Source organism: Triturus cristatus, chromosome 4_1, assembly GCF_964204655.1.
Source record: "Triturus cristatus chromosome 4_1, aTriCri1.1, whole genome shotgun sequence".
Lineage (NCBI taxonomy): Eukaryota > Metazoa > Chordata > Amphibia > Caudata > Salamandridae > Triturus > Triturus cristatus.
Genome location: NC_140585.1, coordinates 1,107,564,638 through 1,108,718,070, shown reverse-complemented (window position 1 = coordinate 1,108,718,070; position 1,153,433 = coordinate 1,107,564,638). Strand labels below are relative to the sequence as shown.

Below are 1,153,433 nucleotides of genomic sequence, written 5' to 3'. Positions count from 1 at the left end.
GTGCATGTTTTACAGCTTCCTCTCTTGTGTTCTGCTCCCGCTAAACAGCCATCCCCCAATGCGATTCATTTTGCTCCCACATCCATCCACCCCAAGCTTATCCATTGCATTCCATTCACTGTCCGAGGCTTTTTTAGGGCTCGCCTGACCCAGCGTATGCGCTGATCTAGCGAGACTTTTAGAGAGGGCTCCAAAAAAAGTGCTACCAGGCCAGCCTAGAGCTACAGCGCATGTGCGCGGGCACGCGCGCGCGCTTGACCGCGATTACTTTCCCTTTAAGGCGACCGCACGGCCGCTTTGATGTTTGATCGCGATCACTTTTACTTTCGCGGCCACACGGCCGCTTGACATAGCCAATAGCTCTCGCTTTTGGGACCTTATAAGTATTTAGTTTTGCAACTGTTGCATGGCTAAACACTTATAAGGTCCCAAAGGCGAGACCTATTGGCTATGCCAATGCTTGTTTCCTTATTTGTTTAGGTCGAGCCTAGGCAGCGCGCATATGCTGTCTGCAAGACCTGTTGTATTCAATAAAATGACTTTGGTCCAGACTGCTGCTTTCTATAGGTTCACTCCAGTGTCGCTCTTCTTTGCTGCCTCCTAACTCATTTGCGCAGCCGATACCTCAATTCCGTTCAAGGCTTATTTTACGGAGTTTTACCGGGACACCTCGCCAGAGGTAGCTGTGCGCTTTGCAAATGTTGGTTAAAAAAGTACAGTTTTCTTGCGTTTTCAGTCTTTATCCTTTGTTTGGAGAACTCTTTTTTTCTAATTGTTGCTTTTGTCACTCTTTTCCCACTTGGCCAAGAGCAGGTCATGCACAGCACCGCTTCCAAGCAGCCAGCCCGGCTGCGTACATGACCGAAGGTGCATTTTCATTCTTCCCCGTTGTATGTATGTGTGTGTACCCGATCGCGGGCCCTAGTGAGCCAGGTGCAGAGGCCCCCGCTTCCCACTACGAGATCCGGGCACTTAAGTGACGGGCCTCACATGCAGGGCTAGTGACTCTTTCTGTCTCGCTCTTCCTTACTAGCTGAAACCATGACTTTAACAAACAGCTCTAGCCCTTCCTTTCCTCTCATTTCCTTTATTTTTTCCCCTGTGAAAAGGATCTAAAAAAACGAAAGAAGCGCTTTTGCTGCAAATGTAATCTTTTTCTGACATTTAAGTGCAGCCTCGGGACAGAGAGAAAAAAAGGTTAAAAATATGAAAAATAAACGAAATAAAGCAAAACGTAGTGCTCGCAAAGTGGTCAGATTGGTTTTCATCACACCCACAAACATTAACGCCGCTTTGCAGAGTGTGCCAGTGAAGCGCTATTTTCATTTTCTGGACTTTCTGTGAACAACATTGTTTTCCCCAGGTGGGGAAGTGCCATTCCTAGAGGTACAGCAATACTTGCTTGATGCACAGAGTGGAAAAAATTTCATGTGATTGTGATGAGCTGTTTTTCTTATTTTAGTTTATAAAATGTGTACCACGGCTAAATTCAGGGATGTGGTCTATTTAAGCCATACTGCTTATGTTTTGTAAGGATATAAGCAATGGACATTGAAACAGTTCCCTTCCGGGCCCTGTAGTCATGAACTTAACTTTTCAGGCAAAATACTCATTGATTTCTGAATAAGTGTAAAAGCTTTCAGGTAAACATGTTGTTCTTCCTCTTATTCTCCATCCTCCCGTAATTAGGAAAATATGATCACACTCACTAGAATCAATGAAATAGTTGTTATAATCAGTTTTTAATCTAAGCAAACAAAGCTTCCCTTTATGATGCCAATCCAGGGCCATGGCAGCGTATGTCTCACCCTTTTTAGGTCTTGCCTAGGCAGGGCGCATGTGCAGCTCTAGGAGGGCCTTTAGCCATCGGTCTTCACTTTTCAAGCATTGCACTCATGCTTGTGGCGGCATCCATCTTGCGGGACCGAGCAGCGGCGCGCCACAAGCACGAGTGCAGTGCTTGAAAAGTGAAGACTACTCTCCCAATCCCACGCACGTGCACCACTCGTTTTCTCCCTCTTTCGGACCCTGTTGTTCCTCTCGCTCCAGCGCTTCCCTCGGGCTGTCTCAGGGCGCTTTGAAACTCACAGAAAGATCTAATCACCAATAAATGGCGGTTGTGATAACACAAGATGGAACCAGCTCTCTTTGAAGCTTTCCGTCCGTCTTGCCCCTGTGTATGCTGTTCTTCCCTCTGTTCTTGACTCTGTTTTAAGCAGACGCCTTTCGTGTTCTTGAAACTGTTTTAAATGTCATTTGCTTCTTCTAAGGACGTTTTCCGAGAGCGCCTTGAAGGATGCTCGTCAGTTCGCCAGTTCTTCGGAGAGACGGGTTGCATTCTGTTGTGACCTGAGGAGAAGACGTACTTTATTCCATCCATAGCCCCTTCCGGTTAAAATGTAGCCAGAGAACCAAGGCGCTTGTGGGAAGCAATCACTCAGACTCTTGATCAGACAGATCTCTTGCGTCCCGACTTCCTAATAGCTACAAATTGAAGTTCCAGGGCCCAGTTATTTTTGATGTGTGCAGTACAGTCAGACCCAACTTCAAGAAAGCTGCCTCGATGCCCGTGTTTTATGAAGTTACAGTCTTTAGTTCTGCTCATCTACACAGGGCTTTTTTTGCACTATTTCCCCTGCGAGACAGTTCAGTGTACACGGTCCGGACTCCTCCAGCTCAGGCGGTGGTGGGTGTCAGAGATGCGTTGCCCTTGTAGTCACTGTGGCTACTCCTGCATCGACCGGGCCCCGTCTGAGGAGGGCGTATGACACTTAGCGTCAGGCGTGTCTTGTACTCATTCAGACATGTATCAACCCCACTGGCGCAGAGGCTGCAGGCATCTACACTTGTAATATGTCTTGCATGGCCACTCGAGTGTACAGAAACCCGCCAAAGCCGCCGTCAACACTGGGACCAACGAGGTTTTGAACGTGTCGATGTGTCTGCATGGAGGCTTTGTGGATGGCGTTCCTGCGCGGCACGGATGAGAACCTAGCGTATAGAAGTACACTGAACTGTAACTTTCCACCCTAGTGTGTCATCACCCCATCTGAACACAATTATTTCTTTTGTAGGGAAAGCCCAGGCCTGTAACCTAGTGTCCATGATGACATGGACACTTCCCGCCATGTTCACCATGCTCCCGCCCCCCTCCCGTTGTCTGCATTTCCTTTCCTCTATCAGCCGTCCCACACCTTGACTTTGATCGCTATTTCTGCAGAGCGGCAGAGCACCCAGGATAATATGCAGCATGACTAACCACTTATACGGTCCCAAAGGCGAGACCTATTGGCTATGCCAATGCTTGTTTTATAATTGCCTTCTCTATAAGCCCATGGAGGTACATGAGACTTTCGCTCAGCAGCTTTTCTCTTAAAATGTTGCCTTCTATCCTTTGCCATGTTAATGAACTCTATTTCTTCAAACCGTAAACTACAGGTATGGCTATTGCGATGTGCACATACTGTATCTATTGTTTTTGTTGAATGAAAAAATTCCCCCATAAACTGTGCATTTTTGGCACTACTTACTCTATTCATGTTCTTTCTAATGGTAACTTCTGAAAATACTAAATCCATGTTAGAATAATACTATTGTAATCTACCGTTCTCATAAAATAGACTCGTTAGGACACTACAAGACACTTCATATGTTAAAGGGAGGTGATGATAGGTCACCCCCTCTGAGACAGACGATGGTAGTTGCATGCACACATAACAATCTCTCGCATCCATCGTATCAACATACTCGTATATCAACTTGGTAACGAAAAGTCATTAATCGACTTATCCTGATGATAGATACTGTCATCTACCATTCTCTTTATGTTAGTATGTGAGACTTCTTTAAGATTATTAGAATCTACCTTCTCACTCTTCACACTGTTAGTATTATTTCCATTTAGTCAACAAAAAGACAGGCATGACAATAATTAGTGTTAACCACACCAACATTAGAAATAAAATACTAAAGAAGCAAGCATTAATACATCTACATTTACAACTGTGATTTTGATATCCAGTATCTATCGTATCTGCCATTTCTAGAAAAATTTGTATCAATTAAAAAAAAAAGAAAAAACTATAAAAATCCAAACACTTCAAGCCTTCTTTCTTCACCCCCCGTTTTTTTTATATTAGCTTCACAGCTTTTTGCTTTCTTTCCCTGAATAACCTTTCAATTTTCTGCACCCTATTTTACACATTTCTTTCAGGGTGGCTCGTAATTGTTTGCATCGTTTAGTTCTACAACAGCAATTTCTTTGCTCTGATCTGTGTGCTCAATTTCTTCCAACATCACATATGTCCATTCAGGTGCTGTATATTTCTTGTTCGGAACTCTTGCTCTTTTTGTTTTCCGAGCTGTATCTTCTTACGACTCACTCTGTTCAGTCTGGTTTGATACTTCTACTATTGTGTCTGGTATTTTCTTGTTCAGAGTGTATTCCAATCTTTTCACTCCTTTTGGCCACACATCAACTGTTCTTGCTTTCTTAACTTTTACAGGTTCCTCTGTTTCAGAGTCAATTTCACAACTCCTCTTATTCGATTTTTCTCTCTGTTGTACTTGCTCTTGATCTTCACTCAAGACTTCTCCATCATTGACTTCAACAGCAGTCTTACGAGACCCAGTAGCTGGTGCCCATTTTATTCAACTCTGTCCAGGTTCAATCACAGGTTCAACAGATTTAGGATCTCCAGTTTCAGGCTCTGCGGCTTCAGGCTCTGCTTGTCTCTCTGCCTGTTGCTGTTCTTCCTCTTCTAGTCTTTCAAGTGGATCTGGGACTCTTCTTGTATGGCTCGCGTGCATCCAATTTGGCAAGCCACCACACTTCACTGCTGTCGTTGTCACCAGTATTATCTGGTATGGCCCATGCCAACGAGGCTCCAAACACGACTTTCTTACATGCTTCTTCACTGGGATCCACTCTCCTGGACTTAAATCATGTGCTTGCTCTTGCTGTGTTGTGGTTGCAACTTCTTCTACCTGATGAGACACAGAACGCACCACATCAGCCAATCCTTTGCAATAATCGTACCAGTTACCTACCTTTGGTAATGGTGTATCTGGTAGAGACGATTCTAGCCGCAGATTCCTTAACGTAGAATTATCCCCAGGCGTGAGACTGGATCCGGAAAACCTTTTTTCTTGCCACAGCAACCCTGCGTGGCGGGGGCGGCACGACGGAACTCCGCCCTGATGTCGTCCGCGGGCGTGATGTCAGCGAGGTCACATAAGCCCCACCCCGGTGCGCTGACATCAGTTTGCTTCGGAGAATTTTTACGCACTACCACGCGGAGCCAGTGCAAGCAAAAACTGTGAGAGTATGAGAACTGTGCAATAAAGTAGTAAAAAAGAAAAACAAAACAAAGCAAGCAATCCACGATGACCAAACAGCACCACAAAGGCAGTGCCCGCACTGCAGAGCAGAGCAGAGCACCATGACCGAAAAGACCAAATCTGCATTCCAAAAAGGACAGCCCTACAAGCAGAGGGAGACACCCACCCAGGGGACAGATAAACCCAAAGACCTACAAGAAGGGCAGCAGACGAAGGAATACCGCAGCCATATCCGGGAACAATAAAGGGGAAGAAGCCCAAAATGGACAAGGGACCACAAGACTCTAGGCAATCCCTTCAAGGCACACCGAAACCCCGCAAGGGCCAGGGACCGAGCCACAGCCCCGAAAACTCCAATCCAGAAGACTGCGAGGGAGGAGAAAGCCCCAGAAGCAGGGGACACAGAAGGACACAAGAATCCACCCCAAAGACCAACCAGAGCGCACCTCCACCAGGAAGAAAGCGAAGAGGGCACCTGAGAGGGCAAGGGCACCCGAGAGGGCAAAGGCACCCAGAGAGGCGAAAGCAAGCCCAACCCAAGAGGGAGGGGCACCAGTAGCGACCAAGCCACCCAAAAGGGGGCAAGTCCCGAAGGCCCAGCAGAAAGGGACCTCGCAGAACGGGGAGGAAGGACGGGTCGTGAAGGAATCTGCGGCTAGAATCGTCTCCACCAGATGCACCATTACCGAAGGTAAGTAACTGGTACATCTGATAGAGACTACTAGCCGCAGATTCCTTAACGTAGAATAGATACCCACCAGCCCAACCGAACACAGAGTCCCAACAGGGGATGCATCATGAGGCAATTGGAACGGACCAGCCCCACCAGGCAAAAGGGTCGCGGGCACAGGGAGGAGTGAAGAACCCCCCTGCCGAAAGCCAAGAGGCAGAGGGAAAAGAGGGGCAGAGTCCCCCAAAGGAGAGCACCACCCCCACCCCCACCCCCATCGAAAGGACGGCGGAGCAGAGAGGCGCTGCACAGCAGAAAACAAGACAGAAACGGCATTGAGCCAAGAGGCGCGGACGTGCGAAGGAGGCACAGGTGCGCCAGACCCCAGCAGAAAAGAAGAAAACTCATCAGAGACACACCACGGCCCCCTGAGAAGGAACACAACCCTCAGTGACGCACAACCGGCCCTAGCCGCAAAGGCGCTCAGAACAACGGAGCACAAGGCGAAGTCGAAGGAAGAGAGCTCGAGGAGAGGCCCCAGAAAGAGCCGACCCAGCGGCAGAACCCCGGAGGAACCGGGGCATCAGCCCAAGGGGAACGACCCGTAATCGAGCCCCAGAAGGGGGGGCCAGCCACGCCAACGCATGCCAAGACCAAGCCGACACAGCAAGAACAGAGACAGAACCACAGGCACGACTCCACCAAAGGAAGGCCGAAGGCCTCCCAAGAGCCTGAAACCAAGAAAGAAAAAGAAGAAAGGCCGCACCAGGCGGCACACAGGGTCACCAGGGAACGCAAGGAACCCAAGAAGGCAGCCACAGCCGCCGGACTAAAAAGAGGACTACACAATAGTCAACCAGTACCCCACCTGGGGTATGACACATCCCCAATAAAACCAGGGGAGACACCTCTTAGGGGCAAAACCCCGCAGCAGAGGATGAATGAAAAAGGGTGGGCCCATAAACATAACCACAGGCGGTTTACCAAGCAGCCAAAAGAAGATGTACCAAGAAGGTGAAGGGCTGAACCAGCAGCTAAAGGCACAACGAGGGCAATAGCAAGACCTCGAAGGCGCACTCCGACCTAAAACTATGAAGATTGAAGAAAGGCACTCACTTATTTAAAAAGATTTAATCTGTTATTTCAGGGGGGCTTCCGAGAGAGGCTTGCTGTCTGGGCATGGCCGTAGTTTGATAAAGAATTATGCAAGTGGATCAGGACTTGCTCTCAGAGCAACCTACCCTATTAGCTGATGCTGGCGATTCTAAACAATAATAGTGGCAATAATTTTTCTATTCATCATATTGTGATTTACAATGAAAACAATTTTTCGTGAATTGCTCAAATATATAATGACATTTTAATATTGTTAACATCACAATTTATGCCATATTTATTTACAGAAATACAATAAGCTTGTTGGTGATCATATTCACGCTTGCCCAATGCATTTCGGGCCTTTCTGCGGCCCTTCTTCAGGGGAAGTGATCTAGAAACAATATAAATGATGTAAACATTTTAGTATGCTCATGCGGGAAACTACTATTATCAACAACACAATTTTGGTTGAAGTAACATTACTCTCATGAATCCTCAGTATCATATCTGGATCAAATGGTTAATAGAAACCAAAAAATAGCAATGAACAGTAAAAAGATAAAAAACAAAATATGACATTTCAGGATAGAAAACCCTTTGAAAACCAATCACCCTTTGTGCTGTTATTATTTCGCGTGTATTGTTTTTTTCAAAAAAAGAATTCATGACCAAAAATACGTGAAAAATACCTGGTAGCTCTGTATTAAGATCTTCCTGAAAAAATAATAAATAAAACATGTCTGTGAACGCTGAACGATTATAAAATCAAATGATTTTGTGGTCCCAACTCGAGTTAAACCAAGACTGACCTTCAAACTTGAGCCGGTATACGCGTACGGATACCGCCTGGTAAATTCGCAACGTGAAACAGTGTAACTAAAAAAAGAAAAAAAATTATTAAGAAACAAGTTACCGTCCTCGTTTGTACTAATGCTGATCAAGCAGATATGCTGCTATAGGATCTCTAGCTCACCTTCAACAGGACCCTCCGGTATTCAAAAACTGGAAACTATAATTCACTCAACTGGTTCTCCCGTAGCGATGTTCCCAAAAGCTTCAGCGTCTACCATATAAGGCAAATGTACCGACAAACTAAAAAATGACTATGTCCCGCAATACTACCACTAAATTCGCGCCATATTGTAATAGGAAACTGACGAAGAATCTCCATGAATGCTAGATTCAACTACTATATGAGAACTGCACCGCAAAGAAGGTCCGCGATAAAAAAATGAAAAAATGAAAAAAGCGCTCCGAACTAAATAGGCTGTGTAAGAAGAATATAATTGTGGAAAAAATAGAAAGAGTGTGAAAAGAAAATATGGCTATTAACAAATACTGAAGGAAATACATGAAAAACTGTAAGTGTTACACTCGTGTCACATTCCTAATGCAATATACTTATTTCATACATTGAGTCGACATGACTCCATCACAGTGCTGCATATCGGTCTATAGGTAGCATCCTAAATCTACTTTATCATTGATCCCATTGGGATCCTGAGTATTTAACTTTCTAATCCAGAAGATTTCCCTCTGTAGAAGCATTTTAGTTAAATTTCTACCAGGGGTTGGGACCATTTGTTCAATAACTTGAAATTTGAGTTGAGATATGGAATGTTTGAATGTAATCCAATGAGCCGCCAAGCTACTTTTCATGTTGGCATTTCGAATAGTGCTCTTATGTTCTGAAATTCGAGTTTTTCCAACCTAAACCCATACACACCAGCGACCCCGAGGAGCCACAAGAACCTCAGGAGGCAGAAAACCACAAGGCTGAAGAGCTGTACCAGCATCCAAAGTGCAGAAGGGCCAATAACAGGCCACCAAGGCAGACTTCAACCAAAACCAGACGCAACGAAAGACAGAGCTCCAACGGAGCAATGGGATAAACGCCCCCCAAAGAACACACAAGGCTCATGGAGGAGGTGGAGGAGGAGGAGGTGGAGGAGGAGGAGGAGGAGGAGGAGGAGGAGGAGGATGATGATGGAGTCCTGCAAGGAGCCGCTGAATCGCAGAATCCGCGTGAGTGTTAAACCGAAGGAGTCTGTCAAAGGGGAAATCAACCAAGCGCTCCCAGATATTTTCCGGGAAGACACCATACCGCAACCAGACATGGCGGCAGAGGGCAACTGAACACGCCATAGCACGGGCGACGGAGTCTGCGACATCAACAGAATAAACAACGCCTACTCGCGACCATCGACCACATGGCGCCGCAAGTCCACCACAACGCCATCCCCGGAGGTGCGGGACAGAAGGGACTCCATGGAATCCCAGAGGGCAGAGGTAGCCCTAGCCAAAACACAGAACGTGTTGAGCGCACCGAACCGGCGCCAGCTCGGCCCCCAGGAAGGCAACGTCCTGTCCAGAGGACCGAGTCCCGGCGACCCCCTGTGATGCCACAGGGAACACTTCGGGGCTTTGCGGCGAGGCAAGAGCGCTGTGGGTCAAAGAGGGGAACCGTGAAGGGCCGCACCCTGGCAACACCACATCACCCGCTCCGGAAGCTGCACCGGGCGGCAACGGGGAGGAATCCGCCGGCGACTCCGCAGCCGGCCCCACATAAGGCGATGGGAACGCGGAAGTCTCAGGGGGAGGGGTGGGGTGCAAGGAGGCCTGCAGAGCCACAGCGTAGGACTCCATCTGAGCCCTGGACGCCCCCGCGCCGGGGATCGGCGAATAGGGCACCGACGTCCGAGGACACACGTCCTGAGAGGAACCTGCACCCTCTGTCAACCTAGGACCAGGCCCCGGAGGCAGACTAACAGACTTACCCACCGGCGAGCGACTTCCAGGGAGCCGCGGGGGAGGCCGGCGGCGCAGCTGGAAGCAGCGAGTCTTGGACCCTTCTGGGGACAGACGCGGTGACAAGGCCGACCTGGACAGGTGGGCCGAGAGCAGCTTCATCCGGCGCTCCCGCAGGGACTTGGGCTTGAGCTGCTGGCAGGCGTCACAGTCCACGGAGTCATGGTGTTCGCCCAAACACCACATGCAAATGGGGTGAGGGTCCATCGCCGACACTCAGCACAGGTTTTGAAGCCCGAAGGCATCGCACACAGTTCCCACCAAAATGTGGGAAGGCCTGAAAACAGGTGAGCAGAGGTAATCCAGATCTGCGTGGCACGCAGAAAAGAAGAAAACTGATGTCAGCGCGCCGGGGTGGGGTTTATGTGACCTCGCTGACGTCACGCCCGCGGACGACGTCAGGGCGGAGTTCCATGGTGCCGCCCCGGCGCGCAGGGTTGCTGTGGCAAGAAAAAAGGTTTTCCAGGTCCGGTCTCACGCCTGGGGATAATTCTATGTTAAGGAATCTGCGGTTAGTAGTCTCTATCAGATAAGTACTAGATCATCAGTAATATTCGTTAGTTGATTTGTTGGTACAATCGGCTGTCTCATTGCTCTTCCCATTATGACTTCATGGGGGGATAATCCAGTCTTTTTTTATCAGGAATGCTTCTCAGACTCATCAAAACCAAGGGTAAAGCATCAGGACATTTTAGTGCTGTGGATGCACACACTTTTGATAGTCAGGATTTAATAGTGCCATTAATTTGTTCAACCACTCCTGGGGCTTCTGGTCGATAGGCACAATGTAGCTTTTTTTCAATCTGTTATGCTGCGCAAACCATCCTAATTATTTCCTTATTCAAATGTGTACCTTTATCCGTTTCTGAAAATACTGGAAATCCAAATCTAGGAATGATCTCTCTCAAAAGCAATTTAGCAACTGTTAAACTATCATTTCTTCTTGTTGGATATGCTTCCACCCAACGAGAGAACAGACAGACCACAACCAACACATATTTCAGTCCATTACAAGGAGGGAGCTCTATGAAGTCAGCCTGTAATCGTGTAAATGGTCCTGCTGGTTTTCCAATTCGCTCCCAACTAACAACAGTTTTTCTCCCTGGATTTTGCTGCTGGCAAACTGTGCATCTCTGGCAAAGACTTTCTGCAATGACCCTGAAATTAGGATTATACCAGGTCTGCTTGAAGAGTCTGATCATGGCAATATCTCCCCACATGGGTCAAACCATGGTACTTCCTGGCCATCTGAGACAATAGGCAGTCTGGCATACTGGCCTGCCATCTGTACACACATACACTTCATCCTCAGCTCTTCGTGTACAACCTGATTTAATCCAAATCTCTTGTTCTTCCTCACTGGCCTCTTCCTGCAACTGTCTAATTTCCTCCCATGTCTCTACAGAAGAGAACATCAAGTGACAATTTGTATTCTTTTTCTCTGTCCCTTTGTCGATTGAAATTGAATTTTGTGCACAGAAATGAGCCACTTGGTCTTCGTATCTGTTCCCACTGGTGACATAATCATTTCCTGATTTATGTGCCAGACATTTGACCACTACAATCTCTTTGGGCAACCGTAATGCATCCAGCAAATCTTTTACATCTTTGCTGTTTCTAATCGGGGATCCTGAAGAAGTCAGAAACACACGTTGCATCCACAACTGTCCAAAATCATGCACCACCCCAAACCCATATTGACTATCTGTAAATATGGTTACTGACATTTTTGCCAGTTATGCAGGCCCTAGTCAAAGCGACCGGTTCCGAAATATCTGCTGAATTTACCCCTTTTAGACAAGATGCTTCAATAACCATGGCCACTGTACACACAGCATAAGAAACATGCAAAACACCTCTTTCATTCCTCAAACAACAACCATCTACAAACATTACACAATCGGATTCTGGTAATGGTGTATCTTTTATATCAGGCCTTGGTTTGGTGCACATCTCTGTCACATCCAAACAATCATGATCTGCTTCATCTATCACTTCTTCGCAACTTGTACTCGGTGTGAGAAAGTGGCTCTTAATATACTGTTCCCAAATAGGGTGTACAGAATCCACAGTCTCCAGAGGTTTGGCAGAGGCTAAAGTTAGATATAACCTTACTCTCTAAAGTGGTAGCTTGGTCGAGCAGTAAGGCAGTATCAGAGGACAGTGTAAAGCATTTGTTGCACACACTCAGCCAGAAAATGGTCTCACACACTCAATAACTGAACCAATGGTTTATATATAAAAAATATATGCTTGTTTTATTTTAGAACCAACAATAGGTATTAAAATATACTTTCTCAGAATGAGATGCTTTATATAAATACTTTTGCAATATGCAATTGACTTTTGTAGAAAGTTACAAGTGGTTGCAATAGGCAACACAATTTTAAACACAATAATGCATTGAGTTCAATGGAAGTTTCATGTTATTTGCCACAGATTACTTTTAGGATTACTTTTGGAATTCCAGGACTGGATCCTAGATTCAGTCCTGGGTCAGTACTTGGAATCAAGTGATAAAAGTCGACTTAATTACTGTGATGATTTTTAGACAACATTTTGCTATTTTAAAAGTTGACACTTGAAAAATATTTCAGAGAAAACAGTCGATGATTCCCTATGGAAGAAAATTCAAGTTGCAGGTATAGTATATTCTCGTTACTTTTGTAATCCAGTACTGGGTGCCTAGACTCAGTACTGGGACCTTTATCCAAAACAGGTAAGTAATTACGTTTTCAGATATTACACCATTTTTAAAGAATATTTAAAGATTGCAGAAATTGACACAGAAGAAATTTCACAGAAAAACAGTCAATGATTTCCTATGGGAGAAAATTGGGTTACTGGTAAGTACAGTTGTAAGTATTTTTCAGAGTCAGTGCTGGGCACCAAGATCCAGCACTGGGAGCTCACCTAAGAGCAGGTGAGTATTTTCGTTTTCGTTACTCGGCTGATTTTTGGTGAATATTTTAGATTTTGAAAAGTCCACACAGAAGAAATTTCAGAAAAAGCCAGTCAATGTTACCCTATGGAGAAAATTGATTTATCGGTTTAAAGGTAAGTACTCGACTGGCAGAGTTAAGGTTCTGGGTATAGACTCAGGGGTCTCCCAGGGTCAGCTAGGTACAGTTGGTTCACCCTCAGCAGCACAAGGGCGGCCGGATGCAGAGAGAGGTAGGCCCAATGTTATCCTATGAGAGGTAGGGGTGCCTTGGTTGGTGGCTGCTGACTAGCAGGCCATGCGGCTGTGGGAGCTGGGATCCTGGTCACTTACTCAGGGCAAGTGGGGAAGTAGATAGGTGTAGAGGTTGCACTGCCAGGGCCACTCGGGCGGCTGGGTGCAGGGTGCTTTTGAGCCTTCGGGCGCTTAATTGATTTCAAAGTGAAATCTCCGGTTTAGAAAAAGACTGCAAGCTCGGGAAGGAAGATTCTTCAAGTGCCACCACCACTTCGAGAGGTAAGTTGGGTAGTTGGAGGATAGGTAGGTACCCCGTGATTGGGCACAGGGGGCCGCGGGGCGCCGGGTGCTGGGGTGCCTTTTGGTGTTGGGAAATCTTACCCTCTGTTGATCGCGGTTGGGGGGGCACCTGGTTCTGAGGCTGCAGGCTTCTTCAGGAGTGTCGAGGGAGGTCCTTGAGTGCCGGACTCGCGGTCACAGTCGCCGTGGGGTCGTCCTCGTGGTCTTTGTTCACTCCGGCACAGGCTAGGCTTGGCTGGTGCAGAGTGTTTTGGGTTCGCGGTTCCGGGCTGCTGCCAGGGATTAGAAGTAGGTTTTGAGTAGAGCCTCTGCTCATGGGAGTCCCAGGGGTTTAGAGTCAAAAGGTAGCCAGGTCCTCCGGGGTTTGTGAGGTTGCTGGCCACATGAGATGCCGGGTTGGAGCAGAAGCACGTTCGAGGGTCAACAGGCCGGTAGGGCTGGGGCCAAAGCAGTTGGTGTCTTCCTCTTCTTAGCAGCTGTAGGGCAGGTCTTCTTTCTTCTAGCTCTTCTTCGGATTTTGGAATCTGGAATCTGGAGAAGGAAGGTCAGTGTGCCCCTAAATACTAGATTTAAGGGCGTTACAGGTAGGTGAAGGGCAGGAACCAATGGGTCCCTGTCCTGGGGTGGCTACACCCCCTATCCTGCCTCTCACCTGTGGGAGCGGGGTAGTAGCCTAGTCCTGATTGGGCAGGGCTTCCCATCTTCAAGATGGCGAGAGCCCGGAGATGTGCTTCACCTCGCCTCCCCCACCGGAGGGGTGGGGTTGGCAGGCTGGCACATCCCCTGTCCTTATTTGGGGTTTCCGGCCAAGCTTCCCGCCAGAGTGGGGGGTTGCAGTGGCCTGGGGAAGCTCACAGAGGCGGCATGCCTTTGAAGCTTCCGCCTGCCCATACGGGGGGGAGGAGATTTAGCACCTCGCCCAGGATGTGCATGTTGCAGACCCAGGAGAGCAGGGGCTCTCCTACCCACGGGTCCAGCAACATATCTGCTGTGTGGCAGCCTAGGCAGCCTCAGAACAGACGTGGATTGTAGGTTAGGTTTCAGTGGGCATCCTTAAGATGCCCTCTGGGGTGCTTGGTACATTAAATCCCACACTGGCATCAGTGTGGGTTTAATGTGCTGAGAAGTTTGATACCAAACTTCTCAGTCTTTAGTGTTGCCATTATGGTGCTGTGGAGTTCGTGTTTGACGAGCTCCCAGCACCATATACTCTTAAATGGCAGCACTGCACTTACAGTGCCCAGGACTGGACCTGGGCACTGTAGGGGCACAGGGCTCCTGCTCCTGTGCCCACACCATTGGCATAGGGCACCCAGCTAGAGGGGTGGCTGATGTATGCCATGGCAGTGTAGGTGGTGGGCATGGCACACAGGGATGTGTGCCATGTGGATTCTCTGTTTGTCTTGTAGCCAGACACCCAGCCTGCAAGGGCAGTGTGTGTGTGTAAGGGTACAGTGCCTCTAAGGGTGGCACAATGAGTGCTGCAGTCCTTAGAGGCCTTCCCTGGTCACAAGGCCCTGGGTACCTAGGGTACCATTTACCAGGGGCTGACATGTGGCCAGGGTTTGCCAATTTGGGTTTTGTGTTTTAGGGAAGGAACATAGGCCCATCGCACCTGATTGGCAGGAGTCCAGGGCACACTCAGTCAAAGTACATTCAGCATTTCAGCAAAAAGTGGGGGCATACCATGCAAGAAAGATGGCACTTTCTCACAGTCTGCAACAAAGTTGCTGGATTCAGGTTCGTACATCTCGTTATTGTCACATTCTGAGCACCCAAGATCACTCTCTCATATCTAGTCAAACGATTACTCGTTAAATGCTGCGTTCTTGTCAGCAAAATTTCAACAGAATGTGGCACATACACTCTCACTGGATGTCCCATCACAATTGATTTACTCTGCTCCAGACTCACACATGTAGCAGCCACTGCTTTCAAACAACCTGGCAATGTTGTAGCCACTGAGTCCAAGGTAGCAGAAAAATATGCCACTGGACAATGCGCCATTCCATGTGCCTGCGTCAAAACTGAAAGTGCACATCCGTCTCTCTCGCACCAGAAAAACGCAAAATCCTTACAATAATCTGGCATTCCCAACACAGGTGCTCGACAATGACTATCTCGCAATTCAGTAAAAGCTTTCATGCTTTCTTCATCCAATTGGATTGGATCGACTACATCTTTATGAGTCAATCTCTGTAATGGCTTGGCTATCAATGAGAAACCACTGATCCACTGTCTGCAGTATCCAAACATGCCCAGAAACATTCAAACGTCTTTCTGTGTTCTGGGAGGACCCATTTACAAGTAAGGGTATTGAGAAAAATTCTTGGCACAAATCAATCACTGTGAACCATTCTGCATCACAGGGAATTTGATAAAGTATTACTGCTGGGTTTGGCACTATGGGACAACATGGTACCACAATCTTATTGACTCTTCTCGAATCTTGCACAATCCTATCCATACCACTCGGTTTCATATTCCCATAATAGGTGCATTTCCCTAGTATCTCTCTCGGAATACCTTGTTCAATCATTTGTTCAATTAAAGGAGTAACTCCTGCAATAGTCTCAGGACTCATTTTATACTGTGGTGTTTTTGGAAATTCTGCACCTTGTTTGACTGAAATTTGAATAGGATCAACACCCTTCCTCAATCCGGTTTCTTTCCCTGTAAAATCCCACACATCAATGATCACGGTATCTTTCAATTCAACTGGCAAATCCTTCACTGTAAATAAAGGATATAAATCATTCACTTCTGTCCCTTGTCTTGCTAACATCACTTTGAAAGCAACATCCTCATCAGGTGTCTGGAAAGCAATGCCATCCGGTGTACAGTAGATGGTCTAGTTCATTTTGCACAACTAGTCTCTACCTAAAAGGTTTACTGGACTTGAATCACACACCACGAACCAATGTAAATCTCTGAATACTCCAATGTGAACCGCCATTGGCTTGGTCACCGGAGTTTTGATAAGCTTATTGGAGACTCCCACAACTTGGATAGTTTCTCCCGAGAGGGGTAGGTTTGGAATTTCTGCTCCTCTCACAGTAGAACGGGTAGCACCAGTGTCCACAAGGAATGTAATATTATTACCTTCCACTTTCCCATCCACAAAAGGACCACACTGATCTACCTCTAGAGATGTGCTAAGCAGGCACTCTTCCTCCCCCTTGGGCACCGTCATTGAGACAAATCAGAATCACTCTCAGGACACTGTAACCAGTATTGTGAAACCATTTGTACATTTTGATTCTTACCAACTTGTTCACCCGCATGAAATGCAGTATTCGCACTGTATCTTTGTACCTGAGCATTAACATTATTAGGTATACAAGCTTGAGGTAATTTTACCTGTTGTACCTGTTGTGTAACTATCTGTTGCTGCTGCTACTGTTGATTCATAACCACTTCATTCTGCATCTGTGAATTGAAATTTTGAACCATTCCATTATTTCCTAAAAAGAACTTACACTCGTTCTTCCAATGTCCCATATTTCCGCACGCATGACAAGGATATTTCTTTTTAAACTCTTCTTTATTACCTTTACCTCTACCCTTTCTTTGTATCTGTACTTGAACACCATTATTTGGTACAATATTTAAATTGGGCACCTGACCATTCTGAGTATTCTGATTCTGACTTTTCATTTGAAAACCTGTCTGAGAATTCTGCTGTGCTGCTTTCACCTGTACACACATAATGTTTTCTTTCAATTTCATATGTCTTGATTCAATATCATCACTACAATACTTCGCGTACCTCAATATTTCATCAACCGTTTTGTTCTGCCAGCAAATCAGGTGTTGCTGAATCATATTACGAATCTCTGGTTTTAATCCGAACACAAACTTATATACAAAATGTCCCACATACTTATGTGTTATACTCTCAAAACCACTATACTGTTTAAACACTTGTAAAATGATCTCATAATAAGCATGCACTGATTCTTTTGACTCTTGTGTCGTCCTGTCAATCTTAACCCAATCTGTTTCTTTTGGAGAAATGTTACTCTTCAAGTAAGTAATTACTTGATTATATTTCTTCATCACCTCTTCCGATAGTGCTCCAGTTTGAACATCTCTAGGATGTTCTTCTTTGGGACAATCAACGGAAATCTTACGCTCTGTCCATAAGTCAGCTGGAACCACAATGTTAAACAAACCATCCAAATCTTTCAACAGTACTTTTGAAACTTTCACAAACCTCTCTACTTGCTTGTACCATTCAACAGGCTTTTCTCTCAATCTGGGAGATTCATTTGTAAAGGATATAATATCCTGGCTCGTCAAGGAATGTGAACATATCCACCACCTTGTATTTCTCTCATTGGATATATCATTTCAGCAGACTCGGTCTTTCTCAACGGAAGCAATAGAGATGCAGTCACACCTTTATTTGCAAGCATTTCTTCTTTCTTTTTCACTCATCTGCCTTTCCATCATTCAAAACCACCCCATGTTTTCAAAGTAATAATCAACTCTTTGATCAATCTGTCTGGACTAGTTGTACCAATATTCATTTCTTCTAGATCTACTCTCAGTCTACCTACATCCCTACTCGGTTTAGACTTACTAGCCGCCATTCCTTGAATCGAGTCATCCAACTCCACTGGTGAAGGTTCTACTGAACTCCCTGATACTGAAGTCGTACCTCTCACATTCTGCACTATTCTTCTAGTATCTATTTGCACACTCCTCTTTGGTGTCTCTATCACATTCTGATTTTCTGAAATGTAATCAATGGTATTCCCATCTCATCCGATCTTGATCCATTCCTAACATTATTCCCTGGAATTGTCAATGCATACACTCTTGTGAAATATTCTGACCCTTACTATACAATGGGACTATGACGCTGTTTGTTGGACCTGGCTGGCGCTGCTTGTGTGTAAGGGCTGCTTAAACCCACGACTTGCGGAACCCGCTTCGCGGGTCCCGCTGCGGAATTTCCTCACCTTCACCGCCTGCTTGTGGTCTCCTGCCTGGCTGCTCTGTGGGGGCGTGTGAGGCTTCAGGGCTGCGAGCGCGAACCGGGACTCACTTTCCCAGGAGTCCCGGTCCCGGAGGCTGAGTCACCTGGCCCCGCTCTCCCTGAACGCCCCGCCCCCACCTTCTTACAACTTAAAAGGCACCTGGACCCTTTCCTCGTGGGACGCTGTTTGTTGGACCTGGCTGGCGCTGCTTGTGTGTAAGGGCTGCTTAAACCCACGACTTGCGGAACCCGCTTCGCGGGTCCCGCTGCGGAATCTCCTCACCTTCACCGCCTGCTTGTGGTCTCCTGCCTGGCTGCTCTGTGGGGGCGTGTGAGGCTTCAGGGCTGCGAGCGCGAACCGGGACTCACCTTCCCAGGAGTCCCGGTCCCGGAGGCTGAGTCACCTGGCCCCGCTCTCCCTGAACGCCCCGCCCCCAACTTCTTACAACACACCCCATTGGTCTTTGGCCCATAAATATCGGAGAGTGACGCTGCGCGGGAGCGCGCGGGAGCGTCCGGGGCTAAGACCGGGCAAAGAGCGGGCCGTTTGAGGCCGTTCGAGGACTGAGAGGACTGGACTGGCCCACCCCTTTTGGCTTGATATTTTTGGAAGCTAAATCAATAACTGAGGGGAAATAGACCTACCTTTGTCACAGTGCTTTAGCGCTATGGATCCAAGGGTAACCCGTAGCAAGTCTTCTAAACGTGGGTCACAAATCAGTGGCCCCATGGATGACTTTATAACCCGCACCAACATAGCCATAGACGAAGAGATATCCAAGCTCCAATCCCGGGTCTCGCTAGAACTAGATGCCGCCAGAAGAGTGTCCCAAGTAATTGCACTTTCTAAGAAATCCTCCCTAGGCCACATAGCCACTTCTGTCACCCCTGAGCGCCCAGCCCGCCCACATTGTATAGTCACTCAGGTAGATGTTCACCATTCACCGACCCCGGCTATTCCCCAACTTGCCTCAGGAGGTAAGGATGAGGAAACCCCATCGACACCTCTTAGTGTGCACATCCCTGTCCCCATTGTATCTCTCCTGAACCTGTCTAATAATATCCCCAGTGGCAAACAACCGAAGAGGAAACGCAATTCTCGCTCAGCTTATTTCCGCAAGAAAGCGAAAATTGCTGTTCCAAAAGATCTGCCAATGACCAACATCACAGCATCAAACGCTGGAGTAGAGAATACCCTTAATACTCAGTCATGTAGTGAGGGGCAGGGAAAAAATCCATCTATTCCCCTCCTTAATACCCCAGCAGGTGTGGACCCCGAAGTAGACGGGTTAACCAATAATAATAAAGAATTTATAGAGGTGGTTTGGGACACACTTAAAAAACTTTTGTCACCTCTAGACCTAAGACTATCAAGGATAGAAAATAACTTGTTAGAAATGGAGAAGAGCATTATTGCTCTGGCCACTCTTGGGTTGAAAAGTCTGGAAAACCAGGGCATTATTGCAGCTGACTCAACGCCACAACCTACCGCACCCCAAACCAATCTAGCTTCCTCTTCAGTACCACCCACAATAAAATCTGTCCCCAAACCAAGGACAGTTACGGTGGAGCAAGCTCGCGTTAAACCAAAGGCTCCCCCACGAGGCCCCACACGTAACCTGCAATATCCCAAACACGAAACACTAAATAGACCGATTCCCAGTGAAACCCAGGTTCCCCCAGTCAAAGATAATTTTAGAGGTGGCTATATTGACCTTCCCCCAGAGGCAAACGACTATGTGGTTGTTTTGACGGGTGTTCCCATGATAGGTAATGGCCAATTTGAAAATCACTGGTCGCTGAAAAATAAAATAATGCACTGGTTAAATGTCAACAGACCAATCCCCAATGGTAGAAGAAGTCGCGTACTGATGGTTCGCAGAACCCCCTGGGTAGGGCCAACGCTGAAATCCAGTCCGGGGGACTGCATAGTAGTGACCTTCGAAGACCCACACACGGCGCACCACGTCTGTAGTTGGCCCAGTAATGATGACTCCTTAGTCAAACCCAAACCACTATCCTTTTTTTATCCTCCCGACCTAACTGTAACCAGGGGGATAATTGGTCATTGGTCCAACACCACCAACGGCCGAATAGGTCCCGGTGCCACCGGGAGACCCTCCTACATTGGAATGGTCTCTCTACTTATAATAGATTTGGTGGCTTAGAGGAGGTGGATTGACTCCCTGTGCAATCACCCAAACAACCCCGAAGGGAATTCTTAACTTCGCAAAGGCATCATTCCATTGATTGTCCTGCCCCTGAGCCTGTAATAAGCCGAGTAGGACGATCCAACAATGCAAGGGTTGATGGGGTGACATTGTCATTGGACATAACAGTAAATTGTAGCAGGGAAGATTGGTCAAACTTGCTCTGCATGACCCCCCTGCACCTACTTCTCTTGAACATTTGGATTCTACCTGCCTTGCCCCCTATGCGACCTCCAATCTCCAGCAAATCGAGCCACTTGTGAGGTCTCCAAAACTTGTGGGTGCGACTGTTTCTCCTATGCCTATGTCTATTGACCCCATCAAGGTCTCTCCAAAAGCTGACTCTGTCCTAAAAATTCTATCTTGGAATGTGGCTGGTCTTGGTCGTAACTTTGACATCCCCGAATGGAACGACTTTCTGGAACCCTTTCACATCTGCCTCTTTCAGGAAACCTGGTGTTTGGAGCCAAGACACCGAGTGGGATTCTCCACCTTTTTTATCCCCGCAGTCCAGGAACAAGGATCCAAAGGACGCCCGTCAGGCGGCCTTATTATATGGATTAGTATTGCTCTGGGCTTCAGGGTAAAAGAAAGAAACACCCAATCATCGGATCTCCAGTGGCTAACGATAACACACAAAGGGGGAAGAAGTATGGAAGTCTTCAACATCTACCTGAGGGGTGCCAAAGGCGGTGTATCCCATCTACCTCCCACAGGCCTAAACCGCAACCTGGCTGCCTGCAATGCGGACTCCCATATAATGCTTGCAGGCGATTTCAACTGCTGTTTTGAGCCCTTGGCCAGCGAAGATATCTTGGACACTTTTGAGGAGGACACCAGGAGAGGTATTCCTATTTTGAATCTTGACCCGATTCCCAAATGGTCGCAAAACGCAATAGAGATCAATGCCCTCTGTATGGAGCATAATTTGCGACCGACAAATGGCCGATCCAAATCTGACCATATGGGTGCTCACACTTATAACAGACAAGACCATACGTCTAGGATTGATTATATCATGCTTAATTACAACCTCTGGCAACATCACCTAGATATGGAGGTTATAGTGTCGGGTGATAGCGACCACAATCCCTTATCGCTATCTATTTCATCTCCTTGGCAGGCTGGAAGTCAAGGCCCACCCGGTCATAAGTGGAAATCCTCCCACGAATTAGTCCCCGCAAATTGTAGCAGGCGCTTAAAGTGGGCAAAAGTCTTAGCCGATGACACAAGGATGGCCCAAGCCGGGATTATTTTGGAAGAGGTGGAGCCCCGGATGAACACTTTAAGTTTAACCGATAACAAGATCTTACCTCTATTCACTGAGACTGTATTGGCACTGAGTGACTTATTTATTGTTCCCCAAACCACTCGTAGGGGTCCCTCGAAAACCTTGCCTAAACAGTCAGACAAGTGGTATACTGCAAAATGTCGTGAAGCTAAGAAGGAACTTGTTGTGACATTAAAGTCCAAAGACGCAGTTGCTATTAGGGCTGCTAGAAAATTTTACAAAAAAACCATATTTGAAGCTAAACAGGTTTATGATTTCAACTTTTGGGGGGATTTAGTAGAGGCTAGCACTAGGAAGGACGCCAAGAGGTTCTGGGACCTATTAAGATCTAGGGAAAAGCCCATTGACCAGCAGCTAACTTGTAACATTACAGGGGGCGTATGGTTCGACCACTTTTCACAACTGTACTCCGCTCCTCCAGGCCCCCCCCAGCTAGCTTGCCCACCCACAGGTTTATTGCCTAATTCTACAATCAACCTCCCGTGCTATGATGGCCTATTCACTAGCTTAGAAGTAGAGAGAGCAATCCAATGTATTGTCTCGAACAAAGCAGCGGGTCCTGACGGAATCCCAGGAGACCTAATCAAGAATTACCCATCCTTTTGGAGTAGATTAATTGCCTCGCTTTTGAATGAAGTTATGTTGGGTGGAGTCTTTCCTGACTCATGGAGGGGTGCTGAGGTCGTACCTATTTTTAAAAAAGGGTCTAGGGACGACCCAGCGAACTACCGTCCAATTAGTTTATTGGACTCTTCTCAAAAGGTAGCAGGGAAGGTGGTATTGGGCAGGATCATCGAGTGGGCAGATGGAAATCACATCCTGTCAGATCTTCAAGCGGGCTTCAGAACAGGAACAGGCACAATCGAGCAGACGTTCCGCCTTCTAATGATCTATTGGAAAGTGGTGGTGCTGGGAGGGGGCAGTCTGTATTTAGTCTTCATTGACTTGCGGACTGCCTTCGACCTGGTACCACGCGCGCTTCTATGGAACGTCCTCGATGGGTTAGGCCTCCCTCCCTATTTGCTGTCGCTGCTCGTAAAATTTCACGATAGGAATTTCGCCCAAATTAGATGGGGTGCACAGGGAGAGAAAACATCTCGTATCCCCGTGGACAGAGGCGTTCGCCAGGGGTGTGTGCTTGCCCCCACTCTGTTTTCTTTTTATATTAACGGAGTGGTGGAGCATCTTCTACAACAACCATCAGATGCACCCACCCTGGCTGGAAGGAAAATCCCAACGCTCTTGTTCGCGGACGATACCCTCCTAATTTCAAAATCACCAATGGGCATCCAATCGTTGCTTTCCAGCTTTCAAACCTTCGGTGAAGGAAGGGGTTTGGCCATAAACATAGGCAAAACTAAGTTTTTAGTCCTTAACCCGCCCAAAAAACCTGTCTATCCCCCGGTCCTAGATTCTGTCCCACTTGATCGCGTCAAAGAATTTGACTACCTGGGTATACGCATCAGTGACACCATGAGCTGGAAGGCACACCACCAAAAAATCTTCCTTACTCACAAAAGGGTGGCAGGTGCGTTGCTCAAGGAACAGCGAGCCTCATCATCAAAACCTATTGGGGCTCCCCTAGATATCTATAGGGCTAGGGTTGTAAGCGCGGCACTTTACGGTGCTGAGCTGTGGGGCACTCATAGAGTTGACACTCTGGCCCACCTTGAGAACAACTTCCATAAAGACCTAATGGGTTTGCCCCACAGCACGCCAACAATCCCATTGCTGCTAGATGCAGGTACCCGGGCAATCTGCGACCAAGCGAAACTACGCCCACTTTTGTTATGGTCCAGAATCTGGAATGTGCAGGAATTAAGAAGCTACGCAGAAGCTTTGAATGACATTTTGTCATTACCGGGTTCACATAAGATCATCTGGCTTAGGGAGGTAAAAAAGCTGCTCTACAAATTAGGCCTAGGAGAGGCTTGGGCCAATAAATCTGCACCCCCGAAACAACAGCTAAAGAAGGCTTATTGGGCATGGGTAGACAATGAGAGGGCCCGAAGTACAAATCATTGTAAATCTGTAGTTCTGTTTCTGTCGGTCAAAGAGTCACCGTTAAGGGAACCTTATCTAGACACCATTCAGAGCTCATGGGACAGAGTACTGTACATTAAGTTTAGGGTGGGGGTGCTTCCATTATGTGAGTTCATGTCCACTTGGAAACCGCCCGCTCAAACTGTACCCTATTGCCCCTTTTGTGATCTAAGGGTAGAGTCTGTGTCCCACATGTTGTTCGAATGTAGTGTCTATGTAGCCCCGAGACGTAGGTGGTTGAAGCCCCTTTGCAGGTGTCTGGGAACTCGTTCTCACTTGGAAGCCCTGCGTATTTTACGTACAGATGCTAGACCCTTCTTTTCCACTTGTATGGCAAAATTTTTGGGTTGGGCTTGGCGTCTAAGAACTGCAAGAAAACTGTTAATCCAGTGAACGACCCCCCCTACCCAACATGCTGTTCCGGATATGAAATGTTTTTATGTTGATGATTGTTGTTAAAAATTTTTTTTTTTTGTGAAAAATGCTTTTATGATATGTTTTTATCGAATAAAGCTATTTACTACTACTACAATGGGACTATAGGACCAATTGTCACTGGAACTGACAACGCTTCTGCATTCACGCTCATCTGGTTAATTTTCTGCATCAATTCTTCGTTCGCTTTATTAAGTATATCGATCTCTCTTTCATGGGAAGCTTGTGTAGTCTGTAAAGACTATGCAGCTAACGGAACTTGTAAAACCTGTGGAGCCTGTGAAGCTTCTACCTCAATTAATGGTGCACTTGGAGTAATCGCTTCCAGGCTCTCCTGATATGGCGGCGGTCTTTTCAATAACATCTCATCTAGTACCTCGTTACCAATCTCATTCGGGTCTATATCTTCAGTACTTTCTACATTATTATTTTTCTCCTTGCACTTTCCTCCAGCCTGATCCTCAGCCACCATCACTGGATATAAGCTCTCTGTTATTACATCTCTCCTCCATCTTTTCATCTGTGTATCCCATTTAGCCTCTGAATACCATCTCAATGTATTCCTGTATTTTATTCCTATCCCTTTCTCTCCTGTACGCCTCATTTTCCCTTTCTTCAAGTGCCTCATACTGCACAGGTCTAGGATTTGCTCTCAACAAATTCATCTGTCTCCTTAAATTTTCTAAAATCCTAACATTAAAAGTACGATGCTCTGGGAAAGCTAAAACTCCATCACCTTTCGTATACCTCACCCAATTCTCTAATGATGTACACAAATGATATCCACGCTCCAACAACATATTACCAGCAGGTGACCTAGGAGGTGGTGTAGGAACTCCCACTATAGTAACTATTAACTTATCTCTTTTGAAGAAAGCTTGTACCATTTTTACCCACTTCATTTCCAACTCTTCGTCTTTACTAGCTATTTTTCAGAAATCAAGGAAATCCTTTTGTACTTTTGCTCAGGGTATACGCTCACACTCGTCCAATACTAGCGCGACTCACATCAACCAACCAATCCTAGCACATTTACTTGCTGCTTATGCACCTGCTATCTGACCAATGTCAGCGTGACCTTTTGTGACGTCAGTATAACTCCTTCAACTGACCGTCCTTTTTACAAAATAATATGGCAGAACAAATTCTTACTAGAAACGACACAAAACACTGCTACTTTGTCTGCTCCACTAAATAAAGAGATAGTTTGTTCACTCAAAAAGATCCTTTTACAACCAGTAGAATAACGACCAGCGTCACTCTGCTCTCAATCAAGTGAAAAGAGGTCTTGGTACTACTTTAGGTGTACTTTCTAAAGTTTCGGAAGAGGACCTTCACTATTACAGCCAGCTTACTTACTGACTTCATAGAGTTGTATCTCAATGGGGTAACCCTATAGACCACTGGACTCGGGTAAATAGTGGTACAAAAAGGAAGTAGTCACAGTGGAGAAAATTAGCAATTTATCAAAACACACAAATGTAGTGATTAAATATGAGTTAAGACAACACCAAACAATTGAATGCGATGAATCACCGTTATTTAATCCATTAAGCTACGATTGTCACAAGGATCAAAGTTCAAAAAGACAGACTGAATTGTACATTCAAAATTCTTGATCAGGTGCATACAAGGTGATAAGTGAAGAGTTGAGGGTCAGTGCAGGTGAGGTAAAGGGAAAGGTAGTGCATCTATATACATCCACATAAAATTCATGAAACCTATCCAGCCAGATTTCTGGAAAATACATTCAATGTAACAACATAAACAACAGATGCAGTTATAGTATCACTGTCATCCACGGAAACGGAATATCGACGTTTCGACCCCTATGGGGGACCAGCAAACTGTGAGTCTTGGAAGTGGGGTCTTCTTCAGGACCAGAGGGTAAAGGAGTAGCACCAGCGTCAGCAGTAGACCTTCATGCTGGGAGATGAGAGAATGGGCCTGTAGTGCTCCATATGTAGACAGTAACTAGGGTAGGCTGATTAGTAGCGCGGCACAGAAGGTTCAGAAGTAACCTGTGGCTTCAGGGAAGCGTTGAGACATCTGACAGGTCTACTGCTGACGCCGGTGCTACTCCTGTCACAATACACATTTCCTCCATCCCGTTCATGTAACAACTTTCGTGTTTGATAGTCCACTTGTGCCATTTCAGTAAGGAAGTCTTCTTTCTCTCGAAGTTTAATTTGTTTCTTCATGCAAACTCTTGGCAGGCACATAGGATTTGTGAAGGACAAATGTCTTCCACCCTCCCCTTCTTGCTCTGAATTAAACTGCATTTTATTTCTTTTCATTAACCCAAATGTTTCCTGCAGTGCAGAAAACCATTCTTCTACGGAAAACAAACACAAGCATCATTAATCACTTATAATTCTTTCCATTACGCACCCACCCTGTGTTGCATCTATTCATGCACAACCGGGGTTAATATTAATTTCCTAGCAAACATTAATATAATGCATCAAAGCAGCATTAGTCTTTTATTTTACATTAATCAAAAAGCATTTGTGGCCTTGTTCAGTGCTTTACTTGTGCACTAGCATTTTCCCTCATGTTAGGCCCTTTTCCGCATACGTTTTTTCACTGCACACTGTTAATAAGTGTTACTGAGGGTTCTATTCGAGCAGGTTTCATTTCGCGAAAACCCTGCTCCATCACAGGTTAATACTGAGCTGAAAAGCTGAATGTTGTTTGGAGTGTTTGTGCAGTCATAGAAGATAGTGTGCTGTCCAGAGGGTTGTAGTGGGGTCCTAACAGTAGCAGTGTAGTTATGGATGCCAAATAGCAGCTCCATGTTATCAAAATACCATGCTCCCAGTCTCAGGCTGTTCTTTCACGCATCATTGACAGGTGTTTTGGTTCAATAGGTCATTAAAAAATAATATATTACTACCACTCCCAGACCAGCTTACGTTTTCAAAAGAAAGCTCAATACTGGCAACATGGTTTCCTGATGATATGGAGCTAGGAGGAAGGGGTAAATGAGATAAAAGCATGAGTGCTGACAGAGTAGTTTGTGGGATTGGTACTGGAGTGTTGTGTTGGTAGGGGAAGTGTCAGTCCAGGTGTCCCGCAAGTTGGATTACTTACCTGTTTTAGATAGTTGTCCCAGTACTGAGCCTAGGAGCCCAACACTGGTTTACAAAAGTAACGAGAACATACTTTACCCGTAACTTGAATTTTCTTCCATAGGAAACCATTGACTGTCTTTCTGTAAAATTTCTTCTGTGTCGATTTTGCAAATTTATAAATATTTGTTAAAAATCGCCTGTATAACTTAAACGCAGTTTCTCAACTGCTTACAGGTGGTACACTCGTGCTGGATCCAGGATCCAACACTGACCTAGAAAAAGTAACCATAACCCTACTTACCTGCTAAGTGAATTTTCTCCCATAGGATAACATTGGTAATTTGATTAGAAAAAGTTTTTGCGTCAACTTTTAAAATAGCAAAATATTGCTTAAAAATCACTACAGTAACTAAAACGTATTTACTCACTTGTTCCCAAGAACTGTCCCAGGACTGAATCTAGGATCCAGTCCTGGAGTTAGAAAAGTAATCCTGAAAGTAATCAATTGCATATAACTTAAAATTCCCATTGAGCTCAATGTATTATTGTGTTTGAAATTGTGTTGCCTATTGCAACAAACTGTAACTATTGCATTCCAAGTCAATTGCCTCTTGCAAAGTATTTAACTAAAGCATCTCATTCTGAGAAAGTATATTTTGATACCTATTGTTGGTTCTAAAATAAAACAACCATATATTTTTATATACAAACCATTGGCCTAGAGTTCAGTTCTTGAGTGTGTGAGACCATTTGCTGACTGAGTGTGTACAACAAATGCTTTACCCTGTCCTCTGATACTGCCTTACTGCTCGACCAAGGTACCACTTTAGAGAGTAAGGTTATATCTAACTTTAGCCTCTGCCAAACCTCTGGGGGCTGTGGACTCTGTACACACTGTACCTATTTGGGAACAGTATATTCAGAGCCACTTTCCTACATGGAGCATTCAATATCTCATTCTTAATTGCAATAAAACATTTTGCTTGTTCCTTCCTAGGACCAACAAAAGTTTAAATTTTTCTTCAACAATAACTGTAAATGTTTCACTTAGGTAGCATAGTTGTCTATTAAGCGTGAATATAATTCTGTCAACCCTAGAAAGGACATTAATTGTTCCTTACATGTAGGTTCAGGGGGCATTTATAATTGCTTTGACATAGCTAATTTTGCAGCAAATACCTTCTTTCGATATCACATGACCTACGTATTCTACCTGCTGCTTTTCAAAGTTACACCTCTCCTTTTTCACTGCTAAAATATTGTTCATGAGGACAGCTAGCACTTGTCCTACATTTCCACCATGCTCAATTTTATTTTTCCCAAATATTAAAATGCCGTCCTGGATTATTCTTGCATCCTTCATGCTCTACACATTTTTGGCCATTTTGTCTTTGGAAAACAGAAGAGACACTTGCAAGACCAAAAGGCATACTCTTTCACTGGAACATTCCTTCTGGTGTTTTAAAGTCACTGCAGTGCCTTGACGTATCATGCAATTCAATTTGATGCTATGCGCTTGTAAGATCAAGTGTTGAGAAAATAGTGGCATCAGCAATTGATGACATTAGTTCCTGCAAATTAGGTCATAGAAATGCATCCCCCCAAATAGCTTCATACAAACATCTCAAGTCTACCCTAAGTCGCAAATCTCCATTAGACTTGAGTGAACTTATAACTGGAGACAACTGGTCTGAACTCTCAACAGGTTCCATTATGTCCTTTAATTTAATCTTTTAATTCAAAAGCACATTCCTCAACTTGTAACTTAAAGGCAATGCATTAGCACGCAGAATACATTTATGTGTGAAGCCCTTCAGTTTACCCAAACAATCACCAAACACACAAGGAAATTCTTCCTTTAATTCCACATAATCCATGTCTCCTACACTTGTTGCTTTTACCTCGTTATGCAGTGAATACACCAGTGGATTAGAGAGAGGATCTAGTTTAATCCTCAGCTCAATAATGTGGGGCCAACCCAGGATCATGGCACTTTTGTCAGTCACATAAACCATGGCAATGGCACCTTCCAGATCCAAAGTCCAGAATTTGCCCATATCAACACCACCATTGGAAATCTATGGCCTGAATAATTACCAGGGCTAACATCAGATTCACACAACTCCCTTCCAAGCCACAACCTCTCAAACGTGTCTTTTCGCATAATAGTGTATGCATATCAAACATAGCTTACAACTGCATTCCATCTATAGTCAATTTAGAACTGGGCAGTCTCACTGCTCTTTTCTCGCTACCCACCACATCTTCCTATATACTCAAAACCACTACCTGCATATTAGATTCCTCCTCCCCGACATTCTCAAGTAACTTTTCTCTCTGCCCTCTTGCATACCCTGCTGAAATGCCCTTTCTTCTTGCAAGTACTGCACATTTTGCTCACAGCAGGACATGTTTTAACATTGGCTAGGGGACCACCTGACCCACACCTGTCACATGACAAATCTTAACTTCCAGTTCACATTGCTTTGTAACTTTTCCCTTTATACTGCCTAGATCTAGAACGGGTAGGTTGTACCAAGTATTGTACTTTATTTCAGAATAAATACATCAAGAAAGGAGTGGTGTCAGCTTTCTCATCAACTGTCCACAGCCAACTGCCTCAAACAGAATCCTCACAACATTCTAATTCCCCCCCAATACTCTCTCATCCCTTCCAAACATTCCCTCCTACCATTCTAGCCTAGTCCCACAGATTGCTCAAACAGAAAGAAAAAAGAAGTACTTAGAAAGCAAGTAGTGGAAAGGCACAAGTAATGCATCCAACCTCTTGGGGAGGGACATACACATGAAGTGGACGGAACGTCCACATTAGCTGATGAATGAGAAACAAGCAAATGCGAGTGGAAATAAATCCAACCAATGGTATGCAAAAGGCAGGCTTTAAGTCCAGTATAAGCTAACATTTCATCTTGCATCAGACAGCTTATGCGCTGTCTAGTAGGCGAGACCTTACAGTGTGTGTCATATGGTACAAGACAGGCTGCAACAGTTTCCAAAATGTATTGCCCAATGTTTCAGTTACATGCACATGATATGAGATAGGCTGACACAAGATGTGTTTTTAGTAATATGCAACTGGACTGTACCTAGTGGAAACCTTTGTTATAGGTTTCCACTTGAAGGACACTTTTCAGAACTGTTGGCATTCTTACAGTAGCTCTCAAAAGAATAACTTTGTCAACATGAGACTTCAAGTGTTCCATCAATTAAAGTCTACATTGAATCCAAGCAGCCTTTAGATTTGCTGATTAACCAATTGCAGATATTTACGTTTCTTTCAGTGCCTGTGCTTTATCTCCATTCCAAGCACAATGGACCCCCTCCTTCCTTTTCAGCCTGGGTAAATTCATGAGCAGCATTCATGAGCAGCATTAACGGTTGTGAAATTATGGGAACTCTTTTGATAAGATAAAAAAAACTTGGGGAAGCGTTTCCCAAAGTTCTGCCCACATTGAGTAGTATGCGTAGCATCTCACCAGGATTTTTGTATCCCCACAGCTGACAGCACAGTTTTTCTAGAGTCTAAAGATTAGTAAAAAAAATCAATTAATATAGTATGCTAAATGTGCCGGAAAGAGTTTAAAAGTTGATGTTAAACTGACACGCATTGAAAATGTTCTAGCTCGCAGTAGGTACTCATTGCTATTCAGAAGAATCCTGACACAAGTTGTCTAGCTAAGAAGAAACTCAATGCTGTTCAAATGTGCACAACATGATGTAGAAGCTAGACCTTAGTTTGATGCTTAGAGAGACTGTCCTAATATTATTTTTCTATGCAACATTTAATTTTGAATGTCATGAACTTCCTATCTCTTAATATTTCATATAAGAATTTAATAGACTAGCTTGTGCATTTAAACAATGATGACTGCCGTTTCATATGAAAAAAGTATTACTTAATATAGGTCAATGGATGTGAGAAACCTATGGAATCTGCACCTGATGATTCCAGAACCTAACTTCGCAAGACTGTCTGTAGCTTATAACATGATAGAAAGTTTGATTCACATTTCTGTGGGAATGAAGGAGTTGAACTTGATTACCAAAGAACCCTGTCTCACAATTGGCTCAAGGAGGAGAAAGCCAGCAACAATGTTTTTGATATGTATTCTTCACTTTTAGTGTGTGTTCCTAGGTAGAGGGAGTGGACACTCACGCATTTGCTTGGAGGATTACCCTAGACCCAGACCCTTGTTGGTCCTAGCTACTGCTGTTTCTGTTTTCCTCCTTTACCTGATTTTACTTGGATTCAACACTTTGTTATTGCCACTGTCTGCTGATCTGAAACTTGAATGAGCCTTATAAAAGAATACTCTTTGTGGGCAATTCTGCTATTAACTTGATTTCAAATCCTTAAGGTCCTTGATTTCACTCTTTTCCATTTGATTTTGAACTTTTTTTGGGTTCTTAATAATCTAAAACACTGATCTTGATCTGTAAAGTAGAGAATGTATTCATTTATGGAACATGCTTTAATCCAATGATATTGATTTTGTTTTAACCATTTTTCTTTATGTTGAGAATGCTGTAAACTTATTTGATTGATGGGCTAACTGAATAAAGATAAAAAGCAAATAAAGATATTTACTAATCTTTAATGAGAAAATACAAATTTTAAAAACAGCAAACCACTCTCATCATTGACTGAACATAACTGTTATTTTTGAGATGTCAAAATTGCTCCTTGACTACTAATACACAATTAAAATGTCCATTGCAGAAGAAGAAAGACATAGCGTGTGAAGGTGGGCTCACCGCTGACTTAAATTACCATTAGAAATTAATTTGGAGCCCAGGTTATCAGTTTTCTGGCAGCAGAGTAATGGTTTTAATTGTTCGAGGCAAGGAGAAAATAAATAATTCCCAAGTTCAGAATAAAATATCTGAATCCTAGAATCCAATGCCCTGAGTTTGAGGAGCTGACAAGGTGTGGTTTTCGAAGGTGGTTGCTGTTTTGAGGTGTGAGTATTAGATGGATGATGCGACATCTATTGTGATTGTAATTGTGTTTTTGTTGTTTTATTGGATTGAGAATAGATGATTGGTGAAAACAGCTGATTATTAATTTATGTTTTATGCGAAAAGATTGAAGAATTCTGACTCAGTGTAATCTAAAATCCTCGTTAATAAAAGATTAAGACAAGTGTAGAAGACACTTGAATACATTTGTGTTTGCAGTGATTCTGTAGTGTAGAGTGTAAGGTATAATCCCCTACAGAATTCAGATAGAAATATTTATAATTTATGGTGGTTGAGTAATATTGATTGATGTTGGCAGAACCTAATTGCGCAAACAGCTGCATTGATTAGGGTGATTTTACACTGGTCGAGATTTCACTTGCGAATGTGAAAATTCTTTGTATGAGAAAAGCTGAAAGGTGTAATATCCTTAATATTCCAGTTGTTGAATTACTATTGTTTCCAATAGAAAAGCAAACAAGAACTGATATATGTTTTGTCTTGTTGAAAGTTTGTGATTTGTAAAGATATGAGTGAAATTGTTAAGGAGGGTGTACTGCTGCAGGGAGCGAGATCATTCATCCTTGTGGTCTGCACTGAGATTTGTCTATTCGTGACATTCACGCCGAGATTGGTTGGTTGCAACAAAGTGCCAAGCTGTGATAGGTCAGTGATTTGTGAATACTGTATTAAGATTTGGGGACAGGATTTTTATAAAATAACAACTGTAACAAGATTGGAAGAAGAAAATTGACGTTTGCCGAACAGAATCATAACATTGAATTGTGAATTGGTTGTTTACGAATTTTGTGAAAACATGATATTTTTCAAAGGATTTATGAATTTTGTTAGAGGAGGTGAAGAGACATCTCCTGAGTGGACACCTACACACTTTATGTTAACCGAGGTGGCACTGGATATCTGTTTCAGGCTAGATCAATGGTATAAGATTACTAAGAAAGAGGGTCAATTGAGGTTTCCAAAATAGGGGAATTTTGAAATAAGAATTATTGACAAATGAAAAGAAAAATTATGTGCAATTAAACAACCACCTAGACCTTTGCATTTTGAAGCCTTAAGCATTTGGGAAAAGGTAGCAAGGGATTAAGAGAGGGAGTGGTACTAGAAAAGAACAAAGAGAGCAATGCGTAATTATGCAGATGCTAGATAGGATGAGGAACAGCGTAGATGGAGGACGGCTTTAGTTGAAGGATCTAGATGATATTCCTGCAATTTCTACTGAAGGACTGGAAAAGGGAAAGAAGAAGAATACAAAGTAAAAAGATAAAAAGAGGAAAGAAGAAAAAAATGAAAGCGATAGTGATTCAGGGGATGAGATATTAGAAGAAACGTTGGTTGCTCGACCCCCACCATATGCAGCTACAACTGAAAGTTCTGGAAGTAGTACCACAGTAAGCAGTATAGTAGCGACTGCTCTGGTAGAGACGGTGAGGTGTTTGTAAAATAGGTTTCTTATAGTGCAGATTTCAGAGCAGCAATAGGGTGCAAAGTCACTAACTATGAGGTAATATTGCATCCTATGCTGAAGAAGCCCGTAACTGCAGTCAAAGCCTTAGAGTGTAAAGTAGTTAAAGGGAGCATTTAAATTTGGCAAGGTCAAGAATGGTGTTTTACTGGCAGCCTAATTACATGAGCCCCACTATCCTTTAGATGTTCTGCCACCAGGCCTTGTTTCCTCTTGTACCTGATCCCATTCACATTACAAGTTATTATTTTGATCCAGAAGTTCTTAGTGTTAGATCTTGCCCTAGCCCCCATACGCCTCCCTAACTAAGCTCTTATCTAGTTGTATTCAAAATTACAGCATCTCCCATTATTCCTAATGTGTGATCTGATGAAGTTTTTTGTATTTTTTTCCCCAATGCTCCCCACTTGATCTGCTCCTCTCACCCCCATTCTGAGGAAGCCCTCCCGCTCCCATTGTTGTTGCACTGCCCTATATCTGACCTCACTTGATAAATATAATCTTCATGAGTTAAATCCTTCTCCTTTAATGCACGAGTTCAATCAAACAACTTTATTCGGCTTCTGAAATTAAAACTATAAAAGTACACCAAATTGATACATGTTCAACATATAAAAACCCTCCTCAGAATATATACAGTAAGATTAATTTTGGGTTAGCTAAAACAGTTACAAAACTAGTTAAAAATACACAATAACAGTTAAAAAGTAAAAAGGGGTTCTTACAGAAACAGCAGTCAACCTAACTACCCCAGGCTTTTAGTCACAACTGGATCTAAACCTGACAGCTGAGTCAAAATCAACTCCTTGACAGCATAGGTATGAAAGTCCGCAAGACTTTTTCAGGGGGGTCTTCCAGATTAAGAGTGGATAGAAGGATCTCTATGTATTCCCTGGATTGCTTTATCTAGGTCAATATTCGGCCTATCCTGCAAGATCCCTCCCTTCAGGAGACTGATCACATAAGTCTTTAGATATCCTGCCTCTGATCCCTCAGGGATTCCGAGTAGCCTCAAATTCGTCTGCCTAGAGTGGTTCTCCAGCCTTTCAAGGTTGTCCATTAGTACCGTCTGCAGTTTAAGCTTGTTTATCTCCTGGGTATTGGAGAACATAGCCAATCTCATTCTCTCCATACTCTCTTTTAAGAGTGGAGGTTCCCTCTGCTAGATCATCAAACTTTTTCTCTCATCTTCTGCATTTACCCTGGATCTCCTTTTGATTTATCTCAGAAATTTCAAATTGTTTCATTGTATCCGATCTGAGACTCAGAGGAATGCATTGCAAGGAAACATGCAGTCCATCTTTACTATCGATGCCCCTACAGGAGTGTTCAATCCCTCTCATGTGTCTGTGCTACTCAAAAGTGGACTCAGGCTGCTGGCTAGGGGGACCCTCTCCTCCCCTGCAGTAAGAAGCGGCGCAAACCGATTGACTCAGAGCATGAAATTTAAAGCGGTGAGACTGTAAGGTCTGTTTCCGTAAACTCAGTTGGGTGCAGGATGTTGTGTGGTCTGAGAAGTGTGGGAGTACAAAAGGGGTGGCTATAGTTGTCAGGAAGCATTCCAGGATCAAGTTCACAAAGTATGCTACAGACAATACTGGAAGATGGCTAGTGTCAACATTGCTGATGGGGGTTACATTTTTAACCTGTGCAGTATATTATGGTCCCAATTGTGATGACCCCACATCGCTGGAGATCCTGCAACAGCATCTGTTGGAGATTCCCACACCTATATTAGTTAGAAAGGGTTTTAACATTGTTCTGAATCCAGACCTGGATAGAACCTCAAGAGTTAAACATATGAATTCCCCCAAAATGTATCGAAAATGAAGAAATACAATGAGGAATATGAATCTAGTCGACATCTTGCACAAGCAGACAAGGATCTCTAAAGGGTTTACTTTTTTATAGTAAAAAATATGCCACCATTCTAGAATTGACTCTTTCCTTTTAAACCATACCCTAAATGATTATGTTGAGTCTGTTTTCCATCTTCCAGCTTCACTATCGGACCACTCCTTCGTATTCCTAAAGTTTCGCCCTCCCAGAAGGCTGCGTCTGAGGAGGTTAACATTAAATAGAGTATTGCTTGTAGAAGAGACTTTAGGATCATAAATGTCAGAAGAGACGGCTGGTTCCTTCACGCTAAATAGGGGAATAGCTAGCTACGCCAACATTTGGGATAAATATAAGGCCTATCCTGATGGGGGTGGGGGGGGTCATAAATAAATTATCAGCAAGGCAGAATCAGGAAATGCGGAAGCGAGAGGAGGCACTTCAACCTAAAATTAGGAGGACGAAGATAGAGCTACAAGGTGCTTCAACAAACAACCCCTCCAAGCAGGCTAAGCTCCCTCTAGAATTAGAGGAAGCACAAGTAGAATATGAAGGTAGGCTGGCAAGGAAGATTCAGGATAGTTGGAGCACTAGTAAGATGCCGCGTTGTGCTCATGGAGAGCACTGTAGTTCCCTTTTAGCATGGAAAAAACTAAGACAGATAGAACTAGGAATTTTATAAGATTGTCTGTAGACTCAGACACAGGGAAGGTACTTGATACCAACAAAGAAGTTGAAAGGGTGGTCTTGAAATATATTAGCCTGTTATATAGAGAAGATGTACACCCAGAATTAAAGAGAGTATACTCAGAATTGGCTGGCTGATAGGGATCTCCCCACACTAACTAAGGTGCAGGTTAAAGCTCTCAGCTTGGAGATCATGGAAGAAGAGGTGCAAAGACAGGTCATGAAATTAAAGGGAGCTAAGGCATACGGGCCCTACAGGTTCCTGGTTGAACTATATAAGGTGATGGTAGACATTTTGGTTCAGCCGCTAAAGACACTGTTTAACACAAATTTTTTTCAGGATGAGAAGGCCCCATCCTCTTGATCAGAGGCCACCATTGTGTTGATCTTGAAGCAAGCAAAATATGCTACTGGAGTAGAATCCTAAAATCCAATATCCATATTAAATATGGATTATAAGATCTTCACAGCAATATTGGCCAGCAGAGTAGCAGGAGTAATTAAAAGTATTGTACATCCAAACTAGAGGGGCTTCATCCCCAGGGCAACAGCGAAATGAGCTGACTCACCTCCTGATTGGCACCATAGATATACCTGCCACCCAGAATACTCCATTCACAGTTGCTGCCCTAAATGCTACAAAGGCTTTTGACAGGGTCACCTGGGACTACCTCTGGGAAGCTCTCAAAAGATTTAAACATAAAATTATTTAAACAGTACAGAGTGTATATGACTCATCAGTCGCAAGGGTTTTGATGTATGAGGGATTGGCAGATAACTTCTTTATAGGGGCGTTAGAGGGCGCCAGGCAAGTCGGCCGCACTTACGTGAGGCTCTTGCTGTTCGGGCAAAAATCCTTCCATTATCCTGCCCATTCTGCCTTCTAAACTCTCTGCAATCGCTGCCTGAAGCCGCTGATGCAGCTGTGAAGCGAACCCTGCCATTGCTGTCGCCGATCGTACCTGGGTGCTGGAGCGGTGAACCGTTGGCCTGCGGAACCGCGCTTCGCAGTCCCGAGGCGGAAGAGGCCGGCTGTCGCTGAGAGGTGGGCCCCACTGGGACCTACTGCAGTGCCGCCGCTGTTGTGGGACTCGCGGGGGGCTGCCCTGGTCCCTGCCTCCCCGCCCGTGGCCTCGGAGACATCTCGATCTCTCCGCCGCTCGGAGCCTGCTGTCCCGCGGCTGTCGAGTAGGCGGTTGCTGTGGAGGCTGCCTGAGGTCCGGACCGGGCTGGAGGCGGGATGCTGTGCTGCCGGCAGGAAAAGAATGCCGAGGACGCCTACGCTGTGCTCCCCGTGGTAGGCGCCCCTTGCTGAAGGCCCCCAGAGGAGAGTGCCGGCTGTAGTGGGGATTGGTGCCTGACTCCCGCGAGTGGCTGCGGAGCTGGGTGTGCAGCGATCGGCGCGATCCGGCCCACTGGGGCTGCGAGGCCCGGAGGAGGCAAGCCGGACCTGGGGTGAGTGCCCCACTGCCAATGCGCGAATCGACATGGCGGAATGAGGATTGGTGAAGGGGGCAGGCTGGCCCTGAAGTAAGTGACCCGTCAGTGGGATGCTGCATGCCTGGGGAGGTCTCTGAGGTGGTGGGACATATCGAGCGCCACCGGGGCTCAGACTATCGAGACGCCCCCCTCCTTCGCGCCAGCTAACGGGGCCCGAGACCTGCAATACACTACCTGCTTTGTCCTGCACCGGTTCTCGGACTCGGCTGGGGGTGGGAGACCCGGCTGCACGCCCCAGCCATCGCGGGTGCGGCGGGGCTTCGTCCACCTCCGCTGAGTACGGTTGGGGGATCGGGCCTGGACTGCGTATCCTGGGGCGCTGGGACTGTGGCCCCCCATTAGGGGTAGACTGGTGGCCTTGCTTGACTCCCCAGACCGCCTGTTACAACATCTGTGAGCCTATTGGAGGGTCTCACATTACGCTAATGCCCCCCCTGTGCATAACTGCTCCTGCTTGGGTCTAAGGGACCCCCCCACCCGCCTCACCATGGGGAAGCCTGACGGTAAGCAATCTAAGCTTACGTTCGACACCCGGAAAACTCCCCGAACGCAATTAGACCCGGAAGGAGACCCTGCTGAAGCCTCGGCCCCATCCACCGCTGATTTAAAGGAGCTGCTGCTGGTGATGCAGTCGAGCTTGACCTCTATTGAATCCAAAATGGACTTCATGAATGCCCGAATGGATGGCCTCACACATAGGGCGGACAAGCATGAAGATCGGCTAAATGAAGCGGAAAGAAGAATTTCGGATCTGGAGGACTCTTGCACTGCCACCGCTAGCCGTACATCAGACTTCGATAAAGTATTGAAAGTAATCACGGCTAAGAACGAGGAGCTGGAATCGCGCTCGCGGAGGAATAACCTTCGAATTCTTGGGGTTCCGGAGACGACTGCCACAGGAAAGCTGGAAGAGTATGTGGAGCGCCTGCTGGTGGCGCTCTTTGGAAGAGAGGCTTTCTCGTCGGTCCTCGTGGTGGAAAGGGCGCATCGGTCGCTAGCGGGACGCCCTCCTCCCGGGGTCCCGCCGCGCCCCATCATCGCCAGAATGCTGAACTACTGCGATAGAGATACTGCTCTCCGCCTGTCCAGGGAGAAAGGCTGCTTATAACATGAAGGGATGGACATCTCCCTGTACCCTGACTTCCCTAAGGCGGTGCAGGACCAGAGGCGCAAATTTCTTCCTGTCAAGAAAAATCTCCAGCAACTAAACATCCCGTATGCCATGTTATTCCCCGCTCGCTTGAAAGTCACTGCTCAAGAACGTCAACATTTCTTCACAAACCCACAGCATGCACAGGATTTTCTTAAAATGCTGCCTCGGGAGCAGGAGAAGGGCCCGCCATCAGAACGGCTTGGCAGGGAAAATGGAGGGGCGTCCGATGTTGAATAGCATTCCTCATTGCCTACTATAGTCGACCACGATACGGACACTGAAGCAGCCCCTACAACAGCTGGGTTCCTTGTTGGAATGCGTACTCTAGCCGGTGATAACCCCCTGTCACACCACTGAACCTATGGCCACCACAGGTAGATCACAGTGTATCTCTATAGTATGGGCCCACGGCTGAGTATCCTATACAATACTTCATTTCAGGACACACATTTTACACTCCTGGATAGTCGACAGCTGCGCCGGGCCTGGGGTCTATTGGTGGCACTGAATGCAGGCGCAGACTGGGGACGGAGAAAGCAATGGAACTCATTAGCTGGAGTGGTGTCAAGCCGTTCTGAGGCTACTGCTCTGGCTGGGCGCTGCCTTGTAGGACTTGCCACCTCCTTGTACCTACATCACGGATTGGACGTTATGACACGCAACATGATGTGACAGGATGGACTCATGCTGTCATACTCGAACACCCTCGCTGCCGCGAGGAGCACCTGGTCGCCCTCTGGCTGCCGCCCACCAGGTGAACCCTATTACTGTACTATTTGTGAAATGGTTAGAGGGATGATTATTTGTCCCCAGTTGGAATTAAGAGATGTGGGATGGGGTGGGACAAGGGAGGGACCGGGCACAGCAGGTTGGGGTGGCTGTTGTGGGAGGGGGGAGGGTTCAACGGGTGTTTGGTTTGTTATTCTTTGCCGCTACACCATGCCAGAAGTACACTGGGTAAGGGTCGCACACCGCCCTGCACATCTGCTGTCATTCCAGTTCACGATAATATATTAGCAATGGAGTCTAGCTCCGGACCACTCAAGAATAATTTTTTAACCTGGAATGTACGAGGGTTAAACAATCCCCGGAAGTGTCGTCACATTCTTGCGTATTTGGATCGTCATAACGTGCACTGTGCTATGCTGCAAGAAACACATCTGTCCCCTAGCCCAACTCCCTCGTTTGCTACGCACTGGGCGCGCCATCGTGGATTTTCATGTTACTCGTCATATGCTAGGGGCACCACTATCCTGGTTAGGAGTACTCTGCCATATACCCCCATTGGGTCCCATGCCGACTCGCAAGGTCGATACAATATGTTATGGGGACGAATATTCGGACAGTCTGTCACTATGGTCTCGTGCTATGACCCAAACGTTGACAGCCCAGAGTTTTTTCGGGTGTTATGGGGGAAAATCCAGGACGTAGGCACTACACATTTGATCTGGGGGGGGCGGACTTTAATGTAACCATTGATCCGTACTTAGATAGATCGCACCCGCAACCACACCACTACACCGCCGCACAGCTACCCTTTAAACACATAGTTGAGGAGCATGCCCTTATAGATCCATGGAGAACCCGAAATCCATTATCTTGTCAGGGCTCCTGTTACTCCTCGTCCCATGCCTCTTGGTCGCGCATTGACTATTGGCTGGTAGATCGAGGACTGGACACTTGGGCCTCATGCGTTTCGTACTTGCCCTGCACGCACTCAGACCATGCTCCTGCGCTGCTAACTCTGATCCCACCGCCGGGGGATTCTCCGCTTCTTTCGTGGCGCCTAAATCCGAAGTCGCTTCTGGACCCCGTGTTCAAGACTGAGCTCGAACAGGAAATATCGGATTATTTCACCCGTAACACCGGCTCGGTCTCCCAATACTCTACATTTTGGGAGGCCTTCAAGGTGACTGTTCGCGGTGTATGTATTGCAAAGAGTGGGGGAGTCTTAAAAGATATTAGGAATAGACTTCAAAAGTTAGAAGCGGATATTCGAAACGTAGAATTGGGTCTTCCGAATGGGCATTCGTCGTCGCTCTAAGTGCAATTGCGTACACTGCTCACAGCTGAGCTGGAATGCAAATTCAGAGGTAAACACCACAAAGCGCAATGTTACGGAGAGGGGGAACGCCCAGGCCGGGCACTGGCATCCTCCATTCGTCCCCCCCACTTCGCTAATTCCGTCTCAGAAATTATCGATGAGGACGGCCTCACACATAGAAATTCCTCAGACATACTGGGAGTATTTAAGAGGTTTTACAAAACATTGTACTCCACGCAGCGTCAGACCCCGACTAATTTTGACACCTTCTTCGAGGACACTGCGATTGCATAGCTGAGTGATGGCCAGAGGGAATACCTATTAGCGCATCATGAGGATGAGGAGATCGTTTCGGCCATTATGCAATTACAGTCAAGTAAAGTCCCAGGGCCGGACGGCCTACCGGCCGAGTTTTACAAGACATACCGGCACCTCCTTATCCCAGTCTTGAGACATGTATTTGAGGAAGCCCGCGAAACGGGTATTCTGCCCCGATCAATGCGCGAGGCCGTTATTATTTCTATACCTAAACCGAGAAAGCCGTCTGCACAGGTGGATTCACACAGGCCCCTATCCCTTATTAATGTCGATTCTAAAATCCTGGCCAAACTAGTTGCTAACCGTATAGGCCCTCTTATGCCGAGGCTGGTCCTCCTGGATCAGTCTGGGTTTGTTCCGACTAGGAGTACAGCCAATAATCTGCGCACTTTGTTCGCCCTGCCTCATGACATAGATCCCGAGGAAAATGCGGCTGCCATATTTCTAGATGCCACAAAGGCATTTGACTCGCTGGAGTGGGACTACCTGTCATACGTGCTGGTGGGCATGGGATTCCCATCCCCATTTCTCGCCTGGATTAATCTGCTATATACAGGGCTTTGTGCTACAGTGATGATTAATGGGATGCGCTCGTCCCCTTTCTCGCTGGCCAGAGGCACCAGACAGGGTTGCCCGCTTTCCCCCCTGTTATTCGCCTTGGCTGTTAAGCCCCTTGCTGCTAAGATACGGCAGCATCATCGCGAGTATTCGATCATCTACCCAGAGAGACAGATTCTCGTCTCGTTATACGCTGACGACATCGCTATATCTGCAGCAGCCGGCTCAAAGCCTGAACCCCATAATGCAACTTTTCATCCTGTTTGGGCAGCTATCAGGAGAAAACATTAATTGGAATAAATCCCAAATCTATCTCCTTACGGCATCCACGGCTAAATTCCAACCTGACTTCCCCCTTCGGTGGTGTGACACCACCCTCACGTACTTGGGGATACTAATCTCTCGCTCTCGGGAGGAGATTCTGCGGGATAATTACGGGCGCGTCTTAGATTCTCTCACTGATAAAATAGATACTTGGATAGCCCTGCCACTGTCAATGGCAGGTAGAGCGGCGCTGATAAAAATGGTCATATTACCTAAGCTCCTGTATCTCTTTATTAATATTCCATATGCCCCTAGCCGTCATTTCGGCACTGAGAACGCATCTAATCCGTCTTATCTGGGGAGGGAAGCAGGCTCGTTTACGATGGGAGGTCCTCACACGCCCCTTCTGCACGGGTGGTTTTTTGGTCCCAGATATGGAGCTGTACTTCAGCTGTGCACAGGCGCATCATGCCGTTTACTGGTTGAGGCCTCCCCCTTTTATGCCTCATTTTGCCATAGAGAATGGTTACATGGCCCCTATTCCGAGCACGGCCTATCATAGTACTACTAGGACACCGCGTAGCACTGCAAACACCACAGTCCAGTCCACTGTTAACGCCTGGCACGATCTCGCTAAAACGACTCGCTGCACGCTACTATACTCCCCGCATCTGCCCCTTCCGGGACGGCGGGATATCCCGGTCACGCAGGAGGGAGGATGCCGCCGACTCCTTCGCAAACTCTCTGTGGATACCTGGGGTCATCTCTACACGGGGGGAAGTTTAGGACCAGCGCGGAGTTTTTCAAAGACACCCATCCCACCCCCCTAGATAGATTCTACTATATCAGGTTGCGACGAGATGTGAGCGCCGCTACCCCTTCATTCCCCGCCGAACCTCAGACTATGCTCCCCTTGCATGCGGTCTTACAACAGGACGTCCCTGCCCATGTTCTTTCGCTACTTTACCGTACAGTGCTGGCGAGTAGGCACTTTGATCCCCCTCTGGCTCGGGAAAGATGGGAGGAGGAGATAAGGTACCCCCTTACGGAGGAACAATGGACGTATTGTTGCAAGCAGACTGGGGAGATCTCTTCCAGAAGCAGGTTTAGAATGATCCATTACAAATTTGTGCACCGGTTATATTATACGCCGGCGAAACTATTTAGGCTGAAGCTTCGAGACAATGACCGATGTGAACGGTGTGGAGAGGGAGGAGCGAACTTTAAACATCTGGCATGGGATTGCCCGTCTGTGCAGAGGTACTGGGCAGAAGTGTTCGGCGCGCTGGACCTCATGACTGGCATACACGTTTCCAAAGACCCGATAACTGCGTTGTTGGGCTATACCGCCCCTATTGCTGCCAAAATGCGTAAATACACTTCTATTGCACTACTCCTTGCTAAACGGAGAATTGCTTGCAAATGGGGCAGGGGCAGAGCCCCGAAATTTAAGGATTGGATTCAGGACCGGATTTATTGCCAAGAGCAACTTAACGCCTATGCTGACCTCCCACCTCCCTCTTCACGTCCTAGTAACGTCTGGGGCCCTTTGCAAAACTATTTACTGGAGCACACCACTGAGGCTGACTCGGAAACCCAACATTGAGTAACTGAGGTCCTCTTGTGCAGTGCAGTGTGGTGGCCGATGAATCCCGCGCGCTGATAGATGGGTGGGAGGTATGGCGACACTTCGGACGGCTCAGGATGGATGGCCTTATTACCCTACACTATGCTCCTCTTAGTATACAGAGCTATTAGCGGCTTTTTGGTTGAGTTGTTTGTTGGGATGAGTTGTCGTTCAACTGATCCAATGTACGTATTGATTGACATACTCATGCACATGCTATCATTTGCCCCGCCTGATAATCCCACCAACGCGGCCAGCCCGATTGGGTTGTAGGCGGCTTGCTGTGTAACTCCGCTTCCCCACCAATGATGCAGTAAGATACGTATAGTTGAAATATTGCATTGCCGGCCCGATGGAGGTTGTAGGCGATATGCGGAATTGTATGTCTCTCTTCCTTAAAAAATGCAAAATAAAGGTTGTTCAAAACTTTAAAAAAAACAACAACAAAAAAAATCTTTATAACAAGTGGTACTGTGCAAGGCTGTCCTCTTTCACCACTCTTGTTTAATTTATACATAGCGCCTTTCGCTCAGCAGATTAGGACAGACCCCACTATCATCCCATTTGGAGTCCTTGGTTTCGAGGATAAACTGGCTCTATACGCTGACGACATCCTGCTATATACCAGCAATCTGGAGAGTTTGGCAAGATTTGGGGATACCGAGTAAATGAGGATAAAACTGAGATTATGGCTCGGGGATAAAGAGCAGAGTGTAGAATGTCAAGTACCAGATGAGGTATATAGGGTTCTAAATTGTTTATAAGTTTCAAGATATCCCCTTGGTGAATCGAAAGAAAGTGAGTTGTGAAATAGAGAAGCTCCTGGGGAAATGGAATATTCTACCGTTAACAAACTATGGGAAAGTAAACCCGGTCAAGTTGATGAGTCTTTCTAAAATCTCCTTTTTGATTGACACCATCCCCCTCACATTTACAAAAGAGTACATTAGCAAGAATCATGGTAGAGTGAGTAGCTTTGTATGGGCATGTACGGGCATAAGACTTACATGTTGCCTGACTTCAAGATTTATTGCCATGCTTTTCAGTTTAAAAACATTCAGCTGTTAGCTAATGAACCAGACGACTTATTTATGGGCGGACTATATGCAGTAATGGTGGAGGGTATAGGGCATAGTCACTTTTTGAATGAATAAATGTGGGGATCGGTTAGAGATGAGTGGAACCTTGAAAAAAATTGCACTCTGGTATTGGGTCCTCCTTGAGGCTGAAGATATATATCGCCCTGAACCAACATTGGGCTGATAGGAATACCTAATTGAGACCGATATAAGACGATTGTGGCAAGTATCTTTTAAAACTTTATATTCTGTGGTAAATTCTGCTCCACTCAAGAGAAACCATCTTTTTACCATTCACAGGGCTTATTGGACTCCAAGTAATTTGGCCAAAGTGGTCGGCAAGACTCCCTATTGTCTGAAATATGGAGCACTGCAAGCAGAGGACATACGTTTGTTCATGGTCTGTCCTGAATTGTCACCGTATTGGAGCAGTGCCAGTATGATTCTCAGTGAAAAATCTGGCCATCAAATTAAGGTAAGCTCTCAGCTATAGTTAAATCGTAGTGATTGGATAGGGTGGCCCTATAACGATTCCTAAACCAAAAACTAAGCCAAAAAGGGCCCCGTGCTTTAATGCACAGCTAGCTTTCTTAAGAAAAAACTGTAAAAAAGCTGAAAGGGAATGGAGTAAGAATTACAATGTGCAACTCAAGGTTAGGTATAAGGCAGCCATTAGACTCTACCATAACAATATCAAAGATGCCCAGACAAAAGTTTTCAAGCTAAAGATTAAGCAGGCCCAGAACTCATCCAAAGAACTCTTTAAAGTGGTCAAATCTTTAACCACCCTAAGGTTTGACAATACTACCACTCAGGCTTAGTAGGAAAAATGTAATGATCTAGCCACATATTTCCATAAAAAAGTAATGGATATTTATAGCTCCTTTCAGGACAGGAGTGAGACAACAATATGCCAGGAAAGGGATCATGTGTGGCTCTCTCCTACCCCTGCCCATACCATTTCCCATATATTAATAAAAAAGATGTGAGATCTTTTATGGATAAAGTCACATCAGACTCACCACTCGATCCATTCCTACCCCAAGTACTTGGTAAGGTTATTGACTATTTACTCCAATCAATAGTGGAAATCATTAATCTCTCACTGGAGACAGGCAAAGTTCCAATGGCTTAAAAACACGCAATATTCAGACCTTTGTTAAACCAAATCCAACCTAGATCCAGCCCCATTAGGAAACATTGTGACTAATGATGGGAGAGTCGTGGTGACTAGTGTGTTGATGGGAGTTACTTGTATAGGTGCAAGGGTAAGAAGGGCATCCAATATATGCGTAAGTGTTGGATTGGCCCTTTCTGCAGGGTCATCTCCAAACATTTTGACTCATGTTTTGCTGAACTCATTTTTGTTGACTTTTAGGACTCTGCGCAGTTTACCACTGCGAACCAGTTCTAAAGTATTTGTGCTCTCTCCTCAAGCAATGGTGAAATAGGCTTCCACCCAATTGACCTATTTAATTTACTTGCAAGTCGAGTTAAAGTGATACCACATGTGCCCAGTGCCTGTAAAATAAATTCTACTAGTCGGTCTGCAGCAGTAATTGTACCACCCATTTAAGTAGCCCTCTAAACGTGTGTCAGGTCTGCCATTGCAGCTTGCATGTACATTTTGTAACTGCTATTACGACCTGGTAAAATATGTCTTTAGCCAGACCCAAACCTTCCTTTTTTAATACATATAAGTCACCCCCAAGGTAAGCCCTTGACAGCCCAGAGGGCAGGGTGCATTGCAATTAAGATGGTGGGCATGTACTTTTAAGTTTCACATATACAGGTAGTGAAAAACTCCTAAATTGTTTTTTCACTACTGCAAGGCCTGCCTCTCCTATTGGATAACATTGGAGTTACCTTATTACATTTAATAAGCTGCAACATCCAATGGGAACAGGTACCCAGTTCATGTTTAGTGCCTTTCGAATTGTAGAGAAAAATCCTCTCTTATGATAAAATTGGATTTTAAATTACAGTTTTGGAAATGCTACTTTTAGAAAGTTGTAATTTTTCTACCTTACGGAATAATCGTAGAGAGGCCCTCTGTCACATGAAGGGTCTTTTTTTCATTTTTTTCACTGAGATGTTGTCTTGGAAACAATGTGTTTTCCTTAAATAACCCTCACACACTAGGGTTGACCCTTGGTGTAATTCTTCATCATTGCGTTCTTCCCGTCCCTCTGCGGAAAGGGGTGTGCTACAACCTACGGAGACGTGGGGAGTACTTATAGTTGGTACTATGTGTAGATGAAGTATTGTGGTCTGAGTGGGGGACAAAATGGAAAATTAAAAATACCTGGCTAGTAGGAAAATGAATCTTTGCTGATACCTCTAACCGGTATGGGAAAAATTTGGGGTAAAAATGGGGAACTGAAAGGAGATAATGTGCCTAGGTTCCACCGGTCAACATGTTTCTAGCCCTACCGCTAGGCTATTCTTCAGGACCAAAAATCAGAGAATTCCCTGGTGCCACTCTTATTTTGAGTAAATATAATAACTGTATGCAGCACCCATTGGTGTTGCAATCTTGATAGATTGGATTCAACTCTAAAGGAAAGAAAAGGAGAAATCCTGGTTATGGAAAAACACATCACGAGCACTTGACTCCGTGCTCTAACAGAAAATGACACTACACCTGTGCGGAAAAACGTAATCTATTTTTCACGATGTGGTGATCACTTCTAGTGCCACCAGCCCAGACCACTTTTAAAAGGGGACTGCGTAGAGAGGCAAAGAAGGAGTTTGGCAGAAGAATGGGTATATTTAAAAAGAGATCCAAAAAATGGGGGAAGACAGACATTTTTATAATAGCTATACGGCCTGCCATGGAGAGAGAGAGAGGCAGTTGTATACAACAGCTCAACCTGGACTGTGAGTCTGTCGATGGCAGGGCCGTAGTTAAAGCCAATAACTTGTTCATTGTCTCCGTGTAAAATAACAGCCAAATCTTTAGTAGCATCTGTACACCATTTAAGGGGATAGTCGTAGGAGGGGGACTGGTAAAATCTGTAAGGGGGAAGAGTTCAGACTTTGTCCAATTAATTTACAGTTCGGGCTGTCAAATCAAATAATTTCCCGTACAAAGGGGCCAGATTAACAGAGGGATGCCAAACAAATAATAAAATGTCATCAGCGTACATAGATATGAGGAGTGGTCCCGGCTTAAAGTGGAGGCCTCGTGCATGTGGTGTTCTTGGAATCGGCAAACCAAGGGATCCTTAGCCAATCTAAACAACAGGGGTAAAAGAGGACACCCCTGTCTGGTACCCCTAGATATGGCAAAGGGCTCAGAAAGGGAGCCATCGACCCGTATGCAGGGAGTAAAATTCAAATCACCTCCTTCCACTAAAGACTTTTGATGAAATTACCTTTCTGTCTTGGGGTCATCTATTCCCTGGATCTCTCAACACACTCACTCATTCTGTGTATGGCATGAAATCAGCATAACTCACATGGGCCTCCAATAATAGATACAGTCTCACACAGTGACTACAAAGGGGTCTGGACACAATTTCATGTCTCTGGCCTTGATTAATCTCATGAAGGAATGGGTACATGGAGGTTTTCCAACTGACAACGTAGATTTAAATTCCGACCGCCATATTACAATGATGGCAGTCGGAGTTTAAACTGGCTGGGGAATCTGCCTGGGTTACAATGGGTTCAAGGAGCCCGTCAGCCAGTTGGAAAGGCCTCATAATCCTGCGTTTCCACCGTCGGGATTATGATGGCACTTTCTGACAGCAGTTCCATGTCGGCCTTTCCGACATGGAACTGCTTTTTGAAAGTGTCTTTGGAGGCCATTAGCAGGGCTCCCTTCCTCCCTGGCCCTCCGTTTGTAGCCCTGGGGGCATCTATTGTGCCCGCCCAGGGATGTGTAAAAACTTCAATTTCTCAATGGGAGCTTATGCTGTTGGCAGATTCGGCCTGCCGCACAGGCTCCCATTGAGAAATTGAAATTTGCCACTGCACCGTGTGCTGTCGCATTCTAATTGCGGTGTCGGAACCACAGACCGGAGGTCGATCGATTCCCCATCCACAGCGATGTCGGTCTGAGGTTCCGACAGACATCGTAATCAGGCCCAAAATGTTTTTGTGTGTTTCTTTACTTTTGAAGCAATCACGGAACCCCCGCTTTAGCTTAAGATGTTTAAAGCTGAAGCGCTAGTGCCACGATTGCTTGGTAATGCAATAGCTCTCGCATTACTGAAAGATTGCGCTAGTGCCATTGCCTTATTCTTTGCAACGCCAATAGCTCAGACTTTTCTAATGCGAGACCTTTTGCATTGCAAACGCTTGTTTATTTTTGCTGAAGCCCTCCATGAGAGTGCCTGTGTTTACAGGCTGCCTCTTTCATGTGCTTCTTCATGTGCTTCTTTCCCTCTACAAGCTCAGTGTCGACTCCCATACTCCCACCCAAACTCTCGCTCATGAGGTCCCCTGCGTCGCTGTCTCTCTTCCGTGTGCTTCTGGCCCCAACCCAGGCTCGTGCTGCCCTCCCATGTGCTTCTGTGCCCCTGCTCCTTATGCTACACTTGTTAGTTTGCATGCTTCTGTGCCCCCCAGCTCTCCTCCATGTTACTCCCTCGCCACGTCGCTGCGGTCCCCGACTCGCTGACTGTGATTGGTGCTGCATCCTGGTAATGTCTGCATGTTACTGCACTTGAACTGTGGTCAGTATTATATTTTGGTACTCGGATCACTATACTCCTGCACTTTCCAACTAATGGGTATTTCATCTTAAATACTGGGATGAAAGTAGTTACAGTTAACACATTTATATGTCGTTTGAGCAGACCTGTTCTGGTATAAATAAAAAAAAACTTGATGACGTAGCAACTGGACTGCATTATTTTGTAGGCAAGCATGTGTGTTTAATGCATGCATCCTCCTGCAAAATGACATGGACTAGGGGCGGTGGCATTGTGCTTATTTTATTTCATTTTTAAAAAATCTTTCCTTCATGCTGTACAACATCTGCTTTCATGCTCTACAGCATGAAAAAAAGATATTGGAAGAGCAAGACCTGTTGGCTTTGTCAATGACTGGTTTTCTTTAACAGTCTGAAAAAAATGTGCCTGTATGGAGGAAACCCTCACTAGATGTGTTGTTCAAGGTCACATGAGGTTAAATCCTGTGAAGGCCCCATGATAAAGTGTCACATGACATCATGTATTGTGATGTAATTCTAGTCAAAGGTCACATGGGATCACTTCCCAGGCGCACACGCTAAGTGACGTTACTTCCGTTATCCTTGCCATTGTGTTGAATTGATGTCTGTGTTGGACTCTCATGAATGCCAATTTACTGGAGGAAGAAACAGGGTTATCAAGAAGAAACTGAAAGTGCATGATGGCACAGCTATTTTGAAGCAGTGCAGAGGACAGGCATCCCTGTCTAAAGCCTACAAAGTGTGTTTTGAATCCCTGTTCCAGACATGACAAAATGCCTTACTTTTTAGTCCTTTCTAGCGATAATGAGTGCAAATCCCTCTCTCCTTGTTTTGATCACATGCACATTTTGTTGTATGAAGGGAGGTGTAAGCAAGTTGCTTTGGTTTATATTTCAGTATGTTGCCATAAAAAAATTATAAATGATTCAGAATTATCATTTTAGATTTTTATTGGATTTTGTATTAATATTGCTCAAAAATGATTTTTATAACATATTAAACGAGAGAACATTGTTTTTGACTCATGTACTACATTATCCTAGCTATCCATAGTCTTACATATATTTGGAGGCTACTAATGTAGCGGATTTTAGGATGTGCCGTTTACCTCTCTCTGTGATCCTAGGTTAAAGAGAGCATTCAGAGATAAGTGAAGATAGCTTCTTTTAAGGCAGACATGGCTCTGAGCTGTGCCCCTCAGGCAAAAACTCCCACTTCCCGGTGGTTCTGTAATTACAGCTCAAACTCCTTCCAATTGTCTGAAATCAATCATGTTCACAAAACACAGTACCCCCTCCATCCAGGTGTTGAAAACCACAACACCTACTGCCTGATGTAACTTGTAGGCCGTTCCAATTTCTGATTGATCTTTTCAAGCAAGCCTGACATTAGACGGGCTCTGATTGTGACCATCACTGGAGGGGATAGTGTTTACATTGGGGTGAATTTGTGCCAAAGGTGGACAAGCATTTAGGATTGCTCTCTCTCTCTCTCTCTCTCTCTCTCTCTCTCTCTCTCTCTCTCTCTCTCTCTCTCTCTCTCTCTCTCTCTCTCTCTCTCTCCCCCTCCCCATCCCCCCATGGGGTTTTGCTCTGTTCTCCAAAGTATTTTTCAGATGAAACCGGCACAGTATTTTTACCTGCACCCTCGGCCATGCTCCTAGCTCACTCATAACTCACCAACTCAGCCTTATCCAAGCTTATTCAAAGAGCACCTGAAGAGAGCAGGCAAACCAGCATCCTGGGGTCAGGCCAAGAGAACTCCCAGGTAAGGCCAGACATCCTGGGGAATGTTGAATGCTTGGCCAGTGACATTTTAAGGATTTGTAAGACCCAGGACAAGATACATTTTGGGGAATGTTTGAGTTTGCTACGCTGCATTGTGCAAGGGAGAGAAAGCATTACAGAGCCATATTTAGTAAGAATGGCCTGCCGCTGCTCACTACCCCTGTGCTGGCACACGAACAGGCTGCCTAGAGCCACATACAACCTGTGCACCATGGTGAAGAAATGCGTGCACGCTATCTAGCATAGTATGTGAAGTGAAAGCATACTCTTCCAGTCAAAATTCTATGCTTCGACAAATTCTTAAATATTCCACAGATTGTGTGTATGCTGTACAGCATGCAATGTGTGGAATGTCTGGAGAAATGAAAACATTTCTCAATGGTAACGCCTGCTTCAAGGAGGCGTAATGTTTCTGACGCAAAGCCAGGTTTCTGCTAAGCCTGCTCGGCTCTCAGATAAAAAAATGGAACTGCCTATATTAAGCAATTTTAATATTGCAAGAATTTCGATTATCCCACTCACCTTAGCATGGAGCCCCTTGGAAGGTGGTGGCCCTGGGAATGTGTCCACTGTGCCCTAAAACGCCTCCATGGTTGGGTACGCCCTTCAGCACGCTGACAAAGACTTCTCATTTGAGTTCTGAGGTCACCTTCCTCCCACAAAACTCAGAGCTCCTAAAGAAATGTGTGCGTGAGTATGTATCTGGCTGGAGAGCTGCTCTCTGTACAGATAGCACTCTGGGTGAAAGCACATTTTCCACCCAGGCTGCAGCCAGTAACTAAAGCACTTAAGGTATACAAACAATTATGGGTGGAATGCTGAATTAATCTCAGCTACTGATAATTATTCAGGGCCCCATCCCAGTCCATTGATATTTTGCACACTGGAATAAACTTGATTGGTACATTTAATTGACTTATAAGTCCCTTGTACATGGTACTAAATGTACCCAGCGCTTGTAAATTAAATGCTACTAGTGCAGCACTCTTTGTGCTACCCACCAAAGTAGCTCACTAAGCATGTCTTTGGCCTGCCACCGCAGCTTGTAGCTCAGTTTTAAACTGCCATTTCGACTTGGCAAAATAACCCCTTTGCCAAGCCTAAACATTCCTTTTTAACAGTTATAAGTCACCCCCTGTCTCAAGCAGGAGCGGCTGCTCTTAGGAAGCAGCAGTGTGGCGGGGAGGGGGCAGACGGAGGGGGGGGGGGGGGTTTAAACAAAAAAAACACTTACCTCTCCTCCGTCCTCTTCCTGGCTTCTTCTCTGCAAAGGAAGCAGGAAGCACTGGGCTCCCAGGCTCCCTTGACCAATCACAATGCTGCAATGCAGCGTTCTGATTGGTCTGAGCGCCGATCTACAGCACTCAGCCAGGGAATGAGAGGCCGGGCATGTTCTCCATGCAGGCTGTAATGGGGCCCGTCAAACATTCATGCGCACTTACTTAGTGCCCACGACTTCTCCAGATCTCGCCTGCCCACTGACACGCAGCAGCAGGAACAATAAAGTGATAATACCGTAGAGTTATTATTTAATTTTTCCTTTTTTTTCACTGCATAAAGCAGTAGGACGACGTGAGGAGCCGCCACTGGTCTAAAGGGAAGCTCTAAAGTCTCATTGGACAGAGTGCAGGGTATTAAAAATTTTTACCATGTATATTTAATCTTTTACATGTCCTAGCAATGAGAAACCTCGAAAGCCTCTTTTCACTGTGGGAAAGCTGGACTCCCATAGACTAATACTGGTTTACCTTATTATATTTAATAAGAGATACATTCTATTTGGGAACAGCTAGATCAATACTCCTTCCACTCAATTTAATTATAATTGAAAAGTCTCTTCAATGGTAAAGTTGGGTTTTACATTATTATTTTGGAAATACCACTTTTAGAAAGATAGCATTTCCCTGCCTAAAGTTTCTAAGGTCTTTCTGTGAGTGGCCTGTTGTTATTGTGCTGGTGATGGATTCCCCACTAGTAAATGTGATTTGGGGTCAGACAGTGGACAAAGGGGCCTGGGTGTAGATGGGAGTAGGTCTTCCTGACAGGATGGCTGGGAACGAGCTGTTCCATCCCCTATTTACACCTCAGAGGAATCTGCCCCAGCATACACAAAGGAAGCTGACACCCAGCCTGCCCCTGCCTTTTATTCCGATAGGCAGGCTGGAGCAATACCCAGAGAAGATGGAAGAACTGGCCAGAACTAGTTTGGGAGTAGACATGGGGTTGTCCCCTCACCCACAGGCTGGCACTGGGCATACAGGTGGCAGCCCCATACTCTAAAATCAGAACACTCCTGGACCTGAGAACATTTGGAAAAGGATTGCCCTGCTGTCTGAAGAAGGAAGCTTAGACCCGCTTGCCATGAGCCCAGGACTCCAGATGTGACTGCAAGGGTCAGTTCCCCAACCTCCTGTTTGAGTTACAGGGACACAGCAAGCTTCCAGAGACATTTCCTGTTTTCCAGCTGACCCGACCCAACTGGTTCCCTCTGCTGGCCTCCGTGGAAGTAAGTCCTGAGCCCTCAGTGCCATACTTAAGGTCCTGGAGCCAGAGTATACTTCTCCCTATTTAACTGAAGTTGTCACCCGATCCGACACAGAGCAGTGCATAGCGATGCAGGGCATCACATCATAGGATCAAGCAGCTCCTGATTGGCTGCTTCACCCGATCTGACACAGAGCAATGCAGAGTCTTGAACCACTGTACGAAGTTCTTGATCCACAGCTTCACCGAATCTGACACAGAACCTCACAGCACCATGTAACCGGGGCATAAAGGACAAAAGGTACAACTCTCAGTGGGCTAAATCTGGTCCTGTACCCGGGCAGCACTCCATTGTGTTTAGCCTAAACTTTTGACAGATACCCGCAGCTGACACTTCATGTCTTTTGGCGCTATATTTTAAACTTAATTTTTTTTAATTCAGACCTCTGGTTCTACTGATTGGACTTTTGTCATTTTATTTATTAAAATGTATTTATTTATTTAAAGTTATTCTATTTTTCTAAATAGGTTTAGGATTTTTCCTGTGTTATGTTTTCACTTTATTACTGTTTGAGTGCTTCATACTTACTTTACACATTGCCTCTAAGTTAAGCCTGACTGCTTTGTGCCAAGCTGCCAAAGGATTAATCAGCGGTTTATTAGCATTTGTGGTTCACCCTAACAAGGACTGTGATTATTACTTGAGTTGGGTTCTCACCCCTTTCAACTAGTAACCCAGTCTCTTACAGTCACTAAAACCATTTCTCTGCAGAAGCATAATCAGTTAGAGGTGCTTGACCAATCATATCATAGATTACATCTGAGACCATCCAAAGCCATATAGTAAGTTTTTATTAACCACTGAAATGTCAAATCTAGAATTAAGAAAACATACATTTTGCACAGACTTAGAATTCAACATCAAAAAGAGATAGATAGTCAGGGCAACATGTACAGTTAAACTATCTTACTTGTTTCCCAGTTGCCCTTACATTCTACCTGGCCACCACCCTCATTGCTATTCTTAGTTACTCAGAGAGGGATGCATTTTTATAAATGTTTCAATTATTTGGAGAATACAAGTTTGGAAACCAGTAACAAACAAAAAGAAATGTATGCTACTCTTCGGAGAGATGGTAAATATAACATCTGATGTGATTACCTCAAAAAATGCATCACATCAAGAGTTAGGGCCTGATTTAGAGTTTGCTAAACAGTTGACTCCATCATAAACATGATGGATATCCCATCTGCCTTATTACAAGTGCCATTGGATATAATGCACTTGTAATACGGTGGATTGGATATTGGTCATGGTTGTGATGGAGTCAGCAATCCGTTGAACTCTAAATCAGTCCCTTATTCACTTAGATGAACATAGATAACATAGAAAACAAGCTAGAGTAGCAGCATTGAGTATAATACACATTGAGCAAACCATTTGTCCCATTCTTAGAGATTTTCTAAATCCTATATATAATTCTATATATTCCATGAGAAGCGCCGTCATGACGCTGATTCGGGATTGCAGGGTTACCATTTTATTCAGTTGTCTTATGGAAATTAGTCAGCATCCATGTTACTGACGTATAGTACTTGTGAGAAAGTGCCTCTTTCTTTGTGGCCACTCCCATTTCTATGGACCGATGCTACTGTTTTTTTTACTCTGTGCGCAGGAACACTGCTAACCAGGTCCAGTCATGTGCTCTGACCCCTAAAACATGTTGAAATTAGCTATCACCGAATTAGCAAAGTTAACTTTCCCATAAGGCCATAGTACATGGTGCCCGAATTACACCCTTGACATGGAAAGTTAATTGTCACCTATGGAACACAGCACTACTCTGTCATCCACTAGTGTGACCAGGAACACATGACTCCAGGCCTACCACTGTAGAGTGACAGATGCAGTTTAAAACCTGAAGTCCCACCTGTCAAAATAAAAGATTTTGAGAGGAGAAAACCTTCCTTTTATTAATTAATAGGGACCCCCAATGTGGGTCTTGTAGACTACAAGGCAGGGTGCATGGAATTTAAAAATGTAGAGTTAAATGTTTTTACAGTGACTTGCACCCAAAAGCTATTGTTCTTGTAGCAAGGCTGGCTGGCCCATAGAGAAACACTGAGAAGCAACATTAATACATATGAATTATGCGATTTCTGGAGTAGGGCCAGCAAGAAATCTGATTAAAATCACTATTTTATATATTTATTGTAAGCCGAAGTCAATGGTGAAGTCAGTTTTTCATAAAGTTTAAGGAAATGTAACTTTTAGAAAGTTACATTTTAACCATTTGAAACTCCTGGATGCTAATTTAGCTCTCGAGCAGTGGTCAAGTGAGTGCTTAGCCCTGAAGGGGTGTGAAAACTCCTCCAAGAACAGGGAAAATGACTTTGGTGTGGACAGATTTTTTCACTTCCGCTGGTGGGAAAACCAGTTGAGGTGTGCCCTGGAACTTAATTTACTTCTAAAGGGCTTTCCCTATCAAAAGCAAATGTTAGGTGACACCTGGAAAGGCCCCATCATTTGTCCTCCCAGGCAGGCAGGCAGGCAGGCAGGCACCAAACCCAGCGGGGGTAGAACTGTCCCCAAAACTGTTTTGAAGTGACAAAGGAGGTGGGCTGTGCTCATTAGCCTGGAAATTCTCCAGGGTGGACACATAGGCTCTGTACAAGTGGAGACGGGATTCCCCATCTTACATTTTAGGAGTGAGGTGTACTGTGGAATTGTTTGCAGTAAGATAACTTTTACTCCATTGGTAAGGAAGGGCCCAGGACTCACCCCCCAACTTCTACTAGCTAGTGCCTAGCATACATAAGGCTGTCTATTGCCTAAGAGGAGCTCCGAAGGACTGGACGTGCTCCCCATTGTACCCACAACAAATAAGTGAATTCAAGGGTCAGCTGGCTGGCCTCCTGTGTGGCTACTAAAGCTGCACAAGGCCTTATCCTGAATTTCCTAGCTGACCACTACCAACTGGACCTTGCTGGTGGCCTCTGCTAGAATGAGTCTTGATCCCAAAGTGCTGTTCCTGAGACTCTTGGCTGTTTCTAACTGGACTTCTTCTATCACTCCTGAAAAACTGGGACTTACAAAATCTTTGGACTTCCAGACCTCTGGACAACAGTAACAACACACCCCATCCTATTTGATCAAGGCATGACTTCGCTGGGCTAAGAAATCAGGGTTCTCCCACTCGGAGCTACCCAGCAGCAGCAAATCTTATTCAGTGAATCCTCAGTAAAAAGTTATCTGGCCTTATAGAACTTAATATCAGATATAGCTGTGGACTTCTTTTGCTGAAGATTTCCAAGCTCCAAATAGAGAGACTAAGTCAGAAGGTAAAAATCTTGACCCCGCAAAGGCACCAAAAGTATCTGACCAGTGAAAAGACTTCCCTGGGCGTGAAATTTGAATCTCTTCTGCTTCAGTCAATAGCTTCCGTGGTACCTCCCCAATACCTATCTGACTTTGCGCGGACGTTCTTGGATACAGCTTGCTTGCTTGCTCCTGCTAAAGGATTTTGACTTCCAAAATAAAAGCAAAGTTCCAAGTTAAAACCTCCAAGCGGGCCAACCCAGGTTGGTCCATCTGATCCGGGCTCCATTAAGGTCAGCCTCAAATCACACCTAGGTCCTGGTGTACCATGACCACTTCCTACCATTGGCACTTTGCGCTTTTTGGAGCTATTTTTTCTTAAGAGTTACAAAAAAAATCGTGTTTCTGGTTCCTCTTGTTTGATTTTTGCCATTTTGTTTTTATAAATTGGAGTGGGATTTAAATTTTGTTTTTTTACTATTTACTTCTAAAACCTTTGCATATTTTCTCTAAGTGAAGCCTGTCTATTCTGTGTCTTGGCTCAAGTTTCAATTACTGAAACCTTTAACTGAACCTAACAAGATAGTTCATTATTTGTGATGGACATCAATCTACCCCAAATAATAAACCACTTTCTCAGATTACAGAACACCATTTGTATGGCAATGTATTGTATTCTCAAACTGATGCCCTTTCCGATCTGGTAGTGACGTCACTTGATATTGTCTGTTGGTGCTTGATTGTGTGAGTATAGTAAAGCGTTGGTTTAATGTTTACAACTTCTTCATGCAAAATGGTGTGAAGCTAAGTGTCATTTGATCTCTGTAGAGTGCCATCCTTATGAATGGGCGTCCCGAATGACTTTTCCCTTATTTTTCCTCTGGCTTAAAGGGTTAGTTGTCTTATGCTCAGAGGCAATAAAGTGTTATCTATCAATGCCTCACTATTCTGGTAGTGATTTATGAAGCAATGTGTGCATGAAGGTGTAGTATGTTTCATTTAATTTTATCTAAGTGGTTCTAAGTAGTATATTGGTGTGGTGCAGGGGCAGTGCTAATGGGTTACAAATGGTCCACCAACTATATGGTTTTGGTGTTGTGTTCATGTTGTCATCACTTGTGCTGTCTACTGTGTTTTGTTTAAGAAAGGAAAAATTGTGTAGCTGGGAAGGTGCTGTGTAGTGAGTGTTTTTGGGTGAGGTAGCGAGTGCTGATGGATACCGTAAAAACAAATCTACATGGCATATCTAGGATATGTTGGAAGCATGTTCCCTAGCTAGCTGCCGCAGCCTACTTATTTTAAAATGCAAAGAAGCACTGTGAAAACCTGATAGCCAACAACAAGCCTTCTGGTTCTCTTAAATATTAGTTATGTTTTGGAAAAAAATCAAAGAACAGGCAGCACCATATTTAACAAAGATAACAAACATCTCTCTCTCCCCCAGGCACTCTACCTAAGAGCTCCAAATGAGCTACTGTACACCCTCTATAAAAAAAAAACCTCTGGATCCTATTGGCCCTGCTAACCACAGACTTATTTCTGTATCACCTGATATCTCTAAATAGTGGAAAAAAATGTTTTATACCAAAGACAAACATTTATGGAAAATATCTAACTAATTCACCCCTTGGAAGCAGGTTTTGGACCTGATATGGATACAGAGTTGTTTTTCACTTTTCTGACAGACAATTGTAAGATGATGCACAGAAGAGAAGCAAGAGCCCTAATTCTTTTGGATCTTCCCAACCCCTTCAACATCATCTGCCCTAACATCTTACTATGTGTCTTAGGCTCATATTCTTTAGTGAAACATGTTTTGGCATAGATCTCTTCATTTCTTGCTGGTAATCTCCAAACCATTCAACTATGCTCCCTCTACTCCCAGCCTAAATCTTTACAATCACTCAGTTACTCGACCTGTGTCATTCAGTATTTACTTCCTTGCTCCACAAGTTTGATATCAAATCATATTTTCATAGTGGTGACACTCAACCCATCATAAACCTTCAAGACACCACCAGTGAGTTTCTCTCAGACTTCCAAGCACCTCTCAAAAATAATCACTCAATGGGAATTTTATGAAATTGAATCCCTCCAAATCTGAAACTCTGTACATAAAAATCATAAATCAAAAGTACCGCCTGGACAGCCAAGTCTTACCACCTTCACAGGGTGAGCATCCTAAACCTCTTCAAGCAGTTTGCAACCGTTCTAGACTCATAACTGACCCTAGAGCCACAATTTGCTCATATCCACTCTCCGTTGGATTATGGCAATTTTACCCCATTAGGTTTTGCTAAAAAAAACACATTGTCTACAGAGATCTAAAATGCTTTTGAACATTTTTTGGTTTGAAAAGTCATTGACCACTTTTCAAAATGCTTCCAACACCTAGACTGGCTAAAATTGATCCGATTCAAATCTGTTTGCATTCTCCATGGCGGATTCTACAATAAAGGTCCGGAATTTATTGTAAATAAATGTCATAAGTATGCCCCTCACAATCTCAGGTTGTCAATTTGTTGTTAAAAGACGGAATCTTGATAAATGGGGTGGCAGCTCCTACCAGTGCCCTCAGGAAGTAGAGGGCAAAACAGGAGAAAATGTATTGATTACTTTAGTTCTCAATAGTGATTCCATCACAGTGGCAACTGTTCTTTCTGGTGCCGTCATTTTGCCAACAAGGTTGCTATCCACATATGTACGAATCTGAAGTTTGTAATAATCTTCTACACTCAATTGGTGACATTAATCATCCCCTTAATATTTCACATAATAGCTCCTAAATGAGTACCAAGGAGCATTCTGCAGCCATGCCCATTAGTGCAATATAGTCTCAGCCTGTCACGAATTCTCTGGCCTCCTTCCACCTGTATACCTGATGTGTGTGATGCTTACTGCCATGAAGTACCACTTCTATGTGTAAAACTCAGCTTTAACTGCCACTGCACCTGTCCAATGGGAGCATGCCTGTAGTGGTGTTGCACATATTTTTATTAGGTAGGTGAAAGAGAGAGAGTATATATCTGCAGTGAGCACAGAGAGGTTTGCATTGCTACTGCCTATACTGATGGGACCAGTTGACCATGAATCAGCAACACGAGCCTGGAAAGATTGTGAGCAGCCTTGAAGGGATAGGGGGTAGTTTGATTTTTCCTGTCCGGTATCAGCAGACGTTCATCCTCTAATGCTGATAAAAGCAGATAGTGGTCATATCTTTGCGATGGGAAGGGTCAGTAGGATGTTACAAAGTGCCCAGAAATCAGCACAGCTAGCCCAAGTTACTGTGACCAGACTTAAAGTAGTAAGAGGTTTTTTTATTTTTCCTCAAAATGTGGCTACAGAGCCCAAGCCAGATGACTTCTTTGATAAACAAACCAAGATAAGGCTCTATGGGATGAAGTTGTTAAGTTCAGCCCTATATGGAGCTGAACTATGGGGCTTTGAAAACGTATCCCGCTTGATTAAGGTGGAAAATGAGTTTTTTCGCAAATTGACTGGTGTACCACAAAGTACCCCTTTAATCCCTCTACAATGGGATCTAGGGAGAAAAGGGATTAAAGATTTAGTAATTTTGTGCTCATTGTTATATTGGTGTAGAATATGGAGTACAGAGGACTTAACGCATTACGCTCGAGGCCTTATGGATATTATTAATAATGATCCTTTTCATAAAATAAAATGGCTGAGTGAGATTAGATCCCTATTAGGGAAGATGGGAATGGTAGATCTGTGGGATAATCCTCAAAATGCAACCTTCCCATGTAAAAAACTTTTAAAAGCAAGATATTGGGAAATGGTCCACCATTCAATAATGTTGGAGAAGTTGCCAACAAATCTCACGGGTCGTTTTCTCTAATTTAAGACCAGGCCTATGCTTGAAGAATATTGGGATGTTATTGAAAGGCCATATGATCGTAAACTGTATTTTCAATTTAGGGCTGGTACCCTCCCAACTAGGCAGTTTATGATGAAATGGGTGGGGTCTTCAAGTGACAGATGCCCCTGGTGTCCGGACCAGCAAGAATCTGTCAGTCACATTTGTTTGGCTGTCCTCAATATCTTGCACCTCGCCGAATGTGGATAAAACCCATTTGTCGGCTTATGGGTACTCGGAGGTATGTGGACGCCCTGAGAATTTTAAGTACAGATTCTAACCCTACAATTGCGATAGCAGTTGGGAAATTCCTCAAATGGACATGGTCAATTCGCTCTAAAAGCTGTTTTTAAATTTCTTTTTAATTTGAGGATATGGATATTTACCATTGATTTAAATGTGTTAGAAATGTTGAATATGTTATAGACTTTAGTAAATTGGGAATATTTTAAAGATATTGTAGTTTTATATTATCTTTGAGAGTTGTGTCATGGAATTTAATGTTAATTTTAACTATTTTATATTTTTGGGGAAATTTGTCGTATTTTGAATTTTGAATAACTGATGTATTTTTATATGTTGTACTTTGATGACTCAACCGTCGAATAAAGTTATGATGATAAGGCTCTGCTCTCCCTGGGCAGACTTGAGCTGCAGTGTCCAGCAGCTCAATCAACAGACTGCTGGCTGGACCCGCATTCAGACAGGTTGAATTAAGAGTTTCCAAGGACAGGAAATTACATCTGTTGGCTACTATTGTTTCAGATCACAGGTCTTTTGCTAGAGTTGAGAACATAGTTAATGGGGGAGGTGGGAGACAATGGGACCAGACAGAGAGAAGTTAACTTGTTGAGGTATATATAAAAGGTGTTTTTGTAAGGCTCCAGGGTCAGATTGAAGAAAACGGGAACTACCTAATCTGTGCCATGCTACCATACCAGCAAAGAAAATAGAATCAGAGCAAGTCTTACCAACTTGTCTCTTTTTTACCCTGAAACATCATTCACTGCTAATTATGAAAGTTTATGTTGTCTGGGAGAAACATTTACAAGACTAAGAGGAAGTCTCCTTATATAAACTAGAAAGAACAAGGGTCTCTGGGAGTAGTAGGCTCACATGGAAGGGTGACAACAGGAGAGTGTCATGAGGCAAGCTGATCCACTCCTGCATGGCGAGGGGAGCACCCGAACAAGAACTTTGTCTTCCACCCTTGCAAGTGCGGTGTGCCAGTCTGGATAGTGTCTAAGTCACAACCAGAATATGGCTTACTACACTGGTAGTCTCTGTCTTTGGGAACCTTCGGAAGTATTCTGGAGCTTGAGAGAGGCCTCAGGCCTGAACCCCGGCTCAAATGTTCTTTTGGCCTACAAGGAGTAGGTGGTACCTGGACCTTTTAAAGATTGTGTAGTTTCTGGCTATCTGATTTTGATTGCTTACACTTTCTGCCTCATTCATGGGGTGTATGTGTTCAGCAGTAGGCAGTATTCTTGCCTTTAAAAAACAAAAAAGTGAATAGATACTGCTCATGCTGCCAGCTCCAATTGTTGCCTTTTTGGCATTTTATTATGCCCTCAACACTATCTCTGCTTGGTATATGTTGCCATATGTTTTTCTTGGACTTCTTTCACTACCCCCTCTTTTTTGACATATACACACTAAGCCTCCTGCTGCCAGAGGTGTGTGTGTGTATGGTTTAATACTTATTACAAATATAATTATAATTATTATCTTTGTTACATGTCACATACCCTCACCCATCACATCTCCAGGCACTGCATCACATAATACGATAACTGCATCTCGGTGGTCATCACACACAAAAGGACAATTAGCACATAGGGCCAAAACAAAAACAACACCCGTCCAACTCCTCGCCCAACATCTTGTAGCTTGCTATCCGAATGGGCAAGCGCTTCATTGAGTACATATGGTTTGTAAGCTTTATATAAATGCTGAATAAAACACAATACAAATACACTAACAATGAATGTGAGTATAGATAGAAGCTATTTTTTCAAGGGTCTTTGTTGGAATCTCGAGTCAAATAGCAAGGGGCATCAACCTTGAATGCACAATATTGACTGAAATTGTTTGGAGTATTTCCTTTATCATTGTGCAGTCTTTTATGTCAATTAAATAATAACAAGTAAATTATTTTGGTAAATAACAAGTTTATTTGAATGTTTCGGTACCTTTCATTGGGAGGGTCTCCATCATAAAACTCTTGTTCATACCAAGATTGTGCTGCCTTATTCTGGGGTTGGCCCCAAACAACATATGCTGCTCCCTCAAGTTTATTTTGCTTTGTGTCTGAACCTCTTCTCTCTTCTTGCCCAACACCCCCCTGCCAAATTCCTTTCCTTTTCACAAAACCCTTGCACAAAACCTTAGGTTGATTCCTTCAAGCAGTCCCTAATCTGTTCTGTTAATTCTCCCTTTATTGTCAGTGGCTCTTACTTAAACATCACCCTCAGCAACCGAGATAATAGACAGACTCTCAGCTTCAGTGGCTCATGGCCAACTTCCAATTGTTATCTGGGTCCTCTGGTGTAAATATTCAGCAGTAGACACTATTTCTTCTGCACACCTCCTGGTCGCTCATTTCACCAAAGAAGTGGAGTAGCCTCATTGCATGTTACCATCACAATTATTGGGCCTTCTGTGGGTAAACACACACAGCCCTTTGATGCTCTCTGGCTGATTTGGTGCTGTGAAGAAGCTTTTAAGCATGCAAGAAACCAAAAGGGCTCCCACTAACCAGTAAATGCAACAGCAAAGGTGCCAATAACCACAGACACTTCCATCACAAGAAATTAGGCAGGTCAAGTTCAGTGAAATTTACATATAGTGCACAAGCAACATGTGTCTCTAGGTGCTAGTATGAGCAAGACAGAGAAATACCCCTACAGAAGTTACCGGTGTGCCTGTTTCAACAACCGTGGTTGAGGCTCCATCTAAAACTCATCATGGAGGATTCAGTGCGTAGATGACAGGTAGATAGGTCCACGGATTCGGTGGACTCATAGAAAAGCAATGTCCTCTTGCTCTAACTGAAATCTTTGAACCTTTAACAAACAGACTCCAGTACAACTCAATGGTCTCACAGAAGGATATTGAGTCATTCTTTCCTTAATAAATCTAGGGGTATCACAATGTAAAGATTTGTGGCCAAGACATAGGTCTTAAACTGGATCCTCTGTTCAATCGGCAGTCAGTGTAACTGAGACAGAATAAGACTGATATGATCTGTGCTTCATTTGGAAAAGTGCAGAGGTCCAAACTTTTCCTCATAGGACAGAAGCTAGTGCTATCCAATGTCAGGAGTTCTAGATACCAAGGCTGCACAATATTGATTCCACCTAATGCATTTCATCCTCTACCAGATAAGCAAAAAGAAACGTTCAAAATCCTGAAGGAGCTTAGTCAAAAGCAGACGCAAGAAGCGCCCACCAGCCGGGAACACTGCAATAAGTTCTTGCCTTTTTTCTTAGACAATGTACAAGACATCCTGGCAGACCTAGACAACACCCCCCCCCCCTTTAACCAGCATGTCTTGGAAAGGGCAGAGCCACATAAAGACAGGGTAGAATTGATTACCTCCTTCCAAAAACTCGACCAGGAGTCTCCGCTCCACATCACAACCAGAATAAAATCAGGCTCACCCGCAGATCCATGTCCACCAAGGATTTTCAAATAAGCCCTCCCGGCGATCGAGGGAGAAATCCTCTCCCTGATTAACCTCTCGCTAGAAACAGGGAAGGTTCCTAGGAAATTCAAGGAAGCTAGAGTGATCCCCGTTCTCAAAAAAATAGGAGCAGACACCACCAACATGAAAAACTACAGGTCCATCTCCCAACTTCCTTTTCTGGCCAAAATCATAGAAGGACACGTCCTCCGAACTTTATTGATGTTTATGGAAGAACACCAACTACTCTGGGACAGACAGGCAGGCTTTAGAGCCCACCACAGTACCGAGTTGGTGATGCTGTCAGTATTGGATGAAATTAGGATCACAGCTGTCGGCGGTGTTCGACACGGTCAACCACTGCCAACTCCTGGGATGAATCCAGGACATTGGCATTGGGGGGACAATTCTCCAGTGGATCACCTCCTTCCTGACGGATTGTACCCTAAAAAATTCAGATGGGTGATTGTGTGTCTGATAGGGGGTCTATAACCTGTGGAGTCCCTCAAGGGTCTGCATTGTCCCCTCTCCTGTTCAACATATATCTCAGACCACTAGTGAGGGACCTGGCCCAGATGGACTGCCAGGTATTCAACTACGCTGATGACACACAAATTATCCTACAAATAGAAAACGCCCCACAAGCCCACACACAGGTGCAAGACATACTGAGATTGTGGTAAACTGGATGACAGCCAATTGACTCAAGATCAACCCCTACAAAACGGAGGTATTGGCCACCACTACAGACAGTAACCCATGGACCACCCAATTGTGGCCACAGGAGCTGGGAGACACTCCGTCTCCAGCTCCAATGGAAAAAAGCCTGGGTATTAAAATAGATGCCAAACTCTCACTGTTCAACCAAGTATCGTGTTCGGGACCTGCGTGGGCCTGCTGAGACAGCTGAGGAAACAATCACCCATCCTCTCTTTTTCCACCATGCGGACGGTGGTGGCCGCCTTGATCCTGTCACAACTTGATTATGGTAACTTACTTTACATTGGAATGCCGGACAAGTTGCTTGGCAAACTCCAGGTGGAGATGATCGATGCAGCTAGGCTGATCATTAAGCTTCCCAGTCGCGCTCGGGCCTTCCCCCTACTGCAAAAGTTGCACTGGCTTCCCATTAAACAGAGGGCTAGATTCAAGGGCCTTTGCATCGCCCACAAGGCTCTGCATGGTCAGTCACCAAGATACATCAAAGAATCCTGGTGAAATACGTCCCTGGCTGCACCCTAAGGTCTTCCACGGATGGCCTACTAACATGTCCACAGTTTAATTACACAACTAAAGGTGGGCGAGCCTTTTCTGTCCTCAGCCCGCAACTCTGGAATAGGCTGCCAGGCCATCTCTGCTCCGAAAAAGCCCTTCTTCCATTCTGGAAGAAACTGAAAACGCTACTCTTCACAGAAGCCTGGGCATAATATTTACCACTTAGAGGCTAACACTCACTTCTTGGACTATAGCTAATCTTCTCGTAGCGCCTAGTGACCTGCCAGTATTAAGTGCTCTACAAATCACAATTAACAATAACAATCCCTGGCCATGTATCTCACTGTTTTAGGTTCTTATCCACCCTTGCTTTCTTTCTTTGTCACTGTCTTTTTCTCTTTCTCTTCCTTTTTTCCCCACCTTTTGTGTTTTTCTTTCTCTAGCTCTGCATCAAAGTCTGACGGGGAAAAGTAAGTGCTGGTACCCAAAATTAAAGGCTGCGGGCCTCACTAGCATTCAACAGCTCAAATTGAGCACCAATATGGTTAAATCTTCTGCCACCGGCCACACAATCAGTGGGTGAGTTCTATACTGTCTGCAGTCTTTTGCTTAGGGTCAACTGCATTTCCAGATAAGTTGCATTGGCATACTCAAGCTATTGATGAATACAAAACATATCAACGGGGCAACTTCTGTAATCAAGGCTATTTTTAGCAGCCACCAACCCCAGATCCCAAATAGGGACTCTATGTCATCCTAAAATGTTCTTTCAGTTACCTCATGCACTTGATGCTCAATATTATGCGGGTTTACCACTGCTTTGTACACACTGGGAGCAGTATCTGGGATGGAAATATCAAACTCAGTTTTGATCATACATACATCTCTCGGCTAGCATCATGCCTAAAACCATCCTGTTCTGCAAAACCACGTTCCTCAAAGCAACCATTTCTACTGCTAAGTTTTATAATGCTGCTGAGTTTTTCTCATAGTTGCCTCCAATAATTTACCCAGTTGTCTTACCTGTCTAGAATTAAGGGCTACTCCCAGCATAAGTATTATCCCCTTTCTGATGCCACTGGATTCTTGGTCTGATGTAACTGTCTGGTTTACCATTCCTTTTCCCCTAACCACGCAAATGTATTTTGTCCATTTAAGCTTTTGTAAATGGTCATTTGATCAGTGTAGCATAGTAGGAAATAACTATCCTATATAGCAAGAACCTCCAAAAACCTTTGGTACGCAGGTGCCTGCCCTTTCCTCACATATTAAATATACTTCCAAGATACATTGGATTGTCTAATGAGGAGGTGTTGCTTACATTGAAATACTGCTCACCTTTACTTTCTCCTACTGGTACCCTTCCTTCATCCATAAGACAGATGCTTCTCTTTAATCTCCTTCTCAACTTCAAAGGCAACTTAATAGGAGGGGCTGTATCGTTCCAGATTAAATATAGAAATTCGTTACGATATGTTTGATTTATTATTAAGAAAGCTTGGCATCTAAATTAGCTCTAATCTTTTCAATTAACAATTGAATATGGGCTCGTCAAGTTCTTGTGAGGGGACAATGTCAGTTTTTCCCAAAGATGAGATAGTACATGATTGGAAAGTGATGATTATTTCCTTGGGGATATTTTCTGATGTGAGAATCCTGTTGGAATTGTATGTACTTGCTAGGAATTTATGCACCTGTTTTATAAAAACCTTTCTGTCAGAATTGTTGTAGGATTTTCTCCATAATGTTTTAAGTCTTTTCTAGAGGATTATTTCGATTTAAAGGGTAGAGATATACCTTTTATTTGAGGTGTGTTTTATATATTGTTTTCTTTCTGGAATAGAGCTTATTTCATGTACAATAACAGCTACTTATTCACAAAAATTCTAAATGCTCTTGGACTTAATATTCTAAGTTTTTCTTATTAGAGGGACTCTTCCAGAGTTAGCAAAACATTTTCATAGAATGGTTCTTAACCAGCCTTATGTACTCTCTGCCCCTACACATGTATGCATACATGGAAGCTAGCAACAAATTCACATATTACAGAAAAACTGTCCAAACCCATACATCCTTCAAGTATACCTAGAACTACTTAGATGCCAAAGGCTTTGTCACTAAACAGACCAGAGGAACAGCCAATATAGATCTAGAGTGAAGTAACTACTAAATGGAGAAGGAAGCCATGACATACCTGTGGAATTCACCTTTGTAACCGAAAAAGAGTGACTTGCATGCTGAGCAAAAAAGAAGCTTGTGTCTTGCAGCCTCAGAGTGCCAGTACTAGCTGTAACCATAGCCCTGTTCTCAGGCAACAGAACAGCCCAATACAATAATTTAGATCATTAAAGGCAGCCTGTGAGCCTGTCAGGTTGATAGAGGCCTCCACTGCCCAGCCAAGGACTGCCAGCCATATCTAGAGATCTCACCCTGCGTGGCGAGGATCTATTGTTTTAGGAGCACCTAGAAGATGCTTTTAAAGTAGAGCAGAATCCATGCAGACATCATGTTTTCTTCATGCATGTTTTATCCACATTCATTTTCTACCTTTCACAAACAAGCTCTCAAAGACGGTGTTTGTGAAATAAAAAAAAAAACTTTAGCCCTCACATGGAGGGAATTTTTTCCCTGCAAATCAGACCACTGCTTGTTTTCCCTGCCTGGTGGTCCTCCACATGCTAATCTAGTGTCAGTCACTGCAATGTGGCATATAGGCCACTGGGTAAAGCATTTCCACCAGAGGAGGCAGCTGAGGTTCCACCAGTCAGGAGTTCCCTCTCATTTAAATGGTGCAAGGGAAGGAAACCTCTAAAAGACTCTGAGTGATCGACTAATCCTCTGTTGTCGACTGAGCTTTGAAAAGCACAGAGAGCAATGATGGCTTGCTAGTCAAACACTACTCAACAAGAAGAAGACCTCTTCACGGATTCCCTAATACATGTAGAGAGATATTACAAAGGATCTTATTGAAAGGAAGGCTGATGTCTTCTAATGTGAACTCAACTAGAGTGAAACATTCTGCATGGAGATAGCATTGACCAGCTAGCTCGCGTCTTTATGTGGCTGCATGACAATGTCACAGACCACAACTGCATCTAGTGACTACATATGGCAAGTCAGAGAAGATGAAAGCCCTGATTTACTGCCCTTCATGCAACCGAGAGCTACATGAAAAATTGCAGCACTGCCTTGCGTGACGGACAAAAAGTACTATAGCTCCATATTTTGCAAGAGCCCGCCACTGATGAAGTCATCGATGGTGCTCATGTGAAAAATGAATTCCCTATGTAAAGCTCAGGTTTGCACTATGATACAAAAGCGAGCCAGCAGTTGCTAGCATAGGATTTGTATTTAGGGTACATCTGCTAGTACAAATTCTAACAAGCATTTGCAATGCAATAGGTCTCGCATTTACGCGAGTTTAAGCTATGGGCATTGTAAATGACAATGCCTTTTATTTATGTATTAAAAACGAAAACTAAAATAAAAGGCATTGTTATTTTCAATGTTAATAGCTCAAAGTCGCGTAAATGCGAGACCTATTGCATTGCAAATGCTTGTTGTTTACTTGCAAACGTTGTTGTTTAAACCTATTCAGTGTATGCCTGTAGGTAAAGTGGTCTGGCGTCGATAAACAATGAGGTGATCTGCACTATGTAAAGCTTCAAAAATAAAATACAAATAAATGTAAGGAGGGCCAATCTGCGTACTGTCTTCCTACAGCCCTGGGTGGGACTGACCTGCTCCCGTCAACGGCTCTCATGAATGCCCGCTTCACCCTGGTATTTAAAAGTTCTCCCATGATACAGAGACGCTGTAAGCCCGCTGCAGGACACTTGCCGTCTTTGGTAGGGGCAGCGCTGTGTTGCCCCTTGGGGCCAGACTCGCCGTCAATAAGCGCATCAATAAAATAAAAAAATAGTGGCCACGCTTAGCCAAGCTTGGCTTGTAGTCCCAAGTACTGTACTCTGAGTTTAGGGAATTGCGGTTTTGGGTTTCCCTTTGGAAGTGTTTTCAAGTCCCAGAGAGCACTTAGAGGAAACACTGCTTTGTGCCGTGTCCAGTCTCTATTCTAAACGCAAGACCACAAGTACCAAAATGCAAAGGGGATACGTTTCGCACCGGACACACAACAACGTGCAGTTTCTGTAACTAAGGAATCCTTTCATTATTCTTTTTCACTTTTATCAAAGTCGAATGCCTCCTCCTCATGCAGCTGGAGCTTCATCGGTTAGTGTTCCCAACACACCATACAGCACCTTCCCCACTCATACCTCCCCTCCCCCTTCCAGTAATCACCACAGCCAACACACCCCAAACACCTCCTTTGTAGTACAAATTCAATTTTTGGAGCTCCGCCCGGCAGCACTCCTTCAGAGATGCATTACCTTTCGGCATAAGTGGGCGGAAGCTGAAACGGACTGTAAATCCCTTTGTTTCCTTGTTGCCATGATTGGTTGCCAAGCAAACATATGTGATGGATAGGCCTGTTTTCCTGCATTATTCCAAACATCTTAACTGTGTGCTACAGTCACCGGGAGATGCCAGTTTCAGTGTATATACTGCTTACGGTGCCTGCCAATCACAGCATTAGTCGCACCCGCCATGTGCGCTTGCGCAAAAAAATTCTATATTTTCATGTTGAAAATACTGACTCTTTACCATAACCTGACTGTAAAAGAAGAAGCACGTTCAAAGTGTAAACGTACTGCATGTACCAAATAGATATTTATTTTTCCATGCGTTCCTCTATTAAGTTGTGATTAGAATGAGACGTGATGTTCTTCGTGAAAACTTGTGTAAGGCCGACGTGACCGCCTCCCCGTCCCGTCCGCGGGAAGGAGAGTTTGAGTCGTAACATTTGCGCCTGACTGTTATAAACAAGAGCATCGGTGGCTGACCCGCTGCACTGCCGAAGGACTTGGCTGCACACGCGGGACACAGCGGTGAGTGTGCGACGGCCTGGGCAGGCTGAGGGCGTGACAGCGGACCGTGTTATGAGACTGCCTGCAGGTCCTGTGTTGCGCTGATGCCGTGCGCGTGCAGAATCTCCAGTCCGGGTGGGCAGGGCCCAAGGGCGACAGGGCGGAGACAAACCCCGCTTCCGAAGAACACAGGCAGAAAAGCAATGACTATAGGTCTCGCCAAGGCGAGCAGCGCATGCGCTGCAATGCAGGTGAGACCTAAAAAGGAGACAACACCACAGGGTCAGGCATGTAAGATGTGGGCTTTAGGGTAAAGCACAAGTTACACATAGGTATGTCAGCTAATATAACACTTTACCGTCTGCCAGAACTAGTTTCACTTGACTTTGGGATTTGTTGCACAACTAGATCACAAAACCTTAGGGGATCTAGCTTTGTGCCTAAAGATATGTTCTATTAAGGTATCTTGCGTAAGATATGTTCCCTTTCCAAAAGTTAAAAAGGAAGAGGCGCAAAACTGTTTTTGTTGTTGCGTGAGGGGCAATTTTCGGGTCTAAATAACATTTTTTGCTCGCGAAAGTTGATTGTGCTGTGTCGCGTGACAGTGCTTTTGTTCATGCACGCACCAGAACAAACTTGTGGTAAATCTAGGCCCAAGTCATGCACCCACCTAGGGCTGTTTCCAGGGCACCCATTTTATTAATGCAACACCCAAGGCTCTGTATGTGCCATACAAGAAAATTCACATCTATAATTCCACAGGAATTGTGGACTCTGAAGGAGAAACAGAGAGAAAGTGGAGATGGTGCATCCGTTTTTCATTGCACTCTTTTTTGAAGTCACCTAATTTGCTTTCGTCCATTTCACAAAGCACTTTATACACTTCACTTTACCTCACATAATCGCATTTGTTGGAGGCAAAATCCCATTGCTGAGATTTATCCTTTTCAATTTGTAATTGCTCATGCAGAACAGTGGTCAGTATGGTGAAATTCTTATAGGAGTAAATTTATTTGCAGGGGCTATTTTGTCCTCAGTGGGTCCATCAGCAAAATTAGTTGAACATCCACAAAAACTAAAGTTTGTGGATATTCACCAAACACTTGCAAGGAGTACCCACTTATTAATGGGAAATATTTATGATGTCCTCTTGTATTACCATATCAGACTGGGATAGTGAATGTATTAATTATTCCTTAGTTGAAACGGGCATCAGAGGGGCGGAGCTGGCAAGCCAAGATTGCAGACACACAATACCGCATCTCCCACCCGACATCCAAACCATCCATATCAATCCTGGTAATTAATGCAGCGGTGGCTCCTCCTTATATTTCTGCTTCTCGCACTGCGAGAAAGCCGAAGGGTTTGGTTGGGGGTGGGCGGTCCTGCTCCAGGGCAGGGGAGGAGTGGCTTGCCCACTCTGAGGGCGTTGACTGTTTGGTCTGCTCTTGGGCCGACCAAACCAGCATACGCACTCTGCCTTTTCTCCATGTAGGCTGCATGCAGCCTACATGGAGAAAATCGCCTCCCCATTGACGCCTGTGTGGTCGGCGTCCCAACCACTCACAAAGCTGCCATTGCAGCGTTGCGATTGGCTTAGGGGTGTGGAGGGAGGCTGTCTACTTCCAGTGAGAAGCAGATAAGCAGAGTCGACGAGGGACCGGACCTGACCCCTGATTGAGACCTGAGGCAGTGGTAAGAGGGTGCACCCCATTTTGGTGGACAATTCGACCTGGAAAGTCCCCCCATGAGATCAGTGCCATAAGACCAGAATGGCACATCTGCTATTCAGCTTGAGATCGCGGTATGGTGGAAAGGCCACCAATGAGAAGACCAGATACGTGGTCTGTTGCAAAACGCCTTCAGTGACGCAGAAGACCTTGAGAGCTCAGAGACAATGGTTGAACTTTGGCTTCAGCCTTATGACTCTCGGACCCTCGCTGCCATGCCATGCATTGCTGCTGGGCCCTGATATATGCAGGCGCTCTGTAAAGGTGCACACTTTAACGGTCTTTAAAAGTCACTCTCATTTGAGCAGAGACACAGATTTTTGGTGATTCTTGGGGTTTGTGGAAGCAAATATGAGGGTTGGATGATTTGATTGGCCTTCAGATATCCAACTGTTTCTTGGGACTGGGGAACATGCGGTACACCGGTCCCTATAGAGGAAAGATGAAAAGTACTGCAATATATGAGAAATGCTTGCGCTGATTGACAGTGAAAAAGTGACATGGAAAGTGACCCATGGAAGGCTCACATGGTCATAGGAAGCAGTTAGATGTGCAACTTACTTCGAGACTCCTGAATACCCACCATTCATGAGCGGGAAGGATGAGGTATGCCTGCCCCAGGACAACATGCTGCTCTTACTCTGCTACCCACGGTCACCGGGCAAGAATGATCCCTAATCCATCCCAGAGAGGGTGGAATGATAATACTGGGAAAGTGCTGGCTTTAGTTGCAGGAACGTTCCATCAAGTATCTCCACCGACCCCTAAAAGTTGCTGGAAATTCAACATAACTCCCATTTTGACAGGCTTTAGGATGGACCTCAGGAACTGGGATATCCCTTTCAATTTTTACTCTGGGTCGAATGCCCCTGTTCAAGATGATTTTACTCACCAGGCTTCTAGATGTCTTTTAAAACTGCCCAACAAAAATTCCAGATAATTTCTTCCTTGCTGTTAGAGCTGGTGCTTGTTCCTTCCTATGGTGTGGGAAAGCCCCAAGAATTTTCAGAAATATTTGCATCCACTCACTATTTTATGGTGATTTGTGCATGGCCGACACACAGACTGCTCAGTTGGAGTCATAAATGATAAGCTTTTTGGACCAGGGGATGACCCTGATATCCAGTTAGAGCTTGATTTATTCACGGGCCCAGCACTAATAGATTTCTTCTGCTGTTCGCACATTCCTGATTCACTTCCTGCCCACACTAGAATGGCATTGCCTTCCTGGAGAGAGGTGCAATTAGGGATTCATCAAAGAGACAAACTGTCACTCAAAACACCATTATGGCAGGAAATGCAGCTTCCACAAGTGGTTGGACTGCAGGTAATCCGAAAGTGGGATCCAACCAGGAGCGCTAGATTCGGAAACATTTGGGGTAATTTGGGATCCTTTGAGACACTGTCAGAGAAATTTGGTCTTTATCTTTCCCAAGTCTCTTGATATCTTCAGTTGAGATATGATTATTACAGTGCCAAGATAAATTCATTACATTACCAGTATTTAATCTGCAGGAAATAAAAATCTTGATAGAGCTGATTGGCAGGCACAGGATATCTCAAACGTACCGCTCACTAATAGTGAATGCACCTGATCAATTTCAGACAATACGGGCCTAGTGGGAGGGGAGATGGGAGCCAGGGAGGACTAGGAGTGGTTGGATGGCCTCCTGCGAATTAGCAATGCTGTTGTACTTCCATCTAATTCAGTTTTTGTTCCCCCCATAAGTATTACTTCCTACCAAAAGTGGCTATTAAATTCTAATTGTGAAATTGTCCCAGATGTAGTGTGGATAACTGCGATTTTTTCCCCATGTTTTATGGAACTGCCCTGAGATTTCTCAATTGTGGCGATCAAATAATTAGATGCTCTGATGAGCTCTTTCTGAAAGTGGCCATATTGGGATTTGATAAAGTATTTTACAGATTTATATTTAAAATGCCTTTTCACATGTGATTTTACATCTACAGACTCATATAGAGTAATTGCCTTTCAAACAAATTTCTGATGTATAGAAATGAAGTTATCAATGTGTTTTAGTTAGACCACATACTTATGAGAACGTCCATTTTGAACAAGATGGATGACATCTCTGTTAATTCCTCTAGCTGCCCCTGCATATTCTCCCCCTACAGGCTCTGCAGCACACACTCAAGCTGAGGTCTTATTAGTTTGTTTTCATTGCTTTATTGTTTTGCTCACGATGAACTTTACATGATGCGGATGTAAAGTTGGTACTTGTAACCTTATCTTTCATTTCTCCACTGGACCTGTTCACTTGAAGAAAGCCTTATTGTCATTGTTTCATATTTTGTTTGAATATATTCAGATGACATTATAATAGAGGCTAATGAATAATTATTTGAAAAATTGGATAGTGCTTATGTGTTAAGGCAATGACATTTATTTTCTAGTGTTCTGATTTGCTAAAGAAATTATGCTTTTGCTCACACCAGGGTTAGTCAGTAGTATTAATCATTTTCTATGCAAGAATTGTGTACTTTCCTATTCTACTGGGTATGCTGCCCAATCCTTCTGATATTTCTACCCATTGGGACTTAAGATATTTCCTGATTTTTGCCTAATCTGAATAACTTTGTATCTGAGAATCTTCATGGCATTCACTCTGTACCACGTATTTAAATGTTTTGTAGCGTAACCCTTTAGCTTTTCATTGCTCTAGAACTAGTTATTGAGTGGACCCCATTACTTAAGAGGTGTGGCGCAGCGGCCAGGGCAGTTGACTCTGGAGCACGAAGCTCACGGTTCGATCCCCGGCGGCAGGTCAGCCCAGCACCAAGTGACTCTGGGCAATAGCTTGCTTAATCTTCCCGACGGCACCCAGCGCCTTGACACCCTTAGGGGTGATTTGTTCACGCTTTACAAATACCGGGCTACAGATAATGAGCTATTTTATTCTGCTGACGCGATATTTGGGATGGTGCCTTAATGGGAAGGAGGGGGATCATTGCCTCATGAAATTGAGGTTAACAGGATCTCTGATTCAGTAAACTGTGGAAGAACCGAATGAGATACATTTTGAGGTCTCCAAATTTTGAGGTATGGTTTTTTCTCCCACAGAATAATGGGGATGGGGGCGCACATCACGCAGAAGTAAATAATCAGAATGGGATGCCTACTTGTAAAAAGAGACAATGTCCACCACTGGATTTGCAACACCCTACAACTTACAGACTGGCTGCGAGGAATGGATAGGTGTGGCTAAACGAAAAGGGGATAACCAGACAAGAGTAGGGGAGAGGATCTGGTCTCAGGGACTGCCGACTTTGGAGCTGGGAAACCAAGGTTCGAGCCTCAGGGTCGACTCCGCATCCTGTGACCTCGGGGTCGACTCCACATCCTGTGATTCTGGGCAAATCACTTAATCTCCCCGTGACTAGCAAAACAATGAGTGTGTCCTTGTGTAAGGTAACTGCTCATGTAAAACGCTCCTATACATTTGGGTCAAGTTCGCGCTATATAAATCTGCAAAAAAAAACAGCCAAAAAACCGATGCCCCACAAAGCACAGGAGCATTTAGACCTAGAAAGCTTTAAACCCATTAGAAGCAGGGATATTACCTACGGAAGGACTCGATGCTTTCATTTACTAACCCCTTATTGTAACCTCACCGATTGTCTCAACACAGTTATTAAATATACTGTGGGAAGTTGTGAACTGCCGTATGTGGTAACCAAGAAAAAACAATAAAAACACCTTATCAAAAAAGACGGCTAGACATACAAACCGCAGGAGCCTGAAAAATATGAAATGGTTGATAAGTAGGAAAGGGTTTGGGGGAAGCAGATACCAAATGAAAATATAAAAGCCACAGCCAAAGTCTCGGGGATTCCAAGCTTATCTGCTGATAAAGCACACATTCCACGAGGAACTAAGTGCGTGGCGCTGTTCTGCCTGTCACCTCTTGCAATCTGCGGCAACAGGTGTTAAAACATAAACCGTGGAATCAGTGAGGGTTATTTTGCTAAAAGTTTTGAAAAGAGGGATTTCACCTAATCCCTGCTTTACTGAAGCCTGTCGGGTAATCTTGGGTAAACAGGGCCTCATTTTTCTAAAAATCACTCTCTTGAGGAAACATAAACATGCATGTACCCTCAAGGTGACTAGCGTGTAGGAGTAAATTGAATTTGTGTCTAGCTGTAGTTGAACTTTTTTTGAAACCCTTTTTTTATTTTTTAACAATTTATAGGTTTCCTTTAAAACAGAAGCCCTTAATGTATAGGTTAACTGCAGGGCCGGCTGAAGCGCTGCTAGCGCCCTATGCGACAACCATTTTTGGCGCCCCATCCCCATGACCTCCTCCTCGGACTCCCTCACTACCTCTGAACAAAAGTACCTCACATCTCTCCATAGCCCCTCTCTCACATACATTTCATTTGTTTTAAAGCACTGGTAAATGATGGCTTTACTAACAAAAAATGTATATCTACCCTAACAAACCCTTTTTAGCAATATTAGGAATAAATAATAAAAGACTAAGGGAAAAAAACATAACGCCCTAACCTATTTTATGCAGTTTGCATGCAGCTCTTTGATGAAAGTTCGTAGCAGTCACTGTTCTATATTGTTGTTATATTTAATGAGCTGAGGTAACAAAAGGAGGCCTGTGACAAAAGCAGTAATCCATTCAGTTGTTCACATAAAATACTGATCTGTGATCTCCACAGTACGCGTTCTTTGCAGCAGGATTATTAACCCTCTGCACTACATTATGGTGCATAAAAACTGCCACTAAACAAAACTCTTATCTCTCTCTCTCTCTCTAGCAGGAACATTAATCGCAAGATTTATATTGACATTTTTATTGCTACCTGAAAGCAGGAGCACAAGGTACACGCAGGTGTTTTTTAAATCTTAATTTATTGCTAAACACACCCTCCCTATAGGTCAGCGCCTGACTTGGTCCTTCCATCGGAATGCATGTCCTTACATTCCAATGCCGTGTAGGCATTGGACCAGGATGGGGTGGGAGACCATGACAAAAGACGTGGAAAGGTCCAGGAGGATAATGGCCCCTCTATCTCTTCTGTCTAGAGTCATCCTTGCCCGCAATGAGGGCAGTTTTCTTCCTGTTAGTGGTCGTTGAGGTATTCGATGAACCGTCTGTTGATGATTTTCACGAAGATCTTGGCCAGGTTTAAAGGAGCTTGGTCGGTAGTTGGAGAGCTTCGAAGGGTCAGAGTAGGGTTACTTCAATGGGAGGACATTCATGTTTTTCTGAGTGTCTGGGAAGGTTGTGGAAGAGGTGAAGGCATTCAGAATGGGCTTGAGCATGGCGCTGATGTCTTGCAGTTCTCTGGAGTAGGCGTCATGGGGGCAGGAGTGCGATGGGCCCCCTGAGTGACTGGACTTCATCATGGTGGCGGTTTCTTTCGGGGTGATGATAGGCCATGTGATTAGCATTGGTTCTTTAGATAAGATTGTGAGGTGTTTGGCGGTCTGTTGGGTCCAGTTGCAGGTTGTAGATGCTGAACAATTGAGAGAGATTGTTGCAGAGGTCCTACGAGGGGGTCATTGAGTTGGTGCAGGTCACTGGAGAGGTGAAATCTTTGCTTCCGTTGGTTCTGTCAGGAGATAATTCAATTGTTGACACTTTTGATGGCTTTGGGGAGGATGTTGCTGTGTTTGGCAGAGAGTGGTGTTCCGGTCCTTATCAATGATGCTGTTCCAGTTACGGTGGGCTGGTCTAGTAGTGGTGCAAGTGTGAGGATGCTGAATTTGATGAGGTTGTGTCCTGTCCAAGAGACTGGTGTGTTCTCATCAACTCTAATGCTGTCGAAGGAGGTGAAAATAGGGTTTAGGAGGAATCTGGTCCCATAGGTAAGTCCCTTTACTCATTGGATAAGGACCAGGCTTCCAAGGTCTTCGATGAGTGCTTTTGAGTTGGGGTCAGCGTGGTCTTCGAGATGGAAATTCAGGTCTCTGAGTAGATTGTAATTGCTAGCATTAAGAGCGAGTGGTGCGACAATCCGCTAGGGTGAAGTTGGTGTGCGGTCTAGGTGTTCTGTAGATGAGAGTGCCACTTATTGTGAATTTGGCTGTGACGTGGAGCTTGAAAGAGAGAATGAAATGTCCATGGATGTAGTGCAGCTGATGGTGTTCTTGAGGATGATGGCGATTCCTACTCTGGGCCTGTGAAGTCTATTTTGCTTGGCGATCTTTGAGCCGGGGGAGATGGCTGTGGTGATGTCAGGTACCTATGCAGGGTTGAACCAGGTTTCCATGTGGAAATGTAGGTTCAGAGCATTGTTGTGCAGGAGGTCCCATATCTCTGTGGGGTGTTTGTTCAGTGAGTGAGTGTACAGGAGCATGCATGTGAGTGAGGAGTGTTGTGTTTAGGGGTTCAAGACTGTGTCAATGTGAGAGATTGGGCTGTTGGGTGCTGTCGGTTGGGATGCAGTGAGTGTTGGGTGTGGGTAAGTGCATAAAAACATGCATAAAGAGCTGGATAAGGCTCCCTCTGTGTTGTCTGGTATGGTGAGGCAGCAGTATGTGGAATGGCGGCTGGGTTTTAGGGCTTGGAGAGTCACAGCGTCGAAGCGGCAGGAGCAGGGAGGACCAGAGTTCCTGCCATTGGGCAAGTGCAAGGCACAGATGGGTGAAGATGGGCTTGCCTTTGTCACACCAGCCACACGCCCGCTGCACGCACCCGTTGCGCGTCCACACTGCACCTGCCTTTAAGCAGGTCCTGGAAGGAAGATGATGGGAAATCCAGTGATACCACTTCCTCTGCAGCTTGAACTTACATTTATGCTTTTTACAAATGGTTTCATTTGCTGATGCATGCAGTCATCAATTGTTCATGCCGACATTTGTTCACTTTAGGACATTTAATAAAGACCTATGGGCTTGCTATCAGATTGGTACTACTGAGGCAAATAAATGTCTCTAGAAATGTGCAGAAACTTTATTTAGACAGGCCAGATCACTTGGGCAGTCTTTCAAAGGATTTCTCAGGTTTGTTCATATTTAATTGGTTAATTATGGATACCTTTTACTGACTCCACAAAAGAGAAAATGAATGCTTGCATGCCATTATTTCATTATTTGTTAGTTTTAGGGATTATACATGTCCCTTTTTTAGATGCAGTACTTTATGCTACAATGTCTAACGAAGGAACATTCAAGGCATTCACAGTAATGTATCATGGCCGCTCTGCCCTGGTCCCCTTTCCTTACACATGCTTTTTTTGTAAAAACAGAAATAAATGAAATATTCCAATTTGCCACGAAACAAGTTGAGATATCTCAGAAGTGTCTATGGCTGCAGATAACTGGCATGAACCAATAGACAGTTATACTGTTGCGATCCAAAAAGAGCACGGAGTATGGCCTCTTGTAGGTAGGTGCCTGTGTGAAATCTTATCCCATCAGGGATCACTCTATAGTTGGTTCATTTTCCATTGAAGTTGATAGTGATGGTCTTTGCTAGACACAGTGAGTGATTGTACAAAGTCACCCTTTCCAGTTGCTGGGAGTTGATGGTGAAGAGTGGCCATGCCATGTTGGAGTCTGAAGACGGCTCCATTATCATGACACAAACTGGATAGAGGCCATTTACAACAGTGAATTTACAATAATAATATCATTAATAATAATAATGGTATTATTATTGTAGGAAATGTGCCTTTGCTGTGTGGTCACTACATATTTTTAGCCTTTTGCTGGCCCTTATATTTATGCTGGTGCGCACTTTAACTCAGCTAACCAGTGGTAAAGTGCCTGTTCTCCCTCTTTAAACTTTGTTTTATTGGCATATTCTTAATTGGTATATTTAACTTACCTATACATTCTTAGTATATGGTACAAAATGTGCCAAGGGTCTGTAAGTTAAATGTCACTAGTGGTTGTACAACCTATCTACTACAGTGACAATGTAAAACAAGGCTTCAGGCCTACCAGTGTAGCCTGACTGTACCAGTATAAAAACGTAACCATAGTCTGTTTACTATATCGTTTAATACATTTACAGTGTGTCACTACAGAGGATACCCCCTCCTTCCAGACCATAAAACTCTAGTTCCCCAGAGTTAGGGTAAGCAGATTATCAATGAGGCTCAAGCATTTATTCACCCAATTCAAGTGTTTCTCTTGTTTGCATTCAATGCCACACAAAAATATATGTTGCACACATGGTAAGAATATATTATCACGTTGCATGAGATGGATCACTCATATGCCAAGTCTATACTATTTCATGAATTCCAATGTAATATTCCTTATACATTATCTTTATTTCAGAGATCGAGATTACATGGGTTGTCAAGATAGGATGCATGCTGGACAACTTTGTCCTTTATCCTTACTGATTTAGTGCAAGGACTAGAGATAGGGATCCCCTTGGACCTGACGAATGCCCCTAACCTGTACTGGCATGTATATGGGCAGAAACCTTTTGGATTAATATTGATTGACAGGTCATTCTACCAGTTTAACGTCCCCTTTGTTGATTTTAGCTGTAGCTTAGGTGCCCATTATTAAAGTGATCAACCTGGGTTTATTTTAAGGTATTTCTAGATTATCTGGGTCCCACCAAGTCTTGCCAAGACAGCTTCTCCATTCACCAGATTGTCCCTGACAGATACTACAAACCATGCATCTCATGAATTGCAATGGAAGCACCCTCTAAGAGATGGAATAATACATCTAGTTGCCTGTAGCGTGCTGAATCAAGGTTCAATGACTGTGTCTGAAAGCAGTGGCTGAAGGGGGTTGATCCAAAGTAACCAATGATCAAAGAAGGCTGATGTGATACACAACTCTGTGTACAAAAGCTTTTGTCTATGCTAGATCTAATAAGAGAAACACAAACCCAACTGCAGCTAACTGAAGAATTTGAAATGGTGAAATGCCTAATTTTTGTAAAAATATGTTTATTGATTATCATCATACATCAATCAAAAGCAATTCAAACATGAGCTTCCGCTCGCATATACGTTCCCTTAAGCACATGTCTCCCTATACGGTCCACTAACAAGGCCCACTGTCGCATTTCTATAGCAAGGCACAACGTGATAAAGGGCAATAACAGGTATTATATTCGGAAGCTCTGGAGCATAGAAAAGAAAATGAGCACAAAATCATAAACCCTATAACACGCAACAATCCCTCCTCCCTCCCACCAACCCCCTCCCACAACTGCATAATACTGTCCTACATGCACTATGGCTAACCTAGGCATGATTCTTTGCAATAGTTGTTAAATGGGAGGATAAACTACCGTAATTGACCCAGGAGGATATCGTTAATAAGTGGTAACTATTACCGAATGAGATTCTAAAGCACCTATTGACCTTTTGCTTACAACAGAAAGAAACAAATTATTGATAGTGTTCAAACGAGATGCTAGAAGGAACCATTTCTTAATTTGTTTTTTAACTTCTAACTGAGCCCACTTCAATGTCCTGTTTTTTTAACCTGCAATTTAATAGATGATTTTCAAAACAGGACGTATATTACGACATTGTAACATACTCATCTTGGAATTCTCTGTTATAACCCACTCTTATTTTTTCGTTTTCTGGACTCATTATTGAGATTTCCACAACATTTCGAAATTCACCCCTGCTGGAAATTATAGCATACTTTCCCTTTCCAATATCTAGAATATCTATCTGAGCATGGGCTTTAATGGCCCATATCTCTCTTTAACATATAAGGCCTCACTTTAAGGCCTCACTCAAAAAGGTGAATATTGCAAAATAGGAGCAAATAATATATGTGCCCTTTTTAGCACTAGTGCTTGTTTAGGGCTTTGTCTAACTGTAGCATATTGTTGTTATGCACTCTAGGACCCTCATGGTTTTGGGCAGACTTTGAAGAGGAATTACATAATATGTGGGGACATGTTAGGATGTGGTTAATTGGGAAGTGTGATGCAATGTGCAGAGCATGAGCGTATGCTGAAGAATAATGTAATGGTTAACCGCAGCTCCTGTGTACTGTAATTTATCTGCATGCTCCTGGGCTGAGAAAGACATTCCCACTGGCGATGAGGATGGGATACATGCCTGAGAAGACACAACTGCTCTCCCTGAGAGTTTGCAACGATGCAGAAAACTGCTTGTGCATGCCACATGTGCCCAGAATTGATGCAGAGCGATCTGTGACCAGCACATGTGGAGTCAAAGTCCTGCTCTAGTCCGTACATGGCCACAGAAGAGATTGAAGGCCCTGCACAGGAGCATATCCAAAGTGCCCATCAAACCTACCTAGGAGGTGGTCAACAGAGATGCTGTGCCGCTCCCCAAATACAGAACAATTAATCAGACAAAGCAAAAGACAGCGACAATAAGGTACGAGCAACAGAGGATTTACTGTCAAGATCTATTGAAGCATTCTGACACCCCAGTGCAAGCACAAGACTCGTGCTTGCAGACGTTGTTGGTGTCGCCCTGCCGACGAAAGCTATTTGAACAGCACATGTTCTCAATGGCGGCAGAAGAGAGCATGAAATACAATGCAGCCATGTTCTTAAAGCCGCCACTGCCTTTCGACACTTCTAAGAAACAGAACAGGTGGGCTGCGTAGATCGAAACATTCAATGACTTCATAGATGTGCTAAAGAAAGAAGATGACAAGAAGATCATCAAGTATTTTAATAATCTTTCAGGCAATGGAGTGAAATAAGTGCTAATTAAAATCTCACAGACCGATGGGAAATTGTACCAAAAGGTAAAAGAAGCGTTGGAAGCCACGTTCAATCCAATGCCGAAGGGAGACTATGAAGGTATGTCGTCAATCAAGCATGAAAACGAGTTGTTGAAACAATGGATGAGTTTGTTGAAAGACTTGATGCACTCCTTAAACATTGCAAGTTTTGTGACTTCACTGATGAAGACATGTGCCTGAGAGTCATTGATGGCTACCTTTCAGATTCGTTTGAAAGGTGCATGCTGAGAGAAACGCACAGTTTAGAGAAAACGCTGATGGCTGCCGGAGCAGAACAAGCAGACCGACAAGCTGTTGACATGGAAGCAAGAACAGCACACAATGAATTGGCATTGACCATGAAGTCGACGTCTTCAAAGAAAACAAAGCTATGAAGGTAAATGTCCAGCCATCAGACAAGTCTGCAAAGGCTGTGGGAAAGAGAATCATTTCATAACTGTCTGCCAAGCTAAAGAAGAATCAAGTGCATCATGAAGGCAGGAAAAATGGACGCGAGAAAATTCCAGAAGCATTCTTGCCACGCCCCTAAAGCCAAAAACAACATCAGCTACCACTAGTAGAGAAACCAGGCAAGATCAGTTGTCTACAAGCACATTGTACAAAGGTTCTTCAACGTCACTATCGAGTACCAGTGAAGAAGATGGGTGTGCACTGATGATAACTACCAAAGGAAGATATGCGTCTGTGAGATTGGCTGCTTGTAAAGAAAATCACAGTTCAAAGAAAGCTCACCAAACAAAGCGGCAAACTTCATTTGGACACTGTCCCAAAATCACACTGAAAAGGAATGATCACCCAATAAATTTCATCATAGACAGTGGTGCGTCAATTAATATCGTGCCAGGGAAAATGTTTAACAGCCTATCCCCTGTGCCTCGCTCCACTACGTCTGGCACAAAGGTATATACCTGGGCCACTTCTGAGCCATTACCAAGCCAAGGGTCGCTCACCGTGACAATGCGACAAAAAGACATTGTTGCAAGCCATCAACATTCATGTTCTACAAGGGACTTTGTCAAGCACCTTTTTGCTCAGTTGTGCCACCATTGCTGCCACGGGATTGAAATCCCTAGACTACATTGTGATCTCAGACTGTGTTCGGTCTGAGATCACGAGTCGATTCCCAACGTTGCTCCATGACCTGGGAAAACTCAAGAAAATGAAAGTACAGCTTCATATAAATGAAGACATTCGCCCTATTGCTCAGCAGCACTGTAGGGTTGTTTTTCATCTGCAAGAAGCTGTAGAGAAAGAGTTGGAAGCACTCTTAAAACATGACATCATTGAAAGCACCACAGGCTCCACGCCATGGGTATTGCCCTTAGTAGTAGTACCAAAAAAGGTCAGTAGCAGAGTTGTGTGCATTTGCGTTGTTATGCGTCAGGCAAACAAAGCCATTGAGAGGGAAAGACACCTTGGTCCATACATAGCGGACATGATCATGCAATTGAACAGAGCCAAAATATTTTCCTGTCTTGACCTGAATAAAGGTTACCATCATCTCAAACTGGAGGAGGACTGCAGGTACATTACCACTTTTTCAACTCAAGTTGGTATGTTTTGATACAAGAGACTGAGTTTTAGAGTATCTTTGGCTGCTGAGATATTTTAGGATGTCATTCGCCAAGTAATCCAGCCTGTTACACAGGCTTTTAAATACAGTGTTGACATGCTAGTTTTTGGGAGAACACAGAAAAAACATGACAAAGCCCTTACCCAAGTGTGTCAGTTACTTGCTGATGCAGGTCTCACTCTTAGTACCACAAAATGTGAGTTTTACAAAACCAAACTCAAGTTTTATGGGCACATATTCTCTGATGGAGGAAAGACTCAAGACCCAGACAAAGTGGACGCACTGTCAACCCAGAATTTTACCATGCTACCATGTTAAAATATGGACACGGGCAGCTCTCCAGTTGAAGGCACTTACTTGAATTTGTTGGACTTGCCGTTAGCGGAAGGTCCAAATCTGATCGTAAGGGGTCATACACATTTGATCATTCCCGATCAAAACGTCGCATAGATTACATAATGATTGATTTAAATTTGTGGCACCTTGTTAATTATATGACTGTAATAGCAATGGAAGAGAGTGACCGCAACCCATTAAGTCTTATGATGGAGGACTTATTTATTAATTTCCAAGTTGACCGCTCAACCCTTACCAGAACTAAGAACATCGAACAGACAGCTGATAAGCTCAAACTCAAGTGGCGGGCGATAAGTGAGAAACCAGAGCTCTTAGTCACTATAAAGAATGCTGCCTTACATTTCTTGCTCAAACTACAGCACCGTAGAGATGTAACTAAGGATAAATGTGAGATGATGCATACAGAGTTTTTTAAGGAGATTGCCGCTCAGTTGTAGTTCCATGTGCAAATATAAAGTTGGTCAACAGTAGAGAGGATAGTTGGTATAATAGGGAGTGCAGAAAGATAAAGCAGCGATTAGGTGGGGCCATAAAAGGAAAAGATCCCCCACAGATAGCTACTATTAGGAAGATGTATAAGAAGGCCTTGACAAGGGCCAGAAAATAGTGGAACAACAAGGTTTGGCAAGATCTAGTGGAGACGTGCGGCCAAGGATGATTCACGGTTCCGGAAGATAGTAGCCAGAGGAATTCATACATCAGGGTCCGAGCCCCAGAACCATGTCCCTTACACTGATTGGGTCAGCCACTTTTCAGCTTTATACCATGATGATGTTACAACACTGGGTGAAATATCCTTCAATGCCTTGTTGACCACTTTTAATTTGACACCCTTTATTAGGGAGGATGTTCTATACGCACTGGCCACCTTTTCTAGAGTGAGAGCTGCTGGTCCAGACAGTATTCCAGTAGATGGCTACCTTCAAGATATAGATCTATGAACATATCACATATTGGCCATTGCCAATGAGATAGCTATGGGAGCCCCCATTCCATAATCCTGGCAGGGAGCGGAAGTGGTGCCTGTGTATAAAAAGGGGGACAAGATCCTGTCAGCTAACTATAGGCCCATTAGTTTAATTGACTGTCTTCAGAAAGTTTTTTGCCGAATGGTACTAGTAAAGATCCAATACTGGATAGAAAATAATGAGATTATAAGCGCGCTTCAAGGAGGTTTCAGACCTAAGACATCAATAATAGATCAGGTCTTCAGATTAGCTATAATATATTGGAAGACGGTCTTGATCGGCAAGGGCGACTTATATGTCGCCTTTGTCCTCCTTAAATCTGTATTTGATCTAGTACCACACGCAAGGCTATGGGCAGTCTTGGAAGAAATGGGGATTCCTCCTGACATTTTATCTCTGCTTGTTAGACTGCATGAAAATAACTTTGCCCAGATTTGGTGGGGCTCGCAGGGACAATTGACTGATAAGATTCTGTGTCAAAGGGTGTCCAACAGGGTTGTGTACTGTCTCCCACCTTATTTTCCTTATATGTAAATGGCCTGGCAGACTACCTTTCAACAATGGAGGCTGAAGCACCCTCTTTGGTAAAGGGTGAGATACAGCCATTGTTATTTTCAGATGATACGCTTTTAATTTACAGAACACCGAGCGGTTTGCAAAGACTCTTAGTTAGCTTTAGAGATTTTTGCATGCAGTGCGGGTTAGAGATAAATGTTGAGAAAACTCAATTCATGGCATTCAACCTTTCTTGAAAGTTTAAAGGCAAGAGTATCTCTGAGTAGTGACTTATTAGAATAGGTGGACTCATTCACATAATTGGGCATCAAACATACACCAAATCTATCCTGGGGCCAGCATATAGATGTTGCCACCATAAAACACAGGCAGAGAACTGGAGCAATCCTAAAAGAACATCATGCTTCTCACACTAGGCCTGTTGCACCTGCTTTGAAAATTTACAAAGCAAAAGCTTTGGGAGCTGCCATGTATGGGGGGAGCTCAGGGGGTTTGGCGATATTACATGGCTTATAAAATCTGAGAACAAATGTATTAGAGAACTGGTTTTACTTCCAATTGGCACCCCTTTGCATCCTCTATTTATAGATTTGGGCATGAAAAAGGTAATCCTCAAAGCCCACTTGTAACCCCTCCTATATTGGTGTAGGATGTGGGTCACCCCGGAATTGGGGCATTATGCAGCCGCCTTAGATAAGATAATCAAGTTGGATTAAAGCTAAAGCTAATAAAGTAACTTGGCTGTCCTAAGTGAGGCAACTTTTGAAGGCAACGGCCTTGGTGACCTAGGCCTCCTTTCTGAGGTTGAGAAGATTCCATCGAAAGATATAATGAAAAAATATTACTGGACCCACGCCTTACAACAGGAAGAGCGTGTGGTGGGGAAGCAATGCTGACACGCGATTTAAAAAATTTCAAGTCTACATTTGTATTAGAGCAGTATAAGGATTTGGTTACCGCGCCTCTTGATAGAAAGATCTACCATCAGTTTAAAGTGGGTACTCTCCCTGTTAAAGTGTTTATAAAGAAAGGGAAAATTTTATCTAGTGAGGAGTGCCCATTTTGTGTAGGCCATAAAGAAACCATCCCACATGTGCTATTTGTGTGTCAATCATACACTATGGTTTGTTCTTTTTTGATTGCACCAGTGTGTAGGTTGCTGGGCACCTCTAGCCACATGATTGCTTTAAGAATATTATGTGCTGATGCATCTCCTTTGTATGTATGTGCAGTTGCAAAATTCTTGGTGTTGATTTGGGCAGAAAGGAGGGCCATAATTGCTGCTAAGATTTGGATTAGTGTAATATTTTTATAATTTTTTTAAATGTTTTTTAATTTTGATCTAATGTGAATTTTGTATTAGGAACTTTACTGTAGCAATGTATCAATTCTAATATTAAGGACACAAATAGCTGGGTATTGATTATCCTGATAGCTTTATTGTGCTTAAGTATGATTTGTATTTATTTATTTATTTTGCTCACTTTTATGGCTTAAGCGAAATAAAGTTATTTGAATGTTACCATGCTGCAACCCGTTCTAGGCATGGTCAGTTATTGCCCAAGATACTTTCACAACTTTGCTACAGTGAGTGCACCATTGAGAGACTTGACAAAGCGAAATGTATCATTCCAGTGGTCTCTGAAAAGTGACCAGAGTTTCAAAAACATTAAAGATGCAATTGAAAATGCAACTGAGATGGCCTACTTTAACCAAAGATACATACTGAAATAACAGTTGATGCTAACCTGGTAGGTCTACGGGCAATCCTTGCTCAACACAATGGCCATGCACATGCTCAGAGACACATTGTGGCCTATTCCAGTCAAAGCCTGTCTGAAACAGAACGCGCCTATTCTCAGCCAGAGAAGAATATATCTTCATGTAAACCTCAACGGAAAACGATTTACTGTCATCACGGACCACCAGGCGTTGCTTACAATTTTTGGAAACCTGAAGGCCAAGATGCCCCCTCGCATCGAGAGGTGGGGGTTAAGATTGCAAGGGTATGACTATGAGATTGTGCACAAACTGGGGAAAGATTAAAACCAGGCAGATTACTTTTCACGAGTGCCCCTATCTCATCATAGTTTGACTTCAAAAACATCTGAAGCATATCTCAACTTCATTGTGAGATCCAGCACCCCAGCATCTCTGTCTGTGGAACAAATCATTGCTGCCAGATTTGCTGCCACTTATGCAGTTAAAGTTAAAGATAATCAAAGAACTTATTGTTTCGCAATCATGAAGCCCCTTGCCAATGATGTTGAATTCCAAAAGTTCAAAATGAGCAGGATGAGCTAGCAGCCACCCAAGAATGCGTAATACTGTGAGGCTCGATAATCTTCATACCTGGAAGCCTACGACAGCGGTTCATCGAGTTGGCCCATGAAGGACACCATGGTATCGTAGCCACTAAGCGAGCCTTGAGAGACCATGTGTGGTTGCCTAGGTTTGATGAGCGAGTTGAGAAAGAACAGAAGGCATGCCACATCAGCAATTGTTTGTCTCCCAGTGGCAATGTCTGACCTTCCTGCCCATGCATGGAAGAGAGTTGCAGTTGACTTTTTGGGGCACTTAGGAAATGGACACCATCTCATTGTAGTCATAGATGAACAGCAAAGAGTTAAAGGAATTTCTTGTCCGACTCAATGTCAAACACCAAAAGAGTATACTCCTTTTGCCCCAAGCCAATGATGTAGTTGAATGATTCGTGGGCACCTTCAAGAGGGTCATTCAATGAACGTCCATCCAGAGAATAGATCTGAACCAAGCCTAGTGCCAGGCTATTGATTGACTCCTCACTCCACAAATGGTGAGAGTACAGCCACCTTGCTATTTGGGAGAGCCATAAAAAAACTAATACAATGGACTCTGGATTGATCAGTGAACTCTGACAAGTTTTGAGGCACGGATGCAACTCGGAAAAGGAATATGAACGCGTATGCAGCTCAGTGTCGCTATGCTCAGGAGACCGTTTTTCACAAAGGAGACTATGTACTGGTGAAACAGAAATGATGATGGAAAACAGACACTCCTTTTGCTGCTGATCCTCTCCAGATTGTGGTATGCAAAATATCAATGGTAACAGCACATTATCCCGGACAATCCATCACCTTCGGACACATCACAATTTAAACACCTACCGCGACACTTGTCGAGTTCTGAAATCACACGTGAAGCGACCCCGCCTGCAGATCCGACCCAAGCCCCTAAGCCTGTTTAACTGTGGTCCAATCAGGGTGGACCTCAATCACCTTGAATCACCCAAGCTGGCAGCCAAGTGTGAGTGCCTCACTGACTAATTGATGAAATGTGACTTCAGTGATGTCTGCCACTTTTTATTTAACAAAGGGAGAGATGTAGCATATTGATGTTATGCGCACCGGGACCCTCATGGTTCTGGGCGGACTTTGAAGAGGAATCACGTAATATGTGGTGAGGTGTTATGTTGTGGTTAATGATGTAATGCGCAGTGCATGAGTGTAAGCTGAAGAATAAAGTCATGCTTAACCGCAGTGCCTATGTGGCATAATTCATCTTCATACTCCTGGGTTGGAAAATGCTACGCTAAGCATGCGGGATAGCTCAAATCTTGAAAAATGGGGAAACAAGACAAGTAAAGTGAGTGCAAACTTATGTCCTGTCATCGGAGAGTGTCCTTTTTGACATGGTCACCACCACTTTTTATGCCTAGTATTTGATGTGATTTCAACTAGAAGTGCACTGGGTTCCTGCTAACCAGGTCCCTGGTGCCAGATCTCTTTCCCAAAGCAGAGCAATTGTTTCCCCCAGTGTGCAATACTTTTAGTGCCCTCTGTAAGTCCCTGGTAAATGGTACCCCTGGTACCCAGGGCCAGAGGTACTAAAGATGGACCCAAGGGCTGCAGCACGAATGAATCGTGCCACCCTAATGGACCCCTTACCAAGCTCATGCAAACTGCCACTGCAGGCTGCGTTTCTTCGTGCAGACAAAAGTGAAAACACAACATGACACACGGTCTGTGTGCCAAGCCTGCCAACACTGCATGCAGTATAAGTAAGCCACCCCTACAGCAGGCCTTACCACCCTAAGGCAGGGTGCACTATATTACATGCAAGGGCATAAGTGCATGAGAAGAAATGCCCCGTACTTGTCAGTTTCAGTACTGCCAGTACAAGTGATCAGGGAAGCCATTTTAAAAGCATGTGCTGGACACTGGTGAAAACGAGTTCCACAGCTACATGATGGCTTCACTGAAAATAGGGATGTTTGGTATCAAATATCTCATATTAATAAACCCATACTGATGCCAGTGTCGGATTTAGTAATACATGCATCCAGAGGGCGCCTTAGAGCTGCCCCCTGAAAACCTACCAACTACTGGTGTGCTGAATGACTGGTTCTTACCAGCCTGCCACCTGAGAAGAGTTTATGACCCCCCAAAGGAGAGGGCCTTTGCTCTCAGGAGGCTAGAAAACAAACCTACTCAGGCAGGGAGTGTTTTCACCCCCTCCCACAGGATGACCTGCAGATTAGCATTCCAAGGCAGGGGAGTTTCAAATAGCCCACCATCTTTTGGTATGCAAATCTGGTTTCTCTTACAGGAGAGTAAGTCTACCTCTTTGTCCAGAACCTTTTGGCACCTGGACAGGTAGGCAAATTAACTAGTCCAATAGGCGTGTCCTCTCTCAGGCTAATTCCACCCCTAAGGTGGGCTACCTGCAGCTGAGGAAACCGTTTAAAGTTAGCCATCTTGGTGATGGCAAACATAGGAATTCTGGGACAGGGTATGCCCACTTCCCCCAGGAAGTGGTCATATAAGGGCCGTAGTGACCCCAGAGTTAAGTAGCTCATTGACTACTGCCCTACATTCCCCTAACACTCCTAAATTCAGTATTTAGGGGAGACTGTTACTAGGAAATCAGATTCCTACTGACCTACGAAGAAGAACACACTGAACAGCCGCAAAAGCGCAGACTGTGGAGGAAGCAACTGACCCAGCACCAACCCCCGCCGGCCTGTCGGCTGCTCCCAACATAGTGCGCCAAAAGTCCTCTTCTCCTGCAGCTGCTGTGCCTCCAAAGCCTGGGAGGCCTACCTGTCTTCAACAAAGAACCAGGGACTCCTGTGAAGCAGCGTAGCTTCTTCCCTCCATACTGCCCAAAGAAGACTATGAGACTCCGGAACCGTAAAAACCTGATGCCGCAAAGCACCACTGCACCCTCGCTTTCTAGCCTGAGCTGAAGTGGGCCAACCATGCCAGACTGGTCACCCGGCCCTCCAGAGACATAGCTCACCTTGGAATTGCCCACTGTGGACTTTCCAATGCTGTTTACAGGCTCCCTGTTTACAGGCTCCCTGCAAGAGCTCCTGGTGATGAAAACCCGATGCCTACATACACCTCCGCACCCGTCGCCCCTGGCCCGTGGACAAGGTGACTGAAGGTGTCTCCATTTCCCCATGCATCATGAGGCCTGAGCCCCCTTGTTGGTTCAGCCCACTGGTCCCACAGTCAAAGCCTGCAGCTTCTTTTTCAATGGACCGTTCTCCATAGACTTGAGTGGGGCACCTGACGCTTTAAGGCACCTCTGCAACCGGACGTCCCAGTGCTGCCCCAAGTGAACTGTTGGTGCTGGCTTGGATCTTGGCCTATACTCACCTTAAGTCCAGAAGATTGGGCCCATAAGTTGCTGCTGAGTGCCCAAACGCAATACCTGTTTTTCCTTCCTGAGTTAACATTGCTGCAAAGTGCTTCAATTACGATTTAAAGTAAAAACCTGTTTTCTTCAAACTTGCTATTTTAAAAAGTACTTATCTGATTTTGATGATCTTGATGCCTAAAGTTATATAAAGATAAGTGTTGTTTGTATAAATTGGCATGGATCTCCTTATTGAGTCATGTGTATCATTTATTGGCTGTGTGTGTGCAGCATATATCTAACACCCATCTCTGATAAACCCAAGGCTGCTCGACTACACTACCCCTAGAAGAGAACCTTGGGTTTGCTAGAGAAAACCTCTGTTCACTGGTAAGGGAATCCCTGGACTCTTTGCATGGTATACCTCTTTTTAGTATACCATATAAGGAGCTGGCTTCCTACACCTGTTTTGTGCACTGATTTATAAATCAGCTTCAAAACACAAAAAACACCCAGCACAGATGCTACATGCGCTGGAGGTTTTTTTCTTGCACCAAACTCTAAAAGATTACCATTTACTGGACATTGTGAGCAAGATACAATGGTTGATGCCAGTTTATTGAACCTCAGATGTGTCAAAGCTTTGCACACAGATGATGAAAAAGGGTCAGGAGGAGTCTATTAACTTCGGGACAATTGAGCAGAATTCTATACAGAAAATAGTCACGTTTCAGGAGGGCATGTGAAAAGTAGATGTTTTAAATCAGCATGCTGTGATGAGCATGTCCAACAAGTATCAGGGAGATAAGGGTTGATTTTGGGCAAAGATACAAGAGTGTATTATATATATTATATATATATATATATATATATATATATATATATATATATATATATATATATATATATACATTTGTGATATCTTGTTGATCGGGAAGAGATTCTAATTGTAATATAAATGGTTGTTTACTATTCCATAGTAAAGAGGTAAGTATAGAATAGACTTTCGTGTAAAATTTAAGAGGGATATTTAAAGGAATGTAGGAAAAAGTGTAGAGAATGATGGATGGTAGCATCATCTAAATAGCATGTAGATGGCCCCACCAAGATAGATGTAGAGAGTGCCACTGACTAGTTAATGAGGTTATTTTATGTATGCAATTTCCATATTTGTGGAGATGGAGGTTTTAAGGGATTGGATAAATTGCAGTCCAAGACATTTGATTTGTTTCGATCACACCGTGAAATTAGAGGATATCATGTTTAAAATTATATTTATTTAGAGGTAATATTTCACACTTCCTGTTGTTTAATTTGTAGCTCTATACCTGAGAATAAGAAATTACTTCTGATGAAAAAGAAGGGATCAAAGATTGAAGTTGTGAGAAGATTTTTTAAATGTCATTGGTGTATGCAGCTAATTTGATCTGTTGAGTTTTGTGGGTAAATCCGTGAATTTCTGGGTTTTGTCTAAGTTTTGATAGGAACGTTTCTAAGACCAAATTAAAGAGAAAATGGGATAGGAGACATCCATGGCGAACTCCTCGAGCCCAGTGTAAAATGAGAGGAGGCTAGCCTGTTAGTGAAAATCACCGATCGGGGAGAGGTGTATAGAAGCGCAAATAAAGCAGTGATTTTGGGGTCGAATCTGAACTAAGTGGGGGTATGAGATAAGAACCACCAGTGGACAGAGTCAAAAGCCTATTTGGCGTCTACAGTGATTCAACCATATCTGGGGATTTTGATAAAATATCAAAGAATAGGCGAGTGTTGTCCGATATGTATCATCCTTTAAAAAAACCTGATTGTTCCTTCCCCAAAAGGTCCGGAAAAAAGGATTCTAGATGTAAAGCTAGTGCCTTAGAGAAAAGTTTATAGTCTATGTTTACAAGAGGGATAGACCTATAATTTCTACAATATTTTGGATCCTTTCCCTCTTTTGTTATAAGACAAATGAGTGCACCAAGGAAGGAGCGGGAGGATTTACAAGGGTGGGTGAAAAAGTGAATGAGAGCATGGCGTTTAGGGAGAAGTTATTTAGAAAAAATGCATTAAAAATGTAACTGTAAAACCGCCTGGGCCCGGAGCTTTGTCTTTATGTAGTGAAAGTACTGCAGTGTGAAGTTCTGTGTGCATGATATCTGATTCTAAAGAGGAAAAAACAATCTGTGTGTCAAAAGTCTTTTGAATAGTAGAGAGTGATTGTAGGATTTCAGGATCAGATGCAGAATCTTCTAGCGTATATAGATTTTGGTAGAAATTAACAAATTAATAAAAAACTTCAGAATCTTTGTGATGAGAAACAGTGTTATTCGGGATTTACTTGATTTGTAATATATTCTGTTTGATTATAAGGTAGTTGGCAAGTAATTTCCCAGATTTAGTTTGGCCACCATAGAATTTGGCGCTGGATTTGAGTAGCTATGTGGAGGCGTTGTCAGTGGATAGTTTGTTAAATTGGAGGATGACATTAATAAATTGTTGTAAACATTGCTGTGTTCTAGAGGTAAGGTGAGAATGTTCTAACTGTTTGACATCTTCAAAAAGTTGTTTGGACTGAGGTTGGGCTGATTTTCTTTTTTTTTTATACAAAGTTAATAATAAAGTCTTGAGCTGAGGCTATGAAATCATTCCATATGGTATAAAAGGTAATGTTGTCCGTGAAGTTAAAATAAAAGTATTCGTGAAAGAATAAGATGAAGGAAGAAGTAAATGAGGTGTCTAACAATAATGTGTTTTTCAATCTCCATCGTTTAGACGAGGTAGATTTAAGTAGAATGTTTGGAATTGTATGGAAACAGGGGCATGATCAAAGATCAGTATAGAGCCTATATCTGTGGAGTGCAAGTTTTGGATTAAATTGTGAGAGATAAAAACGTAGTCAATCCTTGATTGTGTGTGGTGCACTCGGCAAAAATATGAATATTCTCGTGTGGCAGAGTTGCATAATCTCCATGCATCAGTTAAGTTACACTGTTTAAGGGTGGGAACAAAAGATTTTTGCGGTTTGTCTGGAATGTAATGTGCTGTGGAGTTCCTATCAATGAACAGATTGACAAATTGATTACAGCCACAGGTTAAAATACAGTTTTCATCTGGATTATGCAGGAGTTTTAGAGCAATATTAGAGCAAAATTGACAGCCTGGGTCCATATACATTAAAAGGAACAATTGGAACTTTGACTATTAACAATCTGAGTAATAATCACCTGCATCAATTTTTCTGGGATATCTCACGGATACGAAGGGATTTTGTGACATAAAAGTGACAAGTAGAAAATAATAATTCACCCACCCATCCCCTCTTCAATTTAAAATATTTACTTTCTGTAAGAAATGATTCTTGCAGAAAACCAATATATGCATCAAGTTTTGATAAGTGAGTCAGAACTCTTTGTCATTTGATTGGAGAATTTAAACCTCTAACATTACATGAAATCATTTTCAAAACCATAAGAAAAATGTCAAAGAAAGAAAACAATCAGACAAAATATTGATGCGATGGAGAAGAAATTATGTGAATAGAGACAGAAGTTGTAGTATGAGAATAAAACATTGCGCTAGGGTATCAAGGAAATTCAAGGGAGTCGAGAAAAAGAGACACAAAGGAGAAAAGATAATAGAACACAAAGAAAAAAGATGAAGTTTCTGAGCATGGATAGCGAAGGAGATTACAGTAAAAAAAAAATGAAGTAAGGTAAACATACCTAAAGATACTTCAAAAGGGGTGAGGGAGACCACATGGAAACAATGAAACGTCCGTTCCTCTGGTGAAGACAAGCCACAGTGATGGTTGAAGGATATGGAGTGGAGAACTAGCACAGGTATACACAGGAAGACAGCACCTGTAACTGGAAAGGTATTCAGATGAGTAGAAACACATGGAAACAGTTAATCCAACAATATTATTAGATTATAATATGAGGAGAACAGCAACTAAATAACGTTATAACATAGTAACTGTCAAAACCTCTGTTGAGACAAGCAACAGTGATATGGTAATAGTTTTAGAATTTGGTGGGTCAAGAAACCTCCATAGTCTCAACTGTACATGTCTCAAGAAAAACCTTCCGCCTACTGGCATCTTCGTACATGGTTGTTTTGTTCCTGTAGGTGACTTTGAAGAGGCGCGGGTGGAATAGTCAGCAGCAAGTACCAATGGAGCGAAATGCTGGACTCATGCTTAAAAAACTGCATCTGTCTGGGGTACCCTTGGTGTAATCCTAGGAGAAGTAAAGTTGATAACCTGACCACAAGATTTATTTTATCTGTTTGGTTGCAGAAACTACTTTTACTAGTTTAGTGTACTCTAGAAAATAAAGAATTACACCTCTAGGATTTTGAGATGTAGTGGTCTGGTAGACCAAGAAGTTTAGGAAGTAAGGATTTGAACAATTTGATAGGGTCCATACCTTTTGTACCTTAAGGAAGTCTGTAGATTTGTATGTTATTTCTTCTATTACGATTTTCAAGGTTGAAAAACTTATTTTTGAAGGGCGAGGACTTGAGTTTGAAGGGCATTTACCTTGAGCCAGGTTTCATTAAAGTTTACAATTTGCTGTTCCGCTGTGGAAAGTCTTCCATATGAAACCTTAATTCACTGAGGAATTGTTAATTGGAGTTAGTTTCCTCCATGTAGAGGCGCAGAGCCCTAATTTGTTCAAGCAGGAGATCCATTGACGCAGCCAACAAAGACTTTGTAGGGGAGGGTGGATCTTAGTCTCTTAGTTGATGCCTTCCTTGCATTTAATGTCAGAAGATCTATATTAAGGGAAGCGGAGAAGGAAGAAGCAGTGCCTTTATATAAAGGAGAACATGAGTCTACCATGGTGATAGTCTGAGAGATTGCAGAGGAGTGTTTAATATATTTGTTTACCAAATGTTTGAAGAGTGGCTTAGGTTTGGTAACTCCACCCATATACTAGTGGATACTGAAGGCATAGGAACCGTTAGACGTAAGTATTGTCTTATCCTAGACTTCCACAGAGACATTAGTTTGAGGGAAAATAATAATATAAGGTGCTGCCTCTGAGGAAAATGATGCACAATAATGAAAAGTATTGAGCAGGTCAATGTGTGAATGTGAAAAGCAAAGTTTCACACCATTGTCTCAAAGAAATTGTTTTTGGGCAGGAAAATGTCTATAGGAGGCAGCAGGCATTATTATCATTTAAAATGTCATTAAATACGAAGTTCATGTAGTAAAGGCATAGGGGCAAACCTTGAAGCTTTTTGAGGCCAAAAGTACTGTGAGCACACAGCTATTCAGCCCCCATATGCATTCTCCTACTACGCTCTGATACAAAATGGCCGGGGCTTCTAAGGACATGAAGTACACCACTGTGTTGCAGAGCTGTGGGTCTCTCCTGGGCGCAGAAAAAGGCACCGCAAAGTGCTACACTATGTAGCAAGCAAAGAGGCTTGTCATGGTGAGTGTGCCACCGGAAGAGACTTCCAGTGCCTCACCCAGCTTTTCCAGCCTTGCGCGCAAACCATGCCCCAGGATGGTGATTTTGCACCATGAAATTACCACTTGAAGTTGCCTCATTTGTTTTGCAGGCTATAAGTAGATGCAGACTAGTTGGAAATGACCCACTTGTACTGCAATTCGCGTCCACATTTGACAAACAAAAAAATGTCAAGCAAAAATGGGATGAAAATAATGATTATTGAATACGTTTTCTAAACTGATTCAATAGAGGCATATGTTGTTAAAACCACATTGATGGAATGGATACCAAATGCTTTTTAGTTTAAACAATGATTCCCAGTTGGAGGAAGGTGGGCCACAAGACATCATATAAATCATCATATAAACTAGTGCTTCTTAAACTTTTTAGAATCACAACCCAATTTTTAGAAAGGACTTTCGTTACCCACCTAACTGTAATGGACGTAACACAGGCGATTTTTTTAATGTAACTGAAGTATCATGCTAAAGTCCACGTTTTGTATTGAAATTGCCCACTAAATTTGCACAGACAAACAGTTTTACTGAAAAAACATATATTGCACACAAATGATAATGTGTTGAAATCGGATTTCAGTGAATATACTTCATTTGTGCGTCACCAAGTAAAGTGTCTTGATTTGTTTTGATCTTATTTAGAACTCTGTTTCCATCACACTTCAGAATATTAAAAAAAGTGCTTCATTTTTGCTTTCCTAACTGTTGAATGTGTACAGTTAATTTACAGGTGTTTACATTTTGTTTTGTGTTCAAAACAAATTGACATCCTACAGCCTTTCCTTTATACTCCCTGTACCCAGCTAGATTATCACATAATTTCCTTTTCCTTTTCTTTCTCTGACTAAAAAAGTGGGAGGAGTTTGTAAACACCAATCCCTTTGTTTAAAAACATAAGCAGCAATGTGCCACAAGAAACAGCCTGACATTTGACCTTTGCCTTTGAATCATAGCAAATGTACAAATAAATACAGAATTTAAAGGTAACTTAATTTATTGCTTGGACATTCGCGACTCTCCAAAAATGATCGTGATCCACCGGTGCGTCGCGAGCCAGAGTTTGGAAAATACTTAGATAAATGATAGTGGTTACCTTTTAAGATTCTGGAATAACTGATGGTAAAGTTCAAAGATATGGTCATCAAATTCTGTTGAGTGGTGACTTTCGTTTTTCCTTGTTTGATTTTTATGGGCTGCCCAGTGTTGTGAAAATGCACTGATAGTGAATTATGTGGACATCTTAAAGGTGGTTCAACTAATGGATTGTGGGGTGCGAGATCTTTTTGTTCAAAATGATTCATGTGTCACTGGGGTAGCTTGCCCAATTAGAGTGACCCAATGACTAAATGTTATTTAACCGCCTTACCACGCAGGGGCGGAGCATGCTTGTCCATTACGATTAACAAGCATTTGCAATGCAATAGGTCTCGCATTTATGCAAGTTTAAGCTATTGGCATTGTAAATGAAAATGCCTTTTTTTTTAAACAAATAAAAGGCATTTTCATTTACAACGCCAATAGCTTAAACTCGCGTAAATGCGAGACCTATTACATTGCAAATGCTTGTTTCTGATTGTCCCCTGTAGCGATTTCTTCGTAGTAAATGCTCTGCTTGGCCAATCTGAATTGTGTAAAGTAAAAATAAATCATTGTTAATGGACGCGTAGATTTTGTATTGTGTATGTTTGCAAGGTACGTACGGTGTAAAATAATTGCATTTCGATGTTTAATTAAGTACCTGTACATACTGGCTAAGCAAATAGTTGCATTGTCCCTGCGACTAACTACTGTGTACTACAAGTATTTCTAAGCGCCCTAAAAAGTAGGGTGCCTATTCTGAAGATACCGCGTCAAAAGTATCCATGCTTGTGTGGCTGCAAACTGCTTGTGAAACGTTAAAAAATGTGTTTGAAGATGGGCCCTAAAGTAGAAACTGACTGTGTGGCACTATATTTTAGCAAGGTGTGCAATTCCTCCCCCCCAACGTAACCAGACAATTCCTATAGTAATTGCCGTACTTAAATAAAGTTTTTTTTTTTTTAGCAGCTAAATGTATAAAACAGTAAATTAGAAATGTAACTTTTTTTTTCTTTCCGATATTGTGTTCCGAAAATGCCCTTTAAAAAACTGATCCAGCTGTGCAGTAGAAGAGAAAGGTTAATTTGCCGACTAAAATTAAGAACATGCTGGTTGTTTAATTTTGAATGGCCGAGAAGCGCACTTACGTCCAATGTAGTTGTCCGCGCTATCTCCGGCGAATGTTGTCTCTGCAGCAGTGAAGTAACGTTTGTAAGTATATGGGTGCCGAGTTTAAATAGAACCAAAAGGTAATAAAATGGACTGAAGGTGCTTGGCAGTGAACAAAGAATCAAAGTAAAAGTGGGTTTGGATGTACAGATAAGATGGAGCCATGTATAGTGTGAAGTTTCTTGGAGTGTGAAACCTTGCGTTGAAATGTAAATGTCCTTCCCCTTTCACATGTAAGTGCAGGCATTTGTCTTTGTTCAATTTCGTATGGTGCTTTCTGTCTCTTAAAATCTATACAGTTTCCACCCCCATTTTTTGGGATAATATTATTCTTTCGGGGATCTGTGATTTTTTAATTTTATTTGTCATTGAGAGTTATACAGACAATGTAGCACGCTAACTTTTCTGCAATTTAATGGAGTTTCGAAAGCGTAATGATTACAGGGCATATGTGAGAATGTTTAGCTGGCGGTGTGTTGTTGTAAGACAGGAACATAACCCTATTTTTCCCTTAGGAAATTACGTAGTAGCGTTAGTAGTGTGTGTAAAAACTTTTTGGGAAGTATGCTTCTTTTGGGAGATTAGTGCAGCCGAAGTCGAGAGCAGAGTCAAATGTTCTTTAATTCCTGGATCTGACTCCTTCAGACTTGTGCAAGTGTGTAGCTTCCATTGGTTCAGCAGGTGCAGTGGCACCGGTCTCCGGAGGCATGAAGGGCCCACCGAACCCTTTTTTTAACCTTTAAAAAGTCAAACAGCAGGCAAGGTGTACGTCCTTATTGTAAACATCTACTTTGGCCACAATTTATTGGAAAAAAAAGCAGGCTCACATGAAAGCGCCTTCACGGCGAGCGTGCGCCCCACGCTGTTCAAAGCTGGTGCCCCCCTTCTCTTTTGTGGGTGTGAGTGAGTAGAGGACAGCAGTGCTGGAGGGGTGCACGGGGGATGTTGGGCACAGCCTTAGTCCGCGGGCACTCCATGTGCCACAACAGGGGGCTGTTTGCCAAACGGATTATGGAAAGGACACAGAGGAACGGGTCATAGCGAAGGAAGCGTTACCAGGACCTCCGTACGATGTAATTTTGCCTCGGCCTACATTTAAAAAACATTTCACAAAGCAGCGAAGCCCACATTATAGACTTGACGGTCTCAGCCCTGGTGTGAATGGCGTCACTGAAGGTGGCCCCGGCATGCCTTCTCTGGTATCAGACTGGAATTGTAATTGTGTGTATAATGGTGCCAGCATGATTTTTAAGGATCACAGCATAGGATAAATTGCACTGATGACCCCACAAACCTTGGATTTTATTGTTTCCCGTGCTTTCTACAGACACATGACTGCACGCGAGTTAAATGTCTTTGAGTCTTAGCGTGGGCACACGAGCCTGTGCTGTTTAGCAACTCTCAGATTCTTAATGTCACTCACAAAATGAACAGGCGTGTGTAAAGTAAGGGATGGCCATCTAAAGCCTTGTAATAATCGTGCAATGTAGTGTTCCTTTTGTTATAAAACTGCCTACAATCCAAAGTGCTTGAGTATGGAGCTTGTAAACGGCAAACAGTGAGCACTGTATGGAGTGCTCCACGAACAATCTACAATGCTTTTCTTTTAATTTTTTGTCGTCCTAGCAGTGATATAGTTTTGTAAATCCTTCAATCTGGCCACTGTATCATGTGTTATAAGCTGAACACGAAACGGCTTAGCGCCTACAAATCGGAAGGGTGCCTGGCATTGTTTTCTCCTGGCGCCCGCGTTGTCTGTAATTGTAACATTTGCGAATGGCCCATTAACCAAGCCAGAAGGCTTGGTCTGGTTTCGATCTCAGGGGTGCCTGTTGTCTTTTGTGTGATAGAACTTTTCCGTGCAGTAAGTGAGGGGTAGGAGCGTGTGAGAGAGGGGGGGGGGGAAATACTGCCATGCGAGGGCAGCTTTAAAACCCTAAAACAAACCATCCTATTCTGCGCTTTCCTTGCCTACTGACGTTAAATGTATATGTACTGACTGCAAAAAATGTAACGTTAAATGTCTAGCTACTGATTGCAAAAAATGTGTGTGTGGCATTTCGTCCTCATTGTAGGCATATACTTTGAGCTCAATTTAGAAAAAAAAATCAAAGATGGCTCATATGAAAGTGCCTTGAGGGCGAGCACAGGTGACCATCTTGTCTTTTGTGTGTGTGCTTGAGTCGAGGACTGCAGGGCGGGAGAGGTGCACGGGGGATCTTTGGCGCAGCCTGTCGAAGGGTTTTAAAATAAAAGAGGAGAAAGTGCATGACAAGCAATGAACGAGTGCTTATAAATCGTGCAAAGAGGCTTTTGTACTAAATGCCAAAAATGTGTGTGTGGCAGTTTGTCCTCCTTGTTAGCATATACTTTCACCTTAATTTTGTGAAATAAAAACAGATGGCTCACATAAAAGTGCCTCGACGGCGAGCGCCGGTGCCCCCCTTTTCTTTCGTGGGTGTGAGGGAGTCGAGGACAGCAGGGCAGGAGGGGTGCAGGGGGGATCTTTGGCGCAGCAGCAGATGGCTCACATGGAAGTGCCTTGACGGCGAGCGCCGGTGCCCCCCTTTTCTTTCGTGGGTGTGAGTCAGTCGAGGACTGCAGTGCAGGAGGGGTGCACGGTTGATCGTTTGCGCAGCCTGGCTAAGGGTTCCAAAACTATAAGGGAAGAATGTGCATAACAAGCAATGAAAGAGGGCTTTTAAATGCCGCAAAGAAGAATTTCTAGTGAATGCCCAAAAAGTGTGTGTGGCATTTCGTCCTCATTGTTATAATATACTTTGACCGTAATTTTGCGAAATCAAGTCAGATGGCTCATATGAAAAGTACCTTGACGGCGACCGCCGGTGCCCCCCTTCTCTTTCGTGGGTGTGAGTGAGTCGAGGCCTGCAGGGCGGGAGGGTTGCACGGGTGTTCTTTTGCGCAGGCTGTCTAAGGGTTTCAAAAGAATAATGGAAGAAAGTGCATAACAATTAATGATAGAGTGCTTATTAATTGCGCAAAGAGGGATTTCTAGTGAATGCACCCCAAAATGTGTGTGGCACTTCGTCCTCATTGTAAGCATAGACTTTGACCTTAATTGTGCAAAATAAAAACCGAAGGCTCACATGGAAGTGCCTTGACGGCGAGCGCCAGTGCCCCCCTTTTCTTCCGTGGGTGTGAGTGAGTCGAGGACAGCAGGGCGGGAGGGGTGCACGGGGGATTTTTAGCACAGCCAATGCAAAAACTGTGTGTGTGTCACTTGGCCCTCATTGTAAGCATATACATTGATCTTAATTTCGCACAATTATAAAACAGATGGCTCACATGAAAGTGCCTTGACGGCGAGCGCCGGTGCCCCCCTTTTCTTTCATGTGTGTAAGTGAGTCGAGGATAGCAGGGCGGGAGGGGTGCACGGGGGATCTTTGGCGCAGCACGGCTAAGGATGTCAAAACAATAAGGGGAGAAAGTGCATCACAAGCAATGAAAGAGTGCTTATAAATGGGGCAAAGAGGAATTTCTACTGATTGTCCAAAATGGGTGTTTGGCACTCCGTCCTTATTCTGCGCATATACTTTGACCTTAATTTTTCAAAATAAAAACAGTGTGCACCGGGAGTCTCGGCAAATCAATGAATCTGGCTTTGCCTATAAAGAATGCATGTGACGTGTGCAATGTAAATAGCCCTCAGGTAACGCTTTTCAATACCCTGAAGTCAAGTTTGCGCTATATAAAACTACAGAAAATGCGCTAAGAGGTAAGACCACACATCAACACAAGCTAAGCCAGATATATACCCGCTTACTGGCTGATTTGTATTAAGTCAAACCTTGATACATCGTGGCTTCCCGTCTTAAATTGTGTGATATCAGGCAATTTTTTAGTTCACCAAAACGCAATTTTTTCATTATCTGGTATGAAAGCCATTTCAAATATACAAATTAAGATTACCAGCTGTTCAAAAACCTATTTTGTGTCATGTATTAGACTATAACGTGGGTCTATTATAATAAGGTCCACGTACAGAGTTAACATGAACTTTTAATAAGTACTTCTTAGAGCATTACCATAATGTGCTGTTTTAATGTCAAAGCATACACATGCTAAAAAATACGTTCTTATGAACTTTGAAGAAACGGTATGATATTTTACGTGGTCTTTGTTGTGTGATTTAGACAGTAGCTCTATGGAGTGCTCCAAGAAAAAGCTACACTATTTTTTTTAAACTTTTTGTCATAGCAGTGATATAGTTTTGTAAATCCTTCAATCTGGTGTTATAAGCCGAACAGGAAACGGTTTAGCAGCTACAATTCGGAAGGATGCCTGGCATTGTTTTCTCCTGGCGCCCGCGTTGTCTGTAATTGTAACACTTGCGAATGGCCTATTAACCAAGCCAGAAGGCTCGGTCTGGTTTCCATCTCAGTGGCGCCATTTGTCTGTTGTGTGATAAAACTTTTCCGTGCAGTAAGGGAGGGGTAGGAGCGTGTGAGAGAGGGGGGGGGAGGAAACACTGCCATGCGAGGCCAAGCGGAATTTCTAATGAATGCCAACAAAAGTGTGTGATGTAAAAAATGTGTGAGACCCATGACGTGTCCTGGACAAGGATTTCATCAGAACATGGCCTCTGCTCGCACCCCTCTCTTCTCATGGATGACTGTGGGTAATGTGTTGTGGTGTTTCACTCCAAGTGCTCTTTGCTTGTGAGCAAGCGTCGACTCCTGGCTTGTCGGGGGACAGTCACAGTACGTGTGTATGTGTTTCTGTGTGCGTAGATGCGTGCGTACCTGTGTAATTCAAATGCGCTGTATATGTCTGCTTCCTGAAAGAGCAATCTGATGCTGCAGCTCCACGAATGCGGTGTGTGTGTAGATGGTTGGATGTGCGTGTGATTTTACTTCCACGAAATGCTCAATTTCCCCCTGACCTCTCCAGTTCTCAGGTAATTGTGGGTTGGTGGGTGCCACCAAATCTCATTGACAATTGAAATCCACATGTCTGTCATTGGATGATTGCGTATGCGTGCGTGTAAATGGGTGTGTGTGTCTGTGTGTCCGTTTGTGTATGTTTGTTTTATGATTACTTCTGCGCACACACACCTATATATATATATATATATATGCGTTTAGTGAGTATATGCACACGTGTGTGATGCAAAAAATGTATGAGACCCATGACGTGTCCTGGACAAGGATTTCATCAAGAAACGGGGAGAAAGAGTGCATAACAATGAAAGAGTACTTTTAAATCGCGCAAAGAGGAATTTCAAGGAGTGGGACAGCGCTCAAAGCAAACTTGTGTGATGACAAAAATTTGTAAGATCCATGAAGTGTCCTGGACAAGGATTTCATCAAGAAACGGGGAGAAAGAGTGCATAACAATGAAAGAGTACTTTTAAATCGCGCAAAGAGGAATTTCAAGGAGGGGGACAGCGCGCAAAGCAAACGTGTGTGATGACAAAAATGTGTAAGACCCATGACGTGTCCTGGGCAAGGATTTCAATGAAAGAGTACTTTTAAATCGCACAAAGAGGAATTTCAAGGAGGGGGACAGCGGGTGGGAGAGGGGGAAGAAATGCTGCCATGCGAGAGAGAGGGAGGAGCGAGTGGGAGAGGAAAGGCTGCCATGCGAGAGCTTCAGGCTTGCAGCTGTGCGCGTGCACAAACATCGGGAACGCAAGCTGGAGGCCTGGAAAGCCACTGTTTGCACTTCCAAAACTCGCTTACTAAAAGTCTCGCCAGAGCAGCGCTAAAGCGCTGGCTCAGGTGAGACCTAAAAACCGAGGTCTGTTAGTCAGCTCTGCAGCAAGACCTAGATGACAGCAACACCTAGATGACAGCAACTTTGTGAGATATTCATGTTGGATTCATGAAGCACCAGAGACGGTGAAGGCTGGCTGATTGAATTACATGATCATGAAGGTGGGCCATTGAATGACAGAATCATGAAGGCGGGCCATTGGAAGTCTTTAAGGTTTCAGGTGACAATTTCTTCTGCTTTCAAAATCGTAATAAGTTTTAGACCAAGCACTTGAGGAACCTATCATTTGCTTTGGAACAACTGGTCAACAATAAGGATCCTAGTGGTATTTACTCCTGTCTTTTCACCAAAAGGGTGTTGGTTAAACGGGCTTATCATCCTCCCCCGTCGCTCCGCATGGACGCAGAATTGGAGCAGTAATATAATGTTATTACTGCCAAGGATTTAACATTGTACAACCTGTGCATAAAAAAGGACATAAAACGACGTTTTTGTTTAATCCCACAAATGCATTTTATGTTCTGTAAGGTTTTGTCACAGTATAAGGAAGGGGCCAAGAAGCACTGTCATCGTGGCACGTTTCTGAAGACAAGTGTACTTGGCATGTATAGCTCCTAAGGAGCATTAAATACTGGTGGGGCGGTTGCGCACTCACCAATACGTTTTGTGGTGCGGGTTGTGTCATCCAGCTGGTTGTTATTCAGGGCCCAGAGGGACTGTGGTGTGTGGGATGGAACAGATGGACCTTGCAGGGCTCTTTATTAACATTAACCAGAGTGATCGTTTCTTCTTTGTTTCTGTGCCACTCTATTTATTTTCTACAGTCTCCGTATTTGTGATGATCCTGCCTCAGATCCCTTCACAATCACTTCAACATGTTCTCCTTGGCTCAGGAATTTCTCTCCCTCTTCCTTCCCCCAAGATGAACATTCTCATAATAACAACGGTGCCGCCTTCCTTCCTTACACTTTGATTTGTAAGTTCTCAGATAGTTTGAATAGTTCTCATGCTAATGGGTGACAGGGTGGGGATTATGTTCATTGCAAATCTACTCCAAAATCTTTACTCAGCTTTTCCTTTCTCAAGATTTAAAGAACCCTTTTCATTTTACAAAGAAAGGCACGAAAGTAGTTGGTGAAATAGCAGTTTTGTCTTGAAAGAAGCAATGTCTTGTATTGTGAGTGGGTATTTGTGAGAAAAGTGGGTCAGAGGCCAGTCTGGAGGTACTTGTCCCATTTGTAACAATTGGGATCTTTGTCTCTGGTGTTCTGAGAACTCAGAATGTGGACCTTCAAATTGAGAAATAAGCACTTGACGCTCAGTGTAGCGAGGCAGAGCAGTGCCCCTATGATGGGGGTATGTGTACCAGCAAGCCTTAACCCCTAAAAACACAATACCCCTTCATTATGGGCCTGAAACAGCAAGAGAGGTGCATTAATAACAAGTTAGGCCTTCTTGCTTTGTCATGATGTTATCATATATTTCAAGAGGAAAATATTTGCTTATAAACCTCAGAGAACCTAACCACAATGGTCCATGCACACCAGAACCTCTGGGTAAAACCCCAACTCCAAAACTATGTGATCTTCACAAAAACATCACCAGAGGTCACTTTTCCATGCTCTGGAGACTATGGACAGTGTTCCCAAAAACTTATCCGAGCTCATTTCTTCTGTGGGAGGCACCACTGCATCTGGTGGCCTGCTAGTACAGCTGTAAGGCTGTTGTGGTGCCTCTGCCCTCCTGGGACACCATGAGCCAACCAAATATGCAAAATGGAGCAAACTTCATGTATCTTTGATGCAGCTCTGTTGATGTCAAAACATCCTCCTTCTCGTAAACAACGCACACCTTCTGACGAGTAACTTTTTTATGAGTGATTGCCCCCACACCATATGTAGAGCACCTGTGGGTCTCCATTTAGCTGCCTAACTCCATGGCATGCATCCAAAAACAAAGCCATCCAAATTTTAAAACTCTGGGAGATTAATCAGGTCTGGACCCACGTCAGCACAGTATTAAAAGTACGACATTACCAGTTTTCAAAATAAAGGCTATGCTTTAATTGTCGCATTATTTAGGATATTTTTATGCCAGAATTTAAAACATAAACCTGCCTTAGAGAGGATATCGAAATGCAGAAGTAATTAAGGCAGTAAAGTCTCATGTGGACATACTTGTCTGCTGAGGAATTATGATAGGAGAAGCTCTCCTCTCTCTATGAAGGGCCAAATTCAGACCATCTAAAAAATATTTAATGTGTTCAACTTTTCTCAAAGTGTGATCTGTGACCTTCACTATGCATGATAGGTCTCCTAACTATTTAACAGTCCTTTGCAGAAAACTACAAATGCTCTCTACAGGGCCGGCTTTAGAGCTGGTGGTGCCGGGTGCAAAAATCAGCTTTGGTGCCCCCCATGACCTCCTCCTCGGATTCCCTGACTACCACCAGGCAAAAGTGTCCCTTATCTCTCCGTAGCCCCTCTCTCGCATACATTTCATTTATTTTGAAACACTGGTAAAGGCTGGCTTTACTAAAAAGAATGTATATCTACCCAAATGAACCCTTTTTTTTAGCAACATTAAGGACAGATAATGAAAGACTGGGGAAAACAACATTACACCCTAACTATTTTTTGCAGTTTGCATGCAGCTCTTTGATGACAGTTCTTACTGCCACTGTTCTATATTAGGGATGTATCTTATGCACTGTGGTATTGTAACAAAAGGATCTCTGAGACAAAGCAGTAATCCACCCAGCTATTTATACAAAATACAGATTTGCGATCTGCACGGTACTTGTTGTTTGCAGAATTCATATTAACCCTCTGCGCTACTTTATGCCACTAGACAAAACTCAGATCTCTCCCTCTCACTCTAACAGAAACATTAATCACAAGTGTTATATAGACATGTTTATTGCTACCTGAAAGCTGGAAGCACAAGGAACTCTATAGACGATTTTTTTAAATTGAAAGTTATTGCTAAGCACAGTGCCCCCGCCCCATGCGGCCGCACCAGTTGCAACCCCCTAAGGCCGGCCCTGTCTATGCGTCAGAGGTGGGAGATATGAAAAACACGATCTGAATGGACAAAGACAGCATAAAAGGGGAGCAGGAACTTGCAATGTCTGTAGTCTGAGAACCTGACGCAGTGGCGATTCCACCTTCACAGTGCAGCAAGTTCAGCCTTCCAAAAGAGACATCATGTCAGGAGCAAGTCGAGCGCTCATCTCCATTCTTGTAATCTTGTCTGTGCAAAGCACTGTTACACCCTTTGGGTGGACAAAACTGTATAACAAGCATTTGCAATGCAATAGGTCTCGCATTCGCGAGAGTTTGAGCTATTGGCATTGTAAATGACAATGCCTTTTATTTATGTTTTGTTTTTAAATAGATCAATAAATGACATTGTCATTTACAATGCCAATAGCTTAAACTCTTGCAATTGCGAGATCTATTGCATTGTAAATGCATTCCGCGCCTGTGCTATAAAAATTTAAAAAAGAGCAATAAGAGTGTGTGTTGTGGCGGGGAGTGGGTGGAGCTTCAAGTACCTACCTGAATACAGCATGCCTCGCAGAGCAGCGCATGCGCTGCCAGGCTCGACCTAAAAAATCAGGGTCTAAACTTTTATTGGGAACAAGTGGTTCTATTATATGTTCTCTCCATTATATCACAGCATTATAGAAGAACATTTAATTAATGGCTGTCTCCTAACCCTACATGAAGCCAACTGCTGTGACGCAGTTTTATTTAGGCCTCACTCTCACTTTAGATGTGGTCACACCTTACACAGTTACTCGACCCCCATCGTGAGGTACACATTTCTGAACCCTAGTCTCATACAGCACCAGTAACCCTTAAAATGTACTTACTTCCTCTTGGCTTTCTTTAGCAGTAATATCAACTTGAGAAAGAAACTTTCACTGCGGTCTTTTTTTGGGTTCCCTTTTACCAGCACAAACTTGTGATATTTTCTTTACTGGGCAGGTTCAGGTTGTGCTGCTCCTCAAATCCTTGCAGCGCCAGCTCGTTTAAAAAGCTACGTTGTGGATGTAAAGATGCTTTTTAAGTCCTTCTGGTGGTAGCTGACATGCCTGGCATGCCAGGTTCATGCTTGGCAGGAATGAGGCCCTCCAAGACACTGATCGTACCCAAAGTGGCACCAATTGGCATGTGCAACTCTTCACGTATTACCAGCCAACGACACCCCAATACTTAAACTAAAATGTGTAAGAAACGGAAAGCAGAGGTGTGGTAGGTACCCTAAAGTGTGTTGGGTACCCTAAAGCAGGCAAGGAAATCGTGCCCCCTACACAGCGGGAGGGTGCTAGAAGACAGCCAAACTCGACTGAAGTGGTCCCCTCATACACCTGCGCACGGCACCACTGCACAGCCCGTACAATAGACCTCTGGTATGAAGACAAGTTACGTACTGCGCTTTTCGTCACCTAACTTACACGTTACAATTCATCGCTGCACCACCGATGCCTCGTTGGGTGCGCTCAAATAGTTACTGCCGTAATGCAATGCGTGTTTACCGGCTGTAACGCCAATGTCAAAAATACTACCATGCTTAAAAATAAAGCACCAGGTGAACCAGAGTTAAACGCCGGGTGCATTATGCGCCAAGCCACAATGCCATCCTATTTCGTCTTTCCGGACAGAGCCTGCCCCGGTGTCCCTTCCGGAGTTGCCCCACGCCACGCCCCCTCACGCTTTGCCACACAGGAAATCGGTCAGCAAATGTTTTGATTTGACGGCATGTGTTTTTTATTTTTACATGTTTCCGTACTGGTAAATTTCCCAGTGAGTTAGCAAGAGCGACCCCGCCGTTCATAATAAGGAAGCCAACCAGAGACCAGGGTGCGAGCCCAGCTCCGGAAACAATGTGCATAGGCGCCAAGAATTTATTGTGAGACTATCGACGAGGACAGAAATGTCATCTTATAAAAACATCACGGCCAAAATATCGTGAATGAAAATATTGTGAGGGCAAGTTAGCATATATAGGTAAATGTAGCTCAAGTGTGCAAGGGGCTCTCACCCTGCGAGCAGCATTAAGCTTCATGGGAGCAGCTCTTACCCGGCAGGGATGGCTTTGAGAAGAGCTGGCAAACCGAGCCACCCATTGCAGCCTCATTGTGCCTCTGCGACCTTGAAGTCCTCGCGTTCTTGGTTACACAGGCAGCACTCTGTGTCACGAGTGCAGCGGCGGCATTGTTTGAGCGAAATTGAAAGTGCGGTGGGAGCACGCGAGACGCTGTGAGCGTGCACATCGCCTGTCCGGGCGCGCACATGTTTTGTCCCCCTTCGACCAAGAAACCGACAACAATAAATCTTGCCAAGGCGAGCAGAGCGCATGCGCTGCGTCGCTAGGCTAGACCTAAAAAAAAGCATTGACAATGCCAATAGGACTAGCTTATGAACGCACTGTCAGGCCAGACTTAAAATACATGTAGGTTAATGACTACCTTAACTCCCATCTGTGCTGCTGCCAGAGAAAAAATACATCATCAATTATCTATTTACCGAAGATACTTTAATAGCAGTACAAAGTCATGTGTGTGCCCCTGATAGTTCAACCTCATGCAGATGAATAAATAAACAATGTGATCACAGCTGTATGGGGGCAAGCATTTTTTTGTGGAAGCACACAACTTTTGTCCAATCAAAACATGTACTCCAACATGTGCGCCAAATCACCTCTCCAGTGATGCTCACATAAATATCTGCCGATCGCTGCGCTGTCAAGCCAACCATAATAATTACAGAGTCGCCAATGGTTTATTGGAAACATTTTTTGTATACTTTTTGGCCTCTGTTAACCAATCCACATTCCAACCACCAACTTTGATCCTATAAAATTGATCAGTCAGAAGGATTGGGAGAGCTAATGTGCTAACATTTACATCCCCCATTCAAACATCTTTGGCCATGTCCTAAGGTCCACTGTAGGGTCACAAAGAATATAGGCCTTGGCTGGTCAGGGCAAGGCTGCACATAGCAAGGACTTCATATATAGTATAGTCAATAGCTGCATAGGACACAAAGCATATGGCTTGAGCTGTCAATGGACTTTTCTGCGATCCTCTGTTTGATGCCAGTGATACTATCAATGATGATGTGTGAGTTCATGCCCTGTCCATTAAGTGTGATGGGGGGTATGGTTGTGTATCGGTTGAGTAGCTGTTATTGTTTGTTTAGTTTGGTCATAACTATAGTTTTAGACCTGGCACCTTGGCGTGAGTCTCCCTTCCACTTTTTGTCGCTGTGCCTCATGTGTTTTTATGGTGTTGGCCGCTCAGAGTACTGTGGCACTGGTTGGCAGTGGCACAGTGCTCCCTATGTAAAATGTATATGTTGGTTGGATTCCATGATTGGCTTACTTGGTTTACTATCAGACCCCAGTAAAGTGCACCAGGAGTGCCAGGGCGTGTAAATACAAATACCGCTGGTGGGCTCGCAGCACTGGTTGTGCCACCCACAGAAGCGGCCTGGTAAAATGTATCTAAGGTCTGCCAGTGCAGAACCTGCGTGCAGTCTGGTACTGACATGCTGACTGGGCAAGTGCACACACTTGCCAGTCCCTAAAACCTTCCCTTAACTTCATATTAGTCACCCCTATGGTAGGCCCCAGGGCAGGGTGCATTGTAAGCATAAGGTAGGACAAGCCCAGATGTGTGTGGCATGTCCTAATAGTGAATTACAGTTGTTTTTCACTATTGTAAGGCTACCCTGTTCTCATAGGCCAGAATGGGCTGTTGAGATTGTTACATCCTATGATCCTAACAGGCCCAGGGAACATGGTAGAAGATCGATTTTAGTATGCCTGAACTCAGAATAATAAGGTACACCTTTTAGTAAGGTTTATTTTAATATTCCGCATTTGCAAATGCCGCTTTTAGAAAGCTGGCCTTTGCTTGCCTAACCATTTCAGCCCGCCTCTGCGTGATGTGTATCTGCTGTCTGGCTTGCGTGAGTGACAGGGCTGGGGAAACCCAGATGGGCAGGGCTAGGTAGCCTGGTAGAGAATAGGACGATTGGCAGGTAGATGGGTGGGAGGAGCGCACCTGGGCTCTGAATAGGACTGTGCGCTGCCACCACAATGCCGGCTCCGCCCCCTGTGGAGCGTCTGATGACTCTGTCCTGCACCTTGAATGAAGCAGCCTGCATCGCGTAAACAAAGTGCTCCAGAACTGGACTGAACTAGGCAAGGGCCCCCCTGGCCTGGGAGAACAAAAGAAATGTAGTATAAATGTAGGAGCCCTGCTCCTAAGAAATTAGATCCTGCTACAAGACGAACCTCTGCCTGAGGAGAAGGAACTGGGAAAGCTGTGGGAGGAATACTGTCCCTGACCTGGGGGATTGGCCTGCAGTGGTTGCCCTGCTACTGAAGGAGAGGAGAAAGATTGCTGATAAACTTTGCTTCAACTTGTGCTGTTTAAGATCTCCAAGGGCTTGTGCTGAGCTTGCCCCCAGAATGAAGTCCCAGGACCAGTGGACTTCACCGCCGTGTGAGAGAGCAGGAAAACGGACCGTTTTACCTGGAATCTGGAAGAGAACTGCTGCATGCGCTTCCCGAACGAAGCATACTTTCCCTGAAGCTTGCACCCGCTGTCCGGCCCGAACAACGTGATTGTGGCCCCTCTACGAGCCATAGCTCGCACCGCAAAGGAGGGTCTCACCCCGCCTGAGCATCGTGACTATTGGCCCCTACGAGTCGCAACTCGCACCGTAACGGAAGGACTGTGACCGTACTGCTTCACCCCCCTACGAACCACATTGCCGGTGTACGCGCCTTCCCTCTGCTTTGGGGAAAGCCGCGGCGCGTGTGGTCATCCCGTGCGTCTCCCCTGTGAGGAGCGTACGAGTGTTTATGCCCCGCAGCGTGATCTTCAAGTTACCCATCACCGGCACGACACGAACGCCGCAACCCGCTGGAAAGTGCCCCCGGATCTCCGTCCCCTGAGCCTGCAATGCCCAAGGTCGCCGAGTACCATAGTACGCATCGCCAGGACGACCCCGCATCAGAGATCGCACTGACTGCTGCGCAGCCTTCGCGCCAACTCCCCCAAGATAAAGGTACTGTGCCCGATCGTACCTTGAGGTGCACGCTCCCCCTTGGAGCGCCTGCAGAGCGAGTGAGACGCGCTCCCCCACCCGAACCGGGAACGAAGTGCACGGACCTTGAAACCATACGCTGAACTGAGAACTCTTTTTGCCAAGTAATATTGTGGACCCGCTTACACGTTATTGGGTCTTGTGATAATTCTGAATTCTATAAACAAAGTATATTTTTGATACGCCCAGTGTGGAGTCCATTTGTGGGGGTAGCATTGGATTGTTGTATGTGATCACAAATGCTTAACTATTACGCCTAAAATAACGCCTTCTCTGCTCGCGCCAAGCTACCTAGAGGGTGAGCAGGGGTTATTTTTAGAGTGTACCCCCTTACCCTGACTGGAAGAAGGACCCCCTGTTTGCCCCAGGTACTCACCTGTGTCACCCAGGGAATCAATGTAGATTAGCATTTGGCCGTAACAGAGAACAGTAACTTCAACAACGCAGCTTTTTTTTCAAGGAAATTAGTAAATTATGAAGTCTTCTATAGCCACAATTTGAGTGGAAAAGGGCACTGTTAACATAAAACTCTGCTTATGCATGACTATTCCAAACACCATTTTCATCTCTGTTAGTAAACCCAAAATCAAAATGACGAGCCACACATAAATTGGAAGTACATTTTCTGTATCTCGGTAAGTTAATTCAGTACAATTTGGCACTTTTCCCTTAAACTCTGCCTGCTTTAGGGGGCAGGAATTCACGTTGAATTATCGCAAGATCACCTCAGTAATTCTAAAATTGATTTGAACATTTCGATTAAACACCATGCAAACCATGTAAATATTGCTGCTTCAATGCACCTATGGGAATTTCTATATAGGGGTTTAATCAAGTTTATTTTTACCATGTATTGTGCGTATATATGTGTATATATATATATAACAATACAGATGAGATGTACCATTTTCTTTAAATTACATTATATATATCTGTTTGACAGATTTAGTTGCTTTCCTACCCTGTGTAAGTTTCGTATTTAGTATTTTTTAGAGGTGACTGCGGCTCTTTTAGAAACGTCTGATGGTTTTGTTAGGTTTTAAGCCCTGGTTTTACCTTCGTTTGATTAGGGTTTTTAACCTTCCTTTACTTAGATGTCTTTAACCGCCAACTCATTTATACATTTTATTGCACTAGCACTTTATGGGGATCCATTTAAGGATCTGTTACTTGGCACTTATACTCAGGTATGTTATACTGTGAAAATTGTCCATTGCTACTCTGGATTCCTTTTGGGGAATTAGACAGCATTTAAGCTGTTATGAAATATTATTCTAGCTCAATGCGCAGGATAAGAGGCATGTTTGCACAATATTGAAAATGCATTTGTCTAAATGAATTTTGCAACTATTTATCATGAATTCTTGCTTGACTAATTTGCACATTATTTATTCTATTTATTAGTATATTTATATGCTTTTAGAATGTATTCGATTATTGGCTTTGATTAGTTACTGCAACAAGTCAAGATGACAATTTAGTTGCATTCAAGCAGCCATCATTGTGAGTTCGAATGTTGGTACTATATCTCAAAAAGCATTGTCAGTAGTTGGTGGAAAAACAGTCTTTACCTACCCGAGCATTTGTCATTTGAAGTATTTCTTCTCTGTTCATACATCACGTGGTGTCGACACTTCATTCACTGAAATGCATTTAAAAATGGTGACGTATGTGTTCCAATTTGACTTGTGAGCAAGGGCTCTAGAGGCCCGAAACGCGTCAGGTTCGAGGTTCGGCAATAAATATCACTCTGACCTCATTTCGCTGGGTTTGCGTCTCTGTTCGCCATTTGGTTGGAGGTGCAGAGAATCATTGTCTTTTCATATATATATATATATATATATATATATATATTCACTGAAAAAACCATAGGTTTCACACACGTTATAGTTAGGAATTAGCATTTAAAAAACCTTGCAAATTCACTTAAAAAACCATAGGTTTCACACATGTTATAGTTAGTAGGACATTTCACTCGTGAAAAACCAATGAAATTCCCCCGTTATAGTTAGTGCAGGCAACTATAACTCACGCGACCGCAATCCTCTGCTGATGACGTCAGATATTACATCACTGTATTTAGACACTTATTTACCCATGTCTTCTTCCATTAATTTTTAGCTATACATATATTACAAATATTTTTTTTTCAGAAAAACACATATGTCCTCAGTGATGTAATATCTGATGTCATCAGTAGAGGATTGCGGTCGCGTGAGTTATAGTTGCCTGCACTAACTATAACGGGGGAATTTCATTGGTTTTTCACGAGTGAAATGTCCTACTAACTATAACATGTGTGAAACCTATGGTTTTTTAAGTGAATTTGCAAGGTTTTTTAAATGCTAATTCCTAACTATAACGTGTGTGAAACCTATGGTTTTTTCAGTGAATTTGTACGGTTTTTTAAATGCTAAGTTATGTATTTTTTTAAATTTATTTTTAAAAAGAATTTTGCCGTTCGCGAAATTTTTCCGTTTACGCCGTGCGCGTACGCTACGCGCATTCCGCGATTTTCCGAAAAAAAATTACAATTAATTTTTGCCCTTGGGGGTCCTTCTGGGACCCCCTGACAAAGGCTAGGGGGTCAGGAACTGTCCACCCTGCCCCCTTTTCACGTTCTCCACCTTTGTTTTTCACCCCCTCAGACTGCGAGAGACAAAATGGCGGCCGACACTTCCTGGTTTCGACCGATTCAAATGTTTACTAAGATCTAACAACCAATCAGAATCGCGCTCGTGCACGGCGGCGTGCGTGTACGGTAAGCTTACGGTACGCGCTCGGAGCGCGCCTATAGATATATATATTGATTTAAATGCTATTTTCTCAGGAAATACTGAACAGATTTACACAAGACCTTCAAAAGGCACATCCCTGACCTGAGGGCTACCTCTCTGCCAAATTTCAAGTAATTCTGTTCAGCCGTTCGGGCTGTAGCTCGGACTAAAGGTCCTATGGAAAAATGCATGGGGAAAACGCGTTTTGGGACCCCCCTTTTTCTCAGCCCCCGCTTGACGAATCCCCCCGAGACTTTCAGGGAAGGAGCGGAGCGGAGCGCCCCACCTATTTTGAGAATTTCGCGAGGATTCGTCAATCGGCGCCAAAGTTATTCCAAATAGAATGTTGCGGATATCTATCTATCTATGCTATTTCCTAACTATAACTTCCCTGTAACCTTTTAGTTTTTCTGTGAATTTCTAGGCGTTTTTTAACGTAAAGTAGCATTTAGTTCCCATACGATAATTCAACTGCCAAAGGCCATGAGCAGTCGGTGGTTGCCCGCAGGGCCTGGCTCCCTCTGCCAACCCACTGCATGCAGCCAACCCCTTGCTGTGCACAGCCTTTGGCCGTGCACGGTGGGGAGTTGGTCGCAAAGCCTGGCCCGTGTGCATCCAGGCCCTGTGTCCATCCCTCCGCTTGCAGCCAACTCCACACTGTGCACGCCATTTGACCGTGTGCAGCGGTGGGTTGGTCGCCAGGCCAGGCCTACAGCCTGGCCCTGTGGCCAACCCCTTAAAGGCAGCCAACCTGCGTGCCGATTTTGGCTCCGGGGACCCCATCCTCTGGGGCCCAGCGCATTCTTTTTATAGGTGGGGGTAGGTGCTCCCCAGGTCTTTTTTGCCCTGGGATCCAATCCTCCGGGGTCCAGTGCATATTTGGTTGGGAGAGGGTACAGGGCCCCCCTCCCCAGGCCATTTTTGGCCCCAGGGACTCCATCCTTGGGGGCTCACTGCTATATGTATGAGGGGGACATGCAGTTCCCGTCTGCAGGCTGATTCCAGCCTTGGGGATCTTATCTCTTAAGGCTCGGCCATATTCCAAAGGGGGAGTGGGCACGCAGCCCCCTTACCCGGGCTGATTTCACCATCTCCCGGCCATATTGTAAATGGGGAGGTGGGCACACAGCCCCCCTCCCTTGCCCAATTTCAGGTCCGGGGACCCAACACCCTGACAGTTACTAAAGGGGAAGGCTGGCACGTAGCGCCCATCCCATGGCCGATATTGGCTCTGGGGACCCCATCCCCGTGGCCCGGCCAACTAAGAGTGCCTACCCAGGACACTCACCATCTCCATGGGGGAGCCCCAAGGCCCCGCAGCCCAAGCCAGCTCCCCGCATCCTGCGGGTGCTGGCATTGCTCTTGCCTGCAGGGAGCAGCTAAAGATTCTGCTCCCTGTGGGCAGGAGGATTATCCAGATCTGTTTCCCTGCCCACATAACTGCAGGCAGGGAAACAGATCTGGGGCCGTATTATATAAGGTGCCCCAGGGCACAATGGCCATTTGCGCCCACTTTCCGCGCCCCGGGGCACTTTGATATTATAGAAGAGGGCGCAGACTCTTGTGCGTCCCCTTCTATAATACCGATAGTGCTGGCACACTTAAAGCACCAGCGCTATCAACAGAGGGTGCTCTCTCTTTTGCATAGGTGTGTGCCCTATGCAAATGAGGGAATTCCTTTGACACAGAGTCAAAGAAGCCATCAGGAGTTGCACTGACAGTGCAGCCTTTAAAAGGTGGCACACTGTCAATGCGCACTGACAGCAGCCCTCTGCAGGGGGTAAAAGGGGTCCTATGGACCCCCCAGACATCCCCTTGCAGGCGGGTGTGACCTGATTCCTTTGTGCGATGGAGGGTAAAGCAGTCTAAAATGACATTCACGTTAGATGACTTTGGAGACACTAGAGAGCTGACTTGCCCAAGGAGTCTTCAAGTACTCAAACTCGAACACCTCTCAAAGCAAGAGCACTATTACACTACCATTCGCAGACATAACGATCACCCAAGGCACCAGAATAGGGCTGCCAGGAAAACTCAAGAATACTAGAATTGGGACATTTTTGAAGCACTGAGAGGGCAGAGGTAAAAGAACGTGTATGTGGAAGGGAGAAGAGGGTATCGGGAGAGTTTGTAAGTTGTTCATCACAAAGCTTGTCTCATCTTCATATGATATACACAGAATAATTGTTTGCGGTGAAGAAATACTAGTACCCTTGTCCCATCTTTGCATGACCTTGCTATCATACAGAAGACACCTGAAAGTGGAAATAACATCTAAAGATGGTTGCTTCAGGCATCATGATAGACTAGGGTTGGATTAAAATGGTGTAATGGATGCTCTATGAATTTTATTAGCCAATTTACTTAATTTGTATCACAGTATTGCCCATATTAGCAGGAATGACATGATTCATGCTGCTGTTACTCCTTGGTTTGCTCCTTATTTTACCTCTCTGGCTCAACGATACTGCCATTCCTGCACTTTTTGTCAAGCATTAAATATAGGCAAGAGTATCAAACGTACCCATGCAGCCCATCCTTCCCGGTTGTGTCCCTTCGCTGACATCCATCAACTATATTTATATGCTCCATTGCTGTTCTTATTAACACATGTTGGTTATAGTCACTATGTTCTCAGGATGGGTGGAAGCATTTCTGTGTTAATGGGCTGATGCAATTACTGTTACTAATAGACTGATCTGGGACATTATCTTAACTTCCACATTACCTCTTATGATTTGAAAATGACAAAGGGACTCGTTTTGTGTCATCGATAATCTAGGAACTGCGCAAAGCCTTAGCCATCCATCAATATTTTCACAGTGATTACCATTCCAAATCTATGGGGAAAGTTGAATATTTCAACAGAACTTTGAAAGCACAAATATTGAAAACATTTGTGGAGACAGACCTCAAATGTCTTAATAAAACACCCTTGGCCATTATGTCAATGAAACCCGTTCCTAGCAAAAGAGGTGGGTTAAGCTTGCAGGATTTATTGGATTTATTGGAAGGCAGGACAATGATTCTTCCGCCCACCCCTCTAGTGTCCCCAGCTTTATTGTATTTGTACCTATCTAATGATGTGACTTTAATATGCTACAAGCAACAGATTCAATGCCTTGATAGTTTCCATTCTCAGGTACAGGAAGCACTGCCTCCAAACCATCTGAACCCTGCCACGACCTCCAACCCAGTGACTGCGTACGCATGACGGTTCAACAGAGAACAGCATTGCTTCAACCCAGGTGGTGAGGACCGAGCCCTTCTCATCTCCATCACCACTGTAAAGTATTGAGGACTGTCAACCCGGATCCAGACATTGCATTGCAAGCCGAATACAGTCCTGGAAGAAGCAGAACCCACTGACCAGAGAGCACATGCCTCCACAAACATGCCATATAGGAGCAGACACCGTGAAGTCCTTCCTGATGCCCACAGCCCGTCACCCCAGTAGTGGGACGCATCTCAGCTTCCTCATACCTCGATAAGTCTGGATGACCTTCTTGGCAGTAAGACTGTTTGGTTAGTTCACTGTGTGGCTGTGTCACATTAGGGGGTGGGCAGTGGGTAAAGGAAGAGTCAATGGAATGGAGCCTGCTGCCCTTTCCAGAGGTAGACGATCAGTGTAAACGGATAAGACAAGACTTACTCACAAATATTGGATCAGGTGAAACAGGATTTGAATCTTTCCGCTTGTTGCCTGTGTTCTGTTATATCTACTGACTCGAATGGGATGTTCACATGACACTTGCTCAGATTGAGTAGGAAGATCAATACACTGAATCAATCCTGAATTGGTACTTTATTCTGGAGTATGACAGCTTAACTACCAGTTACAAGTTTATGAAATGACTGACAGAGCAGTTACTACGGCTGTTTAACTCCATGTCTGCTTGTGTAATTTCAAGGAGACTTTTTAATTCAACAGTGTTGAATTTGGACCACGCCCGATAAGAAGCTTTATTTGCGAATTGATTAAAAGTCTTAGCCTTTCCCAAGAGCAGTTGAAAATAGATCCCCCTGTGATCTGTTCAGGGAAGTTCTGTAATGGAATCAATCATTGCATGATCAGGCTTTGCCTAAACGTGCTCCAGTTGCGTGGGTGATTGCACGTGCTGGCTTGAATACTGAAAGAGTATTCTCATTGGCCCAGCGCATCAGCTGACAGTGTCTTCTACATGTGGGCTGCAGAGGCCTGAGCCCTACTGCACTGTGCGCCGCCTGCAGGTAAGGAGTAGTACTGCGTCCCATGGGAGAGTGTGGGATGAATGTTCTCAGACCGCAGACCCCACACTGCCCCACAAAGATTGTATTATTTCTATAGCACTTTCAAACCTCTTGTTGAAGTTCCAAAGCGCTTTGCAAATAAGTGGACAGTGGTTCTGATTCTGTGGTGCATGGATGACAGAAGGCTGCTCCAAACTTGAGGCAGAGTTATATGATTAATTATTTCACTTGTGGCTGGAGGTAAGAAAATGTGAGGAAATGTTTGCAAGCTTCAGATGTTCTTAACATTTGTTCCCAGAGCCTCGCATGCCCTTTATACAGAACATCTGGTGGTAAAATCTGTCACCAGGCACTTAGCGGTTGCACGGTTCTTTCTGAAGAGGTTTTCCTGTCTTTCCTTTTTGTGCATTGCTGGCAGAGGGGAATGCACTGTACAAGATTACACAACGACTGGCAAACGTGAGGTGAATTTTTGTGACACTGCGTACAACAATTGTCTGGAGAATGCAATCAGCGGTAGTATCTTGCGTTTTCTAAAACAAGAAAGATTATAACTGCCTCTGTGGAATCATTTAACTAAGTCTGAAAATGTGTTCTGAAACATTCTTTAAAGCTGGGAGAGTGATTTGGTGTGTTTGTGGTTTTTGGTGACTTCATCTCTTTAATCCAGCTGCTGGGAAGTTCCAGCTTGCAGTTGTCTCTGCAGATTGCTTGCATTTCAGCAGCACACTAAACTTTATTCAAATGTCTCCAGTGCTGTAAAAAGCTGTCTAGACGGCTTCCTCCTCTGAAGTTCGACAATAATTAAAAGTGTTCCTCAAATGCTGGCTATTGTTCTAAATGGTCTGCGTGGGCCTTTCATCTTCGGTCTGCAGAATTTAGTGAAGTATACATTTTTCTGCCATTCCAGTGAGCTTACTCACGTTTGTTTTACTTTGTTTTTGCTGCTGCAGGACAAACCCTGGAAAATACATTTAACACAAAAAACAATTCGCACTCCTAGAACTTAAAATCTCTTATTGTAGTGACTTCCACTGAAATTGGCAGATTTTGTTCTTAAATATCTATATTTTTGGTTTGAGTAAAAACATTTTTTTCTTAAATATCTGCATTCCTGGATTGAGCTTTGTATCTGATGAACAAATCTATGAGTTTATGATTTAGGAATTGGAAAAATTAACGAAATGCAATTATTGAATGACAACATAATATGTACAAATCGTCTTTATTACCAAATTTAGATTTTTGCTATTTAGTATACATAATAATTTGTGGATTTTAAGTTGTAAATTGCGAATTGCAGCCGCAAATAGGAAGTCAGCCAGGAGCAGTGTCAGGGAGACAGGGAGAGAAGCAGGAATCCAATCCTACAACAGCCTAAAGACAAAAGAGAAACCAGTGACAAGCCAGGAGCAGTGAGGAAAGAAAAAAAGTAATTTCAGCGACCACGAACTGAAGATCCTTCTTCAGCAGTGTGGGGCCGAAAATGACAAACTTTTGGGAAGGCCTGAATGACAATACAAAAGGCCACTAAATACAGATATGGAAGCAGTTGCAACACCATACAAATGCAGTGAGGGTGACAAACAAGAAGTAATAGTGTAACCTCCGCCCCAGGACCAAAGGTAGAGAAGCAAGCAGGAGGCAGGATACAAGAACCTCAGGAGGAGGCAGAGCCACCACCATCACTTAGCAAAGTCCTAATAGAGTCAACCCTACTGCCAGAGGCGGTGATTGGAGGTTAAAACCTCAACACATCAGCTCCTAGATCAACACTACCAGGTGAGTTCATTCCGAACATAATAATTATCATTAGGCGTATAGGTCGGTGCTTAGTGCCATAAGTGAATTATACAGCAAACAAATGATGGACGGAATACTGACAATGCAAACATTCTCCCCCAGTCAAAAGATCTGGGTTAAATCCATCGTTCTGTTGCTCACTACGCCACCCCAGTTTGGACCCAGCCATATGCAAATCAGTCTTGACCCTGTGCCCCATGGGAACAGTCAAGACCGAACTCCCAGGCCAGGAGCTCCCTGGACCGGGAGTATGTCACCCTAAGTGGGAAGGGTATGCCCAGACGTGGGTCCTGTGCTCACTACACCACTGGATTCAAGCTAGCCTGGCTGATGAAGGGTGATGCCCTGAAACTGGTCCCAGGATGCTTGTTTACGGTCCAGGGAGGACCTGGCTTAACAGTTCGTGCTGGACTGTTCCCACAAGGAGCAGGGTCAAGACTGATTTGCATATGGCTGGGTCCAAACTGGGGTGGTGTGGTGAGCAAGAGAATGATGGATTAAACCCAGATCCTTGTGACTGGGGGTGAATGTTTGCATTGTCCAGCATTCCCTCCATCAATTGTTTGCTTTGCATATGTCGCCCTAAGTGGGAAGGGTATGGCCAGACGTGGGTCCTGTGCTCACTACACCACTGGATTCAAGCTAGACTGACTGATGAAGGGTGATGCCCTGAAACCGGTCCCAGGTTGCTTGTTTCCGGTCCAGGGAGGATCTGGCTTAGCAGTTCGGGCTGGACTGTTCCCACAAGGAGCAGGGTCAAGACTGATTTGCATATGGCTCGGTCCAAACTGGGGTGGTGAGCAAAAGAATGATGGATTAAACCCAGATCCTTGTGACTGGGGGTGAATGTTTGCATTGTTCAGCATTCTGTCCATCCTTTGTTTCTTTTGCATATGTCGCCCTAAGTGGGAAGGGTATGGCCAGACGTGGGTCCTGTGCTCACCACACCACTGGATTCAAGCTAGCCTGACTGATGAAGGGTGATGCCCTGAAACCGGTCCCAGGTTGCTTGTTTCTGGTCCAGGTAGGATCTGGCTTAGCAGTTCGGGCTGAACTGTTCCCACAAGGAGCAGGGTCAAGACTGATTTGCATATGGCTGGGTCCAAACTGGGGTGGTGTGGTGAGCAAAAGAATGATGGATTAAACCCAGATCCTTGTGACTGGGGGTTAATGTTTGCATTGTCCAGCATTCTGTCCATCCTTTGTTTCTTTTGCATATGTCGCCCTAAGTGGGAAGGGTATGGCCAGACGTGGGTCCTGTGCTCACTACACCACTGGATTCAAGCTAGCCTGACTGATGAAGGGTGATGCCCTGAAACCGGTCCCAGGTTGCTTGTTTCCGGTCCAGGGAGGATCTGGCTTAGCAGTTCGGCTGGACTGTTCCCACAAGGAAGAGGGTCAAGACTGATTTGCATATGGCTGGGTCCAAACTGGGGTGGTGTGGTGAGCAAGAGAATGATGGATTAAACCCAGATCCTTGTGACTGGGGGTAAATGTTTGCATTGTCCAGCATTCCGTCCATCAATTATTTATTTTGCATATGTCACCCTAAGTGGGAAGGGTATGCCCAGACGTGGGTCCCGTGCTCACTACACCACTGGATTCAAGCTAGTCTGGCTGATGAAGGGTGATGCCCTGAAACCCGTCCCAGGATGCTTGTTTTCAGTCCATGGAGGACCTGGCTTAGCAGTTCGGGCTGGACTGTTCCCACAAGGAACAGGGTCAAGACTGTTTTGCATATGGCTGGGTCCAACTCGGGGTGGTGTGGTGAGGTAAAGAATGAGGGATTAAACCCAGATCGTTGTGACTGGGGGTGAATGTTTGCATTGTCCAGCATTCCTTCCATCAATGGTTTCTTTTGCATATGTCGCCCTAAGTTGGAAGGGTATGCCCAGACGCGGGTCTCGTACTCACTACACCACTGGATTCAAGCTACACTGGCTGATGAAGGGTGATGCCCTGAAACCGGTCCCAGGATGCTTGTTTCCGATCCAGGGAGGACCTGGATTAGCAGGTCGGGTTGGACTGTTCACACAAGGAACAGGGTCAAGACTGATTTGCATATGGCTGGGTCCAAACTGGGGTGGTATGGTGAGGAAAAAGAATGATGGATTAAACCCAGATCCTTTTGACTGGGGGTGAATGTTTGCATTGTCCAGCATTCCGTCCATCAATTGTTTCTTTTGCATATGTCACCCTAAGTGAGAAGGGTATACCCAGACGTGGGTCCTGTGCTCACTACACCACTGGATTCAAGCTAGCCTGACTGATGAAGGGTGATGCCCTGAAACCGCTCCCAGGATGCTTGTTTCCGGTCCAGGGAGGACCTGGCTTAGCAGTTTGGGCTGGACTGTTCCCACAAGGAACAGGGCCAAGACTGATTTGCATATGGCTGGGTCCAAACTGGGGTGGTGTGGTGAGCAAAAGAATGATGGATTAAACCCAGATCCTTGTGACTGGGGGTGAATGTTTGCATTGTCCAGCATTCCGTCCATCAATGGTTTCTTTTGCATATGTCGCACTAAGTTGTAAGGGTATGCCCAGACGTAGGTCCCGTGCTCACTACACCATTGGATTGAAGCTACACTGGCTGATGAAGGGTGATGCCCTGAAACCGATCCCAGGATGCTTGTTTCTGGTCCTGGGAGGACCTGGCTTAGCAGGTCGGGCTGGACTGTTCCCACAAAGAACAATGTCAAGACTGATTTGCATATGGCTTGGTCCAAACTGGGGTGGTGTGGTGAGCAAAAGAATGATGGATTAAATCCAGATCCTTGTGACTGGGGATGAATGTTTGCATTGTCCAGCATTCCGTCCATCAATTGTTTTTTTTGCACATGTCGCTCTAAGTGGGAAGGGTATGCCCAGACGTGAGTCCCGTGCTCACTACACCACTGGATTCAAGCTAGCCTGGCTGATGAAGGGTGATGCCCTGATCCGGTCCCAAGATGCTTGTTTCCGGTCCAGGGAGGACCTGGCTTAGCAGTTCGGGCCGGACTGTTCCCACAAGGAACAGGGTTAAGACTGATTTGCATATGGCTGGGTCCAAACTGGGGTGGTGTGGTGAGCAAAAGAATGATGGATTAAACCCAGATCCTTGTGACTGGGGGTGAATGTTTGCATTGTCCAGCATTTCTTCTGTCAATTGTTTCTTTTGCATTTGTCGCCCTAAGTGGGAAGGGTATGCCCAGACGTGGGTCCCGTGCTCACTACACCACTGGATTCAAGCTAGCCTGGCTGATGAAGGGTGATGCCCTGAAACCGGTCCCAGGATGCTTGATTCCCGTCCAGGGTGGACCTGGCTTAGCAGTTCGGGCTGGACTGTTCCCACAAGGAACAGGGTCAAGACTGATTTGCATATGGCTGTGTCCAAACCGGGGTGGTGTAGTGAGCAAAAGAATGATGGATGAAACCCAGATCCTTGTGACTGGGGATGAATGTTTGCATTGTCCAGCATTCCGCCCATCAATTGTTTCTTTTGCATATGTCGCCCTAAGTGGGAGTGTATGCCCAGACGTGGGTCCCGTGCTCACTACACCACTGGATTCAAGATAGCTTGGCTGATGAAGGGTGATTCCCTGAAACCGGTCCCAGGATGCTTGTTTGTGATCCAGAGAGGACCTGGCTTAGCAGTTCGGGCTGGACTGTTCCCACAAGGAACAGAGTCAAGACTGATTTGCAAATGGCTGGGTCCAAACTGGGGTGGTGTGGTGAGCAAAAGAATGATGGATTAAACCCAGATCCTTGTGACTGGGGGTGAATGTTTGCATTGTCCAGCATTCCGTCCATCAATTGTTTCTTTTGCATAAGTGAATTATAAGCATGTTTTTTAACAATCTTACTATCACACAATATATCAAATATTATTGCAGAAACATCATCATCACATAAAAAGATCCAATGGGCATAATAATCCATGTCAGATGTAGGCATGCCAAAAATGATGCATTGTGGGTATACCATTCATTTGGCCTGCATTGGCACCCATTATTAGTAGTACCTACGTTTTATTGACAACCCCCCCCCCCCATTGTTTTGCTTTTAAATGTAAACTTTACTACATTCAGCAGAGTTTCTAACTTTTATTCTTCTTTCAGTGTTACAACAGTACAGTCCTGTGGGAGGAAAGAATACTCCCTGAAGACCAATGTAAAAGCTCATTTGCATTTAAAAATATATTCTGTCTTCTCACACAAAACCACCTTCCCTGAAAGCCAGGCCCAGACAGCAGCATACTTGTGCGGTCCAGGAGAAATAACACAATCGCCACTGACAAGTCCATCAGACAAACGTTTACATGCTGAACCATTTCCAAAACTTCTAACTGCCAAATTAGCCGGTGAAGAGACTTGAAGTTGTGCCCGTGACATACAACAATATCTATACTGCAAACAATCACTCCAATTACGGATCAGCCATCCAAAGACATAGCAAGACAGCCATCAGTAGCTCAACAGGTCAGATTCTATAGGCAACTTGTCTATCACCTGAAATCAAGCAGCTTAAAGAAGACGCCCAGTGTCTTGCAAACTGGGTTGAGCATGCAAATGATCACACCCAAATGCATAACACTCACCTGGTGGTGGTATCTGCTGAATCGGCAGAGGGACCATGGTAGAGTTGTTTGTTGAATCACTCATGCTGGACCACCTGCAGATGAAAGGTCTCTCAAAACTCTTCTCAATGGAGTGGGGTTAATGAGTCCCAATCCCCCACAGAGACCTAGGGAACAATCCTGGGTGACAGTAAGACACATCCTTGACTTTAGAGACATTGATTGGATTCTATAGGTTGAAAGAGTTTGTGGACTCTTGAGACTTGACACAATTAACTTGTAACAAAATTGTTGTATTTTTTCTGAACTTTACGCCGGCAGTGCAAAGTCAACTTAGATCCTTTGAAGATGAAATGAGAATTGATAAAGAAGAGCTTGAAGTATGATGCTGTTCCCTGCTCTACTCAGAATATTGGTTGAGCAGAGGTGATGGCATTTTTCCTCGTGTGAGATTGTTTGGGATGGGCTGGAAGGGTGGCAACAGCTGGTGATGTGGAAACTGCTGCTTCTTTGAGGTAGAAATTGCGAATGAACTGGCCTTGTCCGGGTTCTCTGGAACTGGAGCCTCAACGTTTGATGCAGGGAAAACACCACTGCTGCATACAGAAGGTACACTTTCTCAACTGTCACAAATGGGTTGATACTCATACAGAAAACTAATTATTGATGAGTGACATAAATGTAGCAATATTGCTATATTTCAATGCCTTCAATCTTGATTTGAGGGGTGAGTCTTGATGACATTCTACAATAATATGTTTTTCTCATCCCTTCCTAACTGGCTTGGGGAGGGGCTGCTGTTACTGAAATCTGGAGTGCTCTCACTTAGTCATGCCTACCTTTGTGTGGCATGTGCGTGCTTGCTATCAAAGACTTCGAAGATTGGGCTGGCTTGGTTGCATCACCCTTCAGGGCACTGCCTTGACGTTTTCAGGTGTTCCCCATAATTTAGATGTTCCCATTTTGGCAGCTGACACTCTATGTTTTAGGGTAGTTTGTAGGCCATGGTGTGAAAATGCAGGGTAGGGGGACAAGGGGAGTTTATAGTTCCATAGTGATGACACATAAGCAGAACCCAAGATATATGATTTGCTGTGGGAATCATTGTATTTTTAGTCTGGCTGCTGAGTGAGGTCTGCAATAGGGGATATGAAAATGGAGTCACTTAAACTCCTCTTATAAAACGTAAATGGCATGGAGGGAAAGCAATACTAATGTTGAACTTCCTCCGTGGTATTGAGCTGACATAGGGGCTTATTCATAAAGTGCACTTTGTAGTATGTTTTGTATACACATGCAACAAAAGGCTGTTCACAAACCTATGTTGCGTAAGTCTTCATGCTGACTCTCCTATCTTTTCTTGGCAGAGCTCTCTGCAATGTGTGTTGAGATCTCTGCACACATATGCATACTATTTTGTAGTACTTACCTGACACACAGATAGTAGAGAGATTAATAGCAGCTGCCAGAATGTGCCCTAATGTCATCCCTTTTGATGTTCGCAAGGTGGACAACCTGGGATGTTGCATGAAAAAGCCTGACAGGAGAGAGAGACATCTATATGGGGAGTTAGCCATAAACTGATGAGGCTAGAGCAGTCGACCTCGAAGCTGGGGAACTGGGTTTGAGTATCGGCAGGGATGCTCAACATCCTGTGATTCTGGGCAAATCACCTAATCTCCCCGTGCCTAACAATATTAATGTGTCCATCTGTAACGCAACTGGTGCTCTTGTAAAGCGTTCTGATATCTTCGGGTTGAGTTTGAGCTAAATAAAAAAAACACAAAAAAAATATGATTTACTATTACATGTTTAATATCATAAATGTGCCTGTTGATGCTCTGACTAATAACTCAAAGGGTTGTTAACCTGCAACAGCACTGTCTGGATCACTCATAGATTTAGTCCAAGGATGTCCATAAAACTACAAACCACAAAATTCTAAAGTTCTCAACCTTGTGGGGTTTTTCAAAATATAGTTTCATTGCAGAAAGGAAAACTGGTTAGTAAATCAAGTAAATTAAGAACAGACTGACATAAGGTATGTCTTCAAAAGAAAAGCTCAAAGATCTCTCAAGGCAGAGCAATACATCTCAAAGCAAAGGTCTTGAAGCAGAAAATCTGCTAGCTGGAGTTCTGCTCATCTCCAAATAAATTATGAATCATGTTTATAAAATACAGGAACACAGTAGTTTGTTTAACTACTGACAGAGCTGCCTCGGCTAAGCAGCCTTGACATTGTTACTGAAATAAATCCTTCCCCTTCACTCCAGAACAGAGCAGATTAGATCTAGACACAGAGACAATGGCGAGGCTGTATTTTCATTGAAATTCTGAAAATAGGGAAAGAAACATGCATGTGGAAAGTTCGAACGCCTAAAATAAACATGCACTTTACTGCAGCATCTGATGAATGATTGTGAATGCAGCCTGGTGCGGCCTAGCTATACTAAATGAAGCATGCCTAAATTAATCATTATTTTCTGACAAATTAAAACTAACACTCCTATATTGATTCTTTGCTGAATATTATTTTGCATTATAGGCTCATTTAATGATTTTAATTTAACATGGGGTAATCTGTTCAAGATCAAATATTTTAGTCTGTTGTTTGCTACTTTCATTGCGGTATTTGGACATAATAGATCAGGAAAATAATATCATGTTACAAAATTATTGTGTCAAGAATATCTGACATCAAAAATATTGTGGACAGGAATATCAAAGGTAAGGATATTATTTTTAGTGTTGTTTTTAATATCATTGAATAAAATATCGATGTTGAAAGTTTTGCTGTATGTAAAATTTTTGTAAGTGTTAATTAGTATGTAATGTATTGTAGTGTGTTTGTATATTTTTATTTGTTTTTTAGTAAGATATTAATTTATTTATGAAATTGTTGAAATGTGTATTTTATGTTGTAATAATGTATATAATTAATTGTTGAATTTTTTTGGTATTGGGTTATTGGGTTTTCGGGGGATAAAGGTGAAAATATTTTCAAAAATGTATGTTTAAAATGTCAATTGTAAGGGAATTATTTAAAAGTTATGCAAATTAATGATTTACAATGTTGTAATCTATTTTATGATATTAATATTTTAATTTGATGTTAATGTAGATGTATGGTATTGATATTAAATATTTATTTTACATAATATCAAATATTAAAAACATATTTTTAAATTAAGTACATAAATGTTTATAGTTTAGATTAGTGCTTTTTTAGATAACATTTTAGTAAAGGTTATATTACAAAAAATATGTGAGATTATGGAGTATTGTCTTTGTAATAGTTTTAATTTTTAATATGTTCTGTAAAATGTTTTATTTTGAAGTGCATATTGTAAATTTAAACTCTTTAGTGCTCAGCACTTTCTCCCCATATGGTTAGAATGGAGTAGGAATGGTAAATGTCACCCTTTTAGTGTCCTACCATTTTCTCCGAATATGGTTAGATAGGAGTGTGAATAGCAAATTTCACTCTTTAGTGACAACACCTTTCCCCGATATGGTTAGATTGGAGTGTGAATAGTAAATGTGCCCCCTTTGGTGTCCAACAACTTCCACCCAATATGGTTAGAATGGAGTGGGAATAGTAAATGCCACCCCTTTAGTGTCTAACACCTTTCCCAAATTGGTTTAGATTGCAATGGGAATAGTAAATGTCACCCCTTTAGTGTCCAACACCTTCCCCAAATTAGTGTAAATTTGAGTGGGAAAAGTAAATGTCACCAGTTTAGTGTCCAAAATGTCCCCTCTAGTATGGCTAGATGAGATTAGGAATAGTAAATTTTACCCCTTTAGTGTCCAACACCTTCCCCCAATATGGTTAGAATGGAGTGGGAATAGTAAATGCCACCCCTTAAGTGTCTAAAATCTTCCCCAAATTGGTTTAGATTGCAGTGGGAATAATGAATGTCACCCCTTTGGTGTCCAACACTGAATCAGTTTAAATTGGAGTGGGGACAGTAAATGTCACCACTTTAGTGTCCAAAATGCCCCCCCATATGGCTAGATTGGAGTGGAAATATTAAATAGCACCCCTTTATTGTCCAACAATGTCCCCCAGTATGGTCAGATTTGGGGTGGGATTAGCAAATGCCACCCCTTTAGTGTCCAACACCTTCCCCCAAAATGGTTAGATTGGGATGAGAATTGTAACTGTCACCCCCTTAGTGTCCAACACCTTTTATGAAGCGGTTGAGATTGGATTGTGAATAGTACTTGTCACCCTTTAGTGCCCCACACCTTACCCCAATATGGTTAGATTGGGATGAGAATTGTAACTGTCACCCCCTTAGTGTCCAACACCTTCCATGAAGCGGTTGAGATTGGATTGTGAATAGTAAATGTCACCCTTTCAGTGTCCAAAACCTTCCCCCAATGTGGTTAGATTTGAGTGGTAATAGTAAATGCCCCCCTTTAGTGTCCACAACTTTCCCCAAAATGTGTATAATAAATACAAGTCACACATTTTTCTGTTTCTATTTGTCTCCAATTTGCTATTATTCCACAGTTGTACATCTTAAATCATATATACTTCAAGTAAAAATAAAAATTTAAAACAAGTAAATTAAAATAAAATTTAGTTTTTTTAATAATAAAAAAGCAGGTAAATCATATATATACATTTGTATGTTTTACATTATTAACTCTTATTTCTTTGTTAACAATTTGTTAACATTTAATAACTTTTTTATATATATCTTTTCAACATTATTTTAACATATCTTCTATTAGTGTCATGTCAAAGGAAAGGTTCCTCAATATGTGTAATTTTTAAATGTTCAGGTAAATCTATTGTGAGAAAGTGGCTCTGTATATACTGTTCCCAAATAGGTACAGTGTGTACAGAGTCCAGAGTCCCCAGAGGTTTGGCAGAGGCGAAAGTTAGATATAACCTTACTCTCTAAAGTGGTAGCAGTAAGGCAGTATCAGAGGACAGGAGAAATAACACAATCGCCACTGACAAGTCCATCAGACAAACGTTTACATGCTGAACCATTTCCAAAACTTCTAACTGCCAAATTAGCCGGTGAAGAGACTTGAAGTTGTGCCCGTGACATACAACAATATCTATACTGCAAACAATCACTCCAATTACGGATCAGCCATCCAAAGACATAGCAAGACAGCCATCAGTAGCTCAACAGGTCAGATTCTATAGGCAACTTGTCTATCACCTGAAATCAAGCAGCTTAAAGAAGACGCCCAGTGTCTTGCAAACTGGGTTGAGCATGCAAAGGATCACACCCAAATGCATAACACTCACCTGGTGGTGGTATCTGCTGAATCGGCAGAGGGACCATGGTAGAGTTGTTTGTTGAATCACTCATGCTGGACCACCTGCAGATGAAAGGTCTCTCAAAACTCTTCTCAATGGATTGGGGTTAATGAGTCCCAATCCCCCACAGAGACCTAGGGAACAATCCTGGGTGACAGTAAGACACATCCTTGACTTTAGAGACATTGATTGGATTCTATAGGTTGAAAGAGTTTGTGGACTCTTGAGACTTGACACAATTAACTTGTAACAAAATTGTTGTATTTTTTCTGAACTTTACGCCGGCAGTGCAAAGTCAACTTAGATCCTTTGAAGATGAAATGAGAATTGATAAAGAAGAGCTTGAAGTATGATGCTGTTCCCTGCTCTACTCAGAATATTGGTTGAGCAGAGGTGATGGCATTTTTCCTCGTGTGAGAATGTTTGGGATGGGCTGGAAGGGTGGCAACAGCTGGTGATGTGGAAACTGCTGCTTCTTTGAGGTAGAAATTGCGAATGAACTGGCCTTGTCCGGGTTCTCTGGAACTGGAGCCTCAACGTTTGATGCAGGGAAAACACCACTGCTGCATACAGAAGGTACACTTTCTCAACTGTCACAAATGGGTTGATACTCATACAGAAAACTAATTATTGATGAGTGACATAAATGTAGCAATATTGCTATATTTCAATGCCTTCAATCTTGATTTGAGGGGTGAGTCTTGATGACATTCTACAATAATATGTTTTTCTCATCCCTTCCTAACTGGCTTGGGGAGGGGCTGCTGTTACTGAAATCTGGAGTGCTCTCACTTAGTCATGCCTACCTTTGTGTGGCATGTGCGTGCTTGCTATCAAAGACTTCGAAGATTGGGCTGGCTTGGTTGCATCACCCTTCAGGGCACTGCCTTGACGTTTTCAGGTGTTCCCCATAATTTAGATGTTCCCATTTTGGCAGCTGACACTCTATGTTTTAGGGTAGTTTGTAGGCCATGGTGTGAAAATGCAGGGTAGGGGGACAAGGGGAGTTTATAGTTCCATAGTGATGACACATAAGCAGAACCCAAGATATATGATTTGCTGTGGGAATCATTGTATTTTTAGTCTGGCTGCTGAGTGAGGTCTGCAATAGGGGATATGAAAATGGAGTCACTTAAACTCCTCTTATAAAACGTAAATGGCATGGAGGGAAAGCAATACTAATGTTGAACTTCCTCCGTGGTTTTGAGCTGACATAGGGGCTTATTCATAAAGTGCACTTTGTAGTATGTTTTGTATACACATGCAACAAAAGGCTGTTCACAAACCTATGTTGCGTAAGTCTTCATGCTGACTCTCCTATCTTTTCTTGGCAGAGCTCTCTGCAATGTGTGTTGAGATCTCTGCACACATATGCATACTATTTTGTAGTACTTACCTGACACACAGATAGTAGAGAGATTAATAGCAGCTGCCAGAATGTGCCCTAATGTCATCCCTTTTGATGTTCGCAAGGTGGACAACCTGGGATGTTGCATGAAAAAGCCTGACAGGAGAGAGAGACATCTATATGGGGAGTTAGCCATACACTGATGAGGCTAGAGCAGTGGCTAGATTGGAGTGGAAATATTAAATATCACCCCTTTATTGTCCAACAATGTCCCCCAGTATGGTCAGATTTGGGGTGGGATTAGCAAATGCCACCCCTTTAGTGTCCAACACCTTCCCCCAAAATGGTTAGATTGGGATGAGAATTGTAACTGTCACCCCCTTAGTGTCCAACACCTTCTATGAAGCGGTTGAGATTGGATTGTTAATAGTAAATGTCACCCTTTAGTGCCCCACACCTTACCCCAATATGGTTAGATTGGGATGAGAATTGTAACTGTCACCCCCTTAGTGTCCAACACCTTCCATGAAGCGGTTGAGATTGGATTGTGAATAGTAAATGTCACCCTTTCAGTGTCTAAAACCTTCCCCCAATGTGGTTAGATTTGAGTGGTAATAGTAAATGCCCCCCTTTAGTGTCCACAACTTTCCCCAAAATGTGTATAATAAATACAAGTCACACATTTTTCTGTTTCTATTTGTCTCCAATTTGCTATTATTCTACAGTTGTACATCTTAAATCATATATACTTCAAGTAAAAATACAAAATTTAAAAAAGTTAATTAAAATAAAATTTAGTTTTTTTAAAAATAAAAAAGCAGGTAAATCATATATATACATTTGTATGTTTTACATTATTAACTCTTATTTCTTTGTTAACAATTTGTTAACATTTAATAACTTTTTTATATATATCTTTTCAACATTATTTTAACATATCTTCTATTAGTGTCATGTCAAAGGAAAGGTTCCTCAATATGTGTAATTTTTAAATGTTCAGGTAAATCTATTGTGAGAAAGTGGCTCTGTATATACTGTTCCCAAATAGGTACAGTGTGTACAGAGTCCACAGTCCCCAGAGGTTTGGCAGAGGCTAAAGTTAGATATAACCTTACTCTCTAAAGTGGTAGCAGTAAGGCAGTATCAGAGGACAGTGTAAAGCATTTGTTGTACACACTCAGTCAGCAAATGGTCTCACACACTCAATAACTGAACTCTAGGCCAATGGTTTATATAAAAAATATATGTTTGTTTTATTTTAGAACCAACAATAGGTATTAAAATATACTTTCTCAGAATGAGATGCTTTAGTTAAATACTTTTGCAATATGCAATTGACTTTTGTAGCTAGTAGTTACAGGGTGTTGCAATAGGCAACACAATTTCAAACACAATAGTACATTGAACTCAATGGAAGTTTTAAGTTATTTACAATAGATTACTTTCAGGATTACTTTTCTAACTCCAGGACTGGATCCTAGATTCAGTCCTGGGACAGTTCTTGGAAACAAGTGAGTAAAGTCGACTTAATTACTGTTGTGATTTTTAGGTAATATTTTGCTATTTTAAAATTTGACAGAAGAAATTTCATAGAAAAACAGTCAATGATTCCCTATGGGAGAAAATTCAGGTTACAGATATGGTATGTTCTCGTTACTTTTGTAATCCAGTATTGGGCTCCTAGGCTCAGTACTGGGACCTCAATCTATAACAGGTAAGTAATTACGTTTTCAGAGTTGGTACGATTTTTAAAGAATATTTGTAGTTTGCAAAAATCGGCAGAAGAAATTTCACAGAAAAACAGTCAATGATTTCCTATGGAAGAAATTTGGGTTAATGGTAAGTATGGTTGTGAGTACTTTTCAGGGTCAGTGCTGGGCACCAAGATCCAGCACTTGGATCTCTCCTAATAGCAGGTGAGTATTTTCAATTTCATTACTTGGTTGATTTTAGGTGAATATTTTAAGTTTTAGAAACTCCACACTTCGAAGAAATTTCAGAAGAACCCAGTCAATGTTACCCTATGGAGGAAAATTGGGTTATAGGCTTTTCGGGTAAGTACTCGACTGGGAGAGTTAAGGTTCTGGGCAAAGGCTCAGGGGTCTCCCAGGGTCAGGTAAGTACAGTTGGTACACCCTCAGCGGCACAGGGGCAGCCGGGTGCAGAGTGCGTTAGGCCCAATGTTATCCTATGGGAGGCAGGGGGGCCTTGGTTGGTGGCTGCTGACTAGCAGGCCATGCGGCTGTGGGAGCTGGGCTCCTGGTCAATTGCTCAGGACAAATGGGGAAGTAGATAGGAGTAGAGGTTACACTGCCAGGGCCACTCGGGCGGCTGGGTGCAGGGTGCTTTTGAGCCTTCGGGCGCTCAATGGATTTTAATGGGAACGATTCTGGATGAACAAGGCTGCAAGCTCGGGGACGAAGATTCTTCAGGTGCCACCACCACTTCGAGAGGTAAGTTGGGTAGTTGGAGGATAGGTAGGTACCCAGGAGTTGGGCACAGGGGGCCGCAGGGCGCCGGGTGCAGGGGTGCATATGGTGTCGGGAAATCTTACCCTCTGTTGATCGCTGTTGGGGGGTACCTGGTTCTGAAGCTGCAGGCGTCATCAGGAGCGTCGAGATGAGTCCTTGGGTGCCGGATTCGAGGTCACAGTCGCTGGGGGGACGTCCTCGGGGTCTTTGTTCACTCCGGCACAGGCCAGGCTTGGCGGGTGCAGAGTGTGCAGGGTTCGCGGTTCCGGGCTGATGCCAGGGGTTAGAAGCTGGTTTTGAGCAGAGCCACTGCTCATGGGAGTCCCAGGTGTTCAGCGTCAAAAGGTAGCCAGGTCCTCCGGGGTTTGTGAAGTTGCTGGCCACAAGAGGTGCCGTGATGTAGCAGGTTTGAGGGTCGATAGGCCGGTAGGGCTGGGGCCAAAGCAGTTGGTGTCTTCCTCTTCTTAGCAGCTGCACGGCAGGTCTTCTTTCTTCTTGCTCATCCCTGTTTTTCAGAATCTGGAATCTAAGGAAAGGAAAGTTCAGGGTGCCCCTAAATACTAGATTTAGGGGCGTTACAGGTAGGTAAAGGGCAGGGACCAATGGGTCTCTGCCCTGGGGTGGGTACACCCCCTATCCTGCCACTCTCCTGTGGGAGGGGGGCAGTAGCCTAGTCCTGATTGGGCAAGGCCTCCCATCTTCAAGATGGCGAGTGCCCGGAGATGTGCTTCACCTCGCCTCCCCCACTTGAGGGGTGGGGTTGGCAGGCTGGCACATCTCCTGTCCTTATTTGGGGTTTCCGGACAGTCTTCCCACTATAGTGGGGGTTAGAACAGTTGGGGGCCAGTTTGCTGGGTACAGCAAGTGGCCTGGGGAAGCTCACAGAGGCGGCATGCCTTTGAAGCTTCCCCCTGTCCATCCTGGGGGAGAAGACCTAGCACCTCACCCAGGATGTGCATTGCTGCAGGCCCAGGAGAGCGGGGGCTCTCCTACCCAGGGGTCCAGCAACATGTGTGCTGTGTGACAGCCTAGGCAGCCTCCCAGACCCGACGTGGATTGTAGGTTAGGTTTCAGGGGGCGTCTCTAAGATGCCCTCTGTGGTGCTTTGTACATTATTCCCACACTGGCATCGGTGCGGGTTTAATGTGCTGAGAAGTTTGATACCAAACTTCTCAGTCTTCAGTGTTGCCATTATGGTGCTGTGGAGTTCGTGTTTGACGAGCTTGCAGCGCCATGTACTCTTAAATGGCAGCACTGCACTTACAGTTTCCAGGAATGGACCTGGGTACTGTAGGGGCACAGGGCTCGGGCTCCTGTGCCCACACCACTGGCATAGGGCACCCAGCTAGAGGGGTGGCTGATGTATGCGAGGGCAGTGTAGGTGGTGGGCATGGCACACAGGGATGTGTGCCATGTCGACTCTTTGTTTTGTTTTGTACCCAGACACTCACCCTGCAATGGCAGTGTGTGTGTGTGTGTTAGGGTACAGGGCCTCTAAGGGTGGCACAATGAGTGCTGCAGCCCTTCGATGCCTTCCCTGGTCACAAGGCCCTGGGTACCTAGGGTACCATTTACCAGGGGCTGACATGTGGTCAGGGTTTGCCAATTTTGGGTTTGAGGTTTTTAGGGAAGGAACATAGGCCCTGGGCACCTGATTGGCAGGAGTACAGGGCACACTCAGTCAAAGTACATTCAGCTATTCAGCAAAAAGTGGGGGCATACCATGCAAGAAAGATGGCACTTTCTCACATCTATGTCTTGGTATCTTCTAGGGGCAGGTGGATTATTACTGGTGACTTTTTTAATTCATACAATTAAATCTTTCAAAGTGGGGATAAGTGGTAGTTGCCCTGTTAAATGTTTGGAACTCTAGGTAGTATATCTTTCAGGATTTTACTTGTGGGTTGCTGGCAGCTAGTCACCGCCAAATTGCACCATGCTCCTCCATGCTCTCAGCAGCCATCTGAGTTAGCACAAGTGGAGCATCCTTAATGGGGAACTGATACGAGCCAAAAGGAATTGTAATGATATAACTTTCCCAGGGGGACAAGCAAACATGATTGAGAAGTTCACACAACGGGGGTATCCTAGATGGGTACTCAGCAAAGTTGTCCAAATAGTGGAAACACGCAGTAGGAATGAGATCTTGTTTGGATCTAAGAGGGGCATGGATAGGAACAGTACAGATAAGGGTGAAAAGGAAACCAGACTTATCACAACATTCAACAGAAGAGCTGGTAAAATAAGGGAGATTGTAGCAAAGAACGGGGTTATCTTAAGATGTGACCTAGTGTTAGGGAAAACTGTAAGTGAGAAACCCCAAAAAACCTACCGGAGAACGAGATCATTTAGAGACATGCTAGTAAAAACTGACATCAATAGAGGGGAAAAGACACATGACATACTGGGTAATCGCCTGAATGGTTTTTATATATGTGGTGAGTGTAAAGCCTGTGAGCACTACACCAATTATAAGGAAAGTTTTGGTTTCAGACACCAACAAAAGGAAACCGATAATACAACTTATCACATGCAACATGACCTTTGTTGTCTACATCTTGGAATACCCTTGTGGCTTAAAGTATGTGTGGAGTACAGTACATCTAGTGCGTAAAAGATCCTAGAACATGCTAGAGTGATTACAAATCGAGACAAGCATTACCCATTAGCAAGGTACTTTGAGGCACACCACTACAGTGGTAGAAAACTGATGAACTTCATTCGGATTGAACACATCAGGGTGGATCCCCGTGGTGGGTACCGGATTGCTACACTGAGAAAACATGAATCTAGACACATCCTTGAGCTCAAAACTAAGGCCCCCCCCCACAGGCTCAACTCAGACGAGGAGCTGTTTTTGCACTTGGGAGAACGTGGTAGGTATAATATGCAGATTAGGGTTTTACTGTAACTGATATGATAATCGTAACCTGCGTATTTTGGTTTTAACTCATCTTGTGTTTGTCTAGAGCATATTCCTGATGCTCCCTCGATAATGTGTAATACCTGGTTTTATTTTATTTTACAGGGAGGAGAGGAAGGTACTCTCACCTAGCGTGCTGGGTTCGCGAGGAGGCCCCTGCTGGGGCAACCTACCATTTTCTTCCAGAGCATTTGGAGCACATTGGGTGATATCTTCACTTTTGACTTTATTTATATCAATGTGAACTAGTTTGAGAAGTCATTTTGTGAGCATACTACAAGTCAGGTCTTCCTACCATGAACCCATTCAGCCCACTGGGGCATGATCCCTAAGTAAACCTCTGTGCTCACGAGGAAAGTCCCACTTGGGTGATATCTTTCTTTACAATGGTGGACCACACAGAGCATTACTGTTTCATGTTTGGTGGTGCAACACGACTGCCCACTTGGGCAGCACTAACACCTGAGAGGGTCTCATGAGGGCTCTTCCACATACTCATTTCATAGCTTACTCTTCTTTCCTAGTTGGAGACTCACAAAACCGTTCCCTCATGAGGCGCCCCATGTAAATGTGAAATAATTGGTAGGATTAGGCTCCACTGTAAATCCAACCCTTGAGAACCACCCACTAGTGGAGCATCACAATGAAACCTAGTAGGAGTCACCTTTACACTAAGCCACAGTAAGACTGGCTGTTATGCATATTATTGCATCTGTATGAATTTAACACATTGATTGATAATATTCTTTATATGGCAAGCTCTTCTGGGGTTCTGCATTCAATGACCCAGGATACTTCCTGACAGTTTTTTAAATGTTCTTATAGGGACAGCTACGCTCCCTGCAGCCCCCATAACATTTAACAATGTAAGGTGGTTACCCTAGCCTTCTAGGGGCACCACAGGGATCTAAAAACATCTAATAAAAAGCTCTTACAGGGCATTATGGGGCACTCCTTGGTGGGAGTAGTGATTAAGTGCAATAAGAGCAGCTACTCATTCATTTTGCTAATTTAATATTCACATTATGTGTTTTTTAAATTCTTTTTTTGGTTCGGCTCCACAGCCCCACCTGGGGCACCCAACAACTTTAGAAATGCTGGGGGCCGTGGAGAGTAGCCAATTGCCCCAGCGGACCTGCTGATTTCTCTGCCAGCACACATCCAGGGTGTGGCAAAGTAGGCAATTGATTTATAAGTGGGTGGCCACAACATTGCCATGCCTGGGGCCATGGTGCAAGGCCCCTTTTGATGGGCACCAGGTGATGGGGCCTTCAAAATCCCTGGGGGGGAGGGCGCATGCACCCTCCCCAGAACACAATATTGGCTGTACGGCCTTCAAAAGGCTTTGGGAGGGGTGCTACCCCCCCTGTAAAACAAAATTGGATCTAGTGGATGGGGTCCACGGCGCCTTCAAAAGGCTCCGGAAGGAGACAAGGGGTCCCATAACCCCTCCCAATAAACTTGATATCGGCTCAAGGGGATGGACTCCCTGGGGCCTTCAATTGGCTCTGGGTGAGGGGCTATATGCCCCCTCCTCATAAAAATAATAGCGGCCTCAGGGGATGGGATACCTGGGGACTTCAAAAGGCGCTGGAAGGGGGAACCGCATGCCCCATCCCCATAAACAACAAATTGGCCCAGGAATGGAGTAAAAATGCTCGGGGGAGCAAGCCCCATTACCCATAAAAATAATATTGGCCTATTGGGAGGGGGCCTACAGGGCCTTGAAAAGGGTCAGGGAGGGGGCTGCACACCCGGCTCCCCATAAAAATAATATTGTCCCAAAGGGGTTAGGGTCCTGGGGCATTCAAATGGCTTTGGAAGGGGTGCTGCATGCCCGTCCCCCCACCACCAAAAAGAACATTGGGCCGTCCTTCCCAGGCCCTGGCCCACCCCAGGGAGCTTTAATTGGAAAAGGGCAGCCTTTAAAAAAAATTCTTATCATAGAACTGCTGCTGATCCATTGAACAGTTAAAAGAATTACGATTTTAGCCCATGGGGGGGGGGGGGGGAGTGGGAGGGGGAGCGGGGAGTGTGGTCCACATGTTCCCTGTCCCCCTATGTATTCTTTTATACTTCTTTCAGGACACTGGGACTGAGTCTTTGTTGATGTTGTGGCATCCAAACAGAGCTAATATTTTTGCATACATTTTGGACCATAATTTGTCAAAAACTACTGAATGGATTTACACCAAATCACAAAAAGTATTGGCAAAGCCAAAAGGTTTGGCATTGGCCACCAGCCTTTTGCCAATTCTTGTTTTGCCATGGTTTTTGCAAACCTTTATTGTTTAGGAAGCTGGGCCCTTATTAAATCTAAAAATGATTTATGGTCTCAAAAAAGTACAGATTACCATGGTCCACAAGGCACTGAAGGGAACTACTGAGTATGTGACAATGTGCTCCTTTTTAAAGAGCAGCATGCCGCAACCCATTGTCAAGTCAGTCATCAGTGGTTGGAGTGGGCTAACATTGCCCCTTGGGGCATGCTGTAGTGGGTGGAAGAAAAATGTGGATGGCACAATGAATGAGGTCTGGCTGAAAACCTCAATAAGTAAGTACATTATATATACTCTTAGTAAAATCAAAAGCTCTTGGCGTGACAAACCTAAAAAAGCCATTGATTTAGGGAGGGAAGGAGGGAGGGAGGCAGGGAGGGAAGGAAGGAGGGAGGGAAGGAAGGAAGGAAGGAAGGAAGGAAGGAAGGAAGGAAGGAAGGAAGGAAGGAAGGAAGGAAGGAAGGAAGGAAGGAAGGAAGGAAGGAAGGAAGGAAGGAAGGAAGGAAGGAAGGAAGGGAGGGAGGGAAGGGAGGAAGGAAGGAAGGAAGGGAGGGAGGAAGGAAGGAAGGAAGGAAGGAAGGAAGGAAGGAAGGAAGGAAGGAAGGAAGGAAGGAAGGAAGGAAGGAAGGAAGGAAGGAAGGAAGGAAGGAAGGAAGAGAGGGTGGACAGAAGGGAGGCACACAGTGAAGGAAAGAAGGCAAAAAGGAAGAAAGAAGGCAAAGAGAAGGAAGGAGGAAAGAAAAAGAAATAAGGCTAGAAAGAAAAAAAAAGAAATAATCCAAAAAAGAAAAGGAAAGATGACAAAAAAGAAAGAAAAATGGAAAGAAGGGAGAAGATAGAAGGAAAAAGAAAGAAAGACATTAAGAAAGAAAGAAGCAAAGCAGGAAAAATAAAGAAGGAAAGATAGAGAAGGAAAGAATTAAAGAAAAATGGTGAAACAGAGAGAAAGAATGAACGAAATTAGAAACAAAAGAAAAAAGGAAAGAAGACAAAAAGAGAGAACGAAGGAAAGAAGGCAAAATGAAAAAGAAAGAAGGAAAGAAAGCAAAAAAGAAAGAAGGAAATGAGATACGAAAGACAGAAAGAATTCAAGAAAGCAAAAAAGAAAGAGAATGAATGAAGAAAATCAGCAAAAAAGAAACAAGGAAGAAAGAAGGTAAAAAGAAAGATGGAAAGAAAGAAGGCAAAAAGAAAGAAAGTAATATTGAAAGAGGGCAAAAAAGAAATAACAATGAAAAGGGAAAAAGTAAAGAAGGCAAGATATAAAGGTGCAAAAAAGAAAAGGAAAGACAGAGAAAAATGAATGAAGGCAAAAAAGGATGGCACAAATTAAGGAAAGAAGGAAAGAAAAAAGGAAACATGAAAGAAAGAAATAATAAAAAAGGAAATGAGGAAGGAAAGAAGGAAAGAATAAAGGTAAGAAGGCACAAAAGATGAGAGGAGGCAAAAAAGACAGAAAAAGAAAAAGATAAAGAATGAAAGAAGTTAAAAAAGAAGGAAAGATGGAAAGAAAAGCGAAGTTTGCAAAAGTGAAAAAGAAGGCAAGACGGGATAAAAGATGGAAAGAAGGAACAAAAAAAGGAAAGCAAGCACAAAAGAAAGAAAAAAGGTAGAAAAAGGGAAGAAAGAAAGAAAGAAAGAAAAAGTGAAGAAACAAAGAAGGAAAGAATGAAGGAAAGAGAGTTTACAGTATAAAATATTGGATACTAAAATACAAATTACACCCCATGTATGTTTAAATAAAATTATTACAAGTGTGCTGCAAATTAAACACCATCAAGTTTGGTTTTCTTCCTCGACAAAGTTAATCGAAGAACCATTAGTGAAACCGAGCCCAGGAACACAATATGGTATTCTGTGAAATAGCAGCAGTTCACTTCAAAATGAATATACGACAGCTTTGAAAGGAGACAGGAACTGATAAAGCTGGAATGTGCTCTGTGCTCACTTCATATGTGAAATGCTATCATATCAGGCAACACTGGAACTAAAGAGAACTCCTTGTGTGCGGATGTGAACCTTGTGAAAGGGAAATGTCTCTATGTCTGATGTTCCTAAAGAAAATGGCATGGAGCACCCCCTAGTTTTTCGGTCACGCTTGACGGATCACCCCCAGACTTTGCAGGAAGGAGCTGCTGTTGATGAGACTTTTTTTTAAAAAGGTTTGTGAATATTTGTCAAATGGCGCCTAAGTTGTTAGGAAACCAAAAAATCCATTTCATATGGAAACATGGTCCTAACTATAATAACCCAGTGTGGACTGCGAGTGGGTAATAAAGACTTATTACTGTCCCCAGCATGAAGACTTTTACATTTAATATTGGAGTTCCTTTAAAATATCATATTAGCACACTATTAAACAATGTTTTATTTCCAGGATAACCAAGTGTAGATGCAGGCATCTGGGGGAGACATTATCTCAGTGTAACAAATCTTAACCAGAAAATACATCTGTATTTAAAAAGAAAAATGAATTTAGTTTGCTGCACTCCTAAATAAATATTTATTATGAGAATAGTTAAAATGAATTAACATGTGACTAAAAGGTTTAAAGACGCTACAACTAGGTAGGTTAGAAGTTATTATAAGGAATAATATTAGGGTTACACGTTAGGGTCACAATTATTGTTAGGGTATTCGTTGTACGGCTGGGATTGTGAAATGCATTTTAGATTTAAAGGAATTTATTATAGCAGTTGTTTTGATAGTCATTCTAATGTCAGTTTAACACGTTGCTGCTACAGTTTCTTTTTAGCTGCATTTTTTATAGTGTTTTTATCGTGTACTTTGTGTGTAATAGTATTGCTTATTTTGACATTGAACTCTGGGTACAAGGGTGATCAGATGTTTTACAGCTGTTGCCTGCTTGCTGCTGTGAAAGGGTGCATTATGCATTCATTCTGTGCCTTTTTTGTAACATTCCAGCTGGACCTGGAAGCAGAGTTCCATTTCATTCATCAAGTATGACCTTCAATGTAAGGAATCCATAACATTTCTTGAAAGGGGCTAGTAAGAAAGCGTGTAATGTAATTTATGTTGGCACGCAATGAACGGATACCAGGGGAAACCTTCCCATATATGTGAACACCGGTTTAAGTAGTAAATTATGTGAAAGTTAAAGAGGCGTGGCATTTATTTTAAGAGGTTCAAATTCTTGTGTGCATGTGCAAGTACAAATCACTGGTTAACACTAGTAAAAAAAATGATTGGGTGGGGGGAGTTGCAGGCTCTTGATGATTTTCAAAAGTTAAACATTAAACTCTTTTCTTCTTTGAGCACATTTGCTAAAGTAAGCCTTCCTTGCAGCGATTTCCAGGCCGCCACTTGTGCTCTAAGATGGAGATCTGCGGGGAGAATGACCATCTGTGTACAATGTGCCTTTGTTTCTTTTCCCAGGTGCTTGGGAATGCTAGTGAACGTTTAGCTTTTAACAAGTTTATGAACTTTAGAACAATTCATAGGTCAAGCGAGTGATAGTCAGTTATATTGAGCCACTCCAAATGTTAGCCGGGATCCACCTAAGCATGAACCAAATAGCCCGACACTGAAAGGATGTGTATGCTGCCTAGGGTCCCAGCCATTGTCAACAATGTATCCGTCTTTAAGGGGAGAACTTCAAAAAGGATATTATTTGTATTGACCCCCCATTTATAACCATTTGAACCATTAGAGGTGACTTCCAGTTATTCACCCAACCCACTGGCGTAGCTAGGGGTGGGCTGTGGTGCGGTCCGCCCCAGGCGGCACTATTTTGAGGGCGGAAGCTTCACTGCAATAGAAATAACGAACAATGCAGGATAGCGGCCTTACTTCCAGATCATAAAGGCAGCTGTTTCTGTGTATTGAATGAGGGAAGGGTTTTCTGAGGCCTGCCCTTACCCTGTTCAGTGGAAGGAGAGGGATTCCGCCACAAGAAACGGAAGTGTTCTTGTACATACACATGCAAGTATAAATGTGAAATAAAATGGTGTTTAAGACTTTAAACTTAAACCTACCTAGTTTGCCCTTAGGCTTTTTTTTTTTACAACGTCGCCGCATTATGACACAATAGAATAGACTGCTTTCTGTATTTAAACACCATATGTAAATAAAATGGGCTGATTGTCATTCGGAGATCTATGTACATAAATGAGTGCTCGGAGAGACGCGAAATCCTTATTTTGATAGTTCCCAAATCTCTTAATGATGCAAAATGGCAACTCCCCAGTAAACAACCGGTAGCAATTCTACATGATTTGGTGTTCTCTTACTAAAACGCAGAGGGATCAAACTATTCATAAGTTTAAAGACAATTCGTAAAAGTTTTTATGTCAAAATAGGACGTTTCACTAGCAGTGGTTGAGCCAAAGATAGAGAAACACACACTACAACAATTTTGGTGGGTTATTTGTGAAACCCCCTCACTACATGATAGAAGTTGTTTCACTTACGCTGTATACGTGGTGGTACTTCCTTTACCGTCTTACAGTGGATGATACCCCCTGGTTTGCGTCATCAAGCAGTAATAGTGGGGCTGACTGGGAAGCCTTAAGGAGCAGATAGATGCATACAGGTGTCTGAGATGTGCTGCTTTGTTTTAATGTTAGCAAAGCTAATGGACGCAAACTGAAATTATGCAATAAATAATCCTTTCCATTCCATTCATGGCTTGGTTTTGTTCACGAGAAAGTGTCACTCACAGTCATTGAATGTCACTCATAAGTACACTGACATTATGAAAATGTCACACATAAGCAATCTGAAACCTTGCCAGCTATGCTGCCTGTGCCCTGTAACAGAAGTTTACGCTGGTCAGCAGCGTCACTCAGCAGAGCAGCATTGGATGGCTCTCTGTGACAGGCCTGCTGTGGAAACCACGTGGCTAGAACATCACTAGTGACTACATTGTGAGTTGAGCCAGGCACTCTTTAATTTAGTTCAACTACTGCCTCCTAAGATACGAGCGGGGTCGGGGCAGCATTCCTAATGTTTTTATAGTCTGCACTGGTGTAAGTGCTGAAGGGGAATGGTAACCCGCTCTCGCCAAGCCACAGTATCCTGCGACGTCACGGACTCGACCCACGTGGCCTTTTGCTTACCTGCAGTGGCACACACTTCTGCCCCGGCAATATGTCAGAGAGCTGCTGGCATGCGGTATCCATAACCGGACCTGACCCCCCACCGACCGCACCTGAGACTGTGTTTGCTCAGGGTTGAGCGAGAAAGAATCATGCAGCCGCAGCGTTAGGAGTCGTAGCAGCCACGGTGACGGGGGCTGGCAGTCAATTCAACTACACAGTTCACTTTATTTCAAAGAGGACGGCAGGTACTTTTGTGGACGGAGTGAAGCTGTCTCTGTGCCCTGAGTGAACCGCGATACCCTGCACCTGCGCCCGTTTGTCTGTGCGGGTCTGCAATCACATGACCTTCATTTGAGGGCCTGGCTGGCTCCACTAAAACAATTTCAAGGTCCTAAAAGTTCATTGCGCTGGCTGAAACATTTTAATCTTAATTTTGAGTTGGCCTGAGATTTCATTGACAGGGGACTCACAATTTAGACAGGTTAAGAGCAATGGCCCCGGAAATTCTGGTGGCACTATAGTGTGTTTATGGTTCAAAAGAATAACACCGCTAGTGCGCAACTGTAAAAACTGCACTGAACAAAAGTCAACATCACAGCCTTTGTACTGTTTGGAACTGTCGAAAAAAAACCTGAGCGCCTAGACCCCTGCTCCACATTTTACTAAACTTTGGTTATCAGAGATCACATCACACCCCACACTTTCTATGTGTCGGTGCATTCACGTAATCTTTCGATAGGGGTAGGCCCCTTTTAAAGGGTTATAATTACAAGCCGTAGAGACTGGCAGAATGGCTTCAGCTCAGCTGATGAGTTCACATCTGTAGACAGATGCACATTTTATTAGAATTTACTTTATTGTACATTACTAGTGCACAGTACTTTTCAGGAACCCTGAGCCGTGCAATATAGTCGAAGTCGCACTTAACTCGCCGGTGGGGTGACTCTGGTCAGTGGTGACGGAGATAGTGTCGCTCATAGTTGAAATGTCACTCATAATTACACTGAAATTCTGAAAATTTCACACTTAGCAATCTGAAACCTTGGCAGCTATGGGAGTGCTGGGCGATTTGCAGCAGAACAACCCCTACGGTAGGGGCCCTGCCACCACTGTGGACTCGACACACGACCGACAAGAGCCTGAGGTAAGAGCTAAAAACGGTTGTCATAAGGGGAGGAAAGGATCTTTGGTGAGCGGTGAGCCTCCTCATTTTGGGTTTTAGAACTGCCCCTGAACAGTACCCCAAAAGAGTTCTTTTCAGAGGACTCCATTCCCAACTACCTCAGACCAAGTGCCTCTAGTTTCAGCAGCAGCGAAATCGGGAATAGGTTTGGTTGGTATCTTAAGCTGCAGCAGTTTGCTCCTGTCATTGCTTGACTCTGTATGGTTTGAAGAGGACAGTGTTCTGCTTCCCCATTCCCAAGATATTAATGGGCGTTTAGTCATATAACAAAGTATTAAACCTTCCTCAAGTCCTAATTCACTTCTTCTGTCCTATCGATGGTCCCGTTCATTAGTTGAACGTGGGAACAAATCATTTACACCTACAAGTCGAAGATTATTAAAGCTGATTTAAGAATAAAGCAATCATTTTTTGGGAAACCCATAGAAAGAGTAACACCATCATAGTGAGAGTATAAAGGAGCGTGGGCTATTCCCTGAAAGAGGACATGTAGAATAAAAGCAAAAAATTGGTCATAGGATATCTGAATCCATTTTGTTTTATATTAAAGGAAAGTAATAGAAATAAACCAAAGATTCTGTGTTAGAAATGCGGTTGGCCCATTACCATCTTAGATAAGGCCAGAAGTCAAGTTTGATTGAGTAAAGTATACATCCTGTAGGTTGGCAAACAAATTCCAGAGCAAATACGTACCCCCCCTACCTGGCATGGGCGCCAGTCTGAGGGATAGCCCCGGACGCCAGAAGCTCTAGCTACGCCACTGACCCAACCTCATGTTGAGCCAAAGTTGTTTCAGATGTTACAAAAACCACAGCCTCTGAGAACACATTGGCATCTTAGGGCCTAATTTATATGTTGGTGGTATGTATACTCCATCGCAGTGGTGACGGAGTATACATACTGCCAACAGAATAATCCGACCGCTCGATTTAAATGTGATTGGACAATTGGTTTGGTTGCAGCAGGGACTACTCTGCCACAGCCAACAGTCAAACCTCTCCAATGGCCCGCCAAAGTAAGGGACGCCAGAGAAACTGCTATATGTCCACCCATCCAAAAAGGATGGGTGAACATGCAGCTACTCTTTTACTGTTCGTCGGACAGTAAAATGCAAAAAAGCGCCCCCTTCCCATGGGAGATGTCTCCCATGGTGATGGGTAGGATTACTTATTTTATTTTCAAAAAGAAAATCCCAAAATTGTTTGGTGCAGGGCTGCGTCATGCTGCCGCAATCCTGCACCAAACAGCGAATACATTGCCAGGTCCCGCCATCACTGATGGTTGTTCCTGTCAATGCATTGCAAATGACTGCATGCTTGGTGGTCATTTTTAAATTTGGTGTACGGTCCCTCCACTATGGGGACAAAGTAATTTACTACGTCCCCCTGGCAGAACGATGGGTCGTCTGCTAAATTATAAATCAGGGCTTTTGTCTTTACACTTGAACAGAAGAGACTACATGGTTATGGAGAGGCTACTTCTCCCAATATTTTTTTTACCTACCCTTTATTGGCAAGATCTTTGGAAAAATATACAGTGCATGCCTCTAAGATCACATCAAATGTGACAAACTAAAAACTATACCCTCCTCACCACAGATAAAGATAACCTTCACCTCCTAATACTTCTGTACCAATCAGATGCCTTTACATCTTTGACCATCCTACTCTCACCCATAACTTGAAGAATTGAATGTCATTAGCTGACAATGTCCTTTACTAGTTCTACTCTTACCTATATATTAGATAGTTGTTTGTTCACATGTCCATCTCAGTGTGTCAGAATATTTCTATCATTGAAGTCTCTCCCCCATCCCATTCAACCTCTTGCATCTGGATTGGTGGTAAAGACCTTTTCCATGGCCTCCCAAATTCCACCATGACTTATTTTAAGGATATCCTACATGCCACGTGATGTCTCATCAAGAGCCCAAAGAATAGGACCTTGTCATCCCCACCTTGATTGAACTTCATTGACTCTACTTGCAAGCCCACAACACCCTCAAAACCAGCTGCTTGATCTACAAAGCCACCAAGACCAGTTCTGGCTGACAAAGACGCTCCTCTATTTGCAGTTGGCAGACCTACAACCAGGATACTATCAGGCTGAAGACGAAGAAGTGGAAAGAAGGAAAAACAAGGCAACATCCCCACTCCATGTATGCATTCAAGATTGGGAAGAAAATCCCCAGACCTGCTCCAATTTAGGGTAAGAGTTGAAGTTACACCACTGTAAAAAATACTACATTATGGTGTGGTAACAGCCCACTTCTTCCCTAAGAACCCAGCTACCCCTCCAATAACTAGCTGACTGTATCTCTACCTTGGCCGTGTACAGCACTCTGCTACATTTCAGCCATGTTCACGATTTGCAAATACCGCATACATATATAGATACAAATTACAATGCAGACATACCTTTGAGAGGGAAATACAAAACCACTTAATATTGCAAATGTATTCCCGCTTCATAGCTTTCTCACATGACTACATAGCAGCCCTGGACTTTAAAGAGCCATCTGTCGAACCAAAGGACACTACGTTATCTACTGACTGAGGATATACTGGTCCCACAGACCACAAACTTTTCATTTTTGTTTTTGAAATGTATCTTGTCTTCCTTTTAGGGAAACAGGCCGCATATCCCCCCCAAAAATGTTGCTTTATTTAAAAGCAAACACATACGTGATGGTCTGTGGTTTAGCGATTCCCAATGGGCTGCAAATTACGACTTACCTCAAGAATATTAATGAGGTAGGTCAATTTCAGACACACTGAGAATTGCAAACAGTGTAAAAGACACTGTTGTGCATAGCTGTTTGCGATTTCCTCATAGCGAATCGCAAAAATTCGTTATTAGGTAATCGCAACCCTTAGTCTATGTAGATCTGGCCCTTAGTTCTATTACTACTCTTCCATGGAAAAGTGATTTGATATCATGACGTTTTCTAGACTGTTCCCATGAGGCACAGGGTCAAGACTGATTTGCATATGACCAGGTCTAAACTGGGGTGGCATGGTGAGCAAAAGAATGATGGATTTAAACCCGCTCTCTTGACTGGGGGTGAATGTATCAATTTGTTTTGCATTCCGTCCATCAATTGTGTGTCTTTTGCTTTCTCGCCCCAAGTGCGCCAGGTATGCCCAGACGTGGGTCCTGGGCTCACTGTGCCACTCGAATCAAGCTATCCTGGATGAAGAGGGGTGAAACCCCGAAACCAGTCCTATGATGCTTGTTTCCGGTCCAGGGAGGACCTGGCTTGGCAGTTCGTCTGGACTGTTCCCATGAGGCACAGGGTCAAGACTGATTTTCAGATAGCCAGATCTAAACTGGGGTGGCAGGGTGAGCAAAAGAATGATGGATTTAACCCAGATCTCTTGACTGGGGGTGAATGTATCGATTTGTTTTGCATTCCGTCCATCAATTGTGTGTCTTTTGTTTTCTTTGATGGGCCACAGATAGGGTTTCCACCTCACTCCAAGCCGGTCTGCGCTTTGTCTCAATCCTGAAATTTCCACTTGCAAGTCATTGAGTTCGGTGTATTAGTTCAATAATATCAGAGGAAACAAAACAAGATGCCAGAATGCATTAGTCTATCACAGAAACGTTCAGAACTGAAGACATTAAGATGGCCTTGGCCGCAGCCCACCCTTCCTGGCTCCTGTCTGTGCATATTTTTATGTGGAACTCTGCCCTACCAGGTTCAAACTCCGCACCATCCCTCTTGCTCTTGACTTTCATGGCGTGTTTAACAATTCTTTTGGTAAACAAGTGCTCTCCTGGCCTCGAACACCCAATCTCGTTGTCAAGGATTCTTTCTTAATTTTATAACATTGATTGGCCAGGAAATAAGGTGGGTTTCTTTAAACATAATTGCTAAAAAATTAGATTTTTAGTGGAGTGTCAAAAAGACTTTATTTTAAGGTAATAGATTTGAAATTCAAACTCATGAAAATAAAGCAAATAGACAATGCACAGTGGTCTCCTTTAAGGGGCAGATAATGGCGGTCTGTTATGTGACATTTGAGATCATTAATGGCGCTTTTGTTCCTCAGCCGGAGCACTGGGGTCTGAGCAACGATATGAATGGACGTGGACACTGTGACCCTGACCGCGGAGGCGCATTAACAATACGTAAGCTGACCTTACGCCCTCTTCTAGTAATGATCAACTTTCATAAATCCCGCGTGACAAATTCATAGTACCAATGATGTCAATTAAAATGATTTTTTCCGGCACAGATTGAAAACTTGAAACGCACACGCAGCCCCAAAATAGGTAGCTGAATACAAAATATTCTCAAAGACATTTTACTGCCATTTCAAATTTATTTAGACTCGTGCCAAGAACAAGTACTGTTACTTGTCCAAAAGCTATCCACTAGTTGCTGATACCCGAAAATGGTGAAGTCCCACAGACTAACCCCACTGTAGACCAAAACTCGTCAAGTGAAAAACATAATGTTCCATGCATGCTGTTTTTATAAGAAAATGTCATTACAGGCGTGCTTGCGTCTTTGTTGAGCTGACATCACTCTCATGGATGTACCTGTTACTTGCACACAGTGTTAGTCCTGTACACAAACATTCATAAAGTGCTTAATCCCTCTACATACCAATGATCCATTCGGAGAATGCACATTTTGTAAACCTTTACACCCTTCAGCAGCAAAGAGTTTGTACAAAACTCGGTAGAGAGCTAGGCTAATACTTACCTGTCACTATGCAAAGTATAAAACAAACTAACACACTCTTTGGATGATATTGTCAGTGATATCATCAGTGATATAATCAATGATATCATCAGTGATGTCATAAATTATTTCATAGAACGTGTTGTAATATGTAAGGTCATAAGTGGTGCATGGAGGAGGCTCAAGTTATATTTAGCTCCACCAGCTATAACTGGTGAATTTCTGTGTTTTTTTTTAGTTCAAAACGTTACAATGGCACTGAAATTTTCACCTATCTATAACGTCACTTTAACCTTTGTTTTTTCTGTGGATTTCTAAGGTTAAAAAAAAAATGAATCATATCCTATTATCACACCTAGCTATAACATCACTTTAACCTTTTTGGTTTTATTAGTGAATTTCTAAGGTTGTTTTCATGTAAATTAAAATATACTTATAGTTCTTCACTATAATGTCACTTTAACCCCAGTTTTTTCAGTGAGTTTCAAGGGCTTTTTTAATGTAAAGTAATATTATATTACCATAGGTAAAGTTAACCCCTCGAAGGCAAGCAAGCCCACGTTGCGCACTGCCTTCAGTCATGCGCAACGTGTCATTGCAGCAGGGCTCGGACTGTCCAAACCTCCACAGGCAGCCGAGTCCCTGCTGGGGGAGGAGGTTGCATGGTGCCCCTCCCCAAGCCACTATTAGCCCTGGGGTCAACATCCCCAAGGGCCTTCTTTTTAAATAAAGGGGAGGGAGCGCTACCACACTCCCCAAGCCCCTATTGACCCTGGAGTTCACAACCCGGGGCCTTTTTTAAAATTTAAATAAAATGGAGGGAGTGCTGCCCTACTCCCCAAGCCACTATTGGCCCTGGGGACCCTATCGCTACATTTGGGGCCTTGACTGTTGTGGATACTTGGGCCTCCAACACAAGTGAGGCACCATTTTTACCGGGAGACCTGGGGGAACTCTGGGTGGTGGGAAATTTGTGTCAGCCCGGTGATGCCACAACTTTCCCACACAAAAATGTGTGAAAAAAGTGATTTTTTTCAGCTAAAATTGAGGTTTGCAGGGGATTCTGGGTAAGAAAACGTTGGGGGATCCACACAAGCCATACCTTCCTGGAAGCCCCCGGGTATCTAGTTTTCAGAAATGTGTGGGTTTGGTAGGTTTCCCTAGATGGCCTCTGAACACGGGGCCAAAAACCCAGGTGACCCCCTTGCTAAACCAGGTGGTTTTAAGCTAGGCAATTTTGATGTCGCCTCACTACGTTTTGGGCCCTTGCCTGTCGCGGGTACTTGGGCCTCCCACACAAGTGAGGTGCCATTTTTACCGGGAGACCTAGGGGAATGCTGGGTGGTAGGAAATTTGTGTGAGCCCGGTGATGCCCCAACTTTCCCACGCAAAAATGTGTGAAAAAAGTGCTTTTTTCAGCTAAAATTGAGGTTTGCAGGGGATTCTGGGTAAGGAAATGTTTGGGGATCCACGCAAGCCATACCTCCCTGGAAGCCCCCGGGTGTCTAGTTTTCAGAAATGTGTGGGTTTGGTAGGTGTCCCTAGGTGCCGGCAGAGCTAGGGTTCAAAAACTACAGCTAGGCACTTTGCCAAAAAAGGGTCATTTTTCACTGCGAAATTGAGGTGTGAAAATGTTGCGTTTTGCACCGTTTCCTGTCGCGGACACTAGGCGACCCAAACAAGTGAGGTACCATTTTTCTCGTAAGACTTTGGGGAACGCGGGGTGGGTAGAAATTTGTGGATCCACGCAGATTCCAGAACTGTCCACCACAGAAATGTGGGGAAAATGTGTTTTTTGGACAATTTTGTAGGTTTGCAAGGGATTCTGGGTAACATAACCTGGTGGGAGGCAGTCAAGTCACCTGATCCTGGATTCCCCTGGGTGTCTAGTTTTCAAAAATATATAGGTTTGCTACGTTTCCCTAGGTGCCGGTAGAGCTAGGGTTTAAAAACGACAGCTAGGCACTTTGCCAAAAAAGGGTCATTTTTCACTGCGAAATTGAGGTGTGACCATGTTGCGTTTTGCACCATTTCCTGTCGTGAGCACTAGGCCGACCCGCACAAGTGAGGTGCCATTTTTCTCGTAAGACTTTGGGGAACGCAGGGTGGGTGGAAATTTGTGGATCCATGTAGATTCCAGAACTTTCCACCACAGAAATGTGGGGAAAATGTGTGTTTTTGGACAATTTTTTAGGTTTGCAAGGGATTCTGGTTAACAGACCCTGGTGGGAGGCAGTCAAGTCACCCCATCCTGGATTCCCCTGGGTGTCTAGTTTTCAAAAATGTATAGGTTTGCTAGGTTTCCCAAGGTGCCCGCAGAGCTAGGGTTCAAAAACTACAGCTAGGCACTTTGCCAAAAAAGGGTCATTTTTCACTGCGAAATCGAGGTGTGACCACGTTGCGTTTTGCGCCGTTTCCTGTCGCGGGCACTAGGCCGACCCGCACAAGTGAGGTACCATTTTTCTCGTTATACCTTTGGGAACGCGGGGTTTGTAGAAATTGGTGGATCCACGCAGATTCCAGAACTTTCCACCACAGAAATGTGGGGAAAATTTGTTATTTTTTACAATGTTTTAGGTTTGCAAGGGATTCCGGGTAACAGACTCTGGTGGGAGGCAGTCAAGTCACCCCATCTTGGATTCCCTTGGGTATCTAGTTTTAAAAAATGTATAGGTTTGCTAGGTTTGCCTAATTGCCGGCAGACCTATGGTTCAAAAACTACAGCTAGGCACTTTGCCAAAAAGGGTCATTTTTCACTGCGAAATTGAGGTGTGACCACGTAGCGTTTTGCACCGTTTCCTGTTGGGGGGTCTAGGCCGACCCACACAAGTGAGGTACCATTTTTCTCGTAAGACTTTGGGGAACGCGGAGTGGGTGGAAAGTTGGGGATCCATGCAGATTCCAGAACTTTCCACCACATAAATGAGGTGAAAATGTGTTTTTTTGACAATTTTTTAGGTTTGCAAGGGATTCTGGGTAACAGAACCTGGTGGGAGGCAGCCAAGTCACCCCATCCTGGATTCCCCTGGGTGTCTAGTTTAAAAAAATGTATAGGTTTGCTACGTTTCCATAGGTGCCGGCAGAGCTAGTGTTCAAAAACTACAGCTAGACACTTCGCAAAAAAAGGGTACATTTTCATTGTGAAAATGTGGTGTGTTCACGTTGGGTTTTGAGCCATTTCCTGTCGTGGGCACTATGCCTACCCTCACAAGTGAGGTACGATTTTTATCGGGAGACTTAGGGTAATTCAGGTTTGTAAAGCAACTGAAAAATGACTGATAATTCTCATGCTAGTATGAGTATTCCCAATTTCGAACATGTGCAAATATGTACTGTTTCTAAACTCTATCATTTGTTCCCATTTCAGAAATACATAGGTGTCTTTCATACCGATATTTCCATGTATACATTTTCCCACAATAATTGCTATATACCCGGAACATAATAAAAAACCATTGCAAATTGCTGGCCAGTTTTTGGCTCTGGGTTCGGCGGGTTCTTGGTGAACCTACAAGTCCTATATATCCCCACAACCAGGAAGGTCCAGTGGATGTAACGGTATATTGCTTTCAAAGAGCTGTCATAATTAGAAGAAGTTATAGGTGAAAACGTTGACACAAAAGGCTGTTTTTTTCAACTTATTTTCAATTTTTCCTATATTTAACTGTTAGTTTCTATAAGGAAACCTTGATGGATCTACACAAATGACCCCTTGCTGAATTCAGAATTTTATCTACTTTTTTGAAATGTATAGTTGTCCAGGATCCATTATTGCTTTCACACCCATTTCTACCATTAACTGGAAGGAGGTTGAAAGCACATAAAATAGCAAAAATAGGCTATGTCCCAGAAAAATGCCAAAACTGTGTAAAAAATGTTGGTTTTCTGACAAAAGTCTGTCATTCCCTAAAAGCTGGGACAATTGTAATTTCAGCCCCACAACCCCATTTTTGATACCATTTACAGAGAAAAACCCAGACGCTTTCATTTGCAGCCCGTTTTTCCAATTTTTCCCCCAAAAAACAAAATTTTGCTGTACTTTGGCTAATTTCTGGGACCCCTCCAGGGGAATCCGCAAACCCTGGGTACCTTTACAATCCCCATGATGTTGGAAGAAAAGGACGCAAATTTGGCGTGGATACCTTATGTGGTCAAAAAGTTACAGGGGCCTAAGCGCGCACTACCACAAATAGCCCAAAAAAGGCTTAGAACAGGGGGGGGGGAAGGCCTAGCAGCGAAGGGGTTAAGAAAGTAAAATTAAAGTTTTTGGACTCGGCAATTAGACTGTGGGTCCAGTTAAGGTGTCTGTGGAAGATTCCCTATTATAGTCAACATGCTCCAATCTGGGACTCGCCAGGAACGCCGGAATGTCTAAATGACGTACTATCTGCTCCTTTAAGAGACGAAGGAATAGTGGAATTGGGACAGATCTTAACAGGGTCCACAATTGTCGACTGGGACCTTTTATCTCTATTGACCAAAGGAGCTTTGTCCAAGTTTAAATTTTATCAATTGACTAGCTGGGCAAAATCTTTGAGTGAGAAAGGCGAAGGAAACCCAGAGTTGGAGTTTAAGATCCAGGGGAAATCTTTTAAGAAAGAGGTAGCACATTGGTATTGGACCCTTAATTCTGAAGGACGGGAGGATTTCACCCTACCCATCGAGATCTGGGGGAAGGCGCTGTCATCGCTGGATGTATCATTATTATGGCAAGTATCTGTGGCTACTTGTTGTTATGTCTTTAAATCTGCACCACTCAGAAAACACTATCTATTCACCCTGCATAGAGCATATTGGATGCCAAAGAAGATTTCTAAATTGAGAAGCGGAGGTGTGAGACGGTGTCCGAAATGTGACGAGGAACGAGCGGATGACATTCATATGTTTTGGCAGTGCACCCGATTACAGAGCTTCTGGGAAGCGGTGGGTAAGATTCTTTCAGAAGTACTACACCAAGAAATACAGGTAAGCGTCCAATTAGTTATGTTTGGAGTGGATGTAGCTACGGAAGACAGGGTAGGATTTAATTTAATTAAAAAACTAGGAAATTTGCTTTTTTTTATTAGTATTATTGGCCAGACGGGAGATTTGTATTAAATGGGTCAGTCTGGTAGTGCCTACCAAGGAAGAATGGTTGAATTCAGTGGTAAGATAAATACTTTAGATAGGGCTGGTACACATAACAAGAGAATACATTTTTGGGATATGTGGGAACAGTATTGGACAGATACTGGGCGATAATTTAAGATCGATGGAAGTCCAATGATTAAGCGCTGATGCAATAAAGAGATGGGAGAGGGCGGTACAGTTCTAGACTCCCTGTAAGAAAGAAGTAGGCAAGGTGCGTAGGGGATGCCTGGTGACCAATAGAACACTCTCATACGTGAAGCTAAATTAAGCCGGGTGTGATCAGAAAGTTCCGAAGTCGGTACAGTTTGGTACAAAGTCTCCCCTAACGTGGTAAACTCGCTATTGAATATACTCCATCCAGTTATTGCGTAATGATGACCAAAAAAAAAAAGATGTGATTTTACATTGTGACTCCAGAGACACCAAATTTGGTTTTCCTATATTTTCCCAATTGGAAGCTACACTTAAAAAATGCAACAAGGCAGCTCCAATGTCATCCTATGGGAGAGATGGGCCTTGCAGTAGTGAAATACAAATGTAAGAATATTGCACTATCAGGACATGCAAAACTTAAAAGTAAATATCCTATCTTTTAAGTACATTGCACCTTGCCCATAAGCTGTCAAGGGCCTACTCTAGGGGTGACCTATGTGTAATAAAAAGGGAGGTTTGGGCCTGACAAGTAGGTTAACTTGCTAGGTTGACATGACAGTTTAAAACTTCACATACGGTTCTGTAGTTGCAGGCCTGAGACATGTTTATATGGCTACGTATGTGGGTGGCACAATCAGTGCTGCAGGCTCACCAGTTGCATTTAATTTGTAGGCCTTGGGCACGTGTAGTGCACTGTACTAGGGACTTGGAAGTAAATCAAATATGTCATTCAGGGATAAACAAGTTGTTATCACATTTTAGATACAGAGCACATGCACTTTCGCAATGGTCAGCAGTAAAAAAGTGCACAAAGTTCTACAACCAGCAAAAACAAAGTTCAACAAAACAGTCAAAAACAGGAGGTCAGAAGGCAAAATGTTAGGGGAAACCACGCCAAGGATCCCAGGTCTAACACTCATGGTCATGGTAGATTGCCAACTGACACAGTCATGCTTGCTCTTGAAAATTTCACGGGGGACTCCCTCACAGCACAGGTTGTTTCAGTGGTAGTCAACTCTCTTTGGGTGCGCCCTTTGTCAAGAACATACTGGGCTTCTCCTCCTGGACAATCTCTCATCCTGCAAGGCCAATTGCACTCCTTCCCTCTCTCTGCCGGCAGGTAGGCTTCTGGGCACTTTAGGCAGACCCTTAGCTTCTTCAAGAGAAATTGCAGATATCTGTTAATGTCCCCTTTCCTCTGGAGGACCAGCTGTTAGGCTTCGGAAAACCAGCTGTTAGGCAGACACCAGCCATGGCCATATAGCAGCTTTTCACTTCCTTGACCAAGAAAAACTTGGACCTGGAACATAGTGGAGTGGCTTGAATCACACCTTTAAACGCAGTTTCCACACAAGGGATATAGATGCTCTGTCTACGGCTTCAGAACCAGCTTCAGTTGGTTTTCTTTCAAATTTAATTTTCTTGAGGTTCCTTTGTACAAAGTTATTGTTCTCACATCAGGTATAATGGGGACTGACTCCAGGTTGGGGTATCAATGGCATGACCATAATAAAGTATGAGTTCTCTGCACACAACTGTTATCTACATGACACTTCAGTTTGATCTAATCTTAAGTGTAAGGGCCTTATTAAGAGTTGAGTCGATGCAGAACATTTGCAAAAAGGTGGAAGAAGTTCCTTCCACCCTATTAATAGTGCATTGATGTCAATGGTGCACTAACTACAGCAGACACAACATTTGCCTCTTTTTGGCAAATGGTTGCTTCATCAAACCTTAATAGAGGCCCTTAATCTAGGATCATGCCTTTTATGTGAGCGGGAAAATTGGACTCTTGATACAAGTTGTGTTGGCATGAGAACTTCCTGTTGGCGTCCACAGAGTGGGCACTGCCCAAATTGATATTATGGCACTTCATCGCCCTAATAAGATGCCTGGGTGTGTTGGCAGATGTGTAGCATGCTACACATTGAACGAGTACTTAATTGGAAGAGTGTGGAATTGGAGTGTGGCCTGTATTGGAAGCGATTGGGTGCCATACTTGAATGGCCAGAGAGGTGCTTATTTCTTGGGTCACTGCACCTAGGCAAATGATGGCCGGAGTTGGTGCAATTAACTGTGGTGCTTGATTGAGAGAATCCTGTGGAATCCACCTCAGAGAAACCAGAGAAGCAGACCAGAGCTAGAACTGGATAAAGGCTCTTCTTGTGGCGCCTTTATATGCTCACCTTCTTCCTCCATGCTACAAGATAGAGACACACAGACAGACATGCACTTTATACAGCTTGAGTTGCCACCTTGCTTACAAAACGACAATTGGTCATTTAAGTGTGTGTTGGTGTTCTGAAAGTGCCAGGAGCTAGTACGGTAATACATTTGTGTAAAATCCCCAGTGTTTTTCTTTAACATAATAGTTCTGCCTCTAATATTCTAAAAGTGTTTACAAATAGTTTAGACATAATTAACATTGAAACAGAAGGGGGATGGGAGCACACTGCTACCTCCCAGCACAGTTCGCCCCTTTGCATCCTGGTACATGCAGTTCAATTTAAATGCTTACTTGAAATTTTGCAGAGTGTCTCACCAAAGTTGGTGCAGGTTAGTGCTGTTAATCTCTAGACACATGTGTTTCTGGATTTCATCCTTCTTCAGTAGAGATAAAACGAAATTCTTCTGGGGTTTGCTGAGAAAGCTGCCACAATCCTCTCAGGTCTCTGTACCTCTCCCTGGCGCACAGGTGCCTCCCATGAGCTCGTCAGCCCAGTGGCTCAAGGGAGCCTTTATGAAACAGAAGGGGGATGGGAGCACACTGCTACCTCCCAGCACAGTTCGCCCCTTTGCATCCTGGTACATGCAGTTCAATTTAAATGCTTACTTGAAATTTTGCAGAGTGTCTCACCAAAGTTGGTGCAGGTTAGTGCTGTTAATCTCTAGACACATGTGTTTCTGGATTTCATCCTTCTTCAGTAGAGATAAAACGAAATTCTTCTGGGGTTTGCTGAGAAAGCTGCCACAATCCTCTCAGGTCTCTGTACCTCTCCCTGGCGCACAGGTGCCTCCCATGAGCTCGTCAGCCCAGTGGCTCAAGGGAGCCTTTTTGAAACAGAAGGGGGATGGGAGCACACTGCTACCTCCCAGCACAGTTCGCCCCTTTGCATCCTGGTACATGCAGTTCAATTTAAATGCTTACTTGAAATTTTGCAGAGTGTCTCACCAAAGTTGGTGCAGGTTAGTACTGTTAATCTCTAGACACATGTGTTTCTGGATTTCATCCTTCTTCAGTAGAGATAAAACGAAATTCTTCTGGGGTTTGCTGAGAAAGCTGCCACAATCCTCTCAGGTCTCTGTACCTCTCCCTGGCGCACAGGTGCCTCCCATGAGCTCGTCAGCCCAGTGGCTCAAGGGAGCCTTTTTGAAACAGAAGGGGGATGGGAGCACACTGCTACCTCCCAGCACAGTTCGCCCCTTTGCACCTGTGCGCCAGGGAGAGGTACAGAGACCTGAGAGGATTGTGGCAGCTTTCTCAGCAAACCCCAGAAGAATTTCGTTTTATCTCTACTGAAGAAGGATGAAATCCAGAAACACATGTGTCTAGAGATTAACAGCACTAACCTGCACCAACTTTGGTGAGACACTCTGCAAAATTTCAAGTAAGCATTTAAAATTGAACTGCATGTACCAGGATGCAAAGGGGCGGACTGTGCTGGGAGGTAGCAGTGTGCTACCATCCCCCTTCTGTTTCATAAAGGCTCCCTTGAGCCACTGGGCTGACGAGCTCATGGGAGGCACCTGTGCGCCAGGGAGAGGTACAGAGACCTGAGAGGATTGTGGCAGCTTTCTCAGCAAACCCCAGAAGAATTTTGTTTTATCTCTACTGAAGAAGGATGAAATCCAGAAACACATGTGTCTAGAGATTAACAGCACTAACCTGCACCAACTTTGGTGAGACACTCTGCAAAATTTCAAGTAAGCATTTAAAATTAAACTGCATGTACCAGGATGCAAAGGGGCGAACTGTGCTGGGAGGTAGCAGTGTGCTCCCATCCCCCTTCTGTTTCAAAAAGGCTCCCTTGAGCCACTGGGCTGACGAGCTCATGGGAGGCACCTGTGCGCCAGGGAGAGGTACAGAGACCTGAGAGGATTGTGGCAGCTTTCTCAGCAAACCCCAGAAGAATTTCGTTTTATCTATACTGAAGAAGGATGAAATCCAGAAACACATGTGTCTAGAGATTAACAGCACTAACCTGCACCAACTTTGGTGAGACACTCTGCAAAATTTCAAGTAAGCATTTAAAATTGAACTGCATGTACCAGGATGCAAAGGGGCGAACTGTGCTGGGAGGTAGCAGTGTGCTCCCATCCCCCTTCTGTTTCAAAAAGGCTCCCTTGAGCCACTGGGCTGACGAGCTCATGGGAGGCACCTGTGCGCCAGGGAGAGGTACAGAGACCTGAGAGGATTGTGGCAGCTTTCTCAGCAAACCCCAGAAGAATTTCGTTTTATCTATACTGAAGAAGGATGAAATCCAGAAACACATGTGTCTAGAGATTAACAGCACTAACCTGCACCAACTTTGGTGAGACACTCTGCAAAATTTCAAGTAAGCATTTAAAATTGAACTGCATGTACCAGGATGCAAAGGGGCGAACTGTGCTGGGAGGTAGCAGTGTGCTCCCATCCCCCTTCCATAATTAACATTGCTTTGGCATGTTTTCATTCTCTATATGTTGCTTTCAGTTTATATTTTAAAGGGGGAAATACTTGAAATGTAAAGACTTTCTTGGTATTTTTACCTGTGGGTCCCCAGAGGACTCGTCGCTAACAATGCTGCGGCCCCATATGCACTTTTGACTAATAACTAAGGAGTCAAAGGGGAACTCTTGAGTATGGCCCACTAGTGTGTGCTGGCAGTGTGTGTGTCTTGGCAAATAGTACACCCTGGTACAGTATAAGAAAGCTTCAATGCTGAACAGTGTGCACAGACTGAATGTGTGTATCAAATGTATGTGTACTTGTAATGGCACAATTGATGGAGGTATTTGTGCTGGACATTAAGTGTGCTGTGAATGTACACCAAGGAAGTGTGCCTGAATTAACACATTATATGGGGGAACCTGGGTTCCACTTTGGGAGACCCAGGCTCATAAAAACATAAGGAGTAGAGGAATTCCCCCCAGACGGATTTGTGGATTGCTACATTCCTATGAACTGGTGAGACACACTGGAGGACGGGGGGGGGGGGAAGGGGGGGAAAGGGACCCTCCCTTTACACTTCAAAAGGTTGCTCTTTGATTCAGTGATAGATCACAATGAAGTTGTCTGGACACGTCTCAGGAACAGAGACAGGGCTGATATGGGGAAAATAAAGAGTAGGGCTGGGAATCTGGGATTAACCTTTTGAGGAACATATCACTGTGGCTGACATCTAGGTGTGAACTCTGGTCACTCCCATGAATTGAATTGTGGCTCAATTAACTACAGAGTCCTGCCTGCTGTGGCAGACACACTTTCAGGAGGAAAGAAGAAAAGTAGCTGTGCACATCTCAAAAGAAGCAGACCTCAACATGAAACTTTAAAGACTCAGACCCTAAATCACATTTGGTGTCTGGAAAATGACTATAAGAAAGGAAGGCTGAGTCGCCAAAAAGTGTCATCCGCCAAGCAGACAGATGGGCTGTGTGAGCAGGGGAAGCTCTGCCAAGACTTCTGTCTATGACCAGGACTGGAGGCCAAAGCCTGCTAGTCTTGGGTGATGGGACCTCACCCAGGGAAAACCATGTTCACCTGTCCTGGAGCCCAGAGCATCAGCGCCTGCCTGTGTGCCAAAGACCTGTGAGCCCTGTGAATAAGAGGAAAGCATTGTAGGTTGTGAGGTTCAGTGGGCAGCTCTACCGAGAGGACTCCCTGAGCAAGGTGTGAGGAAAATGACTGCACACCAATCAGGTCGCAGGAAAGGTCAGGTGATCACCATATGCCAGGAAAGGGCAGCCATGATCTCAGCCATGTGAACAGCGCCAAACAGAAAGTGGCAGGCTCGCAGCACCACTGTGACCCCGTATGCCAGAAGGGGCCACTGCTTAAACTTTTTTGGCCAGGAGCTTCATAGTTGTTTATGCCAAAATTGGGGATCCAGTATGCCAGGAGGGGCCACCATAGTGATGGTGAGCACACCAGAAACGTCTGCACCCGATTGCGAGTAATGCGGCAACCCCGTATGCCAGGAGGGGAGGGGCTGCCGGTACCACTGTCGCCAAGTGTTCGGGTTGTGGCTGGACAAAAAAGATTACTGTTGTGATTGTCAGAGAATCCACCCCATCCATCGCGATTAGGGGGAGAGAGACGAACCGTGTGTTGGCTGAGCGGGAGCAGCTCTGATCGCTGGACGAGCTGGCAGTGCTGCTTTGAGGAGGGAGCCTGTGGCTGTTGGGTGTTGCCACATGATCAGCGTGTGGCCCTTCTTTGCCGAACAGGATCTGGACTCAGGAGTACCCATGAAGAGGGCACTTGCCACACTGCTGAACATTTCCATACCGCCTGAGCATGTATGACCGGAACTGGTCCTGTGGGTCCCCAGAGGACTTGTCGCTTACAATGCTGCGGCCCCATATGCACTTTTGACTAATAACTAAGGAGTCAAAGGGGAACTCTTGAGTATGGCCTACTAGTATGTATGCATTCCCTAGAAGAGGCCACCAGTAAATGGGGAATAACTCTGAACATGTTACAAGGTAGAGGGTGGGACAAGGTACTGCCTGACAACTACTAGAGCCCAGACCTCAAGGGAAGTGTGTGATTGTGTAACTGTATCGTTATTCCTTTGCATTTGTTGAGTTAGAAATACAAATGTTATTTTTCTTATAGATGTAAGTACTGGATATTGATTTATTGTTCGTAATGTGTGCACTTTGGGTTATGAGTCGTGTTCACTTACCTGTATCTACACTACCTCCCGCCTCTGTTGGAGCCTTTGATTAATCGTCCACAGTTACCACTGAGAGTCAAGTGCAGAAGGGGTACTTGGCTCGGTTGCTCAGGATCCATAGTAGATTGGGCCCCAGAATATTAGAAGTAAAAGCAATGCCTAATTTCTAAAAGAAAGAGTGCCGGAGCCTGAAGCTTTGCGCAGAGGCCCGCGTCTGGTGCAATTAAAAGTCAGCATGCTGAATACCAATGCTGGCATCCTTATATCCAATTTATGCCTCTTTAATCCACTACCAGACAATCCCTGTCTCTTTATCTCACTCTTGGGGGTTCCTGCTTTCTCCCTTTGTGCCAGTGTTTTCGTCTTTTTTTTCCTCCATCTTTCCAATTTCTATGTTTTTACCTCTCTTGCTCTTGGGAAATGTCCAATGCAGAAAAGTAAGTGCCGGTCTCCAAATATAAGTTCTTACGGCCCCCACCTTTGGCTCAAATTAAGCACTCAGTAAAAGGCCCCAATCACCACGGATGGGCCCAGTAGACTCTGCGTGCCCTGTGGCCCACGTTAAGAGGTTCTGACAATTGTATATAACTATGGGATAAATAACAAGTTCTGTACATTAACCCTTTTCTACTTTGACACGAAATACGCTAATAAATAGGTTTGGTTTGACATTACCTTTTCAAGTGTGACATGATGATGATGATGATTTAACATATCTGACAACTCGTTTGAAATGTTTCCTATGTGTTCTGACGTTGCCCAGTTTTTCTTCAGTTTTTCCTGAGAAATTGATTTCCTTTTCTGACGGCTTCAGAAGGTGCCTTCCTCTCCTTTCCCTGACAAAATGCTTCATAATTTGCTTCTTCACTGCCACCATCAGGGAAGAGTCCCGTCTCTTTTGTTTTTAGGTCTCGCGCCTAGCGTTGCACTGCGTAGCAGTGCTCGCGCAGCGAGAGTCCTGTTGTCCGGGGTTCATAAATGGACCCTGGAATCGTACACGCTTGTGCGTGTGTTTTTTGTTTTGTCTTCTATTATTGGTCTTTTAGTAGCTGTATTTTTTAGACAGAACACGCAATAGGCCAAAGGTGGGCGCATCGCTCCGCCCACAGCCTATTGGTGTCTGTTACGCGCACCAAAGCCTATCTGGTTTCAATTATCGTGCCCAGACACGGGCGCGGTAATTGAAAGCATATGGCTGTCGGTGGCGCGCGCGCGCGCACCATTGGGGGCTGTCTCTGCTTCCAAAAGCGATTGCTTTCGGTTTCGCTATCACTTTACTTGTGGCTTTGCTTTCAGTTTTGCGATCACTTTACTTGTGGCTTTGCGGCTGCAATTCAGTTTGTTGCTTAATTGGGAGGAATGCGTGGCTAATCTTTACGCAGTTACAAGGTAAAATAAATGAAGGTGGTTACAAGGCAAAGTAAATGAAAGTGCACGGCAAATATTTACTTTGTTACAAGGTAAAATAAATGAAGGCGGTTACAAGGTAAAAAAAATTAAAATGCGCGGCAAATATTTACGTGCTTACAAGGTAAACAATGCTCTATACTTCTCTTTTTCTAATGTCACGTCAGGCTTACTGAAATAATTGACTGTATCTGCTTAGCTACAAAACAAGGACGCGTTGGGGCTAAGTCATACTTTCTGACTGGACTGAAAACGTGTAATTTTGAATAGAGTTCTTTCTCTTTTGGTTACCCAATTCCCTTAAGTTGTGTGTGGTTGTGTGTGTGTGTGTGTGTGTGTGTGGTTGTGTGGGTGGCTGTGTGTGTGTGGTTTTGTGTGTGGTTGTGTGTGGGGTTGTGGTTGTGTGTGTGGTTGTGTGTGTGTGTGCTTGTGGTTGTGTGTGTAGTTGTGTGTGTGGTTGCGTGTGAGTGTGGTTGGGTGGTTATGTGTGGTTGTGTGTGTGGTTGTGTGTGTGTTGTGTTTGTGGTTGTGTGTGTGGTTGTGTGTGTGCATGTGGTTGTGTGTGTGGGTGTGTGGTTGTGTGTGGTTGTGTGTGTGTGTGTGTGGTTGTGTGTGTGTGTTTGTGTGTGTGGTTGTGTGTGTTTGTGTGGTTGTGTGTGTGTGGTTGTGTGTGTGGTTGTGTGTGTGTGTGGTTGTGTGTGTGGTTGTGGTTGTGTGTGTGTGGTGTGTGTGCGGTTGTGTGTTTGGTTGTGTGTTTGGTTGTGTGTGTGGTTGTGTGGGGTTGTGTGTGTGTGGTTTGTGTGTGTGTTGTGTGTGTGGTTGTGTGTGTGTGTGTGGTTGTGTGTGTGGTTGTGTGTGTGGTTGTGTGTGTGGTTGTGTGTGTGTGTGGTTGTATGTGTGGTTGTGTGTGTGGTTGTGGTCGTGTGTGTGGTTGTGGTTGTGTGTGTGGTTGTGGTGGTTGTGTGTGTGGTTGTGTGTGTGGTTGTGGTTGTGTGTGTGGTTTTGGGTGTGTGTGTTGTGTGTGGTTGTGTGTGTGTGGTTGTGTGGTTGTGTGTGTGTGGTTGTGGGTGTGGTTGTGTGTGTGTGGTTGTGTGTGGTTGTGTGATTACACATCACATAATTACACTGTATTCAATACAACATAAATACACTCCACATACCACTCAGTTCTACATAATTGCACGTCACATAATTACTCTCTACTTAATGCAAGATAAATACACTCCACACAATACCACTCTGTGCCATATAATAACACAACACATAATTTCACTGTACTCAATGCAACATAAATACACACCTTTCACTCAAGTTCGTGCTATATAAAAAAACAACAAAAAAACAATTGCAATGCAATAGGTCTCACATTACTGAATCTTTGAGCTGCTATTGGTGCTGCATTATTATTAGCAATGCCAACAGCTCAAACTTTAATAATGCGAGATCTATTGCATTGAAAATGCTTGTTCATTTATACTTGTGCCCACCTGTCTAGCTACAATACCCGTTTTGTTACACTAAAAACGCATCTGCAGTCAATGGTGCACCACAGAATGATGGGGCAGGCAGGCCCACCTGCAGAACGTGGTGAGGAGCCATGGAGACTCTTCTATACTGCAGACATTCATCAGCCTTAGGCTTACTGGGAGGCTCCTGAAGGGTGGGACCGCCGGACCCATGTTTGGCCCTGGTCTGCAGTTCTTTTCTTTTGTGTTGTGATATGCTTTTCTGTAACCAGGCACATAGCTGTCAATAGTGCAACAGGTGCAGTGACACTAGGGGCAGGAGTGGAATGGGACCAGTAGACACTAAATATAGATGTCTTATGCTTCGAAGACAGGATCGGGGGCTGGGCCGGACTGACCGTAGAAGGCACCGGGAATTTCCCCAGTGGGCCGGAGGGGTGGGGGCTGGTTTTGTCACTGGGGGCTGGTATTGCAGGGCAGGGGTCATGGGCACATCCAAACTTCCTTCATAGATTGCCAGTATATACTCCTACCCTAAATTGTCAGTAGTGGAGGAGGTTCTGAAGGTGGGTAAATAATCACAGACATGTTACGCTCTGTCATATCGAAATGCTACAAACTGATTTTGCTTTGTCTTTGACTTGAAAAGTCGGAGTTTAGAGAGGATGCCTTCATGATGCTTTACCACTGACCACAGATTAACTCAGCCTGTCGTGTGAATGGCATGCAGCTTCTTTTTTCTTGGTGTCTTTTCGGTGCCATGGTATGAAAGCTATAGATAAGGTATTGCCGGGTGTGCGGCTGACCCTGCGCATTTGAGAGGTATCGCTCACCCTAAGTAGGATGCACGTTTAACTACTAATTGCAGTAGCCAGGGTTTAAGCCGCCTACTGTGATGCTGATTTGGGACTAAAATGAAACAGGGAACATGTGGTGGAGACTTAGTACATACCCTTTTACAGCGCCACGGAAGTATTTGGACCTTCCCATGTCTTTTGAACGGATGCATAGACTAGTGAGAATTGGATTCGGTTGCTTTTATACCTACTCTGTGCTCTTGCTATAGCCGAATACAGGGTGAGGAAAACACACGAGGTTCTACTTGCTTCTCTGGTGAGGAGGCACATTTTGTGCATTTGTGTCAGACTTTGCCTTGACCAACAAGGACATTGAGATGGTCTATTTTACGTTTGAAAATGAGGAAACGCATAGACGCCGTGGTAGCTAGCACGTTTGTTGGCACTGACCCACAATCAACTGGGTGCATTTTAAAATGTATGGACTTGGTCTTAAGAAAGATTTTAAATTGCTCTCATGAAGTTTGAGCTTCGTGCTCCAGTCGTGAACATTTTTTATTGACATTTGTGTTTAGTTCTCTCCTTTTAATTCTTGTAAGTTAATGAAGATTTGTCTATTTTATACCAGTTTACATTTACTTTTTTGGTTTTAATTTATTGTGCAGCTGAGGCTGACTTGCTGCTGTACCTGCCGCACTACAGAATTGAAGCGACCCTGAACCTCGGATAGCACTCGGCAGAGGCAGAGTGCACTCTTGGGAAGTCCTCTTTTAAGGCATTGTTCAGAGGCCTATGCAACCTATGCATCATATATGCCACTTTTCAGAAGCTGATCTTTAAATGAGCTTGATGTATGTAAGACTGTTTATTCGTATAGAAGCATTTTCATGGCTTTCCAGGTATTATTGAAGGCCTCAAGAATTTACCTTAGGCTATTGCAGAGACAAAACGTTGTCAGACTTGTCACGTGTAATACTCTAGTGTTGAGGCGCCATGCACCGGAAGCTCTGGAGGACTTGCCCACCCCCTCCCCTGCACCCCGTCCGAACTCCCCAGGGATGGGACACAGTGGTGAGGGGGGTCTTACTACCCCAGAAAACCATACCTGTGGTCCTTGTAGTTTTCACCCATTTTGTCTCCGTTTCAGTCTTTGTGTAAAAGAGCACTTGTGTGTGCGACACTCGTGAACGGCGCTTCAGGGTCCATCTGATTTATACATGTTATAACAAGGGTGCAGGGCCACAAAAAGTAGGGCTGCAAGGGCAGCGTATTTAACTTACAAACATGGAGAAAACCACAGTGAAGGCTTAGGGTCATCAGTGTGCCTTTCAAAGTGACTGAGTACTTCATGCCAATGGTTTCAACAAAGACCCATCCTTTTTTTTGCATTTCTGTATTTCTATCGTCCTAGGTTTTTTTATACTTGAAATCTCTTTATTGATGTCATAACTACAATTTCACAATTGTGTTATTAACCTACTTCCTTTCTCAAATTTGCTTGAAAATGCCCCATTTGCCCTCTCTTTTTTCAAAAAATTCCTGGGGTAAGAAACTCTCCTCCTCCGCCCCGCCCCTCTTCTTTTTATGGCAGTTGGGTCTGCTCACTCACCACAGGGCACTCATGCCAAACTTTTACGCCTCACCACTTTCAAGTGTCACTGGCCGCCACTGCTGATTGTACATAACCGCACTACAACACATTGCTATGGAATCACGTGCTACATAATCCCATATGTGTACTGAGGGATGCCTCAAAGAATACTTTTGTGTATGCCCGCAGACCCCATCCCTCGGCTTGAAAAGGTTGGTTGACCCCGGTTAAAGGGAGCATTCTGAGATGTGTGAAGAGAGCTTCTTTTAAGGCAGACACGCTCTGAGCTGGGCCCCTCAGGCAAAAACTCCCACTTCCGGTGGTTCCGTAATTTACAGTTCACCCTGCTTCCAGTTGTCTGTTTCTTGGAAGTTTGACATCGATCATGTTCACAAAACACGTCGTCCCCTCGGAACAGGTGTTGAAAACCACAACATACCTTGTAGGCTGTTTCGATATATTTCTAATGTTTTCAAGCACGGCGCACTTTTTAAGGTTTTTGCTTGTCATTCTTCGTCGTTTGTAGGTGAAATGAGTAGGTAAGAGTCACGCCTGTAGTCGTGGCCGCGGGGGAGGCACTATGGACTCGAGCTAACGTAAGTAATGGACACTAGATTTCTTCCTGAAGAGTGGGGGCCCTGGAAGGCAGAGATGGACCGGCCCTTCAGCACTCTAGCATTTTCCGATAGGCTGCTGGGCAGGGATCTGCTTCCAGAGGGGGGCAGGATGTCATGATCTAACCAAACCCCATTTGGCCACATTCTAGTCTTGGTCTTCTGCGATGTAGCGATAATCTGAATATTTTTATGAGGATTCATTTTGTTTTCCATTCCGGCTGTGCTGGAGGACGTTTCCCAATTCCTCTTACCCAGGGCAGGCTAAGGAGGCAGGAGCTTGCTGTCCACTATCCCATGCATGCTGCAGGCAACAAATGATGTGGTGACACCCCTCATCAGCAACTAGGCGTAGTTGGGAGATAAATAGCCTTTGTTGTACTTCCTAGGTCGTGGCAGGTTTACAAGTGGAAGGTCAGCCTATATCAGGCCAGGAAGCCCTTTAGTGCATCAATGTGAATATGGCCAGCCACTTTGGATGGGGGAGCCCCGTAGAGGTGGTTGTTCTTAGTCAGCCAATTATTATGTTGTTCTGCATTGTATGTTTCTTTAGACAGTGCTTTCTATACCGCTTGTGAGGTCCAAAGCGCTTTTCTGATTTATTTGCTTGCAATATTTATATAGCGCTTCAGACCCCTTACAAGGTTGTGAGGCCCTCCGATTTTCATCGGCCTCCTGGATGCCGTTTGGAGTGCAGGATTTTATCAATCCTTTGAAATTTCTAGTCAGTAGCAGAATCAAGAGACATTCTTCAGATAGGTTATACAGCATAATTATATGCTCCACTATGTGGCAAGGGTGGAGACGGGAAATTCTAGAATAACGAACAGTGTCTTAAAACCAACATGTCTCAGTATACAGAGCGTGCTGTTGCAGCATACACCACATGCTTCTTGGGTCTTTGTTCTGGGTTACATTGTGTGAGATTTGACGTCAAGGTGGCCTTGTCGATCTAAAGCCCCCAAGGATCATCCCTCAGCCCGACACACTTCAACATCTACATGGCACCGCTCGCCCACATAGCCCGATCGCATGACCTCAACTTCATCTCATACGCCGATGACACCCAGCTGATCCTCTCCCTCACCAAGGACCCCACCACCGCCAAAACCAACCTCCACGAAGGAATGAAGGCCGTCGCCAAATGGATGAAGAACAGCCACCTGAAACTGAACTCGGACAAGACGGAGTTGCTCATCCTCGACTCCACCCCCTCCGCCTGGGACGACTCCTGGTGGCCGGCCACACTAGGAGCTGCACCGACGCCCACCGACCACGCACGCAACCTGGGGTTCATCCTCGACTCATGGCTATCCATGACCCAGCAAGTCAACGCCGTCTCATCCTCCTGCTTCAACACCCTCCGCATGCTCTGCAAAATCTACTGATTGAGCCCCACCGAGTCGAGAAGTACGGTCACCCAGGCCCTCGTCAGCAGCAGGTTGGACTACGGCAACGCCCTCTATGCAGGAACAAAGACCAAACTCCTGAATCGACTACAACGCATACAGTACGCCTCTGTATGCCTCATCCTCGACATCCCATGCCACAGCCACATCACACCCCACCTGAGAGACCTGCACTGGCTCCCCGTCAACAAAAGGATCACCTTCAAGCTTCTCACCCACGCTCACAAAGCACTCCACAACGCCGGACCAGCATACCTCAACAGACGACTCATCTTCTACACCCCGAACCACCAGCTCTGCTCCGCTGACCTCGCCCTCGCCACCATCCCCCGCATCCGAAGAGTGACCACCGGTGGCAGATCGTTCTCTCACCTGGCCGCCAAGACATGGAACACCCTCCCCATCCACCTGCGGCAGACCCAGGACCTGCTGACCTTCAGGAGACTCCTCAAGACCTGGCTGTTCGAGCAGTAGCAGCACCACTCTCCCCCCCCCCCCCCCCCCCCCCCAGCGCCTGGAGACCCTCAAGGTGAATAGTGCACTTTACAAATGTTGTTGATTGATTGATTGATAGATTGATTGCCTTGAACGTGCAGAAGCATTGACGCTCAGAGGCGGCTCCTCCGCTAAGGTGGAGGAGGGTCGCCCCACTGCCTTCCAGCCCAGCAAAAAGGGAAACATAAAATGATAATAACACAGTGTTTTTATCATTTTATTTTTCTGGGCTGTGGCAGTTTTGTGGGGTGGGGCTAGGTTGTACAGGGGGGAGGAGTGCTGGCACCCTCCTAAGTGCCCCTCTGGGGCTGGCCAAACATTCATGCACACTTTGCATGTTCTCCACCCATGCTGCATTACAGCCTGGGTGGAGAACATGCCCAGGCTCCCATTTCACATCCGAGCGCCAAACCACGGTGCTCAGACCGATCACAACACTGCTTTGCAGCGTTGTGATTGGTTTAGGGGAGCCTATATTCCGCTTCCAACAGAAGCCAGGAAGAGGAGGGGGAGGATGGAAAAGAGGCGGAGGCCAGTCAGCCGGCCGAGAGGTAAGTGAACTTTTTAAATTTCTTTTTTCTCTCACCCTTCCCTCCCTTGTCCTCCTCCCGCTGTCCCACTACTACTTAAGTATAACCAGGATCAGTAGTTCAGCAGCTCATTGGAGGCACTGTTAAACCACCATGGTTTTAAATGGGATTTACCAAAGAGTGACAAATGAGCAACCCCTCAGAGGCACTGTTACACTACCAAAGAGTAATTGAACATGTCTGCTCTGGAGCAACATATGAGCATCCCATTGGAGGAAGCATTGAAGCATCGTGCTCACTGTGCCACTGGAACCAAGCTATGTCCGGCTGATGAGCCCTTATCAGGGAGAAACAGGTCCTAGGTTGCTTGTATTCCGGTTCAGGGAGGACCTGTATTGGCAGTTCGAGCTGGACTGTTCCCGCTAGAACAGGGACAAGACTGATTTGCATATGGCTGGGTCCAAACTGAGGTGGCATGGTGGGTGAAAAACAGACCGATTGGGATGCGGCCCGAGCAGATTACCTGTCCAGGGGTTGAGATTAATTCAAGCATTCCATCCATCACCTTGCTGTTGCAGTTGACACCCATCTGAGGAATGCATGTCAGAAGTGTTTTAGGGCCAAGTCATTTACGGCAGGTGTCACGAGCACCTGACTATAAGTATAAATCATAATGTTAAAATGTACTCTAGAAAGCGAGAAAATGCAGCATCTAGAGATCTAGAGCCATCTAGTGGTATATTTATGTTACCGGCATCATCATTAATGAAATAGAAAATGAAAGCTGGCTTCCTTCATAAATCTATAACTACATGTCCACACTAATGTGCAGGGCTTGGGCCCTAAAGCTCCCGCTGCCCTTCCCTTGTGATGGGCCTGATTGGTGGCAGTGTTAAACCACCAAGGTTACAGCTAGGGTCTACACTGGAGCAAGACATGTGTAGTCCTAGGAAGTGACACAGGACCAAACTATTGAAGTTTGAGAGGCAGGCAAATGCCGGTATTTGTGACCCTGGGCAATAGCTCTCTGCTGTATATATCCCAGACTCTTAGAGGTGTTGTAGTCACTTGTTATTGGAATATAGTGAAAGACGAGAAGCGATCAAAGCATATCCCAGGACACATCACTAAAACCAACAGTGAATGCCAGATGGAGTCCATTCAGGTGGCAAAGGCTGATGCTGCAGGCCCTGATAAACAACTGGCCTTAACCACATGAAGATCTCAGAGGGGGGCAGGCCCAAGCGCCGAGGACACTGTTAAAGTGGCTGTAAATAATGTGTGGTATCCATGAAGAGGAACTGAGAGCCCAACCACTGGGGGCACTGTAGAGCCGCTAAGTTATAGCATAGATCTGTTTTTGGAAGTGGTAGTAGGAAAGCATGGGTGGGAGGCAGTACTTAATCTGTCAAATGTTAAGTGTTTTGGCCCAACGTATTTCTCCGGACTCCACTGCAGCTGGCACTGCCCACAGCTCCTTCCATTGCTGCCTAATGCCAGCAACAGAAGTACCCACGTGCTAGTTCTATCAGACACATGGGAAAGCAGGAAGAAATGTGCAGCCAACATGAAGCAACCCCCAGTTCCATGTAGGAAGTAAACAAATAACAAAGATTGATGCTTCCCTTTACAGTCACCCTCAAGATGCAGACACACAATTTAGGGATATATACATTCTCTTTGCTCTATGCACAACTAACAGAGGGGCAGCTGATCCCACACAGTTGTACAAGTAACAAGCATCGGCAAAACCAATATGTTTCGCCTATAAGAGATCTACCGGTGTTGTTAATGTTTTTTAGCCATTTTGCACAGCAGATTGCCACTGTGCAACATGGTTGTAAATAACGAAAACAATGCTAATGCTCTGAGGTGGTCAGCACTGACCGCATCATAGTGCTTTTATTTTCTTTACTGTCAGCCATGTTGCAGAGCAACATGGCTGACAGTAAAGAAGATAACATTGCTATGATGTGGCCATAGCACTATTTTTTCTGGCAGTAGGGGCGGCTGAGAAGGGGCAAGCAATAACAAGGGACAAGCAAGCAAGTATAGGGGAGGGGTTGTGCTATGGTTCAAGCTACTTCAGGGGAGAGGAAGGCAAGCAACCAGGATGAGAGCAGTGGTGGGGGTCTGGGAGGAGGGTTGTGGATGAAGCAATCAATAGGTATCGAGACATGAAACAGTGAAGGGAAGGAGGTGGTGAGAGGGGCTGTGACAAGCAACAATGCAATATAGGCACGGTGGGTGGTGTGGATAGAGATGGCCTGCAAAACGATGCACTTTTACGAAGTACCACACTAGGAACTATGAAAAAGTGCCTCTGCAAGCACGTGGCCAGTGTAAGGACACTGGCTGCAGACAGGAAACTGTACTTGGTCCATGCTTGACAGAGTGGACAATCACAGGACGAGAAAGTGAAAGCAGGAGGCTCTGACCAATGAGAAGCAAGGAAATGAGAGTGATGTATTATTCAACCAATGGTAACTTATGAGCGGGCTCTAAGCCCTTTTGAAGTTTTTTTTATTTACAAGAGATCACTGTCAGCTCTCTCATAGACTGGGAAGAGAGGTAGAAGTGACCCTCTCAAAGAGCAGTGCACTTTGGTTGCCCCTTCGACATCAGAGTGAAAATAGAAGTAGCTGCAGTGCACTTGCATCAGTGTTCGGTTCACTAGTGAAAATCACAAAGCGCTATTCAGAAAAAAGTACAAGGTTTTGGCATCACCGTATCATGATGAGGACTTTTGCCACAAAATACACAGATCATGTACTGTCCTGCTTCTTTGTACTGTTGATAAGAGAGGATGGGGTTTTCCTCTTTCTTCTGTGACCTGAGTGACGGGGAACCTTGCTGGCACTGTAGCACAGACTGCTCTATGACTGGCTCCTCTGTGTGGACAGGCATGATGCCTCGAGCATGGCTTGCTTCAGACCCCACAATATGACCAGGCCATGAAGAAGCCGTGGGCTGGATCAACTCCGTTGGCAAACACATGCTCTTGCACATCGAACACATAAGAGACACAAAAACAGGAGTCTGGAAGGCCTGCCTCACACATACCTTTCCCGCCCATCACTCCCCCCTCCAGGCTTCATTTCCCCCAGAATGCCTCAGGTAGGCCAGGTTTGTTTGAAAATTGCAAGCGACTTGGAGGAGCTTTCATTGTTTTCCAATTGCTGAGGCAGGCCATGCAGGGCAAGGTTTTGCTATGCTATTTCCCAAGGAGGCCAGAGGTCGGTGCCAGGCCACTATGCTTGGTGGGAGAGACAATGGGCCTTTAGGCTTCCTCCTGGGCCCTGAGAAGGGGCAGGGCTGGCTATTGTTTTATGAGTGCTTGTCCAGCCCACATCATGCTAGGGAGGCTTTTTAATGTATCACTGTGAATTCTGGTCACCATCTTTGAATGGAGTAACCCTCTCTAGATGATTGGATGGGAAGGCAATCTTAAAAGGCTTTTGAGGACACCACCAGTAGAAGATCAGATTACACTTGAACGTCGCCAAAACAGCAAATTAACCCTTTATGTTTAGTACCCTAATGCCATTGGGCAATGTTTGTGCTCTATGAAATTGCATAAGTAAATAGCTGAATACATTGATTAAATAAATAAGTAAATCATTAATTGTGGAATCATAGGTGTAACAAAATGTCTCTTTTTTAAGAGTGGCAAAGACTGACACACTGGCCCTGCTTCTGTCTCTGGTCAAGGTCGTTCCTGGCACAAAGGGGCAGATCATGGTAGCCGCTTTTGTTAACATGGAGCGAGCACGCACACTGGCCACTCTCTTGGCCCCACCCCATGAGTGCCTATGAACAGGCAGAGATGCCCACACGAATCTCAATTTACACAGCTGCTTTGTGAACTTAGTCAGATACAAAACAGCTTTTTGGAAATTGCACAAGCATTTTTACATCTTGCACACAGAAGTTAAACAAGTATTTTCCTAGAGTTCTCAATCTGCTTTTTCAAGCGCCGCATTAACTAAATGAAAACCTGTTAACAGTACATAGTGAGCCGATTGTATATTTAATTACACGAAGTGCCATGTGATCATAGGAAAAAGAAAAGTATCGGACAAGCCTAAAAACCAAGGCAGCAAGAAGAATGGTCATCTGTGCAAATAAATAAGTATAAAAAGTGATGCAATGAAAAAGTCCAGCTTGGAGGAAACACAAGGAGAACCAGTGAACGAAAACCACTGGGCGATGGAATGTTTGGATGACGTCCAGGCGTGACCAGGTGCAGAGGATGTGATTGTGCTGCGTAAAGTCGAGAGTTTGCTGCAGCGGGGGCGGGGGAGGGGCGGGGAGGGGAGGGGGAGGGTCGATGGAGCCAACTCGAAGGTTAATTCTCACCACACAGAACATGTGTGCTCGCACCTGGTCACTGTCAGCTGACATGCCTGTCTCAGGGGGTTCATAGACGAAGTGCAAGCTTTGGCCTTGCTCAGACAACTTGAGATCCAAGCGACACATATTCAGATGCCACGGAATTCTACACTGCGAGTGCCTTCATTTTATATAGGTTTGTGTAAAGTTTTGGAATTACGTTTTAACAAACCACTGGCTCGAATCAGTGAATGTCTTGCATTTATATATTTGTTTTGACCGCAATGGCCGGATGTCACTGCGTTGGCGGGAAAGAGCTCTTCAAGGAATTTTAAAGACATTTGGGAGTTGAACAGTTTGTTCTTAATCAAAATGAAGAGAACTATTTTTGTATTAAAGAGGCTGCCTTCCAGTAATTCATCAGGTCTTTCTGTGCCTCATAAAGAAGACAGAGGCTAAAGGCAAACTTATAAAATAGAACTCCAATGACTTGAGCAGCTACAGGAAATATGCTTAGAATATAACAGGCTCCATTGAAAGCCGCCCTCAGCTCTGCCGCCCAACTAGTCTCCGGCTGCAGAAGATGAGAGAGCATCGCCCGGATACTGACTTCATCTAAGTGGTCATCTCAAGGTGGCCTGCATTGTTCACAAGTAAATGAATGTAGGGTCCGCTGACTACCAGACGGAATTAGTCATTACAGAAGGCTCCCTATTTTCAAAGCATAGACTCTCTTAGACCAGAAACCACCTCATTCAAAAAAGCCAAAGCTCTGAAACAAGCCGTCTCTGTAAATGTTTCCAGAATCTGAAACTCCAATCCTCCTGCCATTAGGACGAACAGCTTACGAGAGAACTTCAAAGGAGAGCATGAAGTGTGAATGGGACAATCTCCCTAACAAGGCCTCTCGATCCAGCTAGTGAGAAAGAAACTCCTAACCTAGAAGCAGTATTGTTTAAGTCAAACACACACTTCGATAGGTGACCCTATATCTGTCCTGCTACTGTTATACTGCAATTACATTTCACCTCTTATTCCTGTGTAAGGGGCTCACAGGTCAATGTTGGTTTGGCTAACGCTATATAAAACTGCAAACAATAGTATGTGCAGGCCAGCATTTTGATTCAAACATAGGGGCCGATTACGATGGCGGCAAGACTGCCACCAACAGCCCATCAGTGGTGATCTCACACATCGGAGACAGGTTTCCCGCCCACCATATTACAATGGCTGGCGGTGTGATGGCGGTTGGAAACACGACCACCACGCATCTGATGTGCTCCTTAAGCAATGGTAGTGGTGCCTACCAGGCACCGCCGTAAGGGATTACGATGTCCCTCCCCGCCAGCCGTTCCATGGCATTTCCACCGCCATGGAAAGGCTGGTGGAAAGGGAAATTGGGGGCCAGTAGCGGGCCCCCCTTCCCCCCTGGCACTTGATTGTGGGTGATAGTGGGGCACCTATGGTGCCCCCCTACATATCCCTACACCATGTGGCAGGCACTGCATGTTGCCTGCCACGTAGTGTAGGGATATGTCTCTGTCTATTTCTTGTACTGCGGCGTGTGCTGCAGCACCAACACCCGCTGCAATTCAGGAGATATGCAGTGTGACCGCCTTGAAGACGGTCGCATTGTAATAAGGTTGACAGGACCGCTGACAGAATGACGGGCGCTCCCACGTCCGCCCTCCATCCTAATCAGGCCCTTAGACTTTACTGAGGCAAAAAATGTGCTCCAGCAACAGGGCTTAGAGGCTGCATCACAGGCAATATAGAATTTATACATTTACATATGTATTCCCTGAATTCACTTTTGTTATATACCTTATTGTACACTATTAAGATCACAAAATGACCCACCTTAATATAAATCCTTAAATATTGATTGAAAACAGATTAGATTGAAGAATCTTTAAAGTTACAGCAAAACAAAACACTAAAGAGCACTAACGGAAAACTATGCAGTTATGCCATTGATGGGAGATACCATATGCCTTTGGATTAAGTAGGGCGGCCATGAACCATGTGCATTCCACAAAAAGCGATTGACCAACCTCCATGCCCTGAATGCCATGTGCCCCTGTAATGGGCACAGAGCATGGGCACCTAAATATCAATGGAACATGTGACTTTTGCTACCATTGCTGCTTATGACTAATCAATTGTCTACAATGAAACTTGGGGTGGAGGCATAGGATTTGGGAAGATTTTGTGGCAATTGATCAAAAGTGGCCAATGATATATGTGATGCAAAAATATGTTTCCTTCACACTGTTTCTCGGTATAAATAGTTTTCTAGAGCTATACCCGCAAGAGGTATGGCTGACTTTTACACTAGCAGAATCACATGACTGGCATCGAGAGCCTTATTGACATGGAGCCTCTTTTGGAAGATTGAGGTGGATGCGTATTGAGGGCAGAATAGGCACTGCTTTGTATACCCAGTGTACAGGAACCAGGAATCCCCACATTGCTTCTCACCCGTCTTCGTCCAACACTTACATAATATACCTGCAGGCCTGTGCACACGTCAATAGTTGGTAGCAGAGTCAGTACTCTGTATCACAAAGTTAGCAGCAGTTAACATTCATAAAAACCATGTCCCAGACGCTACGACTGCCGCACTCCTCTCAGCTCACCCACTGCCTCAGCTTAGCCGTCATTTCCTGGCTCCATCCACCGGCGCACACAGTGGACCATACCGATGCCCGCATACTTCGCCTCTCCCTTGGAACCGGGACGGAAGTATAACCGGTTTGGAGTGAAGCCTCTTCTTCCTTATTCCTCCGTGATCCTTATTGTGATACGCACTATCTGTTAGAAACACTGACCCTTTAACCAGCCGGGACAGAAGTGCAACCGGCAGAGAGATCCTCCTTCTCCTTCTCATTGCCAGAAGCCCTGAAGAAGTCTAGGGGTACTTCCCCAGACGAAACACGTGTTGGCTGGGCAATCGCTCAAGATTAAAAGAAGAACACACTACTTCAGAGTGTTTGTTTTTATGAATGTTAACTGCTACTAACTTTGTGTTACAGAGTACTGACTCTACTACCAACTATTGACGTGTGCACAGGCCTGCTGTAATTTTGTCAGACTTCTGTTCTGTAACCCAAGGGGTTCAGGGTCAACCCCTTCCTGCTTGAACAGTCCCACAAAATCATCAGCCAGATAGACGTACGCTCGCGGCAGGCGCCAATTCCTACCACACATGCTAAAACCCTGTCCCTCTTTCTACTTACATAATATAGCTTGTGTCTCCATCTTTAACTTCCAGGACCCATATGTAGTTTTCCTAAAAGGGCACTGGCAGCTCAGGCCTATAACTTATAACAGACCTATAACCACACTTTCAGAAAAGTTGCACATAAGAAATATTTTGTGAGGCGGCCTTTTCTAGAGACTGAGGAGCCTCTCCAACCTAATGAACAAATGATTGTGTCTACAACACATCTGTAATATGGATATCCTTCATTGTGGAAGGTGGTACTTTCCCCACTTTCACCTCATACTACATGACATAACTCCTTTCGAGAGGGAGCTATCACTTCACCAACACATTTCAAAGAATTTTTTTGTGCAAAATACTAATGATACTCAAAATCTAAAGTGTGACAGAAATGCAGACTAAATGCCACAAGATGTAGCCAGCCTTCAGAGCAGTGTTTAAATTGAACCTAGCCCCCACCACTCCAACCAGATCATCAGAATTCTCCCAACCACAAGCATAGGCAATGCTATTGGCATTTGCACTGGCACTATTTCTAATTTGTATTTGTTCCTATGACTTTAAGAAGAGTAAAATGGATGAACAGCGCTCCCTGGTTCACGGAAACATGGAAAGCATTAAAATTGGAATCTAGCTAAGCAGAACGTAAATGACCTCTCTCTGGGATCCTGTCTTGAAGGTCAATAATCAGCCAAGCTGGATACATATAAAAAGCGCATTATAGAAGGCTGCTTAGAATTTTATGCATGGGAAATTCTGAACGCCCATAATAAGCCTAATTAAACTTTCAAGATTGTTAAAGTGATTTTTGCGGTCCACAGCACCCTTCTGCATGGACTCAGCTCTGAAACATTTTGTGACCAACTGGTTATCTTTTTCACTGAGAAGGTTCGGTTAATCAGTAACAATATTCTGAACCTTGCTGATGGCAATCTCAAGTACCCTCTACCCAATCAAGGTAAAGTAATGATTACACATGTCAGTCAAACAGATAACTTGGCAACCGCGTCCAAGATTACCAGAAATCAGACTCTTTCATGCAGCTTCATTGTACATCATATGAGCAGTTCGGCTCGGTCAGACTAAAATGTAGATCAGACTCCCCATTGGATCCTTTACGAATCGGTTGTCTCCATAAATAGTCTCCATTTCATTCTGAATATAGTTAAACTTTCCTTAGCCTTAAAAAAAAACAATCTGCCAGAAGGTGATCCTTCCACCTATAGCCCCATCAATTTGCTTCCTGCAGTGCCTACATTTTGGAAAGCATAGCTGCATCTCAATTCACATCATCTCTGCAATCAAATACTTTATTTCATGACTCTCAAGTTAGGTCTTGTGCCTCCAGAAGTAGAGAGCCGGCTCTGGTGGAGTACAAGACGAGCTGCTTAGGGGTGCAGATTATATGAACACCTGCACATTAATTCTACCTGATGTTTTTCATCTGCATTTGATACCGTGGATTTAAAAATTCTTCTTTCCAGCCTTGAAAACTGCAGGATAACTAACGTTGCACTTGACTGGTTATGATCTTTGTCAAATAGGACCCAAGCACTAATGTTAGATCAGTTCACAACTCCATCTAAGGCTATTTCTACAGGTGCTCAAGTATCAGTTTTATCACCCCTTTTATTTTACATTTACATCTGCCCTTTGCTTGAACTCCTGGATGTACTTTTCATTTCCATGCAGACGAGACGCAATCGTGTTTTTCAAGTAAAAAACAAGGATGTCACGCTGTCATCCCCCCCTTGCAGACGATCAAATTGTGGATGGTTTGTAACTGATTGAAAATCAAACTTTATAAGACAGAGGGGCTTCTGGTGAGTAATCATCCCTGGGCCTGGCTTTCTATCTCTCGGCCAAATTTTGTTGGCTAGTGTCTGAAACCCATAGGAGTCGTGAAGACCCTTGGGCCCCAACACACCTTCCAAGGAACACAGCAGGTCTTTCTAGTGCTTAATCATAAATATCCTTCCAGTAATTTTGTGAGTAGTGAACCTTATACCCCCAAACAATTGCCCTTATTAGACCCTCCTTCTTTATCACTCAACATGCCAGCCTCCACTCCTTCTGGTGCTTTACCATGAAGGTACTTTTAATGTGTCATAAAGAGCCAATGATCCCGGCCCAGCTGCTGAATTGATAAACAGACCTTGTTACCTCATGTGCGGTCAGGCCCCTATGCTAGTTTGGGCTGGCTTTCACATAACATTTGATCCCTAGGAAAGGACAGAGTGTCCCCAGTCACCTTTAGCACTCTGCTCCGTTTTTCATAAAGGGTTCTTGAACACCACAGTGCTTCATGCACCACCCGTGGGTATCCCCATTTTTGCTGCCATGGCCAATTCAATGGCACTGGGCACCCCGTGTGCTAAACAGTCAATCGCTATTGACCAGGGTTACTTCTTAAGGCTTAGCACAAGCAGGGCCGGACTGAGAACCAAAACCGGCCCTGGCAAGGTGCTCGGCCACCCCCACCCTCCCGTTGGGGTGCAGCCAAGCTCTTTGCCAGGCTCGGTTTTCGTCCGATTTTGTTACAGGGCCGATTTTGCAGCTCTGCTGCAAAAACGTCCCTGTAACAAAAGCGGCCCCCAGGAGCCCAAAACCAGCACCCACCCTTGCGGCGCACCGGGGGATTGCCCGGTGCCCGCTACGGCCAGTCCAGCCCTGAGCACAAGTTAAGAACCTCCCCCTGCATGTGGCCTTCCTGTGCTTTAAATGCGGCCTTCTGGTCTCCAGCATAACTGAGCTGTTGTTCACGCGACTCTGCACTAACATCGAAAAGATGTTCAATAAACAGGCCAGGCTTTATTTAAAGGTTAATTGAAATTAAAGAAAGGAAGTAACTAGGGTGTCCTGCACCATTTGACATTAGCCATCTTGCAGCAAAAGCTTAAAGATATGACAAAGTCTCTTCAAAATGCAAAAATGTATTTAACATGCAGAACCACATTTTCACCTTAGTACATCAGATTATATCAGCGCACTGTGAAGTGTTAATTTGACTGTGATAGTTTTCAAACATTAATTTAGAAACATTTATTCTCCACCCCTACCCTGAAAACTATTCCGATGGTGAACTAAAGAGGCAAGTCAGTTGTTATGCGTACGCTTTGGGTGACCAGGGTTCCTAATATACATGAACAACATTATAAGTTATTAAATCAAACAGAGGAGAAGGTTTTGTACAGCGCACATCCTGAAGTCATGTATTTCAAGATCCATTTATATGTGATAATGAAGAAAAAGGAGCAAAATTAAAAAAACAATTGCCTATGATCACACAATGTGGTAAAGAGGAGAAGCTGGGATTAATCCCATGTTTTTTGGATTCGCATTGTTCAATTCAGCCACTAGATGCATATGCTTCGCTTGCCTTACACCCTCCTTACCGCAAATCCTCCACGAATCCCCTTCGCCCTCTGTGACATCACAGACTGAACGTTTTGGCCCCTGAGAAAATGTTTATGAGTACCCATGATATAGATAATGCAGAACCTTTAATTTTAAAGTATGATATGTGAAACCTAAATTGTCGTATAAGTCATGATTTCAAATAAAAAACTTGATTTTGATTTTGGTGGACAGTTTACTCTGTCATAAACGTGACAGATTACACTTCCGCTTTATAACAAGTGTCATTGGATATAATGCACTTGTAAAATGTCAGATTGGAAATCCATCACGTTTGTGATGAGCAACCCATATGCTAAACTCTAATTCAGGCCCTTACTAACCTTTGTAAAATTTCCATTGAGCTCTTTGTAGAAGGAAAATTACTTGGCAAAGTTTTACACTGCTATTAGAATCACTGAAGTTGTAATACTGAGCATGTTACCTTGGTTCTGAGAGACCCCTCCTCATGGGTTTTGATAGAAGGAATATGGATGTTTCTGTTTTATCCATCCACCCTGGACCTCATCATCGAATTTGAGAGTCTAGGCAAAGATGATTTTGGTGGGAGTTTACCTAAGAAATGTTATATTAGATAGACCTTTCAGAAATGGTCACCTTGTTTGGGAATTATTGGAGGAGTCCTTGGATTACAAGCAAATGATGTCTTTCTGTCATTCTGGTAATGAGGGAATGTTTGTCATATTTCTACTGTCAACAGTCAACAGTTTCGCTGGATCGTGGGGAGGTGTGGAGAGGTGTGGTGCAGTGGCCAGGGCAGCTGACTTTGGAGCACAGGGCTCACAGTTCGATCCCCTGCTCTGGCGGCAGCTCAGCCCAGCACCATGTGACTCTGGGCAATAACTCACTTAATTTCCACGACGGCCCCCAGTGCCTTGTGACCCGTAGGGGTGAGTAGTTCGCGCTTTACAAATACAGGCTTTTTTTTTTTTTTACGATCGCCCTTAGGAATGATTACTGAAGAATAAGGTTATACTTCATGGGACTGGATGATTTGAGAACCTCATTCAATTTTGTCACCTTTTTCAAGGACGTTATCATTCTCAATATTCCCATAATCCATGCAGGCCTTGTTATTATTTATGTAATTATTTAAAGCTCAAAATTTACAGAAAGTGCAGGGTTTTGTATTTTGATTTCCTTTTAGAAAAAGTTGCACCTAAAGGGCATGAATTTATTTCCGATTGTCCCAGGAGGTATGATCATATATTTTTAAAACAAATTTTTTTTGTAAAATATCATACTTGGTTTGGGGATTGCTTCAGTCATATTTTAAAGAAGAAGTTTCCAACGTGGGTCTGTTGGGGTCAAATGAGATTGTCAGGATAGCCACAAGTGCTCAATGTACATACAATGATTAGGCCTGGGCAGTAAATTCCGTTTCGCTCGCGGAATTTGCAGAATTTGGGTAATTTCCGTTCCGCGGAGAACGCGGAATTGCCCAAAATTCTGCGTTCCGCAGCTTCGCAGAATTTTTTGCTTGTTCACGTTCTCAAAATGCATGTTCGCGAGATATTTCACCCCGAGCACGCAAACAGCATTCGCGAACAGGAAAAAAGCATTACGAACAAGCAATTCCGCTTGTTCGCAGAACTTCTGCGTGCTCGCGGAGATTTTTTACCGTTTTGCGGAGCTTTACGGAGCTTTGCGTAGCACGACTACGCAAATTCCGCCCACCCCTAACATTGATTCTAAAAGGGAATCATTTCGATGGTAAATGGTCCCTCTAAAAATCTGGTGCACATGCAGCCTTTTTGTACCAGCCTTGGACACCCCTGTATCCAAAGCTTTATTGCACGAGGCTCTAAATAGTCCCCCCTGGCTGTCTTAGTGGCTGTTTCTTGCTCACCTCTGCAAGATTAGTGTGCCCATTTCCAATTCTGGGGTGACCGCACAGGTTTGTCCAATACCTGTTGTTACAATTCATTCTAATATACATAGAGTGGGCTTTAGCACTGCCCAGATGAGTAGTTGTATCTCACCCCATGCTATTGGATTTTAGGTGTTATTCTGCCTCCTGTGACGTGCTTGCATTACAATGTATACGGGACTATTCTACAGCTCAAATGTACACTGGCTCACCTCACATTATATTCTGGATCTAAGACGTGAATTGTATGCAGAAAAAAATCCTCTTTTTTATTTTTTCCCTGTTGAACACACCCCCATACCCCCACCCACCCACTCCCAATGCACACACACACACATCTACAGAGCAGTGGAAGCCTCCATCACATGATTACAATACTGTTAAGGTGACCAGGAAAAATCAGCTGGTGAGAGGCATGTGTGCCACCGTCTCTCCAGCCAGACCAGCCCCTCTAAAGGGCAGGCTGTGAGGGGGTTACATGGGACCACGGATTGAGTGTGGGCTTCAAAGAAAGCTTCTGTGGCAGCACACCTGCGAGCTATGATCCACCCGGGTCTCTTTTATGGGGGGCTGCGCCTACAGTGCCCTTTATCTGTACAGAGGTAGGTAGGGCTCTGGTGCTATATTCAGGTCACTGGAAGCATGTGCCTACTTGTGCCACTACAAATGACTCCAAGATAGGGATAAATTGCAACAAATGGCAATTTAAATCTTAAATTTTAAATCTCCCTAAGTAGCAGTTAATTTTGTTATTTGTATTTGAAATCTCGGTTTTGTGAAAGGAAAATCCAGTACTGCCCTCTTATAATAATACACAGAAGTATTTTATTTTAAAATTGGTATAAATCAATAACCAAGTATTTTTTATGAATAAAGCAAAAATGTTACGTTATATTTGGCAACCAGACACCTCACTGGTTAGGTGAAAATAAATGACTGACACTTGGACATCTGAAGAAGTGACGAGCAAGAGGTCACTAAAGGTCGTGCCCTCAAACACCTTCACCAAGATTACCGAACAGCTGAAGGTCTGTCTTCCAAATCTCTTTCTTATGCTGCCCTAAATTCGTCGGCCTGACAAGAGCAACGTCACGTGCTGTGGAAATGTTCCTCTTCATCTCTTTCTTTAAATGTGGACCTTAATGTACTTTCAGGATCGGTTTGATGGAAGTGCGTGTCATTCTCGAACGTTCCAATGCATGCGTCACGTGTGTAGATCTCCCCGTCTAGGCTCAATCAAGGCACACTGGGTTTACAATAAACAAAACACAGAAAAGTGACAAACTTTGACCCTTTAAAACACACACTTCGTGGGGACAAGCTGAAACAAGCGAGTGAGTTTACAGCTCCTCAGTGAGTAGAATATGTTATGTCCGTCTAGAAACTTTGCAAACCAGAGATCATTTAAAGCACAACATTTTTATTCCATACAAACATTTCAAATCATGGACCAAGGCATCCTGGAATTCAGGAGCCGCTTATGAAATAAACACTGTTACCAAGTGATTGAGTCATAAGTCAGTAGCCACAGCCCGAAGCCATTGGTATTTCTTTTTTTTTAAATTCGGAGGCGAACAATGCATCCCATTGGACATTCATTCATGGTCACCACTAGCAACGAGTACATCCCTCATCAGAGGCCGCACGTGGATTCACATCTATGGTGTCACATATTTTGTTTTAAAAACAGTAAATGAGGCTCTGAGTATGCTGTGGTTTGGAAAAGGCAAAAGGCCAGCCCTGTAGAGTACAGGCATGTTCAGTGGTTGTGCGCTCTGGCATCAGTTTGTTTGCTTTGTTCGCCAGTTCTCAGAATTCACAGAGGGTAGTTTGTGTCATAACAGGAAAAAATAATCATTGGCAAAGCATTAGGTCTTAATTACGAGAGCTATTGGATTTGTCAATGCCTTTTAGCCATGTTATACAGCAGTGTAGCTGCTGTGCAGCACGCCTTAAAGTTAGAAACAGACGGTGCTGCGTTGTTTTTTTCCCAGGACAGAAAGGTGGGAAGGGTGAAGCAAAAATGCGGGAAGGCAAGAGGGGGCAATAACAACACAAGGGTGAGTCATGGGGGGCAAGCAACAATGTGAGATGGGGTGAGATGGGGCAAGCAAGAACACAGAGATGGACAGGAGGGAGGGAGGGATGAGGCATGAAACAACACAGAGGAGGACGGGGGTGAGAGGGACCGAGCAAAGAAATGGAGAGGGATGAGGGTAGAAGCACATGCGTGAGATTACCTGAAAACTCATGCACTCTTATGGAGTGCTTCTAGGGAAAAAAAAATAACCCTGAAAACATTACCAGTGAAAGGACACAAGTACTTGGGCCATGCTCCAAGGGAGGGACAAATACCTAAAGAGCAAGTGAAGCTAGCACGCGCTGATGATGAAGCCAACCAATGACAAGCAATGGACAGGCTCTAAGTTCACTGTCAGCTAACAGAATGTCTCATAAGTGACAGCATAGGCACAATCTCAGGCTAGACTTCATAATGAGGTTCTATTTAGGCAACATTATCCCAACATACCCCAGCATGGCATGGCTTTAATTAAATCAGTTTTCAAAGCTTTTGGCAGTAATTTTTGGAAATCTCATGGTTTATATCTGCAAATCTGCTACCACAGGTAGCAAGGGGTGACAGGTAGAAGCCTGTCACATCAGTGGCGTAATATAAGTCCCCGCAGCCCCCGCGGTGTGGGTGGGCCCCGCATTCAAGGGGGGCCCACTCAGCAAAAGTGTTCAGTGATGGGCCGGGGGTGGGTCTCCGTTTACTTTGCAGGGGGGCACTCAAGTTAAGTTATGCCAATCCGTCACATACTTGCATTTTCATAGAATGTATGCTCTATCAAGGTTTAGAATTGAAGATCTTTCATTTGACATATGCTTTAATCAATCTCTTGCCAGTATTTTTACCATTTTTTCGTTCCCGTGCATTTGGGGTTTGCTTTCCTAACACTGAATGCTCCGTTTAATCGAGGATTAATGATTGCATATATAGATTCTTTGTTCTGTGCCTATGTACGGGTTGGTGGGACACATTATAGGTTTAAAATGTATTAAAATCACAAACGGGCCTGATTCCCCAATTTTTTTTATTCTAAAACCTAGGCATTTGCGCATATGGTTAGAACAAATATCAGACTACTTTGGAATTCGCTCGAGGCTATCTATAAAAACACTTATTTTTTATTATTCATTTTTTTTATATTTCATGTTTACGAACAGTCACGTTAACACATCAGCAGATCATTATCCAAACGGTATAGTTCGGGTATATTTTGCCCCCCCCCCCCTTCATGACAAAGCCACACATGTATACCCAATTGTAGAGTCCTACCATGTGCTAATCCCGTTGTGTGCCTTCCCATTGCCCGCAATCCTTCCTTCCTTGTGCTACCCCTAGCATTTATCCAATATTCACCCTCCTACTCTTTAGTGGCTCTGGCATCCCAGGTCCTCCAAATCTTCTCGTATTTTTTCTCGCAGCCCCTGCCTTTATCAAACATTCATTTTTGAGTGCTGAAATGTGCAACTATTCCTACATACAGCAATGTAATAAGTAAACATTTCCACAAGCAGAACTGGAAAGTAAAACATGCATTGGGCCTTGACATTGTTGTCCATTAGGAAAAAAATAGTTTCACTGCTTTGAAACTCCTCCCTCTATGACCACAATTAGTTTTAGAGGCATTCCTTTCCCATTCCAACCACAAACACTTTTTTCTTTCTACTCTGGTCAGGCCTAGGGGCCTGATTGAGATGATTTAGAGATGTGCATGGGACCAGCAGACATCTCTGGCATTTACAGGAAACACCGTTAAGGTGGTTCTTGTAAGTGGATGAAAGTGTGCCGTAAGGCTCCATCGACATCACGGCGCCACGCTGCTCACTTTCATTTTATTTTTTATTTTCAAAAACAAAATCCCAAAGAGGGATTTTGTTATTGAAAATAGAAAAAGCAATGACCCCCTCGCCGTGGGAATATTTTGCCATGTCATAGGGGTCATTGAAAAGGTTTTACTTTTACATATTGTCATGTTTTTGGTTGGCGGTTTGTAAAATTCAAAACTGCTCATGTGTCCACCGATGCTAAATCAGGCGGGCAGACACATGGCCAAACCTCCAATGGTCATTACTCTTCTGGGCTATCTGAGGGGTATGTAGGCAACAGAGATAGAGAGAGGTCTCCACCTTATACTGAAGGGCTGCCCGTCTGTAAGTCAGGCATGCAGTTTGGCGCAGAGGGTACCTCATCGCCTTTGCAACGAGTACCCTCTCTGCCAAACTCTAAAGCGAGCCCTTAATTTGTAAGCATTTTCAGGGGAGCGGAAATTACCAGCCAACACATGGTGAATACTCTTAAACATGTCAGCTTGTGGTTGTTGACCAACGTTTGCTGGTGATTTCATTAAGGAATGCCCACAAGATCTCCCTTGCAAGTAGATCTGTCCAAATGAAATAAAGACACCATGCTGGCAGAATGAGCAAATGCATTCCTAATTCTCAATCCCACTATTCCTTATGCTGTTTGTTATGAATGCGATTTTGTCCTCACAAATAAATGTATCTGTGCACCTAACATGAACTTGAATGTATAAATAACTTTGAGAATCAGACCAAGTAGATTCGGTGTCTTTATTATTGACTGTGCAAAGCACTACTCCTGCCTGTTCACCCTGAAAATAAATCCAGATGGATTCTGGGAGGATTATGCCAGCACTGAAATTAAGATGAGGTAACATCTAGGACAAGGCTAAGTGGTGGTGGTTTTTGGTGCTGGAGCAGACACAGCCATTGAGGAAGCCAATCACACTTTGAACATCAAGATTTGATCGGAGAGAGCTATCACACGAGCAAGGGGAGCTCTTTTTGACATTTTGGGCCTTGGCAGATACGCTCAAGAAAAATCTGATTGCTGTTTTGTTTGCCTCTGTCAGCGGGACCAATGAGACTGCAGCTTTATGATTAACAGCCCATTAATATCTCCCCTGGATGAATCCTTCTCATCTACCAAGAAACCCCATCCAGAGTGGATTTAAGAGTTCCGTAGAGTGGTTAGTTTGTGAAAGAAAAATAAGTGCCGGGAATCACGCCAGAGGCAGCTTCCACCAGCCCATTTCTCCTGTTAGCGCCGCCTAAAACAGAACCAACTACTAACCATGAAAGTGGGGAGAGTTTGTGGCATATAGGCCGGAGCTGCTGACTTCGGAGCTGGGGTACAAGGTTCAGGTCTCGGTGTTGGCTGTGATTCTGGGCAAATCTCTTAGTCTCGTTGTGCCGACCGTAAATTAATGTGTCCTTAACTCAGTTGTCTTCAAACTTTTTTGCTATGAGCCCTCCTAAGCAAAATGTTTTAATGTCAAGGCCCCCCCCCCCCAAAAAAAACCTTAACGGCAAGGATTGGGTGAGTGGGAGAGAAAGGGCTGAGCGTAGGGGGCATGGATTATGAGATCATTTCAGGAGTATTTTTTCCATAGCTCATAAACCACACTAAATATGAGACTTCTAAAACAGCAAATGAATCAAACAAAAACAGTTACTGACCTCAAACTAATGCCCCCTATAGTTGAGGTGTTGTGAGTCGCTTGCACTAATGGTCCTCAACGCATCTACACTTGCTGCACAAATGATAACTTCAGTCCTGAGTAGCAGACTATCACCTCTGCCTCTTATGCCCCTTCGCCACCATGCCGGACCATCACGCTAATCTTAAAACAGGCCCTTTCAGAACAAAGAGCTCTCACATGTTGTCTTCCTTAATCTGCAATGGTGCCCTTGGTCCTAATGTTAGAAAATAAGCTCCCATGCACCTTTTTGTAAAGTGAGACAGTCAACATTGTGATTCAGGGCGCCCCTCTGACCCCTAGGCCCCAGTGCTGCTGAGCCTGCTTTACTAATGTTAGCTACTGCCTTGCAAAGAGGGCAGTCTCCTCTGCCCTTTATTAAAAACATGGACTCCCATCTAGCCACACACCCTTCTCAGCCATCTCTCTGATGCTAAACACTGAAGTAATTGTTTCCCTCCCTTTGGCAATTGCTCTGAGGCCCAAATCAACACTGGCAAGTGTGCAGTGGGCTCTAATGCTAAGAAGGAAGGATAGTAAACAGCCATAATTAAGGTTTAGCTGGCTCCTCATACCTCTGGCTCCTGGTGCCACTGTACCTGTAGTGCCAGTTATTCTTTCTGCCCCTTTATGTTAAAAAGCCGCAAGTGTTACTTGTGCTCTGAAACTAGACTAGCAAGGAAAATGGGCACCCACTCCACTTCATGGTAAGATGGCCATAACTGAGCAGCAGTGGCCACTTATACACCTGACAGCATTACCTGCTGCACTAATGGATGGCCCTTTTTTATATATGAAAAGAGGCTCCCTTATATCGTCCTCTTCCTTGTGGTATATCTCTGAGGAAGCGGTCTCTGGCCATTTGTAACCATTAAAATGAAACCCCCACACACTGGGCCATCTCGTTGACTATATTTATGAATCTCACTCTTTTCCTCTTTTTCCTGGACCATTACTCTGAGGTCCTAGGGGTCTAGGGGACCACAGCTCTGCATCTGAATGGAACCCTGCTGACTTGCTCCCTGCTACCCCCTGGACTCACCTTTTACAAAAGCAACTGCCCCTGAATGGTTAGTGCTGACCTTGAGGTGCCTCTGCTTGAAAGCAAGTGTGGGGTGGTAGTGCAAACAGTTAAAGAAGAAACAAGGCTTTTCTTTTTTTTGCATTTTTATATAGTGCGTACTCGACCCGAAGGTATCAGAGCACTTTACATGAGCACCGGTTGCATTACAGACACATATTCTTTTTTCCAGGTGCAGGGTCATTAAGTGATGTGCCCAGAATCACAGGATGCTTGAGCCTCCCGTCAAGATTGAACCTTGTTCCCCAGCTTCAAGGCCGGCCACTATGGTCGTTACACTACATCCTCATACCAGCCTAGTCACTTAAAGCCAGGGCCTCTGGAATTATGTGTTTCTGCGGCAGAAGCGTTTTTTTGCTTTGATATTGATTTACCACATTTGCTACATAATCCATCATCTGTTGCATAATCTGCAGATTTTAACCAAAAAATGTGATTCTACTTCAAACGGATCCAAAATTACTTAGAACATGGCTGGTCACGTGTTCTAGAGCAGTTGAAGGCTCTTCATAAAGGTTGATTGGTCATCTTGAAGTTGCTTATTGATGTATTTGCGTGTTAAATTGGTACTGATTAGGTATAATATTTCACCTGACAGTGTTACCATGACTAAAAATGAAACAAAATTAAATAAAGTTTACCACAAAATGTGCCAGATTATGCTGCATAATTTACTTTTTCTTCTTGCAGAATTTAATCAACCCAGTTGCATAATTTGGTCCTCTCTTGCCACATAATTCCAGTGGCTCTGCTTAACCCCTTCCCCGCTCATGATGGAACCACTCCGTCATGAGCCACGGTTGCGCTGTGCTCATGACGGAGTGGTTCCGTCATGCTGCGGCCGTTGGCCGCCGCTCCACCCACGCAGCGCTAATTCCCCGCCTTTGCGGGCGATTAGCGCAGTGGGCAGAGACGTGACGGAACCACTCCGTCATGAGCACAGCTCAACCGTGGCTCGTGACGGAGCGGTTCCGTCACGAGCACAGCGCCACCGCGCTGCCCCCAAACCCCCCCCAGCGCCGCGGCGGAATTCCTGCCGCGGCGAAGGGGTTAATACATCAAAGAGACTAAGATTTTTTGTAGAGGTAATGTAGGGATGTTATCTTATACTTATAAAAATACTTACATTAGATACAGTCTGATCACTTATTACTAAAGGCTATATTATGAGGAACACGTTTTAATATCAAACACTGCATCATTTTGCAGCAGCTTATGTGTAATGCAACTTGATTTTAATTTTCAGTGAATCTGTTTGCTCATTATTTTATATGCCGTTAGCTGTCAGTGAAACAACAAACTACTCAGACTAGTTAGTTCTTTTCTTTTAGCCAACTTCTTGACACTCAGTGACCTCCCTTAACAACACTCCGGGCTGCTGCGTGTAAATGAAGACAGCCAGGAAACACAGCAGATAAATAAGGCAGCAGTTCCAGGCCATCTTCATTTACATGTAATTACAGAGGCATTTGTGCCCCACTTGGAAACCATCCACGGACCCCCAGGGGGGCGCGCCCCACAGTTTGAAGACCTCTGCCTTAACTGGTGCTGGTGTTGACGATTAAGTGCCGGTGCTGAGCACTGAAAACCATCAGCTCAATTTAAGCACTGGCCCCATTACTACTCTTCAAAGGCCAATGGCTGAGAGATTTGCTTCAGCCTATTACAACACATGGTGTCGGATCAGAAACTGCTCAAGTAAGAGACATAAACAAAGTGCCACTACAATTTAAAGACACATTATGATTAAAATGTTGGCTGAGCTATGCCTTTAGTGGTTAGTTTGAAGAGATTTGGCCATAGTTTCTTCTGCTCCTCTGCTGTCTGATCCAGCTAGTGTCTACTGGTTTGAACTGTGTACGTTTGCTGTAAAGGCTAGACCGTCTTGCATATATTAATTAAATGGATCTTGATAAAAATGGGTGCTACGTCTGCGTTTTCAGTCTGATGTTATCCCATCTCTTGCATAAGCCTCTTTCTTCTTGGTCCCATCAAATCATGCAACTCTTTTCCTAGCTTGAGCTAAAGAATCATGTGAGGAGCCATATGAATGCAATAAGTAGCAGCAGTTTTACTAATTGTAACTAATAAAATTCGTGTTTAGTTTCATATTTACAATTTTTGGAGGGCCACTTTTTAATTTAAGTAGTTTTAAACTGCTCCATTCTAAAGTAGTTCTGGAAACAATTCCATAAGAAGCCTTTTACTGAGCCACATTTTCCAAAACAAAACCTCTTGTTCTTTTGCTAGTCAAGCCTCTTAAACCAGCTGAAAGAATATTAATATTTTGCCGACAGCAGGGCTTGGTTTCCCATGACTATAAATCCCTTCTGGGTCTTGTCATCTCAGAGGTGGCAGAAAAACCTCACAGTGTTTGGGTAACATGACTCACTTGGGGATTTGCAGCTTGCATGTCTGTGAGCGAAAAGTTGTTCTTTTCAGCAGTGGAATGTGTCCGCATTCTAGATGCAAAAAAAAAGTCCCATCTTCATATCTGGCAATATTTAATAATAATAAATATTGCCAGATATGAAGATGAGACTTTTTAATTTTTTTATTTAAAGAAATTAATATTGCCTTACTTTTCACGGCTTGTACCATAAATGTGAAAGCCCATACAGTTTTAAACATGTCATCATACAGTGCAACAGGTCAGACGCAGTTTTTCATTATTTTACATGGCCAAGTTTACATCTTGGTCTCAGGAATTTTTCTCTTCATCTTCAAACCATGACCAGCTTGGGCTAGTGTTTGTCTACGGATATGTGGAGTCCCAGCTTCAGTAAACATTTTTTGGCGAGGAAGTCATACAAATCCAAGTGTACAATTTTGGAAATCATTTCACTCATTTTCAATACATTTTAGGTCTTGCCAACAGACAGCTGAAACTGTCTTTCAGAGGCCTCATGTTTCAAATACTGTACAACATGCATACAGTACAGAGAGAGGGCTTTTATTTAGCACCATTCAGGTATTAGCAGTTGACTTTTTCTGTGAATTGGTATTGACTCGATGGGCTATCTTTAAAGTTACGGCGTTTACTCGTAGGTTACATTGGGCGTTAAGTAGTCCATATGGTAAGCTCGCCAGTGTTCTGCCCTCCATCATCACTGTCTCTGTGCCCCTGTAAACCTTCCCACGACTGTGGTGCAAAATATGGCCCGACCTTCCGATACCTTTCAGGGCCGGGTGTACCAGGGGCCAGCACTGCTTATGGTTTTTTCAGTGCTTGATGAATTGCATCATAAGCATTGGCAAAGCCTAACCATTCCAAAATAATTACCATGTATGCGTGGACTCTCACTGTGCTCATCTTGCATGGGTTTTTTAATTAATTTTGAAAAACCATTGCAAGATGGCTGCTGCTACCTATTACAAGGCAGCCACCACACATGTGTACACATGCTCAGTGGCCACCTGAAGGAAGCATAACAGAAAGAAATTGGCAAAGCCAACAGGTCAGTGATCAGTAGCCAAAGGTGAAACTTTTTGGCTGTGCAAATGCTTATTTTTGAGGTGGTAATGATACTGTTAGTGGGGTGGGACTGATTGCCAATTGTGAGAATAAAAGAGATGGCAGAGCAATCAATGGGATTTCTGGGAGTCCATGTCTGGACACAGGAAGTTGAGGGAGACATTCAGAAAGATGTGGTAGGAAAAGATGTTTGCTACTTTAAGAATATGTATAACGCTCCACAGTGCAATCTATGGAAGTCTGTGACCCCTGTTCTCATATTTGTCTATATCTAATTATCAAACAAATTGTAACAGAAACAGCGCTTCAAGTGTTTCTAGTAAAAGTGACTTAACAGGTTGTTTTCTGTTGCACATTGTCTGCTGACAGATAAACATACAACTGATGGACAGACAACAGATATAATCATTAAAATTTTATTTGCAAGAACATTTTTGCAGCTTCATATATATACTTTGAATATATAAACCAAGGAAGCCTAGGGTTTTTAGCAGCACACATATATACAAATTTCATCCAAATCACAAATGACTTGATTGAAGCACTCTGTACATCGGATCTGTACACCTGAGCTGTATTTGCTCTAAAGTCTTCTTTCGCAGTCGCTACACACCACATGTGGTTAATTCACGTTCTCTTTTCGCAATAAAATCGCGATGCTCCGTTACTTCTCGTTCTAGCCTCATTAGAGTGTCCTCCATGTCTTGCTTTGTGTCATTAAGATCGTCAATTTTTTTCTCCAGATCTGAAAGAAAAATAGGGTAAAAAATGATCTTATGTTGTCGCATTCTCAGATTAAAGCAAAGCTATCATTTTACCGTCCTTTATGATGCTTGACTCGCTTGGAGGCCAATGCACTAAGTGAAATGTTTGCTCACAGGAATTTATATGCTTCTTTCTAGTATGCTGCACTAATGGAGCCTTCCATGGCAAGTCTCTTCTCTCATTTGACTAGTGCCTCCAGTTTTCTGCCTCATTTTCTGTTTCGGTTATTTCCAGTATATGTCTGGGCCTGCTTCAGATCACTGACTGAATATCGTGTCAAAAATATCGAGGATCAAAATATCGAGAAGGTAGGTGGAAATAGGTAAGTATAGATTTACTATTCTTAACTCCACATCTACGTAATTTGAAGATATATATGTCGGAAAGGTACATATATGTTGAGTTATATATAATAAAACTTTGCTCAGCTACAGAAACTTACCTTCACAATATTTTTGTACTCCATATTCTTCACACAATATTTTGTCCACATTATATTTTTCCCCCATATTTTGTCTAAACACCCCTGATTCAGGTTCCTAACATACAATACTGCCCCCCTTTTTTTTCTTTGGATAATGTTATGTTATCGACTGTTAACGCAGGACTTAGAGAATGTGCCTCTTTCTAAAGGCTGCTTTAAGGGTGGTCTCAAACAGTATGGGCTCTCACAAGGTGGGCCTTGGGCTGTGACTCAAGTTTTAACGGGCCTCAGATGTCAACATTTGTTAATCTTTTTATTTTAAAAAGGAAGAATAATGACTAGAGATCTCAAAACTGTAATTAGCTCCAGCCTCACTGAACCTAGAGAGAGGACTTGCTAAGCAGTAAAATACTGTGATGGACATTGCAATTTGTCATTCAGTAGGGGATAACAATGAGTCTGTGAGATCAGTTTTCTGAAATTATCAAAACCTGGCTCACTGATGAAATTATAATAAGATTTATCTCTCATTGGTTCACGAGGGAGTGGTTATTTTCTTTGCTAATTCGATCATCACACAGTTGTCTTACACTGCCTACTACACACCCAACTTCAGTCTTCGTCTCCTTCATTGACTCCCATTTTCAATGCAAATGCTATTCAATGACAAAGGAGGATGATGACATTCCACTTCCATCCACTTCTCTCGGTCGTCAACCGGAACACCCAGCAGAGAGTGAAAGGAACAACCCATCTGCCAACAGCCTCAGAAGGTGGCATAGATGCATGTAGTAGTAGCAGCATTTGAGTCACAAATCAGAACATTAAATTAATCCTGTAAAACTGGTCACAAACTCTGTCTTTGTGAGGTTGAGAAAGCTGTCATCCCCGGAAATCAGGCCGCAAACTCCGATTTTAATGACTTGAACTAGCTGACTATGACTGGTAACTGTAATCACCTCTGGCTGCAGCAGGTTCAGTGCTTAATTTGAGCCGGTGGTTTCCGGTGCTTGGCACCGGCAGTTTATTGTCAACCTGCATTTATGACAGTCTGCCACATGGTAGCACTGTTTGTCTAATTTAGAAATCAGCACAACAACAGTAATTATTAATTCTACCTACTTTAACACTGACTAACACCTCCGGCCCAAGCCATTCTTATAGCTTTGGTAGGCGTGGAATATTCTGAACTGTTACAGTAGTAGTGTGATGGTTAGTAGTTGTATTGGAGCTGGCAGGGGCATTATGTGGTGCAAGCTGCAATGGCCTCCTGACGATGGCCCTGCCGTGTATATTTTTATGAAAATTAAGCCCTAAGCAGGTTGAGACAGCAGACTAGTACTGTGGACTAGATCACAGCCTCTTGCTTCACTGTGATAAGACAGCAACCTGGAGACCAGATCACAATCTCTATTATAATTGGCTTGAGATAGTCAGCTAAGCCTGTGGACCAGGTCACAACCTCTGGCTTGAGAAAACTGGTTAAGCAAGGTCACGGATTCTGGGTTTATTGGCTTGAAACATCTGGCTAAGGATGAAAACCAGATCACTTCCTCTGGCCCCATCAGATGGAGACAGCAGGTTGTGACTGAAAACCAGGTCAAACCTTCTGGTTTCATGTTGAGAAAGCAGACTGAGCCTGTAAACCAGTTCAAAGCTTCAGGTTTTACGAGCTTGAGATAACTAGCGAAGCCTGGGTTCCAGGCCACAGCCTCTGGCAGTTTTTTCCATCTACAGACAACAATCTAAGCTTGGGTACCACATATAACGGCCCCTGGCTCTGTCGGGTCACAACAGCATCATACGCCTGGAGACCAGCTCGCAGTCCCTGGCTTTGTCAGGTTTGAGTTTATGTCAGTTTGTATTTCTGCTTTTTCATATCTGTCATTTCAATTACATTTTCAGCATGGTGACTTTAAATGTCCTCTAACAAAACTAAAATGAAGCGAACATCTCAAACTAGCGTGTGATGTTTTATCGATCATACAAGGTTAATCAATATCAATAATCAATAAGCTTCCATAGTTTATATTTTATTATTGCGCGCAACTGCTACTACTGGAGTTAATCAGAGAAAGGGAAGAAGCCATTGTTGTGCGTGATAAATAGGCCTCGTTTTCATTGTTCTTGGGTTTTATATTGAGAAGAAACGAACCACTAGATGGTGAAATTCATCAATCTAGTCTAAAGGGGTGAAGTGTTAATGCTGGTTCTAGTCATGCCCACTTGTGAAATATATGTTCTTTGTTACTCTTACTGAAGATTCATCCAAGTCCAGACTGCTCACCCTACCTTCATCTCATTCCAGATCTTCCTCCCCACAGCACCCTACCTAAGCCCAAATTCCCTTCTCTTCATTTGGTCACTCTGAGTGAGCATTTGTTGTTATCAAAAGCAGAGTTGGTGCTGCCAAAAGCAGGAATTTGGAAGTGGACTTTTAGGAACACGCCAGCCAGAACTTAAAATAGGGGGAAATCGCTACAGTCAAGATGCCCCAGAGCATTTTCATTTCCTCTAAAAACCCTGGTTGGAAATAATTATTCAGGAAGGCAGTAAAAAGGCTGTTTTTCCGCTACAGTGCATGATAATGATTGGGCTGGGAAATAAATAACAAGAGCAGTTCAAGCGGTTCACTGTTGTAAAACAGTGCAATGTAAAAGTAAAAAAAAGGCACCTGCGTATTGAGCAGAGAAGAAATGCGAGGAGTACAAGGCCAATCAGAAGCCCCGCCCCTTGCTGAAGTCCACTGGATCATCTATTAGTTTCCCAGACTGAAGAATGGGCATTAATCTTCTGGGAAGAGAAGGGAAGTCTGGGAGCCACACAAGGATCTGGCAGGGAGAGGCAGAAAACAGTGTACGGATGAGTTTGGGAGCTCAGGAAGTGAGTGCGGGGAGACGCAGATGAGTGCGCATCAATGCTCTCAGTCATCTGCTGCCACACACTGAGGCTGTTCCCTGGCTTGAGAAGCTGAAGACAGGGAGCTCAGTGGTAGGGGCTTCTACAAGAATATGTCCTTAATTTGAATGTGGCATGGGAGTGCTTGAGACATAAAGTTGGTGAAGATTTAGTGATTCGAGTGGGTGGTTAGAAGTATAATGGGAGACAACCTTAGAAGGGAAGAGTGAGTCAGCACCATGGATGTACTTCATGAAAGTGATGAGCGATTTATGAAACTATTCCTGGTATACAGTGAGACATCCTGTACGGTGCCTCAAGTGGGAAGTGGCCTGGAAAATTGAATAAGATATTGGTATTGAGGGTTGGGATGTACTGGAGGCTCTGAATAAAGCAGAGGGTGAGGCAGAGCCAGAGACTGGTGCAATATTCAAGTTTGCATGTACCAGCGCATTGAAGAAGATTTTGTTGCTCCTGGCACTAGCCCTGCTACCTCTGAACTCAAGGCAATGAAAGCAGTAATAGAAACAAAATGTAAATATGGCTATTCGGCTCCTGTTCATTTTTTATATTTTTCACACCTTGTAATTTTCCTAGCCCCTCAGGAGCAAATGCGAGATGGTTCAGTGGCTGGGAGTGGGACATGGGATCAGTTATTTAATGTCATGATTTCTAAGTGTGTGTGATGTTGCTTCTGCTGCCACTGGAATAGTGGTGAATTGATGCCCATGGTTGCGCAGAAATGGTAGTGAATTGATGCCCATGGTTGTGAAAGCCTGAGGGGGCAGATGTAGCATCCGATGTGGATGAAGAAGTGCCAAATTTTGTTAGCCTAAGGTTGTGGTTGATGAGGACTCAGAAACTTTGGACACTGGCACAAAGTTGAGAGAAGGATATATACACCTTCAAGGGTCTGCTGCATTCAAAGGAGGCAAACGGAAAAGCTTCTTCCAATTACTGTTTGCTATGCTCTGGAAAAAGTGTTCTCAATACATTGATAACCTCCATTATTACCACAAACAGTTGATATTAAGCCAGTCGTCTGAGTTATGCCACTGAGAAAGCACTGGCAATTCCGATATTGGTTTAGAGTAGCGTAGAGTAGAGTGGCGTAGGCTGGCCTACAATGGCATAGAGTAGAGTGGCATAGAGTGAAGTGGCATAGAGGGGAGTAGAGTGTCATAGTGTGAAGTGGCTACAATGGAATAGAGTAGAATAGTGTGTCATGGAGTGCAGTAGCTTAGAGTGGAGATGCGTGGAGTGGCATAGATTGGAGTGGCAAAGAGTGGTGTAGAGTGGAGGGGTGCAGAGTGCCACAGAGTAAAGTAGAGTGTCACAAACTGGAGTGGCATAGAGTGGCATATGCATGGTGTGGTAGTGCACTGCCATCGCAGACAACCCATTTTAATTGAAATGACCATTACATTTGCACAGACATACAGTGTTACTGATAAAACTATATAGTGCACAAAACAATGTGTGGAAATGGTGTTACGTAGTATATTGATTTGTTTTGATTGTATTAAAATAGCTGTTTCTGGCACACTTCAGAATTACAAAACAATTTGCTACATTTGTGCTTTTCTGATTCTGATGGATACTAAAATATTTGCACAGTTCATTTACAGACATTAACATTTTGTTGTGTGCTAGAAAAAAGGCGTACTTTCACACCAACAGATTGTCTGATAAATCCTCTCACTTTGAAGTCAGAGAAGGAAAAGTAAACACTATGCTCCCTTGGAAGACAGAGCTTGATCTTTGACCTCTGTCTTTAAATGCACAGTAAATGTGAAAAGATAAGAACTAAATTGATAGGCCTATTTACAGAAAGTGAGCATGTGTGGAAGAATACAGTAAACTGGCTATGCTCCACGGGAGGGACTAACTCAAGCTGGACAGCCTAAAACAAAATAAGGAAGCAAACAAAAAGCCAGCAACTGTGAGTTACAAAACACAAAACCAATGGTAAGCAGTGGGTGAAATGCATTCCCAGGGAAGCTTTCAGAATGTCCCTAAGAAGTCTTAAGGAAACCAGATAGCACAGAAAGTAACCTCCGGCAGCATGTGTCCTAGAAACTGGGTTTAAATGGTAATTTGACCTTTTGGGCATGAGCCAATATGAAGTTTGGTCACTGTTTCCTTTACGTTTTGAACATAGTGTATTATTATTATTATTATTAATAATATTGATAATACCAATAATAATATCAATATTGTTATTATTCTCCTTCTTCTTCTTATTGTTGTTGTTTATAATAATACTAATACTGATAATAATAATAATACTGATACTGGTAATAATAATAATAACAATAGTATCAATAATGATAGATGTTTATTGTCCATATAAACATTTACCATATATATAAAAATACACTCACTAAAATTAATTGTAATAAAAATCTTTAACATTATTACTACTTAAAAAATACAATTCATAAGTAACTTCGCTACCGCATGAAAAAATAGAGCCACGGTTTAGTGAATGTTGTTAGTTCTCTGAGGTGGGTACATGACCAGACTCAAAGTGATATTCTTATGGAGGATTTTTGCTATTTCCTAATAGTCTCAATCAATTTAAGGTACTCAGGCCCAGATTTACAAACATGACGCAATGCAGTGCAGTAAACAAAGTTCTTGCATCAACAGGCAAGAGAAATATATGGCACATTTTTTCTCTCCCTCCCTAGCACTTTTGACTGCCATATGCCAACGCACACACCCTTGCACCTTAGTGCAAGGGTGTGTGCGTTCTTTAAAGCATAGGTTTTGCTTGTGAGAGGAAGCCTTCTAGTACAAAATTGTCCTTTGAGACGTTTCCCACTTTGTGTGTTGTACAAAGTTGGAAAAATAAGAAATAAAAAATAAATTCTCATATGTCTAAGGCTTTGGCCCATGTACTACCCATTGAACGACCCCTTGATATATAGTAGCTCAAAATAGCTCATAGCGCAAATGTGCGTTACTTTAAAGTACTTTCCAATGCAAATCCTGGTTTGGGATGGAAAGTAAATCCCAAAATCATTACTTTGCACAGTGTCTGCATCATTTTTGTGAAGCAAACCCGGCACAAAGTATTAGTAAATCTAAGTCAAAATATAATACAGTTGCATACCTTCAATTCTTTGCAATTTTCCGTCAACTTCTTTAGCCACATTCTCTGCTTCTTCTTTTATCCTTTTCACTCGCTGAAGAATTTCATCTGGAATTTCCCGATTTTTCAGCTTTTCTAGCAGAAGTTCATATTTTTCCTTCACAGGATCCATAGCCTAAAACACAACAATGCAAAGAGATGAGCACCATATTTACGGGACTCTCTTATAAGAAAAATCAAAGTGTACCCCCGATTTCAAGACTTTACACTGTTTCTAAAAGGAGTTACTGGCATACATACAAGCCATGAGCAATGGTTCTTTTGTCTCCGAGTTCATCAAGGATCTTAATAAAAGGCAAAAAACACAAATGTCAGAGACCCCCTTCCCAGAGGTACTGACCAGAGGGGTGTCATAGATAGCAACAGACGTCAGAGGGACACACCACTGGCTATGGATGCAAGGCCCGACTTTTGATCATGTGCATGCCCAAAAGATCACAACCTAAGCAGCCTCTCCTCCACACCAGCAGCCCTGGGGATAGGGTGTATTTTAGAAGAAACCCATATTGACATATTAGAGCTCGCCTACCCAATCCGTCCCACCCTTGTCTTACTGAATTCACCAGACAGCTTATCTCTTGCTTGATTGGTCAAAAGCAGGCAGATGGCCCTGCTCGGAAAAACTTAAGTGCCATTTGACTTACTTTGAATTTTACTACTCTTCTCAGTGCTCTGGAAAGAGTTGTGCAAGTATCACTACTTCAAACTTCCGAATTGACTTCTCCTCCCAATTTTAGAGCCACTTCCTAATAAATGCATTATCTATTCATGGTATGTGGCGTTGCTTTCTGTTCGTAAGAATGAGTCATAAAACCTCTCTGAGATTTTCCAAAATACCTGAGTAGACATGTCACTGGAAGTGTGTCCACTATGAGCTGTACGTTTCAGCACTTTAATTCCTCTATTGTATTTTTAGGTCAGGCGTTAGTAAAGACCTTTTGAATAATACATATAATATGCTTACTTAAAGGGGGACTAACACCAGCCTCCTCCACCCACTGGTCTGTTGTTGTGTCATTTACATTTGTCTTTCACCTATTGCAGCATACAGCATGTGGCAGAGGGTCAGCCTGCTTCTGCCATTGGCTAACTTCACTGTGAGTGATGGCCTTATGATCATTCCAGTGCATAATTTGAGTCGGCGGTACTAGCACTTATTTTTGGGGACGGGCACTTATTTTTCCACATCACTTATTTTACCAAGCGTATGAGAGGGAAATTATACAGATTGGAAAGACGGAGGAAGAGAAAGACAGCAACACCGTCACAAAAGGAAAAAGTGGGAGCCTTCATGAGAAAGATAAAAGGATCGGGAGTGTCTTGTAGTAAATTAAAGAGGTATGAGATGGTTTCAAAACTACCAGCCTTCATATTCTGCATGCCAAATTTTTTATTGCACAGGCCACAGGCTTCTGAGCAGAGTTTCGGGCACCGACGATGTTTCTTTGAAAAAATAAGCACTGGCTCTTTCAAAAGGAGCACATCTTTATGCAAAGTATTTCTCTTCAGTGTCAAGGACTGCTAAGGCAATGTGTGTTCTCATGACAAAAATTATTTTTGGTTTTAGCCTTGTCTTAATTTTTTTAGCGATATTTAGGTCTCACCTGCAGATAATGCATGTGCCTAGTTACTTGCGACTATTTGTTTAAAAACAAAAATGAAAACAACTCTACAAAAAGCGTTTAGCCCACCCATTACTAACCATTGGTTGGCTTCATCCTCACTCTCATTTCCTTGTTTTTCATTGGTAAGTGTGTGCAGGCATCACTTCCTCTTCATTTGTTCGTCCCTTCGATGGAGCATGGACAAAATACTTATTAATGTCTTTTTTGGCGTTGTTCCACAGCTTGTGTTCAGATGGATGCGCTAGTTTGTAGCTTCTCGGTCAACTTACTTCCTCATTTGTTGCTTGTTGCCTCATCACTTCCACTCCTCCAGCGTTGTTGCTGCCATCATTTGTGCTCCTCACGCTCTATCGCTTGTTGCCCCCATCCCTGTGGCAAGTGATTTAATCTGGGTGCTGATTTCTTCAGGTCTTTTCGATGGATTTCGCTATTTGTGGCTGTTAATGGTCATTGTTGGAACACAAGTGGCTTTACATTCCAGTGATGTACGTCCTTCTCCAGAGTATTACAATGTTGAGGCCCTTAATTGTGAGTTACAGATCATGCTGCGTGACCTTACATGACTGCCATCCGGTCTTTTTACAGTTCACTCACATCGTAATCACTTTACCTCGATGACATTACAGGATTCAGTTTCCTTTGAAGTTGAATTCAGATCGAGTATGGCATCTTGCACATTATGAGACTAATATGATCTAAATATTTAATCGCTTCATCAGGTAGCATGTGTATTATCATTTTTATTTATTAACTTGAATTCCATGGTTACTCTTATATTTTTGTTTGCTGGATACTTATATTGTGCTTCACTACTGGTTTTCTCTGGTCTTGCTGTGAATATTTGTTTTACTGTTACTTCATTCACACTTTATTTCCTTTGGATATCATCTAAGTGGTGAGGAAAGGACAGCAAAATATCCTGATGGTTTCATTGGTGAAGTTGGGACTTGGAATCTACTGTAGTCATGACTTTGCAAAGATTCCCTATTTCCCCACCTCCACTTTTTGTTGCCCAGCAGGCAGTGAACCATGTATGAGATGGCCAGAATGGAAACAGTATTTTCTGAATTATTTGGAGACTGTGGAGGATGGTACAGATGTTGTCAGATGAACAGAAGAACATATTTTTTTATGCACTCAGTGGGACCGACAGGATTGAAAACTTATATTAATATGACCAAGGATTGGGGTGATGGTAGAGTTTTGGAAAAGGTTCTTAATGATTTTGATAATTATTTTTCATCTAAAGTGTGTTTCGGAATAACCAGTTATAAGATTTTTCAGTGTAAAACAGGAGAAGGGGTAGACAGTTGGTGAGTATATTGCTGCATTGAGGAAATTGTCGATAGATAGACATTTTGGTAATCTCCTAGATTAATTAATCAGGGATCAGGTGGTTTGGCTATACAGGAAAGGTTATGGATCAATGGTGATTCAGAACTAAAGAACACATCGGATATTGTGAGAAAGGTGGAATTATTGGGCTGGTCTGCTAGGGTGGTATTGCAAGAATCTAAGAAACCTGAATCTGAGTTTACGGTTGTGGCAATAATTAAAGGCAAAGAAGAGAGTATGGCAGTAAAGAACACTAAGATGAATAAAAATAAAAGAGAAAACATCATAGTGCAATTAATGTGGTACTGATGTGATAACAAAATACATTTGGAATGTTGTAAGAGTTGTCCTGGTATTAAACAGAAATGCTCAAATTGTAGTACTGTTGGAGAATTTACTAAAGTGTGTAAACAGGAAAGGTCGGATAAGGTAAACTTTGTTGAAAGTTAAGAGGAGTCGGAGGATGAATGTAAAGACATGAGCAGAAAGACTATGTTGGACAAATTTGTGGTTTTTGTGTGAGGAGAAAGTAAGGTAGAAATCAAGGCTGTTACAAATGGTAATGATGAAGTACTGAATGTGTCTAGCAATGGGAAAATTTGTAGAAAACCAATTTTAATAAGAGTTTTGAAGGTGTTCGATTGGATCTGTATACTGATTCGGGATCACCTTACACCATAATTAATGAAGCAGTTTGGAGGGCAAAAGTTTGTGGGAAAATTTGGTACAACCTTCCAAAACCTGATGTTTCACCTGAAGGTTATGGGGGAGATAAATGGATTTGTTGGGATTCAGAACATTAATCTTCAGATTTAAGAACAGGAAACATTTAGCACCCTGCTGAATCTACCCTCTCAGAGACCCCGAGGGCGGAGGAGAGTGTTCCCAGTGGCTGGGGCTGGTAAAGAGGAGCATGAAGCGCCCCATAATGCCTCACCAGGCATTTGGAAATCTGCTGTTTTGGTGCTTTGTGGCCCCCAGAGGAGGGGGGTCACCCTCACTTGTGAAAAGGTGCTGGGGGGAGCTGCTGGAGAAGCACAGTCTTTCCCCCCCCAGCACGAAGAAATCTGCCATTTTGGTGCTTTGTGGCCCCTAGAGGAGGGGGGTCCCCCTCACTTGTGAAAAGGTGCTGGGGGAGCTGCTGGAGAAGCGCAGTCTTCCCCCCTCCAGCACGAAGAAAAGTCCCACCCTCAGTGTCATGGGGACCTAAAGGAAACTACCCCTCAAGGGCTCAGCTAGCATTTAAACACATTCTAGGCTGGAACTTTTGTTCTACAGCTGAGGGTGTGTGGAGAAGTGCATCATGAAGTGAAGGGCTGAGTTGGGGATGTGTGAAGAAGTGCATCCCCTGGAGGTGAAGTGGTGTAATTGCACCGAAATGCATTTACTAGTGGTTATTTCTTTTTAGGTGGACTGAAAGTCACATGTGTAAGGTGAAGTACCTGTGCAAGGTGACGTTAAGCTAAATGGAGATATGTTGCTGGACCTTCCTGCTAGGAGTCTGGCTGTACTTACGTAATCCCATGCTTTTACCTGTGATTCCTTTTAAAGTGAAGAGGTGCACTGCAGGAGAAGTGTAGTTGCCAGGAATACTTCTTTTGAAAGGACTGTAAGGCACATGTGTAAGGAGATGTCATAAGCCAAGTGGGGTTATGTTGCCAGACAGTCCTGCTAGGGTGTCTCGCTGTATATGCGTAACCCTGTGATTTCATCTGTGATGCTTTTAGGGGCTGTAATTCCAATGCATTCAAATGATCAACCAAGGTGATGAGTAATGTCATTCTAAAGTGTGCGTAAACATGGATTCTTGCTGCTGCGCTTAGGTGAAGACCCCAGACTGCTAGCCCTTAAGACACAGAGGTGCATACTTCATGGTCAGTAGGAGATGCTCAGTCAGGGTCATGTGTCACCAAGGCAGGTTTACCCCTTTTTAATGCTTGTTGAGGTAATGGGGTGAGTCGCCACTGGGATGGTGCCATTGCGCAGGGCCCTCGCTCCAGGTTATGTTCAACTAACTGCATTGGGGGCAAGTTGATGTGCATACATGGGAGTGGTGGTACTAGACCCCACCCCCCCTGTGGGAGGGGTGGAGATGTTATGCAATGTCACAAAGTAATTCCAACAGCTTATGTATATTGAGTAGTGTGTGTTTAATAAATGTACTCTTACTTTTATAAAGCAAAGTACAGACTGGACAATCAATTATTGAGTGTTATTTTTGGCGCACCTGCAAATGGCGATTACTAGCCCACACCACCTCCCTTGAGTAAGCCTCAGACTGCTCTGCAACGCTACCCTCTGAGAGTCAGGCTTTTGGATAAAGTGGAGAAAATTAGCAAAAAAGTATTGAATGGAATTTCCTGCAGTGTTTTCTAGTGAAGTGGGAAAATTGGCAGGATTTGAAAACCAAATAGTTTTGCAAGATGATGCTATTCCCAAAATTCACAAGATATGTAATGTTTCATTGTCTGCGAGAGAAGATGTTTCTAAAGAGTTATTGAAGTTGGTCAAATCAGATATTATTGAGCCGGTGGAAGCTTCTGATTGGGTTTCTCCAGTAGTTGTAGCACTCAAGGCAAGTGGCAAAGTTAATCTATGCATTGATTTGTATCATTTATATAATAATATTTTTATTGACCAGTGTACATTACCAATAATTTGGAAATGCTGAGTTCAGTTAAAAGGGCTAGATAAATTGATTTGTCTTCTGTATATCACCAATTGCCTTTAAAAGAAGAAAGTAAAAAAACTTAAGACATTTGTCAGTCTTAATGGGTGTTCAAAATGATGCCATTTGGATTGGCATCAATGGCTGCAGTGTTTCAGAAGTTGATGTTTAAACTATTGAGACATAAAAAGGGAATTCTGTGTTTCCAGGATGACATCTTCGTTTTTGGTGATAATTTTAACTTGAGACTTCAGAAATGTAGTGGTCATGTTTTATTTGAGGAGGGTATTAAACCAAAACCTTCTGGTAGAGGCCATTAGGGAAGCTCCTGCACCATCATGTAAATATGATGTGAGATTATTTTTGTGTCTGGCAGAATTTTATTCCAGATATGTACACAACTTTGTAGAAAAACCTTCCACATCAGACAACTGTTAAAGAAAAAAGTTAAATTTGAGTGGGAGGAAAGATTTTTAGTGTATTAAGAATGTGATTGCTGATGTGTCTGCCCTAGCTGGATTTGCTTGTATGGCCAATAGTTTTCTTACTACCGATGCAAGTGTAAAAGGTTTAGATGCTGTTTTGAGACACAGAGGGCAGGGTGGTAAGGAAGTAACCATTGAATTTGTTTCATGCTCATTCTCTCCTTAAGTATTAAATAATGCTATTCGTGTAAGCAACGGAAGGGTGTGAAATTCGAAAAGAACTGCTTTATGTTCAAGAAGTGTAGTAGAAAGGGGTATTAATGAAATCTGGAAGAAGAGTTTGAATGTAATAAATGTTGAGGAAGATGTGGTTGCTGATGTAGGGTGCTAAGACTTGCATGTTAATAGAGGTAATGAGGAATTTGGATGTGAGCTAAGGGAGATGTCAAGTCCTGTGACTGATGTTGATGGTTGTGTGCATGTGGCGAGTGAAGAGGACAAGTGTGAGGGTAGATGTGATGAAAATAATGTGAAGGAAACTGGTGATGGGGGAGTTTGAGTGAGAGTATATTAAATTATAACATTCTGAGTAAGGAAACCACCTAATAGGTTAGAGGATTTTGTGTGCAAACAGGATGAATAGTATAATATCATTTTGTGGTTTTTTTAATTTTTATGGTTTTAAGGGGGAAGTATTGTATATGTACATTACTTTATGTACATATGTTAGATATATATAAGTAGGTTGTGCAAATGTATTAGATTATGTTTTAGAGTTAATGTGCCAGTATTGTGTGCTGCATTCAGCACAAGGAATCTTCTTGTTGAATACTCTATTGTGGGTTGTTATAGGCGTCAGTTGCTAGTGTTGGAAGGAGAAGGAGCTGGTTGAGGTCTGTGTCGCAATAAAGAGATAGACAACAGTCTCCCCTATTTGATAGGTATTGGCCTTGAAAATGATTTGTTTAGCCATGTTGTACAGCAGCGTGACTGAAAGTACATTTTAAAAAGTGATATGATGCAGACAGTGCTGACTGCATCACAGCGCCTTTTTGCTTTACTTTCAGCCTTTCTGCACAGCAGCACAGCTGCGGTACAACATGGCTAAAACACATTGAAAAGATAATATCTATCTCATAGGCGAGGCCTCTTGGTTTTGCCAATGCTTGTTTTATATTGGTGCAGGCCCAACAACTTCCCCGACAATAACTTTTTTTAAAATTCAAAACAAAAAAGTACTGGCAAAGGCAAAATTCTGGCAACCAATGCCAAACCTATTGGCTTTGCCAATTCTTGTCAAAAAGGAGGTTGCAGTTGCAGAACTTCACAAGTGCTACAAGCGTAACATTTAGCCAAATCTTAAGGGGCAGCAGCACACCTTCTGTTTTATTCTGAGAGTGATGGAGGGTTTTACAGACTCCACCTATCATCAAAAATAAAATACTTACTGTGCTAGCCTCGTTTGCACGGTCCAATGCAGACTTTGCTTTCTCATTTACTTTTCCTGCTTGATTTCTGTTCATCGTTGTCTTAATTTGCAATGCTGATATTTCCTCCTGAAGCTTTGAGTGTCTCTTTGAAAAATCATCAAGGTTATCTTCAATACCGTCCGCCTTTTTTTGTGCCTGCAAAAGAAATGTGTACACATATTTTTCTATAGCAGAGCAGGGAAAAGAGCGCATACATTTCCAGACGGCAGTGTAAGTTTTCAATATTTCCAAGCAATTTTGCAGTAACATTTACAACTAGGATTAATGTAGAATTCTAATTAGTATTGACTAAGCCGTTGGATATGGCATTGTGTACTACTGAATAATTAAAATGAGTGGAATAACATTGTCCCTTACCAGTGCTAATTTGCTCAGAACAATTGCAAAATAGCTTCAAAATATAGCCACAAGGCATTCATTTTTCAAAATATTAGCAGCTCTGCCTAGCAGGTCGGACCATTTTAGAAAATCAGAAGAATACAACCAATTGCTCCATCTGCCACAAAGAATTAAGATTTGTCTTTTAGAGCAGAGCTTTTCCTGAAGTTGCTCACACCTTTGATGACAAGTCATTGGTATTCCTATATTCCTATCACCAATTACCACCTGAGGATTTGGGAAAACTTCATAATTTTGCAGTTTCTTGGATGAACAATTTTAATTTTTTTAATTGGGCCAAATACACGTTTTGGCAAAACTTCACTAATTTTGTCACATTGCAGACTATAATTTACCAACGTAAGTGACAATAAATCTCCGAAGATAGTTTCATTTAATTTGCAGATCTTTTCTCCATCAAAATCAATGGTAACAGTTTATTTTTTCCTGTTTATGTATTTATTTGCCTGAGGTTTTATACAGCCTGGACCACCCTATTGTCAACATCAAACCACACTACATAAAAAGTCAATATGTACAAGTATAGACATGCCACTTATAAACCTGGTCTTTTTCATAATGTTGTATATCATCAAGTATACTGTAAGAAGAAAGAGAGCTATCATACTTGTTTTTTTACTATTAACCTTTACTTGGACTTTACTTTACTATTAACTTCTGATTGTGCTACTTTAGGTTCAGCTAAGACTAATCATTTGGTCCTGACTGAGTCAAATAAAGCTAAGCCCTGGGATTTCTGACTAACCCAGTCAAGTTAACCTATGGTTAGTGACTTATTCATGGCCATGTTGTGCTGGCTGATAATATTTCTTTAGGAGTTGTTTCATCTCTCCCTTGAACTAAGTGTGTGAAGGCCTTGTTCTGGGTACTAGAGTGTTTTTACTTTCTAACTCTTTGTTTCTCTAGCGTCATCAATTGTTTGTTCTTTGAATTTCTGCCATTGCCTAGATTTATTTTAAATTTCTGTGCTAGTTATATCAAACAGTAATGGTGTAAGACTTTTTACATAATGCATGCATTTCTTAGTATGTATCGTCGATCCATCTGGAGCAAGCTTATTGATTTTAGTACAGGTAGGATATGGTCTGTCATTTTATTATTTCAAATTAGTCACGCCTCTGAGTTCATTGCTGCATTAGAGGGTGTGAAGTAGACTTGGAGAAGGCCAGTGAGCAGAGCAGTCCAGACTAGACAGCACAGAGGATTGGACTAGGGTCAGATTAGGGATCAGGTACTTTAGGCTGCGTAAGGTACGTAGTTGACACTGAGGCCCATATTTATCATTTTTCCACGCTGTGCAATGCAGTAAGCCACTTTGCTGTGCTGCATGAAAGTGCCATATTTAACATTATACTGCACATTCCTGTCCTTTCCTAGCGCTGGTGCACTTTTGGCTGCCTAGAGCCAATGCAGGAACACTTGCATCATGATGCAACGGTGCCTGCATTGTAGGCAGGATTGTTTTTGTGCAGGAAAGGGACAACTTCCTGCACACAAAAATCCTCAGAGGCATTTTCCTCTGTCCTTGCACCCCCTTGCATGGCGCAAGGGCAACACAAAACCTTGATATATCTGGCCCTGAGAGTTTTAGGTTATGTTGTTTAGGTTACCCTGAAGTTTGACATCTAGTACAAAGCCCGATGATTTTGCCTTATTTGCAATCGTAGGTTATTTCTGAGTTGAATTTGGTCTATGATCAGCATTTGAGTCGAGCTGCTGTTGGTGTTTTGGGTAGATAGTGGCACTCTCTTACATGGGATTAATTTTATGAAGTATTTGGAAAGTCACATCTGAGACCTCTCAGGCCTTCTTTAAATATTTCTGTGTCTTGTTCGGAGCTTATTGTCAAATACAGCTGTATCATAAGCGCTTTGTTGAATATTGAAACCAAATCCTCTCAATTCCTTAAACAAATTTGAAGAAACAAAATGCACAATATCCACAAAACCCACAATATCTCAGATTTAAAGGCATATGGAGTAACCTTACTGGGTGACAACACACATCCAAATGTCAATTCCTACTTTAAAAAAGTATTTTCTTTAGTGAAGAAGTATAAACTTCTAAAAGGCATAATTCACCACGATGGGGCTATTCACCTATTTCCCATTTAACAATATCACAAAAAATGGCTGTATTTGTACACAGAGCAAAATATCACATCATATGAGCTTGTTTGTTAAACATTTGCTTCCTGGCAATATGTTCTGTTAAGTAACGCCTGTAGTGCATGTGTGCACCATTGAGGGTCCTTTGTCGCTGGAAGACCCTATACTTGGCTGTTGAAATGACTGCTTCAACAGTCTCAACTTTACTCTTGTACAGAACTACACATGATCAGGGACTACTGTGTGAAGTCATTCCAACCCACTACGGCCTTTGCGCTGTGTTTCGAAGTGTCTCAGGCGCCCAGCTAGCATTGAACCTGGAGCCCATTTTGGTAGGACCTTCAGCAAACAAGCAAAGAATTGAGATGAAGGAAACAGATTTGTGGTAAATTTATGAGTTCCAGAAGGCCACAGCAACTAAAAACATATTTGATGTACCCACCAGACACAAAATATAGCCCAGTGTGGCATAAGGCTCTATGCCTTTGGATATATTTCTCTGCCAATGGGCCTGGTGGGAACACACTGAAGTTGTGGCACCCAGGAGGTGGTGAACACCATGTGGAAAGTGGCTCTCGGGACTCCTTTGAAGACCCCACGATGGTGGGCTTAAGGAAGGAGAGAGAGTTATGGTTGGGAAGGCAAACAACAGAAAGGAGAGGATGAATTGCTGGCACCTGTCTGTGTGCTTTGCATTCCTCTGCACATGAGCTGTTACAGTTAAAAAAAACATATCACATTATGATATTTTTTGCTTTTGGGATTCAGACTGTTGAATCTGGCACCCCAGGTTCAGGTGTAAGCAGGCACAAAGTGGGCCACCCTTAAAATACAATACTGAGAATGGTACTCAACGCTCCATTGTAATACAATAACAGAAGAGAGTTTAGAGTTGTGCTCTTGACTACATATACAGCAAAGCAATTGCATATTCCCTGCTGAAACATTTTGTAAAACAGGATGCAAAACCACACAATAATGAACAGTGATATGTCAAAGATGAAACCCACAAAGTCTGTTTAAAAAATGTAAGGAAACAAACCTTTGATATTGATTTTGTAATTTCTTTTATTTCGTTGTTTACACCTTCGAGTGCCTCTGTGGTTTTGGTTTGTACATCTTCTGTTTTTTTCAAGTTTTTTTTTATTTCGTCCACATTTGGCAAAGCTGCTGCTGCTTCTCTGAAAAAAAGAACATATACCTCTGATCGAACTTCTCTTTCACTGCTATAGATCAGCAAAATACAATTTCTCCAGCATTGGTGTTGGACATGGTGTTTTCGGTGTGGATTATATTTCTCGACTAAAAGCCTAATTTGCAGGTGTTTGACGGTGGCTGAAATCGAATTGTGAGCGAATATCACACCCACATTGTTTTACATTTTGGTGCAGGTTACCGCCATTAAAATGCCAGCGAGAATGGAAGGGACTACAAAAATTGTGTTGAAAACTTGCTGCATGAACACAAGGGTGTAACTTGATCAGTAAGAGTGAGAGGGGGTGAGCCTCAGACTTCCCAACAATTACACTGGTCAAAATACATGATACGAGAATCAAGGAGGGGGGACTTAAGGAGCAGCAGGAAGGGAAAGGTGTTCGGATTGGGAGGGGTACTTATAACTCAATATTTTGTAAAATAACAATTTTTTGAGACCTTTAAAAGAGAGACAGTGTGTGTGTGTCAGTGTGTGTGTGTGTGTTTGTCTGCATGTGTATGTAAAAATGCCAAGTGAAATCCGACAAACACCTCACTATACCCCACTTAAAGCACACCTACCCAACTATTTACTACAGAATACATTTATTACAGGGGCGTAACACCCCAAACACCCCTCTAAAGCTATGCCCCTGTATGCAATGTAGTAGTACATGCTCTGAAGAGCCTCATTGGATCGGATCACTTGTGGCATCAGGAATGTGGTTGGTGAAACATAGAATTGTCACTCACGAAAATGATAAAGTTTTTAAATAACTTTCTGAGGTATGGATCTCTGGGATTTAAATCTAGCTAACTGGAGGACTCCAGGTTAGTGAAAATCTAGGACAGAGGACGGACGTATCAAACCTCAGGTGATACATTTGGTGCACTCAGACTAGTACTTGGCCGTGAACTCATGAACACTGCAAAAATAAGGGAGCTGAGACCAAAAGCATTTCAGAGGATCTCCTTTGCATTGCATATAATTGACCACAGGTCTCCAGGCTATCCACATTATGTCACTTTAATGCATACATTCTATAAACCTGTTGTATCATATCTCATTCCCAGGAGGTGCCAGCCTGTGAATGGTACAATAGAGCGATGATGCAGTGCTGTGCAGTGCATGTCTATACCACACATGTACTGTGTGTATACGTGCCTATGAATGGTACAATACATGGGCGATGTAGTGCTCTGCAGTATGTGTGTATTATATCCCTGTGCTGAATACATGTATGCCTGTGAATGGTGAAATACAGGGACAATTCTGGGTTCCATTTTCATTTTGGGAGATCCAGGGCTAACTGAAGAAACATGAGGAGGTAGAGGAATCCCCCCCAGACAGATTTGTGGACTGCTGCATTCCTGTGAGCTGGGTGTAAAGCACACGAGGAAGGCAGAGCCAGGCCCCTCAGTATAATTCAAAGGATGCTCTTTGAATCAGATAAAGGTAGCTGGGACAGACCCTAGGCACATCTCAGGAAGGAGATGGGGCTAATAAGAGAACCAAAGAGTAGGCCTGAGGCTCTGGGCTAACCTTTGATCACATATCACCGTGGCTGGCATCCAGGGGTGAACCTCTAGTCACTCCCATGGCCTGTGTTGTGGGGCTATCAGATTTGGAGTCACTCCTACTGTTACAGACTGCCTTCTGGAGGAAGGGCAGGGCAGAGGAGAGGAGAGGTCACTTCAAAAGGAAGCAGACACACAAGATAAACTTTAAAGACTAAGGGTACAATTCACAAAGGGACATACGACTCATAAAGTTATGAGTGCGGATTCTCCGCACTCGTGGCGGAATCTCTGCACTGCGCAGTGCAGAGGTTCTGCCATGAGTGCGGAGACTCCGCCATTAGTGTGGAGACTCCACACTCATAACTTTGCGAGTCATTGGTCACTTTGTGAATCGGGCCCTCACATTCTAATCACAATTGGTGTCCTCATCCAAGATTCCAAAATCACCTGCCCCTGGAGCCTGGAACACCAGTGTCTCCCTGCTTACCAAGACCAGTGTGCCCTGTGAGGAAGAGGAGATCATTGGAGGGAGCGAGTTACAGTGGGAGATCCTGGCAACTGGATCCCGTAGAGAGGTTTGAGGAGATGGTAGCTGCACCAATTGAGTTGTTGCTTGTGTGCAGGTTAAAGTCTGCAACCTCTGTATGCTGCAGGACGGCCGTTGCGAAATGAGCAATGAACGTTGCTACACAGATCCGGCCATTGCTCATGTGCAGGTTTGAAGTCGGCTACCCCGTATGACAGGTGAGGCAGCTGTGAAGATTATTGCTGAGTCGATTGGGCAATAGCCTCTGTGCGGAGTGAAGTCGGCAACTCTGTATGCTAGGTGGGGTTGCCATGAAGATGTCCCAATCAGGCTGTAGCTCATGTGTGAAGTGAAGTTGGTGGCTCTATATTCCAGGTCAGGCCACTGAGAAGATTGCTGTTGTCCATTGCAAAGCGAGGATGGTGACCCTGCATGCCAGAGGGTCAACCGGGGAATAAGCAAGGAAACAAATACAAGTACAATAAGAAGAACAAGGTGGGTGGTGGGGAGATTATTGAGTGAACATGATTAAAAAGCCTAAGACTAGAGCACCTTTTAAGTGCTACTCTCGACTAGTGACCTCTGCACTGTGTTTCGAAGGGCTCCAGGCGCCCAGCTAGCATTGAACCTGAAGCCCATTTTGGTATGACCTACGGGAAACAAGCAAAAGAATTGAGATGAAGGAAACAGGTTTGGGGACAGTTTTGGACACAAAAGGACGTCCAAAACTGTATCTCACTGGCAGAATAGTCTGATGCCTAACAGCTGTTACGTTTGATGAGTACTGAATATTGAGAGTCAAAATGTGGACTGTAGGGTCCACAAAATGTTCTCTCAATCATTTGTGTTTATTTTCCGAAGGGTAGGGAAGTATTTTTAGGGCAATTTGTGTTGGGAAGGTTCACTGAAGACATGAGGACTAGGAAGAAAGTATGACCCACTTCTTTATAAATTCGAGGCCCTGTTTAAACATGACATGAATTATTTTTAGGTTTGGCATTAGGTAATACCTTTTGATTTTACTACAGTTATATATGTAATATACTTAAGTATAGATTCTTTTTAAGCAGTCCTTTTCATCAGCTGGTCTGTTGTTCACATTTTTCGTCCACTACAGCATACAGCATGGGGCGATAGGTCATCCCACTTCAACTACAGGCCAATTTAACTGTGAGTGATGGCATTCTGCTCTCCAACATGAAGCACATCCGCCTCAAAGTAGTTCCCTTAAGTGTCAAGGACTGGTATGGCAATGTATGCTTTTATAACCCCATAACTTCCTTTTTATTTTAGCCAATTTTGTAAGAAAAAACATATACTGGGGAGAGTCTGACAGTTTCCCCTATAATACAGTTTTACAAAAACCATGAGAAAACAAAATAAACCTTGACAAAACAAGCCAGCGCCGGACGTATTAGCTTTGCCAATTCTTGTGCTGATGGTTGGTGTAAAAGAAACAGTTGTTGTGACCCACTCCTTTTGTCCAGTAGAACAGAGGTCTGATGGTTCTTAAGTCCGATGTTATATGGCACATGACTTACCAGCCACCTTTGTGGGTAAAGTGGAAACAGTAGTGTCAGAAAGTGAATTTTCTGTAGGAACGTGGTGAGGAGTTTCGGCGCCACAGGAAAAATCAAATTATGACAGTCTCTCGCCTCTCTTTGAAAGAGGAGCCGTATTTGGAATTCCCAGCTGCAGTTTGATATATGCTAACATTTTGTATTTTTACCCCTTGTGTGCGTCGGACGCGCAGGAGCCGTCCGACGCATAAGTGATCATGTGCGTCGGACGGCTCCTGCACGTCCGACGCCATGACACAGGGAGTCCCTTAACCCCCCAACGGCCTCGAGAGCTGGGGAAGAGCTTTCCCAGCTCCTGGGGCTCCCCCGGTTTCCCTGAAATGACTAACAGCGCCCCAAAAGGCTCATTTCAGTTTCTCCCCATTCCAATGGTACCCCTACACCAGTGGATCCCTGCTTGGGGATCGCCCCAGGAGGGTGATCCCCAAGCAAGGATCCACCCACTAGGCACCAGGCAGTGGGGAGCAGCCCCTTGGGCACGGGCTTTGGCCAAATGTTGTCTTTCTGCCCCCCTAGGGGGCGGATGGGGGCAGTAGCCCCCAATCTGCCCCCGCAGGGAGGCAAAAAGCACACTAGAGGCCAGGGATTTTTTGGGGGGCAATTTTAGTTAGGGTGGGGGCTGCCCAAAACTGGCATGCTAATGCCCCCTCCCTCCTGCCAAAATTACAGCCTTTCTGCCCCCCCTAGGGGGTGTATGGGGGCAGTAGCCCCCAATCTGCCCCCGGGGGAAGAAAGCCCACTAGAAGCCAGGGATTTGTTTTGGGACAATTTCAATTAGGGTGGGGGCTGTCCAAAACGGGCATGCCAATGCCCCCACTCCACAACAATTACAGTCTTTCTGCCCCCCAAGGAGGGCAGAAAGCCCACTAGAAACCAGGGATTTTTTTGGTAAGTGAAATTGGGGGGGGGGGGGGGGGCTGCCCAAAACGGGCATGCCAATGCCCCCACCCCGCAAAAATAACAGTCTTTCTGCCCCTCCTGGGGGTAGATGGGGACTGTAGCCCCCAATCTGCCCCCCCGGGAGGGCAGAAAGGCCACTGGAAACCAGGGATGTTTGGGGGGAATACAGTTAGGGGTGAGGGCTGCCCAAAACAGGCATGCCAATGCCCCCACCCGCAAAAATTACAGCCTTTCTGTCTCCCCTGGCAGGCAGATGGGGGCAGTAGCACCCAATCTGCCCGGGGGGGGGGCAAAAAGCCCACTAGATGCCAGGATTTTTTTTGCCAATTTGAATCAGGGGTGGGGGCTGCTGCGCCCGCAAAAAATTCAGTCTTTCTGCTCCCAATCTGCTGAACCCCCGGGGGACAGAAAGCCAATAGAAACCAGGGGTTTTGTTTTTTTGCATTCATGTAGTAGCAAACCTATACATTTTTTCAAACTAGACACCCAGGGGAATCCAGGATGGGGTGACTTGTCTGGCTCTCACCAGGTTCTGTTACCCAGAAACCCTTGGAAACCTCAACATTTATTTTTTTTAAAAACACATTTTCCTCACATTTTTTGTGGTGGAAAGTTCTCGAATCTGTGTGGATCCACAAAATTCCACCCACCCCGCATTCCCCAAAGTCTTCTGAGAAAAATGGTACCTCACTTGTGTGGGTGGGTCAAGTAACCGCGACAGGCAAGGGCCCAAAACCTAGTGAGGCGACATCAAAATTACCTGTTACAAAACAACCTGGTTTTGCAAGGGGGGGTCAGTAGCCCCCAATCTGCCCCCCCCAGGGAGGCAGAAAGCACACTAGAGGCCAGGGATTTTTTGGGGGGCAATTTTAGTTAGGGTGGGGGCTGCCCAAAACTGGCATGCTAATACCCCCTCCCTCCTGCCAAAATTACAGCCTTTCTGCCCCCCCTAGGGGGTGTATGGGGGCAGTAGCCCCCAATCTGCCCCCCGGGGGCAGAAAGCCCACTAGAAGCCAGGGATTTGTTTTGGGACAATTTCAATTAGGGTGGGGGCTGCCCAAAACGGGCATGCCAATGCCCCCCCCCCACAACAATTACAGTCTTTCTGCCCCCCCAGGAGGGCAGAAAGCCCACTAGAAACCAGGGATTTTTTTGGTAAGTGAAATTGGGGGGGGGGGGGGGCTGCCCAGAATGGGCATGCCAATGCCCCCACCCCGCAAAAATTACAGTCTTCCTGCCCCCCCTGGGGGTAGATGGGGACTGTAGCCCCCAATCTGCCCCCCCCCGGGAGGGCAGAAAGGCCACTAGAAACCAGGGATGTTTGGGGGGAATACAGTTAGGGGTGAGGGCTGCCCAAAACAGGCATGCCAATGCCCCCACCCCCCACCCGCAAAAATTACAGCCTTTCTGTCTCCCCTGGCAGGCAGATGGGGGCAGTAGCACCCAATCTGCCCGGGGGGAGGGGGGGGGCAAAAAGCCCACTAGATGCCAGGATTTTTTTTGCCAATTTGAATCAGGGGTGAGGGCTGCTGCGCCCGCAAAAAAATCAGTCTTTCTGCTCCCAATCTGCTGTACCCCCGGGGGACAGAAAGCCAATAGAAACCAGGGGTTTTGTTTTTTTGCATTCATGTAGTAGCAAACCTATACATTTTTTCAAACAAGACACCCAGGGGAATCCAGGATGGGGTGACTTGTCTGGCTCTCACCAGGTTCTGTTACCCAGAATCCCTTGGAAACCTCAACATTTATTTTTTTTTAAAACACATTTTCCTCACATTTTTTGTGGTGGAAAGTTCTCGAATCTGTGTGGATCCACAAAATTCCACCCACCCGCATTCCTCAAAGTCTTCTGAGAAAAATGGTACCTCACTTGTGTGGGTGGGTCAAGTACCCGCGACAGGCAAGGGCCCAAAACCTAGTGAGGCGACATCAAAATTACCTGTTACAAAACAACCTGGTTTTGCAAGGGGGGGTCCCATGAGTTTTTGGCCTCGGGGTCAGTGGCCATCTAGGGAAACCAACCAAACCCACACGTTTGTGAAAACTAGACACCCGGGGTAGTCCATGAAGGTATGGCTTGCGTGGGTCCCCCAAAATTTCCCTACCCAGAATCCCCTACAAACCTCAAATTTGGCTGAAAAAATCACTTTTTTCTCAAATTTCTTTCTGGGAAAGTTCTGGCATCTACGTGGATCCACAAATGACCTACCACCCAGCGTTCCCTCAGGTCTCCTGATAAAAATGATACCTCACTTGCGTGGTGGGGTCAAGTACCCGCGACAGGCAAGGGCCCAAAACGTATTGAGGAGACATCAAAATGACCTATCACAAAACAACCTAGTTTTGCAAGGGGAGTCACCTGGGTTTTTGGCCCCGGGCTCGGCGGCCATTTTGGGAAACTTCCAAACCAACACATTTCTGAAAACTAGACACCCAGGGGAGTCCAGCGAGGTATGGCTTGCGTGGGTCTCCCAACGTTTTCCTACCCAGAATCCCCTGCAAACTTGAAATTTAGCTGAAAAAAAACACTTTTTTCTCAAATTTCTGTCTGGGAAAGTTCTGGAATCTACGTGGATCCACAAATTTCCTATCACCCAGCGTTCCCCCATGTCTGCTGATAAAAATGATACCTCACTCGCGTGGGTGGGTCAAGTACCCGCGACAGGCAAGAGCCCAAAACTGATTGAGGAGACATCAAAATGACCTATCACAAAACAACCAGGTTTTGCAAGGGGGGTCACCTGGGTTTTAGGCCCCGGGCTCGGCGGCCATCTTGGGAAACTACCAAACCCATAAATGGGCTGTCCCTAGTATGGGTTCCTACTGTTTACCCAGGCGGTGTGTGAGGCCAGTCCGTCACTTTTTATGAGATGCCCCCACTGGTGATGCATCTCAAGATAACTCTGTAGGAAACTGTAGGAACCCATACTAGGAGCAGCTCATTTTTGTGTATACATATCGTATTGGATGCTGGCGAGTCCCTAGGCCTGTGCCTCTAGTTCCCTTACCCAGCAAGGTCTGGGGCTAGTGTGTGTGGATAAACCACCAAACCCACACATTTCTGAAAACTAGACACCTGGGGGAGTCCAGTGAGGTATAGCTTGCGTGGATCCCCCAATGTTTCCCTACCCAGAATGCCCTGCAAACCTCAGCTTTAGCTGAAAACCCCCCACATTTTCTACATATTTTTGGGTGGAATCACTGTGTCTGCACAAATGTCCTACCCCACAGCCTTCCTCTCAGTCTCCTGAGTAAAATGATACCTCACTTGTGTGGGTGGGGCAAGGACCTGCGACTGGGAAGAGCCCAAAACATAGAGCCAACAATTCTAAGAGCTACATTTTTTTTAAAATACGTTTTTAACCAATTCTGCATTTGACACCCACTCAAGTGAGGTATCCAAGCAGATGCCAGAACTTTCCACCACAGAAATGTGAGGAAAATGCGTTTTTTTTTACACATTTTTAGGTTTGCAAGGGATTCTGGGTAGCAGAACCTTGTCGTCTAGTTTTCATAAATGTATAGGTTTGCTAGGTTTCCCTAGGTGCCGGCAGAGCTAGGGTTCAAAATCTACAGCTAGGCACTTTGCAAAAAAAGGGTCAGTTTTCAGTGTAAAATTAAAGTGTGTTCACGTTGTGTTTTGAGCCGTTTCCTGTTGTTGGCACAAGGCCTACCCACTCAAGTGAGGTACCATTTTTATCGGGAGACTTAGGGTAACACAGAATTGTAGAGCACCTATTATTACCTGTTGACTTTCAATGCATTTCTGCCTTCCAAATGAAAGACAATTTGTAAAAAAGAACTCATTTTGAAAAATGACCTATAATTCTTATGCTAAGATGGGTACTCACAATTTCAGAAATGTGCAAATATCTACTGTTTCTAAACTCTATATTTTGTTCCGATTTCAGAAATACATAGGTGTCTTTCATACCGATTTTTCCATGTATATATTTTCGCAAATTAATTGCTATATACCCGGTACATAACAAAAAACCATTGCAAGACACTGCTCAGTTATTGGCTCTGGGTTTGTCGGGTTCTTGGTGAACCTACAAGTCCTGTATATCCGCACAACAAGAAAGTCCAGCGGATGTAACGGTATATTGCTTTCAAACAGCTGTCATAATTAGAAGAAGTTACAGGTGAAAACGTTGACACAAATGGTTGTTTTTTTCAACTAATTTTCAATTTTTCCTATATTCAACTGTTAGTTTCTATAAAGAAACCTTGAAGGATCTACACAAATGACCCCTTGCTGAATTCAGAATGTTGTCTAATTTCCTAAAATGTATAGCTTTCCAGGGTCCATTTTTGCTTTCATACCTTTTTCTACCATTAACTGGAAGGAGGTTGAAAGCACAAAAAATAGCAAAAATAGGCTATGTCCCAGAAAAATGCCAAAACTGTGTACAAAATGTTGGTTTTCTGTCAAAAAGTCTGCTTGTCCCTGAAAGCTGGGAAAACTGTGATTTCAGCACCACAACCCCTTTGTTGATACCATTTGCAGGGAAAAAAACAGACGCTTTCATCTATAGCCCCTTTTCCCCATTTTAAAAAAAAAAAAATGTTTGTTATATTTTGGCTAATTTCTCTGTCCCCTCCAGGGAAATCCACAAACCCTGGGTACCTTTAGAATGCCCATGATGTTGGAAGAAAAGGACACAAAGTTGGCGTGGATACCTTAAGTGGTCATAAAGTTACAGGGGCCTAGGCGCGAACTACCCCAAATAGCCAAACAAAGGCTTAGCACGGGGGGGGGGGGGGGGGGGGGGAGGCCTTGCAGCGAAGGGGTAAAGTGTAGAGCTGTCATTTTACCATTGACATATTTTACTCACAAATAAGATGTTATACATGGGCAAACTAAACAATGTTTTGAGCCAAAGATGAGACTCACTTCCTTTTACCATTCTGAGGGCCAAATATCTTAAGCAATTGTTGAGAGATAATAGCCCTCGGGGAGTGAGGTCGGTGAGGAATTTGGCAAAGACTGATACAAAACATAAACTGATACTTCAAGACCTTGCTGAATATACATGTAATAATCTTTTAGAGTATATTTTTTAGTGTTCTTAAAGTTGTATGGATTAAAACCCAAAATAAGCGTATCGATTAAGTGATTGGATTGCATTTTGGTGCCCCCTGATGGTACCTGATGGTGCCATCCAAAAGCAGATGGCATAAGTTGCATTATGGTGGCACTAGCCAAGTGGAGGAGAGTGATGTGGCTCAACGATGGAAAGCACATATAAGCGTTATGTGGCAAAAAATATAGCCGCCTGTAGGAGGGTAATTGTGCAAAGACAGTAGACAGGAGGAGGGTGACACAGAGTGCACAAGAGGAACAGGAATGAGAGATATGAGCCCAATTGAAGACAGGAGGGGCCACAGACGATTAGACAAGCCCTCCTTTCTGCCTGTGCGTATGCAAATGTAGTGCTTGCACAACAATGGAAAGTGTGTGCTCTCTCATTTGCATGAGACATGAAGGAAGGCCTTTGTCAGCAGTTGTTTCATAATACTAGTACAGTCACACGAACAAACAAGCATTTGCAAAGCCAACAGGTCTGGGTATAATGTGCTAATGCAAGCATGGTAAGCACATGAAAGCCAATAGGAGGAGATAAAGAGGGACATGGCTGAAAAATAGTCCACTGTGCGGTTCAGTGCAAGCACTGGAGAAGAGGCCAGAGGATACACGCAAACAGACATTAGCATGAGATGTTAGAGGAATACGCCACTTGAATGGGCCAAGGCGTGACTGAAAAAGTCTTAGGCCAATGATTAAAGAGGCTGGTTAAAGAAAGCCAGTGGCTAAAAGGAGCCAATCCAAAGCCCACCTAATGTATATTTTCAGCAAAATGTGTGTTTGACAGTTGAATTGTCAAAACGCAGAACTAAACAGCCCCTCTTGGGAAGTACCCTGTGCTCCCTGGGAGGTTGAGCAAGGGACCAACGGAACCCAGGAGTTTCTTAAAGGGCAGTGCAGTCACAGACTGTAACTCCCTGTGGATGGGTCTCAAGCCCCCTCCATGTTTAGGCCCTGATTTACCAACGCTTTCCACTGGGTTTGCTTTACCCTGAAATACAAACCCTATGCACAATGCTATGGTGGTATTTACTTTACAATGCCAACCAGGATTTGTGTTGGAAAGCTGGCCAAAGGAACGCAACATAGTGTGTTACATTGCGTGTTGTGGGCGTTCCACGGGTAGTACGAGGGGTCCCATGCAACCACTCCTTGATTTTGTCGCAATTCCCTATGTACTAACATTGGTAGTCAGAGATTTGCACCAAAGCTTTACGTCTCCTTCAGGCAGACGTAAATGTCTTAATTCTGTCATACTTATCAAACTTTGCACATATGCTGCATTTTATAGCACACATATAAACTGGGAAAAGTATTAAAGCACATTTTTTTTTTTTACTGAAAGGTTCTCCTTACAGTACAAATCTATGCTTGGCAGAACACCCTCACCCTTGCACTACAGTGCAAGGGCCTTTACATTGGTGCATGTATTAATAGCTAGCAGTTCTGCTCTCCATAGGATAGGATACTAATTATAAAGCGCACTTATACCAAATGCGCTTTTACTCGTGCAGCAACTATGGTTACTGTGCTGTGTAGTCTGAAAAATGAATACATCTGACCAGTAGCGGTCCGTGGAGGGAGTTCGGTGGGGCAGAGAGGCGGGGCGGGGGAGGGGCAGGGTGGGGAAATGTAAACACCGGAATATGGATGAACGGAGGTAAGTACACATTTAAATAAATAAAACGAATTTCGTTGCGCGCGCTGCATCGCAAAATGCGATGCAGCGCGCAAAACGAAATTAGTTTGCAATTCATGACCTTCATGACCCCGCTCAAGGGTTGTGGGTACTCCTGCACAGAAACAAATGGCAGCAGTGTGCAGCCCTCTGTGTCCCTGCCTGTGCTCTCTCAGCTCTTACACCATCTCAGATCTCATGTGCTGGAGAGTCTGTAGTTTTTTCAAGTCAGGCGCTCAGTGACGACATGCGCGGGTCACTGGTGTAATGAAACTTGAGTGGACCCCCCTGCAAGGTACAGGGAAGTGCCCCCCCCCAGACTCATTAAGGAGCTCTCCGGGCAGAGTACTGTGCTGAAGGGGGCCCCCTGGAACTTGGGGCCCTCCCCGCAGCACAGGGGCTGCGGGGACCTGTGTTACGCCACTGGCGCTGGTCACACCCTATAAGGCTGCTCTTCCGTGGAAAGTGGGGCATAAGATCAGTTTTCTCATCTGGTCCTTGGCAGCCATAAATTGAAAACTAAAATGTTCAGTTAGAATATTGTTTCTCCTTCGAAAGATTTTTACAGCTGCGGTTTCATGTGACCGCCTCCCATTACTGTTTCACAATGTGCCAGTTGCACTGGGCTTGCCTTATCTACTGCAGTAGTTCTGGCTGTCAGCACATTAATTAATAATCCATCCTTGGTTAGAAAGACATGAATGCTCCCTTTTATCTCATCCATCAGGTATGACTAGGATAGAAATTGTGAAGCCACCCTGCAGTAATACTTTGGTTGCCTAGCACCAAGATTTCACCCCTTGACTACTATCTTAATACAAAGGACCAGCAACTGCACTCTGCCTGCCCCCGTGTCTCCTTGCTTGCTTCTGGTTCCTGCAGGCCTGCCCAGACAACAGGGTCTGGCACAACTGCTCAGAACACAACTCTCAAATGTACACCTTTAAATAAATAAAAAGAAAAAAGAAATTGAAAATGTCTGCTAGTAGTGCAATTAAGTGGAAATGTAAATATTATGTAGAGAGATAAGTAGTTACCAAAAACAAAGGCAAAATTGTTAGAGACTGCAGCTATAGGGCAATGGATGTTGGAAGGGCAGCCAATACCCAAATTCATTACTGCAGAGAACTGCACCAGCACCAACACTGACTTGATGGGATCAGATTGGGAGAATCGCAAGAGGGGATTGGCTTGAATGCGATGCATAAAAACATCATATCGGCACATCATGCCAGCCATTCGTTGGAAAAGGACAATGGGGGAAGTCAACATTGGACCTCTGTTTGCACAAATGAACTCACGACCATACACAACATTCACCAGGAAATCTCCACTTGAGGGGATGGTCCTATTCTGCATATCTAACTCTCAGATAAGACCATTCTCTAAGCACACAATTGCCATCAGGATCTGGCAGAGACAAAGGCTGGCCTCTGGGAATGGGTGAGATTCTCAGGGATGGATGCCTTAGTGAAAATAAGATGCACTGGACTGCAACATGTGGAGAGGTACCAGGCCCCTAAAATTGCTCCCCCACTTCCAAACTGAGCCATGAAGTACAGCACAACAGACATTACGGCATGGTAGAGACAAAAAGATGCTTGTGGGCACTGGTGTGGCTCCCAGGCCTGTACAGCTTGGTGGAACAAGAATGAAAGGACTCTCATGTGCCGAGTTCCAGGGTCCGCAAAGTGGCCACCGCCTTTGAAACACAGCAAAGGAGTAAAGCGCTATAGGACAAAGTCAGCATGAAATCCTGCTCATCTCCTGGTGTGATGCACCTCCCAGGGGTCCGCGATGACACTGTTTGTATACAGTGGGGGAAATGCTGGTCACCACCACTGCTGCCACCATCATTCCCAAACTCAAAAATCGTGGCAACCTATGGCCTGCCGACTAAACATACGAATGACAGCCGACTCACTCCAACGGGCAGAAATAAAGTGAATTTTTTATAAACTTGGCAAAGGTGAATAACTCCTTAGTGGCTGTAAGTTAATGAACAAACAACAACATTCATGTTCACACTAAAGGAGGTACTTCACAAACCACAGAACTGCACAGAACAGCTGAAATAGGTGTCTACCAGTTCCTGACAGAGTACAATAATATGCCCCAGGCCAACACCGAGTGGCACCTGCTGCCATCATGACCGGGACGACACTGAAGAGCATGATATCCATGGATCTGTCGTGGATTGCCCAAACCTTGTGCGACAAATCAGTCCATGAGCACATGCACTGGAAAAAGGCACCAAGTGGTTAAATCTGCAAGCAGATTGCCAAGTGGTGATGACGAACTTCAGCCAACAACAAATTTCAGATGGCTTTCGACACTCGCCCACTCGTTATCCTTCGAGATGAGATGCGTGCTGGCCACGGTGAGCAGGGCAGGCTGGCTGGTCACTCACAGCATCTCCAGGTTCAAAAGTATAAGAAGGTTCTTGCCTACAGGCAATTGACCGCCCAGATGGGGCCCAGTGGAAGTGGGCACTACAGACACACTGAGGACAGCGAGCCACCCAATGACACCCAGCTAGGAAGAGGACCCAGGACGAGAGCTGCAGGCCTCTCCAAGCCAGGCAAGAAGTGAAGAGGAGTCTAATATGTCCAAGGTGTTCCTTCAAAGGGGGTGGCCTCGAGGAAGCTTGCGCCTGTATCCGCTGAGGGAAACTCGTGCTGCAGGATTCTGCAAACTAAATCTGGTCCGATACTTTATTTCTGTTCCCAGAGTAGTGTTGTGTAGGAGAGATTCCAACGATGTTAGGCAGGATGACCCGGAACAATAATGGGTCATCCTCACGAGTGAGCGGAACTCGCACCTCATACAGAGAAGTATTTGATCACCCATATCTGCTAAGCACCTTATCTCCGCCTGCTGTCCAGAGCAGAACCCATAGCTGTATTCAGACAGGCAAAACCAGGGGTTGTCAACCTTTTATGTAATAAGAACTACCTACTTAGTGAAAAAGAAGCTACTAATATATTAAGTGTTGTGATACTGACCACATATCAGCTGTAAATATATTTTGAAAATTCACCCATTTTTCTCCCCAAATCAGCTTAAGATTTCTGCAAACATACCTATTTTCATGTCATATACACACTTTTCTATGTTTGGTTTATTTATATTAATTCAACCAAACAAAAGCTTCTAAACTAGTAGGCTAGGCTGTACACAGGAGAGCTACTTACAGGATGCTGGTGAGCTACCGGCAGCTCACGAGCTACTCCTTGGAGAAGCCTGGGCTAAACCAACTCAGCAGTTTATGGTTTGCACTGGCTTTGAAATGAGGATCCGAGACGTTTTGCTTGCCATTTTACTAGTGATCTATGCCCTGCCGACTGTCTTTTAAAACACAACAAGCATTGGCAAAGCCAATAGGTCTGGCTTTTTGTTAGAGGAAGTTTTTGATAACAGTTAGGCGACAAGCTATTTTAGAAAGAATATCCCGTAATGACGTATGTCTTGGGCTACAATAATATGAAAGCAGGGAACAGGGCCCCTTTCCTTAACAGATTCCGTTAGCAGAGCTAAGGCGTGTTCTTGGAGTTCTGTATCTGCACACCACAAACACACAGGGCATGCCGTTTAGTACTTTATGTAGCAAAAAGCTTCTTGTGGCCAAGCGTCCTGTTTATAAACACGGGAGGTGCGCGAGAGCATGAAAGGCCAAACCATTGGTCATTTAAAAAAATCCTGCCCACTGTTGACAAGACAATGCGCCTCATTCTGACTGGGCCTAAAAAATGGCATGTTAGTTTCGCAAATGTAATTACTGATACTGTGGACTGTATTCTTTCTAGTCGCAGTAAAACCATATCAGTTCATGTGCTGCAGGTTTAAACTGGGAATAACACAAAACCAGTGTATGTTTCCCACTCCTGAAAAGTGCAAAAAGTCAGAAAATGAAGTTTTATCGCTCCACAAATTAGCGAAGACTAAGATAATTCTGGCAAACTGTAATACTGAATTGACTTCACCAGTATGATCAGAATGAGGCAGTTGTGTGAAATCCAAAGGGGTGTTTTTGTTTTATGGATCATTACTTTCAAATCTTGTTTAATTTTGTATCTTTTGCTGGACAACAAGCAACGTTCTCTTTGATACTAAACCTTTATAAGTCCAGAGGGGGCCTTTCTGCTGCCTCCCAAGGTTGCTGCGGTCTGGACGATAACACAGCCCTGATGGGGTCCGCCTGCAGGCATTCCTGTGGTCTGGGTGAAAACTATTGAAGTTTCCATAGATTTGTTTTGTCTTCTTGTGTTTCTGAGGCACAGAGCCCTCTAGAACAATCAGCACTTCAGCTAATAACAGGAGAACAGATTACAAGACATGCCTGGTGCAGTGAATGCTGCCCACACCAAACCTCGCCACCGTGGCGCCACTCAACCTAAGCTGTTCTTTGTTTCACTTTTTCACGATGGCCCGAACATCGCAGCGTTCCTCATATCTATACTACGGCGTGGACTCATTTTGCATTTCTCTGCTCAGCCAAGGCTTGACAATTAACAACAGAAATTAAAGCTTCACCTCTTATTTATTACCTCTTCATAATTGGGCTCTTCAATCAAAGTTCAAAGGAAAATCTATTTGCGTTTCTTTATCCTACTTCAAAATGTCAATTGTAATAGTGTATTGGACAAGAAACACATTTTCTAGGTTTCTTCATTTAATCTCTCAAAGGGAGTGGCTGGAGGGAAATTATACGACGATCCGTGCTTTTGGTCTTTACTTTGCTTTGACCACTGCGAACGGCTGTAACACTTACACGATGCTTCTCTCACAATAATCTGGGCCTATTCAGTACGTAGCAATGATGCCACGGGCCCTGGTGCAAGCAAGGGAAATGGCCTATTTCTTTATTGTTTTATTTTTATTTTAATGCGTTTTTCAAAAATACAGAAAAAGAAAACAACATACTCAAAAATAAAAAAACAAGAGGAAAAGAAAACAAATTATGTAACAACGATATGGGTCACAGAAAGCAAATGCAAATATAGGGTTGACAAAATCAATACAATACGTGATAACATTTAAAGGAATGTCAGGGGGGGACTATCAGAAGGACCAGTAAGGACATGATAAACCAACAATGGAATAATCAGTCGGGTACAAGGCCACGATGAAGGTTGCTGATGAGCCGGAGGATGTGACAAGAAAATACAATCATCCAGAAGATAAACTTTAAGACATTGGTGGAACAATGACTTCACACAATCGTATTCTGATCTTCTGAGGTGTCAACCTCAGTTTGATGAGCGGCATGATATTGAGCAAACATACCCCAAAAACTCTTCGGACGATTACAAAGAGGGAGCATTTCATTATATACATCAGATTGGGTGTTACAGTAAACCACTCTGCCACCGTGGGCGCAGGACCCCACATCCAGCGCATTGCCAGCCGACGCTTGGCGAGAAGGAGACCAATTGCCACCAATCTACGTACATCTTTCTTAAGGGTTTTAGTGTATCCCAAGAGCGCTAGTAGGGGATCCGGAGTAAGGGACAACCCAAGGATATCATTCAGCTTCTGGAAAATGGAATCCCGTACTTGTGGACAGTGCCACGCTTAATGAAAGAAACCGGCTTGTGGTGTATGACATCTCTCACAATTATCAGTGTCCCGCAAGCCATACCTAAAGAGACGTAAAGGGGAATAGTAAACTCTATTCAAAAATTTAAAATGGGCGAGGCAGTGACGGCCATTAATGGATATCTTACGGGTGACCTCGCAACAATAGAACCATATGTCATCAGTAATGGGGATGCCTACGTCTGATTGCCAGGCTTGCCTAACCGTGCTGAGGGAGGAAGTCCTCGTATCCAGGGCTAAGGCGTACAACTTGGAAATAATCTTACACAGGGACTGAGCACTCAGCAGAGCTGTTAAAGGGGGAATAACCAAAGGCTCCTGTAAGTCCTCTGCCAGTGTTGCCCGTAGCGCGTGTCTAGTTCTAAAGAAGTGGAATCTGGTGAGGGCTGAATGTGCACTATCTGCATCCGCAATCTCCTCCCACGTGCCCAACCGCCCCTGCCGGAAAAGGTCGCCCATGGTTTGTATGCCTAACTTGTTGAGGGAATCCGAGGTTCCTTTCTCTGAGCTAAGTGCGAACCACTGGCACCACCCAACATGCATTCCTGGTAAATATAATTGCGCCCCATCATACATTCTCAATAATGCATTCCACGCATGTACTACAGAATTAATCAAGTCCAATATACCACTACGTCGTGTAGGGGTCTGTGTTAGAAAACGAGGCAAAGAGTACGGGGCAGCAGCAACCCTTCCAATATGGAGATGAGGCAGATTGTGAGGCCCATGCACCCAGCTACAGGCATGGGAGGCCTGAGCGGCCCTGTAGTACAATCCAAAATTCGGGGGCATTAAATCCGCCGGCGGTATATGGGAGCATGAGCGTGTCCAAGGCAACACTGGGGGACTTTCCAGCCCATGCTAATTTAATCATTAGAGAGCGGAGTTCACGGAACAGCTGCTGAGGGACCACTTTAGGAATATTGAGAAATAAAAAAAGCAGGCGGGGCAGAACAACCATTTTCATCAAAGAAAGGGAGTCGTGTCCACCTATCTATATCATCCCCAATCTTATCTAGCAATTTATCATAATTAGCTTTAATTACCGCATCAGCGTCAGGGTGGACCTGAATACCTAGATAGCGCACTGGTTCAGTAATCCATTGCAGTGGGAAATCCAGCGGAAACTGCACTGTGGAAGGCGTTAGGGGAAACAATATGGATTTGTCCCAATTAATCTTGAGGCCAGAAAGGCCTCCAAAATCAAGCACCTCACGTATCACAGGTGATAGATGGGTCTCAGGGTCTCTAACATATAACAGTGTATCATCTGCGTAAGCGGAGGCGATGAGATTATAATGAGGAAAGCGAAGTCCACTATGACTATGATATTCCCGTAGGGCCCTCAACAGAGGATCAGCAGCAACCGCATACAGCAACAGGGATAGTGGGCACCCCTGCCGCGTGCCTCGCTGGATTGAGAAAGTGACAGATACCACATCCCCCGTGCGAACCCTAGCCATTGGAGAGTTATATAACACCGAAATCATTTGTAGAAACTCCTCACCCACCCCTATGCGGCGCAGCACAGCATACATAAATTTCCATTCGATCGAATCGAATGCCTTCTCAGCATCTAAAAACACCGCGACTGCTTTAACCTCCGGGCGGACATGCTGCAGAGCACCAAAGACCGTGCAGAGATTCTGCGAGAGCGTGCTGCTCAGAATGAACCCAGCTTGTTCAGGACCAATTAGCTGAGGAAGAAGCGGTGATAAACGATTGGCTAAGATCTTCGCGTACAGCTTAGTGTCCACGTTGCTCAATGAGAGTGGTCGATAGGAGGAGCACATGCGGGGATCTTTATTGGGCTTCAAAAGAGTAATGATCAACGTCTCTCGCATAGATAGGGGGATTATACTATCCGCAGCCATCTCATGGAATAGAGATATTAGATGTGGAATGAGGAGATCACTAAAGGTTTTATAAAATGTGACTGTGAGGCCATCAATCCCAGGGGCGCTACCCTCCAGCATCGAACCCAACGCAAGATGAACCTCCGCCATTTCAACTGGACGCATCAAAAACTCACGTTGCCAGTTCTGCAACCAGGGAAGCTGTATGTATTCTAGGTAGTCAGTGATGTCGTCATCGCTAGGGGAAAGTTTTTAGCTATACAACTCTTGATAATAAGCACAAAACTGATCATTAATGTCAGTGGGCTGCGTCAGGGGCGACCCGTCGTCCCCCTCCAATTCAACGATACCTCCAGCAGCAAGTCGATGGCAGGCAAATGCCACCAGTACAGAGCTTGGCCGATCTGCCTCACCATAAGCTCTGGCGGAAGCGCATTTTCCCATATTCTTGACCTCGCTATTAGCCTCAGCATGGAATTCAGCCAATGTGGCCTTAAGTTGGTCGTGGAGCTCAGTGTCGGCGGTGTGCTGTAGGCGTGACTCCAGGTCTGACAGACGAGTCTCCAGCAGGGCGAGGCGACCACGAATAGCGTGGAGAACGCCCGCATGTTTACTAACGGCTATTCCTCTAATGAAGACCTTAAATGCATCCCATACAGTAGTAAAGGAAGTAACTGATCCAACATTGGTCTTAAAATACTCGGAAATCGATTCACGCAGCTCTGAACGAAAGACAGAATCTAACAATGAAAAGGGCGGGAAGCGCCACAAAAACGGAGGCGGAGAACAAGGGGGCACCGCAACAGCCACCATGACAGGGGAGTGGTCTGAAAAAGAGCACGCCAGGACCGAGCATTCCAACACCTTGGGCAACAAGGATTGTGAGAGAAACCAGTAGTCGATACGCGTGTGGATATCGTGCTGTGCAGAATAACGTGTATATCGCCCACGGGCACTGGAACGGGACCGCCAAGCATCCGCCAACTGAAGTTGTAAGGCAATGTCTTGTATTGCCCTCGCCGAAGCAGAAAGGTGACGGTCAGGTCCCCTGGAACGATCGAGAGCAGTGTCCATTACACAATTGAAATCTCCACCCCAGAATATCGGTAGAGTACAGTGATCTTTTAATAAAACAAATAGGGAGCGATAAAACCCAGGATCATCGTAGTTCGGGCCGTAGGAGATGACAACCAGAAATTCCCACTGAGGGCTGTAACATCGGGAAATTACATATCTACCCGCCGAGTCCATCAGTAAACGGTCTAATTTGAAACCTGCCTTAGGGTTTAGCCAAGTCAAAACACCCCTAGAGTGGGAAGTGAAACAAGCCGCATGCGAGATCCCTGCAAATCTGTTGCCCATGAGGAGCGCAGAGCCTGGGGGCAGATGCGTCTCCTGAAGCAGGGCCACATCAACCTCCTTGCGTTTCAGATAAGCGATAATGTTCCGCACCTTACGGTGATCATTTAAACCCCGGACATTCCACGTCATAAGAGTAACCTTGTGGGGCAAGCGGCCCCCAGTTCGAGGTTCAATCATGTCAACAACGAGTGCACATAATGTGCTCCACCCCCACAACCGCACCAGCCAAGGCTCCGATCGTGCAACCATCATTTGTACATGTGACCTAAAAAAAAACAAATAAAAGCAAAACAAAAAAAAACTGCCTGAACAACCCTCCCCCACCCACGCCCTGCAAACCCCAACTTCGCAAAGGCAAACCACCCACACATTGACCTGAAAAAGAACAAAAAATCCGCACCAAAAATGTGACAAAAACAATCCCAACACAAAGAACGAAATAGCGGTTAACGCAGTAGGGCAGATGTTACCCAGCAACACAAACTGAACCAACCCTCCGCTATAACACCGCGTGTAGAATATAGAAAAACTCCCCAGCTACCGTGCAGTGGACACCAAGTCAATACCACATAGCAAAAAAGAAAAAAGAAGTGTGATGTCAGCGTCAGTTTCCCAACCCAGTAAACACCTCGACAAAATAAAATAACAATCTATGACCCCTCAATCTGGGGGATGGACCACAGGCAGGAATTGAGATTATTAAGAATAAATCGATCTAGAGTGAGCTCACAACCCCATTGACAATGAAATATAGTAGCCAGCACAGAGAACAAAAGGGGGATGCATGTACAACGTTATGACTGTGCAGAACTTTGTCGAAGGATCAAATAAAGCATTCTTACATACTTAAAATGTCAACAGTATTTCAGTCATTTTCATCAAGAGTGCCAGGCTCCTCATGCGATACTGGAGAGACAGACTGTTCCCTCGGTCGTTTGCCAGCTTTTTCCCAGTCTCTGAAGGCTTTCTGCAGGGACTGCGGATCATCATGCACCCTAGGTTTACCGTCAAACAGGACCTTGAGTCACGCTGGATATAACATGGCATACTCAATATGATGGTCACGTAATTTCCGTTTCGAAGGGATGAATTGTCGCCTGGCCTCCTGCACCCTGAGGCAATGCAGCATCTCTGTCCAGGTAATTTAGAAGTTTTGCTATTATCGGCCGAGGCGGGGCACCAGGCCGGGGGCGAGGACCAAACGAGCGATGTGCTCTCTCAATGACAAAAAGGTGGGAAAAAGTGTCTGCACCCAGAAGAGTGGTCAATAGTTTTTCAACTAATGTTTCCATATTTCCGGTCGCTGTAGATTCCGCCAGGCCTGTTATGCGGAGGTTACTGCGACGCGAGCAGGCCTCTAAGTCCTCAGCCCAATCCTGCAGTGCAGCCAAAGTTCGCTCGACCCGCTTCTGTGTGCCGTCAGCGTCCGTCTGAGCCTCCTCCACTTCCCCAATGCGACGCTCCACCATGTTTATACGTTCTGAGTGTTTATCTACCCTTCGGACAACCTGTCCATTCTGTAGGCCAGCGTATCGATCTTAGAGTCAATGGCCGTGAGCCCCTGCTGCATGGTCACAATAATCTGCTTAATGTCACTCACTGGATCGTCGGCAGGAGCATCCGAGTCAGGGAGCATATGGTTTGCTGCCTCCTCAGTGCGCCGGGATTTGCGGTGCTCAAAGGTGAGCTTAGGTTGGGATTTGTCGGGCTTCCCCATCGCTAGACCTGAACTCCAGAAGAGTCCCCTGGGTCTGGTCGCAAGACACCTACCGGGGGTGGGGGAAGGTCAGAGAACCAGGTCAGGCAGGGCGACGTGAGGACCACAACTAGCAAATGAGGAGCGGCAGCCAGCTATCCATTGATCCAGCCAGAATGGAAGGGCTGTATAGGGCCGTTATCGATGCAGGGGCAAAGGGAGGTGTTAAAAACTCGGACAGTGGTACCAGGGATCAGCAGGTGCCAAATCTGAAAAATACAGCACTCACCACCAGTCCCAAAGCGAAGGAGGAAGGGCGCCCGTGAGGGAGAATGGTAGACACCCAAGGCACAGGGGTGAGCTCGGGTAAAGGACCGGACCACGCCGCCAAATTGAAGAGAGTCCGTGCCTCAGGCAGCCACCGTCCTCAAGTCCGGGGCGCAGTACAGGAGAGGGGGTGAGCCAAAGGAGGAATCACACCGCAGCCTAGGGAGCAGTCACCAGGCCCGTCTCCCCCGCAGTATGGCGTAGGAGGTCCCACCTCCGCAGTGGCATCAGGATCTATGGCTGCAGGGGAGCACAGATCAGCCAGCCCCACAGGCGCTCCCCAGAGCCCAGCCCAGCGGCAGTGCCGCCCCCCAGACGCCGACGCGTCCAGCAACCAGGCCACAACCGCCCACCTCCAAACACCAGCACCGCAGATCCAGAGTCGGCGGAGGGTCCAATGCAGATCAGTAGCAGGAGCGATGGGACCGCCAGCAATTGTGGGCGAGTCCGGAGCTATCGCCGGCTCCCACACCGCAGACTCAAGCAGCCGGAGATCCCGAAGGCATCTACCGCGAGCACACAGGTTGGAGGCCGCGCTGCGTCTCATGCTGATCTCAGCGGAGCAGCCAAAGCCAAACTCTCCGGTCACAGCCCCGGACAGAGCGAGTGCTCAGAAGGGCAAATCCGTAGGTGCGGTGACGATTCAAGTATCAGGATTTATGAACAGATTGTGCGGTGTGTGGCAGAGCTCAAGATCGGAGCGGCCATTTTCGAGCCGGGCAAACTCCGCCCCCCTATTTCTTTATTGTTGAGGTCATAAAATACAGCAATTATCAGGGCTCTATGGACTCCGGTGCACTGCACCTGCTGCACCAACGGCAGATACGCCCCTATTCACAATGGCCCAAGTTAAAAGCTGGAATTGTAAGAAGTCAATGTTGCTCCTTTTGTTTAGAGTGCATTTATATCTTTTATTTTATATAAAGAACTATATTGCTTTTGTTAACAAAGATATCCATGTCACATCTAGGCATTTCTGTTCATCATCAGAGGGAATCACATTAGCAATTCGCACATTCAATAACAGTAAATTCACAGAAATAACAATGTGGGACATCCCCCATGCATTTACAGTAGCAACTAAACTGGTCCCACCATCTACTCAAAATATTTGCATGTTTTTTTGGGCAGCCCCTGGCTTCATATACCGGTTTTTAGGTCGAGCATTTGAGACCTCTTGTATATACTTTAGTATATACTTATATGTGTATGTACTTTGTGGGCTCTGGAGATCAGCCCTAGGACTTGTCTGCTTCCGCTAAGGGACTTTTTTTTCTGTTCAACTGCCTCTATTTAGCTGTCTTGATAGAAAACGACCAGTAGAGGTCAGTAAAATACCAGAATTGCTTTGTGCTTAGGGACTTTTTTTTATTTTTCTGGAAACTGCTTCTATTTAACTTTCTTGATAGAAAACAACCAGCAGAGGTAAGTAAAATACTAGAATCACTTTAGCATTCTCTAGATTCCAGTCCATAGAAATTGTCTCCCATGAGCACCCATAGACAATAATATTTTTTTCAAATCTTGCATTTTCAGTGATATGACCACCAAAGGCCCTGATTTTATATTAAAAACAGAGCTTTGGACTATACGATTTCCCGCTGAAAGGCAATATTCCTCTCCATGTGTTTCCATACCTGGCGTGTCACGCAGTTTGGTGCTTACTTTCCCTCCATGTTTAAGAACGGTAGATGTTTCAGCACCCATGCTAATGTGCTGCATAGCTAAATACATATAAGGTCCCAAAGGCGAGACCGATTGTATTGCAAATGCTTGTTCCTGTTGGACACACCAGTCCACTCCACGATGCCACTGAGACAACAAGGGGTGGGTGGGGGATTTCACTCTCTCAAAACAAGAGAGTAACCCTCTTTAGCCAAAAAGGACAGGGTGGACCAAGAAATAAAACAAATGTCCCTTTGTGCTATTTATCCCAATCGGTGTGGACTGAAAAGACGTACAATCTTACATAAACATACTCACTATTATCAGTCACAAAATGGCTCCTATATTATATCAAACATGGTTTATTCACATAAATATTACAATACCTTTTACAATATTAATGTATAGTCATACAATCAGACATAAACAAGGGACTTGCATGGAAAAGTGAAATATGTCCCGACTTTTTTTGATGTAAGAAACAGAAAGAGTTCTATAAGTATTACATAAAAAATATAACACTCGTTTGCAGATCACCCGTTTTTGATTCTATTACACATTATATATCACATATCAATTGCCAAAACATGGGGTGGGGGATTTCCATCGACAAGCTATGTCTCGCTTGGCCACCATGGTGGCCACCCCAAGTAGTGCCCGATTGGCTCTTGTGCCCTCTGTCTCTTTCAAGATTCCCAGGTGGAGAGATTTCGGTAAGAGTACTACTTCCCACCCCAGTAACTCTGATAATGTTTTAGGCACTGAACACCAGTAGTTCACAATAATAGGGCATGTCCAGACCATATGGTAAAAATCCACAGGAGAATATGGACATCTAAAGCATGTAGGACTAGGAAGGAGACAGCTGGGGGTGAGATAAGTACAGTGGAGGTAGTACATCTATATCAGCTGTAGTTTAAAATAGTGATACAGGGGGCCATCTTAGCGTCTCACCAATCGTCATCTTCCAGCTGTCCCACCCATTTCTCCCATTAGATCCTCAGGTGTGTCAGCGTGTCTGGTGCGTGTCAGTAAGCGGTAGATCTGAGAAATACCTCCTTCTGATAGTGGAGGAGTTTAGCCTCCAGGGGACTGAATTTGGGAAGTGTGGTGCCAGGGAGATGAGTGCCCTCCGTGCATGCCACAGTTAATGATATTTATGGAATTGTGAATGTAAGAGAGCATAGGTCGATTGAAGCTCTTGAAAAGAGTGGATACGGGTGCCAGACAAAACATCCCCCAGGAGGGAAATGCCTATTGTGTCCCAGTGAGTAAATCCAGGCCAACCGTTTTGTGTAGCCACTTTCCCCTCCACAAAGGGGTCTGTAGAGTAAGTTTGGTTTCCCAATCCGTGTAACGAAGCGCAGCACCTTAGCTGCCCAGCAGGTAGATTCTTAGGGATTTGGGTACCATAAAGCATTCCCAGCATGACCTCAAATCTCAGCGAGGTCAGCTCCACCCTCTATGCTCCGGATCCGACCCCCCCTTCACTGAACCCGTCATTTATAACCAGGACCTAAAATGCAAAATAGTATACGTATAGATTAGCCATACCCAAAACCCCATCCTTTGGCACCTATTGACATTTTGCAAGAGCTAGTCTCGGTCTGGATTTATGCCAGAGAAAAGACGTTGCCAAGTAGTCCATCCCATCTCTCTGAACCATTGTCGGGGCACCGTCTATGGGAAATTTTGAAATAGATATAGAAAGCTTGCAGTATCATAATTTTGGAAAGGGCAATCCTCCTCATCACATTCGGCGGGAGGGTTTGCCACCTTCCTGGATCAGCAGGGTGAAGTTAAGATTCTACGCTAGCTCAGGAAGGAGTGCGACATGGATTCCCAGGTAGCTGAAGCTCAAGTATTGCACTGGAATGATGGTTTGCCACTCAGTACATTCTCGGGAGGGATGGAGTGGAACCAACACCGATTTGGCGTGGCTGATCTATAGACCAGAGGCCTCCGCATAAAGCTGAAGGAGATGTAGGCAAGGCTCCGTGGGACTGGACAGGAATAGGAGGACATCAATGGCATATAGTGCAATGCGATCATCATGTCCCATGTCCCACATCCAGTCCTGAACCTGCACATCACACCGAATGGGCTATGCAAAGGCCTCAATGACAAGCAAGGGTGAAAAGGAGGGGGAACAGGGGGCAACCCTGCCTAGTGTCCCAACGAATAGGGAACAGGTTGGAGACCATGCCATTTATTTGCACTGATGCAGTCAGATTGGAGTAAAGCAGTTTGACATAGCCACAGAAACGAGGCCCAAATCCTGCCTTCTGCAAGACCTGAGACAAGTAAGTCCAGTCCACTGTGTCAAGTGCTTTTTCAAAGTCTATTAACAGCAGGGATATGTACGGTGTAAGGAGATATCCGTGGGCTAATGCAACATGGAGCTATCTGAGGTAATATCTTGTGCCCCTAGTTGACATGAAGCCACATTGGTCTGGGTGTATAAGGGTGCTGGGAGTTGTTTTCAGGTGTGTGACTAGTATTGTGGCAAAGAGCTTAATCTCCCCATTAAACTTTGAGATGTGTCAGTAGGCTACACAGACATTGGGCGGGAGGAAAGATTTTGGAATGACCACAATAGTGGCCATATCAAGTTCTTGTAGAAAATGACCAACAGTTACAGCTTCATAATAAAGAGCAAGAAGTTACAGAGAGAGGATGTCTGTGTATTTACTATAGAATATAGTAGGGCAACCATCATGCCAAGTGTTTTCCTGGCTGCTAAATCAGAGATAGCGATGTCAATCTCCTCAGCCACGATTGGCTGCTCTAAGACATGCATTTGAGCCCATAAAACTCTAGGCAGTGGAATGTCATCTAAGAGAGGGGGTCCAGTTCTGCCTCTGGTCTTGGAACTGATGCGTATAGGTGGCAGTAGTAATCTGAAAATGTTTGGACTATGGCCAGGGTAGAGAGAAGGGGGGTGCCAGCAGCGTCAAGCACCTCAGGGATTACTCAGGCAGCCAGGGGCATAGTACCCAGCCAGTACAGCAACTTGCCATTTATGTCACCCCACTTGTATACTCTGGCCGCGGAGGCGCGCAATACATGGTGCGCTGCCTTGAGCAAAAAAAGTAGAATTTTGGCATGGGTAAGTGTGAGCTGTTGGGAGACTTCACCCTTGGAGTCATCCGACAGCTGCGCCTCGAGCCGAAGGGCTTGAGCTTCTAGTCAAGTTACGTGCTGGAGCCTGTCCTTTTCTTTCAATCTGAAAATACTTTTAGCGTATCCTTTAATGGTGCCTTAAAGGCTGCCCAGAAACTGGCAGCGGATACCACTGTTCCCTGATTGGAAATACATTTTGAGCACATCAAGTAGAGCCAGAGAGTATGCCTCATCCTTGAGATTCTGCGCATTGGGTCGAAGTAAAGGATGCTGGATATTTACCTTAGAGCCAAGACGGACAAGTACAGGGCATGATCTAACATTCTTCTGAGAAGAATCTGTATCTCTGAGATATGTAACCAGTCAGTGCTGGCATAACCTTAAGGTCTATACACTCATGTGAGTGGTGAGCTGCTGAGGTATGCATGTATTGTTGTTGCCTGGGGTGCCACAGTGGACATGCATCGCACAAACTAAGGGCGTCCACCCAGTTGTAGAGTTGATGGGCCCTTGCACTCCTATGTCGGGATGGGGCACCAGTGGAGTCGACATTGGGATCCAGGACCCCATTGAAGTCCCCTCCCACAACGGTGCTACCACTCAGTGAGTGTCATGATCAGGTTTGTGAGAGTGGGAAGAAAGAACTCGGTCACTGATGGGTGGACGTAGACACTAGCAAATTTAGATTGTGTCCCCCCACTCCACCCTTGAGAATGAGATATCAGCCTTGGGCAGCAGGATCTCAGATTAGCCAATGTAAAAAAAAAAAAAATAACAATATCTGCTTAATTGGTCTCCCTTCTCATGGTGGGTGGTTTCTGGTCAGGATATGGGACTTGAAGGTACCCCCAGATTGATACCAGTTTGGTGGAAGAGGGAGGTCTCTTCTGGGGGCACTGTGCCTGGGGCAGGTCTGGGAGAAGTAAAGTCAGTCTGCGGTACCTCCCCTAATATCTTGAATTGCAGTTCAGATGTGTCCAGGGAGGGAGACCCTGTCAGTGAAGGTATGAGTTTGTTGAGGTTGTTGTCTGACCTCGCCAAAAGCACCAATCACGCCGTCTGCTGCACCCCCACAGCCAGTGAAAAAGCAGGGCCAGTAGGCATCAGGCCCCTCTCAGCAGCCAGGAACTGTCCCCACACCAGCAGCGTGCACCATCTGCATCAAGGAGACTGCATGCCGGTGGTCTCACAACAGCCTCATCATCCTGCAGGGCTGCCATTTTGAATGCAGCTAGCTGCCACCTGGATCGCACCTTGCCGCTCTGTAGTCCCTGGTCCGCAAATGACTGCAACTGCGACACCTTGGCCCGATCATCAGCATTGGGGAGGGAGCCGGGAGATGTCTGTTAAAAGGGGCTGATGGCTATGGAAGACGGAGGGGTCCGGAGCACTCTCAGAGTGCGACCACCATCTTGACGCCTGAAGCCATGCCCTACATTTATGTCTTTTTAGCAATCCAAAAGATTTCCAGGAGTACTACAGGACATCTATGGCAATCATTGATTTTCTGAGACACTTCAGTAATTAAAATGTAGAATTTCCATAACATGGAAAATACGTAATGTTTTTATGAAAAGCAAATGTGAATCAGTGCATGCAAATAAAATGTCATCAGTCTGCAGTGAGTCCTTCCACTTCACTCTGATTAACTACCAGGTGTTTACTCTCTTTTCACAAACTGGAGAGGTACTTACTGCTTTAACATCTCCACACATGCTCTAGTGCAAGCCCTCTTGAAATTAAGCTATCGGATAATTGACGTAAACATGAAGCGCTCAAGGTATATATTTGATTTGCTCCGTTGTAAGTCCTTGCAATAAAGGTATCAAACGGCTTGTGTAAAAGACTGAAGCTAGCACCATCTTCAGATTTATTCCAGCTTAAGTACTTGTGGTAAAAGAATGAGATGGCTGGTTTAAATATGAGAAGTGTACAGTGCAGGCCGTGGTAAAGTTATAAAATGATTAGTGTAAATATAGGAAGCTTGTAGAATATCCGGATGTACTCCAGTGCAATTCCTTATGATAAAGGTATACAGTGGGTAGTGTAAATCTGAGACACACACAACATTGCCATATTTACTCAAGTGCACTTTTTTGTGGATAGGGTATCACAAGGCTGGTGTAAATATGACAAGCATAAAGCATTCACAAATTTACTCCAGTTCAAGTCCTTATGTATAAGCCAGCTAGTGTAAATGCGGGAACCTGACTGTATCTCCAGATCCAGTGCAGTCATTGTAATAAAGGTATCAGGCAACTGATGTAAATATGAGGCGCTTGTATCTGCAGATTTTCTCCAGTCCAATTTTTAGGTCTCACAGACTAGACAGTGAATACGCTGCTTTTTTGCACGGCATATTGTAGGCTTACGAAGAACATACGGGAGCTTGGGGCCTGCCAAATACTTACTATTAGTTGACTTTCCTGTCACTCTGATTTGACTGCTTCTTATTCATGTACAAACTTGCCAATTTTGTGTTTATCCCTCCCGTGGAGCATTGCCTGTTTAACATCACTTATAATTGGCTGTGCTCCGTGCTTCCACTGCTTGCTTTTCAAGTACTATATTTTTTTCTTTTTGCCCAAGCACTCCATGAGAGTGCATGTTTTTTCCAACTGTCTACCTCGTGTGCTTCTCTCCCACTGCACTCCATGTTACTCTATGTCACTCATGGTTCTCCTCACCTAATCCACTTTGCTATTTTGTCTGTTGCTTCTCCTCCATGCGTCCACCCTCCATGTTGCTTCCCCCCACCCGTGCCCTCCTCTCAATCTTGTTGCTTCTACTCCCCACCCCCTTAGCCCCTTATTGACTGCTCACCTGTGTGTTTCTCCCCGGCATGCTCCATGGTGCTCTCTCACCCACTGCCTTTCCTCTCCCCACCCTTGTTCTCCATGCTGCTTTGCCCCCACCCCTCCGCACCCCATGGTGTTTCAGCTTCCCTGATGCTTCCCCTTCAACCTAAAAAATGCTTTTGCACATTTTCTTTATTAACACATCCAACTCGGATTGGTAGCTATATAGGGGGAAAAAAAGGCATTTTATAGGTGTGGGGATGTGAGGATGTGTGATGCATACGCCAACTAAATGGTATGGACAGCTGCATCAAATACTTTTTTTGTTGTCTTTTAGCCATGCTGCACTGTATCAGAGATGCAAACAGGGATGTATTTTCCAAGTTAAGACAACATGCCCTGAGATCGGATAAAAGTTTAGAAATGTGAGCGGGGGAACAGGTCCAACAATTTAAGGGAGCAATTTGGGTTTAGAGTATAACACATTAATATTTTGCAATGAAGTATTTCACATCCTAGTAATACGAGCAACTTATTTGATTTTCTGTGCTGCATCTGAAATTGTGAATCAAGCTTATTTGTGAAAAAAATATTGAACCATGCTAGTACATAAGGTTATAATTAGACTTTTTAAAACTTCCTTCACTCAGAATATTAGGAACAAAATTAGTTTTATTCGGTCATGGGAAGAAGGTGTACAGATTGCCCTCTGAAATGGGATGAGAGGGCCAAGTGCATTTCCCGCACCTGTAAAGAGCACAATGTAGCAACAATATCCTGAGGACTAATGTACGATTTGTTTCTAAGATAAATATAATAAAATAATGGTGCTTCATAAGAGAATCTCATTATAGTCTTACTCCATTATTGCCAGATCAGCAGGAACAGATCAGGTATTGGTCCATGAGTTTTATGTGTGGCATATTTCATTTTATCAAGACCCATGTTGCACTCTCCCTTAACCCGCTACAAGGCATATAATTGTAAGGTCTCTCCTGTCGTATGGTTTGGGTGCTCAATCTAGAGAACGAAAAGTGCTCCTGTTCTGACCACCTGGAAAGAAAGTCTTCTCTTGTCCTGCTCTGTTCTTATGGTGCTGGAACGCTGATCCTTGCAAATACAAGCAGGAATATTACCTTCACCGCCTATTAACAAATTTTTTAGAGCCCTGTTAAGTCTACAAACTACAAAAAGTGAGAATGTTTGGTAGTCAGAGGTCTTGGAGTAAGAAGCAAAAAATAAATTGTTGGGCTACATAATAATATTAATGCTAACTGTCCCTGTTTTTGTCGTCCTGCTACAAACCGCTCCAGACATTTCTCACAGACAGCATTGTGTACAATACTCCACAGAGTCAATCCTTTCTCATGATTAGGCTTTCTTGTCAATCTCAGTTCCCTCCTTTTGTCGAGGGGACTGTCTTCCCTATTCTGAGTTTGCCCCTCTCATGGAGAAAAGCTTGTTTATGCCTATTTTTGGTGTAGTCTCACACATGCTTGAGCTCTTTACTTTTCTTGATCCTTATTCCCACATTTTTCTCCACCTGTCCTCACTCCTGATGCTCATCAGCAGCACGCCAGGCACCAGAAGACGAGGCTAGTGATACTCTGGATTTCCCCTATCCTCACCTTTTCTGATGGCAGCCTTGGTGGTGCCAAGGTGACCCCTTGTGTGGTGATAACTGCTATTGACTTTTCCAATGCACAGTGGCAATCTTGAAAGCATAGAATACAATGTTGTCATTACTTTCCCTATTTTTAATGATCAGTTGGATGCCGCAACACATGTGACGTGACCCAAGCCAGCAGCGATCCTGAAAATATAGTAAGCAACGTTTTCATACTTTTAACATGGCCAGCCTGACATTGGCAAAGCTGATCATGTCTCCTGCTCAACATTAGCAAGCAACACCAATTGGCTATACCAATGCTTGTTTACTTATTTATTGGCTCTGTCTGATTCCTAGTGCTGTTGTAAGCTACTAGAAGCTAGACTGCGCCTGCCTCCTGTGCGAGGCTTGCAGGGCCCATGGAGCAATGTTCAGACTGAGGAACCATATAGTACATGCACTATGTAACATATAGAACCACCAGTCAATATACTTCTGATATGTCCAACATACATGACAATAAAAATAAAATGAAATTACTGTGTGTGAGAAAGTGTCCTCTTTCTGCATGGTTGCCCCCACTTTTTGCTGAACTGCTGATGTGCTTTGACTGAGTGTTCCCTGGGCTCCTGCTAAGCAGGTACCCAGGGCCTATGCTCCTTTCCCTAAAAATGCATTGAAACCTAAACCCAATTGGCATCTCTGGCCACAGGTCAGCCCCTGGTAAATGGTACCACAGGTACACAGGACACAGTGACCAGAGAAGGCCTCTAAGGGCTGCAGCACTTATTGTGCCACCCTTAGAGGCCCTGTATCCTTACACACACACACTGCCTTTGCAGGCTGCGTGTTTTGGTGCAGAACAAAGTGAAGAGTCGACATGGCACACATCTCTGTGAGCCATGCCTACAACAACTGCCCTGGCATAGATCAGTCACCCCTCTAGCTGGGTGAACTATACCAGTGGTGAGGGTACAGGTGCATGAGCCTTGTACCCCTACAGTGTCTAAGTCCATTCTTAAACATTGTAAGTGCAGTGCTGCCATTAAGTGTATAGGGTGCTGGGAGTTTGTCATTACAAACTCCACAGCACCATAATGGCTACGCTGAAAACTGAGAAGTTTGGTATCAAACTTCTCAGCACATTGAACCTACACTGAGGCCAGTGTGGGCTTTAATGAAAAATACACACAGAGGGCATCTTAGAGATGTCCCCTGAAAACTAAGCAACCACTAGAGTCCAGGCTGAGTGACTGCTTTCAGCTGCCACCACCAGATGTGTTTCTGGACCCCTGGGTCGGGAGCCTGCTGTTCTCTGGGGCCTGAAACAATGCAGATCCTGGGACAAGGTGCCAAGCCTCCTCCCCCAGGATGGGCAGGGTTCACGATGGGGAAGCTTCAAAGGCTTGCCGCCTTTGTGAGCTTTCCCAGGCCACTTGCTGCTCTCATCAACTGGCCCCCACTGGTTCTGAACTTGTAGTAAAAGAGGTGCTCTTGTGATTTGGCACCCTATGATGACCCCCAACTACCACCATTTTAACTGACTTTAGTGTGTTATTTTACCTTAGCCTGGATATATGAGATGTCCTGTATATGCCTGCTTCTCTACTGTCTTGTAATCTTGCTGTCTTTTAGTGAGAGCTGTCACGGAGACATTTATATTATAAGTGCTTACTATTGGCTTTGACCTGACTTTGCCTTGCTTGAGAATTATAAGTGCTTACTATTGGGTTTAACATGGCCTCATCATCTTGTTCTCTGACTTTGACTATTGGCTTTGACATTGTCTCATGCCATCTTTCTTTCTGACTTTGCCTTGCTTCTGTGTGCACAGAATTATCAGTTCTTACTATTGGTTTTGACATAGCATCATGTCTGACTTTGCCTTGCTCCTGCCTACACAGCAGTGCTTGCGATTCATATTGAAGGTCTTTCTGCTTCTCACTTGTTTGTGCACCTCACTGACCAGAGTGAACATCTGTGGAATGTACAAACTCTGCCTCAGAGCCAAAATACAGAGGCTTGGCCAGCCACTGTCTTGGCCTTAACGCAGACTGCTACAGCCTGCTCGGTTTTTCCACTGAGAAAGGGGCAGCTTTTTCTAGAAACTTCGCCTCGCGTTGAATAATGATATTTAAGCTGGAGGCTTTCTCGGGCCTAGTGGAAGTTCACCACAGAATAGACGTATTGCCGTGGATTGGTTCTGGAACTTGAGTCCTGACTGACACTCATACCTCGGCTGTTGAAAGGGCTTCCCCAGCTAAAGAGGGGGAAAGGATGCTGCAGAATCAGTCGGTGAGGTGTTCCTAACCACTCTCTCTCTCTCTCTCTCTCTCTTTCTCTCTCTTGTATATATTTTCTATTCTTTGCTATCTGTATATATTGCATTCTATTTCAATTGTTCATTTAAATATTCATTTGACATCTGAGAATCTGCATTTACTGATATATTTGGCTTACTTTTTTGAACATTGCATTCATCAACAGTTTTCTTTGAGTCTGCCATAATTGATATATTCGGCCTGTGTTTTTAAAATGTTGCATTAATAAACTTGTGTGTCTTAAATGCACCAGAATTAGTTTTTCTTGCCTCGCCTAAAGGGAGTGCTGTGTCCTTTCCTCGTCTTTAGGAAGTGCTGTTCAAAGTGTATTTTTAAAGGTGCAGTGGTAAAAAGTACCCCGCCTTGGGTGAGTGCTGGGTCTTGCCTCAGCCTACGGGGGTGTTGCAGCTAGGATATGTCCTTTTTGCGAAGAGCAGATTCATTACAGACCCCCACTTTGGGCAAGAGAACCGGCGGGAAAAACAAGTGAGGAAGAGAGGTGTGCTCACCTCTACCAACTCCACCCCTCAGGTGGGGGAGGCGAGTTGAAGCACAACTCTCAGTCCATGCCATCTTGAAGATGGGAAGACTCAGCCAACCAGGGACAGGCACATGCCCCCCTCCCACTGGAGGGTGGCATAATAGGGGGTGTACACATCCCAGGGATGGGACCCATTGGTCCCAGCCTTTGACCTACCTGTACCACCCCTAAATCTAGTATTTAGGGGCACCCCTGAATCTTGCTTCTTCAGACAAGAACCTACAAGAAGAAGAAAAAAGACGAACAGCAGTGCAGCAGCTAACAAGAGGAAGACGCCCACTGACTTGGCCCCAGCCCTACCGGCCTGTCTCCCCCTCGAACCTGCTCCTGCGATATCCCGGTGTCTCCAGCAGCCACCAACCCTGAAACCCCGGAGGACTTACCTGCCTTCAACTACAAAGACTCTGTCTCCCGTGAATACCTCATTTGTTCATCTGCAACCTCTGGCTCCGGCCGGACACCGTGGATCTGCCCCACTCTGCACCCGCCGTCCACGGCCCTAGCTTGAGTGGGCATACACCATGAGGAGGTCACCCCGGCGATCCTGACCCGAAATCCAGTGACCCCTGACCTGCCTCCAGGCGGCGCCTGCAGCCGAAAACCAGAAGCTCCCCCAAACCGCGACCAGGAGCTGGTAAGGAGATCCGACTCCAAAAGGCACTTCTGCACCCGACGCCCCAAGGCCTTGTGTGCCCAAACCGATGGTGCCTAGCCAACCCCTAACTTCCCAACTTACCTCTCGAAGTGGTGGTCGCACCCAGAAGACCTTCGCCCCCAGAGCCTGCAGTGCCTTTGCAAACCGGAGGTTTCCCATTGAAACCAACAGGGCACCCGACGTCGAAACAGCACCGTGCACCCGGCCGCCCTAGTGCTGCTGAGGGTGCACCTTTGGTGCTACTTTGGTTCCCCATTTGCCCTGAGTATAAAGTGCAGGAGCTTTGCTCCCACAACCCAGTGGCCTGCTTGCCAGCAGCCGCCAAACGGAGGCCCCCCTATCCCCCATAGGATAACATTGGGCCTCAGCACTCTGCACCCGGCCGCCCTACTGCTGCTGAGGGTGTAACAAGACTGCATCCTTGACCCTGGGGGAACCCTTGTTCTTACGCCAGAAGCTCAACTCCAAATTCCGATTACTTACCTGGTACCCGTTAACTTCATTTCACTCCGTAGGAATCCATTGACTGTTTTTGTCTGAAAAATGTTCTAAGTGTGGAGTTGATTTGTATGGAAACCTGAAAAATAAAAATTGTGCAAAACTGACTTTACTTACCTTTTCTCTAGGAAATGTCCCAATGTGTGATATCCAGGCATATCGAACTGAGTAGAACAAGTAATCTTAAAAGTAATCTCAAAAGTAACGTAAAAGTAACTTACCTGTAGCTCTTATTGCAAAATCGATACACTTTATATGTACAGCATTCCACAGTATTGAATTACCAGTAATTCAAACTGTAACCATTTCAAAGTACATTTATACTTGCATTTCAAACTGTATATTTACTGCAAAGTATTTATCAACGTACCTGTGCCAGGCTTGCTTGGTTCTAGGAAATAAAATAACTAAAAGAATATTTTTATACAAAAAGAATTGGTCTGAAGTTCAGTCTTTGAGTGTGTGAATTCATTTGCTGACTGAGTGTGTACAACAAATGCTTAACACTGTCCTCTGACACTCCCTTACTACTCAACCACACTACCACAAATAGAGAGTGAGGTGCTATCTAACTTTACCTCTGCCTACCTTTGGGGTTCCACTGGACTCTGTGCACACTATACCTCACTTTGGTATAGTATATACAAAGCCAGCTTCCTTCACTGCACCCTTTGTTTACTAAGAACCAGTTGTACACTGTATAAACTGCAACTGAATACATATGGAGTCTGCTGAAGAACACATAGCTATGGCCCACTCTCTGGGGCTAAAGTACCACCAAAAGGAAGACAAGTGCAGTGTGTGACTACTAAACTGAAGTATGAATATAGAAACAGCAATTCAAAAAGTAAGGATGAAACATGGTGGTTAATTGAATTTAGCGTATGTGTAACAGTGTTACTGAATTCTTTACAGAGGGCTTGCTCTCTCAAAATAAGTTGAATTTACGGCCTACACTTTAAATTGATGAAGTAGTAGTAGTAGTAATAGTAGTTGTAGTAATAGCAGTAAAAATAGTAGTAGTATTAATACAAGAAGTAACAGCAACAGTCATAGCAAAAGCAGTAGTCTTAGTAAAAGAAGTAATAATTATTGTAGCAGAATCAGAAGTATCAGTAGTAGTAGAAAGAGTAGAAGTCACAGTGGTAGTAGTAGTTATAGTAAAAGCAGTATAAGTATAAGTAGCAGGAGTGAATAATAGTAGTAGAAGCAGAAGTAGTATTAATAGCAGTAGTCATAGTAAAAGTACTAGTAGTAGTAATAGTAGTAGTTACGGTATTAATATTAGTAATTGTTAAAGTTGTAGTAGTCACAGTAAAAGCACTAGTAGTAGGAGATGTAGTATTAAAAGTAGTCATTGTTAAAGATGTAGTAGTCATAGTAAAAGTACTTGTAGTAGTAATAGTATTAGCAATAGTTATCATTCTTAAAGTTGTAGTAGTCACAGAAAAAGTACTAGAAGTAGTGAATGTAATTGTCGTCCAATGATCATCATTGTATATCTGAGTAAGAATTGACTGGGCCTCCCTGTTGGGTGACTTGCTTCACGCGATCCTCACTTCCACAGCAGTGTTCTTCAATTGTTTCAACTGGTGAATACTCACTCCGCATTTTTGGCGGCCTCTGAGAGGTTCTTGGCTTCTTCCAGCCGTTCCTCCAACCACTCCTTGTTCTGCTGGTAGTCGTCACAGAACGCCTTGATTTTGCTGATCAGCTTCAGCAGATCCTGCGGAGTTGCGGGCAGTTTGATGGCTAGAACCTGATTTGCGACTTTCTCAATGTCTTCAGGTGGCACAAATTCATCTGTTAAAAAAAGTAACATTTCTCATTAATATATTGGCTGCTGATGAAAGTGACAACTTGACAAAAGAAAACAACAAACACTTTTATGTGTCCTGAGAAAAGCTTGTCTCTTTCCTGCATAGCAAGTCTGCGCTCCCCTTTTTCAAGCTTTTCATATGATTTTGCACATCCACCAATGGGTGGGATTTCTCATTCGTTCACCCTTCCTGCCACAGGAAAATGTAGATTCCACACATCTGCAGAAATTCGACTGTATTCATGTGTTCTTGCTTTTAATTTCTTATTTAACTATAAGCAAAGAATTTTACTGTATGTGGACATGGACAGAATACAACAGGTTTCTTTCAGCCCCCATTGAAGCACTGCACCTACACTACCTAGTATTAGGCAGACAGATAGTAGTTCAGGAAACTCAGTGCGCGGAAAAGTGAGCAAATAAGGGTGTACTGAAATGCAGAATATTCTAGTCTGTGCCTATTTCAGCAATTCTTTGGGGAGAGGAGGCAACTGCACCCAGTGACAGGGTATGCCCCTAGAGGAGCTGTACCGCAGAGGAGTACATTGCCCAAATTGGTGGAACAGGGCTCTTTTCTGTCAGTTTGCAGGAGAGAAATGCCCTATTTTGACACATCTTTAAATAAAACTCTGTCAGGAGACAATCACAGGAGAATTAATCATAGGTTTTAGGCTCAAAATATTGCAAAGATGTTAATTTATGGAAAATTCACTTAGTAGTGTCAGGGAGCCCATTTATCCTCATGTTTCTGCATATCTCTGTGATGGTGGCATCATGAACTCATATAAAAAAATCAACAGTGAAATTTTCTTATTGAGAGATTAAGGGTCGACATCAACAACAAAGGTAAGGTTAGGGTCTATCAAAGAGCCAGACATTGATTTGACCACCAAAGTTAGACATGAACTCGGGATGACGTGAACATATAGACTTGAAGATAAGAACACATGGTGACCATGCACTGGTATTTGTGGACAATGGGCTCCGTGAAGAATGGGAGACACAGACGTGTTATCAAAAACACTTTCTTTCAACCATATATTGTGCTACCCTTTCAAAGTTCCAAAACCCTGTGGCATTTTAGCCTCACCAGAAGGCTCCTGATCATCAAATATATTTTAGGACACCCAAATGAACAGCTCAGGAGTCATCCCAGCCAGAGCTGTCATCAACCACTCCCTGGAAGTGGGTCTATTCATGAATAAAGTCAAAATCTCCTACATGAAATCTATTCTAAAAATAGGCATTGATCCAGTGATCCTTTCTAACTTTTGCCCAGGTTTTAGTGGTCACTCCTTTAAAAACTGACAGAAGGAGATTCCTACACTCAATTATCAGTCTTCACAGAAGAAAACAGGCAACTGACATTGAAACTGAATTCCTACCCAGGAAAAATGCTCACTCATAGACACTGATTTAGACATAGATAGATGTATAAATTTAATTGACATCAATGACAACGATGTTTTCCAATTATACATACCTAGCAGAAACCTCTTCACTTGTTGGATGAGATCTTTGGTTTTTTCTCTTTCCTGTTCCATATTTTTCATAGCTTTCACTAGTGTCTCATTTAGCTTTAGAGCTTTGGCCTTCGACTCAGTAGCCATTTTCTTTATGACTGTAATCTAGAAAACAATGTTTAATAATGAAGGAAAAGCAATCATATTTGTCATTCAGATCATTCCATTTCTAAGTTCATTTTCCTTGTATAGGTAGTAGATGTAGGAAACTGGCATTTTGTTGCAGTTGTCCGCACACTTTTTGCCACATTTTTGAGTACTAGATGCTGGTTTTCAATTCTAACAGCGCACCGAGGCCTGCTAACCAGACCTCAGTGCCAGTGCTCTTTCCCCTAAAACAAGTTAAAGTCTAATTGTAACCCAATTGGGAAGGACTTTAGCACCGCTATAAGTCACTAGTATATAGCACCCCTGGCACCTAGGGCATGGGTACTAAAGAGGGTTACTAAGGGCTGCAGCATGTTTTATGCCACCCTAAGAGACCGACACACAAATTCATGGTGCAAACCATGAGTGAAAACACGACATGGCACACTCACTGTGTGCCACACCAAAGTAACTGCATATAATTTAAGTAAGTCACCCCTACAGCAGGCCTTGGAGCCCTAAGGCAGGGTGCATTATATTACATGTGAGGGTATATCTGCATGGGCAGATATGTCCCGGTGCTGTCTTGTTCAATCACTAGATGGCAAAAGTGAACAGAAAGCCATCTTAAGTATATGTACTGGGCACTGGTCATTATGAGTTCCCTAGCTACATGATGGCGTCACTGAAAATACTGGTGTTTGGTATCAAACACCTTGGGCCCGATTACGATGCGGGCTGAAACGGCTCCAACCTGGCAGGTCCACTCATAATTTCATCAGTCTGAGATAAATATAATGACCTAAATAAAATAACATTATACACTTAAATATCTAAAATCTATAAATTGTGTTGGGTATTATTGTGCTTATGCTATATTAGAGCAAATGGTGATTTAAAATGTTTAGATTGTGTTGATTCACATTATTAAGTATTGCTATGTATGGTTTTCCCATGAAATATAAGTTAATCATTTAACATCTCTGTTAAAAAAACATTTAACTTATTGAGATTTGATAGCGATGTTAGCTTACCTGGTTAAACACAGAATAATATTAATGTATTGAGTATCATCTTTTTTTTCTAGATGATGTCTAAGTGAATTCGGTTGATTATCCTGCTTTGGAAAGTAGTGCGACCCAAGCCAAAAGGCAGCGGAGCGCTGTTCATGGTCAAAGGCAAGCATAAAGTTGGTGATTAATAGGAGTAGAAGCTGGTGAAACTTCGCCTCTTTCCTAACCTGGAGCGTCCTGATGGACACGGGGATATTGTTCCAGAAACTGGGTGCATAGATGGAAAAGGCCCTAATGTCTTGTTTTTTTTAAATTCTCAATTCTTAGTCTGCAGTCTAATGGTATCCTGGCTGCAGGTGTGCTGAGAACCACCAGGGATGGTGAGCTTCTCTGCAAGATAAGTAGGGGTGCTGGTTGAGATGACATTGTAAATAATGCAGTTAGTTTTGAAGATGATGCGTACTGGCAAGGGTAGACACTGGAGTTCCATCAGGTTGGGTGATGTGATCATATTTCTTCAAGCCCTCAATGAGACGTGTTACAGCATGCAGGATGCCCCTTTGATGTGCCAGTGTGGAGTCTGGGAGGCCATAGAATAGGGCAGTACCACCATCCAGATTCAAGAGTACAAGGGCTTGACCAGCAGTCCTGAAATCACTTTTTGGTAGAAACAGTTTCACTTTCTTTAGAACAGAGCAGGCCATCTTTGTTTTTTTGCAATGCGTTACTTGAGGGAGAGGTTGTTGTCCAGGGGGAATCTAAGTGATTTGACATTTGGTGAGCGATGGAGTTCAAAAGTGTCAAAAGTAAACTACAACACACTAGACAATTGATTTTGAGAATTTTTAGCACTAATAATGATTAGTATGGCCTCGGCTGGAGCTTTAGGCTGGGGTAACAATTGCCAGTTTACATAACAGCCTTAATCTGAATTTGACTACATTCTAAAATCATTTTATTGTTTTTTCTGATATTAATGCGGATATGAGCCTTGATGTCTTATCTAGAATTATAAAATAGTATTTAACTCAAAAACAAATATTTAAATATTTTTATGATAAAAAATAATATAAATCCATTTGATATATTAACTTTAAGTATAGAACACAACGAGAAATTCCACAGCACTTTAAAGTTAATTTTGAATTAAAACTTTAATTAACAGGAATATATTTGATTAAACAGACATTACTTTTCTGAAGTTCAAATTAAAACATTAATTTGCCCCTAAAGAAAAAAAAACTTTTAATGTGCAAAAATAATTTTCAAAAATCATTTATAGTCTTAAATCAAATTGATGTAATGATTTTTATTAACATATACTGTTACATTATTTTTTACATTCAGAATGGATCAAAACAGTTTTTATTATATAATAATTAATATGTACTATTTGTGTATATTTACTAAAACATTAATTTATGTTTATTTATAATCTAAACCATTTTAAATATTTTAATTTAATTTAACAATATTTCTAATGTGCGTTTCTTTAAATCCTACCTTCATATGGGAGAGTGTTGCAGTACGAGTAGTTGGCTATCTATGTGTACTGCTAGGCTTACTTTTAGTAGTAACTTACACTCAGAGTTTGTGAATATCGAAAAAGCAGTCAACTTACTCAAAAGTGTAAACGTACTCAAAAGTGTAAGTTACCTGTGTGAATCAGGTGCTGAGAGTTTTATATTTCCCAGATTTGCACATGACGCATCTAGAGGAAACTGTCTGTTCACATTCGCAGCTTATTAGTTGTGAAAATTTCACAGCTGTGCAGTCCCTTAGGGGTCTAGCACAGACGTGAAATGAGGGTGGGTTTTTTCACCACTGAAGTGTCAGATTAACCATTAAACGATGGGTAGTCGATGATATGATAATCATATATTATTTAAATGGATGTATTGCTGTTGCTTGGGAGACCCTGACTTATTCTAACCTTGGTTTTGCTTGATTTTACTGTTTACATGTTCGCCTGCTGAAAGGACACTAATCTCAAAACGTGTCTTGATTTGAAACCTTAATCATGAAAATAAGTATTTACTTATCTTGATTGAAATATTCTATGCAAACATAAAGAATCTTTGTGTTAATAACGAATAAAAAATGCAAGGACATTTTTCCTAGTGTATGTGTGCCCTTAAATGACTGTGAAAGTATCACCGGCAGTTATGTTGAAATCATGAGTACCATTGGGTTGGATAACAATGAACACCTGCTATTCAGGCAGGGGCAAGATGTCCCAATGGTCGAACTTGCAGTTTATGTTATGTTATGTTATGATGACCACACTAGACATGCATTGAAGTCTCTTTGCTGGCTACCAAAGTCCTGTCACAATTTTAAGATCCTGTGCATATTCCACAAGTCCCTACACAGCTAGTCACCGGAATATTTTTTTCACAATGGTGCGAACTACATGATCTCTGTGCAGTCACCAAGGTACAAGAGGTTCTGTGGAATTGAGTATGTGTACAATGTTCCACTCTCTGGAACTGCCTCCTGCTTAAATTTGAGACTCTTATAGAACTCCTTTCACATTAGATGAGGATTAAGGACACACCTTTTCTGAAAGGAATGACCAAGGAGTAATTCTTACATTGCCATCTACAATCAGTCATCTTTGCTCCACGCGGGAACCATGGCGTAGAAAATAAGTGGTTTATTCCAGATCCAATCGTCCACGGCGCTCTGCGACTGGCCAGATGGGATCCCAACAGAGAATTAAGTTACTGCTGTTGGAATCCATGGTCTGCTCGCAGGTACGTGAGGCCGCTTGAACATATACAAGTTTGAACCATATTACATGCATGTGAACCCTCCATAGCTGCATGCACGTGAACTATGAATAACAGTGTGACGCGTACACATCTACTACAGCAAGTCAAAGCCTACACTTGTCCAGCTGCCTCGACGAGAGGCGGCTATGCTAGCCAAGTGAGCCTCCTTCTCCCTCAACCTAAGCCTTTTCCCTCATAATTCATGAAGATCACACTGCGACTCGTGATAGACAAGAGCAACAGCCCTCAAACCATTCAGTCATTCAGCCTAGGGTTTGTGTTTGTCCAAGGCAAGATTATTCTGGGCAACTGCAGCACTAGAAGTGGCTGTTGTGACATAGGGTGCTTTATATAATCTTTAAATAAATAAATACTTCCAAATCCAGTGCAATGATTTTCGAAGTATATGCAAACTGGTACTTCGTTGTTTGGGCGCTCTATTTTCCCTCAGCACCAAGGCCTTTTTTATTGTTTGTTGCAATCTGGTCCTCTTGTGACTCTTTGCGACGGTGACATAAGTAGGCCTGGGCAAAATGTCCTTTATAGCAACATAAGGTTGCATAATATCTGGCATTTTGAGTTATGATTTTATGTGAAATGCCTGAGATTACGCCTTATGCCACGCCATTCGGTTAGAAAACCTATTACAGGAGCACAGGGAGAACGTGGCCAAACTAAACATAGATTCCTGCACCACTGTAATTTGGAACCTGTACTTAAATGAAGACAGAATGACCAACATCTAAGGCTACTAGAGTTGATTTAAACCACAAACATACATTGAACGTTCAAAACGACATGTATTAACAAATTCATAGACGAGGAGTATTTTTAATTTGGTTGAACAACAACACCTTACCGAAGTCTCACTATATATAAACAGTGGCGTAACAGTGGGGCAGGACTGTTTTTGAGGACGGTGGAGGTGAGCAAGTCGTGTCAACTACCAACAACCCCCTGCCCCGAGAACAAGTTTCTGTCGGCCGCCAGACACACCCCCCCCACCCGCCCCTCCTCCAGAACAAGTTGCCCGTCGGCCGCCAGACACCTCCCCACCCCTTCTCCAGAACAAGTCGTCCATCAGCCACCACCCCCCCCCCCCAGCTCTTACTTGCACCGGATGGCAAACTCAGGGTCTGGTCTGGGTGGCAGTAGGTCTAGCTATGCCAGTGTGTATAAATTAAATCAATATTTGAAAGAACGTCTACTCCAGTACCTTCAGCGGGAATGCATTTTTCTTAGTATGCTAAAGCTACACGTTCCCTTGCAGTGATCCTTAGGGTGAACCTCTGGTTTTGGGATTGCTTGGGCATGACTTCACATCATAGCAATGGGAGCACTTGGTGGAGGTGGGAAAATAAGTGAAATATGATTCAAATGCTCCATTTTGTTTATATGTTTACTTCTTTCAATTTGATTCCAAAGTGTGTGAGTGAGCTATACCTTATTTTGTGAAAAATATTAAATGAACTGAAAGATTAAGAGTTATCTAAGACAAGTACTGTGTGTTAGTCAAGTGTTGTATTCACTGGCCCCACCTCCAGTGACATGTTAAGGGCCACACCCTTTACTTTTGCTGTAGGTTAATCAGAATTGCTTGAGGTAGAAGGAAAGTTCGATTTGGGGGCTGTGAAAGGCAAATTACAGGCCTTTAAATAGCACTGTCTTCTGTCAGTGGTATACCCCCACTGCTAAACATGAAGATTGCATGCATATTTTGAGCTTCGTGCATGTTCCAAATAATCAATTAAAGCTGTCTTCCTGTTCTATGCTTTCTGGCAAAAACATTTCTGGTAACAAATTTGTGATGCCAATCCACTTGTTAGATCCATTGAGAATATATAACTTAGTAAAACATGCATAGTGGTCAGATGTTTTAAGAGACAAAAGTACAATTCAAAGAAAGGATCTGTGGCAGACTGACCACTACTTGTGTATAACTTGATCAATGGTTCTACCTGCTGTTCAGACTCCTGCAGTTGGCGTGTGAAGTTGTTCAGCGACAGATCTGCTTCATCAGCCATCTTCAGTGCACTTGAGGAGAGAGTCAGCACTCCACCACAGTTTGGCCCACCACACTTTTTATCACCGAAGTAATTCCTGCATAAAGCGCCGCCACACCGTGAATTATCGCAGGATGCATTATCTTCAGTTCCACACACCTACAAAGCAAAAAAAAAGAAAATTGCTAAATGACTTTGATGCATCACAGTCCTGAAAGAAACCTGGACTTGAGCTACATGTCTTGTAAATTTCTTCAAGCAAAAACACCATATTAGGTATTGCTTTGTAAATATTCACAAACTTTGTTACAAAGTAATCAGTCTTTCTGTGTGGTTCTACTGTGCTGCTTAGTACAGGGCTTTGCTTCTTATTGCCTTTCAACTGGGTCTGGTATAACTGAGGCGAGGAGACCAACACACATATCTTTTTGGAGTTGGGACAAATTAAGGTGAAAGGTTGCAGGTTTGATCGTGATTACTTTATTTATAATTTATGTATTTACAATGCCAGAAAGAGATTTTCCATTCTAGCAGGTTTCACAGGAGCCAGGGCAGCCCCATCCCAGTTTCTGCAAGCTTCCGTGGAAATCCCGCAGGAGCAAAAAAAGCAGAAAAAATAAAATGTGGGTTAGACTCCCACCCACATTCTTTCACAAAGACAGATGCCCCCAGTGACTTGTAAAATCCGAGAACTCTGCTAAGAACTCATCGCAGGGAGAGGGTGGCTCCTCCCAATATTTGGTACACCAGACTAAGCTCTAGGTAGGCCAGACGAGGATTGATGTGGGCAGTTGTGTTCTTTTTGAATTTCCATGGTTGGACATATGGGCCTGGTGAGGATAGTAGACATTCTGTGCGGCGGTCGAAGCGGGATTGATGGGAAGACTTAGAGAATACCCCGGGACATTATCCCTCTTATTGTATTTGCCTACAGTACCATGTCTAATACGCATCAACTTAGTATTGTGGGGAGCTGCTGCTCTCCAAAGTGTGTATCACCAAATTTCTGCTGATTCATGAGGCTGGTTCACTCACGGTGCTCCTTTTTCTCTCTTTTCTTTACTACGCATGCGAGAAATATTGGTGTTCTTTAGCACTGCATGTTGGGGTTCTCAGTGTAGGTGGGGGGTAACAGTCTGGGAATGGAGAGGTTTCAGTGATTTTACATTGTTACATACACTGACACGCAACAAAATAACTTTGGGTAGGGATGCCATTGGCAACACAGTATACTATACTCCAGAGTGCACCGGATGACTCATTGTAAAAAGCGACTTACATGGCTCACGTAGAATATTAGAGGACTTAACAGTGCCTGGAAGGCTAGACAAGTTCTAGCCTACCTTGACAGACACTTCATGATATTGGATTCCTTCAGGAGACCCACTGGGCCCTAAGGCACCCGTTTACCTCTGCACGCAAGGGGGGTTTGCTCATAGGGACTACTTGTCCTACAGTTCTTACTCTAGGGGTGTATAGATACTCATAAAGGGCCAGATGTATCGACATTGCATTTTGCAAGTCCTTAATAGCAAAATGTACTGATTCACTATTATGGACTAGCAAAATGCAATGTATGTAGGTTTCGCTAAATAAATTGCGATTCCTACCCATTCCTTATTTGCGAATCGCAAATTGCGAGTCACAAATAAGGGAAAGGCTTCTCATTCATTCCTATGGGCCTAAAGGCCCATAGGAATGAATGGGAATTGCATGTGCAATTTGCGAGTACCCAATAGGTACCCCTGAAGTATGCATGTGTGCACATGTGGCGCACATACATGCCCTAAGGGCATGTATGTATGCCACATGGCACCTAGGAAAATGCAAAGAAGTGCATTTTTCTTTGAATTTGCATATTACCACCAACTTGAAGCTGGTGGTAATTTGCGATTCCTTAAAGCCAGGTCGCAAACATTTTTTGCTTCCTGTATTTCATTTAAGGAATCGCAAATTGCGATTCCTTAAATGCATTCGCAAAATAAGGAATCACAATTTTTGCGATTCCCTATTTTGTGAATGCCTTTTGAGATGATACATCCCAAAAGGCTTTATACATCTGGCCCAACATCACATATTAACTTTAAACTACATCACTGCTATAAAAATGTGGAAGGGTGCCTCATAGTTTTGGTGGGGACAATCAAGAACAAGTGTATCGCATTGATGACCATATATACACCTAATGTTTGATTTGATTTTTAATTTGTAAAGCACAGCAATTACCCGAAGGCATCAAGACGCTGTAGTCACGACCATCCAACATAGAGCAGAGTTTCTCAGACCCAACTTTATTCAGGGGAAACTGCCTAAATAGTGTAGAGCCACATTTTAAGAGCCTTGCTAAAAGGCAGATGTTTGATAATTGAGTTCAGAGACTGAGCGAGTGAATTCCAAAGTCTGGCGGCAGCAACTGTCTCCCCCTCTCTTCCTCCGGATCCTGAGTACAATAACCATGGTGCGGTTGAAAGAGCAAATGTTTCTACCCGAAATATAACAATGGAATATGTTTTTAATCCCAACAGGGTTTACAAGGTGAATAGCCTTATGAACAATACAGATGAATTTAAACAGAATGTGCTTCCTGATGGGGAGCCAATGCAGCTGACCCAACCCTGCAACCGCTCACTGGCACATAGGAATGTAAAGAATGGCTCTGGCAAGCGCATTCTGTACCACCTGAAGTTTTGCCTCGGTGCTGATGTTTGAGTCCCGGTATAAGGAATTGCAATAATCTAGTCTTGACATGACAAAGACTAGTGCCACCTGCTTCCACGAAGAAAGGAGGATAAAAGTAAAGATCCTCTTTTACACCCTTATAAGCCAGAAGCAGGTGGCAACTGTTTGATTGGCCTGTCCATTCAAAGACAGCTCAGTGTCTAGGATTACCCCAAGATCTTTCCCCTTCCCAGCTGGAATTGGGCGGGTGCCTAGGGGTTTCGGCCACCAATTACCATTCCAGATTGAGGTTTGCGTCCCAAAAAGCAGCTCCCCGTTTTCTCCCTGTTCAGTTTAAGGAAGTTCTCTGCCACCCAGTGTCCAACCTCCGACATACATTGGGATAAGTTATCCGCGGTACCTGTGGAGTTGCCGGGAATTGACACAATAATCTGGATGTCATCAGCATATGATATTGCATACATCCCATAGGCATGGATAATGGTAGCATGTGGGGACACACATACAAGTTAAAGAGTGTTGGGCTCAAAGATGAGCCCCACAGCACCCCTACAAGGCAGAGAGAAAATATCTGAACTAAGTTGGTAGAGCAATACTCTCTGAGAGCGACCATTGAGGGAGGTAGACAGCTAGGCCTAATCCTGCTCTGTAATGCCCAAATCTTGGAGGCCCTCAATCAGCAGCGAAGGAGAGATGGTATCAAAGGCTGCAAAAAGGACCAGAGCCACACCTTGCCCCTCATCCACTAGTCGCCTATGTTGACAACTCACAGTTCTTTCTAGATATACTTATGGAATAGATCAACTGAGAATATACTTTGGGGAGAAGATTTTAATCCTATAATGGTCCCCACTCGGGGCTAAAAGAGCTCAGAATATAGAAGCCACGGGGAAATTGGGGCAGAGGTTCTAAATGAACTGTGGGCTGGAGGACTTCTAGCAGATTTGTCTCCAAACAAGGCAAGAATTTACTTTCTTTTCAGCCCTTCATGGCACACTGCCCCATATTGATTACTGGCTGGCCAGTCGGGAGCTGCTCCCCTTCACAACCGAGCTGCTGCATATCCCATGCATGCTGTCAGAGCATTCCCAGTGAAGATACTGCTTACATTTCTGAGCTCTAAACCTTTTCGCTCAGCCAAAGATTCCCTGTGAGTTCTTTGATGGATCCGGTGTCCTGGTGTTCCTTGGAGTCCTTTACTTTAAACCAATGCACAGTCTCATCCCAAATTAATCTGTGGGAGGCCTCAAGGCCTGTATTTAAGGTGTGGTAGTTGCAAAACATGCATGAATCCTAAAAGATATTCATTGGCAGCTTGCACTCCTGGAGTCTGAGCATGCTGTGGTGGAGACCCGGGTGTACGTGCATCCTCCAAACATCTCTAGGAGGAGCAGAATCGACTCTTACAACAGAATTGAGACATTGCAGAAAGGGAGGTACATTCCTCAGTAAGTAAGTATGTGTTGGCCAGACAGTATGGGGAGCGATCCGGAAGAACACTCTCCTATTTTCTTTGTAGGGACTGTGGCAAATCCAACATAACCCAAATTGACACTGTTAGAGGAGAGTCCCTCACACGTAGTGGGAGTATACTTAGTGAGATCAACCGATAATGTGAGTATTTGTACATTACAGGTGCGATGGAATCCAATAATTCATTAGAGATTATCTGGATGAAGTCACATTGGTATGATTGGTAGATTATCACTGGCTATTCCTAAGTAACCCAATCTCCATGGATGAGATAGTTGCCACCAGAGACACCCTGACAGGGGACACGGCACCGCATGGAGATGGCCTGATAGTCAAATTTTATAAAGCATATAAGCACATCTTGGTGCCACATTTGCTCGAGGTGTATGCACAGGCGCCGGAGGGAGGTGCACACTCACCTTCGATGCGGGAGGCAAATATTTCAATACTACCCAAATCACAGAAAGACCCTAAAAAATGCATATCCTCCCATCTCTCTGCATAACTGTGATAATAAAATATTCGCTGAGGTCATTGCATGTCTGCTCTCCCTGCTACTTGAGAGCATAGCCTCACTAGTACAGTCAGGTTTCATTCCACATAGGTCCACGACTATTAATTCCTGCATGGCCTTTGCCATGCTCCATTTACTAGACCCAGGTATCAAAGTTGCGTTCAACCTACTCGATGCAGAGAAGGTGTTAGCTCCTTGGAGTGGCCTTTTCTACTTTAGGTACTTCGTGCGTTGGTCTGTCCCTGAGTCTTGTTGCATTCATTAAACGGTTATGTGCCAAACCTGCTGCCCGGATAAAGGTCAACTTTCTGATGTCTGGGACTATCTCCATTGGTAGGGTAGCATGACAGGGATGCACCCTATCGCCATTATTGTTTATATTTATTTATTGTTTATATTAGTAATGGACCCCCTAGAGCGACAAGACCAAGAAAAAAGCATGCACAGAGGCCTTGCCCATGTGAGGGGACACCCCCTACTACCCATCCACTGACGATAAATTGCTGTATGTCCATGACCCAAAGAGGTGATCTGATATGGTCGATTTTCACGGCTAGTGATAAAATGGCAGAAAACTGATCTTTTTACACTTACAGACTCCACACAGAAGAGTGAGATGGAGTTCCTATGAGTGAGATGGAGTTCCTATACACTCTGTAGCAGACTAGGTTGGATACCTTGGCACGTTGCTTCAGAGGGAGGTGCAGTCAATGAATCTACGGGTCGGACAATGAGAAACTTACACACCAGATAAATGTCTTGATACAATTCCTCCTTTCGCTAGCCAGGAGAGTAGCTCTGATCAAAATGATCATCCTGCCAAGGTTTATTACCTGTTTATGAGTATTCCCATCCCACTCACTAAAACTTGTTCTTCACTCTCACGACTTTATTAATTAAATTGATATGGGCAAATAAACTAGCTCAGATAAGGTGGGAAACGATGAAGCTCTCTTATGAGTGTAGAGAATTTGGGATCCCAGACCGAGAAATATATTACTTAGTGGCCCTGTGTTACTTTGCGAGGCATTGGCTCCACCCGAACACATGCCTTCCCTATCTTATTCCGAAGAGTAAGTGGGCTGGAAAAGTTTCTCACTATATGGTGTTCCCTGTGGCCTTCAAGAGACCACAGAGAGAGGAGAACACGGTTACCACGACTGGCTGGGTCTGGTGAGTCCTGAGCTGGAAACTGGGGAAACCCTTTTTGAACTCACCAGCAATGCATATTTCCAAGAACCTGTTACTGCAACTTACGGCTGAATGTGTAGTACAACGACCCTGGCATTAGTATGTGGAGGGACAGTTTCTTACCCTGGACCAGTTCCATCATAGGGGTAATCTTACAGACTTAGATTAATTTATAAATATGCACACCTTCAATGAACAGGGGTTCCCTGTGGAGCCTTTAATTGCAAAGAACAGGATGGGCGACTAGACTGTACGGGCAGTGCCCGAGAGATGGACTTTGTAGTGACCCAACTGACACACAATGTGCCTACTGCTGCATGCAGACCAAACTTATTTCTATGAACTATCATCATAAGATACTCCATTTTCGATCCCTACTTAGGTCATACTTTACTCCAGGCATGCAACTTAGTTAGACCAGATCAGACCTCATACATGCCCATGGTGTTTGAGGCACTATGCAGGGTTCTTCCACCTGGCGTGGAAATGCTTGCCTATCTAGAAATGTTGGCAAACAATAATAGATATGACAGCTGATATGACTGAACAGCGACCAGAACCACAACCACTAACGGGGCTTTTGGGTTATGTGGGGGGATTGCCCCCAGGCACCAGGCGATTAACTGCACTGATTTATGCTGGCTAAATGCAGGGTGGCTATGAACTGGGGAAGACACTTGATCGCAACTGCGAAGGACTGGCAGGGGATCTTATAATTTGTAATGATTGTACCAAGACCTATGTTACCCTCATGCCACCTGCGTCACAGTCAGAAGAGATTTGGGGGTCCTCTTAGAGGAAATTTGTTGAGAGGAATTGAGACTCAGGATACTGGGGATACGTGATGATGTGTCTAGAAATCTGAACCATGAAGTGTTGCCTGTATGATAATGAAGTGGAAACCATCTGGAGTGTTAAATATGGGGCGAGTGGGAGGGACTGGTAATACGGTAATGCATACAACGAACGATGTGCCACAGTTATCAAATTGTATATTTTCCTTTTGCAGTGCAATGCTCAACCTTGGATATTGAAACAGAACTGTAATTGTTCACATTCAACTGGATGTTACCAATTTCTAAATTGCATGCTGCTGTCTTTCCATATGAAAACCGAAAAATAAAAAATAAAAAATATATATATACATTATAGCAATGATATTGGCCAGGTCAATATTTTTGGCTATGATATATGACTCCCCCAGACAAACCCTGGAAAAGATAAACCATATCCACCTATCTTAATACCAATATGTTGGTTCATATACGTTACATTTATTAAATTCAAGGCCTTGTTTAAGGTACAAGGCTTTTTAGAACCCCCCATCAAATCAGCAAGATATAACCATCTTTAAGTACCTAGGAGAAATATCCGATTGCCCAATGCATACACAATGCACCAGCTAAAGTTGAATTGAAAGTACAAACATGGGAGCGTGAAGTGCGAGGTATCGGACCAGAAGTGCTCTGGACAAAGAGAGAAGAACACAACACCTGAAAGCACTCAGCAATTACGAATTCTAGAAAGGATCAAACAAGCACAGAAGCACAGACTGAAGAGTACTGCTTAGGCTAAGGACCCACTTCAGATCTTGGCCAGGCTCTAAATGCCCTTGATCCACAAAGTACGGTCTTCCCTGTCCTATCTAACAACTGTGACTCTATCCTCACACCTGCTCCTCTTATTTCTCAGGAGCCATGCAAGGACTCAATTCACTGCAAACTCACCAACAGACTCACAGGGTATGGATATCCATCTTTATTGCCATTTTACCTTTTGCACCGGCCATGGGATATTTGGCATCTGCAATGGCTGGGGTCTGCTGATCAGGTGTAGCTGCATTTGCTCTTTTTTAGATATGTGTTTCTCTGGTAAGGAATGTGTGGAGCACCCTGAATCAGCCATACAGAGAACAAATATGGTAAGCAGCAGTGAAGGATATTTTTCCTCTGCCTGCTTCTGAAACATCACCTATTACTAGGTTGAATGTTTCTAGGCAAAGTCTACTGCAAGACATATCTCCTGTAATATATATATTTTAATGTGACATTTCATTTGAAACTTTACATTGGAAAATACTATTGGAACCATAATTGCAGCATAGAGGTGACCTGGGTTCATAAGACAAACTATCAGTTTTATTTCTCTTTGTAAGTATTTGTATAACACTTAGGAAGCATGGATTCTATTTTCCCAGAGCTCAGCCTCAGTGCATTCGATTCACATACACATTTTCAAATTGGAATCAAACTTACTTCAGAGTTTGGGATGACCTAGCTCTCCAAGTGCCACTGCAAGGGGCTGTACCTCAATAGCATTTTGAACACTGTATTGCACCCAGAAAGGAGAGTGCAAAGGCTCAGTGTAGATTTGCCTTGGTGGGTCAAGTACTGGCTGTGGGGAAGACAATTTTATTGGAGCTCATGGAGCTGAACTAGGAGGACTGGAGCTGGAAGAGAAGAGAGGGCTGTGCAAAGCTTAGAAAATGGATCTCTTTGTGCTGCACTGAATGATTCCTGCCCGCGAGAGTCAACTGGAGAGAGCTATCACGTGTTAGTCCTTAACGTCTGCCACAAGACTTTGGCTCTATAGCCAGTGGCGGCTCCTCCACTAAGGCAGAAGAGCGTGGCCCCACTGCTCACAGAGCAGTGTCAACAAAATAATAAAACGATAATAACTAAAAGATATTATCATTTTATTTTTCATATGTTCAGGCTAGGATGGGGAGGAACTTCGCTCCCCTGACGTCAGGGAGGAGGAGTGGTTGTGCACTCTGTAAAGTGCACATGAATGTTTGATCGGCCCACTCGGGCTGGCCAAACAGTCATGCACACTTTGCATGTTCTCCCGGCAGGCTGCATTACAGCCTGAATGGAGAACATGCCCATGCCCCCATTCCCTGGCTGAGCGCCGAACCACAGCACTCAAACCAATCACAATGCTTCATTGCAGGGTTGTGATTGGCTCAGAGGAGGCTGGGTGCTTCCCGGAAGAGACTCCCTTGACATGGGACTCAGAGACACAGGAGAGATGCGGCGAGATCGGTAAGTGATTTTTTAAAGTATTAAACCCCCAACCACACCACCCCCATATCTTACCGGCCACCACTGTCTATAGTTGGTTAAGCAAGATGCCTACTTACCCACAGGCATAAAGAGGGTTAAGGTCTTGCCAGTGAAACCTACTTGCTCATTCTGAGATTGGATGTTTTGGGAGGTCCTTATACAGAACAGACTGGTACATGCCCGGAAAACTTCCAGTTAATCAGTCAGTATTGTGCATTAACTATGGACCTGATAGCAGAGTTATAGGGACACATTCAATTGAAGGAAAAGTACTCGACTATGATGAAACTGTACTGAAGTTTTGTAGACTTTAGCAATGGGAGAACATCAGCCTGAACTTATGGATGAAACATTGGAATTCATGAAACCCTTCCACTGCTGAACCTGAGGCAGTCTGCAAACTCTCTCCTACAATTATGGGCCTAGGCAGGTTAAACACATTTTTTTATCCCAGTGTTTTGGCAAGAAGGTTGAAGCTACAGTGGGGCCATTTGATTAATGCACCTGACCGTATGGATCTGTTAATGGATACGGTGTTTAGGGTTTTTTTTCACCCAAAAGTGTATTTTTACTAAGTCAGAAGCTTTCAGCATGACCAACTACCATCTTGTATCTAACCTCATTCTTGCATGTTGGCCACACAAGGGGCTCTCCATTATGTATCATTGACCTGCAGCATACCATTACTATGTAATTAGGTTCATGTTATGCAACTTGCGGTAAATGCGTGCATAGATAAGGGTATGGTTCTGGTTAACACCATGGAGATCACGTTGAGACTTATTTAGAGTGTGATGGATGTGGGACATATGCCATGAATTAATGGAAGTCATAATCTGACCCACTCGCAGTCCCATTTTCTCACCTAGGGATAGTCTGCTGCACTCACAGTTTCCCAGCCTCATTTTGCCTCTTTTAGAGATGAGGGGGCCTCTGGCTTTCCGACGGCTGAGACTCAGCTGGCTCTGCTGTCAGCGACCATAAACTGGCAACCCACCCCTCTAGAGAGCTGCCAGTTTCCAAGCGATGGAAGGCTTGCCCTAAGCAGGGCACATTTTCTGACACTGATTCTCTGAACCATAGCCAGTAAAGAAGGAGACGAAAGTCTAATTCAGGAAAATGTTTAAAAATGTCACCCATGTGTAGGTTCAGAACTCCTTGCTTACAGAGATAGCTCATTTTTTATTTTAAGTAACAGTCCTCCACAATGGGTATTAGTTGCTCAAAAATAAAAAGTACAGCAAGTGGGCCACTGTGACATGGCAGATCGCCCAGCATTGAAGAGGTTCAACCATGCCAATGGGCAGACCTTTGGTGAAAATGTCGCATCAAAGTGGTAGGAAATTCTAACTTTTGGTGCTGTGCTGGCGTAGGCTGTACCTCTGCCTCCCGAGTCGTTTGGCAGAATGACCACCAAAGATTAAAAGGCCTCTTTGTCATTTTTCTCACTTTTTAATATTTTCCATAGGATAGATAATATTGAATGCATTTTCCCAATAATTTGCTATTGGGTGATTTTTCTTTCCTTTGAAACTTTTCACCCATAAGTTTGGATTTCTTTACTGTTGTGATATTTGTTTCCTTCTACACATTTTTCTTTTAAACGGACTTGGTTTTAGACTTTTACTTCTTGACTGTATTGCTGTTTGCCTAGCTATTGCACACACATGCATTTTCTCTGAGAAAGGCCCTGCTAGTTCAAGGGTAAGTGAAAAATTCCTGGTATAGGCCTGTTTCTTTTCTGGGTCAGATTTTTTAGGCATTGTTGTCGCCCAGCCAAGATCATATCAAGAAACAACCCTCTAGGAAACCGGACCTCCTGTACATAAGACACATCACGTGATCACTCATTGTTAACACAGAGCCCCTCAGTGAAAGAAAGTAGCTTTGTAGGGATCCCTTAACTTCTTCAGGTTTCAATAGTTTTGTTGCCCTCTCATGGCAAGCTAGAGATTTTACTACATTTAACATGTTGCTTTCAGCATTCCATCAAGTCCACCTTCTTTTACTATCTTATGCATTATCAAGCACAAATCTACCCCAGCTGAAACTAGGCAAAAACAGACTGAACTGCAGCTAGTCCTCTTATTTTGCTCGCTTTCTTTTCCTTCATAAACATGGTTCCATAAGAGAGAATTTAAACCCTGTTGAAGGGCTGACCTTCAGAATGATAAGCATGAATGTGCTTCCCTGGAGAAGAAATTCACGAAATCGTGTAATATGTGTACGAAGAACACACATCCCTGTAACTCTCACCTGCAGTTTACTTCATGTGAAGGCTACTAACTTTTTCTAAGGGATTGGCGTGGACTCTGATTCACTTTCATAAGGTACTTCAGCGGAATCTCTTGGCCCCTCCACCCCATCGGGGGCAAGCATGTGAGTACCTGAAGTGTGTGAGTTTGATGGGCCTTCTCCTGACCTCAGAAATTGATCATTTTCTTGAGACTTTTGCAACTCTCATGAGAAATATATGGTTTACTAAAAGTAACTGCATTGCATCATATGCCTAAAGAATCACATCAATAAACTGATTTGAGCTCCTCTGCAGGACTGCACCATAATATAAGTGTATTATAGAGATGTGTGGGGATGCCTTTGGAATGCAATATAAAATCTTTCTAATGAAGGGACACACGTGTGAAGTCATACTGTACTTATCCTACCTTATCCTATATGGGGCGCCCTATATGGGGCGCTGAGGCACTCAACTTCATTGGTAGTATAATTCACCCTGTCGGGTGTGAGGTTGGAAATGTAAATTGTACACTGTAAATTGTATAATGCATTTATATAGTTCTTGCTACCCATGATAAGGCATTGACGTGCTTTTTTTCTTTAAATATATTTTAGTGGGGTTTCTGCAAAAACATGCAATAAACATCACATTTTCATACACTTCCAATATCACCCTCATATTATGTCCAGTCTTCAATGTTTTGAGTACATTCAACAGATGGAGGGTCAGTGATGGTATTGAAGTGCTTTGCGGCGAGTAGCGCACTATTCTGGAACCCAAGATTACAGTTAAATAGTTAGTAGATTAGTAATATGTGCTTTCTTTGTTCCTTGTGGATTAGTTGAGAGAAGTTTGTGCTCTTGGCTTCTTGTGCATGTGTTTAGTAGTGTTTAGAGTAGGGATACAATGATGGGAATGGATTAGAAAAGGGAAGTTGTAATTTTCTATTTGGGGTAGCAGACGTGCGGAAATGTGGAAATGTGTTGCGTTGCATACTATGGTTTCATTCCAATATATATTTTTTACAACGCGTACGTTCGGTCTCCTGCCAGGACAAGAATCCTGATCTGTGTGTCTACCTGTAAAGTCAAGGGGTACGGACCGAATGAATGACTCTTTCCTGTGCTGCTGTTTACGCGCAGGCATCCACTTTGTGACAGACAATCTAACACTGAACTCCTCCTTTGGGACTGGTTTGCTTCTGTCAGCTAACAAGGAGGATGTGTTCTATTTCGTGTATTTGGAGACTTTCTTCTGAGTCGAAGGGGTTCAGAGAGAGGTTTCTGAGGACTTCGGAAGCAGAAGAGATTCGTAGAGACAGGGACGTAACACAGGTCCCTGAGGACCTTGCACACAAGAGGCCCCACCCCTCTGTGGCCCTCTATTCAGCCTAAGGCCACTGAATATTCGTGAGATAGGGCAGTCTCAGGCAGGGTCGGATTGGTAAGGCGGGCACTCGGGAAATGGCCGAAGGGCTGGTAGCCGAGTTCCAGCTGTGGGCTGCTTTTTTGGGCAGCCTTTGGACTGTCTGTGCTGTTAGGATGCTGGCAGCGGCCCAGTGGGTGCCTGAGTGGCCTTTCTAGAGGCTGATGGGCAGAGGTATCACTCCCTTACTCTCGCTGGGCCGGCCCATTATTGTATGCTGATTGAGCGGGGGCCGGGAGCCTGAGCTGAAGTGGTCTCACTTGCTTTCATGTGTGGCTCAGCAGTGTGAACTAATGTGTGCATTTTTAAAAATCTAAATGAAGTTAATAAAACATGCTCCCTACCCCCTTTCTTTTCATAAAACTGCACTAAAGCAGTGTTTTGTGGAAAGGCAAAACGCAAAGGTGGGCCACTTTTTTTTGGTATGCCCGGACGATTTTTGATCCCAATCCAACCCTGGTCTCAGGGGCCCACAGTATATTCTACAGGTGGTTGGTGGGTACCGCGGAGAGAGGTTTCAGAGGAAGGAGATGGAAGCTAGAGAGTGAGCGGATGTGACAGAAAGATCAGAGTGTGTGAGCCCTGCTTTTGCCATGGAGGTCTTCAGAGTAAACCCTGCTTGCTTAAGTTTATGTCATTTACTACAGAAAACACTCTTACTGTTAGTAGGATGTGTGTAGACAAGCCGTGTGCCAGACAGGCTATTTACCTTATGGTAATTATCTCTCTGCAGTGCATTAGCCTCCTGCCGGGAACACGTGTTTTGTCAAGCTGTCAGCACGTCAACCGGGAGAACGCCACTTTACCTCATTTGGTCACATGTACTAGGCAAGTGGCAGAAGATGGAGGTTAGGGGGGGTGGGAGAGGGAACATGGGAGCTAGGGGATCTACTTCAGATGCCAAAGGCTGCTGTACTGAAAATCATGAGTCGGTGAGAGTGGAAAAAGTAAACATGCACTTTGCACATTTTCTTTTAAAACATCAAGGGCCTGATGTATCAAAGGGGTTTGCCGGTTCTATGTCTGTGTGGAAATGCATAGATACATATGGACCCAGACTAATAAAACCACAATCTTAGCAAGTGTAGTGAGAGGACATAGGTATTAGTCTTTAAATACACTCATTGCTGACTATACATCAGTTATAACGCTGGTGCTTTTATGAAGTATAAAACTGCAGAAGCATAACAGTCAGCTGAAACAAGAAGCTTTAGCTTACATGTGACAATGAATGGTGGTAGAATTATTGGTTGTACTAGTGGTGATGTGTGCAGGAAAGCGCCACTTTTTTACATGGTCACCCCCACTTTTTGCCTGGTATCTGATGCAATTCTGACAGAAAGTGCACTGGGTTCCTGCTAACCAGTTCCCCAGTGCCAGATCTTTTTCCTTAAACTGTACAATTATTCATTGAAGGGAGCTAGGTTCTTGCTACAGTACCCTCCCACTTTTTGCCTGGTATTCGATGTAACTTTGATGGAAGTGTACTGGGTGCCTGCTAACCAGGTCCCCAGTACCAATGTTCGTTTCCTAAAAATGTTCCATTGTTTCCCAATTGACAAAACCTTTAGCACCCTCTGTGTATCCCTAGTAAATGGTATCCCTGGTACCCAGGGCCTGAGATACTAAAGAGGGTCCTTAAGGGCAGCAGCACAAATTGCGCCACCCTAAAGGACCTCTAACCGAGCACATGCAAGGATGCCATTGCAGGCTGCACGTCTTGGTGCAGACAAAAGTGAAAACACTACATGTCAGACATCCTTGTGTGCCATGTCCCCTAACACTGCATGTAATATTTGTGAGTCACCCCTACAGCAGGCCTAACAGCCCTAAGACAGGGTGCTGAATATTATATGTGAGGGCATACCTGCAGGAACAGATATGCCCTTGTGCTGGTCAGTGCCATTACAAGTGACCAGGAAAGCCATTAAAAAACATGTGCTGGACACTGGTGAAAACAAATTCCGCAGCTACATGATGGCATCACTGAAAATAGGGATGTTTGGTATCAAACATCTCAAATTGATAAACCCACACTGATTCAATTGATGGATTTACCAATACATGCACCCAGAGGGCACCTGAAAAGCTACCAGCCACTGGTGTGCTCCCTGACTGGCTTCTGCCAGCCTGTCACCCAAGACACTGTTCTGACCTCCTAGTGTGAGAGTCTCTGTTTTCAGGAGATCCAGAACAAAAGCCTGTTCGGGAAGACGGTGTAACACAGCCTCCCACAGTATGACCTGCTGATTAGCCTCCCTAGGCCGGCAAGCTTCAACGAGCTGCCAGCTGTGGAATGTGAGTCTGGCCCTCCTCAAGGGAGAGAAAGCCATCCCGTTTTGTATAGGACCCCCTTGGCACCTGGAAAGGCTGGAAAATTAGCTACTCAGGTAGGCCTGCCACCTCCAGGCTAGTACCACCCCTAAGGTGAGCTACATTGAGGTGGGCACGATTTTTCAGAAGTAGCCATCTTCCTAATGGCATAGGAATTCTGGGATAGGGTTATGCCCACTCCCCACAAGAAGTGGTCATAAAGGGGGCGTAGTGACTCCAAGGGTCAGTAGCCCATTGGGTACTACCCTAAACTCCCCTAATGCCCCTAAATTCAGTATGCAGAGGAGTCCCTGGCACCAGAGAAGCAGATTCTGGTGACCTAATAAGAGAGAGGACACCGAAGTGCCGTAAAATCAGAGGAGAGATAAAACAACTGACCTGGTAGCAGCCCCGGCAGCCTGTCTGCATCCCTTGCCGAAAACAAATTTGACTCGTCCTGGAGCTGTTGACTCCAGGAACTTGGGAGGACTGCCTGCCTTCGATAAAGAACCAAGACGTACCATGGGACAGCAGAACTGTTCCCTGAATCTCGCACCAACTCCAAAAGAAAGGACTCAGAGGCCCCTGGAACCGCCAAAACCCGACACCTGAAGCCACCTCTTCACCTATCGCTACAAGCCCAAGTTGAAGTGGGCAAACTGTGTTATCAAAGTTTCCCAGCCCTCCATAGCCCGAGTCCATCATTGTTTCACCCATCATGGACCATCCGACGTTGCCTGCATTCTCTGCTCACAGGCCCCCTCTGCCACAACTGTTCCAGTAAGGCTGTGGAGAAGAGGACCAATGGTGTCCTCCTGTGCCTGAGCATCGTGAGGCCTAAGCCCCCCTGTTGGTTCAGTCTGACTGGCCTCCTAGCCAGAACCTACAGCCTCTTTTTGCAGAGACCGATCGCCAGAGAATAACTTTGAGCTCCCAATGCTGTTTTGCACCCGGCACCCGGCCGCCCTCGTGTCGCTGGTGGTGTACTGTTGGTGCTGCTTTGAACCATGCCCACCACTCACCTTAACTCCTGGAGATTGGTCCCGCAAGTCTCTGTACTATACCTGTTTGCAGAACTTGTTTTCCTTCCATAGGATAGGATTACAGAACTCAAACATTGCAGTGTGTCCACTTTTGAACTGAAAAGAATTCATATTTTAAAACGTACTTACCTGACTGATTTTTCTCTGATGACTAAACACATATAAAGATACTTGCTGTTTTTATAAATTGGTGTGGATCTCCTTCTTGAGTCGCATGTCATTTTTTGATCATTGTGTGTATTCGCAGATGTCTTACATTCCTTTCCGTTAAGCCTAGGGCTGCTCCACCGCACTACCCCTAAAAGAGCACCTTGGGGTTGCTAGAGCAAGCTCCTGTTCCACTTATAGGGGAACCACTTGACTCTTTACACGGTTTATAAGATTATTGATATATCACGTAAAGAGCCAACTTCCTACATTACCCAATTGGCAAAGCCTTTAATACCCCCTGTAAGCCCTTAGTAAATGATACTCCTGGTACTTAGGGCATAGGGCACAAAGAGGGTCTCTCTGGGCTGCTGTATGTAATGTACCACCCTAAGAGAACCCTCAGCACCAACATGCAAACTGCCACTGCAGGCCGCATGCCATGGGGCAGAGAAAAGTGAAGACATGACATGGCACACCTGCTGTGTTCCATGCCTGCAGACACTGCATGCAGTATAGGTAAGACACCCCTACAGCAGGCCTTACAGCCCTAAGGCAGGGTGCAGTATACTACATGTGTGGACATATCTGCAGGAGCAGATGGACCCCTGTGATGTCTAAGTTGATTCTTAGATATTACAAGTAAACATGAAAGCCATTTTGAGTACATCTGCTGGACATTGGTGTTTAGAAGTTCCCCAGCTACATGATGGCTTCATTGAAACTAGAGCTGTTTGGTATCAAACACCTCATATCAATAAGTCAACACTGATTCCAGTGATGGAATTATTAATACATGCATCCAGAGGGCACCTTAGAGGTGCCTCCTGAAAACCTGCCGACTACTGGTGTGCTGGCTGACTGGTGTAGACCAGCCTGCAACCTCAGACAGGTTTCTGACCCCCTGCAGGTGAGAGCCCATGCTCTCCGAGGGAAGAAACAATGCCTGCTCTGGCTGGAGGTGTTGTCACCTCACCAAGCTGGATGGCTAAAGCAATCAGCATATCAAGGCAGGAGGCTTCAAAGGCCATGGTCACCTTTGATATGCGACCCAAGCATTCCCCAGAAAGAGGGAATGCCACCCCCTGCCCTGGGACCATTTGGCAACAGGACAGGAGAGAAAATAAGCTAGTTAGGAGGTGTGTCCCCCTCTGAGGTTTGTACCACACTTAGGGTGGAATAACTGATGTGGACACAACGTTAAGAATTCTGCCATCTTGATTTTGATGGAATCAGGCTTTCTGGGTCAGGGCTATGCCCACTTCCCGCAGGAAGTGGTCATATACAGGGTATAGACACCTTAAAGATAAGTAGACCATTGGTTACTACCTGGCACTCCCTGTAATGCCTCTAATTTGAGTATTTAGGTGGTACCCCTGACCCAAGGAACTGAGATTCGATGGATCAAGAAGAGGAAACCGAGAGCTGCAAGAAAAAGTGAGAACTGAAGACTGCTGTGGACTTTTGGCACCAAACCCTGCCTGCGGCAATAAGTCTCGACAATCGTGACCCAGCGACTCGTCCTGCAGCTGACCTGCTTCCACGGACCCCGGGAGATTGCCAACCCTAAACAAATCACCAAGCGATCTCCCTTGGAGTAGAGAAGCTATTCCCCTGCAGTCCGCAGCCACTGAAACACAAAGTTCTGTTTACTCTGGCCAACCCGATGCAGTAGCCACCCAGGAAGAGGACACTGTGCTCATACATGTCAGATCTGTCTCCCCCCCCACGTGAGAGGACACCAGGACCAACCGGAGCCTCACAGGACCAGTATTCGGGGTGCCCGACCTCTTACAGCAAACAGAGATGGTGAGAGTCCAGTCGGGACTCCAACACATCAAAGACAAAGCAGCCATTGAGGGACGTCAGCACCACAAAGACGCACTTCCAGAGTGGCCTAGCTTTCCTGATTTCGCACACTCAACCAGCGAGACCGAAGACCACAAGGTTCCAAGGTGCACAGAGTCCAGCTGACTTATTCACTCTGCACCAGAGTGCCCCAGCCCAGATACTGATGAACCGACTGTGCTCCCTTTTCCCAAGACCCTTGCGGACCGAGCCCCCTGTTGGGAGCTCCTGGACTTCTCCTCAAGCCCCTCTCTGCAGCCTGTTTCTAGGTGACACCTTCACCGTAATAGCACGCAAAGCTACCAGCGCGACCAGCACCCCTGCACCTGGACGCCCAGGGCAGGTAACGAGAATCTGCTAGTAGTACTTTGGACCTTGGCCCATTCCGACCTTAAGTCTTGAAGGAGACCCCTAGAAATAAGTAATTAGTTGTATCCTACATATGCCTTTTTTTACCCTAGGAAACCATTGTGTGTAAAGATGCATTTAAGTGAACATTTTATTTACCTGCTAAAATTAATATCTTGAAAAGTACTTACTTGCTATTGAAGATCTTGGTATCAAAATGTATATAAAAATACCGCTTATTTTTCTAAATTGGTCTCGGATTTCTGCTTGAGTGTGTGACTTATTTATTGCCTATGTGTGTGTCAACAAATGCCTTGCACTCCCCTCTGATAACCTAAACTGCTCGCCCACGCTACCACAAAAGAGAGCATTTGGGATATCATTTGTGCCTCTGTAAGCTAACTGGGGTTTGCCCGGACTCTTTACACAGTGTACCACTTTTCGGTCCACTACATAAAGAGCTAGCTTCCTACAATGTAATATTGGTGGTGTTGGTAATGATGTTGGTATTGGTATTATTTTTGTTGGTTAGTGGTATTGTTGGGACTGGTGGTGGCACTGGAGGTGGTGTACTATTGGGGGCATTGGTAGTGGCAGTGCTATGATACTGGTGGCAGTGTGGTCTTGGTGATGTGTGGAATTGGTGGTGGTGGTTGTATTGGCAATTGTGATGTTGGTAGTGGCATTGGCATTGGTAGTATTAGTGGTTCTGGTGGTGGTATTGGTGGTGGTGGTATTGTTGATGGTGGTGGGATTGGTTTCATCAGTAGTGTCATTGCTAGTATTATTGGTATTGGAATTGGTGGCACTGGTGTTATGTAGTAATGATGGTGTGTGGTATTGGTAGTGGCAATATTGATGGTGGTGAAACTAGCAGTGGTGCTATTGGTGGTGATCCCCGTGATGGTGGTTGTTTTGGTGCCATTTGTATTTGATGATGTTGATGGTGGTATTGGCTGTCATGTTGTTGGTGGTGTTATTGCACATAAGATAAAAAATTGAATATGTCAAGAAGTGTGATGTAGAAGTAGATGTAAACAGTCCCTGGTGCAATGCAAAACAAGAACCCCGTAGATGGCAGACTGATACATTAAACAGCTCATAACGTGAGTGAAGCCAAAGTCCACTCTATGTATATTTTACAGAATTTGTAACAAAAGGTAACACAGTCAATTATCTGTAGGTATGCCTAAAAAGAAGGCAATGAGTATGCGTTTTGTGAACTAATTTCCTGAATTAAAAATAACTCAAAAATCTACAACAGGGTGCTAAACAGTTCAAACCAGTTCCCTAAAAATTCTACATGGATAGATGCCAGGATATAATGACTGCATACACTTTCTTGTTATTAACCCCTTCAGTGCCCGCCCCTTTCCCCGCCCAGTGCCGGCCGTTGCATTAGCGGGCGGGGTCTATGACGAGCTGGACTCGTCATGGGCACAGCGGCCCATGACGAGTCCAGCTCGTCATGGGCACTGAAGGGGCTAAGAAATAGGCCTTATTCGTTTTTTAGGTTCTAACCATAGAGATATGGTTAACACATCTTTATATTGTTCTAAACACACTTTTAGGATTCCTTCACCCAAATCACACATGGTACTTGTTTAATACTATTGTCTTTGTTGTCTGACACACGTGGATTTGGGGAATTATATTTTCTGAGGCTTTCTGATATTCACTGAAGATTTAACTTAAAAATGATTGAGGGCACCACAAAGTCGAAGTTCAGTGATAGACACATCCTCATCCCCAACTGACCTAACCTTAATTTATGCAGGAAATAACATGTCTTTCCTGTTCTTAGTTCAAAAACCCACAATTCCACTGATGAAACTTTGCAAAAACTAACAGACTTGGCAACTTTGTGAAGTGTTTGTACACAGAATTCCCAACGGGCTCATTTCCTGTTAAAAAAAGTAATTGGCATGTAGCATTTTTGTCTAAAAAAAGTGTTATCTTCCACTGGCGAAATCTTCCGTAAACAGTAAGGACATTTATTTCTTTAACTTTTTTTCTAGTGAAAACCTACTTTCCCCTGCATCTTCCATCAGTTTTTCCCCCACCATCACATTGTTACATTTTCAGGTAGTTGAACTTGTATCGATCCTCGTCCCAAGACTTGCCTTTTTGTTGAGCCTGTCCACATCCAGAAATGTCATCTTGTTTAGCTTTTTCATGTTTTCTTTCTCCATTTTTGTGAGATCGCCAAGAGCTTGCCTGATGTTGGTCCTGGTGTTGCTGGAGCTCCAGAGGACGGGAAGAGTTTCGTAGGTTTTAAATTCCGCGGCTAATGACGCATCGTAGTGGACAGTGATCTTGTTGAAGCCATCTACACAAACTGAAGACAACGCATTGTTGTTAATTTTCCTTCATTATTGTCAGCATAATGTTTGCCCAACTGTAATGTGCTCACCACCATGCTAAGCAGAATACTTTATTGTTGATCAATGAAAAACATTACAAACAGGAAGTATAAAGGACATTAAATTGTGCATGGACCCCACAAAACATTGTAAAGTGTAAAATAATATCGACGATACATTACATTTCAATTCAGTAATCACACCATGTTTAAGCAACATTTTGAAGATTGATTAAGTCTTTTGTATAACCATCAATACTATAATGTATTCTCAGCAGTTTTAATCAAAAATATTATTTTCATGACAGTTGGTTCACCACACCCCTGCTTGAGTCACGGACGTGTGAAGAGCGTTTGCTGGGCGCGTAGCTAGATGGGGGCGGTGGGGGCGGACCGCCCCAGGCGGCACTATTTTTAGGGCGGCCGCTCGGCACTGGTGGCCCGTTGCGGCGGCCTTTATAATTCATTGAGGGACACAGTGTCACTAAATAAATTATAAAGTCCGCCGTAGCCGCAACGGCGCGCGCGGCCGGGCAGCCCAGTTTAAAAGTGCAAGCAGCGCGCTGCGGACTGCGCGCACCTGACCTACTAGTTTGTAGTGCTCAGTGCGCCAGTGCGTCAGCGCCTGCTGCAGTGCTGCAAAATTGCCACCATGACGTTCTGCAACTTCTGCCCGCGTATACGTTGTTGCTGTGAAGCCTTGACTGTTGTTGGTCCCAGCCTCCAGGGCCGTCAATCTTGTAGAGTGTGCGCCAGCGCTACCAATGATGACCCTGGGCTACGCCTACATTTTTGCCCGGCCCTCGCGATGAGAACGTAGCGGTGACGCGTCACGCGCTTCACCACTACGCGCTCTCGTGAGGACCCAATTGTGGCCTGGGGCAGTCAGTGGCAGTGCTGCTCTGGGCTATTTGCTATGCTAATTGCTGGCTCTGGCTGTGGAGTTTGGGTGCTGCAAACGAGGTTTTGTATATTTTTTCACCCCTTCATCTCCACATGGCAAAAGGCGAAAGGCGACAAATCCTTTCTTTGACAAGGGTAACCTTTGCCTACTGTTCTGCTGCGTGGATAATTCTTTTTCTATGCAGCACAGGAGAAAATAAGTTTGTTTATTCCTATTCACCTTTCCTGACCCCTGCAGCTGCTTATCACATCAGGCTGTGACACAAAGTTTGACTAATGGAGTAGTAGGTAAGAGAATGTGTGACTATTTATTTTTCTTTTAAAAACCTGCACAGGCCCAGCAGGACACGTACTTCGTGTGCGCTTCATTTAAACAGTTTTTATCATTATCATGGCTGATGCAGAACAACAATAAGACAATAACAAATGTCCCAATAACGCTGGTGATAAATGATCCTGCTGGAGAGCAATCATTTGTCTGGTAGTAGTTTTTAAATGCAGATGAACTGTATTTTGTGTGGAAGCTCAGTGGGTTACTGCCTTTGTCACAGAGATCCCCCTGTTACTTGCAGTTCAGAAGTTACAATCCTAACATAGGACAGTGACCAATGAACTGTCACCAAAGAGCTGCATACAATACAAACATGAATGGTATAGTTTTTTTGTTTTGTGATATAGTTAGAACTTCCTCAGTCTTTCATCATTCTAATGTTGCTAAAATGAGTATGTTTGGGCAGAGATACATTTTTATCAGTAAAGCTGACCCTCATGGAATACTCTTTTAAATCCTAAGGTTGTGTTTCCCCAGACCAAACCCTCTCAAAATATACTGCCCACCAGTATGGATGACATGTGATTCCTACACCTTGTAATCCTCATTGGCTTATGTGACATTCCCTGTAGACTGATTTACATACTTGTATGATTCATTGTCTCTGTATAATGTGTTCGTGGTGTAAAGTACTGACACACTACACTGATATGAGTAGCGCTAAACAACAAATGCATATGAGAGAGGGGCTACGGAGCGATGAGGGGCACTGGTGGAGGGTGGCAGTGAGGGAATCTGAGGAGGAGGTAGTTGGAGGGGCTGTGGAGCGATGAGGGGCACTGGTGGAGGGTGACTGCAGGGCTCGAGTCGGGGTACCACGCGGGTGGACGGCGTCCCCTCACTTATTTTAACGGGAGCTCGATTACTGGAGCAAATGGAGCCACACATTTACTCTTTGGCCTCTCTAGGGCGAGATCGGAGCTCATTCAGAACGCTGCTCATGCGCTGGCTTCTCTGATGCAATGGCATCTAAGGGGTGAGCGAGGGGAGGCAATGAGTCTGATGGTGCAAGCCACCTTTCGTGACATCACTTCCTGTCGTGACGTCAGCGTCCCCCCACTTCTTTTTTTAGGACTTGTGCCCTGGGTGACAGTGAGGGAATCCGAGGAAGAGGTCATGGTGTGGAGGGGGAGCTAGGGTGAGATGTGGAGCCCTGGTGGAGGGTGGTAGTGAGGGAGTCTGAGGAGGAGGTCATGAGGGGGAGAGGCTACAGAGAAATGAGGGGCACTGGTGGATGGTGGCAGTGAGGGAGTCAAAGAAGGAGATCATGAGGGGGAGGGGCTATGGGGAGATGAGGGGCACTTGTGGCGTGAGGCAGTGAGGGAATCTGAGGAGGAGGTCACTAGGGGGGCCATGGAGGGATGAGGGGCACTGTTGGAAGGTGGTAGTAAAGGTATTTACGGAGAAAGAGGTTATTAGTGTGGCGCCAAAAAGGACTTTCGCATCAGCGCTAAAGCCGGCCCTGTCATGGCCTTTCTGTTTTTGTTTATTTAATTAGCAGTCGGGTCATAAGGGCTACCGTGGAACATACTTTAAAGTGCATGCTAATTATATTTACTGCTATATTCAATGTTTTAAGTTTGAAGGTGATTTTACTAATGTTTTTACCGGGGAAAAAGCAAAGTGGAGCCCGATGGTGCCTGATATGGGGCTGGGGCCCAAGGTCAGCTGTCAGATAAGGTGCACTGGAGAGAGGAGTAGTGGATAATCAAGCCTGTAAGGGAGAGCGTTGCAGAGTCCGGGGTCAGGTGGAGGTAGTAATGAAGAGGGATCCTCCATGAAGGCTCGAACAGATGGAGCCTGAGTAGTATCACTTGCCTGATACTCCCACCTCAGAAACCTCCTCTTCCCATCAAAGGAACATTACATGGAAAAAACACTTTTTAAGAGTGATAATATTTAGAAAGAGATTTGGAAAAGAGTGAGTTTTACTGGGCCTTATAAGACTAAGAAGAGATAAAGGAGGGCCCTGAAGCAGGCCTGCCCAGACATAAATGTGACAAATCAAGCCCGCAGTGGCCCACCCAAATGCACCCTTGGCCCACCCAAATAAAAATTCCTGGAGCCGGGCCTGATGTGTGGCAAGAATATTTGTGCATGTTTGTTGTGTGGCATTGTTCTGTGGTGGTGACTGTTTTTAAGCTGCCTGATCTGGAGGCATCAGACTGGGCCTCAGTGGGTTTATCCTGCTGGCTACGATGCATGCTAGTATTTTACAATGAACATTTATGTGCGATGGGGATAGTGATATGTATGGTAAGGGTTGAATGGTCACACAGTGTTAAAGATCCTCAACCCTTTACGTTCAAAGAATGGGTGAGCACAGCTCTAAACGGTTTGAAGCTGAAAGCATGGCTCTCCACAGAGAAGAGGCATGGGGCTTCAGAAAGCATTCCATAAGCGATCAATGACTGGGTGTATAATAATGTTAACAGACAAATCTTGTAGTTCCAGCATCTGAGCAGTACTTCTAAAATAAAGACCCATTACACACATTAAAATCCCACTCCACATTGAGGAAGAATGTAACAGCTTGGACCCAGGGGCTTAGTCGATCCTCGACCATTTACATTCAAACAATGGATGTCTGAAGCTGATAGCATGGCACTCCACAGAGCAGCCCTGCCCTGGCACTGCCTCCCAGCTCGTGTCTCTCTCGGCAGTGGCTCCCTTCCCGTGCCCTGGGTAGACTTGGGGGTAGGTTACAGGCTCAGCCCACAGGACAGGCGGCTCAAAGCTTCCCACCATTGGCTGCACTTCCAGCCCATTAGGAAAATGAAGCCCTCTCTCCGGTTGCCCGAGCGGCTAATGCCGTTTTCTGGAAACCCTCCTCATTCTCTTTATCACTCCCTGGCCTCTCTCCCTCACACACTCCCCATTCTCTTTATCACTCCCTGGCCTCTCTCCCTCACACCCTCCTCATTCTCTTCATCACTCCCTGGCCTCTCTCCCTCACACTGGCCCTCCTCATTCTCTTCATGTCTGTCTCCCTCCCCCCTCACCCTTCTTGTGCAGGGGGCCCTCCCACCATGTTTGGGGTACAGATTCTGAGGTGGGCATGCGGGACCCCAGGCCTCTCATCTGGGAAGAGGCCAGAGCGGTCTTTGGCACCGAACGACAGGTTATTGATAAAGATCTGATTGACTGTCCTAATCATCCGCAGTTAACCGGTCGATGGCCCCTCCACTCCCCTCCCTTCACACACCAGGGGCTGAAGGTAAACCCCACCCGGCAGTGTGCAAGCCTTGCCATTCAGTACTTGACACATGAATATGATTTTACTGTTCTTGTAGACTTTTAACACTGTTGGTTACCATGAAAGTAATGTGAAAACAAAATTGCAGAAAAATGTAATGTTTCTTGTTTCTTCTGAATATTCAAGGAGTGCCGCAGCGCCGGAACAGTTTGTCATGGGTCTTGGATAGAGTTGAACAAGTTCCCATGGCCCCCACAACTGTGTTTAAGGATTGTGATCATAATATGTCGCCCCTCCCTATATTTCAGCTTTGGGCCCCCAGGCAGGCTGTGCACCATGTGTGTGCTGAGGCTGCTGTGAAGGAGAGATGCACTATTACAAGCTGGTTTTGGGTACCAAGAGCACACGTCTTTTCATTCCCAGGGAGTTGGTTGCTGCTGCTTGGATGTAATGACAGGGAGCGACCCCTGGTTGTTGCCTTTGGGCCACCAGAGTGGGCTTTGTATCCGGTCTGTGTTGGCAAGGTGGAGCTGACTGAACCCTTTGTGCTGCGTTTAGTTTTAAGGGCACACAGTGAGTCATTACCTGTGAATAATTAATTTGCTGTTATGAAAGATAAGGAATCACAGGCTTCGACACTGTTAAGTTGGTTTTGGGTCCCCAGAGCACATCACGTTCGTGCAGGTCCCCACTGCTTTAATGGGGGGGACCATGATGTATGGTCATTTAATGTCAGCTGTAGATGAAGGTTACCTGAACAGTGTCATGTATGTGCATGTTTGCATTGTGTTGAGGGGATTACCAGGTAATTGTTCACGCAGCTCTCTGATGGATGTCACATGCGGTTTTTCTGAGTCCCCAGATAGATCATGCAGTCTGTGTGTTCTCTTTTGTACTGCCAGTCACCGGTGTATTCAACTGTGTAGCCTTGGACCGTGTCATGTATCTGCATGTAACTTGCATGATCAAGGTAACTATTAGCGGCGATACTACGTGTCTCTCGGACCTCTTTGAAGTGCATGCCCCCCCCCCGGGAGGGGCGGCAATCTGAGGGATAGCCCCGGGCGCCACAAGCTCTAGCTATGCCGACAGCATCACACACACAGTGCTTAACTTGTAAAATTATAAGTGCCAGGGCCCTTGTCAAGAGGCCACTGCAGCTTGCACCACCCATTGCCCCTGCCAGCGCTTCCAACGACAGCACCTACACAACTACTAACCATCACTCTTCTCCAAGTGTGACAATTCAGACTATTTCAGGCCCCAAAACCTATAAGAATGGCATGGGTGGCAGGTATCAGTAGTTTTAATGTATATTTAATCAATAAATAACTGTGTTCTGCTAATCTTTAAATTACATAAAAATCACCACCATATGCCAGACTGTCATAAGTGCTGGTGTTGACAAATAGTGCAGGTGCAGAGTACCAGAAACCACCAGTTCAAATTAAGCACTGGCACCACAACTGACAAGGCAGTCACACTCCAAAGGAGTGGTTGAATGGGCACCATGAACAAGGCATTTTGGAACAATGGGCAGGCAGTGGCGAAGAAGGGTGGTACTAGCCTTCTTCAAAGCAAATAACCTCCTTCATGTAAAAGACAGCAATATTTGGGGTACACCGGCCACAAGCCACGCAGCTGGGCCATGGTGACACAGCACCTGCTGCACTGTTGGTTATGCCCCTGGGGCCAAGATTCCCGAAGAAAATGGTGAATGCCATCGTCCAGCAAAAAGTATCATAGCAGCCAAGGCTAAAGCTTTGATTACAAGTTGAGCGCAATAGGCGGGAGGATTTAACATAACCTATGAATGACATTATCTTGGGGTGGTCATTTACAAGTTTTCAACTTGGAAATGAGGCATAATATGCAGAATTGACGTTTAACACACCGACAGGTTTTTTTTGCCTTTGTATAGGCCTTTTGCACCAATATGTTTTAGTTTGAGTTGCTGGAATCAGTGGAAAACTGAAAGGCTGTGAATATTATCACACAACTCATAATGCAGATCTCAAAATATCGATGCCTATGCAAAATCCTCTTTGCCTAGAGATAGGAATTGAGCAATGAACTTGTAAATAGGGCCTAAATGTGTGCTTTATCCCTGGGTGCGCAGGTTGCAATTTTCCTGAAATGACAGTGCAATCAAATTATCGCCTTTAAAAACAAGCGTTGGCAAAATCAATAAGTCGTCTGGTGCTAGCTGTCAGCCTTTTGGCTTTGTCACTGCTTGTCTTGTTTTAATTTTATAAAACTTTATTTGTTGGGGGAGCTGCTGGGCCCTTGTCAATCTAAAAAAGAATTGACGAAAAGCAAGAATATTTTTGGGGGTCTGAAAAAGCACACTTTGCCATTGACGTCCCTGGCATTGAAGGGAACTCCTTTTTGTGTGGGTTTCCTTCTTGTAAAAGGGCAATCCTTCTTGTAAAAGAGCAAAATGCCGTCCCTCACAAAGAATTTGAATGTAAGGATGGATGAGTGAAAGAATGTATGGGTGAGTGAAATGGAGGGTGGCTAGATGGTTGAATGAAAGGGTGGATGGCTGATGAGTGAAGGGTGAATGGATGTATAGATGAGTGAAAGGGTGGATGGATGAAAGGATGGATTGGTTACTGAAAAGATGGATGGGTGGGTGGAAGGTTGGATGGGTGAGTGAAAGGATGGATGGCTGTGTAAAAGGATGGACGGATGAGTGAAAAGGAGGATGAATGGAGTGAAAGGGTGGATGGGTGGAGTGAAAGGGTGGATAGGTGGGTGAGCAAAAGGATGGATGGATGACTGAAAGGGGATGGAGGGATGGATGAATGGGTGAAAGGATGGACGCATGGATGGGTTTGATCGATAGGTTTGGAGATGATAGATAGGGAGCCTGCTGTGTCTTTGTGTCCTTGTTGATGCCCGCTATTATGCTGTCCTTGCCCTGGTGGGACAGGAGTCCCAGGGCCCCCAGAATGCCGCACTGACACCGCCAACACCCTGGTTGGAGACTACATCTCCCAGGGTGCAACGAGCCATCCACAGGTGCGCGAGTGAGGGGGGAGGCGCTTGAGCTTCCATGCGCACAAAGCGCTGCCTTTCCCCCATGGCGCGGGAGCCTGCTGTGTCTTTGTGTCCTTGTTGGTGCCCGCTATTCTGCTGTTCTTGCCCTGGTGGGACAGGAGTCCCAGGGCCCCCAGAGAGCCGCGCTGACACCGCCAACACCCTGGTTGGAGACTACATCTCCCAGGGTGCAACGAGCCATGCACAGGTGCTGCGAGTTAGGGGGGAGATGCTTGAGCTTCCATCGCGCACAAAGCGCTGCCTCTCCCCCCGCGGCGTGGGCCACGCCCGGGCCAAGGGCGGGCCCGTCTTTGCCCGTCATCGTCAGGAAGAGGCAGGACAGGGCCATTCCCTTTCGTCTGTTATTCAACTAAAAAGAGGAGCCGCTTATTGCTGAACAAGGTACTGTGTTGAGTTGTGATACCCCTCTGATATCCCTCTTTTCACCACGAGAAACCTTTACAAACTAAAGACGCCTAATACTTGCAATTTGGGGGAAAAGCTTGTGTTTTTACCATTGCCCTTGGCTCTTGTTTTGGTCGACTCAGAGGAAAGATTGTGTCTATGTAAATGTCGATGGTGTAACAATGGGCAAAAGGAAAGCCATGGAATGAATGGGAGGGGCAAATGGCGCTCCGGGCGGGGAGAATAAGGGGAAAAAGGCGAGGAAAGCCCTTAAGATCGCTGCCAACAATTGTGTGATTGATAGAAGTGAGTCTCTAATCACAGAATGCGAAGGGATATTAGAAGCTGAGTTACCTGCGTCTGTTACCTTGCTTGAGAAGAACAGCAGCCCTTTTTGCTCAGCAACAATACCTTTAATGTTCCAGAAACCCCCCCGTAAACACGCCCCAAGCAGTAGCGAGGCTACTCACCCCAAGGCAAGGCAGCATGTGGATATTCCCCCTCAGCGCTCTAGTGCAGCAGGCCACGATGCTGCAGGCCATCTCGAGCCCACTATTATTATCTGCTCTAATCGTTTTGCAGCATTGGCTGAGGGGCCTGATTGCTTTGGGGAAGTAGCATCCCAATGTCTAACACTAAACCTTGCTGAGAATTCCATCGAGATAGCCGAAACGTGTGTTTCTCTACCTCAGGATCCTATGCAGGTTGTTAATTCACTTAGGATGGAAATAGGTGCGTTGAAGCTGGTGATAGAAGAGTTAGTGGCCACTGTTAAACTACTGACCCCAAACAATATATTGCATATATCAGCAGTTAGCTTGTCGTCTAACACCTGCTCACAATGGACACTCACAAATACATATAAAGAGGGAGTCACAACACACAAAGGTCCCCTCTTTCATTCCACAGCACCCATCCGTCATAGACAAGCGGGTCCTTCTCAAGATACTGCATCTAATATACCAGCCAAAACAACCTCCTCTTCAAGTCAGTACAAAACACATTAGATCCAATAACACATCAGTAAATTTACGCCCGTGTCGAAAAGAATCTCACCAATTAAGTAATCCATCTACTTTTCCCCTTATACAAATGCGAACGGTCTTCATGGTCAATATCCCCAAGCTTTACATTGGATTCGCCATGTCAGGGGTTGTTGATCACTGATACGGGAAGATATAGTCAGGGCACAGAGATGCACGTCCTATAACCAAACTCTGGACTGCATCGAACTTACCCTGGCTACGCCCGATCTGGCTGAAAATCTTTTGGCATTAGAATACCGGACCTGCCCTCCGGGTTCCTCGACTATTCAGTTTAGACGCTTCCCAACAACTGCTGCTGCTAGGGCACAAGATAGCATATTAGATTTGCACACAGAAGGGGGGACTTCACTGGAAGCCATTGACTGACTGAGAACTGATCCCATTTTACATCATGAATCTCAACCTATTTCTCTTACTAGTAACTCAAATACCCCTCCGTGCACACAGCGAACAAATCTTCTTGATCAATCACTTATTAGCTTGAGTTCCACTGATCATATTAGCTACCTTGCCAACAAGTCGAGGGGTCAGAGGGCAGCCACATATATGGATACTTCTGGTTCCTCCCCTGCTTTATTGTACCAGACCCATGAAACTCATTTATGCGAGCCAGTCTTCATCTCGGACCCACACTCTGAGCTTAAGATCATTTTCTGGAATGTAGCCGGGCTTTTTAATAAATTGTTACTGCCCAACTGGAACAAACTAATAGAAGGTCAAGACATTTGTCTTTTTCAGGAAACCTGGAGTTTAGCCCCTCGCCATAAGTCAAGTTATACTTGTTTTTTCACACCAGCTGTAACTATGGGGAGAGGGCACCCCTTGGGAGGCCTTATTATTTGGGTCAGTATTGCTCTGGGCTGCAGAATCACACAATGCCGTTCTGCGAGCCCTGATATAATCAGGCTCACTATTGGAAACAGGGGTGGTGTAATTCTTTTGCTGTTTAATGTATATGTTAGGGGGACAAGAGGGGGAGTGTCCTCATCTATTGTTTCCCTGGAGCAGGAGCTATCTAGTTGCCCGCCCGACTCACATCTTGTTATTGCGGGAGACTTTAACTGTACGTTTGAGCCTCTTAGCTCGGAGGACATGCTAGGGCTAGAGGAAGATGATGCAAGGTGGGGTGTCCCACCTTAAAGTGTATCCCCTACTAAAAGATGGTCTCGGGTTGCAATTCAGCTGAACGCACTTACTCTGGAATTTGGGCTGAGGGCCGCCAATGGCAGAACAAGGTCTGATGCTGTAGGGGCCTGCACATTTAACAGAGTCAATTGTCCTTCCCGCATTGACTACATCCTAATAGATGTAAGACTCTGGAGTAGCATTATCAACATGGAACTAGTCCCCACTATTGACAGCGACCACAATCCACTTTGTTTGACCATGAAGGTCCCCTGGTCCTCCTCTTGTCCTGTCTCTGGTGTAAGCATTGCCATGTCGACTAAGGAACTGGCTCCATCTAACTGTAAAAGATATCTCAAATGGCCTAAAGTTGTTGTTAATGAATCAAAAATGATTGGCATCAAACAAGTACTGACAGAGAATATTGTTGATTTACAGGAGGCATCTAGCGCATTTGACACCCCGGAGAAGGTCTTAGAAATGTATGTGAGAACTGTAGAGCAGATGGCATCCTTTTTCCAAATAGCAACTAGCCGCAACTCCCATAATGTGCGAACAAAAAGTGGGCAGACATGGTTCTCCAAGGACTGTAGACAAAAAAGAAAAGCTTTAGCCCTTGCTATTAAAAGTAAAAATTGTCTACGGGTTCAAATTGCTAGGAAGGAGTACAAAGCAGCTCTGCTTTGTGTCAAGCTGAAGTGGGAAGAATCCCACTGGCAGGATCTGAAGGCCGCTAGCACAGCAAGGGACGCCAATGTATATTGGAACCTTGCTAGGGGGGCGGACAGAAAAGACCCTGATTTAATTCCTAATCACATTTCGAGTGAGGATTGTTTTGATCACTTTAGCAAACTTTATTCGGGGGTAGATGTAACCCGCCAAGAAGAGCCGTATGACCAGTTAACCATCCGCCTTACCCCAAATACTTGCGAACTTTTTACTCTTAATGAAGTAGAAGTGGCTATCAAATGAATAGTGCCAGCAAAAGCTCCTGGTCCAAATGGTTTCCCTGGGGACCTATTCCTCGCAGAGCTTCGTAATTGGGCAAGATATATTATGCTCTTAATTAACTCTATCTCCAATGGATGCCCCATACCCGAATCGTGGAAGGATGAGGGGTGGTTCCAATTTACAAAAAGGGAGCTAGGGAGCACCCTGACAACTAGCGACCTATCAGCTTGATTGATGCTATCCAAAAAGTAGTTGGCAGGGTGTTGCTGCAGAGAATCCAACTGACCAAGCATTCAGGCTACTTCTCCTTTATTGGAAGGTAGTCGTGATAGACAGAGGCAGTCTTTACCTTGCTTTTATTGACCTGAAGACTGCTTTCGACCTGGTCCCTCGGGATTGGTTATGGCAAGTCCTGGGTGAGATGGGCATCCCTCCTTTAATACTTAACTTGCTGATCCATTTGCACTAGGGCAATTATGCACAAGTGAGATGGGGGTCTCAAGAGCAATAAACTGACAGGATTCCTGTGAATAGGGGAGTACACCAGGGCTGCGTTATGGCACCCACCCTGTTCTCTTTATATGTGAATGGGGTGGTTAGCTTCCTACAGGAAATCCCAGCTGATGCCCCGGCCCTGGCAGGAGATAGGGTACCTACTCTCCTGTTTGCAGACAATACACTGTTGATCTCTAAGACCCTGGGAGGGTTACAAATCCTCCTAGATAGGTTTCAGCTCTTTTGTAACTCCAGGGGGCTGATTATTAATACCATCAGGACCAAACTGATGACACTTAACCCCTACAAACCTTTCAGGCATATTTTTACCCTGGGAGGAACATGCCTGGTGAGAGTCAGCATGTTCGATTACCTCGGTATTCGACTCTCCAAAGGAGCATTGGAGATCCCACATCAACAAGATGCTTCTGAACCATAAGCGTGTGGCTGGAGCAATAGGTAGAGAACATCGCTCCTCTCAGAGCAGACCTGTTGCCCCGGCGCTCACGATTTATGCTGCAAAGGCAGTTAGCTCGGCCCTATACGGTGCCAAACTGTGGGGTTTCGATAATGTAGAAGAGATCTGTAGATCTGACAAGTTTTTAAGAGAATTAGTGACGCTTCCTCGAAATGTACCACTCAAACCCCTGATGAGTGATATGGGTAGACGCTCTTTTAGAGATATTTCCTGATTACGTCCCTTGCTTTTTTGGGAACGTCTTCTGCTGCATTCACAGAGGTAATTAATCTAGATGGTAACCATAGGGTCAGCTGGATAAACAACGTTAAGAAATTATTATTCACCCTAGGCCTCAAGGTTCCTGGGATGACCAAAACCCACCCAGTAAGGTTGACCTCAAAAGATTATACTGGGCCTGGTTTGATAGACAGGAATTTAGTAATCCCAAAGCAGGGAGGCTGACAGAAGATTTTTGTCAGCACAAGCAGCACATATTTCTGGAACCATACTTAGATTTTATCCAGAGACCGAGAGATAGGGCGCTTTACATACAGTTTAGGGTTGGCTCCCTTCTGGTTCGCGAATTAACTGCTAAGTGGAGCCCCCCTTATCAGACAAATGCGAGTTGTCCCTGCTGTGATGCACTGAAAGAGAGTGTGGCTCATCTCATGTTTGCATGCCCAGCATATAACCCAGCTAGATCAAGATGGCTAAAACCCATCTGTAGCCAGCTGGGCATTTCTGATCATCGTGCTGCTTTGCGAATTTTAAAATCGGATCCAAGAACCCTTTTTGCTTGTGGTGTGGCAAAATATCTCAGTTGTGCTTGGCTTGTTAGGTCCAGCTTTTTACGCAAGGAAGTCTGATATTACTTTGTGAACTTTTTAATTACATTTTACAATTGTCTTCAAATAGCCCAAATTAGTTGAAAAGCACTGTCACTTTAGCTAATCAACTTTTTAACACATATCGATTGAATTTCACTACTCATTGGAAGTATGAATTAATTTTCCATTCTAAACTTGGGGTTAGCTCGTTATTGTCTATTATAAATAACGAAGCGAATAATTGCTAATATATTATGCCCTGATGGTTTTTATATACCTTGTTTATAACAATGTTTTTATGATAACCTGCAATTTTATTGTTGAATTGTATGAATGATGATGCTTTTATGATACTTGTTATGGAAATAAAGCTATTTGACTTGACTTGATAGATAGGTTTGGATATGGATGTGTAGACAGATGGACGGAATGAGAAAAGACTGAAATAGGGATGAAAGAATGAGTGGATGACAGAATGTAAATGTGAAACGGTGAATATCAGCGGATGGATGGAAGGATGAAAGAGTGAATGGATAGATGCTTGGAGGAAAGAAACAAGAGAGCTCTTATGGAGAGGGTTGCAATGACTTGATTTGCTTGCTAGGTTCGATAAGAGCTTTGGTTCAAAGTGGGGGATCTTTTTTTATTTTCTGGCTGCTGTTCATAAGTAGTTATATTATACAAATAACTGCAGTAAAATGAAAAGACTTGGGCTAACACCAGAACTAACAAGCATTGCCAAAGTTAATAGATCTCCCTTTGGGACCTTTTGGCTTTGCCAATGCCATTTATAATTGCTGTAGAGCATTGGAAAAATCATGTGCACCATGGCTGAAAAAAGGCTTAATGACGTGCACATGCATCATTACGTATGAACGCGTATATGATATAATTCAGGTGGAGGGGGGGCGTGGCTAACAGCCAAGCATGGCGGTCGTCTCTTAGACGAGCTCTGGACCTGCTTTTCCCCTGGAAATCACAGGTGACCGGGAAGAAATCTGCCTTGGGGCCCAGCTGCGGGGAGCACGGTGGAGCTGCACAACAGGCTTTGGCTGAGACGAATCGCAGGCTTGAGATACGCAACACCCTGTACGCCGCCCTTCATCCTGGACACAACGTCAGGGAGTGCTGAAGCAGGCTCACTGTGGGTGAGTGCAGCGGAGCTGTTGGGACTGTGAGTGGTGGCCCGTCTGGGGCCGAGTGAGCATCTGGGAGCGGCTGCAGATGGCAGGCTGGAGGGATACTGCTACTGGAGGCCCGGGGATGCGACACGGCCTACGGTGACTGCTCGCATTAACGGCACGGCAGCAAGAACAGCAGCGGTCGCGGAGGAACGCCTGAGAGCAACACGCACACTGGCAGTAGGTGTCAAAGGAGTAAGGCGAGCAGCACTGCCTGTACGAGACGATAGAGGACTGTTGCTGTCACAGTAAAACGGCAAGGCCTCCTAGCACGCGGCCTAGACGGGGTGGATTAACATGTGTGCTCAATTAATGTCAGGTTAGTTTTCCTGCGAAGCACCTACATGCAAGCTGATGAAAGCAGCGAGTGAAACAGTTCAAGGTCGGTGTCCTGGGAGAGAGTGAGTTGAGCAGTGGGTCTGTGCTGACCGGGTCTCGCTGTGGCAGGGGAGGTCCAGCCCCGGAGACGCCGAGGATAGACGAAGAGTAGTGATAACGCGACCAGCTTATGAGTGGCACGAGGTAGCCCTGAAGGACATAGGGTGCTGAGTAGGAGGAAGGTGGGAGGCTACGGTCGCTAGACTATTGTGCTGTGCAGGTGTTGGTGCAGGGCTGAGACGGCTGTCAGCGTTGTAAGGCAGAACCTGGCGATGGGACGCCCCACGGGGAAGCAGCAGGAGGCGAGCGGTGACCCTAAACATGGCCCAGATACTGTGGAGCACACGGGAACTACACTGACGCCCAGCTGTATACCGCCCACGGCCATGACCGAACCTACAGACAAATTAGATCTGATCCTGCAGGAGGTGCGAGACTCCCGGAAGGCTATCGAGCACCAAATTGGGGCCCTCACGACCAGACTTACATTGCTCCGGGCAGACCACGCAAAACTTACAGACAAGGTAAAAGACAACACCGTGGCGCTGAAAGAGCTGACTCCGCAACAGACTCAAAACACCGCTCATATAAAACAACTGCAGGAACAGGTTGCCACTCTGCTGGATCGGGTGGAAGACGCAGAGGGGAGAGCTAGAAGGAATAATATCCGCGTTATTGGCCTGCCAGAGAGGTGCGAAGGAAGTGACGCAACTCGCTACCTGGAACAATGGTTCAGAGACCATGTAACATCTGAAGGACTATCTGATCAATATTTTATTGAACGGGCACACAGGATACACACAGGGTGGCCTAAACTGGGAGTCCCTCCGTGCCCTCTCATAGTCAAGTTATTGAACTTTAGAGACAGAGACACACTTTTGCAAAAAGCCTGTGAACTGCCCCAGATCAACTTCAAGAAAACCAGGATATCGCTGTTTCCTGACTATACGGTCATGGTGCAAAGGCAACGATCATCATTCATGGCGGTAAAGAAGAAGTTGAGAGACCTGAACTTAAAGTACGCACTTCTCTTCCCGGCTCGGTTAAAAATCTTCCACGACTAAAAAACACACTTTTTTGAGAGCCCGGGTAATGTGGAGGAATGGCTGGAGGTGATGTAACCGAATACAACTGCGGCGTCTATCTCTCACAGCACTGCCAAAAGTCTCCACAGTACTGGAGGGCCTGGCCCCAAAGCAACAGACGATCGCGCAGGAAAACCATAAAGAAGTACATGACGTCGCAACAAATGCAGCGGAATAAGTCGCAGGTGATCTTCGCAGCAACCACCTTTACACACTCGGCGCTGAAAAAATAGTAAGACCTCTTCAGAAGAAGATACGTGAGACACGGACTCGGAAGGAAGTGTGGCCCTGTTCCCCACTGTGTGGCACTCTTTAAGTGTACATATGATAGTGCTGCGTAGTAGTGCGTGATTATGGCCCAAGGAACCGTAAGAGCTTACAAGTCACTGGGAATAGGTTATTATACCGCATGCGAAGTGCTGGCAGTATCCCCCATATGGCGAATGCGCTTAATGTATTTATTATGGTTTTCTATGTTAGGTTTGGTTGTCTGGCCTGGTATACTTCTTTGCATGGACCGAGTATTGGGATGTTTTGGGGAGAAGACAGTCCTATTGTAGATACTGGTATGGTTAGGCTCGACCGCAAGAAAGAGATATCTGTTGTTAGGAGGGTACTTGGTGCACTGCAATGCCTACACTTAACAAATACACTATAATAACGTGGAATATTCGGGGAATGGGTTCTGTGCAGAAGCGACATAGGATACACGTGCAGCTACAGTGCTGTAAAGCACAGATAGTGTTCTTACAGGAGTCTCACATGGTGGATAGTGAAGTAGCAAAGCTCCGTAAGAAATGGTGAGGGCAGGTTTTTTCCACTACATACTCTGGCTTTGCACGAGGGGTCACAATATGTGTTAGGCATGGAGTGTCGTTTATAGCATTAGAGCAACGGGTGGATAAGCAGGGGCGATACATTCTTGTGCGAGGGACCCTGGATGGCCAGCATATAATTTTGGGCAATATCTATGCACCCAATTCTGACCAGGATAACTACTGGGGTGTATTGAACCTTGCGCTGACGGGATGGGAACTGTATCTGTGGGTTACAGGGGGAGATTGCAACACAGTAATGGATGTTACATTGGACAGGTCCCACCCACCTTTACGTGGAGCAGGTGTAATTAGGCAAGCGGAGGCATTAAATATATGGGGCGCAGGCTGGGAATTATGTGATGCTTGGAGGATGCGATACCTTACCCATAGAGAATATTCTTTCTACTCCCCTGTCCATGTGCTTCACACGAGAATAGATAGATTATATTGTTCCAACAGGATCGCAATGCAGGTGGCCCAGGCTACATATTTGGCAAAGACCTTCTCCGATCACAACCCACTGGAAATAGTACTTGAATGGGGGAGAATCCCCACCCCGGTCCCAACCTGGCATCTGTGGCCGCAATTACTGAAGGACTCAGTGTTCCAAACTACTATGTCGGACACAATTGAGCATTATTTTGCTGAGAATAGTAACACAGCATCAACTAGGTTGATTGAGTGGGATACCTTTAAGTCGGTTGTCAGGGGAAGGGCCATCAGTGAGACAGTGGGTGCCCAGCAAGAAGTCCATAAGTCCCTAGTGGAAGTCGAACAAAATATGGGCAGGTTGGAACAGGAAGCAATTACTGATGCTGACAAGCGTGCCTTATTACAGGAGGCAAGAATCAGACATGCAGAACTACTCGAAACCCTCTGGGTCATAGACTATCAGAAATACACACAGCTGCGACATACTGAAGCAGATAAATCCGGGACACTGCTTGCCAGGCTAATTCGAGATGCCCCCCTGTGATTATAATAAATAGAGTAACAACCATAGGGGGAGACATAGACGCTGCCCAGGAGGATATTAATCCCACCTTCAAACAATACTATGCCACATTGTATAGTAAACCCCACCGTAGCACAGAGGCACACTCTCATATAGATGCTTTCCTCTCCACCCTCCCATTTCCACAGACTACGACAGAAGCCCAGAAGGAATTATCAGGACCCATTACACAGTCTGAAATTAAGATCGCAATGAGGGGACTCCCGCGTAATAAAACCCCTGGGCTGGATGGCTTACCAGTCGAATTTTATGTTACCTACGCAGATTATCTAGTACCCCAGCTAAAGATATTATTTAACACAGCATTAGCTAAGGGTTCCTTACCTCTCACTACAGCTCAAGCGTTAGTGGTATCGCTCCCGAAAGAAGGACGTGACCCCACAGATATGGCCAATTATTGCACGTTGTCATTAATGCCCACAGAGTACAAAATACTCTGTAAGGTATTAGCAAACTGATTATTGCCCTCCTTGAATAAATTAATCCATGTAGACCAGACTGGTATTCTGCCTGCCCACAGCACGTCATGGAATACCAGGAAGCTCCACCATCTACTACCAGAAGCCCCGAGACAATATGACCATGCAAGGTGTATCTCGGACCTACGCCAGGCGTTTGACTCTATAAATTGGGTCTATATGTTCCGGGCGCTGGAGAAATTTGGGATACCGGTAGGTTATATGGACTGGTTACGTCTCCTATATGATGTCCCTACGGCGAGGGCACGTACTGGAGGTAATATCTCAGCGAATACCCAATATACGGTGGGATGAGGCAGGGCTGTCCCTTATCGCCTCTCCTATTTATACTAGCCCTCGACCCACTGGCACTCAAGGTACGTAGGGACCTCTTGGCTATGGGCATAAAGATAGGGAACACAACACACCTCTTTTCGGCTTACACGGATGATATAATTTTTTATCTCCGAGACCTCCGGTTGCCCCTAGGCCTGCTTTATGAGGTGTTTCGTCACTTTGAATCGATCTCAGGTCTTGCCATCAATGCAGCAAAGTCACATGTATTTTTCTTCACCGAACGTGCAGGTCCCACTGACAATGAATTTGGCGCTACACAGCTCCAGGTTGCACAACATACATTCAAATACCTTGGGATTCAGATATACCGAACAGTAGCAGATATGTTAGATGGTAACTTACACAGAGTGCTTAGAGGATTGAGATCTAGTATTGCCTTCTGGGCTACACTACCGCTCTCAGTTATGGGTAGAGCGGCTTTAGCGAAAATGGTGGTTCTTCCGCGATTGATTTATTACTTTACTAATATACCTATTATAATACCGCATACCACATTCAAACTGATGAACACATTGCTGACTGATCTCATATGGGGATCTGGGAGATGGCGCATTAGCCTTAAAAAACTTCAACTAGGCACATGCAGGGGTGGCCTGGGTGGCCCTGATCTCAGGGCGTATTATTACGCATGTCAATTGCAGTGGCTGTCATTCTGGACTGCTGGGCGTAACTTACAAGAGATAGGGTTTACAGACAGAGATATTGACAGAGGAACCTTGCATGCCCTGTTGCTACCTACTAGCAAGGTGTGACTTTGCTTGGTTTAAGAAAAAGGTTTCTCCCACTTGGATACTTCTCTGCAGAAGCAAATCTATTTCACCTGCCCCTCTGGAGAAGGTTTATGCTCTGTGGAACTCATCATTGGATATAGCCTACAGCCTTGTCCCAAATACACAAATCTTGGCTGGGTGAAGGAAAAAGGTTCCCAGCCGAAGAGAGGACTCCCCTGGACACGAAATGTTACATTTTCCAGCTAAAACCAACAGCTTTTGCAGAACCCTGTGCAATAACTATCTGGCTTTGAGAGGATACAGATGCAACCTTGTCCCACTAGAAGAATTCAACTTCAATTTCAGAGACTAAAGGGCTGGTTTAGAGTCTGGTGTTCAAGAGTACTCTGTCGCAATGGAGTGCCAGCTCCACCAAACTTTCAGTCCACCTGTCTGATTTAGAGGTGGGCGGATTGCCAGATTTACACTAACAGAGCAAAATGTACTCCATCGACGTAAACCTTCCTCCGATGGCTTAAAGTAACTTCTGCTAGTGGAATCTTTATTTTTTTTAAAGCAGAACGATTGTTACAGTCAAAATATGTGCCTGGTCTCTGCGCTGTGTTATGGATTACATACTACGTGTACCCAGCATCAGTTTGCACTTTAATGTAAAAGTGTATGACACTTCTGTGAAGTCAGTCTTTATACGGATGGCCGCAACGGGTCAGGTGCGGTGAGGTAATTTAGTTTTTTAATTTGTTTTTGTTATTTGAGGCCCCCGCTCTTTAGTAATGGCAGTTAAACAGCTGATGTATGGTTTAACAGTTTAAAGACTGTGGGACGAGTAGCGGGAAACGCGCGCACTCCTACCTGCTTTGTTTTGTCGCGCAGAGACATTTCCTCGACGTTTTCGTTGCTAGGCAGTAAGGAACTCTGCTGGTGGATGCTTTGCTGAATTAACGCGCTGGGAACCACCCTGCGTGCGTCACCACTACGTGCAGCCATCTTGTGCTTGGCCATTGTTCTCATCCAGCTTTAGAGTTCATTTGTGTACAGCATGTCCGGATTCTATGTCAGGACCGGAGGCTTCGGATTATGCTGTCTCAATTTCTTTACTGAACTCACAGCAGCCAATGAAAAATGAACTACACAAGTAAAAAACATCACATCCCATGAGGCTTTGAACCACGCCTCCTCACAACAGCCAATGGCAACATGTCAAAGTATACAAAGCAGAGAGACACTTCCATGTCTTCCTCTTTCTTTGCTGCTCCGCAGTCAAGATAAGTGTCTCTCTCTTTGTATACCTTGATTTTGGGTTAAAACACTATTGATTTATTGGTGACTGTCGTTGATTGTATCTTAACCTGCTTGTACATTATCGCCGCTTGATTTGGCCCCCCCCCCGGCAGCGAGACGCACGCCGAGGCCAGATCGGCTTCCGGCATGCGCCTCGGGAGCTCGCACGCACGCGACCCCGTAATTGAATGCCGGTCCGACGCCCTGCCCCGGGCTGAATAGGGGAGAAACGCAGCAGACAAACTGAGCTGAGTACGGGGCCAGTTAGGAAGATTTAAAGCAGCGCTTGAGTTTTTCTTTCAATACAGGGGCAGTAACCCTTGCATTTCAGATCCTGAAGGCCTTGATTACATTTTTGGGAACTTCTGCCCTCCAGGCAGGTGGGAGTATTCCTCCCCCATTAGTCCCGAGTGGTACAGGTTCTATTAATATCCCTGGGTGGATTTTAGGTACTCTCTGGCTCTTTTTGTCCCGGCATTGCTCCCATCCGACACCCTAACTTGCTGAGGTTGGGGTTTGATAATTGTGCTTCCCTCTGGGGATTTCTGAACTGACTAACATTTATTCACCTGAAGCATGGCAGACTGAGAGTTCTACCAGGAGGAGGTGGCTGCGTGTGAGGACCAGGGGGATGATCATTATTACTATGACGATTCCATGGAGGACATAATTGATAGGAGATTAGATGCTAAGCTAGATAAGGCGCTCTCCTCCGCCTTATTACCTATTGCTCAGAAATTGGACCGTCTTGTTACCCCGAGCCCTGCTCCCTCTGGCGCTGGTCCTGCTCCGACACCCCCTCCCGAGCCTCTGGGTACCTCTTGGCCGCATGCACACTCTTACTCTAGGCTCTATAAATCCAATGAACAGGCCCATGAGGGCACCCCAGTTCCCCCGCCTAAGCCTCCCTCTCCTACTCCAGTAGTGGACACCACCTCAGGTCCCGACACTGACACAGACTCTTCTCTGGAGTCCAGGCCTCGAAAACGCGCGAAGAAGCGCAAACACTCTTCGTCCCCCGTCCAACCCTCCCCTTTTCTGTTTGACCCTTCTGATATCGTCCATCCTCGCTCTGCAGACTGGGTCCCACCCTCAGCGGTGGCCGAGTACATGCAGACTCACTTCCGGAAAAGTTTTGACAAGGATGTTAGGGCCCGCCTAAAATCTGAATTCCCGCATCCTGATTTACCCCATAAAGTCGCAATTACCCCTGACATAGATTCCTCCATGACCACTTTCCTTAAAAAATACAAAAAGGATCCAAAGAAAGGGATCGATCGCGCCCTTCGGGCGTGTCAAGATAAGGTTCTTGACCTTGCGGGCCCTTTAGCAAAAATTCTCGAGTTAGCCCTTCAGGCGCAAGAAACCGGGGCGGCCATTCACCCTGAGGTTTTGGCGGGATGGGCTCAACGAGCAATCTGTATGCTGGATAATGCCAACTGCGCCTTGGCCTCTGAGCGTCGCAAGTCTGCCCTTCTGAGGATTGATCCGCAATTGGTGGAACTGGCCTCGGCAGAACCGGGCCGTCTAGCAGTAGGCCAGCTCTTTGGTGACAAGTTCATAAAGGACATTGCCAAATTTGCCTCACTCGACAAGTCACAATCCTCCTTGAAGAGGGTGTTTCATCAGGTGTCTGGTAGGGCCGGGCGTGGCAGAGGACGCTCGACCGGCCGCTACATCAACCCCAGTCCTCAAAGAGGTTTCGCGCCCAGACGCAGGGGTTATACCCAAGAACCTGAGCAGGCTGGCTTCTACCCCTCCAGATCGCGTGGATACAGGGGCCGTTTCAACCGAGGTGTCAACCGAGGCTACAAAAACTTTGAGTCCCAGTCCTCTGGTAAGTCCTGTGTGCCCTACGATTCCCCTGGGGGGCAGATTGTTGCATTTTGTTGTAAATTGGGCTTGCCTCACCACAGATGTTTGGATCTTGCAGACAGTTCAGGGCTATCAGATAGAACTTCAGGACCCCCCATGTCAACTGATTCCTCCTTGACCTCTCCTTTTTTCCCGTCTAGAACAGAATTTTATAGACTCCGAACTTCAAGAGCTTTTGGCCAAACAGGCTATTGCCGTGGGACCCTTCATTCCCGGAGGGTTTTGCAGCAACATCTTCTTGGTGCAAAAGAAAGGAGGAGGTCAGAGACTAGTGTTGAACCTCAGAGATTTCAACCCCTTTGTCGTCTACAGGCACTTCAAGATGGAGGGCATCCATCTTCTAAGGGATCTACTGCTGAAAAAGGATTGGATGGTCCGGTTGAACTTGAAGGATGTCTACCTCATGGTCCCAATTTGTCCCTCTCATCAGAAGTTCCTTCAATTTCAATGGAAAGGACAATGGTACCGGTATCGTACCATTCCCTTTGGCCTATTGTCAGCCCCATGGGTTTTCACAAAACTCTTGAAACCGGTGGTTTCCCGACTTCGGGAAATGAGGGTTGCATGATTGTCTACCTCGACGATATGTTGCTCCTGGCCCAAGATCGGAATCTTCTGCTCACTCACTTGGAGTGGACGATGTCCCTGTTACACGATCTGGGGTTCGTCATCAACATCAAGAAGTCAATGATGATTCCGAACCAACAGATAGAATTTTTGGGTTTCCAAATAAATTCAGTCTCTGCCCAACTTCTCCTCCCTCTGCCCAAGATCAGGTCTATCAAACGGGAAATCAAATTCACCTTGTCCAAACAGATGATTTCCTTGAGAGTATTGGCGAGGATCGTGGGCCTACTGGCCTCCTCTATTCAGGCCATCTTCCCGGGTCGCCTACATTATCGAGCCCTTCAGTGGCTCAAAATACACTACATTCAGAAGAAGTTTCATTTACGACCGGTCATTCCTTTATCTCCAGATGCTCGAGAGGAGCTTCTCTGGTGGCTGGAACACATGTCGGCCTGGAACGGAAGGGCGATTTTTGGCGCCTCCCCGGATGTAATTATCGAATCCGACGCCAGTCGCTGGGGCTGGGGCGCTAGATGTGGAGACTTTGCCACAGGCGGACGATGGTCTGCCGACGAGTTAAGGTTGCACATCAACTGCCTCGAGTTGTTAGCAGGCTCATTTGCGATACGATCAATATCTCCCCTGAAGAGCAATTGTTGCATACTCCTCCGGATGGACAATGTGTCGGCGGTGAGATATATCAAGGAGGTACGAGGTCCCAAATGTTAGTCACTATTGTGAAGGAGTTCTGGCATTTCTGTCTAAATCACAAAATCACAGTCATAGCGGAATACCTCCCGGGCAAACTCAACCAAGTAGCAGATTGGAACTCCAGATTCCTGAGAGATTACAGCGATTGGAAGCTTCACCCCACACTGTTTGCGGAGATCATGAGTATGCGAGGCTCCTGCAGGATAGACCTTTTTGCCTCTCGCCTCAACTCTCAGATCCCTTTGTTCTTCAGTTGGAGACCGGACCCGATGGCGATGGGAACGGACGCGTTCCTTCAGCATTGGGGCCCACAGAGGAATTATGCCTTCCCTCCCTTTGCCTTGATCCCGAGAGTGGCGGCCTTTGTCCGTCGTCAGACGGCTTCAATAGTGTTAGTGACACCGTTGTGGAAGACTCAGTCGTGGTTTCCCACACTATTGGAGTTGTCTGTGGATCTTCCCTTTCAACTCCCGAACTTCCCGACGATTCTCCAGGACCCAGTGGGGGCTTGCCACCCGCTGGTCCTGCAGAACCAACTACCTCTCATGGTGTGGACGCTCTCAGGAGACATAAGAGCATTGAAGGCCTTTCACAGGCAGCTGCCGGTTTTATACGACAAGCTTGGGCTCCGTCCACCCGAAAACGATATTCAGCTTCCTGGAAGCGATGGGTGGGCTGGTGCCTTCAGCGGCAGGTGGATCCCGTGGGATCAGATGTGACAGAGATTTTGAATTTCCTGTCGGAGTGTACTGAATCGGGGCTTGCTTACAGGTCAGTTTATAATTTTAGATCAGCTATCTCGGCAGGCCACGACTCTATTGATGGTAAACCGGTAGGGATGCATCCCCTGGTGTGCAAGTTGCTTAAGGAGGTTAGAGTGGCTAATCCCCCTCGCCCCAGGTATTCAACCTTATGGGACGTTTCTAAGGTACTCTCTTTATTGGAGTCTTGGCCGGATAATCCGGAGCTTTCCTTAAAACAATTGTCGGCCAAATTCACTATGCTGTTATGTCTGATCTCCTGTCGTAGAGTCTCGGATGTTCAAGCTCTGGATCTGGCGGGTAGAATGTTTTCTCCACAGGGTGTCTCTTTTATCAACACGAGGCGGACAAAAACAATGTCACGTTCGGTAGAGTATCCTGCTTTCCCTCACAATAATACATTATGTGTTTTGCATTGCCTGAACAGTTATGAGGAACGCCCACTTGCCCATAGGTATGATCCTTTGGGGCAATTGTTAATTGCAATTCAAAAACCTTACAGACCAGTATCAGCTGCCACCTTGGCCAGGTGGATTAGGTGGGTGATGTCAGAAGCTGGCATTGATGTCTCTCAATATGGTGCTCATTCCACTAGAGGAGCTATGGCCTCTAAAGCGTATATGTTGGGATCTCGTTTAGAGGATATACTGAGAGCGGCTGACTGGTCTACGGATTCTATGTTCAAAATATTTTATTACAAGCCTATATCGCATGTTTCTTCTGTTGTTATTGATGAGCTTTGAACCAGCATAATCAGAAGCCTCCGGTTCTGACATAGAATACAAAATTTTCCAACTATCGCGACAAGAATTTTAGATTCTATGAAGGACACAGAGGCAAGGATTATCCCAACCATTGGGACAGTTGTATCAACTGTTAAGTTGTATTATTGTTACATTCATAACAGATTATTGCCCACCCTTAAGGAATCATGTTTGTGGGTTCCCTTTTTTTTCCAACCTTGTTTCTATTTTCAGGAAATGACTCTAACAAGAACTGAAGTAATGCTCCGGCTGGAGATGGCTCTCCCCGTGTGAGAAGATGTTGATCTCAGGACTGAGGAATGACTCTAACAAGAACTGAAGTAATACTCCGGATGGAGGTGGATCTCCCCTTGTGAGAAGATGTTGATCTTAGGACTGGGTAACTATATTCTCCGTTGAGAATTCTAAAGAACTGTTTATCCTCCGTTTAGAGTCGAATTTGTTGTGATGTTTCATTCGGACTTATGGACTGGTTTTCGCAAAGAAAGAGGAAGACAAGGAAGTGTCTCTCTGCTATGTATACTTTGACATGTTGCCATTGGCTGTTGTGAGGAGGCATGGTTCAAAGCCTCATGGGATGTGATGTTTTTTACTTGTGTAGTTCATTTTTCATTGGCTGCTGTGAGTTCAGTAAAGAAATTGAGACAGCATAATCCTCGCCTCCTTGTCCTTAATAGAATCTAAAATTCTTGTTGCGATAGCTGGAAAATGTTGTATTCTTGGCAAGCTGCATGTGTTCAGGAGGACTGGTTGCGAAGCCTGCTCTCACTTCTCTACTAAATTGGAGGAACTGCCGGTTAACGCTGGAAATGTCAGGCATCATGAGGATCTGGTGTTCACTCTGGAAAAGTCAGGTATCGCGAGGGGTGTTCTTCGTTGTCTGAACGTCACCTAGTTTTCGTTTTTGCATTTGCTGTTAATGGAATTTGGTATAATGAAACTTCTGCCTCTTTTAAATGTATTTCAATTGGCGCAGGCAAATAACTGAATCTTATTTCTCTACGACGACATTTTCTTATGCCTCAAAGTTAACCTGACACTGCTAGCATACATTTTGATGTTTTTTTTTTTTCTTTTGGGTTAGTGATCTTCTGACATTGTCTCCAAGTTGTTTTGTATAATGCTAATAGAAATCCTATGTTTGTGATGCTTGTTTAATTTATATGCCTAGTATGCTGTATTTAAAAGAGGTGACTAATTTGGGTTGAGTGACAGGTTATAGTTGTATGCCACCATTTTTGCTTCTTTCTTTTCTCTCTCAAGTTTACCTGTCAATTGGATTTTAAGGGATGTATCGTCCTTTACAGGACGGTGGTCATATTATTTTCCTTGGTGTTGTTGGCTTGTTGTGTTGCAAAGCCTGTATCCCTTTCTTAAGGGATGGAAAGTGGTTTTTGGCCCACTTCCAGGTTGTAGCTACTATTCCCTTACCAGAGGGGTGGTTTAAGGGTTGTTTCTCCCTTTTTCGCAGTTTGTAGTGGGTGTTAGTCCCATCTACTCAGTTTGTACTGGGTGTTAGTTCCATATACGTAATCCGTAATGGGTGTCAGTCCCATCTACAGTTTGCATTATGGGTTGTAGTCCCATTTTAGCATGTTTGGTTGCAAACATTAGGCGTGGCAAGTTGGGTCATAGTCCCTTCTCCACATTTTTTTTAATTGTGACTGTGTTCCTTAGGTAGGAGTACGTACTTGGGTGCGGCCCACCCAAAATAAGGAGTATGTACATGGGTGCGGTCCACCCATAGTGTTTGTGTCAATAGTAAGGAGTACGTACATGGGTGCCATCCACCCATAGTGTTTGTGTAAATTTTAAGTTGCACGTACAATGGGTGTGGTCAACCCATAGTGTTTGAGTTCTGGGGGTGCTTTACTCCCATGTGTCTCGTCACAGTGTTAGAGTTCTCGGTGTCTGTTTCTACCGTGTTTCTCTGCACCTTGTTTGACGTGTATTGTCATGTCGTATTATGTCACTTTTTGGCTGTGAGCTTAATTCTTTTAATTTTTCTCTCTCTTTGTTTAAAAAAAATGTTAAGGAGGAGGAGGGTGATAGCTCGTTTGTAATTCTTCATTCTTCTTCCCTCCTTTGTTTAGTCTGTGTTCCCTCTTGTGGTGTGGTTTTTACCATTCATCCCTGGGTTATAGGCTATTGCCTTCATTTGTATATTGTGTGTATAGTTGTATTTAATTTTAGTATGGTTTAATTCATTTTCAATTTTAAGGGGAAAAGATAATGTAGTATCTTCTTGTTATGTTTATATTGTCCCCTGTAATCTGGTTCCTAGCTGCTCAGCCAGTGTGAGTGTTCTGTATGGAATGTTGGTGTGATGGACATGTGTGGAATGCTTGGGTGCCTGGTGTGAATGTAGACAGTTGGATGATGAGCTGAGCAGCAGGCAGGCTGCTCCTGGTGGGGCTGCTACCATTGATGTTATGGACTCAAATAAATAACTTAAAGACACTACTCGGCTATGTCTGCTATGTCACCTCTATGCATGGAACGTACTTGTTACACACATGTGGGAAGCAACAGCAGGAGAGGTGCATAAATACAAAAATATGAAGGACATGTGGGAAGTAACAGTGGGAGGAGGCATAAATACAAAAAGGCACACAGAGGTGTAGGGGAGGAGGGAGGGAGAAGTAAGAATGGACAGTGGGAGGAGGGTGGGAAACAAACACGAGGGACGCATTGGAAGCAACAGGAGGAGGGGAGCATAAATACAAAACACGAGGGATGTGTGAGAAGCAATAGCGGTAGGGGCATAAATACAAAAAGACACATGGAGGAGGTGTTGGGAGAAGGGAGGGAGTCAGTGAGAATGGATGTAGAGTGGGCGGTAGGAAATAAACATGAGGGATGTTTGGGAAGCAAAAGTGGGAGAAGGCTTGAATACAAAAAGACACACAGAATTGTGGGGGAGGGAGCAGTGACAATGGACAGTGGGAGGGGTGGTAAACAAACACGAGGGACATGTGGGAAGCAACAGCAGTAGGGGTAGGTGGTAGGGAGCACCAACAAAGGTCAGTTGGAGGTGGTGAAGTGATGAAAGCAAGACAATGGTGCAAGACACAATTGCAAATACATGAACTCTCGAAAAGGGCATATCCAAAACTTTTAAAAAGTAACTTAAAGAAGCCTGCGGCCAGTGGAAGGACACTGGCCACAGACAAGAAACTGTACTTGGTCCAAGCTCCATGGCAGACACACGCTGAAGACTTAACACTGAAGCCGCAGGAGAAAGTAAGTAGGAGCAAAGCAATGGTAAGTGCTGGCAAGTAATGGGTGGGTTCTAAGCCACTTTTAATGTTATTTTTGTTTACAAGAAATTTTGCAAGCACAAGCGCAGTGCATGCAATACCTAAATATTACCCCCCCTCCCCCCATGGTGTGGGTGTCATTATTTTTTATTTTTCCAAAATAAACTTCTGCATTGGGAGTTTGTTTTGAAAAATAAAAAAACTTTCGAAAAGTTTGACAGCCAGCCGTCATTTTTAATGGAGCTGTCCATAAACCTTTTCCTGATTTGACAGGAGCAGCCATGACTGCAGTTCCTGCCAATGCATAGAAATGTCCGTAGAGCTGGTGGGCATCTCTAAATTTAGCAGACAGAGTAAAGGCAGGGTGGCAGACGTAAAGTTGTCCCCCACTTTTTCTGCCTTTACTCCATCTGTCAAACTCTAAATCAGGCTCTAATCCTAAATTAAATCTTTGATTGGTACAAACCAGCTTGGTGTATACTATTCACGGTCCAATTATGGTTGGCCTGAAATCATGTCTAGGTCCCAGTCACCCACAATAGTGACGTCTGATTGGGACTTTACTCTTTCTTGGTCTTTTTGCCTTAAATCTTTGTATCGCCAGTTGCCTTTCTTTGATATTTGAGGGCTTGGTGTTATTTTGTTTAGCAAATTTTACAAATTCTTTAGGATCCAGCCTGTGAGTGCATGCGCTAGCACATGCATCTCGCTTGCGAGACACTCTTGCATCCAAAAAGGGCTTGGGGCCGCCAGTTTCTACCATTTGTCTTCTGCAGTGTCACTCATATGTGCAGGCATATTTATTGCCCAGTGCAGCTGAAACGTCACTACCGATGCTTGCTGTGGAGCAGGGACCAAGCACACATTGATTCAACTTAATCTGTTCCCATCCGCTGCTCCCAATGTGATTCAGGTACTAGTTATTCCCCCTCCCACCCCCGCTGCCTGCTGCTTCCTCCATAGCCCTTTTTAGGTCTCGCCTAGGCAGCATGCATGCGTTGCTCTAGGAGGGCCTTTAGCCATCGGTCTTCACTTTTCAAGCACTGCACTCGTGCTTGTGGCGGAATCCACCTTGCGGGAGCGAGCAGCGGCGCGCCACAAGCACGAGTGCAGTGCTTGAAAAGTGAATACTGATTGTTTTTTAATGTGGTCGATTTCCATTTGCCTCACTGCCATCTAGAGATCACTGCCATGAATAGACAGTGAAGACCGCTTGTTTTCATCTTGTTGTCACATTCGAGGCTCTGAATGGCACTTAAACCATCCGAGATGGCATGCGGTCTTTGAGGGTGATTTGAGACGCCATTGGTATCTTCTAAATAAGGATCATTGGGTTCCCTTCACACGATCCGTGAAACAGAGCGCCAGTCAAGTGATATCATGACTGAGTTCCGTGCCTTAGCCATTGCACTGTCACTGAGGCACTCTCTGCATTCCAATCGGCCCATATGAATGGGAGAAGCCTGACTGAGCTGCCGCACCTTGGCATGCACGCAGTCTGTCACATCTGATGGCTACCTCAGGAATCTGTCAGAAGCCTCTGAACTCTCCCGTGGAAATACCAGAAAGGAATTTTCACTCGCAAGTCAGGCCCGAGATAGGATATCTTAGTGTACTCGCGTATGCCTCACATTTGCTTTTGTGTAACAGGCAACTTTTCTATCCCTTAGTACCCGACCCAGTGCGGTAGGAACAAACTATTTACCCCTTCCAACCGGCTTGTGGAAGCGTTTAAGCTCTAACTCAGGTATGTCCTGAACTTTTCTCACATGGTTGTGTACCTTTGGCATTTTAATTCATTATGGTTTAATATTCATACACATGTAGTTCCTCTCTGTTTAGACTCTTACCGGCTGGTGGAGGTCTCATATAATTAAGCATCAGATTTAAATAAGGTAGGATCCCCCCACATCTGTTTTATTTTTGCGTGTACTGTCATAATATTTCACTACCCTAGAATGACTGGTCCTTATATCTAATTATAGACTCCTACCGGATGGTGGAGTCTAGAATTTTGTTAATTTTTGAAATCTTGAATTACTTGCACCTTGGAGCACTGTGGCAAGTTTACATTGGTAAGAACCCATACCACTTGCTTTTGATACAAAATCGAGTAAGTGATCACCATGATGTTAATGGCTGTTCCCCTCTGTTTGTTTTTAGATCACTAACCCTGCAATCATTCGTGGAATCTTTGCAAATGTATTGTTTTGTTACGAATCTATTAATTCGATTCTACTTCCCTGTGTTAAGCTATGTTTTCACTTACCCCCATATAAATTCATTTCGCATGACAGTAAGAACACCCCTGACTCTTTGAATTTAATTCCATAGGCTGTCTACTCCGTCTGTTTATGTCCTGATGAAGTACCGCATTGAAGCTATACACTCTGCGCTTTTATGAAAGGGTCGTAACGTCAACGTTAATGTTACCCATGTCCGCACAGTCTCCTTGTCCCCTACTTTCGAAATAATATTCGGATTAGGATTCATGTAAATAATTGTACACATGCAACACGATGCTTGTTCTGCTTCAGCAAGCCGAATCCTGCCTGTGCATAGAGCGCTAGTGTTAAAACACAGCACCTTCGTATGGCTCTTCCAGCATTTTATTTGGAAAATTGTGCTGTGAAGTGAATCATTTGTTCATGTTTTAAAATTTCTGGCGAACGGTTCTGCCTCAGCAAGCCGAATCCTGCCCGTGCATATAGCACTAGTGTTAAAACACAGCAGAGGCTGTTTGTAGCGCCTAGCGCTGGCCTGCTCTCGCAGGAGGGAGACTGCCAGTGAGTTAGGGGGAGCTGGGCTGTCTAGCATGGCCGTAGGAAGTGTGTGAGACGGGAGCATATATCCCACTCCCAGTCGATAATTCAACTAGTAGTTGTCTCTTTTAGGTGCATTTCACAATCTGTCCCTTGCACAAGCACAGTGAAAAACTTAGTGTCTAACCCACCATTTGCTTGTCTTTTGTTTTTCCCTTTTTATCTACATCTAAAGTAATTTCATAAAGGTGCTTAATTTAAAAAAATTAAAAAAAGAATAAATAAAAGTGTGCTGCATGGCAAAATACTTATAAGGTCTCAAAGGCGAGACCTGTTGGCTATGCCAATGCTTGTTTCATTTAAGTTTGGTGTTTTCAGTCTACCTGCTACCCTTTGTTCCGTCCTACTCCCGCCCCCATTAATTACTCCCTTCCCCTCCTGCTCATCCTCGTTGTTTACACCCCATTCTCCCTCCTGTTGTTGTTGCTTGTTTACACACCACATCATTTTTCACTGGCACTTTCGCAGGAAATGCGACTGTCCGTGGCCCCCGCAGGGGGCCATTCCAATGGGCGGCCCTTTAGTGCCATTTGGGCACAAACGCCACTCTACTGGCCAAGGATTGGGCTCAGGAGGAGTCCTTCGCCTTGGCGCGCCAGGAGCGTCACTTCCGGCGGACAGAGGTCGGGGGAGGGAACTTATACCTCCCCCGGCCTCTCTGGCGTCCTCTTTGCGCCAGACGTGCCGTTGCGCTGTTGTTTGCTGCGGGATTCGGTGCCCTGAGGTTATGCTTCGGTGGGTTTGAAGCGAGGTGAGTGCTACCTCAAATGTCCCCCCCCTCTATTGGGTCTCACCACGCTGGCCATGGCCCCTGTGGGACCCCGTCCCATTAGTGATTTCCCAGGCCCGGCTGGGTTGTAGTAAAGGATTGGGACGGGGCAGTTTAGGGGAGGTGGGGCTCATGCTACACGGCACCTCGCCATGCAGCCTTGTCCCGCAAACCAAGGAGTTTTGTCTAGCTCCTCTCGCTACCATCATTCACGGTCCATCCCGGCATCGGCACCCGCAGGCTATAGAGGCGATGCTGCAAGGGGCAGCGGGCCCGACTGGGAGGTTGCTCATGGAGCGACCATGGCCTAGCGGTCAGAGCGGCGGACAGTGGCGCTCGAGAAGCAGGTTCAAGTCTAGGTGGGCTCAGTATCCTGTAAACCCAGAGATAAATTTCCTTTCATCGCGCATTGAATCTGACGGCTGATCTCCGTGAGTAAATGCCGCCCTTGCCCCCGCGAACCGGGTTATTTTCACCAGTATCCACCCGCGGGGCAGCGCATCATTTGGGAGCCCTTGACCTGGGGACGCCGACAAATAAATGGCTGCTGCGGTGAGTCTGGGCCATTCGGGTCAGTTCCTCTCACCCCTTGAGACTGTGAGTGGGGCTGGTAGCCCCTACCATGCGTTGGTAACGGGCGTTACCCGCTGCCCCCCCCCCTTGCCTTTCTTAATGTAGGACCCCGGGGGTGAAGGGGGGAGCACATTGTTCGCGGCATGATCTTTGGGGTTGGGACTGCACCGGGTCCCAACGTGGGTTGCAGATGGGCATGTTGATGTGATGTGTTTTGTCTTGGCCACGCGGCAGCCTCCTAGAATAGGTGGTGTTCGAGGAAACCGTATGCCCCCATGAGCTGTTGGTTGTCTCAGTTGGCGGGACTGGCTCAATTGCTCAGTTTCTTTGATGCGCCGTTTTTCCCCGTGTGTGCTGGGTCGGCAGACTCTCCATTCCTACTGGCGACTCTCCAACGCAGGGCCGAGAATGGATCGGCGCAGACCATACACGTTAGTCAGGACACATTCGGCGGCCTCATCATGGGGTTTTGAGTCACCCAATTCATCAAGGGTAGATTGGCACGCGTAATGTTTCGGTTGTAGGCAGTACAAGTACAAGCCGTGACTTAACAGCTATGGAACTGTCTGCAGAGGTGTCGACTCATTCTGTTAGTTTGGTGTGGGGGGGTTTTCAATCATGCGCTGCTTGTCTGCATAGAAGGGCGTTTCTTTGGGGGGTGGCTTGCCACGTTCTCTCCCTGTCTTGGGTTAGACTCCGGGGGGGCGGCGACCGCTTGCTTGCCTCCGGGTGCGCCGACTGGACTGTCTTGCGCGTGAGGAGATTCAGGCGGCGGTTTTTTGGGCCTCCCGGTGTGACAACGCGGGGTCGCGGCAGTGGGGAGGTCTGGGGGGGGTGCGTGGTTGGCAATGGTGGCCCGCTCCAGCTGGTCCACGCCGCACGAGCTGGGGACCGAGACCCTTGTCTTCCGGCCGAGCGTGGCCCCGCTTGACCCTCTCCCCTGGCAATTTTGTTGTCATGGGGGCAGGGAGTCCAACCCCCTTTGTGGATGTAGTCTTGGGCATGTGGCCAGGCAGCGGTGGTTTGGGATGCCGCCGGCGCTGGCGGTGCGTGACTGCACTGGTTTTGGAGATAGGGTGGGGGCACTGGTGCCCAAGCAGGCGACTGGGGAACTGCAAAGCCAGTTTTGGGTCCCAGCGTCGGCTCTGCACTGAGTGACCCGGGGCAGGTCACTTGGTTCAAATACAATTTACAGTACTTCACTATTTGTTTTTATCATGATGCTAGAGACAATTGTTGGAAGATTTCAATGTGAAGCTCTCATTGATGGAAATAAAGTAGGAAAACTCTTTGTTTTTATTTATTTTCCCTCACACACCCTAATGGTGTCATGCTTCATCATCGGGACACCGCGACCCCTACAAGTCGCGGTGGGCTCAACCAATGTTCCAGGGAGCTCTTAGGTCATATCATAGGCCAGGGGATAAAGATTAAAAATTCACTGTTGGACCCCAGTTTCCCTTTATTCTTGGGTTCAACAGGAATATTAAAAATAAAGACAGTAGGGTCGTATGGAGTGTTATGGTCCTAAGACCCTAGGGCCAACATGTTTCAGTCCACGTGTGCCCACTATTGTAGTGCTTGGACTTTCTTCAGGGCTATGTCGTCCCCTGGTGTATCTAGGAAATGGGAATTACCCTATCCTAATTATAATAAAGGGCAGGGAGCTGCTCCTTTTTAACATTTATATTTTAAATGACGTTATTCCATCTGTAAATGAAAAATAAATGAAAAGGTAAAAGAAAAGGGGAGAAAACAGCAAAAAGGCATATATTAGTGTACCAAACTCCTAGGACACCAACTGAAGCCATAATGTAAGAAATGTCCCCATATTGTCTCCGGCATGCTGTTAGCAATATTACGTTTATTAAAGCTGTACCAAACATATTAGTTTGGATGCCATGTGTGGTTGTTCCATGTGGCAATCGCCCCAATTTTGTGTTCAAAAACACCAGTCGTTCACATCGTGCATTTCACACTCACTCATCTGTTAAAATATCGTTATGGTGGGTAATAAAGTTATTTGAAAAAAGGTGATTTGTATATGGAAAAAATGTTTTATTATTAACATGAGAGTATCTTACCCCATGCTAGAGATGGTGATCGTACGTGTGGACTTCCATCTAAACGTGCATATCCCTGATGTCGATAAGTGCGGCAGTGTGTTGGACCAACCATATGTGTATACACGTCATTGTTCCAGGTGGATATGCAGCGAGAGATATACAAGACACTCCCAGAGCTGCCCTTCTTGAGACAAATAAAAAAGATACCAAGGATTCCATTATCTGTGTCACCACGTATAATGAATCTTCCAACGCCATCAAAAAGATAATCAACAAAAAGTGGCAGATTCTCACTTCCAACAAATTACAATTTGAAAAACCAATGTTTTCTTTTAAGCGGAATAAAAGTCTCAGAGACAGCCTGATACATTCGGATATGAGGAAAAACACTCCTAAACAACTTACGTTGTGGCAACAACCACCAGTTATGGGCCATTATCCATGCGGCAGCTGTGTGGTATGTCAATTCACGAAACACACAAAAGAGGTTGAACTGGGCATGCATCATGCATGGGAACAAAGATCCCACACAAATTGTAACAGCGAAAAAGTCATCTATATGATCAAATGCCCGTGCCACCTTATGCACATCGGGATGACAGGAAGAAAAGTGAAGGTTCGCATTAGCGAACATAGAAGTACCATCAGGAGAGCTATAAACGCCACCAGACTCACAGCGCATTTTGTTGAAATGCAGCACACAGACATGGACATACAATGGACTGTCATTGAAAAAATCAGAGGTGAAGGAGACCTAACCAAAAAATTGCTTGAACGTGAACAACGGTGGGTGTATCGTTTAAAAACCCACATCCATGGGCTCAATGATTCCATTCCTTGGAATCACTTAAACAAAAAGAGCTGAATCATCGATGTTTGTCTTTACATAGATTCATACAGGCGAATATTTATGTTTAGACTCTCCTCCTACAAAGAGGGCCTACAATAGATATATTGCTTAGCATATACATCTTTCAATCATGAGGTTTCATGTAAAGAAACAATGTTTTCCTACTGCCTATAAGAGATATTAGTTGGTTCTTTTACTCGTAAATTCCATCGGCCTAATCCCATATACAGTAACCACACAGTACACTTTCAAATGCGCAAGACTTATTAGACTCTTGCTCTATATACTATGCTGCACAGCAAGACTCTTGCTTTATATACTATGCTGCACAGCAGACTAAATCACAAATGAGTGCACATAACCATATATATGTTTCACGTATATCCCAAAACCCAAGATACTGGGTTTAATATTTGCTACTCGCAGATGTATCTAGAGGACTAAACTACAGGTCCCACAATCCATTGCAAACGGCTCCGTGAACATCCCGCCTCCATTCGTTTGAGTGGAGGGCGGATGCCGTCCCAGTAATGCCACAGATTCCCTCTGTCCAACAATTGAACCTCCTTTTGAGGACTACATATGGTTTTTGAACTTTTAGAAAGTTTCGAGAATTTAGGAGTATAATCGCACGGAAATGCACAGTACGGGAAGGCCCTTTTTTCCTTTTTAAAGAGGTGATGCGAACGAGTCGTTGTCGCCCAAGCCGATGGACTCCACGCCAATTAGGTTTTTCTGAGGGGCGAGACCGGTAAAAACCGTGAGTACTACTCTACGAACCAGACGCCAACATCAATACTATCGTATATTTTAGATAGTGTGATAGCAGATATAACATTGAAGTAATAACGGTGGTGTCTTCTGTGTCTTGTATATATCTCTCGCTGCATATCCACCTGGAACAATGACCTGTAGACACATATGGTTGGTCCAACACACTGCCGCAATTATCGACATCAGGGATATGCCCGTTTAGGTGGAAGTCCACACGGACGATCACCATCTCTAGCGTGGGGTAAGATACTTTCATGTTAATAATAATTAAAAAAAAAATCCAGATACAAATTACCTTTTTTCAAATAACTTTATTACCCACCATAGCGATATTTTAACAGAGGAGTGAGTGTGAAATGCACGATGTGAACGACTGGTGTTTTTGAACACAAAATTGGGGCGATTGCCACATGGAACAACCACACGTGGCATCCAAACTAATATGTTTGGTACAGCTTTACTAAACGTAATATTGCTAACAGCATGCCGGAGACAATATGGGGACATTTCTTACATTATGGCTTCAGTTTGTGTCCTAGGAGTTTGGTACACTAATATATGCCTTTTTGCTGTTTTCTCCCCTTTTCTTTTACCTTTTCATTTATTTTTCATTTACAGATGGAATCACGTCATTTAAAATATAAATGTTAAAAAGGAGCAGCTCCCTGCCCTTTATTATAATTAGGATAGGGTAATTCCCATTTCCTAGATACACCAGGGGACGACATAGCCCTGAAGAAAGTCCAAGCACTACAATAGTGGGCACACGAGGACTGAAACATGTTGGCCCTAGGGTCTTAGGACCATAACACTCCATACGACCCTACTGTCTTTATTTTTAATATTCCTGTTGAACCCAAAAATAAAGGGAAACTGGGGTCCAACAGTGAATTTTTAATCTTTATCCCCTGGCCTATGATATGACCTAAGAGCTCCCTGGAACATTGGTTGAGCCCACCGCGACTTGTAGGGGTCGCGGTGTCCCGATGATGAAGCATGACACCATTAGGGTGTGTGAGGGAAAATAAATAAAAACAAAGAGTTTTCCTACTTTATTTCCATCAATGAGAGCTTCACATTGAAATCTTCCAACAATTGTCTCTAGCGTCATGATAAAAACAAATAGTGAAGTACTGTAAATTGTATTTGATTTGTAATCAGGAGGGTGTACTTCTCTTTATACCTCTTGACCCTTCAAATATACATGACCACATGGGTCTGTATAGGTAGTGTTTAACGAGGTCACTTGGTTCCCCTGGCTAGTTCATCTGCTCAGTGCAGCCAGGACTGTTCAAGGCGCTCCATTCCGTATCACTGCGTCGGTGCTTTGGAACATGGGTGATCAGATCGTTATAGATTGTTTTCAGGGGAGTGAGGTTGCGTGACTGGGGTGGGGCTCTTTCTCTGCTGTGGCACACAAGTCAGACACCCGCACGGTATTGTGCATGAGTTATCCTGTGTGGGTGCGGAGGTCACCTTAACCATCCAGTACCCTAGCCCAATTCCATCGATGCCTAGACACGAAAGTTAGGTAAAGTGGAAGGGACTCCAAGTGGCTTTTGTTGCCGGTGGTTCCTAAGATAGAGCACATTGCGTGGCATCGGTGGAGCAGTGGCAGTTGTGTGGGTGTCTTTCTGGCGGGCTTCAGTGCGACCGTGCCACTATGTGACGTGGCGTTGGGGGCAGCTGCACCCACCAGGGGGTGTTCCTGCTGGGTTGTGAACGGTGGAGCAGTGGCAGTTGTGTGGGTGTCTTTCTGGCAGGCTCCAGTGCGACCGTGCCACTATGCGACGTGGCGTTGGGGGCAGCTGAACCCACCAGGGGGTGTTCCTGCTGGGTTGTGCACAGTACGCGTTGCGACCCTGAGGAGATCCTCTGTTGGGGCAGGGGTTATGTTCGTGTGCTCACCCCCAGGTTTATCGGAGATGTATCTGCAGCTTCCTTTGTTCCTCCTGGTCCGTCTGTGACTCGAGGGGCCTCGAGGAAGGGCGGGTGTTCACAGGTTCGGCGCAGCCCGGTAATCCCCCCGACGGGCAGGGGCCGGGCGGCTGCCAGCAGTAGAACGGGCTTGTCTTGGTGGTCCCCCGAGGGGGCCACGTGCTCACCTCTACCCTTCCAAGGGCGCTTGTCCAATGTAGTGCGGGCTGCCTGTGTTCTCCTGCAGCACGGTGATCCGAGGCCCTCTGGCATTGGGGGGGTGGGGGGGGGGGGGGGGCTCACTTGCCGGGGTTACCAGAGAGGCCACCTCAATTTTGTTGTGCCCCCAGCCACCATGTCGCTCCGGTGAGCCGGTACTCGCAGCGCAGGTTACCCGTAATGGGCGCTGCGGCTCCTCCCCCGCTGGTAACGGAGCGGTGCAGCACACACTTTAGGCAGTGTCATGTTACGTCGTAGTTCGCGGTTAATATGCCCCCCACCTTTGGTCGGCCATGTCCCATGCACCCCGGGACCTAGCGGTATCATGCTTACTGGTGCATGTATGGATATATAACTACGATGTCAGTTTGCACGAACCCTACACGAAGGTGTCGGGGCGCGTTTCAGAAGGGCCGGTTTCATGACATAAGACTTCGGGGTCGCGGGTTCAGCAGCACCTGGCCTTGTTTTCATTGTGTGCGGGTGGCCCCGCCATGAAGCAGCTGAGGTTTGGTTTTCTCACTCCAGAGGGTGTGGGCTGGCAGCAGGAGAGAGACAAGAAGGTGGGGCCAGCTTTTGCATCCAAGTCTAGCGAGCCGGTCGTGGCAGACATGACACCATCAGTACCGGTGTAATCCACGCGGTAATGTGTGTCTGGCCAAAGCAGATTGCAATCGGACCAAAGTGGGTCAAATGGGTGCTTTGCAAACGGTCCAACAAACTGACGTTTGGAAGCAAGCATGCTATTAAGCAGGCAGACACCACTCACCCACGCATTATTCGGGATTGGCACAAGGTCAGATTTCCCTGGTGTGGTATCCCCTGCCGCTGCTGGTCTCCAATGCAAGCTAGGGAGCTGGCCCTTTGGGGGCGTGAAAGTGGGAGTGTTGGAACTGTTATCTAATGTCAAAGTGACTCATCATAGATCAGGCACAGCCCTATCATCCCAGGAATTGAAGCGTTTTCAGTATTGAACAACAAAGCCATAGTAGTGGCTTATTGAAGGCCAGCAGTTAGGCGGGGGGACTGGTTGATGCTGGACTCCTGGAGGTGAGAGCTCAAAACATGAGTTGGACACCATCTTGGCTAGTGGACACATGCGCTCAGTGAGAGAGAGCTTAGGTAACGCACACGCACTCGCAGCTTGGGTGCTGGTGACACAGGGGCGGTACTGCATGGAGAATAGCGGGACAAGGATCCCTCCGTGTCATGCATTGCTTGGGCGTCAGGTGTCTCAGTGCGGGAGGCCACACTGAATGCCTGTGTGCATTCATTGAACGATTGGGTGTTGAGAGGTATATCAGTCGGAGCCCTTACCCAAGCACCGTAAAACATAGTGCCCTCCTCCAGTCAGATGCAATTGTAATTTTCTATATAATGCTCCTAGCAGTCAAGCTATTCCCTGACGATCTGGTGACTCGCATTTAAGGGGATGTCCATGGTTCTTTGCGTGGTTAATGAATGTTTCCAGTACACAGACACCCGTTGCTTAAGGCCTCATGCTCCCATTGCTTCACCCTTGGTTTGGTCGTACCATAAGGGGGGCAGTCACTTACGTATAAACCGTCGACTGGCTACGTTAGAAAGACTTTTCTCACTCCTGAGCTGTAGGACGGTGGCCCGATTGACCTAGTGAGTTATGTAATCCCTGTCATGTCATGATGAGGTTTGGTAGCACAGGGTAATAGGGGCAGATGGGACTAAGTCTCTCTTGTATGGACGATACGAAGGGTAATTAAAATAAACTGGTATGGAGTCTCTTTTGTAGTGTGCCACTGTGGGAGTGCGGTTGACACATTAAATTTACACTGCCTCTGGGATAAGCCACAGTATCTGCCTAGCCACCTCGGGGGTGGGCAGGTGTCAGCCTAAGTGTGTGCTCCCTTCTCCCGACTAGAGAGGTGGGTTCGGCCAGGCTTAGGTGCACACCCTAGCCAACCTGAAACTCCATTTACAACATTGGTAGAGAATGCCTAGGAGTGGTGTGCAGTCCATTCGCAACCGCCCCACAGGGTGAATGTTTTGGGCCACAAGGTTTGTGGAGGGCTCTTGTGTGGGAGCCTGGTGAAGAGCTAATGTCAAGCTAGGATGTCTCGTGCTTTCACCGCACTGTTGAGCCCCAGTCCGAGTGGATTCTATCAGGGTGAGCTGGCTGTGGGTCAGGAAGCGCCAAGGCATCAGTAGCACTGAGCGGCTTACAGTCAGAGGCAGTATCCGATGCAAGGGGCAGCTGTTAGATCAGAGCCCTACACTGCGGGACCGCCTTAAGTGCTTGGAGGTCTGTTGGCACTGCCTTTCAATGGAAGCCATTGTCTAGCAGGCTGCTCTGAGCAGAGCATTTGCAGGCGTAAGTAATAGTATCATTTGCCAGTTCTAATGTGCATCTTTCACTAATTTACTCAGATAACTGGGACAGGAAGTAAGGTGTGCTGGATAGCTCTTTCTTCTACCTGCATTGGCACATCTTGTCAGGAGTGATTGTCAAAGGGATTGCACTTAAGCCAGGTAATGTTAGCACCCATCCACACCAAGCCGATTGTTTAAGGTCACCCTGGGCCGCACTTACACAGCCCAGCAGTAGGCCCTTGTGGTTGTCAGTGCCATGAATTACTAAATTGAACTGAATGCGAGGCGTGTCCGTGGGTTACACAATCAGAAGTTTGGGGAGAGCTAGACTCCACCCATGGTCAAGGTGTAGGTTTAAGCAGTTGGAGTGGCACTCTTAGTTGACCAGGGGTTCGATGGTACATGAGGGCATCGCCGCATTGCGGCCAGAGCACAGGCATTGGATGTTTCCCATGTTGGATGTGGAGGAAAGGCTCTTTCCAAATCTGGCACCAGAACACAAGGTAGTCAGGGCCAACTTGTCTGTTGGGGGATTTGTGTAGGCACCTGTGCAGTTGTCACTCCTCGAAGGGGTGAGTTGTCTCCAATGGTGGGCACAATACATATATGTGCGGCTCAGACCTTACAGCTGTGTGGAGCCTGTCTTATTTAGAGGTACGCCCAGGTGAAAATTGTGTACTTAAGGTTTGCATGACCAATGCGGTTTGTGGTATCTCCTAGCGGACCCACTGAAGGTGTGCTGCAGCTAAACGGGGAACTGGAAATCTTGGTTTCCGTCATTTTGGCAGTTTTAAAGCATCCAGGGTCGGAGATGGACAGTAGTTACTGTGCAGATGTGATCTGACGCCAGTTAGGCAAGTGGGGTGCGCTGCATGAGTGTAATTGCACGATAGGGTGAGGTGTCTCCAGTAGTGAGCACAAGACATATATTGCTTCAAACCAGCTTTGATACCATCAAGGTGTTCACCAGGGTTTAGCAATCAAAGGGGTTTGTGCAACCGTCTGGTCAACGGGGCAAGTAAGTGCACCTCAGAACCAAGGGTAGGTGCATGTTCCTGCAGTTAAGCTCAAATGCCCGCCCGGTTAGCTAGGGTAGCCTCGCTGGGTGGTGACGCTGTCAGACAACATAGTGTGCTGCCGTCCCAAGAAATGGGGAAGCAAGCTGTCAAGCACAAAGGCTACCATGTAAAAGAACATTTGGCACGTCCAGTGATCAACAATGATTACAATTTAACGGAGCAGGTAATTTTCCATCTATGTGGTTGCCCAAGGGTGGGCAGAGTGAATGCCCCTGCCCCCCTTTTCAGGAATATTCTAGGAGGGGGGTTAGGTAGGACTTAGTCAATCCTTAATGTTAGGCACCATATCGCTCAGGGCGCACTGTATTAAATCAGACAGATTCTTTTAGCTGGTATGCCTAGGGGGTTTCACCACAGAGGGAGCTGAGCTGGCGGAATTCCCATAAGGAATAAGGGATGCATGGCAATGGCAGGAGGGCACCCTTGCTCACTGTCACACATTTCTAGTTATGAACATTCCTGTGCGTCATGATTTAGAAAGCAAAGAGACTGCAAAGGTTAAGGATAATCCTCCTCGCCCGATTAGCCAAGTTGGCAGGCGGGGGTGGGAGCGGTTACCTAACAAGTGGGCTGCTGTCCCATAGATGGGGGACACAGGGGTTCAGGCACACACGGTGCTAGAAGGACGGCAGCTAGGTGGGATCAGCATATAGATGGGGCAATGTGAGCCTTGGTGTCTGAAATGTCCCGCCCAGAGTTGGCACGGGGCTAGGTCATGTGAGGCAGTGGAACTTTCCCGAAGGAGGGTGGATAGTTCTTGGCACAGGTTCACAGGCCAGAAGGGTCTTTTGTTTCATCAGACATTAGCTAATCCAGGTTAACGTCAAGGGCTATTGTGATAGATGGGGTCCATCCATCACTAGTAGGGAGGGATCTCTTCCCTTAGATTTGCAGGAGGCCTGGAAATGAGCGGTTGCAGGTGAGAAATGCGCTGTATTAGTGAGATCAGCAACTACATGGGTCAAGGTGGGCTCTGGTGGTCAGAAATGATCCCCTGCAGAGGTCGGAGCTAAGTCAGAGGAGGCCGTTGAACTTCCTTGTAAGAAGGAACTGTTCGTGGTCTAAGTTCGCAGACCAGAGGGGCCGGGGTTTCATCAGACACAAGCTGATTCAGGCTAATGTTAAAGGCTACGTTGCTGAAGATGGGGTCCATTGTCACCATCGCCTTCCAGGCGTACGCCTAGGTCAGGTTGACATACATGGGGTGGTTTTGTCACAGGTGAGCATGGACACTTTCCACTGGACATGCACGAGGCCCTAGAAAGCAGGTTGCAGGTCAGAATCGAGCTGTTTTGTTGGGGGGGCTCTGGTGGCGACGGGGGACGCCTCCAGAGCTGTGGCGGAGTTACAGGGCGATCTGGAAGCAGACGGGTACAGTAAGGATACCTCTGCGGCAGACGGGTACTGTAAGGGTACCTCTGCGCGGCACAGGAAGGGTGCCAGAGCCAAAGACCAGGAGCCTCAGGGCAGGTTACTTGAAAACCGCGACGGCGCCCCGTTAGTCCTTTGGGCGGTTGGGGGCCTGACCAACCAGGGGTTTACCCTGCTACGCTCCGCCCCGAAAAGGGCGTGAGTAATAAGAGACCAACGTGTTACGTGATCCGGAAGAGGATCACCAAAGGTGTAGCACTGTCTGGGTGTCCCACAGTGCTGGCTCATCAGGCGGGCGGGGCAGCATAGGTTGGTACAGCTGCCCGTCCTTGGATTGCCCGTAAGATAACCCACCATATTGCATACTTTGTATGGAATAAACCTGCAGCAATATTTTCCCAGAACAAAAGTTGTCTTGTGTATTTGTTTATTCATGCATGCTCAGACTGTGGGTGGGGGTACGTTGCCAATAATGGCACTGAAAAGACGGGTTTATCTGTGACTTCCTCGTGGTCCGGAGTTGCCAGCTGAGACGGCACGCATGTGCACTCTCGCAAAGCTCTGCGCTATTGGTGTAGCGCTTCAAAGTACCTGTGAGTTTACCCGCCAACGGGATGTATTGGGAGTGAATTCCAATCTTAAGCATTGCAATTCCATATCTGTAAACTAAAAATGTAGCAACATTCTTAAACCCGTGCTTTTATTTTAATGATGAGTTTTGGACGATTAACTTCCTGAGACCCGAATAGTGACACTATGTATCAGTTAACCTGACTTTTACTAATGCAGTTCTATAAATCACTTTTATTACAGTTTATTAGCGAACAAACATAAATGTTGCGTGCTGCCTCCCTGTCCCTCTTTGCTGTTTAGTGCACGATCCTAGTCTTTCCGTGCTGTTTAATGCAACGTCTGTCTGTGTTACTGTGTGCTCCCTTTCAGCCTTCCCGTCCCTCCATGTTATTGCCGTTCTTGTTCATTAAGCACTCCAGAAAGTGTATACGTTTCCTTGACCTCTCTCATATGTTGCTTCCCCCCAAGCACCGTCCCCCAATGCTTCTGCTTCTCTTTCTCGCCTTTATTTCTCCCTCCCCCTCCCCTGTTGCTTCATTCATACCCTCCAATGTTTCCTGATCCTGACAGTCCTTTTAACTTTGCTATTGTGCTTATCTACATTGCAAAAAGTGCTTTTGCAACAATAAAATTATTTATTTTGTGTATCGTCTGCCACCTTGGATCGGTAAATGGAAAAAAAAAATGGTGCCTCTATCCTTTCTTAGGTGCACGCATCCATCGTAATCCATGTACACACATTCTACCGGCGGTGGTTGTGTCATTGTGGCTTTTTTTTATCAGCAAAAAGCATTAACAAAGCCAGTAGGTCAACAAGGCCAGGCTTATTGGCTTTGCCGATGCTTGTTATAAATTGGAGTGGGATTTTAATTGCATTGTGTTTTTGACTTTTTAACTGTTTTGATACTTTGAAATGTTTTACACATTTCTGGTAAGTTAGGCCTGTCTGCTCTGGGCCACAACTACCAGTGAATGAGCTAAGGTTTAAATTACTGAAACCTTTGTGTGGGTTTAACAGATCTCTTACTTTATAACTTGCAGTGGACTACTATCCACCCCAGCTAATGAGCCACTTTCCCACATTGCCATCCAGCGGTGGGATCCAGAACTTGTGTTTAGCAGTACCACTTAGTTTTGGAATTAAAAATTAAAAGAGCTTTGTACACCCTGGGAATTTACAGTGGATAGTGCAGAAGAACTAGGAGTAGAGGAGAAGGGGGGGGGGGGGGGGACATATAGCATTAATGGCGGAGTTTTAATGATGAGGGGACATTTTATTGGGTGAGGCTTAGAGTTAGTCTAGAGCAGTGAGGGAAGTGGCAGAGTTGTAGATCGGAGATTGTGTGGGAGAAAAATGTGGCTAGTTTGTAACAAGGAGTTGCTCGAACGAATAAGGAATTTTACCTACAAATATCTAATGTCCTGCCTTGTAATTTTTCTATTTACTCATTTGTATTCTAGCAATTGTTTGTGCTTCATGCATGATCCATTTGAAGTGCTGCGAGGTGCCAATTTGACAACCCTATACATAATGCAACAGGTCTTAAATGTTAAGTGTGCCAGTGGTCGGTGGCAGTGGAATTTTTTGGGGGGATTTTAATATCCTGTACTACTTGCAAAAACCATTTTGATGATGCTTGAAACGGCAGGAGTGAGGCCCATCATTGGGTTCATCTGGATATCAGTGACGCCAGCCAGGAGATCATTTAACCTATCAAGATGGGAATATGATCAGAGCCATGTCAGTGGCTCTGAAGCTTGCTTTTAGTAGTAAGTGCTTCCCTCTGTGGACAACTGTTAAGGACCGAAGACTTAAAGAGTAGCATCATATAGTCAACCTTGTACCAGTTGTTGTTTGCAATCACTGGCAAGGTAGGACTTGGACGTAAAGGCTTTGTTTGCAGTGAGTGTGTACTTCCGGTGATCAATGTCGTAAAAGACAAGACTTTGAGATAGAGTTGCTTACGATAAACATGATAATTTTGACATCCTTGTTAGCCAGCAGTACTCCCACGACCACCACATACAGATGAGTGTCTTGGAGGACACAACAGGTGATGGGAACTCACCTGAGCTCTGTTCTCAAGGAATGACGCGAACCATTGTACAATGGTGCCTATGAATCCTATAAGGGATGTGAAGGAGACAGATAGGGCTTCATGGCCCATGGTGCTGAACACCTTGCAAAAGTAAAGCAGGACGAGGAGACAGAGATCACTGGGATCATAAATCTACACTGCATCGACATCCTTCTTTATTTATTTAATTTGGCAGCACGGTCCACTTTAATTTTAGCGGCCGCGCAACGAAACTTTTTTTTTTGCAGTGAAAGACCCCATACCATGCTTTCACTTACATAGTGGCCGCGCCCCTTTCTTTAGACGCTGCTGCCGTATTCAGGTTGCAGCAAGCTGCGTCTAAAGAAAGGGGTGTGGCTACCACTTAAGTGAAAGCACAAAAAAAAAAAAATTTGTGAACAAATGTTTTCTTGTTGGTAAAGCACCCCATGCTGTGCTTTCACTTTAATGGTGGCCACGCCCCTTTCTTTAGACGTGGCTCGCTGTAACCTGAATACGGCGAGCAGCGTCTAAAGAAAGGGGCATGGCCACTATGAAAGTGGTCTTGCATTCGTGAGAATTTGAGCTATTAGCATTAGAATTGTAAATGTCTTTTATATATGTGTTGGTTTTGAAGACACGTAAATATAAAGGCATTGTCATTTACAATGCCAATAGCTTAAACTCTCGCAAATGGAAGACCTATTGCATTGCAAATGCTTGTTGACTTTTATAGAAGTGGAGAGGAAACTATGCAACTAGGCCTCATATGCTTTCAAGGATTCGCTTCAGCTGTTCACCTTTCTCACAACTGGGTTATTTCACTTGCTAGCGCATCCACCCACCCCCCAAGGTACACCTTTAAGTGCCCTGCAAGGGCGTGTCGCCACAATGCCTTCTTGAGTAGTTTTAAGAGGGTCAGCGACTCTGAAAGAAGTCGCCAGTAAAGTTCAGCCACTTTACTGCACAAATGGAGAGAGTGGGCTTTGTAAAGCCATTAGTAAACACTGCGAGCATCCGTGGCAGTGACTAACCCCCTGGGAATGCAGAGCTTCAAGATTTCTATCGTGGATCTTGCTGCTGGGTGAAGAAGGCCTTTGTGTTAATAAGGTGGTGGGTGCTGGGGGGGGGGAGGAGGGAAACTAAGAAAAGCCGACCAAATTCCTCTCAAGATAAAATACCACTTTTGTTGCATGTAGAAGAAAATTCCATAGATAAGATGAAATATTTAACTTGTTCAGAATTGTTGGTGCAATGGGTCAAAACACAAGGTCCTTGAATAACTGCTAGTCCTGTTTAACTCAGGTTCACCCTGGCCACTTAAGTCTCCATCTTTAAGATTTTCCATGAATAATCATATGTAGAAATAACATCTCTAAAAAATATTACAGGGCAACCTTTTTTGTAAGTTGAATTATTATATTTAAAATCACAAAATCAACAAAAATATTGGAGCTCCATATAAATATCTTATAAAAGGCAATTTGATGCACAGAAGAACTTCCCAGTATTCCAATGGGAGGCCATCTTGAATGGACAGGTATAAGTGTATACTCAACAGTTAGTCGGACCCAGTTCACGCTGAAGAAGACCTCAATCAAGGCAAAAGCCACTAGGCGAGACAAGCAAGCATCATGAGATCTCGCATAAGCGTGACGACCAATGTGCTCATGTATTTCTGCCCCAATGCTAAGTGCTTTTGGATAGTTAGGACATGCGGCACCACATTCATTGTTGTGGAAGTGTGTTTTGTACAGATTTGTGGCAGACATGCCATGCCCCGTTGGCACGCACTACAAATGGGGAAACTGGTGTGGTGGGATACTGGTGCAGACTCTGAGCAATGGGAGAGTGACCTGCTACAGAACTGTGCACCGGAGTCCATATTACAGGCACTTGCGCTCATTTTTTCCACCCCGGGGTACTTTGGTATTACAGAAGCGGCTACAGATGCTTGTGCCTCCCCTTCTACAATACGGATTGCACTGGTGCAAAATGTGCCCTGCCATGACCCAAGGGGCGATAGCTCATTTAGATTAGGGTGTGGCCCAAATCCAATGACAGAAAGCATGTGGATCTGCAGTCACCCCATACGACTGATACAAACTGAATGTTAAAGAAGCCTTTGGTGGCTCACTGAGTGTGTAATTGCGCCCTTGAGGGCAGCCATTGAGAGGTGTGCTTGGGGATCTAGGGATCCCTCAGGTGCGTCTGTTTACAGATGGATCTGTACCCCCTCCTAAAATTGAGCCTGGGTTCACTTTCAGTGGTTTCAAACTGATACACTGGTCTGACGTGGAGGTGAAACTGGTAAAGATTGCACCTGTGCTAAGGAAAGTCATTTTTTCTGTAGGCGTACTGTCTTGGTGAGCACCGGGCACACTCGGTTATGGGTGTACCATAATGCTAAATTGAGCAGTGTACCTCGCGTGCAATTCGGATGGAGGTGGCATATCATGGATCTAGTGCACTCTCGATGTCTGTACTAGGGCACACCTTCAATTGTTTGTGCCCAGTGCTGGCATGGAAAGGGTATAATCACAGAGGAAAATACACTCTCTCCAGCAGACACACTTACTGTGACCGATTGTGCATGTGCAGGGGAGAATACATTAGTGAACGTTGGAGACTCAGTTTGAAACCGTGGTTTCATCTTTCACTGAAGAGGGACCCGGAAACATTTTCAAGGGTGGATATAGATTCGTCACAGGCATGTGCAGTGTGTAATTGCATCTGCCTGCCGGTGGATCCCTGGGAGGAGCTTGTGACCCCTGTGCTTGTCTCCAAATGGCAGCTCCCAGTGGTTGCACCTCTTATGTGGCACACAATTTGTGTGCCTGCCAACTGACTCTTTGCTGTTGTGGTCAAGCATGTAATATGGTGTGGCTGCATGTGCAAAGGCTTCCCTCAGTTGTTTTGGGCCATACATTGATGCAAATAAGGGCAATCGCCCTAGAGAATATGCCGGTGCACATTTTATGCCAGCATGATTCATATTATAGAGGGGGTCTTGAAAGCATCTGCTGGGGTTGTAAAAAGCAAACTCAAATGTAAATTGTACCACTGGGTCATTTTGTTTCATGCAGCCCCAAAACTCACCCACTGAGTAACATTGTTTGCCCCAGTGCACCCAGAAAGGCCTATTGGCTAAGGCACCGTTTGTATGCCACTCCCAAATCTATACTGTGATGATTACCCTCATGTCAGGGCTCACTAGCACATTTGACATGATTAGACATACTGAGGACGGGTAAGGAGTTCATCTTGTCTTCCTTAGAAATGGGCACTTACTTACCCGGGGGGAAAATATACTAGTACACAGTGTTCAGCGGCACACTAGTAATCATAGGATGGTCATTGCGGCTCTGTTAATACTTTGAGCCTGGTGTGAAATCCAGTCTGTGAAAGGCATGAACTTATGCAGTAAGGTGCCTGGGTGTGTGGTGTTTCTAGGTAATGATTTGAGCATGGAGATAAAAAAGCGTGGCATGTCTTTGCTGTGCAGGATGTCTACATGTCCTGTTGATTGTTCTTTGTGTGTGATATATTAGAGATGAGTGACGCTGTCAGCAACACTATGGCCTCAATTGCGAGGCTCCTCTTAATTCCAATGGGGCAGTAACAGCAGCTACCGAACTTAGTGACATTTCGAGAACCATGGCAACAAAATGGCTCCATCTTGTTTCACCTCTAGATAGCATCTGCTAGTCTGGTCTAGTGTTTTTGTATAGCGGTTGGCCACCCGGGAGGACTCCCAGCGCTGCAACAGCTAAAATCAGCTGAAATCTATTAGTGAAACTATGGGGAGTGGGGGGAGGGGGAGGGGGGTGCCGGTGAGCAGCTATTTCCTGGGTTATACAGCCCGGAAATACCGATTCCCATGGTAATTCCTCATTTTGAAGGGGTCCCTCAGGTCCCAGTTTTTATCCCCAGGTAACTAACTCCACCTTCCGGAGTTAACTGAACACCCAGTATCAGCACATCCAGGTGAGTGGAATTACCAGTGGGATACTAGGCCACGTAGAGCGACGCCTTAGGTGGGATTCCCGGGATGTGACGCTCATACAGATTTTGCTCTCTTACAATGTACACCTTCTGTGTCTTTTTATCTGAATGTATGTATGGAACACAGAGCCAACAATATGAAATGCCTGAACCAGTAAAGTTGTTTTATCTGAATGTATGGAAGATAGACCCAACAATGTGGAATGCCTGACCCTCTAAAAAAATGTATCTAAATTAAGATAGAGCGACAATATGGAAAGCCTGACCCTCTAAAGATTGAGAGCGATGGACATCCACATTGTATGAACAAGATGAACTAACAGAGTCCTGCCCGAGTAACTCAAAAAGCAGACTGCGCACGCCATGAATTGATCTGCAAACGCCTGTGCAAGAAAACATGCTACGACTAGGCCTCAGCTCCGCTGACATTCCACAGGCCGCATTCCTTGCTGCGGCCTTCCCACCACAGGGCCCCACAGGGTCAGGCTCTGGCCTGGTATCTCATCATATTATCTCATCTCCCTCCGTCTTTCCCATACTTAAAATCAATCAACCAACTCTTTTTAGGCCTCCCCCTTGGCCTGCGTTTCTACCCTTCCTCTCTGATTCCCACACAGTACCACGCCTATTGCTTATCCTCAGAGCAGTGTCTAACTCTCTGTATTGTACTACTTGCGGCAAAGTATTCATAGGGTATCGCAAACGCTGTATTCCTTTAACACAGACTGTATTGTTTACAAACAATATGTACGTGAATCTGAAAATTCACGTACTTGAAGGACGTATTTATTCAATGTGGCTTCAATTACTTCACAAAGGATGTCACTTTTTAAGCTAAGCACTCCACATTCAATATGTGCAAATTTGTCAAGTAAAAGTCCTAATTTTGAGGTATTTTTCTTCTTATTTTGAAAGCGCTTTGCTGACAATCTGCTGAAAAAGCTGAGGTCGGACGATAAACAGATGGTAAATGCAGAGGGGCCACCCTGGAAGAAAATGGAAACAAGCAACTAACTGATCCACCCTTTCAAAGTAGGCGGGGAAACCTTGATCCATCTGAGTCATGTCCCAGGGACTTTGATGAAGGTCAACACGTTTAAAGCAGCATTAACAATGTGTTGGTTGAACCATCTTCTGTAGCCCACTGCATTAACCCGTCAGATGACAAGTTGCACTATATTGTTCATTGCTGGAATACAAAGTGTGAAACTTAAAATCCCTCGCCGAGTTTCAAGTTCGTCATTTATGCTGCACATGTGTAGTCAGATATGTAATGTTATGCTACGCTATTGTTTTGTGTTTTGTGTTAGGTTGTGTTCAAGAGATTTTTACAGCATACATTTTACCAGTGCTATCCCAGATTCGGATGGCTTCCCAACATGTATGTAACACAACAGTTGCGTAACACAGGCACCAGAAGCCCTGCGGTGCAAGGGAGACCCCACCCCAGAGCTTTAAATGGAATGAAAAAAGTGGGAGGGTGCAAGAATAAGTAAAGCATGTGAAATATAAGCAGGAACGACATGGACTAGCGTAACATGTTTTACACTCATTGTTCAGAAATCGATCAGTATTTCAACATACAAAGTTAAGGACTTGAATACAGGGCCCAAAAAGATCCCATTTCACTGTCTGATTTAAATTACTACGAGGTCTGAAACCCGTAGGGACCGGGCCCACTTAAAGACCTGCCCCACCCTTCAGGGAGCCCCTAATCAGCCCAAGAATATGAACATCTATGGCATATGAGAGCCTCAGGTGCCCCTCACCACATTTTGTAGGGTGGGCCCATATTTTTGTACGACCGTTCGCAGTCATAATTAGTTCATGATGATGATTTAAAGTGTTGTATTTCATGTGTTCCCCAGATGCTCCAAGATCAAATACGCAAGTCCTAAGAAGCTATATCTACATCTTATTGTCTTACTTTTCTGGCTCAGCTCAGGATCAGAGCCCAGGACTTTTGTCACCCTGCTGGACCTAGTTAATTGCATTGCTCTCCAGCAGAAGGAAGAAAGGCAGGCAGGCAGCAGGCAGGCAGGCAGCAGGCAGGCAGGCAGGCAGGAAGGCACGCACGCACACACACACACACACGGAGCAATTTACAGTGCATTTACAGTGCTTCACCTAGCTCCTAGGAGGAAGGGATGGGGAAGATCTGCATTTGTTAATTAAATATCACAATGTACAAGGATTGGGACTGACAAGGCCCACAGAATAAAGGATGAAGCCCAGATCCTGGAGCCAATAGAGGAAGGGACTTCAGGGAAAGGTTTGATGGGAAATGCCCTAGCAGTGATGTCAGCAAGGGGCAGGGCTCAGGCCCACAGTGGAGATGTGACCAGTGACTCATGGATGGTGCCATCTTGAATTGCCCCAGCATGCCCTGCAGGAGGGTTGGGACAGTGGCGCAGAGGTGATGTGGCACCCAAGGATTGGCCAGGGGTGCCTGGCTTCTAGAATTTAACATCCCTTATTAAAAAGTCTTGCACAAGGGAGAGAGAAGGCTTTTTGTTGGAGCTGGGCACTGGGACTGGAATGTGGCAGCCATGGACAACTGGAATGAGGAACCACCTGATGCCCTCTTGGACTAAGTACTCTGCGTACAGTTGACCCCAGGACCAGTGGGTCTCTTTCCAGGACCAGACAAGTTGGTCCTCACACCTCCCCATTGGCCAGTTGGGGGAAGAACTTGATTTCTGTGCCCACACTAGAGGAGAGATACAACAGGAGACAGAAAAAGTAGAAATATTAGCGCAGGGAGAAAGTGGAACCAGCTCCTTGCAAAGTGTGCCACCTTGGAGGCAAGGTGGTCTGAGGAAAAGGCTCCCTGTGGTTAGGCTTGTCATCAGAAGTAACATGAGCCCAAGATCGTGCATAACAGCCCAATGCGGTCCGAGATATTGAAAGGAGAAGGATTTGACCTTAGACATCCCCCCAGCAAGATATAGAGGGCAGGGAGCTCACTACCCGATGTCAAGAAACCCCTGAGGTGGGGTAGAGTCAGGGGGTCTATGCAAGGATCATTTAAAAGTCATGAGTCTGTGAGGGGGCGTGTGTGGGGCCCACCCTCCAGAGCTCTGGAGCCCTGGGATCCCAAATCCCTGGGCCATTTCCTGTTCTGGGGGCCCAGGACACCATCTCCGGGCCCCCACCAGCAAGAGCAATGGGGGAGCTCCATCGCACATACCCAAGGAAGAAGTACAGGTACCCGAGACCTCATTTCTGGGCCCCCAAAGCTACGAGGACTGAGAGAGTGCCATCACCCCCCACCCTCAAAAGAACAAGAAATGAACCCCCATCTCTCGGCTCCTGATGCCATTCAGGGAGGGAAAGCACCATTGTGCTTCCCTGAGAGGAGGAGGAAGGGCCTGGTACCCCATCTCCAGGCCCGACACGGGATGGAGTAGAGGGAGATTTGCTGTGCCCTCCCCTACTCTTGCTCCCTGTGATCATGTCTGAGGGGAACGTGGCGGCCACCACAAAGGAGGAATCTTTGCCTGCAGGAGCAGGCAGGGGAGTAGAGCATTGCCAGCCCCTGCACCAGTAGAAGGAGAATAGCAGCTAGGTTGGGAGCCGGAAGGGGCAGCCAGGGGTGGGATCCCAGAGCCGCATCCAATGAGGAAGCCTTGCAGGTTGCCCAGGTGGGTCTGGGAACCCCCAATAAAAAAAGGAAAGAAAAAGAAAAGAAGGATGTGTGGCACAAAGCTGTGTGGCAACACAAAGGAATGCAACCAGAGCCGCTCAGTAAAAATTCAAGCTCTGTGAGACAGCACCCCATAATGCTTTGCAGGGCTTCTTCAGGCCAAAATTTGTCAGCGATCTTGTGGCCCTAGGATGGTAGAGATCTGAGTTCTGCGTGCCGGGGGGCCCGTTTTTTGAACAGAAAATGCCCTTAGGGGAGGTCTCGGTCACTATCCAATGGGCTACAATTGTCCCTCTCTCCTGATGACTACTTCCGGTGAAGTGTAGCATCTAGCTATCCCAGAAATTTCTGTTTTGCCCACTCCCAGCATGGAAGAGCTCATCTCTTGATGTGCAGAGGTCCCGAGCCCAACCCATAAGTCTGGCTACCAGGGGGGCTACATGCCCTGTAAAACCGGTTTGACAACTGGTTTCCTCTCTCTGTCCCCAGTGCCAGCCTGCCTGCCTAACCAGTAGAGCAGCCCCTCTCCCAAATGTCTCCCATTAGCCCTTCAAAGGTGGCTTCTCCTTTGAAGCTCACCTTTTAGGCCCCTGTCTATGTGGCTTCCACCCAGGTAGAGGCAACACCTCTCCCTCACACAGGTGTCTACTGTGTACTTTCCTTGGAGTCGTTGGTACTTCTCCCCAGGAAGGCAGAATGCTGTCTCAGGGACAAACCGCATGTACAATCAGGAATGGGACAGGAGACTTTAGGCAACAAAGTGGCAACTTTGTAAAAGATCATACTGCAACAAGTTACATTAATTTTGACTTGGGCAACAAGTCAGCCTTAGTGTAACAAGTTGTTTGAGATCTTACAGTACCAACTTTAGCAGCCTCAGTCAGAAGTTAGCAGGGCTGCTGTGATAACTCTGCAGTCGCCAATGGGGCTACTAGCCTTTTCAACAGTAAACATTTTAAATTTGGGTTTTTACTGCTGAACAATGTAAAGAGCACATTTTCCATTTTCCAATATACTGCACCCTGCCTTAGGGCTCGATTGGACTGCCTTTGGGGTGACATATATATAGAAAAGGGAAGATTTGACTTTCCCATTGCATTTAAATTGTAAAGTCCAGTTAGCAATATAAAAACTACCCTTCCAGTCTGCAGTGGCAGACTGAGAGCCATGTTTTTATCTTTGTCCTACACAGGGTGGTACAACCTGTGCTGAAGTCCCTGGACTGACTCTCTAACCTACAGGCCCTGAGTACCCTTGGCTGCAAATACTAGGGACTTACAAGTAAGTTAGCTTACGCCAATTGGGTATAAGCCAATCAAGCATACAGATTTTAAGGCCAGGGCGCTGGCACTGAGGTCTAATTAGAAGGCCTCAGTACACTCTCAGAGTCGAAAAAAGCAGCAGCATCAGTCCAAATTTTTGAGGTGACCATACAAAAAGAGACATTTCCTTTTTTGGCTGCCCTCCGACAAAAGGTGATAAGCAACTCATTCTTAGCCTGGTTGTTCTTATCATCTAAGTGCAAGAACCTGGAAAGACCACCTGCATTGGCATGGTCAGCCCCAGGTCTGTGTTCCACTGTAAAGTACATAACCTGTAGGGAAATGGACTATCTCAACAATGTGGGGTTCTATCCTCTCATCTGCATAAGCCACCTGAGAGGTCTGTGGTCAGTTTGACCTCTGAAGTGAGTCCCAAACAGGTAGGATCCAAACAACAGCAAAGGCTTCCTTCTCAATGGCACTCCAACGCTGCTCTTGGAGAAGGAGTCACCTACTGATGAAAGCAACTGAGTGATCTGGGAAACAACCATAACAACGCGGTCATTACATCGCATTACCTTTACAACGCGGTTGTTACAACGACCGCATTGTCACATCGCAGTACCATTACAACGATTTGCTCTAGATGTTGCTCTAAACTAAGGAACAGTATCATTTACTATTCCAACACCTTCCCTAGTGTTACACACACTGGAGTTGGAATAGTAAATTATACTATTCCTAAGTCCAGCGCGCCATCTAGAGCAAGTCGTTGTAACGACTTGCGTTATAATGGTACTGCGATGTAACAACGGGGTCGTTGTAATGACCGCGTTGTAATCGCATGCGTTGTAAACGCATGGGATGTAATGGTATATATTCGGGTGATCCTGGCCCATATAATTAACATGTGGCAACACTGTCCCAATCCCATGTTCAGGAGTATCAGTCTGGACAATGAATTCCTATGTTGAGGTGGACCAGGTGATCCTCCCAGGTGGACCTGAATACAGCTATAGCAACAAGATATGCTGCACTAAACCTTTTCAGACCTGACAGTACTCAGTTCACCAACCTCTGGAAAGTGGCAGGTGCATTTTTCAATCCAAAAGGCATTACCTTGAATTGAAAGTGGCCTCTAAATGTTGAAAAAGCAAATCTCTCCTTGGCTCCTGGATTGAAGGCTATCTGTCAATAACCTGAAGTCAGGTCAAAGGTACTCAGATATTTTGCTGCCCTCAGTGTATCAATGAGCTAATCAGCTCTTGGCATGGGGTGGGTGGGCATCAGTTTTTGTGACTACATTCATGCCCTTGTAGTCCACACAGAACCTCCTCTCCGGCTTCCCTCTTTTGGGATTGAGCTTGGGCACTAGTACCACTATCCTGGCTCATGGACTACTAGAGGACTCTATCACCCCCAGCTCTAGCATCTTCGTAACCTGAGTCTTAATGCTAGCTTTGACCTGGTCTGACAAACTGTATATCTTACTTTTGACAGGCAAGCATGGGTACACCATGTTGTCAAACCTGAACTCAGAGAACAAAATCTATCAAACTGCTTCAGCAACTAATAGAAGTCCCTTTGTTGCTGATCTGTGAGTTTGGAGGAGATAACTACTCCTTCACAGTTCCATCTTGGGCATTAGAGGACAAGCGATCAGGGAGTGACTCACTTGCCTCTACCTCTCGGCCATCTGTCACCCTTAGCATGATGATGTCTGCCCTGCCATGGTGTAACAAGGGCCTGTTGCCCTGGATGACCCTATGAGGGTTCTTGGGGTACCTAAGTCCACAGTAGGTGACTTCCCACTTCTTCTTCAGAATTGGATATGACCCAGTCCATTTGCCTGTCAGTGCTCTGGGAGCCACGGACTCTAAGCCCCACATCTACTGTCCTGGCTGGTATTCCAGCATTGAGGACTTTAGGTCATACCAGTGCTTTACAAGCTCCTGACTGGCTACCAAATTTATCTTTGCCATCTTTATGTACTCAGCCACTCTTGAGTGAAGGCCTAGCATATAATCCACTATGTCTTACTTGGGCTCTTTCAGGGGACTCTACCAACCCTCTCTCACCAAGCTTAGGGGACCCCTCATAGGGTGTACAAAGAGTAGCTCACAGGGACTAAAGCCAACTAATTTTCGTGGACCCCTCCTGTTGGCGAACAACAGGCATGGAAGGAGAACATCCTATCTCCTCCTGAGTTTTTCATGCAAACCCATAATCATGCCTTTTATAGTCTTGATTAATCTTTCAACTATACCATTTCCTAGTAAGTTACACCACACTCATCCCACATTGCTTTCAGACAGCCTGAGATCACCTCCTTAGAGAAACCCAACCCTGGTGAAGATTCCAAGGAGGGCTCTAGCTACTGCAGGAGCAGTGGCTGTCCTAAAGGGAATAGCCTCTGTTTTTCTGGTGGTATGCTCCACCAACACAAAGATACATCTACTCCCTGAGGCTATCAGAGGGTCTAGGGGACAAAAATATCAATCCCCACCCTGTCAAAGGGAGACAAATAGCGAAAGAAAGAGAAGAAAAGAGAAAGAGTTACAAATAGACAGATAACGAAAAGGATGAGAGAATGAGAATAAAGTTGAGATAAGAAGAAAGAAAGAAGGAAAATAGACAGAAAGAGAGAATGAAAGAAGGAAGAGAAAGAAAGGAGAAAAGGAAAAAAATAAGCAAATAAAAGTGACAGAAAGGAGTAAAAGGGAAAAAGTAGAAGCAAACAGTGAACTGAGTGAATAATGGAAGAAGAAAGAAAAAGAATGAAGGAAGAGCAAGATAGAATGAAAAATGTTGGAGCACCTCCCTGAGTGTGGCCATTGGGAGGACGGGCTGTGGGTCTCATTGAGTCTCCCAGGCCTCCACCCACATATTGGTGCAAGTACACACTGCACCTACCTGGAGTGATCCGGGCCCCATCTTAAAAACAAGCATTGGCAAAGGTAATAAGTCTCACTTTTGACAACTACTGACTTTTCCAATGTCATTTGAATACGCTGCACAGCATTGTTAAGGAAGTGTGCAGGATGACAAAACTTTGGCATGATGACATGGCTAAAGTGGACGTGTCATTTTGAAGGTGTGTGTATGCATGATGACGTGTGTGAGCATGAGTCATTAAGCATGCACATCTACAAAATGACATGGGTGCCATTTTTTAAGGTTACCAATCCAAAAACAATCTCTAAAATAAACAGACTTGAAAAAGAAGCAGCAGAAGAGCATTACAAAAATTAAGGTGGAGAGACTGGCAGCAATTTATTGCATGGTGCCGCCCCCCACAGAAAACGAAAAATAAGATATTAAAAAAAGACTGGTTGTTGTGAGGAGGGGGCAATGGTGGAAGGGTGAGGGAGGGGAGCAACTCACGAGGGAAAGCAACATGGGGCAGAGAGAATCATTTGAGCGAGAAAGCAACACAGATCACAGGAGAGGAAGGCAGTATGGCAGGTAGGAAGCACACGAGTGAGTGCTTGTCACATGAAGCCCTTGGCAGTATTTGGTGTAAGGGTAGGTATCTGGTGGGATGGGAGAAACACGAGGAAGTGAGCTAGAAAACATAGAGTGCTTAAGCAACACGAAAAAAGAGGTTCCCTAAAAGTGAGCAGTCGAAGGATAAAACCCAGCCAATCAGAGAGGTGGCAAAGTTGCTATGCTCCAGGGGAAGAGTAAAACACAAGGTGGACAGACTAGGACAAGAAATTACACTGAATAAGAAACAAGCAAATGAAAGTGACAATAAAGCCAATGAGTGGGAAGCAATGGGCGGGCAGGAAGTCTATGTAAGTTCTTTGTAAACCCACAATAGGTCTTTTGCAACCAGATAGCGTGTGCTGCCTGGTAGGCTCAAACTTAACAGGTGGTCACTCTTATTGCTGGGAGAACTCGTGTGTCCGACCTGTGGGGAGTAAGACGAACCTACACTGTGATAGAATGTTCAGGAATGTATAGTGGCTAGAAACCAAAGAAGTGTTGTTATTGTTAATATTGCTGAGGGCTACCATGTGTCGATGTCTGGGCAGAGTGGAGGCTACACTGTCAGCTGGTGGTGTCCACTTGTGCTGTTCTGTGGTCCAGACTCCGTTGCCTTGTACTCACTGCCTTTTCTACTGAGCTCTACCCTCACGTGCTCCTGCAGCTCTGAGCGCAGAGTGAGGGATGACTACTTGCGAGGGAAGCAAAACAAGCTTCTCCCTGGAACCAGAGGAAATATGAAAGGGCAGCTGGGAACGTGAGGTGGGGATTGTGTGAATCAACCAGAGAAAGTGAGTGACAACGTGAGACGAAGTTCACTAAAGGCCGGACTCAGATGGCAGCGGAGGTTCTGAGGGTGGCAGTCTGCAATGAGTAGGGTTGGTAACCATTTAACTCCTCGTCTTGACCTATGAAGTGATCCAATGTTAAGCAATTGCTTTGCTTGTGGACATAATTTCAAAACTGGTGGTTTTACTTTGTAAGTTCTAAAAAGAGGCTGGATATGCTGTAGATGCTTAAATTAATTATTATGGTAACTCCACAGATTATTAGAGCAGTGAAACTCGTTGGAGGCACTGGAAAAACTTTGCAAAAGTCATAGTCAAACACCAGACACAATGCCAGGGTAAAACTTGTTACAGAGCAGACCATCAATATATTATTTATCAAAAAACCAGCCACCCCATGCACTGAATGGGTTAAATAAAAAAGGGTAAAGCTACATGGGGGAAAGTGGAGGTGGCGGAGAGAAATACACGAGAGCTTTCTGCACACGGAGAAAGCAACGAGGAGTGCAGGTGTAAGAAAGTGGCTCTGTATATACTGAACCAAAGTAAGGTTCAGTGTGCACAGAGTCCACAGTCCCCAGAGGTCTGGCAGAGGCTAACGTTAGATATAACCTTACTCTCTAAAGTGGTACCTTGGTCGAGCAGTAAGGCAGTATCAGAGGACAGTGTAAAGCATTTGTTGTACACACTCAGTAAGCAAATGGTCTCACACACTCAAGAACTGAACTCTAGGCCAATTGTTTTGTGTATAAAAATATATAGTTGTTTTATTTTAGAACCAACAATAGGTATCAAAATACTTTCTCAGAATAAAATGCTGTAGTTGTATACTTTCAATAAGCAATAGACTTTTAAATGCAATAATTACATTTGTTGCAATAGGCAACACAATTCAAACACAATTATAACATTGAGCTCAATGGAGTTTTTAAGTAAATGCAATTTCAATGATTTTACGTATAATTTTCTTACTCAGGGTTGGATCCTAGATTCAACCCTGGTGCATTTCCTGTAAACAGTTGAAAGAAATCGTTTTTGTTACACGGGCGATTTTTAAGGAATATTTGTATGTTTAAAAAATCGTCACTTTAGAAGAATTTCTTGCAAAAACCAGGCAATGTTATCCTACGGAGGAAAATCAGGTTATCGGTAAGTACAGTTGTAATTACTTTTCAGGGTCAGTGCTGGGCACCAAGATCCAGCACTGGGATCTCTCCTGATAACAGGTGAGTAATTTCGTTTTCGTTGTTCGGCTGATTTTGAGTGAATATTTTAAACTTTCAAAACTCGACACTTAGAAGAATTTCCAAGTGAAACCGGTCAATGTTACCCTATGGAGAAAAGTGAGTTATCGGCTTTCAAGTAAGTACTCGACTGGCAGAGTTACGGTTCTGGGCATAGACTCAGGGGTCTCCCAGGGTCAGGTAGGTACAGTTGTTACACCCTCAGCGGCACAGGGGCAGCCGGGTGCAGAGAGAGTTAGGCCCAATGTTAGCCTATGACGGGCAGGGGGCCTTTGGTTGGTGGCTGCTAGCAGGCAGGCCACGCGGCTGCGGGAGCTGGGCTCCTGGTCACTTACACAGCGCAAGTGGGGAAGTAGACTAGGATAGGTGTTGCACTCCCCGAGGCACTCGGGCGGCTGGGTGCAGGGTGCTTTTGAGCCGTCGGGTGCTCAATGGATTTCAATGGAGAAGCTACCAGATAAACAAAGGCTGCAAGCTCGGGGACGGAGATTCTTCAGATGCGACCACCACTTCGAGAGGTAAGTTGGGAAGCTGTAGGTCAGGTAGGCACCCAGGAGTTGGGCACAGGGGGCAGAAGGGCACCGGGTGCTGGGGTACCTTTTGGCGTCGGAAAATCATACCCTCTGCTGGTCGCGTTTGGAGGGGTCCCTGGTTCTGAGGCTGCAGGCGTCATCAGGAGCGTCAAGGAGGGTCCTTGGGTGCTGGATTCTTGGTCACAGTCGCCGGGGGGAATCCTCGTGGTCTTTGTCCACTCAGGCACAGGCCGGGCTCGGCGGGTGCAGAGTGTGCTGGAGTCGCGGTTGCTGGCTGGCACCAGGGGTTTGTTACTTGCTTTGAGCAGAACCACTGCTCGTGGGAGTCCCAGTCTTTTAGAGTCACAAGGCAGTCAGGTCCTCCGGGGTTTTCAAGGTTGCTGACCACTGGAGATGCCGGGGTTTAGCATATGCAGGTTCGAGGCTCGACAGGCCTGTAGGGCTGGGGCCAAGTCAGTTGGTGTCTTCCTCTTGTTAGCAGCTGCACGGCAGGTCTTCTTTCTTCTTGTTCTTCTTGCTTGTTTCGGGATCTGAAGACTGAAGGTTCAGGGTGCCCCTAAATACTAAATTTAGGGGCGTTACAGGTAGGTAAAGGGCAGGGACCAATGGGTCCCTTCCCTGGGATGGGTACACCCCCTATCCTGCCACTCTCCTGTGGGAGGGGGGCAGTAACCTAGTCCTGATTGGGTAGTGCTTCCCATCTTCAAGATGGCGAGAGCCCGGAGATGTGCTTCACCTCGCCTCCCCCACCTGAGGGGTGGGGTTGGCAGAGGCTGGCACACCCCTTTCCTCACTTGGGGTTTTCTGCCAGTCTTCCCACCAGAGTGGGGGCTAGAACCGGTGGGGACCAGTTGCTGAGTACAGCAAGTGGTCTGGGGAGGCTCACAAAGGCGGCATGCCTTTGAAGCTTCCCCCTGCCCATTCTGGGGGAATAGACCTAGCACCTCGCCCACAACGTGCATTGTTGCAGGCCCAGGAGAGCGGATGGCTCTCTACCCAGGGGTCCAGCAACATGTCTGCTGGGTGGCAGCCTAGGCAGCCTCTCAGGCAGGATGTGGATTGTGGGTTAGGTTCAGGGGGCAACTCTAAATTGCCCTCTGTCGTGCATCTTACATTAAATCCCACACTGGCATCAGTGTGGGTTTAATGTGCTGAGAAGATTGATACCAAACTTCTCAGTCTTCAGTGTAGCCATCATGGTGCTGTGGAGTTCGTGATGACGACCTCCCAGCACCATATACTCTTAATGGCAGCACTGCACTTGCAGTGCCCAGGAATGGACCTGGGTACTGTAAGGGTAGAGGGCTCATGCACCTGTACCCTCACCACTGGCATAGTGCACCCAGCTAGAGGGGTGACTGAGGTATGCCAGGGCAGTGTGTTTGTGGGCATGGCACACAGGGATGTGTGCCATGTCGACTCTCTGTATTGTTCTGCACCAAGACAATCAGCCCGCAAAGGCAGTGTGTGTGTGTCAAGGTACAGGGCCTTCTCTGGTCACAGTGCCTTGGGTACCTATGGTACCATTTACCAGGGGCTGACGTGTGGCCAGAGATGCCAATTGGGTGTAGGCTTCAATGCAGTTTTAGGGAAGGAACACAGGCCCTGGGCACCTGATTGGCAGGAGCCCAGGGCACACTCAGTCAAAGTACATCAGTAATTCAGCAAAAAGTGGGGGCATACCATGCAAGAAAGATGGCACTTTCTCACATGGAGGATGCACAAGAGGGCGAAAGTTGGAAAACGTAAGCACTTCTCTAGTGCTTAAGCAAAAAGGGAAATAAAGCAACATGGTTCATAGTAAAAAACATGAAAAAAGTGCTGTGACGCACCTAGCGTTGACCACATCATATCGCTTTACATTTGTTAAGCCATGTTGCACAGTAGCCCACAATGCTGTGCAATAGGTTTAAAAAATGCAGGAGGCGCAGGTATGGGTAAACAGAAAGAGGGATGTGCAGGGGAGGAGGGAGGGAGTACCAGGTAGGGGATGTGGGAGGAGTTAAAGAAAAGCCAGGGGGGTTGAGGGATTGAAGAAATAGTACCTCAATCACGTCAGGGCACTGATTGAGTTTGAGCAATCTGTGCTTGGTCCATGCTCCGAGAGACGACTGGAAGGGATGTTTGGCCTGCGCTGGCCAATTAGGAGGCAGTAAAGAAGAGTTAAATAGAAGCCAACAAATAGTAAGCAATGGGAGGGCTGCAAGCCGTTTTTTGAAGAAAATAGTGTCTCCCAAGCGAGTGCATGCACTAGCGCATGCTCTTGCTGCCTCGACCCTAATAAGGACGGACCATTTCCAGTGAAAGTGGGAGCTGTGGTCTCAAACCTTGCTCTATTCTTTCATTAAAGTGGTGTACCCGCTACAAGCACAAACTGTCAGATTTTGTGTGTGCAATGAACGTAGCATATACTTTCCATGGGCACTCCGTTAAGAGTTTGCCTGGGTGCAACCCAAGACAGTGTGCTTGCAATGTGCTGCTTGTTGCGCTAATTGCTTTTGTTAAATCTGCCTTGGTCTCATTTGAGGACACTTTTCATATGAAAACTTTGGTGTACATAAGCGTAACACATTCCTGAATAAACATATCTCTCTGTACCTTTCATTTTGGCCTCCTCCGCACTCTTTTGCCTCTGTCTTATTCTTTCCAGGTCCTTGAACAATCTGTCCGCCTCTTTCATGAGTTCATCGATGGTGAAATTCAAGTTCCGAAGCTCCTGCAGCTCTTTCAGATTCTCAAGGATGTCATCAACCTCTTGCCTTGGGAGGACGACAGAACAGAAGTAGACACAGTGTTACTGCTGTACATTATGACTTTTGGGAACCGGACCCTTAGCCAGGGCGGTGACTCCCATGGGACGATCCTGTCTCCTGAAATATAAAACAGCAGGTGGTTCCCACCAGGGAACCTCTACCGCTAATTTGTAACAGTTTATTATATTTCTTTGGCGATTGGCCACGCATGTGGGGCTATTCTGCGTCTATAGAGGGTGGCGTCAGCAAAGCCCACCCAGGGGATTTTAAAGAATACCTCTTGCTGGTGTACGAAATGCAGTGTTTCCCTCAGCGTAGACATAACTCTGCCATACAGAAGTAGAGACATTTTACGAAAATCTTGGAAATTGCCATATACCATTGTGGAATGTCAAACTGTACATTTACGGTGTTCATAACATGCATGCCCAACGAAGAATGTTACACAATTGGTCATGCATTTCACAGATGGTTAACCCTCCTCATGACATATGGAGTAGGGGAAGAGACAGACGGAAATAAAACAGCCATATACAACATGGAGGAACGAAAACTGAGAAAAGGGGTGGGGATTCACAAAGAAATGCCTCCCATGCAAGCCTGGCACAGCTGCTGCGCGCGGGACCCATCCTTGTATGAGCAGGAGAAAGACATGTACAGTACTCAAGATCACTTCAGGAGTAGACTATCCTTCTGCCATGTTTGCGCGATTCATAAGCCACTATAGAAGGTGTTTCTCTAGAATATGCTGATGGTTTGATGGTGGACTGATACTTGTGAGAAAAGTGTCATTCAGAAAATCCTAATGGCTAAGTGCATGAAGTTAAACAAAGACAAAGTAGGTAAGGCCCACCGAGTACACACAGCCAGCCACAGTTATGCCATAGTTTTGACTCAAGACCTTGTAAAGTGTCTTGCATTACCCGTGTTTCTTCAGTAGAGTGGTTCCATCAGTCAACTCGAGGACTATTTAATGCGGAGTTCCCTAGAAAAACACAACTCTCTTGCCTCCATACTCCCCATTGCACACTTTTTTCATTTATGTGTGGTCTAGAGATGACTAAATTATTTTACAAGCTGATGACAGACTGCTGTTCCCAAATACACTTTCCTTACTTCTAAGTCTCGGCAGTCTTCTTCAGTGCTTAATTTGAGCCAGTGGCTTCCGGTGCCCGGAACCGGCACGTAATTGTCGACGCCGACCCTAATGACGGTCTGCCACACGTTGGCGCTGTTTGTCTAATTTAGAGATTAGCACACCAAGAGTTGTTCATTAATTCAATATGCATTAAAAATTACTAATACCTGCCGCCCAAGCAATTTTTGTAGCTTTTGGGCCTGGAATAGTCTTAAGTGTCACATTTGTAAGTGCGTGATGGCAGTAGTTTTGTTAGTACTGTTGGCAGCGCTGGAAGGGGCAAAGGGTGGTGCAAGGTGCAGTGGTCTATTGACGAGGGCCCTGGCACTTTTCTTTTTTTGTTTTACAAATTTAGTACTGCCAAAGATGCATCCTCGGTTTCCCCTTTTGTCTCCCCGAGCGGTCAAGGGCTGCGAGGCCTTTGTCTGGAGAGCACTTGCTGTCCAGTTACAGATCCTCGAATTAGAACATCTTTCTCCTTATGCTGACAAAGCCCGAAGATCTTGAGTTCACTGGCAGCACGAGGAAGGTGTTATGGGATCTGAAAAGATGCCCCACTAGTAAGGATCTCAGTAACACTGAGGGACAGAGCTGGAGGTTGGAGGCAGTGGTTCTTCCTCATCATGGTAAAAACGTCCTCACCAGGGTGTTAGAGGCTGGTAAACTGCTCTTTAAGAGATATTATGACCAGCCTCTACCCTCCAATTATAAAAGGAGGCCTCTGTTTTTAGAAGCACTCTTTGCCTCTAAATTGCTTGCCTTCTGAATACCGGTTTCTCCCTTATAGAACGCGACTATCTATATGAACCTGTCACTGTAGGTTTTGTGGTTTTCATCATGCACACTTTGGCAAGTCTCAGTCTAGAGTGCATAGAGTCTTTTATTAGCATTGTGGCAATGCAGCATCCATAACTCTGCACAATAATCCCTTTGAGACTTGACCAATGATGCTTGAAGAAAATGTTCCATAATAGTACCCACACCACCAATGTATTTTTGAGCGAGTTAAGCCATATAAGACATGGATCTATTCAATCTGGCCTAAAAGGATTTTCCTTACAATGTGGCATAAAATTCCGAACAGCCCTAAGAGTATTGTTTCTGCTATCTGGGTCCATTTTATACAAACCTATGTGCCACCTAAGCACTTGTACCATCACATACCATGGAGGCCTGCATAAAAGCCACTAGAGGGTGCTATACTAAAAATGAAGAATAGAGACACACTTTTGAAACTGACTGCAGGATGCCAGTAGGCAAGAGTATCTTGGGCTCTGCCTACACACAATCTTTGCAACGCGGTAGCGGTGGGGGACTCTTAGGTGCTCAAAAGGAAGTGGGTATGGAAATCAAAGCTCGCATCCTTAGTATGGCCAACACATCTGCTTGCCACTATTCTACTTGATCATCTCATGGACCAGTTTAGATGTCATACTGGCACTTCTGTTACTACAAGTCTTCCGTGCTGAAATTTAAACATCACTTGACAAGAACTTATAAGGTGGGATATTTCAATTTTCACCTCCCATCATGTGACTCGACATAACGGTGAGTTGTTATGATGCGCACACTTCAAACCCCCATCCCTACTAGATGTCAAATATGGACAAATAGGGGAAGTGTAGAAGAGGAAGGGGAGACCAGATGGTGGGGTCTTCTAATCGCATCACTCGGATATTAATTGACAGTGACTTTTTGATTAAGATCTTATGTTCAACGTTTACTTCCTACTTTCACCTCAGCGTGATAATGTATTTTAACAGATAGTGTTTGGCCTCAAATATAACCCCTCTACAACAATCATTTTGGTGAACTGTTTGGGCCATAATGTTTGCTGCCACAAATGCCAGAAACTGGTCCATCCCTCCTAACTGGCTGAAGGACAGAGAAGCCGAGTTCAAGCCCCTGACCATGATTAGAGATTCCTGGTTTCCAGACACACTCTTCCTTCCGGATGCCATAGGAAGAAATTCCATGTTTGTTCCTGAAGCAAATTATAGGTGAAGTCAGCCCTGCTTAGAACATATGTGTCATGTCCAGGGAAACATGTTTTCAAAAGCTGTCAATCTCCCCTTTAACCCTCCCCCTTACTCCCTTCAGTATCACTGCAATATGTACCTGTATGTAACATAAATATGAAACACTATTACTGATGTAAAAACAAGCCCTAAACTGTACCTTTTCTGTGACATTTTTACCCTAAATAATCCCTATAACTGAACACATTGTGTAACCCTCTAGAAGAGCCAGATGTAGCAGTTGCCAATAGCATGAAATATGAACCACATCCGAAACTTTCCGAAGCTCCTTCAGAAATATTTATTTTATTTATAGTTAAATTACAAATCAATACCATATATACATGCTCTCTTGCTCACTGTAGAAACTGAAAATATCAACAGATGTAAAAAAAATACTCATATTTATATATTTTGTAATTGTGCTTACATTTATATAGCGCTTACTACCTCTGACGAGGCGTCAAACCGCTTTTCGGGAAGTAGCTCGCTACTACGGAACCTGTAAACAATTAGTGGTGAATTAGCATAGGGAAATATGAAATTAATTTGAGCGGTGGACATGTGAGTTTGTTATTTGGATCGAAAAAGGATAGTGGAGGGAAAGAGGAAAGGGTTTACATTTATATAGCACCTGCTACCCCTGATGAGGTGTTGAAGCACTTTACAACGAGTAGTAAGCTACACCGGACCCCAAAAAGGACTAGTGGTGAATTAGAATAGGGAATATGAAATTAATTTAGGTGGTGGACATGTGAGTCCGTTATTTGGATAGAAGAAGGAAGGTTTTGCATTTATATAGCGCTTGTTAACCCTGATGAGGTGTTGAAGCGGTTTTTGACGACCACCCTGCTAATTAAACACTTGACTTTAGACTTTCTGCAAGATCTTTGGCACCCAAAACTGTAACTCTTTTGTGGTTAGGAATAACGAGTTCACTTTTGGGTGGTATGACAGACTCTCAATAGCATGGGCTCAAACACATCAAACTGACTACCCTTTCACCAACGTCAAATGAAAAGCAGAATAAAAACAGACATAGGAAAAGGCTGTGTCATTTTAAACGAAATTGAGTTATTCTGAAGACAACCAGGATCTCAAATTAAATATCCTAGCCTATGGGCGCCAAGGGCATTTGAACTACAGTGCCGAAGAGTATAAGCTCTATCACCGAGAGGAGGTCATACCTTTGCTGGAATCTCCTTTTCTGATTTGTAAATAATGATCTTCTGTTTTAAAAACTATTTAACTGTGACTGGACCTTTAGTTTACTTTGTGGTATTATGGTGACGTCTGTGCCTGAGTTCCAAACCTACTACTCCCTTCTGAATTCTTTACTAGGGTCAGACTGGCCTATAGGGCAATCAGCCGCTCTGACAGGGAAGGATGTCAACAGTTTTCAGCTGTTTGCTGGCCAGGTTTTGTGGTCTGCTGGGCCTGTTTTTAGGTTGAGCATTCGAGACCTCTTGTATATACTTTAGTATATACTTATTATATACTTATATGTGTATGTACTTTGTGGGCTCTGGAGATCTGCCCTAGGACTTGTCTGCTTCCGCTTAGGGACTTTGTTATCTGTTCAACTGCCTCTATTTAACTGTCTTGATAGAAAACGACCAGCAGAGGTCAGTATAGTACCAGAATCACTTAAGCATTCTCTAGATTCCAGTCCATAGAAATTGTCTTCCACAAGCACTGGTAGACAATAATATTTTTTTCAAATCTTGTATTTTCAGTGATATGACCACCGAAGGCCCTGATTTTATATTAAAAACAGAGCTTTGGACTATACCATTTCCCGCTGAAAGGCAATATTTCTCTCCATGTGTTCCCATACCTGGTGTGTCACGCAGTTTGGTGCTTAATTTCTCTCCATGTTAAAGAACAGTAGATGTTTCAGCACCCAGGCTAATGTGCTGCATAGCTAAATACATATAAGGTCCCAAAGGCGAGACCGATTGCATTGTAAATGCTTGTTTACTGTTAGTTTCCTTACTGGCAAAGCAAACATCTCTTTGGGGCTCTCCTTAACTACCCTTGGAGAGTCAATTGTAGAAATGGAGTAACTTGGGCTTTGTATTGGAATCTTTGGTATATGTGTGGTAAATGGCATTAACTACCACATCACAGCACAGTAAGCACTGCCCATCCCGGGACCTAGAGAAAAGGTCTCAACATCACATTACAAAACCCCTTATCTGAAAGGGATTTGCATGTTCAGCACAATGTTTCACAAAAAAACTGTGTTTTTCTGCATTTGGCAAATGCAAAAAGAACTATTGATGGACTGAATGCAGAACAATGTCATACATTCAACCCAGTACAGAGATCTGGGCCTAAATCCATCGTTTTTTTGCTCACCATGTCATTCCAGTTTGGACCCAGCCATATGTAAAGCAGTCTTGACTCTGTGCCCAATGGGAACAGTCCAGCCCGAACTGCCAGGCCCGGTCCTCCCTAGACTGGAAACAAGCATCCTAGGACCGGTTTCGGGGTTTCACCCCTCTTCAGCCAGAATAGCTTGACTCCAGTAGCATGGAGGGCACGGGACTCACGTCTGAGCATACCCGTCCCACTCGGGGTGACAAATGCAAAAAGAACTATAGATGGACTGAATGCAGAACAATGTCATACATTCACCCCAGTACAGAGATCTGGGCCTAAATCCATAATTTTTTTGCTCACCATGCCATTCCAGTTTGGACCATGTTTACGGTCCAGGGAAGACATGGCTTGGCAGTTCGGGCTGGACTGCTCCCATTAGGCACAGGGTCAGACTGATTTGCATATGGCCATGTCTGAACTGGGGTGGTGGAGTGAGCTAAAGAATGATGATGGATTAAACCCAGATCAGTTGACTGGGGGTGAGTATTTGGTTTGTTCAAGCGCTCCGTCCATCATCTCCTTTGATATCGCTTTGTTCGCCCTAAGTTGGCAGGGTATGCCCAGACGTGGGTCCCTTGCTCACTTTGCCACTGGATTCGAGATAGCCTGGCTGATGAGGGTTATGAACCCGAAACCGGTCCCAGGATGCTTGTTTCCGGTCCAGGGAAGACATGGCTTGGCAGTTCGGGCTGGACTGTTCCCATGAGGCACAGGGTCAGACTGATTTGCAAATGGCCATGTCTGAACTGGGGTGGTGGAGTGAGCTAAAGAGTGATGATGGATTAAACCCAGATCAGTTGACTGGGGTGAGTGTTTGATTTGTTCAAGCGCTCCGTCCATCATCCCCTTTGGTATCGCTTTCTGCATTTGGCGCCATGACTTGCAAGCCCGTTTTCCTAGCTCTCCTTGATCAACCTTTCTGGCCCATCCCTTCTTGGCCACCCCAGCCACAAACACCAGAACTGTGTACATCTACCAGTTGAATGATAGACACATTGCTGGCGCACTCCTCAGTGTCTCCTCATAGGGGGTTACAGCGTATGTTTTTACTCGACTTGCTGCCATTAGAGGAATCACCAAAACATTGTTGATTATGCATGGCCCCCTTCTTCTGTATAGTGAATAAATACTTGCTAAAATTCTGTGGCCAAAAGGGCAAGGATTTATCAGGTTTCAAAATGCTCATTAGTGTAAAGAGGGTTTTACAGGAAATTACATATGCCCTGTGGTGCAGGACGGAGACATCTTAACATGTATCCTGGAACGGCAAAAGGTGGCCAATATGTCCCTTGAACAAATGGCAAGCGGACCCAGTGTCCACCTACTCCTCTTGCAATCTTTTCTGAGGGTCAGTCCTCCTTTCTGTACCTTGGTTGGCTTATTAGGGATTGAGGTTCATATGGAGGGCCCCCAGAGCATGCAAAATGAATGGAAGGGAAGTCAAAACTTCCACCTCTCTGCACTTGGTACACCAGGCCCATTCCCAGGCTTAGCTGCCGGAGTTTGCCTCGAAGGAACCCTGTATTAGCTCCAACTACATAGCCTGGAAGTGCTAGCCTCCAACATGAATTTATTTTCAGAATGGAAAGTGCAGGTGTCCATTTTGCAGAGCGGCTGCTTTCCGAGGTCAGGCCTCCCAGATTTAAAGTTTCAGGGCCCAGGAGCTCCACAAATGCCAGACCACTGGGGCACTTTTATTCAGGGAAACAGGAAAGACGGTTTAACGCTAAAATATAAGTATAATGTTGAACTGTAGTGCAGCAATCTCTCACAGGCATTACTTTTGGTTTTAGACAGAGCCAGGCACCCTCGGCTGGTGAGAGTACACGTACAGTACTTTTATTTTTGATTTCACTGGTGGTTATATAGAGAGAGCGTGCCGGTGTAAGTTCCTGGTGGGGTGATGTGCTGCTGGTAAAGCCAACCTGCAATCCCATCCTATGCTTTCTTTGTTTATTTTCAGGTATACAACTGATAAAATTCCAAAAGTCATAGTTCTAATAATAAACTGTAAAATGGACGCCAGATTGAGTAGCGGTTGGGCCTGTCCTGGGAAGCTGAAAATTGGAAGGGTGGGAGGGCCAAGGTGATAATCTGGAAACATTACCATACTGTAGTTCAGATATTATGCCAGATTCCAATATTTGATTGCAGACTTGCAATACTACAAAATAGCCTCTATTCTAAATTGCCATATACTACAAATGAAATGCAGATTTAAAGACGTACCTGTTTGTTGCTTCTTGTGGCATTTTTTGCAATCTTGTATTGATAGTCAAAATTCCCATCACGCAGCACCAGCATAGGTCATGGTCTTTCTACAGGTTAATATCAACCAATGGAAGGATCAAATGTTTGCCACCATTTTACCTTAGCACTTCACACTGATTCGCCTTGTCCAATGGCAGACCAATGGGGAAACCCATGACCACACTTGTACTACAACTCTAACAAGCCTTCTGCATCAGCCTCAAGTGTCACAGGAAGTAGTGTGGCTCGTGCTCATCCTTTGAGAATATGACATTTTGTTCCAATAGATGCTGGCTCTTATATTACTAAACTCTACGTTTGCATGTATGCTTCACACAAGCAACCATTTTTTTGTGGCATGCGTATGAAGCATAATTTATCAGGTATGAGCTCTGGTGTCAATTTCATAATATTGATGGCTATGATTCTCCATTATCACAGCAAATCATGGGACTCAGAGAGATTCTGTGTCAGTGAGTTATGATCCTGCTCTTTGAAGCATCTCATGAACATTATTAAAATAACTGAAAAGTGTATGTGGAAGTATGTGTTGAGTCAATCTTTATTCGATTAGACACGTATATGCCGAAATAACCGGACGAAGTTTATTGTAGTTAAAGAGTTTCTGAGACTAGGCAACAGTGTAAAACAACTGTAGCTTTCTTGTGTAAGCCACCCACCCAACCCTCCTCACAAAACCATTCGGCATAGAAGGCTGTATCTGGGGACAGGACTGTGGTGGTCATGTACAGGAGCACAATAAACCGCATGCCCTTTATTTATGGCTATGCAATGATGATCCAGTAGACCTGACTTTAAGGCCAATTTCAAGCACATTATGAAAATTGCAGAAACGTCATGATGCTTGTGGGTCTGCTTTTGAGAACAACAATGTCAGGTTCTACCATTAAGATACACGTCTGTGAAAAGTAACGTTATATAAGATGTTTTGGTCAAACAGTTCCAGAGAGAATTCAGAAGTGTAGATCATAAAAAACTGCAGTTTCTGAATTCCTGACTCTCCTATCACTTCCTTGCAACAAACCCTCAGTCCATACATGACTTTCCTGTGGGAAAACACTGTTGCACATTCCATTCTAACACCACTGCTGGCGTAGGTTCGGGCCAGAGTTCATAGGGTAGGTGGAGATCTCAGGAAGGAAGTTCTGACTGAGATATTTAATACAGAAAGTAAAAGAAGGAAGCCTTCGGTCTTAGAAATTAAAGGAGGTGGTATGAAGTGTGGACTCAAATCAAACACTTGCGTGTAGAGAACAGACAAACCACCCATGCCATTCTTTGGTGTACATGTAAGAATTGCACAGGTCAGCCAAAGGCCGATATAAAGACCTAAAATCTGACCTCAAAAAAGTTTAAAACTTGACTGATGAACATAAAAGAGGTGCCAGCCCCTTGCCCAATTCAAACTCATTTTGCATACTGTAGAGCATTGAGCTCAAGTCATGCTAGAGGACCACAAGAGAATCCTACATTTCTATGCAGCTCGTGTTCATTCCAAAAGATATGTATTTTGAATATTTAGGCAAACAATGTTTTAAAAAGACAACTTAGTCCTCTGAAAAAACACCAAAGGATGTATTTTTAATACCAGAAGATAACGAACAAAACAAGATGTATACCTTCCTTCTACCAACATACATTTTGGATGTTTGCTAAAAACAACAAAAAAGACCTTGACCAGAGTACACGGTGAAAAAACAGGAGAACAGGAGACATGTTGGCAGCCTCTTACTGCAGGTCTCTGAACTCCAAATGTGGGTTCCATAGCTTGACAGAAAGTGGCACAAGCAACAGCAACCATCACATTGGCTGTACTTTTTAATACCTCTAATAAGTCTACTGTCAACTCACAATCTTGCATATCTTAAAATCCTTTGTAAAATAATTCAATTTCTCAAACAGCATTGTCACACATGTTATAGTATATAACACTTGTATAGCACACAACTGCCACTAGATTATCACTGTCACCTTCAAAATGTCTGGTGATTGACAATTGAATGTGTATGATTGATTGTGGAGTGTGGACCTATTATGAACTAAATGGGAAGAGTTTTGGGCGGTGTGAAGTGTTGACACATGGTCTGGGCTTGTTGCAGCAATTATATCTCTGTTGGGATGCAAGCCAAAGTTTATAGAGGGTGTGGAAGGGATGTATGTATTCAACGTACATGATCAATACATCATCGAATGGTGGGTATGTTACTGCATTATTACTACAGTCCGAGGTACAGTTATGGATCATCAGGTTACCATGGTAGCCTTTGCTGAAAATGGTAGCTGAAAATTGAGTTCTTGTTTGTTTTAAGTTGCAGTTGTTCTAGGACTGTTTATTAGGAAGAGGGTTGCTATGTCTCAGGCATAGTTTGCTATTGCCTTGCAGAGTTAATTATCAGGCTGAAAAACCATGCCTCAGTGATCTTTCGGAAGGCAATCCAATTATATAAAGTGCTTTACTATTTCTATTGAAGATGGTGAATGCCCTTAATATGCAAGTCAGGATGGGATCTATTGTGGACACAAGCCGTTTCCAGATCTGAGGGTTTGAGTTTTGGGTAGGTTTAATGGCTATAAGTCAAGGTGAAAGACTTGAAGGTATGGTGGCATTGAGGTCTGGAACCTGAAGATGATCTGCATGTGAACATCATAACTGAAAGAAGTAACACGGGGGAATTGAACCAGTCCAATCTGAGGTCTAAGACAGATGATGAAAAGGAGGGGTAGGTGGTTAAAATCTGAGGAGCATCAGTAACTAGGTGGTAAATGGAGGTGTATGATAGTAGGGAGATTGTGTGTTTACAATTTTTTTTTAAGAATAATCAGCAAGCCATGACTTTACCATAAACGCCCACATGCTGGAGTTTGTTATGTAGTGTTGGGTGATGGACAGTGTTGAATGCAGCAGAGAGACTAAGAAGAATCACAGTAGCTGCTCCTTTTGAGTCCGCTTGCAATGGAAGTTCATGCTTAATTGAAACTGGTATATTATGTACCTCTGCAGAGCGGAGGCCAGAGTGTTATTTTTTTCACTAAATTCCAGCATCTGAGTGTTGGTCTTTTCTTCACTCAGTTCAACCATTTGCCGTAGGCTGTAATTTGAAGGGTTTTAAACATCAAGACCTGGTTTCTTTAGAAGCGGTGAAATTAATGCACATTTAAGTTTATTTGGCATGCGACTGGTATTGAAGGACGCATTTGTAATGTATAGCTTATGCAATGGGATTAATTAATAGGATATCCTTGAACATTGCCAGGGGCATGGTTCAGCTGGGAATCCAGTTTTCATGTTGTGCTCATTTAAAGGATTCTTTTGAGATGTAAGAGAATGCTTCTCCGGTGATTGTGGAAAGTGTGAAGTTCTTTTGCCTTTCACCGGATTCGTGAGACCATGGTATTACAGAATATTTCCAAGGAACACCTTTCATATGAGCTAGCTATTGTGTTTTTGAATTCTGATGTAATCCTGAAATCCTCTTTTACACAAAAAGATAGAATTGAGGGTAAAGAGAACAGATATTTCGTTTTTGATTTCCTGGTGATTGTTCTCTAAAGGTATAGTTGGAGGGAGAGTGGATTTCTGCTTCCTGGGTCTAGGTACATTCTTTTTATGTGCTCAGGAGCTCTGTAAATGGCTGTGATGGATAAGAGCTCCTTGGTGAATCATGTGGCTGATGGAGTGAAAGTCGATTTAGGTGTTTTTTTATTTCGGACAATTGTGTCAAATGCTTTTGGCAACCATTGATTATGTATAGTAATGGCTATTGACAGTCAGCATAATGTCTCCAGTGCTGGTCTTTGGCTGGTCAAAGATTTTGTAGTTGTGAGGTATGGAGGGCTTCCTTATGCACACTTGCATTCCCTTCAGTCCTTTTATTTGGGCGGTTTCTCATGTTTAGTTCCTCATGCAGAATTGGGTCTGCACCACTGGCTGGCCAATTTTAATTTATTAGTAGTTGCAGGTAATTTATGTAGTATTTATTATAATGAGGATGTCTGTTGTCATTCAATTCTCTGGGAAGGTCAGTCAGGTTAGTCCAAGAGGTGATTAAATGTTGGGTATGCAGTGATTGGGTGGATGTAACTTTGCTGTAATTGACTGTGCCAGGATGAGTTCTATTTTATGGGTGTTTTGCTGAGCTGACATGAGATGTTATGTGGTATGCTCTGTTGGTGTACTGTAATGGATGTGATAAACAGTAGACTTTTAAATGCTGGGACAGGTATTCGGCTGGCAAGAGAATTGTATTTTAAAGGGATGGGATTTCAGCTGACATGGTTCTGTTGGTGTCCTAGAAAGACGGTATCAGGCTTAATGCTTGTTGACGCGGAGACAGGCTGGCATGGTAATTTTATTTCTAAAATAACTTGATGGTTTGTTATGCAGGAACAAGATGCCTGCTGCCAGGCTTTTGTTGTTGAAACACAGGAGGAAAGTAAATACGGAATGGTGAAAGTTAGGTTAGTGATGAGTCTAGTGGAGGGAGTTGTTTGATGGAGAGAATACACAGTATTATGGAACTTGGCGGCTGCAAGTATGGGCTGTAGGTTTTAGGACTGGGATTTGGAGCAGGCGAGTCAGTGTTTTGCTTATGTTTCATATAGGCATGCGTGAGAGGGGAGGAGACTGGAATGCTGGATGGATCTTAGCTTAGATAAAGTCTTGAACATCATCGAGAGAGATCGAGCTATGGGTGGGAGGAGCTGGTGACATTGTGATGAGATTGGGTTGGTAGAGAGAATGAGTACTTAGCATGGGCAGTGAGAGGAGGGCTAAGATAATGTAGAAAAGGAGTAATGGGAGGAAAGTTAGGTGGGCATAGAGGGGCTAGGTTTCTCATTCAGACCCCTATAAAGAAGAGATTCATTCCCAGTAAAAGGTTCCCCCAGGGCTATATGTATACCTCCAGAATTAGCTCATCTGGATACCATCCCACCATTTTGTTTTTGCCATGTTCCCCAGCATATGTTAGGGCTATGCAATAGATTCATGGTTTAATTACAGGCTCTCCTGTCCTAAAACGTGGGCTATAGGGGGCCATCCTCGACCAATTCGGAGCCTAGTATATTGCTTTTAGTAACCCTAGAAGTCCAAAATATGTCACCTCCCAGAAACCATTGATTGGGAAGAATAAATTCTCTTTTATTCCAATTAATGTTATTGGTCTAGGTATGCCTTTAATTATTTCTAAGTTGATAACTGAAATTTGCCTACACCACATGTGGTATATGGTTATATCTCGCGTACATAGTTCTAATACCCACTTGCACCTGGTCTTTTTTATATAAAACTCTAAACATAAAAGAAGTAAGTACAATTATTTGAATCTCACAAACTGCAACTAGTTGGAGAAACTTAGTAAAGGAAATAGCAATGTTACACAAATAGACAGGAAGTGAGGTAGTGGCACGTAATAAAGCTACGACAATTTAGACTATGTAATGACATTTTCACAATTTGGAGAATAAATTGCACGTGACAAACATATGTGAAATTCATACGTAAACCATAAATAGCCAAAGTCCCAGACCAGTTCAAGACAACAAATGCAAAACGTTCTCCTTTAAGAGAAACATTGACAAATGGTAAGTAACTCCACATTATAGGCTTAACGGGGAAACGACCAACACTCATACACTCCTAGACAAGGACAAAGCCCGAGACGAGGGACACGCTTTGTGGTGAGTGATGGGGCCTCACCTCTCACTCGGCTCACCAGCTCTTGGCGATGTTGGCCAGACTAAGTTGGACAGCTCCTTTGCTGTTTTGCACGGGCTCCAAGACTGGCGCACTCCAAAATAATCCACTGTGTCATTGTAGAATGCCCGCTCACTCAGGGCATCGGCAAGAAGGCTGTGTCAGGAAAGGCATTGGCATCACAGTCAAGGTCAGCAATTGAAATGGCCTTGTATGAAGATTAAATACTATATACATGATGCCCGATGGCAAATTCTACCATTGCCATTATTGCCTAAGTGTGACAGTAATGCCCGAAACAGGCATCTTTCAAATTCCAAGAGGACTTCTAATATCAAAGGTGTCATGACAAAGCCACACTGTCAGTCCCTCAGGATGAACCTCAACTAGTACTTCAAGCATCTATGGTACTAGACCCACACTTACATCTAAAATACTCACAAGGTATATCCACTGCGAGGAGTAAGGCACATAAATAAGGAAGCTCAAAATGCTTGCAGTCTAAAAACAGTAAGATGTTTATTTAGCAAGCGTTGGGTGGTGGCGGCATCTTAAAAGTAGACAGCTATTAATTAGCCTGGCACCACAAGCAAGCTTTAGAAGATCAGCAAGAGAATACTAAAAGGAAAAAATAAATAGGTGATTACGGAGAACAGTTCTTCTACAAAAATGTTTCAACCTAAAAAAAAAACAGGTTATGTCAGCTTTCGGTGCACAGTCCTATTGTCTGTCTCAGTCCCACCCTGGTGGCAATATTTGGACTCTGCATCATGTTTCAATATTAAATACTTGACAAACTGTCATGCTTCACAGATTTCAGCTAATATACACAAATCTTGATATAACAACAGAAAACCTGATGGAAATTCCAGTTCACCAGTTACAAATGGTGTCTAGTTGATCCAGTTTCTGGGGTATGGTTTCTTGGATGCCTATTTAGCTACTACAAGTCGCCAACGTTCCAGCTGCATCTGGGAATGAATTGGTTATTTGTGTGTTTTATGTTGCTCCAAAATATCACTGTTAGTCATTTCAGAGTGGTAAGCCTACTTTAAGGTACCTGGGTATCACATGCTATGCATGAGGTTAGTATGCTCATGGGATTGTTCTTGGGATAAACCCCACCAACTGTAGTGTCTTGCAGGACATGTCATGTAGTAGCTCCTCCCTAGGTAGTCCTGTCAAGTGTCACCCATCAGGGGTCAGACTAACGCATTTTAGTATGGTGTCTGCATCACCGCACTAAAATGCATTACTCACGCTTTGATAGCACCACTTACAAGGTGCGCTCAACAGGAGCTGTGTTAATGACGCAAGTGCGCTGCCAGTGAGTGTGCTCTGTGCTCCCTGGGAACCTGCTGTAAACAAATTCAGTCAGGAGAACTCAGCAGTGCCCTCACGTTGAGCCACAGTCACGCTTTGCCTGTTGTTTTTCAGCAAGAAAGCGATCTACTGTGGCGAAGCAGAGACACTGAGGCAGTGGGCAGCGGTTTCTTTTTCCTTTCCTCACCCGCCGCCAGTGCAGTTACTGACGGGTACAAAGGTCATGGTGTGGGTTACATTTTTTTAGCTTGATGGTGCTCTTTTGCAGTGGCGTAATGATACTTGAGGCCCCCCCCTGCAAATTACTTGGAGGGGTCCCCGCTCCGGATTTAATCAGGAGCTCTCGGGCCAGAGTACTGTGCTGACGGGGCCCTCTACCGCTTGGCCCCCCTCACCGCGGTGGCTGTGGGGGCCTGTGTTATGTCACTGATCTTTTGGTTCTTGTGCGCCCAGTTTTACTGTTGATTTTCATGATTTTGCATACGAACTTGATTGTTGCAAGGTTAATTGCACACACTCTTGCATGCCTTTCTGAGACATTGAGGTGGCAGGCGGTAGTCACTGTGTAGTACCCGCAACACACCTCCACCTACTTCAAGTTTCTAACTCTCCAGTTCTTCCCTCTCTAGTTCCCTTCTCTCTTCCTCCCTCTCCTGCATGGAAACATTTATTAAAGTGACCCAAATAAATAATGAAAGGAATAAAATAAAGATGTTTTTCTTTATTTTCTTATTCTTTTTTTTTTCACTTTTTTCAATGGTCAAACTTATTTCAATGCTCCATATGTAGTCACTCCAGATAGGTAAGTTGTAACAAAGCCAACACATGTTTCACCCCTTAAGTGGCTCGCAAGCCTGGGGCTGTCTCAAGGCTGACAACTTTCAAAAGCTTATTGCAATATTCACTGGTGCATTACCCCTAATAACAATGAATTCCAAAAATTCTTGGACTTTACAGTTTATTCATTAATATTTGTGGCTCTAGTGACTATATTGAAGGACTTAAATATGGGGCATTGATATAAGTGTGACCTTTGGGGAAAAAAAGTGAAAAGAAAAAGAAAAACAAAATAAAGAAAATAAATCTTTACTTTATTCCTCACATGATTTGTTTGGATTACTTTATTTTGGATCAAAAAGGAATTTATTAATAATAAACTGGGAACAAGTCACTTTATAAATTCTGTTTACCAAAATGTGTGTGGAGTTGGGCCTTACTCAAAATGAGTGAGGATATTCTGCCCCAAAAACAACATCAATGGACATTAAGGGCACTAACTAGCGGGTTTTTTAATTTCTGCAATATTTACAAAAGTGACACAGGCAGGCAAAATAGAGCACATCCAGGAGAAACCCAGTGGTATAAAGAAACTTGAGGGGCCCCCTGCACATACATGGAGGCAGTGCTTAATTTGTGCAAGTGCTTTCCGGTGCTCAGCACCTGCACTTAATTGCCAGCACCGGGGCTTATGACTGCCTGCTACATGGTAGTGGTGTCTGCCAATTCAGGTACGTGCACAACAACTTCTGTTTATTATTTCAATTGAATTTGCTATTATTAGTATTTGCCTCCAAAGCCATTCTCATAGCTCTGGGGGCCTGTAATAGTATGAATTGTTACACTTTTAAGAGTGTGATGATTAGTAGTGTGTTGGTGCTGTCATTGGCAATGCTGCCAGGGGCAACGGATGGTGCACGCTCTAGACTGTCCTCCTGTCGAGAGCCCCGGCATTACGATTTTTACAAATTAAGCACTGCATGGAGGGGCCCCCCTCCAGATTCACTCAGGAGCTCTCAGGCCAGGTTCCTGTGCTGAGCCGGCACCCTGGTGCTGGGGCCCCTCCGCACTGCGAGAGCCGCAGGGGGCCTTTGTTACGCCACTGATGCAACCTGCACACTCGTAATGAGATGATTAACATGAAAGAGAGAAAAGTAATTTATGGCAGATGAGGGGTAACATTATAAGTGTTTTGCTTTGCAGCCTTATTTTCGCCTGCACTTTAAAAAATAGGACCCTCGGAAAATTGAACTAAATCTATTTGTTTCATGTTAGGGACCTAGAATGGCAAGATGCGGCTTGCAACTATACTATTTATGGGACAGAATGAGATACAAAAAATAAGTACCTCTCTGATTTGTATTTGTCTAACCTCACATTAACATTGTCAGTAATTGTCGGGGATCTTCACATTTCTTGTCTGACACTTTCTCAGTCTGGTAGAGTGCTCGTGCTGTCTGACCTGCTCATTAAAAGGCAACATTCACTGCCGGACTGGCCGTATCGGGCATCGGACCGTTTCCCGGGAGGCTGGAAGGGCAGGGGCCAGTTTTACAGCACCATCTTTCATCGTAATTAAGACACACCATGAGGAAGTTCGAAGGGCCTGTTGGGCCATATGCTTAGCTTTACACATAATTTTTTTATGGTAATAATGTTTTTGTCACTGGGGGCCGGTTTTGCAGTGGCACTGCAGTATCGTCACCCAGTAACAAAAGCAGCAGTGCACACTTGCACATGGCCCCTCCCCCCCACTCCCAGTCTAGCAATGGTAACATCAGAGCATTGAATAACGCTCAAAGAAGTAATTGAATAAGAGAATTTTGCAACAAAGCTTTCCTGCTGCAAGGTTCAATGCACGCACTCTCCGATACCTGACTGAGATATTGAGGCGGCAGGTTTCTTTCCCTTTCGCACCTGCAGTTAGCACAGTCCCAAAGGGTAGGTGTGACAGTATGTGGGCTGACTTTTGTGCTGTTTGTGCACCTGCTGGGTTTGGTGCACTGGGTTTACTGTTGATTTTCCTGATATTACCACAATCCTTTCCTGCAACAAGCTTAAATGCCCGCTGTCTCCCATAGTTGCCAAACCTTGCCTACAGCAAGTATATATCCATGCAGTCTCCAATCTACACAACTTTGTCTTGGCAATTTCAAAATGCCCCAATTTGCATACGTGGAACAGTCTGATTTGCTGGGGGAGGCTACCTTTATTTTAGTTCCTTGACTTATTGTCTGTGCCTGTTCAACCTGGGGAGAGGGGTGGTATATAAATATTCTTCTTTGGCATGACTGGCAGACTAGGTGAGCTCTCTGACAGCTCAAGGCAGGACTGTCCGCAGCTCTTCAGCATTGCCTACTGCATACTAATTCCCCAGCCCAGCCGAAGAACTTGAAAGGCGCTCATCCTGGGAGACACACTATGTAGGCACTTCTGGTGGTAGAGTCAGTTGTGTCACTCACTCTTTCTGCAGGAAAGTCGGCTCATCTCGGCAGCATGTGCATTAACGTACTAAGCCACCCTTCCAGTTTGAGTCATATTGTACTGACGACTAACGGTATGTTTTTCTGAATATCACTATATTTCAAGACGCACTGGCCTCTAAAACTTACTCTGTACCTATTGCATAATTTTGATCCACAATTAATTATGTGTAAAGCTAAGCATATGGCCCAACAGGCCCTTCGAACTTCCTCATGGTGTGTCTTAATTACGATGAAAGATGGTGCCGCAATTGTGTTTTTTGCAGTATGGTCATCTTAGAAAGAGGTTGTAGGTTAGTGACCTTTCATTTCAGGCACTTTGAATTAGCTTCAAACTATTTTTAGAGCTTCTCCTTGCTCAAAAGGTTGTAATTTCTGTTATTTAATTCAGTGGTTTTCTGGTTACAGACACAGACCTCTGCAGTGTTCGATAGTGCATTTTCAACTAATAAACTTAACTTCTATTTATTTTACATTTAAGCTGTGTGTTATTTTATATGTACATACCTGAAGGTGAAAGACTGAAAAAGTTACAGAATATTTTGTTTTTTTAACCACGCTTTTGACCCCACCCCCATTGTGCACAGTATCACAGTTCCCTTACTTTTTTTTATGCACTTCGACCGCTGGGTTGGGTAGATTGGAGTGGGGTACATTGGGGTAGATTGGGTGGGGTGGAGTGTGATGCAATGAAGAAGGGAAGCAGTAGCACGTGGAGGAAAGCGGAGAAGCAGGGCCATGAAGATGGATTGGCAGTAGTGTAAAGAAGAGTGGGGCAGCGGTGCCATAGGAGCATTATTAGGATGAAGTGCACGTTCCTCTCTATTATTAATAGCTGTGCAGGCACTTTTTTTTATATAAAATGAAAAAAGAGTTTTCCAGTCAGGGCACATTTATCCCATTTCAGGTACACATAGAAAAACCCAACTTGGTCCATGCTCTAGGGGAGGAACAAACACAAGAAGAGGCATGACGCATACATGCCATGGCACAGCAAGGAAGAATATGAGAGTGACGTTGTAGCTAACAAATGGTAAGCCTGTGGGTGGGCTGTAGCCCCGTAACTGTAAACTACATGTCTCGAAGAGACAGTGCATGCACTATCTAACAGAGACCTAAAAACAGCATGTCTTGAAAAGACAGCGTATGCAGTATCTAGCCAAGACCTAGAAAAGGGCCTGGGCGCAAGTGCTCGAGGCCAGTTATGCACCACCAAACTAGTGTCAGTGTTGTCCTTTATCTGAGCATGCACGCCTAGGGCCCAACGACATAAACAAATAAATTCATTGGCAGTGCTTGTGTCCTAGAATGCTTGTTTCCAGTCCAGGGAGGACCTGGCTTGGCAGTTCGGGCTAGACTGTACCCATGAGGCACAGGGTCAAGACTGATTTGCATATGGCTGGGTTCAAACTGGAACGGCATGGTGAGCAAAAAAACGATGGATTTAGGCCCAGATCTCTGTACTGGGGTGAATGTATGACATTGTTCTGCATTCGGTCCATCAATTGTTGTTTTTGCATTTGTCACCCCGAGTGGGACAGGTATGCCCAGACGTGGGTCCCGTGCTCTCCATGCAACTGGAATCAAGCTATCCTGGCTGAAGAGGGGTGAAACCCCGAAACCGGTCCTAGGATGCTTGATTCTGGTCCAGGGAGGACCTGGCTAGGCAGTTCGGGCTGGACTGTTCCCATGAGGCACAGGGTAAAGACTGATTTGCATATGGATGGGTTCAAACTGGAATGGCATGGTGAGCAAAAAAATGATGGATTTAGGCCCAGATCTCTGTACTGGGGGGAATGTATGACATTGTTCTGCATTCTGTCCATCAACTGTTGTTTTTGCAGTTATTGTGTCAATATTCACAGTTGAAAATCATTGTATAGAGGGAATTTAAATCTTGTTGTGTCAGGCTGCGTTTTTATCTAAAAAGTACAATCTCCCTTGAGTTTTTTTCTGTCACCTATAAATAGTCCTATCTAGCGCAACTTTAGATAAAACCGTTTGTAACTGGACAACTGGAATTTCCACCATGGCAATAAAACGAAAAGCATAGTTTTTCCTCGGCGCTCGTCATGACTTTATCACGGTGTACTAAAGGCACTTTTAAATCCCACACCGAGGAGGCAGCCCAGAGGCCGGAAGCGCTACAGTCCTTTGACTCTTGCTAAGAGGTTGATCAAAGCTGACCTCAGGCACTTCCCGACAGGACTGCCCCCTCCCCTCCTCCCTTATCTGAAGCCGGCATTCCATCAACGTCTCAAATACCCATACCCACATTTAAAGCGGCAGAAAAGACAATATTACCGGATGTTGTCACGAAACTCCTTCACTTTCAAGAACTGGTCGGTTGAAAGCAGCGGGCTCCTCAGAATTCCTTCTATGACAGCCAGTTTGTCTTCAAGGCTTTTGAAGTAAATATCGCAGCTCGGGAAGGGTTTTTTCCTCTCAAAATTCGCGGTGAACCTAATTAGGCCTTGGAGAGTCTGAGAGTGGGAAGTAATCTCGCCGTCCCAGCGATCAAAGCACAAGTGGCAGAGGGCGCAATTTGGGAATTCCTGTTGGTAGCCTCGGGCGCACTTGTCACAGCGCCTCCCGATGGCGCCCACCCGGCAGTTGCAGGCACCGCTCTCGCTGTCACACACTGGCCTTCGGGTCCCTTCTAGGTTGCACCTGCAGGCTGCAAACAACAAACAAGCAAATGAGCAAACAGATACACACATAGATAAATACTACTATATTAACCAGCACACTGCTGCTACTAATACTAATAACCAGAAATAAATCCTACTTTTCCAAATCCACGAGAAAAGTGTAACACCTGAAAACAATCAGCCTCCTTTTACTTCCCCATTAAAGGATATATTTATTCCTAGATTGCTGGCTTGCATTTGTCACTGTTGTGGGTTTGTTATGTTCTTGTTTCTTGTGTCTTCTTGAAACAAAATGTATCACTTTCTTATTAATTCAATTAGAAAAGGTTTTATTTCAAAAGTAGTCATGTTCACTTTTTTATGTGGTTGCAGAAAGTAATTTTCTAGCGATAGTGGGGAGTGTTTTTTCCATGCTAATTTTATTTCTGCGATCTACTGAATTTAAAATGCAATTTAAAAAAATCATTTAATTAGCCTAATACCTGGGTGACATTTTTTGAGCTGATCATTGTTGACAAGTGTGACCCCTGGAGCTGGGTGAAACAAGGTCTAACTGCCCAAAGTAAGAGCGGCCCATTGATGACCCATTCCTGTTGAGTCAATCGGGCCTACAAGAGGGATGATGGAGGAGCCCACGTGTCTTGGGCCCTGAAGCAAGGAAGAAAATGGGCCCCATGCCGCTATTTGAACTGAAAAATACATCAATAAGGACCCCTAGGGCCTGTGGGCCCCTAGGCCTCTGGGTCCTTATGGCCTTAGGGCTGCGGTTGTCCGTCATCTGCTACACAAATGGAAGCTATGCCCCTGAAGAGGGAGGAAAAGAAATTAGGAGGAAGGTTGTGAGCCTGTTTTGAATGTTTTGCAGCTCAAACATATCAATGAAATTTATTTTTTGGGAATGAAGGTGCGAAGTTGCAAAGTTCTTCTATCTCAAACCTCACGGAATTCTTGCAAATACCAGGCTCACTACCCATAAGTGGTAAATGTATCTGCATTGTCTACCTGCAAGCTATCCGAGCTGCATAATGTTAGTCACGCTCAGTGTATGCACAGTGCCTTATACTGTAGGCTATGGGATGGATGCATTAAGTTTATGATACTGAAACATAATGTCAACAGACAACTTTTTAGCTGAACAAGCATTGGCAATAGCAACCGGTCTTGTTTGCATTTTGAGTTGTGACTAAATCATTACAAAAGTCTACTTCAGAGGAAAAAAAGTAATCGATTTGTATAAAATGCATCTAGGAGATTAAGAGTTAAAATGTGTGGTGACTCAGAGAACTTTTGCAATGTCATGTAGTCCCTCATGCATTGCAGTGCCAGCACTCCATGGGAGCTGGAATGATATACTAACCAGCCAAGAGCACCAAGTGACAGTGATATATTTGGACAGCTGCTCTGTCAAGCCAAACCTAAAAAAAAGTATTTTTCACAACCAACAGTCATTTGTTGATATTGGAAAGACAACTTAGTGGTTTGAGTGACTGCTGTAGACATGTGCATGTTTTCAGGAGTAGACTCGCCTTTGGAGGACACTGTGCAAGGCTAGCAATTGGTACAAAGAATTGTGTCTAGCAGTCACATAACTCACTGAGAGCACTGTGGTAAAGTTGGTAACTGGCAAAAAGTTCTGTGTGCAACCACAAAGGGCACTCAACCCATTAATAGCACTGTGGAAAACCTCACAGCTGGTAAGGAGCCCTGTGTGCAGAGTGGATCAGATACTAAACCCACTGGGAGCAGTGAGGCAAGACTGGTTGCAGGCAAAGAGCCTTGTGCAAACAGCAAAAGGCATTCCATAATAGGTCATAGGTAGTCCTGTGTGTAACTTGTAGCAGGCACCTATCACAGCACAGAACACTAGATCAAGGTTACTAGGTAGAGCGAACCCTCAATCTACTGAGAACAATGTAGATGGCATTGCAGAGGCTAAAATCCCCCGCGTAACCTGCAGCAGGAGGTCAATCTGCTGAGAACGCTGTGTCAGGACTCGAAGCTTGTACGCAGCCCTGTGTGCATAGTGGAGCTCACGGGTAACCCAGTGAGAACACTGTGGCAAACAAACAATATCACTCCATCTTACTGGCACAAAATCATTACACTATCACTTGGTCAGTGCCCGAACCAGTGTTAGGACACTCTTCCTCGCCCACCAAATGGAGGCCCAAAACTCTTCAGCAAAAACACCCAACACTTCTCTCGTGTTCTGTACTCATTTGGCTGACCACGCTGCATCGCCACAAAAATGGAAAAAAAATGCATTGCCATTCTAGAGCCCTGGCTGTGTAAAGTACAAGGCCATCTACAAAGACAGAAACCTCTCTTGCTTCAGAAAAATCTCGAACATGCTCATTTCCAAACCCTCCTCACATTCACCATCAAGTACCTTGCGGTGATTGATTTTGGAGGGCTGCACCGTATAAGTTGCTAAAATTATGTGGTAGTGGGTGAGCGAATTATAGAGCATGGTTGACTAAAAAATGCAGCAAGGAAAAGGCGACTCATGCAGAATATGCAGCACATTCAGTGCTTTTTTCATTTTGTAATGCAATAATGCTCCCCTGTGAAAAGTTTCCACCAAGCCAACATCAGTTTATCACCTAAAAACAGCATTCACCAACTGAAAAGTGAATCGATCACCTTTGCAGAGAAACTGCCACTGCACTGAACCGCGTGTGGCATCGTTTTAGTAATTTTGATTTGTTTGAGTGAGAAACCCTTTTTGCTCGTTCTTGAGATCTGCGAATTTTGCAGCAGACAGTAGATTATATGGCAAGTGTGGTAAATCCTTAACTATGCAGAAAATGACACTGCCTTGGAAAAACATAATTCCACTCTTCCCACTTATAAATTTATCAATTTACAAACTGGAATCCTGACAGAGGAGACTCAGTATTTGTCCGTTCTATGATGACAGAATGCGTGTTTTTGAGTAACAATAGCACTTACAATTTATGTAAGAGCCAAAAAAACTTCAGTAAGTGGAGTGTGCAACATGAACAGCTAACATTGATGTGGCCCTTGGCAGGCAGGGTACAGGGTAGTTTGCAGTCCATCCGCTCCAGTGTGTGCCTCTGTGGCAGCATCCGAAAAACAAGGAAAAAAAATCGAAGATCCTGGATGCGGGTTATCTCTGGCTTTGATGCAGAAGTTTTGTCTGTGAGAAACGCATGCCCTGTATCTTCTTCGTTTCATCTTTTTTTTCAAACGTTTTTAGTTGGCAGTCATATCAGCAAAACTACCACTTGAATGCCTCCAGCAAGACTGCCCTGTTTCAAAGCAGAGACTTTATCGTGTGCAGACGCCTCTCCTGTTGTGACAAGGGCCTGATACCTGGGCAGTGAATGGTTCCTGTCCTAACTTGCTCGCTCATTCTGTCTGCATTTTGTGTGATTGCCCTACCACCGCCATTTTCTCTCCTGCATCCTTCTCACCCGCTTGTAATGGCCGCCAAGCCCTGTGCAAGCAAGTCCCTTGAGCTCCATCGACCACTCTCAAGTCTTCTAATAACTAACTGCAGGAGGTGCGCAATTCTCGTCACTCACTTTCTTAAAGCATTTGAAATATAAAGTTCAACTGGACAGAGTGGATGCAACAGTGCAATTGACAATGTAGGAGGTTCTAGAATCAGCACTTCATTAGTACGGGGAAGTCCTCTTGTTAGCATTTCATTTCACGGTTTTTAGCTCATCTGTGCCATTATAGAAGGGCATTAATCATATGATATTCAGTATCTTCTCTGTGCAGAACTGTAAAATCCCTAAACCTCGTCAGCTCACCATGGGCACACACATCAGCCTTTTTGATAATCTCTACTAAAATATTAATAGGACTGCTACTCACGGGTGTGGCCACGGTGAATTTTCTGCTTTGATGTGGGCGAGCTAAAAATGATGGAATGGAATGCCACTTGGAAGAATTTCCAGTGTTTATGAAGCTTTGGCGTCTGTTGCCATAACCAGCAAGAAGCTAGTGATGATGTGAGTACATGTACCAAGCAGGTGGCATTAATTGGGGGTAGAAGAAAGGTCTCCTGAACAGAGGCAGGCGTGGCATTTGGGAATTCATTAGAAAAAGAGATGATACACCTAGGGCTCGATTCACGAAAAAAAGTCGGAAAAATATAGATGGAAATCTACAGATCTTTACTGTTCACTTTTTCTTCGTCTTTCTATTCACAAAACATTCCCACAAGTATGCCACAAAAGATGTGCCAGCAACATGTTTTCAGGTGTACTGCTGGGACGGCCATGTAACTTTTTACATGCACAGAGCAGGAATAGGATCCCGGTGAATATGACATTTTTTCTTTTTTTTTCTTAAAGTTTAAATCATTTTCTCTGTGGAGTAAGCCTTTTTACTTCTTCTCTGGCAAATAAGTTGGTGGTACATTCCTCTTCCCACCCTGGAAGGGGAGTAATTCCAGCCTTGGGTTGGAGCAGCTTTATGACCATTGCCATGGAGGCAAGAGAAGGCAGAGGAGTTTGAGAATAGCCATTTACATGTTTGTGGGCATTCCCAAACTTCTAAGGCAAACCATGCTCCTAAACTCCCACTTTAACCCCTTCCTTTTAAAATTGTTTTTATTGTCATTTGCAATATAAACAGTAGCACGACACCTGGGGAGGGGGGTTGGAGGTGGGAGAGGAAATGGTCAGGAAGGACTAAGGGGAGAACAATCAGGAACCATGCCAGGGTTACACAATCTTGAGCAAAACAGCTTGTACAGTAGGCCGCCCATAATGTCCAATGAAAGCGCTTCTCGTGGCACGGGCCTAGTTTGTCGGTGCAAGGATGATAGAGGCACAATATAGGGCTTTCATCAGTGGCGGCCGGCGCAGGTGAGCGCGGTGAGGTGGTGAGGCGGGGCCCCACCGCACTTACCTGCACCAGCCGTGACTGGTTTATATAGATTATAACCCACTTTAACTACTTGAATAGGATTTAGGGCTGCAGAGCTCCGTATTCGTAGAGAACACCGCCCTTTCTGAATTCCTGTCAAGCGTAAAAAAAAAATGATTATAAATGTACATTTATGGCAAAAATGAGGTTTTAAGAGAGAAGGAAGTGAAGTTAAGGCAGGAGTATTGCACTTACGGATGCACTTCACTGAGGGATTCCCATAGTAGCTTTCAGCACACTGATCACAGTTCCTTCCACCGTACTCTGATTTGCACGGGCACGCACCTGTGAACTGTAATTGACAATCATGCATTAACATAGAGCCTCTGCATGGGCACACATATTTTTCTCTTGAAGTTCGCATCATGTTTTAGGAAGAGAGTAATTTTCAAGTAGGCACATACACAATCATACACATGATTTTTCTTTAAGTTAGCATGATGATATATGAGGCGGTGGATAATATGTAAACAGACACACACACATGGATTTTCTTTGTATACATCATAATTGAGGAGGGCAGATAATGTTTAAACAAGCACACGCACGTATTTTATCTTTCTAAGTTAACATCTTAATGTGTATGATGGGCAGATAATGCATAAGAAGACACACACGCAAAGACACACATGCATTTTCTATCTAAGCGGGATAATGAAGGAAGAGGGTGGATGATGTTTAAATGGACACAGGTGGACACATGCATTTGTTTCTAAGTTAGCGTCATAGGCGGCGGGTACATCATGTGTAAGCAAGCACACAGACAAACTCATGCAGTTGTCTCAGAAAGAGTGGGAGTTGAGAGGATAATGTGTGAACAGGCACGGGCACCACCTACCCACACGCATCCCACTAGTTAGCATCAGAATACAGGAGGAGGGCAGATAATGTGTAAGAAGGTCGCCCCCCCCACACTCACACACTCTCTCACCAAGTATCATAAAATAGGAGGGCAGATAATGTGTAAGAAGGTCGCCCCCCACACTCACACACTCTCTCACCAAGTATCATAAAATAGGAGGGCAGATAATGTGTAAGAAGGTCGCCCCCCCCACACTCACACACACTCACACACTCTCTCACCAAGTATCATAAAATAGGAGGGCAGATAATGTGTAAGAAGGTCGCCCCCCCACACTCACACACACTCACACACTCTCTCACCAAGTATCATAAAATAGGAGGGCAGATAATGTGTAAGAAGGTCGCCCCCCCACACTCACACACACTCACACACTATCTCACCAAGTATCATAAAATAGGAGGAGGGCAGATAATGTTAAGAGAGCCGGCACCAACAAAAGACAGGAGTCTGCTTGTTGTATGGGCCTTGATGCGGCTCGATTTTCTACGGTGGTCACCGAAAAACACACTTAGCTTGTTAAGGAGGCACTGGGGATAAAAACCAAACATGCTGGGACGTTAATAAACGCAGCGTCCTAGCTTTATTGCAAGGCTGCTCTGTCACAAAGGACCAGCAGGGTTCTCCAGCCAAGGGCCGGCCCTTTGAGGGCTTCACAGGCAGCAACCAGCCCTTCTCCACGGGGCTTTCCTTCCCACACCGCGCGTGTGAAGGTCGCACAATGCAGCTGCACCTATGTGACCGTGCACTTACAGAACTTAAGATAATGTAAGGTAAATACCCGAAAAGGTCAGTCATGGGTCACAGGAGTGTTTTAAATCAGGGCCAGCTCTAGGGCGGTGCGACCGGTGCCACCGCACCGGGTGATGACTGGGCATGGGGGCGCCTGTTTGCTAGTTTATTTGTGCTTAACTTGCTTAAGAGCACCTGTTTCCGCGTTCCCGGCCTCCAGCAATTTTGAGGCAACAATTACAATGTCAAGAAAACTCCGGTGATTAATGTTCTTCCAAGCAAGATCGCAGTTTTGTCTAGTAGAAGTGTTGTCTTGTGGAAGTTTTAATTAATGGCAAGGTAGTGCCGAGGGTTAATATGCCTGCTGCAAAGAACATGTACTATGCAGATCACAAAGTGAATGTAATGTAAACAGGTCAGTGGGTTGCTGCTTTTGTCAGAGACTTCCTTTTGTTAGTTGCAGTTTGCAGTGAGCTATTAACTGTCAAAGAACTGCCTGCAGACTTCAAGGTATAGATTAGATTTTATGGATTTTTTCCCTAGACTTTCATTATTCTAATGTTGCAAAAGGGTTCATTTGGGTACAAATTAGTTCTTATTATTAAAGAAAGCCCCAATCCACTGTGTTACATTTTAAATTCAGAGTTTGTGCTTCTCCACACCAAGTACTCTTCAACTATACTGCCTACCTGTATGGATGATATGTGAATCCACCCCTTATCCTTTGTCTTATGTAACATGTCCTATACACTGATTTACACACTTATGATTGATAGTCTCTGTGTAATGTGTGTGTTATGGAAAGTGCTCTGGCACCCTTCACTTTTATGAGTGAAGCTATAAAATTAATTAAATGCATTTGAGAGAGAGTGCTTATGGAAACTGTTAACCCCTTGCCTGCTCATGACGGAACCACTCCGTCATGAGCCACGGGCGCCGTGTGCTCATGACGGAGTGGTTCCTTCATGCTGCGGCCGTTGGCGGCCGCTCCGCCCATGCAGCACTGATTCCCCGCCTGTGCGGGCGAACAATGCAAGTGGGCGGAGTCGTGGTGGAACCACTCCGTCATGAGCACAGCGCGCCCGTGGCTCATGACGGAGTGGTTCCGTCACGAGCATGGCGGCGCCGCGCTGACCCCGAACCCCCCAGCGCCGCGGCGGAATTCGTGCCGCGGCAAAGGGGTTAAAGGGTGGTGGGGGGGAATCTGTGGAGAAGGTGGTCATTGGGGGGCACCAACAAATATTGTCGCACTGAGCGCCACCAGTGCTAAAGCCGGCAGATATGTTTATTGCTCTCTGCGACTTGTTCTGAACTTGGATGCCCGTGGAAGGGGCTACAAAATAACGCTGAGACCATCCAGATCATCCATATATCTTTAGCGCTAATATTCATTCACAGATACCGACGCAGTGCCGCGATTCACAGTCAGAGGACAGACAGAGACCACTGCTGAACGATAATCGGAGTGAGTCCACCGGACACAGCTCTCCAATGCCTCTTCTCCGGAAGCTAGAAAATAAATGGAAATTAACGAGGCTGTTAAAACATGTTTTTGTAAAGGTAAATCACCCGTTGGATGAAGACCAACTGTCTAAAGCTGAACACCACCAGGATCGCAATCGTGATCTTCGGAAAAGCACTTCACCGTGCAACTCCACCTGGTGGGCAACAGAGCAAAGACCAACACCCACCCCTACAACCATGCCAAGAACTTCTGGATTGTCATTGACTGCAAACTCTAGTCAACGCCACCACCGCCTCATGCTTCCATACCCTGAAGATGCTGAGAAAAGTTTTCAAATGGTTCTCAATCAGCACCAGGAAAACCGTCATGCAAGCCCTGGTCACAAGCAAACTGGCTACGGGAATACCCTCTATGCTGAGATCAGCAAATAATTCACCAGAAGGCTACAGACCATTCAGATCTCAGCAGCCAGAATCACTCTCAATCTCCCACGCTGCATTCACATCACACCACACATGAAAGAGCTCCATGGGCTTCCAATACACAAAAGAGGACAAATTCAAACTCCTCACTTACATTTTCAAGGCACTACAGAACACCTACAGTTCACAGTAGGCACAATACAAGAGTCCTAATGTTGTATGAAAAAAACAGCAGAACATTTGAAAAGCAAATACTCTTTTGGAATGCAACATTAAGTAAAACATGAAATGTAAACATAGACTACCACTGACGCTGAATACCCAAAAGAGTTTTAGTCAATGCAATGCTCCCGTTGTCTGTGTTGCCTGTTCCCATCCCCCCTCCCGTTGTCCGTGTTGCCTACCAGCCATAAGGGGGAAAAATGCTATGACAAGGCCAGTGCTGGCCCATCATAGAGCTTTTTTTCTAACTTTATTTTTATCCATGCCGTAGTGCCACACTGCTGTACAACATGGCCAAATGACATTGGCAAAGCCAGTGGCTTTCCATAGGCGAGACATATTGGCTTTGCCAATGCTTGTTCAGATACTGCAGCTGCTGGTGTGACTATCTCATGCATTCCTTGTGGAGCAGGTTTTTTTACACTCTTCTTCCCTTTCCAGTGTTCCTGGCTGCAGCATGGCTATCAAAAGTCTCTAACGCAAAACTACTTAGCTGAAATCAACATGTCACCCTGATTGGTTCTGACTACACTGACCCCTGGCTACCTGCTTTCCGGAAGTCTGCAAAAAGCAGGATAAAGAAGATGATTCACCTACTCTGAACTGGAAGAAGAATCTGGAATTTAAAGAAATCTTGCTCTTTTGATTGCTTTGCCTGCCCTCCAAAGTGGGATAAATACTCAACCTCAGCGGCCAAGGGTTTTCCACTTCTACTAACTTTAAGTAAACGCCGCACACCCACCTAAGGGGGACATTGCTCAGATACAGGACTCTTGCCAGTCATCTTCTTCGTTATAACCAGGGGTAATCTCTGGACTCTGGTGCATCTTGCTGCTGTGGCCTGATAGTGACATAGCTAGACTTATTTGCCGCCCGGGGGTCAGGGCTGGACTGGCTGCAGCAGGCAACAGTTGTTTTCCCAGTGTGCCAGAAGGGTGGGGGCTGGTTTTGGACCGTTGGGGGCCATTTTTGATACAGGGGGACGGTTTTGCAGCAGTGCTGCAATATCGGCCCCCTGTACCAAAAGCAGCAACAGTGTTTGCCACGAGCAAACACATACAAACACGGCTAGTCTGACTCAATTGCCAGGGTCGGTTTGTGTTCCCAGTCCAGCCCTGCCGGGGTTTGCTGCTCGGTGGAGGTAAGAGCGGGGGTGGGGCGGGCATTCGACAGGCAACTTGTTCTGGGTGGGGGTCGACATACGACTTGTTCTCTGGTGGGGGTGTGGGGGGTGGTAGTCTACAGACAACTTGCTCACCTCTGCGCGGCCCCCCCAAAAAGTGCCACCAGGGGTGGACAGCCCATTCCCCACCCCCCTTCCCCCCAGTACGCCACTGTGATCGGACCAGAAGCAGCGGAGTTGAATACCCCCTCTAGGTCGGGAGCTGACCCCAAGAAATTTGCACGAAGCTCAAAGCTGACTGGTCGAAGCTGCCTGGGATCAAACAGAATCCGAAGATACCAGACAATAGTACACTTGGGAGAGTGCCACTACTCCTCCCCAGTGCGCTGCCCAGTCCCGCCCCACAAAACTGCCTCAGCACTGAAAAATAAAATAATATCATTGTGTTATTATCATTTTATTTTTTATTTTTTACTGTGCTGAAAGGCAGTGGGGTGACGCTGCTCCACCTTAGCGGAGGAGCCACCCCTGCATTACAAGCTGATCTACCAGGGTCTAAGAATTGTTTGATGTATTTATTCAGCCCATCAGTGATCCATACGACTAATGCAGACAGAACAATGAGCTAATGAGACAATCAACATCCACTCCATCAGCGCAGTAATGAAAAAACAGGAACATTGAAAATACAGAGCTACAAGAAAACCAAAGACCTACATCTTGCCATGGACAGTGTCTGCAGAGTGCTTGTGAATGATTTTAATGATTTCCTGCACTCACAGGGCCCAATTCACAAAGGGCCACCAGAGGCCCCGCAGTCGTGGCAGGACCCCAGCATTACAGTTTCTAATTGCGAAGGTCTCGCCACGAGTGCGGGCTGCAACTACGACTGCGGGCCTTCGCACGAGTACAGAGGCCCTTTGTGAACCTGGGCCTTGGAATGGTAGGCTCATGTTGTGGTAGCCAGCTGCCTCTTTTAAAGAAACACATTCTAATTTCCAAACACTAGATGGTAAAGGGCAGGGCTTAACCATGAAGAGCATGGCATTGCCCCTGGCATATTGATTCTAGTGCTAAGATGGTGATCTTGTGCCCATGAACAGCCAATTTGGGCCTTAAGATCACTGGCATGGAGGTGGCTGTATTTAGGCCAGTGTTTCACAAATACAGAGAAGAAGAGAAAGCTGCTTGTGTCCTAGCAAGGAAATATCATTTCTGGTGAAGGGCCTCATTATAATCAGGAATACACAACAAATATATTCAACTTTCAACATTCAAGTGATGCATTGAAAAGGATCAAGTTAGATTCTTTGGCTTATAAAACAAAACATTGGTACTTCCTGGTCCCGTGTGAGCCTGTATGGTGACATTGGTTGTGCTTTAGGATATCTTGCCTGATTGCATTCGTTGCTTTCGGAAGTGTTGGGGTCACAGTCGCAGAACTGGCAGCCCTCTCCTCTGACCATGTTCCATGTTCCAGGGGCACACTGGTCACAGTTTATGCCGATCACATTGGGTAAACATGGACATTGGCCAGTTTCTTGGTCACAGACACACTGCTCGTAGCCTTCATCTGGAGGACACTCGATTGGGTTGATACCCTGAGAGTTGCAAGTGCATCCTTAAAAGAAGTAAAAACACAGACAGGCATGATTTTCGAGTTTTATTCAAGGAGAAATACATCTTTGAATCACTTCTTGTGTTGGCATGCTCACCTTGTCTATTACTCACCGGCTTCTGTTGAAAAGCTCGTTCAGAGGCCCCTGTCCGTTACTTGCTCTTGTATGTATGAATGCATGTATGTATTGGTAACTGTAGAAATCAAGCCTAGCTGGGCATCAACAATGCACTAAACACAGCCAGCCACTTAGAAGCCCTTGTGAAAACATACTTCACATCCCTTCCTTTGTAGAGACCTTCAGAGTTTCAAATTGGAATTTTCAGGCATACTTTATTTTTGCATTTACTATGAGATATCTTTCCAGAACTACAAACATCTAACTAATTCACCTTGATGCTTGCATTAGTAACACCCAGCCTGGATTACTGCAACACCACCAACCCTGGGTTCCCAGTGAAAACACTCCAAAAGCAGTGAGTTGTACAACTTGAGTCTTGTTGGGCCTTTGTCTGCCCAGTGAGATTAGGGCGGTAATACCCCCATGTGCTGATGGTAAAAGGAAGACGAAGGTTCAAGACTCGGTATGAAACACAATGGTGTTAACACAGTGGCTTAGTACTACTCCTGGAACGCCCTTCAGCCATATCAAACAGACCTATGCCTACCAATTGTCATCTGCTTAGCTGGATAACAGGCTCTAAGCCCCATTTAGGTTAATTAGATAAATACATGGATGTATAAATAAATAAATATTTGACCACCAACACTACCCACAAGTTTATTAAATACCAGCGCCTGAGCTTTCTCGTCTTCACTTAATAAAGACGTTTGCACGGAATACTTCAGATCAAAACTTTACCAACATGCAATACTAGTAGCCAAAAGGGACACCTAGGAGACTGGACAGTCACCCCTCTAACTCCACCATGATCATCATGGAGTGCCCCCTCTGGAATGGGTTTGACTGCCCCATTCTAAATGCCTCACTCACTACAACCTCCAAAGATGCGACATTCAATACATTTGCATACAACGAGACAAGTGTGCAAGCATCAGCAAGAAGGCAGCATTGGGTGATTTTTTTTCCGGACATTGTTCTGTTGCCCAGGGCCTATGGCAGGCGACTGCTCTGCACTTACTCTTACAGTTCCGCTCGAGCGCAGATCCGAAGTAGCCAGGCCTGCAGAACTGGCAGTTGGGCCCATGCGTGTTGTGAAGGCAGTTCAAGCACTCCCCGGTGACCCTGTCACAGGAGGCCGGGTCTGTGACGTCAATGTTGTTGTTACAAGAACATGGGGCACACTTTTCTCCCTTCTGTCTGATGTTTCCAAAAAACCCAGGAGGGCATTCATTGCACTGGTTGCCTAAGGAAAACAAAAAACAAAAATGAATTCAAAATTATATAATAGCAAGTGGTGGGCCTAAAGGTGTGGGCCCCAAAGAACATTTCATGTTTGTGGCCCAGGATTGAGAGAGGAGTCAGGCAGGTAAAGAAGAAACAACGAAATGCTATCGTTCGAGCTTTGTGAATGATTACCAACTACGAGTCCCCTGAATAGGGCTAAATAGGGCTGTAAGCAGACCTAAAGGTTGCTAGCAAGAGGGGTAAGTGTGATTGAAAATAAAAGTGATATTTTATTTTCATCAGCTCATTAGTATCAAAACATTTGATTTCATTTAGAACAGATCTGTTTAAACCTTGCTGTAGAAAATTGAGTTGCTGATTGGGGGGTAAGGGTGATGGAGCAAGGTTTTGAGGAAAAGAAACTTGCTCGGATCAACCTCTCATTAACAGGTACTAATAATAAGAAATAGTAGATAAAAGAAAACTAACTGTTGGAAAACGAGGCAGCATCTGTGAGGCCTGCACAAATAACATGACTACATTTGTCCTTCACTGGGAACCAAACACCCAATTGTAGCGCCTGACTCTCAGAGGGTAGCGTTGCAGAGCAGTCTGAGGCTTACTCAAGGGAGGTGGTGTGGGCTAGTAATCGCCATTTGCAGGTGCACAAAAATAACACTCAATAATTGATTGTCCAGTCTGTACTTTGCTTTATAAAAGTAAGAGTACATTTATTAAACACACACACCACTCAATACTATGCACCAATTTACAAATATACATAAGCTGTTGGAATTACTTTGTGACATTGCATAACATCTCCACCCCTCCCGCAGGGGGGGTGGGGTCTAGTACCACCACTCCCATATATGCACATCAACTTGCCCCCATGCCGTTAGTTGAACATAACCTTGACCGAGGGCCCTGCGCACTGGCACCATCCCAGTGGCGACCCACCCCATTACCTCAACAAGCATTAAAAAGGGGTAAACCTGCCTTGGTGACACATGGCCCTGACTGAGCATCTCCTACTGACCATAAAGTATGCACCTCTATATCTTAAGGGCTAGCAGTCGGGGGACTTCACCTAAGCGCAGCAGCAAGAATCCATGTTTACACACACTTTAGAATGACAGTACTCATCACCTTAGTTAATCATTTGAATGCATTGCAATTACAGCCCCTAAAGGCATCACAGATGAAATCACAGGATTACGCATATACAGCCAGACACCCTAGCAGGACTGTCTGGCAACATAACCCCACTTGGCTTATGACATCACCTTACACCAGCACATCCCATTAAACAGATGAATTTCAGTCCCTCTGAAAGAAATAACCATCAGTAAATGCATTTCGGTGCAGTTACACCACTTCACCTCCAAGGGATGCCCTTCTCCAGACATCCCCAACTCAGTCCTTCCCTCCGTGATGCACTTCGCAGTACACCCTCGGCTGTAAAACATACGTTCCAGCCCAGAATGTGATAGATGCTGGCTGAGCCCTTGAGGGGTTATTCTTTCAGATGCCCCATGAAACTTATGGGGGGACGGTTCTCCGTTAGGCTGGGGGAGACTGCGGTGCTCCTGCAGCCCCCATGCACTGTCTTTCACTCATGAGGGTGACCCCCTCCTCTGGGGGCCACCAGGCGCCAAAAACTATGTTCTCCCCATGCCTTGCAAGGCATTATGGGGCGCTTAGAGCTCCCTCCTGTGAATAATAGATGAGCGGCTCTCCCGCTGTGCCGGGGAGAGCCGCGCTGGCGATGCTGGCGGCTTCGCCGCTTCTCCTCCCTTTGGTGGGGGGCCCGGTCCCAACCGGACCCCCAGGTGCCGCTAGGCGACTCGGGGAGCCCACCCCCGGCCGCTCTTTCTGATTTCTGGGGCCCGGTCCCACCCGGGCCCCTCGCGCCTCCGCTCTTCCTGCTCGGGGTCCCGGTCCCACCCGGGACCCCAGCATGCCTCCTTGAGGGAGGGCAGCCCGGGGAGCCCACCCCCGGCTGCCCCCGCCGGCTCCCCGCACGGCCAGCACCCTTGCGTGCTGCCGCGGGAGCCGGCACGACTCTTCTCGTCTGCCCGCTCCAGCGGGCAGACACGCAGCCTTCACAATGGAGCGGTTTTTCGGGGGGAGTGCAGCGGCACTTCCCCCCACCTCCTCCACACTCGGGGCCCGGGGATGGGGTAACGGGCCCCCGAACATCTTCGGGTGGGCGTGACGGCGCTCCCCCTCGCTCCGTATCGGTGGGGGCCAGGGTGGGCTCCTGGCCCCCTGCCTAGGGCCATCTTCATAGGGAGCACGACGGCGCTCCCCATCCACCTTTTTCGGCGGGGGCCAGGGTAGGCTCCTGGCACCCCGCGGGGGTACCTTCACGGGGTGTGCGACGGCGCACCCTGACTTTTCTTCCTTGGGGGGCAGCCCCCGGGACCTGACCCACCCCGGGGGCAGTTGCCAGACCGGCAGAGGAGCCCCACGTGCTTCGGCATCGGTCCCATCAAAGGTCAAAGGTCGTGTACCTTCTGGGGGGCATATCTCAGCCCCCAGGGGTCCGATCTTCTCCATTTTTGCGTCCTCTTGCTCCTGGTGGCGCCCCCCAGCCACTGGGTGCACTCTCCTTCCTCCCCCGAGTCTCCAAGGGGGTGCCCTATGCAGGGAACGGTCTTCACTGGCTCCCTGCGCCTGCCTTTCGCCTGGCTCTGGTTCCGGGCCCCTCCTTTCCCTGCGCAGAGGCCACTGCTCCTGCGCACCGGTCCTGGGCTCTTCTTCTGGTGCTGTTAGGGTCCTGGGGGCAGTCAGGGGGTCTCCCCTTCCAACTGCCCATTGCGCCAGGCTCCAGCACCTTCAACATCCGCCGACCACACCCCAGAGAGAGCTTCTCTTCCTGTGCAAGCACTTTTTAAAAGTTGAGTAGGGGGCTGGCAGGAAGTCCCTGTTGGTCCTATCAAACAGCGACACATCACTTTCCTGCCCCTGCTCCCTCCTTCTTGTCCAGCCTCTGGGTTTGTTCAAAATGGCGTCGTCCAGTGTCTCTGGCCACATAGCCTCTGAAACCCAACTCCTTCCACGCTGCCTTCCCTCCTTGGTGCAGCCTGGTGCCTGGCACCCAGCGACAGCAGTTGATGGATTGGCCTGCAGCCCCTCCCATCTTCCTTTCGTGGAGAGGAGGCCCTAGCTTGTGGAAGAAAGGTTATCAATCCATCCAGCTGAGGTCAGCTCTCAGCCTGGGTCTGGTCCTGGCTGGCTCAGAGGAATATGACAGTTCTGGATGACCCAAAAGCAGTACAAATATGACTTTGGACTCTGCAGAATACTTCTTTTCACATTTGCTACAGTGGACTTAAGTGCGTGTCTGGAATCTGTAGGCCTAATTAAAGTGAAACTAGCCCCTGGCTCCACATTCCCATAGTGGAATAAGGAAGTGAAAACACAGTAAAACACACTGACATTCCCTGGCATGTCTCTTCCATCCTGAGTTCACTGTGGGTGAGTCCCAACTTATGAGGCTCCCCCACAGTAAAAGCTCCACAATAAGGTGCTCAAAAAGCGAAAAATCCGGGCGGCCCATAGTGTCAGAACCACCTTCTAACACTAACATACACACGACATTTACATATGGGGATAAGAGCTTTTGTGCATGCTTAAATAACAAAGAATAATTGCTACGTAACTGAAATCCCGCTTGAAACCGAAAATTGTTGTGTGCATGTGCGAACCAGAACCGTGAAAATAACCATGTGATTAACCCATGTGAGAGGGATATTCTCACGCATGCGCAAAGAGTTACTAACTGTAGGTCTCGAGGCACCGCTTGCCTGGCATATGCTTGCATGAATTTAATTTATTAATAGTGTGCTTTTGGGCCTGATGTGCTAAGTCAAGGGAAAAGATGGCGGTTGAAACGTAACACAAGTTGAGTATGCGCACTGAAGTTTTGAAGAGACCTGTTGACCGGACCATTGACAGGCTGCCAAGAGCCAAGGACAGAAGCCTGGGAACGCTCTTCAACTGTGGAATTATAAATAAATTTGTATCTAATCTGTTTCTGTGAATGTGTGTGAAAGGAAATGTCACCGGAAAATGAATAAATTAAATGGGAAGGGTTTGTTAGACAAAAAGTTCAGAATGACAGCATGAGGTGATGACAACTCCACTGCTCCTGCCCAATCAAAATCCGTGATCCACTGAGACTTGCAACTTTTGAGGGTGGGACATGCAGAAATAAAGACTATAACTAGAGTGAATTAAGTTAAGAAAGGGATTGACAATGCTGAGTGAGGTGTAGTCGAGAGCTGCTGCTGGAAGAGAACAGACTGGGAAGATTCAATCCTGAAAGACAGCCTAATTAGATTGATGATTTGTGGGTGAATATTGAGGAGGGAGAGAGTGTAAGAGAGGGATGCGCTCTGGTGTGTCGGGGTTCTAGAGAAGTGTAGTAAGTATCATCCTATCCTGCACCTGTCCTATAGTCTTTGTCTCCTGACTCTTAATCAGGTGACCTCCACCAGTCCTTTTGGCCGGGGGTTGGGTTTTCCCGTTTCACCATTTGGTAAATATTATTCTGTCTTAAAATTTGCATATCTTTTGCAGAGTATGAGTTATTATGTCTTTTGACTCTTCATCTATCACTCCTAATGCATTAAAATTGTTGAATGTGTCTGTAATTTGAATGTAATTTGATAAATGAATTTTCTCTCCCATGAAAGTTGATGGAGTTTGCACTGTGAATCTGTACAAATGAGGGTTCATTTTGAATGAGTTATTAGGTAAAATTCATTGAATCTTACCCGGAGTATGTGATTATTTTATTGAAAGCTATAAAATAGACTAATGAATTTGTTAATATCACCATCGACTACTTGACTAATGGTCCATTGACCAAAGGAAGAGTGTTGATCTGTGAAGGTTAGTTAGACATTGACTAATTCAGATCAAGGTGAAAATAAAACTTGACCCCCAGCAAAACAGTCAGGAAACTTGAATGTGTATTGGCCCATTTTTTAATAATTTGCTGATTGTGAAATGTTCATCCTGGCCTTTTGCTGGATCAAGGGGAGGTGGGGGAGAATCCCTACTCAAGCATCAACCACAGTTCTTGTCAGGCTGAAAAACAAGCAAACCCCAAATTAACCTGTGCTCAACTCTATGGTAGCTTGGCACAAAGCAGTCAGGCCTCACTTAGAGGCCATTTGTAAAGTATATATTTAGCACTTTGAACTTTAGTAAAGTGAAAACACAATAAAATAAAAACCCACACCAATTTAGAAAGGTAGAGAACATTTTAATAAATGATTTAGCACCAAAACAAGCAGAACCAGAGGTATGAAAGTTTTAAAAATTTAGGTAAAAATAGCGTTTAAAAGCACAGAGAGCCAACTGTGGTTACCTGGTCAGTCCAGGCCGACTGCAATGAAGCGCAGGCCAAATACAGGGACCAAGTTAGGCCCGTTGAACAAACTACCTTATGTCCTTGGTGTGTGGTGTATGCGTTGTTGCTTTGCAAGTCTTCATGTCTTCTGGCATTGGTTCCGATGAAGCTGCGCCGCGAGGCTTTGTGTTGCTATGAGTCAGTTCTGGTGTGCTGCGTATCGAAGCTTGGTGGGGCTTTGCGTCACTTTGCATTGGTTCTGATGAAGCAGGCAGCTTTGAGGCAGGGCTTCACGTCACTCTGCATCGGTTTTGATGAAGCCGGCAGTTGTGTGGCAAAGCTTTGTGGGGTTTTGCGTCACTTGGCATCGATTCCAATGAGGCTGGCACCTGTCCTGTGAGGCTTTGCGCTGCTTTGCATCAGTTCTGATGGGGACCACAGCTGGACTGGCAGAGCTCCTTTATACCCACTTCCAGGCATCCAGGGCGAGACACCACTTGGGGGGTTAGGACTCACAGCAGGCAGAGTCCAGGGTTCAAGATGGTTGGAGCCTTCTCTGTCCCTGAGCAGTGCTCGAAATGGAAAAATAGAAGTGCAGGTACTCTGTACCAGAGTACTTTCTTGTTTCTGAGAAATACCAGTACTCTCCAATTAAAAGTATTATGTCTCTCTGAAGAAGTGCAGGTACTCTCCCTCTCAAAAAAAAAAGTGCTGGTACTTAGTACCGGATAGTACCGGCCCATTTAAAGCACTGTCCCTGAGGCTCTAATCAGGAGGCCAGCCAACTAGCCCTCGAAGTCATTCTGGTGGTACTGATACAGGGCCAGCACTTCCCACTCAAGCAGCAGGACAGCAGAGAAGAAAGGGCAGCAGAGTAGCAGTCCTTCTTGGAGTAGAGCAGCACAGCCATCCTTTTGAGTCTTCCACTGGTCCAGAGGTGTACTGAAGAATTCGGTCTAATGGTTCACTATTTATCCTTTGTGCCAGCTTTGATGTAGGAGAAGCTTCTAGAGGGTTCCACCCCCACAGAGGTGCTTGGAAGGCCCTGCCTCCCTGCCCTGGCCCCAGCTTGTCTGGGGGCACAAAAGACTAGTGTGATACCCTTGGTAAGTGCTCTGAGGCAGAGTCTTTGTAATGTGCAAGTGTGATAGGTGACAGTTCCGCCCTCAATCAAGTCAGAGACGGCCCATCCTGCCAGCACCTATTTCCCCTTTGTATCACTATCTCTGGGAGTAATACACAAAGACCAACTGCCAGCTACACCTAGTCATGTGAACCAAGATAGAGGCTGCAGGCACCAAATGGCTGGGGCAAGAAAATGCAACCTTTCTAAAAGTGACATTTACGGAATACTGACTTAAAATTCGAATTTACCATTCAATCAATCAATCAATCAATCAATCAGTCAAAGACATTTGTACAGCACGCAGCTACATCAGCTGAGGCATCCTGGCGCTCAAACCAAGACTGAAGAATAGACTGGCCAGCACAATCTAAGCTTCACTGAAGAGCCATGTTTTTAGATCTTTCCTCAATCCCTGTTCCGTCTCGGCCATGCGTATGTGGGTAGGCCGGTAATTCAGCACTTAGCCGTCCGTACTGAGAATGGCCTACCACCTCATCGTGCTTTGGCAAACCTTGGAGTGCGAAGGAGTCGCAGGTGGTTAGATCTCAAGACTCGCTCCTGCTGGTACATGCTAAGCCTATTCCTGAGATAGTTAGGCCCTATGCCCCTTAAGGCTCTGAAGCCAAATGTCAGTGCTTTACACTCAATCTTCTTGGTAACCGGAAGCCAATGAAGTTGCCTCAAATGGGGGGAGATCTGATGGCAAAAAGATACCCGAAGAATGAGCCTAGCTGCCATATTCTGTATTATTTGTAAATTATGAATCCGAAAAGCTGGAAGCCCCAGATGCACTCTATTGTCGTAATCCAAATGCGAGGTCACCAACGCATGGACAATGATCTTTCGGGTCTCCTCTGGGAGAAAACGCAATAGGTTTCCAACAGATCTCAACTTAACAAAACAGGAGGAAGAAATATGCCGGATTGAGGCCTCAAAAGAGAAACCTAATCCCTAGATTTTTAGCAGATGCAACCGGTATTGGTGGGAGATTCAATTCAGAAGGCCACCAAAGGCTAGATAGAGGGAATGCCGACTGACTAAAACAGAGCACCATTAAAGATAGTTTTAAATTACAATTCTTTAGACACCAAACTTGATATCCCTATCTGTTCACAATTGAAAGCTGTCACTTATTAAATGTAATAAGGTAACTCAATGTTATCCTATGGAAGAGGCAGGACATGCAGTAGTGAAAAACAAATGTAAGGCTTTTTTACCACCAGAACATGTAAAAGTTAAAAGTACATGTCCAACTTTTTAAATACTCTGAGGAAATGCCTCTTTTGCCAAGCCGTGAATAAAGCAGCAAAAATGAATTCGCTAGTTGATGATAAAAGTATATTTTTGTGGCGAGCCCATGCATGGATAACAATTCAAACGTATGTCACATTGCAACCGGCAACTTACCTACATCTAACTTATCTGGTGTATTTTAAGAAAAAACTATTGACTATGCGCCTAGGTGATCCACCATCTCTGTCAGACAAACCAGTATGGCGATATAAAGGCTAAAGAATGTGCAGACTATGTGATAAAGACTTTGTGCATTCGGTCTGTATATGTCCCAAATTGAACAACGTGCGTCGAGCACTTTTAAAACGCTTATTTAATGAGCAAGGGATTCGAACGTGTAGAACAGCCATCATGAGAAGTCTGGACTCCACAGATCCTCAGTTAAATTGTAAACTTCTGAAGTTTTTACAATCTCATGACAAAGCAGTAAAATAGAACTATAAGTAGTATACAACAGCACAAGGATCTTTTCCAGACGTAAGACTATAAGATATTGATATGATGATAAAACCAATAGCAGGATGTCGATATCTAGAACTGTGGAATTTTCGTTTTTTACAGACGCACACGCCACATTAACAAAATGGTGAAGTGTACCTACAATTATGAACTGAATTAATTTTATAACGTTCTATTTTAACAAATCCAAGATATTCTTCTGTGTTGCACCAATCAATGTGTTTAAGAAAATTGATTATTTTTAAAAAAAAGCGTTTTTTTAATATGTATTCAACTGTATTGTGCTGGTTTTTATTAACTAATAACAATAAAGAATAAACTGAAACGCCTCTCATTGTATGGTCACCCCTAAGTTTTTGGACTGATGCTCTCTCCTGTAGAGTCGAAGACAGAAGTAGCTAGGGGAAGAAGGAAACAAGTCAGTTTGGGCAGTGACTGTGATGAGAGAGAACTTCTCTGCACTACTGTGGGCTACAATAAAGACAGTGCATGCCAATACCTGTGTCGGACAGACACAACATCTGGTGACGAAGGTGTATCTAGTTAATTTGTTGTTTTTATGTGGCACTCACGTAGTTAGGAGGTCGCTGCAGAGTACGAACAAAACAGACAAACCTTTGACATCATTAAATGGAAAATTGCACTGGAGTCCTCTAGTACGCTTACTGTAATATAACACAAATACATGCATTTTACATCATTGGCACTTCAGTGATCATAACTTGGAAATTCCAAATGAACGGGATAGATACATACAAGTTTATCGCTTCTTAAAGCTGCCCTTGAATTTCTCTATCAATATTACTTCATAAATGGATTGTGTTCGGGTCTTTTTGATAGTGGGTGTGTATTGCATGGGATGTGCATGCGATCGGATCTCACTTGGGGTGACCAGGTGTCCCGGATTTGCTGGGACACTCCAGGGTTTTCTCCAGCTGCCCCTGCAGATTTTTGCAAATTTGTCTCATGTGCCGGTTTTCAGAGAGGGTCCACAATGCAGAAATGCAAATTTATAAATTTATTTCAGTGTGAGGAGGGGATGGGTCCTTGGAGAGGGCGGGCCTCGGGAGCCTCTTTGACCCTCACCAAGCCCCCATCCCTTAAAAAACAAAAAAAACACAAAGGGTCGCCAAGGTGTTTTAACAACATTTAGAGGACATTGGCTCCTCAGAGCTTCCAAAGACGAACTGGAAAGCCACTTGGTGCAGTAGATTCCAGGTCATTTTCTCTTCCTCCATGTGATTTCGGAGCGAGTGCATGGGACACACGATGGAACCGCATGAGTTGGCAGGTCTGACAATGGGATGCATGCTTGTTTGTGTTCTACAGTAGGCAGCAGCTGCTCCTCCGCTATGGCGGGGAGTGTCACCCCCACCCCCCAGCACTTTAAAAAATGCAAAAATAAACAATCATAAAAGGGGTTTAACCCTTTTTATTATCGTTTTATTTAGCTTGGGGCGGGGCCAGGGTTATGATCAGCTGGAGAGGAGTGGTGGGCTCTACATACACTGCGCATGTGGTTTTTGGCCGGCAGTTTTAGTCTGGCCAAAAACCACATGCACAGTGACTCCTCTCCAACCCCAGCTGCATTGCTGGGGTTGGAGAGAGCAGGCAGGCACAGATTCCCAGTCTGTCCTGGAGCGCACATCATGGCACTCAGGCCAATAGCAGCTTTAGGATTGGCCACAGGGTAGGCTGGGAGCCTGTGCCTGCCTGCAGCTGCGTGGAAGAGCACGACGCCATGTTGGAGGGCTGCAGGTAACTTTTCTTGCATTTGTTGTCCCTCCCCTACATTTTGATTTTAATCTCCGTTGTCCCCCGTTAGACCCACCCTCCCCGGCTCCCTTTTCCCAATACCATCCGCTCCTGACAATAGGACTAGCTATCAGCCGTTAATCGAAAGCAAGTTAATTATTATTCTTTTTATGCAGATTTATATAGCGCGAACTCGACCCGAAGGTATTGCAGCGCTTTACAAGAGCACCGGTTACGTTACACAAGGACACATTCAGGCACGGGGAGATGAAGTGATTTGCCTAGAATCACAGGATGTGGAGGCGACCCCGAGGCTCGAACCCTGGTTTCCAAAAACCAAAGTTGAAAATCTAGCCGTCAGACCACAACCTCTCCCCAGTTAACAGATATGATACTGGCTTTAAAAATCCATTTTTTTTATTTCCTTAGTACCTCGTTGTGTGTGTTTCTGTGTTGATGAGCTCTGTCGTGCCCCTCGGTGGATGTAAAGCTAAAGTCCTTGTTCCATTTGTGGCGAAATGTCCCGAGTTTTGGTTTTTAAAATCCTAGTCACCCTAATCTCAGGTTCGCTCTATAATGGATGCCACGAAAAATGACGGCTAGATTAATGCACACTCATCAAAGAAGGATCAGGATCCCTTTTAAAAAATTTTTTTTTAGTATTTACAAGAGTTTTTGAAAGAGTCTGCAACGCATATCATTATTTATTCATGTCTGGCAGGAAGCCTTCCCATCCTTAACTTCTGGCTTTTTCCAGGTAATGACTTTTCGTAGTGTCAGAGTTCCCTCTAGTGGCTTTATGCGGAAATACTTTACACTACATTACTGTGTCTATTTAATTTTTCATTGTGCTCCTTAAAAGTTCTGAAAGATTAAGAAAATGATTCAGTGCAAGAGTTTAGAAGAATTCTGCATGACATTTTTTAAAATGGCGAGCAAAAGCGTGTTTTTCTACTGAAAACTCGAACGTGTACCCAAAAGAAGAACACGAAAGGGTTTTTGTCTACTGAGGCGTTCTTTTGCACATGATGTCCCACACTGTGTGAAAAAGAGACGCTCAGCCAGAGACATTTAAAGGCATGGCCAAAGTGGGCTCTGGCCCAGGAACCCAGCTTTTCAGCACCCCACCCCCCCGAAATAGGTCCAGATCTGTTTTGCAGAGAGTCTTGCCCTGAATACCTTTAACAATTTTTAAATAGATTGAAATACCGTTTTCCTTTAATTTATTTTTAATGTTGGTGATGCGTGCGAGTCAATTACAGACATTTTGCAGAGAAAGTGTATTTATGTTTCATTCATCATCCATACAGTTTCTTTTAGATCCAGACAGGACCTCACAAATGAGAAATGGGAGGGGATCACAGAGATTATTTGCAGTAAAATTAGTGGGATGCTGCTGTGCTACTATACTGAAAACGCACATCACTATCCCTGAATATTAGATGGGAACACGTTTAGAATTTGGACAAGTGCGCCTGTGCACTGTGAGTGACCTGGCCAAAGAGAGTATGAAAGAGCTGAAACTGGATCATAAATGTAAAGCTGTTCTGAACACGGGCCCCCAAAATACATTTGGCCCAGGGGCCCTAAATCCTTAAAAATGACCCTGCGCTCAGCGGTGGATTATGCAGCTCCCAAATGGCTTACAGGTGTCCCAAAGAGATAAAGATGCTCAGTGGTATTAACTTGAATGACATGGATACTAGCTGTCGAATATTTGGACTGCGCTTCACTAAGCGCAACAGCAAAGTGCAGAGAGCACTGAAAAACAGCAAGACTTTTTCCTTAGATATTAACAAAGTCTTTTTGTTCAGCACATGTTTTCCATCCACAGAGACTGGGCAGTGGCATAACGAGGCTTGAGGGGCGCCTCCCTACGGACTCACTCACTCACTCAGCCCTAGAAATGTTCATTTTCTTTCTCTTGCCCTGACCAGTGTCCAGATTCCCCCTCCTCTTGTCATCCTTTAGGGAAACTGCTAAACTCTTAGGATACTATCCATTTGGGAGTTCCTCGACCCCCCTCCCTTTCATTCCCATTTACCATACTAACATGAACTAAGGACCCACCCTTTTGAACAAATGCTTTTATTGTGCTAGTAGTGTCACTTTAGAGTTTGCACTCATGGTGCTCTCCTCCCCTGATTTCTGTTCCTTACTTTTGTGAATATGACACTGTAGGAAGCTGACTCTGTATATACTATACCAAAGTGAGGTATAGTGTGCACAGAGTCCAGTGGAACCCCAAAGGTAAGCAGAGGTAAAGTTTAGATAGAACCTTACTATCTATTTGTGGTAGTGTGGTCGAGCAGCAAGGCAGTATCAGAGGACCGTGTTAAGCATTTTTTGTACCCACTCAATCAGCAAATGAATTCACACATTTAAAGACTGAACTTCAGACCAATTGGTTTTGTATAAAAATACGCTGTGAATTTGCTGCCACCACTGCTGATACTCTGCTAGGGAGCGGGACAGGACCACAAGTTCCAGGCTCCTTTGCAGCACGCCGCCGCCACCGACGCCTGTACCACGCACCTGGAGTCGCTTTAAAAAGCTCCTGAGGGCTCCCGCAGTGCAGGAACGCCCATGAATTTACTGCCACCACTGCTGATACTCTGCTGGGGAGCAGGACAGGACCACCAGTCCCAGGCTTCTTTGCGGCATGCTGCCACCACCGACGCCTGTACCACGCACCTGTTGGAGCTTTAAAAAGCTCCTGATTGCTCCCGCAGCGTGGCACGCCCGTGAATTTGCTGTCACCACTGCTGATACTCTGCTGGGGAGCGGAACAGGACCACAAGTCCTAAGCTCCTTTGCGTCACGCCATCGCCACCAACGCCAGTACCACACGCCTGGAGGCGCTTTAAAAAGCTCCTGAGGGCTCCAGCAGCGCGGGATGCCCGTGAATTTGCTGCCACCACTGCTGATACTCTGCTGGGGAGCGGGACAGGACCACATGTCACAGGCTCCTTTGCAGCACGCCGCTACCACCGATGCCTGTACCACTCGCCTGGAGGCGCTTTAAAATGCTCCTGAGGGCTCCTGCAGCGCGGAACACCCATGAAGTTGCTGCCACCACTGCTGATACTCTGCTGGGGAGCGGGCCTGGACCACAAGTCCCAGGCTCCTTTGCGGCATGCCGCCACCACCAACGCCTGTACCATGCACCTGGAGGCGCTTTAAAAAGCTCCTGAGGGCTCCCGCAACGCGGGATGCGCGCGGGCGTGCCCGGGCAAAGCCCAGGCCAAGGGCAGGTCCGTCTGCGCCCGTCAGAGCCCGAAGAAGGCTGGGCTGGGCCATCCCTTTTGGTTCTGATAGCGGATTCACCAGGGCTGTTAACCTTATCGGACAGTTCACACAAGGTTAGTGCTATTACCAATCGATGTGTGTTTGCCACCCCCAGAAGCTCTAGGAAGCATCCTCCTTCCCGTGGCTACTATCCCTCCAGCCTGTCATAGTCTAAAAAAATATTCTGACTCCTTAGCAAACCCTTTCAACACAAACTACTGGTAAGCATCATTTTGGCCAAAATCTTCTTGAATAATTCTGTGCCACTGCTACTGCCACCACCAGCCATGGGTAAACGCACATGCACAGGGAGAAATTCTGTCGCCTTGCAATCTGCACCTCCCTCACAACCAACTTCAATTGATAAAATGCTACAAAGGGCAATTGGAGCAGTTGCTACGGAAATTGAGTTGACTGAAAGGTGTCTCTCACTAACTCTGGGTATAGCCCCATGTTCCATCACTCATGATTCTGACAGTTCCTCCTCACCCCCATTCCTAACTCTGGATGCACCATTAGATCTCCCAAGGACACGCAGAAAGGCCTGTGTAGCAAACATTGCTGAGATGTTTTCGGAGAGCACCGGCAAAAAACAAAGGGAAACACAAATTTGTTACAAACTTGGGTCCCAAGCGGAAAAAAGAACCGGAGAACAGTGACATGGGGGTAACTGAATCAGGGGCTTTACCACAGCTGAACCTTGAGCAATCACTTTGGATGACTAACCTAGTGATGGACCTCCAAGTACAATTCAGGTCCATTGTAAGTGACAAACTCAATATTCTATTGGACCAGGTTGACAAAGTAACAGCATTGGTTGACCATTGGGTGGGCAAGGCAGAGTCGATCCTTAAGGGGGCCAAGCCAACAAAAACTCCAGTCTTACAACCAGCCCCTCTTTTTACCAGGCCAGTATCCCCAGTACTTAATACCTTGACTATCTCCAATAGGCCTAACCTAATCTATCAGGAGGGTGCAGACCCATGCTCGAGAATCCCACCGCCTCAAAGATCAGACACAAGTACCAATCAACAGGGGACTTCCCAAGGGCCAGTAATAGAAATTACCTCTAGGCCACCACTAGTAAGACCGCAAGCACCAGACATCCAGCAACAAGGTTTAATCTATGGGGATAGAGCAAGGACAGTACCCCGCGAAGATTCCCCTGAAACAGGGACTGCCCTGCCATGTATTAATCCCCCCCGTCTCAACTCCCTATTTTATTGTGTTAACAGGAGTACCTAAGTTGAATAGGGGGTGTAGAGAATCCCATTCTGAGCTCAAAAACAAATGTATATTTTGGCTGGCCAATCACAGGCAATTTTCCTACAAAGATGCAAATGAAATCATATTGACAGTCAGGGTAGGCTAGCTGGGATGGAGATCAGAAGATGTCCCCGGAGATTGTATAGTGATACATATTAGAGATACACGAGTTGTGCAAACCCTTTTAGATCATAGCTACCAGAGGAGAATAGGGGTATAGTTTCCTTACCCTTAGGATATTTTTTCCCCCCAAGGATTATGCCTCATAACACGGGAAGAGCAGGTTACGATTGGGGGATGAGGAATCAGAATAGGCCATCTCCTAGAATGAATCAGGACCTCCCTAGACCACTTTTCTATAACCTCCCCGTCTCAAATAGATACAGCCCGCTAGACTCAATTGACAGACTAACGCGTACCGGGCCCCTATATGTGAGCCCCAGCCGCCAATTTGAAACCAGAGTGGGATCTCTGCACCAGGAGGAGTTCGTACAGCAGGGAGGCTGTAGGAAGCAGAAAGGAGAACAGGAGACGGTTTTTGTGGGAAGAGCAAGAGTTGTAAATAGAAAAATTCAGGAGAATTGATTACCTACTGCCTCATCTATCCCGACAGGATTCACAGGCAACTAAGACCATCCTACCATCGATGGCAAAATCCCCTCCTGCTTCAGTTAGTGATTGCAATTTGGGTAACAATCAAAGCCTGACTGGGAGGGTGGAGACCACCGACCTACAACAGGTCTATCCAAGGGCTTGTTCCTCTCTTTTAACCACCACAGCCAATGAAGTTGGCCCAACAGGCCTGCAGCTATTATCCTGGAACATAGCAGGACTCACCTCCAAACTGGATATTCCAGATTGGGGGCTTTTTATAGAGCAACACGAGATATGCATGTTCCAGGAAACCTGGGCAAGGGTGGACACATGCAGATTGGGCTTTGTGTCATACAGCATTTTAGCTACCCAGGGAGGTAGGGGAAAACTATCTGGGGGACTATGCATCTGGGTTGGCGTGCACCTTGGCTGTGAGGTTAAACAGATAGAGACTTCATCACGAGACATTCTTTGTATTTTCTTGACCTTTACTACAAAAATGAGAATTGCTTTGATCAACATCTTCTCATGGCGGGTCTGTTATGGCCAAGTTTCCCCCATCCTTGACCGACTGACCACCTTTCTTTTAACAATCCCGGATAACTATTGGGTAATTATAGGTGGGGATTTTAATTGCCAGTTTGAACCTCTGAACGGCCTGGCCACAATTATCACAAGTGAGGAGGATTCACTTTAGGCTATTCCAGAGCCCAACATTTTGCCCATTCCGGCTTGGACTCCGCTGGCCCTACATATGCATACACTTACATTGCGTTCCTCATTAAGGGCGTGCAATGGCCCTCTAGCATCTGATAGTCCTGGTAAGCCCACCTTTAATAGACCAGGGCAGGCCTCGATTATAGATTACTTCTTGGTTGACATTAAATCATGGCATAGGGTTCTTGATTTTAAGATCACCCCTCGCCACGACAGTGACCATAATGCTCTTGTGTTAGATGTAACTCCACCGCACGTTGATACTTTCAAAACACCATCACAACTTGACTCTAGTCTAATATTGGCCAATGGAGGGAGGAGAGTCCTCTGGGGGGGAATTGTCCCAATTATTCCTTTCTTGCTGTTGCGTACCATTTTTTTGCGACCAATGGTACTCCAACTCCCCAAATTAAATTGTCTAATAACCATCCACATTTGCTTTCCATCTTGACATCTTTTTTTTACACCAGCAAAAGGCCTAGGCAGACCAGAATACCATGACATCCTTGGTACAATGAACCCTGTAGTGCAGCCAAGTCAGCCCTTTTAGTCACCATTAAAACAAATGATAGGCCACAAATTAAGGAAGCTAGGGCGACCTTAAAATTGCCATAACAAAAGGCAAAAAGTAGCTGAGAATGCGAAAAATGGGATACACTCAGAATTACTTTGGACAACCACGATATGAGGGCATCCTGGAACCTGATTAACACAGGATCCCCTAAAGGCAAATCAGCCACATCATCAAATATAGGGGAGGAAGTCTGGAAAGCCCACTTTAAATCTTTATACTCAATGGCAGAGGAGGAAGTCGGGCTGGTGGCAATGACTCCCCCTCCCCAGAGCCAAACCATCGAGACAAGCCTCTGTTTTCCCTAAAGGAGATTACAGAAGCACTGGGCAAGATAATACCAGCCAAGGTGCCAGGGTTGGACAAGATCCCTGGTGACCTTTTTTTCTCCGAGCCTTCCACCTGGGCCCCTTATTTGTGGTCCCTGTTTAATGCCATACTTCAGGGTATGGCGATTCCCCCCCACTTGGGCTAGGGCTGAAATTATTCCAATATTTAAAAAGGGTTCACCGCTTAATCCTGTTAATTACCGCAACATTAGCCTCCTAGACGTGAGACAGAAAATATTTGCACGTGCACTTTTGGGGCGACTTCAGTCATGTATAGAAGAGTGTAACGTACTCACTCCCCTCCAAGCTGGGTTCAGGGCCAAAATCTCCACTACTGATCAAATATTTAGATTGCGGCTCCTATATTGGAAAACTGTGACCATAGAGGGTGGCAGCCTCCATCTTATATTTGTGGACCTTAAATCCACATTTGATCTAGTCCCGAGGGATAAATTATGGGGAATATTATTGGATATGGGAGCTCCAGAGTACCTTTGCCATCAGATGAAACGTCTGCATCAAGGTAATTTTGCACAAATAAGGTATGGCAAAAATGGAGAACTCTCAGCCCCCTTCCCAGTAGAGAAAGGTGTACGCAAAGGCTGCGTCTTGGCTCTGACTCTTTTTTCCCTTTTTATCAATGGCTTAATAGAGTCATTGTTGGCTGGAAAAGATATTGATGCCCCTAGGCTAGCGAACCGCAAAATACCTGCCTTGATGTTCGTAGACGACACCCTCTTGCTCTCGAAATCCCCTATGGGGACGCAAAGGGTTCTTGATGCATTTAGGGTCTTCTGTAGAAACAGGGATCTGGAGAGCAACCTTCAAAAAACAAAGTATATGGTCTTTAATGCAAATAACAGCACTCGCCCAAACCCCTGCTTAGATGGAAGGGCCTTAACAATAGAGAATTTGATTAGGTGATCATTAGCCTCTCACCCAAACCAGATAAAGGTGTGGTATGCTGCACTATTTATTGACTGATCTCACTAATAAATACTGATATGAAGAAACTGCCTAAAGTTTTGTTAAAACGTCTTAGGAAGGGGATCTTGAGTTTTATTCTCAACTGGAAACAATCTGCAACTACCCACCAATTTGCTTTGTCATGTTAAGTATGACTTGGAAGGCATGATAGTGGTCTATCTTGATGCTGAAACGGCCTTTGACCACATCAGGTGGGGATATATTTTTAGGGCGCCAGAGCTGGAATACACCTGAAGTACAGTAAAATGGCTAGTCAGAGGCACGCCTCAGGCAAATCAGTACTGACCCTGCTCTATATGGCAACAGTCCATTCTGAACTGCCAGGTAAGGAAACGCAAGGAACCCCAGATCATTTTCAGCCTTTTTGGGCCTCATCAGTGAGGTATAGCTTGGATCCTGCGGCAGAGTGAGCAAGAGACCCACTTCTGGCATACCATTGCCCACCTAAGGCCTATACATATGTGCGCGTATTGATTTGGAGGTCTGTAATGGAGAAGCCTCTTTTTATTCCTTTCAAGCTCTTTGTTAGGGCTGTTTTCTTCCAATATGGATTGCCTTTCAGAGGCCTGTCAGTTTTCCCTTTATCCACAGGGTTGTGATGCCTTTAAAAGCAAACTCACATGTGCTATATTCAGTAAAAGGTACACAGACTTGTCATATCTCGTCAAGTTTTCCCTTCCACTATCAAAATGTGAATCCTTGTGTTTTAGAAAAGAAAGCATCATTGTAGAAAACATTTATGCAAGACAGAGAACCTTTTTCTTCCATTTTGTTGCAACAGCTTCCAGCTGTCACCCACCAGTTACAACTGGAGTACTTCAATGAAAAACCTGCAAACATAAGTAGAGTGGGCCTAAATTAGACGTCACTCAACTCACACATACACATACACATGAGGCAAGAGTTATCATTAAAATAGATGAGGGCTGAGACAGATACAAAGTCCTGAAAACTTAGTTAAGTAACATTATAGTTGTAAGAAAGTGCTTTTCCTTTTGCATGGTTGCCCCACCTTTTCCCAAACTGTTCATGTGCTTTGACTGCGTGTGCCCCGGGGTCCTGCCAACCAGGTACCCAGGGCCTATGTTCGTTCCCTAAACTGCATTGATACAAAATCCAGTTGGCACTCTTAGGCCACATGTAAGTCCCCCGGAAATGGTACCATAGGTACCAAGGTCACTGTGGCCAGGGAAAGCCTCTAAGGGCTGCAGCACTTATTGTGCTGCCCTTAGAGGCCCTGTACCTTTACACACACACACACTGCCCTTGCAGGATGCGTGTTTTGGTGCAGAACAAAGTGAAGAGTCGACATGGCACACATTTCTGTGTGACATGCCTACAAGCCACTGCCCTGGCATAGGTAAGCCACCCCTCTAGCTGGGTGCACTATACCGGTGGTGAGGGTACAGGTGCATGAGCCTTGTACCCCTACAGTGTCTAAGCCAATTCTTAGACATTGTAAGTGCAGTAATGCCATTAAGTGTATATTGTGCTGTGAGTTTGTCATACAAACTCCACAACACCATAATGGCTTTATTGAAAATTGGGAAGTTTGATATCAAAATTTTCAGCACATTAAACTCATTCTGATGCCAGTGTGGGATTTAATGAAAAATGCATTTAGAGGGCATCTTAGGGATGCCCCCTGAAAAACGACCTATCTCTAGTGTCCTGCTGAGTGGCTGCTCACCAGCTGCCACCACCAGACATGTTTCTGGACCCCTGGGTCAAGAGCCTGCTGCTCTCGGGGGCCTGAAACAATGCATATCTTGAGAAGAGGATGGGCAGGGTCCACGAAGGGGAAGCTTCAAAGGCTTTCCGCCTTTGTGAGGTACCCCAGCCATTTGCTGCTTCTAGGAACGGACCCCCATCGGTTTTGACCCCCACATTGGGCGGGAGATTCGACAGGAAAACCAAGTGAGGAAGGGAGGTGTGCCCACCTTTGCCAACTGCACCCCTCAGGTGGGGAAGGTGAGGTGAAGCACAACTCTCAGTCCCCGCCATCTTGGAGCTGGGGGGACCCAGCCAACCAGAGAGAGGCATATGCCCCCCTCCCACTGGAGGGTGGCATAATAGGGGTGTACCCACCCCAAGGAAGGGACTCATTGGTCCCGACCTGTACCTACCTGTAACACCCCTAAATTTAGTATTTAGGTGCAACCCGGAACCTTGCCGCCTCTGACAAGAACCGACAAGAAAAGAGAAGAAGAAGGACCGAAGAAGCCGTGCTGAACTAAGAAGAGGAGGACGTCCTCTGACTTGGCCCCAGCCCTACAGCCTGTCCCAACCTCAAACCTGCTCCAGCGAAATCCCGGCATATCCTGCAGCCAGCAGCCTCCAGAACCCGTAGGACCTGCCCTGCATTCCCAAATCCAGACTTTGTCTACCGTGGCCATGGGATTTGCTCACCCACCGACTCTGGCTCCGGGCAAATCCGCGAGTCTGCACCACACTGCACCCGACGCCCACGGCCCGAGTTCGAGTGGCCCAACACCATGAGGAGGTCTTCCCAGAGATCCTGACATGAGACCTGGTGATCTCTGACATGCCCCGAATCTCCAATCGACGCCTGCTGCCCCTTTCTGGAGGATACCCACGACTGCAGCAGGTAAAAAAACTGACCCCTGTCCCTACGTCCCACAGCCTTGGGTGGCCCAACCGACGGTGTCCCAGCATCCCCAGGCATCCCAACTTACCTCTCCAACTGGTGGTCACCTCCAGAAGATCTTCGTCCCGAGCCTGCAGTGTTTGTTGCAACTGGAGAATCCCCATTGAAATCAACAAGGCACACAACACCAAACCAGCACCCTGCACCCGGCTGCCCCTGTGCCGCTGAGGGTGCACTTTGGGTGCTAAATTGGATCCCCTTTTGCCCTGAGCCTAACACCTGGAGCTTTGCTCCCATAGCCTTGTGGCCTGATCATGAGCCGCCACCAACCGGAGGCCCCCTGTCCCCCTCTGGATAACACTGGGCCTCTGCACTCTGCACCCGGCCGCCCCAGTGCCGCTGTGGGTGTTTTGAAAGTGCATCCTTGACCCTGGGGGAACCCTGGCGCTAACCCCAGAATGCCTACTCCCACAACAAAGTACTTACCTGTAAAGCAATAACTTAATTTCCTCCCATAGGATTGCAGTGACTGCTTTTCTTTGAAAAATCTTCTAAGTGTGGAGTTGGCTTGTATGAAAACTTGAAAAACTGCAAATATACAAAAACTGTATTACTTACCTTTTGTCTAGGAGATGTCCCAGTGCGATATCTAGGCATATCACACTGGTTAGCAAAAGCAACTTAAAAATTAATCCACGAAGTAATGTGCACAGTAATGTGTAAAGTAACTTAAAAGTAATTTCGAACTGTTGACTTACCTGTAAATCAACCAACTGCATTAGAACCTGCATTCAACTGTAATTCACTGCACAAAAACTTGTAAAGTATTATTTCACTTACCTGCACCAGGCTTGGCTCTAGAAATAAAATAATTTAAATATTATTTTTATACAAACAAAATTGGTCTGAGTTCAGTCTTTGAGTATGTGACATCATTTCTTGCCTGAGTGTGTACAATGAATGCTTAACACTACACTATAATAAAGCCTTACTCCTCGCCCATACTACCACAAATAGAGAGTAAAGTATTATCTACTTTTACCTCTGCCTACGTTTGAGGTTCCACTGGACTCTGTGCACACTATACCTTGCTTTGGTATAGTATATACAGAGCCACCTTCCTACAATAGTGCAGAAGAGTTGCAATGACAAGGGAGACTTTAGATGATGTTCCATACAAGGATATGTGCCACAGAAGGTTTATGTCTTCTAGGCACAAATGTGCAGCCAGAATCATAGCATGCTGGTCAGCTACTGGTTAACAAAATGCCAAATCTCTGTGCTGTAACCTCAGGTGTACAGAGATTTGTCTGATGGCACCCGGTAGAGTATTGTCACGAAGGGTCTTAACAGAACATTGTTGTCTGCCTCTGTAAATTTCATGTACGGGAGTTGCAAAAAGGTATGTGTCTAAATCCTCTGCCTCCACCACTGGCTCCTCAGGATGCTCACTGGCATTCCTAGAATCCAACCAAGTCCTCAGCGGCTTTTGGTATTCCTCTTTCCTCGTGAGGCCTTTCACAGAGATTTTAAATTTCTGGCACAAAGCTTTGAGATTAAACACAGTGTAAGCATCAATTCTCTCTTCTTCCAATTCAATGTCTGCAGATGCTATGGATGTTGGCTTACTCATGGTAGAAAAGACTGGCAGTTCTCAAGAATCAAAAATAGAAAAGAAGTTCCAAGGAAAAAACTCTACCAAAATGTATGTGGGTGCGTTATGGTCTGCATTCACTAGTAGTGTACACCAATCACTTTATATGAGTCACAAATGCAAGTCCAAATCCTCACAGCTGACCACCAATGTTAGATTTGGGGGTCTCTAGTTGTCAGAGGTAGGTACCTTTAACCAAATAGGGACCCTTTTGTCTTGTCAGGGTAAGGAGCTACACTCCTAAAATAACCCCTGCTCACCCCCTTGGTAGCTTGGCGTGTGCAGGCAGGCTTATCGCAGAGGCATTGTGTAAAGCATTTGTGAACACATACAGTAATACTGTGACAACACTACAGATGGACACCACACAGGTTGTATTATAAAAATAAGTATTTTTATATAGACTTATCACAAGACCAAACAACAAAACTCCGCAATACTGTACTCAAAAATAGATTTTTAAAATGGTAGGAAATAGCTCAGTTCTCTTAAGATTGTAAATGTGACACTTTACTCTCAAAGTACCTTAGATGCGTAACGCAAAGTAAAGAAAAGGGTCGCAGGGAAGGTGATGTGTCGGTTCCTTACACTCAGGGGAGTGGATGCGTCGGTTCCTTATTGCTGTGCAGGGGAGTTGATGCTCGCTTCCTTACTGTGTGGGGAGGTGATGCGTCGGTTTCTTACTGCTCTTCGGTACGATGCAACAGGATGGCGCCTCGATGCGATACTTCTCTCGGTGCAATGCGACAAAATGGCATCTTGGTTATGATGCGACAATGTTGATGAGATACGTACATGCCCGACGGCTGTGCTGCCACTCGATCATCTTCTGAGCCGCGACAGGCCCTGCGACATGCTTCTCCGGTGATGCGACGGCGGCCTCTGCGGTGGCGGCACGCTTCTCCGGTGATGAGACGCGCTTCGGTGATGTGATGGTGACAGCGGCGGCACGCTTCCTTGGCGATGCGACGGCGACTGCTGCGGCGGCGACACGCTTCTCGTCATTGAGTCGCGTTTCCAGCTCCCATCGACACGCAGTCTCTCAGAAGGCCCAGCACAACAGCAGGCACTTCAGTTCCCAGCAAGGGAGTTCAGGGGGGAGCTGGTTGGTGAAGTCTTGTATCCCTGAGACTTCAGGCAGGAGGCAAGTTCAAAGTTCAAGCCCTTGGAGATTCTTCTTCAAGTTGATGAAAAGCACACTCAGTCCTCTTCTCCTTTCTTTGGCAATGAAGCAACCACTGCAGGGCCAACCCCCAAACACACAGCACAGGGGTAGTCTCCTCCTTCAGCTTCCTGGTTCTTCTCCTCAGCAAAAGTTTGTCTTGATTCCCAGAAGTGATCTAAAGTTCTGGGGTCTGGGTCCCCCTTTTTATACACCAAAATCCTTTGTATCTGAAGGCAGAGAGTGTATGTACCTAGTCCAAACCAGTTCTGGGTGCATTCTGCCAGTGTACACCTTCTTCCTTTGTCAGTGTGGGCCAGGGTCCTCAGACACTCCACAGGAGGTGGAGCCAGCATTGTGGAAGGCAGGCACAGCCCTATTCCGGCCCAGGTGCTACTTCTCCCACCACTCCTCATGCAGATAGGTCTATTCAGCCTTGTGCTGACTCACCCTGTCTCCTGGAGCCCCCCAGACCCTGTCCCTCAGAAACCAGACATGGAATACACAACCTAGCAGAGGCAGGTTTGGATAGTTAGGCAAGAAAATACCTACTTTCTAAAAGTGGTATTTTCAAACACAGAATGTTAAAACCAACTTCACTAAAAGATGTATTTTATCATTCTGCGTTCAGGCATACTAAACCCGAATTTCTACCATGTTCCCTGGGTCAGTTAGGATTATAAGATGTTATAATCAAACTGCCCATTCTGGCCTATGGGAGCAGGTAGCCTTGCAATAGTGAAAAACGTAAATGGCTGTAATTCACTATTAGGACATGCTACACACATCAGGGCATGTCCTACCTTTTACCTACAATGCACCCTGCCCTTGGGCCTACCTTAGGGGTGTCTGATATGTGGAAAAGGGAAGGTTTGGGGACTGCAAGTGGGTGCACTTGACAGGTCAACATGGCAGTACCAGACTGCACGCAGGCTCTGCAGTGGCAGTCCTGGGACACACTTTACAAGCTGCTCTGGTGGGGGGCATAATCAGTGCTGCAAGCCCCCCAGCAGCATTTGATTTACAAGCCCTGGGCACACGCAGTGCACTGTACTAGAGGCTGACAAGTAAACCAAATAAGCCAACCATGGAGTCACTAATCCACTTGGCACTGAATAGCAGTGGCACAGTGCCCAAAGCATTTACAACCAGCAAAAACATAAGAGGCAACAGCAAAACAATGGAAGGGAGACCCACGCCAATGGTGCCAGGGCTAACAGTATGCTGAGCTGATGAAAGCGGCCACTTGGTGACATGCTTATCTAATATGTCATCAGGGGAGTCCCGGTCAGCAATGTACTATATAATATCTACGAAGCACAGAATTATGAAATGCATATTTTTTTTCCTTTTGCAACTGGTGAAGGCTAATGTAAGTTCTAATCAAAATATATGTTCAGTTAATTTCACACACTTGCAGCTGCTTTTTAGGGTCTTCCTGAGCTTCACAAATGTTAGTTATTGACTTATTCAATGTGAGAGAGGACAAAATCAATCACAAGAAGCACGTGGGACAAGACAAGGAAGAGAATATCCACACAAAGGTCTTAAGACTGAACTTCCTGCGAGATCTGGAGACACAGTGACCCTTCAAAACTGATATATACTACAAAAGTCCTATTCACCGAGGTAAGTTTGGGGCTTTATCCAAGCACTGATGTCCAAATAGGCTATAAGTCCATGGATGTGTCCTGGCAAACCTATAAAAATCATTACCTGTATTAAGTTTCAATGCTATGTTGACATTATGAAGACAGATGATTGATACTCAGTAACCTGTTTTAACCCCTTCAGTGCCCCGCCCTTTCCCCGCCCTGTGCCGGGCGTTACATTAGCGGGCGGGGTTCATGACGAGATAGTCTCGTCATGGGCACAGCGCAACCGCGCTCCATGACGAGACTATCTCGTCATGGGCACTGAAGAGGTTAAGTAAGACTTTGGTACTCAAGGTACTGGTGTTGACTAAAAGTGCATATGGGCAGCCATGAACACTGGTGATACTGTAAAATTATAGCACTTGAAGTAAAATAATGACAAATATGTTTGCTGGGAGCACTAATGACAGATACTGAGGAATTATTTGTCAAAGGTTGCAATGTGGCTCTTTTGCTTCTTTGTTGCTACTGCTGTGCATGTTTCCCGTCCAAATCTCACAGATTTTGTGGTTTGCTGGTGTTTTCCAGTGAATGGAAATGACTATTCTGTAGGTAACTGTTGTACTTATTCTTAGTTGTCCGTCTGTACAGTTCTTAATTAGAGACGGTGACCGCAGGTGGGTCCACTGGTACTCTTTGTTAGTGACGATAACTTATTTTTAATCACTTGACTTTGACCCAGAACATGAGAGAGAGAACAACAGCAAAGGGAGAAAGAAGGAGGAATAGAAAGATGGGGAAAAAGTGACAAACAGAAAGACGAAAAGCCTGCAAGAGTGAGAGAACAGGGTAGGGAGAGTATGTTGGTGGAAGAAAGAGGCATGAGGTGAAATTAAGACTATCCAGCCTTGACTATACACTGACCATAACATTTGGCAGCAGCAGCAGGGAGCAAACATATGGGCCCTGGCACTTGTTTGTTTACAAATGAAGTACTTCCTCCGTAGAAGCAACAAAAAACTAAATTTCCAAAGAGAATTCAAATCCCAGTTTAATGAACGGGATGAGCAGGAGATTGAACAATATGATAAGTATCACAAGCACAAATGTCACTGTCACAAGACTATTAGAGGCCTATGATGCCACAGTAGTCCCAGTTTGAAACTATGAGTTTTCTAAGAAAGTGTTTTCTTCCGTGGCAAATACATAGGCCCTTATGTATCAAGGCAATTCCCCATTAATACTAAATGGGTAATATCCATTGATCCACCAGGCCCATTATAACATTTTGTGTTGTGCAGGGCATTGTATTGATGAAAAGAGATGCTTTTCAGAGTACTTATAGTGGAAACATACAGTAAATCCACAACGTCAATGTGCCAACAAAATGAGGAACACCCAGTAGCGTAGCCACATGGCCATGGCCCCTAGTGCATGAAAATTAACTGGGCCCCTTCACTAGGGTAACATCACTGACTGTCAGCTGCCTCCAACACTCATCAACCTCCTTCCACAAAGTCTGCATCTGCCATATCAAAACTCACGACCATTCTCACTCCCTGCACTACATTTCTGCAAGTCAAAACTATAACCCTGAAAAGCATTACCAAAGCCAATAGGTTTGGCCCTTGTACAGTGTATGCACACAAAGGCATAACATGCAGGGACCTCACACTGATGCCCTCACATAAGCACATCCTTCATGCTCCACTCACACATGCATATGCCTCACTCTGCCCTCACACAGGTACAACTTTCACCCTGTAGGTTACGTACTCTGCACTCACAAAAGACAATGTCAATCCTGCATTCACACTGGTGCATTCCTCTTAATGCACTCACAAAACATGGTGGCTATTGTACACTCAAGCACGCTGCTCACACACACAGGTACCCCACTCACTAGGAATGAGAAGAGTTTGGACAGATGTTAGGACAGGAGTCACAGGTTGAGTTTCTGGTGCATCGGTCCACTAGTGTGAATCTAAGCTCTTGAAGGTAAGCTACACTGAAGCTTAAATGTCCACTGAGGGGATCTAATCTGCCATAAGCCACCTTTGGACCAGCACTGCAGAGTAAGTGAGTCTGATCTTTGTGTAATGTTTCAGGGAAGAGCTTTGGCATTAAAAAAGCCCCACTTGACTTCTAAACAACCTGGTGGTGGTTTTCTTTGTAGTGCCAGAATATGTTAAAATAGGTAAAGAAAGAAATAAAGAAAAACAAAAGAAAAAAATATGGCAACTATGGGCCTGATTAACAAAGGGCCTCCACACTCGTGTTGGAGGGTCCGCAGTCATGAGGAAGGCTCCGCACTTGGGGCAGAAGACTCCCCCATGACTGCGTGGCCTCCGCCATAATTTCAGAGGCCCTTTCTGAGTCAGGCCCTAAATGTGGAGGGCACGAGCTTAAATAAAAAAATTAAAAAGTAAAGTTTCATACTGGTCTGCAATCTTGCATCCTGGCACTGTGCATCAGAAGGTTGCGGTCCTGTAGCAATGGTAGCAGAGCTGCTGTATTCTCATTACTCAATTAGAATTAGTCTGCATTTGCAGGTGAGCTGCTGGGGGATGAAATAAAAAAAATACCTCCTGAGGTCAGACTTCTCTGGATACAGAGTAACATAGAGTAAGTAGGCAAAACATTGTTACTCAGAGTACCTGAAATCCTAAAGACAAGCAGTTGTCTACTAGGCAGAGACAAACATTGTCAGCTCAATGTCTGTTCAACTGTCCAATTGTAAGTATGCTGTTCTGAAGGGCTGAACTAAGATGTGAATGACACTGATGAATACGTGAAGTGGGCTTACCAAAATCCAATTTTCTCTAACTAAAAAATACATTGCGCTGTGTCTAACAATTACTCAAGTTTCTCCTCAGTAACTCGATCTCGGGCGCAACAACTAATTTTCTGAGATTCTAACTAGTTACCATGGGTCTCAGCAGGTTAACAATTCCTACTGTAGTTTTTAATAAGGAAGAATTGTGCATTAGCGACTCCAAGATGATGTTTAAAGTTCCATGTGCACTGTTTGTATAAATATGAAAAAAACTCTCAAATAATTCATTTTCCCAGTTCCAGCACTTTGTCCTATGTATGTCTATGGTCTTTTACTAGCCCCTATTGTCTGCCCTCCACCCAACAGGCTGAACGCTGTGATTACTGTGACTGTCTTGTCTCCAGAAGCCAAGCGACAGCCATGCAAAAGCATGGGCATAATGTCTTCTTTGACCCTGCCAGTGGTAGGGAGCCAGGACTAAATGGCACACTCTGCTGCATATACATAGGTGAGCATGTGCACTTCTCATCCATTCAGTGCGAACATAATGATGCCTTTGCAGTGACCCCACAGGTGCTTCAGTAGATTCTGTTGTTTATAGTCTGACACCTGCAGCTGAGGGAACCGGACGGATCTAACTGCAAGCTCCTGTGGCCCTAGTAGGCAGGGATGATGGAAATATTTTCAGACAGGTGGTACTGCCATCAATGTTACATACATGAACTCATAGGGAGTTTGAAAAATCAAAGCATCACACAAATAACAAGTGTTGCAAATGAGCCACGCCCACTCAGCTGGAGGGTTGTAATGGTGTAGTATGTAACTGGTGTTGCATTTAGGAGCACTACGTCACAAATATATTACTAAAGCACTGTGTGGTAGCCGCAATCCTTTACAGACAGCAAAATTGCCATTGAAATGACCTCTGAATTTGATCAGACATACACTTTTACTGATAAAACTATATAGAGCGCAAGCAATAATGTATGGAAATTAGGTTTCAGTGAATAGTTGTCATGTGTGCATTCCCAAGTAAAGACTTTGTTTCTATCACACTTTAGAAATAGAAAAAGGTTCTATGTTTGTGCTTTCCTGTTTATTTAGTTTGAAGTATTTGTACAGTTCATTTGTAAGTATTTAAATTTAGTTTTGTGTTAGAAGGAAATGACATAATTTACTTCTAACACTAGCAACATTTTCACTTAGTTCACTTTACAGAATCTACACACTTCTCAGTAAGCAAAATAAAAATAAACATCAGTCTCCATGTTAAAAGAATTGCAGCAATTTGTCTGTAGACTAGACTGACATTTGACCTCTGCCTTTGAGCGTACAGCTAATGTTACAAGATAAAAACAATATTGAAAGTAACCTTTAATGCTCATTCAGCTTCAGATCTCCCAAATATCCATTTAGGTGCCCTCTCAGGTCTCAAGGGTCTGTTGTATTTGGGCCCCTTCCCACCTCTATATTCCTTATTCATTCAACTTCTCCTTCAGGCATGACCATCCAAGAAAAGTCTAATAATGTTGAGGAATTACATATTAAATAGGATCGATGAATATGTGCAGTTTTAAAGGTCTCGCCTAGGTAGAGCTTGCACGGTCTTTTTTTGAGACATGTTTTATTCAGGAAAAGGGCATAAAGCTCTGTCCACTTTCCACCTATCTTTTTAATTGGCTCATATCCCTGTCTTATGTAACTGGTGACTTTTCGTTGGTCAATTGACTTAGTAGTTCCTCCTTAGTGCCTCCTTTTCTCCTCTTGTAACCTCCCATTAGGACACCCCCGTTACATGTCTTGTTACTAGGTATATTTTAATTGCAGCCTCCGAGCACCATTTTCTTAACGTTCTCCCGCAACGTTTTTTTTTATTTAACTAGCGCGGATCGCCTATGCACTAATAACGGCAGCCATGCTTTCCTTTTGTTCCTTGTGATCACCGAACATGGCTGCATGCCTTTTTTTAAATGTATTTACTTTTTTTCACATTGGCAGAACCCACGCTTTAGCTTTAAGCATATTAAGCTAAAATGCGTATACTGCGATTGCTTTAAAAGTAAAGAACTAGAAAAAAATCTGCATTGTTTTTCAATTTCTTTACTTTTGAAGCAATTGCGGCACTTGCGCGTTAGCTTAAGATGTTCAAAGCCTAAGCTCGGGTGCCGACATTGTAACAAAAGTAAACAAAGAGAAAAAAAGCACGTGGCCGCCATTTTTTTCTATTTGCTACATCTGTTACAATTGCAGCATTAGGGCTTTAGCTTTAAACATCTTAAGCTAAAGCGCGGGTGCAACGATTGCTTCAAAAGTAAAGTAATAGCATTTTTTTTTCTATTTATTTACTTTTGAAGCAATTGCAGCACCCACGATTTTGCTTACAATGTTTACAGCTAAAGCACAAGTGCAATAAAGGTCTTGCATTTTCAAGAGTTTGAGCTATTGGCATTGTAAATGAGAGTGCCTTTTATTTATGTGTTTAGAAAACCTGCTAGGGGTGTTTACACACCACTTGCAGGTTTTCAAAACACATAAATAAAAGGCATTATCATTTACAATTTCAATAGCTCAAACTCTCGCAAATGCGAGACCTATTGCATTGCAAATGCTTGTTGCCTGAGAAACCAAAATACATTTTTCAGCATTGGGGACCCCTTATGGATCAATGTCTGTTTAAATTCCACAATGGTTAGTTAATATTGTCTCAGAATGTGTTGAATAATATGACTTTAGTTTCAATATATACAGTATGATTTGCCTTTCCCTGCCACAAAGTCATACTTTCCACATAATTTGTTCAATTCTGCCATGTAATTTGGTCTACCGCTATCATGTTCTTCAGTGGCCAATTCTTCAAATTCAGTTTGTGTACTTTATAGTGTACACGTAAGCTGTTAAGAAAAGTAACACAGTTGAAAGGATCCACAATGTGTTTCGGCTCTTACCGGAGTATCCCTGAAGACAGTTGCAGATCACCTCAGAGCTCCTCGGATCCTGGTAACAAGAATGTGCAAAATACCGATCGCTTGTAGGAAAATCTGGACACAAACAAGGGCGGCAAGGCTGCCCCACCAGCGGGTTTCCATAATAACCATCCAAGCACCTGTAGAATGAAATATTATAGAAATTCAGTGATATCCACTCTTGGGAAAATGTCCAAATTTAGAAAAAGGTTTTCTTTTTGATTGAACCAACGCGTGGGAGCATATGAAAACAGTACAGAAATGACCAATAATCATAAAACATCTCTATCTGCCTCACTTAAATAGAAGAATACGCTGAGGGTTGCATCTTTAACTTTGATGATATCCTCTTGGTTATCCGGGCATATAACCTTTGCCCCACCCCCCCCAAGGGCCTGGGTGTAGGTTGCACATGCACATCGACTTTTAGCATAGCCTGCTCACATTGACAGATGTGTGCTCTTGATATCCATTTGGAAGGGGGAAGGCATAACCACCGGTGGGATGCAGTAGAGTTCCTGGAACTCTAATGTTTCCTCCCTCTAGTGGTTTACGAAATGTCCTCCATTTCTGAGGTGACAGATACTCAACACATCCCACTATGGCCTGTTTGACCGTAGATAGGATACTGTAATTCTCATGGAATAGATTCAGTAGAGAGAGAGATGTCCTGAGAAACATTTGTTCCCGCAGACTGCAAGGACTTAAGTATGAGGACATTCTACTGTACCCATTGTGCTGGCATATTTAATTAATTTCAGTTGTATAGACCCAAATAGAAATGCACCTGCTAGGTCCGGTCTAGAGAGTGAGCTTTATCTGTCTCACCATCCTCATGTAATCAAAAACTTCATAATAAAAAAAACATAAATATATAGATAGATAGAAGTTATTTGGGTCATCCCTCCTCATCCATTGGTCTGTTCAACAGTCATTACTGTTTTGCTTACGCCTACTACAGCATTAAGAATTGCGCTGTGGGACAACCCATTTCAGCCATTAGTTTTCTTGCACTGTGAGTCGTGGCATTGGACCCTTTTCACATTGTTCACATGTGCACATTGACCAAAAAAGAAGTGCACTTAAGGCTTGTGGGCCAATACTTTATTTTGTGAATCCTTGTTTCCATTCCATTCTCTACCTTTTTATTTATTTTGTCATTAGTGTGAGCATAAACTGTATGTAGATCACAGTAATTGCAAGTCAATAGTTCTTTTTCTTTGTGCTATTAGGAATAATATTTTCCTGTGATGTGAATTAAAAACAAAAGAGGTTTATATACCTTTACACGTGTTTTAAGTACAGCTCGCTGCTAAGAGGCCTTCAAATTTTTCTATTATAATTCTATGTGATGGTTAGTTTTGTAGCATGATCTGTTTACTGCAAGCATATGGCAACTATGCTTAGGAGGTGGCATGCTTTAATTCTTTTTTCTTTCTGTGCCATATTTTTGCAAAAATAAATAAAGCAAATACCCCTTCACTTGCCAAGGCCTGGCCTATTCACTCTTCCAGTGACGGTTCTACTTGCAAACCCAGTTTTAGGGTAAAACGTGCACCTTGGATCTTGTCTTGCCTTGCTCTTTGCCTTCAGACAATGCTTTCCCCTTGGCCTCATAGAAACCTATTCCTGGTCCCTGTCATCCTTCCACCGCACAATGTGCTTAGCAGAGTCTGGCTGCCTTGGCCCTCATCTCAGATGCCATATGTGTAGGCCACTCCCATGCCTGGCTTCTCACTCACCTGGGACTTCTCTTGACCTTAAGCAACATCTTTCACTTTTAGAGACCGACTAGGATGGAGATGTTCTGTGACACTTTCCTTTTCCCTTAGCTGCCAGGATTCGAACACAAGAACATTCTACAGCACTAGAGTCAACCCACTCCTCTGTAGGGCCATTGAGCCTGTGAGTAGCTATTTTCAGCATTGTTCTGTTTAACTTGCAAGATTTGCTGCACTGTTTTGCCTAACCTTTTCCTTAATTTCACAGGAAATTGTCCTCACTCCTCCTGTTCCTCTAGCCTCCCAACCTGATCTGTAGAGGCTCACTGCCCAGCCCTCCCTCATGGGTCACATGTTTAGGCCTCTTTTGAAATCATCCTAGCCCCCCTTCACCCAACCTCCCTGGACTGCCATCTAAGGGATGGATTGTTGAGAGATGTGATCGTGGGATTGCACGCAATGGCCGAATGCCAGTGCTGGCGTTGATTCACACATCTTGGAGTTCTGAATTTATACATCCCGGTATTCTTATTTTGGATCCTGGTCCCAGTCTTATTTGACGTGCTACAGTGATGTTTTGTCTACACACTAGAACTCGTCTACATTCCCAATTTTTGCCTTGAAAAAGTCTGTGTAACAGACGAAACACGTGTTGGCTAATCGTGTGCTGGAAGTTTTAATTTTTGGACTTTAATAAAGGATACAAGAAAACTCAGCATGATGATTTGATTGGATTATTTTGAACTGATTGGTGTTTCTTCATCGTCCTCGTTGTGCAGAGATCCAATACTACATTATGGGATTACTCTAATCTATGACCAATACAGTTCTTGGTTTCATAAACTAATGAGGTTATATGGTTGTGCCGTAATAGCTTCTTTTCTTGGGTTACATTCATTTTCCCCCGACTGACAGGACTTAAATAGGCCAGGGAGTAATCGAAGTAATTTACGTAATTCTGCATTACGCTTGGATGTGGAACTACTGATAATAATGGTATATTGCCTGCTCGGGTAATTTCGAGTAATTTCAGGTAAAAGTCCTATGCAAGAGCAAATTTAACAAGTGCGAGCAGCTACTCGCCCTCCAGTTTCGATTCTGTTGCATTTCGTGCTTTATTTAGCGCAAAATGCATCCTCACATACATTTTGGACGCAAGGGTGCATTTTGCGCTATGAAAATAGAGCTAAATGCCAGGAGTACTTTGGGAAAAATCCTACCCCATGTGCAGAAATTGTGAGTACAAGTGGCTTCTCGCACTGCTCTTCATGATGTGTTGCATTTAGCGCTATTTCTTTGTGCAAAATGCATCCTTTGTGTCCATTTTGGACGCAAGTAGGCATTTTTGCCCTAAGAAAATAGGGCTAAATTCAGAACTACTCTTCTGGCGCAAATCTACGTAATCTTGTGGAATTTGTATGTAATTCTGTGTGAGTACCCTACATGGAATGATGCAAGTTACGCCCACCCCTCGACTTAAGCACAGGGACATTCTGCCATGCTCAAGGTAATCCGCTTCTTAGTAAGGCCGTTGTGTTGGTGTGTTTAGTTATTTCCAACAGTATATACGCAAATATAATTTTACCGTTTTAACTTACAAACCTGATTTTGTGAGAAATAATTTATTTTGTGTTTTGTACTGCACTGTTTTGTCTTGCTGTTTGCTTTTAGGTGCTCCCTCTCTTTCCCTCAATGTTGTTTGTAGAGTCTGGGTTCCCCTTCCTACATCTGGGACCACGTGTTTAGGCTCCTACTCAGAGCCTCTCTCCTTCACTACTTTTGATTGGCAGCCTCCTTTCCCTATGTACCCTTCATCTTCCAAGGAGCCCCGCTACAAGGTGGAGGGATTAAGGCCATCTTCCTGTTAGATCCTGCTAGGGAAAGTTAGAAAATAGGGTCAGAAACCTTGAGTTTTTCTCCCCTTATCCTTCCTCTCGTCCCCTCCGCATGCCACTCCCTTTTCATGTTCCTAATTTAATGACATCTTTCCACCATGTTAGCTAGTATCGCCTGGGCTGTATTATTACCCATTCCTATGGGTCGCCCTTCTGTCCCTCCTGGTGGAGTCCCCGAAGCATATACATGATGGGCTGTCTGTCTACACTCAAGTCAATCGATTGCCCTCTGCCCCACATAGGTGGCATCCTCATGCTTGTGCTAATGCTGGAAATATAAGGATTGCTCCTCAGTCGCTCCATGTGGAGCTATCAGAGAATATACCACATATTACTGCATAATGCCCATTCCTTTGGGTTGCTCCCTGCCCCTCGTTGGTGTAGTCCTGAGACGTATTTCATGGGTGGTTACATAATGCCACTTTCTATGAATTAGTACTTTATCATTCCTGTGTGGGCTCCAGAGCATTTAGTTTAGTTGATGGAACATTGCACTACCCAAGGGTAGCACCCATTATCTTTGGTTACTTCCTATGCATATTAGATGGGGTTTTAAACTGCATGTTACAGGTGACTCCAATGTTTTAATTTTAATTTTTTCAGTTTTGCCAAATCCCATCTTCAAGCACCCTCCTTTGTGATAATGGGCCTAATTCAGGGGCGACTCCTCCACTAGGGCAGAGGAGCATCGCCCCAGTGCTTTCTCGCAGTACGAGAAGCAGAAACATAAAATGGTTATAACTTTCAGTTATTGCCATTTTATGTTTGGTTGTGACGCTAGGTCGGCAGGGGAGAAGTAGTGTGCCTGCCCACTCCAGAGTGGCCACCTAAACCAGTCATGTGCGCTTTGCCCTTCTCCATGTAGGCTGCATTGCAGCCTGCATGGAGAAGATGGCCTCCCCATAAGCCGCTAGCTGAGCGGTGTCCCAACCAATCACAACTCTGCTTGCAGCGTTGTGATTGGCTTAGGGGAGGGAGCCTGGCTGCCTGCTTCTGCTTCTGCATCCTGTTCCTGCGAGCAGAGAAGACGTGGGACCGGCCGGCGGAAAAGTATGTTTAATTATTTTTTTTAAATCCACCCTACCCCGCATGCCCCCCCCACCCACGAGCCATGCCGGCCGTGACTGGCCCAATTCACAAGTCTTTTAAGCAGTAGTCAGAAATCTACTTTCTTTTTTGGTTTGGAAAAACTGTGCGTTTTCTCCGACTTATCCTCTGGAGATTGTCCTGGTTAAACAAGCAGCTCCTGTGTGGTCAGTCCCGTGGTTGTCCCTACTATTAAAAACTTGACTGCTACTGGTAGATACTGTGATACAGGTGTCTAAAGACACAATGGAAGTCAGGGTAAGTTAATAAAAAAGGTGAGTCCCGCCTACACGTTAGTTTGTGCGCAGAGTGGCATGATGTGTGTTATCATTACTCAAGGCTCGCGCCGCCCATCCTGCGCGGCCTGCTGCCACTGCGCGCTACCGGGGCGATGAGGATGGAGCAACCCCCCCACTTCGTCTCCCTTGTCCTGGGCTGCCTGCCACTGTGCCTGTACCCTCGACTGACTCCGACACCTGATGCCAGCTCCATCATATACTGAGCATGCACGATGCTCCTGCACCAAGCCAGGTCCCTGCCAGTCCCACTTATGTCTGCCCACTTGGGCCTACTGACGTACGAGCACCGGCTCCAGTCATATCCTCTTCATGCGCCTCTGAAATCATTTCCCAACTCAGTTAGGCGTCCTCAGACAGCCTAGTTCTGCCCTGAGCTCCGTGCCAAAAAACGTCAGTGTAAAAACCTGAAGAGACGATGGCGCAGATCTCATGATGAGAGGGACAAAGATAGATTTAAGACAGCCCTCTTCAACTACCATAAAACTATATAGGCTGCGCGGAAAGCCTTTATTGCTTTACAGCTAGCCCGGCCAGAGAATGCTCCTAAAACCCTATTCCAGATTCTCAATTCTTTCACCAGTCCTAAGGCCTGTGACAATTTAGAGGCCCCCTCCCAAGCTTGCTGCGATGATATTGCTTAGTATTTCATTCAGAAAATTGAGCTAATTTATGACAAGATCACTCCCTCAGGGAGCCAGCAACCGGATGATACGCCTTTTGACCCACTTGCATCTGCAAAAACACAGCTGCTGGAGAGCTTTCCCCCTAGCACCTCCGAGGATGTGGAAGCCTTTCTAGAAATCAACCGAGAGAGGCTCTTTTAGAGGATATACAAAAACCAACCAATGAGATTCCTCTTGCCTGCGTTACGACGTACAGTGTAGCATCCAATGCCATCTCTAATTCCATCAAGAAACACTGGCGTATCCTTGAGAGCAATAACATCAAATGGGAGAAACCCCTATTCTCTTTTAGGAAAGCGAGAAGTATTAGGGATGCTTTGGTACACACAAGACCAAGGAAGGCTACCACTTTGGATGACCCTTCGGTTCTTAGCTCTTGGGGTCTGCCCCGAGTCACAGGGCATTATCCTTGTGGATCATGTAGCGTTTGCCATTTAACCACGTCTACCAAAACTTTGGATCTAGAGACTGGCAAAATATGGACTCAACATTCACATACGAATTGCAACACAATGAACGTTGTTTACTTAATTACATGCCCTTGTGATTTAAGATATGTGGGCATGACCTCCCGCAAAATTAAGCAACGTGTCTGTGAACACCGGAGTACTGTCCGGTGTAAGAAAAACACGACTGATCTGATCACTTTTTAAAGCTTAACCATACACCTAATGACATGCAGTGGACTATCATCGAGCATATTAAACCAGGGAATCAATCTTTGCACCTGTTGTTTGAGAAAGAACAACGGTGGATTTATCGATTGTCCACACATATTCATGGCCTCAATGATAATATTCCATGGGGTACAGTGATGAGGCGTTAACAACCTTTGATGACCCTTGGGCATCTACTAGTTCTGATTTGGGGTTACTGGTGGAAATTCTAATACATTATGTGAGCTGGGACACATATTCAGTGTTAGTCATGCTTGATTCCCACACATTTTTTTCTCCTTTTTTCCCTTTTTTCCTTGCCTAGTAGTTTTTTGACCCAAGGGCAGCATCTTGATGACCCAATATTAACTTCTACAGTGCCATAAGTGAGGATTCTTTTTCTGTTTGGTTGTTTTTTTGCTGCATATTGATCTCTTAATACTGATTTCGCAATACTTTCAACATGTACATGACGACATCATGACCATGTTTTCATTTCAAACATTTCCTTACCGATTTGCACATTCTTTTTGAACTAACCATTGATCTACCCCCCTTCTTGCTGTGCTATCGTCTGGTCTGAGCTTTTGTTATTTTAAATAAAGTTGTTCTCAACATGAACGCTATCTGAGGTTAGCGTTCTAGCCTCTATAGCGGAATTCAGACTCCTTGTAATAGCGTCTACGTGACCGACGGCATTGCGCAGTAGCCACATGACGCATTAACCCGGAAGTACTCGGAGGATTGTCTTGTTCGGCGAAATCCTGACGGTATTTATTCGCTGTTAAGAAGCATCATTTATCTCCAGGCCTGCTGGGACCTACTAGGTTTTCGGTCTGCGGTTGATCCTCTGCTAAGTGAGTACCTTTTTCCTGTTGGATTGTGCCCCCATTACCGACAGGTTCTGAGCGATGATTTTTGCATATAGAGGTTCGGTAATGCCAATACCTTTTTATTGTTATTCAATTTTAGATTTTGATCGAGGTTCCCGCTGCCCAACAGTATCTAAGGAGCAGAGTTTTACTAATTTTAATGTAAGCCCTGTGTTCTCTTTGAATTTATCGTATTTCCATGCATTATGGTTTTTTGTCTGCCAACATTTCAACCAGCATCAAGGATGCTGGCTGATTGAGTCATGTTCTGTGATCACTAATTTTACCAGCATTATAGTCGCTGGTTCTTCAGGATAATATTCCTGTTATGACATTGAACTTAACGCATGCTGGCATTAAATTATACATGCTTTATTTGAAGTTCAGTGCTGTTTTTGAAAGAATTTGGTTAAACGAATATAAACCATTTGCCTTTTATCATGGCCAGTGGCCATTAAAGAGTTTTGGAACTGGGACCAGCCACTTTAAGATTTCTGAATGCAATTACGTCCAAGTCTAACTCATGTCTAAGCCACAAGTGCTCTCTTGTTTTTGTTATTTCTGACTCCCTTGGCTTTCGAGAAATACTTGAAGGTCTTCACATAACCGTGAGTTGTTGTATATGATTGCACCACAGGTCAGGGTAAGCTTTAGCGTGCTTATACCGCCGTGGTGTTTTTGGCCCTGACGAAAGCTTCAACAAATTACGCATAGAAGCTGAAACATGTTGACCGTTTGTTCACTTTTTAGGATGTATCTGGTCAATTAAATACCAGTTAGGGACATCCACTTCACTTCATTTTAACTGGTGCCTTGTTTTCCGCCATTAACATTTTTTTTTTTTTAAGATAAAACAAAGGCCCCTTTTTAAACTCACTATTTCTGCACTTATCACACTTCATTGAAGGTTTTTTTCAAATAATACGCTCCGCTATACTTAAGCGTCGCAGCACACCAGAGATGCATTCGGCATCTCTGGTGGGGACCCTATGAGGAAGCATGTCACCAACCAGGTTGGTGAGTGAGGGTTCTTTTACCTCTTTAGAGTGACTCTCCCCTCCTTTTTTCATAAATCCTTCTTTTCATAAACTCTTCCTTATTGTGCGGATACACTCTTTTGTTGTTTGATTATGAAGCCTTACTATGCACAGTAAAATCTGGCTCCCCTCTTGACGTTATTCCAGCCAAAATCATTGCCTCCCTTTCTAATCAATTGCCCTCGCCCATAGGTACACTTCTCAACCTCTCTATAAGAGAGGGTTATCTTTCTCTGAAATAGAAGGCGGCACAGGTCATCCCTATCAATAAAAACACCAAGGTCCCTATGGAAGATCTTTTCAATCGCCGCCCCCTTTTCTTTACTACCTCTCCTGAGCAAAGTATTGAAAAAATACATTAATAAACATCTGTCCGACCATGTCGAATCTACTGGTAGTTTGGATTCCTCCCAATCTGATTTCAGGACCAAATATAGACCTGAGTCTGCCCTGGTGGCGGTCACGGATAATATCAGGATGACCTTAGACCATTCAACGATTCTCGTGCTGTTGGACCTCTCTGCTGCGTTTGACACGGTCTGTCACTAGATCTTGCTCAGGAGATTGGACTCAGAGGCCCTGCTCTTCAGTGGATGATGAGGTTCCTTTCCTCCCATTCTCAGACCATCAATTTAGGCCCTTTTCGGTCAAAGGAGTACCACAGGGCTCATGTTTGAGCCCTACCTTGTTCAACATAAATGTTGCTCCCCTGGCTAACCTCCTCAGGACCTGTAGCTTTACTCCCATTTCATATGCTGACGACACTCAGCTTCTCTTCTCATTTAATAAATCTACCCCCTTTGTTCAGTCTACCTTCTCTTCGGGAATGATAGCCATATGTAATTGGATGAGAAGCAATTTTCTCCAACTCAACGCAGGGAAGACGGAGATTATGCTTTTCGGAGAGGCACCTTTGCTGTGGACACCAGAGTGGTGGCCGGCAGCCCTTGGCACCCCCTTGCCCCTTGTTAAAAACCTGGGTATCCGCCTTGACCTGGCTTTGACCATGAAGGAGCATGCTGCTTATACTGCTGGCTCCTGCTTCTACGTGTTGGGTTTATTACGGCGAGTGTTTCCTTTTCTCCCAGATTCCACATGCAAAACCCTCATTCAGACAATGGTATTAAGCCGCTAAGACTACTGCAACGCTTTCCTGGTCTCAGCTAATGATTCCTCGTTCAGCAGTTTGCAGGTGGTTCAGGACACCGCAGCGCGCCTTGTCTTGAATGCCCCCCGAAAACTGCCTCCCTCCCTCTCCTTCAACAGCTTCATTGGCTTTCAGGGCACAAGCGGGTTAAATTCAAAATCTGCTGCACCGTCCACAAGGCCCTGTATCACAATGGCCCCTTTTATCTCGCTGAGAAATGCAATCATTATGTCCCTTCTAGGACCCTTCGGTCAGGAACCAAATCGTTTATTTTAGTACCACGGGTCAGGGAATCAAGGTTTGGTGGGAAAGCCTCTTCCTACCTCGCTCCCCTCTATTGGAACCAGCTCCCCATTCATCTGAGTCAATGTTCTGACTATCTTCAATTCAGAAAGATTCTTAAGACCGCTCTATTCTAATATTGCCCGTCAGCCTTTCCGGCAGCACAGTCCAAAGAACAGAGCTACCCCTTCGGGGGTGATTCAGGCGCTATATGAAACCTATAAATAAATAAATACAGCTGCCGCCCATAGTCACTGCAAGTCTGCCACTATCCATCAGCAAGTACTGGGCACCAGTAGCCCCTGCAGAATTCAGCAACCCGGACTCACCGACAACTCCCAGCTTCCATTACAGTCTCTCTTGCATCTACACCAGGACCATGCCCTTCTGCCTGGCTCATCCTGCCTGGTTCATTTCTACTTGCCTTCCTGAGCACCGACCTGAACCATGTGTGAAGATCGCCAAGGTAACGCACAGGCTTCACCACCTCAGCGCCTCACGTCAGCCCATGCTGTTGAGGGTATGTCCAAACCACTGCACCCTGCTACTGGTGCACCTCGCTGGAGCACATGGGTAGCACGCCTCAACAATTACTTCAAGGCCACCAAAGAGACAGATAGTGAGACAAAATGCTCCCTCCTCTTGCACTATGTAGGAGAAGAAATCCTCAAGCTATTTCACAATCTCTCTAACACAGGTGCTGATGATGACTATAACAGAGGCATCACTGTAATTAATGAATCCTGATTTCGAACAATTCAAATTGAGGCAGGATCACCAGCAGAATGGCGAAGGCGAATCCATCGACCTGTTTTACGCCTCCCTGCATATGCTGGTCAGCACATAGACTGGAGATCACCCCTAGAAAGAGGTGCATGCCTATATACAAGACAGTCGGTCTTCCCTGCTCAGACTTCACATCCCACCCCGGCCCAACATGCCCCTTGACGAAATCCTCATGCTTGCTCGCTCCCATGAACTTTCAAATGACCAAGCAGGGCAGATTGAACTTGGCTTCCAGAAACTTACAGCATTCTAGAACCTGTCTCTCAACCTATCAAGGTGGAAACAGAAGCAACTGTCACATGAGGCCCCCCTCGCCGGTGCACCACTGGGCTCGCCCCAGGCATGGAAGCCCCGAAAGACACTACTGTGGACTGTCCCCTCACCCACTCCATGAGTGTCCAGCCAGGGTCAAGACCTGCTTGCCGGGCTTTCGGCCCAACCATTTTGTCAAAGTCTGTCAAGGCGGAAATTTTGACTGCCAATCGAAGTTCGAGTTGTCTCCAGGAAAGGCACAATAGTGACAGGAAAGAACAGTTTGGACCGAAGAATGAAAAATGTGTCTGCCTTCACCAAGTGGCATTTGTCAACTGCTTTCACCCGAGCCTATGGATCCCAAACCTGACCCTGACAAACAATGAAGAGGACTCTGACTCTGAAGTTGGTCCTTACAATGGCGGCCTCGCATCGCAGGCTATAGTCCCAACTAGTCAAAGAGAAGCCGCACCAGCGGGAACACCCGAGCTAACCACTGCACCCCTACCATCTAAGAATCACCATTACAACCTGAGGTGCAATATCACAAGACCAAGGAGGTTCGGAAACTATGTGTGTGATTAGATGCCTGCCCCTGCCGTCACCTTCACGGAACTGAGTTGCAAAGCCCCTGAGGGCCTGGTTGTAGCAACTGAACTACGCTGCCATTTTTGTTGTTGAAAGTTTTGGAGGAATGAAACACGTTGCATGGTAACGCCTTGCTCTGCTATGTTTACATACACACATGTCCTGACTCCACGTTGGCGGTCAGGGTGAGTTAATATTTAAAGGCAAGTCCCGCCTACACACTTGTTCACTTGGAGAACAGCACAAGTGTGTGTGTGTCATTAACAGTCCACACTCGCGCTTCCCTCCCAGCACGGCCTATTGCCACTGCGCACTACAGGTGTTCGGTGCATTTTGAGGTTATTACATTTTTGGGTTCACACCTTTATTCTAATCCTCACCTTATTTCGAGGGGGTTAGACCTTCGAATCCATACTTTGGTGCCAGAGTTGGCCCTACATACAAGAGATGGGTCCAGAGGCCCTCAATTTGTATCATTTGCACCTCTATCAGACCATTGTGTGAGAGTTCAGCACCTGCTAGAAAGTACAGACCTGAGTGCTTCTGAAGTTCGCAGAGGCAGCTTGAATTATGCTGCACAGGACTGGACTGAATGCGGGGACAATGTTAACTGAATTCTAGCGGCCAGCATTAAGGAACATTAGTAACACTTGAGGTTGTATCTAGGCCAGAGAAGGTAATAGGACCTTCTGTTTTGTGTGGTAACCTATTTTAATTTAAGCTATTTACTTACCTGTTAAATAAAATTATTTTCCAAAGAAAGCACCAACTAAACATTGAGGAAACTGATCACTATTTACTGCCTCATACTGATCTAACCCTGTCCATATCCAGCGGGAAGCCTGAAGTGCTATCCTCACTACCCTGAGAAAGTCAAGTGCAGAAGGGAGAGGAACTGCAGTATTATGAGCCTGTGACCCATGTTGCAAAAACAAGAATACACACAAGATACTGCTCAGCAACCACTAAGAAAAGACATTGCACCTTACCTTAAATCCTGAATTTGTAGTAGATTTCTTACTTTTATGAGATTCGCTCAGAATTCCAGTACTACCCATGGTTACATACAGCAGTCATAGCTTTCTAGAAGAACTCCAATTAAATTAATTTACTAATTGGTAAATCTAATGGAATGCTGCATTTGCACTATTTACTTTTTTATCTTTTCTCAATAGGAATCTATTTACACATGTAGTTAATCCCCCTCCTTCGCCCGCAGGAAATATAGAGTCTTCCCTTTCCTTTTCCACTTTAGACCCCCACTTGTGTCTGACTTTCAAAGCAGGGAAATGGTATGACTTTACAGTGTAGAAAGCACCTGTGCAGGTATGTGGACACCTAAGAATGCATACATTTGTTAGTGTTTTCTTACTCCTGCACTGTGGCAGATGGTTGCCAGTGCAATTTACTATCATAAAATGTTTTGAATCTTGACTCTTGCTTCTTAATATCTATAAGCTGCACAAAAAGTGTCTGTGCCTGACCCTAAATGATTAACACTACCTCATAGTCATTTGTGCTGAATACTGATGTACTGTCTATCAACAGCTGTCAGGTCACCTCACCCAATCTTTGCTGGAAATCATGACAAAGTGTTACTGAATGACGTTCTGTATGTGCATGTCTCAATGAGGGTCACCTAAAGCCAAAATGTGTCCATCCAAGAACATTAAAAACATCCTTAGTCACAATACATTGATTAAACAATGTTAAAATTGGGCAAGCTGCATAAACTACGTCTGAATTACAATGGAAAGACATGGGTACAGTTTTGCGTGTCACCTCTTGAAAGGTGCGATTTGCTGAGCCATTGGGGGGGGGGAGGGAGTGACCCATTGTCGCACAAGGAATACATCTTATCATGTCATGAAGACTGAAGAACTGGTGAGTGAGAGCTTGGAGAGTGACGTCTTGGCCAGTAGGGCTTAGATAGTGATAGCTTGGCTAGTGGGAGAGATAACCAGGGGCTGTAAGACTGGAGCTTCATCAATGGGGCCTGAGTGACTGAGGGTTTGGTGAGTGAGCCTTTGGAAGTGGTAGCTTGATGAAGGATGACTTGTTGAGAGAGGGGAGTCATCTATAAGGCCTCTGCGAGTGTGGCGTTAACAAATAGGGGATTGGTGAGTGCTGTCTTGATGAGCGGGATCTTGGTGCTTGTCGGCTTGGTGGGTGGCAGTGTGGAGCAAGAGGGTTTGAAGAGTACAGTTTGGAGACTGGGGTTAGATCTCTGCCCGTCTCTGCATCCCAACACTCCATGTGTCATACTGCACCTTTCACAGTTGTCTCCTGTTGTATATCCCTTGCAGTTGAAGCAGGCACCAGTATCTGCATCGCACAGTTCGGCATTACCATTACACAGACATGGGCGGCAGCTGGGGAAGCCAAAGTATCCAGACAGGCATTGATCACAACGGCGACCTTGAGTCTCACTGCTGCATGAGCACTGTCCAGTCACCCGATCACAGACAGTGCTGGTAGAGCCAAGAACGTTGCAGTCACATGCTAAGGGAGGAAAAACATTGCAATAGAAGGTTAGTCAAATACTCCAAGATGCCAAGATGCTTTTAATAAATCTTATTAGCAGCTGTATTTTTTGACTGAGTGGCAAGAGGGACAAAGGGCATATTTTGCATTGGATGGGTGGCCCACTGACCCGCTGGGACAGCAAGACAGGGGCGTAACAGATGGCCCTTCAGCCCCTGAGGCGCAGGGGGGCCCACTCCCTCAGGGGGCCTCCAACAGTTCAGGGAGGCCCATTCTGGCCAGGTTAAATGAATATGTGTGAGATAAAGTAGACTTGGGCCCTTCAGTAGATTCTGTAGGGGAGCCCCATAATTTTGCATTATGCCACTGCAGCGAGGTACCACATCTGTCAACCTGGTGGAGAGCAACATTTACATGTTTACCTACAGCTGCTAGTTTGGTGGGGATACTTTCAGTAAAAATGCTCCTGCTAGCCTGTAATCTTGTTCCAATACAAATGAGAAAAACCCCTTCATATAGTATTGGTGAAAGACGTGTGCCAGTGCAATGTGTACTACAGAAGGAGCCCCATGCGTCTCTGCATCACTAATGCAATATGGAACTGCCCAATGGGGTGGACAGAAAAATCGACCGCACTCCGAGATCACTTTTGAGATTCATGTGGCCTGCAATTACAACCACACATCTGTCCAAAGGTCTGCACAGGCAGAGCATTTGAGATCTAGTCTGGAGCTTGTATGTGGTTGGGATTGTGAACCATTAGTTCATTGGAGTACCTTCATTAGAGACACAATCATCACATTCATAGAAGCAAATTAAAATAATCAGAAAGCAAGACAGCCTCTGACAACCTACCTTCTAAATAGGTGTACCTCCCGAAAAAGTATCTGCCATCTGTGTTATCTGGCTGGTTTTTGAATAAACAATGGTGATGCTGCATGCTTCCCTCACCAGTCCTCCAAAGAATGTGTGTATTTTGCTGCATCTAGTGTGTTTATATGTTTTTCTTAATCAAATAAAAGAGTTATTGTTTACATTTTCTGCAGTGCAACTCTACCTGTAAATCATCAGTGCACTTTACTGTCCAAGAAACTGTGGATACGGAGGTCTGAAACTTACTTTGAAACCACATGTGGAGAAGATGATCTCAAAATTATGATAGTCAAGAGTTATGCTAAACAGTGTACTAGCACTGTGCCTGAAACTTAAAGCAAAGGTAAATGATCTCATGGTGACTATAAAGGGATTAAAGTTTGCACCTGGGCTAAAATGTCAATGGAAAAAATAGGCGGGGTGGTAACTTCGGGTATCTGCATGACTTCTTAGGGAACACACTGCCCTGTTTACACTTCATCGGGTCATCTAAAAAGACACGTTGTTACTTCCTGATTAGAAAGTTCAGCCTAGATCCCACCACCTTATGCAACCTTTGGGACATTACCAAACTACACATTTTAGCCAATATTTTAGAGAAAATAATTGTTAAGCAACTATAAGAACACATAATACTATCTAAATTTCTCCTCTTCAATTTACGTTCGCCCCAGACAGGCCACTGGAAGTGCCCCACTGCATTGTGGTTTTGTGACTGCTTTTTAGTAATGCTGGACCTGTCCGCGACCATGGATTACGCTGATCATCGGATTATACCAGACATGCTTATTTCTTACTTCACGCCAATAGAAATGTAATTGATTCAACTTCTTTCTCTTCCACTGTTCTCTGAATATGAAGCAGATCCCTCCTCTTAAGTTATTTTATAAGGTAAAGTTCCCCATGGGTGGATGTCTTTCCTCTAGCCGGAGCTAATAAAAAATGGACCGAGAAAGACATTTTCCCATCCAAATGTACCTTTAATGTTTCATCTAGGGGGCCCCACAGCTACTTTCTGTTTGTTTCTTTGCCCATTATACAATACAGCTTTTGTCTACAGACGAGACTATCCCCACAACGAATAGAGTGGGAACGTTAGGGGTACACACACCTCAAATCATCAGGGCTGTGTCATGTCCTTTCAGAAAGGGCTCCATGAAGGTGGAGAAGAACACAGCTCTAATGGGCGTTGTGGTTAAGAAAACAATTTTTAAAAGACATGATTAATCCTTATCGAATTAAACAACTATATGAATTCATTTTAGTTTGTACTCTGCACTAAGACATGTTATGTTTTATGATAATATAAAGAAAATAAACAAGCATTAGCAAAACCAAAAGGTCTCGACATTTTGAACTATTGGCATTGCCAATGGTTTTTGACGATGTTGTCCAGCATCAGCAAAAATCACATTGTTTTTACTGATCCTATGTAGAATCTGGGGGAAAAAGGAAAAAAGGCTCAATGATGCAGCCGCTGCTGGAGGGCGTTGGCTACAGACATTGCCCATGTGTGATGACATATGCACCTGCATGCATGTCCACAGTTGTGCATGCCTGGTGAATGATGCAGGCATCATATTTTCAATTGCTCATTTACTGATCCGAGATGGCACCTGTAAATATGCACATTTTTAGTGAGATATAAGATGGGAAAATGATCTTCATAGAAATAATTCTTAGTATAATTGTATCATCCATGTCCCACAACTCTCTGCAGTTTCAATCTCTCTAGTATTTTGAGAAATGTGCCAATCGTGCTTTGTCAATTTATTTTACAAATTTTTCAAAACCGCACCAACTTCATGAAGATGTCAATGTTAAAAGACAATAGTGTGAAACATCTTACAAAAATAAATATTTGGAAGAAAAATCTCTACAAAACTTACTTTTTGTGTAAAAATTCTCCCACAAAATGAATTTTGAAATCTAAACTCCAGTAAAATATGTGTTTATTTTCTAGGAAATTTCAACCGCAGGTGAAACATTGCATAGGAAAGAAACTGCATTTTCAGGAAGTTGAAAAGTTGTTGCTTCACGATACTTCACCGGCAAAATTATGATTAAATGTCACATGCGAAATATATGTACCTAACCACACTTTGCACAAAAAGACACACAGGAAGGAAACACTTGATGGTTTATAGCCTTCATCTAAAGTAGCCTCTAAGGCACAGACACCACAATATTAATAACCTTTGTATAGAAATACAAGCAGTGCAAAATTCATGCATTTAAACTGTCTGTTCTTTACATTTTAAGAGAATATTTATTACAGAATATTGTGCCTACCAGTGCAGCCGTCAGGCCCGAAATTGTAGCCTTCCTCAGCACACCTGTCACAACAGGAGCCAACAACATTGGGCTTGCATAGGCACTGGCCTCCAAATCTACCGCAGCTTCCTGCCAGGGAGCCTTGTCTGTTACATCTGCATTCTGCATAAGAAAGAACAATCAGAGACGGTTAACAGCAGCAGTATTCCTCTATACGTTCTGAGTTGTATTTGAAATAATCTCTTTGATTCCGGATTTTACAAGCACTGTAAATGTTCCAACTCATTTTGGATACCCTCCATTAAGAAGCTTTCAGCATTATTCGATGCAAAACAGATCTGTTTTACAAAATCCATGTACTTGAACATTTAAACTGCACCTCTGGTGGGAAAATAAGCACTAGATCTAGGCAGATGTTGTGAGAAAACTAAAATATGTTGGGTGGAATGCTTAAATACATTTCTGTGAGAGGCAAGTACTTTGGGCCACACTCCAATCATCTTTTTAGACACTGGGATGCTACAGACTGAAGCCAACCTTATTCATATTAGCCTTGGTCCACTACCAGTAGGAAAGCCCAGTTTGTAGTGCCCAGTCACATGCCCTGTGGTCTACACCAGAAGGAACCTCGTGCGTTTAACCTTGCTTCTCCTCATCAGGGAGGTGCACCTTGCGTCGTGTGCCATAGCGAATATTGGACCCACGCAAAATGTCACAACTTTTTTTAACTGGCTTTAGAACCAACCAACTTACTTTTTACAGGAATATATAAATTCTTACAATGTGTTATGTTAATTCAAAATTCTGTACACTACAGAGAACCATACTTCACATTGTTCTATGGCTTTTATACATTAATCACATTTAGCTAGCTTAAATATGCCCAATAAAGTATTTTTGTTTTCCCCTTACCTGTGTGGAAATCTACTTGAGCTGCTACATCTGTTTCTGCTGGTTCTTGCTACAGGTCATGGGTTTTTGGATTATAGACTTTATGTGAAAAAGGAAATGGAAATTCTACTGTAGAAATAAAAACACTAAACTCCAGTTGGGAGCAATAACTATTTCCAAAACGCAATGGATTGTTTTTCAATCGCAGTTCACTAGCTGTACAAAAAAGCCATATGTTAGCAGCCAGATGCAATCAAAACAATTTGTAATTAGAAGCTGGAACTCTGACCAGTGTATGGTAAGCTGTTTACCTTAAGGCATCCAATTCTCTAGTTCAATCATATATTGTCGTTAATCAGATCTTTATTATCTTCATGGCGTGAGGGATTTCCTAAGTCTTTTGGAGCATGAGAGCGATTTAACAGGTGCCATGAGCCAAGACCGAAATAGATCATATCCTTTCGGATTTATTTATACTTATGCCACTATTACAAAATATTGGTTATTTTTTTGGCTCTGTCCAAACAGGAGGATCCAAAATTCTGAGTTGTGTGTAATTGTCACATCTCACTGTTTTCCATGACAGATTTCGACAGGTCAAAAGTGTCAATATTTGTCAGGGGGAAAAAGACTTGGAAAAAAATTAAAAATAATCAGAATTTGGTTCTGTAAATACTGATTGTTCATGTTATGCTTCATTTTCAAGAAAAAAACTTTAAACAGGATGTATTTACCACACCCGTCAAATATCTCACTCTGTGGTGATGCTATTTACTAGGTGCGGTAAATACCTCAACCCCATCTGTCCTGCTTGTAATTGGGACATAATGTCATGCTATATGCAAATAAATGAGATGTAGTGTCAGATAGTTCATCACTGTAGACCTTTCTTTGTGGCATAATATCTAACAAACTTTAGATCATATGTTGCTTTCAGGCAAACTTGTGAAGGCAAAATTATCAGTCGAACCATCTTTAATCACGAAGCACAGAAAGGTTGGTTAGAGAGTTGACAAAGTTGGACTCACTCCAAAATGTAGGTGAGGACATCATTCAGATTTACTTCACTCAGGGCAGATTCACAGATCTTTAGGAGCGGGGCTGACCTTGTTTCCTATTTGCACAGCTGAGCTTGATGTGAAACGTGAAAGAGACAGGGGCAGATTTATCAACTCTGCACCACCGCAGAGGGATGCAAAGTGTTGATAAAGTATTTACTTTTCAGACCAAATCTTTCTAAATAATGCAAATAGTGCTGTGTGCTGCTTTGCACTCTTTGAACTCAAGGGGGTGCTCCTTGGGTGGCACTCGGGTGTTCCCACGCTACCACCCATGGTCTTTGATCCAAAGCTAGTTCTACAGAGACTGTCAGACGGACCTTGCTTAAAAAAGATAACACCTCCTTGAAACAGGTGTAAATTAGGAGAAATATTTACATTTTTCCAAACACTTCACTCATTGGATGTGTACAGCGCACACCTAGTGTGGTATAAGGTAGGGTTTTTATACTGGAAGCATAGCCTTACAGAACAAAACCTATGATAGACAACAGGTACACCCTTTTGTACTATGGTGCAAAGGTGTACGCATGGTGTTAGGCAGCCTGTTGGAGCAGCAGCACATGGGAAGTGATGGAGCGGGTAGAACAAAAATGTTGTATACCCCCCCCTATTTTGCATGAATATACTAATTAAATAATCTATTAATTGTAATATTACTAAATAAGTTGTTTGGTTTTAATCAACATTACTAATATATGAAATATACGTGGGATTTGCATTTCGCATGGCTAATTAACTTCTATAACTAAAATATGTACGCATACTAACAGTAGTATATGTAGTAAATAGAATACTGCATGATATATGTTGCTTTTGTGACGTTTTCGTTGTGTTGCACCAGTGGGTGAATATAAACGCTTTGACTGTCGCTATATGCTAGATAATTACATGCACATAGAAGGATTAGTAAGGGGTTAACATTTTATTCATTGTTTCTATGTATTAATTACTTTTATGTGTTTGTTTCGCTTAAGTTGTCCTTTCGGCCTAAAACCAAGATGGCCGCCAACGTGACACGACGTGATGGCCACCATTCCACGAGGTTTTGGGCGAAGTGCGACTGCGCATCAGTTTGTTCCTGTGGCCTCATCATGACCCTTGCCAAACTGTGCACGAACAAGGCCACGGTGGGAAGTCATCCAAGTATTAAAACAAAGGACATTTACAAGAAACCGGAAAAATCCAAAACTATTACGTAACCTCTTGAACTGTGTGAAACCTCACTGGACTATCCAAACCGACCAATCAGAAAAGCCCAAACCCTGTAAAATGTTACATCTTGACTTTAGTTTTATGATAAAAATGATGGTAGAATAGAGAGAGATTGTGCATACTTTCCCTTTCCTTTTTGCTGACGGAGACGACGGTGACGCTACGTGACTTCTGCGTTCCTGAATTTTTTTGGACAGACTGAATGCTGCCCATTTCCTTGATGAACTGCGAACGTATAAAATCTATGGGCACTGATAGATGCTTGCACGTCTCTGGACCTTGTCCATTCTTGGGACTGTGGCGTGCTGCATGAAGAACTTTTGAATTCCGACAGATTGACTGCTAATTTGATGACTTAGATGACGCCCGATAGCCAGTTTAGGTAAATATGGTGTTCTGTGATTTACGTAAAATGTAATAAATTCACTAGAGGTAAACTAAATTCTTTGCGATAAATAGATAAACAAATATTGATTAACAAACAAATGTATTTGTGGTTTATTGAAGGAGGGAAGATCAAAATCATAAATGTGTTTTAACTGGTTCTAAATCACCAATTACCAATCCAACTAAATGATCCATTGATCACGTTGGAGGAGTATCTTGATGTTTAGGATTAAGATCTGTAGGTGTAAGGATATTAGTGTATAGATATGTAATATAACTTTCTTCCTATAGGTTATAAGGTATTCCTTTCATGTCAGCGCATATAACACTCATCTCTCCTGTAAGTGCAGACCAGTGTGAAGTGATGTGTGAATGTTGGTGTTATGGGCCCCACCAATGACTGCATGAGTGAAAGTGTTAGAGTGATATTTGGGCTGTAACGAAGGGAGGATATTTGGTACGGGTTTTGTCCTGTTCCCCGTTGCCTAAGTTTCCGCGCTGCAACAGAAGAAAGCAGCAACAGATCGTATTTAATGAATATGGCTCTGTGCCGCACTCCCCCGTAGCGCAACGCAGCTACTGTGGTTGCACTGTGTTGTGCTATTTTTTTTAGTAAATTCACCAAACAGACTAAACGCATCAGCTAACACCAACATACCGATTTACTAAAGGTTTGTGCTGGCACTAATGCGAGGAAAAAGATGCTAAGCTGCGTAAACAGGAGAGACAATCAACCTTCACATGCAAAGGCTAGTTTGCACTAAAGGTTTACACTTTCGCAGTTCAAAAAAGCTTCTGTAAAGTCATGGAAAGGAAAACTGTCTGGGGTGGGAACACATAAGAACATGGAATTTGGTGCAAATCCAGAGCTACTAAAGTAGCGCAATCTTGTTTTGCACCAAATCCTAACGCCAAGTGAAAGCAGGCACGAGAAAGGAATCAAGCGGTATATCTTCAGGTATACCAACATGTAAAATGTGTGCTCTACCCCAAAACACATATTTTACATGCTCTTGTCTGTACTTAGGAAATGAATTGGAGTGTGTTCTTTGAGTGCAGAGCCTACTTTAGACACCACTGTCTGGCCTTTGCGACATAGCATGAGGCCATGATTTATAAGAAGCGCCCATTTCTTTGGCTCGAGCACTGCTGATGCCGTTGCTAGCAGGCAACCCTGCAAATATGGGCTGTGCTGTTTATATTATATAAAAACCTTTCTTCAGCTGTCGAGCCATAAACGTTTTACAATCATATTAGAATCACATAAAACAAATATTTATATCCTCGATTTACCAAACATTAGAAATATTATAATAATTGACAATAAAACATAAATCTGATATCATCTCAAGTCAGTGCTGAAAAACTCAATCATTTCATCCAATCTTGGTTGATTAATTGAAGAAATAGTTAGATATACAGTTCCAATATAATATAATATACTTAAAACCATTCAGCTATTAATATATTAATAACTTAGCTAGCTTATTCAATAGTCACAGCTTTGGGTTAATTAGAGCCTTGTTTCTTTGATTCCATGCACAATAAAGAAATCTTGAGACCGCAAAAACTATTTGTTCCCTAGGGTCACTTTTTAAAATCCTTAAAGCATCCCAATAACGCCTCACCCCCATACGTCTACACATAGCAATTATATCCATTTCTTATGTACTGCCATGTAGAGGGGGCTGAAAAACAGAAAATGTACTTCCGTTTCTACAATCTGTGGGTAGCTTGGGCAATATCTAAAATCAGGAGGTGTATTATTCCACTTTGAAGTGTGACCTCTCAACAGAAGAAGACCACATCTGAATTGTACATATAAGCATTTAGCTTGGAAGTCCAAATATGGCTCTAACCTCGAAAAATATTTGTGATTCAAAAACAGAACAGATATACTCCCTTCCAGCTGGTCTCTCCAGGTCTGTTGCATCACTTCCTCCCAATACATTTGTTTCACTTTCTGAGCATCTGCTTTAGTCTTCTCTATATGGGAACTCCATATTTCCCCCATTCCTATGCTGACTGAAAAGTTTCCTATTTAACTTCAGCCAAGGGGTACATACTTCTTTATCAAGGCCGATCGACTCCTTGAGTGATTCCCTAGAAGGAGCCAGCTCTCCAGTGGATCAGAGTCTGAGCCAGTAGAGCAAAGGTTTCAGCAAGGTGGTCAAATGTATAGGATTTAATGCCACATCTAATCTCAAAGGTAGAATAGGCGTACTTACAGGCAAGTTGAAAAAAGGCCCTGATAAACTTAGTGAGGGTTTCTGCTTTCACGTAGCCCCATACCTTGGCACCGTAAATTGATGCTGTTAGTGCCCAAGGCTCTATAAAAAGTGATAGCTGGCGACACCAAGCCCCCAGAGGTGGCATTATATTTCCTCCCAATTGCAGTGGCTTCCTGGTGCAAGATGGTTTTGCTTTTTTCAGGCTGGGCCCCCCATGTCAGGTTTTCTGATAATCTAACACCTAGATAAACAAAGTGTGAAACCCGCTCAAGGGGAAACCCCATATATATGGTCACCTTCCCTGTGTAAGATCGATGGGGATTTAGTATAATACATTTTGATTTTGTTGGATTTAATTCTAACCCCTTTTTTAACAAAAAGCTACAAAAGCATTCAATTCTGATTGCAACCCCATAGAAGTTCTTGATGTGAATAGTGTCATCCACAAACATAAGGGTTGGAAGGGGGACTCCTGCAGATTTGGGGGCATCATGACTACTTTCAGCCAACCATTTGACAGCTCTATTCATATATAAACGGAAAAGCATATCCTTGTCTCACTCCTCGCTTAGTATCAATTCTATCCAATAGGTCCCCTGCTATATTCCATCTCACCCTGGTGTATATTTCTGCTTGTAGGGGCCTTAAAATCCAGAGTAAATCTCTTGGGATTCCATATTCATCCAGGACTTCCCAGAGATTGTCCCTCAGAACCAGGTCAAATGCTGCTCTAAAATCAATACAAGTCACATATAGATGGTCCCACCTCAAGGTGATATATTTCCAACATAACACCTTGAAGTATAAGACCTAAGTTGAGGGTACTGATCTGGGTCCTAAAGCCTTCTTGTGCGTCTTCAAGGATATTATTCTCTTCTATACAATCATGGAGTCTTGACAACACCTGCCTACAGAAAACCTTCTGTGAATTGTCCAACATGCTTATAGGCCTATAGTTTGAGGGGACATCCCTATTCCCCTTTGTATATATGTTATGGTGCTATATGGTTTTCTATCATTCAAGCAATGCAGCACAGATGTTTTTAATGCGGTGCTACGTTAAATAAAAGATAGTCATTTTGGATCTAATAATTTGAGCTCAGGCTTCAGGCTTCACGCCCCACTTTCTGCTTTCATAGGTAGTGAAAAATCATTAAAAGCGCATCAGAACAGATACTTACGAAGAGCTCCATTGTACAGTCGAGCAGAGATGCTCACTATGAGGTCCTCACAGTCTGCGGGATGTAATGGATATTCTGGATCAATTTCAAAGCATCTGTACTGCTCGTACTGTTCGAATTGCTGCTTACTGCACACATCCTCAACAGACTCAGTCTTGGCAACGAGTCCAAGCTATGGATGTAATAACAAAATACTTGGTTTAGCAAAACAACAATAACCGCACAAAATCTATATAATTTAATCACTATATTTTTCTGAAAAAAGATTTTCTAAATTTATTTGGCCACCGGAGTTTGTCTGGGCAGTAAAGGTGAGAATTTCAGAGAAGGGTCTTCCAGTATTACCTTGAATGTACTTAAATGGTTCCTGGCCAGTGCCACAGGTTCCATGAATGCTCCTACTGAAACTGACTCACTGGAATGAAACTGGCTCTCTTTATTAAGGGACGCCGTGATTTACCGAAGAGGGGCCTGATTTAGATTTTGGTGGATGGGTTACTCAGTCACAACGGTGAGGGATATACCGTCTGCCGAAATATAAATCCCATATTATCCAATGGGATTTTTTTTAAATTTATATTTGGGCCAATGGGATATCCATCACCGTTGTGATGGAGTAACTTGTCTGCCAGAAATTAAATTTAGATCCTAGGTGTTAAAGGGCTTCCTAGCTACAATATAATATTCAATGACAGAGGTAGAAGTAGCCAAGGATAAGTCAACAGCTACAAAGGTACATGTAACCCCAGTGTGCTCCCATCTGAAGATAAGCAAATTAGAACATTCTGCTCAGGCGTATGCAAATCCATGGCACTACGGCTACAAATACTACATTGACAACAGTTAGATTCTCACCTACAGATCCTCATTCCACTACATCGTCAGTACATGCTATATATCTATTTTCACAACCACATTCACACATGAAATTGTGAATGCATTGTCAACTCCCCTAAAGGTAACACAAAGCCTAAACATATCTCTAACTTGGACTCTAACTTTCCCAATCCCAACCACAACACCCAAAATTCAAGCCCTCCAGTTCTAACCCTTAAAATCTTCTCCTCAACCTCACCCCTAAGCAGGGACATTTTAAGGATTTTGGGGACCCGGGGCCAATCGTATTTTGGGGGGCCCTGTTCGGAACAGCTTTAAATTTATGATCCAACTTCAGCTCTTTCATGCCCTCTTTGCCCAGGCCACTGACAGTGCAAAAGCTCACTTGTCCAAATTCTAACGTTGTTGCATCTATTATTCAGGGATAGTAACATGTGTTTTCAATACTGCAACACAGCCGCAGCTCACTGATATCACTGCAAATAATCTCTGTGACACCCTCATAGGTGAGGTCCTGTTTTGATCTAAGACAAAAAATTTATGGATGTTGCACAAATCATAAACATAACATTTCTCTGCAAAAGGTCTGCAATAGACTCACACATCAGTCATAAAAAAAATGAAAATATTTAAAACCATCTGTTTAAGAATTATTCACGATCATCAGCACAGAGCTGTCACTATCAGGGGGGGGGGCTGAAAGGCTGGTGCCCTGGGCCAGAGCCCACTTTGCCCATGCCTTTAAACGTCTCTGTCCCTAAGGTAATCCCCATTACTAACTTTAACTGCAATCCCTAACCCTAATTCCAACATCTGACACTAGCCCTAACTCCTAACAGAAACCACCATTTCTTAGTCTAATACCAAGCCACTTAAGAAATTAGCCACATTCATGGAAATTCCACCTGCTGCTCTGGGATACCAGGTTCTATTACTAAATTTAAATTAATATTTTGCAGTCTACAACTAAAGCCAATCATGACTGACACAGATTTGATCATTTTAACATAAGACACCATGAACAGCCAGACATTGGTAACAGCAATGAATTCATGGTAAACCTTTATAGGAATGAGTTTGGGTTGCTCAGTCTATTGGTCAGTGTGCATGCCTGTGCATTAATCGTAACTAATGCAGAAGTTAGTGTGATCTGTTTCGGATGGGACTGGAGTGGCCAATGACCCTATGTAAAGATAAAGAAGTTAGCTAAAATGCGTACACCTTGTGTAAGCTCTTACTCGCTTCATTTCTGGGGATCCGGGTTCTGTTACTGGATGGAGATTTGTAGGCTCAGAAACCCCTATGGGACATTCGGCAGATGCACGGTAACATGGCCAACAGTATGTGAAAATGTTGCAGGAACTTCTGAAGGAGCCATTCATTTTATAGGGAGAGGGTCTTCCCCACTACAGAGACCAATGAGGGAAGAGAGGTGAGAAGTACATGAGTTAGAATATAGATGCAACCAAGTAGGTTTGACGAGGGTCCTGAGCTTTGATGAAAGTGTGACTATAAGCCAGACCCATTTGCCAGATACTCATGAGGTTTTATCTGTTAATCACAAGAGTAACAAACCATAGAGGGAACGCCCCTCTTACCCATAGTGCACCTTAGCGAGTGCCGCACATATCCAGTTGCTTATACTTTAAATTGACCTCACCTTTTACACAAAAAAGATCCTGAAGAAAGCCAGATCATAGTCAAGGCCTGGCAGAAACATGTTGACCACACTGGATGTGGGAGACCATAGATAACTCCGTATACATCCACCGCCTTGCTTTTAATAGTGCCAAAGGCCCATTTATTAAAGCAACCCTTGTGGGTAGTGGGACCAAAGGACATTTTTTAATTTACACTCACACACTATCACTGCACACTCAAGCACCGAAATACCAGCTCCACTGTAAACAGGCGTTGCAGCACACCCGGGCACGCTCAGTGCCACCGGGATGGGGCCCGATGATGAAGCATGCTACCAACTAGGTTGGTGGGTGAGGGCTTTCATAAGAAATAGTTTTTCTTTCCTCTACGAAAACACACTTCTTGATGCTTCATGTACATTAGCTAGTTCTTCTTGATTGTATACATGTCCTTAGGGGAGGAGAACTAACTGTCTTGTTCCTCTCTCTCTCCTTGATACCTAATACTAATAATGAAGAAGGCGATGACAGCTGAGGACCCAAAGGGGTGTCCCTGTCCTTACCGGGGGGTGGGGGCGGGCTGGAGAGGCCACCAACCTGTTTTTTCCCGTTTTTCTTTTGCCCAGGAACCGGATGGTGACAGGGGAGAGGAGAAGGTGGATGAATACAGGTGGAATACATGTAGTTATTTTCTTATGTATTTGGCTAAAGTGACCTTTTCTCTTCACAGGCAAACGGTCAGTGGGATAGCTTGTGCACTTCTTGTCAAGTTTGTTACCAACGACCTTTCAAATAAATAGGGCTTTGTGGAAGGTGATGACTGCACTATCTGAACCAGAAGAGAGGCCCTAAAAAGGGTTAGAAAAAAATAATTCAAAATGTGTTTTACTTCAAATTCTGTATGATTTGTATACTAAAATGTCTGTGTTTTTTCCACAAATGTTCGTATATATTGTTATAACTGTGTAGCTAGGGGTGTACTACTTTATTAGTGATATTGGGATCTTGTGAACAGAACTCACTAAATGGAAGTCATTCTTTTAGCCTATTGACTGCCATTTTAGGGACATTGTGATTTGCAGTTTAGTTTTTATCACATGCTGCACCGCCTATTTAAATCAGTTCACAGCACGGAATTGTGCAGTGGGCATACCACTAGTGTGCTGAAGGCTAGCCAAAGGCAACCCCGTCTGAGTCCATCCACGCCTGAACACACCCAGCACCTGGCTCCAAGCCATGGTGCTCTTCCTCCGGCTACCCTCGATAATTTTGGTAAGCTCAACTTAGTTTAATCATCTGACCAACTATTAGCTGGCACCTATACCCATGATCTCCTTGCTCCAGCTATTCTTGAATTATTATTAGAGTTATGTCTACTTTCGTCCTTCTTCCCATCGCCAGCTGTATCTAGGACTTCCCTGGTAACTAATTAATGATTATGGAAGGTATTCCAGCTTCTCAAAGCATTATTAATGTTTTAATGATTAATGCATGATCAACAGTAACACACAGACACACAATTAATGCCATTATAATTGATCGCAAACCCTATATCTTATTACTCATTGAAACAGAGTTAACTTCTCATACTGACTCCTCAATAAACGAGTTAGTAACCGCTGGCTTCACAATTTTGAGAAGTGTTTGTACTAAGCTAGGTAGCTGAGTGGTGGTTATTTTCCATCAAACCTTGGATCTAAACATGGACTGTTTTGAAACAGATATTCCTATTGATCACTTTGCTTTCGCTTCAAAAACTCAAAACTCAAAAATCCACATATCCTTTTATTTTACATTATTGTCCCTCAAACACATCAGGAAATATATTTGATGTACCAGCTAAGCAAATTGCCTGATTAGAAACAATATGCCAGTCCCAGTAGATTTAAATTTATGATTAAAGGCCCCCGGGGTAAGGCTTCTCAATACGAGTAATACTAGGTATTCTTCAAATTGAACTTAGTTTCCAACGAGCCTACCCTATCAAAGGCTAATTACTTGATGCTGTTTTCTCCTGCTGCAACAATGTTATGTTTGACTTCGTGTTACCTCTCCCATGTTCATCAGTTTCTTTTAGTCTGTTCTCTTCTAACAAATATAACTTTCATCTGCTAGAACTCAGATAATTGAAAGGAATCGGGGAAAAACAATACACAGGTATCAAGTGCAGCCAGGATTAAGGACTTGCTTAAGTGATGTTTTAATCAGAGATGCAACTCACATATCAATTAGTCACATTCTTCTTTTACTCAATTTTTGAAGGATAGTCTGAATGTTACTGCTCCTCTCCGACCTACAAAGACTTCCTGCAAACTAAGAAATAACCTGTGAATTACTGTGGAGCTATCTAAATTGAAACTTGAAACATGCCAAGCTGAAATGAATTAGAGGAAACAGTATGACACCAACCTCAGAATGATCTGTCTAGCAAAAGCAAAGGACTTAGTATAAATTACAAATAAGACAAGGCAAAACTTCCTAATATAATGGCTGCATTACTAACAGCCCCTGCTTATCAAAAGAACTGTTCTGAATTATCAAGGAACTGCAAACTCCTTCAGCAACATCCAATAAAATCTGTCCCTCTGAAACCCAGTGTCTGTGGGTGCACTTTTAAACTGCCCTTTCATCCTGGCAAGTGCACCCACTTGCCTGGCCCAAACCTTCTCTTTTTTTCAATGTAAGGCACCCCTAAGGTAGGCCCAAAGTAGTCCCATGGGCAAGGTGCAGTATGTTTAAAAGGTAGGGCATGTACTTCTGTGTTTTATATGTCCTGATAGTGAAATACTGCTGTTAGAAATAGGATTTCTGGTTGGCTAAGGCTTGCGCCAAAGCCAGGCAGAAACCACCACTCTAGTCAGGGCAAGGAAGTTACACGACAAAGATAACCCCTGCTCACCCCCTTGGTAGCTTGGCATGAGCAGTCAGGCTTATCCCGGAGGCAATGTGTAAAGCGTTTGCACATGCACACAGCAACAACACCCCAAGCACACCACAAAAGGAACTCCACACAAGGTTATATATAAAAATAGCCTTTGTATTATAATAAACACATTAGATCATAATCACATAATATACACTGTGCCAACTGGCACTGGGCAGTATCTACAGGGGATTATGTTCACATGACAGGGCCACATGGACCACTGTCAGAACCATCACAAAGCGCACTTAGTCAAAGTACAGCAGATCATAAACATACAACCTGCAACCACTGGGAATCATTGTTCTTAGCATCAGCCTGTAACATAAACTACATTATGCACAGTATCTCATTAGGCGCCAAACGCATTGTACGTCAACCTCATCAACATAACTACATTATGCAATTCTCTGACAAGTCTAAACACATTAGACCCTAACCTCCTAAGTATAACTACATCAGGGAATAACTCTCACTAGCATAAACCATTATATGTGAAGCAACCTCATAATCATAACGCACATTTAGAGATATCAACACAGGTGCGTAAATCATTCTACATACATTACATTTCCCAGCACCACACTCATGTTAGAAGTCTAACGCATTAGACACTAACGTCCTAATCATAACTCACAGTAGGCATAATCACCTGAACATCAATCACATTAGGGCCTGACGCCCTACACAACTCACAGTCCCCCCCTGTCCAACTGGCCATCTCAAAAAGGGCTCAAACGCCCTATGTCCCCAGAGTCAGGGCGGTAGCCTAGGCAGCAAAGGTCAGGGGTGCGCCCCTGCGCAAAACCTAAACGTTGCCGCTGCCCACTACTTGCTGGGCAGGTGAGAACAATAGTCTGGGGGCCTAAACGGTGCAGCTGCCCACTACTTGCTGGGCAGCTGTGAGAGTTAACAATGAGGCAGGGGCCCTCAATGGCCCATAGAAGCAAAGGGCAAAACGTTGGAGCCACACACAGCTCTAGAAATAATCAGGTCCCATGGAGCCCACTATCTCCCGAAGTACTCAGGCCGTCGTAAAGAAAAAGATTGGGCCTTCTGGCACTGTGGAGCCACACGGGGCTCTGAAGACCAATATGCAAAGTGTTAGAGCCTCACGGGCTCTGTAAACAACTAGGCCCCCTTAGTTGGAGCCACACGGGGCTCTGAAAACCAATATGCAAAGTGTTGGAGCCTCACGGGGCTCTGTGAACAACCATGCCACCTTCGTTGGAGCCACATAGGCTCATGGAACTATTATGCCCCGTCGTTGGAGCCATGTAGGCTCTGAGGATCAACTATGCCCCCAAGTCGCTGCCCCCTTTGTAAAAGAGAGGCGGGACTCGTTGGAGCGGCCCGCTGCCAAGTGGGGCCGCTCGGGAGTTAATACGGACAGGAACCACCCCGAGCCCTCTCCTTACCAGGCTCCTGGCGTGTGGTCTCGTCCATGTGGCGGGTCTTTCTCTTCACCCGGGCCCCCTCCTGGGACCCGGGACTTGGATGCGGAGCCTGCCGAGCTCCAGACCTTCAAGGCAGCACGTCCCAGTGCGGGGTGGGCTCCCGCCTGGATCTTTGGGCGCGGCGCTTCCTGAAACACAGGCACGGCTCCGCCTGTGTTCCGACCGGCGCTTCTCTTCCAGGCTCCTCTCAAGTCCCGCCCGCAACCAAGGCTGCCGAGTTCCACTTCCGGGTCGCCGCGGGCAGCGCGGCGGCCCTCCGGGTTTCGGTGGCTCCCTCCGGCAGCAGTACGGGGTAGGCTCCCGTTTTGAGTGAAGTCACTTGCGGGGTGGGCACCCGCTAAGGGGATATGTTCAATTAAAGTCGCCTGCGGGTGGGCACCCGCTAGGAGTATTTGAAAATAACAGCGAATACGCGGGGTGGGCTCCCGCCTACAAAACAAAGGAAAACGGCGGCAGAAATGCGGGGCAGGCACCTGTCTGCTCAAATATGCTAAAAAGCGGCTGTGATGCGGGGTGGGCACCCGCTTCCTGGAATACAGGGGATTGTGGGGGAATCTCCACGCCGGGGATTCCCTTTTCAAAAGGATCGCAGCTCCGTGCTGCAACTGAGATGGGAAGCACTGCTCCTCAGCTTTAGAGAGCAAAGCGCTCTTCAAAAATAAATGCCAAATGCTCCCAAGGCGCTAGAGTTAAAGTCCAGGGTCAGGAAAGGCGCTCTCTTCCCAGCAATAAAGAGCAAAGCGCCCCTTCAAAGTAGAGGCCAAGTTCAGGGGGCACAAGGCCGGGCTCAGGCTGCCCAGCACACAGGGCCCTCCAGCAGGGAGGCAGTCCCTTGTGGCGGTTCCTCCTGGAGCCCAGCAGCAGCAGCCCCCAGCGTCAGGATCAGAGCAGCAGAGAGCACCATACATGGGGTCACAGCCCCTTCTTATACACACATTTCCTTTGTTACCAACTGTAGGGCATGGGGAGAACCAGTTACAACTGATTCTGGAGCACTTTGTTTTGCTCAACCCCTCTCCCTATTCACAGGACAGGCTAGGGACATCAGACGCACCACAGGAGGTGGAGCCAGCATTGTGTAGGGAAGACACAGTCCTATTCAGGTCCCAGGTGCAACTCCTCCCTCCCATCGGCATGCAGATCTCTCCATTCACCACCAGGCAGACCCATCCTGGCTACTGGAATTCCCCACCCCATCCAGCCCCTGTCACTCACAAGCCAGACAGGCAATTCACATCACACTGTACACAGAAATGCCAACTTCTAAAAGTGGCACTTCTCCACCAGTCACACTAAATCTGCGCACACCATTGCGCAGCATTTATTCTCACGAGTTCGCACATACCAAACTCGACCCTGCACTCCTCTCACATCAGGAACTACCATGGACATATCCCCTATGCATTCCTATGGGAGGGCAGGCCAGTCTCACTAAAGGTAACACAGAGCGCACGCACTTTACACTGGGACACAGTGCTAAAGTGCTTAGATGCCTAAAACAACTAACATCAGGTCACATTAAAAGGCAAATAGTTTAGGGGTGAACCTGCCAAAAGGGCCAAGTCCAACAACTGCTAATTTTGTTTTTCACTACAGAAAGGCCTATCTCTCCCATAGTTTACAATTTGAGCTGCCTTGTAACATTTTACAGGTGTATCTTCCAATTGGGAGCTGATAGAAAATTGGAGTTTGTTGGTCTTTGGACTCTTTAAGAATACATCTTTTAGTATAGTTGATTTTTAAACTGCTGGCTAGAAAATGCCACTTTTAAAAAGTAGTAATATGCTTACTTTAACCATTCTGTGCCTCTGCCTGTCTGCTGAATACATGCCTCGGCCAGGATGACAGTTGCGCTGTTTGTGCATTCGCTGTAGATAGTCACACAAAGGGAGCAGAGGTGTGCCCTACATATCTTGATGGCTCATCACCAGGCTGAGTGGTGGGAGGAGTTGACACTAAATAGGGCTGTGCTTGTCCTCGCACAAAGCTGTCTCCCCTCTCCTGTAGTGTGTCTGGAGCCAGGGCAGGGAAAGGTAGGGTATTGTGCACTACAAAGATGTTACTTTGAAGTGTGCCTACATCAAATACTGGAATTGGTATAAGTACTGGACCTGTGACCGTATATTTTTAGAACACTACTGAGTTGAGGATATTCTTCCAAGAATAAGAGCTGGATTGCTGTCAAGAGATACTGCTGGTTGCTGGGTGTTTTGCTGTGCGGGCCTGTTGCAGCAGCTTGCGTCCTGGGAGTGAAAGGACTGTACTTTGCTTTCTACATCCTGCTTCCAAGGTTCTCCAAGGGCTTGGTGTGTGCTTGTCTCCTGTTAAGAAGTTTCAGGGCCATGAAAGACTTCATCTGCATCTTGCTAACAGCTCCTGGACGTCGCTGTGGGAGTCCTGATTGCAAAGTGGTGCCAAATCCAGTTCCTGGGCCCTTGGAATCGTGTGGTTGGTGCTACAACCCAAGAAAAACAACCCAAATGCCATCAGCGATGCTGCTGCCTGCTCCAGAGCCAAGGGCACCACTCGCAAAGAGCATGATGCACCACCCGACCTACACCACAGGCCTGGGGTTGCAGATGACAGCAACTTATCGACTCTGACTCCGTCATCAAGACCGTTGCCTGCACCGGAGCCGAGCGTACTGCTCCAGAAGAGCACAACCCACTGCACGACTCACACCGCAGCCGACCTCCCCGACTACATCGCTCAGCACCGACGCCACATTGTTGCCTGAACCGGAGCCACAGGTAACGTTCATGAAGAGCACAACGCACTGCCCTGACTTACACCGCAGCTCTAATGCCTGTCGACGCCAGCGATCCAACCATGACACCGTGGAGTAAAAAATTGACATGTGTGGCCTCCCGAACTCATTGACACTGCACTGTTGTAAGGAACCGATGCATCGCCGCCGACGCTGCGTCACCTCCCCTGCAGCAAATGGAACTGACGTATGACCCCCCCAGCCTAGCACTAAGAAACCGACACCGCACCTCCCCTGTGGCAGAAAGGAATAGACCCGCACTGGCCCAACAACGCCTCACCTCCCCGATGCCGTACAACATCTTTGTTTTCCTTGTTTTTCAAGGTGCTGAATCGGGGTCCATGTGATTCCATAGCCAGCCCGCACTTTCTCATGGTCGGTGCTGAACTGCTGGATTAGTACCTATCATGACATCACGATAGCTCCAGTTGGAGCTATTGATTTCTAAGAGCTATACTTTAAGTGATCTTTGCAAAAGTGATATCTTGATTTGTGTATGTTAGATTCTTGTTGTTTTGGTCTTGTTATATTCAGATAAATATTGGCTATATTTGTAAACTGGCCTGGAGTCCTGTTGTAGTATTTTCACTATGTTACTGTATGTGTGTGTATATACAAATACTTTAGGCATTTCCTCTGGGATAAGCCTGACTGCTCTGTGCCAAGCTAGCATATGAGTGAGCAGGGGTTATCTTAGGTGTGTAACCTACTTACCCTGACTAGAGTGGGCTTCTAGTCAATGTATGTTTCAGAGGACTGCACTGACTGCTTCATCAACAGCATTTTAGATTACACTTCAACACAACTTTTCCGAAAAACATTTTAGAAGGTCCCTATAAACTGTGAACTCAGGTGCCAATGGCATCTCTAGAATGGGCCAGATGTGGCTTGTGCCCCATCTTTATTTGTCCTGGCCCCCTTTGGACCCCACTACAACAGTTGAAGATGCCAGGAGCTGACAATAAAAGAAAACAGACTCTGGGAACTGATGAGTAATGCCTTAATATCTCTCCTGGACTTTGCAACAGAGGTATATACAGAGCTGGGGTACAGCAGACAAACATTGGAGATGTGGTGGAATCCACAAATACATGAAGCCAAAAATTGCATTTGAAGACATTCCTAAAATTAATATTAGCTCTTAAGAAGTATCTTGAAGTCCTGCTTACCCCAGGACCTACTTAATGCAGGCCGCAGCTCGACCCCACCTCTGGTGTAACCTAAGACATGGCAAAAGCAAGCCTGTGCACACCCATCTGCGCCTGGACCACACACAGCGCCATGAACCCTGGCCCTTCGCCCCCCAGAAGCTACTCCATCGAAGAGCTCTACACCACAACAAACACTGCCACCGCACTGACCCACTCTCCACAGTCAGACTTTTGCATGCACCCACTGCCACTTCACCTGCCACAGTACACACACCAGCCCTCTGACCAGCCCCACCCCGAATACACAACCTGAGCAAAAACACCAACTCACATGCACCCTTCTCAACACACGCTTGCTGTGCTTACACACTACTGAGATCTGGGACCTCATCCCCACCATCAGGCCCACTGTCCTCTTCCTCTATGAGACCTGCTTACCCCCACTTCTGTGTTATGAACATACCCACCGCAAAACCCAAAGGATACAAGATCGTCCACTGCGACCACTTCAACAACCTGGCGGAGGGATCATCATCATTTATAAGGAATACATCCAATGCACCACCACAAATGACGACATCAAACCAGACATCAAACACCTAAACTTCTCACTCCAAAAATACAGCAAAACCACCATCAGGGGTGCCCTCAACTATCTTCATCCAGGCCCATGCCTAGCCGTCTGAAACTTCATCCCATTCTTCATCGCCCCCTCGCCATAGACTCCAAAAACTACATTTTCATGGGCAACCTCAACTTCCATCTTGACAACAACAATAACATCAACACTTCCAACCTCCTTGACAGCATGAACAACACCGGACTCACCCAACTCGTCCATAACCCCACACACCACTAGCCACATGCTAGACCCCTTCTTCACCTCCAGCAACTGCATCAGGTAGGGCCACACCATGGAACTCACTTAAACCAACCACTCCATTGTTCTCTTCAACATCACCAGCATACCCTCAGTCTGCCAAACGGCCTCCACCACAGCTGGAGCAAAATCTCACAGGACACACGGATCAATGCCGTCAACACCACCCACCCCATCCTCTCCAACAAACTAGACCAGAATGTCAGGAACTTCAACAATTAGATCACCAACTGCGTGGACAGCGTCACCTCCATCAGAAACAACACCCACAGAAAGGTCCAACAAGCAGGCTAGCTGGTGCACTGAAGACCTCAGAACCGCTAAACGACACTGTAAACAACTGTAAAGGAGATGGCGCACCAGCAAGAACACGACCGACAAGACCGCCTTCAAGACTGCCCTCAACCTCTGCCACAGACAGTTGATGGAATCAAAGAAAAATGCCTTAGCCTCACATATCGAATCAAGCTCCAATAACAACAAAGATCTCTTCAACATCGCCAAATAATTTTCCAGACAATCGGCTGCAACAAACAACATTACCCCACCACAGGAACTTTGCGACAACCTTGCAAACGTCTACCACCACAAGATTGCCAACATCTACAGAAACTTCAAACACCAGCCCAAGGCCAACGACTTCTTACAGCAACACAACAACTCTGCTGCCACCACAGACATCTGGCTAACCGAATGCGGCCAGCTCACCCCACAGGACACCGCTTCCATCATGAACTTGGTTCACTCAGTGGCCCCAACCGACCCATGCCCGCAACACATCTTCAACCTAGACAAAACCAGAATCAGCCATGTACTTACCACCTTGTTCAGGACCTCAATTGCCACAGTCATTTTCCCAGGGGACTGGAAACATGCACTATGTCAACACCCTACGAAGGAAACCATTAACAGACCCCAGTGAGCTCAACAATTACCGACCGATTTCTCTGTTTCCGTTCCAGGCCAAAGTGTTAGGAAAAGGCATCAACCAACAACTCTCCTCACACATGGAATGGAACTTCCTACCAGACGCCTCCCTATCTGGATTCCACAGCAAGCACAGCATTGAGACAGTCCTCATCTCGGCTACCGACGTCATCAGAGCCCTACTTGACCTAGGAGAGGCTTTGGCTCTGATATTCCTATACCTCTTTGTAGCCTTCGATATGGTCTCCCACCACACAGTCCTCACAAGGCTTCACAACATAGGCATCCAAGGAGCTGTTCTCAGATGGATCACCTATTTCCTCACTGGAAGACTGCAAAATGTCCACCTTTCATCCTTCACCTCAGAACCCAAGGAAATCATCTGTGGAGTACCCCAACAATCCTTGCTGAGTCCCCCCCTCTTCAAAACATATGTGACACCTCTGACCAGCACTGCCAAAACCTGCAGACCCAACATCATATCCCATGCCGACAACACACAACTCATCCTATCCCTCTCTGAAGACACCACTGACACCAATACCAAATTCCAGAACTACATGACAGAGGCACCAACTAGATGAAGGACAACTGCCTAAAGCTCAACATGTACAAGACGGAGGTACTGATTTTCAGAAACAATAGTGCCCCATGGGATGCATCATGGTGGCTGTCAGAACTTCGACCTACTCCAACCCCCTCTGACTACACTAGGAACCTATGTATCATTCTAGACAACAAGCTAACCATGACGACTCCGGTCAACTCCGTCTCCTCCTCCATAAGGGCCTAAACAAATTCCTGGACCTTGCTCTAGGCCTGGCCAAACGTAAGATTGCTATGGCCTGGAAAGCACAAATAGGCCCCAATGTCAATGCATGGATGCATGATTTCATAGGGCATTGGTCTCGGAGCACACAAATCATCTAGAGACTATGGCACGTGCGTCAGCACCCCTGCAACAGATCCCTACACAAAGACAGGAGTATTTGACTGTGATTGAGACTAAATTATCTGTACATCCCCCTCCCTCCTAGATTCGCTCCAACTGCCCATCCATCCTCCTATCGCTTTCCTTTTTTCCCGGCCCCTGCACCAGCACCCCCCCTTAACCTTGTCATATACATTAGTGCACGACCTAACTCGTCTCTGCAACCACATATATGTTACTCATTGCTATACCTATTTGCCAGACGCACCCACGACTGCAATTCCACAAAGAGATCAGTTTTAATTTCCTTTTCTTATGCTTCATTTTCTTCCTCCCATTTTTTTTTGTCACCCCCCTTCTCCCTTTTTCCTGTGTTCCTCTTGGTCAAGTTTGAACTTATTTTGCAGTTGTATGTAATTCACAGGAGAAAACGTTTTGGGGAACAATGGCTGATTCATTATTTGATAATACTGATCGAATTGACTGTTTTTAGATGTGCGGCGCTGCAGAGTGAAGCGGCATGCCAGCCAGTAACGTGGACTTTTATGTCTCCTAAATGAGTGTTTCCCTATAACCTCACCTATGCCATTTCAATGTATTGCTATTTTATAATGACGATGCCAGATTGAATCTTCATGCAAAAGTTATTGGTGTTACTTTATTGACATGTATAAAAATCATTTATTTAAAAAAAAAAAACTCTGTCTCCTCCTCCTGCTTCTTCATCCTCCGCATGCTTTGTAAGATAATCAAATGGCTAACCCAAAGTTGAAGACACACCATCACCCAGGCGCTCATCTCCACGCACTGGACTACGGCAAAGCTCCTTACGCAGGGATCGCAGTTTCCCTCCAACGACTACAGACCATACAGCCAGAGTAGCTTCCTGCACAGAAAAGATGCTACTTCAAGCTCCTGACCCATGCATACAAGGCCCTACAAATCTATTGACCCCCTTACTTGAATCACTGCCTGAACTTCCATCAGCCTACTAGACACCTCTCCTCGTCCCTTTCTTTGAACCTCACCCCCCACATCCGACATAGCAGATGTGGAGGTCGCTCCTACTCCCACCTAGCAGCAAAGACATTGAACTGGCTACCCTTTCATCTACGGACCTCTTCATCATTTCCATAGTTGTGAAAGTCCCTGAAAACTTGACTATTCAGCTAATCACTGGACACTGCCAGCGCCTGGATACCCTCATGGGTGACAAGTAGCGCTCTACAAATATACTGATTGATTGATTGTTCCTCCCTGTTTGATAGGCATTCAGTCACATAGGAGTAGATTGTTTTCAATTTTTTTGATTTGAGAGAGACAAGAACTTACAACTTCCTTTATATGGGACATAATATGGGGCCTGATTTAGAGTTCATAGGGCTGCTGCTCACCAATGTACGAGATCACAGTTAGCCCTGTGGTGATCTGTGTGACCTTACAGGAGTCATCACCACGGCAGCCCCTGTAAAGGCCCTGAAAGTATTGTGCGCAGATGATATCTTTTAGGTGGCCGAAGACCAGACTTTTATGTTTTCCAAAACAAACTTCCAAAGCAGGACTTTGTTTCTGAAAAAAAAAGCAGTAATGGTCCCCGCACCCTGTGAGTTTTCTTGCAGGATGTGGGTGTCATCATTTCTTTCTTCTGTTTGTGACAGACTGCCAAAAAGGATATTAGACTGTTCTTTCTAAATAGTGTGGGTGGTCTGATGCCCTCACTTTGAGGGGCGCTATTTTTTATGTGGTAAGGTTTTGGATAGCGAAGCTAGTGGGGGGCACTGCTGTTGAAAATTTGAAGTACTCGTGACTCACAATATAGTGCGCGGTTTAGCGGACCGTCACATTTGCAACGGAGCACCTTACTGGCCAGACTCTAAACCAAAAGTAGTAATTTATTACATAGTTAGGTACTTTGTAGTTTAGAGGTAAGCTAAGGTAGTTCTTAGGAATCCGGATAAAAGGAATCATTACCATACACCATCAGTGAAAAATATGTAATGGAACTGTGTCCTTCTTCTGGCCTCGATAATCAACACATGCTTCAGCTCTTTTATATGACTTTTTCACAACATGGGGTGTTCTCGCTCACAGCTCCATCAATATCAATTGCAAAATGAAGTGTAACAACCCAAACCACAAAAATGAACAATAAATAAGAAAAAGCCAGATAGTATGAAGAAAAATACATTGTTACTTTTTACTTACTGAATCAATCAAGATGTGAGGCTTGGATTGTGGCTCACTTGCCAAGAGGTAGGTGAAATAAACATCTATCAGATAACGTTTTCTTGGTTCCAAACAAACCTGAGAGTCCAGAAGAGCCATTCTGTTGCAAGACAAGTATAAATGGGTTACAATATAACCATATATGGCATATACTGCTTCATTCTAGTGCGTTTATTTAGGAGCAACCGTGATCATTATGTTGCTACTTGCAACCCATATGGTCTGTTTCCAATCTTTAACTAATTATCTCTTAAAAGTATGGCTGATGCTTTTTTTTATTCTAGGGTCATGTCTCTTATCAAACAGTATTTTTATTCGGAATGCAGCCTCGCTTCTACAAGTAGACTGTTAAAAAGAAGTTTAAAAAGAATTGTCATTGGAGTCAAAGGTCCTCTAATACCATTTCATATATCATAAAGGTCAAAGAGCACGTGATGTCACTTCCTTTTTCCGTATGATTTTGGGACAATGGCATCACTTCTTATTGTGGCTAGGTACATGAACTTGAACATCGCCATTTCTGGTTCTTGCACCTTGACGCCACTATCTACTACATAGGTATGTGCAATACAAAATGCCCACTCATACATACATGAACCCATGCTACACACAAACATATACAAGTCAAAAATGATTCCTTCTGAGGAACGTACCTGGAGGCAGCTGGCAGAATTAAATAATTAGCTTCATTGAGGGATTCCTTGTTTCTGCAGCGTTCACTACTTGATGGATCCGTTGAATTAACTATAATTTTTGCCCTCCAGTCCCCTGATGTCTGCAATATGGGAAATAAAACAACACCAGTGAGCATTGTTACCGATTCAACCCACTATCTATGGAATAATGTTTAACTTTAAACTAATAGAAGCAACAGGCTCTGTTTTTAGGTTGTGCCTGCACAGCGCTTGCACTGTGCTTGAGAAATCTATTGTTTTTAATATAAACTTCAAAGGGACTTACATCTCTCCTCTGTTTCCTGATTTCTCATTGATTACCGTGTGTGCCACTTAACTTACCCCCATTTCTATTGGCATATTTTCCTGCATTTACCAATGCTTGTTCCTCCTCTGCTTCTCTTATCTGTTTCCTTCAGCGGATATACTGTTAACATCCGCTTTGGTGAAACTATATTTTCATAAAGTTTTGCCTTTTACTATTGCAGCATATTTATATAACAATTTATCACCTGGAGAGATTAACTGATTTGCATAGAATCACAGGATGTTGTGTGGCCCCCACCAAGACTCAAACCAGGATCCCCAGCTCTCAAGTCAGCAGCTCTGACCACTGTGCCACATCCTCTCCACTCCCATGTTATCTGTCAGGGAGCTCTTTCCTTCTCCCGGACGATGAATGATGAAAACAGCTCTTTATTCATTACATAGGCGAAACTGATGCATTACCAATGCTTGTTTGCAACTATGTCATTCCCGAAACTATAGCTAGTGTTACTTACAGGAGACAGTGTAAAGTGGTAGTCTTTTTGATTGTCTTCCTTCCTCCCATCTCCCCATAAACTGATTTGATTGACATTATGGACAATATTCCATATTCCGAGTATGCTAGACTGTTGTAGCAGGGCCTGCAGGCATTTTATATGAAATGCTAATATGCGCAGAGGCCTGTATTAAGATGTGTTTTTCAATTCATTACAATGAATTACAACACTGCAGGCGAGCCTAATCTTTTAGGTGGAAATAGAGGGATCGTTTTTCAAAATCTATGTGCTCTGTTGTTTTTTCCCATACAATATATCAACCACATGAGACTAAAAACACATTTTAAACCAGGGCGCCGCAAAGCGTAAGGGATTTTGGATCGTCAAAGTAAAGTGGGGATCAATTGCTGTTCTATCTTAGCTTCAGTTGCACCCATTAACAGTTCAGCATTTCAGACACAGCAAATATGTTTAGTTTTACCTTTTAAAAATGCATATGTATTTTATTTCTTTTGAGGTTTCTGTAAAGTGCTACATGCTACAACTAGCCGTAGATGTTAGTCAAATACAGTGGTAGGTAGTCTGTCAACAGACATAATAATTAACACATGAGCTACTATCGAAGTACTATAAAAACTGTTGTAAAATAAGTCGACTCCAAAGCAGCTTTATCACTGATCTCTTGAAACCTTGGGGGATATGTACAATGAAGTGGTGGGTGGCGCGTCGTTAGCCTCCTGGGCTTAACGACATGCTCCGCCACTTCGGAAATGCAAGGCTGCACCATTTTTACACGAATGTGGTGCAGACTTGAGTTTCCCCCTGCAATGGCACTTAGTGTAACAACTTAGCGCCAACGCAGGCACCCTTGCACCCGAGTGCAAGGGTGTCTGGGTGCAGGGGAGGATTGGTCATGTGTTGGAAGGTGTCACTTTCTGCACATAAATAATCTTAAAATGCCATTTTGTGACTTTCACGTGTGCTGCTTCATGCAGCACACATGAAAGTTACAAAATGGCATTATTTAAAAAGGTTTGTTTATGTCCAGGAAGGGATACCTTCCTGTAAATAAACAAACCATGGCATTTTTCTTTTTCCATGTGTGCTGCACAAGGCAGCAATGGAAAAAGCAAAAATGAGGAGAAATAATGCATTTCTCCTCGTTTCACCAACTTAAGTTTGCAGCGTTAAGCCAAGTTAAGGGGCTTAACGCTGCCTTGTACATGAGGCAAGGCCCCTATAGCCACAAGAACGTCACAAAAAATGACATTCCCGTGGTGATAGGGGTTTGTACATATGCCCCTTTGAATTGAGTAAAGTTTATACCTTGATGGATTCATCATCAGCTCTCTTAGGGCAGCAGCAAGACCTGTTCAGGACACAATCTCAGTCGAAAGAGGTGATCTCATTGACAGAATCAATAACTTCAGAAGCCAGGCAAGAGTGGCAATGCTGATGTGAAACATATGATTAAGTTAAGGCTTAAAGTACCTCAGGCTCATATCGAAGAGCAATCACAAACTCCATGGGTAATGGGATGTTGTTGACCGTGAACCTCAATCCAGCCCCATTGAGAACTCGTGCGTATCCTGGTCCTGTCCAAGTAATCGGCATTCCGGGTGTTGGCTCGCGGAAGACAATCTGCACAGGAGTACCTTGCGGAAGGATGTCCTGCATGGAGTAATTTGTATAAGAGTATTGCAATAACGATGTAGCATAAAATAAGCTTCTTTAGAAATAATAAGGCAAAAAAATCATTTTCATATAGTAAAACACAATTTCTTAGTAAAATAACATCTTAGAAATTACACTCTTTTTCTAACACGAAAAACGGTCTCCCCAACAAGACCAATCCAATTTTATTTGATTTCATTTTTTTCATGAAGTAATATATAGAAATATATTTCGAAATGTAAACTTGTATTCTCTATTAAGAAAATAATAATTTCGAATAAGTTATAAGGGCAACAAAATTTCTTAGTTACTGAAGGTTATTTTCTAAGATGGCAAAATACCAACCCCAGCTCTTTTTTTTTTTTTACATTTTTTGTGGGACTCGGTTCAACCGTGGGACTTGGTTCAACCGAGTCACAAGGTGGCTGCAAAACTTCCTGGTTGAAGTCTTGGCAACCAATCAAATTTCGGTAGGGTCTCAGTATGCTGTTGTGCTGCCAGATATCTATGTATTTTAAAACTTAAATATCTCTGAAACTACTGCACGGATTTACGCCAAATTACAAAAAGAGGCTTTCTGGACCCATATCTAGCATTCTGAATTTGGTGTAATTGAGTTCAGCGGTTCGGTCTGCAGTTGTGTTAAAAAAATTACAAATCCCCATAGACATAACATGAGGAAAACGCATTTTGGTAGCTCCCTTTTTTCTCAGCCCCTGCTAGACGGATCACCCCGACACTTTCAACACAGCAGCTGAACCAAAAGGGGAAGATTTTTGATAATTTTGTGAGGATTCGTCAAGCAGCGCCAAAGTTATTGGCAAAACCAAAATGCTTTTACTATGGAAACTTTGGTCCTAACTATAACTACCTACTGGCAATTGCCAGTAGGTAATATATATATATTTATTTTCCCGCAATCAGGTTCAATTATATATAATGTTTTTGTAGAGGATATTTACATCATAATATATTTAAAGGACAATATTAACTCCTCAATATTCTAGTACTAAACGTTTCAGGTATCCTGGAAGGTGCTACTTGGTCTATCCCAGTTTTAAAGACCCTTTCCAGTCTTGATCGTAGATTTGAAGGTTACAGAGATCTTGTGTTTTTTCAGTATATCAAGAGCCATCAATATAGTTTGAAGATCTCATCCAGTTCTTGGTGGTCAGATGCCCACTGTGAAAACAAAAATATATTTACGATTTTTCCTCTGGTGACTCATAGGTGACTTCATCTGAGTGATCAAGAATCTGATGAAGCAAATTTACGAAGCTCAGAATGCAGATCTCCAATGTATAATGTATGCTCTGTTTGCACGCTCCTCACTCATGAAGGTGAGGTACCGAGCTTTCATGAGGGGCAGGCATAGAAAAGCATTGGCTGATCACCTACTCCTATTTTAGTATCTGGCTTGCATCTTAGTCTAAAATGCATGGGTCGCTTTAGGTAGATGGATTCAGGAAGCACAGTGCAGTGGATGGACATTTAAAGGATGACCAGGATGTGAGGAAAGCATGCTTTGTGGGCATGCAGTTCGTGAATTAGGCATGTGCTTCCACTCGAGATGTTGTCTGCCACTACCACTAACTATAAGCAACAAGCATTTGTAAAGTCAATAGGTCTGGCTTTGGCAAACTTGACATTTATGTTAATTTTTGGGGTAACATATGCAATATGCAAATCATTGTAAAACATTTTTAAATAAAAGAAATACAGAAGGGGCACAGTACCCCAGGCAACCCGGTACTAATGAGCACTCCTTTACATGGGACTGTGTAGGTCATCAAGCAAAATACTGCTACTCACAGTGCAAGAGAACAAGTGGAAGAAGTGGGCGGACCTACTACCCCATGTTTTATGCTGTGATAGGATGACCAAAATGTGAATGACATTTCAACAAAACAATATGCGTAGAGATCTGCCCACTTTGAAAAAGAGAACTAAGCCAGAGCACAAACATCAAACAAATCTCCTCTCAGGAAGTGGCAAGGCACCCTCACTGTTATTGTTAGGAAGAATACCCTGAGGTTCAGCTGCTCCTGCTTATTTTGAAATACACACAAAACCAATTTTTCTTCCGACGATTGAAAATAATGATTGTGGCGACTTTTGGCAAATATTGATGATCAAACCTTGGATTACATTTGTGAGGTCATCATACCAAACGTGATTGTAATAAGAGAATGTACCCACAAACCAGGCATTCAAGAAATGTTTGATAGACAGAACACAATTTTTCCCATTCCAGGTGAAATCGAAGAGGGAAGTGACATGGGGGATGTAAAAGAATACTCATACAGAGAGGTTTGAGATAACTACAGCCGGGTTGGAGTATATGGAGGTGGTTTCTGAGACTAGAATATCAGTGGCAGCTGTGGAACTCTGAAGGATCCTGCAATTAAACTCATATGTTTGCAAGTACAATCAGCATCTCAATTTAACATCATCCTTCAAATGCCTGGATTTATAAAGGTATTTAGAGCCTCCTTTATTTGCTCTTGCACATTGCACTTGTATGTATTGACTATTGGTGGCTTATATTCTCTAATGCATACATTCTTCTATGTTACACAGTCAGTTATAGCATCTCTGTAGTTCCATTTAGGTCTCAGTTTCCATTGAAAAGGCTTTTTTGGGTCATTTTGTAACTTTGGTGTCATTCGATTAATCTACACAAAATATGACACTTGCTTGGCTCGTGTGCATAAAGTTTGACTTATCTATTTTTATATAGATTCGTGTAGATCCACCCAAAGGAGGAAAAGTGTTAGGAGTGGTAAAAAGTAGCATTTCTGATTTAACCTACCATAAGAATTGTAGGAAATCTGCCTTTTCTGTGTGGTCACCCCATATTTGTTGCCTCTTGCTGGACTGTATTTTTTGGTTGGCTTTAGACTCCTTATAACCAGTAGTAAAGTACCTGTGTTCCCCCTGTAAACACAGCAGAATCTGAATATTCCTAAATGATATATCTATCTTATCTATAAATTCCTAGTTTATGTGCATTAAATGTCACTAGTGGACTGCAGCATCTGTTGCAAAACATGACTCCAGGCCTACTACTGTAGTTTCACACCATGGCTTCAGGCGTACTATTGTAGCCTTACTGTGTCAGTTTAAACATTGCAATTTAGCCTGTCAAAATAAACCTCTTTGGCAGGTCAAAAGCTTCCTTTTAAATGTTAATGCCACCCTATGTAATCCACATGGAAAGACGCATGGCATTTAAATGTTGGATATGTAGAAATGTAATGTTGACATGTCCTTGTTGGGACTAGCTCCCAAAGGCTATTTTTCACTGTGGCAGGCCTAGCTATCCAATGTAAATAACAAAGTACAGATTAAAATCCTAATACTGGGCTAGCTAGGAAGATAATTATACAACAACTTTTGCTAATTATTAAAACTAAATTCAATGGTAGAGTCACATTTGTAATACATTTTAAGAAAAAGTAACTTTTATAAAGTTACCTTTTCCTTGTCTGAGGTTTCTGGAGACTAAGTTGGTATTTTGCTCTCCCACTTCTGCCAGCCAGTAATTAGCATTTGAATAGGAGTGGAAAAATGTGTGCAATGCTTCACAGGTTCAAACAATATGCTGACTTGAATGGGCAGATATGACTCTACTGAATCTTACCAAATATGCAGGGTGGGGGCTAGTAAAATAATCTTTGACATTAGTGTCAAATGCTGCTTGACAAGTCTGCTCGGATTACACATAACACTTTGGGGTGCACTTCAAAGGCAGTGAACAGGATAGAAAGATAATTCTTGTGTATCCACTGTCTAGCTGCTGGAAAATTCTACTTTTGATCTACCAGACTCCTGCCTCTGAGTTTATTGTGTGTAAAGTGGCTGCCCCAAAATGGATTTCAGTGTTCAATGTGGGAGGACACTAGGATCACTATAGTACATTCTTCACTTATAGAGCCCTAGTTTAGTGTGGCAAAAGACTTTCGCCATCTTGAAATGCCCAAAGTGTGTAGGGTTGTCACTGGGAACTTCTAACCCATTGATTGAGGCATGTCAAGGAGTCATTTCCACCAAATAACCCATGACAGACATAAATTAGGTATTTTTAGCCACCTATCACAGATCACTTTTGGTATTGAGGAAGAACAGAAGAGAACTTGACGTGCCATCTGTGACCTGAGTGAAGCCCTGAAGGACTGGGCCTGCACCATCCCTACATTGGGCACAGAAGTGGTCTCCAAAGGTCATAAGGATGACCTCCTGTTAAAACTGCAGGGATACAACAAGCTACAACAGGCCTTTCCTACAACTGCTCAGATGACCAATAGCAACTGGACATGGACAAGACCTGCTGTTGCCTCTTCATAACATCCGATGAGTCTATAAGTGCAACTCCTGAGGTCCTGGTAAGCTTTAGATATGCACTCCTGCGGTGGATTGGGACTGGAGTTAGAAGGTAAAATCTTTTACTAGAATGAACCTGGTTGGTGTATCCGATACACACTCCATCATAGCCAGCCTCAAATTGCACCTAGGTCTACCCCGTCCATTGACTATCATTGGCACTTTGTGCTCCATTGCACTATTACAACTTAAAACTTTAAAGAATCATAAAACCAGTTGCCTCTATTGGATTTCTGTCATTTTAGTATAATTTTGTTCAATACCCTTTCATCTTTTTTTCTAATTAATTTGGAATTTAGATTTTTTGCATTTCGCCTTGATTACTATTTTGATACTGCATACATACCTTACAGACTGCCCTAACTTAACTCTGTCTTCTTTGTGCCACCAAGGTTTGAGCTCAGGTTAATTTAATGACTTTGAGGTATGAAAGTTAAACGTCATTAATTGACTCCAGCCCTACTGTGCCATCCACTAGTGTGACAAGAAAAACCTGACTCCAGATCTTCCTCTGTAACCTGGCTGCTTCACTTTGAAAAATACAACTAACTTGTCACAGTCAACACTTTTGACAGGAGAAAACCTCCCTTTTGAATATAAATAAATCCTCCCATCCCACAAGGCAGGGTGCATGATATTTAAAAGTAGAACATGTAGAAATTTAAAGTTCACATGTCTTTACTGTGACAGCACACAAAAGCTATTTTCACTTTAGAAAGGCTGGCTGGCCCATAGAGAAACCCTGGTAAGCAATATTAGAAGCACTGTGGGGTTGTTTGTGATAGGGAATACTGGAGCTGCTGCAAAAGTGGGTAGGGTTACCCCTGGGAACTTATGACCTATTGCGTAGGTAGGGGCCTGGAGTAACACCCACCCACAGGCTAGTACCAGAATTAAATGTGGCACCCAAAGACACCTTCTCTAGAACGCTCTTTACCTGTGGAAGCGCGTAATTAGGACTGCACCTGCTGTTTGAGACCTCTGAAGAGACCTGAAGGGGTATACCTGCTCCCACTTGTGCCCAGGACATAGATATGGACTCCAAGGGTCAGTTGGCTGGCCTTCTCTGTAAGCAACAGGGCCACAACAAGCTGCAAGAGGCCTTTTCATGAAGTGCCCAGCTGACCAGTATTAACAGGTTCCAAGCTTCTCTGCAGAAGCCAATCCACAAGGACTTTACCGAGAAGTTTCCAGCATTCTGCAGCCCTCTTCGGACACAGCCCAAAAACTTTCCCCACTGGAGAATTCCAATCTCCAAAAGAGAGACTAGATCCAAGTAAAACTTTTTAACATGGCCAAAAGCGCAAAAAGTATCCGACCAGTGAGTGGACTTTCCTGGGTCCAAAATTTTCCTGTTCTGAGTTTTTTCCTCTGAAAACCCCATCTTAACCCGGACCTCATGCAACGTCTTTCCTATTTCTTGGCTATTGGCTGGTGCCTTGTCTGGTGAAAGGATTTTGACTTTCAGAAAAAAGACCAAGTTCCAAGGTGAAACAACCTCTCACCGCGTTATACCTGGTTAGTGTAGCCAACCTGTGCTCCAACGCGGTGGGCCTAAAATCGCACCTAGATTACAGTCTATCACAACCGTTGTCTACCAATGGTGCTTTTTTTTTCCTGGAGTTTTATATAGCGCAAACTTGACCAGAAGGTATCACGTATCAGAGCGCTTTTCATGAGCACCGGTTTTGTTACACAAGCACACATTCATTTTTGTTAGGCACGGGAGATTAAGTGATTTGCCCAGAATCACAGGATGTTGAGCGTCATTGCTGGGACTCGAACCAGGTTCCCCAGATTTGAGGTCGACCGCCCTAACCCTTAGGCCACATCCTCACCTTTGCACTTTTTGGTGTTATTTTTACTTAAAATATTGTTCATTAAATTATTCTCAATTTTTATGGTCTGGCTTGACAGAGCAGCTGTCACCAGACAATTAGGTGAGCATCGCTAGAGAGAGTCTTTGGCTCCACCCACATGATGGGAGTCAAGAGTACATGTTTTGATTGGGCAGAAATTCTGTGTTTCCGCAAAAAAGTGCTTGCCTCCACGCTGCTATGAAAGTTTTGTATATTTATCCAGCTGCCTGTGCTAAAAGTTTCAGGGGCACACACATGACATTGTAATGATATAAAAGTGTCTTAGATAACTAAATAATTTACGGTGTTTGTTCTTCTCTAGCAGCTGCACAGATGGGAGGAAGACAGCCATGAGGAATGTATTGCAGTGCCAACAACCTCCACTTCCATTATTGACTTTAAACTTCAGAGGGCAGATTTGTCTACTGCACAGGCAAACAGTGGACGAGGGTCCCATTTTAGGATTCTTAGAGCTTCAATGTATCTCAGGGTGCCCATCTGAAAGCAGACTGGTTTAATCCAGGACAATCTTGGTCGAGAATACACAAGGCCAACAAACAAGACTTGTGCTACAGTTTCGTTGAAAGCCCTGCAGACTGGACATGTTAAGAGAAGTGCGGAGGAGCTTGACCATTTGGCCGTAAATGTATTAAGGGGCTAAGTTCCAAACCTAAACTGAATGTTAAGCTTCCTCTCAATAGGGTCAATGATGAAATCTAAATAAGGTTCAAGGGCACTCTTGGTCTTGAACATAGTAAATTCATTAGACAATGAGCCCCTGTTGGTGGTGTTAGCATCGCTCTGAGCGATCCAAGACCGGTATAAAATTCCTAGGAAGAGCGTGCTTACTAAGACGGAAAGCTATGGCAAGACACACTCAAGACTTATTAAGTATTTGCTAATAGCCCCTAAGGAAGGAACAGTCATTGTCTATTGTGCTCTTATGTATCAATTTGCATCTGGTTGGATATAATTCGTGGTATACATAGTGAACCCTCCACAAGGTTTTTGTAGAATGAGTGTGTATCCCGAACCCAGCCAGCTCCTTACCCATCCATCCCATTTGGCTTTTGGCGTAAGATCAATTTGCTAACTGAGCACTTCAAAATCGCTGCCCTGCACTAGTCCACTTGTCTTGCCTATCTTGACCCCGTTCCAGATATTAAAAGAATGTTGTTGGCAGACAGGTGCTCTAACTTGTTGTCCCGTATCCTCACACACCTAGCCGACTAACTCTTGACACAAGACTAATACGCCAACTGTGCACTTTAAACCTATTGCTTTGCACTATCCCCTAAGGCCTGCCCTTCGCGTGCCCGCTCCACTCAATTCATGAACGTTGTCGGTAGACAGGCGCCCCATTTTTCTGCTCACTGAATTTTCACAAGAAAATACACAGTGCACTTTAGACCGAGATATATTCCAAAACAGTTTTGTGGCTAACCGCTTCTTTTAATGACCTGATTTTTTGATAATTATTGCTTATACGACTGCAAATATTCTTCCATCTTTTTGTGATGTCTAATGACAAATGTATGTAAATGTCTGATTTGCTATGAATGTTGGTATTCATAAATTTGGTTGTGTACATCTTAAGCTATTTTTAATATACATTTTAATGCTACTGGGTCAGTAACTTTTATGGTATTGATGTTGATTAAAGACTGAACTTGAATTGAAAACCTACAGATAGGTACTTTGTTAAATGAAAGGCAACAATTACCTTTGTAGGCTAGGATTTGGGTGTTTGTTACTGCATCTGACAGACTAGTGGAGAAGGTGTACACTGTAATAATTCCTTCTGAATCTCAGGATTGTGTAACACAGAAAATCATTGGGTCAGCTCTGTTCTGCCTACGGTCTGTCCGAGCGTTATTTATATGCCCCTTCCATCCATGACAGTGTGCTTCATGGGATAATGGTTCAGTTCGCATCAGTCATTGGCTCTCATGCACTGTGAATGGTGGCATTTTCTGTTCACGTGCACGTTCATCTGAAAATAAGTGTGTGCTTCAGTGTCTGGACGACCAGTCCTTCAGTTTTCGATGTTCTCTTTTTATAGTTCCCCTTCCATTTGATTGCTTCTCCTCTTTTTATTTTAATGTTTCTTAAGTCGATACTACAGGTCTTCAGGCAGTGCTACAGGGTCATTTGCATGCCATGCATTTTATCTGCAGTGTGCCACATCCCATGTGGCCGCTTCCTCTAAACCAGGAAACCACAATAAAATGTGAAATTGAAAAAACACCTTACCTGCACTTGTCTCCTTTCTCTTGCACTGTCCGCCGGCTTGCTTTTCAAAATGATCCTCCCATTAATGTATTTATACTCAATTCCCTGCTGGCGGAAATAGTCATCACACACCGGTAGCTCTGGGGATGTGGTTGGTGCTGCTGTGGTTTTAATCTGTGATAAAAGAAAATACGTTTCGAGGAAATTATTGATTGCAAACTTGTTTTAGCCTCACAAAGTCTCTGAGTTACTGACCGGCATTTGAATTACAGTTCGATGTAAATAAACTCTGTGCTTCCTGTTGTGTTATATTAACCATTTGTACAGAGTTACTATCATCAGTGAGGCTCTGATGTGATGAATTGCAGTTGTTTATTTGGTCTCCCTGGCCATGTCCATGGAGTGAGTGCATTTACTTCTTCATGTTGATCCTGTAAATAGTACAAAAAGTGGTCCAAAAATGGTCCAGATTTACAAAGAGTTTGTGTCTGGTTTTGTTATGCAAAGTCTTCTGCTGGGATTTACAATTCACAATTCACAAACCAATACAAATCACAGTTTGTGTTGGTTTGTAACCCAAAGTAAATTAAAGCCATGCAATGCGCTGCATTGCCTTACTTTGCGACAAAGGGGCTTTCCATGAGTGGTGTATATGCGTTCTGGTGTTTTAACTCACATTCCTATCTACAAAGAGTTGTGGACAAGGATTTGCACCAAAATCTTATGCACCCCTGAGACAGGCGTAACGGGGAGAATTGTTTTCATTTTTCTTGTTCTTTCCTCTGTCCTTTATGCTACATTCTGCAGCAGACAAACAAAGAGGGAGATGCCTTCAAGCATTGATTTTGTGTAGGATGTGAGCCCTTCCTGCACAAAAACTATGCTGACTACAAAGTAGACACCCTTGCACCATGACACAAGGGTGGCTACATTGTCGCATGGCAGTCACAAGTGCGTCAGCACAGAGAGAGAAATAGCATGACTGTGCCACTTTTAAGTAGATATGGTGCACTTCTACGTTCTCCTGTTCACGCAACGCAGCATAGCAACTTTACTTACTGCACTTCATTGCGTGAACTGATTTAAAATATGTTTTCACCCATATTAGCATCACAGCCAATTTGGAGCCAATGCAAATTGAGTTCTCCTGGATTGTGAACTCCCATTTTCAGCACCTACAGGGAGAAAGGTAACATCTTTAAAATTAATGGACACAAAATGCATTTTAGCTCATTCTTTTTGCAGAATTAGGAATAAGAAAAAGCAATTTCACATGTTTTCAGGTCACACCTCACAATTCACAAATGGTGAGGAGAATCTTTAAAACATTTTCTCTTTTACTGGCAAGATGGCCGTCAGGACGTAGTGCTCACCGCTCCCGGCTAACTCGTCCTTGATCCTCCTTAATCCTGTGCCCTGAGCCACAAATGGAAGAAGGTGGCATGATACTTAATCCAGAGCAGAGGGCTGCCTAAATTGAGTTGTGCTGTGGGCTCCTGCATTGCCGAGGAGTCTTATTGTGGGAGGCGAAGCAAGCCGTAGTACTGTGGCCTAGGTGGGCCTGTTGGACGTGGCTGAGCCCCATCCCTGTGGTGCGGAGCTCCTCAGCGTCTCTGGCTTGCACTTGGCAGGGGTAGGAGCCATGGGGCGAGACAACTGCTGTTGGTGCCCTGGAACTCTGGTGGGCCTCCCTGCACGTGTCGATCGGTGGTAGTGGGGGTGATTAGCGGCGGTTGTGGAGCAGCGTTGCAATCCCCGGGGCATGACGGGAGGAGAGACTTCTGAGAGGAATTCAAGGAGGCTGGGAGGGCAGTGGGGAGCCCCTGACAAATACATTGGGAGAGCGTAGAAGCAGCACTGTGTTGGTGTCTGTGAGGCCTTTGCGGGAGAGTGCTGCCTACCAGGATTAGTCTTGTGAATGAGGGGTTCCTCTGCATGAGGTGGCTGTGCTCCCCTGCTCCCTGTGTCACCTGTGCTACACTGCAAGGCCGGGGGCTGCTGCTGGCCGGCAGGGGCGTCTCCGCCCTGGTCACGCCATTCTGCTGCTGGGGTTGCTGGGAGAGGCAGTTTAGTGCCAAGTGTTGGGACTGGCAGTGGACCAGGTGTGAGATGGAGACCTGATGGACGCAGGAATGAGGCTGCCTCTATCCAACAAGCATTGTGGCCCCATTGGATAGATTGACAAATGCTGGTGGTGCGCAGGCCTGAGCACACTGCGGGGGCTGCATCTGCGGACAGACTGTGACTTGGCTATTGTGGAGGCTTGAAGGCATGCAGGCAGTGGCAAAGGAGGTACACAATGAGCCGAGACCACCTTGAGTGGCAGGAGAGGAGGGGCCTAGGGGGACAGTTTCCTTGGGGAGCTTCTCTTGAATGGCCCTTGCTCATTGATGTGGTGACTTGGTGCACCCTGGAGGAGTGCAGTTAACTGCGGCTGGCGCTGTAGGCTGGGGTGTTGTGCTGGGCGCTGCTGTGCCAGACACTCACAGCTTGGTTGATTCCCCTTTGTATTGGTCAGACGAATCTAGTCCATCATATATTGGAGGGCTGTGGGCGAAATAGTACTATGTGTGCAGCCTTGTGTTGGCACAAGTATGGATAAGGACAAGCATTCTAATACACCGGCATCTTACACTATCACCCAGTATGCCCCTCTCCAGCAGCCATATCAGTGGCTGATCAGGCGGGGAAAGCTCAAGAGGCTCCTCCTCGGAGCGGAAGGGCGAGAGCTCACACGCCAAGCGTATACGTGGTTGTCACATGGTGCTGGAACATAAGATTGGGACAGTTGCCATAGATTATGGCTGATTTGAGGAGAGTGACTGAGAAAGTAAGGACTGCTGAGAACAACATAGAGTCCATTCAGAGTGATGTCTCCATGCTAAAGCAGCAGATGGCGAGGATGACAACGGTCACAGGGCAGTTGGAGGCTCATGTGAAGGATGCTGAGGGATGATCCCACCAATGTATCCTCTAATTCCTGGGGTTTTCGGAACCTGAGAAGGGCTTCTCAGTGGAAAACGTCTTGGAACAATGGATACGGCTGCAGTTGAGGCTGTGGGGGCTGGTGGAAATATTTGTGGTCGAGAGGGTGCACAGTGCTCTGGTGCCATCTCCGATGCCCGTGGGGATCCCTCGGGCCATTATAGCCAAAAAACTGAATTGCAGGGATAGAGACTGTATCCTCAGAGCTGCTAGGGACCAGGTCATCTCAAAATTTGACAATCATGCTTTTGCCATTTTCACGGATTACACGTTCAGGAGCAACTCAAATGGTTCCTATGAGTCAAACAGAAGTTGCAAGCTATGAACCTAAAGTACATGTTACTTTACCTCTTCAAATTGAAGGTTCTCTCTAATGGCAAGGCACCCTTCTTTGAGCAATCACAGGAAGTATGGGATAGGCTGAAGGTATGGGATGGTGCATTGACCCATAGACTGGGAGTCTGGAGTTGCTTTGGGGTACCGCAGGGCTGTGGTGCCTGGATGGGCCGCTTCAGGGTGTGCTTGCCAGTGGGTGAATACCAAGACTCACATAGAGTCACGATAAATGATGATGGCACCATGCGAGTAGCAGAGATGGACACTCAGCGGACATTGTGCCAAAGACCAAATCTACCTACAGAGGAATGATTTGCTTAGTAATGTTTTACTTTCAGGTTGCAGGGTGCAGTGATCGCTTGCGGGGGCAGGAAGCAAGGAGGTGTTCTTCCTGAGCATGATTTTGGGCACCAGTCTCTCTCTCCTTCATTGGCATGACTCTCTCGATGACTGGGTGCGTCACTCCATCATGGTGGGGAAATTTTTCAGGTGATGCGGATTCAGCCATGGATATGTACTGTACTGTTTATCACCCATCTTTTTGTTACAGGGCTCTAGATTTACACCCTCGAGCTCAGCAATGTGTGCTGCTGCACACGCGGTGCTGGGAGCCTTGGGGCTATCGAACAGGTGGGAGTCGGCAGAGGGTTTGGAGTTGGGGTCCTTATCCCAGGTGGATATGTCCTGGATATTGTACTGTCCAGGCACATAGTACAGGGTGGGCTTATGTAGCATGATAGTTCTACAATGTTTGTCCTGCGGAGGGTAGGTTTGTTTAGCTTTTCAAGTTTTTATGCTGGTGGATTTCTTTTTTGTGCAGTGTTCTCTGCAGGTTGCTGAGGTAGTGGAGATGGTGAGTAGCCGCACACTGGCATATCATACAAATGGAAGGACAGTATATTATACTTACCTGGAATGTCTGGGGACTGGGTACTTATGTCTAGAGGTATTGGGTCCTCTCCTTTTTGAGGCGTCAAAGGGTAAATATTGCCTGTCTCCAGGAGATACACCTCAAAGATACAGAGATTGATAGGGTGGTCAAGAAGTGGAAGGGGTAATTGTATTATGCCTTTTATTCCTCTTATGCAAACGGGGTACTGGGTTGCGTGGCTCCGGGGACCTCGTTCATGCCTAGTTATGTGGCCGCAGATGTGGAAAGAGGGCATGTTTTTCTACAGGATAGGCTTGATGGGAGGGCTGTCTCATTGCTTAATATAATTCACCTAATGTTGAATGCTTTAACTTCAGGCTCCAGGACCTGATGGATGCAGATGTTGATGGCCCACTTCTTTGGTTGGGAGATTTTAAAGGTGTGTTGGATGGGGAATGGGATAGGCGGCCTCCCAGGTCTGACACAAAGCCAAAATTCACTGCCTCATTGCATGAGATGATGTTTAATTTGTGGCTTTTAGACGTTTGGAGGGCTCATAGACCATCGGATAGCATCTGAACGTACCATTCGCTCACCCACTGCTCATTCAGTAGGCTGGATAGTGTGATGGCTGCTGGCTTTTCAGTTGAGTGCCTGCCTACGGTGCTGCACTTGGCCTGTTTTCTGTCGGATCGTACATAGGTGCGCTGTGAAATGGACATGGGGTATCAGTACACAAACTCAGAATTGGCTTAGCCCTGTAGATGTCTTGGCGGATGTCGTAGGCAGAGATACACTGTTCCAGTCTTTGACTGAATATTTACAGGCTAATTGGGGCTTGATTGGTGGCTTTGCAGTCGAATCAGACGCCTTGACGTCTGTGGTGAGAGGGCAGTGCATAGGTTTGAGCTATAGGGTGCTTAGGTAGCTGGTGCAGGAGTTGCACATTGAGGTAGAAGAATTGGCTGGGTTGCAGAGGCTAGACTTGACCAACCCAGAGCATCAACTTGAGGACATGGCGGAGTATAGTGGGAAAGTGGGTAGGCTAGAAGCATATACACTTAAATAGCACAGGTAGCACTTGAATCGGGAGAGCGATACGCCAAGCCGGTTGCTGGTGTGGCTGCTTTGAAGGGAGAATGCACCACCCCCTGTGATTCATCCGATAGAACCAGATGGAGCACCCTCAGGGGTGGAGGTAGTTGCTACCTTTCAGAAACACTTGGATGGGGTGTACTGGGGGGGCACTCGTAGCTCATTGGATCAGATTCAGGCTTTTCTGACCCCCCTGGATATGCCCTAGACAGGCACAGTGGCTACAGGGGAACTGGAAGCGGAATGTTACACTGGAGTAGACCTGGCTTGTTACCTAAAAGCATTGCCCGGGGTGGGGGGGGGGGGACAGATTCCAAGCAGCATTATATCAGGAATTTTACAGTGACACTTATTAGAGGTGTTTTTGGAAGACAAGGAGAAAGGGGTACTCCGGCCTAGTGTGTGTGAAGACCTTATATACAGGTTGCCTAAGATGGGGGGAATGATTCAAATCCTGCATCGTACAGGCAGCTCATGGTGATAAACACCAATATCAAAATATTATGTAAGCTCCTGGCCTCTGGTTTGGGTCTGGTGGTGTCTGGGCTGGTTCATGTAGACCAGTTTAGCTTATTCCTGGCCGCACCACGACATTTAATCTGAGATGCCTTACGCATGTGCTTCACGAGGTAGAAGACAGTCAGCAGGAAATTGTGTTGGCCTCAATTGATACTAAAAAGACGTTTTATACAATGGATTGGGTGTATCTTTTGGAGGTGATGAAAGTTATGGGGTTCAGGCCTCAGTTTAGAGCATGGATTCAACTGTTATACACTGACTCTGGTAAAAGGTTGAGGGTGGGTCTTACCCCTGGCCTGTCCTTTAATGGCTGCCCTAGCTTCGTGCTCTGAGATTTCAGCCCCCAAATGGTCCGCATCGTTTTCAGTTAGGGTGGGGAAGGGGTCCAGGCCAGAAATTCCCTCGTCCCTTCTCCCTCTTGTGTCCCCAAGCTCTTGTATGAGCATTTATAGAATTCAAGGAATCCACCATTTATCTCAGTCTGTTTATATAAAGGATGCCCCATTTGATCCGCTATTTCCATTATGGTGTAGCCTCTGCGGACCGGATTGGCCAGCCAGGTCAGAAGCCTTACCTCTCTCTGCATGAGTGTAGTCCGTGTATGTTTAATAGTCAAAACATCTTAGTCCTTCTTCTAGGACTGCCACATCCTCCTTAGCGCCCAGGAGCTCTTATCGGAGCTCTGGGCGTTCAGGTCGTTGTGTCTCTATGTCTCACAACACCCAGTCTGCCCTTTCCACGTCCTTAATTAGTGTCCGTCGGACCCCAATGGATGTCGCTTGAACCTTCCCCTGATTACGGCCTTAAAGGCTTCCCATTCCTTCAGCCTAGAGTCTGCGGAGTTGGCATCGTCAGTGAAATAGGAAGTTATGTGTTCCCTAGTCTCCTGGAGGAAGCCTGGTCCTCCAGTACTTCAGGTTTAAGGTGCCAGGTAGGGATGGGTTAGTGTCTCGCTCCCCATTTTAGCCTCATCAAGACTGGGTTATGGTCCGATATCGTGCGGGTCAGGTATTCCACCCCCTGTGTTAAGGCAAGCATGTCAGGTGAACATAGGAAAGTATCCAGGCGTACATGGAGTTTGTGTGCATGTGAGAGGTGAGAGTATTTTCTATGTGCACATCTCGAGGGGTCCACCAATCCCCATCGGGCCTGCCACCCTCTGAAGGTCTTTGCCACCCTATGAACCGGGGAGTCCCTGAGCAGTCTGGGAGCGGTCTAGGACTGGGTCTGCTGCACAGTTAAAATCTCCCCCCATGATGATGGAGCCAATCATGTAGGGTGCCAGTATGCCAGATATCTTATCCAGGAAAGCAGCATGGTCTGAGTTCGACCCATATATGTTCATTAATGTTACGTCGTGTCCATCCAGTTTACCCATGACTATTAGGTACCTGCCCTCCAGGTCAGCCCTGTGTCCTGTGTGTAGAAAAGGAACCCCCGCCCTTATCCAGATCAGTAACCCTCTAGCAAACGCTGAGTATGAGGTGTAGTATGCCTGTCCTCTCTATGTGCTGTGCAGCGCGATTCTCCCTGAAGCCAGGGTTTGGGTTTCCTGCAAAAGGGCGATGTGAACCCCTTGTCTGTTCTTGTGGGAGAATATTTTATGTCGCTTCTGTATGGTATGCATACCGCTAACATACCAGGCCAAGAGGTTATGTGCCATTCACTACCCATTGCTCCCTTTCTCCTCCCCCACCATTCTTTCCTTGTTCCCAGGCTCTCCTTGAGACACGGGTCATGCGGCCTTTATTAGTATTTTGCCTCATACAGTCTAACCAAAGATCCCTGCAATGTCCCCAACTAAGAAAGTTATAACCCCCTTAACTCCCCCACCCCATGACAAGTGAGAAACTCTCCCCCATCCAAGCTTTGCACATGTGTGCAACAACTATTAATATTTGAAACTCAAGATGGGTCAGTCCAAGCACTAAGTTCGGAGAGGAGCAGTGCCCTTTCGCCCCCACAGAACTCCCCCCAGTCCAGTGTGCTCATAGTTCAGGCAGCATGCCTGGGGCCCAGGCCTAAACATTCCCAGTTTGTCATTGCCCCTCTGATGCCCCCCTTCTTAGCCCTCTCTGCAATACTTGCATGGCCACCAGTGTTCATATGATGTCATCTGTCAATCTGGGGGTCATCATCTGTATTTCTTGGCTGGCTCTCGCCACTGTGCTGGAGCTTTGGTCCGAGTCACTAGATTCTTCCCTAGACAGCAAGGCAGTTTCTCCCCACCCAGATCCACTGAGAGATGCTATTACTGCCATGCTCTGTCTCTTTCCCGTGGTTCTGCTTCAGATGGGGCACCTGCTGTCTTTCCTCCTCTCTCTCTTTGGTGGTCCGTACCCCCTTCCCACCTGCCCTGTCTGAAGTTGCCCTGCTCTTGTGGTGCATGTTGGCCAATCCAGTCTCACACCGCCTGTGGTGTATTAAAGAATTGTGTCCCATCGGTTGTTGGCACTCTCAGTATAGCTGGGAACATGATGGAATATTGTATGCCCAGCTGCTGCAGTTTCCTTTTGGTAGCCACGTAGGATGCTCTCTGTTTAGGGACCTTGCGAGAGAAATCAAGGAATTTTCTAACCATGCTATTGTCCACTACAAGTTGGCCATGGCCTAGCACGTGGTCTCTGTCTTTATAAAATAGCAGGCGTTGAACCACTGGACATGGCGGTCCCCCAAGCTTGGGGGCTCTCACTAGTACTCTATGTGTTTGCTCTAAGGCAAAGTAGGGAGAGAGTCCTTCTTCTGTCACTTTGGTATGGATCTAGTCCTCTAGGTGCGCGACCATGTTCGCCCCCTTGACTTTTTTCCAGCAGGCCAACGATTCACAGGTTGTTGCACCTTGCCCTATTTTTGGCATCCTCCGCTCTGAGGTGCAGCGTGTTCACTCGCTTTGCCATGTCTGAGAGTCTACTTGAAGCTGTGACCAGCTTAGGTTTCATGTCGTGGATATCACTCTCGATTGTTGTGATCCGTTCCGCCAGCCGCCTATGGTCTGTCCTCAGCAGTCCCAGATTTTCATTGAGGGTGTCTATTTTTGTTTCCACCGCTACCCTTGAGGTCTTAATGGCTTGAAGTATGTCTTGGAGGGTAGGCCCATCTGAAAGTTCTCTCCCAGCGCTGCTACTGTCTGCCCTCAGTCCAGGCCCCCCGGGTCATAGGCCGCCTGCTACTGCTGCTCCGGATCTTTTCTCCTGGATACCTTCCCCATAGTGGCTCCTCTCCATAAGTGCAGTCCTCTTCTTCTAAGACTCCTGCCTCTTCTCATTCTCCACTCTCGGCACGCAGGCCCAAGCCGGTTTGGGGTTGAGGGGCCAGGCAGTTCTATGGCTACAATGCCCACCTCCACTCTGGCGGTGATGTGGAGTGCTCCAGCGAGCTCCTTTATATCCAGGGAGTGCAGGAGTGCATTGACTTCTCTCTTCTTTACTTTCAATTAGTTCCTCCTCAATTCTTGTTGGGCTGCGTCCCCTTAGGGTCTCAAAAGTGGGGGTCGGGGCATTAATTTTGTAGCTCCCCCCTCTTCCTCTCGTTCGTCGCAGGTGTGCTTCCCTTCGCAGCTCTCTCCTTCGGGGTAGCGGTTCAAATCCTGGGCCGTGGTCAAGTCCACCTTGTATGTGCCACTCCTCCGCTATGTCTGTTCCATCTTTGTGGGGAGTTGCTTTTGTTCCTCGCGGCTCTGTGGGGTCTGGCAGTTGCCTCCTTCCTCTCGCCTGCTATGCGGCTAAGTGTCGGCTGCCCTCGCGGTGCAGGGTTCACCACCCCGATCGAAGGCCGCTGTCAATATTGCTTTCCCCTTTCTCCGATCGCTCCCCCTCCGTATTTCTGTACCTTGGTACTCCTCAAAGGGTGCCTTTCATGGGTCCTCGGACCTCAGGGGTGGTCTCCTACGTCTCGGTATGGTGCAGCTGGGTATCAGCTTCCCTCGCGGCTCAATTCCAGGACTCGGGCGCCATTTTCGTGCATCTGTCCTTGCCCATGGGGGAATGCCTTATGCTTGATCTTCCTGGGTCTGGGCCACCCGTCGGCCTCGTGTGGATCTGCAGGTCCCGGTAGTAGTCTCCTTCTGCTCTGTGCAGTGCAGTTGGGTGTTGGCCACCCTCGCGGCTCAATTTCAGGCCCCGGCCACCAGTTTCGTGCGGCCTCCTTTACTTAGGAGGGAGAAGCCTGGGCGTCAGGGCTCACCCCGCTTGACTTTCCGGGGTCCGAATGGTCGTCAGCCACGCGCCAGTCCGTCAGCCCCAGCATCAATTTCCTTCCACTTGGTGTGTTGCCGTCAGGTGCCGGCCGCACTCACGGCTCAAGTGCAGGCTGCAGCCACTATTTTCGTGCGGCCGCCTTGCTCAGGAGGGGAAAGCCCAGGCATCGTGGCTCACCCTTTGCTCGATCTTCCGGGGGCTCCGGATCGTTTGGTGCCCCACTCCTTTAGATTCCGATCGGTGGTACGCCGCATCCAAGGATCTCCCAGTTGGTGTTATTCAGCTGACACCATCTTGCCTCTTCATGCGACTTTGCATTTCAGTTCCGGTGAATGGCTCTGTCTGCTCTAACAGCCCCCGCAGCCAGTCTATTGGTGTTTGCTCCTTAGTGGGGGTCGGGCCCCTCGTTTTGAACGCCTTGCACCCCTCGATTGTGTCACGATGGCACTGGATGGGGGATCATCGCGGGCTAGCTCGCCCTACTCCATTGGCATCAGGCCACGCCTCCCACTACACGTGCTCCGCTGATTTGCGTTAATATTGTAATATCTAACTTTTTAAGAGCTGGGAGTGCCTCTGATGCTCTTGTACTGTACCTTCTTGGAGTGCTGATTTGTTGTATGTTGTATGTTGTCATGCGTTTTTTTTTTTTTTTTTTTAAAAACCTTTATTTTCAAAAGTCAGGACACAGCTATTCAGCCGACAACCCGGAGGTTCGGCAGCATCGATATATAGGAACAGAGAGGCGTCCCCAGTACCGTGAAAGGAGAAGTGCAAAGGTTCAGTTTTAAGTAAACACAAAAACACACAACAAACCCCAGCAAGGCAAGAACACTGAAAGCCCATGGTGAAGCCCCCCAGGGGAGGCCGGACCCCACTCATCTAGCAGTTACAGTACAGTGTAAAGAGGAAGAAGGGGGACAGCAGAGGCCAAAAAAGTCCATAAACCATACTGAGCTGGAAAGAAGGTTAGGAGGAAAGCTGTTCCTCGGGAGGATCCAGATCCGGGGCAAGACATATTCCCCCCCTGTATTGATTCCACCGCCCCCAGATGGCGTGCCACTTCCGGGGGCGGCCTCTAGCGCAATAGACCGTCTTCTCCCTTAACATACTCCAGTCCATATTTTCTTTCCACGCGGTCAATGTGGGGGGACCCGCGGAGCCCCACAATCGCGCGATATCTCTCTTAGCGACCATGTTACCCAGAGTCACCCATTGGGTCTGTGCCTCATCGTGGTCAGTGGGCCCCCAGACATTCAGGAGGCAACACCGCGCTTCCGGCTGCATAGCAGTGCCCGTCACCTCCCCCATCACTGCATGGACTCTCCTCCAGAATTCCGTAATGACACCACATTCCCAAATGATATGCAGGAAAGTACCCACCATACCACATCCCCTCCTGCATAGGCCGTCCTCCGAGAATCCCATGTGAACCAGCCTTGGCCCCGTCACATACACTCGATGCAGTATTTTAAGCTGCACCAGCCTCAGACGCGACGGGATCGCGACCTCCTTAGGAGAGGAAACAGCCGACTGCCAATCCTCATCATCCAACTCGAGGCCATCCCTAGTCCACTGGTCCCTCAGCCCCAGAAGCATGTCCGCCCGGACGTTGATCAGTTTCTTATAGATGAGCGAGATCGTGCTCTCGGGCATATGGCCATCAAGGACCCGGTCCTCCAAAGGAGAGGACTCAGGCACCTTCTCACCCTCTACGAGGACTGATCGGAGGGCGTGACGCACCTGAATATATCGGAAATACTCGGAGGGCCCCAGCTCATACTCCGTCTGCAACTCTTCAAAGGACTTCACCTTCCCCTTATTCAGCACATCTCCCACCCTGGAGATGCCTATCAGGTCCCATTTATCAAACCCTTTTGTGTGCCAAAGCCTTCCCAGTCTCTCCGATTCAAACAGCGGGGTAGCGAGGGTGAGCCTATCCTTCCAGCCCAGCGAGTCAGTTGCCATCTTCCACACACGCACTGCCACACCAGTGGGCCCCGTGAGGGACGAGTCTAGGGACCGCGAGTACAACGCCCTGTAGTAGTTACCACCACGCAGCAACCACCTGTCCATGGCATACCCAGGGCTGAGGGCAGGGCCATAAAACCCATGATTAATCGCGCTCAGTTGAGTGGCCCAATAGTACCGTCGGATGTCTGGGAGCGCAATGCCCCCGTCGTACCATGGAAGCGTCAACTTTGCAATAGCTATTCGCGGCCGCCCATCCCAAAGCAACGTTCGTTGGAGGCCTTTGACCTCCCGAAAGTATTTGGCCGGAACCCAGTCCAAAGTATTCTGCAGTGCGTAGAGGAAGCGGGGAAGAGACATCATTTTGAACAGGGCCGCACGCCCAACGAGGGAGAGCGGCAGCCTCCGCCAGCCTTCAACATCCCGCCTCAGGCGTGCCAGGGGGGGGAGCAGGTTCTTCTCATATCGCACAGCAGAGTCCATGGAGATAAAAATCCCCAAATACACGAAGCCCTGCTGAGCGACCTGTATCGAACATGTTCTGGGGATCGGTGGAACCTCGCCACTAAGAACATACAAATACGATTTACTCCAGTTGATAACAAGACCCGAGTTCCTACCAAAAGAAGTGAGTACGTCACAGACCACTATAAGTGATTTCTTGGGTGAGGCAAGATACAGCAGGATATCATCGGCATAGAGCGAAATACGGTCCTCGTGTTCAGGCGACCATCTAAGGCCCCGTATATCCGGGTGCCAACGTATCCACGCAGCCAGCGGCTCAAGGGCGAGGGCGAACAACAAAGGCGACAGGGGACAACCCTGCCGAGTACCCCTCCCAAGCTGAAACGGAGTCGACGCCCGACCATTCACCACCACACTCGCAAGTGGCCCCTCATACAGCAACCTCACCCAGCTCACAAAACCATGGCCGAAGCCGAACTTGGTCAGCACGGCCCACAAATATGCCCATTCCACCGTGTCAAAGGCCATCGTGGCGTCAAGAGACGCCACAATAGCTGGTTCACGCAGCGTGCCCGCCCTGGCGATTACACCATGAAGGCGCCGAAGATTTAACGCTGTGTTTCGGTGCGGGATGAAGCCGGATTGATCCGGGTGGACCAAGTCACCGAGTACCCTAATCAATCGGGTCGCCAGGATTTTAGCCAGAATTTTCGGCTCTGCGTTAAGAAGTGAGATAGGCCTATATGAGGCGCACTTATCTCGGGGTTTGCCCTCTTTGTGTATAACCACGATCGTCGCCAGTCGCTGGTCCAACGGGAGGGTCCCACTCCCCCGCGCCTCCACAAACATGGCGCGCAGGTGAGGGGCGACCCTATCCGGAAATAGCTTGTACAGGTCGACCGGCAAGCCGTTCGGTCCCGAGGCCTTGCCCGAGTTTAACGCGCGGATAGCCCCCGCCACCTCGTCAACCGTTATGTCACCATCTAGATCGTCCCTATCTATATCGGAGAGACAGGGCAACTCGATATCACGGAGGAGGTCACAAGAGTCCTCGGGCGGCCTATCCGACACTGAGGCATAAACCCTACAGAAATAGTCCGAGAAACACTTTACAATCCTCTCAGGTTCTACAATCGCCTCTCCCCTCTCTCCCGTCAACTCTGGCACAACTCTATTGACCCGTTCTTTTTTGTCCAGCCAAGCCAGGAGTTTCCCTGCCTTGTCACCAACATCATACAAACGGCCCTGCTGTTCCCTACTGAGGCTCTTAGCGGCGTTCGTCACCAGGTCCTTATACTCAGCTTGCTTCAAGCAAAGCTCATGCAGTGAGGACTCTGTAACCTCCTCCTCCAGCGCTCCCTCCAGAGCCGCGATCTCCTCCTCAACCTGCAGAACCTCGCCATCTCTCCGCCGCTTGGCAGCTACTACTAGGGAGAGGGCTTCCCCTCGGAGCACGGTCTTAAATGCTTCCCACAGCGACACTGCCGAGTCCACGGATCCCTGATTGTCCTTGAAAAAATTATCTACTTTCTTTACCAGCGCGCTGCGCATCTTGGGGTCTCAGAAATACCACGGGTTGATAGGGGCCACCCTTCCTTCTCCCTCCCGACCTAGATCCAGCCGGATCCACACTGGCGAATGGTCAGATATACCACGCGCCATGTGCCTCGCCTCGGAGACCAATGAGGCATGCGCAGCCAGAGTGAGTAGGTAATCAATCCTGGAAAGACTACCATGTGCCCCGGAGTGGAACGTGTATTGGCTCTGTGTGGGGTGCCGGAGCCTCCAGCAGTCTATCAGGCCAAGCGTGTCTAGGAAGTCTGGAAGCCACTTCTGAGCCCCCCCTGTGTCTCTGGGCGGGTATCTATCCAGCAGGCCGGAGCCAACAGCGTTGAAATCACCTCCCACCACAAGCATACCCCCCGGGAGATCCAGCAGGGCCCTACCCAGATCTGTGAACGTGGAGGCCTGCAGGGCCGGCGGGACATAAACCGAAACTAAAACCAAAGTTCTTCCTTCCCACCGCCCCGCCACCGCCACAAACCTCCCCCTATCATCAACAATGGTGGAGTCCACCTCAAATGGTAGCGAGGCTCTGACTAGGATGCCCACACCCCTGGACCCAGAGGAGAATCCCGAATGTGCTATGAATTTATAACCCTTCCTATTCAGAGCATAGCATGTATTACCTATAAGATGCGTCTCCTGCAGCAGGGCAACATCCGGCATTGACCGTTTCAAGAATTGCAAAACAATCCCACGCTTAATGCGATCCCCCAAACCATTAACATTCCAGCTTATAACACTTAAACCCCTACCCCCCATCCTCAAACGTAAAGAGGCCCACCCCACACCCGAAGAGCCACCATGGAACAGTCCTGAAAAGAATCACCATGCCTTGCAGAAATAAACCCCCCAACAACAAACCCAAAATCCCAGAAACCCCCCCCACCCTGCACCCCTGCTGCAGCTTACAAAGCCCCCCCCAACTTGCAGTGTGCCTGTCGCTCTACAAAACCCAAAATCTACAAAAAGTACCCTAAGGGAGGAAAAGAGCACCCCTCGTCCTCCCGCAGCCCTCCGCATTGACTGCACTCTATTCAAGTCTTCAAATATAGCCAAATCGAGTCAGACCGGCTCCGAAAAATCAGCCCTGCCCATCCCGGCCACTGTCCCCATCCTCGGCAATGTCTTCCCCCGTCCGTCGCCGGGGCAAAGCGTCCAGCCATTCATCGGCCATAACAGGAGAGTCAAAGAAGAATGTCCGATCTTCGTGCACCACACGTAATCTGGCAGGGAAGAGCATGGCATACTTCAGATCCCTCTCCCGGAGCCGCCTATTCACCCCCAGAAAGCCCTGTCTCTGCCTCTGCACCTGCTGGGTGAAGTCCGGATAGAAATTCACCGACGCGTTCTGGAAGGGGACCGGGCCCGTCACCCTCGATGCTTGCAGGATAGCGTCCCGATCTCGAAAATGAAAGAGCAGAGCGACGATCGGCCTCGGTGGGGCACCCACCTTGGGCCTCCCACCCGGCACTCTATGGGCCCTTTCAACCGCAAAGAACTTTCCAAGACCCTTAGGCTGCAGATGATTAAGCACCAAGTCCTCGACAAGCAGGTCAACCGAAGCCTCATCCGAGGACTCCGGGACCCCGATGACGCGCACGTTGTTGCGCCTGGCCCGGCTCTCAAAGTCCTCCAGCCGGCGGGCGGCGAGATCACTCTCGGTCCTCAGCTTACGAACCTCGATCTGCAGTTCCGTGACATCATCGGTGAGGCCCGTGGTCTTGAGGTCCAGGGTCCTAACCCGTTCATTCGTTTTGCCCAAGTCCGCACGGATCAGGTTAACATCCACCAAGATGGCATCCACCTTATGCGCCAGGGCATCAAACTGTCTCCCAATCGAAGTCTGCATCCCTTCGAGCGCGCCCATGACATCCTGTAGTGAGAGCTCCGGGGCCAAAGGCGAGGCCGCCTTCTGGGTATCCGGCGACTGGCTCGACCCACTCGGTGATCCCTTCTGCAGAGCATAGCGGTCCATACTATTGACTTGGGTATAGGCTCCCCGCCTGGTAGACTTAGCCTTCAGCCGATCCACCTCTGCTTTGCCCGACATGGTTGATACCAAGCAGGTCGGTTCAGATAAGACGGGTCCCTCTCAATGAAAGGAATCAGGAGTGATCAGTTCTGCAGTGGGCCACCAGAGTAGCCTGCAGAGCGTCCATAGGGTAATAAAGCCACCAAGAGCTCTCCAGGGGCAGGGCTGACAAAGGGAGAGAAAGCGAAAGTGAAAGGACGGGGACCTCTGTCCGACAGTTCACACCTCGCCTGGCCATTGTTGTTCAACTAGAAGTCGGGCATCCTGCCAACTCTAGCCCCTGGCATCCCTCGGAGATAGGCCGCAATCTTCCGCCAGGCATAAGTCCGGTTCCCGGTGGGCGATCCGACCGCGGGTAGCATCAATCGCCTCCCTGACAGGTCATCCACACGATGCCATGCATACCGACAGGATTAGAGACAGGATAATCGACGGAGGGCGCGAGGGTCTCGGGAGCTCAGAGCTCACGCGGCCATCTTGGTCAAGCGCTAGGCTCCTCCTGTCATGCGTTTTTAAAATGACACAGAAGGTTTAAAAAAAAAAGCTTGCTCTTTTAAATGGGATATTCCATACAGCGGGAAGAGCTTCAGTATTGTCTCCATTCTAGAGCTTTTTTGGTTTCAATCTCTTTATTGGTTTATAATCAACGAGAGAAAGAAAAGAGAGACACCAAGCTGTGTTACATTAACAGGTAGGACCCTACTGTCAGTGCCGCGAATGCTATAAGGTGTCAGCAATCAACCTACCCAACCCCCACCTCCGGACCTGATGACTGCTTTATATAAAAAGGAAAAGAGGAAAACAAGTGAAGGAAGGGAAGAGGGAAAGTGAGAGGTCCCAACCCAGCTGGTGCCCTATGTTATCCCATTTAGTGATCTAGATATAAAGGCTAAGAGGGTCCCAGGTCTCAGTCAATCTCAAGAGCCGCAAATACTTGGGGCAGGTAAGTTCCCTGAATTCCGATGTCAGCAAGGTTAGGAATGGCCCCCATATTTCAGAGAAGGAAGGACTTTGGTTAGATAAGGAGATGGTGATTCGTTCCATCCCAAGAATATGCCATCACCTGTGCAGCCAACCTAAGTGTGTGGGTACCAGGTCTGAGCCCCAGTGGGATAAGATGTTCTGTTCTGCCGCCCCTAGGGCCAAGCCAATCTGCCTGCCTTGCTTCAATTTGAAAGGGAATGTGAGAGGATTCGTGAGTCCTAGAACAATATATGTAGGAAATCCGCAGTACTGTGTCAAAATGTGTATCTATGTCTGCGAGTACTTGCTCCCAATAGTTCTGTATTTTTGGGCAATTCCATTGAATGTGTAGCAACGTAGCAGTTTGTCCGCATGGGTGCCAGCACTCTGGAGTTTTGGATGAATTATACATGTGTAGTCGGTGGGGGGGTCTAGTACCAATAGGTAAATGTTAGAACTGGGGGTCTCTAGTTGGCAGAGGTAAGTACCTTTGACCAAATAGGGACCCTTGTTTCTAGTCAGGGTAAGGGGGTACACTTCTAAAATAACGCCTGCTCATCCCCTTGGTAGCTTGGCATGAGCAGACAGGCTTATCTCAGAGGCAGTGTGTGAAGCATTTGTGAACACATACAGTAATACAGTGAAAACACTACAAATGGACACCACACCAGTTTAGAAAAATAAGTAATCTTTACTAGACTTAACACAAGACCAAACAACAAAAATCCACAGTACTGTAATCCGAAATAGATTCTAAAATGGTAGGAAATAGCTTGGTTCAATGTAGATGGTAAATGCGACACTTTACTCTCAAAGTATCTTGGATCACGCAATACAAACAAAAGGGTCGCAGGGAAGGTGATGCGTCGGTTCCTTGCTTTGGGGGAGGTGATGCGTCGGTTCCTTACTGCAGCGCAGGGGAGGTGATGTGTCGGTTCCTTACCGGAGAGGAGGTGATGCATCGGTTTCTTACTGTGATCCGGTGCGATGCGACAAGATGGCGCCTCGATGCGATGCAACGATCCGGTGAGATGCAAGAAAATGGTGTCTCGATGCGATGCGACAGCGTTGGATGCGATGTATGCACACCCGACAGCCATGCGGCAAACTCGGTAACTTCTGAGCTGTGACAGGCCCTTCGACACACTTCTCCGGTGATGCACTGGCAACCTCTGTGGCGGCAACACGCTTCTCCGGTGATGCACTGGTGACCTCTGTGGCCATCAACACGCTTCTCCGGTGATGCAACGCGCTTCGTCGATGATGCGAAGATGAACAACTGCAGCGGCGGCACGCTTCTTCAGCGATGTGACGGCAACTGCTGGGGTGGCGACACGCTTCTCCTCATTGCATCGCGCTTCCAGCTCCCAGCGACTCGCAGTCTTCTCAGAGGGCCCAAACAACAGTAGGCACCTCTCTGCAGGCAGAATTCCACAGCAAGGGAATTCAGGGGAGCTGGTGGTGAAGTCTTATATCCCTGAGACTTCAGGCAGGAGTCAAGCTCAGTTCAAGCCCTCGGAGATTCTTCTTCAAGATTGCAAAAGTACACTTAAAGTTCCTTTTCTCCTTTCTTTGGCAAATAAAGTAACCACTGCAGGCTAACCCCAACAGCACAGCACAGGGACAGTCTCCTCCTCCAGCTTCCTTGGTTCTTCTCCTTGGCAAAGGGTCGTCTTGGTTCCCAGAAGTGATCGAAAGTCTTGGGGTCTGGGCCCCAGTATTTATACACCAAAATCCTTTGTCTCTGAAGGCAGAGAGTGTCTGTACCTAGTCCAAACCAGTTCTGTGCAGTCCTGGAGTACTTTGCTTACAGGACTCCGTCTTTCCTTTGACATTGTGGGCCAGGGACATCAAACGCACCACAGGAGGTGAAGCTAGCATTATGGAAGACAGGCACAGCCCTATTCAGACCCAGGTGCAACTCCTCTCACCACTCTACATGCAGATAGGTCTGCTCAGCCCTGTGCTGACTCACCCTGTCTCCTTTAATCCCCCAGCCCCTTTCACTCACAAACCAGTTATGGATTACACAATCTACCAGAGGCAGGCTTGGACAGTTAGGCAAGAAAATACCTACTTTCTAAAAGTGGTAATTTCAAACACGGAATGTTAAAACCAACTTCACTAAAATATGTATTTTATCATTCTGAGTTCAGGCATACTAAACTCGAATTCTACCATGTTCCCTGGGTCAGTTAGGATTATAAAATGTTATAATCAAACTGCCCATTCTGGCCTATGGGGACTGGTAGCCTTGCAATAGTGAAAAACAAAAATGGCTGTAATTCACTATTAGGACATGCCACATACACCAGGGAATGTCCTACCTTATACTTACAATGCACCCTGCCCTTGGGTTTACCTTAGGGGTGTCTGATATTAAGAAAAGGGAAGGTTAAGGGACTGGCAAGTGGGTGCACTTGCCAAGTCGACATGGCAGTCAGCAGACAGCATACAGGCTCTGCAATGGCAGGGCTGAGACACACTTTACAAGCTGCTTCTGTGGGTGGCACAACCAGTGCGGCAAGCCCACCAGTAGCATTTGATTTACATGCCCTGGTCCCACATGGTGCACTGTACTAGGGTCTGACAAGTAAATCAAATAAACCAATCATGGAGTCACTAATTCAATACAACACTTTACAACAGGCAGCACTTGCACTATGGCACTGAATAGCAGTGGCACAGTGCCCAAAGCATCTAAACCAGAAAAACACATAGCAAAAACAAAGGAGGCAACAGCAAAAAATGGAAGGGAGACCCACTCCAATGGTGCCAGGTCTAACGCGTGTCCCCTCCAGCTGAATTGTGGGGAGAACTACCCACCCCTTGGGAGTTCTCTTCACTAAGGCGGAAAAATCTGGACAGACCATCAGCATTGGCGTGTTCTGTACCAGGGCAGTGTTCCACCATGAAGTCCATCCCCTGTAGGGAAATGGACCACCTCAACAGCTTTGGATTCTCACCCCTCATCTGCATCAATGATCTGAGGGGCCTGTGGTCTGTCTGAACCCGGAAGTGTGTCCCAAACAAGTATGGTCTCAACTTCTTCAGTGCCCAGACCACAGCAAATGCCTCACGCTCGATTGCACTCCACCTCTGTTTCCGTGGAAGTAACCTTCTACTAATAAAGGCTACGAGTTGGTCTAGGCCCTCCTCATTCATCTGTGGAAGAACAGCCCCCACACCATGCTCAGAAGCATCTGTCTGTACGATAAACTCTTTTGAGAAGTTGGGTGCCAGGAGCACGGGCGCCATGCACATGGCAGTCTTCAGGGCATCAAAAGCTTTCTGACAGGTGTCAGTCTAGTTCACTTTCTTGGGCTGCTTCTTGGAAGTCGGCTCTGTCAAGCGTGCAACAATGCTGCCATACCCCTTGACAAACCTCCTGTAATACCCAGTGAGTCCTAAAAAGGCTCTCACCTCTGTCTGGGTTTTGGGGGTTCCCAAGCCAGGATGGTCTCAATCTTGGGCTGTAGGGGCACCACCTGGCCGCTCCCAACCTGGTGTATCAAGTACACCACAGAACCCTGCCCGATCTGGCACTTACTCGCCTTGATCGTGAGGCCTGCTCTCCGCAGCGCCATCAACACTTCCCAGAGCCAACACCTGGTTGACCAACCTCTGAAAGGTGGCAGGGGCATTCTTCATCCCAAAGGGCATAACCCGGAATTGGTAGTGCCCATCTGGTGTGGATAATGCTGACCTCTCTCTTGCCCCATCAGTTAAGGTGATCTGCCAGTACCCAGATGTTAGATCAAACGTGCTGAGGTACCGGGCAGCCTCTAACCGATCAATGAGCTCCTCAGCTCTGGGGATGGGGTGCGCGTCAGTCCTGGTGACTGAATTGTGCCCTCGGTAGTCCACACAGAACCGGAGTTCTGGCGTGGCACCCGGTGCGGCAGCCTTTGGGACCAAGACCACTGGGCTGGTCCAAGGACTGTTAGAGGACTCAATCACCCCCAATGCAAGCATCTTGGAGATCTCCTCCTTGATGCAAGCTCTCACCCTGTCAGTCACTTTGTAAGTTTTATGCTTAACAGGAGGACTGTCTTCAGTGTCTACATCATGAACACACCAATCACTGACTTTGGCAATCAGGGAGAACGAATCAGAAAACTGTCCCAACAACTGGCAACAGTCATTCTGCTGCTCAGGGATCCGGGTGAAAGAGAGGTTCGCACCAGCCATTGACCCATCTTGCTCTGTTGCAGACAAGAGGTCAGGAAGAAGCTCAGTCTCCTCCTCCATTCCAGCATCTGTTGCTAGGAGCATGCCCACTTCGGAACTCACTAAGTGGGGCTTCAGGCGGTTGACATGTCGGACCCGCAAAGAGTTCCTTGGAGACCGCAAGTCCACCAAATAGGTGACAGGACTTTTGCACTCCACCACCTCAAATGGTCCAGTCCACTTATCCTGGAGCGCACAGGGCTCCACTGGGGCCATGACCCACACTTTCTGACCAGGCTGAAGCTCAACCAGAGTGGCATTCTGGTCGTACCACTGCTTCATCTCTTCCTGGATGGCTTCCAGATTCGCCTCAGCAAGTTGTCTGAATCACCTAGTCTAGTTTCTGAAGGCCGGCATGTAGCTATATGCATCCTGGGGAGGTTACCTGGAAGATTGCTCCCAGCCTTCCTTGACCAAACTCAGAGGTCCTCTTACAGGGTGACCATAGAGCAGTTCAAAGGGGCTGAACCCTAAGGACTTCTGTGGCACCTCTCTGTAAGCAAAGAGAAGGCATGGCAAGAGGACGTCCCACTTATGCCTCATGGGTTTCTCAAGACCCATAATCATGCCTTTGAGGGTCCGGTTGAATCTCTCAACCAGCCCATTACCTTGGGGGTGGTAAGGAGTGGCGAACTTATAAGTTCCCCACACTCCTGCCACAGGGACTTCATATACTTGGAAATGAAGTTTGTATCACGGTCAGACACCACCTCTATGGGAAACCCCACATGGGAGAAAATCCCCATCAGTGCACATGCCACCACGGGGGCCGTCACTGTCCTGAGAGGGATGGCTGCCGTGTACCGGGTGCATGGTCCACCATGACCAGGATGAACCTGTTGCCCATGGCTGTCTTGGGATCCAGAGGCCCCACAATGTCAATGCCCACCCTTTCAAAGGGGGTGCTGACTACAGGGAATGGCTGGAGAGGAGCCTTTTGCTTCCTCCCACTCTTTCCACTTGCCTTGCAAGTCTGACAGGTCCTGCAATGAGTATCTGAACTTGTGCGCATTTGGGGCCAACAATAAGCCTGGGCAAAGCACTACGCTATGCTCGTGTAGTTTTCGAAGTTTGCGCTACTTCGCACTACGCGAATTGCACGTAGCACAGTACAAACACGCGTAGCGCAGTGCAGCAGTAATTTTTTGCTTATTCGCGGTCCTCAACGTCAAGCGATCAGCAACATCAAGTTGCCGATCGCGAGCGTGGAAAATAAACCTCCCGGCGAGATTCTCAATGCGGGGAGGTCAGGTTTCTCATTGCGAGTGGTCGCGTATGCTCGCGATGAGAAACTACCAGTCCGCGTCGAGAAAGCTGCCGCTCGAGTAAAAATCTACTCGAGCGGCAGAAAACGACAGCTCACACTGTGCGAGATGCCGTTTTCAATGATTGCACAGTGCGGACAAGCATCTGGCACTGTGCAATCATCCCCGAACAGGCTACTACGCAGTTCGCGTAGTGCTACGCGTAGCTCGCGTAGTGCGAAGTGCACTTCGCGTTACTACGTGTAGTGCTACTTCACAAACTAGGCCCAGGGTTAGCCAATAATAGTGGGTGACAAGCCTTTCAAAAGTCTTGTCCTGCCCCAAATGTTCTGCTAAAGGCACATCATGAGCCAGCCTCAGTAGGAAGGCTCTGAAACGCTGGGGTACCACCAGCACAAGGGGCTGACCCAGGCTCAGCAACCTTAGGCTCACTATACAGGAGACCATTCTCCCAGTAGATCCAATGGGATCCAGACTGATCACCTGCTGCCTGGTTTGCAGCCTGTTGCCGCAAATCCCCAAGAGAAGGGCACTTCTTCTGCTCCTCGCAGAACTCCTCCCAGGAGGGTCCTCCTTCCTGCTGCCAATGGGTCAGCTCAGGGAGGTCCCCCAGTTCAGCTACCTGCTCCCCTGTAGGTTCCATGGCATCCCCCTCAAGGTTTGCCTCCTCCTAGACCGTGGTAACTGTGGGGGTGGGATTCCCGCGCCCTAACCTCTTCTCTTTAAGACATGCACCTGGGCCACTCTTTCAGGCTCCAGGTCCTCTTGAACACCCTTACCGGCTGCCATGGACCGTGTGGTCACACACGCCCACTCGGGCAGACCCAACATCTCCAAATGAGCACGTCACTCCACCTTAGCCCAAGGGGAGCTCTCCAAATCGTTACCCAGCAGACAGTCAACAGGCATGGCTGACCTCACAGCTACTTGAAGAGTACCAGAGACCCCCCCACTCGAAGGGAACCTGAGCCACCTTGCAGTGGCTCTCTGTGTTGTCAGCGGCAACAACTGGGTAAAATGCATTGGGGACCACCTGCTCTTCAGACATCAAGTGACACCTGACAGCTGTCACACTGGCTCCGGTGTCTCTAAGAGCCTCCACTCTATGGCCATTGATGGTCACCCACTGCCTGTATTTCTTAGTGTTATCAGGCAGCTGGGTCCTGGGGACCACCTCACAGTGTCCCAAAGAGACAAGTGACATCTCTGTGGGACCCCACCCACCTTAGGCATCCATCTACTCCCCCAGGGCTACACTTGCCATCTGCCGGGGTGGTACACCAGTGGGTGTTGTCTTATCCCTCTTTGGGCACTGGAGATCCTAAAACCTATGGCCCACTTCACCACACTTGAAGCACTTCAGGTGTGCCCTATGAACAGGTTTACCTATCGGGCCCTGGGCTTCTTCTCAGGGGGATGCTGGGAGGCTTTCCCTTGGGGATTACTTTGGGGCCCTTTCTGGAATTCCTCTGTTTACCCTTGTCCCCCCCACTCTTCTGCTGGGCACCCTGCCCACCTTTGGTGGCGTCTCCCACATGACCCTTTTGGACCCCGGTGCGCACCCAGCGGTCCGCCTCCTCAGCAAGCTTCCTAGGGTTAGTCAGCTTGCTATCAATAAGATGCTGGTGTAGCTCTGGAAAACAAGTGCTCCCATTAAATCAAATTATGGAGCGCTTCAAAATCATTCACTTTGCTCCCCTTCACCTAACCATCCAATGCTCTGCCAAAGAAAGAAACATATTCTATCCAAGTGCTAGACTCCAGTTTCTTACAATTCCTAAACCTTTGTCTAAAATGAACGAATGAATGAAATAAAATGTATAAAGCGCGATGGCTACCCAGAGGTCTCCCAGCACTACAGACAGGTACAAGAGACAGAACAGGAGGGGTGACTACAGATCTAAAACAGCCAAATTTTTAAGAGTTTTTGGAATAAGAGCAAATTAGGCTCTCTCCGCAGTAAAAGTGGGAGGACATTCCAACCGATGGCACCATTTTATGAGAAGGAGCGTCCGCCACACCTGGCTCTCCTTATTCTGGGTTGGAGGGCAAGGAAAGCGGTAGTTGACCAAAGGTCTCTCCTCGGTTGATATGGAATGATCAGAGATTGGAGAATGGACGGGCCATTCTTCCAAAAGGCTTTATGGGCCAGGCACATAGCCTTAAACTGAATCCTTTCCCTGATCGGCAGCCAGTGCAAGCTCCTTAGAGCTTGTTTAACGGGCTGCCGATGAGGAATATGCAGGAGCCTGCGGGCGGCGCACTTCTGAATAATTTGGAGCTTGTTTATGGTATACTGCGGGGCTCCCAGGTATAAGGCATTCCCATAGTCCAAACGGGAGAGGATCAGTGCTTGAACCATGATTTTTCTGGCATGGAAAGGGAGAAGGGGGAGAACCATTCGGAGCATCCTTAGTAGACCAAAGTACGTTGCTGAAAGCTTAGTTGCCTGTTGATTGAAGGTAAGAGAGCAATCCAGCCATACACCAAGGCTCTTAATCTGGTCTTTAGGGGCCAGGGCAGGGCCTAGGCAGTCTGGCCAGAGAGATGCCGGATTAAAGGAAGGGGAGTTGCCCAGGAGCATAAGCTCCGTCTTGTCCCTGTTGAGTTTGAGGCATGAGAGTTCCATCTATTTTGCCACCTCCTCTAGGCAACAGCCTAGGGTGCTAGATGACCCCTCGGGGTGGTTAAGTGCCACCACTGCGTATCATCTGCATAGGTGATGATTTTTATGCCAAATGGATGGACAATCTCTGCCAGGGGTCTCATATAAACATTAAACAGTGTGGGGCTCAGGGCAGAGCCCTGGGGAACCCGACAACTGAGAGACAACTGGTTGGAGACAACATTTCCCTCAAAAACCCCTAAAGGAGCGATTGTTGAGAAAAGACTGCAACCATGCTACTGCTGATCCGGATACTCCTAGATTCCTGAGTCTAAGGATCAGAGTATTATGGTTAACAGTATCAAAAGCGGCACTGAGATCAAGAAGAATAATTGCCGCTGTGCCCCCTTGATCTAGAATCCTTCCTGCTTCCTCTGTCATTGTAAGAAGTGCAGTCTCAGTACCAAGCTGGGGACGAAACCCAGTTTGGGAAGGGTGAAGGAGATTATTAGACTCCAGAAAGGCTACAAGTGTGGTATTTATGTGTCTCTCCAGAATCTTACTCACCCAGGGCAGATGGGAATTGGGACGGTAGTTAGCCAAGTTGGCCTGATCCAGATTAGGTTTTTTAAGAAGGTCCTTAACCATCGCACATTTCCAGGCCAATGGCACTTCACCTGTAGAAACAGAGAAATTTACCAGGTCAAGAATTGCAGAACGAATAGTCTCTGCGACCAAAGAGAGAGCCTGGGGGGGCTCGGTCTATGGGAGAGCCCGATTTGATATTCGTCATAATTAGCTCCAATGAAGCAAGATCCAGCAGGGGAAACTGTGGTAGTAGGATTTGAGGTCCTACAATCGGCTTGGAAAGGGAAGTCGAGAGATTAATGGACTGAGGAGGTGAAAAAGTGAAATATATATCCTGAATTTTCTGTTGAAAAAACTCTGCCAGATTATTACAGTGTGTAAGGACATCATCTAGCATAGGAGGTTTCTGCGGAAGTTTGATTAAAGATTTCGCGATTTAAAAAATTTCTTTGGGAGAGTTCACAGCTGACTTAATGTTTTGTTCATAAAAGGCAGCTTGAGTGACTTTGATTTTAGATCTGTGGGATCTAATAGAATCCCTATATTCAATTTTGCTAAGAGCTGAATAATTCAATCTCCATCTCCTTTCAAGCCTTCTGCAGCATTGTTTAAGTACCCAAGTGGTATTTTTCAGTCTGTAAGCTATATGGAAGGATTTCTTAGGGAGTAATATATCCAAGGAACCTTGGATCCAAGAGTTAAATGTTTCAGTAGCATTGGCTAAATTAATGTTAAGGTCATGGGTAGGTCTAGTGGTTTCTAGAGCCAAGTTACACTGACTGATAAAGCTCAGGGGTCAACTCATATCTGGACATTAAGACCTCTTTCATGTGTACATAAGAATTCTGCTCTTCAGAAGGCAAATCTAATAAAGTGTCCCGTCCATCACTGAGGGACCACCCCCACAACCCCGCTCCCCAATCCTTCTCAGGGACGCGGTGGGAGGACATAGCTACCTCATAGGCCTTGAACCATTGCCCAATATCTTCATTCTTATGAAACTTCTTAATAACATCCTTGGGAATGAACACTCTTGTTTCTACAGGCACGGATGGTGTGCTGCCACCAGAGGGAGTAATCTCTAAACTCTTGGCTTTCAATTCCAACTCCCTCAACATCCTTTCATGCTCTAAATGCATTCTCTTTTCCTCCAAGGCTAACTTCTTATTCTCCAACTCCATCTGCCCCCCCCCCCCCCTCATCTTGAGCTTGGCTAGCTCCATCATATGCATCCTATCTCTCTCCCTGTCCTTCAGCTCCTCTGGGGACAGGCCTTTTGAAGAAACACTGCTGCCTGGCCTTGAAGGCACTTTCTTCCCGGTCAGGCCCAATGGCCCATCCAGCTGCCCACCTGTATTCTCTGCCTCATCCCTATGCTCTTCAAGAGGCTCAATGTCATTTCTAGGTTTCAAACAGGCCCTCAGCGCCTTTTGGAACTCTTCCTTCTTGGCAATACCTTTCACAGGGATTTTAATTTTTTTACAGAAGGCTTTAAGCGGTGGCACAGTGTAGGTATCAACCCTATCTTTTTCAAACTGTAGATCTATAGATGCGTTGGATGCTGCTTTGCTCATGGTGAAAAACAGTTGGCAGTTCTCAAAAAGAAGTTCCAAGGAAAATTCTACCAAAAAGTATGTGGTCGCGTTATGGTCTGCACTCACTATTAGTGTACACCAATCACTACATATGAGTCACAAATGCAAGTCCAAATCCTCACCGCTGACCACCAATGTTAGAACTGGGCTCTCTAATTGGCAGAGGTAGGTACCTTTGACCAAATAGGGACCCTTGTTTCTAGTCAGAGTAAGGGGGTACACTTCTAAAATAACCCCTGCTTACCCCCTTGGTAGCTTGGCATGAGCAGACAGGCTTATCTCAGAGGCAGTGTGTGAAGCATTTGTGAACACATACAGTAATACAGTGAAAACACTACAAATGGACACCACACCAGTTTAGAAAAACAAGTAATGTTTACTAGACTTAACGCAAGACCAAACGACAGAAATCCACAATACTGTAATCAGAAATAGTCTCTAAAATGGTAGGAATTATCTTAGTTCAATGTAGATGGTAAATGCAACACTTTACTCTCAAAGTATCTTGGATGCGTCACGCAATACAAACAAAAGGGTCGCAGGGAAGGTGATGCGTCGGTTCCTTGCTTTTGGGGAGGTGATGCGTCGGTTCCTTACTGGAGAGGAGGTGATGCGTCGGTTTGTTACTGTGATCCGGTGTGGTGCGACAAGATGGCGCCTCGATGCGATGCGTGCACACCCGACGGCCGTGCGGCGAACTCGGTAACTTCTGAGCTGTGACAGGCCCTGCGACACACTTCTCCAGTGATGCACTGGCGACCTCTGTGGCGGTGACACGCTTCTCCGTTGATGCGACGAGTTTCGTCAATGATGCGACGCCGAACAGCTGCAGCGGCGGCACGCTTCTTCGCCAATGCGATGGCAACTGCTGCAGCGGTGACACGCTTCTCCTCGTTGCGTCACGCTTCCAGCGACTCGCAGTCTTCTCAGAGGGCCCAAACAACAGTAGGCACCTCTCTGCAGGCAGAATTCCACAGCAAGGGAATACAGGGGAGCTGGTGGTGAAGTCTTGTATCCCTGAGACTTCAGGCAGGAGGCAAGCTCAGTTCAAGCCCTTGGAGATTCTTCTTCAAGATTACAAAAGTACACTTAAAGTTCCTTTTCTCCTTTCTTTGGCAAATAAAGTAACCACTGCAGGCTAACCCCAACAGCACAGCACAGGGCAGTCTCCTCCTCCAGCTTCCTCGGTTCTTCTCCTTGGCAAAGGGTCGTCTTGGTTCCCAGAAATGATCTAATGTCTTGGGATCTGGGCCCAAGTATTTATACAACAAAATCCTTTGTCTCTGAAGGCAGAGAGTGTCTGTACCTAGTTCAAACCAGTTCTGTGCAATCCTGGAGCACTTTGTTTACAGAACTCCTTCTTTCTTTTGACAGTGTGGGCCAGGGACATCAGGCGCACCACAGGAGGTGGAGCCAGCATTGTGGAAGGCAGGCACAGCCCTATTCAGACCCAGGTGCAACTCCTCCCACCACTGTACATGCAGATATGTCTATTCAGCCCTGTGCTGACTCACCCCGTCTCCTGGAATCCCCCAGCCCCTGTCACTCACAAACAAGACATGGAATACACAACTTAGCAGAGGCAGGCTTGGGCAATTAGGCAAGAAAATACCTACTTTCTAAAAGTGGTATTTTCAAACACAAAATGCTAAAACCAACTCCACTAAAATATGTATTTTATCATTCTGAGTTCAGGCATACTAAACTCGAATTTCTACCATGTTCCCTGGGTCAGTTAGGATAAGATGTTATAATCAAACTGCCCATTCTGGCCTATGGGGACTGGTAGCCTTGCAATAGTGAAAAACTAAAATGGCTGTAATTCCTACCTTATACTTACAATGCACCCCGCCCTTGGGCCTACCTTAAGGGTGTCTGATATGAAGAAAAGGGAAGGTTTAGAGTGGGTGCACTTGCCAAGTCTGCAATGGCAGGCCTGAGACACACTTTACAAGCTGGTTCTGTGGGTGGCACAACCAGTGCTGCAAGCCCACCAGCAGCATTTGATGTACATGCCCTGTGCACACATGGTGCACTGTACTGGGGTCTGACAAGTACATCAAATAAACCAATCATGGAGTCACTAATTCAATACAACACTTTACAGCAGAGAGCACTTGCACTGTGGCACTGAATAGCAGTGGCACAGTGCCCAAAGCATCTAAACCAGCAAAACACATAGCAAAAACACAGGAGGCAACAACACATGGTGGAGAAAACCCCTTTATACGTGCATAGAAGGAGAAATTATGACATTGTCTTACTCGTGTATCTTGTGGTGTAATATACATATTCCCCCTTATATGAATGTATCTGCTTATTACAGGAACAATAGCTCAATGTACAACATGTATATCAACAAAATCATCTTTGTGACGTGAGAAGCATAGTTCGCCATGTTTGTAAATACTGTGTGATAAATCATTATGCATAAATAAAGCAAAAACTGTTGAGGTGATTGTGAAAATGGGATTAAACTGCGGTAACTTGCATGCCCAGCAACCGACACAGAACACATACCGCCATGTTATAAATGGCATTCAGCGAAGGAAGATTATTTTTTTCTGCTTAACATGTGCCAAATGGCATGCCGCGATGGAACGCCCAACGCACGTGTCCCTATCTTATTCTGAGTGCAGCTTCAGAGGCCTCTTATGTCAGACTTAAAAGGTTGTGCCAGGTCAGATACAAGTACACGTAAATTTTAAGCTATTCCGCATGCCCAGAGAGTTCATTCATGCGGCTAAGCTCAAGAAATGAAAGTCTTCTGCACTATTATATCCATTACAGATAGACAGAGAGCCAGCCCTAAATTGATTGAAAGTTCTTTTTATGCTAATTGAATACTTCTGAAATGCAAATTAGTATTTTGGCTATTCAACTACAATAGCCACGACACCTGCTGAACTATTCATATTTTGTTCAAAATCCTGTCCTTTTCCTACATAGAAAAAACAGAACAAAGGCAAGAGGTGATACACGCGTTTGACCTATTTGTGCATAGCAAACACCTCTACTTGTCTCGCAACCGTGATGTGAATTGACAATGTCGGTCAGCTTCAGAGAGCAGATCTTGTCGCTTGAGACACTACATGGTGGAACATCCTCCCGCCACCCCCATGGGTCTGTTTACATTTGTGAGTAAACGTCCCGCAGTTTTGGCATACAGCTGCGTCACAAGATGCTCCGGCGTGGAATGGAAGTTTTTGATCCATGCTGTGTGAGAAGTGGAAGGCAATCATGGCGGCAGTGGTAGGGTTGTGATTTTAAGGCAGAATCAGCATGAGCCCGAGACGTCGCAATAAGCAACATGTAAAAGCTAAACTGCAAGCGGCTGAAATGACACTACACACCGGCGGTTTTCCCAGTGCAACCACTAAAGCTGTTCCTCGGCACTGCAAGGACTCTGTATGTGAAGCCTCGGGCCCCGGCAGAGTACGTATCACGCTTGGTCACACGTCTATACACCACTAGGCAGACCACAGCCTCACTGATTGTGCTTAGGACAAGGAAGGAGTGGCGTTGTTAGCTTGGTGAGGATATTACAGAACACCAGTGATGATACTGCTGTTGGACATATGCGTGCTGCGGGTGGAACAGGTCGGAGTTTTACAACTAGCGCGGCATTGCTCCTGCATAGCACAGTACTGGGATCCAGTGCACGGTGTCACTGCAAACATTACAGCACATGTGCTACCACGACTGCCAAAAGAGTCCGTTCGCAGCAATGTAAGGAAACCACCCAGGTCACCTCCCAACACCCAACCTTTCCCAATCTGTTGTTCGTCACTTGCCTGAGGCTACGACTGTCTTCGAAAGCCAGGGTAGCGTTGTACCAAGTGCCTCTCCCTGATGAAGCCTCCGCGTCTCCTGCTCTGGTGCTGGTGCCCTGGAAGTCACCTGCTGAAGCATCCACTCGGTTCTCCTGACGTCCTCCTGTCGAACTCTGGCTGCTTCTATGGAAAACGTCCGGTGACCTCGCGACCTCCATTGTCCAATGAGACTCCCTGCTCATTATCTTCTCCCAGCATTTTCCCGGCCGCTGCTTGTGCTGTCTCCGCCTCCCACAGTCAAGCCAAATGTAGCCACAATCAAACAGCGCTCGCACCGGAGCTTGTCTTTATGGGGCCACTATGTTTGAAGCACATGGTCCCATAAAGATAAGAAACCTTTTGCGATGCACAGAAAGCAGGCGAGCCCGTCCAAGTGGGCCGTCTGAAAAAGCCAAAAGTACACGTCATAAAAAGCTTGTTTCCAATGGCTGGCCACCGTTTAGCATAAACGGTGACGCCAGCCAATGGAAAAGAGGGGTGGGGCTTAAAGCCCTTTACTGAAACTACTCAAAATAATTAAATCTCACGAGCGAGCTGCGCATGTGCACAGCAACGCTAGCTGAGACCTAAAAATGGAAGGGAGACCCACGCCAATGGTGTCAGGTTTAACAGTAAAGCTCTTGGTGGCGGTTTTGATGCTAGCCATGTTGTGGGCCGCGTGGCGTGCCCGGTAGTAATTGTTGCCCCACTCTCTTACTGTTAGTTCCCTATCTATCTCAGTCATCCATTGGAGCTGACTCCTAGACTTGGGAGTCTCCATTGAGGGACCTATTAGTCGATAGAGTTCTGAGATCATGTGCTTATCAGATGTCTTGGCAAGGAGCCATCATTCAAAGGGGGTGAGGTGCCGCTCTTCTCCAGTGCATACAGAGGGGTGCATTACCCAGTGACGGATCTGCATATAATGCCATCGCTCCGACTCTGGGAGTCCATGTTTGGGGCCTTAAAGGAAAGGGGGCCATCCATATTTAATAGGTGTCCCACTGACCTGCAGCCCATGGGATTACATATCAGAAATGCTGGATCCCTGAATCCCGGGTCAAAGTACAGGTTTTTGACTATGGGCATGAGAGGTGAAGGGCAAGACGTCAGGTCCCTCTGCGTCACTAGCCCGTCCTCTAGAGCTTTTTTGGAGGAAGACTACGGTACATAGTAATGTAATCACTGACAGATTCAGCTGTTCTCTTATATGTGATATTTCTGGAACAACTATGCCAGGCTGCACACACACCCTTCCATTGTCCTCTTCTCATATATCAATGAGCAAGTAGAATATTTGGATTACTGTATCACTGCATCCGGACAATAGCTTGAAGCAGGAGCCATTTTGACACTTGTGCTACTAACATTGAATTCCAGGTGGATATTGTTACCCCTGTGTCTATCCTGCTGCTTCTTAACAGATTCACCTAACATTAGTGATGGCTTGATACAGAGGACGCTTGAGGTGCTTGTGTTCACAAGCTTTGCTACTTGAAGCCTACAGAATTCACATTCACTCTCATATTGACAATAGGTATCCTCAGGCCCAGTAGTCAACAACTACTCCCCACCTGCAGAGTGTCAAAGCCAGTGAGTCCTTAAGATAGGGATTAGAGCCTTGAGCCTTGAAAGATCAGCCAGAGTTTAGCCAAAATAATATGGGGCATATTTATCATTTTATCCCGAAGCGCAGCAAGTTACCATGCTGCGCAGCGCTGGGTGATAGGGAAAGGGCAGGAATGCGCTGTACTTAACATTGTACAGCGCATTCCTGCCTACTCCCACCGCTGGCACACAATGTGCTGCCTAGCGTCAACGCAAGCACTCTTGCACCATGGTGCAAGGGTACCTGCATTGTTAGCAGGAGTGCTTCTGGGCAGGAAGGGGCACCTTCCTTCACAAAAACAATCCCCTGAGTCATTTCCCTCTTTCTATGTGTGCTGGAGAATGTAGCACACATAGAAAGAGGAAAAAACGAGGAGAAATAAAGATGTTCCTCCTCGTTACGCCTCACCTGGGGAGGCATAGCAGTTTTGGCACATTCTCGGGTCTTTCTCTTATGGTAAATCTGGGAATGGATCATAATCCATAGGTTTTGCATGGGAACATTCACGCACTACCCATGGAATGCCTCCCTGGTGAAGATTATCTCAACCAAGTGATTTGAGCTGCGTTGCATTATTCTGGATTTATCAACCCACTCAGAGCCTCGCAAGGTGGCCTTGCGTGACTTGATGCATTGTATCTCAAGGGTTGCGTCGCTTTTGCACCCTGCAAAAGCGACGTAAGCCTTGATAAATATGGCACTCTTTTCCCTAACATTTTGATTCTTAAAATACTCCTGACATTTCCAAGTTCTGTAAATAAAAGGTGCTACTTTAACCTAAATTAATAGTACTCAAATAAATGACTTTGGAGGAAAGGAAGGATTTGAACTTTCGTCCTGCAGAGCACCACATTATTTAGCGTTACAATTTTAACCCATGCTGCCTTCCAGAGCTAAACACGTAGACCCCACAACCAAACATAAAATGGTGAATTGTTTGCATACTAACGATTGACTCCGATGCATAGAGCGGCTGTGCGTCCTCGGCTTCATAAATGTAGTAATCGAGTGGTACAATGAAGTATCCGGAGGCTGGTGTCTTACACTGGCGGCCCGTCATGTGCGGCAGGCACTCACACTGGCCATCGTACGGTGAACATCTGCAAGAGAATACCAACACTGTAACACAACAATTTCTGGATTATGTATCTCCTGAACACATATAGAAAGAGTCTGAGGGCATTCTGTAATTGAACAAAGGAAGCATTAGCCTGGATTCTTCATGTTTTTATTAAAGATTTCTTCTGCAGAAAGTCTTTACTCTGTTATTCATAGAATCTTTGTATGTGTAGTACATAAAAGTCTCTATAGCTATCTTCAAGAGACCAGGGCAACATTGACTGTAAAGGCAATTGACCATCCCAGTGCAAGAGAGTAACATGACTGGTACGCATGCAATGGAGAACATGTGAGCATTACACCATTCCCGAAGCTGCTACCCAACTCTGTCTTTGTTGTTGAGGTTCCTTTAGTTGCTGAAAGAGATAGATCACAAATTATCTCATAGAAGAAGGCATCACATGCACTTGACTTGTTCCTGTTAGATGCGGATTGATGCAGTACTTTCACTTTAATTGTATTGTCCTGCTAAATGTATTACTGCGACACTGTTCACATTGTTACAACATTGACACAGATGTTTGTCCTTTAAGCAGTGCTTGATTTGTAAAAGAATGACTGCTGGTGCCCAAAATTCTGCTCCTAAGCCCGCGGCCGTACTTTGTCAGCATACTGAGTTCCAAGGCTGGTGATCTTGAATCAACCTCAGGCCTCTTTAACCCACTACCAGACACCCCCTTCCTCTTTGTCTCACTCCTGTTTTCTGCTTTGTGACGGGTTTTCCGTCTTTCTCTCCCTCTGTCTTTCTGTTTTATGTGTTTTTCCCTCTCTTGCTCTCGGGAAATGTCTGAAAAGGAAGAATAACCACCAGTCCCTGAAAATGAGTGCCAGTACGGTGGTCTCCACCAGCAACCACCGGCTCAAATTAAGCAGTGCCTTTATGTACTTGACGATGAGCAGGATGCTTCTCTAGATTACTTGCATTAATTATTTATCAGAATGCTGTTCTACAAGAGATGTGAAACTGTCTGCCATCCACAGTACAAAAGCAACTTTCAGGGAGGTCTGGGCAGTAACTGTCCCCTCCCTCTGACGTCACAGCTGCAACTTAAACCGCAGAAGCTGTTCTTCATAGGCAGCTTCCACTTTCTGAATTACTACTGACTCCCTCAGCGGTCAGTAACCTTCACAGGAGCAGTCGCAAACCACTGATGCATATCCTTGCAAGCTGCAACAATCCAAGGGCACCACTTACCTCTCTCTTTGTTTTGTGACACACAGAGGTTCACAGTGTTGGCACAATGTTTTCTATACACACCATAAAGTAATTTGGAACTTGCAATGCCCTTTTAGTACATTCAGATCTGGGTTTTTGCAATCATAAACTTGCCTATAAGCATAGCACCGGAATTGCGTTTGCAAAAATCTTCACGGGGATCTGGCACGTAATTCTTCATTAGACTTGACAATCTCAATTGATAACAGCATTTCAACAAACCTACTGATCGTTAAAGTCTGCTGCTTTCTGAAAGCCACCATCCCAGGGCACTGCGGAATAACTTACCATATAGCCAGTTCTTTTTTTATTTATTTTTATTTTTTATTGAGCAGAGCAGAATAAACATATTATAAACAGTAATCAACAGGAAGTTTGATTACTGCATTTCGATCATAAAACCTCATTCATTATTCATATGGAACCAACATGGATTAAATGCCCGAACATAGACAAAGAGCATATTGCAGCAGCAATCTGGCTGCAGCTTACATTTTTTATATAAGTGAGCAAATCTTACTTATTGAAATACTAAAGTGCTAGAGTGCTACAGTACCCATAGATAATCACACTAAAATTGTTTGAGGATCCATACATTTGCATAAAATCAGCATAAAAACAAGGATAGAAAGAAGAATGGTGCAGCTATAGTTCGACTACATCCTTGATCTTAGGGCGCTGCTTGAAACAGTATCTCAACTAGGCCTGGGTGGTAAATTCCGTTCTGCTTGCGGAATTTGGGTAATTTTGCGTTCCGCGGAGAACGCGAAATTGCACAAAATTCTGCGTTCCGCGTCTTCGGGGAATTTTTTGCTTGTTCGCGTTCTCAAAATGCGTGTGCGCGAGATATTACCCATTGAGCACGCAAACAGCGTTCGCGAACAGGAAAAAAGCATCGCAAATAAGTAATTCCGCGTGTTTGTGGAATTTCTGCGTGCTCGCGGAGATTTTTTAACGTTTCGCGGAGCTTTGCGTAGCGCGACTATGCAAATTCCGCCCACCCCTAATCTCAACCATTCAGAAATATGCAGAAGTTTACCTACAAAAGTGCAAAAATATTAAAGTGCTATTGTGCCTTTTTTAATGTGCATATCCAGTGCGCCAAAAGTGCAATATGCTATAAACTCCAAAGTGCTGGAGTACAAAATCTATAAAATTCCTATTCCCACCCTAATTTCAAAGTCCACAAAGTACTTCCAAACAGCAGTGAATTTTCTTGTAGCGCCTGCCCTCCTGGTATATGCTTCTTCAAACATCATAGTTCGTTTCATTTTGATTAACCATTTTGAGTAAGAGGGTATGTCTTCAGATCTCCACTTCTGGAGGATTAAAGAACAAGTAACAAGGGAACAGATCGCAATAAAGGTCTCCTCTGTTTTCGTCAGATCTTCCCTTACTCTAGAAATGCCAAAGAGGGCTACCTCTGCCTCTGGGTCAAGCCTCTTCTGAATTGCCTGGTTTATAGCTGAGAAAATCTTAATCCAGAATGACTCTAATTTTGTACACGTGAAGAATGTGTGCAGCCAATCCCTTTCACCTTCTGCCTGGCATCGGAAACATCTATTCTCCACCTCTGGATATCTTTTGCTGAGAGTTTTAGGAGTATAGTATGCCAACCACCGGGACAGGAAGGCCATTCTTTTAAAATTGGCAGCTTCTAATGCCTTACTCCCTAGCTGGGCTACAGACTGCCACTCCTGGTTTGAGAGAATACAATTAGTTTGACGTGTTACTCTTACTAAGAATTTCTTGACCAAAGGGGATTCGTTACGTTTTCTAAGCTGAGAATACCAGTTACCTACGACCCCACTTAATTTGGCTCCATATAAAGTGCTTACCTGCTTTGTTGGGGTGCCACTCAATGATAGGCATATCTATTTATGACATTTACAATCTGTAGATACTCAAAAAAGCCAAGCTTATTACGTTCACCGTGTCTATTTTAGACCTCTTGCCAGGAATTTTTTTTATTATTCATAAAAAAGTGCCCCAGCTCTTCTAGACCACGGTCCTTCCAACTTTTAAGATGACTAGAGGGGATTTGAAGACCCAGTTTTTTACATTCCACTAACTTTAAATAGTGGAATCCGGAAGAGCGGGCTTGTTTAAAAAAGGATTGCAATCTAAAGGCATAGTCCTGTACCGTCTTAATCTGGTCTTTTTCGGCAGTTTAGTTGTTTTTAGAAATATCGGCATGTGCAAGCCAGATTCCTGAACCATTTTGTCAAGGAGAAAATTGTCTAATAATCCATTTGATTCCAGCAAACGAGCTGTAAGATCTAAAATCGCTTCCTCATAATAAGTTCGAATTTTCGGCAATGCTAAACCACCCTGATTAATTTCTAGCTGTAGTATTGGTAGCTTGACCCTGGACGTCTTTTCACTCCAAACAAACTCCCTAAACATTGATTCTAGCTCTTTAAAATAATTGGTATTGACTTTCAAAGGTACATTTATAAAAAGGAATACTAGTAGGGGAAGTATAGACATTTTTATTAGAGCTACACGACCTATTAAGGTTAAGGGTAAAAATGACCAGTTATCGAGTAATACTTTGATTTTATTCCGCATCGCTTGATAATTGAAGTTTAATAGCTGCTCATAGTGATTAGAGACAAATATTCCCAGATAACGTATTGGTTCCGCTTTCAAAGCCTGAGATTTGAGATTGGGGGGGTGGGGATCGCAGTCAGTATTTAATGTTAAAATCTCGGTTTTGTTTTGATTTATTTTGTGCCCCCCATATGGCCAGTTCTTACAGGGGAATTGAAGTGAATTAAGGAATTATGAAAACCAAGCAGCCACATTTGAAGAAAAATTACAACAGAGGAATTATCCACCACACATTATTTGCACTGCATGGAAAAGAGGGAAAAATAAGAATGGAGAGGCATTATTCAAGCCCAAGGACACAAAAGAATCCACTAAATTCACCTGTGTCACTACATCTTACTTCCTGTTCAAACAAACCCAAGCAGTGGCGTAGCTGGGTGGGGGGGGCGGTCTGGCTGGACCCCCTCAGGTGGCACGAGCTTTGAGGGCGACAGCCGGCCCCTCCTTCCCCGCTCTTACCTGTGGCCGTTGTGGCCGCAAGAATTGCCAGCACCTCCCCTTACCTGCGGCAGTCGTGGACACATGAATCGCCAGCACCCCCCGCTCTTCAATCAGGCCGCCACGGGCGGCAAATGCATGGTGGCAGCCACGGGCGTCCTAAGGCCTAGCTACGCCGCTGAACCCAAGAAGATCATCAGCAGATGATGGAACATCATAAACAGTGGGGAATTGGACTTAGAGTGACCACTGTTCTGGAAAAGGTGATCCCAAAAATTTGAAGACATGCCGGTCCATTCTGGACCTAGGAAAGCACGCCAAGTCATCAGTCATTTTCTGTGTGGGCAATGTAATGCCTGCCAAATCATGAAGCCAGTGAAGGAGATTGAAATGGTGAAAAAACAAAATGGCATCTGAAATAAACATATGATTTGTAACTCTAGGAATTGCGTTTACTTAATCACCTGCCCCGTCAGTTACAATATGTTGGGATGACAATCAGAGTTGTGAAAATACGCATAAATGAACACCTGATGTTACTTCTATGTAACATCAGGTGTAGGAGGATTACCACTAAAATGATTAATCATTATTTGGAGAAAAAGCACACCCCGGCTGACATACACTGGATTAATCTGGAAACACTAACTAATGTAGAGAACCGACAGTCGATCCTGCTGGAGAAGGAACAAAGATAGGTTGTCCGATTACGCACCCATGTACAAGGCCTTAAAGATGCTATCTCCAGGACAGAACTTGCAAGGAATAAACAATAATTTTTAAATCGCCACAGTTTTATCAACATATATAACTGATGGCAGTATTGATACCATGGTTTGGACTGGAGTAATAAGTGATGCCCCAAAGGATGTTAAGCAATAGCTGTCCTTGGATGACAAAGGGGATACCTTTCCAATATACCTAAGTACAGTATGACTTATGACCAACTAATTAATACCATTAGATGAATGGGATATCCTTTATTTTTAACACTTATTAAGAATACTGACTCTTGGTATTCATTCTTGAAGTAATAATGTTAGACCAGAGAACCAATGGTGTATCCATCTGTGGATACCAATAGAATATGTTACATTATATTCCAAGTGAAATGTATATGCATTTTTGAGGAGATGGAATTTGGGCCGGCTGACCATATCAAGATACATTAAAAAATATTACTCCTTGAAATATAGACAGGGTAGTCATCACTATCTTTCTCATTATGAACAGGAAATCAATGATAATCCTTATGTAGCAATAATGTTTACTTGGTCATTATTGCCTTGAACCGGGTACAAGAATAAAGAATTCCTTCTTCCAGCATGGCAGTGAGTAGAGGACTTTGTTACTGCAAGGCCGTTGCAGCACTATACACATACGGACTGAAGTCAATCATGTGACTACAGGACTCACACGATTACACAAGGGGCCTCTCAGCTCCTTAACTCTGCTAAAATCTCTACCAGGGCATCTGGGCATAACAGCCCCGACCTGGGTCCATGAACAGAGAAATCCCTCTTGCAAAATGACAGTGTGTTGAGGGCTTTATCACCGCTAGACTGCCGTAATACCATACACTCTAGGCCTAAACAACTACATACGTAGTGACATCAATCACTTGATCGCAATGCCACACGATCATGTGATGGCCTACTCCACTCTTTAACTCGGCTTATATCTGGTATGGCTGATCTCCTGCTTATCCCCAGGACCGTAGAGATGGGAAGGATCACAGCAGTGACCACATAAGAAGCATGTGAGTACCTTTGGTATTGCTATTGAGGAAGAGATATAATTGTGATCATGCGACAACTAGCTCGTTCTCCTCTTCCCCAACAAAGTACCTTTGAATAGCCATTGATCCCATGAGTCCTAAAGGACCTGATTCTTATATGGATTATGAGAGCTTTATGTTGCTTGTGATATTGGGGCTATGATTTAAGAATGAACAGCAATTTTCTTTGCTAAAAAGCAACTATATCATACTTGGTGGATATACACTACCGCTTGAGAGTCAGTTGTGTCGCCACAAACCCTAATGATGATAAAATAAATAACATAATTTGTATGATACTGGGCTTTATTCTGGCAAATGCACACAATTTTGGAATCCTCACTTGGTTGGCATATCAGTGTTGACACAATATTCAACATCATGAATAGGCTCTGACCAATTGGAGGTTTAGGAAAGTAATGATAGATTGCATCACAATGATACACCACTGCATGAAATGATGCTTGAACTATTTATGTGAGTTTAAAAACAAATGTCTCATCTCAATAACTATTATGTGCAGATCCCTTTTTGTGTTTTTTGGAAATGCAGCTTCTGAAGCTATGATGTAAGTCTGAATTTTTAGGTTTCTACACAGTACACACTGAAGTATTTTAGAGTAAAGGCACACTATGTTCTATTGACACACCCGTTCCTCGTAAGTTAGGTTTAACAATGGCCCTGATGAATTGCCATTGATCCTACTGGATGACGACAGGCAAGAAACATGTTGACCTATTATTGGAATATTATTGGGGACATTTTTTTCCTAGATGTCTCCTTATGATTTTAAGCTTTAACATAGGCCCCTTGAATAAATCTTCAGGAATGGGGACCGCTCGTCAATTTTAATTTATCAATATACCAATCTACCCATCTCAATCTAAAATCGTCCTTATCCACATATATACAGATACTCAATTATTTGAGGTTTGTGCAGGGCAGAATTAAAAAGATCTCTAGCAAAGAGCTCCCTTGGGGGCTCGTTGAGCATTGCAGCGCCAGCCCAATAAGGAACTAAGCCCAATTATCAAGCTGCCACCCTTGGGTGGGTGAGGGATTTTGCTCTTAAAAGGGAACACTCCTTCTGACCTTGTCTGTCTTTGGCATTGAGTTAGGGTACTCTGACCTTAACATGGAACAGCACACTTTGCTATACTATTGTAATAGTGTGTGCTGGACCTGAATCGCTCTCCATCCCTCCTTCAACTGCAACTTATTTTTTCTCTTCAGACTTTTACCTGAAGCAAGAGAGAGAAGAACAAAAAAAGGGAAAGAGAGAGGAACCGAGAAATAGAAAAACTGGGGCAATTACAGAAAGCGGGAATGAAAAAGAATCTGTTAGAGTTGGATAAAGAAGCAGGGGCTTTTGGGGTAGATGGAAGAAGCATGAGGTGGAATAAAAATTTCACTGCCTTGATATTTGGCAGCCCCAATATTTGTAGCATGGTAATGAGCTTCTGACCAACCTTTGGCACAGTGCTTACTTTTTACAAATTAAGCACTGGGCAGAGGACATTACTTCTTCCATTCTAAAGACTAGCAGCCCTGCTGTCATCTTTGTATCTTGAAGGGGATCATCATAATGGTGGTTCACTTCAATGCGCAACAGGTTTAGTGGGCAGCTGCCATCGGTGTTGATGCTCATCCACCAAACTTTCATTATTTTTAGATTTTTCGAAAACAAACGCCCTAACAACGTTTTGTTTTTGAAAAACAGAAAAACTAACAACCCCCACACCCTTGGAGTATTATGCCCTGGTGTGGGGGCCTTATTGTTTTTTTCTATCCCTCCATATTTTTCCTGGCTGTGATGGGCAGAAAAAGAGGACATTAAACCATCCACCCTAAGCAGAACCGGAAGTGTAATGTGCGTCATTCGGAAGCCTCTACTCCATCAGGTCACTGGAGGAACCTTCCCATCGATGGAGCCAATAGTAGCTCTAACCACAGAAAATCTTAGGATCTGTCCATCTCTGAATGAGGCGAGCGAACAAAGAGTTTGGCCAAACTCTAAATCATCCCTAAGGTTCCTGTTAACATTACAAAACCCACATTTTGACTTTTAACAAGAAGAAGGTGGACATTTGTTGGCATTCGCTTTTTGCTGACACATCAATTTGTTACAACAGAGGCTGCTATCAGCCACTTGAAATATGTTATTTGTTTGTTATCTGGTGTCTGTATTTCGATCCTTTTAGAACTGGAGCACTGTTGAGTTGTAAAAGATGTCCCAAAGAAGGTACAATAGTGAATACATAAACCCTATGTTTAGGAGTTTTTCCTTTCGGACTTAAGTTTTTTGATTGGATTTTCGCTATTATTGCTCGAAGAGCTGCACCAGGTAGGTATTTCATGTATTTGTGGCTATTTGTGTTCGTCATTTTATATATTTATCATTAGCCGCATATTAATGATCGGTGGGCGTTATTGACTGAGAATTCTCTAGAGAAGAGCTTATATGAAAAAGAAGCAACAAACAGATATGGCAATGTTTTGCATACTATTGGAAACACATGAAATCTATTGGTGCTGCTGTACATGTATACATTTTTGTACCGCCAGTTTATCTGCAAAGAAAACTACATCCCTATCATGCTAATTATTTATATGCAGATCTACACAACATGAACCAGGCATGGAGGGCGTCGGAGTCTGCATGTAACTTTGGAGAGAATAAGCAGGTTGCAGAGAGGCACACAATCAAAAAACACACATCAGAAATATAAATTAGCAAGGCAGGAACCTTTCACATGTACAAAATTCATTGCAAGCGTTATAGAAGCTAATGGGCATTGCTTGCAATATTAAGATATATTAAGCCAATGAAAAAAAAACTGCAGCAGTGAAAAACAAAAATAAATTGCATTCTATATGCATCTATGACATGGAAATTTTAATGTGTGATGAGTCTTTTAAAATGTAAAATAGTTCCTCATTGATGGCAATACGAGCCTTGTATAGGAGGTGGAATGACACACCAAAACAGCCATTAGCATATTGTGACAAAGCCCGCACCTATGCATATTTTAAAGAACTGGCAACTATAGGAGTTCTGACAGCTACGGCATCAAACCAGATTTAAAAAGGATTCATGTTTCACAGTTAGGTCAAGGTGGGTGTATAGGGAGCGTCTAAGGGCAGAATTACTAATTGGGGGTCATGGCAAAAGCAGATTAATGGCTTCTCTATAAAATACCTGTTCAATAGAAGACCTTTAGGCAAGGCTACGGGAATTATGCCATTATGGGATTCTGCGTCCACTGCGTTTTTTGGTATAATTATGGATTTTCCACATTTGCCACCTAAATCATCTGCAGGATAATCTGCATACTTTAACAAAAAAATAGTTTGTAGCTCAAATAGATCAAAGTTACTAAAACGTTGCAAAATGTGTTCGCGCACAGTGGGAGGCCCTTCGCAAAGTTACCTGCTCATCTTTTAGTTGCTTATTTCTGTGTATGGTTGTCTACTGGTTCTAATGACACGAAATCTTTGTGACAGTATTTCCATGTATAGAAATTACAAAAGAATGAAGTAATGCTAGAAAAAAATGTGCTGCATTATACCGCATAATTTGCCTTGTCTTGCCGCATAATTTAGTCAACCCTGCTACATAATTTGGTGCTTCCCTGCCTCATAATTCTAGTGGCCCTGCCTTTAGGTGAGGAAACACATGACCTGCTGTAACTGAAAGGGGAGCGAGTCATAGATCGTAGGTGCACAGTACAAGAACGAATACAAAATTAATCCAAACGTTGTTCTGCAGAAACGGTTTGCATAATTGTAGTATGAATGCAGACTATAGGCTGCAAAATACATGGTTGATCTTCAACTAATCATAGGGGTTAGAAGCTTCTCTTAGGTGTAGGTAAAGATGTCATACAATTTTGATCAAAATAACACCACCACTAAACTGTTCATCAGACATAAAATATAATAACTAGTGTGTACTTACAAGTTACTGTTGGCTGCACCAATGTCACAATCACAGGAAGTGCAGGCTTGTAACATGTTGCCCAAACCCCAGTATCCTGGCTGCAGAAAAGGAAAACAAAATTATTTTTCTGCTTTAGTGGTGAGAAACAATGTTCATTGGAGTATGAAAGCGAACCATTGAAAAATCTGAAAAAACTCAAAATCAATGATGCTAAAGTAGACGATCATAGAAATTAAGTGGATCAGGAGTAGATTTAGGGCTAATTCCCAAAGCTGATTTTAAAAAGTAACCCTGTCATTAAGATGGAATTATTGAGCGAGTTCAAGTCCAAGCTTGGGGAAAGTAACAACTTTCGCTCAAACATTTGTACATTGGACCACAGTGATTAACAAATGTGGTGCCAACCTGGAGCACAGATCAGAAAACCTCTATTTATTATCCTAATTCTTGTACTATATACATTTCTCTGACCACAGTTAAGTTAAATTAGATTCTGCTTTCTTCGCCAGCACCGTGCTTTTCTTTTATTCTTTGTGCTGCCCCTCAGTGCGACCAGTGCTTAATTTGTAAAACAAATAAGTGCCAGGGCTCTAGCCAGAAGGCCACTTCCCCTTGCACAGCCCATTGCCTCGGTCAATTACAGTAACAGCATAACTAATAAGTCACACTCCTACAGTTGTGGCAATTCTATTATTTTCAGGACCCCTTCAGTTAAAAGAATGGCTTCGGCAGTAGGTATTAGTCATTCTCAATGTATATTGAATTGATAAACAACAGTTGTTCTCTGAATTTAAAAAGCAGTGCCACCTTGTGGCAGACTGTCATAAGTACAGGTGCTGACAATTAAGTGACGGTGCCAAGCACCAGAAACCATCAGCTCAAATTAAGCACTGAGTGCGACAGGTCGTTATCCACTCTTTACCAAACAGCATTAAATTACCTGCTTCTTCTGTACTGCCAAGCACCTGCCACTAAATTCCAGCCTGGTGGAGTATGCACAGTGGTGTAATGTTTACCAGTGTCACTAACCACCGAAGGTCCATTTGTAGTCTCTGGCCATAGCAAGATCAGTGCTTAATATGTAAATCAATGAGTGCCGGTGCCCAAAGATAGGCTAAGAAGACTGTGGCCGGTGCAATTAAACGTTGGCGTGCCAATTACAAAGGCTGTATAGTACTTATTCTACCTCTTGAATCCATTAACAGACTCTCTCTGCTCCTTTACCTCACTCTTGTATGTTCCTGCTACCACCATTTATGACAGCTTTTCTGTCTTTTAATTCCTCCATCTTTTCGCTTTGTTTATGTCTCTCTTGCTCTCGTTAAATATAAGATGCACAAAACTGAGTGCCGGTTCCCAACAAATAAGTGCCGGCGGCACCCACTGGCAACTACCGGCTTAATTTAAGCACTGATTGCAAGACACTGGCCTCTACAGACCGCACTAGCACTTTGCTCAGGTATTCAAAATCAGGGAAAACCGTAACATCAACTTTCTGTTACCATGCATATGTAAATTTATAAAATGCTAATAATCTTTCAAGTGATAAACCAGATATGTAATGATGACCCATATGCTACTCAGTATCTAGGAGCTAGTATTAGTGTCTCACATTCTTCAGTTAAGGCCTAGCCTCCCAGCAGCACCAGCCCTGGAGCTGTTCATGGAATCTTTTTATTTAGATTGCAACTTACGCAAGCCAGGTACCAATAGGGGACCTATCTTTAACATGTCTTAATAAAATGTTATGATGAAACAAACTAAGAAAGCACCACTATATTATGAAGTCAAGAGAATTAGGGCATCATCATTATCACATGCCCTGGCCTGTCATTCTCCCCACCTCCTCCCTGTGTTTGGGCATCATGAGCTTTTTGGCCTGGAATTAGGAAAACATGCCAGGATATGGAGTTCCAACCCTACATGTCTACATGTTTCACCCTAATTTGGGCCTGTTTCAGCGCACATTATCCTCCTGCTTTGAACAGGATGAAAAGATGTGCAGACACATATTTGGTTTTACCATGATGGCAATAGGGTAGTGTGGTACTGCTCCACCCAACTTATAATTTTTAAATTACTTGCAGCTAATTCCAGTACTCTGAACCATTCGGTCTCATTTGATTAATTACAAATTTAGGCACGACATCTCTGGTAGAAGGATCTTCTGCTTAACAGCTCAAATCTAAAAAATATATGCAAATTCACCCACTTACCCCAGGTTTAAGCACATCACTCAGCCCCAGTATATCCCAATCATACCAAACTTTACCCTAATTACTTTTCCTTTCCCCTTCATTCTAGACCGGCTGCCTATCATACGAGGAAGGGTATCGTGTCATGATTGAAGCAAGGAAGAATGAATCAGCATGATAGAATAGTAAACATTACTTCCTCATCACTTTTTCATTTCAGGCACATTCGATTGAGGAAAGACCAAAGCAATTAGCCGGGTCAGAAAAATAAAGATGAATATGGCGCAAGGGAGGTGCAGAGAATCGCGAAACTTTTAATAATACATTACTTTAGAGAGAACTCTTGCACCAAAAATATCCTTACAATCTATTTATAAGAGTCTGTAATGCTTCACACAATTTGACGGAGATACCCAAGTAGCCACTATAAAATAACTCCAGCAAAGAAGGACCCTGAGATTCGATCCATGATGCCACCATATCCCTTGTGAATCTACCCTGTGCTCCTAGGTGACAAGGAAACTTCTGCATTTGACAGGCCAATGGAATCACCAACTTTACCCATTGCCTCAGAGTCTGAACAGTCAGCTTCCTTTCTTTTTCAGCTGAGCTAAAATTTAAAAAAAGAATTGGACTGACTAAAGGCGGCTATTCTATATATAGAGTATATCTTCATTGAATGAGCCAAATTCCCTTCAGCTTTCTTTTTTTGTTTAATAATTCTTTATTAGTATTTGTATTTCATGCTATATATGTAACAAGTCTTAGGAAGGGCTACAAAATATTTGTTAGAGAACTATATCAGGTATACACATCCTTGTTACTGCATAAATCACAAATAAGACATTACTGCAGAAGCTTCCCCATCCCTCCCAAAGGTAAAGCAAGTGGTATAACTGTACTGAGTACTAAACCATAGTTATAAAGCTCAGTAGTATATGAAGGTTTCAAATATAAACTTGTACATCTGCACCAAAGGTGACGAGAAGCCGAAAATGGAGAAACAAATTCCCAAAACATTAAGGGGCCGATTAGGATGGCGGGCGGACTTTAGTCCGCCCGCCACCCTAGTGGTGCCGGGACCGGCTGCCAGTGGTTCGGCGGTCCCGCACCTGCAATTAGGATGTCACCGCCACCGTGGCGGTGGCATCCTTCATTCCCAGCATTGTGGTGGGCGGTGCTCACAGCACCGCCCGCCACAATGCTGGGAATGCACTGTGTGCATTGTCATGCACAAGTTGACAGCCACCATGAGGTGCCTGCCACTATGTCCATGACAATGCCGCCATGTGCACCCCCCACTCCCCCAATACCCTGGGGGCCCGCAACGGGCCCCTGAAAGCAGACTCTGGATGGCTTTCCATGGCGGGGTCTCCGCCATGGCAAGCCATGCACCGCTGCCCATGCTAATATGGATGGTGGTGTCTAGCAGACACCGCTGTGATATATAGCCCCTTTTCTGCCCGGTCGACTGGTCGACTGGCGGAAAACCGGTGGACGGTCTTTCCGTCTGCCGGGGTCCCCCCGCCATACTAATATGGCGGGGGGGAAATGGGTGGCGGGCAGAGAAGGATGTAGGGTGGATCGCCACCGCCATGCGGTCAGTGGCAATCCCCCCTACATCCTAATCGACCCCTAAGAGTCAAAGGGAAACCCACCCATAAAGAAACCACTCACCAACATTGTAACCCAGGGGGACTCGTCATCCTCTAACCCCACATATTGTAACCCAGGGGGACTCGTCATCCTCTAACCCCACATAAGAAATTAACCTTTCCATATCATAAAGCACAGGGAAAGTTAAGGAGAGAGTAGTATGTCCACACTCCAGCACAAGTATCCATCCGGATCACCTCAACCAATAACATATTCAAAGAATGTACCCCAAGTCATGGCAAATTTGTCAATTCGATCATTCAAATGATAAATCACAAGCTCTGGTGTGTATTACTAGGGTCCATGCCTGGATATTAGGGCATAGGTTGGTTCTCTGCTGACCCAATATACATAGCTTTGCCACAGCTAGTGCAGCAGTGAACCACCAAGGTTTGTGATGTGTAAGGTACGGATATTTAGCAGTGTCATGCAAGAGTGTTACGGGGCTCATCAGAGTGCTAGATATGTCTAATACAGTCCTCATTGTGTCCCATGCTGCAGCCCAGTACTGCACAGGGGAGGGACGTGCCCAAAGAATGTGCTCTATATCTCTGTTGGGGATGTGGCATCTTCACAGTATCCCTGTCATTGACAAGTCTCTTTGGGGAAGAGTGGAGCTCCTTGAGGTGTAGTGTGATGTGAGTTCTGTGTGGGAGATTGGGGATGTTACTGGCTGCCGAGTTATGGATGGTTTTGTTGTAGGTAATATAAAAACTTAAAACACTGTAAAAACATATGAAACATGAAAATATTGTGAACATCAAACCCAAGCAGAAACCACACAAAGTTTTATGGTTGAAAACCATTTTAGGGCCAACTCCCTCAATGACACGAGAAAGGTGAAAAGTTCCCTTAAGAATGTAGTGGAATAGAACATGTGAAAGGGTTTTCAGTTAAAGGCCAACTCATGTCTAACAGACTTGAACGTATTTACAACATCAGCACACAAGTCCTCTGGCTCACACCATGCATGCCTTCAAACAGATTGAGTCCTGATTAGACGATGGGTTCATAATCAAATTAATCCAGAGCACACAGGTGCCTGATTAAACAATGGGTACAGGGAAGAAACTAAGTTCTGAGGACAGGAAGGTCCCAGGCACACAATGCTGCCAGCACACACTTCAAGTAAATTGCATCTACCATGAAACATGCACCCATCCATAGGCCAAAGAATGCTCTGTCATTAAGCACTGTCCGAAGTATAATGAAGAATGTGTAATGGTTTAGTTCAGGAATTTAGGATTATGAGATCCCATGTCCTGTTTTTCCCAACTTAAATCTGTAACTTGCACGTCAACTATCATTTACTATGTATAATAAATAAAGTATTGTATTTATTTGTATAAAAAGGCCTGTCCGAGAACAGTCATTGGAGACAACCCCCAGAGATAGCCTGAGCAGGGCTGATGTGCAGTCTGCATTGTTTGTCTCCCTGTTGCTACAGTTAGTAAAATGCTGACTTTGCATTGCCAAGAAGAGTCTGTGTGTTTATTCCTGTATTGGGAGTTGTGTTACCCTGCAACAGTTGGTGAGCCAGAAAGGAGATTCCTTTTGCCCCCCTTGACAGCTGGCACCACAACACCACCTACTCCATGCTGCAGACAACTGTTGCAGTATTTGACAAGGTATGCAGACGCTGTGTTTAGATAAAATTCTGCGTGTGCACAGGGATTGGGAAGGATCCGTGGACTGCCATCTTTTTAAGGTGAGGACAAAGCAGATAATAATCCTTCTTTATGTATTAGCATGTTCTCCTCGACAATACTAAAAATAGATGTAATTTAAATATGATGTAAATATAAGATTTAAGGTTATGAGAGACAGAAGGTTACCGCAGTTTTTGTGTTGGTGGATTGTGTTGCGCAATCAGCAAGGCGCCTCCATATCTAGCTAACCTGCGATTCCCAACAACGAGTTGGATGTGGCCTACATGGGTTATTTGAAATTGGAAGGTGCCAATATGTGTTCGATTTGACACTGGGGGACTGCTGAGAGACTGGTGTTGCTAAACTTTACCTCCAGTTAAAATCTGAACACTCAAATTCCCAATCCTGGACCTAATGTCTGGATGTCTCTCCACGGTTTCTAATACGCATGGTTTGAAATGTATCTTCCTGGGTTGTGGTGGAAGCTGGTCAGGGGTTGCTAGTTGCATTTACCCATATGCAGATTGGAGATATGATTTTTGCACTAGAATAAAATGTATTTTTGTTTTTTGTGTGCAGTCATCTTTGTCAGGTGCGGCTCCTCTGTAATAGCAGAGGAGCGTCGCCCCACTGCCAGCAGATGAAAAATATAATATAATAAAACTATTTTAACCTCATTTTATTTATCGCTGCCTGGGCAGCCTGACTGAGCTATGCAGTCTTGGGTGGGCCCGGGCCGGATCATGGCAGAGAGGAGAAGTGGTGGGCAACCAGACATGCACAGTTATATTTTGTCCAACCCAGATGGGTTGCACAGCCAGGTTGGAGAAAAGTCACAGGCTCCCAGTGCCTGAACGAGCTTCAGACCAGCACGCTCTGGCCAATAGCCATAAAATAGCATGAGAGCTGCGTCTGGATTGGGTGGGGAGCCTGTGCTGTGGACCATTGACTGCCAGAAGGAGAGCTGGAGAGGAGCACTGAGGTGGCCGGCAGCAGCAGGTATGTCTTTAAAAAGACAAAAATTATATCTATCTATCTATCTATCTATCTATCTATCTATCTATCTATCTATCTATCTATCTATCTATCTATCTATCTATCTATCTATCTATCTATCTATCTATCTATATATATATATATATAGATATATATATATTATTTTTCTACCCACACCACCCGACCCCCGCGCTGCCCCTTAACCTTAGATTGTTGGCAGCCTCCACTGATCTCGCTAGATTCTAGGGAACTGTCATCACAGCTGTTCCTTTCAATGTATTAAAAGTTTGGTGAACATCCGGCATCCGTTTTGGCAGCCATTCACTACATGTTGAAATCTTTTTGCCTATCAAAAAATCAAACTGCAGGAGTTTGTTTTTGCAAAACAGGAAATTAATGACCCCCGGGGCCCTGAGACTTTTGCAGTGGTCTTTCTTTATTTTTTCCTGTCCCTCACTACCGGGTTTTTCCTGGTGGAGAAGGACAGGAAAAAAATACATGACACTGTTCACCCTAAATAGGGCGAGTGAGGTAATGCCCTTACTTCTATGACCCTCACTCCATTGTGCCATTGGGGGGAGTATTCCATTGACGTAGCCAATGTGGGCTCTATCCAAAGAATACCTAAGGTCCGCCACTCTGTTAATGAGGTGCGGACTGAGGGTTTCGCTGGCAGGATAATTTGTACATTTGTGAGGGAGTACCCAGTCCGGCAAACTCCAAATCAGGCTGTTATATATAATATAAGAATAGCCATGAAATATCAAGCTCTACCAAGCTAATCACCATTCTGTGATAACAGTCAGAGAACTCCTTGTAGCTTGATACAAACTTGACATCATACACTTGCAGGCACATTATTTCTGATATAATGTGTATTTATTAGCACTACAAACACGGATACTTTGAGCTGCAAAATATAATTATCAGATTGTTGAATTCTTATCTCAAGTCTGTTTACTGTCACGTTTTCTCTTTAGACTGAGGCAAGCAAAAGCAGAGCATAAGACAGCATGAGACACTGATAAGTCAATTAAGAAGGACAACGCAAGCTGAAGGGTGAGAAGTGGGAATCTGAAGACTGGAAGAGAGAACTTTGGCAGTAAAAGACATAATAAAATAACCACAACATGTATGACATAACTTCTGAGAACCGTGGAATCCAGTGTTCGAATGTCCATTATACAACACCTTCTGCACCGAAACCTGGGCAATAATTGTAGTTCCTTATATTCTTGATGCACTCTTCAAAATTTGTCTTGAATTAAATAGCTCAATAGTGACTGAGTCTGAATTGTGAATTGCTAATAAAGTTGCCCAACTATGTATCTGTCATTCAATTCGAAATCGTCCTTTGTGCCCTTGTGCCATTACAGAATGTTGTATTTGTAAAGGAGAATGCTAGTAAATATGTGTAGAGTCACAATATGGATACAACTCACACATCTGTATCTTGAATCTCTCTTCTGGATAGGTTTGTGCCACGTAAACTTATTTATTAAGTGTGATGCGTGCAATACTTACAAGACATTCGTCACAATAACGTCCTGTTGCAAGCCGCTGGCACAGACACTCCCCAGTGACAGAATCACACGTTGAAAGGGGAACACTGCCCCAGGGATTACAGCTGCAATCTGAAGAAAAAACAAAAGTCTGAAACATCTTTCCATTGGAGATGAACTAAAACGTAAACATTATGCAGATGGTGAAATACAACGGGCAAATTGTAAAAGGATCATTGTTAGAATTGCTCGCAGAAATATGTATTTAAAGATTCACGTGTGACATTGCACGTGGCTCCTACAATGCTCCTGTGTTGCTGATTGTATGAATCTCACAGCAGAGGTTCTCATCCAAATGCATAATAACATCTCAAGATTGCTATACACATTACATAACATATATTTCATACCTCCCCGATACCTCCCCGATATCTTCCTAGCATATAAATGTGGCACTCAGGACCCGATTCACAAAGGGCCTCTGCCAGTGGTGGCTCGAGCGTCGCCCCACTGCTTGTTTGAAAAGTGCAAAAGAAAAGTAAAATGATAATAACAAGCAGATATTATCATTTTAATTTTCTTAAGACTCCAGCAAGGTCGGGCGGGGCTGGGCTCAGAGAGCTCAGAAGGCTCAGAAGGAGCTGGAGCGATTTACCCACTCCTAAGTGCGCAATGACCCTTTGACCGGCCCTCTAGGGCCAGCCAAACCGTAATGTGCACTTGGCATGTTCTCCATGGGGCTGTGTTCCACAGCCCCATGGAGAACATGCCCAGCCTCACCAGGCACTGCCTGAGTGTCCAAACAGGATGCTCAGAACAATCATGATGCGGCTCCTGCCTCGGTGCTTCCAGGGCTGCAGAAGAGCGAGGATGAGGAGCAGCGTGCTGCGGCGTTGGAGAAGGTATGTTTTTTTTCTTCCTTTAATCCCCACCTTCCCCACCACCCCGGTTCAGAGGCAGCCGCCACTGGCCTCTGCACTCGTGGAAGAGGCCCCGCAGTGCTGACTGGGAGTCCGCACTCGTAGTGCGGGCCCCACATTTATGGTGGGACCTCTGTGCTGCATTTACTCATTGTGGAGGTCCAGTTACGAGTGCGTCCCCTGCTATGGGTGCAGGCTCCTGCCATGACTGGGGGCCACAGCCACTAGTGTGATGGCCGTTTATGAATTGGCCCCTTCTTTTTCTACAAAACTGCAACGATATTTCGCTGTACTCACTGGGTTTAGCTACACAAATCCCACATTAGAATTTTATGTTTTTCTTCATGGAGCATTAGTTATAAAATCCCTCACATTCTACCCTGACACATATGCTCACTCCTGGCACAATTTTCCATTGCATGCTACATTCTTTTATAATTTTCTTCAGCGCTTTTTCAAAATGTCAGACACTTTGAGATTCTTTGGGCTCTAGCTGTGCGTCAATTATGAAGAACAGAGGCAGAGCTCAGCAAGCTCATCCTGGCTCAGGAACAGAGAAAAATGGAATGGCATACAGGCACTATGTCACTCATCTTTGCACTCATGCACCCGTATATCAATCCTCTGACTCATTCTTTCATTCACACTCTGACACAACTACAATAAACACACAGAAGCTAAACAACACATGCAAGAGGAATTCAAAGAATACAAATAGAAAAAACAAAATGTGCTGCCTTTGGAACACAGTGGGCATATGTTTGCATTATCAAATACTTTATTTTCGGTCGCGAAGATCTTAAAAAGTGCAAGGTGCTTTAAAAGTAGTACAAGCAATAAAAATAGCATCCAACATACAATATACAACAATGGTTACAAAATATACAAAATTTAATATACTACATTATTTAAAAAATATTCAGTTAAAAGTTGATTTAAAAAAGCCCCAGTTTTAACATACAATGATTTAGAAGACTTTGTAATACATTTAGAGCGTTTGATTCATAGTGCATACCTGAATCTGGCCAGACCAAATACCACTACCCCAAGCGTATTTCTGGCTAATATTCTCATAGCCTCTAAATAGTGTCCTGGACCGACCAGTCTGCATAATGGCACAATCCACTTGGTCCTCAAATTTTTGTAGTGAGGGCAAAAAAACAACAGGTGGACTATTGATTCTGACCAAGCATTACATGCCTGACACTGGTCGTCTACGGACACATTGCTACACCACTTTTTGCAGAATAATTTAGTTGGCAAGGTTCTAAAACGGTATTCTATCAATAATTTCCTTGCCAGAGGTGGGACAATTTCATCGATGGTTTTCTCATAAAATGGCGCAAATTTAAAATTAGTAAATTCTTGGTTCAAAGTGCCCACCCATTTGGCTGCCTACGTCTCAATAATGCCGCCCAGTAGATCTTTTTTACCCTGCACTTTGGAATAAGGCCAAGTTTTTCTGGGGAAGTCCAGTATTCCTCCATCCCAAGACTCTTCAGTAGATTCTTCAAAAAGCTAATCCAGGGGATGGATTTAACCTGGGATTGCTTTAGGAGATCTATTGTCTCTGCTCTATACGGTGTAAGCTCATTTACCGACCACAGGCGGTGCCAGAACATTAGCTGCTTATAGCCCATCTTATTCGGAAGATTTAGCATTGATCGAATAAACCTGTTTTCTACTGAGACAAGGGAGTTTACATTTCCTATGTCCCACAATTCAGCCCCATAGCGGGTTCCCCCCAGTATTTTAGTATTATAGATCTCTAGGGCCGGACCCACTTTCCTGGACACTGTTTTTTTATGTATCTTACCTAGGTGTGCGGTTTGTTGGATTAAGGATGCTTGTGCCTTTTCGATTTGTGGTGCCCAACTTAAATTTGTGGTTAAGTGAATACCTAAATAATCAAATGCAAAAACTTGCTCAAGGGGACATTCTCCTACGTACATTTGTCTCTTGGATGTTTTGGAGTTCCCCTTCGAGAATATCATATATTTTGTTTTTGCCTCATTTAATACCAGGCCATGTTCCTTGCAAAATGAAATAAAATTATTCAATAATTGTTGCAGGCCAAGGGGGGATTTGGAAATTAAAAGAGTGTCCTTTGCGAACAGTAGAGCTAGAACTCTTCGCTCCCCCACCTTTGGGGCATCACATCCATTCATGTTCAAGTTACCAATCATACCATTGATAAAGAGGGAGAAAAGCATAGGCGCTAAAACACATCCTTGTATCACTCCACAGGTGACAGGGAATTGCTCAGTGAGCTGGTTATTATCCCCCCACCTAACTTGTGCAGTGTTTGAGGAGTGCAGTTGTATTAGGATTTATAATAGATTACGTGGCAACCCCATTTCGTCCAACACTCTCCACAGCTTTGCGCGCAGGACCAAATCAAATGCGGTGGGTAAGTCCACAAAGGCTACATATAGTTTGACACCTCTAATACTAACCTCCCGCCAATAAATACATAAAGAACTGAACTCCTCGCAACACCTGTTTGCAGAAGGTTTTTCCACCATTAAATGCCTGTGGATTTTAACATATGTTTTAGACAATCAATATGTCAAATCTAATGTGTTTATTTTTGTTTAGCATGATAAACAAATCAGACCTACGGCAACAGATATGTTTTTTCCAGTTAACCAATCAAGTCTGTAGCTGTTATCAATGTATTACCATCACAACAAACTGAGGCCTCCTGCACTGAGCATAAGCTTTCCCTTGAAGCTCTGAGGTTCAGGATACTGAGGATACTGTGGATATATAATGACACATCAGGAACACTGTACAGTGACATATTGCCTGTATGCTAATAGAGGCAAGTGAGCAGTAACTGGCAATACAGTATTGTATGCTATGATTGGCATGCAACCATTTTCAATTGTATGTTTTCTTTTTTGTAGTGCAATGCTCACCTCTGAATATTGAAAAAGGAATGTAACTATGCAAATTCAACTGAATGTAATGTATTTCTAAATATATGCGGTTGTCTTTCCATAAGAAAACAATAACATTAAAAATAAGCTATCCTGCAAGGCAACTGTCAGGCACACAGTCATACAATTACATTGTATACAAAATTACAATTGGCAAATCAAATGCTATCTTTTCTAAGAGGGCCTAACAAGGATTCTGACAGCACAAATCTTCTATACCCACGGTTTATCAGAGGGGGTAGTCAGCACCAAAATGCTCTCCTACTACGGAAATCTATGAGATTCATGGAACAAAATACCTATCTGTAGGTTTTAATACATAGTAACAACAATCTACCCTTAAATGCGTATTGACTTTAACATATACTCTTCACAGTCAATATGTTAGGCCGGCTGCCTTTATTGTGAACTTTTTATTATAAACAATCTAGTCTATAACCTTTATCACTGGCTCGTCACCATAAGCAACTCACACCTGCTGTATTGGTTCATAAGACATCCTGCAAGGCAACCATCAAATATACTATTAACGCATGCTTATCACAACAAGTAGGTCAGGCCTACTGGTCTTGTCATAACGTTTCATATTAAACAGATTAAACCTATGAAATCTGGAATGCTTTTCCCAATGATCTGATGAAGCCTTTACCCTTTAACTTTGGCTTTATACTTTTCCCAACCCCAATTTATTCCAGTACACATAAACTCTCAACCATCATGCATACAGTTATAAAGTTACAAATATTTTGAAAAAATCAGCTTGCAAAACAAAATACAACCCTGCTCAACAGGCCCTAACGAAAACCATCACAGTGAGAGCACTTAGGGTTGTCAGAGTGGGTGGCCAATGTCCAACCCCTTGCCCACTAAGGTAAGCTGTCAGATTCCATGTCACAAAATACCTATCTGCAGACTTTAATATAGAGGAATAACAATCCACACTTAAATGCCTATGGGCTTTAACATATGGTTTTCACAATAAACTCATCAGACCTAGTGCCTTGATCATAACATTTTATAATAAACAAATCAGGCCTATAGCCATAATTATTGACCTGCCACCATAACCAACTCTGTCCTGCTGATCCGAGTACAAACTTTGCCACAAGTTGAAAAGTGCAATATATGCAGTTTTTTTTGTTAAAGGACACAAATGCAATGCAACCAAATCCTGTCCTTGGGGGACCAACATGTGGGTAGAGCCTAAGCACTTGTCTCAGAAGGACTGTAAAATCTATTTTTTGTTGATCACATAATGTTAAGTGACATCTGCACTGTCAAGCCAGAACTAAAATGCCATATAGATTAATGACTACCTTCCTCCCATTTGTTCTGCTGCCAGAGAAAAACACCATACATTATCTGGTTATCTAAGACACATTTATACATTACAATGTAATGTGTGTGCCCCTGAAAGTTGAAGCTCAGACCGTTGGATAAATACATAAAATGCTAACAGCTGCAAGAGGAGCAAGCACATTTTTGGTGGAAGCGCACAACTTCTTCCCAATGAAAACATGTACTCCTTGCGAAAGTCCCTTTCTTGGTGATTCTCACATAATTGTCTGCTGAGAGCTGTGCTGTCAAGCCCCATCATGAAAAGAAGTGATATGCTGAACAACAACATATTTCACCATCCACACTCTGGGCCCGATTCACAGAACTAACTTAAGACAAAATCCTAAACTTACTACCATTTTCGTATTCACAGAAGGCACTTACTCATTTTGGTATTCAGAGAAGACACTTACTCACTTCGGTATTCACAGAAGATAGGAGTCATAACTTTAGGACTCCTAAATGCCTTCTGTGAATACCGAAAGTCTTAAAGTTAGGATTTTTCTCAGTTTAGGAGTAGTAAAGTTAGGAGTCCTAACTTTAGGACTCCTAAATGCCTTCTGTGAATACCGAAAGTCTTAAAGTTAAGATTTTTCTCAGTTTAGGAGTCCTAAAGTTAGGACTCCTAAGTTTACTACTACCAAATTGAGAAAAATCCTAATTTTAAGACTTTCGGGATTCACAGAAGGCATTTAGGAGTCCTAAAGTTAGGAGTCCTAACTTTACTACTACTAAATTGAGAAAAATGCTAATTTTGAGACTTTCAGGATTCACAGAAGGCATTTAGGAGTCTTAAAGTTAGGAGTCCTAACTTTACTACTACTAAACTGAGAAAAATCCTAATTTTAAGACTTTCGGTATTCACAGAAGGCATTTAGGAGTCCTAAAGTTAGGACTCCTAACTTCTGTGAATACCGAAATGAGTAAGTGCCTTCTGTGAATACCAAAATGGTAGTAAGTTTAGGATTTTGTCTTAAGTTAGTTCTGTGAATCGGGCCCCTAGGGTGTGCAGAAGGCTCCTTTGGAACATAGAAATAAATCAATTTTTCTACAAATGATTATTGCAGAGCACATTTCTAATTTGTGCTTATGCTCTTTTCATTAAATCATCACGTGGGCGTTCTCCTTTGGGATTTTTTCTGCTTGTATTAAGAAAATGGTTTTGCGAGCTGATGAAAGCAGCCGACACCATGGCTACATACATTATACCCGGCTCATAACCATAAGACTTGTTTTCCCCTTTACCAGCATGGCTACCGTTAGTGGTGCTAATTTTACTGTCACTTTATCACCAGCACTTCATTAACGATTTTCTATGTACATGATTTTTAGCTGCACCATGATATTATTTCTGTTCTATTTCCTTCCTCTCTCTAAATGTGTTCAAACAAGAATCTCCACAAATATTACTGTTTATCCCATTATGGACACTATTATTTACTAAAGAAGTCTTCGTTAAAGATATATTATGTATGAAGCTCAGAAAAGTGCTGGTTCCAATACGCAAGCCACTCAATGGTGTCTTATGAGGACAGGACTATTATTTACTCTTTATTCCTTAACACTCGGTTTCACCGTACCAACTGACCTGACTGTTGACTACTACCTACTATACATGTGGGCATCACCAAGATTCTTGTGAGTAATCTGATATTCACTACTTTCATCTGGACTTTGGATGTACGCTACATGTGTGCTCTCTTTTGACATTAATATGCATTATCAGACGTCTGGACCATACCACACTGCTCTCTTTACCTTCAACCTACCAGCCATCTTGAGAGGGTTCATGTACTGAGCTGAACTTTGCATTTAGATCTTACTAAGTCATGGTGAGTACCTTTTTCACCCCTTAGTAGTCTATTACCATTACCCACCTCTAACTTTTCCTACTTACCAACATCATTATTGTCCAAAGGCCTATTTACATACACAACATAGGCTGCTGTGTTAATTCTTACCTATTTTTCATTTATTTATTTTTGGTGCTCTTTTTAAGGTGTTATCATAGGTTGTTTTAGATTTTTGGCACCACCCACCTATTCCAATCATTGGTCTACCTTATTTTGATCTTTGGTGCCTGTTGGGCTGTACCTTCACCTGCAGACGTCTTATAAACCAGTCTTACTACGGCCCATGTGTGTCAATGGTTTGTGTCACCCTTGCGCCATGCAAGGCGACGCAGGGCGAAGCAAAACCTAGAATGAGATGAACCAAGCCATGCCTTCTGTGAATACCGAAAGCCTTAAAATTAGGATTTTTCTCAGTTTAGTAGTAGTAAAGTTAGGACTACTAACTTTAGGACTCCTAAATGCCTTCTGTGAATACCGAAAGCCGTAAAATTAGGATTTTTCTCAGTTTAGTAGTAGTAAAGTTAGGAGTCCTAACTTTAGGACTCCTAAACTGAGAAAAAGCCTAATTTTAAGACTTTCGGTATTCACAGAAGGCATTTAGGAGTCTTAAAGTTAGGAGTCCTAACTTCTGTGAATACCGAAGTGAGTAAGTGTCTTCTGTGAATACCAAAATGAATAAGTGCCTTCTGTGAATACCAAAATGGTAGTAAGTTTAGGATTCTGTCTTAAGTTAGTTCTGTGAATCGGGCCCATTGTGTATTGGGACAGCAATTAATAGAGCATGGTAGGATAGAGTTGAATTGTTAGAGCTGTTTGTCGCTTTCTCAGAACCTTACTGCTGAGAAAGCATTGCCCACTGGATGTCATATTGAGGGGAGCTAAACAAGACTCTTGAGTTTCATCCCCTGGATTGCATCTAGAGGCTTAATTAAAATAGCTCATTATTGGAGTGCCTTCAGGTTAGCAAAGAGCCCCACACATTGTCCCAAGAGTCCATCCACCTTCTCCCCAGTGTTTAGAGTGAAATTACTCCTCTATACACACCCAAACGTAGGTATAGATGAGGGCTCGCCTACTTTTGCAGCAGCATAAATTTAGACTTTAACTCACATCATTTTCCTGATCTCATCTCATTGAAAGTCCACCAAGGAGGATTTCAATTAGATTTTACAAAGATTCTATTATTAAATATATGTTTTGTCACTTTTTTATACGCAGAGAGCACCTTGGTATAATATTCTAATTTTATGGTAGGCAAAAGGGCTAACATTATGGATTTCATCTTTTACTGCTTCTTTCACAGCATTACCGTTAAAAGATAGAATGCCTTAACATTCCAAATCACTAAAACTCACATAACACAGCCATCTTCCTTCTTTTATTGCTGTTTCTCACAGATACTTGATCATGCAAATGTTAAGAATTTGATTGATCTCTCTGCAGAATGAGTTCACACAATATTTCATAATGCATTTTGAGGTTTCAACATTTAAGATCTGAAAGAGATTATTTGAAGATTTGGAGTATGTTTGTTTTGTTGGTTCATTTAATGTTTGATTTAAAAATGTACCGAGAAAATGAGAGAGAATCCTTTACGTTTTTTTAGGTATATATGGTCCTTCAAATTTCAATTCACCTGGGTTTCATACCTGGGTACCTTTTATAAATGTGCTTGTTATTTCCTTTATTTCTTATTGTAAAGGTGGGTGTGTCTGTGTATCTGACAGAGAAACCTGATTTCACACTGTGATCCTTCTGCTCTGGAGGAAGAGCATTTGCCTGCTCTTCAGTTGGAGATAACACGATGCACATCTACAATAGGACTTTCCGGCTTGCTGTGCTGATGCACTGACCGTGTACACACAGAGGCCATCTTTATGACTGGGTGCCTGCAGTGTGCTAAAATTGGGACATTACCGCCACCATCCTTTTGGACTGCCATCCTCCAAATGTAGAGATGATCACAAGCCCAGCAGTATTCTCTGAATATTGAAAGGAACTGCCTTTGCAGTAGTTTTTTTCAATATCGAAAATGTTTAGAGGACAGCTATTATTGGTTTTGATGGATGTTCACCACACTTCTAATTTTGTTTTTGTTTTTCAGAAACAAACTCCCAAAGCAGGAGCTTGTTTTTAAAAAAGCAAAAAAGACCCCACAATCAGCAAATTTATCTCTTCTGTACCTCATCGTCTTTCCTGGTGGGGACGGAAGGAAAAAAATAGACAATACATTATTCATCATAAAAGGGTGAGCGGTGTAACGCGTTCCTCCGATGGCCCCTACTTCATAGGGCCGCTGGACCTCAGAGGGCGCTTTCCATCGACAGAGTGAACGGGAGCTGCGCCTATGGAAAAGTTAAGGTCCATCCATCTCTAAATGAAGCGGGCGAACCAAGGGTTTGGGAGCAGGGTACTCCATCATCTCTGCAACGGAATACAGTGTCTGCCAAACTCTAAATCAGGGCAGGAGAACTGCTGAGACATAACATGATTTCTGTGGCAGCGTACGTAGTCAACAATGGTGCTGGAGGCACGCAAGATAGACAGAAAAGGGCCCTGAGAAATCTATGAAATCAGAGAGTAAGTGCAGAAAACACAGCTGTGAGATGTGATGCGGCCTCAGTTACTACTGATGTTGAGCTCAGTTGCTCTATGGACTTTGACTCGATGATCAGCCTATGAAAAGTCATGGATAAGGGAGAATGGATTGGAAAATGTATGGAAACATTTGGGCTGGTCAGATAGACTCATTGGGAAACAGCATGTTGATCTTCCATTATAGAAACATCCATTAATTCGTGAATGCACTCTAGCAAGTCATGAAGCCAAATATGTTCAACACTGGCTGTGCACGAAGATCTCTAAATAAATACGAGTAATGTTAAAATCAGTGTGCTCTAGATCAACTCTAGCAACATCGGAGTTGAATGCCAAGATATTGGCTTTTATAGGGAAAGTTTGACGTGATGCATGTAAAGAATTAGTCAAAGGACTGTGTACCTGTGTTGATGGGGTACTAGGTGTGATGGGGCCAGTAACCACAATATTTGATATGGCAGAGGAGGCCTGTGTAAATAACACAATCGTGGATATGGAAGAGTTGAGACAATGGACTCAGTATGCCGTATGGCTTTTGGAGAATGCTAAAACGGCATTGGAATGTAGAGAGAGCATGTTGCTAAAGATTGACCCCAAATATGTTGATTTGGCAAATAACAAAGGAGGCCCAGCAGTTGGTGGTACGCATAAGAAGGAAGATGGGATGTTTTATTAGTTTTTTTGTTTGGTGGAGCAAAAAAAGAAAAGAGCAAGGTAAAGCATTCTGTGATAAACTTGCCATAGTTTCTGGGTGTGTACTGTTCTCTATAGAAATAAAAACGTTTTATTCTTTTTTTCTTAATTAACTTGTTTATTATAATGGCTGGGGTAACAGAGGTTGGTTCCCCAGTCGAGGTCAGAGCTTTTTGCCCATGCATCCAGACCCTGCTTTTAGAGAATGCAGTACCGGAGTGCAAGACAGGAACAAGGTTTTTTTTTCCTGCAGATGCAAATGTGAGTAGTGGAAGAGGGTCCAAGTCAAGACCCTATTTCTATCCACTAAGAGTTGGATGGGAGACATGCACAATTTTATTAGAAATAGGATCAGGTAAAGCAGGACTCTTGCATATTAGAAACAGTACAATGGTTCAGAAAATAGTTCTTTGCCAGTACAGGATAAGGTACCAAGGAAGACAGATCCCAGAAAACAGGAAAAGGTCTTGGTATACAAAGATGTTCAGGAGTTGAGAATGCTGCAATGTGTGATTGTAAGATCGTGCGGCAATATTTGTTTGTTAGAGAAAAATGACAAAGGAATAAACTTGTGAGGTTTGAACTATTGGCTGGTGTATCTACCACTTCAAAAAGGATGGCATGCATATGTTGAGATATACCCTGCTGAAAAAGGATTTTCTGACATTGCTTGGATGTGATGAATGTGTAAATGATGATTCAAATTTGGGGGCTCATCATAGGTTTTTGCAATTTTTCTGGGGAGGAGATATGTGGAAGTTTTGACGTCTGCCAATTGGCCTCTCTTTAGTACCATTGTCCTTGTGCTTTGGAATATTTAGGTGTTTTATAGTGTTTTAGGGTGGCTGCTGAAGCACTGAAGGAGTAAACGCATGCTATCAGTCTCTTTGTCGTTCATAAAAATCCAGCAGTGCTGGGATCATACAGAAAAAACTTTCTAAGCTGGCTCACTAGTTTAGGCTGCCAAGGGGTGCTCTTGGGGGCAAGAAACATCAGCTTTGTTGCATCTTCCACACATCCTTATTCCTCTACAATTAACTGCGTACTTCACATTCTAAATCAGCCTTCAATGCGTTCCACTCTAACACTCACATTGTAGCTCTACAGAGTTCATCAGGAGCCAAAAGGATTCCGTCATTGCTAACTTGCAAGACACTACATTGCAGTTTCTTTTATATGAAAATTAAAATGTTTAATATATATATATATAGATATAGATATAGATATACATAATTAAATGTCTTCAATCTTTTTGGTGATTTAATTGTTCGACCCGATCTAGTCATTTGAAACTGAGAACTGTCATCACCAATGTCTAGGTTCTGCGTTGACAATGGAGACGCAACAGCTATCACTGGTACTTCAGAAACAGTCTCGCTTTCAACATATAGATCTGAGGAACACGAAGTTAAACGCCGAAAGTGAGAAAAGCCTCTGGTAATAGACTTCCCAGGGCGCTGGGAAGTCACCATGTGTCCCTTGGTAGACACCAATTGAACAGGTTCTGCATCAAATGGAGCATCAGATTTTCTTTCTTTAAAAATATATGTTATTGGCATTTCAGACAGTTATTACACTCATATCTTGAAATCTCTGTTTGTAAAGTATAATTTCAAAGAACATGGCTTATATGGGTGTATCATCAGGTATACAATCAAAGGTCATAAACACACAACTATCCGACAATTCTCAGTGGTAAAGGTGGAGTACTATATAAAGGCCCAGTACATAAAACAATATCAAGAGACAATGCCTTCCATTCTCCACTCGTCTTGTCTCATCGTAGGTGGAACCTAAAACCTAAAATAAATAACATGTCCAAAGTAATTGCTTAGTTCTTTCAGGTCCCATATTCGCATAGACTAACTCTAAGAAGTAAGAGAATGGGAAATCACAGATGCCGACATATGAAAAACTTAAAACTGAAACAAAAGGAATCTAGCTGTCTTGTGAGGTTATGTCGTTTTGTGAGCGGGACAGTGACATAACAGGTAAGGAGAGAGAGGATAACTGCATAAAGACCAATGGAAGACTCTGGGTTGCTGGAGAGGGAGATAGGAATTTTAGTGGTAAGGGAGGAAGAGGTACATGGTAGAAAGGGCAATCATCTAACGAGGAGTTAGGGACAGCCTCAGGACACACCAAATTGTCATCTTTAGGCTCCATTCTCTTCTCCTTCCGAGTCTCCGGAGGAGTCTCCTTCCTCTCCCTAATCCAACACTTCTTTCCTGCCTGGGCTATCTTCCACTACACTCTCTGTTTGCTCCCAAGCCTCCAGTACTTCTGACCACATCTCCGCTATCGGGCGCCACTGCACTCCCCTAACGTCTTCACAAATCAGAGCTATCACCTCAGCCCTAGCCCACATGGTGACATCATTCATCCAAGTACTCACCCCTGGCCCCATCGCTGACTTTCAAGCCATTGCAATCCATCTCCTAGCTAGTACTAAAGCCAGGCCCAAGAACTGAGAGCTAACTATACATTTACAGGATCAAGGAAACAAGGACTGCCAGGGAGACCCTATGGCAGCCTCCATCCCATTTCAGTTCCCGCAGCAAAGAATCTGCCAGAACCAAGGGGGAGATTAATAAAAAAAATACAACAATCTAGGGAGCATAACCATTTTAGATACAGAGATCATGGCCATAATGGGCAACCTAAGAGATTGCCAGAAGGGGACAAAGGTCTTAATGCTCTAAGGGCTTTCCCCAGATTGCCCTCCTGGAGGTCCTCCAGAGAGTGGAATATCTGAATCCCCGGGTATTTCAAGGATGAAAGGGACCAAGCCAAATCCTGTGGAATATAGCGTGGCTGTTGGACTCCTGGTGACATGGGCAACAAGCAGGTCTTGGCTTTGTTGACCCAAAGACCTGAAAGTATCGCAAATTCTCCCAGACGGCACAAGGCATCTCCGTACCCATTGGGCCATCTGCCAAGTAGAGAAGGAGATTGTCTGCATACAGAAAGGTGATATATTTCTGACCTTCCACCACCATGCCAGTGCCCACTCCCTCAAAAGAGCACTGCCAGCAGCTCAATGACTAAGATGAAAAGAAGGGGGTATATGGGGCAACCCTGCCAAGTAGCTCTGTAGACGTTGTATTGTGGTGAGATGGTAGTTCCCATTCTAACGCACACAGTTGGTGTAGAATAAAGCAGTTTGACCCAATTGATCCAGCTCTCTAACAGTGCCATCTGGTGCATTACCCCAAGTAGGAAATCCCACCACACTGAATCAAAGGCCTTCCTAAGGTCTACTGACATGAGTGTGGTCCCCGATTGAGACTGTGCCTCTGGGTGGTAAAGGATATAGTGTAGTCTCCTAAGATTAAGGGAGGTACTGCGGGATGGGATGAAGCTATTTTGGTCTTGATGTATCAATGCAGGCATGTGGGGGAGTAACCCGAGGGCCAGAAATTCACTAAGACTTTTGAAATCCATGTACAGTATGGGATGGAACGCGGTGGTGCGGGCACTTGGGAAGAGGGATTACAACCGAATCACTTGTGGATGCAGGTAGCGCTCGATCATTTAAAGAGTCAGTCTATATAGCGACTCCAGTTTTGGGGCCATGGTTTCTGCGAATGCGGAATAAAACTTGGCAAGCAGAGCAACAGGACCTGGGGTCTTCCCTGTAGCCATTTCCTTAATGGTAAACCAAATCTCCTGCACTGAGCCTCCCAGATTTTCTCAGGATTTGTGGGGAAGCTCTATCAGTGGAAGCTGCCAAAGGAAGACAACCTGTATCTCCGGTGATTGAGCCTCAGGACATTCATATAACATTTTGTAATATTCTCGGAACGTGGTTTTAATGGCCTTGGGGAAATAAAGTGTTACGCAGCTCTCTGTTAAAATCTGTGTTATAGAGGCTCCACAGGACTTTGGGCGAATGAGCCAGGCCAGCAGCCTACCTGGTCGTTCCTCTTCATTATGTGCCTTAGTAATGTAGTTCTTGTAGTCATGACAGCACAGACATTCTAACACAGCATTATATTGACCCGAGCCTCCCGGAGGGGAAACGCCGCATCCCCAACTGAACCCAGTAGGCTGCCTAGCTCATGCAACCGCTCATCCAGTATCCACAGTTCCCTATCTAAAGCCTTCTTGACACTGACCGATTGACTCAGACAGGGACCCTAAACCACCACATTAAAGGCCTCCCATTTGACCAGGTCAGTGGAAGAAGAACCTTCATTCAGTTCAAAGTACTGGGCAATCATGTCTCCCAGGGAATCTTGAAAGCAAACATCTGCTTGGGACAGTGTGTTCAATCACCACGTGGGATCTCCGGATGCTCCTCTACCAGCCATAAACCCACCAACAAGTGACTATGCTCTAAGAGGGTGTGCCCCAGGTACTCGGTGTGTGTCAAATATTGTCTAAGTCTGTTGGAACAAACAAATTAGTCCAATCAGCTGTAGAGGTGGTAAATATGAGGGCAGAAGGAGTAATCTTGAGTCGTTCCATTCTGTGTTCTCCAGGAGTCAGACATTTCCCACCAATCTAACCAGTCTCTGAAGTTTCCGCTGTCTTGTGTGCCAACGCACCGGGCAATGGAGGGGTGGAGCGGCCTAGAAGGACATCTGCTACACAATTAAAATACCCACATACCAAAAGGTCATCCGTTATCAGAGTGAGCCAAGGAAGGCCCCCTGGTCTTGATTCGGGGAATAGGTACTCCCTAGAGTGATGTCCCTACCTAATAGCCTGCCCTTGAGGAAAATATAATGACCCACTTGGTCAAGGGTGGAATGGATGAGTTCGAAGGGTGTTCCTGCTCTAATCCAAATCAGTGCCCCTCAGGCGTAAGTGAAGTAGGAGGTGGCATACAACTGACCTCGCCATCTGCGCCTCAAGCGTTCCACCTCACCCCCGGCAAGGTGAGTTTCCTGTAACATAACCATCTGCACTCCCGCTGTTGCAAATATCTATGAATAGTGTGGTGTTTAGAGGCTGAACCCATACCGCAGATATTCCAGGTCAAAAAGGACATTTATCCTGCATTTGAACAGGTCACATCTGTGTCCCCCACCACTCTCCCCGGAACTCCCCATAATCAAACCTCCCCCATCAACGCGCAGTACATACCCCGAAACAACCCATGGAAACCCCAACTGTGAACTCCCCAACCCAAGAGCAGTCGAGCAATGGTCCACCACCCAAACAGTGACAGTCAAGTGACCCAGACCAAGTCATTCACCGAATGTGGACTCACTACAGGTAAAGCAGTACCATCCACCATAGAAGTCCCAGATTTTGAGATCACTGATCTCCTGTCTGATGAAGTGCCAGAGTCTGAGCCCGGCCCCTGTAGTGCTGCAAATTCTGCCACAGCCTGGCATGCAGCCACACATTTCTGCTCCGTTTGTGAAGGGGATCATTCCTCAATGACTGGCCCCTGGGAGCCCACCATGAGCACTTTCGAGGTCTACAGCTGGGGCATCTGTTTTGCATTGGACTGTTGAAAAGGAGGTTTCTAATTTATAAGCTTCTAGCCACTCCCACACGTTGCCTGGGGCGTCACAAAGGTGTGTAGTTCCATCTAAATTTGGCAGGGAACATCAAGGAATACTGTAAGCCTTCCACATTGAGAGTCTTTTTTCCTCCAAGAAGGAGGCCTACTCAGCTTGTACTGCAGCTGTAAAGTCAGGGACCACTAATACATTACTGTTGTCCACTGTGAAGGGGCCCTCCATCCGTGTCTCTTGGAGTATGACGTCACTGTCTTTAAAGTAAAGTAACCTGTCCACCACGGGGCAGGGTGGGTGACCAGATGCAGGTGAGCGGGCTGGCACCCTGTGAGCTTGTTCCAGAGGAAAAAAGGGAAGTAAGGTGATTTCGGGCAAACTCTGACTGGAGCCATCGTTCGAGGTAAGTCGCCATGTTGTCTCCCTCTGCTCCTTCACTGGAACACTCGGATATTGTTACAGCGGTTACGTCCTTCGTCATCTTCTGCTCTGTGTTTTAAAATGTGCACCCTATCAGTCAGATCTGTCAAGGGGCTGTACCGTGTCTTATGTTTGGGATGCAGTTCTCCCATAGAGATCCCCATTAGCTTAACTCAGTTGGCCAACTTGTGGTGTTCTGCCTGTAGGAGGCCCAAGCCCACTGACACTGCACTGATGTCTTGCTGAAGGGCATCTTTGGTGTCAGCTATACCAGCAAGTATTTTATCGAAGTGAAGGTGTATTGATGTCAATGGAGGGTCTGTCTCCTCAGTCACCACAGCTAAGGGTTGCGAGGGCTACCCCTCATCTTGCCGGGCACCCGCAGTCTTAGCCCTTGGTTTCCCCATGAGTGCAATGTGATCTAGGTCTTAAGGTGGGGGGCTGGTCTTCAGTGTATGCAGGCTGCGGTGTCAAATTGCTAGTGAGTAACTCTGGAGCAGTATGTAGTGACTTCCCGTGCTTTTAGTGGAGGTTCAATTTTGGGCCACCTGGGCTAGTGAGTTAGGAATGTCAGCCAAACCCATTCACCTCGCACTCGTGCATGATGCGGTGAGTGCAACCCTGAAGTGTGCTGTACAGGACCAGCCACTTAATAAATGAGTTATTGCAGGCCAGAGACTAGCATGATTACATGATGGGCATGAAAAAATCGAGCATCGGGGAAGACCATTCAGGCCAGTGCAGCAAGCAGGTGTGGGAGTGGTGGATATTTTTGGCGGGAGGCACGATCCATGCTGTGGTAGTCAACTGTGGGTGCCCATCATGAATAACCAGGGCAGAGAGATCACTGCTTCAGGAGTGCCAAGTTAGGTGTAGCATCAGTGCAAAGGCAGTAGGGTAGACACACAGGAGAGGGACACCTGCCTCTGATGTCTCTCCGGGGACTGGCATGGGACCCACAATAATGTCGGGCTCACCATTGTTCTGGCGGTGTCACGGAAGAGCACGTCACCCCTGGAGGTGCTAAGTGCAGCCAACGTTTGTTCAGCAGTGGAGCGCACTTTGCATTAGGTTGTGCAAGCCGCAATTGGGCTGTTCCTGCAAGGTCTGGAACAGGAGGAATCACTGTGCATCCTTGGTATTTCAAGATGGCCGCATTGCAGGAGCCTATGGAGCGTCCGTCAGTTGCGGGCAGATAGGCCAGGGGCATGTGGTGAGCCCCATCAGGCTTCTTGAACTTGCAGGGCTACTTGAGGTGAGATCCCTCAGGCATGTCATGGCAGGTACCCCCCAGAGCGTACGCAGACCACCAGGGAGACAGGAAGAGCCTTGCACTCCCCTTCACAATATGTGCTAGGGCACCTCTCACCTCCAGTTTAGTGCTGGCAGGTTGGAGCACCACAGGACCAGTGGTGAAGGACCACAGTCGTGGAAGGGGCCTCTAACTCGCTCCAGTCGCTCCAACATAGCGGCCCTCTCAGTGTAGGTCTGGCAGGCTTGGGGTGGCCGAGCAAGACAGCTGAGCGCACCTGCAAAAGCGCTCTCAGGGTAAGCCAGTGCATACCACTCCAGTCACTGCAGGTCCTGCAGCAGATGCACACAGTCTCAGGAGGGGCCTCTGGCAAGCCCCTGCCATTTTGATGGAGCTGCTCCCTCAGTCCTAGGTCAGCAGGCAAGGGGCTGCCAAGCGTCTCAGCAAGCCCCCATGCAATAGGGTCTCCCTCGTGATCAGACGGGGTCGGGGCTAACATGTGCAAGGTGTCGACACCAGGCCTGGGCATAGTTCGCAGAGTTTCGCTACGGGGAACTCTGTGGAGTTCCGCAAGTGGCGGAGTGCAGTGCGAACTGCCGTTCGTGCTGATCTACCTGCCGCTCGGGTAGAAATTCTACCCGAATGGCAGTTCACGATCGCCAACTTACTGTTCGCGAGCGCAAGCGGAGAAAAAACTCAGTTGCACTACGCAGAGCGGAGTTTTCTGTACTCCGCGAGCTCCTGGGAGAACGGAGTGCAGAAAACTCTACAAACTCCTGGAACTGAGCGGAGTCTACTGCCCAGGCCTAGTTGACACCTCCCGTGTAGGTGACACCGCAGCTGGGCTTGCTTATTTCAGACTCTGATACAGCACCTCACAAGCCCAGCGTGGTTTCAGGGCCGCCGTTGCACCATTGGAGTTCCGCCCCTTCGATCACTCTCCCCCTGCCACAGTAGTGTAGAGGCTGTAGGAAGACCCTCACATTGGTGAGAGTAGCATCACCCATATATGTCAGGTGCTTGGGTGATCTTCAGATATAAATCCGGGCTTGATGAGGAATATTGCGGAAGGATTTTGTGTGGGCTGATTATGGAGCTCTCTAGGCTGCTTCTGATGCAATCGCCATCTTGGTCACGACCCAAGCATCAGATTTTCTTTTTCACATCTGGCGTAGAAGCACTTGATCTCCTCCCCTAAAGACGATGTGCTTTGCATGTTGTCTTTTGTCAGCATACACTTTAATCTTTTTTTTCTGATCCAAGTCCTGCTCACGAGTTGCGTTCTCATTTTTCTCTCTCCAATTGAACCACTGAGGTATCTTGGTTGTCATTGCTCTCCCAAAGATCGATGTCGCTGGACCTGTGGTGGAGTGATGTGTTGAATGATAAGCTCTTAAGGTAGAATTTAACATAGTTTCTAAATCAAGCTTTTCAAGACTAGCAAGCTGCACTGCTTTCTTTAACATACTCATAAATCACCCAACTAGTCCATTGGCCTGCGGCCACAGACATGTTCTCTCTTGATACATTATACTCAGATGCTCTAAGAAATCTCTAAACTCACAACTGTTAAATGATGGGCCACTGTCAGATTTTAACATGGTCAGACACACACCCCATGTCTCAAATATGCCATCTAATCTCTCAGTGACTCGGTCTTGAGTAGTAGATGAGAGAGCCTCAATTAATGGAAATCGTGAGTATTCATCCACAATCACCATCAGGTGATAGAAGTCAATGGCTACTCTCTCCCAGGCATGCTTCTGCAGTTCTGATATGTTTTAGGTGTGTTGAGGAATTTTAATACAAGGCAGTTGCACAGATGACAGGCCTTAAATTCCTTCTCAACCCGCTCATCAAGATACAAAAACCAGACTCAGACTCGGAGAGCTCGTTTTATGTCAACAATTCCATTTTGTCCTCAATGTGCCACTTTAATCATCTTCTGCCTCAGACTCTCTGGGATCAGAATGTTTGACCCTCACAACATAACTCTTTCCTGAGTTATGAACAGTTCATCTTTGACATTTTTGATTTTCACCATCACTGGTGAGAGGTCAAGGGTGTTAGTTCAATGACTGATGTGTGAATATATCTTTCAACTTTATCATGTCATAATCATGGCTTGTGGCAGTGATAATCTGGGCTAACGAAACAGCAGCTGATGTATTTGATTTCACAATGAAATTAATATAGGCTTCAGCCGCTTTGGATGGGGTACTGTGACCTTGTATACGCACTCTGGAAAAGTAGTCGTCAGGGTTCTGATTCTGCCCTGGATGATGCACAATGTTATAGTGGTACTCTTGTAGTTGTAGTACTGATCCTTCAATGAAGAGGCATATAAACGTTTGGATTGCTAAATATAGTTAGTAAAGGCTGATGATCAGTTACCAGTGTAAAAGGCTTTCCACCCATAAAACGGCTTAACTTTCTTTTTCAGGTTCTGAATAAGCACATTCTATTTTGGACAAACTCCAACTTGCATATGCCATAATATGCCTTCCAGTATTCGAATGTCCGCTGTGCTGTGCAAGTATGGCGCCTATCCTGACTGGGCTGGCGTCAACAACAACCTCTGTATATAGCTTCAGATGGAAATAGGACATTTCAGTGCATTCTTGATGGCATGTGTGGTTCTCTTAAAACTTATTTCACATTCATGGGACCAATGAAAGAAAACATTCTTTTTGTCAATTCTCTCAATTGAGCACTTACAGTGACAAAGTCTTATATGTATCTGGAACAGTAGCTGGCCATGCCAAGAAATGAGCGCACCGTAGAAACATCTTGTGGGGGATCAGCATTGCACAGCCCTTGTACTTTAGCAGGATTGAGTGTCATACGCCTATTAGAAAAGATATGGCTAAAGAATTTCAACTTTGTCTTTTGTAACTCATTCATGCATTCATGGTCAAACCTGAATCTGCAAGTAAACAACATACTTTATGAGAGCTTTATTATGATCTTTTTGTGTAGCTCCACAAACCAATATGTCATCGCTATAATTGAATGTATCCATGGCAGGCTGTATGATATGTATGATATTTTGGACGACGACTTGAAAAAGTTCAGCAGTGATGATGTACCAAAACGTACGACCTGATTTGAATCTTGGCGAATGGGATACTCCGTCACAAACATGATTGATATCCCTTCTGCCGTATTACAATTGCCATAGGATATAATGCACTTGTAATATGGTGGACGGGGTATCCGTCACATTTGTTATGGAGTATCCCATCCACCAAGAACTAAATCAGGCCCTATGTCTTTTGTATCTAAACAGACCAATATGTGTAGAAAAGGTTGTAATGTTCTTGCAATTTTCTTTGAGTTCCAACTGATGATAGCTTTTATTCAAAGCAAGGCGAGAGAAGACATTTGCACCATTTAATTGAGTTATAATGTCAGCAATGTGTGGACATGGATCTCGTTCTTGTTCAGTTGCCTTGTTTGCCTGACGCATGTCAACGCATAGGCGTACAGCTCCTTCACTGTCCTTGTTGGGCACTAACACTATGAGAGAAACCCATGGCATGGGATCAGTAGACCACTCAATGATATCATGCTTAAGTAATGATTCAAGTTCTTTTACAAAAACATCTTGACAACGAAAAGCAATTCATCGATATCTTTGAGCAACAGGATGGACACCTCATTAATATGCAGATTTCCTTTCTTAGTTTTAATCTTTCCTAAACCATGAAATAATGAAGGGAATTGACTTACTATTTTGTTGTGAGCATTCATGTTGTAGTTTATGGAAATCAGTCCCATATCAGCAGCTGTCCTGAAACTGAGTAGACAGGCACTTTATGCTGAACCTTGAATCACATGGATAGGTGCTTACACCTTAGTTTTCTTATGTTTCATCGTCGCTACAAATAAACCTTGACTTTTTAAGGGTGTCAATGCAGCCCATGCATACACTTTGGTTTTCAATGGCATAAGTTGTGTTAATGGAAACAACTCATTTTGTTTGTCATCAGACATAATGTTTATCGAAGCACCACTTTCAATGAGGAAAGGTATCTAACCCCACATATTTTCAGTGTAATCTTCAGACAATGTTTGAATGACTTTGGTGCTTTAGCATGTTGAGTTTTCTTTAAAGAGAAATAGCATGGCATGCACGACCAGTTTGCTTGGACCACGGCAATCTCTCTGGGAGAGAACTGTCGATCTTCATGTTACTTATCCACTATCTCTCACCATTTGTAGTATCTTCCTCAGCCTGGGTACAAGCCAATGACTATGCCAAGCACGGAGCTTAGTATTACACGTCTTTATTCTTCTGCATATAACTGCGAACTCCACATTCTAAATCAGCTCTCATTGCATGCTGCTTTAACACTTATTTCATACCTCTACAGAGTTCATCAGGAGCCGAAAGGGTTCCATCATTGCTAAATCGTAATACACTACAAGCCTTACTGCAAGTCCGTCCTCTGCATTTCAGTGCTGCTCATTGTCTGTGTATCATGTCTAAAGCAAAGGCAGAATATGGTGCAGCAATAGGAGTACATAATGTAGCCTGGTAAGAGAACAAGGGCGCAATATGGGGAAGCCTTCTAGATAAATCTCTCCTCACTGCAGCACATAATGTGCACCTGGAACACCAGTGGCACAGCAATCCATATACTAGTGCTTACCGGCTGAGTGCCCTTCCCATGTCGGAGAGCTTCATGACTCAGCGCTCCCTCGTGCATCCAGATGCTGCCATACTGCTATGGGGAAGTGTTTACAGGCTGATTTGAGGGTGAGTCGGACAAGGGGGAGGGGCAGGTTTGAAAAGCACAAACATCAAAGCATGTGGGAAGCATGGGTGCCTGATTGTGGAAAAGCTTCTTTCTTATGATCTGTGAAAAGTCTCATATATCCTGTGCAGCTGGCCCTTTATGGTGTGCAGCTACAGATGTTTCTTGACATTCTGTGCTTCTGACTTGCTGCTGTGCTCAAACTGTGCATGGACACAGCCAGTGCTGAGTTGCCTCTAAGTAGTGGTTAAAGCTGTAGTGGGCACTTCTCACAATCTGTGTGCTTGTTTGGGAGCCATTCTTGACCAATAGCAGACATACCAAATTGGGTTTGTGCTGGAGATGCGCACTGTTTGGGCAGCAGACCTCTGAATCATCTGGCCAACAAGCACAACATAGAAAAATAACGAAATACCTGGCAGGCAAACTTTATTGGATTTTGAAATGAAATCCCACATGTAAGTAAGATAGACGTTGCACCATCACGTTCACTGGGAGACCATTTTGGGTGAAGGGATTCCTCTCACAATGTAATGGATTTCAGTTTTCAGGAAGTTTCAATGCCCAGCGCTGTAGTTTCTTGGAGTTTTTCTCAGCTGCGGCCTGTGCAGGTAAGAGTGGTGAGGCCAGGTTCGGGGGATTCGACAGACGACCACGAGGGAAAATTAAATAAATTATTCATTTTCCCTCCTCGTCGCCTGTTGAAATTCCCTGCCCCTCACCCAGTGGCGTCACTAGGGTTGGTGTCACCCGGTGCGGGTAACTCATGGTGTCACCCCCTCACGACTTACCGCATGGACCTCCTCCGCCCCGAGTCCGCCAGTGGACACAGTTGGCAAATAACGGGACCATACAGAATCCTTAGTAACGTTTGTAAATGTAGGTCCTATATTTACAAAATGTGCCTGTTAACAACAGTGTGATAATGATTCATTAATCAGGTTGTACAGTGGGCTACCTGCTAGTCAACAGTTTATTGGAATTTATAATATCATAGGTGTGGTACTTTTTACTGGTGTGGTGTTCCCACTATCCATCAACACGATATATCAGTGGTCGAAGTGGGGGAAAAAAAGTAGGGGAACTGTGGGCGGAGAATCAAAGGGCGGGAATAACCCAAGGATTGGATCAGTGGGCAGAGCCAGAGGCGTGGCCAGAATGCGCAAACATCCCAATTTTTTGTATTTGTTTGGTTTCACTGCCCAGTTTTATCAACCAATGCATACACATGATTATTTAAGGTTATAATGAGTTATTGACAGTAAAATGTGTTCACAAAGTGGGATATGCTTCTAATCACAGAATGTCCCCAAATACGATAAAATGTGGAAGCACAAGCCATTTGTCTCCGAGCCATGGAGTTTCTGTCATCAGCACTTCTCCCTTTACCAAAACAGCAGTTCAAACATGAATTGCTAAAAATCCTAGTTTGCAAATGTTTTCTAAATAATAATGGCTCTGCCATATTTGCCTCATAATGCAATATCTGCAGCATGATCTCACCATTTAAACTAATAAATTGTTTGTTGCTCAAACGTATCAAAAGTTAATAAAAAATTTGAATTGTGTTCCTGCGGAGTAGATGACAGTTAATAGCTCACTGTTCTATGTTAGGATTTTAATTTATAAACTGCAAGTAACAAAAGGATCTCTCTGACAAAAGCAGTAGCCCAATGGCCTATTTACATTATGTGCACTTTGTGATCTGCATGGTACATGTTCTTTGCAGCAGGTACATTAACCCTCTGAGCTACCTTTCCATGAGTCAAATCTTCCATTAGACAAAAGTCCATTCTCTCTCTAGGAAGAACATTAATCACCAGAGTCATCATGACATTTTTATTGTTACCGAAAATTACTGGAGGCCAGGAAGGAGGCAGCAAGCGCTTTTAAAACCATAATATACTTGCAAAAATGATGCCTCCACCGAAAGTGAGCACCTGGTGCGGTTGCACCGCCCTAGAGCTGGCCCTTCTCAAGGGTCCTGTGATCTCAGTGACAGGGTCACTGTTCTAGGGTGTACTGCTTCATAGGCCTGCTGCAAAACTGGAGGTGAACTTCAGTATGAATAGTGGTGGACAAGCCTTGAAGGTTAACCTACACTTGTCATGCTAGGGTCCACCTGCTGGTGCTACGACACCGGGGCTTCTAATGTCTTGCGAAGCCTTCTAAGGTCTAGCATGAGATAGTGCTCTCTCAGGAGAGTGGTCTGGCGGACTGGTTATTAAGGCTGAACCTGGTTCCCCAGTTCCAAATTCAGCAGCTCTGGCCATAGTGCCACATCCTCTCCCCCACTGAACACCATACTGCCCCACTGAGAAAAACTCAGACTGCCTTCAACTACAACCCAATTGTTGCCAGCTATAAACACCTGGATGCGGCTCAATTTAAATTACGCACTGGGCAAGAGCAAAAAGCAAACAATCATAGGGAATGCAACATTTTGCAAACCATGTGAAATGTAAGCAGGGACAACATGGTTACCTTAACGCTTTTACACTCACTGTTCAGAAATCAGTGAGTGCTTTTGCCTGAAAAGTTAAGGACATGACAACAGGGCCCTGAATGGACCCATTTCAATGGCCATTGCTTATATCCTTACAAAACGTAAGCAGTATGGTAAAAAAAAGACAACATCCCTAGATACAGAGCAGCAGTACAAATTTTGTTTTTCAATCCTCACATTGCAGTACCTCCAGGATTGGTGCACTAGCTCCAAGCCCAGGGAAAACAAAGCCAAGACAACAAAAATAGCGCTTCACTGGCAAACTCTGTAAAAGTGGCGCTAATGTGTTTGGGTGTGAATAAAAATCAATCTGGACAGTTTGCTACCACTCTGTCTTACTTTATTTAGTTATTTATTTTTCATATTTTTAAACTTTTATTCCTGATGCTGCATTTTGGAATTAAATGTCAGAAAAATACGACATTGATTTCCAGCAAAAGTGATTTTCTTTTTAAGATCCATTTCACAGGGAAGCAAATAAAAGAAAGGAGAGGAGACAGGGTGCACTGCGCACCGGCACGTCCTCTTCCTAAAAGGTTAGGTTGCTCTGCGCACACGGGCCCCAGGGCCGGCTTTAGCGCTGGTGGTGCCCTGTGCGACAATGTTTGTTGGCGCCCCCCCAATGACCACCTCCACCACGGATTCTCTCACTAGCACCCTTTAACAGTGACCAAGTCACCATAACCACACTCTCTCAGATGCATTGAATTAGTTATATAGCGCCACTCATACCAGTGTAGGGTGTCCGAGCACTTTGCATCACACACACATTACACAGAGACAATCAATCATAGGTGTGTAAATCCGTGTATAGGAAATGATACATAAACCAAAGGACTGAAAGTGTAGGAGTCACATGTCATCCATACTGGTAGGCAGTATAGTGCTTGGTGTGGAGAAGCACAAACGCAGAGTCGAAAAAGAAACAGCATAGTTGGGAGTTTTCTTTAATAATAAGAATCTATTTCTAGCCAAATTAACCCTTTTTGCAACATTAATCAATGTTCTAATAATGTATATTTTGAGGTGTGTATGCAGTTCTAGGATGAAAGTTAATAGCTCACTGTTGAATATTAGGACTTTAAGTTATAAATTGCAACAAAAGGATGTCTCTTTTGAAAGCAGTAACCTGCTGATCTGCACTCTGTAATCTACTTGGCACACGTTCTTTGCAGCAGGCATATTAACCCTCTGCACTAACTTCACCTAAGTCAAAACCTCAACTTTACAAAACACTGATCTCTCTCCAGGAAGATAATTAATCACACCAGTTATCTTGACATTTATGTGAGGCCTGTTAATTGCTGGCGGAAAGAAACGCTGCAGCAGGTGCTTCAAAAGCGTAATAAACTTTCTAACACGGCGCCCCCAGGAAGCCATCACCCGGTCGCACCGCCGTAAAGCCGGCCCCTGACGGCCCTGTTGGTGTCACCCCACTTGAGGGTGTCACCCGGTGCGGTCCGCACCCCCCGCACCCCCATAGTGACGCCGCTGCCCTCACCCGGGCCCCACCGCTCTTACCTGCACGGGCCACGGCTGTTTTTTCTTAATTGCTCCATGTTGATCTTTTGTCTCTGCATCAATGCTTTATTTCTTTGTGTGCTGTTGCTTGGTTTGATCCGAAAAGTGAGTAATGGTTAAAGGAGGCAATGAAAATTTAAATGGAGTTCACCAGGAGACCCTTTGCAGGTGAAATTTTACAACTCCTGGATAATCTCAGCTGTCTGAACAGAAATAACTACATACACCATTAAATGACAATTTCACCATCAAATAACTTCCCGGTGCAGATGTGACAAAAGTTCCTGACACTTCCAACCATGCAATGGTGAAGACGGCTAACCCCAAAAACATTTTTGTACATATGTATTTTATTGTTATTTGTTATGTTTACAAAAGCTAAAACCATCTTTATACAGTCCTAAAAACGATAGGTCAACAAGCAGTTTGGCAGAGTTGGCTCTTCTTGCATTTTTGAGGGATTACTCCATAATTTTAATCAATTTCATATTACATCTGTCATTTCTGTGAACATACTCTATCTTATAACTAAAATAATTCTTTCATCGTGGAAATAAAAAATTGCATACTTACACTGGCAACCAACTGGATCACTTCCACTTAAACCAAAGTAGCCCGCTTTGCATCGATCACACCGGCTCCCTTCTACGTTTTCCTTACATTGGCACTTGCCAGCCACCGTTCCCAAAGCTGGGTCCGTTTTGCTTTGGCACACTCCATTGTCAAGACTTCCTTCCGGGTCACAGTCACATGCTATGATAAATAAACCATACAGAGAGGTCACATTGGTGAGTGACTCTGATGCCTCTGCAGAGGTCCATGAGACGGATTCACATTTAAATTAACGCATTGCATGTAATGCTTAGAAACCTGCCATGTTTTGACAGATGCCTCTAGAGTGTTTCGCTTTGTTCTCCTTATGTGCGACTATCTATTCCCTGTTTCTGCTCTATGGTCATCCTCTCATGCCACTTCAAACCCAGATGACCATCTAGTTCTGGGGAGCTGACTTTCAGGTTAGGGTCAGATCACATAAAATGAATAACTACTGAACAAGATTGCACCTGTCTTGAAGTGACATTTGCACCGAGTGACTGGCACAAACTTGTACATTTGCAATGGGCTCAACTCTAATTTTTTGGGTGATCTTCGGAGAAAACGTCGTCACAAAATTGCGCGGCATCGGAGAAATTAACTTAAATTGGTTCCCGATTTTAGGGGCATATTATCAAGCCAGGCGATAAAATTCTATGTCAGGACTGGAGGCGAGGATTATGCCTTCTTTCTCCACTTTATTCTCATCAGCAGCACAGAAAGAACAACAAAGACTACGTTTCCCATGAGACATCGGGAAAAAACAGTAGTCAACAACAACGTGGTAACAACCAATCAAAACGATTAAGAGTGTCCAATCAGAGCTTCTCCTGTAGATATAGTCCCTTGTTAGTGTCCAGATCTCCTCTTTCTTCGCTGCTGCGCAGCCAGTTAAGTCCCTCAGGGTTATGCTGTTTGGGGGGCTTGTGAAAAAACTTCTTACTTGTTATTCATACTGGTTATTTCATACATGTATTTTCATACCTGTTGTTTCGCTCCAGTTGAGAGTGTATGGTTACGTTTATGATATTTTGCAGTAGACGCGTTTCTTCTTCATTGTGTTTTTCGCCGTTATGGTGTAAATGATTTTATTTTCCCCGTCGTTATGGTAGGGGGTGTGTTTTTGTGACGAATTTCGTCTCGTCTTGGGCCGCGGGAGTGAGAGTCGTCTCCCACTCCTACGCGGCTCCGCTGGCGCGCTCTGGTCCTCCCGCCGCCTGAGGGCGCGAGAGGCGGTGACTGAACGCGACGCGTCGCTGGTTTTCATGGTTTCCAGAGACGCGCGCGCGTTTAGGTGCCTCCGGAGCTCTGGGCTGAGAAGGAACGCCGACTGTGGTCTGTACCGGCCTCGCGAGCTTCAGTTTTCAGCTCGCGGGCCAATTACTTGCATTTGTGACGCTCGGTTCCCGCGTTTGCGTTAATAACGGGGAACACGAGTCTGGTATTTCGCACATTAGTGCTGACGCCTCCCAGGAGGTCTTGTACTCGCCGTTAGGCGTACCTTGGGGACGTTTCCAGCCCAGTCTTCTGCACTACTCGATTTGATTTGCTTCTGCCAGCTTATGTCCCCTCAGGGCTAGTCACCCTGCATTAAAAAATATAGTGTGGTTCTACCACGTTTAAATCTGTCAACTGACACCCAGTTGTAATAATACTTCTTGCGAGTGCAGCGCAAAAGTCTTTCGCCCTTTTCCCCCATAATGGAGTTTTACGGGGATTACCAAGAGGAAGAGGAGGATCCTCTAGCAGATATGCCGTGGGGCGATGCCTTTTATGAGGCGGTTGACACCTCTATTTACAGGGCGGTGGACCAGGCCATATCTCCTTTGGAGGACAGGCTGACGCAAAAAATAGAACAGGCATTTTTGCGACTTGAGCGTCGATCGTCCCTGCCTTCTACTACCCAGGAACTCCAGGGGCCTCCCCCTCCCAAACGCCCCCGGGCCCCCGGGGTAGACGTGGACGCTTTTGAGCGCCACAAGCGGGCCTTCATTGATAGCCAACCTTTGGGGGGTGCGGGCGATTCGCTAGCTCCTAACCTCGATCCCCCCTCTTCGCCTCCAGGTCCTTCTGGGGATCCCGATGCCAGCCCGTCCAGGTCGTGGCTCCCGACCCGGCCCTCACAGACCCCTTTGGGGCCCTCTAACTTACAACCTCCTCCTACTCCTTCTGACATGTTGGACCCTAATGATATTGTTCACCCTCGCTCTTCAGACTGGGTTCCAGCTGACAAGGTAGCGACTTACGTCGCGGAGCATATCAGGCGCCCACTTGAAAAGGAGGCCCGCAGTTGTCTTCGAGCGGAGTGTCCTCGCCCCTCGCTGAAGGGGAAGGTAGCCCTGACCCCGGACATTGATCCAAGGATGTTGACATTCCTCCAAAAATTTATTCGAGACCCTAAGAAGGGCATCGACAGGTCTTGGAGAGCATGCCAAGATAAGCTCTTGGACGTGTTGGGTCCCGCCACAAAAATCCTCGACATGGCGGAGGAAGCGAAAGCTTCGGGATCGATGATTTCCCCCGAAACCCTCTCGGGTTGGGCTCAGCGGGTGGTGGTCTTCTTAGGCAACGCCAACTGTGCCCTCTCTACCGAGCGGAGGAGGTCCCTTTTAATTAAGATTGACCCGAAACTTGGCGACTTAGCGGATTCGGAAGCAGGGGCAGTCGCCCAAGGAGGTCTCTTTGGTGAACCTTTCATTAAGGAATTAGGCAAGTTCGTGAATACCTTCACGTCACTGGACAGGGCGCAGTCCACTATTAAAAAAGTGTTCCCACGTGTTTTTCGCGGGGCCGGTCGAGGGAGGGGCCGCTCGACCGGTCGCCAAGGTCACTAAAACAACCAAAGAGGCTCCGGTCAGTATCAGGATCAGTCGAAGTTTGGAAACTTCTACCCCACGACAGGACGCCGCGGCAAAGGCAGAGGTCACAGAGGAGGAACCTCCAATTCAAACTCCGGTGAGTGTTATCCCTTTTTCCCCTCAAAGAATAGGGGGGCGTCTGGCAAGTTGTTACGGGGCATGGTCACAGCTCACCCGCGATGCCTGGGTTCTTCAGACGATAAGGGGGTTTCACATAGAGTACTTTGGACAGCCTATGCAACGGGTTCCCCCTCGCCCTATTCAGTTTTCAGGTCACGATGCTCAGCTAGTAGACGAGGATGTGGCTTCCTTGCTTCGCAAGGGGGCCATCTCGCCAGCGACGCGTCACCCGCGCGGTTTCATCAGCAACCTCTTTTTAGTGGACAAGTCGGATGGAGGCAAACGTCCAGTCATAAACCTCAGCGAGTTCAACGGGTGGTTAGTTTACCGCCATTTCAAGATGGAGGGTATTCATCTCCTGCGGGACGTTCTCCGTCCTCACGACTGGATGGTTCGTTTGGATTTGAAGGACGCCTACCTGGTGATTCCTATTTTTCGGCCTCACCGCCGTTTCCTTCAGTTCGAATGGCGTCACCGGATTTACGAGTTTTCGTCACTCCCTTTCGGGCTGTCTTCCGCTCCCTGGTGCTTCACAAAAGTGCTCAAACCAGTGGTGGAGTTCCTGAGAGCTCGCGGAGTCAGATTGATCGTCTATTTAGACGACCTACTCTTGATGGCTCCCTGTCCCATCCTTTTAGCCAATCAGTTACAAATGACAGTGTCCTTGCTGCAGGACCTCGGGTTCGTGATCAATGTGAAGAAATCCCTTCTCCATCCCGCTCAGTCGGTCACCTTTTTGGGGTTCGTCGTCGACTCCGTGTCATCCACTCTCAGTCTGCCGTCCAGGAAACTTGCGAAGATCCGCCACGAGCTGCGTCGCGTTCTGGCTCGACAGCGCGTGTCCCTCCGCCAGCTGGCCCGGGTCGTGGGCCTGCTGTCGGCTTCTATTCAGGCGATATTTCCGGGCCCGCTCCACTACAGGGCCCTTCAACGCCTCAAGGCGTACTTTCTTCGGAGGGGGTTTCCATACTCCCACAAGGTTCGCCTGTCCGACGAGGCTCGGAACGAAATCCAGTGGTGGCTATCACACATGGAGGCATGGAATGGCAGGGCCATTTACGGTTCAGTGCCGGATTTGGTCATCGAGTCCGACGCCAGCAAGCTGGGTTGGGGCGCACGTTGCGGGGAGCTTTCCACAGGAGGCTTGTGGTCTCCCGCCGAACGCAAATTACATATAAACTGTCTCGAGCTTCTGGCCGGCTCGTTTGCAGTGAAATGTTGGACCAAGGACTCAGTGCAGTCTTGCGTACTTTTGAAAATGGACAATGTGTCAGCGGTCCGTTATATCAATCATCTCGGGGGCACCAAGTCGAAAGCCCTCTCAGACTTGGCGGCGAGCTTCTGGCAGTATTGCCTAGACAGTCAAGTATCTGTCACAGCGGAGTATCTACCGGGCCGGGACAATGTGGAGGCCGATTATCAATCTCGTCACTTCCGAGACTCCAGCCTCTGGAAGTTGGATCCCTCGGTATTTGCCTCCCTCAGCGATCTTTGGGGTCCGTTTACAGTGGATCTTTTTGCATCCCGCCTAGATCACCAGCTTCCGAAGTTTTTCAGCTGGAGGCCCGACCCCCGGGCAGCGGCCACGGATGCGTTTCTCCAGGATTGGAGTATGGATCACGGTTACGCGTTCCCTCCCTTTGCGATGATTACCCGGGTGACGGCTCAGGTTCGCAGACAGCAGGCGGACTTGGTTCTCATCACACCTCTGTGGAGGTCTCAAGTATGGTTTCCAGTTCTGCTGGAACTTTCCTGGGATTTTCCAATCCTACTCCCCCGGACCCCGGGTCTCCTCAAGGATCCGTACGGTGCTCCTCATCCTCTGATATTAACGAGCTCGTTGTGGCTCATGGCGTGGAGGATTTCAGGGGTAGATGGCAAGCCCCGGGACTTTCGCGGTCGGCTGAAGAGCTCATCGCCAAAGCCTGGGCCGATAGCACCGTTAAACGATACAAGTCTGCGTGGGGCAGATGGTCCCGTTGGTGTTTGCGACGGGATTACGATCCCGTGGGCGCAGATGTGGTCCACGTTGTAAACTTCCTGGCTCATTTGGCCTCCAATGGTCTGGCGTACCGGTCTATCAACTCTTTCAGATCAGCCATTTCCTCGGGTCACGTCCCAGTGGGCGGTTCGGCGGTGGGCGAACACCCCTTGGTTTGCAGACTCCTGCGGGGCATTCGGCTTTCCCTGCCCCCGGAGCCGCGATACTCGGCTCTGTGGGATGTTAATCAGGTCTTGAATCTCTTCTTGTCTTGGCAACCCAATCGGTTTTTATCCCGCAAGGAGTTGTCTGCGAAGCTGGCGATGCTTCTTTGCTTAATCTCTTGCCGCAGAGAGTCGGATGTGCGCGCTCTGGATATCTCAGGTCGGATGTTCACTCCGGAGGGAGTGACTTTTACCCTCTCTCGCCGAACGAAGTGCCATACAAGAGTCGTCTCTTACCCGGCATTTCCGGATTCACCGAAACTTTGTGTGGTCCGCTGTCTCAAGGCCTATGAGGAAATGACGGAGGAGTATCGCCCTCCGGGGGAGCGACAGCTGCTTATTGCGCTCAGGAAACCCTTTAAGGCGGTTTCTTCGCCCACCATCGCGAGATGGGTGCGTTGGGTGATGCAGGAGGCGGGCATTAGTCTCCGACATTTTGGGGCACACTCCGCAAGGGGAGCGATGGCCTCGAAGGCGTTTGGCCTAGGGGCCCGCCTGGAGGACATTCTGAACGCAGCGGACTGGTCCTCGGATTCCACCTTTAAGAGGTTCTACTTCAAGCCAATAATCAATATGGCTCAGTTGGTTGTGGGCAAGCTTTAAACAAGCATAATCCTCGCCTCCAGTCCTGACATAGAATGAAAATTTTCCTAGCTATCGTAACGGAAAGTTTCAATTCTATTAAGGACTCGGAGGCGAGGATTATCCCGCCCGATTCTCAGAGGAGATCCCTCCCCGTACAGATGTAAGTAAAATTTTTTCCATTCATGTTATATTGATGAGACTTGCTCGTTATGCCCTAAAGATTCCGTTCCATTTTCTGATCTGCCACCTAGGGTTGTGTTTTCCCCTTGGTAATACTGCCTTGTTTGTTGCAGGTTCTGATACCCACAAACAGGATGCCTGAAGTTGAGTGCTGGGCTGTCTTCGCGCTCCGAAAGAGGAGATCTGGACACTAACAAGGGACTATATCTACAGGAGAAGCTCTGATTGGACACTCTTAATCGTTTTGATTGGTTGTTACCACGTTGTTGTTGACTACTGTTTTTTCCCGATGTCTCATGGGAAACGTAGTCTTTGTTGTTCTTTCTGTGCTGCTGATGAGAATAAAGTGGAGAAAGAAGGCATAATCCTCGCCTCCGAGTCCTTAATAGAATTGAAACTTTCCGTTACGATAGCTAGGAAAATTTTCATTATCGCCGCTTTAGTGGCAGAAAACTGCCGCTAAAACGGCGATAATGGGCTTGATAATATGCTCTATGGAATTCCAATTGAAGCCCATGTTAGATGTGAAGGACATCTAACCTGAGCTTCAATTGGAATTCCATAGAGCATATTATCAAGCCCATATCGCCGTTTTAGCGGTAGTTTTCTGCCGCTAAAGCGGCGATAATTTTATCGCCTGGCTTGATAATATGCCCCAAAATTCTTTCTACGTTTTTTGAGCCCGTTGGGCTTTTGACCTATGTGAATGCACCTACGATGAATATGCTATTGATGCACCACAGTGTGTTATAAATGTTAGTTTACAAGAAAGAAATGCGGCCCAATAACACATCATTTAGAATAAGTGTTGTACTATTCATAGATTCACACATTTATTCATAAAGTGTGGAAAAAATGACGCAGGAAAACAAATTGCATTGCTTCCCAGGTGGCATGCTGCAGTCAATTTGCAGAGGAAAACAATTCTGCTAACAATCAGGCTTTTTCAATCCGATTTTAGGGCCCGATTCACAGAACTAACTTAAGACAAAATCCTAAACTTACGACCATTTACTCATTTTGGTATTCACAGAAGGCACTTACTCATTTTGGTATTCACAGAAGGCACTTTTAAGTGCCTTCTGTGAATACGAAAATGAGTAAGTGCCTTCTGTGAATACCAAAATGGTAGTAAGTTTAGAATTTTGTCTTACGTTAGTTCTGTGAATCGGGCCCCTCGTTCTCAGTACAAATGTAACCCCTTGTATCTTGAATTTGGTTAATTACGTTTTTAAGTAATACTCAAGGCTAAGCAATCCATGGAGATTTGTATCAAATATTATGCTATTTATTACCATTCAAGAGGGAAAGCAAGGACAATCATGAGCACGGTTGGATTGGGAGTGGGGGCTGGGAGGGGTGTGCTAATGAGAAGCACTGCCCCCACTTTTTTTCCAGGGGGCCGATATTGCAACACTGCTGCAAAACCGGCCCCCAGTAACAAAACCGGCGGGCTCCCACGTGTACAAAATCGGCACCCACCCTCTGGCCTACTGGGGAAACGCCCGGTGCACGCTACAGCCAGTCCAGCCCTGTTCATGACCCACTCAAAGCTTCGGCTCTCATGAGTCATGGCCCACCCCACACTCCACAATGGTAATAAATAGCATATTACAATCTGCACATCTATACATGTTGTGGTATTTGCACATCTATGTTCATTCCAGAATACACATATACATAAACCTTCAGAGAGTAGCCGAAATCACTTGCAACCCCATTATACGTTAACAAATCTTCCTGCAGTAGTCTATGTGGCGTGCTTAAGCTTAACATCACTCTGCATTCCCAGCACACAGTCGTACCACACCTATTAGGACTGACAAGCATCGTCTAAAATAAAACAGTGTATGCTTTATGTGAACATTACAATGATGAATACTTACGAACACATGCATACGGGTCGGAAATGTCACGCAGTGGATCATGGTAAAAGAAAGGTTTGCACTTTTCACAGTGTCGCCCAAATGTATTGTGCTGGCAGTCATCACACACTCCACCGCTGAGGCCATAGTTAGCCTGGTACACATCCATATCAAAATGGCACTTTTCAGAATGTTCATTGCAGTTGCACTCTGCCAGGGAATAAAAAAACACAGGTGAAGAAAACAAACTTCACTGGCATGTTGGCGTCATTAGTTAAAGAGTAGGTTGTGGTTTAGTGTTAGGTTTATGGTTATGTCTACGATTATAATTAGAGCTAGTTTAAGGGTTAGGTTAAGATTGAGGATTATGTTTAGGACTGTTGATGTGTGTTTATAGCTAGGGTTAGGGTTAGGTTTAGGGTGAGGATTTTGGTAGGATTAGATTCAGGATTATCTTTACGGTTGAGTTGAGGTGTATGTTTAGGTTTAGAGTTAAGGTTTAGGTAAAGTGTTCAGTTACGCTTAAGGTGTTGCGTAAATTTGTGATTAGGCTAACTTCTTCGATTACTTTTATTTATAGTTAGGTTAATGCTAAAGTTTAGGGTTATGGTTCAGGGTAGATTTAAGGTTAGGCTTGTTGTCGGTTTAGCGTTAGGGTTAGGGTAAAGCCCTGGGCTAGGCATAGGGTTAGCCTTAGGCATAGGTTTATGTTTGTGGTTATGTTGAGGCAGACGATTAAGGTAAACTTAAATGGTAGAACACGCTTTAAGATTAAGGAAAGGTTAGAATCAGAGATAGTACCAGGATCAGGCAAAGGGCTGATGAAGTTCTGCTCTCAGCATAGTTAGCTTATTTACTGGCTCATTACATCATATATGTAACTGGTTGATACTGTAGCTTCAAAGTAGTAGTTGCATAATGTAGTGATAGTCTATATCATGACATACAACTGAAGCTGAGGATGTTCCCATTTAGTTAAATATATCCCGGAACTAATTATTTGACATCCTCATGGCATGAAATTATATGGCATCTCTACTTTAGCCCTTATCCTTTAAGGGTCATTGTTGCTGTTTCATCGAAATACATACATTTTTAGACCAATATCAGTGGTAGCACCATCAAATTGACCCTTTGCGTCGTTAGACATCAGGGATTGTAGTATCCTGGGTCCTGGTAAGATTATGGAGTGAAACTTTGTAGTACTCATGTAGTATAGCATATGTCCACCTTTACTCATAGGTATGCTCTTCCACCTTAAATGTGTCACCTTAATCCCGATCACATCTATTATGATATGCGATGATATTACATTCCAGGTTAAGCAGATGCTGTTGGGCTAACTGACCGAGGGATGGAGGGTTGGATCTATTAAACCTATTTCCTTCATTCATCTTCTTTGTTTAGCTTTACTGCAATTTTGGCAACAAATGTCTGGAGGCACACCAGTGAGTCACTCAATCCTTCCAGGAGTATCAACTTGAAGCCAAACGGAATTGCTATGTCTGTTAGCCTCAGATTAAATAAATTAAAGGACTTCGGATTGTATTGGAGGAGATACCAAGTATGAACTGCTGGATCTAGAGCAGAGTGTCTCACGTTCAGCGTCAAGTAAGAATTAGTCCAGGAACCATTGCCTACTAATGCGAGGGTAGCACAAGGTACCTTAGCTGAAATTATTACAGGGAAGGAAGATGCATGGTACGTTTTCTGGCAACAAGCATGAGGAAGGAATGCAAGAGCATGAAGGAGAATGCCGCACTTGCAACATATCGAGAGATGACCGGAATTCTTTGCTTCTGGATTGTGAGGTGACAGGAACGCTCAATGCCAAGTGTTGACTGCTCATGCCACCATTTTGGCAGCGGCAGAAAACACTCTATCGAGAGCCATTAGTAATCAGCGGCTTAAGAGTGGGTCAGATTGCTGTTAGGCAGCAATTCATGTAACAAAGCAACACGTGTCTAATTATTTTGGTGAGATAATTATATTTTGGTGCACAAACTAAAAATGAATTGAAATAAAGTGGTATGTGTAAGATTTGCGCAATTTGCGTCACATAATTATATAAAGTTTTAGGAAAATTGCACAACATTATGCATATTTACACCTAATGCAATTCTGCTATTCAATACTATATTTTAGTGAAAAATGTATCCTTATGTACATTTTTGACACAAGGGCGCAATTCACTATTGAAAATAGACCAAAAAGTAACCCTGGGCATAGTTCACGTAGTCGTGCTACGCTACACGAAGTGCACTTTACACTACGTTGCGCTACGCGTAGCTACGCGAACTGCGTAGTGCGGTAGGGAAATGCTGTTTGCATTGATTGCACAGCGCCGGATGCTTGTCCGCACTGTGCAATCATTGCGAACGGCATCATGCAAAGTGCAAGCGGTCGTTTTCTTCCGCTCGAGTAGATTTGTACTCGAGCGGCAGCTTTCTCAACACGGACTGGTAGTTTCTCATCGCGAGCGGTCGCGAGCATACGTGACCACTCGCAATGAGAAACCTGACCTTCCCGCTTTGAGAATCTTGCCGGGAGGTTTATTTTCCACACTCGAGACCGGCAACTTGATGTTGCCGATTGCGAACGAGGAAAAAGTCTCACCGGGATGTTGATTTTGCTCTCTCACGGTCACCAACTTGACGTTGAGGACGGCAAACGAGCAAAAAATGCCTGCTACGCTACGCATTTTGGCACTGTGCTACGTGCGATTCGCGTAGCGCCTAATTGCGCTCCCTACGCAACTCTGCGAGCGTAGCATAGTTTTCCACCAAGGGTTACCAAAAAGCACAACTGCTGCAAAGAAAACCCACTCACTCTCCTATTCATTATGTTGCACCTGTGCCATATATATTTTTACCCCGAACGTGGCATAATCACCCAACTGCGAACTGGCAGAATATTGGGATATTTCTATAAGTGTAACATGAAATTCTCAAATTTATTTAAATTACGCCAGCATAATTAAAATTTGCAAGGGCCTAATATAAACAATCTTCATGAGCAGTGTGAATCACAGAAATGTAACTGTGTTCACATGTAATTGGACGAGGTGCTCTAGGCCGATCATGAACTGCAGGGGATTTCCAGGAGGTATTCATCTGTATTTGACAAGAATGGTGCACATTACCTATTTACATCATCGTTCTGAAGGGGATAATACTGTCTTGGTGATAGGAGTACTGTGCATCCTGATAACAGCATTCAGTGTAATTTCTCCATTCAAAAGCATCAAGGATGATGTAAAATATAACATTAACTCCTCTTCAAGCTTCTCTGTTCCTGGGGATCCAAGTATGTCAGGAGAGGAAAATAAAAAAATATTTTATGAATTACATTTTGAGTTTTGAAGAAGAAGGATTAACACTGCTAAAGAAAAGAAGACTATTCTATTTTAACTTAGATGAGAAGGACAAAAAACGTTATTAACAGATGCCTAAAGAAGAAAGGGGAGCTGGAAAAGGGGTCATAGCTGACATAGTTGCGTATTTAGCTCATAAAGTCTGCATAGTGACTTAACAGTTATATGCCCTTCAATAGGAAGCAAGGGAAGGAGGAAGCAACTGATGATTATGTGTCTAGTGTCAGGAATTTATGGCTGTATTTTAGGTTTGAGAATTTAAATGATGAATTAATTGGAGATCAAATAATTATGCACACTAATAACCCCAACATAGGGGAGAGACTTTGGATCAAAGGAAATGTCCCATTGAAGGACATGATTACATTGGTTAGGAAAGCAGAAGTGTCGATTCACTGTGCAAAAGCAATCAAGAAAGAAGGCAAAGAGTCTATCTGCGACTCAATGGGTAAAGTAAGTAGGGGTGCCTGGAAGGTTTGGAACAAAGATAAATCTAGTGAGAATAGAGATTTTGATTTAGATAAGTCATGACTGGCTATCAAACAAAGGTGTGACATATGTAAATGCATGGGTTACTATGCAAAAGGAAGCAGGAAAACAAGATAATAAAACATAATGTAAAATTAATAGAGGCTGACGATGGTTTATGCACAGCCAGTGGGGGTTCGGAATATGAACAAATTGTTGCTGCAAAAGTGTAGCAGAAAGAGACAGAAACAAATTGGCAAGTCTGTTGCTTTTAGTGGTGTAAATGATGTGGTATAAAATGGTAAACCTATTAAGAAGATTGATTGTCACACATTCACGTTCAAATTTAAGAATAGTTTTACACAAGAAAAACTGTATAGGGCTAAGAGTGGACCTTCGATGTGAAACTGGAGAAATCGGAGGAATCTCCACATCCTTTTAGACAGAATAGTAAGGAACAGTTGCTGGTGGTAGGTGAGGAAGAAGAAATGGGATAAGAAATATTGAGGTAATGTCCAAGGGAGTTCAGTGGCAAAAATGAGAGACTACATGGGTTTGCACAGATTAGATTGAGGGTAATGCAAAACCTAAGGTCCACAAAGCAAGATACATCCCGATTAAGAGTAGCGATGAAGTGGAGTAGGAGTTAGAGAAATTAACAGCTTCCGGTACAATAGAACAGATCGAGTCTGCTTGGCTCCATTGGTTAGCCTCAGAAGGTCAAATGGAGAGATCAGGATCAGTGCTTACCGTCATGATTTAAACAATGCTGTTATAGGTATGTTTCCCTGCTCCACATCAGTAAGATGTGTTGCTGATCAAACGAGCAGGATTTAGCACACTTGACCTTCCAGTAGTATTTTACTAGATTCTATTACATCCCAATAGTATGCTTTTGATAGGCTTTTTTGAGTTGTCTTGTTGGTAATTCACATGCATGCCCTTTGGTTTGGCCATGGTGGTCTTCCAGAGGTGAATGCATGAACTCACTAATGATGTCAAAGGTGTACTCTTCTTACAGGGTGCTATCCTGGTGATTCTGGTGGAGGTAAAAAGGAAGGGCATAAAATCCCTGATGGAATGATACTGCGTACTTTGGAAGACAGACGTTTAAATCTGGAGTTCTCAAAACATAATTTTTGCCTTGTCAAGTGTGACATCCTATGACTCAAAATGTGTAAAGAAGGTATCAAACTGTAGGAAAAAGTGGAAGCAAATACATATGCTCCAGCTCTGGAAAGCACAGATGATCTTTTTCCATTTTTGGGGTTAGTGGAGTTTTACCCCATATTGGTGAAAACTGTTTGTCAGAACATATCCTTTGAGAATGTTGATTAACAAGCATGCAGAGTTTATGTGGTCAGAATATGTGCTAGTGTTTTTCAAACATTCAAAAATGTGATTTACTCAGCATTTTCGTTTTGATGTAAAGCAGAAAGTGTGAACAAAGGTGTTGGTGCAGTCTTGTCTCAGAAATGTAAATTTTGTTTGCAGATCCTTTACATCAACTGAGGAGACGTATGCTGTCATACAGAGAGAAACACTTGCTTTGTGTGGGGATTATTGAGCATTTCAGGCAATTTTTTTATGAAGGTGAACTTAAGTAGAACACTGGTTGGGGCGTGGTCAAGATGGCAGATATGGTGGACCCGTGAGCCCGGAGCTCCGTGGCAGCCTATACACATCCTACCACAATCTGGTCAGATCCCGGGTCCTTTCATCCTCTGCAAAGTGACTATGGCTAGGTGTGCTTTGGGGTTACTCTGCCTGAAGTTTCTCTACCCCATCTGTGGTGGCTTGCCTGATTGAAATCTGTGGCGCCGACTGGAAAAGTCTGTGTGCTACGCTGGCTGTAATGGAACAGGGGGATCAGCCTGGGGGAGTGTCAGTCTTCCTTGCCTGCTAAGCCCCAACTACCTGTCTGCTCAGCGGGGGCTGTCAGCCTGAGGAGGTGTTCATGAGTAGCCACCTCCAGGTGAGGCGGCTGTCCTGCACCTCTTACCCACCTGCTGAACCCCAATGGGGTGACTCTTTTTTCACCATGGGATGTTAACAGGACGTTTTGGGACTACTCTGTATCCCTGTATCGACCTCTCGAGGCTGACCTACCAGCAAGGGTTGGCCCATTTGTGGACAGCCTGGTCCTTCGGAGCCTGCCCACGCATGTGGGTGGGGCTCTGAGTGAACTGGTTACAGTCTAGGACATTTGAAGCGCTGTTAAAGGTATGACATTGGGCAAATCTCCAGGCCCAAACGGGCTCCCTTCAGAGTTTTATGCAACTTTGCAGAATTATTGGTGCAGAGATTGCTACAGGTATATGTGGAGGCTTATGAGGCTGGATTGCTACAGGCCCTGACTAGATAGACCCTGGTAGTGCCCTTGCCCAAGTCTGATTGTCCAGAGGTGGAGGTCATGAATTTCCGGCCCTTTTCCATGCTAAATACTTATTTTACACTTCTTAGTAAAGTACTCACCACTCAACTGTTGCCCCATATGCAAGATCTGATCCTCCAGGATAAAAATAGGTTTATATCAACTTGCAATACTTATCTTAACCTCCATCAGCTCAATCCCGTCCTTTATAACCGAGACCTGGCTGCCAACCCTCATGGTATGATTATGTCAATGTACCTGGAAAAGACCTTTGGTACAGTGTGGTTGGACTTCCTCAAGGTCACCATGCTCTGCATGGGGCTGGGTGCTGGATGGATACGGTGGGTGCGCCTAGTGTACACCCTTCCTATGGTGAGGGTCCAGACAGGACGGGTGATCTCTGACCCTTACAAAGTGTTCCATGAAATGACCCTGTTGTGTGCTTTCCCCATTGAGCCACTAGCGGAATGGTTCTGTGCGAAGGGCGCAAGCTGGGTCATAGTGCTGGGCAGTACAAGCCATATTATTTCTCTTTACGCAGGTGATCTGCTGATCTATCTGCACAACGGTTAGCATGATATTCCTCGGGCGCTGCAACTCCTTGAGGAGTTTGGCTTGTACTCAGGCCTATGGGTGAATAGGGGGTAAAACCTGTGTGTTTCAGGTGGTTGATGGCCCACTCCGCCCCTGCTCCTGTTCACCTGATATATTGTGGGCTATATCGTACCCATAAGTATTTGGACATTTCAGATTTTCCATCATCTCCAGGACCTACAAGAGGGTAACTTGGGGAAGATGCTTCGGTCACTCCGGTCATGAGTCTCCTTTTGGCGGTCCCTCAAGTTGCCAGTAATGGCAAGCATAGCGCTCTCTAAAATTATCTAGATCCCACTGCTCCTCTATTTCTTTGTGAATCACCATGGGGCGGCAGTGTCACCCAACCGCTTTCTCGCAGTGCGAGAAGAAGAAACATAAGATGGCAAAAGTACCATTTTATGTTTCTGTTTCTCGCACTGCGAGAAAGCAGAAGTGTTTGGTTGGGGGTGGGAGGGTCTACTCTAGGGCATGGAAGGAGTGGCTTGCCCACTGCTAAGGGCACTGACTGTTTGGCCGACCAAACCAGTCATGCGCACTCTGCCCTTTCTTCATGTAGGCTGCAATGCAGTCTACATGGAGAAAATGGGCTCCCCATAGGCGTGTGGCTGGTCGACGTCCCAACCAATCACAACACTGCCATTGCAGCATTGTGATTGGCTTAGAGGAGGGGTGGGAGGCAGCCTGTTTCCTGTTTGCTTCCATCACACTTCAGAATTACATAAAAAGTGCTTAATTTGTGCTTTCTTAACTGCTGGGGATTATTTAGAAATTCTGGTATTTGAAAAAATTGCCATCATACAGTTTTTACTTTTACGCTTCCTATAGTCCAGCAAGATGGTCACATAGTTCACTTAATAAAAACCCTCTCTCTTAGTAGACTGAAAATGAAAAGTGAACACAAAATCTCCATGTTAAAAAACATAACAGCAATTTGTCAGAAGACGTTTGACCCTGAACACACAGCAAATGTGACAAGAAAAATACAATTGTCTTTCCGAACCCCGGCATTGTAATTCCTGGGGTTGCTGCAGCACACCCTCACACCTACTTCCATTGCCTATGAATACATATAAGGTGAAGAGTAGCCATCAGCCTTTAAAAGCTTTTTACATTTGTGTAGAAAAACCTCATCTGGCACAAGATTGATCTGTGGGCATCCTCCAGTCTGCTGAACACTGAAAAGAGTTGACTGAGACACTTCTCCTTCAGGCCCTGGTACCAGGGGCGGCTCCTCCATGAAGGTGAAAGAGCATTGGCCCCTTGCCCAGAGCCAGCAGATGATAAATAAAATGATAATAACACAAGGTTATTATTGTTTTGTTTATTGCTGTCTATGCCAAGCAATAAGTATAGGGCGGGGCCAGGCATGGCAGGGAGAAGGAGAAGTGTGCACTTATAGGTGCGCATGTCTATTTGACTCTGCAGTCTTAGGCGGTCAAAGAGACAAGCACACATATGTTTCTCCAACCCAGCTGTTGGAGAAATGTCACAGGCTCCAAGACACCGTCTGAGTGCCAAACGAGGCCGCTCAGACCAATCCTGGCACTGCTCTCATGCCTCAAGAGCAGCAACTGGATTGGGTGGGGAACCTGTGCCTTGAGGCTTTTCTACATCCAGGCTGGACGAGAGAACTAACGATGCGGCCAGTAGCGTCAGCGGGATAGGAGCGACAGGTATGTCTTTTTTTTATTTTATTTTATTACTCAACTCCAACCCCAGCACTCCTCCCCAGCTCCACCTGCCCTACCCGTGCACCCGTGCCCCTACTTTCCTCAATGTGGACTGTAAGCTTCACAAACATCATGAACAACACCCCTACGGCCATCATTACAGCATCACGACTATAGTTTTAAAACAACACAAACTACAGCACTACAATGCTAAAACAGCTCTAACTACTACAGCAAGAGACTGCAACGCTACAGTAAAAAGATTTTAACATAATAATTACAACCTTCCAACATTACTTCTACAACTACAGCAAACTAAATCCACACTGTCCACCTACACTGCTACCTATACAATACAAATGCACTACAATATCACAACTTCACAACTGTTGACCTACAACATAGCAACCACACAGTGTAAACTACATGTTAACTACAACACTGCAACTAATAACAACAAATACATTACTACACATAAACCCCATGACCCTTATTTCGAAATAGGCAATTGGAATATGCTATAACAACAGTAAATATTGAAAGGAGGGTCAAAGGGAAAATTATTTACCGACCCTGTGGTTACCAATCCCTTTATCTTAATGCAATATCAACAAACGGAAACCAGGGTCAAAATTCAGGAGCCAATACTTTCTATATAAGCATCGCCTAAGTTAGGAATGAAGCACAGATGTGAGCAGTATCATTGATATTGAATCCCATCAGCCACTACAAGTAGCGCATATCATCATTTAGGATTCAGCCATACACTCAACTTCAGTTGCGGAGAACCAAGTGGTGTATGAAACCAGAGGAAGCAATGAAATTCACGACCCCGGGTCTACTATGATGTCGCTAAAGTACAATTAGATGTGATAGATGGTGTTGAAGCAGTGCAGAAAAACAAAGTTAGTGAGTGCAAATGTTAAAAACAACTACTGGGTCAGTACAACCATTTTATTCATAACTGACCGAGTGATGCAACTAAAAACAGTGCAAAAGCAGTTTGAAAGAATAACTGCTATTGTCCTAGAGTTGGTCTACATGTTTCAGCCTATCGATTGAATGCCAATCAGGCTTTCGTCAGGACCAGATTAAACATGCTACTGCTATATGGTGCAAGTATCCAAAAAAGAAAGAAAAATACAGAACCTACTTGCGTGCAGGTTCTGAAGCACTCCCGAGTATTCGTGGAGTAGTACTCAAATCCCCTCAATGTAGGGGGTCTCGCCTCACCCCACCTGGCATCCGCTCAGATGAATGAGGCCTCGCTCTATCCGTCGGTACCTCCGGCTGTGTAGAGCTGGAATATACTATCACAGATGTGGTGGATGTCTCTTCCCTTGTATTACAAGTGCATTACAGCCTATAGCACACATATTGGATGGGTTATTGGCCTCGCTTTAACAGAGTATCCCATCAGCCAACCTAAATAAGGCCCTATATCAGCAGTTGTAGTTGTAGCTCTACATCTACATCAAAATTTCAAACACCCTACAAATATACCACTACAGTCCTACAACACTGTAACTATAGCAATACAGAATTAAACCCAAAAACGCTCAAACCACACAATTCTACAATAACAACACTACAAAACAAAAACTCTCCATAGAACACTGAATCTACGAAAAGGGAACACTACAACTATAGATTATATAGAAATCAATGTTTGAGCACTGTTTGCATAACAATAAAAAACAATTCCAACACCACAACCACAACTCTAACGCATTACAACTAAAAAACAACATCACAACAACTAAAGCACTATTACAACATATTTAGATTGTCCCTTACTGGTCCATATGCATGTGTACAAAATATAAAGCTTTTCTGGCCATGCTCATTACACAGATATCTGTACTCTACTTCACGCCTTGGTAGGAATAAATTAATTAAATCGGTTCACTTCACAACCTTTTCAATTTAGAATGCTCGTGCGGATTTTTATTTGATATTAGTGTATTTATTAACAGTGCTCGTTCGATTCATCTGACACAGAATCGTTAAACACCAAAATTCACATTATGTCCTGTTATTGTTTAACATGCCTTTGCTTCCATAAAGCTCACGCGTATCTTAATTTGTGCTTTGAGTGTGCAATGTGCTTGGAGCGTGCCATAACACCTCTTAGTGAACAATCTCACTTCCTCCCTGTGGAGTTAAACTTACTTTTGCAGACACTGTTCTGTAATCCTTCAGCTGGTTTCCATGGAATGTCATTATACAAGTCTTTACATCTCTCACAGTTTAAGCCATCTGTGTTATGTTGACAGACACATCTGCCGTGAACCTGCATTGAATCAAAAACACAAAGTTTCAACAAGTCTGTGAAGAGAGAGTCTTTTTGTGTTTGAAAAAGAGCTTCCCATTTTAAAACATAGATTTAACGCTTATGTGTCATACCCTCGCCATCCCCACAGGCTACCTACCCTTGTGGGATGTTTAAACGCCAGAGGGCATAGAATGATGTGATTGTGTGCGTGGCACCAGCGCAAAAAGGAGCTGTGCAATTGTTTGTGTCTTGAGAGCATACAATAACTCGATATGCCTCTGAGTTAATGTATGTTCCAGATCCACTCTGTTGTGCTGCTCCAGTCCAGGATTTGTTTATATCCATTTTGGGTGTCAGAACTCCGTTGAGCGGGCAACGGAGCAAGCAGGAGCTACTGGGCTCAACCGTGGGTGTTGAGGCCTTTTCCGCCTAATGTCCTAGTGCCCGACCTAGGTTTTATCCTGAGCAACTGGGTCTGTTACCCCTTTCGCACTTGATTCTTAGGCCCTGATTATAAATATAGGTGGTTTGTAGTGCACCTGATAAATTACAATACCACAGGGTATGTTATACATTAGGTGCAATAAATAGCACCTATTAAGAGTTTATAGGGAATAAAATGCAGATTTTGATGTTTAACACAAACAAATATGCATGATACGGTTAATACCATGTGCTTTTCCGTTGCCGAAATTTAACTAGACTTGAGGTATTTACTGCATTCAAAAACTATCAGGTACGCTAAATACCTTTCAACTTGTAATTCCCACCCATGCTTAAACAGGGGCTTAGGCACAGGTTGGAATACATGGACCACATCAGCCCTTAGTGGTAGCACGGGGCAAGCAGTTGAAGGGTTTTCAGCGGGTGGGTAGACACAGAGGAGGTGAACACAGACGCACAACTCAAAATACACTCAGCAACAATAAATGATTGTCCAAAAACTTGCTTTTATGAAAAAAGGAGTATTTTTAGTTGAACACAAAGTAAAATACAACATTCACAAACAATACACACAGTCACTTGAGATTAAGGCTCTAGTGCTTCATAGTCGGTTCCCTGTGTCCCATTCCCCTCTCTCTAGCACTTGCAGTTATTCCCCATTCACCATAGGCAACATTCAGGTTAGGCCCCACAAGTAGCCTGAGTGTCAGAAGTCCCACTCCATCTCTATATTAAAGTCAAAAGTGTTCCAACGCAGAAGCGCTATCTTACAGGCAAGTTACCGTGAGGCAGTCTGGCACGACAATCAATCTTACCATCACCAGCAGGATTAGAGTGAAGTCGTTTCTGAGCGGGCCTCCTTTGACGGTGCTGAAGCTGCAGCGTTTACCTCCGGTAAGACTTTCACACGCATGTCCTAGAAGGGCTGTGGTTGAGTGTCCTCGGGCTCCTCACATGAGTTCCTGAGTGGCAGTAGCCAGGGGGTTCTCGATGCACTTCGGATGCCAGTAGGTTTCTGAGTTTCTCCCCACCGGTGGGGGAGTGTACTGCTTCTGGTCACCATGGCGGCCTGCTTCCTCCGATGATGGTCTCTACTAGTCTACGCTCTTTGTCTGGCCCTGGTGTCCCCCCAGTTGGCACAGCGGCTCCAACTGCAACATGGAGTCACCTACCTGGTACCTGCACATGGGCAGCAACTGTGACAGCTCAATTCACAGCGGATCTCCTCTAGCATATGGCGGTCGTTGACTTTTCCCTGCACACGGACAATAACCTGATCGATGCAGTAGCTGTCTCCTTGCTATGGGGATCCAATGCCCAGGATCTCCCACTGGACCTGTCTCCTTACTATACTCTCCTCTCCCTTACGGGGCACACTGGTCTTGGCAACCATGCAGGATCCGGTGCTATAGGGTCCAATGGGAAGTAGAATGAGATTATTTGGATGATGGCCCCTCACCCAGCTGTTAGACTAGGAGGCCTTGGCACTCAGTGCTGGTGACAGGCAGAAGTCTTGCAGAGTTTCTCTTCATGCAGCCCGACTGGCTACATGACAGTTGACAATTTGGGGGCTCGAGCTCTGCATCTTATAGTCCATTTGCAGACACTAAATATAATTTAGAGTCCTAGTCTTTGAAGTATATGCTGGGGGTCTGCTTCCTTTTCAAGGGCCCTTTCCTCTTATCTGTTCTCCTGAAAGCATTCTGTCACAGCAGGAGTGACTCCAAATCTGATAGCCCCACAACACAGGCCATGGGAGTGGCTAGAGGTTCACCCCTGGATGCCAGCCACGGTGATATGTGTTTCAAAAGGTTACCCCCAGGGTCTCAGCCCTACTCTTTGTGATTCTCTTATCAGCCCCATCTCCTGAGATGTGCCCAGGCCCCTTCCCAATGACCTCTCTTTCAACCACAGAGCCCCATTTGAAGTGTGTCAAAGAGCCGGCTCTCCCTTCCTCCAGCATGTCCCACCCAGCTAACAGGAAAGCAGCAATACACAAATCTGTCTCAGGGGATTCCTCTATCTTCCCTCCTCATGTTCCTTCAGTCAGTGCCGGGTCTCCCAAAATGGAACCCAAAGTCTTCCATGATAGGCACACACACCTATCACCTGTGAAAAGCATATCCAAACTGTACACAGCAATACATCCTTCATGCATTGTACCACTCACAAGCACACATGTACTCAGCACATGCATATAAAATACACATACTGCACTGCATTATCCCTGTATTGTAGCACCCACATTCACATACACCCAGCACATGTGTGACACACATGCAGCGCTCCACACCTAACTTGATGTAGACCAAAGGTGAGTTAAGCATTCAGCAATGCAACTTTAAATGAGTGAGCCTGTTGGCCTCATTTCAGTGACACAGGTAAAAAGGGGCTGTTGACTGCTATTGATCACTACACAGCATGCTGCTACCACCACACTTGTGCTACTTGACTCCTGGTAAAGGCAGTAGCCTTTCACCACTATAAGGGTTGTGCTTTAGGCACCTCTCCACAGCCAAAAAGACGGCAAGACATGAAACAGGTCTTTGTCATGGTACACCCACATGATCCATGTTTGCCCATGACAATAAATATCAGCATTACAGTCGGGCATTCAGGCAGGAGTTCAGATACACCACCATGCAAGGGACTTTCCCGTCCAAACACTGAGACTTGTTGTCCTGTTTTCTAATTAAAGAAACAGGACTTCAAGTCCCAGAACAAACCTGGCCTGGGGCAGCACATCACACATGGGCCTGGGAAACCCTGTAGGTCTGATGTTTTGCTGACAGTAAAGCTCCGAAACAATGAACAGTAGTTGCCTCTATGTGTTTTGGAACTCTGCTGACAGAAAAACATGCATTAAATTGGAGATATTTCGAGTTGATGTATGTGCAGAAGACGCCAGAAGGAGAGTACAGACCCCTTCTACTATGGTGCGGTGCAGAAAATGGCATCATGTGATACGCTCCTCAGTTTTGTGCAAAGGCACCCATGAAACTTGTGGCACGTATCATAACTGAATGAGTAGAACCATTCTGTGTGCATGTGGGCCTCCATCAGTTTTAGGCGTCAGGAAACAATAGTTTACCATGAATTCCACAAAGAAATATATAATGGAATGGAAGTCCCAAAGCTTCCATTTTCACTTCCATAATTAAAGAAAAAAGTTACTATGTGGTCAGTCCATGCGATGAGCGCACTTATAGATTTCAGTTTGGATGAAAATGTTTAATTGTAATTGTCTCATTAATGTTATACCGAGAACTGAGCATGGAAATGTAGAAATTGTATTGCTCCTATAAGCTCTTTACAAAAGTCATTAGCCCTGAGACAAAGACAATCCTTTAACACACCTCCATCTCTCTGTTTTGAAATATATTTTCCTGTTCTCTAGAGAAAGTCACTGACCATGGGGAAAGAACATGGGTGACAGGACAACACATTACTGTGATAACAGTGATCACACACAGATTTCCATAACTCCTACAGTAAAAACCCTGCTAAGGCACAGTGGACACGGCGAGAGACAGACTTTTAGGAACAGGGTTGTTGGGGGGAATGATGCCAATAGTTTAAACTCCTGTTCAGTTTGACCCAAGGTATTTTAAGCAATAGGACGTAGCAGACCAAGGTTCCAACTAGTGCCGTCATTGTGCCAGGCGCCTGAACATGGGGCAGTAGATACCGAATAGCCAAGTCCTGCTGGTATCTTACCTGGTCTGTGCATTGGCACTACGATGTGAAACCTCAAAGAATTTAGAGCAACAAAGGAGGAAGTAAGTATATGTACACCTACTTTGTTTACATACGGGGGCCCTTGATGTGTTGAGTCGGGGCTTTCGAGCTAAGCGTTCCTTACCAGCACATCGGACATCACTGCCTGTTCAGTGCCCTGTGGCAAGATGTGGTGTCTAGATTCCTTGGCCTGGACGCGGGAGGATTCTGTGCTGCAGGGTCTTAGTGTCCTTCTCGCAACGTGTTATGGCCTCTCTTGATAGAGAAAGATGTCTCATCTCTGACAGGGCAGGGACTAAGCCCAAAGCGACGGTTATCTTTCCTTGAGAGACCAACCTACAAGTAAGCTGATCCTTGAAAATGGAATTAAATCTGTGAATCTCTGCAAAAACGTCCTTTCCTTGCTTAAATTCGTTCAGTCTAAGATCATTGAGAGAAGAAATCACAATCAGAAGGCACTGGATACTTCTCTCTGGTCTTTCCCGCACACTGAAATAGCAAAAGCGTTCTCCAAAGCATTTTCCTGTCTGATGATGTCCAACCAGAAGCTTCCATTACAGACAAATGTCCATATTGTTTACCCTGATTTGGTTAGTGTGGTGAAGACACCTTTGAAATCAGATTGCTCCATAAGAGCAGAAGGAGGCACTGGTTCACCTTTATTTTAATAGACTAATGTAACCCTATGATTTTCTCCAATAGCTGACCAAGCTCTTGGAGCCCTTAAGCGGACATAAGCATGGAAGCAGACGCTACCTGCTAATTTCTGACCTTCTTGAAGGCAGAGACTAGACTGGCTCATTTCCAATCTGGTTTCAGACTTTAGACGGGTATCAAAACTTTATTGAATGTACATAAAAAGCTGTCTGAGCTAGGGCCTCGAAGGAAGCCAGCTAACCTGGCACACCCACATTTGTTGGACGCTTTTGGCCCCAATAGTCCTGGATCATCAAGGGTCACAGATCAGCATCAAGTAGACTGCTCTAATGCTAAGTGCCTTTTTCGGAGGAGCAAAAGCAACAGATCAAATGTGACTCTGACTGTTTCCAAACAGGTGTTAATTGTGGTCTCCTGCCTCTCTGAGGCGTTCCCCATTCCCTCTTCAGAGAGGGCATGTTCCTGCTTGCCTAGGTTTTCCTGGAGCGTAGACTGACCTAGTCACCAGCCTCCCCGTAGATCTGCCTTGGGACACAAGAGATCAGAAGACAGCAGTGACCTTCTTGTACAACGCTCAGCATTCGATGCAGGACAAGTACCTTTGATTACATGAAGACATAATGGAAGATTTGTCCCTGGGATGAGGGGCTATCGAAAAGCAAGTGGTCCAGCTCTTCTACTGGGCAAGCCTGATGGGTCCCTGCAATAGCCAGTGAAAAAGAGGGTAATCCATTCATAGGTTATCATGCACTGTGGCCTATCATTTAAGCTGCATGTGATCATGGTGACAAAACAAGTGCACCATATGTACAACATCTCCAAAACTGCTTAGTTATAAATCACCTAGAAAATTATTTACTATGTTGTTCAATGGTGCCTGTTACATCCAATTACAGTGTATGCGCTTTTGTGATCCGTGAGGTCAAGTTCCAATCTGTCTGTGGGATTCTGAATAGTATGACGTCACATGTCCTCAGTGTCCCGGAGCCAGGAGTAGACCTGGGCGAAGTACCCAAAACATTTAGCCTTATTATACAATATTGTGTAAAATTCCCACTTAGGCATTTTGCCCTGTTCTATTGTGTCAAATTTTTAGTACAAGGATGCGTTTCGTGCTAAAAAACTAGCGCTAAATTGCACATAACATGAACAGCTACTCACTTCCGGTTCGTTTGCATTCCTCCTGTGCTCCCGCGATAGGATTTTACCCCAAAGTCTCAGTTGCACGACATGGAGTCATGCTATGTTCTCAGGTATTTCGTGTTAACAATTTTAGCATAAAATGCCAGAAATTATGTGAGATTACGTCGGCGTAAATGACATTTTTTCCAGGCCCAGTCAAGAGTTATATTTGATTATTTGTAGGAAATAGGGGGTAGTACTTTCCGAATACCAAATCTGTGTCAGGACAAGCATGGTTGCCTGTGCAATGTTTAGGGTCAGTAGTGGATTTATGTGTTTTACTTGCAACACTGTTCCCTTGAATGGTTACTTGCCCACAATTCTTCTATTTTGTATAATATCTGCATCACTCTATTCTTCTGAATGGTTTGGCGATCCAGGTACCAGTCAAAAGGAAAGGGTGGGAGTACAAACATTTCAAATTCTAAGTTTCTGTAAGGATTTCCATCTGGCCAATGTACTCTAACACAATTTTTACTTTCTTGACCGCTGGGTGTTTTCCCTGTGCGGTGATGTACGGCTGCTGACCAGGAAGCAGGCGGGTGGGCTCCTTCTAAGAAGGTGTTTCCCTTATCTCCCAGGGAAACCTCAGTGAACCTGAGAATGGACTGGGGTTGTATCTGAATAGATACTGTGGGGTGCCAGGAATTAGTAATCAGAATGGTATGTGGGCGTGGGTTCATGACAACTCCAGCCCAAGTGCCGAGTTGTTTTGCTGCAAATACGTCTCATGTCGTATCTGTGTGTCCTACAGACAGATAGGGATATACCACTCCCAAAAAGTACTTAAAACAAATTTAGCTGACATCTTGGCAGCTATTGAGTTGATTTTTTAAGATTTATGTAAGTTGTATAATAATGTAAAAAAACAAGGAAAAGCAGATATCGTGGTCTGCAAAGCTATTGTGGAAAGATGATTGATCCTGCTTAAACTCACATGATAGAAGCTATGGATGTAAGATGCCTGACTCACCTTAAACTCACATGATAGAAGCTATGGATGTAAGATGCCTGACTCACCTTAAACTCACAGGATAGAAGCAGTGGGTGTAAGATGCCTGACTCACCTTAAACTCACAGGATAGAAGCAGTGGATGTAAGATGCCTGACTCACCTTAAACTCACAGGATAGAAGCAGTGGATGTAAGATGCCTGACTCACCTTAAACTCACAGGATAGATGATAGATGGCGGGCGCTGCATAAACCAATGAAACATGCTATCCGCGTATGCTTCACAATACTCTAAATTGATTTGTACATTAATTGAGGGGTTTCATATGGTGAAGCTGATGTCTTTTGTAATCCCTGAATATTGGTCAAGCAACTTCTCAGTCTGGGTTCCACATTTGCCTATAATTCTTTTCAGCATGTATAGGGCCAGTGGGCACAGATTCTTATTGATCTCTTTATACCATATTCTTTCAAAGGTCACACATCTCTAGTTGCGCCCAATTTTTTCAGACAATGGTCATGCCTAGATTTTAGCCCTACAACATCTTACCTGTGACCACGGAAAACACAAAAAGTGAAAAGTATAGTCTTAAGTTAAATTCTTTCCATGGTACTTTAACAGGCCCGGCTCCAGGAATTTTTATTTGGGTGGGCCAAGGGTGCATTTAGGTAGTCCACTGTGAGCCTAATTTGTCGCTTCTTGAGGTAGCCTACACGACCTAGATTACTTCATATCTACTTGCAAACAGTCACCATGAGACAACAGATCAGTTCTGTGTGTATACAGAGCATGTGGAGAGTTATTTGAAAGTAAGAGCAATGTCTGGACCTAAGTGCAAACCCTCAAATTCGAGCAGGCCAGGCTTGAATATAAGATCTTCCAGGCCCGATTATCCACTTTTCTACCATCCCTCTCCTGTGCACCTTATCTCACAGCTGACCTTGGGCTCCAGCCCCATATCAGCCACCATCCAGCTCCACTTTCATTATTCCCATAAAAACATGACTAAAATCACCTTCAAACTTAAAACATTAAATATAGCAGTAAATATAATTAGCACGCACTTTAAAGGATGTTCCACAGTTACCTTAATGACCTGACTGCTAATTAAATAAACAAAAACAGAAAGGCAATGACAGGGCCGGCTATAGCGCTAGCGCGAAAGTCTTTTTTGGCACCCCACCAGTGACTTCTTTCTTCTCATATACCATTACTACCACCCTCCAACAGTGCCCTTCATCTCTCCGTAGCACTTCTCTCATGCATTTCATTTGTTGTATAGCGCTACTTATATCAGTGTAGGGTGGCACAGTAATTTACATCACGCACACATTAAACAGAGACAATGAATCATACAAGTATGTATTTCAGCCTATAGGTAATATCACATAAACCAATGAGGTTTACAAGGTGTAGGAATCAGTTGTCATCCATACTGGTGGGCAGTATATTTTAAGAGGGTTTGGGCTGGGGAAGCACAAACTCAGGATTTAAAGCATACTCCAGTGATTGGGGGTTGGCTTTACTAATAAAAATGTATATCGGCCCAAACTCTTTTTAACAAAATTAAAATAATGAAAGACTGTGGAAGTTATAACTATACAGCAACACAAAAAAGTGAAGTTCTAAGTATACCATTCATGTTTGTATGCAGCTCTTTGATGACAGTTCATAGGTCACTGTCCTATTTTAGGATTGTAACTTCTGAACTGCAAGTAAAATAATCTCTGTGACAAAGGCAGTAACCCACTGAGCTATCCACATAAAATACATCTTATCTGCATTTCAAATCTACCAACAGACACAGGATTGCTCTCCAGCAGGATCATTAATCACCAGTTACCTGGATATTTTTATTGTTGTCTTGCATCCATGGCCATGATAATGAAAAAACTATGTAAATGAAGCAAACACAAAGTATGTGCCTTGTGGGCCTGTGCAGATTTTAAAAATAAGAACAAATAGTAACACATTCTCTTACCTGCTCGGTTAGTCAAACTTTGTGTCCCCGCCTGATCTGATAGCTGCTGCAGGGGTCAGGAAAGGTGAATAGGATAAACAAACGTCTTTTTACACAGCAGGATGGAAGTTAATTGGTGGCAAATAAATAATGTTTCCCCTTCGCCATGCCCCACTGTAGCTGCACACATAGCCCACCTCTAAAAGGAGATGCGTGATTTGGGGTGCCTGTGAGAAAGAGCCCAGGCCCAATCACGCAACTCCCAGAAAGGAAGAAAAACAACCTTCGGAGGAACGTTTTAAATTAAAGATGCCATTTTCTATTGGCCTTCATGTCCTCACTGCAAGGGCCAAGGCTCTTGTTTGGGTGGGCCAGGCACATGTTTGGGTGGGCCTGGCCCACCCGGCCTACCCGCTAGAGCCGGGCCTGGGAACTTAATACGCAACTTGAGTCTGTGAAGCATGTGCTACTCAAGGTTATTCAAAGGAAAACAAGGTGAATTTACTGACGTTGTTTGGAAAAGTAAAATCGATACTTGAAATCAATACCTTAATGTCCATAAACGAAGCCTCTGAATGGTTGTAAAATATTATCTGGTGCAATTGGGAGGGAAATCTTTGAATGCAGATGTTTTAAGAGACAACGAAACCAATTTAGAGGTTAAGCTCTTTTTCGAATCTCTAAGAGAATTTGAGTTGTTCCTCGTTCATTTTCTTTTCTTTTTTTAAACAAAAAAAAATTCTATTGAGTTTAACCAGTAAGAAAAGAGCAAGCAGAACATTGAGGTCAGCATCAGTCCTCAGAGACATAAGAAATGTAAATATATAAGGTGAATGGAGAACTATGAATCTAAACGAATACGTCCACTCACAGTAGTACAGGTTGCTTGTGTGGCAAGTGCAGGGCATTTCTGCTACTAAGAAAGTCCCTTGATGTCTGACATCTGAGTGACATTTCATTCTTGGAATCTGGCAGTGATTAAGTGGTGCCAGGGTGTAGACTTTCGTCCAAGCCGCCCCAGATTTTGGAGTGATCATGAGGACATCTTTGAGCCTTGTGATCCTCCCTTTCTAAGGCAGATGAGTAGCCCAGCCCTCTCTCAAGTGGTTGAAGCAGGGGGTATCTGTCCCTTCCACTGCTGTGCGATTATGTTATTTCCTTGACTCTGTATATTTGTATTTGTGTAAAGGTCTGGTGTTTGTGGGTTTTCTGTGCTTCAGTGGATAGATTTTGAGCACCTTTAGGCTTCCGTAGGGCAGCATTTAAAACCTCAGGATCACAAGTAAACAAGCACGCTCACATCATACGCCCACTAATCGCACTGTACTATGCATGCATCACTTCCTGAATCCCAGCCTAAATATTTCAGGGCAGGGTACAAGCCCTCTCTCAAGTGGTTGAAGCAGGGGGTATCTGTCCCTTCCACTGCTGTGCGATTATGTTATTTCCTTGACTCTGTATATTTGTATTTGTGTAAAGGTCTGGTGTTTGTGGGTCTTCTGTGCTTCAGTGGATAGATTTTGAGCACCTTTAGGCTTCTGTAGGGCAGCATTTAAAACCTCAGGATCACAAGTAAACAAGCACGCTGACATCATACGCACACTAATAACTAATCGCACTGTACTATGCATGCATCACTTCCTGAATCCCAGCCTAAATAATTCAGGACAGGGTACAAGTTGTTAAAAAAAAGGTCAATTCAGAACTCATGGCTTGTGTATAGGTGTTTTGTCGGAATCCACAATTATCATATAATATATAACACAATATTTTAACACTGAAGCGTGGTATATTTGCTTCTCACCATTCTAGGCGGATTAAACACGTCCCCTCGCACATTGTGCGCGGGCACGCACCGGCTCGCGTGCCCGTTGCAGAAGCAGTTCCCTCGCACCACCATCTCGTAGACTGCATAGTAATACTTGTCAAGGGGGCTGCTTTGCCGCCTTTTGCGCAACGTGTCACCCAGGGTATGCAGCTTTGTGAAGTTTACTCTGAGATTAGTCAAAGTGATTAGATCTGTGAAAATAAGGCAAAGAGAAATGTATCATCTGTTCCTGTCTCACTGACTTTTCCTCAGGTAAGCGCTTGTTGCATTGTATTTTTCATGGAATTCTTTAATTTATTATTACAATTTCTCAGTGTAACTTATGTGACAGAATGTGAACCCATGATCATCATAAAAATGGCGTCGGTTGCTGATGATGGCAGTATTTAGAAGCGCATAATCAGGGACATTTGAAGGATTTTGGGGGCCCCTGTTCAGAACACCTTTGAATTTAAGATTCACTTTAAGATTTTTCATGTCCTCTTGGCTAGGTGACTAACAGCGCTCAGGCACACTCGTCTAAATTTCAAACGTGTTTACATCTCATTTTTAGGCATAGTGACATGTTTTCAATATTTAACACAGCAGCAGCTCACTCATATTACTGCAAATAATCTTTGTGACACCCTCCCATTTCTCATATGTGAGGTCCTGTTTTGATCTAAAATAAACTTTTTTTATGGATATTGCATGAAACATAAACACAGCATTTCTTTTAAAATTTTTCCTAATAAACTCTAACACATCACCCACATTAAAAATAAATTAAAGGAAAACGGTATTTAAAACAATTTGTTAAAGAATTATCCAAGGTCATTAGGGTAAGACCCACTGCAGAACGTAGCTGTCTCTATAAGGGTTCCCTGAAAGTCTGGGGCCCTGGGCCAGAGCCCACTTTGCCCATACCTTAAAACGTCTCTGTGCCTAATCTGTTGGATTACGCGTTATTTCTGACATATGCTATCAATGGTCACTACGTAAAATAATGATTGGATGAGAACATGTATTGTTTATCAATAAAAAACCCTTAGAGTGCTAACAATATAATCAACACGACCACTAGATAAACCAAAAAAAATGTGGTTGTCATGAAACATGTAATGGAAACTGCACATTTTTACAGTAAAATAAAAAAAAAAAACCTGGAAAAAAATGAATTCAAAAAGTTATATTAAAACTTTGAAATGACACTTGATCTTTTTTGCACAAAATCCAAATAGTTCACAATACTGCTCAAGTCATGTAGAGCCATGCTAGACAGAGAAAGCCACATATTTTTCCAGATGCATAGCCTGCCTGGTTAAAAGGGGGGTGCCACCAAAATATCCTTTCACCCTCCAGGGCTTTACAAGAACATACGATGTGCAGCAACAATTCACTTTGTTTTTTAACAAGTTCATCCCCACTTTGATGTTTAGGGAAGTTATACTATGGGGCTGTTTTAAAACATATTGGTGCATAGAACATTTTTTAAAGTATTTGCCTTTGATTTCCCTTTCCTCAGAGGGTTATGAATAATTTGCAGATAATTACATATCACCACCATACTCTGAGTGTTATGGTGTTCTCAGAGGGCATTATCTCTTAATTGCTCCAACTGCACTTATGGGTCTGAGTTTAAGGGAAGAGCCATTAACACATGTCAATGTCTGACAGCATGTGGCAACAGGACTATTAATCCCCTGTCCTAAACAAACCCACTGTCTCTGTTTGCTTCAAGCTCCTGACACTGTACCTAGAATGCAGATCAATACACAGCAGTAGTCTGTGCCAGCATTCTAGGTGCTCCAATAGGAATTAATCTTGCATATCCTATATGACACTAACTAATAGTAATGAATCTTTCACTGCACTAATGTATTGACCTAGGAAACATTTTGCAATTTCTCAAATAAATGATTGATGTTAAACTGGTTATCTTATCATATGATACAATACAAATTGAGTTGTAATAATAGCATGTTATTATAGAGCCTGTCAACAGTTCATTTCGTGGTGCGTGCGTCCCTCTGTCCCAAATGAATGGGCAAGTCCATGTCAGTGCTGATGGACAAAGGATGTAAGAGTGTAAGGCGGGGGCAGTCTACTCAACTGGTGCATTTCCCTCTCTCTGATTGGACAGCAAGCCTGCCTGCTCAAGCAACAAAGTTATCTAGGCACCCCACCTTTCCTTGAACTCTGGCAAAAGCACTGACGCACAGCTGACCGAGTCGGTGTAGTGCAGCTCTGGCCAAGTGTCTAGTTTGCCAAGAACTTAAGAAGGCACTGCAAACAGCATCAATTTTAGCACTTACTCTCCATATCATGTTATTATTAACCAGCGAGTGCCTGAGGAGAATTTTAATTCATTTTTGTACGCTACAGAGTATTGCCCAAACTTACAAGCGCTATATGCATTCACAAATTATGCATGAAACAGCACATAATGGTCTAAGTTTAATTGTTAAAAGAGCCATAGTTCAATAAAAAAAACACAGATAAATCACAAATACATACCCTGAATAAATGGACTGTAGGGATTTTCAATTTCAAAGCTAGGATCTAAAGCCTTTAAAACAACCTGAAAAAGAGGAAAACCGTGGTGTCAGGCTAAATGAGCAAATAATTCATGTCCAACAATAAATAGATTCTGGGGCAGTGACTACTCCTCCGCTTAGGCGGAGGAGATTCGTCCCACTGCTATTTCAGCAGTGCAAAAAATAAAAATAAAATGAAAACAGGACGTCATTAGCATTTTATTTTTCTATGCGGGACTCGGAGTGAGGTTGGGCGGGGCTGTGCTGTGCAATGCCAGAGCAGAGTGAGGAGTGGTTTGCACTCCTCTAAGTGCGTATGACGTTTTGGCCGACCAAACCGTCATACGCACTCAGCGTGTTCTACACAGGGCTGTGTTGCATAGCCCCGTGGAGTACATGCCCAGGTTCCCTGATACTGCCTGTGCGGCCAAACAAGCAAAAAGCACTAAGAATGTGAGCCACTGGAAATTTCGTAGGGCTACCTTCCAGTCCACCGTTCTTTAGCCAAGAATCTGAGCCACTGGAAATTTCTTAGGGCTACCTTCCAGTCCACCGTTCTTTAGCCAGGTATGCCACCTTAGACAAGAACCAGCCCTTTTAATTTTTCTTGTACCTTTCTATATTGTTTTACACTAGAGCAGGTCTAATACAACAGTCCAATCCGATAAGTCTGAGTAATCATCAGGCTGATACTAAGATGCAAAGTATATAAAATAAAATAATATAAAGTATACGGGCGCTGATACATTGATACACATATCAACAACCTTCACTGTCCTTCCTCCATCCCAGCATCCCATGCCGATTAACTCTCTCCCCCAATAGCCATGCTTCTCCTACTTCCCTCTTCTCAAACAATTTAACATCATAATCTCTTTAGACATTTCCGATGTTGACATGCGAACCAAATACCCCCCCACACTGCATGTCTCTCCCAGCCGGTGCACTTTAGCAGTCGTCCCTCCAGTGACAGTTCCCTGATATGTTTCAGATTTAGGACTATATGCGCACCCCCCAATATCACATTTTCTTTGTAAAGTGAATCACAGATAACAATGTTGCCATAGAATATATGAGCATGCTATCTCTAGTGTAAGGATAGTCAGAGATCCATGTGTTGCATGAATGAATGGGCCCCACACATCATCAAACTGAGGGAGTCTGTACTGGTCTTTGTATATGTGCCTTGTGCATGGAGCCAGTCGAAAACGTTCAGTTGACCATACTTGGTGTGTGGGTGTGGTGGGCAAATACCAATCTCTAAGAATACAAAATGTTGCTACCATCAAGTCTGTCGATATCCATCTACCCCAATGTGAGGTCCTTTTGTCTGGTATAGAGTCAGAATATCGAGTTGGAAATGTCAACTTGCACTAATATCGACTTTGAAATATCGAGACACAGAAATATTGGCAGCAAGAATATCGTGGTCAGGATTATCGAGTTTAAGGTAATAATATCGTCTTTTTAAATATCGAAGTCATTAATATCATTTGCAGAAATATTGTTGTTAAAAATATCGTTTTTTAGTTACTGTTATGCATTTAGTATGTATTTTAAATGTATGTGCTCTATTTTTTGTCTAAGTATTGATTTAGTATTTTAATATATGTGTTAATTTGTTATTAATTTTATTTGATTAGATTTTGCGTTTTAGTTCCGTAGCGGGTTGTGGGTTTATAGGGGAATAGGGTGGGAAATAATTTAATTATAATAAATTAAAGATTAATTTTTATTTATTAGTATTTATTTGACTTAGATTTTCTAGTGTTAATTGTGGGAATTAATTTATTATTAATTCATTAATAATTGGCTGTAAATTTTCAATAATTAATTAATTAATTCATGGATATGTTAATTGTGTAATTGTTTTAGGAGCAGGTTGTGGGTAAATAGCCCCTGTCGACTGCATATCGCTGGTCGACCAGTCAATACAGTTCTATTTGAACTTTTTCACAGACACAAATAGTGCTAAGTATCGTAATGAAAGACACCTATAAATGTATAGGTCCTCTTAGCCCTTAAGGAGCACCGCACCCTACTGTGGGAGTTTTTTATAACCACATAACGTTATTTAACACAGACTCCCGCGTCACAGCATGGGCCTACCATTTGTGTTCACCTGAATCACATAAAGTATAAGCAATTCAAGTGACACAAAGTGTCTGTCTTTATATATCTTTATGTGTGTTATGTCTGTTTTTGTCTGTTTTTTCTTTACAGGCGTTACTAGCCCCTGAATTATAGGATGGCTTTTTGCGGTATAAGAGTAAGTTGTACCGTATAATAACACCACTGGTTAGGGTGCACCTTAGCGTGTGCATACCGCCGTGGTGCTCCCCATGGTCCTGACGAATGCTTAGCCAACTAGGCATGTTAAGCAGAAACATGTTGACCTATCCATAATTAGGACGAGCCTTGTTCCACCTAATAGGCCGGCTCTTGTCCGACTCACTTGCTTTTATCCGGTTTTTGGTTTGCCAGAATTAAATTGGTTATTGGTTAAAACCATTTACCTTTTAAACTTTCACCTTCCGTTCTATCACAACCAGCTCCGCTGTAATTCAGGCGTTGCAGCACACCAGAGAGGCATTCGGCCTCTCTGGTGGGAACCCGATGATGAAGCATGTCACCAACTAGGTTGGTGAGTGAGGGTTCTTTTAAAACACTATTTTGGTTTTTGCCCACGCCTTTTCTCTTGGTTTGCTCCTTACCTAACTCACTCTTTTGTTGTTGATTTATTATTAACCAGGGGGATCAAGAGTGATTTTCCCTCACCCTCTTGTTGTTATTGTGATATCCATCTACCCCAATGTGAGGTCCTTTTGTCTGGTATAGAGTCAGAATATCGAGTTGGAAATGTCAACTTGCACTAATATCGACTTTGAAATATCGAGACACAGAAATATTGGCAGCAAGAATATCGTGGTCAGGATTATCGAGTTTAAGGTAAATAATATCGTCTTTTTAAATATCGAAGTCATTAATATCATTTGCAGAAATATTGTTGTTAAAAATATCGTTTTTTAGTTACTGTTATGCATTTAGTATGTATTTTAAATGTATGTGCTCTATTTTTTGTCTAAGTATTGATTTAGTATTTTAATATATGTGTTAATTTGTTATTAATTTTATTTTGATTAGATTTTGCGTTTTAGTTCCGTAGCGGGTTGTGGGTTTATAGGGGAATAGGGTGGGAAATAATTTAATTATAATAAATTAAAGATTAATTTTTATTTATTAGTATTTATTTGACTTAGATTTTCTAGTGTTAATTGTGGGAATTAATTTATTATTAATTCATTAATAATTGGCTGTAAATTTTCAATAATTAATTAATTAATTCATGGATATGTTAATTGTGTAATTGTTTTAGGAGCAGGTTGTGGGTTTATAGGGGAATAGGGTGGGAAGTAAGTTAATTATAATTAAATTATTATTATTTTGTATTATTATGTATTTAATATTTTATACTGCGAATTGTGGGAATTAATGTATTATTAATTATTTATTAATTGGTTGTTAATTATTATTAATTAATTGGTAATTATGTTAATTGTGTCGGTTATTTTAGGAGCGGGTTGTGTGTTGATATGGGAGTAGAGTGGGAAGTAATTTAATTCTAATATATTTATTGATATTTTTTATATATTTATTTTATTTTATTTTATAGTGTTAATTGTGGAAATTAATTTAGTAATAATTATTTATAATTTGTTTGCTAATTGTTATTAATTAATTAATTAATTAATTGGTAATTAATCATGTTAATTATGCCACATTTTTAGAATTGGATGGTGGGGTTTATAGGGTAATAAGGTGGGAGGTAATTTATTTATAATTAATTAATAATTTATGAATTAATGTTCATTAATTAATTAAAATTTAAATATGGCAATTGTGTAATTAGTTTGATATGTGAGTTGTGGAGTTTATAGTGGTGAATGGTGGGAAGTAATTTTTTCTAAATTAATTAATGATTTGTGGTTAATGATCTTAATGTATTAATGTATAATTAGTTATGGAAATTGCGTAATTATTTTTAGGTGTCTGTTGTGGTGTTTATTGGGGCAGAGGATGGAAACTATTTTAGTTTAAATTAATTAATCATTATTTGATCATTAATATTCATTTATTACTTGATAAATATTTTTGGTAGTTGTTTATTTTTATTTTGTTTGTGGAGTTTGGTTCTATAGGGGTAATGTTTGGTTAGCACAATAATGTTAATCTGTTTCAATGTGTTTTTTAATTAATAATATTTGTTCAATTGATAATTAGATTATTTGTGTTAATTATGGAGGTACACTTTAAAAAAAAAATTAGATGTGTCTTTTACATTGAGTGGGGTTATAGGGTAGGTAAAACATATTATAGTTAATGATTTAGAATATTAATAATTTCTACTACAAAATATTTGTTTGTACATTATTACTTTAAAAAAAATTAATCTTTGTATGCAATTATTAGATTTTTTTAACATTACTATATGTTTCTATGTTTTGTAATTTTCTTATTTTTTTACGTTTTGTTTTTTGTTTGCGTCATTATGTTTTGTATTTTAATTGATATTTTGTTTGTTTTTAAATTTGAATTCTCTTCAGTGGGAATAGTAATTTGTACCCGTCCACTATCCAACACTTTCCCTACTGCTGCATTCGCAGGAGTGGGAATAGTAATTTATACCCCTAGGCTATCCAGCACTTTCCCTACTGTTGCACTCACTGGAGTGGGAATAGTAATTTTTTCCCCTCCGCCATCCAACACTTTCCCTACTATTGCACTTGCTGGAGTGGGAATAGTAACTTTATCAACTGCGCTATTCAACACTTTCCCTGTTGTTGCACTCACTGGAGTGGGAATAGTAATGTTTCCCCTCCGCTATCCAACACTTTCCCTACTGTTGCATTCGCTGGAGTGGGAATAGTAATTTTATCCACTACGCTATGCAACCTTTTCCCTACTGCTACATTCGCAGGAATGGGAATAGTATTTTTTACCTATCCACTATCCAACCAACACTTTCCCTACTGTTGCACTTGCTGGAGTGGGAATAGTAATTTTTCTACTGTCGCCCTCAATGTAGTGCAAAATGTAGGTTTAAAAATATTAAATATTTTAATTTATAATATATATTTTTTAAATTAATATTATGTTACAGGTGTATGTATATATATTTATTTATCATTTTTAATATATTTATAACATTATAAAATTAATTACAATTATTATTTATTGTTTTTAAGTAAATATATATTACATTTTATATATGTATGTTTAATTTTTTTACATTGGGGTGCCGATTCCGATCCGGTAAAAAGGCCCTACGAATCGTCGTACGGAGCGTTTTCTCTGTACGACTCGTACCCGGTAAACTGTCCGTACAACCTAGGAAGTACGATTCGTACAGAAAGCCTATTTCCGTACGAATCGTACAAAAGACCGTATGGGTAAAAAAAAAACTACGAATCAGATCCGGAACAGCCTGTACGCGCTGTCCGTACGTATGTAAGCAGCCTTTTACGGCCCAGCAAGTACGATCCGTCCCTACGGCACTCCGTACGGCTCTTTTTTTACAGGAGCCAAAAACAGCCGTAAAAGCTGAGTCCCCAGGGGTACGAGTCGTACAGGCCCCCCCACCACCCCCGTATGTACGCACCGTACCCCCACGCCCCATATGTACGCACCGTACCCCCACCCCCGTATGGACCCACCGTACCCCCACCCCCGTATGTACGCAACTTACCCCTACCCCCCGTATGTACGCTCCATACCCCCACCCCCGTATGTACGCACCGCACGTACGGGCTGGGTTCTGGTTTCGTACATACGGGGTGGTGGGGGTACGGTGCATACATACCGGGGGGCCTGTACGACTCGTACCCCGGAAAATACTTTTCCCAGGCTAAGAGTCGTACAAACTTCGCTTCGTAGCGGGTGGAGTCATTCCCCGTGTACGGGCTGTTTTACGTATGATTCGTAATTTGGATTGCCGGTCCGGATCGTACTTGTATGCTCGGACTGTCTTTTTACGAATCGTACGGAAAAGTGTCCGGGTACGTCTCGTACAACTCTTCCCGCTACGATTCGTACGGAGCGGGCCGATCCGTATGTACTTTTTCCCATATGAATCATACTTCACGGGTCGGACGTGACTTGTACGATTCGCACGGAAAAAAATACGGATACGAGTCGTACGGAAATATTTTTTAACGGATCAGAATCGGCACCTAAATGTATTACATATTATTGTGAACATGTACAAATAAATCTAAATAATTTTTTTTAAGTTGCATTTGTTATTTGATTTATTTGACATTATTTTTTATACATATAAAAAAACTATATTTTATACATCGATATTTTTTACAACTATGGGGCCGATTCCGATCCGGGTCGGAAAGCACTCCGACCGAGTCGGATCCGGAGTGTTTTCCGACCGAGCCGGACCCCTACAGTCCGACCGAGCGAGTACGATGCGCACGTATGCTGTCGGACTCGGTTCGGTCGGACTCCCATAGAAGTAAATGGGAGCGAGTTGTACAACGCGTACTTGTGCTCCCATTGACTGAATGGGTACGTCTCGAACAAGTGCGCACCCTACAGTCGGTACGCATCGGTGCCATCCGCACCGTACATGCCTGTGTTGGGGAGACCCATAGGTCCCCCCTGTGTGCGAGTTGTATGGCTGCGTGTGTCGGGGGGTCCGATGTGGACCCCCGAAGTCCAACTCCGGGAGCTTTTGCGAGCCGGGCACTCCGGCTCGCACAGGCTGTCTAACGCGTGCATCGTACTGGCTCGGTAGTGAATCGCATCCATTGCACGCCACGGTTAGCTTACGACCGAGATGTACGGAGCGGTTCGGACCCGAAAACTACTCGGTCGGTGAATTTCATGTCACTTGCATCATACTGGCTCGCTCGTACAGCTGTACGAGTCGGCCGGAAAACATGCGTACGGCTCGTAGTTTTTCTGGCCGGATCGTGTTCGGTGCCCTTCCGACCCGGATCGGAATCGGCCCCTATATATTTTTTGCCGATATTTTTGTACTTACCATTATGAAGATGGGTGGTCGATATTTTTGACAACGATATTTATGCCCTGATATTTCTGTAGGTCTGTGTCCAAGACATCAAGTACAATGGCTAGCTTAGCCTACTCGGTACAGTGATTAAGGCTAGTGTTGTGCAAAGTGAGTCAGTTTTGTGTAGGACCATACACTATGAAGGAGGTCAGATTCTGGGTTCATGCATCTCCAACAATTGTCATGTAACAGTAGAAAGGCCTTCTTCAATTTGTACGGTGACCAATGACCAATACCAATCACTTTAAAGTATGAGTACTTTATCCAGGCCTCCCACAGAGATCTGTCATAATGATCCAGAAGGTCTGACAAATCCTAGCTTAATGCTATTTGAATTTTAATGAAGCAATAATCTGGTATATGTTGGAGTTTGCACCTCTAGAAGTTTCCCATGTCATTCTATATTTCTGGAGGGGTGACTCAGGATTAGTGACTGGGTCAGATCCCAGCTTGCTTTTCAAACAGTGCAGCAATTGAAGATAGGGCCAGTGGTGTGATGTCTGCAGTGAAAATTCTGAGCAAAGTGCTGCACTTAAATATGTCTTTGTTGTACAGGTCTCCTATGGTATTGATCCCTCTCCGAGTCCAATGTGGCCAGTCCATCATTTTGTGACCTATACTAATGACCATGTTTTACCACATCGGTGCCTCCTGATGGAGGTATCCATTTTTGCCTAGTAGGCAGTCCAATGTGGCCAGTCCATCATTTTGTGACCTATACTAAGGACCATGTTTAACCACATCCGTGTCTCCTGATGGAGGTATCCATTTATGCCTAGTAGGCACTCCAATGTGGCCAGTCCATCATTTTGTGACCTATACTAAGGTCCATGTTTGACCACATCGGTGCCTCCTGATGGAGGTATCCATTTATGCTTAGTAGGCAGTGGCGTAGTGAGGATAAGGGGGGGCTGATCTGCCTGGGTCTGCTTGAGTTTTGGGGTGGGGCACCCCCGCTCTTACCTGCAGCATCGCCAGCACCCCCACTCTTACATACGGTCATGGGAGGCCGCCCCAGGGACCACCATCAGCGGCAACTAATCTAGCAACGCCACTGCCTAGCAGTTTATGGGCCTCTCCTCAGATAGCCCAAATCACTCTGAATGTAGAGGGGCATATCTTGTATGACAAGGCCCTGTCAAGGTAGAGTGTTCAAAAGCCAGATGGTGTTTGCATCGCGGATCATTCTATAGACACCTAGGTAGGCCATTCATCATTGGTGGTCAGAAAATACCCTAAATGAGAGATGTGGTGAGCGAGATAGTACATGTACATGTCTGGCAGACATAGTCCTCCTGCCCTAGTGCCTATGTAAAATTTTGTGAGTTTGAGACTGGGTTTCCTACCTGTCCATATGAAGGTTTTAACACATTTATTTAACATTTGAAATGTCTTTTTAAGTACCATGAGAGGTATCATGCGAAAGCATAATTGTACCTTGGTGGTGCCACCATATTTACTACCTGGATTCTGCCCCACATAGAGAGTCATAGGGAGGACACTCTGAGAAAATAGTTTTCCATTTTTGTCATCAATGGTTGCAAATTATCCATCACCATGCCCTCAAGGCCCTTTCTAACTAGTATGCCCAGGTATTTTAGCTCAGACGTTTGCCATGGGAAACCAAAATCACTAAGGGTGCTTCTGGTTGGGTATTTTGTGATAGTGAGAGTTTTGCGATGGTTCCAATTGATTTTGTACCCAGGAAATGCAGAGAAGGATGTGGTTAATGACATTAAATGCAGCATTGCACCATCTGGGTCGGTAAGCATGAGGAGAATGTCATCTGCATAAAGGATCAGCTTGGTTTGGCTGACTGCTGTCTCTAGGTCCCTTATTAGTTCCCATTAGTGAATAGCTACTGCGAGAGGCTCCAGCGCTATTAGTAATAGAAGGACTGAGAGAGGGCATTCCTGCCTTGTTCACCTGTTTATGGTAAAGTTCTGCAATATATGACCCCTGCAGAACATCTGCGCAGTGGAATCGAAGTACACCCATTTAATATTTGCTAGTAATTCCAGACCTATCACAACTCTCCCCAGTGTTCGGAACAGGTATCCTCATTCAATCTGGTTGAATTCCTTCAGCATCTAAGGGTAACAGTTTTTTGTCATTTATGTAATCCTTCACTTTCAAAAGCACATTCTCTAGCAACCTCATGCGATTCTAGATGAATATCCAGGCACAATGCCAACCTGTGATTTATGGACGAGGCTTGATATATCTTTCATAAGTCTAGTGGCCAGTACCTTGGTGAATATCTTCATATCTATGGTTGTCAGAGATGTTGGGCGGTAACTAGAGCATTGGGTTGAAAGTTTTTCAGTGTCTGGTTTCTTATAGACCTTACAAAGAAGAGATACTATGATCTGTTTATTTAATTGTAAAATTCAGCATGAAAGCCATGCAGTGCTGAAGTTTTGTTATATGGTCATAAACAACAGGGCTATACCCAATTCACCCTATGATACCTGGGTATAAGGGACAGTATATATAACAAGGAGAAAGAAAGGTATCAAGGAAATAATACATCAAACATTCAAGAAGAGAGCACATTTAATTACCCCTTCATGAGTATCAAATATTCATTTTGAGTGCATCTGACATCATTTTCAAAATATCACAACAACAGGCGCTTATTCAAAGAAAGACACAATGACATAAATCACACAACATCAATTCTGTACATAACACACAAAATCTACTACACATAACAATTAACCTACATACAGATTCTTTAACATCAGTGTCCCCTTCTAAATTGCAGGCGGACCACTGGGAGGTAGTCGAACACAGGGGGAAACACAGGACCAAGAGGGCAAAAGTGGCCCAAAATATTACAAGTGTCTCAATAACAGTCAATGAATCACTAAGACTCTGGTGACTCCTCCATCCAATGTCTGTCGACGTGACCACGTTTCAGCCAGAATAAATTTATGGCCTCTTCAGGACAAGGGTTGAACAATAACTAAAATAATTAAAAAAAAAAAGGAAGCAACATTACTCTCATCCATAGTTCCCTAAAGCACGGAGTGGTGACCAAGCAGTGCATGCAAAGCCATGAACCCTCAAAAGACTCCTCCACGGTGAACCAAATCATCCTTATATCCCTACAACCAAAAAGTGACTACTAAATACAAGTAAATAGCCTGAAGGGGTACAAGCGCCAAATCATATGTGGACATAGCCCACAACCAGGCTTCCCATCACCGATGTGCACGTCCTACCAAATGACTCGATGTTGGTGATAACAACCCTCATTAATTATCAAAGAAGCCAACATCTACAAGGAGCCCCCAATTAAATCCCAAGTGCAACAAAACTGAGAATAAAAACAATCCGCCCCTTACGCAGAATCTAATCCTATTCCACTTACATGTATCTTCCTAATTTATCGTGACTGCTCAAACAATGCACACCAAATTTCTGCCAGCCAGGAGTAACTGAATAACAAAACAAAGTATCACATTTGTGCAATGGATATACAACCGTCAACAAGAAAAATCATTCTCACAGAGTATAATCTCCAGCAACATCCAGAAAACGCTCTTACCTTAGAGCCGCTGCGCGCACTTATGCACAGGTGTTATTCAATCGATTCGACCACCGGTTCTCCACTATGTTTCTAAAAATAATTAGGAAAAACTATCTTTAAAGCCCATAGAAACCTCTGTATCTGTCTATGGCAGCGTTATCAAAACACATGGTCCACTTACTCGATCGAAGTCGGGTCGATCTCCGCATGCAGTCCTCGCTCCGACGTCAGCCACGCACGCTCAATGAGGTGTAACGACCGGGCGTTACGCGTCCTACCCGGAACTAAAACTCTCGCTCTGACGAGTCCCTCCTCCTACCGCCAGTTACATAGAAAGAGGACTCGAAAGTGGCACCTGAGCTCTACGTTATGCCTCAGTATTATCGTCTACAATCCAATATGTAAAATAAAATGCCGAACAATCCTGGATGTCCTACTCACAATATAAATAAATAAATAACGGCAATACCTCAATGCACTCTGAAACCATATCTGAATACTCCCCTTACGGGAAAAGGAAAAGGAAAAGGGGGGGAAAAACAAAGCAAAGCACCGCATGCACAGCAAGGCCACCACACCGGAGGGAAAGGAGAGAGCACACAGCTCCCATCTACACACACAATTATATACATTATATACATATATACAACTATACAATTATACAATACACTTATTATGAACACAACCATAATTGCGAAGGAGAACCCTACGGTTGCGTCACCGGGGGTTTACATTGTGTGCATTATATACATACATATACACAGACAAAATTTGTGAGCATCAAAAGTCAAACAAACTCGTAGTCTAGCGCACCCTTAAAATAGTACGCCCTACCTGGAATCACTTGAGAATGACATAGCCTATAATCGCAAGGCGGGTTAATTCCCAATCAAAGACCAGACCTCATCACGGTCATTTAGGCCCCTACTAGAGGTCTGATATCTTTCTATCAAACGAGCTTCTAGGGTATTTAATTTTTTCTGTAAGGCTATTTTAGTAGGTGCCTTCACTACTCCCAGGATAGTTCACTCCAAATCATTTTCTCCATGTCCATTTTCCATGTAATGTTGGACCATGGGGGCCCCCATGGTCTTGCAACGAATGCGGGATTTGTGCTGAATAATCCGCATTTTAACAGCTTGTGTGGTTTGTCCAATGTAGGAACTTCCACACGGGCATGTCACACAATACACAACATTTTTCGTGTTACAATTAGAAAAAACTAACTGTTTGTGTATTTTTTGATGAATAGTCACTACTTTCGAGTCTCTAGTATGGACACACACCACACAGTTATTGCACTTAAAGTGTCCTATAACTCTTGGTAACCCCAAAAGGCCTCTTGTGTCTGTGGGCATAGGTGACTGACGAACAGCTTTAACCAAATGATTTCTCAAATTCCTGCCTCTTCTAAAAGCGAACAGAGGCTTGGGAATGTTTAGATGATCCAATAACCTCAAGTTCCTTAGAATAATCTGTTTCACCGTATTTGCTTTGGGGCTGAAAGTCAGTACACAGACGAGTTGTTCAGATTCTTGTTTGTTTTTGGGTACCAGTAGGTTTTCACGGGGTGTGTACCACGCTCGTTTGAGTGCTCCTTTAACTAATCGTTTAGGATAACCTCTTTTCACCAATTTCTCTTGTAAATTCTTGGCGTTCTTAAAATAATCGTTCTTATCAGTGCAATTACGTCGTACCCTCAGGAACTGCCCGTAGGGCAAATTGTCCCTGAGGTTACGCGGGTGCCCCGATGAGTACTCCAGTAAAGTGTTTCTGTCGGTGGGTTTGATCAACAAGTCCACCTCCAACCTGCCATTTTTGGCAATGATCCAAACGTCCAAAAAATTAATGCGTGTGTTACTGACACTTTTGGTAAATTTGAGGTCAGTGGTACGAGTATTCAGCCATGTATGGAATTGCTCAAGTTCTTGCTGTGTGCCTTTCCATACCATGAAGACATCGTCAATGAAGCGAATCCACTCAAGAATGTGGCCTCTGAATGGAGTCCCCTCATCGAAGATATACCTTTTTTCGAAGAAATCCATCACTAGATTAGCAATCTCAGGGGCAAAACAACATCCCATCCCTACACCTTTGACTTGCAAAAACAAATCAGATTTAAACGCGAAAAAATTATTTTTCAAGCAAATCGTTGCCAGTTCAAGCAAGAATTCAGAGGGAACCATGTGTGGTCTTGGTCTTGTGTCCAGTACTAGTCTCATAACCATCAGTGCCTCATCCTGTGGTATATTAGTGTATAAACTCTCGATGTCGAAGGAGACCAACAACTGTTGGTCCCCGTCGAACACCGAGAGTTCAATTTTGGAGATGAGATCCATCGTATCTCTCACATACGCTTTGGTTTGTGCTACAAATGGCTTGAGAAATACATCAATATACTTCGCTAGTGGCTCCAGAATTGAGCCACAAGAAGCAATAATAGGTCTTCTGGGTGGTTGAGAAACATCTTTGTGTATTTTGGGCAATACATATATATTAGGTATTTTCTGTTCAGTGACATTTAAAAACTCATATTCTTTCTTACACAAGTACCCTGCTTCCAAGGCATCGGTGGTAAGGTGTAATATTTTGGCTTTTAATCTAGCTGTGGGGTTATCAGTTAGAGGGCGATAGTGTTCCCTGTTACTTAATTGCCTGATGATTTCATCATCGTATTTTTCGGTGTCCCATAGTACTATTCCCCCACCCTTATCGGCTGGTTTAATAACCGTAAGGGGGTTATTAGCTAGTTCTTGTAACGCCAGTTGTTCTTGTTTTGAGAAATTCGATCTGAACGATATTTGTTTGGAATTTAATTGATCTATTTCACGCAAAATTTGGTCTTCAAAAACCAGAACTTCCTCGGGCATAGCCAAACGTTGTGGGCAAAAGGAGGACTTCTTTTTAAGGCCACTGAAATTTCTTTCGTTGCTTTCATTGTAATCAGAAAAAAAGATCTTCAATCGAATTTTCCTGAGAAACTGCAACACTTCAGTTTTAGTATCTACAGGGTCTTGCATTACCGTAGGTACAAAAGACAACCCCTTTCGAAGAACTGTAATTTCTACATCAGACAAGGGGTGGTTAGACAAGTTGTATACAGGCATCAACTCCAGGCCAGTGTTACTATGACTCTCATTATGGTTTAACGTCTGTATACTCTGTTGCGTGTCCTGAAGAATCCCTGTTCCTGATTCTGTGGCATGGGTGTACGCCATCCTCTTCGGAACCCGCGACCCCTGTTCCCACCTCTGTCTAAAAAAGGGGGTGGAGGCGGGTAAGCCCTTGGATATTGATAATAGGGCTGATATGCGGGGTAAGGTTGAAAAGAGGTCCCTTCTCCTGACTCAGAGTCAGACGAGGAATTCGAGAAGGTAACGAATCTAGTCCGTGATCTCCCTCTGTATTGTAGATTAAGATTACTTGGATTATTATTTTTGAAAAAATCCTCTTTTAAATAAGGGTATACCCACTCTAATTTGTAGTTCTTGATGTCTTTCACTACTTTGGATGTCTTTAAATTTACTGTATGGGTTTTAAACTCAGTTTTGTTATATGGCATGTCTGAAATTACTGCCGTTATCTCATCCTCTGTTTCCTAGCCCTCCAGCAGCTACCTTCTATCTTCGGACAGAGTGGGTAAGCGCACTTGTGTCATAAACATCTGTTTTGTGTCATCATCCACTTCTGCGCTATATAATGCCCTAGGAATTGGGCACAGACCCCTGCCGTTTTATCGCTGGCTCCAATCTCTGACATTCTGAGGTAGAGTCTCCGAGGAGTCTTTGACAGTCCAGGGGCTGACTTTCACTTGTCTGATCAGAGTGCCAGGTACATCCCGCAGTAGGGTAGCTTCTATGGCTGGTGCCTACAAAGACACCAGAGACAGTTCAAGATTTTCCGGATATGCAAATTCTCTATGTGTGCCATTGATTGTAAACAGTGTTGTAGATGTTACTAGCAACCATTATTGTATACACAATTTGCGGGGTAAGGGTCTCATTGCCAATATTTTATTTCCTAATGACCATGGTGTCATGAGAAATGTCTGATGCTATATATATTTTTGAGTCTTTATATGTGAATCGGCCCTTATGTTGTCTTGCCACTGCCCATATTTGTCTGGCCTGTTGTTGGCAGAGGAGGCAGGTGATGATCAGCAGAGGTGCCAACTGGTTCCCGCCTATGCTTATGCATATTCTGTGAGGACGTTGGAACTCCAAGGGGGGTAGAAACGTGAAGCCAGTGATCTCTGTTAGGAATTATGTCAGAAAGCCAGTCATATTGTCTGTCTCCTCCTCCTCTGGAATACCCATAAAGGGAACATTGTTTCTTCTGCTCCGGTCCTCCATCTCAACTAGTTTCTTCCTCAGTGTCCATAGTTCCTGATCCATGTTCGAGTGTCTGTCAAAAACTGTGATTTGATCTACTAGAGTCCCTAGTTTACATATATTGTTATCCATGCGCATCTGAAAGGAGCATAAGTCTTCTTGCAGGGATTTAATTTCACTTGAGGTGGATTTCGTATTTTCACAGACACTATGGTCAATTTGATGGAGCTGAGTTCTCTCAGCAGGGTCTCTGGAATTATGTCAGTCATGGCGGCCTGTCATAGCTTCTGTTTGCCGGCCACTACTTCTGTGAAGAGAAACTGTGAGATCGTGGATGAGCAGATGAGTTCTATGTTTCTGTATTATAATCCCAGCCCACCTTGGTGGTCGTCCGCCATCACTTATCAGTTAGCAGTGGCTATGCAATATAGTGGGGCACAAGAACCGCAACAGGCAGTGCTGCATCACGGTAACTGCACCTCTCACGCAGGGCTCCCCCAAATGAATCAGGGGGATTCAGGTGAGAGCTACGTTGCATTCAGGTCTGTGAGGCAAGGACAGAGAACTTCTGAGAATGTGCTGGGAAAGAACACATAACTGCTGAGAGTGTGCTCTTTTACGATGATCTGCGTCATAGCATTAGTGTCCTTTGGGCTATTACCTCACATTAGAGACCCATTTTCAATGTTCTCCTGAAGGGGGTATGGTGCTTACTTTCATATGCGATTGTCGAAGCATTACAAGCACTGGCACCAGCTCACCCTAGTCACTGATGTTTCATGGCACTATGCCCATTTATCCTTGACGTTACATGACAGTTGGGCTTTTCATCGGTGAGCATGTCTAAGGGACAGTAGCGTAGAACTAAGGTCATGCAGATGCAGAAGTGTGCCTCATGGCTTAGGCGGTGCCCACCTCACTTCATAGCCCTTCCCTGATTACATCCTTGGAGCCCTCAGGCATGGAGTTGCTTCCTCTACCTACTGTATGTACCTCAGGACTCAAGGGGAGTAGGGCCTTCTCTAGTTGCATACTGCCACACCTCTCTCTCCATCAGGTGTGCATCTCTCTTAGAGGAGAGAAGCGGGTGCTTCACGTTTTCTGGTGGTTAGTGTTAGCCCGTGTCTTCGCAGGGCTTGGTGGCCACTGGGACTCAGAGAGGATATTTCAAAGGTTGGCCAGGGCTATTGGTGGCATTTATTTCTGCACTTGCCCCATTCTTGGATGCCCAACATGTGCACTTACCCTGTTCGGGGTCTCCTTCTGTACAGCTGGCTTAGGCTTTGATTTGCATAGTTTCTCTGGCCCCCTCGGATGTAATCCCCCACCATTCGTCAGGTTGTCTTTTGTCCCGTAACAGCGAATTTTGAATTGGGGACCTGGCATTCTTGAGTAAGGCCAGACTCCACTCCCAAATCAGTCTTGGCCCTGTTCCAATTGGAGTAGTCCAGCCAACACTGACAGGCCAGGGCCACACTTAACAGGAACACAAGCAACCCTAGATGGGTTTTGGCCTGTTTGGGCCTCATCAGTAGTGTGCAGCTAGATTCCTATGACCCAGTGAGCATGGGACCTATGCCAGTCAAAAGTGATGGTTGGATTGCTTGAATTATTCTCAGCCACTGGTGATGATTTCTTTGTGCTACAAACTACTGTAAAAATTCCCAGAAGCCCTAAATCTAAGATGGATGAACTCTTCTTCCCTCTTGAGGAGTTCCAGGCACATCCTTATACACTCATATTTAGATGAGTTCTTGTAGGAAAGTAGGATCTGCTTTTATGGTTACCCCCACTTTTTGCCTGGCACTATGCTGACTAGTCTGATTGGGATCCTGCCAATCAGGTCTCTCTGCTTTCGCCCTTAAATTGTTATGTTCAGTACTTAGTTAGATCCCAGATTGGATACTGGGGTACCCTTATCAGGCCCTAGTACATGGTACTAAGGTACCCAGGGCATAGGTACCCCAGAGGTCCACCATGGGCTGAAGCACATATTATGCCACCCATGGGAGACCATTCAAAACGGAACTACAGACCTGCCAATACAGCCTTTGTAAGCTGGTGCTAGCACCACTTACTAAAGATATAGGTTTCCTATATCTAGTGTCACTGCACTTAAAACCTATAAGTCATCCCTATAGCAGGCCTTTGCAATCCTGAAGGCAGGGTGTTTGATTTCAAGTGTGAGGGTGCCCCTGCATGAGCAGGACACCCCTACAGCCTACGGAGTCCATTCTCCCGGGTTGTAAGTGAAGCCGCCATATAACACATAGAGGGGCACCGTGTAATTACGCAATGACCATCTCGAAATTGGCTGCAACAAATCCTATCATGTTTGGTATCACACATGAAGGAATCATACCTCCCACCCCGTAAACGGTGGAGGAGGTATGATTCCAAGCACTGGAAAAGCCCTCCGTTAGGCTCTCAGTGTTCCCGGTGCTAGCCTTCTAAACCCGAAAAGCACAAAATGGTTGCTGCCAACTAGAGACACGATTCTGCCCTCCTGCTGCTGAGCCAAGCTCGAGCATGGGAAGGCAGAACAATAGGCATCCTGTCACAGGGAGGTATGCCCACCTCCCAGACATGATTTAGTGTTTTGGGACCGGGTGGGTGCACTTGCCAGCGCCACTAAGTCTGCATGAGGAGCACATTTGATGCCTCCATGCATAGTCCAGTTCAAACCAGCTCTGGGAGCCATTGGCTTCTGCTCTGGCACATAACTGGGCAAAGGACATGGGAGTAACATCCTCCCTGTCCAGACCCTCCTCTGAGAGGGACCCCAGAATCGTCCCTACCTTTTCCTTAGGGTACTTAAGGTCTTTCCTGGGTGTAGGTCCCTAGATTATTTGTGGGACAAGATTCAAGTCAGACACCACTTCTACTTCTCCCGTCTGGACACTCTGGACTTCACTGGACTTTGTTTGAGCTCGACTTCGTCTCCCTTTCAGTCTGCTGCATCGTCTGTGCCTGTGCACCAAACAGGAACCTTACAAGGCCTGTGGGCATTGAAGACACCTGAAGGAATCTCCCTTGAAGTGAAGGAGTCACTTCCCTGTATTCGCAGGCACCACAACTAAGCTGACTGGTCTGCTGATCCTGAGCTCCTTCGAACTCTGAAAGGTTCTGCAACACAGGTGGTGATTCTCAACAGCTCTCGAGGTCTGCCCTGCCCTCTCACCAAGTTTGGGGCCAGTATCCCTCGTGGGAGCTGCAGGAACTGCACCCCTGTGCAGTGCATTGACTTGCAGTTGCAAAGGCTTGTTGGCTTTCTTCCACCAGGATCTTTGGGCTCCAAGTAGCCCCAACCTCAAGAATCTCCAGTGACCAAAGTTGTTGTCCACATCGCATCGTTTGCACCCTGGGCTGCATCTTTTGGTGAGCTTCTTGTGGTCCTCTTGCGACTCAATTACCTCCGACCTGTGGGTACTGTTGAGGGTCATCTTTGTTTCTTTTGGGCTCCTCTGATTGCTTGGGGCCTACCCTGACACCCCTGCTTGTGGTGGGTCCCCGGGACCTTGCTGGTCTCGACATTGCACCTTCTTTGACTCATGAGTGGGTTGCATTTGCCAAGGCTTGTTGGTGCTCCTGCCGGACACTGACCCCTCAGTACTTGACATCCGACATGGGACAGCTGGTGCAAAGCTCCTGTTCTTCCTCAGCATCGCCTGGTCCTCACAGCTGTAGACTCAAGGCCATTGTCAACTCTCCTGCAACTCCCGATATTGGTGGGCATTCGTCTTCCAGATCTCCGGATCACTCCTGAGTGACATAGACTCTGTCCCCTCTGCTTGCAGGTACCTCTTAACTAGAATCCACCTTCAGATTCCACCGGACACTTTCTCCTTCTTCAGCAGCGGCACTTTCCTGAGGTCCTCCATTGGGTTCGACTGCGGTTTCTGACACCAATTCACAACTATGCTCTCGGCTTCCCTGGTATAGGTAACGTGGGCACTAGGGTATCCATGGATGGGTGGCTCTCTAAGCTTTTGTCTTCCATGGGGTTTCTTCAGGGTCCACTGGGAAGGGTCCTTTATCTTTAAAATTGCAACCGCGACTTACATGTTGATTTGTATGGAGCACGCGGTTGTGTTCCCACTCAGCACATACTCCTAGTCACTCACCTTTGGTGGTTCCTTACTTCCCCAGCACTTTTACCTCCTCTCGACACTGTCTTGACCCAAGTTGTGGTTCTTATACCACTTTCTTAGTGTATGGTTGTGCCCCCCCCCCCCGGGGTCGACTGTGTATTTTTTTGCTATTTACGTAATTTCTTTTCAAAGTATTGTGTGTATTGTGCATCTCTCTAGGTAGGAAATATTTGTATGTGTTAGAGAGTATTATATAATAAATACATATTTTTATAAATACCTTGTGTGGTTCTTTTTCACTTAATTTATACATATAAGATTGCATTCTGGTAAAACAAGCTGCTTTACACTCCTTCTGGACTAAGCCTGAAGACTGCTCTCCACATCTGCCACTTAGAGAGCTTTCTAAGTGTGTCTAAGACCTCTTAAATCACCATAAGGGTTGTCTGGACTGGTGCAGGTTGCCCATGTACATACGTGGACATCATATACCAGGACAGCTTCTCACAGTTCTCTTTCCTCCATCATTGCCAGAACTGAGTTTCCCTTCTATTGGAATTGAAGACAAAGATTACATGAGGGCTCAGTAAAAGAATGGGACAGATGTCATCAGCCACATTTTGGATCAGCAAGTCAAAAGAAGAAGTGTTATGGCCAGTGTTTGTGCTGTCAACTGTCTTTTACCCCTTCAAGGTGACTGAATCTTTATAAGTCACCAGTTGTTGACAACACTCCTGCCTTCCTTGATTCATCTGGTAAGCTATTGACTGCTGGCAGGCATATCATCAACTCTAGCCAGTAATGTGTATTGGACCATGAAGGTGTGATGAGTGGCAGAACTGGTTTTAACAAACACATAAAAGGAGACCAGAGGAATGCCTCCAAATAAAGTATAAACCACTTGCATTCACTCTGGGTAGCAGTCCAACCCAACATTTTCATTCACTGTGTCACTCTAGAAATAGGCCCAGGGTATGCAAATTTGTAGTTCTAAATACTGATTGTTAGACCAGCCAGCCTTGAGGTGGTCTTCCCCAAACATTTTGCCTCTCCTTCTCCATTTTTGCTGGACTTATTTTTGTTGGCCTTAGGACTCAACTGCTAACCAGTGCTAAAGTGCTGATGCCCACTCACCCAAAACATGGTTACATTGGTTTATACCCAATAGGCATATTTAATTTGCTTATAAGTCCCATGTAGAGTGGTATACCATATACCCAGGACCTGTAAATGAAATGCTACCAGTGGGCCTGCAGTACATGTTGTGTCACTCACTTAAGTAGCACCTCAAAACATGTCCCAGTCCCTGAATGCAGTGTTAAACGGCCATGTCGACTTGGCATTAAACCCCCTTACCAAGCCTTAAACTCCTCTTTTATTACATATGTCACCCTTAAGTTAGGACATAGGTAGCCCATACAGCAGGGTGCTGGGTAATTAAAAGGTTGGACATGTAGTTTTACGTAAACTGCTAGATTTGTTTTTCACTACTGTGAAGCCTACCCCTCCCATAGGATAACATTGGTTATTCCTTCTTACATTTATTAAGCTGTAATTTCCAATTGGGAGCTGGTGGCTATATCATATTAGGTGTCTCTGGAATTGTAATGAAAAATCTTATTTGATGGAAATGTTTTGATTTTTTATTACAATTTTGAAACTTTCACTTTTATAAAGTTGGCATTTTCCTGCCCTTAGCCCTTTTGTGTTTGTAGCCTGCCCTGGGTCACATAACTGGGTGTAAATGGCAGACTTTGTGAATTCCTCACAGACAGAGGGATTAGGTGTACCTGAATGGGCCATCTGTTGGCAGGATGAGGGATTGGAGCTGAGCACAGCCCCTCTTGCAGCTAAGTAGATTGTGATCTGCCCTCACACAAAGGACATATCAACTCCCTTGAAGCCATGGCAGGGGAGTCAGGAAATTCCATGCACTTCAAAGCCACTATCTAAAAGCTTCTCTCATCTTCCAGAAACAGGTCACTGGGCTATAAAAATAGGGTCTCAGACACTAACTCTTCTGTTCACTTCTGAGCCTGTGGATACTCTGCCAGGAGAAAGGACTGTTGTGCTGCTAAAAGGACTGCCACTCTGCTAGACTGCCAATCTGCTGCTGCCTTGCTGAATTGCTATCTTTCTGTCCTGCTGCTCTCTTGCCTGGGAAAGAAGGACTGGACTTGCAACGTGAACCCAGAAACACCAAAGTCTCTCCAAAATGCTAGTTTTTTGGCTTCCTAATCTAAGACTCAAGAACACAAAATGCTCTCACCATCTTGAACCCGTACCTGAACCCAGCCTGAGTTAGTCCTGATTGCCCAAGTGGTGCCTCACCATTACTGGCCCGTTAGTTGTGGTACTAAAGGTGCCCCAATGGCCAAATCCCAAAACTCAGGACTACTCTGAGAACCAGGAGGAGACCACAACCAACATGCTCACCTATCCGTCTGCGGTGTATTGACAGTTGGATTGAATTTGCGACTTTTGCGACTTCTCTCACTGCGTTCTTCTCCACATCTGCATATCCTTTTCAGCGGTCCTTTGCCAGATGATATTCGGCCTTGTGGAACTGTCTTTGAATATAGCCCTCTGCCTCACCCCACTAGAGATTTTCGACTCCCATTTCAGAGACTAATTCCGAATGTAGAAAGCTTCACTGCGACTTTGACCCAAGGCTGTCCGACGACGGCGCTCCCTCCTTGGATACCTCCCGCAACCTTGCCCCACTGAACTTTAACTTTTCAGAACTTATTTTCAGAAATTCTTCTAAGTCCGAAGGTAAGGGTTGACCGGGGCCAATCCTCTTCTCATGTGACTAGATGTTACTAAAATATTTTGAAATTCATAACTCTTGTTCTACTGATTGAATTTTGGTCAGTTTGGTGTCAAATAATTTATTAAAATGTACTTTTTTTTCTAAATTGGTGTGTGATTTCTCTTGTGTTGTGTTTTTATTACTGTTTGTGTGCTGCATAAATAATATGCGCCAAGATACCCAGGGTTAGGCATAGGTTAATTAAGTGACTTTGCTTAGTTCACCCTGCAAGCAATTGTGGCTGATGCTTGACCAGGGCTCACATCCCTATCAACCAACAATCCAATTTCTCCTACTGATCGTGCCTGGAGTGGTTTGTGGTCATTTATATAGGAGCCATCTCTGGAGTGACATACATAGTAGTGTTTTATATCTTTCAGATTCAAGTAGGTTGGGAAACCTGAAGCATAATATCTTCCAGTCAATGTTATACACAGAGAGACATATGTTTTTGCCTGTTTCGTCCCAAGGTAGTATCCTAATCATGGGTGGCCCTATCCACTCTATCGTCAAGTCAAAAATGTTTTCTCCATGGTCCTCTGGAATTTGTGGCGGCATCCTCTTGCCTAATAAATCCCTTTTCTGCCCCATACTTTGAACCATACTTTCACATCATCTCTCCCAACTTGTATATTATGTAGTTTCCCAGTCCCCTGCTATATCACTTTTCACTGCCATTACACATAGAGAACACAGAGGTTATCTTCCATTTTATCATATCCATGTAATTTGGAATACCTGGAATCATATATTGTGGCATCAAGAGTACTTCCACTCCCAACATCACAGCCAATGTGACTTTTACTTAACTCCAGAACCATTGGATAACTCTTCATTCTCATATCATATGCAGGAAAGTTCTCTCTCCCATCCCAAATCTCAAGCAGGGAATATCTAGTACTAGTATCATTTCAAATTGTCTACTTATGTGAATGTATGCCCTATGGAGGACCTTCAATTGCATAAGACATAGGCAGGCTCAGAACGTGACTTCTTTAGGGCATATTAGCACCACTTCCCAATCTACGTACTCTAACATTCTCAAATTCCTTTCTTATCCAATTGTGAGGTTAAGTATATGGCTGCTATGGTCCCCTTAGCCAACTCTTCTGCTGGGACCTTTTTTTTCCAGGACACTAGTTCTAGGCATTTTGAACCAGTCAAGGGAGTATGGCACCAGTGCATACCAGAGCTGTGTGTATCTATATCCTTTTGATAGACACAATTCATATTCCCCTTTTAATTGGTTGAACAATTGATTACTCCTGTCTCGTTAGGTATTCTGCTTTTAAAATGCCAAAGAGCTCCCACTTTTTAAATCCTTTCAGGAACACAACCTCTCTCATGCTGGACCACAGAGGGGACTCTTTTGTAATGATGCCTTTCCATCCAAGTGACTTGGCTCCTTTCCATGCCCTCATCATCTCCCCTGTGGTTGCCGGGAATAGGTCTGTCTAGACTAATTGATATAATGAGTCATTCAGCACTTGTAGCTGACAGGCTCTGTAGTGTCATTAAACCTTTGGAACCCCTAAACCCATGTTACACCCTGATCTATATGAGACAGGCCAGTGCAATACTGGGTGAGAGGGGTACCCCAGTCCTTAGTTGGGATGTTTTAAAACATTGTTGAACTCTAGTCCATGAGGGTATTAATGAGCTCTTTCATAATGCTGAGATGTGAGTTGGCGTTAGTTGACATGTCTGTTGATTTAAGAACAACATCAGAATGACACTGCATTAAGATATTTCATGGGAAAAGATCAGTACCTCTCCTTCTGCAGAAGGCTCAACATCTGAGTATCTGGAATCACAGACTACTTCGTCCACTCTTGATGCTTCACCCACTGGGATGTTTGGAAATGCTGTGGCGCAATCTTGTGCAAAATACCTAAACACCTTCCACGTCTGACCATAGTCTCTGGACCGCTCAACCAACATTGCAGCAGGCCGGAAGGTCTACAAAGTAGCATTTTAAAATATGTTAGTGCTCATAAACCAAGATGAGGAAAAAGTTCACCCTAACAACAGTTGTAGTAGTCTGTAATGTCAACATCACTGGTTGCTGGTGGTGTGAACCATACTCATTTTTGGGGACTGGGGTTTACATTTCATCATCAAACTTTCACCTACAACAAGAGACAGAAAGACAGAAAAGAGGAAAAGAAGGAAGAAAAAGGAAAAGAGAGCTGTGTGGCTATTGGAGAAAGATGGGATGAAAAAGAACCTGCAAGAATGAAATAAAGAAAGAGGAAATGTAGGGTGGTGAAAGAAAGAAACATGAGGTGGAATCAAGATTAAGTAGTCTTGCTATTTGTCAACTCAGGAATTTGGCAGGGCCAATGGTGTGCTCCTATAAAAAGTTGGGGCTTATATGGAAACATCAGTAAAAGATATCCTTGTCAGCAGGGCAGTTGACAAGTGCGTCCATGCTACAAGACAGTCTCCAAGTTAAATAATGGCTGAAAAGGTTTGAGTGTCTTTGTTTACTCCCTAGTCAACGAGGCTTTTATAAGCACCAGTAGTGCTATGCTGAGCAGGTGATGGGATGACCTTAAACAAGGATTACACTGGTGATATTCAGCCCTTGGTTGGTACGATTGTAAGGTAATGGCTGACCAAATTCGGTGTTTAAAATCACCTCCATGACGAGCTGTTTCTAACAAGCAAAAGTTTCATAATTTTTAAAATTTGACTTGAAATAAAGCCAGTTAAGAATCCAGCATTGTCATGCATGAGCACAGTGATGGCGCTTTAGGCCTGTCTTATTACCTTGAACGTCAATATGAGATGACTAAACTGGAACAATGTTTCGAGATCCAATCTAATGCTGACCTGGTCAATTCCTAAATCATGACAAAAGAGAGAAGCATAAAAAGATTGGTATCCATGTGGTATTAGTCTACTTGCTTTTTGCTTTTGTATTCAATTGGTGCATACAGTGCAGGATTATATCGAGAAATGCCAATAACCCATTTTAGAGTTTCTCTACTTTAGTTCTTTGAGTATACATTTGTAAGAATGTTAGCAACAAAATCACAGTTTAGTACCTCCATATGAATATGCACTTCCCTCCTCGATATATTTGCCCTCGACATTTTGGCTAAGATATTCTGATAAATTGATATTCCCTACTCAATACTTCGGACTACAACCAACTGTATCCTCATCCTGGTGACACTCCCTACCAGACTAGTATCTGAATACACTGAGTGCAGAGACTAGCTAGATATATTATTTGATTTACAGTCTAGGTTGCCAGAAAATACATCTGCGCTATCAGAGGAAATTGTGGGGAGCCATGCTTGTACTTCACCTTGATGCAACTTCTGGTGGCAGCTGAACACCCACCAGCAGAGGTTACAGTAATTGCTTGGCATGTGACACAATGGCTTGTTAATAGTGCAGAAGCACACGCAGGGAGAACATTGAAACATCCACAACCACAAACTGAGACCTCTAATGGAACCCTGCAAGAACACTGCATCATACCTGCTGCTAGAGACCAGAGCATAGAACACCACAAGTAGGCAGGACCGTGCCACGGTATATCCCCGATATAGCAAATTTTTAATATTGACTTGCCTTAACATTGACCCCCATTACCTCTGGATCGCCACTGTAACAGCTGATTTGCTATCGCCCTGCCATTACATCGTCAGGTAAATGTTAATCTTTTCACTGCCAGAGCGTTTGCGCTCCTGGGTAACTGATCTTTTTTTAACGAAATCAACATTGGGTAGATCTTTTTTGGCTTTGTGCACCTATACGAACCCCACATCAATACCTCTTCCCAGCCTAAAGATATAAAGAAAAATATGGAGATTCTTTCATGGTTTTAACACATTTGCTCAATATTTTGTTGAATATTCCAATTGGACAAACATATATCCCAGAATGCTAACCAGGAAAATATTACCCTGAATGTCATGATTCGGGCAATACCAAATTTGTTTAGATTTCCAAGAGAATGCAGTCTGCACAATCAATTACGTAATGATAGGGCAGATCGTGACAATGCAGGATCACTGTTTATTGTGCACTGTTCATGTGTGGCCCACCTTTACCACATTTCTAGGACACTGAAGGATCACTACATCACAAGCACAACAATGTATATACCACTGCAACGTTCTAAGTTACAATGAGGCAAGTTAGAAAGCATTACATTTACAATGCAGTTAAGTGTTTAAGGGTACTGAATTGGTGGAGACTGGTGTTGCTTAGAGGGTTTTTTAGGTTTCAAGAATGGATAGTGGGTAGGGGTAGTAAGGAAGTTGAGGAATGGGTAGTATTAAGGGGTATTGTGAGGTTTTAAGGTTCAGGGACAGACAGTGTGCTAGAGTAGTAAGGAAGTTTTAATAGTAAGGGGCATTGAGGGGTTTTAGGGTTCAGGGATGGGCAATGGTAAGAGGTAGGAAGGGATGTTTAGAGTTCAGGGACGGATAGTGGTAAGGAGTAGTAAGGGGTTAGTAGGGCTTGGTATAGGCAGTATTGCGGAGTACTAAGTGATTTTAAGAGTTCAGGGATGCGTAGTGTTAAGCGGTAGTATGGATTTTTAATGTTCAGGAATAGGTAGTGGTAAGGGATAGCAAAAGGTTTTAGAGTTCAGGGATGGGTAGCAGTAAGAAATTCCTAGGGTTCAGGGATGGTATGTGGGTTAAATTACACTTAAATAAGTACAATTACTAAAGCAATACAATAAAAATGGGTATGGTGAGGTTTACTTATTATGTGTGTTTTGGGGGGAGGAATAAATGCATTGTTAGTGTGTTTTAATGGATTATAATGGTATGTGTTTTACTGTTCAATGTCATTAAAACGCATGTGAATGATGTGAATGTGTTGTACGTGTAGTCGTTGTGTTGTAAGAGTGCTGCATTGTGTTGGTTTGCATTGGGGTGATCTACAAACCTGTTCATATAAAGACAGATATTAAATTAAGAACAGTATGGAAAGTCTAATAAATTATATATTTTATAGTTATGTATGAAATAAGGAATCTATTTGTGCAAGCCAGACTTCCTGTACCCACACTGGCTGGCTAGGAGAACACTATGAACATGACATTTGTCAGATATTTAGCAATTAGTTTTCAAAAACATGGTAATTCACTCCAGTGTACCTTCACGTGATTCAAGTCAGAGCAATTGCTTAGGTGCAGTTTCTCGTGTTTTAGTAGGGTTTCAGAGGGGGTCCACAGATCACAAAAGATGAAGAAGCCCTGTATTAAGATTTGAGCTAAGGTTAGAGCTTGAGTTAGTGTTAGGGCTAGGGCTAGGTTTGTTTTTATTTTTAATATGTAGTACATATTTTAGAATGATATTGAAGACACTTATATGGTAATTATATTTAAAAAGATACTCTCTGAAACAATATAAAAGTAGATGATATAATTGTAAAATTCATAGTAAATACTAAAAATGATAATATTGTTTGGATAAGATGTAACATTAAGGTAACCAATATTATGTCATGCATTCAGTATTACAATGATCTGGAATCGCAAAACGAGTGCAGTAACCAGAAAACAACCCAATTAGACAGATCACCTGCCTGCAGGTTTAATCACTAAACCAAACATCCAGAAATGAATTTGCCTCTAGTGGCACCATATATGTGGAAGTGCAAAGGCTGTGACATTTGTTTTTTTTTTTTTTTTTTTTTTTTTGAAACCGTTTATTGCAATCTCAAATATATACAAGTATGGGCCTACAACCTTCCGGTCGGCCGCTAAAGTGACAAAAGCAAATGACATACATACAATAAGGCACTTGGCTTTGCATAGACGATAAAGCAGGAGGTATCAACAACGCGGGCCACATAACTCTGAACCCACAATACGGTTTCGTTTTATACAACACAACAACATAAAACCACACCCGCAAGGCAACCCACAATCGAAAATGACAACACGTGCTCCTCAAGTGGGGAACCCCAACCATCCAAAGAAATCCAGAGAGGGGGAGGGAAACTGATCCGGGACTGGGAGAACAATGTGCCCAGGGCTGAGGGAGGGGGTCAACTATGGGGATGGAGCTGGTGAAGCGGGAGGCAACAACGGCGGCTCGCAAATACCCCCGCGGTAAGCGTTCCAGGGGCCCCATATCTTCACCCATGCCCCAGGCTTACCCCGCGCCACATATACCACCTTTTCTCGGAACATGCACCAATCCATATGTTCTTTCCAAGCCGACACCGCCGGGGGTCTCTGAGATCCCCACAGCTGAGCAATGTCACGTTTAGCTATCATATGTCCCAGAGTCACCCATCGCGTCTGCGGAACCGAGTAATCAGTCGGTTCCCACACATTCAGCAGGCATCTCCTCGCTTCAGGCAACAGCGCGACATGTGTAACCGCTCGCAGAACCTCATGCACACCACGCCAGAATCGCTCCACCTTCGGACATTCCCACAGAATGTGTAAAAAAGTCGCCAAGGCACCACACCCACGCTTACACAATCCATCCTCGGCATAGCCCATACGCTGAAGCCTTGGCCCCGTCATATACACCCGGTGGAGTATCTTAAGCTGGACGAAGCGAAGGCGAGCCGGGATGGCCACCTCCTTCGGAGAGGCCACCGCGGAAATCCAGTCCTCGTCGTCCAACTCCAGCCCATCGGCAACCCAAGCCTCGCGGAGGCCAGTCAGTAGGCCCGAGCGGTCATTTATCAATTTCTTATAAATGAGGGAGATCGTGCTGTCCGGAACGTGGCCATCTAGCACTCTATCCTCCAGGGGGGAGGACTCCGGGATGGAGGCCACGTCTGGGAAGACGGAACCCAGTGCGTGACGGACCTGCAGGTAGCGAAAGTATTCACTGCCCTGCAGCTGAAACTCCGCCTGCAGCGTCTCGAATGTCTTGAATCCTCCCCTCGTCCAGAGATCTCCCACTGTACTGATGCCTATCATGTCCCACCTCTCGAAGCCCTTCGAGGTCCACAAAGAGCCAAGCCTCTCCGACGCATACAACGGTGACGCCCGGGTCAAACGGTCCTTCCATCCCATAGCTGCATTAGCCGCGTGCCATACTCACACCATGACACGCGTGGGTCCCGTCAAGCGGGAATCGGGCACGCTAGTATAGAGCGCTCGGTTGTAGTCGCCACCGGGTAGGAGCATTTTGTCCATTTCAAATGCCGGGTTTAGGGCGGTCCCATAGAAGCCGTGATTAATTGCAGCTAACTGGGAGGCCCAGTAATACCGCTTAATATCCGGGAGGGCAATCCCTCCGTCGTACCACGGGAGCGTCAATTTTGCCAGGGCTATACGCGGCCTCCCATCCCAAAACAGACGGCGCTGTAAGCTTTCCACCTCACGGAAGTAGCGCGCCGGGACAAAGTCCATAGTGTTCTGGAGAGCGTACAAAAAGCGTGGCAATGACATCATCTTGAACAGTGCCGCCCGGCCGAGCGGCGAAGCGGCAAGCGCCGCCAGCGCGCGACGTCCTCCTTCAAGCGCTGGAGGGGGGGAAGCAAGTTTCGCTCGTAGCGGGCCACCGGGTCCAGCGTAAAATAGACCCCCAGGTATCGAAATCCCTGCGAGGCAATCTGGATCGGACAGCCCCGAGGGAGGACAGGAGCCTCCCCGGAAAGCACATAGACACAGGATTTAGCCCAGTTAATGACAAGGCCTGAATTACGGCCAAAGGAGCGCAGAACATCGACCAGGACAATCAGTGATTTGCGCGGGGAGGCTAAGTACAAAAGGATATCGTCAGCGTAGAGGGACACGCGGTCCTCATACTCGGGGGTCCAACGGAGACCTCGGATGGAAGGGTGCCACCGCAGCCACTCCGCCAGGGGTTCCAGGGCCAATGCAAAAAGGAGCGGCGACAGGGGACAACCCTGTCGCGTGCCCCGTCCCAGCACGAATGGGGCCGAGACTCGACCATTCACCACCACCTGTGCCAATGGGTCCGAGTACAACAATTTGACCCAACTGATGAATCCCGGGCCAAATCCAAATTTCGCCAACATCGCCCAGATGTAGGGCCACTCGAGCGTGTCGAACGCCATGGTGGCGTCCAGGGACGCCAAAATGGCCGGCTCCCGCACGAACGGAACACGCGCGAGCACCCCGTGCAAGCGCCGCAGATTAAGGGCCGTATTGCGATGGGGAATGAAGCCGGACTGGTCTTGGTGGACCAAATCGCCCACCACGCCGACCAGCTGGTTAGCGAGCACCTTGGCGAGGATTTTAGGCTCCGCGTTCAAGAGCGAGATAGGCCGGTAGGATGTAACCCGGTCTCGCGGTCTGCCCTCCTTGTGGATAACCACGATGGTAGCCAGACGCTGGTCCGGCGGGAGGGAGCCCCGCGAGTGAGCCGCAAGGAACATAGCGCGGAGGTGGGGTGCCAGTACGTCCGGTCGCAATTTATACAACTCGATAGGAATGCCGTTCGGGCCCATGGCCTTGCCAGAAGCGACCGAGCGGATGGCGAGGGCAATTTGGTCCGAGGTGGGGGCGGCCTCCATCAACTCCCTGTCCTCCATTGAGAGGGAGGCCAGCGCGATGTCACGCAGCAGGGCATGGGAATCCTCCTCCGGGCAGGGAGAAACCGGGGAATATACCTCGCGGAAATAATCCGCGAAGCAAGAGACAATGCCTTCCGGCTCAGTGACACGTACACCATCCATTCTTTCAATCAGCGGGACCACACGATTAGCTCTCTCCTTCCTATCCAACCACGCAATCAACTTACCAGCCTTATCACCCACATCATACAATCGCCCCTGTTGCTCTCTGCTGAGGCCCCTGGCCGCCTCCGTGACGAGGGACCTATAAGCCGCCTGCTTAAGGTGTAGAACGTGCAGCGCAGCGTCAGTCACCCCACTCCCCAGATCACCCTCCAGTTCAGTGATTTCGGCCTCCACCCGGGTCACCTCCTCCTGTGCGCGCCTCCGGGCATGGGAAATAAAGGAGAGGGCCTCCCCTCTAAGCACAGTCTTGAAGGCCTCCCACAGGGAAATGGCCGACGGGACAGACCCCACATTCTCCTCAAAATACCGTTGCAAGGATTTAATCAAGTCAGCACGAATAGTGGGGTCGCGCAGGTACCAGGCATTGATTGGAGCTACCCTGCCCTCCCCCCTCGGGAAGACATCAAAGTGCAACAGGAGTGGGGAATGATCTGAGATACCCCGCGCCAGATGGCGCACCTCCCCCACTCTCCCGGCATAGGCCGCAGGGACAAGGACATAATCAAGCCGCGAAAGGCTACCATGGGCCCCCGAATGGAAGGTGTACTGCAGCTGAGTGGGATGCTTCAGACGCCAACAGTCCACCAATCCCAGCGTGTCCAAAAGGCCAGACAGCCACGCTTGTGCCCGGGGGAGGTCCCTAGGGGGATAGCGATCCAGAGTCCCAGAAGCCACCGCATTGAAGTCCCCCCCAACCACCAGAAGCCCCCCCGGAAGGTCAAGCAGGAGGCGTCCCAGGTCCGCAAAGGTGGTGGACTGTAACCCCGGTGGGACGTACACTGAGACAAAGACGACTACCTTGCCCTCCATTCTCCCCACCAAGACAGTGTAGCGTCCCCTCTCATCATGGCGCACCTCATCTATTTCTAGCGGGAGCGAGGTCTTGACCATAATGCCCACCCCTCGTGAGCCTGATGTGAAGCCCGAGTGGGCCACCAAACGATAACCACGTCGGTTCATGGCACAATAGGAGTTACCAATGAGGTGTGTTTCCTGCAAAAAGACCACATCAGGCGAAATCCGTTTCAGATATTGCAGGACCACACCCCGCTTAATCCTATCACCCAGTCCGTTAACGTTCCAGGACAACAACGTAAGGTCCCTACCCCCCATCACATACAGAAGCCATCATTTGTCCCCCCGAGAGCATCTCAAAAAAACCAATACAATAAAGGGTTTGCCTTGCGGTAGAAACGAACCACACCCCACCCCAACCCACCCATCCCAACAGAACTCCCCCCACCCTGCACCCCTGCATGAGCCCGAACAGCCCCCCCAAAGTGCAGTGTGCCTGTCGCCCCATGGAAAGAAAACTAACTAGTCCCCCAGAGGAGGAGGGAGATCCCCCAAGAGACCCCGCACGACCTCCGCAGGAGGGGAACTTACCCTAACAGTCAATGGTGACAATAACACAGTCCAGAGCAAGGCCTACCATTAGTCCCTCAGTCCTGATCCGGCGGGCCCTCCCCACCAACCGCTCCCCCCCCACCCCCCCGGCCCCGATCTCCGGGCAGAGTGTCCAGCCAGTCCCCGGCCGCCTCGGGACGATCAAAAAAGTGCGTGCGGCCATCCACCTCCACCCTCAGCTTAGCCGGAAAAAGCATCGCATATTTGAGATTCAGGTCCCGTAGGCGACGTTTGACACCGAGAAAAGTCAGTCGCTGCTTTTGGACCGCCGGAGTAAAGTCAGGATAGAAATTGATATCCATATTGTCAAGTCTGACCGGCCCTTGTAGCCTGGAGGTCTGCAGGATAGCGTCCCTGTCCCGAAAATTGAAAATCCGGGCGATGAGAGGCCTCGGAGGGGCTCCGGTCTTAGGCCTACCCCCGGGGACCCTGTGGGCACGTTCCACTGCAAAGAATTTACTCAGCCCCCGAGGCTGGAGATGGGTGAGGACCAAGTCCTCCACAAACAGATCCGCTGCCTCTGCCTCGCGTCCCTCCGGCACCCCGATGATGCGGACATTATTCCTCCGGGCCCGACCCTCGGAATCCTCCAGTCGACGATGCATCAGGGCGCTCGCCTGGCCGAGCCTGCGCACCTCCTGTTGGAGGGCCGCCACGTCGGACGTGAGGCCCGAGGTAGAGTGGGCCAAAGAATCGACCAGGTCATTTGTTTTTGAGAGATCGGCTCTCACGAGGCCCACGTCCACGAGGACCGAGTCGATCTTCTGCGCCAGAGTGTCAAAGCGCTGGTCCACCGAGGCCTTCATCTCGGCGATGGCGCCCATGACGTCTCGGAGGGTCAGGTCCGTGGGCAGAGCAGGAGCGTCAGTCGGGCCCGTAGGGGATCTACGTAGCGCCTCTGGAGATCCCTTCTGGAGGGTGTAGCGGTCCATATTGTTGGATTGATGGGCCGCGCCACGACGGGTCGACTTCACCTTAGCCCGGTCGCCATCTTGTTTTGTGGCCATGGTCGCGGTCCCAAATCGAGCCAATCTCCTCAAAAAGGGGGTAGACAATCCCGTTCCAGGGCTCCGGGGGGGGGCGACCACCGCTCCGCAGGACGGACCGCAGCCGGCGGGCCGGCAGGGCACCCCAACGAGGCCACACCACCGCACACCGCTTCGCGACCCTACCTCGCCTGGCAGCAAGGAGGGCGCAAAAGCGAAAGTGAAAGTGCGGGGTGCGCGAGTCACCCAGCCTTGCCCGCAGCTGTTATTCACTTTGTCGCCGGATCGCCCCACAACTCCAGTACGGGGGGCCGGCGTGGAGAAGGCCGCAAACCTTAATCGGTGCTCCCGCCGGTGTCCGAGGTCCGAATTGAAAACGGAAAACAGGCGTCACCTCAACTCTGGTTCACAAACACAGTCCCCTCATCTAGGACAGGATTCGGTCAGGATTTATGCAGGAGGTCGCGGAGGTCCTCGGGAGCCTCGCACCTACGCGGCCATCTTGGGTGCGCGCTAGGCTCCTCCCGATGCTGTGACATTTGTTGACTGCCAATCTGCAGTGCTGGTGGGTGGCATTGTTAGGGTAGATACTCTGATATTTGGATCAAAGGTAAAAATGGCCACAGTCAAGCAATGGACAAGAGGTGTGTTCCACATACAGCATACACATGCCAAACATGTTACTTGCAATGGATAGCAGATATCATTAGTTGGGCAGAATTTGCAGTGAAGATACTGAGGGGCCTAGAATTAAGTGTCCCTGCTGCAAACTCCGGCCATTAAGGGTTTTTCCATGAAATGGAAAATAATACTCTCACCAATGTTAACCAGGTTCTTTTCTGAGCAGTTTATCAGTAACTGCCCTCCCGGACTGCAGCAGGCAGCGCATGTGGCTGTGCAACGCTTCTTACCGGAGCCCTGGGCCTGCATTCTCTCTGAGAGGCCATGTCTCTGACAAAACATTCATTGGGTCTGAAGATTTAAGACTCGAAAATGTGGGCCCTGAAACCAGGAGTTACTATCCCCTGGCTTGAGGACTCCTGGTGGACACAGAAAGACCCCGAAAACCATTTCCGCACCCCCAGCAACCTTGAGCATTTTCATCATCCTGTATCCCTTGCATCAGAACCACTCAATTGAATCCTAAAGCCTGTAGCTGGAATGGAGACTGTTTTCCATGTGAGGTAGCTGTTCAGTTGAACCTGACTGGTCCCTGTGACTAACTCCATATCGGAATTAGGACCCACAAAAATGTCTACATAGATGTTTTCAAGTCACTTGCAGAAGCTAAACCTAAACCGTGACTCACTGTAGATTTCAATGATATATTGCATTTGAGTAAGAAGCAGTGATTCATTGTTTGCATAAAAATGAATAACTCTGAAATACTCAGGTGGATTTCTGTCATTGAGATTTCTATTTAAAAACAAAAATACAACCAATAAATTGGTGTCCGATTTTTATTGGGTGGTTGTTTTCTTCTTCTTCAACTTCTTTGGGTACTTCTTAATGCTTTGATAAAGTTTTACTGCACTGAGCCACGGGGACTGAGCTATGGTTTTACAAGCAAACCTGACTGAATCTGTTAAAGAATTGTGTCATTATTACACGGTGAGGTCGCCAACCATACCATATAATAATCTACATTCTCACAATATAGACCATCGGTTCATCCTCTTATGCCATTTCCCCTTCTAATATACCCTAAATATTGTCCACCATATCTTTCTAGTCTTCACCAACTTCTGCTTCCCTCGTTTAGTTTGCATTGCCTCTTTTCTCTAAATTCAGTTCTTTCACTCCACCTTAAATATTTACAGGCACCCGCCAACTTTACCTCTGTTTTGTTTCTCCCTGTCTCTCTCTCTCTCTCTCTCTCTCTCTCTCTCTCGCTCTCCCTCTTTCTCTCAATACTTTCCCCTGTATATATTGGTCTTGCTCATAGGGAAATGATCAGAACTCCATCTAAGCCTGTGGCTGTGAAAGCCTACTAGGACTGAGGCTAAGAAAGTCACATGTCAGACTATTCCATAGTTCAGGCTCTGTCTGATATATAAGTAACTTTGCCCTGGACATACCAAGTTCTATGTCTGAGGCACTGACTAGGCCTGAACACTAGAAGCATCCTTACCGGTCTCATTCACCCACTTTTTTTGGCCACCCCAAACACTAATAACTAATGTATATGTCTCATTGCAACATCCATTTTTGTGGAGCGCTTTGGTGACAACACTACTGATATACCAATAAATGCATTTAAATAAGGATCGATTTTTCAATATGTGTATGTGGCCAAAGCAAGCTATAATAAGTGATATTGCAGCATCACTCTAATAATATGCTGTCTTAGTAAAAAACAATACAACAAATATGAAACCTACAGATGGAAACCTCTTACCATTCTCTGACTGCCACCACTTCTTTTTTCGATCAGGCTCAAAGGTTGTGATAATATTCTCAACAAGATGGCTGTTGGGCTCGTTGTATGGATTAAAGGGGTACCTGGAATCACAAATGAAGCATTTCTGTTCATCCTGCAAGAGAAAGAGTTAATAAAATGATTTATGGAAGGATGTGTAGCCTGCCAGTGTAGCCTATAAGAACTTTGATATGTGTCCTCTAACCACATCTTCAGACATATAACTTTTGCTTTTGCATAATGTCACTTAGGTTAACACAAATGCCTATCCTATGTTTTATTTTTTTTAGCAATTTTAACAGTTTGCATTTATGTACTATGGTCCATATTTATCAAAAAACCCTGCAAGCCGCCTTGCTCCGCTGCGCTGTGTGAAAGGGCAGGAATGCGCCATATTTACCATTATACAGCGCATTGTTCTCTTTTCCTAGCACTGGTGTGCTTTTGGCTGCCTCGCGCCAACGCAGGCACTCTTGCGTCATGTTGCACAGGTACCTGCATTGCACACAAGATTATTTTTGTGCAGAAAGCACCTTCCTGCGCAAATAATTCCTCCGAGGCAATTTCTTCTTTCTAAGTGTGCTGCAGAATGCCTCCTGATGGCAGATTTTCTAGCTACTAACCTTTCGGGCAAGTTGAGGAAGGAAATATATAATAACAACAACAATACTACTGCTACAACTAATAATAATGTAAAGCACAGTGTATTTATTCTGTACACTTTCTTTATGTTCACTATTGCCAATATCTATGTGATTTTCTTTTTCATTTTGCAACATATATTCCTCACAATGTCAACATATAATGTAAGTTCTAAGGGCATCATTAGGATGTCCGCCTGCCATCCCGACGTAAAAAAGGACCGCCCGCCATAAGTGCAGCGGTCCCATGGGTGTGATTAGGATGCGCCCGCCACACCACCCGCCAGCACCTCCCGCCAGCACCCCCCGCCGCAATGCCAAAAATGCATGGTGTGCATGCAAATGCAGGGGGGTACCATAGGTACCCCCATGTGCATCCCCCCCCCAAATTCCTGGGGGCCCCCTACGGGCAAGGACCACATGCCTTTCCATGGCGGCAACGGCATATGGTGGGGGGAAATGGCATGCGGGCGGGAGAGAATGTCGGGCTGTGGCAATCTGCCCGACATTCTAATTGACCCCTAAGTATCTAAATCCATGCCTCTGTGAGAAGGCTAACCTGGGAGCAGGCCGCGAGGTTCACGCCAATAACCTGCTGAGTCTTTGATAGTACAGATTGTCCGTCCCAATATGGGCCCTTCTTCTGGTAAAATATTTTGGCGAAGGAGTTTTAAGAAACCTGCCCACCCTGTCTGCTCTGCATACCTGGTGGCTACACCTTTACAGCCAGAGGCCCAAATGAAATATGGTATATAAGTAGAATATTGTGGCCGAAATATTGTCTTTTAAAAATATTGTGACCAAAACATGGACTACCAAAATATTGTGCAGGTAAGTATGTATAGGTAAGTATAGGTTTACATGTGTAACTCCACGTTTATGTACGCTGGAGTTCTATATATATCTCAAAGTACATGGATGTGGAGTTTAAAAAAAACATTTTTTTACTTTCTTCATATACTTGCCTGCAAAATATTTTGCTTATCAATATGTTGGCCACAATATTTTTATAACACGATACGTCTGTCCTGAATATTCTGAAATGCAGTAGAGAAAACGACTTGGTGTGACTGGACTCTTCAGCGTGCTTCATCACGGCCAATCTATGGCTCAGTAAATGGACAATGAATAAATACAAAGAACCAAATAAGCACTAGAAATGCAGGCGCAACAGCTGCTGTAAAAACAAATTGTGCAAAAAGCTATTTATTGGGTACTAAAAGACAAAGACAGCAGCAGAGAACATCTGGAATTATACTGCAATGTCTGGGCACGTGTACAGAACAACATCTGTAAGACAAAATTCGAGCACTGTTTCTTCTGCTCCGAAACAGCACTGGTGGCCCAAAAATTAAATGACCATTTACCAATATATATATATATATATATATATATATATATATATATATATATATATATATATATATATATATATATATATATATATAGAACAGGATACTGTCTCTCCCTACTTCCAGCCGGCGAAGAGAGTCTCACGGGCTCCAGTATAGTGTGGCAGAATCAGGTCTTTATTCAATCTCACATAGCCATATGACACGTTTGGGACATCAGAGTGTCCTTGATCACATGCGGAAACGCAGTCCGCCTACTTGTATATATAGTTCTGTGTTCTACTTTCCCCCGTGTCACGTGATAAATAAACATGAACAACATACTATGATGCTTAGTATCACATAGTCTGTTTTCCGATCAGCGTGCTCTATTCACCATATAGATTTACATTTCATTCTCATTACTGTGATATAGACATTATTCCGATAGATGACATTGCTTGGGGTTTAGCACAATTTGAAAGTGCACGTACTTCTTGATATCTGCATGAATGCAGATATATTGTTGCATTATATAAGCAATGGTAATGTTCAGTATTAGTATTCAAATTTATCGTGATTAAATAAATAAATAAATACATATATAATTAAATATTATGCAATTCATTTCATGATAAATAACGAATATATAATATTAAAACCTTTTTATGTTGTTGCATACCTGCAATATAAAACGATTTGATACTAATTTACCAGCTGAACTGTGCAAAAACCCTCATATTGTCACAGTAATTGAAACCAATATAACACATAATTGGTACATATATATATCTGTCACATTTACAAATGTAACGTGTTGTATTTTTTCAGCTTTAGATAAAAGTCTGTAGTGTTATTTTATGTGTATTTACATTTTTTGTAAATTGGTGCACAAACAAAACACAAATATATTTAAAAAAATATGTGAAATTGTGCATACTGGCTGATAATCTGATAAATTGGGTCAAAATGGTGGTTTCCCTCAGGAAGATCAGTCTTATAGCTCTTTACAACTATTTCACTATGGCATGTATTGCCCAATCACTACCTTCTTTCCCCTGCACCTCCTTTCTCCTAAGTTAACACAAGTGATATGCACTCCTTAAATATATGCAGTGTGGGCCTAATTACAGATTTTGCATTTACTTACTCTTGTAGCACTTATGACTCACTCCTGAGTTCCAGTAGTAAGTCAGGGGTGCAAAGGAATAGTATCTTGCCTTGCCAATGAAATTCAAGAGATAATTAGGACTTACACCAAAGTAACTAATGCCTACTTATAGGAAAATCTTTGTGAATCACACCTTGTGTGTTTACTCATTGGCTTTTGTGAAATAACCAGTTTAAATGGTGTGATAATGTTAATCATGCTTTTTTAATCTGCAAACAAATGATGCATTGATACACTATATATTATTCATAGGCATTATGGAGCAAAACGAGTTGAAATTAAAAAGTGGAATAGTTGATCCTTAATTTTCTTGAAATGTTCTTTTGACAAGAGAACAATGCACTTTTATCAAAGACCATCTCCTCATTCTAGTATGTCTTAATAAGACGTGGAAGCGTACAAGGTCCTTACAATGTATTTACATTATTTTATTACTGTAGTAACATATTTCTATCTTTGGAAATACACCTTTCTTGTGGTCTAGATACAGATAGCTTTAGCTGTCAGTGAAAAACAGCACTGTGCATATCCTTTGAGTAGCCTTTGGGGTTGCCCCTTTGTCACTATTGGATTGCTTTCTTGTCTAATTCAATATCCTTCTCCTGATTCAATGGTGTTCCTTCCTTTTTTTGCATTTTTAGCAACCCTGGACATTTAGGTACCACCATACGTTTTGATTGGCTGAATCTACCCTTCCACTGCTCATGTTAGAGAACTATTTTTTTATTTGCACTTTACTGTGCCATTTAAGCTTTACCATTGGATAGGTGAATGCACTGCACCTTCCTTTTTCGCTCCCTTTTTGTCTCTCTTTTTCCCATCTCTCTCTCTACCCACTGCACATCCCCCCCTGCTACTTGGTTCCCCAATTCCCAGTCATATTTGGTTTCCACTCCACAGCCTCTGTATTGCTCTCGCCCTCTCTCTGTCACCAACACCAAAATAGAATTGGAGAAGGGTTGGTAAAGTCAGTTCTGGCAGGTGGCCATAACTGTAAGTATACAAAGAAGCAAAAGTTATACCATCCAAAGTTGGCCATTCAGTTTAACTGTGATGTGGTCGCCATCTTGGAAAGGTATTTTAAATAATTAGGGGCCTAGTAAGATGCCATCCTAGCGGTACTGGGACCATCCGCCAGTGGTGTGGCGGTCCCGCACCGGCAATTAGGATGCCACGTCCACGTGGCATCCTCTATTCCCAGCATTGTGGCGGGCGATGCTCACAGCACCGCTCGGCACAATGCTGTGGCTGCACTGTGTGCATTTGCATGCACAACATGGCAGGCACCACGCGGTGCCTGCCACGTCATCCATGCAAATGCAGGGGGGCCCACAATGGGCCCCCAACTCAGGAATCCGCATGCATTTGCGTGGCGGCAACACCACCACAGAAAGGCTGCTTCCCGCTGGCTTCCTAATATGGCTGGCGATGTCAAGCAGACACTGCCACCATATGCAACGCTTTTCCACCCAGTCAACCCGTCGACCGGGCGGAAAAGCAGCGGATGGTCTTTCCGTCCGCCGCGGTCCCCCCCGCCATCATAATATGGCGGGGGGAAATGGGAGGCGGGCGGGGTATGATGTATGGCGGATCGCCATTGCCATGCGGGCGGTGGCGAACCGCCCTACATCATAATACACCCCTTAGTCTGATAACATTTCGAAAATGGCCATCACATTACGTCTATATGCTACTGGTGCTGTATATTCTTGTGTTGGAGTTCTACAAGTATTGGCAAAGTAAATATCATCAACAAACAAAGATTGCCATCCGCTGCTGTGATACTTTATGGTGACGCCTGGAGAGTAACATGCTCTCTTAAAGTCTCCCTGTTAGTCTGGACCAGAGGTCTCCCACCTTTTCTGTAATGAGAGCTACTTCTGATCAGTGAAAATCATTGTGAGCTACTGAAGACCAGGTAACTCACGCATGTTTAACAGACTCCCCCTCTCCCAGCTTCATCGACTTTAAACCTAATGTCCGTAGAGCCTGATACTATTGTTTGAGCAAAATACTATGACTAGGGGTACTATGATGGGGCTGCCATGTGTGTCAGTGAGCACATGGTCTGTGGGGATGTATGAACAAGTGTGTGAATGAATGGGATATATGTGTATGGGTGACTAAGAGCCTGTGTCGTATGTTCTTGTGATACAGGACATACATTTTGCCATATGTGTCACAGATACATGTACAACACAAACATACAACCATTTTTTCCAAATAGGAGAAATTTAAAGTGCAGAAAATTGTTCTGCAGAAATATTCATGATAAGGACATTTTTCTGCATTTGATGGAACATTTTTCTGCACCTTAAATTTCTCCCATTCAATAAGAAAATGGCTGTATTTTTCAGTTATACATATGGCAGCATGTCTACAGCCACTGGGAGCAAGATGCCTGCTGTGTTTAAATGCGACACTTTGAAATGGGAGAAAATTCAATTGAAGAGTTAACTTTATGTTTATATGCATTACATAAAACTCATCATTTTAATTTTCTCTCATGTCAAAGCATCTTTATAAACATCGGGCAGATTACTTCCAGTGGCCTGCAGACATGGTGCCATATTTATAACAGCAGAAAACAGTCATTTGTTGAAATGTGAGGAATTTAAAGTGAAGAAACATGTTTCCTAAAACATTAGGACTTAATTGGCTTAATTTAAATTAGAGAAAAATATTAGGACAATGTTTCATAGAAACATTTTTCTTCACTTAAAATGTTCTCAATTAAAAGAAAATGATTGTATTTTTGAGTTACAAATATGGCACTGTGTTTACCAGCCATTAGGAGCAAGAGGCCTGCTGTTTGTAAATCAAACACTTTGACAAGGGAGAAAATTAAAATGAAGATTTTAACTTAATTATTCAGTTAAGTCTTCATTTTGTTTTTCTCTCATTTAAAAGCATTCAGAAAACTTTGTTCTCATGCTCCAATATTGAGTTGAGAACAACTTCTGTTTAATTGTGAAATACCTCAGGGCTTCAGTTCTTAACCTCTGTGACCCACAAGGGTCATAAATCTGACTGAGCACTGCTAGTTCACGAAGAACTGGTTGGAGACACCTGGTCTGGATGGACAAAATAATGGCAAATTCTTAAATACGCTTCGATCCCTAAAAGAATTGTGAAATACATGGTCATGTAACCCAATACTAAAAAACTTCATTTTGCAGGAATTAATGTTGCAGATAACGCAGAATTGGTCATTTCTCCTCAATATGCCCTAGGATCACCCGATGCCGATGAGGCAGAGCTGCGAGTAAAAAAAAGGTATTTATTACTTAATAAAATTTATTTTTTTACATGATACAAATTGAGGGGATCGATATGGTCTTTTAAATCCTTACAAAATCCACTCCCATAATGTATCTTATGTTCGCCCTATGTAACGTTTCCTCTTCCATGCTTTCAGTAGCTATACTGAGAGAGCATGTACAGTAATTACCGCAAAACGTAGCATCACTTAGGGTATTTTCCACGCACTTAAGGAATGATACATTACACACAACACTGTGAGAGGATGTGAAGGGTGTGTGATACATTTGAAAGTCTAACTCCTATAATGTACCTTTGGAACACCTTATGTAACATTCCCTCTCTAATGCTCAAAATAGCTATACCGGGGGATTGTGCACAATAAATGTCACGAACAGAAGTGTGATTTGAAGAATCTTTACTAGACATTTAAGAAGTGAGCTCCCCCATCTTCCCTACTGTCCTGCCAGTCAAATGACCATTTTACTGTGTTTTGCAAGCACCCCGAAGGCTAGCACATGATAAAAAAGAATGCATTTCTCCAGAATTTGGATACCCTATGCATGCCTACACATAGAAATGCTTCACATGCTGTTCCAGTATAATGTGTGTACAATTCCTTCACTGATTTGTTATTTTCTTCTTACTTTCTTTGAACCTTTTCCCTATAGTTACAGGCCTAATTCAGGCTTGCACATCACCCTCTTTTACAACCACAAAGAAGAAGTGTGCGTCATTAAACTTACAGGACGTATAACAGAATGATTACGCAAGCGTTCTGATTATCACTACGAGGTCCCATTGTAAATGCAGTGTGAATGTGCGCGCACCCTTCCTACCCATGTTAGGAAGCTGTGCTTACCTGATGTTTGTAAAACAGGTCACCGGCCTGTCATTGCAGGCCGGTGTGCATGCTGGCACCACTGATGTGCTTAAACATGTGTCCCACCTGCTATTGCAGGCTGGTCTGCACACTTGCATAAATAATGCGCTTAAACATGTGTCCACCCTGCCACTGCAGCTCGTTGTGGGCACTTGTACCTATGATGTTTTCAAACATGTCACCAGCCTGCCCGTGCAAGCTGGACAGTGCACTTGCACCAACCATGTGACTGAACAAGTGTCCAGCCTGCCACTGCAGGCCGGTGTGCTCACTTGCACGGATGGTGTTTCTAAACATGTGTCCGGCCTGCCATTGCAGGTCTGCGTGTGCGCAATGGCACTTCTACTCAGGCTGGCCTGTCTAAATCACTAGCCATCCTGAGAGAACCTTTCACTACCACTAGGGCACCCCGTGGGTACGTCTTAAGAGGTGAAGTGAGTGGCAAGTGAAAAGCAGGGCAGGCATCGACGTGTGTTCTCGGCCCAGGTAGTGAAGAATATCCATGTGTTTTTCCACTACCTATAAGGTTTGCTCATCCCATGGGCTAACACGGGGAAAGGCTGAAATTACTTCAGGCTGCAATAGTAGAGTGCAGTGGAGCAGCCTCATAATGTATCCTATTATTACATCCCAGGAACAAACTCATTCCAGTAGTAAAGGTGGATTTGTCATGACTAGCATAGAAATACCACTACTAGAAAGTGGGCATTTCTCTGCTCTAAAACTCTTTGTGTGTTTTTGTGCTTGGCTCCAGTCCACACTGGATGCTGGAGGAGCACATATGGGCATTCCCAAGTGCAAGCTATAAAACATTTGGCATGCAACTGGAACAATAGACCTCTGCCATTCGAGGTCCTGGCTGGAGAAATTGGAGGAAGAGGTTTTGACACTTGGCCTCTGGAGCCAGGTAATGGCCCTCCTAAAGATTAAGATCTGCATTCCACTGCCTCATGGCAGACACGACTGAAATTTAGGGGAGATATCTATGGTTGAAAGGGAGACCCTTTGTACCACCCCCAACTTCAAAGGCACATAACAGTATAACTACTGGTGTCATACTTCAGCAGGGCAGAGATACGCTTGTGGGGACGTGGGACTGGAGAACCTAGATCTGCATGGTGCACACTGCCAGAGGACTCTGTTGTGCACAAGGAGGATTACTGCCAGTGAAAGGGACCACATGCCGTTCCTGAATAGTGGCTAGCCTGGGCTAACTACATGCTGCTGTGTGGTACCCTTAAAGTGTGTTTTCCAAGGGCTTGGTGGCTTGCCCCCTGTTCTTTCAGAGGTCTCTGGGACATCAAATATCTCCTACAAGGGTCCCACAGGCTACTTGTGACACCTGGAGAGTGGTGCACTCTTATGCTTGGTCTCGTGGCTTAGTGGACTAATGCATCCACTGCAGGGGCCTGTGTCCGACCTCATGGTCACAGGTTAAATTCCCCGTGGGTTGACTCAGCCTTTTATCTATTCTGAGGTCGATAAAATGCGTACTATGGAGTTGAGTAACAATAAACATCTGTTATTCAGTGCCAAGATGCCCCTTTGGGGGTGAACGTGCGCTTTACAAATACACATGTTGTTTCAAGTGCTCACATCGTCTGCTGGATCACAACTAGTGGTGCGGCTGGAGCGTGACACTAAGAATTGTGCCTGGAGACCAGATTGCCTTGTGCAGAGCCCCAAATGCCTTGCCTGCATATAAGGTGTGTGGCCCCTGCATTATGGGGACCTCGGCACACATATAAGCATTTTGTTGTTAGTGAGCTGATTCACCGGTTGCAGGATACTGTGTGGCCCGCTTCGTCGATCATGCCTCATCTCTCTCATGTGACACGCTGACTGCATGCTTATTGTGTGCGGTGTCTGATTCCCAAGTTGCGACACTCGGAGGTGGGAGCATAACCATAGCAGTGCCTCATTCTACCTCGTGAGGCATTGCTGAACTTGCGCCTGTGTCTGTGACCGAAGTTGTCTGTTGTGACAAATATCAACGTGCACCGGTCATTGTGCTTCATTTCTAGGGAGGCACTGAATTTGCAACTCATTGTGTGTGACAGGAAGTCTCTGGTGTAACCCATATCAAAACGCACCAGACATTGTGGTCAAAGCATGCCTGGTTCCATCATACATCTTCCTAATTGGCATATCTAAATTACCTGTAAATACCTAGTATTTGGTACAAGATGTACCCAGAGCCATTAGTGGACTGCAGCCCCTATCGTGCCTACAGTGGCAGTGCAAATATGGCTTTAGTCCTATCTGTGTAACCAGACTGTATCAGTGTATAAACTGCAAATGAACCTGACAAAATAAACCCTTTAATAGGGCAAAAACTTCTTTTTAGATATTAATAGGTGATGACAAGGCAGTGAGCATGGTATTTGAAAGTAAGACATGTATACATTTAATGTTAACATGTCATCACAGTGATTAGCACACAAAAGCTATATTCACTGTGGCAGATCTAGGAGTTCTAAGTAGAAAACTGCAGTGCAGATTAAAATACTAATACTGTATCTCAGGGAGGGGACTAGCTAGATAAATAATTAAACAACTATTTTAATAGTTATTAAAAATTCAATTCAATGGTGAAATCTGATTTTTATTTGATATTAAGGAAAAGTAACTTTTAGTGACTTACCTTTTCCCTGCTTGAAGTTTCTGAAGGATAATTTGCATTTGGAGTCCAAATTCTCCATGTCTGAGATTAGCATTTTTATAGGTGTGAAAAGGGTGTGAAATGCCTCCCAGGAAAAAACAATAGGCTGACCCTAATGGGCAGAGGTAACTCATCTGAACTTCACAGAATATGTAGGGTGGGGGTCAGGGCATCATTTTCATCATTACAATGCCAATTCTGCTGCACTGTCACATCCTGCTTGAATGTGACAACCCAAGGCACCTGTATAGAATACTTTCTGGACCTGCGGAAGAACAGGAGAGGACTGGGCCTGTGTCTTTGACCTGAGAGGATCCCTGAAGGACTGAACGTGCTCCCTTTTGTGCCCAGAACAAAGAAGTGGACTGCAAGGGCCATAAGACTGACCTCCTGTTCAAGCTACGGGGATGCAACAAGCATCAGGAGTCCTTTCCTGCAACTGCCCAGCTGACCAGTGGCAACTGGACCTTGACTGGAACCTATTGTTGCCCCTGTATGGCACTCTGTTTGTCTTTATATACCTCCCCCTAGGTCCTGGGTGGCTTTAGAAGTGTACTATGATGGATTAGGGTGTAAAGGACAAAGGGGCCGATTTAGAGTTTGGCGGATTGTGGACTGTTGCCAAGGCAGAGTACTTTACTCCGCCATGCTGAGCAGACATTACATACCAAATTTAGAGATGTGCACCAGCTCAGTGGACATTTCTAGCATTTCCATGAACCGCAGTCTAGCATTTACATTAACTAATGTCATGGCGCTTCCTGTAAATGCATTGAAAGTGTGCGAATGCAGCCCTATCAGCATAATGACACCAATCTGCACATGGCTCACTTTCAATCTCTTTTTTTATTTCCAAAAACAAAATCTCAAAGCAGAATTCTGTTTTTGATTATAAAAAAAGCGATGACCCCCTTGCCATGGGAGTTTTCTCTCATGGCATAGGAGTAATTGAAACGTTTTTAATTTTGCTTACTGCCATGTTTTAGGTGGCAGTTATTAAAAGTAAAAAATGGCTATATGTCCGTGGGCAGACACAGCTAATCCTCCGCTGGCCCTTACTCTGTCGGACACAGCTAATCCTCCGCTGGCCCTTACTCTGTCGGGCAGTCAGAGGTGTATGTAGGTGCAGAGGAAGAGGAGTCTGCGTGCTGAAGGTCTGCCCATCTGTAAATCAGGCGTGCAAACCTTCAGTTTGGCAGACAGGGTACTCAGCCACCTTTGCGAAGGGGTACCCTTCCCACTAAACGTTAAATTGGCCTCTAAATCGGAAGGGAGAATCTTTAACTAGGATGAACCTGGGTGATGTATCTATCACAGTCAGCCTCAAAACGTGCATAGGTCTCAGTCTACTTCAACCATTGACTATCATTGGCAATTTGACATTCTTGGTGCAATTCTTACTTAAAACTTTAAAAACATCACATTTCTGGTTCCCATGTTGGATTTTTGTCACTTTGGTGTCATTTTGTTCACTGCATTTTACTCTACTCTTATTCATTTTGGGGTTGTTACTGTTTTGCATTTTGACTTTTTGCCTGTTTGGTTATGCATAAATATTTTACGAATGGCCCTACGTTAAGCCTGAGGGGTTTGAGAGGATAATTTAGTGACTTTGTGGGTTCACCTTGACAAGGGTTGTGATAGCTCCTTGGGGTGGGTAGGCACCCAACCCAAATACCAATTCAATGTCTTATAGGTGTCTATCCAAGATCAAGGATGAATGAATCCTCTTAGGTTTTCATGATATTTAATGAAAAAAATGCCTCCATTTGGTTGACAATCTCAGACACAACGTGCTCAGACACTTTGCATTAATTTATTTTCTTAAGGTAGCCTCAAACATATTCTATAAGTAAATCCCAATTCGCCTTGTGGTGCTTTACATAATATTTTAATCTGTACTTAAAAATGTGGCTCATTTACTGCTGTGTCTGTATAGGAAAGATTCCATCAGGCCACCCCGAAGCTCCCCCACGGACCTTTCACCTGCCGAAACTGCAGCTACACCAGCCAGCGCACACCGGCACGTCCTGCCCATCCCACCAAAGCAGGCCACAACAGTCTCAGATGCATACTACTCAACACCCGCTCAGTCCACAAGCAAGCCGTCGAACTCTGGGACCTTCTCGATTCATCCTCCCCGGACGTCGCCTTCCTGACAGAGACCTGGATAAATACCTCCTCAGCGCCCGACATAGCCATAGCCATTACGGACGGCTACAAAATCACCCGCAGGGACCGAAACAACGAACCAGGAGGAGGAATCGCCATCGTCCGCAGGAACACCATCAGCATTTCAACCAACATCGAAGATTCCCTCAGCATGGCTGAACACCTACACTTCCAGATCCACGTCAATCACAACACCACCCTCAGAGGAACCCTTGTCTACAGACCCGCGGGACCCCGACCACAGTTCAGCGACTCCATCGCAGACCTCATCAGCACGAACGCCCTCGCCTCCACAGACTACATCCTCCTCGGGGACCGACCTTCCACCTCAAGAACTCCAATGACAGCAACTCCACAACCCTGATCGACAACCTAGCCAACCTCGGACTCAAACAGCTCGTCACAGCACCCACCCACTCCGCCGTACACACGCTCGACCCCATCTGCTCCGCCAGCAACCATGTCACCTTCAGCCACACCACTGAACTCCACTGGACTGACCACCACTGCCTCCACTTCTCTGAGAAACACACCGCGCACATCCAACCGCAATGAATCCCACACCGCAGCTGCAACAAAGTCACCGAAGACCAGCTCCTCACCACCCTCGCCCGAGACCCTCCATCCGAGCCCTCTGACACCAATGCAGCGGCTCACAACTTCAGACAATGGATCGACAACTGCGCCAACACCCTTGCCCCAATCAGGAAACTCTCTAACAGGCGCATCGACACGAGAGCCATCTGGTTCAATGCCGACCTCCAGACTTCCAAACAAACCTGTTGAAGAATCGAGAAGCAGTGGCGCCAAGACCAGACACCAGACAACCATGCAGCCCTCAAGAACGCCAGACACAAGCACCACCAACTCATCCGATCTGCCAAAAGGACCTCCTTCAAGGAACGCATCGACTACAACGCACACAACAGCAAAGAGCTCTTCAGCATCGTGAAAGAACTCGCCTCCCCCAGCTCCAGCACGAATGACATCCCGCCGTCGCAAGAACTCTGCAACTCCCTGACCACCTTCTTCCACCGCAAGATCGCAGACATCCACGACAGCTTCGACACCCAGACACCGATGACAGACACCGACAACCCCTACTCAACACCCACCAAACGCACCGACCTCCTGCTCTCCTGGAACCACGTCAACGACGAAGACACCATCAAAATCATGAACACCATCCACTCTGGCTCTCCTTCTGACCCCTGCCCCCACCACATCTTCAACAAAGCAAGCTCCATCATCGCACCCCAACTCCAAAAGATCATCAACAGCTCCTTCGAGACAGCCACCTATCTGGAGAGCTGGAAACACGCCGGGATCAACGCCCTTCTCAAGAAACTTAAGGCGGACCAAAAGGACCTCAAGAACTTTCGACCCATCTCCCTGCGCCCGTTCCCGGGGAAAGTCATTGAGAAGATCGCCAACAGACAACTATCCCACTTCCTGGAGGAGAACAACATCCTGGACTCCTCCCAATCTGGCTTCCAGAGCAATCACAGCACCGAAACCGCCCTCATCGCCGCCACCGACGACATCAGGACCTTGCTAGACAATGGCAAAACCGTGGTCCTCATCCTCCTGGACTTCTCGGCCGCCTTCGACACCGTCTGATACCACACCCTATGCACACGCCTCCACAACGCAGGGATTCGCGACAAAACCCTGAACTGGATCACTTCCTTCCTCACCGGCAGAACCCAGAGAGTCCATCTCACCCCATTCAGATCCGAAGCCACCACGATGACATGCGGCGTACCCCAAGGATCATCCCTCAGCCCGACCCTTTTCAACATCTACATGGCACCACTCGTCAACATCGTCCGAGCGCACCACCTCAACATCATCTCGTACGCCGATGACACCCAGCTGATCCTGTCCGTCACCAAGGACCCGGCCACCGCCAAATCCAACCTCCACGAGGGAATGAAGGCCGTCGCAGAGTGGATGAAGACCAGCCGTCTGAAACTGAACTCTGACAAGACGGAGGTCCTCGTCCTCGGCACCACCCCCTCCACATGGGGCGACTCCTGGTGGCCAGCGACATTGGGAGCAGCCCCGACACCCACCAACCACGCACGCAACCTGGGTTTCATCCTGGACTCAACGCTCTCCATTACCCAGCACGTCAACGGTGTCTCCTCCTCCTGCTTCAACACCCTCCGCATGCCCCACAAGATCTACCGATGGATCCCCACCGAAACCAGAAGGACGGTCACCCAAGCCCTCGTCAGCAGCAGGCTGGACTACGGCAACACCCTCAATGCGGGAACCACGGCCAAACTCCAGAAAAGACTCCAACGCATACAAAACGCCTCCGCACGCTTCATCCTTGGAATCCCTCGCCACAGCCACATTACCGCCCACCTGAGAGACCAGCACTGGCTCCCCGTCAACAAGACAATTACCTTCAAGCTCCACACCCACGCCCACAAAGCACTCCACAACGCCGGACCAGCATGCCTCAACGAACGACTCACCTTCTATACCCCGAACTGCCAGCTTCGCACCGCTGACCTCGCCCTCGCCACCATCCCACGCATCCACCGAATGACCACCGGCGGCAGATCATTCTCCCACCTCGCTGCCAAGACAGGAAACACCCTCCCCATCCACCTGCGACAGACCCAGGACCTGCTGACCTTCAGGAGACTTCTTAAGTCCTGGCTGTTCGATCAGTAGCTGCTTCTTCCCCCCCTAGCGCCTTGAGACCCTCACGGGTGAGTAGCGCGCTCTATAAATGTTTTGATTGATTGATCAGTCTAGAACTAAGAACCAGGCCTGATGCTTCAAATGAGATACAGGATCGAAGCCTTAAATGGAATGAAGAAACCCAAAATGATTTAATGAAGGAGGTGGCATAACAACTAAAGGATTTAGATATTATTTAGATATTGCTAAACTACCCCCGACTGTACATTAGTATGATACTGCAAGTCACTGAGGTGTTCCATGACCTTATAGAGGAATGAGGCTGAACGCTGAATTCCTTTTTAAGATCATGGAACTCTTAGGAGACTTTCAATATCCTAAATATCCTTATAATATACAGAGGGAGGTACTTCACTCCTTATACTATATGACCAACCATCACCCTTAAAACAAAACACTTATATCCTTGGTGTAGTGCTCTTTCAGGAGAAAGAGATAACATGTTTGTAAACATGAATAATACAAATATTATTTCATGTGCAAAATTAAACACTCAAAAAAACTGTTCAATATTTGTTGCAAAAAAGATGCTAAAATCAGTATGTCCGATTTGTTTTTAATGCCGTAGCTCAGGTTATAGGAACATGCAGAAATATTTTATCTTTCCCATATGTATCTAAAGTGTGGAAAAATAAACATGCTGCCATAAATATCTTCTTTTTGCTTATTACTGTTTAGCTAGACAAATAAAGCAGGAGAAGGAAAAGCCATGTTTTGTTTTCGGTTTTGAAACTGTGGTTTAATTATGCTCTGGGATCTGCCTTTCACCTCAGCTGCTGGCCATGACAGAATCCATTGTGATTTCCGAACTCAACTGTAATAAGTTACTACAGTTGAGCGGCTACGTCATTCCTTTATTACAGAGGTATAGGTGCATCACAAGTCACATGAAATAAGGAAATTAGATACAGGGATTAATACAGATATTTCAGGCTCCCATGTATCATAAATCAATAACGTGACAAGGGAATTTGTTTTAGAACGATCGTCATAAACCAGCAACAGAACATCACCAAGTATCACATTCTGGACCAAAACCTCAAAAAATCTAAATCCATATGCAGAGTTAAAATATAAAGGAGTGGATAAAATTCTGAAATTGATAGCTAAAGGATCAAAGACAATTCTTTTAAGAGTAAAAAAGTGATTTGGGGGTATTCTGCCAGAATATCATAGCCTAGATATCATCCCCAAAAAATATTCTTTCCTAAATATTGATTTAAAAAATATCATTCCACTGGAGTTAATATTTGAAAATTAAAATAAATTAATTAAAATAAATTCAATGGAGATATATTTTTATAAATGTTATTTAGGCAACAATATGTATGTCAGACAGTATTTTTGTTATCAATATTTTGATATACAATACATTTTGCTTCTTTAAACTCAATAGATCATAAAGAATAAACCTTATTTTGAGTTCCTTAAAACAGAGGATTATCATATAAATATCCTAATGGTGATTATGGTCTATCTCTGGTGTCTTTATGGTGCAAGGAAATCTATGTTGCACTTTTTGCACTTTATATAACTAGTTTTTAGTTCGCAATTCATCTGGTGCCATCCTGTGTCATAATATTCTGATAGAACATATACAAAGATGCATTGTGGTTACAGATTTTCAAGCAAGTATTAAAATATTCTACAAGGTAATATAAGGTGAGTTAGCAGGTGTCTATGAAATATGTTTAAGGTTGCTTAAAGAAAAAATACTGTTACAAGAATCAATTCTATATATATCTTTCTAGCCCTACCTTAATCAGCATGAAATGAGCAATATCCCATAAAATTAGGTTTTCAGGATAGTCAACACTAAAAGTAATTGTTGCAATGCTTAAATTAATCTATGCAATAATGTTGACCCAGACACAATAGTGGTCATTCTTGACATATGTGCATCTATTGCACAAATGGTGTTCGCCCCAGAAGTAATAGCATTCCTGTCAGTGTGGCGGTAATTCAAGGCATATTGTGGGCATCCATGTCACAATGGTACCTAACATTTCCATAATATTGACTATAGCACAATGGTGATAATTTGTAGCATATGGTAGGGATTCATGGCACAATGGTGGGTCTGTAGAATGCGAAACCTTCTTCATAATAAACCACTTTTCAAATAAAACTCCATGTTTAATCCATATTTTTATTCCATCTTCTTCTATACTTTATCGTTTGCTGCAAGGCAACAGAATTCCAAACGTTTTCAAATTACACAGTCCAGCCCATCCAAGCCTTCGCTGTGGCATGTGGAAATTAATAGATCGTCCCGGGTAGCATCAAATGTATTCCACCTAATGCATTTCAAGCTCTGTAGCCCTTCGTCAGGGGTAACTGTAAAGGTGAGTGAATGATTTTATGAGTGGCTTATGAGTGAGTGAACGAGTGGGTCTGTGAGTGGCTCAATGAAAGAGAGAATGGTTGTGTGAGTACTTGTGTGGGTCTTTGAATAGGTATGGGAGTGGTTGTGTGGGTGTGTGAGTGGGAGTACAAGAGGTTGTATGGGGGTGTGCGTGGTACTCCATGCAATTAAAAGAATATATGTTTATATAGAAACATAAATATTTTCCCTACCTATTACCACTTTAATAAAGTGGCAATAGGTGGAGGGAAAATATCAGACCTAATACTTACCTGCATCTAAGGGTGAAATGCAGAACATTAGCAATCTGTACCTAAAAACAACATGGCTGCTTTTAACTTTTGTAAAGGCAGCCCTTCCCCAATCACATAATGACTTGCCATTTCCATGTGCCGCGGTAGTACCGCAGTACTACTGCGACAAAAGATATCACTAACTACTCCATAACATCACTTGCAATAGCAAAAAGGATCATCTAGACACTACAATGTACATTCATTGCAAACATAATCAAAATCCATTCAGCTGTTTCTGCGCTATATCAAATACAGAAGTCTATGGAAAACACATTGGGGGAAAAAATCTGTTTTAAGACCCCCATCTTATCTTTGCACCCGCTTAACGATTCACCACAAAAATTGCCATCACTACAAATTGTAAATCATGCTGGAAAGTATTGTGGGAATTTGTCAAACAGGCAGAAAGTTATTAGTGAGCAAAAATCTGTGGAATTCGTATCTCTGGGAATTCTAACTACTATAGATAGACAGAATGCTAATTTCCCCATGGAACCCTCATCGACCACCCATTTGGGTTATCCCTGCTCGCGAGAATCAGGCCTTCAGATGGAACTCTCCTCCCCTGTCCACATCATGTGCATGAAGGCACATCGTTCTTGTTAGAAATGGGGGTCTCTAGTTGGCAAGGGCTTGCACCTTTGTCCAAATAGGGACCCTTCTTCCTAGTCAGGATAAGGGAGTTACACTCCTAAAATAAACCCTGCACACCCCCTTGGCAGCTAGGCACGAGCAGTCAGGCTTATCTTAGAGGCAGTGTGTACAGCATTTGCACATAACCAACAGTAATACAGTGTAAGCACTAGAAAAGGACACCACACCAGTTTAGAAAAATATCCAATATTTTTATATACTTAAGACAAGACCAAAAACTGTAAAAATCCACAATACAGTACCTAGAAATCTACAGTTGTCAAAATAAGCTTTAAAAACAGTTTCTTGATGTCGACAGCTCCGTCCGGGGCTATCACGGCGTCGTGAGCAAACAAATCCAAACAGTTCTGGCTGACAGCGGCGCTGTGGGCCAGCTACGGTGTCGGGAAGACCCTCAAACAGTACCTTTTAGAAATGCAGGGCGTCAGTGACCTCTTCGTTGAGTTTCCGAAAACACTGTGTCCTCAGGCGTCGGTTCCGGAGGTCGGTGCAGGAGTCGTCGGGGCCCTCGAAGTCACACGCGTTGCAGGTCGATCTCCTCTCTGTTGGGATCAGGAGCGCTGGCGTCGGCCAGCGTCGGGTGCTGCGGTGCGAAGTGCAGCGGTACGGCGTGCGGAGCCTTCAGGTCGCGGTGTGAGCAGTGGCTCGTGGTGGCATCAGATGTTGTCGTCGGTGAGACAAGGGTCGCGGTGCAAGATGAAGGCGGTGCTCGTCGCGGTGCTAGCAGGTCATGGTGCAATCAGTGGCGTCGTCGTTGCTGAAGCGCTGTCGTCGGCTGACGAACTGGAGTCGATGTCGTCGGCGTCGGTAGGCCAAGGCTGCGGTGCAGGATGAGGGCGGTGCGTCGTGTAACTTTACGAGTGATGCCCTCAAACCACCGTGCAAGCAACATCGTCGATTTTGGTGTGGAGCGGCGTCGTCAGGGATACCAAGGCGTCGTCATGAAACGAGGCGGTGTGGAGTGCGGTGCCCACCGGTCGTGGTGTGAGCAGCGGCTCGGTGGTGGCGTCAGCAGGCGTCGTCAGTGAGACCAAGGTCGCGGTGCCATCAGGACACAGTCAGCAGCGGCGTCGTAGAAGTCGTCGAGTTGCTCAAAACACTTTCCCCAGTGCTGCGGGCAGAAGAGCTTGAAGTCTTTATTGTTCCTGTGACTTCTTGAACAGGGGACAAGCTCTACCTCAAGCCCTTGGAGAAACTCACAAAGCAGATTGCAGAAAGGTCAGTCCAGTCCTTTCACTGCCCAAGACAGAAGCAGCCACTGCAGGCCAACACAGCAAAGCACACAGCAATGTGGTAGTTCCTCCTCACAGCTTCTCTAGCTCTTCTTCTTGGCAGTCTTCTTGGTCCAAAAGAGTTCTAAAGTTCAGGGGTCCGGGCCCCAATATTTATATCCCAAAATCCTTTGATCTCTTAGGCAGAGTGTCTGTGCCCAGCCAGAACCAGTTCTGCCTTCTCAGGTGTGATTTCCTGGCAGGAGGTGGAGACAGCATTTTCAGAGGCAGACCAAGCCCTTTGAGGTGCAAGGAAATCTCCTCCCCTTCCCCCATTGCAGCCCAGGTCAATTCAGCCCTTTCCTGACCCTACCTAGACTATCTGGAGCCACTCCTGCTCCCCAGCCTTCTGTCATCCAAAACCCAGACAGGCAATCCACATTCCAGCAGAGGCACACGGGATGGCTGAGCAAGAATATACCTACTTTCTAAAAGTAGTATTTTCAAACACAGAATGTAAAAATCACCTTCACTAAAAGATGCATCTTTAGATTCTGAGTTCAGGAATACTAAACTTTATTTTTCCACCTAGTTTCCAGGGCCAGTTATGTTTATAAGATGGTATAAACAAACCTCCCATTCTGTACTATGGGGAACAGGTAACTTGCGATAGTGAAAAACGAAATGGGCTGTAATTCACTATCAGGACATGCCACACACACCAGGGCATGTCCTACCTTTCACATACACTGCACCCTGCCAACAGGGGTACCTTGGGCCTACCTTAGGGGTGACTAACATGTAGAAAAGGGAAGGTTTAGGGCCTGGCAAGTGGGTGCACTTGCCAAGTTGACATGGCAGTTAGAAACTGCGCGCAGACTCTGCAATGGCAGGTCTGAGTTGCCTTTTTAGGGCTATTCACGTGGGTGGAACAATCAGTGATGCAGGCCCACAAGTAGCATTTGATTTCCAGGCCTTGACACACGCAGTGCACTTTACTAGGGACTAACAAGTTAATCAAATATTCAATCATGGAAACACCAATCCATAACACAATTTACCACAGGAGCACTTGCACTTTACCACTGATCAGCAGCGAGAAAAGTGCACAGAAACACTACGCCAGAAAAACAGAGTCAAAACCGGGAGGGCAGAAAGCAAAAACTCTGGGGAAACATGCCAAAAGATGCCAAGTCTAACAGTTCCCTAGGCTCTGATTGCACATACAGAACTCAATTACCTTCTACTAATATGTGTACTAGAGCTTCATCGTGAGTTGGATGGGATTGTGGGCTGATCGAAAATGTGAGCTGACCAACAGGTGGTCTTACCGGGTGTGTTCTAAAACCAGATAATATAACTAATCGTGTGGGTCGGAAATGCCACGAAAAACAATTCCAATTGCCATTTTGCAGGACTCCGAATGAGGGCCTATATAACCAACTGTAACAGAGCAGGAAACACATTGATAGATACTATAAACGAATTAAGACATGAGTGTGTCAAATGAGTGCCTAAACAGGACAGTTGGATCACTGGTCAAATTGTTCCTGGCAAAGATTGCAGCTCTATTGAGGAGTGTGACAATATAGTTAATGCAGCCGGTACATTGTCACTGGGGCCCCAGGATGTAAGGTCCACCCACTGCACTACAATTTTGACTCTCTTTTACTGCCCCATTATGAGGAAAAAGAACTCCTTTTCGTTTCTTACACTATGGTAATTGACATTCTTGCAATGCTACTGCATGCAGCAATAAAGTTCCTGACACATCTGCACGGGAGCAGATCATTAGCTAGTGATCTTCACCGGCTTTGGATGTCACAAGAGGGTGTCAGGGAGAGCATTGTGTTCCAGGCAGCATACATTCCAGGGCCCTGAACTACTGGAGAAATATGAATTTATAGATTTTTAAATAAAATCAAACCTACCAACTATATTAATACAGAGTAACCCTATGAGCTATACCTCTAGATTGCCCCAGATGTAATGGTTTCTCTATCACAGGATAATTTGTTTAAAATTCCTAGGATCACGTGCTTCTGGAACCAGGGAAAAGGAAACATGAACCCAGAGGGCCCCTATTATGTTTTTCCCCAGGCTTTGCAAAGATTTCTGACAAGCTTGCTTGGGAGTTGAGCACAGGTCTGATCGCCCAGGGGGACCTTGATGAAAAGAGAGGTGCAACATGAAGACAGAGGGTCTGATCACGATCTTGCCGAACAGGGTTACTCTGTCACAAATGTGAGGGATATCCAATCCGCCATCTTACAATCCATCTATATCCTACAGAATTTGTAATACGGTGGATAGGATATCTGTCAGGATTGTGATGGAGTATTCCATCGGCCAAGATTGTAATCAGGCCCAGAGTTGTCAAGTGATGATGCAGAGATCAGCTGCTGATGGTAGTAGAAAACAAACCTCCAAGTAGCCCAAGATGCAGTAATTCTCAGGTCCATTCAGTCCACACGTGGAGGAGGCAGCCAGCTGTTCGCTGCGGCCCACAAGGAGATCGCCAATGGTTGGGTGGCAGGGTCCGTAATCGCAGTCATCCTGTGCGTACAGCATACGTCCCAGGCCTTGATCAAACGCAGAGAAACAGGCATAAAACAGTTTTAAAAGGACTTTGCATCAAAGTGCATTTTATACATATTTTTGGGAGAAAAAGGACCATTACAACAGCATGAGTTTATGAAATTGCAGAAACAGTGCACATCTACATTGTGAAAGGAGCACATCAAGCAACGGGCACTGTGCAGAGACTGTCTCTTGTGCTCAACCAGTTCTTATGTTCCTATTTCAAAATGCATCATTTCATTTTTTTATTTCCAGAACAAACATAATTTCTAGCACAGTAAAAATGCACAGCCACCACGGAGACTTTAAATAGCATGACTGATTCTGAGGGAAATCGCCTCATTTCTAGTGCCAGTTGCATTGTCACATTCACGAGGCATATCACATCAAAAGAGGGAGAGTAGAGGTAAGAGAAGTGGGACTCGTCCTCCACAAATCTATCAAATAACATTAAAAATATCAAAATAGTGGGGAAAAAACACTTTATTTTACTCCCCAAGTTGATATGCTAAAATCTTTGGACAGATGGGAAAAACCTGAGGTGAAATACCTCCTGTTTCCCTGGTTGGTTGACTAGTTTCAAGCCCTACCCCAAGGCTTTTCTTCAGGACCTCAATGGAGAAAAATGCTCCCACTCCTAAAGGTATATTCAACTAATAATGATAAACAAAAAGATACAGAAATTAAAGTTTATACAGCACCTAATTGGTCTGTTTCAATCTCAAAAATCATAATAAGAGACCTACAATGGGCCTCATGAGTCCTTCGAAGAGCGGAAGGGACGCCTGTAGTCAAATCTTTCTCAAGCTACTCCCTTACTGAAAACCTGACTTGCTCGCTCGAGGCTCCACGAGTAAAATAAAGTGTTTTTTGCCCCACTATCTTGATATTTTTAATGTTTTCTCATATATTTTAACCCACTCCATCTTAATGAACCACATAGGTGTGTAGGTGTACAGGAACAACCCTTTTTCATAAAGTGCTCCCGCGTCTCCGTAGGTAGCAGCACGTCCCTGTCCGTAGGGCAGGGATGAACCATATGATGAAGCATGCCACCAAGGGGCAACCCGGGTGGGCGAGGGTTATCTGAAAGAAAACGTTTTTTTCTTTATTTCCAGTCGTACTAAGAGGTTCGCTTTTCCTCCTTTGACAGAAGGGATTCTCTTTTGGTTATTTGACATTCACAAGGCAGCCCTTTTACATGAAGGGATAGTGCTCGAAATCCAATGGGGGTTGCCTGTAAACCATTTCACTGATTTACTGTCTGGATTTTTCTGTACTGGGCACTTGGCCACCGTTGCTGCCAGCCCACTCCTGTTTTATGGTCTGATCTAAAATCTGAATAAGATGCCTACAAAGAGAAGTCTCGATGTGACTCTGCTTGACATGCTCCTCTGCAGTAGAAACAGTTGGCTGCCTAGTGAGATGTGACCATTGACCAATCAATGCTGCAAAAAGTTATGTTTTTCAATAATTTTTTGGGGCAATCCAAATAAGGAATCCAAAAATAAAAACACTGCAAAAATGTGGGTTTGTTTGTTTTGATGTAAAATGTAGGTGTATCATATCTAAACCTCTAAGATCTAGCTAGTCACTGTAGAGGATCTCGGATTTAGCCAATGACCATGAGGCTGGTGTTGGGGTCTTGTGGACAGTGAGATCAGGTAAATTCGAATTGTATTTATAGAGTGCTTACTACTTCTGAAGAGGTATTGAAGTGCATATTGGTGAGTAGCACGCTACTCCAGAACCCAAAAATGATTAGTGGTGGATTAGTATAGGGAAGCATAAGTTGTACATTTGAGTGTTGGACATGTGAGTCTGTTTGTTTGATTGAATAGGGTAATGGAGGGACAATGGAGGGAAGAGTCTAGAAAGTTTTATGTGGGAGATCATAGTAGTAAAATAGGGTTTGGGATGAGTTAAAAGAGGGTTAGAGGAGGGAAGAATCTAGCAAGGGATTATGGAGATCATAGCAGTAAAATGAGGCTTGGGATGAGTGAAAGGAGGGATACGTGAGGGATGGGTCTAGAAAGGGTTATTTGGGAGATCATGGTAGTAGAATGAAGTTTGGATGAGTCAGAGAGAGGAGGCTGAGGATATATTGAGAGAGGTATAGGATGACACATAGAGTAGGTTTGTGTGCTTAGATGGTTCTGGGCGGGTGAATCATAGTGCTAGAAGATGTGGTGTTTCGTGGAATGAAAAGCAAATAGGAGATAGAGCCATTGGTTGGAACTTGCAAGGTCGGCAAGAATAGAGAGGCGAGAAACAAGTAAGACTATGTCTGAGTGGTGTTGATGGTGATACTTTGCCAGTCAGTGGGCCTTTGGCGCTGGGTGTACATGGAAGAGTGTGACACTGCACGAAGGGTGTGATCTGCGTCTTGTGTTTAGAGTGATACCCTACCTGAGGTTAATCTTTGACTCAGTGTTTGTGGCGAATAATAAATGTGTACATGCATGAAACACGTTTTGTGCTTATGGTGGCCCTCATGTGTGCACAACTTCTTAATTATGAGGTTTATAGGGTAGAGTGACACCGAGTTTTTCTCCCTTCCTGGTTCGGCAGTTTGTTTAGTGTACAACTGCATTACTGTATACTGCTGACTGCCAACAAAAGGAGTCAGTGCTAGTGTATTGGGGATCCCAGTCCACTTAAAACCAGATCCTGACCACACCATCACTTCATTCGATCGTGGATTAAAGAGGTTGATGAGGGTTGTTTGTGGCTGACCTGCCTCACATGCGAACCTGAGAGCTGCAGAAGAAGGCAGCGCTGAAAGGATGTGCAAAACTCCTGCAGCGCCCACTCCAGATTAATGCATGTGATATAATATTGCTGTGTCTGTGCTGAGTCTTCCTACTTACATACTTTCTTGCTTTGTTCCTAGTAAAACTCTGAAATTCTCCCACCTTACAGAAGAGATTAATTGAAAAACCCTGTTCCCATAATGTAACATTCCACTGCTGTATGGCAATTTTCCACCAGTGACCAACTAGTGTAAAAAAAACATTTGTATTAACTAACTTCTGAAATAAAACTTTTTTGAGTCTTTTTGTCAATTAGTCTGTCTGAAACATTACTACAAAATTGCACTGCATTGTGTACAGTTTATATAGTTCTTCTCAGAGAGGTTACACAGAATCATAATTAAGAAAATTGGTTCTATTACGCAATTAGGAAATTTTAGTGCCAATGTCAGTTTCTAAACTATTAAACACATCTCAAAGCGATGAGAACATGATGCCTCGCTGATGAGGCAAATATTTGTCGTAAATATGAGACAGATTCCTTCATGAGGAGTGACACCTGGCACGTCTGCCTGGGGCTTCAGTTTTTACAAACACTCCATCCCTCTTTCATTGTCTTTTGGCATCGGTTCAACATCGCTGCCTCATATATGCTACAAAATATTAGCAAGGGCAGTTAAGGGACGTCATGAGTTTTTATTGCCCGATCACTACCCTAACTGGAACGTTCCTACATCGAAAGCGAGTATTTCTGAGCACATAGGGGAGTAACCGCCACTGTAGAACAACAGGAGAGACCCTGCAAAGTGAGACGCAGTGAAAGGCCCCTCGCGCCATCCCTGGCTCGCCTCGCGGGCCTTGCCCTCAGACAGGCTGGAGCCTGAACACCCGCGAAACGCGGGAGCCTGGAAGGCTTCACCTGTGTTTGCGCTTCTGCTTGGCTAAACTTGCTCTAAAGCTACACTTATTGAAAAAAAAAAGTTACGCTCTAGGAGCAATGTAAAAAAGCATCAATCATTTAATTTCAGATGTTCTACATTCTGTGCAAATATTTGCAGTGCGCTGATGTCCTCTGTCAGCTTCGGCTTATGTGCCTATTCGGAATGCACTGTTGAGGTGCAGCGTTCCAGAGCCCGCTCTGTAGCTCAGGATAGGATCCGATAATGGAAACTAACAGAATGTTTACAACTGAAACGAATGGAATGCTAGCCGCTCTGTCCCACTTCTACGTTTTTATGTGATAGTAAATTTATTTGTAATACTTAAACTTAGTTTTTTCGCCTTGTTTCACGAAAAGCAAATACAACAATCAATTTTCATCGCAGTGATAGTGACGTTTATTTCGCCTCTTTGCCTGCAAGGGTCTCTTAGAGGAGTATAAATGGAGCAGTGATACCGGAAACGGAAAGGCGTGGCCATTAGAAGACCACTGATGAGAGCTGGCTGTGCCTGTAGCAAGCCTACCAGAAGAAAGTGCTGTCAGTGTACTGAAGGCTCTGCCTCAGTTGTGCCTGCCTCCTCAAATAAATACAGAGGTCACATTCCACAGTGCCTGCAGCGACCCTCTGATGCCTGCTACTGGCCAGACGTGATTATACATGCAGTCCACTATTGAATATCAAAGAAGGCATTCTTTATAAATTAGGGACAGACCTAAAAGGGTAACCATCTGAAGATAAAAGAGTTAGGCATCAGTACATGCAGACATAAACATACAGAGACAATCACTCAGACACACCAGGACCATTCCGCACAGATATTATAAGCAGACAATCACACATACAGGTAACCTTGCACACAGACCAACAGACATAGGGCTACCCATGTACACAGACCAAATGTCATGCCATCTGCCATCTGCCACGTTCAAAGGCCAATAGACAACAGGCAATCATGCATAAGTACCTGCAGGCACCCACAGAGATATCTTAACAGCATTATAGCCCCTCACCCCCGGCAGAGCAGTGCACTGGGCTCTTCCTACACAACCACTCACAGGAATAAAAATGTTTAACAGAAAATGAATGTAAAATTCTGGTCTACATGGGGCCATATGCTCATGAGGCCCCCCAGGCAACCGCCCAGTGTGCCCATGAGTTAAGACGACCCTAGGCACCCATGCACATGAGTAACAACACAAACCGGAAGTCATGCACATTGACATGTAGGCACCCATCCACAAAAGCAATCACACATACACCCACCCACTCACACAGACTAACAAAAATACGGCCACCCATGTACACAGGCCAGCAGGTATATAGCAGCCATGCATACAGACTTACGGCCACCCGTGCAAATTGATATACAGGCAACCCTTCACAGAGGCAGTCATACATACAGCCACCAATTAACACAGTCTTACTAGCACATATGCTATAACTAACAGACATGCAGGAACCCATGAACATAGTCCAACAGAAGTTCAGGCACCATGTACACAGACCAATAGACACACAGGCACAAATGCACATACACAGATTGTAATGCACCAATACTCATCGATCAACAGGCATTCAAGCACCCAAGAAAACAAATAAAAGCCATAGGCCTGGACTCTGATCCTGAGCTGAGCCAGGGAATTATGACAATTCAGCATGACCCATAAAGTGCACAGATAACATTTTAGAGATACTACAGAATTGATTTTCCTGCACAGGTTACACCACAATTCGATATGTCAATGGTCTCTGTAGGCCAAAGGGAAGCAAAAATGCACTCTAAGACAGTTCTCTTCCTATGTGTATAATAAAGTGTCACTACAGATAAAGCAGTAAATCACAGTGACTTTTCCCTATTAGTGTACACTAACATTATAAAGCCTATAGCCAATATCTAACACTGCTGAGTCCCCATTGCGTCAGGCTAACTATGCATAGTTACCAGGCTGCGCAAAACAGTAGTCTCCCAGGCACAGCACACACTGTGTAACCAGCCACGAACCCCTTACCCTTGCTGCGTCGTAGGGGCCTTATCTTGAAAGGCAGACACTGGTAGTAAACACACGCAGTCCATTTGCCATGTGATTACTGTGGATGAGCCACCTGTAGTGTGGCTCACCCACAGTAAAAAGTCCAAAACCGGGTGCGCAAAAAAATATGAACGTACCAAATAGGCAGAATCCAATTGCAACAACCGCTAACAAAGAGACACCTTGGTGGTTCAGGGTATTTTTATTCTAAGAAGACCCCGACTGGTATTTATATTCAAAGTGTTCCCTGGAATATGATCGAGCCCATCCTTGCTTTTAGACACTGGAATGAGACCCGATGATAATGCATTCCACTACCAGTGTGGGTGAGGGTCGAACAAAAAAGTATTTTGTTTTTTTCCAGTGAATAGGGTGATATTCACAAAATCTGACTCTGCTAGGAGTATTTATTTGGTGTGGGATACCCATTAGTGTTTAGTGATGACATAATAGGGCGAATGTATCCCTACCCTGTAAAACCTTTACTCTCTCCCTCCAGGTCGGACATGCTGCTAGTCTCCCCACGGGGCCTTTTGTGACCTGGTTGAATAGCAACAGCAAATAGAAAGGGATCATCCATTCTCACCACGAATGAGAATACGTGAATTAAACAGGGAACGAGGCTCAATTGTGGCCCTTTTAGAATGAGTCCAGTGGACAATCGCAGCGTGTCAAACAAAACGCTCCTATGATGGCAAATAGGAAACCGCCCAATTTTAAGTGTTACTGCATATTAACTATTGCTTGCCAGGCACCTTTTCATAATATTGCTCATTATTTTCTTGTAGAATTTACAGTACAGGGATTAAAAAGCTGCATAATGTAAAGGCCACCAGATATTGGATAAAAGAAAGGATTGCAATGGGTAAGGATATACAGTATGCAGTATCACTGATATCTGTGACACAGCATCAGTCACATTGCATTATATTGAGCGCTACTTTCTCTGACTAGCTTTTTTGCAGTAATTTTCGCAAAAAAAGTTAATTTGTGGAGTTTTTTCCCTCGATGTCTTCCCTGTGTAGGATTTCTAAATATCTCTCCCATCTGAATATGTGTATGGGACGAGAAATGAGGATTGGATTAAAGATTTCGCATGACGCCTATAACCATATGTTGATTGCATGTGTACCTCAATAGTTTAGAGATTGTTTCAGTTGTCCTAGTAACAAACTTGACGTTGCATTGTAGTGAGATGCAGTGGTATTTGCATACCATTTCCTTGCCCCTTGTGAGTTCCAAGGGGTGGGTTGTCAGGTATCTAGCTGCTCTGTATGTATCTGCCATCTGTAGCATCACTGGGATCTCCTGTGCATAATTCTGCATGCCACCAGATGGTAAACTCTACAAAGGGATGATTTGCATCACTTTTAGTGTCACCTAGTTTGGTAATAAACAAAGAGGGGCAATATGCTGTTGGCATCCCGTAGCAAATGATAGAATTAGAGTTACTCTGGCCCTTGTACCTTTACATTAGATATACCATTTCTGTATAGTTCCCTAGAGGTGCTTTGCATTTAGATTGACTACAAGGGGATTATATTTCACGAGTACGTGTTCTGTCTAGAGGGGGCTTCAGGGTCGGGAAAATTGGATCTCCTAAACCTTCTGGACTTCTCCAGCGGAAGCACCTCACTGGAGATAGAATTTCTCCCTGTCAAAGGAAGGCTGGGGGCACCAGATCCAGCCTGGAAGACTTGGACTGCACTATGTGACTTTGTGCTGAAGCCTTTAAGTACAGTCTATAGGTACTCACAATCATGGGTATGGTCAGGCATCTAGCCACCCGTTGGTGGGGCCACTCTGTCCACATCAAACTCAGGTGAATAACTACAATTGAATTCAGAAGGGTGACATTATAGTCTGACATGAACTGGTGTGTGTTGACTGCTCTGTGCAATTTCCTGCACAGTGGGATATGGCATACTAAATAGGGTGCTGAATTGTGCATGGTCTTTAGGGTACTTGTTAAAACCACTCTCCACCAAACCTTGTAAGGTTTCAAATTCTTAGTTAAAGTTTGCAGTTCTAGTGTGATAAGCAAAATGAACAGCTTTATGGATGTGAAATGTCAAACTAGCAAGGTTCAAGCCACGTTGTATTGGTAAACTTAAGGGTACTGTACATTGTGTCTCACACTACACTAGTACTGTGCTGTTCAATGACGGAGGAATAGAATTCTTATGATTTCACGTCTGCGTTTTGTTAAAATCTTGAGGGACTTGGATACAGACTATAAATCAGTGCATGAATTATGTTGCTAGGATTAGGCCCTTTCCCCCCCGACGATATGGCTATTCTCGAACACAAAATAGCTCATGTAAACTGCTTCCTCCTTCTTGGCTTTGTTTTGATTCCAGACACTCTCAACCTATAATCATTAGATACATGGTCACTTATACTAGCTACATAAAATTGGAAAGCTTTTTGGCGTCAGATGGCTCTGATCTTTGAAATCCGAATTTTGTTTAAGTAGTAAAGTTGTTGATACTCTAGAGCCAGCTTTCTTCCCCTTTCTCTTGGAATTTTTAGCTTCCAGACGATCATGTAACCCATTTAGCGCCCCCTGGTGTCTGGGTCTAAGTTTAGGAGGGGCTGTAGCAGGGTCAGGGTCTAAGATGACCACATTGGAGAGGCTGGTATCCACTTCCCTGACCCTGGAAACCTCAGACCACCCCTTCAGTGACCCCTCCAGGGTGACCCGCCTTGCTCCTGCAGACTCCACAGTGCCCCCAAGCAGACCCCTACCTCGTGAAAATCAGAGACTGGCGCTTCGTATACATCGGAGCTCCCAAGACGCCAAGATCCAACGAAGAGCGCCAGAGGGAACGATGGAATGACAAGAAAACCTGGAACCGAGCCCGCACATCGGCAGGGAAGGGAGCCGCACACAATCGAAAGGAAAGAAAAAGGAATACGGACCTCCGCCTTTACAAGCTCATCAAGACGTCCTCGGGACCTCCAAGGTACTATTTTGGTTATTTTCGCCAATAAACCAGCAACCGGCAAAAAAGGAAAAAAAAAAACCCGGCATTACTTATCCATAACGTCAGGAAAAATCAAACGAAGGGCTCCATACACGGGAGAGGTGCCGCGGCCGTTCAACTTGTGGCCGCCATGTTTTCGATTCAAAAGGCTTGGAGGGGATTTCTGAGCACACAGGTGTTCCGACAAGAAAAGAAGAGGGGGAGCTATCATCCTTCTCAGTGGGGGCTGTTTCACGGAAAATAAGGGGCAACAAAAAACAGAAATCCCAACAAGGGGGGCCCAAAAAAATAACAACTTCTTTAAGGTCCTAATTTAAGGTACTTCCTCAGATTTTGGAGCTGACTAAAGGGGATTCTGCTCCAATTAAACTAATGGAGGATATACAAGATCCCATTTCTCCTAAATCTACAGGTTCACGGGCTCTTTCTCCCCTAGGGGCCTCCGATCTTGAAAGGCTGACACCAGCAGGACAGGGGGAGCTTGAACTTTCCTCTCGGTCTTCGGTTAACATTGTTGAATCTCTTCAGAGCACAAACGGACGCGGTGATTCAAAATTGCGGGAATATCAGTATATATCTGACGATCATCCAGAGTGCACTGTTGGCGAAATGCTTAGAGCTTTATCCCAGGATATCAAACAAGGCTTTCAAGCTTCCACAGCTAATCAAGCTGAAATTAGAACTCTCTGTGAGACGCTTGGATCAAAAGTGGATCTTTTAGACACTAGAACACTTCAACTAGAAGAAAATGTTACTAACCTCACGGCCGACTTAGAATCTGCTGAGACTGAAAAAAATCTCTTAAATTGAGTGAGGCAGCACTATCTGAGCGTCTAGAGTCCTTAGAGAATAACGCAAGGAGAAACAATCTCCGAATTCTTAATGTTCCAGAGGATAAAGAAGGAGGAGACCTTAAACGGTTTGTTGTTGCCTTGTTAAAAGAAGCTCTGGATTCTGAGCTCTCAGAAGAGGTGTTATTAAGGACATCCAGCGAATACACAGGGATCCGTTCCGTAGAAACCTGCAAAGGCAGAAACCTAGTTAATTTCCAGACATATGCCCTTAAAGAACAAATCCTTACTTTTACACTTAAGCAAAAATCTTTAAATGCAAGTGGTTGAACTTTTCAAATAAGATCAGATTTGTCAAGAACCACTCTTGAAAGACAATGGGAGCTGGGCAGAAGATTGGATGATTTTAGGAAACTGGGCGCAGTTGCCCAGCTGAAATTCCCTGCAACCCTAAAAATAATGCTTAACAATAAGATGCATAATGTGAAGTCAGTAATGGCAGCAGATGCACTTTTGAAAGACTTAAGCAAGTAACAATGGTCTAGATGTCATAACTATTCGATACATTCAGACGGCAATGAATATAGCAACAATAAACATAACAAAACAACTAAGCAGTTAAAGGCCATACATGGCTAGGTGCCGAATACTGGACTAGGTCCAGATACTAGGGGGAGGGGTTTTCAGGGGTGGTAAGGGAGGTCGTTGGGTCACTGGGGTCATTGGGGTTTGGGGTAGGGATAGGGGCACGAGGGGGTTGCAGGGGGAAAAAACCAAAATAATAACGTCCTCATTCTCAGTCGTAAAAAGCCTTCTTCTTTGTTTGGCTGCTTTAAAAAAGGGAAAAAAGAAAAAAAGTGCACATGTGTATCATTGTTTTTCTTTAGTTTTTTTTAGGCTAAATGGGCGGGTGAAACTGTATACAATGCTGGTAGTTTTCTTATGAATTCAATCCATGTTCTCCCCTGGAACGTCAATGGATTGCGTACTAATCCTAGAAAACAAAGGATCTTTCAATATTTACGTGACAGTAGTGCGCAGATCATTGTCTTACAGGAGACACATTTGATTGAGCAGGAGCTATTAGCCTTAGCTAAGAAGTCAAGATGGATCGATTTTGTAATTTGTACCACACAATCAGTTAATACAAGAGGGGTGGCAATCCTGGTTAAAAGAGCTGCACAAGCGACTTTCAGATCATCAACGGTTGACCCAAGTGGCAGATGGGCTGTTGCAGAACTCCAGTTGATTGGTCTGAGAGTGACGATTGCTGGCTATTATGGTCCGAATCAGGATGACCCTTCTTCGTTTAAAAACTTGATATCAGCCTTGTTGGATTTTCCAGAACCAGTCATATTAGCCGGCGATTTTAATATAGTTTTAGATCCGTTAGTAGATAAATCCACAAATAATCGTGCGTTAACCTCTCCTAAAACAAGAGCTTGTCTCATGGGTGTCATGAAACAATTTGGGTACTTAGATATATGGAGGGCCAGGTCGGGTCTTAGACGTGAATACTCGTTTTGTAATTATAAGTATAAACATCAATCTAGAATCGACTTCATACTTGTTAGCCACTCTTTGAACAAAATGGTAAAAAATATTTCCTACCTCCCCTCTCATCTTTCGGACCACTCGGCAGTGAGTTTGGTTATAGAAGGTGTTGTGGTACCTTTGCCGAGGACGTGGTCTATGGACCGTTCCCTAATGGCATCAGAAGACATCTCACTCACCATCCGGAGAGAGACCGAAAGTTTTATGGTGAGGAATTTAGACACCGCTTCGGTGGTCAATGTATGGGAGTCAGTTAAGGCTTTTTTGAGGGGTAGTATAACTAGCATTACGGTCTATAAAACGAGAAAATATAAGGAAGACATTTCTGAGTTAGAGAGCAAAATTAAAACTACACAAACACTGCTCGATTTGCAAAACCCGTGTTCACTTGTGGGAATACAAGCCAAATTGCACGATCTTAAGGGGCAGCTTGAAGCGGTATTGAGTTCACGTTTAATGAAAAGGTGGTAGGCTAGCAGAATAGCCCATTTTGAATATGGCGAAGGTGCAGGGAAACTACTTGCTTGGAAAGTAAAATCTGATCAAGCAAGAAATCATATCAACTCTGTTTTCAAGGATGGTATATCCTATATTTCTGATGAGGACATCAGAGGGGTGTTTCACTCCTTTTTTCAGGAAATTTACAGGGAGGATGGCGATTCAGATCTTATGAAAATTCAATCTTGGTTAAGTAAGATAAATGTCCCTGCACTAAACCCGGAACAACAAGCGGTCTTAGATCAACCGGTAACTCAGGAGGAGGTCTATAAAGAAATAATGAGATTGAAAAAGGGCAAGGCAGCAGGTCCGGACGGTCTTCCCTCTGAGATATATAGATGTATTATTAAGGAAGTCGTTCCGGTCCTGACAACCCTATTTAATCAAATCCTTCAAGATGGTATGGCGCCCCCGCCGTCTTGGAATAATGCAACCATGACCCTAATATTAAAGCTGGGAAAATCGCCTTCAAGCTGTGAATCATCTAGGCCAATCTCCATATTAAACACGGATTATAAAATCTACGCCTCTATATTGGCTACTAGGCTTGGAAGAGTTGCAGGGGATCTTTTACATCAGGACCAAAGGGGCTTTGTTGGGGGGCGTCATCTGTCAGAGCTGACCTATGATTTGATTGGGGCTATAGATCTGGCCTCAATGTGGTCTCTCCCACTGGCAGTGGTGACCCTTGACGCTGCTAAGGCCTTCGACAGGGTCAACTGGTTGTTCCTGTCGGAGGCCCTGGAAAAGTTTAAGATCGGCAATAAGTTTAGGCGGTCTATCGCACTCTTATACAGTAAACCATCGGCTAATTGATTTATAAATGGCTCCCTAGCAGAACCCTTTGAGATCTCGAGGGGTACGCGTCAGGGGTGTCCCCTTTCCCCATTGTTGTTCGATCTATATATTGAACCTTTTGCCCAATTGTTGAGAGATGAGTATAGAGTATCTTCTTTTAAGTATGGGGAATGGGAAAAAAAAGTGGCCTTGTATGCCGATGATGTTTTGATATTTACATCAGACCTGAATAGTGCGTACCCCGTAGTTATGGAGTTGGCACAAGAATTTGGTATAGTTTCAGGGTACAAGGTAAACACTTCTAAAACCGAAATAATGGCGTGGAACATGCAGGCTCAGCATCAGCTCCCCCTTTTGAAAACTAATATGAGATACCTGGGAATACACATTCTCCAAGATATTGATAAGATACCTACCTACAATTTAACGCTGGTTGCAAGAGAAACTCGGAAGTTAATGAAATCTTGGGCTCTACTACCTTTATCAATACTGGGGCGAGTTAATTTAATCAAGATGTCCATTTTGCCTAGATACACTTTTCTTTTTGATGCCATTCCTTTATTTTTTGACACGGGTGCTTTGGCTAAACTCCAAGGCGAACTTAATACATTTGTTTGGGCTTCTCGACATTCCAGGATAGCCTGGAAGAAAATTAGAAGGCGTAGAGAGAAGGGAGGCCTAGCAGCCCCCGATATACAGCTTTATGCTTGGGCGTTTCAATTCTCCCACTCGCGTATGTTATTAAAGACACCCGCTAGTGGGGGAGTTAGTATTATGTTCTTGGCCATGTTGCGAGGGTCTGGTATCCCAGAGGAAGGTTTTTTATATAAGTATGGTAACCCTAAATTTTTCAAAAAGGTTAGGCTGAAGGTATAACAGGGGTTGGTAAGAATGTGGGTTAAGCTGAGGGTTTCGCTGAAGTTGGGATATTTTTCAAGTTGTGCTCCAATCTGGAATTCTCCAGGGACTTCAGAATGTCTGTTAGACAGTCTATCAATCCCCCTTAGGACAGCTGGAATTGAGAGGTGGGGAGATCTTTTTGTGGATAACACATTAGTTCCCTGGGAGGTTCTCAGAGATAAAGTAGGTCCATCTCTCTCTAGATTTAAATATCTGCAACTAACTAGCTGGGCCACTGCAGTTGAAGCCTCCCGAAATAAACATCTATTGGGCGGTAGCAACCAATTTGAGTACTTGATCTTACAAAAATCTCCAGCAAAGAAAGAAGTTGCGTTTTGGTATCGATGCATTATGGAAGAGGAGGATGGTGAATTTCAACTGCCTAGTTTACTCTGGGAGAGCTGTATCCCACAACAAGATCTCCAGTCATTATGGTTAAATTCTTGTAAAATGTTATGGGACACTGTAAAACCATCCTGGCTCCGCAGGAATCATCTCTTCACAATCCACAGAGCCTATTATTCACCTCAGAGGCTAACAAAATTCTCGATGGTCCACCAGTATGTTGTGTGAAATGTGGGGAAATCGCAGCTTCAGATATCCACATGTTTTTGAACTGCCCTGCCCTTATTGATTTTTGGGATGGGGTGAGCAACACACTTACAAGGTCACTAGGGATACATATTGCTATCAATCTACCTATGCTTATCTTTGGCCTCGCAAATAATTTGGAAGGTCCATCCAAGAAACTTCTATTTTACGCCATTCTACTTGCCAGAAGAGAGATCTGCATTAAATGGAAAGACTCTTTACCAGCCACATATCAAGATTGGCAGACTTCTCTGTTGAGGATATCCAGACTGGATCTCTCAAGGGCAGGAAATAAGAAGAAGCGAGACTTCTGGAATTTGTTGAAATGGAGCTAGGGTTTTTTTTTTCCCCCCTAGTCCAAGGATTACACAGCCCTCCTTCTCTGGTATACCCTTTAGCATTCTTATGGGTATGATTGAGACGCTCCAGCATTTTAAGCTGAAGTAATGGGCCTCCCAAACTGTTGGATTGAGACAACACCGGCAGGCTGGGCCCTTATTGGGTATAAGCCTGCAGATCCAGTGTACTGAGACAGTGGAACTTTTCTCTTATCATCAGTGTGGGCAAGCCTAAGTGGGTTGAAAATGAGGACTAAAAAAAAAAATTGGAAAGCTTAGAGGAGGCCAGCACTAGATTTGGTGCAATTATGTGCAATCAGATGTCATTCATATGTACTTAAACACGATTTAGCCACACTGTTCATTGAGATTCTTGCAAAAATGTGTCCTTCTGCGGTCTATTTGTTTCCTGTCATTGCGTGAAGTGTATGTATTTGTTTCCTCTTGTAGCTGGTCAATTTCAGCTCTATTTGGAAGAAGAAGCACAGGCACTACATAGCTTACAAATAAAGATAATTTTAACAAACCACCACTGGTACGATCAAACCTGGACCCAAATGTCTCATCGCTGTGAGTGCTCCAACATTGGAAAGTCATGAAACTGATGCTACAATATCATTCAAATAACCTCAGCTGGTTAAAAGGGGCGAACTAAATCATGTTTGTCATTTAACCACTTAAAGATTTGTTGTCTGACTGGTCCTAAAATGATAGCCAGGATTTTTGGAGATAGATAATCTCTCTTTCAGGGTAAATAAAGGAAACATATTGAATCTTGATTTCATATAAGCCCATAAACATTATTGATTAAAGGGAAATAATTCACTTATAAAAATGGCATTGAAAAAAGTAGGTAGCATCACAGCATTAACACTGACTCAGTGCATTACATACCATGTTTACTATATCCAAACTCTCCATTTATGAAATGGCAAGATTAAACACAACTATACATCCTGGCAGAAAATATGCAGATTGACACAAGTTAGTGTCATAGATATGATACCTATGTTTTTGGAGCTGCTCAAAAAGGACCTCAACATCCATGAATAGTTAGGGATGGCCAGGTGGTACCCATCTCTTCTCCCTCACCTCAATAACAACTGAGGAGAACAAGCCCTGTTCACAAAGATGTGGGTGACCAATTGCTCTACGTCAAGTCTAGCTAGGATGTAGACAAGGGCCCAACACTGTGAAAGTTTGAGGCACCCAATGGAAATTGAAGCTCACCCCAATCTCTATTTCTTTTAGCCATTGGTAGGTATTGAAGGAGGATATTCAGTCTTTCAAAGAATAAATTCAAAGAGTTCAATGTTTTTGTGAGCTACACAAATATGTACTGAGAAAAATGGGGTCTCAAAAAGACATGGGGAGAAACGTTAACATGCCCTTAAAAAGGAGACATGTGATGAAGCAGTCGTATGGTTATATAGTTCTAGCGCAATTAATTATTATTGTGACAGTGTGGGATGTTCCATGACAAATTCTATGACTCCAGAATATCATCCAGAGATTTCCTGCAGTTTTGGCCAACAACCCACCGTGAAAGTCACTGCCACCACTAGGGACTCAATTCACCACCAGAAACTTTCTTGAGTGAGGATGAATTTCTTCGGTACTCTGCCTTTCCTATCTGACACACAACTGTAGAACTGCACAGCTGGTCAAGATAACTAGTCTCCTTCTGACCCCATTGATGCAAGATGTGTGGCAAGTCCAAGAACATGTCTGCTTCTTGGCTCAGCTCTTCAGGCTTCAGTGTAAATTGTTAGCTAATTTCTACTCACCAGCAGCTCTGCAAGCCAGTCAATGTGGTGAGCAATGCCAGTTCACTCAACTCATATGGGATCATGAGTTCACCACCTCTGGGTAATGTAACCTGGACCCGCATTCATCCAAACTCCTGCTGTGGATCCTTGCCACCCCAACCCTCTTCATCACAGTTGACTAGGTAGCTCATACATAGTTGACTAATCGAAATCCTTGATCACCAGTTTTACTCAAATTCAACTTTTTAGATGGAGATGAATCACTTCCCCACAATTCACTGTCTAGCTGGCCATGCCACGCTGTCTCCATGCCCATCTACACCTGGTGACTGTCATCCAAGTTGCCTTCCTCCTTGAGTTATTGGCTGAGGAGGGTGAAAACCCTACTCAAGCAGCAACCACAATCCTTATCAGGGTGAACTACAAAAGTCACTTAAATTAACATATCTGCTAACTCTTTGGCAGCTTGGCCCAAGAGAGGTCTGGCTTAACTTAGAGGCACCGTGTAAACTATTAATGCAGTGCATAAACAGTAATGAAGTGAAAACACAATACAATAAAACTCCCAAACCAAGTTAGAAAAATGGAAAATATTTTAATGAATACATTGACACCAAAACAAATTAAATCCAATTAGTGGAACTCTAATGATAATTTAAAACAGTTGTTAGGGTAAAATAGTGCCCAAAAGATGAAAGCACCAACCACGAGTATCTGGTCGTGCAAGAGCAGGGTAAAGTCAAAAGTTAAGGCTAACCACAATGGAGCGTGGGTAGGATACAATAGGTGGTTTGGGACGGGTTTCAGCTTACCTTCTGACTGAAAACACTACTTGAAATTTCTTGAAAATTTCTTGAGGAAAAGTCCAGGAGAAGGTAGAATTCAGACAGGCAAGCCAGCAGGCAGAGGAGGAGAAGGAGGATTTTTGCCAGCCACCGCCAGCCACATGACCAAACCTACCCAGAGGCCAGACAATGGACTAGGACTTCAGTCCCCACTGTGCTTTGCGGGTAGCACCGCCAACTTCACGTCATTGAAGCAGGGTCCAGTTTTACCGTATGAACGCCTTAGACTATTCCTACCCACACCTGAAGCATGAGATCCCCATATGGCCCCACCAGCCAGCATACAGACTGGTGTTAAGTTGACCATACTGTCTCAGTTGTCATTTTTAATGTAGTAGGCCCAAAATGCCTCTCTGCTAAAATACAAGTTATTTCTTCTGCGACACACACAAAGCTTCAGCTCTGCCCCGAGCATGTGTTACAATGTCCTACCTGTCTCTAAATACGTGGGCTGTGTCCTAATGCGCAATATGCTCTTCAGTCAGCGCACCATGTCCGTAGCAGTTGCACCTCCCGAGAATAGCAGAATTAGCAAAGGGGAAGCAAGGATAGAACAGGGAATGTGAATAACGTAGCACTTATAGAAGTTGTAGAAGCAATAACAATAGGACTACACTAAATGCAGCCTGCTACCACTACCAAATACCAGGTCGATAGCCCCCAACTCACCACTAGTAGATGCTAACGGAGATAAGATTTAAATATTGATCCACCATCACCAACACAGACACCATATGCATCCCTCATTAACATACCTGAAGGAGAGTATATAGAGTTAAGGAAGACACAGGAGAACAAATGTCCCAAATATGCCAATATGAGTGACACCCCTGGGATACACCTACTAGGAGGAGGGCCTGAAAGGTATGCTGTAAGAATTTTGTTCAAGAATGAACAAGAGGAGGGAATGAAGCAGGGTCCAGTTTTACAGTATAAATGCCTTAGCCTATTCCTACCCACACCTGCCCACACCTGAAGCATGAGATCCCCATATGGCCCCACCAGCCAGCATACAGAGTGGTGTTAAGTTGACCATACTATCTCAGTTGTTTTTTTAATGTAGTAGGCCCAAAATGCCTCTCTGCTAAAATACAAGTTATTTCTTCTGCGACACACATGAAGCTTCAGCTCTTTCCCCGAGCCTCCACTTTCTCCTTGCACAAGATGAGCTTGTCACTTTTCTCACCTATTGAGAGATAGCTAACCACAAGAACACAGAACCCCTCAATCTAAGAGGAACATCATGCGATACCTGATGGTGGGGGCCACTTGCCATCTGTCAATCTTTTATTTTATTGTATTTTATGCTAGCTTTAATGTAACTAAGACATGCAGCATGACGTGACAATATGACCTTTTGGTAAAATTTTGTAGCGTGGGTGTCACTTCTGTGTTCCTAAATATTTCTGGGACATGACCAAAGTGCATCATGTTCTAAGGTCAAGGCACTGCTAATGTCGTGATTTTGTGGTCAATGGTTCCTCATTAAAAGAGTATAAAGATCTGCTCCTCAGTCCACTCGATGAACTACCTCGGGTCATGACGCATGTGTGGTTCCCTTCAGCCATTTATCTAGCATCTTTGGCTGAAGCTATAATGCTTATTGAACTTTGAAACTGTCTCTTTCTCTCTATGCATTTCCATTGATCTAAAATATATTTGCATTGCATGAGTTTGTTCTTCATTCCAAAAATGTGTCTTTAAATGCCCAGTCTTTACTAAGACTGGCAGGCTCATTATTGAATATTAAAATGTTTCTTTATGCTTTCTGTTGAAGTGGTTTCATTGTAATAAACTGCACCAAATCCTGATTTAATTTCTGTCTCTTACACTTGTGTTTTCTCATATTATGTAGAAGCACCCCCTCAAATTAATCCGCCCTGGTCCAGTGCCCCGAGACCATAAATTTCACCCTCCAACATCTGGCGACCACGATTCACATGCTAGCTTTCCTGCCGATAGCGGGTGGAGTGATTGCCCCCTTCCGGTGCCTCTTCCTGACTGTGCAGGCTCAACACGCTCATGGGTAAGTCTTGGAGACAAAGTTTATTTCTCTCTTGATCTCTTGGCCTTCTCCCGATGTGCTGTTTTGACTGTTTTAAATAGGTTGAGTATCTGTTGGGTGCATCTCTGTCCGATAGCGCAGTTCTTTGCTTAAAGGAATCTTGCCACGTTACCCGAATTCCTCATCTTTAACACGTGTGAACAGCCGTTGAATCAGGTGCTGATGCAACCCTTTTTTTTACAGTTTAAATAGTGTGGTTTTAAATATATGGCTATATTTGATATTACGGAGCTATAGTGTGGCTACGGCGATATAGTTTTACGCCTGTGTGGCAAGCCTGTGTGGCTACGGAGATATAGTTTTACGCCTGTGTGGCAAGCCTTTTTTTTGCAATGTTATTTTAAAGAGATCATCATCCTGTACGCATTCAGGCAAAAAGAGGAGAATGCGCAACTTGTCTGACTTTTTTTAATTTAATTTAGTGAAAGTATATATATGTGTTTCGTATTTACATAAGTGAAGTGTGATTGTTTTGTGTTCATATTTTATATTTTGAATATATTGTGGTTTTTCTTAGGTATTGTGGTTTTTTCGTTTAACAACTTCTGTGCCCGGTGCACCGGTTCTGAACATGGGCTTTTTTCATGTTTAGCGAGTACAGAATAACTAGATGTTTAAATGTATTGCCATCTACATATTGTCGGGTCTTTGAGTTCCTGTGAATATTATTGTTACATGTGCACACCCTACCACTGCCCGTGCCTTATTAGTACTGGTCTTTCAATAGTGTGATGTCACATTTAGTTTACTCATTGATGCCTTCGCTGTCTTTAAATGCCTCTTTTATGGACAATTTTGGATTGGCTGCCCTGTTTAACTGACTGCGCCCTGTATACAGTGCATTCAGTTCCTTGCCAATAACACCTCAGGATTCTCGCCTAACAATTCCTGCGTGATTGGATGCTTAGTAATGGATCCTCCCACTTGAATATTCAGTCAAGTGGTAGAAAGAGGGGAGGAAGTTTTTTACAGGCATTTATCGACCACGACACACAGCCACCTTTTTACGTTTTCTGGTCGCGGTTACAACTTGGCCCAAACTTCAAATGATAGACCAACCATCGGTTCCCTGGTGACCTTCTCCTTCCATCCCCTTCCCCAATGAGCAATGGCATAATATATTCAGGTCAAATAGATGCAAGGTTCACACTGAAGATTACATCAACACAAAATACTACAGCCCCAAGATATTAAGTACAGAATAATTTACACCTACCTGCGTCCAAATTCAACAACAGCCCATGCAGTAACAAAGGTGCCACCCCTCCAAGCACAAGCACAAGCAATGGCCCGAATGCAAGCACCAATCCAGGAAGTACATCTACAAAGCACGGAGTTAACTAATTCAAAAGATTTTGAAACTGTGCCTCGTGGCCAAGGAAATTAGTGACACTAGACTTGGAGCAACGTAAATGTCAGAGCAGATGGTGAACATTAGACAGAAGAAAGGAATTAACGACAAATTGATGGAATGGAATGCACACTAAATACACAGAATCTTGGTCTTGAATAGCATATAACATTTCCTGGCTGGAGATTAAATGACACCTATCACCTATCAACAACACTATTCAAAATATATGTCCAATACATTAGTATAGACCCTTAGGAGCAAAACACTAGAAAATACGGCGTATTACACAACGTGCATGACACATAAAGAACGTGAGTTGGGTTTGACTTCATGGTCACAAGCTCAAATGCTACCAGGCCTACTCAGCCCTTCATCATTGAGTTGGGGAACAATAGGGATCTAGCGCCAAAATAGCGTTTTGAGTGAACGTACGCTTTACAAAAAAAGACATGTTATTTTAAAATAGGCTTTATTTACCTTAACATACACTGGAACACAACGCGTGTGTTGGAAGGGTTAATAGATTTTTTCTTGGGCTGCCTTTAGAAGCACCGCTCCTGGCTTACCACAGATTCTGGGCATTGAGCCAGGCAGGAAAGACATATTGAAATAGTTTCTTGTGGTTTGAAACGAACAGGAGATTGAGGGAGTTTATGTAGAAATATGTATGTATACAGTTGGAACACGGAGAGCTGTGTAAAGAATTATAAATGAAATGCCCAGGATCACACAATTAGGTCAGGTTAGGTAGCTGGCTTGTTTTCCCCATTTTTCACTCCACAGACCACAACCTAACATATAACACTGCCATCCTCACAAGCAGATATAGAATAGCACTAGGTATATTGCGTTCTTGAAGGGTTTTGCCTACTTAAATGGCGCAAGGAGAAGTAGTATTTTGTGTGTGTATATAACATAAATAATGTGTATGTATATTAATGTTTTTTAGTTCTAGTTTCTTCAGAGTTGCAGAAAATATTATAATAACTAATTTTATTGTGAGGTGGAATGTGCTAAAATGTATTCTAATGCAGTGCATTCGCCAGGGGCTACAAAGGATAGGATAAAAAGTAGTAATATTATGTTTATATATTGATCTGTAGTAATGAGACTATGCCAATGCAGAAGGATGGTGTGCATTGAATAATAATCCTTCGTATTATAATGTTTTATGGATACAATGTGTACAGACTTAATATGTCTTTTAATATACCGGTGCAGTATTTAAGGGTGTTTGCAATTAAATTTCAAGATATAAAGGATTGGCCCAGTTTGACCACTATGAGTATTTTGATTGCCAAAGGTGTTACTGTGACATAGATTTTTATCTGTGTTTGCTGTTGGGATAAGCTATAGTACAATATTTTAATTCTTCTTTTGTTTTTGGAGATAATGGATTTCTTTTTAAGGTCTTGTATGGGGATGCCAATATAATTTTTAGGTTCTTTCCTTCATTCCCCTACAGAGTGTAATAGGTTTCCTGTTTTCGAAATGTTAGCATGCATGTGTTTAATGATAAACGTTTTTCACCCTCTCATATCTGGTTAGAAGGTTCCACTGGTGCAAATGTGTTCTATAATTCTGACAATTTGGCCCACACATTGTGCCACTACTGCTTTCATACCTAGAAACGGGTAATAGACAGGGAGTGTTTGGTAAAGAGAAGTTCACGTGTGCTAGCAACAGATAAGTATGCAAATGTTCAACATGATTTAAGAGAGACATTTCCCCGATGCAGATGTAGATCTAATAGTTCATGGTTCATGTATCAGCAATAGCGCAGGCTCACTGCAAATTTCTTATGCAGTGGGCACGGCTAGAAATGTTTTGGAAAATCAACATGAAGGAAGAATAGTGAACATTTACACAGACGGCAAATATGATTTTGGGGTGGCCCCTGATCTTGGTCAGCTGTGGGCAATGAGGGGATTCCTTACCTCAGCTGGCCAACAAATATAGCCTGCACCATTAATAACACAACTATTACAAGGCCTGTTGCTATTAAAGAGAGTTTCAATTGTAGAATGTGCTGCACACACCTCCTCCAAGGACTATGTATCAAGAGGTAAATAATTTATTGATGCAGACATAAAAAAAAAAGGACAAGCATTACCTGGTTGTGAGAACACAATGGTACAAATTGCTTCTACTCCACATATCATGATATAAAGATAAAGGATGATGATATGTACTATGACCCAAAGTATATTACTCAAAGGGAGGGGTGGAAGAAAAGGAAGAATGGAAAACGGGAGGATGTAGGCAAATAGAAGAGGGAATATGGACAGGCCCAAATGGAAAGATATGTTTACCAATGATAACGCTTGCTCCCATGGCCTGACTTTTTCATGGTCCATCACATGTAGGACGTGATGGAATGATCAGACTGTTTTCCGAATGCTGGTACAATGGTAACATTGGAAAGGGTACTTCCACTGCCACAGGCCACTTAATTTCCTTGCATTAAATGGACTTCATCAACATGCCCTCTACTCAAAAGTACAAGTACATGATGGTTATTGTGTGCATGTTCAGCACACAGACTGAGGTATTCCCATCCAAAAACTGCAATGCACAAACTGTTGCCAAATGCCTCCTGAAAGAGTTCATACCTCGCTTTTAAGTACCTATGCTTTTGGGTTCTGACAATGGACTGGCGTTCATCTCACATGTGATTGAGCGGTTGTGCAAGGGGCTAGGAGCTACACAGAAACCACATTGTGCCTACCATCCACCAGCAGCGGGCGTTGTTGAGAGAAAGGAAGAGTGTGTAAGCGGGCTCCAATGATACATCAACTAAAGATTTCTGGAACATCAATGCTCCAGCCCCTCAGTCTACACGCTGTGACAACAAGACATCTTTACCTTCGTCATCACTTTGTTTTCTTCATATTGAAAGTGCCTAAGTAATAGAAGTGCTTGTAACCTCTCAAATTACTTGAAGACAGGCACCAACGGTTACTTTTCTGTTTACAGGTATGATCACTGAGGCTCTGCATTATTCCTCAGCAGACTTTTGAAAAGAGAAAAACGTACAGCAGAAGATAAGACATTCTTCCAACTAGTCACACTAGCCACACGTACCAACGATTGGGACAATGCTTAAGACTTTCAGAACAATGAGAGAAAATGCCCATGGGTGCTACTAGCAGTATTGACCCCCCATTGCTGCCACTACAATGACTATGCTCCTTATAGTGTATACTGATCACAGTGCTATAACTGAGATACTGCTTAAATGACACAGAGATATTGTACCAAATTGAATAAATAGCCATTGATAAAGATGGGACAGGGGGACAGTTGGCAGGGCAGGGTGTTATGTTTGCACACACCGGCCTACAGACACAGAAAACAGCATGTGTTACAATGTCCTACCTGTATCTAAGTACGTGAGCTGGGTTCTAATACGCAATAGGCTCCTCATTCAGCACAACATGTCTGTAGTAGTTGCACCTCCCGAGAATAGCAGCATTAGCAAAGGGAGAGCAAGGATAGAACAGGGAATGTGAATAACGTAGCACTTATAGAAGTTGTAGAAGCAATAACAATACGACTACACTAAATGCAGCCTGCTACCATTACCAAATACCAGGTCGATAGCCCCCAACTCACCACTAGTAGATGCTAACGGAGATAAGATTTAAATATTGATCCACCATCACCAACACAGACACCATATGCATCCCTCATTAACATACCTGAAGGAGAGTATATAGAGTTAAGGAAGACACAGGAGAACAAATGTCCCAAATATGCCAATATGAAAGACACCCCTGGGATACACCTACTAGGAGGAGGGCCTGAAAGGTATACTGTAAGAATTTTGTTCAAGAATGAACAAGAGGAGGGAATGAAGCAGGGTCCAGTTTTACGTTTAAATGCCTTAGCCTATTCCTACCCACACCTGCCCACACCTGAAGCATGAGATCCCCATATGGCCCCACCAGCTAGCATACAGAGTGGTGTTGACCATACTGTCTCAGTTGTTCTTTTAATGTAGCAGGCCCAAAATGCCTCTCTGCTAAAATACAAGTTATTTCTTCTGAGACACACATGAAGCTTCAGCTCTGTCCCCGAGCCCCCACTCTCTCCTTGCACAAGATGAGCTCATCACTTCTCTCACCTATTGAGAGATAGCTAACCACAAGAACACAGAACTCCTCAAGCTAAGAGGAACATCACGCGATACCTGATGGTGGGGGTCACTTGCCATCTGTCAATCTTTCATATTATTGTATTTTATGCTAGCTTTAATGTAACTAAGACATGCAGCATGAAGTGCGAATATGACCTTTTGGTAAAATTTTGTAGTGTGGGTGTCACTTCTGTGTTCCTAAATATTTCTGGGACGTGACCAAAGTGCGTCATGTTCTAAGGTCAAGGCACTGCTAATGTCGACGAACTACCTCGGGTCATGACGCATGTGTGGTTCCCTTCAGCCATCTATCTAGCATCTTTGGCAGAAGCTATAATGCCTATTGCACTTTGAAACTGCCTCTTTCTCTCTTCTCTGCATTTCCATTGATCTAAAATATATTTTCCATGAGTTTGTTCTTCATTCCAGAAATGTGTCTTTAAATGGCCAGTCTTTACTAAGACTCCCAGGCTCATTTTTGAATTGTAAAATGTTTCTTTACACTTCCTGTTGAAGTGGTTTCATTGTGATAGACTGCATTAAATCCTGGTTCAATTTCTGTCTCTTACACTTGTGTTTTCTCATATTATGTAGAAGCACCCTCTCAAATAAAGCTGCCCTGGTCCAGTGCCCAGAGACCATAAATTTCACCCTCCAACATCATTGAGATCCCCAGGGGGCGCATAAGAACAGCAAAGGGCCCCCGCTGCACGGGAGCCCGTATTACGGATTTTTGCCAGACACCACCAGCCACACGACCAAGCCTACCCAGAGGCCAGACAAGGGACTAGGACTTCAGTCCCCACCATGCTTTGTGGGTAGCACCGCCAACGTCACGTCATCGAGAGTGCCAGGAGGCGCATAAGAATAACAGCCAGCCGCAGTGGCGCGGGACGCACACGGGCAAAGCCGGGCTAAGGGCGGGCCCGTCCTGCGCCCATTGGCAACAGGAGGAGGCGGGGCAGGGCCGCCCCCCCTAACAGCGGACTAGCGGGGTTGTCTTGCATGATCTAGCAACTAAACTGTGATATCGCGAACTGATGACCGAAGTCTTTAAGTTACTTTCTATTGAGTGGGAGTCTACACAAATTGCTCTTTGAAGAGGGAAGGAGTGATAAGGACAGATGTATATACATTTACGCATATAGTCTGAATAATTATTATTATACTTCTCTGTCTCTCTTACCCTATTTCTCTACTGTGCACTTGACCCATTGAAGTAAAATAGCTGGGCAAATCCAATTGTCAAACCCAGAGTTTAACCCACACCCCAAAAAAAGGAAGTTGAAGATGGGTAAAAGAAAGCACACAGCCACTTTAGGAAAAGCACATTCCCCAGAAAAATCACAAATGTCGCTATTAAAATATATCACAGGAGCAATGGGGGCCATAGAAAATCAGATCCTAACAGCAGAGTAATCTTTAGGTGAAGTGACCCAGGCCACACCAGCTCAGTACCTGGTTAATGACTCAGTAATCCCTGGAGACATGACAGAGGGGTAAGCTCCTAGCAGCGCGAACAAAAAGGAGGTAGCAAACAAGGTAAATGGTTGCATACAATTTATCTCTGACTGTCTGTACCCCTCTAGGTCAAACTCGCCGCCACCCAAACGCGTTAAAAAACCCTGAACCAAGGGTTCAGCCACCCATCTTGGTAGCAAAACAACGAGGAATAGTAAGTGAATTATTGATTCACAGGTCCCGGTCAAAATTGAAACAGCCTCAGCTAAAACCCTTTCAGACCATAATCAGAACACAATTACTTTTAACCTGGACTCTCTGGTAGAGGCACTTAAAATCCTTGACTAACATGTGAATAAAATCCTAGGGTCAATACAATCTAGGTTATCAAAAGTAGAGACAAAAACCAGCTCATGCCTGGAACTATTGACAATTTTTTCTGCTGGGCAAAAGACAAACTCGGTATACAATACAGCCTCCAATCCCCCTTCAGAATCTGCCACTGAATCATTATGTAAGAGATCTATAGATGGCATTGTACCATTAGGCCCTAACCTATGCCCCCATAGCCATATTGACAGTAAAAAGGTGTCAGGGACTAAAGAGAATGGGGCACCCTCTGGAGACAGATACAGGGGAACGGGTGACTCTGGCCCAGCATTAGACACTCAAGAAAGTACTGTTGCATTTAGAGAGCAGGTAGAACACATATCAGATCGCTTGGAACTCCCACCCGCAGCAGCCCCTAATGTGATAGTTTTGACAAACGTCCCTCCCCTAACCCCAAATAGCAAGGAGAACTGGATAGCTCTAAGAAATAAATCTCTAAATTGGTTGGGCACGAGATCGGGACTAACTGACCATCTATTTTACAACTTTAAGATGGCAAGGAGAGTGAAATGGGTAGGGAAGGGCAAAAACGTGGTATTGTCCTTTGGATCACCTGAGATGGTTGAGGCAGTTTTCCACAGAACGGGGCACATTAACATAGATGGGAATTGGATCTCCGCTCGACGTCTGGCAGCTACGGCCCGTATAGGGCGGCTCACCGGGTGGTGACGCGGGGGAGGGGCAGGGTGGGGGGTTGTAAAATGCGTCAAATGGACGATTTCAGGTAAGTAATGAAAAAAACCCTAATTTCATTGCACGCGCTGCATCGCCAAATGCGATGCAGAGCGTGCAACAAAATTCGGGGTTTTTTTTCCGTTACTTACCTGAAATCGCCCGTTTGCCGCATTTTACAACCCACCACCCGGCCCCTCCCCCACCCCACATCACCGCTTGGTGGCACGCCCTATACGGGTCGTGGCTGACCTCTGGGTTGTTTCTACCGCCCATTATATCCAAGGAATAACCCAAGACCGCTTTTCAGCACAGGCCAGAGACCAAGGTTCCCAAACTATAGTATCCAAACATTAAATAGATTCCAATGTCTGTCTACACTGGAGGGTTTAGATTGACTCAAGGGGGACGCTTACTGTAGCCAGGCCAACCCTGGTATAACGACTGATGGAAATGTCTCCAAGGTAACTCTAATAACTTAAGGGTAATATTACAGGAAATACCATGGATACAGGTTGCAGTCCATCAACCGATAGTAGGTAGTCCCCCACCAGACCCTACGTCGATCCCAAAACCTCAGGCAAAACGTACACTGACACAACTCTTGGGTTGTTTATTTTGGAACGTGGCAGGATTGCGGAACGAAATACAAACTACAGAGTGGCTAGACTTCATAGCGGATTACTCAATTATATGTCTACAAGACACATCGCTTACAGAAGCAATTCATATAAACGGGTATAGAACTTATTTTACCTCAGCTATTCCATCAAGCCACGGCAGGGCAAAAGGGGGTCTGTGCACCTACATCTCTAACACGCTGCTATTTACAAATATCGCAAATAATCCTTTTTCATCAAATAATGGTTTATGAGCCAAAAGGTGATGCTGGTTTAGCAATAATTAATTTCTATATTAAAGCCACCATGAAACAAATCACAAATGTTATACAGGGACTAAATAATGATTTGGAGGGTACTGTCAGTGCCAATAAAAAATACCTGATGATCTTGTGGGGAGGTGATTTTAACACGCATCAGTGTATGGCACATTCAAATAAACAGTGTGGTATGCCATATTTAGAGGACGATGACCAGTCCCACTTTACGCATAGAATATACGGCAACAAGATTAATGAATTGTTGCTTAAATTTGATTTGACATTCGCAAATGAGATCTCAACCCCTTACGCTACCAGGAAGAAAACCTTTAATGGGATTTCAAGTAATAGTATTATAGATCATATTCTATTGAGGAGGAGTCGTTGCCGTGGAACCTCTGGAAGAAGTCTCCTTGAAGTGGTCGACAATGGCAGGAAAATGCTCACAGTGGGAAAAACCAGACTTCCAGGCTGAGAAGGTCATCGTCGTCATTTCTGGGGGAGGGAGGGGCTATCAGCCTGGTGAAGGTTTTTACCTCGGGACTTATAGAAGTTGAAAACCTCTAGTGGGATGAAGCTACAACTGTAGCATTAGAGGGCTCCACAAGGCCAGATACAGTCGCCGAGTGGTCCTGCTGAACAGGATTGGCTGCTGCGGAGAACAGCATAGCGGAAGCTACAATGAAGTCAGCCTGACCTAGGTCAGCAACTAAAAGATGAAAGCGCCAACCACAAGTATCTGGTCATGAGAGAGCGGGGTAAAGTCAAAAGCTGAGGCTGCCCACGTATACAAGGGGTGGATTGGGAAATGGCGATGCATCTTGGGAAGATCGGCTGGCAGGTAGGTCCCAGTCTCCTGTTGGTTCTCCAGGGAGTTTTTAGTGGCTTTTTTTAAGTGCCAATTTTAGGGTTAGGCAGGAGCAGCACATCTAGCACCTCTACCTAGGGTCAAGGACCTGCGGGGAACCACTTGGTTTAGGACTCACAGCAGCAGAGGCCAGGTGCAGGATTCACAGCCTCCAGGGCTTGCTTTGTCCCTGTAGCTCACACAGGAGACCAACCACCTAACCCTTGGAGTCTCATCTGGTGGCTCTGGGTTCACGGAGATGGTACAGTTCTCCTTCAAGCAGCAAGGAACTCCTTCAAGAGGCAGTTTTCTTATAGTAGCAGGGAAGCCCTATGGGGCAAGGCAGTGATTCTGAAGTCTTCCACAGTCCCAGGAGTATACTCAAGAGTTGTTGTGAGGGTCCAATATTTATACCTGGCCCCAACCTTTGAAGTAAGGGGATTCCTCATACTACCCTCACATCAGTCTCTGGAAAGTTCTTCCCTTCCCCTGCTAAGGCTCCAAGAAGTCTGGGGAGTAGTGAAAAAACACATTTAAAGACGTTTTTCACAAAAAGGAAACATACAACTTAAACCTGCATTTCCTACATTTTAAATACTGTACTAAGGCCTTTAGGGCCTAACTTAGGAATGACTTATACTTATTAAAAATTAAGGTTTTGGCCTGGCAAAAGGTTTATTTTGCCAGGTCAAAATGGCAATTTAAAACTGTACTACAGGCTGCAATCACAAACCTGAGATGTTTTAAAGTGCTACTTTAGTGGATGACTCAATGAGTGCTGCATGTCCTCTAGTAGCATTCAATTTACTGGCCCTGGGTACATGTAGTACCATATACTATGGACCTATAAGCAAATTAAACATGACAAATAGGTTTAGGCCAATTTTACCATATTTTAAATAAAGAGCACAAACACTTTAGCACAGATTAGCAGTTGTAAAGTGCCCAGAGTCTTAATGCCAACAAAAACAAATTGAGAAAACAGGAGGAGTGAAGACAAAAAGTTTGAGAATTTCACATCTAACACTCCAACTGTAATCTGTAAACTCTGCCCACCTCCCACCCAGGCTAACATTGCTTGCACAGCACCCTTTTCTCCCTGCCTCTCATGCTAGATTCACTTCATCCTCATCAGTCTGACCTGTTTAAATGATGGCTCAGCAACATAGTCCACAACATGAAATGGATGGCTAAGAAGCGTCTGGGTTTGCACTGTTGTCACTACTAAAGACCAAATAAAAGGCAAGTAACCTTAGAATGAATAGTAAGCATTGGAGTGCAATTTACACATTTAGAAAATGTATGGGGCACTAATATACTGGAATAATGAATTTGTCAAAACCTATTGAGGAACATCCTGGAAGATCACACTGCTCCTGACCCATTCTTCCACACTGTAAGTGCCTCTTGAACCATCAATGTATAATCCTGAGATTTCCCCTCAGTGTAAACCTTATCTCACTATCTTGAAAAACACTGAAGAACAAGAGCAGGACAAGAGCTAGCTCTGAATATCAGAGACTGATTTGCGAATACATATGACTACATGAAAGAGTGCACCTGTAGTACTCTTCTGCATACACTTACATGCTTTTGTAAATTGGCCTCAACATCTAAAATGAGAATAAAATAGGAATATTCATATTCAATTAGTACAATGGAAAACGACTGTGACCTTGTTGCACTTTTGCTAGCAATGAATTTTGGGGCTCATTCACAAAGGCATGCAAGAGTACGTTAAAATTCCTCTAGTAGTACTCGTTTACATACTCATAAATGCTTTTGTGAATCAGCTCAATCTTGTTTTATTCAACCTTCTGCCTAAAGGGGTGCACATTATGATGAGCATGGTAAACAAGTTGGTATCAAAGGGAATTCTCTCTGGCTCCCTGAAATACTCTATTAATGTCATCAAACTGAAGCAAAAGTAGCATATCCGCTGGTGATGGCTAAGTGCTGATGAGTCGTCAACTTTTTTCACCACAGAAAAATCTTCAAAAAAGAGATGACACTGCAGTTGAAAGTCTAAATAGAAAAAAATGACCTTTTATGTAACCATCAATTTGGCTTCAGTCCTGTGAGAGGAATTGCAACTGCATTATCTAGTATAAGGGCTGAACTAATTGTAGTGGATTAAGATCAGCAAGCCTCCTTGATGCTCTTCCATGCCTCAGCAGCCTACACCGCATGGGACTTGCCACATTACTGTAATAGTTGAAAAGATTAACCTTCCCTTAAAATGGCATCAAACCCTCTGCAAAAGTAAATAGGTAAACATGAACTGATAGAATTGATTATGTACAGGGTGCCACTTCAACTGCCCCTAGGTTATTTTCTCACGACCATTCTGTTAATTATCTACATGTAGTGCTTAATTTGTAGAAAAAAAATAAATGGAGGACTAAAAAATGTTCCTAAAGAGTCCATCATCAGTACTGCTTAACGAGAGGGCTGTATAAAATGAAGGCTGCCTAGTCTTAATTCTACCTCCTTTCCCTTTCTTCCACAATTCTGCACTTCTTGTCTGTAGCTTACCTCTTTAGGTAATTTTTCATCCCTGATTTCTCCCTTTATCACTGTTTTCTGACCTTCATCTTCCTCCATCAGTCTCCCTTATATGCATTTCTCTCCCTCTCTTGCTCCTGCTGTGTATCAACGTCTAATAATGAAAAATACGTAATGTTGTGAATAAATGAGTGCTGGTGCCCGCCATCCCAAATAGTGGCATGAAATAAGCACTGGCTACACGTATCCACTGTCATCTGTGGAATATAAGGACTGGGTTGACTCAAGAATGACCCAAAGTCATGGATGACTTCAGGAAGTCTCTTGTCCATTGGTACCACCGGATGAAGTAGAGATTCCATTGCTTGAATAGAGCTCAAACAAAGAAGATGCTACTGCGGGAGAAAATCTACACTGTTTCCCCCAGATTTCACTGTAGACTCCATAGATTGCAAATCCAAGTGGTCATATTACACTTTAACAAAAGAAAACATAAACAGAAGAAGACAGCCCCACAAGTAGCCGGGCAGCTGTAGGAAGAGTTATGAATCAACTCCAAAACTATGCATAATGTCTACTGGGGTAAGTAATGTGGTGTCTTCACAACCACCATGAATGTAATCAGTGACCTTATGACCAATTAGCCTAAAACATTGAAGTGTCATGACCAAGGGTGCAAATTCTTTGGATTTTCTGTCCAAAACTGCCCACAATTTAGGAGTCTCTTGAAAACCCGGCCGTTGAGGCTAGTCTGTGACTAAAGACCCAATACACAAAAAAGTAGCTGAAGAATACAGACTGGTGAACAGATCTGGAATCTGATTGAATTATAAACCCTTTATACCATTTGACTTTACATTCTTTTATGCAACCTGTGGCTTTGATTGGGTCATATTATGGTGTATGGTTTTTTATTATAACTCTCAGATAAATGAACTAATGAATAATTAGAACATTCACATTTTTAGAGCTCCAGTGAGTAAAATGGAGTAGCCCCGGGTTTATAATGGCTAGTAAAAACCTTCTGCTCCAACATTCCAATGTTTGTATTTCTGTTTTTCACTTTATAACCTCTTCTGTGCGGAGGATTGAACGGTTCCATCCTCTGCCATGAGAGGTGTGTGTGGAGGATAGAACTGTTCCGTCCTCTGCAAATGTCTAGGAAATACCTCTGCTGTCTACAGCAGAGGGATTTCCTTTTTTGTTTTTCAGCCTTGGTAGCAGGAGAAGAGCTTCCCCTGCTGTCCAAGGCATTTTTCATTTTTAGTGTAATTAAGATCGACGCCCATGGCACGTTGATGTCATTATATGGAAAGTAAAAGTGAAATGAGCCGATTGGCTCATTGGGAAAAAAAGAGGCTGTTTTCAGTAGAAAAATGCACTGGGTCCATGTTGTGTTTTGGCCCGTTTCCTGTCGCGGGCACTAGGTCTAACCACACAAGTGACGTACCATTTTTATCTAGAGACTTGGGGGAATGCCAGGTGGAAGGACGTTTGTGGCTCCCTGCAGATTCCAGAACTTTCTATCAAAGAATTATGAGATTTTTTTTTTTTAAATTATCAAAGTTTGCAAGGGATTCTGGGAGATAAAATGTGGTGAGGGCCGGGCAAGTCAGCCCAACCTGGATAGCCCTAGGTGTCTGATTTTCAAAAATGTACAGATTGACTAGGTTTCCCTAGGTGCTGGCTGAGCTAGAGTCTGAAATATAAGGGAACACAGATGAGTGAAACAAGTGGTATTACCAATTGTCTGGGCCTGAGGAGGCTTCCCCTGCTTAGCCGGGTTCAGAAGCTCTCGCCAGGCCCCCAGTCTGCCCTGAGGTGGGAGCCCCCATCCTGGGCTCTCTCCTCAAGCCTGCTGCATGGCCAAGCCCTGGGGCGGGGTCCTGCGGGCCAGGGGAGGCCTCCTCTGTGTGGCTGGGATGAGAAGCTCCAACCGGGCGCCAGTGATCTGACCAGAGTGAAAGGGTGGGGGAGCGCCAGGTCCTGGATGCTGTCTGCCGGTCCAGGCCCCTGTCCCCACACAGTTGCCTTTCTCCACCCAGCACATTTCTGCAGCAGATCGGAATGACTGTTCTGTGGGGTGTCTCTGTCGCGCAGACCACCATCCATGCATCACGCTCAGAAATGCCTCAACCCACTTCTCCCTTCCACGGAGACAGCTGGGCCCACCAGTGCCTGTGTGACCGCACCTGTGCCCCCAGTAAGACCCCCAGGTGGGTAGGCTTACCCAGCAGGCTCCCAGGGAGTGCCAAGGTCCAACAGGGACGGGCACATGGCTTCAACCCAATCTAGCAGGTGGGGCTACTTGGTTGATCCTGCCTGTAGCATATGCTTGTCTCAAAGATTAAGTAATGCATGTATAAGTACACATGGCCAATACAGAGATAACTGCGAATGGCTCAGTAAATCAGTTATGGTTTCTTTGAATGCTCCATCTGTTACCGTGATATCTGTGATACTTCTAAAGCTAATACATGCAGACGAGCACTGACCTCCTTAGATGTGTGAGTTAATTAGACCAAGACCAATCAAACAGGGCGGTAAGATGGCTGGAATTTGATTCCTACCCTGCATGTGTGTCTGGAGGCAAGTAGCACTGGGAAGAAGCCTCCCGACAACTAGCATCTGAGTGCACTGCTACTCTTTTCATCGGCGGACTGCTGTGTGACTGTGGCATGGGTCCTGAGGCCTGGGTCCTGGAACCTCGGTCCTGGGGACTGGGTCCTAGGTCCTGGGTCTTGTGTCTTGGGTCCTGTGTCCTGGGTCCTGCATCCTTGGTCCTGGGGCCTTGGTCCTGTGTCATGGGACCTTGGTCCTGAGGTGTCGGTCATGGGTCGTGGGGCCTAGGTCCCTGGTTGTTCTGGTCGTCCCGGGCCATCACGAGCCATTTGGTCGCAGGGCTAGCAGGTCAGATGTCACAGTGGGCTGGGCAACCAGATTACTGGTGAGACAGCCTTCGGGGCTAACTCTGACTTTTGTCTCCCCCTTGCTTCCATAAGCCCCCACAAAGTGGGGGCTTAAGAGTAAAGGAAAATGGGCTTCCTGGGCAGGCCTGGTCCTGGGTCCTGAGGCCTGGGGTTTGGGTCCTGATACATGGATCCTGGGTCATGGGTCCTGGGGCCTAGGTCTGCCTGAGTCCTGGGTTCTGGGGACCTGGACCCTGGATCCTGGATCATGGGGCCTGGGCGTAGGTCCTGGGCCATGGATCCTGGGTCCTGGGACCTGGATCCTTGGGACAGGGTCCTAAGTCTTGAGTCATGAGTCCTGGGGCCTGGATCATGGGTATGAGAGACTGAGTCCTAGGCACTGGGTCTTGTGGCCTGAGTCATGAGTCCTGGGTCCAGTGTCCTGGATCCTGGGTCCTGGATCCTGTGGCCTGGGTCGTGGGACCTGGGGCATGGGTCATGGGGCCTGGGTCACGGGTTGTTCTAGCTATTCCAGTCCATCCGGTCATTTGGTCATCTCGGGCCATCTGGTCACCGGACTGGCCAACCAGATGGCCTGGTGGGCCGGCCGACCAGATGGCTGGTGGGCCAGACTGCAGGGCTAACGCTGACTTTTGTGTCCCCCAGGGTTCAGTATGCTCCCACAAAGTGGGGGGTTAACAGTCATGGAAAACGGGCTTCCCAGGCAGGCCTGTGGGGAGAGGGAGTGGGGTGGGCTGGGCTTAAACCTCATTGGCTCCCCAGGCCCGGGCTCCAGGAAGGGACACACCCAAGGCAGCACCCTGAACCCTTGGTACACTGGTGACAGTCACTATCCAGGGCAGGGTGGCTGCAGACCGGGAGGAATCTCTTGCTCCTCCAATGGGTTTGGGGTAAAGAGTGGAAATCACGAGCTGGAACACGAGCATGAGAGATGTCTCAGCAGATGCGTGGGCCCGGTCTCAAATGTCAGCGACTGTCAATAATGTCCCACGCCACCCAGGAGGTACCATCAGCAGGCTTGGTGGAGGGATTACCATTCTACTAAGAACGAGTGAGGCCTGAAAGGGGGAAGCAACAGGCCCAGAACGCCCTCTCCTTCCCGCTTCAGAATTAAGGGAGGCTGTGGTCACGCCCTTGGTCAGAGCTCCCTGCCTCAGCCTTCCATGCCGCTAAGAATGCGGGGGCGAGAGGAAATGGGCCCCGCAGTAACAGACAGGGCAGGCTGCTCGAGGATGGTCCAGACCGGACTCTGGTCGATTAGGCATAGTTAGGCCTATTTGGTGACTGTGAGCTGCTTGGTTGGTGCTCAGTCACGGCTTCCGAGCCACAGAGCAGACAGGACAGGGCTCCACAGGGTGAGGGAGCTGGCAGGCCTGGGTCTGCAAGCCCACAATGGCCCTGGGGTCCCTTCCTCGGCCTGTGGTATCGTAAAGGAAATGCTCCCCCTGTACGGCCGGGTTCATAGGATCTGAACAAGGCCCCTTGGCCGCTGCTGGGCCATGAGGTGGGTGCCCTAGTCTGGGGCGCCATCATCTAGGGGCCCAGGACGCGGTCTCACTGGCCTGGGGAGACTTCCCTGCTTGACTGAGTTCAGAAGCATGGACCGGACCCCATTAGAGGGCTCCAGCAGGCCTCCAAAGACTACATCCTTCTGGGAGACCTCAACTTTCACCTTGAAAAGACCAACGACCGCAACTCCACCACCCTGCTGGACAACCTCGCCAACCTCGGACTTAAACAACTAGTCACTTCCCCCACCCACATCGCAGGGCACACACTCGACCCCATCTTCACCTCCAGCAACCATGTCTCCTTCAGCCACACTACGGATCTCCTCTGGACTGACCACAGCTGCGTTCACTTCACCTACAACAAGCCAAAACCCACCAACCACCTCCAACCAACTCTGCAAAGAAACTGGAACAAAATCACCACCGACCAGATCTCCGCATCGCTCCTTCTAAACACCCCAGCCCACTCTTCTAACCCAAACCAAGCCGCCGCCAACTTCACCCTATGGCTATCCAACACCGCCGACACCCTAGCACCACTGAAAAAACGTCAAAGCAAACCTGGCAGCAAGAAGGCCTCATGGTTCAACGATGATCTTAAGAAGTCCAAGAAACTCTGCCGCTCCCTTGAAAAGGCCTGGAAAAAAGACCCATCCACTAGCACCAAGGACGCCTTCAAAAACGCCACCCGCACACACCACCAACTAATCCGAAAGGCCAAGAAAACAGCATTCAAGGATCGACTTGACAACAACGCCCACAACAGCAAGGAACTTTTCAACATCGTCAAAGAATTCTCCAACCCCTCAGCCAACTCCAACGACATCACCCCCTCTCAAGCCCTCTGCGACTCCCTAGCCTCATTCTTCCACAACAAGATTGCAGACATTCACAACAGCTTCGACAACCAACCCGGAGACCAACCCACCCAACCATTTGCTGAACATTCTCCCCCCGTAAACACCCTCAACGACTGGAACCCAATCTCCACTGAGGACACAATCCGCCTGATGAATTCCATCCACTCAGGATCCCCCACAGACCCATGTCCTCACCACATCTTCAACAAAGCAGACTCCGTCATAGCACCGCACCTCCGAGACGTCATCAACTGCTCCATCAACTCCGCCACCTTCCCGGAAAACTGGAAACACGCTGAACTCACCGCCCTTCTGAAAAAACCCACAGCGGACCCCACCGAACTCAAAAACTACCGCCCCATTTCGCTCCTTCCATTCCCAGCCAAAGTCATCGAGAAAGCCGTCAACAACCAGCTCGCCGCCTTCCTCGAAGGCAACAAATCCCTCGACTCCTCACAATCTGGCTTCCGAGCAAAACACAGCACTGAGACCGCCCTAATCGCAGCAACAGACGACATTCGAACTCTATTGGACAATGGAGACACAGTCGCCCTCATCCTCCTCGACCTCTCTGCAGCATTCGACACAGTCTGCCACAGCACCCTGTTACAACGCCTCAATAACATCGGAATACAAGGAAAAGCACTTGAATGGATCACCTCTTTCCTCTCCGGAAGAACCCAGAGAGTCCGCCTCCCACCATTCAAGTCCGAGGCCACTGAAGTCATCTGTGGCGTACCACAAGGATCATCACTCAGCCCCACCCTCTTCAACGTCTACATGAGCCCCCCAACGGCCATCGCCCGCCAACACAACCTCAACATCATCTCTTACGCGGATGACACTCAACTAATCCTTTCTCTCACCAATGACCCCAGCACCGCCAAAACTAACCTACACGAAGGAATGAAAGAAGTTGCCGAATGGATGAAACAAAGCCGTCTGAAACTGAACTCAGACAAAACAGAAGTCCTCATCTTAGGTACATCCCCCTCTGCATGGGACGACTCCTGGTGGCCGGAAGCCCTTGGAAAAGCACCCATCCCGACAGACCACGCACGGAACCTAGGCGTCATCCTGGATTCTTCACTCTCAATGAACAGACAAGTCAGCGCCGTATCCTCATCCTGCTTCAACATTCTTCGCATGCTCAGAAAAACATTTTGCTGGATCCCCACCGAAACAAGGAAAACAGCCTCCCATGCTCTAGTCACGAGCCGACTGGACTATGGAAACACCCTCTACGCAGGTACTACCGCTAAACTCCAGAAGAAACTCCAACGAATCCAAAACGCCTCAGCCAGGATCATATTAGACATCCCGCGCAACGAACACATCTCCAGTCACCTGAAAGACCTCCACTGGCTACCCGTCAATAAGAGAATCACTTTCCGACTGCTAACTCACGCACACAAATCACTCTACGACATCGGACCAGAATGCCTCAACTCACGACTGTCCTTCTACACCCCCTCCCGCCAACTACGTTCTTCCAACCAAGCCCTCGCCACTGTACCTCGCATCAACAGGACCACCATGGGAGGCAGATCCTTCTCATACCTGGCTGCTAAAACATGGAACTCACTCCCCGCTTACCTTCGCCTCACCCAGAACCACCTGGCATTCAGAAAACAACTTAAAACGTGGATATTTGACAAGTAATCCTCCTCCCCTTTCTAAGCGCCTTGAGACCCTCTGGGTATGTAGTGCGCTATATAAATTCTCTGACTTGACTTGACTGGGGCAGGACCCCTATCCTGTGGCCCGCTGCATGTCTAAGCGCCCGGAATGAGGTACTGCATGCCCGGGGAGGCCTCCTCTGCGTGGTGTCGTTCAGAAGCATCAGCCGGGCCCTGGGCGGGCACTGCCACTATGGGCTCCGTCCTCCACAGGCCTAAAAAATTATAAAACTTTTACTAGACCTGCAGGTCGAGTAACTTGAATAAACTCTATATCTTGTGCCCATTTCAGAAAAACATGGGTTTTCTTGATACCCATTTTTTAAATGTTTTACCAAATGAATTGCTGTATACAATGAAAAACCATTGCAAGGTGCAGCTCATTTATTGGCTCTGGGTTCCTTGGGTTCTTGGACAACCTACAAGCCCATATATCCCTGCAACTAGAAGGATACAGCAGACGTAACAGTATTTTGCTTTTGAAAATATTCCATAGTTAGAAGTTATAGATGAAAATGTAGCCACAATTGGCTGCTTTTTGTAACTCAATTTCAATATTTTTTTATTTCAACTGTGACTTTTTATAGGAAAACATTGAAGGATGCACAGAAATGATGCCTTGCAGAATTTCGACTACTTTTCAGAAATGTGTACCTTTCCGGGATCTACCATGGGTTTCATACCCACTTCAACCACTAACTGGAAGGAGGTTAAGAGCACAAAACATTCAGAAAAATAGGCAATGTCCCAGTAAAATGTCAAAACAAGTGTTGAAAAATGTGTTTTTCGGATTCAAGTCTGCCTGTTCCTGAAAGCTGGGAAGATGGTTATTTTAGCACTACAAAGCCTTCCTTGATGCAGTTTGCAGGAAAAAACACAGGCTCTTTTCTGCAGCACTTGTTTCCCAAAAAAGAAAAAATATTGGTGTATTTTAGCTAATTTTTCTGTCTTCTCCAAGGGTATCCACAAACCCTGGGTACCTTTAGAGTCCTCAGGATGTTGGAAAAAAGGATGCTAATTTTTTTATGGATACCTTAAATGGAAAATGTTATGGGGGGCCTAAGTACGAACTACTCCGAACAGCCAAAAAAGGCTTAGCACTGGGGAGAGAAAGGCCTAGCAGCGAAAGAGCTAATTTAGAACATTCTAACCTTGGTGTGTGGAATTTTCTAATAGCCTTATAGCCCTTCAGCCTAGGGCTATACGAGTTGGGAAAAGACCCTCTCCCTCGTTATATGCCAGAGCCGCGCCGGTATAGCCGTGGGCTATAAGTCTTTAATAAATATTTGAACATTTGTTTGGATGCAGTACAAAGAAAGACAGCTTGACGGACATATGGTACATACATTTTCAGCTAAATCTAAGAGTTATCCTAGATGGACAATTTTTTGGTATGGGGCATAATTATGTGATACCCATCAATGCCTTTCTGGAAACGACTCTTGCATGCAGAAACATTTTAAAGTATGGGCAAAGTTGGCAACTGCCCATGCCATCCACCTTCAAGGGAGACCCCTTGGATAGGTAATCTTCTCTCTGTTCGACCTCTGCCTATTCTACATTTCTATTTAAACCTCTCGCTCTGTCTGCCTCTACCTCAGACTCTGTCTCTCTGTCCTGGGCAATCCTATTAAAGGTTATCATATAATTTAATATTAATTGGCATCATGCTGGCTTGAATAAGCAGGAAACCCGGTCCCTAAAATCCTTCATATGACTGCTTGCATGAGCAGCCATTATAGAAATCTGTGCAATGTCCCTGGTAGAAATTGCAACTTTGTCTTGATTGGTCTTTTGAGCACATATTTGAATGCACTCTTTATCCTCTGAAGGAGGACCCTATTGTTTCTTTCTGTATTGCTGCCTCCATATTATTTGGCTTTAGCCCTTTGCAGGCCACAACACTGCAGTGTAACTGATGTTAAATGTGTGGCAGATTAGCTTGATAAAGATCAAAACCTTGCCATTAGCTAAATCCAGGCATGTGTCCCACTTTATGTCAAGTTCAGAATTTCTTTACTTGCAAAAGGCAAAGGACTAGACAGAGCAGCCTGGTGCTAAATCGCCAGCTCGTTGGTAGATTCCTTGGTTTTTATCAATTTTAAAGACTTTAACTATTGGAGCATGGCCCAAAATCACCAGAGGCCTATTTATGAACCTATCAGGCATAGCCTTAAAAAGATGTGTTAGGAAAATATAGTAAATACCACAGTGGAATTTATACATGGCGAAGAAGAATGTAGCTTCCAGGCAATTATGCATACATGATCTCCCAGGATCAAACAACCCTACACCTTATAAAATGTTCTTTAACTGCTGGTGAGTTTGAATGTCTACAAATTTCAGGAATGGGGTAATTCATTTGGGAGTGGGATATCCCTAACAACTTAATGAATCCACCCTGGCTAGGTGTCAGCACATTTCCAAGAGAATCTCTGTACAACCCCTGATAGCTGTTGCACAAGTAGCAGGGAATCCAGAGAGAAATGTAAGTTAAGTTCGAGCACTACCAACCATTTTAAAGCAAAATCCACATCATTAAAACAAATACAAACTAATCTATTAAACAATAGAGAAAACGTTAACCAAGATCATTAAAATAAGTTAGGGGTAACCAGAGATCTGATATTTTACAGATTCAAGGCAAAAAGGGCTAAGAAAAAGTAAACCTTGAATCAAACGTCATATTGACCGGGATCTAAGTGTGATTTCAGGCCGAGTGCAGTGAAGCAGAAGCCAAATATTTTAAGTGGGTTACCTTGGTCAAGGTTTTTACCTTTGTACTTAGGACCATTTTAAGAGTGTGATGAAACGGATACTCCATCACAAACATGGCAGATATCATGTCTGCCGCGTTACAAGTACAATTGCAGTTGTAAGTAGGCAGATGGGATTCCTGACACATTGTTAAAGAGTAAGCTGTCCTCCATTTAAGTGAGGATCACTCAAATTCAAATGTCATCACTGAACTCCAGCTAAATCCATAGGTTTTGGCACCAAAAGCTCTGTAAAGAACAAACAATGATTCTATGAAGTGCTTAATTTATAAAAAAGAAAATAAGTGCTCGGGCCTGTCTCAGGAGGCCACTGAAGCTTGCACCACCCACTATCCCTGCCAGTGCTGCCAATGACAATACCAACATAACAATCAGCTATCACACTCCTACCAGTTTCACAATTCAGGCTCATCTAGGCAACACTACGCTATACGAATGGCATGGTTTGCATGTTTTATTCATTCTTAATGTAAATTGGAATATTAAACACTGTTATTGTCCTCATCTCTTAATTAAAAAGACAGCTCCACCATGTGGTGTATTGTCATTAGTGCTCGTGTTGAGAATTAAGTGCTAGTGTGAAGCGCTGGAAACCACCAGCTCAAATTAAGCACTGATTCTATGCCGACCAAGTTTGCTATTGCAGTGAGGTAGATTTGCGGCCTCTCCACAGCCCAAAGCATTACCTTTTGATTTAGTCCCTTTTTTAATACAAAATCTTCCAGTGGGGCAAAGTTAAAAGCTGTAACCAGGTAGGACTAACAAGACTGGATGCTACACTGCAAGGTCCTGACAAACCCATTTTCAGCAAAGCAAAAACACTTGGAGTGGGACAAACTTAGTTTTCTTACGAGAATTGAAAGTGCCTTCCCTGTACAAGCTTCAGCACCTTGTTTTGGTTTAATATAGGTGGAAAAAGGACAAAGTCCCACTTTACATTTAATTGTTTGGCCAGTCAGTTCCTTCTGATCATTTTTGCAACCCTCAGGTCCTCACGGCAAACTTCACTCCTGCAGTGCCCAATCGTGTGTGATCAACTAGGCCCTCTTGGAGTGAGGAGTCCATTTACTTTTTGTGTCCCTGGAGTAGGTAAACAAGGGGTAAGCCACCTGACCCTTGGAGGGCAGTTCCAGTCCCTGACTGCTAGCAGGAATTAAAAGTCATAAGTCTTCTCTCTTGAAGCAATGCTTTTTTCTTCAGGTGTAATCTTCCCAAGTACAGGAGTGTTCTGTGGAAATAGTTGTAGTAAAGTTCCAGTCTATTTCTGTTTACTAGCCAGTGATAGTAGATTTTTTTCTACAAAATCTTGTTCACGTTTTCATTCCACACCCTACTCCTTTTGCAGTCCTTCCTCTCTGCTTTACTGAAAACAAATCGCTAATCGCTAACCATGAGACAGATTCCTGGCTCCCCTAAATCAGTCCCATTTGTGATGAGCTCTCGATCAAGGCAAAAGACTGATTTCTACCTTTATTGGGACGCTAGCCAGAAGTCTGAGAGGGCAATGGGAATGAACAAGAGCAGATCCTGCCAGCCCTCTTTGGCATCTCAAACTCAAAAGAGGTAGTGAGAAGTCTGCAATTTGTGCTGCCAGCAGTTCCTGTTCCCCTTCAAGTTGACAAATCCCTAAGTGGCCAGTTATTGACAACACCCCTTCTTCCTGGGTTCTGATGCCAAGCAATAGTTCTCTTGAGAGGAGGGTTGTTAATCTCTGTTAGTAACACGTATTGAGCCTCTGTAGGTGAACAGAGTTACAAAGCTGGCTTTGACCCAGTTTTGGCTCCGGTACCACAAAGTATTTTTTAAAGTTGTATTTCCACTAAAATTATCAAAAATCTGATTTCACCATTATAATTACAATAACTTTGATTCAATGTGCTAGTATTTTCCTAGGTGAAGATACAAACTCAGGGGCATATCATCAAGGGCTGGTGACATAATTATCGGCGTTTTTGCGGCCGTTTTCTGCCGAAAAGCGGCGATAATTATGCCGCATTATTTGTAAGGATACGCTAGCGCGTGTTTCCTTGTTTCAGCTCCCGTTTTGTTCACGCCTCGCTTTGCATCTCTAATGAGATGCAAAGGAGGCGTGCCTGACAATACACCACGGGAAAATATCGCTACCCCAGCTTCGTGATATCATCAACGAGGGGTAGCGATATTTTAAATCCCGTTAACTATACCTTAACGCAGGAATTTAACGTCTGTTAAATTCCTGACTAAGGCATAGCTAACATGGGAGGTGGATTATGGTGATACGACCACAGGGTCGTATCACCAAGGCTATCTCCGTTTTGGGTGCAACATCGCGGGTTTTCCAGCGATGTTGGCCCATTTCCCTGGAATATTATCGCCCTGGAGTAACGCGTTGTTAATAACAAGGGCAATAAATTCCTGCGATAGGCGGCGATAAACAAACAAGCGCTAAACGCGCTTTCGTTTATTTATCACCGTCCTAGTGAATATGCCCCGAAGTAATTTAATTCTGGGCTTAAAAAATGTGTTAAGATCCCTAGTAATTTCTCTCCAAATTTCCCAAGAGGCAGTTGCATTGTATATTGTTAATTGCCTATTTAGATTTATCCAGCCAACTTCGTTATTCGTTGTTTGCTTTAATTTAGGCCAGTGTGTTATCTCTTATCATTTCTCCCCTTGCATATTTCTTTCCTGCACTGTCTGAGCTGATGTCAGAGACCCCTCATTGTCATTCAGGTACATCTCTGAAAGAAACACAGACAGGGCTGGACTGGGAACCCAAAGCAGCCCTGGGAATTTTGTCAGACAAGCCCCCAGGAGCAAGTGTGAAGCACTGCTGCTTTTGTTATTGGGGGACGATATTCCAGCACTGCTTTAAAACCAGCCCCACCACTGCAAAACTGGCCCCCACCCTCCGGGCCTCCGGCAGAAACACCTGATGACTGTATTTCAACCATGCCCTGGTCCGATGTGCTCCCCATTATTATCTGAGTAGGAAGAATTATATGAAGAAGTTCAGCAAAAGTGAAGAGAAAGTCAATGTGGGTTCTAATCCCAAGTACACAAGAAGTGAAATTATACACTCATCAGATTCACCGTATTTACTAATATATGACCGGCTGGTATGTCTTGTAGTACAAATCTATTGTTGTTGTTCCTTCGGTCAGGCCTGACCAATTTATTGAGTATTGAATCAATATTTATGTTCCAGTCGTCCACCATTTTCCTAGAATGACTTGAAATGATTCCTTTTCTCAGTCTCACGGGTGCATAAATATCATCAATGGCCGTAGTCATATCTAGAATTCTGAGTTAGGTGAAAAGAAAGTGACCTGTGTGGGATTTGTAATTGCTTTCAATACCCTGGCTGAAAATGGTTTCCTGATCAAAATCTAAAATCCACCCATGCTGCATGTTTCCAATTCAGAATGAATATGGGATACATCATGTCTTTTTGCACAAAAAGATGACTTTACCCACCCAGTCATGTTTCAGTTTCTCACCTTTCTGTGAGGATGGCTGTGTCTCTGGCAGTAGAGCTATACTGGGGCATTTAGTGCTAGGAAGAATGGGATATTTGTCTTTTAATATCATGGGGTTTCAAATTGTAAATGGACATTTTCTGCCACTGATGGAGATGAGTTGTCCTTATTAAAGTATATTTCTGCCATCAACAGGAGTGGTGGGATGTGGAGAAAAATATTAAGACGGTGTTACTGTGAATTAAGTGGTCACTAAATAAGGAGGGTCGGGTTCCATAAAAAAAGTCAGTACATTTTGGTTTGAACACAGTACACAAACTAATATATTTACAGTCAATGTCTATAGTGGCTTGAGGAATTAAGTTGCATAGATTTCCTAATTTGAGTACAGAGAGGGTGTTTTAAGAGTTTAAGGTTGTTGATCGCTTTAAAGCTATTGTGAAACTAGAAAAAATATTTACGAAGATACAAAAACATCTGTGGAGCAAGGATGGCAAACAACATCATGAATAACTATTAGAACATTGGAATGTTGGAAGCTCCATTGAAAACAAAGGAGTGCTCCGGGCTTATAATGGCTGGTATAAGCCCAGAGCTCTAAAATTCCAACGTTTCTTTGTTCACAGCTCTGGCTGTGAACCAAGGCTTCAGGGAGCCTGAGGGGATGTGAATCCCCTTGCGCTTCCTGAAGGCTTTGTTTTATTTGTTAGAACTTTCTGCCCTCTTGTGGCAGAATTTTCTAATAGCCTTATAGCCCTTCGAAGCAGGGCTATACCGGCTATTTAAGTTCCGCTGCTTCGTTAAAGTCCCTCGCCTTCGGCTCGGGCCTTTAACGATGCAGCGGGCCTCTAATAGCCGGTATAGCCCGCTACGGCGGGCTATAAGGCTATAATAATTATCTGGGAGAATGCAGAGCATCAACTCTAATAGATGTTGTGGGCCTCATATGAGAGCCATTACCACATTGAGTGACCCAGTAGTATTAAGTCACTTTGTTACTAGCAAAGAAGGGACGAGGGGAAACTCATAATGCAATGACTGAATGTCTTAATATCACATCTTTAGATCTGCTCCATGGATGGATAGTGGGCATAAATCAAGAGGAGATCAGGTTTACATCATTAGGACCTGGATTAGCATCCATACATGGTGTTGAGAGATCTGTGAACTTCATGGCAATCCAGTTCCATCTCAGAGGGTGCACACTTATCATTCTATCAATCTGCATTACCCATCCTCTCCCTCTCTTTCTCTCTTTGGAAGTGAGAGTCTTATGGTTTCGTGTTTCAATGTTAATCATCTTTGAGTGGTGATCTTCATTCACCTTTTTTTTGTTGCAATCAGGCCTGGCGCTGCATTTTTAGTTTTTTGCCCAGTGCCCAGTGACATATTCCAGCCATCTAGTACATCTTGGGTCAAATGCTCGATCAGTTTATAACAGTGCTTGATTTGTAAAACAAATAACTGCCAGGGCCCTTCTTGAAAGGCCACTGAAGCCCGCACCACCCATGCCCTGCCAACACTGCCAATGACAGTACCAACATAACACCTAACCATCACGGTTCTAAAAGTGTGACAATTCCAGGCCACACAAAGATATAATAATGGCATCAGAGGCTGGTATTATTATTTATTCTCAATTCTTCACTTAATAAACAATTTTTTTCAGCTCATCTCAAACTAAAAAGACAGTGTCACCATGTGGTGGACTGCCACTAGAGCCGGTGCTGACAATTAAGTGTGGGTGCCGAGCACCGGAAACCACCGGCACATATTAAGCACTGGTTTATAAGCATCGCTACGTCGAATAGCGGTTATAAAATAGAAGAATTATTCATTGAGTTAAGGAACTTCTTTATCATGCCAGGTCAGTTTATTTCTTTGGATCAACCATCTTTAGTAATCAGCAATGTCTCTGGTTCTAGCAGCCTACAGTGGCTCCCCCACGTTTTGGGTCAAGGTCTATGGTCTAGAATTACTTTTCATTTGGCATTAGTTACAGCAGACAAGTCTATGGATATGATGATCTTGTGAAAGCCATAAAGGGGTTGGTCTAGCCTGTGTGCCGTTTCAAATTCTAATGTTGGTTCACAGGGTGTGTGCACCAGGTCAGGGGTATACGTGGATATAAAGGTAACCATATCAGCCCTTTCCATTTTACAAGTATTCCTATGATGCAAACTTTGTCCCTTCAACTAATAGTGTTGGCGGTCTACCTCCCATTTAAGGGAAGTTTACAGTTTACTCTCCACAAGCGCCAGTATTTCCTCTGAGGAATCCAGCCTACTACTGAAGTATGTAATGCCATTCCTCATAGATTGTATATGAACAGTTTTTTGATTCGTGTTCACAATGACTAAATTAATGGGCTGCTTAAAATCTGGCAGTTTATTTGGGATTCTTGGGCATCTTCTGGTGGCTTCGCCTTTTCTGTTTCATAGTTTGATTTCGGAGTTGTATTTACAATAGCTTCTGATATTGGCATTTCTGTTTAGATGTGGAAAAAGTACCAGCAACAGCAGTGGAACTGTTATGCATTTTAGGTTGATTTGGTATATTCTCGGTTGAGTACCATTTGGAAACAAGTAGAGTCAGGATTGAAGGTATGTTGAGTGGTGACAGCAAAGAGTGTGTAGCAGACACTTAAATTTACCACATGCAGTAATTATCCTCGGCTCCAGTGCCTATTTATAATTCTAACCCATACGTGACTCGATAATATATGTGTAGTCTCCCAAAATAGGTAGAGCTTTGTGCTGTCAGTGGGAATTCAGGGAATCTACCCAGATATATGCTTTCTTTAAAACTATCTATTCAAATGTTAAATGGATACCTTCATCTCCTTCCTTGCAATGTAGTTAAATATCCTTATTTGGTCTAGTGCATCAGCAATTGTAAAAAGCCTACTGCAGCACAACTAGAAATGTCTGGCTCTGCCATAGGCTTGCTGTCTTTCTTTCATGCCCATCGAGAAAACTAAATGAACACTAGTGTTCTTTGCCCATCTTCTCCAGTCACATGCACCACTTCGCCTATCTTCATTGTTCCTATCACCTTTTCGCCCGATCAGGAATTCCTTGTATCAGTGGCCTCCACTCTCCCATATGTCGCATTATTGGACAGATCACTGCTGCCACCCCTGTGATACAAAACTCTGGCAGGGCCCGCCTTTGGCCCGGGTGAGCTGGGTCCGGGCGCCAGTCTTCTGAGGGGCGCATGAAGCTGTGTGCATTAAGGTGATGCCAACAGCAGAGCCCTTCTCATCTTGCTACAGCCTTTGTCCTTGTCCCTACCAGTTCATTTCTGTCTGATTTGCCAGTTTAAAGTGGTTTTAGTCATTCTTATCATACTGCGGACGATGTTTTTAACACCTCTTCACCCTCTGAGCCTGCTGGCACACATCAACAAAAACATCAACTGCATGAGGAAGCTAAGATATCGGTGATTCAGGTTAGCTGGCGGAGCTCCGGAGAAGTTTGCGTTCAGTGGCCAGTCACTGCTCATCCAGGTACTGACCAGTGAAAACAAAAGGGACCCCTTTCTGCCTCGTTTAATTCACTACCATCAGCAAGGGTGCCAAATTTCTCTCCACCCATGCCCAGGGCACAATCTTAGCAAAGGCCAGCTCTGATCTCTGGTATCCCTCTTTGTGACCTTCTATGTCTTGCTGGTAGTCAAACCGAGAAGAGGTGAGTTTTCCATTCAGTGAGTCGCCAGTCGTGTGGTGTGTGAGAAATAGTTGCATGAGTGCCTCATACCTCCTGTTTCCCAAGGCCTTCTCAATTCAAATATGCGGGCAGGGGTCTAGGTGAAGCCCTGTGTAGGGATCGGAGTGGGTGTTCAGTCTATATGCCACTCTCTTTCGGTCGCAATGTATCTGGAAGTGATGATTTCTTTGTTCATCTTAGACAGTGGGTCTTTATATGATGTGGTGGCAGAACTTGGGTTTCCGAGCCCACTATTCTCTGCAGGTTCGAGGCAGACACGTGCAGTTCGTTCCAGAGCACTGATGGAACACCCTCCTGCGCCTTGACGCCAGGTTCCTGGGGTACAGCGATGTACTCTTTAAAAGTTCAGACGGAGGGGCGACATGCTGCTTTGTTACTTTGTGTGGAACACTCATGCCAACGCATCCTCATAAAGTAACAAGGTAAGGTGCATCCCTACCATTTAAAAAGTGCCAAGGAACGGCAAAGAGGGAGCAAGGGGACAGATGTCAAGGATTAGCTTTTAGCAGTTAAAGTTTGGAAAAAAGTGACAAAATGCAGATGAATGGATAATTTCGGGATTTTGTGTTTTTCGCCAATCAATGCCAATGAATCGAATTTGTTAATGACTAAAATTTGCAACAAACTCGAATATTTTATAGGTTTGGAATACTACTTGTACTAGCGTAAGATATTTTAAGTAATGCAAAAAAATGCCTGTGTGTATCACTCACACACCGGTATGTCACCAGATAAATATTACGCCATTACTGTAACTCAGCACACCTTTGCTTCTAGCAATATATTTTCTAGCCTATATTTAACTGGCAAATAAAAGTGACATGTACATTCTAGTTAATCTTATAAACTAGGGGTCCAGTTAGCAGTTTCACTATGACTGTCATTTTGAAAATGTTATACTTTGTCTAATCCTCAAATCCCTTTGTGCCAGAATTCCTGTGCCGCCCTACATCCCCTCTGACCAACAATCTACCCCAGTTTTTCTAAATACTTATTTATAAATCTTAACTTCCATTCCCAAAGTCCTTTTTGAAAACGAACATAATATGTTGAATTTTTAGCGAATCTACAGGTTTTCAATTTTTTTTACTTAGGCCTACTCCATTATCTCCATTCATCTCCATTATGTTAATGCCTTCAGCCACACCAGTCATGTTCCTGCCTTCCTCCTTTGTTTTTGATCATCTTATCTCTATGACCGTGGACCCATCCTACCGACAACATTGTTGATGCTGCTCTGTTTCATTTCCCCATCACTCTTTCCGAGGACTCGAAGATGAGTCTCTGTCCTCTGGCTCTCAAAGTAACCCACAATTCTTACTCCAGTGGTGTTCCTACAGGGGCGGATCTTCTCCATGTTTTGCTCTGTTCTCTGCTCAGACTGAAGTCCTCTTACATAAGCCACTGTATTTTATAACCTTCTTCTCCCAGGCAGGTCTAGACTACTAAGTGCTTCATGGCTGCTCAGTGCCGACACCTCCATGTATTGCACCTCTGTTGTTCTCCACAATGCTGGGTTATGTCTGCTACTTATTTATGGCCACATAAAATCCCACATGGTCCCTTTTCACCCAGTTCACCAACCCTCCAGTGGATTTATCATCTTAGCCACGTGAGCTCTTTCCCTTTTGCTCCCAGTTCAACCACAAACATCTTTCACAATTGCACTGCTACCTTTGCCTGCCCCACACTACTTCTCTTGTAACATGCAAAAACTCATTCAGTTAAATCTCATCACCGCCTGGCTCATGTGCTACTTTTTAGCTTGCTCTGTTTTGCCCTACTGGTTCAACTGATGTGTTCTTCAATTGTCCATTCAGATTCTCTGGGTAGCATCTAAACCAAGGTATTGACCTAGTCCCCTATTGACTGAAGGGCCCAAGAAGCATATTTTTCAACAAGAATATTTATGCATGAGGGCCAAGCTATCTCTGCCTCACCATCCTTTCATGCATGTACATCTCTTTGTGCTTAAAAAATATGAAAATATATGCCATTCATGTATTTTCCAGAAATAATAATTAGCTGAACGTTAAAGTAATAACCGTAATAGGTAAAATGTTAGTCTAGACAAGAGGAGAGAAAGACAGAGTTGATCTTGACAGCTTTGATTCCAAACTGCTGATAATGGGGCCAAAATCCCCAAAACACACAGAATCACTCTCATATATTCAGGTAAAATTGCAGGCCGAATTCTCCCCCCCTAAAAAAAAAAATCATAATCATAAATTTGGACCCTGGTGTTTACTCCCTAGCTACTGAGCAGATTTACAATTTTTAAAAATTCACAAATGTTTTCAAGATACTGCTGAAATTTAGTGACCATTGTAGTTGTCCAGTATTCTGGAAATGCGTTGTGAATTCCCAGTTATGCGAATGCAGTTCCACATGTGTAATTTAACAACGTGTGCAATCGTGGAAGCAAATATGCCTTTGCAATAGTGCCTTTTTTTTCTTCATAGCGAACATTTTTCCCCTTTCCATTAAATCATAAACTGTATCCAAGTGGGAATGGAATTTATTGATAAAGTGAAATTTGAATTCATAAAGTGAAATTTGAATTCATAAAATTATTTACTTTAATCAACATAGCTAGGTCGCAAGTAAAGTAAATGTATCTCACTTTTCATAATAAAGTTTAAAGTTGACATAACGTGGGCTCAAATCTGTTTTTATGTTTTGTACAATACAGCGGTTTTATGGTCTTGTCTTGTGGTAATGATTATTTTAGCTGTAACAATTAACAAGCTTACTGCCTGCTGCTAGAGCAACACACATGTACTTTTGATATATTCAAGGTTGAAGTTTGCTACTAGACCTGTGGCTTTATTCATATGGTGAAAAGTAATCATTGCTTCTAAATTTTGGGAGGATTTCTAGACTAAGCTTGTTTTATGTAATATAGCTTTCAAATGATGATTGGTTCATATGAATTCATCTTATTTAGTAGTACAGCCCATTTTGCCACTTCAAATCTGAATAGGGCTTGAATCTCTGCTGCTAAAATGTTATAAAAGCGATTGTGAGTGTCAGTCAGTCAGTCAAAAAGCTTTATTTCGATAAGAATTATCATAAAAGCATATACATACAGGCATAGTAAAAATAGAAGTTCATCAAAGGAACAATTTTTACAGCAAATCAATGAAGGCTTAATGACTGGGTTAAAAAGAAACACAGTAAAATGTTTTAAAAATTGATTAAAATACAGTTAAAAAGACATATAAAAAAAGCAATTTGCTAAATCAACTAGTGGAGCTATTAAATTTGCTTCTAATAGTCCAGGACCAGCCCAGAAATTTGGCAACGGCACAGGCTAGCACCAAACTTGTGTCAGAGCGAAGAATACGTAAGGCGATACGATAGTTCGAAATGCCCAGGAGACGGCAAGCAGGGCCTAGCCATCTTTTTCTCGGGTTTCTGTACGCTGGGCATTCAAACATAATATGGGCTATGCTTTCTACTTTTTCTGTGATTAAACAAAGAGGACTAGCTTAAGTTGACCAAAGTGTTACAGTACTCTAAATAGTTCTGTCACGGGCACCTTGTTGGTGTATTCATGAAGCCCTCACCCACCAACCTAGTTGGTGGCATGCTTCATCATCCGGCCCACCCAGTGACACCTAGTATGTTCTACTTTTTCTGTACATATCGAGCAAGTGTCGGGGGTCTGATAGGGAGGCTTCCATTTGCTGGTGAATTCACGAGTAGGGAGAATCTCGAGTCTGAATTGAAGATACAGTGATCTATTCCTGGGTTTTTGTATAAACTCAAGGTAAGGCTCAAAACTAACAGACTGTTTGTAGGTGTAAAAAGCTTCTGTTAACCTACCTAGGTTGGGATTACCAAGATCCTGATTATCAAACCAGGCCCAGTATGCTCTTTTGAGATCCACCTTACTCACGGGGGCTCCATGCTCCCAGGCATCGTTTAGTCCAAGCTGGATAAGGGATTTTTTGATATTACGAAGCCAGCTTATTTTGTGGGAGCCTGCAATGTTCATGATTTCTCTCAGGCCCTCAGTGTATTTGGCTAGTTCCGGGGTGCGCCATAGGCGGGCCCAAAATAGCAGAGGGCGAAGCCTTGCAATGTCTTTAAACGAGCGCCTACCCAAATCACTGAAAAGAGGTTTCAGAGGGGTACCCCTTGGCATTGAAACTAGTTCTCTCAGAAATTTGTTCTCAGAGTAATTTCTTCTAAGTTGTCAAAACCCCAGAGTTCGGCTCCATATAGGGCCGAACCTACTGCTTTGGCCTGATAGATCACTAGTGCGGGAGTGATTGGCTTGCTCCTCGAGGAGCGATGTTCTTTAGCAATTACCCCCGTGGCTCGTTTGTAATTAAGCAGCATTTTGTGAATATGGGGTCTCCAGCTCAAAGTGTCAGAAATTCTGATGCCTAGATAGTCAAATAATTTGACATATTCTAGGGGGACTCCATCAGACATGATGGGTACGCTGGTTGTGAGTGCTAAGTGTGCCAGTGCGCTTTCCCTTTCTCTTTGCCACAGACTCCATGCCAGACTGTTTGACTTTAAACTTAGAATATTTTTCATGATTGTCTCCTACCTTTAAACCGTGTAGCCCCTATGACAATTTGCTCTTGATTTATTATTTGTCTTGTACTAAAATGTATTTTGTTCTGTCTATTGATTAGAGTAGGCCTTTGCTTCCAGTGCCTATGCAGATTCACATTTATTTGCATTTTGAGTTGAATTGACTAACCATTGCATTTTGCCGTCTGTAATGATTTCTAAATTTCAAATAAACCTTCATTGTTTGTAATGGAACCTTTTACTGTGGGGATTTTCCATTGGAGACTACCTATATGGATTTCCCTATATGGATTCTCTGAGTTTTACTGTCATTTTATGCATAGGGATCCCGTCCTTTGGGACTTGCAGATAGCCCTGATCAATCTAATCACCCATTTAATGACAAACATTCCTGACAGGATCATGGAAAAGGTTGTGACTATCCACAGAACTATGAGTTTCTAAGTGTCCCCAAACTTTCACGTTATGCTCGCCTTCAAACACCAGTGGAGTCATCAATTCCCTACAACGGGTGGAAGATTTGCTCATACATAATATTACACCATACCGGGAGCTTCCATAAAAAAAAAAATATTTTTATTGATTTTAAAGATAACAATGGCCTTAGATGTCAAGATAAAATTCCAGCATTGTGAAGGAAGAGTCAGCCATAGTACCCAACACATCAATATAAGGGTGCATGTACAAAGGAAGAAAAACATTATCATGTGGACAACTGTCCCCTTGCCCACATACAGAAGAAGAAGGTACATGGATATTAATAGGCATATAATCAACAAAACGACCCTGAGTAGATCCCTTTAATTTTGCTGCCCTCAGTAGACATATTTAGATTCATGTTCTTTGAAGACATATTTAATTTCACCCAAGGAGCATAACCCATCAAGCAACACTATATACTAAGGCAGAAAATGCATCTGTGCATCGGAAATGGACCCGAGGATGCATTTTGCGCTAAGAAAAAACATTCTGCCCTCTTGTGGCAGAATGTTCTAATAGCCTTATAGCCCTTCGAAGCAGGGCTATACCGGCTATTAAAGTTCCGCTGCTTTGTTAAAGTCCCTCGCCTTCGGCTCGGGCCTTTAACGATAAAGCGGGCCTCTAATAGCTGGTATAGCCCGCTACGGCGGGCTATAAGGCTATAATAATTATCTGGGAGAATGCAGAGCATCAACTCTAATAGATGTTGTGGGCCTTCTATGAGAGCCATTACCACATTGAGTGACCCAGTAGTATTAAGTCACTTTGTTACTAGCAAAGAAGGGACAAGGGGAAACTCATAATGCAATGACTGAATGTCTCAATATCACATCTTTAGATCTGCTCCATGGATGGGTAGTGGGCATAAATCAAGAGGAGATCAGGTTTACATCATTAGGACCTGGATTAGCATCCATACATGGTGTTGAGAGATCTGTGAACTTCATGGCAATCCAGTTCCATCTTAGAGGGTGCACACTTATCATTCTATCAATCTGTATTACCCATCCTCTCCCTCTCTTTCTCTCTTTGGAAGTGAGAGTCTTATGGTTTCGTGTTTCAATGTTAATCATCTTTGAGTGGTGATCTTCATTCACCTTTTTTGTTGCAATCAGGCCTGTCGCTGCATTTTTAGTTTTTTGCCCAGTGCCGAGTGACAGATTCCAGCCATCTAGTACATCTTGGGTCAAATGCTCGATCAGTTTATAACAGTGCTTAATTTGTAAAACAAATAACTGCCAGGGCCCTTCTTGAAAGGCCACTGAAGCCCGCACCACCCATGCCCTGCCAACACTGCCAATGACAGTACCAACATAACACCTAACCATCACAGTTCTAAAAGTGTGACAATTCCAGGCCACACAAAGATATAATAATGGCATCAGAGGCTGGTATTATTATTTACTCTCAATTCTTGACTTAATAAACAATTTTTTTCAGCTCATCTCAAACTAAAAAGACAGTGTCACCATGTGGTGGACTGCCACTAGAGCCGGTGCTGACAATTAAGTGTGGGTGCCGAGCACCGGAAACCACCGGCACATATTAAGCACTGGTTTATAAGCATCGCTACGTCGAATAGCGGTTATAAAATAGAAGAATTATTCATTGAGTTAAGGAACTTCTTTATCATGCCAGGCCAGTTTATTTCTTTGGATCAACCATCTTTAGTAATCAGCAATGTCTCTGGTTCTAGCAGCCTACAGTGGCTCCCCCACTTTTTGGGTCAAGGTCTATGGTCTAGAATTACTTTTCATTTGGCATTAGTTACAGCAGACAAGTCTATGGATATGATGATCTTGTGAAAGCCATAAAGGGGTTGGTCTAGCCTGTGTGCCGTTTCAAATTCTAATGTTGGTTCACAGGGTATGTGCACCAGGTCAGGGGTATACGTGGATATAAAGGTAACCATATCAGCCTATGATGCAAACGTTGTCCCTTCAACTAATAGTGTTGGAGGTCTACCTCCCATTTAAGGGAAGTTTACAGTTTACTCTCCACAAGCGCCAGTATTTCCTCTGAGGAATCCAGCCTACTACTGAAGTATGTAATGCCATTCCTCATAGATTGTATATGAACAGTTTTTGATTCGTGTTCACAATGACTAAATTAATGGGCTGCTTAAAATCTGGCAGTTTATTTGGGATTCTTGGGCATCTTCTGGTGGCTTGGCCATTTCTGTTTCATAGTTTGATTTCGGAGTTGTATTTACAATAGCTTCTGATATTGGCATTTCTGTTTAGATGTGGAAAAAGTACCAGCAACAGCAGTGGAACTGTTATGCATTTTAGGATGATATGGTATATTCTCGGTTGAGTACCATTTGGAAACAAGTAGAGTCAGGATTGAAGGTATGTTGAGTGGTGACAGCAAAGAGTGTGTAGCAGACACTTAAATTTACCACATGCAGTAATTATGCTCGGCTCCAGTGCCTATTTATAATTCTAACCCATACGTGACTCGATAATATATGTGTAGTCTCCCAAAATAGGTAGAGCTTTGTGCTGTCAGTGGGAATTCAGGGCATCTACCCAGATATATGCTTTCTTTAAAACTATCTATTCAAATGTTAAATGGATACCTTCAACTCCTTCCTTGCAATGTAGTTAAATATCCTTATTTGGTCTACTGCATCAGCAATTGTAAAAAGCCTACTGCAGCACAACTAGAAATGGCTGGCTCTGCCATAGGCTTGCCGTCTTTCTTTCATGCCCATCGAGACAACTAAATGAACACTAGTGTTCTTTGCCCATCTTCTCCAGTCACATGCACCACTTCGCCTATCTTCATTGTTCCTATCACCTTTTCGCCCGATCAGGAATTCCTTGTATCAGTGGCCTCCACTCTCCCATATGTCGCATTATTGGACAGATCACTGCTGCCACCCCTGTGATACAAAACTCTGGCAGGGCCCGCCTTTGGCACGGGTGATCTGGGTCCGGGCGCCAGTCTTCTGAGGGGCGCATGAAGCTGTGTGCATTAAGGCTATGCCAACAGCAGAGCCCTTCTCATCTTGCTTCAGCTTTTGTCCTTGTCCCTGCCAGTTCCTTTCTGTCTGATTTGCCAGTTTAAAGTGGTTTTAGTCATTCTTATCATACTGCGGGCGATGTTTTTAACACCTCTTCAGCCCCTTCCTTGCCCTCTCTTCACCCTCTGAGCCTGCTGGCACACATCAACAAAACCATCAACTGCATGAGGAAGCTAAGATACCGGTGATTCAGGTGAGCTGGCGGAGCTCCGGAGAAGTTTGCGTTCAGTGGCCAGTCACTGCTCATCCAGGTACTGACCAGTGAAAACAAAAGGGACCCTTTCTGCCTCGTTTAATTCACTACCATCAGCAAGGGTGCCAAATTTCTCTCCACCCATGCCCAGGGCACAATCTCAGCAAAGGCCAGCTCTGATCTCTGGTATCCCTCTTTGTGACCTTCTATGTCTTGCTGGTAGTCAAACCGAGAAGAGGTGAGTTTTCCATTCAGTGAGTCGCCAGTCGTGTGGTGTGTGAGAAATAGATGCATGAGTGCCTCATACCTCATACCTCCTGTTTCCCACGGCCTTCTCGATTCAAATATGCAGGCAGGGGTCTAGGTGAAGCCCTGTGTAGGGATCGGAGTGGGTGTTCAGTCTATATGCCACTCTCTTTCGGTCGCAATGTATCTGGAAGTGATGATTTCTTTGTTCATCTTAGACAGTGGGTCTTTATATGATGTGGTGGCAGAACTTGGGTTTCCGAGCCCACCATTCTCTGCAGGTTCGAGGCAGACACGTGCAGTTCGCTCCAGAGCACTGAAGGGACACCCTCCTGCGCCTTGGCGCCAGGTTCCTGGGGTACAGCGATGTACTCTTTAAAAGTTCAGACGGAGGGGCGACATGCTGCTTTGTTAATTTGTGCGGAACACTCATGCCAACGCATCCTCATAAAGTAAGAAGGTAAGGTGCATCTCTACCATTTGAAAAGTGCCAATGAACGGCAAAGAGGGAGCAAGGGGACAGATGTCAAGGATTAGCTTTTAGCAGTTAAAGTTTGGAAAAAAGTAACAAAATGCAGATGAATGGATAATTTCGGGATTTTGTGTTTTTCGCCAATCAATGCCAATAAATCGAATTTGTTAATGACTAAAATTTGCAACAAACTCAAATATTTTATAGGTTTGGAATACTACTTGTACTAGCGTAAAATATTTTAAGTAATGCAAAAAAATGCCTGTGTGTATCACTCACACACCGGTATGTCACCAGATAACTATTACGCCATTGCTGTAACTCAGCACACCTTTGCTTCTAGCAATATGTTTTCTAGCCTATATTTAACTGGCAAATAAAAGTGGAATGTACATTCTAGTTAATCCTATAAACTAGGGGTCCAGTTAGCAGTTTCACTATGACTGTCATTTTGAAAATGTTATACTTTGTCTAATCCTCAAATCCCTTTGTGCCAGAATTCCTGCGCCGCCCTACATCCCCTCTGACCAACAATCTACCCCAGTTTTTCTAAATACTTATTTATGAATCTTAACTTCCATTCCCAAAGTCCTTTTTGAAAACGAACATAATATGTTGAATTTTTAGCGAATCTACAGGTTTTCAATTTTTTTAACTTAGGCCTGCTCCATTATCTCCATTCATCTCCATTCTGTAAATGCCTTCAGCCACATCAGTCATGTTCCTGCCTTCCTCCTTTGTTTTTCATCATCTTATCTCTATGACCGTGGACCCATCCTACCGACAGCATTGTTGATGCTGCTCTGTTTCATTTCCCCATCACTCTTTCCAAGGATTCGAAGATGAGTCTCTGTCCTCCGGCTTCTCAAAGTAACCCACAATTCTTACTCCAGTGGTGTTCCTACAGGGGCGGATCTTCTCCATGTTTTGCTCTGTTCTCTGCTCAGACTGAAGTCCTCTTACATAAGCCACTGTATTTTATAACCTTCTTCTCCCAGGCAGGTCTAGACTACTAAGTGCTTCATGGCTGCTCAGTGCCGACACCTCCATGTATTGCACCTCTGTTGTTCTCCACAATGCTGGGTTATGTCTGCTACTTATTTATGGCCACATAAAATCCCACATGGTCCCTTTTCACCCAGTTCACCAACCCTCCAGTGGATTTATCATCTTAGCCACGTGAGCTCTTTCCCTTTTGCTCCCAGTTCAACCACAAACATCTTTCACAATTGCACTGCTACCTTTGCCTGCCCCACACTACTTCTCTTGTAACATGCAAAAACTCATTCAGTTAAATCTCATCACCGCCTGGCTCATGTGCTACTTTTTAGCTTGCCCTGTTTTGCCCTACTGGTTACAACTGATGTGTTCTTCAATTGTCCATTCAGATTCTCTGGGTAGCATCTAAACCAAGGTATCGACCTAGTCCCCTTTTGGCTGAAGGGCCCAAGAAGCATATTTTTCAACAAGAATATTTATGCATGAGGGCCAAGCTATCTCTGCCTCACCATCCTTTCATGCATGTACATCTCTTTGTGCTTAAAAAATATGAAAATATATGCCATTCATGTATTTTCCAGAAATAATAATTAGCTGAACGTTAAAGTAATAACCGTAATAGGTAAAATGTTAGTCTAGACAAGAGGAGAGAAAGACAGAGTTGATCTTGACAGCTTTGATTCCAAACTGCTGATAATGGGGCCAAAATCCCCAAAACACACAGAATCACTCTCATATATTCAGGTAAAATTGCAGGCCGAAATCTCCCCCCCTAAAAATAAAAATCATAATCATAAATTTGGACCCTGGTGTTTATTCCCTAGCTACTGAGCAGATTTACAATTTTTAAAAATTCACAAATGTTTTCAAGATACTGCTGAAATTTAGTGACCGTTGTAGTTGTCCAGTATTCTGGAAATGCGTTGTGAATTCCCAGTTCTGCGAATGCAGTTCCACATGTGTAATTTAACAACGTGTGCAATCGTGGAAGCAAATATGCCTTTGCAATAGTGCCTTTTTTTTCTTCATAGCGAACATTTTTCCCCTTTCCATTAAATCATAAACTGTATCCAAGTGGGAATGGAATTTATTGATAAAGTGAAATTTGAATTCATAAAGTGAAATTTGAATTCATAAAATTATTTACTTTAATCAACGTAGCTGGGTCGCAAGTAAAGTAAATGTATCTCACTTTTCATAATAAAGTTTAAAGTTGACGTAACGTGGGCTCAAATCTGTTTTTATGTGTTATACAATACAGCGGTTTTATGGTCTTGTCTTGTGGTAATGATTATTTTAGCTGTAACAATTAACAAGCTTACTGCCTGCTGCTAGAGCAACACACATGTACTTTTGATATATTCAAGGTTGAAGTTTGCTACTAGACCTGTGCCTTTATTCATACGGTGAACAGTAATCATTGCTTCTAAATTTTGGGAGGATTTCTAGACTAAGCTTGTTTTATGTAATATAGCTTTCAAAGGATGATTGGTTCATATGAATTCATCTTATTTAGTAGCACAGCCCATTTTGCCACTTCAAATCTGAATAGGGCTTGAATCTCTGCTGCTAAAATGTTATAAAAGCTATTGTGAGTGGTAAGTGTGCCAGTGCGCTTTCCCTTTCTCTTTGCCACAGACTCCATGCCAGACTGTTTGACTTTAAACTTAGAATATTTTTCATGATTGTCTCCTACCTTTAAACCGTGTAGCCCCTATGACAATTTGCTCTTGATTTATTATTTGTCTTGTACTAAAATGTATTTTGTTCTGTCTATTGATTAGAGTAGGCCTTTGCTTCCAGTGCCTATGCAGATTCACATTTATTTGCATTTTGAGTTGAATTGACTAACCATTGCATTTTGCCGTCTGTAATGATTTCTAAATTTCAAATAAACCTTCATTGTTTGTAATGGAACCTTTTACTGTGGGGATTTTCCATTGTAGACTACCTATATGGATTTCCCTATATGGATTCTCTGAGTTTTACTGTCATTTTATGCATAGGGATCCCGTCCTTTGGGACTTGCAGATAGCCCTGATCAATCTAATCACCCATTTAATGACAAACATTCCTGACAGGGTCATGGAAAAGGTTGTTACTATCCACAGAACTATGAGTTTCTAAGTGTCCCCAATCTTTCACGTTATGCTCGCCTTCAAACCCCAGTGGAGTCATCAATTCCCTACAACGGGTGGAAGATTTGCTCATACATAATATTACACCATATTCCAGCTTCCATAAAAAAAAAATATTTTTATTGATTTTAAAGATAACAATGGCCTTAGATGTCAAGATAAAATTCCAGCATTGGGAAGGAAGAGTCAGCCATAGTACCCAACACATCAATATAAGGGTGCATGTACAAAGGAAGAAAAACATTATCATGTGGACAACTGTCCCCTTGCCCACATACAGAAGAAGAAGGTACATGGATATTAATAGGCATATAATCAACAAAACGACCCTGAGTAGATCCCTTTAATTTTGCTGCCCTCAGTAGACATGTTTAGATTCATGTTCTTTGAAGACATATTTAATTTCACCCAAGGAGCATAATCCATCAAGCAACACTATATACTAAGGCAGAAAATGCATCTGTGCAGCGGAAATGGACCAGAGGATGCATTTTGCGCTAAGAAAATAGTGCTAAGTGCAACAGAACATGAACAACAGCAGCCAGCATTTTTTTGAGCTTGATAAATTTATTGTTCCTGTGTGCCTATGGTAGGATTTTTGTTCTAATTTATGTATAATTACATGAACAGGCATAATCCCATAATTGTAGGTAATTTTGAGTCAAATGAATAACGCAAAATTACCAAAATTACTCCAATTACTCTGGCATAATTAAAACAAGTAGCACTGGGAGGAAGCCTCACGACAACTAGCATCTGAGTGCACGGCTACTCTTTTCATCGGCGGACTGCTGTGTGACTGTGGCATGGGTCCTGGGTACTGAGGCCTCGGTCCTGGAACCTCGGTCCTGGGGACTGGGTCCTAGGTCCTGGGTCTTGTGTCTTGGGTCCTGTGTCCTGGGTCCTGCATCCTGGGTCCTGGGGCCTTGGTCCTGTGTCATGGGACCTTGGTCCTGAGGTGTCGGTCATGGGTCCTGGGGCCTAGGTCCCGGGTTGTTCTGGTCGTCCCGGGCCATCACGAGCCATTTGGTCGCCGGGCTAGCAGGCTAGATGTCTCAGTGGGCTGGGCAACCAGATTACTGGTGAGACAGCCTTCGGGGCTAACTCTGACTTTTGTCTCCCCCTTGCTTCCATAACCCCCACAAAGTGGGGGCTTAACAGTCAAGGAAAATGGGCTTCCTGGGCAGGCCTGGTCCTGGGTCCTGAGGCCTGGGGTTTGGGTCCTGATACATGGATCCTGGGTCATGGGTCCTGGGGCCTAGGTCTGCCTGAGTCCTGGGTTCTGGGGACCTGGACCCTGGATCCTGGATCATGGGGCCTGGGCCTAGGTCCTGGGCCATGGATCCTGGGTCCTGGGTCCTGGGGCCTGGGTACTAGGTCTTGTGTCCTAGGTCCTGTGTCCTGGATCCTGGATCCTGGGACCTGGATCCTTGGGACAGGGTCCTAAGTCTTGAGTCATGAGTCCTGGGGCCTGGATCATGGGTATGAGAGACTGAGTCCTAGGCACTTGGTCTTGTGGCCTGAGTCATGAGTCCTGGGTCCAGTGTCCTGGATCCTGGGTCCTGGATCCTGTGGACTGGGTCGTGGGACCTGGGGCATGGGTCATGGGGCCTAGGTCACGGGTTGTTCTAGCTATTCCAGGCCATCCGGTCATTTGGTCATCTCGGGCCATCTGGTCACCGGGCTGGCCAACCAGATGGCCTGGTGGGCCGGCCGACCAGATGGCTGGTGGGCCAGACTGCAGGGCTAACGCTGACTTTTGTGTCCCCCAGGGTTCAGTATGCTCCCACAAAGTGGGGGGTTAACAGTCATGGAAAACGGGCTTCCCAGGCAGGCATTTGGGGAGAGGGAGTGGGGTGGGCTGGGCTTAAACCTCATTGGCTCCCCAGGCCCGGGCTCCAGGAAGGGACACACCCAAGGCAGCACCCTGAACCCTTGGTACACTGGTGACAGTCACTATCCAGGGCAGGGTGGCTGCAGACCGGGAGGAATCTCTTGCTCCTCCAATGGGTTTGGGGTAAAGAGTGGAAATCACGAGCTGGAACACGAGCATGAGAGATGTCTGAGAATCCCTCAGCAGATGCGTGGGCCCGGTCTCAAATGTCAGCGACTGTCAATAATGTCCCACGCCACCCAGGAAGTACCATCAGCAGGCTTGGTGGAGGGATTACCATTCTACTAAGAACGAGTGAGGCCTGAAAGGGGGAAGCAACAGGCCCAGAACGCCCTTCCTGCTTCAGAATTAAGGGAGGCTGTGGTCACGCCCTTGGTCAGAGCTCCATGCCTCAGCCTTCCATGCCGCTAAGCATGCGGGGGCGAGAGGAAATGGGCCCCGCAGTAACAGACAGGGCAGGCTGCTCGAGGATGGTCCAGACCAGACTCTGGTCGATTAGGCATAGTTAGGCCTATTTGGTGACTGTGAGCTGCTTGGTTGGTGCTCAGTCACGGCTTCCGAGCCACAGAGCAGACAGGACAGGGCTCCACAGGGTGAGGGAGCTGGCAGGCCTGGGTCTGCAAGCCCACCATGGCCCTGGGCTCCCTTCCTCTGCCTGTGGTATCGTAAAGGAAATGCTCCCCCTGTACGGGTTCATAGGATCTGAACAAGGCCCCTTGGCCGCTGCTGGGCCATGAGGTGGGAGCCCTAGTCTGGGGCGCCATCATCTAGGGGCCCAGGACGGGGTCTCACTGGCCTGGGGAGACTTCCCTGCTTGACTGAGTTCAGAAGCATGGACCGGACCCCATTAGAGGGCTCCAGCAGGCCCTGGGGCAGGACCCCTATCCTGTGGCCCGCTGCATGTCTAAGCGCCCGGGATGAGGTACTGCATGCCCGGGGAGGCCTCCCCTGCGTGGTGTCGTTCAGAAGCATCAGCCGGGCCCTGGGCGGGCACTCCCACTATGGGCTCCGTCCTCCACAGGCCTCAAAAATTATAAAACTTTTACTAGACCTGCAGGTCGAGTAACTTGAATAAACTCTATATCTTGTGCCCATTTCAAAAAAACATGGGTTTTCTTGATACCCATTTTTTTTCTGTTTTACCAAATGAATTGCTGTATACAATGAAAAACCATTGCAAGGTGCAGCTCATTTATTGGCTCTGGGTTCCTTGGGTCTTGGACAACCTACAAGCCCATATATCCCTGCAACTAGAAGGATACAGCAGACGTAACAGTATTTTGCTATTGAAAATATTCCATAGTTAGAAGTTAAAGATGAAAATGTAGCCACAATTGGCTGTTTTTTGTAACTCAATTTCAATATTTTTTTATTTCAACTGTGACTTTTTATAGGAAAACCTTGAAGGATGCACAGAAATGATGCCTTGCAGAATTTCGACTACTTTTCAGAAATGTGTAGCTTTCCGGGATCTACCATGGGTTTCATACCCACTTCAACCACTAACTGGAAGGAGGTTAAGAGCACAAAACATTCAGAAAAATAGGCAATGTCCCAGTAAAATGTCAAAACAAGTGTTGAAAAATGTGTTTTTCGGATTCAAGTCTGCCTGTTCCTGAAAGCTGGGAAGATGGTGATTTTAGCACTACAAAGCCTTCCTTGATGCAGTTTGCAGGAAAAAACACAGGCTCTTTTCTGCAGCACTTTTTTCCCAAAAAAGAAAAAATATTGGTGTATTTTGGCTAATTTTTCTGTCTTCTCCAAGGGTATCCACAAACCCTGGGTACCTTTAGAGTCCTCAGGATGTTGGAAAAAAGGATGCTAATTTTTTTATGGATACCTTAAATGGAAAATCTTATGGGGGGCCTAAGTACGAACTACTCCGAACAGCCAAAAAAGGCTTAGCACTGGGGAGAGAAAGGCCTAGCAGCGAAAGAGCTAATTTAGAACATTCTAACTTTGGTGTGTGGAATTTTCTAATAGCCTTATAGCCCTTCTGCCTAGGGCTATACGAGTTGGGAAAAGACCCTCTCCCTCGTTATATGCCAGAGCCGCGCCGGTATAGCCGTGGGCTATAAGTCTTTAATAAATATTTGAACATTTGTTTGGATGCAGTACAAAGAAAGACAGCTTGACGGACATATGGTACATACATTTTCAGCTAAATCTAAGAGTTATCCTAGATGGACAATTTTTTGGTATGGGGCATAATTATGTGATACCCATCAATGCCTTTCTGGAACCGACTCTTGCATGCAGAAACATTTTAAAGTATGGGCAAAGTTGTCAACTGCCCATGCCATCCACCTTCAAAGGAGACCCCTTGGAAAGGTAATCTTCTCTCTGTTTGACCTCTGCCTATTCTACATTTCTATTTAAACCTCTCGCTCTGTCTGCCTCTACCTCAGACTCTGTCTCTCTGTCCTGGGCAATACTATTAAAGGTTATCATATAATTTAATATTAATTGGCATCATGCTGGCTTGAATAAGCAGGAAACCCGGTCCCTAAAATCCTTCATATGACTGCTTGCATGAGCAGCCATTATAGAAATCTGTGCAATGTCCCTGGTAGAAATTGCAACTTTGTCTTGATTGGTCTTTTGAGCACATATTTGAATGCACTCTTTATCCTCTGAAGGAGGACCCTATTGTTTCTTTCTGTATTGCTGCCTCCATATTATTTGGCTTTAGCCCTTTGCAGGCCACAACACTGCAGTGTAACTGATGTTAAATGTGTGGCAGATTAGCTTGATAAAGATCAAAACCTTGCCATTAGCTAAATCCAGGCATGTGTCCCACTTTATGTCAAGTTCAGAATTTCTTTACTTGCAAAAGGCAAAGGACTAGACAGAGCAGCCTGGTGCTAAATCGCCAGCTCGTTGGTAGATTCCTTGGTTTTTATCAATTTTAAAGACTTTAACTATTGGAGCATGGCCCAAAATCACCAGAGGCCTATTTATGAACCTATCAGGCATAGCCTTAAAAAGATGTGTTAGGAAAATATAGTAAATACCACAGTGGAATTTATACATGGCGAAGAAGAATGTAGCTTCCAGGCAATTATGCATACATGATCTCCCAGGATCAAACAACCCTACACCTTATAAAATGTTCTTTAACTGCTGGTGAGTTTGAATGTCTGCAAATTTCAGGAATGGGGTTATTCATTTGGGAGTGGGATATCCCTAACAACTTAATGAATCCACCCTGCTAAGGTGTCAGCACATTTCCAAGAGAATCTCTGTACAACCCCTGATAGCTGTTGCACAAGTAGCAGGGAATTCGGAGAGAAATGGAAGTTAAGTTCGAGCACTACCAACCATTTTAAACCAAAATCCACAACATTAAAACAAATACAAACGAATTTATTAAACAATAGAGAAAACGTTAACCAAGATCATTAAAATAAGTTAGGGGTAACCAGAGATCTGATATTTTACAGATTCAAGGCAAAAAGGGCTAAGAAAAAGTAAACCTTGAATCAAACGTCATATTGACCGGGATCTAAGTGTGATTTCAGGCCGAGTGCAGTGAAGCAGAAGCCAAATATTTTAAGTGGGTTACCTTGGTCAAGGTTTTTACCTTTGTACTTAGGACCATTTTAAGAGTTTGATGAAACGGATACTCCATCACAAACATGGCAGATATCATGTCTGCCGCGTTACAAGTACAATTGCAGTTGTAAGTAGGCAGATGGGATTCCTGACACATTGTTAAAGAGTAAGCTGTCCTCCATTTAAGTGAGGATCACTCAAATTCAAATGTCATCACTAAACTCCAGCTAAATCCATAGGTTTTGGCACCAAAAGCTCTGTATAGAACAAACAATGATTCTATGAAGTGCTTAATTTATAAAAAGAAAATAAGTGCTCGGGCCTGTCTCAGGAGGCCACTGAAGCTTGCACCACCCACTATCCCTGCCAGTGCTGCCAATGACAATACCAACATAACAATCAGCTATCACACTCCTACCAGTTTCACAATTCAGGCCAACACTACGCTATACGAATTGCATGGTTTGCATGTTTTATTCATTCTTAATGTAAATTGGAATATTAAACACTGTTATTGTCCTCATCTCTTAATTAAAAAGACAGCTCCACCATGTGGTGGACTGTCATTAGTGCTCGTGTTGAGAATCAAGTGCCAGCGTGAAGCGCTGGAAACCACCAGCTCAAATTAAGCACTGATTCTATGCCGACCAAGTTTGCTACAGGGTCGGCACAGGGTCGTATCACCAAGGCTATCTCCGTTTTGGGTGCAACATCGCTGGTTTTCCAGCGATGTTGGCCCATTTCCCTGGAATATTATCGCCCTGGAGTAACGCGTTGTTAATAACAAGGGCAATACATTCCTGCGATAGGCGGCGATAAATAAACAAGCGCTAAACGCGCTTTCGTTTATTTATCGCCGTCCTAGTAAATATGCCCCGAAGGAATTTAATTCTGGGCTTAAAAAATGTGTTAAGATCCCTAGTAATTTCTCTCAAAATTTCCTAAGAGGCAGTTGCATTGTATATTGTTAATTGCCTATTTAGATTTATCCAGCCAACTTCGTTATTCGTTGTTTGCTTTAATTTAGGCCAGTGTGTTATCTCTTATCATTTCTCCCCTTGCATATTTCTTTCCTGCACTGTCTGAGCTGATGTCAGAGACCCCTCATTGTCATTCAGGTACGTCTCTGAAAGAAACACAGACAGGGCTGGACTGGGAACCCAAAGCAGCCCTGGGAATTTTGTCAGACAAGCCCCCAGGAGCAAGTGTGAAGCACTGCTGCTTTTGTTATTGGGGGACGATATTCCAGCACTGCTCTAAAACCAGCCCCACCACTGCAAAACTGGCCCCCACCCTCCGGGCCTCCGGCAGAAACACCTGATGACTGTATTTCAACCATGCCCTGGTCCGATGTGCTCCCCATTATTATCTGAGTAGGAAGAATTATATGAAGAAGTTCAGCAAAAGTGAAGAGAAAGTCAATATGGGTTCTAATCCCAAGTACACAAGAAGTGAAATTATACCCTCATCAGATTCACCGTATTTACTAATATATGACCGGCTGGTATGTCTTGTAGTACAAATCCATTGTTGTTGTTCCTTCGGTCAGGCCTGACCAATTTATTGAGTATTGAATCAATATTTATGTTCCAGTCGTCCACCATTTTCCTAGAATGACTTGAAATGATTCCTTTTCTCAGTCTCACGGGTGCATAAATATAATCAATGGCCGTAGTCATATCTAGAATTCTGAGTTAGGTGAAAAGAAAGGGACCTGTGTGGGATTTGTAATTGCTTTCAATTCCCTGGCTGAAAATGGTTTCCTGATCAAAATCTAAAATCCACCCATGCTGCATGTTTCCAATTCAGAATGAATATGGGATAAATCATGTCTTTTTGCACAAAAAGATGACTTTACCCACCCAGTCATGTTTCTGTTTCTCAACTTTCTGTGAGGATGGCTGTGTCTCTATACTGGGGCATTTAGTGCTAGGAAGAATGGGATATTTTTATTTTAATATCATGGGGTTTCAAAGTGTAAATGGACATTTTGTGCCACTGATGGAGATGAGTTGTCCTTATTAAAGTATATTTCTGCCATCAACAGGAGTGGTGGGATGTGGAGAAAAATATTAAGACGGTGTTACTGTGAATTAAGTGGTCACTAAATAAGGAGGGTCAGGTTCAATAAAAAAAGTCAGTACATTTTGGTTTGAACACAGTACACAAACTAATATATTTACAGTCAATGTCTATAGTGGCTTGAGGAATTAAGTTGCATAGATTTCCCAATTTGAGTACAGAGAGGGTGTTTTAAGAGTTTAAGGTTGTTGATCGCTTTAAAGCTATTGTGAAAGTAGAAAAAATATTTACGAAGATACAAAAACATCTGTGGAGCAAGGATGGCAAACAACACCATGAATAACTATTAGAACATTGGAATGTTGGAAGCTCCATTGAAAACAAAGGAGTGCTCCGGGCTTATAATGGCTGGTATAAGCCCGGAGCTCCAACATTCCAACGTTTCTTTGTTCACAGCTCTGGCTGTGAACCAAGGCTTCAGGGAGCCTGAGGGGATGTGAACCCCCTTGCGCTCCCTGAAGGCTTTGTTTTATTTGTTAGAACATTCTGCCCTCTTGCGGCAGAATGTTCTAATAGCCTTATAGCCCTTCGAAGCAGGGCTATACCGTCTATTAAAGTTCCGCTGCTTTGTTAAAGTCCCCCCCCTGCGGCTCGGGCCTTTAACGATGCAGCGGGCCTCTAATAGCCGGTATAGCCCGCTACGGCGGGCTATAAGGCTATAATAATTATCTCGGAGAATGCAGAGCATCAACTCTAATAGATGTTGTGGGCCTCTATGAGAGCCATTACCACATTGAGTGACCCAGTAGTATTAAGTCACTTTGGGGCATATGTATCAAGCTAATTTTTACTCGCAAACGCTGCGAATCGCAAAATACAGCGTTTGCGAGTAAAAATTAGCAAAACGGGATGTATTAGGCAATATCCCATCGCAAAATTAAGGAATTGCTAATTTAGCGATTTCTTAATTTTGCGTAATCATTTAAGAAATCGCACATTGCGATTTCCTAAATGATATGTAAGAAGCACCCAAGTTGTGCGAATTATCCTTAAGAAATCGCAAATTACCACCAACTTCCAGTTGGTGGTAATTTGCGATTTCCTTTCAAAATGCACTATTTGTAATTTTGCAAAGTGCCACGTGACGCTCATACATGCCCTTAGGGCATGTATGTGCGCCATATGCACACACATGCTCATTTCAGGGGTGCATCAGGGTGTCATCATGACACCCTTGCACCTTTGAAATTATTCTCAAATAGCGATTAGCAAATTGCGAATTCGCTATTTGAGAATTACTTCCCATTCATTCCTATGGGTCTCCTGGCCCATAGAAATGAATGGCCAGGTATTCCTTAATTGCGATTTCGCAATTTGCTAATCGCAATTAAGGAATTTTAAGAAATCGCAAAAAGTTTGCGAATTTTTAAATACATCCCGTTTTGCAATTCTCAAATAGCGATTCCTTAACAATCGCTATTTGAGAATCGCAAATGGTGATGTTGATACATATGCCCCCTTATTACTAGAAAAGAAGGGACAAGGGGAAACTCATAATGCAATGACTGAATGTCTTAATATCACATCTTTAGATCTGCTCCATGGATGGGTAGTGGGCATAAATCAAGAGGAGATCAGGTTTACATCATTAGGACCTGGATTAGCATCCATACATGGTGTTGAGAGATCTGTGAACTTCATGGCAATCCAGTTCCATCTTAGAGGGTGCACACTTATCATTCTATCAATCTGCATTACCCAACCTCTCCCTCTCTTTCTCTCTTTGGAAGTGAGAGTCTTATGGTTTCGTGTTTCAATGTTAATCATCTTTGAGTGGTGATCTTCATTCACCTTTTTTGTTGCAATCAGGCCTGTCGCTGCATTTTTAGTTTTTTGCCCAGTGCCGAGTGACAGATTCCAGCCATCTAGTACATCTTGGGTCAAATGCTCGATCAGTTTATAACAGTGCTTAATTTGTAAAACAAATAACTGCCAGGGCCCTTCTTGAAAGGCCACTGAAGCCTGCACCACCCATGCCCTGCCAACACTGCCAATGACAGTACCAACATAACACCTAACCATCACAGTTCTAAAAGCGTGACAATTCCAGGCCACACAAAGATATAATAATGGCATCAGAGGCTGGTATTATTATTTATTCTCAATTCTTGACTTAATAAACAATTTTTTTCAGCTCATCTCAAACTAAAAAGACAGTGTCACCATGTGGTGGACTGCCACTAGAGCCGGTGCTGACAAAGCACCGGAAACCACCGGCAAATATTAAGCACTGGTTTATAAGCATCGCTACGTCGAATAGCAGTTATAAAATAGAAGAATTATTCATTGAGTTAAGGAACTTCTTTATCATGCCAGGCCAGTTTATTTCTTTGGATCAACCATCTTTAGTAATCAGCAATGTCTCTGGTTCTAGCAGCCTACAGTGGCTCCCCCACTTTTTGGGTCAAGGTCTATGGTCTAGACTTACTTTTCATTTGGCATTAGTTACAGCAGACAAGTCTATGGATATGATGATCTTGTGAAAGCCATAAAGGGGTTGGTCTAGCCTGTGTGCCGTTTCAAATTCTAATGTTGGTTCACAGGGCATGTGCACCAGGTCAGGGGTATACGTGGATATAAAGGTAACCATACCAGCCCTTTCCATTTTTCAAGTATTCCTATGATGCAAACTTTGTCCCTTCAACTAATAGTGTTGGAGGTCTACCTCCCATTTAAGGGAAGTTTACAGTTTACTCTCCACAAGCGCCAGTATTTCCACTGAGGAATCCAGCCTACTACTGAAGTATGTAATGCCATTCCTCATAGATTGTATATGAACAGTTTTTTGATTCGTGTTCACAATGACTAAATTAATGGGCTGCTTAAAATCTGGCAGTTTATTTTGGATTCTTGGGCATCTTCTGGTGCCTTGGCCATTTCTGTTTCATAGTTTGATTTCGGAGTTGTATTTACAATAGCTTCTGATATTGGCATTTCTGTTTAGATGTGGAAAAAGTACCAGCAACAGCTGTGGAACTGTTATGCATTTTAGGTTGATTTGGTATATTCTCGGTTGAGTACCATTTGGAAACAAGTAGAGTCAGGATTGAAGGTATGTTGAGTGGTGACAGCAAAGAGTGTGTAGCAGACACTTAAATTTACCACATGCAGTAATTATCCTCGGCTCCAGTGCCTATTTATAATTCGAACCCATACGTGACTCGATAATATATGTGTAGTCTCCCAAAATAGGTAGAGCTTTGTGCTGTCAGTGAGAATTCAGGGCATCTACCCAGATATATGCTTTCTTTAAAACTATCTATTCAAATGTTAAATGGATACCTTCATCTCCTTCCTTGCAATGTAGTTAAATATCCTTATTTGGTCTAGTGCATCAGCAATTGTAAAAAGCCTACTGCAGCACAACTAGAAATGTCTGGCTCTGCCATAGGCTTGCTGTCTTTCTTTCATGCCCATCGAGAAAACTAAATGAACACTAGTGTTCTTTGCCCATCTTCTCCAGTCACATGCACCACTTCGCCTATCTTCATTGTTCCTATCACCTTTTCGCCCGATCAGGAATTCCTTGGATCAGTGGCCTCCACTCTCCCATATGTCGCATTATTGGACAGATCACTGCTGCCACCCCTGTGATACAAAACTCTGGCAGGGCCCGCCTTTGGCACGGGTGATCTGGGTCCGGGCGCCAGTCTTCTGAGGGGCGCATGAAGCTGTGTGCATTAAGGCTATGCCAACAGCAGAGCCCTTCTCATCTTGCTTCAGCTTTTGTCCTTGTCCCTGCCAGTTCATTTCTGTCTGATTTGCCAGTTTAAAGTGGTTTTAGTCATTCTTATCATACTGCGGACGATGTTTTTAACACCTCTTCAGCCCCTTCCTTGCCCTCTCTTCACCCTCTGAGCCTGCTGGCACACATCAACAAAACCATCAACTGCATGAGGAAGCTAAGATATCGGTGATTCAGGTGAGCTGGCGGAGCTCCGGAGAAGTTTGCGTTCAGTGGCCAGTCACTGCTCATCCAGGTACTGACCAGTGAAAACAAAAGGGACCCCTTTCTGCCTCGTTTAATTCACTACCATCAGCAAGGGTGCCAAATTTCTCTCCACCCATGCCCAGGGCACAATCTTAGCAAAGGCCAGCTCTGATCTCTGGTATCCCTCTTTGTGACCTTCTCTGTCTTGCTGGTAGTCAAACCGAGAAGAGGTGAGTTTTCCATTCAGTGAGTCGCCAGTCGTGTGGTGTGTGAGAAATAGTTGCATGAGTGCCTCATACCTCATACCTCCTGTTTCCCAAGGCCTTCTCAATTCAAATATGCGGGCAAGCGTCTAGGTGAAGCCCTGTTTAGGGATCGGAGTGGGTGTTCAGTCTATATGCCACTCTCTTTCGGTCGCAATGTATCTGGAAGTGATGATTTCTTTGTTCCTCTTAGACAGTGGGTCTTTATATGATGTGGTGGCAGAACTTGGGTTTCCGAGCCCACCGTTCTCTGCAGGTTCGAGGCAGACACGTGCAGTTCGCTCCAGAGCACTGAAGGGACACCCTCCTGCGCCTTGGCGCCAGGTTCCTGGGGTACAGCGATGTACTCTATCCCTAACATTTGAAAAGTGCCAATGAACGGCAAACAGGGAGCAAGGGGACAGATGTCAAGGAATAGCTTTTAGCAGTTACAGTTTGGAAAAAAGTAACAAAATGCAGATGAATGGATAATTTCGGGATTTTGTGTTTTGCGCCAATCAATGCCAATGAATCGAATTTGTTAATGACTAAAATTTGCAACAAACTCGAATATTTTATAGGTTTGGAATACTACTTGTACTAGCGTAAAATATTTTAAGTAATGCATAAAAATGCCTGTGTGTCACTCACACACCGGTATGTCACCATATATATATTACGCCATTACTGTAACTCAGCACACCTTTGCTTCTAGCAATATGTTTTCTAGCCTATATTTAACTGGCAAATAAAAGTGACATGTACATTCTAGTTAATCCTATAAACTAGGGGTCTAGTTAGCAGTTTCAGTATGACTGTCATTTTGAAAATGTTATACTTTGTCTAATCCTCAAATCCCTTTGCGCCAGAATTCCTGTGCCGCCCTACATCCCCTCTGACCAACAATCTACCCCAGTTTTTCTAAATACTTATTTATAAATCTTAACTTCCATTCCCAAAGTCCTTTTTGAAAACGAACATAATATGTTGAATTTTTAGCGAATCTACAGGTTTTCAATTTTTTTAACTTAGGCCTACTCCATTATCTCCATTCATCTCCATTCTGTTAATGCCTTCAGCCACATCAGTCATGTTCCTGCCTTCCTCCTTTGTTTTTGATCATCTTATCTCTATGACCGTGGACCCATCCTACCGACAGCATTGTTGATGCTGCTCTGTTTCATTTCCCCATCACTCTTTCCAAGGATTCGAAGATGAGTCTCTGTCCTCCGGCTTCTCAAAGTAACCCACAATTCTTACTCCAGTGGTGTTCCTACAAGGGCGGATCTTCTCCATGTTTTGCTCTGTTCCCTGCTCAGACTGAAGTCCTCTTACATAAGCCACTGTATTGTATAACCTTCTTCTCCCAGGCAGGTCTAGACTACTAAGTGCTTCATGGCTGCTCAGTGCCGACACCTCCATGTATTGCACCTCTGTTGTTCTCCACAATGCTGGGTTATGTCTGCTACTTATTTACGGCCACATAAAATCCCACATGGTCCCTTTTCACCCAGTTCACCAACCCTCCAGTGGATTTATCATCTTAGCCACGTGAGCTCTTTCCCTTTTGCTCCCAGTTCAACCACAAACATCTTTCACAATTGCACTGCTACCTTTGCCTGCCCCACACTACTTCTCTTGTAACATGCAAAAGCTCATTCAGTAAAACCTCATCACCGCCTGGCTCATGTGCTACTTTTTAGCTTGCCCTGTTTTGCTCTACTGGTTACAACTGATGTGTTCTTCAATTGTCCATTCAGATTCTCTGGGTAGCATCTAAACCAAGGTATCGACCTAGTCCCCTATTGGCTGAAGGGCCCAAGAAGCATATTTTTCAACACGAATATTTATGCATGAGGGCCAAGCTATCTCTGCCTCACCATCCTTTCATGCATGTACATCTCTTTGTGCTTAAAAAATATGAAAATATATGCCATTCATGTTATTCCAGAAATAATAATTAGCTGAACGTTAAAGTAATAACCGTAATAGGTAAAATGTTAGTCTAGACAAGAGGAGAGAAAGACAGAGTTGATCTTGACAGCTTTGATTCCAAACTGCTGATAATGGGGCCAAAATCCCCAAAACACACAGAATCACTCTCATATATTCAGGTAAAATTGCAGGCCGAATTCTTCCCCCTAAAAATAAAAATCATAATCATAAATTTGGACCCTGGTGTTTACTCCCTAGCTACTGAGCAGATTTACAATTTTTAAAAATTCACAAATGTTTTCAAGATACTGCTGAAATTTAGTGACCATTGTAGTTGTCCAGTATTCTGGAAATGCGTTGTGAATTCCCAGTTATGCGAATGCAGTTCCACATGTGTAATTTAACAACGTGTGCAATCGTGGAAGCAAATATGCCTTTGCAATAGTGCCTTTTTTTTCTTCATAGCGAACATTTTTCCCCTTTCCATTAAATCATAAACTGTATCCAAGTGGGAATGGAATTTATTGATAAAGTGAAATTTGAATTCATAAAGTGAAATATGAATTCATAAAATTATTTACTTTAATCAACATAGCTAGGTCGCAAGTAAAGTAAATGTATCTCACTTTTCATAATAAAGTTTAAAGTTGACATAACGTGGGCTCAAATCTGTTTTTATGTTTTGTACAATACAGCGGTTTTATGGTCTTGCCTTGTGGTAATGATTATTTTAGCTGTAACAATTAACAAGCTTACTGCCTGCTGCTAGAGCAACACACGTACTTTTGATATATTCAAGGTTGAAGTTTGCTACTAGACCTGTGGCTTTATTCATATGGTGAAAAGTAATCATTGCTTCTAAATTTTGGGAGGATTTCTAGACTAAGCTTGTTTTATGTAATATAGCTTTCAAATGATGATTGGTTCATATGAATTCATCTTATTTAGTAGTACAGCCCATTTTGCCACTTCAAATCTGAATAGGGCTTGAATCTCTGCTGCTAAAATGTTATAAAAGCTATTGTGAGTGTCAGTCAGTCAGTCAAAAAGCTTTATTTCGATAAGAATTATCATAAAAGCATATACATACAGGCATAGATAAAAAGAAGTTCATCAAGGGAACAATTTTTACAGCAAATCAATGAAGGCTTAATGACTGGGTTAAAAAGAAACACACTAAAATGTTTTTAAAATTGATTAAAATACAGTTAAAAAGACATATAAAAAAAGCAATTTGCTAAATCAACTAGTGGAGCTATTAAATTTGCTTCTAATAGTCCAGGACCAGCCCAGAAATTTGGCCACGGCACAGGCTAGCACCAAACTTGTGTCAGAGCGAAGAATACGTAAGGCGACACGATAGTTCGAAATGCCCAGGAGACGGCAAGCAGGGCCTAGCCATCTTTTTCTCGGGTTTCTGTACGCTGGGCATTCAAACATAATATGGGCTATGCTTTCTACTTTTTCTGTGATTAAACAAAGAGGACTAGCTTAAGTTGACCAAAGTGTTACAGTACTCAAATTAGTTCTGTCACGGGCACCTTGTTGGTGTATTCATGAAGCCCTCACCCACCAACCTAGTTGGTGGCATGCTTCATCATCCGGCCCACCCAGTGACACCTAGTATGTTCTACTTTTTCTGTACATATCGAGCAAGTGTCGGGGGTCTGATAGGGAGGCTTCCATTTGCTGGTGAATTCACGAGTAGGGAGAATCTCGAGTCTGAATTGAAGATACAGTGATCTATCCCTGGGTTTTTGTATAAACTCAAGGTAAGGCTCAAAACTAACAGACTGTTTGTAGGTGTAAAAAGCTTCTGTTAACCTACCTAGGTTGGGATTACCAAGATCCTGATTATCAATCCAGGCCCAGTATGCTCTTTTGAGATCCACCTTACTCACGGGGGCTCCATGCTCCCAGGCATCGTTTAGTCCAAGCTGGATAAGGGATTTTTTGATATTACGAAGCCAGCTTATTTTGTGGGAGCCTGCAATGTTCATGATTTCTCTCAGGCCCTCAGTGTATTTGGCTAGTTCCGGGGTGCGCCATAGGCGGGCCCAAAATAGCAGAGGGCGAAGCCTTGCAATGTCTTTAAACGAGCGCCTACCCAAATCACTGAAAAGAGGTTTCAGAGGGGTACCCCTTGGCATTGAAACTAGTTCTCTCAGAAATTTGTTCTCAGAGTAATTTCTGCTAAGTTGTCAAAACCCCAGAGTTCGGCTCCATATAGGGCCGAACCTACTGCTTTGGCCTGATAGATCACTAGTGCGGGAGTGATTGGCTTGCTCCTCGAGGAGCGATGTTCTTTAGCAATTACCCCCGTGGCTCGTTTGTAATTAAGCAGCATTTTGTGAATATGGGGTCTCCAGCTCAAAGTGTCAGAAATTCTGATGCCTAGATAGTCAAATAATTTGACATATTCTAGGGGGACTCCATCAGACATGATGGGTACGCTGGTTGTGAGTGCTAATTGTGCCAGTGCGCTTTCCCTTTCTCTTTGCCACAGACTCCATGCCAGACTGTTTTTAAACTTAGAATATTTTTCATGATTGTCTCCTACCTTTAAACCGTGTAGCCCCTATGACAATTTGCTCTTGATTTATTATTTGTCTTGTACTAAAATGTATTTTGTTCTGTCTATTGATTAGAGTAGGCCTTTGCTTCCAGTGCCTATGCAGATTCACATTTATTTGCATTTTGAGTTGAATTGACTAACCATTGCATTTTGCCGTCTGTAATGATTTCTAAATTTCAAATAAACCTTCATTGTTTGTAATGGAACCTTTTACTGTGGGGATTTTCCATTGGAGACTACCTATATGGATTTCCCTATATGGATTCTCTGAGTTTTACTGTCATTTTATGCATAGGGATCCCGTCCTTTGGGACTTGCAGATAGCCCTGATCAATCTAATCACCCATTAGACAAACATTCCTGACAGGATCATGGAAAAAGTTGTGACTATCCACAGAACTATGAGTTTCTAAGTGTCCCCAAACTTTCACGTTATGCTCGCCTTCAAACCCCAGTGGAGTCATCAATTCCCTACAACGGGTGGAAGATTTGCTCATACATAATATTACACCATACCGGGAGCTTCCATAAAAAAAAAAATATTTTTATTGATTTTAAAGATAACAATGGCCTTAGATGTCAAGATAAAATTCCAGCATTGGGAAGGAAGAGTCAGCCATAGTACCCAACACATCAATATAAGGGTGCATGTACAAAGGAAGAAAAACATTATCATGTGGACAACTGTCCCCTTGCCCACATACAGAAGAAGAAGGTACATGGAAATTAATAGGCATATAATCAACAAAACGACCCTGAGTAGATCCCTTTAATTTTGCTGCCCTCAGTAGACATATTTAGATTCATGTTCTTTGAAGACATATTTAATTTCACCCAAGGAGCATAACCCATCAAGCAACACTATATACTAAGGCAGAAAATGCATCTGTGCATCGGAAATGGACCCGAGGATGCATTTTGCGCTAAGAAAAAACATTCTGCCCTCTTGTGGCAGAATGTTCTAATAGCCTTATAGCCCTTCGAAGCAGGGCTATACCGGCTATTAAAGTTCCGCTGCTTTGTTAAAGTCCCTCGCCTTCGGCTCGGGCCTTTAACGATAAAGCGGGCCTCTAATAGCTGGTATAGCCCGCTACGGCGGGCTATAAGGCTATAATAATTATCTGGGAGAATGCAGAGCATCAACTCTAATAGATGTTGTGGGCCTTCTATGAGAGCCATTACCACATTGAGTGACCCAGTAGTATTAAGTCACTTTGTTACTAGCAAAGAAGGGACAAGGTGAAACTCATAATGCAATGACTGAATGTCTCAATATCACATCTTTAGATCTGCTCCATGGATGGGTAGTGGGCATAAATCAAGAGGAGATCAGGTTTACATCATTAGGACCTGGATTAGCATCCATACATGGTGTTGAGAGATCTGTGAACTTCATGGCAATCCAGTTCCATCTTAGAGGGTGCACACTTATCATTCTATCAATCTGTATTACCCATCCTCTCCTTCTCTTTCTCTCTTTGGAAGTGAGAGTCTTATGGTTTCGTGTTTCAATGTTAATCATCTTTGAGTGGTGATCTTCATTCACCTTTTTTGTTGCAATCAGGCCTGTCGCTGCATTTTTAGTTTTTTGCCCAGTGCCGAGTGACAGATTCCAGCCATCTAGTACATCTTGGGTCAAATGCTCGATCAGTTTATAACAGTGCTTAATTTGTAAAACAAATAACTGCCAGGGCCCTTCTTGAAAGGCCACTGAAGCCCGCACCACCCATGCCCTGCCAACACTGCCAATGACAGTACCAACATAACACCTAACCATCACAGTTCTAAAAGTGTGACAATTACAGGCCACACAAAGATATAATAATGGCATCAGAGGCTGGTATTATTATTTACTCTCAATTCTTGACTTAATAAACAATTTTTTTCAGCTCATCTCAAACTAAAAAGACAGTGTCACCATGTGGTGGACTGCCACTAGAGCCGGTGCTGACAATTAAGTGTGGGTGCCGAGCACCGGAAACCACCGGCACATATTAAGCACTGGTTTATAAGCATCGCTACGTCGAATAACGGTTATAAAATAGAAGAATTATTCATTGAGTTAAGGAACTTCTTTATCATGCCAGGCCAGTGTATTTCTTTGGATCAACCATCTTTAGTAATCAGCAATGTCTCTGGTTCTAGCAGCCTACAGTGGCTCCCCCACTTTTTGGGTCAAGGTCTATGGTCTAGAAGTACTTTTCATTTGGCATTAGTTACAGCAGACAAGTCTATGGATATGATGATCTTGTGAAAGCCATAAAGGGGTTGGTCTAGCCTGTGTGCCGTTTCAAATTCTAATGTTGGTTCACAGGGTGTGTGCACCAGGTCAGGGGTATACGTGGATATAAAGGTAACCATATCAGCCCTTTCCATTTTACAAGTATTCCTATGATGCAAACTTTGTCCCTTCAACTAATAGTGTTGGAGGTCTACCTCCCATTTAAGGGAAGTTTACAGTTTACTCTCCACAAGCGCCAGTATTTCCTCTGAGGAATCCAGCCTACTACTGAAGTATGTAATGCCATTCCTCACAGATTGTATATGAACAGTTTTTTGATTCGTGTTCACAATGACTAAATTAATGGGCTGCTTAAAATCTGGCAGTTTATTTGGGATTCTTGGGCATCTTCTGGTGGCTTGGCCATTTCTGTTTCATAGTTTGATTTCGGAGTTGTATTTACAATAGCTTCTGATATTTGCATTTCTGTTTAGATGTGGAAAAAGTACCAGCAACAGCAGTGGAACTGTTATGCATTTTAGGTTGATTTGGTATATTCTCGGTTGAGTACCATTTGGAAACAAGTAGAGTCAGGATTGAATGTATGTTGAGTGGTGACAGCAAAGAGTGTGTAGCAGACACTTAAATTTACCACATGCAGTAATTATCCTCGGTTCCAGTGCCTATTTATAATTCGAACCCATACGTGACTCAATAATATATGTGTAGTCTCCCAAAATAGGTAGAGCTTTGTGCTGTCAGTGGGAATTCAGGGCATCTACCCAGATATATGCTTTCTTTAAAACTATCTATTCAAATGTTAAATGGATACCTTCATCTCCTTCCTTGCAATGTAGTTAAATATCCTTATTTGGTCTAGTGCATCAGCAATTGTAAAAAGCCTACTGCAGCACAACTAGAAATGGCTGGCTCTGCCATAGGCTTGCTGTCTTTCTTTCATGCCCATCGAGAAAACTAAATGAACACTAGTGTTCTTTGCCCATCTTCTCCAGTCACATGCACCACTTCGCCTATCTTCATTGTTCCTATCACCTTTTCGCCCGATCAGGAATTCCTTGTATCAGTGGCCTCCACTCTCCCATATGTCGCATTATTGGACAGATCACTGCTGCCACCCCTGTGATACAAAACTCTGGCAGGGCCCGCCTTTGGCACGGGTGAGCTGGGTCCGGGCGCCAGTCTTCTGAGGGGCGCATGAAGCTGTGTGCATTAAGGCTATGCCAACAGCAGAGCCCTTCTCATCTTGCTTCAGCTTTTGTCCTTGTCCCTGCCAGTTCCTTTCTGTCTGATTTGCCAGTTTAAAGTGGTTTTAGTCATTCTTATCATACTGCGGACGATGTTTTTAACACCTCTTCAGCCCCTTCCTTGCCCTCTCTTCACCCTCTGAGCCTGCTGGCACACATCAACAAAACCATCAACTGCATGAGGAAGCTAAGATATCGGTGATTCAGGTGAGCTGGCGGAGCTCCGGAGAAGTTTGCGTTCAGTGGCCAGTCACTGCTCATCCAGGTACTGACCAGTGAAAACAAAAGGGACCCCTTTCTGCCTCGTTTAATTCACTACCATCAGCAAGGGTGCCAAATTTCTCTCCACCCATGCCCAGGGCACAATCTCAGCAAAGGCCAGCTCTGATCTCTGGTATCCCTCTTTGTGACCTTCTATGTCTTGCTGGTAGTCAAACCGAGAAGAGGTGAGTTTTCCATTCAGTGAGTCGCCAGTCGTGTGGTGTGTGAGAAATAGTTGCATGAGTGCCTCATACCTCATACCTCCTGTTTCCCACGGCCTTCTCAATTCAAATATGCAGGCAGGGGTCTAGGTGAAGCCCTGTGTAGGGATCGGAGTGGGTGTTCAGTCTATATGCCACTCTCTTTCGGTCGCAATGTATCTGGAAGTGATGATTTCTTTGTTCCTCTTAGACAGTGGGTCTTTATATGATGTGGTGGCAGAACTTGGGTTTCCGAGCCCACCATTCTCTGCAGGTTCGAGGCAGACAAGTGCAGTTCGCTCCAGAGCACTGAAGGGACACCCTCCTGCGCCTTGGCGCCAGGTTCCTGGGGTACAGCGATGTACTCTTTAAAAGTTCAGACGGAGGGGCGACATGCTGCTTTGTTAATTTGTGCGGAACACTCATGCCAACGCATCCTCATAAAGTAAGAAGGTAAGGTGCATCTCTACCATTTGAAAAGTGCCAATGAACGGCAAAGAGGGAGCAAGGGGACAGATGTCAAGGATTAGCTTTTAGCAGTTAAAGTTTGGAAAAAAGTAACAAAATGCAGATGAATGGATAATTTCGGGATTTTGTGTTTTTCGCCAATCAATGCCAATAAATCGAATTTGTTAATGACTAAAATTTGCAACAAACTCAAATATTTTATAGGTTTGGAATACTACTTGTACTAGCGTAAAATATTTTAAGTAATGCAAAAAAATGCCTGTGTGTATCACTCACACACCGGTATGTCACCAGATAACTATTACGCCATTGCTGTAACTCAGCACACCTTTGCTTCTAGCAATATGTTTTCTAGCCTATATTTAACTGGCAAATAAAAGTGGCATGTACAATCTAGTTAATCCTATAAACTAGGGGTCCAGTTAGCAGTTTCACTATGACTGTCATTTTGAAAATGTTATACTTTGTCTAATCCTCAAATCCCTTTGTGCCAGAATTCCTGCGCCGCCCTACATCCCCTCTGACCAACAATCTACCCCAGTTTTTCTAAATACTTATTTATGAATCTTAACTTCCATTCCCAAAGTCCTTTTTGAAAACGAACATAATATGTTGAATTTTTAGCGAATCTACAGGTTTTCAATTTTTTTAACTTAGGCCTGCTCCATTATCTCCATTCATCTCCATTCTGTAAATGCCTTCAGCCACATCAGTCATGTTCCTGCCTTCCTCCTTTGTTTTTCATCATCTTATCTCTATGACCGTGGACCCATCCTACCGACAGCATTGTTGATGCTGCTCTGTTTCATTTCCCCATCACTCTTTCCAAGGATTCGAAGATGAGTCTCTGTCCTCCGGCTTCTCAAAGTAACCCACAATTCTTACTCCAGTGGTGTTCCTACAGGGGCGGATCTTCTCCATGTTTTGCTCTGTTCTCTGCTCAGACTGAAGTCCTCTTACATAAGCCACTGTATTTTATAACCTTCTTCTCCCAGGCAGGTCTAGACTACTAAGTGCTTCATGGCTGCTCAGTGCCGACACCTCCATGTATTGCACCTCTGTTGTTCTCCACAATGCTGGGTTATGTCTGCTACTTATTTATGGCCACATAAAATCCCACATGGTCCCTTTTCACCCAGTTCACCAACCCTCCAGTGGATTTATCATCTTAGCCACGTGAGCTCTTTCCCTTTTGCTCCCAGTTCAACCACAAACATCTTTCACAATTGCACTGCTACCTTTGCCTGCCCCACACTACTTCTCTTGTAACATGCAAAAACTCATTCAGTTAAATCTCATCACCGCCTGGCTCATGTGCTACTTTTTAGCTTGCCCTGTTTTGCCCTACTGGTTACAACTGATGTGTTCTTCAATTGTCCATTCAGATTCTCTGGGTAGCATCTAAACCAAGGTATCGACCTAGTCCCCTTTTGGCTGAAGGGCCCAAGAAGCATATTTTTCAACAAGAATATTTATGCATGAGGGCCAAGCTATCTCTGCCTCACCATCCTTTCATGCATGTACATCTCTTTGTGCTTAAAAAATATGAAAATATATGCCATTCATGTATTTTCCAGAAATAATAATTAGCTGAACGTTAAAGTAATAACCGTAATAGGTAAAATGTTAGTCTAGACAAGAGGAGAGAAAGACAGAGTTGATCTTGACAGCTTTGATTCCAAACTGCTGATAATGGGGCCAAAATCCCCAAAACACACAGAATCACTCTCATATATTCAGGTAAAATTGCAGGCCGAATTCCCCCCCCAAAAAAAATCATAATCATAAATTTGCACCCTGGGGTTTACTCCCTAGCTACTGAGCAGATTTACATTTTTTTTAAATTCACAAATGTTTTCAAGATACTGCTGAAACTTAGTGACCGTTGTAGTTGTCCAGTATTCTGGAAATGCGTTGTGAATTCCCAGTTATGCGAATGCAGTTCCACATGTGTAATTTAACAACGTGTGCAATCGTGGAAGCAAATATGCCTTTGCAATAGTGCCTTTTTTTTCTTCATAGCGAACATTTTTCCCCTTTCCATTAAATCATAAACTGTATCCAAGTGGGAATGGAATTTATTGATAAAGTGAAATTTGAATTCATAAAATTATTTACTTTAATCAACGTAGCTGGGTCGCAAGTAAAGTAAATGTATCTCACTTTTCATAATAAAGTTTAAAGTTGACATAACGTGGGCTCAAATCTGTTTTTATGTGTTATACAATACAGCGGTTTTATGGTCTTGTCTTGTGGTAATGATTATTTTAGCTGTAACAATTAACAAGCTTACTGCCTGCTGCTAGAGCAACACACATGTACTTTTGATATATTCAAGGTTGAAGTTTGCTACTAGACCTGTGGCTTTATTCATATGGTGAAAAGTAATCATTGCTTCTAAATTTTGGGAGGATTTCTAGACTAAGCTTGTTTTATGTAATATAGCTTTCAAATGATGATTGGTTCATATGAATTCATCTTATTGAGTAGTACAGCCCATTTTGCCACTTCAAATCTGAATAGGGCTTGAATCTCTGCTGCTAAAATGTTGTAAAAGCTATTGTGAGTGGTAAGTGTGCCAGTGCGCTTTCCCTTTCTCTTTGCCACAGACTCCATGCCAGACTGTTTGACTTTAAACTTAGAATATTTTTCATGATTGTCTCCTACCTTTAAACCGTGTAGCCCCCTATGACAATTTGCTCTTGATTTATTATTTGTCTTGTACTAAAATGTATTTTGTTCTGTCTATTGATTAGAGTAGGCCTTTGCTTCCAGTGCCTATGCAGATTCACATTTATTTGCATTTTGAGTTGAATTGACTAACCATTGCATTTTGCCGTCTGTAATGATTTCTAAATTTCAAATAAACCTTCATTGTTTGTAATGGAACCTTTTACTGTGGGGATTTTCCAATGTAGACTACCTATATGGATTCTCTGAGTTTTACTTTAATTTTATGCATAGGGATCCCGTCCTTTGGGACTTGCAGATAGCCCTGATCAATCTAATCACCCATTTAATGACAAACATTCCTGACAGGATCATGGAAAAGGTTGTGACTATCCACAGAACTATGAGTTTCTAAGTGTCCCCAAACTTTCACGTTATGCTCGCCTTCAAACCCCAGTGGAGTCATCAATTCCCTACAACGGTTGGAAGATTTGCTCATACATAATATTACACCATACCGGGAGCTTCCATAAAAAAATAAATATTTTTATTGATTTTAAAGATAACAATGGCCTTAGATGTCAAGATAAAATTCCAGCATTGGGAAGGAAGAGTCAGCCATAGTACCCAACACATCAATATAAGGGTGCATGTACAAAGGAAGAAAAACATTATCATGTGGACAACTGTCCCCTTGCCCACATACAGAAGAAGAAGGTACATGGATATTAATAGGCATATAATCAACAAAACGACCCTGAGTAGATCCCTTTAATTTTGCTGCCCTCAGTAGGCATGTTTAGATTCATGTTCTTTGAAGACATATTTAATTTCACCCAAGGAGCATAACCCATCAAGCAACACTATATACTAAGGCAGAAAATGCATCTGTACATCGGAAATGGGGCCCGAGGATGCATTTTGCGCTAAGAAAATAGTGCTAAGTGCAACAGAACATGAACAACAGCAGCCAGCATTTTTTTGAGCTTGATAAATTTACTGTTCCTGTGTGCCTATGGTAGGATTTTTGTTCTAATTTATGTATAATTACATGAACAGGCGTAATCCCATAATTGTAGGTAATTTTGTGTCAAATGAATAACGCAAAATTACCAAAATTACTCCAATTACTCTGGCATAATTAAAATTTCCCTCAGGCCTAGGGGCACATGCATCAAGCAAAGGAATTGCAATTTCTTAATAGCGATTATTAAGGAATTGCTATTAAGGAATTGTAATTCCTTATGCATGTAGGGTTTGCAGAAAAAATTGCAATTTCTACACATTCCCTATTAGCGAATCGAAAATTGTGATTCGTTTATAGGGACTGCTTTCCCATTCACTCCTACAGGCCTAGAGGCCCATAGGAATGAATGGGAAAGCATTTGGTATTTGCAATTACCAAATAGGCAATCGCAAATTGCAAATGCAATTCAAGGGTGCAAGGTGGCCAAAAGGCCACTCTGATGCACCCCCAAACATGGTATTTGTGCACATGTGGCACACAGACATGCCCTAAGGGCATGTGTATGTGCCACGAGGCACTTAGAAAAATGCAATTTTGGGCATTTTTCTAAGGAATTGCAAATTGCCATCAACTTGAAGTTGATGGTAATTTGCGATCCCTTAATGCAAAGTCGCATTCTAAGAATGCTTCTTGCACTGCATTTAGGGAATCACAAATTGTGATTCCCTAACTGCAGTTGCAAAATAGGTAATTGCAAAAATTGCGAATAACTATTTTCCGAATGCTTTTGGGGTTGATACATCCCAAATGGCTATTTACCGGTCGCAAAGGGGCAGATTCTGCTAATCGGCCCGTTTGCGAACGGTAAATAGGTTGATGCATGTGCCCCCTAGTTCCTTATGTTGAGAAGTGTTTAGTTTCACGTACTGAGTTGATGCATTTTGCTGCACTGTTCTGAATGGACATTTGCAGTTCCATTGTGCTGAGCAGACTTGTGTAGGTTCAGCATCCTGAGAAGATGTGCTTAGTTTCATCATCTTGAGTATCCAGGTATGTTTTTCACCATATTGGGGCTCATTACGATGTCGGCCGGAAAGCCTCTGACCGACACTGTCTCAGACTCGGGACAGATCGACAGGCAGTCAGCGGTTCCGACCACCGGATTACGATGAGACCAAACACTGTCGGTCGGGTTCTCATTGTTCCCTATGGGAGCTTGCGTTACAGCTGTGAACTGGCCGTAACACAAGCTCCTATGAGGAAATGTGTGTGTGTGTGTGTAAAACCCTGCACCCTACACCCTGTCACAGGCACCCCATGGTGCCTGCCATGGAATGCAGGTTTTTACAGGGGGGTACCTTAGGTACCCCCTCAGGCACCAACTGTGGGCCGTGGGGGCAAGTGAGCCCTGCTAGGGGCCCCCAAAATCACTTTCTGACAGCCTTTCAGTGTCGGAAAGGCCGGCACGGAAAGGCTGTCAGAATCCGACATCGTAATCCCGACGGTGGAAATGCCATCCATAGGGGGTTATGGTGCGATTCCGACTGACAGGTATACTCGGACTGCCGGTCGGGACCGAGTCGGAATGACTGGCCAGTGTACGTTCCGATGCAAACATCGTAATCAGGCGGTGGGACCGTAAACCGACCGAGAAGGTCAGAAGGGCTCCAACGCAGTTGCGAGGCTTCCGACTGTCGATTGGAGGCTTTCCAAACCGCATCGTAATGAGCCCCCTAGTGTAGATGTTTAGTTTCACCATGCGAACATGTGCTTTAATGTTCACTCTCCTTAGTAGACTTTTTTTAAATGAAAATAAAGGCCATAAAACTGACCCAATGGAATGTTATGTTATCTGCATTTACATAGTGCTTACTACCAGTGACGGCCCGTGTAGGGCGTTTTACCGGGGCAGGGTGGGGGGTTGCAAAATGCGGCAAACGGCTGATTTCATGTAAGTTACGAAAAAAATTAATAAAACTAATTTCGTTGCGCGCGCTGCATCGCAATTGGCGATGCAGCGCGCGCAACGAAATTCGTTTTATTAACTTTTTTCGTAACTTACTTGAAATCGGCCGGTTGCCGCATTTTGCAACCCCCCACCCTGCCCCTCCTCTGCGCCACGTCACCGCCCCGGTAAAACGCCCTACACGGGCCGTCACTGCTTACTACCCTGACGAGGTGCTGAAGCGTGCTGTGTATGGGTAGCATGCCACCCATTGGATTTTCACAAAAGTATAGATTTGTCATGATTAGAATGCCAATTTGTTGTCCTGCTTATCACACATTTGGCTTCTCATAAATGTATCCTACAATTTGTTCTGTAATTTGGTATATACGGATGTTTCAAAATGTCAAGCATTTCATGTGTACAGTTAGTCGCAGATGTACCAAAAGGCATTTTAAGGTTTTCCGCCAAAATAGGAAACAAACCCATACGGGAAATTCTCACCTTCTACCGTAGCAAGGGTGTTACAGGTGTTTGCTATGGGGCTGCACTATGGGGGAGAGCCAATACCGCCCACTACAAATTTATGAAAACAAATTCCTAAAAAGATTGTTAGCAGTCCCTAGTTCTTCTCCAAACTATATAATACATAAAGAAGTATTCGTACCATTCTTAATTGACTTAATAGACATGGCTGATCTCACTCTTTGGCAAGGAATATGGGTTAAAGATGAGACCAAATTTACAAAGGACCTAATTTTGTTTATCCCTTGGTTACAGTAGCAAAATTCCGTGGCTTGAGCATATACACACCCTCCTGGGACGCTGTAGAGTGCACATAGATAAACAGAACCCAGCAGTAATGTTAAACTTTAGTAAAAGAGACTCGAAGAGAAGGTATATGAATGCTATGGAAGGTGCTAGAGAGGCTGAAGCCAGACAAAAACTTAGCGTAAAATCCTGCTGTGAAATTCCCTCTGTAAGGGGCACACAAACCTACCTAATACAGGTGCAAAATATACAACATAGATTTTATTTGACAAGGCTCAGGTTTGGCACCCTTCATTATTTAATAGCATTCCCCAAACAAGAAAAGTGGTGCCATAAACTCCCGAATTGCCCGTGTGATGGAAAGTCTCCCCAATCTACGTTGCACTTTTTGCTATTTTGTAGTTTCTATACAGACATTCGGAAATGCATTTTAAAACCTTTGTTTTCATCTAAAATGCTTTTTCATTATAAACATGCTTTTAATTTTGTATGTAGTCTGGAAAATCAGATAATCACGAATGCAGTTATTTTGTATATACAACTGGCAATAGGGAGAAGAAATGTCTATGCACACTTGGATGCACTATTGTATGAAAAACCAGAGGACTATATGTAGTCGTGATACATACAACGGCACTCAGCACTTTATATTGTATGACAAAGGCCATCTTTGTTCACTGTCCATTAAGTATGAACATAGCTGTGCTATACACAATGGCTTTATGAATTTTATATACTTGTATGGTATAGGTTATCGTGTTGTTGTGAGAGAATTGTTTTATACACCTGAACAATTTGCACTTTATGTACTTAAACGCTTAAGAATCGCTCATTGTTCCCTCTGATTGTATAACTTCTTCCATTTCTGTACCTAAAAAATCGAACTATAATTTGTTATACCCTATGTCAATGAAATGCTGTTTTTATCTTTTGATTGTGTATTTTTAGGTATTTTTTAAGTTTGCAATTATAACTGTTTTCTCTGAATAGTATGCTTTTATGGTGGTATTATTTACACCAAATAAAGCTGACTTGACTTGACTTGACTGCCCAGTGTACGTTCTGACGTGAACATCGTAATCAGGCGATAGGACCGTAAGCCAACCGAGAAGGTCAGAAGGACTCCGACACGGTTGCGAAGCTTCCGACTGTCGATTGGAGGCTTTCCGAACCGCATCATAATGAGCCCCCTAGTGTAGATAAGTGTAGTTCCACCATGCGAACATGTGCTTTAACGTTCACTCTCCTTAGTAGAGTTTAAAAAAAATGAAAATAAAGGCCATACAACTGACCCAATGGAATGTTAGGTTATCTGCATTTACATAGTGCTTACTACCCTGACGAGGTGCTGAAGTGTGCTGTGTATGAGTAGCATGCCACCCATTGGATTTTCACAAAAGTATAGATTTGTCGTGATTAGAATGCCAATTTGTTGTCATATATTTGGCTTCTAATAAATGTATCCTACAATTTGTTCTGTAATTTGGCATATACGGATGTTTCAAAATGTCAAGCATTTCATGTGTACAGTTGTTACATGACGTAATGCAAGCTTCATGCGCACTGCAATGCAGTAAGTTATAAAAAATGAATCTTTCTCAGTCTTTCCTGCGGTTATTCAAGTGACAGCTCCTGCTATAGTCCACAGATCAAGGAGATCACCAAGGCAAGAGGGGTCGGTGAAGCGTAACACGCTTAGTAACAATTTGCAAATTACCGCTCTGTTGCATTTCAGTAATAGCAAACAGTGCTCTTTTAAAGAAGCACCATTATTTGTTTTCATAATTTAGGCCCTGCAATTGCCAGGCTCATTGCTTTCAATTGATTCTGCCATGCTTGGCCTATTACTTCAAGAACATTATTGAACTTTTTTACCACTTTACAACACAATCGAAGTGTTGCTGAAATTCAGATCAGGGAGAGTACTACCTAGTTTAATATTTTATCAATATTTCTACTTGGTAAAATTAGCGGAAAAACGTAAATGCACTTTCACAATCCTCAAATTTAGAGGGAATGAACAATATGTCAAATATCAGTTCCCCAAATCCACATTTGACCTGGGACGCAGAGAGTCAAGAGTGTCAAGAAAAGCCTTAGGGTAGCTATTAGTTGACAACGGAATAGAGCACCATTTCTAAGGCAGTATAGGTAGGGAACATTATAGTCTTTACCAGTGGTGTAGGAAACCCCTCACTCAAGCTGCTTAGTTGGGGCCTGCCACTGGGCCCCATGGGCTAGTAAACTGGATCCCACTAAAAGCTGTTTCTGGGCCTCTTCTCTCAGCCTTGCACACAAAGTTATCATGAATAATACTGTTAGGCAATATCATGAGAGAGGGTGTGGGTGGTAGGCTGACATAGAGCAAGGAAATAGAAATAGGGGAAAGACCTTGATAGAGGGACAAATAGAAAAAGTGAGCATGAGAGAAAGAAAGGAAAATTAAGGATGTGAAATAGAAGATGGGTATATAGAGGAAAGACAGAAAGAAAACTGAAAGCAAGGAAATATGAAAGGAAATAAGGGAGAAAAAGCACAATGGAAGGGTGAAAGGAACGATGAAAGAATGAATGAATAGAGTAGTGGAAGAATTGATAGAGGGAACGGTGAAATGATGGATTGAGGAGTGAAAGATCAATAGGTTAAAGGGTGAATGAATTGAAGGGTGAAGAATGGATAGTTTGGGAAGAGTGAAGGATGAATAGTTTAAATAATGTGTAGATGGATCCATTGATATAATGATTGATGGATGCATGAAAGAATGGCTATAAATGCGTATATATGACAGAACACAAACTGCCGTCCTGCAGTCTTCCGGTTGCAACCACCTGCCAGGGTCGGTGCACAGCAGTTGGAGCAGGTCCCACCATATAAATGCAAACAGCACTGGGTCATGGTCACGTATAGAGGAAAGCTCGCACTCTGAGATATAGTTGCCGTAGTAGTTTATTCAAAAGACTGAAGTGTTTTAACCGGAACGGTCTTTGCCAAAATATCATAACAGTGAAAGCGCCCCAATTCCTTTAAACACAATACGTCACCATAAAGATAATAAACAGACTTGTAACATGTCCCTCAAGTGTTACAAAAAATAAAGACATACTAATAAAGGCTCAGGTGGCACTGGCTCATGCATTTTTTACAGGATGAAAATCTAACGGGAAATTGAGGCGCATAATATAATCAGACCACAAGTCCCTTCAAAAAAGCGATATTACAGCAATCCACAATTGCAGCGTAGAACCTTTTCTGTTTACTATGTTGATGGTGACGTATTGCGTTTAAAGAAACTGGGGTACCTTTCACTGTTATGGCCTCAGCCTTTTGAATAATCTAGTACGGCAACCATATCTCAGAGTGCGAACTTTCCTCTGTGTGACCACGATGCAGGGTTATTTGCATATAGAAAAGGACAAAACAATGGTGAGATTAATGGATGTAAAGGTGAAGAAATTTGCAGGTGAATGTTTGGATAGAAGGTTGAATGGGTGAATGGAAGAAGGATTTAAGGGTGAAAAGAACTATCACCAATACATGAAGTAAACCATTCAAAAAACGATCATGATCCAACAAAATTAGTTCAAGGCAAGATAGTGGGCATACAACAGGAGCTTTCTACCCACACATCGCATCAAATGCTCTTCCTTAACTGACCAGCTCCCAAAATATTAAACACATAAATGACTTTCCTCCTCAAATTACATAAACCATGACGACATGCCTGTGAAAGGATCCACATAACATGAGCTGATACACAGCTTTTCCCTAAACAAATTGAAGATTAATTAAATGTGTATTCCACAGTTTATTTTCACAGTTTATAAATTTAGAAGGAAAACTAAAATAAAAAGTAAAATAACCCTATAAAAGAGAAACACCGTAACAAAAGCAATTTTACACAACATAATCCTTACATTTTTTAAGGATATTTACAACAATGTACACTTTTTCTTACACTCTGCATATTAACTTTGAGGCTTAAATCCTTACCCTGAGAGAGTGCCACATCAGCCATAGTATCACCAGTATTATCACCGCGGAACCCTTTGATGCATAAAATTAATTTAAACATTCGTTTCAGACAAATCTAGGAAAGCAATACCATTGTTTTTGCTGTGATCCAACCCTTCTCTGTAGCTAGAATCATGCTGGTCTTGTACACAACCGCTACATGATGGCACATAATTGAGATTCTGTACACTACCACCAAGTTCTCTTATTGCATTCTTAATAACCTCAGTAACCTGTACAGTATTAGACCTTTGTACAGTCCTTTTCCCAGAATCGTACGTAGTCATCATTCTTTACACAATGTTTACTGCACATACCTTTCTTCTTGTCCATTGAAATTTTCATGTTGCATTTGTACAATCCCACACCAGTCTTGATGCTATTAGTCATAGGTTAGATAAATACGTGAGTAATTTGAAAATACTATTTTGCTCAGCGTTCAGTGCCATATTAGGTGACTATAAAGGTTTTAAACCTCACATAATTATGAAAGAAAATGCTGTACGAGTCAAACACTGTGTAGGAAACATACCTCTCATACAGAAACATATTAAAAGACACATAAGCAGACTTATGTCAGAAAACTATAATTGAGCCTGTAGGATCTTCTTCATGGGTATCACCAGTTAGCGTAATGAAAGGTTTGGGAGATTAAAGACTGTACATAGAACTTTGGAGTCTTGATGAAGGAATCTGAGTGGACTCTCAACTCTTACCAAATTTGCTTGAGATGGTATTCACTTTGGTTGGTGCATCTATTTTCTCAACATTATATCTGGCTATTGCATACCATTGACTACCTTTGGATGATGATTATAAGTATTTGGCAACATTTGTTACACCAGACATCATTTTTTGCAGTGAAAGAATGCCCTTTGCTTTATCAAGCACAGCTTTTGTTTTTCAAACAATGAAAGAAAACTTAGAAGGTATTCCAAGGACAGTAGATTTCCGGGATTATATTCTAATTTTTAGAAAAGATATGTAAATGTAAATGTTGTAGACTTGTAAAGCGCACAGCTGCCCCAGCAACGGGGCGTCCCGGCGCTGTAGACCGCTGGGGAACCCGTCCTGGCTATCCCTGTGAGATGGTCCCTTTCTGGGTATCTCCAAGGTGAAACCAGGCATCCCCGGCGTCTGTGGGGGGCCGTTGTAGAGATGAGGCAAGCTTAATGCCCAGAGTTGCCGAGTGTGTTCCTGGTTAGAGTAGGTACCGAGGCGAGAATTATCAAGTCCGTTTTGACCCTGGTCCACGACCGTGCCGCTTTGGGAATTGAACCCTGGTCCCTGGCCGATTCTCTGCTTACGGGTCTGCCGCCTCTAACCAGCCCAGATATAGCCAATCAAATTAATTTTGTGACATGTATAGCCACCAGGAAACACACCAAGCGCATTTTGTTTTTTCATCCAATCGTTTTCAACCACATCTTTCCCCAAAAGAACAAACTAGGCACACAGGTTTACATAAACAGTGATAGGTTAACCATTCACTTTTATCATGCAAGAAGGAAGACCTCTATTTTCATGATTCAGATTGGTATCTCCAACGCTTAAATCTAAGGGCCTGATTTAAAACCCAGTGGATGGCCCGTGGGTCCAGCAAGGCAATGGAGGAAATTACTTTGTTGCCATGCTGAAAGGACTGCCCGTCAGAATTATAAATGACATCCAGGCAGGCAGTAATTTATAAAAGCATTGCCAGGAACTGCAGTGATGACGGTTCCTGTCAATGTATTTTACTCTCTGCTATGGGGCCGCATCAGCAGGACACAGCCCTGTAGCACAGAGTATTTCATTTTTCTTTTCAAAAAGAAAATCCCATAATGAGATTTTCTTTTTATAAAGAAAACATATAATGCTCCCCTCACCATGAGGGTCTTCTCCCATGGCACCGGAAGCCTTATAACGATTTTACTGTACCTCACTGCCAGGTTTTACCTGGTGGCAAAAAAAAGTAAAGAATGACTACATGTTCGTCCATCCAAAGTTGTTGATCTTCATTAGAAACAAATCATGTAATAACTGTTCATAATTAATATATTGAAAATCACAAATAAGTCCTATGGATCTTACAACCAACAAATAATCTTCAATAGATTTCTCTTCGTCTTGTTTTCTAGATGAATGCTTTCCACAAACACATTGCTTTTCCCCATAATTCAGAAGCTTATTGATTTATGTCAATATTGCCCAGTTTCTCTAACTTGGTACATTATTGGATTTTTTTATCTAATCCTCCAAGACAGTGTTTTAAAAGAGCTAATTTCTTTACAGGAACACAGGAATTGCCATCTAGAATTTCAACATATGCTAAGGAAACAGATTCCCATGCTTCCCAATAAATAGGTGGTTCTTCTGATGATAGAAGAAATGAGGTGGGGGAACATTGCTAGACATTTCAAAGCAGTTTGATGAATAACACAATTATTAACACAAATAAAGAAAAATAGAAAAAGTTGTCTCTGTTGTCTATGGTATCCGGCCATTGGCCAATGATTCAGCAATCACCCATACTGCCCACGTTTTACATAATTTGTTTAAAATGATATTTTTATCAATATAAGGATATTAGAGAGCATTGTCAACACTCAGCACTGTAATATACCTGATGAAAACCAGCTAGATCCAGGATAATATGTTTAGTCTATACGTATTTAGAATATGCCAGATCCTTAAATGCAAACTGATCAAAGATGGAGTTACTAAATGGTTTTCATGCCTACCTGCAGCATGATGCTGTACACCAAGCAGATAGATTAATAATGTCATAGCAATACAAAAGGCAATACGCTGTGAAAATTATGTTTATTGAGCAATTTACATTTGCTTCAAGCAGCAGCCTAATCACAACAATGTGCAGGGTTAGAGGGTGAGTTTTTCAAACTGTCTCATAGGTGTACACGCCAAATCTGTAAACCACTCAACTAATTTAAGATGGTTTCATGCAACAGTGTGATAACTTGCCAGTGGAGAGAATGAGCTTCCAACAGTCTGCTGAGCACACGCATCAAGTGATGAGGAAAAAACTGTTGCACTTAAGGTCTTAAACGTTCACTGTGTCCTCGAACTCAGGGTCTTAAAGTTTTTTAAACCTAAACACCAGCGGTGGCCACTCCATTAGAGCATTTCAATCGTTACGGCTTGGGAATACCCTTGCTCCACTAATGGAATGCTTCCACGCCGCACAGTAACGCACTGCAGCCATTTGCGCTACCTTGCATTACTTTCGATATATCAAGCCATGCAGGGCTCTGCAAGGTGGCCTTGCATGACTTGATAAATTTCATTTAGGTTTTGCATCACCCGTGCGCCCCAATGCATGGCGCAAGGGCAACGCATACCCTTGATAAATATGCCCCTAGTTCTTTTAGCCTCTCTGCAGCATTCAATCCATCAACCACATAACTCTTCTCACTTTCCCACTTACGCCTTGCACTGTCAGTGTCAGTACAATCACACTTGTCGTTTCTGACCAGTGACACTATTCAAATAAAACTGCCATTTATTTGACTGGATGTTGCTGTTAATCAAACCTAGTAATCAATACTCTAATTATGGCTTGCAAAGGAAGAAGAATTGTACTCAATGCACTGCTCAGGATCTCTCACATGGGGGCAGATTTACGTTTCCTGGCGCATCCCTGCAAATCAGCAGGAATGCGCAAGGAAAGATGCGTGAAGCAAGTTTACCCTTGCGCCACCACAGATGGGCGCATTTACATTGCGGCGCATATTGGCGCAAGGATCTGCCGGCGTAAGGTTGGCGCAGTGCTGGAGTTGTGTCGCCGGCGCGACGCAACTCCAGCACTGTTCTAACCTGGCCTATCCTCAACATGGTGCATCACGCCTTACGCCTGCTTCAAGCACGTGCAAGGTTTTGACGCAGCGGCGTCGGAAAAGTGACATCTTGTAGATTTTGCTCAGGCACTTTTCCGGGGCGTTCCTACGACGGAACGCCCCCCCCTGCGCCGTAACGCCCACATGAAACCTGATGCAGGTTTCATGTGGCGCAGGGCTTTACAACGTGACGCATCTCCCTAGATGCGTCACGTTGTAAATAGGGTGCAACGTGGTGCATGGTTTACGCCGCCGCTACGTCACAGAAGTGACGCAACGGTGGTGCAGATGTGGCACACGGGGCTCGTAAATCTGCCACCAGATGTCACAAATGACATCAAGGGCACTTTCATGGAGGATGCCAAAATCAGTACAGAATCTTGCCAAACTTCCCCTCCCATCACACCAAGCAGGTACGGGCATATATTCAGAGGACGAGTAGAGTGAACTGTGTAAGACCTGCACCATGGGCTCACATGGAGTCAAAGGCTATGCCCGATAAGCTTTACGAGGAGGGATATTATTTGCAGAGACTGGCAGAAGGCCGGGTTCTGTATGGTCCGTCGGCTGCGCTGCCGCCTCTGGTGCAGGAAACCAGGGTTCGAGCCTCGAGGTCGCGTCCACATCCTCTGATTCTGGGCAAATCACTTAATCTCCCCGTGCCTGAATGTGTAATGTAAATACAGGGCTATGCAGAGGCGCAACTAGAGCCAAATTTCGGGGGGGAGGGGGCTAAGAAATAGGCAGAGTAGAGCTGCAGGGGCTCTTAGAAGGGGTGAAACAACAGCAAGGCCTCATTAACATGCAAATGGTCTTTTAAAGACCTGTGAAGTGCTCGGGTGCGGCTGTGTGTCTGCCCGGGAAGCTCTCACCTCCCGGGCTGCCACACACGACGGAGGGGCTAAAGCCCTTTGCGTCCAATGGGTGTTGTGCGCCTCTGCTATGTAAAGCGCTCCAATACCTTCGGGTCGAGTTCGCCCTATGTAAATATGTGCTGGCCTGAGCCACAGTAGACTTTTCACTCAACTATCTTTGACACACAACTCAATGCCTATGGAATGCATACATACTGCTCCTCTCAGAGTGTTTGAAAAAATGGATCCCCGTGGATTCTTTAGCATATTGGTCATGAGCTCATTCAGTGATGTGAGTCGTGATCTATAGTGACAAATGTAAGCTCGCACCTGAGGCCATGAAAAAATGATTGGGTAAGTTTAGCTTTTGCTTTGTAACCTTTACATCATTTCAACAGAAACGTAAAGGGGAATTTCACTTTTTTCAAAGTGCTATTTTTTCTACGGAAGGAATCACTTTGTCATGTTAATGGTACAATGCTACCATGGAACTCGATAAATGATCTGTAAATTTGCCAGTCCGGGCTAGCTTCCAATGCCTTTTTCATTTTTCGAGAATTCTTAAAATAACAGGAATATTTTTGCTAAGCATCACACGTCAAGAAAGGATTATGGTACATGCTTTAACTGAATATGGACATATAATAAGATTTGTTTTGCAGTCCTATTATATCATCCACATGTTATGGTTCTTAATGCACCAATGACACTGTTTATACTTACTTACCTGTTATCTTGCTACCTCATAACTTGATTTATTATGCCCGAAAGCTTAGTTTCACCATAACTGAGAAAGCCCAGTATAAGCAAGAATTAACTCATTCACTTTTGTTCCTTTATAGTATTGTTTATAACTTTTGAGGAAGTTAAACAACACTGAAATATGCCATATTTGTCTTAGAAAGCTATACATTTAAATATTCAGTATTCACCATCACCAAATGTAACTTCTAAGCAAGGCTTCAATCTACAAATGTGGCAAGTGCCTATACTGAAGCCAAAACAGATCATAGTGACTATAACATGTCTCTATGCACGAACCAAGGCTATACACTAATCTCATTTATCCTCATGTCGCTTCCTTGGTCCCAAGACTTTCACCAATAAGCTTAACATATACTCAAAACTGTATTTTGTGTTACTCAAGGAGAGCTGATTATTGGCACTAAAAGTGCCTTTTATTTCAGATTTACAGCATATGGCTCGAAGAGTAGTTTTTGCTTCTCTCCTACGCGCTGATAAGATGGCCAGCGTCAGCTCATTAGTGTCAGATTGGTGGCTCAATCCTCCCATTTTTTTCTGTGGATGAAGAGTGTCTGTCAGATTGAGGGAGAGTTAGCCTGACAGACACTCATCATGACAAGGTCTGGTAGCCAGGAACTTTTGATGTACTGATGAAGTCGCCACCCAGACAAAGATTGCTGGGCTGAAGATCTCGCAGCCCTGGGATACTGCCAGCAAAGGTATCTTAAGATCCCTCACCTGATGACGCGTGGCACCATCACCAATAGAATCAGCCCAGGGTGCTTGAGGTTCAGCCCTAAAGTGCTTGGTGCTGACTGTCAATCAGGGAAGCCTCACAACCTAACGCTTACTCAACTCGTCACAGAGTGGGGTGGGATCAGCAAGACTCTCTAGCCCTATCCCCCCCTTTGATAAATTAGGAATGGCCCCCCTCTCAATGGCTGATACTTCACAAGTTGAGTTATTGAGAGGAGACAGCAGGATCGTCTAGTGGCACAGCTCTCTATCGTTCTGAGCTACAGCCTCCAGCTTTTTCCAGCGCCATCATGCTTCTGCAGAGCAGAGTGAAGCCCTTATCACCACTTTGGCCAGCCAGATAACTGGAACACTGAATGTTTGTTTGCATGTGTAAGCATATGTAGGAATGTGTGTTGTCAGCATGTGCATTTGTGTGCTTGCGAATGTGTGATTGTGAGCATGCATAAATATGGGTCTCTAGATGGATAGGTGTGAGCTTCTGTGAGTATGTGCATGTGTGTGCATTTGAATGGGTGAGTGTGAGTGTACGTGTGAGTATGCATGTGCATGGGTTTCTGCTTTCTGAGATTAAAGAACTCCCACCAAAAGGCCTCAAGAAATGGCACCACCTCATTATTTATTTTATAAGTTAACCAGTTTCTACTGAAGATGACACACTGAGTTAGTACTTCCATTCATATCTGCTGTGATCTGCAGATACAGAGTGTGAGTCATGAAAAAGCCAACTCAGCAGCAGCGCCCCGTGCAGGTAAGAGTGGTGGGGCCAGGTGGGGTTGGGGGATTTCGACAGATAAGGATGAGGGAATTTCATTTTTTTTTTTTTTTAAAGTTTAACCTCAAAGTCGTCTGTTGAATCCCCCTTCCAACCAAGCCTCACCACTCTTACCTGCACGGGCCGCTGCTGCAACTCAGCATTCTGTCCTTCCACTTTCGGTATACATTGGTAGCACCTTTTAATTAATATCAATACATGTTATTTCCAGGTCTTGGAAATGCCAGAAGCAAAGTATGAAGCACTACATAAGAAAATTATGAAAATGATTATAATGCACTATTAACTTTCTGATTTCACTACTTTTGCATCATTTGACCCCAGTAACATCCATTATGCAGTCCACTGAGGAACCGAATCTATCTAAGATATTGTACTTTATTGGCTCAAAAATTGTCTCTCACTATTTTCACATCAATCTACAATCATTCTTCATGTAGGTCAAATGGAACCAACATCAAAGTTTTAAAGGGAATATTTGAAGTAATCTCACCCACTTGTGATAGCTCGGACGGCGGTCAAATCTATGGCTTTTTTCCACTCATCCACTATAAACTGAGAATAGCTGTAGGAAAATCAGTACTGGTCCTTCTCCAGCAGGATTAGTCCAGCCCATTCTACTAGTATATGTTCATTCTAGTTGGGAAAATAAGCAACCCTACACGAGTGTAGGCCGCTTTAGGCATTGCCAGTTGTGCATTGCTTGATTCTTGCGACAGAGAGAGCACCAAACTCATCCATCGCATTCATGGCACCTACAGCAATGAACAACAAAGTGATTAAATAAATGCCTACATTAATCTAGCCCATGGCGATTTCTTGGGCTGCATTTTAGTCATAATTTTTCATCCACCGTGTCACTCTACAGAGAGATCAACTTTATAGCTCTGCTCCAACAGGAAGTGTCAAAGCTAAGTTGAAGCATTCATCCATCACTTTTTTGTTGTTGAGTCATGTCAGATCAAGGCATTTCAACCAGTCACTAGAAAGTTTCCTAAAGAAAACTCGTAGAGCTCCATTCAAAGTTTTGCAATAACCCACATTGGTAATTTTGCACCCAAAATTATCAATACCATGTGTGTTGGTTATTCCTGAATGCAGACTTAACATATCATTATGAGTGAGACTCTGGTTGTCCCCTGCTGAGAAATGGTGAATTACCATGGGAAACTGGAAGAATACACCTGATTCCATTTTTTTCTTTGCTTTTCCATCTGGAGATTTCACAAGCATTTCAGCCAGAAACATTGTTTCCAGTCAAATCAAGAATTACACTGAACTACAATGGTCCATAATGTAAAACCTAAAAATTTTTTTAATGAAACCTTGAAAATTTTTTAAGGGATGTTAAAAATCTTTATAATAAAAAAAGTCACAATATCCAGAGCTATTGACGGGGTTAGGTTGGAATATGACAGTAGGATCAGTAGGAGTAGGAGCAATTGGCGGTGTAAATGGCAATGTCTTTTACCTATGTGTTTTGGACTGGACTGCAGTGGAGGTATGAACAGAGACACAGCTGCAGCACTGCTAGAGGACTTAGAATGAGGAATTGCCACTGGGACCAGAGAAGTAACTTCAGCACTGTTAAGAGGACGTAGAATGAGGAATTGCTGATAAGACCAGAGAAGCAGCTAACAGCACTGTCTAGAGAACTTAGAACGAGGAATTGCTACTGGGAACAGAGACAAACGCTGCAGCACTGCCTAGAGGGCTTAGAATAAGGAATTACCGACAGGACTAGAGAAGCAGCTAGCAGCCCTGCCTAGAGGACAAAGAATGGAGAATTACAACTGGGAACAGATACACAGCTGCAGCACTGCCTAGAGGACTTAGAATGGAGAAATTACTGACAGAACCAAAGAAGTAGCTACAGCACTGTGTAGAGGACTTAGTGTTGTGTAGTTCCTAGGACCCCACAAGACCTGCGCATTTTGACTGACCTTAACTGAGCGCTTGGTGTGCAAACAGACTCTGGCACCCCCACAGGATGAGTCAGCCGTTTGACCAGCTAGCTCTACAGTGCCACTACCACCCCCTGTATTCTACAGTGGTGTGTGTAGTTTCTGGCAACCACTGAATAAGACAACCCTGATTCCTCAGGTATCATGGAAAACAATACGGTATCTTTCACTCAGTCACTTGTGCTTACTTTTCTTAGAATACATAGAATGACGATTGGAATGGTTTCAATAATTATTTATTGGTCAAGTGTCAGTCTAGTGTGAAACATATTAGCTGCGACAATCAAAAGACAGGAGCAGCCAAATGTGATTGCTAGCAACACTATCGTAAATAGCATATACATTTCTACCATAGTGCTAATAAGATGAATAAAAGCCTAAAAGAACCTAATCTAGATATGTGGGTGAAGCCTGTGTATGTAAATGGCTGGATGGATCCTAATGGAGCCAAGAAACCCCGTGGAAGTGCTAACCACTCACCTGATGGTTCTGAATGAAGGACCACGTCTCTGCGTCGAGGATGGCACCCCGTAAGGGATGTCAGGTCTCTGCCTGTCGAAGGATAAGCCTGCAGAGCCTGGAAGGAAATCTCCTCTCTGCCTGTAAGGGGTAGTGAGGATCTTTTATACTGAAGTGGTCACTCAAGGCTTTCTTCAAAAATCGATATGTTTTGAAAACATTCACTTCCCCCTTGCTAATCCTTTTCTAAACAAACATGATCAGCTGGCTGTTGGCCATGCATGTAAAAAGTGGAGACCCTTATACAGAATAAATCTGCTGTGCCTGGGGACATGTTTATGTATGTCAGGTACAGGGATTAAGATAGGGTACCGAGAGCTTGATGTCAGAGAGACAGAAGAAAGCTAATAGGTAAAAGGTCACCTGTGTAAAACCGTTGTGTCATGTGTATGGGACAAAATGTATGTAATTTGGTATGTACATGATGGGACTATCCTAAAGGACATGATATTAGAATGAGGAATTACAGATGAGGCCAGAGAAGCAGCTAGCAGCACTGTCTAGAGGACTTAGAATGAGGAATTACCACTGGGAACAGGGAAGCACCTAGTAGCAATGTCAAGAGGACTTAGAATGAGGAATTACTGACGGGACCAGAGAAGCAGCTAGTAGCACTGCCTAGAGGCGTTAGAATGATTAACTCTACTTCTACTAACACACAGAGACCTAGCACAGTGTGCACACCACTCGCCATGCTGCTTCTGGTAAAGCGTGTAGGCAGCGCCTCTGCTCTCTCTGGATGTGGAGGAGGCAATGGGCCGTGGGTCCACAGCTCCAGATCTGGGGTGCATAGCCCAAGAAGGATTGATTCAGGGGGTGAATATTCAGTTGAAGCAAGGGTTTTTTTAGGAGCAGAGTAGCTCCTCTATGTGATAATCTGGACCCCCTGATCAGACAGCTGGAGGAGTGGGAGGGTAAGATTTGAAGGACAAACCAGTCAGTAGAAAGATGGACGTGCGGCTTGGACGAACACCCACCCCTTTCCCTAGAGGTCGGTAATGGGTGAACCATGTCCCCGGATGCCAGCGCACAGCCGCTCATCAGCCCCCACCATTCCAGGCCACGGCCGGAAGCTGAGCAAAGCACTGAATTTCTGTAAACTCCCGGACAATGTGTCAATGTCCTGCCAGTTCAGGAGAAAACAAACTGTGTGCAAATAAGGACACTATTTATAGACCAACAGAAGAAATACAACTTCTGCTTCTGGGGCTTAAAATATTTTGTGGCAGCAGAGTGTGAGGTCTTTACTGAACTATTGTTATAACACCATGCTCGCACATCCTATCAGCGAGTCTTATAAGGTTTCACAGGTCGACACTTGATTATTACCGTTGATTAGTACTGACAGAAATACCTGGCCGTTTCCTTGTGATGCGTATATTAATTGGCCAGGAGAAATTGGTAAAATAAGCTACAGCCAGTCAAAGTGCTGGGGTACTGCAAATCCAGCCCTGTCCCACAGAATCAGAGTAATGTGTGGAACACAGAAGCGACCAAAGCACATCTCCTCAACACTGTTCACATATCATAATGCATATGTAGATTTATGAAAGTGAACACTGATAAAAGCCAACCCTTTGCCTATCCACAATATTTGCAAATTCTGGGCACAAATGCTTGGCATCATGTTGTAACCTAGTACTCTTATTTTGTAAAATGCACTTATCCCTCTGGATTTTGTTTTCACTACAAAAAGTAAATAAATAAATGCAGTGATCAAGAATTGTGTTCATAACAAGGATCACCACGGATATCAAATCACTACTGTACTTCATGTAACGGTGAAAATTATGTTATGTGGTCAGATTTAGGCTGTTACAATGTTTGGCGGGCATTGATATGCACATTGAAGCAAACGTATGCTTAGCTTAAGAAGGTGTTTGTGGCTACAAACACTCCAGTAGTTTGGTCTGTATGCATTTTTATGGTTTCTGGACCGCTACGAGCAGTATTTGAATCAGTGAGAGTGTCAGAAATATTCTGAGTGGATGGATGCAAGTGCAGCACTAAGAGTTAGGCTGTGGTCAGTCATCGCCCTCCACTGCTGCTGCCCATGCCTGGTGTTCGGTGCAAGGTCAGTGTTGATACAGCCAATTTGCAATGTTGCTGCCCGGGTCTCTGCTCTCGTAGTATTCCTCAAGTCCTCCACTCACTGCTATCCCACTGCCCACTCTCTCAGATGAGAAATCCCACACCAGGCAAATGTCCTGACAGTGGCAAAACTCCAACAGGGAGCAGGACATTGCGCAGTCCCACCAAGCCAGGGCACCATAGCCCTGAACTCCCTACAGCGCAGCCCCTCGAAAGTCCTGTTGTATTATAGTTTGGGATATCCCTAGTAGCCTGCCACTGCCATGGTACCAGCAAAACCAAACCGAAAGCTGTCACATCCCCCAGCATCAGCAGCTCTGCGGAACTTGCAGCCGAGCAGAAATGTCACCTTTTAGACATGGTCGATTGCATCACAAGGTTCCACGTTCCATTGCTTGCTTCTTGCTAATCACAATCACAAGTGTCATTATTATATTTATGAATGTATATATGTAAACAATTATTGTAGGGGACCAATTTATTTTATGATGACAGCTGAAGCACAGCATATGCGTGGCAATGCAGTAACACAAGCAGGAAACCAATAATACAAGACTTCAACAAGCCCAATTCCCCTTAAGAGGAAGCCCAAAGGCAAAGAATAATATTACCAAAAAAAAAGCCCAACTGTTGGTGGACATCGAAAAGTGCAAAAAAGCTATAAAAAATACAATCAATGAAGCAGGAGGTAAGGCGCGGGAGGCAGCACTAACACAACTGTGGCATTAAGAGGAGGTGTGAGGGAGACATGCTATATTTACATGTAAGCAGCTAGGGCAGTGAAGCTGAACACAGGCAAACAGTAATTGAGCAGGAAACCCAGAAAAATATAGTCTCCCAAAGAACAGATTAAGAACAGTAGCGAAATGAGGCAGTACTTAGTCCCTGTTCCTTGGGAGGAACAGAGAGAGAAAAGGAGGACAAAGAGCGAGGACTGACCACTAGCAAGCAAGGATTTTTAAAGGACACTAAAACAAACAGATCAAAAGCAGGGAGATGGCTTTAATCCGGCAAGAGAAGTATAGTAAAGTATACAGGAGGCCGTACACTTATGCTCGACCTAAAAAATACATATCAAACAACCAGAGCAGGAGAAAAGGTTCAGAAGTATAACCTCAGCAAATCACAATCCTCTTTAATCTTGAAGTTATAATGCATAATATTTGGTATGCTTTTTCTCTGGTTTCTACACAATGCCTATACCTGCACCATGTGGAGAAGGAAAGTTGCCATAAAATTCCCGCTACCCATTGGTGCACCGCAACATGAAGCAGTATAGTTGAATTATGCTTTTCTCAGCAAAAACATTACATAATCCCTCACACCCGCTTGAAACTGGTCTGCTGAGAACTTAAATGGCTGATAAATATATGCTTCCACAGTACACTTCTAGGGAACTACCACTTTTCTAAACTATTGCTGACATCAGCACTCAGCACACATTTTTTCAGCCATAATACAATTCTCCATTAAGGACTCTGCCTCTTTTTAATGGTGTTCTCTGTACAGCAAAACATATAGTCACATCCACAGATTATGTTAAAGTAATACACTTCATCCATTACATTTATAGGTACTCAAAATCTTCTTTTGTTAGGTTAAGTAGCAGATTTACTCTCAGAAAGCTGCATTTAATTTTGAGCAATGGATTGCTTAACTTTGTGAGAATTCAACTGTAGCTCACACAATACCTGTTGCCTAAATTTATATAAGCATACATTTTAAAATTGGATACATTTAAACAACAGTCAACAGAATTAATATATCAAAATAATGGTTGCCTGACTTTTAAATTCTTAAGCCTTATGAATTCTTAATATCACGTAAAAGCAATTCAATAACCCAGTACACCATTAATAAACTGATGACAGTTCACCAAAGATCCAGACCCCCAACAATCTGGATTCCCACAAGCATCAATGCTGCATATACGTATTCTGACCTTTAAATGTCCTTGTGAGATAATGCAGACGTTATTAGTTTGGTAGCGGGTGCCAGAAAGATGCCACTGCCACGAGAAATGTTGTACATTTAATCAAAAGCCCTTTCCAAACCTATACTGTTTATTTACTCTCTCTTGGATATGTTTAAAAAAATGACTATACTCATCTCTAATTTAAGAATTAATACTTTTACTAGGAAATTTCAAAGTACACAAATGGGTGATAGTGAGCATTGGTTGGCATCCTTTTTGTAGGCATATTGGAATAATGGTGTGAAATTCATGTTATATGGGCACACTGGTAGAACAAAACAGTAGTTCTGTAAAAAAATAAAATCACAACTGTGATACATTTTGTCCTCCAAACATCTCTAGGTGGTGTCTTGTGTGACTTTTGAATACAAGTTATGCCCTTGTATTAAATTTTCATTTGAGCTACAAGTTCAGGCAATGAAATCCATGTAATATTGCATAATGTTCGTGAACATTACATATATTTTCGAAAAAACTATGTTTGAAGCACCAACTAGTGAACTGTGCCAAAGGGCTAAATATGCCAAAATGTATCTTAAGCTAGGAATAGTAGCTTGGAGTTGACCAGAAAGGTTGTGAATAAGTTTAGATGTGATTCTTGCTAGGCCTTGGCACTTACACATTGAGAACAGAATGAAGAGACATACGCACCGAGTAAGCAAGTGAGAAATAGATGCAGCCTCATCGTCTTAAGGAAGAACTTGAAATGTAAGGTGATCTGTAGATGACAAAGAAGAAATTAAGACATAGGAGTATATAAATAACAGTCACAGCCAAAATACCTTTATACATTACACATTTGCAAATTTAGAACTGGTAAGTGTTTTAACTGGTTGCACAGAGGATTTGCTTGGCCTGGTGGCTCGTCAGTTTCGGCTTTTCATCCAGCATGGAGACCGCTAACATTTCCTGAGATCTGATGTCCAGGTTCTTGATAAGAATCAAGGTATTGATCAAGGTATTTTATACAACTAGGGAATTTGACTTCTTATATTCTATTTTTTATATTTTTAATGTATTAACAATGCTTAACAGCAATGTACAATAGTTATAATCACGGTTTAATGCAAGCAACACAGCAATCCCTATATAAAAACCTGTCTCCTTATTATATTTGAGTTGTGACATGTCTAGTAACTTGTAATAAAGAAATTACATAGCTGCTCAACTGTAATGAGCTATTACAGTTGAGTTATGATGTATCAATGCGTGCTGCAGAGCCAGCAGCAAAGGTGAAAAGCAAGTCATGGCGCATCAGTACAGCTGCAGTTCAAACAAGGAAATAGAAAGTGCTTTATTCCTTCTTCCGGTATGTTTTAAAAAAAACACGAGTGGTATAAAGTTGAGATGTATGGTAACTTGTTTATTTTTTCCATGCTAAAGGTCATTACCAGAAAGATACAATCTCTACATATGTCTACTCAATCTAAGCTACAACATTTTTAATGTGATTCACATTACAGGTTCTGCCTTTTATCTTCAAGCCTGCTATTAAGCTAAAGAGCAATACTCCAAGGATCTATGTAGTGTGTAGGAGAGTGATGTGTGTCTTGTACTATAAGGATTAAAGCACCCTCTGCCCTTCAGCTTTGTTCCCCTATTTGGTCATGGAACATCTCAGGGACTTGCAATATCCTAGTAATGTACAATGGGTGTATGTAATCCCATACATTGCGTTGCTTTATTCTTGTTTCTATTCAAGGTTTCTTCACCTTCAATGATTCATGTGAGTCCCTTGATGGCAGGTTTCCTCTTCAAAATGCCTTGGGGCATTGGATAAAACCATGCATACATTTCCTCTTATTTATTGAGTTACTGTACAAATTAAAAGGGCAAATCCTTACTTTTCAAAAAGTAAAAGCACTTCGACATTGGTGAACTTTAAACAAAACTAAGAATGACTGTATGGACATTCAGCATCTTTCCAAGTCGTTTGTTGTATGGTAGAAGACACTAACCAACATCTGATCTATGGGGGTCATTACGATAGCGGTGAATCCGCCACCGGCAGCCTGCCGGTGGCGGATTCACCACCATTGTGCGGCCATTCTCTGCCCACCAGATGAGGATGGCGGGCGGTTTGCTGGTGGACGAGAAGTCTGTCCGCCACGGGTCCAACACAGGCCATCATTACGATTGCCTGTCGGACCTACCTCGCATTCACAAAATGGTGTGCCTAGCAGGCACTGTCTACCAGATTAGGATGCTGCATCCTCGCCAGCCTGTGTATGGCAGTTCAACTGCCATTCAAAGGCTGGCGGGTAGGTACTTTGGGGGCCCGTTGTGGGCCCCCCCTTTTGCAGGAGTCTTTTAGTTGTGCACTTGGGGGATACCTATGGTGCCCCCCAACATTTCCCTGCACCATGTGGCAGGCACCGTGTGGTGCCTGCCACGTAGTGCAGGGAAATGCACAACATGCATTTTTACCATTGTGGCGGGTGCTGCAGCCAGCAGCACCCGCCGCAATGGTAAACATGCACAATGTGACCGCCACAGTGGTGGTCGCATTGTAATTGCACTTGCGGGACCATATAGGCGGCCGGTCCCAATCCCCGTGATGATGGCGGACAGATATAAGTCCGTCCGCCATCGTAATGATCCCCTATGCTATTTGTTACTAGATATTCCCTGGCTGAAGAGACTTTGCCATGCTAGCATGTGAAGAAGCAAGAGTTCCTTTGAGACATAAGCTTGTGGTTATATGAAGAGTGTGCCATTGAAAGGGATCTGGATTTTTTTTTAATGTCTTATATGAGTGGTATCTAGGATTTGTTTGTCATGGTGGTGTTATGTAGTGCAATTTCTTTTACCCTTTTTTTCCACTTTGAAACACTTTACAAAATTCAGCAGACATAGAAAAAGGAAAAAAACAAGGAGAAATTAAAATATTTCTACTCGTTACGCCTTACCTAGGGAGGCATAAGTTTTGAAGCATTCCCAGGTTTACAAGCCCTTGTAAATCTGGAAATGCATCAAAGCCTTGGGAGCCTCCCTTGCACAGAGTAAGGCAATGCAGAGATTTGCGCTGTGTTGCATTACTCCATATTTTTGAAGCCACTGAAAACCACGCAATGTGTCTCTGCGTGGCTTCATAAATATGACTGAGAGGTGTGTGTCGTGCATGTACCACATTGTGTGGGGCACGCATGACACAAAGCCCTCATAAATATGCCCCTCCATACTTTGGCTGCACAAGATGACAACACACAAAGATATGTAAATAAGACTATCACACACTTGGTCATCTGTCTTCCTTGTGTGTGACTCAGAGGCCTATATTTATTAAAGTTCCTACTTTCACTCACACAATGCAATGCAGTTTTGCCCCGCACATGTTGGCTTTTACAATTGTGGGTAAAGACACACTATGTTGAACGTTGCTTCACTATAGTATATGTGCGCCAGAGTGTCATATCAGACTGTTTTGTTTCACTCTATCTCAGTTTGTGTTACAAAGGCACAATTTATCTGTGGGTAGTATTGTGCAGACAATGCCTGAATATTATGCCATACCCAGCTTTTACCATCTCAGAACACTTTTTTTTGTTTAAATCTGTTTTATTGATTTTATACAATTTTATGAAGGGTGACAGCTGTCATGCAACGTATCGTCAAACAATTAAGACATATATAATATTCCATGTGTATCTGCTGTCCATCATTGCCGTACAGTGTTTAACATCAGTTATATAGCATGCAGCATATATGATCAATGCGTCTAAACAGTTATCTATTGACATGTACATTATTCGTCTTCCAGTCATCGTTATACAGTATGTACAGTTTCAGATATTTGCGATGAAATTGAAATTGAACGTTTATGATATTCTGCAAAGATTTTCCAGCTTTGTCGTATTGAGTCTATAAACAGATGGAACAACTAATAAAACATGAACAAGGATATTGACCCACTCATCTTATCACTTTCCCACATCCTCGCTCCTACTTTGCATTTTCGTGTACGCACTTCACTCGGTGTCTCCCGTTTGTGACATCTACCTTTGCGCATATATTTAGCTAATATGCATGTGTCCATGGCATACCGTAGCGCACCCTGTAATGTCATATGTGGCGCACTCTATCTGTTCTCTTATCCCTCAGTGAGTTGCCCCTCAGGTCCCCCTCCCTCTGTCTACTGCAACTCATGTAAAAAAGGTATCCCAATGTATTGCAATGGGGTCTTTACACAGCCCCAGCGTTTCCTCACGCCTAATAGCGATACTCTCTGCCTTTGCCCATGCAAGCAATGAATGGAGCCATGCCTGCGCATGTGGTGGATCCGTTGCTTTCCACCTTTTAGTGAGGAGCCGCTTAGCAACCACTATCCCCAGGAACCTAGATGTCACTTTTGTGGCGGACGTCCTCCTAAATTGGTGCAGAAAGTATACTGACCATTCAAAAGGCAGCTCACGGCTTGTGCATGTGTGTAACATTCTAGCTATTGCGTTACAGTATGCACCTATCCAGGGGCAGCTCCATAGTATGTGTACCAGGTCAGCCCCTGGTTCAGCACACCTCGGGCACGTCGCGTCTGTGCGATGAAAGTATCGATTGATCATGGCAGGTGTGAGATAGGCCCTGTGGAGAATGTATAATTGAATCTGTCTAAATCGCATGTTTCTGGGTATACGTATCGGGCTCTCCAGTATCCGTGTCCATTCCTTGTCCAGCAACTGGCGTCCCAAGTCGAACTCCCATTTATGACAGAGTGGGTCAAGACTAAGCACCACATGGGCCCTAAGGGAGGCAGCAAACCAGTGTATAAGGTGTCTGCCACGCCCCATGACATGCAGATACTGGATAGTGAGGTGTGGGCATGGTTCAGTAGTCATGTCTCCCCACCTGGCCGCCAACGTGGTTATCAGTGAGTGGTGTGTAAGAAATTGTCCCGGTGGGAACCCCTCTTCGTCAACCGAAGTCGTGTATGGTATGAGTGTCCCATCATGGTAGTGGTCCCCTAGAGTCTGGGTATCCCCCTCTAGCCAGTTTGCAATCTGCTGCGTTGTGAGCACTGTAAGTACGTTAGGGGATCCCTCCAGTGGTACCGCTGGTGCATAGAGGGTGATGCCTCTGGGGATGTACAGACATCTGCGAAAGCATTTAAACGCCACTGCAAGCAGCAGCGGTGTTGGTGCCTTCGACTTAACGGAAGGGTGGAAAAGTCTGATAATTTGTTCCATCAAGTAAGGCGGTTGAATGGTAGCCATGTCTGTGCGATATCTATTTGCAAGCCAGCGCGCTACCGATTGCAGCTCAGCAGCTAAATAGTAATGCTCAAGCAGGGCACCGCAAGGCCCCCTTGGTCGGTAGGTAAGTATAGTTTCGCTAGCGCCATTCTATGTCTTGCGTCTCTCCATATGTAGTCCCTGACGAGCATAGTTAGCGTAGCAAAAAAGGACGCTGCGATGTACAAAGGCAGATTGGCAAAACAGTATAAAAGCCGGGATTGGATTACCATCTTGGCCAGGGCCACTTTGCCTGTCACTGCTAGCGGGAGTGTACCCCAAAATTGCATTTGTGACCGGATTGCTGTCAGGGCTCTTCCCAGGTTCCTGTAAAACAGGTCCCTCGGCTACCGATAAATCCGGATACCCAGATAGCGGAAGGTATCCTCTTTCCATTGCACCTTTTTACCATTAATGGTGAAGTTCGGATCTCGGCCCCCCTCTTGGAACGCGTATATACAGGACTTTTCGACATTCACTTTTAGTCCTGAGATGGCAGCGAAATTCTGTAGCAGGCGCGCTAACTGCTCAGGGACCCTCACTATGCCTATAATATAGACTAGGAGGTCATCCGCATATAGCTATACCTGGTGTACCACGTCTCCCAGTGGTATACCATCTCCCAATGTGGTGCGCATTGCCTCTGCCAGTGGCTCTATAGCAAGCGCAAACAGGAGGGGGGACAAAGGGCACCCCTACCTGGTGCCTCTACTCACCGGAACAGCAGCCGATATATATGGTCCCAGCCACACATGAACTGTAGGGCCTGTGTACAATAGATTAACTAACTGAAGGAACCCTAAGCCCAGATCATATTTAAACAGCACCGCAGACAGGTAGTCCCACTCCACAGAATCGAAGGCTTTTTCTAGGTCCAGAATTAAACACCCTGCTCGAGGCCACTCCTGTGTAGCATCTGTCACCACTCTAAAAAAAAAAAACGCCTCAAGTTAAGGGAGGTGCTCCGTGCTGGCACAAAGCCATTTTCGTCAGCATGAACTAGTGTAGGGACTACCGGCGCCAGTCTATCGGCTAAAACCTTGGCAAGTACTTTATAATCTGTGTTAAGTAGGGCCAAAGGGCTGTAGGAGCCAAGTGCCGTGAGATACTTATCTGGCTTCAGCAGGGACACCAGATATGCCTTGTGCATCGAGGGAGGTAACTCTTGTTTCTCCAAGGCAGTAGTATATAATGTGTGGAGTCTTTGTGTTAGAGACACTCGGTACGCTTTGTAATACTCCGCCAGTAGGCCATCCGGCCCTGGTGTTTTCCTGGGGGCCAAAGATCCTATGGCATCACCAATCTCTTCTAGCGTGAGCTGGTCGTTAAGGATTGCTTGATGTTCCCCTGAGGCTGTAGGCAGTTGTATGGAACCCAGAAACCCCTCCATTTCATGCTCAGCACAGTGCCGTTTAGATTGATATAACTGTGCATAGTGCTCCGTCATAGCTTTGTGTATTTCGTGCTGCGTATACAACAGAATCCCTGTCTGCGTACGTAGAGCTCCAATTGGGGCGCGGGTTTTTACCTGTCATATCAACCAGGCAAGTAGTCGGCCCGCCTGGTCAGCTGATGCATGTGTGCGGGCTGTATGCGCTGCGTAATTATGGCATCGGAAACGTTCCAGTAAATCAGCATGCTCCGTGCGCAGTTGCCCCAGACGTCTCGAGTCTCTACCCTCCCCTCCCCCTCCCGTACATGCCTCAACAGTTGGGCCTCTGTTTTTGTGAGTGAGGAGGTCAACTGCCTACGTATATTCCATGCGGCCCCCAGACAATACCCCCTAACTGTCGGGTTGAAAGCATCCCATTCTATGAGTCCGTTGCTCGCCGTACCCTCACTGAGTTCAAAATAAGTGAGTATGGCCGTCCCTAATGACGAACGGAACTCTGAGTCTTACAACGCGTTAGTCTGAAGACGCCATGTTGGTATGAGAGGATCGTCCGCCTCCCAGCTAAGCTGAATCCACAGAGGGTTATGATCGGAGTGTGTCCGGCCAAGGTATTCTATCTTCTTAATTAAGGGGAGCAGTGACTGGGATCCCACCATCCTATCCAGCCCCACATGTAGGCCGTGTACCGCTGAATAATAGGAGTAAATACGCTCTACTGGATTAAGAGTGCGCCATATGTCCATGATCGTAAAATTTGTGAGCCAGTCCGTGAGTGCCTGGGCATTGGATACAGCTGAGGTTTTATTGAGGGGGGGAAATGACCTATACAGATCAACATTGAGTACTCTCCCAACACCCAGGGAATACCAGTCCAGGGGGTCAATTTCTGTGATAGTCGCACAAGAAAGGAGGGTTGGTCTATACTCGGGCGTATATGGACCCCAGCAATATTGTTTGACCGTTTAATCTCCCTTGCGCAAAAGTGTATCTACCGTCATTGTCAACTATAGATTCTTCATGTATTAAAGGGATTCCCGCCCTCACCCAGATTAGCGTGCCTTTCGCATGCGCTGAGTATGTCGTACCAAATATCTGTCCTCTCCATCGCTTACGCATCTTCTCTAACTCTGTTTGAGACATGTGTGTTTCTTGCAGCAAGGCAATGCCGACCAACTGTCTCTGCAGGTAGGCGAATATGGAGTATCGTCTCGTGGGTGTATGCATTCCGCTTTTATTCCATGTCAGTATGTTAACCTGTGTCATGGCAATCGTGGGTGAACGTCATTGAGAGTAGGAGAGAGCGGTGTGTTGCCGAGCATGTATTACCTATGTGGGACTTCGAGCTGGTCTGTCGAAACCAAAACATTGATCGAACCTTTAACATTATAAAGGCTCGGGGCGAACACTACAAAGATATCCATCCAAACTGTGTGTCAACAATGACAAGAAAGAAACCATTCCAGTACACTGCCTGGTGGAGGGTATGTATAGCGTGTATTCGACTACAATATTACCTTCCCTATGCCTAGAAGAGTAACCATCTAGTAGCCAACCAGGCAGGTGCACAATTATAAATAATCACATGGCGTATATGCTATGGGTTGCGGTCGTATGTATATGGCGGACCCATAGTTGTCGTTTATATCAGTGTGTGGTGGATCTATTTGTGCGGCGCTTGAGTCTAGGCTGATGTCCCCACCACCCGTCTGGGCCCACATGGTGTCGCTGACTCGGTGCCCAACCCTTTTTAGTGGGGTTTCTCAGTCCGATGTGTCTAATATTTAAAATGTGTTTTAATTACCCTCTGCCACATTATCATAGATGTCAAGTATTTCCCATGTGTATGGCTGGTTTTGGAAATGATTGCGACATATCGCGCTGTGGTATAACAGGGTATCGTTATCCCCATATTTATCAGTACAGTAACTTCTGCGCATAGTCAATTACTGGCGCCAGGTGAATATAAATCTTACATGTAGGGTACACATCGTGGCGGCTGACACATCAGTGATGCCCAAATCAGTAATACATTTGTATGTACAACAATAATCTTTATAATTGAGTCTCTACTTGCGTGGATCGTTTCCAACTCAGTTCATTGTGGCAGTGTTCCTTCAGATGATATCATCGGCCGCCTGTGGTGTCACCTCGGGGAGCCTCGTTTCATCTCGATCGTCTGGGCCAGGGGATGATGAACCACTGGCCGCTGCCGAATCAGTGGAGCACACTTCCTGCTGCTCCCGATATTGCACAGTTCCTAGCGCTGAAATAATGTCTAAGGTGCCTTGGCATTCCAGTCTGCTCCTTTCCGGTCTGGGCGCCACAGTCACTGACTTCACATGTCCCTGATTCATGCGTCTCTCCTGTCGACGGGTTCTTCTGCCAGGATTCTTGGTGTAATCAACATCCAGGGGGCGAGTTCCCGACCACAGGCCTGACTCTTCCAGCCAGTCCCAGACCTCTGCAGGCGAGTCAAAGAAGCGAACTCTGCTTTTCGTCACCACTCTCAATCTGTCTGGGAACAGGAGGGAATAGGGCAGTTTCAGTTCACGAAGCTGGCGCTTCACTGCCGTGTTAGTGCTTCTGCGCCTCTGCACCAATGCTGTGTAGTCTGGAAACAACATAACTTGATTTCCTCCCACCTTGAGGTCAGCAGGTTTTCGGGTCTCATGCAATACTGTATCCCTATCCCTGTAATTAAGGAGTTTGAAGAGGAATGGTCGCGGTCTGGCTCCTGGAGGTGGTCTCTGCGTGCGCTCTTTCAACCACAAAATGCGGTGACAGCGTCCCCGGCGGTAATATTTCCTGGAGCCAACGCTCAACAGAGTGTTCCGGGTTTTCGTCTCTCCTCTCCCTCCCGGAGACTGACCACCCGAACATTGTTGCGTCGGGAGCGACCCTCCGCATCTTTGACACTGTCTTCCAGCGTGTGCATGCGGTCCAGAATATCTTGTAGGGCGGCAGTATGACTTTGAGTGACAGGTTTCAGTTCTGTGAGTGACTGGCTAGTTTACGGTGGTCAGCATGCAGGAGAATCAAGTCTGAGGTAACCTTATCAATCCTGGACTCTAAGGATGTTCTGGTTTGTTCCAGTGCATTGCCGATCTTTTCCACTACCCCTAGCACTGAGTCTAGTTTAGCTACCACTGCCGTGTGTGGTGGATCTGCTGAGTTTTCTCCTCCTATATATGGTGGCTCCGAGTTGCCTGTGCGCGTGGCACCTTGCTGCATGTTAGTGCGTAGTCGGCCCATCACTAGCTGCTGTGTGGTAGGCATTCACTTCCAACGGATGACAGCGCAACTTCGTTGCGCTCGACAACGTAGCATGGTCCGGGGCGTTGGTCAAGTCAGCACGCTCCAGATCATTGCCTCGGATGTCAGGTCTGTTCTATGGGTCTTTAGTGAACCCTTACCAGGTGTCTGCAGTCTGGATTTGTAACTGGCTGACAGTGGGCCCCCAGTCGAGATTAACCAGTGTCCCCCTTTAGGGCGCTGCGCTCCTGGTGCACATTCGTCACAACACACTCGGGGCCCAATAACACTATGTGCGTGGGCGTCTCCTGTCGCATATGTTAGCACCCAGCAACACTCTGTATACAGCAGGTGAAAATGGGTTCCTCTTCACGGTCCAACTCCTCAGTGCAGGGATCGAGACCAGGGCTGCCCGATTGTGCACTGCCTCTAGGCCTCCTATACCGGCTCCCGTGTCAGTCTCAGCAATGGTACAAGGGCCCTCACATTCAGCGAATGGATATATAGAGGTCACAGGGTAGGATGCCTCTATTGCCTCCAGAGGCCGGGCCCTGAACAACGCAGCACTTCCAGTCATCAGTTCCCCCACCAAGTTCAATTCAGCTCATAGTAGAAGTCCGTCTCAGTCGCACTGAACCTCCCGGAGGTACCAGGGCGGCGCGAGCGATGGTCTGGAGCTGCGCCTTCAGAAGGGCCTCTCTGTTATCGTCCCCTAGGCCCTACTGAAGCTCCTTATTCTTTGGGCTGGTTACGGCGAGGCCAGACGGTGTCTACACAATCGCTCCTAGGCGCCTGACTCCCAGCTGTCTGTCGCAGTTTAGCTACCTTGTCTCTCCAGGTCCTCTGGAATGCTCGCTAGTGTGTTAATGCCCCCGGTGAGGTAAGATCTCCACCAGTCCAGGGGGTCGCATGCGCTGCACTCTGCACTGTTGTTGTGTGTAGATTTAGATTCCGTATATAGGTTTCCTGATTTATGCCCTTATATAGGTACAATTCATATTGCCCTTATTTAGGCATAGAAAATCCAGCCCTTATTTAGGCATTGTCCATGCTAACCAAATACAGGCATGGTCTCCTACATCCACGTCACAACGAGTTCTTGGAAAACCAGACTCTGAAGCCTTTAGGAATTTCCCTTGCTTGGATATTGATTTCTCCAAGAAATCATTTAGTATGCATGAACATCTATTCCTTAGTGGTTCATTCATGACCTTCCGATGCCCGACTTTTACGTCAATACAGGCATTCCTAAACACCTCCAAGGTATAAATATACCTGCACTTGCTCTGGCAAACCACGGTTCCGGCACGATCCAGCTCGACTGCCTACTTACCATGGCAAGTTCGGAAGGAAATCGAGTTCCAGCCTGACGCACTGATCAGACGCTGTCATCCTCTTCACAGAGAATCCAGCTCCAGTGTTTCTGACTCCCCTTGTGGGGTGTTAGATATCGAGTCCCGGAAAAGAGATTCCAACCTCGCACATTCTAAGGTATGGAGCAGACTAGAACTCAGAGAAACTTTTGTCCACTCGTGGCAAAACTAAAACTATAGCTATAGCTAACTATACTTTAGAATACAGCACCTACTTCTTACCTCATACTACACTTAGGTTAGGTACACTGGGGTAGAACTATTTAGAAGCATCAGATGAGTATTCACCTTTTAGCCTGTGTTATTTATGTATGTATTTTAATTTTAATATATGTCATAGCTACAAACCATGCTATTGCAGAATTATTTTATCTGACTGCTAATTCTGTACATATTGTACTTCGCAGCCTGTCTTATGATTGTAGCAGTTCATATCTCTTGCATGAGAAATAAGACTGTTCAATAAACCCTTTTTATTGAAACGCCCATCTCTCTATTTCTGTGCAACTCTGTAGAAACGAAGCATGCACGATTGACTGAGTGAAACTGTTATCTATTGTTTCCACGGTTCTGAGATTGTTCCGACTCTAAGGGAAACAAAGTTGTCATGTTTATGCGGTTGTCAGAAACGAATCCCTTCCTGTGTATTCGAGAAATTTCTAGTGACCTCTGAGTTAGCTGGCACACACAAGTATTTAAGTTTAATGTACTCGATAGAGACATACTGATCTCAGTCCTATGTCAAAAGAAATAGTGTATATTATTCCAATGGGCAGTGCTTATCAGGGATATAGGAACTACACTACACTGTGAGTTGGGGGGTTTCAATTGCCACCCCTCACGATGGCCCCAGGTCCCTCAGGTCTGCACTTCCTCTGGGCTGGGATTAGTCAATGCCAGGTTGTTGGGGGGTACAGGCTCCAGGGATTACAGGGCCAGCCTCCAGAGCTCTTACTCCTGGTGGGGTCCCAGCAGGGTGTGCTCCGCTTATGCCACTTGCAGCGTCCTACCTTTTCCGTTGTTTAGGCACCTGTGCTGATGTCCTCGTTCCACCGTCTCCCACTCTGAGGGCGATAGCCAGCGACTCGAATGTAGGCCCCGGTGTAACACACAGGCTGTGGCTGGCCTTGCTGCTCAGGTAGCACGCAGTGTGAGACAGCGCCTCAGCGCACATGTTAGCTTGTGTTTTACTACGGGATCACACGCTGGGTCCTCCCGCTACCTGGCTTTCCCCTCCGCTGTGCATGTCATCAATACCTCCAGGGGGAGCCTCGGATTCCGGTCAGGGCTACCCCGCGTCAGCCTCCCTGGCCTGCAGCGACCGCGGGATGTGTACTGGATCGTCTCTTCTGTTCTTAGTGGGTCTCGCAGATTACAGGCAGCAGGGCATTCGTAGCAACACTCCCCAGCTCATGCAGGTTTTCCTCCTGGCAGCTGGGACCATCACAGGCCCAAGCGGCTGCGCTCCTCAGCGCCACGGTCTTTCCTCTCGTGGTTGCCGGGCTCATAGGCCGCAAGCGTCTTCGTGGTGATAATGTCAATTATAGTTAGCCTCTAAGGCACTGCTATGTCTTTTCCGTGACCGCAACGGCTTGCACTCCGAATTCTGTGCATTCCAGGCGTGGATGATCACAATGGAGGATGAAATTCAGGATAATCAAAGTTTCACGGACGGAGCATTAACAGCTCACGTCCGCCATGTTGGCTCGCTAGCCGCGCCCCACCATCTCAGAACACTTTATGCACAGTTGCAGAACCAAACTGTATCAACTTTGAACAATTACAATCTGCACAATTTTGAAAAGTATTTTGATTTATAATGTTTTGTGTCTTGGTCTGGGGAAAATGCAGTAACAATGATTGCGACTTGGAACTGACTAGACTGACAAAACAAAACACTTGGCTGTTACAAATTGAAGATCAATATTGAAGTTCAGATCCATCTGTACTGTTCAATTGCAGTTAAATTACTAATTTGATTATTTTGTGTCATGTTCTGCCATCATCACACACTTTTTAGGACTAGATGGAATTTCCTTTAGCTGCTTCGTATAGCTAATATGATCTACACAGAGAGAAGGGCAAAAGTTTATTCCTCTGTAAGTGGAGATGAAAGTTTAATTTTCATATTGATCAGTATGCATATATCAGCCATTTTGTTTGATAGTTACTGCCATTTCTTATTTATATCTGATATTTTGCAAATATACCAGCATATGGCCTTTTCCTTGTACTGCAGTGAGATCAGTACGGACAGGACGGGATCAAGCTTTTCTGGTTCCCTTCTTCACCAGCGACTAATTAGCCAACGGCAAAGTATTAATCCAGCATTGATTTTTTCACATCTCTGAAGTTGGGTGCATTTCTGCTCCCTCTGTTCTGGCGACTCATACGATTGTTTGCTCATGGCATGATCTGTTCCATTCAATTCTCACACATTTGCTCTCACATATATTTGAACTCTTCCATAAATTAAAGTGGAACATTCATTGTTAATTGACATATTGTGTGAGGATGGTCTCAAGAAATGTATTCCATTTATCCATTGCTAGACTGAAACATTAACAGCTGTTCCACATCACTCCATGAAGCGTATTTGATTCTGTCAGATTTATAATGCAGAAACTTTATACTTGGGCTTAGGGATTGTTTCACCATGTATGACCCCGTATATGGACTATGGCATCATAATAACTGTTGTGACCGCTTTGGTGCGTGCCATCTGTTGTGACCCTCTAAATAGCTGTACAAATACTGGTATATTGATTCAATTTAGTATTGAAACAACTAAACAACATGTTTATTAGTCTGTTTATGAAAAAACACTTTTAATTCTTCTGTTTATTAAATTAATCATTCATTTATTTCATATCTTGACACAGAGTCTACCTGTTTATCTATGATTTATTTATGTATAAAAAAACATTGTGCTATAATTTAATTAATTATTGATTGGGTTGTTGATGACCAGTCACATGAATTTGTAAGATTTAATCATGTCCAAAAATCCCTTCAGGAGTTTCCTTGTTGATGATGTACCTGCAATCTGCAATGACTAGACCATAAAAGCTATATTCACTGTAAAAGGGATGTAGCTGTCAGCCATAGCCAGCCATCTGTCAGATGTTTAGAATAAAATCATAGCTCTGCTATGTCTGGTTTGGGGCAAGCTACCAGAATATTTCAACAACTATTGTTTAATATTTATTTAAAATCCAATTCAGTGGTGAAGTAAAATGTTAATAAATATTTAGAAAAAGTAACTTTTAAAAAGTTAGTTTTTGTCTGAACCTCCTATAGGCTAATTTGCATAAGCCTGCTAGCAAATGGCTCCAATGGTGCTTCCCTTTAATAAAGTGTGAAAAGTGTTCCCACATCAGAAACAATGGCTTAGGCCTCTTAATAAGAAGTCCTGGGTATGAGGAATGTGACACATATCAGCTCAGGAAGGGCAGCTACAGAGGGTTCAGGAACTTCTTTAACCTAAAATGGACCATGGTAAGGTGAGCCAATTCATAATTAAATGTAAAGGGAGACCTGGGAAAGAGAAGGCTTTTGTCACCTGTGCTCTCTTTAGCTAGTTTTGCCCCAGTCCAGTGGAATCTGGTCCAAGAACCAGTTTGGCATAGCTGATGGGGTGGGTCTTCTCATTTCCCTCCACAGACCACTCACTGGCACACAAACCAACTCCTAGCATGGGAAGACTGTGCCATTATGGCTTTTAGAATAGTACACTTCAGAATAGGTTGGAGTAAGGCTCACAAGATTTAATGCAAAAGTAGGAAGATTTTTTACTTGGAAGTTTTTTCCTTATTGATTAGGGAGTGTACATAAAGTCACCCCAACCAACGGGCTAGTAAATTCTTCAATAGTGGTGCCTCACCAATAGCTCAACAGAACACTCTTTGGACTTGCAGAAGTACTGAAGAAGACGGCCTTCCTGTATGAGAGATTTTGGAGACCTCAAGGCTGGACCTGCTCATGCTTGTACCCGGGACTGAGAAGTGGACTCCAAGGGTCAGCTGGCAGACCTTCTCTGTGGCTACAGGGATACAACACGTTTCAAGAGGCTTTTTTCCTGAAGAGCCCAGTTAACCCGTAGCAACTGGACTGGGAGTGGATCCTGCTGGTGGCCCTGTGACCTGGGAACCTTAGAAATGACGTGGAGAAGCTGCTCCAGAAACGCAGGAAAGTTGGGACATAAATATTTTTGGGACCTCTGGAGTATCAGAGGGACCTCGTGGCAGCAGCAACCGATTTTAGGAGGATGTCATCAGCTACAACTCTCGACTTGCCCCACTGCAACATTTTGATCTCCATAAAAAGACTTTTGGCCTGATTTGGACTGTGGTGTAGAAGACGTTCCATCACAACGGCGATGGAGTATCCACTCCACCAAAGCAAAGTTCACCTTGATTTAGAGCTGGGTGGATCTCTATTATATGTAGACTGTGCAGACTACTCTGCCTCTGCTGCCTACTAACACCTCCGATGGCCCGACGAAGTAAGCACCATCAGAGGTTTGGCCATGTCTGCGCCCATCCTATTCAGAGTGGGTAAACACATCGCCAGTTGTCACTGTCCATCAGCACCAGGTAAAACCTGACAGCAAGGGGTAGTGAAAACTGCAAAACAACCGCCACACCATGAGGTATATCTTCTATGACAAGGGGGTTCCTTTTTTGTTTTCAAATGTTTTTTATTTTGAAAAAAAAAAGATTTTGCAATGATGTGATGGTGATTCGTGCCAATGCGAGGGAATTTCTGCTGGGCTGGCAGGCATCTCTTAAATCAGCAGGCACAGTAAAATATGCATGGTGGGAGTGAAATACTCTGCCATGCCAATGGTACTAACTCTGCTCGTCAAATTATAAATCAGGCCCTAAGTCTGAAGGTAGTAACCTTGATCAGGTGAAGTGGGTAAAGTATCCACCCAAAGAGATAACTTCAGGGTAGCAACATTTTCATTTCTCTTGCTCTGAGACTTTCCCATGAAAACCAACAGCTTCAGTGGAACCTTGTCTAATGATTGTCGGGTTTTGAGGAGACTTCCTCATATACAGCCTGATCCGTTGCACAGCTGGACCATTTTGACTTCAAATTCAGAGACTAAATCAGAAGGTACAACATTTGTCCAGGATGAACTCACTTGAGGTATCTGACCAGCACTCCTTAGCAGTCTGTCTGAAATTGACCCTAGCTCCCTATCCACTGAGAAGAAGGAGTAGTGATTACTACTTTACCTATTCTTTGTGGTTTTTACCTTAAATCATTTGTGGTTCCATTTATTGGATTTTTGTCATTTTGTTAATTTAAGTTTTCTCTATTTGTAGAAATTGGTTGAGGGATTTTTATTGTTTTGTGTTCTGACTTATAAATGTTTGGGTACTCCAAAATAATGTACACATTTTCCTAAGTTAAGTCTGTCTGCCTTGTGCAATTGCTACCAAGGGGTTGAGCCTAGGTTTAAATTATTGAAACTGTGTTTCACTCTGACAAGTTTGTGGTCTTATTCCTTGCTGTAAATTCACATCCACCCCAATGAATAACCCACTTTCTTACACCGTGTATATGCACCCAAGCCATGCCAACTTGCAGACATCGGTTTTAGATCAACAGAGAGCAGAGTTGTTATCTCAGAGTAAGTGGGAATAATCATGTGCAATGAGGGGCTGATCCTGATGGGTTATCCCAAGCTGCTTCTGTGTTACTCCTAGACACTGTGATTGGAAGGACTACCAGTGCCACTGACATGTCTACCATGACCCTTTAGCCTCCCCAGCCACATGATCAGTGGAGAGAGGATTGAGAACCAGGGGCCAGATGTATCAAAGGGTTTTGACTATTCTGTGTCTATGGGGAAATGTGTTGATACATATGGCCCTAAGTCTGGACCGTCAGAATCTCACAAGACCTCTTATAAGTCACTGGGAATGGTACCACTGCAGCCTATTGCATCTGCACTCACACCTAGTGTCACAGTCAATGTTTTGGAGTAAAGAGCCTCTGTCCATCACTGACAGGCAGACATTGTCAGGAGCTCAGCTTGACGTGTCTCTGTAGCACATTTCAGTGGTGCAAGATGTCACTAAGCCTCTCCTAGAGTGGGATGGCTTCTGGGTTGCTCGCCAAATTATTGTCAGACTTGAATTTCTCTCCCAGATGCATATGGCCTGACAGTAAATGTAAAGTTTGCAGGCTTGAGTACAGTACAAGGTTATAACATCCCATTATCTTGTGGTGCAGTGCAGAAAAGAACCTATTACTGCACGTTCTTCATTTTTCTTTCATCAAAATCCTATGGCCATATTACAAACAGTGTCCCTGAATGGCAATGGGCCCATTTTCTGAGCAGCAGTGTGTTGTATTATTACAGAAGGGGCCGCAGACGTTTGTGCAGTCCTTTCGGTTGCAACTCTAACACCTGTGCACATATAGCTCTGGTGCTATTTTAACTGGCCATTCCCACGTTTGCAAAGAGGCATGGCCCATGTAAATGAGGGAAACACTTTGGTCCTGTGCCCGCTCTGTATTATAGCACAAAGGCAAAGAGACTATAAGGAGGCACACCAACTATGCACCACAAATAGGTGGCACATAGTCAGTGTGCCCCGAGAGAGCACTCTGAAAAGAGGGAAGGGTTTACCATGGAGAAGGGGTGTGTGCAATTTGCATAATTTGCTTTTGTGTAATTACATGAAATTATTCCAAAATTATGCAAGCTTCATCCTCATGTCAATTTTTAGCTTGAGGATGCATTTAAACTATATTTAGTGGTCAATTTTTACAGCTAATGACGAGTAATTATGAAAAGTGGTGTAATGGTGCAGTTTTTGGAATCTTCTTAACAATCATAATATGATAGGTGCAAAATTAGAAAAATTATACCTCCGTAATAACAATTTTGCTTAAGCTTACCATGGGGAACCCAGACACCTATCTGCAGGTGTCTGCAGTCAGTCACTGCACTCTGCTGTAGGGGGAACTCTGTACCCCTTTTGATGGGGTGGTTGGCTGCTGCTTGCCATATGAAAGATGGGAGCATCTGCTTCAAACAGCTGCTCTGCATTTCACTAACATGCTACCAAAAACTCACACTTGGCCTGAGAGCATCTATTTATATGTAATAGGGTGCGTTGTAAAGGTGCACTGTGGTGCAAACAGGGATAGTGCACCCTAAGAATAATACAGCCTCCAAGTGTCATATTTATATGTATGTATGTATGTATGCATGTATGTATAAGGTATTTCTATAGCGTGAACCTATCCAAAAAGCAGCGGAGCACCGTACAAGGTCTAAGACAAGCCTAACGAGTAATAGTAGAGATAGATGGGTTGGGGACAGTTGACGCATTGCGATGTAGCATTCTTTAGAGATGTGAGTTGTCAACTCCTTCCGAACCTCTGGCAGCACTGGGGCAGTCTTAAAGGATATGGGGACTTTGCTCCAGATTTTGGTTGCCTAGATGAAAAGGGTCTGTTGTATTGTTTTTTTCTTTTCTACACTTCTGAGTCGTCAGTCTGGTGGTGTCCTGGAAGTGGGCGTGCCGACAACCATCAGAGATGGTGAGCTAGTCAGCAAGATAAGCAAGGGTTCTGGTCATTATAGCTTTGTAAATTATGCAGCTGGTTTTGAAGATGGTGCCGGTCGGCTAGGGTAGCCAATGGAGTTCCATCAGGATACGGGTCATGTGATCCTGTTTCTTCAGTCCATGGATGAGATGCACTGTGGAGTGTACGATGCCCTTAAGGGTTGCCAGGGTGAAGTATGTGAGGCCATGGAGTAGGGCATTACTACAACTACAACTAGATGCAGGAGTACCCAGGTCTTGACCACCAGTTTTTATATCACTCTCTGGAAGAAAGGGCTTGACTTTCTTTGGAAAAGAGGACTGAAACCAGGACGATTTTTTGTTTGGGCAGTGTGTTTCTTGAGGATGAGGTTAGTGTTGAGGGTGAATCCAAGTGGCATGGTGTTCAGTGAAAGTTGGGGGCCGAAGCCATCATGATTCATGTTATTGAGCCAAGTTTGCACTGTGGCTTGTCAAGTTGCCTTCAAATTATTGAAGCTCACACCTGGTATATTTCTTAATCCTCAAAAACAAATGCTGTCCTTTTCAAAGAAAAGGCAAACTCTCTTTGTCTCCCTGCTGTGTTATATAGATAAGCGTGTTGAGCATTTGACAAAACCTTTCAAATAATTTCTTAAATGCAGGTGGCAATAGGGCCCCATCCCAATCCTCAAAGCAATATGCACAGCCAATGGTTGGTATTATATTTTATACTGAACAATTCGTTTTTATTATGTATTCACTGTTATTCTAAAATTACAGGAAAATGATTTTTTTTAAACAATATAAACAGCTCATCAAGTATTTAAAACATTAGAGCAAATGCTAGGTATTCAAATTCAAACCACTTTATTCGGTAAATAAAAACCATAAAAGTACCTTACTTAAATTACAAAACGATACATAAATCACATATAACACACAATAAAATGTCATAACCAAATCATCAAAAATAAGGGCGACATAAGACAATACTGGAAAGCTATGAATCAAGGTTTATGAGGTTGCATAAAAATTTTGGCTGTAGATAAAACAATTAAAACAGTGCATCATTGTAATAAAATAATTGAATATTAAAAAGGTAAGTATTAAAGGATTAATAACATGAGCTTTACGAATACTCATAAGATAACATAGGGTGCCTTATTTTCCTAAATCTCACAGTAGTGACAAAAACGATACATAAATCACATATAATACACAATAAAATGTCATAACCGAGTCATCAAAAATAAGGGCGACATAAGACAATACTGGAAGGCTATAAATCAGAGTTCATGAGGTCACATAAAAATATTGGCTGTAGATAAAACAATCAAAACAGTGCATAATTGCAATAAAATATTTGAATATTAAAAAGGCAAATATTAAAGATTAATGACATGAGCTTCACGAATACTCATAAGATAACATAGGATGCCGTATTTTCCTAAGTCGCACATCAGCGACAAAAAAGCTTGCGATGTTAAAAATCTCCCATGGGTCATTAAGCAGCTGTAAGTACAGTAAAGCGGGTTTGACCTGTATAAAACCTTTCCCCTTTAAAATCGGTACTAGGAACCTCCTGCGGATATCACGATAATGGCCACAGAACATAGTCAAATGCATTGTGTCCTGAATCGAAAAATTGTCACAGGTACAGGGACCTAAATCACACGTGCTACTCCAGCCTTGCGAATTACCTAGAAACAAAATGAATTAAATTAAGACGAAATCTGGTTAAAAGGAGGCGGTGGAACGGCTTCGTGACAATCCTCAAGTAAGGTTCAATCTCGGGGGAGGTTTTTAACAAGAAATTGGCTTTAACAGACGGTTTCATTAACTCGATCTCCTCTCGCTCTACCGACTTCAAATTTAAAAAGTGTACTTTTACCCAAGCCAAGTCATCTTTTCTTATTTTATCAGGTAAATCAAATAAATCTGAACGTCCAAGGTTAGTTAAAATGTTCTTAACATAATTTAGCCATGGAATATTGCTAACTCAGTCCAGGGTGACACAATCCCTAATAATCTTAAGATTCAGAGTTAGTTGGGGGTTGAGCCAAGTTTTAAGCCAACAGAGCACCAGGGCCAGCCTCAGTCTGTCTGCCACATAACAAACACCTAACTCTTGATGAATCTCAAAAGTAAGAGTGTAGATTGGGGGACAGATAAGAGGGTGCATAAGAATTTATTTTCAGCTGTCTGTATCCCCTCCATTGACTTGTAAGCCCAAGTGGCGAGCCATATAGTGCAATGGCTAAACATTTGGACCTGAAAATATTGAGCATGGCTCTATTGGTTTAGCCCCCAGTCGCTGTGCAAATCCATTCACAGCGGCCGTCGACCTTGCCATCGCATTTATTTTTACTTTCTGTTGTGGAACCCAGGAGCCCCTCTCATCAAAATGTACTCCTAGATAGGTAAAGGAGGTCACCCTAGTCATTTCAGCACATTCACAAAAGAATGTTTTTGTTTTTTTATGTTTCCGGCCCATGATCATTATGTGTGATTTGGCTATGTTAATCACTAGATCCAAGGATTTCATATAGGCCCCAAAGGAGTCTAAAAGCCTCTGGAGCCCTACAGCTGTGCGGGCTAATAAATCGGCATCGTCTGCGTATAGGTGCACAGGAATTACCCTGTCCCCTACCCGTGGTACGTCCAGACTAGCCATTTCTAAAAACTTGCCTAAATTATTAATATATAAAGTAAAAAGTAGTGGTGCTAGAATGCAACCTTGGCGAACACTTCTACCAGAAGTAAAGTGCCTAGTGCATTTTCCGTCTTGGTTGACCCTCACCCTTGCAGTGAGATCCCTGTGTAGATCAGCCAGGAAGTAAACTAAATTTGGATCGATGCCCATGTTTAGCAGGATATGCCAGAGCTTGGATCTATTTACCAGGTCGAAAGCTGACGAAAGATCCATAAATGCCAGCTGTACCGTACCTTATTTAGCTACAGTATATTTGCCCGCTAATAGATATAAATTTAGGCACTGATACAAAGTACCCCACCACTTCTAAAACCATATTGGAAATTAGTTAAAACCTCATTTTCTTCCAACCAACCCATTAACTTAGTTAAAATCACTCTCCCTAAAACTTTAGCTGCAGAATCTATTAGTAAAATCGGCCTATAGCAGAGTGGGTCCCCTCTCTGACCTTTTTAAAAACCGGAATGATGATAGAAGATGCCCACTTTGACGGGAAACCCTGACAACTTGACGCATTAAAAACATTTATTAGAATTTTGGCCCAGAAAGATGGATTTTGTTTATATAAATCTGCCCGGACACCATTCGGGGGCCTTGTTACTAGTAATTTGTATAATTGCTGATTCTACTTCACCTTCATTAAAAACTATTGGGGGGGCCTCCTGAATTTGCAACTAGTCAGTGCTTCTGGGCCATCTGTAGCCTTATATATGGCTTCAAAATTAGAAAGCCATTGGGCTTCTGTGATATTGCATTCAATGGGGGCATTTCCTGCCCCGTGAAAAAAGGTTTGCTTACAATGGCCCAGAAGCTAGAGCTATCTTTTATAACCTCTACTGATAGTAGAGCACTCCAAGTTTCTTCTTTGATTTCCTTTTTCTGTAGAAATAGGGCTAGCTTGTACTCCTTTCGTAACCTAGCTATCTCGGTCTCGTGGGGCCCTTTTCAGTTCTGCTATCAATTTTCGATGTGCTTCAGAGCAGTTACTGTCAAACCATTTCTCTCCTATGGTGTGCCTAAATCTTTTTGATAGGGTGAGGTCTGACGCTACCTGCGCACAGATGCCTTCAAAGGCCCCTGTTTGGAGTTATCGAGACAGGTTGCAATCATATCCCCAGGGAAACATCGTTTACAACGCGGGGATTACATCGCGATGCCATTACATCGCGGTTTTTACAACGCAAGTCGTTACAACGACTTGCGCTAGATGGCGCTCTAGGACAAGGAATAGTATAATTTACTATCCAACACCTTCCCTACTGTACGTAGACTGGAGTTGGAATAGTAAATTATACTACTCCTAAGTCCTATTCCTTGTCCTAGAGCGCCATCTAGCGCAAGTCGTTGTAACGACTTGCGTTGTCAAAACCGCGATGTAATGTACCGCGATGTAAATGTATGCGTTGTAACGTCATACATCCATATCCCCAGCCTTCTCACAAAGGTCCTGGAAAAAGAGTTCCAGGAGTACTTTGGCACATTTTAGCCTCCATCCTTGATCAGTTGTTGTTATCAGGCAGGTTTCACCCCCTAGCTTTTCCGATTTCCCCTTTAGGCCACAGCCTCTGTACAACACGAGAATTACCGGATTATGGTTGCTAAAATGAGACCACTTGGCATTATAGGAGGTTACTTGAGATAGAAGAGTAGAGGAAATGAAAATGAAATCTTAATAGTATCCCTCCCCCGTGCTTTGAAAGTAGGAATCCCCTCCTCGGTGTCAATGAAACGTGGTTCAAAAAGATCTACAGCAACCAAGAGCTCTTCCAAACATTCCCCATGTTGTGTATGCTCATAATGTGGTGTTGGCAGATTTGCCAGCCCTAAAAATTCCTTTTCCTGACAGTTCAAATCACATACGTAAATATTAAAATCGCCCATAATTATTATTGAATAATACGCGGTTTGCTTCAATCGATACATTTCTAAAAAAAAAACATTTCAGTTTAAGTAAATGTTCGTTTAAAAAACTACTTTTACCTGAATTATAGAAATTGACAAACAACACTTTGAACAAGTTGTGAGCAGTGAATTCAATTGCCTGACAATTGTAAGAACCCACATCACCATCTTATGGGACCCTGACAGTTTAATTGAAAAAAGCATTAAAAGCGCGGGGACACAATAAGATTTGTCCCCATCCACCCAAAAATTGTTGTCCATGTCCCGGGTCTCCTGTAGCCCAACTATATCGTGCTCTTTTAACAACTTTAGCCACCTGGAATCCTCTTTTTTGCTTCTCAGGCCCGCAATATTCCAGCTGACAATATTGCAGTTAGGAATGTTAATGTCCTCCGGGTCCTGCCCTTTAATACATCCACAGATGTTACTCTGATGACAGCCAGATGATACCAGCCAATCATTTTCATCTAAAGAGGACAAGGGGGGGAATCTATTTTGACAAAAAAAACAATTTTCTTCTGCGGTCCTTTCTAGAAGCCCAATTGGCAACCTCGGGTCACTTGCTAGACTACGGTGAGACTTGGCAGGACAGGTCTCCTCCCTAGTGTTTGAACGGTGAGTGGGGTGATTTCAACTGTCCAAATGGGGCCAAAGCCCCTGGGAAGTACTACCGAGTGACTGAACCCCCTTGGGGGTTGGGTAGAAAAAGCCCAGTGGGAATGCCCCCTTGGGACCATCCCTGAATAACTGCCCCGCAATATCTGCACTGTCAAAATTAACGACAATGCAGTCACCATCAATCTGTTTAGGTTTGGGGCCGACCCACTCCACTCGTCTGGCCATTATAATGTGTGAGGATACATTGAATCCACTGTTGGAGTGTTTGTCACACCAATCTTTAGTTTTACGTAACAACTCCATAGTGGATTTCAGACTATGCTCTCTCAGTGGGGGAACCCCTGTAAGTATGGCAACTAGGGGAGTAGCTTCTGGGGGCAGATGGAGTCTACTGATGTCAATCCCACTTTTAGCCCCATCAATCCTTTGGCGCCTGCCCTGAGCCAGAACCATAGCATTTGGCGGAAGACCTCTAGGTGGCTCAGTATTGAAACAAATGTTTTCCCCTGCCTGACTCCCTATGCATGCACCTATAATCATTCCAGGGTTACCTTCCTAGTTATTCTTAGGTAGATTTTGGTTTTGGTTCCCCACCACCCTGCTATCACCTGTGGGCTGTGTTTCTGCCCGAGGGATGGGGTTGTCATTAGAGATATCACATGCCATTTTAGAGCCCCCTAATTGGGTCTCAAGGTGTTGCAGTTTAGCCTTAATCCCCTCTACGGCAGTAAGCAGGATGGCAATGTCTTTAACAATGTTGGAAAGAATAGGCTCTAACCGTAAGTTGAAAATGTCTGCCAGCACTTTCTGCACTGCTGCCTCAGCTTGTGAGTCCAAATCTCCAGCCTGGTTGTGGGTCGCATCCACAGATAATTGTCCAGATTTGCTTGGCCTTTTTTTCCCTTTCTTCTTCCCTAGATTGGATGGTGGGGCCTTCTGCCTAGATCCATCACCTCTCCGGGCCTCTTCATTTTCCACCCTGGTCCCCCGTACCGGACTATCACAGGGTATAATGAATGCGCTCCCCTCCTGTTCCCTGCTTGATTATGTTGTTATGTTATGTTATGTTAATATGGTCTTTTATAGCGCACAGCTACTCCATAGAGTGTCCCGGCGCTTTATTGACAAAACCTATGGCAAAGTAACACAACTCAAATAAAGAAAAAAAAAGATGAGACAAACCCAACAAAAGAGAAAAAGAGTGAATTAAGGGGCAAAAAGCCAAGTTTTAAGGCCCTTCCTAAAAGTCAGTAAATTGATAGTGCTGCGAAATGCCAAAGGCAAAGTATTCCAACACTGTGGCGCCAGCAGCTTAAAAGAGCGACCTCCAATGCGAGCCCTTTTTACTCGGGGAACCACAGCAAGGAACAGCGATTCAGACCTCAAAGATCGGGCCGGATGGTACAAGGCAATCCTCCTTTGGAGGTATTTTGCTCCCGAAGCATGGAGAGCCTTATGAGCCAAAGTCAAGGCCTTGAAAATTATCAGTTTCCGGATAGGCAGCCAATGAAGTGACTGCAAAAGACCGGATGCTCTGGCTCGCCTATGTAGGCCAAAAATGGCCCGCGCGGCCGAGTTCTGGACCACCTGCAATCGTTGCAGGAGATATTCCGGTAGGCCAAGATATAGGACGTTGGAGTAGTCCAGTCTTGAACCAATTAAGGCCTGCACCGTCGTCTTCCTATGATCTTCTGACAGCAAGGGAAGAAACTTGCGGAGCATCCTAAGGAGGCCAAAACATGTTCCCGTAAGACCAAGAATCTGAGATATTAACGTCAGGCCATTATCAATCCTGATCCCCAAATTCTTAGCTAGCTGGGACGAACACGCTGGAGGAAACATATTAACAGGCCACCACTCCTGCCAGTCTGGGTCAGATGAGCATCCGAAGAAGAGTACCTCAGATTTATCTGAGTTGCACTTGAGGCTGTTAAGCTGGAACCATTTAAAAACAGCCCCAAGGCACTCACGGATACTCTCTCCATCAAAATCTTCTCCTTTCCTGCACGAAAAGAGGAGCTGTGTATCGTCGGCATAGGAGACGATCTGGGCCCCAAAAGACTCCGCCAATGCCGCCAAAGGGGTCATAAAGATGTTGAAAAGAGTCGGGCTCAACACAGAGCCCTGCGGAACTCCGACTCCCAAATGCGGCATCACGGCAGAGCTGGGTGAGACCCAGACCGTTTGTCGACGGCCATCCAAGAATGATCTGAACCAGCTGAACACCGTCCCCCTCAGACCGATCTCCTAAAGTCTGGAGAGGAGACCCTCGTGTGGGACGGTGTCAAAAGCCGCCGACAAATCAAGCATTACAAGCATAGCTTTGCCCCCCGAGTCTAGTACCTCTTTAATGGTTTCCGACACCTCCAGAAGCGCCGTCTCGGTGCTTAAATTGGGGCGGAAGCCAGATTGAGTAGGGTGCAGCAAATTGTGCGATTCCAAAAAATTGGAGAGCACAATGTGAACATGCTTCTCCAAGATCTTAGCCAGCGCAGGGAGAAGAGAGATGGGCCTATAGTTGGCCAAAACCTCAGAATCCAGGTCGGGCTTCTTAAGAAGGGGGATAACCATCGCCTGCTTCCAGGCCTGCGGGACCACCCCCCGACTCAAGGAGAGATTCAAAAGTGGGTTTGCCAATGGATTTACAACTTCAGCCATTTTCGCCAAGAATTTGGCCGGGCATGGGTCAAGAGGCGACCCAGATTTAAGATTGGCCATAAGTGCTAATGACGAAAAAACTGATTATCAGTACTCTCGGCTCAATGGGAACTGTATTTTTTGGTGTGCTGTCTGATGCGTTTGCATTTGCACTCCCAGGCATGTCGGGACTTAAACCTAGCTCCACCTCAGCGTTATGAATTTCCTTGTTCAGGGCACCCACCACGGAGGTCAGGTAGGATATAATAGATGCAGAGTTCCTAGGCATCTTTGCTGCAGGAGCCCCTGTAAGGTTTAAAAGGCACCTCCTGGCGCCAAACAAACATTGGTGGCTGTGCGGCTGCACTAGAAGCCGCAGGGGACACTGGGGAGTGTAGTCCTGCACACCCCCAGCTCCAGGTCCGCTCTCTGGCCCCCTTTGTCCTCCTCCAGTCTCTGGCCCCCAACGGAGGGCTAGCAGGCAACAGCAGGGCTTACCGCGCTGGAGAAGCCCCTGTAAGGTTTTAAAGGCACCTCCTGGCGCTAAACAAAAGTTGGCGGCTGCGCTGGAAGCCGCAGGGAATGCTGGGAGTGTAGTCCTGCACTCCCCCAGCTCCCGGTCCGCTCTCTGGCCCCCTTTGTCCTCCTCCGGTCTCTGGCCCCCAACGGAGGGCAAGCAGGCAACAGCAGGGCTTTCCACTCTGCGGAAGCCCCTGTAAAGTTTTAAAGGTGCCTCCTGGCACTAAAGAAAAGTTGGCCGCAACGCTGGAAGCCGCAGGGGATGCTGGGGAGTGTAGTCCTGCACTCCCCCAGCTCCCGGTCCGCTCTCTGTCCCCCTTTGTCCTCCTCCAGTCTCTAGCCCCCAACGGAGGGCAAGCAGGCAACAGCAGGGCTTCCCGCACTGCGGGAGCCCCTGTAAGGTTTTAACCCCTTCGCTGCGGCGCGAATTCCACCACGGCGCTGGGGGGGTGCGAGGTGAGCGCGGCACCGCCATGCTCATGACGGAACCACGCCGTCATGAGCACACGCCACCCGTGGCTCATGACGGCGTGGTTCCGTCATGAGCATGCAAGGGGTTAAAGGCACCTCCTGCCGCTAAACAAACGTTGGCGGCTGTGCGGCTGCGCTGTAAGCCGAAGGGAACGCTGGGTAGTGTAGTCCTGCACTCCCCCAGCACCTGGTCAGCTCTCTGGCCCCCTTTGTCCTCCTCCGGTCTCTGGCCCCCAACGAAGGGCATACAGGCAACAGCAGGGCTTCCCGTGCTGTGGGAGCCCCTGTAAGGTTTTAAAGGCGCCTCCTGCGCTAAACAAACGTTGGTGGCTGCACGGCTGTGCTGGAAGCCGCAGGGTATGCTGGTGAGTGTTGTCCTACACTCCCCCAGCTCCCAGTCCGCTTTCTGGCCCCCTTTGCCCTCTTACGGTCTCTGGCTCCCAACGGAGGGCAAGTAAGCAACAGCAGGGCTTCCCACGCTGCGGGAGACCCTGTAAGGTTTTAAAGGCGCCTCCTGGTGCTAAACAAACGTTGGCGGCTGCGCGGCTGCACTGGAAGCCGCAGGGGATGCTGGCAAGTGTAGTACTGCACTCCCCCAGCTCCCGGTACGCTCTCTAGCCCCTTTTGTCCTCCTCCGGTCTCTGGCCCCCAATGGAGGGCAAGCAGGCAACAGCAGGGCCTCCCGTGCTGTGGGAGCCCCTGGAAGATTTTAAATGTGCCTCCTGGCACTAAACAGGTGTTGGCGGCTGCGCAGCTGCGCTGGAAGCCACAGGGGACGCTGGGGAGTGTAGTCCTGAACTCCCCCAGCTCCCGGTCCGCTGTCTGGCCCCCTTTGTCCTCCTTCGGTCTCTAGCCCCCAACGAAGGGCAAGCAGGCAACAGCAGGGCTAGGTATGTCCAAAATATAGTTAATCAAACAAACGTCATCAATTCCTACCTAAGATGTAAGAACTACCTGTCCTGTAGCATAGTTGTATTACTCCTGTTTTAATAATAGTCATGTGAAGAGCCTCCACGTGCCTTATTGTGCTAGCAGGCTTGAGTATGGCAGCTCCATAATTCAGCATACATAAAGGAAGCACTGTGCTTTGAGTAACATTGGAAAACACATTAATAAGCCAAGCCACACATATAACTGGTATAAAAATGACAAGTAAAACAAGCATTAATTTTCCGGTTGTCTTTTACATATGGGAAAATGTATGTGTTAATGGTTTGTTCACTGATAATGCTTAGCATTGGCAGACCTAGTGTGGCAGATTGGTCATGCTGGCTATTTTTACTGTTGGTTTGTTTGGTCATTAAGCTAGCTTTTGGCAGTACTGGTCTGTTGATTGATGATAATGGCTATTATCACAGCTGTCGTGTTGATTGGTGATGAACCTACTGGCATGTGAGTGGTGATCCTAGTTATTGACTAGTGATACTAGCTACTGGCAGAGTAGTTGTGCTAAAGTAGATGTCACTTACTCTGATCACTGGTCTATTCATTGGTGATAAGGGCTATTGATAATGTTTTTGTGTTTATAAATAATGCTGGCTATTGGTAACAGTTGTGTGTTGATTGGTGATACTAGCTGTTAGACGTGTCATTGTGGTGATTGATGATTTGCCCATTGGTAATGCTAATGCATTCATTGGTGATGCTGCCTGGCTATTACTAGTAACAATTGGTTGGTTGGTGATGCTAGCTCCTAATAGTACCAGTCTAGGTTTTGCGTTGTGCATGCACCATGTTTTGCGGTGCAAATTTGACGCATACTCTTGATAAATATGCCCCTTGATATGCATGTCCTACTTTTTAAATACCATGCACCGTGTCCTATGGGCATTTAGGGCCTACCTTAGGGGTAAGGAGTAAATATTAAAGTGGAAGATTTCGTCCTGGTAAAAGGTTTATGTGCCAGGTCTAAATGACAGTTTACGCTGCACACCTAGGCAGTAGGGACAGGCCTGGACACAGGTTTTAAAGTGACTCTTTCATGTGTCACACAAAGAGTGCTGCACCCCCATAGCAGTATTTAATCTACAGGCTCTGGGTACATGTAATACCATATACTAAGGACTTACAAATACATTAAATGAGCAAATTAGTTGTATACCAGTTCTATCATGTTTAGAGGGGAGAGCACAAGCACGTTACCACTGCTTAGCAAGTAAGGGTACATTGCACAGAGATCTCTGGCCAGCAAAGAACAGGCTCAGCAACATAAGCCAAAAATCTGGGGTGAAGCTACATATTGGCAATGATATTGGGTTGCTTAGTGATGCTGGTTTGTGGTGGTGATGGCTATTGGTAGTGATGGCTGATGATGTTCGCTGACACTCATTAGTGATTCTGTTATGTTGACGTTCAATGCTGGCTATTAACAGGTATAGAGTGCATGTTGGTGATGCTGTCTTCTGGGAGGGATTGCTAATTGGTAGAACTGATGGTGTGCTGACTAGGTCTGTATGTCAAGATATTCACCTGACTTAAACATCATGTCCTAAATGTTGCCTTTAATGCAGATTTTCTATTATTAACACACACGGTGAGATATTTTTTAAATAATATCTAGACAGGATATTTATGTGAGATGATATTCTGACAATGATATCCTGGTACCATACCACGATTACAGAGTCTAGCTGTTGACAGTGATGCTGCACTGATTTTCGATGCTCGGTCTTGGCAATGATGCTGTGCTGATTGGCAATTCTGGTTAATGTGTGTGATGGTGTTATGTTTGCTGATACTGTTATCGGTGCAGATGTTTGCGTTACGTGATGTTGGCCATTGGCAGTAATTGTCTGCTGACTGATGGCTATTGGTGGTGAAAGTGTAGCACTGCTTGTGTCTTGGTTAGTAATGTTGCCTGGTGATGCTGACCTTTGGCAATGATGGTGTGTTGGTGCATGGTGCAGATTGTAGGCATTTATGGTGCACTAATCATTGGTGCTGATTACTGGGAATATTGGTGTGCTGAACTGTGTTAATGGTTGTTGCTATTGACGTCGTGCTGCTTGCTGATCCGAACTGTTGGCAGTGATGGTGTGATGTCTGCTGATGCTGTTATCAACTGTCATTTTAGATTATTTAGAATAACTATATCTGTGCAAAAGATAAAATAACGAAAAAAGAACAGACAAAATGTATACCTCAGTTAAGTTCAAACGTCTACGTCTATTAAAGAAAAAAGGGGAACCTTCTTGTAAAATCATACATGGTGTGCTAATTGGTGATGGCAACTATTATCAATGATGATAACAGTTTAGAAGCTGATTAGTGATATTGATATTGGCAACACTACTATATTGATTAGTGATGCTGTCTTTTAGTATTGATGGTGTGCTGATTAGTGACGCTGGCTATCGGCAGTAATTGGTGTGTTTATTAGGAAAGCTGATTATTGGCAGTGGTGGTGTACTAACTGCTGGTGCTTATTATTGGGAATTATGATGTGTGATTTATGATGCTGGCTATTGGGCTGATGGTGTGCTGGGTGGTGATTCGGGGTATTAATGCTACTATTGTGCCGATATGTGATGCTGGTTCATGGCAGTAATAGTGTGTTTATGTGCGATGCTGACTATTGGCAGTGACTGGGGCTTGAATGGTTATGCTCATTACTGATAATGATAATGAGTTGATTAGTAATGTTGGCTTTTGGTTATAGTGGTGTGTTGTTTTTGTCATGTCGACTTTCAGCAGTGATTGTGAATCCATTGGTAATGACGGTTCGTTGATTGCTGATGATGGCTATTGGTACTGATGTTATGGTTTTGGTAATGCTGGCTATCAGCATTAATTGAAGTGCTGATTGATCTTTGTTGGCTACAGTTAGAGCATGTGAATTGATTGGTGATTCAGGTTAATGGCAGTTATTGTGTGCGAATTGGGTGATGTTGGCTATTGGTAGTGATTGTGGATTTCAGTATTCAATGGTGGTACGTTTATCCGCGATGCTGGTTTTTGCCATTGATGGTATGCTTATTGGGGTGTTGGCTATTGACAAGGCCTGTGTTTTGAGGTTAATGCCAGGTACTGTGAATGATCGTGCTGGTTGGTTATGCTCACAATTGACAGTGATGATGTGTGAATTAATAATGAATGCTCCCAGCAGAGATGGCATTCTGATTGGTGATGCTGGATATTTACAGCAATGATTGGTGATATTGGCTAGTGGTAGTGGTGGTGTGATGGTGGTGGCTAGTGACAATAGATTAGTTGAATACTATTTTTGCAAGCTTTTGGCAGTGGGTCTTGCTATTGGCAGTGATGGTGTACTGATGACGCTTAACAGTGAGGGGGTGCTGATTGTTAATTCTGATTTTTAGCATTGATGGTGTACTAATTGATTGTCCTGGATATTCACAATGATTGTGTTTTGATAGCTGATACTGGCTATTGGCATTAGTAGTGCACTGATATCTGATGGGGATTTTGGCAGTGATGGTGTGTTGATTAGTGATACTAATGTTGGCAGCGGTTGTTTGTCGCTTAGTGGCCTTGGATATTGGCAGGGGGCGCTTCTTGATTGCTGGCTGTTGATAGTGATAGGATATTGGCAGCGCTGGTTGTATAGATGTTGACATCTATCCTGCACTTCAAGATATAATAGGTATGTCGGGGTCATTGTGGAGCAAGACTTGTTAACTAACATGTTAATAAAAACAACTACAACAGGAGTTTGTTGAATGGCTCGAATATTCACAGGAATCTTAAAATGTGTTTTTCTTTTGAGGATTTTTTTGCGCTGAAATTTGTATTTAATATCTGATATTTCACAAGCCAATAGAAAGCTGACATACTTGTACGTTATTGTTCTTAGCATAAAGTGACTTTCCAAAACTGCAAGTCAACTAGTTGTGTGAAATCTTCACTTTTATGTTTTTTATTGCGATGGGCCATCACTTCTGCTTGTGTGAGTGTGAGGCTGTGATTGGTTGTCGACGGGTGGGACTTGTAACACATTCATAAACGATAAGAGGGTGTGACCATGAGAGCAGGGGCGGGGGAGGGGTGGAAAGAGATGGCCTTTTGACACATTTCCAGTTGTGCCATAGGCGACGTCTGCTGCAGCGCCTTGGAATGCGTTTGTTGCATTCTTGGCCTCTGCACAGCAAGCTGCCACCTGCGCGGGGCTGGCATTTTAATTGTTGCAGCGCCTTGAGTGAAAGCGAAATGGACGCATCCATTTCAACCTCGGGGGGGGGATTTTACGGCACTGAGGAACCTCCCGCCCCTCCTGGGCGTGGCTGTTACAAGGTTAATAGGCAGGCAGATGTAGACAGGCCTCTAGTGAAACTGAAAGGCATGTGTCCTTGACAAGACGGAAGAGCTTAGGTATCTGACGCCTGACATGCTACAAATGCTAACACTGACCCAGACCGGCGCCCTGTCACAAAGTCTCCCATTTCCCCAATGGCCTGTTCACCTCTGCCAATGTGCAATGCAGGTTCACAACAGTGATTTTACAGAGCTGTTGTGAGCACAGGCTGGTTTGATTTCGGCACACAAAGTTGTGCTGCATCGTTTTGTACATCTGCCCTCATGTTTAGATGTATGTAGATAGTAATGGACGCCTTTCAGAGGTGGCACTTGCAGCCACTGTCTGGGTCTGAGTGCCAGACTCAGTGAATTGTTATGAAACAGCCAATGGCGCGTGGAATGACATAACAAACACGAGAGAGGATTGGTTAGTAACTGCCCTCATCATGGCACATGTGGCACTTTACACAATGTAAGAATGAAGTGTCACTCAACACAACACAAAGAACATGGCCCAGCACATACAATATTCCAAAACGCATATTAGCACAGCAAAACACAGCACAAACAATACAGTCAGAGAGGCACTTGGCATTGGCCAGGTGGGCAGCTGCCCAGGGCCACACCCCGCACTAGTGTAAGACAGTCAGGTCATGGGGCACCGGTCCTCTTGTGAATCCTGCTCATCCAACTGAGAGAGCGGTGTCACACTGCAAGTGAGCCCACAGTGGCCCTCTCGCCTGGACCTCGCAGCCATGATGTAGCACTGCGAGGCCTAGTAAAGGGGGCCGCTCCTATAGTCCCAGTTGCGGAGGGAGACATTCTGCAGGTTTGTCCTGTAGTCAGACATTCTGTCCTGCTGCCAGGCGCGCAACGCCCATTGTGCTCAAAGGGTTTCCATTCCCCGCCCCCCCCCCCCCCCCCTCCCCAGCTTCCCCGGCACACACACAGCCGCACCCGAGTACTTCACAGGTCTTTCAAAGACCATTTGCTTGTTAATGAGGCTTTAATGTTTTTCACCCCTTAGAGCCCTTGCAGCTCCACTCTGCCTATTGATTGAAGAATTAGCCCCCCACCCCGAATTTTTTTCTTAGCAGCCCCCCTCTGAAAATTGGCTCTAGTTGCCTCTGCCTGCTGCCCATACTGAGACACCACTGGACGCCCATTGTCACGCACTTTAGTTCCCCCACAGTTGTATCCCTCTAAGATGATAAGCAGCTCTCAGCCCTTCAGCCCTTTATGACCTGTTGAAAGGGCGCCACTGCCTGCAGGTGGCAGAGAGGGAGGCAGTGCCTGCAGGTGGCCGAGAGGGAGGAGGTGCCTGCCTGTGGCCGAGAGGGAGGCGGTGCCTGCAGGTGGCCAATAGGGAGGCGGTGCCTGCCGGTGGCCGAGAGGGAGGCGGTGCCCGCAGGTGGCCAATAGGGAGGCGGTGCCTGCCGGTGGCCGAGAGGGAGGCGGTGCCTGCAGGTGGCCAATAGGGAGGCGGTGCCTGCAGGTGGCCGAGAGGGAGGCGGTGTAGCTCAGGAGGAGTCTGCACAAAGCTGCTTCGGGATCTGAATCCTTTATTGAGAAGCAAACAGCTCTGAACGTGTCACGTTGTATGCAAAGTACAGAAGCATCACACATTCCCTTTCTGCCCGGGAGTGGGACCCAAAAAATCCTACAAACAACCGTTCCCGAACACAACATATATAACTCAGCACCGGACACAAACACAATAGAACACAACTCATAATACATATGAAACACTATAGCACACACTTAGCACAGCATGTCTATCAAACATGTAACACATAGCAGTACAATCAACTCAAAAAAACACAATGCAATCAACACACACAACTTTACAAATATATTACAATATGCCACTTTTAAAACGGTGCATGCAGCACACCAGATATAGCACGGCATAACAAAGACAATATACTTAAAACATATTGGAACAGTTAAAGGAACACATATACCACACTTAACACATATGGTAGAGTAGAACAAAAAATGACACAAAACCACAAAAATGCACAGATATTACAAAATGACATAAATCACACAGCAAACACCTGTGTTTTTAATCTGAACAGGCAGTGCTTAATTTGAGATGGCGGTTGCAGGTGGGGCACATCCGCACTCATTTTAGGGGATCGGCTCTTTTTTTTGCTCCACAGTTTTTGGTCGAGAGAGAAAAAAACACAAAAGGGGGAAAGGAGGAGGAAAAGAAAGCGGGAAATACATTGACAAAGGGGTAAAGCAGGGATGAAAAAGAACATTGAAGAGTGAGAGAAAGAGGAAGGTGGTGGATTAAAGCGGCACGAGGTGAGCTCAAGATCACACAGCCTAGGTATTCGGCCCCCTGATCTTCAATATCGTTTGCCGCGGGCTTCTGAGCTTTAGTTCGGGCCCTGTCACTTATTACTTCACACATTAAGTACAGACAACAAGATTGGCGAATGTTGCTTTGGGGGGGTTTTGAAACACACTGCCTTTCTAATTTCTGACGGGCGGTATTCAGCAGGTCATTTGATCTGCCGGGGTGAGTGGGTGACAGTAAAAAGAAGGAAAGGGAAGTCGGCGTTGCTCCCGCCTTCTTTGCCCGACGGACACCAATGTCAGCTGAAGAGTAGACAAAGCCAGCGGAGCTCCCAGGCAGCGGAGTGTTTCTGCCAGCAAAGCGAGTCGCTTAAAAACAACCTCAGACCTTTTCTGTGTATTCACTAAACGCCTAGACAAGTCAGGGCATTAACAGTCAACGTCTCCCTTGTTAAAACATAGTGCAGCGGTAGAGACTAACTCTTTGGCGTGTGCCCGGAGCCGGCCAGGGCTCGCCTTATCAACCCAGTCTGGGGGTATTTAAGAACCCCTCCCCCACACCACTGTCCTGGAGGCTTGCAGGTGGTCCCTGGGCCTGAAGAACCTAAATGGTGTCACAGTGGCATAACACAAAGTGATGGGACCCCTCTTGCAGCATGCACTGTGGCTCCTGAGACTCCTCCTATATGACTCAGTTTCTTGTTGTCCCGGTCGTCCCTAACTAATACAGAAACAGTAGGTATTTTTAAAATGCCAAACCATTCATGTTCTCATTGAGTGGTTGGAAGTTAGGGCCAAGGGATGGAATGCATAGTGGGAAATTTACTCACATTTTGCTCTGGGTTTGCTTCACAAAAGGGGCACAAACTCAGCACAAAGTGTGGTATTGGGATTTACTTTTCAACGCAAAGCGTGATTTGTAGCCTAAAGTAGCGCTATGTGCTACTTTGCCTCAATGCGGCATTCCATGGTTAGTACATGGCGTTCCCATGCAACCACCCATGGGTGTTGACGAACATCTCTGTCTCTTATCATTGGTAGACCAGGATTGGTACCAAAAATGTATGCCTCCTCGAGGCAGGTGTAAAGTTTGAGAACACTCGTTTTTTCATAACTTGTATGACTTTGCTTGTGTCCCCTTCCAAAATAAAACCCATTCTTGACATCATACACGTTTGTGAATTGGCAAAAGACAACCTTAAATCCGCCAGCGCTGTGGGAGTATCAGCGCCATGTGTTGGTAGATATGGCACTGTTCTGTTCTTTCCTTTTCATGCATTGCAGCACAACAACGTTGGATGCTGCTTCGTGGGGAGTGAAAATTGATACATATTGCCCATAGTTTGCATCTGGGGCGTGCAATTTTGAAATGATATTTCCATATATCAAGTCCAAACTGGTGACAATATAGCTTTAAACCATCCTTTATAAGGAAGAACTATTGCAAAATGTAATTTTTGAACTTCTCACTTACTGTAAATATCATTCTTGCACTTGCCTGGTGGTGCAAATTTTCTTGAAAGGTTATATTGGCACCAGAGATATGCATGTAATTCAGAAATCTTGCAAAACTGGCCAGGCACTAGGGCGATCTGGGCCACTTTGAAATGTTGCAATCCCGCCCTTGCAACAGGATAACCTAATTTATGTAGCCCAGAAATGTGAAAACTTCACCGACACCAAGCAATCCTCATTTTCAGAATTGGTACAAATCTGCACCAGTGCATCCTATATAATCTGGAAATGTTGCAAACTGCACCAGCACAGGCGCAATTTTCGAAATCCCTAAATATTAGTGTAAAACTGCACCAATAGAGTCTATGCAATTTGAACATTTTGGAAAACTGCATCAACGCAGTCTCTTCACTCTGCAAACGTTAGAGCAACAACATCAAGGCAATCTATGTAATCTGTAAAAGGTACAAAACTGCACTAGAAGAATTAGTAAAATCACTGTAATCTATAAATATTGTTGCATATCTTCACTGCATAAAGCAGTCAGTGCAATCTGGCGATGTTACACAACTGCACCGACGCCAGACAAAATCTGTGTAATGTGGAAATGCTGCACAACTTCACCATCACCAAATTAATCATTGGAATCTGTAAACGTTGCAAAACTGTGTCAGATGCGCTGCAAACCGCTGCAAGGTCATGAGGAGGCCGGTAGATCATTATCGCGTGCATTAAACCCTCCTAGCATCCTGGAAAAGAGTCCCAGCAGGACTAGCTCAATGAACCCTGCATCACTACAACACTAGTGTCCGAGGAATAGGGAAGCTCCGAGCACCAGCCGCTGTCTAAAGTATATTTATTCACATGGAACACCAGGAAAATGTACCCAAGACACATTCCTTGACACTTTTTATAATAGTAGGGCAAAGGGTGGTGGGGACATTCTACGTCGTTTAAACGTTCCAGTAGCGCTTTAACGCGCAGGAGTACTTCTTGGCACCCAGGTGTACTTCTTGGCACTTAAACGCAAATATATTGTGCACACAGGGGCGTAACACAGGCCCCGCCGGTGGGGAGGGGGGGGGGGGGTGAGGGGGCTCGGGCGGCAGGGGCCCCCCTCAGCACAGTTCTCGGGACTGATAGCTCCGGATAAAATCCGGAGCAGGGGCCCGCCTGTGCACCTTGCAGGGGGGCCCCTTAACCTTTTATTACGCCACTGTGTGCACAAGTGAACCGTCGGCGTTATATATAGCCCAGCGCTGCACGCACGTGCTCCGTGCCGAAACATTAGTTATTTCGCTGCACTTTTCACCAACGAGAAATGACAGTCCGGCTGTTGAAAGCGCATCAGAAAGAATAAGCTTACCTTGGCTGTGAGGGGGAAGGTCTGCGAGCAGGAGAGCTCCTTGGAGGGCGCGGAGCATGTGAAGACATACCCAGGAGAGAGAACACGAATAAAGCACGGAATACTTTCCCCCAGGCACCTAAATGTTAAAAAAACAGAAAGACTTCAGAAACAAGCCGGAAACCTGATTTATGTGATCTGTGCGTTTTGTTTCAGGTTGACAGTAGGACTTGAGCAATGGGAAGAATTCCGTGCTAACGACAGCCTCATGATTATTCAGAAATGGTTTCCCCAATGCCATCAAATATTTATTTATTCACTAGCAAGTGAATTCATATATTTATTTGTCTTTCAATTGGCACAGAGTGATTACTGCCACCCGCCAACACTTTCCAGTGTGATAAAAACTACAACAAAGTAGATGTGCGTTAACTGATAGTTAGGCGCTAAAAGCGGTAAATTATGGGGTCTGGTAGATGCTTGGCTTGCCTCATGTATCAGAAGTACGTGTGATTACAGTAGTATCGGTGAACAGGATAGAGTGAGTAGTGGTGGCTATAGATTGATACATATAACAGGCACCTCCACTGATTATATTGAGGGAAGGAACAAGAAGGGGTCGGGCCAACAGGGGATGCACCCTACAAATCACTAATAATCAACTCAAATTAGAAATCAATTTTTTACAAAAATATACATCTGTAGTAACCATAGAAATTATTCAATTTTAGGTACCCCATATAAGTGTCCAGAGATATGTATCAGCACATGCAATGCAAAAAGTTCCCAAACATGTTAAGAAGAACCTTAGCACCTACCCTGGTGACATGCTTCATTCTCAGGTCTCCTTATTCACCAAGATTTAATATATTAGCGAATGGGCTTCCTACATGAGTAGGAAGCTCTCAGTGAAGATGAAAGGGAAAAAGGGGGATCTGTCACAGTAAGATAAATAATCACCAAGGTAGCTCAAGTATCCTTTTACTCTTATGAGTTCCTAAAGGATGGTTAAAAATAGCAAGGTTGATGCATACGAAGGTAATTACTCCTGCTTCGTTCTGGTCAACATGTTTCTGCCTAATGGCCTGAAGGAGGATCCATGGCATTCATCAGACCATGATCCCTATTTATTTAATTGAAACATGCCATTAATTCAGACAACAGTCACACTATCTCCCAAATTTGGGCACATTTAACGTTTTCTTTTATACTCATGATTAGTAGTTCTTCTAGTGAGGCCTGTAGGGAGATACATAGATATTTAATGGACAGACAAATTGGAATTCTCAAATCAAATTAAAAGAAAGAAATAGAGCACACAAGGTAGAGTAACTAATCACTACCCACCCCAAGTAAAAGTGACACAGCAAAATAACTTATAATCACATTCACAGTGACTAGCAACTAAAAGCTATTTAAACTGTAGCAAGGCTGGCTGCTCCATAAAAAAACACTGGGATGAATAATTGTATTTAATAATACGATCTGTGGTTAGAAAACACCTAGAGATGTCAATCTTGGACTCTTGGTAATATTTATTAAAAGCCCAATTCACTGGTGACATTGACATTTTAATAACTATGAAAGAACAGATGCTTTTAAAAAGCTACCTTTTCTCTGCCTAAAGTCTATGGAGGATAATGTGCATTAGCCAGCAGCTGCAGCCCTCTGAGTGCTCAAACCCTGAATGAGGTATGGAAACTGCTCCCAGAGGAGAACAAGAGGCCTGCGTGTGGGAAGATGTTTCTGTTCTTCTGGCAGGATGGCCATTTGAGCAGTGCCCAGGAACTTGATTAACTTCAAAGGGGCATCCCCTGTCACAGTCAGATGTCAGATGGTACCTGTACATCACCTTACTGTATGTGCCCAATCTGGCAGGAAGCTGCCCACAGAACTGATTTGAAGTGACCACTGAGGAATACTTGCTTATTTCCCTAACTACACCTCCGAGGTGGACACTCATCCTCTGTACAAGGAAAAAAAGCGTTTTACCATCCTACATTTAGGCAGAGAGGGGCACTGTGGGATTGTTTGTACTAGGGCACATGGGTACAGCTGCAAAAGTGGGTATGTTTACCCCAAATAACTTTTTCCCTCCACCCACAAGCTAGTGACAGGCATAAATATGACCTACACTAGCATCCTCAAAAAAACACCTTAGACCTGTGAAAGAACAGAATAAGGACTGTACCTGCTACTTTAGACCTGTGTGGACACCTGAAGTGCTGGATAAGGCCCTACTTGTACCCAAGACAAAGAAGTAGACTCCAAGAGTCAGTTGGCCGACCTTCTGTTAAACTAAAGGGGCACAACAAGCTGCAACGGCAATAGAGTATACCTAACGCCAACATAATGGTCTACCAGCTGAATTTATTTGAGAAAATCCTGGGAGTAAGGGGCAGTAAAAAACTAGAAATGCCCCCTCACCATGGGAGATGATTCCCATAGTAAGGGGGGGTATTGACTTTTTATTTAAAAAAAATCGCACTTTGAATATTTGTTTTTGAAAATAAAATAACTTTTGAAACTTTGCATTTTGACTCTGTCATGTTTGACAGAGCCGTACAGCAAAGTTCCAATACATTGGCAGGAATCGCCTTGACTGCAGTTGCTGTCTGTGGTTGAAATGCCGTCTGAGCTGATGGACAATTCAAAATTTGGCAGGGGATTTCTCTGTCAGATCGATGGAGTAATTTACTCTGTGCCCTTGATGGAGTAAAAACCATCCTTCAAAATATGAATCAGCCCACAAGTCCGGAGGTAAAATCTCTGACCGGGTCAAATCTGGTTGGTGTTTCCAACCTGCTCTCCATCATGGTCCGCCTCAAATAAATCCCTGGTCTACCACAACCAGTTAGCCCACATTGGCGCTTAATGGTTTTTGGAGCTATTGTTATTTAAAATGAAAACAATTCATATCTTAGCTTTTCTTAATTGGATTTTTGTTGTTATGGTGTTACTTTGTTCATAAAACTATTCTATATTTTTTAAATTGGAGTGGGATTTTTATTGTGTTGTATTTTTGATGTTTTAGTTGGTTTTGTAGCTCTAATTGCTGTACACTTCTTCTTACCTTAAGCATGTCTTCTCTGTTTCATAGCTAACAGGGGTTGAGCTCATATTTAAATTACTGAAACTATTCTCAGATCTTACATGATTGAGACATTATTACCATCCACCCCAACTAATAATACACTCTTTCACAGGTTGTTTTTATAATCAAAGGACAAAATTGTAGCCCAGACTTCAAAACTGACATACAAAAGCTTCATTCAGGTTCTAGCCTAAACTTCTTTCCCAGCTGGTTTTTCATCCACAACAGCTTTGAACAACCCTGCACTTTTTTATCGTGTTTACTTGCAAATTACACAGCTTGTTTATTCCCTCTAACCATATGTAAATTAAACATCTCATCACAGAAGCCATATCTGTATCTGATTTAAGACAATGCAGCATCTTGTTGGACCATACCAATATTTCTTACCAAGAAGCTGCTGTGGTATGGAAATCGTCTCTCCTAGCAAAACAGTGGTTATAGTTCTGTTGTAAGCAGTGTTAAGCATATTATTCCAAACATATTAAACCTTTACAGTAGAATATCTGAGGCGACTTCCAATTTTTGTATAAATGCATTCTATTCAAATTATTTAAATACATTAACATATTCATCTAACCAGCTGTATACATTTGAACTGATTGTATAGTTTTAATAGTATGCCCGACCTAATGCATCTTGAGTGCGACAGTTCTCATATTAAAAATATTAATGGTCTTAAATGTACTTTTCCACCAATCCTGTACACATCTGTATCCTGCTGCATGATTTCCTTAGGGAAGGTCCACCTTCTTTTTGTAAGAGATCGACTTAATTTCTTATTGCTACTACAAAGCCATTTATAAAACCTGGCAATCTGAGTTATCATAACAAGTATTTGTTGAAAAAGGTTTAGCAAGGCATACTGTGGAACCATTCTACAGAGAAGTAATCTTTGGTAAGGTGGGAAGTTTGACAGTGGTTATTTCTCCATAGATCGTTAGGGGAGGGCGAATCCATCAATTTAGCATAGCATTAATTCATCTCAGATTAATGTTAATTATTTTCAATTATACAACTAGATGTACTCTTGAGCTGCAAACCCGCGCCTCATCTGCACTGTTGTTTTGCAAGCTGTTTTTAAGTTCCTGGTCATTACTTTCAATTTCTTGTTCATTAATCACATACATATACCTTGTTTTATTTGTGCTGTCAATCGAGCCACTGGTGGCTAGGATTTTGCATCAAGATATCAAGGGAATGCCCTTCGGGGATGACCACCATAAAATCCATTTGTTTGCATGACAACGTCCTACTGACATTGGTGGAGCCTGAATGCTCGATGCCTGGAGCAATGAAGGTTTTAGAGTTCTATGGGAAACGGCTTTAAAGTCAACCTTAGCAAATCTGTAATGCTCAGTGTAGGTATTCTACCAGCAATTAAAGAAAAACTACTCACACAGTCACACCTTTGAAATTGCCCAAAAAGATGAAATACCTAGGGATTTATATTACCTCTAAACACTGCTCATTGTATTTGGTAAATTACCCTCCCCTACTGCATGCTATTATTAACGATTTGCATAAATGGAATGACCTTTTTCTCTCATGGATGGGCAGGGTGGCAGTAGTTAAGCAGAACATATGGCTTAGACTGTTGTATCTCTACCGGGCACTCACAGTGGTTCTTCCTGACGCTAATGTAGGGGCTTTACAGAAGGCAAGTGATACATTTATATAGGCAAGTGAAAAAGTGAGGATTTCCTGAAAAATATGGAACACGCACAAGAGTTCTGTCGGCATGCGATTACCAGGCTTTAAGAAAGACTACCAAGCTTCTCAGCTTCAAAGTTTTTTGCAGTTCCTTCATGAAACAGAATGCCATTGGCTCCATATTGATGCAGCAGTGATGAATCACATGCCATGTGCTAAACAAGTGAGACCACAGGTCTGTTATTATTCTGAACTTCCATCACCAGCCATGACATTTTTTGGACTTGCTCACGAGGAAACAAACACTGACTTCCTTCCCTTACCCCTACAGTATGTTGTTGGGTAATTTGGATTTTACACAGGGCCTTGCCAAGGGGGATCTCGACCGCTGTGCAGAGGGAGAGTGTGGGATGCTTAGAGATTTATTCTTGGGGCTGAAATTGAAACCTTTCTTCAATGCCAGCAAGACTGTAAACTCAAGGAAATAGACCACATCTACTACTTGGGCTCTTCATCCTGACAATAGCCCCCAGAACTTAGAATATTAACTGCCTTGGAAAATCTCTTTGCTAATAAGGATGGGCCTAAAGATCTAATTTATAATATCTATGTAATCCTGACCGATGTGGGAAAAAACGCAAGAGTAGTCTTACCTGAAACATTGGCAGAAAACCTTCTAACCCAATGAGAAAAATTGTGAGTGGACATCCTCTCGCTTTGCAAGATAGTACAGAACAGATGAAACTATAGAAGATCTTGATGTGATGGTATGTTACACAAGTAAATCTGAAAGATGTATGATATCGCTGATGGGCTATGCTGGCAGGTGGGGAATATGTTACAAGTCTGGTGTCCATGCCCTAGTCTCACGCTCTTTTAGAAGGAGATCCTCAGACACATTAAAGGGATGATTGGCTTGCCATTGCAACCCAACCCAACAATGCTGGTGCTCAATGTACAGCCACCGGAGGTTTAATGTGTACCAAAACAGGACTGGAGAGTACACACAAATGTGACTTTGGCAGCAAAGCAATTTAGAGCACTTAAATGCAAATCCCCTCACATCCGGACACTGAAGAAATGGTAGGGAAGCATTGGATGATGTTAGCAATGGAGGAATTGATTTGAGGATTAATTGAGATGGGGCACAAATATGAAGAGATGTGGGATCCCCTGGTATATTGTCTGCAAGACAAATACTTTGAGAATAGCTGGTCCTAAATAGTTGAGATCCCTATGTCTTACCTAGTAGAGGAGTACATTTGAAATGACCTTTTGAAAATTGGTTGCTTAACATCTTAAGCACTGGAGGTAGTAACTTTTGTTTACCCATTGGCACTGAGTGTGCTACTGAGGCCATATATATGGAGCTTATCTGGTAGGGTGGAGGAAGGAATGGAGATGGGGTGGGGAGGAGTTGTTGGACTTTACATTGGAAGCTTTACTGAGGCTTTGTTGATGTGTCCGCCTTGATGCTCTTGTTCTGAAAAACAATAACATTTAATTGAACTAAACAATATAATTAAAAACACATTGTCTGTGGTGCCTATTAATTAATTTACACCAAGAGCTCCATATATAAATCAAATGTTGTTGCCAACTTTACCTCGTTCCCCGAGACTGCACCTAGACGTCTACCCCAGCATCCAAAGTTGCCTAACACTTCCCACTTTACATGTTCTAATAAAGTTTGCTCATCAAGTACAGCTCCTCCTAAAGGGACTCCATAATTTTCCACAGTGCCAATGGACCCTCCAGCAGATGTGTTTGATCAGTAAGTAGCTCCCTGGGAACCGAATCATTATCTTCCTGAGAAATTATTTAGCCAACAGCTGATTTATTTAGGTTGCAATTACCTTTTTAGCACTTATTTTATTTAAAGAGTCTTATATTGCACGGACAAGACCACAGGGGGTATCAGAGCGCTTTACAGAAGGATATTTACAAGGGTACAAGAAATAACGACAGTAGCACAGACCGGACCAGAAAAGGACAACATCGGTCCTAACAGTTAAACATTTCAATAAAGGAAAGAGTAAGAAAGCAAATCCTAGGGTAAGACTGAAGGTCTAACTAGTGATTTCTTCAGCAGATCCCTTTGACTTTCTTAAGAAGGGAGCAATAGTTAATATCACCACCGAACAGGACAGGGGCAAAACAGATAATCACAATCTTTGCAGTTCACTTGAGACAAGAGTAATATAGCGAGTCCTCAGGTTGGCTAAGGGACTAGCCCAGAAATGTCTTGCTCAGAATCTGTTTGACTTCCCTTTTGAAGGAAGCTGTGGAATTATTCAGTCTTGTTTCAGGTGGTAAGGAGTTCCAAATTCTAGGTGCACTTAACTTCAGTGTTGGGCAATTTCATTGTTTTGTACAACATACAATCTTTTGGAGCATTAACTTTTTTTAAAACGACTCCAAAGGCGACCACCCCCAACCCTTGTACTTCCGAAATGCATAGCTAACAACTGTATTAAATAACATTGAATATTTCTGCAGAGGCTGAACCAAACGATTCACGTGGAATCTTCTGTCTCCCATGTCTGATTTCAGATCTTTCCTAATTACTTTCACATTCTGTATATGAACTGATTTGTACCACACTCTTTAGTTTGTTACCTTGAACTAATTGTAATCAACTAACTGAAAAAAAGATACTGCTTTAGCCATCATCTATCTGGTCACTTTCGGTTTTTAGTTAACTTACTGATATTGTGCTTCCCTGATTCTAGATTTCACATTATTCTCTTCCTTTCCACAAATGTCATATGTTCCAATAGACAAGTAAGTTAAAGATGCCTAAAGAAAACCTTGTTAATTTACTAGACAGTTTTATGTGATGCAGTTCTTTTATGAAACTTCCAGAAACCTTCCATTTTGTGAATAATAGGCTGTTTCAGTTCAATGAATAAATGAATTAATAAGTTTATTGCATTTAAACAAATCAATTACAATAAATAGTACTGTTAAAACACATTTAAGAAATAGCAACATTTTTTTTAGACTGAGTGGTATCAGTAGCATGACTCTTATAATTCAGTGAAAAATTATATCAAAAGTCACAATTTTTTTAAAGGAATTAGAGGAATATTTTAACATGTTATTAGCACAAAACCAAATATTTATTAAGCTTCCTAATATAAGAGTCAGTATGAAGTGTAAAACAGCATCTGATCGCCTCTTTAGTTGACCTCATAACAGCTTCTTTTAATGTACTAGGTAGCTGTTTTCTCTGTAAATGTAATAATTTTGACACTAAACAGATTATATGATTCAAAGTTTCTATCTTGTAGCCACAGGGCCTGCAACTGGACTTGCCCAATGCTTCGTAATTTCCATGATCCTTCAAACAGTATTAACAGGATTTAGACTAGTAGCCATCATAAGTGTTTTTTTGTTACGTGATTTGATGCCGAAACTAACTACTTTTGCCTTTCCGGTGAATACAAATCTAGTATTAGATCTGAGTGCTTATACTTTGTTAAGGATAGTAGATCATTAGCTCAATTGTGGTCCCCCAGAGTGTTCCTTATAATGTCTTCAAGTTATGGAAACTCATACCTATTAGCAGATCCACTGATGAAAGATTATATGCCTGCAAAGTTTTTCAGATTCAGATTACATTTTTATCTTGTTTATCTTTAGTTTTTTGTTTTAATTCAGCAAATATCAAACTTCTTAAAGTGTCTGTAGTGGGGCTCTTGCAGGCACAGACAAAATTGATTGTTGTGACAATAATGTCAGTGGTCAATGATGTAAGGTTAAAATGCCGTCTGATTTTACAGTGTAGTGTTAAAGCACGGAGATTTAACAAATATCTGATATTTTGAATGTGAGTTTTATTTAGCTTTGTTATTCTTTTTGGGTTATGTACTTAGATGGATATAGAATCAAGAGGATGACTTTGGAATTCAAGGCTATGATTGAAAGAACAAAGAATCTACCACCACAGGTAGTTTCTAATCTTTGGATGGATTTGCTGATGATTTTTTGTTTCTATGTCATCCATAAAGTGATTGTCATCAATAGTTATTCCCAGATAGGGATATGTCTTAGCCAGTACAATAAATGTGTCCCCAAATTTTCAATGTGATTGTTTTCTATGCTTTCCAAAAGCGATTATTTAACCTAAATTAAATGTACTGTTTAAACCATTCCCATAAATAAATTTATGTAGTCTTGACAATTGAGATCGTAATCCGGGAGGGATAAATGAGAAATTGACTAAATTATCAGCATACACAAAATGAGAATTTGGTTGGTTACATAATTTTGAGGACGGAACTTTTGAAGAAGCTAGGTAACAAGACAAATCTGAGATGTATGTTGAAAAAAGCAATGAGGCTAAGATGCTCCCTTGCGTTACACCATTCTGTGTGTACATCTCCGATGATAAGTTGTCCTTGATTAATAATTAGATTTTTTTGAACAATTTTATTTTCAACAGAAAACAAGTGAACATGACACAAACAGTACAGTTCCACTAGGAGCAAAAAAAACGTATCCAAAGACACAGGGAAATGCAGCGTGCATACACTTGGTTATAATGAGGAAGTTCATTTGAAGAATGACCTCACCAGAGTTGGACAATGGAATAAAGACTCCCAATATCACCTCAAAATATCTCACAGAGAGGAAATGGAGGGGGGAAGAAGAAAAGAAAAAGGAAAGGGAAAAGAGGATAAAACGAAGTTAAAACTATCAAGCTGCTCATTAACGCAGAAGTTACATTCACGCAGAACCTTCCTCTGAGCCAGAGGAGGACATTATGTGGATGTCAGATGTGCGTAGTAGTTTAGACATTATCATATGTAGCCCTCCAAGCCATTGCAAATGCTTAATGTGCCTAGTGAAGGGGCACTATCTAACGTTAAATTTAGCCACTCAGTTGCAGATGATGGCGGTCAATTTTTCCATGGCGTACATGCACCAAACCTTTCTAAACCACATGTTTAAAGACGGAGGTAGTGGCTAGTTCCACATTTGGGCTACGCACAGCCGTGCTGCTAAGATCAGGTGAGAGAATTAGAGGACTTGATGGGTGGTTGTGGGAACGTTTCTATCTGCCCCCAGGTTACCTAACAGGATCTAGCGGTAGTTGAACATTCGTGATGTCCTATAGAGTGCGCTGAATCTCCACCAAGAATGTCTGAATCAAGGGGCATGACCACCATGTGTGTAAGAAGGTGCCTTACTCCCCACATTTCTTCCAACACAAATACAAACCCCTCAACATTTTGGCAAGTCCGACGGGTGTAAGATACCAACAGGTTAATATTTTGTTTGCATTCTCCTTGTAGGGAATACAGATTCATGATGTAGCCGCTCACTGCCAAATGACTCCCCCAAGTGTTGTTAAATATCTCAATCGCCAGTTCGATCTCCCATTGTAATACATAGGCATATTTTTTGGAGGGAGTCAACTGCAAAAGATATTGGCAAAGCCATGAATTGCCTTTCTGGCAAACGTTGTTGAGGTAGAGGGACTCTATGGGTGTGTCGTCGCGCTGGAGAGCTAAGCGCGCAAGGGGCCTGCCTTCCCAATGGAGCACTTCGATCAGCCTGTAAATATCTTGTTTACTTATAGTCAAATTTGGAGACTAAGGGCCAGATGTACGACCCTATTTTGCATGCGCAAACAGGTTTGCGACCAGTTTGCGCATGCAAATTCTAATAGGGCCATGTAAATACCTATTCAGCGAGTCGCAATTTTTTTGCGACTCGCTAAATAGGAATTGCGAGTCGCTATTAGGAAGGGGCGTTCCAAGAGCGTCCCTTCCTAATAGCGAGTCAGAGGCCTATGTAAGAATGTTTTACAACCACATTTGCGGTTGCAAAACACTTGCAATTTACCGCCCTCTTCCAGAGGGTGGTAAAGCACTCACAAATGGGAAGGGGTCCCCAGGGGAGCCCCTTTCCCTATGCGAATGCAGGGGAAAATATTTTTAGGGGCAGGCAGTGGTCCCAGTGACCACTACCTGCCCTTAAAAAATAAACAAAACTGTTTCTTTTTTCATTTTTAGGTCTCGCCTAATCGACGCGCAAGCGCTGTTTAGGAGTGATCTCTTGGAATGGGTCTGCACTTTTTGGAAAACTCATGCATGTACTGCACTGTTCCCAGTGAGTGCTCGTGCATGTACGGCATACAGCTTGCGGGAGGGAGCAGCTGCGCAATCTGTTTGCAATTATCGCGAATGCGCTTTGGACACAGATAGCGCCGCTGTTCGCTTGCGCAAGGTAACCGCTGTACATGTCCTGAGCCTTGAAGCTGCCCCCACGTTCCCCTCCGCGCAGCCTGCCATCTGTTTTTCTCCTGCAGCGGTGGGCACAAGTGCGTGCACCACTTCCGGGCTTGTCTACCAAAAGGCAATTACCTTTAATCTAATCGGTTTCTGTCACTTTGTCAGATCCACAGTTACAGAATAGTGAGAAAACCTTGTATAGCCCTCTCGATGTTTCTAGTTATATTTTACTTTTTACACAATATTGCAGATACCCTCTACTACGGAGTGACCATTTTTTAATCAAATTGAAGATCCCATACACTATTGAAGGTACTTTAATCGACATTCAGACACGTGTGCAACAAACCAGACCTGTACAGATAAATATCTGATCTTAACACCAACTAACTATACATATACGTTATCTATATCACAGAGCACTTTCCTTTACTTGGGCACGATAATCTACACGGTGACACATTTATCATGAAAATGCATGTTTTCACATATGGGATAGCTCCTTTCACTTTCATATATGAAGTTATAAATCTTATTTTATTTTTTTTCTTCACAAACAGAAGAACGGAATCACATACTACTTCAATGGTGTTTTTTGACGACTGGAGGGCCAGCAACCTGTATATCAGGCTGATCAGTAAATGCAGATTATTCGGTCTTTCCTTAGCCACAAATGCAGCCATCAGTTTTTCTTCCATTCTGAGTTCAGTGTAAGGAGAAACTCTCATATTTTACTGAGGAGCACCAGAACCATTCTTTGATGAGGCAGAAAAACAACACTCGACAATCTAATTGTGGATTGCTGGTTTAGCTTGGCTTATCACTACTTTCAGAGCAATCGCTGATGTTCATCTCTGGCCTCCAGCTTAAGGTATTCGATGACAAATGTTTTGCTAGAACTGAAATTATTATGGGATAAGAGTTGCAATGTAAGATTTTTGTTATCTTTTAAAAAAAAAGTTCATGTGTAACACAATTGTCTTTTTTAAAATTATATTTTTTATTGATGTTTCGTAGGTATAGGAATAACATATTGCATTGCAGTATTAAAGAAAAAGGATAAACAAGTATGACGATTGGTTCAAGCCATCTTGGAGATATTCATAGAGACCTGAAGTTCAGGTTGTACAATACCATAGCTTCAGGCAAGCATTTGAATACATATATTACAACTGCATGAAATTGACTGTGTGAGGGTTAGGATGTGTTGGTCCCAGTTAAGCCATGGTAATTGGTACAGTGTGTAAACCTTTGTTGTCAAACAAGGAGATGGGGGAATCTAGCATGTCGCTGCTTAGGACACACAATTCCAACCAGAAACAATTTATTATAATGATTAAGCGTTCTACTCCTCACTTAGCTGCCTGCCTAAACCCACCGACCTCGGTCAGGATAAGGGCAGCGCACACACATGACATAACTTATCCTAGATAGGCCAAAATTCTGCTTAACTTTCTCCAACCAAGCAGTGAACGGTGTAGCATGCTAATCAATATAATAATGTGGTTCAGCGCCTTTTAAGAGGTACAATACATTACAAAGGGTGCCTGTGTTCAGTAATGGCTTGCTATGTCCTGCAGGGAAAAGTGCTTTGCAGGGCCAAACATCAAGCCCTTTGAAACCAATTTGCTATTTGAAATGCTTGGTTTGAGATATCTGGAAATCTGGGACCTTCAGATCAAGGCAAAAAATCCATTCAACCCTCCAATCCCTGAGTTGTCAGGAGAGCTGAAAAGGCCTGGCATGGGTGGGGAGAGGCATGCCAATGCAGGTTGTGGAGTGCCAAGTTGCGCTGTGGTTGTCATAGGTTCAGCTGCTGCTCCACTGTTATGGAGGAAGAGAGTCACCCCCCCTTCACCCGCCGCCAGCAGAGATGAACAAGCATTGGCATAGCTAATAGGTCTCGTCTTTGGGACCTTATAAGTGTTTAGTTATCCAGCACAATATCCTTGGTGCAGCAACATCAACTATTGCATGGCTAAACACTTATAAGGTTCCAAAGGCGATACCTATTGGCTATGCCAATGCTTGTTTTAAATGCATCTCGTTTTCCTTTAAGGAAAACGGGCTGCATTTAAAAAAAACTGCTTTATTTAAAAGCAGTCCCAGACATGAAGGTCTGCTGAGCCCAGCAGGCCACCATACCTGGGAGGGCCAGCGATTCCTAATGGGGTCGCAAATTGAGAGTGCCTTACTAATATGCATGAGGCATGCAATTTGTGACCCCATTAGGAATCGCTACCAATGTCTCAGACACTGTTGTATATGGCATTTAGTGACTCGCAAATTGCGACTCACGATTGAGCGCAATTTGCGAGTCGCTAAATGACATGGTCATACCTCTGGCCCTAATTCGCCTCATGGCTGCAAGTCCCCATTGTCTTAGAATTCGCCCTGGATGGGGGAGCAGCCCTGAACCCAGCAGAAGGAACCAGGATTGATCCTACGTTGGGGGAAGTCAGAATTATGCACTAAGGGGGTGAGTTGAAAAGGATATGCTAAAAGTAATGTCAAAGGTAGTATTGGGGGTCCTCACTTCGGATGACGTTGTAAGCCACAACTGTCCAGATAGGGGAGAGAGAGACAATGACTTTTGTATTTGAACCCAGGGTTTCCTGACAGGTTCGTGGTTCCAGTCGTGAGAAGGGTGAAGCTGTGCCACTATGATTTAGGTTGTGATGTCGAGAAAGCCCTGGCCATCCTCTGAGACTGGCTTGCTCAGAGTCGCTCTCACTACTGTCGGACACTTGCCACCCCACACAAAATCCAACATTTTAGCACGCATATGCTTATGGAGTGAGGGAGGAAGAGCCAGTGGAAGGGTCTGGAGGACATATAAAAGCCAAGACATGAAGTTCAGACTATTAAGTCTGCCAAACCATGAATTAAATCTCTAGCTTTCCCCAGTAATAGAGATCCTTAAAGACGGGAGTTAGGTGTGGGCGTATGTTGCAGGAGTATATATCCTTCATTAGGGGTGGCAGTTGAATCCCCACATAGGTAATGGCCGATATCTCCCATTGAAAACCGCTCCTCCTAATGGGGTCCACTAGGCTGTGTGCCCATGACATGGAAAAATTGATTTTAAAGCCCGACACCTGGGAGAAGGCCTCTAGCCTCTCCATCAGTCCCGGGATTGTAGTGTCAGATTCAGTTATAAACAGAGGATATCATCGGCGAATAGGGCCAACTTGTGCTCCACAACATATACCACCACTCCACTAATCATTGGGTTATACTGGACCTTGGCTACTAATGGTTCCATCATGAGAGCAAAAATTAAAGGGTATATGGGGAATCCTTGGCAGGTACCCTATATAAGGCTAGTTGGTTGGAAAATGGGATCGTTATTTTCAAAATTGGCAGAGGGTTTCCGAAAGATGGCTATAATGAAGGCTCTTATCTTAGTCCCTAAATGAATCCTGTCGAGGACCTTAGAGATGAAATTCTGTTTCATCTTATCGAACGCCTTCTGGGTGTCGAGGGAGAAACGGGCCATAGGTTGTTGTCGAAGTTTGGTTACTTCCATAAGGGCCACTGCTAGCAGCATAATATTGTTTGTCTACCTGTTGCAGATAAAGCCAGATTGGGTTGGGGTGATTATGGATGGCCAGACCTGATGAAGGTGGGCAACTAGGATGGGAGAAAACAGCTTCACGTCTCAACTGAGCAGAGCTATGGGACCATATGAAGGGCATTGTGAGGCAGGTTAGCCTGGCTTAAGGAAGAGGGTGGTGTGAGACTCCAGCATGATGTCCATGGCAGCTCCGGAGGTCAAGAGAAAATTGAACATCTTATACAAGGGCTCTATCAGAAGAGAGGCAGAGGCTTTGTAAAAAGTGGCAGTGTAGCCATTAGACCAGGTGCTTTGTGTGGATGAAGCTTGCTAATAGCCTCCCATTTCTCTTTTGGGGTGATATTGCCTTCAAGGAGGGTCACCTCCTTGAACTTATTTGGGGGAGAATAGGTGCTTAAGTTGTCATAAAATATAAGAATGGTTCCGCACACAATAATACAGTTCAACTAAATACAAAAACAGAGGGCAGTCTTAATGTGCAACACAGAAGGATTTCGGATTCCACAATGTATCTTTTTCCAAGAAGGAGCTTACTTTTTCAACTTTTTGAAGCAGACACATCGACGAACCAACAGCTCTTAGGTTATCAAGCCATAACAAGATAGAAATACATCATAACTGTGTATCTACAGGACAGAAATAATTTTTAAAGAAATCTGGAATGGGATAAGACGCTTTCATGCTGTGGATCCCTGAAGAAGTCACTTTTGGGACGAAACGCGTCAGCTACTGGATTTTATCTTTGGAAAAACACAATAAAGAACTCTTCTTGGAAAAAGATACATCATGGAATTCGAAATCCTTCTGTGTTGCACATTAAGACTGCCCTCTGTTTTTGTATTTAGCTCAACTATATTATTGTGTGTGGAACCATTGTTATGTTTTATGTTTATTTGGATTTGTCAAATTATGGAGTATAGAGGGGTGTACTCCTTGGTATCCTGCACCAGCACCGACTGTCTATACCATGGGTACTCACAAACTTTCTCTCAGGGGCCAAATTTACAGTGTGGTTTGTGGCCGAGGGCTGCCATGGTGGGGGCGGGGTCAGTGGGGGAGGGGGTGGGGGTGGGGCTAGAGCCACAAAAAAACTGTGACCACGATGTTGAACACAGGTCCCTGCAGCGGACGCCTACGTCCACTGAGCCTCCAGACCCGAGATATATATACAAAAATAAAACCCAAGCCGGACGGCTGAAAGTATCCTGAGTGTCGGTGTCTGATTTTGGAGAAGGTCGGATTTGGTGTCAATATATATATATATATATATATTCACAGAAAAAACCATAGGTTTCAGGCACGTTATAGTTAGGAATTAGCATTTAAAAAACCTCAGAAATTCACTGAAAAAACCATAGGTTTCAGGGGTGTTATAGTTAGCTGGACTTTTCACTTGTACAAAACCATTGAAATTCCCCCGTTATAGTTAGTTCAGCTAACTATAACTCGCGCGCCCGCAATGCACTGCTGATGACGTCACATATTACATCACTCATGACATGGTCAGTGACATCACTCATGACATCACTGATGACATCTCAAATGACATCACTGATGACATCACTGATGACATCATCCAGTGAATGTGTGTTTTTCTGAAAATTAAATATGTTTTATATATGTATATCTCAAGGTCGATGGAAGAATAAATGGGTATATAAGTGTCTAAATGGATGATTTGTTTTTGAAAAATTGATTGTGTAACTGACTGATTAAGTGTATCATAGTGAATACATGGCTTAGTGAGTAATGTTTAAATATGTAAATATCTGTATCAGTCTCTCACTTTGTGTATAAGTGGCTGCATGGGTTGGTGAGTAGCTACATGGGTGTCTATATAGGTTATTAGTTGGTTTTTTGAGTATCAGTCTGAGTGTCTGCATGGTTCGGTGGGGGGTATTACGTAGTGCATAGGTGCATGAATGAGTGACTCACTGTTTGTATGGGTTGAACACAGCATGTGTGCAGGACTGTATGGGTGGATGAGTGTGTGTATGGGTGTGTTAGTGAGTGAATGACTGTCTCAATAGTGTCTTTATGAGTAACTACATATGTTTTAAACTAGTATATGTGACTATTGGTGTATATATGTGAGTATATGTGAGAGTGAGAGATTGAAAGAGTTCCTGTATGAATAAGTATGTGTTTCTTTAAGTGATTGTTTAAAAGACTAAGTATGTGTAAGTTTCCGTAGAAGTAAGTATGGTGGTGTGTGTATAACTGTATATGCAAGTAAATGTATGTTTGATTCTTTATTAGCATGAGTGACTATGTGTGTGAGTAACTCTATGGATGAGTGGCATTGTGTAACAGGATGTATAGGTGTATGAGTACATATGATGAGTGAGTACATGTATGAGTGACTGTATCGGACTGTTGGTGAATGAGTGGATGTGTATGTGGATCTTAGAATTACTGAAGAGGTTGTTGTAACTGGTATTGGTATGTCCATTGTTTTGAAAATTTTAGTCTCTATTTTTGAATGTGTGTATCAAAGGTTATATTAGGGTGAGAGGAGGTCTGCCACTCTATCACAAGGATGATGTCATCAGTGATGTCATCAGTGATGTCATTTGAGATGTCATCAGTGATGTCATGAGTGATGTCACTGACCATGTCATGAGTGATGTAATATGTGACGTCATCAGCAGTGCATTGCGGGCGCGCGAGTTATAGTTAGCTGAACTAACTATAACGGGGGAATTTCAATGGTTTTGTACAAGTGAAAAGTCCAGCTAACTATAACACCCCTGAAACCTATGGTTTTTTCAGTGAATTTCTGAGGTTTTTTAAATGCTAATTCCTAACTATAACGTGCCTGAAACCTATGGTTTTTTCTGTGAATTTCAAAGGTTTTTTAAATGCTAATTTCTAACTATGCCTACAGAGATAGGACATGTGAAGAAAGAAGAAAAAATGCACAGAAAGAAACAAAAGAAGTGCAGAAAGAAGCAACAGAAGTCCTCAAATACGAAGATAAGTGCAGGAAGAAGGATAACGTGCAGAAAGAACAAAAAGAAGAGCAGAAAGAAGCCTTGTTGCAAAATCATCCTGTACCCTCAACTTTTTCAGACGGATACTGGTGGTAACTGAGTCTGACTAACCAGTCCTAGAGCCAGTGCTATGTTAAAAGACACTTAGAATACAGTGAAAACACCTACATACACTAGGGAACATTATGCGTTGGGGTCCCCCTGTGATTAGCATGACCTCCTCTGTAAGCCCCTAGTATATAATAGGGCATGGGGATTAAAACTACCTCTTAAAACAGGCCACAGGGCGTTTTTGCACACGTTAACTCAGGCCCCGTCCCCTCCATTCACCACTGTGTAAACACGCCCTGTGTCCATTTTTAGTTGGGAGATTAAGTTCATTTGAATCCTGAGGGTCCCTAGGGTCCAACTAGCCCACTAGGTACCTCCAGTAAGTGCCACAGAGCTGCGTTGCAGAGAGGTGTAAAAAGTGGCACGGCCTGGACCACCTCTCTGCAATGCAGCTCAGTGGCGCTTACTGGAAGCACTTGGTGGGCTAGTTAGCCCCCAGGGGCCCTCAGTATTGAAGGGAAATTATATCCCCAATTTAAAATGTGCCATAGTGCGTGTTTGCACACGTCACCTCAGGCCCCGTCCCCTCCCTTCACCACTGTGCAAACGCGCCCTGTGGCTGTTCTAAGTTGAGAGATTAAGTCCCCTTGAATCCTAAGGGTCCCTAGGGTCAAACTAGACCACTAGGTACCTCCAGTAAGCGCCACAGAGCTGCGTTGCAGAGAGGTGTAAAAAGGGGCTTGGCCTCAGAACACCTGGCTGCAGCGCAGCTCCCTGGCGCATACTGGAGGTGCCTGTTGGGGGCACGTTTGCAGAGTGCTGCACGGAGGGGGCATGGCCTCCGGCACGATGCCAGTCTTTTATTTATTTTAGTTTTTTAAGAAGGGGGGCTGTTTGGTTCCCCTTCTTATTCTAATTTATTGGCCCTGATGACCCCATCCCCCAGGGCCAGTCTCCTAATTATATTTTTTTGACCCCAATCCCCAGGGCCGGCCACTGTTTTTTATTATTTTTAAAAAATATATATTTATAGACACACCTAGGACATGCTGGACAAACCGTACGTACCTATCACCATGACGATTTGCGTGATATTCATTAAAAGGCGACTATGCATGCAATGAATCCACGTGGAATGTATTTACACCACTAGTGAAGCTCTGACATGTCTGATGCCCTACCGTGCCTAATCCTGGTAGACACCCTTGTCGTTTATTTATACAAACATGGGTAGCTATTGACGGGCACATTTAATACACATGCACACCAAGTCATTCAAAGGGGATTCGACAAAAATTCGACCAAAACTATGCAAGAAACCCCCCTCACGGTTAATAAAACACACATCCACTGCCGGATGTGTAATACTTTTTATTTTACTCTCTGGAAAGGGGACGAACATCACTTGAGAGTCACAGCGTGCTCCTGACAGAGCCCAATGCTGTGTTACACCCACCATTGCCTGCCGAGTGCCACACACCTCTGTGTTGTATTCCACTAGCTAGTGCATATGCTATGACACTCTCTAGCCCATGTGCACTGTAACACCACCCCGTGAATATGTCATGCCACACTTGTCTTTGCACGGGTTATATTGCCCCATCTAACGTGCCTTTCTCGATGCCTATGTTATAACGCACAGTGCTATGCCATACATATTACAATCTGGGATCCATATCTTTGTCACAGTGCATATGCAACGTTACACTCCCCAGCACATATTTTATATTACAACTTTAGAGACTAGTTAGGTTACACAACACTGCCCTGTGCATATTACACTCCAAGGCGCATATCGCATAGCACACGCTAGTGCCTGTGCTATCTCGCGCTCTCCAATGAATCTGTCATTGCGCACAATGTATTGCATATTATATTTCATGCCCGGTTCATCTTATATCACACTTTTTGGTGCATAGTTTATACCATACACTATATCTAGTTTTCATTTTCAATCGTGCTCTCAGGACTATGTTCTATATAACACTGTGTTCACCTACCCTTTTCACGGGCATTACATTTTGCGATAGGGGGTGGAGGGTCAGGGGGTGTTTCTGCCAAGTGAGCCCGGAGTCACAGTCACAAACGTCCTCTTCTTCCTGAATAAAAGTGAGATTATGCTGCATACTTGTTCATATTTTAAGTAGTTCGCACAGACACAATGTTTTAAAAACAATAAAGTTCCTAATACCCGCCTTCTCTGAACAGTTAGCTTGCTGCCCCATCCCCTTCCTCCCTATCCTCTGTTGTGTGAATCCATGGACTAGCCTCCTCCCTCCTGCCATGCATGGTCTGATGTGCTGCCACTGCCCACAATTTAGTATGATGTACCAGTCCACTCCTCCTGCCCTCCATTGCCCAATTCTATGCCCCATCATTGACCTCCTGCTTAAACTCTGTGCTTAGCTTGCTGCCCCTATTCTCCTTCCCCCTGCCCTCCGATGTCTTTGTGCATGCCCCTGCTCCATCCTTTTTTCCCACCATGTCCCATGGACCTGCCACTCCTATCTACTCTGAGTGTTCTGTTGAGCTGCCACTCCCCTCCCACCTGCCTAGCATTGTCAGATGACTGTAACCTGTCCCTGCCACCTCCACCCTGCCTGTCCACATGCCATGCCCCTATCCTCTTCCTCCTGTCCTACATGGTCCATTGTACTGCCACACCCTTCTGCCCTCCCTGGTCTGTTGTGCTGCAACTGCTCCTCCTGCCTGCCCCGTGTGGTCTGTTGTGAGGTCCCTTCCCCTGAACTTTCTTGTCTGTGCACAGGTCCTGACCCTCCCTTCTATCCTCCATCGTCCTTTGTGCATGCCCCTCCACCCTCCTTCTTGCCCATCATAGCCATTGTGCTGCCACTAACCCTCCCACTTGCCATGCATGGTCTTCTGTGCTGCCATGGACCCTCCCACCTTCCCTGTGTGGTCAGTTAGCTGCCCCTGACCCCCTCCCACCTTCCCTCCATGGTCTGTGTGTATGCCATCACAGTCTCACTGTTGCTCTTCATGGTGTGTCTTGCTTCTAGTGCCCATCCTGCCTGACCTCCATGGCTATCTTGCTGCTCCTGCCCTGCCCCCTTGCCCCCAGCCCTACTCCCTCCCTCCTGGCTTGTCTGTTCCATTGTAATGCCCCTGATCCGTCCCTCCTGCCCTTTATGGTCTGTTATGCTGCAGCTTTCTCTCCTGTCTGTCCATTATGGTCAGCTAGCTACCATTGCCTCTTGCCCCTGTTGTCCATGTGCATGGTCCTGTCCCCTCCCTCTTGCTTTCTATGGATTGTTGTGCTGCACTCCCGTCCTGCATGCCCTGTGTGGTGTATTGTGCTGCTGCAAACCCTGATGCCTGCCCTGCAGGGTCAGTTTGGTGCACCTCTCCATGTCCCCCCTGTCCTCTGTTATCCAAGTCCATGTCCCTATCCCATTTCCTTCCATGATCCAATGTACCATACTTGCGAACATTTTGAACTTGGTAAGAGGGAGATTTTGAAAAAAAACTGGGGTATTGATTTTCCCCTTTGAGTTACATTGAAAAAGAGGATATTGTAGACAGGAGACAGATCAAATAAAGCCCATTTGAGCTTAAAAACATTGGACGTTTCCTGGCTGAATCGGGTCTGTTGGCATGTATGGTTGTACTACCATTGCCTCTTCCTTCTGCCCACAATGGTCTATTACATTGCCACAGCCTTGAAGGAGGGTAGATTTTGTATCACAGGGGGCCCCTGGCCCGTTCTGTCCACACCTGAAGTATGAGACCCTTGTCCTTGCCCTGCCAGCTGCATTTGTAGGCCGTATTAAATTGACCAGCGGGTCCTGTGTTGCTATATAATTATCCTGAGACATCCTTACCACTCAGCCAGCATAAAACCCCTGTGTAGGCCCTTCTGTTCAATATGTAGGCCTCTTTGTTAAATTGACCATAGCTCTGCAATTTTAGTGTATAGCAGTCTGAAGGCAGGTCTGCGAGGCCTTCTGATCCAAACTAGTAGCCCCCACCCTACCCGAGTGCTCCGTGCTCGGTATCAAAGTTCAACATCCCCCTGAAGCTGTCGACATACAGTAGGCTGCATCCTGGACTGGTACTTGCTTCCTGGGCAGGTTTCCCGCTTTTAAGGAAGTGGCAACCGCAGAGCGTCAAGTTAGGAGAACTGAGGAGATTTTATACATGAATATATTGAATTCCCGTACAATACCCATTATTTTCTGCTTGCTCTATGGAACTTACGATAAGCGATTGGCCTGAGAGACTGACCTTTTCACCCAGTCCATTGTCAGCATTAAGTGGGTAAATGACGAAATGTCTGGTAAAATCTGCAGACGAAGCTTTTGGGTAGCATACGTAGGTAGATGTAGTGTGCAAAGGAGCCCACAAAATGATATAAAAAGGGAGCACCCACAGATATCGACGGACTACCTCGCCGTCTGTATGTAGGTTAACAGGCAGTGCAGGTTTTCCCCAAGAGCTGGGAGCTCTTGTCTTCCTTTGTTTAAAATGTCTTGCTCTGCTTTGCTTGAAGTATCTTATTCTATTTTACCTATATGAAATGTCATGTTATGTTTAACCATTGTTCTCTTTACTTTTGCATTTAAAAGATTTTGTATTGTAATTGCAGGAATGCTTGCTCTAAGAGTAAACGTGAGTGTTCCTAGGTAACATTTTCCTTGGTGTAACTTGTTTCTCATGATGCATTTATAGATGTGTTTTCTCTCTCTCTCTGTCAGTACATTAATTGAGATACAGAGAATATTATGACAGCTGTATGATTATCTGGATTCTGTATTTTGTACTTTATGTCTCTATTCTGCGGTTTCTTTGAAGTTGCATCTTCTCATTAAACTGCCATTGTATTCTGCCTCCAATTCCATGTCTCATATGTCTGTTTTCTTCATTTTTGGAGCAAGCGTTCCTAGGCACCCCGGCTCAAATTAAGGTGCCCCTTTTGTCCCTGACTCACTCTCCTGCTCAGTTCTGTGGTGGCTCCCGGGGATCTGGGGACCGCCCCTAGCTTCCTTGACCCGTAATAGATCTTCCCTCCAACAGCCTCTCTTGCAAGTCCTGTATTGTTGGTTTGTTGCCCCTGCCCCCCTTTCCACTGCCCTCCATAGTCTGTTGTGCTTCCACGGCCCTTCCTGCCTGCTCAGTGTGGTTAAATTGTTGCCTTTGCACCCTCCTACCTGCCTTCAATTTTCAGAGTCCGTGCCCCTGGCCTCTGCCTCTCAACAGTATCCTAATGAACAACTAGATTGCTAACATTCTATATTTATTACAAAAGTGTGGAACGCCTGACATCATCTTGATGTAATCAAAACTGTAATACCTAGAGCATTTCCTTTAGAAATTACATATATGAGAGGGTCTTATTGGCATCAAAATTATGGTTAGTGCTCTAAAAGACTAAAATAAGGACATATTTTCTGAGTTTTCAAATAGCGACAAAGCACTTTTAAATTATTTGTTATCTTTATGTTTTTTTATCCAGTTGACCACTTGATTAAATGTTGCACTTAGGGGAGAGGATGTGGTGTTACTTCCAGAACTGCAGACTTTGCAACTGGGGAACCAGGTTGAAGTTTCTGCTTCAGCTCGACATTCTGTGATTCTGGTCAAATCACTTAGTCTCCCCATGTCTACAACCAAAATGAATTTGTTCTTGTGTGATGTAACCAATGCTCATATAAAGCACTCCAATACCTGACAAGTCTGCACTATATAACACTGCAAAAACACAAAATAATAAGTGTTTTGCACACTTCTGTCATTGGGCTATATTTGGGCTACATCTGGGTGATTTTGGGCTACATTTGGGCTCTTTTGTCTCCGGTGGCCATCTTGGGAGATTTATTTGTTATGAAGTTTCCTAATTTCCTCATGTACTGCAGTCTCCTCAGTAGGAAATGCTTTCAGTTTTTTACTTTGATTCCATCATGAAGGTATCCAGATATGTCACACATTTGCCATAAATTCTGAATGTTAGCACTCTAGTTGCTCATTAGATCACTGTAGTAAAACTACTGCACCATGGAAGTCTGCTCCTGGTATTAAAAGTGCATGTTTCAGTCTGCATGTCAGAATGTTTTAATGAAATAGAAGAGGATTTGAGAAGTCACTCAAAATGTGCCCTCATTTTCTTTCTTCAGCATTAATCATAATTTCTATGGCAAAATGAACCTCCTCATTGTGTTCCTTTTTAAATTAAATGTTTTAAGTGTTACCAGTTTATTCCAATCAAGATGGCTTCAGGTGTGCCATACTTTTGTCATAATGAAGACAGTAAGCGCTCTAGTTGTTTTTAAGAACATTCTGGGACATTCTGTCATTGGGCTATACTTGGGCTACATCTGGGTGATATTTGGGCTACATTTGGGCTCTTTTGTCTCTGGTGGCCATCTTGGGAGACTTATTTGTTATGAAGTTTCCTAATTTCCTTATTTACTGCAGTCTCCTCAGTAGGAAATACTTTCAGTTTTTTACTTTGATTCCATCAAGAAGGCATTCAGATGTGTCACACATTTGCCATAAATTCAGAATGTTAGCACTCTTTTTGCTCATTAGATCACTGTAGTAAAGCTACTGCTCACCAGGGAAAACTGCTGCTGGTATTGAAAGTGCATGTTTCAGTCTGCATGTCAGAATGTTTTAATGAAATAGAAGAGGATTTGAGAAGTCACTCAAAATGTGCCCTAATTTTTCTTTCTGCAGCACTAATCATACTTTTTATGGAAAAATGAACCCCCTCATTTTGTTCCTTTTTAAATTAAATGTTTTAAGAGTTACCACTTTAATCCAAGCAAGATGGCTTCAGGTGTGCCATACGTTTATCATAAGTAGGACTGTTAGCGCTCTAGTAGTTCTTTGGAACACTCTGGGAAGCTGCAGTAGAACACAAAGGAATCAACTGACAGTCTCTGCCCTTGTTGGATGTACATGTTTTACTGAGAATGTCAGACTTCATTCTCACATGACTGAGAAAGATAATGTGAATTTACAGAAAATAAGCTCTCAGTTTAGCCTATAGATCACCTTCCAAACCTCTGTGGTAAAAGCATGAGAAAATATTTTTCTCTCAATCATGATATCCCAGCAGAAGGCTTTTTCACATGGTGAAATCACCTTAGAACATACCACAATTCCTAAAATGAGTATGGTACCATCAACAAATGATTTATAATGTAACTAAAGTCTTAAAACCTTCTATTAACTGCAATGCTTTTTAATGAGGTGCTATCATGTATATTGGTCCCAAGATGGCTGCCAACACTTCTTGGATGAAGTGCTGACAGCCAATCAGATCTCAGGATGAGATGTGTGGTTAGGCTCCGCCCACATATATATATGCTTTTAAATGCTATTTTCTCAGGAAATACTGAACAGATTTACACCAGACCTGCAAAAGGCACTTCCTTGACCTTATGGCTACCTCTCTGCCAAATTTCAAGTAATTCTGTTCAGCCGTTCGGGCTGTAGCTGTGTCTAAAGGTCCTATGGAAAAATGCATGGGGAAAACGCGTTTTGGGACCCCCCTTTTTTCTCAGCCCCTGCTTGACGAATCCCCCCGAGACTTTCAGGGTAGGAGCGGAGCGTAGCGCCCCACCTATTTTGAAAATTTCGCGAGGATTCGTCGACCGGCGCCAAAGTTATTCCAAATAGAATGTTGCGGATTTCCTATGGAAACAGGGTCCTAACTATAACTACCTACTGGCGACCGCCAGTAGGTAATATATATATTCACTGAAAAAACCATAGGTTTCACACATGTTATAGTTAGCGGAAATTTTACTGATAAAAAACCAATGAAATTGCCCCGTTATAGTTAGTGCTGGCAACTATAACTCACGCGACCGCAATCCTCTGCTGATGCTAATACTGTATTTAGACACTTATTTGCCCATGTCTTCTTCCATACATTTTTAGCTATACATATATTACAAATATTTTTTTTTCATAAAGACACATATGTCATCAGCAGAAGATTGCGGTCGCGTGAGTTATAGTTGCCAGCACTAACTATAACGGGGCAATTTCATTGGTTTTTTATCAGTAAAATTTCCGCTAACTATAACATGTGTGAAACCTATGGTTTTTTCAGTGAATTTGCAAGGTTTTTTAAATGCTAATTCCTAACTATAACGTGTGTGAAACCTATGGTTTTTTCAGTGAATTTGTACGGTTTTTTAAATGCTAAGTGACTTTACGCCATTCGTGGCGTGCGCGCCCACTTAACGCAGTTCGTTCCGTGCGCGCACGGTGCGCTTCGCGCACCGTGCGCGCACAGTGAGCACGCGGTGCGCTTCGCGCACCGCGCACCCACTTTACGCAGTTAGTGCCGTGCCCACGTTACGCTAGATGGGCCATGTACGCACGATGCGCTTCGCGCACCGTGCGCACATGGAGGACATATTATGCGCTTCCTTGTGATAGGTAATCTGTTGAAATTTTTTGGGAAAATTTTCTGTGCTCTGATAAGCCATGCACAAATGGTGGCCTTCGGCCACCATTTGCACAAGGGGTGGAGAAAGTGTGGATAGTGTTTTTTTTATTTTTATTTTTTTACCGTACGCTTACGGTAAGCGTACGGTAAGCGTACCCCGCGAAATTGCCGAAAAAAAAATAATGCCGTTTTTGCTCTTGGGGGATGTTTGGGGACTCCCTCAACATGACTATGTGAGAGGGAGTTGTCAAAACATCCCCGTAACATGTTTTTGGCCATCATGTTTGATACATAACACTCAGTGCGGTAGACAAAATGGCGGACGCCGCTTCCTGGTTTCTGCCGATTCGAATGTTTACTAAGATCTAAGAGCCAATCAGAATCGCGCTCGTGCACGCCACCGTACGCTTACCGTAAGCGTACGGTAAGCGTACCGTAAGCGGGCTCAGATATATATATTGATTTAAAGGCTATTTTCTCAGAATCTACTGAACAGATTTACACCAAACCTACAAAAGGCACTTCCTTGACCTAGGGACTACCTCTCTGCCAAATTTCTAGTAATTCTGTTCAGCCGTTCGGGCTGTAGCTCGTTCTAAAGGTCCTATGGAAAAATGCATGGGAAAAACGCGTTTTGGGACCCCCCTTTTATCTCAGCCCCCGCTTGACGAATCCCCCCGAGACTTTCAGGGTAGGAGCGGAGCGTAGCGCCCCACCTATTTTGAGAAATTCGCGAGGATTCGTCGACCGGCGCCAAAGTTATTCAAAATAGAATGTTGAGGTTTTCCTATGGAAACGTGGTCCTAACTATAACTACCTACTGGCGACCGCCAGTAGGTAATATATATATATATATATATATATATATATATATATATATATATATATATATATATATATATATATATATATATATATATATATATATATATATATATATTTCCAAAATTCCTCGTACTGCAAGGATGACGACGCCGTGTTCTGGTCAGAAAAACTTTATTGCAATCGGCTGGTAGGACGCGTTTCGCCTGACTAGCAGGCTTGTTCACCAACGACTTGCCCGTTTCTTGAGCCATTTTAAATAAAGTGTTCACATCATGTCACATGACTAAGACTACTAACAGAGTGTATTGGAAGAAAGACTCGTAGTTTTTCATCATAGCAATACATGCACTGAATATCACGATCATTACATGAATATAAATATCAGTTTTGGTAAACGTATAAACGCTTGCTCCTTAACACACTTCAATGCATAATTAACAAAGCATAATCTCATTATTTATAAAACAGTATCTCTTCTAAAATTCATTAAACTAGAAGAAATCTTGTCGGCATTGAGCCCCAGTGGGCCGTTGATTCAGTGCATGTTTTAAGGACAAATTACAAGTGAATTTCATCCTCCTAATATACCCCCAGTGGGGCTAATACTAAAGTGTACTCCCAAATACATTCATGATTCATCTTAAAAATTTGAAATTGTGATTGTGTATCTAATATATAACAAATATATAAACAAAAAATAAAATAAAAAGTTCCTTAGAAAAGATACAGTTAAAAAACGGGGCAGAGAGATTGCCTATTAAATATTTATTTCTCATCTTAAGCGCTGACGCACAATTCCGTTCTAAATGTGTCACTAAATCTTCCTCAATATTCAGTCCTCCAGGGGACCGTGTATTGAGCTCTAAAATGTAGCAGGACTCAAGTTTACGCAACTTCTTTTCTCTGTTTCCTCCCCGTTGGTTTGGAGGAATACAGTCTACCACAAAATAAAATAGGCCTTGAGTACTCTTGTTGTGATATGCTGCAAAATGTCGCGCAACAGGGTAGGAATTGTCCCCATTCCGAATCGCTCTAAGATGTTGTAGCACCCTTTTGTGGACTGGATGGATCGTGCTGCCCACGTACCTCAAGCCACAAGGGCATTGTAGCACGTAGACAGCAAAATCTGTCTTACACGAAAGATGTCCTTTAATCTTTTTCATCCGTTTTGATAGTCCTAATGTATAAACCTGTGTGTTCTTCCCAAAACTACAAGCTTTACATTTGGTGCATTTAATAAACCCATCTCTGGGTTTGAGCCAATTCGTAGACTGTTTTTTGGGACGTTTCATAACATTACTCACCAGCATTTGTCTGAAGGACCGAGCCCTTCTGAATGTTATTGCTGGTCTCCTCTGAGTTAGTTTACCGAGGATTGGATCATTTCTGATCAAATGCCAATGTTTAGTGAGAATGCTTCTGATTTGGCTATGCTTACGGTTATAGGTTGTGATCATTCTTGGTTGATTCTTTTCTGAATTAGATGTCTTACTTTTACTGGGTCTGAAAAGGATATCTTCCCTTGAAGATTCCCTTGCCTTTTTAGTTGCTGTTTGTAGATTAACTTTGGTATATCCTCTAGCTCGAAATCTCGAGTTGAGTTTTATTAGCTCTTTCTCCAAAACTGCTTCTTCACTGCAATTACGCATAGTTCTTAGGCATTCTCCGTAAGGGATGCTCTTGATCAAATTCTGAGGGTGGAAACTTTCTGCATGCAAGAGAGTATTCCCTGCAGTGGGCTTTCTATATAGTTTTGTCTGGAGTTTGGAATTGTTAACATAGATGGAGAGGTCTAAAAAATCTACTGACAAGTTGCTGATGGTACTGGTGAATTTAAGATTTAAATTGTTCACCTGTAGTTTTTTAATAAAGTTTTTTGCTGACTCCTCCGTTCCTTTCCATACTACAAACAGGTCGTCGATAAATCGACTCCAGTGTAGTACATTTTCCTCCCACTCAGTTTGATGTGCGACCTGGACCACCTGCTCCTCCCACCAGCCCATATGCAAATTAGCATAGCTGGGGGCGAAGCAGGTGCCCATCGCTGTCCCGCAGATTTGGTGGAAAAGCTCATCATTAAAGAGAAAGTAATTGCTTTTCAAGCAGGTAGACACCATACTCAATAGCATCTGGGTGTGGGCCCAAAGTTTAATCGGACGATTGCTTAAAAAGTGTTTTATGGCATTCAAGCCATCCTCATGTTTAATACTGGTGTATAGTGTAGTTACATCAATCGTCATCAACAGGTAGTCATTTTCCCAGGGCAAATCGTAAATTTTTTTCAGAAAATCTCCTGTATCCTGAATATAGGATGGTAAAGTTTTTACTATAGGGCACAAGAATGAATCTACAAATTTTGATGTATTCTCGAAAGCTCCTCCTATTGCGGAGATGATGGGGCGCCCTGGGGGATTATCTAGGCTTTTGTGCACCTTCGGAATCAGATAAAAAACGGGGATAACCGGTTTGTCTATTTTCAGAAACATACGTTCCTCTGAGGTTAATAAACCTTGGTTATACCAGTCTTGAAGTTGTTCATTAAACTTAGAGAAACTCAATTGCATCAAAGACTCAGCAACTCTTACATAATTGCTGCAGTTATTAAGTTGTTTGTATGCCTCATTCAGATATCTGGTTCTATCCCATAGGACCACATTCCCTCCTTTATCAGCATTTCTCACAATACAGTTACCATCTGAAGTCAATTTAGTAACTAACGCCGAATACTCTTTTTCATGCTGTGAATAGACTTTATGTTTCACACTAGTACATTTCTCCAAATTCTTAAGATCGTTAATCACTAGTTCATTGAAAATGTCTATAGAGTCCTTGGCAGACATGGGTATAAATTTGGATGGTGGTCTAAAACTGGTAGGTTCATTTGCAGTAATTTCAACCTCTTGTTCTCTGGCAGTTACTAGTGCTTGACTCATAGAGAACCCAGAGGTTTCTTCTTGATCATGAAGACTGATGGTCTCATCCTCATTAGTCCTTGAAATACAACGATCACCATCATTATCCATGCCCCGTAGACCCAGCATCAGATCCATATCTGCAACAGAAAATCTGAAATCTGCTGGTGGACAATAGGACAGTCCTAGTTTAAGTAATTTGGTCTCCTTCTCAGTTAGTGTGATATCCGTGAGGTTTATGATTGTACTTTACCTCACGGATATCACACTAACTGAGAAGCAGATTTCAACTACGTAACAACTAGAGTAGATGTATTTAAATTTGTCAGGACTTTAAAATTGAAAAAACTATTTGCACAAAAGAAGGCACTAAAACCACGAGAAGAGAGCAGTGGTCCTGCTGTTTTAGATCATCCAGGCAGTCTTTCTGTTGCAGATATGGATCTGATGCTGGGTCTACGGGGCATGGATAATGATGGTGATCGTTGTATTTCAAGGACTAATGAGGATGAGACCATCAGTCTTCATGATCAAGAAGAAACCTCTGGGTTCTCTATGAGTCAAGCACTAGTAACTGCCAGAGAACAAGAGGTTGAAATTACTGCAAATGAACCTACCAGTTTTAGACCACCATCCAAATTTATACCCATGTCTGCCAAGGACTCTATAGACATTTTCAATGAACTAGTGATTAACGATCTTAAGAATTTGGAGAAATGTACTAGTGTGAAACATAAAGTCTATTCACAGCATGAAAAAGAGTATTCGGCGTTAGTTACTAAATTGACTTCAGATGGTAACTGTATTGTGAGAAATGCTGATAAAGGAGGGAATGTGGTCCTATGGGATAGAACCAGATATCTGAATGAGGCATACAAACAACTTAATAACTGCAGCAATTATGTAAGAGTTGCTGAGTCTTTGATGCAATTGAGTTTCTCTAAGTTTAATGAACAACTTCAAGACTGGTATAACCAAGGTTTATTAACCTCAGAGGAACGTATGTTTCTGAAAATAGACAAACCGGTTATCCCCGTTTTTTATCTGATTCCGAAGGTGCACAAAAGCCTAGATAATCCCCCAGGGCGCCCCATCATCTCCGCAATAGGAGGAGCTTTCGAGAATACATCAAAATTTGTAGATTCATTCTTGTGCCCTATAGTAAAAACTTTACCATCCTATATTCAGGATACAGGAGATTTTCTGAAAAAAATTTACGATTTGCCCTGGGAAAATGACTACCTGTTGATGACGATTGATGTAACTACACTATACACCAGTATTAAACATGAGGATGGCTTGAATGCCATAAAACACTTTTTAAGCAATCGTCCGATTAAACTTTGGGCCCACACCCAGATGCTATTGAGTATGGTGTCTACCTGCTTGAAAAGCAATTACTTTCTCTTTAATGATGAGCTTTTCCACCAAATCTGCGGGACAGCGATGGGCACCTGCTTCGCCCCCAGCTATGCTAATTTGCATATGGGCTGGTGGGAGGAGCAGGTGGTCCAGGTCGCACATCAAACTGAGTGGGAGGAAAATGTACTACACTGGAGTCGATTTATCGACGACCTGTTTGTAGTATGGAAAGGAACGGAGGAGTCAGCAAAAAACTTTATTAAAAAACTACAGGTGAACAATTTAAATCTTAAATTCACCAGTACCATCAGCAACTTGTCAGTAGATTTTTTAGACCTCTCCATCTATGTTAACAATTCCAAACTCCAGACAAAACTATATAGAAAGCCCACTGCAGGGAATACTCTCTTGCATGCAGAAAGTTTCCACCCTCAGAATTTGATCAAGAGCATCCCTTACGGAGAATGCCTAAGAACTATGCGTAATTGCAGTGAAGAAGCAGTTTTGGAGAAAGAGCTAATAAAACTCAACTCGAGATTTCGAGCTAGAGGATATACCAAAGTTAATCTACAAACAGCAACTAAAAAGGCAAGGGAATCTTCAAGGGAAGATATCCTTTTCAGACCCAGTAAAAGTAAGACATCTAATTCAGAAAAGAATCAACCAAGAATGATCACAACCTATAACCGTAAGCATAGCCAAATCAGAAGCATTCTCACTAAACATTGGCATTTGATCAGAAATGATCCAATCCTCGGTAAACTAACTCAGAGGAGACCAGCAATAACATTCAGAAGGGCTCGGTCCTTCAGACAAATGCTGGTGAGTAATGTTATGAAACGTCCCAAAAAACAGTCTACGAATTGGCTCAAACCCAGAGATGGGTTTATTAAATGCACCAAATGTAAAGCTTGTAGTTTTGGGAAGAACACACAGGTTTATACATTAGGACTATCAAAACGGATGAAAAAGATTAAAGGACATCTTTCGTGTAAGACAGATTTTGCTGTCTACGTGCTACAATGCCCTTGTGGCTTGAGGTACGTGGGCAGCACGATCCATCCAGTCCACAAAAGGGTGCTACAACATCTTAGAGCGATTCGGAATGGGGACAATTCCTACCCTGTTGCGCGACATTTTGCAGCATATCACAACAAGAGTACTCAAGGCCTATTTTATTTTGTGGTAGACTGTATTCCTCCAAACCAACGGGGAGGAAACAGAGAAAAGAAGTTGCGTAAACTTGAGTCCTGCTACATTTTAGAGCTCAATACACGGTCCCCTGGAGGACTGAATATTGAGGAAGATTTAGTGACACATTTAGAACGGAATTGTGCGTCAGCGCTTAAGATGAGAAATAAATATTTAATAGGCAATCTCTCTGCCCCGTTTTTTAACTGTATCTTTTCTAAGGAACTTTTTATTTTATTTTTTGTTTATATATTTGTTATATATTAGATACACAATCACAATTTCAAATTTTTAAGATGAATCATGAATGTATTTGGGAGTACACTTTAGTATTAGCCCCACTGGGGGTATATTAGGAGGATGAAATTCACTTGTAATTTGTCCTTAAAACATGCACTGAATCAACGGCCCACTGGGGCTCAATGCCGACAAGATTTCTTCTAGTTTAATGAATTTTAGAAGAGATACTGTTTTATAAATAATGAGATTATGCTTTGTTAATTATGCATTGAAGTGTGTTAAGGAGCAAGCGTTTATACGTTTACCAAAACTGATATTTATATTCATGTAATGATCGTGATATTCAGTGCATGTATTGCTATGATGAAAAACTACGAGTCTTTCTTCCAATACACTCTGTTAGTAGTCTTAGTCATGTGACATGATGTGAACACTTTATTTAAAATGGCTCAAGAAACGGGCAAGTCGTTGGTGAACAAGCCTGCTAGTCAGGCGAAACGCGTCCTACCAGCCGATTGCAATAAAGTTTTTCTGACCAGAACACGGCGTCGTCATCCTTGCAGTACGAGGAATTTTGGAAATTTATTACGGACCGAGCCTGGGTGGTCCGCCTCGACGACGCACCCTCTGTTCAGGAGTGCAGTGGCAGTTACCTAAGCCTGGAGGAATCATATATATATATATATATACATATACACTCTCTCTCTCTTTCCCTCCCTCTCTCTCTCTTTCCCTCCCTCTCTCTCCCTCTCCCTCCCTCTGTCACCCTCTCTCTCTCTCTCCCTCCCTTTCCCTCCCTTTGTCACCCTCTCTCTCTCTCCCTCCTCCCTTTCCCTCCCTCTGTCACCCTCTCTCTCTCCCTCCCCCTCCCTTTCCCTCCCTCTGTCAGCCTCTCTCCCTCCCCCTCCCTTTCCCTCCCTGTCACCCTCTCTCTCTCTCTCTCTCCCTCCCCCTCCCTTTCCCTCCCTCTGTCACCCTCTCCCTCCCCCTCCCTTTCCCTCCCTCTGTCACCCTCTCTCTCTCTCTCCCTCCCTTTCCCTTTCCCTCCCCCTCCCTTTCCCTCTCTCTCTCTCTCTCTCCCCTCCCCCTCCCTTGCCCTCCCTCTGTCACCCCCTCTCTCTCTCCCCCTCCCTTTCCCTCCCTCTGTCACCCTCTCTCCCTCCCCCTCCCTTTCCCTCCCTGTCACCCTCTCTCTCTCTCTCCCTCCCCCTCCCTTTCCCTCCCTCTGTCACCCTCTCTCCCTCCCTTTCCCCCTCTGTCTCTCTCTCTCACTCCCTCCCCCTCCCTTTCCCTCCCTCTGTCAACCTCTCTCCCTCTGTCTCCCTCCCTTTGGCACCCTCCCTCTGTCTCCCTCTCCCTCCGTCTCAACCCCTTTTGGCTCCCTCCCTCTGTCTCCCTCTGTCTCCCTGTTCCTCCCTCCTTTTCCCTCCCACCCTCTCCCTCCGTCTCCCTCCCTCTACCTCCCTCCTTTTCCCTCCCTCCCTCTCCCTCTTTCTCCCTCCCTCTACCTCCCTTTGTCATCCTCTGTCATCTCACCCTGCGTGTGTGCCAACCGGCTGACGCAGCTTCCAGGGCACACCAACAGCCGCACCCGAGCACTTCACAGGTCTTTAAAAGACCATTTGCATGTCAATTGTTGTTTTTCACCTCTTCTGAGGCCCCGCAGCTCCACTCTGACTATCCCTGGAACCGCCCGGCCCCCACAGAGCAGAGACAGAGTTGCGCTGGTGCAACCGACAGTGTTTAGGAACACTCATTATTTTAATTTTTTTTTAACCACGGGTACGATGTCTGCAAGGTCCGCGGGCCGCCAAGGGAGGCTTGCCGGGCCTCAGGCGGCTCGCGGGCCGTACTATGAGTACCCGTTGTCTATACAATAGATTGGCAAGTGCGGATTGCTTCTGCCTCAACCCTCTGGTTGCTAGCATTCATTTAGTGCTTAAGTAGTCATATTGGTACACAGTGGCATAACGAAAGTTGAGGAGGCCCCCCTGCAAGGTACACGGAGGGGTCCCGCTCCAGATTTAATCTGAGTACTGTGCTGAGGGGGCCCCCGCACCGCTGGGGACATGGGAGCCTGAGTTACGCCCCTGCTAGTATAGGGAGTCGAGTTGTTGGGGCTGATAGAGAGTTGCATAGTAACTTCTAAAGACTTTGAGTATTTCATCCGTCTCTCGATGGAGGTGGCCCTCATCATCTACCAACTTCCTAATGTGGTTACGAGTGGAGTTAATGCACAGTTTATGTGTTAGGAGTCTCTCAACACTATCTCCTTTTTCGCAATATGTTTGATTAATATAAAGCAGCTTTTTTGGCTTCTGTTTTCAAGCTCACCCCTGAGGTGGCGTAGGTCTCTGAAAGTTTATGGGAGCCTCCCTCCCTGTGTCACGCTTCTGCCTGTCGTACCTGATCCTCTATTCCTGCAGGCGAAGATTGTTCTCCCTTTCGAAGGTTGCTGTGTGAAAATAATCTCTTCTCAAAAGATTACTTTTGCAGCATCCCATAGAGTTGTCGAAGACACTTCTCTGGTGTCATTTTCAGGGATGTAGGGTTATATAGCTTCCTTAAAACAATCACAGAAGACTTAGCCTCTAGGAGCCACTTTATTGAGGATCCATAGCCTGGGGAATGGGTGCTGTGGGGCCACATGGCTGAGCATCGGCCAGACCGAGGCATGATTGGAGATAGCGCTAATGTTGATATTGGTGTTGAGGAGGTCAGGCAGCAGGGACTGAGAAACCAAAAAGTATTTGAGTCTGGAGTATGTCTTATGGACATTAGAATAGAACGTGTAGTACCACTCTTGGGAGTGGTGGTGGAGTCGAGTGTCTACTAGGAACAGGTCAAATATTCCTTGAGTTAGGGCTGTGAGCGTACAAGGTTCGTCTAGCTGGGGATGGAAGCGGTCAAGTCAGGGGTCTAGAGGAATATTAAAATCACTGCCTCACACTAATTCCCTGTAATGGAAATGGGAGATCCTTGGGAAAGGCTCTGCATAAAACTTCTCTCTATATCCATTGTGGCCATAAATCGCGGCTATGGACAGCTGGGTGGAACCAAATGTACTCCCTATGCCTATCTGTTGTCCTTTGTGGTTCCTATAGGTGCTGGCTAGGGTAAAGGAGAGATCACGGCTAAGCAGGATAGCCACTCCCTGGGACTTATGGGTATAACAAGAGTGAAATTGTGTGGGGTACCAGTAGCAGTGGAGATGTTTAGTGTCAGCTCGGAGGAGATGTGTCTTCTGTAGATGTGCCCTGCGTTTAGCGGGGTGTTCAGGCCCAGTATGTTGAGGGAAATAATATGGACATGTGTATAAGTTTCCAACGGGAAACAACCTTTACAACGCAACTATTACATCGCACTACACTTACAACGCAGGCATTACAACGCAACATCCTTTACAACGAATGACACTAGAACGCATACCATTACAACGCATACCATTACAACGCAGGCACTACATCGCATGTCACTACAACGCAGGCATTACAACGCATACCATTACAACGCATACCATTACAATGCATACCATCCAACACTTACCCTACTGTTGCACCCCCTGGAGTTAGAATAGTAATTTTTACCCCTATACTATCCAATACTTACCTTAAATGCAATTTAACATTATGCGTTGTAATGGTATGCGTTGTGAAGGTAGTATGCGATGTAATGGAATGCGTTGTAAAGGTAGTTTTTAAAAATGCGTTGTAGTGTCATGCGATGTAATGGAATGCGTTGTAGTGGATGTTGCGTTGTAAAAATTGCGTTGTAAGTGCATGCGTTGTAAAAGTATGCGTTGTAACGTCATACATCCGTTTCCAACACATCCAGGCCCAAATGAAGTAGGCGCAATTCTCAACCACCGGAGGAGCATGAGATGTACTTGTGTGTCAGTAACGAAGGATTAAAAAAAAAACATGACTTTCGAAGAGAGGGTCAAGCGGCAGGGAAGCCACTGGGCCACCAGCCATCAAGAAAACAGGTAGTAAGTCAAAAGGCAAAGATTTTAAAGAGTGGAAAAGTGTACTCTCAAAGACAATTATGGAGGCCAACGAAGAAGGACCAAGCTTGTGGGGAATCCCATGTGTGCCCCCGACTTACTTACAATCCAGCCAAGGAAGTGAAATCAGTCATTGGCGGGAGAAGAGAAAGGTACCCCCTCCCCCAGACCAGTCACAGAGCAAAGAAAGAAAAAAAAAACAATTGAAATCCTGCTGATGGTGTCAGGGCAGTCAAGGTGGCATGTCGTTATCTGAAGAGGAAGAACAGTGTTATTTATCAGCCTGTCATTGTTGCATCTGTGCTTTCTTCTTGGCCTGTTGTGAAGGCTGGAAGAGCCAACTGCCTCCCCCCCACCATACCCTAGAGCAAAATATCTTGGCTCCAAAGGCTGGTCCGCATCGGGCGGAGGAGGTAGGCCGAGCGCCTCTCGGGCTTCTCGATGCATGTGAGTGGCGATCCTCTTATCATGATCTGTAAAATGGAGGCAGAGAGGGAAGCCCCATCCATACTGGATATTGTGTTTGTGGTGGTGCAAATGGTGAGTGACATCTTTGAAGTCTTTGTGGGCGGCCAATGTATGGGCCGATATATCCTGAAACAATGAGATACAGTCTTCACAGAAGACGGCCGGCTCATGTTGCCGTGCAGCCCGCAGATTCTGTTCAGTGTGATGGAAATAGTGAATCCAAGTCACCATAGGGGCCGTGCTTGCTGACATTTTACTTGGGGGAGTTTCATCTACTGTTTACTGCCAGCTAGAAGAGATTAAGGTGGCTGCCTTGCCACGTAGTACCTTAAGGACACACAGGCACCACTGCTATCTGACTGGGAGAGCTGCTGGGGACTGCATGTCCTATAATCCCCTGCACACCATCACCTGTGCCTGATCAACAGCATTAATTAAAGCGTGCTGTGCTCCTGCAGTGCGGAACTTGCCAAAAGCAAGACTGTCCTGCACCCGTCAGCGCCAGGAAGAGCCAGGTCAGGGCCATCCTCTTTGGTTTTATTTTGCTTCAGGTTGTTTCGTCTCCATCCTGGTGGGCAGATATTATGCCATCTTGGTTAGGTTAAAGAACCAATTGAGGGCGTTCTTTCCCAAGCTTGTACCACTATGATTGTGAGCAATCACTGAAGCTGCCTTTCATGGAGGTGTATGCTTCGCAGTTGCTAAAATGTTTCAGGGGGACTAGTAGTGCGCCTTGTCAATCGCACTTTGACACTGCTTGCCTGTGCTATTGACCCTCGGACAAGCTTGAAGTTCATTTAGAGCGTTTTAAAGCTTTTCCCCTGTGTGCTCTTATTCGGCGTGGCGGAAGATTGCTTTTTCCATGTATTTTAATCTAGGCCGGTGCTAGTGTTTTCCCCATGCTATTTCTTCTTTTCCACTAGATCCAAGATTGTGTGCTTTTTTAATTAGCCTAACTGCAAAAGTTGCTTTCAACAACACCATTTTTCTATTACACGAATTTCAAGCTCCAAGGCAACGATTATCCCCTAGAGTTTATGTAGCCTGGATACAGTTTTGTGTCATCAACTTGAACTATTACGAAGTTGAATCGCATCACAAAGTATTAACAGTGAAAGGGAGGAATATGGGGAAAAGTAGAATTATCGAAAAGCATAGGTGAACCTACCAACAAAAAAACATTCCCCTCACGTTCAGATAACTGTGCATTGCAAGACATAGATAATTTAAGAGAAGAAGTGAAGTAGATTCTTCGCCTCACTGATCAAAAACCTTAAAAATCCAAAACCCCATAAACCAAAGTTGCTTCTCTATTTAACAAAACATATATTTCATCTAAACCCCAGTGTTCTCAAGATCTTCCAAACTCCCCCTTACATTCTTCTAGCTGTAAGTGCCCCTTGGTCAAACAGTGTTTACCATCTGATAGCCCCCTCATAATGTCTGTTTGGAGTCTCCAACAGTCCCCCTAAATCAAATGCCCCTGGATTCTAGTATAGCTTGTTCAAAGGGGGATATGTACAACGAAGTGGTGGAGCGGGTTGTTAGCCTCCTTGGCTTAACGACACGTCCCGCCACTTCGGAAACGCAAGGCTGCACCATATTTACAAGAATGTGGTGCAGCCTTGAGTTCCACCTGTGATTGCCCTACGTTTAACAACTCAGTGCCAGCGCAGGCACCCTTGCACCAGAGTGCAAGGGTGTCTGTGTGCAGGGTAGGATTGGTTATGTGTTGGAAGGTATCCCTTCCTGCACATAAACAATCCTAAAATGCCATTTTGTAACTTCCATATGTGCTGCTTCATGCAGCACACATCAAAGTTACAAAATGGCATTTTTTTAAAAAGGTTTGTTCATGTGCAGGAAGGGACACCTTTCTGTATATAAACAAACCATGGCATTTTGCTTTTTCCATGTATGCTGCACGAGGCAGCACACATGGAAAAAGCAAAAACTTAAGGATTAAGGATTTTCCTGGTCTTAATTTTGGCACTGCCTCCTATGTATGCAAACCTTGTACATAGGGGGCAACATCAAACACAATGGGTATTGCAGTGGAACGCCCACCACAACACCCACTGCACGTATCTTTCACATTAACCATAGCCTGAAAAGGTACCTTATGTATAAGGCAGCGTTAAGCCAGGTTAAGTGGCTTAACGCTACCTTGCACAAAAGGCGCAGCCCCTATCGCCACCACAACATCCATAAAAGTGAAGTTGTGGTGGCGATAGGGGCTTGTACATGTGCCCCCAAGTTCCTTTGGAAGCAATGATAGTCTTTTCAAATCGATTTGCACCATAAGCTACAGCGTTAGAGTCCACAATCAACCCTCGAGCGAGGACCACGCCCAATGTGCAGCCTGTTGAGGCTGAGGTGGCCAAAGAGCAAATAAATGAACTCTGGGAAATTATTTCTATTATGACTGTTACAGACTTAAGAGCTAAGTTACGCGCACTTACAGACTGAGGTTATGCAGAACAAGTCCGGGAGTGCCGAGAGGCCAGAAGAGGCTCCTTTTTAGGTCTCGCCTGACCCAGCGCATGAGGGCTCAAAAAAGTGCTACCACTGTTTATTACTTCTATGTAGTAATGGTGGCACCCGTGCACCGCCATTACTACAGAGCAGTAATAAACAGAAACAAGCATTGGCATAGACAATAGGTCTCGGTTTTAGGACCTTATAAGTATTTAGTTATGCAACTGTTGCATGGCTAAACACTTATAAGGTCCCAAAAGCGAGACCTATTGGCTATGCCAATGCTTGTTGTAAGATTATTGTACTGACATCACTCACAATGCAGTTCATAATGTAACTCCTTCTTACAAACTGATAGACTGCCCCCCTGGGCCAGTATGTGCTCCAATGCTTTTCCTTGAAGCAAGGTAGTCTATCCTCCTTCTACATCAGCCTGTTTACTTAGCGCCCCCCTTTGAAATCTTTAATGGCCCTGTCTACCCTAGTAAAGGTAAAGATCCATCTAATCCCTAACCGAGTCTTCTTAATAACACCTCCTGCAATGCGCCTTCTGTCAATCTTCGTCCTGAGTTCCAAAGGGGACCTGCCAATCTCTACTCCAATAAATAAAGACCTTCAACATATTAGGACGAGATTTTTCTCCTAATACATCTATTCTCAAACCTCTTCCGCCCTCTACTCAAGAATGTCATAATGTAGAATCTGACATCTTTGTGCATCTCAGGACTACATATCTATGACAGGGGCACCCAGACTTCAGCTACAATGCAGAGAAAATGGGGCCTACCTTATTAACAAATCCATCCATCGGACAAGTGATGTCCAAAAATGCTACAGTGTGGTTCATTAAAAAATTCTTGGGGCTACTAGGTTATCATCCATAGTCGATTCACATGATCTTAGCAAACTAACTCTTTTGCATCCGTCTATAGCGGACGGGCTACTAGCACTGGAAGAACAAACAAGCCCACTAGCAAACTCACCTATTATCACAGAAAGAGGGAGCTGACCCCAAAAACCATCTCCATTATCCCTAAATGACTGACTAGACCTATCCGGAGATTACGATCTGCCTGACGGAAGGAGCTAACCCTGCTGATGCAGTGAAGAGCTTTCAGGGTATCTGTAAACATGGCTCTGGCCAGTTTGTTGTCAAGTTGAAACCAAAGGAACCCTGCCCTTTTAAATGGTATTGCCCAAAATGCACTGCTGCTCTAAAACAACTCAAAGAGGCTCTTAAAGCCTCTCCATGTAATACGGCTCAAGTCATACTGTTTAGATCCTTGTATAAAGCAATTGTGGAATCTAGGAAACAGGATGCCTGGAATCAGGCATAGGATGACTTACAATCAGCATCAGCATTTAGAGATATAAGGGCCTTACGTTAATGATAATAACTCACTCCAGATAGTATGCCATATTCTATTTGATGACTGGGTCATCCACTTCTCTAAAATAGTCAGCAATGATTGTCAAGTTATGCAAGAGGCCCTTTCTCTGTCTACAGATAAAGTTTTAGCCTTAAGTTACGCCATAGACATGAATGTGGTAAATCTTCCCCAGGAATGGCACCAGGTAAAGATCTACCACAGATTGGGAACCGTTTCATCTTTGTGGATGACGAAGTCCTAATAGCCCAAACTGCGAACAGTCTTTAGCTGTTATTAGAAATTTTTAATGACTTCATGAGGGAGCTCAACTTGAAAATTAATCATACAAAATCTTATGCCATGATCTGCGGTCCCAATAAAAGACTCTCTCCTGTTTCCACAATATTGTAGGGATTCCCGTTACTAAAGTCCAGTACTTTAATTACCTTGAGGTACTGCTGTCATGCCACCTAAACTGGAATAAACGTTTAATTCAAAGAGCTGGCAATCTTGAGGGGCAGTAGAAGGCAATTTACCGGTTTTCAAAGAAATCAAGTCATAACCCCATTAAAGCAATAATTACCATGTATAGATCCAAATCCCAGGGTACCTACAGGTGTTTTTGGGCACACATCACCCGGTATTCTTCAAGAAATAGAAAACACATTTTTGTGCATGCTCCTTGCAATCCCTAGGAGCACAGTCAGTTTTATCACCCATCTGGAATCTGGCTTTCCTCACCTTAGATATATAGTCTTAGTGTCCCCACTGCTTTTGTGGATTAAGACCTGGAGCTCCCGGTTTACCTCCTTTTCTAAAATAAGATAATTGAGGATTGTACAAAGCTAAAACAAGCTGCCTCTATTCCTTGGTTATTTTAGATTAAAAAAAAAGTCATTTATTGATCTCGTACTGTCTTATTTCTTTTTCCCTCCCAATGAAATTACAGGCAGCACAAAATACGAGGTAAAATCTTTGTTTTTGCAGCACAGAATCCAAGAGAGACTTTCTAAATGTCATTCTTTACCTACAGTAGGTTGTTATTCAGATCTCAAACAAGACGAGGGAGTGGAACGCTATCTTCTCTGGGTTACCAATTCTGAACACAGGTTTTATTTAACCCCTTTCAGATTAGGTATCGTGCACTTTTTGGTAGCCCATCCCCCGCAGGGGCCATGATTACATAGTCTTCTACCTTGTCCTTACGATGATATTGCCAAAGAAACACTTGCTCATTTTTTGTTTCTTTTGTGGTGTTTGTACTGCCTGTACTGTTTTAATTTGGTTCGGGCTCCCACACCATTTGCTTGCATTGCCTCTTTCTTTTAGCGTCCGAACTGTGTAGCGCGACTACGATAAGTTTTGTCTGTCGAGCTCTAAAAATTAGAAAATCAATTAAATAAAAAGACGTCAGTTTTAGTATATGTATGATCTATTGCCCTCATTTTAATGCCTTTTAACTATTGTCTGAAACCCGAATTTCGAGTTTAAAAATCGTTATCAGCTGTACAATTATATAACTTCAAATGTTTTATACTTCTAATGTTATTGCAGAGTTTGTTATGCAATTTTGCAGGGTTTTATCATTTTAGTCTTAATGTATCTTTATTTGTATTGTATGGTTTTTCTTTTATGGCTTGGTGCTGAACAAAGTTATATTAACTGACCGATCGACTAGAGCATAAAGAAAATGTAATCATAAATCATTTAACTAGTTGTACTACCAACCTGACTATAGAGTTTCACCATGAGTCGAGCCCACAGGATAACTTGATCAACAATGATCCAACTATCTCTAGCCAGTCCTATACCTCTGCAAGCTCTAATTATTATTTTGGCCCAACTCTGGTTCAACTTAGTCTAAACTCATATTGGCTCCTTACTGAAGACAAGGAGACTGAATATTCCCCTAGGAGTCCCCTGAACTCAATTTCAATAAATGTGGACCACCCAACTTTAGTCTCTTGGAATATTGCGGGCCTTAGGAGTAAACTGGCTCAGGTGGATTGGTAATTTTATAAATAGCAACACAATTGTCATGTTTCAAGAAACATTGGAATTGGAAGCTCCCTATAGGCAAGGGTAGCAAAAACCTTTTACACCGGCCTGAAAATCTGTGGCTGGCAGGCCTCCGGGAGTACTTATTATATGGATTAATGTCACGGTGGGTTGTTCTGTCAAGCAATTATCCATCGACTTGCTAGGGGTAGAAATCTTCTCTTGGTATGGGAAGAAACTATGGGCCAGATGTACGAACATTTCAGTTTGCGAGTCTCTAATTGCAATTTCTTGCGACTCAGAAAATGAAATGTACTAATGTGTCTCAGGCACATTAGCCATTGCCAAATGGGTCGCAAGGGACCTGCCTCATCAATATTCACGAGGCAGGCCAAAATTTGCGACCCATTGAGAATGGTCAATAACACAGTGATGGGGCGTGCTGGGGGCAGCAGACCACCATGTCTGTGTTTGCTTTTTAAAAAAGCAGCATTTTTCTTTTTTTAAATGCACCCCGTTTTCCTCAATCGAAAACGGGATGCCTTTCAAAAAGAAAAATGAAACATTTGTGCTTTATTTTTTAAGGGTAGGCAGTGGTCCGTGGGACCACTGCCTGCACTTAAACACGTTTTTACTACCATTCACAGAGGATCTCTTCCCGTTTGCGACTGACTTACCACCTACTTGAAGTAGATGGTAAACTGCAATTATTTTGTGACCGCATTCTGGTTGCAAAACAATAGTACCTCCCCCCCCTGCAACTCGCTAATAGGAAGAGATGCCCTTGGCACACCCCTTTCTAATATCGACTTGCAAACCCTATTTTAAGAGTTGGTAATAGGTTACCGACTCGCAAAACAGGGTTTGTACAAAGAAAAAGCATTTTACCGGTCACAACTTGTAAAATGCATCGTACATCTAGCCCTATATCTATACAATGTCTATAACAGAAGCACCCCGAAGAACTTGGAGTCCTTAACTATATTGCTATTAAGAGACCAAATCAAAGGGTTAGCCAGTGATGTGACTGTTATTGTTAATGGAGATTTTAAAACCACTTTTGAGACCTCAGATTTACTGATGAACATTGAAAGCACGGAAGACAACATTTGAGACATTCCCCAAAACTTAGTTCAACCTGTATGGTCTTCTGCAAAACGCAGACTTACAAATGATAGATTTATGTCTAAGCTGCCATTTGAGAGCTTGCAATGAATGCACTCAATCTGATTTGGTTAGACACCAGACTTTCAAAAGGAACACTTATCAGAGCAATATTGACTATATTCTTGTAGACCTGCCTTCTTGGTCTACTGTCATTGAAATGGCAATCTTTCCTGACTTGAAAGTGACCACTTTCCTCTGCTTTTTACCCTCCGGGGCAATTCTAAACAGATGACTAAACCTTTGCAACAGGCCAGTGGCACTTTATTTGTTAGCAATCAGTCTAATGTCAAATGGGAGTCCATTTTAAAGAACAAGGCTTCGCTTGCCTAGATTTACTCATACCGGACTACAATCTTGACAGACTTTGCTCATCAAGATGCCTCCCATAAAGCTATTATGGCCATACACATCAATTGTTTCCTAGAGATAAAAAACTCTTACTTTACTAAACATTTTCTCCAAAAGACACTGCCTCCTGCTGTTAACTATTCTTAGAATAATATGTCCTGCAGCAATGCCAAACAAGCACTAATATTAGCTATTAAAAAGGCATGCGTTCTTTAATTCAGTCTGCTAGAACCGAGCACAAAGCTTTCCAAAGGCAGGCACAAATAGCCAGGGATACCTCTATCTGTGATGACATCTTGTCTGCTGTTCGCACAGGAAATCAGACAGCATTTTGGCATTTGATTAGTTATTCCTCAAAAAATTCTTTAATGAGGACCGAGAATAATATTCGACCCCAAAAATTGGCCAAACATTTTGAAGCCCTCTAAAGTGAGGGAAGTGGCCAACCCTACCATGTTCCTCTACAGCCTTCGAAGATCCAGGCAGAGACTCTAGGTCTACAGTTCTTCCATATATGTCCAAAAATGCTAATAGTTTTTCCCCTTTTTTTCTCTGGCTGAAACCTTCTGAGCAATTTGCTCACAGAAACCAGGTAAAGGCCCGGGCCCTGACAAAATAACCAGGGACCTTTTTAGATCTGACCCTCCTGTTTGGGCCCCATATCTAAATCGTATAACTAATGATATCATGGCTGGGGCTCATATCCCTGTTTCCTGAAATGGAGCAGAGCTAATACCTGTTTAGAAAAAAAGGTTGCAAATTAGATCCAGGCAGCTACCACCTCCTAAGTCTTATTGACGCCAATCAAAAAATCTTTTGCAGACAAATCTTTGACAGTCTTCATGACTGGATGGAAGTAAATGACATCCTCTCCCACATTTAGGCTGGATTCTGTACCAAGACAAGCACAGTGGACCATTTCTGCTCTTGAAGTGGAACACAGAGGACCTTAGCAAGAGGAAGCCTCTATGTGGCTTTCATCAAACTAAGGTCAGCTTTCGACATGTTTCCAAGAGAAAAACATTAGTCCACCTTGAGAGAGTTGGGCCTTCCACTTCCTTATTGGATATCTTAACTCGCCAACATACAGATAATGTTGCTCAGGTGAGATGGGTCCCAAATGGTGAAACAACTGAGACGATTAGTGTGGCCAAGGGTGTTAGGCAGGGTTGTGTACTTGCTCCAACCTTATTTCTCCTTATTTTAACGGGTGCATGGACTTTATTCTGAATTTTGTTAATGACTCACCTAACCTGGTGGGGGGTGTCAAAAACCTGGCTTTATTATTTACTGATGATACCTATTTTTGAGAGCAGCCTTGAAACTACCTCAAAATACTCTTTTGATTTTTAAGTATGAACTGGACATGTCTCCCACTACTTCCCAGGTCAAACTGAAACCTGTTTTATATTGGATACGGATCTGGAGTACCCCAGAACTATTCCACTACATGAATGGCTTGAGAGACATCTTGGAGAAGCAAACATTGCAACCATCACCTCCATGGTGTAAGCATGCTCAAGAGTCTTTATATACTCTGGATTTGGCTGACATCTGGACCAATCCGGCTTCTATTTCTTAAGCCTTGTTTCTGGGAAATAGAAGACATTTGGTACATTCTCGAAATCTATGTCCCCTCGAAGACAGATTTCTGGAAATAAAGCCAGTGTCAGGTTTCGACCCCTTTATGGACTCAATTGAATCACTCTTTACTAACGCTCTTTACATCCTAGAAAGGGGGTCTTACTGCTTGCCAGCTTCACTACCAAGTGGAAAAGCCCAGCTAATGGGAGCAGAATCTGCCAAGACTGTCCTAGTGCTGAGGAATCTGATGGACATCTTTTATTTTTCTGCTCAGCATTTATCTGTCAGCAAAAGCACTGGATAGACCCTTTTTGTAGGAATATAAAGAGTTCGACTGTGATAAATTGCACTGAGAATTTACAGGTTTGATACTTCACCCTACATAATATTCTCTATTGCAAAATATATTGAAATAGTTTGCCCCATTAGATCTAGGCTCCTCCCCTATGGGGTACTTTGATTGAATAAGTCTGTATGGATTGTGGTAATTTAATCAAAACTTTCTAAGATTGTCTAAATTGTTATTTGATGATCTTTTAGGATTTTAGCTTGCATTTGATTGCTTTAGCATGTTGTCCAACTTGGTCATTTTAATATATATATATATTTATAGTGACTTTTTTTTCTATTTATTTTTTCTATGGTCCACCCTTTTATTGGGGAGAGGATGTGGCCTAATGGCTAGTGCGGTCGCCCTCAAATCTGGGGAACCGGGTTCTAGTTTCGGCAAAAACGCACAACATCCTGTGGTTCAGGGCAAATCACTTAATCTCCACAAGCCTAACAAAATTCTTGTCTCCTTGTGTAATACAACTGGTGCTCATGTAAAGCACTCTGATACCCGATACATTTGGGTCAAGTTCGCGCTGTATAAAACTCTGGAAAAAAAAAACGGAATGCACTTTAAGCACTTTTTGGTGAGATGTGCTTACAACTTCTTACCCTATCATATGTATGTACTATTACATATTACTGAACATTTTTTTTAACATGTACTATTGTAAAGTGTATGTTGATTTTTGCTTTTAAAGTCTGTGACCAAAATAAAGTGATTAAAAGACAAAGCACTTGTATAAGATTTTCCAGAACCAGGTTCCTTTGTTGTTGAAAGGCAGAATACAATTTGTGAGTGAGTCATCAGGAAGCTGCAGGAGAAAGGCTAAGAGAGCCTGGACATGAAACTTGAGATCAGCTGCTGAAATCCAGGCTGTCAGGCCCCAAATGCGAATGTTATTTCCCCTGGAACATTTTTCCAGGTTGTCAATCTTGTTGTTGAGTGCCAGTTGCTCCCACTCCAGTTTTTCGATACATGCTGTCTGATCAACATTGTCGTGGATATGATCAGCCACATTTGTCTCCACCTGGCAAGGCGGGCATTCATGGCACAATGAGTGGTCAAAGCAATATAAACTTCAGAGGGTCCCTGTACTAAAGAAGAGGGGTAAGTAAGCAGGGATTAAACAGTTCAAAATACAAAAAATGAACCCCTATTAAAAGGATAGCATCTCTATTACCACAGAAAAAATCAGAAGAAAAATGTTTTTATATAGCTTTTTCTTGCATTTTTTATTATTATAAAAATATAGAATTATTAATCAGTTTTTTGTTTACACGTACATAATTTAAAAAATATTTTTGTGTTTCAAAGATGTTCATTAATAGCCAGCTATTCGTCAGGCTACAATCAACGAGGCAATACAATTTACAGACAAATAAACAACCAAACATCAAAATGACAATCAGTGCAAAAAATCAAACAAAATAACATGTGAATGTTTAGACCATACAAAAAATACACAAAAGAGAAAAAGACAAGCAGACAATTTAGCTAATCAACAGGTACGCCGACGCGCGTTTCGGAGCCTTCCTTCTTCAGGGCGTTGATGGCATTTCAAAGGACAAAGAAGAATCAACTAATCATAACACATAAACAATAATTCGTAATTAACAAAAAAAGGAATAACTTTCTGTGCCTCGAAAATGTAATCTGTGGAGGAAGAGATATCTATGTTATCCTTTTATTCACTACATTATGCAAAATACACAATAACACAATAATTAAATGGAGCCAATACACCAGGGAGAGTTGACACGCAAATTAATAGGAAAGATGAAAAAATGAAAAAAGAAAGCGATTAGATACACATTTTCAAAAAAAGAAAGTCTTAGAGAAAGTAAATTAAGTACTCTAGAACCATAAAAAAGTGACAAGAAGGAATGTAAAAACACCAAATCGTGTGATCCTAAGAGAAAAGGTGAATAATAAAAACAATACACACTTCTGAATATTCAAAAAAGTTCAGGGTCAAATAGGCCAGAGACTATGGTAAACGCTGGATAGTTCTGAACCTCGGTCAGTTCGACAGTATATATCCGTGACTAAAAGGGAAATGTGTCAGAATTAATCTCAGGGGGCTTTTATAACGATTAGATATATAAAGGATATGGCAAATGGAAACTCGCCACAAAAGGTGGGCTTCACAACCAATGAGTAGAACTTACGGAGAACAATATAGAAGTTCAAGGAGCAATGAAAAACCTCAGCTCATCGGGATCAAATATGGCTGGCAGAGAAATATGGCTGGCCGTCTTGCTCAGGAGGAAATCGCGATAGCGCCTTGAATCAAGGTATTCTATACGGTAACAACACGGGCCCTGTTAAATAAACACTACGGTCATATGGCAGAAAATAAGTACGAATAAACCCGCAGTGCGGTGCATAAAGTATACCAATGGAAAACTTTCTTAAATTGTTAATCAAGAGAATAAAGCCTAACTAGAACTTACATTCAGCAGAAAATTAATTCTGGCGAAGATAAGCACCTTAGGAGATAAGGTCCAGTATTAACTAACAAAGAATGAAGCCGTCTTACTCTTGTGAGGATCACGGGTCAGCCATACGTCAGGATAATCTATGAAGGAAAAAAGCCAGGCCCTGATCAGTAAGCACTAAAATAATATAGAGAAAACGAGATGAAATAAAAATAAATATAAAAATAAGCCCGCTATGCGGCGCATCGCATAAACTCCAAAAAAGCTTACTTGGCATATGTTTTAAAGGAAAAAGATCGTGTGATGCGGATCCACGGGCGGCACCTAGTCCATATCGGCAGCGACGGATCTACCGAGTCAGTAGTGGAAAGACCTCTTAAATAGTAGAAAAAATTAGGTGGTCAAGACAAGATCGGCCATGGCCCTGATAAAGTCCCGGCAAAGAGATGGGAGGTCGTTGTGAAATTCGGTAAGTAGGAGCTAGATGTCTTCTTTGGTCGCAGGGCATGAGGGTCTGAGACCCCACTTTGAGTCTTGGGCTGAGGTTGGGAATCACCCTCTACCAAGTGCGGGGGTGGGGGTAAGGCTTGTAGAGCATGTCCGGGATGGAGAAAAAATGTTGAGGCTTAGTTTTAGTCGCTGTAATTGTGAAGCAGGAGCAACAGGGAACTTCTTTGCCTGCAGTACCTAACAACGCTGGTTCAATGTCTCCTCAGATGCCAGGTCTGCACTAGCTAGTAAGAGGCCACTGAATGTATTTAGGAAGTGGGGCCCAAATATGCCAGGCCTCATTCAGAGACTTGCCCCAAATCACTAGCGATGTCAAGTTAAGAATGACTGTAGAGCCCCCGCTAGGCTGCCGGCCCGAGTTGCTGATAAGTGGGGAAGAGTCAATATGAAATAGGATGTGCATTACCACAGCAGGGCAGGTCTTTGCCACATTCTCTTGGGGGCCCTCTCGGCAGTCTTACGATTCAATACAAGGGAGTTCACTGGCTCCAGTTTGGGATGTATTCCCCAACCCTCTCATGCCCTCCGGGGGTTACCGGGTCCATGTAATTCAGTAGGCAATCTGGGCCTGTGGCATTTAATAAACTGCCACTATCCTAGGCAGCCATCCACCCCTCCGATCTCACCTACAGTCCTGTTATGGGCCACAACGTGTCTTGTCCTATCTCCAGCATGGCCCAGGGAAAATTGTCTCATTGTGGTTAGGGTCCCCTTCTTATGGATGTCGGGGGGAGTTGATGGAGCAAGGACTCGTATAAAAGAGACTTGCTTGGAAGCAATCCTCTCAAATAACTCGTGATACCTTAATAATTGTGTCCGTAAATACTAATAACGCACCAGAAAATCCGGGGAAGCTTGCCTATGTGTATTACTAACAAGTAACCCGTGTGTCTCTAAAATGGCTGCTAAACGCGGGATTCTGCATTGCCCACGCATCTACTGGATCTACGCAGTATGACGTACTATCGCTTGGAGGGAAATCTTTGCAGCTGCGCAGTTGTCTTTAAAATGTCTTTAAAATGGCCGCTTGAAACTCACATGATAATGTGCATGTCTTGCTGAAACTAAACCATGTACGTTTACTAAAGTGCTAATGCGTAAAATTTATATAAGTAATGGGAATAGAGTAGAGATAAGTGGTATACTTTTATTTTTGATTTTAATACTTTCTTTCTTTGACCTCTCTATTAGTTCGTATTTGGGCTTCCGTGCAGGACTGAAGCTCGCGCATCATGTGACTACTCCACATGCGCAGTTGAAATGACCTAGGAGCCGTGGGGCAAAGCCTTGAACGTCATCCAAAAGTAGAAAAGAAACATTTCCTGAGAACAAGCATGATGTCCTGAGAATGGAAGACATTTTAATAAAATTGTATTGATTAATTTATGAATACTGGTGGGAAATAAAGCATGGGAAAATAAATTAAGGGGAGGGAACATAGAACAATGAGCTTTAAGAAAAGTATTACACTTAGCATGGTGTGATGATCATCTCCCCTTTCCGTGTCCAATCAGAGTTAGGAGTTTCATAAATTCAAAACATTCAGGGGTGGTACATACCATTAGAAAGGTATAATAGAGGTAGTTTAGTTAGATTAGTTACCACAGAGAGAAGGAGAATGCTGAGAGACTGAGATGCTGTCCGAAATTTGAGAAGTACTGAAGAAGATCCAAATCCAGATTTAGAACTTTTGAGCCAATTAATTAGAGAACATCGCGGAAGAATCGAGGAGGCTCCTAATTAGAGAACATCGCGGAAGAATCGAGGAAGCACATACTAGAGAACATCGCGGAAGAATCGAGGAGGAAAATAGCTTCAGAGAGGGGTGCGGCGCAAGCGCCGTATCCAGAAGAGGTCATCTGTCCTGTCCTGAATCCTATCCTGAGTTTTGGTCACCTGATCTGTCCCAAGGGCCCTTCCCAATTCCTTTGCCAAGGTGTTGGTTTCCACACCATACTAGGTAAATATAATTCTGTGTAGTATGTCAATGTACTGCTCTCTCCTTTCCTCCCTACACAGGTTCTGTCATCTTAATAATTTTGTTCAATGATTATTCTGATTGAATTTTTTTCTCTTCCTCTCCTTGTCGAAGACGATGTTCTAAATGTATTATGGTTCTTGGCTCACATGAATTTACTAGATAAACATTTAAACTCTCCCCAGTCTGTGGTTATTCAATAAAGGTTTATTATTTGTAATCTTCCACCTATTTAGCTAACTAAATGGTCCATTGACCAGAGGAAAATACATTGGATCAAGAGGTTTGGTAAAAGATAATCAGATAAATTTCGTCTTACAGGTATTAGAACAATAAATTGACCCCAGCGGTATTTACTTGCCTACACGAATGAGTGTGTTTATGGGCCCCAGTGAATGTATAGTAAGTGAGTATCTGAGGTTGGTAACCCGCTGGATCAGTTTTTCTGGTACCAGAGCTGTGGTTTTAATTTATTTTAATTTTATTAGCTAGTTAGGTGAAAAAGTTGAATCCGAATGATTGGTTATGTACTTGTTTTATGTTGTCTGGAAAATCCCGGGAATATTAAATAGCGGGTGGTTAATGGAAACCACACTGCAGTGAGGTTGCTTGTTTGCAAAGGATAGCACTGAAGGGCTATGCAAGGCTGACAGTGTTGAATTAGGGTCTATTTAGTATAAAAGTAAGAGTGTTTGATAGCAAAGAAGTTCGCTGGTGAAACTTTGGTCCTATATCACCTAGAAAGGGTAGTACTGAAGGAGTAGCAGGTTCATTGGTGCTTGAGTGAAGAGTAAGCGGAAGGGTTTTACTCGTAGTGTGAGAAGAGAAAGCGGAGTAGTTTACTCGCAGTAAATGTGAATCAACTTTCTGGTTTAAGTAAAGCAAACAGAGTAGCTAATGTTTCTATGTTCTTAAATAATGAATTTGTATGAACATTTTGAAAGGAAAATAAGTTTTGTGTTACCTTGCAAAGGAGGGGTCAGTTGAGGCTGCTGCACTGACGTCACAAAGGGGCGCGCTGGGATTGGTTGGTACAGCGGACGTGTGACTGACGCGAAATTGTAAAGGAGGGATCATTAGTACGGAGCGATACTAACGTTACAGAAAAGCGCATAGTGTAAAATAGAATCTGATTGGCCGAAAGAATAAAAGCCGCACAAGTATTGGTTGGACAGTAGAGTAAAAGCGAAGATTGGATTTGACTAGCAAGATAGACGCTACAATAATAATTGACAGTGGGATTTGTATGTGGAAACACTATCCAACTTTGATAGGGAATCGACCTGATAGAAAGTGTGAGAAAGTGCCATCTTTCTTGCATGGTATGCCCCCACTTTTTGCTGAATGTTCTTTGACTGAGGGTGCCCTGGGCTCCTGCCAATCAGGTGCCCAGGGCCTATGTTCCTTCCCTAATAGCTGTGCCTAAAACCCAAATTGGCAAACCCTGGCCACATGTCAGCCCCTGGTAAATGGTACACTAGGTACCCAGGACCTTGTGACCAGGGAAGGCCTCTAAGGGCTGCAGCACTTATTGTGCCACCCTTAGAGGTCCTGTATCCTGACACAAACACACTGCCCCTGCAGGCTGAGTGTCTGGGTATAGGAAAAAACAGAGAGTCGACATGGCACACATCCCTGTGTGCCATGTCCACAACATACACTGCCCTGGCATACATCAGCCACCCCTCTAGCTGGTTGCCCTATGCCAGTGGTGTGGGCACAGGATCATGAGCCCTGTGCCCCTACAGTACCCAGGTCCATTCCTAGGCACTGTAAGTGCAGTGCTGCCATTTAAGATTATATGGTGCTTGGAGATCGTCAAACACGAACTCCACAGCACCATGATGGCTCCACTGAAGACTGAGAAGTTTGGTATCAAACTTGTCAGCACATTAAACCCGCACTGATGCCAGTGCAGGATTTAATGTACAATGCATGACAGAGGGCATCTTAGAGATGCCCCCTGAACCTAACCTACAATCCACGTCTGGTCTGAGGGGCTGCCTAGGCTGCCACACAGCAGACATGTTGCTGGACCCCTGGGGGGAGAGCCATCTGCTCTCCTGGGCCTGCAACAATGCACATCCTGGACAAGATGCTAGGTCTCCTCCCCCAGGATGGGCAGGGGAAGCTTCAAAGGCATGCCGCCTTTGTGAGCTTCTCCAGGCCACTTGCTGTACTCAGCAACTGGCCCCTACCGGTTCTAAAGCCCCACTATGGTGGGAAGACTGTCCGTAAACCCCAAGGAAGGACAGGGGGTCTGCCAGCCTCTGCCAACCCCACCCCTCGGGTGGGGGAGGTGAGGTGAAGCACATCTCTGGGGCTCTCGCCATCTTAAAGATGGGGAGCCCTGCCCAATCAGGACTAGGCCACTGCCCCCCTCCCACAGGAGAGTGGCAGGATAGGGGTGTACCCACCCCAGGGCAGGGACCCAGTGGTCCCTGCCCTTTCCCTACCTGTAACGCCCCTAAATTTAGTATTTAGGGACACCCTGAACCTTCCTTCCTTAGATCCAGATTCCGAAACAGCAAAGAAGATCAAGAAGAAAGAAGACCTGCCGTGCAGCTGCTTACAAGAGGAAGACACCAACTACTTTGGCCCCAGCCCTACCGGCCTGTCGAACCTCGAACCTGCTCCTGCTAAATCCCGGCATCTCCCGTGGTCAGCAACCTCACAAACCCCGGAGGACCTGGCTACCTTGTGACTCTGAGCATCTGGGATTTCCACGAGCAGTGGCACTGCTCAAAGCAAGTAACTGACCCCTGGCATCAGCCAGAAACCGCGAACCCTGCACACTCTGCACCTGCCAAGCCTGACCTGTGCTGGAGTGGACCAAGACCACGAGGACGTCCCCCCGGCGACTGTGACCCCGAATCCGGCACCCAAGGACCCACCTTGACGCTCCTGACGACGCCTTCAGCCTCAGAACCAGGGACCCCCCCAGCCGCGATCAACAGAGGGTAAGATTTCCCGACACCAAAAGGCACCCCTGCACCTGGCGCCCTGCGGCCCCCTGTGCCCAACTCCTGGGTACCTACCTATCCTCCAACTACCCAACTTACCTCTCGAAGTGGTGGTCGCACCTGAAGAATCTTCGTCCCCGAGCTTGTAACCTTTGTTCGTTCTTGAGCTTCTCCATTGCAATCCATTGAGCGCCAGACGGCTCAAAAGCACCCTGCACCCAGCCGCCCGAGTGTCCCTGGCTGTGCAACCTCTACTCCTACCTACTTCCCCATTTGCCCTGAGCAAGTGACCAGGAGCCCAGCTCCCACAGCCGTGTGGCCTGCTAGTCAGCAGCCACCAACCAAGGGCCCCTTGCCTCCCATAGGAAAACATTGGGCCTAACTCACTCTGCACTCGGCTGCCCCTGTGCCGCTGAGGGTGTAACAACTGTACTTACCTGACCCTGTGAGACCCCTGAGTCTATGCCCAGAACCTTAACTCTGCCAGTCGAGTACTTACCCAAAAGCCGATAGCTCACTTTTCTTCCATAGGGTAACATTGACTGGTTTCACTTGAAATTTCTTCTACAAATATTAGTTAAAAATCACCTGTATAACCTGAACGCATTCTATTAACTGCTTACAGGTGGTATACTAGTGCTGGATACAGGATCCAACACTGAACCCGAAAAAGTAACCTTAACCCCACTTACCTGCAAAGTGAATTTCCTCCCATAGGGTAACATTGGTAATTTGATTAGAAAAAGTTTCTGTGTCAACTTTTAAAATACCACAGTCTTGCTTAAAAATCACAACAGTAACTAAAACGTATTTACCCACTTGTTTCCAAGAACTGTCCCAGGACTGAATCTAGGATCCAGTCCTGGAGTTAGAAAAATAATCCTGAAAGTAATCAATTACATTTAACTTAAAATTCCCATTGAGCTCAATGTATTATTGTGTTTGAAATTGTGTTGCCTATTGCAACAAACTGTAACAATGGCATTCAAAAGTCAATTGCCTATTGCAAAGTATTTAACTAAAGCATCTCATTCTGAGAAAGTATATTTTGATACCTATTGTTGGTTCTAAAATAAAACAACCATATATTTTTATATACAAACCCTTGGCCTAGAGTTCAGTTCTTGAGTGTGTGAGACCATTTGCTGACTGAGTGTGTACAACAAATGCTTTACACTGTCCTCTGATACTGCCTCACTGCTCGATCAAGCTACCACTTTAGAGAGTAAGGTTATATCTAACTTTAGCCTCTGCCAAACCTCTGAGGACTGTGGATTCTGTACACACTGTACCTATTTGGGAATAGTATATACAGAGCCACTTTCCTACAGAAAGTATTTAGGTTTTGTAGGGGAGAACAATATATAAAAGGATCGATACCTAAAATGCACGGAGAAAAGAGAAAGATGATGTTTATGCAGAAAATTAAAAATTATTTTAAAAAGGATAAGCCTGTTAAGACTAGAGAGGGAATTCTTATTCCTCCCCCGAAAACACCTGCATCATACATGATGATGGAGAGAGGCTATCATACGTGTGCATGGTTGGAAAATTGGGTAGAATATACAAAAGAAGATGGAGTGCTAGCTTTCCCAGAACATGGTACATTTAATGGGAGAATTCTGCATAACCTGAGATTAAAAATGAATGAATTAGAGCCCAGACCAAGATTAACTCAATATGAAGCTTTAGAGAAATGGGAAACTGAAGCATTTGAGTGCGATAGATCCAGAAGTAGCAGAAACCTTAGTGGATATTATCCCAGGCTAAAGCGTGAAACTCGAGATAGTCAAATGAAACAATGGAGACAAGCGATGGTAGCTGAAGGAGTATATCCTGTACTGATGTCTGAGGATCATTCAGGAGGCAAATGCACAGAGAAGACCAAACATTTAACGATGACAGGTAGAGGAGAATCGGAAGATGATTTTTTGGAGGACATTTTAATGAAAAACCCTCCGCCTTACCAAGAGGAACAGAGCAGAACTACTCCTAGTGCTCAGGTCTTGGTAACACCATTAGTTCCCCAAATTATGCCTGACACAATAAATGGAAGGGTACAGCAGGAAAAAGAAAGAGAGGCAATAAACCAAGAATAGAGAGGAATTGATACAGAAAATAACCCAATTAAGTACTCATCCTGAAGCCCTAACCATACCCGTGACTATAGGTCCCGTGGTTCCATTGTATGTTGATAAGGCAATTACTCACAAACCCCCAGTCATGTCCACACCTACAATTGAACCCAGAAAAGAGAACTTAATCATTGATGATCAAGGTAGTGAATGTGAGTCGGTAAGATCATTAATGGATTTACCGATAATAGGTCAGATAAATGAAACCCCGAGAAGAGCTACTCCTAATTGTTCAAAGGAAGTACAGATAGAATCAGGAGTTACGAATGCCACAATGGTATCCCCAGAAGAAATAGAGAGATGGGCACAGGGAATTGACAAGCCAAAACAACCAATGAAAATCTTAGATATCTACAAATTGAAAGTGGAACTGGAAGAAATGATAGCTGGGAATGTAGGATTAGACAGGCTGAACACTTACAATGACGAAGAGTTATTGTTTATCTGCAGAAGTATCACTAGAAATACAAAAATATTGCATGAGAAATCGACAGATCTAGCTTCTAAAATGGGGGTTGAAATATGCAAATCCAAAGTATTACAGAAACCATACCGAGCAGAATTCAGTGATAAAGACCTAGAAAATATGAATGTGTCTGGAAGAAAGTTACAGGTTAAAGAGTTGATGACCATTTTACAAAAATGGGGTGACTTAGACAAATGGAAAGCTAGATGGATGCGAGAAAGGGAAGAAGCATGTGCCGATCGAACCACTTCTGAATTTGTGTTCCCGGTACCAGCCTTCTAGTCCTGGACAGCAAAAAATGGTTGCTGCCGACCAGAGACACATTTGTGCCCTCCTGCTACTGAGCCGAGCTTAAGCAGAGGTAGAACAATAGGCATCCTGTCACATTGAGGTGTGACCACCCTCCCAGACAGGATTTAGTGTATTAGGGCTGTGTGGGTGTGCTTGCCAGCACCTGCAAGTCTGCATGAGGGGCACATTTGGTGTCCCTGTGCATAGTCCAGTTCAAACCAGTCCTGTGAGCCGTTGGCTCCCGCTCTGGCACGAAACTGGACACAGGACATGGGAGTAACCTCCCCTCTGTCCAGATCCTCCCCTGAGAGGGTCCCCTGAATCTCCCCAACCCTTTCCTTAGGGTACTTGAGGGCTTACCTGAGTGTAGGTCCCTAGATTCTTTGTGGGATAAGATTCAGAACTGAAACCACTGCACTTTTACAGTCTGGGCACTCTGGAGTTCGTTTGGGCCTGACGTCATCTCCCTCTCAGTCGGCTGCATTGTCTGTACCTGTCTACCATACAGCATCTGTGCAAGACTTGTGGAGCATCCAAGACACCTGAAGGAGTCACTTCCCTGCATTCGTAGGCACCTCAACACTGCTAACTGGTCTGCTGAATCCGAGCTCCTGCGGACTCCGAAGGGTTCAACAACACAGGTGGTGGTTTTCTAGGTCCCTTGAGGCCTGAGCTGTCCTCTCACCGAGTTTGAGGTCTGAATCCCTTGTGGGGGCTGCATTAACCAAAACCCCGTACAACATGTACTTTTGCAAGTGCAAATTCTTGTTGGCAACATTGTGACAAGTGCATTGGGGCCCAAGTAGCCCCAACCTCTGGCAACTCCTTCCACCAAGATCTTCAGCCACACCACCTCGTGGGCACCATTGGCCTGCTCCTTTTGGTGAGCTGCTCGAGGTCCTCTCAGGACTCATGTGCCTCCAACCTGTGGGTCCATTTGAAGGTCACCTTTGTTTTCCTTGGGCTCCCTTGATTCCTCGGGGCCTGCCATGACATCCCTGCTTGTGGTGAGTCTCCTGGACCTTGCTGGTCCCAAGCCTTCTTGTCTTCCTGCGTGGGTTGCATTTGCTAAGACTTGTTGGTGTTCCTGCCGGACACCGACCCCTCAGCAGTTGACATCCTTAGTGGGACAGCTCATATCTGGGTCCTGGTTATCCTCAGCATCGCCTGGTCCTTGCAACTGCAGAGTCAAGGTCACTGTCATCTTTCCTGAAGCACCTGACATCGAAGGGCATCAATCTTCCAAGTTTCCTGATCACCCCTGAGTGACACAGACTCTGTCCCCTCTACTTACAGGTACTCCTCTTCAATAATCCACGTTTAGATTCCTCGGATACTTTCTCCTCCTCCAGAAGCGGCACTTTCCTGAAGTCCTCCTTTGGGTTCAATGGCGGTTTCCGACGCCACTTCACAGCTATGCACCCGGCTTCCCTGGGATAGGAAACTTGGGTCCCACGGTATCCACGGGTGGGGTGGTTCTCCAACCTTCTGTCTTCCACATGTTTTCTTCAGGGTCCACTGGGAAGGGTCCTTAATCTTTAAAAATCCAACTGTGACTTGCGCATAGACTTGTACGGAGAATGCGGTCGTGTTCCCACACTGCACACGCTCTCTATGGGGTCCCTAACTACTTACCGTGGGTGGTTCTGTGGGTCCCCAGCAATTCTATGTCCTCTCGACATTGTCCTGACTCGAGTCATGGTTCTTATACCACTTTCTTAGTATATGGTTTGGTCCCCCCCCCGTGGCTCACTGTGTATTAGTGCTATTTACTGTGATTTCTTTGCCTTAGTATTGTGTGCTTTGTGTCAATCTCCATGTGGTAGATACTGTAACATACTAGATAGTGTTATATAATAAATACATATTATTATAAATACTTTGTGGGGTTCTTTTTCATTTAATCTATACTATAAGATTGCGTTCTGGTAAAACAAGCTGCTTTACACTCCTCAAAGACTAAGCCTGAAGGCTACTGTCCACAGCTACCACTTGGATAGCTTTCTAAGGACGTCTTAGATCTTTTAAATCCCCATAAGGGTAGTCTGGACTGGTGCAAGGTGCCCACTTACATTAGTGGACATCATATACTAGGCCAGCTTCTCGCAAAGACTCTCATGGGAACGGTTAGTCTCATCCTCTTTTGTTAGGGAGGTTGTGTAGGAAAGGTCCTCTTTTTTGCATGGTTAGCCCCTAACATTCTACCAGATACCCGATGCCAACCTGACTGAGTGTGCCCTGGGTGTCTGACAACCAGGATCCCAGGACCTGTGTTCTTTCCCAAAAACTGTACCTTTGTCTCCACATTTGGCACACCTCTGGGCCACATGTAAGTCCCTGCAGGATTCGTGTTCTGGTGCAGACTGAACTGAAGAGTCAACATGGCACCCATGCCCACCACCACTGCCTATGGCATTTGTAAGCCACCCCTCTAGCAGGCCTTACAACCTTAAATTCAGGGCACACCATACCACTGGTGAGGGCATAGCTGCATGAGCAATATTCTCCTACACTGTCTGTGCCATTAGCAGGCATTGTAAGTGCGTTGATATCATTTTTAGTATAGGGGCTTGGGGTTTGTCATTACGAACTCCACAGCCCCCAAATGGTTCCACTGACAACTGGGAAGTTTAGTAGCAAACTTCTCAGCAAATTAAATTCACACTGATGCCACTGTAGGATATAATATAAAATGCATTCAGAGGGCATCTTAGAGATGCCACCTGAAAAACAACCAGCCCTGCTGTGGTTCTTGACTGGCTACCAACCATCTGCCACCACCAGACTGATTTCTGGACCCCTGGATAAAGAGGCTCTGCTCTCTGGGTATTGAAACAAAGTCCATCCTGGGTAGAGGTGTCATGCCTCCTCCACTAGGATGGGCACGGTCCATGAAGGGGAAGCATCAAAGGCCTGCCACCTTGGTTAGCTACCCCGAGCCTTTTACTGCTATCAGCAACTGTTTTTTACTGCTATCAGCAACTGACCCCCACTGGTTCTGAGCCCCACTTAGTGCAGGAGAATCAGCTGGAAAACCTAGCCAGGAATAGAGGTGTGTCCACATTTGCCAACCCCAGCCCTCAAGTGGGGGAGGTGAAGTAAAGCACAAATCTCATTCCCCTCCATCTGAAGATGTGGGACTCACCCAATCAGGAAGAGGCCTATGCCTCCCTTCTTCTGGCGGGTGGCATAATAGGGGGTGTAGACAACCCAGGGAAGGGCCCCATTGGTTCTGACCAGCACATTCCTGTAATGATCCTTAATCTAAAATGTAGGGTCACCCCTGAACCTTGCTTCTTCAGATTCAAAGACCAAAGAAGAAGAAGGACCGAAGAGCTGTGCAGCAGTGGAGGAGACAGCAACTGACTTAGCCCCAGCCCTACCAGCCTGTCCCCTCCTCCAGCAACCCTTTTTCCAGAAATCATTGTGGCCTTTAGCCAGCAACCTCAAGAACCCCAGAGGACCTGTGCTGTCTTTGACAAAGACTAGAGTCTCCCGTGGACACTGGATTGGTCCTACAAAGAAACCAACAGCAGTCTCCGGATCAAGGTGGATCCATGACAAAGGGGTCTGCGTTGCAGGGGAAGATTGTTTATGTGCAGGAAGGTATTCCTTTAAAAAGAAAATTGATCATCCATGGCGTGATATATACAATTTTTTAACCTTAAGTTATCCTAAACTACGTAACGGATTTACACCAAACCACAAAAAACACTCTTTCTGGACCAAGATCTAGATTTCTTCTAAAATTGGGGTAAATCTGTTCAGCAGTTTGGGCTGTAGTTGTGTCTAAAGTTCCTATGGAAAAATGAATTGGGAAAAAGCTTTACAATCACCCCGAAAAAAAGTTCCATGTAACAATTTTTTTTATATTTTTGAAGAGATTCAGGAAACAGGGCCAAAGTTCTTGGCAACACAAAAAATGCATAACACGATCCTAACTATAACTACTCAGTGGCGACCAGATATATATATATAAATAAATAAAAAATAATTTGAAATTTTATAAACAATATGAACCATACATCTATATCATGCATTTTTTTTTATGTTCGACAATGTAGTCATAAATGCTAGCTTTATACAAATACAATGACGATCCTAGATTAATGTAATGTTACATGTTATGTAAACATAGTCTTTTGTCTATGTCCATCAAGTCATGTGACACAATCCGGGTGATTTAAGCATTTACCGCAGAATGCTCTTTGTGTGATCAAAGTCATGTGAGGTGACCGAAACGCGTCGTGGCATGGAGTGAGCTGAAATAAACGCACATAAGCAAAAAGTGGAGTTCATGCCTGAGTGTTTTTTCAAAGGAAGAAACTTAAAGGATTGTGCTTTTTCATATTGGAAGTTGGCTGCTCCCGCTCCGAGCGGTGTACAGCCAAGCAGTGTGTGGAGACTCCAGGAGGAGAAAACCGCGGCAGCCTCCTGATGCAGCTACGAGGACTTTTCCGGCCAGGCGGCGGTGGAGGCAGAGGACTCTCTGAACACAGCAGGACTGGCGGTGAGTTAATTGAGCAAGAGCACAGGTGGGGAGGTGAATGAGTTGTTATGATTGTACCAATGAAGGTCGGTCAGTGATCACCAAAGGGCTCACAGGAATATAAAACATGTCAGAAGATGCGCTGCGGGAAAGGGAAGTGGCAGCAGAGGAACTGTTTGGTAATGTGCCTGCCACAACTGAAAATAGACAATAAAGAAGTGGCAACTGCGCTACAAAGGATATTGACGTGATATATCAACTTAAATCATTAGAGAAATACTTGCGCAGAGAAATGACTAAGTGGTGGGAGCAAAAGTCGCTCCAAAAATATGAAGAAGCAGTAAGGATCCCACATTGGTTACGTATCATGCTAGCCCCGAGCTTCGAAAACCCCAACCCACTGATGTTAAATGAGTGGGAGGAAAGCAATCTAGAGGCATCGATGAGATTATTAAAAATACTCATAAAATATGCCCAAGTAGATCGTCAGGCACTGCTCAAAGAAATAGATAAAATCAATGCGGAACTGGACAACTCGGTGTCAAAAGAGTACATCATAAAAACTGTAAATTAAATAAAAAAAAGATTGAAAAAACAAGAGGATAAAATCAAAAATAGGAAAGCTTACAAGTACGCCAGGGAAAAAGTGGACTATGAAAGTGGGCAGATCTCTACATTCTCTAGGAAATATGACAATGCTAATCGACAAAGATCAACAATTATGCCCAAAATATGACAACAAGCAAAATCTGACTCTACAAGAGCCGTCAACACAGTAGCATCCACTTCGGACTTGAGCTCAGTCATTAACGAAACTGAGTCAGAAGATGGTGGAATGACCCAAACCATTAGGACCGGTGAAACAGGCAGATTTTTTAAGCTTAGACCGCAGGCAGACATTGAGGCCGCGGAATCCCAAACGATCAACAGAAAAAGGAGAAACCAAAGAAGAAGAGCTAAGAGGAAAAGCAGGCAATACCAAAAACAAGAAATCACAATGGCGAAGAAAATAAGCAAGAGTGACAACACCATAATCAATCTGTCAGATACTGTACTAAGTAAAGCAGAAATCCAACTGTAATCATTGGGACTTTAATTTTGCCCGGAAGCAACTTCAATTATGGGCAAACTAGAGTCGAAATTTTCAAATTCATTCGAAAACAAAACTGAAATTGAACAAATACTTCACCATTAAAGAAGGAGTAAATAAAAAAAAACAAAGAAGTACACAATGCTATTGAGCTTGGTGACAATCTGCAGGTATCTCATGTGACCACACTTATCATTTTACAGGATTTAACAACTGAAGAAAACCGGGAACCACTACAAGGATCTAGTAAAAGTTCCACACAGACAAGATTACGGGAAATAGGCATAATACCATCAGACTTTTTAACCAAACTCAATAAAGTAGAATGGACGGAGGGTCTTTTGCTCATTACATTAGATATAACATCGCTGTACACCAGCATTGAACATCATGTGGGGGTAACAGCTGTGAAAATTTTTTTAAGCACTAGACCTATTAATATGTACAGTCACAATGCAATGCTCTTAGATCTTATTAATTGGTGTTAGCGAAACAATTTCTTCCTATTTGGTAAAGAGATCTTTAGACAAAGGAGGGGAGTAGAGATGGGAGCCTGTTTCTCTCCAGTTATGCATGTTTACAGGTGGGCTGGTGGGAGGAACAGGTTCTGAGAAAGACACATTTTGAGCTATACAAAACACATATCATCCATTGGACGAGATTTATTAATGATATTTTCATTGTATGGAAGGGCACCATAGAGGATGCATAAAATGTAATCAGGCAAATAAACAAGAATGAAGTGAATTTAGAATTTACCTCACATATTAATAATCATGTTATAGAATTCCTGGATGTCAAGATATATGTCTCCAATAACAAACTGGAGACCACATTGCATCGAAAGCACACAGCAGGCATCTACACTGCATGCTAGGAGCTTTCACCCTAAGCATCTCATAAATAGCATCCCATACAGTGAATTTTTTAGACTTCGCAAAATATGTAGTACAACCGAAGGGGGAACTACCTTTACAACGCAACTTTTACAACGCTGTGCTATTACAACGCTTTTTTTACAACGCTAAAACTTTTACAACGCATGCTTTTACAACGCGTTCCATTATATGGTAAGTACCTTTACAACGCATATACCTTTACAACGCATTTTGTGGAAATGCTTTTACAACGCATGTATTTACAATGCATGTGTTTACAACGCAAGATGTTATATTGTAAGTACTATTACAACGCATATACTATTACAACGCATTTTTTTTTGCAAAATATTTATCTTTGTTTTTTTTTTAAAATATTATTACTTGGGTAGCATTAAAATTAATACTTGAGTATTTTTTTTTTTTAATATAGCAATTCTAATTAAAAAAAGGGCAGTAGTTAATTAAAAAATTAATACTTGTGTATTATTTCTGGTAGAAAGGTTTGGTTGGTTAGCAGTAAAATAAATAATTCAGTATTAAAATAATTTAAAAAAATGCAATATTTATTTGAAATAAGTGAGTAGTTTATAAAAATAATAATACTTGAGTATTGTGACTAGTAGAAAAGTTTGGTTTGTTTGGTGATAAAATAATACTTTAGTATTTTTAGTTTCTATAGTAGTTTCAAAAAAGTGAGTAGATAATCAAATTATTAATGCATGTGTATTTTATTATGTATATATTTTTAATACTTGATTTTTTTTTAAATTTAATACTTGAACATTTAGTATAGTGTTTTAAAATATAAAAAATAGATACTTCATAAAAAATTATTTTAAATGTTGTGTATTTATCTACATAAAAAATAGTTTTCTTAAACATTAAAGAGTATATAATATTTAAATATATAGAAAAATGATTGAGTACCTATTTTTAAATACTAGAGTATTTTTATCATATATGAAAAGACAAGAGTATTTATATGTTTAAAAGAAAGTGTCCTTTTATAATTAAATGTAAGTGTATTTATGAATAATTTATTATATAAATAAATTAATAATATATTTAAAATATTAATATCAACATTAAAAAATATTTACAGTAATAATTATACCAATTTAACTTTTAAAAAATTTAAAAATCAGAAATAACAATTATAACTTACTTTTTGAATTTATTTCCCACGGTTTTCAATTGAAGTCTATGAGCGTGTTTGTCCTTTATTTATTTTGGCAGCCTCAGCATATACAGCCCGCGGAACAAGAAAATAAGGTACAGAAAGTGAAGTAAGAGGAAGTTTTGCAAGGAAAAGAGAATAGAGCCAAGGTAAGGAACATATTAAGTAATTTAACCTTTATATAATTACAGTATTGGAGTTTTAATAACTTAATTAAAAATAATGACAGGAAAAAATTATTTATTTCACAATTTTATTTGCTTTATTAAACATGAAAAAAATAAACAAATTTTTAATTAATTTTTCAAAGTAAGTTTAAATTTTTAAACAAAATATAAATATTTTATTTACATATATTAACATTTATTTACAGTTGAATGTAAAAAAGTAGTCCGCCATAAATAGAGAAGTACGCGATGACGTAAGGACGTGTGCGTCGACGTAATACGCCATTTTGCAGAGCATCGGAGGAGGAAGCAGCAGGAAGCTGATCTGCGTCCAGGTAGGAAATATTTTCTGTTGATAATATAGATTAAACGTTTTTAAGGGATACATATATAGTAAGGAAAGAATAAGGGGAGGTTGCTGGAAAACTAATAGATGTTTTAAAAGTTGTTAAACATGTCCACATTAATGTCATTAATACATGCCTATGTCGGGTTGCTGAAAGTAAGTTAGTTATTTCAAAAAAGTATGTAACTCTTTCTAAATGAAAAGTTACGGTTCAGACAGTTGTTTTCTTTGTTTCCGAAAATAAAGATGTACTGTCGATCTTCATTTCTTTGTACAAAAATTGTGCGTACTTTAATATTTTGTAAATGTTAAATTGAAATACAAATGAAAATTCAGCTGCAATGTGTATTAAGGAATATGGTTTTATTTCTATTTTATAGTTCGAATTGAGTTTTGGTGATTGGTTTTGACGGAATTTAAATAGGAGTTTTGTTGAAAATTTGAAAAATTGCGTACCGATAATGATAAATGGTTCGAATACTATGGAATAGTAAATTTTGCAGCATTGGTTTATTTTTGATGAAATGAAGATTTGTTTGAAAAAATGCAAAAAACCCGACTTGTTAATTTGAAAAAAATTTTAAACAAAAAATCTTTGTATGCCAATTGAATCATTGTAATTAATATAATTTTTAGCAAAGCAGGAAAGTAAGCTAATTCATTGTTTTAAAAAGAAAGAATGTTAGAAAGATTTTCGAGGTAGTCTATAGCCACACACAACGAAAACTGTTGTAAAATTGCCAATAGTCTCTCAGACATTTCCCTTGTTTTGACTGTTACTCGTGGGTTTAGACTACCTGCGAGTGTTTGTGCTATTCTCATTTCTTGGAAACTTTGCTCCTTCTTCAAAGTTTCCAAAAATGAGTAGAAGTTAGGATGTGGTTTTCCAATTGTATGATTGAAGGAGTTATGCCACCCCTCAATGGCATTGTTTGTTTTGGCCTCTCCCTCTAAACAACTCGTGTAGCAGTTCCACCACTCCACATGGAATCGTGGCTTCCTCCTGCGACCCGATCTGCTTAGGTGTCCAATCCATGTGTCCTCAAAGTAATTTAGAATGGGTGCCAATTTTTCCTCATTACTCGTATAATAAACAGATTCTATAATTGCAGTGTAGTACTCGTCCACACTTTCGGGAGGAACAAAACAAAGTGCAGTTAATTTTTTAAGTTCAAACTGTAATTTGCTATCCCGAGAATATTCTGCAACTAGGGATGTTTTTTGTAGTTTACGCCAAAATGCCTGCGAAAAATGGAAGAAACATCCCTGAATTTGGGTATCCGTGTACGTTTTGGTGATCACATTGATCATGCTCAATTCGAAATCGATTATTATTTTTCGAGGACTTGCAGATGTTTTGCTTTTAATCACTGATAAAAGTTCAGTGTATGTTGCAGAAGTCTTATCAGGTAGCAAACTATACACTAAGGGAATTACACTATTGTTAATCTTAGCATGTATAGTGTAAATTTGAGTGAAAGGATGGGGTGTACTTTTAAACGTCCCATCCATCATCCAAATTTCACTACTTTCTAACTTAGCAAGGTTACGGGGGGTACTAAACATTAAAATACGTTTCTGAGGGTTTTCGTTGTCATGCAGAAGGAAAGGTTCATCAGAAAAAGAAATAGAAAGATCATGAGGAATTCTAATGTCAGAGAATGTATGTGGTGTAGACAATTGAATATTACTTGCCTGCTTTTGTCTCTGAATAATTCTTCTCAAATTGGGTATTATAGGCATGTTGCTAGCAACATGACTGGGGACATGCTGTGCAACCTCCCTTAAAATGGATCCTGTAGAATCATTGGAGGTGCTTGCAATAGCTTTCATCTCATTAATTGTCTCTCTGATTTCTACATCCATTGCAGAGGCAGAGTGGTTATGTTCTGTGGTTTTCACAACCAAATTATCAACAGTAACCGCTCTGCCACTGCAATGGGTAGTGTAGTATTGCACGCACCTCCAATGATTTCTAGTTAAACTTATTCTTTCCTTACTATATATGTATCCAGCATGATTTAACAGATTTTTGCCCTTCCTGGATTTTATGAAGTTGGCTGCTCCAAGGCTAGACATTATCTAAAAAAAGGAGAAAAGATAAAACATTTAGCTTGATATTTTTAAATATTTGTATACAAAACATAACATGTACTCAATCCTTTCTTTTGTCTACTGATGCATCTTCATGGAGTAAGAATAGCAAATTGGTACCCCTACAGTATCCAACACTTACCCTACTGCTGCACCTTCCTGGAGTTAGAATAGTAAATTGATACCCCTACACTATCCAACACTTTCCCTACTGCAGTACCTTCCTGGAGTTAGAATAGTAAATTAATACCCCTACACTATCCCACACTTTCCCTACTGATGCACCTTCCTGGAGTTAGAATAGTAAATTAATACCCTACACTATCCAACACTTTCCCTACTGTAGCACCTTCATGCAGTTAGAATAGTAAATTTATACCCCTACACTATCCCACACTTTCCCTACTGATGCACCTTCCTGGAGATAGAATAGTAAATTGATACCCCTACACTATCCCACAGTTACACTACTGCTGCACCTTCCTGGAGTTAGAATAGTAAATTAATACCCCTACACTATCCCACACTTTCCCTACTGATGCACCTTCCTGGAGTTAGAATAGTAAATTAATACCCCTACACTATCCCACACTTTCCCTACTGCTGCACCTTCCTGGAGTTAGAATAGTAAATTAATACCACTACACTATCCCACACTTTCCCTACTGTAGCACCTTCCTGGAGTTAGAATAGTAAATTAATACTCCTACACTATCCCACACTTACCCTACTGCTGCACCTTTCTGGAGTTAGAATAGTAAATTTATTCCCCTTACACTATCTCACACTTACCCTACTGATGCACCTTCCTGGAGTTAGAATAGTAAATTAATACCCCTACACTATCCAACACTTACCCTACTGCTGCACCTTCCAGGAGTTAGAATAGTAAATTATTACCCCTACACTATCCCACACTTTCCCTACTGTCGCACCTTCCTGGAGTTAGAATAGTAAATTAATACTCCTACACTATCCCACACTTACCCTACTGCTGCACCTTCCTGGAGTTAGAATAGTAAATTAATACCCCTACACTATCCCACACTTTCCCTACTGATGCACCTTCCTGGAGTTAGAATAGTAAATTAATACCCCTACACTATCCCACACTTTCCCTACTGCTGCACCTTCCTGGAGTTAGAATAGTAAATTAATACCCCTACACTATCCAACACTTACCCTACTGCTGCACCTTCCAGGAGTTAGAATAGTAAATTATTACCCCTACACTATACCACACTTTCCCTACTGTAGCACCTTCCTGGAGTTAGAATAGTAAATTAATACCCCTACACTATCCCACACTTACCCTACTGCTGCACCTTCCTGGAGTTTGAATAGTAAATTAATACCCCTACACTATCCAACACTTTCCCTACTGCTGCACCTTCCTGGAGTTAGAATAGTAAATTAATACCCCTACACTATCCCACACTTTCCCTACTGCTGCACCTTCCTGGAGTTAGAATAGTAAATTAATACCACTACACTATCCCACACTTTCCCTACTGTAGCACCTTCCTGGAGTTAGAATAGTAAATTAATACTCCTACACTATCCCACACTTACCCTACTGCTGCACCTTTCTGGAGTTAGAATAGTAAATTTATTCCCCTTACACTATCTCACACTTACCCTACTGATGCACCTTCCTGGAGTTAGAATAGTAAATTAATACCCCTACACTATCCAACACTTACCCTACTGCTGCACCTTCCAGGAGTTAGAATAGTAAATTATTACCCCTACACTATCCCACACTTTCCCTACTGTAGCACCTTCCTGGAGTTAGAATAGTAAATTAATACTCCTACACTATCCCACACTTACCCTACTGCTGCACCTTCCTGGAGTTAGAATAGTAAATTAATACCCCTACACTATCCCACACTTTCCCTACTGATGCACCTTCCTGGAGTTAGAATAGTAAATTAATACCCCTACACTATCCCACACTTTCCCTACTGCTGCACCTTCCTGGAGTTAGAATAGTAAATTAATACCCCTACACTATCCAACACTTACCCTACTGCTGCACCTTCCAGGAGTTAGAATAGTAAATTATTACCCCTACACTATACCACACTTTCCCTACTGTAGCACCTTCCTGGAGTTAGAATAGTAAATTAATACCCCTAAACTATCCCACACTTTCCCTACTGATGCACCTTCCTGGAGTTAGAATAGTAAATTAATACCCCTACACTATCCAACACTTTCCCTACTGCTGCACCTTCCTGGAGTTAGAATAGTAAATTAATACCCCTACACTATCCCACACTTTCCCTACTGATGCACCTTCCTGGAGTTAGAATAGTAAATTAATACCCCTACACTATCCAACACTTACCCTACTGCTACACCTTCCAGGAGTTAGAATAGTAAATTATTACCCCTACACTATACCACACTTACCCTACTGCTGCACCTTCATGGAGTTAGAATACTAAATTGATACCCCTACACTATCCCACACTTTCCCTACTGCTGCACCTTGCTGGAGTTAGAATAGTAAATTAATACCCCTACACTATCCCACACTTTCCCTACTGTTGCACCTTCCGGGAGATAGAATAGTAAATTGATACCCCTACACTATCCCACACTTGCCCTACTGCAGCACCTTCATGGAGTTAGAATAGTAAATTAATACCCCTACACTATCCCACACTTACCCTACTGCTGCACCTTCCTGGAGTTAGAATAGTAAATTAATACCCCTACACTATCCCACACTTACCCTACTGCTGCACCTTCCTGGAGTTAGAATACTAAATTGATACCCCTACACTATCCCACACTTTCCCTACTGCTGCACCTTCCTGGAGTTAGAATAGTAAATTAATACCCCTACACTATCCCACACTTTCCCTACTGTTGCACCTTCCGGGAGTTAGAATAGTAAATTAATACCCCTACACTATCCAACACTTACCCTACTGCTGCACCTTACAGATTTTGGAAAAGAAAATTGTTACCTCTACAGCATGGTACATTTTAAAAATTGTTGCAACTTACAATGTTGGTCTAAATTACCTTTTGTTCCGAATTGGTTTTCTGGCAGACTCTTGTTCAGTGGTATTGGTGAGTCGGTTTGTGTAGATACTTTTGAGGTGATTTGTTGGGGAATGGATAAATAAATGTCTGGAAAAGTGAAAAATGAAAAAAATTTGAACACAGAACGATGTTGAGAAAAGTGTTTAGTAAAATTATTCTAAAAAAAATTGCACATGTGATATAAGTTGCTGCACATAACTATTTCCGTAATGAAAAACCATTCTTTAGACATGAAATATAAATCTAAAATTTGAAAATATAATCATAATTGCATTGATTATTTCTTTGAAATTTAGCTATGTGATAGTTAGTCAAATATATTGAAGGTAAAGAATGCGTGCAGGAAAAAAATACCTTGTTTTTGAGAATTCGTTTTTGTGGATGAGGTGGTAGAGGATGTTTTTCTTTGTTGACTCAAAATTTTAGTTTTGAGAAAAAAAATCTTTTCTGTTCTGAAGAAAAGGCGATAAAAAAATAATTAACGGTGGGTAGAAATGTAGTACTTGAGTATCTTTAAAATTAAACAGACATACAATATAACTAGTACTACATGTTACTGTCATAATTAAAACTCATTACTGTAGTAGAAATAGAGATATGTACCCCTACCCTACAAAAAAATTATCACTGATGGTGTTGTTTCCTACAGAAGAAATTGAATATTGTTTCTCAAAACTATCCATTATTTTTCAAATTAGGTACGATACAGGAGGAATAAATGCAAAAGTAAGGATTAATAATGTACCGTTAAAATAAAATGGGAAAGAAAAAATACCTTTTCTTGTAGGTTTTTTTTTAACTTGCCTTTATCCTGATGTTTGCTGGAGGTTAATAGGTTTTTGGGAAAAGATGTTCACTGTTGGAGAAAAAAAAAAATAATATTGTTCCTTTGTCAACGTTGGTTATAAACTGTAAATTTTGATTTTTATGCGGTGTGATTGAGTATTATAAAAAAACACCATTGGCATACATAACTTAATGAAATTTTTACAAATACATTTTACAAATAAAACCATGACACAAAAATTACATTTACCTAAACAATTGAGTTTGTCAGTCGTTAACGTGGTGGGGATGTCCAAATAGGTTCAGCTGATGTGGAATGTAACAGTCTTCCGATTTTCTGGTTGAGGGAAATAAATTACTTGTTTTAATTTTGTGTTTTATTTTATTTATAATATATTTGAAACAGTTCATTTCTTAAGTTTTTATTACTAAGTGAAAAAATATTTTTTGTGGTTTAAGAAAATATATTTTTCTAAAAACTATTGTTTTCAAATATATTAATAACTTACTAGTAGTTGTTCTGTTGTGAATTCCGTTCTCTCTCTGAGGAGGTCGCAGTGCAGGTGACAGAGGGTCAGCTTATTACGTCTGCTCTCTCTGCTAGTTGATAATCAACTGAGTGCAAAATGGTGTCTCACTTGTATTTATAAGTTTTACTGTGTGTCACTAATAATTTTTTAAAAAACTGCGTTCGTTGTGTTTTTTTTAATGCTTTGTTTTACTGTGGAAAATGATAATTTAAAAATGCTTTTTAACAAATATTGTTTTCATTCATTTGCTCCGTTTTGGCATCCATTTTGGAACATGTCTTTTGGTATTGTTTACATAGAAACTGTGGTAGGACAAGTTTTACAAGTGAGATGGTTAAAATGGCGCCTATGTGTATGTGTGTTATGTTTTAGTTGGTTTACTTACTTTGCGATCTAATCATGTTACAAATGTGTTTGTTCTGTTATTTAATTTTTCGTTATTTTTTAAAAACTTAGTAATGTGTGAAAACGGATTTTTATGGGGAAGTTTGAGTATTAATTTTAATACTCGAGTATTAATTTTAATACCCGAGTATTAATTTGGTAATGCATTTCAGTCGATTTACGTACAGTTCTTCTCCACGTTTTAATACACTTCCCCACCCTAAAACCCCTAATTTCCCTGCATCCCGTGCCAGATTGTATTGTACTTTTTATTTAAAAAAAAAAAAAATCGCGTTGTAATGGTATGCGTTGTAATATACTTCGTTGTAACAGCACTTTTCAGTATTTTAATAGGTTTGGCGTTGTAACAGAATTCGTTGTAAAGTACTGCGTTGTAATAGTACTAGCGTTGTAAAAAATGCGATGTAAAGGTATGCGTTGTAATAGCATGCGTTGTAACGTCATACATCCCAACCGAAGACTTAAACAAGTGCCAGCAAGAAGCTAGGGAAAGATTCCTACAATGAGGCTATGCAGACAACATGTTGAAACTAGCACTTGCTAAAGCGAATACAAAACCTAGAAAGAACCTCCTAACACAGAGTAGGAGCAGAACTAATGAGAACCATGCACCCAACTATAAGATAGAGACAGGAAAAACCACACTCAGACTCATAACTACCTACAATCGTCAGGAGAGGCAGTTGAGCACTATAACTAACAACAATTGGACGATAATATTGACAGAGGGAGTTTTGGGACTTAAGTTACCGGCCACACCAACACTCACTTTGATGAGAACCAGCCTAGTTAAAAGCTGCGCAAAGTTAGCACAGCAACCACTTGGCTAACACCCAAGAATGGGTTTTTTAAATGTGCCTCATGTAGGGCATGTACATTCAGCATCAATACCACTCATTACACAACACCATTCAATCCGAGCCCTGTGGCAATTAAAGCAAATTATAACTGTAGGACTGAGTTTGCTGTTTATGTTTTGGAGTGAGCCTGTGGCTTACGCTATGTGGGTAGCACGAAGCTGCAGGTGCATTTTAGAAGTCTCCAGCACTTACCTGCAATAGTAAACTCCGATGCAACATATCCAGTGGTAAGACATCTCAAGTCTGAACATCAAAATGATTTGAAATGCCTAAAGTATTATGTAATTGGTGCAATACCAGTGTTGAGACGAGGAGACAACAGAGTAAAATTGCTCCGCCAACTTGAATCAAGCATGATTGTAGAATTAGACTGTAAAACACCATCAGGTCTCAACAATAGTGAGGACTTACATAATTTCCTGTAAATAATAATAACATCAATTTTTACAGAGAGTTTTATTCAATGTTTTCTTGAATATATTTATTTATGTATTTTTATGTATCTTTATATATATTTATTTATGTATACATGTATAACATGCTCAGAGAAGAAGGTAATTTCAGTAAAAACTGAAGGTAGGAAGTATTTCATACTATAGTTTGAGACATAGGTTGATTTACTTATTCATTACCACTATATCTTATTAGCAGTGCATCAAACCTTGAATCTCTAGGTAAAATGAAATTACCCCTATGAACGGAGTTTGTTCCCCAAGCCGACCTAGAATCTTAATTTTAAATATTTATGTGTATATATATTGTCACATGTAAAGTTATGCACCCAGCACTTTGGTAGCACCCAGCACATTTGTAGATTTTAAAGCACACATAGCACTTTTAGATGGACTATAAGACTACAAACAACAAATAAAAGGGTTGCAAACATGGTTACATTTTTGTCATGAGGCACTTATAGCATAAATACTATTTTATGTTATGTATAACAATAAAACTGGAAAACGCATGAGAATATGCATTATGTAGTTATATATGCTATGAACCCGTTTTAAAATACATGAAAATATTTGACATTTTAAAAACAATATGAACCCTGGTTTACATCTATATCATGCATTTTTTTAATGTTCGACAATGTTGTCATAAATGCTAGCTTTATAGAAATACAATGACGATCATAGATCAATGTAATGTTACATGCTATGTAAACATAGTCTTTTGTCTTTGTCCATCAAATCATGTGACACAACCCAGGAGATTTAAGCATTTACCGCAGAGCGTCCTTTATGTGCTCAAGGTCACGCTAACATAAACGCACAGAAGCAAAAAGTGGCGTTCGTGCCTGAGTGTTTTTTCAAAAGAAGAAACGGAAGGGGTTGTGCTTTTACATATATATCTACTGGCGGTCGCCAGTAGATAGTTATAGTTAGGACCGTGTTTCCATAGGAAATCTGAAAATTCTATTTTGAATAACTTTGACGCCGGTTGACGGATCCTCGCGAAATGTTCAAAACTAATGGGGCGCTCCGCTCAGCTCCTACCCTGGAAGTCTCAGGGTGATTCATCAAGCGGGGGCTGAGAAAAAAAGGGGGGTCCCAAAACGCGTTTTCCCCATGCATTTTCCCATAGGACCTTTAGTCGAAGGTACAGCCCGAACGGCTGAACAGAATTACTTGAAATTTGGCAAAGAGGTAGTCCTCAGGTCCGGGATGTGCCTTTTGCATATATGGTGTCAATATGTTCAGTAGTTCCTGAGAAAATTGCAGTTAAAAGTACATAGATATCTATAGGCGCGCACAGTGCGCGCACCGTACGCGCACCGTGCGCGCACGGTGCCGTGCGCGAGCGTAACTCTGATTGGTGGTTACATGTCAGTCAACATTCGAATCGGTCGAAATCAGGAAGTGTTGTCCGCCATTTTGTGTGTGACAGTGAAAAAGAAAGGTGGAGAACGTGAAAAGGGGGCAGGGTACAGAGTTCCTGACCCCCTAGCTTTTGTCAGGGGGTCCCTGAAGGACCATGAAGGGTGAAAAAAACATTTTTTTTTTTTTTTTTAAATCGCGGGGTGTGCGTACAGTGCGCGCACGGCGGAAAAAAAATCATAAAAAAAATAGAATTCAAAATCAAATTTAAGTGTTTAGGTGTTAGGTGGCTCTAAAAAGAGCCGTTGTGTTAATTGAGGGACAGAGGAACAAAAAAATGGCAAAAATTATGGGGTGCCGCACGTGTGCTGCTGTATCTTGCTCTCTATTAAGGGAATGCTGGTGTCCCCATAAGAGAAAAGAGCATTGCACGCATTGCACCATATATGCACCCTCTTAAACAGAGGGTGTATATCCAGAGGAACAGAAGCAGGTGAAGCTGCCGCCGCAGATGAAGTGCTCGGCTGAGCTGCCGATGATGTGCTCGGCTGAGCTGCTGCGGATGTGCTCGGCTGAGCTGCTGGAGGGTTTTCTCTAGCAGCTCGAGCATAAGCCACAGGATGTACATCTCTAACGTGCCTGATCATAGTGAAGATACTAAAACAGTATTTCTTTTTAGGATCTCCTCTTGATAAGACACGATCACAAAGAGTGCAGATGACTTTTGGAGCATTCACCTTCTTCTGCCCCTCTGGAAATGTAAAAAATTGCGATATAAAAGAGTCTTTCTGTTTCCTCTGTCTCTGTCTCACAAGGGTCTCCTGATCACTCCCAGAAGATGACTGCTGCTCTGCCATTCTCAAGTACTGGAGTACTGGAAAAGCTGCTTCTCCCAGGGAATCAGAAGTAATAATTAGGGGAGTGGGTGTGGTGTTGGAAGTTTCTGGCACTGAAACTACTATAAACCAATGAAAAGTGTTGTTTCTTAATCACATGACCTGAAACTACTCTAAACCAATGAAAAGTGTTGTTTCCAAATCACATGACTTGCCGTGCGCGCACGGAGCACGCACGCATGCGCGTACAGAGCACGCACGCATGCGCGTACGTACGCGCACGGAGCACTCACGCATGCGCGTATGGAGCATGCGCGTACGGAGCACGCGCGTACGGAGCACGCACGACGTACGCCTGCGCACGTGGAGCACGTACGCATGCGCACACGGAGCACGTACGGACAAAAACCCTTAAAAAAAAAATAACATTTTTTTTTAAAGTGTTTAGAAGTTTATAGAAGATATTAACTATGCTGTTCAACTCTATCCAAATAAAAAAAAAAAAACGGAGCCATTCCATATTACATATATTATCTATAACTATATATATAGGTAGCTTATAAATTAGCATTTAAAAAACCTTGCAAATTCACTTAAAAAACCATAGGTTTCACACACCTTATAATTAGGAATTAGCATTTAAAAAACATTTGAAATTCACTAAAAAAACTATAGGTTTCACACACGTTATAGTTGGGAATTAGCATTTAAAAAACCTTGCAAATTCACTGAAAAAACCATAGGTTTCACACACGTTATAGTTAGGAATTAGCATTTAAAAAACCTTGCCAATTCACTGAAAAAACCATAGGTTTCACACATGTTATAGTTAGCTGGACATTTCACTCGTAAAAAACCAATGAAATTCCCCGGTTATAGTTAGTTCAGCTAACTATAACTCACGCACCCACAATCCACTTTCTGATGACGTCACATATTACATCACTCATGACATGGTCAGTGACATCACTCATGACATCACTGATGACATCTCAAATGACATCACTGATGACATCACTGATGACGTCCTCCATGTGATAAATTACCACATCTTCTCACACCCTAATATAACCTTTGATACACCGACTCAAAATTTAAGAGTTCCATTCTCAAAACAATACATACTGCAATACCAATAACTACATACCCACTTATTAACTCTTAGGTCTACATACACCTCCACTCATTCACCTGTACAGTCACTCATATTTACAATCACTCCATACAAGACTATCATATGCATTTATATACCTATATAGACACTCACACACCACCAATCATCCATAGAGGTACTCTCACACCTAGTCAGTCATGCAAATAATTACACTCCCATTTACTCACCTATGCGGTTATACACACTCAAGTTCACTTAATCATAAAAATAGTACCACATTCTTATGCTCTTATAGAATCATTGATACAAGTACACACTCATCCATACAGTCACTCTCACAATCACACACTATCACATCTACCCACTTATATACTCTTACACGCATATATACTGCCTTTCACATATGTAGTTAGTCACAAATGTACCACTGAGATATACATTCAATCCCTAACACACCCATACATACACTCACTCAACCATACAGTCCATCACAGATGCACTCTTAAAACCATGCACCCATAGAATCACCCACTCACACATCTATGCATAGAGTCACACACACCCTACCCACACAAACACTCAGGAACCCATACAGATACTGAGACAAGCAATCAATAACTCATATAGACACTTATATAGGTATTCACAAAACCATGCCGCCACTTCTACACTAACATACAGACACATACAAACATTTACACAGTTTAGTCACTAGTCTGCAGTAAGATACATTTAATGACTCACTTATAGAGTCAGTTACGCACCTAAGAAAATCATACATTTACACACTTGTACACCCACTCATTCTTCAACAGGCCTTTCCCTATACATATTAAACATATTAACATTGTTCAGAAACACATACTCAATGGATGATGTCATCAGTGATGTCATCAGTGATGTCATTTGAGATGTCATCAGTGATGTCATGAGTGATGTCACTGACCATGTCATGAGTGATGTAATATGTGACGTCATCAGCAGTGGATTGCGGGCGCGCGAGTTATAGTTAGCTGAACTAACTATAACGGGGGAATTTCATTGGTTTTTTACGAGTGAAATGTCCAGCTAACTATAACATGTGTGAAACCTATGGTTTTTTCAGTGAATATATATATATCTATGTATATGCTACACATATATGCTACACAAGGATTTCCAGACTTCCATCCGACCTCGTCCACCAGGTGGGGTTGGTGCAAACAGGCGGGCACTGTACCCGCTATTAAATTCTCACTCCCTATGCTTTGCAACAATAAGGAAAAGTTGCACTCAGTAATCAGTAAACTTGTAATCTTGCTGTCTTTCAGTGGGAGCTGTCACGGAGTAGAATAGTCTTGCCAAGAGCAGAGTGTGTGGGATGTGCATTTGAAAGCGTGAGAGGGAGAGAGAGATGTGGAATGTACTTTTTGGTCTTGAAGTGCAGTGTTATGAGCGGTGGTGCACACATGTGCATTGTGTTGTACATTGGTGATAATTATGAGTTCTGACTATTGGCTTTGACATGGCCTCATGTCATCTTGCTTTCTGACTTTGCCTTGCTTCAAGTTGTTTGGGTTAATTATGAGTTCTTACTATTGGGTTTGACATGGTCTCATGTCATTCTTGTTCTCTGACTTTGACTATTTGCTTTGACAGGGCCTCATGTCTGACTTTGCCTTATTTCTGCGTGCACAGCAGTGCTTGCAAGTTGTTTGGGTTATTCACATTCAAGGTCTTTCTGTTTTTCTGCGCGATTGCTTTTGTTTAATGTACTCTGGAAGGCCTTGTGGGAGCTTTGTCAAGATAGAGGCTGGAAGATGTGACAATGGAGGAAGGGACGTGAGAGCTCCTTACTGCCATGGGGATGCTTGCTTGGAACTTGGCCAGTTCTGGTAAAATTCCTCTGGCGCTGGGAGGAGGTCTTTCGCGAATCTTCTAGTGTGTTTAAAGCTGAGAGTTACAGAGTGAGAAACTGGGAGTTTGGAATCCGAGCGAGGGCAGACATGTCTAGCTCGTGTTTAGCCAGTGGCTTTGATCATTTGAGGTGTTTTCTTTGTAGTGTGGGAGGTGCACATCCAGAGTAATCCTCTGCTGTATATATATGTATATCGTTCTGATCTCTTACAGGACGTCCAGTATATCTCATGTTATTTGCTGCTTGCGCATTAATCCGTATTATTCATGCATTTAGATTATAGTTTGCTACATATATTTGAATCTTGTGCATTTGGCATCTGAGACAGCATTTGGTTAGAGAGCATTGAGTAGTAAACCCCAAGCCTTATTCTAAAAGAGAGAGAGTCCCTGCATTATATTTTACTTGTTCATTTAAAAGTGTTTGATACCAATGAATCTGCATTTACTGATATATTTGGCTTACCGTTCATTAATACACTTGTGTGTATTTCAAAGCACCTGAATTTGTCTGTTGCCTCCAAAGTGGGAGTGCTGTGCAAAGTGTGTGATTTAAAGGTGCAGTGGCATATTAGCCTCCAAAAGTGGGAGTGCAGGGGTTGGGTGTGTCCTTTTAGTGAAAAGCAGATTCATTACAGCCTGTTGACCAATGATCTTTGTCAAAGTTACCCCGTGACCAGGAAGTGGCTGTGCTTAGACACAAAGGTGAAAAAGTTAATAAACATAGAAAACATATGCACAAGTGGAGTGTTACAATCTATACAATGGAAAATACACTCCAATGCCATGACACGCATTTTATGCAATTTCATCAGTGCTTGGATCATAAACACTCGAACCGAGTGTAACACAACAATGTCTAGTGGGGTGTCAAATACCAAAGTAAAAATGCCAAAGTAAAGAGTCAAAAACTTTCCAGCCTATTTTATGCACTGTACTGCTGTGTTGAGCTAGAAGGCATGCGGAGGAGGGAGAGACAATGCATTAAGCGTAATGGTTGGTACACTGCTAGCTGTAACATACAGAATATAGCCCAGTTAGTTACTGAGAGCAAAATATTAAAGCAAGTGCTTGTCATGCTGTCCATTTACCTGAACCAGCGGACGTCTTGGCAAGTTCCAATTCAAACTTAAAGTGACATGATTGTCACTATAAAAAGGTGAGTGCCTGTGTACCAAAAAGCGCCCCATCCACAAGGTGAAATGGTCATGGCCGCTGGCCATGTGGCCTATTAAGCCAAGTTGGTTGAAAATATAAGAAATCATATTTAGTTTGCATCCCTTGCAGACTAGGGTACCACAACAAAATGACAGAAAAAGCCACCCCTCATTAATGAAAAGGAATAGGAAAAACACAAACATAAACCAACCTAAGGTGCTTAAAAAATGGGGGGGTGGAAAGAAAGGATTTCCGTTATTATCTAAGCAGCTGCTTTCTTAATAGAAAATAATTAATTGGAAATAAGGGAGGGTAAATCCTATGAGCGCAGAGTCTGGAGAAGAGGAAGAGTATATATATATATATATATATACAGTGTCCAAAAATTCATGGAAGGGCACTACTGGTATATCATATATTCACTACCCTAGATGTATCTGGAGGTTCTCTTCATGGTTGAGGTTGCCAGGGATCTTGCTCTGGCGGCGTGTGATGTATTCAGATTCAAGGCGACGCAGACTGTGTTCCCGATCTCCTCCTCTGGCCTGACTGGGAATCCTGTCATTGCCAAAATAAGATATTTTAGAACTAATGTCTTTGACATTTCTGTGTGCCTGATCGCAATGTTTAGCCATTGTGTACGTAAGATCCCTGTTTCTTATTGCGCGCAGGTGTTCCAAAATCAGTTTTGTTACTGGGAAAACGGTGCTCCCCACGTAACACTAACCACATAATGCAAGTCAAAACATAAACAACATAGTCTGTGCTGCAGCTGCTGAACTTATGTTTCTTTTCCCACTTCCCAGTTGGGAGCTTGTACTTCTTCACATTTCAACTACTGCTACAAGCCTTGTAACGTCCGCACATGTGTAAACCGGGGAGTTCCTTCAACCAAGTCCCCTGAGTTCTACCTCCACCTGTTAGGTGACTGTGTACGAGTATGTCTTTCAAAGAGTCGCATTTGCGGTACGTGATGTGAGGTGACGGACTGACCAGCTTGTCTATCGTCATATCAATTCTGACTAAATGCCAGTGTCTGCATACTATCCTGTGAATCACCTGTGACGCGCTGTTAAAAGTGGTAATCAATCTCACTTCTTTTTTGCTGTTAGCCTTAATCTTAGGGACCAAGAGGCTGCTCCTATCTTTGTTCAAAGCTTTCGCCATTGCAGTCCTAATGGTTTTGCCTGTATAGCCCCGTGCTTTAAAGCGGCCCAGCATGTTCTTCTGATCCTTCAGAAAGGCCTCATTAGAACTGCAATTACGTTTGTCCCTGAGGAGCTCACAATAAGGGATGCTCCTCTTCAGGCCGTCTGGGTGGTGACTACGGGCATGCAGTATGCTGTTCCCAGCCATTTCCTTCCTAAACAAGCTCGTATGTAGTGTCTCATCTTTAGCCTCCACCAGGACGTCAAGGAACTCAATTGTGGTACAATGTATCTTACTGGTAAAACTGAGATTCAAGGTGTTAGTAGACAGACCTGTAATAAAATGCTCCAGACCACCCTGTGGACCATCCCATATCAGAAAGATATCGCAATGTAGCGGCCCACAGGATGAGATTGTCCATATAAAATTAATTTTCACCGTGCCAGAGGTGCTCCGCCTCCCACCACCCCATAAACATACAGGCATATCTGGGAGCGAAGCAGCTTCCCATCGCAGACCCTGTGAGTTGCTTATACCATGTATCTTCAAATAAAAAACAGTTGTTGTCTAGACAAAATTGTAACATATTTAACAATAACATGGTATACTCATACATAGCGAGGGGCCTGTCTCTAAAACAGTATTTACATGCTGCTAGCCCTAAGCTACAATACAGGAATGGAGGGATACCACATCAACTGTTGCCAGAATGTACGTGTCTTTCCACGGGATTTCCTGTATTTCTAAAGGAAATCTATGGTGTCCCTACAATACGAGGGCAGATTGATCACATATGGGCACAGGAAATAATCAGAATAGATGGAAGTGCTTTCTAATAGGCTTTGGTTGGCTGAAATTATGGGCCTCCCCGGTGGGTTGGTCGCATCTTTGTGTACTTTAGGTAACATGTAAAACACCGGGATCACAGGTTTCTTCACCAGAAGAAAGAAAAAATTTGTTTTGCCCATGCCAGGTATTCAACAGGCTATGATATTCTAGAATGGTCTTGTTGTACTCCACTAAACTAGATCTCAGATAGCTCCCTTAGTACTCTAGCTGCCGCCTTGCTTCTGTCCTGTATTTGTTAATGTCCCAGAGGACAACATTTCCCCCTTTGTCAGAGGGCTTGATAACAAAAGTGTCCGCTTTCTTCACGGACTGTAAACCCACCCTCTGTTGTGGTGTCAGATTTCTGGCAAATTGATTGTTCTGCTTCCTCCAAAGTTCCATGAGGTCAGCTAGAACTATCTCATGGGAAGTGTCAATGCCATAGTGTAGCATTACTGGGTTAAACTTGGATCGTGGCTTGAAATCGTTCCTGGATTTCTTGTCTATTTCAATATCCATACTGGCCAATTCCTGGTCCATCCCCCAGTCCCTTGATCCCATTTCCATCTCTCTGAGTGTGGCGAGTGTCTCAATATCACCCATGAAAAGTGCTTCCGCCGCGGGGTCCTCAGAGACACCTGGCTGGGTGTCGACTGGGATACCTCTGTTCTGTCTGAGAGTATATATTTTTAACAGCTTTAATTTCCTGATGAAAAGGAACATGTCAATGCAAACCTTGGAGTACTCAAAATTCACAATAGGGCAAAACAACAGTCCTAATTCTAGGACAGAACATTCCTCAGGGGTAACTGTGTGGGAGAAAATGTTAATAATAGAAAAGTTATGTTGCTCACCCATTATTTGTTGCGCTTGGAATGCCGTGTGCCTCTCCCATATGGCGTCTCGTTGTCTTTCGCCTTCGCCTCCTCTCCTGGTCTTTCTTTTTCTGATTCGCTGCCTCCTCCTTTTCCTCTTCCTCGGGGTAGTTTTTTCTTTACACTCAGGCTCAGCTGTATAAAGCATTGTTAATGGTTCTTTATCCGTTCCAGACACTCCTTGGCGTTCCTCCAGATCCGACTGTGCGTCTGAGCTGGACTCCGAGGTCCCAGATTCCTGCACACACAGTGATTCAGTCCTATTGAAATTCTTTCTGGCTATATCGTATTTCCGGCCGAATGTCAGAATCCGACCCTACGCGTAGTCGTTCATATCACAGATGAATTTCCAGCGCTTCTTTGATTTGATGCCCCCTTCATACTTTGTCAGCCTACCATCCATGTTCTTTAGAAAATTTGTCACTTCCTTTTGGAAACGCATGCTTCTCTAAGGCTTCTTGCAAAGTCTTGGTTTCTTCCCCGATTTGCTGTAATTCAATAGTCGCATATTTGGACAGCAGTCCCAGCATCTGTCTGCAGATTTATGCCATCAGGGATGACCATTCTTCCAGGAGCCTAGGGCTTGGATTCTGATAGGCCGGTGTAATTAGGATTCGTAGCCCTCTTGGGACCTGTCCTACCTCGATATAATTTTCAACAGAGATAGCCTCCCAACTTCGGTTAATCTCTTTTTTGTACAGCTTTTCCAGCCTGTACAGATCTTGCTTCTGGGATCTAATTTCACCTCCATCGCCTGCGCCTCCTCCCATTACAGTGCGGTTCACTCCACCGTCTGTTTCCATAAAAAGCGATTTGGCTACATCAAGCCTCTTACGAATCGCTTCACACATTATCCTTGCTGCCAAGTTCTGTGCACAATTGTGCCAAAATCCTTATGCCAGATCACAGTATTTCCAATTAATTTCTCATCCGTACCTGAACCCAGACACCACTGTGTTGGGTTGAAGTCAGGGCACCCCGGCCGTTCACGATCATTAAACACTCAAGGGGCTTGTTGGTCGATACGAACTTCACCCCGGGAAAGAAGCGGCAGTAGTAAGCCCCCGATGGGAGCTCCCAGCCACCGGCAGACCCAGACTTCTGTTCCTACATTACCAAGCCGACGCCCCGCTCCTGCAGTTCAGCTGGGTTTTCAAAACAGCTGTGGGAGTCGGGAAAGTGAAAACTTGCTACATGAGGATTTCTAGCCTTCAATCCGACCTCATCCACCAGGTGGGGTTGGTGCAAACAGGCGGGCGCTGAACCCGCTTTTAAATTCTCACTCCTTACGCTTTGCAACATTAAGGGAAAGTCGCACTCAGGAATCTTTAGAAAGAAAAGAGATTTATTGAAAGACGCGTTTCGACCAACGGTCTTTGTCAAAGTCACCCTGTTCACTGAGCAAAACAAATGTTACAGGAACGCTATAGTTCGGCTCAGGTTTCAGTCATACAAAACCATAGAAATTCAGCAGCTTTAGTTACCTGAGCTAACTATAACTTACGGCATGGTCAGTGAAATCACTGATGACATCACCAATGACATCTCAAATGACATCATTGATGACATCATCAAGTGAGTGTGTTTTCTAAGAATTTAAACATATATACTAACCTACTACACAAGTTAAATTTGTAGACTGGGTGCACTATTACTAAGTGATACTGGTTCAAAAATATATTATGTGAGTGGCTGTGTGACTGTATGTATCCTTGTGTGTATGGGCATGTGAGAGACTGCATAGGTGTATAAGAGGGTGTGTGAGTAGCTGTGTGAGTGAGCTGCTGTGTGAGTGGCTGTATTGGTGAGTGAGTGGGTGTGCCAATGGCTGCATAGATGAGTGAGTGGCTGTTTAAGTGGCGGAGTAGCCCCTAAGTGGTGAAGAGGCCTGGGTTGCTGCCATAAAACAATGGTCCCATTTCCTGCTGAGTGATTGAGAATCCAGACCCCCACTAATCAAAGGAAGAAGGTGTCACTGGCAGGGAGGCACCCAGAACTGGTTTAAAAAGGGGTCAGTGCCGCCCTGAACACAAAGACTTCAAGACATTTAGGGGAATAACTATGAGAGCTGAAGCCCTGAACTTTGAAGAAATGGATTGGTCAAGTTTGTACAAGACTGAAGCTACTTTGTGGTCAAGAGGAACCTTTGCCAAGGAAGAAACAACTGAAGAGACTGAAGGAAAGGACTGACCCTTGCTGTGTGTTCTGGGGCTGGCCTGCAGTTTGCTGTTTTAACCAAGGAGAGGCTAAAGGGACTTTGCTGTGTGCTGTGTTCCCCTGCTTGAAAGGACTTTGCTGTGTGCTGTGTCCGGAAGTGACCTCCCCAAGGGCCTGAGGTGAGCTGGCTCCCTGTTGCAGAAACTCAGGAACACAAAAGTTTCCAGGAGAGTCTCAGCGACGCTGTGTGCATGCGCTTTTTTGCAGCCTGAGACCCTTGTAAAAAATGCCCTGTGATCGTGGGCACCTGCAGTCCAAGCGAGTCTCAGCAACGCTGTGTGCATGTGCTTTTTGCAGCCTGAGCCCTTCGTGAGGATTGTCTTGTTATTGTGTGCTCTGTAGTCCAAGTGAGTCTCAGCGACGCTGTGTGCATGTGCTTTGTGCAGCCTGAGAACTTCGTGAGGATTGCCTTGTTATTGTGCACACCCGGCATCCAAGTGAGTCTCAGTGACGCTGTGTGCGTGAGCTTTGTGCAGCCTGAGACCTTCGTGAGGATTGCCTTGTTAACGTGCACACCCGGAGTCCAAGTGAGTCTCAGCGACGCTGTGTGCGTGTGCGTTGTGCAGCCTGAGGCCTTCGTGAGGATTGCCTTGGTATCGTGCACCCATAGTGCAAGTGAGTCTGAGTGATGCTGTGTGCATGTGCTTCATGCAGACTGAGACCTTCGTGAGGCGTGCTCTGTGATCATGCACCCGAAGCACAAGTGAGTCTCAGCAACGCTGTGTGTGTGTGCCCTGTTGCAGCCTGATATCTTCGTAGCCTCTGCGGCCCGGAACGGCAGCCCCGGAGGAGCTGAGCCGCTGGCCCGACCCCGCTGTTGCCAAAGCAGGACCTCAAACCAACCTCGTCGAGTGAGGGCTCGAGTCCCACTGCCTAGAATTCACAAAGATTGCATCCGAGGCCCAAGTCGCTGGAAGAGGAGAGGAGAGGAGAGTGAGGTCGCACCCCACAGGTAGCGTGTGTCGACGCCTGGGGTGGGGTGCGGGCTCAGAGGGAGAAGCTCTCGTCCTCTCACATTCCTGCAGCGCGAGCCTCTGCTTCGGCTCGTAACGCGGCCCGTACTTGCCAAAGAAGTGGCAGTACTGGGACAGGAGTGCGGAGCTGCACTTTTTTTACACCATACCCGTGTGGGGGCAACTGTTGACAGAGGCTGACTGCGATTCAGCACAAGTGGCGGAGAGACCGCCTAAGGCACCGTGATCGGTGCTGGAGTGTATTACGCATTGCATTATTTCTGCATAAATACTACCTGGTTGTCGTATTACACCTTGCATTATTTCTGTATAACGAACTACCTGATTGTCGTATTACGCATTGCATTGTTTCTGCATAACAAACTACCTGATTGCCGTATTACGCATTGCATTGTTTCTGCATAACGAACTATATGATTAGTGTATTATGCATTGTATTATTCCTGCATAACGAGCTACCTGATTAGTGTATTACGCATTGCATTATTTCTGCATAACGAAGTACCTGATTGCTGCGTTACGCATTGCATTATTTTTACATTGCAAAGTGCCTGATTCTAGCATTATGAACTGCATAGCATTGCATTAGGACTTCAGTGGAACGTTTAGAAGTGCTCATTATTATCACCAGAACTTACAAGGGCTGGCTGGCCTAACAACCGTCCAGGAGGAATATTACAAATACGCATATGTTGGATCTATATCGTGTGGTCTTATCGTATATCTTTTTATATAAATTTATACTCTTTTTTTATGAAACGCGTGTGGAGTCCATTTGTGGTGTCATCATTGGGTTGCTGTGAGCGTGGTTGCAAATACTTTACACATTTGCCTTGAAGATAAGCCTGGCTGCTCATACCAAGCTACCAAGGGGGTGAGCGGGGACTATCTGAGAATGTGTCCTTCCTTTCCCTGACGAGGAAACGAGCGTCCCTATTTGGCCTAAGGTACCTACCTCAGCCAAGCCAGGGATCCCGGTTCTAACAGGTATGTAAGTGGTTGTGTGAGTGTGTGTATGGCAGAGGTCTTCAAACTTTTGGATGCCGAGACCCCCCTGTCAACATTTTGAGGCGTAAGGACCCCCTCCTGACAAAAATGTCTAAACCTGTTGACTAAATTGCGTGGGATGAAAATGTAAATGAGGTTATGTGATGCCGCGTATTTTGGGATAGCATTGCTTCATTATTTTGATATTTGTTACACACAGTAACGCTGAGGAAAGATTTCACCCAATCAGTACCCATTTATAACCAAAATACAGCAATTATCATCAGAAAGATTTCAAGCCAACCTTTGTGAAGGGCCTTCCACTCTGCAGCAATACGTGCTGCCACATTAGAAGCTCACCTGGCCCTGACCGGAAGAAGCAGAGGTCCCTTAAAACCCTGGCGGTTTTGTGTAGAGTTAAGCCGTTTACCCATGCAGCTTTCCTCTCACCCCCTCCCTTCCATCCCTCTCTCCTCTCCTAACCCCGGATCCCTCTCTCACTTTGCAGGTCATTTTCTTTCACCCCTTTTTACAACTTCTGTACTCTCCCCATTCAACCTCTCACTTCACCTTTAATCGCCTCTTGCCATTCTGTCCTTTCACTGCCCTCATCTCTAACAGTCTCTCACATTTATCTCATGGCCTCTCTGGCCCTGTCACCTCCCGTGCCCCTCAGCACTTCTCATTCACCTCGTCTCTTCGTTCAAATTTTTGTCTATTTGTATCTTACACCTCTCCAGTCCCCCCATTCCTCTTTCACATCTCCCCTTTGTTCTAACAGAAGCCCTCACCTTTGGATCACACTCACTTCTTGCGTGTCCACACTTCTCTTCGGCAATTCACATTTCTCCTCATCCCTGACCTCTTCAATCAAATTCTCTCACTCCCTTGCTGTCCTCTCTCATTTTGGGTGCGGATGCAAGTTCAGAATGGGATGAATGAATGTATGATTACTGATGGGCTTGTTTGAGTGAGTTGCATATTGAGTAGTGAGGGGGACAGGTGAGTGAAGTGTCACATGAGTGCAGGATGAGTAGTGTACTCGTGTGACTGCAGGTTGAGGTATAGTGTGAGCAGGACAAGTGCATTTTGAGTGCAGAGTGATCACTGTGAGTGCAAGGTGAGCGGGTGAATGGTGCAAGTGCATGGTGATCAGTGTGAGTGCATTGTGATTGCTGTGAGTGCAAGGTGAGCGTGACAATAAAGGGCGAAAATAAGGAATGAGTTGTCTGAATGCAGGGTGCATTCCCAGACCCATGAAGTAACTCAGCATGTTATTGATGGGGGCGTAGACTTTAAGATCTAAGTTAAACTATTGCGGCATTAATCGGGGATCGAGGGTGAAGGAAATAAATAATGTGCTGATCCTGCAACAAACTTCCAGTCCTATGGTTAGGGTTACCAGCAGATTATTTTGATGGCCCAGTCGGTACAAAAAAAAGCTGTCACCTAAAGCGGTATTTCCAGCGCTTATCTGTGCATACTTCCCAGGGCCGGCTTTAGTGCTGGTGGTGCCCTGTGCGACAATGTTTGTTGGTGTCCCCCCAATGACCACCCCCACCACGGATTCTCTCACTAGCACCCTTTAACAGTGACCAAGTCTCCATAACCCCACACTCTCAGATCCATTGAATTAGTTATATAGTGCCACTCATACCAGTGTAGGGTGTCCGAGCTCTTTGCATCACACACACATTACACAGAGACAATCAATCATACGTGTGTAAATCAGTGTATAGGAAATGTTACATAAGCCAAAGGACTAAAAGTATAGGAGTCACATGTCATCCATACTGGTAGGCAGTATAGTTTAAGAGTGCTTGGTGTGGAGAAGCACAAACTCAGAGTCGAAAAAGAAACAGCATAGTTGGGAGTTTCCTTTAATAATAAGAATTGATTTCTAGCCAAATTAACCCTTTTTGCAACATTAATCAATGGTCTAATAATGTATTCTTTGTAGTGTGCATGCTGTTCTAGGATGAAAGTTAATAGCTCACTATTCTATATTCGGACTTTAAGTTATAAATTGCAAGTAACAAAAGGATGTCTCTTTTGAAAGCAGTAACCTGCTGATCTCTTCACATCATACCCACTCTGTAATCTACTCGGTACACGTTCTTTGCAGCAGGCATATTAACCCTCTGCTCTAACTTCACCTAAGTCCAAACCTCAACTATACAAAATGCTGACCTCTCTCCAGGGAGATAATTAATCACACAAGTTATCTTGACATTTATGTGAGGCCTGGTAATTGCCGGGGAAAGAAACGCTGCAGCAGGTGCTTCAAAAGCACAATAAACTTTCACACATGGCGCCCCCAGGAAGCCAACTTTGTATTCCTTTCCATGAAATGCATTCTCACACTACAGCAGTGAATGTAAAATCCAAATGTAAGGAATAGGCACGGTGGGGACCCAGGGGGTACTGGAACCAGCAAAAAAACCTAAGCCTTTGTAACCAGTTTACAAAGGCATGTTAAAATGCAAATGGTCTTTAAAGACCTGTGAAAAAACACGGTGCCGGAGATAGGAATCCAGACACTGCCCAGCTGAGCCCCCAGCAGCTCAAGTTTCACTGCAGCAGCCCGGGCTGAGACACAGGACGGGGGAAGGGGGGGGGCTGAAGCCCTTGGGTCTGGGCAGAAGTGTGACTGGGAAGGCGCGACCCCCTTTGCATCACTCCACGGCCCCCCTGGGGGTCGCGCCCCACAGTTTGAAGACCCCTGGTGTATGGGTAAGTGAGTGACTGTGTTGAGAGGCTGTATGGGTGAGGGAGTGGGTGTGTCAGTTACTGTGTAGGTAAATAGGAGGGTGTGTGAGTAGCTGTATGGGTGAGTGTGTGGCTATGTGACTGGCTGTACGTCTGAGTGACTGGTTGTATGAATGATTGAGTGGGTGTATGAGAGGTTGTGTGGGGGTGTGAGTTGGTGTGTGAGTGGTTCTGTGGATGATGTCATCAGTGATGTCACTGACCATGTCATGAATGATGCAACATGTGAGGTTATATAAGCAGTGCATTGTGGGGTGTTTGTTATGGTTAGCTCAGGTAACTATAACTGCTGAATTTCACTGGTTTAGTAGGAGTGGAATCTGAGTCTAACTATAACATCCCTGTCACCTTTATTTTTCTATTTCGAAGGTTTCAAAAAATGTATTTCCTAACTATAATATCAATTTTAAGTGAATATGATATATAATTTAATTAAATTCACATGAAATTCCTATGGGGTGTTATTTTATTTCCCTGCCTTTGCTGATGTCTGTGGGTATGTGGGAATGTTTTGCAGTACCTGTGAATGGCCAAATGTGGTGCTTGACCTTTTTCAAGACTGCGCTTGAGTATATATATACACCTATTTTGACACCTTTAGGAATGGTGTAATTACTACTATTACTGTGGTGGAGATCTCTACAGAGAAAAAAAGGAGAGTTGGAGGTAGAGACCTTCACTCATAAGTTTGTAAATTTCATTTTGCAGCAAGTAAGAAGCTCTACTGGAGCTGTATTATGTATACATCACAATTTTCCTGTTTGCCCCACAGCGCACCTTTCTAAAGGTATGCTGGGTGCAAACAGGGATATTGTCTTTGGGGCAGCACATTTAAGTGAACTATCCGATTCTTGTTTCACGTTGGAAGTGGCATGTCACCAGCACTTTGAAGAGGGAAGAGAGATCCCCTACAGTCAGGAGTAGTAAGGTACTATACCCTCCTGCAGAAGGATGTCTGGGGTTCCATGGGACTCCCTTTCTTCCCTTTAGAGAGTTGCCTATAGGAGACACACTGAAAGTGTGCCACCTTTTTGTGGTGCACTTTCAGTGAGCTTCCTCTGGGCATGTTTGCCTCTGCACCCCCATTCTTAATACAGCACAGGCACAGAGGCAAAGTAATTTCCTCATTTTCATGGGGTAACGCCCCATGCAAATGAGGAGATGCCCTAGCATTGTAGCACAGGTGCTACATGTGCGCCAGAGCTATCAGTATTACAGAAGGAGACGCACAAGCATCTCCAGACCCTTCTATTATACCACTGTGCCGCAGGGGCACAAGCCTGAAAAGCAGGTGCACACACCCTTTGTGCCCCGGGGTACAATGTATAATATGACCCCTGGAGTACTACTTTAAGTTCTACTAAATGCAATTTGTGAATCAGTCTATTGATAGGGCATAAAGTTCTTGTGCTCCTGAATTTTTTTAATCTTTGATTAACCTTTCACTGCAACGGAGAACCACCGATCTCTCATTAAAAAGAGTCTTGAAACATCTTGGTCTTGATTTGGATTTTGGGTGTGAAGGGAGGAAATGTGAAGTGCCTGTGCTGTAGGATTCACTGACATAGATACCTTCCTTATTGAATTTCCTATAGCAGTAGCTAGTATATGCCAAAATATATTACAACATTTTTTTACAGAGTCAAGTTAACTTTGTACAATATTTTGTACCTGATTCTTCCTTCAGCAGTGAGGGAAGATGTTACTTGGTATTACATTGGGTTTCCAAGTTGGTACCCTCTGATCTGAATGTTGCAGTTCAATATTTTGTTTATGTCTGACACTCGGGGGCTCATTATGATGTCGGGTGGAAGACACCAACTCGGTTATGGGACCAACCCTTTCCGTCTGCCTCCATTTAATGAGGTGGTCTGAAAGGAATCCGACTGACCCAATACGATGCGGCCGGGCCATGTCATAATTGGCCCCTTTGTGTGTTTTGTTTATAAAATTCTTATCGGATTCCCTTTCAAATTCCTTGAAGTTGGTCTTTCTTTATTAGCGAAGGCAACGCTGTCTTACAGGCAATATTAGAAACTGCTTCTTCAAATTGAATACATTTTAGTGTTGTAATGGTGGTGCATTATCCAGTCTTTCACTGTATTTTTTTGTCTATGGTCCCTAGTGGATGGTCTACTTGTTGACATTTATTATCACATAATCAAACTGTCAGTGCTGTAATGTTTACATTGATCAGCTCTTTCCATAAAGTCTCAATTTCAGTGCAGCAGAAAATTATCACTACTATTTTAAAGTGACCCTTGTTTGGCTGGTCATTCACAATGTCTCATATTTATTTCTCATTTTTTCAAGACACACCTGCTGGTAATCTTGAACTCTTATACTGGGACACTGCTATCCTGTGCCCAATGAATGTGCTTTTACCCTTAAAACATGTTGAAATTCACTTCAAACCTGATTGGCACCTTTATCTTTCTAATAAGGTCATAGTATATTGTGAAGAAATACACCAATGGCATGTTGACTGTGGGCACCTATTGTGCCATCTACTACAGTGACACTGAAAATATGGCTCAAGGCCTACAGAGTGTACCTGATTCTGCAGTTTAAAATCTGCAGTGCAACATGTTAAAATAAAACTTTTCGACAGGCAGAAAACACCCTTTTAGGTATTAGTAAGTTCCCCTTACATAGGCTTTGTAGCCCTTGTGGCAAGATGCATGGTATTTAAAAGTGCAACATATAGAAAATATATGTAATCTATGCAACTGTGAGAGGGCCCCAAACACTATTTCCACTGTGGCAGACATAGTTGCTCTATGTAGAAAACCAGAGTACAAATTAAAATAGCAATACTGCTATCTCAGAAATAAGACCAGATACAAAAATAATCAAATCACTATTTTTAATAGATATTAAAAATCCAGTTCAATAGTAAAGTTGGATTTTTAATAAACATTACAAGAAAGTAACTTGTAGAACATTACCATTTTCCTGCCTGAGCCTTCGGAGGGAGGCTAATTAGCATTAGCCACTGACAGCTGGTCAGCCTCTACTTGACCTGAATGAGGTGTGATTGAAAAGTGAACTTCCTCCCCGGAGCTACACAGTATGTCAGTTTGACAGACATTTTTTACAAAAAGACGGTGCACCAAGGGAAAAGTCTTTTCACTAAATCCAATTTGTTGTTCTTTTATTTTCATTCAATTTTCAAAAAACAGACTCAGCCAACGCGTTTCGTTCTCTACGAACTTCGTCAGGGCATAGGTTGTCTCCAAGGAGCGGCCACCATAAGTTCCAAAAAAGCACACAGCCGTCCTCCAAATGGTATACCAATGTATGTAACCTCTGCAAATATAGAGGTTCTCGTGGAAATGTCACTGGTTAGTCCAACAATTAATCAATCAAAAACTTTTGGTCGATTTCTATGTATCAACGGTAGGGGTAAAACGACCTTGTTGTCGTATATTTAGGCCCACAGTACAGGCTCCATCATTCTTTCAAAAACGGGCGCTATCTCGTGTCACCGGTGAAATCGTATATCTGGTTTTCCAGTAGAGCAAAAGAACGGCATGCTCTGGACGTGTTTCTGCACCCTTTTAAAAATTGTGTATTGATTCTGGATTTGGTGTGCTTAACTGTGGTCAGCCGTACGTTTCTTTTGTTTACAGTTTGACAGACATGTCGATCTGAATGGGCGTGGATGAGTGCCTTTGAGCTCAGCAGAACACTCAGGGTGGGGGCTGTGGTCATCCTGTTGGCTCAAACATGTCGAATCTTGCCTGACATGTCTGTCTGAGCCACATGTAAAACATTTGCACTCTTAAAAGGGTTCAAACAGGACCAGATAACAATTTTAGTGTATCACCTGTCTGGTCACTTAGGGACCTTGCTTTGTTGCTAGGCTTCTGTCTTCTATTTTGTTATGGTTACAGCGCCTGCTACAAACTAAATTTTAGTGTTGGGTGTGGAAAGGCACTGGTGATTTCCCTATGACACTATCATTGACACCTCCAACCCTCCGAGCCCGGGTTTAGTGTAACTTAAGATGTTTGCCATTTTGTCATTGCACTGGCAAATAACATCTTGAGCCTGCTTGCAGTAAGGCTAAAAAAAGTGGGTAGGGTTACCCCCAGAAACATTTGCCCCATTGGTTAGGGATTGCCCATGTGTTACATCCACACAGTAGGTAGTGACTGCCATAAATGTGACACCCCAAGGCACCATCCTCAGAGCATTTTCTGGAACTGCAGAAGATCCAAAGAGGACACGACCTGCTGCCTGTGATCTGAGAGGAGCCCAGATGGACTTGACCTGCTTCCTCTTGTACCCAGGACAAAGAGGTGGACTCCTAGGGTCAGTTGGATAACGTTCTTTAAGCCTATCAGGACACAACAAGCCCAGGAAGCCTTCCCCTTAAGTGCCTAGCTAACAAGTGGCAACTGGACCTGAATTGGCACTGAGATCATTTATGCACCAGAAGAAAGTTTAGAGTTAAAAAAAAACTTTACTCTTGAGCTCTAAGGAAGCAACCTGCTTCAAGTATGTGGTCTTAAATTCGCCTGCTACAATTACGCAGTACCCTACTCAGGGAAGATTTTTCATCTCAAGAAATGACCTTCTCTTTCTGTGTTGGGACTTAAAAGAAATGTTAACGCTTTTCTCCAAAAAAGTTACAACTTCCCATTCTGAAGTGAGACTTTCACGTTTTCTAACTTTTTGACTTTCAGACTTTTACCTTAACCAATCCACTTGGTGTAGCCGACTAGGACTTTTTTGTGGTTGGCCTCAAATTGTGTCTTGGTCCCAGTCTACCACAATCATTGACTATCATTGGCGCTTTGAGCTTCTTGGTGCTGTTTTCTCTTAAAACTTTTAAATATTCATATCTCCAGTTCCCCTAATTGGATTTGGTCCTTTTATCTGATTTATCTCCTGTTTTGTAAGACTTGTTCTATTGTACATACACTGATTAAATACTTTACAAATTGCATTTGATGTAAACCTGACTGCTTTGTGTCACGTTATCAAGGATTGAGCAAAGATTTATTTTATTGAATTTGTATGACATCTAGCAGGCGATTGCCTTAGCCTTTGAACTGGACATTCATCCACCCCAAATAATAATCAACTTTCCTAGAGCTACCATACGATTCCTTTAGTAGCTTGAATTTGAGCACATGGTAGATCAAAGGGTAACAATAAGATTGTTTGTACAGAATAGATGATTATCTTGGGAAGAGTTGACACCCCGGGAGTGTTTCCTTAGATTCAACCATTCCCAAGTGTTTAATGTAATTTTACAATATGATTTACAACAAAATGGCACCTTGCTCAAGTAGTGTTGAAAATGTGAAAGGGTGTAATTCAATAGAGTTCATCCGTTCTGTTTCAACTGAGAATTTAGAGGTAATGCGGGTACCGAAATTCCACCATAATAAAATATGCTACTGGTATTTTCTGATATTATTAATTCTATCAAAATAAATATTTTATCAAGGAAATTATCATATTTGAGGCTAGTCGACAGTAGATGTTGAAGAAGATTCTATATCTATTATTCTTGCATACCCTTTAGTTCAATGTTCAGATTCTTCTTTGAATGTGTATTTTTGTACCTCCTATTTTCTATGATTAGTAATGGTTTTGAAAGTTGGCGTCTATGTGTTTGTAGTTGGCAGGGGGTTAGAGAGTTGTAGGTTCCTGGTTTAGACATTGCACACCTTGGCAATCTACTTCTACATTCAACTAGCTGACAGACAGGACTCTCTAGGAGTCTGGGCCCTGTATCCCTGGTATAAAGACTCATCCATGGATTAATAGATGGACAGCTGATGGCTAATGCTGTGGCTGATTAGAGTGCCTGTTCCATGAATTTACATTTTCATGGTTAATTATGCCCAAAAGACCAGAAATGTTCTAATATATCTTGACTGACATGAGAGAAGCTTGTGTTTCTTCAATCGGGAAACAAATCTTTCTCCACTACTAACACACATTTTTCCAGTACAATAGGAGCATGGAGATGGTTCACTTCTATAACACTTTCTTCAGAATTGTTTTAATCTTGAATTAGGGTGGCTTTGATTTCCAGCACAGTGTCAGACATGAAGTGGCAGTAGTTGGTAATACAGTGCATCATGTTTGGTAAAAAGGTTACCCTCATGAATATAAATGGACCTGGTCTAGATAACATGCAGTTTTACAATGACATGACAATGACATACTCGCTCATGCATATGTACTCTCCCATGGGAGAGCATTGCTTTAACACCGTATTGCGTTCCTCCTTTCATGGAGTGATCGACAGGTCCCTTTCATTAGTAGCCTGGTCAGTGCTGTTCATGGCTGAACAGAATGATCTGACAGACATCCAGTGACAAAGCACCCTACCAGGAAGAAGCTTACCTGCTTCTCTTTAGCAGACGACTTAATGCCTTGTATTGATTCCTTGATGTGTATGAAAGATGCCTGCGATTGGGTGGACGCTGGCGGCAATTATTCATTGGACCCTTTTAGACCACTCTCCAGTGATGATATTGCTCTGCTTGATGAAGTCTTCATGCTACTGAGAATGGATATTATCCTCTGTGCGCTGCATAGATTTGGCCTTTATGTGTGAGGGAAAGTCTGCCATCATCGAATATTTCCAACTAAGTAAGGGTTGTTCCTAACTTTGGCTTTGATTGAGAGGTCCTAAATACTAACACTAAGAATGTATTTGTATTCAAATAGGCTGAGGTTCCTAAGTCTATCAGGGGTGGATTTGACCGTTTTGAAGTCATCTCCATGACAAAGATATGCAATATGCAAGCCTGGAGCACAAATAAAGTCTTTTTACAACAAACACAACTTTTCTGGCTTTTCAGGAGATAGCAGCTCACAAGACAAAAATTCAGAGCAAACACGCATTTGCCAGTAGGCATGTTAATAGGGAGTGGTCATGCAGGCTCCATGCTTAAAGGCACAATCTCAAGGAGCAACACAGAGGGTAGTTAGAATAGAGTTTGAGGAGGGATTGTCACATTAAGACATACCTAAATGTATGTGTTGAGTATTGCTTGATGTTCTTTTTGTCCAGGGCCATAGCTTCAAAGATCATCATCTTGTATCTCATTGCAGATTTTACACTAGTTTTGGTGGAAGATGTTAGCAGAAAACCGCACAATAGCAGAGATATAGTCACTTCTAAAGGGTGTGGCAGGTGTGAAGGTGCCTGGCAAGAAGGTCATATAGTAGATTTTTACACAGAGTATGTGGAGGTTTTTGGCACCAATCGGCTGCCCAGGTTTGTGGAACCTGAATCTGGCAGTACATTTCCACTCAAATCTTGCAAGAAAATAATCTTGATATTCCTTACACCAGGCAAAAAGACATCCCGTTGTGCCTCCAAGTCGCTGTCCTTCATAAATACTGATAACAAAATCCTGGCTTAGGAGTGTCCAAAAGGCTTCTTCCCTTTTAGTCTGGAGTAGCTCTCCAGATCAGCTAGGTTAGTTCCTTCAGGTGTTCAAGGTAACATGATTTATGTATCTTATTTACCCTTTTGCACCAGCTTCAGCTGGATACACAAGTGATAGGCACTTTTCAAAATGCAGAAAAAGCATTCTAATTTTTGGACAACAACTTTATGGTCCAAACACTGTGAAGAGTCAAACCTAAGAAAAATATTATTCACTTGGTGGTACTGATATATTCAAAAACAGTGGTTTAAGTGCTGGTTAACAGCTCATTATCAAGATCAGTTGTGCTGTTCAGGAGAATTTCAGACATTTCAGAGCTTACAATCCCCAGTGATCACAAAACATATCAGTAGAGGTCAGTCACAATTCCTGAACTCTATGGTATAGGGTTACTATGGAGCAGCCATGGAGATTGTGGTAGATGGGCCACTGGTGGTTGGGGAAATGAAAGAGGATGTGGTCACAGGACAATACAGAACATCACTTTCAGAGCAAGGAAGGAAGAGCAATAACATACTGAGAATTTACACCTCAGTGGGACCCAGGGGGGATTTAAGAACCAGTCACAGCTTTAGACTTTGCCTGGCAACTAAAGCTGGTAGGTCTTCTGCTTTGATATAATCAGTTTGTACCATTTGTGTTCCTTGCACTTTTTTGTTTTCATCCTTCAGGTATTTTCCATTGGGTGTTTAGGGAAGCTCAGACATTTTTCCCCCAAATGTTGAGCCATGCTTTCCTGCTATTCTGGTCTTTCAAGATCCTGTGGAACCCCCAAGGCCCACCAAGTAGGATAGACTCCTGTCTATTTTTCAATTTCTGAACAATATCCTGGTCAGTTGAGGGCTAGTTGGCGTTCCTCAGCTCCTACAAGAATTCACTGGATTCTTCAGGCTGTCTGTTACAGACAAGATCGTTCATTGCATTACATTGTTCATAATACTTGGTGCAGAGGTCCACTATCTAAGACATTGATAGAGTGTTTTGACTCCTCTCCTGTTTGTTTTTCCTCCACTTCCAGTCTTTCCACACAGCCTGGTATTTAGATTGGCTTTTGGCTGATTGCAAGGGGTAGGAGTGGAGTTAGCATCATCATCTGTGATCCACACGCCACGGAAATCCTGACAGGTCAGCCACCAATTAGGCAATTCATTGTCTATATTCCTCAATAAACATTTGCCTCTTGCTTAACCAATTCTTATAAAATAAATATGGAAATATGTTGCAATACTTCACCTATAACATAGATGTATTGGAAACATGGTGGCCGCTAGCTAGAGCGGTACGCACGCTCCGAGCAGCCTCCTGAAGCCCGCACCGCTGCATTTTAGACGGCAGGCTATGCCGACATTTCCGACTCACGGGTGTCTTTGAGACGGAGTGTGGCAGTCTTCAGCTGATCGTAAAGGGTTTTGACAGCGCGAATGTGCTGGTCAGTGGAATCTCTCTACCCTGCTCCTGCTCCAGCCTTTCTCCCGCGTTGGAGACAGGCAGCCGTGGAGTACAGGCATGGCCATGTGGCCGCTGCTCGAGGGCTTCATACCACAGTATCAGCCGGCAGAGTAAGAGGGAAACTGACGCCGAGGGACACAGTACTTCATAGGCTTCGCCTTACTGGAGAGACATCGGCATCGGACTCAACTGGAGTGGCAGCTGGTTTGGAGGAGCCGGAAAGACTGGGACGATTTTCCCCCGGCTTGGGTGAGGTGGCTGACGTGATTAAGGATGGATTAAAGACAGTGAGTATTAAAAGTAAAGACCCTCAATTAGGAACCACAAGGAGCAAGACTGGCAATCGAGGTAAGGGGCCCAGGTTGGGAGATACTGTACCACAACTCCCAGAGTGCACCTTGGGGCTGACTCCAAAAACAAGTCAGGAACCTAATTTAAGCCCAGTCGAGACCAACCGAGAGACTGTAAAGGAGGGGAAAAAAATACTAGACCAAAAAGGTCTAAAAATAAGAATTTGAAAACCCCAGGAGTTATAACTCCATCACTGCGCTCTTACTTTAAAGCTCTGCCTCAAGTATTAGAGATCACACAGGTTATGGCGGAATCTAGGGGGGAAAGCTTGCAGCAGGATAAGCAAGGAAAGCAGGCTATATACAACGTCAATGCTATTGCTATTTACAGCTCAATCTCCCCCTCTAACCCATCTTTAGAAGTGGTTATGCCCGAGGGACCCCTTTTATCTACCCTCCCTGACTCGGCTATGGTCATAGAGACGGCTATTGCCAGCAAAACATCTAGCCAACAAGATAAAATGCCTGATGAGAGAACACGAAAGGCAACAGCATCAGGGAAGGTGTCGAAACAGGATGTACTAGACCAGGGTCAGGGAGATTTGGGAGTAGGGAATACACTTGAGGCCCTAGTCACCTCTATTGCTGCAATGAGGGAGGTGATAAGACACGATTTCGCAGTCTCTAAAATTAACCAAAATGAAATAAGAGTAACTTGTGAGGTATTAGGTCAGAAGGTGGATGGCCTATGTGAGAGAACTGTAGTATTGGAATCTTCTGTAGGTCTCTTGACTACAGATCTAGAGACTGCTAGATCTAAAATAGACGCCCTCCAAAGAGATGGGGACAACATGAGAGAGAGGATCTAAGTCTTAGAAAATATTCAAGGCGCAACAACATTAGGCTTCTGAAAATTCCAGAAGGCAAGGAAGGTGCTGATCTTAAAGGCTTTATAATTCAGACATTAAAGGAATCCCTTAACCTTGATGAGACAATTGAAGAGTTAGACAAGGACATCCAGAGAATCCACAGAGATCCGTTTCGTATGAACCCGGCCAGAACTAAACCCAGAAAAGTGTTAATTAATTTTTTGACCTATGCACTTAAAGAAAAAATCCTAAATCTGGCTTTGAAAGCTAGAACAGTGAAGGGTTTGGATTTCTCCTTTGAGGTACGCTCAGACCTTTCCAAAACCACACTGGATAGACAGTGGGAGTTGGGGCAGCAAGAGGAGTAATTTAGGTCATTAGGTGCCACAGTCCAGATGAAGTTTCCAGCATTCCTACGTGTCATGTACAACAATAAGATGCACAATATCCATTTTATTCATGATGCCGATGCTCTACTAGAATCGATCAGAGGACATGCCCAGGCCCAGAGTGCAAATTAACTCCGGTGTGATTAGTAGTATCAAAGCTTTTTTGGCCCCTAAAAAGGAAAAACTACACAAAGAAAAAAGAGGAAGAAGGAAAATGGGGGAATAAAGATAAAAGACAAAAGGGAAGAAAAAAAAGAAAGGATATAAGGGCAGAAAAAGGTGAAATCAGGGGGAGAGGAGAGGAGAGGAAAGGGAAAGAAAGAAAGAAGGAGAGGAGAAAGGGTGAGAGGAAGGGGGAGATGTGGAACCATGTTGGTAGCATGGTCCTACCATGCCGATTTTGGTATCAGCGAACCGCAAATGACTAATGCGGTATGTATGAGTGTTTTCGTCATGTTTCTCCGATGAATTCACCGCGTATATGTATACTACATATAAAACCCTCGGGTTCCATTTTAGAATGGTAACCATTTTGTGGTTGCCATCACATAGGCTGCGCATTAAGGCCATTTAGGCCTAATGGACACGCAATCCTCCTGTGACTTCTTTGTGACCTGTGAAAACTGACTCCGCTGCCCGAGGTCAGTCCTGTCCGGCCGGTTCCTTTTACTGCGGCCAAATGGGATTAGCATCAGGGCCCGACACATCATAAAGTCGTGCATCCCACACGAACCCTGACTAATCTATTTCACACCTGACTCTGTTTCCTACTTTATGGCTTGTTTCACGAGAAGGAGGCGCCCGTTTTATTGGGGTCTGCTGATATCTGATGAGGGTTCTGAGCCTCGCTGGGTAAATAATTATGTGCTGTCCGAGCTGAAATGTGGGATTATCATCATGACTGTGCCTTTTCTTTGAAGCGAAAATATGTGAACAACCACTTGTAAAATAGGGGCGGTGTTGCCCAGAGCGTAATATTCTGTATATAAGAAAAGACTGGTTTTGGTTCGGGAGCAGTCTCCTGAGAACATACACCGTGTTGTACTTCTCGGATACCTGTGAATGGTCTGCAGCCAATAAATACGATCTTTGACTTCATCTAGAAGACTCTGTGTTTCTGTGGTCTGAAACAGGAAGAACTCGAAGTCTCCGGGTGTGTCCCCTGGCACCGCTGGGTTGGTTCTGAAAAACCCAGTACTTCAGTTGGCCCCCAATGTTGGGCGATTTCAGCAGTACCGGTCCAAGCCAGAGGTTCGTGAGGAGCTTCGTGTGAAAATTCTGGAGGAAGGCCGCCACTTCATCGACCCCTGCATGTCGACGTGGTCCAAAAGTCTTTACTGCGAGGTTCTCCGCGTCCCGACGGCTACGAAGGACTGCTGCCCTGACTATCGCCCTGTTTTGGACCCTTGATGATTTGGTAGAGCGAAACGATTTAATGAGTCTTCTGGTGACGTCATCGATACCTCAGTTAAGTATAAGTGGAGCGTCTCCCAGTCCTTAGTTTGGTTCTTAGTTTGGTATCCCTTTGGGATCGCTTTGATTTGGAACTTGCAAGTGCCAAAGCCGAAGGACTCGTGTATTCACGAGATTATCGTATTCGATAATCCTTTGACGTTTGAAACTAGACTAGTGAGCGAAGATGCCTAGTTCTAGTATATTTGGAAATTTGTTTTGTCTGGGTTATAATAAGGACTCCCGATTAGAGGATTCGTGTCCGGTTCCTCCAATTGGAACTCCAACTTATGAGCTTTATGTAAAACATGGCGTGGGCCCCATTGCGTACAATGAAGTATGGATCCGATACACCAGGAAAGATGGTGATTTAAAATGGCCCCAATATGGTAGTTTCGACACAGAGATCCTGGATAATCTAGAGGTTAAATTATTTAAAAAGAAAGCCCGGCCGGCGATGTTTGATTCTTTCCGCCTATGGCGAAAGGAAGCCAAACAGAAAGAAATCAAATTGGCAAAGAAAAATAAAAGAGAAAAAGGTATGTCGATAATGCAAGCAGCTTTGCAGTTTAAAGATAATGAAGAAGAACAAACGAATGAGCAGTTGCGAAGGCAACGTAAACTAGTGATTGATAAATGTTACCAAGTTTTGACGCCCCTTCAGCAAGAAGCGTCAAAAGAAAAGGAGAAAGATCCCCTAATGTCACATTTGCTGAGTTCGCCACCCCTGTATGCGCAGAGTGCTACAGCACCTCCGCAACCCTTAAATGTACAGCCTCTAGTTAATTTGCCGCAAGCCTTCCCGCAGCCGCCAGCTCCTCCTCAGCCGGCTCCTATCCCTACGGCGCAGCCCTCTCAAGGGCCGCCGATTTCGCTACCTATCTCTTCTGCGCTCCCTGGGACTCTACCTAGTACATCGGCTGCCTCTCTCGGCGCTCTTCCTGATACGATCCCTGTACCTGTCTCCGCACCCGTTTTTCTTCCCTCTGTCTTTTCCCTGTTCTTGCCTCAACTTCACCTTCTACACGACAACGAATAGCTAGTGCGGTCACTAGTTTTATATCGCCTCTCTTCGGGTCATCTAGTACGACCCCTGGTTCACAACGTACGCAGTTGCGTAGTCAGCTGCCAGGTTCTGAGGAGAAAGAAGTATTAGACCGCATGGCATATAAATGGATTGTTTATCCTTCAAGATATGATGTGGAATCTGTTGTAAATGTTTTTCATCAATGGGAAGCACCAAAACAGAGATACGTTTTCGAGAAAATGTGTGAATTCCTCTGTGAAGAATTGGAAGGTCATGGTTTAGATTCAAGCCCGCAGGAGTTGTGCCGTGTACGATTTGAATTTGAAAAAGGCACGATTGTGGGCCCTGATGTTGATAGAGCAGTTACGACATTGTTGTCCTTCAGGAATGGGGATTGTCATCAGTCGTTGTTCGAACAGGAGTTTCCTGTAGGGAAAAAGGTAAAAGCGCGCCAATATCCGATGCGTGAGGTTCCTCCAGTTTGGAGACCTGGTGATTTGAATGCTAACGCACCTGTTCAGCCACATTTTCAGCGTGTTTGGATACACGTGCCATGGAAGCGAGCTGAAGTAATAGCGCTTAAGCAGACATTGCCTGACCCCCGTAAAAACCCTGCAGGATATTATAAGGAGTTATCACAGACCGCAGAATCGTGTGTCATGAATTTAGCTGACATTGATATGTTGTTCGGGAATGTTGTTCCGCAGCCTTTGTGGGGATTGATTCGTAATGCAGATCATGCTGCAGAACTAGGTGACACATGGGCTAATATCATTGCTGCAGACACCAGACAAGTTGGTGGTGCCAAGCCTGAGCCCGCGGTAGCAGAACTCCCTGGTAGAATAATTAATTATATGAAAACTTTAATGCCCGCGATGCGTGTGAATTGGGATAAATTATCGGCATGCAAGCAGAAGAAAGATGAGTCAGTGTCCGATTTCTTCACCAGGTTTGAAGAAACATTTATCAACCACAGTGGTCAAGACATGAGTACGGAAGGTGGTCAACGATTATTTGTTGATAAATTCGTGCATAATTTGCTTCCCGAGTTGTGCAAGAAATTAAAAGATTCTGAGAGTTCTTGGGCTGTTTCCTCTTCAGCACAAATACTGGCTACTGCACAGTATTACGAAAATCGGGATAAGGATGAGAAAGATAAAGCAGACAAGAAAACAAAAGAATTGAAAACGAAGGTTCTGTTACAACAGGCCTACCCACCACGCGGTAGTCAGAGTAACTATCAGCAACCTCAGCAGTTTCAAAGAAACATGCAAAGGTTCGAATATTTACAACCGCGTGTTCCTGTAGGTCCCAATCAATGTTCGTATTGTAAAGAAGAAGGTCATTTTAAGTATAGTTTTCCTATATTGTTGCAGCGTATGAATAATGCTTATGGCACAAGAGGTAGAGGTGGTCAGCAAGCTTCTAGAGGTAGAGGGCGTGGAAATGTTCCCCAGAACGCGCGTCCTCTTCCGACTCAAAATACGATGAATAGTTTTGATCAGCAAGCCAATGCAACTGGTAGGACGACTCAGTACTATAGTAACGACTATTATGCAGAAGATGAAAATGCGGAAGGTAATGATTACTAGGACACCCATAGACAGAGAGAGGGAGTTGTTTCAGTGCCAGTGGATCAGAGTGGACCGTATGTCAAGGTGACTACATCGGGTGTGTCAGAGCCTTTTCTATTGGATACTGGTGCTGCAAAGAGTTCTATTATGCACTCAAAACTCCCTGGCGCGCCTTTGTCTGGCGAAATGAATGTTTCAGTAGGTTTTTCTGGTGCCCCGGTTAGGAACCCGATCTCTAGTCCTATGCCCCGTTCTGTTGGACCTTGTGAGCTGAAAGCACCCCTTATCCTAACGACAGGTTGTGGTGAAAACCTGTTAGGATTGGATTTGTTAAAGAGTTTACATGCGACATTATATTGTTCTCCCTCAGGAGTACAGCTTACACTGGGTAGGGAAGTGATTTCTCCAATGTATTTGTCGAAGAATAAACTGCCAGCTGAATTGTCGTCTCTTCCAGATGTCCTTTGGGCTACTGGTCCTAATGATGTGGGCCTCTTGGAAATACCGCCATATGTGGTCACTTTGAAAGCCAATGTTAAATTGCCACGCATTCCCCAGTACAAGATCTCTAATGAAGGTGAGAAAGCGTTGTTAGCGATCATCTATGACTTGATTGAAAAGGATGTAATTGACGAGACAAGAGGCAACGTTTGCAATAGTCTGGTTCTGCCTGTTTTAAAACGTACTGACCCTTCTCAGCCACCTGTTTACAGATTTGTGATCGATCTTAGAGAGGTCAATAAGATAGTTGTGCCACAGTTTCCAGTTGTCCCTGATATAACTGCCTTGTTAACTATGATTCCAGCTTCCGCTGCTTGGTTCTCAGTGATCGATTTAAAGAATGCTTTCTTTAGCATCCCGATTGCAGAGGAGAGCAGGGATATTTTTGGTTTTAGTCTAGGAGGTCGAAGCTTCCATTTTAAATGCGCTCCACAGGGCTACTGTGAAAGTCCATCAATATACAGTCAGGCTTTAAAAGCGCAGCTTGATGCAATTGTTCTACCTAGTGGTGCTACCCTTATTCAGTATGTTAACGATTTACTAATCGCCGCGGACACTGAGGAGATTTGTAAGGAAGCTACATTGTTATTGTTGCGTCATTTGTCTACCTTTCATCACAAAGTGTCTCTCTCAAAACTGCAATATTGTCGACAAGAAGTGACCTACTTAGGTCATCTCTTATCGAAAGAGGGAAGGAAACTGACCCCAGAAAGAATTCAGGCCATTGCACAATTGAGCGTGCCAAGAACACAGAGAGAAGTGCGTGCTTTCTTGGGTATTACTTCATTCTGTAGGCAGTGGATTCTGAGTTTTTCTTTGCTGGCGAAACCTTTGATAGCATTAACATGTAAAGATACACCGAATCCCGTCCCGTGGTCTGAAGAGTGTCAGAAAAGTTTTTCAGAACTGCGTAATGCATTATGTTCAGCTCCTGTGTTGGGTACCCCCGATTACAGTAAACCCTTTACATTGTATGTTTATGAAAAGGAAGGATGCGCATTGTCAGTGTTAACACAGTCTTTTGGAGACAAACAGCGTCCATGTGCGTATTTTTCGTCGACCTTGGATCCGGTAGCTAAGGCCTTGCCGAGTTGCTTGAGAGCCACAGCGGCAGCAGCTGTGTCTATTCGACAGTCTGCTGGGTTAGTAATGAATAACACGTTGATTGTAATGGTTCCGCATGCAGTGGACACGTTGTTGAACAGGACCAAGACACAACACTTAACTAGTGCTCGATTGTCAGGTTATGAGTTAACACTGTTAGCGAGTCATGTGCACATAAAGAGGTGCAACACGTTGAATCCAGCTACATTATTGCCGATTTCAGCAGACACAGATGAGATTGAACAGCATGATTGTCTGTTCAGAACAGAGGAAGAAACAAAAGGGAGAGTGGACCTTAAAGATACTCCCCTGGTTGAGTGTGATGGTACCTTATGGGTGGATGGTTCGTGCTTCAAGCTTCCGAATGGTGATACGACTGCTGCATATGCTATCACGACTTTGCGCACGATTGTTGAAACTGCACGTATACCACATAATTCGGCTCAAGCAGCAGAATTAATTGCCCTTACGAGAGCATGCGTGTTGTCGAAAGGAATGAAAGTGAACATATATACTGACAGTCAGTATGCCTTTGGCGTGGCCCATAGTTTTGGGCGCTTGTGGAAAGAACGTGGGTTCCTGACTTCGCAGGTTACCGATGATGTTGGTCGTGGTAATGCTTTTGCTGATGAAATAGCGAAAGAAACAGCAAAAGATGTTACAACTCGAATGTATGTTGCAGGCCCTGCAAGATGGGTTGGTGATGTTGGAATGTGTGAAGACACGATAGAGAGTGTAAAGTCCCTTCAAGCTGAAGCCACAGAGAAAGAATTGAGTATGTGGAAAGAAAGTAAGGGTAAATTGGATGAAAATGGTTGTTGGGTTGATTTGTCAGAACACCGGCGATGGTTGTTACCTGATGCATATGTGCTCCCAGTGGTTACGATGGCACATGGAATGGCGCATATCAGTGTGAAAGGGATTTGTAAGTTGTTAGCCCCAGAATGGCAGAATGCTGGAATTCCCAAGTGTGCAGAGAATGTGGTCAAAAATTGCATGGTATGTTTGAAATACAATCCTGGTAGGGGAACCCCAACTCCAGCTGGTCATTTTGCGCCTCCAACGTATCCGTTTGAGGTTTTGCAGCTAGATTTCATCCACATGGAAAGGTGCAACAATTTGAAATATGTACTTGTTGTCTGGGCTTTTTCAAGGTGGATAGAAGCATATCCCCTAAAAGACAATACTGCCTTATCCACAGCTAAAGCCCTTGTCAAAGAATTTTTCCCTAGGTTTGGAATGCCAAGAATGGTATGGAGTGATAATGGGAGTGAATTTGTAGGACGAGTGATGAAGGATGTATGTGAGGGACTAGGTATAAAACAGAAATTCCACGCTGCCAATCACCCCCAATCAGCTGGACTAGTAGAGTGCTACAATGGCACTTTGAAACTTAAGTTGGCTAAGATTCAGGCGAGTTCTGGTCTTAAATGGCCTGACGCTCAGCCCTTAGCACTCCTATCAACAAGAATGGCTGTGCACTCACGAGTGGGACTTAGTCCATACGAGATTGTATTTGGCCGTCCGGCCAATATATGGGGTGTGCCAAGACCGACAAAATTCAGTGAGATCGAACATCCAGTACTGCTTGATTATTTGTATGAATTGACGGCTAAATTGCGTGTTTTACACCAACAGGTGCATGATATCTGCCTCAGTTCTCTGAAGCTCCGGGACACCCCATCAATCCTGGATCATGGGTGCTGGTCAAAAATTTTCAGCGGACGAAAAATGATGAGCCCCGCTGGACCGGCCCCCATCTCGTCCTTCTCTCGACGAGATCAGCTGTTCGAGTGAAGGGGAAAAAGAACTGGATACACGGCGTTCACTGCAAGAGGGTCCCTTTGCCTTTGCCTTACGACCAGTGGGTCCAGGAAGGGACCGCTGACTCAGAGACTGAGACTGTGCCTCGTTTTCTGCCGTTTAGCGATGCACGAGTAAAAGGAACGCTTTCTGAGAAGGAAAGCGATGACATCTTGCAAGAAGCTGTGCCACCGTCAATTCGATTGGACACTACCGAGCCTGAACTCTTGTTTCAAGACCAAACAGTACCTACAAGAAGTCGTTACAATTTGAGGCCGAGAACTATGGACAAATAAAAATTCTTTTTCTTTGATATTTTTTTTTTTGAATAGTGCAGCTCTCTCTTATATCTGAGAAACTTTCTTATTTTTGCTTTTTCGAACCGCCATCCGGGTTCAGCTGTAGGGTCGCGGTGCCAAGACTTTGGGGTACAAGCCTGAGACGTTAGGTCAACGGTCTGGTTGGTCTAGGGCGTTCCCTGGACTGACAGGTGTACTCCTTAGCAGAAGACACTCATCCACCGCGAACAGCACGATTAGAGGATGGAGTTTTTAGAGATGAAGAGACCCGCTGAGGAAATACATTTTAAGAGCAGAATATGTAAAGTAATGAATAGCAAACGTTTTGTAATATTATGTCTGTTTGTACTATTTAGCATGATGATGTTTTCTGTAGGTTATGTATTATTGTCTTTTCAGGTGCCGTTTGCACCCACTATACAGCCCATACCTCCTCCTACTGTTCCCTCACACTCTTTCCACCCTCTGCCTGAACACGAACAAGCTAGACGTTCTGAGTTCGTAAACAATTTGTTTATTCAACTCCTGCACCAGCACCAACTAGTTATGAACACAACAAATTGCTGGATGTGTGGTATGATGCCGCATACCATTGATAAGGGTATCCCGTATCTAGTGCTGCCGTTTAGCCATAATGGGTCATCATGGGCATTCCAGACCATGTTTCTTTTTGCACTTGAGACCTATTCCCCACGACCACCGCGTTCCAATAGACCTAGCACGAACAATAAAGCCTTTATGAAAGGAATTGCTGATCTGAATAGAGATATCGATGCATATTCATCTATTCCCAAGGATGAGTTGCGAGCTTATGTGGGTTGGAACGCGACGGGGTATAGCATTAGTCTGGGCGAGAAACAGCGTAAAAGTTCATCTCCGATTTGGATCGTACCCCACATAGGTCGGTTCTGTTTACAAGGCAATGGTCAGAATCCAAGAGCTCAATTAGGGAAGAGGGACTGTGCTGAAACGTACATTTTTCCATCACAGTTTTCCCCTGCGTTTTTGGCTGCCAAGGGTACATACTTTGTTTGTAATGACCGAGCATATACATGGTTGCCCCCTGATTTCTTGGGCACGTGTTATGTTGCAAATTTGCTACCGCCGACATTTACTGCCGCCTCTGATTATCACAAGACCAGAGTTGTGAGAGGCGTTGTTAGTAAGGAGGATACTGCCGGTCAGGAAGCGGGAGACTTTTTCCGGGGTTTCCTGCCGTTTTGGGGACCAATGGTCAATAGCAGGAACCTGAGACAACTGACTCGTGTAGTTGAATCCACTGTTAATGTAACGGCTGGTGCCCTTGGTAACTTGACAGCTGAGCTCCAAGCGGATCGCCTCATGATGTTGCAGAACCGTATGGTTCTAGATGTCATACTTGCAGACCGTGGTGGAGTATGTAAGGTTATCCAATCAAGCTGCTGTATTTTCATACCAGATAACGCTCCGACAGTCTATCAGGCCATTTCCAAACTGCATAAGATTTCCGAATCCATTCATGTGGATAAAGGAGACTGGTCGATGATGGGGTGGTTCTGGGGACTGATATCAGCTTGGGGATGGAAGATTCTAATAGTCATTGGGACGATCTTAGCCATTCTTTTCCTGTTCTGTCTATGTATACAGTGTGCTCCTGTAATGTGTAGCCTCTGTGTTACATCATGTGTAAGGAAACCTGTATCAAGGGACGAGCTAAGCAATAGGATGATGCTACAGCAACATCTTCATGACTTTATGAATATAGACCTGGACTCAGATTAGTATGAGTATAGTTATTGCCTATGTAAGGGCAAAAGGAGGGTCTGTGGTACTGTAAATTTCGGAACCATGTTGGTAGCATGGTCCTACCATGCCGATTTTGGTATCAGCGAACCGCAAATGACTAATGCGGTATGTATGAGTGTTTTCGTCATGTTTCTCCGATGAATTGACCGCGTATATGTATACTACATATAAAACCCTCGGGTTCCATTTTAGAATGGTAACCATTTTGTGGTTGCCCTCACATAGGCTGCGCATTAAGGCCATTTAAGCCTAATGGACACGCAATCCTCCTGTGACTTCTTTGTGACCTGTGAAAACTGACTCCGCTGCCCGAGGTCAGTCCTGTCCGGCCGGTTCCTTTTACTGCGGCCAAATGGGATTAGCATCAGGGCCCGACACATCATAAAGTCGTGCATCCCACATGAACCCTGACTAATCTCTTTCACACCTGACTCTGTTTCCTACTTTATGGCTTGTTTCACGAGAAGGAGGAGCCCGTTTTATTGGGGTCTGCTGATATCTGATGAGGGTTCTGAGCCTCGCTGGGTAAATAATTATGTGCTGTCCGAGCTGAAATGTGGGATTATCATCATGACTGTGCCTTTTCTTTGAAGCGAAAATATGTGAACAACCACTTGTAAAATAGGGGCGGTGTTGCCCAGAGCGTAATATTCTGTATATAAGAAAAGACTGGTTTTGGTTCGGGAGCAGTCTCCTGAGAACATACACCGTGTTGTACTTCTCGGATACCTGTGATTGGTCTGCAGCCAATAAATACGATCTTTGACTTCATCTAGAAGACTCTGTGTTTCTGTGGTCTGAAACAGGAAGAACTCGAAGTCTTCGGGTGTGTCCCCTGGCACCGCTGGGTTGGTTCTGAAAAACCCAGTACTTCAGTGAAAAAAAAAAAAAAAGAGGAATAATAGATTAAATAGATCGTAAAAAAAAATGAAGGGTGTCTTTAATTACGTAGGGTTTTTTTTCTTTTTTGCACTCATATTGGTTGGCAATAGCAGCTTCTCATCTCAAAATATAGCAGTGGTGGGGTCAAAGGGTAGGGCTGTAGGTGGGCGTAAATCTGGCCAGACACCAGGCCAGAATAAGTAGGGATGGGTTTTCCAGGGGGTGGGGAGGGGGAGGGGAAAAGGTTTATATAGTTAAAAATCCTCATGTGTCTACCCTCTTTATTTTTTCAGTCTGTCCTTTTTTTCAAAATCAGATTTTTTACATGCTAAAACTAAGATGTTACCAAATCGGGTATAAAATAGTTCCATGACATTTACTCACTATATGTCCTGGAATGTCAATGGTCTGCGTGTGAGAGATAGACGAGATTGTATTTTTCAATATTTGAGGGATTCTCAGGCGCAGATCATAGCTCTCCAGGAAACACATCTCCTTAAAACAGAGGCCACTACCCTGCTTAAAAAACAGAGGTGGATTGATAAATTCTGTTCAACAGATCACAACGCTAATATCAGGGGTGTTGTATTCATTTTCAAAATTTCTGCAAAAGCTCAAATCTTAGACTGTAAGGAAGACCATACAGGGAGATGGCTACTAGTGAGAGTCTCGCTGGATGGCCAGATTCGTATCTTAGTTGGCTACTATGGTCCCAATTCAGATGATTCCTCACATTTGGATGCTGTTAGAAACCAACTAGTATCAGTCCAAGATCCAGTGATCTGGATGGGCGACTTTAATATCGTCCTTAACCCCAGGCTGGATAAATCAACAAAATCTAGAAAGTGTAGTTCCGTCAAATCTAGACAAACACTTATTACAACTATGTCACAACTCGGCCTGGCGGATTTGTGGAGAGAAAGGGTGGGTAACAGGCTAGGGGTGTCCTTTCGGAACAGTCGCTTTAAACATAAATCTAGAATCGACTATGCTCTTTTTAGTTACTGCTTAAAAGACACTCTGACAGCGATAGAATATCTACCATCACACCTGTCAGACCATTCTGCATTAACGTTCACTTTGAGTTCTGAAAATATCGTCAAACATTCATCTTGGTCTTTTGACCGGACACTTCTGCTCGAAGATGAAGAGGTGAAATTTCTGCTAGCTGAGTCCTCAGTATTCTTTGATATAAATAGGGATTCTACAGGCTTGGCGGTGGTGTGGGAAACATTCAAGGCCTTTTTAAGATGACAGATTACTAATAGAGCCTCATATAGGCGGAGAATGTATAGAGAGAGGGTAGCTACCCTAGAGCAAGATATGAAACTCCTAGAGCTAAGGATTGACCCGGCCTCAGTAACATCAGAGGGTCAGGAAAAACTGGATGAGTTAAAAACACAATTGAAAAACATTCTACAGGAGAGAGTAAAGAAAAGGTGGGAAGCGACCAAGACTTCTCAATTTGAATTTGGCGAAGCCTCAGGGAAAGTCTTAGCATGGAAAATAAAAGCAGACCAAGCCCTCAAATATATTAAGGAAATCAAGATAGAGGGAGAGGCTATGGTAAGATCTACTAACTTAGATATAGGTAAAGCCTTCTTCAATTTTTTTGAGGCAATATACAGGGAAGATCTCCCCAATGACCAGCAGGCAAGAGACAGATGGCTGGAAGCTATCACGCTTCCAACTCTCTCAACGACACAGAGTAAGGCATTAGAATCTGAAATACCAGAGGCTGAGGTCAAAAAAGCTATTAGTAAATCTAAAAAAGGGAAAGCGGCAGGCCCAGATGGTCTCCCGGGGGAGGTCTATAGATCATTAGAAACTGTTATTACCCCAGTGCTGAGGGACCTATTTAATGGTATCCTAATAGAAGGAGATTTACCACCTAAATCCTGGGGGGGGGCTACAATTGTACTCATCCCGAAACCAGGTAAATCTCCCCTGGAGTGCGGGTCATATAGACCAATATCACTACTGTTAGACCTGGCATCTTTGGCATGAGTCTCTCCTCCATTTTTTTCCGTTTGCCTCCTCTGTTTACGATTTTTTTGCTGGAATATTGCTTTGGGCACTGTGCCACTGCTGATCAGTGCCACAGTGCAAGTGCTCCGTATGTTAAATTACATTGATTGGTGTTACCATGATTGGCTTGGTTGACTTACTGTTCAGACCCTAGTCTAGTGCACTGCATGTGCCAAGGGCGTGTAAGTTAACTGCTGCTGGTGAGCTTGCAGCACTGGTTGTGCCACCCACAGAAGCAGCGTGTAAAATGTGTCTCAGGCCTGCCATCGCAGAGCCTGTGTGCAGTCCCTGACTGCTATGTCGACTTGGCACGGAAACCTACTTGCCAGTCTCTAAAACCTTCACTTTGCCACATTTCAGACACCTCTATGGTAAGCCCTAGGGCTGGGTGCATTGTGGGTAAAAGGTAGGTCATGCCCTGATGTGTGTGGCATGACCTAATAGTGAATTACAGCCATTTTCGTTTTTCACTATTGAAGGGCTACCTGCCTCCAATAGGCCAGAATGGGCAGACTGATTATTAACTCCATTATAATCTATCTGACTCAGGGAGCATGGTAGCAGGTCGAGTTTAGTATCCCTGAACTCAGAATTTAATAACACACCCTTTAGGATGGATGGTTTTTAAATTCTGTGTTTGAAAATAGCCCTTTTAGAAAGTGGCTATTTTCTTGTCCAACTACCCACCGGTCTCTGCTGGTTTGGTGTGTGTGTCAGGGGCTGGGTGGCTCCAGAGGTCTGAATGAGTCAGTATGGGGTGAATGAGGCATCTACACTTAGAGTGGGGGAAGAGTAGTCCCTGATAGCTTGCCCTGCCTGACACAATGCTGGCTCCACCTCCTGCCCGGCGACTGATAGCCCTGCTCCTGCCAGTGACAATACTGGCTCCGCCTCCTGCTGGGCGGCTGAGGACCCTGCCCTGCTCAGTGAATAGGCCAGGTGTCTCTGCCTGGCAACACCCACAACAACCCCAGGATGGGGGAAATTTCCCTGCTTGGACAAAGGGAACAAAGCAGAAAAGGGGTATAAGAGAAGGACCCCTGAACCAAGAACTCAGATCACTTCTGACAAGGAAACCTCTACCAAGGACAAGAAGCCTGCTGATCTAAGGACTTGCCTCCCCCTTCTGCCAGTGTGCTGTTTGCTGGGGGGAACCTGAAGCTGCTTCTTTATTTTTGCCAAGGAACAAGGAGAGAGGAACTTGGTGTGTACTCTCAAAAGCTTGCTAGAAAATCTCCAAGGGCTGGAAGAGTGCCAGCCTCCTGTTGAAGTCACAGGGCCAAAGGACTTCACCCTCTACTGAATTGCTGGTTGCTGGAAAGTGTTGTTTCCAGTGCACAGGGGAAATCTGCAGTCTCGACGTCGCCAACGCCGCCGCATCCAGCTCGACATCGTGAGCAACGGCTCCAGTGTTCCGAGTCTTCGACGCCGGCCGCCGGGCCCGATCGACGCCAGTAGCGACGCCAGGAGTAGTGAGTATCGGCTCTAGCTCCAAATGACCCCGTCTTGACGCCAGTATCGACGCCAGTGAGTAGTGAGTATCGGCTCCAGCTCTAAGCGACCCCGTCTCGACGCCGCTGCTGATCGCATCGACTCGACGCCCTTCTCGACGCCATGAGCGCTGCTCCGGCCCGACACCTCTCGACGCCGCTGCGGATCGACCCGAATCCGAGGCACGATCGAAGCCAACCTCGACGCCGACATCTCGACGCCGTGGATCATCGTTTTCTTCATTTCCAAAGGTACTGTGTTTGTGGGGTCTGTTGCAACTCCAGGCTCGACGTAGCGCTCCTCGCGGTCGACGCCGAACCTTGGGAATATCGTAAACTCGACGTCGTGTGACTCCGGTGGGGGTCACATTGTTGCCAAGAACTGTGTTTCAGAAGAATACTTACTTTTGTTACTAAAGAACTATTTCCTAAGAAGAAACTTTACTTGAACTATTATTTTTCCTTCCAAAGAGTATTTATTAAGACTGTGGTATATTTTTGTCGTTATTTGGTCTTGTGCTAAGCCTTATATAAAAATACTATTTTTATAATAACTCCTGTGTTGTGTCCATTTGTAGTGTATTCACTTTATTACTGTATGTGGTCATAAATGCTTAACACACTGCCTCTGAGATAAGCCTGTCTGCTCTGCCAAGCTACCAAGGGGGTAGCAGGGGTTATCTGAGTGTGCAATCCCCTTGCCCTGACTAGAGTTGGTGGGTCCCTTTTTGTCAGAAGTGTATACCTCTGCCAACTAGAGACCGCCGGTTCTAACAACTACTAAATAACGATTATAAAATCTTCACAACAATTATTTCAACAAGACTGGCTAGTGTTATTGGTACTATAGTCCACTTAGACCAAAAAGGATTCATTAAAGGCCGACAATTATCAGATTTAACACACAAACTGATAGGGGCCATAGACATTGCCACAGCCTTTTCCCTACCGTTAGCTACCTTAACCTTAGACGCAACTAAGGCTTTTGATAGAGTCAACTGGTTATATTTGAATGACGTACTTAAAAAATTCAATTGTGGGGAGGGTTTTCGCAGAACTATAAACTTGTTTTACGGTGCTCCTTCAGCCAGGCTATTGGTCAATGGGGTTCTGACGGATGCCTTTAATATAACCAGAGGCACAAGGCAGGGCTGCCCGCTTTCCCCTCTCCTCTTCAACTTATATATTGAACCATTTGCTCAGCTTTTGCGTGAAGAGGCTAATATTCCATCTTTTAGCTTTGGAGAGTGGGAAAGGTGGGTAGCACTCTACGCTGACGATATCTTGGTCTTTACATCTGACCCTTTAAAGGCATTTCCAGTTGTTATTAAGCGGGCAGAAGAGTTTGGTCATATCTCGGGCTATGATATCAACGCGAGTAAAAGCGAAATAATGGCATGGAACCTATTAGATATACAACTGGGGGTAAACATCTCGACCTCCATGCGTTATCTTGGGATAAGAGTTACGCAAGAAGTGGGTAGCATTGGACAAGCTAACTTGGATAGAATATACACAGAGAGCAAAAGTCTTCTAAAATCTTGGACTCACTTGCCACTTTCTATAATGGGCAGAGTAAATTTGGTCAAAATGTGTATTCTTCCGAAGTTTACGTTCATTTTCAATGCTATCCCTATGGCATTTGACCTTAAAACAATAGAAAAATGTCAGCGAGAAATTAACTCTTTCATATGGAACTATAAACCCATCAGAATAGCATGGAAAAAGTTGAGGAGGAGAAAAGAGAAGGGTGGGCTTGCTTTGCCGGACTTACTGTACTATGCATGGGCCTTCCAGATGTCACATTCCAGGATGCTTCTAAAAACGCCATCTAATCTTCCTACTGGGACAATGTATAAAGCTATGCTAACGGGGGCGAATTTAACATCAGATGGATTCATGTTTAAATTTGGGAGCCAGAAATTTTTTTAAAAAATCAAACTAAAAATTTTACAGTCATGGACCAATACCTGGCTTATTATCAGAAAAAGATTGGGTTTGTCATACTATTCTAATTTCGCCCCAATTTGGGACTCGCCGGGTCTCCCACTATGTCTGAGAGATAGCCTGTCTTCCGTAATAGAACAGGCCGGTATTATGAGATGGGGTCAGCTTTTTAAGGAAGGATTATTGATAGCTTGGGATGAGCTATACGAGTATGCTGGCCTTGGGCTTTCTAGATTCAAATATATCCAACTGGAAAGCTGGGCGAGATCTCAACGTCGCATAGATGCTCATTTAGGGAAGGTTAGCATATCGGAGCAGCGTTTAGTGGAACGACCATTTGGAGGGAAAGAAGTAGCTATATGGTATTGGCAGTTGCTGGAGGAAATTGATGGGGAGTTTCTTCTCCCGGATGAGCTATGGGGGGAGGCGACTGGCCTCCAATGTGAAGAGATGTGGACAAACTCCTTCGGTCTTCTTCATAAAATTGTCAAACTATCATGGTTAAGACGAAATCACCTACTTTCAGCACATCGGGCGTATATAACACCGTTGAAACTGTCTAAATTTCTCCCTGAAAAAAAGTGTAACAAACGTAACCTTATTGGAGCATGTGATGTTCACATGTTCCTGGAGTGCCCGGACATCGCTAAATTTTGGGAGGAAGTGAAGCATACTTTAAATTCCATCTTGAATGCATCCTTGTCAATAACTCTACCACTTGTCATCTTTGGGCTGGAAGATACTATCATTGGCAAAGCAAGGTCCTTCCTCTTCTATGCAATTTTATTGGCCAGAAGGCAAATTTGTATACATTGGGTAGAGAAAACAGCCCCATCACACTCTGGGTGGCTCTCGTCCTTATGAAACATCGGACCTTAATAGATCATGTAGTAAACGTAACGTGGCTTTTTGGAATTTGTTGATCAAGTGGAGATAATATCCCGGGTTTTTTTTTGTTTTTTTTTTTCCCCGAGTCCTATGATTATGCCATAAACACTCCTTGGACCGGGTCTAGCCTAGTTACGTTAATGGTCCTGTAGGTTGGAATATACCTAGATGGAGTCAGCGATAGTCTCTCGGAATTTGAGATATTCCCACCACAGACATAACAACTTACGCCTTCGAGTTGTGTAAGGTGGCTGCAATCTCCCATACTGAGGGTAAGGCAAATGAGGCCAAAAAAAACAAACAAAAAACATAGATATATTAGATTGTGGATGCAGTGATCTGCTGCTTATTTCAGGGCAGCAACAGCGCATTTTTACTTTAAACCTTTTCGAAAATATCCTAACTAAGTTGTTGTTGGTGAAGGCTCATCAGCCACTGAATATTAGTTTCGATTGTTGTGTGCATTGATAATTTAAATATTACTTTGAATGGCCTCAATTCAAAGCATGCTATCTCCATGTTAAATCATAAAGAAATTAAGAGATCCCTATGCTTTCAGAAAGCTTAACAATGTTTGCAACGTTTGCTGTCCTTTTCCATGTAGCACTAGGTCTATTCTGTCACAGAGGAGAAATGGAGGCAATGAGAGACTTTGATAATATTTTCTTGCATGGGCAACATTGCAGTGTCTGGGCATCCAAATATTTCCTAGCAATCTAAGAGGTTGTGTAAATTTCTGAAGCTCAGCGGCACAGATGCTCTTTTACCTGGGAACATCTTTTTTATGTGGGAAAGTAAGACTCATTTGAGGAATTATGAGATGGAGGAGATTGTCAGTCCAGATGAGTCAGCGAGCTGTGTATTTTCGCAGTCATTGGTTTTGTTGTCCAAAACAATTGCCATAAGCTGTTTCATTAAAAACTTGATTCGGTTGTGAGACCATAAAAGTACAATACATAAATACATAAATATTACACAACCTGGGTTTAAAATACATGTTTAAAAATGTAGATCTTTGCACAATTAAAACATAACAATTCATCCATGCAAACTTAATCTCCCTATATCACGGTTTGCAAAAATAGCATATTACTGCCTGCTGTTTAATTCATAATACCTAGTGTGGAAATACAACAAAGCTTTTAGAAATTTAAATATTACAGGACAATATATGTGTGCACAATCACGAAGTTCTGGGGCCAAGGGAGAGCAAGGGAGAGCTATTTACATTTAACATGGAATGTAATCAATAGGCCTTAAAAGTAACAATGTCAGAAGATCAATACAGCAACTTCAGTTCCTTCACAAGCATTGTCCAGGCATCTCAAGAATGAATCGGGGCTGGTGTCAGGGCTTTCCTTCAAATCCCCCAGGAATGGCCCCAGAACTTCATGATTGTGCACACATATATTGTCCTGTGTCAGATTTTAGTATGCGCAAGGCCGCACTAAAGCAGCACTAGAGTTGTGAGTTCCAAGTTGTCTACAAACGGTAATAAGCCATCTACCCCCTGGTTTTGTATGTGCAGTGCAAGCAAAAAGAACGTGACCTATTGATACAATCAAGGCAGGGCAGCAAGGGCAACATTTGGGTTGGGCATCATTGCATAGCCAAGCATTTCTAAATGCATTAACCGGGCGATTGCCGTGCCTAAATTGTATATATAGAGCTTCCTGTCTGCCAGCACCTTGATAAAATCGAAATAGGTTTCTAAGTAGTGACTGGCCTTGGAGTCTCTAAATTCTTTGGTTAATCTGCCCTGTTTGTTATTGTTACGAGCATTTTGCTCAACTCATTGCCAGTACAGCCTTTTAATTTGTTTTTTGGTATGAGTTGATAGGCAATGTTGTGCCCTGGTAGCCCAATACTAAACATAGGGTTTCTAATGTGCTTAATCCAGCATATTTTGTTAATGGAGTCTAGAACACACACCTCATTGAAAGCAGCTGCATATGATGTCAGTTCTGGGGTAGTGACAAGCCTCTGCCAAAATAGGAAGGGGTGAAGCTTCGCTAGATCATTGTGTAGTGAGGTTCTGGATTCACTGCGTACATTGCTAAGTTAGCATAAGTTAGTATAAACTTGGCTGCCATGTTGCCGCTTTTTGCACATGTTTCTACATGCGTTTGTTTTGCACAACTCCTCTACTTGTGCTCGCTCACATGAGAACCGTCTACCTTTCACTTCTCTTGCTGTACTCTGAGGCTCTGCACAGCGTGCTCAAGGTCAAAAAACAATGTGCTCCGTTAATCCGCTGTTGGTCAGTCCCATGCATGTTAGACACAACACTGCCACAGCTGCACTACTGAAAATCAAGTGCTTTTAATATGGCATGGCATGCATGTTCGGCACTTGGAGAAAATCATTCCAACGAAGAAGAGCTGTGCTTGTCTGGTGATGCAAAGTTTTGCATCTAAACTAGGAGGTATGGGGTCCCCCTGATAAACCCCAGAGGTCTTCTATAATTATTATAAACTAGTTCCTAGCAAGGGAGGGTGGCAAGACACAGTAGGCCTTTTTTCCCACTAGCTTTATATAATGCTATCCTTGTTCATATTTTATGGAATTGTAACAATGCTCACTATATTGAGTTTATGCATATTGCTGCTAGTATTGGCTCGTGTACTGCATTGTAGAGCAGGTTAGTTAAAATAAACATTTTAAACTAATCCTGTGCACACGTGACAATTTTGGTAATAAGATCACAGAAAGAACAACAAAGTTCAACAAAAAATGAAGAAATTTTGTTTTAATTCAAAAGATGTTTTCATCAGTACAAAGGGCGCCAGCCGACACATGTTTCGTCAACAGTAGAACAACTGTGACTCTTCAGGGCTGGGAAACAATATAATAATAAATCAAAAAATGCCAAAAAAGCAAAAAGAAAGTAGTGACAATAGAAATCAACATAATGGGGACAAAACATAAACGCAAAAAATGATATTAAGAATCAAAGAGCACGGATAATTGGGTGACAGAATAATTCCAAAATTAAGGTAAGGGTGACAATATGTAACAATGCACTGAACGAAAAGGGCAGATCACAAGAAATAGGGGGTTGCAAAAAAAGGGGGGAGAGGAAAGCGAAAAGAATATTGAAAAAGGAAGGGTGAGGGTTCATAGATAGAGAGTAATAAGCGATATGCATGAGATGAAAATGCATAAGAAATAAAATCATATAGAATAACTAAAGGCCTTAAAATTGTGGTAATGCCTAATTGTAAATGTAAATGTAAATGTATGTGTCTTGTAAAGCGCACTGCTGCCCTGAGGCGTCCTGGCGCTGTAGACCGCTGGGGAACCCGTCCTGGCTATCCCTGTGAGATGGTACCTCCACGGTATCTCCAAGGTGAAACCAGGCATCCCCGGAGAATGTGGGGGGCCGTTGTGGAGATGAGGCAAGCTAATGCCCAGAGTTGCCGAGTGTGTTCCTGGTTAGAGTAGGTACCGAGGCGAGAATTAACGAGTCCGTTTTGACCCTGGTCCACGACCCTGCCGCGTCGGGAATTGAACCCTGGTCCCTGGCCGATTCTCTGCTTGCGGATCTGCCGCCTCTAACCAGTGAGCCACACCTCTCAATCTCACATCGTTACCTACAGGTATTTCTTTATCCCCGTACGCATTGGCTTTTCATGCCGTACTTTTGCTGTGCCCATTAGTTTTTCAATCCTACCGTGTGTTTTCCAGGCCATTTGGTTTCCTGGTCGCACCGACCCATGGGAGACCGCTCTACCCTTGATCCCTACGGTTTATCATTGTTTCTCCTGATGACATTGTTCATCGTGGTGAGTTCTTGCTTTTGTGCCGTTTTTTATTCCGTACTATGTTGATTTTGACTTTACATCTTTACCCTTTTTTTAGCCTGCTCCTACACACTATCCGCCTTTTGCTGTTTATTTCGTAATCTACCTTGCCGCTTTCCTAGCCTTAGTTGCCCGTTGACACGACTTGTCATTTTTTCACTTGCCGTTCCATTCCGCTCCTACCTAGTGCCGCGCACTTTTTGATAGTTGCATGCCTTATGCACTTGTCCTTCAATCTCCTACTGCCTTGCACGCTTGTTACATCCTACTTACTTTCAGCGTTACCCTCACCTCGTTTCTGCCCTTTTGCTTCAGAGTTGTTGCAGTCTTGACATTTTATGTTCTACATGTTTGCGAATTTTCAGTTTAATATTTTACGTGTTTTTGCGCAATTTGAGGTTGTTTTTCTTAAATACAAATGTTTTTTCATTATCTGATTTGCTTCTGCTTAATATGATTCCATTGCTTACTTTTTGTATTTGTGTCAAGGCTCCCTCTACACTTTTCTTGCCAATGTTATTTAATTAGGCATTACCACAATTTTCAGGCCTTTAGTTATTCTATATGATTTTATTTCTTATGCATTTTCATCTCATGCATATCGCTTATTACTCTCTATCTATGAACCCACACCCTTCCTTTTTCAATATTCTTTTCGCTTTCCTCTCCCCCCTTTTTTTGCAACCCCCTCTTTCTTGTGATTTGCCCTTTTCGTTCAGTGCGTTGTTACATATTGTCGCCCTTACCTTAATTTTGGAATTATTCTGTCACCCAATTATCCGTGCTCTTTGATTGTTAATATCATTTTTTGCGTTTATGTTTTGTCACCATTATGTTGATTTTTATTGTCACTCCTTTCTTTTTGCTTTTTGGCATTTTTTTTTTTTTTTTTTTTGAAAAAGTTTTATTAAGCAATAATTCGGTTACAAGTACGGGCCTACAACCACTCGGGCCGGCCGCTAGGTACAGAAGGAAATCTACACATATCAAAGCTACAATCAGTTCCCAGGGCACTGCCCTGCAGTGGCTCCAGATAGTTCTCGAGGAACAGGAAGCGTAAGTCCAACAATCACAAAAACAAAAAGACAAACAATACACAACATAAGGCGAGTTATGAGGGAAACCAGTGCGGGTCAGGCTCCCCCCGGGAAACTCCAGTCAGGACAATTGAGCAAACCGCTAAAGAAAGGAGTACCGGGAGGCCGGGGACGGAGGGGGGGGGGGGGAGGGGGTCAAGGAAGATGAACGTCCATATGTAGTTGTTCCAAAAGGCGCCAGGAGCCATCAAGGGTCAGGGGGACATGGCGATATCAGTATCTACCAGGGGGGGCGTACAGATGCCTCCGCGATACGCGTTCCATTGCCCCCAAATTCTACCCCATGCCCCCGGCTTGCCACGGGCCACATACACAGTCTTCTCCCTAAACATACACCAGTCCATATTCTCCTTCCATACTGACACGGTGGGCGGCCGTTGAGCGCCCCAAAGTTGCGCTATGTCCCTCTTGGCAATCATGTTCCCTAGGGCCGCCCACCGAGTCTGAGCCGCGCTGTAGTCATTGGGCTCCCACACATTCAGGACACAGCGACGCACCTCCGGCAGCAGCACAACCCCGGTGACCTGTCCCATAACCGTGTGGACCCGGCGCCAGTAGTCCGCCACCTCGCGGCACTCCCAAAGGATATGAAGAAAGGTGGCGCTGAGCCCACAGCCTCGCTTACAGAGCCCGTCGCCGGAAAATCCCATCGAGACCAAGCGCGGACCCGTCACATACACCCGGTGGAGAATCTTGAGCTGTACCAACCGAAGACGAGCCGGAATGGCAACCTCCTTGGGGGACGACAGTGCAGACTGCCAATCTTCGTCGTCCAATTCCACCCCGTCCCCAGTCCAAGCCTCCCGAAGGCGAACAAGAAGGTCCGCCCGGTGATTGATTAATTTTTTATAAATTAAAGAAATAGTACTATCAGGGACATGTCCATCAAGTATGCGGTCCTCGAGGGGCGATGAAACAGGGATCTTGGTCCCCTCCCCGAAGACCGAGAGCAGGGCGTGCCGAACCTGGGCGTAGCGGAAGAACTCCCTGTCGGTCAGCTCGTATTCGGCCTGGAGCACCGCGAAAGTCTTTACCGCGCCCTTGTGCCACAGGTCTCCCACTTTGCTGATACCAATCGTGTCCCACTGGTCAAACCCCTTCGTGGTCCACAAGCTTCCCAGGCGGTCGGAAGCAAACAAGGGAGTAGCACATGTTAATCGCTCACTCCAGCCCATGGCCGCAGTGGCAGCCCTCCAGGTCCGCACCGCAATCTTAGTAGGACCCGTAAGGGTCCGGCCAGCCAGGCGGGAATAAAGTGCCCTGTTGTAGTTCCCGCCGGGAAGCAGGAACTTGTCCATCTCATACGCCGGATTCAAGCCGGGCGCATACGTGGCGTGGTTAATGGCAGATAGCTGCGAGGCCCAATAGTACCTGCGAATGTCAGGAAGCGCGATGCCCCCGTCATACCAGGGGAGAGTGAGCTTGGCAAGAGCAATACGCGCCCGCCCGTCCCACACCAGTCTCCTCTGCAGGCTCTCCACCTCCCGAAAGTAGGCCACTGGGATAACATCAAAGGAGTTCTGGAGTGCATAGAGGAACCTGGGAAGGGACATCATTTTAAACAGCGCGGCCCGACCCAGCGGGGACAGGGGGAGCCTGCACCACCGGGCCGTGTCCTCCCGCAGCCGCCGAAGTGGACGCAGGAGATTCTGCTCATAGCGAGCCACCGGGTCCAGCAAAACGTATATCCCCAGGTACTTAAAGCCGCTCAGAGATATCTGAATCGGGAGCCGAGGCGGCAGGAGAGGAGGACCACCAGAGATGGGATAAACGCAGGATTTAGACCAATTGATCGTGAGACCCGAATTGTTCCCAAAGGAGGTCAGAACGTCAAAAAGGACGTTGAGTGACTGCCGCGGTGAGGTGAGATACAGGAGAATGTCGTCCGCATACAGCGAGACCCGATCTTCGAAGCCCGGGCCCCACCGGATCCCTCTAAGCGAGGGCTCCCAACGGAGCCAGGCAGCGAGTGGCTCCAGGGCGAGAGCAAAAAGCAACGGGGACAACGGGCACCCCTGCCTCGTGCCCCTGCCGAGGGCAAAGGGGCGAGAGACCCGCCCATTCACCACCACTTGAGCCATGGGTCCCGTGTAAAGGAGCCTCACCCAGCCAATAAATCCCTCTCCAAAGCCGAATTTATCCAAGACGGCCCAGAGGAAGGGCCACTCAATAGTATCAAAGGCCATCGTGGCATCCAAAGAAACCAGCACGGCCGGTTCGGAGAGGAACTCCGCCCTGGCAAGGGCACCGTGAAGACGCCGCAAGTTAAGAGCGGTGTTGCGGTGCGGGATAAAGCCGCATTGGTCCGGATGAATAAGGTCGCACACGACACTCAACAATCGATTGGCCAGGACTTTCGCCAGGATTTTGGGCTCCGCATTGAGCAGTGAAATGGGCCGGTAAGAAGTACAGCGGTCTCGCGGCTTGCCCTCCTTGGGGATAACGACTATAGTGGCCAAGCGCTGGTCGGCCGGAAGGGAACCCGCCGCGAGAGAGTCGCGGAACATGCGGCTGAGGAAGGGCGCAAGCTTATCAGGACGCAATTTGTATAGTTCAATGGGCAGACCGTTAGGACCCATAGCCTTGCCCGAGCGAAGGGAACGGATCGCGGTCGCTATTTCATCCGACGACAAGGGAGCGTCCAGCCGCTCCCGGTCCTCAACGGACAGGCCGGGCAGAGCAATATCTCTCAGTAGGAGGTGAGAGTCCTCCTCATCCCTGTCAGTCACCGGGGAGTACACCGCCCGGAGGTGGTCAGCGAAACATTCCACAATCTCATCCGGCTCAGTCACACACACACCGTCAGCAGCACGCAACTCGGGGACCACACGATTCACTCTCTCCTTTTTGTCCAGCCACGCGATCAACTTTCCCGCCTTGTCCCCCGCGTCATACAATCGGCCCTGCTGCTCCCTATACATAGTTTTGGCCGCGTCAGTGACCATGGACCTATATTCGAACTGTTTCAGGCTAAGGGCATGTAGCCCGTCCGGAGTAACATTCGCCACCAGGGCCGACTCCAACCCCGAGATGTCAGTCTCCAGCTTCACCACCGCCTCGCTCCTAACCTTCTTGGCCACCACTATCTGGGCGAGGGCGTGTCCGCGTATCACAGTTTTAAAGGCTTCCCAAAGGGACAACGCAGACGACACCGACCCCTCGTTTTCACTGAAGTATTGGTCCATGGCCCTAACCAGGCTGTCACGAGTCGCAGGGTCCCGCAGGTACCAAGGGTTAATAGGAGCTACCCGCCCTGCAGACCGCGACCCGGTGTCAAAGAGAAGCCACAGCGGAGAATGGTCGGAGATACCACGCGCCAAGTGTCTGACCTCTCGAATCCGACCAGTCTGCGCCGCGGGCATAAGGAAGTAGTCCAGCCTAGAGAGACTCCCATGCGCCCCCGAATGAAAGGTAAACTGACACTGGGTCGGATGCATTAGTCTCCAACTATCCACCAAGCCGAAGGTCTCCAACATCCCACCCAGCCATGACTGGGCAGCGGGGAGGGTCCTCGGTGGGTGACGATCCAGTTCACCCGAAACCACAGAGTTAAAGTCCCCGCCCATGAGCAGGAGGCCGTCCGGAAGGTCAAGCAGCATTCGACCCAAGTCAGTAAAGGTGGAGTTCTGGAGACCCGGGGGAACGTAGACTGAAACCAGGGTAAGGGGCTGCCCCTCCCACCTCCCAATCAAACACACATAGCGCCCTCTGTCATCCGAGACTATCCTCGTGATCTCCACCGGAAGGGAGGTTCGCAGGAGAATGCCCACCCCCCTGGAGCCCGTTGTGAAACCAGAATGAGCTACGAGGCGGTATCCCCCCCTGTTCATCGCATGGCAGACATTGCCGACCAAGTGCGTCTCCTGGAGAAACACCACATCAGGAGTCACACGACGCAAATATTGCAGTACAACACCCCGCTTAATACGATCCCCCAACCCATTGACGTTCCACGACATAAGCCTCAACCCGTCTCCCCCCATCCCCTCCAACAGATCAAGAGGCCCCCAGCCCGCAGCACGGTTCCCAAATATGGACAAAAATCAATACCTCGCCCTGTAAACAAAAAACACACAACAAAACAACCCCCCTTCCCCCCCAACCCCACCCCAAGTCCAACTCCCCCCACCCTGCACCCCTGCGGGCCAATGACCCCCCCCAACTTGCAGTGTGCCTGTCGCCCCCCTAACCCCATTCTACAAAAAGACCCCAGAGGAGGAGAGGGACCCGAACCCGCCCGCGCCCCTCACGGGTCCTGGTAAGACACAGTATGCAAAAGAAGTAAGACCCAACTGCACAGTGCAAAACCGCAAAAGCAAGGACCAAATGTCAGTCTAAGGGGACCCGTCACCTGCGGTGCCCCCAGAGGGCCCGGGCCGGCCACCCCCGTCCGGCAGCGAGTCCAGCCAGTCACTTGCGGCCACAGGAGAGTCAAAAAAGGCTGTCCGCTCTCCATGCTCCACTCGGAGTTTCGCCGGGTAGATCATCGAATACTTCAGGCCCCGCTCGCGGAGACGGCGCTTCACCCCTTGGAATCCCATCCGCTGTTTCTGGACCAGTTGCGTGAAGTCCGGATAAAAATTGATGGTCGAGTTCTCGTAGCGGACCGGGCCACGGGTCCGTGAAGCCTGCAGAATAGCGTCGCGGTCCCTGTAGTGGAACAGTTTAGCCACGATAGGCCTCGGGGGGGCCCCCGGCCGCGGCCGGCCGCCCGGAACTCGATGGGCCCGCTCCATGGCGAAGAATTTACTTAGGCCAGCCGGGGACAGCTGTTGCAGGATAAGTTCCTCGACCACGAGGTCCACCGGGCGGCCGTCTGAGGACTCCGGTACACCAATGATGCGGATGTTGTTGCGTCGGGCCCGTCCCTCGAAGTCCTCAAGCCGCCGGGCCATATGGTCGTTGACCACTCTAATGTCCCCAAGCGCGGCCCGCAGATCCGACACCTCCGCACCCAGGGTGGAGGTTCGTGTATCAAGGGCCTGGACCTTCTCGTTGGTTTTGGAGAGGTCGGCCCGAATCAGGGTGACATCGATTGCGACAGTGTCGATCTTACGGGCCAGGGCCTCATATTGCGTCGCGATGGTTTCCCTGATGCCCTCGATGGCGCCCATAATGTCCTGCAGGGAAAGTTCCGCAGAGACGGTCGTGCCTCCCCCCGCAGCATCCGGGGAGAGGCCAGTAGCGCCAGGGGGCCCCCTGCCCTGGGTGTAGCGGTCCATGTTGTTGCTCTGGACCGCTCCCCCGCGCAGAGAAGCCTTGGTCTTGCGCCCCTCCGGACCCCCTTTGCCCGCCATGCGAGCGCAGTCTCTCAATGGGACCTCCGATCAAAAGGTGTGCGGGCGCCAGCCAAAGGACCACAAACTGCCGATGTGGGGGTCGGAGGCGTCAGGCCCACCAGTAGCAGATGGAAGCAAGCCTCGGGCAGAGGCCCAGGAGGCACCTCGCCACCTTGAGCACGCACGCCAGCCGATCTCCTGAAGGCCAAAATCGAAACCGAAAGCGCTGACTCGGCAACTGGCACCGCGCTGAGGCCGCTGTTGTTCAATTGCAGCCCGGCCCCACGGGTCACCTTCACCCCGGCCACCTCCGCCGGGTGGGTCCCAAAAGTTCCGACGACGACAACTCAGGATTCCCAGGTCCAATTAGAGTTTTAAAAAGAGATATATGATCAGCTGGTCTTCATCTCCCAGATTCCATAAACCAAATCAGGATAATCTCAGGATATAGTCCGAGGAGCAGAAAGGGTCCGGGGAGCCCTGTGCTCACGCGACCATCTTAGATGCGCGCTAGGCTCCTCCTTTTTTTTGGCATTTTTTGATTTATTATTATATTGTTTCCCAGCCCTAAAGAGTCACAGTTGTTCTACTGTTGACGAAACACGTGTCGGCTGGCACCCTTTGTACTGATGAAAACATCTTTTGAATTAAAACAACATTTCTTCATTTTTTGTTGAACTTTGTTGTTCTTTCTGTGATCTTATTACCAAAATTGTCAAGTGTGCACAGGATTTGCTTACAATTGTTCTGGCATGGGCTTTCGCCCACACCTTATACAGGGGTTTGGGGTATTCCCCTGACCTGTTTGCACCGTAAAGCATTGGTTCTTTGTTCTTCTTACTTCATCTGTCCGTTTACCTGCCTGAGCGCCATTTATCCTGTTTTCAAAAACCCCTACTGGTCTATAAACATTTTAAACTATACTGTGTCTCTGATTACTCATGTTGTGCACAAGTAAGGGTCAGTTGCGAAAGAGTGTTCTTGCTCCCGCGATTACTGAGAGAGTCTGAGTTACATGTTCTAGGATGTGAAATCATTGGTAGCTTTGCTGTAGTACAGAGAACAAATGAGACACTATAGCTAGTCGGATCGGGGGTTTCGGGCATTAAGGTGGGTTGTTGGTACATCACTATACACCGAGGTCCTGGTTTCCTGAGCGTAGTTCTGTATATGTACAGAATCCCTGCAACATGGCGCCCAATGTGGGGTTTGTCTCTTATCTGCGAGACGCTTGAGTAGTATTTGTGCTTGTCCACAATTCCCTCGCTTCTGTTTCCGGAAACAGATGTGACGGTGTGACCTCCTATATTGATGTTTTAATAGGTTTTTCAAGCTTGATATTCTTAAAAGGTGTTTTCTTTTCGTAATTACCCTTTATTGTGCTGCCACGCGTTAGGTTGTTATGCGTTCTTTTGTCTTCATGGCCGAAGTAGATATACCGGCACATAGTTGCGCGGCACTCCATCGACATTTGACCGATTATGGGGTGCCAGACGCGGGTGTCGGCCTTATCTTTGTGGTTGGAGCCAATCCGGCTTACCACTTTGAGATGTTTTATTCTTGGGTCACCTTTCCAGCAGTGGACAGAACCGATAATCTGTTCCATGTATACACTCCAACTGCCCTTCCTAATGTATATTGGCCTTATAGAACTCTAGAGGTGCCTTTGTCGGCATGGCAACACCAAATTTGGTTCAATGGCACCCTCTCCCACCCAATGACTCCGCTCCGTATCGGCCCTTTATCTATTGATGGGGCCACTTGGCCCGTTTTGGCTGGGTACACACCACATCCATGACATCTAGCACTTCCTATAGCGGAGCTCCGCGTATTGCACACCTCCCTAATACGGATGCATAAGGCTGTTATACAATATGTCTCTCACAAGGTTCAGGTGGGACCACCTGGACTTGCTGCACAACCAGCTGTACCTGGCGGTGTGACTATTAGTCCTGTTATGGTTAATTCAGTAATGGGCAAGCGTCCTCAAAATAAGGATGATTTACCTTATTGGCTTGCTGAAAAATTTGATCAGCTGCAGGCAGTATTTCCTAACACCTCTCCTGTGGAAAAACACAGGAGATTGACAATTAGTTTGCAGAAAGACTTAATTCTCGAGTTAACCGATTGTAATAATTGGGGAAAGGTGTTTGCGGCTGTAAATGCGAAATGTTTCAGCACTCCTTCAATGACCACCCTCCCCTCCGTGATTAAGTGTGTTCAAGATGAGCATGGCCCAGAAGCGGCTGTTGAATTGTAGATGAGAGTGGTCAGGGTGTTCGATTTAGTTGCTGATCTGATCCTTACTAATGTTAAGGGTGATGCAGTGAACTTTCAAGTAGCTAATGCACAGGTTTATAAGACAATTGGCTGCAATAGTTTGGGTGTTAAGCCTTTTGCTAAAACACCAGCTCAAATGCAAACACAACAAAAGTCGCAGTCTGAGAAAGATGAGCGTCCAATCTTTAATAAAAAAGAATTAGAGATCTAAAAAACAGGGTAAGCAACAACAGAAACAGGGGTCACATGCCACATCACTGGCACCAGATTCTTCTGAGCGCATTTCTGATCTGCGCGACCACACGAGAATTAGGTCTCCTGATAGATTTCAGGTCCCTGATCAGTGTTCTCCTCGTTCTTTACAGGAAACATCAGGCTCACAAGCCAGTGGAGGTGAACGTCAGGATTGTGGCAGAGGTCGAGATGCCCCACAAGGACGTGACCAACAACGTCAGACTGACAAGGGAAATAGGACAATTTTCCTCGTCAGTGCCCACAGTTTCAGAAAAAGAAAGTTGCAGCATTAACTGCTAGATATGCCACAGACGGTGAGGACCCAACTCCACAATTTAACTTGGGAAGTAACGCTGCTCGACACCGCAACGGAAATTACCATAGTGTAGCAGGCACTGCGTCCATTTCTGGAGGCGATAACAACTGGGACTTTCATTACAGTTGAAACAGGTGACAGTCGAGTGGCTCCCCCTGATAGACTATATGATATTGTTCTTCTAATTGAGGGTGACATACAAAGTGTTATTAACCCCATCGCTGCTAGGCCTTTTCCCCGTGCTAAGCCTTTTTTGGGCTATTTGGGGTAGTTCGTGCTTAGGCCCCTGTAACATTTTGACCACATAAGGTATCCACGCCAAATTTTCGTCCTTTTCTTCCAACATCATGGGGATTCTAAAGGTACCCAGGGTTTGTGGATGCTCCTGGAGGGGACCCAGAAATTAGCCAAAATACAGCTAAATTTTTGTTGTGTTGGGAAAAATGGGAAAAAAGTGCTGCAAATGAAAGTGTCTGGGTTTTTCCCTGCAAATGGTATCAAAAACAGGGTTTGTGGGGATGAAATCAGCATTATCCAAGCTTTTAGGGAATGACAGACTTTTGTCAGAAAACCAACATTTTTTACACACTTTTGGCATTTTTCTGGGACATAGCCTATTTTTGCTATTTTTTGTGCTTTCAACCTCCTTCCAGTTAATGGTAGAAATGGGTATGAAAGCAATAATTGATGAAAAGTGGACAAAATTCTGAATTCAGCAAGGGGTCATTTGTGTAGATCCTTCAAGGTTTCTTTATAGAAACTTACAGTTAAATATAGGAACATTGAAAATTAGTTGAAAAAAACAGTCTTTTGTGTCAACCTTTTCACCTGTAACTTCTTCTGATTATGACAGCTCTTTGAAAGCAATATACCGTTACATCCGTGGGACCATACTGCTTGTGTGGATATATAGGACTTGTAGGTTCACCAAGAACCCGACGAACCCAGAGCCAAAAACTGAGCAGCGACTTGCAATGGTTTTTTATTATGTACCGGGTATATAGTAATTATTCTGTAAAAATGTGTACATGGAAAAATCGGTATGAAAGACACCTATGTATTTCTGAAATGGGAACAAAATATGGAGTTTAGAAACAGTAGATATTTGCACATTTCCGAAATTGGGATACTCATACTAGCATGAGAATTATCAGTCATTTTTTAGAATGACTTCTTTTTTACACAATCTCTTTCATTTGGAAGGCAGAAATGCATCGAAAGTCAATAGGTAATAACAGTTCCTTTACACATCTGAATTACCCTAAGTCTCCCGATAGAAATGGTACCTCACTTGTAGGGGTAGGCATAGTGCCCACAACAGGAAATGGCTCAAAACCCAACGTGAACACACCACATTTTCACAATGCAAAATTACCCTTTTTTAGCAAAGTGCCTAGCTGTTGTTTTTTAACCCTAGCTCTGCCGGCACCTAGGGAAACTTAGCAAACCTATACATTTTTGAAAACTAGACACCCAGGGGAATCCAGGATGGGGTGACTTGACTGCCTCCCACCAGGTTCTGTTACCCAGAACCCCTTGTAAACCTAAAAAATTGCCAAAAAAAAAACATTTTCCTCACATTTCTCTGGTGGAAAGTTCTGGAATCTGCGTGGATCCACAAATTTCCACCCACCCCACGTTCCCCAAAGTCGTCCGAGAAAACTGGTACCTCACTTGTGTGGGTCGGCCTAGTGCCTGTACAGGAAACGGCGCAAAACGCAACGTGGACACACCTCAATTTCGCTGTCAAAAATGACCCTTTTTTGGAAAAGTGCCTAGCTGTAGTTTTTGAACCATAGCTCTGCCGGCACCTAGGGAAACCTAGCAAACCTATACATTTTTGAAAACTAGACAGCCAGGGGAATCCAGGATGGGGTGACTTGACTGCCTCCCACCAGGTTCTGTTACCCAGAATCCCTTGTAAACCTAACAAATTGCCAAAAATCCACATTTTCTCCACATTTCTCTGGTGTAAAGTTCTGGAATCTGCATGGATCCACAAATTTCCACCCACCCCACGTTCCCAAAGTCTTCCGAGAAAAATGGTACCTCACTTGTGTGGGTCGGCCTAGTGCCCGTGACAGGAAACGGCGCAAAACGCAACGTGGACACACCTCAATTTCGCTGTCAAAAATGACCCTTTTTTGGCAAAGTGCCTAGCTGTAGTTTTTTAACCATAGCTCTGCCGGCACCTAGGGAAACCTAGTAAACTTATACATTTTTGAAAAATAGACACATAGGGGAATCCAGGATGGGGTGACTTGACTGCCTCCCACCAGGTTCTGCTACCCAGAATCCCTTGCAAACCTAAAAAATCGCCCCAAAAAACACATTTTCCCCACATTTCTGTGGTGGAAAGTTCTGGAATCTGCGTGGATCCACAAATTTCCACCCACCGTGTTCCCCAAAGTCTTCCAATAAAAATGGTACCTCACTTGTGTGGGTCGGCCTGGTGCCCGCGACAGGAAACGGCGCAAAACGCATTATGGACACACCTCAATTTCGCAGTGAAAAATGAACCTTTTTTGGCAAAGTGCCTAGCTGTAGTTTTTGAACCCTAGCTCTGCCGGCACCTAGGGAAACCTACCAAACCCACACAATTCTGAAAACTAGACACCCGGGGGATTCCAGGGAGGTATGGCTTGCATGGATCCCCCAACGTTTCCTTACCCAGAATGCCCTGCAAACCTCAAATTTAGCTGAAAAAATCACCTTTTTCACACATTTTTGTGTGGAAAAGTTGTGGCATCACCGGGCTGACACAAATTTCCTACCACCCAGCGTTTCCCAGGGTCTCCCGATACAAACGGTGCCTCACTCGTGTGGGAGGCCCAAGTACCCGTGACAGGCAAGGGCCCAAAACGTAGTGAGGCGACATGAAAATTGCCTACCTCAAAACGACCTGGTTTTGCAAAGACGGGTCACCTGGGTTTTTGGCCCGGTGCTCGGCGGCCACCTAGGGGAACCTACCAAACCCACACATTTCTGAAAACTAGACACCCGGGGGATTCCAGGGAGGTATGGCTTGCGTGGATCCCCCAACGTTTCCTTACCCAGAATGCCCTGCAAACCTCAAATTTAGCTGAAAAATTCACCTTTTTCACACATTTTTGTGTGGGAAAGTTGTGGCATCACCGGGCTGACACAAATTTCCTACCACCCAGCGTTCCCCCGGGTCTCCTGATAAAAACGGTGCCTCACTTGTGTGGGAGGCCTAAGGACCCACCACGGGCAAGGGCCCAAAACGTAGTGAGGCGCACTACGTTTAGGACCCTTGCCTGTTGAGTCGCACTACGTTTTGGACCCTTGCCTGTCGCGGGTACTTGGGCCTCCCACACGAGTGAGGCACCGTTTTTATCGGGAGACCCGGAGGAACACTGTGTGGTAGGAAAAAAATGAAACGAAATCCCTGGTGTATAGTGGGCTTTCTGCCCCCCCGAAGGGGCAGATTAGGGGTCAATGCCCCATCTGCCCCCCGTGGGGGGGCAGAAAGACTGTGATAATTGAGGGGTGGGGTGGGGGCATGGGCCTGCCCGTTTTGGGCAGCCCCCACCCCTATTTTTATTTTTAAAAGTTCCCTGGTGTCTAGTGGGCTTTTTGCCCCCCCGGGGGGGAGCAGATTGGGGGCTACTGCCCCCATCTTCCCCCCAGGGGTGGCAAAAAGACTAAACGTGGCCAAAATTATTTGGGGGGAGCAAAGGCCCTTGCCCAAGGGGCCGCTCCCCCCTCCCTGGTGTCTAGTGGGTGGATCCCTGCTTGGGGATCGCCCTCCTGTGGCGATCCCCAAGCAGGGATCCACTTGGGAGGTGTACCATTGGAAAGGGGAGATTCTCCCCTTTCCAACGATACCTCTCCCGTCTTTCTACGTGCTCAGGGGGCTGAGATAGCCCCCTGAGCACGTAGAAAGAGAAACAGAAATGAGCCTCTTGGCTCATTTCAGTTTCACTTTCAGTGTAATGACGTCGGCGCGACGTGCGCGCCGATCGTCATTACACTGAAAGCAGTGGGGGGGGGCCTCGGGAGCTGGGGAAGCTCTTCCCCAGCTCCCGAGGCTTTTTTCACTAAAAGGGCACCAGAGGGATTCCCCAGGGAATGCCTCATGACGAGCTGGACTCGTCATGGGCACAGCGCGACTGTGCTCCATGACGAGTCCAGCTCGTCATGGGCACACAAGGGGTTAATGTAATTGAGGTGCGGAGAGAGGCACACAAAGCGCACGCCCGCGCACATGCACTCAAGCTCTAGGCCAGCCATGGCAGCATTTTTTTTAAGCCCTTACTTAAAGTCTCGCTAGACCAGCGCATGCGCTGGGTCAGGCGAGACCTAAAAAGGAGCTAGGATTCTTTTTCATTAACAGTATGGGTAGATCAAACCCCACAGCGACAGCGGTCACTTAAGCTATAGCCACTGAAAGAGGCCCTGTGCCATGTGAGAGATCCGGAGGTAACCGTTCTAGGTTAAATTAACAGAACATTTGGGAAAAGTGTTAACATCGGACTTAAACCATCCAAATCTATTGTTCAATAGTTTCCTTTTTACAGTGATATGCTGCCTCCTATGTAATTACACACTCTGCAATCATGCATTGCAGCATCATTCCCAAGTATTTTACACCCCAAATATTCCATCAACTCTCTCCTATGTGTGCTTCTCTTAAACTTGCAGTTCAAAAATCAATAACCCACTTCAGGCAGAGAAATCAAAATATTACGATTTTAATTAATAACGTGCAACAGTTTGTGAGCACTGCCACAATGTATTCCATGGCACCCGCTAATATATCAGGCATCATGATTTGATCAATATTTCTGCTAGCTCAAGTTTCAGATTAAAAAAACAGAAGTGAATGAATATATTGTGAAGTATCGGTGTTATTTCAATTCACACTGTGAACACGGTCCACTGTGGACATCAATTACAAGCTGTTAGTGTTCAGGTCTTAGCTAAAATAAATCCAGTCTTTGACACGGATATAAGACTGCTTTGATGCACATCTGTAGCATTGAAAGTGAGCACTAGTAACACATGCTTACGTTTAGTTTCCTTCTCTGGCTAAACCCGCAATTTCAAGCATAAGTACCCAACAGCCCATATTAATTAATCTGCCTGCGTGAACTGAAATATCTGTCGGCAATCAGCAATGCACGCAAGTCAGCCCACCGACTTCAAAAACTAATGACAGAGCCAAACCGGACAACATCAGCGGGAGGATATTTGAAATGTGTCATGAAAGCAAGAGCAAAGAAGGTGTCAAAGGCAGGCAGAGCAGAGACCATGAGATCACAAACAAAAAAACACACAGGCCTACCTGTATATTTCTGTACGCGTCAAACAGCACTGCCAGGTGATCTACCCTATAATTTGCAACCTAGCTCTCAAAACAAAACTGGTCAACAACTACATGGTATCAGCCACAAACCCTTATAAATCCCCGGCACAGTCTCTTGACTCACTTCCTAGAATTTAGACATCAGAAGATTCAGCACACAATTTCAGCAAGCTTTTTTCTAGGCAACCACTCAATGTATTAAATGACTAAAGAGTCTAAATAGACTACTGTGACAAACTCAAAATAAACATGGAAGCAACATAAAGCAACTGACGTAGGCATGGTTGCTTCTTCTGTATCTCTGTAAAGTTCCACTAGGATCACTGAACATTTAAGTAGGACTCACAACATTTAACCAAACTTCACCTCTAGTGCTCACAGTTTGATCAAATGAAAGTGAGGATGTACCACGAGACAAAAAACAGCAGAAATATAAAATGGCAGTTCTCGTGCCCCATGATCTGGAGAATAACTTCAACAAGACTAGAGCTACAAAAATGATTTATGAAGATTAGCTCAAGTTTGGCCAGTGCCATTAACAGAGATCCACTTTTTTATTTTTTATTTAAATACAATCTGCAATTCACTTTTTAACTTCCCTATGATGCTGCATTTTTACAAGAATTGAGAAGCTTACGATATGGTTTGAAAAAACAACTAAGAACCACTCAAGGACACCACACCGAGGTAGTGGCACTTCCTTTATGATGAGTAGATGTTGTGAAGTCCAGAGCAGTCAATACACTTGTATCAAATGCAATCTGAGTAGTGTACTATAAAGAGACTTCCAGATACACACATAGCAAATTCCTGGGTATGCAATGTGGTGGCGCGGGTACAAAGTACTTTTCAAGGACACTTTAACCTCAGTGGAGCAATGAATACAAAACTAAATATACAACAGCAAATTTATACGGGAAGACCCAAAGAGTGCTGAAAAAGGCTACTGTCTTAAAAAGATAAGGGGCATCAAGAAATACATTTGGCATCAACCAAAAGGGGATTATGACACCTTAAAAAAAAAAATTAAGTCAAGTAGTGAAAGATCTATATACGAGCATCGACAATGCCAATAGGTCTGGCTTTAAAGGAAAGTTGCATTGTAATGTGAAGCATTACAAGTAATCAGCATGGGAATATGTATGTATTTGTGTGGAAGCAACAATCTGTAGAATATTGGTGTAGGGTAAAAGGTCAGGTGACAGTTGCACTGTTAATCCACAAATAAAAATCCATGTAGGTTAATGGCTACCCTCCTACCATATGTGCTTCTGCCAGAGGAAATAATAAAATGATCTAGTTATCTAAGACCCTTTAACAGAATTCCAATGTCATGAATGTGCCCCTGAAAATTCAAGGTCAGGCAGCTGGATAAACAAAATGATCACAGCTGTGTGGCGGACAAACACTTTTAAGGAAACTCACATCTTCTGCTCAATCAAAACTTACTCCTGGCAACCAACATGTAGGCAAAGCCAAAGTCCCTCTCTAGTGATGCTCACATAATTGTCTGGCGGCAGCTGCACTGTCAAGTTACACCATTAAAAGCAGCATACAGAGTGCTGACAGCCTGGAACACCAGAGCACAGAGGAGTAAAGACTCGCCATGATGGAGCAATCACGTCAATCAAGAGTCAAACCAGGAGACTGTTTACACCAAATTAGGGTTCGTAATTCAGCACAAACTCCGGTGGATGGCTGTAAGCTACCTCCACATTTAGGGCCATATGTAGGTAGCTAAATACCGGTCGGTAACGGCCGAAATTCGGTAAATATCCCGTTACCGACCGGTATTTAGTCAAGTGAGATGTAGGAGGCCAAAAACCAGCTTTCGGTAAATATGAATCGGTAAATACCGATTCATATTTACCGAATTCTAAAATACCGATTCATATTTACCGAATAAATATTTTCCGATTCGGTAAATATGAAGTGGTAAATATGAAGTGGTAAAACGGGAAAAGATATGTAGGTAAATTCGGTAATTAAGAAATCCATGAAATTCGGTAATTAAGAGTCGGTAATTAACACAGATTGAAAGCAGGTGGTAAGCATCAACAGTGCATATAAGCAATCCCAAAATGCAACAGCGTGGACAACATGGCCGCTCTGTATGTCATTGCAAGGCGCCTACGTCTACAGGCAGCAGGTCTGAGGATTTGGAGACGGGAGGAACGCATTTACAGACAGCACATCACACTCTTTCAACAGACTGACGCAGAGATACATGAAAGGTACAGGCTACACCCACAAACCATCATGGACCTGATAAGGGACCTGCACCCACTCCTGGACCAGCCAACAAGAAGGGCGCATGCCATACCACCACATGTGCAGGTTCTCTGCAGCCTACATCTACTCGCATCTGGCAGTTACCAGGGGGTGATAGCTGCGGTGGGCGGTGTATCCCAGAGTTGCCTGTCCCGTTTCTTCAGGAAGTTCCTGGATGCCATGATGCAGAGAATGCACCACTACATCAGCTTCCCAAACACACAGGCTGAACTGCAGAAAACTAAAACTGACTTCTATCACATGGCACAGTTCCCCCATGTCATTGGCTGTATTGATGGCACACACATCCCAATCTGCCCACCAGCTGCCACTGAGCACATCTACAGGAACAGAAAGTCCATCCACTCCATCAATGTGCAGGTAATCTGCGATGCAGGGAACATCATCACTGATATTGTTGCGAAGTTTCCTGGGAGCACCCACGACTCCTACATCTTCCAGAACAGTGGGATCTACACACGACTGCTTGCCGGAGAATTTGGAGAGGGATACCTGCTAGGTAAGTAACAGTGACGCTCCATAATACTTAGTGCAAATCATAGTGTATTGAGGCATGTGACTGATGGTTCCCTTTTGCTCACCTAGGCGACAGTGCATATGCCGTGCGGTCATTCATCCTCACTCCCTACCTACACCCATCAACCCAGAGTGAGAGACGATATAATGTGGCACACAAATCTACACGCAATGTGGTGGAGCGCACGTTCGGACTATTGAAAAGCAGGTTCCGCTGCCTCCATAAAAGCGGAGGTGCCCACCAGTACACACCCATCCTCTGCTGCAAGATAATTGCCACTTGTGCAATGCTGCACAACCTTGCCACGAAGAGAGGTACAGAGGTCGAAATGACATATATTGAGGACAATGATGATGAGTCTGCACAGCCAGAGGCCAACGCAGCAGGAGTGGCAACAGCAACAGATGGGAGAGTGAGACGGGCAGAGATCACATGCAACTATTTCTGAATGAGTAAGGGGACACAGCCAGTAGTTGGATGCCATGACATAGTTTAATCAGGCAGCACTACGCCACAACACAAAGGCAAACCTTTACCATCAACATTGAGAAATAAACATATGTCAGTCAAGGGTTACTTCACCCAATAGTGTCTTTGTTTTTCCTGACGCATTAGTGTTTGCGCCCACGCGCACCAGTGCGAGATGGCATTGAGTGAGCGTCCTCACTGGCTGTGGGACCAGTGGCACCACCTTGCCGACCTGCTGCTCCGACGTGTGTCTGGGACAGGGGGGGTTATGCTGCTCCTGCTGGTCGTGTCTTCGGTGTCACCAGCATCCACAGCGCCAGTTTTTGCAGACTGGCTGGTGAGCAGCACTTCTAGTGCACTCGTGACCCTCACCATCCCCCTTGACACATCTGTGCTGCAGTGCGCAAGGCCCTCCTGCATCGCCACAGAGCGCCTGCAGAGCAGGGAAGTGGCAGTTGCCAGCCGGTTCACTGCCCTTGAGTTCTGATCCTTTCTCTGATGTCCCCTGCGCCGTGCTGCCCTGTCCTCATCATACTTTGAGCACAGCAGCATGATGGACTGGGACATGTCCCGCATGCCCGCTGCCATCTCAGCCATTCCCCCTGCCATGGCGCTGATGCCCTTGTCAATGTTGACAAATGTCTCATTGAGGCCACGCATTTGTCGCTGTACGGACACCATTGCCCTTGCCTGGATGCGTTGGATTTTCACCATGGTGGCCTCAAGCCCTGTGGAGACTCCATGGCCCAGCCCTAGGGGAGGTGGACTCTGCGGCCGAGCCCTGCGGCGCCGTCTGCCACCTGTGTGTGCTCCCTCAGATTCGGAAGGCACACTGGCATGGGTTACATCCAGGGGTACAGTGGACGTTTCTGCCCCCCTCGAGTCTTCAGAGGATGAGTCTGTCACATACAACCTGGCAGCAGCACGCCTCCTCGACCTGTGCACTGCAGGTGGTGAAGATGGTGGTGACACCTGCAGGAGTAGGGATGCTGGCTGGAGTGGCGATGCTGGCTGGAGTGGTGTGACTGCCTGTGGTGCCGTTCCCTGGCCAGAACTGGTGGTGGCCTTCTCCGCGCTGTCTTTGTGGTGTGCCCTCTCTCCCTTGTCATGGGCAGTTCTGTGCGCAGTAGTGCCTGTGGACAGAAATGCAACATCAGCTAAGTGTACCTGAAGCATAGATTTGCTGCCATGACAATACATTTTTTAAACAGTATCTCAATGTCCTCTGCCTGCTTCTCGCTACTGTGTGTTAAATGCCTTGTTAATCTGTGCTAATCGTATCATCTTTGGGCTTTCAGGGACTACATCTCCCATGATGCATTGCTAGCATGCACTAACACCTGTACTGGAGTGGGATTCTCATTGCACATTTGGGGAGTTGGGATAGGGGTAGGGGGGGACACATTGCTGTGCAAGCGTCTTACCTTGTTTCGAGGTGCCTCTGCCGGGGCTGTCAGCGTCCCCAATCCCCACGATGCTTTCTGGCTCAATGGTGGTCTCCACTAGCTCCTCCAGTTCTGTCAGGGCTGGTGCCCTGTTGCGTCCACCTCCTGTCCGGCTGGCCTCTTTTTTCAATTCTGCCACCTTCCTCTTCGTGATGATACGGATGTCGTACCACCGCTTCTTGAGGACATCAATGTCCCGGGGGGTCACTCCCATGGCATTCACCTGTGCCTGGATTCCAAGCCAGATCTTACGTTTCTCTGACTCAGCCACTTGCTGTGACTGTTTGCCAAAAAGCTTCTGGTGCTGCTTCACAACCTCCTCCACCAGTACCTGCAGCTCCTTTTGGCTGAATTTCAGCTTTCTCTTCCTCTACCCTCCATCCCTCTCTGTGTCCTGGCTGGCCATTGTTGCAGTTTCCAGGGCTGAATAAGGCAGTTGCCCTGTTCCTCTCCTCTGCACTCCCAGCCTCTCCAGAGTCTGTGGATTGTGTGCACCTGCCTGGGTGTGGCCACTTCCTGGTTGGGTGGGGTTTAGGTAGCACAGGATTGGCTGATTCATCAAGTCATGTGTATTTGAATTACCGATTCGGTATTTACCGATTCGGTAAATACCGATTCGGTAAATACCACTTCGGTATTTACCGAATCGGTAAATTCCGATTCATGATTACCGAATATTACCGAATCGGTAATGTTTACCGATTGTTTACCTACATATAACTTACCGATTCTTAAATACCGATTCGGTAAAATTCGGTATTTATGAATCGGTAAAAATAAATTACCTACATATGGCCCTTAGTCTCCTTTTGCTGTTGCCTAAGATATGCAAATCACCTGTTCAGCCTCTAAATGATCTGGCATGACAAGTTAATTGCTGTTATCAGCCGTTTACAGAGGTGACCATATGGGCTAGATAGTGAAAACATCCTCATTGGAGGGACTAGGGAAAGGATGGATTTGGTCTTCAAAAGGGAACTAAACATTACATGCTTAAATGTCTTTGAAACAGAGTGGATAGAATAATTTCTTCATTGTCATGATGCCATTTGTATTACAATTAACACATAGTAGTTTGAATCACAAACACTCCTTTAAGCTTCAGTTATTTCAAAAGTGCACATTCGAAGAATCATATACATGTTACTTCAATTTTTAAAAGATCAATGTTTTAAAGTACCCCTTATTGAACTATGTACTATAAAGAATATGAAATGTACTATTCTGTATTCTACAGCTATTTTTTACTGGAAGGAGGTGCTCCACAAAAGCCACAATGTGCCTTTCCATGCTGCATATTGAGTAGGGGTGGGAGAAATTCATTTTTGCGTAGTTATATGAAATTTCAGGAAAATTAAATAAGATTGAGCAAAATAGAAATTCATTTTTTAGCAGTATATTTTATCATGAGATTCGTTGAACAGCTGCTCGTGTTCTGTTCATGTGCATTTACGGTAAATACATTTTTACTGCGAAAGGAGAGTTATTTACACAAGGTACCATAATTCACATAATCTTCAGAATTTCACATAACACCAAAAAAACAAAATTACATCCAGGACTAATATTCAGTCAACCCTTCCACATAATTTCGTTATCAACTGTCAAATAATTCCAGGGACCTGAAGACCTTTATTAAATTTTGGGGCATTTCCACAGACTCTGAACACTCCAATTGTATTAAAAAAACAAGGAACTACATTAGAATACAATGCTGTTACAGTCACACTTAGAGTGTATTTGATCAGCGTGGTTTATCAAACTAGCTTTAAGTATAATGAATTAAAGGTTTCACAATCTGGATTCCTTATAGACACAAACACTGTGAAACAAAAGTTGACTTCAATTGTCGACAAATTTAAAAAATGCACTAAAAATTAATAAATGTCAGATCAAAAGTAATTGCTTGTAAAGTAGGATCTCGCCTCTGTCGCGGGTACTTGGGCCTCCCACACGAGTGAGGCACCGTTTATATCGGGAAACCTGGGGGAACGCTGGGTGGTAGGAAATTTGTGTCAGCCCTGTGATGCAACAACTTTCCCACAAAAAAATGTGTGAAAAAAGTGTTTTTTTCAGCTAAATTTGAGCTTTGCAGGGGATTATGGATAAGGAAACGTTGGGGGATCCATGCAAGCCATACCTCCCTGGAATCCCCCGGGAGTCTAGTTTTCAGAAATGTGTGGGTATAGTAGGTTTCCCTAGATGGCCGCCGAGCACGGGGCCAAAAACCCAGGTGACCCCCCCTTGCAAAACCAGGTTGTTTTGTGATAGGCAATTTTGATGTCGCCTCACTACGTTTTGGGCCCTTGACTGTCGCGGGTACTGGGGCCTCCCACACGAGTGAGGCACCGTTTCTATCGGGAGACCCGGGGGAACGCTGGGTGGTAGGAAATGTTTGTCAGCCCGGTGATGTCACAACTTTCCCACACAAAAATGAGCGAAAAAAGTGTTTTTTTCAGCTAAATTTGAGGTTTACAGGGGATTCTGAGTAAGGAAACGTTTGGGGATCCACGCAAGCCATACCTCCCTGGAATCCCCCTGGTGTCTAGTTTTCAGAAATGTGTGGTTTTGATAGGTTTCCCTCAATGGCCGCCGAGCACAGGGCCAAAAACCAAGGTGACCCCCCTTGCAAAACCAGGTTATTTTGAGATAGGCAATTTTGATGTCGCGTCTCTAAGTTTTGGGCCCTTGCCTGTTGCAAGGACTTGTTCCTCCCACACGAATGAGGCACCATTTTCATAAGAGACCCAGGGGAACGCTGGGTGGTAGGAAATTTGTGTCAGCCCGGTGATGCCACAACTTTCCCACACAAAAATGTGTGAAAAAAAGTGATTTTTTGAGCTAAATTTGAGTTTTGCAGGGGATTCTGGGCAAGGAAACGTTGGGGATCCATGCAAGCCATACCTCCCTGGAATCCCCCGAGTGTCTAGCTTTCAGAAATGTGTGGGTTTGGTAGGTTTGCCTAAGTGGCCGCTGAGCACTGGGCCAAAAACCCAGGGGACCCCCCTTGCAAAACCAGGTTGTTTTGAGATAGGCAATTTTGATGTCGCCTCAATACGTTGTGGGCCCTTGCCTGTCGCGGGTACTTGGGCCTCCCACATGAGTGAGGCACTGTTTTTATCAGGAGACCCGGGGGAACACTGGATGGTAGGAAATTTGTGTCAGTCAGGTGATGCCACAACTTTCCCACACAAAAATGTGAGAAAAAAGTGATTTTGTTCAGCTAAAATTGAGGTTTGCAGGGGATTCTGGATAAGGAAACGTTGGGGGATCAATGCAAGCCATACCTCCCTGGAACCCCCCTGGTGTCTACTTTTCAGAAATGTGTGGTTTTGGTAGGTTTCCCTCGATGGTCGCCGAGCACGGGGCCAAAAACCAAGGTGATCCCCCTTGCAAAACCAGGTTATTTTGAGATAGGCAATTTTGATGTTGCGTCACTACGTTTTGGGCCCTTGCCTGTTGGGGGTACTTGTTCCTCCCACACGAGTGAGGCACCATTTTTATTGGGAGACCTAGGGGAACGCTGGGTGGTAGGAAATTTGTGTCAGCCTGGTGATGCTAAATTTGAGCTTTGCAGGGGATTCTGGGTAAGGAAACGTTGGAGGATCCACGCAAGCCATACCTCCCTGGAATCCCCCGGGTGTCTAGCTTTCAGAAATGTGTGGGTTTGGTAGGTTTCTCTAGGTGGCCGCCGAGCACCGGGCCAAAAACCCAGGGGTCCCCCCTTGCAAAACCAGGTCATTTTGAGCTAGGCAATTTTGATGTCACCTCAATACGTTGTGGGCCCTTGCCTGTCGCAGGGATTTTTGCCTCCCACACGAGTGAGGCACCATTTTTATCGGGAGACCCGGGGGAACAATGGGTGGTAGGAAATTAGTGTCAGCCCGGTGATGCCATAACTTTCCCACACTAAAATGTGTGAAAAAAGTGATTTTTCAGCTAAATCTGAGGTTTGCAGTGGATTCTGGGTAAGGAAACGTTGGGGAATCGATGCAAGCCATACCTCCCTGGAATACCCTGGGTGTCTAGTTTTCAGAAATGTGTGGGTTTGGTAGGTTTCCCTAGGTGCCGGCAGAGCTAGGGTTAAAAAACTACAGCTAGGAAACATTAGGGCATCCACGCAAGCCATACCTCCCTGGAATCCCCCGGGTGTCTAGTTTTCAGAAATGTGTGGGTTTGGTAGGTTTCCCTAGATGGCCGCCGAGCACGAGGCCAAAAACAAAGGTGACCCCCCCTTGCAAAATCAGGTTGTTTTGAGATAGGCAATTTTGATATCACCTCACTATGTTTTGAGCCCATGCCTGTCGCGGGTACTTGACCTCCCACACGAGTGAGGCACCAGCACCATTTTTATCGGGAGACCCAGGGGAATGCTGGGTGGTAGGAAATTTGTGTCAGCCCGGTGATGTCACAACTTTCCCACACAAAAATGAGCGAAAAAAGTGTTTATTTCAGCTAAATCTGAGGTTTACATGGGATTCTAGGTAAGGAAACGTTGGGGGATCAACGCAAGCCATACCTCCTTGGAATCCCCCTGGTGTCTAATTTTCAGAAATGTGTGGTTTTGGAAGGTTTCCCTCAATGGCCGCCGAGCACTAGGCCAAAAACCAAGGTGACCCCCATTGCAAAACCAGGTTATTTTGAGATAGGCAATTTTGATGTCGCGTCACTCCGTTTTGGGCCTTTGTCTGTCGCGGGAAATTGGGCCTCCCATGCGAGTGAGGTACCATTTCTATTGGAATACTTGGAGAATGGCATGGGATAGGAAATGTGTTGTTTCTTTCTGCAGCGGGAAAATTTTGGCACAATAATGCAAGGAAAACGTGACAGACATTTTGAGGTTTGCAGGATGTGGGTAAGATAACGTGTTGGTATCCACAGGAGAGACATCACCATGTACTCCCATGGGTGTTTAGTTTACAACAAGATTTACAGTTGGTAGGTTATTCTTAGATGGAATGTACACCTTGGCAGTGAGACAAAAAAGTCAAAGATTCCTGCACAGCCATCTATTCCTCAAGTACACACCCATATTAGTTGGATTTGGCACGAGGACGAGTGATGGTTCAGTATATAAAATTTTATTAACAAGAGATTTCGCAAAAATGAAATGCACTGTTAATAATTAAACGGACCAAAAACTGAACCAGTGATTCGCAGCTCGTGAGCTGTAAAGCCACGGCAAGGCACCAACCGCTTTACAGGCCATTCACACACCTTTCATACGTGATACACACAAGACCATTCACACCACCAGGCATGAAACCAACACATTACAACACTCACAAAAAGGGACAAGGTACACCCTGCTTGAGAAAGACAGAAAAGACAAATATGTCTGCACAACCACCTATTCTTCACGCACACAGACATATTGGTTGGATTTGGCACGAGGGTGAGTGATGGTTCAGTATATACAGTTGTATTAACCAGAGATTTCACAAAAATGAAATGCACTGTTAATAATTAAACGGACCAAAAACTGAACCAGTGATTCGCAGCTCGTGAGCTGTAAAGCCACGGCAAGGCACCAACCGCTTTACAGGCCATTCACACACCTTTCATACGTGATACACACAAGACCATTCACACCACCAGGCATGAAACCAACACATTACAACACTCACAAAAAGGGACAAGGTACACCCTGCTTGAGAAAGACAGAAAAGACAAATATGTCTGCACAACCACCTATTCTTCACGCACACAGACATATTGGTTGGATTTGGCACGAGGGTGAGTGATGGTTCAGTATATACAGTTGTATTAACCAGAGATTTCACAAAAATGAAATGCACTGTTAATAATTGAAAGGACGAGAAACTGAACCATTGACTCACAGCTCGTGAGCTGTAAAGCCACAACAAGGCACCAACCGCTTTACAGGCCATTCATACACCTTTCATATGTGTGACACATACAAAACCATTCACACCACCAGCCGCGGGCCCGGCACATTACAACACTCACACCAGCAGACAGCACCATTCAAGGGCCCATCACTTTCACACGCCCACAATCCTGACACAGCAACCACAGCAGCTCAAGGATTGCGTGGAGTGGCGTTTAGCTAGCAGTGTGTGTAGTGACCAGGAGCAAGTCACTACTCACACACCGCCAGCCAAGCACCAGGCCATGCACACCGCCAGCCAAGTCCACGCACACTGCCAGCCAAGCACCAGTCCATGCACACTGCCAGCCAAGCGCCAGTCCACGCGCACCGCCAGCCAAGCGCCAGTCCACGTACACTGCCAGCTAAGCGCCAGTCCACGCACACTGCCAGCCGAGCGCAGGTCCACGCACATCGCCAGCCATGCGCCTGTCCACGCACACCGCCAGCCAAGCTTCAATCCATGCACACCGCCAGCCAAGTGCCAATCCACGCACACCACCAGCCAAGTGCCAATCCACGCACACCGTCAGCCAAGCACCAGACCACGCACACCGCCAGCCAAGCGCCAGTCTGCGCACACCGCCAGCCAATCGCCAGTCCACGCACACCACCAGCCAAGCGCCAGTCCACGCACACCACCAGCCAAGCGCCAGCCTATTCACACCGCCATCACATTTAGGATTTTTTTATACAAAAAAGAAAACACAAACAAATTGTTAAGAGATACAAATCTACTAACACAAAATCTGAAACTAAATACATTGCACTAATGCCAACCTTGAAACAGAACAAAAATGTTTAAACAATACAGACCAGGCAGTTCACTTTACCACTCATGGATGCTCCCAATAATTCTTTTGCATGTCGTACAATCTAAAACAAGCAGGCACACACAGCCCAGGGTTAGAAGGACACTCAGAGCAGTACATACGAGTCTCCTTCCGCGTACCTCTTTGCCAACAGACTCTACATCTCCTAGTGGGAAAGTCTTTTGAGGGTGTGGGAGGAATGTGATCAGGAAAGTGGCGATCTTTCAGTCGAGCCACATCCTCCACCACTCCAACTCTAGGAACACTTGCCTGTTCCACAACAACAAGGCTGCCTATCACAGACTGCTGAAACTGAACAAAAGTCAACTTTGACGTAGGAGAACACTCCTTGAACACAACAAAAGCATTGAAAGTTGCTAAATTGAAGAGATGGATGGCCAACTTCTTATACCAAACGTAAGTTTTAAGAATAGCAGTGTAAGGTTCCAACCTCTGATATACTCTATCAGCACCACCCATGTGCTTATTGTAGTCTAAAATGCACACAGGTTTGCACACTTCAGCAATCTGACCCCAAACAGCCACAGGTGAAGTACTCTCATCATGGATGGTAGTTAACATGTACACATTCCTTCTGTCAACAAATTTCACAGCTAGTAGTTCATCACTAAGCAAGGAACTGCACTGTCCCCTCTGAAGTTTTTTGCAAACAAGCTCTTTTGGATAACCTTTACGGTTAGAGCGGATTGTGCCACAAGCAAAAGTGTCCACTTTGAACAATTCCTGAAAACAATTGCACAGCAGAGTAGAAGTTATCAAGGTACAAATGGTGGCCTCTGTGAAACAGTCCTCTAGCAAAATCCCACACAATTGTCTCTGAAACTCCAAAAGTGGACGGACAACCAGGGGCGTCAATAGTGGAATCCCTACCAGGGTACACACAGAACTTAAAAACATATCCTGTCCTACTCTCAGACAACATATACAGCTTAATTCCATAGCGTGCCCTCTTGCTAGGAATGTACTGCCTAAAAACCAAATGGCCCTTGAACAGGACCAAAGACTCATCAATAGATATTTCTTTCCCTGGAGTATAGATCTCTGAAAATCGATCTACAAAGTGATCAAGAACAGGCAGAATCTTAAAAAGGCGGTCACAGTCAGGGTGATCTCATGGCAACGCCAAAGCATTATCAACAAAATGCAGCATCCGAAGCAAAAGTAAATACCGACCACGAGTCATAACTGCTGGAAATATGGCCATTGCCATCAAGGGACTGGTAGACCAATATGAAGCCATGGACGGCTTCCTTATCAAACCCATCAATAAAGTCAAACCCAAAAACTTCTTCATCTCTTCCAGATTTGTGGGAGTCCACCGGGTAGCTCTAGAGTGGGGCCTAAGTTTGTCACTGTTGTCCCTCAAAAACTGTTCAGTATACAAATTAGTCTGCGCAACAATCTCACCCAAAAATACATCATCCATAAACAACAGAGTCCAGCACTTCCAGTATAAAGCCTAGCAGCCTCAGGCTGCAATCCAGATGCCTCTTGCACCATCAGCACAGCAGTACCCTCCTCTAAAACAGGCACTTCATCCGCACTGAGAGTAGCTTCATCCACACCGAGAGTAGCTTCATCTGCCCTGAGAGTACTTTCATCATCCGATGATTCCATGTGGAGAGAAAACTCATAATCTTTGTCAGAGGAAGATTCAAGAAGCATACGAACAACCTGCTAAGCAGTCATTTTACGGCTCGCTATAATGCTTAATAATAAAGGTAACTTGTCAAACAAGTCAACAACAAAAAACCCTTTGTAAAAAAAGAAATAATCAAAATGTAGCTTTATCACAAAGACCTATACCACTCACTTGACAGAAGCAGCTAGACTCACCACCACCTACTCTTCACAGACACAGTAAGGATCAACAATATCCCACTAAAAAAAAAAAGAAAAAAATTACACATAAGACAATGCAAAACACATCGCAAAGAATTTCATGCTCTGAACACTAACAAATATGCTGCCATTATGACACCATTACAAAAAAAATCATTCATGCATGACAATAATACTAATTTGGAGTAAACACAACAAAAATGTTTTTCTTACCAAATAAATGCAATTACGCAAAACTGCAGAACAACCACTGTCAAAACCGCAAACAGGAATCAAAAGCTTTACACTAGAATAAAAAGAAGAAAATAAACCATCACAATCACATATTCAAATAATGCACTAGTCCACACACAATCCACCAGCTAAGCTAAGGGGTAGATGGGCCTAAGAGTATAAATAAAATATTCACCCCTGTAAAAGGGGAGCAACGCTTGCCCTTGAGGCCACTCCCCAATTAAAATAAATAAAAACCCCTGTTGTCTAGTGGCTTCTGCCCTTTCTTCGGGCAGATGGGCCTAAAAAACATACTGCTGATCTGCCACCCAAAGAAGACAGAAATGGCCACAATCATCCTCCCATAATGGGGAGCGACCCTTGCCCAAGGGGTCACTCTCCCCCCCAAAAATCCCTGGTGGCCTAGTGGGCCCTAGATTAAAAAAGGGTGAGATCTGCCTCCCCATGGGGGCAGACAGCCAAAAACATAGCCCCCGAAGGGGAGTGACCCTTGCCCAAGGGGCCACTCCCCACAAAGTATTCAATGGTGGTCCAGTGAGCCACTGTAAAAAAAATGGCAAAATCTGCCCCACAGAGGGGCAGACAAAGCCAAAAAACATTGCCCCCATAAGGGGAGTGACCCTTGCCCAAGGAGCCAATCCCCACAAACAAATCCCTGGTGGTCTAGTGGGCCAAATATGGGGAGAGACAGGCTCAAAGGGAGAGCTACCCTTGCCCAAGGGGTCACGCTCCCCAAAAAAAACCCTGGTGGCCTAGTGGGCCCTAGATAACATTAAAAGGCAAGATCTGCCCCCCTCATGGGGGCAGACAGCCATAAACATGCCCTCAAAGGGAGTGACCCTTGCCCAAGGGGACACTCCCCACACAAAATGAACTCTTGGTCCAATGGGCCATTTTTAAAACAAATTATGCAAAAATCTGCCTCCCAGGGGGGCAGACAAAGTTATTTAATTATGCTCCTAACAAGGGGAGCGACCCTTGCCTAAGGGGCCGCTCTCCGCATGCAGTATTGCCCTTTAAATAAAAAAAATTAAAAAATCCCTGGCGCTAGTGGGCATTACTGCTGCACGATCGCACAATCGTGCAGCAGGAATGCACAAAAGAAGCATCGGGGGATAAGAAAACCCTTTCCTTTCCCCCGATACCTCTTTTGGAGAAATCCCCCCTTCCCCAGTGACAAAACTTACCTGTTTGTTCCCCGACGCGCTGGAAGTAAATGGCTTACTGTGCGTCGGGGAACAAAGGGAATCCTCCAATGACGTCAGATCGTGCTGACGCCATTGATGACGCGGAGGGGGGGCAGGGGGAGGCAGGGGAAGGGCTTTGGTGCTCGCACTGGTTCTGTACCGCACACATGTGGGCTGGGATAGAGAATCACCGCCCCATGACATACCATTGCGGTCTATGCCTCAGCCACAACCCCAATATCTCCTCCGGCGGGAAGCAAAAGGTCCAGTTTCTGAGATTCTGGCACAGTTAGAGTATCAAGGAGTGATTGAGACATGTGTGTCAACGATGAACAACCCTCTTTTTACCGTTACCAAACCCGATGGGTCGTATCGCATAGTTTTGGATTATCTGCATTTGAACTCTCATTGTCGTACTCTTGTGGTGAAGAATACCCATAGTTCTGCCCTGGTTGACAGTCTTGTTCGTAAAAAATATAAAACTACACTTGACATTTCCAATGGCTTTTTTAGTCACAATCTGTCCCCGGCATGCAGTCAATGGACCGCCTTTACAGCCAGTGGTAAACCAAACATTTTTTCTGTGTTTAGCTATGGACTACAAAAACAGCCCCGGTGTTTTTGCTGCCCGTGTTGTCTCTTTGTTGGACAGCATAGACCCAGATGCGTACTCGTACGTTGATGATATTTATCTCACTTTAATCATTGCTGGGATTCCTAAACTTTGGACGTACTTACATTCCCGAATATGCCCAGCGTATCAAGCCTCTTTATGCATTGATACAACCAACTTTTTCAAATGCCTGCTGGCTTCCGGAACATTCAGCCATCCTGCAATCTTTGCAGTCTGATCTTATTGAAACTAAATACTTGTTAACACGTGATAATCACACAAACCTGGTGATAAGAATTCTCCCAGGCGGAGTGGGTTTCACTTACTTGACGGTTAATGAAGGTGACACAGTACCTATTGTTTACAAATCACATTAATGCACTTCTGCCGAGATGCGATTTTCCAGTGTTGAAAAAGTCGAAAACTGTGCAGATGGCGATCTTGAAAGAACGCCCACTGGCACAGGGGAAACACATTTTTGTGGTGACACCTTACCCTGCACTTGAAGCAGTGAAAATGGCAAGTGTACCAAAATCAAAGGCTTTACATCCTCGTTGAATACAGTGGGCTACTTCTTTGACAACTCCGGATGTCACATTTATCTTTGACTCCTCGCTGCAGACACAGGAGTTCTTGAATTATGAATTTGTTCATCCTCCTCCACTGTCTATGCGCCCACTTGAGGAGTACGATTGTATCATTTACACCGATGGTTCGGCGCAACGGGCTACAGATTCTAAGCATGCGTATTCGGCGGCCTGTGTAATTGTGGCAGGTACCATGAAGAACGGTGAGTTCAAGTCCAGTGTCGTGCATACACAGACACTAGGAGACTGTACCGCATAATTGGCCGAACTGCACGCTTTCGTGCTTGCACTAGAGTTTGCAGATCCTAATGTGAATACCTTAATTGTAAGTGATTCTTATTAATGTGTTCAGTCCTTCAATGACAACTTATTTTTTTGGTCTCAGAATGACTATCGTGATTCCAAGGGCAGGGTAATTAAGCATAAAATGCTTTGGGTTTGAGTGGCAGATCTTAAACAACGTGTGCCACTCACACATGTTATACATACTCTTGGCCACCAACGTGTGGCAACACACGCCGTCGGCAATTGTTTGGCTGATGAAGCAGCCAAATCAGCAGTAGCCACGTGTTCAGTAGCAGCAGTTACAAGATCCATGACTCAGATTGATAATGAAATCTTGGCAGCTATTAATGCTACAGAGAAAGGAGGAAATTACCCTCAAGTGTTCCCTTCAAAGTATTCTTATCATTTAAGTCCACACTGAGCTCCTCATGTGAGAATAAATAACATTGGTGACAGGTTAATTCCAAACCCGGACCGCAGACTTTCTTTGATAACAGCCGCACACAAAGGCATTGCTTCGGCACATGCTGGGGTGTCAGCAACAGTTTTTATTTTGCAGCAGCGCTACTGGTGGCGTGGTTTATATAAACAGATTCGTAATTATGTACTTTCTTGTGACATTTGTCAACAGATTAAACCCTCTACGGTCACACGCCTGCCACTGACACAACTCTGCATTTCAAATAAGCCTTTACGCTGTGTATATCTTGATCACTGCGGTCCATTTTCTTCAGATACTGCTTATAAATATATCTTAGTTGCAGTCGATTCGTGCGCACGTTTTCTGTGGGTTTGGCCACAATGCAGTTCTGACGCTCTAAATGTCATCAGGGATTTGCGTGTCTTTGTGGGAATTTTTGCATGTATCACCTGCCATTTTGACCAAGGTCGAGCGTCTGCCTCTAAGGCTTACAAGGATGCAATGTAGTCTTTAGGGTTCAGGTGAAATTTTCGTCTCCATACAGGCCTAAGGGCAATTCAGTTATGGAGCAAATGAACCGTGACTTAAAGCAATCCTTGACAGCCCGAGTCTTAGGTACTGGCAGGAACTGGCTAGCCCACTTGTATGGTGTACAACGTGCACTTAATAATCTCTCTAGAAGATCTCTGGGTTGGGTGGACCCCGTATGAAATGCTCTTTGGCATAAAGATGTTTGTTCCGGACCTTGATGGTCTAGACATGGCGGCGGCAGCTGCAACCTTTGACGTAGATAATCATTCTACTATGTCTTAGGATTTACAAGAAACCCGAGACAGTCTTGCAAAAGACCATTTGCCCTCTGCCACTGATGCTGCACTACAGATTCCGGTAGATGGCTGGCTACCTAAAGTTGGAGAACTGGTCTGAGAGAAGGTGGAGAACAAAAAAGAATTTGGCCTCTCTTATCGTGCACCGGTTCCAGTGCTTGGCGTGAAGGGTACTCGTACAGTCATTTTACCACCACTTCCTGGTCGCAAAGACAACAGATACATCTCAGTGGACAATGTCAAGCTACAACATCTGGCCGATTCTGAATAGCATAACACCTGCTGCTTCATGTCCAGCATTTTCAAGGAATCCAGTGATTGGCACATCTGACACCTCGCCAAATGACACTGCCTTCGAGATGGACTGTGTTGCTAATCCCTTGCTCATCTCACCAGATGCATGATGAAACGGAATATGTTTTTCCAACCGGTGGGTCATTACAAGGTTTGCAGACAACTACACTCAATCAGTCACGTTTTTCTTTAGACTTCACTTCCAGCTCATCATCTGGCCCTACGAATTTCAGTTTTTTTTTTTCTCATGGTTTAAACAAACTTATTTGGTCCCTCCTTGGACATACATATGGTTGGTGCTGATCCTGATTTTCCTGTTCATGTCCATTGGGTTTGTGACAGTTTATTTCCTTCTTATCAATGGTCAACACCTACCAGAACGCTCTGCTGTGCAGCTGGTAACTGGAAATTTGGCTCCCCACTCGTCTTCTCACATCATGAAACGAGACAAGACTTTTGTTAACATCTCCGCCTTTCCAGTCGCTGATGGCATCGTCTGGGATGGTGTGGATTTCCAAATTCATGGTCCAACAGAGATTATTAATGTACCAAATGTACTTCGTGTATCAATGGGTGATGTAGTGAAACAGAGCATACGTTCAGATGATTGGGATGTGCAAGCAATACAGCCTTTGTTTTCAGATTTCGATTTGTACACTACCTGCATAAAGCTAATACATTTAGAAATGTTTTTAATTACACACAATGGGAACATTGCCCCACTCCATTAGAAGGCAGCTCCAAATCCCTATTAAAAAAGTTTACTTATATTACAGATTTTGGCCGATAGAACCCGGCATCCATTTATTTTAAATTAAACATTACATCACCTTCCAAAGTAATGTTAACACACACGAAATTACTATATTCTGAATTGTTTATTGATAAATTGTCAGTTGTCGGCTATGAACATTGGGGGGCCGCCATTGATTTAAAAACTGTGTGGGGTACTAGATCCTGGCAGGTTCGTGGCACTGAAGCTTTACATCGCGCATGCCTCATCCCAACTCAAATTCTATTCTTAAATGATTCTATTTATCAAACTACCCATTTTGGTTTAGCCACTACAAAACAGATGAATGTCCCTACCATTCCTAAGTTTGCTCTATTTCAGAACTGGAGCATGCATACTGATTATTCCATCAAGGAACTGCAAGCTTTATATCAGAATGTTACAGTTAATGTCTCTAGTTTAGACCCAGTAGGATGGTTAGCTTGACAGACGACTGCTGATGCCTGCCAACTATGTTTCCATAACATAGTCCCTGGTTACAAACAGGATAGACTAGATCCACGTTTTGCTGATACACATTCTGTTACCACGTATTCTGTGGGAAAATTATGGAAAAATTGGTTACAACACTCGTCCCTATCATCAGTAAAGAAACATTTATTTCTGTTAGCCAGTAATGTTGATTTAATCGATTTTATCAATGCCCCTCTGGTCCTAGACCGAAAAGATTTATTTACGCAGCTTACAATGAGATCTGGACACTTTCTCAAATTGAAGCTGCATCACGTCTGAGGGAAATAGATCAGGCTAATTTTGAAAAGGTGCTGGCTGTTGTGGACAATAGTATTAACACACTGTCTTCCCGCATTTACACATTAGATAATATTGTCTCATCTGTTGTTGATATTGTACAGGATGATGTATCTGTGTTGTACCATGGTCAAAATCAATTACGTTCAGTAATGCAATTTGCATGGACTCTACAAACTCTGAAAATGGGAAAAGTGCCAGGGGATTTTTTGAGCTCAACTGCTTTGTTTTTACCTTTTAATTTGACTGATAAACAACAGTTTATGTCCATGAAAGATGCAACGCACTCACTCTTACATATTGAGAAAATAGACCCTTTACCCTTCTCCGTGGCTGAAACTAACACATCTGTTTGGCTCATCCACGGGGTTATCGCATTGCCATTCCCTTTGTTTCAATTTAGCTCCTGCATGAAACATTACCCACTAGGTCGCTATGCACCCCTGGGCAGTGCTTTGCTGCATGAAGTGTGGTCCTTGTCTTTTACATACAGATGCTTGCGAGAGGACAAGGAGGTTTACCTTACAGGGGAATCTTGTAACTCTACATGAGGTTGTTCCCTAGTCTGGAAAAACATACAGTTACGTGGGGCTTTTAGTGTTACTGTGCCAAATCTTGCATGTGTTCTAAAGGGTATTCCGGTGCCAGCTATAAAACCCACTTTCGCCCTGCTTGCTAACGGTAGCTATCTTCTTTTGAATAATGAGTAATGTTGCAGTTTGCTGGCGGGAATACAGTACATTGTGACAGTTTCCTGGCGTGTAGTTTGTTGTAAAAATGTGTTTTTCCCGCCCCCACATGGGAAGCTCGATACCTCGATTTGGCCTTGCATCCCAACTCTGAAAGCATCCTTCAATAAGTTGAGCAGAATAAAAGCGCTATTATTCCAACAGGAGGTCCCTCTCACTTCTGCGGGTAAGACTTTCGTTTTGCAGATAGCAAGTACAAATTCCAAAATTCAAGACATTTTGAATGCCAATCTCCCACTACATTTCAGTGAATTAATTCATCGTATCTTCAATGCGCCTGATACACATGGCCTGGTGCATTTTTTTAAACTTGTGGGCTCTGGCCTTGTGACTTCTTTTCAGACTATATTTGGTGTAATACCATCCTTTATTCATTCTATTTTTTCCAGGGTCTTTGGGGGATTGCCTCTGTTGGTTACAATAGCCGCAGGTGTCCTCCTATTAATTTGCCTGCTACGCAATGGCTGCACCTCTTGTGGTCCTACACTACCCAGATCGGCTACAACGGCTCCATGACCGTATGCTTAGATGCTATGGCACTATGCCACTGGCTACACTCAGCGTGTCTTATAGACTGTCTTTCCGCTTTGCATACTACACTTGCGTGCAACCCGTCTTTTCATGCTTGGAATGCTCCTTTGAATGGGATTTGGATCTTTGCCTCTCCAATACGTCATCTCCCGACACGGATTACAACCAGTTGATGAGTCCCTTAGTGACACATGATGCTCAGGAGATGGTTTCATGTCTTGTGCAGATGCACTTGGAGTGTTGGCACATTGGAATATCTGTGCGGCGGCGCAGGATTTCCTACAATGTAGCTACTTTGAATATCACGCAAGTTGTCCTACGATGGAGCTAGATGCACCCACCTGTGAAGATCACGAATGATCGTTCTGCTTGCTAACTTGGATGGCTTCTATGTTTTCTATCGACAACAATGATTTCCTATTGGAAGCCGTTGCTGTTTACTGCTCATACACTCTGATGGATTAAAACGGCTGGTGCTCACCTTTGCCTATTTTTTTTATATGATAAAAACAAAAAGCAAAGTTGCACCACAAAAAACAAGGACACATATTCAATAGGTGTCCACAGTTTGTTCTTCAAAGTTCTTTTATTCAAACAGCATAAAAACAATGACCTTGATAGTTTTGAGCAGCCGACACGTTTCATCCATACAAATGGACTTCCTAAGGGCTGTCAATTTAACAAAATATACACATGCAAATACACTAAACAAGGACATTTGACAGGAATTACACACATGGATATATTAAAACAACATTAATAAACACCATACTATATACAATCATATTGTTAAGAATATTGTATGTACAAAAAGGCAACCATCTATTGCCAACCCCAGACTCTATATAACACAACTGTTTTGACTTATTTTATTTACTTCAGCCAAAGCTTTCACAAGGTTAAAAAGTTTAGACAAGAGGTGAAGGAAACAGTGAGGAACTCCACCATTTGAAAGGATTGAAGTTAATCGAGGTCACGGACAAGAGGGAGAAAACAGGAAAAAGGAAAAGGAAAAAAGAGGGAAAAGGAAAAAGGGGAAAACAATACAAAAGTCTTGTGCAAATGAGGATATTTCAATAACGGGAACCCACCAGAGGGTTGAGATAAAGGTATATGAGCTGACACCAAGGAAGAGAAAAGAAAACACCCACACGCAATGTAAAGCACCAAAGATCTACTTATCGAGGGTGTCAATAGACCCAAGACAGAACCCAAGGGATCTAAGATTTCTGAAAGAGCATAATTCAACAATTAATCAACCCACCATGGGTATAAAAGACGCTCTAATCCGAGAAGATCAGGCCAACTGATTCTAGAAACGGCTGATGCAGTACGGTCTTTTTCTGAAATCTATTCAACGAAAATACAAAAGACAAGGAGCATAAATAACTGGTCCTCCCGTATTTGAGAATAAGGTATCCAGGAGGGGAGAGTACAATTGCTTCACAGACATAGAGAACAAACTACTCACTTCTTGGGAAACAGCTTATGTTTGACCATTCAACTGTTTATAGGTCAGTTGAATTTATGCCATCATAGTTATGTAAAATAATAAAAACATCCATGAAGTGCTATCTGCAGAAAAGGGAGAGGGCAACAGGGGAGAAAAAAAGCGTAAGTATCAGAAACACATTCCCTCTATATAATGGAAGGTCTAATTTAGATTTACAGGATAAGCGCGACAGGCCCCTCAATACTCATTGGATCAAATGTGATAATGGCCCTTAATGCAGGTCAGATTTGCATGCTACAGGGGAAGTCTTGGTAGATCTGGGTCCTCTTAGTTTAATATTGGCCCAGAGGAATAGCTGTAAGCTGTTGCCGGTCTGGTGGAAAGATTGAGAAAGACCCATTAGTGTTACAATGGTACAGCCTTTAATTGACCAAGATAAAACATAAATGAGAGCAAAAAGGTTTGCAGCTCCTCATTCTGGAAACAGTGAGTCATACACAGAGACTTATAATCATTGTATCTGTTTGTTGTAAGGTATATGTCAAGGAAAACTGTGTATGACGATTTAGAGATTGATGTTATAAAGGTTTATATGGAAAAAAATATATAAAAAATATTATAGAAAACATAATTTATCTACTGGTCAGGGCAGTGCAGCTGCCCACATGGCCATCATTTTGAGGACAGACAATTAGAATCAAAATTAAAACAAACATAGGCGATGGAACTGGATAATAGTCCAGTCTCCATCATATTAATGATACAATATCCAAACATAGATGCAGTGTTACCCTTAAGCGCCTAGCATAATAGCCCAAGATCTCTTACCTTAATAAACCGTACAGGAAGAAAGCGTCTCTTGTCAACTCAGGTCCGGGTGAGCTAAGACCGCAGAGGAAAAGCTCCCATTTAAATAACCCGCGTCAAATACACGATGAGGATCAGCTGTGGGTCAAATTAGGAGGATGGAGCGCATATGGGAATAGCAAACCATCTTTTCTCCAGTGAGTAAAAGTCTAAAAAGGCCGGTGCGATGTCCGCGCAGTTTATCGGCAAAGAGAGAGCAGTCCATGATATGCCTCAAAACATCATTTGTATGAAACAAGTAAAAATAACGGAAAGAAAAGAGTCATATTATTAAGTACCCATATTGCAGATCGTATTATTAGATACCCATATTTGAGTCATGGGTAAGCGTGCCAGCAGCTATCTACCGGATCGATAATGAGTCAACAGCGTACGTCAAGATGACCGCCATCTTGAGGTGATCAAAAGTATATATAACAGTAATAGATTTATTCATACTGTTTACTCTAGCATAAAAACAACCACAGAATTGGTGTGGTCAAGTATAAATAACTCGCCAGCGTACATAAGAAAGACCACTAACTTGAGGTGATCAAGCGTTCATGGAGCAATAATAGACTTACTGTACTTTTTCTCTCTGGCGTAAGAACGACCGCCATCTTGGAATGGTAAAGTATATATGGAACAGTAACAGAAATATTCATACTGTTCTATCTAGTGAGTGTGATTGCTCGATTCAAGGGATCATGGACTTTAGAAAAGAGAAAATAACCCTAAGGATAGCAGCATAAGTTTTCCATTAGTTTGAAGTTTGAAAAGAGAATGAAAAAGTTAAGAATCCAAAACAATAACCATAAATTAATTCAATAAGAGAAAAATAAGAGGATAACAATCTAAACAATAAAAAAGGGTTTACCAGATATAGATTAGGTCTACAAAGGTGAGGGTGAAAGCGACACATTAATAATAATCAGCACAAACAACAATCAAGATGAAAGAATATAATCAAAACATCATAATAATAGTTGATTTTTTCTTCAAATTGATAGTAAAAGTGCACAAAAAATTAAAAAGAATAATGTAATAACACATATACATATTTAAGTAGAAACTGGAACTCTTCATTATTTCAACGTGCTCTAATGAGTATGGGATATGCAGCCAATGTTTCAAGATACTCACATAGCTTAAGAGACTATGTGTTCTATATGCTGAATCCCCTAGATACATTTGCATATCTTCAACCTCTAATCTTCGGTGGAGGTCAGATATTTGATGTGAACCTATGGCAGCATATCCTTTACTTGTCAGTCAACAACCAAATATGAGCAACTACCAGAAAGATCACACATTTGGTAGCCTTTCTGAACATTTATCTGGGGCAAAAATAGGTGTACAACCCACCTGGGGCGGAAATAGGTGTACAACCCACCTAAAAGTGGAAGATCCAGATATTACAGAAAATAGCGTAATTCCTCCTCAGTGTTGAGTCCCAATTCCACAGTCCAAAGTCTGCAAATCCAGCCTGCCTCATTTCTTCTCAGGGATAGCTCCCTATCCCCTCCTCTTGGAGTATGAGGGATATGATCAATTCCCATGAACCAAAAATCCTCACCACTGCTGTGATTTTCTTGCATATGGTAAGTTAGAGGGTATCTTAGATCACTATTGCGTAGGGTCCTTAGATGTTCCTGAACTCTAATCTTGAGAGGTCTTTTGGTGCTGCCCACGTAAATTTTGTTGCACGAACAGCCCAATATGTATGTCACATACTTTGTTTTGCAATTAATCATGTGCAAGATGTTATTCTTTCTGCCCCTATTAAAACTGAATGTTTTGGTTCTGTTTATACCAAGTGCACAGATATTACAGTTCCCGCATGTGTAGAAGCCTTTGGAATTGTGGGGCAACCAAGTTATTGGCTTCGAAGTTGTCACATAGCTGGGACAGAGATGGTTTCAGAGGGTCTTACCCTTCCTGTATGTAACTCTCGGCCTACGTGTTACGGTTTCTCCTAGGCTTGGTGTAGTAGTTAGGAGGTTCCAGTGTTTCCTAAGGATGTTGTACACCCTACTGCTACGGTCATTGTATTGTGTTATGAATGTAACTGGGACCTTCCTCTTTTTTGTAGCACTTCTCGGTTTTAACGTGGATTCCTTGGGCATGTTACTAATTCTCCTGTCAGCTTTCTCCATACTACTTGTAGGATACTCTCTTGCGAGGAAACGTTGTTTTGTTTCCTTGATGTTCCTGGAAAAATTATCGTCTGTACTACAATTCCTTCTCATGCACACCATTTCTCCATATGGGATGTTATTTATAACATGGCGAGGGTGCGCACTGCTAAAGTGTAGGGTACTATTGCACGCTGTGCTCTTACGATGAGTAGTACTCTGTACGACGTTACTTTGGACAAAGAACTTAATGCCCAAAAGATGAATTTCTTCCCTGCTGAAGTTGATAGTGAACCGTATATTATAGGGATTATCGTTGAGGAATGCATGATATTCCAGCAGGTCTGAGGCAGGTCCATTCCAGAGCATAATAACATCGCCGATGTACCTACCCCAGAAAATCATGCATTCCATCCATCTGACAGCATGATGGCCTCAGGCATGCCCCCGCTCAAACCAGCCCATAAAGAGCCCGGCGTAGGCGGGGGCAAACCTGGAGCCCATTGCTGTGCCTTGAATCTGATGGTACCATTGTGAGTAATGGGGAAAGACATTTTTTAACAGGATGATGTCCATCATTTGCATAAGTACCTCATTGTGCAAGTAGTGGTCTGCTATTCTCTGTCCCAAGAAAAATTCTAGTGCTTTTACACCAAAATCTTTCTTAATTCTAGTGTATGAGCTGGTGATGTCCAGTGTGACAAACAACCGAGAATCAGACCATGTCAATCCTTCAAATTTGACTAGGCTGTCCTTACTGTCCTTAATTTAAGCAGGTACATTTTGGACCAAGGGCTGTAAATATTGATCCACATATTCAGACAGTTTTTCTGTCGGGGAGTTCACCTCCAAGATGATAGGTCATCCAGGTGGGAACGGCTCCCCCTCATGTAATTTTGGCAAGACGTAAATACAGGGAAAGGAGGGTTCACTAACTGTCAAATAATTGTATTCTGTGTCCCTTATTAGGCCACTCTCCTGCCATTCAACTAAACTTATGTTGATGTAAGTACTAAGTTCCCAATTTGGATTGCCCAGGAGTTTAGTGTAACAAGATCTATCTGCCAGCTGGCAATCAATTTCCTGCATGTAGCTCACCTTGTCCATAATAACAGCATTCCCCCCCTTGTCTGCTTCTCTAATGACTATCGAGGAGTCACATCTGAGATCCCTCAGGGCCTTGTTTTCTGCCCATGAAAGATTGTGATTAACATTGTAACAAGGGGCGGGATGTTCCAACAACTTGTGGAAACTCTGTGTAACCCTATCCTTAAAGAGGTCAATGTTAGGGTGTTTTCCCACCGGGATGAATTTAGAACTAGGTTTATGGCCACTGTCTATCTTCATATTCTCAGAGATGTCAAGTTCCGCTCTTACCAAATTCACATCAATTGGTGCTCCATATTGTATGGACATCATCAGTTGTAGTACATTTAGATCAGATAAAGTTTGAATCGGTGGTATATACTCATCTGCACTCTTGGTACATATAGCCGGATTACGCGAAAAGTGATCTTTGGGCTTTAATAGTCTTGTAAACTTGTACAGATCAATGAAAATATCAACATCATTTCCCATTTGTGTTGGACAAAAGCCCAAACCTTTGCTTAAAACAGAAAATTCCGGTTCAGACAGAGCTCTTCTAGATAGATAGACAATTATTAGATTTTGTGCCTGGACTCCCGTATCCTCATCTATTCCTTTGTGCCCCCTGTCTTTTTGGACCTGGCGGTTCCGGCTGAAGTCTTGATTCTCACTCTCTTGTTTTTGTTTATATTCGTTCCATCTCCTCCCCCCTTCTTGTTTTTGATCCTTTGATGCTGACTTTGCTCCCAATCTGAGCCTTTCTATCTCTACTAAAAAAGTAGGCCGATTTTCTACTTCTAATGTGCCTGTTGATTCTTCTGTTGGTACTGAGCTGGCTACTGAAGATAATGAGGTTATACTGCTAGCCGATGTCAATTCTGCTGTATCTTCTCGCTGTCTTTTGCCCTCCCCAGACACTTTAACGTTGTCATACTTATGGGTTAGCGTATAAATTCTCCCATTTCTATAGTCTTTGTCGTCTCTTTTGATTTTCTTGACTTTCTTGTCCCTCAAGTATATTTGGTAGTCCTCTAGAATTTTATTCAGAATATCATAATTCTTTTTCACTGTCTCCTTCAGGTCCGACTGTGAAATATCCCTCTCTAGTTCTTCTATCTCTTTTTGTAGTTTGAGAACCTTTCTCTCCACATTCCTAATTAATATTCGCATCATATTAAATGAGGCGTCCCTGAGGTTCCCCTCCCAATCCTTAAGAGAGTCTTGATCAAGGTCCTCAGAAGTAGGAAAAATTAAAATTCTGAGGCCCCTTGGGATTTTTTCATATTCCATATATTTTGTCGAGGTGGTGCCATCCCACCATCTGGACAGTTCTTGTTTTTTAAGTTTTTTCAATTTTTGGAATTTAAATTTTAAGCGCTCTGTCCTAAAACATGCCGGATGTAGTTACTCCCGACTTGGGGCTAGAAGAGAACAAATCCTGAGCCAGTTTCTGTCTTCTGTCCTTAAAGTTTACAATTTCAATATTTATGTCTCAAGATAAATTCTATATTCCTAGGGTGAGTCAGTGCTAAATAGGGAATCAAATTTCAAAGAGAAGAAAATGTTAGACAGTGGAACCCTACAAGACACAGCACCTGACGCACTATCCCTAGTCTAATATGTTTATTTACTATACTTACTTTATTTATATTCCCTGTATACAATGGAAGGTCTAATTTAGATTTACAGGATAAGCGCGACCGGACCCTCAATACTCACTGGATCAAACGTGATAAGGGCCCTTAATACAGGTCAGATGTGCATGCTACAGGGCAAGTCTTGGTAGATCTGGGTCCTCTTAGTTTAGTATGGGCCCAGAGGAATAGCTGTAAGCTGTTGCCGGTCTGGTGGAAAGATTGGGAAAAACCCATTAGTGTTACAATGGTACAGCCTATAATTGACCAAGATAAAACATAAATGAGAGCAAAAAGGTTTACAGCTCCTCATTCTGGAAACAGTGAGAAGAACTTTGAAGAACAAACTGTGGTCACGGATTGAATAGTTTTCCTTGTTGTTTGTGGTGCACCTTTGCTTTTTGTTTTTACCGTGATAATCCTGTATTGGATCGCATTGTGGCAGTGGTTGCGTTGTCAGTGTGAACACAGATCTTTAGATACCCCCAGTAGATAAACACATTAGACTAGGGATAGTATGTCAGGTGCTGTGTCTTGTAGGGTTCCACTGTCTAACCTTTTCTTCTCTTTTTTTATATGATATATATTTTTTGGGCACCTATTTGCAGGACTGACCAAAAAAATTTCCATGGACTATGGACGCTTTTGAACTCTGCTCATACTTCCTGCACTCTGTGTTTGTCCTATGACTACATGCGATGGACTTACCAAGGGGAGGGTGTAGTGAGGTTCTGGATTCACTGATTGCTAAGTTAGCACAAGTTAGTATAAGCTTGGCTGCCATGTCGCCGCTTTTTGCACACGTTTCTACACGATTTGTTTTGCACAACTCCTCTGCTTGTGCTCGCTCACATTAGAACCGTCTACCTTTCACTTCTCTTGCTGTACTCTGAGGCTCTGTCTGCACAGTGTGTTCAAGGTCAAAAAACAATGTGCTCCGTTAATCCGCTGTTGGTCAGTTCCATGCATGTTAGACACAACACTGCCACCACTGCACTACTGAAAATCAAGTGCTTTTAATGTGGCATGGCATGCATGTTAGGTACTTGGTGAAAATCATTCCAATGAAGAAGAGCTGTGCTTGAACGGTGATGTAAATCTTTGCATCTAAACTCGAAGGTATAGCGTCCCCCTGACAAAGCCCAGAGGTCTTCTACAATTATAATAAACTAGTTCCTAGCACGGGGAGGGTGGCAAGGCACAACAGGCCTTTTTTCCCACTAGCTTTATATAATACTATCCCCGTACATATTTTATGGAATTGTAACAATGCTCACTATATTGAGTTTATGCATATTGCTGCTAGTATTGGCTTGTGTACGGCATTATAGAGCACGTTATTTAAAATAAACATTTTAAACTATACTGTGTCTCTGATTACTCATATTGTGTACAAGTATGGGTGAGTTTTCTTTCTCCCGCGATTACTGAGAGAGTCTGAGTTACATTTTCTAGAATGTCAAATCATTGGAGCTTCGCTGTAGTACAGAGAACGGATGAGACACTATAGCTAGTCGGATAGGGGTTCCGGGCACTAAGGTGGGTTGTTGGTACACCACTATACACCGAGGTCCTGGTTTCCTGCGTGTGGTTCTGTATATGTGCAGAATCCCTGCAACATGGGCCCAATGTGGGGTCTAGCTCTTATCTGCGAGACGCTTGAGTAGTATTTGTGCTTGTCCACAATTCCCTCGCTTCTGTTTCCGGAAACAGATGTGACGGTGTTACCTCCTATATTGATGCTTTTATAGGTTTTTCAAGCTTGATATTCTTAAAAGGTGTTTTCCTTTCGTAATTACCATTTATTGTGCTGCCACGCGTTAGGTAGTTATACGTTCTTTTGTCTTCATGGCCGAAGTAGATATACCGGCACATAGTCGCGCGGCACTCCATAGACATTTGACCAATTATGGGGTGCCAGACGCGGGTGTCGCCCTTATCTTTGTGGTTGGAGCCAATCCGGCTTACCACTTTGAGGTGTTTCATTCTTGGGTCACCTTTCTAGTAGTGGACAGAACCGATAATCTGTTCCATGTATACACTCCAATGGCCCTTCCTAATGTATATCGGCCTTATAGAACTCTAGAGGTTCCTTTGTCGGCATGGCAACACCAAATTTGGTTCAATGTCACCTCTGAACTCGAATGGGGGAAGAAAAAATTCCCCCTTAAGGAGATGACGAATTGTCGCACAGCCAATGTTATATATCTCATCATTTGTCCCTGCCATAGAGGCTATGTCGGTGAAACTAGTAGGGAGTTTAGAACACGCTTCAGCGAACATAAATCCTCTATTCGCAACAAAAGGGCAGGAGCACCCCTGCTTGCTCATTGGTGGGAAAAACAACACACTATACAAGAACTGAAATGGCTCATCTTGGAACGGGTTCATAATCCGATAGATGGCAACATGGATGCACAGAAGCTGAAGAGAGAAGTCTTTTGGATTTTTACCCTTCAGACTGCCAGTACTGGCCTTAATGAGTGTCTTCCCTGGGAAAATGCCATTATCTGATCAGAGTTAGCATTTTACATTTGACTCTGTGGGTTACTTCTAGGGGTCCTGTCATCCTTGTTTCCTTCATTATTCATATTTTTATTCCACTCACCCCATTTTGCTTCGCGATATTGTCTCTTTACTGGTTCACCAGTCTCCAGTTCTTCTTCTTTCTCATATTTGTTTTGCTTTGTGGTCATTCTTCCATGACCCACATTTTATCTCATACCTCCCGTGTTTCGCGATTTTCGGCATGCACTATATTGACTATCCTTGGCTCTCCTAGTCAATATTTTAACCTTAGAATTTGTAATTGGGAGGACCTACCTAGACTTATTTGCTTCATTTTCTCATCATCATGTATTTACTTTTTGCCTCTACAGCACCAATGCCTGACATCCAAGATGGTACAAAAGGGGGTGGTGATGGACGGAGCATCAGAACCAATCAAACACTCACACCCAGTCATCAGATCTGGGTTTAATCCATCACCGTTCTTTAGCCCATTTTGCCACCCCAGTTCAGACATGGCCATATGCAAATCAGTCTGACCCTGTGCCTCATGGCAACAGTCCAGCCCAAACTGCCAATCCATGCCTTCCCTGGACCGGAAACAAGCTTCCTAGGACCGGTTTCTGGCATTTCAGCCGTCTTCAGCCAGGCTTGCTTGAATCCAGTGGCAAAGTGAGCAAGGGACTCACGTCTGAGCATACCCTGCCAATTTATGGCGAACAAAGCGGTACAAAAGGGGGTGGTGATGGACGGAGCATCAGAACCAATCAAACACTCACACCCAGTCATCAGATCTGGGTTTAATCCATCACCGTTCTTTAGCCCATTTTGCCACCCCAGTTCAGACATGGCCATATGCAAATCAGTCTGACCCTGTGCCTCATGGCAACAGTCCAGCCCAAACTGCCAATCCATGCCTTCCCTGGACCGGAAACAAGCTTCCTAGGACCGGTTTCTGGCATTTCAGCCGTCTTCAGCCAGGCTTGCTTGAATCCAGTGGCAAAGTGAGCAAGGGACTCACGTCTGAGCATACCCTGCCAATTTATGGCAAACAAAGCGGTACAAAAGGGGGTGGTGATGGACGGAGCATCAGAACCAATCAAACACTCACACCCAGTCATCAGATCTGGGTTTAATCCATCACCGTTCTTTAGCCCATTTTGCCACCCCAGTTCAGACATGGCCATATGCAAATCAGTCTGACCCTGTGCCTCATGGCAACAGTCCAGCCCAAACTGCCAATCCATGCCTTCCCTGGACCGGAAACAAGCTTCCTAGGACCGGTTTCTGGCATTTCAGCCGTCTTCAGCCAGGCTTGCTTGAATCCAGTGGCAAAGTGAGCAAGGGACTCCCGTCTGAGCATACCCTGCCAATTTATGGCGAACAAAGCGGTACAAAAGGGGGTGGTGATGGACGGAGCATCAGAACCAATCAAACACTCACACCCAGTCATCAGATCTGGGTTTAATCCATCACCGTTCTTTAGCCCATTTTGCCACCCCAGTTCAGACATGGCCATATGCAAATCAGTCTGACCCTGTGCCTCATGGCAACAGTCCAGCCCAAACTGCCAATCCATGCCTTCCCTGGACCGGAAACAAGCTTCCTAGGACCGGTTTCTGGCATTTCAGCCGTCTTCAGCCAGGCTTGCTTGAATCCAGTGGCAAAGTGAGCAAGGGACTCACGTCTGAGCATACCCTGCCAATTTATGGCGAACAAAGCGGTACAAAAGGGGGTGGTGATGGACGGAGCATCAGAACCAATCAAACACTCACACCCAGTCATCAGATCTGGGTTTAATCCATCACCGTTCTTTAGCCCATTTTGCCACCCCAGTTCAGACATGGCCATATGCAAATCAGTCTGACCCTGTGCCTCATGGCAACAGTCCAGCCCAAACTGCCAATCCATGCCTTCCCTGGACCGGAAACAAGCTTCCTAGGACCGGTTTCTGGCATTTCAGCCGTCTTCAGCCAGGCTTGCTTGAATCCAGTGGCAAAGTGAGCAAGGGACTCACGTCTGAGCATACCCTGCCAATTTATGGCGAACAAAGCGGTACAAAAGGGGGTGGTGATGGACGGAGCATCAGAACCAATCAAACACTCACACCCAGTCATCAGATCTGGGTTTAATCCATCACCGTTCTTTAGCCCATTTTGCCACCCCAGTTCAGACATGGCCATATGCAAATCAGTCTGACCCTGTGCCTCATGGCAACAGTCCAGCCCAAACTGCCAATCCATGCCTTCCCTGGACCGGAAACAAGCTTCCTAGGACCGGTTTCTGGCATTTCAGCCGTCTTCAGCCAGGCTTGCTTGAATCCAGTGGCAAAGTGAGCAAGGGACTCACGTCTGAGCATACCCTGCCAATTTATGGCGAACAAAGCGGTACAAAAGGGGGTGGTGATGGACGGAGCATCAGAACCAATCAAACACTCACACCCAGTCATCAGATCTGGGTTTAATCCATCACCGTTCTTTAGCCCATTTTGCCACCCCAGTTCAGACATGGCCATATGCAAATCAGTCTGACCCTGTGCCTCATGGCAACAGTCCAGCCCAAACTGCCAATCCATGCCTTCCCTGGACCGGAAACAAGCTTCCTAGGACCGGTTTCTGGCATTTCAGCCGTCTTCAGCCAGGCTTGCTTGAATCCAGTGGCAAAGTGAGCAAGGGACTCACGTCTGAGCATACCCTGCCAATTTATGGCGAACAAAGCGGTACAAAAGGGGGTGGTGATGGACGGAGCATCAGAACCAATCAAACACTCACACCCAGTCATCAGATCTGGGTTTAATCCATCACCGTTCTTTAGCCCATTTTGCCACCCCAGTTCAGACATGGCCATATGCAAATCAGTCTGACCCTGTGCCTCATGGCAACAGTCCAGCCCAAACTGCCAATCCATGCCTTCCCTGGACCGGAAACAAGCTTCCTAGGACCGGTTTCTGGCATTTCAGCCGTCTTCAGCCAGGCTTGCTTGAATCCAGTGGCAAAGTGAGCAAGGGACTCACGTCTGAGCATACCCTGCCAATTTATGGCGAACAAAGCGGTACAAAAGGGGGTGGTGATGGACGGAGCATCAGAACCAATCAAACACTCACACCCAGTCATCAGATCTGGGTTTAATCCATCACCGTTCTTTAGCCCATTTTGCCACCCCAGTTCAGACATGGCCATATGCAAATCAGTCTGACCCTGTGCCTCATGGCAACAGTCCAGCCCAAACTGCCAATCCATGCCTTCCCTGGACCGGAAACAAGCTTCCTAGGACCGGTTTCTGGCATTTCAGCCGTCTTCAGCCAGGCTTGCTTGAATCCAGTGGCAAAGTGAGCAAGGGACTCACGTCTGAGCATACCCTGCCAATTTATGGCGAACAAAGCGGTACAAAAGGGGGTGGTGATGGACGGAGCATCAGAACCAATCAAACACTCACACCCAGTCATCAGATCTGGGTTTAATCCATCACCGTTCTTTAGCCCATTTTGCCACCCCAGTTCAGACATGGCCATATGCAAATCAGTCTGACCCTGTGCCTCATGGCAACAGTCCAGCCCAAACTGCCAATCCATGCCTTCCCTGGACCGGAAACAAGCTTCCTAGGACCGGTTTCTGGCATTTCAGCCGTCTTCAGCCAGGCTTGCTTGAATCCAGTGGCAAAGTGAGCAAGGGACTCACGTCTGAGCATACCCTGCCAATTTATGGCGAACAAAGCGGTACAAAAGGGGGTGGTGATGGACGGAGCATCAGAACCAATCAAACACTCACACCCAGTCATCAGATCTGGGTTTAATCCATCACCGTTCTTTAGCCCATTTTGCCACCCCAGTTCAGACATGGCCATATGCAAATCAGTCTGACCCTGTGCCTCATGGCAACAGTCCAGCCCAAACTGCCAATCCATGCCTTCCCTGGACCGGAAACAAGCTTCCTAGGACCGGTTTCTGGCATTTCAGCCGTCTTCAGCCAGGCTTGCTTGAATCCAGTGGCAAAGTGAGCAAGGGACTCACGTCTGAGCATACCCTGCCAATTTATGGCGAACAAAGCGGTACAAAAGGGGGTGGTGATGGACGGAGCATCAGAACCAATCAAACACTCACACCCAGTCATCAGATCTGGGTTTAATCCATCACCGTTCTTTAGCCCATTTTGCCACCCCAGTTCAGACATGGCCATATGCAAATCAGTCTGACCCTGTGCCTCATGGCAACAGTCCAGCCCAAACTGCCAATCCATGCCTTCCCTGGACCGGAAACAAGCTTCCTAGGACCGGTTTCTGGCATTTCAGCCGTCTTCAGCCAGGCTTGCTTGAATCCAGTGGCAAAGTGAGCAAGGGACTCACGTCTGAGCATACCCTGCCAATTTATGGCGAACAAAGCGGTACAAAAGGGGGTGGTGATGGACGGAGCATCAGAACCAATCAAACACTCACACCCAGTCATCAGATCTGGGTTTAATCCATCACCGTTCTTTAGCCCATTTTGCCACCCCAGTTCAGACATGGCCATATGCAAATCAGTCTGACCCTGTGCCTCATGGCAACAGTCCAGCCCAAACTGCCAATCCATGCCTTCCCTGGACCGGAAACAAGCTTCCTAGGACCGGTTTCTGGCATTTCAGCCGTCTTCAGCCAGGCTTGCTTGAATCCAGTGGCAAAGTGAGCAAGGGACTCACGTCTGAGCATACCCTGCCAATTTATGGCGAACAAAGCGGTACAAAAGGGGGTGGTGATGGACGGAGCATCAGAACCAATCAAACACTCACACCCAGTCATCAGATCTGGGTTTAATCCATCACCGTTCTTTAGCCCATTTTGCCACCCCAGTTCAGACATGGCCATATGCAAATCAGTCTGACCCTGTGCCTCATGGCAACAGTCCAGCCCAAACTGCCAATCCATGCCTTCCCTGGACCGGAAACAAGCTTCCTAGGACCGGTTTCTGGCATTTCAGCCGTCTTCAGCCAGGCTTGCTTGAATCCAGTGGCAAAGTGAGCAAGGGACTCACGTCTGAGCATACCCTGCCAATTTATGGCGAACAAAGCGGTACATATGCAAATCAGTCTGACCCTGTGCCTCATGGCAACAGTCCAGCCCAAACTGCCAATCCATGCCTTCCCTGGACCGGAAACAAGCTTCCTAGGACCGGTTTCTGGCGTGAGTCCCTTGCTCACTTTGCCACTGGATTCAAGCAAGCCTGGCTGAAAACGGCTGAAATGCCAGAAACCGGTCCTAGGAAGCTTGTTTCCGGTCCAGGGAAGGCATGGCTTGGCAGTTCGGGCTGGACTGTTCCCATGAGGCACAGGGTCAGACTGATTTGCATATGGCCATGTCTGAACTGGGGTGGCAGAGTGGGCTAAAGAACGGTGATGGATCAAACCCAGATCTGTTGACTGGGTGTGAGTATTTGATTGGTTCTGATGCTCCGTCCATCACCACCCCCTTTTGTACCGCTTTGTTCGCCATAAATTGGCAGGGTATGCTCAGACGTGAGTCCCTTGCTCACTTTGCCACTGGATTCAAGCAAGCCTGGCTGAAAACGGCTGAAATGCCAGAAACCGGTCCTAGGAAGCTTGTTTCCGGTCCAGGGAAGGCATGGCTTGGCAGTTCGGGCTGGACTGTTCCCATGAGGCACAGGGTCAGACTGATTTGCATATGGCCATGTCTGAACTGGGGTGGCAGAGTGGGCTAAAGAACGGTGATGGATCAAACCCAGATCTGTTGACTGGGTGTGAGTATTTGATTGGTTCTGATGCTCCGTCCATCACCACCCCCTTTTGTACCGCTTTGTTCGCCATAAATTGGCAGGGTATGCTCAGACGTGAGTCCCTTGCTCACTTTGCCACTGGATTCAAGCAAGCCTGGCTGAAAACGGCTGAAATGCCAGAAACCGGTCCTAGGAAGCTTGTTTCCGGTCCAGGGAAGGCATGGCTTGGCAGTTCGGGCTGGACTGTTCCCATGAGGCACAGGGTCAGACTGATTTGCATATGGCCATGTCTGAACTGGGGTGGCAGAGTGGGCTAAAGAACGGTGATGGATCAAACCCAGATCTGTTGACTGGGTGTGAGTATTTGATTGGTTCTGATGCTCCGTCCATCACCACCCCCTTTTGTACCGCTTTGTTCGCCATAAATTGGCAGGGTATGCTCAGACGTGAGTCCCTTGCTCACTTTGCCACTGGATTCAAGCAAGCCTGGCTGAAAACGGCTGAAATGCCAGAAACCGGTCCTAGGAAGCTTGTTTCCGGTCCAGGGAAGGCATGGCTTGGCAGTTCGGGCTGGACTGTTCCCATGAGGCACAGGGTCAGACTGATTTGCATATGGCCATGTCTGAACTGGGGTGGCAGAGTGGGCTAAAGAACGGTGATGGATCAAACCCAGATCTGTTGACTGGGTGTGAGTATTTGATTGGTTCTGATGCTCCGTCCATCACCACCCCCTTTTGTACCGCTTTGTTCGCCATAAATTGGCAGGGTATGCTCAGACGTGAGTCCCTTGCTCACTTTGCCACTGGATTCAAGCAAGCCTGGCTGAAAACGGCTGAAATGCCAGAAACCGGTCCTAGGAAGCTTGTTTCCGGTCCAGGGAAGGCATGGCTTGGCAGTTCGGGCTGGACTGTTCCCATGAGGCACAGGGTCAGACTGATTTGCATATGGCCATGTCTGAACTGGGGTGGCAGAGTGGGCTAAAGAACGGTGATGGATCAAACCCAGATCTGTTGACTGGGTGTGAGTATTTGATTGGTTCTGATGCTCCGTCCATCACCACCCCCTTTTGTACCGCTTTGTTCGCCATAAATTGGCAGGGTATGCTCAGACGTGAGTCCCTTGCTCACTTTGCCACTGGATTCAAGCAAGCCTGGCTGAAAACGGCTGAAATGCCAGAAACCGGTCCTAGGAAGCTTGTTTCCGGTCCAGGGAAGGCATGGCTTGGCAGTTCGGGCTGGACTGTTCCCATGAGGCACAGGGTCAGACTGATTTGCATATGGCCATGTCTGAACTGGGGTGGCAGAGTGGGCTAAAGAACGGTGATGGATCAAACCCAGATCTGTTGACTGGGTGTGAGTATTTGATTGGTTCTGATGCTCCGTCCATCACCACCCCCTTTTGTACCGCTTTGTTCGCCATAAATTGGCAGGGTATGCTCAGACGTGAGTCCCTTGCTCACTTTGCCACTGGATTCAAGCAAGCCTGGCTGAAAACGGCTGAAATGCCAGAAACCGGTCCTAGGAAGCTTGTTTCCGGTCCAGGGAAGGCATGGCTTGGCAGTTCGGGCTGGACTGTTCCCATGAGGCACAGGGTCAGACTGATTTGCATATGGCCATGTCTGAACTGGGGTGGCAGAGTGGGCTAAAGAACGGTGATGGATCAAACCCAGATCTGTTGACTGGGTGTGAGTATTTGATTGGTTCTGATGCTCCGTCCATCACCACCCCCTTTTGTACCGCTTTGTTCGCCATAAATTGGCAGGGTATGCTCAGACGTGAGTCCCTTGCTCACTTTGCCACTGGATTCAAGCAAGCCTGGCTGAAAACGGCTGAAATGCCAGAAACCGGTCCTAGGAAGCTTGTTTCCGGTCCAGGGAAGGCATGGCTTGGCAGTTCGGGCTGGACTGTTCCCATGAGGCACAGGGTCAGACTGATTTGCATATGGCCATGTCTGAACTGGGGTGGCAGAGTGGGCTAAAGAACGGTGATGGATCAAACCCAGATCTGTTGACTGGGTGTGAGTATTTGATTGGTTCTGATGCTCCGTCCATCACCACCCCCTTTTGTACCGCTTTGTTCGCCATAAATTGGCAGGGTATGCTCAGACGTGAGTCCCTTGCTCACTTTGCCACTGGATTCAAGCAAGCCTGGCTGAAAACGGCTGAAATGCCAGAAACCGGTCCTAGGAAGCTTGTTTCCGGTCCAGGGAAGGCATGGCTTGGCAGTTCGGGCTGGACTGTTCCCATGAGGCACAGGGTCAGACTGATTTGCATATGGCCATGTCTGAACTGGGGTGGCAGAGTGGGCTAAAGAACGGTGATGGATCAAACCCAGATCTGTTGACTGGGTGTGAGTATTTGATTGGTTCTGATGCTCCGTCCATCACCACCCCCTTTTGTACCGCTTTGTTCGCCATAAATTGGCAGGGTATGCTCAGACGTGAGTCCCTTGCTCACTTTGCCACTGGATTCAAGCAAGCCTGGCTGAAAACGGCTGAAATGCCAGAAACCGGTCCTAGGAAGCTTGTTTCCGGTCCAGGGAAGGCATGGCTTGGCAGTTCGGGCTGGACTGTTCCCATGAGGCACAGGGTCAGACTGATTTGCATATGGCCATGTCTGAACTGGGGTGGCAGAGTGGGCTAAAGAACGGTGATGGATCAAACCCAGATCTGTTGACTGGGTGTGAGTATTTGATTGGTTCTGATGCTCCGTCCATCACCACCCCCTTTTGTACCGCTTTGTTCGCCATAAATTGGCAGGGTATGCTCAGACGTGAGTCCCTTGCTCACTTTGCCACTGGATTCAAGCAAGCCTGGCTGAAAACGGCTGAAATGCCAGAAACCGGTCCTAGGAAGCTTGTTTCCGGTCCAGGGAAGGCATGGCTTGGCAGTTCGGGCTGGACTGTTCCCATGAGGCACAGGGTCAGACTGATTTGCATATGGCCATGTCTGAACTGGGGTGGCAGAGTGGGCTAAAGAACGGTGATGGATCAAACCCAGATCTGTTGACTGGGTGTGAGTATTTGATTGGTTCTGATGCTCCGTCCATCACCACCCCCTTTTGTACCGCTTTGTTCGCCATAAATTGGCAGGGTATGCTCAGACGTGAGTCCCTTGCTCACTTTGCCACTGGATTCAAGCAAGCCTGGCTGAAAACGGCTGAAATGCCAGAAACCGGTCCTAGGAAGCTTGTTTCCGGTCCAGGGAAGGCATGGCTTGGCAGTTCGGGCTGGACTGTTCCCATGAGGCACAGGGTCAGACTGATTTGCATATGGCCATGTCTGAACTGGGGTGGCAGAGTGGGCTAAAGAACGGTGATGGATCAAACCCAGATCTGTTGACTGGGTGTGAGTATTTGATTGGTTCTGATGCTCCGTCCATCACCACCCCCTTTTGTACCGCTTTGTTCGCCATAAATTGGCAGGGTATGCTCAGACGTGAGTCCCTTGCTCACTTTGCCACTGGATTCAAGCAAGCCTGGCTGAAAACGGCTGAAATGCCAGAAACCGGTCCTAGGAAGCTTGTTTCCGGTCCAGGGAAGGCATGGCTTGGCAGTTCGGGCTGGACTGTTCCCATGAGGCACAGGGTCAGACTGATTTGCATATGGCCATGTCTGAACTGGGGTGGCAGAGTGGGCTAAAGAACGGTGATGGATCAAACCCAGATCTGTTGACTGGGTGTGAGTATTTGATTGGTTCTGATGCTCCGTCCATCACCACCCCCTTTTGTACCGCTTTGTTCGCCATAAATTGGCAGGGTATGCTCAGACGTGAGTCCCTTGCTCACTTTGCCACTGGATTCAAGCAAGCCTGGCTGAAAACGGCTGAAATGCCAGAAACCGGTCCTAGGAAGCTTGTTTCCGGTCCAGGGAAGGCATGGCTTGGCAGTTCGGGCTGGACTGTTCCCATGAGGCACAGGGTCAGACTGATTTGCATATGGCCATGTCTGAACTGGGGTGGCAGAGTGGGCTAAAGAACGGTGATGGATCAAACCCAGATCTGTTGACTGGGTGTGAGTATTTGATTGGTTCTGATGCTCCGTCCATCACCACCCCCTTTTGTACCGCTTTGTTCGCCATAAATTGGCAGGGTATGCTCAGACGTGAGTCCCTTGCTCACTTTGCCACTGGATTCAAGCAAGCCTGGCTGAAAACGGCTGAAATGCCAGAAACCGGTCCTAGGAAGCTTGTTTCCGGTCCAGGGAAGGCATGGCTTGGCAGTTCGGGCTGGACTGTTCCCATGAGGCACAGGGTCAGACTGATTTGCATATGGCCATGTCTGAACTGGGGTGGCAGAGTGGGCTAAAGAACGGTGATGGATCAAACCCAGATCTGTTGACTGGGTGTGAGTATTTGATTGGTTCTGATGCTCCGTCCATCACCACCCCCTTTTGTACCGCTTTGTTCGCCATAAATTGGCAGGGTATGCTCAGACGTGAGTCCCTTGCTCACTTTGCCACTGGATTCAAGCAAGCCTGGCTGAAAACGGCTGAAATGCCAGAAACCGGTCCTAGGAAGCTTGTTTCCGGTCCAGGGAAGGCATGGCTTGGCAGTTCGGGCTGGACTGTTCCCATGAGGCACAGGGTCAGACTGATTTGCATATGGCCATGTCTGAACTGGGGTGGCAGAGTGGGCTAAAGAACGGTGATGGATCAAACCCAGATCTGTTGACTGGGTGTGAGTATTTGATTGGTTCTGATGCTCCGTCCATCACCACCCCCTTTTGTACCGCTTTGTTCGCCATAAATTGGCAGGGTATGCTCAGACGTGAGTCCCTTGCTCACTTTGCCACTGGATTCAAGCAAGCCTGGCTGAAAACGGCTGAAATGCCAGAAACCGGTCCTAGGAAGCTTGTTTCCGGTCCAGGGAAGGCATGGCTTGGCAGTTCGGGCTGGACTGTTCCCATGAGGCACAGGGTCAGACTGATTTGCATATGGCCATGTCTGAACTGGGGTGGCAGAGTGGGCTAAAGAACGGTGATGGATCAAACCCAGATCTGTTGACTGGGTGTGAGTATTTGATTGGTTCTGATGCTCCGTCCATCACCACCCCCTTTTGTACCGCTTTGTTCGCCATAAATTGGCAGGGTATGCTCAGACGTGAGTCCCTTGCTCACTTTGCCACTGGATTCAAGCAAGCCTGGCTGAAAACGGCTGAAATGCCAGAAACCGGTCCTAGGAAGCTTGTTTCCGGTCCAGGGAAGGCATGGCTTGGCAGTTCGGGCTGGACTGTTCCCATGAGGCACAGGGTCAGACTGATTTGCATATGGCCATGTCTGAACTGGGGTGGCAGAGTGGGCTAAAGAACGGTGATGGATCAAACCCAGATCTGTTGACTGGGTGTGAGTATTTGATTGGTTCTGATGCTCCGTCCATCACCACCCCCTTTTGTACCGCTTTGACATCCAAGATGGCCACCAGACTCAGTCCTAGCACGTTTTTAGCTCGCATTCTAGCAATTTCAGTGCTTAATTGAACATGGCCGACAGGTTCTGCACCTTCACACACTGAGGTCGCACTCCTGTCTTGATCGGCGATACTCAGGTGCCGTGCATTATTGAACTTCATGCCCCGGATTTGCGTGTATATATAGGACGTTCATCAGTAGTTCCACCACCGGCAGGATCCGTGGGGTAGCCACTTGAAGGCACGTTCGATCGGCATCAGATGTAAGTACTCTGCCTCCCTATACCTCAGAAGCTTTATCTTTTCGGCCCTCTACTTTATTTACTGTTTGCTGGATGCTCTCTTATCCCTATTTTCTTTCTTTTTTGCCAGGGTATTCACTATAGCTCTACGTTTCACTTTTCCTGCATTAGAGCCATTGGAGTAGATCCCTCGACATTCTCCCTTGCAGGTATTTCCTCCAACAAGTTTCTCTGACGCTGTGCCATATCTATCCTTTTATACAGTTTCTTTGTATATAACTATTTTGTAGTTTTGTATGTAGAGAACTCGGTCCCCAGCTACCTTTTGGAGATATTTCATGTGCAGCATTTCTTCTCTACGATTGAAAGCTGAAGTCATTCTCATTTGATTAGCTGTGATTGTGAGTATTGACTCACATTTCTTTTCTTTTCATTTCTTTTTATCTTTAGCGCCAGTTTTCCCTCATGCTTATTGGTGCTGTTCTTTTTTCATCTATACGCAGATTTATATCTTTCTCTGGACACATCCTCCTCGTTCTCTTGTATCCACATAGTGGCCCCACCTCTCGACCACTGGACTCTCTGCTTTATTTGTAGGTACCTTGTTTATTCTGTTGCACATGCAATTGTTTCCTACTATTGCTCATTATATGGTTTTTTCATTTACATTTTCTTTTTCATGTTTTCAGGTATTTTAATCTCTGGTGTAACTTTATTGATTATTATCATCTACAGCTACCTGACAGCTACCTGGCACTTAAGATTGCTTCGCAGCGCATAGCAGGAAATAATGCGGCAGCGTTTTTAACTATCCCATTTTTCTATTTTATTTTACTTGTGTTTGTTTTACCTTGTTTTTAGACAGCAGGCTTCTCCCTCACTCGCACTATAATTGTCATTTCACCGCGCTTGGCGGGTCCCTGGTTTCTCCGGTCTCCTCAAAGTTTGGGCGCCATATTGGGGGTAGTTTCCTGGACGCCTGGCGGCGCCAGTTCTGCTAGCAGACCAGCTGTCGCAAGGACACGCTGGCCTGCATATAAGGGGGCATTATAGGCGGGCTCCTTCATTATTATCATCTACAGCTACCTGACAGCTACCTGGCACTTAAGATTGCTTCGCAGCGCATCGCAGGAAATAACGCGGCAGCGTTTTTAACTATCCCGTTTTTCTATTTTATTTTACTTGTGTTTGTTTTACCTTGTTTTTAGGCAGCAGGCTTCTCCCTCACTCGCACTATAATTGTCATTTCACCGCGCTTGGCGGGTCCCTGGTTTCTCCGGTCTCCTCGAAGTTTGGGCGCCATATTGGGGGTAGTTTCCTGGACGCCTGGCGGCGCCAGTTCTGCTAGCAGACCAGCTGTCGCAAGGACACGCTGGCCTGCATATAAGGGGGCATTATAGGCGGGCTCCTTCATTATTATCATCTACAGCTACCTGACAGCTACCTGGCACTTAAGATTGCTTCGCAGCGCATAGCAGGAAATAACGCAGCAGCGTTTTTAACTATCCAGTTTTTCTATTTTATTTTACTTGTGTTTGTTTTACCTTGTTTTTAGGCAGCAGGCTTCTCCCTCACTCGCACTATAATTGTCATTTCACCGCGCTTGGCGGGTCCCTGGTTTCTCCGGTCTCCTCGAAGTTTGGGCGCCATATTGGGGGTAGTTTCCTGGATGCCTGGCGGCGCCAGTTCTGCTAGCAGACCAGCTGTCGCAAGGACACTCTGGCCTGCATATAAAGTGTTCCCTCCTACGCGCAGCGTTTTCGCGCTGCGTTTTCGCCGCAGTGACGCCGGAGTCACGCCAGAGTCCAGCCCGTCTGCACCCGTCAGCGTCACGGAGGCGACTAGGGCGACGGGCTGGACAGGTCGTTGGCGGCCTCTTCAACCTCTTTCATCATTATGTTCCAATACTCGGCGGAGGAGCTCCGGTCTCTACAAAAGGTGGGGGCTCTTGCCGCAAGGTATTTCCGGCCCGCTACAAGGGTAAGAGTCGGTGCCCTGACTGTGGATGGTTGCCACACAAAATTCGGGCTACCGTATTAGACAGGGAGGTAGATAGCGTGAAGCATCTTTGTTTGCTATTAAATACTAGATCACTCAGCCGACATGCTTTGGATATCTATGATCTTCTGGTAACAGAAAAGCCTTTGTGCTTGATGTTGACCGAGACGTGGCTAGGGGAGCTTTCTAACCCCGATATTGTTACAGCTATTCCCCCTGATTACAATATCTTTAGGCAAGATAGACTGAAAGGGCGAGGGGGGGTGTGGCACTTGTGGTAAACAAACGAGCCACTTGCACCACTATTCCTATGGATGTTATCATGGGATGTGAATCCCTTGCCTTCTCCATAGTATTATCGCCGCACCAATCTTTTAAAGGACTTCTAGTCTATAGGCCCCCGGGACCAACAGGCACCTTCTTTGAAGAGCTCCAGTCGATAATCTCGACACTGGTGCTGAGATCTGAGCACTGCATATTGGCAGGCGACTTCAATATCCACATGAATGATGGAACGGATGTAGACACGATCAAAATGATGGATGTTACGGCTCCTCTAGGCCTTTCTCCATATCACCTCGGACCGACGCATGAAAAGGGCCATACCCTGGATCTGGTCTTCTCGACTACTTCTATAGAGATGTTGGTGCCTTTGCAGGTGCTATGGTCGGATCACAGGCTGGTCAAATACTATGTGTCGGAGGCAAAAAAAGCATCTAGTGCTCCTCCCCGGCAGTCCTGCCAAGGGTCGAGGGCGTACCACCGGGTGACTCCAGAACTGCTGGCACAGGCATGCCTGGCTCACCCATGCCTTATGACAGGGGACCTAGAAAGGGATTTAGAACTGTTACAATCATGGCTCACGGATAGGCTGGATGACCTTGCCCCGGTGAGGCCTCCTCGCAATACAGCTAAACGGGCTTCTGCCCCCTGGTTTACCGAAGCACTGGCGGCTTCACGGCGGCAGTGCAAGGTAGCAGAGAGAGCTTGGCGGTCGCAATATGATCCCGCGGCAAAGCTGGCTTACAGAGCCTCTGTCAAAGCCTACCATCGCGACATCCTCTCTGAAAAAAGAGGCTATTTTTTTAGGAGAATTGAGACTGCCTCCAATTCGTGCAAGGAGATATTCGCCATCGTGAGGGAATTTATGGCCCCTCGTGCTCCTTCGACTCAGGTACCCCCTACTGAGGCGTGGGTGAGTGCCCTTGCCAATTTCTTCACCTCCAAGATCAAATCGAGTCAGGACTCCTTCCCCTTGAAGGGGGTTGAAGTATCTCACTATTCTGAGGGTGTCTTCGACTTAACAGCTAGTGCAGACCCGGTTCTGGCAGACTTTCCGCCACTTTCAGTTTCCTCGTCCCTGGACCTGATGGCCTGCCTTAAATCGGGATCACCTCTTGACGTATGCCCTGCCACATTTTTGGCAAAGATGGCCGAACTCATTAATCCCATCGTGAATCCTATTTTGAACTGCTCTTTGAGTGAGGGTGTGGTCCCTCAGGCCTGGAAGCAGGCGATGATCATCCCTCTGCTTAAACTAATTACAGGCCCATTTCGCTTTTGCCCGCCTTTGCTAAGATCCTGGAGAAGCACGCGCATACGGTGCTCTCCGACTATCTGGAATCCCATGATCTGCTGCACTCCACCCAATCCGGCTTCCGCACCAACTTGAGCACCGAAACAGTGCTCCTGGAAGTCTCGGAGGCAATTAAGGAGGTGCTGGACTCAGGAGGCAAAGCGATGCTTGTGATGCTCGATCAGTCGGTGGCCTTTGACACCGTCCCCCACGAGGGTCTCCTCGCCAGACTTTATGAGATCGGTCTGAGGGGGACGGTGTTCAGCTGGTTTCGATCTTTCTTGGCTGGCCGTCGACAAACGGTCTGGGCCTCCTCCAGTTCCGCCGAGATGCCGTCACTCGGTGTCGGAGTCCCAAAGGGCTCAGTGCTGAGCCCGACTCTCTTTAACATCTTTATGACCCCTCTGGCGGCACTGGCGGAATCTTTCGGGGCCCAGATCGTTTCCTATGCCGATGATACCCAGCTCCTCTTTACCTGCGGGAACGGAGCAGATTTTGACGGAGAGAGTATCCGGGGTTGCCTTGGGGCTGTTTTTAATTGGTTCCAGCTTAACAGCCTCAAGTGCAACTCTGATAAATCGGAGGTACTCTTCTTCGGCTGCAGATCGGACCCAGATTGGCAGGAATGGTGGCCTGCTAATATGTTTCCCCCTGCAGGCTCTTACCAGCTAGCCAAGAACCTGGGGATTAAGATCGATAATGGTCTGACGCTGAGATCCCAGATTCTTGGTCTTACTGGTACCTGTTTCGGCCTCCTCCGGATGCTCCGCAAGTTTTTTCCTATGCTCCCGGAGGATCACAGGAAGATAACGGTTCAGGCTACAATCGGCTCGAGAATGGATTACTCGAATATCCTTTATCTCGGCCTGCCGGAGTATCTGTTGCAACGACTGCAGGTGGTCCAGAATTCGGCAGCACGGGCCATCTTTGGATTACCCGGCCGAGCTAGAACCTCGGGCCTCCTGCAGTCACTCCATTGGCTGCCCATCCGGAAGCGGATAGTCTTTAAGGCCTTGACCTTCGCCCATAAAGATATACATGCTTCAGGAGCAAAATATCTCCAAAAAAGGCTAGCTTTTTACCATCCTGCAAGGTCCCTGAGGTCGGAGTCTTTGTTTCTCGCCGTGGTCCCTCGCATAAAAAGGGCACGTATAGGAGGTCGATCTTTCAGACTGCTGGCTCCGCAGCTTTGGAATACTTTACCAGTGACACTGCGCAGTACCTCCAATCTGTTGGCGTTTAGGAAGGGCCTAAAAACCTGGCTTTTTACTCTTTAGATATCAGCCTTGATTGTTAGTTTAGGGACTTCTAATTTTTCTGCTTTTTCTTTTCTGTTATGTTGTGGTACAGGTTTGCAATAAAGCGCCGGGACACTCTTTGAGTAGCCGTGCGCTATACAAGACAGATATAACATAACATACCATAACATTGAACCTACATTTTGAATCCATCCCACGACCTCCCCGGTGTACTGTTTCTGAGGTTTGTTTTTCCTTTTTCATACTTCCACTTATCTTTGCTTTCATTGTGTATTCATCCCACGCTATGTATTGTTTCTGAGGTTTGTTTCCTTCACATTTTTCATACTTTTACTTATCTCTGCTTCCAGTTTTGCCCTCACTTCGCTTTCTAAGTTGGGTGGTACACTATCACGTATCACAGGGTCATTCATTATCTTGGATTGGTGACGGTTCATTCCTAGATTAGGTTTGAGTCTCTTGCTCCTTTTGACGATTTTAGCTGTTTTTAGATATATGTATCTTATCTTTTGCTCATTTGTCCCCACAGACAGTCCCTAGAGCCCTGTATATACACTATATTATGTGCACTTTGAATGTTGATGGTTATCACATGGCCACAATTTAAAATTATGAAGTCTGCGCCCTGATAAAGGAAGTCTCAAGCAGTGGCATTTCCGAAAACGCGCGTTGGCGCTTTCACCTCTTTTGTCTTTATTGTTTTTTGTAATTTGTTTATTGTTGGCTTTGTAGTTTTTTTGTGTCTTATTGATGTATCAATGTTTTTCAGTCTTGGTCCATATGTTAGTTAGTTGGTCATTTGTTTAGCCTTGTCAATTTTACTTTCTCTTTTTTTCAGGGTTCTTCTGTCTCGCCATCATCTTATTGTTGTATATATGAATGTTGTCATTTATCATGTGTGTACATTTATGTATCAAAAATATGTATGCATACTATATGTTTCTGGATTTATTTAAATAAAAAAGTTTATATGAAAAACCAATGAACTATGAAAACATGATGAATAAATAATTGTGACATTTGTTTTTCTGTGGATGACATTTTTATATTTGGAGCTATTGCCCGTACAAATTATCTGTAGTTGGGGTTTTCGCTCATGTTCTTCATTGCATTTTCCCTGCATTGGAATTTCCCTCAGAACTAGTTTTCTCAGGGTCCATCTTCTGTTTCATTGTCGTGGTAAAGCACCAGGCCCAGATGGGGTTCCCATTGATGTTTACAAAAGCGAAATAGCTTTATGGAGCCCAATTTTTACCAGAGTTTTTAACTTAGCAGTGACGGAGTCCATACCGCTGTCATGGGGTCAATCTGTGATAATGCCTATTTTAAAAAAAGGTATTAAAACTGAGGCAAAAAATTATGGCCTTATTTCGCTCTTGGTTTCTTCAGTTAAAGTGATGAGCAGAATACTATTGGTGAGACCCGACAACTGAGTTTCCGAAAATGAGATCCTCTCCCCAGTTCAATATGGTTTTAGAAAAAGGCTGGGAACCCTTGAGCAATGTATTAACTTTGAATTCGTGATTGGTAAATATATGCGCGCTAAGGAGGGAAGACTATATCTGTGCTTTGCAGACCTTAGCAGTGCGTTTGACCTTTTTGACCTTCTATTTTTTGGCCACCCTTGATCAATCTAGGTGCCCCTAAAGAAATAATTTTTTTCTTAGCTAGGTTGTATGAGAAACTTTCCGGCAAGGTACAATATGGTCAGCAGGGGGAGTGTACACCACACTTTAAGGTTAAAAGAGACATCCACCAGGCACGTTACTTTTTTCTCTATTTATAAATGAAGTAGACAAAGCCCTTAGGTTGGTACAGGCAGATGCACCACAAATAGCTGGCAACCCCGTACCCGTCTTACTTTACGCAGACGATGTGGTGCTGCTCTCAAGAACCCCAGTTGGCCTACAGCGATTAATGGATAATTTTAGCCTTTTTATCAAGAATAGGAAACTGTTAATTAACAAGACCAAAACTTTTGTAATGGCCTGCGGCCAGAAACCCAAGAAATGTAAATCTTTTTACATAGAGAATTCCCCAGTGGAATTGGTCAATACCTTCTGCTATCTGGGTGTAACTTACTCAAGAAATTGGATATGGTCAAATGAATTTGCTAATGTACGCTCCAAGATGGTCAAGATGGGATCTTTAGATTTGCAGCCAAGCTAGGCAACCATCGTATTAAGGATATGGTTGACATATACAAGGCCAGATGTGTCGCCATAGCCCTTAACGGCGCAGGGGTTTGGGGCCATAATCATATACAGACACTCCAGCTTGAAGAAAACTCTTTTCTAAAACGCCTATTGTGTTTACCCCCATCAGCTTCTACCGAAGTTACACACTGTGAAGTAGGCATTAATTACCTATCGGATCTCATTGCCCTGCGGCCATAACTACTATGGAGATCCATTTGGGCAAAAGAGGAGACCAAATGTACTCATATTATCATTAAAGACTGTCTACTCTTGGATAAAAGTTACAGTATACCCTGGCTTAAATATATTCTGGATTGGTTTAGCAATTTATTCAATCTCCCAATCCAGGATGACCGAGGCTGTGTGACAATTATATCTAAAATGGAGATTAAAAACACCTTTTTAGCCCACCAAAAAGAGGTTCGCAGGAGAGTGATTGGGAAGCAACCCACTCTTGTATTCTATCAACAGTTGGAGGTCAGAAGAGGATTTCAAGATTACTTGACAGTAGTTACTAGGCCATCACATCGTTTTGTTCTGACCCGTTTAAGATTAGGCATAGTACACCAACTAGTTGCCTTTGCCACCATGAAATTGTGCCCGTCGACTTTATGCCCCTGTGATGGGATATCCAAACAAAGTACTATCCATTTTTTGCTATTTTGTAAATCCTATTCTTTTCTAAGACGATTTTATCTGAAACCTACTTTCTTAAAATTCAATGTGAGAACAACCCATGCTGCTATGAATGTATTGTTTACCCTTAATGACCCTGGATTATGTTTTTATGTTGCTTCTTTTATTCTAAAATCAATCGCTGCTAGGAAATCTATCATACTTGATAATTAACTTGACTGTTTTTTGCATCGGATATTCTATTCATAAACAAATTGCTGCTAGGAAATGTAGTATGCATTACAATTAATTAGACTGTCATACGCATTGGATGTTTCATACATATGTGTTTTAAATGTTGTCTTTGCTTTTATGGTTGTTGCACAAACCGAATAAAGCTCTTTTGACTTGACTTGAATTGACTTGAGTTTCTGGTTGGCAGAGGTATGGACCCTGTCCAAGCAGGAACCACAATCCTAGTCAGGGTATGTCACAAACACACCCTAAATTAAACTGTGCTCGTCCAGTGGTAGTTTGGCACAAAGCAATCAGGTTTAACTTAAGAGGGAATGTGTAAAGTATTTGCCCAAAACTTCAAACAGTAAAACAATAAAAACATCCCGCAAAAAGATATTACACCCGGTTTGAAAAATAGTGCTTAATGTAGTGAACAAAACAAAATGACAAAAATACAATAAGTAGAACCGGAGTTATGAATCTTTAAAGAATAAACTGTAATGTAGTTCTTAAAAACCTAAAGCATCAACATGGGCTATCTATTCGTACTAGACCAGGTCAAATCCATAGTTCAGGCTGACCATGTGGCGCCAGGTCGGAAACAGGGACCAGCTTTGGCATGCTACAAAGTACCTAGGTTGCATCGTCGTTGAAGACGAGATACGGGGTGCAAATGAGGAAATGCATCATTGTTGATCTGTAGAGTGAAGGTGATGCATCGGATCCGAGCTGCACAAAGTTGAAGATACGTCAGAAATAATGTCATTATACCATGCAGTCGCGATGCATCAGAGTCGGTCTGTGTGAAATCTGGTGGAGCAGCACTTTATCCCACTTCCAAGACTCCAGGGCTGGCTAGGCACAAGTGCTGAGACAGGTGAGTTGGAAGTCTTAGATGTGCCTGAGACTTCAGAACAAGAGGCAGGCCAGCAAACCCTTGGAGTCTCTCTCGGTCTGGGTTCAAGTGATGTGGGCTCAGCACTCACCCAGGCAAGGAGGGCAACAGGCAGGAGGGAGGCACAGCAGGAAAGCAGTTCTTCCAGCGCAACAATCCAACAGAGTGGCAGTCTTTGAGCAGCACAGCAGTCCCTCTTCCTGGCAGAGTATCCACAGGTCCAGGAGTGTACTGAAGTGGTAGAGTCAGAAGTCCAGGTCTTATATCCAGTGGTGCCTTTGAGGTGGGGGAAACTTCACAGAAGGGCTTTGAAGGGCACAGAGGTCCTCCCTTCCTGCCATTGCTCCAGACTCACTACAGGGGGTTAAGCAGATCTTTGTGTGGGGATAGGACAATACCTATTCAGGTGTAAGTGTGAGGCTGTGCAGAGACCCTTTCACCCATCCTGGATGGCTGATCAGGTACTGGACGGCCCATCAAGTCACACCTAAGCTTCCATTGTGTGTGTCTGTCTAGAGGGAATGTACAAAGTCCAACTGTCACCCAGACGTGCATTGGAGACAGGGTTCAGGCACACGGCTAAGAACAGACAAATTCCATCTTTCTAAAAGTTACATTTTTAAAACTGTAATGATAAATATCAACTTTACCAGTAAAGAGGATTTATCATTACAAATCCATAGGTACTAGACATGACAGTTCTATCGCCTTTCAATTGGGAATTACAGCTTATTGAGTGTAATAAGCAATCCCCAATGTTATCCTATGGGAGGGTTAGGCCTCACAGTAGTGAAAAACTTATTTGGGAGTTTTTCTCTATCAGAATAAGTAAAACTTAAAAGTACATGTCCTACCTTTTAATTACACAGCACCCTGCCCTATGGGCTACCCAGGGCCTACCTTAGGTTGACATATGTATAATAAAAGGGGAATTTAAGGCTTGGCAAGGGGTTTGAAATGTCAAGCCGACATGGCAGTGTAACCTACGCACACAGTGGCAGGCCTGAGACATATTTTAAAGGGCTACTTAAGTGGGTGGCACAATCAGGGCTGCTGGCCCACTAATGCGGTACAAAAGGGGGTGGTGATGGACGGAGCATCAGAACCAATCAAACACTCACACCCAGTCAACAGATCTGGGTTTGATCCATCACCGTTCTTTAGCCCACTCTGCCACCCCAGTTCAGACATGGCCATATGCAAATCAGTCTGACCCTGTGCCTCATGGGAACAGTCCAGCCCGAACTGCCAAGTCATGTCTACCCTGGACCAGAAACAAGCTTCCTAGGACCGGTTTCTGGCATTTCAGCCGTCTTCAGCCAGGCTTGCTTGAATCCAGTGGCGAAGTGAGCAAGGGACTCACGTCTGAGCATACCCTGCCAACTTATGGCGAACAAAGCGGTACAAAAGGGGGTGGTGATGGACGGAGCATCAGAACCAATCAAACACTCACACCCAGTCAACAGATCTGGGTTTGATCCATCACCGTTCTTTAGCCCACTCTGCCACCCCAGTTCAGACATGGCCATATGCAAATCAGTCTGACCCTGTGCCTCATGGGAACAGTCCAGCCCGAACTGCCAAGCCATGTCTACCCTGGACCAGAAACAAGCTTCCTAGGACCGGTTTCTGGCATTTCAGCCGTCTTCAGCCAGGCTTGCTTGAATCCAGTGGCGAAGTGAGCAAGGGACTCACGTCTGAGCATACCTTGCCAACTTATGGCGAACAAAGCGGTACAAAAGGGGGTGGTGATGGACGGAGCATCAGAACCAATCAAACACTCACACCCAGTCAACAGATCTGGGTTTGATCCATCACCGTTCTTTAGCCCACTCTGCCACCCCAGTTCAGACATGGCCATATGCAAATCAGTCTGACCCTGTGCCTCATGGGAACAGTCCAGCCCGAACTGCCAAGTCATGTCTACCCTGGACCAGAAACAAGCTTCCTAGGACCAGTTTCTGGCATTTCAGCCGTCTTCAGCCAGGCTTGCTTGAATCCAGTGGCGAAGTGAGCAAGGGACTCACGTCTGAGCATACCCTGCCAACTTATGGCGAACAAAGCGGCACAAAAGGGGGTGGTGATGGACGAGCATCAGAACCAATCAAACACTCACACCCAGTCAACAGATCTGGGTTTGATCCATCACCGTTCTTTAGCCCACTCCGCCACCCCAGTTCAGACATGGCCATATGCAAATCAGTCTGACCCTGTGCCTCATGGGAACAGTCCAGCCCGAACTGCCAAGCCATGTCTACCCTGGACCAGAAACAAGCTTCCTAGGACCGGTTTCTGGCATTTCAGCCGTCTTCAGCCAGGCTTACTTGAATCCAGTGGCGAAGTGAGCAAGGGACACACGTCTGAGCATACCCTGCCAACTTATGGCGAACAAAGCGGTACAAAAGGGGGTGGTGATGGACGAGCATCAGAACCAATCAAACACTCACACCCAGTCAACAGATCTGGGTTTGATCCATCACCGTTCTTTAGCCCACTCTGCCACCCCAGTTCAGACATGGCCATATGCAAATCAGTCTGACCCTGTGCCTCATGGGAACAGTCCAGCCCGAACTGCCAAGCCATGTCTACCCTGGACCAGAAACAAGCTTCCTAGGACCGGTTTCTGGCATTTCAGCCATCTTCAGCCAGGCTTGCTTGAATCCAGTGGCGAAGTGAGCCAGGGACTCACGTCTGAGCATACCCTGCCAACTTATGGCGAACAAAGCGGTACAAAAGGGGGTGGTGATGGATGGAGCATTAGAACCAATCAAACACTCACACCCAGTCAACAGATCTGGGTTTGATCCATCACCGTTCTTTAGCCCACTCTGCCACCCCAGTTCAGACATGGCCATATGCAAATCAGTCTGACCCTGTGCCTCATGGGAACAGTCCAGCCCGAACTGCCAAGCCAAGTCTACCCTGGACCAGAAACAACCTTCCTAGGACCGGTTTCTGGCATTTCAGCCGTCTTCAGCCAGGCTTGCTTGAATCCAGTGGCGAAGTGAGCAAGGGACTCACGTCTGAGCATACCCTGCCAACTTATGGCGAACAAAGCGGTACAAAAGGGGGTGGTGATGGACGGAGCATCAGAACCAATCAAACACTCACACCCAGTCAACAGATCTGGGTTTGATCCATCACCGTTCTTTAGCCCACTCTGCCACCCCAGTTCAGACATGGCCATATGCAAATCAGTCTGACCCTGTGCCTCATGGGAACAGTCCAGCCCGAACTGCCAAGCCATGTCTACCCTGGACCAGAAACAAGCTTCCTAGGACCGGTTTCTGGCATTTCAGCCGTCTTCAGCCAGGCTTGCTTGAATCCAGTGGCGAAGTGAGCAAGGGACTCACGTCTGAGCATACCCTGCCAACTTATGGCGAACAAAGCGGTACAAAAGGGGGTGGTGATGGACGGAGCATCAGAACCAATCAAACACTCACACCCAGTCAACAGATCTGGGTTTGATCCATCACCGTTCTTTAGCCCACTCTGCCACCCCAGTTCAGACATGGCCATATGCAAATCAGTCTGACCCTGTGCCTCATGGGAACAGTCCAGCCCGAACTGCCAAGTCATGTCTACCCTGGACCAGAAACAAGCTTCCTAGGACCGGTTTCTGGCATTTCAGCCGTCTTCAGCCAGGCTTGCTTGAATCCAGTGGCGAAGTGAGCAAGGGACTCACGTCTGAGCATACCCTGCCAACTTATGGCGAACAAAGCGGCACAAAAGGGGGTGGTGATGGACGAGCATCAGAACCAATCAAACACTCACACCCAGTCAACAGATCTGGGTTTGATCCATCACCGTTCTTTAGCCCACTCTGCCACCCCAGTTCAGACATGGCCATATGCAAATCAGTCTGACCCTGTGCCTCATGGGAACAGTCCAGCCCGAACTGCCAAGCCATGTCTACCCTGGACCAGAAACAAGCTTCCTAGGACCGGTTTCTGGCATTTCAGCCGTCTTCAGCCAGGCTTGCTTGAATCCAGTGGCGAAGTGAGCAAGGGACACACGTCTGAGCATACCCTGCCAACTTATGGCGAACAAAGCGGTAGAAAAGGGGGTGGTGATGGACGGAGCATCAGAACCAATCAAACACTCACACCCAGTCAACAGATCTGGGTTTGATCCATCACCGTTCTTTAGCCCACTCTGCCACCCCAGTTCAGACATGGCCATATGCAAATCAGTCTGACCCTGTGCCTCATGGGAACAGTCCAGCCCGAACTGCCAAGCCATGTCTACCCTGGACCAGAAACAAGCTTCCTAGGACCGGTTTCTGGCATTTCAGCCGTCTTCAGCCAGGCTTGCTTGAATCCAGTGGCGAAGCGAGCAAGGGACTCACGTTTGAGCATACCCTGCCAACTTATGGCGAACAAAGCGGTACAAAAGGGGGTGGTGATGGACGAGCATCAGAACCAATCAAACACTCACACCCAGTCAACAGATCTGGGTTTGATCCATCACCGTTCTTTAGCCCACTCTGCCACCCCAGTTCAGACATGGCCATATGCAAATCAGTCTGACCCTGTGCCTCATGGGAACAGTCCAGCCCGAACTGCCAAGTCATGTCTACCCTGGACCAGAAACAAGCTTCCTAGGACCGGTTTCTGGCATTTCAGCCGTCTTCAGCCAGGCTTGCTTGAATCCAGTGGCGAAGTGAGCAAGGGACTCACGTCTGAGCATACCCTGCCAACTTATGGCGAACAAAGCGGCACAAAAGGGGGTGGTGATGGACGAGCATCAGAACCAATCAAACACTCACACCCAGTCAACAGATCTGGGTTTGATCCATCACCGTTCTTTAGCCCACTCTGCCACCCCAGTTCAGACATGGCCATATGCAAATCAGTCTGACCCTGTGCCTCATGGGAACAGTCCAGCCCGAACTGCCAAGCCATGTCTACCCTGGACCAGAAACAAGATTCCTAGGACCGGTTTCTGGCATTTCAGCCGTCTTCAGCCAGGCTTGCTTGAATCCAGTGGCGAAGTGAGCAAGGGACTCACGTCTGAGCATACCCTGCCAACTTATGGCGAACAAAGCGGTACAAAAGGGGGTGGTGATGGACGGAGCATCAGAACCAATCAAACACTCACACCCAGTCAACAGATCTGGGTTTGATCCATCACCGTTCTTTAGCCCACTCTGCCACCCCAGTTCAGACATGGCCATATGCAAATCAGTCTGACCCTGTACCTCATGGGAACAGTCCAGCCCGAACTGCAAAGTCATGTCTACCCTGGACCAGAAACAAGCTTCCTAGGACCGGTTTCTGGCATTTCAGCCGTCTTCAGCCAGGCTTGCTTGAATCCAGTGGCGAAGTGAGCAAGGGACTCACGTCTGAGCATACCCTGCCAACTTATGGCGAACAAAGCGGCACAAAAGGGGGTGGTGATGGACGAGCATCAGAACCAATCAAACACTCACACCCAGTCAACAGATCTGGGTTTGATCCATCACCGTTCTTTAGCCCACTCTGCCACCCCAGTTCAGACATGGCCATATGCAAATCAGTCTGACCCTGTGCCTCATGGGAACAGTCCAGCCCGAACTGCCAAGCCATGTCTACCCTGGACCAGAAACAAGCTTCCTAGGACCGGTTTCTGGCATTTCAGCCGTCTTCAGCCAGGCTTGCTTGAATCCAGTGGCGAAGTGAGCAAGGGACACACGTCTGAGCATACCCTGCCAACTTATGGCGAACAAAGCGGTACAAAAGGGGGTGGTGATGGACGGAGCATCAGAACCAATCAAACACTCACACCCAGTCAACAGATCTGGGTTTGATCCATCACCGTTCTTTAGCCCACTCTGCCACCCCAGTTCAGACATGGCCATATGCAAATCAGTCTGACCCTGTGCCTCATGGGAACAGTCCAGCCCGAACTGCCAAGCCATGTCTACCCTGGACCAGAAACAAGCTTCCTAGGACCGGTTTCTGGCATTTCAGCCGTCTTCAGCCAGGCTTGCTTGAATCCAGTGGCGAAGTGAGCAAGGGACTCACGTCTGAGCATACCCTGCCAACTTATGGCGAACAAAGCGGTACAAAAGGGGGTGGTGATGGACGAGCATCAGAACCAATCAAACACTCACACCCAGTCAACAGATCTGGGTTTGATCCATCACCGTTCTTTAGCCCACTCTGCCACCCCAGTTCAGACATGGCCATATGCAAATCAGTCTGACCCTGTGCCTCATGGGAACAGTCCAGCCCGAACTGCCAAGCCATGTCTACCCTGGACCAGAAACAAGCTTCCTAGGACCGGTTTCTGGCATTTCAGCCGTCTTCAGCCAGGCTTGCTTGAATCCAGTGGCGAAGCGAGCAAGGGACTCACGTTTGAGCATACCCTGCCAACTTCTGGCGAACAAAGCGGTACAAAAGGGGGTGGTGATGGACGAGCATCAGAACCAATCAAACACTCACACCCAGTCAACAGATCTGGGTTTGATCCATCACCGTTCTTTAGCCCACTCTGCCACCCCAGTTCAGACATGGCCATATGCAAATCAGTCTGACCCTGTGCCTCATGGGAACAGTCCAGCCCGAACTGCCAAGCCATGTCTACCCTGGACCAGAAACAAGCTTCCTAGGACCGGTTTCTGGCATTTCAGCCGTCTTCAGCCAGGCTTGCTTGAATCCAGTGGCGAAGTGAGCAAGGGACTCACGTCTGAGCATACCCTGCCAACTTATGGCGAACAAAGCGGCACAAAAGGGGGTGGTGATGGACGAGCATCAGAACCAATCAAACACTCACACCCAGTCAACAGATCTGGGTTTGATCCATCACCGTTCTTTAGCCCACTCTGCCACCCCAGTTCAGACATGGCCATATGCAAATCAGTCTGACCCTGTGCCTCATGGGAACAGTCCAGCCCGAACTGCCAAGCCATGTCTACCCTGGACCAGAAACAAGATTCCTAGGACCGGTTTCTGGCATTTCAGCCGTCTTCAGCCAGGCTTGCTTGAATCCAGTGGCGAAGTGAGCAAGGGACTCACGTCTGAGCATACCCTGCCAACTTATGGCGAACAAAGCGGTACAAAAGGGGGTGGTGATGGACGGAGCATCAGAACCAATCAAACACTCACACCCAGTCAACAGATCTGGGTTTGATCCATCACCGTTCTTTAGCCCACTCTGCCACCCCAGTTCAGACATGGCCATATGCAAATCAGTCTGACCCTGTGCCTCATGGGAACAGTCCAGCCCGAACTGCCAAGTCATGTCTACCCTGGACCAGAAACAAGCTTCCTAGGACCGGTTTCTGGCATTTCAGCCGTCTTCAGCCAGGCTTGCTTGAATCCAGTGGCGAAGTGAGCAAGGGACTCACGTCTGAGCATACCCTGCCAACTTATGGCGAACAAAGCGGCACAAAAGGGGGTGGTGATGGACGAGCATCAGAACCAATCAAACACTCACACCCAGTCAACAGATCTGGGTTTGATCCATCACCGTTCTTTAGCCCACTCTGCCACCCCAGTTCAGACATGGCCATATGCAAATCAGTCTGACCCTGTGCCTCATGGGAACAGTCCAGCCCGAACTGCCAAGCCATGTCTACCCTGGACCAGAAACAAGCTTCCTAGGACCGGTTTCTGGCATTTCAGCCGTCTTCAGCCAGGCTTGCTTGAATCCAGTGGCGAAGTGAGCAAGGGACACACGTCTGAGCATACCCTGCCAACTTATGGCGAACAAAGCGGTACAAAAGGGGGTGGTGATGGACGGAGCATCAGAACCAATCAAACACTCACACCCAGTCAACAGATCTGGGTTTGATCCATCACCGTTCTTTAGCCCACTCTGCCACCCCAGTTCAGACATGGCCATATGCAAATCAGTCTGACCCTGTGCCTCATGGGAACAGTCCAGCCCGAACTGCCAAGCCATGTCTACCCTGGACCAGAAACAAGCTTCCTAGGACCGGTTTCTGGCATTTCAGCCGTCTTCAGCCAGGCTTGCTTGAATCCAGTGGCGAAGTGAGCAAGGGACTGACGTCTGAGCATAGCCTGCCAACTTATGGCGAACAAAGCGGTACAAAAGGGGGTGGTGATGGACGAGCATCAGAACCAATCAAACACTCACACCCAGTCAACAGATCTGGGTTTGATCCATCACCGTTCTTTAGCCCACTCTGCCACCCCAGTTCAGACATGGCCATATGCAAATCAGTCTGACCCTGTGCCTCATGGGAACAGTCCAGCCCGAACTGCCAAGCCATGTCTACCCTGGACCAGAAACAAGCTTCCTAGGACCGGTTTCTGGCATTTCAGCCATCTTCAGCCAGGCTTGCTTGAATCCAGTGGCAAAGTGAGCCAGGGACTCACGTCTGAGCATACCCTGCCAACTTATGGCGAACAAAGCGGTACAAAAGGGGGTGGTGATGGATGGAGCATTAGAACCAATCAAACACTCACACCCAGTCAACAGATCTGGGTTTGATCCATCACCGTTCTTTAGCCCACTCTGCCACCCCAGTTCAGACATGGCCATATGCAAATCAGTCTGACCCTGTGCCTCATGGGAACAGTCCAGCCCGAACTGCCAAGCCATGTCTACCCTGGACCAGAAACAAGCTTCCTAGGACCGGTTTCTGGCATTTCAGCCGTCTTCAGCCAGGCTTGCTTGAATCCAGTGGCGAAGTGAGCAAGGGACTCACGTCTGAGCATACCCTGCCAACTTATGGCGAACAAAGCGGTACAAAAGGGGGTGGTGATGGACGGAGCATCAGAACCAATCAAACACTCACACCCAGTCAACAGATCTGGGTTTGATCCATCACCGTTCTTTAGCCCACTCTGCCACCCCAGTTCAGACATGGCCATATGCAAATCAGTCTGACCCTGTGCCTCATGGGAACAGTCCAGCCCGAACTGCCAAGCCATGTCTACCCTGGACCAGAAACAAGCTTCCTAGGACCGGTTTCTGGCATTTCAGCCGTCTTCAGCCAGGCTTGCTTGAATCCAGTGGCGAAGTGAGCAAGGGACTCACGTCTGAGCATACCCTGCCAACTTATGGCGAACAAAGCGGTACAAAAGGGGGTGGTGATGGACGGAGCATCAGAACCAATCAAACACTCACACCCAGTCAACAGATCTGGGTTTGATCCATCACCGTTCTTTAGCCCACTCTGCCACCCCAGTTCAGACATGGCCATATGCAAATCAGTCTGACCCTGTGCCTCATGGGAACAGTCCAGCCCGAACTGCCAAGTCATGTCTACCCTGGACCAGAAACAAGCTTCCTAGGACCGGTTTCTGGCATTTCAGCCGTCTTCAGCCAGGCTTGCTTGAATCCAGTGGCGAAGTGAGCAAGGGACTCACGTCTGAGCATACCCTGCCAACTTATGGCGAACAAAGCGGCACAAAAGGGGGTGGTGATGGACGAGCATCAGAACCAATCAAACACTCACACCCAGTCAACAGATCTGGGTTTGATCCATCACCGTTCTTTAGCCCACTCTGCCACCCCAGTTCAGACATGGCCATATGCAAATCAGTCTGACCCTGTGCCTCATGGGAACAGTCCAGCCCGAACTGCCAAGCCATGTCTACCCTGGACCAGAAACAAGCTTCCTAGGACCGGTTTCTGGCATTTCAGCCGTCTTCAGCCAGGCTTGCTTGAATCCAGTGGCGAAGTGAGCAAGGGACACACGTCTGAGCATACCCTGCCAACTTATGGCGAACAAAGCGGTAGAAAAGGGGGTGGTGATGGACGGAGCATCAGAACCAATCAAACACTCACACCCAGTCAACAGATCTGGGTTTGATCCATCACCGTTCTTTAGCCCACTCTGCCACCCCAGTTCAGACATGGCCATATGCAAATCAGTCTGACCCTGTGCCTCATGGGAACAGTCCAGCCCGAACTGCCAAGCCATGTCTACCCTGGACCAGAAACAAGCTTCCTAGGACCGGTTTCTGGCATTTCAGCCGTCTTCAGCCAGGCTTGCTTGAATCCAGTGGCGAAGCGAGCAAGGGACTCACGTTTGAGCATACCCTGCCAACTTATGGCGAACAAAGCGGTACAAAAGGGGGTGGTGATGGACGAGCATCAGAACCAATCAAACACTCACACCCAGTCAACAGATCTGGGTTTGATCCATCACCGTTCTTTAGCCCACTCTGCCACCCCAGTTCAGACATGGCCATATGCAAATCAGTCTGACCCTGTGCCTCATGGGAACAGTCCAGCCCGAACTGCCAAGTCATGTCTACCCTGGACCAGAAACAAGCTTCCTAGGACCGGTTTCTGGCATTTCAGCCGTCTTCAGCCAGGCTTGCTTGAATCCAGTGGCGAAGTGAGCAAGGGACTCACGTCTGAGCATACCCTGCCAACTTATGGCGAACAAAGCGGCACAAAAGGGGGTGGTGATGGACGAGCATCAGAACCAATCAAACACTCACACCCAGTCAACAGATCTGGGTTTGATCCATCACCGTTCTTTAGCCCACTCTGCCACCCCAGTTCAGACATGGCCATATGCAAATCAGTCTGACCCTGTGCCTCATGGGAACAGTCCAGCCCGAACTGCCAAGCCATGTCTACCCTGGACCAGAAACAAGCTTCCTAGGACCGGTTTCTGGCATTTCAGCCATCTTCAGCCAGGCTTGCTTGAATCCAGTGGCAAAGTGAGCCAGGGACTCACGTCTGAGCATACCCTGCCAACTTATGGCGAACAAAGCGGTACAAAAGGGGGTGGTGATGGATGGAGCATTAGAACCAATCAAACACTCACACCCAGTCAACAGATCTGGGTTTGATCCATCACCGTTCTTTAGCCCACTCTGCCACCCCAGTTCAGACATGGCCATATGCAAATCAGTCTGACCCTGTGCCTCATGGGAACAGTCCAGCCCGAACTGCCAAGCCATGTCTACCCTGGACCAGAAACAAGCTTCCTAGGACCGGTTTCTGGCATTTCAGCCGTCTTCAGCCAGGCTTGCTTGAATCCAGTGGCGAAGTGAGCAAGGGACTCACGTCTGAGCATACCCTGCCAACTTATGGCGAACAAAGCGGTACAAAAGGGGGTGGTGATGGACGGAGCATCAGAACCAATCAAACACTCACACCCAGTCAACAGATCTGGGTTTGATCCATCACCGTTCTTTAGCCCACTCTGCCACCCCAGTTCAGACATGGCCATATGCAAATCAGTCTGACCCTGTGCCTCATGGGAACAGTCCAGCCCGAACTGCCAAGCCATGTCTACCCTGGACCAGAAACAAGCTTCCTAGGACCGGTTTCTGGCATTTCAGCCGTCTTCAGCCAGGCTTGCTTGAATCCAGTGGCGAAGTGAGCAAGGGACTCACGTCTGAGCATACCCTGCCAACTTATGGCGAACAAAGCGGTACAAAAGGGGGTGGTGATGGACGGAGCATCAGAACCAATCAAACACTCACACCCAGTCAACAGATCTGGGTTTGATCCATCACCGTTCTTTAGCCCACTCTGCCACCCCAGTTCAGACATGGCCATATGCAAATCAGTCTGACCCTGTGCCTCATGGGAACAGTCCAGCCCGAACTGCCAAGTCATGTCTACCCTGGACCAGAAACAAGCTTCCTAGGACCGGTTTCTGGCATTTCAGCCGTCTTCAGCCAGGCTTGCTTGAATCCAGTGGCGAAGTGAGCAAGGGACTCACGTCTGAGCATACCCTGCCAACTTATGGCGAACAAAGCGGCACAAAAGGGGGTGGTGATGGACGAGCATCAGAACCAATCAAACACTCACACCCAGTCAACAGATCTGGGTTTGATCCATCACCGTTCTTTAGCCCACTCTGCCACCCCAGTTCAGACATGGCCATATGCAAATCAGTCTGACCCTGTGCCTCATGGGAACAGTCCAGCCCGAACTGCCAAGCCATGTCTACCCTGGACCAGAAACAAGCTTCCTAGGACCGGTTTCTGGCATTTCAGCCGTCTTCAGCCAGGCTTGCTTGAATCCAGTGGCGAAGTGAGCAAGGGACACACGTCTGAGCATACCCTGCCAACTTATGGCGAACAAAGCGGTAGAAAAGGGGGTGGTGATGGACGGAGCATCAGAACCAATCAAACACTCACACCCAGTCAACAGATCTGGGTTTGATCCATCACCGTTCTTTAGCCCACTCTGCCACCCCAGTTCAGACATGGCCATATGCAAATCAGTCTGACCCTGTGCCTCATGGGAACAGTCCAGCCCGAACTGCCAAGCCATGTCTACCCTGGACCAGAAACAAGCTTCCTAGGACCGGTTTCTGGCATTTCAGCCGTCTTCAGCCAGGCTTGCTTGAATCCAGTGGCGAAGCGAGCAAGGGACTCACGTTTGAGCATACCCTGCCAACTTATGGCGAACAAAGCGGTACAAAAGGGGGTGGTGATGGACGAGCATCAGAACCAATCAAACACTCACACCCAGTCAACAGATCTGGGTTTGATCCATCACCGTTCTTTAGCCCACTCTGCCACCCCAGTTCAGACATGGCCATATGCAAATCAGTCTGACCCTGTGCCTCATGGGAACAGTCCAGCCCGAACTGCCAAGTCATGTCTACCCTGGACCAGAAACAAGCTTCCTAGGACCGGTTTCTGGCATTTCAGCCGTCTTCAGCCAGGCTTGCTTGAATCCAGTGGCGAAGTGAGCAAGGGACTCACGTCTGAGCATACCCTGCCAACTTATGGCGAACAAAGCGGCACAAAAGGGGGTGGTGATGGACGAGCATCAGAACCAATCAAACACTCACACCCAGTCAACAGATCTGGGTTTGATCCATCACCGTTCTTTAGCCCACTCTGCCACCCCAGTTCAGACATGGCCATATGCAAATCAGTCTGACCCTGTGCCTCATGGGAACAGTCCAGCCCGAACTGCCAAGCCATGTCTACCCTGGACCAGAAACAAGATTCCTAGGACCGGTTTCTGGCATTTCAGCCGTCTTCAGCCAGGCTTGCTTGAATCCAGTGGCGAAGTGAGCAAGGGACTCACGTCTGAGCATACCCTGCCAACTTATGGCGAACAAAGCGGTACAAAAGGGGGTGGTGATGGACGGAGCATCAGAACCAATCAAACACTCACACCCAGTCAACAGATCTGGGTTTGATCCATCACCGTTCTTTAGCCCACTCTGCCACCCCAGTTCAGACATGGCCATATGCAAATCAGTCTGACCCTGTGCCTCATGGGAACAGTCCAGCCCGAACTGCCAAGTCATGTCTACCCTGGACCAGAAACAAGCTTCCTAGGACCGGTTTCTGGCATTTCAGCCGTCTTCAGCCAGGCTTGCTTGAATCCAGTGGCGAAGTGAGCAAGGGACTCACGTCTGAGCATACCCTGCCAACTTATGGCGAACAAAGCGGCACAAAAGGGGGTGGTGATGGACGAGCATCAGAACCAATCAAACACTCACACCCAGTCAACAGATCTGGGTTTGATCCATCACCGTTCTTTAGCCCACTCTGCCACCCCAGTTCAGACATGGCCATATGCAAATCAGTCTGACCCTGTGCCTCATGGGAACAGTCCAGCCCGAACTGCCAAGCCATGTCTACCCTGGACCAGAAACAAGCTTCCTAGGACCGGTTTCTGGCATTTCAGCCGTCTTCAGCCAGGCTTGCTTGAATCCAGTGGCGAAGTGAGCAAGGGACACACGTCTGAGCATACCCTGCCAACTTATGGCGAACAAAGCGGTACAAAAGGGGGTGGTGATGGACGGAGCATCAGAACCAATCAAACACTCACACCCAGTCAACAGATCTGGGTTTGATCCATCACCGTTCTTTAGCCCACTCTGCCACCCCAGTTCAGACATGGCCATATGCAAATCAGTCTGACCCTGTGCCTCATGGGAACAGTCCAGCCTGAACTGCCAAGCCATGTCTACCCTGGACCAGAAACAAGCTTCCTAGGACCGGTTTCTGGCATTTCAGCCGTCTTCAGCCAGGCTTGCTTGAATCCAGTGGCGAAGTGAGCAAGGGACTCACGTCTGAGCATACCCTGCCAACTTATGGCGAACAAAGCGGTACAAAAGGGGGTGGTGATGGACGAGCATCAGAACCAATCAAACACTCACACCCAGTCAACAGATCTGGGTTTGATCCATCACCGTTCTTTAGCCCACTCTGCCACCCCAGTTCAGACATGGCCATATGCAAATCAGTCTGACCCTGTGCCTCATGGGAACAGTCCAGCCCGAACTGCCAAGCCATGTCTACCCTGGACCAGAAACAAGCTTCCTAGGACCGGTTTCTGGCATTTCAGCCGTCTTCAGCCAGGCTTGCTTGAATCCAGTGGCGAAGCGAGCAAGGGACTCACGTTTGAGCATACCCTGCCAACTTATGGCGAACAAAGCGGTACAAAAGGGGGTGGTGATGGACGAGCATCAGAACCAATCAAACACTCACACCCAGTCAACAGATCTGGGTTTGATCCATCACCGTTCTTTAGCCCACTCTGCCACCCCAGTTCAGACATGGCCATATGCAAATCAGTCTGACCCTGTGCCTCATGGGAACAGTCCGGCCCGAACTGCCAAGTCATGTCTACCCTGGACCAGAAACAAGCTTCCTAGGACCGGTTTCTGGCATTTCAGCCGTCTTCAGCCAGGCTTGCTTGAATCCAGTGGCGAAGTGAGCAAGGGACTCACGTCTGAGCATACCCTGCCAACTTATGGCGAACAAAGCGGCACAAAAGGGGGTGGTGATGGACGAGCATCAGAACCAATCAAACACTCACACCCAGTCAACAGATCTGGGTTTGATCCATCACCGTTCTTTAGCCCACTCTGCCACCCCAGTTCAGACATGGCCATATGCAAATCAGTCTGACCCTGTGCCTCATGGGAACAGTCCAGCCCGAACTGCCAAGCCATGTCTACCCTGGACCAGAAACAAGATTCCTAGGACCGGTTTCTGGCATTTCAGCCGTCTTCAGCCAGGCTTGCTTGAATCCAGTGGCGAAGTGAGCAAGGGACTCACGTCTGAGCATACCCTGCCAACTTATGGCGAACAAAGCGGTACAAAAGGGGGTGGTGATGGACGGAGCATCAGAACCAATCAAACACTCACACCCAGTCAACAGATCTGGGTTTGATCCATCACCGTTCTTTAGCCCACTCTGCCACCCCAGTTCAGACATGGCCATATGCAAATCAGTCTGACCCTGTGCCTCATGGGAACAGTCCAGCCCGAACTGCCAAGTCATGTCTACCCTGGACCAGAAACAAGCTTCCTAGGACCGGTTTCTGGCATTTCAGCCGTCTTCAGCCAGGCTTGCTTGAATCCAGTGGCGAAGTGAGCAAGGGACTCACGTCTGAGCATACCCTGCCAACTTATGGCGAACAAAGCGGCACAAAAGGGGGTGGTGATGGACGAGCATCAGAACCAATCAAACACTCACACCCAGTCAACAGATCTGGGTTTGATCCATCACCGTTCTTTAGCCCACTCTGCCACCCCAGTTCAGACATGGCCATATGCAAATCAGTCTGACCCTGTGCCTCATGGGAACAGTCCAGCCCGAACTGCCAAGCCATGTCTACCCTGGACCAGAAACAAGCTTCCTAGGACCGGTTTCTGGCATTTCAGCCGTCTTCAGCCAGGCTTGCTTGAATCCAGTGGCGAAGTGAGCAAGGGACACACGTCTGAGCATACCCTGCCAACTTATGGCGAACAAAGCGGTACAAAAGGGGGTGGTGATGGACGGAGCATCAGAACCAATCAAACACTCACACCCAGTCAACAGATCTGGGTTTGATCCATCACCGTTCTTTAGCCCACTCTGCCACCCCAGTTCAGACATGGCCATATGCAAATCAGTCTGACCCTGTGCCTCATGGGAACAGTCCAGCCCGAACTGCCAAGCCATGTCTACCCTGGACCAGAAACAAGCTTCCTAGGACCGGTTTCTGGCATTTCAGCCGTCTTCAGCCAGGCTTGCTTGAATCCAGTGGCGAAGTGAGCAAGGGACTCACGTCTGAGCATACCCTGCCAACTTATGGCGAACAAAGCGGTACAAAAGGGGGTGGTGATGGACGAGCATCAGAACCAATCAAACACTCACACCCAGTCAACAGATCTGGGTTTGATCCATCACCGTTCTTTAGCCCACTCTGCCACCCCAGTTCAGACATGGCCATATGCAAATCAGTCTGACCCTGTGCCTCATGGGAACAGTCCAGCCCGAACTGCCAAGCCATGTCTACCCTGGACCAGAAACAAGCTTCCTAGGACCGGTTTCTGGCATTTCAGCCATCTTCAGCCAGGCTTGCTTGAATCCAGTGGCAAAGTGAGCCAGGGACTCACGTCTGAGCATACCCTGCCAACTTATGGCGAACAAAGCGGTACAAAAGGGGGTGGTGATGGATGGAGCATTAGAACCAATCAAACACTCACACCCAGTCAACAGATCTGGGTTTGATCCATCACCGTTCTTTAGCCCACTCTGCCACCCCAGTTCAGACATGGCCATATGCAAATCAGTCTGACCCTGTGCCTCATGGGAACAGTCCAGCCCGAACTGCCAAGCCATGTCTACCCTGGACCAGAAACAAGCTTCCTAGGACCGGTTTCTGGCATTTCAGCCGTCTTCAGCCAGGCTTGCTTGAATCCAGTGGCGAAGTGAGCAAGGGACTCACGTCTGAGCATACCCTGCCAACTTATGGCGAACAAAGCGGTACAAAAGGGGGTGGTGATGAACGGAGCATCAGAACCAATCAAACACTCACACCCAGTCAACAGATCTGGGTTTGATCCATCACCGTTCTTTAGCCCACTCTGCCACCCCAGTTCAGACATGGCCATATGCAAATCAGTCTGACCCTGTGCCTCATGGGAACAGTCCAGCCCGAACTGCCAAGCCATGTCTACCCTGGACCAGAAACAAGCTTCCTAGGACCGGTTTCTGGCATTTCAGCCGTCTTCAGCCAGGCTTGCTTGAATCCAGTGGCGAAGTGAGCAAGGGACTCACGTCTGAGCATACCCTGCCAACTTATGGCGAACAAAGCGGTACAAAAGGGGGTGGTGATGGACGGAGCATCAGAACCAATCAAACTTACCATTCACAATCGCGAGTGGGGAAAAAATTCCACTGCAGAAACAAGCTTCCTAGGACCGGTTTCTGGCATTTCAGCCGTCTTCAGCCAGGCTTGCTTGAATCCAGTGGCGAAGTGAGCAAGTGGAGTTTTCTGCCCTCTGCGAGCTCTGCGGAGTGCAGAAAACTCCAGGAACGGAGTGAAGTTCACCACCCAGGCCTACCCATCCTCACCCGCCTATATAATTCATTTAGCGATACAGACAACTTTGACGGATACTAGGAAAACAGCCACCCTTACAGTTATACCCAAACCGGGCAAGACCCCACTTTCTGCTCTTCATATCGACCTATCTCTATGCTAAATGTTGATGCTAAACTTTTCACGACTATTTTAGCGATCCACTTAGCGCCACCTATTGAGACCTCTAGTGGACCCTGATCGAGCGGGTTTTATACCTGAACAGAGCTGTAGTGATAACACCAAACGTATATGTCAATTTGTGGTTAAGGCTCAGGGTTCATGAATACCTGCACTCGTTTTCTCGATTGACGTGGAAAAGGCATTTGACCGGGTTCGCTGTCCTTATCTACAAAAAATACTCCAGAGAATAGGCTTGTGGCAGCGTTTTAGGGGATGAAGATGGTGTAGCTATTCAGGAGGACCCGAAGCAAAAGTACGAGTTAATGGTCCTATATCCCAGTTCTTTGACATTGTCCGTGGCAAAAGACAAGGATGCCCCTTGTCACCCCTGCTTTTAGTTCTTTATATGTATCCCTTTGCAGAATGGGTCAGAGGGACCCCATGATATCAGGGGAGCGGAAAGACCTATGGGAGGGAGAGACCACAAATGAGCATTTTATGCGTATGACGTTATGGTGGCATTGACAAATTCTCTCCACTCTCTACCTGCCCTTATACATGAGCTAGAGGCCTTTGGGAGGGCATCCAAGTTCAAAATCAGTTCTCAAAAGTTGCAGCTACTCAACCTTACGGTTTCCCAAGTAGACCAAGTTACCTTTAGATTGCTTTTTTCCTTCCCATGGGTTATATAGGGAGTGGTGTACCTAGAACTTCATATTCATCCAACATTAAAACTGACATCAGACAGCAATTATGGCATCCTCCTTGTGAATGCAGGATTGGAGTTACAGACATGGAAGAATTATACTCCTGGCTAGGGCAGCTATCAGGGACTAAAATGACCCTCCTTCCTGAGATTCTGTACATTATGCAATCCCCACCCTTGTTACCCCCTCCACACATCCTAAGGAAAACACAACACCTTTTAGAGAATTAAATTTGGGCAGGTAAAAAAGCTCATATAGCCTGATGACAGACATATCTGTCCCTGACAAACGGAGGCCTTGGGATACCCCATCTCGTGAATTATTATCAGGTGGCGCAACTCTGCTACCTAGTGGAGTGGACAAGACCCACAACAGAAAAGCACTGGTGCTTTATAGGACAGGCAATTGCCAGGATTCATATTTTGAGGGTGCCCTGGCTTCCTATACCTCACCGCCCACCAGGGGTATATATTTTTCCCATACTTTGGTGCTACTGTGGGAACTTGGTATAAAGTGCAACTATTAAAGAAACGACAAACCTGTATCTCCCTACAAACCCAGATCTTGGGAAACCCAGACTTCCCCCCAGCTTATTATGGCACTGAAAGTTATTGTGGCAACAGGCTAACTGTAAGAGGATAGGTGACCTCTTTGACCAGACAGGGATAATGGATCTCCAACAGATCCGACATGGTTATGGCTTACCCTTATCTGCACACTGGCAATATCCAACAATTCAGCATTTGGTCAACCAACCGTCAATACACCCACATGCTAGCAGGCCTCTACTACCATTTGAAAAATACATCATCACCCGATACTCAGATAAACACCCATTATCAGACATATATACTTTCCTTAACACAACGCAAATGCATATTAAATCATTGGCACAGTTAAGATGGGAAAATGAATGTGAACGGCCTTTGACCCCTAAGGAATGGTCGTATATTCAAAAACAAGCTAACACTTCAGCACGCAGTGCTACCGGTAAGAAGACACTTCTTAAATTGATACACTATTGGTATTATACCCCGAGGGTATGGCGCAATAGAAGCAGGAAGGGACACTACATGGTGGAGAGGTTGTGGGTATGTAGGAACTCTGACAAACCTTTTATGGCACTGTCCTCAGGTACACGACTACTGGCGAGGAATAGTAGATGCCATTGACAAAACGTATAATACTACACTTCCCAGTTTTCCGAGCTATGTCCTTCATGGCCTTCCCAATGCCCTGACATATCCTCTGAACTCTGTGAGGGACCGGGCAATCACTTTAACTGTATGAGCTGCTAAACAGCCCCTCCTTACCCACTGGGGCAGGAGCAAAATACCAAATCACACCGATTGGCTGCATAAAATCTGGGACCTTTTGGGAATGGAGAAACTCATGGTGGTTTCTGAGAACTGGCTACCACTGGATTGGTCTACCCACCATGGCACTCGACCTGACATGGCATCACATATGATTATAAATATTGATTGTGAGGAGTTGACCTGGTATATGCTGTCCACTAATTAAAGTGGGCACCTTTCACCAATCCAAACAACCCTTATGGTGATTTAAGAGGTCAAAGATAACCTTAAACAGCTATCTAAATTGTAGCTGTAGAGAGCAGCATTCAGGCTTAGTCTTGAAGGAATGTTAAGCAGCTTGTTTTACCAGAATGCAATCTTATTGCATTGGTTAAATGAAAGGCGAACCTCACAGTAGTTATAAAAATATGTATGTATTATTATAACACACCTTAAATACCTCACAGTATATGCTACATGCAGATAAACACAAAGCAAACAATACTGTAGCACAGAAATAATCGTAAGTAGCACTAATACACAGTGGGCTCAAGGGGGAGACCAAACCATATACTAAAGTAGTGGTATAAGAACCACAACTTGAGTCAAGACAGTGTAGAATCGCTGGGACCCCAAGGAACCACCCAAGGTGAGTAAGCAGGGACCACACGAAGGATGGTGCAGTGTGAGAACACAACCCCGGGCTACTTACAGTTCCATGAGAGAATAGCGGTTGCAGTTTTAAAGTTTAAGGACCCTTCCCAGTGGATTACGAGGAAACCCTTAGGAGCATAGAAGGTTGGAGAGCCAACCCACCCGTGCCAACCACAGTACCAGATATACCTATCCCCTGGAAGCCGGGTGCATAGGGCTGAAGTGGCGTTGGAAACCGCTGTCGTTCTCAATGGGAGTCTTCCCATTGAGATAAAAGTGAAAGAAAGAGAAAGAAGAAAAGTGTCCGGTGGAACCCACAGGTGGATTCTTGATGGGAGGAACGTGAAAGCAGAGGGAACCGAGTCTGGGTCACTCAGGAATGACCAGAGGCTCGGTAGACGAATGCCCACCGATGTCGGGTGCTTCAGGTGTGAAGATGGAGACCTTGACTCTACAGCTGCAGGGACCAGGATACGTTGAGAAGGACCAGGAGTCAGATACGAGCTGTCCCACGAAGGATGTCGAGTGCTGACGGGTTAGTGTCTAGCAGGAGCACCAACAAGCCTTGGCAGCGGCAACCCACGAAGAAGGTCAAAAAAGGTTACGGTCTGGCCCAGCAAGGCCAGAGGGCTCACCAAAGCAAGGGGAGTCTGGGCAAACTTGGAGCAACCAGGGGAGCTGCAGAAAAGCAGTGTTGTCCCTCAAGTAGACCCACAGGCCGAAGGCACAGGGGTCGCAAAGGGACCTCTAGCAGATTCACAGAGTCACAGCTTGTAGGGCACAGAGTGCGAGGAGGCCAAAGTCCTTTGTACGAAATGTGAGCAGAGGTGGGGGCTGTCAGTAGCCCAATTCACTTAGATGGGGAATGGCAACAAGCATATGCACTTGCAAAAGTATGCTGTGCTTAGGGGTTCGGGTTATGCAATCCCCACTAGGGATACTGGCCTCAAACTCGGAGAGAGGGCAGTTCAACCGCAAGGAACGTAGGAACCCCCCTCCTATGTTGCTGGAACCTTTGGAGTCTGAAGGAGCTCAGGATCAGCAGACTGCCCAGTTGCGTTATGGTGCCTGTGAATGCAGAGGAGTGAATCCTTCACCCCAAAGGAGATACGTCAGTCGTCCTTGATACTCCACAGGTCCTGCATGGAGCCGGTATGGTGCACGGGTACAGACGATGCTTTGGACGGAGAGGGAAACGAATTCGGGCCCAGACAGAATCAGAATCTTGTCCACAGCGAATCTAGGGTCCAACACCCAGGTAAGCCCTTTTGTACTCAAGGGAGAGGGATGGACAGATTCAAGGGACCCTCCCAGGGGAGGGGCAGGAGAGTGGGGAGGTTACTCCCATGTTCTTTGTCCAGTTTTGTGCCTGAGCAGGAGCCAACGGCTCCCAGGACTAGTTTTACCTGGACTATGCACAGGGACACCAAATGTGTCCCTCGTGCAGACTTTCAGGCACTTTAGAAGTGTACCCACCCACCTCCAATACACTAAATCCTGTCTGCGAGGTGGTCAGACCTCCCTGTGACAGAATGCCTATTGTGCTGCCTCCCTCTGCTTGAGCTTGGCTCAGCAGCAGGAGGGCAGAAATGTGTCTCTGGTCGGCAGCAACCATTTTGAGCTGTCCAGGTCGAGAAGGCTGGTGCCGGGAAGACCAGGGACCTCACGAAGCTTGCTTCTGAATGGTGAAATCAGACCCCCCACACTGGTTACCGGTGTGGAGGTATGATTCCAAGGTATTTGATACCAAACCCGACATAGTTTGTTGCAGCAGTTTTCGAGATAGCATTTTATGCAAGCATATAATGCAGCTCTACCTATATGTCTTGCTGTGTCACCGACAACCTGAGAGAATGGTTTCTGAAGGCTGCAGGGGTGCTCTGCTCATGCAGGGGCACCCTCTCACATGAAACCCAGCACCCGGCCTTCAGGATTGTCAAAGCCTGCTCTAGGGATGACTTATGGTTTTAAGAGCAGTGAACTATAGATATAGTAAACCTATATCTAAAGTAAGCGGTGCATGCACCATCTTACACAGGTTGCATTGGCAGGCCTTTAGTTCCATTTTGCATGGCCTCTCATGGGTGGCATAATACATGCTTCAGCCCATGGGAGGCCAGTAGGGTACGTATGCCCTGGTTACATGTCTACCATATACTAGAGACTGACAAGGGTACCCCAGTATCCAATCTGTACCTAAGTACATGACATAACATTTTAGGGAGAAAGCAGATAGCCTGGGGTCCTGGTTAGCATCCCCTGTAGGGAAATGGACCACCTCAAATGTTTGGGGTTTTCACCCTTCATCTGTTTTAGCCATAAGAGGGTCTTATGGTTTTTCTGAACAATGAAGTGAGTGCCAAACAAGTATGGCCTCAGCTTCTTCAGAGCCCAAACCACAGCAAAGGCTTCCCTCTCAATGGCTGGCCAACCTTTCCCTCTGGGGGGCAACCTTCTGCTAATGAAAGCTACTGGTTGATCCTGACCCTCTGCATTAAGTTGTGACAACACATCCCCTACCCCCAACTCAGATGCATCTGTTTGGACAATGAATTATTTGGAATAGTCAGGACTTTCCAGAATGGGAGCAGTGCGCATGGCCTGCTTGAAATCATCAAATGCCTTCTGACAGCTAACTGTCCATTGAACTTTCTTGGGCATTCTCTTTGACGTAAGATAATTCAAGGGAGTCACTATAGGCTCATATCTTTCCCAAATCTTCTGTAGTACCCAGTCAGGCCCAGGAAAGCTCTGACCTGAGTCTGGGTAGTGGGAGAAACCCAGTCCATGATAGTCTGGATTTTGCTCTGCAATGGTTGAACCTGGTATCCAGCCACACAATGGTCCAGGTACACAACCTTACTCTGCCCTATCTGGCACTTGGTGGCCTTGATAGTGAGACCTGCTTTCTGCAGAGCCTACAAAACATTTTTTATATGGACCAGGTGAAACTAAAGACAGTTATATCATCAAGATATGCTGCACTAAAGGCTTCCAGGCCTGTTAGGACTTTGTTCACCAACCTTTGGGAATGTTGAAGGTGCATTCTTCAAATCAAAGGGCATTAAAAGAAATTGATAATGCCCACTAGAGGTTGAAAATGCTGTTTTGTTTTGGCATCCTCGGCTAGTCTGATTTGCCAAAATCCAGCAGTGTGGTCAAATGTACTCAAGAACTTGGCTAAGGCCAAAGTGTCAATGAGTTCATCTGCCCTAGGAATAGGGTGAGCATCAGTCCTAGTGACTGCATTGAGCCCCCTGTAGTCCACACAAAATCTCATTTCTCTATTACCACCCTGAGTATGAGGTTTGGGTACCAGGACATCTGGACTAGCCCAAGGGCTATCAGAGGGTTCAATTACTCCCAATTCCAGCATATTTTGGACCTCAGTCCTGATGCAATCTCTGGCATGGCCAGGCTGCCTGTAAATCTTATTTTTGACATTTAGACACTCACCTGTGTCCACTTCATGGGTACACCAAGTGGTCTAACTAGGAGTCAAAGAGAACATGTGCCTATATTGATGGAGATGCTATCAGCCCTTACTCAGTGATATTGTTCACTTAATTAAGAGCTAAAGAGAATAGATTTGGTAGCTCTTGGTATTAAATACAATATTCAGCATTGTTAGACCTAGAGTCCTACGGTAGCTTGGCTCAGGAGGAAAGGCCTTGCTCCAGAGTAACATGTCGTGCTTGCGTCACATTCACCTCAGCACTCCAGCGTACCACCACTAAAAACGACGCTACACCAAGAAATTAGAAAAGTTAGAAAAGCTTTATCTTTCCTTATATCTTGTTTTTTTTTCTAGTTACATACAGTTCAATGATTCACTACTATAGATGTTGCCCACAGATTGCCGGCATTAAAACATTGCATTCAACGATTTCTCGAATAAACGCATAAGTGAACTTTGCTTTGTCACATCAATTTACATTCACTAGTACCTTACCGGCCTATCAATTTACATTCATTAGTACATTACCAGCATGAGCTCCCTGCTCTAGGCTAACTGGCAGAAAATAAGTTTAGTCAACCGCTCTGCAGCACCGATATTTCTGGGGAGGAGGTGACAGCTGAGGCATAGAATATCGACAGTTGGTCTCTCAAATAAACATTTAAGCATCGGCTTTAAGTTATTTTCACTTAAATAGGCCAGAATAGTACCCTCAATTCAATCAGGTATTGCCTTCACAAATTAACCTCCTTACTTGTTGCAGTTCTGGTTTTTCTTTTTCTACTTAGATGACTGGTGATTTCCTTGTTTTCTTTTTCTGGAGCCTGTAATCCTGCCAACCTCCTCCCACTACTGACAGCAGCAGTCTCTTAAAGTTCAGTTCCCTCAGTTACGGTGCTCTCATTTGCAGGGGAACCTCACAACCCTCAGTTCCTGGTCCCCCCTTCCCCGATCAACCTTTCACGATTTGGACCCAGACTGAATGGAGTTTTACCCCCACAATGTGCCATAACCGCCGTGTCACTCTCCACCAAAACACCTTCTTCCCCCCTCGCTTACTTGGTTCCTACGGCGATCGTTGGGATTGTGTAGCAGAGCCTTTCCTCTACTGGCTCTCTCACAGTGCCGGCATCCAAGTGTAGTGAGAACCGGCCCACAGGGAGTTCCACCTCAGAGGGGCGTGCGTCAGCCTCAGCCTCCGCAGCTGACTCTGCACCTTAGCCCACTCATGCTCCTCACAAGGCCCAGCTCCTCCCGTGCTCTCTTGGCAGCCCTCCTAGAAACCGAAGGCTTTGGAGTCGGCCCTCCACGTCAGCTCCTCCCTGGGGGTTGGACCGGCCTTCCTCGATCCCGCCCCACTCCTTCCTGGATTCCTCCTGACAGCGGAGGAACGGAAAGATCCTCAGCCCGGCAACTTCCCCTCTACGCCGCGCTTGCGCAGAGCTCGCCGGACTTCCCCCACACTTCCTTCAGCGGGGAAGCCGGCGTTTCCTCAGCGATCCGGATTATTCTAGGGCTCCGGGCAACAGCGGGGATGTAGAGTATAAGGTCAAAAGTCAGGTTCTCTACCGGAGATGGTAACTCTCTCCCCCGGATCACTTCAGGGGTCCTGGCTAGACGGGGAGCACAAAAGGTTGACGTGATCCCAGGGTCAGAGGCTGAAGGCAGGGCTAGGTCACTAGGTAGAGGGTAGTGTCAACAGAGGGGGGAAAAAACAGGCCCTAAGAACAGTCAGTTCCCCCCTCAGCGCACCTACCTCCCTACCCAGATGCCTCGCTCCTGACTACCTCACTTCACACAAAATGGCCGTCGCACCTCACCTCTATATGTAGCCTGGGCCTTGACTGTCTAGAGTAGCCCAGAAGGTTCTGGAACCCCTCATGCCAGCCTATGGCCCAGGTTTTGAGTTGACAGTTTAGGCCACCATTTTGTGGAGGAGCTCTCACTCTCCCTCCATTTTAGGGAAGCACCTTGCGCCACACCATCAATTAGTGATAATGGGGCACCCAGAGCCTCTAAGTCAACACCAAAAAAAACTAGTGGACAGAAAAATTAGAGGGCAAAGGAAGTAAAATGAGGAGGGGACAGACAAAGGGCTGGCAGGTCTAACAAGCATTAACAAAGAAAAGCAACAAACCAAAATCAAAATCACCGTACATTTATTTTATATATTCTTTACTATTGATATTTGTTGTTGTCCAGGTTGCTCCAGAGGGAACGTGCATGTAGCAAGGGTGCTGAAGGGTGAGTGAGTGAAGGAAAGAATTCAGAACGTAGTGACATAGGGATATTAGACAAAATTCACCACAACTTTCCTATGGCCAGTTACCCCTCCACAGCTGAAATTAACAACTGCCAAGGAATGATCAGTCCTGACATTGTTAGCATTGGTCACTTGGTACATCTCACCAAGTATGATCTGGTTAGGGCCCACATGATCTTTTGTCACCACAGTGACACTTACACCTGTGTCCCTGTATGCCATGGCCTCCTTGCCGTTAATCATAGGCTGCTGTCTGTATTTGCCCAGGTTACTGGGACTGACAAATAAGCTGGCAATATCCATTACACCATCGCAGACCAGTACAGCCTGAGCTGGAGTTCTAACTAAGCCAGAACCCATTTCAGAGCCCAACGTTAGCCCTACTATTCTCTGGCTCCCTGTACCACCACTTGAAACTGTACTGGGGGATCAGTTGCCTTAGCGGCAGTGGTGGTTGGAGTTGAATCCTTGGCCTTTGGACAACTTGCAACTTTTGTCCAATGGGTCTTTTCTTTACATAAGTAACACAAAGGTTTCATTTTGCCTTTCCCTTTGTTGGACTGTGACTCCCCCCAGATGCAGTTTTTCGGGGCCCTGATGAAGACCTGTCATCTTTACACTTGTCCCCACTGTTGTCTGAAGTTTTAGCATTTTGCTTCTTTTGGTCACCACCATGGTTCTGGTTTCTCTGCTTCACCCTGGTTCTGACTCACCTATCGGCATTTTTTCCCCAAGTCTTGGGGAGAAGTCAGATCAGAGTCAAACAGGTATTGATGCAACAACTGATTTTGGCAATTATTAAGGATCTGCTCCCTCATAATCAAATTGTGCAATCCCCTTAAATTATTCACTTTGCTGCCAAGCAACCAGCCTTCCAGAGCGTTAATGGTACTATTCACAAAGTCTACCCAGTCCTGATTCTGTGCCTTCTGGGTGTCTTTGAACTTAATCCTGTACTGTTCAGTGGTTAGGCAAAACCCATCAATGAGAGCACTCTTCAGGACTGAATAATTGTCAGCATCCTCTTCTCTAACAGTGTGGAGCTCTTTGTCAGCAAAGGAGAGCCACATGATAGCTGCCCACTGCTCTTTAGGGACCCTCTGAACTTTACAGACCCTCTCTAAAGCAGTTATCCATTTATGGATGTCATGCCCAACATGGTAGGGAGGGACAATCTTGCTCAGGTTCCAATTGTAAAAAGAATGTTCTTTAACTCTAGAGACACTGTTGTTGCCACCATGGGACTCTAGTCCCAATCTTTCTCTAGCTGTCTGGACTTTTAGGGACTCTTTGTCCAGGGCCAATTGCTGTTGCCAGAGCCTAAGCTTAGCTTTCTCAAGTTCCAGAAAAATGTACTCCCTGTCATAAGAGTGGCCCTCTTGCCAGATACAGAGGTCCCTACAGACTGTCCTGAGTGATGAGATTCTGTGGAGGGAGATCTACATCTCGTTTGCAAACTCTGCACTCTTCCAGGAGGGGTGAAGAGGGGGCCATCTTGCTCCTCCTGGCCAGGATTTGAGTCTAGGTCATAAAAGGTGTCACCTCCTGACCTGTCCTCATTCCCTGCCCCACCCACTTTCTCCTGTTCATCTGACCCAGGGATCTTCCTAAGGTCATCAAGAAGTAAGGCCTCTATGAGGTGTTGAGTGTTGGCCTTTCTCCCTGTCTTCAGCTTTCTAAAGGCACACAGGGCTTTCAATTCTTGTAATGAAAGCTCACTGTATCTAGAGGGTAGAAAGCCACTGGCATCTCCTTTAGAAGACATACTAATTGTGGTGAGGTATTGCACCTACTTAACCCAGTGGGAACTAAAATCTCTGAGGTTGGAGAAAGGGTGTGCTAAACCCTTAAATTACCCAACCCTAAGTTCTGTAGAACTTACTTATTCTAACCTAGTATTATATGTTCCTAGTACTTAGTGTTTTTCAGTTAATCAATACAAGGATTTATCTGGTAAAACAATGCAGGCTTGAATCCCACCGCTACCGCCAATGTGAGAAATTGGCCTGGTATATGCTGTCCACTAATTTAAGTGGGCACCTTGCACCACCCCAAACAACCCTTATGGTGATTTAAGAGGTCAAAGATAACCTTAGAAAGCTATCCAAGTGGTAGCGGTGAATAGCAGCCTTCAGGCTTAGTCTTGAAGGAATGTTAAGCAGTTTGTTTTGTCAGAAGTCAATCTTATTGTATTGGTTAAATGAAGGGAGAATCACACAATAGTTATAAAAATATGTATTTATTATTAAAACACACCTTAAATACCTCACAGTGTCTGCTACACACAGAGAAACACAAAGCACACAATACTGTAGCACAGAAACAATAATAAGTAGCACTAGAACTGTGGTAAATAAATCTATATTTACGCCAGGCAGAATTTCTATAATGATCAAAAAATGAGTCGGGGAGTCCGTGGTGTTCGAGTTATAACAGGGACTTTATTTCAATAACTCGAGTTAATTAAGTTTATTAAAGGCTTCAGTCCCTTCTGGGGATCGATGATTAATAGCCGGCACATAAGACAATTAACACGTGTGCTGAAAAACACTATTGACGAGATGGCCGGTGCTCTGGGCAACATCACTGCTGAAATGGCCGCCGAAAGACTCATGACGTTACAAAATCGTATGATTTTAGACATCATGCTAGCAGACCGCGGGGGGGGGGCATGCAAATTGATCAGTTCTAGCTGCTGCATTTATATTCCTGATAACGCACCCACGGTCTATGCAGCTATTTCCCGACTTCATGTAGTTTCAAAGGGCCTCGTCCAGGCCACAGGCTCTTGGTCCCTGATGGACTGGCTATGGAGCCTTATTTTAAAATGGGGATGGAAAGTGCTGACCGTACTTGGGCTGGTCCTTGCTCTCATAATATCATGTTGCCTTTGTGTCCAATGCGGGCCCGCTTTATGCGGTCTCTGTGCTACATGCCTCGTCCCAAAACCTATTAATAGATCGAGGGAAAATGAGAAAATGATGCTGCAAGCCCATGTGGACGGCCTCATGGCCATAGAAGTGGCCTAAAAATAAAATTAAGTCGCGCTTGGGGAAAAGGAGGGAATGAGAAAATTAAATAATAAAAAGATCACTTCCCGGTTCTGTCCCTTCGCACACTTCCCTTTTCTTTGCTGCTCTAAAACAATTCTATACCGCATCCATTTTAGTATATACACCGACATTCTGTCCAGCCCGCTCCTATGAGCCCATTCACGTTTTAACAAATAAATTCTTTTCTCATGGTGAGGCCAACAGCCCGAGAATATCAATCCTCTAAGCCTTGGGAGGAGAATAAACAGACCTTCGAGCTAAAGAGACAGGAACTGATACCAGACATGTTGCATAAAGATAAGGGTCCCTCTGACCTTGCTCCGGCTCAGGAAACTGCCAAGGAAACATAAACCAGACATATTTGTTTTAGATAAGGTTACTTTCTGACCTCGCGCAAGACTGTGCCGTAAAACTTGTTTCTTCAGCCACGAAGGATGTCCTGCACTGTTTTTTTTCAATTATGTAAAGGAGGGGTCCACCTAGAGTGTGTGCAGAAAATGTATATATATTGTACTCTGTGAATAAAGAATCAGACCACTCCTGAACCTTGCACGGTGATGGAGTTTGTTCTCCCTTAACTCGAGTTATTGAAATAAAGTCCCTGTTATAACTCGAACGCCACGGACTCCCCGACTCATTTTTTGATCAATATAGAAATTCTGCCTGGCGTAAATATAGATTTATTTACCACATATTCTGGCGCCCGAACTGGGACACTCCCCCTTCCTCACGCGCCGGCGATGTAGGCCTGGTCTTTGTCCCTTCCAGACCCTCCCGACGGACTTCACGTGCACGACAACGGGTGTTCCCGTTAAGTCCCTCGGCTGAGGGGGGAGGAGACGGTCTGCGGCCGGACATCCACACGAGGCGGTGAAGAAGTTGGCGGAGTGTCCCGACCCAGAGCCCGACCAGTGAGATCGTTGAGTCCGAGGTTTTCGGAGTCCCACCCCTACTGTGCACCGTCAAGAACCTGACGACCAGGTCTTCAAGTCCTGCTTCTCGGTGAGTACACCTGGGAATGCATAAAGACGGGCTCTATGAACGAGCACGGTAAAGACGAGTCCAGTTTTGTATAGTGGGTTCGGTAAAAAGTTGCACCGCAATTCCGGTGTATAAAGATATCGAGTGTATTGATTGAGTGTATTGTTAAGTATCGTTTTGTAGACATGCCACTGTTTTCACGCCTACGCAAACTGGGTACAAAGAAGGGGTTGTTGGAACATTCAGTTCCACTTCCCCCTCGAGACACGCCCAGACATTTCATGTACACGAAGCATGGAATTAGTGCAATATTGTTTATGGAATTATGGGTTGATTACACCAAGGGGTTAGAGAACAAGTATAGATGGCCTGAGACCGGTACGTTTGACATGGAATGTATAATGAAATTAGAGGAGCAACTATGGAAGAGGAAGGTGAGACCGGCTCAAGAGGAGTCTATAGAAATGTGGCGCAAAGAAGCACATAGGCGGATACAGAAACAAATTAGTAAGCTGTAGAAAAGTAGGGTAATACCAGAAGGGGCAAAAGAAAAGAAATTGCAGGATGTAGGAGTCACGGTTCAGAAAGAACAACAAGACCGTCACTAGAATGCTCTCATCACAGGGATTTATCCCGTGCTAACAGACTTACCCACGGAGAGGGATTTTTCCAACCCCCCAATAAAGACCGAAAGGGAGATGACTGTGCCCTCTGCCCCAGTTGATAGTTTAATCGAAAACTATTTAATGACTTCGCCTCCCCAGTATGTAGAGACTCCCGCCCCCCCAGCCATAATATACCAAGTGCTACAAAGTGATCAACAAGATCAGTTACCACCGCCACCTGACCTATCAGAGGCTGCAGGGGGACATTACTCGTTACCCACCCAAGCTGACACAAGCACCTAAGAAGCTGGTCCTGGCACTGGTCAAATGGCGGACATTTCACGACAATTGGCTCAGGCAGAATATGAACTAAGAGACATAGTGAACAAAAAGAAACTGTTGGACGATATTTAGGAATACGTCTGTACAGGTCACAACCCGAATGCGATACAAAATGCTATGCACAATAGGAGCATCGATCACAAACAAAATATCCATATATTTACATCATGCCTCCTGTTACGCCTGTTAACTGATGACGAGAATCTGGAAATAACACAGGGACTATGGGACTTGCACCGCGCTATTGTGGCTGGGGATTACAAGACAAGACAGGGACAGGCACAGTGCACAGAAAAGGGGAGACCAAACGATATACTAAAATAGTGGTCTATGAACCATGACTCGAGTCAAGACAGTGTCTAGAGGGTGTAGAATCGCTGAGAGCCCAAGGACCCACCCAGGGTGAGTAAGCAGGGATCCCACGGAGGACGGGTGCAGTGTGAGAACACAACCGTGTGTTACGTACAAGTCAATAGGAGAGTCGCGGGTGCAGTTTTAAAGTTCAAGGACCCTTCCCAGTGGAGTTCGAGGAAACCCTGTGGAACATAGAAGGTTGGAGAGCCAACCTACCCATGGATACCGAAGTACCAGAGTTACCTCTCCCAGGAAAGCCGAGTGCATAGGGCTGAAGTGGCATCGGAAACCACTGTCTTTCTCAATGGGAGTATTAAAAAAGAAATGCCACTGCTGGAAAGAAGAAAAGTGTCCTGTGGGACCCATAGGTGGATTCTGGATAGAAGGAACCTGAAAGCTGAGGGGACAGAGTCTGGGTCTCTTAGGAGTGGTCAGGGGCTCGGTAGACGAATGCCCATCGATGTCGGGTGCTTCAGGTGTGAGGATGGGGATCTTGACTCTACAGCTGCAGGGACCAGGAGATGTTGAGGACAACCAGGAGCAAGATACAAGCTGTCCCATGAAGGATGTCGAGTGCTGAGGGGTCGGTGCCCGGCAGGAGCATCAACAAGCCTTGGCAGCAGCAACCCACGAAGAAGGTCAAAAAGGATACGGTCTGACCCAGCAAGGACCAAAGGACTCACCAAAGTAAGGGGAGTCAGGGCAGGCTTGGAGCAACCAGGGGAGCCCAAGAAAAGCAGTGTTGTCCCTCAATTGGACCCACAGGCCGAAGGCATAGGAATCGCAAGGGGACCTCTAGCAGTTTCACAGAGTAACAGTTTGTAGGGCACAGTGTATGAGGAGACCAAAGTCAATTAATCATGTTTTTGTTAAGCGTGACAACTCACCCATAAGGGTCTCAAGGCTCTGGGGAGGAAGGGAGGTGCAGGCCCCAGTCCATCAAGAAGGGGTTCTATCGAAGAGACAAGTTTTGAGGTTTCTCGTGAAGATGGAGAATGATGTTGTCTGTCTGAGTTGGAGTGGTAGGGCGTTCCAGGCTTTGGCCGCGAGGAAGGAGAATTAGCGGCCTCCTTATCTGGTCTTTCTGGTGTGGGGGACCACGGCGTAGGAGAGCTGGGCTGATCGTACGGTCCTTTGGGGTGCATGGAATTTGAGTCGGCTGTTCAGGTATTCTAGCCCGGTGTTGTGGAGGGCTTTGTATGCGTGGGTGAGTATCTTGAAGGTGATTCTAGTCTTGATAGTCCTTTATATAAAATGTGCACAGAGGTGGGGGCTATCGATAGCCCAATGCACTTAGTTGGGGAACACAAACAAGCATATGCACTTGCAATAGTACATGGATCATAGGGGTTCGGGTTATGTGGTCTTCACGAGGGATACTGTCATCAAACTCAGTGAGAGGGCAGCTCAACCTCAAGGAACGTAGGAACCCACCTCCTGTGTTGCTGGAGCCTTCGGAGGCCACAGGAGCTCAGGATCAGCAAAACGGTCAGTTGCATTACGGTGCCTGTGAATGCAGGGGAGTGACTCCTTCACCCCAAACGAGATACTTCAGTTGTCCTTGATGCTGCACAGGTCCTGTACGGTGCACAGGCAAAGACCATGCTTTGGACAGAGAGGGAGATGAAGTTGGGCCCAAAAATCCAGCTAACTCCAGAGTGTCCAGACGGTCAGTGGTTTCTTGATCAAAATCTTGTCCATGTCAAATCTAGGGTCCTACAGCAGGTTAGCCCTTTTGTACCCACGGGAGAGGGTTGGACAGATTCAGGGGACCCTCCCAGGGGAGGGTCAGGACAGTGGGAAGGTTACGCCCATGCCCTTTGTCCAGTTTCGCGCCAGAGCAGGAGCCAACGGGCTTCCAGGACTAGTTTGAACTAGACTATGCACAGGGACACCAAATGTGCCCCTCATGTAGACTTTCAGGCCCTTTGGAGGTGCACCCACCCACCTCCAATACACTAAATCCTGTCTGGGAGGTGGTCACACCTCCCTGTGACAGGATGCTTATTGTGCTGCCTTCCTCTGCTCGAGCTTGGCTAAGCAGCAGGAGGGCAGAAATGTGTCTCTGGTCGTCAGCAACCATTTTGTGCTGTACGGGTTGAGAAGGCTGGTACCAGGAAGACCAGAGACCCCATGAAGCTTGCTTCTGAAGGATGGAATCATACCACCCACACAGGTTCCCAGTGTGGAGGTATGATTCCAAGGTGTTTGATACCAACCACAACATGGTTTGTTACAGCCGTTTTAGACAGTTAGCATTTTACGAGAGCATTCAATGCACCTCTACCTATAGTTCTGGCTGCGTCACCGACAACCCTGGCAAATGGTCTCCGAAGGCTGCAGGGGTGCTTTGCTTATACAGGGGCACCCTCTTATGTAAAACCCAGCATAGGGGTGACTTATAGGTTTTAAGTATAGTGACTTATAGATATAGTAAACCTACATCTAAAGTAATGGGTGCATGCACCATCTTACATAGGCTGCAATGGCAAGCCTGTTTTTCCATTTTGCATGGCCTCTCATGGGTGGCATAATACATGCTTCAGCCCATGGGAGGCCTCTGGGGTACCTATGCCCTGGGTACATGTGTACCATATACTAGGGACTGATAAGGGTATCCCAGTATCCAATCTGGAGTGTACCTAAGTACATGACATAACATTTTAGGGAGAAACCAGATAGACTGCGGTCCGGATTAGCAGGATCCCGGTCAGACTAGACAAAAACAGTGTAACATCAAGCAAAAAGTGGGGGTAACCATAAGAAGCAGATCCTACTTTCCTACATCGATGAGTAGACTTGGCCTTAATAATCAGCTGGATCATACTGCCTTCCCTATATACTCTGGGTCCCTTCTTTCTCCTCTCACTTTTCTTCTCTTTCTGTTGATATTCCATATTTCTTCTTGGTCCTAACCAGCCGATGGATGTAGGTGAGATTTTCTGTAATGTTTTCCATTTTCTTGTTCTAAGAAAAATAATCATACAAGATCTAAACCTAAATGTGCCAACTGTGGATACGTCAATCACACCATGTTTAGGGAGAGAGCACATGCACTTTAGCACTGGTTAGCAGTGGTAAAGTGCCCAGAGCCCTAAAGCCAACAACAACAAGTTCAGCAAAAATGGGCACAGTTGAAAGGCAAAAGGTTTAGGGGTTACCCTGCTGAAAGGGTCATTTCCAACAGATGTTTCAGGGGTGAACCTAATAAAAAGGGTGAAAAGCACATGGTAGATAAGGGAAAATATAGATGTTAGGGTATGCATCCGCAAATGTTAGCAAGATTACACAATTTGTCATTCTCAGAACCCACTGTCATTATCTAACATTTAGAGATCATTCATAACAAATGAAATATTAGGTTTAAGACTGCCATGGATACCCCTTAGCACTTGATGGATGATTCAGACATTATGGGTACTAGAAAATATTTTGTTCCAGAGTTAGGATGAGGAGGTGTGAGGAGTGGGGTTCTGATCCATTAAGACCCCCCTAGTATTTGTGTTTTTGGACTATGCAATTTTAGAATCTCTGCTGTGTGTGAGTCTCATTGAGTTTCACTTACAGCAAATAACATTAAAATGAATTTGATGAATTTGAGTACTGACCACCTGTGTCTATCTTTTAAATGAAGGACCCCTGTTTCATAACTGGGTAAGAGTTACTGGACTGGTTGCAATTGAAGACATGCTTACGCATGCGTGCACAAGTTTGAGGGCTAAACGACCGCGACTACTTTCTAACTGCACCTGGTATCTGCACAAAAGTAATATGCCACAGTGGGTACCTGTAATAATTTGGTTATGGTATGGGCAGGCCTTATAACATAACTGAAACCCCTGCAGATGAGAGAGAGTAACTACACCTAAAGAAGGCATAAAAGAGAGAAGGTTCCTGTCTCTGGATGAAGAAAAAGACTCAAAATTCTCTGCTGAAAGGGCCATAAGGACCTCTGACTCTTGATAGAAAAGAAGAATCAAATATAAAGGGGCTAGGATTTGTCTCCAGTGCCAGCGGCATTGACCTCCCCACACTCTCTGGGGAACAAAAGAGGGGTGGACTTGCTTGGGATTCTGGTAGAGGGATATGAAGAAATGGCCCCTTTGCATGTCCAAACCATTTTTTTGCTCAATTATATTGTTATTGTTTAGACTTTGCACACTGGGGTACTGCTGTTCAGTGCCAAGTGTATGTCTCTGACCCCTAAAACCTGCAGTAATTGGCTAATCCTTGATTGGCTTACATAACTTATCTATAGGGCCATAATATAAAGTGCAGAATTAGACCCATGGAATGAAAATTTAAATAATACCTGTACACTGTTGCACTTATTGAGCCATGCACTAGTGTGGCAAAGGAAAACATGGCTTCAGGTCTATTTTCGTAGCCTGACTGCTGCAGTGTAAATCATACAGCGTGGCCTGTTAAAATAACCCTTTGTAAAAGGTAAAACATCTCTTTAAATATTAGTCACCCCTATAGAAGCCTTATAACCCACAAGGTTGCATGGCAGTTAAAAGTGGGACATATAAAAATTAATCTTAACATATCCCTACAGTGACAAGTGCCTAGAACCTATTTTCACTGAGGTAGGCCTAGCTGACGTACATCCAGAGTATGTATTAAAATAAATAATATTACCACCACCTTGGGAAGGAACTAGCTAGAAAAATAATTAAACCACTATTGTTAATGGTTATTAAAAATCCAATGTAATAGTGTAGTCAGATTTTTTAAAAATATTATGGAAAAGTCCTTTTTTGAAAGTTTCCCATTACCTGCCTGATCTGTCAGAAGGCTAATTAGCATAAGCCTCTAGCAGTTATCAACCTGTGATTAAACCCAGGAACAGAGGTGAAAGAGGTGTGAAATACCTCCCATGAGCAAACAATATGCTGACCTGGCTTGTCAGAGATGACTCCATTGAACTCCACAGAGTATTTTAGTGGCATCCTATTGATACCACACTGTCAAATCCTGTTTGACAGGTCTGTTAAGCCACATGAAACACTTGAGGTACACTTGAAAGAGAGAAAACAGGATAGCAAGACAATTCTTTTGATTCCCCTGTCTGGTTGCTGAAGGACCCTGCTTTTATTCTGCCAGACATCTGTCTCTGGGTTTGTTTTGGGTACAGTGCATGCTTCAAACTGGATTTTAGTGTTAGATATTGGAAGGCACTGGGGATGTCCCTATGACACTCCCACACACACCCCCAGCCCCCAAAGCCAAAATGTAGTATGTCCAAATACTTTTGCTTTCTTGAAAATGCCCTGACTTGGCTTTTTAGTCCTGTTTGCAGTAAGGCATACAGGAGCTACTGAAAAAGTGGGTAGAGTTTCCCCCGGGACCTTTCACCCCATTGTTTAGAGAGTGTCAAGGAGTCATCCCCTCCCACCAACGAGCTGCTGCAAGCATAAATGTGCCTCCCCAAGGCCCGTCATCAGAACCATACTGGACTTCTGAAAGATACCAGGCAGACCAAATCTGTTGCATATGGCATCTGTGACCTCTGAGAAAGACCTGAGGGGGTAGACTCCCTTCCACTTGAAATCCAAGAACAGAAATTATGATTATTGTTATTATCGCAACTTGTAGAGCGCACGGCTACCTCCAACGGAGGTGTCCCGGCGCTAACAGCGGGTGCAGAGTGGTAGAAATTGGTGGGGGTAGCTCTAAGGTAAGCCAAAAAGCCAGGCCTTCAGCGTCTTTATAAATAAAGGTTCTGAATTGGCCTTTTGTAGGTGCTCAGGCATGGAGTTCCAAAGAGAGGCGGTTTTAAGAGCAAATGATCGGCCACCCAGCCTGACTTTTTTGAAGCGGGGGATGACTAAGAGTTCCTGGTGATTCGACCTCAGAGTCCTAGTTTGATTGTATTTGGGAAGTCTGAGCTTCAGGTATTGGGGGCCAGTATCTCTTGTAGCCCTATAGGCAAGGGTCAGAGCCTTAAACTCTATCCTCCTTTTGACAGGCAGCCAATGTAGGCTACGAAGGTGGGGGGAGATGTGGTGGCGGAGTGGCACATTTCTGATGAGCCTGGCGGCCACATTCTGAATGACCTGAAATTTCCTGATCAGGTAAGCTGGGAGACCCAAGTATAGACTGTTGGCGTAGTCCAGCTGTGAGGTGAGCCATGCGTGGACCACCGTTTTCCTGCAGTTCATAGGTAGGAGATGAAGGAATCGCTGCAGGGTTTTCAACTTCCAGAAGCACGAGGATGAGACTTGGCATATCTGGGCTTTTCCCGAAAGGGTAGAATCAAATTTAAACCCCAGATTTCTAGCAGATGGGACTGGGAGAGAAGGAAAATTGAGTTCCGTTGGCCACCAGAGGTCCGCTAGTGGAGGAGATGGCTGATTAAAAACAGAACTTCCGCTTTATCTGTATTTAACTACAAACAGTTGTCAGTCATCCAAGATGAGATGTTAATCAGACACTGTTTGAAGTTAGTGAAAGCTGCCTCAGAGTGATCCCTAAAAGAGAACACCAGCTGGGTGTCGTCAGCACATGAGACCACCTTTACGCCATATTGCTCGACAAGTGAAGCAAGGGGAGCGAGATAAATATTAAAAAGGGTCGGGCTCAGGGCCGAGCCCTGGAGAACTCTGCAAACAAGAGGACGAGCAGTGGAGACGTGGGGACAAAGATGGATTTTCTGGGAGCGGCCCTCAAGATAGGAGCAGAACTAGGTTAAGATGGTACCCATCACTCCCATCCGCTTGAGCCTTTCTAGGAGGATCTGGTGTGAGACCGTGTCAAATGCTGCGGACAAGTCCAACAGCACTAACATTGCGCAGCTACCCTGATCCAAGGTTCCACGTATAGTTTCCGCCATCTCAAGCAGAGCTGACTCTGTGCTGTAGCCTGACCTAAATCCCAATTGGGAGTCATGGAGGAGGTTGTTAGATTCAAGATATGCTGATAATGTCTCTGCACTTCCTTCTCCAGGATCTTGGCCGGTGCTGACAAAAGGGAAATAGGCCTGAATTTTGTTTTGTTCTGCTGGGTCTGCATCTTCTTTCTTAAGGATAGGCTGAACCAATGCTGTTTTCCAGATGGATGGATAGATGCCTGAGTTTAAAGATGCATTCCAATTCTGGTTCAGTGGGGGATTGAGTAATGGGGCGAGTATTGTAAAAAACTTAGCCGGACAAGGGTCCATCGGAGAACTCGATTTAACTTTAATCAGTGCTGTAAGGGACGCTTCGGAGCTAAACGGATGAAATTCAGACCAAGCGCCTGGGCAGTGAAGATTAGGTGGGGGCAGGGCTAGAGATCCTGTTATAGTGAACGCAGAGTAAATTGCATGAACTTTCTCCTGAAAGAAGCTAGAAAGATCTTCACACAGAGTGGCTGAAGGCACTATGGTGCTTTTCAAGGCCCCATGCTTGATGAAGCCCTGAACAATTCTAAAAACTTCTTTGACCAAGTTTTCAGAGGATTTAATTTGGTCAGCAACAAAGGCCCTGATTGTGTTGCGTTTGAGTTTATAGAATTTTTTTAGTGCTGCTCTGTAAGCACTCTTGGTCTCTATGTCGTATGTTTTCCGCCATGTTCGCTCCAGCTTCTCAAAGAGACTTTTTTCCATACGGAGTTCCGTTGTGAACCAAGGGGTGGAAGGTTTATTTCTAGCCATTTTGTGGTTTTAATCGGAGCTATTTTGTCAAGGGCTGCAGTAACCCCACTGTTGAAGGGGGAGGAATAACAACTAGGTTACCCTGTGAGCAGCAAGGAGGTATTTAGTAGTGCTGGACCCATAGACTCTGGGGAAACTTTCCTCCAATTCCTTCTATCTTCGTATTTTGATCTCGCTGGATCCTTGCAGCTGAAACCAGTGAGGTTAAATGGTATTAGGCTGTGATCTGACCATGTAAGAGGAGTAGGGCCTTCCACTTTTAAATTAGAGACATTGGTAAAAATCAGATCTAACATATGGCCAGCTTTATGGGTAGGAAGGACGACCTTTTGAGTAAGGCTTAATCCCTTCATGGAGTCGGCCAGTTGGGAGGCCAGGAGACAATTGTCATTGTCCATATGGACATTAAAATCGCCCAGGACTATGAAATTAGTGTGTCTCAGTGAGTGGTCCACAATCAGATCACAAAGCTCTTGCAACTCAGTGGACACAGAGTCGGGGGTCTGTAGACCAGCAGTCCCACCACAGTGAAGGTGGAGGAGATTTTAATGCTGAAGGACATTGCTTCAATTAATCCCATTCCTTCAATCCTTTTATGTGAGATCTCCCAGTGCTCTCTCAGGCTCACGGCAAGCCCGCCCCCCACTCTATTGCCTGTCCTCTTAACCGTAATTATTCTATAACCTTCTGGAATGGTCAACAAGATATCAGGGTTAGAGCTTTCTCTTAACCATGTTTCAGTAAGAAACATGAGGTCTCATGTTTTTTATTCAAGTGTGAGCCAGATGTCGTCCGTATGTTTGGGGAGGGATCTACAATTAATTAGACATGCATTAATATTGGGCTTAGTGGCTGGAGTGTGGACTGTGGAGGACATTGCCATGCTTTTGCCCTTACATCTACTTCCCAGGATCTGCCCATTATCAAGTTCAAAGGAGCATGACTCACAACACAGCTCCTGGCCATTTCCCTCCAGTTCCAGAATACATGGATCGAGACGTGCCAGCCTGGGGCAACCTCCTAAGGACTCGAGCAGTTCATACCTGGACCAAACAGTTCTAGATGATGGATCAGGCAGGGCAGCATGGCTGGCACTGGACGCGGGCCGGACGCGGACAGGCGCAGACGGGCTTGCCCGCGGCGCGCCCCATGCACGCATCCGCGTCCGCAGTCCCATCCGATTAAAATGGAAAGGGCGTGTTAAACAAGCTCCGCCCACTCCAGCGTTCGAGTGCAGCTGAGTAGAGTGTTGACTGCCAACCCCGCCCTCCACAACAATCGGCGATCCCAAATGTGCAAAAAGTGAAAATGCAATCAGTTTTACAAGTTTAAAATATTAAAAACACATGATACACCATAAAAAGCTTTCCAGCCCCTGCTAGTTTCCCACAGACATTAGCCGCGAGAGTAGTCCTAATGAAATCTGCTGCGCGTCCGCAGTCGCATCCAATTAAATTAGGAAGCGCGCGTTAAACATCTCCAGTGATCATTAAACTGATTCCTTGGGTGGCTTCAGGAACATTAAAATGCTGAAAAGGGCATTCTTGTGAGGAATCACAGTTGCCAAGAGGCAACTGCACGTTGCTGTTTCCCTCTGTCTGAAACCCAGAGAGTCTCTAAGTGCTCCCCCTGAGATCCTAAGAGCCTTGGAAATTCACTCCTGTGGTTATTTGGGCTCTGAAGAACCAGAACCAATTGGACCTGGCGGCGCAGGGTACGCCTTAATCTCCTGGGTTCTCCTGCTTAGCTACATAGAGACACGGGGACACTCTGTCAGCGTAAAAGATCAGATTTTATTAGCTGCAGCTAGTACAGTTGCCCTAGAAGTACACACGGTATGTTCTCAGGAGACTGCCACTTCACTCCGTGGCGCACAGTCTTTTAAAGTACATAGGTGACATATACATTAACTAAGAACACACCTAAAACATATAAAAGGAGCCAATAAGAAAAGTTGGAAAACAGAACAGAACCAATAGGAAAGGTTTGAAAATAAAGTATCGAGTAACTCGAAGAAGCCTCTCCTCTAACTGTGTTTGTCACCCCTCCCCACGAGCTAATTCATTAACTGACTTGTAGCTGAGTTGCAGGTGGCGAGATACGTTTGTGTGTTTTGGAGGACAGTTGTGAAATGAGAGAATACGAGCGGAGGACAGCGAAGGCCAGACGATAAGATAAAATCAGAAGAGAATAGTGTGAACCAACAGATAGTTGAGACAGGGATTAGGAAAACCAGACAGGGATTAGTGTACTCGGTCAGTCTCTAACACCGCTTTGTAAACAGAGGCACATGGCTACTTCAACACAATATTGCAGGAAAATCAGAAAAAGACTTCGTTCGTCATGCTGCCTGAGTGAGGGCAATACAAAATGGCGGCGGAGCACAAAATGGCGGGTCAATACAATCATGATCGAAAATCGAATTTTCTCAGACCCTCCTTTTGCCAGAACTCAGGCAAGATACACAGACTCACATTAATCTGAGTCAATGTCGATGGCGCTGAGGTCATTGAGCTGTTGCTGTAGCATCATTCTAATATTTTCTGTTCTTTGTGATTTGGGTTTAGGGATGCACATAGTAGCACAAAGGTCGCAGATGGCGGGGCCACAGTGCATACATAGGCAACAAGAGAAAATGATGGCTAAGATTATTCCAAGGAATGTCGATACCTTCCAACCCCATTTGGACAGTAGTCCCCAAAACCACTCCACTAATGACCAATCTCCTTCGTCCTGATGAATCGACTCAGAGATTATATGTAACTTAGAGATAGCTTGGTATACTGTCGGAGCGTCATTAGGTATGAAAATACAGCAACTTGACCCGATCAATTTGCACACTCCACCACGGTCCGCAAGAACAAAGTCTAAGGCAACTCGGTATTGCAAAGTCATAAGACGATCCGCCTGTAGTTCTGCCGTGATATTACTTAAGGCTCCTACAGTGATGTCTATAGTGGTTTCTACAACACGAACCAATTGCCTTATATTACTGCTGTTGGCCATTGGACCCCAAAAGGGAAGAAATCCTTCGAGGAAATCTCCTCCCTCTTGTCCTGCTGTGTCTTTGGAATTAATAATTCCTCTGCTATATCTGTTTCGATGATGATTTGCAGAAGCGGTGTATGTAGGGGGAAGAAGGAAAGCTATATAACAGGTACCAGAAAAACCAGTTGGCAACCACGTGTAAGCCCTATCGTGGCAGATAAAATACGTGCCTTGAGATGGTATTAGAGGCGGCGAGTTCTGAGAGGAGTAGACATATGTGTGGGAACAGTTGTTTCTTTGTACGATGTCGGTAGACTGACCATTTATTTGCAGACAGAAATTTCCTTGATGAGGAATAGTCCAAATCGGTGGAGATTTTCCTTGTCTAACCTTATCACTAAGGCTAGTGACATAATGGGTGACGTTCCAGTTTGTGTACGCTTTTCTTTCGTCAACGGAAATCTTACTATTTTCCATGATTTTAGCCATAGCTACCATTCCTTTTATCAATGAGCCGTGACTAAAATCTGGACCCCCAATATATGAACTAATGGGTCGTCTAAATTTGCTTTGATAGGCGTTGTAGAAGATAACAAAATAAGCCCAAGCAGAACCCTCATAAGAGAACGGAAGAACTAAATACGGCATCCCTTTTTCTGTGGAATGTGGCATAAGTCCACACACCCAACAGTCAGTTGTATTGATCACTAATTGGTGTTGATGTAACAACTGGATAAATTAGTTATTGTAATATTCAGTTCTTCTTATGAGTTCGTGTTGAGGAAGTGTATGAAATAGATGTGGAGAGACAGTAGAAGAAGACAAGGAGGCAGAAGGAGAGACAACTTTTCGCTGCAGAGCAATAACAATCCAATTTATACACGCCAAAAGAATACACAATAATATAATAATACATAAAGCTATACCACAACGACTGTACATTGATCTACAGGGTTCTTCTTTCATTTTATCCTTTCTCTCTCTTTTGCCTAATGTAGTTTCCATCTTTCTAATGGATGTTCACGGCAATCTTCCTCAATCACTTTATTATGATTATCTGCCGTCCTATGACACTGCAAGTCCTGCAGCCCTATTGCCACTACTCAGGTCGCAACCAAGACTCCTACTGTGACCTTGCAACTGGGATAGAATACTACATAGGGGAGTGTTCTTTAGTCTAGGTCTTAGGTTATAGAGGTCTTTATCAGGTGCAGTTTGGTCTTGGAACAATGTAAGCGGATTTGTCGTATTCAAGCGACGATGTGGTGTTATCGCTTCCTGAAGAATGTCGTCGTCCTATTTCTCAGACAATGTTCCATTCAGGCGTGCATCGCTAAAAGGTACGAATCGTGGAACCTTTTCATTCTCAGAGTCACCAATACCCCTACGGACCCACTGATCGAAGGGCAAAGGCAAAGGAACCTTCTTACAGTGCACACCGTGAATCCAGTTTTTCTTTCCTTCGACTTTTACTGCTGTTCTCGTCGTAAGCAAAACCATTCGGGGCTCTCTCCACCTGGGCTCTAAGTTCTTCGTTCTTTGGAAATTGTTTATGCAGACCCAGTCACCTGGCTGAATGGAATGACCTGAGTCTGTGGAAGCCGCCGGCAAAGCACTCTGAACCTGTTGATGGAGAACACGCAATTTAGTTGTAAGTTCATGCAGGTAATCAATCAACATTGGATATGGCAAGTCTGAGTATTTCTTAGGGCGAGGGACTCCCCATATATTAGCTGGGCACCCAAAAACTACTTCGTAAGGGCTAAGTCCCAAACGAGAGTGTACTGCTGTTCTGGTGGACAGAAGAGCCAATGGTAAAGCATCGGGCCAACTAAGTCCTGTACTAGCCTGCACTTTCGCTAGTTTGAGTTTTAAAGTTCCGTTGTAACATTCTACTAAACCCGCTGACTGTGGATGATTTGCCGCATGGAACTTTTGCTTGATACCAAGACCCGCACAAACTTTTTTCATGACTTGGCCCACAAATTCGCTCCCATTGTCACTCCAGACAATGCGCGGCAAACCAAACCTGGGGAAAATTCTTTTAGTAGAGCTTTAGTTGTGGATAAGGCAGTATTGTCTTTTAGAGGGTATGCTTCTATCCACCTAGAAAAGGTGCATACTACCACCAGAACATATTTGAGGTTGTTGCATCGTTCCATATGAATGTAATCGATCTGCAAGACCTCAAATGGATATGTCGGAGGAGCAAAGTGACCTGCTGGAGTTGGGGTTCCCTTTCCCGGATTGTACATTAAACAAATAATACAATGTTTCACACTTTGGGATTCCTTCATTTTGCCATACTGGAGCCAGAAGCTTGCATATACCTTTCGCACTGAAGTGGGCTGGACCATGCGCCATAGTAACTACTGGCAGTACATAGGCATCTGGTAACAGCCAACGTTGGTGCTCAGACAATTCTACCCAACATCCCATCTCATCCAACATTCCTGTACTTTCTTTCCACTTGCTCAATTCTTTCTCTGTAGCCTCTTTCTGAATCGACCTTACACTTTCTACTGTATCCTCATACATTCCTCTCTCTCTAACCCAATTCGCAGGACCCACAACATACATTCGATTTGTAGCATCTCTCGCTGTCTTTTTCGCTACTTCATCTGCAAATGCATTTCCTCGAACAACATCATCTGTAATCTTCTTGTGCGCACTACACTTCACAATTGCTATCTGAGTAGGTAAAGAAAGTGACTCAAGAAGATCAGTCACCAACTGACCATGTTGTATTTTAGTGCCATGTGAAGTAAGGAATCCCCTTTCCTTCCATAAACGCCCAAAATTGAACGCTACACCAAAAGCATATTGGCTATCGGTGTACACGTTCACTCTCTTTCCTTTGGACAACACACAGGCTCTCGTCAAAGCTATCAATTCTGCTGCTTGAGCTGAATTGTGTCTAATGCGTGCTGTTTCGACAACTGTATGTAAAGTAGTAACAGCATAGGCTGAAACTGTATCTCCATTAGGAAGCTTGAAACAAGAACCATCCACCCATAGAATTCCATCCGGATTTTCTAGCGGTGTATCTTTCAAGTCAATCCTTCCTTTTGTCTCTTCCTCAGTACGGAGGAAACAATCATGTTGTTCTTGAACGTCTTTATCTACTGGAAGAGGCAACAAAGTAGCTGGGTTTAGAGTGTTACATCGTTTGATGTGTACATGACTAGCCAAAAGTGTCAGCTCATATCCAGACAAACGAGCACTCGTAAGATGTTGTGTTTTCGTTCGGTTTAGTAAAGTATCCACTGCATGTGGCACCATAACAATAAGTGTGTTATCTAGCACTACTCCAGCAGACTGTCGAATAGAAATTGCTGCTGCTGCTGTCGCTTTGAGACAACTAGGCAATGCTTTAGCTACTGGATTTAACGTAGCCGAAAAATATGCACATGGCCGCTGTTTATCTCCAAATCGCTGTGTTAAAACTGACAACGCACAACCTTCTCTTTCATGAACGTAGAGCGTGAACGGCTTACTGTAATCGGAAGTACCCAATACAGGAGCAGAACACAGAGCAACACGTAAGTCAGAAAAAACTCTTCTGACATTCGTCAGTCCACGGAAGGGGCTGAGGCTTATCTTTCAAAGTGAGTGCCAACAGAGGTTTGGCTAACAAGGAAAAGTTCGAAATCCACTGCCTACAATAAGAAGTAATACCCAGAAAAGCACGTACCTCCCTTTGTGTGGATGGCACAGACATTTGCGCAATCGCCTGAATTCGTTCTGGGGTTAATCGTCGTCTCTCCTTTGATAGGAGATGACCCAAATAGGTAACCTCTCGACGAACATATTGTAGTTTAGAAGGTGAAACCTTGTGATTCAGATCAAACAAATGACGTAACAATACAACAGTCACATTTTTGCAAATATCCTCTGAATCAGCAGCGATTAACAAGTCATCCATGTATTGTATAAGAGCAGCTCCAGACGGCAAATGAAAAGTATCAAGATGACTTTTTAAAGCTTGGCTGTAAATAGAGGGACTTTCACTATAGCCCTGAGGTGCGCGCTTAAACCGGAAGCTTCGGCCTCCAAGAGAGAAGCCAAAAATATCCCTATTCTCTTCTGCAATGGGAATACTAAAGAAGGCATTCATTAGGTCGATAACAGAAAACCAAGTCGCTGTGGAAGGTATCATTGTCAGCAGCGCAGTGATATATGGGACAACAGGAAACTGTGGTACAACAATTTTGTTTACCTCCCGGAGATCAATTACGAAACGATATACAGGTGGCTGAGAAGGATCAGTGCGTTTAAGAACAGGAAGAATAGGACTGTTGCATATGTTTCCTCTCGTTTCCTCAACCACACCCTTCTGAATCAAATCATGAATGATTTCCAAAAGCGCTCTTTCACCTTCAGTAGAAATTCTATACTGCGGAATACGTGGCAATTCAACATTAGGTTTGAGAGTGACAACATAAGGCAGAATCTCAAGACAACCAACATCATTCGGACCCGTAGCCCAAAGCGTTGCCGGAAGAGAAAGCAATTCAGGTGGAAACTGATGTTTGGACAAATACATTGGAGAAATCAGTTTCTGTCCTAAAGTAAGATATACACCAGAAGGTGAACAAGATATTGTGGCATGCAATCTTTTCAATAAATCCAAGCCCAATAGATTCTCACCACAACCATTCGTTAAGAGAAGCGGAGCTTCTAAATCATAAGGGCCAATTGAAATAGGCAAAGGGCAAGAAACCGGATTACGAACAGGGGCGCCAGAAAATCCTACAGAAACATTCGTTAAGCCAGACAAAGGTGCCCCAGGGAGTTTGGAATGAATGATAGAACTTCTCATCGCCCCAGTATCTAGGAGAAATGGCTCTGAAACACCCATTGTAGTGATATTAACATAAGGTCCATTCTGATCTACTGGAATCGACACAACTCCCTTACTTTGTCCATGGCTGTCCTAGTTAGCATGAAGACTTTCATTCTCGTCTTCAACATAACAATCCTCATTGTAATACTGTGTAGACCTAACATTTTGCTGATCAAAGTAGTTCACGGAATTAGAAAGAGGAAGGACACGCTGTTCTTGAGTCAACACACCTCGACCTTTACCTCTATTTGCTGACTGGAGGCCAGTATGACCTCGTGGAGCAGATAATGCTCCACTACGCTGCAATAAAACCGGACAACTATTCTTAAAATGACCTTCCTCTCTACAATAGGCACATTGATTAGGACCTAACAAAGGTCGCGGAATATATGGCTCAGGTTTTTGATACAACCAGTGAAACTGTGGAGGCTGTTGAAACTGAGGCTGAACATAGCGAGGAGGATAAGCTTGTTGCAAGAGAACCTTAGTTTTTTTTTGTTTTTTTTGACAGACCTTTATTCAGAGATTCACGGTACACAGCAGAGGGCCTACAACCCTTATGGGCCGGCCGCGGAGAATATACTTGCATATGTCTCGGATCACACAGCCCTGTGCCGTCAACCCGGAGGTACGGCGGCGTTGAAGGATGCAGGTGTACCAAGGTGTAACCAGAATGTTGCAGGTCTTGTGTCCCTCAGAACATCCACAAAAGTATGGGCATAGTGTCCCAATAGGCATTAAGGTGCCAAACAATCAAACTCCCCCCCCTCCCACCCCTTAACTACCGGTCAACACTACACTCGTCTTACGTGTCCATGGCTCGGGGCTGCAGCCTCCGCCCCCCTCCCCAGCACCCCAAGCCGCAGCAGCAGGATACTAGACATCTCCGGGTTCCTCCTGCGCGATGGCAGGAGGCTCACAAATGCCCCCCCTAAAATCGTTCCACTTGGCCCACACCTCAACCCACTTACGAGGGCACCCTCTCGCCACATACACAGTTCTTTCCTGCAGCATGCACCAATCCATATCGTTGTTCCAATCTGATAGTTTGGGTGGAACAGCGCTGCCCCAGAGCCTGGCTATGTTCCTCTTCGCAACCATTTGCCCGAGTGTGACCCAGAGCCTCCCTTTTGGCGGCAGGTCAGTTGGTTCCCATATATTGAGGAGGCACCTTTTAGCCTCCGGGCGAATCTCCACTTCCCACACCTCCTCCATACACCTCACCACTCTTCTCCAATACCTCTGAATCTTTGGGCAGCCCCACACTACGTGGAAAAAGGTTCCCGTGTCCCCACAACCCCTCCTACAGAGCGCTGTGTCTGACCTCCCCATCATGTGTAGTCTTGTGCAGGAGATGTAGACTCTGTGTAGAATCTTCAGTTGAATAAGCCGCAATCGGGCCGATATCGCGACTTCACGCGGGGAAGCCAGGGCATAAAGCCACTCCTCGTCATCTATCTCCAACCCTTCAGCGACCCACTTTTCTTTGAGGGGAAGAAGCATATCTGGGGGGTTATTGATAAGTTTTTTGTAGGTGAGGGATATGGCGTGCTCCGCGAGATGTCCTTCCAGCAGCCTATCTTCAGGGGGGGAGGCCGGTGGCAGTTTGGCCTCCGGTGGGATATTGGCCTGCAGGGAGTGACTTATCTGCAAGTACCTAAAATATTCGGTATCCGCCAGCTCGTATGCTTCTCGCATTTGGGCAAACGTGCGGATCCCGGCAGGGCCCCAGATATCTTTGATCTGGGAGATGCCGATCAGGTCCCAGTTGCGGAACCCCTTGGTGCGTCTTAGATTGCCCAATGCTTCGGAGGCCCAAAGTGGCGTGGCCATCGTGAGGACGCCAGACCAACCGAGCTTCTTCTGGGCGATATGCCATATCTGCACCGAGTGGAGCGTCGGTCCGGTGAGTCGGCTCACCCCTCTTTTAGAGTAGAGTGCTATTTCATAGTTCCCCCCGGGAAGCAACCACCTATCCATACCATATGCTGGGTCGTTCCCGTCCCCGTACGTCCCTTGGTTAATCGCGGACAGGTGGGCCGCCCAGTAGTATTTACGGATGTCGGGGAGAGCGATTCCACCATCGTACCACCCCAGCGTGAGCTTAGCCAGCGAGATACGGGGCATCCCGGCCCAGAGGAGGGTGCGTACCGCGGTCTCGATCGCCAGAAAGTAACTGTTCGGAACCAGGTCTGGGTAGTTTTGCAGCGCGTAGAGGAATCGTGGGAGCGATAGCATCTTAAATAGCGCTGCTCGGCCCAGCAAGGACAGCGGGAGGTTCTGCCAGGATTTCGCCTCCCTTTGGAGCCGGAGCAGCGGCAGCTTGAGGTTGTGCTCGTACAGCAGGGCCTTATTAACGGTGATATACACTCCGAGGTATTTAAACCCGTCCTTCGCCACCCGAATAGGGCAAGTGGCAGGGAGTCTGGGAGGGTCCCCGCGCAGGACGTAGAGATGCGATTTAGCCCAGTTGACTCGGAATCCAGAGTTGCGACCAAAACTAGCCAGTATGTCCAGCGCCGCGATCATGGATCCACGCGGCTTAGAGAGGTAAAGGAGTATGTCATCAGCATACAGAGATATTTTATCCTCCCACCCCTCCGCCCATGCTATGCCCTGCACGGTGGCAACCTGTCTTATCCAGGCCGCAAGCGGCTCCAGGGAGAGGGCGAAAAGAAGTGGCGAAAGGGGGCAGCCCTGTCTAGTTCCTCTAGCCAGCGTGAAGACTTCAGACACCTTGTTGTTTACCAGCACCTGCGCCAGGGGTTCCACGTACATTAAGTGCACCCACTCGATGAAGCGAGGTCCAAAGCCCAGCTTGCGCAAGACTGCGAACATATACGGCCATTCCAAGGTGTCGAAGGCCATGGTGGCATCCAATGAGACCACCACCGCATCCTCCTGCAGCCTATGGCACTGCCCTAGCACCCCATGGAGTCTCCTGATATTGAGGGCCGTGTTGCGGCGAGGCATGAACCTCAATTGGTCGGGGTGGATCAATGAGGATAGTACCGGCTTAAGCCTATTGGCCAACGTTTTAGCCAGTATTTTGGGTTCCGCGTTTAGGAGCGAAATGGGTCTGTATGATGCACATAGGTCTTTAGGTTTTCCCTCTTTCGGCAGTGCCACTATGGTCGCTATGCGCTGGTCCCGGGGCAGTAGTCCCGCTTCCCTACTACGGTCGAACATAAGTTTAAGGTGCTTACTAGTGACGTCTGGCTGGAGCTTGTAGATCCCTATGGGAATGCCGTTTGGACTGAGCGCCTTACCCGGGCGGAGGTCCCCAATCGCTCGCTGCAGCTCAGCCTCAGTGAGTGGGCTATCCAGAGCTTCCCGGTCTGTGTCCGAGAGAGTGGGCATGCGTATGTCGGCAAGGAGGTCCATGGAGTCCTCCTCCGGCCGGTCCGATTCCCGCCTATAGACCTGCTGATAGTGATTAGCAAACTGTTGTACTATTTCCCGGGGCTCTGTAATCAATCTCCCTTCTTCAGTGTGCAACTCCGGCACCACCCTACCGGCCCGTTGTTTCCGCTCAAGCCAAGCAATGAGTTTCCCGGCTTTATCGCCTTGGTCGTATATTCTGCCGACTTTGTGCCGCGCCACAGTCTGGGCTTCGTGAGTCACCAGCGCTCTGTATTCCGCAGCCTTGAGCTGCATCTTGTGCCTGCTCTCCCGGTCGCCGCTAGCCGTTGCCTCCCTTTCTAGTTCTTCCAGTTGCGCCTCAAGTGTGGTGACCTGCTGGCTTCGGTCCCGCCGTCAAGCCGCTATGGCCGACAGCGCCTCACCCCGCACCACAGGTTTAAATGCCTCCCACAGGGTGACCGGGGAGACCACCGATCCCTCATTTTCTTTGAAGTAACGCGAAATGGAGGTGGAAATGTGTTTCCTAGTGACCTCATGTTTCAGGTGCCAGGCATTTATTGGTGCAGTGCAGCCCTCCCGTCTACTCCCGAATACGATATGTGTAAGGACCGGTGAATGGTCAGAGATGCCTCGAGGGAGGAGTACGGCCTCCAGCACCGCCATATCGTGTTGCAACAGGGTAAGGATGTGGTCCAGCCGTGAGAAGGAGTGATGCGCCCCGGAGAAGAAACTAAATTGACTTTCGGTGGGGTGGAGCATGCGCCATATGTCAGTAAGCCCAAAGGACTCTAGAAAGTCCGCCAGCCACCTCTGCCCCTGGGGCAGTTCTCTAGGTGGCTGCCTATCGCGAGATCCCAACACTACTGCATTACAGTCCCCTCCAAGCACAAGCTGCCCCTCAGGAAGCGAAAGGAGAAATGAGCCCAGGTCAGCAAAGGCCCCGGCCTGGATGCCTGGGGGGACATAGACTGAGAGTAGATTAAGCGTCCGGCCCTCCCAACGCCCCGACACCGCCGTGAAGCGTCCCTGCGGGTCGGTCTTGGTGAGGTCTATGTGAAGAGGCAGCGAGCGACGCAAGAGGAATCCCACTCCCCTCGACCCCGTGGTGAAACCTGAGTGCGCTGATAGCGTGTAGCCATATCTATTCAGGGCCTGACAAACATTCCCCAGCAAGTCTGTTTCCTGCAAGAGCACCACATCTGGCTGGTGCCGTTTGAGAAATTGTAACACTATAGTACGTTTTAGTCTATCCCCCAAACCATTGACATTCCAGCTGAGGATCTTCAAACTTTTTTCCCATTTCCTAGCCATAGCCGTGTCTCATCAGGGTGCCACGTCCCACCACCCCGGAATCATACGTGTCGACAAGGTTCGTGTGACCGTACCAATTCCCCAACTCCCCCCCCTCCCTGGGTCCCACCCCACCATGGCAAGACAGGTAGTGCACAACAAACCTAGTAAACCAGGCGAACCTTCGTTTTTAATTCTTTAGTCTTTTTCTCTTGCTTTTCTTTTTCTTCGTTATCTCTGTTTTCATAATATTGTGCAGTAGCCAATATTTGGGCAGAAGAAGAAACAGCCCATGAACTCTCAGAATCTTTTCATTTGTGTGACAACTCGGGAAGCAAATTAAATACAAATTTGTCTACGAATAACCGCTGTCCACCCTCTGTAGCCATATCTTGACCACTGTGATCGATGAATGTCTCCTCAAAGCGAGTAAAGAAATCGGAGACACTTTCATCCTTCTTTTGTGTGCATGCCACTAATTTATCCCAGTTAACTCTTAAGGCAGGCATCATCGTTTTCTTTAATGTAATAATCCTACCAGGGAGTTCCGAGACCAAAGCATCAGGTTTGGCACCACCCACATGAGCTGCATCCACGGCAATTATAGCAGCCCAATCACCACCTAATGCTTGAGCATGATCTTCTCTCCGAATCTTAGCCCATAAAGCTTGTGGAACTACATTCCCCATTAACATGTCGATATCAGCTAGATTCATGATGCAAGCATCAACCGTCTGTGATAATTCTTTATATGTTTAAGTGCTAAAACTTCAGATCTCTTCCAGGGGACATGCACCCATATACGCTGAAAATGAGCAGGAATAGCTGGATTATTACCTTGAGCCGCAACTTCTTCCTTCCAAACTGGAGGAACCTCTCTCATGGGATAATTTTTCAGTGTCAGTCCAACCGACGGATCGGAATCAAGGCAAGTTTGAGAAGACAATAAGGTTCTAAAGGAAATAAGAGTCCTTACAGCGTTTTCAACCTTAGGACCCACAACAAGTCCTTTATCAAAGTCAGTCTGAACATCTAACAGACCCTGTGGAACCGAATTCAAATTCACTTCCTCCCATTCTTTAATGAGAGTATCACACATAATATTAACAACATATCTCTGCGTAGGCGTATTCCACTGTGAGAAGGTAGACATAATATCGGACACACTATACTGTGGACCCCTCTTGATCCATCTGCGTGCGAGAGAGTCCAACCTTTCTCGTTCTTCAGAATCTGGGAACTGACTACGAGACTGTCTTTGAGCAAAAGCCGGAGACACATTTAAAGCTTCAAAGAAAGGAGATAAAATACCGGTGACAGCGTCCGTAAGTCGCTTACGCATAGACGGAGAATTGGACATAAGAATGGGGGACAAAGTATTAGGCGAACTAACAGAAGGAGAACCGGTAATTGCAGAAGGAGCAGAAGGCAAGGGAGATCAAAAATCAGGAGATGAGGACAAAGTAGAAGAAATTAAAGGCAAAGCTGGAAAAGGTGGTAATACTGGAAGGGACAAATGTGGAAGAGCCGGAGCAGGCGGAGCCACTGCTGGCGGCTGAACAGGCTGTAACAACTGGGGTGCATTAGCACCTTGTGCATAGGGCGGAGGCAATCTCAATAAATGAGACATTAGGAGATCTTTTTCTAAATCTTTTTTGTTATCGGAAGGGAAAACGGGCAACACCGGATAGCATTTATCTATCGCCATACGATGCTGTCTTTCTGAAATTTCCATCGCATTATCAATTTCATCATCTTTGAATTGTTGGGCAGCCTGTATAATTGTCATACCCTGTGCTTTCCTATCTCGTTTTGCTTGCTTAATTTCTCTCTGTTTGGCTTCCTTACGCCAAAGGCGGAAAGAGTCAAAAATTGCCGGCCGGGCTTTTCTTTTGAATAAAACTGCTTCCAAATTGTCTAGCACATCAGAATCGAAACTACCATTTTCTGGCCATTTTAAAACACCATCTTTCTTCGTGTATCGGGTCCATGTCTCGTTAAAGGCAATGGGGCCAACACCATGTTTAGAGTAGAGCTCATATGTGGGAGTTCCAACCGAAGGAATCGGACAAGAGTCCTCAAGCCGGGAATCCCTATTACAACCAAAGCAACAAAGTTTTCCAAACTTAGTCAGACCAGGCATCTCGTGATTTCACCTGACTGTTCACAAACATCAAGGGTGCAAAACTCAGTTTACTTAGCACAAATGCACTTACCCCTCGGCTTCGGCTATTGCAATAGTCGAATCTAAGGACCAAAGAAACAAAGGAACAAAGGAACAAAGGACCAAAATTGTGGGAGCGACCCACCAAATACTTAACTAAGGATGTCTTCTTACACCAACAGAGGCCCGTCTATCGTCTCGCCTTACCATACATCAACAAAGGAAGGGCCAAGGCAGGGCAGCAGTCAGGGTAGCAGTCATCAGTAGCCGTCAGGAAGGAGTAACCACGCTGCAAAAGACCTTCGGACCACTTTCGACATACAGGGGTCGCTAGACGTGGCTCGCGATTCCTCCAGAATTTTCTTGCGGGGTTCCTCACGACCTTCAGGTAGAACCACTACCACTGAAGCCGCCCCACGTGGGCGCCATTTGAAGAACCAGAACCAATTGGACCTGGTGGCGCAGGGTACGCCTTAATCTCCTGGGTTCTCCTGCTTAGCTACACAGAGACACGGGGACACTCTGTCGGCATAAAAGATCAGATTTTATTAGCTGCAGCTAGTACAGTTGTCCTAGAAGTACACACGGTATGTTCTCAGGAGACTGCCACTTCACTCCGTGGCGCACAGTCTTTTAAAGTACATAGGTGACATATACATTAACTAAGAACACACCCAAAACATATAAAAGGAGCCAATAAGAAAAGTTGGAAAACAGAACAGAAGCAATAGGAAAGGTTTAAAAATAAAGTATCGAGTAACTCGAAGAAGCCTCTCCTCTAACTGTGTTTGTCACCCCTCCCCACGAGCTAATTCATTAACTGACTTGTAGCTGACTTGCAGGTGGCAAGATACGTTTGTGTGTTTTGGAGGACAGTTGTGAAATGAGAGAATACGAGCGGAGGACAGCGAAGGTCAGACGATAAGATAAAATCAGAAGAGAATAGTGTGAACCAACAGATAGTTGAGACAGGGATTAGGAAAACCAGACAGGGATTAGTGTACTCGGTCAGTCTCTAACACCAGCTTTGTAAACAGAGGCACAAGGCTACTTCAACACAATATTGCAGGAAAAGCAGAAAAGACTTCGTTTGTCGTGCTGCCTGAGTGAGGGCAATACAAAATGGCGGCGGAGCACAAAATGGCAGGTCGATACGATCATGATCGAAAAACGAATTTTCTCAGCACCAAAAGGAGTTTGGGGTCAGGAGTTGGCCTGGTATATGATGTCCAATTATTAAAGTGCGCACCTTGCACCAGGCTTGGCATACACATGGGTTGCACAATCAAAATGGTAGATACATTCTCCGCACATCCTATGTATTCTTCTTTCCTTTGACAACTCTCTAAAGATGGCTATTATTAATATTTATTCTCGCCCAGTGAGGTAGGGACAAACCTCACAGACTTTAGACTGCTTGGCCTCCTTCCTTCCTACTCTACCTGAGTCCGCACATGTAATTATTGGAGGGAACTTCAGTTGTTATTTTAAACCTCTTAATGGCATAACTACGACCATTACAAGCGAAGAAGACTCAGCCTGGGCAATACCAGAATGTAATACTTATCCAATAAGGGGGTGGACCCCCCCTTGTTCCCCAAATGAATTTTCTTACATTTAATCATCTGCTTAGGGCATGTAATGGTCGCTTCCCCTCCGACAGTCCGGGTAATCCTACATTTAATAAACTGGGACAGACATCCATAATTGATTACATCCTGGAAGACGTCGAGATATGGTATAGAATATTGGACTTTTCGGTCCAACCTCGATGTGAAAGTGACCACAACCCATTGGTGCTAGATATTGCATACTCCCAGCCACAAGGTTGATCAGGGTATGTCATCACAATCTGTCCCAAATGTAATTGCAACTGAAGGAGGCAGGAGAGTACAATGGAGAACATTTATACAAGCACCCGAAAAAATGTCCTACCTCTATCAACAAATTATACAGTTTCTAGAAAACGCATTTGATATCTCAGAAAACAGCCGAGGCTATGAATCCCTGCTAGCGTTAGGTAAGAATCATCAGGATTTGTTTTTAAACTTGGCGGAGTTTTTCTACAATGGGAAAAATAATAATAAGTCTGACCCCAGACCGAAACACCCCTGGTATAACAAAGCATGTCAGGAAGCTAAATTGGGAGATTGAAAAATGGGAAGCAATCAAGAAAGCTTTAGATGATAGAGATTTGAGAGGCTTTTGGAACCTAGTAAAAATTGGTAGATCCGAAGGCAACTCAGCAATCAAACCAAATTTGGGGGAAGAAGCTTGGAGATCCCATTTTAAATCTTTATATTTAAGGCCTTTAGAAGGAGATGTAGTTGCAAGGGCACCAGTTATTGAACAAATTCCCCTAAACTCTCCCCCACCTCTCTGCACATTGACAGAGGTTTTTTTGGCGCTGGCTAAATTGCTACCAAACAAGGCACCAGGGCTGGATAGAATCCCTGGTGATCTGTTTAGGAATAAGCAAACAGTATGGGCACCCTATCTACGGATCCTATTCAACGCCATCCTTCAAGGCATGGCACCCCCACCAACTTGGGCTGGCGCAGAAATCATTCCTATATATAAAAAAGGCTCCCCCCTCAACCCGGCAAATTACCGGCCAATAAGCCTCATTGATGTTACCCAAAAGATATTTGCCCGGGTTCTCCTCTCCTAAGTCGATTGCAAACATGGATGGATGAGATGAATATCTTAACTCCTTTACAAGACGGTTTTAAGTTAAAATCTTCGACCATTGACCAGATCTTCCGATTGCAATTTATATACTGAAAAACTGTATTCTTGGAGGGTGGCAGTCTTTATCTAACCTTTGTGGATCTTAAATCCGCATTTGTTATGGTGAACCGCGATCAGCTATGGGGCTTACTCCATGATATGGTAGTACCAGGATACCTTTGCCAACAGCTGAAGCGCTTACATGATGGCACTTATGCGAGTATCAGACATGGTAAGGAAGGGGAATTGACAGCTCCCTTCCCCGTAGAGAAAGGGGTGAGACAGGGATGCGTTCTAGAGCCAACTCTGTTCTCCCTCTTTCTAAATGGTTTAATTGAAACCCTCCTGACAGTGAAGGATATAGATTCACCAAGGTTAGCGAACCGCAAAATACCTGCTTTAATGTTTGAGGATGATAGGCTGCTCCTGTCTAAATCACCCATGGGTATGCAGCGGGTATTGGTAGAGTTTACCCAATTTTGTAGGAAGAGGGATTTGGAGCTAAATCTCCAGAAAACAAAATATATGGTCTTCCATGCCAATACCAGTAATTGCCCACACCCCCAAATGGAAGGTAGGGCATTAGAGAGGGTGTCCATTTTTGATTATCTGGGCCTCACACTGAATGATAAGATGGATTGGGGGACCAAATTAAGAAAGCCAACCTTAAATTAACACAGTCTATAGGGGGCATTTTAAAAGTACATACAAATTGCACCCAAAAGGTGGTGGGTCCTCCAGCTGAAATTTATAAGATCCAAGCAAGGGAAGCCTCAATTTATGGAGGTGAACTTAGGAGAAATTGTTCGTCTAACCTTCTATTTGTAACAGAGAACACGTTCATCAGGCAGCTGTTGGGTATTCCCAAAAGATGGATCTGGGCATTGGCCCCATTACCGACTTAATTGCCTCCCGTCCATTCCTATTCTGGCATCGCTTATGGAGCACGCCCGAGTTAGAAATGTACAGGGAGGAGTTGAAGGATGTTATGTCCATACTTGGAGCTGGGAACCTACCTTGGTTGTCTTATATTAGGAGTACATGCCACGCAATGGGGAGGGCAAACGTGTGGCTAACATCAGAAGAGACATGCCCCTCCATTCCTAAAAAATCCTTATCCCTCGCCTTTAAAGAATATAAATTTGCTCACCTGTCCCAGAGTATGAATTCTTGTTGCCTGACTTCTAGGTTCCTGGATACCAAACAGCATTACAAGTTGGAGTTGGCCCTTGACAGTATCCAACCTTTTATGGCAAAGAAATTGTTTTTACAATTTAGACACGGGACGCTCCCGCTCCGCGTATTTACAAACAAATGGAAGGGAGCCACCAAACTAGATTGTTTTGGGTGCACTCTGACAGAAGAAACAGAACTTCATGTTATACTTTTCAGTCCTGCCTATAGAAGGTCTAGGTTCAAGTGGGTCATCCAACTTTGTAGGAATCTGGGGCTTAGAAATTACATCGAGGTCTTTAGGCTACTGAAATATGAGACACATCCATTATTCTTAGTTGCAATCTCGAAATTCTTATTCGTGATGTGGTGCATACGTAGAGGCATTATAAAGGGAAAAAAGCTAGGTAATATTCAACAGTGCCTTACTGTCATTTGTATCTGAAAATATCTCCAACTAGGGAAATTGTCTTGATATTTTTCTACTAATTCTAATGTTTTAATTTTAAATTATCCTTTTAAAATAATTTCTTTTTATATTTTACTGTCTCAAATGTCTTTTACCCCTGCTTACAAGATAACCTGGCTACAGCTGATGCATAGGATGGTCAATCAAAGGGTGTGGAGTAGTAGTGGGGTTCGAAAATAAGTTATAAAAATGTAGTATATTGTCCATGGTTTTAATGGTCTTCAGTATCATCATTTTAATATTCAATTGTCGGGCATTATAAACTTTGTAAGCTGTATAGCCGAAATAAAGTTTTTTGACTGACTGACTGGCAAACAACCCTTATGGTGATGTAAGCGGTCAAAGGTAACCTAAGAAAGCTATCCAAGTGGTAGCTGTGGAGAGCAGCCTTCAGGCTGAGTCTTGAAGGAATGTTAAGCAGCTTGTTTTACCAGAATGCAATCTTATTGTATTGGTCAAATGAAAGGAGATACAACACAGTAGTTATAAAAATATGTATTTATTGTTATAACACACCTTAAATACCTCACAGTATCTGCTACACGCAGATAAACACAAAACACACACCACTGTAGCACAGAAACAAGCATAAGTAGCACTAATACACAGTGGGCTCCAGGGGGAGACCAATCCATATACTAAAATAGTGGTATAAGAACCACGACTCGAGTCAAGACAGTGTCTAGAGGATGCGGAATCGCTGGGACCCCAAGGAACCACCCAAGGTGAGTAAGTACGGACCCCACGGAGTACAGGTGCAGTGTGAGAACATGACCGCGTACTACGTACAATTCTATGGGAGAGTTGCATTTGCAGTTTTAAAGTTTAAGGACCCTTCCCAGTGGATTACGAAGAAACCGTTTAGAACATAGAAGGTTGGAGAGCTATCCCACCAGTGGACACCTAAGTACCAGAGTTACCTATCCCAGGGAAGCCAGGTGCACAGGGTCGAAGTGGCGCCGAAAGCTGCCTTCGTTGTAGTTGGGGGTCAAAGAAATGCCACTGCTGGAAAGAAGAGAAGTGTCCGGTGGAACCCACAGGTGGATTATTGATGGAAGGAACCTGAAAGCAGAGGGGAGAGAGTCTGGGTCCCTCAGGAGTGACCAGGGGCTCTGTAGACAAATGTCCACCGATGTCGGGTGCTTCAGGTGTGAAGATGGGGACCTGACTCTACAGCTGCAGGGACCAGGAGAGGTTGAGGACAACCAGGAGCCGGATATGAGCTGTCCCAAAAAGGATATCGAGTACTGAGGGGTCGGTGTCCGACGGGTGCACCAACAAGCCTTGACAGCGGCAACCCACAAAGAAAGTCAAAGAAGGTTGCGGTCTGAACCAGCAAAGACCATGGGACTCACCACAGCAAGGGGATTCAGGGCACGCATGGAACAACCAGGGGAGCCTTAGAAAAGCAGTGTTGTCCCACAAATGTACCAACAGGTCGAAGGCACAGGAGTCGTGAGGAGACCTCTAGCAGTTGCACAAAGTAACAGCTTGCAAGGCACAGAGTGTGAGGAGGCCAAAGTCCTTTGTACAAAATGTGCGCAGAGAATGGGGCTATCGACAGCCCAATGCACTTAGTTGGGGAATGCCAACAAGCATATGCACTTGCAATAGTACATGGTGAACAGGGGTTCAGGTTATGCGGTCCCCACAAGGGATACTGGCCTCAAACTTGGCGAGAGGGCAGCTCCACCTCAAGGAACATAGGAACACACCTCCAGTGTTGCTAGAGCCTTCATAGACCGGCTAGTTGCATTACGGTGCCTGCGAATGCAGGGAAGTGACTCCTTCATCCCAAGGGAGATACTTCAGTTGTCCTTGATGCTCCACACGTCCTGCATGGAGCCTATATGGTGCATGGGCACAGGCGATGCTTTGGACGGAGAGGGAGACAAAGTCGGGCCCAGTCAAAGTCCAGCAAATTCCAAAGTGTCCAGACGGTCGAAGGTCAGTGGTTTCTTGTTCAGAATCATGTCCATGTCAAATCTAGGGTCCTACAGCCAGGTAAGCCCTTTTGTAACCAAGGCGGGAGAGGGTTGAACAGATTTAGGGGACCCTCCCAGGGGAGGGTCAGGACAGTGGGGAAGATACTACCCTGTCCTTTGTCCAGTTTCGTGCCAGAGCAGGAGCCCACAGCTCCCAGGACTGGTTTGAACTGGACTATGCACAGGGACACCAAGTGTGCCCCAGCTGCAGACTTTCAGGCACTTTGGAAGTGCACCTACTCAGCCCCAATACACTAAATCCTGTCTGGGAGGTGATCACACCTCCCATTGACAGGATGCCTTTTGTGCTGCCTTCTTCTGCTCGAGCCTGGCTCAGCAGTAGAAGGGCAGAAATGTGTCTCTGGTCAGCATCAACCATTTTGTGCTGTCCGGGTCGAGAAGGCTGGTACCGCGAAGACCAGGGACCCCATGAAGCTCGCTTCAGAAGGGTGGAATCATACATCCCATATTGGTTCCCGGTGTGGAGGTATGATTCCAAGGTGTTTGATACCAAACACGACATGGTTTGTTGCAGCAGTTTTCGAGATAGCATTTTACGCACGCATATAATGCAGCTCTACCTATATGTCTGGCTGCATCACCGACAACCCGGGAGTATGGTTTCCGAAGGCTGCAGTGGGGCTCTGCTCATGCAGGGGCACCCTCTCACATGAAACCAAGCACCATGCGTTCAGGCCTGCTATAGGGGTGACTTATAGGTTTTAAGTGTAGTGACATATAGATATAATAAACCTATATCTAAAGTAAGTGGTGCATGCACCATCTTACACAGGCTGCAATGGCAGGCCTGTAGCTCCATTTTGCATGGCCTCTCCTGGGTGGCATAATACAGGCTTCAGCCCAGGGTATGCCTCTGGGGTACCTATGTCCTGGGTACATGTGCGCCATATACTAGGGACAGACAAGGGTACCCCAGCAGCCAATTTGGAGTGTACCTAAGTACATGTCATAACATTTCAAGGAGAAAGCAGATAGACTGGGGTCCTGATTAGCAGGATCCCAGTCACACTAGTCAAAACAGTGTGACCTCAAGCAAAAAGTGGGGATAACCATATGAAACAGATCCTACTTTCCTATACAACCCCCCAAACCTAAGGATATGAGACTAACCTTGCCCAGTTGAGTCTTTATGTTCTAAGTGGAAATATCTGGAGAGTCCATCTACATGGGCATGGTTACTCCTAGGTCTATGTTCCACTATATAGTCCATTCCCTGTAGGGCAATGGACCACCTCAAAAGTTTAGGGGTTTCACCCTTCATCTGTTTTAGCCATAAGAGGGGCTTATGGTCCGGCTGAACAATGAAGTGAGTTCCAAACAAGTATTGGCTCAGCTTCTTCAGAGCCCAAACCACAACAAAGGCTTCTCTCTCAATGGCTGACCAACATTTCTCTCTGGGGGTCAACCTTCTGCTAATAAAAGCTGCTGGTTGATCCTGACCCTCTGCATTAGGTTGTGACAACACAGCCTCTACCCCTAACTCAGAAGCATCTGTTTGGACAATGAATTGTTTGTAATAGTCAGTACATTCCAGAATGGGAGCAGTGCACAAGGCCTGCTTGAGATCATCAAATGCCTTCTGACAGCTAACTGTCCACTGAACTATCTTGGGCATTATCTTTGTAGTAAAATCATTCAAGGGAGTCACTATAGACCCATACCCTTTAACAAATCTTTTGTAGTACCCAGTCAGGCCCAAGAAAGCTCTGACCTGAGTCTGGGTAGTGGGAGCAACCCAGTCCATGATGGTCAGGATTTTGCTTTGCAATGGTTGAACGTGGCCTCCACCCACAAGGTGGCCCAGGTACATAACCTTACTCTGCCCTATCTGACACTTGGTGGCCTTTATAGTGAGACCTGCTTTCTGCAGAGTCTCCAAAACGTTCTTCAGGTAGACCAAGTGATCCTCTCAGGTGGAGCTGAAGACAGCTATATCATCAAGATATGCTGCACTATAGGCTTCCAGGCCTTTGGAATGTAGCAGGTGCATTTTTTGAACCAAAGGGCATTACAATAAATTGATAATGCACACTAGGGGTTGACAATGCTGTTTTGGGTTTGGAATCCTCAGCTAGTCTGATCTGCCAATATCCAGCAGTGAGGTCAAATGTGCTCAAGAACTTGGCAGAGGTCAAAGTGTCAATGAGCTCATCTGCCCTAGGAATAGGGTGAGCATCAGTCCTAGTGACTGCATTGAGCCCTCTGTAGTCCACACAAAACCTCAATTCTATTACAGGACCGGAGGCTTCGTATTATGCTTTTCTTTCTTATTTATTGCTACTCACAGCAGCAAATGAAAACTTTTCTTATGCAAAACAAACTACATTTCCCATGATGCATGCACCACATCACTTCCTGCAGAGCCCCATAAGAGCCAGTAATACCGGAACCAGTCCTCTTTCTTTGCTGCTCACGCAGACAGTTAAGTTGAGATCTTCGTTATTGGCATCGCTAATTTGTGATTTTACAGTTCATGCTTTAATTGCTTGCAAGCGGCGCATTGTCAGTATGTTTGCAGCCTAATTAATAACGCCGCTTTGCTGCTTAAATCACTGTCTGTATTGTCTTCTGTGACCGCTTGTTGGCGGGTAGGATTTCGCGCCCTTGGCGCTACGGGGCTCCTGCTGGGAGCGGGGATGATTAATGAGCTTTGCCGAGTCTTCCCAAGACGGCCGATGCCGGTGTGCATCGCGCCGATTTGCATATAAAGACGCGGCGCTCGGCCGCATTGTCATAATAATTTACAGCGCGTTTAGCGCTTCCCCAGAGCTGTGTGCACGGTACCGCCCCGCCTCCGGCGGGAGAAATTCAACTTTGAGATAGCGCGAAGGCTCCCCTCATATGCCGGTGCGCTTGGAGCCTGTCACTTTTACTTTTTGTTTAGGTTTCCACGTGCGCAGCCCAATTGGGCTATTTTGGTAGGATTTGGGCTACGCAAGTCGTAACTGCCCGTTTTTCTTTCGTTTTTGCTATTCCAGGCTGAGATTCATACGGAGAGCATTGCCTTACACCTGGCTGGCTGCAAAAACGACCTGGGCCTGGAGGGAGCACACATCCTTGGATATTTTCTTGCTCTTTTGGCTCCACTACGCCCTGTGGGCTGTAATAATTGAGATACAGCTTTGGCTGAGGGGCTAGGTACCTGTACTGTTGTGCTGTGGGTTGGCTCCCCCCATTTACTCCTCCTTACTATTGCCTTATGAGCAAGTACGTCTATAAATTTGGCTCCACCATGGAAAATTGGGTGCACTATGAGGAGGATGACACCTTATACGAGGAGGAAGTAGGTACACCTTCCATCGAAGAAAATATTGTTGAGGCCCTGGACGCTTCCGTGCAGGAGTCAGTAAACAAGGCCCTAGAGAAGGCAGTTCCGGGAACTGTGCAGCAGGCATTGGCAACTGCTTTGAAGCCTATTACTAGGCAATTGGAGAGGTTCACGAAGCATCATGGCTTCACTACCCCAGCTGGAGCTCCGGCAGAAGGGCCACAGCCTAAGTCCTGGCCTCATTCTGCCTCTTACTCGTCACTTCCGCATCCTGAGACGGAGAGAGAGAGGGTTCAGGATACCGACTCGGAACCTGGTTCCACCTCATCTGACACCCCGGATGATTCTCCTCCCAAAAAGAAATCTAGGAAGGCTAAGAACGTGGAGACTCCACAGACAGCCCCTACGCCTTTCACCTTCAACCCCTCGGATATTGTTCATCCTAGGTCCTCTGATTGGTTGCCTGCCCCGGAGGTGGCAGCGTACCTGCATGAGAATTTGCGCAAAAGTTTTGACAAGGAAGTGCGCAACAGACTGCGGTCTGAATGTCCCCGACCGGATCTTTTGGACAAGGTGGCTGAAATGCCAGAAATTGACTCTAGTCTGCTAACTTTCCTTAAAAAGTTTGCCAAGGATCCAAAGAAGGGTATAGATCGCGCCTGGCGAGGGTGCCAAGACAAGCTTCTTGATGTGGTCGGTCCCTTGGCCACGATTTTCGAGATTGCTCTAGAGGCGCAAGAATCGGGAACAGCTATTGATTCCCATGGACCCAGCGGGCAATCTGCCTATTAGGTAATGCCAACTGCGCCATCTCCACGGAGCGCAGGAAGTCAATTCTGATGCGCATGGACTCTAATATTACGGAGTTGGCGGCAGCGGAGCCATTGGCGGACGGAAACCTCTTCGGCGACCGCTTCGTCAAAGATGTGGCGAAATACGTGGGCACTTTCACGACCCTGGACAAAGCTCAGGCAGGAATCAAACGTGTATTTCAGGCTGGGGTTTTCAACAGGGCCGGATGAGGCCGGGGACGCTTGTTTGGCCGTCAATTTTCCCAAGGTCCTCAGTGAGGAGACTTCGGACGCGGCAGGGGAGAGTGGGACTCTACCCGCGGTGGCACCTTCTACCCCACCAGGCAACGCTTCAACAAGCGACGCTTTAACAAGGGATCCTATCGGGGAGGATTCCAGAATACCGAGTCTTCAGGTGAGCGCTCCAGACTTATTTCTTCTTCCATTGGGGGGCCGTATTCAGCACTTTTATCAAAATTGGGTTCAACTATCGCAGGATGCCTGGGTTTTGCAGACAGTTCAGGGATTTCATCTAGAGTTCTTCCAGACTCCTTGTCAGGTTCATTGGCCCAGACAGCTTTCTTTTTCCCAACTAGAGTGCGATTACATAGATTCAGAAATAGAAGGATTGCTGCAGAAACACGCAATAGCACTTTGAGACGAGGGCCCTCGCGGTTTCTGCAGCAATATTTTTCTGGTGCAGAAGAAAGGCGGTGGTTACAGGTTGGTACTCAATTTGAAGGATTTCAACCACTACATGACTTACAAGCACTTCAAGATGGAGGGCATCCATCTGTTGGCAGACCTACTGAAGCAGGGGGACTGGTTGGTCTGTCTGGACCTGAAGGACGCCTATCTGTCCGTTCCCATATATCGTCCCCATCGCAGATTCCTTCAATTTCAATGGCGGAACCGGTGGTACGAATATTTGGTCCTTCCTTTCGGGCTTTCCTCAGCACCGTGGTGCTTCACCAAGGTTCTGAAACCTGTCGTAGCCTACCTCAGGGAACAAGGGGTTCGCATGATTGTCTACTTGGACGACATGCTCATTATGGCGCAGTCTCAGACGTTGGCGGTTCAACATTTGCGCATGACCATTCGTATCTTGCAGAACCTGGGGTTTGTGATCAACGAACCAAAATCGGTTCTGTGTCCCATGCAGACGATAGATTTTCTGGGGTTCGTCATAAACTCTCAGACGGCCCAGCTCAGTCTTCCAAGTTCCAAACTTCGGGATATCAAGAAGGAGCTTCGCTCCTTCCTGACCAAACAAAGGGTTTCTCTCAGGGGGATTGCCCGGATAGTGGGACTTCTTGCGTCCTCCATTCAAGCAATATTTCCGGGACCCCTACACTACAGGGCCCTTCAACGACTCAAAATTCAACACTTGCAAAAGGGTCTTTCATACACGGACGTAGTCCCTCTTTCCCCGGAAGTGAGGGAGGAAATGCAGTGGTGGTTGGCCCACTTGGAGGCAGAGCGATTTTCGGCTCTCTACCGGAAGTGGTCATAGAATCCGACGCCAGCCGTTGGGGTTGGGGAGCGCGCTGAGGAAATATTTCCACAGGGGGACGTTGGTCCCTGGAAGAGTTAAATCTTCACATAAATTGTCTAAAACTCCTCGCAGGATCATTTGCAATCCGGACACTATCTCCCAGGCAGGTCTCATGTTGCATCCTTCTTCGGATGGACAACATATCGGCGGTACGGTACATCAACAAACTGGGGGGCACGAGGTCCTCAATGCTGGTAGAGATAGCGAAGGACTTTTGGCATTATTGCCTGAGTCATCAGTTCTCGGTCATAGCAGAATACATTCCAGGTCAGTCCAATGTAGTGGCGGATTGGAACTCACGCCACCTCAAGGACTACAGCGACTGGCAACTCCTCCCACAGGTGGTCCAGTGGTTGCAGGAGATATGGGGGTTTTGCGAGATCGACCTGTTTGCCTCCAGGCTGAACCGTCAAATGACGAAGTTTTTCAGCTGGAGGCTGGACCCATTGGCTCTGGCAACGGATGCCTTTGCACAGGAATGGACTCAGAAATTGAATTATGCGTTTCCACCTTTCATTCTCATTCCTCGCGTGTTCACTCAGGTGATGCGCCAGAAGGCGGAAGTGATATTAGTGACTCCCTTGTGGAAGTCGCAACCTTGGTTCCCGTTGTTGCTGGAGGTGAGTTGCGACTCCCCCAGGAGGATCCCGTGGTCCCCGACAATGCTCCAGGGCCCTCATGGAGAGACGCAACTGATGGTTCTATCGGGGCACCTGTCTCTGATGGCCTGGAGACTTTCAGGCAACGTTGGCAAATGCCAGGGTTTTCGGAACAAGCTTCAGGCTTCATCAACCAAGCGTGGGCCCCCTCTACCAGGAAGCGATATTCTTCAGCCTGGGGTTGCTGGGTTCGTTGGTGCATAGGACAGCATGTGGATCCCGTGGGGGCAGAATTACCCTTTATTGTAAACTTCCTGTCAGAAAAAGCGTCGGAAGGTTTAGCGTAACGCTCTGTTAATAATTTTCACTCCGCCATATCAGCGGGCCACTCTCAGATCGAGGGCAAACCTGTCGGAATGCATCCTTTAATATGTAAACTCCTAAAGATATCAGAGTAGCTAATCCACCCAAACCAAAGTATTCTTCCTTGTGGGATGTCTCGCTGGTTCTGTCACTGTTTAACAGATGGCCCGACAACAATATGTTGTCCAGGAAACAATTATCGGCCAAACTGGCCATGTTGCTATGCCTAGCGGCTTGTAGATGTTCCTCGGATGTTAAAGCTCTTGATATTACAGGTAGAGTATTTACTCCGGAGGGAGTTTTGTTTACTATTACGTCTAGAACTAAAACCATGTCACGCAGTGTAGATTATCATGCTTTTCCCAACAATGCTAAACGTTGTGTGGTCCAATGCCTCAAGGCTTATGAAGAATGTACCAGGTGTACAATTGTTGATTGTTCTGCAGAAACCGTACAAACCTGTTACTGCGGCTACTATAGCCAGATGGTTAACAAATGTTATGCAGGAGGCGGGTGTAGATACTCAGGTCTTTGGTGCACATTCTGTTTGAGGCGCTATAGCCTCTAAGACCTTCATGTTGGGTTCTACTGTACAGGATATCATGCATTCTGCAGATTGGTAATCTGAGTCAACATTTAAACAGTTTTATTACAAACCGGTGGGTGACATATCCTCTGTTGTTTTTAATCAGCGTTAAATTAGCATAATACGAAGCCTCCGGTCCTGTAATAGAATAAAAAATTAGCTAGCATTCGCGCCAAGAATTTTCAATTCTATTAAGGACACGGAGGCAAGGATTATCCCACCCGGTTAAATTACAGTATTGTAATTATTGCCCACCCGTTTTGCATATATATTCTGGTTATACAGAAGTTACGGGTTGTTCTATCTCTGTTTTTTCAGGATCCGAAAAGAAGATGGATTATTCGTAATCCTGCTTGAAGTGGACGTTCTTCCCAGCTGGTCTGGTTCTTCCACGTTGGAAGCTGTTGTTGAACTTTGTTATAATTATTGGACTTTATTGTTCGGAGCAAAGAAAGAGGACTGGTTCCGGTATTACTGGCTCTTATGGGGCTCTGCAGGAAGTGATGTGGTGCATGCATCATGGGAAATGTAGTTTGTTTTGCATAAGAAAAGTTTTCGTTGGCTGCTGTGAGTTGTGGTAAATAAAAATACCGGACTGAATTTCATACGGAATCTTAAAATAAAGTAAATAGCTCAAAATAACAAGAGGCAGAATCCGTGGTATAAGAGGTTTTCTAAATGGGCTTTATTCCATTCAAAATGGCCGACTCGAGTCGCGGCCTTCAGGTTCCGTCACCACGAGGGTTCAGGAAGTGAAGTACAATAATTTATTAACAGACATGTATTTTTATAATAAGTACATTACAATGAAACGAATGTAGAAGGCGTAACATTTGATAAGAAAAGTGACAAAACAGTGACATAATCGAAATTAGGCGTAATAAGGAATAAAAGAAACATGATTGGTTAGAATTATCAGACATAGGTGGATCTATAAGATAATACTTGGCATAGATGCGCGCGCGGCAGCATGACGTGTAATTGACGTGCAACTAGGGGGTGAAGGGGACTTGACATTTAGCTCTACATGTGGAGACGAGAAGTCTGGGGGGTCAAGTCAACCTAATCCCAAATCATATCTAACATCCTATGTTTAGAGAACTATGTTATCCACAAGGAAGGACTCTCGGACAGAATCTATTCTATACTAACTGTGTGTGCGTGTACAAGCGTCTAAGTGTCTATATGAGATGCGAGGGGCAGAAAACTTTCCATGGCAACAGGGCTATGAATCACTTGCAGGAGGACGGAAAGGCTGAGTCCTTTGCTTGTGAGCTAAAGGAAATGTTTACCTAAATCACTGGACAGGAATGCATCGGCTGGAGAGCAAAATAGATAATTCGAAGGTGAAATACAGCTTCTTGGCAGACAGGCGAAAACTGGCCGAGGCAGGCACCGTTAGCTGCACAGGGAGTAGGACAAAGTTCATGGATACAGATGCGAGCTCAAGCTGAAGCTGTCAGAGACAGAGAGCAGGGAAAGGCTTGAGGACAGAATCGGGCCTACTTGCCTGAACTGTAAAAATGAAGTAACTTAGCCATATAAAGTCGGTGGCCTTTCATACTTAGGAATCGAATATCCAACCCTGTGATGGCGGATCTGACAGAGAACATGTCGACGGTAGACACACATATGTTTGCGTCTTAGAAACTGGAACTGGAGGGAACATACATGTACTTGTAACATGCATATAGAACCGTTGGGGTCCAAGATAGGGGACATAACTGATCAGGAAAATCCACATTTCCACATTCCCTCCTTGTCCCCTTCTTGCCCTTCACGAGACATCAATCTTCATCATTCCATTGATTTGCTCATGGAGCATCATTTCTTCTTCCTTCCGGCATTCTGAACGGGACCTGTGATGTGGAATGCATGATGTGGCACACAGACCACAAATCGCTGGTCCACCTTGCAGGCATAAACAACAACTGAAGAGCATAAGAAGGCCAATACCTAGGAAGGATAAAACTCTCCATCCCCAGGCTGATATCACACTCCAAAACCACCCGGACCACGTCCAAGTGCCTGGATTTTCGTGTATCTGGCTTACAATCTTATGAAGGTGTGTTATAGCTTTATATACAGATGGCGAATTTTCTGGTATGAATATGCAGCAGCTGGATCCGATGACCCTGCAAGCTCCGCCCCTATCGGCCAGGATGACGTCAAGGACAAGACGATTCTGGAGAACAACAATTCTCATCACTGATTGTTCCTCTGTCAGATTGCCTAGGGCGGCTATAGTCTCGTTTACTACAGCTTCAAGAGTCTTGGTGAGTCTGCGTATCAGCTTACTATTTGATATTGTACCTATATAGGGAAAGATACCTTTATTGAAATCTACATACTTGTCCCATGCCGTCTCAGTATAATCGACAACTGGGAGATCTCTCCGCTCTCTTTTGTGTACTAAATGAACATGTCGATAATAATCAGGAGGAGCTAGGAAAACAGGTGGCAAAAGGAATGCGATGTAACAGGTACCATCCCAATCTAGAGGCAGACGCATATATGCCGTCTGACCACATATGAAGTAAGAATGGCGAGAAGCTCTAAATGAATATTTACCTTGATCACTATATTCTACTGTAGTAACGCATTGGCTATGGCCCATATGTATGGAACCAACTTTTCTTACACATAATTCACCCTTAACTGGAAATACTGACATAGTGGGCAGAATTAGTTCAACTTCGGATTTGACATTCAGAATCATAAGATTAGGCGTAAAATTACCTAATTTATACACTTCATTTTCTAGATCAGTTCCTGTTCTACTGGGGTGACCCTCCTTATTAGGGTGACAGACTTTGAATAAAACTAGATTCAGATTTCCCCATATCCAATGTTGTTGATAAACTGCTGTGTCTGGGTCTATGGAATTTAATAAACTAAACCATGCTCCACAGGAGCCATTGTGTGTGAACGGATGTGGAAAGAAAGGCAGAACTCCTTTGTTATTCTGATAGGGAGGAAGTCGGCCACACACCCAACAATTGGTCGCATTACTAGTCTGATGGGAATGATGTAACATACTAATGAAGGTGTTATTGCGCAGCGCAAGTCTATAAGATAATTCATGTGGCGGTAGGTCACTAAAAGAATGTTCTGCAGCAACATTATAAACATGTCTAGAGATAGGATGATATATGTGCAAAATCACACTCGTAATAATTACTAAAATACTCAATAAAAACAAAATTAATAATGTCCTCATACAGTAGCTACGCAGTGATTTACAATACGCCTGTCGTTTCAACATTTCTCGGGTATTTTCTCTACTCAGGTCCAAGGGATACATGTCGGAGACAATTCAACCGCTTCACCTTGGAGAGGACTTAAACAATCAAATTGCTCGACTGTTTGGGCCTAAGCTTTAATTTATAGTACTGAGAGTCATTCTGTTCAACAAAAGGAAGTTTTGAATCAGTCTGTGAGGGAGTGCAGGGCACAGTGTCTATATCTGAAGGTAGTCCATGAAATTTTTTGACGTGACTTGAATGAATCCACCCTTTGCGTCCCTCGATCTTCACGGCTGTTCTTGTGGTCAACAGGACCAACTTGGGTGCTTTCCACCTGGGCTCCAGTTGACTTTTCCTGTCGAAATTTCTCACAAAGACAAGATTACCCGGAACAACGTCATGGGGTTTCGCCTCAGTGTTGTCGGGAAAGGCTGCAGCTACCTGTGAACGAGAAGATTGTAGTGCAGACATCAAGGAAGCCAAGTAATCTGTCAGCATGTTACAGTCAATGTCAGTTATTTTGCGTGGTATAGGCGTCCCCCACATATTCGGTGGTCTACCAAAGATCACCTCATACGGGGATAGCCCTGTTCTAGAGTGTGCTACCATTCTCATGTAAAAGAGTGCAACTGGTAATGCTACTATCCAGTCGACACCTTTCTCTCTACATATTTTGGACAGTCTGATTTTCAGTGTCTGGTTATGTCTTTCTACGAGACCTGCTGCCTCGGGGTGTCGGACACAGTGGAATTTCCACTGATATCCCAACAAGAGTGAGACATGTTTCATTAATTCGGATGAGAAAGGCTGGCCGTTATCTGAATATACAACACGTGGTAAACCGTACCGTGGGAAGAATTCTCGAACTAACTGTTTGGCAGTAGTCGGGGCAGTGTAATCTGATACGGGATACGCCTCTGTCCAACGGGAGAGAGCGCAGACAACTACGAGAACATATTTGAATCCTCGACAACGTTCCATCTGAATATAATCCATCTGGAGGACTTCAAAAGGATGGTCAGGAGGCTGAAATCCACCCTGCTCTACGGGAACACTCTTTCCTGGATTAAACTGACAACATATCATACAGGTACGAACTTTTTGTTTAGCTGCTGCTCGTAAATGTTTGTTGAACCAAATGTGCTGAATGCTGTCTAGCATAGCCTTCTCTCCCAAATGTGCTGGACTGTGAACTGTAGCTATAATGGCTTGAACCATGGAATCAGGGAGAAACCATACAGATTTCTCCTTCGTCATCCATCCTTGATCTGTCTGGATCCCTCCTAGTTCCGTCCACTTCTTTATTTCTTCTGCTGTGGCATGTGTCTGTATGTCAATTACGTCAAGTGCGGGATCCTTAATTGTCATACACTGTGTTGGGGTCTGAACTATTGGCTTTGTCATGTCTAATGTGCGATTCTGAGCAGTCTGTTTAGCTGTTCGGTCAGCTAAATCATTTCCTTGAGAAATGGTATCAGTAACCTTCGTGTGTGCTTTACATTTCATAATCGATATAGCAGTGGGTAGATGTATTGCGTCTAACAAGGCATGAATGAGGGGTCCGTGCTGAATGTGGGCACCATGGGACGTTAAATAACCTCTCTCTCGCCATAGCACGCCGAAGTCGTGTACAACTCCGAATGCATAACGTGAGTCAGTGTATACATTAACTTTCTTATTTGTGGCTTGAATACAGGCTTGCGTTAGAGCAATAAGTTCTGCTGCTTGGGCTGACAGAATATCTATACAATGTGTCTCAATAATTTCAGTGTCTGTTGTGACTGCATACGCGGCCACTAAATCTCCTGTACTTGCTCTCATGCATGATCCGTCTACATACAACGTCAGGTCTGGATCTAACAATGGAACGTCTGTCAAGTCTTGTCTAGGTTTCGTCTTTATTTCAATGATTTCAACACAATCATGAGCTAGTGGGTCTGTTCCAATTACAGGTAATAGTGTAGCAGGATTCAATGTATTACACCGTCGGATCTCTATGTGTGGTTGAAACAATGTCAGTTCATAACCGGTAAGTCTTGCTATGGTCAAGTGTTGTGTTTGTGTTCGGTTCACAAGAACCTCTACTGCATGTGGTACTTGAACTGTCAATGGGTGTCCTAATACTATGGCATCGCTTTGTCTGATTGCTAAAGCTGTCGCTGCCACTGATTTCAGGCATGCAGGCAAAGCCTGAGCTACGGGATCTAATGTACTGGAAAAATAAGCACATGGCTTGCATGATCCTGCTTGATCCTGAGTGAGTACTGACAAGGCAGTACCTTCGCGTTCTGTAACAAAGAGTGTAAAATGTTTGTTATAACATGGTGTTGCTAAAACAGGTGCTTGACATAAAGCTTTCTTTAGGCTTTCAAAAGCTTGTGTATGTTCCTGAGTCCAAGGGAGAACAGTCGATGTGGCTGCCTCCTGTGTGGTTAACTGAATGAGTGGTTTTGCTAGAAATGCGTACTGAGGGATCCACTGCCTACAATATGAAGTGAGGCCTATGAAAGCCCGCACCTCCTTTTGTGTCTGGGGTATTGACATGTTAGCAATTAACTGGATGCGATCTGGTGTAAGCTGCCTTCCCTCCTTGGACAGCGAGTGACCAAGATAAATAACTCGCTGAACACAGAATTGCAGCTTAGAAGGGGACACCTTGTGCCCCTTGTCGGCTAGGAAATGTAAAACTGTCAGAGAAGCTTTTTCACATTCTGGCTCGCTTCTCGCGGTGATCAGCAGATCATCGACATATTGAAGCAGTGCAGTATTGACTGGCATGTGGATACTGTCAAGTTCTCGTTTCAGTGCTTGGCTGTAGATGCTGGGGCTTTCTGTAAATCCTTGAGGAGCGCGTGAGAATTTAAAGCTGCGCCCATTTAAACTGAATCCGAACAAGTATTGGCTTTCCGGATCTATTGGGACGCTGAAAAAGGCATTCTTGAGATCAATTACAGTAAAAAATGTTGCTTCGGAATCAATTGCTGTCAACAATGATGATATATCAGGGACCACAGGGAATTGTGGTACAATACACTTGTTTAGTTCACGCAAATCAATAACCAATCGGTATACTGGCGGAGCAGTAGGATCAGTTCGTTTAAGAATCGGAATTATCGGTGAATTACATACATTGGAGTCTGTTTCTACAACTACTCCCTGGGCAATTAGCTCATCAATGATTTTCAGCAAAGCCACTACAGCATCATGCGGTAACTTGTATTGTCGCATTCGTGGTAGTACCACTCCTGCTTTCAATGTAACTCGATAGGGTGTAATATTCATGCAGCCAACATCCGTAGGGCCTTGTGCCCATAGATGTACTGGTAAAGTCTGTAGTCGGGGATCCATGTCTCTGGACACATAGTGACCTTTAAAATCACGTAAAAACAACCTTACTCCTTCCGGAGAACAACATATTATGGCTCCTAGTGCTTTCAGAGTCTTAATTCCTAACAGATTTTCTGGGCATGATTTAGTAAGCAATAAATCTGTAGTTCGTGTCAAAGGTCCTATCGTAAGTGGTAGAGGCTGTGATACTTCATTAACAATAGGTTTTCCTGAAAAACCAAGGGAAACATTTTGAGAGCCTGAGAGGGGTGCCCCTGGAACTTCACTACGTTTTATGGTTGTTCGACTTGCCCCTGTATCGAGTAAGAATTTTCTATCTTGACCTAATAATTCACTATGTACATAAGGTCCTTCTTGATCTACAGGAATCTCGATAAGCGGTAAGTCAACTTCCCTCTCTAGGCTGGTTCATGCGTAACGCTGATACTCAGGGTATTCATACTGTGCAGTCTGATACATTTGTCGTGTTGTGGTTTGTGTGGCAGTAGCAGGCAACGGTGGTGCAGCTGGCACAAACTGTATGGGTTGCTGTGAGGCTGGCATGGACTGTTGCTGAACTGGCATGGACTGTCCATGCTGCATAGCTCCTTGTTCATTCTGATCTTGTCTAACTAATCGTGGTCTCTCTTTTGCAATACCTGTAGCTATATTACGTTTCAGGACTGGACAATCGTGTACATAATGGCCTAGTTGTTTACAGTAATTGCAGGTTCCTTTTACAGGAACTGCAGAATCACCAGAATGTGTCACACCCTTTTTGTGACCATCTGCTGGTACTGTCTGAGAAACTAGCATTTTCATTTTTGTATCCTTCATGCGTCTATGCTCGTGTTCTTGTTCATCCCTAATTCTATTGTGATGATACTGTAACATTTGTAGCATTTGCGACGGAGTGTTACTTTGCCAGGTACTCTCGAATTTCAATATTCTATTCTTTACTGGAGGTAATGCATTTTCCACTAATTTTGTCACAAATAAATGTGGATATGAATCACTACTTGCTTTTATACCACTATTTATACCAAAACATTTTTCAAATCGAGCATAATAATCGCTTGTGTCTTCATCTTGCTTTTGTTTACAGGCTGTGATTGCACCCCAATCTTCCTTTTTTGTAGTTAATAAACGTGGCAGTACCTGTACTAGTAAACCTGGTAATAGTTTAACTTTATCCCCGAGCCCCGAACCTGCAGTTCGGCTCCTTTCTTCCTCTGCTAATGCTGTCCAGTCTATCTTTTGGTCTCCCACTTCCCACTCTTTTTCTTTCAGTTTTTCATAAATGCCAGCAGGCAAAAGCACCTTTAATATCGTCATAATATCAGGAAAGGTGTACTCTCCCATCAGTAACATGTCTTTAATTTCTCGGTGGAAACCCGCTGGGTCTTTGTCATGACTAGGTACTACTTTCTTCATTTCTAATAATTCCATTTTTGATATGGGTGTGTAAACAAATACACGGTGAAACTCATTGTCTTCGCCTTTTATTGGGTGCACTTCCCGTAAAGGATTTTGTCTATCCATGTAGTACGGTGCTCTTTCTCTGGGGGGCAAGGAGAGAGAATCTGGATTTACAAAAAGGACGTACTGCTTACGTGACACTAATATCTCTTTAATTAGCTTGTTACTAGAACCTCTCCATCTGTACGTAAGTAGTTCCGTTAATATATCAGGTAAAGGACCAGGGTCAGTATGTTGGCTCTTATATAATATGAGGAGTTGCTGAATCATATAGATTCCAGCTAAACGTTGTTCATCTGTACTGAGGTTGAGAAACGTGTGTGCTACGGTCTCATCACCGTATTTTTCAGGACTAACAATCCAGTGAACGGCTGATCTGGCTAATTCTTGCTCATCTATGGAATCGAGGAGGTGATAACCCCTTCGTTCTCGTAGTATTTTATCTGCGGCTTGAAACAAATGTTCAGGAGACTTCAGATTCATTACAGGCGTCGGATACGTTCTGCTATTATTTGGACATACAGAGTGTATTGGATCAGAAAAACATCTAGTATTTTCACAAGATCTTCCTCTGCCTACATAGGCTATGGTCTCTGACTGTCTTGCAGAGTTCCCTGATTCGGACACTTCATCTTGCTCAAACTCGTCTGTTCCCAATCTTTCTTCATGAATACGCTCTATTTCTTTACGGATTTTTCGGCACATGGCTATTATACAATTTTGCTTATCGTGTCTCCCTTCCGATATATTCTGACTCCATTTTGTAAGAATAAGCATTGCATTCGGGTCTACCCCCGGACGATCTTGATTTCTGATCACACAGTTTATGAGGAAACGTAACAGTTCCCCCTGTATTTCTACTTTCTGGAATTCCATAGCTCTGTTAATACATCCTGGATCTCGTCCTGTTTGAACAAAATGATATATGTTATCCAGATGCGTAGTCATTCCTGGTAACCTTGCTAAATACTCTGCGGCTCGTCTGATACGTAATGATGCCAGGACCATTTCGTCCTCTTTACCGACCACGGGGTCATATCTACAATTTACAAGGAGTTCCTTAAGCGTACGTTCATTTACGAATTTTGGTGTACGTGAATGTGTTGACTCTTGAAAGACAAGTTTATTTATTCTAGGTGTTGTAAAAGTACTGCTAGCACCTCCCGTGGCCCCATCTGGGGCGTCGGGTGTGAAAGGGTTCGTCGAACGTGACACAGCAACTATGGGTGTTGATACCTCTGTAGAGTCGACTGCGGAGACAGATGCGGAAACAGATGTGCTTGCCGACGCTTGTGTCGGAACTTGCTGTTGCACGGGGACAGATACCTGATCCTGACGTTGAACCCCTCGGCCAGACGGTCTATGTGGTGTGGCGTTAGCATACTCGGGAGCTGCATCGTCTAGATATGAGGAAAGAAAAACATCTTCTGCGGTTCTGGGATGCCCCTTTGGATGTACCTTAATTGGAAATAATGGGGGTGGCAAGTCTTTTGGCATCTCTGTAACAGCCTTAGGTAGTCCTTCGGCTAGAAGGGGATACATACCATTCATAAGAGCATTTCTTTGTCTATTTACTTGTTCTGATCTCACTCGGATACCTTCCTCAATTAATAGATTTTCTTGAACTTTATTTGAACTTTCTTTACTCCTCTCTTCTTGTCTACGTGCTTTTTCTGTTCGTCTATGAGATTCTTTACGCCATAACTCAACAGCGTCTTTCTGTGACTGTCTGACCCTTCTTTTCCATAACTCTTCCTCCACTTTCATGATGCACTCTGCATCCCAGGTTCCCGCTGCGGGCCACCTTTGACTTTCCGGTAATCCTTTGGTATAATCTACCCATAGATCAAGAAACAATATGGCATCTAAGCCATGTTTATGGTACATAAAATGCCCTGGGGTGTCCCTAGGAGGAATAGGAACTGCTTCTTCAAGCACCCCTTTTCTGGTAGTAATCTGTCTTAACTTCGAGAAGAGCGGCATATTGACAACTGATCTGATACTTACTCTTGAATTTTCTTAATACGAAAAACACAATAATGAACAGTGAACAATGAACAGTCATTCATACCACAATATGCAAGACATTTCTGAATACTTTAAACATTAAACATTAAACATTATAACAATGATCGACAATGATGACAGTCTGCCTAACTAATCACCACGCTGAATTCTTGACAATAACTGAATACTTCGGAATACTTGATATACTGCTAAACAGTACATATACACTGCTAAACAGTGCAGACCGGATTTGTGTACCCAAATCCGTCTTGACCGGCACAACCTATGTGCGCGTCAACACGCCTCCCCGGCGATGGTACTCACCGAGTAGCTCCTTGAAACGGAAGGCCTCAGAGAATGGACAGGACTCGATAACTGCGGACATCGGACCCTCTGGACGTCGGGATTTCGGAAAACCTGGTGGGCCTCTGTATACCTCGGATCTTGCTCTCTCAGCTAGGCTCTGGTCGGGATACTTCGCACTTCTCACCGCCTCGTCTGGGTTGATCGCAGCCTCAGTCGCCCCCGCTTGACCGGAGGGAGCTTACAGGAAATCCTGCTGGTACGCGTTTATGGTCCGTCCAGCTGTGGCAGGAGACCGGGCCTGCAACGCACCGCCGGCGCGTGAGATGAGAAAGTGTCCCTATTCGGGCGCCATTATGTGGTAAATAAAAATACCGGACTGAATTTCATACGGAATCTTAAAATAAAGTAAATAGCTCAAAATAACAAGAGGCAGAATCCGTGGTATAAGAGGTTTTCTAAATGGGCTTTATTCCATTCAAAATGGCCGACTCGAGTCGCGGCCTTCAGGTTCCGTCACCACGAGGGTTCAGGAAGTGAAGTACAATAATTTATTAACAGACATGTATTTTTATAATAAGTACATTACAATGAAACGAATGTAGAAGGCGTAACATTTGATAAGAAAAGTGACAAAACAGTGACATAATCGAAATTAGGCGTAATAAGGAATAAAAGAAACATGATTGGTTAGAATTATCAGACATAGGTGGATCTATAAGATAATACTTGGCATAGATGCGCGCGCGGCAGCATGACGTGTAATTGACGTGCAACTAGGGGGTGAAGGGGACTTGACATTTAGCTCTACATGTGGAGACGAGAAGTCTGGGGGGTCAAGTCAACCTAATCCCAAATCATATCTAACATCCTATGTTTAGAGAACTATGTTATCCACAAGGAAGGACTCTCGGACAGAATCTATTCTATACTAACTGTGTGTGCGTGTACAAGCGTCTAAGTGTCTATATGAGATGCGAGGGGCAGAAAACTTTCCATGGCAACAGGGCTATGAATCACTTGCAGGAGGACGGAAAGGCTGAGTCCTTTGCTTGTGAGCTAAAGGAAATGTTTACCTAAATCACTGGACAGGAATGCATCGGCTGGAGAGCAAAATAGATAATTCGAAGGTGAAATACAGCTTCTTGGCAGACAGGCGAAAACTGGCCGAGGCAGGCACCGTTAGCTGCACAGGGAGTAGGACAAAGTTCATGGATACAGATGCGAGCTCAAGCTGAAGCTGTCAGAGACAGAGAGCAGGGAAAGGCTTGAGGACAGAATCGGGCCTACTTGCCTGAACTGTAAAAATGAAGTAACTTAGCCATATAAAGTCGGTGGCCTTTCATACTTAGGAATCGAATATCCAACCCTGTGATGGCGGATCTGACAGAGAACATGTCGACGGTAGACACACATATGTTTGCGTCTTAGAAACTGGAACTGGAGGGAACATACATGTACTTGTAACATGCATATAGAACCGTTGGGGTCCAAGATAGGGGACATAACTGATCAGGAAAATCCACATTTCCACATTCCCTCCTTGTCCCCTTCTTGCCCTTCACGAGACATCAATCTTCATCATTCCATTGATTTGCTCATGGAGCATCATTTCTTCTTCCTTCCGGCATTCTGAACGGGACCTGTGATGTGGAATGCATGATGTGGCACACAGACCACAAATCGCTGGTCCACCTTGCAGGCATAAACAACAACTGAAGAGCATAAGAAGGCCAATACCTAGGAAGGATAAAACTCTCCATCCCCAGGCTGATATCACACTCCAAAACCACCCGGACCACGTCCAAGTGCCTGGATTTTCGTGTATCTGGCTTACAATCTTATGAAGGTGTGTTATAGCTTTATATACAGATGGCGAATTTTCTGGTATGAATATGCAGCAGCTGGATCCGATGACCCTGCAAGCTCCGCCCCTATCGGCCAGGATGACGTCAAGGACAAGACGATTCTGGAGAACAACAATTCTCATCACTGATTGTTCCTCTGTCAGATTGCCTAGGGCGGCTATAGTCTCGTTTACTACAGCTTCAAGAGTCTTGGTGAGTCTGCGTATCAGCTTACTATTTGATATTGTACCTATATAGGGAAAGATACCTTTATTGAAATCTACATACTTGTCCCATGCCGTCTCAGTATAATCGACAACTGGGAGATCTCTCCGCTCTCTTTTGTGTACTAAATGAACATGTCGATAATAATCAGGAGGAGCTAGGAAAACAGGTGGCAAAAGGAATGCGATGTAACAGGTACCATCCCAATCTAGAGGCAGACGCATATATGCCGTCTGACCACATATGAAGTAAGAATGGCGAGAAGCTCTAAATGAATATTTACCTTGATCACTATATTCTACTGTAGTAACGCATTGGCTATGGCCCATATGTATGGAACCAACTTTTCTTACACATAATTCACCCTTAACTGGAAATACTGACATAGTGGGCAGAATTAGTTCAACTTCGGATTTGACATTCAGAATCATAAGATTAGGCGTAAAATTACCTAATTTATACACTTCATTTTCTAGATCAGTTCCTGTTCTACTGGGGTGACCCTCCTTATTAGGGTGACAGACTTTGAATAAAACTAGATTCAGATTTCCCCATATCCAATGTTGTTGATAAACTGCTGTGTCTGGGTCTATGGAATTTAATAAACTAAACCATGCTCCACAGGAGCCATTGTGTGTGAACGGATGTGGAAAGAAAGGCAGAACTCCTTTGTTATTCTGATAGGGAGGAAGTCGGCCACACACCCAACAATTGGTCGCATTACTAGTCTGATGGGAATGATGTAACATACTAATGAAGGTGTTATTGCGCAGCGCAAGTCTATAAGATAATTCATGTGGCGGTAGGTCACTAAAAGAATGTTCTGCAGCAACATTATAAACATGTCTAGAGATAGGATGATATATGTGCAAAATCACACTCGTAATAATTACTAAAATACTCAATAAAAACAAAATTAATAATGTCCTCATACAGTAGCTACGCAGTGATTTACAATACGCCTGTCGTTTCAACATTTCTCGGGTATTTTCTCTACTCAGGTCCAAGGGATACATGTCGGAGACAATTCAACCGCTTCACCTTGGAGAGGACTTAAACAATCAAATTGCTCGACTGTTTGGGCCTAAGCTTTAATTTATAGTACTGAGAGTCATTCTGTTCAACAAAAGGAAGTTTTGAATCAGTCTGTGAGGGAGTGCAGGGCACAGTGTCTATATCTGAAGGTAGTCCATGAAATTTTTTGACGTGACTTGAATGAATCCACCCTTTGCGTCCCTCGATCTTCACGGCTGTTCTTGTGGTCAACAGGACCAACTTGGGTGCTTTCCACCTGGGCTCCAGTTGACTTTTCCTGTCGAAATTTCTCACAAAGACAAGATTACCCGGAACAACGTCATGGGGTTTCGCCTCAGTGTTGTCGGGAAAGGCTGCAGCTACCTGTGAACGAGAAGATTGTAGTGCAGACATCAAGGAAGCCAAGTAATCTGTCAGCATGTTACAGTCAATGTCAGTTATTTTGCGTGGTATAGGCGTCCCCCACATATTCGGTGGTCTACCAAAGATCACCTCATACGGGGATAGCCCTGTTCTAGAGTGTGCTACCATTCTCATGTAAAAGAGTGCAACTGGTAATGCTACTATCCAGTCGACACCTTTCTCTCTACATATTTTGGACAGTCTGATTTTCAGTGTCTGGTTATGTCTTTCTACGAGACCTGCTGCCTCGGGGTGTCGGACACAGTGGAATTTCCACTGATATCCCAACAAGAGTGAGACATGTTTCATTAATTCGGATGAGAAAGGCTGGCCGTTATCTGAATATACAACACGTGGTAAACCGTACCGTGGGAAGAATTCTCGAACTAACTGTTTGGCAGTAGTCGGGGCAGTGTAATCTGATACGGGATACGCCTCTGTCCAACGGGAGAGAGCGCAGACAACTACGAGAACATATTTGAATCCTCGACAACGTTCCATCTGAATATAATCCATCTGGAGGACTTCAAAAGGATGGTCAGGAGGCTGAAATCCACCCTGCTCTACGGGAACACTCTTTCCTGGATTAAACTGACAACATATCATACAGGTACGAACTTTTTGTTTAGCTGCTGCTCGTAAATGTTTGTTGAACCAAATGTGCTGAATGCTGTCTAGCATAGCCTTCTCTCCCAAATGTGCTGGACTGTGAACTGTAGCTATAATGGCTTGAACCATGGAATCAGGGAGAAACCATACAGATTTCTCCTTCGTCATCCATCCTTGATCTGTCTGGATCCCTCCTAGTTCCGTCCACTTCTTTATTTCTTCTGCTGTGGCATGTGTCTGTATGTCAATTACGTCAAGTGCGGGATCCTTAATTGTCATACACTGTGTTGGGGTCTGAACTATTGGCTTTGTCATGTCTAATGTGCGATTCTGAGCAGTCTGTTTAGCTGTTCGGTCAGCTAAATCATTTCCTTGAGAAATGGTATCAGTAACCTTCGTGTGTGCTTTACATTTCATAATCGATATAGCAGTGGGTAGATGTATTGCGTCTAACAAGGCATGAATGAGGGGTCCGTGCTGAATGTGGGCACCATGGGACGTTAAATAACCTCTCTCTCGCCATAGCACGCCGAAGTCGTGTACAACTCCGAATGCATAACGTGAGTCAGTGTATACATTAACTTTCTTATTTGTGGCTTGAATACAGGCTTGCGTTAGAGCAATAAGTTCTGCTGCTTGGGCTGACAGAATATCTATACAATGTGTCTCAATAATTTCAGTGTCTGTTGTGACTGCATACGCGGCCACTAAATCTCCTGTACTTGCTCTCATGCATGATCCGTCTACATACAACGTCAGGTCTGGATCTAACAATGGAACGTCTGTCAAGTCTTGTCTAGGTTTCGTCTTTATTTCAATGATTTCAACACAATCATGAGCTAGTGGGTCTGTTCCAATTACAGGTAATAGTGTAGCAGGATTCAATGTATTACACCGTCGGATCTCTATGTGTGGTTGAAACAATGTCAGTTCATAACCGGTAAGTCTTGCTATGGTCAAGTGTTGTGTTTGTGTTCGGTTCACAAGAACCTCTACTGCATGTGGTACTTGAACTGTCAATGGGTGTCCTAATACTATGGCATCGCTTTGTCTGATTGCTAAAGCTGTCGCTGCCACTGATTTCAGGCATGCAGGCAAAGCCTGAGCTACGGGATCTAATGTACTGGAAAAATAAGCACATGGCTTGCATGATCCTGCTTGATCCTGAGTGAGTACTGACAAGGCAGTACCTTCGCGTTCTGTAACAAAGAGTGTAAAATGTTTGTTATAACATGGTGTTGCTAAAACAGGTGCTTGACATAAAGCTTTCTTTAGGCTTTCAAAAGCTTGTGTATGTTCCTGAGTCCAAGGGAGAACAGTCGATGTGGCTGCCTCCTGTGTGGTTAACTGAATGAGTGGTTTTGCTAGAAATGCGTACTGAGGGATCCACTGCCTACAATATGAAGTGAGGCCTATGAAAGCCCGCACCTCCTTTTGTGTCTGGGGTATTGACATGTTAGCAATTAACTGGATGCGATCTGGTGTAAGCTGCCTTCCCTCCTTGGACAGCGAGTGACCAAGATAAATAACTCGCTGAACACAGAATTGCAGCTTAGAAGGGGACACCTTGTGCCCCTTGTCGGCTAGGAAATGTAAAACTGTCAGAGAAGCTTTTTCACATTCTGGCTCGCTTCTCGCGGTGATCAGCAGATCATCGACATATTGAAGCAGTGCAGTATTGACTGGCATGTGGATACTGTCAAGTTCTCGTTTCAGTGCTTGGCTGTAGATGCTGGGGCTTTCTGTAAATCCTTGAGGAGCGCGTGAGAATTTAAAGCTGCGCCCATTTAAACTGAATCCGAACAAGTATTGGCTTTCCGGATCTATTGGGACGCTGAAAAAGGCATTCTTGAGATCAATTACAGTAAAAAATGTTGCTTCGGAATCAATTGCTGTCAACAATGATGATATATCAGGGACCACAGGGAATTGTGGTACAATACACTTGTTTAGTTCACGCAAATCAATAACCAATCGGTATACTGGCGGAGCAGTAGGATCAGTTCGTTTAAGAATCGGAATTATCGGTGAATTACATACATTGGAGTCTGTTTCTACAACTACTCCCTGGGCAATTAGCTCATCAATGATTTTCAGCAAAGCCACTACAGCATCATGCGGTAACTTGTATTGTCGCATTCGTGGTAGTACCACTCCTGCTTTCAATGTAACTCGATAGGGTGTAATATTCATGCAGCCAACATCCGTAGGGCCTTGTGCCCATAGATGTACTGGTAAAGTCTGTAGTCGGGGATCCATGTCTCTGGACACATAGTGACCTTTAAAATCACGTAAAAACAACCTTACTCCTTCCGGAGAACAACATATTATGGCTCCTAGTGCTTTCAGAGTCTTAATTCCTAACAGATTTTCTGGGCATGATTTAGTAAGCAATAAATCTGTAGTTCGTGTCAAAGGTCCTATCGTAAGTGGTAGAGGCTGTGATACTTCATTAACAATAGGTTTTCCTGAAAAACCAAGGGAAACATTTTGAGAGCCTGAGAGGGGTGCCCCTGGAACTTCACTACGTTTTATGGTTGTTCGACTTGCCCCTGTATCGAGTAAGAATTTTCTATCTTGACCTAATAATTCACTATGTACATAAGGTCCTTCTTGATCTACAGGAATCTCGATAAGCGGTAAGTCAACTTCCCTCTCTAGGCTGGTTCATGCGTAACGCTGATACTCAGGGTATTCATACTGTGCAGTCTGATACATTTGTCGTGTTGTGGTTTGTGTGGCAGTAGCAGGCAACGGTGGTGCAGCTGGCACAAACTGTATGGGTTGCTGTGAGGCTGGCATGGACTGTTGCTGAACTGGCATGGACTGTCCATGCTGCATAGCTCCTTGTTCATTCTGATCTTGTCTAACTAATCGTGGTCTCTCTTTTGCAATACCTGTAGCTATATTACGTTTCAGGACTGGACAATCGTGTACATAATGGCCTAGTTGTTTACAGTAATTGCAGGTTCCTTTTACAGGAACTGCAGAATCACCAGAATGTGTCACACCCTTTTTGTGACCATCTGCTGGTACTGTCTGAGAAACTAGCATTTTCATTTTTGTATCCTTCATGCGTCTATGCTCGTGTTCTTGTTCATCCCTAATTCTATTGTGATGATACTGTAACATTTGTAGCATTTGCGACGGAGTGTTACTTTGCCAGGTACTCTCGAATTTCAATATTCTATTCTTTACTGGAGGTAATGCATTTTCCACTAATTTTGTCACAAATAAATGTGGATATGAATCACTACTTGCTTTTATACCACTATTTATACCAAAACATTTTTCAAATCGAGCATAATAATCGCTTGTGTCTTCATCTTGCTTTTGTTTACAGGCTGTGATTGCACCCCAATCTTCCTTTTTTGTAGTTAATAAACGTGGCAGTACCTGTACTAGTAAACCTGGTAATAGTTTAACTTTATCCCCGAGCCCCGAACCTGCAGTTCGGCTCCTTTCTTCCTCTGCTAATGCTGTCCAGTCTATCTTTTGGTCTCCCACTTCCCACTCTTTTTCTTTCAGTTTTTCATAAATGCCAGCAGGCAAAAGCACCTTTAATATCGTCATAATATCAGGAAAGGTGTACTCTCCCATCAGTAACATGTCTTTAATTTCTCGGTGGAAACCCGCTGGGTCTTTGTCATGACTAGGTACTACTTTCTTCATTTCTAATAATTCCATTTTTGATATGGGTGTGTAAACAAATACACGGTGAAACTCATTGTCTTCGCCTTTTATTGGGTGCACTTCCCGTAAAGGATTTTGTCTATCCATGTAGTACGGTGCTCTTTCTCTGGGGGGCAAGGAGAGAGAATCTGGATTTACAAAAAGGACGTACTGCTTACGTGACACTAATATCTCTTTAATTAGCTTGTTACTAGAACCTCTCCATCTGTACGTAAGTAGTTCCGTTAATATATCAGGTAAAGGACCAGGGTCAGTATGTTGGCTCTTATATAATATGAGGAGTTGCTGAATCATATAGATTCCAGCTAAACGTTGTTCATCTGTACTGAGGTTGAGAAACGTGTGTGCTACGGTCTCATCACCGTATTTTTCAGGACTAACAATCCAGTGAACGGCTGATCTGGCTAATTCTTGCTCATCTATGGAATCGAGGAGGTGATAACCCCTTCGTTCTCGTAGTATTTTATCTGCGGCTTGAAACAAATGTTCAGGAGACTTCAGATTCATTACAGGCGTCGGATACGTTCTGCTATTATTTGGACATACAGAGTGTATTGGATCAGAAAAACATCTAGTATTTTCACAAGATCTTCCTCTGCCTACATAGGCTATGGTCTCTGACTGTCTTGCAGAGTTCCCTGATTCGGACACTTCATCTTGCTCAAACTCGTCTGTTCCCAATCTTTCTTCATGAATACGCTCTATTTCTTTACGGATTTTTCGGCACATGGCTATTATACAATTTTGCTTATCGTGTCTCCCTTCCGATATATTCTGACTCCATTTTGTAAGAATAAGCATTGCATTCGGGTCTACCCCCGGACGATCTTGATTTCTGATCACACAGTTTATGAGGAAACGTAACAGTTCCCCCTGTATTTCTACTTTCTGGAATTCCATAGCTCTGTTAATACATCCTGGATCTCGTCCTGTTTGAACAAAATGATATATGTTATCCAGATGCGTAGTCATTCCTGGTAACCTTGCTAAATACTCTGCGGCTCGTCTGATACGTAATGATGCCAGGACCATTTCGTCCTCTTTACCGACCACGGGGTCATATCTACAATTTACAAGGAGTTCCTTAAGCGTACGTTCATTTACGAATTTTGGTGTACGTGAATGTGTTGACTCTTGAAAGACAAGTTTATTTATTCTAGGTGTTGTAAAAGTACTGCTAGCACCTCCCGTGGCCCCATCTGGGGCGTCGGGTGTGAAAGGGTTCGTCGAACGTGACACAGCAACTATGGGTGTTGATACCTCTGTAGAGTCGACTGCGGAGACAGATGCGGAAACAGATGTGCTTGCCGACGCTTGTGTCGGAACTTGCTGTTGCACGGGGACAGATACCTGATCCTGACGTTGAACCCCTCCGCCAGACGGTCTATGTGGTGTGGCGTTAGCATACTCGGGAGCTGCATCGTCTAGATATGAGGAAAGAAAAACATCTTCTGCGGTTCTGGGATGCCCCTTTGGATGTACCTTAATTGGAAATAATGGGGGTGGCAAGTCTTTTGGCATCTCTGTAACAGCCTTAGGTAGTCCTTCGGCTAGAAGGGGATACATACCATTCATAAGAGCATTTCTTTGTCTATTTACTTGTTCTGATCTCACTCGGATACCTTCCTCAATTAATAGATTTTCTTGAACTTTATTTGAACTTTCTTTACTCCTCTCTTCTTGTCTACGTGCTTTTTCTGTTCGTCTATGAGATTCTTTACGCCATAACTCAACAGCGTCTTTCTGTGACTGTCTGACCCTTCTTTTCCATAACTCTTCCTCCACTTTCATGATGCACTCTGCATCCCAGGTTCCCGCTGCGGGCCACCTTTGACTTTCCGGTAATCCTTTGGTATAATCTACCCATAGATCAAGAAACAATATGGCATCTAAGCCATGTTTATGGTACATAAAATGCCCTGGGGTGTCCCTAGGAGGAATAGGAACTGCTTCTTCAAGCACCCCTTTTCTGGTAGTAATCTGTCTTAACTTCGAGAAGAGCGGCATATTGACAACTGATCTGATACTTACTCTTGAATTTTCTTAATACGAAAAACACAATAATGAACAGTGAACAATGAACAGTCATTCATACCACAATATGCAAGACATTTCTGAATACTTTAAACATTAAACATTAAACATTATAACAATGATCGACAATGATGACAGTCTGCCTAACTAATCACCACGCTGAATTCTTGACAATAACTGAATACTTCGGAATACTTGATATACTGCTAAACAGTACATATACACTGCTAAACAGTGCAGACCGGATTTGTGTACCCAAATCCGTCTTGACCGGCACAACCTATGTGCGCGTCAACACGCCTCCCCGGCGATGGTACTCACCGAGTAGCTCCTTGAAACGGAAGGCCTCAGAGAATGGACAGGACTCGATAACTGCGGACATCGGACCCTCTGGACGTCGGGATTTCGGAAAACCTGGTGGGCCTCTGTATACCTCGGATCTTGCTCTCTCAGCTAGGCTCTGGTCGGGATACTTCGCACTTCTCACCGCCTCGTCTGGGTTGATCGCAGCCTCAGTCGCCCCCGCTTGACCGGAGGGAGCTTACAGGAAATCCTGCTGGTACGCGTTTATGGTCCGTCCAGCTGTGGCAGGAGACCGGGCCTGCAACGCACCGCCGGCGCGTGAGATGAGAAAGTGTCCCTATTCGGGCGCCATTATGTGGTAAATAAAAATACCGGACTGAATTTCATACGGAATCTTAAAATAAAGTAAATAGCTCAAAATAACAAGAGGCAGAATCCGTGGTATAAGAGGTTTTCTAAATGGGCTTTATTCCATTCAAAATGGCCGACTCGAGTCGCGGCCTTCAGGTTCCGTCACCACGAGGGTTCAGGAAGTGAAGTACAATAATTTATTAACAGACATGTATTTTTATAATAAGTACATTACAATGAAACGAATGTAGAAGGCGTAACATTTGATAAGAAAAGTGACAAAACAGTGACATAATCGAAATTAGGCGTAATAAGGAATAAAAGAAACATGATTGGTTAGAATTATCAGACATAGGTGGATCTATAAGATAATACTTGGCATAGATGCGCGCGCGGCAGCATGACGTGTAATTGACGTGCAACTAGGGGGTGAAGGGGACTTGACATTTAGCTCTACATGTGGAGACGAGAAGTCTGGGGGGTCAAGTCAACCTAATCCCAAATCATATCTAACATCCTATGTTTAGAGAACTATGTTATCCACAAGGAAGGACTCTCGGACAGAATCTATTCTATACTAACTGTGTGTGCGTGTACAAGCGTCTAAGTGTCTATATGAGATGCGAGGGGCAGAAAACTTTCCATGGCAACAGGGCTATGAATCACTTGCAGGAGGACGGAAAGGCTGAGTCCTTTGCTTGTGAGCTAAAGGAAATGTTTACCTAAATCACTGGACAGGAATGCATCGGCTGGAGAGCAAAATAGATAATTCGAAGGTGAAATACAGCTTCTTGGCAGACAGGCGAAAACTGGCCGAGGCAGGCACCGTTAGCTGCACAGGGAGTAGGACAAAGTTCATGGATACAGATGCGAGCTCAAGCTGAAGCTGTCAGAGACAGAGAGCAGGGAAAGGCTTGAGGACAGAATCGGGCCTACTTGCCTGAACTGTAAAAATGAAGTAACTTAGCCATATAAAGTCGGTGGCCTTTCATACTTAGGAATCGAATATCCAACCCTGTGATGGCGGATCTGACAGAGAACATGTCGACGGTAGACACACATATGTTTGCGTCTTAGAAACTGGAACTGGAGGGAACATACATGTACTTGTAACATGCATATAGAACCGTTGGGGTCCAAGATAGGGGACATAACTGATCAGGAAAATCCACATTTCCACAGAGTAGCAATAAATAAGAAAGAGAAGCATAATCCTCACCTCCGTGTCCTTAATAGAATTGAAAATTCTTGGCGCGAATGCTAGCTAATTTTTTATTCTCATCTACCACCCTGAGTACAAGGTTTGGGTACCAAGACCGCTGGACTAGCCCAAGGGCTATCTGTGGGTTCAATCACTCCCAATTCCAGCATCTTTTGGACCTCAGTCCTGATGCAATCTCTGACATGGTCAGGCTGCCTGTAAATCTTATTTCTACCAGGTACACATTCACCTGTGTCCAATTCATGGGTACACCAGGTGGTCTGACTAGGAGTCAACGAAAACATATGCCTGTATTGATTGAGGACCTTCCTGCAATCAATCTGCTGTTGCTCAGTGAGACTGCCTGCCAAGGCTACACCATCAACTGAGCCAGCATCAGGGTTCTGTGAGAGGAGATCAGGGAGTGGGTCACTCTCCCTCCTGTCCCTCATCAGTAGCCATGAGCAAGCCCATGTCTGCCCTGTCCACATAGGGTTTGAGCCTGTTTACATGGAGCACCCTCTGGGGGCTCCTAGGAGTTCCAAGGTCCACCAAGCAGATGACCTCTCCATTCTGCTCAAGAATAGTATGGGGTCCTCTCCACTTGTCTTGGAGTCCTGCTGGGGCCACAGGCTCCAACACCAATACTTTTGTCCTGGCTGATAAACAGTCTGTACAACCTTCTGGTCATCCCAAGCTTTTTGCAATTCTTGACTTGCCTCAAGGTTTTTGCTGGCCTTCTTCATGCACTCAGCCATCCTGGATCAGAGACGAAGTACATAGTCCACAATGTCTTGCTTAGGTGGTTTGAGAGGTAACTCCCATCCCTCCTTCACTAAACACAGGGGCCCCCAACTGCATGTCCAAACAAAAGTTAAAAAGGGCTGTAGCCAAAGGCAAAGAGAAGGCAGGGCATCAGGACATCCCATTTTCGCTTAAGCTTTTCTGGGAGGCCCGTGATCATGCCCTTTAGGGTTTTGTTGAACCTTTAACCAACCCATTGCATTGTGGGTGATTTTTCTAAAACACACTTTATTGATTTTGTCTTTAAACCATCGCATCCATTAATACATTTTTCATTACTTTTGTAAGAAAGCAGATTAATATACATTTGTTGGTGTCAGTACTTGACAGTTGATATTGTACATTGGGTTTGTATATTTAAATCGAAGCACTATCATTCCTCAATTTGGTTTCAGACAAACATTTGGCATTGAGAAACATTACATATGTGTTATGTTAACAACTCAAACCGCCCTCCCTCCATCCCCCTTTTTCCTGGCTCTAGTCAACCTTACACACTATTATGTTATTAGGTTCCGGTCACCTGTATGTTAACTACGTAGCATTATTGTATTGACTATATGTCTGCACATCCGATCCGTACTTGCGCTGGGCTTGACTGTACAGTGTTATATCTATATACACCTTCTACGATCCAGGGGCTGGGGGCAGGGGATCAAGATCTAGGGCTTTGAGGACCTCTAACAGTAAATCCCACTGCATAGAGAACTGATTTTCCGTAGGCCGCGGGCTTCTTCCCGCCTGATGTCCACGCTTTCGGCCTCAGCGCAACAGTTGACATGCCAATTGTGCACTGTTGGGGGTTTCTGTGATTTCCATCTCATTGTTATGGAGCGCGTTGCTAGAAGTAAAGCTTGATCTAGAAAGCGGAGCTGTACCCTATGCGATTTGGAGCGTCTATGAAGCCCCAATATGCACCTATAGATTGATACGTTTATTTGGAGATTGGTCACCGTTTCTATGCTGTGTTTTACTTCTGCCCAATATACTTTAAGACTTGGGCAAGACCATGACATGTGGACAATGCCAGCTCCTACTGCTTTGCATCGGGCAATGGTGCTGCGTATTAGGGAACATATACTGCAGGTGGTGTGGTGTAAGGTAGGCCCTATGTAAAATCATATATTGTATAAATCAAAATTTTGCATTCTGCCACACTTTCTTCGGATATTCAATGACATCAGCCCACTCCTTGTCAGAGAATTCCTTCTCTATGTCCCTGGACTGGACCATTTGTTGCGCAGCTTAACAAGGGACAATTCTGCGTGTGCCCGGGTCCCTCTATAGAGCCATTTTATTAGATGGCGCCCTTCTCTCATCAAGTACGTTGCCTGCACTAATTCATCTGTTGGGGGCTCTTCCCTGTTGGGAGCCCAGTGCTTCTTTACATACCGGAGAATAGCAGCATATTTATTTGAAGAGTTTTATAAAGCACAAACATGACCTTTACGGGTATCAGAGCGCTGTACAAAGAGTTAAAAGCACGCATAAAACCAACATAATGGCACAAATGATGTAGTAAAATTAAAAAACTGTCAATCAAAGGGGGGAAACAATCAAGATCTGGGGTTGCGAGTTGGTCCAATCAGTACAGATTCAGAAGGACTATAGCACGAGATAACAATTAAACAGACAATCAAAAATACATCGAAACAAATGTTGTAAAAAAAGTATCACATCTGTAGACAGGAGGCTTGAGAAGAAGTACAGGTGATGGTGTTAATGATCATTCAAGAGTAACCATTGAACATGTTTCTTGAATGATGCAGTGGATGGATTGGACCTGATTTCGGAAGAAAGAGCGTTCCAAATTCTTGGAGCAAGTCCGGAGAAGTCACAATTGTAAGTTCTTTTCTTTTTGAATTTTGGAGGTTTCAAAAGGAGAGTGGGCGTAGTTCTTAGGATCCGAGCTGAGCTATATAGTTCAAGCTTTTTCGGCAAGTGAACCAGGGTGTTGTAATGTATGGCTTCATGCATCAAGCAAGCTATCTTGAAACGTATCCTAGCTTTCTTGTGCCCGTGATGAGCCTGGCCGAGGTGTTTAGACTGGCTCTGAGTGGGGCCAGGCTATCTTTGGGATGTTCAGCAAGGGTCATCATTAAACCATATTCCAGTCAAGAGATAACCAAGGTTTGTTCTGAAGGTCTTATTTCTTCAGGGGGAAGGAAAGGCTTGATTTTCTTAAGGGTGTTGAGTTGAAAGTTGGCTCCCCTAATAGTTGCACTGATGTGCCTTTGCATATTTAGATATTTGTCGAAGGTAATGCTTAACGATTTAGCAGGGTCAACCACATGAGGGGTGCAGTTAAGTGCAGTGAATTGTTTAAGCCAGTCGAGGGTAGGTGCAGAGTGGTTGCGGGGGGCAATCAGAAGGAATTCGGGTTTAAGCGTATTTAACAAAATATGGTTCTGGGCTAACCATTGTTGAGTTTGTGAGAGTGCATCATTTAATGTTTTTATGTCCTCTGGAGAGGAGATATTCAAGTGCAGTTGTGTGTCATCCGCGTACATGTGGTAATGAATGTTAGACTGGTTCAGAATGTCGGTGAGCGGTTCCATAAAATGGTTGAAAAGAGTGGGCGAGAGTGCGGAACCTTGAGGAACTCCAATCGTTACTGGGGTACGGATAGCAAGGGAATGATCAACTTTGATTCTTTGGGTGTGGTTATGTTAGAAAGAGGCAAGCCAATTTATGCCCGGGCCCGAGAGACCCATCCTCTGTTGAAGAAGCGCAATCAAGCTATCTTGTTTGATGGTGTCAAATGCTGAGGACAGGTCAAGAAGGATCAGAAGACAAGGGACATTTTGATCAAGGGAACTCAGGACGTCATCCCCAATGTTAGTTAGTGCAGTTTCAGTACTATGCCCTGATCTGAAACCCCACTGATAGAGGTCAAGGAGTTGAAATTTCTCTATGTGGTTGCAGAGCTGCGTGGGGACGCATTTCTTGAGCAATTTAGTTAGAGTCATGATGCTGGTGATAGGCCGGAAGTTGTTAGGATCAGATAAATCAGTGTTGGGCTTCTTAGGGATGTTAGTGACTTGCCCTGTCTTGAGGCAATCTGGGATCCTCCCCTGCAGGAGAGATTCATGAATGATCCAGGACCAGAGAGGGAGAATGGCCAAATTCTCTTGAGATCTTTAAAAAACTTAGCAGGAAGTGGATCGCTGAAATGGTTGAAAGGTTTTAAGGATGCCATAGCGTGGAACAGCTCCGTGACATCTGGCAGGAGAAAGGAATTCCAAGAGGCGTCATTTTTGGGAGAATAACCAAAGGGTAAAGACAGTACCGACAGTTCTTCAGGCTCAGCTAATGATACAGAGAAGTTCCGAGACCACAAAATGGGAGTATTAGGTTGCAGCTCGAGTTCAATTTTTCTTGTTTTTTCAGAGAACTGTAATGAGAAGTCCTTACCACTAGAAAGCGTGGTCAAGGGAGTCGGGGTAAGGTTGGAAGAGTGGTTAGCTTGTTGCTTGATGATTTCAAAGAGCTTCTTGGGTCTATTTTTAGCGCCGTCCAGCTGAGCTCTGAAATAGTCGGTTTTAGCAATGCGGATGTTTTTGTTGTATATACTTCCTTAGCTGAGACAGGCTTGTGGTGGAGGGGGCATTTCACCAAAGCTTCTCAGAGAGCCTAAGTTTGCAACGCTCATCATTTAGGGCACCATTAAACCAAGATTTGGATTTTTTGACTGGAATCCTTTTGAGTTGTTTCGGTGCAATGGTGTCGAAAATATTAGCCACAGTGCTAATGTAGTGATCAGAGAGATCGTCAAGGTTGGGCATGTTAGGAGGAGGCTGGTGCCTCTTCTTGGTGATAGAAGTTAGAGCATTGATGTTGATGTCTCTCAGATTGCGAGTCAGTTGTTTAGCTCTAAGAGGTTGGCACTGTCTGCACAAGACCTTTTCGAGGATGTGGAAGGAAATTTGATGATGATCCGACCAGTCACAGGGTAAAATGTCACCCAGTTGTATGATATTGGTCGAGGATGGCTCCCTTGCTGTGGGTAGGTCCCTTACATAACTGTGAGAAGTTTAGATCGGAGAGGAAAGCCTTAAAGGAGTAGATCAAAGGATCATTTGTGTCATTACAATGGAGGTTAAAGTCTCCAAAGAAGATATGGCAGAGTTGGTCCGAGCACGAGCTTATGACCTGCATGATTTGCTCTATGAAGGGCATATTGTCACCCGGTGGATGGTAGATCGTGGGAAGGACACAGACAATCTTGCCCCTATTCCATATTTCAGTGACTAGTTGCTCACATGAAGACAGCAAAGCAATTTGAGATTGCTTCATAGTGAGGCTGGAGCGATAAATGCAGGCAATGCCCCCCTGTAGTGCTAGAGGCACTCTTGTGGTCTGACACCCTGTGATGACCTTTGACTACCATTATTTTAATTGACTTTAGTGTGTTATTTTATTCTAGCCAGAATGTACGATGTCCTGCATATGCCTGTTTCTCTTAAAAGTTTCTTTCTTGTAATCTTGCAGTCTTTCAGTGGGAGCCGTCCCGGAGTAGGACGGCCTTGCCAAGAACAGAAGGTGTGGGATGTGCATTTGAAAGCATGAGAGGGAGAGAGAGGTGTGGAATGTACTTTGTGGAATGTACTTTTTGGTCTCGAAGTGCGGTGTTGGGAGCGGTGATGCACAGGTGTGCTCAGTGTTATACATTGAGAGATAAAGTATGTGATGCTATAGGACATTGAGAGATGAAGTATGTGAATCTATAAGCAGTTGTGCACAATTGTGCATTGTGTTGTATATTGATGAGAATTATGAAGTTCTTACTATTGGCTTTGACATGGCCTCATGTCATCCTGAATTCTGAAGCGCTGCCATTCGGACACCTGCCAACAGCTGCGACGGGGACTCCAAGCCCCAGGGTGCCTCACTGCAGGAGGGAGGAGCCCTCTTGACATCGCAATTAAAAGCGCCAACTCTACCCCGCAGCGCGGGACTCGCTGCCATTCGGACACCTGCCAACAGCTGCGATGGGGACTCCAAGCCCCAGGGTGCCTCACTGCAGGAGGGAGGAGCCCTCTTGACATTGCTCTGAAAAGCGCTAACTCTACCCCACAGCATGGGATGCGCTGCCATTCGGACACCTGCCAACAGCTGAGACAGGGACTCCAAGCGCCAGGGTGCCTCACTGCAGGAGGGAGGAGCCCTCTTGACATCACGCTGAAAAGCACCAACTCTACCCCACAGGCGGGACGCGCGCGGGCCGCGCCCTGCCAAGCCTGGGCCAAGGGCCGGCCCGTCCTAGCCCGTCATCGCCCGGAAGAGGCTGGGCTGGGCCACCCCCCTGTTACTTCCTACTCGGAGTCACACATTGCTCCTTCCTTAATGTTCTTTTCGGAAAATTAAAAGTCGAAGCATCTATGACTATTGACTGCACCTTAGCTGGTCTGAAAATATCCTATCCCAGTAGTTGATCTAGTGTCTTACTGCTATTGCTGAACTGACCACTTGTCATGAGGAAGTGGAAAGGGACTGAATCAGGACTGGGGGGGCACCCTTAAAAAGAGATCGAAGAAACGGACCCAGGCTACAGGCACTGTTACTGAGCATGATGGGATGCATGGGCAGAATGTATTAGATCATATAGAAGATATTGTTGCAGAGTGCGAGGGGCTCCTTACGACATCTGTTTCAACTATTAACAACACTGCTCCACCCCTGCACCTGCTACTTTGGCCCCACATTCATACACCATTACTGGGCATTCCGAAAAAAGGGTATGGTAACATACCCAATTTGTTTATGAAAGCTGCTATTAAAAATCACACCATGCCACCTCCGGAAGCTCTAGATGAACGTATGTGTAGTCACTCAGGCCCTACTGAAGCCTGTACCTCTACTTGTGACACCCTAACAGATATTCCCCTGAGCAACCGCTTTGCCCCTCTTGCAGAGAATTTGCCTGCCAGTGATACACATAGTGAATCAGAGCATCCTGGTGTACAAGAAAGTGAGTCAAATACAATTCCCTCTCAGGGAGAAATGATGGCTACTAATAATACAGCAATCTCGACCTCAGATATCCATAGGGAAATAGTAACTTTAAAAGAGTCAGTTGAGGCCTTGACTGCATTAGTGACAAAACTTTTCCTTAAACTAGAAGAAGGCAGTAGATTCCAATCTCCATCGATACCACTGACCCCTAATATACATGTTAACACGAGGACGGCAAATGTATCCGATTCCCGCATACAAACAAGTCACATTGTCACGACTGTCAGTTCTATGCCCCAGCCTGGCCCACTTGGATGTCAGGATAGGGCATTTGGCTCACCCCTGTCTGCCAATTGTAGGCTTTGGGAGGGCAAAGAAAGGGAACAAGGGAAATCATCAAGGGACGCCACTGGAATGGATACCAGGAATGAAGAAGCACCCCAGAACTTGAAAACAGGGTGGAATGGGGCACCTGCACAATTCCCGCTGGTCTATCACAAGCACACTGCACTTCTTCCTATAACTACAACCATTATTTATATGACACATATCCCGTAGGTTGATAACAACTGTCATAAATACGAGGATGGTGAAGCCCTAAAAAATAAAGCTATGCACTGGCTGGGACATGTAAGGGGCTGTAGATCGATAATAAGGAACGACATAGTGCAGGCCAAAAGATGCGTCCTTAAATACACCACTGTTGATGCAATAAAGCTCATTCTAGTTAGTAACCATTTGGTACATAATCTAGTTGGTCTAAAAACTAGGAAATATCCACCTCCCACTGCTAACAGCATCCCCATTACGTCCGAAAGGGCCATAACTGCATCCCATCCTCAAGGGGACAATTCCATCTCAACTCTTTCTCAGAATAATTGACTACATCTATGTCCTGCTATCAAAACCCTCCATAGATCGAGTTTAGAACATCCTTACACCCCTCTATTAGTATTTCCTCAGGGAGAGGGTCTCCCCCAAGACACTGAGAGCATGATATCTAATTCACAGCTAGCCCTAGCTCCATTAACATTGCTTGAGGCTAGACTTCATCAGCATGCCAGTGGCCAAGATGTACCTACACAACCACCACCAAATTCAGCTGTTCCAAATGCTTTATTACCTAACCCGGCTTTTGACCAACTAACAACTAGCGGGACTATGAGAATAGTGTCATGGAACGTGGCAGGCATAAGGGGCAAGTTGGATCACCCCCATTGGTTAGAGTTCATCAATAAACACGACATTTGCCTGCTGCAGGAAACATGGAGTTTATCTCCTGTATTTATTCCTGGGTTTAAAACATTCCACAAACCAGCTATTCCTTCTAAACATGGCAGGCCGTCAGGTGGGCTTCTCATATTAACAAACATCTCAATAAATTGTAATATCAAGGCACTGGCCACTGATAGCCCAGATATCCATGGGATCAGGTTAGGCAATGGAAAGTGTATGTCTGTTGATATGTATAATGTATATGCCAGAAGTACCAGATGAGGAAGCTCTCCCACTCTTCATGCCCTGGACAATCTGCTGGAGGCCAGGCAGGATAGTCACCCCCTAATAGTTGGAAGTGACTTTAATGTCACCTTTGAGCCACTTGACTGAGTTGATTCTATTGAGGTGTGTGAGGAGGATAAAGTATGGATGGTACCGCACTTGGAGCTGTCTCCAATCAAAAAATGGCCGCTAGCAGCGCTACAGTTAAATGCTATAACCATGGAGTATAGGCTAAGGGCTACCAACGGGAGAACCAGCTCTGACAAGGGGGGGGTATGACCTTTAGAGGGACAAACGGGGCAAGCAGGATTTATTATCTACTTGTGGACCTTACCTAATGGTCCAAAGTCGGGGACATGGCCATTGTCCTGTTCTGCGATGGTGACCATGATCCTCTTAGTATGATTATTGAGCACCCATGGGGCGAAAAAGTGAGGGTCTCCTCAACTCCTCTAAGAACCAAGGAGGTAATTATAAGTAATGACAAACTTCGACTTAAATGGCCTGCTATTATGGTAGATGAATCAAAGACCAAATTAATTAAAAATGATATAGTAAGGCACTTGGAGTCCTTGTCTGTAGTCAACGAGGATTTGACTACTCGACCCAGAAGTAGTTCCCTGCATACAAATTTTTTTTAAGCACCTGGTCAGCGCCTAAGTTGTCTCCAGCAACAAGAGTAGACCAAAGCAGGGTAGAATAACAGGAACAAACTTGTGGATCAACAAAGAGTGCAGGGCACTGAGAGGGAGATTATCTGTAGTCATCAAAAATAGGGACCTTCCTATGATACGCGAAGTTAGAAAGGAATATAAGCTGGTACAACATAAAGCCAAGAGGGAATGGGAAGAACTTGGGGAGGCAAGTCGACATCCAGATAGCAGGATGTTCTGGTCACTTGTTGCCACGGGCAACTTTGAAAGATCACCTTCCTTGGCCAATAACATCCCAGCTGTGGAATAGCACAAGCATTTCAGTGACATGTATTCCATCATAGATACCCAAGCTCGACCCCAGATGCCCATTGACTTAGGCCACTCAACATCTAGCCTTACATTCACAAGGGAGGAGATTCTGTCCTCTCTAGATGCAATTTCACCTGCCAAAGCCTCGGGCCCGGATGGTATCCCTGGCGACCTCTTTTGCTCGGATAGGGAAAATTGGGCATTATACTTCATGTCATTAGCTAATGATATAGCTGAAGGGGGGAGGATTCTAGACTCATTGAAGGGGGCGGAAGTGATACCAATTTTAAAGAAAGGAGACATGTCGAAGCCCTCCAACTACCGCCCGATCAGCCTGATCGATGGTGCCCAAAAGGTCTTCTGCCGCTCCCTCCTAGCTAAGATCCAGTATTGGATGGATGAGAATAACATTCTCTCTCCACTCCAAGCGGGGTTTTGGGCACCACAGACCAGGTGTTCCATCTTGTTTTATTGTATTGGAAGGTAGTTGTGCTGGGTAAGGGCAGTTTATACCTTGCCTTTATAGATTTAAAAATGGCCTTCAACCTTGTACCCAGGGACTCACTTTGGTGGGTACTTAGGAATTTGGGGATGCCCTTGCCAAATCTGGAACTCCTCATCAGGCTACATGAAGACAATTCTGCCCATGTGAGATGGGGGGATCAGGGACAAAACACAGAACCCTTCAGAATCCAGCTGGGGGTCTGCCAGGGCTGCGTCCTAGCCCCCACACTCTTCTCCCTATATGTTAACCAAGTAGCCAAGCTATTGTGCTCCATTCCAGCCAATGCCCCGTCATTATCAAACCATAAAATCCCTGCACTCTTATTTGCTGATGAAACACTCTTGGTCTCAAAAACACCAATGGGCCTCCAGAAACTATTAAATCATTTTAAAGTCTTCTGTGGTGAAAGGGGTTTGGTCATCGATACCGATAAAACCAGCTAAATGATGATGAACCACACAAGTCTTTCAAAGGGAAATTGGCCCTGGATAACATTCCGCTCGAGAGGGTTAGCTCTTTCGATTACTTGGGCATCAAGTTATCTGAGGGAATGGCTTGGAGGAACCATTTGAAGAAGGCATCCTAGAAATTCACTCAAATTACTGGAGCTCTAAGGCAGGAACATCGTCTGTCATACACCAAACCGATAGCACCTACCCTTAAACTGCACACCTGTAAGGCAGTGAGCAGTGCTCTCTATGGGGCGGAGCTATGGGGCGTAACAAATGTAAGTGACCTTATAATAGTGGAAAACAAGTTCCTTAGGAACCTGGTATCGCTACCCCAAAGTACCCCCCTTGCTCCCTCTTAAACTCGATCTGGGTATAAAGCCGATCAATGCCTTGGTGAGACTTCGGCCATTGCTGTTCTTGCATAGATTGGCCACCATCCCAGAATTAGCATCGTATTCCACAGCCTCCAGTGAGGTGCTAGCCTTAGACACCAGCAATAAGATCAGCTGGATCAAGCATGTAGATAGCCTTCAGACAAGCATTGGCTCCTTAGCCGATGCCTTTATGGATTTGAAACACAATTATTCCCTAGAAAGCATTTTTGATGTCATCAAGGTCCCAGCCGATAGGAAATTGTACATCCAGTTCAGGCATGGTAGTCTACCTATTAATGCCTTTACAAATTCTTGGATGAACAATAAAACTCAATCTAAGGGTTGTCCTTCTTGTGCTTTTCCATACGAATCAACTGGCCACGTTCTTTTTGCCTGTCCAGCCTATGTGAAACCAAGGAGTAAATGGCTAGCTCCCGTGTGCATACAATTAGGGACTCGAAACTCGGAGGTAGACACGCACATTTTAAAATCAGATGCCAGACCTCTGTTTGCCTGTGCAGCAGCAAAATTCTTAGGCCATTGTTGGGCGATTAGAAGGAAGGCACTGCTGAAACCCCCCCCCTGGCCCTGATATATAAAATGGCAATTGTGATGACCCGGCAACGAGGACTTATTTGTAACTTTAAATGCACATTTTCTTAATTTGTATTCCTTTGTTTTTATGGGAATTTACTATGTGCAGCAATATGTTGCCACAGGACTTTATATAAGGGCGTTGCTAGGGGGCAAATAGGGGCGATACTGCATCCTTTGGGATAACAATCCGATGACCGTTTTAAGTAATTGCTGCTAGTGCACTAGCACTTTATTTATGTGGCCCCATTCCCCTGTCCTATCTTGTTGTTAACAGTATAATTATGATATGCCATTTTATCATGTATATTAGAGTACTTACTATTAATCATTTGTGTATTTTTATTGATTGTTTTATAATTAAGAATGTTTTAACTTGATCTGCGTGGTTGTACCCTTTTATGGTTTCACAAACCGAAATCAAGTGAATTTGATGATGATGATGAATTCTGACTCTGCCTTGGTTCATCTTTTACTTCGTGCACAGCAGCACTTGCAAGTAGTTTGGTTTAATCACGTTCAATGTCTTTTTGTTTTTGTGAGAGATTGTTTAATGTAATTTTGTGAGCTTCAACAAGATAAAGGCTGGAACATGCGAGATTTGGAGAAGGGGAGGTGGGAACTCCTTCCTGCCATGGGAATACTTGCTTGGAACCTGGACAGTTCTGGTAAGATTCCTCTGGCGTGGGAGGAGGTCTCTCTTGAACCTTCTAGTGTGATTTGAGATTATAAAGCTGAGAGTTGTTGACTTAGAAACCGGGAGTGTGGAATCCGAACGGGGACGGACGTGTCTACTTCGGAGTGTGGAGCCCTGGTTGCTGAGGCTCTCAACCTCGGCTGTTTAACTTCCCCAGTCAGGAGTGGGCTGAGATGCAGTGTTTGCACCAGGTGAAGTATTGAATTTTGACTAGTGCCATTGTGATGCGTGGTTCAGTGGCTGTGGTTATTTGATGTGTTGAGCTTTGATTATTGCCATTGTGATGTTTGGGCAGTGGCTTTGATCATTTAAGGTGTTTTCTTTGTGATGTGTGAGTGAGTTGAGGTGCACATCCAAAGTAATCATTTGATGTGTATATATATATATATATATATATATATATATATATATATTCACTTAAAAAACCATAGGTTTCACACGTTATAGTTAGGTGGATATTTCACTCGTAAAAAAACAATGAAATTCCCCCGTTATAGTTAGTTGAGATAACTATAACTCGCGCGCCCGCAATCCTCTGCTCATGACGTTGCATATTACATCACTCATGACATGGTCAATGGCATCACTCATAACATCACTGATGACATCATCCTTGTGATAGAGTGGCGGTCGCGCGACTATAACGAGGGAATTTCATTGGTTTTTTACGAGTGAAATATCCACCTAACTATAACATGTGTGAAACCTATGGTTTTTTAAGTGAATTTGCAAGGTTTTTTAAATGCTAATTCCTAACTATAACGTGTGTGAAACCTATGGTTTTTTCAGTGAATTTGTATGGGTTTTTTAAATGCTAAGTTATGTATGTATTATTATTTTTTTTATATATATTTTTTCAATAAACTACATATTAATTTATTTATATTTTTTATGGTTTTTCACGGTGCGCGCACGGTGCGCGCACCCCCGCGATTTAAAAAAAAAAAAAGTAAGGTTTTTTTCTGCCTTCGGGGTCCTTCAGGGACCCCCTGACCAAGGCTAGGGGGTCAGGAACTCTCTACCCTGCCCCCTTTTCACGTTCGCCACCTTCCTTTTCCACAAACAAAATGGCGGCCGACACTTCCTGATTTCGACCGATTCGAACGTTGACTGACATGTAACAACCAATCAGAATTACGCTCGCGCACGTTAGGGTGCGCGGCTATAGACATATATGTGCTTTTTACTGCAATTTTCTCTGGAATTACTGAACAGATTGACTCCATATATGCAAAAGGCACTTCCCTGACCTGAGGACTACCTCTTTGCCAAATTTCAAGTAATTCTGTTCAGCCGTTCGGGCTGTACCTTCGACTAAAGGTCCTATGGGAAAATGCATGGGGAAAACGTGTTTTGGGACCCCCCTTTTTTCTCGGCCCCTGCTTGACGAATCCCCCCGAGACTTTCAGGGTAGGAGCTGAGCGGAGCACCCTATTAGTTTTGAAAATTTCGCGAAGATTCCTCAACCGGCGCCAAAGTTATTCAAAATAGAATTTTGAGATTTCCTATGGAAACACGGTCCTAACTATAATTATCTACTGGCGACCGGCAGTAGATAGTATATATATATACATATACATATATATATATATATATATATTCACAGAAAAAACCATAGGTTTCAGGCACGTTATAGTTAGGAATTAGCATTTAAAAAACCTCAGAAATTCACTGAAGAAACCATAGGTTTCAGGGGTGTTATAGTTAGCTGGACTTTTCACTTGTACAAAACCATTGAAATTCCCCCGTTATAGTTAGTTCAGCTAACTATAACTCGCGCGCCCGCAATGCACTGCTGATGACGTCACATATTACATCACTCATGACATGGTCAGTGACATCACTCATGACATCACTGATGACATCTCAAATGACATCACTGATGACATCACTGATGACATCATCCAGTGAATGTGTGTTTTTCTGAAAATTAAATATGTGTTATATATGTATATCTCAAGGTCGATGGAAGAATAAATGGGTATATAAGTGTCTAAATGGATGATTTGTTTTTGAAAAATTGATTGTGTAACTGACTGATTAAGTGTATCATAGTAAATACATGGCTTAGTGAGTAATGTTTCAATATGTAAATATCTGTATCAGTCTCTCACTTTGTGTATAAGTGGCTGCATGGGTTGGTGAGTAGCTACATGGGTGTCTATATAGGTTATTAGTTGGTTTTTTGAGTATCAGACTGAGTGTCTGCATGGTTCGGTGGGGGGTATTACGTAGTGCATAGGTGCATGAATCAGTGACTCACTGTTTGTATGTGTTGAAGACAGCATGTGTGCAGGACTGTATGGGTGGATGAGTGTGTGTATGGGTGTGTTAGTGAGTGAATGACTGTCTCAATAGTGTCTTTATGAGTATCTACATATGTTTTAAACTAGTATATGTGACTATTGGTGTATATAAGTGAGTATATGTGAGAGTGAGAGATTGAAAGAGTTCCTGTATGAATAAGTATGTGTTTCTATAAGTGATTGTTTAAAAGACTAAGTATGTGTATGTTTCCGTAGAAGTAAGTGTGGTGGTGTGTATAACTGTATATGCAAGTAAATGTATGTTTGATTCTTTATTAGCATGAGTGACTATGTGTGTGAGTAACTCTATGAATGAGTGGCATTGGGTAACAGGATGTATAGGTGTATGAGTACATATGATGTATGAGTACATGTATGAGTACATGTATGAGTGACTGTATAGGACTGTTGGTGAATGAGTGTTTGTGTATGTGGATCTTAGAATTACTGAAGAGGTTGTTGTAACTGGTATTGGTATGTCCATTGTTTTGAAAATTTTAGTCTCTATTTTTGAATGTGTGTATCAAAGGTTATATTAGGGTGAGAGGAGGTCTTCCACTCTATCACAAGGATGATGTCATCAGTGATGTCATCAGTGATGTCATTTGAGATGTCATCAGTGATGTCATGAGTGATGTCACTGACCATGTCAAGAGTGATGTAATATGTGACGTCATCAGCAGTGCATTGCGGGCGCGCGAGTTATAGTTAGCTGAACTAACTATAACGGGGGAATTTCAATGGTTTTGTACAAGTGAAAAGTCCAGCTAACTATAACACCCCTGAAACCTATGGTTTCTTCAGTGAATTTCTGAGGTTTTTTAAATGCTAATTCCTAACTATAACATGCCTGAAACATGGTTTTTTCTGTGAATTTCAAAGGTTTTTTAAATGCTAATTTCTAACAATGCCTACAGAGATAGGACATGTGAAGAAAGAAGAAAAAATGCACAGAAAGAAAAAAAAGAAGTGCAGAAAGAAGCAACAGAAGCCCTCAAAGATGAAGAAAAGTGCAGGAAGAAGGATAACATGCAGAAAGAACAAAAAGAAGAGCAGAAAGAAGCCTTGTTGCAAAATCATCCTGTACCCTCAACTTTTTCAGACGGATACTGGTGGTAACTGAGTCTGACTAACCAGTCCTAGAGCCAGTGCTAAGTTAAAAGACACTTAGAATACAGTGAAAACACCTACATACACTAGGGAACATTATGCGTTGGGGTCCCCCTGTGATTAGCATGACCTCCTCTGTAAGCCCCTAGTATATAATAGGGCAGGGGGATTAAAATTACCTCTTAAAACAGGCCACAGGGCGTTTTTGCACACCTTAACTCAGGCCCCGTCCCCTCCCTTCACCACTGTGTAAACACGCCCTGTGTCCGTTTTTAGTTGGGAGATTAAGTTAATTTGAATCCTGAGGGTCCCTAGGGTCCAACTAGCCCACTAGGTACCTCCAGTAAGTGCCACAGAGCTGCGTTGCAGAGAGGTGTAAAAAGTGGCACGGCCTGGACCACCTCTCTGCAATGCAGCTCAGTGGTGCTTACTGGAAGCACTTGGTGGGCTAGTTAGCCCCCAGGGGCCCTCAGTATTGAAGGGAAATTATATCCCCAATTTAAAACGTGCCATAGTGCGTGTTTGCACATGTCACCTCAGGCCCCGTCCCCTCCCTTCACCACTGTGTAAACGCGCCCTGTGGCTGTTCTAAGTTGAGAGATTAAGTCCCCTTGAATCCTAAGGGTCCCTAGGGTCAAACTAGACCACTAGGTATCTCCAGTAAGCGCCACAGAGCTGCGTTGCAGAGAGGTGTAAACAGGGGCTTGGCCTCAGAACACCTGTCTGCAGCGCAGCTCCCTGGCGCATACTGGAGATGCCTGCTGGGCTAATTGGCCCTCAGGGACCCTCAGTATTGAAGAGGAATTAATTCCCCAACTTACAACTCGCCAGGGGGCGCGTTTGCAGAGTGCTGCAAGGAGGGGGCGTGGCCTCCGGCACGATGCCAGTCTTTTATTTATTTTAATTTTTTAAGAAGGGGGGCTGTGTGGTTCCCCTTCTTATTCTAATTTATTGGCCCTGATGACCCCATCCCCCAGGGCCTGTCTCCTAATTATATTTTTTTGACCCCAATCCCCAGGGGCGGCCACTGTTTTTTATTATTTTTAAAAAATATATATTTGTAGACACACCTAGGACATGCTGGACAAACCGTACGTACCTATCACCATGACGATTTGCGTGATATTCATTAAAAGGTGACTATGCATACAATGAATCCACGTGGAATGTATTTACACCACTAGTGAAGCTCTGACATGTCTGATGCCCTACCGTGCCTAATCCCGGTAGGCACCCTTGTCGTTTATTTAGACAAACATGGGTAGCTATTGACGGGCACATTTAATACACATGCACACCAAGCCATTCAAAGGGGATTCGACAAAAATTCGACCAAAACTATGCAAGAAACCCCCCTCACGGTTAATAAAACACACATCCACTGCCGGATGTGTAATACTTTTTATTTTACTCTCTGGAAAGGGGACGAACATCACTTGAGAGTCACAGCGCGCTCCTGGCAGAGCCCAATGCTGTGTTATGCCCACCATTGCCTGCTGAGTGCCACACACCTCTGTGTTGTATTCCACCAGCTAGTGCATATGCTATGACACTCTCTAGCCCATGTGTACTGTAACACCACCCCGTGAATATGTCATGCCACACATGTCTTCGCACGGGTTATATTGCCCCATCTAATGTGCCTTCCTCGATGCCTATGTTATAACGCACAGTGCTATGCCATACATATTACAATCTGGGATCCATATCTTTGTCACAGTGCATATGCAACGTTACACTCCCCAGCACATATTTTATATTACAACTTTAGAGACTAGTTAGGTTACACAACACTGCCCTGTGCATATTACACTCCAAGGCGCATATCGCATAGCACGCGCTAGTGCCTGTGCTATCTTGCGCTCTCCAATGAATCTGTCATTGTGCACAATGTATTGCATATTATATTTCACGCCCTGTTCATCTTATATCACACTTTTTGGTGCATAGTTTATACCATACACTATATCTAGTGTTCATTTTCAATCGTGCTCTCAGGACTATGTTCTATATAACACTGTGTTCACCTACCCTTTTCACGGGCATTACATTTTGCGATAGGGGGTGGAGGGTCAGCGGGTGTTTCTGCCAAGTGAGCCCGGAATCACAGTCACAAACGTCCTCTTCTTCCTGACTAAAAGTGAGATTATGCTGCATACTTGTTCATATTTTAAGTAGTTCGCACAGACACACGTTTTAAAAACAATAAAGTTCCTAATACCTGCCTTCTCTGAACAGTTAGCTTGCTGCCCCATCCCCCTCCTCCCTATCCTCTGTTGTGTGAATCCATGGACTAGCCTCCTCCCTCCTGCCATGCATGGTCTGATGTGCTGCCACTCCCCTCAATTTAGTATGATGTACCAGTCCACTCCTCCTGCCCTCCATTGCCCAATTCTATGCCCCATCATTGACCTCCTGCTTAAACTCTGTGCTTAGCTTGCTGCCCCTATTCTCCTTCCCCCTGCCCTCCGATGTCTTTGTGCATGCCCCTGCTCCATCCTTTTTGCCCACCATGTTCCATGGACCTGCCACTCCTATCTACTCTGAGTGTTCTGTTGAGCTGCCACTCCCCTCCCACCTGCCTAGCATTGTCAGATGACTGTAACCTGTCCCTGCCACCTCCACCCTGCCTGTCCACATGCCATGCCCCTATCCTCTTCCTCCTGTCCTACATGGTCCATTGTACTGCCACACCCTTCTGCCCTCCCTGGTCTGTTGTGCTGCAACTGCTCCTCCTGCCTGCCCCGTGCGGTCTGTTGTGAGGCCCCTTCCCCTGAACTTTCTTGTCTGTGCACAGGTCCTGACCCTCCCTTCTATCATCCATCGTCCTTTGTGCATGCCCCTGCACCCTCATTCTTGCCCATCATAGCCATTGTGCTGCCACTAACCCCCCCACTTGCCATGCATGGTCTTCTGTGCTGCCATGGCCCCTCCCACCTTCCCTGTGTGGTCAGTTAGCTGCCCCTGACCCCCTCCCACCTTCCCTCCATGGTCTGTGTGTATTCCATCACAGTCTCACTGTTGCTCTTCATGGTGTGTCTTGCTTCTAGTGCCCATCCTGCCTGACCTCCATGGCTATCTTGCTGCTCCTGCCCTGCCCCTTTGCCCCCAGCCCTCTGTTTACATGTGCAGACCCCTACTCCCTCCCTCCTGGCTTGTCTGTTCCATTGTAATTCCCCTGATCCGTCCCTCCTGCCCTTTATGGTCTGTTATGCTGCAGCTTTCTCTCCTGTCTGTCCATTATGGTCAGCTAGCTACCATTGCCTCTTGCCCCTCTGTTCTCTGTTATCCATGTGCATGGTCATGTCCCCTCCCTCTTGCTTTCTATGGATTGTTGTGCTGCACTCCCGTCCCGTATGCCCTGTGTGGTGTATTGTGCTGCTGCAAACCCTGATGCCTGCCCTGCAGGGTCAGTTTGGTGCACCTCTCCATGTCCCTCCTGTCCTCTGTTATCCAAGTCCATGTCCCTACCCCATTTCCTTCCTTGATCCAATGTACCATACTTGCGAACATTTTGAACTTGGTAAGAGGGAGATTTTGAAAAAAAACTGGGGTATTGATTTTCCCCTTTGAGTTACATTGAAAAAGAGGAGATTGTAGACAGGAGACAGATCAAGTAAAGCCCATTTGAGCTTAAAAACATTGGACGTTTCCTGACTGAATCGGGTCTGTTGGCATGTATGGTTGTACTACCATTGCCTCTTCCTTCTGCCCACAATGGTCTATTACATTACCACAGCCTCTCTTGCAAGTCCTGTATTGTTGGTTTGTTGCCCCTGCCCCCCTTTCCACTGCCCTCCATAGTCTGTTGTGCTGCCACGGCCCTTCCTGCCTGCTCAGTGTGGTTAAATTGTTGCTTTTGCACCCTCCTACCTGCCTTCAATTTTCAGAGTCCGTGCCCCTGGCCTCTGCCTCTCAACAGTATCCTAATGAACAACTAGATTGCTAACATTCTATATTTATTACAAAAGTGTGGAACGCCTGACGTCATCTTGATGTAACCAAAACTGTAATACCTAGAGCATTTCCTTTAGAAATTACATATATGAGAGCGTCTTAGTGGCATCAAAATTGTGGTTAGTGCTCTAAAAGACTAAAATAAGGACATATTTTCTGAGTTTTCAAATAGCGACAAAGCACTTTTAAATTATTTGTTATCTTTATGTTTTTTTATCCAGTTGACCACTTGATTAAATGTTGCACTGAGGGGATAGGATGTGGTGTTACTTCCAGAACTGCAGACTTTGCAACTGGGGAACCAGGTTGGAGTTTCTGCTTCAGCTCGACATTCTGTGATTCTGGTCAAATCACTTAGTCTCCCCATGTCTACAACCAAAATGAATTTGTTCTTGTGTGATGTAACCAATGCTCATGTAAAGCACTCCAATACCTGACAAGTCTGCACTATATAACACTGCAAAAATACAAAATAATACGTGTTTTGCACACTTCTGTCATTGGGCTATATTTGGGCTACATCTGGGTGATTTTGGGCTACATTTGGGCTCTTTTGTCTCTGGTGGCCATCTTGGGAGATTTATTTGTTATGAAGTTTCCTAATTTCCTCATGTACTGCAGTCTCCTCAGTAGGAAATGCTTTCAGTTTTTTACTTTGATTCCATCATGAAGGTATTCAGATATGTCACACATTTGCCATAAATTCTGAATGTTAGCACTCTAGTTGCTCATTAGATCACTGTAGTAAAACTACTGTTCACCATGGAAGTCTGCTCCTGGTATTAAAAGTGCATGTTTCAGTCTGCATGTCAGAATTTTTTAATGAAATAGAAGAGGATTTGAGAAGTCACTCAAAATGTGCCCTCATTTTCTTTCTTCAGCATTAATCATAATTTCTATGGCAAAATGAACCCCCTCATTGTGTTCCTTTTTGAATTAAATGTTTTAAGTGTTACCAATTTATTCCAATCAAGATGGCTTCAGGTGTGCCATACTTTTGTCATAATGAAGACAGTAAGCGCTCTAGTTGTTTTTAAGAACACTCTGGGACATTCTGTCATTGGGCTATACTTGGGCTACATCTTGGTGTTATTTGGGCTACATTTGGGCTCTTTTGTCTCTGGTGGCCATCTTGGGAGACTTATTTGTTATGAAGTTTCCTAATTTCCTCATTTACTGCAGTCTCCTCAGTAGGAAATACTTTCAGTTTTTTACTTTGATTCCATCAAGAAGGCATTCAGATGTGTCACGCATTTGCCATAAATTCAGAATGTTAGCACTCTTTTTGCTCATTAGATCACTGTAGTAAAGCTACTGCTCACCAGGGAAAACTGCTGCTGGTATTGAAAGTGCATGTTTCAGTCTGCATGTCAGAATTTTTTAATGAAATAGAAGAGGATTTGAGAAGTCACTCAAAATGTGCCCTAATTTTTCTTTCTGCAGCACTAATCATACTTTTTATGGAAAAATGAACCCCCTCATTTTGTTCCTTTTTAAATTAAATGTTTTAAGAGTTACCACTTTAATCCAAGCAAGATGGCTTCAGGTGTGCCATACGTTTATCATAAGTAGGACTGTTAGCGCTCTAGTTGTTCTTTGAACACTCTAGGAAGCTGGTGAAGAACACAAAGGAATCAACTGACAGTCTCTGCCCTTGTTGGATGTACATGTTTTACTGAGAATGTCAGACTTCATTCTCACATGACTGAGAAAGATAATGTGAATTTACAGAAAATAAGCTCTCAGTTTAGCTTATAGATCACCATCCAAACCTCTGTGGGAAAAGCATGAGAAAATATTTTTCTCTCAGTTATGATATTCCAGCAGAAGGCTTTTTCACATGGTGAATTCACCTTAGAACATACCACAATTCCTAAAATGAGTATGGTACCATCAACAAATGATTTATAATGTAACTAAAGTCTTAAAACCTTCTATTAACTGCAATGCTTTTTAATGAGGTGCTGTCATGTATATTGGTCCCAAGATGGCTGACAACACTTCTTGGATGAAGTGCTGACAGCCAATCAGATCTCAGGATGAGATGTGTGGTTAGGCTCCGCCCACATATATATATGATTTTACTTTTGATTTTCTCAGGAACTACTGAACAGATTGACTCCATATATGCAAGAGGCACATCCCTGAGCTGAGGACTACCTCTCTGCCAAATTTCAAGTAATTCTGTTCAGCCGTTCGGGCTGTACCTTGGACTAAAGGTCCCTATGGAAAATTGCATGGGGAAAACGCGTTTTGGGACCCCCCTTTTTTCTCGGCCCCCGCTTGATGAATCCCCCCGAGACTTTCAGGGTAGGAGCGGAGCGGAGCGCCCCACCTATTTTGAAAATTTCGCGAGGATTCGTCAACCGGCGCCGAAGTTCTTCCAAATAGAATGTTGCGGATTTCCTATGGAACCACGATCCTAACTATAACTATCTACTGGCGACCGCCAGTAGATGATATATATATATATATATATATATATATATATATATATATATATATATATATATATATTCACTTAAAAAACCATAGGTTTCACACATGTTACAGTTAGCTGTACATTTCACTCGTAAAAAACCAATGAAATTCCACGTTATAGTTAGATCAGGTAACTATAACTTGCGTACCCACAATAAACTGCTGATGACGTCACATATTACATCACTCATGACATGGTCAGTGACATCACTCATGACATCAATGATGACATCTGAAATTACACATTGTGGATTGCGGTCGCGCAAGTTATAGTTACCTGATCTAACTATAACGTGGAATTTCATTGGTTTTTTACGAGTGAAATGTACAGCTAACTATAACATGTGTGAAACCTATGGTTTTTTAAGTGAATTTGCAAGGTTTTGTAAATGATAATTCCTAACTATAACGTGTGTGAAACCTATGGTTTTTTCAGTGCATTTGTACGGTTTTTTAAATGCTAAGTTATGTATTTATTTTTTATTTTTTTTTCTGGTTTTTCACTGTGCGCACACCCTGTGCTCACGGTGCGCTTCGCGCACCGTGCGCGCGCTGTGGGCGCTCGGTGCTTACCGGTGCTTACCGTACGCGCACGGCGCGATTTTTTTTTAAAATTATTAAATGTATTTTTCGTACTTTTGGGTCCGTCTTGGACCCCCTGACAAACACTAGGGGGTCTGCAACTCTCTTCGTTGCCCCCTTTTCACGTTCCCCACCTTTGCACGGAGCACGCTTACAGATATGTATATTGATTTAAATGCTATTTTCTCAGGAACTACTGAACAGATTTACACCAGACCTACAAAAGGCACATCCTTGACCTGCGGACTACCTCTCTGCCAAATTACAAGTAATTGTGTTCAGCCGTTCGGGCTGTAGCTGTGTCTAAAGATCCTATGGAAAAATGCATGGGGAAAACGCGTTTTGGGACCCCCCTTTTTTCTCAGCCCCCGCTTGACGAATCACCCCGAGACTTTCAGGGTAGGAGCGGAGCGTAGCGCCCCATTAGTTTTGAAAATTTCGCGAGGATTCGTCAACCGGTGCCAAAGTTATTCAAAATAGAATTTTGAGATTTCCTATGGAAACACGGTCCTAACTATAACTATCTACTGGCGACCGCCAGTAGATAATATATATATATTCCTGGCTCGTGGTTATAAAAGTGATATCCTTCATGATGCCATGCGTAAACTTAGTAACATTAGAATTGACTGTTCTCAAGCCTCCAACACCAGTGTTATGATTCCCAAGGCCATTAAACCTTCTATTCAAGAAGATATGACCATACGTCTTATCACCACCTATAGTTGTCATGAGAAAAAAATTAGGAATATTCTCAAGTCCAATTGGCCTATCTTGAAAACTGACATAACTCTTGCCCCCCTTATTCCTGAACTTCCTGGAATAACCTTTAGAAGAGCACCCTCTATGCGAGATGCTTTAGTTAAAGTCAGTCCTGAATCTTGCAAATCTACCAATTGGCTTTCTAACCGTAAAGGTTTTTTTAAATGTAGCTCATGCAGGGCCTGTAAGTTTGGTGTGAATACCTGTGATTATAGCGATGCCTTCAGTAATAATGTTAAGAGAATTGAAGGTTTTTTCACTTGCAAAACGGACTATGCAGTCTATGTGCTCCAATGCACTTGCCATCTCCGTTATATTGGCAGCACCAAACTACAAGTGTTTAACCGAATCCTGCAACACCTCAGAGCTATTGTCAATTCTGATCCTAGCTATCCTGTGGCGCGTCATTTCAAACTAGTTCACCAGAACAATCTAAAAGATCTCAACTATTTTGTTATTGACGCTGTCCCGATTTCCAAGAGAGGTGGCGATAGAGAGAAGAGGCTTAGACAGTTGGAAAGCCACTATATTCTTCTGTTAGATACCAAGATTCCTAATGGCCTGAACACTGGGGAGGACCTCCATAATTTTCTATAATGTATAATTCTCTGATCTTGACCTATTTGTATTGCGCTAGTTGTTTGAACTGATGAATTTACTTGATTGAGTTTTTAGATGTACCTTGATTACTTGCATTTTCTTCTCTTATATTATTCCACGTCATTTTTAGTATTTATACTACTTTTCTTATCCAGCTATGTTTTTATCTTGATCAATTTTACTCCATGTGTATCGTTTTAACTGGTTTTATCTTTTGATCTTATCGGTTTTAGACTGATGCTGGTGGGGTGCTTTTGGTTATGTTATCCTCATGGCTGGTGATCTTTATGATCTTGATGCTATTCTACTATTGTCTCCAAACCTTTTTTTGCCTAAGATTTATTACAGGTATCTGTCCAGTTCCTTATGTCTCTCATTAGGACTATTTAATATTCTAATTCATTTTAGAGTATTTATTCTGTAATTTTTTGCATTCGCCAATGTTTACATTAATGAATTCATTCATCCTATTCTCTGGTATCTGGACTATTCCCACATTTTATTGCATCAATTATTACCACAATGTAGAGCTCAGGGTAGTATTGTCATTCTGTCATTTTAACTTTCTCGTGCTTGTAGGCATCTGCACTTTTCTACTCACTGTATATTTTCTATGTGAATTTGCTGCTATTCGTCCAACTGACAACCAATTTTGGTTTCTAGGTCTGAGTTGTTTTCCATGTTTCATTTTTTTACCAACAGTCTAGGGGCACTTGCCCAAGAGCCTTCTTTATTCCCCGATTATTATTCTTTTTTTCAGTATTTATAATATCGTGACATAAAATATTTTAAAGGATTCTTTATTTACTTAAATAATATCTTTTAATATTTTCCCGCTTTTACTGATCATAGGGGTTCAATACATTAATTTTACATTTTAATTATTGTATTTTATATTTATTATTCTAGCCTGTTTGCTTTATGATTGATGGCATGGACTATATCTTTTTATCAAGATTACTAACTCGACCTGTAAAAGATTTTAGTTTATAGTATGTTTTCTATTTCTATTACATGGTTGGTAGTTTTGGCGGCACTCACTGTTATTTAAACTCTATGACCCTTGTACATGTCATGTGATCAAGACCGGTTCTCCGGTCGAAACGCGTCATGCTGTTGTACGAAAAATAAAGCACTTTACCTGATAGCCACGGAGTGGTCTGTTCCTGCTGCTTGCATCATTGGGCATTCTGAAGGACTTTGGAAACCATATATATATATATATATATATATATATATATATATATATATATATATATATATCTTTTTGATCTCTTGTGCAGGATGTCCTAGTATATTTGATGGAGTCTTATCTCATATTATTTCCTGCTTGTTTATGCATGGTATTATTCATGCATTTAACTGCCATTGCTTGCATTTAAACATACATTTCTCTACATATATTTGAATCTTGTGCATTTGGCATCTGGAAAAGCCTCTTTGTTAGAGAGCATTGTGTAAAATAAAACCCTAAGCCTTATTCTAACAGAGAAAGTCCTTGCTTTTTGTAAAATAAAACCCTTTCCTAAAGGTGTTGTTTGTATTGTGTTATGTCTCCTGCTTCGCCGAGTGTTGAGCCATCGTGTGGGAGCTATATTATCTGAGAGGCGAAAGAAAGACACCCCCCCCTTTTAACAAGTCAACTGCATCTCATAATGGCATAGTCAGGAGGGATTAGCATGTGTCATGTATAGATTAACAGGGACCCCATTCTCCCGAATGAAATTCTAATGATCCATCAGTATATTATTGAAGAGTGCACCTACAGTTTTAAACCCCTCCCTCGGACCAGGAAAGGACGCTATGTCTTGTGCTATGTCCATTGGGCATTGGAAGTCCTATGAGGGGGATGTTATTTGCATATGGTAGGCACTGGCTTGTGTATTGTAGTGCTTTTTTCCAATATGCAAGTGCGATACGTAATAGTGCCGGTGCATCTTGAGGGATCTTGCTCCGGGGCAGAAGTAGAGTGTGTAAGGTACCTCAGTTGATGTCTCGCATGGTCTATCCTATTTCCTGTAAGTTACGGCCAGCGACTCAGTATGAAAGCCACTGGAGTTGGCTCGCATAACAGTAGGCATGGAAGTCTGGTGCCCCCAACACTCCCTTGCTGGTCCCTAGCTGCAATTTATTGAGTCCCACCTGTCTTTGACCATTGCCTCAAATCAATTCTGATAATATTGTGTCTAGTGTTTTGAAGAGGGGGTAGGTACCAATACCGGCAGATTAGTAAAAAATATAGGAGCTGTGGAAGAACCACCATCTTGGAGATGGCTATGCGGCCCATTACGGAAAGCGGTAGTGTGGTCCAGAAGGTCACCTGAGATCGGATCGCTCTAATCAGGTTGCCCTCTATTAAGTCTTGTTGTGACCTGTAAATCTGGATGTCTAGGTATTTGAACGTATGCTGTGATACTGATAGGGTATATTGGCCAAATTGAGTCACATCTGGGCGGTCTCCTTTGCAAAAAAAGAAAGTGTGTGACTTTGTCTCATTTATGGCAAGCCCTGATATGCACTCAAATTGTGAAAAAATACTCGGTATTGGTTCCTGTGTGCCCTTCAGATTGTGGGCGTATATTATTAAGTCGTCTGCATAAGCTGATAGCACGTTCGTGGAGTTGCCTAGTTGGATTCCCTTTTGTCCCGCCTCCTTTCTTAGTTTAATAGCCAATGGATCCAGGGCTAACACGAATAATAGAGGTGACAGGGGGTGACCTTGCCGTGTGCCTTTGCCCACTGGGTATGTGCGGGATATGTGGCTACTGGTGCATACTCTAGCTGTGGGGACCTCGTTTAGGAGACGTATCCACTGTATATATACAGGTGGAATGCCAAATTTCTCAATGGCCTTAAACATATAGTCCCACTTTAGTGTATCAAATGCTTGTCGCAGGTCAAGTGTAATGCTCCTGCATTTGTGTGATCTATTGGGGTGGCGTCCATTACGTGGTACAGTCTCCTGATGTTTAGTGATGTGCTGAGTGCTGGCACAAAGCTGCACCATTCAATGTAGACTAATTTAGCCAGGTACGCGAGCAGCCAGCGTGCCAGTATTTTACTCAGTATCTACTATTCTGTGGCTAGGAGTGATAGTGGGTGAAACCCTGTAATATCCGTTGCAGCTAGCCCAGGCTTAGGGAGTGAAACCACCAGTGCCTGCATGGTAGTGGGGGGCAGCTGGCCCTTTTCTAGTGCTGTTTTGTATAACTGCTCCAGCTGGGGGATTAGTGCCTTGGAAAATGTGTCGAAGAACTCAATTGGCAAGCCATCAAGGCCCGGTGCCTCGCTGTGGGTAGCTCTCTTTTGGCCGCTTTAATTTCTGCTTTTGTGATGTGGCCCGCCAGCTCATCTTTGGCTTCTCCACTAAGTTGGGGGTATGTCAGACCATTCAAGAAGGCATCTATGGGCTCACTTACCATGCGCCTGGGTGCGCTGTATAGGGTTTCATAATAAGCGCAAAAGGCTTTGTTGATTCCTTGTTCGGTGCATGTAGTTACTCCGCCCGGTGTGATTATTTAATGTATAATGGTGGGTGGTGGTGCATTCTTCAATATCCTGGCAAGGAGCACACCAGCTTTGCCTGCCTCTGTGTGTTTTGTCTGAGTGTACGACCTGTGGTCTATCTCTCTGAGGCTCTCTAGCAATTCAGCTTGCTCTATATGTGCTTCCTGCAATGGCGCTGCTTTTGTTGGGTCCCATGCCGCTTCCTGCTCCAGTGCATTCATGCTATTTTCTAGTGTTTTAAGGCTATTGTGTATCTCCTGCCTTGCCCCACTACTGTGCTAATTGCTGTGCCTCTTACAACCGTTTTAAGTGCGTCCCATCATACCAGATTCGAGGAAGCATTATTTGTGTTTTCAGCAAAATAATTGATAAGGGCCGTGGATAGAGTCCCGCGGAAAACGGCATCTTTCAGGAGTTGGGGCCATAGTTTCCAGGTAGGGACCGGGGTGGGAATTCTTCCCCATGTAAAGGATATCTCTGATTGGTTGTGATCTGAAAGGTCTTCCCTAAATAAGTGGCATGTCTCACTTGTGTAGTGATTGAGAAAGAGCATAATATTCAGTCAATTTGCTTGTGTAATTGATGGGTATAGGAGAAGAATGAGTATCCTTTACTAGTCGGGTTCTTTAAACGCCATGCATCGCCTAGTGCCCAGCCATCTGCCCATCTGCGCAGTGCCTCTGCTTGTTTAATAGATCCTGCGCCACTGAGTGGGGGGTGTGAGCAATCCATTTGAATGTCCATGACTGCATTGCAGTCTCCGCCTATGATCAATGGGTACTCAACCCACTCTGCTAGTATTGTGTTCAGGCTTGCAAAGAATTTATCCTGCTCAAAATTCAGGGCATAAAAAACTGTCTATTTCTATATATGTGCCGTTTAGCGTACATGTAGCATTATATATCTACACTGGGGGCGTATGCGCTGTGCCAGTCCCACAAACGGGACCCCATGCCTGATCCAGATCGTTAACCCCCTGCCAAAGGCTGAGTATGATGTGGAAAAAACTTGCCCCTTCCATTTCTTTCATAGTTTCCCAGATTCAGAATCAGTGAGGTGGGATTCCTGTAACAACGCTATCTGTGCTTTCCATCTATTTAGTTGAGCATGTATCCTGTGACGTTTATACACCGAGCCCAACCCTCGCACGTTCCATGTAACAATTTTATATGAGCCCTGCATACAGTAGCGGTAGCTTGTTTATAACGAGTGCCTATTGTAGGTGCCGAGACCAGTAGTATGAGAAAAGGAAAACAATGTAGGCCAGAATCCCGCAAATCCCTTTTAACCTTAAATACTATGTCCAGCCTCTTAACTGTGCCGGTCCAAACCATGAACAGAACTGTGTGTAGTGCTAGAGGCACTCTTGTGGTTTGACACCCAGTGATGACCTTAGACTACCATTATTTTAACTGACTTTAGTGTGTTATTTCATCCTAGCCTGGATGTACGATGTCCTCCATATGCCTGCTTCTCTTAAAAGGTTCGTTTTTGTAATCTTGCTGTCTTTCAGTGGGAGCTGTCGCGGAGTAGAATAAACTTGCCAAGAGCAGAGCATGTGGGATGTGCATTTGAAAGCATGAAAGGGAGAGAGAGGTGTGGAATGTATTATTTGGTTTCGGAGTGCAGTGTTGTGGGCAGTGATGCACATATGTACTCGGTGTTGTACATTGAGAGATAAAGTATGTGATGCTATAGGACATTGAGAGATTTAGTATGTGAATCTATAAACAGTTGTGCACAGTTGTGCATTGTGTTGTACATTAATGAGAATTATTAAGTGCTTACTATTGGCTTTGACATGGCCCCATGTCATCCTTTTACCTGACTTTGCCTTGCTTCAGCTTTTCGGCATGCACAGCAGCTCTTGCAAGTTGCTTGGGTTATTCACGTTCAAGGTCTTTCTGTTTTGGTAAGGGATTGTTTATGTGTTCTGAAAGGCTTTTGAGAGCTTTGTCAAGATAAAGGTTGGAACATGTGAGATTTGGAGAAGGAGATGTGAGAGCTCCTTCCTGCCGTGGGAATGCTTGCTTGGAACCTGGCAAGTTCTGGTAAGATTCCAGGGCGAGGTCTTTCTCGAACCTTCTAGTGTGTTTAAAGCTGAGGGTTGTGACCATGGAAACCGGGAGTTTGGAATCTGAGCGAGGATGGACGCGTCTACCTCGGAGCATGGACCCTGGTTGCTGAGGCTCTCAATCACGGCTGTTTACTTCCCCAGTTTCAGATGCAGTGTTTTGCACCAGGTGATGTATTGCGTTTTGGTTATTGCCATTGTGATATTTGTCCAGTGGCTTTGATCATTTGAGGTGTTTTCTTTGTGACGTAGGACTGAGTTGAGGTGCACATCCAAAGTAATCATATACATATATATGTCTTTCTGATCTCTTGCAGGAAGTCCAGTATATTTGCTTGAGTCTTATCTCATATTATTTGCTGCCTGTTTATTATTCAGAATTATTATTGGTGCATTTAGATTATTGCTTGCACATAAACATATATATCTCTTTATATATTTGAACCTTCTGCATTTGACATCTGGGAAAGCTTTTGATAGCATTGTTTAAAATAAACCCCAAGCCTTATTCTAAGAGAGAGTCCTTACATTTTGTAAAATAAAACCCTTTTCTAAAGGTGCTGTGTTAAAGTTTTGGCTGTGCCGGGTGTTGGGCTACCGTGTCGAAGATTCTGAGATTATCTGATAGGCGCAATCAAAACACTGTGTTAACAGTTATACAATTGTATGTTGCTTTCGCTAGAAGTGGGGCTTTGTCACTTAGGCCTTGTTTGTTAGTTTCAGGCGACATGTGGGTGCTACAGTGTCTGGACCATTTACTTGCGTTAATACTTTACCCCTGCAGCTAGGTAAGGATACTTGCGCCATATGCAGCAGTTATCGCTTCATATATCCTTCAGGTAGTTCTAGGCCTCTCAATCTGGTGCACCGTTAGCCTAGGTAATTGTCTCCACCGTTTGAGGCGTCAATGTGGGAACAAAGTGATACTGTTCTCGGAGTCCGATTGTGCAGTGTTGTCTTCTGATGAATCAGTCACAGCCTGAGGGTTTCAGTCTCTGAATGTATTTGCTGCTGCCATGGCCTCCTCTCTGCTCCTCCGGACCTGTTCCAGTGTAGGGCTGTTCACCTGCAGTTTGTGAGTGAGTTTCATATTGCGACGCAATCTTCTTCCTGCTGTCCTCCTGGGGCTTTGCGGCATGCTTTGCGATAAAACACCAGACTCTGTGGGAGGGCACATTGACTCCAGCCATTCCTCTGCCTCCTCTGGACTTTCAAAGAAATGTGTGGTCTGCTCCTGGATGACCTTCAGGCGGGCAGGGAATAAAAGTGCATACTTAAGGTCCAGGGCTCTGAGCTTTTTCTTGACTAGCTGGTAGAAGGACCTGCACTGTTGGACAAAGATTGTATAGTCTGGGTATAGCGATATGCGTTGGTTCTCGTACTGTATCGGAGATCTTTCCCTTGCCATTTGTACCAGGATGTCCTGATTGCGGAAATTAAGAATCCGGGCTATCAGGGGCCATGGTGGGGCTCCAGCAGTCGGTCTGCCGGTAGGGATTCTGTGTGCTCTTTCTACACAGAAGAAATCTGACAGGCCCTCCGGGGCTACATAGTCATGGAGCCACTGTTCAACAAACCTAGTGCGCTCCGGGAGACCAATAAGTCAGACATTATTTCTCCTTGTTCTCCCCTCTGCATCCTCGACTCTGTCTTGTAGGCCCGACAGCTGCTTTTGAAGTTGCTGTATTTGTCCAGCATGCTCCTTGTGCTGCGGCTGTATTTCTGTTATTGCTGATTTGTTGGTCTGCACATTGCTGTCAGCTTGGCATTTTAGGAGAGTAGTCCCGTAGTTAGCGTGCCTATTTGTTGTTCTATGGCCTTACGAGATTCTCTGACCACCTGCAGTATTAAGTCCTGTTTGTCTGGGGTTGACTACATGTGTGTAGGTGGGATGCAGTTCAGCGAAAGGGGTGGGTGGGCTGTTCTGCGTCCTCTGAGTGTTGCGTGCTGGAATTGGATGCATCCGGTGCCTTCCCATTGAGGCGCCCCATGGTGTCTAGTGAACCCGCAGCTGTGGGATGTATCCGTTACCACTGGCTGTGTGAATTGGATTTAGTGCAGTACAAGCTGTGGCCCCTTCATCCTCTGCGGCCCAGTGAAGGTTCTTGGCATCTCCGTCTGCGCTACAGCACCTCCACATCTCAGTCGCTTCTTGCAGCGGCCGGGAGCTTGTGGACGTTAGTGCTTAGCCTTGTGCTGAACATGAGACTCAGCCCTTGCCCAATTCCTGCCTCTTGTAGGGCCTGTACTTCGACCTGGGACCACACAACCTCACCCCTCTAACCTTCCATCCACAACAGGGCCAGCGAGGATTGTTGACCTGGAGGGGTTGACCATTTGTTGTGTGGCTCCTCAACTGGTGCACAGTTTGGTGTGTCTTTACTTGTGTTACAGCTTCAGTCACTGGAGGCTGCTTTGGGTTACGCCGTGCCGGTTTCTAGTGCGCTAGGCAGCCACATTTCCCTGAGCTATTCGGGGAACTGCGCAGGGGCCTGGGTGCTGTGTGCCCTGATCTTGACCACCAGTTCCAGCAGGTCAGGGGAAGACAGAGGGTCCCTTGACTCTGCTGAGCACATTGTGCTGCAGTAACGCTGTGCTGTCCTCACCTGGGCATGTCACTGCATGTGGATCTCCTCACTGGTTTGGGGCTGCTGTTGGAGGTTCCACCAGCACTTGATGCAGGTGCTATGGGCTGCCTTGCACACGTCTCGAGGCCCGATGCACCAAGTAGTCCCTCCTTTGCCCAGCACACTATTGTTGGGCGGGCCGCTTGTGCCCTACATCCTTAGTGGTATTTCAGACCACCCCCGCTGTGGCATTGGGATTGTTTCCCTGTCTGGGTCCTTGCCTACGTCGACAATCGCACTTCTGCAATGCTCTGTTCAAGTGGACTGCTCAGCGCACACCCCAGGCCGCAGGATGCCGCTCTATTTCCGTTCCAATCAGGCTGCCGACACAATGCTGGCTGCCCTGATCCTACAGTTGCGATGCGATGCAGGCCCACTCACTGGCCGCATCTTCAGTGCCTCCCAGGAGGTCCCGGTGAGCTAGTGGCCTCCCCGTGTTATAGCCAGTGTGGCAGGAGGACACGCAGAGGTCAGTGCCCGTCTCCACTCAAAGGCCGCAGTCCAGGCTCCAGCCCGCTTCCGGGCCTCCGTCCACGCCCTTCACTCGCCACATTGGCCAGTGACTCGGTAGATGAGCGGGGGAGCAGTGAGTTATCCAACATTCACCTGTGGCTCAACTTCCACACCCCATTTGAGGAGGCCGCATCTGTCACACTTCGGCAGGCGCTCTGCTCCTGGAATACACTGGCCGCTCGCCGCACAAGCCCCGTTGCTGGATCCGGCTGTCGTTAAGACATTCACTGTCGTTGAAGCGAACCAGCCTGCATTTTCCGTAACTGCTGCTTGACGTAGTGCGTTTCTAGCTACGGTGATTTGGCAGGATCTAATGGTCCGGGCCTAGAGCTCCACTAAACTGCGACCGGCATGTTTGGTGATTAGCCACGCCCCTCTTGCATTGTGGGTGATAGGGTATGGTAAACTTGTAGTTCACTCCACACTCCTTCCACATTGCAGTGATATAACTGGACATGAAGGTTGTACCTCTGTCAGTTAAGACCTCCTTAGGGAAACCCACTCTGGGAAAAAATCCCAGGAGGGCCCTGGCCACCACAGGAGCTGTGGTGGTTCTAAGGGGTATTGCTTCTGGATACCTAGTGCTATGGTCCACCACCACTAGTATGTAACTGTGCCCAGATGCAGTAGGGGGGTTCATGGGACCACTCGTGTCAATCCCAACCCTCTCAAAGGGAACCCCCACCACAGGTAGTGGTATCAGGGGGCTTTAGTGGTACCACTTGACTTACCACTGGCTTGACAGGTGCAGCAACCGGTTTAGGCAATTATTAAGGATCTGCTCCCTAATAATCAGACTGTGCAATCCCTTGAAATCATTCACTTTGCTGCCAAGCAACCAGCCTACCAGGGCCTTTATGGCACAATCCACAAAGTCTACCCAGTCCTGATTCTGTGCCTCTCGGTGTCTCTGAACTTAATCCTGTACTGTTAGTGGTTAAGCCAAACCCATCAATGAGAGCACTCTTCAGGACTGAATAATTGTCATCATCCTCTTCTCTAACAGTGAGGAGCTTATCTCTACCTGTGTCAGCAAAGGAGAGCCACAGGATAGCCGCCAACTGCTCTTGAGGGACCCTCTGAACTTTACAGGCCCTCTCTAAAGCAGATATCCATTTATGGATGTCATCCCCAACATGGTGGGGGGGGGGACAATCTTGCTCAGGTTTCTATTACATGGTGTCCTCTTTCTGACAGAAACTTGGCTTACCCAAGATTCTACTACTGAATCTTGGCTGGCTCTTCCTTCAGTATTTGCTATGAAGAATTTAAATAGACTGGGGAAGCATGGGGGGGCATTGCAATTATCACAAAACACATCTATTCTTGTAGTTTTAATAGGGAGAATGTGACGGGCTGCGAAAGCGCCTTATTTAAAATTAGGCTGAATCCCAACCTCACCATCTCTAGCTTTCTTATCTATTGCCCGCCCGGGCCTTCGGGGGCTTTTCGGGAAGACTTGGTAAATAAGACCTCGCTGCACGCCAGTCAAGCCGCGAATTTCAGCATCATAGGAGACTTGAACCTCCATTGCGATGACGTTGAGAAAACTGAAATCGCGAGCTTTCTGGCTGACTTAGAAGCACTCCAATTGGTCCAGTGGGTACAGGAGCATACACATGCTACTGGGCACTTACTGGATCCTTTATTCTCTAATCTTGCCTGGTTGAAGGTGGATCCTCCAGCCCCACAGTGCTGTACAGATCATTTCTTGGTGATTTTCACACTACGATGGCTGGGTCAGCCGAGAGAGTATTGTCCGACCTCTGCTCTAAAACGACCTTGGCACAAGCTAGACAGTAGTAGGCTGTCTGCATACTGGTCTAGCCATAGGCCTCAATTACCTCGTTGAGGAAGCGGATATGCGAGTCCATGACTGGGTAAAATCAGGACTGGATAGCTGCATTCCATCTAAGATGAGTAGGATAAACCAGGGCCAATCCAAACCTTGGTTTAATGAGTCGCTATCTAAAGCAAAAAAGCATTGCAAACAGCTTGAACGCACGTGGAGACGCACATATGATGCAGCTGGGAAAATCTAATTACCGAGCGGCCATTAATCATTACCATAAGCTAATTCGGAGAGCTAGGGCTGAGTATGTTGGCAACAAAATCTTAGCAAGTTCTAACCCATCTAAAACAATATTCTCCCTGCTCAAGAATATGAAGAATGGTGGTGTGTCCAGGATTTCTCCTATTTCCTCTAATAGCCAATGTAATGAGCTGGCTAACTATTTCGTCAACAAAGTGGAAAAAATATATCAAAATCTCCCTCTGATGGCCAGTTCTGACAGGAAGATCTGGCCTGCTGTCCTGGCCTCCCAAAGTACAAACAGCCTACTATCTTTTCCATTGTTATCTCTAGCAGGTTTGGAGATCCTGTGTAGGAAAATAAAATCAGGATCACCAATTGACCCATTGGCCCCAAAGCTCTTCTGTCAAGTCATGCCAACAATCCTGCCAGTATACCTGGAACTGGTGAATCTTTCCCTGGCCTTAGCTACAGTACCAGCAGCATGGAAACATGCAAAAGTCACCCCCTTGTTGAAAAAACCGTCTCTGGACCCAGTCGAGCCAGGTAATTACCGCCCCATTTCGCAACTCCCTTTTCTCTCGAAAATGGTGGAATTACATGTACATATTACTCTGACTGAGTTCATGGAACAGAACGCAATCCTTGACCCGTCACAGAATGGTTTCAGAGCCCGCCATGGCACAGAGTCTGCCCTGCTGGCAGTGACGGAGGAAATTCAAGGGATTCTGGATGTTGGGGACTCGGCGGCCTTAGTTCTTCTCGATCTAAGTGCCGCCTTCGACACGGTCTCCCATGAAATTCTGTTGAAGCGTTTATATAACATCGGAGTGAGGGATCTGGCTCTAGACTGGTGCCGTGCCTTACTGACGGGAAGATCTTTTCAGATCTGGATGCCACCATTTCAATCCCAGAGGTGTGCCTTACAACAGGGAGTGCCTCAAAGCTCCATCCTGAGCCACCTTCTGTTCAACATCTATATGCAACCTCTGGCCCAGGTGGCTCGGAAGAGAGGATTGTCAATGGTGTCATATGCTGATGACACCCAACTAGTGATCGCCTACTCAAAAAAGAATAACGCTAATTTAGGCAGGTTCAAGGAAGATTTGGTAGAGGTGGCAGACTGGATGGCCAACAACTGCCTGCAATTAAACGCCAGCAAATCTGAGGTGTTGTTATTTGGAAAAGACCGTGACTGTGGTCTGAACAATGCTGGCCAGACAGCCTTAAGCCAGCCCCTGTGCCCAAAGAGGCAGTCAAGAACCTTGGGTTTTGGATTGATAGCAGACTGGCGTTTGACACTCAAGCCAAAGCTGTGGCTGGGACCTGTTTTGGCCTACCGCGCAGCCTGAAGCCGATACTTGGCTTCTTTCCCCCTAGAGCTCGTCAGACCATCATCCAGGCGACAATACTATCCAGACTGGATTATGGAAATTCATTGTATCTTGGGGCAAACAAATCCTGTGTCCAGCGTCTGCAAAGGACCCAGAATGCTGCAGCACGCATGCTGGTGGCACTCCCGAGATCTGTGTCGGTCTCTCATGTCCTACCCAAATTACACTGGCTGCCTGTTGAAAAACGAATTCAATTTAAAACTCTTTGTGTCGCTCATAAAATTCTCAACCAACAGGCCCCTTTGGGCCTGGCTAAGCTGCTTCAACCGTATAGGCCTCAGCGGCCCCTCAGATCGGCCAATCAGATCCTGGCAAATGTCCCTCGGGTTGTGAGAGCAGAAGCCGGGGGTCGTTCATTTCGCTGCCGCGTGGAGCAACTTTGGAACCGGCTTCCACTTTCAATTAGAGATCCAGACTCATCTGACCTTCCGTAAAGCGATCAAGACCTGGCTTTACCCCTCTGTTGCATAACGGCTTTTTGACATGCCACCCTCCTGTGTCTCTGATCGCGCTGGGACGCCCCATTGCTGGGGCACCTATGCGCGCTATAAGCTCGATAAATAAATAAATAAATGGTGGGGGGGGGACAATCTTGCTCAGGTTTCTATTATCAAAAGAATGTTCTTTAACTCTAGGGACACTGTTGCTGTCACCATGGGACTCTAGTCCCAACTTTTTTCTAGCTCTCTGGACTTCTAGGGACTCTTTATCAAGGGCAAATTGCTCTTGCCTGAGCCTAAGCCTAGCTTTTTCAAGTTCAAGTTCAAGTTCCCTATGAAAAGAGTGGTCCCTCTTGCTAGATACAGAGGTCCCTACAGACTGTCCTGAGTGATGTCACTTTGAAGAGGGAGATCTAGATCTCCTTGGTAAACTCTGCACTCTTCCAGGAGGGGTGAAGAGGGGCCATCTTGGCCTTCTCCATCCTCTCCCTGAAGATCTGAGTTGTCCAGGTGGGAACCATCTTGTTCCTCCTGGCCAGGGTTTGAGTCTAGGTCATAAAAGGTGTCACCTCCTAACCTGTACTCATTCCCTGCCCCACCCACTTTCTCCTGCTCATCTGACCCAGGGGTTTTCCTATGGTCATCAAGAAGTAAGGCCTCTATGAGGCGTTGAGTGTTGGCATTTCTTCCTTTCTTCAACTTTCTAGAGGCACACAGGGCTTTCAATTCTCGGAATGAAAGCGCACTGTATCTAGAGGGAAGAGAGTCACTGGCATCTCTTTTAGAAGACATACTAAGTGTGGTAAAGTGTTGCACCTACCTAACTTAGTGGGAACTAAACTCTCTGAGGTTGGAGAAAGGGTGTGTTAGACCCTTGACTTACCCAAGCCTAAGTTCAGTAGAACTTACTTATTCTAAGCTAGTATTATATGTACCTAGTACTTAGTGGTTTTCAGTTAATCAATACAAAGTTTTATCTGGTAAAACAATGCAGGCTTGAATCCCAACTGCTGCACACCAATGTGAGAAGTTGGCCTGGTATATGATGTCCACTAATTAAAGTGGGTACCTTGCCCCAGTCCAAACAACCCTTATGGTGATTTAAGAGGTCAAAGATAACCTTAGAAAATAATCCAAGTGGTAGCTGTGGAGAGCAGCCTTCAGGCTTAGTCTTGAAGGAATGTTAAGCAGCTTGTTTTACCAGAAAGCAATCTTATTGTATTGGTCATATGAAAGAAGAACCACACAGTAGTTATTGTATTTATTGTTAAAACACACCTTAAATACCTCACAGTATCTGCTACACACAGGTAAACACAAAACATACAATACTGTAGCACCGAAACAATCGTAAGTAGCACTAATACACAGTGGGCTCCAGGAAGAGACCAAACCAGATACTAAAATAGTGGAATAAGAACCATGACTCGAGTCAAGATAGTGTCTAGAGAATGCAGAATCGCTGGGACCCCAAGGCACCACCCAAGGTGAGTAATTTGGAACCCCACGGAGGACGGGCGCAGTGTGAGAACACGACCACGTGCTACGTACAGTTCAATTGGAGAGTCACGTTTGCAGTTTTAAAGTTTAAGGACCCTTCCCAGTGTATTATGAAGAAACCCTTTAGAACATAGAAGTTTGGAGAGCCTACCCACCTGTGGGTACCAAAGTACCAGAGATACTTAAAATGGCGTCGTAAACCGCCGTCATTCACATTGGGAGTCTTCAAAGAAATGCCACTGCTGGAAAGAAGAAAGTCTCCGGTGGAACCAACAGGTGGATTCTTGATGGTAGGAACCTGAAAGCAGAGGGGACAAAGTCTGGGTCACTCAGGAGTGACCAGGGTGTTGTAAATTGAAACCACGATGTGATTAAGCATTTACTAAAGACATGAATTCTCCTGCCTTACACATGTCTCTTTCGTTATGTTGACTGAAGTTTGGACTCCATTTTGTATTGTCATGTCTCCACGTGCTCAACACGAGAAGAGTCCTATCTTCGTGTTAGTTGCTCTTGTAATCTGCCTAGTAACAGTCTATAAATAGTTCCTTTGTCCGCCTGGCGCATGCCCAGGCTTGACCACATCTGTTATCAGTTAGTCCTTGCTTGACCATGTTTTCGCGGGCTCAAGGAGTATGTCAGCTCCGCCCACATATTGATCTTGTATCGAAAATGTCCATAAAAGGTAACATTCCTTGCCTCATGTTGTATCCTCCCACTTATGAGCCCCTCTGTTGTGTATAAAAGGGGACTGTGTACGCAAGTTCTTTGTGCTACTCTATGCAATACTGAAGGGTATTGTATGGATTGTAGGACCACCCTTAAGGGTTAATAAACCTTGTCTTTGTACTTTGCAGTTTCCGTGCCAACTTCCTTATAGATTCCATTACAGGAGAGCGAACCCTTGAGTCCTGCGGGCCTAGCTGGGGCCTGTATTCATCAATTGGCGCCCGTCACGTGGGGCTCATCGGCGACTCGGATGCTCGAAGGATTGGTCGCGACGAAGGTGAGGAATTTGGCCGGGGATGTGATCACTGCCAGAGGCACTTTAGTCCTGGCATCCCGAGGTTTTTCTTCCTTCCCTTCCGACCTGACCATCTGGGTGGCGCCGGTCCTCGACTGAGACCTCTTCTGTCGGTCCTGCCGTGACAGCCGTTTGGGCGAATTTTGGAGCTTGGCAGTTGGAATCTGGACTCTTGATTGGTAAGAACCGTTGTACGGTACTTGCTCCGAGTTTTTGAAGCCTGGTTTGGCTATTTGAGTTTGATTTGTGATGACCGGTCATATCTTGTATTGATTATTGTGAGAATATATGCGTTGCAACACATATAGGCAGGTAATGTGGAGATATTTCTCCGGAACTGTGTAACTTTGAACGGCACAACGTTTAAGTGCCATTTTTGATAATACTGCATATTCTGCATTATTTTTGAGCATGCCTGCTTTTAGCGCACTCCGTAAGTGGTGCTGCTGCTTTGGAAACCGGTTAAACCTCGAGGAATCTGCTCCAGCTCCCCCAGAGGGGACTCCTAATAGGGATATGTATGTGAAGCATGGTCTTTCTTCCATAATGTACAGCACACTATGGAGGAAATATACCAGAAAGGATCCTGAGTTACGGTGGCCGTTGTATGGGTCGTTTGATATGCGTAAGATTGAGTATGTGGAGCAGTGTATGTGTAAACGGCGTGCTCGTCAAGACATGTTTGAATGTGTGCGATTATGGGTGAAGGAAGTGCGTGAGCGAGAGAAACGTGAGAAAGCGCTGTTTGATAAAGAGCAACGGAAGAATGATCATGCGAGAGCACAGGAAGCAAAGCGTCGGGAGGAGAAAGAACAGACGGAGAGGCAAGAGAAAGAGCGTAGGTTGCAAGTCTCGGGTCAATATGCTGTTCGTCAGTCACTTTATCCTGTCCTTGATAATCATGACGATGATTTTTATTTATTAGATCGTTCTCCGCCTCCTTATGTCGGCGCGTCTGCCCCGAGGCCACAAGATTCTGGATCGGGCTCGGGTAAGGTAGACACGCGGTCCATGTTATCGGCTGAGCGAATGGGTGAGCTTCGGCAAGTTTCCTATCGTGCACTTAAGGGCAAGTTATCCCTTGCTGAGTTGTTGGATTCTTGGGAGTTGTGGCAGGATAGAGAAAGGTTGTATTTTTTAGGACACTTTTCTGATGAAGTGATTGCTGCTTTTCGGAAATATTCCAGTGTCTTTGAACCTGACGATGTGGTATTAGATGCTAAAGCATTGCGTAATGGTGTTTTCTCTCCCTCTAAGGCGCCTGATGCGGTTCGGCGACTGTTTGCGTTGCGGGATGCGGCGAAAGACCTTAAAGAGAAAGCACGCCAACAACTCGAGGTGGAGAGGCGGTTGGCTTCGCGTACCGGAGATGGCCATTCATCCACCTCTCAATCAGATAAGAGCGATCTAGTGCATGCTAAACCAATGCGAGAGGCGGCGCCTTTGTATGTTCCTCCTAAAGGAACGGGGACTAGCTCGGATATTACCTCCGCCGATGCTAAGGGATATTTTGTGTATAATTGGGTTTATACTCCCTGGCACAGGGCTGACGTCATGGCGTTAAAGAATGCGTTGCCTGATCCCCGCAAGAATCCAGCGGCCTTTTACGAAGAAGTCGAGGGGGCCTTGAATTCTTGTACTATGACCTTAGCAGATATAGATTTGTTCTTTGGGCTTATTTTACCACCAGATATGTGGCGATCTGTGCGGAAGGTGGATGATGCTGCCGCTTTTAAGGCTCGATGGTCTGAGCTTGAGGATGAGGATAGGGAGAGAAAACCCGCGCAGAAACCACCTCAGATTATCTTAGACCTCCCTGCTGCTATTCTGGCTAAGTTGAAGACAATCATCCCCCCTAAAAAGATTGACTGGAATATGCTAGCCTCGTGCAAGCAGAAAGTCGATGAATCAGTTGCAGATTTCTTTACGCGCTTTGAGGAGACGTTTCATGATTTTAGTGGTCAGTCACTTACGGATGACACGGGTTGACACCTTTTTGCTGATAAATATGTGGCAAATTTATTACCGGCGATCGCAGCCCGCCTAAAAGCGAGTGAAAGTTCTTGGTCCACTGCGACCCCGACAGCCCTCCTGACTATAGCTCAGTACTATGAGCGCCAGGAGCAAGAAGCGAAGGGGCAGGAGGAAAAGAAATCGAGGGATTTGAAAACGAAGGTGATGTTAGCACAAGTATATGGTCCGCCCCGACGGGGTGTAAATAGAGGTAGGGGAGGATTTTATGGTCCTCCCTCGAGCCGATCTGATTTGAACAGGAATCAATGTGCGTATTGTAAGCAATCGGGACACTGGGCCAGAGATTGCCCAGCGTTGCATGCTTCGCGTCAGGGACACAATCAGGGCGGCCCGAGAGGTAGAGGGGGTTTCTCGAATTTTAGAGGGAATTCGAATGATCACGCTCGTTTTGACCCTGCCGGGCAGCAACGAGATAGGCCTAATGTTTTCGATCGACAAAACCAGTATCAAGTGTCGGGGATTGACCGTTCTGGGTACCATGATTCTCAGCATGCATAGGAATGCGTTGGATGGGGGTTAGAATCAGTTGAGGTGCCGGTTGATCAGAAGGGTCCTTACGTATCAGCTGAGGTTTTGGGTTCTACTGATCAGTTCCTAGTGGATACAGGAGCGACTCGTAGTGCGCTGTCTAAACAATTGGTTCCGAGGGCTCCCCCATCTGGCTTAATGGTTACATCGGTAGGGTTTGATGGTACACTCTCCCGAAGCCCTCTTTCGCGGCCCCTCACATTTCAGGTTGATTCTTTTTCTGCACCCTGTCCGTTTCTGCTTGCTCCGAACACGCCGGACAATATTATGGGCCTTGATATGTTGAAGCACTTCAGAGCTACGATCCGCTGCTCCCCTGCTGGAGTGCGGGTGATATTAAACGACAATTACCCCCTGTCTGAACGGATGTGTGTGGTTGCAGAGGATGCTGTGTTAGCTACCCTCCCTTGCGCTTTGTGAGCCACCTCGGATACTGATGTGGGACAGATGGTGATTCCGCCTGTTCACATTAGTGTCCAGGAGGGGGCGGTGTTACCGCGCCTTCCACAGTATCGTATTTCGCAGGAGGGGGAGGAGGCTCTTATACAGATTGTGCAGGATTTGATTAAGGTGGGAGTAGTGGAGGAAGTTCCCTACAACGTCTGTAATAGCCCGATTCTACCCATTTTGAAAAAGGATACGGATGCCAAAGTCTATCGGTTTATAATTGATTTGAGAGAAGTAAACAAAATCGTGATACCTCAGTACCCAGTGGTTTCTGATATCACGACGTTGCTTACTTTGGTCCCGCCTACGGCGACCACGTTTTCGGTTATTGATTTGAAAAATGCCTTCTTTTCAATTCCTATTCATCCCGATAGTCGATACCTCTTTGGTTTCACTCTAAATAATAGGTCTTACCGATTTTGTAGAATCCCTCAGGGTTACCCGGAAAGCCCTAGCATTTACAGTCAAGCTTTGAAAAGACAATTGGACTCCTTTGTTCTGCCCGAGGGTGTCGCCCTCATTCAATATGTCGATGACATCTTGCTGGCGGCCGACACTCCGGAGTTGTGTGAAACGAGTACGTTGTCTTTGCTTTCCTTTTTGGCATCCCACAATCACAAAGTATCTCGGAAAAAGTTGCAATTCTGTAGACCAAAGGTGACTTATCTGGGTCACCTTTTGTCTAAGGAGGGGCGTGCACTCACACCAGATCGTGTCCAAGTAATTCTGGACACGCCGACGCCGTCCACGCAGAAGGACGTGCGTGCATTTTTGGGTCTTGTGTCGTTTTGTAGGCAATGGATACTAGGGTTTTCACACATAGCTAAGCCATTGTTAGCCCTTTTGACAAAAGACACACCTATCCCGCTTCCTTGGACGAATGAGTGTGACACTGCCTTTCAGAAATTGCGACAGGCTCTCTGTTCAGCACCAGTGTTAGGGACTCCTGATTATACCAAACCTTTTTCGCTGTATGTGCATGAGAAAGATGGATGTGCATTATCAGTTTTAGTGCAGATGCACGGCGACAAGCAGCGCCCTTGTGCATATTTTTCGGCTGTACTTGATCCTGTTGCCCGAGCATTGCCTGGTTGTTTTCGCTCGGTTGCGGCAACAGCTGTGTCAATACGCCAAAGCGAGGGAATTGTGTTATCTCATAAGCTGTTGGTATTAGTCCCCCATGCTGTTGACGCCTTGCTTAATCAGACAAAGACGCAGCATTTGACCAGTGCCCGTTTAACGGGATATGAGCTGACGCTTTTGGCTCCTCATATTACGTTAAAGAGGTGCGTGACGTTAAATCCGGCCACATTGTTGCCATACCTCGAGACTCAGTCTGAAGCACGGAAAGCACATGATTGTATTCTTGTGACTGAGGAACAAACAAAGGGTCGTATTGATCTCCAGGATACGCCCTTTTCAGATGTAGATGGAGAACTGTGGGTGGACGGGTCATGCCTGAAGCTACCAGATGGTACGACTTCAGCAGCGTATGCAATTACCACATTGCAAACAATAGTGGAGACAGCACGCATACCACAGAAATCAGCTCAAGCAGCGGAACTGATAGCATTAACACGAGCATGTGAGCTCAGTACAGGATTGTGTGTGAATGTTTATACAGATAGCCGCTATGCCTTCGGAGTAGCGCACGATTTCGGCCTGCTCTGGAAGGAGAGAGGGTTTTTAACGTCACATGGAGTCCAAATAATGCATGGGGAGTTAGTTCATAATCTTTTAACTGCATTGACATATCCGAAGAAAATTGCCATCATTAAATGTAGCGCCCATAGGAAAGTAGTCGATAAAGTTGGAGAAGGGAATGCGTTAGCAGACCGGGTGGCACGGGAGACTGCGATGCAGCCTGGTGCTACTGCCATGTATGTAGTGAAGTCGCAAGTAGAAAGATGGCATGATACGAAGGAAGAAGTGCGAGAAATACAGAGGACCGCTTCTGATAAAGAACGGGAGCAATGGTCCAGTGAGGGAGAATTGGATGACGAGGGTTGCTGGAGAAATAAGCAGATGGATAGATGGAAATTACCCACGGCTTTTGTACCACCTATGGTTCAGATGGCACATGGGCTAGCACATGTTGGAGCTTCCGCAATTGCAAAATTGCTTACCCAAGTCTGGGAGCATCCAGAGATTGCTAGCACGGCAAAGAGGGTGGTGCAGACCTGTATGATCTGCCTGAGGTACAACCCAGGAAAGGGTACCCGAACCCCAGCAGGAGGATTTGTAACACCTACTGCACCCTTTGAGGTTCTGCAGATGGATTACATCCAGCTTGAGCGCTGTAACAATTTGAAGTATGTTCTAGTAGTGGTGTGTGCCTTTAGCAAATGGGTTGAGGCATACCCTACGAAAGACAATACTGCAATGACTACCGCCAAGATGCTGTTGAAGGAGTTCTTCCCTCGATATGGCGTTTGTAGACTTCTGTGGAGTGATAACGGACCCCACTTTATAGCGGATGTTATAAAGTATGTTTTGAAGGGTCTGGGCATCACCCAGAAGTTCCACGCAGTATTTCACCCTCAATCTGCAGGACTAGTCGAGAAGTATAATGGTACACTGAAGCTCAAGATCGCTAAAATCCAAGCTTCGACGTCTTTGACTTGGCCAGATGCTTTACCGCTGGCGTTGTTGTCAATTAGGTCGGTACCGCACTCTCGAATCGGTCTTACACCGTACGAGGTTGTCTTTGGACGCCCAATGAATATTTGGGGTCCGCTAAAAACCTAAGACTGTGTATGATGTACCTTGTGTAATGATGAATGATTATCTGGCGCAGTTAACGGATAACTTGGTTTCTATTCATCAACAGGTCCGGGAGGCGCTCCCTGATCGGTCCACCGGCGAAGGACATAGTCTCCGGCCTGGAGACTATGTCATGGTGAAGATTTTTGACAGGACGAACAGCTTGGAGCCGAGATGGGTTGGTCCTGAGCAAGTCTTACTTGCAACGAGGACGGCTGTGCGAGTTTCCAACAGAAAGAATTGGATCCATTCCCTGCACTGCCGCAAAGTACCGCCCGGATTGGTGGAGCCTGCTGTATTGACCGATCAACGAGAGATTCTGACCACAGAGAAAGGCCGTGCTGTGGAACCGAACGACGCTGAGGAGCTCTTTCCGGACCACGCGACTCCTGGAGGAAAGCGATATCATCTGAGGCCAAGAAAGTGAATCCTTCAGTATCGGGACATGTTGTCAGAACGGCCCTTGGGTTAGTGAAACGGAGAGCCAATGAGGCAAGGGGGGGGGATCAGCCCTGCATTAGTGTAGCGACACCCGTCTTGGCCCGTTGGTGAAGAAATCGACCGCTGCCCAAGGGGAAGAGTTCTGACAAGCCTTTTAGTTTCAGGAAGATATTGATTCTCTATTCTGACATGGAGAAAAAGAAAATTCTTTGTGCAACAGGTTTTATGTTCACAGTAGCTATTGTTGGGATAACCACATGGTTTGTGGAGGATGTGACTCCTGCTCGAGAGTTACTTGTGTTGACCACTCCAGTGCCTGAGGAGCACTACTTCTATACCCTTCCGTATCAAGAATTGAAGCATCGTCAGTCTTATTTGAATAACACTTTCATCCAGATGTTGCATCACACCCACGTTGCCACGAATGCTACGAACTGTTGGATATGTGGTATGATGCCAGCTCATCAGAAGAAAGGAGGAACGCCATTCATACCTCTTCCTTTCTCTCATAATGGCTCTTGTAGAGCATGGTACACTTTGCTTTTTGCCACTCGGAAACCCACAGTGGGACGATTACTCTTCAGACTCAATAAAGAATGTCATCAGGATAAAGATGGATATCCGCAAGCGAATGGGACAATTTGGGAATGGGAAGAGTATCGACCAAACAATGAATCGATTCCTTATGTTTTCACGAACACCAGAGACACTGTGGGAAAAGACAAATTTGTGATTCAAGTGGCACAAGCTCAAGCGGACCTGTGTGTCCAGAGTGTGGGTTATATTCCTGTTGGTGTTAGTGATTGTATTACCATATTAAACATCGACGGGTTGAATAACAGTACTTTCTTAGCATCCCATAATACATACTTCGTATGCGGAAATAAAGGTTATTACCGTTTGCCAGCCGGTTGCTCCGGAGTATGTTATGTAGCGTTTCTATTGCCTCCTGTATTTTTGGCACCTGCATCCTATCATAAGTATTTGAAGTTGTTAAATAATGTGACTGTAAATAGGTATAAGCGTACTTTATCAATTGATGACGTGGATCAGACTGACACCAGTCTGCAGCAGTACATTGATTTTAATTTAGGATTGTTTTTCTTCGTTGGAGCTGCCCTAAATAGTAGGAAAGTTCGAAGGTTAACAAGAGTGGTAGAGGCTGTGACAAACCAAACCGCTGCTGCTCTTGGGAATCTTACGGAAGAATTGCAGATTACCAGAATTGTTGCATTGCAGAATCGTATGGTGTTAGATGTTATGTTAGCTGATTGAGGTGGAGCTTGTAAAATTATCGGGAGTAGTTGCTGTGTGTTTATCCCTGACCACACACCGTCAGTCTATAATGCAATCAACAGGTTGCATAAAATTGCAGCTGAAATCCATACAGAAAACGGCACTTGGTCCTTTTCTGGATGGTTTTGGGCATTGATCACTGCTTGGGGTTGGAAGGTTTTAACTGGTCTCTGTATAATTATAGCAGTTCTGTTTTCTTGTTGCATCTGTGTCCAATGTGGTCCCTTGTTCTGTTCCTTATGTGTATCATTCTGTATTCCCGATAAGAAAGCTATTGCCAATGTCACTTATCAGAAACGTTTAGCTAAAGAAGTAGAAGAAATGATGACAATTGACATATACGATGCCTAACAAACCAGATGTCTTCAGTAAATGCTGAAAGGGTCGTCTGTTGTAAATTGAAACCACGATGGGATTAAGCATTTACTAAAGACATGAATTCTCCTGCCTTACACATGTCTCTTTCGTTATGTTGACTGAAGTTTGGACTCCATTTTGTATTGTCATGTCTCCACGTGCTCAACACGAGAAGAGTCCTATCTTCGTGTTAGTTGCTCTTGTAATCTGCCTAGTAACAGTCTATAAATAGTTCCTTTGTCCGCCTGGCGCATGCCCAGGCTTGACCACATCTGTTATCAGTTAGTCCTTGCTTGACCATGTTTTCACGGGCTCAAGGAGTATGTCAGCTCCGCCCACATATTGATCTTGTATCGAAAATGTCCATAAAAGGTAACATTCCTTGCCTCATGTTGTATCCTCCCACTTATGAGCCCCTCTGTTGTGTATAAAAGGGGACTGTGTACGCAAGTTCTTTGTGCTACTCTATGCAATACTGAAGGGTATTGTATGGATTGTAGGACCACCCTTAAGGGTTAATAAACCTTGTCTTTGTACTTTGCAGTTTCCGTGCCAACTTCCTTATAGATTCCATTACAGGAGAGCGAACCCTTGAGTCCTGCGGACCTAGCTGGGGCCTGTATTCATCAAGGGGCTCGGTAGACGAATGCCCACCGATGTCGGGTGCTTCAGGTGTGAAGATGGAGACCTTGCTGCAGGGACTAGGAGACATCGAGGATGACCAGAAGCTGGATATGAGCTGTCACACAAAGGATGTCGAGTGCTGAGGGGTCGTTGTTCGGCGGGAGCACCAACAAGTCTTGGCAGCGGCAACCCACGAATGTCAAAGAAGTTTACGGTGTGGCCCAGCAAGGAACAGGGTACTCACCACAGCAAGGGGTGTCAGGGCAGGCCTGGAACAACCAGGGGTGTCCAAAAAAAGCACTGTTGTCCCTCAAATAGACCCACAGGTCGAAGGCACAGGAGTCATTAGGGGACCTTTATCAGTTTCACAAAATAAGAGCTTGCAGGGCACAGTGGGCAAGGAGGCCAAGTCCTTTGTACTAAATGTGCGCACAGGTTGTGGCTATAGATAACCCAATGCACTTAGTTGGGGAATTCCAACAAGCATATGCACTTGCAAAAGTACGAAGTGCACAGGGGTTCGGGTTATGCGGTCCCCACGAAGGATACTGGCTTCAACCTTGGTGAGAGGGCAGCTCAACCTCAAGGAACATAGGAACCCACCTCCTGTGTTGCTGGAGCTTTCGGAGACTGCAGGAGCTCAGGATCAGCAGACCGGTCAGTTGCATTACGGTGCCTGCGACTCCTTCATCCTAAGGGAGATACTTCAGCTGTCCTTGATGCTCCACGGGTCCTGCATTGAACCTGTATGCTGCACGGGCACAGACAATGCTTTGGACAGAGAGGAAGATGAAGTCAGGCCCAGTCGAAGTCCAGCAAAGTCCAGAGTGTCCAGACGGTCTAGGGTCAGTGGTTTTTTGTTCAGAATCTTGGCCACGTCGAATCTAGGGTCCTACAGCCAGGTAAGCCCTTTTGTACCCAAGGGAGAGGGTTGGACAGATTCAGGGGACCCTCCCAGGGGAGGGCCAGGACAGTGGGGAGGATACTCCCCTGTCCTTTGTCCAGTTTCGCACCAGAGCAACGGCTCCCAGGACTGGTTTGAACTGGACTATACACAGGGACACCAAGTGTGCCCCAGCTGCAGACTCTCAGGCACTTTGGAAGTGTACTCACTCAGCCCCAATACACTAAATCCTGTCTGGGAGGTGGTCACACCTCCCTGTGATAGGATACCTAGGCGCTGCCTTCCTCTGCTTGAGCTTGGCTCAGCAGCAGGAGAGTAGAAATGTGTCTCTGGTCAGTAGCAACCATTTTGTGCTGTCCAGGTCGAGAAGGCTGGTACCGGGAAGACCAGGGACCCACAAAGCTTGCTTCAGAAGAGTGGAATCATACCTCCCACACTGGTTACCAGTGTGGAGGTATGATTCCAAGGGGTTTGATACCAAATATAACATTGTTTGTTGCAGCCATTTTCAAGATAGTATTTTACGTGAGCATATTATGTGCCTCTACCTATATGTCTGGCTGCATCACCGACAACCTGGGAGAATGGTCTCCGAAGGCTGCAGGGAGGCTCTGCTCATGCAGAAGTACCCTCTCATGTAAAATCCAGCACCCTACCTTCAGGGTTGTTAAGGCCTGCCAGAGGGGTGACTTATAGGTTTTAAGTATAGTGACCTAAAGCTATAGTAAACCTCTATCTAAATTAAGTGGTGCATGCAAAATCTTACACAGGCTGCAATGGCAGGCCTGTAGTTTCATTTCACATGGCCTCTCCTGGGCGGCATAATACATGCTTCAGCCCAGGGGAGGCCTCTGGAGTACCTATGCCCTGGGTACATGTGTACCATATACTAGAGACTGACAAGGGTAACCCAGTATCTAATCTGGAGTGTACCTAAGTACATGTCATAACATTTTAAGGAGAAAGAAGATAGACCGGGGTCCTGATTAGCAGGATCCCAGTCAGACTAGTCAAAACAGTGTGACATCAAGCAAAAAGTGGGGGTAACCATTAGAAGTAGATCCTACTTTCCTACAGCTACAATGAGACTGACCATGAAAAGTATCTGTTGATGTTGGATTGAATGTCAGGTTTGTCTGGCGTGGAGAAAAGTTCTCTCTCTGAAAAACAACTTCCCTTTTGAGATTGAGACTTAGAAACTTTTTCAAATGTTCCTACTCCCAGGCCCAGGCGGTGTCAATATTCTGGGTTTGTCCAACCTATGCTCCATTGCAGCTGACCTCAAATTGCCCCTTGGTACTGTCTACTGCAACCATTGACTATCATTGGCGCTTTACATATTTTGTGCTATTTCACCTTAAATCTTCAAAACTTCATATCACCGGCTGTCCTCATTGCATTTTTGTCATTTTGGTGTGATTCTGCTCATTACGTCTTACTCCATTTTTATTAATTGGAGTGGGACTTTTTATTGTGTTGTATTTTTGTCTCTTTTACTGTTTTGGTACTTTTAAATGCTTTGCATATTTTCTCGAAGTTAATCATGTTTGCTGTCTGGCACAGCAACCAGGGATTGAGCTCAGGTTTAAATTACTGAAACCTTCAATATGACCTAACTAGACAATGGCTTTAATACAAGTTGTAGGCACCAGTCCACCCCAACTAATAAACCACTATCTCACAAGGGGGTTCCCTTGTAATGTCTGTGAACTGATTCTGTGGGGGGCAACACCTAAAGGAGGACCCCCTGACTCCTAATAAGCACAGGACCCTGCAAGTGCTGATGAGGCCATGGGGCCTGGTACATGCAAGCAGTGAAGAGATTCTGGTTTGAGGGCCACAGGGTGCTACTGAAGAAGATCTTTGCCAGTGAGAAGTACCTGGGGTCTAGACAGAGGAGAAGGTTCTGGTTTATGAGCCATAAATAGGTCAAAACCATACCTGGGCTGCCTATGTTTCAGGTCTGGAAGGACCTTACCTGGCAGTTCAAGCAATACTGTTCTCATTGGAGCATGTTCAAGGCTGATTTGGATATGGCTGGGTAAAAACTGAGGTGGCACGGTGTGCAAAAAAAAGATGGACTAGGATGCAGCCACGAGTAATTCCCAGCTGCTGAGATTAATTCAAGCATACAACCCATCACTTTTTTGTATACTTTGAATCAACAATAGCTTTAATATAAGCTATGAAGAATTGGGAATACCAGATATAATTGTGTTGCTATAGTATAACTGGAATATTAAGGGGCCTCTACAACAAAGACAAAGTCCTTTGTGTGCAGAAGGGGCTTGAGTTCTTTTAATGAGTAAAGGTTAGCTATTAGGGACTTTGCAGTCTGTTTGATTATAAGGATATAGAGATATAGTTATCAATCCATAAATCCAACCATTTTATGTCATGGCCAATGAAGATGAGAAGTCATCAGTAAATAACTATAAAAGCCAACACCTTATACATTTGTATTTTTGTGGTATTCTAATTTTCATTAGTCTCAAAACTTCAGTAACACCTATTCGTGAAGATTCCCAATTCGTGGATTTTAGATATTTTTAGTTATATCTGTATGTCATCTGCACTTTCATGTTTAGCAATCCTGCCTCCTCCGACAAGATTCTTAGCAGTTTCATATAGAGGCTGAACAACACCTGCTCAATAAAAGCACCAACATGATTCTTAGCAGTTTCATATAGAGGCTGAACAACACCTACACAATAACAGCACCTGGGGGAACCCAGGAGGGGGCTGTTATAGGAACAGAGGAGGTTTTTCTCAAAATAACCAACTGGTTGTAATTAGTTAGGAATGAGAATAACCATCAGAGAGCTTTTGCTGAAGCATATGCAGGATTTGAAGGATGCTTTGAAGAGCCTCTGATGGCCATTAGAACTGAATCCCACCTATAAATCAAAAGGGACAAGATGGCAAATTCAACTTTTTGCAAAGTGCACTAATTTGCACCCAGGTCTTTAAATACTGCAACCTATGTGCTTGCCTGCTAAGTATGGTGCTAGCACCTTTCTTGATTGATGTGTGAGGAGAAACTGTGTCATGATCTGTGGTCTTCATTCATCTATGTATGCTGGATGGTAATGAAGACGCAGTCGTTTAAACTTCAGAAGTATTAAAATCTTCCACGACAGAGAATATTAGCTGTGCATGTAAAAGATGGTGCTGCTTGATGTAAAGGTTATTGGTTGTGATGCTTGCACTGAAAGTAGTACATAAGTGGAATCAAGACACACTATATTTCACAGAGCAACATAGGACTCTCTTAAGACTTGCAATGGTGAGGACCATCTTGGATCTATTGAGTATATATTTCTCTAGTTGTAGAGTGTTCCTTGGCAGGCAATCATTATACTGAGTTGCTACAGAAGCTTGGAATTCATCACACTTTCATCAAGAGTCATCAAGGAGCTTTTTCTCAAAGAAGTATTCTGGATAAACATCAGAGACTAATGGTGTAGACTTTAATTGGACATAGTGTTGGAGTCATCAGTGAAGGATTACATTTAAGTATACCATATCTGAAGTCATCCTTTTTAGGATTATGAACTTGATTGCACTCATTCATGACATGACCTAGGGAATCCTCTGTTTGCTACAGACTTTTTTTTTATCTTGAATCAAGCATGGTATTAGGTTTTGCAAGTGGTGGAGAAGTGAATGCATATTCAGGGGGGAAAGCCTAATAGAAATGAGTATTCATTATGTTATAGATGATAAACAATGTTTATTAAGAACCATTCAAATCACCGGCTTGATTTATAACTTACTGAAGGTAAAGATATAAGATAGTGTACTACAGTTTAGGTTTTTATGTGCATTTATTATAAAGGATAATCATCTCTTTCAGCTCTAAGGAAATCAAAGAATTGTCAGTCAGCAATCATAGATTGGGAGCTATACAGAGATCATTACAAGATACATCAGATGACATAATAGAACTCTAATATGTGACCCAAAACTAAAGGAAGTATTTCTTATCGTAGATATGCAAGCTTTTGCAGAACATGTTGAGTCCAGAGGTAACAACAGGCAAGGTGAAGGTATCCAGTGTCTCTGTTTCTCTCTCTCTTGGCCCATTCCCCTTCTCTCAATCTACTACTGATCTGCATAAATATTCTTTGCACAGCTGTCCACTTATGCTCACCCCCACTCCCATGAACCTCTAGACATTGCTTTATTTGCTGTTTCTTTTAACCCTGCTCAGGGTATTGCCAATAGGAATACTGTCCACAGTAGTGCAACAGGAGTTGTGATGCACAGGATTGTGGTAGCCACATGTGTGATGGCGAGTTCTGACTTCGCCACCCCCATCGCAGGGACAGCCAATCCTGTCCCCATGCAGGTACCCTAAAAGCCTTAACAATGTGTCTCAGCTGAGTGACAGGCTACAGCAGGATTTGAGGATCCTGTAGTCTACAAAAGCCACATCCAGGGCATGGCCAAATGTTTAGCTTTCTTCCCTGTTGATGCCAGGAAGCATTAGTTTGAGCTCTTCTCTTCACCTGTGTTTTTCAGACTCTCCGTTTGTTACAATTTTCAAGATGGATATCTTATTAAATATTTTCTACTTCTGGTGCATCTAGGAACGTCTCCTGTAGTGTCCTTTAAAATAATTCCCTTGCATCTTTGGAGCTCTTGACCTCTTCCATTGTTGTAGCTAGGGAGAGCTATCATTATTTGTCACCAGAGTTTTTTTTATTTTTACAAAGCCTTTCTTTCTGTTTGATGCCTCAAGTGGTGGAGTTTTAGAACATCAGAACAGGACCAGATTCACTATTATTTCCTTGCCTCTAGCAAGCTAAAGATACTTTGAGCTTTTGAAACATGTTACCGTTCATGTAAAAATCCATGGTAAAAAACACACTGCATTGAATTGAAACTGAGGAAACGGCAGACAGTAATAGTAGTCTAGCATTCTCTTTAGCTCAAAAGAGCCTTCACTTGTGACAGATTGCAGAACGCCAAAGAGAGCCTCCATATGATGAGCCAAGCTTTGTGACTACAACTCAATGAAAACTCTTGAGTGCCTTCTCTCATATCCCTATCCCACGTTCTCCTATTTGGCTGTAAGTATCGAGCACAGTCTTGGACGTGTTCTGCACTATCCACAGGGAAGGACACTGGTGGGTTCCAAGTAATTTCAGCAGCAACATTCATAATTACAGGTTAGTGGTAACTTGACCCTGTCAGGCAGTGCATTCAGCAAAGTGTGCATGCTAGTATTGCTGTTGTTGGAGCCAGATTTCCAGGTTAGCTCAACCTTGACAATGAGTTCAGCCACACAGTTCTCTATACATGAAATAGTCACTGGACAGAAGTTGGAAAATTGGTTGGGGCCAACTTGAGGTTTCTTTAATAGGTGGTGATTTTACCTGCTTTCAAGGAATCCAGGAATGTGTCTTCTCTAAATTAATAATTTATAAAGTGGCTCCAAAGTTTGCAGAAGAGAGGAATGTTATTGCTACAGCGTAAACACTGATTTCTACTTTCACAACATATACCCTGAATGTGACAATGAAAACATAAATAAGACACATGTGCATCTTGCACGGTTTTGAAAAAGAGTTAATGAAGACACGAAGAAACTTGTAGTACAAGCACTGTAAAAGTGTGCTTTGATTTAGAAATAAAGCAAATAGAGTGTGCCTAACTTCCTTACAGTTCATAGTCATTTAAGTTTGCATTTGTTGAAACTAATACATTACAAAATTATATTTCCTGCACTTATAAAATCAAGGAATTATTGACATATTAATGCAAGATAAAGCTTTCTTTCAGTTTTTGTGTGAACATTCATGACAAATACTAACTTGTGAAGTCCTAAAGCCTATTCTTTCACTCTTATTCTAATACACCATTGATCGTCTGAAATATTGGTGAAAATCTGCCAAATTAGGAGATAGGAAATGTAAAATATCACACACATGTTATTTACTTCCCTAGTGACATAGATTATGTAAAACACATTTTGACCTCTGTATTTACTTATAGTTGCCAAGTATGACTTTGAATGTGGTAATAGGCCATAGCTAGCAATGAACATTTACACAAATCATTTTCAATGTGTGACTAATTGATCAGTGTAATAATTGGATTATATTGCTCATTTCTGAAAGTACCATCATATATATGTAATTTGAATTTTGATTTAAAAGCTTTTAACTTTAAAATGAAAAGCTTACACCTTCTTCTCAGACTCATGTAAAATATGACAATGCTGTTTTTCTGATGTAACTCTTTTGTTCCTTTCCCATGGACATTCTTGTGACAAATGTTACCTTTGTAGTCTTATGAAGAGCACTTGTATGGGACTACAACTTTCAGTCTTATCCCATGAGAAAGTTGATGGATCAATAGGCTATTGTACAATGACCTGTGTGCCATGGAGAGCCACACATTTTCCCATGCATTCTTGAATGAAACTATATAATTTATTTGCTACCTTTTACACCTTGTGAGAGGATGATCATCATTTGAAATGTAGTGCCATAATGAGGTGATTACTAACATCATCTCCTGACTTGCTAAAATATATTGACAATGTTTTTTGGAAGGTTGGCTCTTCTTCGATTCATGGGCTTGCTGTTGTCATATTGGGTTCTTATTCTTGCCTTGCTTGCCGTCTTGTCTCTCTGCTTTCTGGAGAGACCTGGCACAGACTCTTTTCTGGGCAACACTTCTGATGCAGAGCAGGTGTGAGAGCATCTCCTTGCGAACTATGTGGATTAGCTGAACTGACAGTCTACCCACTGCTCTTCTTGCCTCGAGCAGTTGCAGCCCCTTGCCCTTCTGTCTTATGAACACATGCAAGCAGGCTTGCTAGTATGACATTTTCCCTTGACTTTGACTAGAAACCCATGTCCTTGTGAGAACCCACAATGCTGAATTCTGCTATTGCTGGTGGTGGAAAATCTAGCTTAAAGAACTTTCTATGGACTTCCTATTTAGAGTTTGCTTGTTATTTGTCCTTTTAATTTGATTGTACTGATTTTGAATTATTCATTTAAATCTGTATTTTAAAGTGTAGTTTCATACTATTGCCATGTTATGCCAAATTCTGACTAAATTGTCCTAAATGCTGATATTAACTGCTGTGTCTGAGTTTAATACAATATTTACTTAAATCATAATTGACAGAGTCTCTAACTGATCTTGATGTATATAAAGGAGAACCATAGGGTATGTTCGGAACAGGAGGTTTGGATTACCTTTAGTTATTGTATGTATCTACAGTTTTGTTTCTGAAAATATTGTACATACATTTGATCTCCACTTTATAGATTGGTTACCAGTTCTTAGTCCTCATTGGGAAACCAATAGTGGGTATCTGGTGTCCCTACCCCTTAATGTGATGAGCAAGGTTCATTGGGGACCAAGTTGGTCGTATGATTTATAGAGCAGAGTGAGAATACAAATCTTATGTGGGCCCGGTACAGATAAAGTGAAAAGCTTGTTAGGATAAAAAATATTCCGCTGCATAATTGTTTTTATAATGAATGGTAGGGTATCATCTTTATAGAAGAATGTTTGCTTTAATTCTATGATGACCATACTCAATTGTTGCATTTTTATTGTTGTAGATATTGTCGGGTCCTCTCGAGCCCAGGTACTCATCAATGACTACTCCACACACGGAGCTTAGTATACCACATTGTTATTCTTATGAATGTAACTGCAACTCAACATTCTAAACCTGCATTCACTGCACTATGCTCTAATGCTTACGTCACAGTTCTTCAGAGTCCATCAGGAGCCATTAGGGTTCCGTCATTACAAACTCACATGACGCTACAAACATGAGTTAGCTCACATTGGAAAGGAGAGGTAGTATGGCTTTTTGTTGGGGAGTGTCATTTGTGCAAATCTCATTGCATTTGGCAGGTCTGTGTTGTAGCAGTAGTTCAGGTTTTCAGCTAAAGGGCTTAAGGTTGTCTAAAATTCTGCCACTACCTTGCTGGTGTGTGTTGAATGCATTTGTATTCTGGTCAAGTATATGAAGACTCTGTTTCTTGAAACACATATTGACAATGACGCAAGGATGAAAGCTTGTGAGAGTTGGTCTCACCATCTATGTGCTGACAATGCTCAGTTTAAATGTGATTGGCTATAATACTTTGGCTTTAGAGCAGGGAGTGATAAATTAAGCTGTGTTTTAGCGAACGAATCAAACAACAAAGAAGCTGTTCATAAAATGTGACAAACTGTCACAGTGAAGTTTTCATTCTGAGATAATACTTTGGGAGCAAAGTCCTACTTTAGTTTGTTTTTGTCAATCATAATGCTTTATTGTAGCAGGATTAAATAGGTTAATGAGAAATTAGTGAACATAAATTCTAGCTTTTGGGCCTTCTAACATGGCTGCCATTTGTAGAGGCATTTCCTGTGAACTGTGGTGTTACTTTTTTACATATGCTTTTAATATTACAAGTTCTAGCTGAAAACAGAGATATGGCGGGGGCAGTCTAGCTATTAGATGGTCCAAGATGGTCACTGCTTTTGGGTAGGTCAGTTACTTGGTATGTGTCGTATGAGAATTAGATTGCTGTAATATACTGAGTGTGAGTAGTAATAACATGCATGGAAATGACACTTCATGAACATTCTCCATACTGCATGTGCATTTTTGTTTTATGGGCTTTCCATGCAGATGAAATCTATTTGCCTCTATTGAGCTTTGGGGATTTCTACAAAGTTTGTAAAGTTACGGGGTTTACATTTCATTTCCAGGTTTCTGAGAGTGGTGGTGGATCTACTGCAGCCAAGAGAGTGGTGTTCTCCAGACCTACTAGGGATCAACGTGAAATTTCATTCACCTGGGTCTGCAAGCTTGATCCTTTATGATTAATTTTTCAACTGCCACAGCTAGATCTGCGGGCGGTGGGTTAGGACAAATGTCCCTTGGTGAACTAACATTGACTTATTGATTGCAGTATGCATAAACACAAAAATAAATGCCCCTTGGAAGGAATGATAAAGGTAAAGGGCCAAACCAGCTAAAGTCTTTCCTGTGTCTTAAGATCTTCATGAGCCTAATAGTTGGTACTAGTCCCCAACAACCATATACACCCTTTGAATAGGTTGATACAGTACAAATGTTGTTACTTTGCTCTTAGAATTATCATGTATGCTTGGTCTTCTTTTTTTTCACTGTCATTACCCTTGCAATGAATGGTTGAGATCAGTATGACTTACCACCTTAAGACAGAGTGTTAGTTCAGCTCACTTTCATCTTTTGGATAAAACTTTCATTACCTCCTTTTCTTTTTCCTCATCCCAATTCTTACTTTAGGTGTGAATGTTCACATTCATTGCATGTTTGTCACTGCGTCACAAAGCTGTATTCTATTTTCATGTCTGGGTAGAAGAACTACACATGAATCACATGACCTCCCCTAATACTTCCTTGTTAATATTTTGGCTCTGCACTTTCCTGACTAGAGCTATTTAAGGTTTTACTGAGGCAACCAATGATTGGGTTGCTAAGGTCTCTTTATTTTCACCTTTGTTTGTTTAAGGTATGCACTTGAGTGGTATACTCATTTTCTTTTAGCAGTGTGATGATCGATCCATCTTAGGTTTCCACCAGTACAGGGGGAAGGGGTTTGGAGTGCTTCATGGATTCCACACTTGTATAGACCACTTGAGGCTGCTGGGGTGCAGCTCTTCATGCTGCTCTGCCAGAGAGGGAAGATGGCTGCTCATGCCGACTTCAGTTTGGAGGACCAGCCAGGTACCAGCAATGAATGGTTTAGACAATTCCAGAGACCATCCCATTGTGAGGAGACAGTGATGCCTGCAATGTCTTAAAGAGAGAATGGAAGGACCCTGGCAGGGTTTCATTCCCCACATTTATGGGCAGGTTATACTCTCTGGCTATTGGGGAGACCAAACGTCCACAGTCTTTGATCATTGATTCTTTACTGGCAAAAACTTGTGGAGAAACCTTCCCTTCTAATAGAGGATTTTTTGTTGTCTTACCCAGTAGACAAGAAGATTGAAGGGGCCCTCAACAGTTTGTATTCTGGAATAAGTCTAGCTCTAAGGACTGAGAAGTATATACATCACAATCCCTAGTGAAGCATTTTCAATCCTTGACTTCTTGCACCCAGGAGTGTGAGAATTTTTCTCAAATGTTAAACAAGATGGAAGTCCAGGCTAGGTTCATGTATGACGTCATGTTTGAGACTCTGAAAGCCTCTGCCATGGTTTTGGCAAGTTCAGTTGCAGCAAAAATATACCTTCATCTGAGAAACTGGAAGGTAGAATCAGTGCAAACAAGTTGCCTCTTGAAAATTCTCTTCTCAGGTATCAATCTCTTTGGTGAAAAACACAGTCAGCCAGTTTGCCATCCCCAGGGGATGCAGAAGGACACAGGATGAAGTCTAGTTATGCAGAAAAAGATCAGATCCTTTCCAGAATAAATCTAGTTGTCAGGGTTCATAGTTAGGTTCTTATCGACAGCAAGGGAGTAGCCAGAAAAAAACCAGCCCACACTTTGAACAATATATACAGCCAAATGTCTGAGCAAAGTGAGTGATTCCCAACCCTTCTTTTGTGCCATAGGAATTATACCCCTGTAGAAAATTTGCTGAAAATTGTGTGGATATTACACATCTACCAGCTCATTTATTCTGTCCTATAATGTTTCTTTCTTTCCATCATCTTTCTTTTATTTTTGTGTTTCATTCTTTATTTCCAGCTTTCTCTCGTTCTGTCCATTCTTCTCTACTCATCTGTCTATTTTTCTAGCTTTCTATTCTTCTTATTCCTTTATTCTTATCTTGCCCCTGTCCTTCCTTCACAACTTCTTTCCATCTTTCCTTTTTGCATCCTTCCATTTGTTAATTCTTTCTTTCTCTTATTCCCTTCGATTGCCCTTCATTTCATCTCACTTTTTTTTGGTTATTTCATTATATTTTCTGCCTTCCTTCCTTTCTTTCTCTCCTTCAATTTTTATTTCTCTTTATGTTTCCCTACCTAATTTCTGTTTTTCTCCATTCATTCTTTTTCTTCATTCTTCCTTTACAATTTCTTTGCTTATTTCTGTGTTTTTGCAACCTCTTTCTTCATGCTTCTTTTTGTTTCCTTCCTTCATTACTTGCAATCAACTTTGTTTCCTTTTTGCTCTGACTCCCTTTGTCTTTAACTTTTTTTTCTTTGCCATTTAAAGTATTTTTCTCTCTTTCTGTCATTGTGTGAGTCATTTTTTGCATCGTTTGTTTCTCACCTCATATCTGTATTATTGTAGTTTACTAATGCAGCATTTTTTAGTTTCTATTTCTGACTTGAGATGACTTGTGAGCCAGAAATGAAAGTTATGAAAGGCTGTAAAACATTTAAACAATTTAGTCTGCCACATCAGCACCCCCGCTTAAGCTGATACAGCGGGTGCTTCACTATGCCCATGCTCAACAGTCTGATGGGAAGTGAAATTCAAAACAGAATTCCTGATTATTCTGAGAGCTCTTCTGGCCCAGTCAGAGTTCGCCTTCTACTTTTTGATCAGGTGTTGAAACCCTCAATTCCAGACAGACGGGTGCATTGGATCACTCCTCAAGGCTACCAAATAGAAATTACTCAGCTATTTCCAGAACCCCAATTAGGGCCCAATTCCAATCTCGCTAGGAAAGCCCTCCGTACGACTCGGATCCGGAGGGCTTTCTAAGCGAGACGTGTTCTGGGAGTCCGAACGAGTATGATGATACCGTATGTTTACGGACTCGGTTCGCTCAGACTCCCATTGAACTCTATGGTAGCCCATTTACAGATGGGTACACAGACTCCCAAAGCAGAAAAGAGGTGGCTGGGGAAAAGCGTACACACTATGGTGCCTGCCACACTGTGCATGCCTGGATCGGGGGGACCCATGGACACACCCCATGACAGACTCGGAGGGCCCCGGGTGAAGGGGGCCTGCTACGGCCCCCCAAAGTATGCTTCCGACAGCTGTTTTGTTTCGCTGAGTGCGAGGCGAAGCAGCTGTTCGAATTGTGCATCGTACTCGGTCAGAATATGGCTCCATAGCATTGCACGATTCGGCAACGAATGAGTCGAACAGACAGGTTCGGGTCCCGGAAACGATTTGGTCGGCACGTATGCGACCATAGCATTGTACTTGGTTGTTTGGACATGTGTACGATTCGGTCGTAAACAAGGGCTACGAATCAGATCTTGGAAAGCCAAATCCGATTCGAAGGCCTTCCAAATGACATCGGAATAGGGCGTTTAATCAGAACTTCATGACCAGAGGATAGGAAAGGCAAAAAATCTCTCCAGGATGGCATTGCTCTACTGGAAATGAAAAATGCAATAATACCAGTTTCTCCCCAGTAGAGAGTTCTGGCCTATTTCTCCAAGATTCTTGTCCATGATTATAGAGCTAAGATTACTCAATCGGTTCATTCCCAACATGCCGTGCAAGATGAACCCACGGCAACAAGTGAGCCCTCTAATTTTCAAGGGGAATTTCCTCACAAATATAGAGCTTCAGGGTGCCTACTTCAACATGATTGTTCCTGTCCACCAGAGATTGCTCAGATTCGCACAGCTCTGACAATTTTGGGGACCTCCCTTTGGACTCAAAACCTCACCCATGGTTTTCATTAAGATCCTAGTCCTGGTCTTCTGCATTCTAAGGGGTTAAGAGTTAACTCATATTTGGATGGCATGCTAATCTAGTCTCGTACCCATAGCCAGTCAGTAACAAACACAGCCATAGTAATGGAGACTCACCAGACATTCAGATTTCTTATCAATTGGAAGAAGTCTCATCTCAGCCCCACACACATTCTGGAATATATTTCTTCCAGAAGACAGGAAGAAAAGCTCAGCAACCTTCTGCAGAGGAAGACGTTGAGGCACCAGCAAGGGAATAGCTACAAATTGAGGAGCTTGAGGGGATGTACCTTTTTTGATTATTTGGCATCTTATTTGCCTTCTTTTTCAAGAGTATTTGCCTACATAAGAATGTATATACTTGATACTTTTCTTTACCACAGGCAGCAACTCTGAATGGCATCACTTGAGCCAAATTTCATTTGGGTTAGCTAGCATCACACACCTTACATCACTGGATTCCTTTCAGGCAGAATTATGACAATCCGATTCCTGCCACTCCCTCAGTCCAAGAGACTCTGACCTGCTCTCTAAAAAAGGGAATTGTCTCTTTTTATCCTGATCCAGTTATCCTTACTACAGATGTCACCAGATTAGTGAGGGGAACAGTTTTAGGCATTCAGATGGTTCAGGGTCTCTGGTATTTAGGAGACCAGGAAAACATCTCCAGCTGGAAGGAATTAAGGGCAGTTTGTAGGATGATTTTTCCCAGCTGTTGAAGGGGAAGGCAGTGGCCATACACACCAATACCACAACCATGCCATATCTCAACCGTCAATATGGCATGGGTTCCAGCTCCTTGAATTTGATAGCTCATTAGATTTTTCATTGAGCAGAGGACAACCTCCTGGGGAACAACCTTTACAACGCAACTTTTACAACGCACTACCTTTACAACGCATTTTTTACAACGCATAATCCATTACAACGCATGACATTACAACGCATGACACTACAACGCATTTTTAAAAACTACCTTTACAACGCATTCCATTACAACGCATACTACCATTACAACGCATACCATTACAACGCATAATATTACACTACACTATCCAACACTTACCCTACTGTTGCACCCCCTGGAGTTAGAATAGTAATTTTTACCCCTATACTATCCAACACTTACCCTACTGATGCACCCCCTGGAGTTAGAATAGTAATTTTTACCCCTATACTATCCAACACTTACCCTACTGATGCACCCCCTGGAGTTAGAATAGTAATTTTTACCCCTATACTATCCAACACTTACCCTACTGATGCACCCCCTGGAGTTAGAATAGTAATTTTTACCCCTATACTATCCAACACTTACCCTACTGATGCACCCCCTGGAGTTAGAATAGTAATTTTTACCCCTATACTATCCAACACTTACCCTACTGATGCACCCCCTGGAGTTAGAATAGTAATTTTTACCCCTATACTATCCAACACTTACCCTACTGATGCACCCCCTGGAGTTAGAATAGTAATTTTTACCCCTATACTATCCAACACTTACCCTACTGATGCACCCCCTGGAGTTAGAATAGTAATTTTTACCCCTATACTATCCAACACTTACCCTACTGATGCACCCCCTGGAGTTAGAATAGTAATTTTTACCCCTATACTATCCAACACTTACCCTACTGATGCACCCCCTGGAGTTAGAATAGTAATTTTTACCCCTATACTATCCAACACTTACCCTACTGTTGCACCCCCTGGAGTTAGAATAGTAATTTTTACCCCTATACTATCCAACACTTACCCTACTGTTGCACCCCCTGGAGTTAGAATAGTAATTTTTACCCCTATACTATCCAACACTTACCCAACTGTTGCACCCCCTGGAGTTAGAATAGTAATTTTTACCCCTATACTATCTAATACTTACCTTAAATGTAATTTAATATAATGCGTTGTAATGGTATGCGTTGTAAAGGTAGTATGCGTTGTAATGGCAATGCGTTGTAAAGGTATTTTTTTAAAATGCGTTGTAGTGTCATGCGTTGTAATGTCATGCGTTGTAATGGATTATGCGTTGTAAAAAATGCGTTGTAAGTGCATGCGTTGTAAAAGTGTGCGTTGTAACGTCATACATCCCAACCTCCTACACCTCCGAGCCATGTACATCAGTAACTCATTACATTTCCAGGCAGACTTACTTAGCAGAGTTTCCCTTTATTCTCTGTACTAAATCCTTGAATTTTTCAGGAGGTTATGGGAGATTGGGGTGTCCTGATCAGTTCCTGGCCAAAGGGTTTCCTGTATGCCTTCTCCCTAATTCCTCGGACTTTGAGGATCTTAGTCAGGCTTTAGAGGGAGACCGTAGAGATAGTTTTGATCCTCCCCTTCTGGACAAGGTGACCTTGGTTTCCCCTTCTGAGATGCTTCCAGGTGGATCCAGAGTGAATCCTTCCTTTGTCCCCTTCTCCCTGCCTAACCACCTCTACCTCTAGACATCTTAGCTTGATTATACACTGTCTTTCTGGATGCTGAGAGGGAGGGATTTCTGAATAATGATAATTTTCTTTCAGTGTCTCCCTCTCTGCAGGCCTCCATGAAGAAGTTTACCAATAAGGCCTGTGATCATCACTGGGCTTCTTTCAATACCCGATGTAGAAGATAAAAACTTCTCTACCATCAACACAGCAACACCCAATATAATCCATTTTTTACAAGAGGGTTTTCACAAGAGGTTTAAGTTTCTAACTCAGGTTATAATGGTCCTCAATTAAGTAATTTAGATCACCTTGGAAGCAGCTATCCCTGTATAACCCCTAGTTTAGAGCTCTCCCTAGTGAGAGACGCTAGGGCTGCGAGCGTTTTTTACCTGGAACCTACTTGCTGGCATATGTATCTGTGAAATTGTGATTTAAAACTGCAAAGAGATCGTTTTTATAACTTTTTACTTGGGGGTTTTAAATTGAATAGTTAACTGGGGAATTTATTTAGGCACACTGACATTTCTCCATCACGCTGATCTTCCTTTCTCTGCCTCGCCCAGCCGTCTTGTGTTATTTGCTGTTGGAGGCGGTGGGCGCCATTTTAGGTAGGGCTGGGGGTGCGCTCTAGTCGCGCCGCCCTCCCGCCCTCCCAGGCTATTTAGAGCTGCTCTTTGAAGCCCTCGCTGCCTATTTTAGAGCTCTCCCTAGTGAGAGACACTAGGGCTGCGAGCGTTTTTTACCTGGAACCTACTTGCTGGCATATGTATCTGTGAAATTGTGATTTAAAACTGCAAAGAGATCGTTTTTATAACTTTTTACTTGGGGGTTTTAAATTGAATAGTTAACTGGGGAATCTATTTAGGCACACTGACATTTCTCCATCACGCTGATCTTCCTTTCTCTGCCTCGCCCAGCCGTCTTGTGTTATTTGCTGTTGGAGGCGGTGGGCGCCATTTTAGGTAGGGCTGGGGGTGCGCTCTAGTCGCGCCGCCCTCCTACCCTCCTCACACCCTATATAATGTGCGTCCCGGCCAGACGGCGCAGCGGGCTGGCGCAGCGGGCGCGCCTGACACGCGCCGAAGTCGCGCCTAAGCCAAGCCCGTCTGCGCCCGTCCGCGACCAGACACGGCCCAGGGCCCCAACCCCTGGCCCAGATCGTAAGTTGACCTGGAGTAGGAGTGACTTAGTAAGTTTATCCTCGATTGTGTGCACCCTTGGTCACCATAGTGTAAGGGTAGGGGAGAATGAAGGGTGTAGCTATTGCCAATTCCGCTTCAGCCCAGCCCTAGTAGATACCAGGGCAAGCAATCCCTCGCTGTCCTGCGGCCTCGTTAATGTGAGGTCGCTTAGCTGTCACAAACATGACGTATATGACCTTCTCACTGATAAACATTATGATCTGCTGTTTATTACTGAAACGTGGCTAGACGCCTATTCTGATCCCGATATCATTCAGGCTTTACCTGATGACTATCAGATGGTGCGCCTGGACAGACCGATAGGCAGAGGAGGCGGGATTGCGATCGCCTTTAAACAACAATGGCCTTGCAAACTAGAACTAGTTGACCTGGCAGGTTGTGAAGCGGGTGTTTTCACCATCACAATTGATGGGAGCATGACTGTAAAGGGCCTGCTAATGTATCGCCCACCGGGACCTATGGCCAGTTTTAAAGGAAATCTCTTAGAGTGGGTCACAGAAACAGCGATTAGGAGGGACAAGTTTTTGCTGTTGGGAGATTTAAATATACACCTGCAAGACGCACTAGACAAAGGAGCGGTGGAGTTCCGGGAAGATCTTCACACCCTACAGCTAGAGATAAAAGGTCAGCTTCCAACACACAATCGTGGGCACCTGCTAGACCCAATATTCGCCAATTGGGAGGGTGTTTTAGTCGCTCCCCCAGTGCCCCTGCCCTGGACTGATCATTTTCTTGTTCCATTCACTATTTACTTGCCCAAGCATAAAGCTAGCGCTCCCACCCCTTTTAACTACCCTCGACGTAGGTGGGCAAGATTCTCCCTGCGAGAGTTTAATAAGGCTCTTACCGTGGAAGGGCCCCCAGGAGGAAATGACGTGACAACGGCAAATAAATTGCTCAATGACCGTATCACGGCTGCTCTGGACCACACAGCCCCATTGGGTTGGTCAACCAAAGCTGTCCACAGACAAAGAACTGCACCCTGGTTCAGCGAGGCGCTGCGCTGTGCCAAAAGGGACTGCAAACGAGCAGAAAGACAATGGAGAGTGGCATATGATGATCGGATGAAAGAGGCCTACCTCACAAAGAGACGATCCTATCATAATAAAATCCGGATAGAGAAAGCCACCTACTATGCAGATAAAATTTACGGGGCAGAAAACTCGGCTAGGGAATTGTTTAGCATAGATAAATCCCTATCCACCCCAAAAACCGTTACTCGAGATGAAGATTACTCAGTAACAGCATGTAACCGCATTGCCAACTACTTCGGAGACAAAGTGTGTAAGATTTACTCTGCTTTTCCCGACACGCCACCCCTAGCGGAAGAGCCTGCTGACTTAGCAGGAGCTGAAGCCGATTTAGATCTGCTACTTCACTTCACCACTCCCCTATCGGAGGATCTTGTCAAAATCTGCAGATCCGTCAGATCTGGCTCCCCACGCGATCCTGCTCCCCCAAAAAGGTTGAGTGACAGCCTAGAGACACTAGAACCTTACATCAGGCATTTGCTAGATGTCTCTTTCCGATCCAGTTCTATACCTGAGGATTGGAAACAGGCTGTGGTGCTTTCCCTCCGTAAGAAGCCTAACATCGGCTTCGACAAGCTGGATAACTTACGCCCCATCTCTCTCCTGCCTTATTTTTCAAAGGTAGCTGAGAAGGTGGTAAATAAGCAGCTAATGAAATATGTGGAGGATAGTAACCTACTTCATCCGACTCAATTCGGGTTTCGGCCCCGCCATTCCACGGAGTCTGCCCTCCTCAGGGCCTCCGAAACCCTCAGGCAGGGTGCCGACGAGGGAAAAACTATGGCTCTCATCCTTTTAGACCTTAGCGTGGCGTTCGACACCGTAGCACATTCCATCTTGCTACAGTGTCTGAGCAAAGGTGGGGTAAGAGGGGCAGCGCTGAAATGGATTCATTCATTTCTTGCAGGCCGAGGCTTTCAAGTGAGGCAGGGTGACTATTACTCTGAGCGAATCGTTCTGGACCAGGGGGTGCCGCAGGGCTCGTCCCTGAGCCCAACACTTTTTAATCTCTATGTAGCTCCGATTGCCTCTTTGGTAGAGAGCTACGGCCTTCGAATGGTATCCTATGCCGACGACACGCAGTTGGTGATCTCCCTGTCGCGTGCACCCGATCTTTTGGCGGACACCTTCAGAGCCTGTATGCAAGACCTAGCTGCCTGGATGTCCGCAAATTGCCTTAAGCTCAACGGAAGCAAGACCGAGGTGCTTGTCGTAGGGGGAGACCGATCGGCGCGGACGTCGGCATGGTGGCCACCATGCCTAGGTTCAACACCCATCCCGTGCCTGAAAGCGAAGAACTTGGGCATCTGGTTTGACTCCGACCTGACCTTCGGCCCTCAGATAAACCGGGTGGTTGGATCATGCTTTGGGACCCTCAAAAGTCTCAGGAAGGCACTGTAGTTTCTACCCGTAAATGCCCGTCAAACCCTCGTGCATGCATTAGTCACTTCAAAGATGGACTATGGCAATCTCCTCTATCTAGGGACTCTGAAGAAGAATTTGAGTCGTTTACAGGTCCTACAGAATGCCGCTGCTAGGCTAGTACTTAGACTACGCAGAAGAGCCGCATCCTCTGTGGCCCTCCGGTCCCTGCACTGGCTCCCGATCAGAAGTAGGGTTGAATTCAAAGCACTCTGCATGTGCCATCGGATCATCAACGGGAGGTCTCCTCTCCCTTTGAAAGGACTGCTGACGCCTTATGAACCGTCCCGCTCCCTCAGATCCTCAGGCTCAGGACTCCTCGTTATCCCCAAGGTGTCTAGAGCACGGATGGGCGGAAGATCCTTTAGGTACCTTGCAGCCGTCAGATGGAACACGTTACCCTTAATATTGCGTCTCGAACCATCTGAACTAATCTTTAGAGCCAAGCTTAAAACTGCACTATTTGAACAGTAAAATATTCCACTCCTGTAGGTTCCAGTAAGCAGCCGCTCCTTAGCGCGGGGACACGCCGCTGTGCGTCACCAAGCGCTTTACAAAACTCCCTAAATAGAAATAGAAATAGAAATAGTTTATAGTTTCTTTAGAGGTTTAGAGTAATTAAGACCTAAGTTTTGTAATCCTTTTTCAGTTTAGGATTTAAATTTGGTCTTGCCTATCTCGTCAAAACTTCCCTACGGGCCTCTAAAAACGAAATCAGAGAGGTTCCATGCTATATAGAACTTTTTCCTCATAGCTGTCATCACAGCAAGGCGTTTGAAGGAGTTGGGTACTATGGTGTGCAGAGGGGAGAGCAACCCTTGACCTTGCCAGGTAGGTCGCTCCCCCCGCTGCTGCTCCACCTGCGCTATTTGAGTGCATTGTGTGGCCTTTGCTCCTTTTGCTCCCTCTGTGCCCCGCTGCCCATTTTGCCTTTTGTCCCCGTTCTCTGTGTGCCCGTGTCCCCTCTGTGCCCCGCTGCCAATTTTGCCTTTTGTCCCCCGTTCTCTGTGTGCCCATGTCTCCTCTGTGCCCCACTGCCCATTTTGCCTTTTGTCCCCCGTTCTCTGTGTGCCCGTGTCCCCTCTGTGCCCCGCTGCCCATTTTGCCTTTTGTCCCCGTTCTCTGTGTGCCCGTGTCCCCTCTGTGTCCCGCTGCCCATTTTGCCTTTTGTACCCCGTTCTCTGTGTGCCCGTGTCCCCTCTGTGCCCCGCTGCCCATTTTTGCCTTCTGTGCCCCCTGTTGTGCCTGCTCGCCCCCCTCGCCGCTCCCGTTCCTGCTGCTGCTTCCTCTGCTGCCCCGCCCCCCAGTGCCCATTCGCTGCCCCCTGCCACCCGCCTCCCACCTCCCAGCTGCTCCTCCCTCCCACCTCCCCTTAAAATGGCAGCCGCTGCGTGTTGAAGAGTGTGACCCTTGACCTTGCCAGGTAGGTTTCTCCCCCCCGCTGCAGCTCCACCTGCGCTATTTGAGTGCCTTGTGTGCCCTTTGCTGCTTTTGCTCCCTCTGTGCCCCGCTGCCCATTTTGCCTTTTGTCCCCCGTTCTCTGTGTGCCCGTGTCCCCTCTGTGCCCCGCTGCCCATTTTGCCTTTTGTCCCCGTTCTCTGAGTGCCCATGTCCCCTCTGTGCCCCGCTGTCCATTTTGCCTTTTGTCCCCCGTTCTCTGTGTGCCCGTGTCCCCTCTGTGCCCCGCTGCCCATTTTTGCCTTCTGTGCCCTCTGTTGTGCCTGCTCGCCCCCCTCGCCGCTCCCGTTCCCGCCGCTGCTTCCCCTGCGGCCCGCCCCCCGTGCCCATTCGCTGCCCTCTGCCACCCGCCTCCCAGCTGCTCCTCCCTCCCACCTCCCCTTAAAATGGCGGCCTCTGCGTGGTGAGGAGAGCGACCCTTGACCTTGCCAGGTAGGTCACTCCCCCCGCTGCAGCTCCACCTGCGCTATTTGAGTGCCTTGTGTGTCCTTTGCTCCTTTTGCTCCCTCTGTGCCCCGCTGCCCATTTTACCTTTTGCTCTTCCTGTCCAGGGCAAAGACCATCCATACCCATTAGTACCCTTTCTGGATGTAGTGAACACAGTGAATATATATTTAAGGAGACCAACTAAATATCGGGTTTGGATGTCCTCCTTCATAAATTTAGGCTGGTCAAAGAAGGTGAAAAGCCTTCTTCCTCCAACTTACCAAGGTGAACACCTAGGCATTTCAGGAGGCAAGCAAGTTGATCCCTGTCAGTATCAAGGCCATTCTACCATAGGGATACTGATGTCATGGGATAAATGGGCAAGTCTGTCCATTAGAGACATTTGTAGAGCTGCCATCTGGTCCTTTCCATTTACATTTCTCCTGCATTACAGATTGAGCATATCTAAGGGTTCTGTGTTAGCTTTCAGTTCACAGGTTTTGTCATCCTAGAATGGTCTTTTGTTAAACCTTTATAGAGGGGTACAGTTTTTGGTTCCTTGGAGGAGGATGTGTTTCAAGAGGATAAAGACTCTTAATACTCTTTGAGGTTTTACTGTGATTTTTATTTCATTTGCTGATGGAGGACAGATTGTATCTGCAGACCTGCTAAAGTAAGTAATGGGACAAAGAAGTACAAGAGGAGGTAAGGCTCGGATTACTTACAGGTAATCTTCATTACTCCGATTCTTCTTACTCATCCCAGTATGTACAATGTACCCTTCATCAGCTTCTTCTCAAAGACTTGGAAGGGAACAGGAAGTTTAAGGGGTGGTCAGGTGCTTTATGGGTTTGTTCTCTACTCAGGCGTGAAAATAGAATACAGCTTTGTGAAGCATTGTGAAACAGGTAGTGAACGGCCACATTCACCCCTAAAGTAAGTATTGGGATGAGCAAGGAGAATCGAGGAAATGAAGATTGCATTCATTCATGCCACTGAAACACCACTCAATTAATTTGACATTGTTTAGCCAGGTTTCTCCTGAGTACTTAAACCTTTATTGTACATGTATTGCAGTATCTTGAATATTATTTCCTGCTAACACAATCATATCAGCAATGATTAGGGCACATCACCAGGCGACCTAGATTTCTATATGATGAAAAGGAATATTTTGTTGCTCTTTTTTGACTTGAGTTCATCACTTGAAATGGTGCAGCAATGACCTGTCAGAACAACTGTGTATTAGATGGCAGAACATTCTTCAATATAAGGATTTGGAGTGAGACAAAATGCTTCCTGTTTTGGTAAGTTAGGATCTGGTACAGTTTTCCCAAAAAGTAAACTCAATTAGAAAATGGAAATAGGCATTATGTTATCACTGTCGTCTCAAAGGAAGGTGTGGGAGTTAAACTTTCATAGAGTAAGCTTTAATTTAAAAGTAAAAGTAACACTTTACACAAAATATATATTTGCAGTATTTAAATGACAGTCTTCGGAAGAATCATTTGGATTCAAGATTCAGAAAACACAGATATGACTCCTTAAAGATGGTAGGAGGAAGAAATTAAATTAAAACAAAATCGTGCTTGTAGTTACAATGCCTTTAGAACAATGTTATAGTAGATATTGCATGCCATTCCAATACAGTAGTCACACAGTATAGAAATACAGAGTTCAAGAGCACACCTGCATCTAACGCATACCACCTGAATACTAGAAATTACAGTCCAGATTCTGGGTGTCAGGCAATGCTGTGCAGCACCCAAAAATGCTGAGCTGCATTGCGTGACAGGGAGGGAGCGGTAGAGTACCATATTCACATAAAAATAGCTCTCTCCTCCCCTCTCCCTAGTGCCACCACTGATTTCAGATGACGAGTGCCACAGACACACCATAGCGCCATAGCACTGGGGTGTGTTTGTGAGTCTAGCATAGGTTTTGTACAGGAAGGATAACCTTCCTATACAAAATACTATGCCTAGTAAGTGGAAATGCTTTTCCTTTTTTGTAGCGTGCAGTACAGTGGGCACACATGCAAAGTAAGAAAAACACTGGGAAATGAAAACATTTCTGTTTAACGCCAGTATTTTAGAGGCATTCATTTTTGGCACTAAACCCTTTCTACTGATGTTTGAGAATAGGATTTAGCATCAAAAAGCATGGGTGGTAACATGGGTAGGCCCATGTAACCACCCATGTAATGTCCCCTTGACTCAAAGTACTGCAAACGCGTTTTGAGCTGCTTTGCATTGCTTTGCCACACAAACCAACACAAATATCAATTTGCGTTGGTTTGTGAATCCTGAAAAAGGTTTAGCATTACTTTAGCGCTACATACAAAAGTAACGCTAACATGACGCTAAACCTTTGAGGATCTGGGCCTACATATCTCGATAAAAACAGTTGCATCTAGGCTGTCAAATGTGGCTTCCTGCCAACCGACAACATATTTAGCAGAAGTATTAGCACATATAATCTATGTTCAGGACTGTGTGCTTCTTCAAACATTCAAAAAGCAGGCGTGTAGAATATATTACCAAAGAACTGACTCAATCAACTTAAAAATAAGCTCAGCTTAAAGACAGACTGTAAATTAGGGGAAATCTTTATTTTTTGGCATCGATTGTTAACACTTTCCAAAGGGGTCCGGTCATATGGCTACCACCACGATGAAATTTGTGTGTGCACAGGTGATTAACAAGCCTGTGACTGTTAACAATCAGAAGTTCATATTAGTGCCTTCATATTGTAATAAAAAGTTTGCATTCTTTTTTAACATTGCTTTGAAAAAAAATGGCTAAATAAATTGCACTTCTTTGAAAAGTTAGTGATTGCTGTATTCTTCTAGACCCTGGATGGTGGTGGTTTAGCACACGTTTTCCATGTACAAGAAGTAGTGTTACGGTAATCGTAGCTCACAGGAGGCGTGCCAAGCGGACAATCATTGAGAGTCCCCGTAACCAAGTTGTAGCCATCTTCGCTGCAGCATAAGCCTCCATTTCTTATTACACGAGCACTGTGATCATACCTACAGTACAAAAAAAATGAAAATTAAACACGAAGTAGTGTCAACAAAAGATGCATTAAACAGGTTCTGGTTTCCTAGCACGAGAGGAAGAGGAGTTTGACAGATCATACAATCTTATAAAAAAATTCACAATATCCACCCTTTGGCCAGGCTAACCCTATGATGTACACAACAACGGTTTGGAAATAAAACCATACACTGAGCTTTATGAGCTTCCAAGAATTATAAAGACATTTTGAAAGTCAAGCATTGCTGAGTACTCATTTAAAGATAGAAAGAAACCGATCTAGTGAAACTGCTTTCATCAGAAACCTAACATATCATGCCATGCTCATGACCTCACCACCAATGTGGCAGGTGTTGATACATAATATATAAGCAATGTTACAAATCTGATTACTAATTACACTAGCATTAACGCTTCCATTGAGACAACAATTAATATAGTGCTATTGATTTTTTGAGTATATCTTATTATGTATTGATGGTGTGCCTTCAAAAGATTTCCTAATTAGCTTACTTTTGTGAGGTCAGAAGCATTGAATTGGATTGCAGAGCAGATGTGACCTTTCAGTGGTTTTTCGGTTTCAATTTGTAACAATAACTGTACTCTACATATTGTGAATTCTGGTGTGTTTAAAAAAAAATATATGTTAAGGGGTTATAACCAAAGTAAGACCCTAACTTAACTTCTTGAATTTATGGCGATTTGTAATCATATACCACATCCAACAGTTTGGCTCAGGGTCTGACCTAAGGCCAAGCCCTGTACTTTAGCCACAGAAGACGGACAACATTCACTTCACATGACCTTTGGATGGGGTTGGCCGAAGGGTTAGGTTTACAGCCAGCCAACTAGAACTGTGCTTGGTCTTCGGCCATCCACAGCAGAAGCAGAGATCAGCTGCAGGCCCTAGAATCCAGACACATGCTGCAGCCAACCCACCACGGGCTGCCTACACCCCTGGCAAAAGAAGTAGGTGATCACCCTTTTATTGCTTTTACAAATTTCTTTTATTCGTATTTTTAAGAGGGTGTTGTCCCTGACGAGTGCTTTATGAACTCTTGCAGACTCATGGAGCCATCCTGTAGTGTGTTAGAGCTTACTATTGTGTTCACAAACCCCACAAGAGGTACAAACAAGTTCCAATACTCCTTGATTAGGGTTTAAAGACCATGGTGGCAGGGTTTGCAGACCTTGGAGCCATGTTGTGGTCTGTAAACCTCGTCTCAAAATGCACATTTTAAAAATGTTAATGTAAGGGATAATTTATTTGAACCTGAGCCACGAGGTCAGGGGATGGTGTCAAGAAAGCTGTGTTGAGGATTGAGGGACTGAAGTACTGATCAGAAAGATCTTTGCCAGCACATGAAGAAAAGTGGGATTTAGTAATTTTTTTCCATCTCCAGTGGACTGAGAGAAGGTGCTAAGCTTTGTCCAGTTAGATCACAATCTAATTAGGTGAGAATACCTGTTTGATCCCGGTCAGCACTTTTTGCTATATTGAAAAGTGATTCAGCGGGACATCCAGCTTTTTGGAGACCTGTCAGCTCAGCTTCCAATCTTGTCCCACTGAAGGATTTTGACTTCCAAAATAGTGACTAAGTCTGAAGGTAAAACCTCGGACCAGGGCAGGGCAGCAAATCTATATGATGAGCGAAGCCCTCTTAGCGATCACAAAATCCAGCTTTGTCCTACTTGGAGCTTTTAGAGCCAAAACCAAAAGCTTCAGCCAGAGCGTGACCCCAATACATCCAACTTTGAGGGACCCTCACCAGCCACAGCCTTGGATCTTGCCCTGTTGGAAGATTTTAACTTCCACTTCAGAGACCGATGACTCAATTTATAGGTTTAAAAATGCAAGGGCGACAGAGTACCCTCTCTGCCAAATTGAAGGTCTGCCTCTGCCCATCTCATTTAGAGCCTGGCAAAATTTCAGTATGTCAACAACAGAAACCAATCTGTCTCCACCACCAACCTATACCTTCAACGGTCCAACGGATTTAGGGCCGTCAGAAGTTTGGCCTTTTGTCTACTGACCCTATTTAAAGAACGTGGACAAATGGCCATTTTTCACTGTCCATCACTACCAGGTAAAACTTAGCTGTAAGGGACTTTGGCAGGCGGGTACTCACTTAGGGCGATGAAGTACTTTACTCCATCGCCATGACAGAGTAAATACCTGCCCTCTAAAGTCTAAATCAAGTCCTTAGTGCGAAGATAAAATATTTGACCAGGATGACCCACTTGGTGTATACTACCTTCTCTATCACAGTTAGACCGGAATTGCACCAAGGTCCTGATTAAATGTGAACATTTGTTTTTCAATAATGTTTTACTTTTTCTAGGTGATTTTAGCGTTGAAACATAAAAAATCCGAAATTTTGGGTTCCCTTTAGCCAACTTTGATGATCTTGGTGTCTTTTTGCAAATTAATTTTTCTCTACGTTTCTAAATTGGTTTTGGAATTTTATAATGTTTTTTTCTTCACTGTGAAATTGTTGGTACTGATTGAAATTCTCACAGATTTCTCTTGGTGTTACCTGCTACTTGTGCCAACGGTAACAGACGTTGAGTAGAGATTCACTTAGTGCTGTTTTTTTACCTAAACACATCGTGCTGATTAAATTTGCACCAATATCTGAAAGGGATGCACATCACCTCAACAACAGGATAGGACCCTTATGGGTCCAGTTAGAGGAGATGCCAATATGGTGGCTGCACCCTGACCTAGGAGAGGTCTGCATGTTCTATGGGAAATGGTGGGACCAATTACACTCCAGCACGAGGAGCTGGGATAGACCAGCTTTTTAGTGCTGGTTGCCACTAGCAGATTTACCTGTGTTGAAGGAGCAAGGTGAAAGAGGCAGATTGAATCAGACACCTGTAATATTACGTGTTGGAAAGGAACAAAGTCATAACTGCCTTGTAAAAAACTGCACTGAAAAAAAATATGGTTGATTATGTGAGTCCTCCTGGGTCGTTCTAGTAAAATTGCACAGGATTAAAAAAAACTGCTCAAGGGTACCAAAAAGTTGCTTCTTAAGTGCTCCTTCACTTATTGGATTGGTAATTTCAGCAACTTTAAAATGCTACACACATGTCTATGTCCTGGGTGTGTAATACTAACTGTGTTGGTTCATGATGTCTCTAAAACTACTATTTGCTTAAATAAATTACAATCAATAGATAACCATGTTATTGTGACCCAAAGGGATCTGCAGTTGGAAATCGACTAGAAGCATAAACTACTGCAGCTATGAATGAAAACAGTGCTGTTACCTGGAGTAAATAATTATACTTTATAATGCCCACAAACTTACAATGTACCATTGCAATGTTCTCCATGACATTCTTCATAGTGGGAATCAGAAACTGGAAAACACTTTTATCTCTCACTTATAGACAATCAGGTCTACAGAGATGAACATGTTTATATTACCATGCCATATATCGGCAGTCACCGACACACTTCGCCATGGCAAGCATTGCCGAGCAGTTCTTCAGTGACACTCGCACATTGATTATAGCTGGTACGCATCCTTCTTGACCTTATGAAAAATGAAATTATATTAAATTAAAATATTACTCCTGTTAAAATGTTGGCCAGAATATAATAGGATATCTGCGCATACACAAAAAATGACAATCGACAATTAAAAAATGTCTATTAACACAGAAGAAATAAATTCAAAACACTTTTAAATATAAACCGTATAATTAGATAATTGTTGTATTAAAGAAGCACCCCATGCTGCTTGCATGAATTACAATTTATGTCCCTTACATTATAGTTGAAAAATAATTGCTTCAAGAATTGATGTCTATCTAGTGACAAAGCTACACACTTATTAATATACACATTATCAAAAATCATAAAAGTTTGTCTGTCTGACACACAGGATTGGCATATTGATTCTGTACATGGGATTGTATTGAATGCTGATTTACAGGCCCATGCCACAAGCTTTTGTTAAATAATCCACATACAGTTGACCTGATATCTGTGTTTAAATACTACATAGAAATTAAAATCACTTACAGGTATAGCAACATTTATCTGCGCCGTATTGTCTATATGCCTGAGTGAAAGATAAAAATATTGTTAGCAAGTTATTTGTATTTATCTGAGCTAATATTTCTCATGAGAATAATATTAATTTTCTATATTTTTTATTTTATGATATCCCCAGACATCCAACTTGATTAGTAAAACTTAAATCTCTAAGAATCAGGACAATATAAATAATATAGGAAGTTAGCAATGCTGTCAATGTATCAGGAAGACACTTCTCATGGCGAATAAATGCCACCTTCTCTACTGGCGAAGAAAGAAGGATGAAGAATTTATGAAAACCAGCAGAGGAATAAAGTGCTAGGCTTTGTTTTGCTTCCTGTATTTGGTCTCAGTTAAGAGCTGAAGGAGCTGCTATACTGCATCTTCTTGATGAAAGTCAGTAATCTCTCAGTGACCTACCAGTGTAACCTCTGTCCACTTGTTCTCTCCCACCTCCATTTAAAAAGTTTTCATTCTATCTAGAGGCCTGTGTAGAGTGATTGTTAGTTTACTATGAAACTATGTTTTTTTCAAGCTCTCGGGTGGTGACAAACATATTGGTTAGGTAGCAGATTGATTGTACATTTGTACAGATAGGTACCTTTGGGATAGATGTATAATTGTTCAGGTCACAAAGAGCTGGCCCAATTTGCGAGCATTCCGTTTTGCAAACAGAAACGTAATTTCTGATCCGATCTTTGCACTAATAGGATGGTTCACAAAATAAGGTTTCAGAGTGAGTCACAATGAGACTTACCTAATTAATATTTACTAAGTAAGTCACAAATTCTTACTAATTCTGAGTGGTCAGATTCAAAAGGCTCGTGGTCTGCAAAGGTCAGCAGACCACCATGTTTGCAACTAACTTAGCATAAAGTAAACCTGTTTTGTAAAATCAGCCCTATTTCCTAAAAGGATATGGGGTTGTTGCACTTTTTTAACAAGTTTTTAAAACAATGTTTCGGGGGAGTAGGCAAAGGTCCATTGGAGCGCTGATTAATGCCCTGAAACTTTTACCCCCAATCACAAAGAGAACTCCTTTTGAGAATAGGTACGAACCCAACTGGGGAGTCTGCAACTTTTCAATGGTCTGCGACCAGAATTCTAGTTGCAAACCATTGGGATATAAACACATGCCTTCCAACTTGTGAATTGGTAACCATGGAGAAAGGCAATTTGGGAGTCAATAAAAGTTTACTTACGCCTAAAATGGTTTTTGTGCATAACAAATCATATTTTTAGTTGCTCACCCTCAATTTCGTGAATCGGAGTGTTTATAACTGCCAAATAAAAATGACATCAAGAGCACAATCTAGTACCAGAGGAGCCGCTAGGGCAGTGGCTCCTAAGAATGCCCTCTTCTGCATACTATTCTGGATCAATCGAGAAGTATGGTGAAATAAGCCTGAGCTGGTTTTAGTACATTAAATCTGGGGCTAGAACATTGGACTCACCTGTTTCTGGGATATCCTTGGCGCCTTGATTGAACAAATGATTGTCCCAGTTAAATATATCTATTGCAAAAGGCTACACAACCATTCTGAAAGTAAGCAGATGAAGGTCTTTGATAAACATGAGCATAAATTCACATGGGATCGGGATCAAACAGCCACTGCCCCGCTGCCCGTCCTTGGAAGGAATGCGAATGGCTTTTCACATTTTTCCGCTTTTCATGGTAACTGGAACAACTCATTGAAAATATGAAGTGGGAGGGACTGAGGTTACCTTACACTAGAAGCACTCCATTGACTATCCCTGTACCATTTTCAACATAGTTTGAGACTGAAGAGACCAGCCCTTGGCATTGTATTAAACGTGTGGCAACATATAACTTCCTTTTTTTGGGGCCTCTGACATGCTCCAGTACAATTTGTAGACACCCACAAATGTCAAAAGTGTGAAACAGCCTAAGTGAGTTTTTCTACGGCGCTGCTTGTAGCTGGATTGTGTTAGAACATTTTGAACAATATCAGAATTATAGTGACCAGGCAAACAATTGCTGGATGAAATCATCACCAAATACCAACTAAAAATAAAACCTGAAAGAGAACTCAAATAGACTCTTGAAAATATAAAAACTGCAACACATAGAAAACTCATCAGAATGTAAATCTTTCGGGCATGCATACCTCAGGGCAAGCATTCTCATTGGGACATTTCTTCAAGGTTGGCTGCAGACCAGATATTGTGCAGACTAAGGTAAGACATGGGTTGAAAGGATCTTGGATGACTGCACCGACCTAGAAACAGACAAACAACTGTGAGAAGGTGCACCTAATTTTGGGTTATTCAAAGGCATTGTGAAACAGAAACTTCATATCACCCAGTTACATTATTCTTCCAAAAAGTTGCGGTAACAGTTTGCAAACAGGGGGTCATATTGATCCCCTAATATAATAGGTTTAATCCAAAGGCTTTCTCATTCAACTAAATGTCAAAGCAAAAGGGTATATCTGCGTGTCTCTCCATGTCAAAAAGGTTCTGCGCAGATCATTTGCGTACCATTGGATAGCAGTGTAGGAATTAGAAATTGTGTTGAAGTCAAATTCTAACAACAACAAAAAAATAATAACATTTCAAACAACGTGGGTGGAACCTGCACCTTTAAAGAATACATAATTGAAAAATGAATTGATCATGGTATTTGTTCTATTGATTTGTAATAATTTTCTAGACAACGCCCATTATAGTTTTCATAACCATATCTCCCAATATTAATATTCTTTGATTACATTTTGTACATGCATATCTTTATTGAGCGCACATGTGGTTTTCCGAAGAGAGGTTATTTTTATCAGCTTCTCTGTTTTATTCAGGACACAATAAAGAAGTGTAGTGAAAAAGAAAAGCTTGATTTAGGGAATCAAGAACCCTTTATTTTAGGACGATTGCGTCTTTAGGCAGAAGAGTGGACTAGAAGCTGCTATTGCCCTTGAGGACACATAGCTCCGCTGCCTGCTGTGGTGCATGGCATTTTCTAGAGAAAGGTTATGGCTTGATGGAAAATAGGATGAGATGTTGGTGATTTGAAAATCCATTCAAGCCTTGGGAGGTTTTGCTGCTATGAAATCGAACATTGGCGAGGGTAGTTTTCACACAGAGATGTACACAATACGTGGGGATTGGTTGAGAGAACATTATGGTCAAAATTAGACCAAAATAAAGCTTATAGGATGAGCCTTTTTACATGTTAAAATTAAATGATTTGTCTAGACAAGCTGCAAATTTGGTAACAATGTGCCCCTAGTGATAATAATGCGATTCCTTGATTTCATATAATCCAAATTCTCATCGACTTCAGAAAAGATTGGGGGCAACTACTTCCATCCTGCAGAATCTTGTGTGTCTGTTTTGTCCCTTGTGATACTGAGTTCTTATATTGAGTTTTTGAAGAAATGTTCCATGCTAATACACTGCGTGACACTTTTACTATGCCATCAACCCCAAAGTACATTTTTACTACCTGATTCAAATGATAGTGAGGCAATCTTATTGTGTTGCAGGGAAAATGAGGAAATGTAGCTCAGATAAATTGTGCTAATGATTTTCCAAAGGGATCACTGGACAATTTATAGCTGGTAAAAAAGGCACACAATATTAGGCAATACTTTAGTATGTGCTTCAAAACTGCACTCCATAAGCGTTTGATTGACCTACACCTCTTAATCCAGCAACCACTTCAGCGTAGCCTCACATTGTTAGGATGACTCCTTTCAACTTACTCTCAGCGCTGCTATATTGAGTGCGCAGAAACATTATCTTATATCAATTGGTCAGTATCCAACCAGCAAAGTACCTTTTGGGCCACTACATTTTGCCTTATCTTGTGATTGTTGTGTTAAAGTGGGGGTTCAGACTTGTTTCCACAATCAGTGCACCCTACTAGAGAGCCTTTTGCTAAACAGCGGAAAACGTTTACAGCTTGATATGTTTACCAGCTCAGTTATATGGGAGAAGAAAAACACAAACAGAGTATACCACTGGTAAATACCCGTCTAAATTATTCACATGGGCACATTTTAAAAATGCAGTAAATTTTAATCATCTCTTAGTCAATTTTTCAGATATACCTTGGAAATGTGACAATAATCAAGGTTTCAGAAAATACACAGAGAACCGAGATGAAGGAATGCCATTACCATCACAAAATCATGCACTTTATGCATACCCACATAATACAGAGTTTTGAGCAGGCAGAGGAGGGAAGTGACGTAATATCTAAGGGGACCACCTATGGCCATACTGTAAAATAATGAAACAAATAAATTGACTTTGCCCATTTCTCCTGTTCACTCAAGCACTGACAATTACATGTAGTTAACTTGTCAAAATGTCTGGTAGTTGAGAGAGCAAACATGTAATGCTCTAAGACAGTAACAGACCTTTCAATGCCTCTACTTCTGCATCATCCATCTCTTCTCAAGCCTCCTGCACTGCTTTCCAGTAGGACTGTGCTTACAACAGGCCAGGTGCTTCTCCTTCCGTGATAGTAATTGCCAGACTGACTCCATTTACTTCACGAAGGTGAGGTAAACTTTCTTCACGTACAATTGTGATTTATTTCACTCACTCAGCCACCCCTCACCTTCTCCCCTATTAGATGTGTCAATGGCTGATCATCTTGTTTTTCAATAGACCTATGGAAGCCCTGAATAATTGCCAATCATCTTAATTACTCCAAGCCCCAGCCTTCCTTGTCACAATTCTAAAAACATGCAGTTTTCTGTGCTCGAGAGATGGCAGCACCGAGGAGCCTTCTTTTGTGGAGGGATGTTTATTTGGCACTACACAGCCGTCAGACCATGGGAAAAGATTTTGGAGCCCCCCGGGAGCAGTGAAGCAAGTTATTAGACCTTTAATTGGTCTGGTTGCTACCTTTTTTGTTTTTTCTTCCCGCTCCCAGCGCACTCTGCATTCCAGTCGCCATTTTACGAGCTCGACACTCATTGTCTCTTTAGGAGCCAGCGCACCTGTAATTTCTTTTTCCATATGCCTCCTCAGAAATGTGAGCCCATTGGTGTTAACAAGATCAGCTAAACTGGAGGAACATATATCCTTATTTTCTTGCCCACTTCATGGTCTTAATATTTTTGGGCATTTTTCAAATACTTCAGGATAGGTATATTCCATGGGAGTTCTATAAGAGCGCATTGGTTCATACTGAGTAGTTTACTCTTGTCGTGACTCCTTACAATATTTTTCACATGATAGGCCTGTCTTTATTGGATCATTTAGTCAACAGCTGCGCATTCAGTTTCAATTTCACCTCAGTGGTTATTGAAGGAATATACTGACTTTCCTTTAGTTATTATAATCATGGATTCCGTGCACTCAAGTTAATCTCAAGCTTCTATCAATTCTAATGCTAATGGGTGCAAATAATCTGTTGGCAACACTAATAAAAGGGTTAAAAAAAGACCCCTCTTCTCCAAACAAATCACCTCTACCTTTCACACTCGAGGACATTATGGACGAACTGAGAAATATACAACCTTTTATGGCGGATAATACTGCGATGCTGCAAAGAATTGTGGAAAAATGGCCTTGTTTAGAATCAAGACTTACAGGGGTTGAACAAAGGATTAGCGATGCTCAGGATGTTGTCGCTAAGGAGGTCACTCAGTTAAAGAAGTTATCAGAAAATGTGGAGAATCGTAACAGCCACAATAACCTACGAATTTATGGTATACCAGAGGGCTCTGAGAGCCCCGACATGATCAATTTCTTGAAGATGCATATACCAAAAATAGTAAGTTTGCCAAAATCTGCAGGTCTCAATATCCAGAGGGCACACAGGATTGGTCCTCTCAATGTATCAACCTCAAACAGACCACAAGGGATTATTGCCTATTTCCCTCAGTACTCCAAGGTAATGGTGATTCTTACAGTAGCCAAACACCGTAAACAATGTTATGGTCTGGTCAGAAGATTTTCTTCAGTCAAGATGTTTCAAGGTCTACAGCTAATCGCCTAAAGGAGTTTTTAGATCTCAGATCTGCGCTTTGATCTATGAACGCTCGTTATGGTCTTATCCAGAACAATCACTTTTGAGGATCCTGCAGAGCTCAAGAAATGTATTCACGTGCACAAAGGAGAAGACATGGAACTTAGTAAATCCCAAATGTTCTCTATCTCTTATTTAACAGGTGGTCTTTTTTCTTTTCTTTTTGCAGGTCCCTATTCTCTCCTTGTTTTACCAAAGATGTCTCTGTTCCATATTGTCCATTTATTCAAATGTCCACGTTTTGTTCAGCTACGGTGTCTCCTTAATGTATAGCAAGTCCCTATGGTGACATATTGGTTATGTTTTCTTCTCTTTCATATTGCCCTTCCTTTACTTGTTGCTCTTAAATTTCCTTACTCTCAGGGTTTCTATTCAGAGTGGTTTCTGTTCTTCTTGTACCCCCGCTCTCAATATTATTGTTTTTTCTGTTCTTGACTGTCATGGCTAAAGTCTTTTGCCTTTTTTTCATCTCTCTACTATATATATACAAAGGGAACCTGTGTTCTCCCTTTGCTCCTCTTGTCTCTTCATCTTCTTTTCTCTTATCTCTTCTTTTCTCTTCTTTCTTTTCTTCATTGTTATACAGTGATCCTTTTTGAATACAAACTTGCTCTTTTGGTTCTCTATTACTTTCTACCCGGCCCAGTTGGGTTAGGAAAACATGTTTGCTCTTTTGACTTTTCTACTATCTTTTACCACACCTTTTTTCAGCTACTCTGTTTCAATACAACTTTTTTGGTTATTGGTAGTCAAACTTGTTGTGGTTGGTTAAGACATTTACTTATTTCAGCTTATTTTAGCTCTTTATATATTCCTTCGATGAGTGGTTTACATATTGTCTCATGGAATGTTAAGGGTATACGTAACCCGGTCAAAAAGCAAAGAGTATTGTCTCATCTTACTAAATTTAATTGCCAAATAGCTTTATAACAAGAAATGCATCTTAAGGAGCAAGATGTACTCTCCTTGCGTAGACAATGCGTTGGGAGCGTTTTTGCTTCCCCCACTGTGAATAATAAGAATGGTGTTATAATATTATTTCATAAATCGCTATGTGCTAATTTGCTGAATGAAGTAAAAGACGATAATGGTAGATGGCTTTTGTTAAACATTAAAGTGAATGATATGTATATGCAATGTTCATGTCCCCAATGGTATAGTCTTAGTATTTTAGAATTAATTTTCCACTCTCCTTTCTTCCCACGCATCAGAAAATCTTATAGTGGTTGGCGATTGTAATCAACTTATGGATCGTTTTTTTAGACCAGAAATCTCAAACCAAGTTTATTCCAAACAAAATGCGTAAGACCTAACACAAAGCTATATCTTATAGAGTGCTAGTAGATGTTTGGGGAATTTTACACCCTGATGTTTTGGAGTCCTCTTTTTTCTCTCCCATTCACAGGTCCCATTCTAGAATAGACTACATCTTTTTCACACAATCTAATCTTCAATTCTTGACACATGCAGAGATAGGCTCAATATTTGTTTCAGATCACGCTCCTGTCATAGTAGATTTGGATTGCCCTACTCCTACACCCATTTCACACAGATGGAGATTTAATAATGCTCGTTTGCTTGACAACCATTTTACAGAGCAATTTACATTATTCTTACAAATGTTTTCGAGAATAATCTTTCCTCGGACTCACAGATGAATTTTATTTGAGATGCATTTAAAGCAACTGCCAGAGGGTTCATAATAGATTTTGTGGATAATAAAAAGAAGAAGAAACTTAGAGAAATGACGCTACCCTTAAAACAAATTAAGACCTTAGAACATATTTATTTTTTCTTCAACTCGCACAGATACCTTGTCTAAACTCCTTAAAGCTAACATGCCATAGAAAAAACAGTCCTGGGATAATGCTTGCTGTTGTTTGCTTAAGTTTAATGCTAAAATGTATGGTGGTCGGAATAAGGCAGGCAAATCTCTGGCTAACTTCCTTAAAATTAAAAAGCAAAAATCCAAGATTGTTGCTATAATGGATAATACCGGGGTCAGGCACATTAGCGACTCCAAGATATTAGAGTACTTGACAAAATATGACACTAATTTATACATCGGTGAGTCCTCTCCTTCGATTAATCAGATTGACGCCGAATTTCAATGCATTCTCAAATCTTCAGAAAACATTGTAGACCTGTCATCCTTGATAGTCCAATTTTAGAACAAGAAATTACAAATGCCATTAGTCTCCTTTGAAAAGACAAAACTTCTGGGTCTGATGGATTTTCTGTATGTTTTTTCTTCATTTCAAGCAACTGCTAGTTCCTAAGCTGTTGCTTCTCATAACAATTTGTTTTTACTATGGGAAGGACACAAGGCTCTTTTACTTAGGCCAGGCGTTGTATGATGCCAAAGAAAGACAAGGATCCTTCTCATTGTAGTAACTGCAGACCTAGCACATTAATTGACTCAATTGTAGGATTTTTCCCAAATTATTGGCTACCCGTATTAATCAGATCATCCCCAATTTAGTTGCTATACATCAATCGGGATTTGTGAAGGGTCGTTCTATTGCAGACAATTCTAAACTTTCCTCAATATAATTCATTTGGCCTCCAATTTGAACTCACCAGTGGCTGCCATAACTCTGGATACTGAAAAGGCATTTGATAGAGCGAACTGGAAGTTCATTTTTGGGGCATTGAAATGGCACGGCTTCAGTCCTCACATCATTCAATACATTCAACTGTTATATTCTGCACCCTCCACCTCTATTTGGGTCAACGGTTATCAATCCAATAATTTTTCCCTCCACAGGGGAACTAGGCTTTTATTTATTTTAGTCTTAGAACCCTTCTTGGAAAAAATCTGCCATTCTCCACAGTTTACTGGCGTTCAATTTAAGAACATCGACATTAAATTTACAGCATATGCAGATGATACCTTATTATATCTATCTAACCTTAACGCGTATGTACAGGCGTTTTTCTAACTATTTAATTAATACTCTTTCGTTTCAGTGTATAAACTTAATATTGATAAATAAGAGCTCCTGCCCCTAAATAAATATTGCCTCCCAGATATGTTTAAAGATACAGGGTGTACATAGATGTCAAAAGTATTGTGTTTAGGTATCCTATATATAAATAACATTAAAGAAACCATTAAAATTAACCTTACTGAAATCATCACAAACATCACGGCATTAATGGATAGTTGGTCGCCATTATTTCTGTCTTGGTAGGGTAGATTAGCAACAATTAAAATGATGTTGCTAATGATAGTTAATTTTTACTTGCCCATGCTACCTGTTACCCTCACACTCCCTTTTCTTTTTAAATTATCAACCGTTCCTTGATCAAATTCCTGTGGAACAAGCGCAAGCCTAGAATCTCACGAAACCATCTTCAACAACCCAAAGATTCTGGAGGGGTCAATTTTCCTAACCTTAGACGTTATCACTCTGCCTTTACACAGAAACAAATTTGTACTATATACACCATTTTTTTTAAAACACTGCAGTTCATATCTCTCAATCCCCCAGGTCCATTTTCTCTACGAATCTTACCCATTCTGTAGCTGTTGCTAAACCTTTAATTGCCTCTTCTAGTTCCCATATGGATACTATTTCACAAACTCCTATTTAGTACAATAAGTACATAAAACTAAATAATAGAGTTCTCTCATGGGAAGAATGGATTAACAAAGGTATTATAACCATTGGTCATATACTTACTGATGGCTCTCTTATGGACTTTTATGAGATAAAAAAAAATATGACATATTCTCTCATCATGCTACTCATTATCTACATCTTAGGACTTTTCTTCTTCTTCTCTTTTCTCAGGACTCCTCCTCGGTCTCACACAGTCAACCACCCTCTCTCACTTTAGATCTCTCCTCTCATGTTAAAGCATTTGGTATTTACAGGATTCTGTTTTGCCCCACTTACTTGAGAATAAAATCCGAGGTAAAACTCTTGTGGGAAAGGGATCTTCATTATGACTTCTCTTTCCAGACCTGGGGCTCCATATGGCTCCATATGGGCTAGGATTCATACCTCCTCTCGCTCAGCAAGTACAACACAAACGTTATATTATTTTTACAAAAGGCTTTTCCTGATCCCTGAGGACCTTCAAAAGTTCAAGCTGACTGATGATGCAAAATGCTGGTCCTGTTCTTACGATAAAAGTGACTTATTACATATGTTTTTACTTTGTCCTATGGTTAAAAAGTGTTGGATGCTCATTTGGGAGAAGCTGAACAACATTTTGTCCATGATACTTTCTTTTGTATTTTAGGGGGTTCTTCCCCTGTATGGTGCTCTCAGGGTAGAGTTGGAAAGTTTATTGATTTGATAATAGCTATTGCCCAACAGATTATTACCCCAAATTGGAAAGATACCGCTAAAATCACTTTTACAGGCTGGTGGAATCTCTTATGGCATCATCATAGACTGTATCGTGCACATGCTACCTCTATTCATTTAATGATTAAAAAAGATTTATTATGGTCACAAACTTAGGACATTCGTATCCAGTCAAGCTGTTCTGTTGACTTCTACGGTTACCAGTTACGAACCTCAAAAAATGTTGGAAAATGTTTAATAGGTTAATATTGTTATTACTGCAACACTGTTATGCATAGTACATGCTTTTCCTCTTTTTCTTTTTTCCTTCCCTCTTTCTTTTCTTTCTCCTCCTACTCTCTTAAAACTCTTAAAATGCATATGGTTTAGTAAAACTGTTTATATTTTTCAATTTGTGTTCTAGTTTTTGAAATTGATAAAGTGTTTATATTTCTTTCTTTACTCACCGTGCTTGAATTGAATTGTTTGAATATTATATGTGTATTCTGTATTTGTGTTCTCATATAATCTCAGTAAAGCATTCTAAACAGAAAAAAGTACCTTCTAGAGACATATGCTTTGTGCATATTTTACTCACCTGCCGCCCCCCTGATCACTCCCACGCAGCGGACCTAGCGCTGACGGAGGGAAATTGACGACGCCTTCGGCGAGCACTGAGGCCACGCCCACTCCTCAGGCCACGCCCCCGCTCATAGTTTAAAAGGCGCGCTGACCAATACGCGCTCAGAAGACTGCTACTCCTGAGGCGGAAGCCGGGAGATTGTTTGTTTGTCTGTGTTCATTTTAAAAACTTGCAACTTGTGCTTTGTGCATATTTTACTCACCTGCCGCCCCCCTGATCACTCCCATGCAGCGGACCTAGCGCTGACAGAGGGAAATTGACGACGCCTTCGGCGAGCACTGAGGCCACGCCCACTCCTCAGGCCACGCCCCTCCTCTCTACTTAAAATGTGTCAACACAGGAAGCGCAGCGGACGGGCGCAGCGGGCGCGCCGTCAGTGCGCCGAAGGCGCGCCAAAGGCAAGCCCGTCTGGGCCCGTCCGGGCCAAGCCGGCCCCAGGCCCAGCCACTCTGCCCATTTTAGCCAGGAACCACCGGACCTACTCCCGTGAGGAGCTTCTAGCCTTAAATACCCAAAAACATCCCTCCTGCACGCGCATCCTGAAGGGTGATAACCAATTCACAAGATGCACTACCTGTAACCCCGCAGATCAAGACCCGGCACACAATGGCCTGCACCTAGGCCTACTCAACTGCAGGTCGCTTGTGAAGCACTCGCACGAAATTAACCTTTTAATCACAAACCAAGCCTTAGACATCTTGTTTCTCACGGAAACCTGGCTCACCCCTAGCAGTGGCCCCGATATCGTCCTCGCACTCCCCCCCGGGTACCTTATGTGCTCGCTGAATAGACCAGAGGGTAGAGGAGGTGGATTAGCAATAATCCTCAAGGACGACTTTACCTGCAGAATATCTGACGGCAACATCAAGGGACACGAAAGCTGTCACTTCGCTATTCAAATTTCCCCAGTTACCTCGCTGTCTGGAACGCTGGTATATCGCCCCCCGGGCAATCTAGCAGACTTTCCGAACAAAATCATCGAGCAGACCTCCATTAAATGTACGTCTTCCACCAACTACCTACTACTGGGAGACTTCAATGTACACTTCTTGGACCCGGTCGACAAGCAGGCCTGTGAACTGCTACAGGACATCACCTCCATCGGCCTTGACCTAAAAAACCCACAGGCCACTCATGAAAGAGGGCAACTGCTCGATCCCATCTTCTCAAACATCCCAGACCTGAAAACCCTTGATCACATCCCCCTCCCCTGGACTGACCACTTCCTGGTCCCCTTCGTATGGGACATCAACATTCCGCCCCCTCAACCTCCCAAAACCAGAACTCATACCAGACGATGGCAGAAATTGGAACCAGACGTATGGGCAGCCAAACTAAGGGAACACGTTCCCTACCCCTCTCAAGACACCATAGCAGCGGACAAGGAATTTAACACCTGGGTCACCCAATCGCTTGACGCAACCCTGCCTAAAATCAACTCTCTGAAACACACCAAGAGAGTTAACCCTTCACCCTGGTATACCCCTGAACTCAACCTTTTGCGTAAGGTTTGCAAAAGGAATGAACGCCTCTGGAGGAAGGAAAAAACAGAGGAGAAAAAAGAAACATTTCGTACCTCCGTAAAATCTTACAAAAAGGAGCTACGCAACACCAAAATCGGTTTCTACGAAAGCAGAATCATAAATGCTGCCTGCTCGGCCCACGAAACCTACTCCATTCTTAAAGAAGTCCTCCACGCCCCTGATCCCCCACTCAAACCTCTCGATCCTAAAGAAGCAGAAAGCAAATGCTCCAATCTCGCCACCTTCTTTGACGAGAAGATCCAAAAGATTCTCCTGGCTATACCCCCCCCTGAACCGGCTCACACGGATCGGGATCTTACCATCTCTACCACTAACCCCCCCCATCCGTCTGACATCCCTCGACCCTCCCTGGATGTCTTTGGCCCAGTGACAACGGAAGAGGTAGGGGCAACTTTGGCCTCAATTAAAAGTGGTTCCCCCCTCGACCACGCACCCCTCCGCTCCCTGAAAAAAGTGTCTAGCACCATCATCCCCCCCCTCACGGCTCTGATTAATTCCTCCCTTTCGGAGGGCACAGTTCCCCCTAGCTGGAAAGCGGCAGCAGTTAAAGGTCTACTAAAAAAACCCTCTCTAGACCCTCAGGACCTCTCCAATTACAGGCCCATCTCCCTTCTCCCAGGAAACAGTAAGATCGCTGAGAAGTTAGTGAACAAACAACTGTCACTTTTCCTGGAGAGCAATAACCTATTAGGGGTCTCCCAGACAGGGTTCCGTCCAGGTCAGGGCACTGACATCGCCCTCCTGGCAGCAGTGGACAAGGCCAGAAGCATTTTGGACACGGGAGGATCAGTGGCAGTGATCCTCCTGGACCTCAGTGCGGCCTTCGACACTGTAGACCATCCCACCCTAATCCAACGACTGGGAGAAATTGGATTATGGGGTATGGCCCTGAAGTGGCTAAAATCTTTCTTATCAGGCCGTTCCTTCCAGGTTTGGGAGAACGACAGCCACTCACCTATCATCCCCCTCCGCTGTGGAGTGCCGCAGGGCTCATCTTTGAGCCCTACGTTATTCAACGTGTACATGGCCCCACTGGAGAAGAGAGTTAGTTCGTTCGGCGTTTCAATTATCAACTACGCCGACGACACCCAGTTGGTGGTAACTCTCTCACATCCCCATCACGCCCCCTCTGATCTCCACAGCTGCCTCTCCGAAGTCCACCGATGGATGAATCTCTCATCGTTAAAGCTGAACGGGTCAAAGACCGAGATACTCATGCTGGGTCATAAGGGGCCCTCCCTGCCACCTCACCTCTGGCCCAATTGCTTGGGTGACCCTCCCGCTCCCAAGGACGAGGTCAAAAGCCTAGGCGTGTGGATCGAGAAGGACCTGAGCTTCAAAACCCAGGCAAAAAAGACGGCAGGGACATGCTTCAGTCTCCTCAGAGCCTGTAGGATGATCTTCCCCCTGCTCCCCGCTAACGCAAGGAAGCTCCTCATTCAGGGCCTCATCCTGGCGAGATTGGACTACTGCAACGCCATCTATCTGGGAGCTCCTGAAGCCACCCTTAACACGTTGCAGAAAGTCCAAAACGCCGCTGCCCGCCTACTTACGGTCACACCGGCTAGATCCTCTGCCAAGCCAGCTCTCAAATCTCTACACTGGCTTCCAGTCAGAGAAAGGGTCGCCTTCAAAGCCCTCTGTCTGGCCCACAAAACCCTCAACAATAACGGCCCCCCCCTTCTCAAGGAACTCTTAATCCCCTACAAGGGGATGAAATACATCACCTGTGCTGGTTTAAGCACAGTGACATGCTTCTGCAACAAAAGAAAGACTTATCGTTGCTTGGAAAGCTAACAAGTCAGTGTAGTGAGAAAGAAAAACTGTGGGGGGGGGGGTGTTCTCTATTAATAGCATCTAGATGGAGGAGGAGCCACTGAAAGGTACGAGGAATATTTGTGAAATCATTATAGTTTTATAGCTTGAAATAAGTAAATCATTTCTGTTGGACGAGGCACGGCTTGCACTGTAATTACTGCGAAAAGGAAGAATCATGAAGAGGCAATACATTATTCAACTGCTTAATTACTTTCAACATCTGAACATTTGATGATTTAAATTGAATATACTCTACCGCATGTTCTGTATCATTATATCGACATGTCACTGGTTCTAGAAAAGAACAGATTATTGCAAGTTAATCTCAAGCAGTTACTATACTGTACTTCCAGCTATCTATAAAACCATTTCAGAGCTATGTCAGTTAGCATAAATGACATCAGAATGCACACATTTATTACCCCATGACTATTTACAGGCTTTACAGATTCAGGGGCTGCAGAATTTGGCCATTAGACAATTGCTTCACTCCTTTTCAGAAACAGATGATACACTGTTATTTCATATTGTATTGAGGTCAGAAATAAAAGTTCTGGATCTACTTAAAGATGATTTTTCGACAAAGCTGCTGGAAGTTGCTAAGTAATAGTTCCTTATCAGAGGGTTCAGTGCGCAGCCTTGCCACCTGGAAGGTACCACATACTGCCCCTTGCCTCTGCCCACTACTTCTAATGATTTAACTGAGCAGTTTTGATGTAAACACGACTTTGTTTGTTTTCATGAACACTGTTTGTGCGTAATGAAGCCTTCTCAAGCCTTGCCTCCAGGCTCCTGATGACAGGAGTAAGTGGAGCGAGTCTGATGGGGTTTAGCAGCCATCCAGCTACAGAGTGTTTTTTAAACAGACACCACTGTAGATGAATGCCTGGATTGTGCATGTAATGGGTGTAATTCAACTATGATCTCACTGCACAGGCACACTTTGTTTTATTTAGCAGACATACTTTCATGTGTCAGGCAACACAGTATATCGATAAAATAGGTCTTTCACGGCGCATATCGGTGTATCTCTGAGGCCAATGAGGAGCCACACAGAGCAGCAGTAACAGGATCCTCAGCACAACACCATCACAAGTGCAATGAAAACAGACCCTGTCCGAAATGTATGGAAATTCCCTCAGTTCAATTTGTAATCTGATCAAGTATCAGCGAGCCTATCTTTTGCGATGTAACTCCTTGTGCTGTTTGTTGAAATGTCAGAGCAAAGAAAATCTTGACTTGATTGAATACCCGCTCGCAATGAGAGAATTTCTATTCATTTTGGACAGCATTCTTTGTCATTGCATTTGTGATGGTGTTGTGATTGATCATGAGTTTCATGAAGAGATATAATCAATATCAGAGTCCCTTACTAGTATGCTGGTAGAATTTATATGATGAAATCACTTATATGAATGAATGGAACACTTTATAATGAAGAGGGAGACATGATATTATTATGTGACCTTAGAGAAAAGTAATTAAGAAGACTTTTTGTTAATCCATGGTCCTGAAGAAGCGGGGTCATCCCCAAAATGTGTGTTGGCTGCTAACATCGAAATTGGCATGCTAGTAATATTGAAACTTGTTTCTAGCACTAAAATCGACTGCTAATATTGAAACGTGAAGGCTGTACTATGAGATAATGCCATACATTTGTTGATGAAACTGACTTTTCATTCTGCCTGTGCAGCTTTCTTATTAGAGATATAAGAAAATGTATCTTAATAGCTGGATTGTATTGCTTGAAAGAAAAAAGTAAAAGGATAGCAAATTATCTTTTGTGACATATTTGAATTTCAAGATTGTTTTGACATTCAGCTTGCCCATGTTTGTACTCTATCCTCCTTGAAAATCCCCCTTATGTAGGCCTTTTAGCCCACATGTCCACATGTCAGGTTCCATGGTATTTAAAAGTGGGGAAATCAATGTTACAATGTCCCTACAATGACAAGGCCAAAGCAGCTATTTTCTCTGTGGCAAGCCTAGCGGTCCTCTGTGGAAAACCAGTTTACAGATTAAAATAATAACGCTGTAAATAATGAATGGGGCTAGTTAGAACAATATTTAAATCACTTTTAAAATATATTTAGTGAAGTCAGACTTTTAATAAATATTAAGGAAGCATATAACTTAGAATGTTAAATTTGCCCTGTCTAGAGCTCCTGAAGAGTAATTTTGATTAATTTTCTGGCAACCTCAGCCTGAATGAGTTGTGAACAAGGTGTGAAATTTCTTCCAGGACCTAGACTATAGGTTGACCTAAATGTGAGCATCCTTTTGGCCCTACAATGACAAATCCTGTCTGACAGGTCTGTCTGAAGCACATGCAAACAGGACAAGAGAACAACTAGTGTGTATCTCCTGTCACTAGACGTTTGCCTCCTGGTTTGGTGTGGGTTCAGGGCTTAATTTTAACTGGATTTTAGTGTCAGATGCTTGAAAATTCTAGTGATTATGACACACTCACACACTCCCCAGTACTCAGAGTCAATGTTTAGTGTGGCTGAAGAGTTTCGCCAACTTAGAAGTGCCCTGGTACATAGCATTTTGGGCCTGTTTGCAGTAAGGCTATCAGTAACAACTGAAAAAGAGGGTAGGGTTAACTCTGGGAACATGTATCCCATTGGTAAGGAGCGCCAAAGAATCACCCCCACCCATTAGCTGTTGTCAGGCATAAATGTAGAACTCCAAGGAACCTCCTCAAAGCACTTTCTGGAATTGTGGAAGATCAGAAAAGGACTGGGCCTGCTGTCTGTGACCAGAGAGGAGCCCTGAAGGACTGAACTTGCCTTTACCTAGGACAAAAAAGTAGACTCCAAGTGTGAGTTGGCTTGACATCCTGTATGGCTACAGGAATACAACAAGCTTCAAGAAGCCTTTTTCCTAAAGTACCCTGCTGACCAGCCGCAACTGGACTTGGACTGGACTTTGCTGTTGGCCTCGGCTTGATACCCTGAGACTCTCTAAGTGCCTTCATCGGAGGTCCAGGGGGCCTTAGAAGTGTACTCCTGTGGTTGTTTGGGACTTAGAAGAAAGTTCAATATTTTTCTTCTGAAAAAAGGCAAAGTCTCTTTTTGCATTGGGACTTAGGAACTTTTTCAAACATTTTGACTTTCACTGGGAGGAATCCACTTGTTGTATCCGACCAGGGTTCTATGATGGTCAGCCACTATTTCTACTTAAAACTTTAAAACTTCTTATCTCTGGTTCGGATTATTGGATTATTGTTATTGTAGTTTCATTTTGTTCATCATATTTCACTATGTTTTTCTAATTTGGGATAGGATTTTCACTTCTTGGTGTTTTGCCTTTATAACTGTTTTGGTACTGCACAAATACTTCAAACATTGCCCTACATTAAGATGTTCTGCTCTGTGCCATAGAAACCAGAGGGTCAAGCTCAAGCTAACTTAGTAACTTCGAGAATTCACCCTGACAAGAGTTGTGACTATTCCTTGAGGTGGGCAGTCGGCCACACTTAATGTTAATCCAATTTCTTGTATGGAGTATGTGGGTCATGTCTTAGTCCCACCAACAGCCACTTGCCCAATCCTTCTGTGACCTGTGCAGACCCATTGCTGACAGAGGCTTTCTGTCTATGCTGCTGTTGAGGAGGGACAGGGAGGCAGACTAGAGGGAGGGGAGATGATTGCAGGTTGCAAGATATTGCTTTAAATGATTTGATGGGCGGTAGTTCCAAACGGGTTGCAACGGATGAGATTTGTTTTCAAATTTATTTTGGATAAGGGTTAGTATGGCCACAAAGGAGGTGGTGAAGGGCAGCAGAAGACTAGGCATGTTTCACGTTTATGGGAAAGGCCCACTGATAATGATAAAAGAAGGTGGAATGATGTTAGGTATTCATGTTTTAAAGCAAACTATTAAAGTAAGGTGAGAGGGTATGCTAGATGAAGGTAGACAGAGGATGAAAGGGCACAATGTACATTTTAATAGGTTGGAATGGGGAAGTGGAGAATAATGAGGAAGGCCATGTTGTGTATCATACACCAATAACTCCTGTCCCTTACATAGCTGATCATGACATCAGTTAACAGGAGTGATGCTTGTAGAAAGGAATATATACTTTTTCTATGCAGTTTTAACACCGCAACACAATCACAACGCAGTCCTTACAACGACCATTTTGTTACCACGCAGTGCCATTACAACGCAAGTTGTTACAATGACGCTAGATGGCGTGCTGGACTTAGGAATAGTATGATTTACTATTCCACCTCCAGTGTGTGCAACACTAGGGAAGGTGTTGGAATAGTAAATCATACTATTCCTTAGTCTAGAGCGCCATCTATCGCTAGTCGTTGCAACGACTTGTGTTGTAATGGCACTGCGTGGTAACAACGCGGTCGTTGTAACAACCGCGTTGTGATTTTTTTGCGGTGTAAAAGCCACGTAGGAAAGATTGTTTATCGTAGAAAGACCACATACAACATCAAACTAGATTGCGTAGGTGTCAACACAGTGGTGTTTTCCACTCCAGGGTTTCAAGTCACATCTTTGACAACTTGCACTTATCACTTGCTTATCCGCCACTCTGACATTAGGAACCACCGCCTGGCACGAGTCCTAAGAACAGGATACTTCTCCCTCACCACTTATGCCCGCAACTTTGTGGGACGTGCATTTAACAAAATGTGTATAAATGCAAAAACACGTAGCATGAAAGTTGCACTATGGATTAAATAAATGTATACATACCACATGCTCCACAACAGGTTGTCTTGGGCGGTATAAATTTTTCATCGGTATTACACTGACTGGCCTCTAATCCACAATTCATCGGCTTACATTCTGTTTCATGAGTCTTGGCACTACATTCACAGTCTAAGCAGCCCGTCACGTTCCAGATTTCACCGTACTGTGGGTATTAAAAATACCTTGTAGAGTACTGAATTCCAATCAGCAGAAAATAAAACAAATGCAAATTATTTAGGTAACAACATCACTTACATCTCTCGTCTCGCCCGCGGTGCCACAGCAGCCTGTTCAGAAACAAAACATACTTGAACTACACATTCTTGCATGTTGGGTGAGCATTAGATTGCGGATATTTTATGGGCCCTGAAAGATGGGCAAGCATGCCTAAAAGTTTTACGCAGAACATACTAAACAAGCAAAGAGCTAAAAAAAACTTTCTTCAACAACGTTCATCTCTCATCTCACCGAGGTTGATTCAAGCCATGTGTATTTAACACTTAACCCCTTATCACTAATCCAGGGCTACAATTTGAACCTTGTGCAATCACATGTTTACATAGGGATCGAAATTACCGGTTGTATTATAATTATCACAACTGCCGAAATGTATGGGTGGAAAAGGCCTGTGAAAAAGGCAAACATACGGAATTTGGTGTGTTAAAAATCAATTCTGTAAATTATGTCAACAGTTTTATGAAAACTAGGAATAGAAGGCATTTATGACACATGGTAAATACCTGGCCCTGGGGAAATGGTATTTTGCACGTGTGGTAAATACCTCACCCTATTCAGAAAAAACTTGTAATGAGGGCCTTACCTGTGTAATTTGGCCATCTATTGCCTACTGTGAACGAGACACACTGTCTGGTCTAAATAACATATTTGTAGCAGACCTAAGTACGATTGGTAGTGCTGGTGGCGCCTGATGGAACAATCATTTTTAGCACCCCCACTTCGCATTTGTATCTGGCTATATTTCAAAGTAAGTATGGGCGTTTGAAAATAAATGAATGCCTTGTGCACTTTCTCCAACAAGCTGTAATACATGCACCACAAAATTCAGAGTAGTTGTGTACCTTCAGGCTTTGCCGTCGTTTCACTTTCTGTGAAAAGAAAATGCAATATTATGTTAAGTCAAAATGTATGTTCAAATTACACATCTATGTGCAAAAAAGTACTTCGTTTTAATCTATCAACGCACTTCCTTCTGAGCCATGTTTTGCACCTCTGTAAATAAAAGCAGTTTTTTCCCCTTTCGCTGAGAAAAACCGAAGATACATTTCGGTGGTGCTAAATGTCATGAAGCAAATGCTTTCTTCCTTCAGATGATACGGCTCACGTACTGTTGTCACTCTCCTTTGCTCTTTGCTCCATGTCTACCGACTGGATTCAGTATTGAAAAGGGACAACTCAAGCTTTCTAGCTTTCAGGACCAGGGCTGGACTGGGAACCGAAAGTGGCCCTGGCAAACTGCTCCGCCGGCCCCCCCTGGATGGAGGGGGTCGTGCAGCCGAGCTGTTTGCGATGGCCGGTTTTGGCCGATTTTGTTACAGGGGGCCGATTTTGCCAACCCCGGTAACAAAAACGCCCCCCCAGGGGCCCAAACGGCCCCCACCCTGGCAACCCACTGGGGAAATGCCTGGTGCCCACTACGGCCAGTCCGGCCCTTTTCAGGACTCGTTCCTCATACCTCTACGTGATATTTATTTCAGTTAGTGTTTAGTCACAAGAGCTATTGCACCCCTTTCAATGATACCGCCAGGATCGATATATTCTACCTACTCCTATATATGCTCTTCAAGAAACTGTTGATAGAAATTGACACCTAAGACTGAATCAATTACTTTCATCATTATTACAGACACCACACATGTATAGACAGAGGAATTAAAGTAATACAGTTAGAGGAATTAAGGTAAAAACAATAATCAAAGAAAGTGACTGTTTCAAGGTGTACACACTCCGTTTAAAATATTTTCAGACAATGTACATTTACTCTTTGGCTGAAAATATGTAACAGTATCACATTTGTGGAGATTTTATGTGATTTAAAAAGTCAGAATTAAGAAACTGGAGAATGAAATAACAAAACCTAGAAGGAGATCAATTTAAAAATGCCTCTACTAAGTTTTCTAATTGAACACTGCATAGCAGAAGCCCTATATTACACCTTTTAATTGCTTGGATCTTAATATTCATAATATAATGCAATAGTATGGAAAATAAACTCTCGAGGGGGGCAATATATTTCAAAACAATACATAGCAGAGATAGCTTACATATTCATATGTGTCTATGGGTGAACCCTACACACATATCAAAAAGTACAGCTGATGCTATTTTTAAATTCAATTTTACACAACTGTGATGGAAGGAAGGCTCCAATAAATCTCAGCCACTGGTTATCACTCAGGCCCCATCATTATTTCGCACAACATGCCACCTCGTTTGCTGCCTAGCCATATTCTTATCATTCATGACGCTCCTCCAACAGGAACAGCCAAGCATCAACAGCTAGGCTAGGCTAGGCCATGTCTTATTCAGGACACAAGCAACCCAAGACTGGTTTTGCCCTGATTGGGGCCCTTCAATCATGTGTAACTTGGCTCCAGTGGCACAGTGAGCAGAGGACCCACATCTTGGCATCCCAGAATTGCATATGATTGGGTCCAAACTGAGGTGGCATGGTGTGTAAAATAACAAAGGACTGGCTTTGACCAGTGGCTGAGATTAATACAAGCATTCCATCCATCACTTTTGTGCACGACTCCCTGTGTGTGACCGGGATGCCCAGAAATGGTTCCCCTTTTCATGTACCACTGGAGAATAGCTCCAAGATGAAGAGGCTCAATGAGGCCAAAACTAGACTTGTGCTACTTGTGTGTGTGCTCTGAGATAGAGAGGTTCTAGCTTGACAATGTGGGCTGGACTGTTCTTATCAGAGTAGGACGAAGACTGATTTGCATATGGCTAGATCTAATCTGAGTCGGCATGGTGGACAAATGAATGATGGGTTAGAATGCTATCCTAAACAATTGCCATTGGTTACACTAATTGCAAGGGTTCCTCCCATTGTGTGCCTGATGTAACACCCTAAGTGGCCAAGGGTATGCCCAGACATCAGCCTCTTGCTCACTGTGCCACTGAAACTAAACTACACCTGACTGATGAGGCCCAATCAGGCTGAAACCGGTATTGAGTTGCTTGTGTACTGGTTGAGAGCAGACCTGGCTTGGCAGTTCAGGCTGGACTGTTTCTACTGGAGCAGGACTAAGACTGATTTGCATATAGCTGTGTCAAGTCTGTGGTGGCTTTGGTGGCACAAGAATGTTGGGTTGGAAGGCTGCCCAAAGCGATTGCCAGTAGTTAGACATATTACAAGCATTTGTCGAATTACATTTTGTATGTTTGATTTTCAAATTTTGAGCATTAACACATAATAAATGATAGCTAAAATAAAAATGTGGAAAAATAACTCCAAACTGAGCACAGGTAACATAGGTAACAATTCAAAAGAAGCACAGTGAAACATCAAAGGAATTATTGCAGAAATTCAAATTCTGTTTTATTAAGCCCAATATTTTGTACTGCAGGCTTTTCTAAATTGTGCATAGGTGACAAAAACACAGCTATTGCCAAAATTTAAAAAGTCATAATATACAGGAGATAAATACACTTGCACATTAGCACAAGACCTTAATTCCAACACCGTTATCATATTGTTTAGAAATATGTTTCTTGAGGTACCAAAAACCTCTATGTCACATGTACAATAAACCAATCAAAGTGTCAGTGGACTAATCAATCCATTAAATGAAAATATATTCTGGCAACATCAGTTTATTATTCTGTTAGGGAGAAATGTGCAGAGCTAACATTTTTAACATTCAAAGTTAAGTCACAATATTCAAGGTGTTGCCTTGCACCCTTAGTACATGTTGCTTGTTTGCCTACTTTTAGTGATGTCATAAGCACAGACAAGTACAAGTAATTGGGTCAATCGATAAGCAAAACCAATTTGACATCTGTGGTAATGTGATTACGAAATGTTGTATAAATATGAGCTGATAATCTTCCATGCAGTTTTACCATTTGATATTTGTAAAAAGAATATAACTCAGAAAATATTAACCGTCTTTATAGTGTACCCATTTAAATAATGAAATAAAAACTGGAGCAATATCAGATTTCCAGCATTAAAAAAAACAAATTCACAAACATGGTAAAAATTCAAATAAATTATGCCCCTTCTCCATAAGGAAATCAATTTAACAATTGGTGAGGATGAGATCCCAAATCGTTCATCAATTGTAACTTGCTTTAAAAACACTTATGGCTATTTTAGATATATTATTTGTTTGCTTACTTGGATTATGCCATACAACAATGAAACACATACATCCAGTATTAGTTGGACTATACGGTATTCAGTGGGTCTAGTACAAACTTTATTTGGAATATCAAAATATTAGTCTTAATGAGAACATAGCAAAGAATAAAATGCTAGCAAAGTTTAGCCCTTTAAATAAAGTAAAGGAGACCAAGGCAAAATCAAGCGCCTACATTTAATTTTAGATTAAATTCTCCTGTGCGAAGAATTAAATGTCATGTCACAATATTCTAACCAATCCTTTCCTTCCCCTCAATGTAAGAACAGTTTTGCGTTTGCAATAATTACTATGCAATTAATAAGTAAGGATTGTTTAAGCTTAATCATGTAAATAAAGGAATGCAATCTTTGGCAAAATCAGGTCTAAGCTCTGCTAACTGTCAAAATATCTTTTGGAGACATATCGGTTTGTTATCTGCCATGCATGCCAATTGAAATAAAATGTATTTGTTTCTCCAGTTCTTGTGATGCTAAAAGCCATAGAAACAAATTTGTGCAGTAGTAGAGTATTGCAACAGAATGAATGCTAGCTAAAATTGAAAATGATATAAAATTATTAGACTTACCAGGTGATATAGGTGCAATTTCAAAAGACGCATCCATAAACAAAATAGGAATCATCACAAAGATTTACATTCTTTTTTGTATTTAGCCCAATGTTTCGATCTGCTGCCTTTTCTAAATTGTGTGCATATGTCAAAAATAATGCTATTGTCAAAATTAATGAAAGAAAATATCATAAGGAACAAGAAAAAGAACCTCACTTGAGCACCGGCATAATGCCCTATTTCCATCACCATCACCATACTGTTAAGATATCTGCACATGAGGTACCAATAACTTCCGTGTGACAAGCCCAGTAAACAAACCACCTTGTCAGTGGATTCATTATTTCAACAATTGAAAAGAATGTTGTCAAAAGCTGCTTTGTATATTTCATTTAGGTAGAAATGTCCATGGCTAAACATGATAGAAATGCAATGTTACTGCACAATATTCTTATAGTCAATATGTTTTATGTGCTTTGCTACCTTACTATGTGCTGTTTGGTTGTCTACTTTTATTGATGCCATAAACACAGACATGTACAAGTAATTGGAACCTTTCCAAAAGCAAAACCAATTTGACATCTGTGGTAATGATATTAAAAAATGTGGTATACATTGAAGTTGGTTAACAGTAATGCTATTGTAACAGTTGGTGTTCGCAAAGACAAGATAACTATGAAAATAACAATAATACTATTTCTAGTGAAACAATTTAAACACAGAAAATAAATCTCTTTGTAAAATCAGATTACCAAAATTAATTTGTTAGAATTTTTCTGTACCAAAAATAAAACACATACACAGATATGACAAAATGTTGTAATAAATTGTTTCCATTTCCAAAATGAAATCTGTTTAACATTAGTGCTTCTGACATTCCAAAATCATTTATCAATTGGAACTTGCTATTTAACAGTCATGGCTTTTTAGGTATAATATTTGCTTACTTCTGTGTATATAAATAAAGAATGAAACAAATTAATCCAGTATTAGTTGGACGGTGTAGGATTCAGTGGGTCTAGTAGGAAGTTTATTTGGCAGATGAAAATATTGATTTACATGAAAATAGGGCAAAGAACAACAAACTTTCGAAGTTGAATCCTATGAAAATAGGAAAGGAGGCCAGCAAATAGCTACTTTTAATTTTAAATCAAATTTCCATTCCATGATTTAAATGTCATGTCACAATATTCTAACCAATCATTTCCATACCCTCAAAGTAAGAACAGCTCGGCTTTTGTAATAAGGATTATGCAATTAAGAAGCAAACATTTTTCATAGCTTAAATGAATAAATAAAGGAAAATAACTTTTGGCAAAATCGGTATAAGCTCTGCAAATTGTCAAAATGTCTTTAGAAGACAATGTTTAAAAATTACAGTTATGACACAAAGCACTAACTAATCAAAACTTTTCAAAAACAAAAACAAATACATGTGTTTGTTTTCTGACAAGCATAGCTATTGAAATAGATTGTATTTGTTTCTCCTGATATTTTGACGCAATAACCCATAGAAACACATACTTGCAGTACTAGTTGGGCCTGTATAGACTTCAGTGGTTACAGTAGGAGGTTTAGAAGATATATAAGAAAATGAATTAAAGTGAGAATAAGCAAACAAAATGAAAATGTTCATAGTTTATACTAATTTATAGGAAAGAAGACATTGGCAAAATCAGGTTGCTAAATTTCTCTTTAGCTAGAATGTTTTGTGGTATAAATAGAGCAATGATCGAATCATAAGACAATGTTCTAACTAATAAGTTCCCTTCTCCAAAACCAAGGACAATTTTACAATAATAAGAAAGTAAGAAACTATTTTTATGCTAGGCTCTTCAGAGGTCAATCATTGTGAAAACAATTGTTCCAATTCTAACTCATGACAAATGTTGTAAATGATCACATTTACTAAATAAAGCAAGGTATATTCATGCATTGGTGCAAATAAGAATTCAAAATGTGAAATGACAGTGTAGGTCATTTCATGAAACACAGCTATGTTAGCATATGTTGTTTGTTTCCTTGCTTTTATTAGTGCTATATATGATTGAAACACAATTTTAACACCTGTAAAACCCCTTTAAAATTCAATGTATGTGTTCAGAGATATAGCTGCTAGATAGGTTGTAATTAGGGTGGGGGAACTTGTGGAATTTCACTCTCCAGAATTCTGTGGAGTTACATAAAAACTCTGCAAGGTTCTGCGAAGTTCTGCCAATGGGCAGAAATATGCACGTCGTGCTGCGACTTAACATCAGTAGTGCGAATGGTACCATGCGGAGTGCAAAAGCATGCGGCCATTCAAGTTTGTTTTCCTGCCGCTGGAGCAGAAAATCTACTCAAGAAGCAGCCCTCTGACTGCAAAAGCTCGAAACTGCCGGCTTTAGAAAATCTCACCAGAAGTCCTCCAAGCGACTGGAAATCACATTAGGGGTGCCAAATCTAATTTGCGCTCGCTTACCAGCTTGCATTTCTGAAGCTTTGTGGAAGAAACAAATCTGTCTTGAGATTTGTGGAATTCATTCAGAACTCTCATTACAAGAATGACACAAGTTGACAAACTCTACCAATTCTGCAAGCGGAATGAAATGTTCTGCCTGGGCATAGTTGTAATCAAACCATAAAGGAGAAGACTATATTTTTAAAATTTGACCTTTGATATAAAGGGATTTAAAGTGTGGCAAGATATGCCTGCTGAATTACATTTTAGCTAGAAATCTACTGTGCCAAAAATGAGCCAACCAAATTGTTTTGTCACAATGTTCTTCCTTTTTAATTCCCTTCTCCCAGAAAAAGACTAATTTTATGTTAGTGACAATGAGAAGGTAACTAAGAGGAAATATTTCATAATATCATAATTCAAGTAAAGTAATAAAATCATTTGCAAAATAGGGTCGCTATCCTATTTTGGGTCCATTGTCATGTGTCATAAATGTTGTAAATTACATTTTATGGCACAAAGTTCTGTTGAGTAAATTCATTTGTACAACATATTTACAGTTTCAAATTTTCACTAACAGCACGCCAAATTAGAACAAACTGTAGGACATTATATATAAAACAACAATGTGAAATCTCATTATGACAAATTAACTTGTCAATTCAATTAAACAATGGTAAGGACATGTTTGTTCTCATAACAATCAGAAATATTTCATAAATTGTAGTTAGTAATATAGCTGTTTGAACATATCTAATTTTTCCTCAATTTTATTGATACCACGATTAAAAAAAAAAATACTTGCAGAGAATTCCTGATCTTAGTGGTGAGCATGTCTAGAAATGGAGGATCCTCAAGTGCTAGGGGGAGAGCCTCCATGTGGGTATTGGGGAGAAAATTCTCCCCAATGGAGTCCTGCCACCAATGGGTTATGATCGATCAACTTCCTGCCAATATAGTCTGGGGCAGGGACAAAGTGGCACAGGGACTAAGAGCAAACTATGCAATCCAACTGTGTGTAGACTTTTTTCAATGGTAAAGTAAAAGGAGTAGAGCCTGATGCCCGGGTTGTGGTGTCGCCAGAATGTCAGAGAGCTCCCATTGCTGCAGTCAGGCCTGCAAGCTCACTGCATTAGCAACTGTGGGGGTAGAGGGCAATGGCAGATCAGAATGGTCCAGTGCCGGGTCCAGGACTGTATTGAAGTCACCCCCGATCAGCCATGGCAGGTGGGCCCACCTGGGAAAAGAGCTACAGGTACCCAGGGACTAAAAACGAATGAGGCACGGAGGCTACCAGGAACAGGAACTGCCCCTCTTTACATACTCGGCCAGTGGGGCCATTGAAGAGTGATCAGTCAATTAGCAACATACGCTGTAGTTGGGGCCCTGCAGGTGAGCACCACTCCTATATCCCACACCACGGCGGCCTTCAGCTGAGAGCTGCAGGAGATGTTGGTGCTGTCACCTTAGTTCAATGCGGTGAGCCACCTCCCACCACACATGTATGCATATAGACTCATCCAGACCCGTACTTCCACAAAGGTAGAGCCATTGATAGAGGAGATGTGAAAAGTGACTGCCTTTCCAATCAACCTCGTGAGGGCCTTTGACTATGTGGTGAACATAGGTGTGCAATGACAGGGGCTACGGGTGCCTCTGCCCCAGCTACATGCGACAAGCTGCCCCCTGTTCCAATGCTTGTGCACAGGCTCATCATGGCTGGCCCCCTTGAAGTGACTAATGTTGACAGCAATATGGTGATGGAGCGTTCCTTCAGCCATATAGTATCTAGCCCCATAGAGGCTTGGACTTGCTGGATGTACCTGAGGGGGGTGCTAGTGCATTAGTTTTACCACAGCACACTGCTTCCAAACCCCACGCACCCACTTATGTACATGCTTCCAGACGACCTTGGCTGTCCATAGCAAAAAAAAAACAGATAAACACCTGCTATGATGACCAGATCTTTAGAGGTTACCTTGGGCACAACACACACTACCAGCAGCATCGCCTTTCTATGCACCAACGGTTGGACTGGATGACTGAGCTGATCCCCATATCATGCAAGACACGTGCCATCTTGGATTGGGCTCCAGCACTACTGCAATCATGAGAAAACAGAGCCACCGTATTATAATAATATTTACAAGCAACTCGTATGGGGCAGAAACACTGACCCACCACACAAAGGATGGTTGCTAAACTCATTTAGGGGACAGCACAGCTGATTTTAGTTCACAAGGAGTTGCTATCAATGGACATCACTGCTCATCTCAATTTCAAAGGTGAAGACATCCTAACTTCTAACTTTTCCCAAAGAGGTGGCTGGTGCCAAAGGCAAGTTACAAATAGATTCAATGGTTGAGGAGCAAGATATCACTATGAAGGCGCCCATGAAGTGACTAAAAGATTCAAAAGCTCAATGTATGCAGCAGAAGCGTCCTTGACTGCTAGAATTTGCAAACTGAAATCAATACAGGCCGAACTTTCTACTTTCAAATTAAACTAGACTCGCCAGATGCCATGATAACTACACGGTAGGGCAAATTTTAAAACTACCCTGACTGGGGGCATGAAATATGGATCCTGCAATAAACAATGTCCATTTGTACGGCGTGCCTGAAAAAGAAGAAGGAGATAATATCTAAGGTTTTTTGGGCAACTTTCTTCGATGCCTACTCAATATGGAACTCCAAATTTACTTAGAATTGGAAAGGGCACAAAGGCTAAAATAAGGCAGGAAGGATACATCAAATTGTTCCTGGATGATTACAATGTTTCTTTTGTGCCATAGGCAAGCCCCGCAAATTTTAAGACTAGCACGCCTCCATGGCCCTTTCACCCAGAAGGACTTCTCCTATAACACTCATGTGCTAGGTAGAAAATTCCTCTCTCTCTCTACCCACTACTGAAATGAATGAGGATTTTAAACAAATTGCTGGTTCTGGCCAAGATAATCCTGACTATCGATGAATTGACTTGACTCTATAATTCGCAGATTCCCAACAACTGGAGGACTTTTTAGAAACTTTAGACCATGCCTTGATGGATACAACAAGGCCCCACCTTGTACACTCCACAGAGGGATCCCCCCCAACCTTGGGTGCTGCCCCGCTCTCAAAGGAATAATGAAATGCAACATTTGCCAAATACCCACAACTCCCCAAAGGATGTATCAAACTGACCATAATTTTTTTTTTTTTTAAAACAATAACCCCTCAGGCCACAATGGACTGTTAAAAAGCTGAAATCGGACTGCTGCACTGCTGTGGAATTGGTTTTCAATAAAAAGTTATATTAAAAAAAAAAAAAAAAGCTGAAATCGGACCCGGATAACTGCCTCCGGTCCTTCACTAACTTATGATATTTTCAGCACCCCGGGCTGTACATCCTTCTCACTCCCCCCCTATTTCAAGCAAGTTACGATAGGGACATAGCCCTAGTGACAACAAGGATTGCTCATAAAGTTTACAGCAGTAGAACTTGAACTCACAACCATTGGACTTGGGACCACAGATTCCCTGTACTCCCTTTGTCTTTGCCATCAGCTCCATAACTTACCCTACTAGAGCAAGTCACTATATACTCGACAACCTACTGAATGATATTCCTCTCTGGATTGTCTTCGGCACTCAGTGAGTCTACTCTAGTTGACCCAATTCCACGATCATACCCCTCTTGGTGTTGTCACTTAATGTACATGGCACAAAAGGATATGTGTGGCGCAAGAAGATTCGGAACTTTTTAGCATCAAAGAAACCAGACGTAGCAATGACTCAGAAGACACACATGTCCCCAATGGAAAGAGGCAGGCTAAGGAAAGACTAGGCTAGAAAGGTGATGGCCACCTTGGGCACAGGACCCGAACTGCTTCAAACTACACCCACATTGCTGCATAGTAGGAAAGGAGGGGGGACTGTTTTTCTTCACATATGCTTTGCAGTAAAAGTACAAATCACCTGGCTTGACCCCCTAGGTAGATATGTGTTTGCACAACTCATGTTCCATTTCCAAACATATGTGGTGGGTTTCATCTACACACCAACAGGTGACAAGAAAGATTTCTTCTCTAAACTTAACAGATTCCTGACAGAGGTGGGAACATACACGTTTATACTAGCTGGTGACTTGAACCTTGCCTCTGATCCTGTTCTGGATTGCTCTAGATGTCCAAACTTGACACATCACTGAACAGGACATCCTCTGTGACATACGTACCAATCATAGGCTGGTGGACCTTTGCAGACTCACTCACCTGACTGACAAGGATCACACGTTCTACTCATGGACAATGTAGAATCCCAAATCAATGATTTCCTTCTCCGCCCCTCCCATCTGCCGAAGGTTGTCTACCTCGTGATAGGGGAGCAATATGTTTTGGATCATGCCCCACTCTCTCTATAACTAGACTGCCTACTTCAATTGCCCGGTGACAGTCTGGAGAATGACTACCCATAGTTGCAAATTTCCTGAGAATAAGCGAAAACTGTTGGGTTACCTACAGGGATGTGTAGATCACAATGAGGGTACAGTATCTTCTCCACATGTCCTATGGGCAGCAGGTAAAGCCTAAATGAGAGGCCTGAAATATCATGGTCGCGAAGGCAGCAGATAAAGAAACCCAGCTATGCAGTCTTGCCTTAGAAGAAGAGATTTTAATTATGACCCACTCGTTTGGAGAGCCCACATGCCTGTGAATCCCTGCTTACTCACAACCAAAAGGTTTGAGCAAAACTTCCAGCTTATAATGACTACTGTAAAAGTCTTTCAGATCTTAAGGAGCCTACACTATGAATGAGGAAAAAGGGCAGTCAGATTACTTGCTTTCCAACTGGAGTAATGAGCTGCGCAATTCACAGGGCCTACTATACGCAGACGAAAAGGCAGGCTAGCAACTCACCCGACCGCCATTGTTACAATTTTTTCATGGCACTACTTTGCCCTATACAGCAGAAGTCCCAGATGATAACAATCAAGAAATCTTGTTTTTCTGAAACCTTCCTGTGTCGTCCCTGATGCTTGACAGTCAAGCTGCAGTTCCACTCGTCGTTACTAGATATCTCTCACGACACGAGTCAAATACAAAAGCTTCATGAAAGGGTTTCAATGCTTTTGCATTTGACTCGTGAGGGACATCTAGTAACGACTAGTGGAACTGTAGCTTGATGTAATAATAATTTCAATGCTTTTGCATTTGACTCGTGAGGGACATCTAGTAACGACTAGTTGAACTGCAGCTCTTTGTAGAATTATTTTGATATTGGACACTATAATATTCACTGCCCACTGCTAATCTCGTCCCATAATGCTTTGCAAGGCCTTTGTTGGTTGGGATTGTATTTTGGCCCATAACTGTGCTTGGGGTGGTCCTAGGAGGAAGGGACCACCACAGAATCGTTCACCAGCATGATATGCTCTTTGTGTTCAAGGCATCTGCTTGGTCCTCCCCCTAGGTTAGGGGGGACCCCAAAATCATCATCTCTCTCATTGCCTAATGTTTTCATTCACAGTTCACTTTTGTGAATTGTTTATATGCTTTCTAGCATGTAAAATTGCTTTAGCAAAGCATTTGTGGGTATTGTTGCTATTGCTGCTACGCTACGTGTTGTAGCACAGTTTTTGCACTGTGCTATGTGCATTTTGCGTAGTGCGTAGTAGTGCAAACTACGCATGCTCCATCAGCGAAGCGTAGTATTATGCCCAGGGTTAATCCATATGCCTGCAAATATTAGGAGGGTTTCCCAGGGAGGGGTGAAAATGGAGTGGTTGGGTGAGTGTGTGGGGCACAGGGTCGGGAGCAGTGGGGAAAATAGCAAAAACAAAAATGTCCTAAATATATTACAGACCAGGTGTTTATAATTTATTGGGAGAACTTGTATATGATGTGGGACATAATCCAGGCAGATGATGACTTGAGTAGGTAAAAGTATAAGCATCCTAACATGGAATGTGAATGAGATTAGCACTCGAGTTAGGCAGAGGGTGGTGCTGCGGGATTTGGAGGAAAGTCATGCCCATGTTCTTATTCTGCAGGAGACACAAATGGTCGCAAGGGAAAGTAGAGAGCTATTACGTAGGTGTAGATGGGTTAGAGTTTTGTGGTATCAGATCAATTAGAGTCCTTTAAAGGGAATGCGATTTTGACAAGGAAAGGCTCCAGGGTGAAGGTCATACACTTTAAAACAGACAGCTCAGGAAGGTGGGCTTTAGCCGGTATGAGATGTCCTGGTTTCAAGATTCTATGTGCTGGCTTTTATGGACCAAACTCTGATGATTCCCAGTATATTGCAGATATAGAACTGAATTTAGTGGAGGCCCTAGCCCCATTGGCTTTAGGGGAGATTTCAATATATTATTAGACCCTACCCTAGATAGATTCCAGAGAGACCCTGCCCAGGCACCCAGGAAGAGACAGGCACTTAAAAATATGCTCCAAGGTCTTGGGTTGGTGGGCGTTTTTCGATACCTAAAAGGCCAGATAAGAGGGTACACCTTCCATAGTAAAACATATGGACATTATTCCAGGTTGTACTATTTTTTGGTGGACATAGAATTATCGGCATGTATAAACAAAATAAGTCAACTTCCAGGGCATATTTCGGATCATTCAGCTATCACTATGCTTTTCAACTTCCTGGAAGTAGGCCTAATATAAGGTGGAACACAAAGCACGCTATTCTCCTGGATAATGAGGTGGTGTCTATTTTGAAAAGGGTTACTGATGATTTTTTCCTGGATAATACAGGCACAGCCTCCCCAGGAGTGGTATTAGACGCATTAAAGGCATTTATCCAAAGGGGGGACTTTGAAAAGCATAGAGTAGAGAGGGCAGAACTGGTCAAATTATAGCAAGATATTGGGACCTTGGAGGCTGCCTTACAGATGCAGAGTGGGCGGGAGGACAAGGAAATTGTATTAAAACAGCTTGAAGAGGCTCAGCTAAACTGTAAAATCAAGCTGGACATGAAGAGCAGGGAGAGGTGGCAGGCTGTATGTATGAGGCAGTTTGAGTACGGTGAGCAAGCTGGGGCTCTATTGGCATGGAAGACTTGGGTGGAGAGATCTAGTAATATGATAACGGACTTGGTTGTGAGCACCCAGGGGGATGTCACAAACAAACTTGTAGATATTCAGAGCCATATGGTCTCCCTATTTTCCACACTGTATGCAAGAGGTCTTCCCGGAGCCCCGTAGACTCAGAGAGTGGTTGGGGGATATTGACCTCCCTGGGCTTACTGACGAGGGAAAGGAGTGTATGAAAGCACTGATAACTCAGGAGGAAATCAGAGGGTATTTGTTGCATATTAAGAATGGAAAAGCGGCCAGCCCTGATGCCATTCTTTCGGAGCTTTATAAGCTTCTAAAGGAGGAAGTTGTACCAGTTTGGGAGACCTTATTCAATCTGGTTTATCAGGGGAAGGCACGGTTTCCTGACTCATGGAAGGAAGCCACAATAGTTCTGGTCTTAAATCAGCAAAAAACCCTAAGAAGGCTGATTCATACCAGCCAATATCTCTGCTAAATGCAGAAAGGTATTTACAAGCATCTTGGCAGGGGGACTGGACAAACCTGCCCCTCAGCTAATCCATCCAGATCAAAAAGATTTTGTCCCAAAGAAGCATATCCATGACATGACTCAGCAGATGATGTATAGATCTTGCCACGGCTCAGTCGGTCCCCTTGGCTGTAGTTACTCTAGATGCAGCCAAAGCATTCACAGAGTCTGCTGGGCCTATATGTGGGAGGTATTGGCTCCATTAGGTTTCAGATCTTGTTTTATTGCAACTTTACAAAGGTTATGCAAACACTCAACTGCCAGGATTCCGCCTAATGGTATTACCAGGGGAACCCAGCGAGGTTGCCCCCTCTCTCCTTTGTTATTTGACATATTTCTCGAGCCGTTTGCCCAACTTTTTCAGAGAGAAGCTCAGGCTAGTCCTTTTAGTTTGTCTCATTTCTGCAATATAATTGCTTTATATGCAGATGACCTATACCTCGGATTCTGCTCATACTATCCCCAGGGTGGAAGTCCTGGTAAATTAATTTCAGGCCCTATCAGGATACTCAGTAACTCACTTGAAGTCGGAAGTTAAGTGTTGGAATGTAACAGATTGGAAGGGGGAAGTACAAGCAGAGATTAGGTATCATGGTATCACTAAGGTTAATCAATTGAATACCGCTGT

At 44.6% G+C, this 1,153,433-nt stretch overlaps 1 protein-coding gene across 2 annotated transcripts; it reads right to left on the bottom strand.

Moving 5' to 3' along the window:
• Positions 1-196,419: 196,419 nt before the first annotated feature.
• On the bottom strand, positions 196,420-768,686 carry LAMB4 (laminin subunit beta 4). 2 transcript variants are annotated; one of them, XM_085654109.1, is made up of 36 exons: positions 768,575-768,650; positions 731,189-731,255; positions 625,718-625,875; positions 603,908-604,043; positions 593,186-593,259; positions 592,184-592,372; positions 568,541-568,604; positions 566,021-566,235; positions 555,180-555,300; positions 544,547-544,735; positions 536,692-536,871; positions 509,867-509,976; positions 501,865-501,944; positions 491,693-491,843; positions 458,062-458,214; positions 449,384-449,563; positions 447,108-447,229; positions 446,434-446,554; positions 430,716-430,887; positions 423,771-423,914; positions 420,392-420,623; positions 406,800-406,957; positions 376,107-376,331; positions 374,741-374,967; positions 368,716-368,812; positions 363,269-363,641; positions 356,385-356,537; positions 342,720-342,880; positions 279,477-279,691; positions 259,024-259,227; positions 253,152-253,296; positions 251,454-251,652; positions 214,355-214,493; positions 210,764-210,940; positions 203,224-203,377; positions 196,422-196,763 (listed from the first exon to the last, which is right to left on the bottom strand). In XM_085654109.1, exons 2-36 carry the CDS (start codon positions 731,220-731,222, stop codon positions 196,624-196,626), a joined length of 5,592 nt encoding a protein of 1,863 aa, XP_085510235.1. In that variant the 5' UTR covers positions 731,223-731,255; positions 768,575-768,650; the 3' UTR covers positions 196,422-196,623. The 2 variants fall into 2 exon arrangements, with proteins under 2 accessions (XP_085510234.1, XP_085510235.1); XM_085654108.1 differs by lacking the exon at positions 356,385-356,537 and having other exon boundaries at positions 196,420-196,763; positions 768,575-768,686.
• Between the last annotated feature and the right edge of the window lie 384,747 nt (positions 768,687-1,153,433).

Coding starts and splice junctions, on each gene's coding strand:
- LAMB4 (XM_085654109.1), bottom strand. CDS start 731,222: ATGAGGCTGCATCTATTTCTCACTTGCTTACTCG. Junction 604,044..625,717: donor GCATCTTGGGCTACTTGGAG/GTTTGTTTTCTA, acceptor TTTCTCTTGCAG/GATGAACAGAAATGCTTCAT. Junction 251,653..253,151: donor AGTGAAGAGGTTTCTGCTAG/GTATGTATAATT, acceptor TTTTTTTAACAG/ATGAATTTGTGCCACCTGAA.